This window comes from Phyllobates terribilis, unplaced genomic scaffold, assembly GCF_046119375.1.
Source record: "Phyllobates terribilis strain yellow unplaced genomic scaffold, ASM4611937v1 Scaffold_4__5_contigs__length_816908805, whole genome shotgun sequence".
NCBI classification, from domain to species: domain Eukaryota; kingdom Metazoa; phylum Chordata; class Amphibia; order Anura; family Dendrobatidae; genus Phyllobates; species Phyllobates terribilis.
The window spans coordinates 400,333,175-401,435,641 of NW_027362764.1; the positions used below are offsets into that span (position 1 = coordinate 400,333,175).

General features: G+C 44.8%; 6 protein-coding genes and 1 long non-coding RNA gene across 8 annotated transcripts; 3 read left to right on the forward strand and 4 right to left on the reverse strand.

Annotated features, from left to right (window-relative positions):
- Positions 1-8,362: 8,362 nt before the first annotated feature.
- On the reverse strand, positions 8,363-85,302 carry GALNT4 (polypeptide N-acetylgalactosaminyltransferase 4). The gene is made up of 11 exons (XM_073678505.1): positions 84,986-85,302; positions 69,878-70,308; positions 54,218-54,387; positions 53,558-53,747; positions 52,046-52,231; positions 24,178-24,295; positions 20,380-20,556; positions 18,855-18,986; positions 13,789-13,899; positions 11,048-11,200; positions 8,363-9,429 (listed from the first exon to the last, which is right to left on the reverse strand). Exons 2-11 carry the CDS (start codon positions 70,255-70,257, stop codon positions 9,298-9,300), a joined length of 1,749 nt encoding a protein of 582 aa, XP_073534606.1. The 5' UTR covers positions 70,258-70,308; positions 84,986-85,302; the 3' UTR covers positions 8,363-9,297.
- A 124,566-nt stretch (positions 85,303-209,868) lies between these two features.
- ANKS6 (ankyrin repeat and sterile alpha motif domain containing 6) lies at positions 209,869-330,104 on the forward strand. 2 transcript variants are annotated; one of them, XM_073678506.1, is made up of 16 exons: positions 209,869-210,362; positions 215,140-215,642; positions 220,813-220,857; positions 221,285-221,489; positions 223,357-223,463; positions 254,653-254,795; positions 271,567-271,777; positions 273,882-273,931; positions 275,806-276,006; positions 276,697-276,823; positions 279,845-280,014; positions 280,101-280,290; positions 280,746-280,813; positions 281,899-282,015; positions 282,790-282,886; positions 325,783-330,104. In XM_073678506.1, exons 1-16 carry the CDS (start codon positions 210,073-210,075, stop codon positions 325,845-325,847), a joined length of 2,589 nt encoding a protein of 862 aa, XP_073534607.1. In that variant the 5' UTR covers positions 209,869-210,072; the 3' UTR covers positions 325,848-330,104. The 2 variants fall into 2 exon arrangements, with proteins under 2 accessions (XP_073534607.1, XP_073534608.1); XM_073678507.1 differs by lacking the exon at positions 325,783-330,104 and adding an exon at positions 294,514-295,988.
- On the reverse strand, positions 323,327-354,528 carry PDCD6 (programmed cell death 6). Its single transcript, XM_073678510.1, has 6 exons — positions 354,279-354,528; positions 341,626-341,687; positions 335,056-335,100; positions 331,991-332,149; positions 326,324-326,433; positions 323,327-325,582 (listed from the first exon to the last, which is right to left on the reverse strand). Exons 1-6 carry the CDS (start codon positions 354,347-354,349, stop codon positions 325,484-325,486), a joined length of 546 nt encoding a protein of 181 aa, XP_073534611.1. The 5' UTR covers positions 354,350-354,528; the 3' UTR covers positions 323,327-325,483.
- Positions 354,385-369,220, forward strand: PIGM (phosphatidylinositol glycan anchor biosynthesis class M). The gene is made up of 6 exons (XM_073678509.1): positions 354,385-354,527; positions 358,465-358,798; positions 360,794-361,353; positions 363,269-363,527; positions 365,637-365,738; positions 368,095-369,220. The coding sequence occupies exons 2-6, from the start codon at positions 358,586-358,588 to the stop codon at positions 368,260-368,262; spliced, it is 1,302 nt and encodes a 433-aa protein (XP_073534610.1). The 5' UTR covers positions 354,385-354,527; positions 358,465-358,585; the 3' UTR covers positions 368,263-369,220.
- Positions 369,221-370,126: 906 nt separating this feature from the next.
- On the reverse strand, positions 370,127-400,638 carry EXOC3 (exocyst complex component 3). The gene is made up of 13 exons (XM_073678508.1): positions 400,526-400,638; positions 397,164-397,313; positions 395,341-395,560; positions 393,937-394,618; positions 390,678-390,795; positions 382,152-382,277; positions 380,521-380,621; positions 377,853-377,963; positions 374,752-374,899; positions 372,882-373,004; positions 372,607-372,768; positions 372,233-372,360; positions 370,127-372,143 (listed from the first exon to the last, which is right to left on the reverse strand). The coding sequence occupies exons 2-13, from the start codon at positions 397,305-397,307 to the stop codon at positions 371,957-371,959; spliced, it is 2,250 nt and encodes a 749-aa protein (XP_073534609.1). The 5' UTR covers positions 397,308-397,313; positions 400,526-400,638; the 3' UTR covers positions 370,127-371,956.
- A 46-nt stretch (positions 400,639-400,684) lies between these two features.
- Positions 400,685-428,523, forward strand: LOC141265435 (uncharacterized). The gene is made up of 3 exons (XR_012320096.1): positions 400,685-400,870; positions 412,389-412,681; positions 428,354-428,523. It is a non-coding gene; the product is annotated as an uncharacterized lncRNA (long non-coding RNA).
- Positions 412,451-870,411, reverse strand: AHRR (aryl hydrocarbon receptor repressor). Its single transcript, XM_073678511.1, has 11 exons — positions 870,125-870,411; positions 869,235-869,307; positions 807,463-807,644; positions 600,179-600,291; positions 554,286-554,375; positions 494,909-495,038; positions 472,726-472,859; positions 467,899-468,098; positions 446,307-446,410; positions 423,473-423,614; positions 412,451-416,600 (listed from the first exon to the last, which is right to left on the reverse strand). Exons 2-11 carry the CDS (start codon positions 869,294-869,296, stop codon positions 415,487-415,489), a joined length of 2,271 nt encoding a protein of 756 aa, XP_073534612.1. The 5' UTR covers positions 869,297-869,307; positions 870,125-870,411; the 3' UTR covers positions 412,451-415,486.
- Between the last annotated feature and the right edge of the window lie 232,056 nt (positions 870,412-1,102,467).

A 1,102,467-nucleotide genomic window follows, 5' to 3' on the forward strand; every position in this document is an offset into this window, starting at 1 on the left:
GAAAAATGTGAAAATTTTATTTTTACAGCTCAATATTATAAACTTCTGTGAAGCACCTTGGGGTTCAAGGTGCTCACCACACATCTAGATAAGTTCCCTAAGGGGTCTAGTTTCCAAAATGGTGTCACTTGTGGGGGGGTTTCCACTGTTTAGGCACATCAGGAGCTCTCCAAACGCAACATGGCGTCCGCTAATTATTCAAACAAATTTTACATTCAAAAAGTCTAATGGTGCTCCTTCCCTTCCGAACCCTGCAGTGCGTCCAAACAGTGGTTTTCCCTCACATATGGGATATCAGCGCGCTCATGAGAAATTGCACTACAAATTGTGTAGTCCATTTTTTCCTGTTACCCTTGTGAAAATAAAAAAATTGGGTCTAAAGTAACATTTTTGTGAAAAAAAGTTAAATGTTCATTGTTTTCTTCCACATTCCAGAAATTCCTGTGAAACACCTGAAGGGTTAATAAACTTCTTGAATGTGGTTTTGAGCACCTTGAGGGGTGCAGTTTTTAGAATGGTGTCACTTTTGGGTATTTTCTGTCATAAAGGCCCCTCAAAGTCACTTCAAATAAGATGTGGTCTCTAAAAAAATTTTTTTTGTAAATTTTGTTGGAAAAATGAGAAATCGCTGGTCAACTTTTAACCCTTATAGCTTCCTAACAAAAAAAAATTTTGTTCCAAAATTGTGATGTAAAGTAGACATGTGGGAAATGTTATTTATTAACTATTTTGTGTGACATATCTCTCAGATTTAAGGACATGAAAATTCAAAGTTTGAAAATTGCAAAATTTTCTAAATTTTCACCAAATTTCTGATTTTTTCACAAATAAACGCAAGTTATATCGAAGAAATTTTACCACTATCATGAAGTACAATATGTCACGAAAAAACAATCTCAGAATCAGGGGAATCCGTTGAAGGGTTCCAGAGTAATTACTTCATAAAGTGACAGTGGTCAGAATTGAAAAAATTGGCCTGGTCACGAAGGCAAAAACAGGCTCTGGCGCGAAGTGGTTAAGCTGCAAAAACAGAAAAAACACATCCGAGAAATTGCTACAATATTAGGAGTGGAAAAATCTACAGTTTGGTACATCCTGAGAAAGAAAGAAAGCACTGGTGAACTCATCAATGCAAAAAGACCTGGGCGCCCACGGAAGACAACAGTGGTGGATGATAGCAGAATAATCTCCATGGTGAAGAGAAATCCCTTCACAACAGCCAACCAAGTGAACAACACTCTCCAGGAGGTAGGCGTATCAATATCCAAATCTACCATAAAGAGAAGACTGCATGAAAGTAACTATAGAGGGTTCACTGCACGGTGCAAGCCACTCCTAAGCATCTAGAATAAAAAGGCTAGACTGGACTTTGCTAAAAAACATCAAAAAAAGCCAGTACAGTTCTGGAAGAACATTCTTTGGACAGATGAAACCAAGATCAACCTCTACCAAAATGATGGAAAGAGAAAAGTATGGCGAAGGCGTGGTACAGCTCATGATCCAAAGCATACCACATCATCTGTAAAACACGGTGGAGGCAGTGTGATGGCTTAGGCATGCATGGCTGCCAGTGGCACTGGGTCACTAGTGTTTATTGATGATGTGACACAGGACAGAAGCAGCCGAATGAATTCTGATGTATTCAGAGCCATACTGTGTGCTCAGATCCAGTCAAATGCAGCCAAACTGATTGGTCATCGTTTCATACTACAGATGGACAATGACCCAAAACATAAAGCCAAAGCAACCCAGGAGTTTATTAAAGCAAAGAAGTGGAATATTCTTGAATGGCCAAGTCAGTCACCTGATCTCAACCCAATTGAGCATGCATTTCACTTGTTAAAGACAGACAGACAGGCCCACAAACAGCAACTGAAAACCACCGCAGTGAATGCCTGGCAGAGCATCAAAAAGGAGGAAACACAGCGTCTTATGATGTCCATGAGTACAAGACTTCAGGCAGTCATTGCCAACAAAGGGTGTTCAACCAAGTACTAGAAATGAAGATTTTATTTACAATTATTTAATCTGTCCAATTACTTTTGGTCCCTTTAAAAACAGGGTGGCACATGTTAAGGAGCTGAAACTCCTAAACCCTTCATCCAATTTTAATGTGGATACCCTCAAATGAAAGCTGAAAGTCCGAACTTCAACTGCATCTGAATTGTTTTGTTTAAAATTCATTGTGGTAATGTCTAGAACCAAAATTAGAAAAATGTTGTCTCTGTCCAAATATATATGGACCTAACTGTATGTCCTGTTATGAACACAAGTGGTGACAAAGGGACTCCATAGACTATAATAGACTATAATTTGGTTTCCTTTTGGGTGGCCGGCGTTCCAACGGAAAAAAATATTACATGTAATTTTTTCCAGGTAAAAATGATGGAACTGCAACCTAATGAAGACTCCGACACAAGTGTGAACCTAGCCTTAAAGGGGTATTCCCATCTCTGAGATCCTATCCCAATATGTAGTAGGTGTAATAATAATAATATTAGCAAATACTGCCAATTAGAAGTGTAGTATAGTTCTTCTGAATTGCTATGTCGCTATCCTATGTACAGGGCATTGCAGTAGCTTAGGTATCCATGGTTACGACCACTCCACTCATATAGTGACAGCTAGTTGTTAGTGGTTCTAACCATGGATACCCAAGCTACTGCTATGACCTATATGGGTAAAATGACATAGCAAATCCGAAGAACTATACTACATTTCTAATTGGAGGTATTTGCTGATATTATTATTACACCTACTACAAATTGGGTAGGATCTTGGAGATGGGAATACCCCTCTAGTTCACATGCGGCGACATCATAACGCAGCAGTCCTGTATCCCTGTGTTCTTTCCACTGCTTTCCCTGCGCAATCACTTAATATTAAAAAGAGGTAGCTATTTCACCCGCAAAGTCACATGGCCTTTACTATCGGCTACAAAACAGCCGTTTCCCTACCAGATGAAATGATTACACAGGTCAACAGTGGAAAGTCTACAGCGGCCCATGGCAGCTGCGTTTTCATGATATGCATGACTGTTGCATGTGAATGCAGCCTTATACAAAAACATAGTGAGGACATAGGCTCAGGGAAAACATCCTTTATTTATCACATACTTGTAACTTACTGGGAGTTTTGTTTCTGACAATTTGCATCTGTACGGTAATTTATGACATATCGGACAGTATTTCTAGTCCAATTATTGTTAATTGTCTGGGACATAGGATGACGGTGACAACCAATGCCACACAAAAACCATAGCTCCATGACTGCCTCCGCACCAAATTCTCCCAGCGTAATATTGCTTTAAGGGGAGAATGCATTCCCAATACAGAATGTGATTATAACAAAAGTCTGTAATTATACATGAGAATACCCCATGTGCGTCCCTTTGTAAAATCAGAGACATACAGAAGTACACTATAGGACCATGGATTTCAGCACCTGCTGTATTTAGGATCCATGTCTATAGCTGTGCGCTGTACTTTGTCACTTAGTCACACTCCATTTTCCCTTGTGTAGCACTTAAAGGTGACACTTTATAAACTATTTTCTCTCAAAGACCTAAACTGTTGTGGGTCATAAATCTCTATGCGGCCTCATACCGTACCCCATGGTGCCAACGTACACATTGTGCAAACAAGGCCAAGCCACTGTCTCTGCCTCTATGGGGCGCAAGATGGCGGCGGTGGATTAACCATGTGATTGCATTCTCTACTCTTACCAGCGAATCCTCGTCTTCACAGATGTAGAAAAGTCGCTGAACGTTTTTAGCACGTGCTCAGGTACAGGACATTCTGCGCATTCAGTTACTGTTCAAAAGAGCAGCAAGAAACCTTCTGCTGAACAGCTGGGGTAAAGCATGAGGACATTTACAGATTTGTGCCACCATAGGATAGGGACTTTTAAGAAATACCTTTATGAAGTGGCCTACTTTTTTGTTTTGAGCTCAATGAGATTTTAGTACAGAGCTGTGTAGTCTCTATGTGTTGCAATATGGATGACTCAACTGTGAGTTGTGCAAATATATTTCCTCCTATGGAGAATACCTCTGCGCCCATGGCATCTGATAGAGCATGTCAAATAACACAGATTTGTACAGAATCCGTCAGGAAAAGATTGTACCTCTGCTATCTCACTTTCAGATTAGTGGGCTACAAATCCAAGCAAATCCATTAGAATGAGCTGACTGTAGGGGAAAAAGGTGACTGGACTAGTTGCCCCAGTGAATCAAAGTAGGGTTAGCAAAATGGTCATGTAGGTTTGGCATTGGTATAAAGGATGCAATCTATGGTCTAGGTCCAAACAATTACTTTTTAGAGGTGGTGTGTGAGCGCTCTGGTCTGAACAGGCAACTGCTGTAACCGGATCTCCGCTTGCTTCCATGTTCTAAAGGTCATAAAACCACAGACCGAGAGGAGCTTTGAGAATATTAATATCTGTCTTAGGGCTCGCTCACACCACCGTATTAATCTGACGAGTGCTATCCAATTATTTTAATCGATGATATGAAATGGGGCAGTGCTGACCACATGTCACGGGTGTGTCAGATGTAACAGACAGTTGCCCTGGATCTAGCTGCAGAAGGTCACTGCGTTTGGCCTTCTTACTTTTGAACCCAGCGGCAACCTCCCTCCTGCTCTGATTGACTCACCCTGGTCTGGGTGTTTATAAACTTTCAGTCTGCTTCAGGGAGTCACCGGTGATATTCTCATTTTCCTTTGTAAAAGCTTGGAGCAATAGCAGTCGGCTAGCTTCTTCTCTGGTACCCTTGGAGGACGTTTGGTGTTCTCTCGCTGGTGTCTGTTCAAGCTAAGTTTCCCCCCCGTTGTTTGTCTCCCTTGTTGTCTTTAGTTTGTAGTGGGGACTGACCAGTTCTCACCCCCCCTCCCCATCTAGGGCCTAGTTCTAGGGATATACAGGGATTAGGTTTCCTGTTCAGCGATAGGAGCGGAACCTATACAGGGACGATAGGACAGGTAGGGTGATATTAGATCTGCCTAGGGGTCTCCACTCCCCCTTTCCCTAGCATTTGGGCTATCGTCCCCTCATTCCTTCGTGTTGCATTTAGTCTTTCCTACACAGTGCGTGACAATGGAGAAATTTTGTCCATCTTCTCCTCACAGTGTGCTCAGATTCTTGCATCTGAAAGAATCAGATCACATTATGCTGACATTTGGATCAAACTCTGATCAGAGTGTCATTAGCATACTCGACCCGATTCTCTCGGATGAGAGAACCTACGGTCATGTGACCGTGGCCTTAAAATTACAACCTTTAACAGGGCAATAAAGAGTAGGATGATCCAGTCAAATTCCACAACCTGATTAGAATTGTTTTTGTTTTTTTTATCAACTCCTGAAAAATAGTATTTTTAAGTAAAAACAGAGCTCTGACTACTGTGTAAGAGGACTATTTCTAAGGTTTAGTTCACACAATGAGTATTTGACACTGCATATTTCCTCTGTGTAAAAAAATAGCATCTCACAGTTCCAGCAAAGTGAATGGGATTTACAGAAATGTCCACTGTGCAGCATTAGATGCAGAAAATCAGCAGGTAAAATAAATGCACTTGCATTTAGTGCCTTCCCACTGCAGAAACGCACTAAACGCATGTAATTCACATGTGGATGTATCAATAAAGTTTTGCCAAATACAGGTAAATATGCAAAAGAAAGCAGCATTACTTTAAACATGGTATACCAGAAAGACACAAAAACAAGAGTGTCAAAAATGTAAGAAAATGCAGCAGAATAAAGTGCAAGTACCCCAATTTAACTAATTGGTGCAGAAATGCTGCAGACAGATAGTCTGCAACAGCCAAATACTCTTTGTGGGTATGTTCACACTGAGCTTTTTGAGAAGATTTTGGAGCAGAAGCTCTCCACTTATATTATGGATAACCTCTTTAGGCTTAAGAACATGAAGCAATTGAAAAAAAAAATAAAATAAAGAATGAGAACACACTTCAATTTGTTAGAAAAAGAGTTTTTTTTTTTGTTTCATTTCCCAACAAAAAATTTTTTCATCTTTAATAAGAAATTTAAATTAATCTTTTCATATAAGTGAGAACATTGAATCAATTATACCATTTATAAATCAGTAGTTTAAAACCAAAATTAATTCTATACAATTCTTCTATTAGCTAGCTTTTAATATGCAGTACTGTTCATAAAACAAATGCAGCAGACAAAAAAAAAAGGGGTTTATATAAACCTCTGGTAAACATTTAATCACCTCGCATTCAAGCCTCAAAGAGCAAACCACTTCTACGTTGGATCCATAAATTAGTTGAGTGGAAGACACCTTTTTCAGTAGAGATCAATATAATGCAAGTAAAAGCATTAATAGGGAGCCTGTCTGCTCCCCAGCCCCTCCTAAACCACCACCATAACTTTATATAAACCCATTCATGAATTAGAAGAAGGTCCTTTATGAGCCATACACTTATCTCTAAGTCTGAAAATCCCGTTAATTGTATTGAATTCATCCAGGACTAGTCTGTCGGAGCGTTGCTTTCCCCAGACTAGTCCTGCCTCAGACCTTGTAATAATGTCAAGGGATGCATAACATCTACTACACAGGCGACATCACCATCAGGGCTCAGCAACTCTCCGTATGAACGCAATGTTCTGCCTTCCTGGTCATGCACAATAATGCTTCATCAGAGCACTGTGCATGTCTAGGTAGGCAATAGTGATGCCAATTCCGCTTTGCAGCCTGCCACAGTGAAGCAGGATTGGTGTCACTAATACCCACCTGGGCATGAACATTGTGCTGATGTGTGAGAGTTGTAGTGAGAGCCCTGAAGGTGACGTCACCTGAGTGGTGAAGGTTAATCACGCCCAATGGGGGTGTGATAACAAGACCTGAGGCAGGACTAGTCTGGAGAAATCAACCCTCTGCTGGACTAGTCCTGGATGATTTGGATACCACAAGCCAGATTTATAACTTGCTTTTTCAGATTTAGAAATAAGTGTATGGCTCATAAAGGACCTTATTATAATCCAGGAAAAGACTTATATAAAGTGATGGTGGTGGCTTAAGAGGGCTTGGTGAGCAGACTTGTTCCCTTTAAATGGGAGTTTATCATCAGAAAACTACCTATTGGTTAAATTACGTTTTTGTGTTACATTGATATTTAAAACCATTTTGCCTTTTTTTGTCATATTACAATATAAAAAGACAAAAAAATGGCAATCTTGCAAATTTCACACTGGCCACTGGGACTTTTCTAGACTCTAATTGTCCAATTAATTATTGCAGTTTTGCCTGTTTTGTCGAGTCCTTGGTGTTTTGCGCTTTGTTTTTCTCACCAAATTCATCTTTCTATTTGTGCGTTAAATCTATTTTATGTGTTCTCTTGTGCTTTTTTTTTTTTCAATTCACCACTGTGGGCTTGATTTAGGATTTCCAGATGTTGTCGCCTGATGCACCATTTGTAACTTTTCACAAAGTCACAAAATTAGTTGCACTGTACTCCAGTCCTCCCTGGAGTGATTTTTATGTACAACCAGAAGTTTAGAGAAATTTTTTGTGACTTTTTGCTCTAAAGTTTAAGACAGAAAAAAAGTTTGTGCAAAATTCACAAACCACATGTGTCATTTCGATGAATTTGGTGCAATAAATGTCGAGTACCATAAGATAAAAAAGAAAATTCCAAAAGCCCTTACTTCCTGTTCTTTCAGGAAAAGCTTACAACACAAGTTGACAAAAATCATTTTAAAAATACATTTAACACAACCTAATTTAAACAATAGTTACATTTACTGATGATACATTCCCTTTAAGGCTGTGATAACACGTCCCGGCCGTATCATGACCAGAAGTGGCCAATAACTGCATTAGCATGGAGATCATCATGGTTTGCCAATTGCTTTGACCAAGCAGTTATGCAGTAAAATGCCCGTTCATTGAGTGACCATAACTAACTTGCATGCTGGTGCAGTTATTTTCAAACCATGCCAATCTACAATTTGGTGTGGTTTTCGGTCGCACTGAGGCACAACCCTAGACACCATACGGCCAGAAGAATGTGAACACAGCCTGAGAGCTACAGCACCATTCACACAAAGAATAATTAAAAATAAAATGAAATAGATTAGCATCAGATTTTCCTGAAACCTGTGCATAATATATACCTGTATTCACACACACCTGGTTGCATAGAAAGTAGGTACCGTTACATGGACAGTATTTTATACTGGAGGGTACGAGAAACTGGGTGGAACCATCTGGACATAGTAAAAAAATAGTTTTACAAGTACCGTTTACAAAATTACTTTTTCTAGCCCAAAATCACAATTCTCACATAAAAATTTTCAAATCCTGGAAAGAAATAGGAAAATCATGAGTTGTACAAGTTTTCTCAAATTTTGACATGAAGGACAAGTTTGTTGCAAAGTATGCCATTCTCGGAGTGCTTTGCCAGATTCACATACTGCATTCGGGAAGTGGTTTGGGAAAGCTCCCTCTATTCTTCAACTTGTGTGGGACCCATTTCATCTTTAAAAGAAGGGGTTGTCTCAAGACACACATTTATGGCACATCGCAATTGCTTGGAACCAGTCGGGACAAGTGATCAGGACCCCCCTATTCTGAAGACAGATGCAGGTGGGAAATATTACCAAAAGTCTTCTTGTGGATAACAAAAAGTAAGATTCCCATAGTAAGTGATCCACAGGAGACGCTGTCCTCTGCTGAACCTTTTGATCTGTCTTAGGGCTCATCTACACAATGATATCAGAACCTTAGATCATCTGAAAGACCAGTCTGACAAGTTAATAAAAAGAGCAAGAACCTCTATATCTTTTGATATCTAGAAACAACTCTACAGTATTTGTTCTTCCCAAATAGCAACGTACTAATTACCAATTTCCAGCAGCTTTTCTATAGGGAACTCAAATCCTTGTTTGTTTCAGCTGCAGAATTGCATTGTTCAAGTGCCTGGCAATGACACACGGGTGATGTTGCACAGTTTCACATGATATGAATACGTGGCACTGGGTGCAGATGTGTATCTCCATCCTCTAATACACCAAATCCTTTCTAAAACGGAGCATAATTCACTAATAAATAAACATGTGATGAACAATTATGTTATGTACCATTGTGTACCAAGGCACTTTAGAATATGGAGTATTGTTAAATGCTGGTAAGGTTTTCTGCCGAGATGCAGTTGGGTAAACATTAGTCCAGTCAAGCTAATCTGCTTTTGTGACATTAAATCTTCTGGGCTTGGAGCTTCTTGTGTAACGGGAGAAATCTCTATTCAGTCCCTTTTGCAGCCATTTTCCTCTACCTTTCAAACTTCCAAAGTTGATTCTTTTCCAAGCTGTTACAAGGCTGCATCTGCACATCTCCGCGGCCTTCTGATGTACGATATGAGCTAAGACATTTGTCCGAGTTAGGATGATATATTGTTCCATCCTGTACAGAAAAACAAAAGATGTGGACAGGGTCATTGTTCAGGTACAAATATGCTGTGCCTGGCTACCATTATGCTCTTCATACACTTACAAGAAGTCCGACTTCATACGTCTGACATTCACAGTGTGAATACATAGCACGATGTTTGGACAGGCCGCGGGTCTCCTGACCTGAGCTCAAAAGACTGATACATGTGCAAGAGGCGTTTGAGTTTGGGTAAATGGACCTGCAAGCGGTCTAGACATTGGGAATCATATTCAGGCCACAAATGTCACACGTGAAAACAGCCGAAAACTTTTACTGACAGAAATGTGGGTGTTGTACTTGCATCTGGGGTTACATAAGGTTTGCTATTTTGTATGCATCAGCTTACATCTTACATGTAAATGCGTTTCAGAGAAAATAATCATGCAGCCAGACTGTGAATCATGCTGCCCAGGGTTTGGATGAATCATCTAACAGGTTCCATTAGAGAACACCAAACACAATTAAAAAGGACCCTGTCACACCCCAAACTGAAATGATACCATTTATACTTTCATATAGAAAACTTGGCCCTTAAAAAAAAAAGAGAACCTGTACCTCAAGTCTGATTTTTTAATTATTTCATTTAAAAGCAGCTTTATTACATAAGTAAATGAGGGGGCTTTTGTGCACCTTTAGAATAGGCAAGTGCTCAGTGCACCATTATGCCCACTCAGTTACCATCCTCTGTCCCACTGCTTGTGATGATTGACAGCACCCGAAGAGCGCTGCCTGTACTGAATCCTCAGCCGTGCAAGTACTGATACTGCAGGAGCAATGGTGCACAAGGCGGCCACTGCAGACACAACACGGGGATCAGAGGCTGCCCGCACACATGGATATGGTGTGAGCTCTCTGCTCCTGCAATGTCAGTATATGAGAGGCTGAGGATTCCACACAGGAGTGCACTGAAACCCTCATTTACAAGTTATTAATTTTTTTATTTATTTTTTTATGTAAAAACATTTGTGGTACAGATTTACTTTAAGTCCCCTATAAGAATGTAGAAATGGTTTAATTTCAGTTATGGTGGTGACAGACTCCCTTTTAGAACAGGAAACTGTGGCTCCCTTGTTACATTACATCACCAAAATTGAACATTTGGTACTTAGAAAATAAAATCGTAATCTTATGAGTCATGACTTCTTTAAATCCAGGCTTGTATGAACAGTAAACAGTTCAGAATAGTGACTTTTAGCCACACGGTAGGCCCCATGTTACCATATGAGATTTGAAAAGCTCATTTGCATACCATATTGACCAATCATAGGAAGAAAAAAAAAAAAAAAAAACATTTACCAAAATGCAGCACAGAAAAAAATAGACAATAATAACTCCAGCCATGAATCCAGGGGGCTGCAGTGAAATGCACATTACTGCAGCTTGCTTAGTAACAATGCTGTTGATTCAGTAAAATATTGCTCAGCTAGAATGTAATGGAACACAAAAGAAAGATTTTAAAAGTGTGTGTAAAATAAAGTGGAATGAAATGTTACATTAAAATATAAGACTAAGCAAACAGCAGCTGGCTATGCTCATTAATACAGATACTACAGAAGACTCGTATATAAACAGAATTATTAGTCGTACTTACAAGTCGAAACTCCCAGATAATATTTTGAGGCATAATGCTACCATCTTTAGGACAGTGTTTCATCCCAACATAAGTCTGGAGTTCTGGGACCTCTGCACATAGTTCAGTGACTGAATTGAAACGAATCTCACGTTTTGTTGTGTATTCAAAAAACTGAAGAAAAATGATACATGTACACGTCATAAGCTGCACTGCAGTGTAACACGGAAAATGCAATTATCCTGACAAAGAAAGATTGTTAGCAAACCTGCTTGATTTTCCCATAGCCATTAAGACGAACCGGATCTATAGCCTGACTATATATAAACCAGTAAATAACGTAATTCCTTGCTAGTTATAGAACCATAACAAACCCTTAGCCATTCATTTCTTTGACATTTCAATATATTCAATTAATATAATAATATATTATATATAAATATTGAGATTGGTCAATGGGTTACATGTATGCTTTCTTCCTAAAATATCATTGCCCATTGGTTGCTTTGGGCATTAATATGCAGCTCCATTGGAGTATATAAGGCCAAACTGCGATACCCTCATATACAAGCTGTGTATATGTGTGGTACTGTGTGAATAGAACCTTGTATAAACATTGCTGCTGCGGCACAGCATGGCTGTCCAACAAGCATCCACCCAGCCAAAGCAACCCTTCTAGAATGCAATGAGGGGAACAGCATGACTACTAAGGGTACACATAAGTCTATAGTTATTCTAACTATATCTACCACCCAATGTGAATGACGACATGTATCTATGGAGGCGAACAAGGACAAAAGGGTACTGTACACTGTGTGCAGAATTATTAGGCAAGTTGTATTTTAGAGGATTATTTTTATTATTGATCAACAACTATGTTCTCAATCAACCGAAAAGACTCAAATATCCAAGCTTAATATTTTTGGAAGTTGGAGTGTTTTTTTTTTTAAAATTTGGCTATCTTAGGAGGATATCTGTTTGTGCAGGTAACTATTACTGTGCAGAATTATTAGGCAACTTAATAAAAACCAAATATAATTCCATCTCACTTGTTTATTTTCACCAGGTAAACCAATATCAGTGCACAAAATTTAGAAATAAACATTTCTGACATGCAAAAACAAAAACCAAAAAAATTAGTGATCAATATAGCCACCTTTCTTTATGATGACATTCAACAGCCTTCCATCCATAGATTCTGACAGTTGCTTGATCTGTTTTCGATCAACATTGCGTGCAGCAGCCACCACAGCCTCCCAAACACTGTTCCGAGAGGTGTACTGTTTTCCCTCCCTGTAGATCTCACATTTTATAATGGACCACAGGTTCTCTATGGGGTTCAGATCATGTGAACAAGGGGGCCATGTCATTATTTTTTCTTCTTTTAGACCTTTACTGGCCAGCCACGCTGTGGAGTAGTTGGATGCATGTGATGGAGCATTGTCCTGCATGAAAATCATGTTTTTCTTGAATGATACCGACTTCTTCCTGTACCACTGCTTGAAGAAGTTGTCTTCCAGAAACTGGCAGTAGGTCTGGGGGTTGAGCTTCACTCCATCCTCAACCCTAAAAGGTCCCACAAGTTCATCTTTGATGATACCAGCCCATACCAGTACCCCACCTCCACCTTCCTGGTGTCTGAGTCGGAGTGGAGCTCTCTGCCCTTTACTGATCCAGCCTCTGGCCCATCAAGAGTCACTCTCATTTCATCAGTCCATAAAACCTTTGAAAAATCAGTCTTAAGATATTTCTTGGCACATTCTTGACGTTTTATCTTATGTTTCTTGTTCAAACGTGGTCGTTTTTCAGCCTTCCTTACCTTGGCCATGTCCCCGAGTATCGCACACCTTGTGCTTTTTGATACTCCAGTAACGTTGCAGCTCTGAAATCTGGCTTGATTGTTCGGTGATCACGCTTCAAAAGTTTGGAAATTTCAAGACTGCTGCATCCTTCTGCAAGACCTCTCACAATTTTGGACTTTTCAGAGCCCGTCAAATCTCTCTTCTGACCCATTTTGCCAAAGGAAAGGAAGTTGCCTAATAATTAAGCACACCTTATATAGGGTGTTGATGTCATTAGTCAACTCCTCTCCTCATTACAGAGATGCACATCACCAGATTTACTTAATTGGTAGTTGGCTCTCAAGCCTATGCAGCTTGGAGTAGGACAACATATATAAAAAGTATCATGTGATCAAAATACTCATTTGCCTAATAATTCGGCACACACTGTACAGTTCTGACAGCCAACAAACATACTTTAGTCCCTTCACTAATACAAACATATACCTGGTTAACCAGTAGGTAAATGCAGTGTAGCAAGCACCATATTCCCAAAGATAGCGTATGTTGGAAACAGTGCAGCTACAATACTTTTTATTGGGGTCAGAAATTTACAGAAGACCATGCACAAATTAACACACAAAACTAATGTACACTGGTAGCTTCAAAGTCATGCCCCCTTTTTCTTACAAGACACCTTTGTAGCTATCTGAAAATGTGTTGCGGTCATGCTGTATTCTGCTCTTATCAATACAATTTCATAAATCAAAGCAATTCCATTGGTAAGTATGAAGTAAACTTAAATATAAAAGTAAGTAGATGGATAACTAAAGCATTCACTATTATTTTTTAACATCCCTATCATATAAAGCTGCATCTCCCTTCATGTGTAACACACCACTTACTCCTTTTACACTACCACCCCATCACGCTCTACATATTAGCAATTTGATAAGTTTGCTGTACATAACAGAAATATACCTGATTGCCCCCTTGTCCATGACATCCAAAGAGTGAGAGGTGAGCTCCAGTGGGGTTATGATCTGGTGCATTGTAATCTAAACACTCGGATGGAATGCCCATGCTGCGGATCTGAAGAATACATTTAATTTTACATTTTAAATGAAATCTTTACATTTAACATATGCATTAACTCTTGGTATAACCAACAAAGAAACAGACTGAGGGATATATTAGGAGAAAGTAAATTTAACTCATCAACAAGTGTCGTGCAGCCACTACCATGCCACATAAAAGTATGCAAAGAATTTAAAGGGGTTGTCTGGGATTATTGTATATTTTTTCTCATGGGGCTTGACCTGCTTCGCGTCAACAGAGCAGCTCTTTCTCTTACGGGATGCTTTGTCATCGGGCATTACCACAGACGTCATGCTGATTGATAGCTGGCTCCCCGCAGTTAAGCAGTGGGGAGCCTGATGTCAATTAGCATGACATCAGCAGCCATGCCCAGTCAACACAGCAGAGCAAAGAGAAGCAGCTGCTCTGTCGTTGGGATGGAGCCGGAAGCCTCAGGAGTGGTCCGTGACCGCTCTGAGTCAGCATAGATCGGTGTCAGGCAGAGACTTAGCAACTACCTAGGCCCATAAGAAAAAAAATAAAATAGTGCCAGATAACCCCTTTAAATAAGTGAATGACAAGATCATAGTGAAGCCTCTATACAAGTCACACCTGGTACTGTATATTACCAATTACCTGTTTGTAATTGCGCACATTGTACACAGTATTCTAAGATGGGTTATCACAATTGGGGTTGCTTAGTTTGGGGAAAAAAAGATGGCATGGAGGTAACCTCATTATTATTACTATATCAGAGTGACCGTAGAAAGATCTGTCTTATGATCTTTTTACACATAATCCCATGCCTATGACAAGTGAGAATGCTAGATAGGGGGGAGAAGCCTATCCACCCATCTATCTTCATTGTTGGCACAGGCCCTGTATATCTTGCCTGATCATTTTTTTGCTGTGTTTTGTTACCTCCATTTTTAGCAGCACTCTTTGCTGATTGAGCGCTGCTGCTATATTGATATACTCTTTCTTAGCACTAACATTTTTTTCTGTGACATACTCACATCTTGCCTTAGGACTATTGTTCTGAATGTACACTTACTTGGGCATGTGTCAGTACAATGGGTTTTGTGCTATATTTTATTAAATATTGTCTTATCATGGTTAGGTATTTTGTGTGATCATGGCATTAAGTATTTCTTAACTAGGTTGCTTCCAAATCTGAACTTGCTGACTGTGTGTCACATGGTGGTTTGGGGTGTCATAGCTCCATTATAAGCTATATGACAAGTTTGCATCACTTTTGGGTCTTGAAATGTTTTTAATTGCTGTTTTTGGTCTGTCATGTATTAATAACACACACACACATACACACACATACACACTACCGTTCAAACGTTTGGGGGTCATTTAGAAATGTCATTATTTTTGAAAGTAAAGCACATTTTTTTTCAATGAAGCTAACATTAAATGAATCAGAAATACACTCTATACATTGATAATGTGGTAAATGACTAATCTAGCTGCAAACGTCTTGTTTTTATTGCAATATCTATATAGGTGTATAGAGGCCCATTTCCAACAACCACCACTCCAGTGTTTTAATGGTACATTGTGTTTGCCAACTGTGTTAGAAGGCTAATGGATATTTAGAAAACCCTAGAAAACTCTTGCACAAGTATGTTAGCCCATCTGAAAAAAGTTTGGCTGATTTGAGAAGCTATAAAATTGACCTTCAGTTTGATTTCACAGAAGTTTGATTTACCTGGAGTTATATTCTGTTGTTTAAGTGTTCCCTTTATTTTTTTGAGCAGTGTGTGTGTGTGTGTGTGTGTGTGTAATGTAATAATATATTATATTATATTATATTATATTATATTATATTATATTATATTATATTATATTATATTATATTATATTATATTATATATATATATATATATATATATATATATATATATATATATATATATATATATATATATACACAGTACAGACCAAAAGTTTGGACACACCGCCTCATTTAAAGATTTTTCTGTATTTTCATGACTATGAAAATTGTACATTCACACTGAAGGCATCAAAACTATGAATTAACACATGTGGAATTATATACTTAACAAAAAAGTGTGAAACAACTGAAAATATGTCTTATATTCTTGGTTCTTCAAAGTAGCCACCTTTTGCTTTGATGACTGCTTTGCACACTCTTGGCATTCTGTTGATGAGCTTCAAGAGGTAGTCACCGGAAATGGTTTTCACTTCACAGGTGTGCCCTGTCAGGTTTAATAAGTGGGATTTCTTGCCTTATAAATGGGGTTGGGACCATCAGTTGTGTTGTGCAGAAGTCTGGTGGATGCACAACTGATAGTCCTACTGAATAGACTGTTAGAATTTGTATTATGGCAAGAAAAAAGCAGCTAAGTAAAGAAAAACAAGTGGCCATCATTACTTTAAGAAATGAAGGTCAGTCAGTGCGAAAAATTGGGAAAACTTTGAAAGTGTCCCAAAGTGCAGTTGCAAAAACCATCAAGTGCTACAAAGAAACTGGCTTACAAGAGGACCGCCCCAGGAAAGGAAGACCAAGAGTCACCTCTGCTTCTGAGGATAAGTTTAACCTTGTCACCAGCCTCAGAAATCGCAGCTCAGGTTAGAGACCAGGTCAATGCCACACAGAGTTCTAGCAGCAGACACATCTCTACAACAACTGTTAAGAAGAGACTTTGTGCAGCAGGCCTTCATGGTAAAATAGCTGCTACGAAACCACTGCTAAGGACAGGCAACAAGCAGAAGAGACTTGTTTGGGCTAAAGAACACAAGGAATGGACATTAGACCAGTGGAAATCTGTGCTTTGGTCTGGTGAGTCCAAATTTGAGATCTTTGGTTCCAACCACCATGTCTTTGTGCGACGCAGAAAAGGTGAACGGATGGACTCTACATGCCTGGTTCCCACCGTGAAGCATGGAGGAGGAGGTGTGATGGTGTAGGGGTGCTTTGCTGGTGACACTGTTGGGGATTTATTCAAAATTGAAGGCATACTGAAACAGCATGGCTACCACAGCATCTTGCAGCGGCATGCTATTCCATCCGGTTTGCGTTTAGTTGGACCATCATTTATTTTTCAACAGGACAATGACCCCAAACACACCTCCAGGCTGTGTAAGGGCAATTTGACCAAGAAGGAGAGTGATGGGGTGCTACACCAGATGACCTGGCCTCCACAGTCACCAGACCTGAACCCAATGGAGATGGTTTGGGGTGAGCTGGACCGCAGAGTGAAGGCAAAAGGGCCAACAAGTGCTAAGCATCTCTGGGAACTCCTTCAAGATTGTTGGAAGACCATTTCCCGTGACTACCTCTTGAAGCTCATAAAGAGAATGCCAAGAGTGTGCAACGCAGTCATCAAAGCAAAAGGTGGCTACTTTGAAGAACCTAGAATATAAGACATATTTTCAGTTGATTCACACTTTTTTGTTAAGTATATAATTCCACATGTCTTAATTCATAGTTTTGATGCCTTCAGTGTGAATGTACAATTTTCATAGTTATATATATATGATAATAGTACAGACCAAAAGTTTGGACACACCTTCTCATTTAAAGATTTTTCTGTATTTTCATACCTGGTTCTGCAGGTGGGGAGCACAGACCACACCTTAGTACCAATGCTTTCTGGCTGATGTTTTGGTCACTTTTGAATGTTGGTTGTGCTTTCACACTCGTGGTAGCATGAGGCGGACTCTACAACCCACAGAAGTTGCTCAGGTAGTGCAGCTCATCCAGGATGGCACATCGATGCGAGCTGTGGCAAGAAGGTTTGCTGTGTCTGTCAGTGTAGTGTCCAGAGGCTGGAGGCGCTACCAGGAGACAGGCCAGTACACCAGGAGACGTGGGGGGTTTGGCAGTGGGTCAGTAATAGTGTGTGGTGGCATTTCTTTGGAGGGCCGCACAGCCCTCCATGTGCTCGCCAGAGGTAGCCTGACTGCCATTAGGTACAGAGGTGAGATCCTTAGACCCCTTGTGAGACCATATGCGGGTGCGGTCGGCCGTGGGTTCCTCCTAATGCAGGACAATGCCAGACTTCATGTGGCTGGAGTGTGTCAGCAGTTCCTGCAAGATGAAGGCATTGAAGCTATGGACTGGCCCGCCCTTTCCCCAGACCTGAATCCGATTGAGCACATCTGGGACATCATGTCTCGCTCCATCCACCGTCACGTTGCACCACAGACTGTCCAGGAGTTGGCGGATGCTTTAATCAGGTCTGGGATGAGATCCCACAGGAGCCCATCTGCAACCTCATCAGGAGCATGCCCAGGCATTGTAGGGAGGTCATACAGGCACGTGGAGGCCACACACAATACGGAGCCTCATTTTGACTTGTTTTAAGGACATTACATCAAAGTTGGATCAGCCTGTAGTGTGTTTTTCCACTTTAATTCTGGGGGTGACTCCAAATCCAGGCCTCCATTGGTCAATAAATTTGATTTCCATTGATGATTTTTGTGTGATTTTGTTGTCAGCACATTCAACTTTGTACAGAACAAAGTATTCAATGAGAATATTTAATTCATTCAGATCTATGATGTGTTATTTGAGCGTTCCCTTTATTTTTTTGAGCAGTGTATATTTTTCCATAGAGATCCCCTTTGTGCTGCATATTCTTTTTCTTTTCCTTTTACTAGTTTATAAGATTTATATTAGCAGTGTTTTTAAAACAAAAAAGGCAAATTTTGTTGGGAATTGTGGAAATTTTAATGACTAAAAAACTAAGTTTGGGATATTGTGATAATATACTGGAAATGTGGCCAGTTAGGTCAAATTCACACGTCTGTATTTGAAACAGATATTCTTTTTCTTTTCCTTTTACTAGTTTGCTATATATGCAATGGGTTGATTTCTATTTACCAGGTGCAATGGGTTGATTTCTATTTACCAGGTGGGGCCCACTTTGTAACTTACTCATAAATCTTATAAACAGCACAGAATAGGGCATCATAATATCAAAGAGTATACCTACCGCCCCATGCCAGCCAGGACGATCTTCTGGCACGTGTAAATCTGGAAAAACATTTCTCAGGTACCAATCAAAATTCGAGCACTGCAATCTGTCTCGAAGTAATTTTCGATCAGAAATATCTCCGTATTTTTCCTAGTATAAAATAAAAATAAAAAAAAAATAATAATAATCCTGTAAGCTACAGTAAATTTACTGTGCCATTTATTTTTTACTGTGTATTACAGAGGTCAATGTTAAATGGAAAATTTGTTTTTAGATCAATGTTAGAATGAGATTTAGTAAAGTGGCACTGAGAAGAATTGTATGAAGTAGTGGAGCTTGTTAGCACAAACGCATTAAGGATTTTGCCTCATTTGCAAACAAAGGATTACATATTTGACATTAAGCGGAAGCAATCCTAATGCTGAGTGCCCACGATGCGGATGCGGATTCCGCCGAATAAACGCATTAAAATCGCTTGTTAAGAGGTCTGGGATGTATCCCAATGATAATCCGCATGTGCTGTGCACATGCTGCGGAAATTTCCGCTGCGGATTATCATTGCGGAAAAATCCGCAGCACAACCAATTTGGGCGCAATTTCACGGCGAAATTGCGCCCATTGACTTGCATTGAACCGCATCATATTCGCATGTATACATGCGGATGTTATGCGGTTCAATGCGCGGATGGTACCCGGGTCTGGAGAAGAGGAGACTCTCCTCGAACCCAGGTACCATCGTACCTACAAGTAAAAAGAATAATAAAGTAAAAAAAAAAAAAAAAAAATTATTCATACACACCTCTCCGGCGGCCCCCAGTCTCCACCCCGGCTGCGTCCTCTCTCCTCGGCGTCCTGCGGTGTACTGGCAGGACCTGAAGTCAGCGGTTGTGTGTCCATCAGCTGACTAAATGACATCACCGCAGGTCCTGCCAGTACGCTGCAGGACGCCGAGGAGAGAGGACGCGGCCGGGAGAAGACCGGGGGCCGCCGGAGAGGTGAATATTAGTTGTTTTTTTATTTATTTATTTATTTTTACTTTTTAATTCTTTTTTTACTTTTTAGATGCAGCATTTGAAATAGAAATTTCCTCTAAGTTGGTCACACAATATAAATCCATGCCAGTTGCATGGATTTATATTATGTGACCAACTTGTCAAGCCCTTTTCCAAGTGATGCTCAAAATCGTTTGGAAAAACGCATGTAAAAACGCTGAAAAAAAATGCTGAAAAAACGCGTGGAAAATCCGCATGCGTTTTTTTCTGCCAATGAGATGCAGAAATGCTCAGGAAATTTCGGCTACAAATCTGCATCGTGGGCACATAGCCCAAGCGTCGACACTGTAGTCATGGTGCATTCTTTTTCGCTGAACGCATCGTTTTGCCATGATTTTCAACAATCGTATAAAAAATAAAATTCCAGTTTTACTGGCAAAAAAAGCTGCAGCTTGTGAACTCAGTAAAGTATTTTTTCCTTATACATGTGACAAGGGTAAGGGGGAAGCAGAGCACATTTATTTGAGAACCATGTAAAAATGTACCCATACCTTTCTAGCTGGAGGGTTTCTGTTGTAGAAATGCTCCTTATAGCCATCCATCCACACTTCTGCAGCACGAGCGGTATTCTGTAGAAAATTTGGTCTAGCATAAGGGGCTTTTTTGGGAAAAACATGTCCAACATGGGAACATGGGTGGATCTCAAGAGTCCCACCACACTGCCAAACCTGAAAAGAGCGAAAGGTATATGAAATAAATATTATGTGGCCAAGTCAAATTAATGCTCTAATAAAAATGCTCTAATGCTGAAATAAATAGGGTAATCACATAGTGCCAAATGAACTAGTCGCCAACCAGTATGTGTACAAGTACAGACACAGAGGGCTTTTAAGTGCATGGAGCATGTGTGAACAGATGATACGAGGGTCCTGATTTGGAAGGAAATTTTGTATGGGAAAAAACAGGAATAGTTTGATAAGTCAGGGGAGGTGATAGGCCAATCTAAAGAAATGTGTTTTTAGGGCATGCTTAAAACTGTGGGTATTGGGAATTAATCTTAGTGTCCTGGATAGTGCGTTCCTAAAAATTGGCGCAGTATGCAAGAAGTCTTGGAGATGGGAATGGGAATGGGAGGTTCGGACTATTGAGGATGTTAATCTTAGATCATTAGCAAAACGGAGGGCACGGGTAGGGTGGTAGACTGAGGTGAAGGAGGACATGTAGGGTGGTGCAGAACTGTGGAGCACTTTGTCGCTGAGAGTGATAAGTATATATTGAACTCTGTAGCGGATGGGTAATCAGTGCAATGACTGCCACAGGGTAGAGGCATTGGTGTAGCCGTTGGCAAGGAATATGATCCTGGCTGCTGCATTCAGGATGGATTGGAGTTTAGAAAGAGGGAGACTGATTAGTTGAGAGTTGCAATAGTCCAGACGAGAATGAATAAAAGCGACAGTAAGAGTTTTTGCAGAGTCAAAAGGTAAGAAAAGGTTGAATTCTAAAAGTGTTTTTGAAGTGTAGGTGACATGAGCGAGCAAGTGTTCGGATGTAGAGTGCGAATGAAAGATCTGAATCAAGTATGAACCCAAGACAGTGGGCTTGCTGCTGGGGAGTAATGGTGGAGCCACACACAAAAATGGCAAAATCAGGCATAGGTTAATGGAGGGAGGAAACACAAGGAGTTCAGTTTTTGACAGGTTCAGTTTCAGCTAAAGGGAGGACATAATGTTAGAGACAGTGGAAAGACAATCACTGGTATTTTGTAATAATGCAGGGCCGATGTGAGGAGATGATGTGTAATTGGGTGTCATCGGCATAGAGATGGTACTGAAAAGCGAATCTATTGATTGTTTGTCCAATAGGGGCAGTGCACAAGAAGAAAAGGAGGAGACCTAGGATTGGACCTGGAGGAACCCCGACAATAAGGGGAATGGGAGAGGAAGAGGAGACAGCAAAAAATACAGTGAAGGAGCGGTTAGAGAGATAGGAAGAGAACCAGGAGAGAGCAGTGTCCTTGAGGCCGAAATAGCGGAGTATAGTGAGGAGGAGCTGGTGATCCAGTGTGTCGAATGCTGCAGAGAGATCAAGAAGAGTTATCTGAGAGATAGCAGATTAGACGGGAGTGGACCAAGCGTTCCAGAAGTTTAGAGATGAAAGGAAGATTAGAGACAGGTCTGTAGTTAGCAGCACAGTTCTGGTCGAGGGATGGTTTTTAAGTAATGGATGTATGCTGGAGTGTTTAAATGAGGAGGGAATGATACCAGATGAAAGAGAGAGAGTTTAAATATTTTAGTTAGGGGAGTGGCGACACCCGGGGAAAGGGACTGGAGAAGATGTGAGGGAATAGGGTCACTGGTGTAAGTAGTAGGGCGAGAAGATGCAAAGAGCCTGATCACTTCTTCTTTCTTCTTCCGTGAGTGGTTCAAAGACAGAGAGTGAGCTAGATGCAGTGTGAGCTGCAGGACAGTGCACGGTATTAGGGGATTTAGAGAAAATTTCCTGCCGGATATGGTCAATTTTTTATTTGAAACAATTGGCCAGATCGTCAGTGCTGAGGTCAGTGTCTGTGCCTGCGCCCATGGACTGAAAAAAAGTGTCAAAGGAGACTTTTAGGATTATGGGAAAGTGAGGTGATAAGGGTGTTACAATAGGTTTGTTTGGAGAGGTGAATGGCAAACTTATAATGGATGAAATCTTCGGCCAGACTGGATTTTCACATACATACATACATACATACATACATACATATCTCCAACTATCTAAATACACACACATACATACCTCAGCATAACGGAACACAAGTACAATTTCCAAAATTTTGAAATTACTGAGTTTCATAGAACATTTTTAACCCATAACATGAATGGAAGGTTAATAACTTTCATTACAATAACCTCAGTTTTACTCAAATTAGTTGATGAAAAAATGAATGCAACCCACATCAGTAACCACTACATCTAGTATTTTGTATGACCTACATGATTTTTAAAAGGACAGCACCAAGTCTTCTAGGCATGAAATGAGCAAGTTGGCAACATATTGTAACATCTATCATTTTCCATTCTTCAAGAACAACCTCTTTTAGAGCCTGGTTGTTGGATAGAGAGTGATGCTCAACTTGTCTCTTCAGAATTCCCCATAAATGTTCGGTTGGGTTCAGATCAGGAGACATACTTGGCCACTGGATCACTTTCACCTTGTTCTTCTTCACAAATACAACAGATGTGTGTTTTGGATCATTGTCATGTTGAAAAAGTGCACGTCTATTAAGGGCACAGAGTGATGGTAGCACCTTTTCTTTCAATACAGAGCAGTACAATACAGTCTTGAAGCCATCAGTTCCAAAAGCATTTATTTTAGTTTCCTCACTTCAGAGTATCCATTCCCAGTAGTCTTCATATTTTTCAGCTTGGGGCCCAACAAGTTGTAGGCAGCTTTTTTGTACATGGGCTCTAGGAGAGGCTACCCTTGTGGACGACACCATTGAATGCCATGCCGTATTGTGTCACAAGAAACACTCACCCCGGCTTGGCTTTCTACTTCTAACAGCTGTGAACTTGCATGTCATACTGGAGTACATTTCTGGAATAATTTACGACTTTAAAGTGGCATCCAAACTACACCCACTTTTACAGAACTGGCGTAAAAATGGCAAAGGGCGAAAGAATTTTGTACAACTTCGAGTTGCGTAAAGATTTTTTGACATTTCAATATGGTTTACGCCAGAAAACAGGTGAAGATACCAGGATGAATTGGGCTCCTAGAGTTTTGAGATAATTTTTTTTGGTCATCCTGTTCTGTGTATAAATTTTAGACTACAGTTTCACGAGAACCAGTCACATGATTCATGCAGTCTGAACCATCACCTACATGAATCTGAGACCAGCTCCCTCATTACAAACGTAGCTGAAAGCGCGACTGGGAACAAGTAAACTAGTACAGAAGTGACTAGTCCAAGAGGTGTCCCCACTAACTAGGGAGAAATTTGTCAGTCTAACTGAGCAGGCAGGGAGAACCCAGGGGACATATCTCTGGACATTCGCCTTGATCTTGGCTGCACTTTCAACAATGTTTTTCTCTGAAATACAGCATTTCAAATTAAAACATATGTTTGCTATGCAGGAGATACAGGATTCATGGAGTATGAATCAGAAAGTGGCATGTTTCCTTTAAAGCAAACCTTCTTATCCCCCCTCATCTTCCAAGCTGCCTGTGCTCAATTGCAAAAGTCACAAAATACCACACAACACTACATTCCACAAGTTCACTCATAGTCTGGTGAGAACACGATGAGGACTAAATACATGACATTTTGCTCAAAACTAATATTTTTACATTAATACACATACTCTGAATGAAAGCTCCAAGTTTTCACCACCCCAGACTTCCATGCCCATGTCATAAGTACCAAGGTATTCAAAATATTTTTTGCTAACAGCAAACAGTCCACCAGCCATAGTTGGAGACCTAAAAGAATAAAAACAAAAGATTTACATCAAATTAACAGAAAGACAACAAACAAAAACATACTCCCAATTATGCACATAAATGAATGGCATATGGCGTATTGGCTTTGGAAATATGGCTTCAATAAATTACTTTTTCCAAAAACCATATGTAAAACTAAAAGTTGTCAGGCTGTAACCATTCCATTGAAAAGTGGAACAACGTTATACTACTATACAGAAACACTCAACCCAGTTTGCTCTACAGTCAGCATCTGTACAGTCTGAAATGGATGCATACAGGACAAGCGTTAGGTTTGGTGACTTTTTAACAAATTCGAAGAATTCTGACACTGAAGCAGTTATATGACATTATGGTCTTGAAATAAGAATTTTCTTTAGCTTTCTGCCAAGCGACATACTATAAAATGCAAGGGTATAGGGGGCTGAACTGTACCGATTGCTAAAATAAACAGGCCACTGTACTCCAAGGTTAGCTCAACAAGATACGTCCATAAATCAAAGCACCCAGAGGTACCCCCGACAACCTACTAAACATCACCCCAGGTTACAATGAACCACCCAAGGAACAGGGCGATCCATCCAAAATGAAATCAATAATTTTTATTGGGATGTGGTGGTCAGCTTCCCCTTACCCCGAAACACGCGTCGGGATAAGGGGAAGCTGACCACCATATCCTTTTGACTGTGTCCAACAGGTAATATGTTTATAGGCACTTCAATTACTTTGCACAGACTCTTACTTCTGGTTATGGTGACCATGTGTTACTAGTGTTCATACGGATTGAGGCATAGTATATGGACTAAGTAGAATTTGATTACCCACCCTCTTTTTTATGTCTCCTGGTACATGTATTTAGACATAGGGTATGGTGTATACTTAGCATTTGTCTATACTTTCAACACATGATGCGGTTTGCTGTTCCACTACTTAGCATGTATTCTATGTATTTGGTGATTATTACATACATTTTGTGTGGTGTTAAGTTTTCCCATTTGTATAGTATTCTGCTTTTTTAATTAGTTTTTAATAATGATGATTAATAAAAATTATTGATTTTATTTTGGATGGATCGCCCTGCCCTGTTCCTTGGGTAGTTTATTGCAACCTGGGGTGGTGTTTAGCACTGTACTCCAAGGCCTGTGCCCTTTCATTGTCGAACTTCGAAAAATTCTAATGATTCACTCACTTCAATGGGGCTATAACATGATCCAAAATATGTTCTGACATGTTTTGAAGACATGTTATATATGATGCATATAAGTGAACCTTTCTTTCAAATAGAAAAGATTAAAGATATGTCAACAAGCTACGTTTTTGCTACATTTCCCCCCTCCCCCGACAAAACAACGCAGCGTTTTAATTTATTAGCAAAGTCAATTAAGTTTCTGAAATCCCATGCACATGCTGCTGATTTTTTCCTTGCAGATTTGAAGCAGTTCCTAATCTGCAGCTTGTTAATTCTGTGTTTTGCTGCGTTTTTCACACTTCCAAATGAACGGTGAAAAAATACGTATCATAAACGCAGGCAAAATTGCACGTCTTTTTATGGAGAGAGTTTTCCCTGCCAACACTTCAGTATTTGCGATATTTTTTCTGCTACAAATATTGAACTATTTTTTATTGGGCAGCACAAAGACCATTTCCGGTACTTGAATGCATCTATTCATACATTCATGAAAAGTCAATGGATCCAAATCTGAGATTCATAAGATTCACAGGATTCTCATCTGGGTTCTCATATCAGACTCAGTCACTCAGTCATACAAGTTAATGGGGATTCAAATGCTTCCAACTTGTTTCCGTGTCTTGTGGATCTGTTGCTTAGTGATCAATTTGAATAAAAACATATGACCTTTCAGGGGTCTTTTTATTGACCTGGGAACAAACGCATCACTTCAGTTAAAGGGGTTTTCCTACGAACAAAAGTTCATTTTAATCAATAGATCTTGGAATAATAATAAGTTCCACATAGTAACATAGTAACGTAGGTTGAATAAAGACCTAGGTCCATCAAGTTCAACCTTCCTCCCCCAATTGTACTCCCCATACCAACACTACACTAACTTACTGGAACTAGGCCTCACAAATGAACTACCATTTTTATTTTATTATTACAATTACAAATGAACCAGTTTATAATTTTTTAATTAGTTTTATTTTTGTATTACTGTTATGGTATTACTAAAATCCCTGTACCTAAATCTGTTGATCCAGTAGAAGGCAAAAACCCCAGGATAGATTCAGCCAGTTTGCATCACGGGGAAAAATTCCTTCTTGACCCCGAGAAAAGCGATCAGTACAAGAACCCTGGATCAAAAGTACTATTATAGGTGTAATATTTTGTCTAATTTAACTGTAGCCCACAATGTTATGTGTATCAAGGAAATCATCCAGCCCTTTTTAGAAAGCTGTTATAGTGTCTCCCATTACTACCTCTTGTGGTAAGGCATTCCACAGTATGACTTCATTGACTGTAAAGAACCCTTATCTGCTTACTTAGGTGCGGGAATCACCTTTCTTCCACCCATAATGAGTGCCCTCTGGTCCTTAGTATGGTCTTTGGGAGGAATAAGTCATGTGCTAGTCCTTTGTACTGACCTCACATATATTTATTCATGTAAATGAGATCCCCTCTGAGGTGTCGTTTTTCTAAGCTAAACAAGCTCAACTTTTTCAACCTGTCATCATATGAGAGTCTTTCCATACCTTGTAATAATCTAGTGGCCGCCTTTGAACTGACTAACTTCTGAATATCTTTTTTAAAATGTGGAGCCCAAAACTGGATTCCATATTCTAGATGTGGCCTCACCAGTGATCTATAAAAGGGGTAACAATACGTTGGGAACAAGAGATTTTATTTCTCTTTTTATACACCCTAAAATCTGGTTTGCTTTTGCGGCTGCTGCTTGACATTGAGTACTGCTGCTCAACTTACTTGTAACCAGAATACCCAAATCCTTCTCCTGTTCTATAATCCCGAGTATACTCCCATTTAATGTGTATGTAGCAATAGGATTACTCAGTCCTAGGTGCATTACTCTACATTTATCTACATCAAACCTCATCTGCCAGATAAATCACATCAGCCGCATTACCAACATCCAGATTTGCATTTACCTCCTCATAGAACCCCAACATGTTGGTTAGACACAACCTATTTTTCATGAATCCGTGCGGATGATCATTTATTATTATATTCTCTGTGATGTAACTCTGCAGGTCATCTCTTATGATGCCTTCAAAAACTTTGCACACTACTGATGTGAGACTTACTGGACAGTAGTTACCTGCATCCACCTTACCTTTCTTAAAAATCTGTACCACATTGGCTATCCTCCAATCCTGTGGCACTACCCCTGTTACAAGAGAGTCTAAGAATACGAGATACAGCGGTTTATCAATTACTGAGCCCAATTCCCTCAGTATCCGTGGATGAATACCATCTGGTCCAGAGGATTTGTCAATGTTTAATTTGTTCAGATGCAGGCGTACTTCCTTTTGTGTTAAACTAGTTATATTAGGAGGTGAACTTTGATTTTTGCCCTGTTGAAAGATCCCTGGAACACAGACTGTTTGTTGGTGAACCCGGATGAAGTGTGTCTGTTTAATATCTCAGCCTTTTCTTTGTCCTCTATAATTATCTTATTATTATTATCATCTTTTAAGGGGCCGATACCATCTGATTTACTCTTTTTGGCATTGATGTATGTATACATTTTTTTGGGGATTTAATTTAATGTCCCTGGCGATTTGTTGCTCTGTAGATAATTTTGCCAGCTTGATTTCTTTTTTACATTTCTCATTAAGGTCTTTATACTCCTGAAATGCTATTTCTGTATTCTCGGCCATCAAGATTTTGAATGCCCTTTGTTTTTGTCTTATTAAACTTTGTACTGTCTTATTTATCCATAATGGTTTATTTTTATTCCTGGCCATTTTATTACCAGAGGGTAATAAAAGCCACAATTGAATGTATTTAAATAAAATGTTCCTGTTCAGAGATAATCTTATAAATGTGCCCCTGCTGTGTACTGTGTAATGGCTGTGCCGGACCATGCAGGAACATGGTCTGATCATATCACAGCTCCTGGGCAGGGGAGGAAGTAAAATATTATACAGACATTACAGCAGGGGATCACAGTGGATTCTTTTTGTGAGGTAAAATATTTCCCTGCTGCTTTTAAACAATGTTTTACTTCAAAGAAAGAATCAGCTGTGAGCCCATGCTGTAATATCTGTATACTCTTTAGCTTCCTCTCCTGCCCAGGAGCTGTGGTATGATCAGACCATGTTCCTGTACGGTCAGACACAGCCATTACACAGTACACAGCAGGGGCACATTGATAAGATTATCTAAGCACAGGGACATTTTATTTAAATATATTCAATTGTGGAACTTATTATTATTCCAGGAACTATTAATTAAAATTAACCTTTGTTCGTGGGAAAACCCCTTAAAAAAAAAAAAAAAAAAAAAAAAAAATCGGATTCAACTAGCACACCTCATGGATGCAGTGAGGATAACCCCTGAGGAAAAAAAAATTCAGTTTCTCACAAAGTCCTGTGTGAATGTAACATCACAATGTTATAGAAGAAAAACTCTATGTGGTTTTCTAACCATTGGGTAATTGCAATAAAGGGAAAAAAAAAGCGGGGTGAAAAACTATAAGGTTTCCCAAACTGTGAAATAAGGAAAGGGAAGTAAAAAATTGGAAGCGCAATCTAATCCTGCTAAAAAAAACATGTGTTATCCTTAAGTGGTTTCCACTTTCAGAAAAGTGGACCTCAAATACTCTAAAATAAACACAGCAGTTACTTACCCTCCCTGGATCTACTGCATGTATCATCAGTGCTGAGGTAAGAAGAGGCTGCTCAGACTGCTGTCCACCTGTCTTTCTTACCGAATACTGGAGATACCAGGAGTAATGAGGTAAGAATACGCTGCTCACACTGCTGCCCACATGGTCTTTCTGAATGCTGAGTGTCTGCCAAGACATGAAGATAACATACTATATACTGTAAAGTTATCTTCAGAACACAACAGCATAGTTTCCCAGGCACTGGGCACCTGTCCTATTAAAATTCTAAGACAAGTTTCTGTCATTGAAACAAGATGGTGACCATTTTAACTCTATAGCGAGTACCTCCCTAGGTAAAACAAGTGAGATTTGGTAATTAAAAAGGTATTTAAGATTTATTTTATTTATACAAGGAGACATTTCCTTTAGTTATTATTTCTATTCCTGGAAAACTCCTTTAGGAGGAAAGTGACTCCATGGATCAGTATGGGTTCTAGAGATCAAAATGTCACTGTCACTGGGATACCACAACAGAGAGGGGCCAGAAGATCATGGCGCATGGTTACACAAACCCCTGCATATATTAGATCTGCACCACCTTCCTGTTAGCAGTGCAGGTTTTCCTTGCTCTGTTATTGCAAGGGTTAATCAGTTCTTTTTGTATCTCTTGGAGCTCTCCATCCTGAATGGTCTCAGCTATTCTGTGTTTGCCACTGTTCTCAGGTATATATGGTCACCTCTTGCACTAGGGCATTGCTTGTGAAAGTTTACAACTTCCTGGTTTGATGTTGAAGGAGTAGTCTGAATTAGTAGCAGTTGGTTGGTGTTGTTTCAGGAGATATCGGTGTGGATTTGGTATTTTGTGTTATCTTAATCCTTTACCCATTTGGTTTACCCCTCCTACCATTCCCTTAAATTTCCACTTGTTGTTTTGGGAGTGTATTTGTAGGATTGTAGTTTTCTTTTACCCGTGGTCTTTTTCCCCTGTCTTTCAGGTTTATATCATCCTATACACTTCTGTCCATACCTTCCTGAGTAGGGGGTGGAAACAGATCAGCATGCATAAAAGAGCATAGCAAGGAACGACACCCCAGTATCTCCACCATCAGGTGTAATCTGGGGGGAACAGTGATAGCCTAGGGTTCTCTTAGCTTGAGAGGCAGGGAAGGTGCCCATTGCCCTGGGAAATTCTGCTACAGTATCATGACAGTCACTTTTATGCCATAATTAGTGGATAATACTATAAACTTATGTAGAGGAGAAAACCCCTTTTAAATAAGTGAAAGTTAATGGTTCTCAAAAATATGTTCATAAAAAAGGAAATGTGACAGATTCCCTTTTAGTGATACCATATATGTTAGACAAGAGCATTCTACAAGATACAATTGGCGTGCAGCATTTCTATAATACTGCTGACCGGTAACATTAAAAATGTTGCACAACTTTAAGCACTGTATTAATTACAATTTTAGACCTAAGTCTATTTTTGGAAACATAACAGGTATAATTACAGTTAAGTAGTGAAAGATATTCTGTGCTGACAACATAATTAAGCGAATACCACATCCAATACTCATCTAAGAGATAAAACAAAGCAATGAGCTTTGTTGCGCTTGGATACGAGCAAGCAGCAAATCTGTCATTAAACATCTTTGATATCTTCAGTTAGTGCTAGTGTCAGCTTAACAAGTAAAACCGGAAAGGCAGCTTGCTGATCTCGGAGAATTAGGTAGCACACCAAGGGAGAAACTTCTACCAGCTGTAGAGTCACCTGCTCATTCAAATTAGCATAAAGGTATGACTACAGTACTTTGATGCATGTAATAGTCTTTACAAAAGGTGCAGATATGGGAAGATACAAAAATACATAAAAAGAAACACTAGAAAGGATTGAAGTCAGCCCCAAAATTAGAGATAATCATGGAAACAATAGCCGCGTTAAGATCCAAACGGTCATCGACAGTTTGCAAGTTGTAGTTATAGTTGTGTGCATTTGCTGAGAGTACTAGAAAAGGGTTGCCTCCCACTCTCCACAGAAAATCACTCACCCTGTCCGTATGTTTTTCATGTCGGTTACACCTTCGGCCCTCCTGTATGCAAAAATAGCTTCCTTTCTGTGTTTACAGAAACCGGTTTTAGCATGTAATTTCCAAGTGCGTGATATCGTACACACACACACACACACTACATGAAATCAGTAAGAACATATTCTACAACAGAGACCCGACCTTCTAAAATAGATACTGTACATATATTGCTCATTGGTGGCATTGGGGTGCTCTTATATATTGTTGGGCAGCTCTCCTGATCTAATAGTATAGGAGTCACCAGTAAGCTCCAAGCCAGCGTGGTACACTACACGGTCATTGGATATAAAAAGTCTACACAACCCTGTTAAAATGACAGGTTTTGTTGTGAAAAATCATACCAAGAAGCATCATATCCTTTCACCGTTAATTCATATAAGAATATTCCCAATTCTAAAAATTCATTTCCATATTCACTGTCAAATACAATTGGAGTAGTATAAAATATAACTTAATATTTATTTATATTAAAGCCAACCACAAAACACAAAAATGTATCAATTGTCTCACAGAGCCAAATAAATACAGTGCCTTGTGAAAGTATTTGGCCCCCTTGAACTTTTCTACCTTTTGCCACCTTTCTTGCTTCAAACATAAAGATATAAAATTCTAATTTTTGGGGGAAGAATCAACAACAAGTGGGACACAATCGTGAAGTGGAACGAAGTTTATTGGATATTTTAAACTTTTTTAAAAAATTAAAAACTGAAGAAGTGGGGCGTGCAATATTATTCGGCCCCTTTACTTTCAGTGCAGCAAACTCACTCCAGAAGTTCAGTGAGGATCTCTGAATGATCCAATGTTGTCCTAAATGACTGGTAATGATAAATAGAATCCACCTGTGTGTAATCAAGTCTCTGTATAAATGCACCTGCTCTGTGATAGTCTCAGGCTGCGTGCCCACGTTGCGTATTACAAGCGTATATGCTGCGGAATTTCCGCAGCGTAAATGCTTGTAAAACGCATGTATATCCGCATCCCATGATCCCCAATGGCATTCCGCAATGTCAATGCCAATGCTGCGGATTTTTCCGCAGCGTATATACTGCGGTCAAAAATCCGCAGCATGTTCATTAATTTTGCGTTTCCGCATGCGGAATCGATGTGCGGATGGTACCCAAGTCTGGAGGAGAGGAGACTCTCATCCAGACCTGGGTACCAAAGAACCTGTAAAAAAAAAGAATAAAATAAAGTTTATACTTATCTTCTGATGTTTTCCCTCTGTCGCGCTGTTGTGTGAAGGACCTGCCACGTCATCGAGTCATGTGACCCATCACATGACTCAATGACGTCACCGCAGGTCCTGCACACAACAGCGTGAGCCGCTCAAGACTCCGGACGGTGCCGAGAATGCATCGGTAGGTGAGTATAAACTTTCTTTTTTTTATTTTTTACCATTCGGATTCTTTTTTTTTTTAACCATTACTTGGTCACACTATATAAATCCATGCCGGTTGCATGGATTTATATAGTGTGACCAAGTCGTCAAGCACTTTTCCAAGTGATGCTTAAATCACTTGGAGAAGTGCTTGATAACCCGCATGCGGAAATGCATGCAAAGACGCTGCAAAGACGCCTCACAAACGCTTCTACCTGGCGGGAAAACCGCATGTAAAATCCGCATGCGATTTTCCCGCCAGGGAGAAGCGTAAAAAATATGCTTCAGTTCAGCAACGTGGGCACATAGCCTCAGGGTTCTGTTTCAAGTGCAGAGAGCATCATGAAGACCAAGGAACACACCAGGCAGGTCCGAGATACTGTTGGGGCGAAGTTTAAAGCCGGATTTGGATACAAAAAGATTTCCCAAGTTTTAAACATATCAAGGAGCACTGTGCAAGCGATCATATTGAAATGGAAGGAGTATCAGACCACTGTAAATCTACCAAGGCCCGGCCGTCCCTTTAAACTTTCATCTCGAACAAGGAGAAGACTGATCAGAGATGCAGCCAAAAGTCCCATGATCACTCTGGATTAACTGCAGAGATCTACAGCTGAGGTGGGAGAGTCTGTCCTTTATGGAAGAGTGGCAAGAAGAAAGCCATTTCTCAAAGATATCTATAAAAAGTCTAGTTTGAAGTTTGCCACAAGCCACCTGGCAGACACACCAAACATGTGGAATAAGGTGCTCTGGTCTGATAAAACCAAAATCGAACTTTTTGGCCAACGATATGCAAAATGATATCTTTGGCGTAAAGGCAACACAGCTCATCACCCTCAAAACACCATCCCCACTGTCAAACATGGTGGTGGCAGCACAATGGTTTGGGCCTGCTTTTCTTCAGCAGGGACAGGGAAGATGGTTATAATTGATGGGAAGATGGACGGAGCCAAATACAGGACCATTCTGGAAGAAAACCTGTTGGAGTCTGCAAAAGACCTGAGACTGGGACGGAGATTTATCTTCCAACAGGACAATGATCCCAAACAAAGCAAAATCTACAATGGAATGGTTCAAAAATAAACGTATCCAGGTGTTAGAATGGCCAAGTCAAAGTCCAGACCTGAATCCAATCGAGAATCTGTGGAAAGAGCTGAAAACTGCTGTTCACAAGCGCCCTCCATCCAACCTCAATGACCTCGAGCTGTTTTGCAAGGAAGAATGGGCAAGAATTTCAGCCTCTCGATGTGCAAAACTGATAGACATACCCCAAGTGACTTGCAGCTGTAATCGCAGCAAAAGGTGGCGCTACAAAGTATTAACTCAAGGGGGCCGAATAATATTGCACGCCCCACTTTTCAGTTTTTAATTTTTTAAAAAAGTTTAAAATATCCAATAAATTTCGTTCCACTTCACGATTGTGTCCCACTTGTTGTTTATTCTTACCAAAAAAATTTGGATTTTATATCTTTATGTTTGTAGCCAGCAATGTGGCAAAAGGTAGAAAAGCTCAAGGGGGCCAAATACTTTCACAAGACACTGTATATCATACAACAACCGTTATTTTCTAATAATCCTGGTAGCAATTACTGTGAGGTTTGTAACATTCCTGGCGGCATGCTTTCTGCTTGTTTCTTATAGCTACTGTGTGCACAGTCCTAATGCGTCCCCAGCCTATTGCTATGAGTCACTGGATACTTAAACCCCCTCCACCCAGTAGGAGGTGCCTGAGCAACACCTGCACTCAGTTTGTCTTTGCAACTGAGTTGCCAGGTCCTGTCTTGTATCTAGTCTGTTCTGCCACCCTTGGCGCTGAGTACCCAGGGCCGCTACCTGTACCTGTGACTTCTAGTCAGTTTCTGTCACCCTGGGGGCTGAGTTCCCAGTATGGTTCCTGTATCTTGTTCCTGGTTCTGGCCCTGTGAACAGTGTCCTAGTCCGTTACTTGTTTGTCTCTATGTCTGTATCTTCCCTTTTTCCTGCAGTATCTGAACCTGCACCTAACTCCAACTCGTTGTCTCTGTACTTCTGTTTGTGAGTGTTGTGTCCACTCGCTACTTCATTGCAAGTACCTTGTGTGTATCTGGTTCTGCTCGTTCTGTTTCCCTGCCTCTGTATCTAACTCCTGTGTTCCAGTTCTCTTTTTGTGCTCTCAGTCTGTTCCATGTGAACAGATCCCTGTCCCGTCTACTGCATCTGCGGGTTTTGCTCTGCTTCGCTTGTTCATTGCATCTGCGGGTTTTGCTCTGCTTTGCTAGTTCACCACATCTGCGGTTTTGCTCAGCTTTGCTAGTTCACCGCATCTGCGGGTTTTGCTCTGCTTTGCTAGTTCACCGCATCTGCGGGTTTTGCTCTGCTTTGCTAGTTCACCGCATCTGCGGGTTTTGCTCTGCTTTGCTAGTTCACCGCATCTGCGGGTTTTGCTCTGCTTTGCTTGTTCACCGCATCTGCGGGTTTTGCTCTGCTTTGCTTGTTCACCGCATCTGCGGGTTTTGCTCTGCTTTGCTAGTTCACCGCATCTGCGGGTTTTGCTCTGCTAGTTCACCGCATCTGCGGGTTTTGCTCTGCTTTGCTAGTTCACCGCATCTGCGGTTTTGCTCTGCTCGTTCACCGCATCTGCGGGTTTTGCTTCGCTCTGCTTGTCTACCGCACCTGCAGCTCTGTTCCTGTATCCCAGTCTGTACTGGTCCCTATCTTGCCTACGTTCCTACTTGCCAGTACCCGCCTGTCTGCATGTCAGCCGTGCCTGCCTGTGCCCACCTGTCTGCATGCCAGCCGTGCCTGCCTGTGCCCACCTGTCTGCATGCCAGCCGTGCCTGCCAGTACCCACCAGTCAATATGCCAGTTTAACCTGCCTGTTCCTGCATTCCCCGGTGTGGGTCAACAGCTGTGACCGGGGTCTGACCTGGAGTAGCACCTGGTCCCTCTGCTCAGTTCCTCCCTGGTTCACAGAGTCGACTGAGCCGCCGTGCGACCTTGGTCGGATCGGGTTGATACTTAGTTACGCCCCTCCAGGCACTCCTCGGTTCATGGTACAGTGGGATCACTAATCACGCTCACGCCAGTCAGTCCGGGCGCGAGCGTAACAATGTTTAAGCAATATTTAGTGATGGTTTACTGTGAAAGCCAGAATTCTTGCTGGTTCATAGGTGATCAAATACTTATTTTGTGCATTAAAATGCAATTTAATTATTTAGAAATCAGACAATGTGATTTTCTGCTTTTTATTTTTAGATTCTCTCTCTCACGGTTGAAGTGTACATGCAATAAAAATTAGACCTCTCCATTCTTTATAGGTGGGAAAACTTGCAAAATTGGCAGTATATCAAATACTCATTTTCCCCACTGCAAATCATCAAGATCAGCTGCAGGCAGCTCCCTTTGCAATTATTGACCATTGACCCAGGTGTGCTCGATGGGAGACAACTCCTAAGACGCTGCAGGCCATGGTAGCATGTTTCGGCCACAATAGCACAAGAAACATGCAGCCTGGTGTTGTTAAGTTAGAAAACAACTCCTGGAACACTTTGGAAAAATGGCCATACCACTGGTTCCGTGACTAATTCAATGCAACGCCAAGCTGTACCTGGAATGAGGACTTGAGTTCAGTTATCGTACATTATACCAGCCTATACCATAATCCTGCGAGGAGGACCAGTGTGACGTTCCCTAGTGAGGGCCTCTTCATAGCACTGCCAAGAGTTTATTCTTGGTGTTGCAATTTTAATGTTAACGAGTGTATATATACATACGTTACATTTTATAAATAGAAAAAGTTAAGCCAGTAATTGTAAGGGAGTCAACTAGCTCACATTAGAAAAAGTTGTTTTTCTGTAGAGGTGTCATCTATAAATAACACAAAATTGCTTCACAATTGGCAAAGCACAAGAACTAAATCAAGAGGCCAGAAATAGGATGAAAAGTACTATGATTACAGTGCTAGCCAAAACGTCCTAAGTGTAGAGGGAAGTATCTGAAAACAAATATAATGTATATGAAGTATAGTACTTTATAAATAAAGGGCAAGTCTTGAATTGTCATCATCAGAATCATGTTACATGCTGGAAGGGGCAACCCCCCAGATAAATTCACAAGATATACACTAAATGTTATATAGAGGAGATGACCCCATATAGGAATCCTCTTTTAGCATAGCAAAACATATAGCTCTCCTCATTTGCTTGCTGGATGTAAGACCTATTATTTTTCCAAGGAGAAAACCTCCAACTGAGACATTGAAATTAAGGAGCAGCTGAAAAGGCATAGTTCCTTAGCTTTACAAATCACATTTACTTAAATGGAACTACCCAAAAATGATGGGCTACATTCATTATAATTTACCATAAAGATTTATATGATATACTGAATAGTGGTGTATACATTGGGCTCTAGCATCAGCACATCAGCAAAGTCCTCAGCGCTTGGCCCATGTCCCTCCTAGGCATTAATGCTGCTCTGGAGTGCCAACACTAAAATGAACACAGACATGAATGCCTTCATCAGAGATGTATGCTCTTTTAAAGGTCACAGTGGTCCTGGCAACAGGTAAACCAAATAAAATATAAACCAAATTATAGTTCATCAGGCATGGGACAATTAAAAGGCTTGTCTGGTGATAACAAGTTGGTTGTTCGACTATTGGGACAATACCAATCAACAGAATTAGGAATTTTCACAACCCCTGATGGGGTACTTTTATCTCAAAAAAATAGAGCGGCAGGTCAGAGGTATGACCAATGCTTCATTCATTCTATATGGGGCTGACGGAAACAAATGAGGGCAGCACTCGGCAACCCTACAAGGAATGAATGGAGCGGCGGTCGGGCATGCTCACTGCCACTGCATTCCATTGGGTATAAAAGTGCCCCATTCTTATTAGTGGGGTCTGAGCGGTCAGACACCCACCGATCAATAAGTTATCACCTACCTTGTGGATAAGTAGGAACTTGTTTTCATCAAACAACCTCTTTAAAAGGCTTTCACTTAATTATTAGGTATGATGGATGTGATACTATCTGGAGACACCGGACAATATTTTCCTAGTCTTATAACAAAAAAAACAGATTTAAAAAAAAAAAAAAAAAAAAAAAGGCGACACTTTTGTCTTTTTTTTTTTTTACAAAATAACAGGATTTTTACAAAACCATAAAAACTTTAGCCTAATGGTTGTGATGTAAGGCTTTATTTACACAGGATAATAGCGCAAGTTCACTTCTTCAAGTCTGTACAGTACTATTTGGATGTGAATTTCACAGAAAAAAAAAACACTCAACATTTCAGCATTTTATCATCATTTGTAAACCAAAACCAGGAGTGGCGTCAAAACAAGTGTAAATCTTTTAACTACAGATTTTCTAATTCAACTCCTAATTTTGGCTCAAATATAAACATGTGAATAAAGCCTGATTTACAGCTTTGCTTACAAGTTGCATTTTATGCAAGTTAAAAGCAGCTTTTTACAGTACAAGCAAAAGCTATGAGATTTCAGAAATCTCATGAACATGCTTTTTTTTTCCTGACTGTTACATAGGTTGAAACAAACACCTAGGTCCATCAAGTTCCACCTTTTCCTCCAATTGTAGAATGAATTGGAAAACTGTTGCATTTTTGGAAACGGCAACAGGTCAATTCTTCCCTCCGCTATTTTTACATTTGCAATGGTGTATTTTTTCATGAACTCATGTAACATTGGGGTTGAAGTGTTGAGGAGAGCCATAGGCTCAAATACTTAATTAACCTCAAGACATAGGAGATTGAGAGAAAAGATCCACAAAGTGTATTATTTCACCTTACATAAGGTTGTTTAGATCAAAAGATGGCTGCCATTTCCTGTTTCATCACACCATGCTCTGTTCTGGGAGGAAGCTGCATTCTGTAGAAGGACTAACCAACCACAGAGCGACACATCGCATGGACTATGCCCCCTGATGACCTCATGGACCAACCCACCCTGATGACCTCATGGACCATGCCCCCTGATGACCTCATGGACCATGCCACCCTGATGACCTCATGGACCACCCCACCCTGATGACCTCATGGACCACCCCACCCTGATGACCTCATGGATCTGCCCATGGACTAACCAATCAATACATCTGGTTACTCACATTCTGGAGCTAATCGAGCCCATATACAGAGGTTATATAAATCTATGTTGGAGTTGAATAAAGGACACTTGGAGCTGTGGCATAGCTGATCAAGGAGAGCTTACATCCGACTGTGTTTGTCTGATGTTATTCTTTCTTGCATGCACTTGATCATATCCATTAGGCCAGGAGCAAGAAACTAGTGAACATACCAAAGTGTTCGCCCTAACAGAAGCAAAGCTGAACTTTGGAATCCTGAAGAATTCAGCAAAAAAAAAAAAAAAAAAAGCTTTGAATACAGCTTTTTTTTTTACTGCCAAGAGATAAGGTTTTTGGTGTAGAAAAAAAAAAAACACAGCGAAAAAGCAACATAGCCTAATTTGTTTCAGAGTTAGGCCTTATTCACATGTCAGTATATCGTTAGAATTTTGCATCAGTATTTGTAATCCAAAATCAGGAGTGGAAGGAAGAAATACCACTCCTACAATCATTAGCTTGAGTGGCTGGACTTTGAAACTTTGACCTCAACATTCACTCACTAAAGAATGTATAGATCTTTTTGGGGATTTTTACAGCAGAGGTAAAGCAGCGTAAATATAATAAAGTTGGGTAGAATTACTAGCTAGATGGATTTTTTGTACTATGGATTACATCTCTGTCCACTACAATAGCACTTTGTAGGCAGCTTCCCTTTTGCATTTTAGCCACAAGACATTACAAATCGGAAGCACACGTTGGCTCTAGGCGATATCATGTAATTAAAAAGAAAAAGTAAGAAAAGCCAAGACATTTTTCATGACAAATGTGTAAAGACGGATTGCTCCAAGGCCCAGGAGGGCAGTGCAATGTTGTCAGGGGCCGATTATACACACAGAACAACAAGACATGAAAATAACTGTACCATCACCAAAATCTATATATTTCACCAGTTGGATGAAGCACATTAGGTGGGCTGCACTGCTCAAGTAAATAGATTCTTCAACAAGGATGATAAAAAGGTTTTTTATTTCAATGCCGTACCAACGTCTTTATTACGGTGAGTGAAAAAAACAAAATTTACATTGTTTTTTTTTTTCACTTGATAAAGATGCCGAAACATGGGAATAAAAAAAACAACTTTCTATCATCCTCGAAGTGCATTTTGCCTTCGAAAATAACAATACTATATGTAGCTCTCAATTTTAGAGACACGTCACATCCTTTTTTGCAATATATTGCTCATTATAGAGAATCTTCAAAAAGGTAGAAATTTTGTGGTACTCATCGGTCAGTAAAATGCAAATTCTTTATTTCATATAATTAAGGAATTGCATAGACCACAACATGAAGTACATGTACTGTATACATATGGTAACCGCCATTCTGCATCACCCAGCCACTTCTTTCTCGTTCCTACTTGGTTTTTATAATTTTTTACATTTTTTTCACCGGTGTGTGCTGCCAAATTTCTGCATTTGAAGAATGTCTATACTATTGGAATAGTTCTCTCTAGGTGGCTGAGCAACACCAGATGTCTGGAGTCCAAATTATGGTATACAAGGTGTGCTGGTATTAACCTGAATGGATTGAATGATACTATATAGCTCATTAACCCCTTCGCAACCTTGGGTTTTGTCGTTTTTTGCTCCCCTTGTTCCCAGAGCCATAGCGTCTTTATTTTTTGGACAATATGGCCGTGTGAGGGCTTATTTTTTGCGGGACAAGTTGTACTTTTCAACGCCATTACTAGTTTTACCATATCGTGTACGGGAAAACGGGAAAAAAATTCCAAGTGCGGTAAAATTTCAAAAAAAAGTGCAATACCACAGTTGTTTTTTATTTATTTTTTTACCACGTTCACTGAATGCTAAAACTGACCTGCCATTCTTATTCTCCAGGTCATTACGAGTTCGTAGACACCAAACATGTATAGGTTATTTGGTGTTATTTGGTTATTTTATATTTAAGTGGTGAAAAAAATTCCAAAATTTGGTAAAAAAAAACTAAAAAAAAAAAAAAAAATAGCGCCATTTTCCGAGACCTGTAGCGTCTCCATTTTTCGGGATCTGGGGCTGGGTGAGGGCTTATTTTTTGTGCGCCGGGCTGACATTTTTATTGATAACATTTTGGGGTAGATCCGATGTTTTGATCGCCCGTTATTGCATTTTATTGCAATTTTGCGGCGACCAAAAAACGTAATTCTGGCGTTTAGAATTTTTTTCTCGTTACACCGTTTACCGATCGGATTAATTCTTTTTTTATATTGATAGATGGGGCGATTCTGAATGCGGCGATACCAAATATGTGTATGTGGGTTTTTTTTTTTTATATTTTATTTTGAATGGGGCGAAAGGGGGGTGATTTAAACTTTTATATATATATATTTTTTTTATATATTTTTAAAAACATTTTTTTTTTCACTTACTGCATGCTTCAATAGTCTCCATATCCCCTGCATATAGCAGAAATGGTCCTGTGCTATCAGCGCCGACCACTAGGTGGCGCTCATAGCGACCAGATCATGACAACCACAGGCGTCTGCTGCAGACCCTGGGTTGTCATGCACGCCCATCGGTGACCCGCGATCACGTGACGGGGGTCGCCGGTGAGCGGGGCTTATGACTCGCAACCCGGAAGCGCGCGTTAAATGCCGCTGTCGGAGATTGACAGCGGCATTTAACATGTTAACAGCCGCGGGTGGATCGCGATTCCACCCGCGGCTGTTGCGGGCACATGTCAGCTGTAAGAATCAGCTGACATGTGCTCGGTTCAGTGAGGGCTCAGCGCAGCAGCCCTCACTGAACCGGGGGTACGCAAATGTGCGTACTAATACGGCAAGGGTTGGAAAGGGGTTAAACCTCTCGATTGCTGCAGATAATATAGGACGGACAGGTTGGTATGACTGATCTGATGGCTAGCTCACAACCATAGATGCCTGACTTATATTCAAAGCTAAATTTGCAAGACACGTTAAACAGGTCTAGCTAATCATGGCAGTCTTGATCTGCGGCTATTTTTCCTACTCTCCCACACAGAAATGGAGGAAATGGGTTTAAAAGTTCACAACGTGAGTAAGGTAATGATTACATGACTAGAATAGGAAGACATGCATCTTGTAAGAAAAGCAATACGGCAACCTGTCTAGACACTACGTGCCCAATTCATCAAGCTGTTTTGGCCAGAATTCTTGGGTAAAACTGATGGAAATTTTGTTAATTGGTGTTTTTACACCAATCCTGGCTAGGGCATGCCTAACAATTCTATCATAATTTAACCCACCTTGTGGTGAAAATATGGCAGAAATATGCGCTAGCAGTATGTTTTTAGCGGTGCTGCGTAGCAGCTGAAAGCAAGAAAAATTAACGATCCCCTAGTTCTTGAGAACAAGTAACTTGCAGGAGTGGTTTTATTTTTACAAGCACTCTTCAATTTTAACTATTTACGATCTAGAGCTATTCCCTTTAATCGCTTAGTTGGACTTTGCAACTAATTAATTGTCACAATAAATCTAAAATGAAAAAAAACAAAGTCCATGTTCAAAGTTGCTTTGTTTTTTATGTTTTTCTTTTTATAGCTCTTTTGCAGACCTATGTGAGTCCATGGTATCAGACAATAAAAACTAAGTATGTATCCATTATAGTAGCTAAATTGCCAGGCAATCCCTCCTTATGGAATAGAAGAAGAAACAACAAAAAAAAATATTGGAAAGGGCTGGGGCATACCAGTTTATGTATGTATGCATGCATGCACAGTGGTGTGACAAAGTATTTGCCCCCTTCCTGATTTCTTATTCTTTGCATGTTTGTCACACTTAAATGTTTCAGATCACAAAACAAATTTAAATATTAGACAAAAGATAATACAAGGAAACACAAAATGCAGTTTTTAAATGAAGGTCTTTATTATTAAGGGAAAAAGATCGAAACCAACAGGGACCTCTGTGAAAAAGTGATAGCCAACCCCCCTTCCTCAAAACATAAAATTAGCTGTGGTTTATCACATCTTTGGGAAGCTGAGTTCAATTTCCCCAGCCACACACAGGCCTGATTACTGCAACACCTGTTCTCAGTCAAGAAATCACTTAGATAGGACCTGCCTGATAACGTGAAGTAGATTAGGCGGGCCCGGTACTACCCAAGTGCACCCCATGGGAAAAGACACCCCAGTTTACAATGCCAGCGCTGATGGGCCCGGCTATATATATACACACTGTAACATACCTGGCGGCGTCCTTGCATGGTGGTCCATCTCCCACTGTGCAAGAGAGCGCACTTGATCTCCTGTCCAGAATGTCTCTCTGGCTTCCCTCCATGCTGTCTGTTTGTGTCTGTCTCTGCTGCTTAAGGGCGGCGCCCGATCACTTCCTGCTTTTTGTACCTGCTGTGGGTCACACCCCTTGTGCGTCCTCAGCCTATTGCTGTCTGACACTTGGTATATAGCTCAGCAGCTCCCTTCTATCCCTGCCTGAGCATAAGTGTTTTCCTTCAGTGTGTGTTTGCACTCTGAAGGTGCCAGGTCCCGTCTTTGTTTCCTTGTCTGCCTTTCCTGGAGGCTGTATTTCCAGGCCTGTCTGAACTTAGTCCTGTATGTCTCCTGCTTTGCGGTATCAGCTCCCGTGTCTGAACTGTGTCCTGTATGTCTCCTGCTTTGCGGTATTAGTTCCCGTGTCTGAACTGAGTCCTGTATGTCTCCTGCTTTGCGGTATTAGTTCCCGTGTCTGAACTGAGTCCTTTCTGTGTATCTTGTCTGTCCTGTCTGAACACGCTCCTTGCCTGTTCCTCCTGCCTTCTAGGGGCCGATTACCTAGACCCGCTCCTGTATCTTGTCTGTCCTGTCTGAACACGCTCCTTGCCTGTTCGTCCCGCCTCTCTGGGGGCAGTATTCCCAGACCCGCTCCTGTATCCCGCTGCAGTGTCGGTCTCCTCCGTACACTCAGTTCCAGTCTGAACTCTCTCCTATCCTTTACCTGTTTTTCCTCTATGTCCGTTCCCTTCCTTTTTCTGCAGAGTCTGAACTCGTACCTAACTCCTGCCTGTTGTCTCTGTACTCCCGTTTGTGAGTTTGTGGTCCACTCGCTACTTCACTGCAAGTACCCTGTGGGTGTCTGGCTCTGTCTTTCCCTTCCTGTCTGTTCCGTGTGAACAGAGTCCTGTCCTGCCCTGCTTCTGCCCGCTGCTCCGGCAGTCCCGTCCTGCCCTGCCTGTACCCTTCTGCCTGTATTGTTCCTGAGTCCCGGTGTGTACTGGGTCCTATCCCGCCTGTGTTCCTACCTGCTAGTGCCTCCCTGTCTGCACTCTTGCTGTGCTTGCCTATACCCCCCTGCCTGCTTACCCGCCTGCCTGCATACCAGTCGTGCCTGCCTATACCCACCAGTCAGTGTGCCAGCCTACCAGTCTGTTCCTGTATTCCCCTGTGTGGGTCAACAGCCGTGTCCGGGGTCTGTCCTGGAGTAGCACCTGGTCCCTCTGCTCGGTTCCTCCTTGGTGCACTGGCGTCGTATGCCGTCGTGCGACCCTGGTCGGATCGGGTGAATACCTAGTTACGCCCCTCCAGGCATTCACTCTCCGGCACGGTCCAGTGGAATCACTACCAATCACACGCACACGCCGCTTAGCCCGGGCGTGTGCATAACAGCATGCTCAGGCCATGGTTCCCGTTGAGCCCCACGGCCTTCGCCCTCTGAGAAGTTTTCCAGCGAATATATGCATTAAAATAAATAAATAAATTTTTTTTCTCTTAGCTGAGTTCCAGGCGAAATTACGCACCGTCCAGATGGATCTATCAGCTCTCGTTCCTGCGGATCCGCCACGTTACTATGGGGATCCAAGACAGTGTCGTGCATTTGTGGAGCAATGCATGCTACACTTTAAGGCCTACCCTCTCTACTTTCCTTCCGATTGGGCTAAAGTGGCCTTTATGATGTCTTACCTGGCGGGTGATGCCTTGGAATGGATCAACCCCCTATATGAAACACAGGATCCGATCCTCCGGGACCTAATGGCCTTCCTGGTGGCCTTTCTAATGGTCTTCGATGATCCTAACCCGGAGGCTCCTGCTGAAGCTTCACCTCCCAATATCCCGGAGCAGCCCCGATGGGTAATGTGTGTGGGTAGCACAATAGTCCTCCAGCCCAATGAGACTACTGCCCACCCAGAATCCTCACAGGGTGACTACGCTTTCCGGAATACTTCTCTCAACCTCAAGAGGCAGTCCAGACGTGCTAGACGTAGAGGCAAGCCGTCACGCCAGGGTCTGTCCTCCCTGAGACCTCCTGACCCCAACCTTGAAGTCCCTACTGAAGCTTCACCTCCCTGTATCCCGGAGAAACCCCAATGGGTAATGTGCGTGGGTAGTGCACCAGTTCTCCTGCCCGAAGAGACTTCTGCCCATCCAGACTCCACACAGGAGAACTTCCTGCACCCGGCATCAGATGCTTCTCTCTCTTTAACCGGTGTGCATGTCCAAGGATGCTCCAAAGCTGTGGTTACCTCTGAGTCTGTGCACCTCTACTACCTGGCGGAGGATCCCCTGTTGCCTCCTGAATCCTCCGGGATACCACTCGATGACAAATGGAGAGAGACTTCTCTACACCCGGTACTCAATACTTTGTCCGCTTCGTCCTGTGAGCCTGACAATGGGTACCCCAAAGTGGTAGTTACCTCCGAGTCTCTACACCCCTCCGACCAGGCGGAGGATCTCCAGTTGTCTCCTGAACCCTTCGGGGTGCTACCTGGTAGCGAAAGGACAGAGACTCTCCTATACTCTGTACCTGATACCTCGCTCGCTTCGTCCAGTGAGTCCAACTTAGTATACTCCGAAGCAGAGGTTACTCCTGAGTCTCTACACCCCTCCGACCAGGCGGAGGACCTCCAGTTGTGTTCAGAATCCTTCGGGGTGCCACCTGGTGGTGAATGGACAGAGACTTTCCTATATCCTGGATCTGATACCTCGCTTGCTTCGTCCAGTGAGTCCGACCTAGTGTACTCTGAAGCAGAGGTTACCTGTGAGTCTCTACACCCCTCTGACCAGGCGGAGGACCGCCAGCTGTCTCCAGAACCCTTCGGGGTGCCACCTGGTGGTGAATGGACAGAGACTTTCCTATACTCGGTACCCGATACCTCGCCTGCTTCCTCCAGTGAGTCCAACCTAGTGTACTCCGAAGCAGAGGTTACTCCCGAGTCTCTACACCCCTCCGACCAGGCGGAGGACCTCCAGTTGTGTTCAGAACCCTTCGGGGTGCCACCTGGTGGTGAATGGACAGAGACTTTCCTATACTCGGTACCCGATACCTCGCCTGCTTCCTCCAGTGAGTCCGACCTAGTATACTCTGAAGCAGTTGTTTTCTCTGAGCCTCTGCACTCTTCTGACCCGGCGGAGGACCTCCAGTTGTTTCCTGAATCCTCCGGGGTACCACCAGATAACAAAGAGACAGTGACTTTTCCTCATTATGTACCTGATAACCAGTCTATTTTTTCCTGTGAGCTTGACAAGATGTACCTCGAAGCAGAGATTACCCTCAAGTCTCTGTCCCCCTCCAACCCAGTGAACGACTGGTCCTCGAATTCCCTGCGGAAGATTCTGGCAGGCCTGAAGAAGAGGGGGCGTAAGGGGGGAGGTACTGTAACATACCTGGCGGCGTCCTTGCATGGTGGTCCATCTCCCACTGTGCAAGAGAGCGCACTTGATCTCCTGTCCAGAATGTCTCTCTGGCTTCCCTCCATGCTGTCTGTTTGTGTCTGTCTCTGCTGCTTAAGGGCGGCGCCCGATCACTTCCTGCTTTTTGTACCTGCTGTGGGTCACACCCCTTGTGCGTCCTCAGCCTATTGCTGTCTGACACTTGGTATATAGCTCAGCAGCTCCCTTCTATCCCTGCCTGAGCATAAGTGTTTTCCTTCAGTGTGTGTTTGCACTCTGAAGGTGCCAGGTCCCGTCTTTGTTTCCTTGTCTGCCTTTCCTGGAGGCTGTATTTCCAGGCCTGTCTGAACTTAGTCCTGTATGTCTCCTGCTTTGCGGTATCAGCTCCCGTGTCTGAACTGTGTCCTGTATGTCTCCTGCTTTGCGGTATTAGTTCCCGTGTCTGAACTGAGTCCTGTATGTCTCCTGCTTTGCGGTATTAGTTCCCGTGTCTGAACTGAGTCCTTTCTGTGTATCTTGTCTGTCCTGTCTGAACACGCTCCTTGCCTGTTCCTCCTGCCTTCTAGGGGCCGATTACCTAGACCCGCTCCTGTATCTTGTCTGTCCTGTCTGAACACGCTCCTTGCCTGTTCGTCCCGCCTCTCTGGGGGCAGTATTCCCAGACCCGCTCCTGTATCCCGCTGCAGTGTCGGTCTCCTCCGTACACTCAGTTCCAGTCTGAACTCTCTCCTATCCTTTACCTGTTTTTCCTCTATGTCCGTTCCCTTCCTTTTTCTGCAGAGTCTGAACTCGTACCTAACTCCTGCCTGTTGTCTCTGTACTCCCGTTTGTGAGTTTGTGGTCCACTCGCTACTTCACTGCAAGTACCCTGTGGGTGTCTGGCTCTGTCTTTCCCTTCCTGTCTGTTCCGTGTGAACAGAGTCCTGTCCTGCCCTGCTTCTGCCCGCTGCTCCGGCAGTCCCGTCCTGCCCTGCCTGTACCCTTCTGCCTGTATTGTTCCTGAGTCCCGGTGTGTACTGGGTCCTATCCCGCCTGTGTTCCTACCTGCTAGTGCCTCCCTGTCTGCACTCTTGCTGTGCTTGCCTATACCCCCCTGCCTGCTTACCCGCCTGCCTGCATACCAGTCGTGCCTGCCTATACCCACCAGTCAGTGTGCCAGCCTACCAGTCTGTTCCTGTATTCCCCTGTGTGGGTCAACAGCCGTGTCCGGGGTCTGTCCTGGAGTAGCACCTGGTCCCTCTGCTCGGTTCCTCCTTGGTGCACTGGCGTCGTATGCCGTCGTGCGACCCTGGTCGGATCGGGTGAATACCTAGTTACGCCCCTCCAGGCATTCACTCTCCGGCACGGTCCAGTGGAATCACTACCAATCACACGCACACGCCGCTTAGCCCGGGCGTGTGCATAACACACACACACACACACACACACACACACACATTACCAGGAGTGGCCGGCCGACCAAAATTACCCCAAGAGCGCAGCGACGACTCATCCAAGAGGTCACAAAAGACCCCACAACAACATCCAAAGAACTGCAGCCTCACTTGCCTCACTTAAGGTCAGTGTTCATGACTCATGACTCCACCATAAGAATTGATTTTGGGGAGAATACTCTGCGGACTGACGAGACAAAAGTTGAACTTTTTGAAAGGTGTATGTCCCATTACATTTGTTAGAAGTAACACAGCATTTCATAAAAAGGAACATCATACTAACTGTAAACTATGGTGGTTGTAGTGTGATGGTCTGGGGTTCTTCTGCTGCCTCAGGACCTGAAAGACTTGCTGTGGTAAATGGAACCATGAATTCTGCTGTCTACCAAAAATCCTGAAGGAGAACGTCCGGCCATCTGTTCGTAACCTCAAGCTGAAGCGCGCTTGGATTATGCAGCAGGACAATGATCCAAAACACACTAGCATGTCTATCTCTGAATGGCTTAAGAAAAACAAAATTAAAGACTTAGGAGTGGCATAATCAAAGTCCTTAATGCGATTGAGATGCTGTAGCAGGACATTAAAAATGCGGTTCATGCTCTGAAGTCCTACAATGTGGCTGAATTACAACAATTTTGCAAAAGGGGAGTGGCCAAAATTCCTCCAGAGCGTTGTAAAAGACTTATTGCCAATTATCGCAAACGCCTGATTGCAGTTGTTGCTGCTAAGGGTCCAACCAGTTATTAGGTTTAGGGGGCAATCACTTTTTCACACAGGGCCCTGTAGGTTTGGATTTATTTTTCCCTTAATAAAGACCTTTATTCAAAATTTATTACACACATACATACACACACACGAGGCAATGAGGCTGGTGATGTTGGTATCTCACAGAACTGGAGATGTCAGATCCTGCCCGGCGCCCGCAGCTGCTGTTTGAAGTATTCCGGAGAAACAGAGCAGTTACTCCGCCCACAAGGACAGTTCTGACGTGTGCCAGTGATCCCGGCTCCAGCCACATATACGTAGCGCTGTCTAGTTAATGTCCACACACACACACAAACCAATCCTGAACATCCTTTGCAAAAACACGTTCTTACACTAGTGTAGAGGTGCTATTGCGAGGACCAATTTTTGCTCTTAGAGAGCATGAACAATACCAAGAAAATAAATGCAATGACTGATTAATAACAATCATCATGGGTTTTGATTTAACAGTGAGGTTAGGTCATGTGCACGCATTGCGTTTTTTGTCACGTTTTTTTCAGCGCAGTTTTGTCACAATACCTGAAGGGTTTCTTGATGCCAGCAAAGTGAATGAGAATCCTTAAAGGGGTTTTTCCACGAACAAAAGTTCATTTGAAAAATTGTCTGTGTCTGACCGTGTGCGGGACATACCACATCTCCTGGGCAGGGGGGAGCAAAAGACAATACAGACATTACAGCAGGGGATCACAGAGGATTCATTTTGGGAGGTAAAATATTTCACTGCCTGTTTTTAAACAATATTTTACCTCATAAAATGAATCCTCTGTGATCCCATGCTGTAATGTCTGTATTGTCTTTTGCTTTCTCCCCTGCCCAGGAGCTGTGGTATGTTCTGTACGCGATCAGACACAGCTAATTATTAAAATGAACTTTTGTTTGTGGGAAAACCCCTTTAAGTCTCCTGTATGCGTTCCTTATTTGTGACTTGCAGATTCGGTGTGGATGTAAATCTGCAGTATGTAAATTCTTTCAGCGTTTTTCTGCAGTTTTTACCCAAAATAATGAGTGGGGAAAATTTGCACCAAAAACGGGGATTTTTGTCGCTGTGTTTATACTGCCAAGAGATGTGGAATTGGTGCAGAAATTCCTGCACCAAATACTTAACGGGTGCACATACCCTGAGGTACATGCCTTTGTGTCTCCAGCTTTACCACTAGCAAAAAGATCAGGATGGCAAAATCTTCACCAGAAATAAAAAAATAAAATCCTTTTTAAATAAGAAAGCGCTCACCCAACCTCACCGGAAAAAGGTATGGCAGGGGTGAAATACAACAGGATAAGGAAGAAATGTAATTCAACTCTGCGCTTTCAAACGACAGACAATTAAGCAATATCTTATTTCACCCATAGAGGCTTTCCTTCTAACACCGCTCAGTACTGAATGACAGACCCCGTTATCCCTACCAAGTTCTGAGGCATCTGAAACTATGAGAATTATTGCCACATATGGTGTCAAAAAGTGAGCTGGGAGATTTTGTCCTTTTATTAAGGGATACTGAAGGCAGATAAAGACAATGTACACAGCATTATAGAAACACCCCTATAACATACAGTAGAGGGAAGACCTTTAACTCCTTCACCCCCACCCAGGCCTTCTTCACCTTCCTGATTAGGCCAATATTTTCAATTCTGACCAGCATCACTTTATATGTGGTAATAACTCTGGAACGCTTCAACATATCTCATGGATTATGAGATTTTTTTTTGTGATATGCTGTACTTCATATTAGTGGTATATTTAGGTCGAAATGATTTGCGTTTATTTATGAAAATATCAGAAATTTGACAAAAAAAAAAAAATAAACTGAAAATGTAGCAATTTTTTAACTTTATATTTTTATGCCCTTAAGTCAGACCACTAAAACAACTTCTCTACTATCCGACAGATCATAGGAGTTTGTATGTGGAGTTCAACCGTGCAGACCCCCACAGACCCAAAGAGCTCTGGCTTTGAAGCCCCCCATTAATATGGAGCAATCAAAATGCACTGTTCCATTCATACTCTATGGAACTGACGCAGATAGCAGGGTACTAAGTGGGCCAGTCATTCCATCTGGGGTATAGCTTTCTGATACCAGAAGTTAATACCAGGCTGAATCAGAAACCAAAGAGGACTTTCAAGCAGACACATCATTCCATAAAGATGGGTGGTTCCTTTTGGAGTATTCCCACATAAGTATAATATAATGTGATGTACATGATTAAGTGCTCCTGCTCTGCAAACTATATAGTAAAAAACTATTTTGAATTATCTAAAAATATTTAAAAGGAAACGCTCTTTCCCCTAAAAAATAGTGATCAGTAATGAATCCCTTAATAGGGGATCTTAAACAAGACTCATAACTTAAGATGTAGAATCGGCTGGGCAACATCTGAAACTCTCCAGCAAGGAGTTAATAGGCAATTTAATCTTGAAGAATTGATGGAGGCTGGAGGTGGAGGTGATTGAGCCAATAACTGTTCTTTCATTTGGCAATCCTTCAGCTCCATCTGCATATCATTCCCGTCTAGAGTCCATGTGAATGGATTCACAGGACCTGGTCCATCGGTCACTTCAGTAATCTGTGGCTGCTGGATAGGAGCCCTGAGAACCACCTGCTACCTGACGCCATCCATAGCTTTCCTTTTGATTAGCCCATCTGACGCAATGTCATTGTTGCAGCATGAAGCACATGTGACGTTGGTACAGGAAAGCTAATTAAAAGACAGACATAGATGCAGTCAAATAATAGGCGGTTCTCATGGCTCTCATCCAGCAGCCACAGTTTGCAGACAGGACCAATGGATCAACTCCAGCAAATCCATTTGCACCAACTCTATTCATGTCCCTAAGATAGCTGTTGATGGAGGAGCATGTGACCAAACACATCTTTCAGTCTTCTTAATTGAACTAGACTGCGCATGTGTAGGTCCAGGACTTCGGGAATCTCAAAAGCAAAAGGTATTTCAAAAGTGAAGCTAGTCCCCATCTGTCACTGCATCAGCTTACTTAGCAGACATCCAACCCTACAGTCACTGATCTGGTTATGTGATGGTCCAGGAAAAGCTGTGGACCAGTCAGGACACAGGATGTTGTGGCCAACTGGCCCAATAGAACTACATTAGCAAGTTAGTAATCCTCAAGGAGGCATTTAGGTAGACCAGTCAAACATTATTGCAGTGTTAAAAGGGTTGCCTCATGCTGCTTCTTCAGGAGTGCTCAATCCCCAGCCTCATGATCTGCATCCTACCATGCTGCCAGCAAAAGCAGCTTTGCCTATGCAGCCTCAGAGGAGTGTGGGGGCACGGAATCTAGCGATCCAGCCAGCTACAGAGCAGCGCTTCCAAGCTCAATAGCAAAGAGCTTGCGAGTGCTGCCCTGCTTGTCTCCGAGACTGGCTACTACTGACTGAACATGTAGGCAGAAACCGAGGCAATGAGCAGCAAAACTACAGAATTAAAAATCCCTCTGCTCTTGAGAATGGAGATCATTTTTAATAAGAGATGAATTGCAAAGTTGCTTGTTTTTACAATCACATTGGAATTGTACTCATTTACGATGATGAGACAACTCCTTTGACCATCCTGCATCACACAGCTTACCTTATAGGATCTATCCTAGACTTTCTTCTTTGACGCTCCTTTTCTGGTACCGCATGCCACTGAAAAGTCAAGCGCCAGTCAAATCCACCAATCATAGGTTCACCAGTCTGCATATAAAACTCAAAAGTGTTCCAGTCAATGGTGTCAATAACAGGACAGACTACTGCAGTTTCATTTTCTCCAATCCTGAAAGAAAATATCAAATAGCAGTGAAACATCCAGTAATGGATTGTGCAGCACAGGATTTCATAGTGAACAGCGATTACTCGACTATAGATAATGAAATCAATCTAAGAAAAACTCAAATGTACAGTAAAAGATAACTCCTACAAATCCAACCATGTCAATATGTGGTTACATGAATGGAAAAGATGGCTCCTTTTATTAATGAATAGATATATAGTAGAAAAAAGAAAATGCAGTTCAGTTATTTTTAATAGTGTATTTCCACACCAAGTTACACTATAGCAAAAGTAGATTTTATCCATTATACACCGTGTTCCAAATTATTATGCAAATAATATTTTCTCAGATTTTCCCAAATTACCTATATGAATTGCAGTCATTGTAATTTTCCAGTCAAATAACTATTAGAGTACAATTTTGTACAAACTGCCTATGATAACAGTATATTTAAAAAAAAATAAAAAACTCAAACTGCACTCAAAATGCATGTTCCAAATTATTATGCACAGCAGAGTTTTTAACCTTTTCATTTTAATAAAGAACAAAAAAGTGGTCATTTTTGAAATTATAAGCATTAGCAGGTTATTAGAAACTGAAATCAAACAGTTTTCAACTCAAAACTTTATTCTAGGTGATGTTACATTTGCACATAGGACCCCTTGTTCGAAAGGAGCTTCTGAACTCTCTCGTCCATTGAATTTGTCAGGTTTTGGATGGTTTCTGCTTCAATTGTTTTGCATGAGGACAGAAAATATTATTTGCATAATAATTTGGAACACAGTGTATCTCCGGTCTGTTTTCTCAACAACTTCCACTTTTACCAGATATACTAACATGCATATACACAACAAGATTATTGAGAACGAGCATTCCTAGGAACGCTCATTTCACAATAATCTGCCAGTGAAAATAGGCTGCCAATCACCAAAGCAAAACACGCATTCATTGGGTGAAATTATTCATTGATCATTGTTCTCAGCAGCTCGTCGTCATGTGCAAACAGGACCTGCGCTACCAAGAACCATGGCAGTCAATGTGCACTGAGTGATTTATGCCCGTGTAAGCAGGTTATTAAACGACCGCCGATTGGTAAAGTTTTGCCAATCGGTGGTCGTTTGGTGCCGCCTGTCGGTCCGTGTAAATTGACTCTTAGGCCTCTTTCAGACAAATATATGAACGATGTTGAATAATCTAAAAATTGCAGCTGAAATACTACACAGAACCCTGGCTGTTCTAATGAACCCAATTCACAATACCACAGATCCCTACATGATGAGAGGGATCAGATGTTAGATTCAGCATATGTACACACACACATACACACACCTCTCAAGTACTGGTTCCAGCCAGCCAGTGACGCATTCACAATGGCAATCCAGGAATGTCAGCACATCACCAATTGCGTAGGTTGCACCAATTAACCGCGCTCGTACAAGTCCTTCACGTTTTGTTGTCCGGATTAAACGCACTCTCTCCAGTGCACTGATATAGTTTTCAAGCTGGGACTTTAAAAAAACTACAAAAAAAAGGGCAGGGAAATTCATAGTTAACAATACAAGCATAAATTATGGAGCAAAGATGATTCATAAAAATATGTCATTCTAAAATTTGGAGGTAGTTTACCCCTCACTCTCCCAGAAAACAGTACTTTGTATGACTGATCATTATATATTTTAGTGTATCCCAACCTTACAGCTTATTACAGCAGATTGCAGCTGTAAGAAGGGGATCACGGTTATTTCCATATTCCTCCATTACACACTTGTAATATGAAATCCAATAAATGTGTCATTAATATAACCTATGAATTAGCTAGTAAAATCTTTATGATGTGTAGCTTTCAAAGTTTATTATCGAAGCGATTCATTTGAGCATGTAGAAAGAGGTAATTCCATGACGTAGAAGGATGATGAAATGGTAATTGTTACACATTGTTGTTTTAATTGTTACACATTAAAACAACACACTTTACAATGTGTTAATTACCTTTATCGCTGAAGTCATCGACTAGTATGATTTCTCTTAAAAGTACTGCTGGGGACATTTCTAAGACACTGTGAATCGTGCGGAGTAAAGTTGACATTGCCTCATTGTAAAACGCAATTATAACAGATGTGGTTGGAAGTTTTCTGTAGTTATACGATTTGGACTTACACCTGAAAAAAAAACAATTATAAAAAATAAATATATATTTAATAGTTTTACATAAGTAAATGAAAAAATGTGACTGGTACATTTAATAAGCTCATATTTTATGTGTATGCCGTTGTACAGAAATGGTCACAACTCATGTCGGTCCCTGAGCCCTATTCAAATTTTTTTTTTTTTTTTTTATGCAGAAATTAAACAAAATAGATGCAAACACGGGAAAAACTCCATGCGGAAGTTGTCCTTCGTCAGAATTGAATCCAGGACCCCAGTGCTGCAAAGCAGTAATGCTAACCACTGAGAGACCGTGGAGCTCATCGGTCCAAACCCACAGATTTCAGTGTAACTGGCTGACGGCTAATGTGTAGGAGGATCTCCTGAAAGGAGGAGAAAACAAAGGATGACCAATCACTTGTTCCAAATGGAGTTAAAACGCCATGCTAGAATAGTGAGGCAGCAGCTCATTATCCTCTCTACATTGACAACACATGCACACTTGGCTAATGGTAGAAGACGATGACGATGGAATATCAGGAAGTCAGTGTAAATAGCTTTCCCATACACCTTGCTTGTTCAGCCAATAGCTTTTTTTCTTATGTGCAGAATTATTAGACAAGTAATTATTTTGACCCCATCATAATTTTTATGCAGATTTTCCAACTTCAAGCTGTATAAACCTTAATTCTTATTGGATGAAGCAGATCAGGTGATGTGCATTTGTGTAATGAGGGAGGATGCAACCTAAGGATACAACATCCTTTATCAAGGTGTGCAGAATTATTAGGCAGCTTGTTTTCCTGAAGCAAAATAGGCCAAAAGAGATTTAGCTGACTAAGACTTAAAAGGGAATCTGACCCCACATTTGACCTATGTAAACTGTTAATATGGTTATACAGGCTATGACTACTGAGGAGAGCGATGCCTGTATGCCTCATATCAGATGCCTTGTTGTGAATAAATCATCTTTTATCACTTTATATAAATGACCTCTTCCAGGCTATGGGGGGACGCTGCCTGGAAGATAACGCTGCCTCCAGAGATAATTTTACATGAAGGGATAGTTAGCAGTGTGATATGTAATGGCCGCTCTCTGCTCTCCTGATCTCACTGCAGAGCTGTGTGTGATTATACCTGACATATCTGCAGGTTCCTCTCAGATTCAGCTTCCATCTCACAGGCAGAGAGCGCTGCAATATTGTTGTAATACAGCACAGCTCAGAGAGAAGCAAAAAAGGTTTACAAGAAGACAAAATTTAATTTCTCCTGTCCTGTGTTAGTTACTTGTTTCACACTGGTAACTCCCCTTCATGTAAAATAAGATCTAGAGGCAGAGATATCTTCCAGGCAGCATCCTCCCCATAGCCTGGAAGAGGTCATTTATATAAAGTGATAAAGGTGATTTCTCAACAACAAGGCATCTGATATGAGACATACAGGAACACTCTCCTCAGCATTCTATTACTCTGTATGCCTCTATTAATAGTTTAGATAGGTTAAATGTGGGGACAGATTCACTTCAACAATTTTTGACTGTTCAGAGGGATGCAGCACTGTTGAAATTGCTAAAGTAGTGGGCCATGACCATGGAACCATCAAAAGCTTTGTTGCAAATAGTCAGCAGGGTCGCAAAAAACGACACACAGTAACTGCCAAAGATTTAAGAAGAATCAAATGTGAAGAGACCAGGATCCCATTATCCTCCATTGCTGTCATATTCCAGAACTGCAACCTCCCTGGAGGGCCCAGAAGTAGAAGGTGTTCAGTGTTCAGAGACATGGCCAAGGTAAGGAAGCTGACCTCGACCACCACTGAACTAGACCCAGAAGTTGAAACATCAACACTGGGCCAAGAAATATTTGAAGACAGATTTTTCAAAGGTTTTATGGACTGATGAGATGAGAGTAATCCTCGATGGACCAAATGGATGAGCCTGTGGCTGGATCAGTAATGGGCACAGACCTCCACTTAAACTCATGTGCCAGACAATGGACATGGGGGACTGTTATGGGCTGGTATGATTAAAGATGAGCTATTTGACCTCTTCGGGTTGACGAGGTACTCAAAATTAGTGCCAGTTTTTAAAAGACACTCTTTTCAAGCAGTGGTACAGCAAGAAGTCTACATGTTTCAAGAAAACTGATTTTTATGTAGACCAATGCTCCATTGCATGCATCAAAGTCTCCACTGCTTAGCCAGTCAGTAAAGGCCCCTTCCTCACCTGACCTAAACCCTGTTGAGAACTTGGGGGCTCTTCTTAAACGGGAGAAACCAGTACACCTCTCTGAACAGTGTCTGGGAGGCTGTGGTTGGTGCTGCCAAAAAGTTAATCGTCAACAGATTAAGAAACGGACAGACTCCATGGATGGAAGACTTATAACTGTTATTAAAAAGGAGTCACTCACTGATATATTTTTTTGAAATGACAGAAATGTATTTTTGTACACTGAGTTGTCCGGTTATTATCTCGCTTAAACAGATGAAAATAAACAATTGTTGATGAGAAAATGTATGTTTTTCATTAAGTTGCATAATAATTCTTTACACCAACAGTCGCCCAATAACTCTGCAAGACAAAACCTCACTTTTACTTGCTTAAATATTCAGGATTGACTGACAGCACTGTAGTTATCAACAAAAATAAAGTTGACCAAATCATTGTGAATACAGTAATATATACCAAAGTAGTTTTACAATGAATTATTAAAAAAAAACTTATTCCATAGCAATGGATTCTGCCTAATACTTATTTTTATTTTCTTTCCCTAATATCTATTAGAAACAAGACATGAAGAGCACTAAAAGCTATAGTGCTGCCAAATCTGAAATGGTAGAAAACAGATACTGTACTTTGTATAAAAGAATTATACTGCTAGAAAATGAAATACTACTAGCAAATGGCACATGGTAAAACAACTCTTGGACATGAAGCTAAAGCAAACAAAAGGTAGAAGGCAGAGCATGGGACAAATAAGACATTCCTTCAAGCCCTTGCACTTAGTACTGGAAAGATGCCACCTTAAGCATAATGCTTCAGGGAATGCTTTTCTATGACACACTGTAGATGTGTATGCCATCTCCAATGGAACATATGAGAAGCTGGCTGAGCACAGAGTGCTTGGATAATGTTGTCTTTGTGCGCACCAGCCACATTGAAAAGGTAGCAGTTGAAAGCTTAGGCAATTACAGAAGACCTACTGTTCCCTGAGGGATCATGTTATGTACCATCTTCACATTAAAGAATAGCCAGATCTCTATTGTCCATGGTTATATAACTTCATACTCTAATTTGTGCATTTTATCACATCCATACAAATATCACAACTAACACTGCAAGAACAGTAAGAAAATAGCTGTGCTGCTTAGATCCAGACCTAGGGCAGATGTTTTAACAGCTGTTGCAGGGGAAATGTAGCATTACATGACGTTCATTTAATACAAAGAAGACTGGAGTCGGCCAGAGCAGAGATGTTCTTAGTGACATCCATATGCCTCATCAGGGGATGTCTTCATGAGACATTTTATTTTCCTGTTATTTTCTCCATGCACGGTAGTTGAAAAAAGATGGCCAGATATGACATTTTAAAGGCTTAGACAATTCTTAGTTTTCTCTTTATTAATCCCATGAAATCACTGTTGCTTGTAGCACAATCTGTAATGTAAATTAAAGGGGTATTCCCATCTCAAATATCCTATACCAATATGTAGTAGGTGCAATATTATTCTTCTTATTATTATTATTATTAGCAAATACCTCCAATTAGAAATGTAGTATGTTTTTTTTTATTCTCTGTGTCACTTATCTCATGTGCAGGCATTGCAGGACCTTAGGTATCCATGGTTACGACCATTGATATAGTGAGTTAGCTCATTGCTGATGGCCATAACCATGGATACCTAAGACCCTGAAAATGAGGAAAGAGAATGAAAAAACAGAAGACTATACTACATTTCTAATTGGAGATATTTGCTAATATTATTATTATTACATCTACTACATATTGACATAGGATCTTGGAGATGGGAATACCCCTTTAAGCTGTAAGCAACATGTCGTAAGTGAGCACCGCAGTGACCACGATGCTCCTTGGAATAAAGGCTCAACATGGTACAAATCACCATCAGGTCCCTGGCAATGACTTCACAAACAAATAATCTGGTGGTCCCTTGCTAGTGGATAAGTAGCGAGAACACCTACTACACTCTCCCTACAAAGAAACTGGTACCCTTTTCATGAAAGTTAGTAAATGTAAAGGGAAGGGGCCATTAGCCAACAATGTTCCTTGGCTATTAATATCAGCCCACAGCTGTTTGTTTAGCCTTTAATGGCTAGATTACAGGGGGATCCCAGAAAAAAAATTAACGTGGGGTCCCCCTATAAAATCTAACCAGCAAAGGCTAAACTAGACAGCTGCAGCCTGATATTAATAGCCAGTCAAAGGGCCATGGATACTAGCCCCCCTCCGCGGCTATTAATATCACCCCTCAACAGTCCCAGAAATTGTGCACCCATAAGATGAGCCAAATCTGGCGCTTAGCCTCCGCTCTTCCCACTGCCCTGTAGTGTGGTGAGTGGGCTAATGGGGTTAAGGTTCACATCAGCCTTGTATTGACGGCTGATGTGAAGCCCAGGTCAATAACCGCGTAGTAAAATAGTTGCCGTTTTTCAATAAAAGACACGGCAAGAATAAAGTATTTTAATGAAATAAAACAAGCACGGTTCTACAATTTTTTTTATTACACGCCTCCGCGAAGCCCTGGATCTCCAGAAAAAAAAACTTAAACCCCCCCCCCCAAAAAAACCCAAAGCCAACAATATTCCTCACCTGTCCGCCATCAACGACGCAGTCCACGATCACGCCGAGTGTCCCATGACGATCTGGGTCACTTCTACAGCAGTGACATCAGCCATCACTGATGTCACTGCGGTAGAAGTCAGCAATGTACACTGACAGGGGTGTAAAATCACTCCTTGTCAGTGTACATTGCTACAAGAGGTCACTGGGGCTGATCAGCTGAAGAAGATCAGCTTATCAACCCCTTGTGAACTTAACACCCTGGGAACATTCTTGCGAATGCTCCCAGGGTGAGCCTCATCTGATCGGTCACGAGACAGATCAGTTGACCATCAGCTGATCAGTGACATCACCGCAGGTCCTGGCAGCTCAGTACATTGCGGGGCATCGCTGCCAGGGACCAGGAGGACACCGGGGGCTGCCGGACAGGTGAGTATGCAGGATTATTTTTAAATACATACATATATATTTTTTTCTTTTAACTACCGCGGGCATGGTACCGCGGGCAGACTGCTTCTCCTCCCATCCACGTCGCTCCCGCTGTTATCAGCGGGAACGGTGGTCGGATGAGAGGAGTCTCCTCTCCCTGCCTGGGTACCACTAGCACCGCGATTCGGCGCGATCTCGCGCATATTGATTTTCATTGAAACCCAGCAAATCCGCAGATATAGATATTTTACCTGCGATTCAATGTGAGTCAATGGGCACTAATTCGCTGCGGAATCGCGCTAGAAATGGTCCTGCTGCGGTTTTTACCGCAATGGTAATCCGAAGCGGAAATTTCCGCATCATGTGCACAGCACATCCGGATTACCATTGCTATACATGGCAGGCCTATTAACAAGCGTTTTTAAAGCATTTAAGCGGCGGAAAAACCGCTGCGGAAATCCATTAAAAACGCATCGTGTGCACATACCCTTACAAACCACACATATGGGTGCAGCATTTAAAGAAAGCCACAGAGCAAACAAAAGTAACTTTCCAGGTTTAACCAAATAAAAACTAATTAAATGATTACACTGAATCATGTAGACAAACATTGTGCTTACATACAAAAGTAAATGTGAAAACAAGGCTTTCCCACAAATGATTTTGATTGCTCAAAGGTCTCAACACTGAGTTATAGCAATGGTGCAACTGAAACATGGCTGAAAACTGCAGTGACAATTGGCTACCTTGGTTTTTTATGATGTCTAGGTAAAATATAAATATCTAATTATATAAAGTAAAACACGCAGAAAACAAAAGTATGCTGCTGCACAATGCTACTGTGGTCTTTTCACAGCTCCCTTGCATCACTTAAATTTAGCAAAAAGCTGTTCACCCTGCTTAAGAAGCAGTCACGTGATTTTACAAGGGAATAATCTTTTGATTTTGCAGGGGGAAGAGTTATTTCACAAACATCCTTTTTCCTTAGAGGCACACCGCTGCCCAGTCTCTGAGCTTTCTGCTTACCTGGGGACAGCATGCCCCTGATGGAATGACAGTTTGGACCAATGGCATTATTGTGCCACTGGCCTGAACTGTACACGCTCTAAAGCTGCAAGCAGACGCAGCTTTGCCTCTCAGCACTGGAGGAGCGCAGTGGTACTGAAGCTGGCCATATTGGGGGCTAAACCTGCGCTCCAGCGATTAGAACCCCTTTAGAGCACGGACTACAAGCTTTTTAGAAAAACGCTTTCAAGCCCTGTGCATGTTTGGCCATTGCTGCTAGACTGAAGCAGTGGCCATGAACGTACGCAATCAGCAGTAGAAAATATGAGAAAGCACACAATCCTGAGGTTTTTGCTATGAAATCTGAGAGCAGCATTATGCAAAGGCTGAGAGAGCCCGATTACACTGTTCTACAGTCAAATTGGTTCTGAGACAAAAACAGATGAACTTAACTAATATTGTGGTGCTGAAAATGAATATGATGGATAAATTTGCTGATTGGCTCTAATTTTCAAGATCCAGGGGAGATTGTAATTAGTGATGAGCGAGCGTGCTCATTTAACTCTTTGGCCGAGCATGCTCGTGTGCTTACAGAGTATCTTCAGCGTGCCCGTATATTATGTTAGAGTCCCTGCGTCTTCATGATTTACGGCTGTTAGACAGCCTCAATACTTGCAGGGATTGCCTATTTGCTAGACAGCCTCAACACATGTGAGGATTCCCTAACAGCCGTAAATCATGCAGATGCAGGGACTCGAACATAATATGAAAGCACACTGAAGATACTCGGTAAGCACCCGAGCATGCTCAGCTAAAGGGTTATACAAGCACGCTCGCTCATCACTAGTTGTAATTACTTACAGGGCTGTGGAGTCGGTGTCCATTTGGTGGAGTTGGTATCAAATGGACTGACTCCGACAATAAATAATAAATTGGGTACAGTAGTTCAATGAAGTATGTGCTGCAAAGATTTTCATAAAAATTTGGGAAAGTTATGAAATGTCCTATAAATGTCAATTCTATTCCTGATCTAAGGATCTAGGCTTTTAGTTGAGCGGTATCGGTTCTGAACTTTACATACGTGCTAAGTAGTGAGGCAGCGCTGTGGAGTCGGAGTCGTGGAGTCCGAATTGGGAGTCAGGGAAATTGAGGAGTGCGAGTCTGCGGTTTGGCTTACGGACTCCACAGCCTTGATTAATTAGGACCTTTCATGCAGGCTTATAGAAAAACTGAGTCTATCATTTCATCATCATTGTTGTATTGTTAGGAGCTAGTCTATTACATCATCTATTTTGTTAATTGAGCCTTCAGTATTCTATCAAAAAACGCCAATTCAGCTCCGATGATGTAATCCTAATTACAGTTGCATCACCTACTTTTATAAATCCTCCTTGTTTAAGGTATACAGTTTTAGGATTTCTTAGCATAGACATTTTTTTATATGTTTTTTTCCTGATGTGCCTCATTTCTTGCATTAACAAAACAGACAGCTTTTGCTGCATATACAGATAAGTCACTTTTGCGTCACAAAGGCAAAACTTGACTACCATGATAAGGAAAGCCTACAACCTGTATTATGGCTGCAGAATAGGAAATCAGGACAAGAGTTGGGCTCCACACATGCTGCAATAGATGGGCATCACATCTTACCCAGTAGTTGCTTGGGAAGAGGCAATTGCCATTTCTGCATGGGGGGCCACTTAAGGAAAGGAGTTTCAAGGAAGAATAGGACTTTACAGCATCCAAACATGCCTTAAGCCCACTACCACACACAGAAGAACTGCCTGTTCCAAAAGCACCAGAAAAATTTTCAGTTGAGTTAAGTGAAGAAGAAGAGGGTGTTTGGTGTCATGCTAGAAGCATCTTCCTCTCACGACCTAGACTTTGCCAACAATTTCAGCTGAACCACACCTTATAAACACAAAGTGAACTGAATGATCTTGTTAGAGAATTGGATCTGCCCAAGAGTAAAGCTGAGCTCTTAGGTTCCAGGCTACAGCATTGGAATCTCCTAGTGGGCGATGTTTGGATTGCTTTGTTCTGCAACAGTGATAAAAGATCTTGTCCAATGCTTCACTGAGGGCAATCTTGTGGTATGCAACATCAAGAGTTTAATGGAAGCTTTGAAGAGAAGACATAATCCAGAGGAATGGAGGCTCTTCATCGATTCAACTAAAACAAGCCTAAAAGTAGTCTTGCTGCATAACGGCAATGTGCTACCTTCAATTCCAGTTGGTTATGCAGTCCATATAAAAGAAACCCACAACAGCATGAAACAGCTGTTGAGGTGCCTGAACTGTGATCAACATTTGTGGCCCCTCTGGGGTGGCTTAAAGATGGTTGTCCTCTTATTTGGTCTCCAGGGTGATACACAAAGTACTGCTGCTTTCTGTGTGAGTGGGTTCATTTTGCAAAAGAATAACACTACAAAAAAACCCACATAAGATTTTGTTACTACCATTGCATATCAACTTGGGCCTAATGAAGAACTCGGTAAAGGCAATGGATAAAAATGCAAGAGCATTCAAGCATCTCATTGGTAAATTTCCAAGGTTGATTGAAGCAAAGATAAATTAAGGCGTCTTTATTGGACCTCAGTTGTAAGCTTCTTCAAGGGGAGTTTCTCCGTTTGTTGCAGGGCAAGGAAAAGGGTGCATGGGTAGCATTTGCATTAGTGGTAATTAATTTTTTGGGAAACTCAAGAGCAGATAACTATGAAGAGTTGGTTGAAAATCTCCTCAAAACATATAAAGGATCTTGGCTGTAACATGTTCGATTCCTTAAAGATTCATTTCCTACATATGCTGAGAGATATCACCAAGATATTGTGGCTATGAAGAAAAGATATAAACGAAAATGGAATCCATAAATGCTTGCAGATTACTGTTGGACAATTGTAAGAGATGATCCGATGCAGGAGTACAAGAGACAAGCAAAAAAGAGGTGTCACTGAATGAGGACCAAATTTTGTAGTGCAATTTCTGGAATAGTTTCTAATTCACAATAGTGTTTACAGTGGTGGCCAAAAGTATTGGCACCCCTGCAATTCTGTCAGATAATACTCAGTTTCTTCCTGAAAATGATTGCAATCACAAATTCTTTGGTCTTATTATCTTCATTTAATTTGCTTGCAAGGAAAAAACACAAAAGAGAATGAAGCAAAAATCAAATCATTGATCATTTCACACAAAACTCCAAAAATGGGCCAGACAAAAGTATTGGCACCCTCAGCTTAATACTTGGTTGCACAACCTTTAGCCAAAATAACTGCGAACAACCGCTTCCAGTAACCATCAATGAGTTTCTTACAATGCTCTGCTGGAATTGTAGACCATTCTTCTTTGGCAAACTGCTCCAGGTCCCTGATGTTTGAAGGGTGCCTTCTCCAAACTACCATTTTGAGATCTCTCCACAGGTGTTCTATGGGATTCAGGTCTGGACTCATTGCTGGCCACCTTAGAAGTCTCCAGTGCCTTCTCTAAAACCATTTTATAGTGCTTTTGGAAGTGTGTTTTGGGTCATTGTCCTGCTGGAAGACCCATGACCTCTGAGGGAGACCCAGCTTTCTCACACTGGGCCCTACATTATGCTGTAAAATTTGTTGGTAGTCTTCAGACTTCATAATGCCATGCACACGGTCAAGCAGTCCAGTGCCAGAGGCAGCAAAGCAACCCCAAAACATCAGGGAACCTCCGCCATGTTTGACTGTAGGGACCGTGTTCTTTTCTTTGAATGCCTCTTTTTTTTTCCTGTACACTCTATGTTGATGCTTTTTCTCAAAAAACTCTACTTTTGTCTCATCTGACCAGAGAACATTCTTCCAAAACGTTTTAGTTTTTCTCAGGTAAGTTTTGGCAAACTCCAGCCTGGCTTTTTTATGTCTCGGGGTAAGAAGTGGGGTCTTCCTGGGTATCCTACCATACAGTCCCTTTTCATTCAGACGCCGACGGATAGTACGGGTTGACACTGTTGTACCCTCGGACTGCAGGGCAGCTTGAACTTGTTTGGATGTTAGTTGAGGTTCTTTAGCCACCATCCGCACAATCTTGCGTTGAAATTTCTCGTCAATTTTTCTTTTCCGTCCACATCTAGGGAGGTTAGCCAGTGCCATGGGCTTTAAACTTCTTGATGACACTGCGCACGGAAGACACAGGAACATTCAGGTCTTTGGAGATGGACTTGTAGCCTTGAGATTGCTCATGCTTCCTCACAATTTGGTTTCTCAAGTCCTCAGACAGTTCTTTGGTCTTCTTTCTTTTCTCCATGCTCAATGTGGTACACACAAGGACACAGGACAGAGGTTGAGTCAACTTTAATCCATGTTAACTGGCTGCAAGTGTGATTTAGTTATTGCTAACACCTGTTAGGTGACACAGGTAAGTTACAGGTGATGTTAATTACACGAATTAGAGAAGCATCACATGATTTTTCAAACAGTGCCAATACTTTTGTCCACCTCCTTTTTTAGGTTTGGTGTGGAATTATATCCAATTTGGCTTTAGGACAATTCTTTTTGTGTTTTTTCATTGAAGACAAATTAAATGAAGATAATACCAAAGAATTTGTGATTGCAATCATTTTTTCAGGAAGAAACGGAGTATTATCCGACAGAATTGCAGGGGTGCCAATACTTTTGGCCACCACTGTAGATATGTTTTAGTTATTTGATTTGTTGCCAAGTTTCCTCTAAATAAATATCAGAAAGTTAGCATAACAAAATATTCTGTATCTTTATATTTGCAAAAATAATAATGTTTCAAAGTACTGAAACTTTTATGCATTAATTATATGTAGGAGTAAAAGTAAAACTCTTTGATATCACAGAAACTAGAGCCAACTAAAAATTTTCAATGTCAGATTTGAATTCAGGTGGTCAAAATCATTAAGAAATGGTACATTTCAGGACCGGACTGGGACTGAAAATCAGTCCTGACACACAAACCAAATCGCTGTTTTCAAATAGGAGTGTATCTTTTCTTTGCAAATTGCCTCTTCAGAGAAAAAGAGGACTTGTACTCTATAGCGCCACCTACTGGAAGTAGCAATCCTACAAGTCACAATCAACTCTTTAACGAGTCGTGCAATATGACTTTGGATAAAAGCCAAATCAGAATCTCAATTTGCTGTGGCCTGTGGGTTGTAGAGTCCGTCTCGTGCTACCACGAGTGTGAAAGCACAACCAACATTCAAAAGTGACCAAAACATCAGCCAGAAAGCATTGGTACTGAGATGTGGTCTGTGGTCCCCACCTGCAGAACCACTCCTTTATTGAGTGTGTCTTGATAATTGCCAATAATTTCCATCTATTGTCTATTCCATTTGCATAACAGCATGTGAAATTGATTGTCAATCAGTGTTGTTTCCTAAGTGGACAGTTTGATTTCACAGAAGTTTGATTTACTTGGAGTTATATTCTGTTTAAGTGATCCCTTTATTTTTTCTGAGCAGTATATATAATATACACTGTCAGCACGCTCCCGGCTCCAGGCACCTGTGCGTCGCAGCGTTCAGTTGATGAACGATGTGTGCACGCGCCCCGCCACGCCCCAGTGACACTGAGCCACCACTGCAAGCACTGAGAATATTAAAGTGTCGGCACCCAGAAAAACGGGCTGGCGGCCCGGCAAGCAGAGCCACCAGGCGGCCCACTGGCAAAGTGCCCGGAAGAGCAGATTAGCAGTCCGGGCCTGGCTCATTTCATAACTGAACTTGACAACTTTGGAAAATATGTACAATAGTGTTACAGTGATGTGTCCTTTACTATGTTTTGCGGTTTCAATACAATCAGTTTTTTAGCAGCAGGAGATTATCATTGTGCACCCTAGTCAACTGCTCTGTGTAACCATGCACCACCAATGATTAGCAGTTTTCTGTAAATGTACAGCGTACACAGAAACGTGTCAATCAGTGGTACTATACTGAGCTCAGAATTCTGAGCATGACTATATCTGCAGCAGAGGAAACAGGGATTATATCAAAATGACTGCATGCAGACCAGAAAAGTGACACATTGCTGGAAGGAATCAGGGTCTCGGCTCCTACATAATTGTACTCTCTTCTTATTTTGTCTACTAATGATTGCCTAGGTTTCTGCCCACTACTGCAGTCTCATAGATCAATTTGACACATTGATGGAATCAGGGTCTCAGGCTCTATATCATGCGGCTTTCAGATTATATAGCAAAAACCTGGTGATAGTTGTATAGTAGGGAAGAGCATATCAGTGTTTTCACTGGTGGCTGACAGTAGTTTAGAGTAGTGAAGTGCTGTCAGTGCTGGTTAACAGTAGTGAAGGGCTTACTGGTCTTATTCCTAACTGTAGCCAAATAAGAGTCTGTCCAAAAACTATTTCTCCTGACCTGTGATAATTATGTACTGTATTTTTTTCGGACTATAAAGACACTTTTTTCCTCCAAAATTTTGGAGGAAAATGGGGGGGGTGCATCTTATAATCCGAATGTTGCTGGGGGGGGGGGGGGGGGTGGCACACAGTGTATCAGCAGCGCGGCTCCTGCTGCTGCCGGGCGATCGCGTGTGCCTGCTATTAAAGGGCATGAATATTCACCCCTCCCCACGCCCATGGAGAGGGGGTGAATATTCATGCCCTTTAACAGCGGGCACATGCGATCGCCGGCAGCAGCAGGAGCCGCACTGCGGCTACGCTGTATGCCGCTATTAAGGAGCAGGAAGTCACTGCTCCCCGAGCACACAGTCCCAGCGTGGGGAGCAGTGACTTCCGGCAGCTGATCTCTCTCCTTGTGAGCCGCGCACTTCAGTGATGTCATGCGCGGCTCACATGGAGAGATCAGTGCGGGCAGACAGGACGCAGCGCTGGGAGGAGAGAGAAGAAAGGGGAGTAGGAGTGTTTATTTTTTTATGTGCAGCCTGATGGGGATTAGGGGGACCATGCATACCAGGATAAGGATGAGGGGTGCCATGCATACCAGGATAAGGATGAAGGGTGCCATGCATACCAGGATAGGGATGAAGGGTGCCATGCATACCAGGATAGGGATGAAGGGTGCCATGCATACCAGAATAGGGATGAGGGGTGCCATGCATATTAGGATGGGGATGGGAGAAACGTATAATAGGAAGGGGGGGGGGGGGCATATCTACCAGGATGGGGGATATTATCAGAATTGGGGGACATTAACCCTATTCCAGTGTCAGCAGCAGACCCGCTCCCCCTTAACAGTGCATCGTGACCACATTTTTTTTTTTTTCTATTTTCCTCTTCTAAAACCTAGGTGCGTCTTATGGTCTAGTGCGTCTTCTAGTCCGAAAAATACGGTACCTCCGGCAAGGCAGTGCATTTATGTGTTTGCAATAGGTAGAGGGGAATAACTTGCAGCTAGATATCGCTGACAGAAGCTTAACTCCGGTGAGTACAACGCATAGGACATGTTGAAATCCAAAGATGCCCAATTCTTCACTTCCCCAACATCTTCAAGGCTGTCGTCATTTGTCATATGGCAAAAAGAAAATCATTCAGAACACAGCTGTGTGAAACCCTTAATATATGGCCATCCTCCAACTTATTTGTGATTTTTCATAGTCATGGACAAAAGTGTTGGCACCCTTGAAATTATTACAGAAAATGAAGCATCACTCACAGAAAATTTATTGCAATTACACGTTTTGTTATACATGTTTATATCCTTTGTGGGTATTGGAAGAACAAAAAAACAGATTTAAAAAAAAAAAAAATAAAATAAACAGGCAAATAACTTCACACAAAACCCCAAAAAATGTTCCAGACAAAAATTGTTGGCACCCTCAACTTAATTTTTGATTGGACACCATTGTAATAAATAACTGCAATCAATTGCCTTCTATAACCATCAAGAAGCTTCTTCCACCTCTCAACTGGAATTATTTATCACTCCTCTTTTGCGAACTGCTCCAGGTCTCTCATATTTGAAGGTGCCTTCTCCCAACAGCAATTTTAAGATCTCTCGACAGGTGTCCAATGGTATTTAGATCTAGACTCATTGCTGGCCACTTCTGAACTCTCTAGAGCTTTGTTTCCATCAATTTCTGGGTGCTTCTTGAAGCATGTTTGGGGTCATTGTCCTGCTGGGAGTCCCATGACCGAGGATGCAAACCCAGCTTTTTGACCATGGGCACTACATCGCGACCCAAAATCCTTTGATAATCTTCAGTTAACTCAAGTCAAGGCTCCCAGTGCCAGAGGCAGCAAAACAACTCCAAAACATTTTTGAACCTCTAACCTATTTGACTGTAGGTACTGTGCTCTTTTCTTTGTAGGCCTCTTACTGTTTACTGAAAACAGAATAATGAGGTGCTTTTACAAAAACCTCTCTATCTTGGTTTCACCTGTCCACAAGATGCTTTCTCAGAAGGATTTTGGCTTACTCACATACATTTTGGCAAACTGCAGTCTAGCTTTATGTCTGTCAGCAGTGGGGTCCTCCTGGGTCTCCTGCCATAGCGTTTCATTTAATCCAAATGTCAACGGATAGTTCACGCTGACACCGGATGCATCCTGCAGGACAGCTTGAATTTCTTTGGAACTTGATTGGGGCTGCTTATCCACCATACAGACTATCTTGAGTTGCAACGTTTCATATATTTTTCTCTGACGTCAACGTCCAGGGAGATTAGCTACAGTGCCATGGGTTGTAAACATCTTGATTATGTTGCACACCATGAACAAAGGAAACATCAAGATCTCTGGAGATGGACTTGTAACCTTGAGATTGTTGAACAATTTTGGTTGAACACACAATGCAACGATTTAGTGAGCTTCTCCCTTTTTTTATCTGGCTTCAGGTATGATTTTCATATTGCCCACACCTGTTATTTGCCACAGGTCAGTTTGAAAAAGCATCACATGCTTGAAACAAAGTTCTTTACCCACAGTTTTGGAAAGGTGCCTAAAATCTTGTCTGGCACATTTTTTGGGGAGCTCCGTGTGAAATTATGTCCAATTTGCCCTTTTTATCTTTTTTTTTTGTGTTGCTAGGAAATAAACAAAAACATGTGTAATTACGATAATTTTCTGGGAGAAATACTTCATTTTCTGGTACAATTTCATGGGTGTCAACACTTTTGGCCATGATTGTATTTCACAAACTAATTGACCTAATAAGATGACACTGAACAAACCAGAACCTACGGACACAGATATGTACATTTGTTTATTTATTATTTATTTAGTGGAACAAGTGACTATTCTAGTTATTGATAAATTTAAGCATTGTAAAATGGTTATAAAACTTAGTATCATTACATCTTGATTACTTACTCATACATCCTGTTATCCTGGATGTGACGATGCAATGATAGCTGGTCACTCAGATAGATATTAATTGCATACTTTTCAATGCTTTCCTCCTGCATCTTCTTTTCAGCAGAATTAAGCTGCAGATGAGCTGCTTTGCCCCACTCTCCGGGTGCATTTGGATTTGGGGGAGGTTTATTGTACACAGGACGGACTAAGGCCTCCTCTTTCTCTTCAGTGGCAGGTAAATCTCTCTCCCATTTCTTATTTGTAGCATGGTCCTCTTTCTCCAAAGAAGAGAAAGAAGAAACAGAAAGTTCTACTACCATATAAGTAACCATAAAAAGTCCAACCAATACAACGGTCTTCACAATAAGTGAGCATCTCCTCAGGCGGATCCTCATGGCATGAGACTTGTGATCTGGCCAAGAACCAGCTCAACTGACACTGCAAGTCTGAAAGAAGACAGACATTAGATCACATTGGGAAATGTTGGTAAAATGTTATTTTTAATTGTCAAATGGCATAGTGCTGGTCACATCAAACAGTAGTAGTTAAGATTGTGCAGACACTTTACCTGCACTTAACTTGTATGAGAAATAAAATCCATACGTGGCACAAACAAAGATATATAATTACATATTCAAAGTTAATATTTAACTTGGAGCACAATTCCAATTAGGACAGCAATGTTTACCTTGGAATAAAATGATAAGGAACTAGAAAGAAAGAATATAAATAGAGAAACACGTCAGCAAATATGGATTCAGGTTTCTAACTTTGTCCAGTAAAGTAAAAAGCAATTAACCGGAACCAACAACCATATCTAGATGACAAAAAGTTTTTAAAAATCTACAAAGTAGACAAGACAAGTCAACAGTGCCCTAAGATGCTTGAACTTTGATTAAAAAGTAGGTCTATAAATATGCAACAGATTGGGCTTCCACCTCTTGTGACAAAGCAAGTCCTCTGAATCCTGTTCCACCACATATCTATAGACATTATAGAAACAGCTCATACAATAGCATACAATGGAAGCGCCTAAATTGACAACATGAATGATAACGTGACATTAAGGTGTATATGAGAGATCTTGTAAAGCATAAACAGCAGTGATGAGAAAGAACAATTCATTAAAAGGCTTGGCCAAGGAAATATGCAGTGGTTGTATCATTTTTCCCCCCCATGTACTGTAAGTCACAAGGCTTCCAGTAAATGTAAAATATATGGTATAACAACAAATTTGTTGCAAGTTAAAATTATTATTCTTGCAACACTATTGCAAGCTCTTGACATAGTCGTGGGGTAGTAACAAATACAGTCCACTTTTTACGACTGTGTTCACACGTTGCAGTGGCATTGTGCTTTTTTTTTAGCAGAGATTGTGGTAAAACCGCATTGCAGCGTGTAAACTAATGGTCTTACAGAAAAATTAAAATCCAAAAGACATCTCCGGAAAGGGGACATATCACACTCACATTGAACATATAGTATTAATTGTGGCTGAGAGAAATTAATTTAAACAGGTTAAGTAGAGAGAGAGAGATCTAACACTTCACCCTCCATTGAAGTAAGGACCTGCAGTGTCCAGGTAATTACAGCAGAGAAATGCTTTGAGAAAAAAAAACTGCAAGACTGAGATGTTTAATCAGAGGCGGGGAAGTATGCTTCTCAGGCATAAGCATGATTAAAGAATCTTCTTAGACGTTTTGGAGTGAGTGAGGAATACTGGGGTTTTGCATTGATCCGATATTTATGGAAGATATAATTTCCGTGTTATAGCAAAGGGACGGACATAACGCATTCGCTCACAACACCGTATGGCCGGCAGAACCCCTCCAACCTAATATTGGTCAGATGAGTGATGCTATCCATGTCATGTTTCATCTCTATAGACAAGTAAAATGGCGATAAGAAGCATGGCAACAATATCTATCGCCTGGGACCTCCAAGAGTGATAATAGCCAGTAAGATAGGGGGATCTCATAAAATTCAAAAGGGCCTAGCACATACCACAACTAGCCCCCACATGAGCTCATCAAGGGGAGGTATGTGGAAGTAGCCTTCAGCTAATAAAAATGAAAGTTTGGGTCTTTGTTCATTCTCAAAGACATAGTTCGCTGTGAGAGTGTTCTATTTTCCTAGTGCTTCCCTCCATAAAGATAAGAGTCATTCCTGCAACATCAGGTTTAGCACTTTTCTTTCATTATTCCTTTTTATTCTATGTAATTGTATATACTGTATTGTTTTGTTCCCATCTTGTAACATCTTTGTATTTTTATTTATTTATTTTATAAACACTGCCTACCTTTCTAGATTAAATATATAAAATGTAATAGCTCTGTTCCACTTGCTCTGTAAACCGCACCCCAGGAGCCATACGCTACCTGTAACGGGTGTCTAAGTGGTCAGTATAAACGATTGGTGGCAACAGCTCGTAGTGGTTCCTTTTTTTTTTTCCCCTGGAGCTGGCAGTGAGCGTACTAGGGGTGTGTACAGTGGGTACGGAAAGTATTCAGACCCCTTTAAATTTTTCACTCTTGCTTCATTGCAGCCATTTGGTAAATTCTAAAAAGTTATTTTTTTTCTCATTAAAGTACACTCTGCACCCCATCTTGACTGAAAAAACAAATGTAGAATTTTTTTTGCAAATTTATTAAAAAAGGAAACCTGAAATATCACATGGTCATAAGTATTCAGACCCTTTGCTCAGACACTCATATTTAAGTCACATGCTGTCCATTTCCTTGTGATCCTCCTTGAGATGGTTCTACTCCTTCATTGGAGTCCAGCTGTGTTTAATTAAACTGATAGGACTTGATTTGGAAAGGCACACACCTATCTATATAAGACCTCACAGCTCACAGTGCATGTCAGACCAAATGAGAATCATGAGCTTAAAGGAAATGCCCAAGGAGCTCAGAGACAGAATTGTGGCAAGGCACAGATCTGGATAAGGTTACAAAAGAATTTCTGCATTACTCAAGGTTCCTAATAGCACAGTGGTCTCCATAAACCTTAAATGGAAGACGTTTGGGACCACCAGAAGTCTTCCTAGACCTGCCCATCCAGACAAACTGGGCAATCGTGGGAGAAGAGCCTTGGTGAAAGAGGTAAAGAAGAACCCCAAGATCACGTTGGTTGAGCTCCAGAGATACAGTAGGGAGATGGGAAAAAGTTCCACAAAGTCAACTATCACTGCAGCCCTCCACCAGTCGGGCCTTTATGGCAGAATGGCCCGACGGAAGAATCTCCTCAGTGCAAGACATATGAAAGCCCACATAGAGTTTGCTCAAAAACACATGAAGGACTCCAAGACTATGAGAAATAAGATTCTCTGGTCTGGTGAGACGAAGATAGAACTGCTGTAATAACTGTATACTCTTGCTTCCCCCCCACCCAGGAGATGTGGTGTGATTAGACCATGTTCCTGCACGGTCATACACAGCCATTACACAGTACACAGCAGGGCACATTTATAAAAGATTATCTCAGCACAGGAACATAGTTTTAAACACATCCTACTGTGAAACTTATTATTACTCAAAGATCTATTGATTAAAGTGTATGGTACTTTGCTTGTGGGAAAACCCCTTTAAAAGGGAATTGGTCAGGTCCCCCATGCTCCAATCCAGCAGCATTCAGCTATATGTGATATACTCCCTCCCTAACCATTCCTGTATAACATAACTTGGTTAAATAAATGCTTTACAAAAGCATTTATAACCTCCGTTTACCCTCTGCTAATGTTGGCTTTGACCAGTCAATGGGGCGTTAGTTCACCAGACTAGTCAGCCCTTTCCAAGTTATCACGCCCACAGGGGTGTGATAACATAATTTGCACGAGCGGCGTTATCGCCGCTCATTTTGGCAGTGTCACTGCATCTCTGAAGCCAGGTGTACAATTGTGTGATATAAAACCTTATAAATTTGTCATGATGATTTCCCTGTGGAATTCTCTGGATAAATCTAGTAATTGTGGAAGTACCCTGACTGTATTAAAAGTATTCTAAGAAGAAGCACTACAGATTTGACATAGTAATGTTGTGGACATTTAAGCTAAGCCCATGTCATCACCTAAAGAAAAATAGCCGCTTCTGACATCTGGAATCTCACAAAAACAGTTGAGATTAGAGAACTCAGATCCGGGTCATTTACCACCTGACGGTGGATTCACACATGGCAGATCTTGGAGCCAAAATCTCTGAATCTGAAAAGTAATTCAGTTCACCCAACAAAAGGTTGATATATAAAATGAGAACAATGGGGATAGGGGAAAATATATGAGTGTGGGTTAAGAACTGGCTCAGTGATAGGAAACAAAGGGTGGTTATTAATGGAAAACACTCAGACTGGGTCTCAGTTAACACTGGGGTCAGTATTGGGCCCGCTTCTTTTTAACATATTTATTAATGACCTTGTAGGGGGCATACAGAGTAGTATTTCAATATTTGCAGATGACACTAAACTCTGCAGGGTAATCAATACAGAGGAGGACAATTTTATATTACAGGAGGATCTATGGAAACTAGAAGCTTGGGCTGATAAATGGCAAATGAGCTTTAATGGGGATAGATGTAAGGTAATGCACTTGGGCAGAGGAAATAAAAAATATAATTATATGGTTAATTGTAAAACACTGGGCAAAACTGTCACTGAAAAAGACCTGGGTGTATTGGTGGTCGACAAGCTTACGTTTGGTGGCAGTGTCAGGCAGCTGCTGCAAAGGCAAATAAAATAATGGGATGTATTAAAAGAGGCATAGATACTCATGAGGAGAACATAATTTTACCTCTATACAAGTCACTAGTGCGACCACACTTAGAATACTGTGTACAGTTCTGGTCTCCGGTGTATAAGAAAGACATAGCTGAACTAGAGCGGGTGCAGAGAAGAGCGACCAAGGTTATAAGAGGACTGGGGGGTCTGCAATACCAAGACAGGTTATTACACTTGGGGTTATTTACTGTGGAAAAACAAAGGCTTAGGGGTGATCTTATTACTATGTACAAGTATATGAGGGGACAGTACAAAGACCTTTCTACTGATCTTTTTACTCTGAGGTCTGAGACGGGGACAAGGGGGCATCTTCTACGTCTGGAGGAAAGGTTTAATCATAATCACAGACGCGGATTCTTTACTGTGAGACTATGGAACTCTCTGCCGCATGATGTTATAATGAGTGATTCACTACTAAAATTTAAGAAGGGCATGGATGCCTTTCTTGAAAAGTATAATATTACAGGTTATATATACTAGATTCCTTGATAGGGCGTTTATCCAGTCTGATTGCCGTATGGAGTCGGGAAGGAATTTTTTTCCCCAATGTGGAGCTTGGTGTTTGCCACATGGTGTTTTTTAGCCTTCCTCTGGATCAACTTGTTAGGCTATGGGTTGAACTAGATGGACTTAGTTTTTAAGGTTGAAGGAAGACTATGTTACTATGAGGTTATTTCAGAGGAATGGGACAGTCACAAGACCTGCAGGGTGTGAATCCACCCTTAGATGCCATTTTCAGGTGACTGCAGCATCTAAGTAACCAGTACAATAAGTGGGGGCTCTGATTGCTAAACCTCACCAGTAAACAGCATAAAAAAAAAGATATGCAAAAAACATTGGCATTTTTAAATTGCATTACCTCCCAAAACAAGTTATACTATATAATGACCGGAAGGAACAAAGACAAGTGTGCACATACCCTTAAAGAGGCTGGTTATCACTCATTTTATTCCCACTGCTACCTTGAATATGCCTTGGGGTTTTTTTGTTTACCCCTTAGTGACCACCAATATGTTTTTTTACTGACCTGCGATATAAGAGACTAGCATCCTCTGACTGGTGACAATCCAGCAACTGCCAGCGGTACACTATAGCTGACAACTTGCTGCATTAGCCACGATCAGTGTTTGCACCAACCATGACCATTTAACGCCTTAGATGCTGCTGTAAATAGTGACTGCAGCATCTTAATGGTTTACAGAGTGCAGGCATTCTCTCTTTAGCCCCATCAGCACCCGGAGATCTTGATCGTGTGGTCCTGATATTTGGCCGTGAACTGCCATAGCAAACAACGGCCTTAGAGTCTGCCGGCTATAGTGACTTGCTCAGAAGTTATCAAAATTTAGTTGGTAAAAATAAACTTTTTCATTCCTGTCATGCCACGTTGCATTAATTCCTGAAAAGCGCCTGAAGGGTTAATGAACTACCAGAAAGCAATTTTGAATAAGTTGAGGAGTGCAGTTTTTAAAATGGTATCACTTGGTTGGTATCCAATATATAAGCCCCCAGTCACTTCAGAACTGAACAGGTCTCTATAAAAATAATTTCTGTAAATTTCCTTGGAAAAAAAAAAAATTACTGCATTTTAGGTTTCAAAATGTAACAAATAAAACATTTTACAAATGGTGCAGATGTAAAGCAGATATGAGGGAAATGTTATCTATTAATGTTTTTGTTTGGTAGGACTATCTAGATTAACCCCTTAAAGACCGAGCCACTTTGTAGGTTAACGGCCATGCCTCATTTTTTAAATTTGACCAGTGTCACTTTATGAGGTAATAACTAACACTTCAACGGATCCCACCGATTCTAAGGCTATGTGCCCACGATGCAGAAATGCTACGGAATTTTTCCTAAGCGTTTCTGCATCTCCCTGGCAGAAAAAACGCATGCGCAAGCATTTGTCCCGCGTTTTTCACATGCGATTTCACATGCGGGTTGTCAAGCGGTTGTCACACTATATAAATCCATGCAACCGGCATGGATTTATATAGTGTGACTAAGTTAATCGTAAAAGAATGGTAAAAAATAAAACATTATACTCACCTTCTGATGGCCCCCAATCTCCTTCTCCGATGCGTCCGGTGTGTTGGGCGGCTCGCGTTGGTCTAAAAGGACCTTCCAAGACGTCATTTAGTAATGTGACAGGTCACGCGACCACCGACGTCAGCGGTCGCGTGACCTGTCACATGACTAAATGACGTCATGGAAGGTCCTTTTAGACCACCGCGAGCCGCCGGGGAGCCAGGACACATCGCTAAGGAGACCGGGGGCCATCAGAAGGTGAGTATAATGTCTATTTTAAATTCTCTTTTCTTTTACAGGTCCTATGGTGCCCAGGTCTGGAGGAGAGTCTACTCTTCTCCAGACCCGGGTACCATCCGCACATTAAATCGCTTAATATCCACATGTCCACTTGTAGTCATGCGGATATTATGCGATTCAATGCAAGTCAATGGCCCCCGGAGTCTTGCTTCCCTCCATTATCCCTTGCCGGCAGATCGCGGTACACTGCACTGAAGGACCTGCCGTCACATGACTATGACGTCAGCGCAGGTCCTTCAGTCCATCGCGATCTGCCGGCAAGGGAGGACGAGCGCAGCGGGGGCCATCAGAAGGTAAGTAGAACATTTATTTTAATTTTTTTTTTTTTATTTTTTTTTTTACAGGTTCTATGGTACCCGGGTCCGGAGGAGAGTCTCCTGTCCTCCACACCCGGGTACCATCCGCACATTGAAACACGTGGAATGCGCATCTATATATGCAGTGATGCGTAATCCATGCAAGTCAATGGCGGATAAAACGCAGCACTTCCGCAAAATTGGTAGTGCTGCGTTTTTTTCCGCAATGATAATCCAAAGCGGAAATTTCCGCAGCATGTGCAAAGCACATGCGGATTATCATTGGGGAACATGGCAGGCCTTATGCCATGCGTTTCTGCAGCTTTTTTGCCGCTGCGGAAACGCTTAAAAAACGCATCGTGGGCACACAGCCTAAAACTGTTTTCTTATAGGACTCAAGATAAGAGGCGCATTTGAAGGTGTGAGCTACAAAAACTAGTGAGCTTGTCCATTCATTACTCGAGAATGTCTTATTCAATTATTTTTCCCACGATAAAAAGGGAGTTTACTTTATAAAAACATTTTTCATGTCTATTAAATTATATATAGGTTTTAGGCCCCCTTTATTAGATGAAACATTTGAAAGAGTCAATATTAATCCTGAGTTAACCATTCCCACTGAGATCGGAAAATGTTGTAATGTGTGCCGAATTTGGAGAACTCTTTAATTGGAATTTTGAAATGAGAATGTAAAGACCCAAAAGAGAGGAGGTTAGGACAGTCATACAAATCTTTCACTAGTACAATGCCTTGTTTTAGCCAGTCTTTAATATTAAGATCTGGTATTAAGAGTTCTAAGGTTTCCAATGGAGTTATGGACATAACAGGGGTTGAGGTGTTAGAACCTTTTTTTTATGGAAGCTTTCCAGCTGGAGATGGATGTAACCGTCAGAGGAAGGGCATCTATCTTATTAGTTGTAGCAATCAAAGACGCACTAAATACAGCTTTTACATTTTCAGAGGCCGCACATTGTGATTCAATTTGAACCCAATTACAAGTTTTATTCCCATTCCACCACGCTGTAACTTGATCTAATTGGGAAGCTAGATAGTAATTTTGGATATTAGCGAGGTTGAGCACCCCAAATTTCTTAGGTGTTTTCATGAGGTGATTAGAAACCTCGTATTAACCTATATTTTATTTAGGTCAGATTCTAGACTCTGTAATAAAGGAAGATAATTTGATTTATATAAAAGGTTGATGTAGACAGTTATTGACGTTCCTAAATATGTAATTTGGTCCTGACGCCAATCAAGAGGAACATTCTAAACTGAGGTGTTTAAAGGCAGAATCTGGGATCTGTTTTCATTTACTTTATAGTATGACATGTTTCTGAAAGGTTTGATTATCTCTAGGGCTCCCCCAAGTGAAGTCTCAGGCTCTGCTAAGGTTAAAAATCACAGCATTTCATTATATGCTGATGACATGTGAACTTCCAGAAATCTCCACCCCCTTGCAATTTTCAAACTTTTAATTTTTATGCCCTTAAATCAGAGCGATATGCCACACAAAAATAGTTAATAAATTACATAGTTACATAGTTTATAAGGCCGAAAAAAGACAAGCGTCCATCCAGTTCAGCCTATTTCTTGTGCACTGCAGCTATTCGCAGCGTTGATCCAGGGGAAGGCAAAAAAAACAAAAAACATGCGGTATAGGCCAATTTACATCATTGAGGAAAAATTCACTTCCCGACACCAATCTGGCAGTCAGATTGAATCCCTGGATTAATTAACTAAGCATAAGATGTAATTTTATTGTTCTCAAGAAAGGCATCCAGGCCTCTCTTGAACTCATTAAGTGAGTTGGACATCACCACTTCCTCTCCCAGAGAGTTCCAGAGTCTCACGGCTCTGACCGTAAAGAATCCCCTTCTATGCTGGTGCAGGAACCTCCTTTCCTCCAGACGCATAGTGTGCCCCCTCGTCTTTGTCACCATCCTTGGTATAAACAGGTCATGGGAGAGATCTCTGTACTGCCCCCTGATGTATTTATACATGTTTATGAGGTCTCCCCTAAACCTTCTCTTTTCCAACGTAAATAGGCCTAATTTTGACAACCTCTCTGGGTATTCTAGTCCCTCCATTCCCTTTATTACCTTAGTCGCCCTCCTTTGTACCCTCTCTAGCTCCAATATGTCTTACCTGAGCACCGGAGCCCAGAACTGTGCACAATATTCTAAGTGCGGCCTTACAGAGGAAGAACAATGTTCTCATCATATGCCCCTATTCCTCTTCTGATGCATGCCATGACTCTATTTGCCTTCACAGCTGCTGCCTGACACTGGGCACTCCAATTTAATTTGCTATTAACCAAGACGCCCAGGTCCTTCTCCATGTCAGATTTCCCCAACGGTTTCCCATTTAATATGTATGGGTGACTGCTGTTTTTCTTTCCCATGTGCATGACCTTACATTTATCGGCATTGAACCCCATTTGCCATTTTTTGGCCCAATTCCCCAATTTATCTAAATCCTCCTGTAGCTGTGCCCTATCCTCATCTGTATTAACTACTTTACAAAGTTTAGTATCATCTGCAAATATTGCTATTTTACTATGCAACCCTTCCACTAGATCATTAATAAATATATTAAATAATATAGGGCCCAAGACAGACCCTTGAGGCACCCCGCTAGTAACCCTGACACACCCTGAGCTTACTCCATTGATAACCACCCTCTGCTTTCTATCACTCAGCCAGCTATTTACCCACTTGCACACATTATCCCCCAGACCAAGCATTCTCATTTTATATACCAACCTTTTGTGTGGCACGGTATCAAACGCTTTGGAGAAGTCAAGGTATACAACATCCACTGACTCTCCCCGATCCAGCTGTGAGCTCACCTCCTCGTAGAAGGCGATCAGGTTTGTTTGGCAGGAGCGATCCCTCATGAATCCATGTTGATATGGAGTTAGACAGTTATTATCATTAAGATATTCTACAATAGCATCTCTAAGAAATCCTTCAAACAATTTACCCACAACAGACGTTAAGCTGACTGGTCTATAGTTCCCAGGGTCACTTTTAGACCCCTTTTTGAATATTGGTACCACATTTGCTTGGCGCCAGTCTAGTGGGACAGTCCCTGTCCATAAAGAGTGCTTGAATATAAGATACAGCGGTCTGTCTATCACATTACTTAATTCTTTTAGTATCCGGGGGTGTATGCCATCTGGGCCTGGTGACTTGTCTATTTTGATATTATTTAGGCGTTTCTGAACTTCCTCCTGGGTTAGGTGGGTGATATTTAGCGGAGGGTTTACTTTATCACTCTGCATTTCCTCCGATAAATTGTTTTCTTTTGTGAAAACAGTGGAGAAGAAGCTATTGAGTAGGTTTGCTTTACCCTCATCGCCCTCTATGATTTTACCCAGGTTATTTTTCGTTTCTCACATTTCTACTTTACATCAGCACAATTTTTGAAACATTTTAGGGAGTTATAAAGGTTAAAAGTTGACCAGCGATTTCTCATTTTACCAACAAAATTTACAAAACCATTTATTTTTTTCAGGGACCACATCACATTTGAGGTGACCTTGAGAGGTCTATATGACAGAAAATACCCAAATGTGACCCCATTCTAAAAACTGGACTCCTCAAGGTGCTCAAAACCACATTCAAGAAGTTTATTAACCCTTCGGGTGCTTCACAGGAGCTGAAGCAATGTAGAAATTCAAAATTAACATTTAACTTTTTTTCACAACAATTTTACTTTAGACCCATTTGTTTTTATTTTCACAAGGGTATCAGGAGAAAGTGGACCCCCAAATTTGTTGTGCAATTTCTCCTGAGTACGGCGATACCCTATATGTGGGGGAATACCACTGTTTGGGTGCATGGCAGGGCTTGGAGGGGAGGAGCACCCTTTGACTTTTTGAACGGAAAATTGGCTGGAATCGAGAGAGGACGCCATGTCGTGTTTGGAGCGCCCCACAAGTGACCCCATTTTCGAAACTAGACCCCTCAAGGAACTTATCTAGATATGTGGTGAGCACCTTTAACCTTCATTCATTTCAATGGGTCTGCGTGTTTATGTGTCTCCCATATGTGTGGAAACTTTCACCACACATACCGGACACACTGACATGTGAAAGAGGTCTAATTCTGCTACCTCATTATAGTGAATGGATCCCTCAGGGGTTTCATCTGAATCACGACACTCAGATATTTAAATGAAAACCCCAATATCAGTGCTCAGCATAGAGCACAGGATAAATGGGAACATTTTACATAACATTTTGGATCACAATAAAAGCAAAGCTTTGACACAAAGGCTCTGGAAAAGCGAAATGTCCCTTGCCCCCCAAAAGAAATTCAGCAAATTCTGTGCTCCCGAATACAAATGCCCACCTCCCTTTTGAGCCCCACAGTGTGCCTAAACCGCAGTTAGCATCCACATGTTTGACATTTCTGTAGCGATGAGAGCCCGCCTAATTCACAGTTTCATGTCTCCAGAAGCACGAGCTGGGCACAACGTGCTGGGCACAACGTACTGGTCACTACACCGGCAGTTTGCAATTTTCACTCAGCAGCATCCACTGCTGCTTGTTTCTAGAAAACACCCATGTAGTTAAAATCCTCACCACACCTGTAGATAAATTCCCAAAGGGGCATAATTTCCAAAATGGGGTCACTTAAGGGAGGGGGGAGAATTCTGCTCTTCTAGCACTTAGGAGCTGTGTATATGGATTCTGCATACTATTCTAGGAAAATCTGCGCTCCAGGAGGCAGCCAGCTCTCCGTCCCTCCCGAGTCTCGCCGTGTGGCTATGCAATACTGCACAGCCACATATGGTGTATTTCTACATTCAGCAAAAATTGTGTGACAAATTTTGGTGCCATTTTTACCCATTTCTCAGTGTGAAAATGTAAAATCTGGGGCTAAAACAAAACTTTCGTGGTAAACCTGTAATTATTCTTGTAGTTTGTAAAATGGGGTCTCTTATGGGGGGGGGGGGGTGTTCTGCTGTTCTGGCACCTTAGTGACTGTCACTGTGACATGGCACAGTCAAACATGAACTCCAATATGGCGCTTCTTCCCTTCTGAGCTTTGCACTGTGCCGCAAAAGTAGTTTTTTGACCACATATGGGGTATCTGCATGCTCAGGAGAAATTGCACAAAAAAATTTGGGGGCTAAAATAACATTTTTTTGTGGAAAAAAATGTGATTCTTTTTATTTTCACAATTCAATGTTAGGCTATGTGCCCACGATGCAGAAATGCTCCAGATTTTTTCCTGAGCGTTTCTGCATCTCCCAGGCAGAAAAAACACATGGGGATTGTACATGTTTTTTTCCTGCCAGGGACAAGTGGAAGTGAAGCGTTCTTCACATGCATTTCCGCATGCGGGTTGTCAAGCGCTTTTCCAAGTGATTTTAGCATCACTTGGAAAGTGCTTGACAACTTGGTCACACTATATAAATCCATGCAAACGGCATCGATTTATATAGTGTGGCCGAAAGAATGGTAAAAAAATAAATCTATACTTCCCTTCCGATGGCCCCCGGAGTCCTTGTCTCTTCTTGCCGGCAACTCGCGGTAGACTAAAGGACCTGCCGACGTTAGCGGTCGCGTGACAAGTCACATGACTAAATGACATCACCGCAGGTCCTTTTAGTCTACCGCGAGCTGCCGGCAAGCCAAGACAAGGACACCGGGGGCCATCAGAAGGTAAGTATCATATTTATTTTTTATTTTATTCTTTTTTTTTGTTTTTACAGGTACTACGGTACCCGAGTCTGGAGGAGAGTCTCCTCTTCTCCAAACCCGGGTACCATCCCCACATTGAAAAGCATGTTATCCGCATGTGCAGATCCAGTGATGTGGATTCCATGCGTTCCAATGCAAGTCAATGGCGGTGAAAACGCCGCATTTCCGCAAAATAATTGGTAGTGCTGCGGATTTTTCCTCAATGATAATCCGCAGCGGAAATTTCCACAGCACATGCGGATTATCATTGGGGAACATTGCAGACCTTCTACCAAGCGATTTTAAAAGTTTCTGCAGCGGAATTGTTGCTGCGGAAACGCTTAAAAAAACGCATTGTGGGCACACAGCCTTAGAATTTTCTATGAAGCACCTGAGGGTTCAAGGTGCTCACCACACTTCTAGATAAATTCACTGGGGTGGGGGGCTAGTTTCCAAAAGGCGCACTTGTTGGGCATTTCCACTGTTTGGGTACATCAGGGGCTCTGCAAAAGTGAAATGACAACCGCAAACCATTCCATCAAAGTCTACATTCCAAAACGTCACTCCTTCCCTATCAAACAATGTTTTTTCCCCACATATGGGGTATCATAAATTCCTGTAAAGCACCTGAAGGGTTAATAAACTTCTTGAATGTGGTTTTGAGCACCTTGAGGGGTGCAGTTTTTAGAATGGTGTCACTTTGGGGTATTTTTTGTCATGTAGACCCCTCAAAGTCACTTCAAATGTGATGTGGTCCCTAAAAAAAATGGTTTTGTAAATTTTGTTGGAAAAATGAGAAATCGCTGGTCAACTTTTAACCCTTATAACTTCCCAAAAAAAAAAAAAAATTTTGGTTCCAAAATTGTTCTGATGTAAAGTAGACATGTGGGAAATGTTATTTATTAACTATTTTGTGTGACATATCTCTGATTTAAAGGCATGAAAATTCAAAATTTTTTGCCAAATTTCCGATTTTTTCACAAATAAACGCAAGTGATATCGAATAATTATTACCACTATCATGAAAATATGTCACGAAAAAAAAAACAATCTCAGAATCAGTGGGATTTGTTGAAGCGTTCCAGAGTAATTACCTCAAAGTGACAGTGGTCAGAATTGCAAAAATTGGCCTGGTCAATAACGTGCAAACAGCCTTTGGGAAAAAAGGGGTTAAACAATTTAAAAAAAAAAAAATGTAAGTTTAAATATAAATTAATCTTTATTAATATAAACCTAATGAATCTTAGACACAAAACAAATTATTTTCAATGATCAATTCTGGGGGTACAGGAGAGCCGGCACAGTATTGTTACTTTGCTTTGGAGTGACAGACCTAGACTTATTCCTGGAGGGGTACAGACCAGCTGACACAATGAAGACCTCGATTTCTTCTTATATGGCGGCTCATTAGATTCCACTGGGCCCGTGTCATACATCATTATTCTCCGGACACTTACACAGGGATATCAGGGGGACACGGTCAGCAAAGTGGGGGACAGACCTGAAAACCCACTTAGTATAGTATGAAAACTGATGAAAGACTGACACATCCGAAAATCCAAAACAAAGTCTGAAGAAAAGCCAACATCATACTAAGTGCAGAAAAGCTACAATACTGTACAATGCCTTAGTAACCCAGGGGCTTCAGAGAGCAGAGACCACCACACACACTAATATATATATATATATATATATATATATATATATATATATATATATATATATATATATATATATATATATATATATATATATATATATATATATATATATACATACACACACACACACACACACACACACACACACACTATAGGGCTCTCTATCACTATACAGTTCCATCCACACAGTGTATATACACATACCTTACATTTACATACTATACATATAGTCCTCCATATAGCCCCACATCTAGCACAGGCTTAGTGTCCTGGGTGAGAGCAGGTGTCACCTTTGAACCCTGGACTACTTCTATAGTGAAGCGTGGTGTGATGTAGCGGGCACAGCTGGCAGCAGTAGTCGCCCACCCCTCATACTCACAGTGTAGGCTGCGCACCAGGGACTCATCCCCGCCGTACGGGGCGCTCTCTGGCCGCTTCAGGGCAGTGCGCCGCTCCTGTCCCTGTGCCGCCGCCGCCGCCGCTTCCTTTCACTTTCTCGGAGCCCTCCTGACGTGTCTATGGCCGCCCCTCCTCTCCAGCCCTGAGAGCTGAGCCTTCCTCCTCCTCCGGATCATGTGTCTGGCTGACCCCTCCACAGAATGAGGACAGGGCGGTTATCCTGAGCGCACATCTCCAGGCTGTAGCAGGCGGTGCTGAGTCCGGCAGCAGCGGAGCCTCCTCTGTCAGCTTCACCTCACAAGACATGGCGGAAGGACACGGCGCTCCAGCCTCCTCTCCTGTGAGGTGGATTATATACAGGTCATATATGGGCTACATAATGGCGTGTGGATGATTCTATAGGTCAGTGGTCTGGCCCCTCAGCCCCAGGTCACTGGCGGACACAGACAGATGTGGGCCCCAGTACAAGACTATTATATGGGCCCTTTGCCGTCCAATAGCTCATTATAGTGTACGATTCCGCCTGTTGTGGAAGTGGCCCCCACCTCATGGGCCAGTGATATGTCCACCGGGCCTCCCTGACTTTCCTCATACACGGTCTCTACAAGTGACTTATCTTGTGTCTCTCGTTACTATGCCGTGCGTACACTATGCCATCAGTATACTATGCCATGCGTACACTATGCCGTGCGTACACTATGCCGTGCGTACACTATGCCGTCAGTATACTATGCCATGCGTACACTATGCCGTCAGTACACTATGCCGTCAGTATACTATGCCATGCGTACACTATGCCATCAGTATACTATGCAGTCAGTATACTATGCAGTCAGTATACTATGCCATGCGTACACTATGCCATCAGTACACTATGCCGTGCGTACACTATGCCGTCAGTATACTATGCAGTCAGTATACTATGCCATGCGTACACTATGCCGTCAGTACACTATGCCGTGCGTACACTATGCCGTCAGTATACTATGCCGTGCGTACACTATGCCGTCAGTATACTATGCCATGCGTACACTATGCCGTGCGTACACTATGCAGTCAGTATACTATGCAGTCAGTATACTATGCCATGCGTACACTATGCCGTCAGTATACTATGCCATGCGTACACTATGCCGTCAGTACACTATGCCGTCAGTACACTATGCCGTCAGTATACTATGCAGTCAGTATACTATGCAGTCAGTATACTATGCCATGCGTACACTATGCCGTGCATACACTATGCCGTGCGTACACTATGCAGTCAGTATACTATGCCATGCGTACACTATGCCGTCAGTATACTATGCAGTCAGTATACTATGCCGTGCATACACTATGCCGTGCGTACACTATGCCGTCAGTATACTATGCAGTCAGTATACTATGCCATGCGTACACTATGCCGTGCGTACACTATGCCGTGCGTACACTATGCCGTGCGTACACTATGCCGTCAGTATACTATGCCGTGCGTACACTATGCCGTGCGTACACTATGCAGTCAGTATACTATGCCATGCGTACACTATGCCGTCAGTATACTATGCAGTCAGTATACTATGCCATGCGTACACTATGCCGTCAGTATACTATGCCGTGCGTACACTATGCCGTCAGTATACTATGCCGTGCGTACACTATGCCGTACATACACTATGCCGTACATACACTATGCCGTCAGTACACTATGCCGTCAGTACACTATGCAGTCAGTACACTATGCTATGCCGTCAGTATACTATGCCGTCAGTACACTATGCCGTCAGTATACTATGCCGTCAGTATACTATGCCATGCGTACACTATGCAGTCAGTACACTATGCCGTCAGTACACTATGCGGTCAGTATACTATGCCATGCGTACACTATGCCGTGCGTACACTATGCCGTGCGTACACTATGCCGTCAGTACACTATGCTACTGGAGTAAGATGTGTTGCAAAGTGCATGCCACTTGTCTGACGCTGCTAATTCATTAAAGGAAACCTGTCATGTTAAAAAACGCTATGAGGGGGGTTTCACACGTCCGGATATTTCCGGTTGCGGAAAAACCCGTACTGGAGATATCAGTGTCCCGTGTGTGGCAGCCGTGTGCCGCATCAGGAACACACGTACCGCCTGGGAATCAGTGTACAGTTAGCGCTGTTCCCAAGCGCTGGGTGCTGAACACTGCCCTCATCATCGTTCCCTGCCTGCGCTGCGATCAGCACCAGCAGGGACAATGATGAGGGTAGTAGTGTCTGCTCCCGCAGTGTCCAACTGTAAAAATAAGAATAAAATAAAAAATCCTTTTACTCACCTGTCCTAAGTGTCCCCCACTGTAATCCATGAGACCGATCACACCAAGGAGCCGGGGAGAATGACTCCTGCAGCGAGCAATGTCCTGACACTCACTGAGCGCAGTGGAGCTCCAGGGCCACTAACTTTTGCGGCTCATTCTCCCCGGCTCCTTGGCGTGAGCGGTCGCATGGATTACAGCGGGGGACACTCGGGACAGGTGAGTATAAGGATTTTTTATTTTATTCTTATTTTTACAGTCGGACACTGCGGGAGCACACACTGACTTGTGCAGACCCATTGATTTGAATGGGTCTGCGTATGTCAGTGTCTTCGGTACGTGTGGAAACTGTCACCACGCGTACTGGAAACACTGACACTGTGAAAGAGCCCTTAACCTGCTGATATGGGGTTAATATGTAGGTTAATATCATTCTGAAGCTGTGCAGCCGCTGCACTGAGAGCCCGGCTACTGGGAGGAAATTAACTTTATTCCTCTCCATAGCCTCGGGCTTTCAGTCATAGAGGCTGTAGAGACACGAGGGGTCAGTGGGTGCTCTTGTCCGCTGGCCCGAGACCGCATGGACCAGGGCTCATCCCACTGAAATCCCGCTCTCCTTTCCCATGGACATAATACTACTCAGACAACACAAGGTGAGGGTAAAACTGTGGCAATGCTGTACTGAACCACCAAACAACAAACATATAGAACAGTCCCAGCAAATACCCAAAGTGGTGCAAATTACAGTCTCATCCTTCCGCTGACTCGCCGGGATTAAAGCCGCTGCGACTTCGGGGCTTGACTACCCCCACCAGTGGCACCCTGCTTTTGGCGGGCACCTACAGCAAGGAGGTAACAACAAGCTTAGGAAGCTGACAGCCCATTGAGGTACGTGATCAGGTGACAGGAGAGTCACAACCTGGCTTCTCCAAATGTCTCCATGGGGCCAGGTGAACGGAGGGTCCCGGTGAAGGGAGGGTCCCAACCTGGCTTCTCCAAATGTATCCATGGGTTCTAGGTGTTAGAAGGGTCCCAACCTGGCTACACCAAACATCTCCATGGGACCTGGTGATTGGAGGGTCCCAATGGCGTGGTCCCCCAAGCTGACATGCTGTAGAGTAACATCTGTATCCCTCTTGATGCCATGTGTCCTAGCTGCTGTTCTGAAGAGTGTCACTCTCAGAAAGATAGGAATCCTTTTTATCCACACCTGTGGTTCATATCATCCACAGGTTAGGGGGCAGGTGGGATGAGTTTAACTCTCATTGTTTGAGTATTTAATCAATCTACCTATAGTTTGTCTTCTGTTTTGCAGGTCAACAAACTAGCTGGCCTGGTACAATATGTAATCAACATATTAGCGAACATTATTGTTCACTGACCCTGCGTTCCTATCCTCCAGAGATAACAGACAATAAGTAAAACAAACATCAACACAAGTGTCAACATTCAGACAATATGACAATGTCTTCTGACCTACTGAAAATAAACGTCTGGATAATTAAGATTAAATGCTGTGTTGTCGCATTGCTCCTCCACCTTAATTAACCAGACGTGATAGGCTTCCAATCGTCCTTCTCCATTTATTGGGGACAGTCCCACAGCGTGTCTTTAAAGCGCACCTGTGAGCAGGATTGAACCAGTTAAAGCCCCTCCCCAAAGGCCCGCCCCGAAGCACGAGCATCTCAATATGTCAGAAATTAAAATAAAGATTAAAAAAGAACCACAGCATAGATTTAATCAACAAAGGTATCATATTAATCAGTGTAATGACACCCACTTGACAGTGTATGTGGTTTACTGGGCACAATAAGGCTGACAGGTGCGCTTTAAGCACCGACACGAATGTAAGCGGTCTCACCTTCATGAGAACAAAATTTTATATCATCCAGTTTCCTCAGAGTGTATTCCATGTTTTCCTTGCGAATAAACTCCACAGGTAATTGATGACAACCGATTTATATTCATTGTGTCCACACATGGCGTCCTCCGTATCCTGTGGTTCCTGGATTAAATCCGGTTGAGTGTCGGTGGCCTGGTATTCAATCTGTCAAAGCTAGCACAGCTCCTGTAGTTGTCGTTTCTTGTTGCTGTTATACATCCACTTTGGTCCTCTTCCTAAAGCAGAGCTGGTGGGGTTGGACATAGAGGCGTCCGAAACCTGCTGTGCATACCTCACCTATGGTCTGCTGGATCTGTGTATATGCCTCCCTGGTTGCGGAGTGTCCTAGCTACTATTCTGAAGAGTCTCCCAGAAATATAGGAACCCTTTTTATATCCACACCTGTGGTTCATGTCATCATCTACAGGTCAGGGGGCAGGTGGGATGAGTTTAACTCTCATTGTTTGAGTATTTAATCAATCTACCTATAGTTTGTCCTCCTCTGTTTTGCAGGTCAACAAGCTAGCTGGCCTGGTACAATAAGTAATCAGCATATTAACAAACATCATTGTTGAATGACCTTGCGTCCCTGTCCTCCAGAGGTAACAGACAATAAGTTACAACAAACATCAACTCAAGTGTCAACATTCAGACAATATGACAATGTCTCCCGACCTACTGAAAATAGACGTATGGATAATTAAGATTAAATGCTGTGTCGTCACAGAGGCACGCCTTCAGTCACCGCTCAGTACATAGTGAGAGGCAGCTGTAACCACGCCCCAGCACTAACAGCCAGTTTAGCACTGAAGCACTGTGGATCCAGCTGTCAGTCAGTGCCGGGGCGTGGTTACAGCCATCACTTACAATGTACTGAGCAGTGACTGAAGCCGCACCTCTATGACAGCCCGAGGCTGCTGAGAGGAATAAAATTAATTTCCTCCTGGCAACTGGGTTTGCTGGGCCATTGCCACACTGCTTCAGAACAGTAGTAACCAGATTAACCCCATATCTGCAGGTTAACCCCTTAAGCCCCGGAGCATTTTTCGTTTTTGCTCCCCTTGTTCCCAGAGCCATAGCGTTTTTATTTTTTGGTCAATATGGCCATGTGAGGGCTTATTTTTTGCGGGACGAGTTGTACTTTTCAACGCCATTACTAGTTTTATCATATCCTGTACGGGAAAACAGGAAAAAAATTCCAAGTGCGGTAAAATTGCAAAAAAAGTGCAATACCCCAGTTGTTGTTTATTTATTTTTTTTACCATGTTCACTGAATGCTAAAACTGACCTGCCCTTCTTATTCTACAGGTCATTACGAGTTCATAGACACCAAACATGTATAGGTTCTTTTATATTTAAGTGGTGAAAAAAAATTCCAAAATTTGGTAAAAAAAAAAATAAAAAAATAGCGCCATTTTCTAAGACCCGTAGCGTCTCCATTTTTCGTGATCTGGGGCTGGTTGATGGCTTATTTTTTGCGTGCCAGGCTGACGTTTTTATTGATAACATTTGGGGTAGATCCGATGTTTTGATCGCCCGTTATTGCATTTTATTGCAATTTTGCGGCGACCAAAAAACGTAATTCTGGCGTTTAGAATTTTTTTCTCGCTACGCCGTTTACCGATCGGAATAATTCTTTTTTTATTTTGATAGATCGGGCGATTCTGAACGCGGCGATACCAAATATGTGTATGTGGGGTTTTTTTTTATATATTTTATTTTGAATGGGGTGAAAGGGGGGTGATTTAAACTTTTATATTTTTTTATTTTTTTTTATATTTTTAAAAACTTTTTTTTTTTTACTTTTTGCATGCTTCTATAGTCTCCATAGGAGACTAGAAGCAGCAACTGTCCGATCGCCTCTGCTACATACAGGGGACCAGCAGATCCCCTGCATGCAGCAGAAATGGTCCTGTGCTATGAGCGCCGACCACTAGGTGGCGCTCATAGCGACAAGATCATGACAACCACAGGCGTCTGCTGCAGACCCTGGGTTGTCATGCACGCCCATCGGCGACCCGCGATCACGTGACGGGGTCGCCGGTGGGCGGGGCTTATGACGCGCTACCCGGAAGCGCGCGTTAAATGCTGCTGTCGGAGATTGACAGCAGCATTTAACTGGTTAACAGCCGCGGGTGGATCGCGATTCCACCCGCGGCTGTTGCGGGCACATGTCAGCTGTAAGAATCAGCTGACATGTGCTCGGTTCAGTGAGGGCTCAGCGCCGGAGCCCTCACTGAACCGGCGGTACGCAGATATGCGTACTAATACGTCCCCGGTAAGTAAGGGGTTAATAGCATTTTTTTACTTTACAAGTTCCCTTTAACCCCTTTACGACCTTGTACATCCAAGCTTGTCTCCCTCCCTTTGATGCGGGCTCCGGCAAGGAGCCCACATCTTTCCCGACACCTGACAGCTGATCTGATCAGCTCTTATGTGCCCTTAACAGCCCCGCAGGTGGAATCGCAATCCAACCGCGGCTGTTAACATGTTAAATGCAGCTGTGAAACTCAGCGGCATTTAACATGGCCACGCCGGAAGCTCGTCATAAGACCTGCCCATCGGCGTGCCCGTCACATGATCACAGGCCGCCAGTAGGTTGGCATGACAACCCGGGGTCTGCAGGAGACCCCTGTGGTTGTCATAGTCGATATGCTATGAGCACCGCCCAGCGGTCGATGTTCAGAGCAGATGAGCATTTTTGTTACTCAAGCAATAGGAAGATTGCAGCTTATTGAAGCAAGTAAAAAAAAATGTTTTTAAAAATATAAAAGTTCCAATCACCCCCCTTTTGCTCCACTCAAAATAAAACAATAAAACAAAAAAAAATCAAAAATACACATATTTGGTATCGCTGCGTTCAGAATGACCCGATCTATCAATAAAATAAAAAAGAATCCAATCGGTAAACAGTGTAACGAGAAAATAATCTAAACGCCAGAATTAAGTTTCTTCGGTCGCCGCAACACTGCAATAAAATGCAATAACTGCCAATCAAAAGATTGTATCTATCCCAAAATGGTATCAATAAAAATGTCAGCTCGGCACGCAAAAAGTAAGCCCTCACCTAGCCCCAGATCCTGAAAAATGGAGAGGCTACGGGTCTTGGAAAACGGCTCCATTTTTTTTTTTTTACAAACTGGATTTTATTTTCATATTTGGTATCTACGAACTCGTGATGACCTGGAGAATCATAATGGCAGGTCAGTTTTAGCATTTATTGAACATGGTAAAAAAAAAATAAAAAAACAGTTGTGGAATTGGACATTTTTTGCCATTTCACCACACTTGGATTTTTTTCTCTCCTATTTTCCAGTACACAATATGGTAAATCCATATGGTGAATCCAATGGTGTCGTTAAAAAGTACAACTCGTCCCTCAAAAAACAAGCCCTCACATGGCCATGTTGACGAAAAAAAAATAGTTATGGCTCTGGGAAAAGGGGAGCAAAAAACGAAAACGCAAAAACCCAAGGTGGTAAAGGGGTTAAGAGGTGTACCCTAATTTATACTTGTGCTGAGAGCCCAGAGCCCCCCTCCGATCAGCAGGACTCTGGGCCGTCATTCACTCTACCACTTTGACTAGAAGAAACAGCCCAGCAGACAATACGTACTTTACCACCAATGGTTATGTGACACAGACCAGATGGGAATCTCAAAACTCTAAGGCTCTAATGCAGATTCTCCAAAAGAGAACAACTATCATGAGTTTTTAATAGTACTTTGGGCCACGTTTCCCTCTTCTAAATACCTTCAGAGGGGTTCATCAGGGGACCTTTTAGGGCTAGATGACAGCAACGATGGCCTCAGTTTATTATTCCACTTCAGTCTTGGCAGGCAGTGCGGCATGCGTTCTACTTGTATTGCACATGTCAGGAATGTGACGTTTTATCGATATTCTCGCGACCTTGCGTTTAGAGGTGTCATCAGTATTCACGTGACCGAGTGCCCTAGCACCTCACTGATACCTTTGAGACTATAGCGTCATTCAAGTACTCCCAAAAGGCATTTCCATTGGCACTTCACTTTTGTAATGAGACACTAATAGGGTGTGCCTGATACCCATGTGACCCCTCATAGCCAATTTTTTCACTTGCACTTGGTACTTTATTCTAATAAGATAATTTGCATCTGTCTATGGGACTATATTTTCTAGCATTCACAGCATTTGTTATGACAAATCAGTGATTCTATATGCGGTGAGATATTATTGATCATGATTAGCAGCCTGTGAATGCATGTGATTAAGCAGCACTATTCTCCATGTCAGAGAGACTGAAACCAAGCTTGATGGATCCCATTGTAACTTATTTGTGGTACAGTGGGTGCTTGTAGTACAATGGGTCTGAGAGAGCATTAGGACTTTTCATTATAAATGGAGGCTACAGTGTTAGAATAGCTTAGGCTAAGGGCTGGCTGATACTGGCATATAAATCAGACTAGTGCAAAGCGAGAACCAATGTTAATAAATGAGTCAGTGCTCATTTGCAAGTTTTCTGAGCTTGGATTGGACTGAGAAAAAAATTGTAGCATGATGCAATTGTCAGCGAGAATCAGATCGCACTTGACGATTTTTACGCACACATCTCAAAGGAAACCCAACATTTCATCAGTCAACTACAGCAAATTCACCGCCCGAACCATTAGAATAGATTTATAGCTAGAATATCATCACGAGGTGAGGGAAAGACTAAGTGCAACACGAAGGGAACAGGGGAAGGAAGGCCAAACACTAGGGAAAGGGGGAGTGGAGACCCCTAGGCAGATCTAATATCACCCTGTCTACCCTACCATCCCTATATAGATTCTACACCTATCGCCGAGCAGGAACCTAAGCCCTGAATGGCCCTAGATAGGGAGGGGACAGAGTGAGCAGAGAGACCCAAGCAAGTGTTGTGGTTAAGGGGTTAAAAAGTAACCTTTAATTAAATATACAGATAAAAATATAGATAAGATAGTGTTAAAAGGTCACACAGACCAAGAATCCCTGCCAATATTGGCAGTACTTTACCATAGAAAAAACATTCTCACTTCAAGATAGCAATAAAGAGGGGGCACAATACCTCAGTGCTAGCCCCACTATCCAACTAAGCAAGAAGACATGGCAAAGAATTTACAGAACCATCCCTCTCAATACCATCGTACATGAAGCCCAATAGACAATCAGAGGTACATAGAACTATCACCGGTACCTGTCTGGAGAAACTGAGAGTATTTACCAAGCAAGGGTGTGTCAATCAGCAGCAGAAGGTGGAGGTAGCTGCTGGGTCCTAAAGGAAGAAAGATATAATACTAAAGAGGTGAGAGGATCAAGAATGCCAAGCGCAGTGACCTTCTGCAGCCGGCTCTGTCTGAAACACCTGTGACATAGAAAGATGTCAGTGAGATATATAATCAGTGCTTTGTGTGTGTAGTTTACTGTACATATGTTTAGCTAATAAATAAATTTAAAAAATGACATGGGGTCCCCCTTATTTTTAACCAGCTAAGGGTAAGCAGACAGCTGTGAGCTGGTTTTAATAGTCTGGGAAGGCGCCAAAAACCATTGAGCTTCCCAGCTTATTAATATCAGCTAACAGCTGTCTGCTTAACCTTTTCTGGTTATTAAAAAGGGTGACTCGAAAAAAAAAAAATGACGTGGGGCCCCCCCTATTTTTAATAACAAGCAAAAGCTAATCAGACAGCTGGAGGCTGATGTTAATAGGCTGGGAAGGTCTATGGATATTGACCCCTTCCCAGCCTAATAAGACCAGCCCTCAGCAGCCCAATAAATGACGCATCCATTAAATGCGCCAATTCTGGAGCTTAGCATTGCTCTTTCCGATTGCCCTGGTGCCTTGGCAATCGGAATAATGGTTTTGGGGTTGATGTCAGCTGTGTAATGACCGCTGACATCAAGCCCAGGGGTTAGTAATGGAGAGGTGTCTGTCAGACACCCCCATTACTAACCCCATAGTCAGAAGGAACACACACAGAAGTCCTTTAGTCCTTTAATCTCAGTAGCATATCCAGTATACAGTCATGGCCAAAAGTTTTGAGAATGACACCAAAATTATATTTTCACATGATCTGCTGGCCTCTGGTTTTTATTAGTGTTTGTCTGATGTTTATATCACATACAGAAATATAATTGCAATCATATTATGAGTACCAATAGGTTATATTGACAGTTAGAATAAGTTAATGCAGCAAGTCAATATTTGCAGTGTTGCCCCTTCTTCTTCAAGACCTCTGTAATTCTCCCTGGCATGCTCTCAATCAACTTTTGGACCAAATCCTGACTGATAACAGTCCATTCTTGCATAATCAATGCTTGCATTTTGCCAGAATTTGTTGGTTTTTGTTTGTCCACCCGTCTCTTGATGATTGACCACAAGTTCTCAATGGGATTAAGATCTGGGGAGTTTCCAGGCCATGGACCCAAAATCTCTATGTTTTGTTCCATGAGCCATTTAGTTATCACCTTTGCTTTATGGCAAGGTGCTCCATCATGCTGGAAAAGGCATTGTTGGGCGCCAAACTGCTCTTGGACGGTTGGGAGAAGTTGCTCTTGGAGGACATTCTGGTACCATTCTTTATTCATGGCTGTGTTTTTAGGCAAGACTGTGAGTGAGCCGATTCCCTTGGCTGAGAAGCAACCCCACACATGAATGGTTTCAGGATGCTTTACAGTTGGCATGAGACAAGACTGGTGGTAGCGCTCACCTCTTCTTCTCCGAATAAGCTGTTTTCCAGATGTCCCAAACAATCGAAAAGGGGATTCATCAGAGAAAATGACTTTGCCCCAGTCCTCAGCAGTCCACTCCCTGTACATTTTGCAGAATATCAGTCGGTCCCTGATGTTTTTTCTGGAGAGAAGTGGCTTCTTTGCTGCCCTCCTTGAAACCAGCCCTTGCTCAAAGAGTCTCCGCCTCACAGTGCGTGCAGAAGCACTCACACCAGCCTGCTGCCATTCCTGAGCAAGCTCGGCACTGCTGGTAGTCCGATCCCGCAGCTGAAACAGTTTTAAGATACGGTCCTGGCGCTTGCTGGTCTTTCTTGGGCGCCCTGGAGCCTTTTTGACAACAATGGAAGCTCTCTCCTTGAAGTTCTTGATGATGCGATAGATTGTTGACTGAGGTGCAATCTTTGTAGCTGCGATACTCTTCCCTGTTAGGCCATTTTTGTGCAGTGCAATGATGGCTGCACGTGTTTCTTTAGAGATAACCATGGTTAACTGAAGAGAAACAATGATACCAAGAACCAGCCTCCTTTTAAAGTGTCCAGTGATGTCATTCTAACTTAATCATGACTGATTGATCGCCAGCCCTGTCCTCATCAACACCCACACCTGTGTTAATGGATCAATCACTAAAACGATGTTAGCTGCTCCTTTTAAGGCAGGACTGCAATGATGTTGAAATGTGTTTTGCGGGTTAAAGTTCATTTTCTGGGCAATTATTGACTTTGCAAGTACAGTAATTGCTGTTAAGCTGATCACTCTTTGACATTCAGGAGTATATGCAAATTGCCATTACAAAAAATGAAGCAGTAAACTTTGGAAAAATTACTATTTGTCTCATTCTCAATACTTTTGGCCATGACTGTAGAGTCTGAATACATCTTCTTCTGATGATCACTGCTAAACTCCGGGGTTTAATACTGATCCCGGCAGCAGCTTTCCAGTACAGTAATCCAGACTACTGTATATTACAGTTCAGCTCCATGTTTCAGACATGTCAACAATGAGTAACAGTATACAACTATTTACTGAATTGCTTCCTTTACTGTCATCAGTTCTATATACAGGAGTGTGGTGGAAAGGTGTTGATTCCTCATTGTTGGTCTCCCAACAGAATACAGGCATGGGTTATGGTGCACAGAGGGTACTGAGAATACCATCACCACTCTCACATACACTACTGGTCATTGAACTATAGGATACATTTGTTACAAATAAGCATTGAGTTCAGTGAACCTGAAGTCCTCACTGATACTTGAACAGGACAGATTTATAGGGTTATTCTCATCTTATAAAGCGATGACATATTGCCAGGATAGGGTATGCCATTTGTTTGTAATTGTATGTATAGCACAAGCCATCAGATGATCACAGGTTCACATCCCCTAAGAGGACTAACAAGTACAGTAAAAAGATTAAAAAAAATAAAAGTTTTTAAGATATGAAAAAACTAAAAGAAAAACACAAATGTTTAAATCGCCCCATTTTTACCACATTAAAAATAAATTGAAATTGAACGAAAAGATTTCCCTGGCTTTTGCTGAAAGCACGGTTACCTAGAGGAATGAAATATCCTGCCAGGAGCTGCTTACTTTCAGTCATGGGGGCGTCAGTCAGTGTCCCTATGCTGTGAGTGGTGGCTGTAAATCAAACAATGTCATGTGCCCGAAAATGGTACCAATAAAAACGACAACTTGTCCTGCAAAAACAAGCCCTCACATGACTCTGTCTGTCAAAATATGGAAAAATAATAGCTCTCAAAATATGGCGATGCAAAAACTTGTTTTTGCAATAAAAAGCGTTTTTTAGTGTGTGACAGCAGCCAAACATAAAAACGATATAAATCTGGTATCGCACCAACCTGAAGTATAAAGTCGTCTAATCACTTATACCGCACGAGGAAAGGCGCAAAAAAATAAATAAAACCAATTCTTCACCTTCTGTTGATTTGTTCATTTTGTCTTCGAGAGATCACAGTAAAGCTCGGCGCTGTTAATATCTTAACTATGTCATTCGGACGGAACCGCCAGCAGAAAATACCCTATGATGGGCCAGATGGAGGCACTGGCCCATCATAGGGTATTTTCTGCTGGGGGTTCACTGTCTGAATCACGTATGTCGTCTGACATACGTGATTCAGACAGAAATCCTGGTGAAAGATTCCATATAATGAGGCAGATAGAGGCACTGTGGACGCTGTCTGGCCTGTGATCCAGCGATGTCCATCTTTTTACATGTGCATAAAAGCGCAGTACGACACAGTTTTGTGCACTTGAAGGACAATGATGGACAGAGGCCAAATGGAATCCAGAGTAACTGCTGCCTCATTATAGTGAATGGATCCCTCGGGGGATTCATCTGAATTGCGCCACTCTGAGATAAAGATGGAAATCCCAAAGTAAGTGCTCAGCATTGAGCATAGGATAAATTTGTTCCCAAACATTATGTAATATGTTCCCAATAAAAGTGTCAACTCAATCCACAAAAAAAGCAAGTCCCCACTCATGTCTGTCATCTGTTAACGGAAATATAGGGGGCTTCCACGTTACTGGTAGTACAAAGGCTCTGGAAAAGTGAAATAGCTCCTGCCCCCAAAAGAAATTCAACAAATTCTGCGCTCCCAAATCCAAATGCCCCCCTCCCTTCTGAGCCCCAGTGTTCCTAAACCACATTTAGCGTCCACATGTTTGGCATTTCTGTAGCGATGAGAACCCGCCTAATTTATGAGTGCATATCTCCAGAAGCATGAGCTGGGCACTACAACGTACTGGTCACTATAAGGGCTACAACTTATTGGGCACTACAATTGCAGTTTGCAATTTTCACTCGGCAACGTCTACTGCTGCTTGTTTCTGGAAAACACCCATTGAGTCAAAATCATCACTACACCTGTAGCTAAATTCCCAAAGGCCACGGCCCCACTATCAGTATTTGGTAGCCAAACCAGGAGTGGGTGATAAATGCAGAATTGGTGCACTCTATTATTCCCTTTTTCTGATTCTTCCTCACATGTTTTTGACTCCCACTCCTGAGAAAAGATACTGACAGAATACTGACCAAATACTGATAGTGGGGCCATGGCCTCAGAGGTATAGTTTCCAAAATGGGGTCCCTTGATGAGGGATTCTGCTCCTCTCGCACTTAGGGCTCTGTATATGGAAACTATGCAAACTATTCTAGGAATATCTGAGCGCCAGGAGGCAAATAGCACTCTGTTACCCCCCCCCCCCCCTGAATTTCGCTGTATGGCTAACCAGTACTGAACAGCCACATATGGGGCATCTTGACATTCAGCAGAAATTGTGGGACACATTTTAGTGCTATTTTAACACATTTCCCAGTGTGAAATCTGGGGCCAAAATAAAATTTTGAAGGTAAAAGTTGTATTATTTTTTCTTCACTGCACAATGGTATGAAATTATGTTACCCACCTGTGATGTCAATATGATCACTGCACCCATAGAAGAATTCATTGGGAGGTGTAGTTTGTAAAATGGGGTCACTTATGGGAGGGTTCTGCTGTTCTGGAACTGCAGGGGATCTATTAATGTGACATGGCACCATCAAACCAGTCCAGCAAAATTTGAACTACAATATGGCGCTTCTTCTCTCCTGAGCTTTGTACTGTGCCTCAAAAATGGTTTTCGACCACATATGGAGTATCGGTGTACTCAGGAGAAATTGCACAACAAATTTTGGGGTCCAATTTCTCCTTCTATCCTTATAAAAATGAAAAAACTTGGGGCTAAAACAACATTTTTTGGGGAAAAATAATTGTTTTTCATTTTCACAGATCAACATTGTAAAATTCTGTGAAGTGCCTGTGGGTTCAAAGTGCTCACCACACGTCTTGATAAATTCCTTGAGGGATCTAGTTTCCAAAATGAGGTCACTTGTGGTGGGTTTTCACTGTTGAGGCACATCAGGGGCTCTCCAAATGCGACATCGCGTCCGCTAATTATTCCAGTAAATTTTTCATTCAAAAAGTCAAATGGCGCTCCTTCCCTTCCAAGCCCTGCAGTGAGCCCGAAAAGTGGTTTTCTCCCACATATGGGGTATCGGCATGCTGAAGAGAAATCGCACAACAAATGTTGGGGCCCATTTTCTCCTGTTGCCCTTATGAAAATAAAAAAAATTGAGGCTAAAGTTAAATTTTTGTGAAAAAAAGTTTAATGTTAATTTTTTCCTTCCACGTTCCATTAATTCTTGTTAAGCACCTGAAGGGTTAATAAACTTCTTTAATGTGGTTTTGAGCACCTTGAGGGGCGATGCTTTTAAAATGGTGTCACTTTTAGGTATTTTCTATGATATAGACCCCTCACAGTCATTTTAAACGTGATGTGGTCCCTAAAAAATGGTTTTGTAAATTTTGTTGGAAAAATGAGAAATCGCTGGTCAACTTTTAACCCTTATAATTTTCTAACAAAAAAAATTCTGTTTCAAAAATTGTGCCGGCGTAAAGTAGACATGTGGGAAATGTTATTTATTAACTACTTTGTGTGACATAACTCTCCAATTTAAGGGCATAAAAATTAGCTTTGCTATGCTTTACAAACTGTCAACACACTGCACTGACACACAAACTTACTACACCATGCTCTGAGCATGATGTAACAAGTTTGCTAGGTCTGGTGACCCGGATGTCATCATGTCGACATCAGGGTCACCACGGAAACAACTGGGCCCAAGCGATGACGGCGCCGGGGCACTGATCAGAGAGCAGAGGGGGCGCCAATCTGAGGGAAGAGGGGGCTCCTTCCTTCTGAATGCCTGCTAAATACTGTGAGCAATATCAATTGCAGTATTCAATGGGTTAAACTGTTGGTAGCTGTGCGGGCACTTACCCGAACGCTGTGGGGACAAAATTAACTTTAGTATCCCTGGCAGCGTCCCAATTTCAATCATGGGGGCGGCTCCGGTTCAGTCATCGCTCTGAGCATACAGAGAGATGGCTGTGATCACGCATCTGGCACTGACTGACAGCCAACTCTAATAAATAAAGTTAATTTTCTCATTGCAGTGTTTGGGTAAGTGCGGGCGCTGGACAGCATAATAATGCTATTAACCTCCAGATTGACCCGATATCTGCAGGTTAATAGCATTTTTTCTGGTGACAGGTTCCTTTTAACTTCTTCCTGTTGCAGCCATTTTTATTTGCTTTCATTTTTAACTTCCTTTTTTCCATAATGCTTTTATTTTTCCATATGAGAGCTTGTTTGTTATGAGACGAGTTGTAGCTTTCAATAATACATATAATGTCCGAAAAAATATATATTCTGCCACTTTTTCTGGGTTCTGTTTTTACACTTTTCATTGCGCAGTAAAAATGTCCTGGCAAGTATAATTATGACGATGCCAAGTTTATACAGTTTTTTTTTATACTTTAGTGGTAAAAAAATGGCTTGTTTCACAATTTTCTGAGACCCGTAACTTTTTTTCTTTTTCTTTTCATGAAGCAACTTGAGGGCAATTTTTGATGTAAATGCGTTTTAATTGCATTTTTAGGAGGAGGGGTGGCAACCAGAATGATTTTATATTTTGCTGATATGGCAGTAACACACAGTATATTTTTATTGTTTTTGATTATTTTTAACTGGGTGGCAGTCATTGGGGGCTTTAGCAGGCTGCAGACCATCATTGCAATCCATTGGCACCCTGCGATTGCCTCTAAGTGAGAGCCAATAGGTGTCTAAATCGGGGCGTCACCTGATAAATGCAGGGAAAAAGAGAGATCCTGTTTCTACATAGAGCAGAGCAAAGCGAACAATTAACTGGGTAGAAATTTAAAATGATCAATTGTAAGTACACAGTGCTATATAATATGATGACTGCAATATATTAAGAGGATAAAAACTTTGATGGGAGGAGTGCTTCATTAAACAGCAACTAGCTGTTAGCTGCCGGTGCTGGCTGTATAACAGCTCATGAGCCCACTGCATACCCCCGTACCCGACATGCGCCCTACATGTACAGTGGATGTCTTCAAGGAGTTAATTAAACCTCACTTCAGTGGTGACTTATACTCCGTAGCATAACTGTGAGGCTTCCTTTACACAGTTTTTTTTTACTGTCTTGTAAAAAACGCAATCATATAATGTGTTTTTTTTGTGGCGTTCTTTTCTATCACACGTTTTTGCCTAAGGGAAAAAGCCTTAAAAAATGACACACCTATAGCACTTGGGGACAAAAACACCTAGGCAATATCTGGCCCCAGTGCTTTTTTTGCTGCAGCAAAATCTGCATTTCTGCCTGTAAACCACCCTCAATAAGAAAGAAATATGTCCTGAATACCAAGTCAAAGTAATTTCATACAGAGCTTGGGGGACATTTATTCCTTAATTCTATAAGCCATTTAATCACTTTTAGTGCACCTTGTAAGCTTTTAACAGGATATGGATTTGGTTCAGGATTTCACTGAGACCACTCTTGAAGATTTGCCAGGACCATGCAAGCGTGAGTTTGGTACATAGCTATAAATAACGAGATGTGGATTAACAAGGTAGCTTATTTATATCACATCCAAGCCCTCCAAATATTTAGTGCTATCTTTAGCTATTCACAATCTTATTTTTTAATCATTTATGTTTTTGTGTTGAACATGGTCTGGTGTACTTACCACAAAAATGTTTAGCAAAAAAAAAAACCTGTATTCCTACCATGCGTTCTTTGGCTTATGCAATTGACTGATATGTAGTTAAATTGGGTAAAACTAAACATGCAAGATGTACTGTAGCTAAAAGTCTTTATTTTCCCGACGTCCTTCTTAGGTTGTCTTTGTTCTATCTGTAAGGGTGTGACATGGTCTGTCATATGCCTCTCCCTCACTAAACAGTCTTTGTAACAAGTGTATGGTTTTATTGCGTTTTTGTGACTGTATTAATATGTGAATCTGCATAGAGTTTCATAGGCACTAATGTATGTGGTTAATGTAATGTATTGTGATTAATGTACAGTGCCTTGTGAAAGTATTTGGCCCCCTTGAACTTTTCTACCTTTTGCCACATTTCTGGCTTCAAACATAAAGATAGAAAAATTCTATTTTTTTTGGAAAGAATCAACAACAAGTGGGACACAATCGTGAAGTGGAACGAAATTTATTGGATATTTTAAACTTTTTTTTACCAAATTGAAAAGTGGGGCGTACAATATTATTCGTCCCCCTTTAGTTAATACTTTGTAGCGCCACCTTTTGCTGCGATTACAGCTGCAAGTCGCTTGGGGTATGTCTCTATCAGTTTTGCGTATCGAGAGGCTGAAATTCTTGCCCATTCTTCCTTGCAAAACAGCTCGAGCTCATTGAGGTTGGATGGAGGGCGTTTGTGAACAGCAGTTTTCAGTTCTTTCCACAGATTCTCGATTGGATTCAGGTCTGGACTTTGACTTGGCCATTCTAACACCTGGATACATTTATTTTTGAACCATTCCATTGTAGATTTTGCTTTCTGTTTGGGATCGTTGTCTTGTTGGAAGATAAATCTCCGTCCCAGTCTCAGGTCTTTTGCAGATTCCAACAGGTTTTCTTCCAGAATGGTCCTGTATTTGGCTCCGTCCATCTTCCCATCAATTTTAACCATTTTCCCTGTCCCTGCTGAAGAGCAGGCCCAAACCATGATGCTGCCACCACCATGTTTGACAGTGGGGATGGTGTTTTGAGGGTGATGAGCTGTGTTGCTTTTACGCCAAACATATCGTTTTGCATTGTGGCCAAAAAGTTAGATTTTGGTTTCATCTGACCAGAGCACCTTATTCCACACGTTTGGTGTGTCTCCCAGGTGGCTTGTGGCAACCTTCAAACGATAATTCTTATGGATATCTTTGAGAAATGGCTTTCTTCTTGCCACTCTTCCATAAAGGCCAGATTTGTGCAGTGTACGACTGATTGTTGTCCTATGGACAGACTCTCCCACCTCAGCTGTAGATCTCTGCAGTTCATCCAGAGTGATCATGGGCCTTTTGGCTGCATCTCTGATCAGTCTTCTCCTTGTTCGAGATGAAAGTTTAGAGGGACGGCAGGGTCTTGGTAGATTTGCAGTGGTCTGATACTCCTTCCATTTCAATATGATCGCTTGCACAGTGCTCCTTGAGATGTTTAAAACTTGGGAAATCTTTTTGTATCCAAATCCGGCTTTAAACTTCGCCACAACAGTATCTCGGACTTGCCTGGTGTGTTCCTTGGACTTCATGATGCTCTCTGCACTTGAAACAGAACCCTGAGACTATCACAGAGCAGGTGCATTTATAGGAAGACTTGATTACACACAGGTGGATTCTATTTATCATTACCAGTCATTTAGGACAACATTGGATCATTCAGAGATCCTCACTGAACTTCTGGAGTGAGTTTGCTGCACTGAAAGTAAAGGGGCCGAATAATATTGCACGCCCCACTTTTCAGTTTTTAATTTTTTAAAAAAGTTTAAAATATCCAATAAATTTTGTTCCATTTCACGATTGTGTCCCACTTGTTGTTGATTCTTCCCCAAAAAAATAGAATTTTATATCTTTATGTTTGAAGCCAGAAATGTGGCAAAAGGTAGAAAAGTTCAAGGGGGCCAAATACTTTCACAAGGCACTGTATAATGTTATTCATGTATAGGGTATAGTTTAGTATTTAGTTAATGATAGATAGAAACATTAGGGCTGATAGGCCTATTAGTGTACAAGATTTAAGGCATAATTTAGGACATTGGAGGTTTAGTGACTGTAGTAGGGTAGTAGTAACAGGGAAGTTTGCCTAATGACGGGAGAGTTGGTGATTAGTCCAGTTAAAAGTGGGAGGGGTTTGGACCAGAGTAGAGCAACAGTTTTCCTGTTAGTCAGAGAAGACGAGTTGGTTGAAACATTAAAGTATGTGAAGGAGGGACAACTGAGAAAAGTGACAAAGTTCAGGGCCAGTGGGCTGATAGTCAATAGTCATGCAGCATTATGGAAACGGGAGCGACTAACTTTAGGGAATCTTCCCTAAACGTCCGAGGGAAGACGTTTTCTGTGGCCTAGAAAAGGTATGGAGGTGTAACTGTGACCAAAACTGAAGAAGTTAAGTAAAATGGTTCTGTTAAAGAATCAAGAGTCTGAGCTTGCCTGTGTGCCTGCCTCTGAGAAAGTGACCGAGTATTAGATGAGGCCGTCAACGGAAAACGTAAGTGTTATCTACTACACACAGCCCACACAAAGAATAGGACTTTATCTTTTATTTGTGGGGGGTGCCAGGGTGTGGGAAGAGAACAGCAGCCCATTGCCACGACTACCACCCTGCGCCCCTCACATATCCATAAGAATTTATTTCATATAAATGACCTTACACCACATAGACTGTAATTTCCCATACACATACTAATTACACATATAATACAAATTTTATCCTACCATAAAAATACCCATAAAATAGTGATATCCGTGAAATTGTCCTGATTACATAAAGTATTAATGCCAACATAATACATCCAGCCATACAATATAAAGATAAATATCAATGGGCAAACCATACAACAGTAAACATTTAACAGCACCAGACCTACCAGTATCCATATACTGTTACAAACATACCTCCTCAGTCTGTCACCTGTACTCTGACTCAGTGGACACCACTGATAACATCATCACTGAGTGGTACACTCACTACCCAGCTTGCTCGTCATCCGCTCCCATGGATAAAGAACTTTGCACCTTTACTGCTGAGCAGCATAGAGCCATTAGTACTAATTTATTAATACAAACTATTAGAGGTCCTGTTGGCCAATCGCCAGGGGTGGTCAATAGACCAATGACGAGTTCAGTGGCCAATAGAGGCGCAAGGTGCCCAACTTAAATCTCCATAATTCCCCTGGTCACTTACCAATCAATGCATTGTATTTCTACGCTCATGGTGTGCTTATATTGGATTGACCCTTAGGCTACGTTCCCACCATAAGTTTTTGATGCTGTGTATTTTTGCTGCTTCAAAAACGCAGCATCTTACAGTTCCAGCAAAGTAAATGGGATTTATAGAACTCTCATGCCCATGGTGCTTTGTAAACTCACCTGCGATGCGGTGTTTCAAATCCACAGCACGTCAATTTCTTTTGCAGGTACGCTGAGTTTTCTGTGCAGAATTTCCCCATAGACTTGCATTTGGTGTGAAAATTCAACAGGTAAAAAATGCACATGCATTTTTAGTGCATTTCCGTAGTGGAAATGCATCAATGTGTGTGTAATCTGCACGTAACTATGTCAATAAAGTTTTTGACAAAGCCAAATACCTGGAAATAGCTTTATTTAAAGCATGACACACCAAACAGAGACAAAAGCCACAGCGTCAAAAATGCAATAGAAACGCATGTTAAAAAAACGCAATTAAAAAACCCAAGAAACCTAATTTAAATAATAGATGCAGAAATTCTGCCACATCAAAAACTCAACAAAAGCTCATTGTGGAAACGTAGCCTTAGGGCTCGCTCACACTGGCATATAATATGGAGGAGTTCAATGTGAGAAAACATTGCATTGCACCCTGACCAATATTATTAAATAAGTCAGTTCTCATCTGCAAGTTTTTTCTCAGCACGGATAGGACTGAGAAAAAAACTGCAGCATGCAGTCTGCAAGAATTGGATCTTACTCGCCAATGCAAGTCAATGGGTGCGAGAAAAAAATAGGACGGCACACGGACCAGGCATGTGGCGTCTGATTTTACGCACAGATCTCAAAGGAAACCTAACATTTCATGAGCCAAGTACAGTAAATTTACAGCCCAAACCATTAGAATAGATAGAGAGAATATATACAGTGCTGGCCAAAAGTATTGGCACCCCTGCAATTCTGTCAGATAATACTCAGTTTCTTCCTGAAAATGATTGCAATCACAAATTCCTTGGTATTATTCCCTTCATTTAATTTGCTTGCAAGGAAAAAACACAAAAGAGAATGAAGCAAAAATCAAATCATTGATCATTTCACACACAACTCCAAAAAAGGGCCGGACAAAAGTATTGGCACCCTCAGCCTAATACTTGGTTGCACAACCTTTAGCCAAAATAACTGCGAACAACCGCTTCCGGTAACCATCAATGAGTTTCTTACAATGCTCTGCTGGAATTGTAGACCATTCTTCTTTGGCAAACTGCTCCAGGTCCCTGATATTTTAAGGGTGCCTTCTCCAAACTGCCATTTTGAGATCTCTCCACAGGTGTTCTATGGGATTTAGGTCTGGACTCATTGCTGGCCACCTTAGAAGTCTCCAGTGCTTTCTCTAAAACCATTTTATAGTGCTTTTGGAAGTGTGTTTTGGGTCATTGTCCTGCTGGAAGACCCATGACCTCTGAGGGAGACCCAGCTTTCTAACACTGGGCCCTACATTATGCTGCAAAATTTGTTGGTAGTCTTCAGACTTCATAATGCCATGCACACGGTCAAGCAGTCCAGTGCCACAGGCAGCAAAGCAACCCCAAAACATCAGGGAACCTCCGCCATGTTTGACTGTAGGGACCGTGTTCTTTTCTTTGAATGCCTCTTTTTTTTTCCTGTACACTCTATGTTGATGCTTTTTCCCAAAAAGTTCTACTTTTGTCTCATCTGACCAGAGAACATTCTTCCAAAACGTTTTAGGCTTTCTCAGGTAAGTTTTGGCAAACTCCAGCCTGGCTTTTTTATGTCTCGAGGTAAGAAGTGGGGTCTTCCTGGGTATCCTACCATACAGTCCCTTTTCATTCAGACGCCGACGGATAGTACGGGTTGACACTGTTGTACCCTCGGACTGCAGGGCAGCTTGAACTTGTTTGGATGTTAGTCGAAGTTCTTTATCCACCATCCGCACAATCTTGCGTTGAAATCTCTCGTCAATTTTTCTTTTCCATCCACATCTAGGGAGGTTAGCCACAGTGCCATGGGCTTTAAACTTCTTGATGACACTGCGCACGGAAGACACAGGAACATTCAGGTCTTTGGAGATGGACTTGTAGCCTTGAGATTGCTCATGCTTCCTCACAATTTGGTTTCTCAAGTCCTCAGACAGTTCTTTGGTCTTCTTTCTTTTCTCCATGCTCAATGTGGTACACACAAGGACACAGGACAGAGGTTGAGTCAACTTTAATCCATGTTAACTGGCTGCAAGTGTGATTTAGTTATTGCCAACACCTGTTAGGTGCCACAGGTAAGTTACAGGTGCTGTTAATTACACGAATTAGAGAAGCATCACATGATTTTTCAAACGGTGCCAATACTTTTGTCCACCCCCTTTTTTAGGTTTGGTGTGGAATTATATCCAATTTGGCTTTAGGACAATTCTTTTTGTGTTTTTTTCATTGAAGACAAATTAAATGAAGAGAATAATACCAAAGAATTTGTGATTGCAATCATTTTCAGGAAGAAACTGAGTATTATCTGACAGAATTGCAGGGGTGCCAATACTTTTGGCCAGCATTGTACAATAGATAAATGTCATGTAGAAATTTAATGTCACAATCACCCTACATATAAACTATCACCGTTTAGTGCCTTTTATGTGGCACTAAAGAGCGTTTAGCTTTATTTAACCTATTAAATAAATACATTATTTATTAAAAAAATGACGTGGGGTCCCCCATATTTTTAATAACCAGCAAAGGCTAAGCAGACAGCTCAGGGCTGATATTAATAGGCTCGGAAGGTCCATGGACATTTGGCACTTTGCAGCCTAATAAGACCAGCCCTCAGCCACCCCAGAAATCGCACATCCATTAGATGCGCCAATTCTGGCGCTTAGCCTCGCATCTTCCCAATTGCCCTGGTGTATTGGCATTCGGGGTAATGGGTTTGTGGGGTTGATGTCAGCAGCTGTCGCTGACATCAAGCCCTGTGGTTAGTAATGGAGAGGTGTCTATCAGACACTGCCATTACTAACCCCATAGTCAAAATAAATAAATATACACATAGAAAAGTCCTTTATATGTAAAAAATCACTCCCCGACAATTTCCATATTTCACCTATTTATTAAAAAATAAAAAGAATCTGAACTGGTCCACCATAATCCAAAAAATGGAGGTCCCATGACGGTCCCCATCTTCTTCTTCGTCCAGTGTATGGAGCACCATTCAGAGAACAAAGCTCCATAGAATGGAGCAACAGCCTATGCCGATTCTCACGCTGCGCTCTGCGAGACCCGGTGGCTGTGTCATCAGTAAGGTTAGCACAGTTCACACCCAACAGATAACTGTACATAAAATGGGATTGGTACAGTGGCATGTAAAAGTTCGGGCACCCCTGGTCAAAATTACTGTTACGTATACACTACACTGTGTTCCAAATTATTATGCAAATAATATTTTCTCAGATTTTCCCAAATTACCTATATGAATTGAATTTGTCAGGTTTTGGATGGTTTCTGCTTTAATTGTTTTGCATGAGGACAGAATACCCTCCCAGAGCTGTTGCTTAGATGTGAACTGCCTCCCGCCATCATAAACACTTCTTTTGATGATGCTCCAGAGGTTCTCAATGGGGTTGAGGTCAGGGGAGCATGGGTGCCACACCATAAGTTTGTCCCCTTTTATGCCCATAGCAGCCAGAGATGCAGATGTGTTATGTGCAGCATGAGACGGGGCATTATCATGCATGAAATGATCTCGATGGTCCAGATGGATGGAGTGGAGGATGGCTGGTTGATGGACACCCCATGCAAGCACGGCTACGGCGCCAACAAGGAGGAGGTAGAGTAATGTTTTGGGCTGGAATCATGGGAAGAGAGATTGTCGGCCCTTTTAGGATCCCTGAAGGGGTAAAGATGAACTCCATAATGTATGTTGAGTTTCTCAAACAGCACTTCATTCCATGATTCAAGAAGAAGAACCGTGCATTCCGCAGCAAGATCATTTTCATGCATGATAATGCCCCGTCTCATGCTGCACATAACACATCTGCATCTCTGGCTGCTATGGGCATAAAAGGGGACAAACTTATGGTGTGGCACCCATGCTCCCCTGACCTCAACCCCATTGAGAACCTCTGGAGCATCATCAAAATAATAATAATAATAATAATTTGGAACATGCATTTTGAGTGCAGTTTGAGTTTTTTATTTTTTTAAAAATATACTGTTATCATAGGCAGTTTGTACAAAAACCTTTCAACTGAACTCTAATAGTTATTTGACTGGAAAATTACAATGACTGCAATTCATATAGGTAATTTGGGAAAATCTGAGAAAATATTATTTGCATAATAATTTGGAACACAGTGTACATCTAGAGCTATTTTTTAGCAGACACTGATGTGGTGGGTATTCTTTCATTTTCATAATATACAGTGGCATGTAAAGGTTTGGGCACCCCTGGTCAAAATTACTGTTATTGTGAACAGTTAAGCAAGTTGAAGATGAAATGATCTCCAAAAGGCTCAAAGTTAAAGATGACACATTTCCTTTGTATTTTAGGCAAAACCACACATATATTTATACATGTAAATTGTAGCATCGGCGTCTCTGCCCTCTGCGAGGCAGAGACGCCGTCTTTCTCACCTTCCCGCGCCTGGCGCGGCGTCCTCCAGCGCTCCTCTCCCCGCTGCTGCCGGCGCATGCTCCTTCCCCGGCACTGTGCTTAGGGCGTGCGCGCATTCCCCCTCTCTTAAAGGGACCGCGCGCGCCGTCCTAAGGAGTCCCCGGCCAATAGTCGGAGGACCTCCCATATATAAGGCACCTTCTCCAAAATGGAGGTGCCCGAGCAAAGTTGTTGCACAGAATACTTACCTCTGCTTCAGCCCTCAGGTCCCGTTGCAGCCTGACTACCAGTCCTGACTGCCAGCTTGTCTACTCTCCAGCCCGACGGTCTGCCTCCGGTCATCCGCCAGTCTGTCTATTGGCAAGTCCACCTGCGTACCACGAAGCACCTGCCAGTTACCTGCCTGCTACCTGTCGTGTCTGCTAAACCCGCTCACCTGGGAACGCACGTCTGCTACCCGCCTGTTACCTGCTAGCCTACCTGGAGGCTCTGCCGTCACATGCCGTGACCACCTGCCTGCCAGCCTAGAGACTACAGCCTGCTTGCCGTCACTTGCCGTGACCATCTGATAGCCTACCTGGAGGCTCCCGCTGTCACTTGCCGTGACCACCTGCCTGCTAGCCAAGAGACTTCTTCCGTCACGTACCGTGATCTCCCGTTAGCTAACCCAGAGACTCCAGCCTGCCTGTTGTGTCCTTCCGCTATACCGGTCAGTCCCAGCTCTCTGACCCGTGGGAGCCACCTGCTCTCTTACAAGGTCATCCCCAGAGTAGCACCTGGTCCCTCTGCTCGGTCCCTCCCTGGTTACGGTGTCGTTAGCCGCCGTCCGACCAGGGTCGGTCCGGGTTGATACTTAGTTACGCCCCTCTGGGTCCCTCCTTGCACCGCGGCACAGAGGTTCCACCACCCGGACCCGTAACAGTTTGCTCGGGCCATGGAACCCGGTGGCACCCAAGCACCCTCGCTCTCTGACCTATTCCAGGAGGTGTCCCGTCAGAGATTCCAGCAGGAGACCATCCTGAACTACCTGCGGAGTGTCAACTCCCGCCTGGACACACTGAATGTTCCACCTGCGTCTGCTGCGAGTCGTACGACTTCCGCTCCGGCAGCGCCGCTGCCCACCCATACCATGGCATCCAGTCCTGGTCCCCGGCTTTCTGCACCTCCCCGTTTCGGAGGCGACCCCGCGCTAGCTCGGGGTTTCATAAACCAGTGCACCCTGCACTTTGAACTCTTGGCTCATCAGTTTATCTCCGACCGGGCCAAAGTGGCATTCATCATGTTCCATCTCACTGGGGAGGCACTGGCTTGGCTAAATCCCCTGTGGGAGAGAGGGGATCCCTTGGTGTCCGACCTGCCGTCTTTCCTCACTGCTTTCCGGAAAGTCTTCGATGAACCGGGACGAAAGACCTCACCAGCCTCCTCCCTGCTACGTCTCCGCCAAGGGAGTCTCACCGTGGGCCAATATGCCATACGGTTCCGTACCCTCGCTTCTGAGCTTGCTTGGGATAACGAGGCCCTGGTGTCCGTCTTCTGGGAGGGCCTTTCCAGTCGGATTAAAGACGAACTTGCCAGTCGGGACATTCCAACCACCCTGGATGACTTGGTGACACTAGCTACCTGGATTGACATCCGGTTCCAGGAACGTACCAAAGAGACCACCCGTGAGAGGAGGTTTCCCCGCCTTGCTCCTACTTTCCAGAGGCCTGTTTCTTCATCAGTCACTCCCCGGGCGCACACACCCGAGCCCATGCAGATCGACCAGACCAAGATGGTCAAATCTCGCCATGAGTCACGCCAAGCCAAGGGGAGCTGTTTCTATTGTGGCAGTAAGGAGCACCTGATCCGTTCCTGCCCGGAGAAGCCGGGAAACTCCAGTGTCTAGGTCCGCTCGGAGAGGTCGTCCTAGACAAAAGTAAGCCCTCTCCATCCCTGACTCTGTCTGTCTCTATCTCCTGGGGAGAGAACTGTCACTTTGAACTCGCTCAGCTAGATTCTGGAGCTGCTGAAAATCTCATTTCCCAGTCCCTGGTAGAGAAATACCGCATTCCCACCAAATCTCTGGCTGAACCATTGTCTGTCGCCTCTGTGGATGGAAGACTCCTACCGGTGACCATCTTGCTCGTCACTGAACCCATAACCCTGCAGGTGGGAATGCTGCACTCTGAAAAAATCTCCTTCTATGTGCTACCCGGACTCTCTCACTCCCTATTGCTAGGCCTACCTTGGCTCCAGACGCATGAACCCGTGTTGAACTGGCAATCCGGTGAAGTACTCCGGTGGGAGCTGGACTGCCATAGGACCTGCCTGGTTCCGGTTCGCCCGGTTCGTCCACTACTTACTCCAGCTAATTTACCCGGTCTTCCAGCTCCTTAATGGCCCTATGCAGACGTCTTCGGTAAAAAGGAAGCAGAGACATTGCCACCTCATAGGCCATATGATTGCCCGATCGACTTGGTACCTGGCGCCACTCCACCCCGTGGCCGTATTTATCCCTTGTCTGCGGCTGAAACCCGGGCCATGTCTGAGTACATAGAGGAGAATCTGGCTAGGGGATTCATCTAGAAGTCTACCTCCCCAGCTGGAGCCGGATTCTTCTTTGTCAAAAAAAAGGATGGCTCGCTACGCCCCTGTATTGACTATAGAGGACTCAATCAGATCACGGTAAAAAATAAATACCCCCTGCCACTCATCTCCGAGTTGTTTGACCGCCTTAAAGGCACCAGGATCTTTTCCAAGCTGGATCTACGTGGAGCGTATAACCTGGTCCGTATCCGTCAAGGAGACGAGTGGAAAACAGCATTAAATACCCGGGACGAACACTATGAGTACCGTGTGATGCCCTTCGGCCTCTGCAATGCTCCCGCCGTCTTCCAAGAACTGGTCAACGACATCTTCCGTGACCTTCTTTACTCCTGCGTGGTGGTATACCTGGATGATATCTTGGTCTTCTCTCCGGATCTTCCCACACACCGGAGGGATGTTCGTCAGGTCCCGCTTAGGCTCAGGCAGAACCACCTCTATGCTAAATACGAGAAGTGCCTTTTCGAGCAGACCTTTCTTCCATTCCTGGGCTATGTTATCTCCCAGACAGGCTTGCGAATGGATCCCGAGAAGCTCTCTGCTGTCCTAAAGTGGCCCCGTCCGGAGGGGTTGAAGGCGATACAGCGATTCCTGGGCTTCGCCAATTACTATCGTCTCTTCATTCCACACTTCTCGTCTCGGACTGCTCCCATATCTGCGCTCACCCGTAAGGGGGCTAATCCCAAGGTATGGTCGCCCGAAGCCGAAGAGGCCTTCCTTTCCTTAAAGCAAGCCTTCTCCTCTGCCCCAGTACTGCACCGTCCGGACTGCAACAAACAGTTCTACCTGGAGGTTGATGCCTCCTCTTCCGGAGCCGGAGCAGTACTTACCCAAAAATCTTCCGGGAGAATGGTAACCTGCGGCTTCTTCTCCAAAATCTACTCTTCTGAGCGCAACTACTCCATAGGAGACCGAGAATTGCTAGCCGTCAAATTGGCGCTGGAGGAGTGGCGCTATCTGCTTGAAGGGGGCTCTATACCCGGTGATCATCTACACAGATCACAAAAATCTGGCATATCTCCAAAATGCCCAGAGACTTAATCCGCGTCAGGCCCGGTGGTCTTTGTTTTGTGCCCGCTTCGATTTCATCCTTCATTTCCGCCCGGCGGACAAGAATGTCAAAGCTGATGCCTTGTCCCGATCCTTCCTGTCCTCCGATCAAGAGGAGGAGCCTATGCACATCATCGACCCCTCCAAGGTGATGAATGTGGCCCCCTTGGATTTGACTCGTCTTCCACCCGGCAAGACGTTTGTAGCGGTTCCAGATCGTGAGAAGGTTCTTCGCTGGGGTCATTCTTCTAAACTAGCTGGCCATGCTGGCCAAAAGAAGACCTTCCTGCTCATTTCCCGGCATTACTGGTGGCCTACCCTGCGTAAGGATGTGGTAGACTTCGTCTCTGCCTGTTAATCTTGTACCCGCAACAAAGTTCCCAGACACTTACCAGCCGGTCATCTCCTGCCGCTTCCTGTACCTGTTGCCCCGTGGCAACACATCGCTATGGACTTCATTACCGATCTCCCTGTTTCTGCCGGGTGTACTGTCATTTGGGTGGTCGCGGACCGCTTTTCTAAAATGGCCCACTTCATTCCCCTGCCTGGTCTCCCGTCTGCATCTGAGCTGGCTAAGGACTTTATCCTCCATATCTTCCGTCTCCATGGCCTACCCCTCCACATCGTGTCGGATCGAGGAGTTCAGTTCACCTCATGCTTCTGGAGAGCCAAATGTAAACTGCTGGATGTCACCCTGGATTTCTCCTCCGCTTACCATCCTCAGTCCAATGGTCAATTGGAGTGGATCAATCAGATCCTTACCAGCTACCTCCGGCACTTTAATGCCCACCATTCTGATTGGGTGGACCTCCTTCCTTGGGCCGAATTCTCTTATAATAACCACGAGAGCGAATCCTCTTCCAAGTCCCTGTTCTTTATAGTCCAACTTCCCCGGATTCCGGTTCCCGTCTCCGCTTCTGTGGACAACCCTGCCGCAAAGTCTCTTGTCAGCGAATTTTCCACCATTTGGGAGAGTACTAGGTCCGCACTTCTTCAGTCCTCCGAGCGTATGAAGAGATATGCTGATAAGAGACGTCTGGATCCGCCTCAATTCCGTCCGAGAGACAAGGTTTGGCTCTCCTCCAAACATGTGCGGCTCAAGATACCCTCCTACAAGTTAGGTCCTCGCTTCATCGGCCCTTTCGAAATCCTCAAGCAAATTAATCCAGTGGCCTACAAGTTAAAACTCCTGGCCACCTTACGGATTCCCAACTCCTTCCACGTATCTCTCCTCAAACCCGTTGTCTTTAACTCTTTTTCCAACAATCCAGGTACTTCCCCTGCTCCGGTTTCCGCTGAGGACGTCTTTGAGGTAGAGAGTATTCTGGCCATTAAGAGGGTAAGAGGAAAAAACTTTTTTCTGGTAGATTGGAAGGGGTTTGGTCCTGAGGAGAGAACTTGGGAACCCAGGGAGAACATCAACGCCCCGCTTCTCCTTGAAAAATTTCTTTCTGGCCTAAAAAAGAGGGGGCCTAAAAGGGGGGGGTACTGTAGCATCGGCGTCTCTGCCAGGCAGAGACGCCGTCCTTCTCACCTTCCCACTCCTGGCGCGGCGTCCTCCAGCGCTCCTCCCCGCTGCTGCCGCCACGCGCTCCTTCCCCGGCACCGTGCTTAGGGCACGCGCGCGCTCCCCCTCTCTTAAAGGGACCGTGGGCGCCGTCCTAAGGAGTCCCCGGCCAATAGTCGGAGGACCTCCCATATATAAGGCACCTCCCCCAAAATGGAGGTGCCCGAGCAAAGTTGTTGCACAGAATACTTACCTCTGCTTCAGCCCTCAGGTCCCGTTGCCAGCCTGACTACCAGTCCTGTCTGCCAGCTTGTCTACTCTCCAATCCGACGGTCTGCCTCCGGTCATCCGCCAGTCTGTCTATGGGCAAGTCCACCTGCTTACCAGGAAGCACCTGCCAGTTACCTGCCTGCTACCTGTCGTGTCTGCTAAACCCGCTCACCTGGGAGTGCACGTCTGCTACCCGCCTGTTACCTGCTAGCCTACCTGGAGGCTCTGCCGTCACATGCCGTGACCACCTGCCTGCCAGCCTAGAGACTACAGCCTGCTTGCCGTCCCTTGCCGTGACCATCTGCTAGCCAAGGTGACCACCTGCCTGCTAGCCAAGAGACTTCTTCCGTCACGTACCGTGATCTCCCGTTAGCTAACCCAGAGACTCCTGCCTGCCTGTTGTGTCCTTCCGCTATACCGGTCAGTCCCAGCTGTCTGACCCGTGGGAGCCACCTGCTCTCTTACAAGGTCATCCCCAGAGTAGCAGCTGGTCCCTCTGCTCGGTCCCTCCCTGGTTACGGTGTCGTTAGCCGCCGTCCGACCAGGGTCGGTCCGGGTTGATACTTAGTTACGCCCCTCTGGGTCCCTCCTTGCACCGTGGCACAGAGGTTCCACCACCCGGACCCGTAACATAAATGAGATCTCCTCTGAGACATCGTTTTTCTAAACTAAACAAGCTCAACTTTTTAAACCTCTGATCATATGAGCGGCCTTCCATACCTTGTAATAATCTATTTGCCCGCCTTTGAACTGACTCTAACTTCTGAATATCCTTTTTAAAATGTGGAACCCAAAACTAGATCCCATATTCTAGATGTGGCCTCACAAGTGATTTATAAAGTGGTAACAAATGTAGTGATGAGCGAGTATGTTCTGTTAACCCTTTCGCCGACTATGCTCGGGCCGAACTCCGAGTATTTACAGCTGCTCAGTGATATGTTTGAATCACTCCCGTGTGCATGATTTGCAACTGTTCGACAGCTTTATTACATGTGAGGAATGTGTAAGAAATAGACATTCCTCACATGTATTAAAACTGTCAAACAGTCGCAAATCATGCACACGGGAGCGATTCAAGCATATCACCGAGCAGCTGTAAATACTCGGAGATCGGCCCGAGCATACTCGGCGAAAGGGTTAACAGAACATACTCGCTCATCACTAGTAACAATATGTTTGGATCGCAGGATTTTATCTCTTTTTATACAGTACAGACCAAAAGTTTGGACACACCTCATTTAACCCCTTAAGCCCCGCGGGTGGTTTGCACGTTAATGACCGGGCCAATTTTTACAATTCTGACCACTGTCACTTTATGAGGTAATTACTCTGGAACGCTTCAACGGATCCCCCTGATTCTGAGACTGTTTTTTCGTGACATATTGTACTTCATGATAGTGGAAAAATTTCTTCGATATCACTTGCGTTTATTTGTGAAAAAAATGGAAATTTGGGGAAAATTTAGAAAATTTTGCAATTTTCAAAATTTGAATTTTTAAGCCCTGAAATCAGAGCGATATGTCACACAAAAGAGTTAATAAATAACATTTCCCACATGTCTACTTTACATCAGCACAATTTTGGAACCAAAATTTTTTTTTGTTAGGGAGCTATAAGGGTTAAAAGTTGACCAGCGATTTCTCATTTTTCCAACAAAATTTACAAAACCATTTTTTTAGGGACCACATCACATTTGAAGTCACTTTGAGAGGTCTTTATGACAGAAAATACCCAAAAGTGACACCATTCTAAAAACTGCACCCCTCAAGGTGCTCAAAACCACATTCAAGAACTTTATTAACCCTTCAGGTGCTTCATAGGAATTTTTTGAATGTGGAAGAAAAAAATGAACATTTAACTTTTTTCACAAAAATGTTACTTTAGACCCAATTTTTTTTATTTTCACAGGGGTAACAAGAAAAATGGACCGCAAAATTTGTTGTGCAATTTCCCCTGGGCACGCAGATACCCAATATTTGGGGAAAAAACACTGTTTGGGCGCACTGTAGGGCTCGGAAGGGAAGGAGCGCCATTTGACTTTTTGATTGTAAAATTTGCTTGAATAATTAGCGGACACCATGTTGCGTTTAGAGAGCCCCTGTGTGCCCAAACATTGGAGCTCCCCCACAAGTGACCCCATTTTGGAAACTAGACCCCCCAAGGCACCTATCTAGATGCATAGTGAGCAGTTGCAACCCCCAGGTGCTTCACAAATTGATTCGTAAAAATGAAAAAGTGAAAAAAAAAACACTTTTTCATTGTTACGAATCAATTTGTGAAGCACCTGGGGGTTCCAACTGCACACTATGCATCTAGATAGGTGCCTTGGGGGGTTTAGTTTCCAAAATGGGGTCACTTGTGGGGGAGCTCCAAAGTTTGGGCAGAGAGGGGCTCTCCAAACGCAATGTGGTGTCCGCTAACAATTTGAGCCGATTTTCCATTCAATTTGTTAGCGGATACCATGTTGCATTTAGAGAGTCCCTGCATGCCCAAACATTGGAGCTCCCCCACAAGTGACCCCATTTTGGAAACTAGACCCCCCAAGGCACCTATCTAGATTCATAGTGAGCACTTGGAACCCCAGGTGCTTCACAAATTGATTCATAAAAATGAAAAAGTGGTTTTTTTTTCACTTTTTCATTTTTACGAATCAATTTGTGAAGCACCTGGGGATTCCAAGTGCTCACTATGCATCTAGATAGGTGCCTTGGGGGGTCTAGTTTCCAAAATGGGGTCACTTGTGGGGGAGCTCCAATGTTTGGGCACACAGGGGCTCTCCAAACGCAACATGGCGTCCGCTAACAATTTGAGCCGATTTTCCATTCAATTTGTTAGCGGACACCATGTCGCGTTTGGAGAGCCCGTGATGTGCCTAAACAGTGGAGCTCCCCCACAAGTGTCCCCATTTTGGAAACTATACCCCTCAAGGATTTTATTAAGGTGTATAGTGAACATTTTGAACCCAGAGGTACGGCACAGAATTTGTTTACATTAGGTCATCATATTGAATAAGTTGTCATTATTCTTGAGCGCAAGTGCTCGCTACTTGAGTTTGCATCGGGTACTCAGGTATGCACCATGTACAGCGTGTGCTCGAGTGACATGCTCGAGTCCCTGCTCCGCATGTTTCACGGTTATTAGACACCCAAAAAAAAACATGCGGGGATCGCTCGTGCATGGCAGGCAATCCCCGTAAAGTTTTTTGGCCGCGAAGCATATGGGGCAGAGACTCGAGCATGTCACTCAAATACCCACGATACTCAATGCATACCAGAGCACCCGATGCAAACTCAAGTAGCGAGCACTTGCTCTCAACACTAGTCGCCATATCGTCATCTTTTTTTCTTACTTTTGAAAAAAATCCCAACCCCAGCCCTAGCCCTAGCACAACCCTAGCCCTAGCACAACCCTAGCCCCAGCACAACCCTAGCCCCAGCACAACCCTAGCCCCAGCACAACCCTAGCCCCAGCACAACCCTAGCCCCAGCACAACCCTAGCCCCAAACCCAGCCCTAACCCTAGCCCTAACCCTAGCCCAAGAGTTTATTTTTTACGCCGTTCCTCGTGCGGTATAAGTGATTAGACGACTTTATTCTTCGGGTCGGTGTGATTACAGCAATGCCAGAATCATATGGGGTTTTTATGACTGACAGCTGTCACACACTAAAAGACGTATTTTTTGTAAAATCTAGTTTTTGCATCGCCATAATTTGAGAGCTATAATTTTTCCAGATTTTGGCAGACAGTCATGTGACGGCTCGTTTTTTGCGGGATGACTTGACGTTGTTATTGGTGCCATTTTCAGGCACGTGACATTTTTTGATCGCTTTCTATTCTGATTTTTGGGAGGCAGAATAAACAAAAACCAACAATTCAGGAATTTTTTTTTTTTTTTTTTATTCTGTTCCGCGTGTGGTAAAATTGATGAGGTAGCTTTATTCTTCGGGTCAGTACGTTTACAGCGGTACCACATTTGTATCATTTTTCTATGTTTTGGCGCTTATACACAATAAAAGCTATTTTATAGAAAAAAATATTTTTTAGTATCGCTTTATTCTGAGAGCTATAACTTTTTTATTTTTCGGCTGATGGAGCTGTATGGCGGCTTGTTTTTTGCGGGACGAGATGACGTTTTCAGCGGTATCATTTTTATTTATATGCGTCTTTTTGATCGTGTGTTATTCCACTTTTTGTTTGGCGGTATGGTGATAAAGCATTGTTTTTTGCTTCGTTTTTTTTTTTTTTTTTTTTACCGTGTTCACTGAAGGGGTTAACTAGTGGGACAGTTTTATAGGTCAGGTTGTTCCGGACGCGGCGATACCAAATATGTGTACTTTTATTGTTTTTTTTTTATTTTTTTTATAATAATATTTATTGATGGGTACATTATATTTTTATTTTTGGTGTATTATTTTTTTTATTTTTTTATAATATTTTTGCACATTTTTTTTTTCTTTTTTTCCACTTTCACACAGTTTATACACTTTATTACTTTGTCCCACTCTGGGACTTTCACTTTTTTTTTTCTGATCGCCTGCATGGCACAGGAATGGAGCACCATCCCTATGCCATGAAGGCTGTCAGAAGTGCACAGTGTGAAGATTGCTTGGAGATGCACTGCGCATGTCCAAGCAATCTTCCTGCTCTCTGGTGACCCGGATGTTGTCATGACGACATCGGGTCGTCATGGCAACACCCGGGAAGCCTTTGCAGACTGCGCTGGAAGCCGGAAGAGGAGGTGAGTATCGCCGATCACCTCCCCTTGCCCCCGCAATGCCGCGATCGACTTCGATCGCAGCATCGCGGGGGTTAATGTGCTGGGAGCGGTGCAGGACCGCTCCCTGCACATAGTACCGGGTGTCAGCTGTGACAATCAGCTGACACCCGGCGGCGATCGCGCCCGCACAGCCTGTGTGCGCGCGCGATCGCGATGACGTACTAATACGGGTCTGGCTCTTAAGTCCCAGGGCACAGACGCGTATTAGTACGTCAGATGTTATTAAGGGGTTAAAGATTTTTCTGTATTTTCATGACTTTGAAAATTGTACATTCACACTGAAGGCATCAAAACTATGGATTAACACATGTGGAATTATATTCTTAACAAAAATTGTCAAACAATTGAAAATATGTCTTATATTCTAGGTTCTTCAAAGTAGCCACCTTTTGCTTTGATGACTGCTTTGCACAATCTTGGCATTCTCTTGATGAGCTTCAAGAGGTAGTCACCGGAAATGGTTTTCACTTCACAGGTGTGCCCTGTCAGGTTTAATAAGTGGGATTTCTTGCCTTATAAATGGGGTTGGGACCATCAGTTGTGTTGTGCAGAAGTCTGGTGGATACACAGCTGATAGTCCTACTGAATAGACTGTTAGAATTTGTATTATGGCAAGAAAAAAACAGCTAAGTTAAGAAAAACGAGTGGCCATCATTACTTTAAGAAATGAAGGTCAGTCAGTCTGAAAAATTGGGCAAACTTTGAAAGTGTCCCCAAGTGCAGTTGCAAAAACCATCAAGCGCTACAAAGAAACTGGCTCACATGAGGACCGCCCCAGGAAAGGAAGACCAAGAGTCACCTCCGCTTCTGAGGATAAGTTTATCCGAGTCACCAGCCTCAGAAATCGCAGGTTAACAGCAGCTCAGATTAGAGACCAGGTCAATGCCACGCAGAGTTCTAGCAGCAGCAACATCTCTACAACAACTGTTATGAGGAGACTTTGTGCAGCAGGCCTTCATGGTAAAATAGCTGCTAGGAAACCACTGCTAAGGACAGGCAACAAGCAGAAGAGACTTGTTTGGGCTAAAGCACACAAGGAATGGACATTAGACCAGTGGAAATCTGTGCTTTGGTCTGATGAGTCCAAATTTGAGATCTTTGGTTCCAACCACCGTGTCTTTGTGAGACGCAGAAAAGGTGAACGGATGGACTCTACATGCCTGGTTCCCACCGTGAAGCATGGAGGAGGAGGTGTGATGGTGTGGGGGTGCTTTGGTGACACTGTTGGGGATTTATTCAAAATTGAAGGCAGACTGAACCAGCATGGCTACCACAGCATCTTGCAGCGGCATGCTATTCCATCCAGTTTGCGTTTAGTCGGACCATCATTTATTTTTCAACAGGACAATGGCCCCAAACACACCTCCAGGCTGTGTAAGAGCTATTTGACCAAGAGGGAGAGTGATGGGGTGCTACGCCAGATGACTTGGCCTCCACAGTCACCAGACCTGAACCCAATCAAGATGGTTTGAGGTGAGCTTGACCGCAGAGTGAAGGCAAAAGGGCCAACAAGTGCTAAGCATCTCTGGGAACTCCTTCAAGATTGTTGGAAGACCATTTCCAGTGACTACCTCTTGAAACTCATCAAGAGAATGCCAAGAGTGTGCAAAGCAGTCATCAAAGCAAAAGGTGGCTACTTTGAAGAACCTAGAATATAAGACATATTTTCAGTTGATTCACACTTTTTTGTTAAGTATATAATTCCACATGTGTTAATTCATAGTTTTGATGCCTTCAGTGTGAATGTACAATTTTCATAGTCCTGAAAATACAGAAAAATCTTTAAATGAGAAAGTGTGTCCAAACTTTTGGTCTGTACTGTACATCCTAAAATCTTGTTTGCTTTTGCTGCTGCTTGGCATTAAGTACTGCTGCTCAGCTTATTTGTAACCCGAATATCCAAGTCCTTCTCCTGTTCTGTAGTCCCGAGTATACTCCCATGTAATGTGTATGAAGCAATAGGATTACTCTGTCCTAGGTGCAGTACTCTGCATTTATCTACACTAAACTTCATTTGCCAAGTGTTTTCCCATTCAGTCATCTTATCCAGATTGTTCTGCAATATCGTAATATCAAGATCAGATTTTAATAAGTTTCCCTAAGTCCTTGCCTCTGTAGCTTCAGTATAAGGCTGATATGTAGTACAGTATCAAATGCTTTTGCAAAGTCCAGATAAATCACATCAGCCACATTACCAACATCCAGATTTGCACTTACCTCCTCATAGAAACCCAACATGTTGGTTAAAAACGACCTATTTTTCATGAATCCGTGCTGGTTATCATTTATTATATTATTATCTACGATATAACTCTGCAGGTCATCTCTAATGATGCCCTTAAAATCTTTGCACACTACTGATGTCAGACTTACTGGACGGTAGTTACCTGGATCCACCTCCTTACCTTTCTTAAATATCGGTACCACATCGGCTATCCTCCAATCATGTGGCACCGACTCTGTTACAAGAGAGTCTTAGAATATGAGATAAAGTGGTCTGTCAATTACTGAGCTCAGTTCCCTCAGTATCCATGGATGAATACCATCTGGATTTGTCAGTGTTTAATTTTCTCAGACACAGGCGTACTTTCTGGTGTTAAACTAGTTATATCAGGCGGTGAACTTTGATTTTTGCCTTGTTGAAAATCAACACATTGAACACATGCATGATTTATCGCATCCAGTGCATTCTATTGTGGAAATTTCTGTTGTGGAAACTAGCATCTCCACAACAGAAATTGACATGCTGCGGCTCGTAAACCTGCACCGCGGTGAGTTTACGCAGCATCAAATAGAAGCACAGAGTGCACTTGATTTCTATAAATCCCATCCACTGTGGTTCTAATGTAGAACGCAGCATTTTGGACGCAGCGCAGGTGAGCTGCTTCCAAAACGCTGCTATTACGGATCATGGGCACGCAGCCTCACTGGTGAGATGCTGCTGATTTAGGATTAGTCTGATCTGATAGGACTATTCCTTGGCTGTTCACGCTAATTGCATGCTACATAATTCTGCACAGCTTTTTTTATGCTGGTTCTAAAAATGTGCTCAGAAATTTTCCGTTGCATGTAAACAGGGTTGTAGAAGCCTAACTCACATTAATAGGATGAGTATTGTCATTTGATTTGAGGTGAATTTTGCAGTGGATTCTGCACCAAATCTGACAAATCTGAATGGGACCTAAGACTTGAGTTATTCTACTGTGTCTTATTTCAACTAAGACATATCAAGAATCACTTTTGGTCTTGTTTTGACATGTAGAGTAATTTAGTGATACGTTACTGTGTGACCAGGTGCGAGATATGAAGTCACCTTTAATAAGAAAGCAGAGAGAACATATCTTTCCACATCCTGCAGCAGTGGACTCCGGAGGACAGAGATTGATGAATGTTTTTTTTCCTTTAAAAGAAGAACATTTTTTTTTTCTTACGGCTAGAATATTCCAATCATGCAAGATAAGCTGATATAGAGAAATACTGTGACTACTATAAAGCAATGGACTTGAAGTGGAACCACGACCATAATGTGACACGTGTGCTGATTCCATGAGTAGGACTTGTATACGTGTTGTTAATAAATAGGCAATGGCTGAACATTCTTAGCTTAGACTTATTGACACAAGACTCGGCAAAGACGTCAATAGTTCATTTGCAGACAAGTTACAGGACACACCCTTCAAGGAATTATGCCACATTAGTTTCCCTTAAGTAAGTGGCTAATGTCTGGATCTACTTACTGCCTTGCATTAAAAATGTATAATTTAAAAATGCCTTTTACGCCTTCATTTTAAGAAAATGGGACATTCATATAAGGATGGGTACAGGAATTAGGTATTTGTGGGTATATGAAACATTCAAATACTTTACACATCACACTTGCATGACTAATGCTGAAATATGAATGCAAACAATTAGATTCACATTGGAACTGGAACAGAATGTAACTACCATCATGACAACACTTGGGTGGACTGTAGCAGCTTATTGTAGCCATCTGGTCTATTGCTGTGAACCATAGACTCTATTGTGCACTCTTCTCTATATGTAAGCTGTTACATATAGAACCTCTGTGCTGCGGTGCAAGGAGGGACCAGAGGGGTGTGACTAAGTATCTACTCAGCCTGACCAAGGTCGCACGGCGGCTCAGTCGACTCCGTGAACCAGGGAGGGACCGAGCAGAGGGACCAGGTGCCACTCTGGGACCGACCTTGTATGAGAGCAGGTGACTCCCACGGGTCAGAAGGCAGGAACTGACCGGTACAGCGGAAGAGCACGGCAGGCAGGCTGACGGGTGGTCCAGGTAGTCGGGCACGCTGATTCGGCTGATAGCCAGACAGGAGCCCCGGGTAGGCAAGCTGGCGGGCACAACAGGTAACAGGCAGGTGCTTCCAGGTAAGCAGGCAAGCGGGCACGGCAGGTAACAGGCAGGTGCTTCCAGGTAAGCAGGCAGGCGGGCACGGCATGCGACAGGCAGGTGCTTCCAGATAAGCAGGCTGGTGGGTACGGCAGGTAACAGGCAGGTGCTTCCAGGTAAGCAGGTGGGAAGAGCCCATAGACAGACAGGCGGACTGGACTGTAGGCAGACTGTCGGGCTGGAAAGTAGTCAGACTGGCGGACTGGACTGAAGAACAGACTGGCGGACAGGACTGACTTGCAGAGGACCTGAGGGCTGAAGCAAAGTAAGTATAACAAAGCAACAACCTTGCATGGGCACCTCCATATTGGAGGAGGTGCCTTTTATAGAGAAAGTCGTCCGGCCATTGGTCGGGGACTTTTTAGGACGGTGCGCGCGGCCCCTTTAAGAGGGCGGGAGCGCGCGCGCTCCCTAAACACGGTGCCAGGGAAGTTGCGTGCAGCAGCAGGGAGGCCAGAAGACGCCGGAGCAGGACCGCGGAGGTAAGGGGCCGGCGTCTCTGCCTGACGGGGCAGAGACGCCGATGCTACAGTACCCCTCCCATTACGCCCCCTCTTTTTTAGGCCAGCAAGAAATTCTTTAAGAAGAAGAGGGGCATGGATGTTCTCCCTGGGTTCCCAAGACCTCTCCTCCGGGCCAAACCCCTTACAATCCACCAGAAAAAAGTTTTTTCCTCTTACCTTTTTGGTGGCCAAAATGTTCTCTACCTCATAGACGTCCTCAGCAGAGACTGGAGCTGGAGTGGTACCTGGATCATCAGAAAAAGAATTAAGAACAACTGGTTTGAGGAGATATACGTGGAAGGAGTTGGGAATCCGTAAGGTGGTCGGGAGTTTTAGCTTGTAAGCCACGGGATTGATTTGCTTGAGAACCTCAAACGGACCGATGAACCGTGGTCCCAACGTATCCGATGGTATTTTGAGATGAACATGTTTGGAGGAGAGCCAGACCCTGTTTCCTGGACGGAATTGAGGCGGATCCAGACATCTCTTATCAGCATGTTTCTTCATCCGCTCAGAGGACAGAAGAAGTGTGGATCTAGTGTTTTCCCAAATAGTAGAAAATTCGCTGACCAGAGACTCCGCGGCAGGATTGTCCACAGAAACGGAGACGACAGGAAATGGAATCCGGGGGTGATGACCGTAGACCACAAAGAACAGGGATTTGGAAGAATCAACCCAATTGTTATGGTGAGCATTGACGAAATGCCGGAGAAAGCTGGTAAGGACCTGGTTGATACGTTCCACTTGACCATTGGACTGGGGATGATAAGCAGAGGAGAAATCCAGAGAGACATCCAGCAGCTTACACGTAGCTCTCCAGAAGCGCAAAGTGAACTGAACCCCGCGATCAGACACAATGTGGAGGGGAAGGCCGTGGAGACGAAAGATGTGATGGATGAAGTCCTTAGCCAGCACAGATGCGGATGGGAGACCAGGCAGAGGGATGAAGTGGGCCATTTTAGAAAAGCGGTCAGCGACCACCCAAATGACCGTACAACCGGCAGAAACATGGAGATCCATAATAAAGTCCATAGCTATGTGTTGCCATGGGGCTTAAGGTACGGGTAAAGGCAGGAGACGGCCGGTGGGAAGATGCCTGGGAACTTTGTTACGGGCGTAGGAGGAACAAGCTGTGATGAAATCCGCAACAGCCTTGCGTAGAGAGGGCAACCAGTAATGCCGGGCGATGAGCAGGAAGGTTTTCCTCTGGCCTGCATGGCCGGCTAGTTTGGACGAATGACCCTAGAGAAGAACCTTCTTACGATCCGGAACAGCTACAAAAGTCTTACCGGGTGGAAGACGAGACAGGTCAAACGGAGCCACAGTCATTACTTTGGAGGGGTCGATGATATGCAGAGGCTCCTCCTCTTCGTCGGAGGACAGGAATGAGCGGGATAGAGCGTCGGCTTTAATGCTCTTGTCCGCAGGGCGATAATGTAGAGTAAAGCAGAATCGGGCAAAACACAGAAACCACCGGGCCTGATGTGGATTGAGTCTCTGGGCGTTTTGTAAATAGGCCAGGTTTTTGTGGTCTGTGTAGATGATTACCGGGTGCAGAGCCCCTTCCAGCAGGTAGCACCACTCTTCAGCGCCAATTTGATGGCAAGCAGCTTACGATCTCCTATGGAGTAGTTGCGCTCGGATGAGGAGAAGAGCTTGGAGAAGAAGCCGCAGGTTACCATTCTTCCGGACGGGGATTTCTGGGTGAGCACCGCTCCGGCTCCGGAGGAGGAAGCATCAACCTCCAGGAAGAACTGCTTGTTGCAATCCAGACGGTGCAGCACAGGGGCGGAGGAGAAGGCTTGTTTTAAGGAGACTAAGGCCTCCTCCGCTTCGGAAGTCCATTCCTTGGGATTTTCTCCCTTACGGGTGAGCGCGGAGATGGGAGTGGTCCGGGAGGAGAAATGAGGGATGAAGAGGCGGTAATAATTTGCGAAGCCCAGGAATCGCTGAATCGCCTTCAACCCCTTCGGTCGGGGCCTTTTTAAGACGGCAGAAACCTTCTCGGGATCCATCCGAAGACCAGTCTCACAGATAATATATCCCAGGAACGGAAGGGAAGTCTGCTCAAAGAGACATTTCTCAAATTTTGCGTAGAGACGATTCTGCCGGAGCCTTAGCAGAACCTGACGAACATTCCTCCGGTGTGTGGGCAGATCCGGAGAGAAGACCAAGATATCGTCCAGGTACACCACTACTCAAGAATACAAGAGATCTCGGAAGATGTCGTTAACCAGCTCCTGGAAGACGGCTGGAACATTACAGAGACCAAAAGGCATCACACGGTATTCATAGTGACCGTCCTGGGTGTTGAATGCCGTCTTCCACTTGTCTCCCTGGCGGATCCAGACCAAATTGTACGCCCCACAAAGATTGAGCTTCGTGAACATCCTCGCGCCTTTAAGGCGGTCGAACAGCTCCGAGATGAGAGGCAGGGGGTACTTATTCTTGATGGTAATCTGGTTTAGGCCCCTGTAGTCGATACACAGTTGTAGTGAGCCATGTTTCTTTTTAACGAAGAAAAATCCTGCTCCAGCCGGGGAAGTAGATTTCTGAATGAATCCCCTAGCAAGATTCTCCTCAATGTACTCAGACATGGCCCGGGTCTTAGCCAGCGACAAGGGGTAGATACGCCCGCGGGGAGGAGATGCACCGGGTACCAGGTCGATTGGGCAATCATACGGCCTATGAGGTGGTAGAGTCTCAGCCTCCTTCTTATCAAAGACGTCTGCATAGGACCAGTAGGGTGCCGGCAGACCAGGTAGATTAGCCGGAGAAGACGGAGGTCGAACCGGAACTTCGCAGGTCTCATGGCAATCCTGCCCCCAACGGAGCACCTCACCAGATCGCCAATTCAGGACAGGTTCATGTCTCTGTGGCCAGGGTAAACATAGCAATAGGGAGTGAGAGAGTCCGGATAGCACATGAAAGGAGATCCTCTCCGAGTGCAGCATTCCCACCTGTAGGGCTACTGGCTCTGTGACGAGCAAGATGATCTCTGGAAGGAGTCTCCCATCCACGCAAGCGACTGCCAATGGTTCGACCAGACGTTTGGTAGGAATCTGATACCGCTCCACAAGGGCCTGATAAATGAGATTCCCAGCGGCTCCGGAATCCAGGTGGGCGGTCTCAAAGAAGCGGGTCTCACCACTGGAAATAGAAACGGATAGAGTAAAGGACGGAGAGGATTTACTCTTGCCTAGGACGACCTCTCCAAGCGGTCCTAGACACTGGAGTTTCCCGGCTTCACTGGACAGGAACGGATCAGATGCTCCTTACTGCCACAGTAGAAGCAGCTCCCCTCGGCTCGGCGTGTCTCTTGGTGAGACTTGACCATCTTGGTCTGGTCAATTTGCATGGGTTCGGGCGAGCGTGACCGGGGAATTGCTGGTTGGGAGGCAGGTTTCTGGAATACAGGAGCGAGACAAGGAAATCTTCTCTCCCGGGTAGTCTCCTTAACTTGTTCCAAGAAACGGATGTCAATCCGGGTAGCTAGTGACACCAGGTCGTCCAGGGTGGAAGGGATGTCACGACCGGCTAGCTCATCCTTGATCCGTCCGGAAAGACCTTCCCAGAAGGTGGACACCAGGGCCTCGTTGTTCCAGGCAAGCTCAGATGCAAGGGTACGGAACTGTATGGCATACTGGCCCATGGTGAGACTCCCTTTGCGGAGACGGAGAAGAGAGGAGGCAGTAGAAGTCTTTCGTCCGGGCTCATCAAAGACCTTCCGGAAGGCAGTGAGGAAAGCTGGAAGATCGGACACCAGGGGATCCCCTCTCTCCCATAGAGGGTTTAGCCATGCCAATGCTTCCCCGGTGAGGTGAGACATGATGAACGCCATCTTGGCCCGGTCGGAGGGAAACTGATGTGCCAGGAGTTCAAAGTGCAGCATGCACTGGTTTAGAAAACCCCGACATAAGACGGGGTCACCACCAAAACGTGGAGGCACAGAGAGCCGGGGACCAGGACTGGATGCCATGACACTAGTAGGCTGAGGTGCCGCCGGAGCAGGTGCTGCTCGGCTCGAGACGGACACTGGTGGGATGGACAGCATGTCCAGGCGGGAGTTGACAGACCGCAGGTAGGTCAGGATAGTTTCCTGTTGGGATCTCTGACGAGAAACCTCTTGGTACAGGTCAGAAAGCGAAGGAGCCTGGGAAACACCGGGTTCCATGGCCCGTGCTAACTGTTACGGATCCGGGTAGTGGAATCTCTGTGCTGCAGTGCAAGGAGGGACCAGAGGGGCGTGACTAAGTATCTACTCGGCCTGACCAAGGTCGCACGGCGGCTCAGTCGACTCCGTGAACCAGGGAGGGACCGAGCAGAGGGACCAGGTGCCACTCTGGGACCGACCTTGTATGGGAGTAGGTGACTCCCACGGGTCAGAAGGCAGGAACTGACCGGTACAGCGTAAGAGCACGGCAGGCAGACTGACGGGTGATCCAGGTAGTCAGGCAGGCTGATTCGGCTGATAGCCAGACAGGTGCTCTGGGTAGGCAAGCTGGCGGGCACAACAGGTAACAGGCGGGTGCTTCCAGGTAAGCAGGCACGGCAGGTAACAGGCAGGTGCTTCCAGGTAAGCAGGCTGGCGGGCACGGCAGGTGACAGGCAGGTGCTTCCAGGTAAGCAGGCTGGCGGGTACGGCAGGTAACAGGCAGGTGCTTCCAGGTAAGCAGGCGGGCAGAGCCCATAGATAGACTGGCGGACTGGACTGTAGGCAGACTGTCGGGCTGGAAAGTAGTCAGACTGGCGGACAGGACTGACTTGCAGAGGACCTGAGGGCTGAAGCAAAGTAAGTATAACAGAGCAACAACCTTGTATGGGCACCTCCATATTGGAGGAGGTGCCTTTTATAGAGAAAGTCCTCCGGACTCTTAAAGGGGCCGCGCGCGCCCTAAGCACAGCGCCAGGGAAGCTGCATGCACCAGCAGCAGCAGGGAGGCCGGAAGACGCCAGAGCAGGACCGCGGCGGTAGGGGGGGCAGCGTCTCTGTCTGGCAGGGGGCAGAGACGCGGATGTTACATAAGCTGTGTTTAGTGAATAATATATATTAGAATTTCCTGATATTCTTTCATGGATTTGCTTGAATTATTGTAGTTTTATTTGTAGAGTGACCGGATTTCATGACAGCTAAATTTAAAGAGTACCTTCGTTGGCAAAATAAAAATGATTATAGTGCAGGACTCAGCATACTCACTCTATTAAAGGTTTTTACGGTTTACTCGCAGCACGGACCACCCAAAGTTTGCATTAAAAGTAGAAATTTTGGGTTAAATGCAAAACGCTATGTGTGGCAGAAAACTAACAGTGCACATCACTCTGAAAACACCATCTCCACCGTCAAACATGGTGGTAGCAATATCATGCTATTGGAATGCTTTTCTTCAGCAGGAACAGTTAAGCTGGTCACAGTTGATGGGAAGATGGATGGAGCTAAATTCAGAGCAATCCTGGAGTGAAACCTGTTAGAAAAAGATATGAGACTGGGGCATAGTTCACCTTCCAGCGGGACAACGACCCTAAAAATACTGCCAGAGCTACAATGGAATGGTTCAGATCAAAACATATTCATGTATTTGAATGGCCCAGTCAAAGTCCAGACCTAAATCCCATTGAGAATCTGTGGCAAGACTGGAAAATTGTTGTTCACAGACATATCCATCCAATCTTACTAAGCTAGAGCTTGTTTGCAAAGAAGAATGGGCACAAATTTCAGCTTCTAAATGTGCAAAGCTGATAGAGACATACCACAAAAGACTTGCAGCAGTACTTGCAGCGAAAGGTGGTCCTATAAAGTATTGACGTGGGGTGGGGTGGGGAGTGGTGAATACAAATGCACGTCACAATTTTCAAATTTATATTTTGTAAATGTTTAGAAAACCATGTATCATTTCCTTTACACTTCAGAAATGCTTGATTCTTTGTGTTGGTATATCACATAAAATCCCCCCAAAAATACATTTAAGTTTGTAGGTGTAATGAGAAAAAATTTGGAAAAGTTCATGGGTGATGAATACATTTTCAAGGCACTGCACAGACAGCACAAAGATGCCACTTGTGTTCTGTACATGTTTTTCATGGAGCCATAGACTTGTACATTGGCACTTTACATCTGTGATATCTGAGAAAAACGGATATGTCTCTGGGAGATTTGCAGGGACACATGGTCCATGGAAAAATACTGACATATAAACAGTTCTATAGCTTAATGTGTACGTGTTTTATCTGGTAAAAATATGGATAAAACACATACTGTACATGCATCATGGATGTCTGAATGGGGCCTAATGGAGTATTTTGTAAAATATTTATTCTTACATAGGAATAATATGTCATGAATATTACTGTCTTGACCACAATTTTTGTGCAGCTTTTCATATTTTTCATGCTATTTTTCTTCTATACAGGCCTAAAAAACAACTAATGAAAAAAGGCTACACAAAAGAGCACATTGAAGAGAAAATCCAAAATATGCACAAAAGTATGAAAAAAACAAAGATTATTAGAACAGTCCAAAGAATTAAAAATGCAGTTGTTGCAGTAAGGCTATCCTAAACGTATCAAAAAATTGGAAAGGAGGGATGGTCGGCACTCCAGCGGATAAAATCAAAAAGCTTTATTGGATCATATAAACTAGATTTAAAAAAAAATCTGTATACTATGACTAAGGGTGCAGTACTAGCGCCAGAAACACATCAGACTGTTTTTAAAACCTTTTTAGATGATCCAATAAAGCTTTTTGATTTTATTTTTAACCATCCCTCCTTTCCAATTTTTTGCTATTTGCTGTTCTCACCAGCGGGATCGGCACCCTCCATTGAAGAATGTCTCCCTCAGTGTTGGATTCAGCGTGAAGCTCCCTGATTCTCCCCATCATCCTATCCTAAGGCTAAGTGTCCACGATGCAGATTTTACATGCGTTTTTCCTGCCAGGTAGAAGCGTTTGTCAAGCGTTTTTGCATGCATTTCTGCATGCGGGTTATCAAGCGCTTTTCCAAGTGATTTTGCATCACTTGGAAAAGTGCTCGACAACTTGGTCACACTATATAAATCCATGTAACCGGCATGGATTTATATAGTGTGACCAAGTAATAGTTAACCGGTTCCCGACCGCCCACTGTAGATAAACGTCGGCGCTTGCCTGGCTCTGTGCAGTGCCGACGTTTAAAAACGGTGGGTGGTCTCGCAGTGCTCAGGACCCCCAGGGTCCTGCAAGCACTGCGATTCCGGTGCAGAGCGTTAGCTCTGACAGGGTACATCATCGGGACCTGATTAGATCAGGTCCCAGTGATGTTAACCCTTTGCTGTCTGCTATATGCTGTGATCTATAGTGATCGCGGCATATAGGAGACAGCAGGAAGAGAGGGGGTCGTCTTACTTACCTCCGAAGACCTCCGTTTCGTTTGAGGACCTGGGGTTGCTATGGCAGCTGGAGGTCACATGACCGCCTCCAGCTCTGTCATATATGGTGTCCTTCCTGTCTGGCTTCAGCCTGTATGTAGCTGATACCAGACAGGAGACTCTGACTGAAACAGTCAGTGAAGATCTCATATAATGTAATATATGTGTATTACATTACATGAGATCAGTGATCAGAAAAATAAAAATTAATGTCCCATACAGGGACTAAGTAAAAATGTAAAAAAAAGTAAAAAAAAAGTTTTTAAACTATTAAAAAAAAAAATCACAAAATAAATAAAAATAAATAAATAAAATATTAAACCAATAAATCCGTAAATTATTACAAAACCAAAAAAAGTACACATATTTGGTATCGCCGCGTCCGAAACAACCCGAGCTATAAAACTGTCACACTAATTAACTCCTTCTGTGCACACCGTAATAAAAATAAATAAAAAACGGAGCAAAAAAATATGCTTTTTCATCATATCGCCAAACAAAAAGTGGAAAAAAATGCGATCAAAAAGCAGAATAGAAATAAAAATGGTACCACTGAAAACGTCATCTTGTTCCGCAAAAAAAAGCTGCCATACAGCTCCATCAGCCAAAAAATAAAAAAGTTATAGCGCTCAGAATAAAGCAATGCAAAAAAAATATTTTTTTTTCTATAAAATTGTTTTATTGTGTAAAAGCACCAAAACATAAAAAAAATACAGTAAGTGTAGTATCGCTGTAAACGTACTGACCCGAAGAATAACGCTGCCTGATCACTTTTACCACACGCAGAACGGCATAAAAAAAAACTCAAAAAACAATTCCTGAAGTGTTTGTTTTTGTTAACTTTACCTCCCAAAAAACGGAATAGAAAGCGATCAAAAAATGTCACGTGCCCAAAAATGGTTCCAATAAAAATTTCAACTCGTCCCGCAAAAAACAAGCCGTCACATGACTCTATCGGCCGAAATATGGAAAAATTATAGCTCTCAAAATATGGTGATGCAAAAACTAGATTTTGCAAAAAAAGCGTATTTTAGTGTGTGACAGCTGTCAGTCATAAAAACCCGATATAAATCTGGTATCTCTGTAATCGCACCAACCCGAAGAATAAAGTAATCTAATCAGTTATATCACACTAGGAATGGCGTAAAAAATAAATAAAACAAATATTATTCACCTGCTACTGATTTGTCTCCCAAAGATCCCAGTAAGGCTCTGCTCACATTTATCCTGTGCTCTGCGCTGAACACTTACACCAGAGTTTCCGTGTAAATCTCTGAAATACGTGATTCAGCCAGAACCCATGATGGAAGATTCCCTGTAATGAGGCAGATATAGGCCACTGTGGATGCCGTCTAGCCTGGGATCCCACGGTGTCATTTGTTTTAGGCATGCATAAAAGTGCGGTTGGCCACAGTTTTGTGCACTTCTGAAAAAAAGGACACCACTAAACAGAGGCCAGACGGAGTCCAGAGTAACTCTGCTGCCTCATTACAGTGAATGGATCCTGCAGGGGTTTCATCTGAATTACATCACTTGGAAAATTAGATGGAAACCCCGATGTAAGTGCTCAGCCTAGAGCGCCGGATAAATGTTACGTAAAATGTTCCCAATAAAAGCTTCAACTCAGTCCTCAAAAAAAGCTAGTCCCCACTCAGGTCCATCATCTGTTAAAAATATAAGGGACTTCCAAGTTACTGGTAGCAGAAAGGCTCTGGAAAAGCAAAATGGTCCTTGCCCCCCAAAAGAAATTCAGAAAATTTTGTGCTCCCAAATCCAAATGCCTATTCTACAATAATTTGTTCTCCAATTGTCAAATAGCGCTCCTTCCCCCTCAAATCTCACCGAATGGCTAAGTGGTACGATACAGCCACATATGGGGTATTGACACTTTTAGAAGAAATTGTGTGACACATTTCGGCACCATTTTTACCCATTGCCCTGTGTGAAAATGTAAAATCTGAGGGTAAAACATTTTTTTGTGGTAAAAATATAATTATGCTTTTTTCACTGCCCAATGGTATAAATTTAAAAATTAAAAAATGCTCACTACTTCCCTAGATGAATTACTTGAGAGGTGTAGTTTACAAAATGGGGTCACTTGTGGGGGTTTCTGCTGTTTTGGCATGTCAGCGACTCTTCAAATGTGACATGGTGTCTGCTGCCTATCCCAGCCAACATAGCGCTTCTTTCTCTTCCGAACCCTGCCGTACACCAAAGCAGTGGTTTTCCCCCACATATGGGGTATCGGCGTACTCAGGAGAAATTGTACAACAAATTTCATGGTGCAATTTATCCTGTTACCCTTATGATAATGCAAAATTAGGGAATGAAAAACATTTTTTGTGGGAAAAATGTGAAAATTTTATTTTTACGGCTCAATATTATAAACTTCTGTGAAGCAGCTGGGGGTGCAAGGTGCTCACCACACATCTAGATAAGTTCCCTAAGGGGTATAGTTTCCAAAATGGTGGCATTTGTGGGGGGTTTCCACTGTTTAGGCACATTAGGGGCTCCCCAAATGTGACATGGCGTCCGCTAATTATTCAAACAAATTTTACATTCAAAAAGTCAAATGGCGCTCCTTCCCTTTCAAACCCTGCCATGTGCCCAAACAGTAATTTGCCTCCACATATGGGGTATCGGCGTGTTCAGGAGAAATTGCATAACAAATTTCATGGTGCAATTTATCCTATTACCCTTATGATAATGCAAAATTAAGGGATGAAAAACGGTTTTGTGGGAAAAATGTGAAAATTTTATTTTTACAGCTCAATATTATAAACTTCTGTGAAGCACCTTGGGGTGCAAGGTGCTCACCACACATCTAGATAAGTTCCCTAAGGGGTCTAGTTTCCAAAATGGTGTCACTTGTGGGGGGTTTCCACTGTTTAGGCACATCAGGAGCTCTCCAAACGCAACATGGCGTCCGCTAATTATTCAGACAAATTTTACATTCAAAAAGTCTAATGGCGCTCCTTCCCTTCCGAACCCTGCCGTGCGCCCAAACAGTGGTTTTCCCTCACATATGGGGTATCAGCACGCTCAAGAGAAATTGCACAAAAAAATTTGGGGTCCATTTTTTCATGTTACCACTGTGAAAATAAAAAAATTGGGTCTAAAGTAACATTTTTGTGAAAAAAGTTAAATGTTAATTTTTTTCTTCCACATTCCAAAAATTCCTGTGAAGCACCTGAAGGGTTAATAAAGTTCTTGAATGTGGTTTTGAGCACCTTGAGGGGTGCAGTTTTTAGAATGGTGTCACTTTTGGGTATTTTCTGTCATAAAGACCCCTCAAAGTGACTTCAAATATGATGTGGTCCCTAAAAAAATGTTTTTGTAAATTTTGTTGGAAAAATGAGAAATCGCTGGTCAACTTTTAACCCTTATAGCTCCCTAACAAAAAAAAATTTGGGTTCCAAAATTGTGCTGATGTAAAGTAGACATGTGGGAAATGTTATTTATTAACTATTTTGTGTGACATATCTCTCTGATTTAAGGGCATGAAAATTCAAAGTTTGAAAATTGCAAAATTTTCAAAATTTTCACCAAATTTCCGATTTTTTCACAAATAAACGCAAGTGATATCTAAGAAATTTTACCACTATCATGAAGTACAATATGTCACGAAAAAACAGTCTCAGAATCAGGGGAATACGTTGAAGCGTTCCAGGGTAATTACTTCATAAACTGGCAGTGGTCAGAATTGAAAAAATTGGCCCGGTCACGAAGGCAAAAACAGGCTCTGGCGCGAAGTGGTTAAAAAAAAAAAAAAAAGAATAAGAATGGTAAAAAATAAAGATTATATTTACCTTCCGATGGCCCCCGTGTTTTCTCCGCTATGTCCGGTCTGTTGTACTGCTCGCGGTGGTGTGAAAGGACCTGCCATAACGTTAATTTAGTTATGTGACAGGTCACACGACCATCGACGTCAGCGGTCGCGTGACCTGTCACATGACTAAATGACATCATGGCAGGTCCTTTCACACCACCGCGACCCATACAACAGACCGGACGCAGCGGAGAAAACACCGGGGGCCATCGGAAGGTAAGTATAATCTTTATTTTTTATTTTAAATTATTTTTTTAACAGGTTCTATGGTACTTGAGTCTGGATGAGAGTCTCCTCTTCTCCAGACCCAGGTACAATCCGCACATTGAATCGCATAATATCCGCTTATGCACATGTGCTCATACTGATATTATGCAATTCAATGCAAGTCAATGGCGGCAATTACGCTGCGTGTCCGCAAAATTAATGGACATGCTGCGTATTTTTCCGCAATGATAATCCGCAGCGGAAATTTCCGCAGCATGTGCACAGCACATGCGGATTATCATTGGGGAACATGGGGCACGTATTGCTAAGCGTTTTTTAAGCGTTTTCGCTGCGGAAATTCCGCGCCAAAAATGCTTGAAAAACGCATAGTGGGCACGCAGCCTCAGGCTGAGTTCACACGATGCGTTTTTAATGCGTTTCCGTGGCGTTTTTGCAGTTGCGGAAACGCCGCGGAAACGCATTAAAAACGCATGGTAGAAGGGCAGCAATGTTCCCCAATTGAAATCCGCATGTGCTGTGCCCATGATGCGGATTTTTCCGCAGCGTAAACGCTGCGTTCAAAAATCCGCAGCATGTCAATTAATTTTGCGTAAATGCAGCGTTTTCGCCGCCATTGACTTGCATTAGAACGCGCCAATTCCGCAAGACTGCATTTGTACTTGCGCTATTGGCACGTTCTAATGTGCGGATAGTACCCGAGTGTGGAGGAGAGGAGAGTCTCATCCACACCCAGGTACCATTAAAAAAGCTGTAAAAAAAGAATAAAATAAAAAATAAATGTATACTTACCTTCTGTCGGCCCGCGCACCGCTCCTGCTTGGTTCCCGGCACTTGGCAGTGAGTTGAAGGACCTGCGCGCTGACATCAGAGTCATGTGATGGGTCACGTGACACTGACGTCGGCAGGTCTTTCAATTCAAAGTTGCCGGCGAGGGAGAACGGATTGAGCAGGACAGCGCGGGCCATCGGAGGGTAAAGTATACATTTATTTTTTATTTTTACCATTCTCTCGGGTCACACTATATAAATCCATGCCGGTTGCATGGATTTATATAGTGTGACCTAGTCGTCAAGCACTTTCCAGGTGATGCTAAAATCGCCTGGAAAGCGCTTGTCAATCCACATGCGGAAACGCATGTGGAAACGCATGTGAATCCGCATGTATTCCGCAGGAAAAACGCATGCACAATCTGCATGCGTTTTTTCTGCCAGGGAGATGCAGAAATGATGCAGAAATTTTCTGCTTCATTTCTGCATCGTGTGCACATACCCTAAACGTATATTAAACCAAGTTCTAACCAGAGTGGTGGAAATAGGTAGAACGGATATACTGGAAAAAAAGAGAGGAAAAAGGACCGATGATTGACATTCTCTTTTCAGTTAAGTTCATTAGCTAATACTTTTTTAATGAGTTTTTTATGCAAATTAAAAGCTTTTTACAGTACCAGCAAAAGCTGTAAGATTTCCAAAATTTCATGCACAGGCAAGTTTTCTTTTTTCCAGACTGAATTTGAGAACTGCAGCATTTTATAAATCTGCAGCATGTAACTTACAGCACTTTTGCAGCCTTTTTTCACCCATGTAAAGCTTTTAATAATGGTAATCTATCTATTGAAATCAGATGCAACACAGATATTTCGTATGTGATCCAATTTTTTTTGCACACCGATAGACTTGAATGGAGGAGTTTCGTCTCAGACCTGGAAGAGAATAGTGCAATTTTTTTTCACACAGACCCTCACTCCATATTAGGAAAAAAAACTGTCATATGAACAATCCGATTGAACAGTGGCGTACCGCCAATGTCAGCAGGCCACGTGGTCGCTATGGGGTCCTTGAGCCATGGGGTGCTCGTTGACGGCACTGGGCACTCCCGCTCGTCATCGCATGTTCAACTGTATTGGCATCCTGGATGCCGATACAGTTGGAAGCAATGGTGGAGGAGAGAGCGTCAGCTGACGATCCCCCCCTCCATCATTTTTCTTCTGTGTCTGACATCTCAGCGAAGTGGGCGCGGTGATATCATTACATGGTGCCCGCTGAGCTGAGATGTGCGGTGCTTCAGAACACTTGCTACAGATACCGGACCAGAGGATGAGAGGTGAGTATTGTATTTTTTTTTAAATCAGTGAGTACATTGTGGTAGCCATAATACTATATGGAGGACTATGGGGAGTGCAGTATACTGTATGCAGGGTCGGACTGGTCTGGCAGGGTATCGAGGAAATCCTCGGCGGGCCCTTGCCTAGGAGAGAGGGGAGAAAAAAATAGAAATATACTCTCACCCTTTAACAGTGCAGGGGCACGCGCGATACTAAGGAGAGTGGCGGTCTGGGCGACGGACGCTGGGGAGCTGGGGTCGCGTGCACGGTCTCGTGCACAGCCGCGGCCCCTTCTGAAGCGCCTGGTCGCACACAGGCCTCCACAGCCGGGGGGGGGAGAACACGCATGCCCGCGGGCCCTTCTGAAGAGCCTGGGCGCACACAGGCCTTCACAGCCAGGGGACCCAGGGTTGCACGCACGGCCACATTACAGTGATGTCACACTGTGCGCCCTGCACTGCTGCTTCATGCAAGCCAAGGTAGTGTAAAAATATTAACACACTTAATATTTGTGTATGTTTATGTGAATCTGTGTGTGTTTGTGTATATGTTTGTCTGTGCATGTCTGTGTGTGTGTAGCTTTGCGCATCTGCCTGGTTGTGCATGTTTGCATGTGCATTTCTGTGTGTGTGTGCGTGCGCATGTCTTTGTGTGTCTGCATGTGCATGTCTGTGTGTGCATGTGTATGTGTCTGCCTGAAGGTGCGTGTGTATGCGTGCATGCATGACTGTATGCGTGTGCGCATGTGTCTGTGCATGTCTGCGTGTGTTTACATGTTGTAAGGCAGCCAGCGCTAGTCATCATGCTGGGGAACACTCGCTTCACTGGGTCAGTTAAAGCACACCAGCCACGTTTTCCAGTATTTCACAATTCAGCAGTTTATTACACTTCATAACTGCTTATAACCGAGTCCATCTCAGTGGCTCGCCGACATATTATACATATAATGTCCAAGAGCCTTTCCAGTGACAGAAGTGTCCACTTGGCTCCAGATACAGCCTTCAGCAAGGTAACAATATAAATGTCCACATCAAGCAGTGTTTTACCTTTGCCGGGTTTTAGCTGCTTCAGATTTGTTCTGCCACAGCTGTGGCTTTACGGCTTCCCAGATGGGGGTCTCCAGCCCTCGTACCTTCAAAGGCTACTGGTATGTTTACACACATAACATCCAGCCTCTGCCTTCCAGGACTCTTGTCTTCCAACCCTCTTGCCCTCCAAGGCTACTGGCATCGCTTACACATAAGGATCCAGCCTCTGCCTTTCAGGCTTCACTAGGTCTCACTAGGCCTCACACTCTAACGGTGTCCCACACAGGGAACAGGCCTCACGCCTTTCACACTCTGTCTCAAAACTACCAGGGTTTATATATCCTCCAGTGCACCCACAGGACCTGTGCTGATGTCACAGTCATGTGATCAGACCTTCTGTGTGCACAGGACCTGTGCTGATGTTACAGTCATGTGATCAGTCACCTGAGGGGGAGGTACATGGTCAGCCAAAACACACCCTGGACCATTACAGTAATGCTGCAAGCCGCTGCATTACAATGTGCATTTCTGTGTATGTATGTGCATATCTGAGTGTGCATTTCTGTGTGCGTATTTGCGTGTGTCTGTGCTGGACTGCATTTGCATTTCTCTGTGTGTCTGCATGGGTATGTGTGCTTGTATGTTTTCCTGCGCTGTGTGTGTATGTGTGCCTGTTTGCATTTCATGTGTCTGCATGTGTATATGTGCGTATCTGCACACACATGTATGTGTGCGTGTTTATGCACGTTTCTGCGTGTGTGTCTTTGTGCGTGCATGTCTGCGTGCTCTTCCGAAGATTTATTATAATTGGGGAGAGAATAGGGAATTTTAGAAGATGGCATGGGGAGAAAGTGTGAAGAAACAGGATAGTGGATGGGAACAGGACGGGGAAGGGGGATGTATGAGGAGACAATATGGAGGGTGGGGGGGATGTGTGAGGAGACTATTGAGGGGAATGATTGAGGAGTCAGCATGAGGGGAGGAAAGTGTGAGTGGACACAGAATAGAGACTAGGCAGTGTGGGGGGAGGTATAGAGAGGGGGCAGTATGGGGGGACAGTGTGAAGCCACAGCAAGGAGAAACCAGTATTGTGAGGAGGGGTAGTGTGATGAAGGGGCACAGTATAAAGACTGGAGCTCAGGGGGGGGGGCATCCTGTGAGAGGACAGTGTGAAGAGGGGGCCCAGTATAGAAAAGAGAGGACAGTGTGGAAAGCATGTACCATGAGAGGGACAGTGTGTGGGTCATATTTCGTGCAGGGGGCACTTTGAGGGTTAATAGTCTATACAGGGGCATAGTTTAGGCCAGATATTTTTTATTCTGCAGCATTATAATGACATTGCTATCTTTAAGGGCACCGTGTGGGGATGTGCTGCAGAAGACTGGAGAACATGGAAGTATGCAGGGAGGAGCTATGGATGATAAAAGTCATGATGGCGTCTGGACAAGATGGAGATGAAAAGAAAGAGAATGACTCTAATCAGAGACAGTGTCCTCTATCAGGTACCTGGTTGTAAATGTTTATTTGTGATACCGCCTGCATCTCATCAGTACTGTGTCTCCTGTATGGTCCCAAGTCTGATGATGACTAATAACAACAACTCCCAGTATCTCAATTTGTAAGGACATACTGGGATTTGTAGGTTCACACTATACAAAGTTATATGGGGTTGACCTGACATTACAATTGATGTACCATGTACTGATGGTGATTCAGATGATGTATTTATGTACTGATGTGTTTGTGCGTGTCTGCGGGTGTGTGCATATATGTTTGTGTATCTGGAATTATATGTATTTTTGTGCGATGCATGTGACGCACCCCCTGGGCCATATTCTTTAGGGGGAATACCCGGAGCCGGATCAGATGGGAGTTGTAGTCGCCGAGTGGCTGTGACCCGGTCCGTGCCCAGGGTGTCAAGCTCAGTTGTATGTGGCAGTCCTACAGATGTTATTAAGTTCTTTATTGTCGACTACGCCACCCGTTGTATTGCGGTCACTATGGCCGCCGCTGCAGCAGGGTCCGCTGAGGCTGATAGTGTTGGTGCAGCTTTTGATAGTATAACCCCCAACGGGTGGGGTATAGCCTCAGGGGGTCAGGTGCAGAGGATGGGGGTTGTGGTGGTGCAGCGTAGATGTTAAGTGAAGACAGAGTCGGGTTGTGCAGTTTAGGGTATTTACTCACTGCTGATGTTCCGGTCACTCCAGCTTCAAGTGACCACCCGAGCCGTGCTGCGTCCACCAGGTCCTGGATTCATCAAACCCCCAAACAAGTCCGGAGCGTGACCCTGAGCTCTCCTTCTGTCCTTTCCTCTGGCCGTCCCCACTAGTGATCCACCTAGGTCCAGCTCCCTCGGGCCTTCTGTTGGGAGACCCTTGGCCTTGGGTTCCCTGACCCTCCACGTGGTTTGCCTTCGGGGTGGATGTGGTGGGTGGCCGTGGCAGACGCTGCCCACGGCCTCCGGTCTCTGGCTAGGGTGTGCTTTTGCCCCCACCAGTTTGGGATCCGGTACCCTATTGCCGACTCTTCACCCGGGGATTGAATTTGGGTTCTCAGAGTCCTTTCTTTTTCCCCCTCTGGGTCTTTCCTTCTCTGCTCCACTCTCTCTCTGCAGGCTCATCTGGACCTCTGCTTCTTACTGACTCTGACAGACTGACCCTGATCTTTGATGGTGCCCACCTTATATACTCCCTCTATGTGTGAGCTCAGGTGACCAGCACCCAATGAGCTCCTAACTTTACCCAGGCTGCTCCCCCTATCTGCCCCTACACTACTTGGGATGTACCACCCCCCTCCCACTCCAGCCAGGAACAGACTCGGTCGTACCTGCACATTTCTAAGTGGGAGTACCGTTGGTCTGTTCCCCGGAAATGGGATGTGTGTAGTGCATGCAGCCTACCGAGCTCAGGTCCACACTCCATCCTTACCCGGGAGTGGAATATCACACCTCTGGGTTGAGGTGCAATACCCCTGTAGCAGCCGAATCCTCAGGGTGCTACACATGTATGTAACATTGTGGTGTGTAACAACATTCAAATGCTTGGAGCACATTTACTAAATCTATTAGGACTCTTTCACATGTGTTAGAGAATTCCATTTGTCTTTCCACGTTTAGGAACAGACAAGTGAAATTTGCTAACCTTGTCATAACTTTCACCTTAGGGATGTGCTTTATGTAGCGGGTTTAGGAGCTGAGCCCGCTACATACCAGGCCGATGTCGGCTGTGATACATAGTTGGCATCTGCCTTTAACAGCAGTGATCAAAGCTCACCTTGATTGCTCCTATTTTAAGTATTTATTTAAATGTCCTTGTCAATCACTGACATCGGCATTAGATAGCACAATGGCCAGTGCATGCACTCACCAGCACCCATCAGCCCCCTGTGATGCAGTTACGGGTTGCTAATGGGTTGCCATATGTTGCTGCCATGTTAGTCGTTCAATGAAGCCCAGCTTGTGGTTGGGCTCCTTGGATGATGTCACAATCAAGGTGCTGAGGCGTTATTACAGCACGCTCTCTTTGTAGTGACTGTAATGTCTCCATCCTTGCACCAACCCTATGACCGGAAGCGAGTGGTGGTACGGAGAATAAAACGTAATTTTCTCCCTGTAGCCAACACTTTTCCATTAAGCCGACTAACCAGCCTTTAAACCCTATTTACCTGCAGATTAACCCTATATCTGCAGATAAATAGCGTTGATCAAGGTGACAAGTTACCCTTAAAAGGGACTTTGTCAGTACAGAATGACTGATCAAGCTAAGTCCCGCCGCTGGGTGCTTCATGGCGCAGCAAATGATTTATGTACACCTTCCCATCTGCTTGTTTTCCCTCAAGTTCTTTTGCACACTGTATAGTTTGCTAAAAGGCACACATTTTAATGAGAGGCCGAAAAATTAACAAGTAGTAAAACAGTTTATGTTAGCTTTAGCGTGGGCCCCTAGAGTCAATTATCCTGGTGGGCCCTAGGCACCCCAGTCCAACCCTGACTGTATGGATGGCTATGGTGTGAATTATACTATATGGAGGACTGTAGGGTGCATTATACTCTATGGGGAGTGCATTATACTATATGGAGGACTATAGGATGCATTATACTCTATGAAGGACTATGGGGTGCATTATATTACATGGAGGACTATGGGCGATGCATTATACTATATGCAGAACTAGGGGGTGCATTATACTATATGGAGGACTGGTAAGTGCATTATACTATAGGGAGGATTATGGGGAGGGCATTGTACTATACGGAGGACTATGGGGTGTATTATATTATATTGAAGGCTATGAGTGGGCCATTATAATATTTGAAGGGCTATGTGGAGGCCATTATACTGTATGTAAGCAGTTATACAGTGTAAAGGCTTGTGTGGGGTCCATTGTACTGTGTGGGGGTCATTATACTATTTGGAGTGCTAGTGTGGATCATTATACAGTGTAGAGGCCATTATATTGTATGTAGGCCCATTATACTTCATGGAGACCTGTGTGGTAGTCACAGTTGGGGGATCATACTGTGTTGAGGTCACCATACTTTGCCGGGGGAGTTGAGTTGGGGTACAGTAGGGTCATCATACTGTGCATGTGGAAGGTACTGTGGAGGAATTCACTGTGGGGGTATCATACAGTATTTGTGGGTAACTTTTGCTAGCATCATACTTTATGGGTGCAATTAAAGAGGAATCTAAGGCTTCAGTAGCAGGAAAATTATGTTGTAAAGGCTGCAAAATTGTAAGATATGCTCTTTTGTGACTATGCCGTACATTAATTATTGTTATTTTTTTTTGGGGGGGGGGGGGGGGGCAATAAGAACTTTTGCTATGGGGTTCCATGATCTCTATGTATGCCCCTGCTATTGAATAACATTGATCATTGTGCGGTCCTATTCTTACTCGGACAACACACATCCGTATTGTATGATTGTCTGAATGAGCCTTTAGGAAGATACTAGGATACTGAGATTTGCAAAAATCAAACATTTTAAAAGTCCTATAAGGCTGAGTTCACACGATGCGTTTTTAATGCGTTTCCGCGGCGTTTTTGCAGCTGCGGAAACGCATTAAAAACGCATGGTAGAAGGGCAGCAATGTTCCCCAATTGAAATCCGCATGTGCTGTGCCCATGATGCGGATTTTTCCGCAGCGTAAACGCTGCGCTCAAAAATCCGCAGCATGTCCATTAATTTTGCGGAAACGCTGCGTTTTCGCCGCCATTGACTTGCATTAGAACGCGCCAATTCCGCAAGACTGCATCTGTACTTGCGTAATTGGCGCGTTCTAATGTGCGGATGGTACCAGGGTGTAGAGGAGAGGAGAGTCTCATCCACACCCAGGTACCATTAAAAAAGCTGTAAAAAAAAGAATAAAATAAAAAATAAAGGTATACTTTACCTTCTGTCGGCCCGCGCACCGCTCCTGCTTGGTTCCCGGCACTTTGCAGTGAGTTGAAGGACCTGCGCTGACGTCAGAGTCATGTGACGGGTCAAGTGATGCTGACGTCGGCAGGTCTTTCAATTCAAAGTCGGCAGCCGGGAGAACGGATTGAGCAGGACAGCGCGGGCCATCAGAGGGTAAAGTATACATTTATTTTTTATTTTTACCACTCTCTCGGGTCACACTATATAAATCCATGCCGGTTGTATGGATTTATATAGTGTGACCTAGTTGTCAAGCACTTTCCAGGTGATACTAAAATCGCCTGGAAAGCGCTTGTCAATCCGCATGTATTCCGCAGGAAAAACGCATGCACAATCTGCATGTGTTTTTTCTGCCAGGGAGATGCAGAAATGATGCAGAAATTTTCTGCTTCATTTCTGCATCGTGTGCACATACCCTAAATGTTGGTAATAGACAAAAGTTATTGTTCAGAGGAGAAGCAAAATGGATATTGGGATAATGAGGACAAATTAAGACACGGGTCTAAATAACCACAATGAATTGAGTGTATTTTTATAACTCTTTTATACCTTTTATTCCCAATGTCTATTTGTGCGCAATTAATGTTAAAATGATATAGGCCGGGGTCAGACGAGTGATGAAAAGTCATCCAGATTTCATCCTTATTGTTATCCATGTGTCAGTTTTTCACATATGCATAGCATCCATATTTATACATCAACAGTTTAAAATCTACATGATCAATTACAGTTTCATAGATTAATAATGGCAATGTATCCTAAAAATCAAATGCTATAAAGATGATGTATACGGTTACCGATTTTTTTGCGCACCTATAGAGTCTCACCTGATATACGGAAGAGACTAGTGTATGTTGTGAATACACTTGTCCATGTCCACAGTCCATGTGAAAATCTGTCACCTGAACAGCCCTATTGAATAACATTGGTCAGTGCACTAACTCGGACAGCACACGTCCATAGTATATGCTCGCCTGAATGTGCCTATAATCCGGTATAATAATTATGTCTTTTTGGCATAAAATGTTTACATTGTTGCTAAGTGACTGGTAGGGTGGAGCATATAAGGAACATCAGGAGGCTTTCTCATGAGGTCAATAGAAGCGCACAACGCCTGTCACCCCAGGCATGTGAATAAAGTAAGAAAAATGAGCTCAGCGAGTGCCACGGTTTTTTCCTTTCTGGAGTACAGTTCACTTAAGCACTATTCTGTATATTTGCAAGTGATTTTCTTTGTTCCAGGGACAATCCCCCCCAACCCTACATAAAACTGACATAGACTAGAAAGAATCCATAAAACAAGAATCATTTTTGGACGCTGAAATGTTGCATAAAATATCTAACTTGCGTTTCCTGTTTGTTAGGCTGTGTGCCCACGTAGCATTTTTCAAGCGTATATGCTGCGGAATTTCCGCAGCGTAAACGCTTGAAAAACGCATGTATATCCGCACCCCATGGTCCCCAATGGAATTCCGCAAGTTCTATGCACATGCTGCGGATTTTTCCGCAGCGTTTATGCCGCGTTCAAAAATCCGCAGCATGTCATTTAATTTTGCGTTTCCGCAAGCGGAATTGCCTTTGTCCAATGCATAAAAAACGCAAGGCAATTCCGCATGTGGAAAACGCGTGATAAACGCGCGAAAAAAGCGCGATAAACGCGTGCGGAATTCCGCATGCGTTTTTCCGGGAGAGGACTTGCATTTATGCAGCAGAAATTTTCTGCTTCATAAATGCAACGTGGGCACATAGCCTTAGAGTCAGCTCATGGGTTTTGGTGCCATCTGCTGGGAAAGAGTTGTAGTTAGTTAGGCCAGGTGACAAGCTCATCATCACAAGGCTATTCTTTTTCTTTAAACTGACGGAAAAAGTTCTCTAAGTAGGCATCATGATAATGCCATTGTGACCTTGATGCCCACAGCAAACTTTTACACGTTTGGAATGTTGCAGTGTAAAGGGAATTTTATGTTATTAAATATATATATATATTTATACACACACACACACACACACACAGGTGCATCTCACTAAATTAGAATATCATCAAAAAGTTAATTTATTTCAGTTCTTCAATACAAAAAGTGAAACTCATATATTATATAGTCATTACAAACCGAGTGATCTATTCCAAGTGTTTATTTCTGTTAATGTTGATGATTATGGCTTATAGCCAATGAAAACACAAAAGTCATTATCTAAGTAAATTAAAATAATTAACAAAAAACTCCTGCAAAGGCTTCATAAGCGTTTAAAAAGTTCCCTTAGTCTGTTTCAGTAGGCTCCACAATCATGGGGAAGACTGCTGACTTGACAGATGTTCAGAAGGCAGTCATTGACACACTTCACAAGGTCCCAGAGTTCCAATTTTCATTTGGAAATCAAGGTCCCAGAGTCTGGAGGAAGAGTGAAGAGGCCACAATCCAAGCTGCTTGAGGTCTAGTGTGAAGTTTCCACAATCAATGATGGTTTGGGGAGCCATGTCATCTGCTGGTGTAGGTCCACTGTGTTTTATCAAGACCAAAGTCATCGCAGCCATCTACCAGGAAATTTTAGAGCACTTCATGCTTCCCTCTGCCGACAAGCTTTTTGGTGATGGAAATTTAATTCTTCAGCAGGACTTGGTACCTGTCCACACTGCCAAAAGTACCATCACCTGGTTTACAAACAACAGTATCACTGTGCTTGATTGGCCAGAAAACTCGCCTGACCTTAACCCCTTAGAGAGTATTGTCAAGAGGAAGATGAGAGACACCAGACCCAACAATGCAGACGAGCTGAAGTCTGCTATGAAAGCAACCTGGGCTTCCATAACACCTCAGCAGTGCCACAGGTTGATCGCCTCCATGCCACGCCGCATTGATGCAGTAATTGATGCAAAAGGAGCCCCGACCAAGTATTGAGTGCATTTACTGAACATACATTTCGGTAGGCCAACATTTCGGATTTTAAAAACATTTTTCAAGCTGTTGTTATAAAGTATTCTAATTTACTGAGATAATGACTTTTGTGTTTTCATTGGCTGTGAGCCATAATCATCAACATTAACAGAAATAGACACTTGAAATAGATCACTCTGTTTGTAATGACTGTATATAATATATGAGTTTCACTTTTTGTATTGAAGAACTGAAATAAATTAACTTGTTGGTGATATTCTAATTTAGTGAGATGCACCTGTATATTTTACACTTGTAAAAGTCACTCGTCAGAATCACTTGTCAAAATCAGTTCTCAGACAGGGTATTTAGCCTCAAGCTGACATCATTCTGATGTTTGATTTTGATATCTGATCATGTCCTAAAATGGACACTGTACATATGAATCCCCTCATTTATTTCTGCAGAATATGCTAAATATGTGTATGTGGCTTAAAGACGCACTCCCATTAAGTTTCTTGTTCACTAAATATGCTTGTAATATAGTGTGAGTGTATTAATATACTCCCCTACTGCTACTCTCTCCAGTGTACAGCACCGTTCTTCTCTTTTGAGTCAACTCACCGCACATCAGGTTAGCCGGCTCACTGTATGCTCTATGTGGGAGCTGGAAGCCTCTTTTACAGTGAAAGCCTATGGAGCCTCATTCTGATGCTCAATAGACTTACATTTTAAAAGACACTTACGGCTCACACAGATTGCAATGTGACAGTCTACAGAGCAGTGACATCACTCATAAGAGAAGAATGGCACTGGACACTGGAGATCAACCTTAGCTGAGTATATTAATACACTCAGACTACATTACATACATATACAGTCATGGCCGAAAGTGTTGGAACCCATGAAATTGATCCAGAAAATTAAGCATTTCTCCCAGAAAATTATTGCAATTTCACATGTTTTGTTCTATACGTTTATTTCCTTTGTGTGTATTGGAACAACACAAAAAAAAAAGTGGAAAAAAAAGGCAAATTGGACATACTTTCTCACAAAACACCCAAAATGGGCTGTGACGACTTCACGTTTATTTGTAATTATGCCAGACACATTATTCAAGGACATAAGCTTTGTTGTTCATAGGAGTCTGAATGTTGACTCTTGTTGTAGGTTGAATTGATGTTTGGTGATTTGTTGAATGGTTGCGGACTATGGCTCACAGAAAAGGACAAAAATGTAAAAAAAATATCACAGAAAATAAACCAGTCTTACCAACACCAGATTACAAATGCACTAGCAGGATGCAGCAGATTTCCACGATAAAGGCGGGGGCAGCACAGGGGCAAAATACTGATGCAAACAGCCACTCACAAACCTGCCAATTCATGGAGGGGGTGGCTGTGTAGTATTAAAAATGGACTCAGAAGAAGCTTGCATAGGTCGCCAGTCACACAGATACGTGTGATGCACAGTGTCTGGCTTCCAACCTATTGATGACGCCCATACTGTTAGATCAGGTGGGCTGCCCAGCTCTATATAAGTGCATCCCACAAGACAGCTGCCCCAGTTCACCCAACCAACTCTAAAGGAGCTGGCTGCATCCTGCAAATGGAAAAATGTGCAATAAAAAGATGAAAAATAATGTATAAAATAAATATTTTTATTGCATATTTTTCCAGGCCCTTTAGTGTCGAGTGAATGAACCCCAAAAATAGTTGTGCAAATTGTCCTGAGTACGCCAATACCCCATATGTGGTCAAAAACTACTTTTGAGGCACAGAGCAAACCTCAGAAGGGAAGAAGCGCCATATTGGAGTTCAGATTTTGCTGGACTTGTTTGAGGATGCCATGTCACATTGGCAGAGCCCCTGAGGTGCCACAACAGCAGAACCCCCCTAAAGAGACCCAATTTTACAAACTACACCTCTCAATGAATTAATCTAGGGGTGCAGTGATCATATTGACATCACAGGTGGGTCAGAGAATTTTATACCATTGGGCAGTGAAGGAAAAAATAGTGACATTTTTACCACCAAAATTTTGTTTTAGCCCCACATTTTACATTTTCACACTGGGAAATGGGTAAAATTGGCAACAAAATTTGTCCCACAATTTCTGCTGTATGTAGAAATACCCATATGTGGCTGTACAGTACTGTTTAGCCATATGGCGAGATTACGGAGGGACAGAGTGCTATTTGCCTCCTGGAGCGCAGATTTTCCTAGAATAGTTTGCAGACACCATATACAAAGCCCCTAAGTGCTAGAAGAGCAGACTCCCTTCTAAAGTGACCACATTTTGGAAATTATAACCCTTTCGGAATTTATCTACAGGTGTAGTGATGATTTTGACTCCATGGGTGTTTTCCAGAAACAAGTAGTAGTGTAAGTTGCTGAGTGAAAATTGCAAACTGCCGTTGTAGTGACCAGTACGTTGTAGTGCCTGTACATTGTGCCCAGCTCGTGCTTCTGGAGAAAGCAGTGGGCTGTCATCGCTACAGAAATGCCAAACATGTGGATGCTACCTGTGATTTAGGCACACTGGGGCTCAGAAGGGAGGGGGTCATTTGGATTTGGGAGTGCAGAATTTGCTGGATTCTTTTGTGGGGTGAGGAGCCATAGCGCTTTTTTTGGATTTTGGAGCCCAGAATTCGCTGGATTTCTTTTAGGGGGTCAAAGAGCCATAGCGCTTTTCCAGAGCCTTTGTACTACCAGTAACGTGGAAGCCCTCTATATTTCCATTAACAGATGAAGGACCTGAGTGCGGACTTGCTTTTTTTGTGGACTGAGTTGAAACTTTTATTGTGAACATTTTACATAACATTTTGGATCACATTTATCCGGCGCTCTACGCTGAGCACTTACTTTGAGCTTTCCATCTAAATCTCCGAGTGACGTGATTCAGTTAAAACTCCCGAGGGATCCATTCACTATGATGAGGCAGCAGAGTCACATTGGACTCCGTCTGGCTTCTGTTCAGCGGTGTCCTTTTCAAAAGTGCACAAAACTGTTGTGGACCGTGCTTTTATTCACACCTAAAAAGATGGACACCGCCAGATCACAGGTCACACGGCGTCCACAGTGCCTCCATCTGCCTCATTATAGGGAATCTTTCGTCATGGGTTCCGTCTGAATCACGTATTTCAGAGATTTACACAGAAACCCCGGTGTAAGCGCTCAGCGTAGCGGACATGATAAATGCGAGGTGAGACTTACTGCAATCTTTGGGAGGCAGAATGAACAAATCAACAGCAAGTGAAGAATTAGTTTTATTTATTTTTTACAACGTTCCTCATGTGGTTTAAGTGATTAGACAACTTTATTCTTCAGGTCGGTGCGATTATGTAGCATCGGCGTCTCTGCCTCCTGCCCGACAGAGACGCCGTTCCCCTCACAGCCGCGTTTCTGTTCTGGCGTCTTCCTGCTCCCCTTTTGCTGTGGTGCACACCGCGCACAGCTTCCTGGGCACTGTGCTTAGGGCGTGCGCTCCCTCCTTCTTAAAGGGGCCACGTGCGCCGTCCTAAAAAGTCCCCGGCCAATGGCCGGACGACTTCTATATAAGGCACCTCCTCCAAAATGGAGGTGCCTGTGCAAGGTTGTTGTTCCGTGTGCTAACACTTTCTCCAGCCTTCAGGTCCCGCTACCTGTCAGTTCAGCCCGCCAGCCTGTCTAACAGTTCTGTCCTCCAGTCTGTCTACAGTCTTGCCCGCCAGCCTGCTTACCTGGAGCATCTGCCAGTTATCTGCCGTACCCACCTGGAGCACCTGTTTCTGCCAGTTACCTGCCGTGCCCGCCCGCTTGCCTACTCGGAACACCTGTCTGGCTATCTGCCGTACCAGCCTGCTTATCTACCCGGTCCACCTGTCAGCTTTCCTGCCGTGCTCATCTGCTGTACCGGTTAGCTCCTGTCATTTGACCCGTGGGAGTCACCTGCTCTCATACAAGGTCGGTCCCAGAGTGGCACCTGGTCCACCTGCCTGGTCCCTCCCTGGTTCACGGAGTCGACTGAGCCGCCGTGTGACCTGGGTTGGTCCGAGTAGGCACTTAGTTACGCCCCTCTGGTCCCTTCTTGCACCGCAGCACAGAGGTTCCACCCGTAACAGTTTGCACAGGCCATGTAACCCGGTGGCCCCAGGCTCCTTCGCTCTCTGACATGTACCAGGAGGTTTCACGTCAGAGATCCCAACAGGAAACTATCCTGTCCTATCTGTGGACTGTCAACGCCCGCATGGACACGCTGTCCACCCCGTCTGTGTCTGTCCCTTGCCGAGCGGCACCCGCTCCGGCGGCACCTCAACCCAGTGGCACTGTGGCACCCGGCTTTGGACCCCGGCTCTCTGCGCCTCCACGTTTTGGTGGTGACTCCGTCTTATGTCAGAGCTTCTTAAATCAGTGCACGCTGCACTTTGAACTTCTGGCACTCTAGTTCACCTCCGACCGGGCCAAGGTGGCTTTCATCATGTCTCACCTCACCTGGGAGGCATTGGCATGGCTTAACCCTCTGTGGGAAAGAGGGGATCCCCTGGTGTCCCATCTTCTGGCTTTCCTCTCTGCCTTCCGGAAGGTCTTCGATGAGCCCGGACAAAAATTTTCTACTGCCTCCTCACTTCTCCGCCTCCGCCAAGGGAGTCTCACCGTGGGCCAGTATGCCATACGTTTCCGAACCCTCACATCTGAGCTTTCCTGGAACAACGAGGCCCTGGTGTCCACCTTTTGGGAGGGTCTTTCCGGATGGATCAAGGATAAGCTAGCCGGTCGTGACATCCCTTCCACCCTGGACGACCTGGTGTCATTAGCTACCCGGATTGACATCCGTTTTCTGGAACGTGCTAAGGAGACTACCCGGGAGAGAAGATTTCCGCGTCTCGCTCCAGTATTCCAGGGGTCAGCCTCGCAACCAGCAATTCCCCGGGCATGTTCGCCTGAGCCTATGCAAATTGACCAAACCAAGATGGTCAAGTCTAGCCTGGAGACGCGTCAAGCCGAGGGGAGTTGCTTCTACTGTGGCAGTATAGCGCATCTCATCCGTTCCTGCCCGGTGAGGCCGGGAAACTCCAGTGTCTAGGACTGCTCGGAGAGGTCGTCCTAGGCAAGAGTAAATCCTCTCCGTCCTTGACTCTGTCAGTTTCTATTTCCAGTGGTGAGACCCGCTTCTTCGAGACTGACCATCTGGATTCTGGAGCCGCTGGGAATCTTATTCAACAGGCTGGCTGAGCCGTTGGCGGTTGCCTCCGTGGATGGGAGGCTTCTTCCGGAGACCATCTTGCTCGTCACAGAGCCTGTAACCCTTCAAGTGGGAATGCTGCACTCGGAGAGAATCTCCTTTCATGTGCTGTCCGGTCTCTCTCACCCCTTCTTGCTTGGTCTACCCTGGTTACAAAGACATGAGCCTGTCTTGAATTGGAGATCTGTGTAACATACCTGGCGGCGTCCTTGCATAGTGGTCCATCTCCCACTGTGCAAGAGCGCGCACTTGATCTCCTGTCCAGAATGTCTCTCTGGCTTCCCTCCATGCTGTCTGTTTGTGTCTGTTTCTGCTGCTTAAGGGCGGCGCCCGATCACTTCCTGCTTTTTGTACCTGCTGTGGGTCACACCCCTTGTGCGTCCTCAGCCTATTGCTGTCTGTCACCTGGTATATAGCTCAGCTGCTCCAATCAATCCCTGCCTGAGCATAGTGTTTCATTCAGTGTGTGCTTGCACTCTGAAGGTGCCAGGTCCCGTTCTGTGTTCTCTTGTCTGCCTATCCTGGAGGCTGTATTTCCAGGCCTGTCTGAACATGCTCCTAGCCTGTTCCTCCTGCCTTCTAGGGGCCGATTACCTAGACCCGCTCCTGTATCTTGTCTGTCCTGTCTGAACACGCTCCTTGCCTGTTCGTCCTGCCTCTCTGGGGGCCGTATTCCCAGACCCGCTCCTGTATTCCGCTGCAGTGTCGGTCTCCTCCGTACACTCAGTTCCAGTCTGAACTCTCTCCTATCCTTTACCTGTTTTGCCTCTATGTCCGTTCCCTTCCTTTTTCTGCAGAGTCTGAACTCGTACCTAACTCCTGCTTGTTGTCTCTGTACTCCCGTTTGTGAGTTTGTGGTCCACTCGCTACTTCACTGCAAGTACCCTGTGGGTATCTGGCTCTGCCTTTCCCTTCCTGTCTGTTCCGTGTGAACAGAGCCCTGTCCCCCCTGCTCAGCCTTGCCTGCTCTGACTCCTTTGCTCACCGATCTGGCGGTTCTAGCCTGCTCTTACTCCTTTGCTCACCGCTCCGGCGGTTCTAGCCTGCTCTGACTCCTTTGCTCACCGCTCCGGCGGTTCTAGCCTGCTCTGACTCCTTTGCTCTCCGCTCCGGCGGTTCTAGCCTGCTCTGACTCCTTTGCTCACCACTCCGGCGGTTCTAGCCTGCTCTGACTCCTTTGCTCACCGCTCCGGCGGTTCTAGCCTGCTCTGACTCCTTTGCTCACCGCTCCGGCGGTTCTAGCCTGCTCTGACTCCTTTGCTCACCGCTCCCGCGGTTCTAGCCTGCTCTGACTCCTTTGCTCACCGCTCCGGCGGTTCTAGCCTGCTCTGACTCCTTGCTTACCGCTCCGGCGGTTCTAGCCTGCTCTGGCTCCTTTGCTCGCTGCTCCGGCAGCCTTGCTCCGCTCTGACCCTTTTGCTCACTGCTCCGGCAGTCTTGCTCCACTCTTGCTCACCGCTCCAGGCGGTCTCGTCCTGCTTTACTCTTGCTCACTGCTCCGGCAGTCTCGCTCAGCTCTGACCCTTTGCTCACCGCTCCTGGCGGCCTTGTCCTGCTCTACTCTTGCTCACCGCTCCAGGCGGTCTTGTCCTGCCCTGTTCTCGCTCACCTCTCTGGGCGGCCTCACTCTGCTGTGTTTGTACGCCACATCTGTGGTTCTGTTCCAGAGTCCCAGTGTGTACTGGGTCCTATCCCGCCAGTGTCCATACCTGCTAGTGTCTCCCTGTCTGCACTCTAGCTGTGTTTGCCTGTACCCCTCTGCCTGTATTGTTCCTGAGTCCCAGTGTGTACTGGGTCCTATCCCGCCAGTGTTCCTACCTGCTAGTGCCTCCCTGTCTGCACTCTAGCTGTGCTTGCCTGTACCCCCCTGCCTGCATACCCGCCTGCCTGCATACCAGTCGTGCCTGTCTATACCCACCAGTCAGTGCGCCAGCCTAACCAGTCTGTTCCTGTGTTCCCCTGTGTGGGTCAACAGCCACGTCCGGGGTCTGTCCTGGAGTAGCACCTGGTCCCTCTGCTCGGTTCCTCCTTGGTGCACTGGCGTCGTATGCCGTCGTGCGACCCTGGTCGGATCGGGTGAATACCTAGTTACGCCCCTCCAGGCAATCACTCTCCGGCACGGTCCAGTGGAATCACTCGCACACGCCGCTCAGCCCGGGCGTGTGCATTACAGCATGCTCAGGCCATGGTTCCCGTTGAGCTCCACGGCCTTCGCTCTCTGAGAAGTTTTCCAGCGAATACATGCATTAAAATAAATAAATAATTTTTTTTTTCCCTTTAGCTGAGTTCCAGGCGAATTACGCACCCGTCCAGATGGATCTATCTGCTCTCGTTCCTGCGGATCCGCTACGTTATTATGGGGATCCAAGACAAAGTCGTGCATTTGTGGAGCAATGCATGCTACACTTCAAGTTCTACCCTCTATGTTTTCCCACCGATCGGGTTAAGGTGGCATTCATTATGTCTTACCTGGCGGGTGATGCCTTGGAATGGATCAACCCCCTATATGAAACACAGGATCCGATCCTCCTGGACCTAATGGCCTTCCTGGTGGCCTTTCTAATGGTCTTCGATGTTCCTAACCCGGAGGCTCCTGCTGAAGCTTCACTTCCCAATATCCCGGAGCAGCCCCAATGGGTAATGTGTGTGGGTAGCGCAATAGTCCTCCAGCCCAATGAGACTACTGCCCACCCAGAATCCTCACAGGGTGACTACGCTTTCCGGAATACTTCTCCCAACCTCAAGAGGCAGTCCAGACGTGCTAGGCGTAGAGGCAAGCCGTCACGCCAGGGTCTGTCCTCCCTGAGACCTCCTGACCCCAACCTTAAAGTCCCTACTGAAGCTTCATCTCCCTGTATCCCGGAGAAGCCCCAACGGGTAATGTGCGTGGGTAGTGCACCAGTTCTCCTGTCCGAAGAGACTTCTGCCCATCCAGACTCCACACAGGGGAACTTCCTGCACCCGGCATCAGATGCTTCACCCACTTTAACCGGTGTGCATGTCCAAGGATGCTCCAAAGCTGTGGTTACCTCAGAGTCTGTGCACCTCTACTACCTGGTGGAGGACCCCCTGTTGCCTCCTGAATCCTCCGGGATACCACTCGATGACAAATGGAGAGAGACTTCTCTACACCCGGTACTCAATACTTTGTCCGCTTCGTCCTGTGAGCCTGACAATGGGTACCCCAATGTGGTAGTTACCCCCGAGTCTCTACACCCCTCCGACCAGGCGGAGGACCTCCAGTTGTCTCCTGAACCCTTCGGGGTGCTACCTGGTTGCGAAAGGACAGAGACTCTCCTATACTCTGTACCTGATACCTCGCTCGCTTCGTCCACTGAGTCCAACCTAGTGTACTCTGAAGCAGAGGTTACCCATGAGTCTCTACACCCCTCTGACCAGGCGGAGGACCTCCAGTTGTCTCCAGAACCCTTCGGGGTGCCACCTGGTGGTGAATGGACAGAGACTTTCCTATATCCTGGATCTGATACCTCGCTTGCTTCGTCCAGTGAGTCCGACCTAGTGTACTCTGAAGCAGAGGTTACCCGTGAGTCTCTACACCCCTCTGACCAGGCGGAGGACCGCCAGTTGTCACCAGAACCCTTCGGGGTGCCACCTGGTGGTGAATGGACAGAGACTTTCCTATACTCGGTACCCGATACCTCGCCTGCTTCGTCCAGTGAGTCCGACCTAGTGTACTCTGAAGCAGATGTTTTCTCTGAGCCTCTGCACTCTTCTGACCTGGCGGAGGACCTCCAGTTGTTTCCTGAATCCTCCGGGGTACCACCAGATAACAAAGAGACAGTGACTTTTCCTCATTATGTACCTGATAACCCGTCTATTTCTTCCTGTGAGCTTGACAAGATGTACCTCGAAGCAGAGATTACCCCCAAGTCTCTGTCCCCCTCCAACCCGGTGGAGGACTTCCAGTTGTCTCCTGTACCCTCTGGGGTGCCACCTGAAAATATGTGGAGAGAGACTTCCTTGTGTGCTGTTCCTGGTACTCCACCCGTTTCGTCTGTTGCTGAGGATGGCTGGATGGGAGGTAGCATCCTAGCTACCCAGAGGAGACCAGTTTTTCCGGTGGACAGTGGAAGTGATCTCTTCGAAGTGAAGAATTGGCCCTCGAATTCCCTGCGGAAGATTCTGGCAGGCCTGAAGAAGAGGGGGCGTAAGGGGGGGGGGGGTACTGTAACATACCTGGCGGCGTCCTTGCATAGTGGTCCATCTCCCACTGTGCAAGAGCGCGCACTTGATTTCCTGTCCAGAATGTCTCTCTGGCTTCCCTCCATGCTGTCTGTTTGTGTCTGTTTCTGCTGCTTAAGGGCGGCGCCCGATCACTTCCTGCTTTTTGTACCTGCTGTGGGTCACACCCCTTGTGCGTCCTCAGCCTATTGCTGTCTGTCACCTGGTATATAGCTCAGCTGCTCCAATCAATCCCTGCCTGAGCATAGTGTTTCATTCAGTGTGTGCTTGCACTCTGAAAGTGCCAGGTCCCGTTCTGTGTTCTCTTGTCTGCCTATCCTGGAGGCTGTATTTCCAGGCCTGTCTGAACACGCTCCTAGCCTGTTCCTCCTGCCTTCTAGGGGCCGATTACCTAGACCCGCTCCTTTATCTTGTCTGTCCTGTCTGAACACGCTCCTAGCCTGTTCCTCCCGCCTTCTAGGGGCCGATTACCTAGACCCGCTCCTGTATCTTGTCTGTCCTGTCTGAACACGCTCCTTGCCTGTTCGTCCTGCCTCTCTGGGGGCCGTATTCCCAGACCCACTCCTGTATTCCGCTGCAGTGTCGGTCTCCTCCGTACACTCAGTTCCAGTCTGAACTCTCTCCTATCCTTTACCTGTTTTGCCTCTATGTCCGTTCCCTTCCTTTTTCTGCAGAGTCTGAACTCGTACCTAACTCCTGCTTGTTGTCTCTGTACTCCCGTTTGTGAGTTTGTGGTCCACTCGCTACTTCACTGCAAGTACCCTGTGGGTATCTGGCTCTGCCTTTCCCTTCCTGTCTGTTCCGTGTGAACAGAGCCCTGTCCCCCCTGCTCAGCCTTGCCTGCTCTGACTCCTTTGCTCACCGCTCCGGCGGTTCTAGCCTGCTCTGACTCCTTTGCTCACCGTTCCGGCGGTTCTAGCCAGCTCTGACTCCTTTGCTCACCGCTCCGGCGGTTCTAGCCTGCTCTGACTCCTTTGCTCACCGCTCCGGTGGTTCTAGCCTGCTCTGACTCCTTTGCTCACCGCTCCGGCGGTTCTAGCCTGCTCTGACTCCTTTGCTCACCGCTCCGGCGGTTCTAGCCTGCTCTGACTCCTTGCTTACCGCTCCGGCGGTTCTAGCCTGCTCTGACTCCTTTGCTCGCTGCTCCGGCAGCCTTGCTCCGCTCTGACCCTTTTGCTCACTGCTCCGGCAGTCTTGCTCCACTCTTGCTCACCGCTCCAGGCGGTTTCGTCCTGCTTTACTCTTGCTCACTGCTCCGGCAGTCTCGCTCAGCTCTGACCCTTTGCTCACCGCTCCTGGCGGCCTTGTCCTGCTCTACTCTTGCTCACCGCTCCAGGCGGTCTTGTCCTGCCCTGTTCTCGCTCACCTCTCTGGGCGGCCTCACTCTGCTGTGTTTGTCCGCCACATCTGTGGTTCTGTTCCAGAGTCCCAGTGTGTACTGGGTCCTATCCCGCCAGTGTCCCTACCTGCTAGTGCCTCCCTGTCTGCACTCTAGCTGTGCTTGCCTGTACCCCTCTGCCTGTATTGTTCCTGAGTCCCAGTGTGTACTGGGTCCTATCCCGCCAGTGTTCCTACCTGCTAGTGCCTCCCTGTCTGCACTCTAGCTGTGCTTGCCTGTACCCCCCTGCCTGCATACCCGCCTGCCTTCATACCAGTCGTGCCTGCCTATACCCACCAGTCAGTGCGCCAGCCTAACCAGTCTGTTCCTGTGTTCCCCTGTGAGGGTCAACAGCCGTGTCCGCGGTCTGTCCTGGAGTAGCACCTGGTCCCTCTGCTCGGCGTCGTATGCCGTCGTGCGACCCTGGTCGGATCGGGTGAATACCTAGTTACGCCCCTCCAGGCAATCACTCTCCGGCACGGTCCAGTGGAATCACTCGCACACGCCGCTCAGCCCGGGCGTGTGCATTACAATCTGGTGAAGTGCTCCGTTGGGGTCAGGAATGCCATGAGTCCTGTCTGGTTCCAGTTCGTCCAGCTCGACCCCTGTCTACTCTGGCTAATCTACCTGGTCTGCCGGCACCCTACTGGTCCTATGTGGACGTCTTTGACAAAAAGGAAGCAGAGACACTACCGCCTCATAGGCCATATGATTGCCCCATCGACCTGGTACCTTGTGCTTCTCCTCCCCGTGGGGGAATCTACCAATTGTCGCTGGCTGAGACCCGGGCCATGTCTGAGTACATAGAAGAGAATCTTGCTAGGGGATTTATCCAGAAGTCCACCTCTCCAGCTGAAGCAGGATTCTTCTTCGTTAAGAAAAAAGATGGCTCTCTACGTCCCTGTATCGATTACAGGGGCCTTAACCAGATTACCATCAAAAATAAGTTCCCCCTGCCTCTCATCTCAGAGCTGTTTGACCGCCTTAAAGGCGCGAAGATCTTCACCAAGCTCGATCTTCGTGGGGCGTACAATTTGGTCCAGATCCGCCAGGGAGATGAGTGGAAGATAGCATTCAACACCCGGGATGGTCACTACGAATACCGTGTGATGCCCTTTGGTCTCTGTAATGCTCAAGCAGTCTTCCAGGAGCTGGTTAATGACATCTTCCGTGATCTCCTGTATTCTTGCTTGGTGGTGTACCTGGACGATATCTTGGTTTTCTCTCCGGATCTGCCCTCACATGGGAGGGATGTTCGTCAGGTTCTACTAAGGCTCCGGCAGAATCGCCTATACACTAAATTCGAGAAATGCCTCTTTGAGCAGACCTCCGCACCGTTCCTGGGCTATATTATCTCCGAGACTGGTCTGCGAATGGATCCCGAGAAGGTGTCTGCCGTCTTAAAGTGGCCCCGACCGGAGGGGTTGAAGGCGATTCAGCGATTCCTGGGCTTTGCAAACTATTACCGCCTCTTCATTCCTCATTTCTCCTCCTGGACTGCTCCCATCTCCGCGCTCACCCGTAAAGGAGCAAATTCCAGGGAATGGACTTTCGAAGCGGAGAAGGCCTTCGTCTCCCATAAACAAGCCTTCTCCTCCGCTCCTGTGCTGTACCATCCGGATTACAACAAGCAGTTCTTCCTGTAGGTTGATGCTTCCTCTTCCGGATCTGGAGCTGTGCTCACCCAGAAATCCTCGTCCGGGAGAATGGTAACCTGCAGTTTCTTCTCCAATCTCTTCTCCTCATCCGAGCACAACTACTCCATAGGAGATCGTGAGCTGCTGGCCATCAAATTAGCGCTTGAGGAGTGGCGCTACTTGCTGGAGGGGGCTCTGCACCCGGTGGTCATCTACACTGACCATAAAAACCTTGCTTATTTGCAGAACGCCCAAAGACTAAATCCGCGACAGGCCAGGTGGTCTCTATTCTTTGCTCGATTCTGCATTACCAACCGGCGGACAAGAACATTAAGGCTGACGCTCTATCCCGCTCATTCCTGTCTTCCGACCAAGAGGAGGAGCCTCTACATGTCATTGACCCTCCAAAGTAATGACTGTTGCTCCGTTTGACCTGTCTCATCTTCCACCCGATAAGACCTTTGTAGCGGTTCCAGATCATAAGAAGGTTCTACTCTGGGGCCATTCATCGAACTAGCCGGTCATGCTGGCTAGAGGAAGACCTTTCTGCTCATCGCCCGACATTACTGGTGGCCTTCCCTGCGCAAGGATGTTGCGGACTTTGTCGCGGCTTGTTCCTCCTGTGCCTGTAACAAGCTTCCCAGGCACCTTCCATCCGGCCGTCTCCTTCCTCTTCCCCTACCTTCCGCTCCGTGGTAACACATTGCAATGGACTTCATCACGGATCTCCCTGTTTCTGCCGGGTGTACTGTCATTTGGGTGGTCGCCGACCGCTTTTCTAAAATGGCCCACTTCATCCCTCTGTCTGGTCTCCCGTCCGCATCTGTGCTGGCTAAGGACTTCATCCATCACATCTTCCGTCTTCACGGTCTTCCCCTCCACATTGTGTCTGATCGCGGATCACTTCGTGCTTCTGGAGAGCTACGTGCAAGCTGCTGGATGTCTCTTTGGATTTCTCTTTTGCTTATCATCCTCAGTCCAATGGCCAAGTGGAACGTATCAACCAGATTCTTACCAGCTTTCTTCGGCACTTTGTCAATGCTCACCATAACGATTGGGTTGAGCTCCTGCCCTGAGCCGAGTTCTCCTATAACAACCATGAGAGCAAGTCTTCTTCTAAATCCCCGTTCTTTGTGGTCTACGGTCAACACCCCAGGATTTCGTTTCCCGTCCCCCCTTCAGTGGACAATCCTGCCGCGGATTCTCTTGTCAGCGAATTTTCGGCTATTTGAGAAGACACTAGATCTGCACTTCTTCAATCCTCCGAGCGGATGAAGAGACATGCTGATAAGAGACGTCTGGATCCGCCTCAATTCCGTCCGGGAGACATGGTCTGGCTTTCCTCCAAATATGTTCGTCTCAAGATACCTTCCTATAAGTTGGGTCCGCGGTTCATCGGTCCGTTCGAGGTTTTGAACCAAATCAATCCCGTGGCTTACAAGCTGAAACTCCCGGCCACCTTACAGATTCCCAATTCCTTTCATGTATCCCTCCTCAAACCTGTTGTCCTTAATTCTTTCTCTAATGATCCAGGTACCGCTCCAGCTCCAGTCTCCGCTGAGGATGTCTTTGAGGTAGAAAACATTTTGGCCACCAAGAGGGTAAGAGGAAAGACTTTATTTCTTGTGGATTGGAAGGGGTTTGGCCCAGAGGAGAGGTCTTGGGAACCCAGGGAGAACATTCATGCCCCTCATCTTCTTAAAAAATTTCTCATGGGCCTAAAGAAGAGGGGGCGTAAAGGGGGGGTACTGTAGCATCGGCGTCTCTGCCTCCTGCCAGGCAGAGACGCCATGCCCCTCACCGCCGCGGTTCTGTTCCGGCGTCTTCCTGCACCCCTGCCGCTGTGGTGCGCACCGCGCGCAGCTTGCCGGGCACTGTGCTTAGGGCGCGCGTGCGCACGCTCCCTCCCTCTTAAAGGGGCCGTGCGCCATCCTAAAAAGTCCCCGGCCAATGGCCGGAGGACTTCTCCTATATAAGGCACCTCCTCCAAAATGGAGGTGCCTGTGCAAGGTTGTTGTTCTGTGTGCTAACACTTGCTCCAGCCCTCAAGTCCCACTGCCTGTGAGTCCTGCCTGCCAGTCTGTCAGTCAGTCCAGCCCGGCAACCTGTCTAACAGTTCTGTCCTCCAGTCGGTCTACAGTCGTGCCCGCCAGCCTGCTTACCTGGAGCATCTGCCAGTTATCTGCCGTGCCCGCCTATTTGCCTACCCGGAGCACCTGTCTCTGCCAGTTACCTGCCGTGCCTGTCCGCTTACCTACCTGGAGCACCTGTCTGGCTATCTGCCGTACCAGTCTGCTTATCTACCTGGTCCACCCATCAGCCTTCCAGCCATGCTCATCCGCTGTACCGGTCAGCTCCTGTCATCTGACCCGTGGGAGTCACCTGCTGTCACACAAAGTCGGTCCCAGAGTGGCACCCGGTTCCTCTCTGGTTCATGGAGTCGACTGAGCCGCCGTGTGACCTGGGTCGGTCCGAGTAGGCACTTAGTTACACCCCTCTGGTCCCTTCTTGCACCGCAGCACAGAGGTTCCACCACCCGCACCCGTAACAGTTTGCACAGGCCATGGAACCCGGTGGCCCCCAGGCTCCTTCGCTCTCTGACATGTACCAGGAGGTTTCACGTCAGAGATCCCAACAGGAAACTATCCTGTCCTATCTGCGGTCTGTCAACTCCCGCATGGACACGCTGTCCACCCCTTGCCGAGCAGCACCTCAACCCAGTGGCGCTGTGGCGCCCGGCCTTGGACCTCGGCTCTCTGCGCCTCCACGTTTTGGTGGTGACCCCGTCTTATGTCGGAGCTTCTTAAATCAGTGCACGCTGCACTTTGAACTTCTGGCACACTAGTTCACCTCCAACTGGGCGTTCATCATGTCTCACCTCACCGGGGAGGCATTGGCATGGCTTAACCCTCTGTGGGAAAGAGGGGATCCCCTGGTGTCCGATCTTGGTCCACCTGGCCGGTCCCTGCCTGGTTCGCGGAGTCGACTAATCCGTCGTGTGACCTGGGTCGGTCCGAGTAGGCACTTAGTTACGCCCCTCTGGTCCCTTCTTGTACCGCAGCACAGAGGTTCCACCACCCGGACCCGTAACAGATTAGAGTGATACCAGATTTTATATAGTTTCTTCTGTTTGGCAGCTGTCACACACTAAAATCCGCTTTTTATTGCAAAAACACGTTTTTACATCACCAAATTTAGACAGCTATCATTTTTCCATATTTCGGTCAACAGTCATGTGAGTGCTTGTTTTTTGTGGGACGAGTTGATGTTATTGATACCATTTTCAGGCATGTGACAGTTTTTGATCACTTTCTATTCCGATTTCTGGGATGCAGAATGAACAAAAACCAGCAATTCAGAAATTGTTTTTCTTTGTGGGGGAGGGGGGTTATGCCATTCCGCATATGGTAAAAATGATGAGGCAGCTTCATTCTTCGGGTCAGTACGATTACAGCGATACCACATTTATATAGTTTTTTTATGTTTTTCTGCTTTTACACAATAAAAACTATTTAATAGAAAATAATAATTATTTTTGCATCACTTTATTCTGAGAGATATCACATTTTTATTTTTCTGCTAACAGAGCTGCGTGGCACCTTGTTTTTTGCAGGACAAGATGATGTTTTCAGCGATACCATTTTTATTTATATTTGTCTTTTTGATCATGTTTTATTCCACTTTTTGTTCGGAGGTATGATAAAGCCTATTTTTTTGCCTCGTTTTTTTCTTGTACGGTGTTCACGAAGGGGGTTATCCAGTGGGACAGTTTTATAGGCCGGGTTGTTCTGCCCCTATTGAAGAAGCATATAGCGAAACGGCGTCGTCGGGGCAGTTTCTTTCTAAGGAGACCTCCAGGCATATACCAGTACAAACAATTCACGTGTAAGTATTATAGTATAATGGTTGTTTAAGTTCTGATGTCATTATATACACCTATCATCCGTTCTCTAGTAATATCCAATGTTTACTTGAATCTTTGAAAAGTGCAACTCCTTTGCTATTATGCCATAGTATGAATCATAAGTGTATACTGAATATTTTTGTCTAGATATAGGGAGAGACACTTGTCTAAATATTTTTTTGGGCACTTTATATTTGGAATACACTGTATTTAACATTATTTATTTATTTGAGCACTTTATATTTATATATGATCATTGTATGATTTTATTTATGTATAGGAAGTGACACTTGTCTAAATATTTTTTGCCCTATATCTGAATGTACTGTGCATAATACTATTTATATTTTTTATCTTTAGCACTTTATATTTATGGGAGTAATGCTATTTAGATATAATAGTTGTCATAGCTATTTACTATTTGGGATTGGTGCAATATTGGCATCTTTGTAAATATTTCTCTGAGAATAAGTAATGCTACATGTGTTTAAGCTGATCTGGAAAGGTCTTCTTTGATTAGTTTTCAAGGTACCTGCTTTTTACTTGTTTTTTATTTTTTCTTAAATTGATGAAATAAAAATAATGATTTTATTGGATTTGTAGTATATCTTCCTTTAAAACCAAGTTTATATAACTGTGGTTTATGTGTGTAATATATCTATGTTGGAGGAATATTTGTTGACCTTTTTGATATAAACGGGTTGTTCTGTATGCGGTGATACAAAATGTGTACTTTTTTTTACATAAACTTATATTAATATTTTCTTCTTTTTTTGGTTCTTTATTTGGGATTTTTTAAAAAATATTTTTACAATTTTTAATAACTTTTTTTTACATTGTCCCAGGATGAGACATCATCTTTCACTGACCTGATACTCTGCAATGCTTCTGCACTGCAGGGCATCAGAGCAGCGTCTCACAGGCTGGGAGGAGGCGTGTCAACTCCTGCTCTGTGCATGATCTGACAGGCTGCAGTCCCTGGGTGACCCTGTGGCCAAAATGGAGACTATCGGTACAACGCGATCTCCATTGTATTGAGCTCACTCCCTCTATGATGCTCCTCAATGTCGATGTCACTATTAACAGCGGCATCAGTGGAGTTAAACGCCCGTGATTGGTGCTAGCACCAATCGTGGGTGTTGCTGCAGGGTGTCAGCTCTCATATAGAGCCACTGAATCCTTGATTTGACAGGCAGCTCAATTCCTCTTGGTCAAACTTATCGTCCTCCACGATGTTCTGGGTATCCAATTCCAAAGGACCAATTCCTGAATCAAATCCGACCAAGTGTCAGTGGCCCTGTATTCGATCCGTCGTAGTTGGCACAACTCCCGTAGTTGCCATTTCCAGTTGGGGCTGTATATCCACTACAGTCCTCTTCAATCAAATACCCAGTCATAGGTTTCCCAGGTCAAGCCAGGGACCAGGGGGAGGATATGGATGACTTTGCAGGAGGAACAGACCCCATTCCCGGCGAACTGAATGCAGAGTCCTCGTCTCAGGCCTTTCCCCATCAGGAAGTTGACAGGATCTGAAAGATCATATGAGAGAAGCTGAAGATGTCTGCTATGCTGATTTACACAAGGGCGGAATGGGGATTGTGAAGTTTATTCTCAAGGAAGATGTGGAATATGCTTTGAGGAAACTGGATAATGCAAAGTTTTGTTCTCATGATCGTAAGCCTATCATGTCTAGCTAATTAAGAAGGGAGAGGAATGTGACGACACAGCGTTTATTCTTAATTATGGACAGACTTATTATTCAGCATACCCAGGGGCATATGCTATTGTTGATATGAGTCTGAATGTTGACTCTTGTAGGTTGAATTGATGTTTGTTGATTTTGTTGAATAGTTGCTGACTACCTATTTTATCAGTCCTTGCAGCTTATTGTTTTGCTATCCTTGAGGTTAATTGAACAATCAATGTTTATTAATTTGGTGAATAACTGCTGACTACCTATTGTATAACTCCATGCAGCTTGTTGTTCTGCAAACAATGAAGGACAAAATATGCAGGTAAATTGAACACTAGAACAATGAGAGATGACCTCCTCCCAAACCTGTGGATAATGCCCTGAAGGACAGCTGTGGGTATAAAAGCGACCCCTCTCTTTCTACAGAGAGACTCTAGAGAACAGCAGTCAAGGCACCATGGCTCCAACTGGAGGAATACAGATTTGATCCACTGCCCATCACTGAACCCATGGAGACGTTTGGAGAACCTAGGTTGGGACAATCAGGTCAACTGGCCATGTACCTCAATGGACTCTCAGCTTCCTAAGCTTGCTGCTACCTCCTCTCTGTGGGTGCTCACCCAAAGTGCTGTGCCACTGGTTGGGGTAGTTAGCCCTGGAAGCCCCAAAGTTCCAGATGTTCTAATTCCCAGCGAACCAGCGGAAGGGTAAGACTCTGTAATTTGCACCATCTTGTGTACTTGCTAGGACTGCTTCTCCCAACAGCAATTTTAAGATTTCTCCACATGTGTTCAATGGGATTTAGATCCAGGCTCATTGCTGGTCACTGCAGAACTCTCAGCACTTTGTTTCCATCCATTTCTGGGTGCTTCTTGAAGTATGTTTAGTGTCATTGTCTTGCTAGAAGACCCATGTCCTAGTACGCAAACCCAGCTTTCTGACACTGGGCACTACATTGCGATCCAAAATCCTTTAGTAATCTTCAGATTTCATGATGCCTTGCACAGTCAAGGCACCCAGTGCCAGAGGCAGCAAAATAACCCCAAAACATCTTTGAACCTCCACTATATTTGATTGTAGGCATTGTATTCTTTTCTTTGTAGGTCTCATTCCGTTTTCAGTAAACAGTAGAATGATGTGCTTTACCAAGCAGCTCTATCTTGGTCTCATCTGTCCACGAGACGCTTTCCCTGAAGGATTTTGGTTTACTCACGTACACTTTGACAAACTGCAGTCTAGCTTTTTAATGTCTCTGTGTCAGCAGTGGGGTCCTCCTGGGTCTCCTGCTATAGAGTTTCAATTCATTCAAATGTCGACGGCTAGTTTGCGCTGATGCACCTTGAGCCTGCAGGACAGCTGGAATTTCTTTGGAACTTGATTGAGGCTGCTTATCCACAATCCGGACTATCCTACATTGCAAACTTTCATCAATTTTTCTCTGCCATCCACGTCCAGGGAAATTAGCTACAGTGCCATGGGTTGTAAACTTCTTGATTATGTGGCGCACCGTTGACAAAGGAACATCAAGATCTCTGAAGATGGACTTATAAACTAGAGATGGTTGATATTTTTCAAAAATTTTGGTTCTCAAGTTCTCAGACAGATCTATTCTCCTCTTTCTGTTCTCCATGCTTACTGTGGCACACACAGACACACGGTGCAAAGATTGTCAAATTCTCCCCTTTTTATCTGGTTTCAGGTGTGATTTTCATATTGCCTACACCGGTGAGTTTGAACGAGCATCACATGCTTGAAACAAAGTTGTTCATCACAATTTTGGAAAGGTGTCAACAATTTTGTCTGGCCCATTTTGGGGTTTTGTGTGAAATTATGTCCAATTTGCCTTTTTTTCTCTGTTTTTTTATGTTGTTCCAATACACACAAAGGTATAGCAAAACATTTGTGTTAAACTTAAGGGGAGTGCTTTTTGTAATGTGAGAGGCATCTACAGCGCTATGAGACAAAAACTAGTCTCATTTATAGATGAGATGAGTGCTCTTGCGATTTTCCATTTTTGCATTTTGTTTTTTTTGCTCACCTTCTTCCCAGAGCCATAACTTTTTTATTTTTACGTCAATATAGCCATGTGAGAGCTTGTTTATTGTGGGACGAGTTGCACTTTTGAATGACACCATTGATTTTACCACATAGTGTAGTGGAAAAAAAACAAACATTTTTTTTACTTGCTTTAATAGTCCCCTTAGGAGACTTTAAGCTGCGATCATCTGATCACTTGTGGTACACATAGCAGAGCTTCAGCCCTGCTTCACCAATAAATAGAGTGCTGAGTACAAGAGCACACAGGAGCATTAGAGTACCATATAGCCCAGTGGGTTAGTATCCAATTACTCTGGAGCTGTTATATGGAATCAAACCTATGTTCTGTGTAACAGCTCCTCTCTTTCCTTGTTTTGACAGAAGATGGGAGATCTACTACAACAAAAACTTGTTTGTTGCTATAACAAATATTTGCTTTGAATGCCATAATTGGTTGTCATGACAACCATTCAGAGGCAGATAGTACATCTCTGCATTGATGTGGAACTGCTAGAGGAGGACACAATTTCTAGAAGAATGAACTTATATATGTATAAGCTGCACATAGTCCGCTAAAAATGACCATCCATTTACAGTGGGTGGTCCTGAGTGGATTAAAAATTAAACAAAAAAGTAAACCAAGAATGCAATATATTATAATATACAGGTCAAAAGACAAGTTTAGCACTACACACAATACAGGATTCCTATGGAGTATCAAATACTTCCACTAATAAAGGGTTGCATCACTGATTGGTCCTGGTTGTAAAGGAAGAGGAACTCCATAGTTGTCTAATAAACATGATTGGGATCTGCACCTATATCCAAAACGGGGGTCCCTCAAATCCTTTTTCTATCTGGTGTCTGAGCTGTAGTGATAGGAAAGGTGGGTGCACATGTGCCCGCTCTCTCCATTCACTGTTATGGGAGTTCTGAATACAGCTGAGCTATTGAACTAATAGAAAGAGCCGGCATATGTCACTGCTACTTCAGAACCTGTTGGATCAGGGGACCCCTGTTTTTAATATAGGTAAAGGCCAGAGGTGGAACCGCATCTATTAAACATTTATGACATATTCTGTAGATATCCCTTACATTTCTGTCAAGAAATACACATTAACAAGGTTAACTGCATTTTTCAAAATATTTTGACATGTCAGAGATGTGGTAGAAGCTTTGATCGGTGGGAGTTGGAGTACAGAGACAGTGACTGAGCACTGCTCTCCTTCAAGGCTGAAGACAGTCTCTGTAGCCTTTCAATTGAGCTCCTCTTCAACTCTTCCATCTTAGGATAGCACTCGGATGAGCACTTCTGAGCATTTAGTTTTGCAATCGGTTGGAGTCTCAGCACCCATACTCTCAATGATCAAAACTTTGGACACATCATAGAAACCTATCAAAAGTTTTCTAAACATATACTTACTCTTTTAAATATAACATTTTACTCTAACCAAAAAGGTTTTGTATATAGAAGAGTATAATTAAGGAACCAAATTATTACTCACTTTTACTTTATCGTATATTCTCAGGCATCAATTGTGATAGATAAGGTTAGGTTTGTAAGCCTGGGGACCTCATGAATGACACCACATTATGATGCAATAAAATCTTCATCTGTAAATTCACAGATAAAATGTATTATAAGATTATATTAGTAATTATTCAATCAATTGAAGAGTTACCCGGAAGTATGAAAATATAGTTTGAAGTCTCCCCATTTTGAAATGATGTATTTAATAGGATTTCTATGATTTTAAGTTCTGTAAAAGCCAGCCAATTCACATGTGCGATTCCAGTAAAAATAAAGTTTGCGTATTAAAATTCTACACTATGTTTTATTCCATAAAATGCTCTTCTTCTCTTATTGTGTCTTTCATCTTATACAGATCAGTTGCTGAAGCTGCAACATAGTAGCGACATCAGTGTCTGAGGATTAACGCATTTTAAAGATAAAATTTTGACTTGTCCATGAAAAGATATTAGACATGTATGATAGTTATGTTGATGACATCTCTCTGTAAAGCACAAAAAAGCCCTGATTATTGTATCTCCTTAATATAGGCTTTAAAATTCCAATTCAGTGGCGCACTCTGTAGGGTCTTGTGACAAACTGCAAGACAAGTTTACAGGTCGTTATCAGCACAATGACAATGACAGTAACTAACACAATGGCTCTAATGAGAGCAAAATGTATCCTATCGTCAGCAGGAGCAGAAGCAGTACTTCTACTCTCTGGTGGATTCTGCTTTAGAATAGAAACAGGAGGCCAGTCATGCTTAGTCGTCAGCTCTGGATCTAGCAAGCCAGATAAAAGTTCATTGACTTCATTGTTGAACACATCTTCAGCTTTGCGGGTAGCAGCTTGGAGAGAAACCTTCAACACCGAGTCAAGTTTTCTTAGTAGATCCCTGTAGTTACAGTCTCCAGTCACCACATGGTCACCAGAATATTCCGTAGCTGGTGCCATTATGTTATGCGCCTTAAGAGTTCAAACGTCTTTCAAGTGATTTAGCAATTGTTCAACAGTCTGTATTCATATATCAAACCATAATATAGAATGGATATGGACACACATAGGTGTAGAAATACTCCAGGAATAAAAGGAGAACAGAGCTTGCATCTGGTCGGTAGAATATATAGAGGAACACCCCACTTACTGTATATGCAGAAACTAATATTGCAAGGTGATCCCTTGAAGTTACAGATGCAGAACATTCACTCATCGTTGAGGTTTGACCAAGACTTCATCGAAATCAGGAAACAATGCATTATAGTGACCACAGATCAATTTACTAATGAAAAAGCAATGCAATTAAAGTCTCATGAAAGTACACCGAATCCTTTGACTCTCTGTAATTAAAATGGCAAAGTGGGAATAGAATTTCAATAAGATATACATTAACACTTTCCGTCTCTGATAAATGAAATAAGAAAACTGAGAATCCTCAATTCATTAATCATTTAACGTAACTTTGTCTCGTATAGGATCATGAGATAGAAAGACAATTAATCTAGGATGGAAAGTAGCAGCATCTTCCATTTATGAATAGTTTATTGTAGGTAAGTTCTTTGTATCATCAGCCAGTTCTTCGAAAGGTAACTTGTACCAGTCACCAGGAATTTTTTCTGATTTATTTTTTTCTTTTCAGAATGATTATTTCTTCCTCTAAAACATTTATAATATTTCAACACCATTTTCCTTGTATATATAGAATGAATCTACAACAGATGGAAATTTGTAAATATATTTCATTAGTTCTATACTAGCCCAGAGCTGCATTTACAGCTTCTGGCTATAAAACCAGCTGAAGCCTTAATAGGTTGGGGCAAAATCGAGTCACCATATGTTTGTTATGAGTAAACAGAACAATATTGGGGCATATTTATCAAGCTAAATGTGCCTGAATTCTGTCTGTCATGGCCTGCACCATATTTATGATAAGCTTTAGATACTTTTTACGACCTGTCTGATTAAGGGGCATGGTCTTTTTAAAAAAGGGCATGGCTTAACATGCGACAATGTGCCAAAATTGTGGCACAAAATAAGTTAGGTAGTGTAAACTTAGACTAGACAGTCTTCAAATTATATTCATAAAACAGCATGAACCACTTTGATGAATTTGGCGCATTTTAAGACTGTCCAGTCTAAGTTTGCACTGAGAATTAGACAATTTTCATCAACATACCCCATTGTTTTCCTTTTCCACATAATGTATTTTTGTTTGAAACATCTTCCTGGTGTTTTAACTTGAAAAGTTCTGCAAGTGGGTTAGGGGATGCCACAGGGTCTAATTCTTAGCAGAGAAAATGGGTTTATCCAGCTCACCACTCCTGTACTCCAGAGGCGTGGATACGTTCTGACTAGTGTTGAGCGAGCATGCTCGACACTGCCCGGTACTCGCCCGAGCATCACGCTACTCGGGATGTTCGGCGAGCACCGAGCATTTCCGGGTTACTCGGGCGGGAGCTCGGGTTTCCGCCCTGCATGTTTGGCGCTCTTTACAGAGCCAATGAACATGCAGGGATTGCCAGCCAGTCACTGTAATGCCGCAGCCATGTTGGTTGTGGGCATTACATTGATTGACTGGCCGCACAGAGTCACCTCGAGTATTTAAAACCGGGCGCCGCCATCTTGGACACAGACAGCTGGGATCAGACCGTGTAGGGACAGCGCTGCTGATTTAGGGAGAGATATATACTGCGAAATAGTTAGTGTAGGGTCTGTAAATGCTGCCAGATCAAATAAACAGTCCTTCTCAGGACTAATATCCATCCTAGATATCAGGCAGGCAGGCAGGCTGTATAGGAGACGCATTGGTTATACCAGCAAACGCTACATTACAGTCCTGTGTGCTCCTGTTGCTGAAATTGCTGGACTTGGCTCCAGGTCTCGAGGGCCAGGAAAAATCCTTTTTTTTTCATCTAAATCCTCTTTTTTTTTTTTCCTCCTTCACACTGTACAAATACCCATCTTATTAACCTTTTGGTGTCCGTCCGTCCCCCCCCAAAAAAAAAAAAAAGTGTGTCTGTGACAGTTCAGACACAAATATATTTTTTTAAAAGAGTCTGGTGTAGGCCAGAGAAATAGAAGTGTGGTTTTGCAGTTCCACGGTTCAAACCTCTGTATTATCCACTTTTGGGCCATTTTTACCTAAAAAAAACAGTTTGAGTGTGTCGCCCACTGTTCAGCCGCAAATATATCTATTTAAAATTGTCTGGTATACCCCAGTAAACAATAACTGTGGTTTTGCATTCCACGGTAAAAAATCTCTATTATTCAGCTTTTGGTATTTTTTACGTAAAGAAAAACAGTAATAGTTTCTCCCTGATTGTTCAGATTGTTTAAAAGAGTCGGGTGTAGGCCAGAGAAATAGAACTGTGGTTATCCTCTTCAACGATTCTAATCTACTTTTTATTACCCTTTTTCCATTGATAGTGCGAGTGTAAGCTATTTTACTTCCTTTATAATGGGCAAGGCACGTGTCAAGGGACGTGGAAGTGGACGTTCTGGTGATGGTGCGTGCAGAGGACGGGGCCGTGGCCAAGGTGAAAATGTGCCACAACCAACAGCCACATCTTCTCGCTCCCACTTCTTGACCGAATTACTAGGGAAGCACAGAACACCGGTATTGCGAACTGATCAGTGTGAACAGGTTATTAATTGGATAGCAGATAATACTTAGAGTTATCTGGGCACCACCACCTCCTGTCTGTCTTCCACATGGTCAAATCTTAGTAGCCGTGAGTCTCGACTGCATACTCCTCCTCACTCTGATGCTCCTTCCTTCCACCATGCCGAGTGTCGTCAGACAGAAACTGATCCCACACTTGGACACTCTGAAGAGCTGTTCACTGGTCCATTTCCAGATTTGTGCCCCTCGCCTGCTCCGCTTGAAGTGATGGAAGAGGAGATCCCATGTAGCGATGCCCAAATATTTGAACAGCCACGGCCACAGGAAGTCGACGCTGGCAATTTTTCACAAGAGGTGGACGATGACGAGATACAATTGCCAGGAAGTGAGGAGGAGGATCGTGGTGCGCAAGTGGAAGAGGAGGAGGTGGTGGATGATCTACTAACTGACCCAACGTGGAAGGAGGACATGCAGAGCGAGGCCAGCAGCACACAGGGTGAGGGAGGCAGAGTACCCCAACAGGCAGGAAGAAGCAGTGTGGTGGCCACACACAGAAGGCAGGCAACAGTTCCCCGTCACACCAACATGAGGGACGTTGCCAGTACAACCTGTAGGTCTTCCAGAGTCTGGAATTTTTTTAAAGACTCTGCTGATAACCCCAAAAAGGCCATTTGTACCACCTGCCATGCCAGCATCAGCAGGGGTGACAAAACTACCAGCCTGACCACCACCAGCATGATCAGGCACAAGGCAGCAAAGCACCCGACTTTGTGGGGTGAACCCCAGGGTCCACGACCAGTGTCAGCGGGTGTCACCACTGCTTCTTCCGCTGTTGTGCGTGCAATAGAACCCCCTGTTGTGTGTGCAAGGCAATCCCCTGTCCATACTGCATGCAAAGATGCCCCCTCCTCTCAGTCTTCACTTGTTATGGCAGTTTCTCAAGAAACAGCATCAACGTCCACGTCCACGTCCCACCGCACCGTTCAATTGTCCATATCCCAGACCTTTGAATGAAAGCGGAAATTCGCAGCCAACGCCCCACAGGCCACAGTCCTAAATTCGCACATTTCACGACTGCTTGCGTTGGAAATGCTGCCTTTTAGGCTGGTGGAGACGGCATCCTTCCGCAACCTTATGGCGGTGGCCGTCCCTCGGTACTCGGTCCCCAGCCGACACTATTTTGCCCGGTGTGCCGTCCCCGCACTACACAAGCATGTGTCCCAAAACATCTGCCGTGCCCTCAACAACGCAGTTACTGGGAGAGTCCACCTGACAACGGACACGTGAACAAGTCCTTGTGGCCAGGGACGGTACATCTCCCTGACGGCACACTGTGTAAACATAGTGGAAGCCGGGATCCAGTCGGACCTTGGGACGGAACACATCCTCCCCACACCGAGGATTGCGGGCCCTATGTCAGTCAGAGTTGCCCCCACAGTGTACAGCTCCTGCGCATCATCCTCCTCCTCCTCATGCTCAGCCTCCATCTCAGATATCACCACATCAGTTACAAGCTGGAAGCACGCAGTACTGCCTCCGCCAAGCGGCAGCAGGCTGTGCTGAAACTCATAAGCTTAGGTGAGAAACCTCACACTGCTTGTGAGTTGTGGACAGCTGTGAAAGAGCAGGAAGATCTGTGGCTGAGACCGCTGAACCTACATCCAGGCATGGTCGTGTGTGACTGGCCGTAACCTGGTGGCGGCTCTGAGGCGAGGCGAGATCACACACGTACCATGCCTGGCTCATGTGCTTAACCTCGTGGTTCAGCGGTTTCTTAAATCGTACCCCGAGTTGCCAGATCTGCTCGTGAAAGTACGCCGCCTGTCAGCTCATTTTCGCAAGTCGGCTACAGCTTCCGCTGCCCTTGCTGTGTTGCAGCAGCGTTTGCAGCTTCCGGCACACCGACTGATGTGTGATGTCCCCACACGTTGGAACTCTACCCTCCACATGTTGCAAAGGATTTGTGAGCAGAAGAGAGCAGTTGTGAAGTACCAGCTGCAACAAGGCCGTCGATATTCAGGTCAGACTCCACACATAAGACCTCAGGAGTGGACCTGGATGTCTGACATATGTACCATCTTGACAAACTTTGAGGAGTCCACCAAGATGGTGAGTGGCGATGACGCCATCATTAGCGTCAGCATTCCACTTGTCTGTCTTTTGCAACGCTCTCTGCAGAGAATTAAAGAGGAGGCATTGCAGCCAGAGTATGATGAGATGGATCAAGAAGCCGTAGCGGTCGATTACACACAGCCCAGCCTCATCTCATCCCAACGTGCATTGGAGGACAATGAGGGAGAGGAGGAGGAGGAAGAACAGGAGCTTGTATCATGCGCTGTAGACGGTAGTACCTGTACAACTGTCATACCGTCGGTTCAGCGTGGGTGGCACGAGGACAGGGGGGAGGAGGAGGAGGAGGAGAGCATGGTCAGTCGTCATCTTGGTGAGGACACGGAAGTCTTGCCCTTACCAGTCGGGCACGCATGGCTGACTTTATGGTACGCTGCCTTAACCGTGACCCTCGAGTTGTTAAAATGTTGGGTGACAGTCATTACTGGTTGGTGACACTTTTAGACCCCTGCTACAAGGAGAACTTTCATTCTCTTATTCCTGAGGTGGTGAGGTCTACAAAAATGGGGCAGTACCAGAAGGCCCTTGCTGCAGAACTGTTAAAAAAATTCCCATCTGAACACGCTAGCGGCAGAGGTCACAGTTCGTTGCCCAACCAAGGCATACATGCGAGAGAGATGCAACTCCAATCCAGCAGAGGCAGGGGAACACTGTCAACGTTCTGGGACAGTTTTCTCAGACCCTCCCTTCGGACAGACCCTGAAGCGCGGGGTACTCTCACAAGGAGTGGAAAGTTTCAAAAGATGGCGAGGGAGTACCTTGCCGACCGTACCAGCGTCCTCCGTGATTCCTCTGTGCCTTTTAATTATTGGGTATCCAAGCTGCACACTTGGAATGAACTCGCTCTGTACACCTTGGAGGTCCTGGCCTGCCCTGCCGCTAGCGTGTTATCGGAGCGTGTTTTTAGTGCCGCTGGGGGAATTATAACTGATAAGCGCACTCGCCTGTCCACTGACAAGCTGACCCTTATCAAAATGAACAAGGGCTGGATTGGGCCAGACTTCTCATCACCACCAAATGACAGCAGAGTAACAAAGTCAAATCCACGGTGTTATTTCGGGAGGTGTATTCACATGCACCGCTTCACACCCACACATGGGTAAACGCTTCCTCATTTCGGCTGTTTTATGTTCTTCTCCTTATCCTCAGCCTCCACCACCACTATACCACCAGGGTGACAGTGGTCCATGTTGCCATTATTGAAAGCTCCTCCGTCCTTATTTTTGTCAGCTTTTGCTTGGAAGGCATAAGCAAAGACTGTGGGAGACTCACTCCCCAATAATGGGAATAATATTTTTAAGATGCTGTACTGTATGGCTCTTGTAGGGGACATTAAAACCGTCTTGTTAATCTACTGCGACCTCCACCACTTTTCCAAGGGGCATTCAAACCGTCTTGTTAAGCTACTGTGACATCCACCACTCTTCCAAGGGGCATTAAAACCGTCTTGTTAAGCTACTGCGACCTCCACGTCTCTTCCGAGGGGCATTAAAAGCGTCTTGTTAAGCTACTGGGACCTCCACGTCTCTTCCAAGATGCATTAAAACCATCTTGTTAAGCTACTGTGACCTCCACCACTTTTCCAAGGGGCATTAAAACCATCTTGTTAAGCTACTGCGACCTCCACGTCTCTTCCGAAGGGCATTAAAAGTGTCTTGTTAAACCGCTCTGAACTCCACAGCTATTCCAAGGGGCATTGAAATGTTGTTTTTAATTAACTCTAACCTCCATGACTCTTCGAACGGGCATTGCATTTCCTCCTAATTTTTGGCAGCTTTTGCTTGGAAGGCATAAGCAAAGACTATGGGAGACCCACTCCCCAATAATGGGAATAATGTTTGTAATATGCTGTACTGCATGGCGCTTGTAAGGGGCATTGCAAGTTCCTCCGTCCTAATTTTTGGCAGCTTTTGCTTGGAAGGCATAAGCAAAGACTATGGGAGACCCACTCGCCAATAATGGGAATAATGTTTTTAAGATGCTGTACTGTATGGCTCTTGTAAGGGGCACTAAAACCGTCTTGTTAAGCTACTGCGACCTCTACCACTTTTCCAAGGGGCATTCAAACCGTCTTGTTAAGCTACTGTGACCTCCACCACTTTTCCAAGGGGCATTAAAACCGTCTTGTTAAGCTACTGTGACCTCCACGTCTCTTCCGAGGGGCATTAAAACCGTCTTGTTAAGTTACTGCTACCTCCACGACTCTTCCAACGGGCATTGCATTTGCTCCTAATTTTAGTCAGCTTTTGCTTTTCAATGCATAGGTGAACACTAAGGGAGACCCACTCCCCAATAATGGGTAGAAGGTTTTTAGTACGCTGTAATCCACGTCTGTTTCAAGGGGCATTGCAGTTCCTCATAATTTTTGGAAAGCCTTCCACTCACTGCTTAGGCCAACAGTGCACAGGAGACCCAGTTGCTATAAATGGAAAAAATGGTTTAGTTAAGGCCCTCTGACCGCCATGTCACTTCCAAGGGGCATTGGAGTGCCTCTACATTTTTGGTAGGCATTGCACTCACTGTATTCCCTATAACTGTGCAACCGAACCGCTCCTTTTGGTACAGAAACATATCCTACAAGACATGTGTGGTTGACTGGCCTGATATTGATGTGAATGGTCCCTGTTCCTCCTGCTCTTTCTCCTTTGCCACCACCTCATCCATCATTTATCACCTGAAGCTTTGTTTTAACGGGAGTCATAGAACTGGGATAGTAGCAGGAAAACATCCAGCAATCCTCGGAGGAGGTAGGATATGCGCCAAAACGCTGACCACCTCAGGCCTAGCCGCTACTACATACACGCGCTTGCATTCCAAGAAAATAAAGCAGATGCTAACTTCTATCATCATCATCATGCTCATCACCTTGGCACTCTCAACTCCCCTGATGGAGAAGCCAGGGCCCACCGGAGGAGTCTGGTTCTCTGGTGGGCTCGTCCAATGCTGCCCTAAAGCAGGCCAGGCTAAGAAAAGTGTGTGGGAAGGTGACAGGAGAAATAGGGGCGGCTGGGGACCGTTTATGGACACCCGGCCGCCCCCAGGTGGCTGGGGACCGTGTGTGGACACCCGGCTGCCGAGCGGCTGGGGACTGAGTATGGATACCAGGCCGCTGAAGCAGCCATGAGGTAGTGGCCAGCTTCGGCCTACTCCAAACTAAAAGGTCCGATTTCAAGTGCAAGCTAGCAGTATGGCATTGCAGCCTGGGGGTGAGTGGGTGGCAGGCCGTACACTTACGCTTGCATTAAAAGAAAACAAAGCAGATGCTAACTTCTATCATCATCATCATGCTCCTCACCTTGGCACTCTCAACTCCCCTGATGGAGAAGCCAGGGCTCACCGGAGGAGTCTGGTTCTCTGGTGGGCTCGTCCAATGCTGCCCTAAAGCAGGCCAGGCTAAGAAAAGTGTGTGGGAAGGTGACTGGAGAAATAGTGGTGGCTGGGGACCGTTTATGGACACCCGGTCTCACCCAGGTGGCTGGGGACTGAGTGTAGACACCTGGCCGCCGGGTGGCTGGGGACTGAGTATGGATACCTCGCTGCCGAAGCAGCCATGAGGTAGTGGCCAGCTTCGGCCTCCTCCAAAACTAAAAGGCCCCATTTCAAGTGAAAGCTAGCAGTATGGTATTGCAGCCTGCAGGTGGGTGGGTGGTTGGCTGCATATTTGCGCTTGCATTGCAAGGAATGGGGGAGGTACAATTGAACACTGCCCTGGGACAAGGACTTGCACAGGGATAGTTGCAAGTCTGCATCTTCTGATGCGGCAAGGATCATTTCTGATGGGCACACTTTTAGGCAGTGACCTGGGAGTCAGAGATGCTTCCAGGGGTCTTCCCCATGCTGTTCCCATGTCTTTTCAGCACTGTATGCATGTGTCACACAGCACATGGCCAGATAAGGTTGTAAAATGTTAAAATGACATTTCCCGGTGAATGCATTTGTCACGGTTGAAAGCAATACAAAAGTGCAAAAATGCATGAAAAATCCTACTTGTGAACACAGCCCAAGGTGTGGAGGAGTATTTCTGTTTTTGGTTATTCATTTTACCTTATACACACGTCTTTACCCTGGAAAGGAAATTCCTTATCATATTTCACAGGAAAGCACTTTCAGTTTCGTTTTGAACGTTTTATTGTGAGCCCGTAAAAGTGGCTTAATACCTCTGACCACGTTGTTGACAGCAGTGACCTAGGGGTCCAAAATGCTTCCAGGGGCGATCCCCATGCTGCCCCCATGTCTTTTGAGCACTGTCACTATTGTTTTGGGCACTTTTTAGGCTTTCTACAGACTGCTGGGGGTGCCACCCCAAAAATGCTCGGGTCTCCCATAGACTAACATTGGGCTCATTGCTCGGGTTGAGCACCCGAGTATCACGGTGAGCTCGGCCCGAGCTTCGAGCACCCGAGCATTTTAGTGCTCGCTCAACACTAGTTCTGACCAAACATGAATTGCACAACGAAGAAATGTAGATCCAGCTTCCGGTAAGTATCGTAAAAGTTCAAATTTTTATTGTATCAGTTTTAAAAATCCCAAATTTCATCAAAGCAAACAGGGAGCAGAAAGCAACACGGTGACCCGTTTCGAACGCTAACTGCACTCTTCCTCAAGGCTTTGAGGAAGAACGCAGTTAGAATTTGAAACACGTCGCCATGTTGCTTCCTGCTCCCTGTTTGCTTTGATGAAATTTGGGATTTTTAAAGCTGATGCAATAAAAATTTGAACTTTTGCGATACTTACCGGAAGCTGGATCTACTTTTCTTCATTGTCTAATTCTTAGCCTCTGTGCACACCACATCAGAGCTAGACATCAAAATTGTCCTACATATAACCCCAATGGAAGGGTCTGAAATATGCAACTATACAGCCATAAAGTGGCATGCGTCAGCCATTGGCTCAAAATAAAAAAAATCGAGCAGAGATTATGCGTTTGTTTAGGTGGCCCACTCTACAGTAAAGTAAAGTCTGCGACCCATTCCTACATTATTAAAAATATGGTATGCTAATGCAAATCACCCTGATGGAGACTGAAAGGGGTGTTATAGCTGATGTACTTGGGGCGTTCCTTGAACATCTAATGTTTTGTGAACAAAGACTTACATAAATAACACATTACTGGGAGAGGTACTCTCTAATCACTTATAAAAATCAGTATCATTATATGCTTGAAGTTAGCGTCATATAAAATGTTCACGCTTTGTTAGGACTGCAGATAAAAAGTGTGCATAGCGCTATGATATTTATGCAATAGACTGCAGTCCAGAGCACTGTAATATGGATGTAGACTGTGATTACTAAAACCACGCACATTGCACACACTACTTGTATCCCTCAGACATGTTCTACCATTTTTACAACACAATTAGGGTATTGGAACATAGACGGGACTTGTGACTCAAATTAACAAGCTACAGTATTTTGTTTGCCTACGATGCTGTAAGTTAGACCACGAAACTCACAGTTGAGCCAGGAATTGCAGACAACAAAATATGACTGCAATAAGGTTGCATATATTAGTCCTTACTGTAAAGAGCTCTTCACTATTTTAATACCAAAAAATTACTTTCCTCCTCACATATAGGGTGTGTCCTAGTAAATGTACAGTGCTTGAAAATGAATAAATCAAATGCCAAGTCACTTTGCTAGCCACACATTGTATATATGCCATAAATGTTTAAAATGGAAATATCACTTTAATACCTGATCCTGTAGAAGAAAATAAAAACAAGATCACTGCACAGGAAATATCACAAGGTTAGATTCTTGACACTTTAATATTGCACTTATGGAAAAAAAGTAGCTAAAAAGACATAAAAGCCATGTCCATATTATGCTTACTGGTTCCGCTTTTTGGCTTCTTCACGGGTCATCAAGTTTACCAGCAGGAGGCATAAAATAAATCATACTGAGGCAGTCATAAGATCTCATCCCTTTGTGGATTAAAATTCTACTCTGAGGCAGAGTTTCCCTTGTCAGCCCTGGGATACAATTTCAATTGTTTACTGAACTTTAGCTGTGATGGGTGTGTTGGATCAGATGAGACACTTCTCACTTTTAAAAATTAAAGACAAAAGTAGAAGATATTTATTGGAAAGGTTAGGACCTTTACAGCTGACAGATTTAATATCTACAGTTGAAACCAGAAGTTTACATACACTATGTAAAAAGACACATATGCATGTTTTTCTCAATATCTGACATGAAATCAGTATAAACCTTTCCCCTTTACTGTTTTAGGTCAATTAGGATTACCATCATTTTCAATATTTGCCAAATGCCAGAATAATGAGAGAGAGAGAATGTTTTAAGACATTTTATCACTTATTGCAAAGTCAAAAGTTTACATACACTAAGATTAATATGCCTTTAAACAATTCTGGAATGCCGATATGATGATGATATGTGTTTGGAAGCTTCTAGCATCATGGGAAAGTCTAAAGAAATCAGCCAAGATATCTGGAAGAGAATTGTGGACTTGCACAAGTCTGGCTCATCCTTGGGTACAATTTCAAGATACCTGAAGGTACCTCGTTCATCTGTACAAATAATTATACGCAAGTACAAACAAGATGGGAATATCCAGCCATCATACCGCTCAGGAAGGAGACGGGTTCTGTGTCCCAGAGATGTACGTGCTTTGGTCCGACATGTGCACATCAACCCAAGGACAAAAGCAAAAGACTTTGAAGGTGATGGCGGAAGCTGGTAAGATTGTGTCAATAGCCACAGTGAATTGAGTACTGTATCAACATGGGCTGAAAGGCCATACTGCCAGGAAGAAGCCATTACTTCAAAAGAAACATAAAAAAGCCAGATTAATGTTTGCACAAGCACAGGAACAAAGACCTTAATTTTTGGAAGCATGTCCTGTGGTTTGATGAAACTAAAATTTAACTTTTTGGCATAATGACCATCGTTACGTTTGGAGGAAAAAGGGAGAAGCTTTGAAACCTAAGAACACCATCCCAACTGTGAAACACGGGGGTGGCAGAATCATGTTGTGGGGTTGTTTTGCAGCAGGAGGGACTGGTGCACTTCACAAAATAGATGGCATCATGAGAAAAGAAGATTATGTGACAATACTGAAGCAACATCTCAAGACATCAACCAGGAAGTTAAAGCTTGGGTGGAAATGGGTCTTCCAAATGGACAATGACCCAAAGCCAAAATGGTAACAAAGTGGCTTAAGGATAACAAAGTCAATGTTTTGGAGTGGCCATCACAAAGCCGTGATCTCAATCCTATTGAAAATGAATGGGCAAGCTGAAAAGGCAGGTGCAAGCAAGGCGACCTACAAACCTGCATCAGTTACACCAGTTTTGTCAGGAGGAATGGGCCCAAATTACGACCAACTATTGTGAGAAGCTTGTGGATGGATATCCCAAACATTTGACCCAAGTAATTTAGTTTAAGGGCCATGGTACCAAACACTAATGAAATGTATGTAAACTTTTGACTTTGTAGTAAGTAATAAAAATGACTTAAAACATTCTCTTTCTCTCATTATTCTGGCATTTGGCAAATATTAAAAATGATGGTAATCCTAATTGACCTAGAACGGGAAAGGTTTATGCTGATTTCATGTCAGATATTGAGAAAAATATGCATATGTGTCTTTTTATGTAGTGTATGTAAACTTCTGGTTTCAACTGTATGAAATTGACAAATTATAGCACCCACCTACACCAGCTATGAGTGCGTTAACAAAGATGCACCAAATTTATTAAGATCATAAACCTATATATACATTTGGAATATCTTACTCTTGCACAGACCTGAGCAAACTGTGGCCCCTTGAGCTACATCCAGCCCTTTTGCTGTTCCTGCCTGGACCAGGACAACCAAGGGGCTGGAAACAATTGCATACCAAACAACACAGCAACCCTCCACCCTGCATCTCGATTTCAATGGTATCTACTCATCTGTGCATCTGAATGTCAGCGCAGCAGGCTTGATGACATCACTAGGTCGCGCCTGCGGCATTGAGCACAAGTCCACACATTGCACAAAGGGGAGTAGAGTATTTGGGGAACATAGCAAGATGATAAGTTTTGTTTACTTATTTTTCACTGTCAGTACTTAGGGGAAACTGTGGGGGCATTCATACTATGTGAAGGAATCTGTGGGGCAGGGGGGGTATCATACCAATGAGGGAAGCTGTGGGGGCATCATACTGTGTGGGGATAGCTGTGGGAATATCATACTGTGCGGGAGGCTGTGGGGACATCATACTGCAGGAGCATCATACATTGTCAGGGGCTGTGTGGGCATCTTACTTTGTGGGGAGATTGTGGGAACATCATTGTGTGGGGGTGACTGTGGAATCATACTGTCTGTGAGGTGTAGTAGGAGTAACATACTGTGTGTCGAGAAACTGAGGATATCATAGATGTTGGGGTGATTGCAGGCATCACTGTGTGTGCGGGTACCATACTGTGTGGGAAGCTGTGGCATCATATTGTGTGGGGAGTAGTGATGAGCGAGCATGCTCGCTACTGCTCAGTGCTTGCCCGAGCATTTCATTGCTCTAGATGCTCGGCGCTCGCCGAGTATTTCCGGGGTTGCTCGGCGGGAGCTCGGGTCCCTTCCCTACATGTTTGGTGTTCTTTAGAGCGCAAATGAACATGCAGGGATTGTCTGCCAAACACTGTAATGCCGCAGTCATGTTGGTTGTGGCATTACAGTGATTGGCTGGCAGCACAGCATCATCAGGTGTATATCACACCTGGCTCCGCCATGCTCGTCACAGTCTACTCCAGAATCAGGCAAGGTAGGGAGAGGTGCTGCTGAGCTAGGGAGAGATTAGCTTGTTTCTTAGTTAGTGTAGGTATACCACAGCATATTCTACACATAGCCATCTCAACTAACATTCCTTCTGAGGACTAATCCAGCTGCATAGATATCAGTTCTAGGCAGGAAGGCAGTGTATGTGGCAGACTGCAGTGTATATAGCAAGAGGGTCAATTCCAGTTCTGTCTGCTGGTGCTTTTACAGATATTTCTAGAAATAGCCCCAGGTATCAGGGGCCAGGAATAATTTTTTTTTTTGGCTCTTAATCCTGATTATTTGCCTAAAAAGCAATCCAGAGAACACCGTTTTTCTGCTCCATTTGCTTGTTGGCACTGCAGAATACAGCCCTAGGAATCCAGCTATTTAAAACTGTAGTTTGTCCGTCACACGGATCACATATAATTGTGCCTAAAATTCTGCTATTTCTGGCCTCCATTGAAATTTTGTTGCAGTGTGTCAGCAAAGTTATTGACACGAGGTCACTGTTAAAAATAGTTACCTACAGGCCAGCTATTTAAAACTGTGATTTGTCCGTCACACGGATCACATATAAGTGTGCTGAAAATTCTGCCATTTCTGGCCTCCAATGAAATTTAGTTGCAGTGTGTCAGTGAAGTTATTGACACGAGGTCGCTGTTAAAAATAGTTACCTAAAAACTGTGGTTTTCCATCACAAGTAACACATATCACTACGGTTCAAATTCAGCCATTTGTACTAAACATTAAAAATATTGTCCTCCATTTAAAATGGGCAAGGCGCGTGGCAAGGGACGGGGAAGTGGACGTGATGGTGATGATAGTGCATGCAGAGGATGAGGCCGATGCCGTGGGCTAGCTGAAATTGTGCCACAACAAACGCCCACATCTTCTCGCTCGACCTTACTGTCTCAATTAATAGGGGACTGCAGAACACCACTATTGAACACAGAGCAGTATGAAAAGGTTATTGGTTGGATAGCAGATAATGCTTCCAGTCACTTAGCCACCACCACCACCCTGTCTTCCACATGGTCAAGTCTCAGTAGCCGTGAGTCTGGACCACATATTCCTCACTCTGATCCTCCTTCCTCCCACCATGCCGAGTGCCCGGAGACAACTGATTCCACACTTGGACACTCTGAAGAGCTGTTCACTTTTCCATTTATAGATTCAGGTGCGGAACAAGAGGAGATCGCACCTAGCGATGCCCAAATATTTGAGCAGCCACGGTCACATGAAGGCGACGGTGGGAAACTGTCACAAAAGGTGGACGATGATGAGACACAATTGCCAGAAAATCAGGCGGAGGACTAGGGTGCGGAAGTGGAAGACAAAGTGGTGGATGATATAGTAATTGACCCAACCTGGCCGGGGGACATACAGAGTGAGGACAGCAGCACACAGGGGGAGGGAGGCGTAGCACCACAACAGGCAGGAAGAAACAGTGTGGTGGTCGCAAACAAAAGGCGGGCAACCATTTCCCGTAACATCAACACGATGGAAGTTGTCAGTACAACTGTTAGGTCTTCCCGAGTCTGGCTGTTTTTTAAAGACTCTGGCGATAACCCCAAAAAGGCCATTTGCATCACCTGCCAGGCCAGCATCAGCAGGGGTAGCAAAATGACCAGCCTGACCACCACCAGCATGATCAGGCACATGGCAGTAAAGCACAAGACTAAGTGGGCCGAACCCCAGGGTCCAGGAACAGTGTCTGCGGGTGGCACCACTGCTTCTTCCGCTGTTGTGCGTGCAAGCCAATCCTCTGTCCATGGCACATGCAAAGATGCCTCCTGCCCTGCACATGTCGTTGCACACTTTCAAGTAGCACCATCAGCAAGCATGTCCACGTCCTTCTCCCAGCGCAGCGTTCAGTTGTCCCTACCCCAGTCCTTGGAATGCAAGCGCAAATATGCAGCCAACGCCCCACAGGCCTCACTACTAAATTCACACATTTCGTGACTGCTTGCGCTCGAAATGTTGCCTTTTAGGCTTGTGGAGGCGGAACCTTTCCACAACCTGATGGTGGCGGCCTTCCCTTGGTACTCGGTCCCCAGCCGCCACTATTTCTCCCGGTGTGCCGTCCCCGCATTACACGAGCACATGCCCTAAAACATTAACCGTGCCCTCAACAACTCAGTTACTGGGAAAGTCCACCTAACCACGGACACGTGGACAAGGGCTTGTGGGCAGGGACGAGAAGCTGATGGCACACTGGATTAACATAGTGGAAGCCGGGACCAGTCGGACCTTAGGACGGAACACATCCTCCCGACGCCGAGGATTGCGGGCCCTGGGTCAATCAGGGTTGCCCCCACATTCTACAGCTCCTGCACCTCCTCCTCTTCAGCATCCATCTCCGAAATGACCACATCAGTCACAAGCTGGAAGCACTGCAGCACTGCCTTGGCCAAGCGGCAACAGGCTGTGCTGAAGCTAATATGTTTAGGTGACAAACCACACAACGCTGAAGAGTTGTGGACAGCTCTGAAAGAGCAGGCAGATCTGTGGCTGACACCGCTGAACTTACAGCCAGGCATGGTCGTGTGTGACAATAGCCGCAACCTGGTGGCGGCTCTAAGGCATGGCGAGCTCACACACGTACCATGCCTGGCCCATGAGCTTAACCTCATGGTTCAGCGGTTTCTCAAAACCTACCCAGAGCTGCCGGACCTGCTTGTCAAAGTATGCCGCTTGTGTGCCCATTTTAGAAAATCACCTACAGCTTCCGCCACTCTTGCCGTGTTTCAGCAGCATTTGCAGCTTCCGGCTCACCTACTGGTGTATGATGTCCCAATGCGTTGGAACTCTATATTGCAGATGTTGGGAAGGATTTGTGAGCAGAAGAGGGCGGTTGTTGACTACCAGCATCAACAAGGCTGTCTGTATTCAGTTCAGTCTCCACACATAAGACCTCAGGAGTGGACATGGATGTTAGACATATGTACCATCCTCCAAAACTTTGAGGACTCCACCAAGATAGTGAGCGGCGATGACGCCATAATTAGCATCACCATCCTGCTTCTCTGTCTTCTGAAATGCTCTCTGCTCACAATCAAGGATGTATTGCAGGCAGAGAACAATGAGATGGAAACAGGGTGATTACACACAGCCTAGCCTCATCTCATCCCAACGTGGATTGGGTGACAATGAGGAAGAGAAGGAGCTAGTTTCATGCACTATAGATGGTACTACCTGCACAACTGTCATACCGTCTGTTCAGCGTGGATAGCTTGAAGACAGGGAGGAGGAGGGGGAGAGCATGGTTAGTCATCCTCTTGGTGAGAACACGGAAGTCTTGCCTGTTAGCAGCCTGGCACGCATGGCTGAGTTTGTTACGCTGCCTATATCGTGACCTTCGCGTTATCCAAATTTTGGGTGACAGTCATTACTGGTTGGTGACACTTCTAGACCCATGCTACAAGGAGAACTTTCTCTCTCCTATTCTCGAGGCGGACAGGTCTACTAAAATGGGGCAGTACCAGAAGGCCCTTGTTGCGGAATTATTAAAAAAATTCCCACCTAAAAACGCTGGCGGCAGAGGTCACAGTTCATTGGACAACCAAGGAGTACAGGCGAGAGAGACACAACTTCAATCCAGCAGAGGCAGGGGAACACTGTCAAAGTTCTGGGACAGTTTTCTCAGACCCTTCCATCTTACAGGACCTGAGGCGCGGGGTACTCTCACAAGGAGTGCAAAGTTTGGGAAGATGCTGAGGGAGTACCTTGCCGACTGTACCAACGTCCTCCGTGATTCCTCTGTGCCTTATAATTATTGGGTATCCAAGCTGGACATGTTGAATGAACTGGCTCTCTACGCCTTGGAGGTCCTGGCCTGCCCTGCTGCTAGAGTTTTGTCAGAGCGGGTTTTTAGTGCCGCTGGTGGAATTATAACTGATAAGCACATCCGCCTGTCAACTGAAAAAGCTGACAGGCTGACTCTTAGAAAAATGAACAAGGGCTGGATTGGGAAAGACTTCTCAACACCACCGAATGAGAGCAATGTAACATAAACTCCAATCCAGTGTCTTTTTTTGGGAAGTCTATTCCCATGCACCTCTTCACACCTACACATGGGTATACGCATCCTGATTTTGTCTATTTGCTCTTGTCCTCATCCTCCAACACCATATCATTCACCACCATATCTACCATATCACCTCCTCTACGTGTCTTGCAAGGGGCATTGGAGTTCCTCCAAATTTTTGCCAACCGTTGCTTCACTGCATAGGCAAACAGTATGGGAGACCCACTTCCTAATGATGGGAACATTGTTTTTAGGAGGCTCTCTGACCTCTATGTCTCTTCCAAGGTGAATTGGAGTGCCTCCAAATTTTTGGCAGCTTTTGCATTCACTGCAAAGGCAAACACTATGCGAGACCCACTTCTTAATAATGGGAACAACAAAACATAGCCAGCTGATGGCTCTCTAACAATAGCGAGGGCCAACTGCTGGCCCTTTAAGAATAGTAAGAGCCACCTGATGGCCCTATAAAAATAGGCTTTGTGATTTTCAGAGTCCCTCCATCATAAATGAAACAGGATGTGTCTGATGATGTGTCACACACCACATGGCCAGATAAGGTTGTAAAATGTTAAAATGACATTTCCTGGTGAATGCATTTGTCTTAAAAAATAACATAAACCCCCCCCCCCAAAAAAAAAAACAGTAGGATCTTTCTTTAGTATAAAAACCAGAGTCACCAATGTAACCTCAATGTAATCACATTGTTCAGCTCCTGCACCTCCTCCTCCTGTTCGGCCTCCATCTCCGAAATGATCACATCAGTCACAAGCTGAAAGCACTGCAGGACTGCCTTGGTCAAGCGGCAACAGGCTGTGCTGAAGATAACACGCTTAATGCTTAGGTGACAAACCGCCCAGCGCTGCAGAGTTGTTGAAAGCTGTAACACAGCAGCCTGATCTGTGGCTCTCACCGCTAAACATACAGCCAGGCATGGTCGTGTGTGACAATGGGCAGAACCTGGTGACGGAGAAATGACAGCCGGAGTAGATACAGTTTCCCTCTAAGCCAGTCCTTTCACCGAGCTAAAGAATATGGCTGTGGTGAAATACAACTCCCACTGAGAAGCAGTTTCAAACTGGAAAACATTGGGCCCACCAGAGGATTTGATTCTGAGGGCTCACCTTCCTCCCCCACTCAAGAGTCCCATAGCGGCTGCAAAGTTTGCGCTATCATGAACTCTCGTGATGGAGAAGCCAGGGCCCACCCGATGACTCTCTGGTGGGACTGTCCAACCCTGTCGAGAAGCAATCCAGGCTAAGAAAAGTGTGTGGGAAGGTTCCCGGACACTCTATGGCTCCTTTTTTTACTGAGGTGGAAACCCACGCAAACACGGGGAGAACATACAAAATCCTTGTAGATGTTGTCCTTGCTGGGATTTGAACCCAGGATCCCAGTGCTGCAAGGCTTCAGTGCTAACCACTGAGCCAATGTGCTGCCGTTCACACTCTGATATCTAACAGACTGGAGAATCTTGCACTTACTGCCACTCTATCTTCAGCTCCTTTGTGAGAAACTAATGTATTTGGGCAGCCACTCAGTCTACCAAATAGAATTCCTGAGAAGGAAATTGGGGATGGCTTCGCTACTTTTACTGGGGGCAGTGCTAATACCATGGTGTCTTACCATAGTTCACTGGAAATATTACAGGCTGGTAGGAGGCAAGCAGATTCCCACAGAAAAGTACCAGCAGTAATGTTCAGGGACCCTTGCTTATGGAAGGCAGAGATGACACCGGGAGAAATAGTGGCGGCTGGGGATCGAGTATGGACACCCGGCCACCGCCGGCATGAAGTTGTGAGAAGCTTCCACCTCCACAAGCCTAAAAGGCCACATTTCAAGTGCAAGCAGCTTTAGAGGACTTCCTGGGAGAAATGACAGCTGGAGTAGATACGGTTTCCCAAAAGTCAGTCCTTTCACCAAGCTAAAAAATATGGCTGTGGTGAAATATAACTCACCGACAAGCTGTGGACTGGCTCCATACCGTCCCTGGCCACATTCACTTGACCATGTGTTTGTGGTTAGGCGGTCCTTCCCAGTAAGTGCACTAGGGAGGGTCCGGGTAATGTTGTGGGACCCGTGCTTGTGGAAGACGGAGACGACACCGGGAGAAATAGTGGCGGCTAGGGACAGAGTATGGATACCCAGCCGCCACTGGCATGAGGTTGTGAAAAGCTTCCGCCTCCACAAGCCTAAAAGGCCACATTTCAAGTGCAAGCAGCTTTAGAGGACTTCCTGGGAGAAATGACAGCTGAAGTAGATACGGTTTCCCAAAAGTCAGTCCTTTCACCGAGCTAAAAAATAAGGCTGTGGTGAAATATAACTCACCGACAAGCTGTGGACTGGCTCCGTACTGTCGCTGGCCACATTCACTTGTCCACATGTTTGTGGTTTGGTAGTCCTTTCCAGTAAGTAAACTGGGGAGGGCACGGGTAATGTTGTAGGACCAGTGCTTGTGGAAGGCGGAGATGACACCAGGACAAATAGTGGCGGCTGGGGACCGAGTATGGACACCCAGTCGCCGTCGCCATAAGGTTGTGCACAGCTTCCGCCTCCATGAGCCTAAAAAGCCACATTTCAAGTACAAGCAGCTGTCAAAAATTTGGCAGTATAGTATTGCAGCCTGTGGGTTGGTGGCTGGCTGCATACTTGCACTTGCATTCCAAGGAACTGGGTAGGAACAACTGAACGCTGCACAAGTACAGGGACGTGGACGGTGATTGTTGCAACGACAGGTGCATGGCAGGAGGCATCTTCGCATGCGCCAAGGATCACTTATGATGGGCACACTTCTAGGCAGTGACCTGGGAGTCAAAGATGCTTCCAGAGGTCTTCCCCATGCTATTTCCATGTCATTTGAGCACTGTTCCCATCGATTTGGGCAATTTTTAGGCCCTCTGCAGACTGCCGGGGGGAGCCCCCTGAAAAATACTCGAGTTTCCCATAGACTTACATTGGGCTCGTTGTTCGGGTTGAGCACCTGAGCATTCCAATTTTCTCGACCCGAGCATCGAGCACCTGAGCATTTTAGTGCTCGCCCATCACTAGTGGGGAGCTGTGAGGACATCCCACTATGTGCGTGGGAATCATACTTTATGGGGTGACTTGTAGCAACATACTGTTTGTGGGTTATAGTGAGGGTAACATACTGTGTGGGGGAGCTGTGGAGACATAATATTGAATGGGCGTGACTGGGGACATCAGATTGTGTTTAGGGGCATCATACTGTGCGAGGTGCTGTGGGGGCATCACACTGTGTGTGTGGTGTAATGAGGGTAATATACTGTGTGGGGGGAGATATGGAGACATCATACTGTGTGTGGGGGGAGATATGGAGACATCATACTGTGTGGGGGTGGCTGGGGGCATTACACTGTGCGAGGGCATCATATTGTTTGGGTGAGCTGTTAATCAAGATACATCTATACTTATTATTATATATGCAAGGCTGAATAACATAAGTAGTATAAATTACTGCTTTTTAAAAATGTTATAATGCATGTTACAATGAGCCCTGTCTTAAAAAGTATTAGTCGTAGCTGCGAGTCAACATTAATTAATTCTGCTCAATAACAATTAATATAAAATAATAATATCGAGCAGAAATAATCTCAGCCTGTTGGTTAGGCCCTCCACAACAGTCATGGTCTATCATGTGGTCCTATGGGAAAATTAATTGCACACTCTGACTCTAGCACAATACTGTTTATTAAAAATGTATGAAATGGGGTTCTTCACCAATGTTCACAAGTCGATGTAATGCACTGTGAGCCCTTCTTATTGTGGTACCTAAGAGATCTTCAGGGCTCTTCAGAAAGGCTTGCATGCCATAATTAGCTGCCAAATGCTGTTTTCACCTTTCTGACCAGGCCAGTGTCACTTTATGTGGTAATAACTCTGGAACGCTTCAAGGGAACCCACTGAATCTGAGACTATTTTGGATGACAGGTGGGAGAGTCAGGGAGCTGCAACGCTGGATCCAGACGAGGTGAGGATAATTCACTGGAGGGTCAGCACAGCCACGTAGAAAGGAAGGAGGAGGAAATCGGCACTCCAACAGGTAAAATATCAAAAACCTTTATTTGTTCATTAAAAAGGGGAAAAAGAGGACAAACACTGTCCTAACGCATTTCTGGTGCCATGGTTGCGCCCTTAGTCATAGCGCATGATGCATTAGAACAGTTTTTATCCTTTTTTCCCCTTTTTAATGAACAAAAACAAATTTTTTTTTGCTGTTTTACCTGTTGGAGTGCCGATTTCCTCCTACTTCCTTTCTATTTTGGATGACACCTTGTACTTCCTTATAGTAGTAAATTTAGGTCAATATGATTTGCATTTATTTATTAAATTATCCAAAATTTGACAAAAAAAATTTAAGCTTTTAATTTTATACCCTTAAAACAGCCAGTAATACCACACAAAATAGTTAATGAATAACAATATCCAAATGTCTACTTTACATAATTTTTGAATGAACTTTTTTTTTGTTAGGATGTTAGAAGGGTTAAAAGGTTAGCAATAATTTTACATTTTTTTCTGGAAGAACTTTACAAAACTTTTATAATTTTAGAGGCCACATCACTTAAGTGACTTTGAGGGGCCTATATGTCAGAAAACCTGCAAATAATACCCCAATATAAAATCTGTACCCCTCAAAACCGCTTTCAGAAAGTATGTTAACTCTTTATGTGCTTCACAGGTGTAGAAGGTAAGTGTCCCAAAATGTACATATATAGATATATATTGCATGTTAGCCCATGTATGCAAATATATGTATGCATCTATCTATATATACAGTTAGGTCCATATATATTTGGACAGAGACAACATTTTTCAAATTTTGATTCTAGACATTACCACAATGAATTTTAAACAAAAGAATTCAGATGCAGTTGAAGTTCAGACTTTCAGCTTTCATTTGAGGGTATCCACATTAAAATTGGATGAAGGGTTTAGGAGTTTCAGCTCCTTAACATGTGCCGCCCTGTTTTTAAAGGGACTAAAAGTAATTGTACAATTGACTCTAAGGCTATTTCATGGACAGGTGTGGGCAATCCCTTCGTTATGTCATTCTCAATTAAGCAGATAAAAGGTCTGGAGTTGATTTGAGGTGTGGTGCTTGCATTTGGAACGTTTTGCTGTGAAGTAAACATGCGGTCAAAGGAGCTCTCCATGCAGGTGAAACAAGCCATCCTTAAGCTGAAAAAACAGAAAAAACCCATCCGAGAAATTGCTACAATATTAGGAGTGGCAAAATCTACAGTTTGGTACATCCTGAGAAAGAAAGAAAGCACTGGTGAACTCATCAATGCAAAAACACCTGGGCGCCCACGTAAGACAACAGTGGTGGATGATCGCAGAATAATCTCCATGATGAAGAGAAACCCCTTCACAACAGCCAACCAAGTGAACAACACTCTCCAGGAGGTAAGCGTATCAATATCCAAAGCTACCATAAAGAGAAGACTGCATGAAAGTAACTACACAGGGTTCACTGCACGGTGCAAGCCACTCATAAGCATCAAGAAAAAGCCTAGACTGGACTTTGCTAAAAAACATATAAAAAAGCCAGCACAGTTCTGGAAGAACATTCTTTGGACAGATGAAACCAAGATCAACCTCTACCAGAATGATGGAAAGAGAAAAGTATGGCGAAGGTGTGGTACAGCTCATGATCCAAAGCATACCACATCATCTGTAAAACACGGCGGAGGCAGTGTGATGGTTTGGGCATGTATGGCTGCCAGTGGCACTGGGTCACTAGTGTTTATTGATGATGTGACACAGGACAGAAGCAGCCGAATGAATTCTGATGTCTTCAGAGCCATACTGTGTGCTCAGATCCAGCCAAATGCAGCCTGTTACGGATCTGGGTGGTGGAACCTCTGTGCTGTGGTGCAAGGAGTGACCCAGAGGTGCGTAACTAAGTATCTGTAACGGGTCTGGGAGGCGGAACCTCTGAGCTACTATACAAGGGGGCGGTCCTTGTAAGGGAGCGGGTGGCGACCAGGCAGGCAGTCACAGCAGGTGACCGGGACAGTCTCTAGAAGAACGGGCAGGAGGTCACGGCAAGTGACCGGGGCAGTCTCTGGATGAACGGGCAGATGGTCACGGCAAGTGACCGGGGCAGTCTCTGGGTGAACGGGCAGATGGTCACGGCAAGTGACCGGGGCAGTCTCTGGGTAAAGGGTTGGTACGACCTGTGGCGGCTGATGGTAGACGTGAGCTCCCAGGTGAGCAGGCGAGAGTCTCTGGATAAACGGGTGGTCACAGCATGTGACGGCGGAGCCTCCAGGAAGACCAACAGACAGGCGGCAGATGAGCGCTCCCAGGTGAGCGGGCAGAAGTCTCTGGACAGGCGGGTGGTCACAGCACGTGACGGCAGAGCCTCCAGGTAGGCTAGCAGACAGGCAGCAGATGAGCGCTCCCAGGTGAGCGGGCAGGAGTCACTGGACAGGCAGGTGGTCACAGCACGTGACGGCAGAGCCTCCAGGTAGGCTAGCAGGCAGGTAGCAGATGTGCGCTCCCAGGTGAGCGGGCAAGCTGGTCCATAGACAGACTGACAAGAGTTGGAAGGCAGACCGTCGGACCTCAGGCAAGCAGGCAGGTAGTTGATGTGCGCTCCCAGGTGAGCGGGCAAGCTGGTCCTTAGACAGACTGACAGGAGTAGTAAGGCAGACCGTCGGACCTCAGGCTAGCAGGCAGGTAGCAGAATATCAGGCAGGAATAAGACAGCAAGCTGGCAGGAATCTGGCAGGTATCTGGCAGGTAACTGGCAACGGGACCTGAGGGCTGAAGCAGAGTAGTGAACAGTGCAACAACATTGCTCGGGCACCTCCATTTTGGAGGAGGTGCCTTATATATGGTGAAGTCCTCCGGCCATTGGCCGGGGACTCCTTAGGACGGTGCGCGTGGCCCCTTTAAGAGGGAGGGAGAGCGCGCGCGCGCGCCCTAAGCACAGTGGCCGGGAAGGAGCGCGCGCTGCCAGCAGAGCGGGAGGAGGACGCCGGGCACGGAGCAGAGAGGTGAGGGGAACAGCGTCCCTGCCTAGCAGAGGGCAGGGACGCCGGCGCTACAGTACCCCCCCCCTTTAGGCCCCCCCTTTTTTAGGCCAGACAGAAATTTACCAAGGATGAGCGGAGCATGGATGTTCTCCCGGGGCTCCCACGTTCTCTCCTCAGGACCAAACCCCTTCCAATCTACTAGAAAAAAGGTCTTTCCTCTTACCCTTTTGGTGGCAAGAATGTTCTCTACCTCAAACTCGTCCTCAGCAGAAACCGGAGCAGGAGGCGTACCTGTAGACTTGGAAAAAGAGTTAAGTACCACGGGTTTGAGGAGAGATACATGGAAGGAGTTAGGGATCCGTAAGTTGGCCGGGAGTTTCAATTTATAGGCCACCGGGTTGATCTGACTGATGACCTCCAGAGGACCGATGAACCGAGGCCCTAACTTGTAAGAAGGTATCTTGAGTCGGACATATTTAGATGAGAGCCAGACTTTATCTCCAGGACGAAATTGTGGAGGATCCAGGCGTTTTTTGTCAGCGTGTCTTTTCATCCGTTCGGACGACTGAAGGAGTGCGGATCGGGTACTCTCCCAAATGGAGGAAAATTTGCTAACGAGAGATTCCGCAGCCGGGTTGTCCACAGAGGTGGAGACAGGAAAAGGAATCCGAGGATGCTGACCGAAGACTACAAAAAACGGGGATTTGGAGGAGGATTCGCTCTCGTGATTGTTATAAGAGAACTCGGCCCATGGTAGGAGATCCACCCAGTCTGAATGATGGGCATTAACGAAGTGCGGGAGGTAACTGGTCAGGTTCTGATTGATCCGCTCCACTTGACCATTGGACTGTGGGTGGTAAGCGGAAGAGAAGTCCAGGGTGACGTCTAGCAGTTTACAAGTGGCTCTCCAGAAGCGTGAGGTGAACTGTACCCCACGATCCGACACGATGTGGAGGGGCAGGCCATGAAGACGAAAGATGTGACGAATAAAGTCTTTAGCTAGCTCGGGTGCAGACGGGAGGCCTGGCAGGGGAACGAAATGAGCCATCTTGGAGAAGCGGTCAGCGACCACCCAAATGACCGTACAACCGGCAGAGACTGGGAGGTCAGTTATAAAGTCCATTGCTATATGCTGCCAGGGGGCAGCAGGTACAGAAAGCGGAAGGAGGCGACCGGCTGGCAGATGTCTCGGAACCTTGTTGCGGGCGCAGGACACACAGGCAGAAACAAAGTCTATTACGTCCTTGTGCAGGGTAGGCCACCAGTAGTGCCGGGTAATAAGCTGGAGGGTCTTTTTCTGACTGGCGTGGCCAGCCAGTTTAGACGAGTGACCCCAGTGAAGGATCTTCTCCCGATCAGGTACTGATACGAACGTCTTTCCGGGAGGGAGACGATTTAGACTCACGGGAGCCACCTGCATTACTCTGGCGGGATCGATGATGTGTTTCGGATCTTCCTCGAGATCAGACACCAGAAAGGATCGAGACAAGGCGTCCGCCTTGACGTTTTTGTCAGCCGGGCGAAAATGAAGAACAAAATCAAAGCGAGCAAAAAACAAGGACCACCGGGCTTGGCGCGAGTTAAGTCTCTGGGCATGCTGGAGGTAAGCCAAGTTCTTGTGGTCAGTGTAAATTATTACCGGGTGAAGAGCCCCCTCGAGCAGGTAACGCCACTCCTCCAATGCCAGTTTGATGGCCAATAACTCTCGGTCTCCTATGGAATAATTGCGCTCTGAGGAGGAGAAGAGTTTAGAGAAGAAGCCGCAAGTTACCATCCTCCCGGAAGATGATTTTTGAGTAAGTACCGCTCCGGCTCCAGAGGAGGAGGCGTCAACTTCCAGGAAGAACTGCTTGTTGCCGTCCGGGCGATGCAGCACCGGGGCGGAAGAGAAGGCCTGTTTTAAGGAAAGAAAGGCCTCCTCTGCTTCGGGCGGCCACTCTTTGGGATTAGTACCCTTATGGGTGAGCGCGGAAATTGGGGCAGTCCGGGAAGAGAAGTGCGGTATGAAGAGGCGGTAGTAGTTGGCGAAGCCCAGGAACCGCTGAATGGCCTTCAACCCCTCCGGTCGAGGCCATTTCTCGATGGCAGACAGTTTCTCTGGATCCATTCGTAGGCCGGTCTGAGAAATAATGTAGCCCAAAAACGGAAGCGAGGTCTGCTCAAAGAGGCACTTCTCGTATTTTGCGAAGAGGTGATTCTGCCTGAGCCTGAGCAGGACCCGACGAACGTCCCTCCGGTGAGTCTGGAGATCCGGAGAGAAGACCAAGATGTCGTCCAGGTACACCACTACGCAGGAGTAGAGAAGGTCCCGGAAGATGTCATTGACCAACTCTTGAAAGACGGTAGGAGCGTTACAGAGACCAAAGGGCATTACCAGATATTCATAGTGGCCGTCCCGGGTGTTGAATGCAGTCTTCCATTCATCCCCCTGACGGATGCGAACCAGGTTGTACGCCCCACGGAGGTCCAGTTTGGTGAAGATTCTAGCCCCCCTCAGACGATCAAATAACTCCGGAATGAGCGGAAGGGGGTACTTATTCTTCACCGTGATCTGGTTAAGGCCTCTATAGTCTATACAGGGACGGAGAGAGCCGTCCTTCTTTTTGACGAAAAAGAAGCCTGCTCCCGCCGGGGAGGTAGATTTCCGGATGAATCCCCTGGCCAGATTCTCCTCAATATATTCGGACATCGACCGGGTCTCAGCAGCGGATAATGGATAAATACGCCCACGGGGAGGAGTAGTACCAGGTAACAGGTCGATAGGGCAGTCGTATGGTCTATGAGGGGGTAGTGTCTCTGCCTCCTTTTTATTAAAGACATCAGCATAAGACCAATAAGGAATCGGAAGTCCAGGTAGATTAGCTGGGGTAGGAGAAGGACGGACGGGATGGACGGGAACCAGACAGGTCTTATGGCAGTCCTGTCCCCAGCGAAGGACTTCTCCGGTCTGCCAGTCAAGCATGGGTGCATGTCTCTGGAGCCAAGGTAGACCTAGCAAGAGGGCGTGAGAGAGTCCAGGCAGAACATGAAAGGAGATACTCTCAGAATGCAGCATTCCCACCTGCAGAGTAATGGATTCGGTGATGAGTTGGATGGGGCGTGGTAAGAGACCCCCACCAACGGCAGCAACAGACAAGGGTACAGCCAGAGGTTTGGTGGGGATGCGGTATTTCTCTACCAGGGACCGTGAAATAAGATTCCCGGCTGCTCCAGAGTCAAGTTGGGCTAGTTCGAAATAACGGTTCTCCCTGCAGACGATTGAGACTGACAGCAGCAGAGATGGAGAGGATTTATTCTTGTCTAGGTCGACCTCTCTGAGCGAACCTAGACACAGGCGTTTCCCGACCTCTCCGGGCAGGCACGGATCCGGTGCTCCTTACTGCCACAGTAGAAGCAGCTCCCCTCGGCACGGCGTAAGTCCTGACGGGTTTTGACCATCTTGGTCTGGTCGACCTGCATAGGCTCAGGAGAGTGTACCTGGGGAGAGACGGATTTCTGAAAAGTAGGAGCTAGACGTGGAAACCTCCTCTCACGGGTGACCTCTTTGGCACGCTCCTGGAACCGTAGGTCAATCCGGGTGGCAAGAGTTATTAGGTCATCGAGAGTGGTAGGAATGTCCCGACCGGCAAGTTCATCTTTAATATGGCCGGACAGACCCTCCCAGAAGACGGATACCAGAGCGTCGTTATCCCAGGCCAGCTCCGAGGCAAGGGTACGGAACCGTATGGCATATTGGCCCACGGTGAGACTTCCCTGACGGAGGCGTAGCAGTGATGATGCGGATGAGGTCTTCCGTCCGGGTTCGTCGAAGACTTTCCGGAAAGCCATGAGAAAGGCAGGCAAGTCGGACACCAGGGGGTCTCCTCTCTCCCATAGAGGATTTAGCCAGGCCAGGGCCTCCCCGGTGAGATGGGACATGATGAAGGCAATTTTGGCCCGGTCGGAGTTAAACTGGTGGGACAGGAGTTCAAAGTGCAGGGTGCACTGATTTATGAAGCCCCGAGCCTGGGCGGAGTCGCCTCCGAAGCGAGGAGGTGCAGAAAGCCGGGGTCCGGGGTAGGATACCATGGTATTAGTGGACAGCGGAGCTGCCGGATTGCGAGTCATGGCACTGGTGGAGGTTGCTGGCGGAGCAGTCAGAGTGTCCAGGCGAGAATTGACATTCCGCAGGTGACCCAGGATGGACTCCTGTTGGGACCTCTGACGGGACAGTTCATGACACAGGTCCGAGAGCGAGGGAGCTTGGGTGCCACCGGGTTCCATGGCCCGAGCAAACTGTAACGGGTCTGGGAGGCGGAACCTCTGAGCTACTATACAAGGGGGCGGTCCTTGTAAGGGAGCGGGTGGCGACCAGGCAGGCAGTCACAGCAGGTGACCGGGACAGTCTCTAGAAGAACGGGCAGGAGGTCACGGCAAATGACCGGGGCAGTCTCTGGATGAACGGGCAGATGGTCACGGCAAGTGACCGGGGCAGTCTCTGGGTGAACGGGCAGATGGTCACGGCAAGTGACCGGGGCAGTCTCTGGGTGAACGGGCAGATGGTCACGGCAAGTGACCGGGGCAGTCTCTGGGTAAAGGGTTGGTACGACCTGTGGCGGCTGATGGTAGACGTGAGTTCCCAGGTGAGCAGGCGAGAGTCTCTGGATAAACGGGTGTTCACAGCATGTGACGGCGGAGCCTCCAGGAAGACCAACAGACAGGCGGCAGATGAGCGCTCCCAGGTGAGCGGGCAGAAGTCTCTGGACAGGCGGGTGGTCACAGCACGTGACGGCAGAGCCTCCAGGTAGGCTAGCAGACAGGCAGCAGATGAGCGCTCCCAGGTGAGCGGGCAGGAGTCACTGGACAGGCAGGTGGTCACAGCACGTGACGGCAGAGCCTCCAGGTAGGCTAGCAGGCAGGTAGCAGATGTGCGCTCCCAGGTGAGCGGGCAAGCTGGTCCATAGACAGACTGACAAGAGTTGGAAGGCAGACCGTCGGACCTCAGGCAAGCAGGCAGGTAGTTGATGTGCGCTCCCAGGTGAGCGGGCAAGCTGGTCCTTAGACAGACTGACAGGAGTAGTAAGGCAGACCGTCGGACCTCAGGCTAGCAGGCAGGTAGCAGAATATCAGGCAGGAATAAGACAGCAAGCTGGCAGGAATCTGGCAGGTATCTGGCAGGTAACTGGCAACGGGACCTGAGGGCTGAAGCAGAGTAGTGAACAGTGCAACAACATTGCTCGGGCACCTCCATTTTGGAGGAGGTGCCTTATATATGGTGAAGTCCTCCGGCCATTGGCCAGGGACTCCTTAGGACGGCGCGCGCGGCCCCTTTAAGAGGGAGGGAGAGCGCGCGCGCGCGCCCTAAGCACAGTGGCCGGGAAGGAGCGCGCGCTGCCAGCAGAGCGGGAGGAGGACGCCGGGCACGGAGCAGAGAGGTGAGGGGAACAGCGTCCCTGCCTAGCAGAGGGCAGGGACGCCGGCGCTACAGTATCCACTCGGACCGACCTAGGTCGTACGGCGGCTAACGACTCCGTGACCAGGGAGGGACCGAGCAGAGGGACCAGGTGCTACTCTGGGGACGACTTTGTAAGAGAGCAGGTGACTCCCATGGGTCAGATGGCTGAGACTGACCGATACTGCAGATGGGCACAGCAGGCAGGCTGATGAGAGATCCGGGTAGATGAACTGGCAGAGACAGCAGGCGAAAGGCGGGAGCCTCTAGGTAGGCTGTCAGGTGGTCACGGCAAGTGACGGGCAGGAGCCTCCGGGTAGGCAGACAAGTGGTCACGGCAAGTGACAGGCGGCAGCCTCCGGGTAGGCAGACAGGTGGTCACGGCAAGTGACAGGCGGGAGCCTCTAGATAGGCTGTCAGGTGGTCACGGCAAGTGACAGGCGGGAGCCTCTAGGTAGGCTGTCAGGTGGTCACGGCAAGTGACAGGCGGGAGCCTCCAGGTAGGCTGACAGGTAACAGGCAGGTGCTCCCAGGTAAGCAGGCGGGCGAAGCCCATAGACAGACTGGCGGACTGAATGGAAGACTGTCGGGCTGGAGAGTAGTCAGGCTGGCGGATTGGACTGATAGTCAGACTGACGGCCAGGACTAGTAGGCTAGCAGCGGGACCTGAGGGCTGAAGCAGAGGTAAGTACACTGTGCATCAACTATTGCTCGGTCACCTCCATTTTGGAGGAGGTGCCTTATATATGGGAGGACCTCCGGCAATTGGCCAGGGACTCCTTAGAGCGGCGCGCGCGGCCCCTTTAAGAGGAAGGGAGCGCGCGCGCGCCCTAAATACAGTGCCCGGGAAGCTGCGCGCGCCGGCAGCAGAAGCAGGAAGAGGAGCGCTGGAGGACGCCGGGCAGGGAGCATGGCGGTGAGAGGGACGGCGTCTCTGCCTGGCAGAGGGCAGAGACGCCGATGCTACAGTACCCCCCCCCCCCTTACGCCCCCTCTTTTTTAGGCCAGAAAGAAATTTTTCATGAAGAAGCGGGGCATGAATGTTCTCCCTGGGTTCCCAAGTTCGCTCCTCTGGGCCAAACCCCTTCCAATCCACCAGAAGAAAGGTTTTTCCTCTTACCCTCTTGGTGGCCAGAATGTTCTCTACCTCAAAAACGTCCTCAGTGGAAACCGGAGCAGGGAGAGTACCTGGATTGTTGGAAAAAGAATTAAACACAACTGGTTTGAGGAGAGATACGTGGAAGGAGTTGGGAATCCGTAAGGTGGCCGGGAGTTTTAACTTGTAGGCCACTGGGTTGATTTGTTTGAGGACTTCAAATGGACCGATGAACCGAGGACCCAACTTGTAGGAGGGTATTTTGAGCCGAACATGTTTGGAGGAGAGCCAAACCTTGTCTCCCGGACGGAATTGAGGCGGATCCAGACGTCTCTTGTCAGCATATCTCTTCATCCGCTCGGAGGACTGAAGAAGTGCGGACCTAGTATTCTCCCAAATGGTGGAAAATTCGCTGACCAGAGACTCCGCGGCAGGGTTGTCCACAGAAGCGAAGATGGGAAACGGAATCCGGGGATGTTGACCATAGACTACAAAGAACGGGGACTTGGAAGTCGATTCGCTCTCATGGTTGTTGTAGGAGAATTCGGCCCATGGTAGGAGGTCCACCCAATTGGTATGGTGAGCATTAACAAAGTGCCGGAGGTAGCTGGTAAGGATCTGGTTGATGCGCTCTACTTGGCCATTGGACTGTGGATGGTAAGCGGAGGAGAAATCCAGGGTGACATCCAGCAGTTTACACGTAGCTCTCCAGAAGCGTGAGGTGAACTGAACCCCTCGATCCGACACAATGTGGAGGGGTAGGCCATGGAGAAGGAAAATGTGAAGGAAGAAGTTCTTAGCTAGCTCTGATGCAGATGGGAGACCAGGCAGAGGGATGAAGTGGGCCATTTTAGAAAAGCGGTCGGCGACCACCCGAATTACTGTACAGCCGGCGGAAACAGGGAGCTCTGTAATAAAGACCATAGCAATGTGTTGCCAAGGGGCAGCAGGTACGGGAAGAGGCAGGAGGTGACCGGCTGGAAGATGTCTGAGAACTTTGTTGCCGGCACAAGATGAACAGGCCGAGACGAAGTCTACTACATCCTTGCGCAGGGTGGGCCACCAGTAATGCCGGGTAATGAGCAGGAAAGTCTTCTTCTGACCGACATGGTCGACTAGTTTAGATGAATGACCCCAGTGAAGAATCTTCTCCCGATCTGGAACTGCTACAAACGTCTTACCGGGTGGGAGACGAGTCAGATCTAAGGGGGCCATAATCATTACTTTGGAGGGGTCGATGATGTGCGTAGGCTCCTCCTCTAGATCGGAGGACAGGAAGGATCGGGACAAGGCGTCAGCTTTAACATTCTTGTCCGCCGGGCGGAAATGTAGGATAAAGTCGAAGCGAGCGAAGAACAAAGACCACCGAGCCTGACGCGGATTGAGTATTTGGGCATTCTGGAGATATGCAAGATTTTTGTGATCAGTATAGATGATCACTGGGTATAGAGCCCCTTCAAGCAGGTAACGCCACTCCTAGAGTGCCAATTTGATGGCTAGCAGTTCTCGGTCTCCTATGGAGCAGTTGCGCTCAGACGAGGAGAAGAGTTTGGAGAAGAAGCCGCAGGTTACCATTCACCCGGATGAAGATTTTTGGGTGAGCACCGCTCCGGCTCAGGAGGAGGAAGCATTAACCTCCAGGAAGAACTGTTTGTTGCAGTCCGGATGGTGCAGCACTGGGGCAGAGGAGAAGGCTTGCTTTAAGGAAAGGAAGGCCTCCTCAGCTTCGGGCGGCCATACCTTAGGATTTGCTCCCTTACGGGTGAGCGCAGAGATGGGAGCAGTCCGAGAAGAGAAGTGTGGGATGAAGAGACGGTAGTAGTTGGAGAAGCCCAGGAATCGCTGAATCACCTTCAACCCCTACGGACGGGGCCATTTTAAGACGGCAGAGAGATTCTCGGGGTCCATTCGTAGACCTGTCTGGGAGATAATAGAACCCAGGAACGGAAGGGAGGTCTGTTCGAAGAGGCACTTCTCAAATTTGGCACAGAGGTGATTCTGCCTGAGCCTAAGCAGGACCTGACGAACATCCCTCCGGTGTGTGGGAAGGTCCGGAGAGAAGACCAAGATGTCGTCCAGATACACCACCACGCAGGAATATAGAAGATCACGGAAGATGTCATTGACTAATTCTTGGAATACGGCGGGAGCATTGCAGAGACCGAAGGGCATTACACGGTATTCATAGTGACCGTCCCGGGTATTGAATGCCGTCTTCCACTCGTCTCCTTGACGGATCCGGACCAGGTTATACGCCCCTCGTAGATCCAGCTTGGAAAAGATCCTAGCGTCCTTAAGGCGGTCAAACAACTCGGAGCGTAACTAAGTATCCACTCGGACCGACCTAAGTCGTACGGCGGCTAACGACTCCTTGACCAGGGAGGGACCGAGCAGAGGGACCAGGTGCTACTCTGGGGACAACCTTGTAAGAGAGCAGGTGACTCCCACGGGTCAGATGGCTGAGACTGACCGATACTGCAGATGGGCACAGCAGGCAGGCTGACGAGAGATCTGGGTAGATGAACAGGCAGAAACAGCAGGCGAAAGGCGGGAGACTCTAGGTAGGCTGTCAGGTGGTCACCGCAAGTGACGGGCAGGAGCCTCCGGGTAGGCAGACAGATGGTCACGGCAAGTGACAGGCAGGAGCCTCTAGGTAGACTGTCAGGTGGTCACGGCAAGTGACAGGCGGGAGCCTCTAGGTAGGCTGTCAGGTGGTCACGGCAAGTGACATGTGGGAGCCTCCAGGTAGGCTGACAGGTAACAGGCAGGTGCTCCCAGGGAAGCAGGCGGGCGAAGCCCATAGACAAACTGGCGGACTGAACGGAAGACAGACTGTCAGGCTGGAGAGTAGTCAGGATGGCGGACTGGACTGATAGTCAGGCTGGCGAGCAGGACTAGTAGTCAGGCTAGCAGCGGGACCTGAGGGCTGAAGCAGAGGTAAGTACACTGTGCATCAACTATTGCTTGGGCACCTCCATTTTGGAGGAGGTGCCTTATATATGGGAGGACCTCCGGCAATTGGCCGGGGACTCCTTAGGGCGGCGCGCGCGGCCCCTTTAAGAGGGAGCACGCGCCCTAAGCACAGTGCCCGGGAAGCTGCGGCTGCAGAAGCAGGAAGAGGAGCGCTGGAGGACGCCGGGCAGGGAGCGCGGCGGTGAGAGGGACGGCGTCTCTGCCTGGCAGAGGGCAGAGACGCCGATGCTACACAGCCAAACTGATTGGTCGTCGTTTCATACTACAGATGGACAATGACCCAAAATATAAAGCCAAAGCAACCCAGGAGTTTATTAAAGCAAAGAAGTGGAATATTCTTGAATGGCCAAGTCAGTCACCTGATCTCAACCCAATTGAGCATGCATTTCACTTGTTAAAGACTAAACTTCAGACAGAAAGGCCCAAAAACAAACAGCAACTGAAAACCACTGCAGTGAAGGCCTGGCAGAGCATCAAAAAGGAAGAAACACAGCGTCTGGTGATGTCCATGAGTTCAAGACTTCAGGCAGTCATTGCCAACAAAGGGTTTTCAACCAAGTACTAGAAATGAACATTTTATTTACAATTATTTAATCTGTCCAATTACTTATGGTCCCTTTAAAAACAGAGTGGCACATGTTAAGGAGCTGAAACTCCTAAACCCTTCATCCAATTTTAATGTGGATACCCTCAAATGAAAGCTGAAAGTCTGAACTTCAACTGCATCTGAATTGTTTTGATTAAAATTCATTGTGGTAATGTCTAGAACCAAAATTAGAAAAATGTTGTCTCTGTCCAAATATATATGGACCTAACTGTATATTGTAAGGGGCTTGGTACTCACAGCTCTGCAAGTGCTGCTGTTGTTGGCTTTGCAGCAGGTGTTTGATGAGCTCCTCCATGCTGCCGGACATCTCTGGCAGCATGGCCTTTACCCAGGACATCCACCGATCTCTGTGGCAGGTACACATTTTCCTGGTATTTTGCCCACACTTCTAGCACCAATTGTACGGGGGTTGATACTCACGCAGCTGCTTTTGAGGTAGTCACAGGAGTCAGTTTCTTTAAAATGTCCAAGGTGGGTTTATTCGGACTTCATAAACCGCACTCTCCAAGTAAATTAAACATAACCTTGTCTGACACAAAGTAACAAAACAAGCAAAACAGTCCATACAGTGCTGTGGGTTCACCCGCTCACAGTCAGTGTCCTGTAGCACAGACACGCTGGAGATTTCCACACCTCCAGCCACAGACACTGAATGAGACACTCGGTCTCCATTTTATACAAAGGCCCTGGGGTGGGGATATGTGAGCAGCCAATCCCGCCCAATCTCTTATGACTGCTCGTAAAAAACGGCCCTGATACGCCCTATTAACCCTCTCAGCACTAAATGTGCTGGAGCATGCTTTCCCAGTTTTACATCACCGAAGCTATCAACCTGGGTGATACATATCTCCCGTCAAGGACCTGTCTGGTGGCCATCTTACAATATCTATATATAATCCCCCCACATGAATACTACATGAATATTTCCCTCACTCATATAATTCCAGATGTCTATATATAGTTGAAACCAGAAGTTTACATACACTATATAAAAAGACACATATGCATGTTTTTCTCAATATCTGACAAATCAGAATAAACGTTTTCCCTTTTAGGTAAATTAGGATTACCATAATTTTTTATATTTGCCAAATACCAGAATAATGAGAAAGAGAGAATAGTTTTTTATATGTATCATGAATATGTTTTTTTAATGGTCTTTATTTTATAATTGAAGTATTAAAATTATTAGTTTCAATGATAATCAGTGCAATTCACTCCCGATGGGATTATGTATTAGTTGTATATCATATCTGTACAAATAATGGATGGAATATATAAATGAAAGGGAGAGTGGCAGCACAGCAACCTCTGATGAAGGAGATCAGAACATCTCCGAAACACGCAAGGTATAGGACGGCGCACCCAGGTGTCCGTCCCTGTGCGAACTTGTGACGTCACACGCCGCTGCTAATTCCGTACACACGGTCTGTTTAGCGGCAGGTCACCAATGGCCGGGGCTCCCTGCACGCTTGCACCGCGATCCAGAGTGACTTTTCACTGCGCTTTTGGACTACCGAGACCTCTACCTCACGTAGATTCCGCAAAACAGCGAGTGGTCGAAGTATTTGCTCCCTTTATGTATAGTCATCACTGCTCACTTGCGGACTCCAACAGAATTTGCTCCTTTGTAGCAAATTCACGGACCTGAGAGACTGGGGGTCAGCACGTGTTGGTAATAAGAGCCAACAAAATAGTGGTTAATGTACACCACACTGGTTAACTATTTTAATTGAAATATGCATCATATTTATTATATTTTATTACAACCAGTCTGGTCATAAGCAATTAACAGGTGTATTGTTTATCTACTTGTACATTTTTCACTGCTGAGGTGTTATGGAAGCCCAGGTTGCTTTGATAGCAGCCTTCAGCTCGTCTGCATTGTTCGGTCTGGTGTCTCTCATCTTCATCTTGACAATACCCTATAGATTCTCTATGGAGTTAAGGTCAGGTGAGTTTGCTGGCCAATCAAGCACAGTGATACTGTTGTTTTTAAACCAGGTATTGGTACTTTTGGCAGTGTGGACAGGTGCCAAGTCCTGCTGGAGAATGAAATTTCCATCTCCAAAAAGCTTGTCGGCAGAGGGAAGCATGAAGTGCTCTAAAATTTCCTGGTAGATGGCTGCGCTGACTTTGGTCTTGATAAAACACAGTGGACCTACACCAGCAGATGACATGGCTCCCCAAACCATCACTGATTGTGGAAACTTCACACTAGACCTCAAGCAGATTGGATTGTGTGCCTCTCCACTTTTCCTCCAGACTCTGGGATCTTGATTTCCAAATTAAATGCAAAATTGACTTTCATCTGAAAACAACACCTTCTGGTGTTGTCTATTGGTCATGAATGGCTTGACACAAGGACTGCGACACTTGTAGCCCATGTCCCGGATACATCTGTGTGTGGTGGCTCTTGAAGCAATGACTCCAGCAGCAGTCCACTTCTTGTGAATCTCCCCCAAATTTTTGAATGGCCTTTTCTTAACAATCCTTTCAGGGCTGCGGTTATCCAGGTTGCTTGTGCATCTTTTTCTACCACACTTTTTCAATACACTCAACTTTTCATTCATATGCTTGGATACAGCACTCTATGAACAGCCAGCTTCTTTAGCAATGAACTTTTGTGGCTTACCCTCCCTGTGGAGTGTGTCAATGACTGCCTTCTGGACATCTGTCAAGTCAGCAGTCTTCCCCATGATTGTGGAGCCTACTGAAACAGACTAAGGGACCTTTTTAAATGCTTAAGAAGCCTTTGCAGGCGTTTTTTGTTAATTATTCTAATTTACTGAGATAATGACTTTTGTGTTTTCATTGGCTGTAAGCCATAATCATCAACATTAACAGAAATAAACACTTGAAATAGATCACTCTGTTTGTAATGACTCTATATAATATATGAGTTTCACTTTTTGTATTGAAGAACTGAAATAAATTAAATTTTTGAGGATATTCTAATTTTGTGAGATGCACCTGTATCTCAAGAAAAAAATTCTTCAGACTTGAATGCTTAATCCCATTGTCCCGATGCGTTTCTCCCCAACATTCATGGAATTCATCAGGGGATACTTAGTAGAGAAGACCACAATAAGTCAGAAGGTCCAGTGCCGCTTCATATCCCCATAAGCACAAGGAATTGAAGCCGGGGACTCATGGACCATTATTACTGTACATGGGGGGACTCAAGGGACATTATGAAATATTAAGTGGGCATTTGAGAAGCATTATTGTTATAGGGGCACTCAGGGTATTGTGACTATCAAAGGTGCACATAGGGCATTATTATTTTATATGGGGCAAAATGTGGGCACTGTTTTCTAGGGAACTTGCACAGGGAATTATTATTTTCTAGGGGACAATTTTACCACCTAGTGAGCATAGTGGTGGCATTATGTGGGGCAGTAAGAGACGCTGTTATTGTGCCACACAGCAGGTGCAGTAATAGGGACATATACGGCAGCAGCGGCTCAGTATTGGAGAATCAGGAGGATGAGGATTTTGTGGAGGTTGGGAATATATGAGGACGGTGCTGGAAACGTGAGAAGTCAAATGTGTCTTAGTTGTAATCTCCGTAGACAAGTCGTAGCTGGAAGAAGTTGTCATGTCTGTCTGGGCCAGATGGAGAAGATAGGAAAAGTGAACGACTCCATCAGAAAGAACGTCAGCTGTAACTGTACTGTAATCTCTTATATGTTCTGGAGGACTGGTATTGACTGGTACGGTGGCTCAGAGGTTAGCAGTGTTGATCTGCAGCCTTGCAGCGCTGGGGTCCTGGGTTCAAATCCCACCAAGGATAAAATCTGCAAGGAGTTTGTATGTTCTCCCCATGTTTGCATGGGTTTCCTCCCACACTCCAAAGACATACTGATAGGGAATGTAGATTGTGAGCCCCAATGGGGACAGTGCCCATAATGTCTGTAAATTGTCTGAATTGTAAAGCGCTGTGGAATATGTTGGCGCTATCTATATAAATAAAAAGATTATTATAAGGTTATCATATGTCGGTAATATCAGGGTTGGTCTGTGTTTATGTTCAGTAACTTAGCTGTCATCTGCTGATGTTCTCCTATACTAATTATTAGGGTGTGCTGCCATAGCTGTAATTAGGGGTCCACTCAGATGCTTTGCCCCCCCGAGCTGAACCCCTAGCTACCCTTCTGCGCTGTTGGGTATGTAATAGCTGGTGTGCCCTCATTATTATAGGAAACAATTTATCTTCTGTACAACACTGGGCATCAGGGGGCTCTTCGCCCACCACAGACTGCTACTACCTGGAGGAGCCGATAATCTCCAACACGGGTCAGTGCAGGGAACACATCCATCGGCGCATGCGCAGCAGGCAGATAAACCGGGAAGAGCTGGAAATAGTTGGGAACGTCCCGGTAGTAGCTCTGCGGCGGAATGTCGCCGTTATCTGTGTGCACAGCGGAGGTGGCGGCGTAGAGAGCAGCACAGAGCCCGCTGATCCGCTACTTCCTCCGGTACTGGGCTCTGTGCGTGGCAGGCGCCGGCCCCTCTCATGGAGTGCACGATCCCGGCTCAGTGCCAGCTGCTCTTCCGAGCCTGTGAGGATGGGGATCTGGAGAGTGCCCGCAGGCTGCTGGAGCCCGACCCGTCCAGCCCCGGGGAGCCTCCCGGGAACAGCCCGGCTCTGGTGCCCGTGGACTCCACTGACGAGGACGGGAACACCGGGCTGCAGCTGGCGGCCGGCGGCGGACATGAGCCCATCGTCAGGTTTGTGCTGAGGAAAGGGGCTTCCGTGGACAGCAGGAACCATTATGGCTGGACCCCGCTGATGCAGGCTGCCAGGTACAGACGTCACCACTCTGCCACCGGGGGGCACTACAGCATGGTCCTATATGGGAGTCAGTGTACTCTGTACATATAGGGGGGCACTACACTGCCCAGCATGGCCCTATATGGGAGTCAGTGTACCCTGTACATATTGGAAAGGGGCACTACACTGCCCAGCATGGCCCTATATGGGAGTCAGTGTACCCTGTACATATAGGGAGGGGGCACTACAGTACCCAGCATGGCCCTATATGGGAGTCAGTTTACCCCATAGGTGTCAGGACAATCACTTCCAGCCATGTACACGTAGGGAGGGCCCTGAACCACAGCCCACATATCAATAATTAAACTTCCACCCCAAATCCTGCCCAGTCCCCACAATCAGTGCCAGCCGGAGAGTGCTCCAGCCAGGTTCCCTTGCAGACTTCTTTCTGTTCTGGAACTCATGAAGGAAATGGATCTGTGATCACGCCCACTTAGTCAAGACCATAAACATGAGCACTGAGTGAAAAGGCCCATATCTTTGGAACTGTATGGTGGATTTGAAAAAAAGAAAAAATGTAAATACTTGGGAGTAGCGGGAATAATATAAGAGCAATAACTGGCTAGTGACAGGTCCTCATTAAAGGGATTGTCCAGGTTTGGAATGAAAGTCTGCAGACTTCTGAACCCCCACAGTGCGCACTCAGCCGCACGCTGTTAGGATTCTACATGCCAGCGGCGAGAATGTGCAGTCACATGACCGCGATTTGTATAGATGCGGTCACATGCCGACTATATGTGCTCATCCTTGCTGACTTGACCTGTTTTGAACGAGGCATCGCACGTCTGGTTAAACGGTGGGTGGAAGTATGCAAATGGCCGGCACCAGAGATTGCTGACAGTGTGCGATGTGCGCACTGTGAGGATTCAGGCACCTGCAGGCACAAAGTGACAACAGATTCTCATCCCAAACGTGGACAACCCCTTTAAAGTGAAATCTGTGACAAATCTGCAATAGAATGAGCATGTAGGTTGAGAAACGCCCGACCGATACAAGCACCTATACTGCTTATGGAAATAGAAGTATGTAACATGCCATGTGTGTATCACAACTGGGCTCATCCATCCATCCATAAGTTCATGCTTGTGTATTGGATACAGTGTGTACGTTTATGGGCTGTACACACACAGTAATAACCGTACATATATAACGGGGTGTTGGTGTTGGTGATGGGGGTATTTTTGCATCTCTTGTCAGCTGTTATTGACAATACAACACATTGTTACTTTTCTTGTTTACAAAATCCTGCCTGGTTGCCATGGGTTACCCCATTGTCCAGGTCAGCTACATAGACCACCCAGGTGAGCTGCCCTTGGGCCTATGCTATTTAGTGTACACATGTACGGTAATTGTCCTGCTGCTCTCCCGGGGGCACCATGGCTGGCAGGTGTCAATGTGGATATGGTGCACTCACTACATTGGTTGTTTTCCGCGTTCCCTCCCTGTATAATTGGGGCCCTATACTTGTATTCCTTAGAATGAGGGCCGCTCCAGGTCTTATTAGAGCAGCTCAGTACTGACCGGCCCATCTGAATATGTAGCCGTGTCACATGTACATAATGTTTACTTGTAACATATTTCACCAGGATTGGGTGTAAAAAATTAAATCGTTCTACAGCAGCTGTTGAAGCTTTGACAGTGAACATTGCCTTACATGGGCCTTAAAGGGGCAGACACACTTTAGAAAAACTGGATGATGAGGAGATAATGTTTCAAACTAACAATACAAGTATTACTTACCTGTTAAAGCGCCACCAATACGCTGATCCTCGCCGTTCTCTGTTCACAGGGCTGCAGTGTTGACTGCCTGTTTTACTCTCGACCTTGGAATGTCGCAGAGGCCAGTGATTGGCTGCAGCAATCACTCTCTGTAGACTAGCAGTCACTGCTGTAATCCTGTAGGCAAAGACTGGCATGGAGGTAGTGCTGGAGTTGTGGGGGCTTTCACTGGCAAGTAATTCTTATTGTATCGCTTTAAAACCTTACCTGCTTGTCACAGAATATGTTTTGGACATGTGAGCAATCCTTTTAAGGGTCTCGCGCATCAGGACACCTCACTGCTGTTTGCACTATTGAAGAGAATGTAATCACAAAATGGGCCTGCGTTTGAGTTAAGCTTTTTTTTTCTTTTTTTGTTAAACTTATTGTAAGAATTTTTGGTAGTTTTCTACCTATACTATATGATCACAGCTCACCTCCTCCTTCTCCCAGCCTGATGACCTCTTCACAGGTCAGAGCATGTCTTGCAAACTCTCCTATAGAAGTCGAGTCCCAGAATTGAAAATTAGCCTGGGATCCTTACAAGGCTTTGGAGTCGGTAAGCCAAACCTCCGACTCGACGATTCCGACTCCCTCATACATGGCTCATGTTTAAGTAATATTACTGTAGCACAGATTCATCTCAGCTAAAAGTGTTTACACCTTGTCTGTGTGTTTCTCTACTTTGTTTGGTTATGAAAATGTCTGATGGACACCTTGTCATCACCAAACAAAAGAACTGGGTGTCAGCTAGTCCCATTCACCCAATCTTCATTAGCATTTCTATTCATGGAATTTATGCGACTGCTGTGAGCTGTTTTTTTTAGCCTGGGAAGGTGTCACTAGGCAAACATTTCCCTGGCCATTAAATAACATTTTACAGCTGGTTCATTAGCTGCTACACCCCCTCCCCCCGATCAGCGCTTTGGACATAACGTATTTATGTTGCATCCAAAACGCTGTGTTCTAATGCCGCACTTTTGTTGTCGGTACATGTGAATCCACCACATATAAAGACACTTCAATCGATCAAAATCTGCAGCGGAGACTAACGTGTCTGCTACAGAAATTGATACGCTGTGGGTGAGTTTGGGTACGTGGTCACGATCAGGAGCCGCTGCAGGTTTGACGCTGCGTGTATATACAGCGTCAAACTCGCAGCGTCCAGATGTTACAGCATAGTCTATGGAATCTCTAGAAATCCCACGTTCGCTATGTGTGCATCAGGCTGAGAATCACCTGTGGACACTGACATGCAGCATGTCTTTCAGGACCGCAGCATGTCAAATTCTCTTGCGGAGTCGCTAGTCTCCGCAACAGAAATTTGACCACTAGAAAGTATTGAATGCGGTAAATCCGCATGGTTCAGCGAACACATGTGGATTTATCTGCATTCAATAGAATGCAACGTTTTGGATTCTGCAAAAATTTGCATCCAAAGCAGTGCTGCGTCTGAATTATGGGCACAGAGCCTAAAATAAAATAAAAAAAAAAAACGACGTGAGCTCCCGCATCATTTTTATAACCAGCAGAGGGAAAGCCGACCGCTGGGGGCTGATATTAGTAGCGGGAAAGGGGCCATTAGCCAACAATGTTGCATTGCTATTAATATCAGCGCACAGCTGTTTGCTTATCCTTTACTGGCTAGATTACAGGGGGACCCCAGAAAAAAATTGACGTGGGGTCCCCCTCTAAAATCTAACCAGCAAAGGCTAAACTAGACAGCTGCGGGCTGAAATTAATAGCCATGGAAGGGGCCATGAATACTAGCCCCCTCCGCGGCTATTAATATCACCCCTCAGCAGTCCCAGAAATGGCGCATCCACTTCACTGTAGTGGTGGCGAGTGAGGTAATGGGGTTCATGTCAGCCTTCTGTTGGCGGCTGACATGAAGCCCAGGTTAGCAATGGAGGGCGTCTATAAGATACCCCTATTACTAACCACATAGTAAAGTTGTTGGCGCTTTTTCAATAAAAGACACGGCCAGAATAAAGTATTTTAATGAAATAAAACACACACGGTTCTACAATTTTTTTTATTACACGACTCTGCAAAGCCCTCGATCTCCTGAAAAAAATGTAAAAAAACAAACAACAATATTCCTCATCTGTCCGCCGTCAACGATGCAGTCCACGTAGTGCCAAGTGTCCCACGACGATCTGTGTTACTTCTACAGCAGTGACATCACTGATGTCACTTCTGTAGAATACAGCACTGTATACTGACAGGGGTATAAAATCACCCCTATCAGTATACAGTGCTGCAGGGGGTCACTGGGGTTTATCAGCTGATGAGCCCCGGTGAGCTAGAGACCGTGGGAGCATTCTTGTGAATGTCCCCTCGGTGAGCATCAGCTGATTGGTCATGAGACCGATCAACTGATTACCAGCATCAGCAATCAGCTGATGGTCATGTGGCCATTAGCTGATTGCTGCCGGCACTGATCAGCTGATGGTCACACTACCATCAGCTGATCGGTGACATCACCGCAGGTCCTGCGAGTACACCGCGGGGCGCGAGCTTCAGAGGAGTGATATTAGGGCTGAGATGCAGATTATTTATAGTACAACTCCCCAATAAGAAGCAGTGATTCATGGCGCTCGCATCGCCCGCGCCGTGGATGGAAGCCCCATGATCTGGCATCTGATGTCACAGCCCACACCAGACGCGTCAAGGTGCGGGCAGAGAGAGGCAAGGCCGGAAAAATGCGTTGTCATAGAGATTGGAGTATGGGATTTCAAAGAACATGTCACGCAACGTCTGGACAGCCATGCAAATAAAGGTGCAATCTGGACAAGGAGAGTGATCAAGTAGTAAACAGGGCTGTGGAGTCGGTAAGCCAAACCTCCGACTCCTTAATTTCCATGACACCAACTCCCTCATACATGGCTCATGTTTAAGTGATAAATTTACTGTAGCACAGATTAATCTCCGGTAAAAGTCTTTATAGGACCTTTCATAACTTTCCCAAATTCTTCTTTTCTGCTTCAGGTCTGGACATTTAAACGTTGCTCTTATACTACTGGAGAACGGTGCCGATGTCAATGCACAGAATCGCCTGGGAGCAAGTGTCCTGACGGTGGCTTCAAGAGGCGGCCACACAAGCATGGTCAAGCTGCTTCTTGAGAGTGGAGCTTTTGTGGACAATTATGACCATTTTGATGTCAACATAGTGAGTAGTAAAGGCCACAGAGAGGATATGCCCGAGATTACTGCCCTAATGACATCTGCCCAGCATGCTCATGAGGCAGTGGTCCGTTTATTATTGGACTGGGGAGCTGACGTAAATTATCGTGTAAAGACAGGATGGAGTCCATTGATGTTGGCTGCCCTTCATGGACGTGTGAGTGTGGCCCAGCAGCTGGTAGATAGGGGTGCTGATCCCGATCAGGTGAACGGTTTGGATAAAACACCTTTTGAGATTGCCTTGAACGTCAAGCACAAGGACATGAAAGATTATCTGGATTCTATTACCACAATTAGACCTAAGACCGGTACGGGGCAATTGTTCTTTTTTTACATGTTCACTTATTCCTGTTACGTTTTCAAGCACAATATTTATTGCATTTTTATACAGTTCACAAAGCATTATTACATCTTGTTTTGAGTGTTCACATTAGGTTGATTGACTGCTACCCAGCAACATTTCACTCTGTAGACAGTGCCAATCTACCCTTGAGCTGACCTTTACGACACCCAGAGGGGAGAGCAGAAGCGCTCAGTGAACCTCTAAGGCTATGTGCCCACGTAGCAGATTTGATGCAGAGCGTTTTTGCCTCTCTCTGGCGGAAAAAAACGCATGCAGATTTACATGCTTTTTTTCTGCCAGAGGGAAGCGTTTTTCAGCTTTTTTACATGCGTTTTCGCATGCGTTTTTTCAAGCACTTTTCCAAGCGATTTTGAGCATCACTTGGAAAAGTGCTTGACAAGTTGGTCACACAATATAAATCTATGCAACCGGCATGGATTTATATTGTGTGACTAACCTAGATGCTTTAAATGCTGCATCTATAGTAAAAAAAAAAAAAAAATTAAAATAAAAAAAACGTGTACTAACCTCTCCCGTCTCCTCCCGGCGGCGATCTTCTCTCCTCGGCGTCCCGCGGTGTACTGGCAGGACCTGCGGTGACGTCATCTAGTCAGCTGATGGTCATGCGACAGGTGACGTCAGCGATCAGGTGATGGTCGCGTGACCATCAGCTGACTAAATGACGTCACCGCAGGTCCTGCCAGTACACCGCGGGACCCTGAGGAGAGAGGACACCGCTGGGAGCAGACCGGAGAGGTGAGTGTACAGTTTTTTTTTATTTTTAACTTTGTTATTTCTTTTTTTCACCGCGTGGTAGCCGGGATGAAGAGGAGTTGTAGTCTCCTCTTCATCTCTGGTACCACACGCACCGCGATTACGCTGCAAATTTGCGGCCATTGAATTTAATTGAAACACAGCAAATCCACATATACAAGCGGGTTTGCTGCGTTTCAATATTCCTCAATGGCTGCGAATTTGCAGCGTAATCGCAGTAGAAATGGTCATGCTGTGTTTTGCAATGCGAATTCGGCGCGCTAATTAGCGCATCATGTGCACAGCACATCCGAATTCACATTGCTTTGCATGGCAGACGGTTTTACAAGCGTTTTCGCGGTCATAAAAACGCTACGTGGGCACATGGCCTAATATTGGCGGAGCGGTGCACAGACCCATAGACTTTCTATGAAGCTTGTACAACCCTGTGCTTGTAGATAAGCTGAGTGCTGTCTCCCCTTCCTTACCGATGGAGGAGGACCTGAACCTCCACCAACTAAAGCTACTATATGATGGATGCAACAGATTTAAATATATTTGGCAGTTTTGTTAAAGGCATATTCTGGTATTCACTCCATAAGTAAAAAGTTGTCCAGCTTTCTACTTTATAATATTGTGCCAAGTTGATGCCAACTGAGTGTGTGAGCTGGGAAAGCTCCTCGCTCTACATGGGAAGCTTATCTGCATATTTTATAGTATACTTTAAAACAAACTGCTTTGCAATGATCAGAGGCATCAGGCCCTTTTCCCCCTGTCTCTCCCTTTTGTACCCTCCTTTTTTCCATCCTTGTGCACACTGATGCCCCTCATTTATCCCAGCCTCCCCTCCTCTGTCTGTTGAAACTCCGATGCTAATAATTGGCACAGATCTGAGCCTCATTGTGTGGGGGTGTTGCTATAGAGAAGGGGAAGCTGTATGGCGTGCTATGCCTATGTAGCCGCATGCGTCAGTCATCCCCACATATATCTTTTGCTGTCTTAGCAGAGCTGTATGTAGTCAGTCATCTGAGACGTGGATACAATCATCAGATGAGAGCAGGACTAGCGATGAATAGAACGACTTCTGTATATTACACTGTCCTCTTTTACTTTGTTTTATTTAAAGGTATTAATTTGTTGTATGTTTAGAAAGTTATAGAACTTCTCATTTATACAGTGATTAAAGGGGTTGTCCAGGACTGACATATTGATGACGTCTCTGATGGATTGATGAAACTATCTGAAATCTGTGACCCCCACTGATCTGCTGGTACCAGGTCTGACCCCAGCGGGGTGTAAGCAGTGCATGGAGCTGTACTGCTGTCATTCCCAGAATAAAAATCTATATGAACCTGTTGTAGGGTGGCTACGTGAAGACCGTGTGTTTCTGGATTATACATACTGTTTTTAAGGAGCCTTTTACAATAACAATGAAGTTTTAAAGCTTTTTCCTCTGTGGATTCTAGACCATACGTACTTACCACTGTTACTACTTGAAAACCGTCCCGATGCTTAATCTTGTACCGCACCTATGAGGCACACTACTCCGATCTGGGACTGGTCAGATGATGAACCTGTTTCCTGGGATTGTAATTCAGTTCTCACTCATCTGACTAGGACCTGGTGTGCGGTACTTGGATATGGCCATAGACTGTGCAGAGCGGTGGTGTTCTGGCTCGTAGTCTTTACATCCAGGTGCTGCCAGAGCTGTTAACAGCTGATCCCTGGGGGTGTCGAGAGTCAGACCCTGACTGATTTCATATTGGTGACCTATCCCATGGATACATCATTTATGTCAGTACTAGATAACCATTTTAAGCTTGATTATTGTTATTAGCACTTATCAATTTCACGCAATAACAAAAAAAAATGGATTTAAAAAAAGTGAAGAATCAGGATTTTAGTTGTTCTCTTTGTAATCTTCACTCCTTTTGATTAGGTAAAAATAAAAAACTACCAAAATCAGTATGAGAATGGAAAGGGTGCTATGTGCCCTGCACAGATACTGACTTTGAAAAAGTGACATGAATGATGAAAACAGTCCAGAATATAAGATGTATATTAAAAAAAATAAAGTAATAAAGTGTGTTTAAAATCCTAAATCCTGCGGCATTATGGTCACAGAACACTGTGATACATGTACGGGCGCCATGACGTAGTCATAAGAAGTATGTAACATGCCCACTGAGTTGCAGCAGGTCTATGATCAATATGCATCACTGATACATTGGAAGCAAATTTCCATTTTTATCATCTAAATTCATGCATTTTACTACAATTAGAATAGAATATCTAGGGGCGCTGGTAAACCCGCACAGTGCACCTATAGCAGGTGGTACGGGGCACCAAAACCTTATGTGGGAAAAGTAATATCAAATGGTGTCCACCGCGCTTGTCCACTGAGGCCAGAAAACTTGAAAAGAAGGAGGAAGTATTTGATAAAATATTATTTATTGAAATTGATCATTAAAACAATGTATATGTGCACGTAATAAAAATATATTAATATTCTTAGTTGATTCTTCAAATAGATTCCAGGGGGAAGGGTGGAAATGTCAGGATACTATGAGGTCCAAGGTTGGTAGTGCCCTGCCGGGAGTTACTGATGAGACCTGCAAATAGATTAAATTTGGATAAGTTGATGCTTGGTGAGAGATGTGAAAAGGTGCTAATTATGGACATCTCAATACCTTCTATTTTGTATTTGGAGGTGACTGTGAGGAGTGGTTAGACAGTTGAGTTCCAATAGGGAAATGATTCTTGTTATATCATACTTCTATAGGATTAGCTAGAAGACAAAAGTATATATCAGGGTAAGAAGAAGTCTGTATGCTTGAGAGGACCTTAGTTAGAAGTGGTGTGAGATAAACCATAGTAAGTAATCCGGAGTCCTATTTGTAGGAGCCGGGTGTTCATAAGTCTAGTATGGATTAATATTATGAGTGACCACCTGTTGAGGAGAACACCTGTTCAGAAGAGAGCATAAAAGTGAAAATGAAATAGGGCTATTAAATAGGAAATAAGAAGATAAGATAACCTGGGTAAGTAGTCCGGAGTCCTGCTCTAGGAACTGGGTGTTCTTAAGTGCGGTGTAGATGCATATGAGGCATTGTCTCAAAAGTGATATACCTGAAATATACTAAAAGAAAATATTGAGTGAACGCCTGTTAGGAAGCAGGAGGACACAAGATTTCATAGGGATAAGATACTTGTCCTGGAATTGCACTAGGTGAAATGCTTACATGGACACTTGCACCCTATTTGTCTTCCTGAGTGGCAATATGCCTTTCTTAAGCCTTTTTTGTCCCTTTAGTGGTGGCAACGGGCATCCTGATTAGGCTGAAATAAGCTCAGTAAGTGGCCTGAGCACCGAGATTTGTAATATTCCAGGGATGACCTTGTTTTAGAATGTCCCAAAAGGCAGACGGAGATGGATGCGGCGTGCTCCTTGAAGGCGCTTGCCCAGAGTTAGACCACTGCGCCTGCAGACCGGCTTGTGATGGTCTGTATTCCAAAAAGAAAAAGGTACAAAAAAAAATAAATATATATTTTGGGCAAGAATATTAATATATTTTTTATTATGTGCACATATACATTGTTTTAATGATCAATTTCAATAAATTAATATTTTTCTTCAAATACTTCCTCCTTCTTTTCAAGTTTTCCAGCCTCAGTGGACCAGCGCGGTGGACGCCATTTGATTTTACAACAATTGGAATTTTTTCACATATTAAAATTGTTTACAGGGAAACATGGAGCTGTTGCCTGTAGCAATAACCATAATGCTGTACTTTACAGGCTGTATAAATAATATGATGGATTTTTTAAAGGGAATCTGTCAGCAGGTTTTTGCTCTGTAACTTGAGGACACCACGAGGTAGGGGTTGACAAATTGAACTCAACAATGTGTCCCATGTCTGGCTGTGTGCTGTTGCTTACTTAGACTAAAGCTTTAATACCTGGTGATTATCATTGCTGTGATTAGCTGGTGCGTGCTTGCAAGACCGACTCCGCCCCTTTCTGTGATAAGCAGCTCACTTTCTATAGACTGTATACACTGACAGCCTGGTGTGGGCGTGGTTAGCTTTCTCAGCTCTGCTGTATTGCTAAATATAAAAGCTCTGATTGTGTCAGAACGGCTGCAACCAGTAATCTAAGTGATACATCGTTGGATTCAGCTTCTCTGCCTACATCATGCTGCTCTCAGATGAGGTAGCAAAAACCTGCTGACAGATTCCCTGCTGACTTCTGCCTGGCATCTTTTTTTATATCTACCTGATGGATTACACTACAGTAAATTAAAAAAAAGCAGTAGAATGGTGATGGAACTTGATAAAAATCAACTTCCTCTCTATAATCTGATTTGTTTCTTTTTAATTCAGATGAAGAAAAGAGACGTCCAGACATTTTTCATGCTGTAAAAATGGGTAAGTTATTTGTTTATACAGATTGTAGTGCATTTTGTGTTTTCCAGTTGGTGCCATCTGTGAAATGTTTGGTGTTAACACTGACTAGTCTGATTCTGTCCTATTTTCAAAGCAAAAAGCGTGTTTTTGACCCCTTTGCACAATAAGATGTAAATATACACCCATTCTGAGATCTGCATGTGTGCAGAGACCCCTCAGGATCTGAGATGTCCCACACACAGATGCTGACTGTGTTACATAGTTGTTGTCTCTAACAGAAGCGGCCAAAGGTAAGCTCTGATCGCTGCTGTTAACTATTTAGATGCCACTGTCAGGCTCTGACAGCAGTATTTAAATGGAGTGCACCAGCGCATCACTTCTCCCCTTTGTCTTGTTATGCCATAATTTGGTAATAAAAGGCATTCACTCTTCTAATTGTATCTTCTAGGAAATCTCTCATTGGTTAAAGAGATTGTGGATGAGGATCTCAGTCACGTCAATGCTGTAAATGCTGACGGGGCATCTCCGCTAATGATGGCAGCAGTTACCGGCAAACTGGAGGTGGTGCAACTCCTGGTTGATAAGAATGCAGATATAAACAAGCAGGACAGTGTCCATGCCTGGACCGCTCTGATGCAGGCCACCTACCATGGGTAAGCCCACTAATGGCCAGGCCACCTACCATGGGTAAGCCCACTGATGGCCAGGCCACCCACCATGGGTAAGCCCACTGATGGCCAGGCCACCCACCATGGGTAAGCCCACTAATGGCCAGGCCACCTACCATGGGTAAGCCCACTGATGGCCAGGCCACCCACCATGGGTAAGCCCACTGATGGCCAGGCCACCCACCATGGGTAAGCCCACTGATGGCCAGGCCACCCACCATGGGTAAGCCCACTGATGGCCAGGCCACCCACCATGGGTAAGCCCACTGATGGCCAGGCCACCCACCATGGGTAAGCCCACTGATGGCCAGGCCACCCACCATGGGTAAGCCCACTGATGGCCAGGCCACCCACCATGGGTAAGCCCACTGATGGCCAGGCCACCCACCATGGGTAAGCCCACTGATGGCCAGGCCACCCACCATGGGTAAGACCACTGATGGCCTCCAGCATGCAGAAGATTTAAGAATCGGTAGCTTCAGGTGTGCATTTTCTTTACCGATTGTTAATGTGCATAATTAACTGAAAAACCAGTGTCAATGTTTTCTAGACTATATTGTAAGCAAAATAGATTTACAGGAGGTTAATTAAAGGGGATTTGTTTTTACCACTGCTATTTTTAAAATAACTATGGAGCAGGCTCTATAAAAATAATTCTACCTCTTCTAACCCTGCCCGGTTCCCCCCGGTCTGGATGCTGCTTCTACTGGTCACTGACTGTAGTGAAGTCACATGTTTGTACGACCATGCACAGAGCTGGTCTCTGTACGTTGTGTACTTGCCCTCCGGACATGTGACCACTGCAGCCAATTGCCAGCGATTGGCTGCAGACGTCAAAATCCTGTCCAAGCTGGAAAACTAAAGGCTTTTCTTTTTTAAGCGTCAATTGCTTCAGGGAACACTCTGTTTTTGAAGGAATTTTTCTGCTTCTTGAATCGTTTTGGAAGAGTTGATTTTTTTATTTTCTGGAGGGTTTTTTGCCAGACTTTTTGATTTGAGATTATATGAAGATTTGCTTCAAAACCATGACATACATTTTTTTTCCTTGTGGCTTTTTTCATGAAGTGGGGGAAAAAAAACATCTAAAACTCCTTTTTTGGTGCAGGCCAACGCCAAAAAAACCCCTCTATCTGCACATAGCCTTACGGACTAAACCTGCTGTGTGCTGTGTAATGGCTGCATCTGACCGTACAGGAACACGGTCTGATCATACCACATCTCCTGGGCAGGGAGGGAAGCAAAAGAGTATACAGACAGGACAGCAGGGGATCACAGCTGATTCTTTCTGTGAGGTAAAACAAGTTTTTAAACAGGCGGGGAAATGTTTTTCCTTACACAAACCGGTAACTTGTGATCTTGTGCTGTCCTGTCTGTATATTCTTCTGCGTCTTCCCTTGGCCAGGAGATGTGGTTTAATCTTATTCCAAGATCTATCGATTTCAATGTACTTTGTGGGAAAACCCATTTAAGCACCAAAACACAACTCCCATATCTCCAATCATTGTAACTGATGTGTCTCAAAGCACTTGATCTAAAAACAAAGTGCAGAAAAATATCCAAAAATTGCTTTCCTATCTCTATTAATTTTTGTTGTTCAGGTTTTGTCTAAACTGAAATTTTGTGATGTGTATGGGCGAAACATAGAAACTGGTGTTGAGTACTGTTCCCTTCTGCGTTTTATTTTTCGATTGGTTCCATGGAGACCTAATTGACATTTCCCTAGAAGAGGACTAACAAGAAGCTGCTTGTCTACAATTACTTGTCCAGAAATTACATTTTGGGAAAACCTTTAATAAATTTAAGTTAATAGCAATACAATAATTGTAGTCCTTTACATTTTTTATCACCCTAGAAACAAGGAAATTGTGATATACCTGTTAAATCAAGGAGCCGATGTGAACCTGCGTGCAAAAAATGGCTACACAGCGTTTGACTTGGTGATGCTGCTAAATGACCCAGGTTTGGAGATTATCCTTTTTAAATAATACATTTTTATTGAACATATTAGGTACATAACAGATGCAAGACGAAAAAACAGTAATGTAAACCTATAAATGTAGGGGGGACGAACACATGGAGAGGTGGGGGAGGTGTAGAAGAAGGGAAGGGGGCCACAGAGAGGAGACCTATCAAGCCTCCTAGCTGAAAGTATTTAGTGGAGAATCGGGGGCAGTAACTGCCTTTAAACTACGAGGCGGAGTGGCACAAGGGGGTTGGTTGGTATATTCCCCCAGGGCAGCCAAACTTTCTCGAATCTGTGAATTTTGTAAGTATGGCTGATAGTTTCATCATATACCAGGAAAGACTTCTTTTGACTTCAGCTAGGTCTAATCCTGATCTTTTCCACTATGGGGCTATAGTTTGTTTAGTTGCTAAAAATATAAACAGAATTAGGGCTTGAGAGTGTTTGGGAATGTTAGGAATTCATTTATTGAGCAGGGCTTCCCAGGAGTCTTTTTTAATGTTAGGGTCAGTAACTGAAAGAACGAGGAAGTAAATGTCACGGGTGTGTCAGAGGTGACAGACAGTCGCCCTGCAGTTGGTTGCAGGAGATCTCTACGTTTGGCATTGCAGACTGCTTCTTAGATGAGAGGCTGTCTTTAGGACCAATCGGCTCCTCCCTGTTTCTAATTAGCTCTCTGGCCTAGGTGTATATATACCTGGTGTGTCTGAGAGGGAGTCGCCAGATATATTCATTTCTACTTGTGAGGCTTTGCAGTAGCAGTACTTCGTCCTCTCTGGAGCTTGAGGCCGTGTGCATATTTGGAGTCATCTAAAGCTAAGCAATTTCCCCCTGTTTTGTCTACCCTTGTTGTCTATAATGATTAGTGGAGGTTGACTAGTGCTCCTCTCTTCCCATCCCTAGCCGTAGCCATACGCCAGGGAAAGTAGGGCGAGGCACGCGTGTGGCGATTGCTGAAGAGGCAATATAGGGACAGTAGTTGAGACAGGGTGACGCTAGACCAGACTAGGAGGTCTCCACTTCCCCCTTTCCCTAGTGTCTGGGCTCCCTTTCCCTTTTCCCTCTGTGTTGCACTAACACCTGGCGTGGCAGTAAACCCTGATCCAGAGCCTATTAACTAAGGGGCATAACCACCATATGTGGTATATGTCGCCAATGGATTTACAGCCTCTGAAGCAATTAGAAGAATAGTTGGGGACTGCTTTTACTACCTTGGCTGAAGGCAGATACCATCTCGTTAATACCTTGTAATTTGTTTCTAACATCAATGTGTTTAGTATTCCGCTGGTGGAGGAGGACCAAATCTGGGCCCATTCTGAGTCGGTTAAAATGTTTCCAATGTCAGATTCCCAACTTCTGGTGTAGGTTAAACTGCGTATATGTGTTGCTTAATTTATGTGGGAACATAAAGGCTAGATGGCACACGGGGCATGTGGATTTTGACTGCATTTTTGTTGGAAAGGTGTGAATGCTTAGGGTTGGGTGGAGTTCCTTATACTGTGGAAATATAATGTTTGAGCTGAAGATATGAATATTTCCCTTGGAGGAAAGTTATATTTCTCCTGGAGGATCGAGAATGGAATTATACCATTAACGTTAAATAAATGGTGGAATGTAGCGATTCCAGCTGCGATCCATGAGCGAAAAGTCAGGAGGGACTCCGTACTTGGGGGAAATTGTGAATTACTCCATAAGGGGGCTAAAGTTTAGAAAAAGAGAAATTTAGATTTGAGAAGTATTTTAGAGAGTCACAGATTTTAAGTGAGTACGACATGATGGGGTTAGAGATTTGATTTCTCTGGGCTGGGGAGAGCTATAATAAAATGTCCATCATTGGGTGACACTCTGGAGCTTTCAAGGAGAGCCAGAGAGGTGGTTTAGAGGAGGCATAATATAGTGCTAACTTTGCTAATTTAGCTGCTTAATAATATTTGATTAGATTGGGGGCTCCCCAGCCCCCTTTCAGACGGTTACGGTACAATGTAGCCCTGTTGACTTTAGGGAGGCTGCCTTTCCAAACAATAGTGTTCATTAAGTGTTGAGTTATTTTAAGGCAATGGGTTGGGACAGGAACTAGGAGAACTCTGAATAAGCAGAGTAGTCTAGGAAGTACAGCAGTGACCAAAAGTTTTGCATTTTTTTAAAAGTGTGATTACTTCTGTCTGGTTGTTGTGATGCCATTTCCCTGGTGATGAATTGAAAGTGCATGAAGTTGTCATCATGTGAGACCTTAATTTTAACCAAACTGCTTTTGAATATAGGTATGGTCATTTAATTAAAGAAAACTGACTGCCAAAAGTTTTGCATATACTATTTATTGATCACAACATAGAGAGTAATTCATTGTTTACAATGCCATAACTTAGTATTTTGCAGCATAACCTCTTGCTTTAATCACTGTACCACACTGACGGGGCATTGAAGCCACTAGGGTCTTCAAGATATCTTAAGGGATCTTGCTCCATTCCATTTGCAAATCTGCAAACAGTTCATCTTTATTGCTATGGATACGGGCCCCAAGTCGTCACCATAACTCATCCCAAAGGTGCTCTATAGGGTGTAAATCAGGTGATTGACTTGGCCATTGCAACAGGAGAACATTTTTTCTTTGCTAACCCATTTTTGACTAAATTGGATGTGTGCTTAGTAGGGTTGAGCGAGTATGTTCTGTCCGAGTATGCTCGGCCGAGCTCCGAGTATTTATAGCTGTTCGGTGATATGGTTGAATCGCTCCCGTGTGCATGATTTGCAATTGTTTGACAGTTTTATTACATGTGAGGAATGTGTAAGAAATAGACATTCCTCACATGTAATAAAGCTGTCAAACAGTTGCAAATCATGCACACGGGAGCGATTCAACCATATCACCGAACAGCTATAAATACTCGGAGCTCGGCCCGAGCATACTTGGTGAAAGGGTTAATAGAACATACTCGCTCAACACTAGTGCTTAGGATCATTGTCTTGCTGGAATTTCCATCCCCTGCCTACTTTGGTTTTACCGTGTGGCAGCATTATATTCTCCAGTATATCCTTGTACATGGTAGCATTCATATTTTCATCAATTCTATGCAGAGGGCCAATGGCACATGCAGAAAAGCAGCCCCAAACCATGACCTTGGCACCACCATGTTTCACTGTAGGTGTTTGGTACCTTACATCATCACTACTAAACAGATTGAACTTGGATTCATCCGACCACATAACCTTAGACTAGTGTTGAGCGATACCTTCCGATATCAGGAAATATCGTATAGGATTGGATCGGGCCGATACCCAAAAAGTATCGGATATCGCCGATTCCGATACCGGAAACCAATGCAAGTCAATGGGACACAAATATCGGAATGAAAATAAACCCTTTCTTTCCTTGTAGGTTAATTCTACATGAAGTAAAACAACTAAGAATAATGTAGAATGACATGAAAAGCCGGCAATTCATCAGCGGCATTCACCGGTACCCGACAATTTACAACAGAAAGAATAGAGCTTCACACATAGATTAGGTAGATAGAACCATGTCAGTCACATATATATGAAGTACTGTGACAGTGTTGCTTACTGTACTTGTCATTTAGTGTAAAGGATTTATTTAAAAAAATATTAGTGTTTTCGTGCACCGTCTCTTTAAGAAAGCCGGCCGGCAATTCAGCATCTGTACCCGACAATTTATAATAGACAGAATAGAGCTTCACACATAGATTAGATAGATAGAAACATGTCAGTCACATATATATGAAGTACAGTAATAGTGTTGATTACTGTACTTGTCATTTAGTGTTAAAATAAAGGATTTATTTAAAAAAAAAATGGCGTGGGGTTCCCCTTAATTTTAGGCTCTAGCGGAGGTTAAGCAGACAGCTGGGGCAAATGTTTGAAGCCTGGGAAGGGGGTAATACCCACGGAGCTTCCCAGGCTACTAATATCAGCCCCCAGCTGAATACCTAGCCTTTACTAGCTATTAAAATGGGGGAACCCCCCAAAAAAAATAACGTGGGGTCCCCCCTAATTTAATAGCTAGCACAGGCTAGGCAGACAGCTGGGGGCTGATATTAATAGCCCAGGAAGGGTGCCATGAATATTGGCCCCCTCCCAGGCTAGAAACACCAGCCGTCAGCCGCCCCAGAAATGGCGCATCCATAGGATGCGCCAATTCTGGCACTTAGCCTCGCTCTTCCCACTGCCCTGTAGCGGTGGCAGTGGGGTAATAGGGCTGGGGTTGATGTCAGCTTATAATGCCAGATGACATCAAGCCCAGGTTAGTAATGGAGAGGCGTCTATAAGACACCCCCATTACTAACCCCATAGTCAAAGTTAAAGAAAAACACAAACACCCAGAATAAAGTCCTTTAATTGAAATAAACACACAATTCTTTATTGTTCTAAATTAAACCATACTTACCATCACGCCCATTCCAGCTGAAGCCAACGATCTCCTGCAATAAAAGAAAAATAATAAAGCAACATCATCCTTACCTTTCAATGGTTCCCAGGACAGCTCCAGCTCTGCTACATCGAGATGACAGGCTGGACCGCAGCAGAACGCCGCCATCCAGCCTGTCATCCCGCAGACACTGAGAAGCGCAGGCATGCTTGCGCTCCTCAGTGTCTCTCTGTGACGTCATCCAGATGAGCCGAGTTCATGTCCAATGAACTCAGCTCACCTCATGCACGTCACTGACAGCGTGGGAAAATTCTCCTGCACTCAGCGCTTCAGCGTGAGAATTCTCCCACGCTGTCAGTGACATACATGAGGTGAGGTCATGTCCAATGAACTCAGCTCACCTCATGCACGTCACTGACAGCGTGGGAAAATTCTCACGCTGAAGTGCTGAGTGCAGGAGAATTTTCCCACGCTGTCAGTGACGTGCATGAGGTGAGCTGAGTTCATTGGACATGACCTCGGCTCATCTGGATGCCGTCACAGCCAGACACTGAGGAGTGGAAGTATGCCTGCGCTTCTCAGTGTCTGCGGGATGACAAGATGGATGGCAGCGTTCTGCTGCGGTCCAGCCTGTCATCTCGATGTAGCAGAGCTGAAGCTGTCGTGGGAGCCATGGAAAGGTAAGGATGAGGTTGCTTTATTATTTTACTTTTATTGCAGGAGATCGTTGGCTTCAGCTGGAATGGGCGTGATGGTAAGTATGGTTTAATTTAGAACAATAAAGAATTGTGTGTTTATTTCAATTAAAGGACTTTATTCTGGGTGTTGTGTTTTTTTAAATACTTTACTAGAAATTCATGGTGGTCATGTCTAATATTGGCGTGACCCCATGAATTTCGGGCTTAGGGCCAGCTGATAATGCCAAGCTGGCCTTAACCCCTTTATTACCCAGTGAGCCACCGCACCAGGGCCCTGGATGAGTTGGGTACAGCGCCAGAAGATGGCGCTTCTATGAACGCGCCATTTTCTGGGGCGGCTGCGGACTGCAATTTGCAGCGGGGGGGGGCCCAGAAAGCTTGGGTCTCCCTGCGCTGCGGATTCCAGCCCCCAGCTGCCTAGTTGTATCTGGCTGGGCACAAAAATAGGGCGAAGCCCCACGCATTTTTTTTTTTAATTATTTCATGAAATTCATGGAATAATTAAGAAAAAAAGGGCTTCCCTATATTGTTGTGTCCGGCTAGGTACAAATAGGCAGCTGGTGGTTGGGGGCAGCCCGTTCCTGCCTGCTGTACCTGACTGGACACAAATATAGGGCGAAGCCCCACATAATTTTTTTTTAATTATTTCATGAATTTCCTGAAATAATTTAAAAAAAATTGACGTGGGGCTTCGCACTATATTTGTGTCCAGCCAGGTACAGCAGGCAGGAACGGGCTGCCCCCAACCACCAGCTGCCTATTTGTACCTGGTTGGACACAACAATATAGGGAAGCCCTTTTTTTCTTAATTATTCCATGAATTTCATGAAATAATTAAAAAAAACAAAACGTGGAGCTTCTCCCTATTTTTGTGTCCAGCCAGGTACAACTAGACAGCTGGGGGATGGAATCTGCAGCGCAGGGAGGCCCAAGCTTTCTGCCCCCCCGCTGAAAATTGCAGTCTGCAGCCGCCCCGGAAAATGGCGCGTTCATAGAAGCTGGATGCTGTACCTGGCTGGCATACAAAAATATGGCGAAGCCCACGTCAAAAGTTTTGGGAAAAATTAATTAAAAAATAAATAATAATTTAGGGACTGCATCTTTATTAACTCCTCAAATGTCATTTAGTGTTAAAATAAAGGATTTATTTAAAAAAAAAATGGCGTGGGATCCCCCATAATTTTAGTCTCTAGCGGAGGTTAAGCAGACGGCTGGGGCAGATGTTTGAAGCCTGGGAAGGGGTTAAAACCCACGGAGCTTCCCAGGCTACTAATATCAGCCCCCAGCTGAATACCTAGCCTTTACTAGCTATTAAAATGGGGGACCCCCCCAAAAAAAATGACGTGGGGTCCCCCCTATTTTAATAGCTAGCAAAGGCTAGGCAGACAGCTGGGGGCTGATATTAATAGCCCAGGAAGGGTGCCATGAATAATGGCCCCCTCCCAGGCTAGAAACACCAGCCGTCAGCCGCCCCAGAAATGGCGCATCCATAGGATGCGCCAATTCTGGCACTTAGCCTCGCTCTTCCACGCTGCCCTGGTGCGGTGGCAGGGGGTAATAGTGGTGGGGTTCATGTCAGCGCCAGCTGCCATGAAGCCCAGGTTAGTAATGATGGGCGTCTATAAGACACCCCCATTACTAACCTACAAAGTGTTAAAAAGAAAAAACACACACTACACCCAGAAAAAAATAATTTATTTGAAATAAAACACACAATTTTATTTAATTCTTAGTTTACTAAAAATAATAGTTACCTGTCCACGTTCCTGCGCTGATCTCCCATGCACAGCTGTCACATCTGGAGATGGTGACAGCTGTCATGGCTGCTGTAAGCTCACGCTGCCGGGAACACGTCCGCTCCCGGCAGCGGGAGCCACTGACTGAGGTCACCGGAGTGCATTCAGGCAGCGCAGCTCCGGAGACCTCCTTTATGGCACTGCTGTACCGTGGGAATTTCTCACGATACAGCAGGGCCGTAAAGGAGCTAACCGGAGCAGCGCTGCCTGAACTCCGGTGAACCCTTACGGCCCCGTCATTCTAGCGGCGGCAGCGGTTCAGAGCGGTCACATTCTATGTGGCTGCTCTGAACTGGAGATCTTCGTGGGACACTCGTGGACTACTACGGAGGGGTAAGGATAAGGTTGTGGTTTATTGTTTTATATTTTATTACAGGAGATCGATGGCTTCGGGGAATTAGGTGTCTAGGTGAGTATAGGTGTAGTTTTTTATTTTTTACTTTATTTTAGGTGGCGATCGGCGGGGACAGGTAATGTATGAACTAATTTCTTTTAGGTAACCACTGGCCACCAATGACATGTATCTAACATTTATTGGGGACACAGTAGGGCAATTTAAATAGCAGGATCAGGCTGATGGGAACTACTGCTCCCATCGAGCTGATCCTGCTGGCAGGAGTGGACGGGGGACAGACATAGGCCGATGGGAGTAGTAGTGTCACATCGGCCTATGTCTGCCTGCACGCACAGACACCGCGCACACCCGCACAGACACCCCGCACAGACACCCCGCACAGACACCCCGCACAGACACCCCGCACAGACACCCCGCACAGACACCCCGCACAGACACCCCGCACAGACACCCCGCACAGACACCCCGCACAGACACCCCGCACAGACACCCCGCACAGACACCCCGCACACACACCCCGCACACACACCCCGCACACACACCCCGCACACACACCCCGCACACACACCCCGCACAGACACGCACAAACATCGCACACACCCCGCACACACACCCCGCACACACACCCCGCACACACACCCCGCACACACACTAATCATGACGGGTCTGGGAGGTGAGGCTGACCTGTGCGGCCGTGGGAAAGTTCATGTGAGTTCATGCAGTCAAGCATGAACTCACATGAACCCTCTGAGGGCACCGCGGCGACTTCAAATGAACAGCTGATCGGCATCACCTGATACCTCAGCTGTTCATTTGAAATAACCGTCGGGAAAGCGCAGCACAGAACGGGAAAGCCGGCGGTGAAGTCTTTTCACTGCCGGCTTCCCCGCCCGGGTCCTTCGCTCCTTGGTGCTGCGCTCCCCGCCCGGTCCTAATTTACGATTGGGATTGGAGGTGGCGAGGGGAGCGGAGGATCGGGGTGGGAGGCTGCGGGGAAGCAGTATGGGGCTGTGTGATTGTTTAAAAGCCGGCGGCTTTTTACCGCGCGCCGGCTTTTAAACAATCAGGAGAATTCTCCCCCGCTGGGATGGCATTCTGATGACAGGCTGGATCGCGCTGCCATCCAACTTGTCATCCTTCACAGACACTGCAGAGCGCAGGCATTATGGGAACTTCCGATTCCGGTATCCGATATTGTAAAAGTATCGGAATTAAGTATCGGAATTCCGATACCGCGAATATCGGCCGATACCCGATATTGCAGTATCGGAATGCTCAACACTACCTTAGACCAATCTGTCTCTTTCCATTGGCTGTGTTCTTTGGCAAACTTAAGTTGGACCTTCCGGTTCTTTGCAGAGATGAAAGGATTCTTGACTGGAACTCAAGAATTCAACCCTACTACTCTTAGCCGTCGCACCACAGTTTGGCGACTCACTTTGACCCCATATTCATTGTTCATTTTATGCGAAATCACCACTTTTATGGACATCAGATAATGTGATCAACTCTTGAGGAAGTTTTACATGGTTGTCCACTTCTAGGTTTGTCAGCTGTTCCATAACCTTCTTTTTCTTTCTTTAATATACATGACACTTGACTCTGAGAACAGTGAATTCCATAGTTACCTCTTTTACCTGACTTCACTCTCAGAATAATAAGCTTCCTGACATCTGGTGATAAATTTGACTTTGTCATGTCCTAAAAACACACAAAAAAAAAAAAAAAAAAAAAAAAAAGCAAAAAAAAATGTACGCAAAATTTGACTACCCATGACAAAATATGCCAAACTTTTGGCCCAGCAAATGTTGAAAACTAACACATAAGGGGATAATGTCACACAATTTTCGTCCTTATAGCTGACAACCATTTTCTTCTGGTTTACTAAAATCGCCAGGAAAATGGCATCACAACAACCGGACAGAAGTAATCTCACTTTAAAAAGAAAAAAAACCTTTTGGTCGTTACTGTAGTGTCATTTTAAGTGCACGTGTACTGCTCAACCATGGGTGGTGTAACGTCCCCCACATTTGGAGTAGTGTAAGTAATTTTCGAAGCATTTGGGGGTAGTTTGCAGAGAAGAGGGAGTCTATATCCGTGGTTAATTTCGCACCTAGATAGTCTAACTGATTAATGGACCATTGAAATGGGAAGTCTAGTTTAAGCTGTGAAACCGTGGCGGCTGGAAGAGAGATATTCATAGCTTGGGATTTTGATTGGTTGATCTGTAAAAAAAGAATTTTGTTCGAAATTTTGCAAGAATTAAAGCAGAGCAGGCAGAGAGGTTTGAGGGGTGGGAAGGAGAAGCAGAATATAGTTTGAGAACATGTAAAGTTTATGAGGGATTGACGCAATTTCTGTACCTTGGATGTGTTGTTGCTAGGGGCTCAATTGCAAGTACAAAAAGCAGCAGAGAAAGGGGGCACCTTTTGATGTGTCCCTCTTTTGATAGGAAAAGAGGCATAAGAGAGGCCATTGTAGCGTCCATGAACCGAGGGATGGCTGTATAGTGCATACACTCCTGAGAGAATTTGCTCAGGGAAGTTCCAATTCTGCAACACTGCAGATAAATAAGCCCATGAGACCGAGTCGAAGGCCTTTTCAATATCAAGTGAGAAAAGCATGCCTGCCACATTGCATTGCTTGCAGTGATGCTGGAGATCAGTAACTTTTTGTATATTGTCAGACATTCACCTATAGGATACAAAGCTAACTTGATCTTTATGTATAGAGGATCCCAACTCAGAGTTCAGACGTTGAGGGGTTTGAGGTCTATGTTCATTAAATATATTGATCTGTAGTTTGACCATATTGTTTGATTTGAGTTTGGCTTGGGAATTATGGCTATAGCTGTTAAGGAGGCTGTCCCTGGCTTTTGTTTGTCTCTCTGGGAGTTGAAAGAACTAGTAAGATGGGGTAAAATAATGGGTGCTAGGGAATATGGCTTGGTTTAAGAGACTAATCAAGGTGGGGCTGAGGGCTGGAAGAGAAATAGAGTTGAGGAAAGCATCTATCGTTCGCGGTTTTCTAGGGGGGCGTTATTGTACAGTTATTTGAGATGCAGTTGAAACGGACAGGTGATTCATTGTGGGTTAGCTGTGAGACCAGTGTCAGTGTGTAGTCTTTTCCGGTGCGTAGTACCGGGAGACATTTTAGGCGACGAGCGAGATTGGAGTTGCATTTATTATTGAGGGCATAGGAGCACTGCGGGGACTTCCAACAGACTATCTGCATTTTTCGGAAAGGCAAAGGCCTAGTTCAGTGCATGTGTAAGGTTCTGATATGTAGAAGGGAGGGCAGGCTCTTCAGCTGGGACTCTAGTGTTGGCACCCTGCTCTTTGGATCGGTTACTCTAGCAATTCTTTCTTGTGAGCAGGTTCTTGAATACAGAAACCCCTTAGAAATGCTTCATGTGTCTCCCAAAGGGAAATTTGTGAAGTGGAAAACTGTTAGTTGAAAGAGCAGTAATCATCAAGGTGGTTGCTGAGTCTTTGGGAGATTTCTTGGTAGGAAAGCATGAAGTCATTCAGTCAGAGCCCAGTTAAATGAGCACTGTCGTGGATGCGGTGAGGAACAGGTCAGCTGGATTGGAGAATGGTTTGACCATGGGGTGGTGAAGATAGAAATGTTCCTTATATTGGGTATTAACGCTGAATGGGCAAATACAGGTGCTTCTCACAAAATTAGAATATCATCAAAAAGTTAATTTATTTCAGTTCTTCAATACAAAAAGTGAAACTCATACATTATATACAGTCATTACAAACAGAGTGATCTATTTCAAGTGTTTATCTCTGTTAATGTTGATGATTATGGCTTACAGCCAATGAAAACACAAAAGTCATTATCTCAGTCAATTAGAATACTTTATAACACCAGCTTGAAAAATGATTTTAAAATCCGAAATGTTGGCCTACTGAAATGTATGTTCAGTAAATGCACTCAATACTTGGTCGGGGCTCCTTTTGCATCAATTACTGCATCAATGCGGCGTGGCATGGAGGCGATCAGCCTGTGGCACTGCTGAGGTGTTATGGAAGCCCAGGTTGCTTTGATAGTAGCCTTCAGCTCGTCTGCATTGTTCGGTCTGGTGTCTCTCATCTTCCTCTTGACAATACCCCATAGATTCTCTATGGAGTTAAGGTCAGGCGAGTTTGCTGGCCAATCAAGCACCGTGATACTGTTGTTCTTAAACCAGGTACTGGTACTTTTGGCAGTGTGGACAGCTACCAAGTCCTGCTGGAGAATAAAATTTCCATCTCCAAAAAGCTTGTCGGCAGAGGGAAGCATGAAGTGCTCTAAAATTTTCTGGTAGATGGCTGCGATGACTTTGGTCTTGATAAAACACAGTGGACCTACACCAGCAGATGACATGGCTCCCCAAACCATCACTGATTGTGGAAACTTCACACTAGACCTCAAGCAGATTGGATTGTGTGCCTCTGCACTCTTCCTCCAGACTCTGGGACCTTGATTTCCAAATGAAATGCAAAATTTACTTTCATCTGAAAACAACACCTTGAATCACTGAGCAACAGTCCAGATCTTTTTCTCCTTGGCCCAGGTAAGACGCTTCTGGCGTTGTCTATTGGTCATGAGTGGCTTCACACAAGGAATGTGACAATTGAAGCCCTTGTCCTGGATACGTCTGTGTGTGGTGGCTCTTGAAGCAATGACTCCAGCAGCAGTCCACTCCTTGTGAATCTCCCCCAAATTTTTGAATGGCCTTTTCTTAACAATCCTTTCAGGGCTGCGGTTATCCCGGTTGCTTGTGCACCTTTTTCTACCACACTTTTCCTTCCACTCAACTTTCCATTAATATGCTTGGATACAGTCAGCTTCTTTAGCAATGACCTTTTGTGGCTTACCATCCTTGTGGAGTGTATAAGTTACTACCTTATTGACATCTGTAAAGTCAGCAGTCTTCCCCATGATTGTGGAACCTACTGCAACAGACTAAAGAACCTTTTTAAATGTTTAGGAAGCATTTGCAGGTGTTTTTTGTTAATTATTCTAATTTACTGAGATAACTTTTGTGTTTTCATTGGCTGTAAGCCATAATCATCAACATTAACAGAAATAAACACTTGAAATAGATCACTCTGTTTGTAATGACTCTATAAATGAGTTTCACTTTTTGTATTGAAGAACTGAAATAAATTAACTTTTTGCTGAGAAGAATCTGTATGTGATCTGCTCTGTGAAAACTAAGTTGCGCAGGGAAAATAGGTGTATTCTTTGACTGTAGGATGCTGTTCTCTCCATAAGTCTTGCCAGTGATGGAGAGAGAGGTGCTTACGGAGGGAGACTGTGTCTACTGAAGACAGGAATGATGGCGGACTAGAAAGCTGTGGATCAGTGGACTTAGCTTAAGGTTAAAGGGGTTTTCCCACAAACAAAAGTTGATTTTAATCAATAGATCTTGGAATAATAATAAATTCCACAATTGGATGTGTTTAAATAAAATGTTCCTGTGCTGAGATAATCTTATAAATGTACCCCTGCTTTGTGCTGTGTAATGGTTGTGTCTCACGGTGTACGGAACACTGTCTGATCATGCCACATCTCCTGGGCCGGGATGGGGGGGGGGGGGATACAGACATTACAGCCAGGGATTGCAGCTGATTCTTTTTGTGAAGTAGAACATTTCCCTGCCTGTTTTTAAACAATGTTAGCTGTAATGTCTGTATACTCTTTTGCATCCTCCCCCGCCCAGGAGGTGTGGTATGATCAGATCATGTTCCTGTACGGTCAGACACAGCCATTACACAGTACACGGCAGGGGCACATTTATAAGATTATCACAGCACAGGAACATTTTTAATCAGCTGTTAACCTCCGTTCTTACCTGCGCTGCTTGGCCCGTCCATCTGTAGTGGGCGGCGCTTGTAACTGCACATCCGCCTCCCATTCAATTGAATGGGAGGTGGATGTGCAGTTACAAGCGGTGGCCACTACAACTTGACAGCCAAGCCCTGCATGTAAGGACTTCCGGCTGGCGGGGTCCCGCCCCTGGCACCGATAACAGCTGATCGGCGGGGTGCCGCGTGCGGGACCCCGGCTGATCATACATCGATGCCCTATCCTAAGGATAGGGCATCAATGTAAAAGTAGTGGACAACCCCTTTAATGTTCTCACCTATTATGATACCCCTTTCATGGCCCTATAGATTAAGATGCCTCCGAAATTACATCCACCACACTGGTTATCATACTCCCTACAATAAGTTTCCCTACAGTAAACCCACAAACAGTGTGATGGCCCCCACAAACCCCCCACACAGTATGATGGACCCACAGACCCACATCGTATGATGGCCCTCACAGCTTCCCACACAGTATAATGGCCCTACAATGTATGATGGTCTCCACATGACCCCCATACAACATGATGAAGGTCCCCACAGTATGATGGTCTGCATAGGTCCCCCACAAATTAACATTGGCCCCCACAGTATTAGCCACTATGAGAGAGCTAATATATAATGTGAAGTTCATGTTACTAAAATCAATAAATGGATGGCAAAGCCGCACATGGGCTCCATATATGCAGTACGAGCCCCCCACATGGGCTCCATATATACAGTACGAGCCCCCCACATGGGCTCCATACATACAGTATGAGCCCCCATAGCGCATATATATATGCGTTATGGGGGCTCGTACTGTACATATGGAGCCCATGTGGGGGGCTCGTACTCTATATATGGAGCCCATGTGGGGAAGGCTCTTACTGTGTATATATATGGTATAATTAAAATGGTATAATTAAAAAATTGAAAAAATAAACAACACATCGGGGAAATAAGTATTTGTTCACTTGCTGTTTTTGTCCATTTGCCCACTGACAAAGACATGAACAGTCTATAATTTTAACATTGAGAGATAGAATATCCCCCAAAAAATCAAGAAAATCACAATGTATAAATTAGATAAATTTTTTTGCAGTGAGAAATAAGTATTTGATCCCCTACAATCCATTAGGAGTTCTGGCTCCTACAGACCAGTTTAGACGCTCCTAATCAACTCGCTACCCTCATTAAAGACAACTGTCTTACATAGTCACCTGTATAAAAGACTCCTGTCCACAGACTCAATTAATCAGTCAGACTCTAACCTCTACAACATGGGCAAGACCAAAGCGCTTTCTAAGCATGTCAGGGACAATATCATAGACCTGCAAAAAGCTGTAATGGGCTTCAAAACCATAAGTAAGACGCTGGTTGAGAAGGAGACAACTGTAGGTGCAATAGTAAGAAAATGGAAGAAATACAAAATGACTGTCAATAGACATCAATCTGGGGCACCATGCAAAATCTCACCTCGTGGGGTATCCTTGATCAGGAGAAAGGTGAGAGATGTTCCTAAAACTACACAGGGGGAACTTGTTAATGATCTCAAGGCAGCTGGGACCACAGTCACCAAGAAAACCATTGATAACAGAATACGCCTTAAAGTCCTACAGTGCCTGCTAGGTCCAAGAGGAAGGCACATGTGCAGGCCCATCTGAAGTTTGCCAATGAACACCTGGATGATTCTGTGAGTTATTGGGAGAAGGTGCTGTGATCAGATGAGACAAAAATTGGGCTCTTTGGCATTAACTCAACTCGCTGTGTTTGGAGGAAGAAGGATGAGTACAACCCTAAGAACATCGTCCCAACCATGAAGCATGGTTGGGGAAACATTATACTTTTGGGGGTGCTTTTCTGCAAAGGGGACATGACGACTGCACCGTACTGAAGGGAAGATGGATGGGGTCATGTATCGCGAGATTTTGGCCAATAACCTCCTTCCCTCAGTAAGAGCATTGAAGATGGGTCATGGCTGGGTCTTCCAGCAAGACAATGACCCAAAACATACAGCCAAGGCAACAAAGGAGTGGCTCAAAAAGAAGTACAGTAAGGTCATGGAGTGGCATAGCCAGTCTCCAGACCTTAATCCCATAGAAAACTTATGGAGGGAGTTGAAGCTCTGATTTACCAAGTGACAGCCTCAAAATCTTAATGATTTAGAGATGATCTGCAAAGAGGAGTGGACCAAAATTCCTCCTGACATGTGCGCAAACCTCATCAGCAACTACAAAAAAAGTCTGACTGCTGTGCTTGCCAACAAGGGTTTTGCCACCAAGTATGAAGTGTTGTTTGCCAGAGGGATCAAATACTTATTTCTCACTACAAAAAGCAAAAAATGATCTAATTTATACAATGTGATTTTCTTGATTTTTTTTTTTTTTGGATATTCTATCTCTCAATGTTAAAATTAACCTACCCTTAAAATTATAGACTGTTCATGTCTTTGTCAGTGGGCAAACTTGCAAAAACAGCAAGGGATCAAATACTTATTTCACCCACTGTACTCACCTAGTTTCCGTACTCCCGACGCTGTGCTCCTGATGGTACCCGCACGCTCGATGGTGACAACATGCGGCCGCCTCATAGTGGCTGCGTGACGCGAGTGGGCACCTTAAACTTTTAAATAGACGCGCCCGGCCGCCTGCACTGTGTATGCTGGGTCCGCTCTGGCTGACATCATGCGGCATGGCGGGCTGAGCATCATTCAAGCCGCCTGCCACTTATCCATCCTGAAGGTATAGTAAAATGGAGATAAGTAGCCTACAGTTCAAGCTGGAATATGCAGGTCATAAGTTATGGAGTGACAATCCTTAGAATGTTGTGGGGGAATTAAGGCAGGAGACGAGGAATCTTGCTCCAGGAGACATAGTTTAGTAAGACAGCTTTGCCACCTTCAGGAGAGAGTACTGTGTGGAGCAAGTCCAGATGGGTGAAAATCAGCTTGAATGGGAATCACCAGCAGTACTTAATATTTTTTTTAGAGCGGAGGATTTCCATGTATGGTTTCTTGGCCCGCCTTTTGGCAATGGTTGTGGGGGCCAGATCCAGGAAGAGTTCATAGGAATGGCCTTGGAACTTCAGGGTTGTGGAGTTCCATGTAGGGAATAGTAGCTGCTCTTTTGTCTTGTAGAAAGAAAGCTTGAGGATGATGTTGCAGAGTGGGCCATCCGGATTACTCTTACTCAGTGCTCTGTGGAGGCAGTCCATCTCTAGCCGCTCTATAGGAATTCCTGGAAGTAGTTTTTGGAAGCGTGCTGTTGCAGTAAATTGGAGGTCTGTTATTGTTTCGGGCAGTCCTCTCATGTTGATGTTGCTTCTGCGGGCTCGACGATTTTCAAAATTTTGTAGCTTGTTGTTAAGGGAGTAGATTTCCTCGTGGAGCATCTCTATTCCGTTTTCGTAAGTGATGAGAGATGACGTAGTAGATTCCATTTTGTCTTCTAGGTCAGAGGTTCGGGATTCCAATTCTCTTCTTCTTTGGATAGCTCTTTGGTCAGTTTGTCCAACATTTTGGACAGTTCTGAGTGTAGAATGTTACGGGTCCGGGTGGTGGAACCTCTGTGCCGAGGTGCAAGGAGGGACCCAGAGGGGCGTGACTAAGTATCCACCCGAACCGACCCTGGTCGTACGGCAGCAAATGACACCGTGACCAGGGAGGATCCGGGCTGAGGGACCAGGTGCTACTCTGGGGACGACCTTGTAAGAGAGCAGGTGGCTCCCACGGGTCAGATGGCTGGGACTGACCGGTATGGCGGATGGACGCGGCAAGCAGGCGGAAGTCTCTGGTAGCAAACAGGTGGTCACAGTTCGAGAAAGCGGGGCAAGTAGCAGTCTTTAGGTTTACCAGGAAGGTAGTGACAGCAAGTGACGGCAGGGTCTCCAGGCAGGCTGGCAGGAAACAGGCAGGTGCTCCCAGGTGAGCGGGCTGACAGACGAGGCGGGTAACTGGCAGGTAACTGATGGGCGCTCCCAGGTGAGCGGTCTGGCAGACAAGGCAGGCGGATGCTCCCAGGTGAGCGGGTAGACAGACGAGGCAGGTAACAGGCGGGTGCTCCCAGGTGAGCGGGTAGACAGACGAGGCAGGTAACAGGCGGGTGCTCCCAGGTGAGCGGCCAGACAGACGAGGCAGGTAACTGGTGGACGCTCCCAGGTGAGCGGTCTGGCAGACAAGGCAGGCGGATGCTCCCAGGTGAGCGGACAGATAGCCAAGGCAGGTAACAGGCAGGTAACAGGTGAGCGCTCCAGGTGAGCAGGTTGGCAGGTAACGGGCAGGTAACAGGCTGGCAGGCAGGACGAGAAGCGGGACCTGAGGGCTGAAGCACAGATCAGACACAGTGCAAACAACTTTGCTCGGGCACCTCCATTTTGGAGGAGGTGCCTTATGTATGGGAGGTCCTCCGGCAATTGGCCGGGGACTCCTTAGGACGGCGCGCGCGGTCCCTTTAAGCAGCGGGGAGAGAGCGGGGAAGCAGCGGGGAGAGAAGCGCTAGAGGACGCCGCGCCAGGAGCGGGGAGGTGAGAGGGACGGCGTCTCTGCCTAGCAAGGGGCAGAGACGCCGATGCTACATAGAATTGATTGAAATTGTCATAGCAAGGCTGCTTAGTTAATTTGGGGGTTGCAGGAGTTCCTAATTGTCGTCGCCGGGATCATTTCGGGGTCCGCTCCGTATGGGGAAGAGGAGCAGGTGGACTCGGCGGGCGAGTGTGGTCCTTGGGACTTAGTGATCCCAAGATCAGTCGAGGATTGATTTCTAAGGTTAGGATTTGCATAGGCGGTTCTTTAAGGCTTCGGCATGAGGAGAATTGTGAGTTATCCGATAGTACAGAGGTTATTGCTCAACACCGGAAAAATAAGTCGGGGAGGAAGCATATTATGGGTTGCGTTCACCAGGGTAGGAAGGAGAGCGAGTTTAATCATTATGAGGGTCCCGTATTTCTACTCATAGGAGGACTTGTTTGGTAGACTTGTTTCTTCAGGCATAAGGTGACTTGATAAGCTGACAAAGCCTCTTATTAGTGGTAGTATCATATTGAAGGCACGGAGAGTCAGTGTCTTTAGTTGATAGATTTTGTAGTTTGATGAGCAGTTATAGTGTCCACTAGGTGTCAGCAAAGTATAGCCAAGGACAGTACAAGTGGAAAAAAAACTAACACTCACTGTGCCTGGAGGTCCCAGATCCCAACATTGTCAATGGGCAGCAGTCTGACTTGCAGGGAGAGACTAAACGACCCCTATTGTATTATGGTACAGAGGGGATCTGCCTGGAGGGTTTCAGGGACCACATTCTTCAACCCTGTTGGTTCGTTCGTTGCTAAGGGCAGAAAACTGCAGGTGAGACACGGCCAGGGGAGATGCAGGGCCGCACCTTGTCTCCGGAGGGGCAGGAGAGACCCAGCACAGGTAAAGGACGTTTCTCTTATAGTGCTGTCCTGTCAGAGGAGGGTGGACAGCTTGCTGATGGTGCACACCAAGCAAGGGCCTTGTAGGCCTTGGCATGCGACCGCGCATGTATGCACCCTGCTGAGCTGCGGATTTATAGGGAGAGCTATCCCTCCGGGGCTCCCACTCCACCAACGTCCTGAGCTGCCAATCCGGGCCCCACAGCGGGTGGAGAAGGATGACCCAGGCTCCGAGATGTACAAGCGCCCCCAGAAAAGGCCGCAGCTTCAGGCCTCCTGGTAGTCCTCAACATGGAGCGGTGCCTTGGGCACACAGGAGGGGGCAAAAGTGGGCTCAAATGGGACCCAGCAATGACATGAGCTGAGAGGAGGTGTTCTGGGCCACTGTTGGATCTTTTGTACCCTTAGATTAGTAGGGATTATGGTAGTTGGGCTCGAAGCTTATCCAGACATGTCCGGCTCCCCCCGAGATTTATCCTTTTTGATTGGGTTAGTGATTACGGGAAAGAGGCGCGTATGGCTAGGAAGTATACGTTTATTCATATGGTGGTCAATCTAGTGTGAGGTTTTATTTTATTTTGAGTTTCTGACTTTTTTGTACTCTTAACCCAGGCAGCATAATATTACACTCCCTGTATGAGGAGACAGACAGGACTTTCCTTCACTGCCTCTACGCTCCACCACATCACACCACTATTACTTCAAAGCCTGCAGCAAAATCCCGTGCAGTTTTGTTCAGATGCGGATTTGGGTCAGTTTTCCCAGCAGTAGCAGATTAGCCAATTCCTCTTTGGTAGATGTAAGTATATGTACGTAGAGTATGGTAGATGTACACACAGCAGCTCCCGGCACTTTTAGACGCAATTATTTTAATCAAAGCAAAAAACGAGTAAAAAATAGTGAAACGTGTCCTTTTTTGCTTTCAAGACTTAATATTTTATTCCTGACTTTAGTTACCTTCTAACTTTGCCTAAAAGATACAAAACTGTACTAACCCACTCAATGTAATCCTGGCATTACCGGAATTTTGTTTTTTGTATATTTCTCTCTGGATCTACAAAGTATTTCACTGTTTTCCACAAAAAGTTGTAAGTAGGACCAATGTCAAGCAGAAAACTGCACGGCTGTGATCATTGGCATCCAAGCTATGGGGACGTCTTGGGAGAGTGCAGTCAGACGAATAACACAGGTGTGCAAAAAAATTAAATTTCAAGATCTCTTTTGGTTATTCTACAAAATCTTTGTTTTTTTTGGTGCGCTGAATCCAAAAATTACCTCCTTTTTGTCATAGGACATCACGTTTCCTGACAATTTAGGTAACTATGTTAAATAAGGCAATATCGTGAAATAAATGAAAATAGACTTATAAAATTAATTTTTTATTACAAATTTTTCATGAAAATCATTTTTGAACTGAAATGAGCTTACTAACACTCACTAAAATCATTTTTTTTCCCTATGAGGCTCCTCTTGGTACATTTACGCTTGTGAGTAGCACCTGGAATGTCTCTCTGAAGCATCCGACAGTAGTCTGCCATCATTGTAATGCTCCATTTTCCCTGGTATCTTCTTTCCATCTCTTTAATGTCCTGATGGAAGCGTTCACCTTGCTCTTCACTCACAGCTCCCAAATTTTCAGGAAAGTAGTCTAGGTGGGAATGGAGGAAATGCACTTTCAAACTCATCAGGCAACCTAAAGCTTGAAATGCTTTCAGCATTCGTCTGACGATCTTTTTGTAGTCAGGATCTTTTTTATTGCCTAAAAATTTCTCTACGACCTCTTTAAATGCAATCCACCCTTCTTTTTGAGGAGCCATCATGGTATTGACAAACTCTTTATCAGCTATAAGCCTTCTAATGTCTGGTCCGATGAACACACTTTCCTTCAATTTTGCCTCCGAGAGGCTTGGAAACTTGGTGGCCAAGTATTTGAAGCATTCTCCATCTCTTGGAAGTGGTTTTATGAATTGCTTCATCAAGCCCAATTTTATGTGGAGAGGTGGTAGAAGAACTTTATAGGGAGGTACCAAAGTTTCTCGAAGGACATTTTTTTTCACCGACTGTGAGCACTCTCGGCTGCCAACTCTTCTTGGTCCAGTGATTTTGTTGGTCTCGACTGTCCTACAGACACAGAAAACAAGGGTATTTGGTATACCCAGCTTGTTGCCCGAGCAGCATGCACAAGACCTTCAAATCCCCACACACTATCTAAACCTACAGAGTATATAGCTGCATTACTTGGAAGTTGTGTGGATATATACTACTGAATATAGTTCATACAATTTCTATTACTATACCTTCTGAGAATCAGCGTATTATATACACAGTACTGTATTTGCTCTGTGCACTTTACTACTATACTCTCTATGTTCGCATACCCTATGTAATCTGCAGAAAAAAATCACCCTGAGTGAAATATCCCCCTTATATTACTTATTTGCTTACATCAAAACCTGTTATGGTGGTGTTGTTGTTTTTAGATGGTTTTAATCCTTGTCATGTGTGATATGTTTCAATAAAATTGTACTTATTAATTTAGGTGTGCACATTGTTAGTGTATTCTTGTCCTTTTACTACAGTCTTGTGTTAATACACAATGTAGCACCCTATATTTTTATTGTAGCTGTGCATCCTATTCTGTGTTCATGATCCCCACACATTTGCCAACCGTGGTCTTCATATTTAAGTTTACGAAGAACCAATTCCAAGTTCTCGTAGGTTTACTTCAAGTGTACGGAATGACCTACAGGGATAGAAGCGTAAAAAACGCCGTTGTGGAATAAAACTGCTTTGAGACTTTTTTGAAGAATCTATAAAAAGACGCCATTGCGCTGAATCATATTGGATTTTGAACTGACCCATCAAACCTTCGACATCGATGCAATAAACCAACTTGTCTTTCTGGGCAAAGTAAGGATCGAACTCCTTTTCATCATGTCTGAACCATGAAAAAGATGCTCCTGGTAACAAATTCCTGCTTTTGAGCCTTGATCCGAGTAACTCAGCGGTATCTTTGGGAAGATTCAAGTCTCTTACTAAATACTTCATCTCCTCCTGGGAAAAACAAATTTGGTCTTGTATCATCTTCAAAGTCAGAACTTGATTCGTCATCTGGTTCAGGTATAATTCCACCTTCATCGGAGCTAGGTATCTCTTCCAAGGTAGCAGGGGCCTTGGATACTGGTATATCTGTGCCATGGGGGATGGGACGAATTGCTGAGTGAAGATGGGGTATGAAATGGAATGCTTCCATTTGGAATTATACCCTTTCACATTGCATGAACCAAAGTAACAGTCGTCACTATAGTTCTTTTGCTCTCGCCATACCATAGGAATCCCATAACGGAAAGCTTTTTTTCTTACTCTTGAACCAATTTCGGAGGTCCTCAACACATGGATTGCACACTTTATAAGGTGCCCAAACTTTATCTTGATCTCCAAGTTTTAGTCTGAAGTATTCGAAGTACATTTTTTTCACAAAGTCTGTAATATTCAGCTGTTGATTCAACACTGTATATTCACCACAAATTAAACAGAAATGGTCAGGCGAATTAATACACTTCCGCAAAGCCATAACGCTAATTTGGGGAAACACGGTTGATGAATGAAATTCCAATCCAAGTTTCTTGAAAGAATAAAGACCTTTCATTATGTCACTAACTACCTGACTGCCACCAGCCAATCACGCAGTTCCTATTGATGTTAATGGGGAAAGAGAATAAGCTGCCTGCCCATAATTCACACCAGAGTTTGCAGAAGAACCTATAGGTTTGTGGCAAGTCCTGACATTTAGGATTTCTTCAATATTTTTTTTGTTCTTAAAACACCAAAATACATGGAAATTATATGAAAATAATCAAGCAGCTTTTTAGTCGCAGACCTGTGTAATTGACGTCTTTTACATCTACGGGCAGCTTTACAACTGTGCTGTACAACTGATCACACCCATTTGGATTGCCAGTATTAATTATTAAACTTTTTTTTAGACTTTTCATATTAGAAAGATACCCAATTACCTAAAGAATATAAATTGTAGTCGCTGTGCAATACCTCTTGGGAGCAGTACATCACAGGCCTGCACCTCAGATATCCTCCTATAAGCTATATTGGACTTCTTCATCAGTAGGTCTGCATAGTCAGTTCCTAGAAGCAGTTTCTGCACTTTATATTGTCTCACTGGAGAGGTGTATGTCTTATGTAGAGAACATTATCACCCCGCTGACCAGTTGGCATCCCATACCCGTTACTGTGTAAGGCTGGATTTGGTTACACTTCCAGATACTGTATATATCTGTATGCCCAGCTATACCTTTTTATATAACTTGTAAGTTACATCAGTCCCTCATACCAAACAATAGATTCTTACTCGTATATAATACCATTCACATCAGTGAGAAATCTGTCAAACACGCGTTATAGAGGGAGAGAGCAGTTTCCCATTAACCATGGAGGATCTCTTCGTAAGGACACGTTCACATGTATTATTATTATTATGCCATTAATTCCATGGCCCTTTACATGTGAAAAAGGGGTATACGTAGCAAACAACAAGTACAATAGTTTGAACAAAAACAAGTCGCCGACTGGTACAGGAGGAGAGGTCCCTGCCCGCGAGGACTCTCAATCTAGAATGAGGGGTGAGGATACAGTAGGTGAGGGAACAGCTGGTCGTGCAGCGAGGGTTACTGCAGGTTGTAAGCTTGTCACAAGAGGTAGGTCTTCAGGTTCTTTTTGAAGGTTTCCACGGTAGGCGAGAGTCTGATGTGTTGGGGTAGAGAGTTCCAGATGCACGGGAGAAATCTTGTATGCGATTATGGGAGGAGGAGATAAGAGGGTAGTAGAGAAGGAGATCCTGTGAGGATCGGAGGTTGCTTGCAGGTAGGTACTGGGAGACTAGATCAAAGATGTATGGAGGAGACAGGTTGTGGATGGCTTTGTATGCCAAGGTTAAGGTCTTGAACTTGAGTCTCTGGGCAATGGGGTCCAGTACAGGGATTGGCAGAGGGGAGAGGCAGGAGAATAGCTGGGGGACAGGTGGATTAGTCGGGCAGCAGAGTTTAGGATAGATTGCAGGGGTGCGAGAGTGGTAGAAGGGAGGCCACAGAGCAGGAGGTTGCAGTAGTCGAGGCGAGAGATGATGAGGGCATGCACTAGTGGTTTTGCGGATTCATGGCTGAGGAATGTATGGATCCGGGAAATATTTTTGAGTTGGAGTCGGCATGAAGTGGACAGGGCTTGGATATGAGGTTTGAATGAAAGATTAGAGTCAAGGGTTACCCCAAGGCAGTGAGCTTGTTATGGGACTGGGAAGAGTGGACAGCTATTGACTTTGATAGGTTGAGTGAGATGGTGGAAAGATGATGAATTCAGTTTTATCCATATTAAGTTTTAGGAATCTAGCAGAGAAGAAAGATGAAATAGCAGACAGACATTGAGGGGTTCTGGTTAGTAAGGACGTGATATCAGGTCCAGAGACGTAGATCTGTGTGTCATCAGCATAGGTGATACTGAAAGCTGTAAGACTCAATTAGCTGTCCCAGGCCGAAGGTGTAGATGGAGAAGAGCAGGGGTCCTAGAACTGAACTTTGGGTGACACCGACAGATAGGGGGCGAGATGAGGAGGTGGTGTGTGAGTGGAAGATGCTTAATGTCCGATCTGTTAGGTATGAGGAGATCCAAGATAGGGCCAAGTCTGTGATGCCGAAAGATGAGAGAGTCTGTAGTAAGAGGGAATGATCCACTGTGTCAAAAGCAGAAGACAGGTCCAGGAGGAGAAGGACAGAGTAGTGTTGCTTGGATTTGGCGGTCAGTAGGTCGTTGGTGACTTTAGTCAGGGCCGTTTCAGTGGAGTGATGCGGTCCGAAGCCAGATTGTAAGAGGGAGTAGGAGGAGAAGTGGGAGGACAGTTCAAAATGGACATGTTGTTCCAGTAGTTTTGAGTCATAGGGGAGAAGTGAGATGGGGCGATAGCTAGACAGAGAGGATGGGTCAAGGGAGGGCTTTTTGAGGATGGGTGTGATCGAGGCATGTTTGAAGCATGAGGGGAAAACACCAGTTGTTAGAGACAAGTTGAAGAGATGGGTTAGGGTTGGGATGAAGACTGCGGTGAGGTTTGGGATGAGGTGGGACAGGATTGGGTCAAGTTCACAGGTGGTGAGATGTGACTTGGAGAGTAAAGAGGAAAGTTGATCTTCCGTGATGGCGGAGAAGCTGGTTTTGGAAAAGGAGAGTTGAGTAGTTATGAGAAGGGGCTGTGGGGAGTTATGGCCAGGGCTGCGGAGTCTGAGCCCATTTTGGTGGAGTCGGTATAAAATGGACCGACTCCGACTCCTAAAATATACAGTACAGACCAAAAGTTTGGACACACCTTCTCATTTAAAGATTTTTCTGTATTTTCATGACTTTGAAAATTGTACATTCACACTGAAGGCATGAAAACTATGAATTAACACATGTGGAATTATATACTTAACAAAAAAGTGTGAAACAACTGAAAATATGTCTTATATTCTAGGTTCTTCAAAGTAGCCACCTTTTGCTTTGATGACTGCTTTGCACACTCTTGGCATTCTCTTGATGAGCTCTCTATAATTCCACATGTGTTAATTCATAGTTTTGATGCCTTCAGTGTGAATGTACAATTTTCAAAGTCATGAAAATACAGAAAAATCTTTAAATGAGAAGGTGTGTCCAAACTTTTGGTCTGTACTGTATAATAAATTGGGTACATACACATATTTTATTACAACCAGTCTGCAGGGCTGTGGAGTCGGACTCATGGTGTCTGTGTCCATTTTGGTGGGGTCGGTATAAAATGGACAGACTCCAACTCCTAAAATATGTAATAAATTGGGAACAGTAGTTTAATGCAGTTTGTGGGGAATATTTTTTTCATAAGAATTTAGGAGATATGAAATGTCCTATAAATGTCTGTCCTATTCCTGATCTAAGGGTCTAAACTTTTAGGTGAGATGAATCTGTGCTACAGTAAATTTATCACTTAAACATGAGTCATGTATGAGGGAGTCGGTGTCATGGAAATTGAGGAGTCTGAGTTGGAGGTTTGGCATACTGACTCCACAGCCCTGCTTATGGCCAAAGCTTTGCCTTATGTTGTCAATCTTCTGCTTGGAGAATGAGGCAAAGTCTTCAGCTGAAATAAGTGGGGAGGGAGGGGAGCTGGGGTATAGAGGAGAGAATTGAAAGTGTGGAATAGCTGTTTAGGGTTGCGAGACAGGGAGGATATGAGTGATGAGAAGTAGCTTTGTTTTGCTGCAGGTAGTGTGGACTTGAAAGTAGTGAGGGACTGTTTGAATGCGAAGAAGTGCTCGTTGGAGTGGGACCTTTTCCATCTCCATTCAGCAACTCTGGAAGCCCGTCTCAGTTCTTTAGTCAGGCTGGTGTGCCAGGGTTGCTTGTTGATTTGTGCAAGCTTTGGTATGTGTGAGTGGGGCGACCAAATTGAGAGCTGCAGCTGTTGTGTTGTTATATAAAGCAGCATCTGCATCGTGTAAGGAATTTGTCTGTAAGAGGGAGAAGGGATTCAGAGAGTGAGTGTAGGTCAAGGCGTTTGAGATTTCTGCGAGGGTGTGCAAGTTTCTGGATTGTGGACCAGGAGAGGAGAGGGAAGAGATTGTGAGTAAGTTGTGGTCAGGAAGAGGGAGATGTGAGTTAGAGAGGTTAGATGGGGAACTGAGGCGGGTGAAGATAAGGTTCAGTGTGTGTCCATCTTTGTGAGTGGCTGCGGAAGACCATTGAGCAAGGCCGAAGGAGGAAGTGAGGGATAGAAGCTTAGAGACAGATGATTGGGAAGTGTCACTGGGGATGTTGAAGTGGGGATGTCAGCGGAAAGGAAATGGAGTAGCCAGGTGGTGAAATGGTCTAAGAAGGTGGTAGCTGGCCCTGGGGGGCAGTAAATGACAGCCGGTTGGAGAGGGAGTAGGTGCGCACACTGTGCACTTCAAAAGAGGGGAGGGTAACGCAGGGTGGCAATGGCATATGCGAGAAGGAGCAGTTATCTGACAGGAGAAAGCCAACTCCTCCACCATGCTTGCTGCTGGGGCGTGGTGTGTGGGAGAGGTGGAATCCCCAGTATGAAAGTGCAGCTGGAGAGGCTGTGTCAGAGGGGGTGGGCCAGGCAAAAAAGAAAGGGAGGCGGGCACCATTGGGTGTAATATACTTAGTAGAGATCAACCTGTTTCATGAAGAAACATGTGCAAAAAAGAGAGAAGAAATGCAACATAACGGGATCTCAATACAAAAAATAATTTTATTTTTATTATACAAGCGAGCCACAACACAGACAATTAAAAACAAGTAAAACCCACAAACAACATGTCAAATAGCCCAAAATCAGGCTAAGACACCTCCAAACCACCCTGCTGAAAAGGACATAGGAGAATATATATAACTACACCATTCCAAAAAGACCTCTAAAGTGCTAATGCATTTATGTAAACATACTGGTAAGCTGCCAATGAAAAAAGGTGCCAAATCCACTAATGGGAGAGTTGCACATGAAAAGGTTATGTAACCAGCACAATACTGTTGCCCACTAATTCAGAGGCCCTACAAACACTATGAAGATAAATGGCAATTGAAAGTTAATATATCATGCCTGTCAGAAAAAATGCTGAAAACATGCATGCAAATAGTATACTCATGTGCACAGCAACAGCTGCCGGAGTAACGCAAGCACAAAATGAACAGAGTTCAAACAATCATACTAAAACCTATGTCCATAGCAGAAATCATGGGTGGATAGAGGATGGTAACCCCACGCGTATCGCCATAAAAGATAGCTTCGTCAGGAGAAGAGGATGCTGTGTGCAAGGCCCACTAGAGTAAATATATAGCCAAAATCAATCAGCAGCAAACACGGACCAGCTGGGAGGGCCAGGGGTAATGATCCCAGCACGTGCACAGGTAACTGCAAGTTGTGTAATGCTGCAGCCGCTCAAAATCAGATGGTAAGCAGGGAAAAAAAAAAAGAGAATACTTATATGACCCCAAACAATAAAGTAGGAGAGATATACTATTATTAAATTGAATTTCATACCTCAAAACATATACATCACTGATATAGCAAAAGAGGGGTATACAGCAAGAGAGCAGATACAATGCAGATGGTGGAAAATAATTCCACAATCTGACAAAGATATGTGATCACATATCCGGAAAAATAACAAAACGAAATAGTAAATAATAGTGAAAAAAAATAAATAAATAAAAATTATATAAATACAGAGGTATGGTACATACAGTCACAAAAGTTTGACAATAAATGGCAAACACATATAAACGTGCGCTGGAAGGCAGAGTATGCAGGATTTATCCAGGTCCTGCAGAGGTGAGGCCCAACAAAAGATGGAGAAGAATAAGAGCCAGATCTTTTTATGGTAAAGGAATTCCCGGACTCATAGAACAAGATGCCATGGTTTCCACGAGGACCAGATCTCATCCAAGGTAAGTAAATAATAAATGGTTAAACTCTAAAAGAAAAGGAAAAAGTAGGCAAGAATGAGTAAAAACATAACACAACAAGAGGGGGTGAGCCAGGTTTCGGTGATGGCGAGGAAGGAAAGTTAGTAATGAAAAGATCATGGATGTAAGAAAGTTTGTTGCAAACAGAGCAAGCGTTCCATAGAGCTCCTGTTAGTGGGACTGGGGAAGCAGGGGCTGGGCGGATGGGTATAAGGTTAGAACTGTTGCAGAAATGTGTGATCGATCTAGGATGAGAGGTAGATGTGACTGTGGGGATGTGGTGGCGGGGGGCCGGGATTTGGAGAGAGCGAGCAGAGAAGGTGTTAGCAGGTGGGAGCAGGAGAGAGCATGAGGTGGCTGTGTGTATTTGGAGACACAGGATTGTATGTTGAGGATCAGTTCTGAGGAGAACATGAGATGGATGGGGAGAATGGAGGGAGAGATGACCAGTTCCTTACTAGGAGTAGGGATTAGTGGGGTTAGTAGAAAGTGAAGGACCATAGAGGAGAGAGTGAAAACAAGCAGGAACATTGTTTAGGGTATGTGCACACGTTCAGGAATTGAAGCAGAAATTTTTGCATTTCCCTGGCAGAAAAAAACGCATGCGGATGTATATGCGTTTTTGAGCATCAATGAATGATTTTTGGAGCTAAATTAAGTTGCTGAGACATTGCTTAAGCCCTTGGATTACCATAAGAACTGGGGTGAGTATATTGGTTAATTTAAATGATTAAAGAATGTGTCTGTTGTATTTCAAATAAAGTGTTTACATTATGTCTGTGTGTTTCTTTACTTTGTTTGGTCAGGAAAAGGTCTGATTGACACCTTGATATAACCAAACAAAAGAGCTGGGTGTCACCCAATCTTCATTAGCATTTCTATTCATGTAATTTATGCGACTGCTGTGAGCTGTTTTTTGTAGTCTGGGAAGGTGCCACTAGGCAAACATTTCCCTGGCCATTAAATAACATCTCACAGCTGGTTATTTAGCCGCTACGTCCCCCCAATCAGCACGTAGCACCACTTAGGACACAACGTATTTATGTTGCATCCAAAACGTTGTGTTCTAATGCCGCTCTTTGATGTCGGTACATGTGAATCCACCACATATAAAGACACTTCAATCGGTCAAAATCTGCAGCGGAGACTAGCGTGTCCGCTACAGAAATTGACATGCTGCGGGTGAGTTTGGGTACGTGGCCACGATCAGGAGCTGCTGCAGGTTTGACGCTGCGTGTATATACGGCGTGAAACCCGCAGCATCCAGATGTTACAGTATAGTGGATGGGATCTCTAGAAATCCCACGTGCACTATGCGTGCATCAGAGGCTGCGAATCACCCATGGACACTGACATGCGGCACGTCTTTCAGGACCGGAGCAGGTCAAATTCTCTTGCGGAGTCGCTAGTCTCCACAACAGAAATTTGACCACTAGAATGTATTGAATGCAGTAAATCCGCATGGTTCAGTGAACACGTGGATTTACCTGCTTTCAATAGAATGCAACGTTTTGGACGCAGCAAAAATTTGCGTCCAATGTTCTGCTATGTCTGAATTATGGGCTCAAAGCCTAAAGTTAAAAAAAATAAAAATAAATAAAAATGGTATGGGCTCCCGCATCATTTTTATAACCAGCAGAGGGAAAGCCGACCACTGGGGGTTGATATTAGTAGCCGCGGAAGGGGCCATTAGCCAAAAATGTTCCCTGGCTATTAATATCAGACCACAGCTGTTTGTTTATCCTTTACTGGCTAGATTACAGGGGGACCCCAGAAAAAAATCTAGCCAGCAAAGGCTAAACTAGACAGCTGCGGGCTGATATTAATAGCCAGGGAAGGGTCCATGGATACTAGTCCCCTCTGCGGCTATTGATATCCAGCAGGTGATCAGTGACGTCACCGCAGGTCCTGAAAGTACGCTGCGGGACGCGAGCCCGCACCCTGCAGTGTACCACGAGCCGCCAAAGAGGAAGCATCGCCGAGGAGGACACCGGGGGCTACCGGACAGGTGAGTATGAAGGTTTTTTTAAAAAAAATTTCACTTTTTATTCTTTTTTTTTTTTTTTTTTTTACCGGCGCTGGGAGGAGCAGGCTGCCGCTTCTCCCATCTACGCTGCTCTCGCTGTTATCAGCCAGAGCAGCGGTTGGATGAGTGGAGTAGCAGTCAACTCTCCCGACCCGGGTACCAGCCGCGGCGCGATTTTGCACCTATTGTTTTACATTGAAACGCAGCAAATCCGCATGTATAGATACTATATATACTGGTTTGCTGCGATTCAATGCAAGTCAATGGGCGCAATGTCGCCGTGAAATCGCACCTGAATTGGTTGTGCTGCGGTTTGTGCCGCAATGATAATCCTCAGCGGAAATTTCCGCTTCATGTGCACAGCACATGCGGATTATCATTTCTCTGCAAGGCAGACCTATTACCAAGCGGTTTTAATGCGTTTCCACGGCGGAAAAAACGCTGCGGAAACACATTAAAACCGCATCGTGTGAACTCAGCCTTACTGTGACGAAGTATCCAGTTACCTTCAGTTCGCTTCGGTTCAATTCATATATAATTCTTAGCTGAGTATTTTTTCCGTACACTTCTATGTTACACTTGTATGTTACGCTGGCAGACGCTATGCCGTGAGTATACTGCCATGCTGTCAGGGTGCCAGACTGTGCCCACTGACTTGCCACAGCGCCCTGTCTCTTTTCTTTCTTCTTTTGTCACACATGTAGCTTTTTTGCTGCGTCCTTTCCATGGTTTTCTCTATGCGGGAAAAATTAGCTTTCTATAACCTTATTCACCCGCTGCATTTTGTTTTTAGCTGTGGTGTGTTTTTAAAGACCATTCTTTCAGCGTTTTCGCTGCTTTTTTTTTGTTTAATCATTAAATTGAATGTATCAAAAACTCATTAAAAAACTGATGAAAAAACATGTATAACGTAAGCAGTGTTTTTCCTACCAACACTCTTTTTTCATGTAGGAAGAACCGCTGCAAAAAAGCACTATGTGAACATACCCTAACAGTCTGTTTTACCTGTAGATTGTGAGCCCTCATGGGCAGGGTCCTCGCTCCTTCTGTACCAGTCGTCAACTTGTATTGTTCAAAATTTATTGTAATTGTTTGTGCTATGTATATCCCTTTCACATGTAAAGCGCCATGGAATAAATGGCGCTAAAATAATAATAAATTGCCTTTAATGGAAGATTTTGTCTCTTCCAGACACGGAGCTTGTACGACTCCTCGCCACCGTCTGTTTGCAGGCAGACAAAGGGAAGGCAAAACAGAAGAATAAAACGCTGCTCCCCAAGAACAAGCAGCCACACACCATCCCGCTGCCACCAGATGACAAAGCTGGATTAAAGGTACAACATAGATTGTTTATGTCAAACGCACTGGATTAAAGGGCTGAATCATTCCGAAAATACTTTCCTCAGTGCCATTATTTTTCCCATTCCTATGCTTTGATTATTCCATAATTCTGCTGGAAACAGTGGTTTAGCCCCAGTCCTTGTGTGACATAACAGCTCGGCTCTGTGTAAAGCTGGTCATACACAGATTGCTGTCGGCCGAAAAATGTTCCAGCATCTCAGCCAGCCCTCCATAGACAGGAGTGCTCCTGTTTTCTCTAGGATACTGATACGTCGACTGGCAGCTTATCTCAGAACAATGCGAAATCAGACATATGCGCTCAACATCTGTGCTGACCATCAGTCGGCCTGCGGCCCTATACACATTAGACTGTCAGCCGAAGATGGGGCGATTTGAACAGAAAGTTGCTTAAAGATATAGTTGAATGTATATATTGCCTGAGCAATCTCCACCCTAATGGCCTAAAGGCCCCGTCACACTAAGCGACGCTACAGCGATCCCGACAACGATACGACCTGTCAGGGATCGTTGCTGCGTCGCTATGTGGTCGCTGGTGAGATGTCAAACAGTCAGATCTTCCCAACGACGCAGCAACGATGCGGCGACCCGTAACGATCTGTATAACGATGCACGCCTATGTGTTTCTGTGTCTGAGTCGTCAACAAGGTCGTTGGTAAGGTGTCAAACACACCGATGCATGCTACCCAGCGGGGCCTCACCGATCAAAGAAATGTCCAGACCATTCCGACACGACCAGCGATCTCACAGCAGGGGCCTGGTCGCTGCTAAGTGTCAAACGTAGCGCGATCGCTACTGAGGTCGCTGTTGCGTCACAAAACTTGTGACTCGGCAGCGATCTCGCTAGCGATCTCGCTTAGTGTGACGGGGCCTTTAATGAAGGATGTACCTCATCAGCATGCCTGTATATAGGGCATTGTTAGATTTTTTTGGCAGCTGCTATATTATTTAGTAGATGCGCAGTGTGGAGTTGATCTCTGTTTTAACATCTCCTTTAATTTATATTTGTGTGAATTGTACTATGTGTCATTGAATAAAATTATGTTTTATTGATTTTGAGTTTAGGATTTATAATTTAGTTGCTGTTAGGATTCTGACTAGCCCTGTGACGTGCAGGGGAGGTGGGGTGAGTATGGAAACGAAGCAAGTAGGCGGAGATTTCTTGGCGTCCCCTGGACGCGAAGCTTGCCAAAACTAATTGAATAAAAAGCTATTACAAAGCAAGTAGACCTCTAATATGGGCCATACAGGTAAGTATAGATTCACATTTCTGTCACCTGTATGCCATATTAGCGGTCTGATAGGTCCTAGGGGGTGACAGATTCCCTTTAATATTGTAATGTGCCTCTTTCAAAACTTAGATGGTGGCTCCTCAGAGCACTGGTGTTAATAACCCTTTCAGAGGGTTCCTCTCATTAATGATTGACAGCAGAAATCCCACTTGTTATAGATTAGAAGAATTCCTCTAGATAATTGTTATTCAATAACCTCAGCTGAATTAATCTGGCACGCACTGCAGAAATGTCCTTGTAAAGCAGTTTTATATACTTTTCCACACACTCAGGTTTTCATGTTATGGATGGCAACTATTGTGTAGGTCAGTCTACATACAGTGGGTACAGAAAGTATTCAGACCTCTTTAAATTTTTCACTCTTTGTTTCATTGCAGCCATTTGGTAAATTCTAAAAAGTTCATTTTTTTTCTCCTTAATGTACACTCTGCACCCCATCTTGACTGAAAAAAACCTGAAATGTAGAAATTTTTGCAAATTTATTAAAAAAGAATAACTGAAATATCACATGGTCAATAAGTATTCAGACCCTTTGCTCAGACACTGATAGTTAAGTCACCTGCTGTCCATTTACTTGTGATCCACCTTGAGATGGTTCTACTCCTTCATTGGAGTCCAGCTGTGTTTAATTAAACTGATAGGACTTGATTTGGAAAGGCACACACCTGTCTATATAAGACCACACAGCTCACAGTGCATGTCAGACCAAATGAGAATTATGAGCTCTAAGGAACTGCCCTAGGAGCTCAGAGACAGAATTGTGGAAAGGCACAGATCTGGCCAAGGTTACAAAAGAAATTCTGCATTACTCAAAGTTCCTAAGAGCACAGTGGCCTCCATAATCCTTAAATGGAAGAAGTTTGGGACCACCAGAAGTCTTCCTAGACCTGGCCGTCCAGCCAAGCTGAGCAATCGTGGGAGAAGAGCCTTGGTGAGAGAGGTAAAGAAGAACCCCAAGATCACTGTGGCTGAGCTCCAGAGATGCAGTAGGGAGCTGGGAGAAAGTTCCACAAAGTCAACTATCACTGCAGCCCTCCACCAGTCGGGCCTTTATGGCAGAGTGGCCCGATGGAAGCCTCTCCTCAGTGCAAGACATATGAAAGCCCGCATAGAGTTTGCTCAAAAACACATGAAGGACTCCCACTATGATAAATAAGATTCTCTGGTCTGATGAGACGAAGATAGAACTTTTTGGTGATAATTCTAAGCGGTATGTGTGGAGAAAATCAGGCACCGCTCATCACCTGTCCAATACAATCCCAACAGTGAAACATGGTGGTGGCAGCATCATGCTATGGGTATTTTTCAGCTGCAGGGACTGGACAACTGGTTGCAATTGAAGGAAACATGCATGCGGCCAAGTACAGAGATATCCTGGATCAAAACCTCTTCCAGAGTGCTCTGGACCTCAGACTTGGCCGAAGGTTCACCTTCCAACAAGACAATGACCCTAAGCACACAGCTAAAATAACAAAGGAGTGGCTTCAGAACAACTCTGTGACCCTTCTTGACTGGCCCAACCAGAGCCCTGACCTAAACCCAATTGAGCATCTCTGGAGAGACCTGAAAATGTCTATCCACCAACGTTCACCATCCAACCTGACGGAACTGGAGAGGATCTGCAAGGAAGAATGGCAGAGGATCCCCAAATCCAGGTGTGAAAAACTTGTTGCATCATTTTCAAGAAGACTCATGGCTGTACTAGCTCAAAAGGGTGCTTCTACTCAATGCTGAGCAAAGGGTCTGAATACTTATGACCATGTGATATTTCAGTTTTTCTTTTTTAATAAATTTGCAAAAATTTCTACATTTCTGTTTTTTTTCAGTCAAGATGGGGTGCAGAGTGTATTTTAATGAGAAAAAAAATGAACTTTTTAGAATTTACCAAATGGCTGCAATGAAACAAAGAGTGAAAAATTTAAAGGGGGTCTGAATACTTTCCGTACCCACTGTAGCTCTAGCCTATTGAAGTATGGGCTTCACAAGAGCTCTGAAGATGCACTCTGGTCTCTGGTACCAAGGAGCTTTCCTTTCAATGGTTTGTGCAGTTGCTGTCTCTTGGCATCGAACAATATGGTGGTGCACCCTTGACTGGACCAGTATTGTACACGTGTCCTATTAATTTGAACAGAACATAGGCACTCTGCTGTGCATGATACCTGCCATGTTCTCCAAGTTGCTAGGTGGGGGGCACCTTGTAATAGGACTTTGCTTTTACAGCACATGCCAAAATTACTTAATCGGACTGAGATCTGGGAAACTTAGAAGCCAAGTCTGCACCTCAAACACACTCCTTAAAGAAGCACTTCCTCTAAAGTTTATTATTTGATTGCAGTCATCATATTATATAGCACTGTGTACTTACAATTGCTCATTCTGCCTTTCTACGCAACTAATTATTCTGTTTTCTCTGCTCTATGTAGAAACAGGTAGTCTCTTTTCCCTGCAGAAATCATTCTTCTCTTCAACTTCTGACCCAGCTGCTCCCTCTTCCCTCCTGCCAGGGACTTTTGTAGTGATTTTTGACTCATGCAGGGAAAATTTACCTCCTGTTTCTACATAGAGTTTAGAAGGATTCAGCTAGTCTGTTTTAATCACGTGATGTCATAGACCTAACAGAAAACAGAAGAATGGATGAAAGGACAACATGAGCAATTTTAAGTACACAGTGCTATATAATACGATGACTGCAATATGTTAAGATGGTAAAAATTTTGATGGGAGTACTTCTTTAACCCCTTTAAAGCCTGGGGCATATTAGTACGCCCCAGGCCATCACCCCCGGTTCAGTGAGGGTCCGGCGCTGAACCCGCACTGAACCGGGCACATGTCAGCTGCTTTATACAGCTGACATGTGCCCGCAACATCCGCGGGTGGAATCGCGATCCACACGCGGCTGTTAACCAGTTAAATGCCGCTGTCAATCTGACAGCGGCATTTAACAAAGCCGCGCTAGAAGCGCTGCATTAGTCCCACCCATCGGTGACCCCGTCACATGATCGCGAGTCACCGGTGCGTGTGCATGACAACCCGGGGTCTGCAGCCAGACCCCTGTGGTTGTCATGTAAAGATTGCTATGAGCGCCACCTAGTGGTGTGCGCTCATAGCACATGAGCATTTCTACTGCATACAGGCGATCTGCTCACCGCCTGTATGCAGTAGAAGCAATCAGACAACTGCTGCTTCTAGTCCCCTATGGAGACTATTGAAGCATGCAGTAAGTGTAAAAAATGTTTTTAAATATATATATAAAAAAAATAAATATAAAAGTTTAAATCACCCCCCTTTTGCCCCATTCAAAATAAAATAATAAAAAAAAAACCCACATACACATATTTGGTATCGCCGCATTCAGAATCGCCTGATCTATCAATATAGAAAAATAATTAATCCGATCGGTAAACGGTGTAACGAGAAAAAATTCTAAACTCCAGAATTACTTTTTTTCGTCACCGCAACAGTGCAATAATGGGCGATCAAAACATTGGATCTACCCCAAAATGGTATCAATAAAAACATCAGCGCGGCGCGCAAAAAATAAGCCCTCACCCGGCCCCAGATCCCGAAAAGTGGAGACGCTACAGGTCTTAGAAAATGGCGCCATTTTTTTTTTTTGCAAACTTTGGATTTTTTTTTCACCACTTAAATAAAAAAGAACCTATACATGTTTGGTATCTTCGAACTTGTAATGACCTGGAGAATAAGAATGGCTGGTCAGTTTTAGCATTCAGTGAACGTGGTAAAAAAAAAATCCCAAAACACAACTGTGGTATTGCACTTTTTTTGCAATTTCTCCGCGCTTGGAATTTTTTTCCCGTTTTCCTGTACACGATATGGTAACACCAGTAATGTCGTTCAAAAGTACAACTTGTCGCTCAAAAAATAAGCCCCCACACGGCCATATTGACCAAAAAATAAAAACGCTATGGCTCTGGGAACAAGGGGAGCAAAAACGGAAAATCCCAAGGCCCTTAAGGGGTTAAACCAATCTTGATTAATCCTTGTAGGGCGCCTACCTAAGAGGCCACCACCCTTAGAAAATACCATTGCCATACAGTGGTGTTACTTGGTCTGCAACAGTGTTTAAGTAAGTGGGATCAAAGTTTCATTCACATGAATGGCCAGCCCCAAGGCTTACCCAGAAAAACACTGCCCAAAGCATCGCATTGCCACTGCCTGCTCATTGTCTCATTCTGCATTCTAAAGTCATTCCTTTCACAGGTACTCAATGCAAACTCCACTGCCTAGATGTTCAAAAAACAAAACAAAAAGTGATTCATCAAACCATGCCACTATCTTCTATTTCTCCACGGTCCATAACTGATAGTCACGTGCCCATTGTAGGGCTGTTGATAATCTGGAGCCATGCAGCTGTTTTTGGACATCTTTCTGTCATAGCCAGTGTTAACCTTTTCAATAATTTTTGGTAACGTAGATCTTGTAAGATTAGTCAGGCTAGTGTGTTCTCCCTATGCACATCAATGATCCTTGGGGCCCAGTGACCTTGTCTCCTGTTCACTAATTGCCCACCTGTGAAGCTACTAACCACTGCATACTCTGCACACCCCATAAGTCTTGCCATTCTGCCCCAGTTGTCTGGCCTTTATAATTTGGTCCTTGTTAAAGTTGCTGAGATGCTTCTGTTTGACTATTTTTCCTGGTTCCAACACATCAACTTCGAGAACTGACTGTTGAAATGCTGCCTAATATATCCTACCCCTATAACTGGTGCCATTGTCAGGAGATAATCAGTGTTATTGACTTGGGTTATTGGGCATCCTATTGTTATTGCTGATCAGTGTATCTATCAGATTGTATGTAGAAATCCTAAATGTTTTCTATCAATTATCCATATGAAGCCCCCAGCTGTGTGTCTGTGTATGTCTCATAACTACAAAACTTCTTCAGTAAAAATGATAGAGGGAAATTCGAGCTACACCGCGTGCAGAATTATTAGGCAAATGAGTATTTTGATCACATGATACTTTTTATACATGTTGTCCTACTCCAAGCTGCATAGGCTTGAGAGCCAACTACCAATTAAGTAAATCTGGGGATGTGCATCTCTGCAATGAGGAGGGGTGTTGACTAATGACATCAACACCCTATATAAGGTGTGCTTAATTATTAGGCAACTTCCTTTCCTTTGGCAAAATGGGTCAGAAGAGAGATTTGACGGGCTCTGAAAAGTCCAAAATTGTGAGATGTCTTGCAGAAGGATGCAGCAGTCTTGAAATTTCCAAACTTTTGAAGCGTGATCACCGAACAATCAAGCGTTTCATGGCAAATAGCCAACAGGGTCGCAAGAAGCGTGTTGGCCAAAAAAGGCGCAAAATAACTGCTCATGAATTGAGGAAAATCAAGCGTGAAGCTGCCAAGATGCCATTCACCACCAGTTTTGCCATATTTCAGAGCTAAAACCTGTAATATAACACATAGACTGATAATATATAAAATGTAGCATTTATTATTGATATATTAAAAACAATAAAAATACATAAATATAATACGGGAAGGGAAGCAACACAAACAAAGGTCGCTGGGATTGACAGCTATAGTACATATAAGAATATTCGCCAATGAATCAAATTCGATCACATGCTGCAAATGTATAAAAGATTCGCACTGCAAGTAATCATGTGAGATTTACATAAAGTGCAAAGTGTTAATAGATAAACTCACAGTACAGAACAATCAATAAAGCAGCAGAATGTATGAGTATGGTAAAACGGAATATAGAGTAAGTAAAGATGACAGAGCTGTACTAACCCGTAAGACCTGAATCCAACGCGCGTTTCGCCTGGGCTTTAACGAGGATATGAGGAGAGAAAGAGTGAAGAGGTATTTATTTAAGGTCCAGCCAATGGCAGAGGCAAGGATTGACTGATGCAGGTGTATCGTGTAGATTAAATCACATGGCGCCATGTGTAATATGCCGGACATCGCTTCCCCATGCTGAGCTGCGACCAACACGGGCGCAGAACAGCTGGGGAAGTCAGAAGCCCGGCGTGCATGTCAGTGTGAGACGCAGCACCAGAAATGACGCGGAGCGCGTCATGCCGGAAGGGGTTGTGCGTTCCACCTTGGGACGCAGAGAGGGAAACAACGCGGTGCGCGTCATATAGGAAAAGGTTGTGCGTTCCACCTTTGGAACGCAAATAAGAAAAACAGATGAATTGCGAGTGAAAGCAGGCCATAAGGGGAAGGAGGAAGAGATATAGGTGGGTAACAGTGCAGTGCGAAAAACCATAGAAAATAGTGTAAGTATGGTAACTGTGTATAAGTAATAAATGGACAGAGAAGAAAAAGGAAAAAGATGACAAGAAAAAAGTAGATAGAGATATTATTGAGATATAGAAAAAGAAGTGCAGAATAGGAATACATAACAAAAGGTGATGAGGAGAAAAAGGGAAATAGAAAACAGAGTGATACATAACCTCATAAAGAGATTAAAGTGTAAGGTGTCTCAATATGAAACTAAATATGAAAAGTAAGTGATGACACAAGTAAGATACGTGCAATAACATGGTGCATCGTAATTAAAGCCTTGGAATGTGAATAGTATCATAATAGAGATAACAGGTGAGATGAGTGCAGAGACCTTAGGATATCAAAAGATAAATACAACAAGATGTGAAGGACCAAATTAAAATCAAAATAAAATTATCATATACGAACTGAAAAGGGAGGGGGGGTTTAAAGAGAAGGAAGAGAGAGGAAAAATGGCATCAGTCAAACAATTCAATATCACATATATATGTACAGTGCCTACAAGTAGTATTCAACCCCCTGCAGATTTAGCTGGTTGACACATGCGGAATTAACTTGGCATTGTGACATTTGTACAAAGGAGCATTCCAAGGCCATCAGAGACAAGATCGTGGAGGGTCACAAGGCTGGCAAGGGGTACAAAACCCTTTCCAAGGAGTTGGGCCTACCTGTCTCCACTGTTGGGAGCATCATCCGTAAGTGGAAGGCTTATGGAACTACTGTTAGCCTTCCACGGCCAGGACAGCCTTTGAAAGTGTCCTCCCGTGCCGAGGCCAGGCTTGTCCGAAGAGTCAAGGCTAACCCAAGGACAACAAGGAAGGAGCTCCGGGAAGATCTCATGGCAGTGGGGACATTGGTTTCAGTCAATACCATAAGTAACGTACTCCACCGCAATGGTCTCCGTTCCAGACGAGCACGAAAGGTACCGTTACTTTCAAAGCGTCATGTCAAGGCTCGTCTACAGTTTGCTCATGATCACTTGGAGGACTCTGAGACAGACTGGTTCAAGGTTCTATGGTCTGATGAGACCAAGATCGAGATCTTTGGTGCCAACCACACACGTGACGTTTGGAGACTGGATGGCACTGCATACGACCCCAAGAATACCATCCCTACAGTCAAGCATGGTGGTGGCAGCATCATGCTGTGGGGCTGTTTCTCTGCCAAGGGGCCTGGCCATCTGGTCCGCATCCATGGGAAGATGGATAGCACGGCCTACCTGGAGATTTTGGCCAAGAACCTACGCTCCTCCATCAAGGATCTTAAGATGGGTCGTAATTTCATCTTCCAACAAGACAACGACCCAAAAGCACACAGCCAAGAAAACCAAGGCCTGGTTCAAGAGGGAAAAAGTCAAGGTGTTGGAGTGGCCTAGTCAGTCTCCTGACCTTAACCCAATTGAAAACTTGTGGAAGGAGCTCAAGAATAAAGTCCACATGAGACAACCAAAGAACCTAGATAACTTGGAGAAGATGTGCATGGAGGAGTGGGCCAAGATAACTCCACAGACCTGTGCCGGCCTGATCAGGTCTTATAAAAGACGATTATTAGCTGTAATTGCAAACAAGGGTTATTCCACAAAATATTAAACATAGGGGTTGTATAATAATTGACCCACACTTTTATGTTTAAAATTTAATAAAATTCAACTGAGCAACATAACTTTTTGGTTTGTAAGATTTATGCTTCTGTTCATAAAACCTACTCTCGTTTGCAGTTTGAAGGCTCTAACTTATTTGCATCTTATCAAACCAGCTAAATCTGCAGGGGGTTGAATACTACTTGTAGGCACTGTATATATATTCAGACGAATATGGCTGTCCAGGTAAGGTGATATGTTGATTGAAGAATTCGATCAGTATAAGCCATTCAGTAGGCTGATGGCTTGATATCATTGCCTCCCAATAAAAAAATTCGGCTGGGGGTACAAGAAAACCAAACAGAGACCAAGGGCGAAAGAACTATAAGGAAAGAGACAACATAGGTAAGTACAACAACAAAGAATTAAAAACACAAATAAATAATTAATATATTAAACGGTAAACACACACATACGAGTGATCAAATGTATACCATAGAAATAACTCAAACTCATTAGAGGAAAGAGACAAAACTATTAGTTTCATTGAGGCCGTGAGGGGTTATGGTGTTTAAGATGGTAATCCACCTCGCCTCTTTTTGCGCCAAAATCTTTTTCCAGTTCCCACCCCTGACCCCAGGGTAGACCCGATCTATGCCACTTACTTGGAGGCCAGACGTGTCACAGTCGTGAAGCTGTTTAAAATGCCGGGGAAGGGTTTTGAGGTGTTCTAGGTTGTCAACTTCTCTAGCTGATCTAATATCCAGGACGTGTTCCCTGGTACGTCTCCGTAGTTCTCTTGAGGTGAGACCAATATACATCTTACCACAGGGACATTTTGCGCAGTATATAACGCCTGTGGTCGTGCAACTGATGTTATGAGTGACCTTGAATTCTTTAGTATGGTCAGAGTTAAAGAAGACCTTGGTAGACTTGATGTTGGTACAAGCTATGCAAGAGCCACATGGGCGGCAGCCCCAGGGAGGGCCCTTGGTACCAAAAATCCCTCCAGTGTTGAGGGCTTCAAAGTGACTGTGGACCAAGATGTCTTTAAGATTTTTAGATCGTCGATATGTGACAACTGGATGAGGTGGGAGATATTTCTTAAGTGTTTGATCAATGTGGAGGACTGACCAATGTTTCTTTAAGGCTTGCTACATTTCGCCGTTTCTGACATTGTAAGTGGAAATTAATCTCACCGAATCATCTTGGTTTTTGGCTCTTGTGGAATAGAGTAAGTCCTTTCTCTGAGAAAATTTCGCCCTGCGGTAACCTTGATGGATGGTCCTGTGATTGTACCCACAATTGAGGAATCTATTTTTTAAAATCTGAGCTTGTCTATCAAATTTGGATTCATTGGAGCAAATTCGACGCATCCTTAGAAACTGTCCAGTGGGGATGCTTCTGATGAGATTCCCGGGATGTGAAGACTGTGCGTGAAGCAAAGAATTGGCTGCGGTAGGTTTGCGGTGGACATCAGTTTGGATAAAGCCATTGGAATCAATGTCTAATAGAACGTCCAAGTTCTATACCTTTTCTCTTCCCGTGGTAAAAGTCAACTTGATGTTTTGATCATTCCTATTGAGTAGATTGATGAAAAGCGTGACGTCATCCCGGGAGCCCTGCCATAGAAAGAAGATGTCGTCTATATATCTGCCCCAATATAGTATGTTGCTTGACAGAAGTGGTGGATTAGTCATAAGGAACTCCCTTTCCCACAGCCTCAGGAAAAGGTTCGCATATGAGGGTGCACAAGCAGCACCCATAGCGGTACCCCGGAGCTGCAGAAAAAAGGAATCCTGGAAGAGAAAAAAATTGTGACTTAGGACAAATTCCAATAGTTGCAAGATTAATTCTCTTAAGTCCATGTCATAATTAGACATTTTTAGGAAGGTGTCAACCGCTTTAAGTCCATCCCTATGGTTAATTGAGGTGTAGAGTGATTCTACATCGCATGTAACCATGAGGACGTCATCATCAACATGTATACCATCCATTTTTTTGAGGAAATCTGTAGTGTCCTTGATATTTGAAGGAAGTGATTGTACTAATGGATATAGTAGATGATCAATGAATCTACACATGGGTTCACAGAAGTTGCCCACACCTGACACAATAGGCCTACCTGGAGGGTTGTAGATGTCTTTGTGAACCTTAGGAATCAGATAGAAGGTGGCAATTCGGGGGTCCTTGTAGATGAGGTAATCACATTCTTTCCTTGTGAGAATACCCTGAGTAGCAGCTGCATCCAAAATAGTTTTAAGTTCGGCCTGGTATTTGGACAGAGGATTGAAAGTAAGTTTTTTATAAGTTGTGCCATCATAAAGTTGTTTTTTGGCTTCCCGTATGTACATAGGGGTAGGCCATAAAACCACGTTACCACCCTTGTCCGAAGGTTTGATGATGACGTCTTGTAGTTTTTTGAGGTCATTGATTGCTTCCTCCTTACCATACGATAATTGTACTAAGGAGGAACGCATTGCAATCTGTTTAAAGTCCTCATCGACCAAGCGGACAAAGACGTCTATATTAGGGTACATGGACAAGGATGGAAAACGTTGGGATTTTGGAATAACAGAGGAAGGTAACTTACTGGGTTGACCAATTTCTTGTTCATCAAGAAGACTCTGAAGTGTATTTAATGCAGTTTGTTCCTCTAGGGTAGCAAATAAATCTATGTCAGTAGGTCTGTCAAATATTTTCTTGAAAATGAATTTACGGGCGAAAAGATGAAGATCTTTTACAGCGGTGAAGTAATCAAACCCAGATGTCTGGGAGAAGGAAAGACCTTTACAGAGAATATCATTCTGAGCTTGGGTAAGTATATGCTGGGAAAGATTAATTACCTTCAAAGAGGACGGAGCGGAGTCAGAGTCGTCATGGTGAAATTCCCTTGTCTTGGTTTTCTTAGAATCCTGGTTCTTTTGGCCCAATCTAGTATGGTAGTTACTTTTCATGGAGGAAGACGTAGTTGATTCGTTGTCAGATATAGATGAAGAGGTGGATGCTTTGCGTTCAACCCTGACGGGCTGTTGAAATTTCCACTTGTAGACTCTGTTGTTTTCTTTGTCCTGACAGTCACGTTGATATTTAGATGTTTTAGTGGTTTTAATCCGTTTTTCCCACACAGTAAAGTTTTCCTCCATGTCACTATAAAATTTCTCCCAATCGTCTTTTTGGACGAGGGATTTAAGTTTATCCTGTAGAGAGTTAATTTCTAGATCTGTATCAACCAAAGTGGTACCATTCTTTTTAATGATTAAACTAAGAAAATTATTGGAACATGAGTTGCATATCTCCTCCCACTGGGAGGAGAACTCAGGATCGTCTTTTCCATACGATGGAAAGACTTGTACGCGCAGTCCTCTTGGAATTAGATTTTCCTCTAAATACTGTTCTAATGTAAATTTATTCCACCATGTCTTAAGGCGACGGTGGTATAAGAGTTTGAGGGAATTTTTTATGCTCTGTGAGGTTCTAAAATCACTCGGTGTGGATTGTGTGCCTTTCCCTTTAAAAACTGTGAGTGCCTGGCTGTGCCAGGTTGCTTCTTTAGCATGAAAATCCGTGAAGAATGGAAAGGTTGTGTACTTGGACGTTCTATTAGACATCGATTCCAATGGCTTTATCCAAACTGATGTCCACCGCAAACCTACCGCAGCCAATTCTTTGCTTCACTCACAGTCTTCACATCCCGGGAATCTCATCAGAAGCATCCCCACTGGACAGTTTCTAAGGATGCGTCGAATTTGCTCCAATGAATCCAAATTTGGTAGACAAGCTCAGATTTTAAAAAATAGATTCCTCAATTGTGGGTACAATCACAGGACCATCCATCAAAGTTACTGCAGGGCGAAATTTTCTCAGAGAAAGGACTTACTCTATTCCACAAGAGCCAAAAACCAAGACGATTCGGTGAGATTCATTTCCACTTGCAATGTCAGAAACGGCGAAATATGGCAAGCCTTAAAGGAACATTGGTCAGTCCTCCGCATTGATCAAACACTTAAATCTTACAAACCAAAAAGTTATGTTGCTCAGTTGAATTTTATTAAATTTTAAACATAAAAGTGTGGGTCAATTATTATACAACCCCTATGTTTAATATTTTGTGGAATAACCCTTGTTTGCAATTACAGCTAATAATCGTCTTTTATAAGACCTGATCAGGCCGGCACAGGTCTGTGGAGTTATCTTGGCCCACTCCTCCATGCACATCTTCTCCAAGTTATCTAGGTTCTTTGGTTGTCTCATGTGGACTTTATTCTTGAGCTCCTTCCACAAGTTTTCAATTGGGTTAAGGTCAGGAGACTGACTAGGCCACTCCAACACCTTGACTTTTTCCCTCTTGAACCAGGCCTTGGTTTTCTTGGCTGTGTGCTTTTGGGTCGTTGTCTTGTTGGAAGATGAAATTACGACCCATCTTAAGATCCTTGATGGAGGAGCGTAGGTTCTTGGCCAAAATCTCCAGGTAGGCCGTGCTATCCATCTTCCCATGGATGCGGACCAGATGGCCAGGCCCCTTGGCAGAGAAACAGCCCCACAGCATGATGCTGCCACCACCATGCTTGACTGTAGGGATGGTATTCTTGGGGTCGTATGCAGTGCCATCCAGTCTCCAAACGTCACGTGTGTGGTTGGCACCAAAGATCTCGATCTTGGTCTCATCAGACCATAGAACCTTGAACCAGTCTGTCTCAGAGTCCTCCAAGTGATCATGAGCAAACTGTAGACGAGCCTTGACATGACGCTTTGAAAGTAAAGGTACCTTACGTGCTCGTCTGGAACGGAGACCATTGCGGTGGAGTACGTTACTTATGGTATTGACTGAAACCAATGTCCCCACTGCCATGAGATCTTCCCGGAGCTCCTTCCTTGTTGTCCTTGGGTTAGCCTTGACTCTTCGGACAAGCCTGGCCTCGGCACGGGAGGACACTTTCAAAGGCTGTCCTGGCCGTGGAAGGCTAACAGTAGTTCCATAAGCCTTCCACTTACGGATGATGCTCCCAACAGTGGAGACAGGTAGGCCCAACTCCTTGGAAAGGGTTTTGTACCCCTTGCCAGCCTTGTGACCCTCCACGATCTTGTCTCTGATGGCCTTGGAATGCTCCTTTGTCTTTCCCATGTTGACCATGTCTGAGTGCTGTTCACAAGTTTGGGGAGGGTCTTAAATAGTCAGAAAAGGCTGGCAAAAGAGATCTTTAATCCACACATGTGAAGCTCATTATTCTTGGTGCCTGAACTACTTCTTAATACTTTAGGGGGACCAAACAGAATTCTTGTGGTTTGAGGGGTTGAATAATAAATGACACTCTGAATTAACTTTTAACGTTTTAAAAAAAAAAAAAAAAAAATTTGCTGCAGTGCATTTCCCACTTCCAGGCTGATCTACAGTACAAATGTCACAATGCCAAGTTAATTCCGCATGTGTCAACCAGCTAAATCTGCAGGGGGTTGAATACTACTTGTAGGCACTGTATATGACGCGCACCGCGTCGTTTCCCTCTCTGCGTCCCAAGGTGGAGCGCACAACCCCTTCCGGCATGACGCGCTCCGCGTCATTTCCGGTGCTGCGTCTCACACTGACACGCACGCCGGGCTTCTGACTTCCCCAGCTGTTCTGCGTCCGTGTTGGTCGCAGCTCAGCATGGGGAAGCGATGTCCGGCATATTACACATGGCGCCATGTCATTTAATCTACACGATACACCTGCATCAGTCAATCCTTGCCTCTGCCATTGGCTGGACCTTAAATAAATACCTCTTCACTCTTTCTCTCCTCCTATCCTCGTTAAAGCCCAGGCGAAACGCGCGTTGGATTCAGGTCTTACGGGTTAGTACAGCTCTGTCATCTTTACTTACTCTATATTCCGTTTTACCATACTCATACATTCTGCTGCTTTATTGATTGTTCTGTACTGTGAGTTTATCTATTAACACTTTGCACTTTATGTAAATCACACATGATTACTTGCAGTGTGAATCTTTTATACATTTGCAGCATGTGATTGAATTTGATTCATTGGCAAATATTCTTATATGTACTATAGCTATCAATCCCAGCGACCTTTGTTTGTGTTGCTTCCCTTCCCGTATTATATTTATGTATTTTTTATTGTTTTTAATATATCAATAATAAATGCTACATTTTATATATTATCAGTCTATGTGTTATATTATAGGTTTTTGCTGTTTATGCAGACACATGGGCATCTTGATATTTTTGTGCGATTCAGTTTATTGATTGTCATATTTCAGAGCTGCAACGTTACTGGAGTATCAAAAAGCACAAGTTGTGCGATACTCAGGGACATGGCCAAGGTAAGGAAGTCTGAAAAGCGACCACCTTTGAACAAGAAACATAAGATAAAACGTCAAGAATGGGCCAAGAAATATCTTAAGACTGATTTCTGAAAGGTTTTATGGACTGATGAAATGAGAGTGACTCTTGATGGGCCAGATGGATGGGCCAGAGGCTGGATCAGTAAAGGACAGAGAGCTCCACTCCGACTCAGACACCAGGAAGGTGGAGGTGGGGTACTGGTATGGGCTGGTATCATCAAAGATGAACTTGTGGGACCTTTTCGGGTTGAGGATGGAGTGAATCTCAACTCCCAGACCTACTGCCAGTTTCTGGAAGACAACTTCTTCAAGCAGTGGTACAGGAAGAAGTCGGTATCGTTCAAGAAAAACATGATTTTCATGCAGGACAATGCTCCATCACATGCATCCAACTACTCCACAGCGTGGCTGGCCAGTAAAGGTCTAAAAGAAGAAAAAATAATGACATGGCCCCCTTGCTCACCTGATCTGAACCCCATAGAGAACCTGTGGTCCATCATAAAATGTGAGATCTACAGGGAGGGAAAACAGTACACCTCTGGGAACATTGTCTGGGAAGCTGTGGTGGCTGCTGCATGCAATGTTGATCGAAAACAGATCAAGCAACTGACAGAATCTATGGATGGAAGACTGTTGAGTGTCATCATAAAGAAAGGTGGCTATATTGATCACTAATTTTTTTGGTTTTTGTTTTTGCATGTCAGAAATGTTTATTTCTAAATTTTGTGCACTGATATTGGTTTACCTGGTGAAAATAAACAAGTGAGATGGGATTATATTTGGTTTTTATTAAGTTGCCTAATAATTCTGCACAGTAATAGTTACCTGCACAAACCGATATCCTCCTAAGATAGCCAAATCTAAAAAAAAAAACACTTCAACTTCCAAAAATATTAAGCTTGGATATTTATGAGTCTTTTGGGTTGATTGAGAACATAGTTGATGATCAATAATAAAAATAATCCTCTAAAATACAACTTGCCTAATAATTCTGCACACAGTGTAGAGGAAGTTGAAGGAAAGTTTATAGATCCTTCCAAGTGAACATCCAGATCATAAATAATGTGCCACCCCTTTAATATTATGTCCTGTTCAATGTTCATGTATTCTTGCAGTATACAGTGATTTATAGTTTGGGTTGTGATTGTAGAGAAAACCACCCTCATTTCACTTGGATCTTTTTGATGCGTCTTTTATTGTTTAATTTTAGGTTTCCTCTTTATAAGGTGACTTTTTGGTTGTAACATGTATTTACATTTTTCAGTCGTGGTGGAACAGGATGTCTAATCGTTTCCGTAAGCTGAAGCTGACCCAGACACTGAGACATGGCTTCTCCTCCAACCGCCTTGTGCCTTTGACTGAAAACGCTAGTGCATCTCTTGACTCTATGATGAGAACTCCTTTCCAGACAGATATAAGCAATCCACGAAGACCAGAATCTGCTACAGCCTGGACAACTTCCTCCAAAGACAGTGGTGAGGAGACGCACATACACCTTTCATACTCTCACATTTTCCTTATAATGGAACAGTCTGAGCAATGGGCCCTGAATGCACGATGATGCCAGGACAATTGAAGGCTTTACAAAGCTATTGACTACCACCTTCAAGAGAGAAGACGGCCATACACATTAAATGGCTGTCGGCAGTACAATGCTTCGGCTGACAACCATCTTTGTCATATTTTCCATACACGAGTGCTCGTTCGGCGAGCGCTCCTGTGTTCTGTATGAGAGAGCCACCAACTGACATGTCGACCAGTGGCTTATCTCCAGGAGAACAATGTTGATCGCACACATCAGATTTTGTACTGCCCATCACATCTTCCCTGGCCTTAAGTCGGTGGCTTTCCCATACACATTAGACTGTTGATATCTGTAGGTTTGGCTGAAATTACTGTAATTTGTATGGTGCCCATTCATCACTGCTTTTGCCCCTTGTTTTGTGTGTTTTGCACCTTTTTTTATTTTTTGGCCCATTTTCATTTGTGCATTTTTTTAAGTAACTTTTTATGTATTCGTCTGTTTTTTTTCACCTGATTCATCGTTTGCAATTTTTCGAAAAGAGCCAACATTTGTGACATTTTGTGAGGAATGTGACTTTTTTGTGATAAAAAGTCACAAAAAAGTTAAAGAACATTTTGGATTTTGCACAAAATTCACAAATCGTGTGCAAAATTTTGAAGAATTTGGCACCAAAAAGACGAAAAAATGAATAGTGACTTAAAGAAAACAAAAAACAAACCCTGTAAATAATGAATTGGTGCCTTAATTTCCACAATCTACTCAAGTTGAACTCACATCTCAGCCCAGTTGAAATTGATGACTCTAGCCTTTTACCCTTGGGTGTTCCCCACTTGATTTTTGGGCTTTCAACTCGGGACTGACATTTCCCAGGGTGTATAATTATGGACATTTCTAAACCTTTACATTAATAAAGACAATGAACTTACACCATGTTCCTCATTCCATGCTCAAACTAATCTCATTTTACTGTCTAGCAGCAAGGAAAAAAAATAATTTGCAGTCACCTATCCAGTAAATATGACAAATTTCAGAATATCTAGTAACATTACACATCTAGTGCAGTTCTTTTTTACATGTACCATATTTTTCAGACTATATAAGACACACTCTTTTCCCCCAAAATTTGTAAGGAAAATGGGGGTGTGCGTCTTATAGTCCGAATGCAGGCTTACCAGGGGGGTTGCGGCGGTGGTGGAGCCGGGTCCCTTCCTCAGAAAGCCGGCGGCGGCAGAAGGCAGCGGCGGCGGTGAGCAGAGCAGAGTGCATTATTGTTTTCCCAGTGGCCATTCTCCTGAAGTCGTAGGCTGCCAGAGGTGGCGCATGTGCAGATTGGGCTCTCGGCCCAGCTGAGATCTCAATCTGCACATTGGCCGCCTCCATCCATGGCTGCCGAAGGTGGCACATGTGTAGATTGAGATTTTGGCTGAACAGAGATCCCAATCTGCACATTTGTTGCCTACGGCAACCCACGGCTTCAGGAGAATGGCCGCCGGGAAAACAATGATGCACTCTGATCTGCTCACCGCCGACGCCGGGACCGCAGCATTGCCACACTTCTGCCTTCGCCGACTTCCTGAGGAAGGGACCGTGCTCTCTGCAACGCACTCTGCTCTGCCTCACTGCCGACACCCGGCCTGCAGCATCGCACCGCTGGGACCCCCCCTCCTCCTACCATGGACCCGCAGCATTGCCCCATTTCTGCTGCCGCCGGCTTCCTGAGTAAGGGACCATGCCTTCTGTGACCCTGCTCCAGTGCCCCCAGGTAAGATACCTTAAATTCAGACTATAAGACGGACCCCCATCTTTTAAAAACATTTTTTTTCCTATAATCCACCCCGAAATTTGGGGTACGTCTTATGGTCCGGTGCATCTTATAGTCCGAAAAACACAGTATTTTCATTTAAAGCTGCTTCTAGGAAACATAGAAACTTTTCCTTGTAACGCTATATACCAATACCATTCTGTCATGATCATAGTTAATCTTGACTTTAACTGGGGATCTAAATAAAAATGGCTTTAATTCTTTATAAATTGTTATCTGTATTTAATTTTAGGTATCGGGGCCACAAAAACTGAGAATGATGATTTACTACTGGCTACTATGGTAAGCTTGTATTCATTCTTATAACATACAGTGGGTGATATAAGTACTGAACACAACACCAATTTTCTAAGTAAATATATTTCTAAAGGTGCTATTGACATGAAACTCTCACCAGATGTAAGTAATAACCCACCCAATCCACACAGGCATAGAAATCAAACCATGGATGTCTTTAAGTTATGTGTAATAATGAGAAATTACTCTGGAAAAAATTACTGACCACACTTACTGAAATTTAATTAATAGTTTGTACAAAACACTTTGTTGGTGATGAGCGCTTCAAGATGCCTCCTTATGGAGAAACTAGTCGCATGCATCGCTCAGCTGTGATTTTGGCCCATTTTTTCACACAAACCCTCTTTTTAAATCCTGAATGTTCCATCGGCTCCTATGAACTCTGAGCTTTTGCCCCTTCCATAAATTTTCTAATGGATTCAGGTCAGGTGATTGGCTGGGCCATTCTAGCACCTTTACTTTCTTTCTCTAAAACCAGTTGAGAGTTTCCATGACTGTGTGTTTGGGATCATTGTCTTGCTGAAATGTCCACCCTCATTTCATCTTAATCATCCTGGTAGATGGCAGCAGATTTTTATCAAGAATGTCACGGTCCATTTGTCCATAAAATCAGTTCTTCCTTCCTGAATTTAATGTCATTAGCACCTTTAGAAATATATTTAATTAGAAAATTGGTGATGTGTTCAATACTTATTTCACCCGCTATAGGTCTAGAGCTGCTTCAAGCTTCATTATTGGTTGGCATGGTCTCAGACAATGAAGCAATGGCATAACTGTAACTCCCTTATAAATATGTACTTTAAGAATAGAATAATTTAGGAATAGAGAAGGGAAAGTACTAGGAATTCAATGACTGTAGCCTGGCAGGGAATTCCACTTCTCCTTTGCTCTGCTAGTTTAATATTAAAATAATGCAATTTAGCTATAGAAACCCGCAGAGAATTATCAGATCTTCTGACTTGTGTAGGGAGGTAGTCTTACTCCGAGCATATAGTAAGTAACTGTGTTTGTCATTCCCTGATATGTGTGTGTTTTCACCAAATGTGAACTTGTATTCAAAAATCTGAAGGTAAGAAACAACAAGTGCAAATTAACAGGTTTCTTCGGGTATATATATAGATTGCTTAAATTGTGTATGTAAATGGATTGTATCATCAGAAAATTACCTATTGTTTAAATTGAGTTTTCAGGCGAATTTTTCTCTTTTTTTACATATCACAGTCTGTATTAAAAATAGAAATCTTGCAATTTTCACACTGACCACTGGGGCTTTTTTAAATGCCAACTTCCTGTTATTTCAGGAAACAACATGTGTACATAGCCACAATATACATATCTTTTGTAATGACGTATCTAAATAACCTACGCAAAGCTCATCGTGAATGGAAGAGAAGCATGTTCAGCTGTGACATCACATACTGTGAATGCTGGATCTTGTGTTAGCATTGGTGTCCCTGTCAGTGTAATCCTGCCTCTGATATATGGGGTCTGCTGAAAACTCATCCTGAAAGAACAGAATTTGTCTATAAAAAAAAAAAAATAGTAATTTACTACTTTTTTTTTTTTTTTTTTTTTAAGATTTGTAAAAAAATGTATTTTACCAATACATGTAATATAAAAACCTGATGTAAACAATAGCTAATTTGTTCATGATGCTCTCCTTTTACTCTTTTTGTGGGTGCCATAGTTAATCTCAGTTGAACTATAGGAGGCCCTGATGATGTGACTGTAACATGGATGCTAAAATATTGTCATGTTATTGTCCTACATATATAACCAGCATTAGTTACAGTGAAACTTCTTTTTTTTTTATGAAAATGAGAAAGTTAAATTCTTCAAATGTTCTTTCTGTCCTACAGCTAAAGAATGGGGCTCCTTTTGCTAAACTCCCCAATGACAAGCTAAAGGCTGTGATACCGCCCTTCTTGCCGCCATCAAACTTTGAGCTGTGGAATTCTGATCGGTCCAGGATCAGTAAGGATGGGAAACTGGAGCAGACTCGAGCTTCAATGGCGAGGTTGTCCAAACCCAGCTGTAACAGCAGTGGCAATTCTGATATTGTAAGTTGAGGAGGACACATAAAAAGTGATAGTTTAATAACCCAATAGTCCAATGATCAATAGTTTCCTTCAAGCTCCACAGCTTGGAGGAAAAATTGAACTTAAAAATTATTGCACCCCTGTAAAAAGTGAAAACCAGGTCCCAAAGTGAGAACAGCTAAGCCATCTAAAAAAAAAAGGTTTGACAATCAGTACGACGACTTTTTTCATTTTTTTTGCCTAGTCTTACTCTTTCCAAAATCAGATTGAAGTCCATTGTCTGTCCTTGCATAAGAAAAGTTTGTTCCTGCACAGAGTTGTAGCTATGGCCATGTTCACATTATGTTTTTTTTTTTTTTTTTTTATAAAGGTGGTGACAGATCCTCAAATAGGGCAATCAATGCCTATAAGATGTGTACTGGTTTTTGTCATCAAAAGCTCTTGAAACTTTTCGCCTGATGTATGGGGTGAATGCTATATAATTGCATCCATCACCCATAGGTATCCCAACCTAAAAGGCATGTTTAACATATGTATTTTAATGGTCTCCGTGGGAAAAGTTGCTGAAATTTCCTTCTTTTAAACTACATAAGTAAGAAATCCTTATTCCTTTCCTAAATCAATATTTAAAAAAACTAATTGATTCAAGACCAAATGTTTTAGGGATTTTGTCCAAATGTTCTTTTCACTATGATTCTGTGTTCTGTTCAGACCTCAGTCAGCAGACCGCCAAGAACAGTCAAATTTCCTTCCTTGCCAAGAAGCCCTGCTTCACCTTCAAATTCGGGCAACTTTAACCATTCCCCACATTCTTCTGGTGGCGCTAACAGTAGCACAGGTAAGGAGGGATGTACATACTACGGAGCCAGTCATGTAGTCAGCTGTTTTACATTGGGCATTAGAAGTTTCTGTAAAAGGTAAATCCTGTCCGCATGTGAAGCCAGCGCTAGCTGTAGCGAGCAAGGTATCAATCGAGGTACAATGGGTGCGGTAAGAGATGGGACCATGAATAATCACAGAAATTAAATATATATTACCTTTTATCATAGTAAAATCAGCTATTTGGACAGGGGGATGTCTACAAAGGTATTTAGATGCTTTATAGCATCTTGCTATTGACTCCCTTAAAAAAAAAAATAAATAAAAAAAAATTAACTTATTAAATGCTAAAAATGTCACCTCTCATCATTTCTGACTGGACTATATCACAGTTTCTTGTGTATAATTATTCAGGTTAATTGGTTGATGCATTGTATAATAACATTTTTGGTTGTAAGTTTCAACTATTGCGTGACCAACTACACTGACATGGCTGACATTTAGGCTGTGTGCCCACGATGCGTTTTTTAAGCGTTTCTGCAGCGGCAAAAACGCTGCAGAAATGCTTAAAAAACGCTTGGTAGAAGGCCTGCCATGTTCCCCAATGATAATCCGCATGTGCTGTGCACATGCTGCGGAAATTTCCACTGCTGATTATCATTGTGGAAAAAAACGCAGCACTCCCAATTATTTTGCGGAAGTGCTGCGTTTTCGCCGCCATTGACTTGCATTGAAACGCATGGATTACGCATCACTGCATTTGTAGATGCGCATTCCACGCGTTTCAATGTGTGGATGGTACCCGGGTGTGGAGGACAGGAGACTCTCCTCCGGACCTGGGTACCATAGAACCTGTAAAAAAAAAAAAAATAAATAAATGTTATATTTACCTTCTGATGGCCCCCTGTATTCTCGTCCTCCCATGCTGGCAGATCGCGGTGGATTGAAGGACCTGCGCTGACGTCATAGTCATGTGACGGCAGGTCCTTCAGTGCAGTTTACCGCGAGCTGCCGACAAGGGAGAACGGAGCGAAGCAAGACTCCGGGGGCCATTAGAAGGTAAGTATAGATTTATTTTTTTATTTTTAACCATTCTTTAAGGTCACACTATATAAATCCATGTCGTTTGCATGGATTTATATAGTGTGACCAAGTTGACAAGCACTTTCCAAGTGATGCTAAAATCGCTTGGAAAGCGCTTGACAACTCGCATGCGGAAATGCATGTGATGAACGCTTCACATCCGCATGTCCCTGGCAGGAAAAACGCATGTACAATCCGCATGTACAATCCGCATACGTTTTGTTCTGCCAGGGAGATGCAGAAACGCTCAGGAAAAAATCGGGAGCATTTCTGCATCGTGGGCACATAGCCTTAGCGTCCATGATATGTAGACAACACCCATGCAGATAAGGGAGAGAGACCCCTTGAGAAGCTCCGTGCTTTTACATAGTGAATAGAGCAAAAAAATGTATATACTGGTATTTATACAAAAATGATAGCCCTAGAAGACAGAAATCTTGTGGGTGCTTCCTGGTGGATCCACATGTCTGCATAAAGTACAGGCACCAGGAGGACAAGCCCATGGAACGATTAGAGGTAGATTACTCTACATTTTCTTTGTGATACTTTGGTCCAAGAGATATTAAGATCTCTCGTCTGAACATGGTTAGAAAGTGGTGGTGCAAAAGAAAAGATGACCCTACTTTTTACTGCTTAAGGAACTGTTTCTCCTAATTTTAGTTGTCAGTCTTCTTATTTTACTAGATCCCAGGGGGCGTGGTGGGCGTGTTACCACTGCTTGCTGTACTTCCATTTGTCCTAGTGTAGAGGGCGATCTTTGCAGAGAAGAGCCAGGGAGGGGAATGCATGCTTGCACTAACCGTGCGCACTTGCATTTGCTCGTGTGCACACAAGTGGGACAGACAGTGCTGCCAATCAGAAACGATGGAAGGCCCTGAACATGCATGATAGTGTACTGAGCTCTTGGCCACACCAAGAGTGCACTGAGACTTCCTTGTTTGTATGTGAATTCAAAGTATTTTTTCAGGAAATGTACCACACTTAGGTACAGTGCAAGTATGATTTTTTTATTTAGAAGGGCAAAATCCCCTATATCACTGTATAGATTGTTCAATATAGATTTTGGAAGGTGACTGGCTCTCTTTAAAGCTGTGCCTAAGATTGTGACTTCCCTAGAATGAGGCTATGTTGCAATACCAGATACATTGATTGGATTAGAGTAGTGCTGTATTTGGAAGAAAAATATACAGACATTTTTGTTCTCTTCAATTTTTACATGTAGTGTAACTATTTCCAAATAGCCGCAGCAACAGGAGGAGAGAACAGACTTTCAGAGAAAGCCAGACTTCCCATAGGAAAGACAGATATGGCTTATTACCATCTCTGTGTTTCTGATCACTGAATATACAAAGCTTAAAGAGCGCCTTGTGTGCTGTCCGGTAATCTGCATTGCTGCCTCTATGATCATGTGATGGCTACTGACTCTTGCACACCCATATCCTCTATGCAGTGCAGTTTTTGGAGGCTGTACTAAGCTGTGTTTCCTCATTAAACTTGGCCCCAGGAAGGAAAATCAGAAATGCAACAGTGTTCCTAAACCGTCTCCTTCATGGCATAAAAAGTATGCAACTACCGGTCCAACACACAGCATAGCCCTGCTCGACAAACCTATATATTCCTTACACGAAAACAACCATCAACGCAAAATAGTCTTGAACTGGTTAAGGAAATATTTTACTGGTAAACTTTTACAAACAGCCTTCATAATAAACTGGATTGCCACCATTTAATAGAATTATATTGCACAGACAAAGTCCTCTAAATTACTTATTGAGAATGACTGAGTAATCCATATGTTGTTCTCTCATTGCATTCTTTCTGCATGTAAAATGCCGATTTCAACGAGAACACAACCCATTTTTACTGGTTAAGCTTGCCTTGATAGGTTTGCAGGATTTTAATGTAATGGCAACGAATGTATTAAATGTATAATTCTTTTTTTTTTTTTTGTTCTAAGGGGGAAGCGCAGATAATGTCTTGTCACAGATAGCAGCCCAGAGACGAAAAGCGGCCTCTTTATCAAAGCAGAAAGAAACTGTGCCACAGAGTCTAATGAACACAACCAGCGGATCTGCTGTCCCAGAGCAGCCAGCCGTCCTCCCTACAAGCAATGGACATCTACCAAAGGTGACTGAGCCCCCTTACCCAGACGTGCCTCTTGTCGCCTTATGTGACCTAATTCCTTATTTCCCTCTTCTATTCATATACCTTAGAAAATTGAAATTGTGAAGCGACCTCCATCTGGCACTTCCTCTACCTCTAAGAGCACATCTCCTACACTGACACCTTCACCATCACCCTCGCCAAAAGGGCGTTTAGCCGAGTCATCTGTATCGTCTTCCTCGTCTCATAAACACTCAAAAAGCAGCGGTGGCTCCAGCAGCGGGACCATCACTGATGAAGGTACATAAGTCTTCCATTACTGAACATCCATCCATGAACATCTTGGTCTCTACTTGCTTTGTGTGAGCCAGAAGAAGCGTGTACTCACGCGAAACAATGTCACTGATGTCTCTGTCTGCAATCCTGTGACCAAAATTAAGTGCATTTTACTGAAATTTCACTTCTCTTGCTCTCCTCTGACTTTTCATGATCTTTTACAAGTATAAAGCTGAGCACCACAAGACATGGCTATTATGAACTGAATATTTTTTGTTGTTTGATCCTATTTTTTTCTTGTAACTGGGTGTAGTGGTAGTGCCAGCATTTTTTCCTTTGGTCTCTGTACTTACACATGCAGATATTTTGCTGAAGTTAATTCATTTTATAATATTACTCATCAAAAAGACTACACTAAATGTCTATACCGGCTTCAAGTTTCTTATGATATGCGGCTGTTATTTTTTTTATATTTGCAGATGAACTCTCTGCCATCCTGAAGAAGTTATCACTGGAGAAATATCAGCCTATTTTTGAGGAACAAGAAGTAAGATATTAGACTCAAGGGTTGATTATAAAAGAGCATTAATACATAAACACGTGTCTGCAATGTGTGAAGATTGATCTGGTAGAAGAAAGAAGTGAAATATTTCTGATGTGGCCTTGTCCAACAAGATAAAGTGAAATCGCTTTGGGATGACCACCCCAATTTGTATGAAAAAGTGGTCTAGGAGTTCTGCTACGTTTATATAGTAAATCAATACGCATAATCTATGGTAGACTGAAAATTGGTCTTAGGAAATTTGGTGGTGTGGTCTTCTCAAAGAGATGGTCAGTTATAAAAGTTTTACTGTATTGGGTGACTGGCATATTTGTAATTTGTATGGATGATTATTGTGCCAGGAAAGGCAGGATCATTCTGCATATTGGTGAGTGCCCCAGGGTTTGGACACCCACCAGTTATCCTCATACTAGACATTCAACGCAAGGTATCCCAGTGGCAGAGAAGTGGTGTCTCCTTTCATACTTATAAAGATTTAACAAAAAACAAAAAAAATTATATATATATATATTTCTCTCACATGAAATATTTGTGAGCATATAGTAAAGCTTCTTTTTTATTGTAATGCTGTTGATAAATATTCTATTCCGAGAAATTGTACGCCACTTTCTCTTTCTTGTATTTCCTTTTTGCTCTCTTCCTGCTGGGTATGTGTCTTTCTGCATCTTACGGTCTACTCTTCCTTCCGGCCTGCTAATAAAACTTGGTATTCTGGAAATGTATGTAGTGATCAGTGCCAATGGGAGACCGGCAGATCTGTGTACAGCCTTCCAGGTATGCCAGTGTTTGGCTAGTAGGGCCGTGTAGCTGTTCTATGAATCCCATATTCCACTGACAGATCCACTTTAGGATCAGTAAATCTCCCCATGCGTGTTTAGCTCAATATTATATATGGTGTATTGTATGTGTGGTTGTACACATTAGAAAGCCTTTTTATGAATTCCTATACACAGGAATTAATCCGTGAGGTTTATTAACTTCAGGAAATGTGTGCGATTCCTTCTCATTGCTTTCCTTTTGGAAGAGTAGAAATTCATTGTACAGCGATGGGTTTTGTGATTTCCCCATAGGTGGACATGGAAGCTTTTCTCACACTGACTGATGGAGACTTGAAGGAATTGGGAATAAAAACAGATGGTTCCAGACAACAGATTTTAGCAGCCATTTCTGAACTCAATGCAGGAAAGGTGAGTATTCTCCTGAACATGGAGGAAACAACATTACTGGACTGTTTAAAGGGAATCTGACACCAGGGTTTTGCTCCTCCATCTGAGAGCAGCATGATGTAGGAACCGAGATCCGTATTCCAGTGATGTATTACTTACTGCGCTGCTTGCTGCAGATTTGATAAAAAAAATCAGTTCTATCTGCGGCAGATCTACCAGTTCTCTAACCGCTGAGCTCTATATAACCCCAACCACACCACTGTTTGGCAGCTTTCTGCCTATGCATAGTGTACACAGAAAACTTCCAATTAGTGGTGGGGGCAGGGCTATACAGATCCCATTAATATGAAGGACTACATGGCTGCAGGTTTACTAGCTTTCTTTTCTATTCATAATCTCTAGCTGATAAAGCAATGAGTTTATCAAGCCACAGCAGGCAGCCCAGTAAGTGACACATTGCAGTAATCAGGCTCTCTGTATCTACTTTATGCTGCTCTCGGAATAGGGTGTGTACACTTTCCACAATAATGGAAGTAGGACGTCACACACTGAGATCATATGCCAAGATCACGCAGGATTATTATGGCTCCAATGACAAGTCTCAGTAATGCTCCATTCCAATAAACCCTTTATCAGGCCAGACCAAATGAATGTGGGAAATGGGTCTTCAAGGGACTTGGTGACTGATGTCATTCATTTAACCTTTCTTTGGAGGTGGATCCGCTGCTTGTGTGATGCTGATGAAAGCTCAGTGTAGCTGATAACTTCTTTGACTGCTTTTTTTTTCTCTTCAAGGGTCGAGAAAGACAGATTCTGCAGGAAACCATTCACAATTTTCATTCCTCATTTGAGAGCAGTGCTAGTAATACGCAGCAAGCAGGGACTCGACAGTGTAAGTATATAAGTTCTTTGGGCACGTTTTCCATAAAGTTGTCAGGGTTAAAGTATATTTCACGTGAGACCTTTGCACATCCTGCACCTAGAAATATGCTATTCAGTCAAAACGCACTTAAGTGCAGAATGAATTCCATGGATTGCTCGCCTCAGAGAATCCCCCGAAAACTGGTTCCTTAAAATGAACTTGTCACCTGTTTTTTCCCGTATAAAGTTTGGCCAGCATCTGTAAGCCCTACGTGACTGCATTCTAGAATGCTGTCTGTATGTCCCCAATGTGCTTTCCATACAACAAAAAAATAGGTTTCATTATACCCCCCTACGGGGCGATCTGGTCCGATGGGTGTTGCTGGTCTTGATCTGATGCCTGCTCTCTTCTTGCATTGTGTGGATGACGTGTGCTACGTCATCCACACAGTGTCTTCGGCATTGCGCTCCTGCACAGGTGCACTTCTCTGCCCTGCTGAGTACTGTAAAACGCATGCCCGGGGAAAGGCCAAAGAGCGCCGGCGCATGCGCACTACAATACTTTGCTCTACCCTCGTGCGTTGCTGAATACAAGTGTATTGAGTGAGGCTGGACAAGGCTAGGCGGAATGTAGCTGGAAGGATGCAAATCTCATACTCGCGGTCACATTACCCCCACTCTTGGCACTGCAGAATCTTGACAAGGCGCACTGTGCACGCTGTGAGGATTCACAAGTAGGCAGTCACAGAGTGACTACAGACTTGGACCCCCAAGTCTGGACAACCCCTTTAGATAAGAAATTTAACATAGTCACCTCATCTTGTCAGTGGCCAAACCCAACAAAACAATGCCAGTTTGCTGATGTGTTTCGCTGTGTTCTTAACTACTTTCTAAGCACAAAGGGTAATAAGTTGTAAAGCATTATGGGTAAGAGTTTTTTGGCATAAGATTTACTGTTCCCATGTAACATATTTTAGGAAAAACAAAGAAATGAGCCGGAGCATAAGTTGTTATACATGCAAGTGTAGAGCACATTCACATCATTGCTATTTCACAGGCAAAACCCAAGAAAAAAACAAAATGAGCATATACCCTATAGTGAGTAAATAGTAATAGTACATGTAAATAACAGGGTACTTGGTTAACACTATTTTGATCAAAAAGCGTAAAAGCCATCCCACCGCTGCAAGGTGTATTCAGTCGGGATGGTCCTATCCTGTCTCTAGTTTTAAAATCTTACTTTGTGTCAGCCGACCTCAATGTGAATAAGGGCAGAGCAGGACAAGTGCCAGACTGATGCCCAGCTCAGAAAGGGGGGGCCTCACCCCTGTTTGTACAAGTATAAGAAACTACAGCAAAACCAAACAAATGAGCCGGAGCATAAGTTGGTATACATGCAATGTGTATGCTCACTCTGCGGCCATTTCACAGACAAAACCCAAGATAAAAATTTAGATGGTTATGAGTGGGAGGAAGCTCAATTTCTAAGCCCATTGGCCACCATACGACGCAATGGTTCTCATAGTGATTGCGGTTGAAGAATAACTTACGGATTTACTAGTTAGGGAGACCTGTTAGGCCTTGCTTATTGCTGGGTCTAACATTCGTCCTGTCAGTGTAACACTGACAGATCTAATATTCCACAATACCAAAGTATTGTAAATGTAAATGTTTCGCAAAAATATTTGCATATTTCACGTTAAAACAAAAATAAATGAAAATGTTCAGATATCTGGTATTTCTGTGTCTGGAAGGACCCAAGCTTTAAAACGGTCACACTGTTTAACCCCTAAAATGAAAACTGTACAAAAATCAAAAACAGCAAAAACATTGTTTCTCAGTTGCCTCATTGGGGAATACAAGAACCGTGGGTTAGTCTGCTGCCACTTGTGGAGGCTGACCCTAACATACTTTTTAAGAAAAAAAGTCAGGTCCTCCTCTAGTGAGAAAGCCGTAGGAGTAGCAAAAGAATGAAAAAATGAAAGAAAAAGTACAACTACCTTTAGAGAAAAATCAACTTAAATGCACGCCCGAACAAGTAACCAAGGGATGGTGCGGTGTCTCCCAATGAAGGCTACCAGTAAGATTTCAGCTGCGCTTACTGTAATTTCAGTAGCTGACATGGGTTTGAGTTTCAATACTGTCTTGGACTCCTATCAAGCGGGGAATCATAAGGGAGATGATTGATAGTATTGTATTGTCCTTCAATCTGTCTCTAAAGGTCACTGAGTCAGATCCCTCTCCGTCCACTGAGTCAGGTTTCTTTAGAAGGGGAAGACGTACGGCTAGATGTTTCCATAACCGCGAGGAATTTGGGGGAGTAGTGGATGAGTGATGGGAGTATCCACACAGAAGTTTTCAGAGACAAAGACACATGGAGATTGTACCTCTTCCCAGCAAAGCTGGTGGCGTCTTTGTCCTACCAACCGGTGATGGACATGCTTATCTCGTTTGTCGAGAACTACCACTAAATCCCTGTTGCAGAGGTAGGAGCGCTAAGAACTTACGGATAGATGTATTGAGTCAATAGTCAAATCAGCATTTGAGGCTGCAGGCTCTGCCCTGTGCCCAACCTTTGCTGCTGCTTGGGTTTCTAAGGCTGTTACCACCTTGGCGAAACACCTTTTGGCAATGTATTCTGTCTGGTTCTTCTAGGGTGTGGCTGACCAGATCGCTCAGGTTGGCTAGTATTTTTTTTTCAGGGTCCTTAGATGTGAATGGCTGCTTAAGTCAAACGGCGAGCAATATTGTGGCTATCCATTGCATTCTATGGCTCAGAGCATGGAATGCAGATCATACTTTTAAGCGATCTCTTGCAGGTTTTGTCTGTTCGTACAATGTTGGACAAGACTATTGTGGATGCCACCGGTGGCCTGAGTACATTATGCCCTCAGTCCAGGACTATCCAGCTGTTTCGGAGACGTGGGGCTCATTAGTTTCGTCCTGTCCATCAGTTCCCATCGGCAGGTGGCCCTAACCGCCAGAACAGACCTCAGGTTCCCCCAGGGACCCATTTTCATTTGTCTGAGACTAGCGACATTCCCCGATGGCCTTATTCCTGCCCGTTCTCCTCTATTTTTTGCAGTCTGTCTGGAGTCGGGACTGACTTTTAGTTCCCTTAGGGGCCAGGTTTCTGTCTTGGCTATTCTGTCCAAGAGATCTGAATTCCAAGCCTCAGGTCATGACTTTTTATTCCAGGGGAATAGCTTACTTGAGGTCACCATACTGCTCCTACTTGGATCTCAATCTAGTTCTGGATGAGTCTCAGTCCCCACCCTCTAAGCCAATTAGAGACATCTCACCATTTTGTCTCTTTTGTAAGGTTGCTTTTCTTATAGCAATTACCTCTTTCAGACATGTTTCAGAGCTGGCTGCCCTCTTATGTCGCGCTCCCTATCTCATCCTGCACCTGGACAAAGTGGTGTTGCAACTGTTTCCATTTCTTTTATCTTTAAGGTAGTTTTGTTGTCTTCACCTTAACGAAAAATATTTAGATTTGAGAGTCCTCAGTGTTTGATACCTTTTTTAATGGCTAACTGAAAAGATAACAGGTTGCAAGGTTTCGAGGTTACTCAGGCCTCTTCATCAGGCTAATAGGACTCTCAAATCTAAATATTTTTCTATCTACTGGCTAACACGGTACAAAAAAAAAAAAATATATATATATATATATATATATATATATATATAATAAAAAAAATTTTCCCCTGCACCTTAACGAAGAGATTGTCCTACCTTCATTCTGCTGAGAGAGCTTTCCACGTGTTTGACATCAGCGCTGTGTGGCTCTTCTTGTCTGCCACCACTCCATTCAGATGTTTGGATACTTTGTCTGTCATTCCGGAAAGCCCTCTCAGGGGCCTGACCGCCTCACTGGATTCGATTGGCCATTGCTCACTAGATTCAATCAACCATTCACAAAGCCTATAGGGCTATAGCCAGATCTCCCCCATTCAGTTCGGGCGCACACTGCGTGGGCTGTGGGAGCTTCCTGGGTCATGTGGCACCAGGCGTCTGTTCTTCAACTTTGAAAGGTAGCTATTTGGTCATCAGTTCACATCTTTAAGTATTAAATTAACTTTGTATTGGCAGACTCAAGTCTTGGCAGGATGGTCCTGCAGGCACTAGTCGCTCAGGTGGCGACTTAAGTAAGGGCAATTCCTTCTGTGGTAACACTGAAAATATGTCTTATATTCTTGGTTCTTCAAAGTAGCCACCTTTTGCTTTGATGACTGCTTTGCACACTCTTGGCATTCTCTTGATGAGCTTCAAGAGGTAGTCACTGGAAATGGTCTTCACTTCACAGGTGTGCCCTGTCAGGTTTAATAAGTGGGATTTCTTGCCTTATAAATGGGGTTGGGACCATCAGTTGTGTTGTGCAGATGTCTGGTGGATACACAGCTGATAGTCCTACTGAATAGACTGTTAGCTGCTTTTTTCTTGCCATAATTCAAATTCTAAGTAAAGAAAAATGAGTGGCCATAATTACTTTAAGAAATGAAGGTCAGTCAGTCCGAAAAATTAGGAAAACTTTGAATGTGTCCCCAAGTGCAGTTGCAAAAACCATTAAGCGCTACAAAGAAACTGGCTCACATGAGGACCACACCAGGAAAGGAAGACCAAGAGTCACCTCTGCTTCTGAGGATAAGTTTATCCGGGTCACCAGCCTCAGAAATCGCAGGTTAACAGCAGCTCAGATTAGAGACCAGGTCAATGCCACACAGAGTTCTAGCAGCAGACACATCTCTACAACAACTGTTAAGAGGAGACTTTGTGCAGCAGGCCTTCATGGTAAAATAGCTGCTTGGAAACCACTGCTAAGGACAGGCAACAAGCAGAAGAGACTTGTTTGGGTTAAAGAACACAAGGAATGGACATTAGACCAGTGGAAATCTGAGCTTTGGTCTGATGAGTCCAAATTTGAGATGTTTGGTTCTAACCACCGTGTCTTTGTGCGACGCAGAAAAGGTGAACGGATGGACTCTACATGCCTGGTTCCCACCGTGAAGCAAGGAGGAGGAGGTGTGATGGTGTGGGGGTGCTTTGCTGGTGACACTGTTGGGGATTTATTCAAAATTGAAGGCATACTGAACCAGCATGGCTACCACAGCATCTTGCAGCGGCATGCTATTCCATCCGGTTTGCGTTTAGTTGGACCATCATTTATTTTTCAACAGGACAATGACCCCAAACAAACCTCCAGGCTGTGGAAGGGCTATTTGACCAAGACGGAGGGTGATGGGGTGCTACGCCAGATGACCTGGCCTCCACAGTCACCAGACCTGAACCCAATCAAGATGGATTGGGGTGAGCTGGACCGCAGAGTGAAGGCAAAAGGGCCAACAAGTGCTAAGCATCTCTGGGAATTCCTTCAAGATTGTTGGAAGACCATTTCTGGTGACTACCTCTTGAAGCTCATCAAGAGAATGCCAAGAGTGTGCAAAGCAGTCATCAAAGCAAAAGGTGGCTACTTTGAAGAACCTAGAATATAAGACATATTTTCGGTTGTTTCACACTTTTTTTGTTAAGTATATAATTCCACATGTGTTAATTCATAGTTTTGATGCCTTCAGTGTGAATGTACAATTTTCATAGTCATGAAAATACAGAAAAATCTTTAAATGAGGTGTGTCCAAACTTTTGGTCTGTACTATATATATATATATATATATATATATATGTCATCCCCACCCTAAAGACAGTTTTAGGACTCCCATGATTCCTGCATCCTCCAATGAAGCGACTGAGAAATAAATTTTTTTTTGGTACTCACTGTAGTCTCTCGTAGCCTTCATTTTCTCTCGAAGTGGTTGGAAGTTCTCTTTCATTCTTTCCTCTGCCTCTCTTATGGCTTTCTCGATAACTGAGGAGCTTGTTGATTTTAGGCTAGGCATAGTCTGCTGGGGTGGAGCTGACTTTTTTTTTTATTTTTTGCGAGGGTATACTGTTAGGAGCAGCAGACTTAATGTATTCCTGTGTCTCCTAATGAAGGCTACGAGAGAGAGAGATTTTACCATACCCAAAATCTTCTTTTTCTCATCTTACTGCTGCAGAAAAAGTGAAATAAAATGCCATTATAGGGTTGTATGTAAAGATACCTTTCTTGCACACAACTTTTTCTCTTTTGGCGAGGATCTTTATCTACAATGCATCGGAACTGCTATGGGTAGCGAAATGGTATCCCAGTATGCCAACCTTTCCATGGCTAAACTGGAAAATGACTTTTTAGCATCCTGCTCTATCAAACCCTTGGCCTACTTCCATTATATGGATGACATCTTAATAATTTGGATAGAGTCTGAGCAAGAACTTCTAAAATTCCATGATAAACTCAATACATTTCATCCCACCATAAACTTAACATTGGACAACTCAAAAACTGAAATCAACTTCATAAGCATTCAAAATGGTTCAGTCCAGACATCGGTGTATCGGGGGTCTCTATGTGGGAGAAACAGGACAGAAACTGAGAGCAAGGATGAGGTCTCATCGCCACATGATTACAGACAAAATTCATTTACCTGTGGTCAAACATTTCTGTGGTCCAGGACACAACATAAACAATATGAAAGTTGTCATATTAAAAGCCAACTTCAAATCACAAAATCATTGAAGGGTTTGGGAATACAAACGAGTCTTTGATACCCTCCTCACACAGGACTAAATCTGTCAGTAGGATTTATGACTCACTACAATATTTGAAGCCTCTGCGCCAGAGACAGGGAGGGCACCAGGTCTCTGATCTTACATGGATATTGGGACAATAAAACTTTCACACCAATAATCTAATCCAATTAAGGATTCATTCTTTGAGCTCAGTTTGTTTATTTAAATGTCCATTTATTATGCCATGTATCTCCTTTTTTATGTATATCTTTGTGTTTGTTCAGATACATTGTTATGACAAGCCCGATGAAGAGACCCAAGTAGTCTCCAAAGCTTGTTTTGTAACATCATTTATTTTATTTTTGTTATCCATTAAAAGGTATCATAACTACAAATTATTATTTTGCTTTTTCCACTAAGAAAAATCATAACATTGAAAACATAATTTGGTCCCGCAAAAGACAAGTCCTCATTCAGCTCTTTTAGCAGAGAAATAAAAAGTTGTAATTCCCAAAATATGGTGATGAATAAACATTTTTTTCCTGCTACATTATTTGGTGAACAAAACGGAGCAAACATAAAAAAAACCTATATGAATGTGATATTGCTGTAATTGTACTGGCCTGATGAATATTTTAAGAGAAAAAAAGTGAATTACTATTTTAAAGCGGTTTTCCCTTGAACACTTAATTTAAACCAACATCAGTAGATCTTGGAATAATAATAATTTTCTCAATTGGATGTGTTTAAAAATTTAAAAATGTTCCTGTGCTGAGATAATCTTATAAATGTGCCCTGCTGTGTACTGTGTAATGGTTGTGTCTGACCGTACAGGAACACTGTCTGATCATACCACAGCTCCTGGGCAGGAGAGGAAGCTAAAGAGTATACAGACATTACAGGATGGGATTGCAGATTATTCTTTCTTTGAGGCAAAACATTTGTTTAAATACAGGCTGGGAAACGTTTTGCCTCACGAAAAGAATCAGCTGTGATCCCCTGCTGTAATGTCTGTATACTCTATTGCTTCCTCCCCTGCCCAGGAGCTGTGATATGATCAGACCATGTTCCTGTATGATCAGACACAGCCATTACACAGTACACAGCAAGGGCACATTTATAAGATTATCTCAGCACAGGAACATTTTATTTAAATACCGTATTTTTCGGACTATAAGACTCACCGGACCATAAGACGCACCTAGGTTTTAGAGGAGGAAAATAATAATAAAAAAATGTAAGCAAAAAATGTGGTCATGATGCACTTTTAAGGGGGAGGGGGTCTTCTGCTGACACTGGTATAGGGGTAATGTCCCCCAATTCTGACAATATCCCCCATCCTGGTATATGTGCCCCCCCCTTCCTTTTATACGTGGTCCCCATCCCCATCCTGGTATGCCTTGCATCCCTCCTTCCTGGTATGCATAGAACCCCTCCATCCTGGCATGCATGGCACCCCTCATCCCTATCCTGGCATGCATGGCACCCCTCATCCCTATCCTGGCATGCATGGCACCCCTCATCCCTATCCTGGCATGCATGGCACCCCTCATTCCTGTCCTGGTATGCATGGCACCCCTCATTCCTGTCCTGATATGCGTGGCACCCCTCATTCCTGTCCTGGTATGCATGGCACCCGCAATCCCCATCCTGGTATGCATGGCACCCCTCATCCCCATCCTGGTATGCATGGCACCCCTCATCCCCATCCTGGTATGCATGGCACCCCTCATCCCCATCCTGGTATGTATGGCCCCCTCATCCTTATCCTAGTATACATGGTCCCCCTAATCCCGATCATGCTGCACATAAAAAAAAAAAAAACACTCCTACTCACCTTTCTTCTCTCCTCCAGCGCTGCGTCCTGTCTGCCTGCACTGATCTCTCCATGTGAGCCATGCATGGTGTCACTGCCATGCGCGGCTCACAAGGAGAGATCAGCTGCCGGAAGTCACTGCTCCCCACGCCGGGACTGTGTGCGCGGGGTGTAGTGACTTCACTCTCCTTCATAGCCGGCGCACAGCGGAGCCGCGCTGCGGCTCCTGCTGCTGCCGGCTATCTTGTGTGCCCCCTTATTAAAGGGCATGAATATTCACCCCCTCCCCACGCCCATGGGCGTGGAGAGAGGTGGAATATTCATGCCTTTTAACAGCGGGCACAGGCTATTCCGACAGCAGCAGGAGCCGCAGCGCAGCTACACTGTGTGCCGCTATTAAGGAGCATGAATATTCAGTGCTCCCCACGCCCCATGGGCGTGGGGAGCAGTGAATATTCATTTTCTTTAGCAGCGGGGACAGTGTAGGCTGCAGCTGGCGGCTGCTGCCTCCTGTACCCCGCTCCCCCCCACACCCCACATATATATACCCCCCCCCCCCCAACATTCGGACTATAAGACGCACCCCCCATTTTCCTCCAAAATTTTGGAGGAAAAAAGTGCGTCTTATAGTCCGAAAAATACGGTAGATTCAATTGCGGAAATTATTATTATTCCAAGATCTATTCATTAAAATGTATGGTACTTTGTTCATGGGAAAACCCCTTTAATTATCAGGTGATGAAGATCCGCTCCTATTGAAGAGACTGGAGGATGAGCTGCAGTACCTGATAGCTGCCATTCCTCTAGAGCTGCAGGCCACTCTGTATACTGTTTCATCCGGCCTTACCTGAAAACAGTCATTTGGTGGGGATCAGTAAAGGTTTCTGTCCACTCACAGATAAAGTACAATGTTGCCATGTCTGCAATCTTTATTTCCTCCTCCTCACACTTCCAGTGTCGGTGTATTTCATCCGGTGATGTTGCAATTAGTCCTGCTGAGACCAGTAGTTACATAATCCATCACCGCCAACAATACTGTTAGGAGTATTGGGGCAACAGGAAGAAACAGACAGGCAAAACCCATGCTCGGGTAGAGAACGGTATGCCGCAGGTTTGATATACTTTTTATGTGTTCTTGTGAGTATAATAATAAAAAAAGCACCTTTCAAAGCAAATTGTCTGGCAGTGCTCCGCTAAAGATTGATGTTTATCTCTCATTGCTGTGACCACGTGTCGGCCACCTTATCAGCTTTGCCTTGTGGTGATCTCACTGGTGTCCTTTTGGTGAAGAGTGCCCGTAAAATAATTATAGTGATGTATTTGATTCCGCTCTCAAATTTGTGATCAGACGAACACCACTGATTAGCAACCATGCTCGCTTTTGGCAAGGCCTTTTTTTTTTCTATTTTTTTTTTTTTTTTTATCTCTTTTTTTTTTTGCACCGCAGCTCTTCAGTGATCGGCCTCCGGTTGTTTTTTTTTCTTTTGTGAAAAAAAGAATCAAAAGAAATAATTTAGATTAGTTGATGGGATTAGACTAGGGACAGTAAAAAGATACTGTAGTAATCGTCATCTACTACAGTATTTTTTACTGAATTGAGTCAGTTAATGTCAGATGGTAAAGAGTGAAAACTTGTACCACACTATGAACAGCATAAAAAATAAAACCAATTCTTGAACTGCTGTTGATTTGTTATTCTGCCTCCCAAAAATCACAATAAGGCTTGGTTCACAGTTATCCTGTGCTCTGTGCTAAACATTTACATAGGGGTTTCTGTCTACATCTCATAAAGACTCAATTCAGATGAAACCTCTGACAAAACCATTCACTGTAATGAGGATGACTCCATCTTTCCCAGCGGTACCGCATCTTTTTGGGCATGCTCAAAAGCGAAGTCAACTATACTTTTGTGCTAATAAAACGGACACTTGCGAACAGAGGCCATAGACAGTTCCAAGTGACTCCTCTTTCCTCATTATAGTGAATCTGAGGTCTTGTATTTCATAAGTTTGGGTGGAAATCCTGACCTAAGTATACAGCATAAATAAATATAAATGTGAAACTAGCCTTAGAGGAGTTTTTTCTATAAAAAGAGACAAACTGTCCTTTACTCACCCATCCCTGGGTTCAGCGCCGCTGTTTTTTGTCTACAGCATTAACATGTCAGCAGTCTCAGTGTACCCTATATGATGTATACAACAATCTCAGTGTATCCTATGTGATGAATACTACAGAGTCTCAGTGCAGTAGACATTACATGTTATATCCTATGTGAAATATATTCAGCAGTCTCAGTATATCGTAAGACTGGTGTAAATACATCACATAGGATAAACTGACTGCTGATATGCATTATATAGGATACAAGGAGACTGCTGTATATACATCACATAGGATACATAGTCTCTGTATATCCTATGTGATGAACACAGCAAACTCAGCATATCCTATATCATGGGCAGCATGGTGGCTCAGTGGTTAGCAAGGACAACATCTGAAAGGAGTTTGTATGTTCTCCCCGTGTTTGCGTGGGTTTCCCCTGGGATCTCCGGTTTCTTCCCACACTCAAAAGACATACTGATAGGGAATGTAAATTGTGAGCCCCAATGGGGACAGTAATGATGTCTGTAAATTGCTGTAGTCTGTATCTTATGTGATGTATACAGTAGTTTTATACGGTCTTCCCTGCTATAACACTGCCAGGTTAATGAAAAGCAAGCAACCACATCTGCTTTTTCATTTTAGAAGAACAGAATCATGCAAAATGAGAACTGCTCTATGGTTGTCTTTGCTGCACATAGCAAACAATCACACTGCAGCAAATACAGTATCATTCGTCTTCCCTTATATCTGACATACAGTGGGTGAGGGAGGGATGTGACCAGTGAGGATATCCTGTGTACCCATTAGCACATGTACTGGACTGTTTGTCAGATTGGAGATCACATCACCCAACTTCCCATAATAACAGGAAATGTATAGCTGTAACCGGGGTGGTATGAAATAAATACATAGTGAGAAAGCTGATAGTCAGTCAGCGTTATATGCCGGTGTGCTTTTGTAAATAGAACTGTAATTTACTCGGCTGTTGAGGGGCTTAAATATTCTGCAGCCCCAAATGGCTTGTGCAAGTGTTTTACAAAGCCAGATAGCCCACAGAATGTTTGTATAGTTCCGTTGTATGAGAAGGCGTCTTCTGCCATTTCACTTATTTTTCTATTTTCCTGCTTTTCTAGCTCCCTCCATGTCTGTGAAACCAAAAGCTTCGGTGTCAAACAAAAGGTAGCACAGCGTTATCCTGGAGAGCAGACTCGGGACACACGTGAGCGGGAGCTTTATTATACCCTGAAGACACGGTGCACACGGACACTGAAGCGCGGTCCTGGAGAGCGGAGTCAGGACACACGTGAGCGGGAGCTTTGTTATACCCTGAAGACACGGTGCACACGGACACTGAAGCGCGGTCCTGGAGAGCGGAGTCAGGACACACGTGAGCGGAAGCTTTGTTATACCCTGAAGACACGGTGCACACGGACACTGAAGCGTGGTCCTGGAGAGCGGAGTCAGGACACACGTGAGCGGGAGCTTTGTTATACCCTGAAGACACGGTGCACACGGACACTGAAGCGCGGTCCTGGAGAGCGGAGTCAGGACACACGTGAGCGGAAGCTTTGTTATACCCTGAAGACACGGTGCACACGGACACTGAAGCGTGGTCCTGGAGAGCGGAGTCAGGACACACGTGAGCGGAAGCTTTGTTATACCCTGAAGACACGGTGCACACGGACACTGAAGCGTGGTACTGGAGAGCGGAGTCAGGACACACGTGAGCGGAAGCTTTGTTATACCCTGAAGACACGGTGCACACGAACACTGAAGCGCGCTCCTGGAGAGCGGAGTCAGGACACACGTGAGCGGAAGCTTTATTATACCCTGAAGACACGGTGCACACGGACACTGAAGCGCGCTCCTGGAGAGCGGAGTCAGGACACACGTGAGCGGAAGCTTTGTTATACCCTGAAGACACGGTGCACACGGACACTGAAGCGTGGTCCTGGAGAGCGGAGTCAGGACACACGTGAGCGGAAGCTTTGTTATACCCTGAAGACACGGTGCACACGGACACTGAAGCGCGGTCCTGGAGAGCGGAGTCAGGACACACGTGAGCGGAAGCTTTGTTATACCCTGAAGACACGGTGCACACGGACACTGAAGCGCGCTCCTGCCGCCACTGCGTGGAACGCTGGCCACCTCATCGTATGATGTGTAAATGTAGGAAGAACAGAAGAGTAGCTACCTCTAGCAAAAGGAGCTTTATTGAAGATGGAAGTTGCAAGATGTAAAGAATTTCTTATCAAACCCGAATATATTTATTCTATATCAAGGTCTTAATTCACTGTCACATTTTATATCTCAGTTGAATTGTTTGATGTGGCCCATTGTACCTACAATATGTATATGTTATGAATATGTTTCATCAGGGGATGGAAGGAGAAGCTATCTGGAGGGCGTGATGTTCCAGTCTGTAAGAAGAACTGCTTGTGTCCCCCCTACATGCTGCACTTCTATTGAGGAGTGTGGTACTCTACAATGCCAGGTTGTACCCTGTATTATTTACTTCTAGCTACTGCCTTTTACATGTCACCAGTAATGATCTTCATGAGTATAGCATTCAGTATCAGTGATTAAAAAATATACTTTTTTAATTTTATTTTCGACATTACCTCTTATTTCTGTAAATTTAGTTAGATGGGTTGTCTGGCTAAATTAAAAAATGATACGGAGGTCATCTACTCACCTGAGGCCTGAGATTGGCAGCAGCAGTTGGGTGACTATAAAGGCACATCATCAGATGTTCTGTAATGACACATTGCTCTGATCACCTGACTTATTTATGACAGTGCAAGTTCAAGTATCTTAAACAGGTGGACTACATGATTGATTAAAGGGAATCTATCAGCAGGTTTTTGCTACCTCATCTGAGAGCAGCCTGATGTAGGCAGAGAAGCTGATTCCTACGATGTATCACTTAGATTACTGGGTGCAGCAGATCTGACACAGAGTTTTTAGATTTAGAATACAGTAGAGCTGAGAAAGCTAACCCCGCCCACACCTCAGCTAACCCCGCCCCCACCAGGCTTTCTGTGTACAAAGTCCATAGACAGTGAGCTGCTTATCACAGGAGTGGGCGTTGCCAGACTAGTGTAGTCCAGCAACGTTAATCTCTTAGTGATAAATCCTTCACAGTTAGTAAACCGCACACACTTTGGCAAGTGACACTTCCCTGAGTTCAGAGTTTCAGCCTCTTATCTCCTGCTGTCTTCAGATTACATAGAAAAAAACTGCTGACAGATTTCCTTTAATAGTATCTTAAGGGTGTGTTTACACTTAGCTGATACACTGTAGAAAATCTGCTGCTTATTACAGTAGCAAAGTGGATGAGATCTTAACATTACCTCATCCACAGACTGCTTCATAACTGGTGTATTCTAGAGAATACCATTATTTCCCGATATGTCTTCTTTAAGGCCCATTCAGACATTTAAGGAGTTAGAGTATCACCACATTTACCCCTAAGCTTTCATTTTTTTTAACTAAAAAATTTGCAATATTTAAATGTAGTAATTAAAATAAAGCAAGCAAATCCTGGGTAAATTTATCTTTCCAGGACGTCCCTCTGACAGCACCATCAGGAGGTCGTCCTACATATTTTTGATAGGGACAGGAAACACATAAGAGGTTAAAAGACCCCTCCCTCCACCCCAACTCCAGTGTTTTTCCTGTCCCTACCAGGGCCGGACACAGAAGAGGACTCGCGTGTTCCAGGAGCAGGAGTTCCTGAAGCCGGACGCAGGAGGATCGGGATGGGATCTTGGCATTCCTCCCCTCCCTTCTGCCGGGGTCCGGAGGCTGACTCCCCGCTGAACAAGGGGTCCCTCAGCCTTTTCCGGTAGGAGTGGGGGCTCCCGGAGAAGAACTGTCTCCCCCGCACAGGGGGCTCTGGGTTCCAGCTGCTACAGCCCCAGTGTGCGCTGCAAGTAAGGAAGAAGCAGCACTTCCAGTTACAGAGGGAATGATGTGCGGTCCTCTAGTAACCGGCGTGCGTTCCACCGTGGAACGCACTTCCGGTCTATTTGAAAAAAAAATGGCGCCAAACCTGAATTAAAGTGGAAACGCCGTTTTTGACTATTCAGATGGAAGACAGGTGAGACCAATGCTATTTAAGTAGGGGAAAGAGACTGAGGTTATCAAAACAGTCAGATCACCAGTTATGGAAGGTCAAACCACTGGTCGCTCTGATACACCCACTGAGCCTCCAGTCCAAGTAAGTTTGCTGGAATAGTTTCCCTCTTAAACTCCTGTTCCCATCTGTCTTCGGTAGTAAATTTCGGCATCCCCTGTCATTTTAGGACAAGGAGACTCCTAAAAGAGACATGATAATATCAGTTCCTAGGAAAAGGAGATGCGCCATCTGTAATAAGAAGCTACCAGACACATGGGAAACAACTATGCACCGTATGTATTGCTAAAGTAGTTAAGGAGGAACATTCTTCCTTCATGACCGACTTAAGAGCCATAGTAAGGAAGTCCAAAGTACAGTTACGGACTTACTTTCTCCACAAACGCCCCAGAATGCGCCCTGCTAGAAAAGGCCACGTCTGGAGCTAGAATCAAGTTCAGGGGAAGAGGAGCTGTCCGATTACTCCAATCCTGATCAGGACAGGGAAGGATCCATCTCCGTTCCCCCAGAGGAAAAGAAAAAAGTACCTCTTCTCCTGGGAGGATACTGATACACTTATCAGCGGTGAGGAACACAGTGCAAGTGGAGGACACTTACCAGCCCTCATCGGTACAAGATGGGATGTTCGGGGGGGGTGAGAACCTGCATAAACAGGGTATTCCCCGTCAATTACCACATAAAAGCAATGATTCTGGAGGATGTGGAAAAGAGACTAATCATTCCCAGAAGCTTTAAATCATTCCTGCCATTCGAACCGGGGGATATAAAATTATGGAAATAAACTCCGAAAATTGATATTCCGATAGCCAGAGTAGCGAGGAAGACATCCATTCCATTCGAGAACTCCTCATGTTTAAAGGACTCTGTGGACAGGAAGACAGTCTTCTCAAGAAGACTTGGGAAACCTCTGCATCAATAATAAAAGCCAACATTGTGTCTACCTCGGTCGCAAGGTCCATGAACGTATGACTGGCGCAGCTGGAAGGTCATCTAAGAAAGAAGACTTCCAGAGAGGAAATCCTAGACTCCATTCTGCTACTTAACCCCTTTACACACGAGGTTGGTTTACACGTTAATGACCGTGCCAGTTTTTACAATTCTGACCACTGTCACTTTATGAGGTAATTACTCTGGAACGCTTCAACGGATCCCCCTGATTCTGAGATTGTTTTCTCGTGACATATTGTACTTCAGGATAGTGGTAAAATTTCTTTGATATCACTTGTGTTTATTTGTGAAAAAAACGGAAATTTGGCAAAAATTTAGCAATTTTCAAAATTTGAATTTTTATGCCCTTAAATCAGACAGATATGTCACACAAAATAGGTAATAAATAACATTTCCCACATGTCTACTTTATATCAGCACACTTTTGGAACCAAAGTTTTTTTTTTGTTAGGGAGCTATAAGGGTTAAAAGATGACCAGCGATTTCTCATTTTTACGACAAAATTTACAAAACCATTTTTTTAGGGACCACATCACATTTGAGGGGTCTTTATGACAGAAAATACCCAAAAGTGACACCTTTCTAAAAACTGCACCCCTCAAGGTGCTCAAAACCTCATTCAAGTACTTTATTAACCCTTCAGGTGCTTCACAGGAATTTTTGGAATGTGGAAGAAAAAAATTAACATTTAACTTTTTTCACAAAAATGTTACTTTAGACCCAATTTTTATTTTCGCAGGGGTAACAGGAAAAAATGGACCCCAAATTTGTTGTGCAATTTCTCCTGATCACGCAGATACCCCATACGTGGGGAAAAACCACTGTTAACCATGAAACATGCGAGCGGGGACTCGAGCATGTCACTTGAGCATCCGCGATACTCCGTGCATACCCGAGCACCCAATGCAAACTCAAGTAGCGGGCACTTGCGCTCAACACTAGTTGCCATATCGTCATCTTTTTTTTTTTTTTTTACTTTTGAAAAAAATCCCAACCCCATCACAGCCCTAACCCTAACACAACCCTAATAGTGTTGAGCGAGCATGCTCAACACTGCTCGGTACTTGCCCGAGCATCTCGCTACTCGGGATGTTCGGCGAGCACCGAGCATTTCCGGGTTACTCGAGCGGGAGCTCGGTTCTCTGCCCTGCACTTTTGGCGCTCTTTACAGAGCCAATGAACATGCAGGGATTGCCAGCCAGTCACTGTAATGCCGCAGCCATGTTGTTTGTGGGCATTACAGTGATTGGCTGGCCACACATCGTCACCTCGAGTATTTAAAACCGGGCGCCGCCATCTTGGACACAGTCGCCCGGGATCAGACAGTGTAGGGAGAGTGCTGCTGAGTTAGGGAGAGATATATAGTGCGAAATAGTTAGTGTAGGGTCTGTTAAGCCTGCAAAATCAAACAGTCCTTCTCAGGACTAATATCCATCCCAGATATCAAGCAGGCAGGCTGTATAGGAGACGCAGTGGTTATACCAACAAACAGTGCATTACAGTCCTGTGTGCTCCTGCTGGTCAAATTGCTAGACTTATCCCCCGGTCTCAGGGGCCAGGAAAAATCCTTTTTTTTCCATCTAAATCCTGTATTTTTTTCCCCTCAGTCAGACTGTACAAATACACGTCTTATTAACCTTTTGGTATTTCCCCCCCCCAAAAAAAAAAATTGAGTGTGTCTGTGACTGTTCAGACACAAATATATCTGTTTAAAATATTCTGGTGCAGGCCAGATAACTAGAAGTTTGGTTTTGCAGTTCCACGGTTCAAATCTCTGTATTATCCAGCTTTTGGCCTTTTTTCCGTAAAAAAAAAACAGTAATAGTGTCTCCCTGACTGTTCAGACACAAATATATCTGTTTAAAAGATTCTGGTGTAGGCCAGAGAAATAGAACTGTGGTTTTCCTCTTCCACGGTTCTAATCTCCTTTTTATTACCCTTTTTCCATTGATAGTGCGAGTGTAAGCTATTTTACTTCATTTACAATTGGCAAGGCGCGTGGCAAGGGACATGGAACTGGACGTTCTGGTGATGGTGCGTGCAGAGGACGGGGCCTTGGCCAAGGTGAAAATGTGCCACAACCAACAGCCACCTCTTCTCACTCCCACTTCTTGACCGAATTACTAGGGAAGCACACTACAACACCAGTATTGCGAACTGATCAGTGTGAACAGGTTATTAATTGGATAGCAGATAATACTTCGAGTTACCTGGGCACCACCACCTCCGGTCTGTCTTCCACATGGTCAAGTTTTAGTAGCCGTGAATGTCGACCGCATACTCCTCCTCACCCTGATGCGCCTTCCTCCCACCATACCGAGTGTTGTCAGACAGCAACTGATCCCACAGTTGGACACTCTGAAGAGCTGTTCACTGGTCCATTTCCATATTTGTGCCCCTCGCCTGCTCCGCTTGAAGTGGTGGAAGAGGAGATCCCATGTAGCGATGCCAAAATATTTGAACAGCCACGGCCAGAGGAAGTCGACGCTGGCAATTTGTCACAAGAGGTGGACGATGATGAGACACAATTGCCAGGAAGTGAGGAGGAGGATCGTGGTGCGCAAGTGGAAGAGAAGGAGATGGTGGATGATCTAGTAACTGACCCAACGTGGCAGGAGGACACACAGAGCGATGCCAGCAGCACACAGGGGGAGGGAGGCGGAGTACCCCAACAGGCAGGAAGAAGCAGTGTGGTGGCCGCACACAGAAGGCGGGCAACCGTTCCCCATAACACCAACATGAGGGACGTTGCCAGTACAACCGGTAGGTCTTCCAGAGTCTGGAATTTTTTTAAAGACTCTGCTGATAACCCCAAAAAGGCCATTTGTACCACCTGCCATGCCAGCATCAGCAGGGGTGACAAAACTACCAGCCTGACCACCACCAGCATGATCAGGCACATGTCAGAAAAGCACCCGACTTTGTGGGGCGAACCCCAGGGTCCACGACCAGTGTTAGCGGGTGTCACCACTGCTTCTTTCGCTGTAGTGCATGTAAGAGAGCCCCCTGTTGTGCGTGCAAGGCAATCCCCTGTCCATACTGCATGCAAAGATGCCCCTTCCTCTCAGTCTTCACTTGTTATGGCAGTTTCTCAAGAAACAGCATCAACGTCCACGTCCCACCGCAGCGTTCAATTGTCCATATCCCAGACCTTTGAACGAAAGCGCAAATTCGCAGCCAACGCCCCACAGGCCACAGTCCTAAATTTGCACATTTCACGACTGCTTGTATTGGAAATGCTGCCTTTTAGGCTGGTGGAGACGTAATCCTTCCACAACCTTATGGCGGTGGCCGTCCCTCGGTACTCTGTCCCCAGCCGACACTATTTTGCCCGGTGTGCCATCCCCGCACTACACAAGCACGTGTCCCAAAACATCTGCCGTGCCCTCAACAACGCAGTTACTGGGAGAGTCCACCTGACAACGGACACGTGGACAAGTGCTTGTGGCCAGGGACGGTACATCTCCGTGACCGCACACTGGGTAAACATAGTGGAAGTCGGGACCCAGTCGGACCTTGGGACGGAACACATCCTCCCCACACCGAGGATTGCGGGCCCTATGTCAGTCAGTGTTGCCCCCACAGTGTACAGCTCCTGCGCATCATCCTCCTCCTCCTCATGTTCAGCCTCCATCTCAGATATCACCACATCAGTTACAAGCTGGAAGCACTGCAGTACTGCATCAGCCAAGCGGCAACAGGCTGTGCTGAAACTCATAAGCTTAGGTGATAAACCTCACACTGCTTGTGAGTTGTGGACAGCTGTGAAAGAGCAGGCAGATCTGTGGCTGAGACCGCTGAACCTACATCCAGGCATGGTCGTGTGTGACAATGGCCGTAACCTGGTGGCGGCTCTGAGGCGAGGAGAGATCACACACGTACCATGCCTGGCTCATGTGCTTAACCTCGTGGTTCAGCGGTTTCTTAAATCGTACCCCGAGTTGCCAGATCTGCTCGTCAAAGTACGCCGCCTGTCAGCTCATTTTCGGAAGCTTCCGCCGCCCTTCCTGTGTTGCAGCAGCGTTTGCTGCTTCCGGCACACCGACTGGTGTGTGATGTCCCCACACGTTGGAACTCTAGCCTCCACATGTTGCAAAGGATTTGTGAGCAGAAGAGAGCAGTTGTGGAGTACCAGCTGCAACAAGGCCGTCGATATTCAGGTCAGACTCCACACATAAGACCTCAGGAGTGGACCTGGATGTCTGACATATTTACCATCCTGACAAACTTTGAGGAGTCCACCAAGATGGTGAGTGGCGATGATGCCATCATTAGCGTCAGCATCCCACTTGTCTGTCTTTTGCAACGCTCTCTGCAGAGAATTAAAGAGGAGGCATTGCAGCCAGAGTATGATGAGATGGATCAAGAAGCCGTAACGGGCGATTACACACAGCCCAGCCTCATCTCATCCCAACGTGCATTGGGGGACAATGAGGGACAGGAGGAGGATTAGGAAGAACAGGAGCTGGTATCATGCGCTGTAGACGGTAGTACCTGTACAACTGTCATACCGTCGGTTCAGCGTGGGTGGCCTGAGGACAGGGGGGAGGAGGAGGAGAGCATGGTCAGTCGTCATCTTGGTGAGGACACGGAAGTCTTGCCCTTACCAGTCTGGCACGCATGGCTGACTTTATGGTACGCTGCCTTAACCGTGACCCTCGCGTTGTCAAAATGTTGGGTGACAGTCATTACTGGTTGGTGACACTTTTAGACCCCCGCTACGAGGAGAACTTTCACTCTCTTATTCCTGAGGTGGAGAGGTCTACAAAAATAGGGCAGTACCAGAAGGCCCTTGCTGCAGAACTGTTAAAAAAATTCCCATCTGAACACTCCAGCGGCAGAGGTCACAGTTCATTGCCCAACCAAGGCGTACAGGCGAGAGAGACGCAACTCCAATCCAGCAGAGACAGGGGAACACTGTCAACATTCTGGGACAGTTTTCTGAGACCCTCCCTGCTTACAGGCCCTGAGGCGCGGGTACTCTCAAAAGGAGTGGAAAGTTTCAAAAGATGGTGAGGGAGTACCTTGCCGACCGTACCAGCGTCCTCCTTGTGCCTTTTAATTATTGGGTATCGAAGCTGGACACTTGGAATGAACTCGCTCTGTACGCCTTGGAGGTCCTGGCCTGCCCTGCCACTAGCGTGTTATTGGAGCGTGTTTTTAGTGCCGCTGGGGGAATTATAACTGATAAGCGTACTCGCCTGTCAACTGACAATGCTGACAAGCTGACCCTTATAAAAATGAACAAGGGCTGGATTGGGCCAGACTTCTCATCAACACCAAATGACAGCAGAGTAACCTAAAGTCAAATCCCACTGTGTTATTTCGGGAGGTGTATTCCCATGCACCGCTTCACACCCACACATGGGTATACGCTTCCTCATTTCGGCTGTATTTTGCTCTTCTCCTTATCCTCAGCCTCCACCATCACTATACCACCAGGGTGACCGTGGTCCATGTTGCCAGCATTGCAAGTTCCTCCGTCCTAATTTTTGGCAGCTTTTGCTTGGAAGGCATAGGCAAAGACTTTGGGAGACCCACTCCCCAATAATGGGAATAATGTTTTGAATATGCTGTACAGCATGGCTCTTGTTTGCCAGCATTGCAAGTTCCTTCGTCCTAATTTTTGGCAGCTTTTGCTTGGAAGGCATAGGCAAAGACTATGGGAGACCCACTCCCCAATGATGGGAATAATGTTTTGAATATGGTGTACTACATGGCTCTTATTTGCCAGCATTGCAAGTTCCTCCGTCCTAATTTTAGGCAGCTTTTGCTTGGAAGGCATAGGCAAAGACTATGGGAGACCCACTCCCTAATAATGGGAATAATGTTTTTAATATGCTGTACTGCATGGCTCTTGTAAGGGGCATGAAAACCGTCTTGTTAAGCTACTCTGAACTCCACGTCTCTTCCAAGGGGCATTAAAACCGTCTTCTTAAACCACTCTGACCTCCACGTCTCTTCCAAGGGGCATTAAAACCGTCTTGTTAAGCTACTGTGACCTCCACGTCTCTTCCACGGGGTATTGATTTTGTCTTTTTATTCCACTGCGACCTCCACCACTCTTCCAAGGGGCATTAAAACCGTCTTGTTAAGCTACTGTGACCTCCATGTCTCTTCCACGGGGCATTCAAACCATCTTGTTAAGCTACTGCGACCTCTACCACTCTTCCAAGGGGCATTAAAACCGTCTTGTTAAGCTACTGCGACCTCCACCACTCTTTCAAGGGGCATTGATATTGTCTTTTTATTACACTGCGACCTCCACCACTCTTCCAAGGGGCATTAAAACTGTCTTGTTAAGCTACTGTGACCTCAACGTCTCTTCCAAGGGGCATTAAAACAGTCTTGTTAAGCTACTGTGACCTCCACGTCTCTTCCAAGGGGCATTTAAACCGTCTTGTTAAGCTACTGTGACCTCCACGTCTCTTCCAAGGGGCATTAAAACAGTCTTGTTAAGCTACTGTGACCTCCACGTCTCTTCCAAGGGGCATTAAAACCATCTTGTTAAGCTACTGCGACCTCCACGTCTTTTCCACGGGGCATTGATATTATCTTTTTATTCCACTGCGACCTCCGCCACACTTCCAAGGGGCATTAAAACTGTCTTTTTAAGCTACTGTGATCTCCACGTCTCTTCCACGGGGCATTGATATTGTCTTTTTATTCCACTGCGACCTCCACCACTCTTCCAAGGGGCATTAAAACAGTCTTGTTAAGCTACTGTGGCCTCCACGTCTCTTCCAAGGGGCATTAAAACAGTCTTGTTAAACCACTCTGAACTCCACAGCTCTTCCAACGGGCATTGAAATGTTATTAATTAACTCTAACCTCCACTACTCTTCCAACGGGCATTGCATTTCCTCCTAATTTTAGTCAGCTTTTGCTTTTCAATGCATAGGCGAACACTAAGGGAGATCCACTCCCCAATAATGGGTAGACGGTTTTTAGTACGCTGTAATCCACGTCTGTTTCAAGGGACATTGCAGTTCCTCATAGTTTTTGGAAAGCCTTCCATTCACTGCTTAGGCCAACAGTGTACAGGAGACCCAGTTGCTATAAATGGAAAAAACGGTTTAGATAAGGCCCTCTGACCTCCATGTCACTTCCAAGGGGCATTGGAGTGCCTCAAAATTTTTGGTAGGCATTGCACTCACTGTATGCCCTATAATTGTGTAGCCGAACCGCTCCTTTTGGTACAGAAACATATCCTACAAGATGTGTGGTTGACTGGCCTGACATTGATGTGAATGGTCCCTGTTCCTCCTGCTTTTTCTCCTTTGCCACCACCTCATCCATCATTCATCACCTGAAGCTTTGTTTTAACGGGAGTCATAGAACTGGGATAGTAGCAGGAAAACATCTAGCAAAATCATCTAGCAATCCTCGGAGGATGTAGGATATGCGCCAAAACGCTGACCACCTCAGGCCTAGCCGCTACTACATACATGCGCTTGCATTCCAAGGAACAGAAAGCTAAGGAGATGGATGGCCTCATGATCATGAATAATTTACTCGTTGTGTAGGAGGTCGACCACTGCTGCTGTCTACCTTCTGGACTTTGTGTTGAAGCCTGATTGACCCAGGACCCGCAATCCTCTATGTCTGGAGGACGTGTTACATCCCAGTGTCCAACTGTGTCCCGGCTTCCACAATATTAACCCAGTGTGAAGGAGTCAGTGACCATCCCTGGCCACATTCACTTGTCCACCTGTTTGTGGTTAGGCTGTCCTTCAAATAGGGGCAGCTGGGGACCGTTTATGGACACCCGGTGGTGGCTGGGGACCAAGCGTGGACACCCGGCCGCTGGGCGGCTGGGGACTGAGTATGGATACCAGGCCGCCGAAGCAGCCATGACGTGGTGGCCAGATTCCGCCTCCACATGCCTAAAAGGCCCAATTTCAAGTGCAAGCAAGCTAGCAGTATGGTATTGCAGCCTGGGAGTGGGTGGGTGGCAGGCTGCACACTTACGCTTGCATTCCAAGAAAACAAAGCAGATGCTAACTTCTATCATCATCATCATGCTCCTCACCTTGGCACTCTCAACTCCCCTGATGGAGAAGCCAGGGCCCACCGGAGGAGTCTGGTTGTCTGGTGGGCTCAGCCAATGCTGCCCTAAAGCAGGCCAGGCTAAGAAAAGTGTGGGGAAGGTTACCAGGACTGAGTATGGATACCAGGCCGCCGACGCAGCCATGACGTGGTGGCCAGGTTCCGCCTCCACATGCCTAAAAGGCCCAATTTCAAGTGCAAGCAAGCAGTATGGTATTGCAGCCTGGGGGTGGGTGGGTGGCAGGCTGCATACTTGCGCTTGCATTGCAAGGAATGGGGGAGGTACAATTGAACACTGCCCTGGAACAAGGACTTGCACGGGCATAGTTGCAAGTCTGCATCTTCTGATGCGGCAAGGATCACTTCTGATGGGCACACTTTTAGGCAGTGACCTGGGTGTCAGATGCTTCCAGGGGTCTTCCCCATGCTGTTCCCATGTCTTTTCAGCACTGTATGCATGTGTCACACAGCACATGGCCAGATAAGGTTGTAAAATGTTAAAATGACATTTCCCGGTGAATGAATTTGTCACGGTTGAAAGCAATACAAAAGTGCAAAAACGCATAAAAAATGCTACTTGTGAACATAGCCCAAGGTGTGGAGGAGTATTTTTGTTTTTGGTTATTTATTTTACCTTATACACAAGTCTTTACCCTGGAAAGGATGTTCCTTAACATATTTCACAGGAAAGCAGTTTCAGTTTAGTTTTTGAACATTTTATTGTGAGCCCGTAAAAGTGGCTTAATACCTCTGACCACGTTGTTGACAGCTGTGACCTGGGGGTCAGAAATGCTTCCTGGGGCGATCCCCATGCTGTCCCCATGTCATTTGAGCACTGTCACTATCGTTTTGGACACTTTTTAGGCTTTCTACAGACTGCCGGGGGTGCCGCCGCAAAAATGCTCAGGTCTCCCATAGACTGACATTGGGCTTGTTGCTCGGGTCGAGCACCCGAGTATCACGGTGAGCTCGGCCCGAGGTTCGAGCACCCGAGCATTTTAGTGCTCGCTCAACACTATGTTTTACGCCATTCCTCGTGCGGTATAAGTGATTAGACGACTTTATTCTTCGGGTCGGTGCGATTACAGCGATACCAGAATCATATCGGGTTTTTATGATTGACATCTGTCACACACTAAAAGACGGATTTTTTTGCAAAATCTAGTTTTTGCATCGCCATATTTTGAGAGGTATAATTTTTCCATATTTTGGCCGACAGTCATGTGACGGCTTGTTTTTTGCGGGATGACTATGTTTTTATTGGTGCCATTTTCAGGCACTTGACATTATTTGATCGCTTTCTATTCTGATTTTTGGGAGGCAGAATAAACAAAAAACAGCAATTCCAGAACTTTTTTTATGGTTTTTTTTTCTATGCTGTTCCGCGTGTGGTAAAATTGATAAGGCAGCATTATTCTTCGGGTCACTACGTTTACAGCGGTACCACATTTACAGTAGAGACCAAAACTTTGGACACACCTTCTCATTTAAAGATTTTTCTGTATTTTCATGACTATTAAAATTGTACATTCACACTTTAAGGCATCAAAAGTATGAATTAACACATGTAGAAATATATACTTAACAAAAAAGTGTGAAACAACTGAAAATATGTCTTATATTCTAGGTTCTTCAAAGTAGCCACCTTTTGCTTTGATGACTGCTTTGCACACTCTTGGCATTCTCTTGATGAGCTTCAAGAGGTAGTCACCGGAAATGGTCTTCCAACAATCTTGAAGGAGTTCCCAGAGATGCTTAGCACTTGTTGGCCCTTTTGCCTTCACTCTGTGGTCCAGCTCACCCCAAACCATCTCGATTGGGTTCAGGTCTGGTGACTGTGGAGGCCAGGTCATCTGGTGTAGCACCCCATCACTCTCCTTCTTGGTCAAATAGCCCTTACACGGCCTGGAGGTGGGTTTGGGGTCATTGTCCTGTTGAAAAATAAATGATGGTCCAGCTAAATGCAAATCGGATGGAATAGCATGCCGCTGCAAGATGCTGTGGTAGCCATGCTGGTTCAGTATGCCTTCAATTTTGAATAAATCCCCAACAGTGTCACCAGCAAAGCACCATCACACTTCCTCCTTCATGCTTCACAGTGGGAACCAGGCATGTAGAGTCCATCCGTTCAACTTTTCTGCGTCGCACAAAGACACGGTGGTTGGAACCAAAGATCTCAAATTTGGACTCATCAGACCAAAACACAGATGTCCACTGGTCTAATGTCCATTCCTTGTGTTCTTTAGCCCAAACAAGTCTCTTCTGCTCGTTGCCTGTCCTTAGCAGTGGTTTACTAGCAGCTATTTTACCATGAAGGCCTGCTGCACAAAGTCTCCTCTTAACAGTTGTTGTAGAGATGTGTCTGCTGCTAGAACTCTGTGTGGTATTGACCTGGTCTCTAATCTGAGCTGCTGTTAACCTGCGATTTCTGAGGCTGGTGACTCGGATAAACTTATCCTCAGAAGCAGAGGTGACTCTTGGTCTTCCTTTCCTGGGGCGGTCCTCATGTGAGCCAGTTTCTTTGTAACGCTTGATGGTTTTTGCAACTGCACTTGGGGACACTTTCAAAGTTTTCCTAATTTTTCGGACTGACTGACCTTCATTTCTTAAAGTAATGATGGCCACTCATTTTTCTTTACTTAGCTGCTTTTTTCTTGCCATAATACAAATTCTAACAGTCTATTCAGTAGGACTATCAGCGGTGTATCCACCAGACTTCTGCACAACACAACTGATGGTCCCAACCCCATTTATAAGGCAAGAAATCCCACTTATTAAACCTGACAGGGCACACCTGTGAAGTGAAAACCATTTCCGGTGACTACCTCTTGAAGCTCGTCAAGAGAATGCCAAGAGTGTGCAAAGCAGTCATCAAAGCAAAAAGTGGCTACTTTGAAGAACCAAGAATATAAGACATATTTTCAGTTGTTTCACACTTTTTTGTTAAGTATATAATTCCACATGTGTTAACTCATAGTTTTGGTGCCTTCAGTGTGAATGTACAATTTTCATAGTCCTGAAAATACAGAAAAATCTTTAAATGAGGTGTGTCCAAACTTTTGGTCTGTACTGTATATTGTTTCTCTCTGTTTTGGCGCTTTTACACAATAAAAACTATTTTATAGAAAAATAAATTTTTTTGCATCGCTTTATTCTGAGAGCTATAACTTTTTTATTTTTCAGCTGATGGAGCTGTATGGCGGCTTGTTTTTTGATGTTTTCAGCGGTACCATTTTTATTTATATTTGTCTTTTTGATCGCGTGTTATTCCATTTTTTGTTTGGCAGTATGATGATAAAGCATTGTTTTTTATTTTTATTTTTTTACCGTATTCAGTAAAGGGTTTAACTAGTGGGACAGCTTTATAGGTCAGGTCGTTCCGGATGCGGCGATACCAAATATGTGTACTTTTATTGGTTTTTTTTTTGTTTTTTTTCATAATAATATTTATTGATGGGTACATTATATTTTTATTTTTGATGGATTATTTTTTTTATTTTTACAATTTTTTTTTTACTTTTTTTCCATTTTTTAACACTTTTTGGACTTTGATTCTGTGTCCCACTCTGGGACTTTCACTTTTTTTTATTCTGATCGCTTGCATAGCACAGGAATGGAACACCATTCCTGTGCTATACAGGCTGTCAGTGCTGCACAGGGAGAAGATAGTTTGGTCATGCACTGTGCATGACCAAAGAATCTTCCTGCTGTCTGGTGACCCAGATGTTGTCATAACGACATCGGGTCGTCATGGCATCATCTGGGAAGCTGCGGCAGACAGCGCTGGAGGCCGGAAGAGGAGGTGAGTATTCCGATCACCTCCTCTTGCCACCGCAATGCTGCGATCGACTTTGATCGCAGCATTGCGGGGGTTAATGTACCGGGAGCGGTGCGGGACTGCTCCCTGCACATAGTCCTGGGTGTCAGCTGACACCTGGCGGCGATCGCCCCGCACTGCTTGTGTGCGGGCGCAATTGCCATATGACCTAATAGTACGTCATTGGTCCATTCGGCCCAGGTCACCAAGACGTACTATTAGGTCATACGTCAGAAAGGGGTTAAAATGACAACGGGATTTATGGTCGATGCTTCAGCGGAGTCAATTCTATTTGCTGCCAGGAACAGGGCACTTTCTACTGCGTCTAGACTGGCAATATGGCTAAAAACCTGGTCGGGGGATAGTCGCTCTAAGAGCAAATTATGTGCCATCCCCTTTTTAGGTCCTCGTGTATTTGGTCCTGTACTGGATGAGATATTGGAGAAAGCCTCGGATGGAAAAAGGGATTCCCAGAGGACAGACCTAAACAAAAAGTATCATCCTTTTGGAGGCCACGTTACCAGCAAAAATCAGAATATTCCGGGAAAGGAAAGTCGGGTAGGTGGAGTTACCCGAAAGGAGGTAAAGGCAGAAATACCCTTCCCTCTATAAATGTTAACATGCGTAGACAATGACGCCAAGAAAGTGGGAGGAAGACTCCAACATTTCTTCAAGGCATGGACGCAAGTATCCAGCAGCCCATGGACACTCCAATCTATTGCAGAGGTCTACAAGATAGAATTCAAACAGATCCCTCAAAGAAGATTTCACTTAACAATGTCTGTCTTCTCAAGTCTCCAGAAGATTACTGACAGACGTGGGAAAATTAATAGTCTCAGGGGCAGTGATACCGGTACCAGAGGCAGAATGGTTTCTGGGTTATTACTCAAGTCTTTTTTCAATAAAAAATCCAGGGGGCGATTATCGCACAATTATAAATCTGAAATCTCTAAACAAATCAGTCGTATACAAAAAAAAAAAAATCAAGATGGAATCAATCAGGTCAACAATTCCTCTAATCAGACAGGATATGGTAATGTGCATGATAGACCTCAAAGAGGCTTATTATCATGTGCCTATTCACCATCGCAGTCAAAAATATCCACAGTTCGCACTGAAGGAAGGAGACCCAATACTACACTACCAATTAACATGTCTTCCGTTTGGTCTTTACTCGGCCCCACGTATCTTTACCAAACTAGTAGCCGAAATTATGGCGTTTATCTGAGAACAAGGGATACTGATAGTCCAATATCTAGATGACTTCCTAGTATTGGCAGTCTCGACAACAGCTAAGAGCCAGTTTAACCTCAACCATCCTAACCCTAAAAAATCTGGGATGGATTATAAACTGGGAAAAATCTCAGTTTATTCCAGAAAAAAAAAATCTTTTTGGGAATCCTCCTAGACTCGGAACAGCAGATGTCCTCTCTACCAAACAAAAACTCGTGTTAAATACAAAAAAGAAATGATAAAAGAGAAAGTGTGGCATAGTGATATCAGCGCAAACCGGGACAGAATTCAAATGGCGTGGGCGGCGCCAACCTTGACAAAATGCGATGAATCACACCCCTATGACTAAACGAGCAGGTATGATATAAGTATATAAAGTGGTTTTTACACCTGATATTAGAGACTATTTTAATGAAAAAAGAGTGTTAGTGATGCACATTGCATCACTAAGAACTCAGTGGGGCAGTTTAGATAGTACAAAGGACATGACAGGTTCCCTTTAAGAAGTGTGCCAAGCATGGAACCGTCAAGAACATCCCTGGATGTGGAGGAAAGAGGAAAATTGACAAGAGATGTCTTCAAAGGTTGGTGCGAATGGTGGAAAAAACACATCAAACGTCCAAACACCTGAAAGCCAACCTGAAACAGTCTGGGGTCATGGTTTCAACAAGTAACATACGCCACACACTAACCCAAGCAGAGCTTTATGGGTGAAGGCCAAGGAAGAAACCATTGCTCGGTAAAACACCTACCCAACTTTCCATGTGTGTGATAAATACATCTTACCTCTCTTGTGTACAACTTGGTATGTCTGTAAACTGACCACTGCATGACCCTTGTTCAACACTTTTCTTTCTTTATGACCAGCTTGTTTTAGTTTGCTTGTGTTATTTCCTGCATCTGGCCCAATTTGTAATTATCTGATAAACATGGGTTGGAGGCGTCTCCCCTTTCCTTAACACCTGAATGCATTTGCTAGCATATATATTGTGAAGACTAAGTCGTCTGACATAGTCTGCCAGTGTGTATCACACAAGTGTGGCATTGAATTAGACCTGAATTGAACCTGAAGGAAACAAGATACCCAGGCAAAGTAAACAATGTTTGTTTTCACTCTCTCCTCTATACAGTCATGGCCAAAAGTTTTGAGAATGACACCAAAATTATATTTTCACACGATCTGCTGGCCTCTGGTTTTTATTAGTGTTTGTCTGATGTTTATATCACATACAGAAATATAATTGCCATCATATTATGAGTACCAATAGGTTATATTGACAGTTAGAATGAGTTAATGCAGCAAGTCAATATTTGCAGCGTTGCCCCTTCTTCTTCAAGACCTCTGTAATTCTCCCTGGCATACTCTCAGTCAACTTTTGGACCAAATCCTGACTGATAGCAGTCCATTCTTGCATAATCAATGCTTGCATTTTGCCAGAATTTGTTGGTTTTTGTTTGTCCACCCGTCTCTTGATGATTGACCACAAGTTCTCAATGGGATTAAGATCTGGGGAGTTTCCAGGCCATGGACCCAAAATCTCTATGTTTTGTTCCTTGAGCCATTTAGTTATCACCTTTGCTTTATGACAAGGTGCTCCATCATGCTGGAAAAGGCATTGTTGGGCGCCAAACTGCTCTTGGACGGTTGGGAGAAGTTGCTCTTGGAGGACATTCTGGTACCATTCTTTATTCATGGCTGTGTTTTTAGGCGAGACTGTGAGTGAGCCGATTTCCTTGGCTGAGAAGCAACCCCACACATGAATTATTTCAGGATGCTTTACAGTTGGCATGAGACAAGACTGGTGGTAGCGCTCACCTCTTCTTCTCCGAATAAGCTGTTTTCCAGATGTCCCAAACAATCGAAAAGGGGATTCATCAGAGAAAATGACTTTTCCCCAGTCCTCAGCAGTCCACTCCCTGTACCTTTTGCAGAATATCAGTCGGTCCCTGATGTTTTTTCTGGAGAGAAGTGGCTTCTTTGCTGCCCTCCTTGAAACCAGCCCTTGCTCAAAGAGTCTCCGCCTCACAGTGCGTGCAGAAGCACTCACACCAGCCTGCTGCCATTCCTGAGCAAGCTCGGCACTGCTGGTAGTCCGATCCCACAGCTGAAACAGTTTTAAGATACGGTCCTGGCGCTTGCTGGTCTTTCCTGGGCACCCTGGAGCCTTTTTGACAACAATGGAAGCTCTCTCCTTGAAGTTCTTGATGATGCGATAGATTGTTGACTGAGGTGCAATCTTTGTAGCTGCGATACTCTTCCCTGTTAGGCCATTTTTGTGCAGTGCAATGATGGCTGCACGTGTTTCTTTAGAGATAACCATGGTTAACTGAAGAGAAACAATGATACCAAGAACCAGCCTCCTTTTAAAGTGTCCAGTGATGTCATTCTTACTTAAGCATGACTGATTGATCCATTAACACAGGTGTGGGTGTTGATGAGGACAGGGCTGGCGATCAATCACTAAAACGATGTTAGCTGCTCCTTTTAAGGCAGGACTGCAATGATGTTGAAATGTGTTTTGGGGGTTAAAGTTCATTTTCTGGGCAAATATTGACTTTGCAAGTACAGTAATTGCTGTTAAGCTGATCACTCTTTGACATTCAGGAGTATATGCAAATTGCCATTACAAAAAATGAAGCAGTAAACTTTGGAAAAATTACTATTTGTCTCATTCTCAATACTTTTGGCCATGACTGTAGTCCTCCACTTTCTGCTAACCCACCTAATCCTTACACCTAGCAAGGAACTCTTCATCTCTCCCCCCATCCTCCCCATTCATCTCACCTCCTGAGAACTATTCCTCAACATTCAATCCTGTGTCTGCAAACACAGACAGCCACTTCATGCCCTGCCCTGCTCCCACCTACTAACACTTTCTCTACTTGAGCAAACTGTAAAGGAAGAGTGGTAAAAAATTCCAGTGGAGAAGTGCAATCTTATAGATGGCTACAAGAAACGTTTGGAGGCTGTCAGTAATGCCACATGGTGAGCAACCAAGTGTTAATTAGGGGTGCTTTTATTGCTGCACATGCTGTTTATTCTATTTCTTCTTTGAAATTACAACTTGGAAGTTGAAAAACAATATTTTATTGTTGCATTACTTTGGACCACTAATTAAAAAATCCTGAGGATATAACTTTGGTACATTTCCATTTATTTCTGAAGATATTGTACAGTCTATGAAAAAATGAAGGGGTGCCAATATAGGTGAGCAGCACTGTAAGATGCAGGCAGCAAGGGAGCTTTATGTTGGCAGAGGGGAGGTTTTCATTATGCTTTACAGCAGGAGAGGGTGCATAATCTTTTTTTGGTCCAAGGGTCACATTATCATATGGAACCTATCCCAAGGGATATTACCTTCTGATATTTATGGCATATCATAGAATCATAGAATGGTAGAGTTGGAAGGGACCTCCTGGGTCATCTGGTCCAACCCCCTGCTCAAAGCAGGATTCACTAGATCATCTCAGACAGATGTCTGTCCAGCCTCTGTTTGAAGACGTCCATTGAAGGGGAACTCACCACCTCTCGTGGCAGCCTGTTCCACTCATTAATCACCCTAACTGTCAAAAAGTTTTTTCTAATATCTAATCTGTGTCTCCTCCCATTTAGTTTCATCCCATTGCTTCTAGTCTTTCCTTGTGCAAATGAGAATAAAGATGATCCTTCTACAATGTGACAGCCCTTGACATATTTGTAGACAGCTATTAAGTCTCCTCTCAGTCTTCTTTTTTGCAAGCTAAACATTCCCAAATCCTGCAACCGTTCCTCATAGGACATGGTTTGCAGACCAGTCACCATTCTGGTCGCTCTTCTCTGAACTTGCTCCAGTTTGTCTATGTCTTTTTTAAAATGTGGTGCCCAAAACTGTACACAGTATTCCAGATGAGGTCTGACCAAAGAGGAGTAAAGACCGATAATGACTTCACGTGATCTAGACTGTATGCTTCTGTTAATACATCCCAGAATTGTATTTGCCTTTTTTGCTGCTGCATCACACTGTTGACTCATGTTCAGTCTATGATCTATTAGTATAACTAAGTCTTTTTCACATGTACTGTTGCTTAGCTCTATTCCTCCCATTCTGTATATGCTTTTTTCATTTTTATTGCCCAGATGTAGTACTTTGCATTTTTCCCTGTTAAAAACCATTCTGTTGGTTGCTGCCCACTGCTCCAGTTTATTTAGGTCTTTTTGAATCCTCTCTCTCTCTTCTCTAGTATTAGCTATCCCTCCTAGCTTTGTGTCATCAGCAAATTTAATCAGTTTACCCTCAATTCCTTCATCTAAATCATTGATAAAGATGTTGAACAATACAGGTCCCAGGACGGAGCCCTGTGGTACCCCACTTGAGACATTCATCCAGCTGGATGTGAAGCCATTTACAACCACCCTTTGAGTCCGATCACTAAGCCAGTTATGAATCCACCTAACAGTTGCCTGGTCCATTGCATACTTGGTCATTTTTTCAATAAGGATGATGTGAGATACTTTGTCAAATGCTTTGCTGAAGTCAAGATATACTATATCTACAGCATTTCCCTGATCCACCCAGTCAGTGATTCTGTCATAGAAGGAAATTAAGTTAGTCTGACATGACTTGTTAGTTACAAACCCATGCTGACTCTGGTTAATCACTTCATTCTTATCCATGTACTTACATACATGTTGTTTAATAATTTGTTCAAAGATCTTTCCTGGTATAGAAGTCAGACTCACCGGCCTATAGTTCCCTGGGTCCACCTTCTTCCCCTTTTTGAAGATAGGAACAACATTTGCTCTTCTCCAGTCTTCTGGGACTTCTCCTGTTCTCCAAGAATTTTCAAAGATTATGGAGAGTGGTTCTAAAATTTCTTCTACGCTCTCCTTCAGTACTCTGGGGTGTAATTCATCTGGACCTGGTGACTTGAACTCATTTATGTTAGCTAAATATTCCCTCACAATCTTTCTGTTTACAGATAACTTGGATTCCTCTATTCCTTTAAAAGGACAGTGAAGATCAGTTGATGTTACATTTTCTTTCTGAGAGAAAACAGATGCAAAATAGGAATTAAAAAGTTCGGCCTTCTCAACATCCTCTCTTACCATTTCTCCATTTTCATCCTGTAAAAATCCTATAGCATCTTTGACTTTTCTTTTACTTTTGACATACCCCCAAAATCCTTTTTTATTGCTTTTGACATCTCTTGCAAGCCTTAATTCATTGTCAGCTTTCGCTAACCTGATACGTGCCCTGCAGGATCTGCAGACTGCATTATAATCTTCTTTAGATATGCCTCCCTCTTTCCATTTAATAAACATTTCTTTCTTTCTTTTTAGCATGTGTTTAAGTTCTGTGTTCATCCATCCTGGTTTCCTTAAATGCTTCCCATTCTTCCTACTTTTCGGGATTGTTAACGATTGTGCTTTGAGAATCTCATTTTTAAAAATTTCCCATCCTTCCTGGACATTTTTGTCCTTAAGGACATCCAGCCATTGGATCCCTCCTATTCTCTTTCTGAGTCTCTTAAAATCTGCCTTTCTAAAATCTAACCTTGAAGTTTGAGTCTTCACATGTCTTCCTCCTCTAGTTAACCAAAATTCTATAATAGCATGATCGCTGCCTCCTAGGGTCCCAGCCACCTTTACCTCCTCAACCATTTCCTCCCTGTTTATAAGGATTAGATCCAAAGTAGCAGATCCCCTTGTTTTCTCCCCTACCTTTTGGAAGATAAAGTTGTCAGCAAGAGAGGATAAGAATTTGCTTGACCTGTTAGTTTTACTTGACAGAGATTCCCAACAAATGTCTGGATAGTTGAAATCTCCCATGACCACTACGTCATATTTTTTGGAGAACTTGGTCATTTGATACATAAAGAGTTCATCCATATCTTCAGCTTGCCCAGGTGGCCTGTAGTAAATGCCTACAATTGTGTCCTTTCCGTTGTTCTCTCCTTGTATTCTTACCCAAACAGTTTCCACAGAACTCCCAGTCTCTGAAGCTTCCATCTCTGTGCAGATATACGCTTTTCTAACATACAATGCAACACCTCCTCCTCGTTTATCAAGTCTGTTTCTTGCAAATAAGTTGTATCCTTTTAGCCTTTTATTCCAATCATGTGTATCATCCCACCAAGTTTCAGTGATTCCAATGACATCATATTCCTTTTCCTGCATTAGTAGTTCCAATTCTCCTTGTTTGTTGCCCATGCTTTGTGCATTTGTATAAAAACATTTTAGTTTGTAATTGGTTTCTCTTCCTCCCATATTTTTATTATTTAAATTGTTTTGTCTTTGTTCTTCCTTTCCACTTCCAGTAGCAGAGATCTCAATAGTATTTGTCAGCTGTATGGCTTTTTCTGGCCTTTTGCTTCCCTTCCCACATTGTTCTAGTTTAAAGCTCTTCTGATGAGTGTAGCAAGGCGACTTCCAAATACATGTTTTCCAGTCTTCGTAAGGTGCACCCCATCTCTAGCAAGTAGTCCATCGTATAGGTAATTCATTCCGTGATCCAGAAATCCAAATCCTTGTTGACGGCACCATCGACGTAGCCAGTTGTTCACCTGTAGAATCTTATTCCACCTCATTGTTCCATGGCCATCCACTGGGAGGATGGATGAGAAGACCACCTGCGCTCCCAATTCTTTCACTTTCTTGCCTAAGTCTTCAAAGTCACTGCAGATGGTTTCCAGGTCCTTTCTTGCGGTGTCATTTGTCCCCACATGTATTAGCAGGAATGGGTAGTGATCTGTAGGTCTGAAGAGTCTTGATATCCTGTCAGACACATCTTTAATTTTTGCTCCTGGAAGACAGCACATTTCTCTTGAGGTTATGTCTGGTCTGCAGATAGTGGCCTCTGTTCCTCTTAACAGGGAATCCCCCATGACCACCACTCTCCGTTTTTTCTTCACAACATTCTTCTTTCTCCATCCAGGAGGATTCTGAGGGCTTACAAGGTTATTCATTGCTGGCAAAGTCTTATCTTGCTGTATTTCTTCATGGTGCTCCTGCGAGAGAGCCTGGTACTGGTTCCTGAGCAGTATGGGTGCTGACTGCCTCTCGATCCTCCTGCTTCGGTGGGTCACATGCTTCCATTCCTCTGTTTCGTCAGGTGCAGTTCGAATTTCTTCTCTTTCTGAATCATGAAGAGATAATTCTGCTCTGTCTAAGAACTCTTCACCTTCCTTAATGATTTTCAAGGTAGTTAACCTCTCTTCTAGATTTCGCAACTTTTCCTCCAACAGGGACACAAGCTTGCATTTCTGGCATGTGAAGTTTGGCTTTTCCACTGGCAAGTCTGTGAACATGTAGCAGGATATGCAGCTCACCAAATGGCTCCTGGACTCTTCCATGTTCTTATTGTTAATGTTCTGAAAACAGTGAAAAAAGCTTAAAAAAAAGCTTCAAAATGCGCGCGCCTACCGGCGCGCGGTTTCCCGATGTCCTCTTTTCAGCTCCAACAGCCAAAATCCAGTGTTCTTTGAGCTCGCGGAGACTCTTCACTTACCCCAAAATGCAGTGGGAATATGCAAATTATCTCCTCAGGACTCCTCCCCTGGTTTACCGATGTCCTCTTTTCAGCTCCAACAGCCAAAATCCAGTGTTCTTTGAGCTCGCGGAGACTCTTCACTTACCCCAAAATGCAGTGGGAATATGCAAATTATCTCCTCAGGACTCCTCCCCTGGTTTACCGATGTCCTCTTTTCAGCTCCAACAGCCAAAATCCAGTGTTCTTTGAGCTCGCGGAGACTCTTCACTTACCCCAAAATGCAGTGGGAATATGCAAATTATCTCCTCAGGACTCCTCCCCTGGTTTGACAGTCTATACATTAAATGACTGATAGGTGCTAATTCTAGATCCCTTACTTCCACTAATCAGCACAGATGAATCAGGGCCGATGCTAATGTAGTTTAAAAAGTTGCAAAATTTTTGTGACTTTTGGTATTTTCACACTGGTTTGGCCAGCTCCTGAGCCCCTTCCACATGCAGTCACCCATATGCAGGAAGGGGGTTAATTAACATACTCCTTTCTTTAGTGTCAAACAGGTCAAGAGACCCCAATCATCCTGATGTATGAGGCACCCAGAGGTGTCTACACAGTGCACCATTAGTACATTAGTGCCAATCCCTGCTCCTCAGCTGCTTGCCACGTCTCTTCTGTGTATGGCTGCTCACACAGTTAACCTGTCAGACAAGCATTTTTGTGTCCATACGGTTGGGGGCTGAACGTGGTCACCAGGCCTCAGGTTGTGCTCCCCTACTTTGTAGATTAACGGTAAAGGGGATCAGTGGGGTAGTTTGTAATAAGTGGAGGAGGGGGCAGATGTTTATGTGGTTATTGCTGTAAACAGAAGAGGGGTTATTCATTTTGAAAGGTCTGGTGCTTCCAGACAAATTTGGGGATTACTGCTCTTTTGGTCTATGATTAAGAGCTCTATGAACAACGCCATTCTTGAAGAGGGAGGCCTGTCACAGTCAGACAGTCCTGATTCATTAAGAGGCGCATGCCTCTTAAATAATCAGGAGTGCCTGATGGGTGGCGGGCGCCTCACCACAAATCTTACTCCAGTCATGGATATCAGATGAGCTGTGGTGTCATGCCCCTGCACTACTTATTTTGGCAGAGCTTGGAGAAACTGATGTGAAAACACCAATAGTGGCAACATTTTTGAGGCTTTTCAAAGCGATTTACGCTAGAATTATAGCGTAATTGCTTTGATGAATCGGGGCCATAGAGTTGTCCTGTCATGCTGCAAGTATTTTAGGAATTGCTTTTGGATCACATGTTAAAATAATGCCGTAGTCTTTTTTACATTAGGGTATACCATGAAAAATGTACGGTCTTCTTGTCAGCTTTAAAACAAGTTATCAGGGATAGAAATACTTTATTTTGCCACATACCCGGATTTTTACAGTACTAAACATCTAAGCATAGGCTAACTTCCCTTCTGCTTTGCTCCAGTCTTTCATTTCTCCTACACAAAGATCTAATGTCATGCCCAGGTCTACGTGACCGCTGCCGCCACCCACTGACTGCAGTCATTTTGTTTGTAGGTACTGCGCATGACTGTGAACATTAATTGTCTGTGGTGGTCTTGTGTGCATGGACAATACATTACTAGTGTAGGACAAAAGAAAGATTGATGTGAAGCAGCAAAAGAATTAGCAGGTATTTTTGACTGTTCACATTTCACACCAAATAACCTCTTCAATGAATTCTCCAGGATTTTACAATTGTGTAGTTTTTTTTCCCCGATATGTAACTTTTTTTTTTTCAAATATAATAAATTTTATTTTGTCATGAAGATTTTATTTTCTTTCCTTTTGATGTTTTTATACGTTTATTTATTTTTTTTACATAATTTGACTCCCCAGAGACTATTTTTCTTTTCATTTTTTTCCACTGTACTTCAGGCATCCACAGGAGCATCAGTTGCAGAGAAGAAACAACCTCCTGCTGTAACAGTAGCAGATCTGATCTGGGTTTAATAGGACCCAACACCTCTGCTATGCCAGAAATGACTGTGATCATGTGGTCACCAAGATCCTAAAGCAGCGCCAACACTGCCAATGCTTCCGATAGTACTCAGTTGCTTATAGCTTATTATATACCTGGGAAAAGAGAAGACACTGGAGGTAGCTGCTTCCATCTATTCCCCAGTGTACCTGAAAACTGCAGACTGGACCTGCTCGATTACAGGAACTTTAACTGCACTCCATAAAGTTACAATGGCATAGGGTTGAAACTCAGGACCAAGCACTGTAAATTTTGTCATTATCTGGTTATAGCACTACCCCAGCGTTTCATTTTTTTTTAAATGTCCCGCAGGAGTGGTGTCACTAATGTAAGTTCCCTACCCCCAGTATTATACTTACCAGTCACCGTCGTCTTCTGTTCTCGACGCTGCTCTTGGTCATCTTCTGCAGTTTGTGCCCTGCTGGATCACTCCTGTTTGTTTCTAGGCTGAAGTGAAGGTCACATCTCAATGTAAGTCTATGAGAGCTAGAACAAGATTCTCATAGACCCTTACATTGAGAGCTTGTAACTGCTACCCCTGACTGTGTCAGTCCCAAGCTATGGTCACAAGATGGCGGAATGGGACCGTAGAGGCGTTGGCAGGATCAGAAGATGCTGGGTGGTAAGTATATTACTAGGGGGCAGGGAACATGATTAGTGATACCCCAAAGCACCATGTCAGCTTTTTAATTATTTTACAGCTGGAGTGGTATGCGTACATAACAGATTGCAGAGCCAATGCAATAAACTGTCTGTGAGCGGCCATTTCAGGCTGTGTGTGAATAGTGTAGAACATTCTTAACCCTACAGTGTAAGGCAGTTGACTTCGTAAAGTTCTGAGTTTTCGATACATGAAATGTTTTGGAGAAAATCTTTATTTTGAAAACCACTGCACTAAAATCTATAAATGCAGCCTTCCTGCACAAGCAATAAGTGGCACTTAATCAATGAACAGAATTCCAGTTTCTTTATTAAAATGGTTGATTACTTGCATAATATGGGCTGCTTGGTTTAAGAATGACCGTTTTCTTCAGAATGATGTTACAGAATCAGACATGCAGTTGTACTAGGAGTTAGTATATACAGCTCAGTATTTCATACAATGATGGATCAACCAGCACAGAAACTTTCACATGTATTTACCCGTTACCAGCCTTGCTTGCCATGTATTCGAGTATTACTATGGAGCTGACTAGGGTCGTACAACAAGGTACTTTACCACCTTCAGTGTCGGCTGCTGAACTAGTTTTGGCTTAATGCATTCTGACACACATGACACAAACTTAGTGACGGAAGTGCAGTAAAAATGAAATAAAAACTTACTTGCGAAAAAAAAAATCGCTTTTAAATTATTACATTTGCCCCCTAAAAATACACAAACGAAATATGCCAACAATGCAAAAAAACCCCCCCAAAACAATACCAATTGTGCCTTTTGTGCTTCTGCTCTAGTTGGTTAATGTGGATGGGCATTGGAAATAACCCCCTGACTGTTAGAGGTTTTCATACAGATATAGGATTACTTATCTCAGTCAGTAGTCTCCTTAATAAGAGCTAAAACGGCTTCAATACACACTACTTACAGAGGAGGAGTGCTTATACTTGTAAACATAGCGGACAGAGAAGTCTGCAGCTTCTAAGCAAATGTAATGAATTACTTTATGACCTCGCTGTCTAGACGCGTGATTGGAGCATATCTGCCATTCAGCCATTCTTTGGTATATACAACCACGCTATTTCCAGTAAGGTGTTGTCTCATCAAGGATATTGGAGGCTTCCAGCCAGGATAGACCATTAATGTCTGACATGGCAGTGGTCCAACCACTAACACCCTTGCAGATCAATATTGAAAATTGGCCTACCCCCCCAAGCAGTACACATGGTTATACACATTGAATGGCAAGGAAGACATTTATGAGTTTTTGCCAGCCACTATTCTTTACATTCAGAAGGATTAGATGGCTGTAAGAACATCGTAAAATAAAATTACCAAAAAACCTCCTGATCAGGTTAAATTAGTATCAAATTGGTCAGTTATTGATTCCTAATTTACTCAAAGAAGTAAGCCACAGCCCATATCTGGATAGAGACTACTACATGACAAAGTACAGGTACTGGCATCCTGTGAAGCAATTTCATGTGGTGATAATATCCGTAGACTTACTACAAAAATATTCATCTACTTATTTGTGGCTTTAGTTTAGTGCAGATCACAGGTTCTTGTCAATACATGATAATACCCAAATGTCACAGATCTGCTCTCTTCATGACGAAATATACTTTATTGTAAATAACAGCATGGATAACATCAATTTCTCAGTGTTTGGTCTAAAAACCTAGTCCATGTTCAGGAAATCCCAAAAAATATTGCGTTGCTGTTAGGAAGATGCAGAGTTTAAAGAGAACCTATTATCTTCCATTTTATATCACCTATTTAAATACAGCAGCCTAGAAAAAGGACTCTAGTGCCTGCCCAGACCCAGGCCAAGTGGGTATAGCCTGAATATAGTCGTTACATTCCAGGCGGCATAACGCATACCATTCCTGTCATCTCTCTCAAGTCCATTGATTACCAAGCAGCATTTAGCTGCTCATCCCCATTCCCCCTCAGCTCTGGAAATGGCTTTTAATCAGTCCTGTAAAATCACAATCCCCCAGCACTGCACTGGCACAGAGCAGCAGCAGTTTTTGCACAGCAGTTCACATAATCATGGCTCTCACTTTCCTGAGCTATGTGCTTGCTCAAAAATCATTGTTATTTTCAAAGTTACTGATAATGTAATTATAGTAATAACAATGTAGACAATCACTGACCGATCATAAATGTGTAGTAGCAAAATGAAGCTGCTCACCAAAACTGTTACTTAAGGCCCTGCTCGTCCACCAACTAGGAAGTAAGTCGACTGCAGAATACCCCTTTTAAGATGTAGTACAAGGGCACATGTATTACTTGTGTAACCAAGCATTGTATCATCTCATGGCATACTACCTTAACCATGACTTCATGGCTATAGTACATATATAGCAGTATTAGGCCACAACCCCACTATCAGTATTTGGTCAGTATTTTTTCTCAGGAGTGGGAGCCAAAACCAGATGAGGAACAATCAGAGAAAAGGTAGAATAGAAACAAGTCACCAATTCTGCATTTATCACCCAGTCCTGGTTTTGGCTCCCACTCCTGAGAAAAAAAACTGACCGAATACTGATAGTGGGGCCGTGGCCTTACACAGTAACAGGCTGTGCTTTAGCGTAACTATTGCAATAATTTTAGTAATACCTATTTGCTGGTTTTTATTCAAAATGGTCATACACATCATGGAAAATAAAAAAATTAGATTAAAAAAACGGCAGATGTTAAAAGTACCATTCTCTAGTGTATGCTAATAAGGATAGGCATGCCTGTGACATGACCAGCTTTTGAAAATCTATACAAGTGATCCAACTGGTTTGCTGTCATGGTGTGTCTTTCTCCATGCATATACAGGTGGCTGTGGACACAACGCCACTTTCAGGCATGTAACTGTGTTAGTGTTGTAACTGCTCACACAATGTACCGCTCTATAGTAGTACAGTTCTAAATTTAGCTTCAGTCATGAATGGAGGGAAAAAAACGTGCTCAAGAGGGAATGTGACAGGAGATTCATTCTGCCCAAAGCACAGGCGCCTGGATTATTGTAGCAGTGTACATTTTACTCTGAGACGCTGCAGCGCATTTAGCAAAGTCAGCCGGGAACCGTGCTTCTTGGATGATAATGCCGAGGCAGGTTCCTAATGACTTCTCCCTGCTCTGATCAGTCAAGAAAGCGGGGGAAGAAACCTCTGGAGAATGTCCTCTTGGCCTAGACACCAGAGACGCATAGTCCCCAGCCAAGCCTACTGTCATGTTCCCTTTATACATGTACTATGTTACTTGCCTTTTTTGTGCAAAATCTTGCTATGAAATGGCTTTCTTTCCATTATATTGGGCAATCTACTTGGCTATAGGAGAGGTTGCCCTAAGACATCTATAGCTTGCAGACAGTAACCATGCATTTCAATCGAGTGCAATGCTTACTACAGATTCATGCACATTGGCATTTGGCAGAATGGGAGTATTTCATGGCACAGTGCAGTTAAATAATGACACAAAAGCTACATGCAAAAGAATAGAAACAATATATACGGACATAATTTTAAGACATTGTGTTATCTATTGGTTCGGTGCAAATAAAAATATGGCTAGATCAATATTATTACTAACAAACGGTAAAAATAAGCTCTTTGTATATACAACTTAGAATCGGTAGAAGATGTTAGAAAAAAATGTAGAAGAGGGTGAACCCATAGCACCGAATTCGTGCCACATTCCAGTAACTTAAGAAACTATAGATTTGGCAATTCAGTCTCTGATGATCAGCGCCAGTGTTTCCTTTTGGCATCATATCACACCGAAGACCATGTGAAGATACTGTTCATATGATACTTGTATCCAGCCATCTTGGTCTGTGTCTTGGCGTCGGAAAACATCAGTAAATTTCTGGTGAGAAAACAAAAATTTAAATGCTAAGAATTACATTACAACTATGTCAGAGATGTTTCTATTCCAGTGACAGACCACTCCAAAATCCCAGTCTCAGGAGCATGTGAAGAACGGATAATCTTTACCAATTCTCTGTCTGTTACTTTGTAAACATCTTCATTTTTTTTCTATTCACCCCAAATTACTTTCTGTTATAGGGTTAAAACCTGAAGTGTCAGCTGTAACAGCCATGAACTGGAGCCGCATGTGTTCACCTGACTGATACACAGGTGCACGGCCATTGCAACAAAACAGCCATTATGCGACTACAATGTTTTGTGGATGAAATAATATGCAAAATAATCACCAGTTTATCAATCAAATAAAAAACCCACAGCCGTTGCATGAAGTAGCTGTGCTGACCATGAATAAGTAAACCAGCCAGGAAGCAACAGAATAGTGAATGCAGCTCCGAGGTATAAACGTTTGGATCAGTACACAGTTAAGTATGAAACACTGCAGAAGTAAGACGATGGGACAGTCACAATGGACATTATTCTAGGGATCAGATCAGTGGTTGTACCGGCGCTGTAGTGGAATATAGAGCTGCAAATGATACATGCATGGATGGCCAGAAAAGTTGTGGGGAAAATTTGTGGAATTCTTTTTTTCTGTCCTTTTTTTTCCAAGAAACCCCTTTGCCACAGATATTCAAGATAAACATTAATGACGTAGAATAATGCAGTTTATGTAACTCACCTGCAAAACAATACAGCACTGAATGAAATCATCAAATGCAACTTGTCCTCTTCTCTGTCTGTCAAATTTTCTAATGAGGATATCATAAAACTGATCTGTCAAACGATAACCTTCAAATAAAATATTGAGAGGAGAAAACTAAATTAAATAGGCTTGAAAAAAAAAAAAGAAAGAAAAAAAAAAGTAAACCAAAACACAAAATTGCAGAGTGAAGCATGGTGGAGGACAAACATAACCTGCGCATTTTTTCAGACAGGTGGTGAATACAGCACTCTGTGTGCAGACAAGTTGCTATAACAGTGAAAAAACTAAACAGCAGGTAAGCAATATTGTGTTGTACTTATATGCACCATTTGTGGACCTAACCTAAAAACAAGATTTTAACATTCTTTACATACAAATTTGTTAAAACTTTTCCCATTTAGCACACTTCTAGTGAAGAAAATTCAGGTAAGAATGCATTTAATCCCAGTCCTCCATTCATGGTGGAGCTAGACGGCCATATTACTTGCGTGAGGATTGCCTCGCAATCCTTGGACTGGCAGTCTGCTCTCCTGACCTGAGCACGACAGCAAGTATTTCTATGCCGCTGTCACACTCAAGAGAGCCGACAGCCAGTCAGAGCGATGCGATCCTCGTGCAAGTTGTACAGCAGTCTGACTGCACCCTAAATCATATCCATGGGGGTCTTAGAAACTGAGATATTGGCTGTTGTATGCAGTGTCCCTATACTGGAGAGCTGCTCCTAGGTGATGTTCATTCTTTACAATTTGGAAGCATCTAAAATATTGTTTAGTTATGTAGGCCTACATGTCTCCATATTCACAGACCACAAACCCATCCTGGGCGTAGTCTGGCCGTGCAGGTGTGTTAGTGGAGTAAAGGCCCCGTCACACAAAGAGATCGCTAGCGAGATCGTTGATACGTCACGGTTTTTGTGACGCAATAGCGATCTCGTTATGTCTGACAGGTAGCAACGATCAGGCCCCTGCTGTGAGATTGCTGATCGTTACAAAGCTTCCTGGACCATTCCTGGGTCGTTGCGCTCCCGCTGGGCAGTGTGCATCGCTGTATTTGACACCTTATCAACGACCTTGTTAGCGATTCAGAACTGAGACACGTAGGCGTGCATAAATTGCACTTTTCCACACCCCTCGTCCCCGATTGGTGGTCGCTACAGCGTTCTCATTTTCCGCCGTGCATAAAGAAGGCAAAAGAATAGCGATTCCATCCTTTGTTTCCGACCTCGTGCTGGATTGCAGATCCTAGCAGAATTCTCCGGGCTATTGATATCCATTCATTCGACTTAGTCCTGATTTTGCGGATTGTTGTAGCGACCAAGCCCGCCCAATCAGAAAACAGTAGTGTCCACCAATCGGAGATGAGGGGGCGCGGAAAAGTAATTTTATGCACGCCTTTGTGACACAGTACAGTCCCTATCAAGGTGTGGATCGTTGAAATAGCTGCTGTGTGAAAGCGTCCCAACGACCGCCGAGATCGTTAGTTAGATCGCTGGAGCGGCCGAAATCATTGGGAAGTTCTGCATGTTTGACAGCTCCCCAGCGATCACGAAACCGTGACGCACTAACGATCTAGCTAGCGATCTCGTTATGTGTGACGGGGCCTTAAGGCAAACGTTGATTTAGGGAGTTTACCTCAGTATCTGTAAGCCAAAACCGGAAGTGGAACAGATAATTGCTTACTGGTAATTGGATTTCCCAGAACCATGAGAGCACCGTACCGAGAGAGCATCTACCTCCAGGAACAGGAAACCTACTGAAATAAAAGAGCAGTACCTCTCCATAACACATACTCACACACAGGCCTGTCTCTTCACCACATAAAAAAAAAAAGCCTTTTTTTTTTTTTTTTTTTTTATATATATATATATAAATTAGTACACCCAGTGAAAAAAATCTTAACCTTCCCCACATCTGAAGTCTGGCGTCAGGGCTGTTTGTGTCCTCCTCCGTTGGGGAAGGGTTTCTTGAATGAGAACACTCTATTCTCGCCCCTCTCTCTGCCCCAAGAGCATCCACCTATACCACTATCCCCTCTTCCTCTACCTCCCGAGCCCTGAAAGGATCTCACATCTATGAAAGGAGGAGAGAAAGTTATTCTTCTTGTCTGCTGCTTTCTCTAATATCTCATCCAAGACAGAGCCAAATAAATAATTACCGATCAGGTATAGCGCCCAACTTCATTTTAGACGGGAAATCTGACCAGTTCTTAAGACAGAGGTCTACGGCCAGAGTTTGAAAGAGCACAGACGCGAGCGGAAAATCTGATACCATCTACTGAAGAATCCGCCATGAAATGAGCTGCCTTCTGAATGGTAGGCAAAGACTCTATCCATAGGAAGCATTTATTTGGGAATCTAACTCCTGAAGCCATTTTACTAGGGACCCAGCTGTGCAAGTGGCAGCTATACTAGGTTTAAAAGTACAGACTTGAAACAGAAAGATATTCCCAAAATTTCAGATATTATAGAGAGAATTTCTACTCCTAAGAGTTTTTGAACTCTCTCTTGCTTTAAGAGAGAACAAATTTATAACGTATACCAAGAGATGGCAACTTTGGAATAACGTTTTTCCGCCTTCCCCTTAGCTGGATGTATAGATATATGTTGACTAATCTAGAAGAGGACAAGACAAGCCAAGTTTCATCATCCTCGACAAACTCATCTATTAAAGGACCATTTCAGAATCTAAGTTTAATATACTGGTTGGACATATGATCCCTAACGATACATGCAGTACTTTATTTTCTGTTTAAAATTAGATCGGTTATAGAGTGCAAATTTACCAGTAGGATATTAGTAGTTAGTTTCCCCATTTCCCTTGTAGTTCCCAGTTCTTACCCTTCATAATCCTTTCCTACTTCTTCACACCACTTTCCTCTATTCCTTCTTGTAGTATTAATGATATTGTTTTGTATTGTTGTGTATTGTATTATAAAAACTTCAATAAAAAATTCAGTTGATAAAAAAAAACACAAAAAAAAAAAAACAGGCTGCCGCTTCCCATTCTCCCCTAAAGAACATATCAGCTTTCTTATCAAGGCGATCCTTCAGAGACCCTACATTTTTGGAAATTTTGGAGGATTTCTCCCACATTTCACAAAGATACTGATCAAACCAGTACTTTCCTTTAAAGTATTAGGAACTGACACCTTCTTTACGGATTTCTTGCATTCTTTCCCAATAAGAGAAAGTCGTTTTTTATGGATTAAGAACCCACAATGTTTGCATTCTCCACAAGTCTCAGAAACATATTCAGTGGACAGACCTCCCTTGAGAAAGCTGGACGTGTTCCCTGCGAAACGTGCGTCGGGAGGGAGAGGCACTAGTCCTTCCTACCACCTGGTGGGGCACATTTTTATACTTTGAGGTAATGATTTTGTAGATATACATGGATGTTCATGGGGTACTTAGGGGGATCGATTATGATAAGGCACAGCTATATCATTGAGCTGTGGGCTCTAGGAGACTAGCATTACTGCCTATATGATTGCACTATATCATACAGGAGATAGAGCACTAAGCTTTACAATATTGTTTATATATTTATCTCTTGTGATATACTACTGTTCCTCTCCATCTATCCCTATCGAGTCTAATGCATTCTGATAAACGCAGGATTGATTGATCGATTCTCTACCTCTATGTGTCCCTGCTGCTTTTCGGTATTGCTATTCTTTTGTACACACATCCCTTGCACTTGAAGACTTTTAAATTGTGTATTTTTTTGTATCAATAAAGTTGTTATATTTTTGTACCAACCGTTAAGACTTCATTTTCCTTTTTTCTATTCTAAACATAGAATCCTGTACAGACATAGATCTACTATGGGAGTGGAAAACCCTAGAAAACCTAACAATTTTCCAGTGTCTTCTACTGGAAAACACAGTTGACCATATTCACCATCAGACGAGGATTATTTTGAACAATCAACTAACTCCCCAGGTTAGTCTAGGTGTTCTCTAGAGCCAAAATCTAAAAGTAAATAATGCCTACTTGACGAGGAGGAGGAAGATCTGGTATCTGGTACCAACACCACTGCCAAAGTTAGGAGGCGTTTGCCTTCTTTTAAACTTTCAAACTTGGGCCTGGACGGAAAGTGGGAAGGGTGGATTACACCTACAGGTGTATCGTATTCTGATGCCCTTCCTAGGGTCACGCTTTCTGAATTGGGAAGTGGCTGATCATCTGTGCACATGTGTGATCTACAGAGTGCACACACGTCAGCGTGCTACGTCACCTCCGGTCTCACCTCCGAACCCGTAAGCAGCCGCAGCACTCCTGCTAGAAGCGTCATCCTTTGGCCACATCACTCACCCCCAGCGTGTCACACCACATCTGGCCCAAACTTCCAAATCTGGAAGCGGCCTGCCGGCAGCAGGCATCCCACAATGGCCCAAGAAGTCAGGGGAGTAGCAAGGAGAGTAACAGCCCAGAGCCTATGTAACAACCCTCTGGCCTCAAGGATCTCTGTGGCTGCTCTTCTCACAGTACCCCCCCACACCCTCCCCTCCACCCTGGAGACACCTCCCCAGGGTCTCCTCTTCCAGGAACAGGAAACCACACTGAGGAGTATGGATAGGGACCGCCCTTTTATTTCAGTATGTTTCCTGTTCCTGGAGGTGGATACTTTCTCTTAGTACGGTGCTGTCATGGTGAAGGGAAAAGTATAATAGAGACACGTCACCACTTCTGCATTTTTCTCACACTCCTGGTTTTGGCTTACAAATACTGATGTAAAATACTGACCAAATACTGAACGTGTGCACGTTGCTTAATAAAGACTGTACAGTGTTACCAGATCAGCATAAGAGCTGCGCACTCCATAGTATAGAGAGTCAAGGACAGGAAACATACGGCAACTCAGATCACTGCTTCATAGTAAGACCTGGGCATAATGGGATACTGGGATTCAATTAAATGTCATTTTTCAGGTATTAGACAAAGTTTCAAAATGTTTTTATACATTTCTAAGGCATTCAGCGTGACAAGTTATAACTTTTGATCTAAGGTTTCCGTAAAAACATACGGTACTATATGTCATTTTCAGGCAGATTGCTGCATTGCATTTAGAAACAATTCAGCTCTTTCGCAGTCATAGTACCTCTATAACAGACATAACGGCTACACCTTGTGATTTTATAATCGGGTCAAGAAATGTTTATCACACTAACCTGATGAGAGGCTTCTGCGTTAGGAAAGACCACCATACAATAAAAGGTCTACTTTTATGCCTCATGCACTTGAATGTTAATAGAATTTGTATTACGTAAATTGTAAATATGGGGCAGATAGCCTAAAGGTGATCTATACTGTACCTACAATTTTATAGAGGTTTTTTTTCCTTCAAGTAAATGGTGTATGTGAATATGTGATGTAAAAAAATAAATATATATATATATATATATATATATATATATATATATATATATATATATATATATATATATATATATATATATATATATATATATATATATATATATATATATATATATATATCTACAGGTCCACACTGTAGGCCGATAGAAGCCATACTGAGTGTCTAGAAGCTCACAGTATGGTCCTGTAGCCAAACTGTGCAAACAGCATAGCCAAGTGTATGAACTTGTCAAGTACATGTATGGAATACCTTAATTAACACTTACCAAAACCTGATAAGGCTTGCTTTAATTCATTCTTATCAATCAGCCCAGAATTATCTCTGTCGTAGGTCCGAAATATATTCTGCCAATCCGTGATATACTTCCAGACTCCAGAAAACTCAGCGAAGTTCACACCGCCTTTGTAATCTCGGTCAAACATGGCTGGAACATAAAATGAAAGCACATTGACACACTATGTAGACAAAATCACACTCTTCAAATGCCAAACAGCCATCATCCATTAAGTGTACGAGTTGGAGAAGTAAATGCAGTGAACACTTTCATATCCACAGCTAGGAGGACAAGCTCATCTAGTCCACACAATCCTCTGACTAAATACACCCAAACCATGAAGTGCTCTTCCGCATGGCACTAGATCAGCAGAAATGAAAAAAAACTGGAATTCAGGCTGTTTAGCTCCCAGCAAAGTCACATAAGATAGCAGGACTAGGCCTGTAAGGGTTTCCAGAAAGTTCATGTTTCCTAATGTCTTACATGGTTGATGGGGAATTGTCCCACCTCAACAACTTCTTCATCTTTACTAAATGAGGATCTTCAAAAATGCTGTATGTAATATGAATCCAAGCGCATGCCGAGTCCTGCATACCCCAGTCTCCATTTCTGGACATGAGAAAGGATAAACTAGTTAGTCTGCACTGGATGTCAAACCTCCTGTAAAGCAGCACCTCTGAGCCATTTTTCCTGAAGGCGTCTTAGTACATAGTGTGAGGCTTTTGTTATGAATTTTCTCATAGTCTACATTATAGGAATTCAACAAACACATACATAACAGATGTCATATCTGAACAAAATGTCACGCAAAAATGTATTACATTGGTGGCATTGTACGCCCACTGGCTTCCTCCAGAAAAAAGTAGTGTGTGTGTGAAGTCGGACACAGAGAATTTATTAATTAAAAGGCAGATTCATTCCAATATCTACTTACACACTGCACATAACTTTCTACAGAGAAGACATTTCACCAAGTCTAGTACGGTTGTTCAGTGGGGTTCTCCACAGATAAGACATGAGATCACACATTGTGTGCAGAATTATTATGCAAATGAGCATTTTGACAATATCATTTTTCCACCTATTTCCCACTCCGGCGCTGTATAACCTTGAATGCTTATTGGATGAAGCAGATCAGGTGATGTGTATTTATGTAATGAGGGAGGGTGAGGTGTAAGGATACAACACCCATTATCAAGGTGTCCATATTTATTAGGCAGCTTGTTTCCCTCAGGCAGAATGGGCCAAAAAAAGAGATTTAACTGATTATGAAAAGTCAAAAAGTGTTACAAGTCCTACAGAGGGATGCAGCACTCTTGAAATTGCTAAAAATATTGGGGAGTGATCACAGAACCATCAGAAGTTTTGTTACAAATAGTTAACAGGGTTGCAAAAAAAGATGAATATAAAGATGCAGATTTTTTAGAAGAATCAAACGTGAAGCGGCCAGGAACCCATTATCCTCTGGTGCTGTCATATCCCAGATCTACAACCTCCCTGGAGGGCCCAGAAGTACAAGGTGTTCAGTGCTCAGAGCCACAGCCAAGTTAAGGAGGCTGACCCTGACCACCACTGAGCAAGACACAGAAATGGAAATGTCAAGACTGCTTACAAAACAGGGAGATAATTGCCTCTGATCTGACCTGTATATCTAGTGCATGGCACAACTGTAGATTCATAGAACAGATTATACAGCAATCCATAGTCTTCCTTGAGCACACCCATAAACTTCTCAGATTAGAGAGCTCTTTAAGTATTTGGCTATACCAGTTGGGGTAAGCCATGTATATCCCTCTGCTCCCTACAGTGTAGTTTTACTTCATAGCCCAATCACTGACAGACAGTGAGCTCCATTTGGAGGTCTTCCTTGAGATCCAGCCTCCAATATATATAACGGAGCCATGGGTTGTGGGCTTCTCAGTAACGCCCACACAATCCTTACCTGTCCATCCCTTGCACTGTTGGGCCAGGGCTGATAAAAACAAATATATGGATGGCTAGGACTCAGATATCCTTGTCACTGTAGAGCCTCAAGTAATATTTTCGCACTAGTTTCTTTCTGATCCATATAGGGGGATTATGTAGAATATATAGGGGTCACGGAATCAAAACTATACTCACCAAGGTAACGGAAATCTACTAAAATGTTCTAAAAGATGTGATTGTTGGAGAATTTATAAGCCTACATTCTGTGTGCCATGATCTTTGCTGTAGTCTTTAATGTACGATGGTGATCTCCGCTTCTGCACATTGCGCACATTACTGCTATTAATGGCAACCAATGTAGAATTTTTCAATTAAGGTATGGAAATAGGATAGACATAATATCCATACAACTATTTCATATACTGACACTCTTCAATATTCAACAGTTTACCAGCAAGAGCTTGAAAATCTGGACTGTGCTGTAGCTATTATGGGAATATATAATTATCTATTGACGAGACTGCGCCTCCTGAGTGCAGAGAAGTCTCCTCTGCAGAAAAAGGATGAGGAGAATAGCGAAAGTATTTGTGAGCGTGAGCTTACAGATACGCGCTCTGATATAATCACATATTACTTCAAACTAAAACTAGTAAGACAAGCTATAAAAAAGACTATTAGATGTGGATCACTGTCTTATGGGCTTCTGCCACTGATGTGCATAAAAGTCATAATAGAGGTTTGCTGAAATGGAAAAAGGAAGGTAAAAAATAACTACTGACAAGTGGCCATGGGCTTCACAGCAGCCATAACTCAACGGTGCGATGGTGCTCTCCGCTTCTGCACATTGCGCACATTCCAGCTAATAATGCCAGTCAATATAGAATTTTTTCATTAAAAGGTATGGAAATAGGATAGACAATGTCCAGGAGACAATTTCATGTACTGGCACACCTACTCACTCTTCAATATTCAACAGTTTACTAAGACCTTGAAAAACCGGATTGTGTTGTAGTTACTATAGGAATATATCGTTATCTATTGACGAGGCTGCGCCTCCCAAGTGCCGAGAAGTCTCCGCTGCAGAAAAAGGACGATGAGAATAGCAAAAGTAGTTGTAAGAGTGTACTTACAGATAATCGATCTGACAGTGACAGGGTTAAACGGTGTCCATGTACCTGAAATGAGAAGGAAGAGTTTAGTATTCAGACAGTACCTAATACATATAAAGATATGGTAAATGAATGACAAGTGTATAGTAGCCCCTTTTCTGTATTAGAGGGGTTATTCTAGGAATAAACAGGTCTCTGTTAGTGAGCAGAAAAGGGAACTAGATTTCATATGGAATTATCTACTAAAAACCTGCGTCTACATAAGTCAGGAGAGGTTGGTTATGGTGCCCCTTGTTATAGCTCTCAGCACCTCTCAGAACGTCCACCTGGTGTCAGAGAACACTGTGACAGCCCTATTACAGAAGGCCATCAGTATACCAACCCAAAGACTTACACTAGGGGACAACTACCATACCACACAATGGTCTAACCGGAAAACTCATGCCAACAAGAGTGCCATTACTACGCTGTATAACAACGGCGTATCCCCTCATCATTCTTACTCAGTAATATTGGGTAGGTCACAGAGCAGCGATGTAGGGGCAGTGCTTATAGTGCAGGTAGAGCTGATTAATACAGGACAACCCAGGAGAAATCAACCACAATCTCAATGATGAAGGTTACATTTTTTATTTTGCAATAACACACAAACTGTGGTATGAGGTGAAGTGTCAAAACAAGAAGAGACTTTTCAACCCATCCTGGGTCTTTGTCATTGAGTCGCTGGGAGCAGGGAAAAAAGAAGAACATAATGGGTGTGCTGTACATTACAGAGGTCAACTAGGAACCTCTTGTGAGGAAGACTCAGAGGAGGGAAGATGGTGGGATGAGTGCTGCTCAGCTTCAATGTAAAGGGTCAGCGATAAACAAGAACATTGATCAGAGCCTGAAGTCCAGCTTCCATCACCTTCAGCATAACGTGTACCCAGACTGCTGTACTCATTGATGTTTACCTAGGACTTGTGCTTCCTGTCCATTTATTTGTATAGAGGCAGTATTCAGGGTGGTATTCCCACGTTACACATATAGAAATATATATCTCTTTCCAATACTGCTAATGCAGCCATTTATCTGAATAAAGTGTGATATTTGGTATTGTCTTGCAATTCATTATTTTGCATATTTTAATCTATTTCACTTTCTTTGGCCTCATTTTTATATGTTAGTTTATTAATAGCATCAAGCATACTAGACCTGTAGAAGCGCAGGATTAGGGGGACACTGCTGTCGTCCTGCATCTATCTGTTAGCCTCCATACCCTGTCCATGTCCCGAAGTACAGAATAAAGGACTGAACTCATTTTTAATGGATCAGTGAGAGACACCTTTTTCTCCTATGCTCTATACTGAATGATTTTTGGCAGAGCACCCAAGGACATCGCATGTACCTCATATTAGGCATGACTGTACATTGACTTATTGGTATACCTTCGGTTGTTTGGTGCCGATATACTCTTGATAGCATATTAATAGCCAGTGGTATAAAGCCTTCAATACATTACTGTTTATGTGAAGAAAGACTGTGCTTTACAAAAAAATACAATAAATATCTTACAATGTCAATGTGATGCTCTAACTCTCACCAGCGTTACCAAGTAGCTAGCTGCCTTAAAGCAAGTGTGTCACCCAAAAGACAAATGATACTATGTATAGTTATATTGGGGACTTAGCCTCTCCAAACATCACACCTACAGTATAGATTTCAGTGTTTCAATGGTTGAGAAATTGGCATTCTGAGAGCTTACCCTTAGGCCACATTCACACGTTCAGTATTTGGTCAGTATTTTACCTCAGTGTTTGTAAGCCAAAACCAGAAGTGGGTGATAAATCCAGAAGTGGTGACGTGTTTCTATTATACTTTTCCTCTGATTGTTCCAATGCATATTGGCTTACTGATGTAAATACTGACCAAATACTGAACAACATGGCCTTATCCTGATTAACAAATGCTGCCTGATCTCCATCTGCAACAAACTAATACTGAAGAAGCACAGAGTGTTCCCACAACATCAGTACAAGTGGGAAACCGTATCTGCCAGGCTAAGGCTATGTGCACACTGTGCGGTTTTTGGTGAGCTTTCGCTGCATTTTTTCCTTGCTAATCCATGTGCCTGCTAATGTAATGACAATCCTGAAGTGCTGTGCACATGATAAGGAATTTTCCTGTCAGGATAGTCATTGCATTTCAATCTGCAGCATGTCAATTCTTTTTTGCGTTTCTGCAGCGTTTTTCATCCATCGACTTCAACTGATGCAGTCAAATCCGCAGCAAAAACGCAGGTTTAAAAATATTTGCAGATTTGAGCGGATTTTTGCTATGTATTTGACTTACTCAATTCAAGTCAATGAGTCAAAAACGCACAAAGAATTGCCAGCGGGAGACTACTCCTCCCATCATCCTACAGCCGCTCCCACTGATAACAGCGGGAGCAGGCGCGTCTGAGGGGAGAAGTAGTCTCCTCACCCAGCGCCTGTGCTCAGTGTAAAAAAAAAAAAAAAAAGTTACAATAAATTGTTATTTAAATAAAAAAACACAAATCACCCGGCAGCACTGTATACACTGATGAGAGCATGATCACTCCTGGCAGTGTATAGCGCTGAGCTGCCGGGACAGAGGTCACTGAGGTTCAATTAGCTGATGATACATTGAGAGCTCCGGTGACCTCACTTACGGCACTGGTGCTGTGTGAGAATTTTCTCACGCGACACTGGTGCAGTAAGTGAAGTCACCGGAGAGCATCAGCTGATAAACTCTTGTAACCTCTGTCCCGGCAGCTCAGCGCTATACACAAGAGTGCTGCCCTCTAGAACAGTCACACCAGTGATTACTGGTGTGCCTGCTGTAGAAGTGACCCAGATCGTCGTGGGACACTGGATTATGTCATCATGGCAGACAAGTGAAGAATAGGTTGTTTTTTTTTTGTTTACATGCGACAATGGCTTCAGCAGATTAGGCGTTAGGGGAGTATATGGTGTTTTTTTTTATTTGTAAATCAATGATTAAAACCGTGTGGAATTTTATTTAAAATAAAATACTTTATTCCGGCAGTGTCTTTATTTCAAAAACTTTACTACGGGATTAGCAATGGGGGCGTCTTATAGACGCCCTCTATTACTAACCTGGACTTCATGTCAACTGCCAATACAAGGCTGACACGAACCCCAACCTTATTACCTGACTTGCCACCGCAACAGGGCATGTGGGAGGAGCGGAGGCCAAGCGCCAGATTTGGCGCATCTTATGCATGTGTCATTTCTGGGCAGCTGAGAGCAGATATTATTAGCCTCAGAAAGGGCCAGGATCCATGCCCCCTTTCCTGGCTATTAATATCAGCCCGCAGGTGTCTGCCTAGCCTTTGCTGCTTAGATTTTATAAGGGGACCCTACGTCAATTTTTTTCTGGGTCCCCCTGTAATCTAGCCAGTAAAGGCTAAGCAAACTACTCTGGGCTGTTATTAATAGCGAGGGAACATTTTTGGCTAATGGCCCCTTCCTCGGCTGGTAATATCAGCCCCCAGTAGTTGGCTTTCCCTCTGCTGGTTATGAAAATGACGTGGGAGCCCACACCATTTTTTTTAATTTAAGGGTATGTGCCCAAAACGCTGAGTTCTATTGAAAGCAGATAAATCCGCATGTGTTCACTGAACCATGTGGATTTACCACATTCAATACATTTTAGTGGTCACATTTCTGTTGCGGAGACTAGCAACTCAGCCAGAGAAACTAACATGCTGCGGTCCTGAAAGATGTGCTTATGTCCGTGTCCGCGGGTGGTCCACAAACTCAGATGCACGCATAGTGGACATGGGATTTCTGGAAAGCTCATCCACTATGCTGTAACAGCTGGATGCTGCATAAATACGCAGCGTCAAACTTGCAGCATTTCCTGATCATGGGCACGTACTCAAACTCACCAGCAGCATGTCAATTTCTGTAGCGGAGCCACTAGTCTCCGATGCAGATTTTGACCAATTGAAATGTCATTACATGAGGTGGATTTGCATGTACCGATAACAAGTGCAGCATTAGGAGTAATGGGATTAGGTGTCGCTGACACCCAACCCTAGCTTTAGTAATGAAGAGGTGTCAGCCAGACACCCTCATTACTAACTAAAGAGTTAAATAAACACACACTGAGAATAAAACTTTTTTTATTTTTTTTAAATAAAAACAGACACATTCTTCAATCATTTAAATTAACCAATTTACTCACCTCAGGTCCGATGGTAATCCAAGGGTTAAAGAGATGTCTCACGTTTCTTTTTCCAAATATCTTTGTTTAGCTCAAAAAAGCATTCATTGCTGTACAAAAACACACAACAAAAACGCAGCAAAACGCACATTTTTGCTGCCAAGAGATGCAGAAACCTTGCAGAAATTTCTGCAATCAAAGACTGAACGTGCGCACATCGTCTTAGGGTGCATTCTGACATCAGTGATTTTTTTTATCAGTGTTTGTATGCCAAAACAAAGGGTATTTCCAAAACACAGAACAGGTGTCAATCTTTGAATTATAGTTTTTCTCTGCATGTTCCACTCCTGGTTTTGACATTCAAACACTGATGAAAAATCACCCATGTCTGAATGAGCCACTACACAGTGTAAGTGCTCTCATCCCTGGTCCTGTCTATGGCTGATGCACACTACACTGATACACCCAGAAGTGTAGCGAGCGGTGGTCGCAGACAGGACCCAGGAAAGAGAGGGTGCGCTCCCACACTAACACTGTGTGAGCACCATCATGCTCCCTCAGTGTAAGTGTGCCACGCATTGAAGGACAAGCGAGCACTGTTAATCAGGATAAGGAAAATCACTCAGAATGCCAATAGAGGGGACGCAATGGGGCACTGAGCCATGCCGAGGCTGCATTAAAATACCCTCATTAGCATATGACATGAAACTTTTTCTCAGCCACTAAAACACTGAAATCTTGCAGTATGTATGATTTTTTTTTCTTTACAGTGGCCAAGTTGCCTATATAACTGAATAAGCACAGTAGTTTATTTTTCATTTTGGGGGTGACAGACTCCCTTTAACCATGCCATGTCTCATATTAGAAAGTAGTAATCTGAACTATAGACTATTATATGACATTTTGGATTTTTTTCCCCTTCTCTGTCTCAAATGTTTATGCTTTACCTCAATCCTTCTTCATTTATTTTAATTACCGTACTTACCATTTTACTTGCTGCTCGTAAACCACTAATAATTAGCATTACTGTGCATTGCTTTAAAGGGGTTGCCTGATCTTCTGATAAAAGTCTGCAGTCCCTCTATGTGACTTTAGAATTATGAATGCTTTCAGCGTGCACCCCGGGCCCGTACGCTGTCAGGATTCTCCAGTGTTGTTGGCGAGAGCGGGCGGTTACATTATTGAAAGTATGCAATTTGCAAGCTTCCAGGCACATTCCGACTAGATGTTTTTGGCCTCTCTCAATTGGAGAGAGCTGAATGAGGCCAAGCACATCTATTTGAAATGTGGCCGGAAGTATGCAAATCGCATAGCTGCTTTATGCAAATCGCATACTTGTGGTGAAGTGAGCGGTCGCTCCTGCAAGCAACACGGGGAGAATCCCGACAGTGTGCACGCTGAAAGGATTCAGACTTGTCAGAAGACCGGACAACCCCTTTAAAGGAAACAGATATTTACATTTACTAAACCATCTATCGGCTGCGACATTGTGAGGGTGTGATATTAATTCAGAGTGTTTATAGTCAAAAAGTGAATCAGAAAGAAAAAAAAAAAAAAAAAGAGAGATAAGCTCATTAAACAGAATATCTGACTGATGTTAAAAACAAAACAAAGTTAAAAATGTATATAATAAAAAAGACTAAAATATTCACCAGCCTTATAAACAAGAAAGGCTGATCTGGCATTTATTTTCATACTAATGAATGAGTCAGTTGTATGTTTTTTTTTTTTCTCACTATTACTATTGAAAAATGGCAAATATTCATAAATAACATGGTAGTGTTATCCTAGAAGAGGGGTGGTTGTAACATGGCGGTACAACACTATCAGATACAAGGCTCTATCCTTGCCACTTAGTATACTCTTCTTACACTGGGGGGCTACATGGTGTGCAGAACTGTAAGCATGGTGCCAAGAGGGTGTCTATATATAAATCAGGTCTACACTGATGAAGTAACCTACAGTGAAAGGGCTCTTCATCAGGTCAGAATCAGGTTACACTGTCATTTATGCTGGTTTGGCTGAGCTATGAACATTTCCTTCTCTAACTAAACGTCTGTGTAATAGAAAACATGAACCTCCCATCTCACTTGGAAGCGAGCACAGCTAGGTTTTTCTTCCAGACACAGTGCTCCATTGTGTAAACTTGGGCATGATCTTATTTCCTAACCAACTAGTCACTAAACCCAGATTGCTTGGTTATAAGTCCAAACATGGGCAGAAAATAAGCAGCTCACTTCATACTGCATTAAGAAACATGTTTTGTCCTGACTATTTTTCTTTAACAAATTAAAAAGATGCTGTAAGAATTCACAGAATGCGCTAATAATTGTTAAAACATAATTATGTAACGTCGATGGTGAAGATTACATGGTAGAATCAAGCGTGATGTTTCCTCACCATTGGATAAAGCTTGCTGCAGTTCATTGTCCGATATTACGCCACTGTTGTCTGTGTCCACCCTGTAGATGACAGGAGAGAAGATAGGAGATTACTCAGGATATACAACTACAGAAGGCAGCACACACTGAAATCAGCTGTTATCACTAGAATGCAACTGCAGGGGGGGGGGTTCCTGCTTTTCGACAGAATCACATTTCATAAATAAAGTCAGACAGGTAAAACTACGTTCCCTGTCGTGCCCAATGCATTTGATCCATGTGCTGCACAGTACTCTGTCAGCATTCTGCCACATAAAGGGGCTGTGAAACCATTACATTGTCCTTTTTGAAATTTAGGAGGGTTCCTATTACCCAGGATCCTTCATAATCTATTCCCTTTATACACATTAGTCTCCCCTGAGGAGTCCCCCATTACAGGGTGAAACACGTAGGGAGGGTTTGTACAAGGACATTTTTAGAGGGATGCTTCACACTTGGGCACTGTCCTCGTCAGGACAGGAGATATTGCATTGGTCATGACAGGGAATGTAGTTTTACCCATCTGACTTTATTTCCCTTTTCTCCCTCCTGCATGAGGTTTTTGCTGATTGACAACTTTTATTGTTAAGATCCAACCATTTTTTAATTGAGCACTGTCTCACTTTAATGTCTGTATACGTCATTGCAAGGTATTGGCTACCCAGATTTTAATCTTGACTATTAAAAGTTAGATTTTATTTATGAAATCTGTTCCTAGTTACCCCTACTTAGAGTGATTGGATTTTTTACCCCTAGTGGGCTTTGCTTACCTACTCTTCACACTCACCTATCACAATAGCCTGACATTAAGTGTAGCGCACCCTACAGGCTGTCCACGCATACACACCACACTTTTTGCTGCTATCACTTGACGTTTTGATAGGCCAGCGAGACGTCTGCCCTGGGGTACTTGCACTTTGGCAAACACAATTAGGCTATAAATTTCCCTCTTCAGGGTAGTGGTACATTTAGGAGCAGGGGGATCAGGACTACAGGGGTAACCCAAGCACTATAAGACTTCTGAATTATACCTAGACTTAGCATGTCATATATCTTTATTTCACCGAGAGATAGACAAGGATGAGGATATGTTGTAGGCAGGCTGTCTAAAAGGATGGTATCCAGTGTCCATGTGGTGGATGGCTAGCTAGTTCCTCCCAAGCTTTCCAGTGAATGCAGCTAAGAAGGGGTGGAGAACATTGTGCAGCTGGACTTTCTGGTCTGCAGATAGCTGTGGGTTAAACTGAGCATCCTCAATGAACCCAGCCTCAGGTGGTAGCCAAAAGATCTACAAGGACATCTATCTCCCCTTCCTCCAGTAAACTGAACACTGGAAGGGAACAGGCTTCCTGGTTATAAAGGGTCCACCGTGACCACATAATTTACATCATTTAGGCGTTGGTGGATGGGATATGGGCTCTCCTGAGCTGTCTGCAGTACATTTTGGGTTGTGGGGACTAGCAGCAACTCATTCTGACCCACTTCCTACTCTGTTCCCTGGCATTGCAGTCATACCACTCCTTCTGGTTTGCTTGGGCCTGTGCCATGATCACCTGTACCAACCTAGACAGGGTTTGCATTTTCTTTCTAATCTAGGATCGAGTCTCCTGGAATGGATCGTTCTCATTCCCATGATCAGATCTAGGGAACCCCATCCCCGTCTGCCGTACAAGAAGGTGAGAACCCTGTGGCTATGATAGATCCATAATTTGGGATGATGTTACATTTCTGTGGTTTCCCAAGGCCGAAAATATTGGCGCTTGAACACACAGAAGCGAATATGTCCCCTGATCACAGATATATCCATGGACGGCGTTGATATCTGATTATTAAGGATATGCATTTCCACTTCAGCCACATACAGTCTCTGGTATGGAGACGACCAGTTATCCTCTCTTTAATGTAGCACCCATTTGTTAACGCGGACATGCACAGTAAAAGTTTGCTCTTCCAGAAACTGTCAGCGACTTCCTAATTAAATCCTGACACACAGAAGGATGTTGTCAGGTGTCCCGGGATATTAGATTTATCTAATCCATAACACAATTCAGAAAATCCACCTACAAAAGCACTTTTGGTAGCTCTGAACTGCAGAAGGTGTAGAAATATGCTCATAGCGTCTATGGCGCTAGTATAACAAAGTGGTGCAGCAGAAAGCACATATATCACACACACAGCTCCCCCTATATTACACAATATAAAATAATAAACCTTTAAGCTCTGTCTTAACTTTGTGTTGCCAAGGATTTACCTCACACATTCTTGCAGAATGGCAACTCAGTACTAAGGGCCATATCTCAGCCTGGATCACTATTTCAGTAGCGATCCAGGGATCATTTAAGAAAAATGAGATATCGGGTTAGACTAGGGTTACATGACCATTTTTCTCTCGCCCAAGAAAAATCAGTCCTATTATGCTAATTACACTAGAGTGTGATCCATTTTGTTGGATGAGAAGAAGAAAAAAATTAATCCGAGTGCAGCCTTACATGAATGTCTAAGTGCGATCCAATAATCGAAGATGGGCATGGCCCCATAGAATAACATGGGGACGAGTGCTATCCGTCAAAACAGATAGTACTTGTCCGAGTTTTACAGTCAGGGTTAAAAGGGATCTCTAATGACAAGCACGGAGGTCTTCAACAAACCCCCAGCTGGCAACCCATCGGCGACGCGCGATCATGTCATGGGTCCGCCGATGGGCACATGGAATGACGCACACCCATACCAGCGTGCGTTAAATGCCGCTGTCAAAGAGACAGAGGCATTTAACAGGTTAATTGTCATTGTTAGAGGCAGGTCCTAGCTGTAATTCACAGCTATCACCTGTCGGGCATGGGGTGGGCTAACCCTGTGAACCCGCTCCATACACCAGCTCCTGACTTGCGCTGTACATGAAGGGGTAAATGACTGTTGCAACCTACATATAAAATAATGATATTTATCACCTGCTTAGTATAATTTGTTACTCATACACCTGACTATAACTTTGCGCAAGTATACCTAGAAGAATTGATGTGGTTTTGAAGGCAATGGGTGATCATCACGCAAAATATTGAGTGGACTTAGTTTTCTATTCACTTTGCATTTTGCTATTGGGTAAAAAACTATTAACACTTCTATTTTTTAAAGCATTCTTACGTGGCAACATATTTTCTCATACTGGTCTACATTTTTTTTTTTTTTTAACAGTATTGTGCAAAAGCTGTAGACATAGGCTTAAGTGGTAATTATCGACCCTGCACATGTTAAGCTTCTATTTTAAGTTAACACTTTTAGCCACCAATATCAAATTTTTAAGCTTTATTTTTTCCTTTTAATGTCAGAGGCACAAAATTGCATGAAGGTGCCTGCGGGCAGTTTAGTGGCATTTTGACAGTGTGCCAGGTGTGTGCTTTCAGAAAATATATTATTGAGGATCAACTTATTAGTTAGTTATTTAAGTTTCATTTGTAGATGTCAAAAGTGGCACAAAATGTTAAGAAACTACTGGGACTAACTAGCCTGTCAGCTCACAAATTAGCTTCAGAGTAAGCATGGCTCCTGAAGAGGACTAGGAGTATATATCCTTAGTTAAAAAAGAAGCTGAACAGCTTTGCAATAATCCTTTCGTTTCATATGAAAATGAGGTGCTTGGTGACTCATGAGAGAAGCTGCCTTATCGCCAGTACCTTCCCTACTGATAGTTTTGGTAGCCAGCTCAATCCCTGCTTCATTGATTCACAGTGCTGACTACTTAGATTCACCGGACTGCAAAACTAGCCCACAGAAATACCTCTAAGCCTTAGAGCAAGGTCCCCTACAAGGACACGCGCTTAATTGGAAACACATTTGAGAGTGGAATCAAATACATCACTAGAATTATTTTACGGGAACTCTTCTCCAAAAGGACACCAGTGAGATCACCACAATGCAAAGCTGATAAGGTGGCCGACACGTGGTCACAGCAATGAGAGATAAACTACTTTACATGTACAATCTTTAGCCGAGCACTGCTGGACAAATTGCATTTAAATGTGTGTGTTTTTTTTTTTTTTTTTTTTTTTTTAATTATGCTCACAAGAATGGAAGAGCTAAAAATACATAAAAAGTATATCAAACATGCGGCGTGCTGATCTCTACCCGACCATGGGTTTTGCCTGTCTGCTTCTTCCTGTTGCCCCAATACTCCTGACAGTATTGTTGGTGGTGATGGATTATGTAACTACTGGTCTCAGCAGGACTAATTGCAACATCACCGGGTGAAATGCACCGACACTGGAAGTGTGAGGAGGAGGGAGGATTCTGATATAAAGATCGCAGACGTGGCAACATTGTACTTTATCTACCTGTGAGTGGACAGAAACCTTTACTGATGCCCACCAAATGACTGTTTTCAGGTCAGGCCAGATGAATATACAGAGTGGCCTGCAGCTCTAGAGGAATGGCAGCTATCAGGTACTGCAGCTCATCCTCCATACTCTTCAACAGGAGCTGATCATCACCTGACAATTCCCGTAGGTTGTGGGGATCCGCTCTGTACACTAGTTACATTCAACAGCTGCTAAAGTTGATAACTGCTAATCGGTGGGAATGTTGGACCTCCATCGATCTAATAGTGATGACTTATCCTGCAGATAGGCCAATAATATTAAAGTTATGGACAAACCCTTAATACTGTTTCCACTGTAGTATGTGTATTAATGTAAAAATTGCAGTAACATACATACATACCAGTTCAGGTGTCAACTCACCATTTTTGAGAACCTACTTCAAGAACTGACCTACAGTAACCTATCATTTCCTGGCAACCATGTTACAACACTGTTGTTACAAACGGCATTTACACAATACCGCTATCGAAACTAAAAGCAAGCAGTGAACAGTGCCAAGACACCATATCCTCCTGTGACCGTGTCTCCCACAGGTCTGCTGTGTGTGCCAGAAGGGATCACCCGGTATCTCCTCGCTGATACAGCTGGCCAGAAACTAGGGATTCTCGATAGCCTCATGGCGACCAGCTCACGATCTCTGCCTTGTTCTGTGAAATAGTCTAATCTTTGTGAGATTAAGTACCCTTCACAAGGGTAGAAATTCTTCCTGAAACAATTGCCAATTGATGTCAATCCGCTCATTTTTCGCTATTTTCTCCATTTAGGGCTCGTGCAGATGAGCATATTTTCGGTCTGAGTGCAATCAGACAAAACATTAGATTGCACTTGGACCAATGTTATTCTATGGGACCATGCACATATCAGATTTTTTTCCATGGACAGTCTGTCTGAGGGAAAAAAAATAAGATAGAAACATGCACAATTTGCATCCGTAAATCAGGTTGTACGTGGCCATGAAAATCTACGAGTGCATGGAAATCATCGGACCACACTTGGATGACACCTGAGGGCGGTCTGATATTCACAGACTGACAAAACTCTCCATATTCTCCATGTTTTTTTTTTTTATTCTCCACATCTGAGAATATCGGATCAGCGTGTAACCAGCATGTGATCAGAACGATTTTCTCAGATGAGAAAAAATACGGTGGTGTGACCCTAGTCTTACGCAGAGCAATCATTAAAAGTATCCCATATAGTGCTAGAGTTTTTCTCTACAGACTTTTTAATGGAACTTCAGAAGTGGCAAAAAAATACTGGTAGAAGATAAAGTGTTCAAACTCCTGGTGTTTCTTACATGTATTTCATACTGCAGGGAAAAAATACTATACAAATAGCAAACCCCCAACCTCACAGTGCCAGGAAGAGTACAAAGTCTCACATTTTACAAGGACTCTCCATCTCTCATACATTGTTTAGCATATATATATATATATATATATAAAAATATGAATTAGTCTTTACAGGAGGCAGTTACACTTTTTAGTACATGCTACTATAATCTTCATTTACGAACGGACTTAATTCCTCTATGAGGAATGGGGGTGGGGACCTTCTCGGCTATATGGATTATATTATTCTGATTTTCTTAAATCACACCTAGAAGGCATAATAATCAATGGGAAGAGTTACAGACAGAGCAACTCTATAGAACTAGAAGTGTATGCTGGAAATTAAAATATGTAAGTGTCCCAGTATGATCACACAAGTGTGAGTTTACATTTTGTCTGGAAGGTGGTCCTGGAGTTGTCAGGTCACAGCGAGGAATATACCATGGGTTGCCCGATCTTTGTGATATCAATATGAAAGAGAATGTGAAGAATGAGGAAGAACAGCAGTGTGTGACAGACAAGTCTGGTGCAAGGCCATTTTATGTGTGGGTGATTCATACACTTGTGACCTCCTATCACATGAATGACAGTCAGGGCTCATGTATACTCTGATCTGGCTCCCTAATATGTAACCTATTGTGTACAGAGATCCTAGTAGCAATGCTGGGGATGTCTGCCTGCCTCAGTGCGAGCCCCTAACGTACATCATCATCATCAAACAAACATCTGATAACTACATATAACAAGCCGTGATACAAGTACTATATAATATAACATAGAAAATTAACAGTTCAGTGACCTAAATTATGTAGTTAGAAAGAAAGAAGAGATTATCAAGTGGAGAGAAATTCCAGCGTATGATTCAGCAATTCCACCGTGTGTCTATGACATGATACATCCAGTATGTGACGTGGCACTCAGCCAGGTAATAGGCCTCAATGATCAAGTCGTACTAACTAATTATTCCCTCTGGAGTATATCCTACCAGTATGAAATACACAAGTGACTGCACTACATGCCATAGCAGTAGGTTAACATGTCAGAACACAGCGCCCCAGAGAAATATTTATTAGGAGCAGATTCAGAAACAAAACCATAGAACCTCTGGTGGACTCCCCACAAAACAAAATCTGCAGTGCTTTATACATGGCTTATTCAGAGACAAGCTCCATCCACAAGGCTGCACCCCTGACATTACGGCCCATGACAAATAGTGTCCGAGCTTACAGCACACACCTGGAAAAAGTGACATCCCAGGGCGGCAGATTGCCTGAAAGCATTCTTTGTATGGAGGCGCTCCTCTCCTTGGTGAATCACAAGTAACTGACCAAGACAAGATGACTCAGAGTAGACCTTAGTGTAAGTGGATAGAACGAGTGGAGACCAGAAATAACGGCAGAGATAATCCAGCTCTACTTCTCAACAGAGCAAGGCTGTGTGTAATCAGAACACTGGGAGTTACAGCCACGTATATACATAAACTGCCTTGTTCTTCTCATATGACACTATTCTAGAACAGAAAGCAAAGATATCATTTAGGTAATAGAAGGTAATCAGAGTTCCCATATTTGCTTATCTACACACTGACACAGGTGAATACAAACATGACAGATCCTGAGTGTTAGGGTCGCCATCCTTCACATCTTTGATGGAGCTTGTCTGAAGTTCTGGCAGATTTGACAGCAAAAATAGCAATACAGAACTTACTGTAAACCAATAGCTTCTGTCAGACACCATTGTGGTACATACCTGCCACTGTCGTCTTGTGGGTACGCTCTCAGTGTAGTCTAGTTCCATCTGCAGCTGGCAGACATTGCCTCATTGGCACCAATGGTATGTTCCTGCTTAAATAATGCTTATCCAAAACTTTCCATATACAGGGAATATCCAGGACTTGTGTGCATGGACACTGGCAGTGCCTGGCTGCACACGCGCACATTGGCTGGGCACGTTCACCCCCTGGCTCCTCTCAGCTGACCCCGCTCCCTACACTGATACACCGGGATACTCTGGGAAGCCTGCACTGTCAGTCAACATGCAAAATATGGGACATAACTGTGCACCGAGCTTTTGGCCATGGCGAGGGTGCAAAGAAGACCTCTCATTGGCATAAGGAATAAAAGTTATTTTCTCAGGCACTGCACCAGTAACTGTTACAGAGCTAGTATGTTTTCTATAGAGGCATAGCCCCCTATAGCACAGTATAACTTTTAAAGCATTTTGTGGATGATAGACTGTTCTTTAATGAAAAAAAAAAAAAAAAAGTGTTCCCCCCCAAAAAATGAATAAAACTCTTATTTTCTTACAAAAAGTGTTGTTACTGTGAGAATAATAAAATATAAACAGCTGTAAAGATCTTAAATAAAGGAATAAATGTTCCTTACTTCTCCAATATGCCCACTGCTACTCCAGTGATGACGTCCCATCCGTCAGTCACTTGGATGACTCAGGGAAACATCCTGGGGTTATTTATTCTGATAATCTGAATATTCCCTGGGAGACGTTTAGTAGCAGTGTAGTGGTTCTAGGTGAACAGCTTGGAATCAAGTGGAAAAAACGACACATGGCATAATCACCGACTGCCGCCTTTTCAGGAAAAAAGCAGATGAAGCTCATTAATGTTTGTTTTTGGCACATAGCAAGAACCGCAACACGACCACTAAATCAGAAATACAGAAAATAAAATAATCCCATTTACCATCAGCTGTTAAAAAAAAAACCATCAGACTAGATCAAAACGCACAGTCCGGCCCCCAACAGGGTTTACAAGAGTGGTTTCTTTTCAAGTGATTTCCCATGAATGAGTCAAGACTAGTGATGAGCGAGTATGTTCTATTAACCCTTTCGCCGAGTATGCTCGGGCGAGCTCCGAGTATTTATAGCTGCTCGGTGATAAGGTTAAATCACTCCTGTGTGCATGATTTGCAACTGTTTGACAGTTTTATTACATGTGAGGAATGTGTAAGAAATAGACATTCCTCCCATGTAATAAAGCTGTCAAACAGTCGCAAATCATGCACACGGGAGCGATTCAAACATATCACCGAACAGCTATAAATACTCGGAGCTCGGCCCGAGCATACTCGGCGAAAGGGTTAATAGAACATACTCGCTCAACCCTAGTCAAGACCATTGTATTCTGTATGTGACATTACACCTCCCTTTTTAAGTAGAATGTCCAGCTCATCCTGCAAGTTATAGGTAAAATACACTGCTCAAAAAAATAAAGGGAACACTCAACACATCCTAGATCTGAATGAATGAAATATTCTCATTGAATACTTTGTTCTGTACAAAGTTGAATGTGCTGACAACAAAATCACACAAAAATCATCAATGGAAATCAAATTTATTAACCAATGGAGGCCTGGATTTGGAGTCACCTCAAAAATTAAAGTGGAAAAACACACTACAGGCTGATCCAACTTTGATGTAATGTCCTTAAAACAAGTCAAAATGAGGCTCAGTATTGTGTGTGGCCTCCACGTGCCTGTATGACCTCCCTACATCGCCTGGGCATGCTCCTAATGAGGTTGTGGATGGTCTCCTGTGGGATCTCCTCCCAGACCTGGACTAAAGCATCTGATAACTCCTGGACAGTCTGTGGTGCAGTGTGACGTTGGTGAATGGAGCGAGACATGATGTCCCAGATGTGCTCAATCGGATTCAGGTCTGGGGAACGGGCGGGCCAGTCCATAGCTTCAATGCCTTCATCTTGCAGGAACTGCTGACACACTCCAGCCACATGAGGTCTGGCATGGTCCTGCATTAGGAGGAACCCAGGGCCAACCGCACCAGGATATGGTCTCACAAGGGGTCTGAGGATCTCATCTCGGTACCTAATGGCAGTCAGGCTACCTCTGGCGAGCACATGGAGGGCTGTGCGGCCCTCCAAAGAAATGCCACCCCACACCATTACTGACCCCCTGACAAACTGGTCATGCTGAAGGATGTTGCAGGCAGCAGATCACTCTCCACGGTGTCTCCAGACTCTGTCACATGTGCTCAGTGTGAACCTGCTTTCATCTGTGAAGAGCACAGGGCGTCAGTGGCGACTTTGCAAATCCTGGTGTTCTGTGGCAAATGCCAAGCGTCCTGCACGGTGTTGGGCTGTGAGCACAACCCCCATCTGTGGACGTCGGGCCCTCATACCACCCTCATGGAGACGATTTCTAACCGTTTGTGCAGACACATGCACATTTGTGGCCTGCTGGAGGTCATTTTGCAGGGCTCCTCCTGTTCCTCCTTGCACAAAGGCTGAGGTAGCGGTCCTGCTGCTGGGTTGTTGCCCTCCTACAGCCCCCTCCACATCTCCTGGTGTACTGGCCTGTCTCCAGGTAGCGCCTCCAGCCGCTGGACACTACGCTGACAGACACAGCAAACCTTCTTGCCACAGCTCGCATTGATGTGCCATCCTGGATTAGCAGCACTACCTGAGCAACTTCTGTGGGTTGTAGAGTCCATCTCATGCTACGAGTGTGAAAGCACAACCAACATTCAAAAGTGACCAAAACATCAGCCAGAAAGCATTGGTACTGAGATGTGGTCTGTGGTCCCCACCTGCAGAACCACTACTTTATTGAGGGTGTCTTGATAATTGCCAATAATTTCCATCTATTGTCTATTCCATTTGCACAACAGCATGTGAAATTGATTGTCAATCAGTGTTGCTTCCTAAGTGGACAGTTTGATTTCACAGAAGTTTGATTTACTTGGAGTTATATTCTGTTGTTTAAGTGTTCCCTTTATTTTTTTGAGCAGTGTACTATATGGCAGGGTTCCCCAACTCCAGTCCTCAAGGCCCACCAACAGGTCATGTTTTCAGGATTTCCTTAGTATTACACAGGTGATAATTGCATCACCTGCACAGGCAATAATTCCATCACCTGTGCAGTACTAAGGAAATCCTGAAAACATGACCTGTTGGTGGGCCTTGAGGACTGGAGTTGGGGAACCCTGCTATATGGTGCCACTCTAAACTTTTTCCTATAAAATGGTCGCTGTCATTTCAACAAGTGTATATTTATTAGATTACCAATGTGGCTACTATCAAGAGTATAAACATTTTTGATAAATAATTATTGAGTGAAAAATTGATCTAAAGTTTATGGTCATTGGGTATTTTCCTTCTGATCAATTTATTGTCAGGACTGAGCGGTCAGTAGTTACAGACAAGCAGAACTGACTGCTGCTGCGTTTACACACTGGCCCTGATTCATCAAAGCTCGTCTAATTCATGACTAGCCGTGGCGCTCCATACCCCAGAAATCTCACTAAAGTCCTGGAATGAGATTTCTGGTGTAGCACACAAAGGTGGGCAGCACTCGTCAGACGCTCCAGATTCATAAAGAGGCGTGACCCCCTCATTAATCAGGAGCACCCGACTCCACCACGCCATGGATCGGGCTATAGTGTTATAGGACCCCGTTGCACATAGCTTCTCCACACCGAGGAAAGATGCTCAACCTTTATCATACCTGGATCTGTCAGTCACCTGGTATGTTCAGTTGCTGGTATATTAGACGTGCAAGTGTGACCTCCTCTCCTTCCCCACACTTATTTGTAAAGTCTTCCATTTCTATCCCACCTGCCTCCTTGTTTCTTATAAAGTTATGTGCACATGATCAGTATGGGCAGCGCTTTGAACACAGTATACTTTATGCTGCGTCCAAAGCATTGCACGCAGGTGAATCCGCATGTGTTCATTGAACCATGCGGATTCACCGCATCCTATACATTGCACTGATAGATTTTGTCTTGCGTAGACTAACGACTCCGCAAGACAAATTGACATGCTGTGGTCAGGAAAGACGCGCCACATGTCCGTGGGTGAGCCGCAGGTGCACGGAGACGCATAGTGGGCATGGGATTTCTTGAAATCGGATCCACTATGCTGTAACATCTGGCCGCTGCAGTTTACACGCAGTGCAAGTGTGCTGCATCCAATCCGCAGCGATTATTGATTGTGTGCAGATACCCTAACAGATCAGTGGTGTAATCCCCCTACTCCACCTTTTTTGTTTTGTACAGTGTCACCAGTTGCTGAACGGTGATTGCGCTGTAATCACTCACCCCGCTCACTGACTGACAGCCGGCTCTGCAGTGTGCCAGAGCAGCGTGTGTGCAGAGCTGGATATCACTCATGGGCAGGGGACGGATTACACTGCAGCGTGTAGTGACCGCTGACTGTTCACAACCCAATGTCTGGAAGCGAGCAGCTGCAGGCCACTTCCAATTAGACGGTATTTATCTATAGACATCTAAACACTATTGCTGCATTTAAATACCTTTTTTTTTTTTCTTTGCTGACTGATTTCCTTTAAATAAGTACTTGATGTAAAATACTTGTTCCTATCTCTAGAGGACAGATGTATAGCAGGGATGTCTAGTCCGTTAGCTGACAGCTACCTCCCCTGAATCCCCCATAAGGTTAGCTTCACACCACCATACTTTCGGACTGAGTGCTGCCTGTGAAGGCAATGAGTGCTTAGCCCAATGTTATTCTATGGGGCTGATCAGATGAGGACCGCACAGGGGCAAGAAACACGAAGCGCTGCTGCTGCGGTTTGTTTGTTCTATATCTTAGATGAAACTTGTCCATCTGGTCCAGGGATAGGTCGGGACCCCAGGCAGACCCCCTATGGCTGTGATTACGGATACATCGCCATTCTTACCATAGAAGCTGTATTCAGTCTTGTGTATATAATTCACTGCTGGTGTGAACTGAGCGAGATGATCAGGTGACCGCAGCCTGTGAAGGTCGCCCCCCACATTGCAGGAGCCCCTGGTCCTGTTCCCATGGCACAGATGGGCAGCTTCCCGCCAATGGCTGGCACAATTTGGGGGAAGAAGCGGCACAGAGGTGACAAGAGCTGTACCCGCCGTCTGCTACCAGGGACCCCACTATGCCACATGGCTCCGGCACTCACCTGCGGAAGACGTTCATGAGGAAGGACTGGTCCTGGCCGGCCTGGCCGCGGTACTGGTACTGATAAGCCATGGCTGCGCTCCGGGTACTCCGTGTCAGGCACTGGCTCCTAGTACGTAGAGTCCCAGTCAGCCCGACCCGGAAGGTGTCACCGCCACTCCTGCGCCCCGGCTCCCCCTCTCACACGGCCATGGTTCCCGCCTCCGTTCCTCCCTGTACGCTCCTTCCTACTATGTGGCCAGGCTGAGGGGTGAGTGCGGGTTGACTGCGCCGTGTACATCACTGGGGACATGGGGCTACTTGCTCACAGCAACCAATAAGATTTCTGATTTCATTTTGGAAGTCATGTCCTAATAATCCAAGCTGAATTCTGATTGGCTGCTCAGGACAGTCCTCTCTGCACCATTTTATTAGCTGCAGGCTCAGGTGCAGTGGTGGTCACCTGAAGGCTATAGAGCAGGGGTGGGAACCTCAGGCCCATGGGTGGTTGTGGCCCTTGATGACCTTTTATCCGCCCCCGGGCAGATTCCTAGGGACCACAGTGCTTGGGCCTGCGGCTTTGTTTTGATGGCCACCAACCTTTTAATCTCTTCTTGCTCTGTGAGCACATTAACGCACTCACTACTGAACGCCGAGGCGCGTGCAATGAAAGATTACGTCCTGACACCAGTGCCTGCATCAGGACGTACTCTGTGGGCAGAATTAGCGCACAATTTCCTCCGAAAGATGGTATAAATATCCAATTGGCCCGTGGTAGAAACAAGATTCCCCACCCCTGCTGTAGAGCCAAGCGTGCATGACTGGTGGCCACTGAGGGCCGCTCCCAGCCCCTGACTATGCTGTGGTGTTGTGTGATGAGGTGACTGGCTGTGCGCTCTTTACAAGTGATATTACACCATGTCCTAACACCGCATGCAGTGTCCCAGCTGTGGTTATAACCAGATCAACCACTTCCTGTCACTGCACCGAATGCCCAACATTGTCACAAGGGGCCAAATGGGAGCATGTCCTTCCTATAGGCCTGATTTGAAGACTTAAAGGGGTATTGGAAGGCTGGAGGTTATCCCTGATCCATGTGGTAAGGGATAGCTTGGAGTCCGACTGCTGGGACCCCCACTGATCCCGAGGACTAGGGCTCTTGGAGCTCCTTATGAATTGGGTGGTGGTCGATCGTGTGTACTGTCATTTCATTAACTCTTATGTAAGTGAAAAGATGAGCGCAGCGCTCGTCTATCTCCCGCAGTCCCATAGAGTATGAATGGAGAGGCAGTGCGCATTATCCACCATAGCTCCATTCACATGGGGATCTCCTGATGTCCAATTCTCGGGATCAGTGAGGGTCTCAGCGGTCGGACCCCATTAATCAGGACGTTAGCCCTATCCCATTGAGAGAGGATAACTTCCAGCCTTGAGATTACCGCTTTAGTGGGGTTGTGTTTCGCTTCTCACTCATCAGATGAGCAGTTCTGATAATGCTGTGTCACAGATACCTGGGCCAGTAGGCGATCACTATAGTATCACATATGTGACATAGTCTAATAAATAGGACAGGTGGGCGATACCTGCTGATCATCCGTGCATCCTGACAAGTGGCTACCGACTCAACGTTTTAGAGCTCCATTATGTATAACCCATAGTAGGTGCATGAGATGAGGCATCTACTATACAGGTATGTGCACACGACGTCTTTTAGATCTTGGTGCGCGCGCTGAGTTTTGCCAGAGGAAGACGCCTCAGAAAACCGCCGGAGTCTTTTGTCCTGAAGCGTCTTTCTTTGTGGTCTTTTCGATTGTTTCTCTTGTCTTTTCGCCGGCAGAGTATTTTTTTTTTTGCTATTTTGATGTAAAGTATTGAGCAGCTTCCAAGCAGAAGCAGTCTGCACAATGGTCCGCTCACTTTTAACCGCTTTGAAAACCTGAAGCGGTTAAAAGAAGCTCAAAAGAACAGACGTGCATTTCTATGTCATAGCGACTTGCTGTGCATACGTTCTTTTGCTAGTTTATTTAGCGCTTTTTCAGACGGGCTCCTAGAATAAGACGTCATGTGCACATACCTTTATTCGGCATGTCTGCGATTTTCGCTGTTGGATTCCAGCAGAACAGAAATGTGGCGCGCTCCATCGAACCCTACATGGGCTTTGTGCTACCTCTCTCCAGTTCCACCATGGTGTATCTTGGACCTCCAGAAGAAACAGTCGCCCCTCTGTTTGTACATTGCATTTGCAAGTCCACCTTTATTACATCCTAAATTATGCTGATATTGTATCCACATTATTAATCATAAAATTGTCTCCACAGCAGCTGCAAATGAGGTGTGTTCTGCTGAACCCTTGAAACCATTAAGCTGGGGTTTCCTCGCAACTTTGACCATGACACTGGTCACACAACTAAAGATTACGGTTTGCTGATGCTATATCGCAGCATAATGCAAGTGAATGGGGATACATTGTGATACACAAGATACCGCCATACTGATAAGCAGCTCACAAACAATCCCACTGGTTCCATCTTCTTGCGGATTGCTTGTTGCGATCTCTTGTGCAGGGTAACCCAAGTCACTTGCGTTATGCTGCGATGTAGAAGTGGCCTTTGGCCGCAAGAGTCACAGTCAGAGTTGTGGAGACAGCCTGGTGTCAGAACCTGGGCCCAACAGAAATCCTCAAAGTTACAGCCGTATAAAAAATCGTCAAATTTTCATCTTGAAAAAAACAAATGATTTTTCATTTCACTGTCATCCACATGTCCATTTTTTTACATCCATTTGGCATCTGTTTCTGCATCAGCAGTTGATAAAATTGACAAGACGAAATACAGTTTGCTATGTGAATAATGGCAATGTATCCAATAACATATGATGATGTATGATTTAAAAAAACTGATTTCAGCTGGATCCTTTTCAACATTGAAGTCTATGGACAACAGATCCATTAATTAGCCATTCACTATCTTCAATTTGAAAGGAATCCTTCTCAAATGAAAGAAATCAGTTGGCTATTTAATGGATCCATTCTCCATACACTTCAATGTTAAAAAAATGCATCCAGATGAAATCAGTTTTTTTTAAAAACGGACAAAAAAGTTGTGTCTGCACAGCTTGGCAACAAATTTCAGATCCGTTCTAATGGCTGATTACTGGACAGCCTTACATTGTGTAATTTCCATATTCAAATTGGATCCCAGCCATCCAGAAACTCATAGACAGTCCAGAAAAATAGGCACTTTCTTCAGTGTCTGACTTTTTATAAAGCTGGAGAGGCTTGGGCAGATTATTATGACTATAACTATCATTTTACAGGTCGCACTAAATACTACAAATGTCCTAGTATTTGCTGATTATATATATATATATATATATATATATATATATATATATATATATGTCAAAAGCTTAAAGAATAACTAAGCTTGCAATTTTTTTAATAAATGTTAGCCAGCATGAAAATTTATGAAACTTTGCAAGTCACTTTATTAGGGAAATTGTTTTCATTATTGTAAAGATTGCATGTAAGTGGTTTCCAAACCCCTGCTTTTTCCCAGTCTATTTCTCTGCCTTCAGCTGCATTGATATAAGAACATACTCATTAGGAGTACAGATGATGGCAGTGAAAGTCAGCACGTCTCCTCTGAGTGTTGTGCTAATGGCGCAGTCAGACGGCCGTATAAATTGGACCAAAATGCACAGACTGGTTGCGGCTCTCCCGACCCGAGTGTGACAGCTTCATGTATTTCTCTGCTTCTGTCACACTCTGGTTGGGAGAGCCGCGTACTGTCTGACCATTGCGGTCGAATCTCGGTCTGATTTATACAGCCGTCTAACTGTGCCCTTGTCAGAACAATCTCCAGCAGCAGGCTCCCCCCCCCCCCCCTTCAAATTAGTGAGACGCAGGTGCTGACCCTTTCACTGCCATCATCTGTACTCCAAATGAGTATGTTCTGATATCAATGCAGCTGAGGGCAGGGAAAAGCATGGCTTTGGAAGTCATGTACATGTAATTTTTTTTTTTTACAGGAATTAAGACAAATCCCCTTAATAAAAGGATTTGAAAACTTTCTTCATTTTCCATGCTTGACAAATTTCTTAAAAAAAGAAAAAAGTTTAGCCACTCTTTAATGATTTATTATGGTTTTTCCGTTTGTCCTTGGCTGTCCGTGATAAATAAAATACTTCTCTTTTTAATTCTTTTTTAGAAACAGGATTTTTTGACTGCTGGTGAACCCTCCACATACAGAATAATCACAGGGCCATGTGCAGGTTGCACTTTAAGCGTAGTACCCTCACAACTGTCCATGGGTGGATTCCTGGTATGACATGGCTGATAAAGATATAACAATGGAAAAGGAAGCAGCGTTCCAGAAAAGACCTCCGAACTGTCTATTAACTCTCCCCTTTATGTTTTCAACTGCATTCCTTGTAAGAATGGCCCTTATCATTTATGGAGTTTACCAGGACGGCACAATGCTGGTGAAATACACAGACATTGATTACCACGTCTTCACAGATGCTGCACGATTTATCACTGAGGTAATACTGGCCTTCAGTGCAGCCACGGCCAAAATCAGTACTTCTAAGGAAAACGTATTAATAATGGCTGTCTGTTATATAGATAGAGGATATGAGCACAATACCCGAAAGTTTAGAATTTGCAATGGGGTTTCCAGAATAGGGGTACTTGTCACCATCGAGTTTATTATGACTACCACAATTTGAAGCATACTATATCGACAAATGGTGCATTCTCATGATTGCATACACCTGGCTATGAAGCTCAAAGCTCAATGAGGTTACAAAACCAAAAAAAGTGCTTTAGTAAGTCAGTAAAAAGTAGGTAGGAGTATTTAAAACAAGAAAACGATAAGGGTGCCCATACTTATGCACCGGTCAAATTTTGTTTGAATGCAGATTGCACATTTTCTGTTAGTACAATAAACCTCATTTCAAGGCAGAAACATTACTGTGTCCAACAGTTATTACATATATCAAACTGAAATAGCTGTTGCAAAAACACCAATTTTTATAAAACATTAAGCTTAAGATTAATAGGGGTGCCCAAACTTTTTCATATAACTGTATATTAGAGTGGAATTGAATTCTACTCAAATTTTACAAAAATCCACATTCGCCAAAATGAATATTTTTTGTAATTTGCGAGAATTCAGCCAAATGGCAGTCGCTTGGAGCCATTATTCTGAACCATAATGTGCCATCTAAAGGTTACAAAAGATGAAAAATCATTGCGCTCACCTCCTCGCTGACATATTTGGCCCTTCTGATACTCATCACCACCTGTCTGCTAGTTGCCGCATCTTCAGATTCTCTGCCACTCGTGTTGGAATCTGTATGTCTCCCCCACTGTGCCAGAAGTTCCGGGTGTCATGGTGCCTGGGAGGGTTGTGTGCATGCACCGGGAGTTTGTCAGTGTCATGGTGTACACAGTGAGCTTTTGCATGATCATGGACCCTTCCCAGGTACCAAGACACCCCGAAGCCCCAGCACAGTGCGGAAGACACGAAGATTCCATTGCGAGCGGCGGAGTATCTGAAGATGTGACCAGGATCAAGACGGGTAACGGAGAGTAGTGGAGGGACCAGAAAGGTGAGGTGATTAGAACGATTTATATATATATTTTTACATATGTTTATTATGCTCTGGGGACTAGAGAGACCACAGAGCATAATTAGGGACATTAAATTTGAATTTCCTGGGAAAAAACATGAATTTCACCTGATCTGCTCATGTCTAGTAGTTTCCCCTCACTTCAGGCTCCAGTTGTCAGACCTCAGCTGTACAATGTGTGGACACTAGTGATTACCGTATATATAGTGCTCATACACTCCATTAGTCAGATGTAGGAGCAAAATGCATTTTTTCTTTAACAGGATATATTACAAAGTTTATAATAACTTTTGATAGGAAAAACTGATAGCTATTCGTTAACCTATGATGTTAAAGGAAAAAGGATTTTCCAATGGAGGATTTTTCTATCAATATTTGCCTTGGCAAAGCCACTGTGATAACATGTATGCAAGAGGATACAGGCCATGAATCTCTGCGTCTACGGATCAGGATTTGCTCAGTGGTTAGCAGTCCATGTTCTCACAGCTACATTTTTAGGATCTTCTGACTGAATCCATTCTAGTTTTGGCTATAATGGATGGAAAACTAAGGACAACACATAGGGATACCAAAAATGTTTAGAGCCATATGCATTGACTTATGTAAGAAAAATACCTCTGTAGATGGGCACATTTTTTGTTACTTTCCCCATCAAAGCAACAAATACAAATGGAAAATGCTGACAACAGATGAAACCCCAAAGAAGCAAATAGTTATGGAGGAGGGAATGTAGACTGAAGCTCCGGTGACCTATCAGAGCTTGGTAATGCAGACATATGCGGGAGTATATAAAGGAGACCTGTCACACGGTCCAATCTTCAGGCAATGGGATAGAGAAAAGTAATACGTTAGTAGTACTAGTAATACGTTAGTACTGAATATTATTTTGCTTTCCTATTTCAGGGATCTTCTCCTTATGAGAGAGCAACATACCGTTACACACCATTACTGGCTTTGATGTTAACACCAAACATCTATCTCACAGAAGTTTATGGGAAGTTATTGTTTGTGTGCTGCGATTTAATGGCAGCATTCCTAATCCACAGGCTCCTCAGTCTCGAAGGCCTGGATAGCCGTACAGCTAGCAAGTACTGTGCCTTCTGGCTCTTTAACCCATTGCCTATGGCCGTGTCCAGCAGGGGGAATGCAGAATCAGTGTTGGCAGTTCTGGTCTTAGCAGCCCTGTATTATGTGAAGAAGCGTCACTTGGTGAAGGCCGCACTTCTCTATGGTCTCTCAGTACACATGAAGATCTATCCCGTGACTTACCTACTGCCCATTACATTGTCACTACAAACGCCAAGACCTGAGGGGAACAAGCCACACGCAGCTGGCGGACCAGTACTGAAATGGTTTACCAATTCCTGGGAGCTCTTCCTGAGGCTCCTCAATTGGGACACCCTAACCTTTGGAATTGTATCCAGTTTTACCTTATTTACACTAAGTTTGGTCTTTTACTGCAGGTAAGTTGTTTTTTTTCTTACTTTTTTTAGGTTAAAATAAAGTGCAGCAGATTTACTAATTTGTCTGATATAGAGACAGCATAAGCGTAGTCTAGATAGTCTGAAAACATGCCAAATTCAGCACAATGGATCATGCTACTTGATAAATGGCCAGTTGGATTTAAAGTGGTTTTCCCATGAACAAAAGTTCATTTTAATCAATAGATCTTGGAATGATAATAACTTCCACAACTGGATGTGTTTAAATAAAATGTTCCTGTGCTGAGATAATCTTATAAATGTGCCCCTGCTGTGTGCTGTGTAATGGCTGTGTCTGACCGTACAGGAACATGGTCTGATCATACCACAGCTCCTGGGCAGGGGAGGAAGGAAAAGAGTATACAGACAGGACAGGAGGGGATCGCAAATTATTCTTTCTTTGAAGTAAAATATATATATATTTTTTTTTTTTAAAAAAAAGGCAGTGAAATGTTTAACTCACAAAAAGAATCAGTTGCAATCCCATCCTGTAATGTCTGTATACTCTTTTGCTTCCCTCCCTGCCCAGGAGATGTGGTATGATCAGACCATGTTCCTGCACGGTCAGACACTACCATTAGGCTATGTGCCCACGATGCAGAAATGCTCAGGATTTTTTCCTGAGCGTTTCTGCATCTCCCTGGCAGAAAAATCGCATGCGGATTGTACATGCGGATTGTACATGCGTTTTCCTGCCAGGGACATGCGTAAATGGAGCGTTTCCGCATGCGGATTGACAAGCGCTTTCCAAGCGATTAGCATCACTTGGAAAGTGCTTGTGACAACTAGGTCACACTATATAAATCCATGCAAACAGCATGGATTTATATAGTGTGACCGAGAGAGTGGTTAAAAATAAAAAAATAAATGTATACTTACCTTCCGATGGCCATGGGTGTCCTGCTCACTCCGTTCTCCCTTGCCGACAGTGGTGGATTGAAAGACCTGCCGACGTCAGCATCGCGTGACCCGTCACATGACTCTGACGTCAGCACAGGTCCTTCAATCCACATCGAAGTGCCGGGAAACAAGGAGAAGCGTAGCGCGGGCCGCCAGAAGGTAAATATACGTTTATTTATTCTTTTTTTTTTTTTTACAGCTTTTTTTAATGGTACCTGGGTGTGGATGATAATCTCCTCTCCTCCACACCCGGGTACCATCCGCACATTAGAACGCGCCAATTACGCAAGTACAGATGCAGTCTTGGGGAATTGGCGCATTCTAATGCAAGTCAATGGCGGCAAAAACGCAGCACCTTCCGCAAAAGAATTGGTAGTGAAGTGTTTTTTTCCGCAATGATAATCCGTAGTGGAAATTTCCGCAGCCTGTGCACAGTACATGCGGATTATCATTGGGGGACATGGCAGACCTTCTACCATGCGTTTTTAATGCATTTCCGCAGCTGCAAAAACGCTGCAGAAACGCATTAAAAACGCATCGTGGGCACACAGCCTTTACACAGTACACAACAGGGGCACATTTATAAGATTATCTCAGCACAGGAACATTTTATTTAAACACATCCAATTGTGGAAGTTATTATTATTCCAAAATCTATTGATTAAAATCAACTTTTGTTCATGGGAAAATCCCTTTAATGTAACACCCCTTCTTGGTTGTCCTACTTTTAGACCAATTTTTTTGCACCCAAATTTTGGTGCGCAATGACACATCTTAATCCACACTCCAGTAACAACTAATAGATGGTGTAACTTTAGATTAGACTGTATCCTACAGTATGAGCCACTGTGATACATTTGGCCAATTTTAACACTTTTTAGTCTAAGTTTACGGCATTACACAGGATCAGTGAATCTGCCCCTAGACGCGACATTTGAACCAAAACTTGGCACATTTTCCAGCAAGTTAACCTTACTATATGTTTATTTTTCGGCAGCTATGGCTGGGACTTCTTGGAGCACACGTACCTCTATCACTTGACCAGGAGAGATATTAGGCACAATTTCTCACCATACTTCTACATGCTGTACCTTACTGCGGAGAGTGACTGGAGCTTTGTCCTTGGACTTCTGGCCTTTCTGCCTCAGATACTGCTGCTAACCATAATATCCAAGGCCTACTATAAAGACCTGCCCTTCTGCTGCTTCCTGCACACCGCAGTCTTTGTTAGCTTCAATAAAGTGTGCACATCTCAGGTAAGGAAAAATCATGGCGGAACCCAAGTGGGATGGAATGTGGCTCACTATTAAGACCATGGGTGCAGAGGTGCATCTTAACCCCTATAACTTCTAAGATGTCACACCTTTAAAAGGGACATTCACATCTCCTAAAATAATGGCACATAGCTGGGATACACCATGGTTTTATGATCAGTGAGTGCCCCACAATCCTGATAATAAAAGAATTCCGCTTTGTGGCCCCGTACAGCGCTGCTCTTGGTCACCCAGCTATGCAGAGAATTGCAGATCGCTGCATTCCCTTTAATTCAGCAATGCTACAGTGTCCATTGCCTCTTCATTATTAGGAATTGGTGATGTTCCAGAATTCGGACCCTCACCGATCACATATCTATAGGATATCTTAGCATCACTTTATGAGATGGGAATATTCCCTGCAGTCCAAAAGGTAATGGTTAAAGGGAATCTGTCTGTAGGATCAACCCTCCTAAGCCGTCTATATGGACATGTAGGTTATAGGAAGCTGAATAAAATGATAGCTTAAAGCGCACCTGGCAGCAGGATTGTGCTCAGTAAACTACAAACACTGTCAGGTGGGTGACATTACACTGATTAATATGATACCTTGGTTGATGAAATCCGTCCTGTGGTTCTTGTGTAATCTTTACTTTCAGTTTGGAGATAATGATAGGCTTGTGCTGAGGGGCGGCATGTGGGGGGCGCTCTATCTGGTGCTCTGCTTACATATTCATCTGTATGCTCTTATGACAGCTCACTGTGCCTTCAGTGACCAGCCTCCTATTTTACCTAGCCCCTCACTACTAGATGCATTATGTAAAATAGGAGGCAGGTCAGTGTATGTAGTTTACTGATAACAATCCTGCTGACAGGTGCACTTTAATATCTGCGATCTGTTGTTTTCTTATATGTAAATGAGCTTTTCAGGCTGGACCCTGATCTGCATGAGAATCCGCCTCCAGAGCTTATTTTACATGAAGGGGAGGAGGAGTTACCAGTGGTAGACAAGTAACTAACACAGAACTTTGTCTTCTTGCAAGCACATGATTTGCAGCTGTCCCAGCTCTGCTGTATTGTAACAATATTGCAGCCTTGTCTGTCTGTGAGATGGAAGCTGAGAGGAACCTGCAGATGTGTCAGGTATATTCACACACAGCTCTGCAGTGAGATCAGGAGAGCAGAGAGCGGCCATCACACATCACACTGGTAACTCCCTCTTCATGTAAAATAACTCCGTCCCCAGAGCTTATCTTCCTGGCAGCGTCCCCCCAGAGGCTGGAAGAGCTCATTTATATATAAGAAAAACATGCATTCTCTGGAATAAGACATCGGATTACAGAGAACATGGTATCATTTTATTTAGCTTCCTATGACCTACATGCCCATATAGACGGCTTAGGAGGGAGAATACTACTGACAGATTGCCTTTACACTTTTCAGAAATCCTCACATTTTTTTTTCTCTTTGATTGACATTCCTTGATGTTACTATTTTGTCCTATTAAAGGGGTTGTCCAGTACTTTAAAAAAAATGCCAGTGTGTTTTAATGATAAATAGAAGCTTCTTTCTAATTACCTTGCGCTTCTGATACTGCCTGTGAGCGGCGCTATCGGTGGCCGCTCACAGGCATCACGTGACCTCCCGCTGACGTCACGACAAGTGAGGCGTCTCAGCGCTGGGGTCCCCGCAGTGGCTGCTGGGTTGGGGGCGGGGTTATTCCCCTGCGTCACACCCAGCATCCACCGCGTGCTTTCCCAATGAATGGGGACAGGGAGAGTGTGCTGTGGATACCAGGTGTGACGCAGGGGAATAACCCCGCCCACAACCCAGCAGCCACCGGTGGTACGTGAAAGAGGGACCCTCGGCTGCAGCCGCAACTTGTCGTGACGTCAGCGGATGTCAGAGCCGGCTGCAGCCGGGGGTCACGTGATGCCTGTGTGCGGCCACCGATAGCGCTGCTCACAGGCAGTAACGTGGCAGCGTAGGGTAATTAGAAAGGAGGTTGTATTTATCATTAAAACACACTGGCATTTTTTTTTAAATTACCGGACAACCCCTTTAAAGCAGTTCATAATATAATTTATAAACGAGGGTTTTTTTTCCCTTTAGTATTTTCTGTGGTACCTTTGCCTCTTGCCATTGGTTATGCCTGGCGTGAAGATATCTTGGCAGCGGAGTACATTTCTTCTTACTTTATGGTTTGGCGGACAGGTAACACAATTTTGGCATAACCGTGCCTGAATACTTGAGTTTTCATATGGGTGAAAGGGAATCTCCGTTGGAGAGTAGTATGATGTAGGCAAAGAGAAGCTGAATCCAACGATGTATCACTTAGATTACTGGGTGCAGCCAGTATTTGAGTATTTGGTTAGTATTTTACATCAGTTTTCGTAAGCTAAAACCAGGAGTGGAACAGAGGAAAAGTATAATAGAAACATGTCACCACTTCTGTATTTATCACCCATTCCTGGTTTTGGCTTACAAAGGTAAAAAAACTCCCCAATTACTCAACGTGGGCATGTGGCCTTAGATTCGGCAATGCAGCAGAGCTGAGAAAGCTAACCCCGCCCACCCCAGGCTCACTATATACAATGTCTATAGACAGTGAGCTGCCTATCACAGAAGGGGGAGTGTCAGACTTCCAGGCAATGATAAGCTTCTGGAGCAAAAACAATCATTGCAAGTAAACAAAAGCACAGAGCTTGATAAGAGACATCCCTGATATCTGTATTTTAACTCCTACATCATGCTGTCTTCAGATTACATAGCAAAAACCTGCTGACAGATTCCCTTTAACTTAAATATACATAACACCTTCTGCTTTTTCGTACATGTAAACCATAACCTTTCTTAATCACTCCTCAACGTGAAAAATACATGTATTTCAAGTCAGGAGCCATCTAGGTCTCAAACAGCAATAATTGGAGCTGATCACTGACAAAGACATATAACTGGAGCAATTGCGTCAGGCAACCGGTCCAATGTGACTGATTACCATGGCCACCAAAAGTCTACTGAAGATTCCCATTGCCACCATCTTTGTACTCCCCTGAAGCCCAACCACTGCCTGGGCTTCATAGGAGATCATTAGTTCTTCTATATACTGCAATCTTATTGTATTGTAGTGCATAGAACATGGGATGAAATAATAGCAAGTTTAAATTGCCAAAGGGGGGGTACAAAATAAAGCAAAAGTTAATGTTTAAAAAAAAAAAAAAAAAAAAAAAGACATAAAAAAATAACCAAATTTGGTATGGTTGTGTGTGTAAAAGTCTGATCTATGAAAATATAACCAAACAGAAAATGCCGTAAAGAGAAAAACAAAAATGGAAAAGCCAGAATTGTTCTTTTTCGATTGCTGCACTTTCCCCCCAAAAATCAAAAATGCAATAAAAAAAAAGCAATCAAAACATCATTAGTACCCCAAATAAAATAAAAAAGGCAGAATTGCATTTTTTTTAACCATTTCAACTCACTTGGAATTTTATTTCCATATCTCGCCACATTATATGGTAAAGTGAATCGTGGCATTCGCAACTACAACTCATTCCGCAAAAAACAATCCCACATACGTATTTCTCCATGGAAAAATAAAAAAGTTAGACATTTTGGAAGAAGGGGAGGAAATATAAAATTGTCAAAACAATAAAAACAAAAAAAACAAACAAAAAAAAAAATCACAGTTGTGAAGGGGTTAAATAGCCACAAGCAAAGAGCTTGTTCCACTGGATTCTGTGCAAAGAGATCACAGCTTCTAAACGCCAATACGAGTGGAGAATTAAAGGCGTTTTTCCTATAAAGTCGGTAGGATATGCCACTTGCGGTTCTGTGGGGTCCGATGACTGGGACTGTAATTGCTGAAACGCAAGTTCTTCAGCGCCAGAATGCTCATTTCCCTTGCTCTGCACACCTCCAATAATCTGCTGAGAACTAACAGATCCCAGGGCTGTGGAGTCGGTAAGCCAAACATCCGACTCCCTCATACATGGCTCATGTTTAAGTGATAAATTTACTGTAGCACAGATTCATCTCAGCTAAAACTCCAGACCCTTAGATCAGGAATAGGACGGACATTTATAGAACATTTCATAACTTTCCCAAATTCTTACGAAAACAATATTCCCCACAAACTGCACTGAACTACTGTACCCAATTTATTATATATTTTAGGAGTTGGAGTCGGTCCATTTTATACCGACTCCGATTCTGACTCCACCAAAATGGACCACAACTCCGACTCCACAGCCCTGACAGATCCTTCAACATAAATGGACCACTGGTGCGGTTCCTTGCACAGTGGGGGGGCCCCAAGAGCACTCCATGGCAGAAGAAACATACAGGAGACCTCTGTCCCTCATTCTGCAGATGAGCGAGGGTCCCAGATTTCAGACACATACCAATCAGAATGTTATGGCATACTCTAGTGACCTTTCATAATACCCCTTTAATCATGCTATCCACCCACCTAAATAACATCTTGTGCAAACAACTACACTAAGCCACATTTAGTAACATGTTACTAGAGTCTGTCCTACAGTACCTAACATTGATCTCCTTTGTCTTGCAGGCAATATGGCTCGCTCCAGCCTACTTTCTGGAATTTGAAGGACTTAACACTTTTCTGTTTGTTTGGCTGGCTGGGCTGGCCTTCCTCATTGTAAATAGCTATGTTCTCGCCCAAATTATCATCAGATACAATGTCCATAGTAAAAAGGGTAAACATAAACAGGAGTGATACTCCTGAAGATTTTCTAGGCTATACTTCCCCCTTCAGTTATAGATTACGCTTTATTGGGCCATTTTCCTTGAGAAATTTAGCTAATAAGTGACTGTTTTACTTATGCACTTTAAAAATACCCCTAATAATAAGGCTAATATCTTACTAGTACAGAAACCAGGATTGACCTTTAAACAGGTGAATAGGTGTCTTGGTGGGGAGTGCTGTGGGATCAGGGGACAATAAATGCCATTGTAGTGTCCATACACATTAGACATGCTGGCCAAACCCGCCAAGGTTACTGGGACTGTCCAAGTATGGGTATGAAGTGTTCAGCATGTCCTAAGTTCTCAAGATAGGTTCACACCACAGGTGTCTGGCAGCAGCTTATTGAAAATGCACACTTGACAGAACAGAGCGTGCATGTGTATGGGGAGCTATTGAAGGTGTATGGCCACCCATAGGCTCTCATTTCATCTCTGTCACAATTTCCTTCAGATCAGACTGGGGATATGTAATGTGCTATCGAAAGTCACCAAAAGTGGCATGGAGCAGGGTCCAGCCATGCAGAGTTGCAGTTCTGAATATCCTATGAGCCTTCTCAGCGCTGGTGATAAGCAAAGGTTTATTAAGTGTCAACATGGAAGTCAATCGAAGAAATTCATGGATCCTGTTGGAATTGTGAGCAGCAGCATTTACGAGAGACCAAAAGGGGAGTGGATAGTGGTTGGCTAAAGAGGTACCAGAGGGGGATGAAGGAGTAAAGGAGAGTATAGGTTAAGGCTTATTTCTTCTGTAGGCTGTAGGGTCAGTTTAAAGGCTTTCCCAGTCAGTAAAAAAAATAACGGTAAATGTCCTTTATATAGTATGTTGGATAATGTACTATTTTATTCCTATTAAACCTGCTGGCTGCGGCTCTGGTCCTGTGCCAGCATTTTCTGGGTGTGAATATCAATAGTCAAGTCATCCCCCTTTCTCAGCCACAGAGGACGTCAGGTAGGAGTTGGTTGCAGGGCTCCCATCCATTGGCCACGGATTACTGACGTGGCCCATGGACCGGATCCTGCAAATTAATTCCCACCAACTCCACCATTATTGTCTCTGGCAAGAAAATCCCAATCATATCTTCATGTTCTTCTCTATTTCTGCTCAGTTTTCACTTCCAAGTCTTTTTGTTGTAGCCTGAAAATATTTTGAGAAACAACTCAACAATGTACTAGAAAATACTCCACAAAACTCAGGGAATTTGAGGATTTTCTATTTTTCTAATTTGTTTAGTGGGAAGGTTTTTATGTATCATGCTGGTCATTGGACTATTTATCTTATAAGAGGGATGGTAATGTACCTGATTCAATAAAGTGGATTTTGCTCAAAATGGAGATTGACTATTATATTTTGCATATAAAAGGTAACCTTATTAATTTATGAAATATAAAAAGAATTATAATTTTGCTGGAAGGATTTTATTGTTACATCCCATTCAACAGTTTCTTATTGTCAGTAAAACTAATGATCAGAAACATTTTAATAGCTATATAAATAATCCTTATGAAAAAAGTATTTTTATTTTGCCCAATTAAACAAAAATTAGCATATTAACACTAAGTTTAGATGAAGGGGTCAAATCAATATTAACAGCTTATGGAAACTAAAAATATACATGTGTCCTAAAATAACACAAGAAATAGGTATACAAGTGTGTTACTGTGCCATGCGGGTTGATAAAGTGGTACTAAATGACAATCCGAACGTGCAGTATCAAATCTATTTGCGTCCAGTAGCTTTCCTAGTTACATTTCTTGAAGTTTTCTATATATATTTTTAGACATTCGCTAATGTTAATACATGTACAATGGATATGAAGGAAAGCGCAGACACCGAATGCACAACATGTGCACAAAACGTTGCTGTTTACTAAAGTCAGAAAATGTACAATTTGCACAATACCGCATATAAACTACTGCAATAAAAACATTAAGATATGGTCCATGGTCCAGGACTGGTGGCCATCTCTAGCTGTACGATATAACATGGTTCATTGCGGCCGTCAAGCCTGTCCCCTGCTAAAGATAGCTACTTTTTTTTTGTTTTTTTAATTTGTAACATTTTTTCTCTTTAAAAAGCAATTCCATCCACACATGACGTCAAATCTGTATAGAAAAGACAATTAAACAAGAGCTTCAGCCGAGGTCCGAACCTTGAGATTACGGTGCATTTTGTAAACTGCAGAACTCTAGTATGCCATGTGAGGGAGGGAAAGTGCCACCTCTCTAAACAGGCAATCTGACATTGTTTTTCAGACACATTAGAAGTAACAGACCGATTAAACTTCTAGAGCTGAACATCGGTTCATCATCGGAGGGACTCTATCAGGACTGATAAAAAAAGAAGCCATCGGCCATTCTGCTTCATTCAGCTCTCTTGTTGTGCGTCCTACAATGCATCATCCATACTTCATTCTGAAATTCCTTTGATTTGACATCAATTACGCCTAGTAGGTGATGATGGCCATTCAGCGCTTCAGTCTTTTTGCTGGCATAGGTATATAACATTCACTTGTAAATATAGGTTTCGACTTCTGCTCTTGTGAGAGACCACATCGCTTTGCAGTTCTGTTTTTTACTTTTAAGTCTTGAATTACAAAAGGTCTTCTACATAACGTAAACCTTAAGATCTCGGTGGACCTGCCGCGAGGGGTTAGCCATTTACAGTATAGGGTGAAGTCTTAAAGGCCTTTTCTTTGGTGGGAGCTTCTAGGCTAAAATAATTCATACTTATAGCTTATTATGGAGTGTGCAACAATTTGTTTCCCCTCTAAGCCCTCTATATGCATTTATATTAAGTCAGAGACCTACTGAGTTCCAGTAGAATATAAACCAGTATATACCTATACCAGATCAGCATTATAACTTTTCCAGCCCCTACAGATGGGACTAAGAGTGGGTTTTATGCCTGGTATTATCAAGGTTTTTATTTTATTTCAGTGGGCAATAAGGTATTTGCTTGTGATTTACTTTACATACAGGATAAAGCAGTTGATAAGAAACCGTTCTGAATAAAGCAATAGATTATGGTTTATGAGGAACACACATTCTGCTGCAGTAAAATGTTTTGTATTTTTATAGCTGGGGTGTCACATTCACTACACCCGAATGCTCCTGCGCAGGCATACCTCTCTGCCCTGTCGAGGGCAGAACAAAGTACTGCACTGCGCATGCGCCGGCGCTCTTTTGATCTTTCCCAGGGCATGTGAACTACAGTATTTTGCTCTGCCCTTGGCAGGGGAGAGAGACGTGTGCCTGCGCAGAAGCATAAAGGGGAACACTGGATGGCATAGGAAGAATCATTCACACGAAGCACAGAAGGAAGACTGCACCGCAAGAAGAGAGGAGGCACTGGACCAAGACTAGTGACGCTCATTGGACCCGACCGCCCCGTAGAGGAGTATTAGAAAAGGTGTTTTTTTTTTGCCTTATAGGGTGAACTGGAGTCATATGTGCAGTATTATAGAATGCTGTCATATGGGGCTGAAAGGTGGTGGCTGTAGGTTATATCAGAAAAAAATGGTGACAGGTTCCCTTTAAGTGTCACAAAACATGCAAGTTTCCACTGCTGTAAAATACACCAGTGGTTGTCAGTAACCACCAGACAAGAGCCTGAAGCATGAAGATTACAGATTACTTATAAAGTGGCACCTGGGGGCACATTAACACTACTTCAGAAGTTTGGGCACCGTCAATGTTGGCATGCTGGGCACAATTATATCTTTAAATATTGGGGTGTAGTTTTGACCCTGTTGCCTCTGACTTTGGTTTTGATCCACAGTTTCTATTATTGTCTGTTTCATCTCCCTGCTGGCGTCACCTCTCATTGCAAGTAGAGCAGCTATGTGATCATCCCTGCCAGAGAAAAAAAGGGAAAGTTAAACTTTTTATTAGTTTCATACCAACATGAAAGGGACACGAGCAAGCTAATTCTGAGGAATTACCTGAGATCCGGATATCTAGTCACCAAAGTGGAGACTTCCAAGTAAAGCAGTGAAGGGTCTGTGAGCTTTATAACCTCTGCAATATCAATGATGGTGTCACAAAGTCCATCCGTCTCTTCACCAAATCCCTAAAGACAAAGACTGTAGTTTAGTGAATAGCTCTAAACAGACTGTACATCCCAGTCTGCACATGCGCTAATGTATCATGAACTCTACTTTTCCTTAATAACACTGAAAAGACATGTCACAGACTTCACAATATTAGGGATGGGGCCAATATCCCCTCTATGGAGTGTTCTTGCTTTGCCTGTGTTTTCCTTTATTAGTAGTAATACAACAGTCTCTCATGCATGTATTGGTACTAAGACACTTACAGACGTAAGACGCTTAAACAGAAACTTAAACTGCTCTGCTTCCTTAATCATGCGCTCTGCACCCTCCTTGCGTTCTTCTGCATTTTTGAAGCAAATCCGTCTTTGCATTATTGCTTTGATATATTCTGTCACTACTTTTTTGTGGGCTTTAATGGTCATTTTCTGTGAAAACAGAGCATATTATTATGTTAGTAAAATAATTAGTTACAATACAGTTTGGAGACTTTATGACTACATAAAACACGACACTATTGCTAGATCTTAGTTACACATACCTGCTTGTAATGTGTTTTAATTCTTGCAAAGTCATTAAAATAGTCTTCTATGGTGACACATATAGTGTCCACAGAATTGGAGCCAGCTAGCCATTTTCTAGTCATCAGGTCATTCAGATGAGGCTAAAGAATAAGATCATTATTTATTAATCATGATCACAGAGGTCACAGTTTATAAAGGCCATCACATGAAATCCAGAACAGTAAGCGGTGATCTGGATAGTGGAAGTCACTAATGGGTTTTGATTACTTTGATATTAATCGGTTTTATTTTTTCATTTATAATAGAATAGGAGGAAACATTCTACAGTTTCATATTTAAGATTTTCATTGCTACATCATTCAAAGTCTCTATCAATGCATCACTCATACAAACAGTGGTAGAGTATTAATTCTACGCTCACCACTTTGACCATGTCAACAAAAACTGTTGCCATGTCCTAATCCCAAAATCAGGCACTATACATATTAAATATCAAAATGATCGCCACCCTTACCCAAAAAAAACACTCTAAAAGATCTATCTGATACAAAAAAATGGCACAAAAATAATTTTGTTATTTCAAGAAATAAAAAAGTCAGCAATGGTAAACCATCAAATATACAAAAATCATTAGGGTTTGATTCCACACTGAGATTTTTGGTTGCAGTTTTGGAAGTCAAAGCCAGGAATGGATCATAAGTATGAGACATGTAAAGAAAGACTAGGGCCACGTTCACACATTCAGTATTTGGTCAGTATTTTCCATCCGTATTTGTAAGCCAAAACCAGGAGTGGAACAATCAGAGGAAAAGTATTATAGAAACACGTCACCACTTCTGTATCACCACTCCTGGTTTAGCTTACAAATACTGATGTGAAATACTGACCTAATACTGAAAGTGTGAACGTGGCCCAAGGCCCTGATTCATGAAGGGTTTTTGCAAATTTTTTGGCGTAAAATACCTTATAGGGTTTGTCCAATCTTAAGCTACAAGTCTGCAGTCATTCTGTGAGACTACAGACTTTTTGCACACTGTGCACTGTATTGATTTTACAGCACAGGGCACGTGACTGCAAGTTTGTGACTTGTATACATGCGGTCATGTGCCGACCACACGGACGCAAGTGTATTGAGCGAGGCTGGAAACAGTCTAGTCGGAATGTGTCCTGGAAGCATTCAAATCACACACATGACTGCCTGCTCCCAGCACCGGAAAATCATCACAGAGTGCGCGATGTGAGCATTTACGAGTCTGCAGTCACTCACTGCAGACGTGTACCCCAAGAACCAACAACACTTTAAAAAAAAATTCAGTCTTTTGACCTTTTTCACGCTAGTCCCTAACAGCTTTGCCAAAATGGGTGGAGTATGGGCACAATGGGATGTGGATATGCCTGCCAATCTAATTCATGAAAACTTATACCGTTTTAGTGGTGTAACTTTTGCCAGAAATGTACTCCTTTTCCTGACCGCAGCATAATTCTGGCGGAGGTGTACGGTATTTGTAAGGTGCGCCTAACTCTCGCGTGCCTCTTAATGAATTAGGTGCATCTTACTCCTGCACACCGGACAAGTACAATGCCAGTCTTAAGAAATCGGGCTTCTTTTGAATCCAATTCTGGCTTAAACCTGCAAACGCAGCGTAGAGTGCGTCTGGTCATTTAGGACTAAATCACTTAGCATTTGTCGTTAAACTAATGATCTGAGTGTAAAAGACAATTGTTACCAAGCACATTACTAAAGTGATGCCAGCTCTAGATTCTGCCTATTCTAAAGCAGTCATTATTGTTATATGATTAGATATTAAAGGTCAAATCACTCCAAAAACATGACAGCTGGAGACCTGGAGCGATTCAATCTTTAAGGGATGAAAAACTGGTGCCCACCTCTAAGTCCATGAATACTTCATCTAGAAGACTCCTGCAGCCATCATTGGCAATGTTGTCCAATATGGAGTCCATACTTGTAGAGCCAGATGCCATGAAATCATCTTCACTCCTTAAATATTTTCTTTTCAGGCTCACAATGGACTCTCTACAAAAAAATAATATAATGGCTGTATTACATTATACAGAAATAGAGATTGCAGAATTAAATTTAGGACAGCTTCCTTAATTCTTGGTAACATGTAAAAATCAATAGCCTTTAAATAAGAGAAGCTTCATCATATATACAGGATGAGCTCATTAACTTGAGTGCAAAAATAATAAACTTGGAGTTATACATTTTCCACTGAAATGCAGGCAGTGCATTGTCCTGAATATATAGAGTAAACCTGCTGTTTGCTGCCTAGACAAAATGCATCGTGTAGAGAAGTGCTGTCACAGAGGCCTCTTCAGCTAGGCAGAGGCTCCCGTTCTCTCTGTCAATATCCTTGTTTTTAACTTACTATGAAATATATATATATATATTGTTTTTTTACATAAAATGTCGTATTTCATTTGTTAATACAGCTCTTAAACATTTTTGGCAACAATGTTATCATAGGTTGAAGACCTATTTAAACAGGTGGTCCACTACATTGTATAATCCGCCATTTTATTTTTGCAAATACCTTCTGCTGCCATATGTGCCTGTGAGCGACGCTATCGCTGACCACTCAGTCCACATCACATGACCGAGCTACATCCGCCGCTGACATCTGCTGATGTCACGTCAACTTCCGGATTTCCTGGATTCACCCAGGCATGACCCAGTCACACACAACTCCCCCGATTGACTGGGCAGCGTTTCACCGCACGTCACAGCCCAGTATCCAGCACGCGCTTATGGCCAATGGAAACAGAGGAGAGAGGGAAAGCGGGCGCTGGATACTGGGCTGTGACGTGCGGTGAAACGCCGCCCACAGCCCAGTCAATCCCGGGTGCGTGCGACTAGGTCACGCCTCGGTGATGAAAAGGAGTCCGAAAGTTGACTGTAGATGTTAGCAGTGGCTGCGGCTGGGGGTCACATGATCAGGACTGAGCGAGCAGCTATAGCGCCGCTCACAGGTAAATATGGCAACATAAGACATTTACAAAAATACTTATTTAAAAACCGATGGGCGAATTATACATTTAAAATTAAAGTAAAAGAAAAAAACAAAACACAATCACAGCAATACTCAATCCCTTTGAGTCCAGCACGGTCTCTGTTGATAAGCTACAGCAGTGAGGTCACATCTACAGCACATGTCAACCCTGCAGCCAATCACTGGGTTCAGCAGTGATGTGGACTGCATAAGCCTCTGAGCCTAGTGATGGGCTGCAGCGGTGTTGTGCACCATAGATGTGACATCACTACTACAGCCTATCAACAAAGGCAAAGCAGCGGCATAGAAGTTGACCCAGGGAAGGTAACAGTTGTAATTTTTAATTTATAGATATGAAAGCATATGGCCATGTAAGATTTTAGACCAGACAAGACCTTTAAGGGCTAGGTTTTGTAAGGGATGAACATATTTAGATTACACTGTTGGGCATGGCTAGTAAAAAGAGATAATGTAACAAATTCCTGTGCTGCTCGCTTCTGCATCCAGAGACAAGCCGCAGCAATAACATGTGAATGGATAGCTGCCTAGATGCATGAACTAGGATAGGTCCGGTGCATGATATCTGCGGATCGTCATTGTGGCTCACGTCCTGATGTGGACGTCAGAATAACCCATTAAGGCTGAGTGCACACAAGCTGTCTTTAACGCAGTTTTTGTTGTTATTTTTATAGCCAAGGCCAGAAATATATGTGACAAAAAAGACATATCTCTTAATATCTTGACTTGTGATCTTCTATGTTAGGACTAAAAACTGCAACAAAAATTGTTGCATGTGTAAATGCAGCCTACACGCAAAACCATTCTAAGGCTATGTGCCCACGATGCAGAAATGCTCCGGATTTTTCCTGAGCGTTTCTGCATCTCCCTGGCAGAAAAAACGCATTGTACATGCGGATTGTACATGCGGATTGTACATGCGTTTTTCCTGCCAGGGACAAGCAGATGTGAAGCGTTCTTCACATGCATTTCCGCATGCTGGTTGACAAGCACCTTCCAAGCGATTTTAGCATCACTTGGAAAGTGCTTCACAACTTGATCACACTGTATAAATCCATGCAAATGGCATGAATTTATATAGTGTGACTCCAAAGAATGGTTAAAAATAAATCTATACTTACTTTCCGATGGCCCCTGGAGACTTGCTTCGCTCCGTCCTGGCTGCCGGCAGCTTGCGTTACACTGAAGGACCTGCCGACGTCAGCATCGCGTGACCCGTCACATGACTATGACGTCAGCGCAGGTCTTTCAGTCCACCGCGATCTGCCGGCATGGGAGGACGAGTGCAGGGGGGGCCGCTAGAAGGTAAATATAACATTTATTTTTTATTTTATTCTTTTTTTCACAGGTTCCATGGTACCCGGGTCCGGAGGAGTCTCCTGTCCTCCACACCAGGGTACCATCCGCACATTGGAACGCATGGAATGCGCATCTACATATACAGTGATGCGGAATCCATGCGTTCCAATGCAAGTCAATGGCGGCAAAAACGCAGCGCTTCCGCAAAATAATTGGTAGTGCTGTGTTTTTTTTTCCGCCAATGATAATCCGCAGCGGAAATTTCCGCAGCATGTGCACAGCACATGCGGATTATCATTGGGGAACATGGCAGGCCTTCTACCATGCGTTTTTAAGCGTTTCTGCCGCTGGGGAAACGCTTAAAAAACGCATCGTGGGCACACAGCCTAATACGACATTTTTGTATAGCTCCTTGGGATGCAATCATAGAGCCACACGAAGGCTTCATCTAGGAACTGTACATTTAGTGCCTTTAGGAAAGCTTTCCATGCTTTGTTCTTAAGGACTTGATCCTGCTGTTGGCCCCAATTGTATGGTTGGGATACGGGGATTTATGAAGGTGTCTTTTCAGCATTCAGGGTAACAGGCACTGAATGACAGTTTTCCCTTTAGAGTATTTTCAACACTGAATTGCTTCAAGTAGATACAGCACCGGCTTACTTGAATGTCTGGCAGTTATTAATGACGGCGATCATATACTGGACATAGCACACAGGACGCTGTCGGTTCTTTAAGTGATCTTCTTTATAGAGCTGCGCTTCTTCGCTGTACCTGTAATTAGACACATTAGTAAATTGCTCCTCATATGGGAAGTAGACAGTCTATACAATAATTCTGTATGGAACTATTACAAACTCCCACTGTACCTATTTTAATACAGATGAAGACAAGAGGTGATCACACAATTTCACGCTGTTATTAATCTACCATAGAAATTGTAGCGCATGTCTGCCCAGCTCTCTGTGCGATCTGTCAAGTGTTAGGAAAACTCTATAGAACAAGGTTAGTTACCAAGTTTGATCCTTCTTTTATGGGAACAAACACTGATCAGCCATAACATAACATTGACACCCACTGCCTAATATTGTGTAGGTCACCCTTGTATGACAAAAACAGACATGTCTCCTCAAGGCATGAACTTCAGCAGCACATCCCACAAATGACTGATCAAATTCAGGTCTGGGGATTTACTTTTTATGCCAAATCAATACCTTTAAGAGGGTTGTCCCAACTCAGCAAGTTATCACCTATTATCAAGTTATCACACCCATTATTATCAAGGTATCACCTATGCTTAGGATAGGTTATAAATTGTTGAGGATCTAAAATGCTCAAACTGTGGCACTTGTCAAAGTTGCTCACATCCATTTTTCCAGCTTTCAATTGTCAACCTTAAGAACAGCGTGGTCACTTGCGGTCTTATATACCCACCACTTGACAGATGCCAATTGCACCACAATACCATTTACAGCTCACAGACAAAGAACAAACTCTGTTGAAGGCTGAACCATCAATTGTGCTTGTGAAGGCTAGCTGCAACCCAACCGAAGCTACCTAGCATGTGATCACAATGGAGACCATCATGAGGATCTGCATTACTACTTTTGCTAGTGATTTAAAGGTAAAGGGTGTGGATTTGCAGCTAATGAAGTCACGGGGTATGAAAGGCTGGGGGTTCCCCTTTCGGGCATCTGTGTATATGTGACATTACAGGGGTGATGAAATGATATACATCTCATGGGTTCTCAGTGACACAACCAATTTGCTCCCATGTATGACACCAGGACATGTAACATACAGGGCTGGTGTGAATTGATTAGTACGACACTGTCTATAGGCCAGGCCAGTGACCAGCACTTGTCCAGCAGCCTGAGATTATGGACCTGGTTGATGGACCAGGTCATGCAACTTGATTCACACTAACTTTACTCATTATGGTTACTACGTCAATGATGTTACCTTACACACTTCCCAGAACTAATGTTAATGCAACAGGTAATGATGTTTCAGTTTGGAGGCATGTAGTGACTTTACATGGAGACTTGTGCTTTGGAAGCATGGGCTGGTAAGTTCCTAGAGAGATATCAATAAATGTCTGCAACATTGCCTATCTTGTCCCTGTTAAAGTCTGGTGTTTGGCCTTTAGTGTAGAAGGACATTGCTGTACTAGAGTGGGTGCAGAGAAATTCTACCAAGTTTAAGGGAATGGGTGACCTGCAATACCAGGACAGGTCATCAAACTTGGGGTTATTCAGGTTGGAAAAATGAAGGCTTAGGGGTGATCTTATTGCAATGTATGAATATAGAAGAAGGACAATGCAGAGATATCAAAAGATTTTTTTTTCACCTAGATCTGCAACAGTGACCATGGGGCATCCTATGTCTAAAGGAAAGAAGATTTAATAATCATCATCATCATCATCACAGATGACAAATCTTTACTTTAAGAGCAGTGAGACTATGAAACTCTATGCCACATGATGTTGTAATGGTTTATTCACTACAAAAGTACAAAACGGCCTGGATGCTTTTATAGAAAAATATAATATTACAGGCTATAGGTACTGGGTTCAGTAATGGGGCGTTGATCTAGGGAGCTAGTCTGATTGCCATAGGTGGAGTCAGGAAGAAATTTTTCATCTAATATGGGACAATTAGCATCTGCCTTATGGGTTTTTTGCCTTCTTCTGGATCAACACATTAGACTATAGGATGAACTTGATTAACTTATGTCTAACTTCAACCTTAAACACTATGAAACTCTAATAGCAAAAAGGAACTAATTAAAAAGGAACTTCTGAAAGTCAAGTTTAAACAGACAAGGATGTAAGGATACATTTAGGTGATTTTTTCATAGTAATGGTAATTTAAAGCGGTTTGGCAGGCATAGGTATTGATAATCTTCCTATATAATAGGTAATCAGTAGCAGATTGCAGGGGAGGTCCGACACCCGGCACCCCCACGATCAACTGTTAATTATTTGCTCTGGCGTCGGCTGGAGGTAACCATTTTGCGCAGTTTCATTCAAAGTGAAGCGGCCGTTGCTGGCTATTGCACCACAGCTTCTATACAAAAGTACAGGATCCCAAGTGCAGTACCAGGCATTGAATGGAGGTCTGCTTAAGGTGTTAATACCTGGCTGCCAAAGGAGCAATTAACCGCTGATCGGTGGTGGTGACGAGAGCTGGACCCTGACCCATCTACTATTGGTGACCTATGCTTTAGATAGGTCATCAATACCCATGCCCAGACAACCCCTTTAAACACCACAACATAAAGGGAAGGTAGCAGTAGTACTATGGTATATGAGTAACTTATACTGGATACCTGTTGAGGAATGCATTCATTTGTTGCAGGCACAAGTGTAAAACCTTCTTCTTCAATTCTTCACTTATCTGAGCGGCTACTTGTAAATTTTGCTCAAACATCTAAAGCAGAAAATACAATTGTTAATTGTAGCAGACAGCATTCAGTACAATATGGGTAAGTGACAAGCTATTTTCCATCTTCCAGATTTCATTTGATTAGTATTTTAGGCCACAAACAATGGTAAATCACCCAAAACCATGTAATTGTGGTCTAGGGGTATGGACCTCACAATGCAGGCTCCAAAGAGCAGAATAGTATGATGAGGCCTAGTAATTTCCCCCGCCACAAAGCGTTCAAAGTGGAGGCCAGGATATAGTAAAGAATTTTAGAACGAAAAGCATTTATCACCCAATCTCCATTGGGATTCCCATCAATCACAATAAGAAAGGTCCCGGACCTCCGTTACTCCTCACTGCAGTCATGTGGTGCAGCCACTCAATTCAGGTCAATAGGACTAAAAAAAGATTTCAAAAAGAGATATTTATCACACATATATGACCACGCCGTGCCATTCAATTCGACTCCAGTGAGGAGGACTGAGGGATCGCGTCCCTGCTTCTCAGGATCATAGGGTCCCAGAGATCCGACATTTAGTATCCTGGTTAAAAAGTGATCAATGTCTTTTCATGGATTAACACCTTTAAAGGTGATTTTCCAGTTTCAGAAGACAATCTTAGGGTAGGTACTTACAGTGCAAAATAACAATATTGTACATACTCACACCTTTATATTGCCCACTATAAATTGGTGCAGTGATGGCACGTCATACTGGCACGTGAGGCTATGTGCCCATGATCCATAATAGCAGCGTTTTGGACACAGCTCACCTGTGCTGCGTCCAAAAACGTTGCGTTGTACAGTACAAGCACAGTGGATGGATTTCTAGAAATCCCATGCCCACTGTGCTTCTATTTGATGCTGAGTAAACTCACCGGTGGCGCGGCTTTACGAGCTGCAGCATGTCAATTGAGAGTCTCCGCAACAGAAATTTCCCCAATAGAATGGATAGGATGCAGTAAAGCCGCATGTGATCAATGAACACATGCGGATTTACCTGCGTGATTGGATTCAGCACTTTGGACAGAGTGAAAATATGCTGCTTCCAAAGCGCTGCTATAGCCTGATCGTGGGCACATAGCATAACGGTTTCAGCCAAATACATGCAACGTGCATATAGCTGACAGCTACATTTATGTAAATCACTATTCCAGTCATGTAAAAAAAGTCAAGTACATTTACAGTGTGTGTCCTATTTGTTCACATGTGGAGACAGGAGCCTCAGTTGGGAGACACAGATTGAAAATGGAATCAAATGACATATTACTATTAGATGATACTGTGATCTGTTCAGATATTGTGCCCACAACTAGCGTTCCCCATATAATATCGATGTTTACTCACCCTTTCAGGGTCCAGTCCCCACCACTGCTCCCAGGGTCCGTTATGCCAATCCGTGAGCTCAGAGGCTTCTTCCGTCAAATCAGGCAGAGCCGCTGAGCTCAGTGTTAGCGCTGCAGACATTAGCAGGCAAAACTTCTTTAAAATGATAAAACCCCTTTACCATGATAACTTGTAGATACATCAGTTACCTGGAACACAATAGCGGGCAGTGTGGTCTGGTAATAGCCATCTTGATCCGCTTCAGGCTCTCGATCTTTATCCCAGTCCTTTTTATCCGTCTCTAAAGCTTTTCTCAACCATCCAATGATATTTGACTTTAAAAAAAAATATATAAAATTACATATATTTTCTTAGGTCTGAGCCTTACAGAGAATCATAAAGCAAACAAGTAGGAAAATTTGTCAAGTCCAGTCTCTATGCCTACTGATAATGACCTAGACACAGTATCTGCTATTGTGGGCAAGACAAAGCGTGTGTATGTCGGTGTACGGGGGTCAGGGGGAACAGCGGTCAGCGTTGGCCTCATAGAAGGTGCATTGTCAGCTTTTCTGATCAAAAATATTGTGCTGTTCAGGAGACATATAAATACCTTCAGCCCCTGGGGAGATGTCTGTCTGCACCCTTGTAAGTCATACTACCAGAACTACTCAAGACATTTGGCATTATTGTTGCCGTATTACACTTTTCAGGGGCATTACTGGTCTGTATTGGATCTCAAGAACCAATCAGGTTCTGACAAAAATATGTGGGTCAAGTGATGATATGCTCGAAGTGCAGAGAAATGTGGTCTGCACCTGAGCCCATCAATGACTACCATCCCATCAATCACTATCATCCCATCAATCACTACCATCCCTTCAAATCACTACCATCCCATCAATCACTATCATCCCTTCAAATCACTACCATCCCTTCAAATCACTACCATCCCTTCAAATCACTACCATCCCTTCAAATCACTACCATCCCTTCAAATCACTACCATCCATCAATCACTACCATCCCTTCTAGGATGGAAACATCACGCACACAAAATATATACAGCATTTTCAGCTTCTAAACGGAAAGTCATGTTTCCAGGTCAACAGATTTATTGATCGCTGCCAACTCCTCTAATATTGCAATATAGTATTAAAAACATTAGTCTTCTATACTTTATTCCCATAAAACCAATGTAGTTAGAACTTTACTAGATGAAATATCCAATATATACAAAAATATGTTCTTAGCCTTGATCCTGTAGTATTTAGGACATCTGAATCATGGATGATGTAGGATACACTACATTATTTTAATGTCAATTCCTTCCCGATCTGGCGATTTAATATTTTTGTGCTTTAATGTTTTTGTCCCGTTCTTTTCCCATTTGTCCCATAACTTTTTTATTTTTCACTTGTGTCATTGTTTTCTGAAACCCATAAAGATTTCTTTTATTTGTGGATGGGGATCTGTGAGGGCTTGTTTTTTCTGCATGACGAGGCATCACTTTCATTGATATTATTTCAGGATAGAGATAATTTACATTTTATTTGCTTCTTACTGCATTTTATTTTTACCAAGTTGCTTCCAACCAAAAAATAAATAGAAAACACTAAATTACTTACCGGTAATATATTTTTCCTGAACCCATGACAGCACCACAACGAGAGAGGGGATCCGCCCTTCCAGGACAGGAAACCTACAGAATAAAAGGGCGGCACCTCTCCACCACCTCAGTTGTTTACAGAGCATGAGAGGACACTACTTAATAGTTATATATCCCATGATTTTTCCTTCTACACACCGCGTGAATCAAACACCACAAAGGAAATGAAGTGATCAACTTCTACCAGTGATGGGAGGGAATATAAAGGGTACTGTCATGGGCTCAGGAAAATCACATTACCGGTAAGTAATTTCGTTTTTTCCTATCACCCATGACAGCACCACAACGAGAGATTTACAGAGAAAAAAAACTTTAAAGTTAGGGTGGGACCACAGCATGTAGAACAATTTTCCTAAAGGAAAGGACAGCAGAAGATTCCAGATCAAGCCTATAGTGTCTATAGAAGGAGCAAGGTGAAGACTGAATCGCAACCTTACAAAATGCTTGATGGGGACATACGCTTTCTTATTGTTCTGCCATGGATTCCCCGGATTAGCACAGAAAGTAGGGTGCACAATTTCCTGACTTCTATGTAAATTGGAAGCAATCTTCGGAAGATAGGGTAGCTCCGGAACCGGCCCATCTTCTAGCATCTGTATAAACAAGGATTAATTGACAAAGCTTGAATGTCACTAACTTACCATGCTGAAGTCAGGGCCACCGGGATAATAGTCTTTAATGTGAAGACCCTGAATCCATGGGTTCAAGCGAAGGCTTGTTAGAGCCATAAGCACTGGATTCAGATCCCAGGGTGCCATCGTTGGACTGAAAATGGGCCTAGATCCAAAACTCACTTTCACATTCCTTGCTTGTTCAATGCAGGTTGGACACTGTTCCAGTAGTCTACGGCTAAAAAGGTCCACTTGCAATTCTCTTCCTCTTTATATGAGGTGCTGTTAAAGATAAAAGGTGAGACTTCGCCAACTGAACTGGTTAGACATAAGTGTCATTAGGGATCTTAGCAGAGTTCCTCTATAATCGTTTACGCAAGATAAAGCTACTCATACATAGATGAATGGAACTTTCTTATATACTGCCTAAAGTTTCTTTAGGTTAGAGGAACTGGGTCTTTAGAGGCAGCCCACGGGTGTGTACCTGTGACCATGCTACTACTGGAATGTAGGAGATTAGTTATTAACAGCAATATTGCCTTGTTTAGAGTTGTGACCCGACTGCTTATTAATTTTGACATATAGCAGGACTCCTTCTACCTTGGGAGACCACAATTCTTACTCACTGCCAGCGAGTTCTGCAGCGCTCGAAAAATCTGCCCATAATCCCGAAATAGTTGAGGTAAACTATTGTCAATGCCTCTTCCTTCGATATGAGAGTTGTCCTAATTACTATAATTCTCCATAAAGCCTTAAGGCTTATTAACATCTGAATGGAAGGACACAAACTGAAAGACTAAATCCTCATTTTATGCCAAGAACTATTCTCAGGAAATTTGATGTTTCATGTGAATTGGAACCTGATTGTATACCTCCCTAAACGCCTATACTACTATATAGCAATCTGGAACTGCAGATTTACTGGCAGGTCTTATAGAGTCCATTTCCAATGATCTAACTCTCAGGAATCTGTACAGCCCATTCGGGTTGTAGCAAACCTAGGTAGGCCTAGGTTAAATATTAGCTTTACAGGTCTTGATTAGGGCACCTGGAGAGCTAAGCACTAGAGCAGGCTAGGCATTCACCTTAGTCAGACTGCTGGAGAGCAGAGCAGACGGTATGTGTCTTGGAGTTAATCAGAAACACAGGCCAGACTCCACAAGTATCAGTGGTTGCCCTGGATAAATATTGTTTTGTTTGATCAAGCTGGGTTAGCTGAGCTGTATATGAGTAGTCAGGGTCTGTCCTATTTAGTCAGAGCTTGGACAAGACCAGAAATATTAATGTTTATGACTTCTGTGCAACCTGTAAAAAGCAATAAAACTGCGCTCGATTGGACCAAACCCACAATGGCAGTATGAGCACTACATGATGCCTCCTACCTTTAAGAGTGAAACCCTACAAGGTTTATTATTAACCTGCAAAACTAAGGAAGCCCTCTTATAGTCACCTGCCTCCAATCGGCATTCCACCAAGCCAGCTGAGCAACCAGCCAGGAATACTGCCACCCTCTGTCTCAAAATAGAGGCTAGGATATTTTTCCCCCTGAATTCAGTAAGCTTGCCATGCACAGTTTACAGTCGCTGAACTTGGTTTTGTCAGACATAAAGTTAGCTGTGCAACCAGTACCTTTACAAAGAGGGACTATGAGGCACAGACACCCTATAAAGCACTACATGGCACAGGGGCACCCTGAAGCACAGAGAGACACTATGAGGCCCCATGAGGTACTAAAAGGCACTGTGAAGCATAATGAGGCCCCATGAGGTACTAAAAGGCACTGTGAAGCATAATGAGGCCCCATGAGGTACTAAAAGGCACTGTGAAGCATAATGAGGCCCCATGAGGTACTAAAAGGCACTGTGAAGCATAATGAGGCCCCATGAGGTACTAAAAGGCACTGTGAAGCATAATGAGGCCCCATGAGGTACTAAAAGGCACTATGAGGTACTAACAGGCGCTATACGGCACTAGGCTATGACGTGCCCTGAGGCACTAGGCTATGACGTGCCCTGAGGCACTAGGCTATGACGTGCCCTGAGGCACTACGCTATGACGTGCCATGAAGCGCTATGCTATGATGTACTAAGATGTGCTATGAGGCACTATGATGTGCTATGAAGCGCTATGCTATGAGGCACTATGATGTGCTATGAGGCACTATGATGTGCCATGGGGCGCTATGATGTGCTATAAAGCGCTATGCTATGAGGTACTAAGATGTGCTATGAGGCACTATGATGTGCTATGCTATGAGGCACTATGATGTGCTATGAGGTGCTATGCTATGATGTGTCATGAGGCGCTGTGAGGCACTATGATGTGCTATAAAGCGCTATGCTATGAGGCACTATGCTATGATGTGCCATGAGGCGCTGTGAGGCACTATGATGTGCTATAAAGCGCTATGCTATGAGGCACTATGCTATGATGTGCCATGAGGAACTATGATGTGCTATGAGGCACTATGATGTGCTATAAAGCGCTATACTATGAAGCACTATGAGCTCTTTGTGAAAGCGCAAAGAGGCTTTATGAGGCACTGTGAGGCACTGCGCTCAGATTTTTATTTAAAAGAGTAATCCATCTGAATGAAGGATAAACCTTTCCTTTGGGTGGTAAATCTCAATTGTCAGACTAGCCCCACCCGAAGGAGCCAACTGATGAGACGCAGCTGGACAGCAGACCTCCACAGAGACCATGTGCTGTATTAACACCATGTGCCGTCCTATGGATGGAGTAAACAGACTTGAGGACAACAGTAAAAACCTCTGAGTGTTACTTTAACATTTACTGAGCAGATTGAGGCTCATTTTTGTGGTCAATTCTGAAGCCCAATCATGAGGCTCTGTGCGGCCCAGACATGTGACTAACTTCAGCCTAGAGGTCTAAGGTCCAGCTTTGGTCCTGAAGCTAAATTTAAAGCACGAGGGCCTTGGCCCAGATGGGGTCTTACAGAGCGCACACACATCCATTTTTGAGTTTTGCACCAACTTCCTTCAGCCTTTCCTAGTAACCATAACAAGGAAAGGGCCCCATAAACAAGGTAAAAATTCTCGAAGATCACTCACCACCAGCTGTACGGATTCGGAGGCTGGACCAAGTCACAGGCCTGTTCCTCTCCATCCGTCCGTGCCTGAGCAATACTGAGTTGGTCAACCCCAGGCAGGGGCGCCACCAATAGTGCGCCGATCAAAGCTGGAGCTGCTGAACCCCAGGCAGGGGCGCCGCTCAACAGGTGCTCCCATTGATGTGCAGAGCTGGAGCTGGCGACCCCAGACAGGGGCGCAGTTCCACAGCAGCTTCTCCACTGATGCACGGAGATGGAGCTGCCGACCCCAGACAGGGGCGCAGTTCCACAGCAGCTTCTCCACTGATGCACGGAGCTGGAGCCGCCGACCCCAGACAGGGGCGCAGTTCCACAGCAGCTTCTGCACTGATCTGGAGCTGCCGACCCCAGACAGGGGCGCAGTTCCACAGCAGCTTCTCCACTGATGCACGGAGCTGGAGCTGCCGACCCCAGACAGGGGCGCAGTTCCACAGCAGCTTCTCCACTGATGCACGGAGCTGGAGACCCCAGACAGGGGCGCAGTTCCACAGCAGCTTCTCCACTGATGCACGGAGCTGGAGCTACCGACCCCAGACAGGGGTGCAATTCCACAGCAGCTTCTCAACTGATGCACGGAGCTGGAGCTGCCGACCCCAGACAGGGGCGCAGTTCCACAGCAGCTTCTCCACTGATGCACGGAGCTGGAGCAGCCGACCACAGACAGGGGCGCAGTTCCACAGCAGCTTTGCCACTGAAGCACGGAGCTGGAGCTGCCGACCCCAGACAGAGGCACAATTCCACAGCAGCTTCTCCACTGATGCACGGAGCTGGAGCTGCAGACCCCAGACAGGGGCGCAGTTCCACAGCAGCTTCTCCACTGATGCACGGAGCTGGAGCAGCCGACCCCAGACAGGGGCGCAGTTCCACAGCAGCTTTGCCACTGAAGCACGGAGCTGGAGCTGCCGACCCCAGACAGGGGCACAATTCCACAGCAGCTTCTCCACTGATGCACGGAGCTGGAGCTGCAGACCCCAGACAGGGGCGCAGTTCCACAGCAGCTTCTCAACTGATGCACGGAGCTGGAGCTGCAGACCCCAGACAGGGGCGCAGTTCCACAGCAGCTTCTCCACTGATGCACGGAGCTGGAGCTGCAGACCCCAGACAGGGGCGCAGTTCCACAGCAGCTTCTCCACTGATGCACGGAGCTGGAGCAGCCGACCCCAGACAGGGGCGCAGTTCCACAGCAGCTTTGCCACTGAAGCACGGAGCTGGAGCTGCCGACCCCAGACAGGGGCACAATTCCACAGCAGCTTCTCCACTGATGCACGGAGCTGGAGCTGCAGACCCCAGACAGGGGCGCAGTTCCACAGCAGCTTCTCCACTGATGCACGGAGCTGGAGCAGCCGACCCCAGACAGGGGCGCAGTTCCACAGCAGCTTTGCCACTGAAGCACGGAGCTGGAGCTGCCGACCCCAGACAGGGGCACAATTCCACAGCAGCTTCTCCACTGATGCACGGAGCTGGAGCTGCCGACCCCAGACAGGGGCACAATTCCACAGCAGCTTCTCCACTGATGCACGGAGCTGGAGCTGACGACCCCAGGCAGAGGCGCCGCTCATATCCGGATCTTCAACCGGTAAGCCTGTCTAAGGTTCTCCTATCAAGGACCATCCGGTACGCTCGTCATCAGGGCCGCAGGCTGGTACAAAACAGTAGCCGGAAACATGTTAGAAGACATGGGTCTCCGTTACTTCTTTTTTCACCGGCGTGCGTCTTAGGGCGCGATTTCCTGGATAGCGTCCTGCGCAACCGGGATGCGCAGCAGCCAGGCCACCAAAAGGTAATGGTGCGGCTGCTGCTCACGCCCGTCCGACAGAACAGGCCCCCTTGGACCCACCATGGCGCTTCCATGTCCTTGGCGCCGGCTGCAGCAGAGACTGTGCCTTGTTGGAAACCGACCAGCCCAGGTCTGGGAATAATTTTATCTTCTTTCGCCGTTTTAACAAGGTTCCCCCATCAAGGAAAGGAAACCAACTGAGGTGGTGGAGAGGCGCCGCCCTTTTATTCTGTAGGTTTCCAATCCTGGAAGGGCGGATCCCCTCTCTAGTTGTGGTGCTGTCATGGGTGATAGGAAAAATAAAAATTCTGGCATGTCGATTGTTTTTCTTTATACAGCATTCACTGATTGGGTTAAAATATTTAATAGACCAGACTTTTACGAGAGCAACAATACCAAAATATGGGAATTTTTTCATTTTTATTTCTTTAATTGTAATGGTTGGAAAAGGGGGAGTTGATGTGAATTGTTATACTTTTTTTTTGCTTTTATATTTTTAAACATTTTTTTGCACTCTATTTTTTTTAGCTGCCGTAACTTCTGGGCAATTTTCTGTTTTTGTCATTTCCTCCCCTTCTTCTAAAAGACAGGCATATGAGGACTTGTTCTTTGGGGACTCTCCAGGTCAGTATAATTATGCAGATACCAAGCATGTATAGTTTTTTTTTTTTATTTAAGTGGTGAAAGAAATTTGGAAATTTGTATTTTTTGACACATGTAATGTTTTAAATTTTCAGGATCTGGGTGAGGGCTTATTTCTTGTGCCCTGAGCTGATGTTTTTACGGATACCATTTTTGGGTAGATACGATGTTTTGATCACCTCTTATCACATTTTATTGCAATGTTGCGGCGGCCAAAGAAAACGTAATTCTGGCATTTTGATCCTCTCTCTCGTTATGCCGTTTACCGATCGGATTACTTTATATTTTGATGCATACGAGCCCACATCAAAATCGCTCACACGACATATGACGTAAATATACGTTAAGATACTTGAACCTACGATCGTCTGATCGTTTATATTATATACTGCAGAATATAGGACAAATCACAGTCTACTATGAATGCCAGCCACAGGCTGGTTTTCACAGCAGCATAATCATGGCAGGTCCTAGCTGTCATAGCACCCCGTGATCAAGTGGGGGGGCTGATGTGTAAGTGTAATTGTATGCCCACACCCCCACCCCTGATTCCATGCTTAAGTATCGCTGACGATCTCTGACAGTAGCATTTAAACGGGTTAGAAGCAGCAGATGGTATAGTCAGCGTCGGCCGAGAATAGTACAGGCTCAGCTCCTGTAACGGTACATCATATGTCTGGAAGGGGTTTAAGGTAGCACTAATATATGTGACAATGTTTAGTATAGACTACTACTTTACTAAATGTGATAAGCAGATCCAAAATAAAAATTGGCCATAGCCACGACAGTCCAGCTTACATTTTTAACTTGGGAGAGTCAGTTGGTTGAGGTGACAACCAAGGTGATATTTCTTTTAGTCAGCGCTTTGATAAATGAGGCTTCAATGACTTGCAAACCCAAGACAAGTTATGGTGAAAAAAGACCTCTTACTTGGAGAGTCGCCATGTATTTATGGAGAAGCTGGTCCACAACGTCTTGAGAAAGAAGTGGTTTCATTGTCTTTATGTCTACTTCTGGGATCAGGTCCACATTTCCCATCATTTCTGAACTATGACAGAGAAAAGAATAAACTTTATTCTTTAGGCATGAAGAAAAATGACAATTACAGCTCAACGTCTACCGACAGGTCTGACAGGAGCCATGGCTTATATCCACCGTCATACAATGGGGGATGCCCTTCTACAATCTGTACACCCCATGTGGTCTTCATTTCTTAAGCTGTCCTCCTACTGCCTGTGCAAAGTGGGATCCACAGCATTTCCTTTTTCCATAATGATATATTCAGTTCTGGGACAGTGCAGAAATCAATCTAGACACAGCAGAAATAATTCAGATGAAGGACATGGCGATTTCAGCAACTAAAGTGTGGTGTGAGAACAAACCTTCAGTAACCCTCCAGGCAACAATGATGGACTCTGCTAAAGGGGTTATCCAGTGAAAACAAGCTATCACCTATCCACAGGATAGGTAAGACCTTATTGATCCTTGGGGTCCAACCGTTGGGACGCACTCCAATCAGTAGATTGAGGAATTTTTCTCCCCGTTACAAAACAGTATGGAAATTCAGACGCCCGACCTCCACTCCGTTCAAATGACATGCCTTGCCCATTTAAGTAATTCATTTAGCAACGGTTGGGCATGTGCACTGCTGCTCACTCTAACGGGGAGAAAAGTTCCCAGTTCTGCAGATCGGTGCTGGTCCAAGTGGTCACACCCCCATCTATCAACAAGTTATCATATATTTTGTGAACCCCTTTAATGCTGGGTATGATTGTGAGCTCCAAGATACAAAAATCTGCACTATGCCCTACAGAGAGTATTGTCCCTATAGTGTGATCGTTTCCCCTTTACACCCTTCACAATTACCATATTGTTCAGAAAACAGACCTCTGAATCCAAGCATGACATGGGTGTGTGGGAGACTGGGGCAAACTCAAATCAAACCTGATTCAAACCAGTTTGACATCCCTTCATATTAGGCATCATAGAGTGAATGTTACAATGACATTTACAACCTATCCAGAGGGTAGGTGAGAAGTGTCTAATTACTTGGAGCTTCAATGCTGGGACCCCAACCAATCACACCAATTGGGGCTCCCAATCCGCTACTGATATGATCAATGGGTGGCCAACTTCCAGGAAACCACTATTCAGGAGAAAGAAGAGGCCAAAGCACTGATTTAGCAGTGCGTCCCCATCTACATTGTCCCTGTACAGCAGCGCTCCCAGAGAATTACAGCAAGGCCCCATTTATTTAGATCTGGTGATGCTGAAGTTCCTCGCTAGGGCAGCGAAGTATAAGCTGATCGCACGATCTATACGCCAGCAACTTACAACCTATTGGAATGGCTCATTGCCGTTTTTAGGGTATGGACACAGGGGCCTTAACTGCACAATTTACTCATCTCTGCAGTGTTTGAATGAGATTTTGGAAAATATAATCTACAATTCTGCTACTGTATTATAAGACTTTTATAAGAAAAAAAAGGGTGGGTTTAGTTTTGACCAATGCCAGGAATTCTAAAAAAAAATAAATTAAATAAGTCTCCTCTCTTTGGCTCAAAAAAGAAGTTAGAAAACAAATTTTTATGGAGTCTGAAGAATTTTCTGGCTCTTAAATTCTATTCTCTTGAACACGACACTTTCTGCCATGCTATGTATTTTGTCATTGGTTTTGGATACCCTCTAACACATAGTCACCCGTGTTTTTCTTTTTATACAAAAAAAAAGCAATATTTCGTTTTTGTCAAAATATTTTACAGGAAGATATTTAGACAGGAAGGTGTATAAAGATAATTTATTTCGCTTCTGTGTATTTAGTTTTGAGTACTGGGAGTATGCAAATGGCTCTTCTAATAAAAATATATATCATATAAAACTAATAAAGGTTCCTACAGAAAATTTCATACATGGCTTATTTACATCAGATTTTCCTAGTTATCACATAGTGCAGCTACTGCTAGCTAGAGTACAACAGATGTGAGTGGGCACGAGAGCGCCACCTACATGTAGTGTAAAATAAACGCAGAAAATAGGCTGCAGATTGTGAAATCCTGCTCACTAAGCGGTGGAAATGCAGTGGATTTTTACTGCAATTTGCAATGAAGGGGATTAAAACCGCGCATGTTTTTATCAGAAGGGTTCCAGGTACAATCCAAGTTATAAAAATAACCTTTTAAATACCATTGTCAGTCTCAGCATTAGAGCTGGCTGTCAGTCAGTGCCAGGGATGTGGCTTCAGCGGCCGTTCACTATGCACTGAGCGGTGAGTACAGCTGCACCGCCCACCCCTATGACTGAAAGCCAGAGGCTGCGGGAGGAATCAAGTTCATTTCCTTCTGGCAGTGGGGCTTTCAGTGCACTATTAACCTGCAGTTTAACCCCATATCTGCAGGTTAATAACATTATTTTACATGCTAGGTTCTCTGTAAATAAAAAAAATAAATAAATAACCCAAAAAATAAAGAACTATGCATGTTTGATATCTGAAGAATCATATTACCAGGACAGATTTACCATACAAAAAAGTATGTTAGATTAAAAAAAAAACTGCAGGGGTGGGTTTTCTTTTTCTCGCTTTCCAGCACATCACATAACAGAACTTGCCCCGCAAAAAAAATCAAGCCTTTAGATGACTATGTGGACAGAACAAAATAGTTCTAACTCTTGGAACAAGGGGGCGAAAAAATGAAAACGCATGAATGGGAAATTGCCAGACCAGGATGGGGTTAAACATCCCAACAATGAGCAGGCTGATTTTCCATCACCCTAGTCATGACCAGCAGAACCCTCTCCCCACAACATTCATAACCAAGCCATGTTCTCCTTCATCCCAACAGCAGATTCTGTACATGATGACTGAAGTAGCTGCTGATGCTGTGTGACCACAGGTCAGCGGGGCATTATACATTGTGACACCTCACTCATCTGCAGACATTTTAGCCTCTATATTAAATCTATATGAAATCAGAAACATGGGATGAGCTGATCTGCTGCAGTGATTTATCTATTGGAAACAGATGCTGAATACACAATATGACAGAGCGCACAAATGCCGCCTCCAGCCATCCAGTGCCATCGATTTTATGGTAAGACTGGACGTCTACCACTGAAACTTTGGCTACAGAGGCATTATTAGTCATTAAGTCTAGTTACCAGGACTGACAGATGTACAAGCCTGTAGCATTACCTATTATAGGTGTTCAAAACCCAAGTGAGGAGGCTGACAATCTCATTAGCTTCAAGATCTTCTGACGCCAACTCCTGGATCCGTGAAGACAAAGCTTGGTGATACAACTCTAACACCTTATTGAATATATTGTAAGTCACTGGAAAACATTGCACCATAAGGTTTTTAACTACTACGAGATCATCCAGCACATATCGGCGGATAATTTCCAAATGGCGGACCAACCACATTTTATCAGACTCTCGTGTTTCTGCCTGACTGCCTTCAATTCGGGTTCCAATAGTTTTTTCCAGAACCACAAACATCTTTTCCTTCCACTTCTTAGGTCTTCCCGGAGGAATGAAACCAGTCTGCTTTTTCCGGTCTGTCATGCGACGGTCTATTTTCTCCTCCCGCTCTATGATGCGGACAACCGAGACAACCAAAGTAGGGTCCTTCCGAACAGTGGTTATGGACCTTTGTATGACCATCCACAGCTGTTTAGCCAGCTCATCAGAAAGATGCTGAACCTCCCCAAAGTAATTCTGAATCAGGTTCATGTCATGGGTATTTTTGCTGTCCATCCGGTATTGTTCGTACATCAGGTCATCACGAGAACATTCCAGGTCCATCAATTTTCGATGTGCTTCCAATAGTTGCCCTTGTACAATGAGATCTTGTGTCTCTTTTACAATTTCTGGTACTGTAAAATAACAGATATACTTTCAGAAGAAAAACAGACATTCATCACCGTATATAACATGTTTTGTGGCATCTAGGTATACTGTACTGGTAATATATGCCAGAACAACATTATACCACTACAGATAACCACAATGTATCATTCTAGATCAACTGTGCCCTCGGTTAGGAAAACAATCACCTCCATTATAGAGCACCCTGTCACCTCCATATTAACGAGGGGACAGTCCTGCTCCATTATGGTAATGCAGCAGATCTCAATCACTGTATAGAATTGAGTTGCACAGCAGAAAGATTCAGCATCATGTGAACATGCCATTATGGGGTCATCCACTCTAATGGACAATGTAGTGCAATGCAGAAACACAAACATAAATCGCTATAGTCATGGGAATGAACGCAGAAAGTCACATACAAAGTAAAATACAAAAGCTATGTAAAAACACTAAATGGGTACTGGTCCACGGAAGGTGCAATACATGCCGAGTATTGAGAGAAAGGAAGTCCCAGCAGCTATAGTGCTGGAAGAATGCTAATGAAAAGGAAACGCCCACTCAAAGAAGGAAAGAATGGTAAGTAATAAAGAAACAGCTAAATGATCAGATTTGATACCATAGCTATCCACAACAAGTTTACTATCAGTGGGGGTCACAGTAGTCAGATATGGCGTATAGTGTGGTTGGAATCTGTAGAAATGCATATAAACAATCATAAATTAATTACCAGAGAAAATGTTCTTGAGATTCTCCACGGCTGCGGCAAGCTGGCTGTGCTGGACGACCGCGTCCTTCACATCTTTCAGGCTCTCAATAGTATTTATACTCTGCCTCCAGTCTTTACTGAGGTTCCCCAACGATTGCTGGATGTCTTTCACATCATTCAGGGCGTTGTGAAGTTGGCTCAAACCTGTTCTCACACCGTCAAGTTGGGACTGGATGGCTGCCTGAAAGAAATGTAGAAGGTTACAGATCATATCCAGAAAAGTCACAACTTAAAGGGAACTTGTCAGGAAGTTTCTCCATAGTAAAGTGCCTCCTAATTAGAATCCCAACAATCCATTCCATGAACCCTTCAGCCCGCGATAGCCTTAGAAATTATCTTTTGCTTTGTAGCTGTATGGTAATCAGCACCAAGCAGCCTGATGTGCAGGCACGGACCAACCGTGGGGTCTGTGAGCCAGCTAGCCCAGCTTCTCGGTCATGAATCAAAGGCCGGGTTAGCCAGCTCACAGCAGGTGCTGTGGTTAGTCCGTACCCGTGCATTGGCCTACTTGATGATGATTACCATACAAGATGTATAAAGATCACTTCTAGGGATATGCCAGGCTGCAAAATATGACATAACATCGCGTGAAATGCCATGGAGAGCGGTAAGGGTCTGGCTCCCGGACCTCCAGCAGTCTGCCGAGCCTAGCATGCCCTGTCATATTTGAGAAATAATAAATTAGTATAGGTGTCCTTTAAAGGGTTACCAGCAGAATGTGATAAAATGAAACAAAACCACAACTCTGACCTTTTGCTTCAGCGGCAATGCTCATGACTGCAGGGGATGAGCACTAAAAAAGGCAAGTGACCAGAGGCGGCAGTGGTCAGGTCCCGGTATGGCGTGACATGTAAAAGAATGGGACATGGAAGTATTGCTTCTAGTATGGTGGGGGATTTAACAGATGAGCCATGTGTTTGGTTTTTATCACATTTCTGCTAGCAGTTATTCTTTTGACACCTAGGCAAAGCCTTTAAGTGTAAGGAGATAACATATAAGAGTGCGGTGTGCTCCTAGGTTACTAAGGGCTCGGACCAGGCGTATACTTGTTACGAGGTGTGAACTGTATCAGAGAGTGCACAATTTGGCATTAGCAGCATTGAGGAGCGCAGGGGCACAGAGGCTGCTGGATCCACCTATCCGGTCAGCTTCACAGCAGTGACTACAAGCTCTATATAAAAGAGCTTGTAAGCATGCACGTCTTGTCTTGAAGACCAGCCACAGCTAACTGACTGCAGAGGTGGCTGGTAACCTAGCAACAATCAGTAAGTGATGAAAGTAAAAATCCCTCCGCTCTAGAGAATGGAGAGGATTTTTAATAAGAGGTAAACTGCAACTTACTTGGTAAAATTGCAAGCTGCTTTTAAAACCTTTTAATATGAATATAACCTATAGGGTCATACCCTCTTTGATAAGAAGAAGGGCACTGCCTGGCCATTCATTTGGCCACTTCCAAGGAGTGACTGGTTACTTCTTGTACACACAGTGAGAGATCTGTCACTCAAGAGAAGCCCCGCAGACTGGACTAATAGACTAGGCACCAGAGAAGCCAAAAGCGTCTAGTTGGCACCTGACAGCAGGTACGCAAATGGTTAACATGCAGTCATGTGACCGCTGAGTACATAGGAAACAGAACAGAGGGCGCAATGCACACTGTCACAATTTGGCAGCCTACAGTCACAGAATGTTTTTTCTACCAACAAACCCCATGTCTTGCTGGACTGAACCAAGGAGAATTGAGAGTTAAAGGAAAAAAAACACATAAGTATTAGCTATGAGCGCACCTTCAGCCTGGCCTCAACAGATGCTTTCTTGCGAGCTTCTCTCCTCCGATATTGCTCCACTTTATCCAGCTGATCTGGTCTCTGCAGCATCCCGGCCACACGCTGCACCGCAGTGGCCACCGCCTCCCTGTCTGGCTCCTCCATACCGAGCTTAGAAAATGGGGACATAGAAAGAAATTCATTTCTTCTATACAGTCATGGCCGAAAGTGTTGGCACCTTGAAATTGTTCCAGAAAATGAAGTATTTCTCCTAGAAAATTATTCCAATTCCACATGTTTCGTTACACGTTTATTTCCTTTGTGTGTATTGGAACAACACAAAAAAAACTGAGAAAAAGGGCAAATTGGACATAATTTCACACAAAACCCCAAAAATGGTCTGGGCAGAACTGTTGGAACGCTCAACTTAATATTTGGTTGCACACCTTTTGGAATAAATAACTGCTCCAGGTCTCTAATATTTGATAAGCCTGAAATGGATGGAAATAGAGCGCTGGAGAGTTGTGAAGTGACCAGCAAGGAGTCTGGATCTAAATCCCATTAAACACCTGTGGAGAGATCTTAAAATTGCAGCTCAGAGAAGGCACCCTTCAAATATAAGAGACCTGGAGAAATTTGCAAAAGAAGAGTGGTCCAAAATTCCAGTTGAGAGGTGTAAGAAGCTTGTTGATGATTGTAGGAAGCGACTGATTGCAGTTATTTATTCCAAAGGGTGTGCAATCAAATATTAAGTTGAGGGTGCAAACAATTTTGTCCTGCCAATTTCTGGGGTTTTGTGTGAAATTATGTCCAATTTGCCCTTTTTGGCTGAGTTCACACGATGCGTATTTAATGCGTTTCCGCGGCGTTTTTGCAGTTGCGTAAACGCCGCGGAAACGCATGGTAGAAGGGAAGCAATGTTCCCCAATTGAAATCCGCATGTGCTGTGCCCATGATGCGGATTTTTCCGCAGCGTAAACGCTGCGCTCAAAACTCCGCAGCATGTCAATTAATTTTGCGTAAACGTGGCGTTTTCGCCGCCATTGACTTGCATTAGAACGCGCCAATTCCGCAAGACTGCATTTGTACTTGCGTAATTGGTGCGTTCTAATGTGAGTCTCATCCACACCCAGGTACCACTAAAAAATCTGTAAAACAAGAATAAAATAAAAAATATATATATACTTACCATCTGTCGGCCCGAGCAGCGCTCCTGCTTGGTTCCCGGCACTTGCAGTGAGTAGTAGGACCTGCGCTGACGTCAGAGTCATGTGACGGGTCACGTGACGCTGACGTCGGCAGGTCTTTCAATTCAAAGTTGCCGGCAGCCGGGAGAACGGATTGAGCGGGACACCGGGGGCCATCAGAGGGTAAAGTATACATGTATTTTTTATTTTTACCATTCTCTCGGGTCACACTATATAAATCCATGCCGTTTGCATGGATTTATATAGTGTGACCTAGTTGTCAAGCACTTTCCAAGTGATGCTAAAATCGCCTGGAAAGCGCTTGTCAGTCCGCATACGGAAACGCATGTGGAAACGCATGTGAATCCGCATGTATTCCGCAGGAAAAACGCATGCACCATCTGCATGCGTTTTTTCTGCCAGGGAGATACAGAAATTTTCTGCTTCATTTCTGCATCGTGTGCACATACCCTTTCTCAGTTTTTTTTGTGTTGTTCCAATACACACTAAGGAAATAAACATGTGCATAAAACAAAACATCTGGAATTGCAATAACAATCTGGGAGAAATACTTTATTTTCTGGGACAATTTAAAGGTGCCAACAATTTCAGCTATGATTGTAAATATATTTCAAAGTAATTTAAAAATGTTTTCCGATCAAAATTCTGAAAAACACTATAAAGAGCTGAACCCATTTTAACCTTGACTGCATGACATGAGCCTGGAATACCTCAAAAGCCAGCAAGACTCTCCTGTGGGTAATCAGGGTGATAGTGGGGGAAGGGGGAGAGTAAGGGGCATTACAGGACCAATGACAGGGGAGCACTGTGTAATAGTAACACACGGACAGGGCTCATCACACGTGATCGGTACAGCAACGTGTGGTCAGGGCTCATTACACGTGTACAGCAACGCGTGGCCAGGGCTCATCACACGTGATCGGTACAGCAACGCGTGGTCAGGGCTCATCACACATGATCAGTACAGTAACACACGGGCAGGGCTCATCACACATGATCAGTACAGTAACACACGGGCAGGGCTCATCACACATGATCAGTACAGTAATACACGGGCAGGCCTCATCACACATGATCAGTACAGTACACACGGTCAGGGCTCATCACACATGATCAGTACAGTAACACACGGTCAGGGCTCATCACACATGATCAGTACAGTAACACACGGGCAGGGCTCATCACACATGATCAGTACAGTACACACGGGCAGGGCTCATCACACATGATCAGTACAGTAACACACGGGCAGGGCTCATCACACATGATCAGTACAGTAACACACGGGCAGGGCTCATCACACATGATCAGTACAGTAACACACGGGCAGGGCTCATCACACATGATCAGTACAGTAACACACGGGCAGGGCTCATCACACATGATCAGTACAGTAACACACGGGCAGGGCTCATCACACATGATCAGTACAGTAACACACGGGCAGGGCTCATCACATATGATCAGTACAGTAACACACGGTCAGGGCTCATCACACATGATCAGTACAGTAATACACGGGCAGGGCTCATCACACATGATCAGTACAGTAATACACGGGCAGGGCTCATCACACATGATCAGTACAGTACACACGGGCAGGGCTCATCACACATGATCAGTACAGTAATACACGGGCAGGGCTCATCACACATGATCAGTACAGTAACACACGGGCAGGGCTCATCACACATGATCAGTACAGTAACACACGGGCAGGGCTCATCACACATGATCAGTACAGTAATACACGGGCAGGGCTCATCACACATGATCAGTACAGTAACACACGGGCAGGGCTCATCACACATGATCAGTACAGTAATACACGGGCAGGGCTCATCACACATGATCAGTACAGTAACACACGGGCATCACACACACTGTACTATTCCCCAGAAGACTTGCTGCCATACTATACACGGCGGGACATCTCTGATCTGTTACAGGTCATCCACCTCCAGCAGGTGTTAGAGTGTAGCATACATACAGTCCATGTACACAAGTGGACGTAGCCGGGGAATGAGCCGCAGGCTGCCGGCCTTGAATGGGCCTGAATGGCATCACTATGAGCCCGGTCACGTCCCCCACTGTATGAGGCCCTTATGTCGCCGCCAGTAGAGCGTAGCTGTCTGTCACACGGCGCTATGGGCAGCACACTGAAGAACATCATACCCAGCGTCCCGCAGCTGTGTCTTGTGACGGCTACTACCGGAAGCTGATATGGTATCACAGCAATACACTTCCCTGCCATCTGGGCCCGCCCACCAACGGGACACTCACCAATCAGCGCTCATATCTCAGTTGCGCACTCTGCTGCGACGTGTCACACCTGCTGTGATTGGTGGGAGTGTTAGGATGAAGCGCTCAGGGAGTTCCAGGATCTGACACGGAGGAGGCGGCCATATGTCTGACTGACAGGAGGCTCGTGTGTCATGGAGCTGCTCCTGGGAGGCGTCTCCTTGTAGCCCGGTCAGTGGTGATTCCTGGGGCTGCTCATGGCCCCTCCATTGTAGACAGGTCAGTGGTGATTCCTGGGGCTGCCCATGGCCCCTCCATTGTAGACAGGTCAGTGGTGATTCCTGGAGCTGCCCATGGCCCCTCCATTATAGACAGGTCAGTGGTGATTCCTGGAGCTGCCCATGGCCCCTCCATTATAGACAGGTCAGTGGTGGTGAATCCTGGAGCTGCCCATGGCCCCTCCATTGTAGACCGGTCAGTGGTGGGTGATTCCTGGAGCTGCCCATGGCCCCTCCATTGTAGACCGGTCAGTGGTGATTCCTGGAGCTGCCCCGTGGCCCCTCCATTATAGACAGGTCAGTGGTGGTGATTCCTGGAGCTGCCCATGGCCCCTCCATTATAGACAGGTCAGTGGTGGTGAATCCTGGAGCTGCCCATGGCCCCTCCATTATAGACAGGTCAGTGGTGAATCCTGGAGCTGCCCATGGCCCCTCCATTATAGACAGGTCAGTGGTGGTGAATCCTGGAGCTGCCCTGTGGCCCCTCCATTGTAGACAGGGCAGTGGTGATTCCTGGAGCTGCCCCGTGGCCCCTCCATTGTAGACAGGGCAGTGGTGATTCCTGGAGCTGCCCCGTGGCCCCTCCATTGTAGACCGGTCAGTGGTGATTCCTGGAGCTGCCCATGGCCCCTCCATTGTAGACCGGTCAGTGGTGATTCCTGGAGCTGCCCCGTGGCCCCTCCATTGTAGACCAGTCAGTGGTGATTCCTGGAGCTGCCCATGGCCCCTCCATTATAGACAGGTCAGTGGTGGTGATTGATTCCTGGAGCTGCCCGTGGCCCCTCCATTGTAGTCTCCTGTACAGAACGGTCTGGAGGGGATTTTGCACGAAGGACCCTGTGATCAGAATAATTAGTTTTGTAAGGGAATAAACATCTGAAATGTAACATGAATTAAAAAAATAAACTTTTATTTATTTTTATTTCTTTCTGCAGGGCCAATAAATTCAGAATTTGGTTTTGCTATTAATAAAAATGCTTCTTATTGCTTGTCATAACACAAAAATGACATGTTGCCCTGATTCATCAGTTTTATCAGAATTCGACTTTAGTCGTATTTGCTCCAATGCCGGCCAGCTCCATCTACGTTTTGAAGAGTGGCGTCCACTTTGCGCAGAGGGGTATGGCCGTGGCCATCCAACAGATTCTGTGTAATTTGCAAAAGTGGTGTTAATTATGGCAGAAAATTCCTCCAGTCCCTGACTTAGTATATTTGTTGCAATAGCGCAGAGCAGCTGAAAGGTGCACCAAACTCATTTTGAATGTGGCACATCTTACTCCAGCGGACCATTCATCAAGACTGATGTGCAAGCTGCGGTAAATTTGCATGACTGAACCTCTATACAGCAACTCCATGCTCACTGTCTCACTACAGGAATGACTAGAATGGAGTTGCTGTATGGATGTTCATGATATCTATGTAAGCAGCAGTGTCTTTAAAAGGAATCTCTCGCCAGGTTTTTGCCACCTAATTTGAGAGCAGCTTAACTTAGAGACAGAATTTATAGAAAATCACGGCACTCCTATTTGGGTCAATCTTTAATGTTTTTATTGTAATCCAGTGCATTACATTAATGTTAACGTTTCGGTCAACCAGACCTTCATCAGAATAATGCAGATTACATTAGAAGCAGGTATGTGAGTAGGCACAACTAGGTAATGGAAGTCCGTTGCTATAGAGGGGTGTGCTATAGCGATGGACTTGCGTTTCCTAGTTGTGCCTACTCACATATCTGATTCTAATGTAATCTGCATTATTCTGATGACGGGTCTGGTTGACCGAAACGTTAACATTAATGTAATGCACTGGATTTTAATAAAAACTACATCTGCTTTTGACCCATATTGAAGTGCCGTGATGTACAATTAGTTGGAGAACCTTATTCCAGCACTGGGTCACTTACTGGGATGTTTGCTATAGCTTTGATAATCTCCTGCTGATGTGATTTTTATCACAAGTGGACTAGTAAATTTTCTGCCATGTAGTCCTCCATATTCATGATCCAAGAGCTCTGTATTAACCCTGACCGCACCATTGATTGTCAGCTTTCTGCCTATGTACAGTGTACACAGAAAGCTTTGAATGTAGTGAGGGCAGAGTTATACAGAGCTTAGAAATCAGAGAACTAGCAGATCTGCAGCAGAGAAAAAGTCAATCACTGAGCTCAGCAATGTGGCTGAGGTGGACAGCTGAAATCTGTGTTCACTGTCGACGTGACGTCACTGCTTCAGCCAAAACACTGACCTGAGGAGCAGCGGGGAGCTGACACTGGACTCAGAGAGGGTGAAAACCAGCTCTATTTGTTATGTTAGGTATATAAGAGCGTTTGGGGTCTACGTTCCGTGAAGTAGAAAACCCCTTTAAGGTGTGGTCTTTTTTTTGTGGGTTTAATGTAGTATGTGGCTATAGTGTAATATGATTTAAGGGAACCTGTCATGTGAAAAAACGCTGTTAATCTACAGGTGAATCTGAAGGTGAGTGGCCACCGCCCTGAGAGGTCCGCTGCTGGGAGAAAATTAACTTTATGGCAAAAATGGAAGCTGGCACGTTTAGGTGGGCTGCGCTGCAGGAATGGAGAGGCTTGGGATTCTAAAACGGTTTTTATTAATACCAACGCGTTTCTGCGCCAGACTGGTGCGTTTCTCAAGGTATAAAAACCTAATGCCATTTGTTTTTTATACCTTGAGAAACGCGCCGGTCTGGCTAAAACGCGTTGGTAATAAAAAAAAAAAAAAAAAACAACAAAAAAAAACAAAACATTTTGGAATCCCAAGACTCTTCATTCCCACAGCGCAGCCCGCCTAAACGTGCCAGCTTCCATTTTTGCCATCCATATACCTCTTGCAGAACCCTTTCCTCCAGCCATGGGGCAGCAGCAGCGGCTTTTCATGCATTTATAGGTGTTGTGCCTGTACACAACACCTTTAGGTGAGTGCTACCATTGATTTTACCTATCCCTTGCCAGACGGTATTGCCCTATTTTGTGTGCTCTTCTGACCCTCTCCAGAGCTTCTCAAAATGAACTTAATGCCTCGGGCTTTCAGACATAGAGGCGCGGCTTCAGGCACAGCTCTAATGCTGAGCCAGCTGTCAGTCAGTGCTGGGGTGTGGTTACAGCCGCCGCTCACTATGCACTGAACAGTGACTGAGACTCAGCTAGCTGCACCCCTATAACAGAGAGTCTGATTCTGCCAGGAGGCGTAAAGTTATTTTCCTTTTGGTAGTGGGGCTCTCAGTGCAGGCGCTGGGCGGCTTCAGAACGCTATTAAGCTGCAGATTAACCCCATATATGCAGGTTAATACCATTTTTTTACATAACAGGTTCCTTTTAAATGAAGTCTGTCAGCGCAAAATGACTGTTCAAACCAAGCATATGTACTTAGTGCACCAATGGCATGACTGATCCTTGTTTTGCATCAATCTCTACCTTCCTCTTCCTTGATTGACAGCTTTGGCTTTTCAGGATTCAAATGAGCATGATATCTGATGGAAAACAAGTAGGTAGGAAGGTGTAAACAATTGCTTGGCACTGCAAGGGTGCACCGAGCGCCTGTACTTGGTGAGAGCAATCATTTTGTGCTGATACCGTGTTTCCCCGAAAGTAAGGCCCTGTCTTACATTAATTTTACCCCCAAAAGTCCCACCCTGCCTTACTTTCGGGGGAGGCCTTACATTGGGAAAAAAAACAGGCTGAACAGTATGCAGCCTCCCCATACAGTGGTTCTGCCCCCCACTCTGCCACCACACACACACACACACACAGCCCCATACGGCACCCATACACATACCGTACACATATCGTATACACACACACACACACACACACACACACACACACACACACACACACACACACACACACACACACACACACACACACAGAGAGAGAGTTTCGGAACTTACCGTTACTTTCCTTCTGTTTCGATCTCCTCTGCGGTGCCGGGCTGACGATTCGGATGCCGGGGAAGCTGGACCAATCGGAGCGAGCCTGCAGGCGGTGACGTCGCAGCTGATTCGGCCAATCAGCTGCGAGCCGGCTGACTGGCCAATCACACTCGAGCTGATGGCCAGCAGGGACTAGGGAGCCTGTGACGAACAGGCTGATCGGCCAATCAGCTGCGAGCCGGCTAGGGAGCCTGTGACGAATCAGCCTTACATTCCCCGGCCCCCCCCCCGCTACCCTGCCTTACAATCGGGGGGTGCCCTACATTGGCGGACCCCCCGAAACCCCCCACCCTGCCTTACTTTCGGGGGGGTCTTACTTTCGGGGAAACACGGTAGACTCCATTTAAAGAAGAACTGTCAAATAAATTTATGCCAATGTTATTAAAGGTAACCTGTCAGCAGGATTTTGCTAAGTGAACTACAGGCAGTGTCATGTTGGGGCTGCTGCACTGATTAATATGATACCTGAGGTGAAGAAATTAGTCTTGTGGCTCTTGTGTAATCAGTGTTTGCAGTTTTGAGTTAATAATATGCCCGTGCTCCGGAGCGGACCTGTAGGCAGAGTCTTATCCTGGTGCTCTAGGCCAGATCAGCAAGAGAAGACCTGCCCACAGGCCGCCCCGAAACAAAAGTATGTTCCTCATTAGTGATGAGCCAGTATGTTCGGTTAACCCTCTCGGCGAGTATGCTCGGGCTAGTACCGAGTATCTTCAGCGTGCTCGGTGATATGTTTGAATTACTCCCATGTGCATGATTTGCAACTGTTTGATAGCAATACATGTGAGGAATGCTTAAGAAATAAGCATTCCCTCCAGAGACGCTGCTACAGCAGCACAGAGTCTGTGATGGAGTCGCTGACATAAAGCTAGATGGAAGCCACATGCAGGTACAGCAGTGCTGTATGAAGCAGCCTCAGCAGGATGGCCAGACATGAGGAAAAACCGCATGGTGAGCAGAGCGGCGCTGGGAAGGCCTGTGAGTCACCGCCATGACAGTACCTCCCATGCCTTTTTTTTTTTTTTTTTTTTTTTTTTATTAGGCCAGGCACCCAAGGAAATGTTACATGAAAGGAAGAGGTGCAGGCAGTTTTGGCAGACTTGCTCCTGGACTGGATTTTCCTCTTCCGAGTTGAAACCACTTAACCAGAGGGGCGTCTCTTATAGGAGCCATTTCAACAGCCTTAGTCAGAGAGTTTGGTTTACCCTACCTGCATTGGCTCTACAGCAAAAGGTGGAGCTTGCGGCGACAAAGGCCTCCTATAAGGTTGGAACCCCCCCTGAGGTTTACCGTAAAAAGCTGATGCTTAAGCCTGCTCTAGAGCTTGGTCATGGAAACGGAGATCAGTCCTAGGAGCGAGGTGTATAAAGGCATCCAGAGAGGATGGTAGATCTCTGCTTCCCAACTCATCCTTGATGCGACCAGACAGGCACTGCCAGAAAGTTGCCACCAGGGCTGCTTCATTCCAGAACAGCTCCGCCACCAGGATGCGGAAGCATAAGGCATACTGAACATCGGAATTTCGTGCCCTGTCTTAGAGTCAGCAGGGATGAGGCGGAAGACAAGGTGCGGCCAGGTTCCTCAAATACTGCCCGGAACATCTCCAAGAATCTTCCAACATCGTGCGTCTCAGAACCTCTATGCTTCCAAATAGGGTTTGCCAAGCCAGATCTCATCTGGACAGCAGAGATACAATGAAGGCAGTATTGGTCTGGTCAGAAGGGAAAATATGAGCATGGAGAGTGAAGTGGATTTGACACTGGTTAATGAAGCTGTGGCTCTCCTTGGGATCTCCATGAAAGCGGGATGGAAGTGGAAGCTCAAGCTTAGGTGTTCCACAAGACACTGGAACTTCAGGTGGCTCCCCTGGAGATTATGTCGATGCTGAGGAAAACGGACCTGTCGCAGTTGAGGTGCTGGACACGGTGGACACAGTAGTGGACAAATCCTGCAGCTGAGCTGCCATCACATTAATTGTCTGCATCAGCTGGTCCTGACGCTCAGAGCAGACCTCATCGTACAACACTTGTACTTTCGTCTTGGAATCCCTGGATCCTGACTTGTCAGCGGGGTCCATGGCCTAAACATACTGTTACGGTGGCGGGCGAATGTAACGCTGGTGGATGTGGACCCACTGTGCCACGGGCCGGGCTTACCCTGGAGGGGCATGACTAAGCGACTACCTGGTATTCACTAGTGCCTCTGGTGGTGAGGATAGGGTCGGCCGAAGGTAGTTTCTAGTTACCACTCCAGGGCAGTACCTGGGTCTGCAGCAGCTGACCATAGGGTCAGAGGCGCAGTACGGGAGGGCAAAGACAAAGCGAAGGGAGACGGTCCGAGGACAGGGCAGGCAGCACAGGATCAGTAGGAATAGCCGGGGCAGGGCCAGAGAGGTCATACAGGATGGGTAGGCAAGCCAGGTCAATAACGGAGAATCAATACAAGCAAACTCACAAACAGGACACTAACAGACAAACTAGCTAGGAACCAACATTCGGGTAGGGAGTGGTAGGAACAGTTGCTTGATATAGACCCTGCTAGCATGGGATAGGCTGGGAAAGCTAATCTCTGCAGGACACAACAGGGTTAAATTCCTGCAGAGACTGTCCCCATCCCCTTAAGGCTAGATGGAAGCCACATTCAGGTGCTGCATAAAGCAGCCTCAGCGGGACGGTCAGACATGAGGAAAAACCACATGGTAAGCAGAGCGGCGCTGGGAAGGCATGTGAGTCACCCCTGTGACATCCTTCACTACATCCCCTCTCTCAGTTCCTATACACAGTCCCATCCTGGCATAAAACTAATTTCAGTTTCCTTTACAGGGCCCCATTCTGCAGTAAATCACTCCCTTCAGCCATGTCCTGCAGTTTATCACTCCTCAGCCCATTTATATTTAGCACTATTATTCAGTATATCATTCCGTTCACCTCCCTATACACTGCCCCATTCTGCAGTATATAACTTTTTAGCACCTGTAAACACAGCCCCATTCAGCAGTATATTACTTGTCACTCATCATCCCCTCTATACACAGCCCTGTCTTGTAATGTATACCGTATTTTTCGGACTATAAGACGCACTGGACTATAAGACGCACCTAAGTTTTAGAGGAGAAAAATAGAAAAAAATGTGGTCATGATGCCCTGTTAAGGGGGAGGGGGTATGCTGCTGACACTGTTATAGGGGTAATGTCCCCCAATTCTGTATATCTCCCGTCCTGGTATATATGGCTTCTTCCTGATATGTGGCCCCATCCCAATCCTGGTGTCTATGGCACCCCTCATCCTGGTATGTATTGCACCCTTCATCCTGGTATGTATGGCACCCCTCATCCCTCATCCTGGTATGTATGGCACCCTTCATCCTGGTATGTATGCCCCCCCTCATCCCCATCCTGGTATGTATGGCACCCTTCATCCCTTGTCCTGGTATGTATGGCCCCCCTCATCCCCATCCTGGTATGTATGGCCCCTTGCACCCCTCATCCTGGTATGTATGGCACCCCTCTTCCTGGTATGTATAGCACCCTTCATCCCTCTTTCTGGTATGTTTGTCACCCCTCATCCTTCTTTCTGGTATGTTTGTCATCCCTCATCCTGGTATGTATGGCTTCCCTCATCCCTCTTCCTGGTATGTATGACACCCTTCATCCCTCATCCTGGTGTGTATGGTACCCTTCATACCTCATCCTTGTATGTATGGCCCCCCTCATCACCATCCTGGTATATATGGCACCCTTCATCCCTCATCCTGGTATGTGTGGCTTCCCTCATCCCTCTTCCTTGTATGCTTGGCACCCCTTGATCCCCATCACGCTGCACACAAATAAAAGTAAACAATCATACTCACCTCCTCTCTCCTCCAGCGCTGCATCCTGCTCTGCTGCCGATAGGGATCTGTGTGAGCCGTGCATGGCTTAACTGCCATGTGCCCTCACACTGTGAGATGCTGTGCCGGAATAGTCACTGCTCTCCACGCCGGGACTGTGTGCGTGGGGAGCAGTGACCATTCATTCTCCTTAATAGCGTGCACACTGTACCCGCAGCGTGCCTCCTGCTGCCGCTCTGCGGTCTTTGTGTCTGCTATTAAAGACCATGAATATTCACTACAATCCACTCCCATGGGTTGTAGTGAATATTCATGGTCTTTAATGGCAGGCACACAGCAGAGCGGCAGCAGGAGCTGCACTGCGGGTACAGTATGCTCGTTATTGAAGAGAGTGAATGGTCACTGCTCCCCACGCACACAGTCCCGGCGTGGGGAGCAGTGATTATTCCGTCACAGCATCTCACTGTGAGGGCGCATGGCAGGTACGCCATGCGCGGCTCATACAGTGAGATCCCTGTCAACAGTAGAGCGGGACGCAGCGCTGGAGGAGAGAGGAGCTGAGTATGATTGTTTATTTTTTTTGTGCAGCGTGATGGGGATCAGGGGGTGCCATGCATACCAGGAAGAGGGATGAAGGAGGCCATACATACCAGGATGAGGGTTGAAGGGTGCCATACCAGGAGCCGCGCAGCAGGTACAGTGTGCGCGCTATTAAGGAAAATGAATATTCACTTTTCCCCATGCCTTTAGTGGCGGGCACATTGTAGGCTGCAGCAGCTGCTGCCTCCTGTTCCCCACTCCTCTGCTGCCCCCCCCCCCCACACCAGCCACAGTTTTATTTATATATATATATATATATATATATATATATATTAGTACAGACCAAAAGTTTGGAATCACCTTCTCATTTAAAGATTTTTCTGTATTTTCTTGACTATGAAAATTGTACATTCACTCTGACGGCATCAAAACTATGAATTAACACGTGGGATTATATACTTAACAAAAAAGTGTGAAACAACTGAAAATATGTCTTATATTCTAGGTTCTTCAAAGTAGCCACCTTTTGCTTTGATGACTGCTTTGCATACTCTTGGCATTCTCTTGATGAGCTTCAAGAGGTAGTCACCGGAAATGGTCTTCCAACAGTCTTGAAGGAGTTCCCAGAGATGCTTAGCAGTATATCACTTGTTTTAGCTTCTTATCCACAACCCCATCCTGCAGAAACATTGCTAATCTTAGCCCCCTGATCCAGCCTCATTGTGCAGTCTATCACTTCTTTCAGTCCCATCCTGTAGTACACCACTCATCTCAGCCTTTTTATATGCACATCAATCCAGTCCTTCAGTGTATAACTAATTTCAGTTGTATGAGATAGCCAAGATGATTGTCTATAAAATGATGGTAGTCTCATGTTTGAAGCAGTAGTGGATGATTAGATATGGAGCCTGAAAGTCAAAAGTTCAAAATATTGTGTTACCCTTTTGCTCATCAGTGTATAAACAGGCTAGGTTTTCATCTAAGGCAGTGAGCTCAGGGAAACTGACCAGACTGGATGTGTCTTCGCGTTGAAGAGACAGAGAGAAAGACCAGCCAGAATCCCTATCTGAGAAGAGTCTGCACTGGCCATGTGCAGAGAACCAGAAGAATCAGTGGTTGCTATGGACAATACTTGTTTTGTTTGACTGAGCTGTGGCTAGCTCAGCCGTGAATGAGTAGCCAGGGTCTGTTCTGTGTAGTTAGCGCATGGACAAGGCTGTACATTTATGTTTGTTTATTTTGGCACTGAGCAACCTGTGGAAAGCAATAAAAACTGCACGTGTTTGGACCAAAACTGCATTGCCTGTGTGAACGCTACTTAAGGTCTAATGCCTACCAAAAAGAGTGAATTGCCTACAATATAATAAATATTGTTTGGCCATGAAAAAGAAAATAAATCTTTATTTTCCAATGATATGTAGTTTAGTTCACAATCTTTCATTTTTTTATATAGTAATACAAGGAAAAGCACTCCATAATTTGAGAAATTCCCTAATTGGTTATCAATCTCAGTGTGATCGCCTAGCCGGGCTCAGAAGAAAAGGAGCATAATTTGGCTTCTGGAGCATAGATCTTGTTAGAATAGGTTTCACGTCCAAAAGTGTTTTCCAGAAATGAAACAGAAAATTTTAAATTTTTCCCTCATAACTATAATATTGGTACCCAATATGTTTTATAGAGGTGTCATAAGGGACACACACCATAACTTGGAGTTGTGTCCCTGATCTTTTCTGTGTTAAATTAATGTTTCTATTCTAAAAAAAAAAAAAAAAACCCTGCATTTTGGCATACTGAAATGAGTCATGACTAATCCAATGGTTTATCAGTAATGGAATTCATGTTTTCATTAAAGGGAATCTGTCACCACATTTTTTTTTTCACTCCATCTGAAAGCAGCATGATGTAGAGGCAGAGACCCTGATTCCAGCGACTTAACACTTAAGGCCCCGTCACACATAACGAGATCGCTGATACGTCACGGTTTTTGTGACGCAATAGAGATCTCGCTAGTGATCTCGTTATGTCTGACAAGTAGTAACGATCAGGCCCCTGCTGTGAGATCGCTTATCGTTACAAAGCTTCCTGGATCATTCCTGGGTCGTTGCGCTCCCGCTGGGCAGTGTGCATCGCTGTATTTGACACCTTATCAACGACCTTGTTAGCGATTCAGAACTGAGACACGTAGGCGTGCATAAATTGGACTTTTCCGCGCCCCTCGTCCCCGATTGGTGGTCGCTACAGCGTTCTCATTTTCTGCCGTGCATAAAGAAGGCAAAAGAATAGCGATTCCATCCTTTGTTTCTGACCTCATGCTGGATTGCAGATCCTAGCAGAATTCTCCGGCTGTTGATATCCATTCATTCGACTGAGTCCTGATTTTGCGTAATTTTATGCACGCCTTTGTGACACAGTACAGTCCCTATCAAGGTGTGGATCGTTGAAATAGCTGCTGTGTGAAAGCGTCCCAACGATCGCCGAGATCGTTAGTTAGATCGCTGGGGCGGCCGAAATCGTTGGGAAGTTCTGCATGTTTGACAGCTCCCCAGCGATCCCAAAACCGTGACGTAATAACGATCTCGCTAGCGATCTCGTTATGTGTGACGGGGCCTTTAGTTTACTGGGTGCAGCAGTTGTGATAAAATCCCTGATTTCTCTGCTGTTGATCTAGCAGTGCTCTAAATGCTGAGCTCTGTATAACCCTGCCCACACCACTGATTGGCAGCTTTCTGTGTACACTGTATATTGACAGAAAGCTGCTAATCAGTGGTGGGGGCTGATTAGGTCACAAGAGACAACTAGTTCTCTAGTGATTATCTCATGCTAATAAAACACTGATTTTATTGAAACAACTCATAGCCCAGTAAGTGGTAATCCCTGGAATCAGGATCTCTTTCCTCACATCATGCAGCTCTCCAATTGCATAACGAAAACCTGCTGACAGATTCCTTTTAATTTCAGAGTGCTGTTGTATAGTTTTTGTAGATTAAAAAGACACATACACTCATTTAAAGGGCTTTATTGCCCTAAGATAAAAGAGACGAACTGCATAAACAGTAGCTTTAGGCTAATGCTAGCCTCCAGCAAGCAGCTGACTACCAATCACAATTAAACATGACACTGCAGGAAGCCAGCACAACTCAGCAAGGCACAAGAAAGACAAAGGTTAAGCCGAAAACATATTGATTAATGGCAACAAACTTGCCTTACAGGAACATCAGCAAATTAAGCATCGTTACAATATGAAGTACTAACTTTGGTGGAGAATGTTCAAAAACACAAGTTTTGCTTCCAACTGAATGGGCTGCTGTAGAGAAATCTTTGCAGAGAGAGACCCCCATAGATGATGACGAGGCCTAATTCGTGGTGTTTCAGTGCGTAGCAGATCTAGAAAAGTTGCTTGTGTAAAGTGATCTGAAGTGGTGGAGCCTTTCTTAACTAAAGTACCACAAAAGGATTTTTAGACCTAAATGAGAAGATGCTGAAGACTACTTCAAGCTAAAAGGTGAGATTTTGGTTATCTGGGTGTTAGTATGAACGTTTATTCTCGGCATGTGCACAACTGGACTTTTGTTGAATACCTGTATGACCTCATCCATCTTGTAAGGAGAAACGCTGCAACTAGATAAATTGACCCCTGCACAGATTGCAGATAGTCATGCTTGACAAGTATATCCATTCCTTACCTATTAGGAATTTACAAAACAGCCGGTCAACTTGGTTGAAATGTACAGAGATACTGACCATGTTCTATATGAAAAACGCCTTGGATGTTGCAACTTCTGAACAGCAAATTGTCCACATACCAGAAGTTGAAAGATATTTTTCCATATCATTTGAAAAACGTATCTAATTTCATCTCAAATAAGTTGGGACAAGGGTATATCCACCATTGTGTAGCATCTCCTTTTCTTTTTACAACAACCTGGTAACTGAGACCAATTGCTGGAGTTTTGGAAGAGGAATATTATCCCATTCTTATCGGATGTAGGAGTCTAGCTGCTCAACAGTACTGGGTCGTCTTTGCCAGCTTTTTCATTTCATAATGTTCCAAATGTTTTCTGTTGGTGAAAAGTCTGGACTGCAGGCAGTCCGTTCATCACATAAACTCTTCTTTTGTGAAGCCATGCTGTTGTGATCGATGCATATGAAATATGTACGTTTTTCCCTGAAGGAGACATTGTCTAGATGGGACATTTGTTTTTTTTTCCCTTGATAGACACCCGTACGATGTTGAAATGTGTTGTGAATAAAAAACCTTATTCTCATCTTTTTTTTGAAGAATTAATTTACTCCAGTAGCGCAGCCCACCTCCCCTTTTCATCCAACTGGATCTATTGTTTGGATAGGAGCACATGTTGTTCTAAAACCTTTATGTAATGCTCAGCATTGATAGTCTTTCAAGAAATTTAAGCTGCCCATGCCGACCCAGCAGGAGACCAACAAACTCCTGATACAGCAGTTCCAACAACAACAATAACAGCAGCTGCACCAGCAGCAGATGGAACTCCTGAGAGAGGCTCTCCACGGCAGGAAAACCGCCCCTTCCCTAAGCCAAAGTGACTTGGCCCAGGTGTGGAAGACGGAGGGGGAACAATGCCTGGGCGACATAGTGGTTCTTGGCCCTTCAATATTTTGGCATTCAGGTTGAACAAGAGCCCAGGAAACAAAATGGGAATGTGGACGCCCTCTCAAGGGCACATTGTCTGCTGGCAGAACGTGCCCAGCTCCCTGGATTTGGGCAGAGGGGGGTATGTAAGGTTGCAGCTGGACAAGTCCTACATAGGAGGTATGTGTCACCGTGTTGGCTAACCTCAGTGATATAGGACCCGGAGAAGCAGGCTCCAGCACAGATAGTACTGAGAGGTTTTATTAATGGGCCTAGATTTTGGGTCCGGGTTTTAGGAACAGTCATTAAAGCTGGGTGGGTCTGGTTGTTACCATACCTGCAGTTCCAGGCCTTGGAATGGCCTTTTTAATGCAGTCCATCTGCCTCATTCAGGGTCTGTGTGTGGAAGGAAGAAAAGACCTGAGAGATACTGAAGACATTTGTCATTTAGAACTGTCTGACAGTACTTTGCTCTACAAAGGTGAGCCTGTGACTGTGATACCAAGAACTGTACCTGTTTATGTAATATTGTTTCGCCAGCGAAAGCTTGTTTCTTTTTTGCTTAAGATTTGTAAACTTAAATAAATCTTATTTGATTGAGAACCTGCTGCACCTGTCTACCTCAAGTACTGCCAGAGTGGAATCCCTACAATACTTATATTAGTAACACTTACCTTTCCAGCCTTTTGTTAACCCTATCCTAACTTTTTTTTTAAAGGTTTTGCCGTCATCATTTTCTAGGTGATTTAATTTTTTCAAATGAAATGGAAAAATGTCTTACTTTCAACTTCTGAGATGTGTTCTGATGTGAATAAAATATAACTATAAGAGATTTTCAGATCATTGCATTCATGTTTTTTTTTACATTTTACACAGCGTGCTAACTTTTTTGGAATTAGGATTGTACTAAAAAGGACATTTTAGAAGAGTTGACAGGTCCTCTTTAAAATCACTGAGCAAATGAACAGAACATATAATTTTCCACCACATGTATTCTGTAGACTTAGTCTTCAAAGGATTTCAACTTTTGTGTTGTAATAAACATATCATAAAGCAAACATAATGTTTATTTTATTGTTTTACTTCATGGCTGCATTTCCTGCTTTTCATTTAGAATCAGTGACATTATGTAACTTTAACATCAGAATAAATGTCTGACCGTTTTCTATAAATACAATGTCTTAAAAAAGGAAAAAGCTAAGCAATTATCAGAGTGTATAGCTGTCTAGAGCAAAAACATTTTTGGGGGCCTTGCGTATTTCAGTTTTCATATTGTTAAGGTGCCAATCAAATACATTCAGTCCAATATTCATCAAGGCAAGTATCAGTGTATCTCAAATTATTAATACTGTCATTCTTCATTTAACAAAAAGGACTTTCTAAAAAACAGCACACCCTTTAAGGGAATGCCACATAGTCCAAAGAGTTATAAAACATAGAAAAAGTGTGAATATCTCATAAAATAAAATTATTTTCCACAGAAGCAAAAACCTTTTTTTTTCACTAGTAGTAGCACAAGGAAAAAATAGTTGCATTTCTTGAGAAATGAGCAGTTTTCAAAACGTCTGCCCGATACATAAGGCTTTTTAAGCACCAACCGCACTTTTACCACAGTGTAAGCTATACATAGAAAAAGAGACCTTATGTCAAAATAGTGCAATATATTATTTTATCTAAAATTCAAATAAGAAATGCAAAACTTTATTGAATGTATGCAAATTCAGCTGTATTATGTGGCATTTGGCCAGGTAAAAAACCCATCAGTGTGTTTTTTTGGTAGAGTGCTGGTATTGATTCCTGATCACTCTCAACCCATGGAGGGGAGTCCAGGGGCTCACGCTTTATATTCTGAATCATATTGTGAGCTTTGAACTCACATTGCAGCTTATACGATTGGTCGCCCTGATTCTTATCATCTGTTACATAAAGTGGATTGTTTAAACAATCTGCCCCCTGTTGGCTCAGTACGCTGTCCAGGTAGCTGGACTTCTGGGGATAAAATTGAGTTGGATCTTTATTATACAGACCTTTAAAAGACCGACTTGTGTTTATATGGTTCATATGTGCAGTTGGAACAAAACCGTGTCCTCTATGTGTAGACTGCATATTATGATGCTTTGGTTTCAGGCAAAAGTTTTGCTCATTGAGGTCTGATTCAGTCTTCAGGTCAAGTGACTGAGGGTAGTCCATCAAAGTTCTTTTTACGACATTACTTTCACTCATCCATCCATGACCATGAGATTTAACATAATGTTCAGATCTGCCCTCAGAATCTGAGTCATTTTCAGTTTTGATGGGGATGTTCAAAGGCAAACCTGAGTCATATAGGATATCTGGAGTCACAAAAGTATTTTCCATTTTAATATTATCTGTAGGGTAAGAATCTACAGAATGCTGCTGCAGACCATGGTATACCTGGAAATTGTCAACACCTCCGCGTTGGGGTCGCCCTGTAAGGTGCACTCCAGGATGGCTTTGGTCCATGTTGTAGAAGGGCCTCCCTGATCTATTTGCAAATGAGCCTATCAACTGGGGTCCTGACCTAGACCCAACAGAATTCTTTACTGTCCATCCATTGCTGGTGTTACAGTGATTCTGCATGCTAGAAAAATGCTTAGGTAAGAAGTTTTCCTCCTGCAAAAAAGAGTCAGTCTTGTTTGTATGAAACTTAATCTTCATATCTTCTTTCTCCTGTTTTCCCCATGTTAGATGTTGCTTCAATAGTGCTGGTGATTCACTTGAACTGTTACATAGAGGAACTTCTCTATTTCCTTTCATACCAAGCATAGTCTGTTTTTTTTTGATCTCCTCATCCCTGAAATTAATCCAATGTAAAACATTAAAAGACATAATTCAAAACATTACAATTAATTTAAAGGGGTATTCTCGTGTTATTAAATTACTTTAGCATGAAAATAAGCAAGTTTGTAATTGACTGGCTTTTTCTTTCTGCTGTCATTCTTCTGCAATGAGCGTTTTTATCTTTATATAGTGTACAGCTTGTTTCCATGGAGCTCGGCCACCTTAGCCAGAATGTCCAGTAGTTACATTCCAGGAAAGGAGTTGAATCCTAATATTCCAGTCAGCTCTCTCCAACCCATTGATTTTGATGCAGCAGTTAGTTGCTTACCTCCTTACCCCTCCCTCTCAGCTCCTTACAGAGCTCTTATGAGTCCTGTAGAATCACAAAACCCACAGCTAACAGCATCAGAAGTTTCCAGAGCAGTGTTCCTAATAACGACTCTCACTTTCCTGATACGTATGCTTGTTCAATTGAGTGTCTCTAGAGAGGGACAGAAGCGCTCACAAAATAGGGCAATGCAGTCTGGTAAGGGATAGGTATAATCGATGGTAGCACTAACCTAAAGGTGTTGTGTACAGGCACAACACCTATAAAAGCATGGGAAGTTGCTGCTGCTGCCCCGTGGCTGGAGGAAAGGTTCTTCGAGAGGTATAATAGCAAAAATGGAAGCTGGTACGTTTGGGCGGGCTGTGTTGCGGGAAAGAAGAGCCTTGGGATTCCAAAGAGTTTTTTATTAATACCAACGCGTTTCTTGTTATACCTTGAAATAGGCGCCGGGCCGGCGCGGAAACGCGTTTGTGTTAATAAACACTGCTTTGGAATCCCAAGGCTCTTCATTCCCGCAGCTCAGCCCACCTAAACGTGCCAGCTTCCATTTTTGCCAGTATGCTTGTTCAATGGCTCTTTTATCCCTATATGTCAGTATAGTGATGACAGTGTGGAATAAACCATGAATGTGTAGTAGCAAAATGAAGCTACTCATTACACCTGTCACTCAAGAAGGAGCTGCTGCTCCCCCGAGCAACCAGGAAGTAAGGAGACTTGAAGGAGACTGCAAAGCACTGAGCTGCTCCAAAAAACAGCTTGAGAATACCACTTTAAAATTGAGTATGTTAATGATCAAAACATAAGAACAAGCAATCCTGTTCAAAATCTGTCATATTTCTCTCTATTGGCATTAATGCAAGCTGATATTGAGCAACTTTTACTCATGAATACAGCATAGTATCCGCCACATATTAATAAATATGATATTAGAGCAACAATATTTTACTGAAAAATTATAAAAGCAAAACAAGCAGTAAAAACATTGTCGTTGTTGTATAGTATACTTGGTGAATGGAATTAGTTGAGGTATAAGAGTCCCACTGTGGCTTTATCACTAAGGCTCTGTTTAAAACTAAAGCCAACCTTGCATGTTGTTATATATAGTCAATAAAGACACAAAGGAAATATTTTTTTCTTCAAAAATAATCTACTTACTGAAGATAAAATGCAATTCAGGTGCAAAAAAGATCAACTTCCACCAAATACAACTAAGGTGCGTATTGCTACCCCGGATGATCTGCATGCTTAAAGAAGGAAGTAGACCCCCGAAACATTGCACAGGTGTGCAGATGACTGTTTCCTCCATTGCAGTGTCTTAGCAGGCAAAATTAAACCGCAGCCACCAGTGGAATCCAACAATGCCAATGCAGGGTAGCGACACACAACCTTGGTGAATCTGGAGGTTGCTGTTATTTGCCACTGAATCGCATGTCTGTCTTCAATAAGAAGTTTTTTTGTTTTTTTTTTAAACACAAAATCTTTTGCTATGTGTCTTCATTATGTGTTTCAAAGAAGTGTAAGACCACTCATGGACACACTTATCGGGCTTGCTGAAGCAAGTTACTTTGAGACATAATGTTGTAATACAGCGGCTTGCGGCATTACTGTAATGGTCCAGGGGGTGTGCTCTAGCTGACCATTTACCTCTCCCTCAGGTGACTGATCACATGATTGTGACATCATCGCAGGTCCTGTGTGCACTAAAGGATATATAAATCCTGGTGGTTTGGAAACAGGGTGAAAGGCGTGAGGCCTGATCCCTGTGTGTGGGACACCATTAGCCGAGAGAGGCCTGGTGAGGCCTGGTGAAGCCTAGAAGGCAGAGGCTGGATCTAGGATACCAGTAGCCTTTTGAAGGCACGTGGCTCGGAGACTACGTCTGGGAAGCCTTAAAGCCACAGCTGTGGCAGAACCGAGCTGAGAGAAGCAACTAAAACACGGAAAAGGTAAAAACGCTGCTGAATGTGGACATTGATATTGTTACCTTGCTGAAGGCTGTATCGGGAGCCAAGTGGACACTTCTGTCACTGGAAAGGCTCTTGGACATTATATGTGTAACATGCCTGCTAGCCACTGGGATGGACTATGTTATGTGCAGTTTATGATGTGTAATAAACTGCTGGACTGTGAAATACCGGAAAGACGTTGCATGTGTGCTTTAATTGATCCGGTGAAGGGAGTACCCCCAGCGTGATGAATAGCGCTACCTCACATGTGGTTAGAGAATGCGGGCAACTGCAGCCTGGTTACTATGGGTAACGGCACAGGATGATGAGTGTGGATGCAAGCATCTTGCTGTGGCTTGGCGTGGTCATGAATATTAAAGCATCTGACTGTAACTCGGTGGGGTTACGAAAATTTTCGTCGCACCCAAACCTGGTTTGCTGTGGCTCGGTGGGGCCACGAAAATTTTTCTGGGAAGAGCGGTGTGAAGTGTCTAGTGTGAACAGCGTACCGCGATGGCTGTGAACGGAGCAGCAAATGAGACTGGAGCTATTGAGCGATTAAAGTGCCGGTTAAAATCGCAGCAGGTATTTGAGAAACGTCTACAGGACATGGTGCAGGAACGGCAGGAGCTGTTGGCACCGTATAGAATGGCGGCAGTGGACCACTCTGTGAACTCTCCGGGGGCGCCAGTATTGTCCCAGAGTGCCCGGGTAGGTGGTAAGAGATATTGCGAACTGAGTCCTAAGACTGTTGCGTTTTTTTTTTGTTAAAGTACCACCTTTAGGTGTGGTTGCCCAAAAGGGGGTGGAGTCTAAAAAGGGGGCGGATTTTCAAAAGCGCATGGAGTATAGAAAACCCAAATTTGTTACTGGTTGTTCGTTGGTATAGCCTAAAAATGACAATTTGACCGTTGATAATGGGGTAGCTCCAGTAGGGTTGACGTCAAGGTGGGAGGTGACTTGCTGGTCCACGACACCATGGGGAGTGACACAGACCCCACAACTGACGGTGACGCTATGAAAGTAGAAAGAGAGTTCAGTCAGTAGGGGCTAGACGAGGGGAGAAAGTCCCCCTCTCGTCGTCGATGGCGCAAGGGCCACAAAAAGGTTGCTCCTGTAGTCTTTGCTGAAAGTGAAAATAAAGAAAATGTAATGCTGTGTGCCTTTGTTCCAAGTGTGGATCCTCCTTTAGAGGCAGAAGAGGAGGTGACGTTGCCAGTAGAAAACCTCCGGTACAGTACTGAGACAGAAGGATCAGGATCTGACAGCCCTGAAAGAGGAGGTGGCCAGTCATGACCAAGAGCTGGAGCCTATCAGGCAGCAGTGTCAGAGTGATGGGCATTTTAAAACTGGAGGAAAGCAGTGAGGAAATCAACAAATGGAAGGAGATGTTCCAGAAAATTAAAGAGGACCTCCGCAGAACCCAAGAGGAGGTTGTTCGGTTGCAGTTTGACAAAATGATGTCTGAAGATGAGCTGTGCGAGATGAAAGATCATTTCTCCCTGGTACAGTTAGAGCTGATGCAGGAGAAGCAAAGGCTGGATGAGGGTCTACACCAGAGGGATAGGGAGCTATCTGCCTTAAAAGGGGCGCTGCAGGATGAAGTTTCTGGACGTGATCAAGACCTAGAACGACTGCGCGAACAGTTCAACCGGGAGCTGTGTGAATCCAAGAAGGAGAATGGTGAACTCATGAGGGAGCTGCAGCAATTCCAGGACCAATTAAAGCCTCTAATGCAGGAGAATGAGCGGCTGGTGGACTCTCTGTACCAGCGAGACCGGGAGCTATCCGCCCTGAAAGAGGCAGTAAAGAGGCATGAAAAGTTCAATAGGGAACTGCAACAAACTAAGAGAGACTATGAGGATCTCCTCAAGGTTAAGGAAAAACTAGAGGATGATAAGGCGGATGCAGAGCACAGGCGCCAAGTGATTGAGACCACCCTGCAGGACACCCGTGATGTAAATGATGATCTCCGCAGAAAGACCCTAGGTCTGGAAGCTCAGGTGAAGGAGCTGCAGATGTTCTGTGATAATCTCCAGAGGGCAGAGACGTGCCTTAAGGAAAGAATCAGCAAGATGGAAGCTGAGCGGAAAAAGATGAAGGAGTCTATCGGAGAAGCCACAGACCAGGGCCAGGAGTTGGCCACTGGAGATGGGAGGTATGAAGCAAATACCTCAACGAATAAGGCGAGCTTGGATGATTCGGTGGATGTTAGAGCCGAGATCAAGGAGCTCAAGGAGATGCTACAAGCCCATTTGAAGCAAGAGAAGTTTGAGAGACTGGCTGTTGAAAGCCGAGTGGGCGCATTGGAGACAGAGAGGTCTGAGAGAACTCTACTGTTAAAGGAGCAGTTGAAGCAGGAAGAGCTTCAGAGATGGGCTGCTGAGAGGCGAGTAGCTGAGCTAGAGGAAGAAGTTTTCGATCTCAAAGGTCGCCTGGCAAAGTATCACTCAGTGAGCGAGGCCTCCTTGTAGAAGGAAAAGGGCAAATAAGTTGCACTTACTCCTTTTATACCATGAGAAGGTGGACCTGAGGAGAGCTAAGAGAGTGTTAACAGAAGATAAGTATGAAATGGAAGTGGTCAAGATGAAAATTCTTGAATTTGTAGCTGTGAGTCAGCTCAGGGGAAGCATACAGGGTGAAGAAGCTGAAAGTCAGTTGCCCCTGAAACCTGAGCCAGATGATCGTTTGGAGACCACTGGTGAGACAGAAACCTCTCGGTACAAGTGCCTCATAGATGTACCTGAGGATTTGAGAGAAGAATGCACCAGTGAGTCCGTGCATGAAGAGTTTAAGAAGGCCGTGGGAGCCTGTAAGGTGTACTCGACCTCAGAAGCTAAACAGCTGCTGGTCCTGTCCACAACCGAAGTCACAGTGAAGAGGGTGGCTATCCTAAGTGACATGCACTGGCGATGTATTCGCACAAAGCGGTTTGTCCGATTGTAGACGGAACAAGCCATTAGACAACTGGAGTTTATGAGAAAAGCTCAAAATCTGCGTCAAGAGGTCATCCGGGTGCCTCAGGCTCTGGTAAGAAAGCTCATTGGGAGAAATGGCCGAACCATGCAGATGATGGTAAAGAAGTCTGGTGTGATGAAAGTAAGCAGTCCACGTGATTGACAGGACTGGATACCAGATGAAGACTGCATGGTGTCATTCTCCGCTGTAGGAACGGAAGAAAGTCTTGCATATATACGCATGCTGATGAAGTACCGAATGACCTACCTGCGAGAGGTAGAACAGTTGAATCTCGCTAGACTGCGAGTGAAAAGACAGCATCGCCTGAGCAGCAGAAGATGGCAGCCGTCTAGAAATTGTGAGACCAGACAGAGAAAGGGCCGTTCAAATAATAGAACGGCTACAGTAGAAGTTAGAGCCTTTCCAAGATGTCCTGAGGGTAGTGGGCGTGGGTTTAGAGGTAGTGAGACCTCCAGTAACTCAAGTCTGAGTGGCCCATACAAACGACCCAATAGAGTACGGGACAGTACGGAGTCGAACTGGACCTTAGATACCAGGGCATGTGAGTCACACTGCTGTATTGACTGCTGGGAGCAGGGGAGGTCTGACAAGGTTACGACCGACCCCTGGGAGCGAGGGAGGTCTGACAAGGTTACGACCGACCGCTGGGAGCGGGGGAGTTCTGACTAGGTTACGACCGACTGCTAGGCGCGGGGGAGGTCTGACAAGGTTACGACTCACCGCTGGGAGCGGGGGAGGTCTGACAAGGTTACAACCCGGAAATGTGACTTGACGAAGTCAGTGACAATGACAGATGGTAGGTCCCTAAGGAATGGGCTAATGTCGATGACTAATGTTCCAGGGGCTGAGCAGCACAATTGTCAAGTACATGGGCTCTGTGTGAACTGTGGGTTATAATGTGATTGTGTATATTATGTGTTCAACCCCACAAGTTTGAACAGAGGGAGGGATATGTAATTCAGCGGCTTGCGGCATTACTGTAATGGTCCAGGGGGTGTGCTCTAGCTGACCATTTACCTCTCCCTCAGGAGACTGATCACATGACTGTGACATCATCGCAGGTCCTGTGTGCACTAAAGGATATATAAATCCTGGTGGTTTGGAAACAGGGTGAAAGGCGTGAGGCCTGATCCCTGTGTGTGGGACACCATTAGCCGAGAGAGGCCTGGTGAGGCCTGGTGAAGCCTAGAAGGCAGAGGCTGGATCTAGGATACCAGTAGCCTTTTGAAGGCACGTGGCTTGGAGACTACGTCTGGGAAGCCTTAAAGCCACAGCTGTGGCAGAACCGAGCTGAGAGAAGCAGCTAAAACCCGGCAAAGGTAAAAACGCTGCTTGATGTGGACATTGATATTGTTACCTTGCTGAAGGCTGTATCGGGAGCCAAGTGGACATATCTGTCACTGGAAAGGCTCTTGGACATTATATGTGTAACATGCCTGCTAGCCACTGGGATGGACTATGTTATGTGCAGTTTATGATGTGTAATAAACTGCTGGACTGTGAAATACCGGAAAGACGTTGCATGTGTGCTTTAATTGATCCGGTGAAGGGAGTACCCCCAGCGTGATTAATAGCGCTACCTCACAATGTGTATGAATACAATATTTTGTATTATACTTGTGGATTGCTTACCTCTGAGCTTGTTGTGGGACAACTACGTAATCTGAACAACCATTTCTGTACAGTATTGGAGAGTTTGCCTCTACCCACACCCACTGGTCTTCATTTGTTCTGACTTTTAATAATGAAATTCCACTGTCACCGGCATTCATTACTGTTGGTAAGAAAAATAATAGTTTACATGTGGTATATTATGCATTACTTCTAGCTTATAGATCCCAAAAGTTGTCATGACACTTGATTAGCCATTTAGATAGTAGTGATTTTGTAATAATACTAGTATATTACCTACAGTTCTGGCTATTGCAATTTGGTGACAATTCATGAGCCTGTGCAATCCATAGGACGTAACTGTATGTCAGGTTACAGTAACTGTTCTGCAATCTGGATGTACAATCACGTAGGTAGAAAAGTATTAATAAAATGGACTTACTACAGTCATTTAAATGGCTTTTGTCAGTAGGATCACACTCTCAAGATAGATGTCTATTTGGGCATATAGGTCATAGAATATTGTATAAAATGATACCTTTGTATCTACGGTCTGATGTTGTATTCCAAAGTAATCCACATTTTTATTAATATGTAAATTAGTTGTTAAGATCTATGGGCCGGACTCAGACCTGCCTGAGAATCTGCCTCCAGAGCTTATGTTAAATGAAAGGTGGCATTACCCGTGTGAGACATGTAATGACTAACCATCTGCTCTACATGTCTCACACTGGTAACACCTCCTTTCATTTAAAATAAGCTCTGGAGGCAGATTCTCTGGGAGATCTATGTCCGGCCCACAGATCTTAACAACTTATTTACATAGTAAAAAAAATGTGGATTTCTCTGGAATAAGACATCGGATCGCAGATATCATGGTATCACTTTCTTTAGCTTCCTATAACCTGCATGCCCATATAGATGGCTTAGATGGGTTATTTCTCCTTACAGAAGCCCTTTAACATCGCAAGTCTGTTATTTTTTCATGTTAGCCCCCCATTTACCATAGATTCATGGCCCTATCATATTCCCAATAGTCCAATGCAATTTTTGGCAACCTCAAACAAACTGCAAAGGTGTTCCCTGGCAGAATGAGTATGGGGCCTAAAAGGGTCTAATGATATGGGATTTAAATGTTAGTCTGTATAAATAGCAATTACTGCTGAATATTTCTGGCTTGTACAAAACCAGCGGCCAAGACCATGGCTGTCTCTCTGACATTACTTAGTGCTTTGTGGCTGCAGACTGAAGCTGTGTCACACTATCTGCCCTTCCCCTGCATCCACCCCATACAAAATTCTTTTAAGGGTACGTGCCCACGACAGGAATAGTAGCGTTTTGGATGCAGCGTATTTTTGCTGCCTCCAAAACGCTACGTTCTACATTACAAACACAGTGGATGAAATCCTATGTCCGCTGTGCTTCTATTTAACACTGCAAAAAGTCGCCTACGGTGCGGGTATCCGAGCCACGGCATGTAAATTTCTGTCTCCTGTGCGTATTTTCCCCAATAGACTGTCATTAGATGCGGTAAATCCGCATAGTTCCAAACCACATGTGTTTAATGTAGAACGCAGCATTTTGGAATACGCTGCTACTATTCCTGATCGTGGGCTCGTAACCTAATAGGAAGAGCTTTCTGCTTTTTTTCAGCTAAATATCCCTCAGTAATATCTACATGGTACATGTGATTGGGGTGAGTTATGTATGAAGGCCATGCAGTGACACATTTGCCAAGAGAAGTGACTGTCCCTGATGTCAGAGAGGTGAAAATTTTAAGCTGAGTAATATGAAGCAGTAATTGTTATTGTTGGAGAAGCTGAATTCATAGTGGTACCTAAAAATCATTTATATGGAACCCTAAAACAAAAAAACAGGCAAATAGAATATTATCATTTCACTCGTAATTTTGAGATTGTATAAGCACCTTAAGCAAAATGCTATTAATAAAGTATATAAAAAGAATATTGAGAATTGATGAAGACATTTTCCTTTATGGATAGGAACATGTTAACATGCTTCAGTTTAATCATCAGAACACCAAAATTCAGGTACATAGTAATTTACTTTTTCGTTGATAGCAGAAAAAGACGTATAAAAGCAAAACTGCCTCATGGATTTTGGGTGTCTAAGCTAAAAAAAAATCTTGCAAAACACAATACAGTAACAATAAAACAGGATAAAGGAGTGTCAAACCTTATCAAGGTAACTTACTCCTGGTGAAACGTGATCCGAGTAGAAATACATAAAGTAGGGCAATCTAAATATAATAAACTGTAATATGTTTTGTTAACACTAGTTAAAGGAGTTTTCCACTTTTGGAAACCCCCAGTTCTATGGCTGCAGTTTCTGAGCTTTACTCACCCTCTCTGGATCAAGTGCTGAGTCTCCATTGCTACTCTCCGGGTCTGTTATTGTCTGCAGCGCTAACATCATGTCAACAATGCTGCAACCAATAACCAAGTTGACTGCATGAGCCGTGGGTGAGCTGTGGCATCAATGCTACACATAGCTCCCAACTGTCCCGGATTCAGCAGAACTGTCCCGCTTTTAGGGCTCAGCCTCGCATCCCGTCATGTCAGAGCCTTTGTCCCGGGTTGTCATATGCACCTCTCTCTGACGTCTTCATTGCTCCGTAGCTCCTCCTCCTCCTCCTTTGGGCTGTTTCTCTCTGCTCAGTGCAAAGTAAATTATATATTCAAGGCTTCTTGCCTGTGATTGGGTCTCACCGGGACTCGAACACGTGTCTGCATATTTGCAAGCTGCAACTTTACGAATGAGCCACAGCTTATAATAATACGTATAGGATAATTTGATGATCTTGACCTCTATTGCAGGCAGTCAACCCAGAAGCAAATTATACATGTCCATAGAAATACATTGTGTATATAACAATGTATTTCTATGGGCCCTGTATACTGAGGTGAAGAAAAAGATTTTTTTTTGTTCCTATAAAAGTAGTAAAAATAATAAGAAATTACAAACATATACAGTGAAGGAAATAATTATTTGAACCCTTGCTGTTTTTGTAAGTTTGCCCACTGACGAAGACATGAACAGTCTATAATTTTAAGGGTAGATTAATTTTAACTTTGAGAGATAGAATATCCCCCCAAAAAATCAAGAAAATCACATTGTATAAATTAGATAAATTTATTTTTTGCATTTTGCAGTGAGAAATAAGTATTTGATCCCCCTACAAACCATTGAGTTCTGGCTCCTACAGACCAGTTAGACACTCCTAATCAACTCATTACCTGCATTAAAGACAGCTGTCTTACATAGTCACGTCAGACTCTAACCTCTACAACATGAGCAAGACCAAAGAGCTTTCTAAGGATGTCAGGGACAAGATCATAGACCTACACAAAGCTGGAATGGAAGTAAGTAACCATAAGTAAGATGCTAGGTGAGAAGGAGACAACGGTTGGTGCAATAGTAAGAAAATGGAAGAAATACAAAATGACTGTCAATCGACATCGATCTGGGGCACCATGCAAAATCTCACTTCGTGGGGTATCCTTGATCATGAGGAAGGTGAGAGATCAGCCTAAAACTACACTGGGGGAACTTGTTAATGATCTCAAGGCACCTGGGATCACAGTCACTAAGAAAACCATTGGTAACACATTACGCCTTAAAGGTTTAAAATCTTGCAGTGCCCGCAAGGTCCCCCTGCTCAAGAAGGCACATGTGCAGGCCTGTCTGAAGTTTGCCAATGAACACCTGGATGATTCTGTGAGTTATTAGGCGAAGGTGCTGTGGTCAGATGAGACAAAAATTGATCTCTTTGGCATTAACTCAACTCGCCGTGTTTGAAGGAAGAGAAATGCTGCCTATGACCCAAAGAACACTGTGCCCACTGTCAAGCATGGAGGTGGAAACATTATGTTTTGGGGGTGTTTCTCGGCTAAGGGCAGTAGAGGACTACTTCACCGCATCAATGGGAGAAAGGATGGAGCCATGTACCGTAAAATTCTGAGTGACAACCTCCTTCCCTCCACCAGGACATTAAAGATGGGTCGTGGCTGGGTCTTCCAGCAAGACAATGACCCAAAACATACAGCCAAGGCAACAAAGGAGTGGCTCAAAAAAGGAGCACATTAAGGTCACGTAGTGGCCTAGCCAGTCTCCAAACCTTAATCCCATCGAAAACTTATGGAGGGAGTTAAAGCTCAGAGTTGCCAAGTGACAGCCTCAAAATCTGAATGATTTAGAGATGATCTGCAAAGAAGAGTGGACCAAAATTCCTCCTTACATGTGCACAACCCTCATCATCAGCTACAAAAAACGTCTGACTGCTGTGCTTGCCAACAAGAGTTTTGCCACCAAGTATTAAGTGTTGTTTGCCAGAGGAATCAAATACTTACATTTATTTGCATTTTGCAATGAGAAATATCTAATTTATACAATGTGATTTTCTTGATTTTTTTTTTTTAACCTACCCTTAAAATTATAGACTGTCCATGTCTTTGTTAGTGTGCAAACTTACAAAAACAGCAAGGGATAAAATAATAATTTTCTTCACTGTAATTTCCTCTATTTTTGTGAGTCTCCCCTGGTCTTAAACCCACAGAACTTAACATTAGGCATTAGATAAAGAACTCTTTTGATTAATTTTTCTGATTAATTTTTGATGGATTCTTGATGGAGTTTTGACCCCCAGCCCCTAATCTAATGCTGCTGTGCAATATATATGAATTACATGCTATGCTATATTATATGTGTAGAATTTGCCTGCAAGTCCTGTTTACTATATCTATATATTATTCTCCATATTTTAGGTTGGTGGTTCTGATATATATAGATACAAATGCATATATGTAAAAATATTTAGCATATGTAATTATATTATTTTTGCTTTATACTGATTTTATGTTCCTTTTTTTTGTATATACACAGATACCTTGAAAAAGGCCAATATAGGCCGAAACCTTGTGTTTATGTATCTGCTTTCATTTGGGTCTGATTTACCACTAACAAATTTTGGAATCTATACAAGTCAAAAGTTATTGAGTGCCGGAGTTATTACTGACTTTTTCTACATTGTATTACTCCTGAGCACCATCAAAAAACAGTGAGCACCCAATCTTTCTTATATTCTACTGTATATACTCACACATATAATATGGGCTAGGTGCAGTTAGTTTTATAAAAAAAGTTTTATATATATATATATATTAGTGTTTTCTATTCACCTTGGCCATCTGTAGGTTTTTAAAGAAGAGAATAATCTAGTTTCTGTCCCCTGTTGCCTGTGTATATCAATTTCTGCAGGCAGTAGCTCTGGTAAGATGCATTACTCAGTTATTACATAGGGACGTTAAACAAAATGGTTTGTAGCAGAACCTATAATTATTTACATAATTAAAAAATTGTTCCCAGGATGAAGGAATGGGCAATATCCTAAGATATCATTGGTTTCCCAATAATCGTGCAGTTTGAAAAAGCTGCAGGTCACGTGGCGAATGAGCAAAATGCACAATTATCAAGTAAAATAACCTTGATTTGACCTAGAGATCATCATGAGTAGTGTTGAGCATTCCGATACTGAAATATCGGGTATCGGCCGATATTCGCGATATCGGAATTCCGATACTTAATTCCGATACTTTTGCAATATCGTATACCGGAATCGGAAGTTCCCATAATGCAATGAGCCATTTTCATTTTATTCAGCCAATGAGGATCCTAAGAAGTGTGGGCACATCCTGTTAGGCATGTAGGCATCTTAACTAATGGCATGGCTGTGATTGGCTGCTGAAATGATGTCATGATGCACTATAAAAGCCGCCGCCGCCATTTTGAGCTCACTCTGCTTTGAATTCAGTTAGGGATAGGACGCTGTTGTTCTGAGGGACAGTTTTAGCTACTTATTTGCTCTATACTGCTTTACCCAAGCTACTTTATAAATCGCTGTGCCTTGCAGTGCTAGTGCACAGTTCTCTGTGCTGTTCACCGCTTTCTGCAAGGTCTCTGTGTGTGAGTGCAGCTCACCCTGTAGTGTGTGCTTCAGCCACGTCTGGTTATAGTGCACTCAGTGCCAATTCATAATTTTTCCTGATATCTCCTATTAGTGTGGTGGTTCCATCCGTATTCAGCTAAATTTGTTCCAAACACACTATATAGGAGTAGATAGAGAAATTTTTTTGGTCTTGCAGTGCTAGTGCACAGTGCTCTGCATCTGTACTGTTCACCGCTGTCTGCAAGGTCTGGTGTGTGAGTGCAGCTCACCCTGTAGTGTGTGCTTCAACCACGTCTGGTTGTAGTGCACTCAGTGTGTGTCACTGCCTCATACATTGTCCTTTTTTGCCAATTCATAATTTTTCCTGATATCTCCTATTAGTGTGGTGGTTCCATCCGTATTCAGCTAAATTGGTTCCAAACACACTATATAGGAGTAGTTAGAGGAGCCTTTCTGCAGCATTGGGCCCTGCAGCCCCAGCCAGATTAGTATTAGCCTATTTTTTGCAGCCTCATCTATTGCATTGTAGGTTACCTTCCTACATTGTAATAGCTACAAAAAGTTTGTGATACTATCGTTATTACATCTTTAGGCACATCCAGTGTCTTTTTGTGACAAAAAAAAACCTAAATAAAGTTCACCAAACACTCCACTTTACAGTTTTGTAGGCCACATTAGCTCATATTAAAGTCTAGTCCACACTTTATAAAATTAGTGTTTCTTATACCTGTTAGCAGCTGTTCAGGAATAAGCACACTAAGCCCTTAGTACTTTTCTGCCTATCTTTATCAGTCTACCAAGATGAAGAAGGCAGGAAGTAAGGCATGTGGTCGTGGGCGTGGGCGTGGAGTTTCTGCAGGGAGAGGACGTGAGGATTCTGTGCCTGCAGGGAGAGGACGTGGGGATTCTGTGCCTGCTGCGGGCACCAGTGACTCAGCATCCCCCAGTTTTACCAGGGAACAGTCCTTTATGCGCAGCTTTGTAGGAGCTAGCCGTACCCCACTGCTGCGGGAGGACCAAATTGAAGCCGTTGTCGGATGGATGGCAGCTAACGCATCGACTTCAATTAGTTCCAGATCCTCTCAGGTCCTGAGCACTGAAGAGCACCCATCTGTCTTTTCACCACCTGCCAAATTGCCCAGGCAGTCAGAGAGCCCTGGACAGGAGCCATCTCTACTTCTATTCTCTGAATCTCTTGGCTTGGAAAGAGGGGGCCAGCCAAGTAGAATTCGAGAATTTGAAGAAGAGGTAGTATGCAGTGATGCGCAACCGTTTTGTCTCTCTGAATCTGAAGAGGCGGGTGGGCCAGTGCCTATGGTCAGCAGCACACCTCAGTACGCATCTGATGATGAGACTCAGGTGCCACTTTCTGGTGCGTACTGTGCTGTCGAGACTACCCAGGAGAAGCAGTTGTTTGAAGAGGGTGGTGTAGATGATGAGGTCCTTGACCCATCATGGCGTGAGGGACAGGAAGGTGGTGGGAGCAGCTCTGAGGAAGAGATTCCCCGAACAGCCCAAAAAGGAGGGAGAGGGAGGGGGCAGACTTGGTTGCCTGTAGCCTCCACTTCGGCACCCATTAGGAGCATGGCTCTTCCAAAATCCAAAGCGGGCGCTCCCAAGACTTGCAGTGCCTGATCCTTTTTTGACACAGTTGCAGATGACATTTGCTTTGTCAAATGCAAGCTGTGTAATCAGAAGGTGAAAAGAGGGAAAAGTGTCAGCAACCTCAATACCACAAATATGTGGAAACATGTGCGGACCAAGCACGTGGTGGAGTTACAAAAACACACTGAAGACCTAGGCCAACCTACAGCGCCACCTACCACCTCTTCAGCTCGTGTTGTAGCCTCTTCCTCCAGCTCACACACAGCTGGTTCGGCTTCCTCAGAGGATCGCCATGGAAGAATCTCTGGCACTGTTGTACAGAGACACAGTGTAATTCCACCCACAGCACCACTTTCCCAGTCATCCTCACACTCCCAGGCCAGTCTACAGCCATCGTTAGCACAGGCATGGGAGAAAAGGCGCCCATACTCGGCAAACCACCCCCGAGCACAGGCTCTGAATGCTGGCATTGCTAAACTACTGGCCCTTGAAATGCTATCATTCAGGCTGGTGGAGACTGACACATTCCGTAACTTTATGGCATTGGCAGTCCCACAATACAACGTGCCCAGCCGATTTTATTTCAGCAGGCAAGCCGTCCCTGCCCTGCAACATCATGTGGAGGGAAAAATTAAACATGCGCTACAAAACGCCATCAGTAGCAAGGTACACCTGACCACCGATGCGTGGACCAGTAAGCATGGACAGGGATGATACCTTTCCCTCACTGCCCATTGGGTAAATGTTGTGGAGCTGGGTACAGATCTTGAGAGTGGCGCTGTACGTGTTCTGCCAACTCCAAGGATTGCAGGAATCCAGTCTGTACACATTGACTCCTCCTCATACTCCAGTTCCTCTGAATCAGCGCTGCAGGAGCCGTCACGGTCTACCTCCACATCGACCCGTGAACAGTTACCTGTTATGATGACCGATATGAGCACAGCCGTGGCTAAACGTCAACAGGCCGTATTAAAATTAATTTCTTTGGGGAATCGAAGCCACACCGCGCAGGAGCTCTGGAATGCCATCAAGCAGCAGAGCGACGTGTGGTTTGTGCCAGCGAATCTCCAGCCAGGCATGGTAGTGTTAAACAATGGCCGAAATCTGGTGGCAGCTCTGGGCCTAGGCAACCTCACTCACATCCCATGTCTGGCACATGTGCTCAACTTGGTCGTGCAGAGTTTTTTGAGGGACTATCCGGATCTTGATGCACTGCTTCACAAGGTCCGCATAGAGTGCGCTCACTTGCGGCGTTCCAGCAATGCAAGATCACGCATTGCAGCTCTGCAGCGCCGATTACGTCTTCCGGAACATCGCATCATATGTGACCTACCCACCAGGTGGAATTCAACGTTACATATGTTGGAGAGGTTGTGTGAGCAGCAGGCAGCAGTAATGGAGTACCAGCTGAAGCAGGCGCAAACAAGTCGCAGTGCGCGCCATTCACACTTCACCACCACTGAGTGGGCCTCTATGAAGGACATTTGCACGTTTTGCGTGCCTTCGATTATTCCACGCGGATGGCGAGTGCAGATGATGCACTAGTCAACATGACTATCCCCCTTATCTGCCTGCTTGAAAAAACACTGCAAGCACTAAGGGACGAGGTTTTGGAAGAGGTGGAGGATGAGGAGTCACAAATGCCATCTGCTTCTCTACAGTCTGCGCAACGTGGTTCCTCACAAAGGCCTAGGCAGGGGACACTTTGTGAGGAGGATGAGGAGGAGTCAATGGATGAGGAAGACATCTGTCCAGAGGAGGGAGGTACACAATGCTCTAGTAGTCAGTATCTAGAGCGAGGGTGGGGTGATGCAGAGCAGGCAGAGATCACGCCGCAAGCAGGGGACAGCGTTTCTTGGCCAGTTGGCAGTCTGCAGTACATGGTTGATTTCATGCTGCAGTGCCTGAGAAACGACCGCCGCATCGCCCACATTCTCAACACGGCTGATTATTGGGTGTCCACCCTCCTAGATCCTCGCTACCGGGACAACTTACAAAGCCTCATAACACCGTTGAACCGGGAGCGTAAAATGCGGGAGTACCAAGACGCACTGGTGCATTCCATCATGTTCTCCATTCCAACCGAGAGCAGTGCTGCTAGTGCTTTACAAAGCAGCTCAGTGCGTCGAGGCAGTGGAGGAAGCTCTGCACAAAGAGGGAGCAGAAGCAGCGCCTCAGCACAAGGCAAGACCAGTATGGCCGAAATGTGGCAAAGTTTTGTGTCCCCGCCGCCACAAATGTCTACACCATCACAGACTGCTCCAGTCAGCAGGAGGCAACGTTTCCATCAGATGGTGACAGACTACATGTCTTGCCCTCTTAGTGTACTCCCAGACGGCTCTTCTCCCTTCAAGTTTTGGGTCTGTAAGCTAGATACATGGCCAGAGCTTAGTCAGTATGCATTGGAGGTGCTAGCTTGCCCTGCTGCTAGTGTATTATCGGAACGCGTCTTTAGTGCCGCAGGTGGTGTACTAACAGACCGTCGCATGCGACTATCCTCCGATAACGTTGACCGGCTTACTTTTCTCAAAATGAACAAGGCCTGGATCTCTCATGAATTTGCCAGTCCTCTTCCAGAATAAATAATTGTTGGCAAAAGTATCCAGGTCTCCTGTTCTGTTCATGTTTCTACCACCTGAACTGTAATCCCTGAGCTCCAACACCGCCAGTTGGCGCTCGGAAGTGCCGTCTGCACAGTCAACACTTGCTGCCGTGTCATTGGGGTTCAGTAACGTCAGCTGTTCCCCTGCTGTGCGGACGGCAATTTCTCCTGCTCTGTCCACATTCTCACTACTACAGATTTTAAAGTTGCTCCAATTACACCTCTGGCTCCTCTGTTTTCAGTATTATCCCTGAGCTCCAACACCGCCAGTTGGCGCTCGGAAGTGCCGTCTGCACAGTCAACACTTGCTGCCATGTCATTGGGGTTCAGTAACGTCAGCTGTTCCCCTGCTGTGCGGACGGCAATTTCTCCTGCTCTGTCCACATTCTCACTACTACAGATTTTAAAGTTGCTCCAATTACACCTCTGGCTCCTCTGTTTTCAGTATTATCCCTGAGCTCCAACACCGCCAGTTGGTGCTCGGAAGTGCCGTCTGCACAGTCAACACTTGCTGCCGTGTTATTGGGGTTCAGTAACGTCAGCTGTTCCCCTGCTGTGCGGACGGCAATTTCTCCTGCTCTGTCCACATTCTCACTACTACTGATTTTAAAGTTGCTCCAATTACACCTCTGGCTCCTCTGTTTTCAGTATTATCCCTGAGCTCCAACACCGCCAGTTGGCGCTCGGAAGTGCCATCTGCACAGTCAACACTTGCTGCCGTGTTATTGGGGTTCAGTAACATCAGCTGTTCCCCTGCTGTGCGGACGGCAATTTCTCCTGCTCTGTCCACATCCACTGTACTACTGATTTAAAACCTCCTCCAAATACACTTCTGGCTCCTCTGTTTTCAGTATTATCCCTGAGCTCCAACACCGCCAGTTGGCGCTCGGAAGTGCCGTCTGCACAGTCAACACTTGCTGCCATGTCATTGGGGTTCAGTAACGTCAGCTGTTCCCCTGCTGTGCGGACGGCAATTTCTCCTTCTCTGTCCACATTCTCACTACTACAGATTTTAAAGTTGCTCCAATTACACCTCTGGCTCCTCTGTTTTCAGTATTATCCCTGAGCTCCAACACCGCCAGTTGGCGCTCGGAAGTGCCGTCTGCACAGTCAGCACTTGCTGCCGTGTCATTGGGGTTCAGTAACGTCAGCTGTTCCCCTGCTGTGCGGACGGCAATTTCTCCTGCTCTGTCCACATCCAATGTACTACTGATTTAAAACCTCCTCCAAATACACCTCTGGCTCCTCTGTTTTTAGTATTATCCCTGAGCTCCAACACCGCCAGTTGGCGCTCAGAAGTGCCGTCTGCACAGTCAACACTTGCTGCCATGTCATTGGGGTTCAGTAACGTCAGCTGTTCCCCTGCTGTGCGGACGGCAATTTCTCCTTCTCTGTCCACATTCTCACTACTACAGATTTTAAAGTTGCTCCAATTACACCTCTGGCTCCTCTGTTTTCAGTATTATCCCTGAGCTCCAACACCGCCAGTTGGCGCTCGGAAGTGCCGTCTGCACAGTCAACACTTGCTGCCGTGTCATTGGGGTTCAGTAACGTCAGCTGTTCCCCTGCTGTGCGGACGGTAATTTCTCCTGCTCTGTCCACATTCTCACTACTACAGATTTTAAAGTTGCTCCAATTACACCTCTGGCTCCTCTGTTTTCAGTATTATCCCTGAGCTCCAACACCGCCAGTTGGTGCTCGGAAGTGCCGTCTGCACAGTCAGCACTTGCTGCTGTGTCATTGGGGTTCAGTAACGTCAGCTGTTCCCCTGCTGTGCGGACGGCAATTTCTCCTGCTCTGTCCACATCCACTGTACTACTGATTTAAAACCTCCTCCAAATACACTTCTGGCTCCTCTGTTTTCAGTATTATCCCTGAGCTCCAACACCGCCAGTTGGCGCTCGGAAGTGCCGTCTGCACAGTCAACACTTGCTGCCATGTCATTGGGGTTCAGTAACGTCAGCTGTTCCCCTGCTGTGCGGACGGCAATTTCTCCTTCTCTGTCCACATTCTCACTACTACAGATTTTAAAGTTGCTCCAATTACACCTCTGGCTCCTCTGTTTTCAGTATTATCCCTGAGCTCCAACACCGCCAGTTGGCGCTCGGAAGTGCCGTCTGCACAGTCAACACTTGCTGCCGTGTCATTGGGGTTCAGTAACGTCAGCTGTTCCCCTGCTGTGCGGACGGTAATTTCTCCTGCTCTGTCCACATTCTCACTACTACAGATTTTAAAGTTGCTCCAATTACACCTCTGGCTCCTCTGTTTTCAGTATTATCCCTGAGCTCCAACACCGCCAGTTGGTGCTCGGAAGTGCCGTCTGCACAGTCAGCACTTGCTGCCGTGTCATTGGGGTTCAGTAACGTCAGCTGTTCCCCTGCTGTGCGGACGGCAATTTCTCCTGCTCTGTCCACATCCACTGTACTACTGATTTAAAACCTCCTCCAAATACACCTCTGGCTCCTCTGTTTTCAGTATTATCCCTGAGCTCCAACACCGCCAGTTGGCGCTCGGAAGTGCCGTCTGCACAGTCAACACTTGCTGCCGTGTCATTGGGGTTCAGTAACGTCAGCTGTTCCCCTGCTGTGCGGACGGCAATTTCTCCTGCTCTGTCCACATTCTCACTACTACAGATTTTAAAGTTGCTCCAATTACACCTCTGGCTCCTCTGTTTTCAGTATTATCCCTGAGCTCCAACACCGCCAGTTGGTGCTCGGAAGTGCCGTCTGCACAGTCAGCACTTGCTGCCATGTTATTTGGGTTCGGTAACGTCAGCTGTTCCCCTGCTGTGCGGACGGCAATTTCTCCTGCTCTGTCCACATTCTCACTACTACAGATTTTAAAGTTGCTCCAACTACATCTCTGGCTCCTCTGTTTTCAGTATTATCCCTGAGCTCCAACACCGCCAGTTGGCGCTCGGAAGTGCCCTCTGCACAGTCAACACTTGCTGCCGTGTTTGTTAGAACCTTGCTCTTAGTTTTTTTTTCCTTTGCTGGTCACATGACCTTGTTGGCCTATTTAAGCCTGCTCCGCCCTTCTGGCTTTGCTGGACTTCATTGTATATCTACTTTCTAGCTAGCCTGTGCTCTGTCTTGCTCTGTTAGTTTGCTTGGTCTACTGACCTCTATGTTCTATATATTTTGTTTGTTCGTCTGTCTGCTACTATTTCTGTTAGGAGGTGTCCCATATTCCTCCCAGTCCTTAGTACTTGTAGGGATTCCCTCCCCACATCTATAGGTCTCCGTACAGACTAGCTTAGGACTTTAGCAGGTCTGATCGCAGGATCAGGTCCCCTGTTACATCGTAGGGATTAAGCTGAGTTCTATCATAGGGACAGATCTCCTCTCTTTCCTTAGCTCTGGTAGCGGAACATAACAGTAAGTCCAGCCTGCAAATTCTCTAAGGAAAGATTTTTCTGTTCCATCATGGTGTCGGTTCAGGATTTGGTTCATCGCCTGCAGGGACTCTCTCTGGAGGTGGCCGAGCTCCGTCAGCACGTGAGTAACTGTCCTGGAGCACATTTCTTGGAGCCTAAGGTATGTTTGCCGGATTTATTTTTTGGTGAACACCGAGAATTTTTTTCATTTAAAAATGCTTGCTTATTGTATTTTCGGTTGAGACCTAAGTCCTCTGGGGATGAATCCCAGCGCGTAGGGTTCATAATGTCACTTTTGCGCAAAGAGCCTCAGGAGTGGGCCTTTTCTTTGCAACCTAGTGATACATGCTTCAGATCGGTGGATAGTTTTTTTTCTGCTTTGGGACTATTATATGATGATCCTGACCGTGTCGCATCAGCTGAGACTGAGTTGAGACGTTTAAAACAAGGATCAGGTAATGTGGAAAAATATTGTACTCATTTCCGTCGTTGGTCTACCCAAACAGGGTGGAACGATTCTGCTCTGAAAAGTCTATTTCTTGCTGGGCTCAGTGAAAGGGTTAAAGACCTGCTAATTGCTTATCCTACACCTGAAGATTTGCAACAGGCTATGCAATTAGCTATACGGGTGGATAGAAGACTGCGTGCAAGGGTTAATGAGAGCAAATCCTCTGCTATGTCAGTTTCTGGTTATGAGAATGTGTGTACTAACAGTGGTGAACCGATGGAGATTGGATCGGTGACACCTCGCTCTCAAGAAAAAGACCGTCGATTTTCTGAAGGCTTGTGTTTCTATTGCGGAAAATCTGGTCATTTGATTAAAGGCTGTGAGCTTCGTATGAAGAAAGAAAAAAAAAATGGTCAGTCATGCCCGTATTGCCTGTTTAAATTCCAAGGGTGTATTTTTAGCTGCTTCCACGATTGCTCAGAAAAAATTAATGGAATTTCGGGTATTTGTTGATTGCGGGTCTACTCTGAATGTAATTGATGGGGGATTCGTGGAAAGACTCAATTTAAAACCTGAACCTTTATTATCCCCCCATTGCTGTGGTTTCTGTGGATGGTTCCCCTTTGAAGAATATTACTCTCAAGGTCTGTGAATTTCCTCTCACTATTAATCGTGTTCACCATGAGAAATTGGATTTGGTAGTTTTGAATAACTTGCCTTCTCCAGTAATATTGGGATTGCCCTGGTTAAAATTTCACAATCCTGTACTGGATTGGTCTACCAGTGAAATTAAATCCTGGAGCCATAAATGTTATGACAAGTGTTGTAACGGGCGTATTGCAGCTTTGGATAGGGGAGAATTGCCTGTTCCTATTCAGGATTTTTGGAGAGTTTTTTCTGAGAAGGAATCGCAGGTTTTGCCTCCCCATAGAGACTATGATTGTTCTATTGAATTTGTCCCTGGAGCGACTCTTCCTAAAAGTCGTTTATTTAACCTTACTATTCCTGAGAGGAAGGCTTTGGAGGTTCCCAGTGCTCCTTGGACACATTTGGCTATGGACTTTATAACTGACCTTCCCCCCCTCTGAGGGTTTTACTGTCATCTGGGTGGTCGTGGACCGTTTTAGCAAGATGTTTCACTTGGTTCCCTTTGTCAAACTGCCCTGCGCTAAAACTCTCGCTAAGGCCTTTGTCAAGGAAATTGTCAGACTTCATGGCGTTCCTACTGACATTGTTTCTGATAGGGGTCCTCAGTTCGTGGCTCGTTTTTGGCGTGCCTTTTGTGACAGGTTGGGAGTTCATTTATCGTTCTCGTCCGGATATCATCCTGAATCTAATGGCCAGACAGAAAGGAAAAACCAGGATGTTGAGCAGTTCTTGCGTTGTTTTGTGACAGACAATCAAGAGGGGTGGTCTGAGTTTCTGCCACTTGCCGAATTTGCTCTGAACAATCATACATCTTCTTCTGCTGGTTGTTCGCCTTTTTTTTGTTGTTCTGGGAGACATCCGTCGTTTGGGTCGTTCTCCAAGTTGGGATCTGCCGTGCCTGAGGAGGAGAATTTTTCCGGTGATTTGGAGAGAGTTTGGACGGATGTGCGTGGTAATCTTCAGGAGGCCAACAGAAAATCTAAGGACTACTTTGATAGGAAACGACAGGAGGTTTTGTTCGCTGTTGGTGACATGGTTTGGTTGTCCTCTAGGAATCTGCGGTTGAGGATTCCTTCTAAGAAATTGGGTACCAAGTTTGTAGGGCCCTTTAAGGTGCTTCAGGTTGTCAACCAATCTGCTGTTAGGTTGGAGGTTCCTACCTCCTGGAGAATTAATCCGGTATTTCATGTCTCTCTGTTGAAAAAAGCTGTTGTATCGGATTGTGACGCCTCTGCCTCTGTTCCTCCGGTGGTGGAGGACGGGGAATATGAAATTTCTCGCATCCTTAACTCTAGACTGTATAGAGGTAGTTTGCAGTATCTTGTGGCCTGGAAAGGTTTCGGACCCGAGGATAACTCTTGGGTGAGGTCGGATGATGTTTCCGCGTCCAGACTTATCAGAGCGTTTAACAGGAGATTTCCTGATAAGCCTGGTCCTAGGGGATCCGGAGGATCCTCTTAGAAGGGGGGGTACTGTTAGAACCTTGCTCTTAGTTTTTATTTCCTTTGCTGGTCACATGACCTTGTTGGCCTATTTAAGCCTGCTCCGCCCTTCTGGCTTTGCTGGACTTCATTGTATATCTACTTTCTAGCTAGCCTGTGCTCTGTGTCTTGCTCTGTTAGTTTGCTTGGTCTACTGACCTCTATGTTCTATATATTTTGTTTGTTCGTCTGTCTGCTACTATTTCTGTTAGGAGGTGTCCCATATTCCTCCCAGTCCTTAGTACTTGTAGGGATTCCCTCCCCACATCTATAGGTCTCCGTACAGACTAGCTTAGGACTTTAGCAGGTCTGATCGCAGGATCAGGTCCCCTGTTACATCGTAGGGATTAAGCTGAGTTCTATCGTAGGGACAGATCTCCTCTCTTTCCTTAGCTCTGGTAGCAGAACATAACAGTGTTATTGGGGTTCAGTAACGTCAGCTGTTCCCCTGCTGTGCGGACGGCAATTTCTCCTGCTCTGTCCACATCCACTGTACTACTGATTTAAAACCTCCTCCAAATACACCTCTGGCTCCTCTGTTTTTAGTATTTACCCTGGGCTCCAATACCGCTAGTTGCTGCTCAGAAGTGCTGTCTGCACAGTCAACGCTTGCTCCAGTGTTATTGGGGTTCAGTAACGTCAGCTGTTCCCCTGCTGTGTGTCTGGCAAATTCTCCTGCTTTGTCCACATCCACTGTACTACTGATTTAAAACTTGCTCCAATTACACCTCTGGCTCCACTCTGTTTTTAGTATTTACCCTGGGTTCCAGCACCGCCAGCTGGTTCTCGGTAGTTCCATTTGCTCTTGTACCTTCTACTACCCATCCGGGTTCCAGTACCGTCAGCTGGTTCTCGGCAGTGCCTTTGGATTAGGTGCCTCCTTCTCGGTATCCAAGTTCCACCAGCGTCTGCTGGTCCTTGGTAGTGCTTTCTGGCACAGGTACCTCCTGCTTAGTAACAGAGTTCCAGTACCGTCAGCTGGTCTTCGGCAGTTCCATTGGCTCTTGTACCTTCTGCTACCCATCCGGGTTCCAGTACCGTCAGCTGGTCCTCGGTAGTTCCATTTGCTCTTGTACCTTCTACTACCCATCCGGGTTCCAGTACCGTCAGCTGGTTCTCGGCAGTGACTTTGGCACGGGTACTCCCTCCTGCCCAGCCTGGTTCCAGCACGCCAGCTGTTTCCGGGTAGTGTCAACGTCACTTTGCCTCCAATGCGTTGTCCTGTCGTGTTGCGGTCGGGTTAGCCGACTCTATGGTGCCTGCAGTTTAGGTGACTCCTATGTGGGCTGCGGGATCAGGCAATGAAGGCTGGTTCCATAGTGCCAATAGGACAAGTACCCCCTGTAGGACTGTGGGTTTTGGTAACTGCGGCCGGCTCGCGGCCTTGAACTTTTTTTTACATGGGTACCTTCTGCTACCCATCCGGATTCCAGTACCGTCAGCTGGTTCTCGGCAGTGCCTTTGGATTAGGTGCCTCCTTCTCGGTATCCAAGTTCCACCAACGTCTGCTGGTCCTTGGTAGTGCTCTCTGGCACAGGTACCTCCTGCTTAGTAACCGAGTTCCAGTACCGTCAGCTGGTCTTCGGCAGTTCCATTGGCTCTTGTACCTTCTACTACCCATCCGGGTTCCAGTACCGTCAGCTGGTTCTCGGCAGTGTCTTTGGCACGGGTACTCCCTCCTGCCCAGCCTGGTTCCAGCACGCCAGCTGTTTCCGGGTAGTGTCAACGTCACTTTGCCTCCAATGCGTTGTCCTGTCGTGTTGCGGTCGGGTTAGCCGACTCTATGGTGCCTGCAGTTTAGGTGACTCCTATGTGGGCTGCGGGATCAGGCAATGAAGGCTGGTTCCATAGTGCCAATAGGACAAGCACCCCCTGTAGGACTGTGGGTTTTGGTAACTGCGGCCGGCTCGCGGCCTTGAACTTTTTTTTACATGGGTACCTTCTGCTACCCATCCGGGTTCCAGTACTGTCAGCTGGTTCTCGGCAGTGCCTTTGGATTAGGTGCCTCCTTCTCGGTATCCAAGTTCCACCAACGTCTGCTGGTCCTTGGTAGTGCTTTCTGGCACAGGTACCTCCTGCTTAGTAACCGAGTTCCAGTACTGTCAGCTGGTCTTCGGCAGTTCCATTGGCTCTTGTACCTTCTGCTACCCATCCGGGTTCCAGTACCGTCAGCTGGTTCTCGGTAGTTCCTCAGCTTTCTTGTACCTTCTGCTACATTTCCAAGTTCAAGCTTTTTGAAATGGTTCTTGGTAATCACTCTGGATCTCCCTGACGAGGACCCTGAAGACGAGGACCCTGAAGACCAACCCTAAGAAGACGAGGACCCCGAAGACAACGACCCTGAAGACGAGGACCCTGAAGACCACCCCGAAGAAGACGAGGACCCTGAAGACCACCCCGAAGAAGACGAGGACCCTGAAGACCACCCCGAAGAAGACGAGGACCCCGAAGACGAGGACCCAGAAGACCAACCCGAAGAAGACGAGGACCCCCGAAGACGATGACCCTGAAGACCACCCCGAAGAAGACCAAGAAGATGACCCTGAAGAGGACAAAGAAGAGAAGACAAGCACCAAGATACAGAAGAACAAGAGACAGAAAACCAAGAAGCAGAAATACAAGAAGCTGCAGAACAAAAAGCGGAAGAACATTAAGCATAAGACTAAAAATCAGAGCAAAAGATAATATCTAAATTATAAGCAGAAGATGACTAAGCAGTGTATGGGGGTGAGTCCGTTCCTCCTCGTGGTGCCCCTGGAAAAGACCTGCTGCTGCAGGCCAAACTGAACGCGGACAAATCCTGTTGTAAATCTTTTGTGACGGGCAGAACGAAAGGTGTAATGTCCAACCTTTTATAGATAACAACTACAGGAATGCCTGTCACAAATAAGAATATGATGAAGAAGAATAATACGAAGAAGGTGAAGAAGAAGAAGATGAAGAAGGTGAAGAAGAAGAGGATGAAAAAGATGCTGAGGATGATGAAGGAGAAAGTGTGGGAGAAGTAAAAAAGAAGGTGAAGAGCATGGAAGTAGTGAAACATAAATATCTGACAAAATATAAAAATAATTAACATAGTCAATATTTCCGTAACTCAGAACGTCTTAAAAAAAATATTAATTCCTGCTATTCCATTTGATTGGGCTAAACCTCTATGCCTTTATTGTCTCCCCCACCTCCCCCAATACATTCTACATTATTCTTAGTTGTTTTCCTTCATGTAGAATTAACCTACAAGGAAAGAAAGGGTTTATTTTCATTCCGATATTTCTCTCCCATTGACTTGCATTGGTTTCCGGTATCGGAATCGGCGATATCCGATACTTTTTCGGTATCGGTCCGATCCAATCCGATCCGATATTTCCCGATATCGGAAGGTATCGCTCAACACTAATCATGAGTATTTAGCTAATCGGCAGTCATTTAGTGTTGGCTGGTGTCATCGGACCCTGCAGGTCTAAAGTATATAGGGAGAGCCACATTTGAGGCTACAACTGTGCCTGTGCAGGAGCATGCATGTCACATGCAGTGTGCAGAATCGAGTGCACTACAGGAGCAAAGATTGCAAAGGTTGGCAATAGCCTTAGGCTGTGTGCCCACGATGCGTTTTTCAAGCGTTTATGCTGCGGAATTTCCGCTTGGGAAACGCTTGGTAAACCTTCCCCCATGGTCTCCAATGCCGCACTTTCAATGCCCATGCTGCGGATTTTTCCGCAGCGTTTATGCTGCGCTCAAAAATCCGCAGCATGTCCATTAATTTTGCGGAAGTGCTGCGTTTTCGCCGCCATTGACTTGCATTAGAACGCGCCAATTCCGCAAAGCTGCATCTATACTTGCGTAATTGACGCGTTCTAATGTGCGGATGGTACCCGGGTGTGGAGGACAGGAGACTCTCCTCCACACCCAGGTACCATTAAAAGCTGTAAAAAAAAGAATAAAATAAAAAATAAAGATTATATTCACCTTCCGACGGCCCCCGGACTCCTTCCCTGTGCTGGCTGCTGACAGATCGCGCAGGACTGAAGGACCTGCGGTGACGTCACAGTCATGGGACGGCAGGTCTTTCAGTACAGCGTACCGCGATCTGCCAGCAGCCAGCACAGGAACGCAGCAAGACTCGGGGCCATCGCAAGGTAAGTATAGCTTTATTTTTTTTATTTTTAACCATTCTCTCGGGTCACACTATATGAATCCATGCCGTTTGCATGGATTTATATAGTGTGACCAAGTTGTCAAGCACTTTCCAAGTGATGCTAAAATCGCTTGGAAAGCGCTTGTCAACCCGCATGTGGAAATGCATGTGAAGAACGCTTCACATCCGCATGTCCCTGGCAGGAAAATCGCATGTACAATCTGCATGTACAATCCGCATGCGTTTTTTTCTGCCAGGGAGATGAAGAAACGCTCAGGAAAAAATCTTGAGCATTTGTGCATCATGGACACATAACCTTACATAATTTACAGAACACAGCTAATTCAGATATCAGCAGAATTCACATGACTAAGAACACTTAGAAATGATAAATACTTACAGTGGTGTGAAAAAAGAGTTTTCCCCCTTCCTGATTTCTTATTCTTTTGCATGTTTGTCACACTGAAATGTTTCAGGTCACAAAACAAAGATAACACAAGTAAACACAAAATGCAGTTTTTAAATGGAGGTCTTTATTATTAAGGGAAAAAGAAATCCAAACCTACAGGGCCATGTGTGAAAAAGTGATTGCCCCCCCCCCCTTAAAACATAAATTAACTGTGGTTTATCACATCTTTGGGAAGCTGAGTTCAATTTCCCTAGCCACACACAGGCCTGATTACTGCCACACCTGTCCTCAATCAAGAAATCACTTAGATAGGACCTGCCTGACAAGGTGAAGTAGACCAAAAGATCCTCAAAAGCTAGACATGATGCTGCGATCCAAAGAAATTAGGAACAAATAAGAAAAAATTATTGAGATCTATCAGTCTGGAAAAGGTTATAAAGCCATTTCTAAAGCTTTGGGACTCCAGCGAACCACATTGAGAGCCAATATCCACAAATGGTGAAAACATGGAACAGTGGTGAACCTTCCCAGGAGTGGCTGACCAACCAAAATTACCTCAAGAACGCAGCGACGACTAATCCAAGAGGTCACAAAAGACCCCACAACAACATCCAAAGAACTGCAGGCATCACTTGCCTCAGTTGTCAGTGTTCATGACTCCACCATAAGAAAGAGACTGGGCAAAAATGGCATGCATGGCAGAGTACCAAGACGAAAACCACTGTTTAATAATGAAGAGCTTCATTTAAACACTGCATTTTGTGTTTACTTGTGTTATCTTTTGTCTAATATTTAAATTTGTTTTGTGATCTGAAACATTTAGGCTGAGTTCAAACGATGCGTTTTTCATGCGTTTCCGCGGCGTTTTTGCAGTTGCGTAAACGCCGCGGAAACGCATGAAAAACGCATGGTAGAAGGGCAGCAATGTTCCCCAATTGAAATCCGCATGTGCTGTACACATGATGCGGATTTTTCCCAGCGTAAAAATCCGCATCACTGTATATGTTGATGCGCATTCCATGCGGTCTAATGTGCGGATGGTACCCGGGTGTGGAGGAGAGGACTCTCATCCAGACCCAGGTACCATTAAAAAAAAAAGAATAAAATAAAAAATATATATATACTCACCTTCTGACGGCAGGCGCAGCGCTCCTGCTTGGTTCCCGGCACTTCGCGGTTGAATGAAGAAGGACCTTCGCTGACGTCAGAGTCATGTGACGGGTCACGTGACGCTGACGTCGGCAGGTCCTTCAGTCTTCACTGCCGATAGCCGGGACCGAGCGAAGCAGGACACCGGGGGCCATCAGAGGGTAAAGTATATATTTATTTTTTATTTTTTGACATTCACACACTATATAAATCCATGCCGTTTGCATGGATTTATATAGTGTGACCAAGTTGACAAGCACTTTCCAAGTGATGCTAAAATCGCTTGGGAAGCGCTTGTCAACCCGCATGCGGAAATGAAAGTGAAGAACGCTTCACATCAGCATGTCCCTGGCAGGAAAAACGCATGTACAATCCGCATGTAAAATCCGCATGCGTTTTTTCCTGCCAGGGAGATGCAGAAATGCTCAGGAAAAAATCCTGAGCATTTCTGCATCGTGTGCACATACCCTTAAGTGTGACAGACATGCTAAAGAATAAGAAATCAGGAAGGAGGCAAACACTTTGTCACACTATTGTATATAAATATTATTGAAAGGCAACATACTACAGGACTCTACTATAGTTTACTTATAAAAAATGTAATCCAGTTATTAGTAATTTAATGATGTAAAAATGTCCCTCAGTAAATGAAGGGCAACAGACAGTAGGTTGGCTATTCATAGTAAAACTGTTGACTGCTCTAACCATAAAGATTATATAGTGGTTTTTGAATGGCAATGGTCGCCCAATTGCTGTGCAAAAGAAGAGACCCTCCGTTAACGTCTCTGACTGAAACTTCTGATTAACGCATGGATTACTCTGTGAAACATAACAACCCAACCAAATGTCATTTATGAAAAAAATACTTTGCAGATATACTACTTTTAAAAAAAGACACAAAAATAAAAAAAATTGTAAGTCAATCCAATCTTGAACAATATTGAAACAGCTTTACATTATACAACTGTATTGCATGACACAACTATGCTGTAATACAAGAACATCATAGTACCAATAGCCATTGGTGTGTTAATACATACATTTAATTTGGTTCTCTGTATTGTGTAACATATTTGGAAAGCATGCCCCCTGTTGGCCATTCCTTCCATTATTCTCCACATCAGTACTGGGAAACACTTTTCCTCTGTAGGGAAAAAGAAAACCAAGAGATGAGAGACAGAAGAATCAAACACAAGAACATACTATGGCATCTAGTACCTTTTGACTATAATTTACAGTGTCCTGAAGTTATTTGCTTGAAAAAAAAAGATTTATGTAAATCCACACCTCAAAATACACTCCTTACATACATCTAGTCATAAGTTGAGACTGGAACGAGCTGTAGTGATTTCCCACCCTTTCAATGTATCTGCACCTTCAGCTTAATCATCAGCTTTATATGTAGACTGGGACAGGGTCAGCAGAGAGCAGACAGTTTAAAGCAGGTTTTTGCTATGTAAACTGAGGACAGCATGAGGTAAGGGTTAAATCACTAAATTCAAAGTTGTGCCACATGTCCAGCTGTGTGATGTTGTTTACTTAGACTGAAGGTTTTATCACCTGGTGAGTATCATTGCTTTGACTAGCTGGTCCTGAACCCTGGTCCGACTCTGCCCACTGTGTACACAGAGAACCTGGTATGGGTGGGGTTAGCTTTCTGGTCCGATGGGCATCTCTGGTCTTGATCTGGTGCCCTAAGTTATCCACGCAGCGCCCCCCATTGTGCTCCTGCTGAGGGCAGAGCAAAGCACTGTAGTGTGCATGCGCAAACTTTAACCTTTGTGTCATCGGCACTCTTTGGCCTTTCCCCGTGCATGCAAACTATGGTACTTTGCTCTGCATATATACAGCATTCTAGTATGCCGTAATAGAGGGCTTAGAGGTGCTGGCCGTACTTTATATTGTAAAAACCTAGTGACAGGTTCCTTTTTACCTATATCTGTAGTTTAAAGGGGTTGTCCAGTCTAAAACGACATGTCTGCAGTCACTCTACGAGATGGCAGACTTGTGAGTCCTCACATAGTGCGCACTGTGAAGATTGTCTGGGGTGAGCGCTGGTCACGTGTCCACAAGTATGCTATGGGAATACTCCCAGCCAAAATCTGACTACACTGTTTCCGGTCTCATGCAATACACTTGCACTGAGTGTGCGGAAACAGTATAGTCAGATTTTGGCTGGGAGTATTCCCATAGCATACTTGTGGACACATAACCAGCGCTCACCCCAGACAATCTTCACAGTGCGCACTATGTTAGGACTCACAAGTCTGCAGTCTCTTAGAGTGACTGCAGACATGTCGTTTTAGACTGGACAACCCCTTTAATAGTGTTATGTGACGTGTCAGGTTCCCTTTAATTAAATGGCGGCTTCCAATGGCAGTGTGCCATCACTACATAAAGTTGGCTCCATATGGCGCAGGTGCTGGTTGTGTTACACAGCCTGCACCTGAGTGTAACTGCCACCATCAAAGTAAGCTCAGATTACAACAGGTTAACCCCTAAAATACTGTTGTTCACTGTGAAAGCAGGATTCAAACACCTCCAACATTCCAGCCATCACTCTAGAGCCTATGACCTATGGTAGCAGGTGGGGGGTACTGTAGGCTTCAGTATCTGCCATGGTTTTACTCCTTTGAAGCCCGTCTGTGGCCAGGCTTTATGGGAGACCAATAATTAGGCAATAGACTGCAGTGTCTAAACGATTGACTCAAAAATAGGCTTAATAGTATCAGTAGCTTGAGTAAACTCCACTCTAGGGTTAGCAGAAATACCACACAACTGGAAAAAAATGGTTGAACCCTAAAACTTAACGTTCACTCCAATCAGCATGAAAAACAATGAAGCCACAAATGGACAGGAGCATGTACCCATACCCAGTGGCGTAACTAGAGTTCGATGGGCCCCGGTGCTAGACTTGAACCGGGCACCCTCCCCCTTCCTGGTATGTTTATATATATACCTTCTCATTCAAAGATTTTTCTGTATTTTCATGACTATGAAAATTGTACATTCACACTGAAGGCATCAAAACTATGAACTAACACATGTGGAATTATATACTTAACAAAAAAGTGTGAAATAACTGAAAATATGTCTTATGTTCTAGGTTCTTCAAAGTAGCCACCTTTTGCTTTGATGACTGCTTTGCACACTCTTGGCATTCTCTTGATGAGCTTCAAGAGGTAGTCACCGGAAATGGTTTTCATTTCACAGGTGTGCCCTGTCAGGTTTAATAAGTGGGATTTCTTGCCTTATAAATGGGGTTGGGACCATCAGTTGTGTTGTGCCGAAGTCTGGTGGATACACAGCTGATAGTCCTACGGAATAGATTGTTAGAATTTGTATTATGGCAAGAAAAAAGCAGCTAAGTAAAGAAAAACGAGTGGCCATCATTACGTTAAGAAATGAAGGTCAGTCAGTGCGAAAAATTGGGCAAACTTTGAAAGTGTCCCCAAGTGCAGTTGCAAAAACCATCAAGTGCTACAAAGAAACTGGCTCACATGAGGACCGCCCCAGGAAAGGAAGACCAAGAGTCACCTCTGCTTCTGAGGATAAGTTTATCCGAGTCACCAGCCTCAGAAATCGCAGGTTAACAGCAGCTCAGATTAGAGGCCAGGTCAATGCCACGCAGAGTTCTATCAGCAGACACATCTCTACAACAACTGTTAAGAGGAGACTTTGTGCAGCAGGCCTTCATGGTAAAATAGCTGCTAGGAAACCACTGGTAAGGACAGTCAACAAGCAGAAGAGACTTGTTTGGGTTAAAGAACACAAGGAATGGACATTAGACCAGTGGAAATCTGTGCTTTGGTCTGATGAGTCCAAATTTGAGATATTTGGTTTCAACCACTGTGTCTTTGTGCGATGCAGAAAAGGTGAACGGATGGACTCTACTTGCCTGGTTCTCACTGTGAAGCATGGAGGAGGAGGTGTGATGGTGTGGGGGTGCTTTGCTGGTGACACTATTGGGGATTTATTCAAAATTGAAGGCATACTGAACCAGCATGGCTACCACAGCATCTTGCAGCGGCATGCTATTCCATCCGGTTTGCGCTTAGTTGGACCATCATTTATTTTTCAACAGGACAATGACCCCAAACACACCTCCAGGTTATGTAAGGGCTATTTGACCAAGTAGGAGAGTGATGGGGTGCTACGCCTGATGACCTGGCCTCCACAGTCACCAGACCTGAACCCAATCGAAATGGTTTGGGGTGAGTTGGACCGCAGAGTGAAGGCAAAAAGTGCCAACAAGTGCTAAGCATCTCTGGGAACTCCTTCAAGATTGTTGGAAGACCATTTCCGGTGACTACCTCTTGAAGTTCATCAAGAGAATGCCAAGAGTGTTCAAAGCAGTCATCAAAGCAAAAGGTGGCTACTTTGAAGAACCTAGAATATAGGACATATTTTCAGTTGTTTCACACTTTTTTGTTAAGTATATAATTCCACATGTGTTAATTCATAGTTTTGATGCCTTCAGTGTGAATGTACAATTTTCATAGTCATGAAAATACAGAAAAATCTTTAAATGAGTAGGTGTGTCCAAACTTTTGGTCTGTACTGTACTGTATGTATGTATGTGTATGTATGTATGTATGTATGTGTGTGTATATATATATATATATATATATATATAGTGCCTACAAGTAGTATTCAACCCCCTGCAGATTTAGCTGGTTTGATAAGATGCAAATAAGTTAGAGCCTTCAAACTGCAAACGAGAGTAGGTTTTATGAACAGAAGCATAAATCTTACAAACCAAAAAGTTATGTTGCTCAGTTGAATTTTATTAAATTTTAAACATAAAAGTGTGGGTCAATTATTATACAACCTCCATGTTTAATATTTTGTGGAATAACCCTTGTTTGCAATTACAGCTAATAATCGTCTTTTATAAGACCTGATCAGGCCGGCACAGGTCTGTGGAGTTATCTTGGCCCACTCCTCCATGCAGATCTTCTCCAAGTTATCTAGGTTCTTTGGGTGTCTCATGTGGACTTTATTCTTGAGCTCCTTCCACAAGTTTTCAATTGGGTTAAGGTCCGGAGACTGACTAGGCCACTCCAACACCTTGACTTTTTCCCTATTGAACCAGGCCTTGGTTTTCTTGGCTGTGTGCTTTGGGTCGTTGTCTTGTTGGAAGATGAAATTACGACCCATCTTAAGATCCTTGATGGAGGAGCGGAGGTTCTTGGCCAAAATCTCAAGGTAGGCCGTGCTATCCATCTTCCCATGGATGCGGACCAGATGGCCAGGCCCCTTGGCAGAGAAACAGCCCCACAGCATGATGCTGCCACCACCATGCTTGACTGTAGGGATGGTATTCTTGGGGTCGTATGCAGTGCCATCCAGTCTCCAAACGTCACGTGTGTGGTTGGCACCAAAGATCTCGATCTTGGTCTCATCAGACCATAGAACCTTGAACCAGTCTGTCTCAGAGTCCTCCAAGTGATCATGAGCAAACTGTAGACGAGCCTTGACATTACGCTTTGAAAGTAAAGGTACCTTACGGGCTCGTCTGGAACGGAGACCATTGCGGTGGAGTACGTTACTTATGGTATTGACTGAAACCAATGTCCCCACTGCCATGAGATCTTCCCGGAGCTCCTTCCTTGTTGTCCTTTGGTTAGCCTTGACTCTTCGGACAAGCCTGGCCTCGGCACGTGAGGACACTTTCAAAGGCTGTCCTGGCCGTGGAAGGCTAACAGTAGTTCCATAAGTCTTCCACTTACGGATGATGCTCCCAACAGTGGAGACAGGTAGGCCCAACTCCTTGGAAAGGGTTTTGTACCCCTTGCCAGCCTTGTGACCCTCCACGATCTTGTCTCTGATGGCCTTGGAATGCTCCTTTGTCTTTCCCATGTTGACCATGTCTGAGTGCTGTTCACAAGTTTGGGGAGGGTCTTAAATAGTCAGAAAAGGCTGGCAAAAGAGATCTGTAATCCACACATGTGAAGCTCATTATTCTTGGTGCCTGAACTAATTCTTAATACTTTTGGGGGACCAAACAGAATTCTTGTGGTTTGAGGGGTTGAATAATAAATGACACTCTGAATTAACTTTTAACGTTTTAAAAAAAAAAAAAAAAAATTTGCTGCAGTGCATTTCCCACTTCCAGGCTGATCTACAGTACAAATGTCACAATGCCAAGTTAATTCTGCATGTGTCAACCAGCTAAATCTGCAGGGGGTTGAATACTACTTGTAGGCACTGTGTATATATATATATATATATATATTAGTGCCCCTGAGGGTTCAGTCGCCACAGAGGTACTGCACCTCACCCAGAAAAAGTGCACCCTATTGGTTTTATATTCACAACCATGACCTCAGAAGAAAAACCCTTTTGGCGTGGCAGAAGACGTGGTCCAGCCCCAAGATCACCTATGCCCTGCAGCCACGCCCAGGGTCTACGTTGAGGGTTTGCTGACGGGTCCCTCATGCTGCTACTTGTTGCACCTGTTTAAAAGTAAAATGGACGCCCGGTTACAGCATGAACTGTAACCTGTTACAAGAAATGTTTCTGAAAAGTGTTTTACAATGTGCGATAAATGTAACCTGTAACGTTGAAGTGATGTGCCTCCCATAAAGGGAAGAAATGTTGTGTTTTACAATCTTATATGCGATGCATCTAAAAATTTGCATGGCAAATATACCCTGTTTTACTTTGTTCCAGCCCGCGGACGTGCTGTGTTTTACCAGGGGGGAGTGTGGCGCCCCTGAGGGTTCAGTCACCACAGAGGTACTGCACCTCACCCAGAGGTGTGGTGTCTCCTACTCTCAGGTAAGGAGGGAGTGCTGCCCGGAACCCCAACACCTGCATCCAACACTACACTGCTCCAGGCCGGCTGGAAGGGCAAGATGCAATGTGTTTTCCTGCTGAGCCCTGTCCCTGGCTGGAGTGGGGGGAACCCAGAGGTAGGGAGAACCAGTAGTGGGTGTGGGTGGAGGAAGCAGTTCAGGGGAGCACTATAGTAGTAGGTACATATAAAGGGAAGCCATCTTAGGGTGGCAGGACAGTAGTGAGAGGACAGTTCAGAAAAACAGTCTGGGAGCAGAGTCTCAGTAGGAGCTCTGCTCCACAACTAGGGCCTAGTGTCAGAGACCCAGGAGGGGAGCAGGGAGTAGGCTCCGTTCTGTTGAAGGGAATCCTAGGGAGTACGGCGAGTGCAGGACGGCACCCGTACGCCCCGCATCTGTCAGAAGACAGAGGGATCGTAGGCCGCAAGAAGGGGACCGGCCCCTGGTCCAGCCGTGTTACTCCAGGTCTCGGCTGGGAAAACCGGAGGCTTCTGGCTTATATAGTCAGTTGCTGAAGCCGCATTCTAATCCCCGTGAGGGTCAAGCAGGTCCGGGAACTCCGACGCACAGGAGGGACTTCAGAGCACCCGAGCGGGATTGAGAGTGGGCAGCGCAGGGCAGGAGGGAGAAAGACCCAGCGTGAAGTCGGTCTAGCTAGGAACACAAAGTGGGGTTCTGTCAGGTACGCCTAACCAGCCTGAGGAAGAACTGAGCCCCTGCCTGGTGAACGCAGCGTGACGTGGGAGGCTGACACCTGTACAGTGCACCAGTGGAACAGTCATAATAACTGTGAGTAAAAACTCTGATGACTGCACCGCACTGCCTCCGTCCATTCTTTAATCTGCGCTATCGTTCCCTCTCTGCACTACAACGCCCAGCCAAACCACCATCTTCCTACACTGCCCTGGAGCTAGCTCTACCTGTGGAGAGCCACACCATCCCTGCTGCCGTAACACCAGCTCCAGAGGACTGCTCCGCAGCGGCGGCACCCCTTAGCCGCATTCCACAGGTGGCGTCACGAACAATCCCAAAAACCTCATATAAAAATATTCCCCTTTGCACTGACCGCCCTGGGTCACGGACCGGGCCAGCCACCGTGATACTCCCCTACCGGCATACACAGAGGCCCGGCTGCCGAGTACCCCACGGCCCTGGGGGGCGCGTCATATATATATATATATATATATATATATATATATATATATATATATATATATATATATATATATATATATATATATATATATATATATATATATATTCCCACATGCTGGGTAATATGTCCCTTATCGTGGGCCTCATCCTTATATATATCCCCCATTCTGGTATACAGTTATATGAAAAAGTTTGGGCACCCCTATTAATCTTAAGCTTAATGTTTTATAAAAATTGGTGTTTTTGCAACAGCTATTTCAGTTTGATATATGTAATAACTGTTGGACACAGTAATGTTTCTGCCTTGAAATGAGGTTTATTGTACTAACAGAAAATGTGCAATCTGCATTCAAACAAAATTTGACAGGTGCATAAGTATGGACACCCTTATCATTTTCTTGTTTTAAATACTCCTACCTACTTTTTACTGTCTTACTAAAGCACTTTTTTTGGTTTTGCAACCTCATTGAGCTTTGAACTTCATAGCCAGGTGTATGCAATTATGAGAAAAGCTACTTAAAGTGGCCACTTGCAAGTTGTTCTCCTGTTTGAATCTCCTCTGAAGAGTGGCATCATGGGCTCCTCAAAGCAACTGTCAAATGATCTGAAAACAAAGATTATTCAACATAGTTATTCAGGGGAAGGATACAAAAAGCTGTCTCAGAGATTTAACCTGTCAGTTTCCACTGTGAGGAACATAGTAAGGAAATGAAAGAACACAGGGACAGTTCTTGTTAAGGCCAGAAGTGGCAGGCCAAGAAAAACATCAGAAAGGCAGAGAAGAAGAATGGTGAGATCAGTCAAGGACAATCCTCAGACCACCTCCAGAGAGCTGCAGCATCAACTTGCTGCAGATGGTGTCACTGTGCATCGGTCAACTATGCAACGCACTTTGCACAAGGAGAAGCTGTATGGGAGAGTGATGCAAAAGAAGTCGTTTCTGCAAGCACGCCACAAACAGAGTCGGCTGAGGTATGAAAAAGCACATTTGGAGAAGCCAATTTCTTTTTGGAAGAAGGTCCTGTGGACTGATGAAACCAAGATTGAGTTGTTTGGTCATACAAAAAGGCGTTATGCATGGCAGCAAAAAAACACAGCATTCCAAGAAAAACACTTGCTACCCACAGTAAAATTTGGTGGAGGTTCCATCATGCTTTGGGGCTGTGTGGCCAATGCCGGCACCGGGAATCTTGTTAAAGTTGAGGGACGCATGGATTCCACTCAGTATCAGCAGATTCTTGACAATAATGTTCAAGAATCAGTGATAAAGTTGAAGTTACGCAGGGGATGGATCTTTCAGCAAGACAATGATCCAAAACACCGCTCCAAATCTACTCAGGAATTCATGCAGAGGAACAATTACAATGTTCTGGAATGGCCATGCCAGTCCCCTGACCTGATTATCATTGAACATCTGTGGGATCATTTGAAGAGGGCTGTACATGCTCGGCGACCATCAAACTTAACTGAACTGGAATTGTTTTGTAAAGAGGAATGGTCAAAAATACCTTCATCCAGGATCCAGGAACTCATTAAAAGCTACAGGAAGCGACTAGAGGCTGTTATTTTTGCAAAAGGAGGATCTACTAAATATTAATGTCACTTTTCTTGTGAGGTGCCCATACTTATGCACCTGTCAAATTTTGTTTGAATGCAGATTGCACATTTTCTGTTAGTACAATAAACCTCATTTCAAGGCAGAAACATTACTGTGTCCAACAGTTATTACATATATCAAACTGAAATAGCTGTTGCAAAAACACCAATTTTTATAAAACATTAAGCTTAAGATTAATAGGGGTGCCCAAACTTTTTCATATAACTGTATGTTCTTTATCCTGGGCCCCATCCTGGTACATGTCACCCATTTTGCCGCTGTTTTTTAATGCATAGAAAAAATAAACCATTATACTCACCTTCCCTCTGCTCCCCTGCCACACGGTGTCCTCTTCTGAAGCCGGCAGCTGACTTCAGGGTGAAAGTGATGGGAGCGCATGACGTTACCCCCAGTCATGTGCTCGCCAACGTCAGCTGCTGGCCGTGTATTGCCATGCACAGGTCTGTGGGCCGCAATACACTTCAAATGGATGTGCGTCTGAAGATGCACATCCAGTTGAAGTTTCTGCTGGCGTCAGCGGCCCCTCATGCACACAGGCCTGGTCGCCGTTGCGACCTCTGCCACTCGGTCATTACACCCCTACCCATACCTAGAATACCAAGTGCGTGTGTAGAAATGCACTTACAATACCAGTAGAGGTGTGTGTCTTCACGACACAAGATTAGGACTATAGACATCAAATGACATGCATTTCCAAAAGAGTGGTATTAGCCACCCTAGCACATATACAGCATTCCCTCTAGGGGACTAAACAGCACAGTAATAGACTTAAACAAAGTTATCTATATAGACTATGAAAAAATCAACAATAGCACAGCTGAGCGGCACAGAGATAAATTGGGTCTCTCTTACCGCTCCGGTCGTGTTATCATCATTTAGAGGTACAGTTTGCATCAAAGTGGGACCATGATGAGTGGTCATCCAGGTGTAGGGATCAGCTCCTATCCTTATTATACCCTAACAGGGTGAAATTTCAATTTCTTATGTCCTAACCTTGATTACCAATTCCTTGTAAGGGAACCCCAAAACTAGAGCCTTTCCCGTTTACTGCAGATATCTCCCCGAGGTTCGCCATTACTTCTCTGGAGTTCACTAACAGTTTGGCCAATGTATTCCAATGTCCAATCCACATTAGCAAGAGACCTAATAGACAATTCCTTTGGTACAGCATTTTTATTTTTTTTGCCACTGACATTGCTTTTGCTAGTCTTTGCTCTTCTCGTTGTCAGCTATAGGAGTCACAACACTTGCATTTTTTACTTTAGTATGCCCATTGCTATCTTCATTTACTAGTTTGTTATGTTAAACAACCTGTATATAGCTGTATATCTATCATTACTTCTGACTTTTCTTATGAACTAATGCTTCATTTTTTTTATTTTGATCAGTCCCTCATGCGGATAGAAAATGAATGACTATTTTTCAATTAGTTAATGTGGTTATTCGTTCCCTTTAGTGATTACTGTATGTGTAGTAGGGTGACTAATACAGGTCTTATGGGAATGCATTTCATTTAATGTCTAGCGTTGTTCTCTTGTATCATGGAGACACGCGTCTAGTGGTTTTGTAGGTGCAATTCTACACACCCACTCAGTATTGTGGGCATGGATACGTGCTTCTGTCTAATTGTGGCTTCATTGTTTTTCATTTTGATTTGAGTAAAGGTTAAGTTTTAGAATGTTCACCCATTTTTTTTTTTTGGTTCTATTGTATGGGCGATCAAAAACTCACAGGTTCAAGTCCTCTAAGAGGACTAATAACTAAATGTAAAAAAATAGAAACGTTATATATATTTTTATTTATATGTTATTTTTTACAAATTTATATAAAACTTAACCTTTACTCAAATCAACATTAAAAACAGTGAAGCCACAATTAAACAGAAGCACGTATCCATGCCCACAATACTGAGTGGGTGTGTAGAATTGTACCTACAAAACCACTAGACGCGTGTCTCCATGATACAAGAGAGCAACACTAGACATTAAATGAAATGCATTCCCATAAGACCTGTATTAGTCTTTTGGAAATGCGATGTATGTATGTTTGTATGTATCCAATGCAATGTATGTATGGAAATGCTGTGTATGTTTGGGGGTGATAACAACTTTACATATATATTCTGTATATATATCACCCCCAAACATACATAGCAAAAAAAAAAAAATGTAAAAAAATTATTTGGTATTGCTACATGCATACCGTCCGGAATAAAAAAAAAAAATGAAATATTACACCCTTTATTACACCCTTTACAAAGAGATGTGTGGCACCCCAGGGGTCTGGTTTTCCACAGTAATGTAATGTTATGTCTGAGAGCAGGTGGGAGGTCCTTTGGTCAGGGATCCTGTGCATGCCACACCTCCTGCCCAGTCTTGGGAGGGGAAGAACTTCCCCTGGATAAACCCTGGGCTGAGGCAGGGTTAGTCAGTCAAGGAGAGTAGAGACAAGAAACAGCAGAAGCAATACTACTACGAGTCAGGGGCTGGCAGCTGCAGAGCTCGCCCTGACTGAGAAGCTTTCTTACCGGACCCGGCGTCCGAGGCTGTGGGGACTAACTCTTACCCAGCAGCAGAAGCCGACCGGCAGGGGATTTCAGGTCCTCAGGCCCAGAAACCCGAAGGCACGGTCACACGCGTGGGACCAGCACCGCCATCGTGGAGCGGAAGCCATTAGAAGGCCCCGAGTCACCGGCCATACGGGTGAGCACCACACGGTACACTCAGGGACGTGGGCTACTTATATCCGCTTCTAGCAAGGTAGCCAGAAGAGTACAGTCAGTTTGGGAGGCCTACAACTCCGCCTGGCCAGGGGAGATCCCATCTGCTCAAGGACTGACCAGGCCCCGTTCACTAGCAAGTACTCCGGGAGGGTCTATCGTTGTTACCAGTAAAGACCCTGAATTACACCGCACCGTCTCTGAGTGGTTCCTGCTACCCCCATCATCCACATCTGCTGCCCTGAGGCCATACCCCTCCCGTTGGGGGTTATACCATCTACGCTGCACCATCCATCCACCGGCCTCAGCGGACTGTCCTGCAGCGGCAGCTCCATAGCTGCATTCAACGGGTGGCGTAGTTGTCCTACATCTACCGCTGTTACATCGCCGCTCAGTTTGACTCCCTGGGCACGGACCGGGTCACCGCCACGAGACTACAACCCTCAAGAGATCCGGCTCCGGGTAAGCTCCCGCGTGCGCAACGCAGCGCGACACAGGCCCAGGGGCGCGTCAACTTTTGGCGTAGTCGGCAGGATTTCGTGCCCGCAACCACCGGGTACTGCGTGCCTGAAAAAGACTGTTCAAACTTACCTGTGGTGAAGATTCCCGCCATCCGGCGCCATCTTCCGCTTCCTTCCCGCCATCGGTGGAGTTTTCCCGCCATCCGGCGCCATCTTCAGCCTTCTTCCCGCCATACGTGGAGTTTTCCCGCCATTGGACGCCATCTTGAGGACGCCGCACGGGAAGAAGAGGGGCGTGGACTCCGAAAGCGCGCGAGAACTGAAGCCCCGCCTCACGTCCGGACGTTGCGTAAGGTCCTGGAAGGAGCCCAGCAGACGCCGACGTCACAGGAGCGCGACGGAAGGTCCTCAACCCTGACGATCCACTGCGGAGCCGTGGCCTACGGAAGAGGATCATCGCAAGGTAGGCCACGGTCCACTAGGGGGGAGGAAGATGTCGAATACGGAGGAGAGCTTCACTGCCTCAACCCCCGCCAGCGCTACCGCTGCTGCAGTTATGCCCTTCACCATGCCCTATATCCCGGGAGCAGCTTGGCTACCCCAGTACTCAGGGGAGTCACATACCCTGCATGACTTTAGAGAAAAGCTGGATAGCCTCTTCCAGGTGTACCCCCTCACAGAAGAGCAAAAAGTGAGCATCCTGGTGGCCCAACTAACCGGGGCAGCCAAAAGGGAAGTAAAATCCTGGCCACCTGGGAGGAAGACTGTCGCAGGGATACTAACCTGGCTGAAGGACACCTTTGATACCCGCACCTCAGCCGAGATTAAGCTTAGATTCTACGGGTGCAAGCAGCGAGCGCATGAGAGTATAAGGGACTATGCACTAAACCTACAAGAGGCCCTGAGGGCCATTAAGCAGACCGACCCTGATGGAGTGGGAAACGAGGACAGGCTGTTGACCGAACAATTTATAGAGGGACTATATTGTAATGCCCACCGAACCCAGTTACAGGATCCCCATCTGGGCTTTGCACAGTTCAAGGACAGAGCCATCCGGGTGCTCCGAGAACCGGCACCGGGTGGCGTTGTGACCCACAGGCGCCCAGCTATCACTTACCACCAGGAGGCGGCGCCCTTGTCGGCAGGGCCTGTGGGAGCTGATGCGCAGGCTTTGGACAATGACCCGGCTCCAGACCTACACCATCAGGTCCAAGAGCTAGCTAAGAGCGTTGCTGCGCTAACCCGAACTGTGCAGTCTTTACAGGTTTCCACCCCAGGGAAGATCCAGCTGGCATCCGGACCGGAGGACATCCCGTGGCGTCGACCAAGGAGGACCCCACCGGCCAGAGGAAGACCCAGTGACCGATACAGCGAAGACGGACGACCCATCTGCCGCCGCTGCAATCAACCCGGACATATGGCAAGGTACTGTTGTTTAAACGGGCACAACCTGGGGTAGAGGGCCAACCCCCAGGAAAAAGATCACCAGGCCCATCGAACTGGCGCGACAGATATGTGGGAGGACGTCCAGTCTTGCCTGTGGTACTGGATGGCATTCCCATGAGTGCCCTACTGGACACCGGGTCACAGGTCACCACCATCCCGTACGTGCTCTTTAAGCAGTACTGGAATGACTCGGATATTACCCGCTACCCTGACGACGACTTGAGTATCATCGCCAGCAATGGCCAGCCCGTGCCACAGATCGGATTTAAAGAGGTGACCATCAAAATCGGTAGAGTCGAACTGGCAGCACAGGGACTGATCATTGTAGATATTGACAAACATGAGAGTCACCCAAAAATAACTCTAGGAACTAATGTAATTGAAAATTGTCTTGCAGAGGTGATTTTCCTTTTACAGCAGGTTGCCAAGAATGCCAGCTCCGGCGAGCAGCGGGTGCTCCAGAAAGAGATCCGGGCACTGATGCGACGGCAACAGGTGGAACTCTCCGGCGGTGAGATTGGTAGCGTAAGAATGTGTGACCCTTTTCCTATTGCCATGCCCCCAAAAAGTGAAATGATGATTTGGTGCCGGGCAGCTATTGGTCTGAGAGGTAGAGATTACCAGGCAATGGTAGAACCAGTTTACTCAGACAGTAGGCCCACCATCTTGACAGCACGGGGGGTGGTTAATGTACGCCATGGGAGGGTGCCCGTTCGCATAATCAATATCGGGAAGAGGGAAGTGTACTTGCCCCGGTATGCCACACTAGCCAAATTATATACCATTAACCAAAATGCTATACAATCTGTGGAACCCTTGCCTCCATCTCACCCGGAGGAAGGTAACGGCTCTAAGAAAACAAAGGAGGACTGGTGTCAGCAACTACATTTGGGTACTGACTCCACTCCCTCACATCAGAAACAGGGAGTCTATCGGGTGGTTCAAGAGTACGAGAGAGTGTTTAGTAAACACCCGTTAGACTTCGGGCGAGTCAAGGGGGTAGAACACCACATCCCCACGGGAGACCATCCTCCCATAAAAGAGAGGTATCGACCCGTACCCCCTGCACACTACCAACACGCCAAGGGGATGCTTAGAGACATGAAGGAGGCTGGGGTGATCAGGGATAGCTGTAGCCCCTGGGCAGCTCCACTAGTCTTAGTCAGAAAAAAAGACAACACCATGAGGATGTGTGTAGATTACCGGAAAATCAACCGTATCACACACAAGGATGCGTACCCCTTACCAAGGATAGAGGAGTCATTGGCTGCTTTAAGATCTGCTAACTTCTTCTCTACCTTGGATCTCACTAGCGGGTACTGGCAGGTTCCTGTAGCAGAGGCGGACCGGGAGAAGACCGCATTCACCACCCCGATGGGACTTAGCGAGTTCACCTGCATGCCGTTCGGACTCTGCAACGCACCAGGAACCTTCCAACGACTAATGGAGTGTTGTCTGGGCCACAGAAACTTCGAGACGGTCCTGTTGTACCTGGACGATGTCATCGTATATTCCAAGACGTATGAGGACCACCTGAAACACCTGGCGGAAGTGTTCAAAGCTCTGGCGAGTTACGGCCTAAAGGTGAAACCCTCCAAGTGTCACCTCCTGAAACCAAAGGTGCAGTACCTGGGACACGTGGTGAGCGCTGACGGAGTGGCTCCCGACCCTGATAAGATCACCGCAATTAAGGAATGGCCAAGCCCCTCCAGCGTAAAAGAAGTGCGGCAGTTCCTCGGGTTGGTAGGCTACTACCGAAGGTTTATTCCCGGTTTCACCAAAAAGGCAGCACCTATGCAGGACCTCCTGATAGGCCAGTCCTGGAAGGCCAAGAACCAGAAGCCGCCCTTCAAATGGGAGGAGCTGGAAGAAGAGTCCTTCCGCCAGCTGAAGATGGCCCTCACGGGGGACGAAATCCTGGCGTACCCGGATTATAGCCAGCCCTTTATCCTCTACACCGACGCCAGTAACATCGGGCTAGGAGCCGTACTGTCCCAGATCCAGCAGGGGAAAGAACGAGTAATCGCCTACGCCAGCCGAAAGCTGCGACCCACCGAAAGGAACCCCGAGAATTACAGCTCATTTAAGCTAGAGTTCCTGGCCGTAGTATGGGCAGTCACCGAGCGCTTTAAGCATTACCTCGCTTCTTCCCGGTTCACCGTGTACACGGATAACAACCCGTTGACACACCTGGACACGGCAAGACTCGGTGCCCTGGAGCAGAGGTGGATGGCCCGTCTGTCCAACTACGAGTTCACAATCAAATACCGGGCCGGACGCTCCAATACCAACGCGGACGCCCTGTCCAGGATGCCCAACCTGCCGGACGGAGGAGAAGATCCGGAGGGACTGGAAGAAGTTGAACTCCCTGCGTTCCACCGCCATGGGACTATCCAGTACTCCCATCGGGTAAGGAGTAAGCAGGCTGCTACGTTGAACCCCTTACCCCACTACAACTGGGCGGAAACGCAAGACAGCGACCCTGCCGTCCGACTGGTGAAGGAGATGCTGACTCGGCCGGAGGCTCGCCTTGAACCAGACGCTCCGGAGGAAGCCAAACAACTATGGGCAGAGAAGAGTCGACTGTTCCTTTACAAAGGGAAGTTGTGCCGCAGAATGGTTAACTCCCGGACACATGAATTACTCTGGCAAGTAGTGGTGCCACGAAGAGACGCAGCCGTAGTGATGGAGGCATACCACGACGGAGCTGGACACTTCGGGTGGAAGAAGCTGGAGTTCCTGCTGCGCGAGCGATTCCACTGGGTAGGCATGAGGGGAACCATTGAGAAGTGGTGCAGAGACTGTGGCCCGTGCAACCTAAGAAGGAAGGATCGTGCCAGCCAGAAGACTCCCCTGCAGTCCATCGTCACCCGGCAGCCGTTGGAACTGGTAGCCTTGGATCATGTAAAACTGACCCCAAGCAGAAGTGGCTACGTCTACGCACTAACCATCGTGGATCACTACTCCCGGTTCTTGGTTGTCGTCCCCGTCAAGGACTTAACAGCTCGAACAGCAGCGAGAGCCTTCCAGCAGCATTTCTGCCGTCCACACGGGTACCCGGACCAAGTGTTGACAGACCAGGGACCTGCCTTTGAAGCGGAGGTCTTCCAAGAATTCTGCACTCTGTATGGCTGCCGGAAGATAAGGACGACACCCTATCATCCGCAAACTAATGGACTTTGTGAGAAAATGAACCAGGTGGTAATGGATCTTCTGAAAACATTGCCCCTGGAAGAACGCAGTCTGTGGCCTGAGAAGCTGCCCGATCTGGTGGACCTATACAACCACATCCCGGTAGGTTCCACCAACTGTACCCCGGCTTACCTAATGAGGGCAAGACCTGGTAAGTTACCTGTTGACCTGGAAATGGGAGTCCTGACACCCGAGGACACTTCACCAGAAGCAGACTGGGACACAGAGAGGCAGCAGCAGTACCGGAGAGTACAGGAGAGCGTGGAGCGAAGTCTCTGTCAGGCTAGGGAAAGACAAGAGAAAACTTACAACCAGTATGCTCCCGCTGTTCCCCTGGTACCCGGAGAGCAGGTCTTGAAGAGGAAGAGACGGCTCCACAAGTTGGACGACCAGTGGGAGAAGGACCCGTACACCGTACTGCCCTCAAGCCACGAGAACCCGAAGGTTTGTACCATCAGTAAAGACGGAGGGGAAACTACAGCCATTGTATCCCGGGACCACCTGAAGAAGTGTCCCGAACAACTGAGGAACCCTGAAGAGGAACAAGAAGACCATCGACCCGTAGAGGAAAGGGAAGATATGGTTAGTACTGTGCTCGGGGACTTCCCTCGGTCTTGGACTCAAGTCAATGGTGCAGTTGTGGTACCCGTACTCACCTTCCTCCAACCAGCATCCCAAGCACCTACGGAGCAACAGGTAGAGCTGGAAGAACAGCCGGTCCAGGAGGCAGAAGACCCCACACCCGCAGACCAGGAGGATCAACCCTCTGCTTGCAGTGAGCCTGCCATATCCCTAGTGAGCCAAAGAGCCGGTAGACAGCTGCCCAGTTTACCCTTGACAGCTCCTACACCCTGTAGTTCAGGGCTAGACAGTCAGCTCCGTAGGTCCACTAGGGCCACTAGAGGCCAGTTACCCGCACGTTGGAGGATTTGAAGTGTATAAATTGTTTTATTTATGTTTACCTGTGTATTGTTGCTTGTGTATAATTTTGTGTTTCTAGTTATTTGTAGGAGTCCTTGGTGGATTTACCGGGAATCCTTTGTACATAGTTGGAGCGTAACCCAGGACGGACTAAAGACTGTTAAGGACTCGGGGCAGGACAAACCCCTACCTGGTTACGTCTCCCTGTTTTGGTGAAATGGACACCTTGCTTTTCTTCAAAGACTACACCCGGTTACGGACATGCCGTGACCACCTTTATGTGTTTCTTCTTATTGTACTATTATTGTTGTTATATCTTGTTATGTTTTTTCTAAAATATGTTTAGTCCCGGAGTACTAAATTTCACTAGGGGGGAATGTGGCACCCCAGGGGTCTGGTTTTCCACAGTAATGTAATGTTATGTCTGAGAGCAGGTGGGAGGTCCTTTGGTCAGGGATCCTGTGCATGCCACACCTCCTGCCCAGTCTTGGGAGGGGAAGAACTTCCCCTGGATAAACCCTGGGCTGAGGCAGGGTTAGTCAGTCAAGGAGAGTAGAGACAAGAAACAGCAGAAGCAATACTACTACGAGTCAGGGGCTGGCAGCTGCAGAGCTCGCCCTGACTGAGAAGCTTTCTTACCGGACCCGGCGTCCGAGGCTGTGAGGACTAACTCTTACCCAGCAGCAGAAGCCGACCGGCAGGGGATTTCAGGTCCTCAGGCCCAGAAACCCGAAGGCACGGTCACACGCGTGGGACCAGCACCGCCATCGTGGAGCGGAAGCCATTAGAAGGCCCCGAGTCACCGGCCATACGGGTGAGCACCACACGGTACACTCAGGGACGTGGGCTACTTATATCCGCTTCTAGCAAGGTAGCCAGAAGAGTACAGTCAGTTTGGGAGGCCTACAACTCCGCCTGGCCAGGGGAGATCCCATCTGCTCAAGGACTGACCAGGCCCCGTTCACTAGCAAGTACTCCGGGAGGGTCTATCGTTGTTACCAGTAAAGACCCTGAATTACACCGCACCGTCTCTGAGTGGTTCCTGCTACCCCCATCATCCACATCTGCTGCCCTGAGGCCATACCCCTCCCGTTGGGGGTTATACCATCTACGCTGCACCATCCATCCACCGGCCTCAGCGGACTGTCCTGCAGCGGCAGCTCCATAGCTGCATTCAACGGGTGGCGTAGTCGTCCTACATCTACCGCTGTTACATCGCCGCTCAGTTTGACTCCCTGGGCACGGACCGGGTCACCGCCACGAGACTACAACCCTCAAGAGATCCGGCTCCGGGTAAGCTCCCGCGTGCGCAACGCAGCGCGACACAGGCCCAGGGGCGCGTCAGATGCAATGCTCTTGAAATTGTTAAGATATTAGGGTGTGATCACAGAACCATCAAAAGCTTTATTGCAAAGAGTCAACAGGGTAGCAAGAAAACGAGTTGAGAAAAAAAGACTCATGGTAACTGCATAAGACTGAGAAAAGACAAATGTGAAGCGACCAGGAAGCCATTATCCTCCAGTGCTGTCCTATTCCAGAGCTGCAGCCTCCCTGGAGGACCCAGAAGTATAAGGGTCCCAATTCAACAAGACCGGAGTTGTTCATGAGGAGACGTGCTGGGTCAGACGCTCCTGAGTCATGAAGAGGTTCACGCCTCTTCATGATTCTGGAGTGTCTGATGAGTTGCACCATGCCAGAGATCTCACTGCAATCAGAAAGCTGGAGGTGGGATACTGCTAAGGACTGGTATAATCTAAGATGAGCTAGTTGGAACGTTTCAGGTTGACGATGGATGCAAAATTAACTTCCAAACCTACTGCCAGTTTTTAGAAGACACTTTCTTCAAGCTGTAATACGGGAAAAAGTAATCTTTCAAGAAAACCATGATTCCTATGCAGGACAATGCTCCATTGCATCGAGTACACCACTGCTTGGATACCCATTTCTTGGCCTAGTCTTGATGTTTCAACTTCTGTGTTCAGTGGTAGTCTGGGTCAGCCTCCTTACCTTGGCCATGTCTTTGGACACTGAACACCTTGTACTTCTGGGCCCTCCAGGGAGCTTTCAGTTCTGGAATATGACAGCACTGGAGAATAATGGCTTCCTGGCCGCTTCACGTTTGACTCTTCTCAAAACTTTGGCCGTTAATGTACAACTTTTTTTCTCGATATGTTTTTGGCAACCCTGTTGACTATTTGCAATAAAACTTCTGATGGTTCTGTGATCACTCCTAATAATTAGGCACACAGTGTATGCACATATACGCAGACTATATATATATATATATATATATATATATATATATATACATACATTTACACATGATAGCTATTACTATATTATATCATTTCATTTTCTTTTAACCCTGTCTTCAAGATTTTATGACCATATGATGACCTTGGTTTTTTTCTTTTATGACCAAAATTATATCATCATTCTTGAACATTGGTCAAAAGAAATATCCTCGGTTACAACTGAAGTAAATAGAGTATGTGTATTCCGTTCCTATGCAGATCTATGCTCCTCCATAGTAGCAGACTACAAGTACCGTGATCTGACCGTGCCGTTATCTATTACATCCTACTGTGGGAGGAGGCGATGTAAGCGGAGGTAGAAGAGAACATGGCCTTTACTAGCACAACTAGCCTGTTATTGCCCAAATAAGTATCTTGTGATATAATACATTATTTGTATTTTCAGGAGTTCACTTTGTTATAACTATAAGATGATAATGCAAAGTAGATCTTATTCTTTCCCAGGAAATACACATTTAGCTTGTTAGCAGATCTTCAAGATTTCAGCAAATAAAGCTTAATTAGTGCATGTAAAATTGTTTAATTGCATCAGTTCAATCAATAGCTTCAGGTTTTAAAGTCTCTCCTTGTAGTCACTGAATCAGAACAATTATTTACTTTTAGTGGTAAAAATTTGTCATGGTCATGTAATACTCTCAGCGATGGACCAGTAAGACCTTTCTCTTGTAATGAACCCTCAATCTATATGAACAGGACCTGGTTAGCTCTCCTCCTGTAGGTAAGGTCTCCTTCATTAAAAACAAGCAGATAGATCTTTAAAAATGTAAGAAAAGTTGGAAAATTGCATAATTTTAATTATACGATGAATAAGCTTTATTTGCTAAATGTGGAATATTCCTTTCATTCATGAGCAAGACTTAAAGAGAACTTTTCAGGTTGTTGAAACCGAATACAAGGCCATTTAGGTCATAGTGATACCAGTTCATGCATTCCTGACTGGCCCCAAACTTTCTGTTTAGAGAGTTTATGCACATGAGCCTGGAAGTTTATCGGGGGCCATGACGCACTGCAGTATTAATCATCTCTGTTGGATGGCCCTCTCTATGGGTATTGCCTGTGAAATCTCGCCCATGCTCCATTCATGGCTCAGCATACTTTTCCATCTGTGGGAAAAGGCATCATGTACTGAACATGCCAGCCCAGATACAACCAAAACAGAGAATTTTACAGGCAATACCTATAATGTATCAACAGCCCAAAGCTGTAAATGCAACAGAGGAGGGCGGTGCTAGACGGGGAATACTGGGTTGCTCAGACCGCTAGCTGTGCCTCACTCCTCCCCAATGCACTTCCAGGTTCATTTGCATACTGTTACACACCTGTTCTGGGGTCTGGACTGTGCCCCTTACACCCCTGTCTGCTGAACATTCTTGTGCTCCACATTGGGCTTTGCATGGAGCCCAAAAAACCTCAGTGGACAGGGGTGTAAGGAGCAGAGTCCAGACCCCGGAGCAGGGGTGTAACACGACCATTTTGTAAATGCATTTCCTCTGTGCTGGAACATTGCTTTGGGGCCATGAAGGTATGCATGAACTTGTATTATACGGCCATGTATTCTGTTTCCTGGCAGACAGCTTATTAAAGGGAACCTGTCATGCCACCAAACCTGCAGATATAGGATGAATGTGCAGGGTAATAGCGTTTCAATGCTGTGGATGTGCCTTACTGAAAGCGCAGCTACTCTGGGAAAATGAACTTTATTCTTCTCGGGAGCTGGCAGCTTTCAGTCGTTGAGGCGTGCACGGAGCGGCTACAGTCACAGTGAGCAGCGGCTCTACGCACGCTCCAGCACTTTGATTGACAGCTCACTCTGCGGCACCTCTGTGCTCACAGCCGCCACTCACAGTGCTGGCAGCCGAACAGGATTTTGTAATGCTATTAACCTGTAGATTAACCATATATCTGCAGGTTAATAACATTTGGGGACATGACAGGTTCCATTTAAAAATGATAGAGAAAAATACTTTATTAATGATTATTATATTGGATATAAAATGTGATTTACGTGTTTTCGGTGTTGGAAGGCGCACCAGGTTTTTTCTGTGTCCTCATAAGCACGCTCTTCATTTTCATCTCGGTGATAGGGGGAAGCAGAAGCGGCACGACTATGCAGAACAATGCCATCTGTGGTGGAGCACTTGTTCCTGGAGATGCCTTCTTCTTCTGTCCAGAGAGGAACTTCAGCTTACCTTCAAACTGCATTGTCTGCACCACATAAAAGATATTACCAGGGAAGAGGTTATTAACAAAAGGATGTGGAACTTAATCAAAACCTCATTTTCTGCTCTACGCATACTACCGTCTCTTTAGCATTGTTGTCTTACATGTATTCAGTTGTGTATACGCTATTAGAAATATATACTTACAGAAATATATCACCCCCCTAAATGCACATTATAACAATTCCCATATGCACATGCACCCCTTTACCATCTTTTACCTTACTTGACCAGTAGATGGGGGTATTGCATAATTCACCTCTCAGTTGAGCTGTAGCATAGTTTACATTCCCATTAATGGTATTTAGAAAGTAAATAAAGCGATCATATTGGAATTTAAATGGTTCAAAATGTAATGTATCACAGATCTTTAATAGTAATGGTCTGTTCATATGGGCCAAAGGGACTTTTTGGGCTCCATAGGCAGCAGGACTTTGGTGTCATTGTAACACCTGGACCTATTATAGTTACGTCCCTACATGACAGGTTCCCTTTAATAGGTAGACATCTCTGCAGCAAAATTAGCATATTAAATACAGCTGAGGACAGCTGTTTAGTTTTATGTGTATCGATGATGTGATTATTGTGGAATTAGCAAAAAGTAGCACGAAGTGTAAGCACGGAGAAAGGAACTTCACCCACATGCACAGGAACCTGATAGATTGGAGAATTTATGCAGAATGTTTCCTTTTTGCCTGAATATAAGTTTGCATTGTTCTGATCTGCTTCTGATACTTTCTATAAACTATTTACCAGCTGCTTATCAGCAAATGGTGGTGGCTAATGGATCCTGGCAGTGGCACATTCACCCTCTCCATCATTGACCTGTGATTGTGCCTGGCTGGCTTTATACCATAAATGTTACGTAGAGGCACAACATTTGCTTTGCAAAACCACATGAAATGCTTGTTTATTGTGGAGTAAGATCCATGCCAGAACTGAGCAAGTTGTTATTACTCAGATGGAAAGTATGTTTTTTTTGTTTCTTACAAAGATACGTGGAAAGTAAACAAGGTTTGCAAGTTTAGCATTACAATGAACAATTCTGGTATTTTACTCTTGCTTTCTTCTAAAACAGAATATACCAATTCACATAATTAAACATGTACTTTTGATACAGGGCTCAGGAAAAATGTGATCTGGTACTTTTAGTGGGTTAATGCCTGGAATTGTGGCTATAGTTCTTCATAAATGGGAACTGTACTTTCAACAAACCACATAAATCAATAGTACATGTGAATATTGGAAACTTTGCAATACATATCAACAGAGAAATCTGCTTCTTTCTCCTCTTATGAGCCACTTCTTCCCCTATTCCTGTTTCCTGAAGTCACCATCCACTCTGAAAAAAAGACAAACATCTCAACTCCTTCTTGATTAAGACAAGATGGACTGCCAGCACAGTGAGGTGTCAGGTTACACCTCTCTCTTTCTTTCTCTCTCTCGCTCCCTCTCTTTCTCTCTCTCTCGCTCCCTCTCCCACTCTTTGTCTCTCTATTTCTCTCTCTTTCCCCCAGGAGAAGTCTGTGTTTGGTGTTTAGCACCGTACATTAACTGTCCTACGAACCCCAAACTTTTAAGTTCGGGTTCACTTATCTCTACCAGGAATCCTTCCCTGTGTCCTGTACTGTGTATGGGAGAGATCGTAGCAGCTAGTGTCCTCTCACCAGCTCTGAGTCAATTGCAAATTAAGATACCACAGAGGGAAAAATTGATGATAATGTTGGATACAAGACATGTAATGGTTAGAAATGATTCCTAATGTATACACACAGGACAGCCTATTGTCAAAAGTTACTTGAAAGTACAGTTACCCTACAGGGAACTTATATATGTTCATCCAAAATAAGTGTTCACTTCACTCCCCATCCTGCATCTTTTTGCTAGATAGAAAGCAGCACGACACGACTTCAGAAGCAGACAGCACACAGGGATTGTCTGCAGCAGGTCTGCCTAGCAGCTGTCTATAGCAGGATATCTTTCAATAAAACTTTCTCCAAAAGTGCTCCATTACTTTATTTTAGATGCTTCACAGCAATAACGTCTTTGTTGCCCGATATGCTTATAGCATTTAAAGGGGCTCTCTGTTTAGTAATGTCGCTGATAATAAGCTGATCACACAGTATCTCACCACCACCACAGGGTACATAAAGCATGGCACAGGGGCCATTCATATCAATGGCTTGTCTGCGTAATGCAGGACATGACAGATCCTTGAGTGAGAGATACGCTGTATCTGATTTCTATTCTTGCCAATTAAAAAGGGCCCCGAATGAGGTTAACCCCTGTTATTAACTGGGAGTTACCTAAATTGGACAACATCGTTAATGTGAACTTTTGTCATCCACTTAAAGGAGACCTACTAGAAAAAAAGAAAATATTATTTTTTGTGTACCTTAAAAATATTAAAATAATTTATGGTTACCTAAAAATACTTTGGGTTACAGATCCAAAGCCCATAAGTGCATGAACTACATTTGAATCGTCTTATGAATGATAACCTGATTTATATTGGATTTATCTGATTGGATTCACAGTGAACCTGAGTAAGGCAACCAATATCTTTTTTCACATCCTGTGATAGCCACAAAGATACAGGGGCATAATAGTGGCTCTGCAAGATATAGACATATAAATATTTTTTTGCCAAAAAAAGAATAGGCAGCAGCAGTCAGCAATCTTCTTGATATTTCCAAACATCATTTCTCTTGGGGTGTGGATTGATGATGTTTGGCAGTACAGGCATCTACAGATGGGTGAGTGCCTCAGCTTTACTACTGTTCATGGGGTTTTTCCTATTAGTATCTTTGATGTTTGCTGGGCACCACTACAGCCCACATGCTATCGCTATATTTGATTGCTGATTGTCGCTTGGAATGGAGTCAGAGGAAGGACGGAGCTAAGGGGGTTTTCATTAGCAGGGCCAAGGATTCAGGGAAATACAATTATTGGCGATGATGGCATGGACACACAGGAAGGTTCCATCAAATAACTAACTTTCCATATCCAAGCTTCCACTGTGACATTGGGGGAGTGGGGTTGGGGGGCCACCTGCAGTCACATCAGTTTTCAGGCTTTGTTAGCGATAAGGCTTCACCTCCTCTATCATTAGCTGCAGGAAATGGGGTCATTCTTCACCAGTACTAATATAGGCAACTAATGTCATTCACCTTGTAAATCTGATTTCTTGAGAGATCTAAATGCTGTTAACCTCAGTGTAATACATTGCTGTGGAGAATTGCAGCACTGAGTACATGTAACATTAGTATGAAAGTCACACCTTGACTACAACAGAAAATTAATGGTAAATCTAATTCTCAGCCATACATCTAGATCTTAATGTCACATACAGTGATCACCTAAACACTGCAGAGCGAGCGACCTGCTGCTATTCTCTGTCCTGCCCAATTACTATTGCATATTCTTTGCTCAAGGATTTCTGATTAAAAAAATAAAATGTTCATACAAGAAAATCAATGTTTAGATGATCTAAATATAACATTTTGGATCAAGGTAACTTTTAATTTAATAGAGAATCATTTTTTTGCTACCCTAGAGAGCAGCGTGGTGTAGGGGCAGAGACATTGATTCCAGTGATGTGTCACTTACTGGGCTGCTTGTTGTAGTTTTGATTAAAAACTGTTTTATCAGCTACACATCTACCAGTTCTCTGAATGCTGAGCTCTGTATAACCCCGCCACTGATTGGCAGCTTTCTGTGTACACTGTGCATAGGCAGAAAGCTGCCAATCAGTGGAAGGGGCGTGGAATTGCAGCAGTGATAATGTCCTGCTGATAAAACAGTAATTTTTATAAAAACTATAATAAGCAGCCCAGTAAGTGACACATTGCTGGAATCAGGGCATCTGCCTTTATATTATCCTGCTCTCAGATTAAGTAGGAAAAAATCAAACAGTAGAGTCTAATAGTTGTCTATAACGATCACACAATAAAATTCAACCTTGTAGGCCACTGTGACAAATTGTCATTTAGATAGACCAATGGTAAATATACTTTCCCTTTAATTCTAACTATGCAGATTTCAATTAAGGATGACTTATTATTATATAAGTTATGTGTTAGTAACACTGTAGAAGCTTTTAATGATAGGTTCAAGGACATATAAACTTCATCATGCATGACAGTATGATCCTTCCTTGGTAAATGAGGCATTAAGGGGATTATCATACAGTAGTTGATGTATTGTACGCCTGCATTTGTGAAATGTAAAAGGGATAACAATATTAGGGAGACGTCTTTGTGTGGCTGAACCCATGCAAGGTGTGAACCGTCAGGGGGATGAATAGAGTTACTGATTCCTGCCTATAGTCAAACTTGTGTACTTAAGGTTTCCATAGCAAAAGTTCAAGGAGTATGAACACAGATCACGTCTCGTACACTGAGTATTACTAATATTTGTTCTGTGTTTAAGTTCACATCTGCAGAGAGGATAGGAGGTCAGTTCAAGCTTTTATCAATATTTCTATAGAATATACTATATAGGTACAGTTTTATAAATAGTGCTTGTCAAGTCAGCCTATACACCCCCAATATTACAGTACTACATGGGAAGTGAATCATTCATTTTCAGAGAGGACCAGAACCCCGGCTCACCAGAAATCCAGAAGTGCTGTCCAACAGGCATCGGACGCGGCAGATGAAGCATCGGTTTAGGAACGAGGAGTATTCGCAATTGATAGAGTTGGACTCTTGCGCTTTGTATAACTTTTTCAGGAAGACATCTTCGCCTGCATTTTGAAAACATTAGAAATGTAGGAAGAAGTGGTTGAGAAGTAGCAATGAGTCATTTATATTCCATACATGAATAGTTGGTCATTGCACTGACAGTTGATTTAACTGCCCCATCAATAGCAATCCTAATATACACTCTCCAGAAGATGGCTTCCCTCACTCCGCTCAAATAAGCTAAATATCAGAGAAAGTATACATCTGTAGCAAACGCCATATCTAACATCTGTTTTCTGTTCCAGTATATGTTAAATCCATTCACAGCTGTGCATTGTATACACAGTATAAACACTGGGCCGTCTATGGCTTAAAGCTAGGCTTTCAGTATGGAGGCACTGGTCCCAATATTCATAAGAGCCATGCAGACAGGGCTCATGCACTCAACTTCTCACAGTACACGAAAGTGGACTTAGTAATTCAGGATTGAGGATATTACGCCAGAACCAAATGATCCAATCATACTGGAGAGAACTAAAGCATCAACATATTTGTATAAGACTTTCCATCTTTCAGCATTTTTTTAGAGGGAATCTGTCAGCAGGTTTTTGCTACCTAATCTGAGAGCAGCATAATATAGGGGCTGAGACCCTGATTCCTGTGATGTGCCACTTACTGGGCTGCTCTGTGTAGTTTTTATAAAATCACTGTTTTATCAGGAGATTTATCACTAGAGGACTACTTGCTCTGCTGCCAGAGAGTCCAATCCCGCCCCCACTACCGATTGGTAGCTTTGCTTAGGCACAGTGTACACAGCTGCCAATCAGTGATGTGGGCGGGGTTATATAGAGCTCAGCATTCAGAGAAATGCTAGATCTGCAGCAGGTAAAAAAATGTAATTAAAACTACAGCACCCGGTAAAATAAGTAACACATCGCTGAAATCAAAGTCTCTGCCCCTATATTGTGCTGCTCTCGGATGGAGTAGAAAAAACCCAGTGACAAATTCACTTTAATACATATTTCTTACAGACAAAAGCTGTATTCTAGAATAGACTGGAATGGGCAGTAATAGTCGATAAATCAGCAAGCTAACAAAAGCTGTGCTTCAGTGTTGACTGAAACTTTTTGTGAAGTTAAGTAGCTGCTGAAATGAACAATTCTCCAGCCCAGCATAGAAAACAGGAAAAACATATGACCATGTATTTCTTTTTACTTCTAGAGCATATGCTTAAAAGGTTCTTGAACTATCACACATTAAACTGAACTTTGCTTTTCATTATATTGGATTGATGACCATACATTTTATTATTCAGAAATTAGTTATTATCCATCCACTGGTGAATACTAAGGGTAAGGCCACAGACCCACTATCAGTATTCGGTCAGTATTTTTTCTCAGGAGTGTGAGCCAATATGTTGGTGGGGGCCAATGTCCGCATTGTGCATTGCAGCCCATAGGATTCTATTTATGTCATTGGAATATACACTTATATATATTCAGCAGTTCAGTATCTTCCCCCTGTGAAGGGGGTGCAGTGACATGATCACGTCATTGCGCTGGGGCTGGGGCGCACAGGATGTCAGAGTCCCTGCGCGCTCAGATAACCACATTGGTCTACCTGTACCTTGTTGGTGTCTGCTGGTGGATTCGCCAGGAACCTGGGTTATGTGAGTGTATGATTTTTATTTTAATAGTACCTGTAGTGGGACTGTTGGGGCATCATACAGTGTTTGGGGCATTATACTGTGTATAGGGGAGCTAGGGGGTATTATACTATTTGAGGATTAGTATGTGTGGCTGAAATACAATGTAGGGGCATTATACTGTGTATGGGAAGCTGTGTGGGGCATTATACTGTATATAGTAAGCTGTGTAGGGCATCATACAGTGCGTGGGGCATTATACTGTGTATAGGAAGCTGTGTAGGGCATCATACAGTGCGTGGGGCATTATACTGTGTATAGGAAGCTGTGTAGGGCATCATACAGTGTGTGGGGCATTATACTGTGTATAGGAAGCTGTGTAGGGCATCATACAGTGTGTGGGGCATTATACTGTGTATAGGAAGCTGTGTAGGGCATCATACAGTGTGTGGGGCATTATACTGTGTATAGGAAGCTGTGTAGGACATCATACAGTGTGTGGGGCATTATACTGTGTATAGGAAGCTGTGTAGGACATCATACAGTGTGTGGGGCATTATACTGTGTATAGGAAGCTGTGTAGGACATCATACAGTGTGTGGGGCATTATACTGTGTATAGGAAGCTGTGTAGGACATCATACAGTGTGTGGGGCATTATACTGTGTATAGGAAGCTGTGTAGGACATCATACAGTGTGTGGGGCATTATACTGTGTATAGGAAGCTGTGTAGGGCATCATACAGTGTGTGGGGCATTATACTGTGTATAGGAAGCTGTGTAGGACATCATACAGTGTGTGGGGCATTATACTGTGTATAGGAAGCTGTGTAGGACATCATACAGTGCGTGGGGCATTATACTGTGTATAGGAAGCTGTGTAGGACATCATACAGTGCGTGGGGCATTATACTGTGTATAGGAAGCTGTGTAGGGCATCATACAGTGTGTGGGGCATTATACTGTGTATAGGAAGCTGTGTAGGGCATCATACAGTGTGTGGGGCATTATACTGTGTATAGGAAGCTGTGTAGGACATCATACAGTGTGTGGGGCATTATACTGTGTATAGGAAGCTGTGTAGGGCATCATACAGTGTGTGGGGCATTATACTGTGTATAGGAAGCTGTGTAGGGCATCATACAGTGTGTGGGGCATTATACTGTGTATAGGAAGCTGTGTAGGGCATCATACAGTGTGTGGGGCATTATACTGTGTATAGGAAGCTGTGTAGGGCATCATACAGTGTGTGGGGCATTATACTGTGTATAGGAAGCTGTGTAGGGCATCATACAGTGTGTGGGGCATTATACTGTGTATAGGAAGCTGTGTAGGGCATCATACAGTGTGTGGGGCATTATACTGTGTATAGGAAGCTGTGTAGGGCATCATACAGTGTGTGGGGCATTATACTGTGTATAGGAAGCTGTGTAGGACATCATACAGTGTGTGGGGCATTTTACTGTGTATAGGAAGCTGTGTAGGGCATCATACAGTGTGTGGGGCATTATACTGTGTATAGGAAGCTGTGTAGGGCATCATACAGTGTGTGGGGCATTATACTGTGTATAGGAAGCTGTGTAGGACATCATACAGTGTGTGGGGCATTATACTGTGTATAGGAAGCTGTGTAGGACATCATACAGTGTGTGGGGCATTATACTGTGTATAGGAAGCTGTGTAGGGCATCATACAGTGTGTGGGGCATTATACTGTGTATAGGAAGCTGTGTAGGACATCATACAGTGTGTGGGACATTATACTGTATATAGGATAGCTATGGGGCATTATACTGTGCATAGGAGCTATAGGAGAATTTTACTGTATATAGCGGGGCTTTGGGGGCATTATACTGTATGATGTCTAGTGTGGGTAGCTATCATACATTGTGGGGCGCATTTTACTGTGTATATGAAGCTGTGGGGGGCCTCATACAGTCTGGGTGGCATTATACTCTATGAAGACTAGTGTGATGGCTATAATACAATATGAGGGTATTATACTGGGGGAGCTATTGGGGCACGCATTATACTATTTATAGGTTGACTATGGGGGCATTATACTGTGCATAGGGGGCTATTGAGGGCACTTTGCTTAGTATAGTGGGGCTATTGTACTGTGTGAAGACTAGTGTGGATGACTATCATACAGTGTGGTGACATTATACTGTGTATAGGAATCTGTGGGGGCATCATATAGTGTGGTGGTCCTTATACTGTGTATAAGTGGGCTTTGGGTGCATAATACTATGTGAGGACTACTGTGGGGGCCATCATACTACGTATAGGAGGGCTTTTGGGTATTATACTGTGTGGGCCTTTAATAAGCATTATTGTTATAAAGGCACTCATGGTATTGTGACCGTCAATGGGGCACACACGGGGCATTATTATTTTTCACGGAGCAAAATGTGGGTACTGTTTCCTAAGGTACTTGCACAGGGCTTTAATGTGTTCTCGGTAACAATTTTACCATCTAGAGGGCATAAAGGAGGCATTTTACTTGGTACAGGGCACAGTGGTGGCATTATTGTGTGGAGTATTAAGAGGAGCACTGTTTTTGCACCAAACAGCAGGTCCAGTAACAGGGAAAATAGTGCAGCATAGGGGTGAGCATAGGGGTGACAGAAGGATGAGGAGTTTGTGCAGGTTAGGAATAGATGGGGACGGTGATATATGAAAAGTCAAATGTGTCATTTTTGTAATCTCTGCAGATGAGTCGTGGTTGGATGAAGTCGTCATGATGGTCTTGTCCAGATGGAAAAAAAAAAAAAGGAAAAGTCAACTACTCCATCAGAAAGAACGTCAGCTTTAAGTATATATATAACTGTACTGTAATCTCTTACACACCAGCCCTGCAGAATTTACTACCACTATATGGTCACCGTATGGCGGTAATATCAGTGTTGGTCTTTGTATAGAGATTTATTTTCTGTAACAGCCTTGTCATCAGCTCAGGTTTCTCTATACCCAAGATTAGGGAGCCCCCCTATTGTATTAGGCATGGTTCCCTGGTTAGGGCCCATTTAGATGTGTTCCGCCCCCCCGAGCTGAACCCGTAGTCGCGCCTGTGTCACAGCATAGTGTTATTCCTCACGTACCCATGACAATTTATCCTGAAAAGACACCTTAATAAATGCTTCTAGTGTGTTGATCACATTTGTTACCTTATTGTAGTGGAGTTTGTTGTGGTTATGTAGTAACATGGAATAAAGTAGCATAACACATTGGCAGAACGCAACCACAATGAACATATAATGGCTAAATAATAAATATGAAGACTAAAACAATGAGTCAAGTGAACCTTATCCTGTCCATATCTGTCTACTCTCCAACTTCTCAGCTTAACATTACATTAACTTCAGTTTCATAAATATCATAATTCTTACATTGTTTGTGTGTAACCTCTGTATGGTAGAGAAGAAGTAAAATCATCCAACATCCAGGTCTGTGCTGCTCTGGGAAACATGCCTAGAAGTTTTCATTTTGATGGATTCCTGCATCCTTTCTGCTACGTGAGCTTGATCCAGACCATTGCTTAGACAGTAATGCAAACACTTCACACTGCATGTGTTTTGCTGGTGTCAGATGAATGCGTCCAGCCTTGCTGTATGGCTGCCTGTCTCGCTGCCATATTTCATGTCCTATACACCTTATTACCAGATGTGTTCATGCTACCTGGGCACTGATCCCAAGGACTATTTTGCATAGTATATGTGGGGTGATTTACATTCGGTACTGCCAAATCTTCCCTTAGTTTCAATGTATTTTCCAAATCCAGATATTTTTAAATCCTTTTCCCATGAGACACGAACACACTTAACATAAAAATGTGAAAATCTTGAATTAGTAGCAAATGTTTCAAGGGGTGAGGATTACTAAGGTACAAATTACTCTTAAGAGAAGTCTCATTTTTCAACATTTTTCATTGGGCATATCCTCTAGGTGTCAGTTGTTCTATGGATGTATTAGAAACATTATTTATAAGCAGCAAAACCATATTGTAGTCTAGTTTTTTTTATCCTCATATAAATCAACCATTGAATCAAATTTCGTATGATACTTCAAACATTTACGGACAAGGAATACAGCTCACTACATTGCACTTGCATAGAATATGTATGTACAGAATATACCTACAATATATATCCTGTTACAGTTGCTATTGCATTTTTTTCCTTTTTCTTAATCTCGTTGATTTTTTTTTTATGGAACCCTATGATTTTGTTGTGCGTCTTGGCTAATAAAACTGTGTTCTTCAAAGGATTTTATAAAGGTTAATAAATTATCTCACACCGTTAAAGTACAGTTGTCTCACTGCTCATTTTATGCCTGAACTTGTGTATGCAAAATGTCCTACAATTTTTTGTATTTTTAATACAAATTGTCTTCCGCTGCAAAGCATTTTATGTATTTCACTATTATTACATTTGTTAAACTCATTCGTTGTGGATTCAAATATTATACTCCAGCCTTACATTGCAATACCAAGAATGATATTGTAAAACATTTACATGGACTGGCATTTTATACCCAGTATGCTTCTTCAGAATTCTCTGCACTCTTTGTACCACATTTCCCATCATTCCTTGTACTGAGCTGCAAGCCAGCAGTGAGCACAGACCTGTAACTCTGCCTACACCCCACCCAGTCCTCATGTCACACAATGTCCTTCTCCTGTATAGGACTCTGGTACAGGGAATGGAAGTAATGCACAAAGAACACCAGCCCTGACAATAAAGATTATCCCCTACTCTCCATCACCGACATGGATGATAGGATGGATCAATGGATGAATGGATGGGAAGAGATCTGAATGTATTCATGTTATAAACGGAATACAGCAGGGTGTATATAAATTACATAGGGTATACAGCAGTGTGTGTACATATATTCAGTTGGGAAAAAAGGTATTTGAAACACTGCCAATTTTGCAAGTTTTCCAACCTACAAAGAATGGAGAGGTCTGTAATTTTTATTGTAGGTACACTTCAACTGTGAGAGACAGGATCTAAAAAAATCCAGAAAATCACATGGTATGATTGACGCACCCCCTGGGACATATTCCTTTCTGAGGGGAATACCCGGCACCGGATCAGATGGGGGGTTGTAGTCTCCGAGCGGCTGTGACCCGGTCCCGTGCCCAGGGCGTCAAGCTCAGTGTTATGTGGCAGTCTTTACTGATGTTATTAAAGTTCGTTGTGTCGACTACGCCACCCGTTGTGATGCGGTCACTGTGGCCGCCGCTGCAGCAGGGTCCGCTGAGGCTGATGGTGGATGCGCAGCTTGGTGGGATAACCCCCAACGGGAGGGGTATAGCCTCAGAGGGGACAGGCGCAGAGGATGGGGGTTGTGGTGGTGCGGTGCAGCCGGTAATGATGACAGACTCGGGTTGTGCAGTTAAGGGTCTTTACTTACTGCAGATGTTCCTGGTCACTCTAGCTCCAAGTGACCTCCCGAGCCGTGCTGCGTCCACCAGGTCCTGGATCCGGCCAACCCCCAAACAAGTCCGGAGCGTGGCCCTGAGCTCTCCCTCTGTCCTTACTTCAGCCGTCCCCACCAGTGATTCACCTAAGTCCAGCTCCCTCGGGCCTTCTGTTGGGCAACCTTTGGCCTTAGGTTCCCTGACCCTTCCTGTGGTGTGCCTTCAGGGTGAATGTAGTGGGTGACCGTGACAGACACTGCCCACGGTCTCCGGTCTCTGGCTGGGGAATGTCTTTGCCCCCACCAGCTTGGGTTCCGGTACCCTTCTGCTGACTCCTCACCCGGTGTTCTTATTTGGGTTCTTGGGTCCCTTCTTTGTCCCCCTCTGGGTCTTTCTTCACTCCACTCTCTCTCTTCAGGGCCTCTCTTTCTTTCAGCTGCTCCTCTGCCTGCTTCCGCTCCTCCTCTCCTGCTGACTTGTTCTCAGCGTCTGACAGGCTCCTCTGCATCTGACCTGTTCTCTGCATCTGACCCTGATTCTAGTTGGTGCCCTCCTTATATATCCCTCTATGTGTGAGCTCAGGTGACCAGCACCCAATGAGCTCCTATCACTACCCAGACTGCTCCCCCTATCTGCCCCTACACTACATGGGATGTACCACCCCCCTCCCACTCCAGCCAGGAACAGGCTCGGTCGCACCTGCACATTTCTAAGTGGGAGTGCCGTCGGCCTGCTCCTCTGGAATGGGATGTATGTAGTGCATGCAGTCTATCTGAGCCCAGTTCCACACTCCTTCCTTACCCGGGAGTGGAATATCACACCTCTGGGTTGAGGTGCAATACTCCTGTAGCAGCCGAATCCTCAGGGTGCTACATTCCCCCCTGGTAAATCACAGCACGTCCTCGGGCTGCAAAGACAAAAACACCAAAACATACAAATTTTTATAAACATATAAAACATATAAAATATTATATATATAAACTTTTTCATATAAACATCATTATAACATTCTCGTCGTCTCTTTCTTTCTTCCTCCTCTGGTCACCGTGCAACTCGTGACCAGGTAAAGTGCGACAGTCTTTTGATAAGCAGTTTCTCATAAAACCAGTAGGGGGCGCCTTAGGAAGCGCAACTATGTACAGGGAAGTTTTGGCCGTTCTCAGTCCCCGGCCAAGTAAAGGGAAAGGGATGGCTGCTCACAGTCCTCAGCCTGGTTTGGGTAGGGGACACACGGGTTAAACTGTTCACTGGTCCCAACGGGGACTAAACTTTAAAGCAGCCACGGTTACTTGGGTACCCCGACAGGTAACTATATACAGTCCTTTGTACTATCTCAGTCATAGTACCTTCTAGCCTTGAACCCGTCCGGGTCTTCTGGCTCCTCCTCCCTACACCGCAACTCCTCCTCTGTCAGGCGATGCACGTGGAGGGCGTAAGGTCCCTTGGCACACTTGTGCCGGGTGAACGTTACCTCGTCACCGACGTAGAGGTCACGGCCTTTGTGACCCTCTGGCAGGTGGGACTCGACATCCCGTCGGGTAACGAAGACGTCACCCATGGTGTTCCGGTCCTTTATGAAGCCCCACCCATGCTGCGCATTAAACTTTATTACCGTCCCGATGGTACGGGGACGATCTGCTGCATAGGGGTCCCTTCTGGTCCGACTCTTTTGCTCCGCGCTGCGGGTCCGGGCCCATTGCTCTCTGGCCCGCCTCTCCTCCCGCTCTCTCTTGAACTCTGCCAGCTGTTGACGGCAACACTCGGTACGCTCTGCTGCAGCTGCCCGAGTCTCTCCGGTGAACCCCATCAAATCTTCTCCCGTGGGGTCCCACACGAATTGGGCTTCTTCTAGTGGAGGCGAGACCCGAGTCACGGGCTTTGGAGCCGGGATCAGGGGCTCACACAGGGGACCTAACTTCTTTTGTCGCTCCAGTTCCAAGAATTCTTTGGGCCAGATGAAAGGCCGCCCGTCCGGCCACGTTAGCTGGCTGAAGGGGTCCTCTCCCAGATATGGCACCCTTGGTGTTGCGGGTGCGGGCGCGATGGTGGGGGCGCCCAGGTTACCCAGGCCTTGCGGCCAGGCCGGGGGCATCTGGAAGGTAAATGGAACTGTTAACACGGCGGCGCCCTGGGCTACCTGGCCTTGCGACCAGGCCGGAGGCTCCGCGGAGGTAGATGGCTCTGCTGGGGATGCGGCGCCCGGAAACGCTAGGCCCTGCGACCAGGCCGGAGGCTCCTCCTCCTTCGCCACGCTCCGGGTCACGACGCGTGACGTCACCGGGGTCGCGACGGCGGCTTCCGGTCGGGGCCTAGTCGGTGGCGGTGTCATGGCGGTCTCGGGTACGGCCGGGGGACCTTCGGGCTCTGCGACGGGGAGCTGGGGCAGGTAAGCGGTCTTCCGGTATGGGGTATAGGCGTCCCCCTTACCTGCTGCCATGCGTCTCGCTCCCTCTTCTGCGCCGTCTCCGGCCTTGGGTCCTCCCGCGTCATCCGCAGAGGCAGTCGGTGTCTTCTTCCAGGGGAGCGGGTTCCGTGGACGGGTTCCAGCTTGCTGGGCCATCTCCCGGCCCCACTCCGCCAGGATCTCCCTCTGCACTCGGGCCATCCTTCCCGCGAGGCCCTCCAGGGCACTCCGCGCGCACTCCCGATCTCGGGGAAGCTGCGCCAGGATCTCCGCTAAGCCTAGCGGGGTTGTTGACTCCAGCAGGCTCCTGACCATCGGGTCGGTGCTGCTCTGCTCTGCTTCCGGCAGGCTCCTGGCCAGCGGGCCGGTGCTGCTCTGCTCTCCTCCTTCTTCCTTCTGCAGGCTCCTGGCCAGCGGGCCGGTGCTGCTCTGCTGCCGCTCCATTCCCGGGTCTACTCTTCCTCTTCTCGACTCCGGGTGCTCTCGCTCTAGACACCTTGTCTCCGGGTGCGCTCGTTCTAGACTGCTCCAAGCGACACCCATCTTTTTTCTTCTCTTTCGTCTCCTCCCACTTCGAGGGCGGTCCCGGGGCAACTCGGTGACTGTCAGCTCCAGGGGTAGTTCTTTCACGCTGACAGACACCTCCAGCATCACAGTCTCTGTTGGTGGGGGCGGTTTCCACTTTTGGCGCCATTTTCTGTCCTGGCCCACGATGGGAGGTCGCCTCCTGCCCTCCCCTGGCACGCCCATAATGGCGTCCGCTGCTCTTCCAAGGCGGGAAATCTGCGGTTTTGGCGGGAAGCGTCGCCCAGTGGCGGGAAACTCTGCAGATGGCGGGAACAAGCTGGAAATGGCGGACAATCGGCGGGAAACGACTGGTGATGGAGTCCGATGGCGTGGACCCTCCGGAACCGGCGGGAGACTTCTTTCTGAGGTAAACTTGCACTTTTCTTCAGGCACGCAGTACCCGGGTGTTGCGGGCACGTAATCCTGCCGACTACGCCAAAGTTGACGCACCCCCTGGGACATATTCCTTTCTGAGGGGAATACCCGGCACCGGATCAGATGGGGGGTTGTAGTCTCCGAGCGGCTGTGACCCGGTCCCGTGCCCAGGGCGTCAAGCTCAGTGTTATGTGGCAGTCTTTACTGATGTTATTAAAGTTCGTTGTGTCGACTACGCCACCCGTTGTGATGCGGTCACTGTGGCCGCCGCTGCAGCAGGGTCCGCTGAGGCTGATGGTGGATGCGCAGCTTGGTGGGATAACCCCCAACGGGAGGGGTATAGCCTCAGAGGGGACAGGCGCAGAGGATGGGGGTTGTGGTGGTGCGGTGCAGCCGGTAATGATGACAGACTCGGGTTGTGCAGTTAAGGGTCTTTACTTACTGCAGATGTTCCTGGTCACTCTAGCTCCAAGTGACCTCCCGAGCCGTGCTGCGTCCACCAGGTCCTGGATCCGGCCAACCCCCAAACAAGTCCGGAGCGTGGCCCTGAGCTCTCCCTCTGTCCTTACTTCAGCCGTCCCCACCAGTGATTCACCTAAGTCCAGCTCCCTCGGGCCTTCTGTTGGGCAACCTTTGGCCTTAGGTTCCCTGACCCTTCCTGTGGTGTGCCTTCAGGGTGAATGTAGTGGGTGACCGTGACAGACACTGCCCACGGTCTCCGGTCTCTGGCTGGGGAATGTCTTTGCCCCCACCAGCTTGGGTTCCGGTACCCTTCTGCTGACTCCTCACCCGGTGTTCTTATTTGGGTTCTTGGGTCCCTTCTTTGTCCCCCTCTGGGTCTTTCTTCACTCCACTCTCTCTCTTCAGGGCCTCTCTTTCTTTCAGCTGCTCCTCTGCCTGCTTCCGCTCCTCCTCTCCTGCTGACTTGTTCTCAGCGTCTGACAGGCTCCTCTGCATCTGACCTGTTCTCTGCATCTGACCCTGATTCTAGTTGGTGCCCTCCTTATATATCCCTCTATGTGTGAGCTCAGGTGACCAGCACCCAATGAGCTCCTATCACTACCCAGACTGCTCCCCCTATCTGCCCCTACACTACATGGGATGTACCACCCCCCTCCCACTCCAGCCAGGAACAGGCTCGGTCGCACCTGCACATTTCTAAGTGGGAGTGCCGTCGGCCTGCTCCTCTGGAATGGGATGTATGTAGTGCATGCAGTCTATCTGAGCCCAGTTCCACACTCCTTCCTTACCCGGGAGTGGAATATCACACCTCTGGGTTGAGGTGCAATACTCCTGTAGCAGCCGAATCCTCAGGGTGCTACATGATTTTTACATAATTACCCCTTAAGCCCCGGAGCATTTTCCGTTTTTGCATTTTCGTTTTTGCTCCCCTTGTTCCCAGAGCCATAGCGTTTTTATTTTTTGGTCAATATGGCCATATGAGGGCTTATTTTTTGCGGGACGAGTTGTACTTTTCAACGCCATTACTAGTTTTACCATATCCTGTACGGGAAAACGGGAAAAAAATTGCAAGTGCGGTAAAATTGCAAAAAAGTGCAATACCACAGTTGTTTTTTATTTTTTTTTTACTACGTTCACTGAATGCTAAAACTGACCTGCCCTTCTTATTCTACAGGTCATTACGAGTTCATAGACACCAAACATGTATAGGTTCTTTTATATTTAAGTGGTGAAAAAAAATTCCAAAATTTGGTAAAAAAATAAATAAAAAAATAGCGCCATTTTCTAAGACCTGTAGCGTCTCCATTTTTCGTGATCTGGGGCTGGTTGATGGCTTATTTTTTGTGCACCGGGCAAACGTTTTTATTGATAACATTTGGGGTAGATCCGATGTTTTGATTGCCCGTTATTGCATTTTATTGCAATTTTGCGGGGACCAAAAAACGTAATTCTGGCGTTTAGAATTTTTTTCTCGTTACGCCGTTTACCGATCGGATTAATTCTTTTTTATATTGATAGATCGGGCGATTCTGAACGCGGCGATACCAAATATGTGTATGTGGGTTTTTTTTTTATATATTTTATTTTGAATGGGGCGAAAGGGGGGTGATTTAAACTTTTATATTTTTTTATTTTTTTTTAGATTTTTAAAAACTTTTTTTTTTTACTTTTTGCTTGCTTCTATAGTCTCCATAGGAGACGAGAAGCAGCAACTATCCGATCGCCTCTGCTACATACAGGGGACGAGCAGGTCCCCTGCATGCAGCAGAAATGGTCCTGTGCTATGAGCGCCGACCACTAGGTGGCGCTCATAGCGACAAGATCATGACAACCACAGGCGTCTGCTGCAGACCCTGGGTTGTCATGCACGCCCATCGGCGACCCGCGATCCAGTGACAGGGTCGCCGGTGGGTGGGGCTTATGACGCGCTACCCGGAAGCGCGCGTTAAATGCTGCTGTCGGAGATTGACAGCGGCATTTAACATGTTAACAGCCGCGGGTGGATCGCGATTCCACCCGCGGCTGTTGCGGGCACATGTCAGCTGTAAGAATCAGCTGACATGTGCTCCGTTCAGTGAGGGCTCAGCGCAGCAGCCCTCACTGAACGGGGGGATCGCAAATATGCGTACTAATACGTCCCCGGTAAGTAAGGGGTTAATTGTCATTTTGCTACATAAAATAAGTATTTGATACAATAGAAAAACCAAACTTAATATTTGGTACAGAAACCTTTGTTTGCAATCACAGAGGTCAGACGTTTCCTGTAGTTCTTGACCAAGTTTCCACACACTGCAGCAGGGATTTTGGCCCACTCCTCCATACAGATCTTCTCCAGATCTTTCAGGTTTCAGGGCTGTCGCTGGGTAACATTGAGTTTCAGCTCCCTCCAAAGATTTTCTTTTGGGTTCAGGTCTGGAGACTGGCTAGGCCCCTCCAGGAGCTTGAAATGCTTCTTATGGAGCTACTCCTTAATTGCCCTGGCTGTGTGTTTCAGGTCATTGTCATGCTGGAAGACCCAGCCACGACCCATCTTCATTGCTCTTACTGAAGGAAGGAGATTGTTGGCCAAAATCTCACGATGCGTGACCACATCCATCCTCCCTTCAATGCAGTGCAGTTGTCCTGTCCCCTTTTTCAGAAAAGCATACCCCAAAGTATGATGTTTCCCCCACCATGCTTCATGGTTGGGACTTGGGGTTCTACTCATCCTCCTTCTTCCTCCAAACACGGCAAGTGGAGTTGATACCAAAAAGCTCTATTTTGGTCTCATCTTACCACATGACCTTTTCCCATGCGTCCTGTCACAGGTATATCAGAGGTGACAGACAGTCGCACTGCAGTTGGTTGCAGGAGATCTCTACGTTTGCCATTACAGACATCTTCTTAGATGAGAGGCTGTCTCTAGGATCTAGCGGCTACCTCCCTCTGGTAATTAGCTCTCTGGCCTGGGTGTATATACAGTTAGGTCCATATATATTTGGACAGAGACAACATTTTTCTAATTTTGGTTCTAGACATTACCACAATGAATTTTAAGCAAAACAATTCAGATGCAGTTGAAGTTCAGACTTTCAGCTTTCATTTGAGGGTATCCACATTAAAATTGGATGAAGGGTTTAGGAGTTTCAGCTCCTTAACATGTGCCACCCTGTTTTTAAAGGGACCAAAAGTAATTGGACAATTGACTCCAAGGCTATTTCATGGACAGGTGTGGGCAATCCCTTCGTTATGTCATGCTCAATTAAGCAGATAAAAGGCCTGGAGTTGATTTGAGGTGTGGTGCTTGCATTTGGAAGGTTTTGCTGTGAAGTAAACATGCGGTCAAAGGAGCTCTCCATGGAGGTGAAACAAGCCATCCTTAAGCTGTGAAAACAGAAAAAACCCATCCGAGAAATTGCTACAATATTAGGAGTGGCAAAATCTACAGTTTGGTACATCCTGAGAAAGAAAGAAAGCACTGGTGAACTCATCAATGCAAAAAGACCAGGGCGCCCACGGAAGACAACAGTGGTGGATGATCGCAGAATAATCTCCATGGTGAAGAGAAACCCCTTCACAACAGCCAACCAAGTGAACAACACTCTCCAGGAGGTAGGCATATCAATATCCAAAGCTACCATAAAGAGAAGACTGCATGAAAGTAAATACAGAGGGTTCACTGCACGGTGCAAGCCACTCATAAGCATCAAGAATAAAAAGGCGAGACTGGACTTTGCTAAGAAACATCCAAAAAAGCCAGCACAGTTCTGGAAGAACATTCTTTGGACAGATGAAACCAAGATCAACCTCTACCAGAATGATGGAAAGAGAAAAGTATGGCGAAGGACGGGTACAGCTCATGATCCAAAGCATACCACATCATCTGTAAAACACGGCGGAGGCAGTGTGATTGCTTGGGCATGCATGGCTGCCAGTGGCACTGGGTCACTAGTGTTTATTGATGATGTGACATAGGACAGAAGCAGCCGAATTAATTCTGATGTATTCAGAGCCATACTGTGTGCTCAGATCCAGCCAAATGCAGCCAAACTGATTGGTCGTCATTTCATACTACAGATGAACAATGACCCAAAACATAAAGCCAAACCAACCCAGGAGTTTATTAAAGCAAAGAAGTGGAATATTCTTGAATGGCCAAGTCAGTCACCTGATCTCAACCCAATTGAGCATGCATTTCACTTGTTAAAGACTAAACTTCAGACAGAAAGGCCCACAAACAAACTGAAAACCACCGCAGTGAAGGCCTGGCAGAGCATCAAAAAGGAGGAAACACAGCGTCTGGTGATGTCCATGAGTTCAAGACTTCAGGCAGTCATTGCCAACAAAGGGTTTTCAACCAAGTACTAGAAATGAACATTTTATTTACAATTATTTAATTTGTCCAATTACTTTTGGTCCATTTAAAAACAGGGTGGCACATGTTAAGGAGCTGAAACTCCTAAACCCTTCATCCAATTTTAATGTGGATACCCTCAAATGAAAGCTGAAAGTCTGAACTTCAATTGCATCTGAATTCTTTTGTTTAAAATTCTTTGTGGTAATGTCTAGAACCAAAATTAGAAAAATGTTGTCTCTGTCCAAATATATATGGACCTAACTGTATACCTGGTGTGTCTGAGAGGGAGGTGCCGGCTATATTTATTTCTACTTGTGAAGGCTTAGCAAGAGCAGTACTTCGTCCTCTCTGGAGCTTGAGGCCGAGTTCGCATTTGTCTGAGTCTTCTAAAGCTATGCATTCTACTCATTTGTCTACCCTTTTTGTCTATAGAGTTTAGTGGAGATTGACTAGTGCTCATCTCCTCCCATCCCCAGCCTTATCCATACGCCAGGGAAAAACAGGGCGAGGCACGAGTGCGGCGATTGCTGAAGAGGCAATATAGGGACGGTAGTTGAGACAGGGTGACACTAAACCAAACTAGGAGGTCTCCACTTCCCCCTTTCCCTAGTGTCTGGGCTCCCTTTACCTCTGTGTTGCACTACGTCTTTCCCACACCTGGTGTGACACGTCCACGGGATAATCCAAATGGTCATTGACAAACTTCAAAAAGGCCTGGACATATCCTGGTGTGAGCAGGGGGACCTTGCGTGCCCTGCAGGATTTTAATCCATGACGGCGTAGTGTGTTACTAATGGTAATGTTTGAGACTGTGGTCCCAGCTCTCTTTAAGTAATTGACCAGGTCCTCCCATGTAGTCCTGGGCTGATTCCTGACCTTTCTCTGAATAATCCTTACCCCATGGAGCCCCAGACCGAGAAAGATTGACAGTCATCTTGTGTTTCTTCCATTTTGTGATTATTGTGCCAACAGTTGTTACCTTATCACCAAGCTGCTTGCCGATTGTCCTGTAGCCCATCCCAACCTTGTGCAGGTCTACAATTTTGTCCCTGGTGTCCTTAGACATCTCTTTGGTCCTGGCCATGGTGAAGAGGTTGGAGTGTGATTGATTGAGTGTGTGGACAGGTGTCGTTTATACAGGTAACCAGTTCAAACAGGTGCAATTAATACAGGTAATGAGTGCAGAGTAGGAGGGCTTCTTAAAGAAAAACTAACAGGTCTGTAAAAGCCAGAATTCTTGCTGGTTGGTAGGTGATCAAATAGTTATTTCATGCAATAAAATGCAATTTAATTATTTAAAAATCATACAATGTGATTTTCTGTTTTATTTATTTTTAGATTCTGTCTCTCACAGTTGAAGTGTACCTATGATAAAAATTACAGACCTCTCCATTCTTTGTAGATGGGAAAACTTGCAAAATTGGCAGTGTATCGAATACTTATTTTCCCCACTGTATATATACAGTATATATATATATATATATACACACAGTACAGACCAAAAGTTTGGACACACCTTCTCATTTAAAGATTTTTCTGTATTTTCATGACTTTGAAAATTGTACATTCACACTGAAGGCATCAAAACTATGAATTAACACATGTGGAATTATATACTTAACAAAAAAGTGTGAAACAACTGAAAATATGTCTTATATTCTAGGTTCTTCAAAGTAGCCACCTTTTGCTTTGATGACTGCTTTGCACACTCTTGGCATTCTCTTGATGAGCTTCAAGAGATAGTCACCAGAAATGGTCTTCCAACCATCTTGAAGGAGTTCCCAGAGATGCTTAGCACTTGTTGGCTCTTTTGCCTTCACTCTGTGGTCCAGCTCACCCCAAACCATCTCGATTGGGTTCAGGTCTGGTGACTGTGGAGGCCAGGTCATCTGGCGTAGCACCCCATCACTCATGGTCCAACTAAACGCAAACCGGATGGAATAGCATGCCGCTGCAAGATGCTGTGGTAGCCATGCTGGTTCAGTACGCCTTCAATTTTGAATAAATCCCCAACAGTGTCACCAGCAAAGCACCCCCACATCATCACACCTCCTCCTCCATGCTTCACGGTGGGAACCAGGCATGTAGAGTCCATCCGTTCACCTTTTCTGTGTCGCACAAAGACACGGTGGTTGGAACCAAAGATCTCAAATTTGGACTCATCAGTCCAAAGCACAGATTTCCACTGGTCTAATGTCCATTCCTTGTGTTCTTTAGCCCAAACAAGTCTCTTCTGCTTGTTGCCTGTCCTTAGCAGTGGTTTCCTAGCAGCTATTTTACCATGAAGACCTGCTGCACAAAGTCTCCTCTTAACAGTTCTTGTAGAGATGTGTCTGCTGCTAGAACTCTGTGTGGCATTGACCTGGTCTCTAATCTGAGCTGCTGTTAACCTGCGATTTCTGAGGCTTGTGACTCGGATAAACTTATCCTCAGAAGCAGAGGTGACTCTTGGTCTTCCTTTCCTGGGGCGGTCCTCATGTGAGCCAGTTTCTTTGTAGCGCTTGATGGTTTTTGCAACTGCACTTGGGGACACTTTCAAAGTCTGCCCAATTTTTCAGACTGACTGACCTTCATTTCTTAAAGTAATGATGGCCACTCGTTTTTCTTTACTTAGCTGCTTTTTTCTTGCCATAATACAAATTCTAACAGTCTATTCAGTAGGACTATCAGCTGTGTATCTACCTGACTTCTGCACAACACAACTGATGGTCTCAACCCCATTTATAGGCAAGAAATCCCACTTAATAAACCTGACAGGGCACACCTGTGAAGTGAAAACCATTTCCGGTGACTACCTCTTGAAGCTCATCAAGAGAATGCCAAGAGTGTGCAAAGCAGTCATCAAAGCAAAAGGTGGCTACTTTGAAGAACCTAGAATATAGGACATATCTTCTGTTGTTTCACACTTTTTTGTTAAGTATATAATTCCACATGTGTTAATTCATAGTTTTGATGCCTTCAGTGTGAATATACAATTTTCATAGTCATGAAAATGCAGAAAAATCTTTAAATGAGAAGGTGTGTCCAAACTTTTGGTCTGTACTGTATATATATATGCTGCTGAACACAGACAGATGCAAGGAAGAGCTAGCAGGATTCACAGAAACCTAGTGAGATCTGCTGAATGCAGCCCCGCATATCCACGTCGCAAGTCCCGTCCACTTGTCCATTTATAGAGATCGGACGTGAGGGAGAATCTGATGTGACAAAACCGGAAGCATAGGATTCTCAGATCATGTGGCCAGAAAAGCAGCTCAGGTCACAGCAGGATTTGGCAAAGGAAGATATTTAGTGAAATGCTTATATAAGGAAGTTAGTTCACATGAAAGGGATAGGTAAAATAGTGGCCAACCCCTTTAATTAAATGAGTCAAATGTATTAAAAGCCATTTTTAAAGAATGGGGAATATTACTAAATATACAACTCAGTATGGGGAACATTATTACAGGATGGGGATATTATCACAGGATAGGAGCCAGAATGGAAGACATTATTACAGGATATATGCCAGGACGGGGGGACATTATTACAGGATGGAGGACAATACAATAGGATGGGGGACAATATTACAGGATAGGGTCCATGATGCAAGACATTATTACAGGATGAGTGACACTATTACAGGATGGGGACGTTATTACAGGATAGGAGCCAGGATGGAAGACATTATTACAGGATAGGGGCCAGGACGGGGGACATTATTACAGGACGGAGGACAATACAACAGGATGGGGGACAATATTACAGGATAGGGGCTATGATGGAAGACATTTTTACAGAGGCCCATAGATCTGACCAACATGCTAGTGGGGGCCCCGGACCAAATTTTGGACAGGGGCCATAAGACTCTAGTTATGCCACTGCTTACCACAGTACTCCCCATGCCATCTTGGAAGCGAGAAGAATAGAATTCTAATCTGACCAAAAGAGGCAGTGGCAATAAAACAGATGGCACTAGGTAGTGTGACTATATGTGATGAAATGTATGGTCACACTATAGTCCAAGGATGGAGGATCGCTTTAACCTAACACTTTCTAGTGGTCAAAGCATATTTGTCCTTTACTTCCATTTAGAGACACAACAAAAGAAACTGATACGAGCAGAACTCTGACTATGTCTCACATCATTAATGTAAATGTTTTTTGCATTTTATGTCTATGGTTGATTTATTTACAAAAATGCGTCTCTTGGGAAAAATATATATTTCTGAATCCAAAAAGACATGAAACCCGAGCAGCACTGGGATTATTTTATTAGTAAAGGCCTGCCAGTATTGGACCAATAAGCTTAATTATCCTGATGCTGGCACTAAACGTCTATACAACTGCTGCCACAAATGATCCATTCCTGTGGTTTACAATGCCTGGAAGACCAATCCATCACATAAAAAGTTAAAGGCCACTGACACTTGGATTGTCTTACTACTTTCTTCTTCTAATTGAAATAGAACAGGAGAACATGAAATGTGAAGATCTCTATCTGTGACTAATCCTCTAGTAAGAACACTTAAGTGGGCCATTAAATGCCATGCCGTGCCATTTCACCTATGAATAGTAAGTGAATAAAACCAACCTGAGTTTCAGTACACCTTTCATTATTACTGCGGTGGTTGACTATAAATCTACCACAAATAAATAATAGCGGTTCAGAGCTGGAGTGTTCAGCCTTATTTGTCTGCTAAGAGTTTGACAACACTGTGGCAGTGTGCCAGGTACGTCTTGAGGTAAAGACTTTTTTTTTTAAGAGGTCTTGTTTTTATGTTTCACGCCATAGCTAAAACCACAAAATAAATGTTCATTTTGAAACATATTACAATTATCTAACCTTACGTGCAACCCAATTTACCCATCACCCACCCCCACATGGGTAGCCATTCGTGGCATTTAGTCCTGATAGCATCAAAGTTATGCACAAGTATTGGTGACATTACCAAGCCGATCGCTGTCAAATGTAGATATGTATATGTTACCAAGGCTTGCTACATATATCATTTATTCATGTTATAGTTGTTCCACATGGGTATAAATTGCTGATTGCTGAACATTTAATAAGCACCTATCACAAGTCTGTGGCCACCCTTTTTATTTAAGAAAATAATGTGCAGCCTCAGACTGGGAATTTTTCTAACTATCACCTATAAGCAAAAGTGCACAGAACACTCGCTAATGCCCACCTCAAGGACCAGACTTTCTAGCTAAAGTTGGGTTTGAACTTCTGAATTGTGGGATCCTGGCGTGCAGAGCCTCCAGGGTCCTCCTTGCTGTGAAACTGTGAGATCCCTGGTGTTATTGCAAGATCTCGCTTTTTGCACTAACCCAGAACTACCGCATCCTTAAAACATTTACTGACATCTGTCGTACATAAATGACGCAAATTGGTAGCGGGTGTATGGAGCGGGCTCACCATGTGAGCCCACCTCATCCCAAGCAGGTAATGGCTGTGTGCTACACATACCCAGCAGGTAATGGCTGTGTGTTACACATACTCAGCAGGTAATAACTGTGTGTTACAGCCAGGACCTGCCTCTAACAGCCGACTGTTAACTTATTAAATGCCGCCGCCAAACTCTGACAGCGGCATTAACAGCGCACTGGAATGGGGAGCGTCATTCTTTGCGCCCATCAATTGCTATGACGGGGTCTGTTGAAGACATCTATTATTGTCATTACAATTCTCCCTTGAAAACCAGCCTTTTTACTGTATACAGCGATTCTGAAGTATTGCTGCATATAGTACAAGCAATCAAACAATCGCAGGTTCAATTTCTGATTTGTGTTTTCACCACTAAAATAATAAAAAAACTCTCTCCCTGTATAAGCTAAAGCTTCAGTAATTGCACCATTGCCAGTTGCTGTGTTCTTGTATTTTGTAAGTTTTTGCTCTTTCTGATGACCCATTACGAAACTCTAAGCTCAGTTTCTTGGCGAGTGTAAAAATTATTCATTTTGTGTAGATCGGCACAAAGGTGGCATTTTTATTTTTAAGGGGGCAATAATGATGCGTAACAAGGGTTATCCACTCACAGTTCCCGGGAACAGCTTGTTATTAAAAAGAAAACCTGTTCTTAATTCACCCTCCCTGGGTCCAGTGCGGAGTCTCCACCATCGCTCTGGGTGTCAGATAGTGGCTGCAGCACTGACATCATGCTGACAGTGAGCTCAACAGCTGTGAACGGGTCACTCCATCTTCACGAGCAGAGCTCAGTGAGAGGCTGCTGTGCTGTCTACGTGACTTCGCGGTGTAGCCAATAAGTGACACAGGGAGCAGTGGGGGAGACTCAGCGCTGGAGACGAGGATGGTGAATATAGTGTGGTTTGTTTTGTATTTTAGAACAAAATATGCCCAAGAACCAGGAGTTGAGTTTCTGGGCTGGTGTGGTTACACTTGGTCTGCGGTTGTGAGGCCGGTTGCATGTACTGCCAAATTCTCTGAAACGCCTTTGGAGATGGCTTATGGTAGAGAAATGGACATTCAATTCAAGGGCAACAGCTCTGGTGGACATTCCTGCAGTAAACATGCCAATCGCACGCTCCCTCAAAACTTGCGACATCTGTGGCATTGTGCTGTGTGATAAAACTGCACATTTTAGAGTGGGCTTTTATTGTGGTCGGCCTAAGGCACCTGTACAGTAATCATGCCGTATAATCATCATCTGCATATACCACACCTGTGAGGGGGATGGATCATCTCAGCAGAGGAGAACTGCTCACTAACACAGATTTACACAAATTTGTGAACAATATTCGAGGGAAAAAAGCCTTTTGTGTACATAGAACAAGTCTTAGATGTTTGGGTTCAGCTCATGAAAAATGGGAGCAAAACAAAAGTGTTGTGTTTAGATTTTTGTTCAGTGTAAATGCTACCAACATTAACGCTTTGTAGTGTCTAATAGACCTACCTGTTTCTGTTTGAGAGTCCTGTGCAAGCACCATCTGTTGGGGGTTCATGGCCCAGTGAAGTTGCCTGCAGAATTCCTGCCGATCATCCACATGGATGTAATCATAGACATTTTGATGCATGACGTCAGTCTGAAATATCAAATTATAAAGAAATTGAATCAGTTAATACATTTTCATTCGCCAAGTAGTTGAATCCTATATTTTACATATAAATAATACACATTGCAATAGGGATTATAGAAATCAAATGAATTAGCAAAAAAGGGTAATAATAATAAAGGGTTTGGATCATCTTGTTAGAAGGGTTCCCTAATGATTGTATGTTGATTATGTGTTTTCCCATCGCTGGGACTGATAATAATAAAAGGGGATATCTGGGCATGTAATATTGATGACAAATATGTAATCTAAATCAGTTCAATGGGGATCCAACACCGGGTACCACCTCAGATAGTTTGATGTGAACTTTGGATCAGCTCATATTTTATCAAATAGGCGCTGATCTGCAACTAGACATTGGATGGAGAGGTACCATTTAGTTCTGTTCAGTCTTTACATCCGGTCACCACCAGAGTTAATAGCTGTTCTGGTGGAGGTGCCAGGTGTTGGACCCCCACCGATTTGATACTGATGTAGTATTTTAAGGAAATATTATCAATATTACATGTCTGGACAAATTATTTAGCTGCAATGTGTGGGAAAATATTGGCGCAAGTGTAACGTTTAGTTGCACCACCACCACAGAAGAAATTAGGCAATATCCTTGCCCCATTGTGATCGATAAGCAGTCCCTGTTATCCATTGGCATGCCAGGTCCCCTACGGAGAGATTTCACTTTTATAGCCAATTGCTAGTATTCCTAATAGATTGACGACAAGATCAGGGACCCTCCTCAAGAACTCAAAATTCCCTTACAAGATATAGGAAAATGATTTTTCTTGACCAGAAAAAGATCCATTGGAGAAACGTCCTAATATTGCCCTGCATTTGTCATATGGGCCAAATAATGTATTTCTTCTTCTTTGCATTGAGGACACACTGTGAGGGGCTCATAAATGAATGAAAATGTTATATTTCCTATGCATTGTCATTAAACAATCCGCATCATTTAAAGTAAAGGTAATATTTCGTACGGACATGATGTAGTTGTAGTTTTGGTGGTGTAGGCACTTAATGAGATGGCTGTAAAGCTCGACCAAGGCTAAGACAGGTTGATGGGTGTGAAGAGGGCACAATACCCAGAAAGTAGCCACAACCTATTTATTACTTACACAGGTAAGAGCATTGGGCGTACATAATTAAAATAAGCTCTTTTCTTTTGTTAGTTAACAACAGCATATGCTAACCACGTGGGATAGGAGAATTAGTTAATTCCCAATACCCTTGCTTGCTAATATTATATAGCTTGTTTAGAGTGAATATGGAAGGTGGAATTATGATTGAACAACTTGTCATTTTGAATAAAAAAAATAATTAGCAACCAAATACTTTAGGTTGGGTTACAAAATAAGTGGGGAGAGTCATTTCAAGTATCTTTCCATGAAAAAATACTTAAGTAATAGTCATTTTAACCATCATAGTAAAGAAGATAAACTGTCGTAGCCCACATGAAAATAAGAAACGTTGTAATATATTTTATTAGAAAAATATTTTTTCCTCAAAATTTTCAATTCATGTTTAAAATTTATGTTCAGTGAACATAGATTTTCTCATTACTGAGCTAGGAGATGACGATTGGTGCTTACAAAGTTCTGTGGAGAACTGTGTCTTTTCAGGAGAACTTGCATCAGAATTTTGTGTCTGCTTCCAGCTCCTCCCTCTTCCTCCCACTCCCTTTCCATAGAATTTTAAAATCACAACCTGCCATCTCCTATCTCAGTAATGTGAATATCTGTTTTTACTGAATATAGATTTTACAGGTTTTTCTCATGAATTGAAAATGAAATATCAACCAAGGAGCAGAAAGAAGCAGATTTTTTTCTGATAAGATATATTACAAAGTTGCTTATTTTCATGTGTACTGTTGATACATGAATTAAAAATTACAAAGATGGTGTCCAGGTTGGGAAGGACTTCCTGACCTTGGACGTATGAATACTTCCTGGCGATTTTGCGTGCACATTAGCTGTGCGCACCTGATCACTGCCAGGTGTTGAGCGAATCTGACAGCTGACACCCGACTCTCACTGGCAGGAGTGGTGCCCGCACCGCTCCCAGCAGTTTAACCTTCTGACTGCAGCAATCCATATCGATTGCAGCATTTAGAAGGCAGGGAGAGGCCATCATTGCGAGGGGCTGATAGTTGCATGGTGACCCGATGTTGTCATGACGACATTTGGGTCATCAGTGCTGGCAAGCTAGTTAAACCATGCACACAGCATGGTCTAACAAGCTTGTGCCAGTGCAGCACTAACAGTTTATAAAGCACTACAATGCTCATGCATTGTAATGATTTATAACAGAGATCAGACTGCAAAAAGTGAAAGTCCCATAGAGGAACTAAGTATAAAAGTAAAAAAAAAAAGTTAAATAAATTGTAAAAATATTTTTTTTAAAAATCACAAAATAATAATAAAAAATAAAATAAATAAATATATATATATATATATATACAGTACAGACCAAAAGTTTGGACACACCTTCTCATTTAAAGATTTTTCTATATTTTCATGACTATGAAAATTGTACATTCACAATGAAGACATCAAAACTATGAATTAACACATTTGGAATTATATACTTAACAAAAAAGTGTGAAACAACTGAAAATATGTCTTATATTCTAGGTTCTTCAAAGTAGCCACCTTTTGCTTTGATGACTGCTTCGCACACTGTTGGCATTCTCTTGATGAGCTTCAAGAGGTAGTCACCGGAAATGGTCTTCCAACAATCTTGAAGGAGTTCAAAGAGATGCTTAGCACTTGTTGGCCCTTTTGCCTTCACTCTGCGGTCCAGCTCACCCCAAACCATCTCGATTGGGTTCAGGTCTGGTGACTGTGGAGGCCAGGTCATCTAGCCCTTACACAGCCTGGAGGTGTGTTTGGGGTCATTGACCTGTTGAAAAATAAATGATGGTCCAACTAAACGAAAACCGGATGGAATAGCATGCCGCTGCAAAATGCTGTGGTAGCCATGCTGGTTCAGTATGCCTTCAATTTTGAATAAATCCACAACATTATCACCAGAAAAGCACCCCCACACCATCACACCTCCTACTCCATGCTTCACAGTGGGAACCAGGCATGTAGAGTCCATCCGTTCACATTTTCTGCGTCGCACAAAGACACGGTGGTTGGAACCAAAGATCTCAAATTTGGACTCATCAGGCCAAAGCACAGATTTCCACTGGTCTAATGTCCATTCCTTGTGTTCTTTAACCCAAACAAGTCTCTTCTGCTTGTTGCCTGTCCTTAGCAGTGGTTTCCTAGCAGCTATTTTGCCATGAAGGCCTGCTGCACAAAGTCTCCTCTTAACAGTTGTTGTAGAGATGTGTCTGCTGCCAGAACTCTGTGTGGCATTGACCTGGTCTCTAATCTGAGCTGCTGTTAACCTGCTATTTCTGAGGCTGGTGACTCGGATAAACTTATCCTCAGAAGCAGAGGTGACTCTTGGTCTTCCTTTCCTGGGGCGGTCCTCATGTGAGCTACTTTCTTTGTAGCGCTTGATGGTTTTTGCAACTGCACTTGGGGACACTTTCAAAGTTTTCCCAATTTTTCGGACTGACTGACCTTCATTTCCTAAAGTAATGATGGCCACTCATTTTTCTTTACTTAGCTGTTTTTTTCTTGCCATAATACAAATTCTAACGGTCTATTCAGTAGGACTTTCAGCTGTGTATCCACCTGACTTCTGCACAACAGAACTGATGGTCCCAACCCCATTTATAAGGCAAGAAATCCCACTTATTAAACCTGACAGGGCACACCTGTGAAGTGAAAACCAATTCCGGTGACTACCTCTTGAAGCTCATCAAGAGAATGCCAAGAGTGTGCAAAGCAGTCATCAAAGCAAAAGGTGGCTACTTTGAAGAACCTAGAATATAAGACATATTTTCAGTTGTTTCACACCTTTTTGTTAAGTATATAACTCCACATGTGTTAATTCATAGTTTTGATGCCTTCAGCGTGAATGTACAATTTTCAAAGTCATGAAAATACAGAAAAATCTTTAAATGAGAAGGTGTGTCCAAACTTTTGGTCTGTACTGTATATATTCAGTGTGAATGTACAATTTTCATAGTCATGAAAATACAGAAAAATCTTTAAATGAGAAGGTGTGTCCAAACTTTTGGTCTGTACTGTAGTACAGACCAAAAGTTTGGACACACCTTCTCATTTAAAGATTTTTCTGTATTTTCATGACTATGAAAATTGTACATTCACACTGAAGGCATCAAAACTTTGAATTAACACATGTGGAATTATATACTTAACAAAAAAGTGTGAAACAACTGAAAATATGTCTTATATTCTAGGTTCTTCAAAGTAGCCACCTTTTGCTTTGATGACTGCTTTGCACACTCTTGGCATTCTCTTGATGAGCTTCAAGAGGTAGTCACCGGAAACGGTTTTCCAACAATCTTGAAGGAGTTCCCAGAGATGCTTAGCACTTGTTGGCCCTTTTGCCTTCACTCTGCGGTCCAGCTCACCCCAAACCATCTCGATTGGGTTCAGGTCTGGTGACTGTGGAGGCCAGGTCATCTAGCCCTTACACAGCCTGGAGGTGTGTTTGGGGTCATTGTCCTGTTGAAAAATAAATGATGGTCCAACTAAATGCAAACCGGTCTTTAATCTGAGCTGCTGTTAACCTGCGATTTCTGAGGCTGGTGACTCGGATAAACTTATCCTTAGAAGCAGAGGTGACTCTTGATCTTCCTTTCCTGGGGCGGTCCTCATGTGAGCCAGTTTCTTTGTAGCGCTTGATGGTTTTTGCAACTGCACTTGGGGACACTTTCAAAGTTTTCCCAATTTTTCAGACTGACTGACCTTCATTTCTTAAAGTAATGATGGACACTCGTTTTTCTTTACTTAGCTGCTTTTTTCTTGCCATAATACAAATTCTAACAGTCTATTCAGTAGGACTATCGCTGTGTATCCACCAGGCTTCTGCACAACACAACTGATCGTCCCAACCCCATTTATAAGGCAAGAAATCCCATTTATTAAACCTGACAGGGCACATCTGTGAAGTGAAAACCATTTCCGGTGACTACCTCTTGAAGCTCATCAAGAGAATGCCAAGAGTGTGCAAAGCAGTCATCAAAGCAAAAGGTGGCTACTTTGAAGAACATAGAATATAAGACATATTTTCCGTTGTTTCACACTTTTTTGTTAAGTATATAACTCCACATGTGTTAATTCATAGTTTTGATGCCTTCAGCGTGAATGTACAATTTTCAAAGTCATGAAAATACAGAAAAATCTTTAAATGAGAAGGTGTGTCCAAACTTTTGGTCTGTACTGTATATATTCAGTGTGAATGTACAATTTTCATAGTCATGAAAATACAGAAAAATCTTTAAATGAGAAGGTGTGTCCAAACTTTTGGTCTGTACTGCATATATATATATATATATATATATATATATATATATATATATATATATATATAGTTAGTTAGGTCCATATATATTTGGACAGAGACAACATTTTTCTAATTTTGGTTCTAGACATTACCACAATGAGTTTAAAAAAAAGCAATTCAGATTTAGTTGAAGTTCAGACTTTCAGCTTTCATTTGAGGGTATCCACATTAAAATTGGATGAAGGGTTTAGGAGTTTCAGCTCCTTAACATGTCCCACCCTGTTTTTAATGGGACCAAAATTAATTGGACAATTGACTCCAAGGCTATTTCATGGACAGGTGTGGGCAATCCCTTCGTTATGTCATTCTCAATTAAGGAGATAAAAGGTCTGGAGTTGATTTGAGGTGTGGGGCTTGCATTTGGAAGGTTTTGTTGTGAAGTAAACATGCGGTCAAAGGAGCTCTCCATGGAGGTGAAACAAGCCATCCTTAAGCTGCAAAAACAGAAAAAACCCATCCGAGAAATTGCTACAATATTAGGAGTGGCAAAATCTACAGTTTGGTACATCCTGAGAAAGAAAGAAATCATTGGTGAACTCATCAATGCAAAAAGACCTGGGCGCCCATGGAAGACAACAGTGGTGGATGATCGCATAATAATCTCCATGGTGAAGAGAAACCTCTTCACAACAGCCAACCAAGTGAACAACACTCTCCAGGAGGTAGGCGTATCAATATCCAAATCTACCATAAAGAGAAGACTGCATGAAAGTAAATACAGAGGGTTCACTGCACGGTGCAAGCCACTCATAAGCATCAAGAATAAAAAGGCTAGACTGGACTTTGCTAAAAAACATCCAAAAAAGCCAGCACAGTTCTGGAAGAACATTCTTTGGACAGATGAAACCAAGATCAACCTCTACCAGAATGATGGAAAGAGAAAAGTATGGCGTAGGCGTGGTACAGCTCATGATCCAAAGCATACCACATCATCTGTAAAACACGGCGGAGGCAGTGTGACGGCTTGGGCATGCATGGCTGCCAGTGGCACTGGGTTACTAGTGTTTATTGATGATGTGACACAGGACAGAAGGAGCCAAATGAATTCTGATGTCTTCAGAGCCATACTGTGTGCTCAGATCCAGCCAAATGCAGCCAAACTGATTGGTCGTCGTTTCATACTACAGATGGACAATGACCCAAAACATAAAGCCAAAGCAACCCAGGAGTTTATTAAAGCAAAGAAGTGGAATATTCTTAAATGGCCAAGTCAGTCACCTGATTTCAACCCAATTGAGCATGCATTTCACTTGTTAAAGACTAAACTTCAGACAGAAAGGCCCATAAACAAACAGCAACTGAAAACCACCGCAGTGAAGGCCTGGCAGAGCATCAAAAAAGGAGGAAACACAGCGTCTGGTGATGTCCATGAGTTCAAGACTTCAGGCAGTCATTGCCAACAAAGGGTTTTCAACCAAGTACTAGAAATGAACATTTTATTTACAATTATTTAATCTGTCCAATTACTTTTGGTCCCTTTAAAACAGGGTGGCACATGTTAAGGAGCTGAAACTCCTAAACCCTTCATCCAATTTTAATGTGGATACCCTCAAATGAAAGCTGAAAGTCTGAACTTCAACTGCATCTGAATTGTTTTGTTTAAAATTCATTGTGGTAATGTCTAGAACCAAAATTAGAAAAATGTTGTCTCTGTCCAAATATATATGGACCTAACTGTATATATACAGCTTTGGCAAAAATTAAGAGACCACTGCACAGTTTTCTAAAAATCACCAATCTCTACATGTCTGACAGCCATTCCATTCCAGCGTCAGTTGAATTCCAACCAAGGTACACCTCATTCTACTTAATGTGCTTCTGATTAGATGATCACCTGAACCAAATCTTATGTAACGAGGGAAAGTATAAAAAACACTGCTGTGGTCTTCACAGTCCTCTTGCAATAGGACAAGCTGGATGGCAAAACAAGTGCTAGGAATAGCCTAAAAGTAATCTGAATGAAAAAGTAACTTTTAGCCGTGCCAAAGGAGTTGAAAAGAAAAGTCTTGAGTGAGGAAAAGAAGGGCTCATTTCTGGCTTTACTAGCAGAGGGATACAGTGAGCGTCATGTTGCCTCCAACCTTAAAATTTTGAAGATGGCAGTCCATTACAACAAGGTCAAGCAGCAGACATTTGGGACAACAAAGCTACAGACCGGCAGAGGGCGAAAGCGACTCTCCACTGACCGGGATGACCGTCATCTTATTCGAATGTCACTCAGCAACCGCAGGATGACATCAAGTGACCTACAAAAGGAGTGGCAAATGGCAGCTGAGGTGAAGTGCACGGCAAGAACAGTTCGGAACAGGCTCCTAGAGGCAGGTCTCAAGTCATGTAAAGCTAGAAAGCCTTTCATTAATGAGAAGCAAAGGAGAGCCAGGCTGACGTTTGCGAAAGACCATAAGGATTGGACCATAGAGGACTGGAGTAAGGTAATCTCTGATGAGTCTAATTTTCAGCTTTGCCCAACACCTGGTCATCTAATGGTTAGACGGAGACCTGGAGCGGCATACAAGCCACAGTGTCTTGCACCCACTGTGAAATTTGGTGGAGGATCGGTGATGATCTGGGGATGCTTTAGCAAGGCTTGAATTGGGCAGGTTAATCTTTGCGAAGGACATATGAATCAAGCCGCATACAAGGTTATCCTTGAAAAAGTGATTCTGACGAGTGATTCTGACGACTGATTTTGACAAATGATTCTGACGAGTGATTCTGACGAATGATTTTGACGAATGATTTTGACGAGTGATTCTGACGAATGATTTTGACGAATAATTCTGACGAGTGATTCTGACGAGTGATTCTGACGAATGATTCTGACGAATGATTTTGACGAGTGATTTTGATGAGTGATTTTGACGAGTGATTCTGACGAATGATTCTGACGAATGATTTTGACGAATGATTCTGACAAGTGATTCTGACGAATGATTTTGATGAGTGATTCTGACGAGTGATTCTGACGAGTGATTCTGATGAGTGATTTTGACGAATGATTCTGACGAATGATTCTGACGAGTGATTCTGACGAGTGATTCTGACGAGTGATTCTGACGAGTGATTTTGACGAGTGATTCTGACGAATGATTCTGATGAATGATTTTGACGAATGATTCTGACTCACACATCAGAATCAAACATAATTTGAATTTGGCTTGCTTGCAGTCTGTGCATACGTCCCGATGAGGTTTAGACAAGTTTGCACTGAAAATCATATAACCAAATAGAACTCCAAGGTTTATACAACTAAGTTAATAGCTTAGTGGTTAGTGCACTGGCTTTGGGACATAGAATTTTGGGTTCAAGTCCCTTCAGCGAAAAGTATTTTTTTTTTTTTTATTATTATTATTATTATTACAGTTGTAAAAGTCACTCGTCAGAATCACTCATCAGAATCACTCGCCAAAATCATTCGTCAGAATCACTCGTTAAAATCACTCGTAAGAATCACTCGTCAGAATCACTCGTCAAAATCACTCGTAAGAATCACTCGTCAAAATCATTTGTCAGAATCACTGGTCAGAATCAGTTCTCAGACAGGGTATTTAGCCTCAAGCTGACATCATTCTGATGTTTGATTTTGATATCTGATCTTGTCCTAAAATGGACACTGTACTCTTGGCATGTGGCTCATGTCCACAGTTCTCATTTAATACTTGCAGCCAAGGTCTTGGGTGTGTTTTAAATGATTTTATCTTGTTTTTGTCCACATGCTTGTAAATAAACAAATTTGTACTCTTTTTGCATACATAATTAGGTGTGCTCCCTCTCTATTATATGCCATCCTTTTTTCTTCTGGTGCCAAGGTCTTGGGTGTGTCAGTGTTTTGTCTACAAGCTGCAGAGCAGGCGGCTCTGCAAAACAGGTCTGTGTGAAGCTGAACACAGAGCCAAGGGAAAAGCAAAACTCCTGGAGCACCCCAGCGAGACACGGCAGTGCCGTCACCCTCGGTAACAGGTTGGAGAAGGACTGTGTTACGAACTGTGTGGGTCCCAGCTGTGATCCGGGGGATACCATTTACTTTTACCTTGTGAGTTTTTGCTAAATAAAGCCGTTTAAGTTGGACTTCCCTTGGGTCACTGCCACATCACTGCACAATGTGAACACCGCCGTACTACACATGACTATCGTCAGAAATATGGAAAAATGATGGCTCTCAAAATATAGCGATGCAAAAAGTCATTTTTTTTTTTTAAAAGTGTCTTTTTGTGTGTGAAAGCAGTCAAACAGAAAAAAACTATATAAATCTGGTATCGCTGCAACCGCACTGACCCGAAGAATAAACGGCGTAAAAAATAAATAAAACCAATTCATGACTTGCTGTTGATTTGTTCATTCTGTCTCCCAAAGATCGCAATAAGGCTCGGCTCGCATTTATCCTGCCCTCTACGCTGAGCGCTTACACAGGGGTTTCCCATGTAAATCTCTAAAATATGTGATTCAGATGGGACCCCCGATGGGAGATTCCCTATAATAAGGCAGTTAGAGTCACTTTGGACATTCTCTGGCCTGTGATCTTTTTAGGCGTGCATAAAAGTGCGTTCAGCCATAGATTTGTGCACCTCTGAAAAGAAGGACACTGCTGAACAGAGGCCAGACAGAGTTCAAAGTTATTCTATTGCCTCAATATAGTGAATAAATCCCTTCTGGGTTTCTTTGGAATCATGTCATTCAGAGATTTAGATGGAAACCCATATGTAAGTGCTCAGCGTAGAGCATTATGTAAAATGTTCCCAATAAAAGCTTCAACTCAATCTACAAAAAAAGCAAGTCCCCACTCAGGTCCGTCTTCTGTTAATGAAAATATAGGGGGCTTACACATTACTGATAGTATAAAAAAAGCACTATGGCTCCTCACCCCCCCAAAAGAAATGCCTCAAATTCTGCGCTCCCAAAATCCAAATGCTCCCCTCCCTTCTGAACCCCACAGTGTGCCTAAACCACAATTAGCTTCCACATGTTTGGCATTTCTGTAGCGATGAGAGCCCATCTAATTTATAGGGGCATGTCTTCAGAAGCATGAGCTGGGCATAATGTACTGGGCACTACAACGTACTGTGTGCTACAATAGCCAATTTGCAATTTTCAATCAGCAACATCCACTGCTGCTAGTTTCTGGAAAACACCCATGGAGTCAAATCATCACTACACCTGTAGACAAGTTCCCAAAGGGGTATAATTTCCAAAATGGGGTCACTTGAGGGGGGTATTCTGCTCTTCTAGCACTTAGGGCAGGAGTGGGGAACCTCAGGCACGCGGGCTGTTTATGGCCCTTGATTATCTTTTTATCTGGCTCCCAGGCAGATTCCTGGGGACCGCAGTGCTTGGGCCCACAGCCCATTAATTTCGTATTGCTCTGCGCGCACGCGCACGCAGTGTTCACTATTGAACGTTGAGGTGCATATAATGAAAGATTACGTTCTAACACCAGTGCCAGCATCAGGATGTAATTTGAGGAGTAAGTGCGCAATTTGTACGGCCCTTGAAGGATGGTATAAATATTTAAATGGCCCTTGGCAGTAAACGATTCCCCACCCCTGACTTAGGGGCTCTGTATATGGAGTCTGCAAAATATTCTAGGAAAATCAGCGCTCCAGGAGGCAAATAGCGCTCTGTCCCTCCCGAGACTCGCCGTGTGGATAAGCAGTACTGTATAGCTACATATGGGGTATTTCCACGTCCAGCAGAAATTGAGTGACACATTTTGGTGCCATTTTTACCCATTTCACCTTGTAAAAATGTAAAATCTGGGGCTAAAACAAAATTTTTGTAGTAAAAATGTAATTTTTTCTTCATTGCCCAATGGTATAAAATTCTGCGACACACCTGTGGTGTCAATATGATCACTGCACCCTTAGATGAATTCATTGAGAGGTGTAGTTTGTAAAATGGGGTCACGTATGGGGGGTTCTGCTGTTCTGGCACCTCAGGGGCTCTTCCAGTGGGTCATAGCACTCGCAAACCATAACAGTTTAATCTACACTAAATAATGGTGCGCCTTCCCTTCTGAGCTTTGCACTGTGCCTCAAAAGTAGTTCCTGATTACATATAGGGTACTGGCGCACTCAGGAGAAATTGCACAACAAACTGAGAGGTCCATTTTTTCCTATTCACCCTTATAAAAATTAAAAATTTGGGGCTAAAGCAACATTTTGTTCGTAAAAATTTAATTATTCTTTCTTCACCACACAATCGTATAAATTTCTGTGAGGCACATGTGGTGTCAACATGCTCACTGCACCCCTTAATGAATTCATTGAGAAGTGTAGTTTGTCAAATCGCATCACTTATTAAGGGTTTCTGCTGTTCTGGCACCTCAGGGGCAATGCCAATGTGATATGACACCCTCAAACGATTTCAGCAAAATATGAACTCCAATATGGTGCGTCTTCTCTTCTGAGCTTTGCACTGTGCATCAAAAGTAGTTTTTGACCATATGTGGGGTATCGGTGTACTCAGGAGAAATTGCACAACAAATTGTATGGTCCAATTAGCTCCTGTTACCCTTGTGAAAATGAAAAATTTGGGGCAAAAAGAACATTTTTGTGGGATTTTTTTTTCATTTTCACAGTTCAATGTTGGGGTTCAAAGTGCTCACCACACATCTAGATAAATTCCTTAAGGGGTCTAATTTCCAAAATGGGGTCACTTGTGGGGGGTTTCCACTCTTTAGGCACATCTGGGGCTCTCCAAACCCGACATGGCGTTAGGTAATGATTCCAGCAAATTTTGCATTCAAAAAGCGTTCCTTCCCTTCGAAGCCCTGCCATGCGCCCAAATATAGTTTTCCTACACATATTGGGCATTGACGTACTCAGGAAAAATTGCACAACTAATTGTGTTGTGCATTTCTCCTGTCACCCTTTTGACCATGCAAAATTTGGGGCTAAAAGAACATTTTTGTGGAAAAAATGTGACTTTTTATTTTCACGGCTCTACACTATAAACGTCTGTGAAGCACTTAGGGGTGCATGGTGCTCACCACACATCTAGATACATTCCTTGCGGGGTCTAGTTTCCAAAATTGGGTCACTTGTGGGTGTTTTGCACTGTTTAAGCCAATCAGAGGCTCTCCAAATGCAACATGGCGGTGCTCCTTCTCTTCCGAGCCCTGCCAAACAGTAGTTTTTCCCCAAGTATGGGTATTAATTCCTGTGAAGCACCTGAAGGGGTTATAAACTTCTTGAATGTGGTTTTGAGCACCTTGAGAGGTGCAGTTTTTAGAATGGTGTCACTTTTGGGTATTTTCTGTCATATAGATCCCTCAAAGTCACTTCAAAAATGATGTGGTCCATAAAAAAAAATCTTTTTGTAAATTTTGTTGGAAAAATGAGAAATCACTGGTCAACTTTTAACCCTTCTAACTTCCTAACAAAAAAAAAATATGTTTCAAAAATTGTGCTGATGTAAAGTAGACATGTGGGAAATGTTATTTATTAACTATTTTGTGTGACATAACTCTCTGGTTTAAGGGCATAAAAATGAAAAGTTTGAAAATTGCAAAATGTTCAAAATTTTTGCCAAATTTCCGTTTTTTTTCAAAAATAAATGCAAGTCTTGTTGAACAAATTTTACCACTATCATGAAGAACAATGTGTCTCAGAATCAGTGGGGTACGTTGAAGCGTTCCAGAGTTATTACCTCATAAAGTGATAGTGGTCAGAATTGTAAAATTTGGCCTGGTCATGAAGGTGAAAACAGGCTTGGGGTGAGTACGGGTTAATCATAGATCTAAAGATATTTATAGGTAACTGACTAAGACTAGCACATTATGATATGTTTAGTGAACAATGTTTTTTGGGGGGGGAATTAGCTCATGGGAAGGCTGTTTCTGACTTGGGTTGGCACATTAAGAAGTTTACTACAGAACAGGGAATATTCATTATAAAATGCCAACAAAAAGCTTTACTTTACAGCAGAAACTAAGCAGAATAGGTTTCCTACCTATCAGATGAAGGCATACAATCTAGCATCTAAAACAGGTTTGGTCTTTATCATGAGGCATATTAAACAGCCCAAAATATTGCTGGTCCTAAAGACAACGTAAAGTTTTCTGTTTCTAGTTTTTTAAATCCTGCCCTTTAATAGCTGCACTGCTTCAGTAGTATAATGTCATGACTAATTTTCCTTGTGACAGAAGTACAAAAATTTTCTGGCATTCAGTAAGAAATGTCTCCATGCAACATTAGCCTTGGACTGATCTTTGAATTATGCAGGGACTATGAAAGAGTTAAAAGGCTTAAAAAAAGTCATGTAATAAATTAGTATATTTAATTTGCAATTGTTATGACAGACAACCACTTTTATACTGCAGCACACAACATACCGACAAAGTGACAAATATAAATTATCTCATTATTGGTACAATTCTAAGAGCAGTAAAACACAAGGGAGAACATGAGCTGGAACGCACAAGAAATGATTTAATTATTGTTCCAATCATCATCAGGATAAAAGTCATTGGCCTTGAATGATGAAAGTAGAACTGACATGAGTTAGAACTTTGCTTGTGGATTCAACATCTCCACAGCTTTAGCTTCCAAACATTTGGAAATCATTACTTAAAACCCAGTTCCTACATAACTGCTACACTATATCACTGATACACCAGGACTTATTGTTTATGGCACATTTCCACTGCCTGGTATCTGAAACACATCCCCTGCTTTGGACTGAAACACATGAATGCGGAAATTGAAATGTAGCTATCGCCCTCTCTATATTATAGAGCGAACGTAATGGTATTAGGTGACAACTGAAAGTAGCAGAACCTTCTTACAGAAAGGAAAAGCATCTGTAAGTGATAGAACACATTTATATGGCGATAGAAAATGCACAGGAAAAAAGACTAGAAAACAAAAAAGTGAAAGCATACAGTACACAAAATCTACGTTATTGATAGAAATAAAATCTAAAGATGAAAAGATCTGAGATTCTATGAAGTCATTGTATGTCGATCCACTTTAAGGTGATATATTGTAGAATATAGACTCTAGATTCTATTATAATACCTGCATAAAAATGATAGCCTTTTAACTATTATTGTTATTATTATTTTACTCACTTATATAACGCCATTAATTCCACAGTACTTTACATACATTATCAGCACTGTCTCCATTGGGGCTCACAATCTAGATTCCCTATCAGTATGTCTTTGGAGTGTGGGAGGAAACCGGAGAACCCGGAGGAAACCCATGCAAATACGGAGAGAACATACAAACTCCTTGCAGATGTTGTCAGCTATGGGCTTAGAACTACTGTATATGAACTGTATATGAGTAAATGAGTAAAGATGTACAAATTTTGAGCTTTTCAATCACTGACGGAAAAGTCAGATTAGAGTAAAAACACTTCCGTCCGTATTATTTTTCTACATATCTTGAAATCTTTAAACAATCCGTCATTTTCTAATTCACTACAGGACCTGTTATAATGTCATCATGAAGTGGCAGGAGACCATTCGCTACAAGAAAGATAAATGCAAAAGCAAATAATGGTGTGGATGAAGTAGGCTACAAATATTATAGAAGAAACGTGAACTATCCCTCAATTGTTTGAAGGTCTGCAGGAAATCTACTACTATTACTACTCCCACTACTACTACTACTCCTACTACTAACTACTACCACTACTACTACTACTCCTACTACTAACTACTACCACTACTACTACTCCCACTACTACTACTACTCCTACTACTAACTACTACCACTACTACTATTACTACTCCCACTACTACTACTACTCCTACTACCACTCCCACTTCTACTACTACTACTACTCCTCCTACTACTAACTACTACTACTACCACTATTACTACTACCACTGCCACTACTACTACTACTACTACTACTACTACTACTCCTACTACTAACTACTACTACCACTATTACTACTACCACTCCCACTACTACTACTACTACTACTACTACTACTACTACTCCTACTACTAACTACTACTACTACCACTACCACTCCCACTACTACTTCTACTACTAACTACTACCACTACCACTACTACCACTCCCACTACTACTACTACTCCTCCTACTACTAACTACTACTACTACATTACACCATGTTTATTTTTTACATAACTTACACTATCACTTTCCATAATTAAAATGTGAAAACTAATTGAGATATCAATAGTTATAAAAGGTTCATTTGACAGTAGTTTATCACTATCCCCACTCCCAAAAATGTCAATTACTAAACATTTTCAGTACAGACACTGAACCAGCAGAAGTTACTGGGAAATATGATAAGATCTTTAAGACATTCTCTATTGAGGCATGCCCAAACATGTTAGATGGTTCGGCTAATTGTTCGACCAGTAGCTATCTCGGCCATTCCTCCAATACATAGGAGCACTCGTTCAGCCAAGTGCTTCTGCGTTCTCTATGAGAGAGCCGCTGTCAGACATCTTTTGTGATGGCTTACCTCAGGGAGAATAAAAGGATCAGTAGTCTGAAATTGGTCATGCTGGATCCTTAACTCACCTGACAACCAACTGTCCATTGTCCCAAGATTGTTGGGATTGTTGGCTCATGGGTGGACATACAATTGGTGCAACTTGTGCTTCTGCACAGGGGCGCAATAGGTAAGGGGACCACTCTTACCTCCAAACAGTAATCAGCTTGTCATAGACAGAACTATTGGTCTGCAGGGGACCCATTTACTGTTCTTGCACAGGGACACTTTTATGTCTGCGTACTCCACTGTATTGGCCGAACCAGTCAATATCGTCTGGTCTGGCCGATGTTAGTCTAATGTGTATGGGGGGCTTTAGTGTTAGTAGAAAATATGTATTTACAAGGTTGGTCCATTTTTTATGTAGCCTTCATAGATGATCAGACTATAAAATGACGTTTCAAAGCATACCTTCACTGAAATTTTATAATAAGCCTTGGTAATGTTGTAAATGCATGACTATTAGAGAATTCAATTCTACCACATGGAAACATCTAAATGAAGAAGCAGCCAGACTATTCCCCGGTCACATTTAGACATGCAAAAAAATAAATAAATAAAAAGCAGAGGGACTCCGGCTCGCATAAAGTGTTACCACCTACTGGGTTATTTCCCACATTTTATAAGCAGGCCATCTGTAATATTGACAGATTTCTCATAAAAACAGCTTTATTATTTATTAGACAAGAAACTCTGAAACTGCTGAACGTTCAAGGAGTTCATGGTCAAAGTCACAACAAATTTGTCCTCTAAATGCACATGTGCCGTGTAACAACGGAGTAAACAAATTTGTGGGGCCAAAATAAATCATATGTTTAATTGTCTGGAAAAGCATTCAGAGCAACACAACACTCAATATTTGTTACTAAATCTCCACATTAAGACATTAGAGCAAAGTCTGATTCTAGATCCTTCCTTCCCCCAACCTCTGCTGACAGGAATAAGTAGGGAGGCCAGCTTTACATTTTAATAATACTTGTAAAATTCTCTTAGTTTGCCTTTGAACTGTGAATTATAAATCCAGATCCAATAACCCGACCTTATGTCCCAAGAATAAAAATTGTGGAGAAATTAATGAAGTGCATTAATTGAGACATTAAGTGGTATGTAGTGAGCGTCTTTCATTGAATTAAGAACAGGCAACACATATGAATAGGTGGTTTCCAACTTAGCTCTGTAAGGATGTGGTTAAAAAAGAGGTGTCATTTTTGTAAATTTCAGAACGTGTCATAATCAGTGTCATTTACATGGATGAAGTCACAATGTAAACTAGCTAGTGAGGAAAAGTGCAATGATTTTTCACTTTCTATGCAAATGATCAGCTTCTGAGAAAAGACAGTGCAGAAAGACATGGCCGCTCTAAAGTTTTATGTGCTGCCATGCCTTTTACTACTAGACTACAAAACCACATGTGTGTCAGTACTTACAAGAAAAGGAATTTATTATGAAGAACATCCCAGGAAGATAATGCTAGACTTAAAGGGAATCTGTCAGCAGGCTTTTGCTACCTCATCTGAGAGCAGCATAATGTAGGCAAAGAGACCCTGATTCCAGTGATGTATCCGTTTACTGGGTGCAGCTGTTCTGATACATTCAGAGTTTTTAGATGTAGCATATAGCAGAGTTCAGAAAGTTAATCCCGCTTACACCATGCTCTGTATGTACATTGTCTATTGACAGTAAACTGCTTATCAGATGAGGGGCGTGGTCGGACCAGGGTTCCTGTGCACTGTGGTCATGGCAGTGATAATCTCCTGCTGATAAAACCTTCATTGGATGGAAACAACAACATAGAGCCTAATAAGTAACACATCCCTGAAATCTGTGTCTCAGGTGCTACATTATGCTGTCCTCAGATTACATAGCAAAACCTGCTGACAGATACCCTTACGTGGCACTGTATCGATACACCAATGACTGAAAGGTTTTCTAGGGATTCATGGACATTACAAGGATAGTTTACATGTAATAGTACCATCATTTTACTTAACGATTGACTAAGAGGGGTAGTCTAGTGAAAACACGTTAACCTCTATCTGCATGATAGGTGATAACTTCCTTATCGGTGGGGGTCCAACCCTTGGGACCCACACAGATCTATAGAACAGGGAATTTTTATCCCCGAAGGGTCACTTTTATCCCCAGTACAAAATGGAGGAAAAGGTCGGCTCTGTTTCATTCATACTTTTTGGGACTGCTAGAAAAAGTCAAAAGTAGAACTCTGCTGCCCCATAGGAAAAGAATGGAGCAGCGATTGAGCATACACACTGCTGCTCCATGTTATTGGGGATAAAAGTGCCCCATTCTGCTGATCGATACAGTTCCCAGCTTTTGCGTTTTCATTTTTTGCTCCATTTCTTCCCAGAGCCATAGCCTTTTTATTTTTCAGTCAATATTGCCGTGTGAGGGCTTATTTTTTGCGGGACAAATTGTACTTTTAAGCAATATCACTGGTTTTACCATATAGTGTACTGGAAAACGGGAAAAAAATTCCAAGTGCGGTGAAATTGCAAAAAAAAATGCAACTCCACGTTTGTTTTTTTACCACGTTCACTGAATGCTAAAACTGACCAGCCATTATTATTCTTCAGGTCATTACGAGTTCGTAGACAGCAAACATGTATAGGTTCTTTTTTATTTAGGTGGTGGAAAAAAACTCCCAAATTTGCTAAAAAAAAAAAATGCCGCCATTTTACGAGACCCATAGTGTCTCCATTTTTTAGGATCTGGGGCTGGGTGAGGGCTTATTTTTTGCGCGTCGAGCTGATGTTTTTATTGATAACATTTGGGGTAGATCCGATGTTTTGATCGCCTGTTATTGCATTTTATTGCAATGTTGTGACGACCAAAAAAACGTAATCCTGGTGTTCAGAATTGTTTTCTCGTTACGTCGTTTACCGATCGGATTAATTCTTTTTTATATTGATAGACTGGGTGATTCTAAATGCAACGATATCAAATATGTGTATGTGTTGTTTTTTTTTTACTGTTTTATTTATGGGGCAAATGGGGGGTGATTTAAACTTTTATATATATATATATTTTTTTATATTTTTAAAAACTTTTTTTAACACTTTTTGCACGCTTCAATACTTACCATAGGGGACTAGAAGCTGCAGTTATCTGATTGCTTCTACTGCATACAGGCGACGAGCAGATCGCCTGTATGCAGTAGAAATGCTCACTTGCTATTAGCGCTGACCACTGGGTGGCGCTCATAGCAAGCGAGACATGACAACCACAGGGATCTGCTGCAGACCCTGGGTTGTCATGCTCATCCATCGGTGACCTGCGATCATGTGACGGGGTCACCAATGGGCGGGGCTAATGCCGCGTTTCCGGCGCAGAGCTGTTGAAATTGACAGCGGCATTTAACTTGTTAACAGCCATGGGTGGATCGGGATTCCACCCGCGGCTGTTGCGGGCACATGTCAGCTGATTCTTACATGTCCAGTTCAGTGCGGGCTCAATGCCGGAGCCCATGCTGAACAGGGGGTGATGGCCTAGGGCGTACTAATACGCCCTAGGCCATTAAGGGGTTAAATACAATCGCTAAAGCTCATAGTTTGCTTTACAAACTAGAGTTTAACTTAATATTGGATCTCTACAATTAATTTTTGTGTTCTGCTTCTCAGTAGGTTGGTATGTTAGTGAACAAGACATGTTTCCATTCCTAATCATGTATACTAACAGAAAACAACAGAAAACAACACGCTGTTTGTGGCATGCAAGGAACAAAAGTATTTCTGGTCCAAATCTAAATACAAAATCCACAGTGTAGACCTCACATTTTTCCAGTCCTAGTCTGTGCTTTTTGTCGTGAATGACAGATGCCTTTTCAAATATTTAACCTTCCCATATTTTCCAGATTCTAGGCACGCAATGGGCCTGAACACATGTCCTTGTAAAACAAGCCCATGCACAAAACACATGGCACAGACAGGACAATTTTAAAACTCCAGCTTTGCATCACCCGTTACATCAGGTGACACTTACAGTGGTGTGAAAAAGTGTTTGCCCCCTTCCTGATTTCTTAGGCTATGTGCCCACGATGCAGAAATGCTCAGGATTTTTTCCTGAGCGATTCTGCATCTCCCTGGCAGAAAAAACGTATGCGGATTGTACATGCGGATTGTACATGCGTTTTTCCTGCCAGAGACATGCGGAAGTGAAGCGTTCTTCACATGCATTTCCGCATGCGGGTTGACAAGCGCTTTCCAAGCGATTTTAGCATCACTTGGAAAGTGCTTGTCAACTTGGTCACACTATATAAATCCATGCAAACGGCATGGATTTATACAGTGGTGGCCAAAAGTATTGGCACCCCTGCAATTCTGTCAGATAATACTCAGTTTCTTCCTGAAAATGATTGCAATCACAAATTCTTGGGTCTTATTATCTTCATTTAATTTGCTAGCAAGGAAAAAAACACAAAAGAGAATGAAGCAAAAATCAAATCATTGATCATTTCACACAAAACTCCAAAAATGGGCCAGACAAAAGTATTGGCACCCTCAGCCTAATACTTGGTTGCACAACCTTTAGCCAAAATAACTGCGAACAACCGCTTCCGGTAACCATCAATGAGTTTCTTACAATCCTCTGCTGGAATTGTAGACCATTCTTCTTTGGCAAACTGCTCCAGGTCCCTGATATTTGAAGGGTGCCTTCTCCAAACTGCCATTTTGAGATCTCTCCACAGGTGTTCTATGGGATTCAGGTCTGGACTCATTGCTGGCCACCTTAGAAGTCTCCAGTGCTTTCTCTCAAACCATTTTATAGTGCTTTTGGAAGTGTGTTTTGGGTCATTGTCCTGCTGGAAGACCCATGACCTCTGAGGGAGACCTAGCTTTCTCACACTGGGCCCTACATTATGCTGCAAAATTTGTTGGTAGTCTTCAGACTTCATAATGCCATGCACACAGTCAAGCAGCCCAGTGCCAGAGGCAGCAATGCAACCCCAAAACATAAGGGAACCTCCTCCATGTTTGACTGTAGGGACCGTGTTCTTTTCTTTGAATGCCTCTTTTTTTTTCCTGTACACCCTATGTTGATGCTTTTTGCCAAAAAGCTCTACTTTTGTCTCATTTGACCAGAGAACATTCTTCCAAAATGTTTTAGGCTTTCTCAGGTAAGTTTTGGCAAACTCCAGCCTGGCTTTTTTATGTCTCGGGGTAAGAAGTGGGGTCTTCCTGGGTATCCTACCATACAGTCCCTTTTCATTCAGATGCGGACGGATAGTACGGGTTCACACTGTTGTACCCTCGGACTGCAGGGCAGCTTGAACTTGTTTGGATGTTAGTCGAGGTTCTTTATCCACCATCCGCACAATCTTGCATTGAAATCTCTCGTCAATTTTTCTTTTCTGTCCACATCTAGGGAGGTTAGACACAGTGCCATGGGCTTTAAAGTTCTTGATGACACTGCGCACGGAAGACACAGGAACATTCAGGTCTTTGGAGATGGACTTGTAGCCTTGAGTTTGCTCATGCTTCCTCACAATTTGGTTTCTCAAGTCCTCAGACAGTTCTTTGGTCTTCTTTCTTTTCTCCATGCTCAATGTGGTACACACAAGGACACAGGACAGAGGTTGAGTCAACTTTAATCCATGTTAACTGGCTGCAAGTGTGATTTAGTTATTGCCAACACCTGTTAGGTGCCACAGGTAAGTTACAGGTGCTGTTAATTACACGAATTAGAGAAGCATCACATGATTTTTCAAACAGTGCCAATACTTTTGTCCACCCCTTTTTTACGTTTGGTGTGGAATTGTATCCAATTTGGCTTTAGGACAATTCTTTTTGAGTTTTTTTATTGAAGACAAATTAAATGAAGATAATAATACCAAAGAATTTGTGATTGCAATCATTTTCAGGAAGAAACAAAGTATTATCTGACAGAACTGCAGGGGTGCCAATACTTTTGGCCACCACTGTATAGTGTGACCATAAAAGAATGGTAAAAAATAAAAAAAATAAATATATACTTACCCTCCGATGGCCCACGCTGTCTTGCTTCGCTCGGTCCCGGCTGCCGGCAGCGGTACACTGAAGGACCTGCCGACGTCAGCGTCGTGTGACCCGTCACATGACTCTGACGTCAGCGCAGGTCCTTCATTCCATCGCGAAGTGTCGGGAAGCAAGGAGGAGCGCAGCGCGGGCCGCCAGAAGGTAAGTATACATTTATTTTTTATTTTATTATTTTTTTACAGATTTTTTAATGGTACCTGGGTGTGGATGAGACTCTCCTCTCCTCTATACCCAGGTACCATCCGCACATTAAAACGCGCCAATTACGCAAGTAAAGATGCAGTCTTGCAGAATTGGCGCGTTCTAATGCAAGTCAATGGCGGTGACAACGCAGCACTTCCGCAAAATAATTGGTAGCGCTGCGTTTTTTCCCGCAATGATAATCCGCAGCGGAAATTTCCGCAGCATGTGCACAGCACATGCGGATTATCATTGGAGGACTTAGCTGGCCTTCTACCATGCGTTTTTTAAGCGTTTCTGTAGCGTTTTTGCCGCTGCGGAAACGCTTAAAAAACGCATCGTGGGCACGCAGTCTTATTCTTTGCATGTTTGTCACACTTAAATGTTTCAGATCACAAAACAAATTTAAATATTAGACAAAGATAACACAAGTAAATACAAAATGCAGTGTTTAAAGGAAGGTCTTTATTATTAAGGGGAAAAAGAAATCCAAACTTGCAGGGCCCTGTATGAAAAAGTGATTGCCCCCTAAACCTAATAATTGGTTGGGCCACCCTTAGCACGAACAACTGCAATCAACACGGAACATGGAATCGTCAAGCCACTGTACATCTGAGGTCGGACTTGGTGAGGTCCCTAGTTGCGCCCCTCCGGGCCCTCCTCAATCACAGCACAGTGGTTCCATCACCCATCCTGTTACAGTTTGCAGAGGCCATGGAATCCGCTGGCTCTCAGGCTTCCTCCATCTCTGCTCTATACTAGGAGGCCTCCCGCCAAAAGACCCAACAAGACACAGTCCTGTCCTTTCTGTGGACTGTGAACGCCCGCCTGGATGCGCTGACAACTACGCCTGCATCTGTTTCTCCGCAGGCTGAGGTAACTACGGATATGCCTCGGCAGTCGGCCAGTTATGCATCCGGCATTGGACCTCGTCTGTCTGCTCCTCTACGCTATGGCGGGGACCCTGTGCTATGTTATGGGTTTATTAACCAGTGCATGCTACACTTCGAGCTCTTAGTCCATCAGTTTGTTTCAGATTGGGCCAAAGTGGCCTTCATCATGTCCCATCTCACCGGCGAAGCTCTGGTGTGGCTCAATCCCCTATGGGAGCAAGGGGATCCCTTGGTGTCAAACCTCCAGTCCTACTTACAGGACTTCCGTAAGACCTTTGACAAGCCCGGTCGTGCTTTTTCTGCTGCTTCATCTCTGCTCTGGTTTACGCCAGGGTAACCTCACAGTGGGCCAGTATGCAGTTCGTTTTCATACCCTGTAATCAGAATTTGCTGGGAATAACGAGGCTCTGGTGGGTACCTTCTGGAAGGGTCTCTCCGGGCGAATCAAGGATGAGCTGGCCGGTCAAGAAATTCCCACCTCATTGGATGACCTGGTGTCCCTGGCAACCCGGACACACATCAGGTTCCAGGAGCGACCCAAAGAGGTGACCCACAAAAAAAGATCTGTGCGCCAAGCCCCATCCTTCCAAAGGCTGATCACCCAGCAAGCCCCTGCTGTGGTTCCTTCCATTGAGCCTATGCAGATTGACCAGTTGAAATTGGCTAAACATATTCAGGAGGCTCGTTGCATTTTTCTATTGTGGCAGTCCCGAACATCTAATTCGATTCTGCCCTGAGAAGCTGTGAAACTCCAGTGCCTAGGGTCAGTTGGAGTGGCTACCTTGGGCAAGAATCACTCATCTCCATCGCTTACTCAGACAGTATCGGTCTCCTGCGGCAGCAGTCATTTTGTCGAATCGGCAACTGGACTCCAGTTCCACAGGTAATTTCATCACACAGGCTGTAGTTGAGCAGTATAAAATCCCGATCCAACGTCTCCAGGATCAGTTGGTGGTTTCATCAGTGGATGACCATCCATTTCATTACCGAGCCCGTGGAACTTTGGGTAGGCATGCTACATTCCAAAAAGATTCCCCTTCACGTGCTGCCTGGCCTGTCTCATCCCCTGCTACTGGGTTTATCTTGGCTGCGGAGACAAAGTCTGTCTTGGACTGGAGATCTGGAAAAGTACTTTGCTGGGTTCAGGACTGCCACGAAACCTGTTTGGTCCCCATTCGTCTAGTTTGTCCTCTGACTTCTCCTTCAAATCTCCCTGGCTTGCCAGCACCATATTGGGCATACGCCGATGTCTTTGACAAGAAGGAAGCTGAGATGCTACCACCTCATATGCTTTATGACTGTTATATTGATCTCCTTCCAAGCGCATAACCTCCATGAGGTAGAATCTACCCCTCGTCACAGGCCGAGACCCGAGCCATGTCTGAGTATATCAAGGAAAATCTGGCTATGGGATTTATCCAGAAATTTTCCTACCCGGCTGGAGCAGGATTCTTCTTTGTAAAGAAGGACAGTTCACATTCACCCTGTATTGACTATACGGGACTGAATCAAATAAAGATAAAAAATAAATATCCTCTGCCTCTTTTAACTCCCTGTGGTGGAACCTCTGTGCTTCGGTGCAAGGAGAGACCAGAGGGGCGTGACTAAGTGCCTACTCGGCCTGACCAAGGTCGCACGGCAGCTCAATCGACTCTGTGAATCAGGGAGGGACCGAACAGGGGGACCAGGTGCCACTCTGGGACCGACCTTGTGTGAGAGCAGGTGACTCCCACGGGTCAGATGGCAGTAACTGACCGGTACAGCGGATGAGCACGGCAGAAAGGCTGACGGGTGGTCCGGGTAGATAAGCAGGCTGGTTCGGCAGATAGCCAGACTGGTGCTCCGGGTAGGCGAGCTGGCGGGCACGACAGGTAACAGACAGGTGCTTCCAGGTAAGCAGGCTGGGGGGCAGAACTATAGACAGGCTGGCGGGCTGGACTGTATACAGACTGGCGAGCAGGACTGACAGGCAGTGGGACCTGAGGGCTGAAGCAAGTGTTAGCACACAGAACAACAACCTTGCACAGGCACCTCCATTTTGGAGGAGGTGCCTTATATAGGAGAAGTCCTCCTGCCATTGGCAGGGGACAATTTAGGATGGCGCGTGCGGCCTCTTTAAGAGGGCGGAAGCGCGCACACTAAGCACAGTGCCCCGGAAGCTGAACGCGCCACAGCAGCAGGGACGCCGGACCTGGACCGCGGCGATGAGGTGAACGGCGTCTCTGCCCGGCAGGAGGCAGAGACGCCGATGCTACAGTACCCCCCCCCCTTTACGCCCCCTCTTCTTCAGGCCCACAAGAAGTTAATTAAGAAGATGAGGGGCATGAATGTTCTCCCTGGGTTCCCAAGACCTCTCCTCAGGGTCAAACTCCTTCCAATCCACAAGAAATAAAGTCTTTCCTTTAACTCTCTTGGTGGCCAAAATGTTTTCTACCTCAAAGATGTCCTCAGCAGAGACTGGAGCTGGAGCGGTACCTGGATCATCAGAGAAAGAATTAAGGACAGCAGGTTTGAGGAGGGATACATGAAAGGAGTTGGGAATCCGTAAGGTGACCGGGAGTTTCAGCTTGTAAGCCACGGGATTGATTTGGTTGAGAACCTCGAACTGACTGATAAACCGCGGACCCAACTTATAGGAAGGTATCTTGAGATGAACATATTTGGAGGAAAGCCAGACCTTGTCTCCCGGATGGAATTGAGGCGGATTCAGGTGTCACTTATCAGCATGTTTCTTCATCCGCTCGGAGGACTGAAGAAGTGCAGATCTAGCGTGTTCCCAAATAGCTGAAAATTCGCTGACCAGAGACTCTGCGGCAGGATTGTCCACTGAAGAGAAGACGGGAAACGGAATCCGGGGGTGTTGACCGTAGACCACAAAGAACGGGGATTTGGAAGAGGACTCGGAGAACTCGGCCCAGGGCAGGAGCTCAACCCAATCGTTATGGTGAGCGTTGACAGAGTGCTGAAGAAAGTTGGTAAGAACCTGGTTGATACGTTCCACTTGACCATTGGACTGAGGATGATAAGCAGAGGAGAAATCCAAGGAAACATCCAGCAGTTTACACGTAGCTCTCCAGAAGTGCGAAGTGAACTGAATCCCGCGATCAGACACAATCTGGAGGGGTAGGCCGTGGAGACGAAAAATGTGATGAATGAAGTCCTTAGCCAGCACAGATGCAGATGGAAGACCAGGCAGAGGGATGAAGTGGGCTATTTTAGAAAAGCGGTCAGTGACTACCCAAATAACAGTACAACCGTCAGAAACAGGGAGATCCATTGCAATGTGTTGCCACGGAAGGCACGGGAAAAGGAATAAGACGGCCGGATGGAAGGTGCCTTGGAACCTTGTTACGGGCACAGGAGGAGCAAGCCGCGACGAAATCCGCAACATCCTTGCGCAGGGAAGGCCACCAGTAATGTCAGATGATGAGCAAAAAGGTCTTCCTCTGGCCAGCATGACCGGCTAGTTTGCATGAATGGCCCCAGAGTATAACTTTCTTAAGATCCGGAACCGCTACAAAGGTCTTACCGGGTGGAAGGTGAGACAGGTCAAACGGGGCCACAGTCATTACTTTGGAGGGGTCGATGATATGTAGAGGTTCTTCCTCTTGGTTGGAAGACAGGAATGAGCGGGATAAAGCGTCAGCTTTAATGTTTTTGTCTGCCGGACGGTAATGCAGAGTGAAGCAGAATCGGGCAAAGAAAAGAGACCACCTGGCCTGGCACGGATTTAATCTTTGGGCGTTCTGCAAATAAGTGAGGTTTTTGTAATCAGTGTAGATGACCACCGGGTGCAGAGCCCCTTCCAGCAAGTAGCGCCACTCCTCCAGCGCTAATTTGATGGCCAGCAGCTCACGATCTCCTATGGAGTAATTGCTCTCAGATGAGGAGAAGAGCTTGGAGAAGAAGCCGCAGGTTACCATTTTCTCGGATGAGGACTTCTGGGTGAGCACCGCTCTGGCTCCGGAGGAGGATGCATCAACCTCCAGGAAGAACTGCTTGTTGCAATCCAGACGGTATAACACAGGGGCGGAAGAGAAGGCTTGTTTCAAGGAGACGAAGGCCTCCTCCGCTTCGGAAGTCAATTCCCTGGGATTTGCTCCTTTACGGGTGAGCACGGAGATGTGAGCAGTCCGGGAGGAGAAATGAGGAATGAAGAGGCGGTAATAATTTGTGAAGATAAGGAATCACTGAATCGCATTCAACTCCTCCGGTCGGGGCCACTTTAAGACGGCAGAAACCTTCTCGGGATCCATCCGCAGACCAGTCTCGGAGATAATATAGCCCAGGAACGGTAGAGAGGTCTGCTCAAACAGGCATTTCTCGAACTTAGCGTATAGGCGATTCAGCCGGAGCCTTAGCAGAACCTGGTGAACATCCCTCCGGTGTGAGGGTAGATCCGGAGAGAAGACCAAGATATCGTCCAGGTACACCACCACGCAAGAATACAGGAGGTCATGGAAGATTTTGTTAACCAGCTCCTGGAAGATGGCTGGAGCATTACAGAGATCAAAGAGCATAAAGCGGTATTCGTAGTGACCGTCTCGGGTGTTGAATGCCGTCTTCCACTCGTTTCCCTGGTGGATCCGGACCAAATTGTACGCCCCACGAAGATCGAGCTTGGTGAAGATTTTCGCGCCTTTGAGGCAGTCGAATAGCTCCGAGATGAGAGGCAGGGGGTACTTATTTTTGATGGTAATCTGGTTAAGACCCCTGTAATCGATACAGGGACGTAGAGAGCCGTCTTTCTTCTTGACGAAGAAGAATCCTGCTCCAGCTGGATAGGTGGATTTCTGGATAAATCCCCTTGCAAGATTCTCCTCAATATACTCAGACATGGCCCGGGTCTCAGCCAGCGACAAGGGGTAGATACGCCCGCGGGGAGGAGAAGCACCAGGTACCAGGTCGATGGGGCAATCATACGGCCTATGAGGTGGTAATGTCTGTGCTTCCTTCTTGTCGAAGACGTCCGCATAGGACCAGTAGGGTGCCGGCAGACCAGGTAGATTAGCCGGAGCAGACAGGGGTCGAGCAGGATGAACTGGAACCAGACAGGACTCATGGCATTCCTGACCCCAACGGAGCACTTCACCAGATCTCCAATTCAGGACGGGCTCATGTCTTTGTAACCAGGGTAGACCAAGCAAGAGGGGGTGAGAGAGACCGGACAGCACATGAAAGGAGATCCTTTCGGAGTGCAGCATTCCCACCTAAAGGGTTACAGGCTCTGTGACAAGCAAGATGGTTTCAGGAAGAAGCCTCCCATCCACGGAGGCAACCGCCAACGGTTCAGCAAAATGTACTGTAGGAATCTGGTAACGCTCCACAACAGCCTATTGAATGAGATTCCCAGCGGCTCCGGAATCCAGATGGGCAATCTCGAAGAAGCCGGTCTCACCACTGGAAATAGAAACAGACAGAGTCAAGGACGGAGAGGATTTACTCTTGCCTAGGACGACCTCTCCGAGCGGTCCTAGACACTGGAGTTTGCCGGCTTCACCGGGCAGGAACGGATCAGGTGCTCTTTACTGCCACAATAGAAGCAACTCCCCTCGGCTCGGCAAGTCTCCTGGCGAGACTTGACCATCTTGGTTTGGTCAATTTGCATGGGCTCAGGCGAGCATGCCCGGGGAATTGCTGGTTGAGAGGCAGGCTTTTGGAATACAGGAGCGAGACGCGGAAATCTTCTCTCCCGGGCAGTCTCCTTAGCACGTTCCAGGAAACGGATGTCAATCCGGGTAGCTAATGACACCAGGTCGTCCAGGGTGGAAGGGATGTCACAACCGGCTAGCTCATCCTTGATCCGTCTGGAAAGACCCTCCCAGAAGGTGGACACCAGAGCCTCGTTGTTCCAGGCAACCTCAGATACGAGGGTACGGAAATGTATGGCATACTGGCCCACGGAGAGACTCCCTTGGCGGAGACGGAGAAGTGAGGAGGCAGTAGAAGACTTTCGTCCGGGCTCATCGAAGACCTTCTGGAAGGCAGCGAGGAAAGCAGGAAGATCGGACACCAGGGGATCCTATCTTTCTCACAGAGGGTTTAGCCGTGCCAATGCCTCCCCGGTGAGGTGGGACATGATGAACGCCACCTTGGCCTGGTCGGAGGGGATCTGATGTACCAGGAGTTCAAAGTGCAGCGTGCACTGATTTATGAAGCCCCGACATAAGCCGGGGTCCCCACCAAAACTTGGAGGCGCAGAGAGCCGGGAACCAGATCTGGGTGCCATAGCGCCAGTAGGTTGAGGTGCCACCGGAGCGGGTGCTGCTCGGCTAGAGACAGACACAGGCGGGGTGGACAGCATGTCCAGGCAGGAGTTGACAGTCCACAGATAGGACAGGATAGTCTCCTGTTGGGATCTCTGACGTGAGACCTCTTGGTACAGGTCAGAGAGTGAAGGAGCCTGGGGGCCACCGGGTTCCATGGCCCGTGCAAACTGTTACAGGTCTGGGTGGTGGAACCTCTGTGCTTTGGTGCAAGGAGGGACCAGAGGGGCATGACTAAGTGCCTAATCAGCCTGACCAAGGTCGCACGGCGGCTCAATTGACTCCGTGAACCAGGGATGGACCGAGCAGGGGGACCAGGTGCCACTCTGGGACCGACCTTGTGTGAGAGCAGGTGACTCCCATGGGTCAGATGGCAGTAACTGACCACTACAGCGGATGAGCACGACAGGAGGGCTGACATATGGTCCAGGTAGATAAGCAGGCTGGTTCGGCAGATAGCCAGACTGGTGCTCCGGGTAGACGAGCTGGCAGGCACGACAGGTAATTGGCAGGTGCTCCAGGTAGGCAGGCTGGCGGGCACTACAGGTAACAGACAGGTGCTTCCAGGTAAGCAGGCTGGCGGGCACGGTTGGTAACAGACAGGTGCTTCCAGGTAAGCAGGCTGGCTTGCAGAACTATTGACAGGCTGGCGGGCTGGACTGTAGACAGACTGGCGAGCAGGACTGACAGGCAGCGGGACCTGAAGGCTGCACAGGCACCTCCATTTTGGAGCAGGTGCCTTATATAGGAATATAGGAGAAGTCCTCTGGCCATTAGGCACCTCCATTTTGGAGGAGGTGCCTTATATAGGAGAAGTCCTCCGGCCATTGGCCATTTAAGAGGGAGGGAGCGCGTGAAAGCCCTAAGCACAGTGCCCGGGAATTTGTGCGCGGTGCGCGCAACAGCAGCAGCGGAGCGGTAGGACGCCGGACCTGGACCGCGGCGGTGAGGGGAACGGCGTCTCTGCCCGGCAGGAGGCAGAGACGCCGATGCTACAGCTTCTCACCTCTGAGCTGTTCGATCACCTTAAGGGTTCCAGACTGTTCACAAAACTGGACCTTCGGGGGGGAAGTGCTCCATTGGTGATCAGGAACTGCTTGCAATAAAAATGGCGCTGGAGAAGTGGCAATTCTTGTTGGAAGGGGCTATACATCCGGTGGTTAACTACATGGATCACAGGAATCTTGCCTATCTACAGTCTGCACAATGACTTAACCCTTGACAGACTCCATTCCCGGCCAGCGGAGAAGAACATCAAGGTAGATGCACTATCCAGATCCTTCCTGTCTTCTGATCAAGAGGAGGAGCCTCAACATATTATTGAGCCTTCTAAAATGACTACAGTTGCCCCTTTGGATTTGTCTCATCTTCCCTTCGGTAAGACATATGTGGCTGAGTCAGATAGGAAGCGGGTTCTTCTCTGGGGCACTCGTCCAAACTGGCAGGGCATGCCGGACAGAAGAAGACACTTCTCATTTCCTAACACTGTTGGTGGCTGACCCTGCACAAAGATGTCACGGAATTTGTCTCTGCCTGCCCTTTGTGTGCCCAAAACAAGACTCCCAAACAGCTTCCAGGTGGTCGGTTACTTCACTTGCCCGTGCCATTGGCTCCCTGGTAGCATATTGCTATGGATTTTATCAAGGATCTGCCTGTGTCGGCCAGGTATACTGTCATCTGGGTTGTTGTGGATCATTTCTCCAAGATGGCTCACTTTACCCAGCTCCCCGGTCTTCCATCTGAGCCAGTGCTCGCAGAAAAGTGTATCCAGCATATCTTTCGCCCTCATGGTCTACCGCTCCACATTGTCTCTGATAGAGGAGTCCAGTTAACTTCATGCTTCTGGAGGGCCACCTGCAAGCTACTGTCACGCAAGGTGTGGGAAAGACTATGTGCAACACAAAGGGAAGAGGGGAAGGAAGCCCAAACACTAGGGAAAGGGGATGTGGAGACCCCTAGGCAGATCTAATAACACCCTGCCTACCGTACCATCCCTATAAGTGCTTCTCACTAAATTAGAATATCATCAAAAATTTTATTTATTTCAGTTCTTCTATACAAAAAGTGAAACTCATATATTGTATAGAGTCATTACAAACAGAGTGATCTATTTCAAGTGTTTATTTCTGTCAATGTTGATGAATATGGCTTACAGCCAATAAAAACACAAAAGTCATTATCTCACTAAATTAGAATACTTTATAACAATAACATTTTAGTTATCTAAATGATTTTTGGTGGTTAGAATCTGTGATTAACGTTAATTGTCTATATCAAACCTGACTTTAAGTCTGTGATCTCTACTTCATAACAATATCTTGAAAAATGTTTTTAAAATCCGAAATGTTGGCCTACTGAAATGTGTATGTTCAGTAGTTCACTTTTGACATAGGAATAGGAATCTCCATAGCCATAGGAATCTCCTTCTCAGAAGTGTCCTCTCATCACCATCAGTGACGGGCACATTCCCATGTAAAAACAAAAAATGCAAAACTTGTACCCACATATTACCATCAAATACAGTCTGCATACCAAACACAAATCAGGACTGCAAAATCATGGATGTCATTTCATGTACATCCTCCAATATGGTGTACATGATACAATGTACAAGGTGCCCGGATGGAGTTTATATTGGAGAAACTATGCAAAAACTACAAACGAGAATGAATTTACACAGACACACAATTAAGAACGAACTGGACACACCTGTGGGAAAACATTTCTCTGGCCGGGGACACTGTATGAAAGATCTAAAAGTTTTAATACTAAAAGGTCACTTCAAGGGCAACAGAGAAAGAAAAATTTGGGAATTCAAATTGATAAGGATGTTCAATTCACTGACAACAGGACTAAATATAACACCTGGGTTTATGACTCACTACATGGACACAATTCACACCTCCAGATTAAACATTCCCAAGGCCTTTCATTTTGCAACAAAAAAAACAATTTGATCTCCCTAACTTATCAGTAGGAGGCATCACAACTTACGCCTCATGAACAAATGCCTTGTAACATCTCTCAAATGCTGTGCCTTTTGTCTTAAGAATTCATTTGTAATCTTGCCCGAAGAATGAGCCTCTGTGCACTGAAAGCTTGCATATATATATATATATATATATATATATATATATATATATATATACACATATATATATATCTAATAAAGGTATCACACCAAGAATACTTTTGTCATTTTTGGCATAAAAGTATTTACATCGATTTTTCTGGCTAACACGGTACCACAATATAACTTTGTATTGTACATCATAGTTGATTAACAACATTAAATGTATGGAACTGTCACAATGCACCACTGCAACAGGACAAGGTTCTGTTAACAACTCCAAGTTTGGGCAGATCTGGTTCCAACACCATGCACTGCACCTGCACAGGATTGGGCGCCTTTCCAGGACTGGGAGCAAAAAGGCTATTGTGTTATTTATCATCACCACCATACCAGATTGGAGAGGATAAGAATATCAGAAATTGAACCCTGATTCTATGTTAGCAGTGATCTAACATAATAGCCACAAAAAACAAATATACAAAGTAGATAAGTCAAACAGTAACACCTAAATGGAAAGTCACCTGCTCTGTGTTCATTGTTTATAAAATTATGGTCCCGGATTTACAGGCAGTGACAGAACAATTTGCCTGATAACAAAATAAAGGAATAATTATTTGTTGCTAATGAAATTTGCTGGAAAAAAATAGTAAATTTGAATTTCAAAAGATTTTTTCATTTCTAAGTCCTATGTTTACTATGATAATTTAAAATTAATTTCAGTACTGCAAAGCATGTAAGGTGATATGTTCAATTCATATGTTTCTTGCAAAATTCTTACATTTCTGTACACACGTTAAAAAATTATATACGAGACACTTTTCCTGACTAGTATTTGAAAAATGCACATTAACAATTTAAATATCTTAAGTTTCAATTATATTACTATTCTAATAATTTTAAAAGTAATATTGAGATTTAAAAAATTAGTCAAAAGGGTCACACGTAGTGGATTGTGGGCATGCAGCTTAATGCTAATTCCAAGGGTTTGGCAGTAAGTACAAATGAAACACAATTAAGATACATGGACAGTTATGGGCGGGAGTTTCCTTATTGGGTCTCCCCTCTATCAGTCATTATTATTATTATTATTATTATTTATTATTATAGCGCCATTTATTGTGTCAGACTTTAGTCTGTGTCCATTACCTTAAGTGTGGCTATTAGCTGAAGTGTGACAAACATGAATCAATCCTGAATTGAACCTGAAGGGAACTGAAGGTAACTGGATACTAAGAAACAGTAAACAATGTTTGTGTTTGTTTTCACTCTCACCCCCTTAATCCTTCACCTTTTCCAACCACCCCTAATCCCTACACCTGGTAACGAATTCTTCATCTCTCCCTCCATTCTCCCCACCCATCTCACCTCCTCCTCAGAGCTATTCCTCATCATACAATCCTTTGCCTCCAAACACAGACAGCCACCTCATGCCTTCTCCTGCTCCCACCTACTAACACTTTCTCTGCTCCTCCTCACTGCCGGCGACATCTCTCCACATCCTGGCCCTCCTCACCACATCCCTACAATCACTTCCACCTCCTACCCACGATCTATCCCAAACTCTCGTAACCCTTCTAACCTTGTACCCATCCGCCCAGCCCCGGATTCCCCAGTCCCCCTAACAGCAGCTCTATGGAACGCTCGCTCTGTCTGCAACAAACTTTCCTACATTCAAGATCTCTTCATAACTAACAAGCTTTCCTTCCTCGGCATCACTGAAACCTGGCTCACCCCCTCCGACACGGCCTCTATTGCTGCACTTTCGTACGGCGGATTCCACCTCTCCCATACCCCCCGCACCACCAGCAAGCACGGTGGAGGAATAGGTTTCCTCCTCTCAGATAACTGCTCCTTCACCCATATCCCACTGCCACCCTCAATTACTCTCCCCTCTTTTGAAGTGCACTGTGTGCGCATCTACTCCCCCTCCAACCTCCAACTGGCTGTCATCTACCGCCCCCCAGGATCAGCCACCACTTTCTTTGACCACTTCACCACTTGGCTACTTCATTTCCTCTCCGTTGAAATCCCCACTATCCTCATGGGCGACTTCAACATCCCCATTGACACTTCCCTCTCAGCTGCCTCTAAGCTTCTGTCCCTCACTTCCTCCTTCGGTCTTACCCAGTGGTCTTCCACACCCACCCACAAAGACGGCCACACGCTGGACCTCATCTTCACCCGCCTCTGTTCTCTATTTAACCTCTCTAACTCACCTCTCCCTCTCTCTGACCACAACCTACTTACATTCTCTACCCTCTCCTCTCCAGGGCAACAATCCCCACTCCACAAACTTGCATACCCTCACAGAAATCTCAAACACCTTGACCTACACTCATTCTCTGAATCCCTTCTTCCTCTTACAGACATTAGTTCCTTACATGATGCAGATGTTGCTGCCACTTTATACAACACCACAACAGCTGCAGCTCTCGATTCGGTCGCCCCCCTCACACATACCAAAGCTTTCACAATCAACAGACAACCCTGGCACACCAGCCTAACTAAATAACTGCGACGGGCCTCCAGGGTTGCTGAGCGTAGATGGAAAAGGTCCCACTCCAATGAGCACTTCATCGCATTCAAACAGTCCCTCACTACCTTCAAGTCCACACTCACTGCAGCAAAACAAACATACTTCTCATCTCTCATATCCTCCCTGTCTCACAACCCCAAACAACTATTCAACACCTTCAATTCTCTCCTCTGTCCCCCAGTGCCTCCTCCCTCTCCTCTTATTTAAGCTGAAGACTTTGCCTCATTCTTCAAGCCGAAAATTGACACCATCAAACAAAACTTTTGCCTAAAGCCCCCATAGCCCCTCCCCACACCTACTCAACCCTCCTCCTCCAAAACCACATTCTCCACCATTACGGAAGATCAACTTTCCTCTTTACTCTCCAAATCACACCTCACCACCTGTAAACTTGACCCAATCCCGTCCCACCTCATCCCAAACCTTACCACTATCTTCATCCCACCCCTAGCCCACCTCTTCAACCTGTCACTAACAACTGGTGTCTTCCCCTCATGCTTCAAATATGCCTCAATCACACCAATCCTCAAAAAGCCCTCCCTTGACTCATCCTCTCTGTCTAGCTATTGCCCCATATCACTTCTCCCCTATGCCTCAAAACTACTGGAACAACACGTCCATTCAAAGCTGTCCTCTCACCTCTCCTCCTGCTCCCTCTTTGACCGCCTACAATCTGGTTTCCAACCGCACCATTCTACTGAAACTGCACTGACTAAAGTCACCAACGACCTACTAACCGCCAAATCTAAGTGACACTACTCTGTCCTCCTCCTCCTAGACCTGTCATCTGCCTTAGACACAGTGGACCATTCCCTCTTACTACAAACTCTCTCATCTCTCGGCATCACAGACTTGGCCCTATCCTAGATCTCCTCATACCTAACAGACAGGACACTCAGTGTCTCTCACTCACAGACCACCTCCTCATCTCGCCCCCTATCTGTTGGTGTCCCACAAGGTTCAGTTCTAGGACCCCTGCTCTTCTCCATCTACACTTTAGGCCTGGGACAGCTCATAGAGTCTCATGGCTTTCATTATCACCTCTATGCTGATGACACACAGATCTACCTCTCTGGACCCGATACCACCTCCTTACTAACCAAAATCCCACAATGTCTGTCTGCTATTTCATCCTTCTTCTCTGCTAGATTTCTAAAACTTAACATGGACAAAACAGAATTCATCATCTTTCTGCCATCTCATTCAACCCCCCCAACTGACCTAACCATCATAGTCAATGGCTGCCCACTCTCCCCAGTCCCTCAGGCTCGCTGCCTTGGGGTAACCCTGAACTCTGAACTCTCCTTCAAACCACATATCCAAGCCCTTTCCACTTCCTGCTGACTCCAACTCAAAAATATCTCCTGGATCCGCACATTCCTCAACCATGAATCTGCAAAAACACTAGTGCACGCCCTCATCATCTCCCGCCTTGACTACTGCAATCTCCTGCTCTGTGGCCTCCCTTCCAATACTCTCGCACCCCTCCAATCCATCCTAAACTCTGCTGCCCAACTAATCCACCTGTCCCCCCGCTATTCCCCGGCCTCTCCTCTCAGTCAATCTCTTCACTGGCTCCCCATTGCCCAGAGACTCTAGTTCAAAACCCTAACCATGACATACAAAGCCATTCACAACCTGTCTCCTCCATATATCTCTGACCTAGTCTCCCGCTACATACCCGCACGCAACCTCCGATCCTCACAAGATCTACTTCTCTACTCCCCTCTAATCTCCTCCTCCCACAATCACATACAAGATTTCTCCCGTGCTTCCCCCCTACTCTGGAACTCTCTACCCCAACACATCAGACTCTCGTCGACCGTGGAAACCTTCAAAAAGAGCCTGAAGACCCACCTCTTCCGACAAGCCTACAACCTGCAGTAACCACCACTCCACCAATACCGCCACACGACCAGCTCTACCCTCACTTACTGTATCCTCACCCATCCCTTGTAGACTGTGAGCCCTCACGGGCAGGGTCCTCGCTCCTCCTGTACCAGTCGCCGTCACATTGTGTACAAGATTATTGTAATTGTTCTTGTATGTATACCCCTTCTTCACATGTAAAGTGCCATGGAATAAATGGCGCTATAATAATAAATCTCCCATTCTGGTGAACTTGAGCCTTTCTTGTATTACATAGACATTCATCTGAATGGCCGCCATGTAATAACTTCCCGGCTGGCTGTGTCTTGGAAAAATCAACTATATGTTAGGGGTTTAGGAGCCCTCATAAAATGAAATCTTCATTAATGTTCAAGTCAATGCAATTCAAACAGGGTCAAGTATGTCACATGGTGATCTACTGGCTACATGATCTACTGGCTACAATTCGACATGAAATGACATCAGAAAGCAGCATCAATTGGCCTGCATTTTATTCCTGGAGAGCCAAGGTGAAGGGCGCTCTTTATGGTATGTATTGAGCAGAACTGTAAAGAAGTTGTCAAGGACTATAAAAGCATTGTGGATTTATTCCAATAGTGGCACATCTGTCCATAGGTTGTGTGTGGCATTGTAGTGGATCTGGGCACAATACCATATACAACCCATGGGCAGATGTGGCGCTATTTCTAGAAAAAAGTAGCCATGTTTTCCTAATTTTGTACTACTCCCTTAAAAAAAACCTTTACTCTCAATGTAGAAAGTTATTCACCAATTTCCAGCAGCTGATTATCATATGTAAAGACACTTTAGGCCTGATTCATCATTTGCAGGTTTTTTTTAGTTCCTTTTTTTTTCTTTTTGTGACATTTCCTGATTTTTTTTCATCAAATTCATCAAAATTGTGCACACAGTTCCTGAGTTTTGCCCAATGTCAAATATTGTCTTTGTTTCCATTTTTAACATTTTTCGTGACTTCTTAGGTCAAAAAGTTGCATGTTTTTCAGAATGTCACAAAAATTGCTCCAAACTTTTTGGTGTATAATAAGTTCACTTGGGGGTTGGGGACAGGAGTACATTTGTGACAAATTTGTCGACTTTTTAAAAAGTCACAAATGATGAATCAGGTGTAAACATCTGGAAACCCTAGGGCCACAGTGTCAAACTAAAAAAAAACCTAAACAGGCAAACATACATAAAATAGACTTGAATAAAGGTGCAAATGGAATGATGAATTTGGAGCAAAGCAGAAAAAGGTGCAAAACACCAGAAACTCAACAAAAACAGGAACAAATGCAATAATGTATCCGACGCTTTATTTCTACAAAGTATTAGTTTATTCTTTTTTTTAAATTTTGGGTTGACTTTTTTGGGAGCTTCAGAACCAGTTACTACAGTTATGGTTTAGGTTACTGAGTTTGTTCATCCCGGAACAAATTAATATTGTAACTGGAGGGATCACTGTACAATGAAAGGGCAGCTTCATATTATGTAAGACACTTCAAACGAACATTTGGACATAACTATGGGCAGACTGGCACCACATCAGACCTCACATGTGAATGTTAATTTGTGTCCTGTACTGATGGAGCGCTCCAAAGGCTAACTATAGATCCCTGTAAAAATGACATGACTGGAGATGACTCCACATGAGCGGAGACTGCACTTTACAGACATGGAAATAAGTTGGCTAATGAGCAAGTCTGTCTTCCATCAGTGAGACTCACTACAGACAAGTAGCATTGGACACATTTCTATTGTTTGCAGAGGAGATTATAGCTTTTTTTAAGACACTAATATTTTTGGAACATTTCAAAGGCCACAAATAAAAAAATGATGGAAAGTTCCTTTTAATCCAAACAAGTAAACCAGTGGAAATGATTGAATAATGGTGCAGTAATGTCTGAATAAAATATCTTTTGAACTATAAAGAACAATACATGCTGACATGCACGACATTGCTGCGAATGTGCGCTTGTGTCAATGGGCAAGAGGAAAAGTGTGTGTACGTAGCAAAGGCAGGGTGTAGTGGAAGGAAGCTTGTGCTGAAATATTAATATCAAAGCAAATCGCTGGAAGGCATGAAAGAGCAGGAAAAAAAGCACATTAGCCTCTGGCCCTGTTCATAAAAAGAACATGGTTACCCTAATAATAATATTAATTGTGAACAGATGGAGAAAGGTTCAGACATTCAACCATGCAAAGGGACCATCTATCAAAATGATGGCGAGAAACAATCAAAAAATATCAGCGATCAGCCATGGAGTCTGTGATAGCGTGCTGACATTAAGGCTTTGTTCACACTCATGCTATAGTTTAATTCAGTTGTAATATAGTGTAGGTTTTTGTGCTGTTCTGCCTGGTAAATGAAAAACTGAAACCTTATTTGAATGCTCGTTTGGTTAGTGGGATCCATTATCAGCAACATGGATCCTGTCAAATATGAACAATAAGGGCAATGTACAGAGCTTTAAAAGAGTTGACTGGGTTAAACAAAAGCTTTTTCAAGGAGTCTAGGCTGAGGGTCCTGTAAAACTTCAGCTTGGCCACCACCTCAGCACAATGCTTTTTTATGGCTATTTGCCTGTAACTTTTAGCTGCATCATGGGGTGTCTTATGTGGGCCCATAGATGAAGACTAGCAGCCAGTCGGAGCTAGTATAGTATGCAATGTTCCCTTTAAGCCTTTGCACCTAGTTAGTGGGGAAATTAGGGACCGAGATGCTGTTCCTTTTAGATTGGAAAATCCAAAACACTAGCAAATAAGTATTGCTTCATAGCACCAAATCATTTGTCAGAATTAGCTAGTGTAGTTAATAGTTTTATGGTAACATACTAGGGTTGTAGGTCAAACAAGGGTCCCCTATGACTATTATAGCAAAGCCCCCAAGGAATTTTAGTGAGGTAGAATTAAAGTTCTAATTATGTCTCATGCAGGGAAAATTGACCTTCTGTTTCTACATAGAGCTTAGAAGGATTCAGCTTCAGTTTTTAATCACGTGATGTCATAGACCTAATGAAAAAGAGAATAATTAACTGGGTAGAAGGGCAAAATGATCAATTGTAAGTACACAGTGCTATATAATATGATGACTGCAATATATTAAGAGGATACAAATTTTGATGGGAGTGGTATTTTAATGAGAACTGTATATTGCTTTATTTCCTCTAGAGTGGAGATACAATGAAAGTGAATTATTGGAGCTAGTTTTCCACACCAATTATAGTGGAACACTGTTCACTGGAGGGGGGTCTTAGTTGTAGGAAATATCCTTGTTCTTTTGTACTTTGGTCAGCAGGTCTAAACCCATCCTGTAAATGACACTTGCTGATCAAGCCATGGTCAGACACTAATGTCTTTTGGTTCTCAGGAACCACATGGAAAAGCAGACTCTTTTAGGCTCTGTTCACATGTATGTTGTGGTTTCCTACCCATAAAGCCTCAGTGTTGTGCTGGATCTGTAGCACAGCCAACGGCACCTGAAGGACCCTATGAACCTATAATGGATTCTTTAAGGTTCTGCTAAACTGTACTTGGTTTTGAAGGGAAAAATAGTTCTGGAAGCACCTCTATTTTTCCTGTTTAAACCATAGATTCTGTGATGGAGGCTCTAACATAGATGTGAACAAAGCCTTACTGTACTTAAAAGAATTATAAATCCATGAAAATGTACTATTTCCTGAGATGTTCAATACATCTGCAAGTTGTCATCCCGCAGCTTGCCATGTGACGGCCAGGTCTGGCGACTGATTTGCATTGTTTTTATAATGCATTTGGGAACAATTCTGTCTGAACAGCTATTTGTGGCCCTATAATAACCCCAGTGATTACTTTCAACCAAATAACAAAATGACCACATACAAGAAGAAGGATAATCATTTTGTTTGGTTAGTTATCCTATATATAATACTTATTTTACTTATTAATTACAAAACCCCTTTTATTGCTCCATTTTCATGATGATAAAGCCTATGACAGACCTATAATAATAATCTTTATTTTTATATAGCACCAATATATTCCACAGCGCTTTACATACATCATCTTTGCTGTCCCCATTGGGGCTCACAATCTACATTCCCTATCAGTATGTCTTTAGAGTGTGGGAGGAAACCCACATAAACATGGGGAGAACATGCAAACTCCTTGCAGATGTTGTCCTTGGTGGGATTTGAACCCAGGACCCCAGTGCTGCAAGGCTGCAGTGCTAACCACTGAGCCACCGTACTGCCCTATACATTTGTCTTTCCATACAAAAAGATTATGAAGGCATGTAGCATATTATAACTACAGTGTTTTATTTTGCAAGTATACAGACCTTATGGCACACATTTCAAAGGTTTGCATTACATTACCAAAAAGCAGAAATGATTAGATTTTTCAGAACCTCAGAATAATGTGTAGTTGAAGTATACATTTTTATCACTGAAGTCAACAGCAGATGGATTTAAGCTTATCCGTATACATATGCACATGTTTGAAAAATATGCATTTTAATACGTCTGAATGATAAAAAAAAATTACAATAACATGTTTAAAAAAAAAAGAAGAGAAAAAGAATTAATCAAAAAAGCATACTTGTCACGGGTTTACCGTAACAGACAGGAGTCAGTAGACAGCAGCGTCTGAGTTCACATACCTTCTGCATTGAAAAGAAGTACTTCTCCCTCGTATTAAATGGTACTAGTTTCTTTCAGAAGTGCAGGAGTTAATATGCTCAGCTTTGAGTCTCTGTAGCTTCCTTCTTGGAAGTTCTCAGTGGTGCAGCATCAGCCACTCCCCTCTCCTATATAGTCTCTGCTCTGGCTATCTGGGATTGACAGTGTTATGTCTTGTACTCTCTGGTGAGGAGTGAAGGTGTTGGTGTTCAATAGAGGTGTTTAAGGAGAGTTTTTCTGTGACTGTTGCTTGGAGTTTTGGTTGTGTGCATAGTCCCATCCTCTTCTATTTTTGTTTACCTTCCTAATCCCTTCGGTGTTTCCCGCTGTTGTCTGTGAAAGCATATTTTGTGTCTTTGGTATTCTCATTTGTCCCTGTAAATTCTTCTTTGTTTGTCTTGCACTTGGTGCCTCTTGTGAAGACGGCCACGGAAGAAAAACCTTTCTGGCGTGGTCCCGTGTGGTCCAAAGTAGTTCGCTTCGCCTTGCAGCCATGCCCAGGGCCGACATTTGGGGTTTGCTTTGGACAGGTCCCCTACTCTGTTCTAAGACTTCACCTTGGGTGATATGGACACCCGGTTACGGGGAAATGCCGTGACCATCAAGACAAAATATACTTTTTCCTGTTATTGTTTATACCCTGTTATATTATGTTTCAAAAATGTGTTTAGTCCCGGAGTACTAAAATTCACTAGGGGGGAATGTGGCACCCCAGGGGTCTGGTTGCCACAGTGATAGAAATATCACATCTGAGAGCAAGTGGGAGGTTCCCAGGTCAGGAGCTCTTGAACATGCAACACCTCCTGTCCCAGACCAGATAGGGGAGGAATCTGCCCTATATAAACTGGATCTGGGGCGGGGTTAGTTAGTTAGAGCCTGGAGTGAAGTTCCAGATACAGGGAAAGCAACAGCTAGGAGCTCTGTAGGAGCAGGAGCTGAGTGCCAGGGACTGGAAGCAGATATTGCTCGTCCTGGCTGAAGACACTACGACCGGACACAGGAGTCCGAGGCTGTGAGGACTTATATATCCAGCAGCAGAAACCAGCCGGCAGGGGATTTCAGGTCCTCTGGCCATAGGAAGCCCGGAGGCTCAGTCACACACAAGGGACCTGTACCGCCATCGAGGAGCGGAAGCTACCAGAGGGTCCAAGTCACCAGCCATACGGGTGAGCACCACACGGTATACTCAGGGACGTGGGCTACTTCCACTCGCTTACAGCAAGGTAGCCAGGAAGAGTGCAGATAGACGGGGAGGCCTACAACTCCACCTGGCCAGGGGAACTCCTGTTTGTTCACAGACTGACCAGGCCTCTTATGCTAGCCAGCACTCCCGGGAGAGTCTGCCTTATTATCATCAGTAAAGACCCTGAACTGCACTGCAAAGACTCAGTCATTCCTGCTTCACCCGTGCACCATCACTCCCATCATCCACATTCACTGCCCTGAGGCTATACTCCTCCCGTGGGGAGTTGTCCCATCCTCTGCTGTGCACACAACACCAGCCTCAGCGGTCAGCCTCGCAGCGGCGGTACACCCTGACCGCAATCCACGGGTGGCGTAGTCGGACATTAACCTAAAACATATAAAAAACTGCCACTGGTTTGACCACCCTGAGCCACGGGACCGGGTCGCCGCCACGGAGACTACAACCCCCAGAGACCCGGCTCCGGGTAACCCACATGCGTGCACACGCGGCCCAGGGGGCGCGTCACATACACTATTGGTCCCCACTTCCCTGGGTGGGGGAGGGGACAGATAAGGACTGATTCAGGAGAACAGCAAGGTATGTGGCCTCAGCATCTTCGCCATCTGAAATAACCTGGGGAGCAGGGATAGATAGGACGCCCCTAGTGTTGGGGACATGGTAGGAGCCCCTGGTCCCAGGTTGTCAGACAACAGCAATGGGACAGTACTGTTTTGCACAAGTTTTGGCAGTTACATTTCTATAGAAGAATTCTTGCACTGGAGAATACCTCAATGTTTTTGTTCTCTGGAGGCAGCATCTGAAGTGAAATCATGCAGCTTGATCCGTTTTGCAGTAGATTTAGGGCCCGTTTTATTACTTACATTTTTTTAGTCACTTTTCCTTTTTTTGTCTTGTGGTATTTATTCATGACTATTTTTTCACCCAATTCTTCAAAATGGTGCAAGAGGTACATGAAGTTTGTGCATAACAAAAGAAAAGCTCTTTATTTTTGCCTTTAACACGTTTTGCGAACTTTTAGCACAAAATGTTGGATTTTTGGCTAAATCATCGCAAAATTTGCACAAAGATTTCTTCAATTGATGAATCAGCCAAAAATATCTGGAAACCTCAAATATTGCCCACTATGAAGAACATAAAGAAGCAGGCGAAGACAAAGAATATAGGCTTTAAAAAAAGGCACAAATTAATAGAAGAATAAGGTGAAAATGAAAAACAGGTGAAAAACACAAAAAAGTAGACAAAAAAAGGTGCAAATGCAATAATGAATCAGACCTTTGGTCTTCAGAAAGAGCTTTTCATTAACAGATATATTAAAGGGTGAACATGAATGCTGGAAGAAACTGTACTGAGCTCAAGAACAATGTTCAATGTGTGTGGCCGAATTATGCTGTGATCCTATCACTCATCACCTCGTCCCAGTGTTACAATCACAATGCATATTATTAGCGTTAAGCAGGAACAAATAATAACCAGTCTATTCTTGTCGGCTATTTAACGATAGACATTTATATAGGATTGTATATACGGTAACTAGTGTCAGACATCTTCACTGATTCCAATGATATCTTGCATTTAAGACAAGCAAATTCCTGCAGCAAACAGATAGCCCTAATACAATCACAATTCACTTTACAAATCTATCAGTTTTTCATCTGCACAATTATATTGAAAAATTAATATTATTAACTCCCTCTCCCCCCATTAAAATACAGAGTTACACCTGTAACCGGGTACATTACATTCACAGTGGCCCAACTACATTATATCACCATTCCACATATTGTGCCAGATTTATTAATACTGGCATTGTGCCACCAGTAAGAAACACCTAATTCATAAAGATGTGCACGCCACAAATGTTACTCCAGACTGGCGAACAATTCTGGAGTAATTTAAACCACCAAAGTAGCATAAATTTTGATGAAATTGCCAAGCAGGCTTGTCTACAACCCATCCCACCCAAGCTCTGTCTTCTTTGGTGGAGCTGGCCTTGGACTGACGTAAAAATGCCAAAAGATTGAGCTGTTCAAAAATGTTGTAACATTTCATGGTGTTTTATGGCAGAAAACTCGAGATTACCCCTTGATGAATCGGGGACCTTGATCTGCTCCTGCTTTTCTTTTTCTGCCGTCTGACCTCATTTGTCACTTTTTGTCTCAGTTGCTTGCTCTCCACCACAAGACTTGTAGCCTTTTGGCAACCATTCAATCTTTAAACATTGCTAATTTACTATAGTAACATAGTAACGTAGGTTGAATGAAAACCTAGGTTCATCAAGTTCAACCTTCCTCCCCCAATTATACACCCTATACTCCCTAGATCTTATTTCTTTGTAAAGCTTTAAAGTTAAAATACATTTTAAGGTTTTATGTTGCAAGTATGAATGCTACTACATGCTTTCTTTGAGATCCTGACCATGATTCATTTTTTTTCATGCATATCATTTTATTAGAGAAGTACTCAAAAATGATCAAATGCATATAATATATATTAAAAATGTGAAAACGTTTAATATATTTTTTTCTGGACTGTAATACAATCATTTAAAGAGGTTTTCCAGTACATCGACATCGATAGCCCATTCCCAGGATAGGTCATCAATACCAGACTGTTGGGTGCCCAACACCCGGGACTCCAACAAACCGGCCCCGCTGCTCCTACTGCAGCCGGATGCAAACAGAACACGGAGCTGGAACATCACTGCTCCACAAACTGAAGTGCTCGCTCTCGCTCAACAGGCCCTGAAAACAGCCACAATAAAGCACACAGAGTCATATTGCCCTGCCTCCTACTATAACCCACTCCAAGAGTAGGCCACCAATATCCAAATCTTTACCAACATCCTTGAAGTGAGAGAAGTTTCACTACTTAGAGATTTTGATGGCAATGAGTGTTGAGCGAGTATGTCTCATAATCCCTTTTGGTGTGCTCGCCGAGTATTTTGGCGTGTTGTGCATTTCTTTTACTGTCGCCGAGGCTGCAAGTGTCATGGCTGTTAGACAGCTGTGACACATGCAGAGATTGCATTGCCGTGTTTATCAGGCAATCTCTGCATGTATCACAGCTGTCTAACAGCCATGTCACTTGCAGTCGCGGTAACAGTAAAAGAAATGCCGAGCATGCCAAAATATTCAGCGAGCACGCTCGGGTACTCACCGAAAGGGTTAATGAGACATACTCGCTGAACACTAATGGCAACATGTCTTTTCTGATTTTTATAAGGTGCAGTGTTGCCACAAGCCTTTCTTCATCCTACTAAGCCTGAATATGCAGATGTCAAGCCTGTACTAAGCCAGTATGAAGATGTCAACCACCACAAAGAGGGGACCTGGCATGGTCCACCATGTGCTGTATGGTAGCTGGTGGATAGTGGGCACACAGAAAGCATTTCCATTAAAGAAATTACATTTCTAGAAAAGGACCTACGTAAATAACAGCACTTGCTTACAATAGTCTCGTAGTCCCAAAATGATCAATGTGATCTATTTTTTTATTATTTAAATTTCCTTCTTCCTTAGGATGTTTTATAAATTGTATTTCATTAAAGAAAAGAGTAAAAACTGATTACCAAAAGGGGAAAAAAGTGTGTGTAAATATAAACCCTTTAAAAAGATAAAATTTTATTCAAATATATAAAAAAAAACACACCAACACATCCCATGTGCATAGTGAAGGCAACCACAATAAGTGCCTGATCAAAGCACCGGGCAAGGAATGGTACAATTATCACATATGTATATATCACAGGCAGGCATGTATGATTGAATCCTGTCAACAGAGATTATCCCTGAACCAGACAGTGTTATGGTTAAATAGATGACAGAGACCACAAAGATAAATGTCCAATCAAATGCTCCGGGCAAAAACTGATATGATCAGTACACACACATATAGTATAAACAAGGAAGTATATATATATCATATCAATGTAAGTGTAAAAAAGTACTTACTGATTGCCATCTTCCCTATATTTGCACAAAAGATCATCGTTCTTGGCACCACATTATCTTGTGTAAATAGGACTCTCACTGCCAAGAGCAATGGCAGACTGTGCACACTGAACGACATATTGCAGATAATTCAATACGTATCAGAGTCACGGTCTGCCTGTGTAAACAGGGTATTAAGCTACGGCCAATTAGCAAACATGTAGCTAATCGGCAGTCGCTTAATGCTGCCAGTCCGCAGGTGTTAATGGACCCTTGCACAGGAAAAACAGCTACTGCTCCACATTGTAGATGCTAGGTAAGCTGGCATAGCTGCAGTACGATCACGTGGGTCCATAGTAGTGCTGGAAACTGGAGAAGACAGTGATCACTAACCATTTCGCACTTATGTAACACAGGTGCCGGAATGCAATGCACAGAGACACAAGGCGGGAACAGTCAGGGGTTGATATAACCACTTTATATGTATAACAATTATTATGAAAGGGGGCTAGTAACAAGGGTAATAAACAATAACTTGAAATACCAATAAGAAGTATTTTCAGTAAATAACAGTAAAGTTCTCTGCAAGAATGTGGTGCACCCAGTCGTGGGAGTCACCACGTGAGTCACCACGTGAGGCATTCAGTCGTGGGGGTCACCAATTCTTCCTGGTAGGCTGCAAGTTTCTTCTGGATAAAGTCTATCAGATCCCACTTAGCCTCCCACGCACCAACCGGCCCCCTCCCAACCTGAATTCTCAATCCCAACGGTCCCCGGTACCGTAGGTGAAAGTTGGAAGTGACGGCCCTGTTCACTTGCACGATTCCTCTGCGGTTGCTGGTGTGTTTCTCCTGTCGCAGTCTTCTCTTAGCTCTTCTCGGCTTGACCGTCGACGGTAGTCTCTCACATTTGGGGTAAGGGGATCCAGACCTTGGCTCTTGACGGGCGACGTCAGGTTCCAGGAACTTACTCAGTGTAGAGCATAGGTCCTGACTCTCATCAACCCGCACAGAACTCGGGACACTTCTGTGAGGAGTCTGGAGCTTATCATGCAGAGTCCGGTTGTTGTGCGACGCAGGCCTCTGGCTGAGGACTGCCGCGCTGAGCTCTACAGTACTTCTGGAATACGTCTGCTCCACTCTGCAGCCTGGCGCCAAATCTGCTTGTGGCTTGGCACGCTGGACTTTTATATCCAGGAAATCCTTCCTGGAGGTCACCTGATCAGGTCCGGTCTCTGAATTCGCTCCCCCTTCAACTCTTTTAGCACCACTTGACTCCGCTTGATTTCGCCTGGCCAGCAGATGGCAATCTCTCCTCCTCACTGGCACATCCTGCAAGAGTTGTCCTCATGGGTCATTGCTTTCTACTACACTTACACACCAGTGCATAGATAATTAGGACTGATTATAGAATAAACATTTTTATGAGACTTCTTTAACAAAATACAATGTATAAAACATACAAAGGGAGAAGGAATAAAACACAAATGTATCATCCTTCTGTGCTTTCTCACTCACATTCCTTTTTCAAGAAACACCCACCACCCACTCAGGCGGTGAGGCATAGCCTGAGAATTTAGGTAGTTGCCATATGCCACCACTGCTGCTCAGAGATGCTCCATTCTGTGCCTCCAGACTTACCGCACTTAGTCCTACTATATGGCCTCAGTGTGCCTCTAGACATACTCATCTCTGCTATACTGCCTCAGTGTGCCTCCAGACATATTGTACTTAGCGCTACTATACTGCCTCAGTGTGCCTCCAGACATACTCGCCTCTGCTATATTGCCTCAGTGTGCCTCCACACATATTGTACTTAGCGCTACTATACTGCCTCAGTGTGCCTCCAGACATACTCGCCTCTGCTATATTGCCTCAGTGTGCCTCCAGACATATTGTACTTAGTGCTACTATACTGCCTCAGTGTGCCTCCAGACATACACAGCTCTACTATATTGCTGCAGTGTGCCTTCTGACAAGCTCAGCTCTGTTAGGGGTCTTTCACGCGTCAGTGTGTCCTATACGTGTGGTATCCGTTTCCCTGCGTACCGGAGACACATACACATGCAGACCCATTCAAATGAATGGGTCTCCGCACATGTCAGTGTGTTTCCACGGATCATGTGTCCGTGGGCAAAACACATTGACATGACTGTTTTGTTCGTGCTTCATGGGCGGCAAAACGTCTCACACGGATGACATCCGTGTGTCATCAGTGTGACACGTACTGGCAACTGGGAATCAGCGTACCGTTAACGCTGTACCCAAGCGCCGGGTGCTGAACACTGCCCTCATCAGTGTCCCCTGCGATCAACACCAGCAGGGGACAATGATGAGAGTAGTATTCTGCTTCTGCTGTGTCCTGCTGTAAAAATAAGAATAAAATAAAAAATCTTTATACTCACCTGTCCGAAGATGTCTCCCGCTGATACCCATCTGACCACTCACACCGAGGAGCCGAGGAAAATGACTCGCTGCAGCGATCGGTGTCCTGTCACTCACTGAGCGCAGCTCCGGGTCCCGCTCGCTGTAGCGAGTCATTCTCCCCGGCTCCTCGGCGTGAGCTGTCAGATGGATTACAGCGGGGGACACTTAGGACAGGTGAGTATAAGGATTTTTTTATTTTATTCTTATTTTTACACCAGGGCACCACGGGAGCAGAATACTACTCTCATCATTGTCCCTTGTTGGAGCTGATTGCAGTGCAAGCAGGGGACAATGATGAGGGCAGTGTTCAGCACCCGGGGCTTGGGAACAGTGCTAACTGTACGCTGATTCCCAGGTGCCGGTACGTGTCACACTGATGACACACGGATGTCATCCCTGCATCATCAGTGGGAGACATTTTGCGGCCCATGCAGCGCGAAAAAAACGAACATGTCAACATGTTTTTCCTATGGACGTACAGTCCATGGAAACACACTGACATGTGCACAGGGTCTGCGTGTGTGTCTCAGGTACGTGTGAAAACTGTCACCACACGTACAGGACGCACTGATGTGTGAACGAGGCCTTATACTGCCTCAAAGTGCCTCCTTATCCAGCTTGGCTACATCTTTTCGCTAACTTCCTCTGTCATTGTGTGCCTCCTGTTACATTCTGCTTTGCTACATTGTGCTTGTGAGCCTTCGGACATATCCAGCTCAGCTACACTGCCACTGCGAGCCTCCTGACATACTCAACTCTGCTTTATCTTTAGACTTTGTGAGGATATGTGCACACAACGTCTTTCAGGTGGATTCCGCTAGGGACCCAACTGAAAAAGTGCAGGAAACCGTCAGCAAATAATAAACATGCACAGCAATATAAAAGTGACATTGCTTTTCATATGTTCAGTCTTTGTTACTTCTTTTAACCTCTTCAGGGTTCCGAAACCACAGAGTGGTTAAAAGAAGTAAAATGTTCATTCTTCAGGAGTCTTCGTTTGAAAGCTGCTTATTCTTTATACTTGAAAGCATAGGGAAAAGACACCGGAGTGGATGCAAGAAATCGCAACAAGTCCTCCAGTGAAGCTGATTCAGGGAAACACCGCCAGCTTTTTTCTGAGGTGGCTTCAGCTAGAAAAACCTTGGCAGCTCGGCCATCAGAATAAAGACACCTTGTGCACATACCCTTACATTGTTCCCAAGAGTATTCTGACCTAGTCAATTTTACTACAACACTAAACCGTACTACATCACTTTATTGAGCTTCCTGATCTACTCTGCCCACTCTACTTTTATAAAGGATGTCCATTCTCTTCTGTCTTTGATAGTTCCAACTGGCCTGTCCTGCTGCACCATGGCCACAGTCCATGTTACATTCCAACTGCTCTTCCTGACCGAGGGATTCGATGATCCACCACACCAGGTGAGACGTAACACCATGTTTCTGATGAAGTAGCTTTTTGTTGTAGTATTTAAACCTTTAAAAAGTCTGATCTGGATTTGATCTATTGGGAGATCTCCAGATCCCCTCTCCATTTTATTACAGTTTGGGTCAAAGCATCTCTATTTTGATCGACCCTTAAAGGGAACCTGTCATGTCATACATGCAGTCTCATCTGAACAGCATGGTATAGAGAAACAGAATGATATACAGTCGGTACGGAAAGTATTCAGACCCCTTTAAATTTTTCACTCTGTTTCATTGCAGCCATTTGGTAAATTCTAAAAGGTTCATTTTTTTCTCATTAATGTACACTCTGCACCCCATCTTTACTGAAAAAAAAACAGAAATGTAGAATTTTTTGCAAATTTATTAAAAAAGAAAGACTGAAATATCACAAGGTCATAAGTATTCAGACCCTTTGCTCAGACACTCATATTTAAGTCACATGCTGTGCATTTCCTTGTGATCCTCCTTGAGATGGTTCTACTCCTTCATTGGAGTCCAGCTGTGTTTAATTAAACTGATAGGACTTGGTTTGGAAAGGCACCCACCTGTCTATATAAGACCTCACAGCTCACAGTGCATTTTATTGAAATTCCTGGTGTTTGTATGTACCAGTGATTACCTTCTATCTCCGAATGCACATTCATATAGGGAAGACTGTAAATCACTGTATAGGACTGCCCACTGAACTCATATGCATACAAACACTGGGGATTTCATTGAATAAAATGCAAGTTTTATTAAAACTTTTCATACAAAAATGTATATCAATCTGGTCAGAGCCTCCTATTCTATAACATCCTGCCTGCAGATCAAATACCATTTTCCACCCGATAGGCTCCCTTTAAAGCATTGTACAGTACAGACCAAAAGTTTGGACACACCTTCTCATTTAAAGATTTTTCTGTATTTTCATGACTTTGAAAACTGTACATTCACACTGAAGGCATCAAAACTATGAATTAACACATGTGGAATTATATACTTATCAAAAAGGTGTGAAACAACTGAAAATATGTCTTATATTCTTGGTTCTTCAAAGTAGCCACCTTTTGCTTTGATGACTGCTATGCACACTCTTGGCATTCTCTTGATGAGCTTCAAGAGGTAGTCACCGGAAATGGTTTTCACTTCACAGGTGTGCCCTGTCAGGTTTAATAAGTGGGATTTCTTGCCTTATAAATGGGGTTGGGACCATCAGTTGTGTTGTGCAGAAGTCTGGTGGATACACAGCTGATAGTCCTACTGAATAAACTGTTAGAATTTGTATTATGGCAAGAAAAAAGCAGCTAAGTAAAGAAAAACGAGTGGCCATCATTACTTTAAGAAATTAAGGTCAGTCAGTCCGAAAAATTGGTCAAACTTTGAAAGTGTCCCCAAGTGCAGTTGCAAAAGCCATCAAGCGCTACAAGGAAACTGGCTCACATGAGGACCGCCCCAGGAAAGGAAGACCAAGAGTCACCTCTGCTTCTGAGGATAAGTTTATCCGAGTCACCAGCCTCAGAAATCACAGGTTAACAGCAGCTCAGATTAGAGACCAGGTCAATGCCACACAGAGTTCTAGCAGCAGACACATCTCTACAACAGCTGTTAAGAGGAGACTTTGTGCAGCAGGTCTTCACGGTAAAATAGCCACTAGGAAACCACTATTAAGGACAGGCAACAAGCAGAAGAGACTTGTTTGGGCTAAAGAACACAAGGAATGGACATTAGACCAGTGGAAATCTGTGCTTTGGTCTGATGAGTCCAAATTTGAGATCTTTGGTTCCAACCACCATGTCTTTGTGCGACACAGAAAAGGTGAACGGATGGACTCTACATGCCTGGTTCCCACCGTGAAGCATGGAGGAGGAGGTGTGATGGTGTGGGGGGTGCTTTGCTGGTGACACTGTTGGGGATTTATTCAAAATTGAAGGCATACTGAACCAGCATGGCTACCACAGAATCTTGCAGCGGCATGCTATTCCATCCAGTTTGCGTTTAGTTGGACCATCATTTATTTTTCAACAGGACAATGACCCCAAACACACCTCCAGGCTGTGTAAGGGCTATTTGCCCAAGAAGGAGAGTGATGGGCTGCTACGCCAGATGACCTGGCCTCCACAATCACCAGACCTGAACCCAATCGAGATGGTTTGGGGTGAGCTGGACCGCAGAGTGAAGGAAAAAGGACCAACAAGTGCTAAGCATCTCTGGGAACTCCTTCAAGATTGTTGGAAGACCATTTCCGGTGACTACCTCTTGAAGCTCATCAAGAGAATGCCAAGAGTGTGCAAAGCAGTCATCAAAGCAAAAGGTGGCTACTTTGAAGAACCTAGAATATAAGACATATTTTCAGTTGTTTCACACTTTTTTGTTAAGTATATATTTCCACATGTGTTAATTCATAGTTTTGATGCCTTCAGTGTGAATGTACAATTTTCAAAGTCATGAAAATACAGAAAAATCTTTAAATGAGAAGGTGTGTCCAAACTTTTGGTCTGTACTGTATATTTTTGATATAGCAAGCATGAATTTTACAGTTGTTAAGTATGATATCTTAATTTGGTGTTTTCTATTTATTTATTTTATTTGTTCAGTGAATTTTTGGTCTATGTCAAACTTTTTGCAAATATGGTTTAAGCCCTCAATGAGTTCTTAAGCCACAAATCATCATTGCATTGTCTTTGTGGCTTTTTTGGAGTAAAAATGGTTCCTACGATGACTGTTATGTTTGCTCTTTATTCATTATTTAAAGGGAATCTGTCCCCACATTTGACCTATCTAAACTATTAATATGGTCATACAGGTTATAGACTACTGAGGAGAGTGATCACTGTATGCCTCATAGCAGATGCCTTGTTGTGGATAAATCTTCTTTTATCACTTTATATAAATGACCTCTTCCAGGCTATGGGGGGACGCTGCCTAGAAGATAACGCTGCCTCCAGAGATTATTTTACATGAAGGGGGAGTTACCAGTGTGATATGTAATGGCCGCTCTCTGCTCTCCTGATCTCACTGCAAAGCTGTGTGTGATTATACCTGACATATCTGCAGGTTCCTCTCAGCTTCAATCTCCCAGGCTGGGCTGTAATATTGTTGTAATACAGCAGAGCTCAGAGAGAGCTGCATAAAAATGTGTTTGTAAGAAGACAAAGTTCATTTCTCCTGTCCTGTGTTAGTTACTTGTCTCACACTGGTAACTCCCCTTCATGTAAAATAAGTTCTGGAGGCAGAGATATCTTCCAGGTACCATCCGCCCCAGAGCCTGGAAGAGATCATTTACATATAAGAAAAATGTGTATTTCTCTGGAATAAGTTATTAGATTTCCCATATAGATGGCTTATCTGTTTTATTTTTCTGTTCGACAATGTAGACCTGGTTTTCTTTTTACAAATGTGTTAGAGCTCATAGAGACAGCCATATTTTGAGTCCGATCCGAGAAAACATTGGATCGCACTTGGACCAATGTTATTCTATAGGGTCACGCACATGCTTGATTTTTCCAAGGAAAAAGATCGCTGCATGCCCGTGTTTGATCATACTCAGCTATGCAATGAGTCCGTGGAAAGCATTGGACTACACTCGGATGCAGGGCCGGCTCCAGGTTTTTCTGGGCCTTGTGCGAAAGAGTCTCAGTGGGCCCCTTTAACACATACCACGATTCATGATGCACAGATATCGCAGATAAATATATATATAGTACAATGCAAAGATTTCACTTCTTACATTACATGAGTGATATCTATTGTAAATTCCACAATAGCTTAGAAACCGGCGAATCGCTCCACACAGTATACTAGCCCCCATAAAATGCTCCATACAGAATACTGGCCCCCATAAAATGCTCCATACGGAATACTGGCCCCCATATAACGCTCCATACAGAATACTGGCCCCCATATAATGCTCCATACAGGATACTGGCCCCCATATAACACTCCATACAGGATACTGGTCACCTTATAATGCTCCATACAGGATACTGGCCCCCATATAATTCCCCATGCAGGCTGTCCCCCCCCTTATAATGCCCCATGCAGGATGTCACCCCCCCCATATAATGCCCCATGCAGGATGTCACCCCCCATATAATGCCCCATGCAGGATGTCAATCCCCCCCAAATAATGCCCACTGCAGGATATCACTTCTCCCCCCAATATAATGCCCCATGCAGGATGTCACCCCTCATATAATGCCCCATGCAGGATGTCACCCACCATATAATGCCCCATGCAAGATGTCACTTCTCCCCCCCATATAATGCCCTATGCAGGATTTCCCTTTCCCCTCTATATAATGCCCCATGCAGGATGTTCCTTCCCCCCATATAATGCCCCATGGAGTATGTCACCCCTCATATAATGCCCCATGCAGGATATCACTTCTCCCCCCATATAATGCCCCATGCAGGATGTCCCTCCCCCCCATATAATGGCCCATGCAGGATGCCCCTTTCCCCCCATATAATGCCCCAAGTAGGATGTCCCTTTCCCCCCATATAATGCCTCATGCAGGATGTCACCTCTCCCCCCCATATAATGCCCCATGCAGGATGTCCCTTTCCCCCCCATATAATGCCCCATGCAGGATGTCACCCCGCCATATAATGCCCCATGCCTCCATACATTAAAAAAAATCAAATACTCACCTCACTCCTCCTCACCTGCTTCCGCTGCTCAGGTCTGGATTTCAACATCGCCGGCGTCTTCCCGCTCTGCGCTGCCTGTGATGGCTCATGGGTGGGCGCGGTGGAAAGACGTCACCGCACCCTCTGACCTGAGACGTCACAGGGAGCGCACAGCAGGAAGACAGTGGATCTGCGGAGGCACAGGGAGAGGTAAGTATCCGGCTGCTGGGGCCCTAAGCAAGTGGGGGAGAAGGGCGGGCGCTGGCACCACTCTCCTCCGTCCATAACCCGGCAGTATGCCAGACCGCAAGTGGGCCCCCCCGCCTGTTCAGGGCCCCGGCACTTGCCCGGGTGCTGACGCCGGCCCTGCTCGGATGATTGCTGAGTGCAGTCTGATTTCCATGGTTTGACAGAATGGGAAAGATGGAGAATTTGTTTTCATCTTCTCCTCATCTGAGAGAATCGGTTCACACTATGATCACACTCTAATCAAACTCTGATCAGAGTGCGATAAGAGTGTGATTTGCATAATTGGCCTGATTAACATGCGCACTAATCCGTACCTCCCACTCCCGTCTCCAAGACTTCTCCCGAGCTGCACCTATTCTTTGGAATGCTCTACCCCAAGAAATTAGGACGAACCACAACTTACACAGTTTTAGGCGCTCCCTAAAAACACACCTTTGTAGGGTGGCCTTTCACGTTCCGTAATCAAAGTCCTTTTATATTTTTATATCCCATTCACTATTTCTCCAAACATAATTCTCCACCAAACTCAACCGCACCCAAAAGCACTACAGATACTGGCTGGTGACGAGCTCTTGCAGCCTTTATCTATCCCTCATCCCCTCAAGATGGCTGGACCTTCAGTGTAAATAAGCCATTGTACTTTGCATCACCCCACCACATTGTAGATTGTAAGCTCTTACGAGCAGGGTCGTCATTATTTTTGCTTTAATTATTGTATTATCTTTAGCTATGTTACTTATGACTGTTGTATATGAACCTCTGAATTGTAAAGCACTGCGGAATATGTTGGCACGATATAAAGATTATTATTATTATTCTCTCGGATGAGAGAATATATGGTCATTTGACCCTATCCTAAGTATAATTCATTATTTGTGACTAAGTGCTTTATTCTAAGCATAACCTCAGTTATTGATGTATTAACTAATGTGTTTAGGTATAGTGGGCTTATTCAGCCTTATACACTTATCATAATTTTTTTGCTGATTTTCCACCTCAAACCTGTATAACCTTGAATGCTTATTGGATGAAGCACATCAGGTGCTGTGCATTTGTGTAATGAGGGAGGGTGCGACTTAAGGATATCAACATCCTTTATCAAGGTGTGCAGAATTATTAGGCAGCTTTTTTTCCTGAATTAAAATAGGCCAAAAATGATTTATCTGATTCTGAAAAGTCCAAAATTACTAAAAGTCTTACAGAGGGATGCAGCACTCTACAAATTGCTAAGATATTGGTGCGTGATCACAGAATCATCAGACGTTTTGCTGCAAATAGTCAACTGGGTCGCAAAAAAGTGTTGATAAAAAAAGTCACATATTAACTGCCAAAGATTTGAGAAGAATCAAACGTGAAGTGACCATGAGCCCTTTATCCTCCAGCGCTATCATATTCCAGAGCTGCAGCCTCCCAGGAGAGCCCAGAAGTACAAGGTGTTCAGTACTCAGAGACGTGATCAAGGTAATGAAGGCTGAAACCCAACCATCACTGAGCAAGACACAGAAGTTGAATCGACTGGGCCAAGAAATGTCTGAAGACAAGATTTTTCAAAGGTTTTATGGACAGTACCTCTTGACAGACCAGATGGATGGGCCCGTCGGTGGATAAGTAATGGACACAGACCTCCATTTCGCATCAGACACCAGCAAGGTGGAGATGAGGTACTGCCATGGACTGGTATTATTAAAAATGAGCTAATCAACTGTTTTTCGAAGACACTTTCTTCAAGCTGTGGTACAGGAAAAAGTCTGCATCTTTCAAGCAGGCCATTATTTTTATGCAGGACTATGCTCCATCACATGCATTGAAGTCTCCACTGCTTGGCTAGCCAGTAAAGGTCTTAGAGGTGAAAGATGACATTAACTCCCTTCCTCACTTTACCTAAACCCTATTGAGAACTTGTGGGCCTTTCTTAAAAAGATGATTTATGGTGTAGGAAAACAGTACACCTCTTTGTACAGTGTCTGAGAGCTGTGGTTGGCACTGTCCAAAAAAGTTGATCAACAGATTAAAAAACTGACAGACTCCATGGATGGCAGGCTTATGGCTGTAGAAAAGAAGGTCACTTATATTGGTCACTGATATTGTTTTTTGAAATGTTAAATTTATTTTTGTACATTTTGAATAGTTTGTCCAGTTCCGGACAGATCATCTACAGAAATTTTGATGCCCTGAATTAGATTTTTCTACCAAAGAAGAGGCTGACTGAAGATTATTCAGCATAAAAGTAGAGATTTGTTTTTCACCTCTCGGTTACATCTTCAAATGCATCTTACTAGTAATATTAATAGTGGATGTATCTTGTATATTCCATCAGTGTTTGGGCACAAATGTCTGTAACCATAACAGAGAGAAGGGATGTTTTTCCATAAAAAATCTATATCCATCTCGGGATAATATGCATTTTATTTTAAAATACAAAATAAGCCAACACACAAGTATATAATATGATAATCAAGACAGGTCTGCAGGTTGCCAAAGGGATTTTACACTTTCTTAAGATTTTCGGAAACTCCTAGGGCCCAGCACTCTAAAGGACATGTGAACACAGTGTTTTTGCCAAAAGAAAAACCCTTCCCAACTGGTAAGACATTTTCTCAGTTCATCATGACTTAAATTGTTTTCTTAAAGGGGTGAATGTGGCTTCCAATATTTGATTTTTTTTTAGTTTTAAGAATTTTAGGTGGCAAACCCAATCTCTAGGCGAGATTCATATTCTAAAATATTTAATAAAAAAATATAAGTCTGGGCTAGATATTTTCCGTAGTTTGTACATTGTAATTTCACATGTTTATTGAATCCAGAAATAAAAAATGTAACCTGTGATATTTCCAGTATGAAATGCTAGAGAATTTATAGAATAAATATTACACCAAGCTTGCCTAGCCTAGGGAAAGGTATTTTGTGTAGAGAATTAAGAAGTAAGCGCTTGTTGTATGCAGTATATTGCTAGGGGTGCCTTAATGTGAGCGTCCCATGTGGTCATTTAAAGGGGTTGTCCAGGGCTAAGATAAGATATGACTTATCCATAGGATAGTCACCATAATCAGGAACCCAGGCAGAACACCTCTTTTAGCCCAATAGTACAGGAACAGCTGACTACTGAAGAAAGAACAACACTCCAACAGTTCTGGCTTTGCCTCATGTGTTTTTTCCCCAGATCCGAATAAAAAAAAGCATGTGCGTCTATTAGTTTTAGTCAACTTTTCAGGTCAAAACTCTTCATCAGACATTTGTATCATAGAAGAGAGGTATCACAATACAGCATCATATTACTCATATCCATGGGGCGCCATTCCTGTCACTTAACCCTATCTCCGATACATATGCTTCATAAAGGGTTTTCAACCAAAATATTACTTGAAATAATACAAGAACATTCTGTTCTGTGTTTTTTGAAGGAAAATAAAAAAAAATACATGAAGCAAAAACAGAACTATTGGAAATTTTTTCTAAATGCTCAGTAGAGGTCATCAATATCAGATTTGTGGGGGTCTGAAATCCAGCACCCCCAACAATTACCTTATACCTGGAAGTACCACAGCGCCATACACATTGTTGTGGCCATTATCAGGTACTGCAGCTCAGCTCAGGAAACCTAAATTTTAGAAATCTGCATGGATAGTGTAATCAGTGCAATGTAATGTTCGGGGAGCTTGGCAAATCAGATTCTCACTTAGAAGCAAATATATATTTACGTTTTTTATAATACTGTGAATAAGTCACATTTCTGTCCATTGCATTATTTAAAAGACAGATTATTATTTTTTTTGCAATAAAACACAGACTAGTGAAGTATTAAAATGTATTAGTTTAGTTCCAGTAGCAACAACATTGGAAGTACAGACTACAGGAATAATGCAAAGTTCCCGATAGATATTTCCATCAATTTACTAATGGATTAGGAGAACTGCACTTACTTGGTGGAAGCCCAGGTAGTCTAGTATAGTTGAGGAAGCATAGAATATCATCCCTTCTGTACTCACAACAAGAGCAAATCCGTTCAGTGACTAAGGAAGAAACAGGAGGCAAACAGGTTAATTAATAGTGTTATTTCCTCACGTCTAATTGCCAACATTCAGGCCGTTAATATGAGAGATGTAGAAATTCATGGCTTCTGGAAGATCAAGAAGAGGCAAAGTCTCTTGAACTGACAGAACGCAGCTTTAATAAGTCACATCTGGAAGACATTCAATAACAAGGAAGTCAGCAAAGAAATTGTCTACTACCAATTAATGGAAGCTTTCCACTGAGCAGAAATTGGCATATTTGGAAACAAAATAAACCTTCTAAAGACTCATACACCGTAAATACTACTATCGGTTCACAAATTCCAAATTATAACATTATTTCCACATGTTTTGACATTGATTTATTTATTATTAGATAAAATATCTATTTTTACTCCTTCACACTTTTGTAAGTTCCTTTATTATAAAGTACACTATCCTTTTATTATAAAATACCCTACATTTCTTCTTACTCAGCTGTTCCCTAAATGTGCTTTTTTTTTCTTCATTTCCTTTTACATTTTATTTGAAAGAAGTCTCAAACAGGACATCACAGGAGGCTGGAGCTGCACTCACTTCCCCATAGCATCTATCTCCTCTCCTGGAACAAGACGTCATTAGTGAGCCGCACTGTGGTGACTTACAACCGTTTCTTTCATTTTTGCCACACTCTTTCTTTCTTCTTTGCCATATGAAAAAAGCCTTGAATCCATAGTGTTGCTAAAAGCTTTGGGAAAAGTGACCGAAAAGTCACGCTGCTTCCTCTGATACGGCAGTGGAGACAGAAGCTGAGTGCCTCAGTCACTTCTCTCACAGCTTATGCCAGTGCCATGGATTCAGGACATCTTCAGCAATGAAAAAAGCTGTAGTAAGTGACAGCAGCACCACCCCATGATGATGTCCTGTTCCAGGAGGGGTGAAAGATGCTGCATGAAAGTGAGTGCAGCCCTAGCTTCCTATGATGTCCTGTTTGAGAATCCACTGATGGAGAGAAGTCTAAAGAATTTTATAATAAAGCAAATACAAAAGTAGTTAGGGTTTATTTTTATAAAGAATATTTTAGGTATCAGACCACATCTTTAACACCTGATAAAGAAGTCTTTAGGGACTTTGAAACAGATCGCAATGTCCTCTGAGGCAGCTCTTTTTTTCTGAAGTTTTTTAGCTTTTTTTTTAAGTTTTTTTTTTTTTTAAATTAAAAATAAATAGTATTTTTTTCCTTCCATAAGGATTTTACACAGAGATGGATGTTTTACTGTTTTAGAGATTTACTATATACTGGCAAATATAGGGTCTGGACCCACATATGAATACATTATATAATTAAAATATATCTTTCCATTTGAGGTGAGACATGCCAAAATGGGGCTGTTAATAGTAGTTAAATACATAGTTTTAACACCAGCCATAATGGGACAGTGTTTTAGAATTGGCTAATATAATCCTAATAATACCATAGGAATAGAAATATCAAAAATGTTCTACTTGGATCATTTGATAATTTATTCATTACATAAAAATAACAAAGCAATTGTACAACACATCAGATATTAAAATACTGAATGGATTAGTATGTTATTTCTTTTTGCAATGGTATAAATCTGTTCACTTTGGCCTGTAGTTTAATTTCACTTCTCCATCTAACGTCTTCTGCTTTTCATTCACAAACAATGATATCCAACTCTTGACAGTATGAGATGATTCACACGATAATCATACAATGCTCATATTCTCATTTCTCTCTTTATGAAAAACAAATGCATTTTAGAATATTCTTCATTTTTTGTTGAACACTAAACTCATTTTCCATAGCTGAAATACTGTAGATAACAGTTGTGTGGTCAGCAACAGAATTGAGTCACATGCGGTTTAAGAGGCAGCGAAGTGCATAGAATCTGAACTATTGTAACAGTCTTTTTTAAAATGAAAAGAAATTAGTATGACACATGAATCCAAAGAAAATATCATGAAGCCGACTTTGGCAATAACCAAGGAGAAGAAAAATGACCCAACACAGATTATCACTATGAGGAGGTGGACTTCATCTTCGGAATATAAGAAAATTTCAAATAGTATGACAAAATAAACTGCATTTTCTAGCTTTGGCAACAGAATATGAAGCAGTTTAGATTATTATGATCTATGAGATTAGGTTGTCCTTTTACATGAAGCACTACTATATCCTTCACTAAGTCTGAGAATAAAGAGGTCCATTCACATAGACTTTATACTTCCAACTCCGCCAAACACGTAAATGAGCGGTAATGTGTTTTAACTGGGGAGAAAGAAACGGTGGTGACTTGTTTTTGGGAGCAATTTATTTTCTATAGGATTGAAAGACTTGAGCATTTATATTAACACTGCCCAATCCTTCACTCATCCTCTGTCAGGGGAGAGTCCAGAGGCCGCCATACTCACCAGATGGTCAACTCGTTCAGCTGAGCTTAATGGATTTGGCCAACTTTAATTCTTATGTCAAAAGAAAAATCAGTATACTGTGATTGTGCATGCTACATGCTGGATTTGACTGACAAAAAAACACAAAAATGCCCACAGGTTTCTACTTGTTTCATGCTAGATTTTTTTTTGTGGTTTAGTCACTTTTTAGATTTTTTTATAAGATTTTATTTTTGTCCTTGTTTGCATTTAGGACAAAATAACTGAAAAAATTGTAATATCTGGAATGTAGAATCTTTGATCCATAATTGGGAATTTAACAGTAGCTAAAATGGCAAATAGCTGCATAGCAAAGCCCACCCAACACCCAGTTGTCACGCACAGTGTAGGAAAGACTAAGTGCAACACGAAGGGATGAGGGGAAGGGAGCCCAGGCACTAGGGAAAGGGGGAGTGGAGACCCATAGGCTGATCTAATATCACCCTGATTCCCCAACCATCAATATATTGGTTCCTCACCAATCGCCAAACAGGAAACCTACGCCCTGTAAATCCCTAGAGCAAGGCCCTGGATAGGGAAGGGGTTATGAGCACTGGTCAGTCCCCACTAAAAACTAAGACAACAAGGGAGACAAACACAGGGGGGAGAAACTTAGCTTGAGCAGACTTCAGAGAGATTACACCAAACGTCCGCCAAAGCACTAGAGAGGAAGTAAGCAGACTGCAATAGCTCCAAGCCTTCACAAGGGAACATGTGAATATCGCAGGCGCCTCCCTATAGCAAACTGAAAGTATTTAAACACCCGGGCCAGGGTGTCAATCAGAGCAGGAGGGAAGTAGCTGCTGGGTCCTAAAGTAAGACAGATTTAAGAAGGCATCTGCAATGCCAAACAAAGAGATCTTTTGCAGCCAGCTGCAGAGCGACTGTCTGTTACATCTGACACACCTGTGACACCAGTAATGTCGATGCAGCACTTTAGTGAGTTATGTTCAGATAAAAATCTGATACTTTGGAATACAATATAGCATGTACTTAAAGTCATTCAATTCTGCTTCTGTCTAGGTTTGTATTCAGAGCAGAAGGGATCCAATAAGACTATGAGTCTGAAGATGGACAAGGTAACGGCTCTCTTATCTACGAGACTTTGGGTAGGTTATGGTGGTGTGATGAAATAATGTGTGCGCAGCATGTATACAGCATGTAGGTGCCTTTGTTCAACACGTGACCTATAAGGAAAGTGTCACATGTGTAGCATGTGTCCCGTTTGTATATGGCACGTGTATGGCATATGTCCTTTATGGCAGTGTTGCATGTGTTTTTTCCAGCAAGTGTCCAGTGTGTGAGAGGCACATGTGCAGTATGTGTCTAGCGTGTGAGTGGAAGAAATGTGGCATATGTCCTCATAGGGGCACATATCTTAAGTGTAAGTGGCATGTGTACCATTTTTAATTAACATAGTATATTAAACTAAAATGTTTTATTTGTATTCATTTATTGATCTTTTTTGTTGGCATTAAATGGGATCTCACTAGTGTTGAGCGAGTATGTTCTGTTAACCCTTTCGGCGAGTATGTTCGGGCCGAGCACCGAGTAGTTACAGCTGCTCGGTGTTATGTTTGAATCACTCCCGTGTGCATGATTTGCGACTGTTTGACAACTTTAATACATGTGAGGAATGTGTAAGAAATAGACATTCCTTGCATGTACTAAAGCTGTCAAACAGTCGCAAATCATGCACATGGGAGTGATTCAAACATAACACCGAGCAGCTGTAACTACTTGGTGCTCGGCCCGAGCATACTCGCCGAAAGGGTTAACAGAACATACTCGCTCATCACTAGATCTCACACTATTGACATGGAGCAGTAAGATACAGTGCATTGTGAAAGTATTTAGCCCCCTTGAACTTTTCTACCTTTTGCCATATTTCTGGCTTCAAACATAAAGATATAAAATTCAAATTTTTTGGGGAAGAATCAACAACAAGTGGGACACAATCGTGAAGTGAAACGAAATTTATTGGATATTTTAAACTTTTTAACTAATTAAAAACTGAAAAGTGGGGCTTGCACTATTATTCGGCCCCCTTGAGTTAATACTTTGTAGCGCCACCTTTTGCTGCGATTACAGCTGCAAGTCTCTTGGGGTATGTCTCTATCAGTTTTGCACATCGAGAGGCTGAAATTCTTACCCATTCTTCCTTGCAAAACAGCTCGAGCTCATTGAGGTTGGATGGAGAGCGTTTGTGTACCGCAGTTTTCAGCTCTTTCCACAGATTCTTGATTGGATTCAGGTCTGGACTTTGACTTGGCCATTCTAACACCTGAATACATTTATTTTTGAACCATTCCATTTATTTTGCTTTATGTTTGGGATCATTGTCTTGTTGGAAGATAAATCTCCGTCCCAGTCTCAGGTCTTTTGCAGACTCCAACAGGTTTTCTTCCAGAATGGTCCTGTATTTGGCTCCGTCCATCTTCCCATCAATTTTAACCATCTTCCCTGTCCCTGCTGAAGAAAAGCAGGCCCAAACCATGATGCTGCCACCACCATATTTGACAGTGGTGATGGTGTTTTGAGGGTGATGAGCTGTGTTGCTTTTACACCAAACATATCGTTTTGCATTGTGGACAAAAAGTTTGATTTTGGTTTCATCTGACCAGAGCACCTTATTCCACATGTTTGGTGTCTCCCAGGTGGCTTGTGGCAAACTTCAAGCGAGACTTTTTATGGATATCTTTGAGAAATGTCTTTCTTCTTGCCACTCTTCCATAAAGGCCAGATTTGTGCAGTGTACGACTGATTGTTGTCCTATGGACAGACTCTCCCACCTCAGCTGTAGTTCTCTGCAGTTCATCCAGAGTGATCATGGGCCTTTTGGCTGCATTTCCGATCAGTCTACTCCTTGTTCGAGATGAAAGTTTAGAGGGACGACCGGGTCTTGGTAGATTTACAGTGGTCTGATACTCCTTCCATTTCAATATGATCGCTTGCACAGTGCTCCTTGAGATGTTTAAAACTTGGGAAATCTTTTTGTATCCAAATCCGGTTTTAAACTTCGCCACAACAGTATCTCGGACCTGCCTGGTGTGTTCCTTGGTCTTCATGATGCTCTCTGCACTTGAAACAGAACCCTGAGACTATCACAGAGCAGGTGCATTTATACGGAGACTTGATTACACACAGGTGGATTCTATTTATCATTACCAGTCATTTAGGACAACATTGGATCATTCAGAGATCCTCACTGAACTTCTGGAGTGAGTTTCCTGCACTGAAAGTAAAGGGGCCAAATAATATTGCTCGCCCCACTTTTCAGTTTTTAATTTGTTAAAAAAGTTTAAAATATCCAATAAATTTCGTTCCACTTCACGATTGTGTCCCACTTGTTGTTGATTCTTCCCCAAAAAAATGTGAATTTTATATCTTTATGTTTGAAGCCAGAAATGTGGCAAAAGGTAGAAAAGTTCAAGGGGGCCAAATACTTTCGCAATGCACTGTATGTATTAGAAATTATTATTGCTAGAAATGCTAGAAACAAGTATCATTTATAAAACAAACTCATCACGAAAATGTGGTAAGGGTACAGGAGCATGCACAATTCATTAAATCATTACTTTAGCCAATCATTCTGCTTATCTTTCTCATGGCAGTATTCCATTGATGAATAATTGACTTACTTCAACTATTGAAAAAGAACTGAGATTTATTTCCAGATTCACTTTAACTATTATTTTTGATATTGTATATGGTTGTAGATTTTAGTTTTAATCCTGTAAATTGGAAGAGTGGAATCAAAGCTGTATCTTGTGCCACTTTACTAGACAAAGCAGAATTATGAGCTCATACAATGAATGGTGGATGTCAGTGGAATGTAAATAATGTTTCCATTAGGAACGTCTCATGATCTAATGAGCAGTGAAAGTAAATATGAAAGGGATTATAATCACTGCCCTAATGAAGACTGAAAGCATTAATGCCAGGCTGAGATCTAACGTACAAGCTGAAATGGCGGCATAAAGGGAATGTTGCAGTAGCTCAAGAATGACTGGAGATTAAAGTACTGTACTTTTCTAAAAGCTTTTTCTTCTCCATACATGTTCATGATTATACATAGTAACTGAAATACTTAGATAAAAACATTCTAAATTGTACTTTGTAGCTCTAATTCTGATATAAAGAATTAAAAAAATACATTATAGTAAAATGCAATCATTGCATTTGTCCTATAATTAATATGATCATAAACCATGACTCTGATGGTGGATCTACACTCCCTGAGATAACCTTACAGCCTAGAATTTATCTTTCAAAGAATACATACATCAATGGTAGTCAAATGGTGGCTGAAAAATGTCCAATCCCTTTGATTGTTTTCTATAAGGTGGAAAGAATTCAATCCTGATTCTGTATGACATCAGTAATCAGAAAATATTCTCTTATCCCAAATATTGTACGTGTGACTTGTGATATTACATGGAAGAAATAAACAAAGATACAGCCACAAAAATCCAGAAACATCCAAAAATTAAACTTTTATTATGCAATCAAAGAAAATTGAAAAAGGAAAAAACTCATTAAAAAAAGAAAAAAAAAAGCCAAGAAATTTCCATTTTAGCATATGATAAAGCTAAAAATGGGAAATGAACCCCCCACCCTTGGACAATTAAACAAGTAAATCCCCACACTAATATAAAACATCCAATGAATATGACATGAGATAATTATATCCAATGGATATAACATTATATAATAACACTGGTATTGATCAGGTGTAAAAAAAAAATTTTACCCTCGGGAAGCTGGTCAATACCAGCAATACACATTGGTACCTTTCCCCTCTCGTATATGATCTTTATCTATATTCCACACAACTAGTAGGTATTTATATATATTCTGTGACTATCTCATCTTATAATCATTGGTTTATATTAATGTGGGGAATTACTTGCTTAATAGTCCATAGTTTTGGACATTAAATGGGGATTAATGTCCAGTTTTTAGCTTTTTTATATGCTAAAATGGAAATTTCTTGGATTTTTTTTGTTGTTGTTTTAAAATGTTTTTTCCTTGTTGTTCAATTTTCTTTGATTGTATAATCAAAGTTTAATTTTTGGATGTGCCAGGATTTTTGTGGGCGTATCATGTTTGTCTTTTTCTTCCAAGTATACATTTATACACCCTTTGATGTGTATTCCTTCTATATGTGTTATTTTTCATGGTGTCCACCTGAAATTGGTGTAAAAAACTGCAACAAATACCACAAGACAAAAAAAGAAAGTGAATGAATCGGGGTCAATATTACATGTGTCTGACTAGTCATTTGTATAGAGACAAAGCTATTTTCTTGTCATCTACATCCAAGCCTCATTGGTATATCGCTTAAAAAAAGCATAGAGGAAAGAGGAAAGGAGCGGAGGAAAAAAATAAAAAAAAGTTTTCAAAACAGATTTTTTTTAGATCTGTTTTTGGAAAGCTACATATTGAGGAAACACATAATACAGCATATAAAAAGCGAATGCATTGATTCACATACAGTATATCATATTTTGAGGATGGAAATATATTACAATGTCCCAGAAGAGAGTAAAACTCTTCTATTTCTGGTTGGGCTCACTATGAAGAACAGATCATCATCCCAGGACATTAAGCAGCACCATACTGTCCATCAGTCATATATGTCCCCAGACAGACAGGTGAGTTTTACTGCTATATATGTTGGACTATATTTGTAATAGTAAAAAGATTAATGATGAAAAGAAACATTCTGCTATTATACAACATTGTGCACCGAAAGATTCCGAATTCTAGTCTTATCTTTACTGACTTTATCTTGGCTTTCTAACCTTGCTTCATGCTAGCTTCCTATTGCTGGCCAGTACTATTATCCTTCCTGTTATTCCGTCCGTGGTCTCTTCTACATCTGTTCATTGTTTCCCACTTACAGATTTCTGAAATAAGACCTGACGCAGTATGCGGTGGGTCCGTACAGAGTGCTTGGAGAACAATAATCTAACCTGACGTTCCTGATATTCATTTATGGAGAACACCATTTTAGACTGTGCCTCAGCCTAGCAATTTGCTAAGGGAAAAACGCACTGCCAACATTTTTAATCACATAATCATTTTGATAAGGAGAACAGAAGTAAAGTGATTATGGCATCTTAACAAATCTGACAAAATAAGAACAGGCACTTCTTTTTTACATCCCTTTCTCATGTGCCATATTAAACAATTCCTTTAACTTCTAAATTTGCAAATAAGAACAAACATTTGGCTTTTAAGTCTTGGATTACATTTGCATTTAATATGTATATCCAATTATGAATAGTCACGAAGACCTGCACCTGCTCCTTACACGCAGTACAATTAGGTTTACAATCTAAAGCATGTACATGTAGGTCCCTTGGCACTTTGGTAATATTTCCTTGTTAACCTTGTGAACCATGATAATTTAAACTAAACTACGTTTTTTACTGTTACCTATTCTTCCATGTAAACCTTTACAGCTAAAAAAAAATAATATTTATTTTATTACCAAGTCTAGAATTGGGGGACAATGGTCATCCTCCCAGAAATTCCGGTTGATCGCACTAGATCGCAATAGTGATATTTCAATATGGTTGGTGACTTTATATGTATAAAAATCCTGTAGCTGAAACGGGTTGTCCCCTTTCGAAAAACTTTTTACTGCATGCTTAGTTAAAGAGGTTGTCCACTACTTTAGCATTGATGACCTATCCTGCCAATCAGCTGTTATCGGGGTCATCGGTGGAGGCCACCGGCCAGAAGTGCTCACTTACGGAGCTGGCCATCTTCTGATAGTGACCGAGGCTTGGTACTACACATCATTCAATAGGAGGCAGATGTGTAGTACCCTGCAGTAGCCACTACCAGAAGACAGCCAGCTCTGCAAGTGAGTACTTCCAACCGACGGCCGCCACCGATGACACCAATAACAGCTGATCGGCGGGGGTGCTAGGTGTTGGATCCTGGCCGATCAGACATTGATGACCTATCCTAAGTATAGGTCATCAATGAAAAAGTAGTGGACTTTAAAAAAAAAACTGTGCTTTACTCACCCTCTCTGGGTCCAGCGAAACCCCTTTAGCCCACAGTTGCAGTGTTTTTATGCAATGTATTTATGCATTATTACGTAAGGTGTTAGTATTCCTGCAGTATCTATGATGGTCTAGAATGGTTTATATCTAGTACTTCTGGTGGCTGGGGTGGTGAAGGGGTTACTATTGGTACCCATTATCCATATTGGCTTAGGGTAGTAATGGATAAATGTATAATACCCTAGAGGTCTTGGTAGTTTAGGAATTTGGGAAGTTATTGTTATGCTGTTTATTTTGTATAGTACTAACATATGTATGTGCTATTAAGTTCCTATAATTTCATCTTACTTTTTCTATATAGGTCCTTAATCTTCACAGAGGTCCGAACACTTGTTTGCTTTTAAAGAGAATCTATCAGAATTATTGAACACCCAAACTATTAGTAACATCACATTTCTCTCTGAAACATAAAGTTATCCATCCCTTTAATTATGTAATCTGTTGCTTCCTGACTAAAAAATCGCTGCTTTAATTCATATGTAAATTATGCTTAACCCCTTCACAACCTTGGGATTTTCTGTTTTTTGCGTTTTCATTTTTTGCTCCCCTTCTTCCCAGAGCCATAACTTTTTTATTTTTCTGTCAATGTGGCAACATGAGGACTTGTTTTCACAGGACGAATTGGACTTTTGAATTACATCATTGATTTTACCATATAATGTACTCGAAAATGGGAAAAAGTTTCAACTGCAAAAATGTGCAATTCCACAATTGTTTTTTTTTACCTTGTTCATTAAATGCTAAAACTGACCTGCCATTATTATTCTCCAAGTCATTACAAGTTCATAGCTACCAAACATGTTCTTTTTTACTTAAGTGGTGAAAAATAATCCAAAGTTTGTAAAAAGAGAAAAACAGCGCCATTTTCCGAGACTTGTAGCATCTCCATTTCTCGTGATCTGGGGCCGGGTGAGGGCTTATTTTTTGCGCACCGAGCTGACGTTTTTATTGATTTATCTTGGTGTAGATATGATGCTTTGATCTCCTTTTATTGCATTTTAATGCAATGTTGCGGCAACCAAAAAAATTTAATTGTGGCGTTTTGATTTTTTTCTCATTACGCCGTTTACCGATCGGATTAATTTAGTTTATATTTTGATAGATCGGGCGATTCTGAAAGTGTCAATATCAAATATGTGTATTTTTTCATTATTGTTTTATTTTGAGTGGGTCAAAAGGGGGGTATTTTGAACTTTTATTTTTTTACATTTTTTAAATATTTTTTAAAACGTTTTTTCTACTTTTTCTGCTTCAATAGTCTCCTTAGGAGACTTGAAACTGTGATCATGTGTAGCAGAAATGATCAACTCCTATGAACGACGGCCATTGGCTGCGTTCATAGCAAATCAGCAATGACAAGCAGGGGGGTCTTTTGCAGACCTCCGGTTGTCAAGCCAACCCATCAGCGCCCCGCGATCATGTGACAGGGGTGCCGATGGGTGGGGTTTGTGACGCGCCTCCGGCGCGATCATGCTAAATGCCCCTGTCAGAGATTAATAGCATCATTTAACATGTTAACTGCTGTGGGTGGATCGCGAATCCACCCGCAGCTGTTAGGGGCACATGACAGCTGATCAACTCAGCTGTCATGTGCCAGAAAAGATGTGGGCTCAGCGCCGGGGCCCGCATCAAAGGGAGAGACATGACCTGTTAATCTATACGTCATAGGTCATGAAGGGGTTAACGATGTTGTCTACCTTTGGGGACAATATTTTTCTTAAATACATATAATCATTTATGTAATTGGGTTTCATTAAATATTTTTGTACCATTTGCATCCTATAGCCTGTGTGTCGCACTTAGAGATGAGCGGTGTTCGACTAGAACTGTTCTCCAATCTCAAATTCGAGCTGTTTTGGGCGGTGTTCGAGTTGTTCGACGAACCCGAACGATTTGCAAAAAATTCGGCTGTTCGAGGTTATGTTCGATAACTGTTCGTGCACCAAAAGCGTGCCCTGCATGTCTGGTGCTATTTAGAGCACCAATCATGCAGGGATTGTCTGCCACTCACTGTAATGCCACAGCCATGGTGGTTGTGGCATTACAGTGATTGCCCAAATCGATGGGAACAGTGCTCACAGTGAAACATGAAAAGCCGGCAATTCAGCAGCGGCGTACACCGGTACCCGACAATTTAGAACCGAAAGAATAGAGCTTCACACATAGATTAGATAGATATAAACATGTCAGTCACATATATACGAAGTACAGTGAAAGTGCTGCTTACTGTACTTGTCATTTAGCGTAAAGGATTTATCAAAAAAAATAATAGTGTTTTCATGCACCGTCTCTTTAAAAAAGCCGGCCGGCAATTCAGCAGCGGTACCCGACAATTTAGAATAGAAGGAATAGAGACTCACACATAGATTAGATAGATAGAAACATGTCAGTCACATATATATGAAGTACAGTGACAGTGTTGATTACTGTACTTGTCATTTAGTGTAAAGGATTTATCAAAAAAAATAATAGTGTTTTCATGCACCATCTCTTTAAGAAAGCTGGCCGGCAATTCAGCAGCGGTACCCGACAATTTATAACAGACAGAATAGAGCTTCACACATAGATTAGATAGATAGAAACATGTCAGTCACATATATATGAAGTACAGTGATAGTGTTGGTTACTGTACTTGTCATTTAGTATTAAAATAAAGGATTTATTATTAAAAAAATTGGCGTGGGGTTCCCCTTAATTTTAGTCTCTAGCGGAGGTTAAGCAGACGGCTGGGGCAGATGTTTGAAGCCTGGGAAGGGGGTAATACCCACGGAGCTTCCCAGGCTACTAATATCAGCCCCCAGCTGAATACATAGCCTTTACTAGCTATTAAAATGGGGGACCCCCCCAAAAAAATGACGTGGGATCCCCCCTAATTTAATAGCTAGCAAAGGCTAGGCAGACAGCTGGGGGCTGATATTAATAGCCCAGGAAGGGAGCCATGAATATTGGCCCCCTCCCAGGCTAGAAACACCAGCCGTCAGCCGCCCCAGAAATGGCGCATTCATAGGATGCGCCAATTCTGGCACTTAGCCTCGCTCTTCCACGCTGCCCTGGTGCGGTGGCAGGGGGTAATAGGGCTGGGGTTGATGTCAGCTTATAATGCCAGCTGACATCAAGCCCAGGTTAGTAATGGAGAGGCGTCTATAAGACACCCCCATTACTAACCCCATAGTCAAAGTTAAAAAAAACACAAACACCCAGAATAAAGTCCTTTAATTGAAATAAAGACACAATTCTTTATTGTTCTAAATTAAACCATACTTACCGTCACGCCCATTCCAGCTGAAGCCAACGATCTCCTGTAATAAAAATAAAATAATAAAGCAACCTCATCCTTACCTTTCCATGGTTCCCACGACAGCTTCAGCTCTGCTACATCGAGATGACAGGCTGGACCGCAGCAGAACGCCACCATCCAGCCTGTCATCCCGCAGACACTGAGAAGAGCAGGCTTGCTTGCGCTCCACATTGTCTCTCTGTGACGGCATAAAGATGAGCTGAGTTCATAGGACATGAGCTCACCTCATGCACGTCACTGACAGCGTGGGAGAATTCTCCTGCACTCAGCACTTCAGCGTGAGAATTTTCCCACGCTGTCAGTGACGTGCATGAGGTGAGCCGAGTTCATTGGACATGACCTCGGCTCATCTGGATGCCGTCACAGCTAGACACTGAGGAGCGCAAGCCATGACAGGCTGGATGGCAGCGTTCTGCTGCGGTCCAGCCTGTCATCTCGATGTAGCAGAGCTGAAGCTTTCGTGGGAACCATGGAAAGGTAAGGATGAGGTTGGTTTATTATTTTTCTTTTATTGCAGGAGATCGTTGGCTTCAGCTGGAATGGGCGTGATGGTAAGTATAGTTTAATTTAGAACAATAAAGAATTGTGTGTTTATTTCAATTAAAGGACTTTATTCTGGGTGTTGTGTTTTTTTTAAATACTTTACTAGAAATTCATGGCGGTCATGTCTAATACTGGCGTGACCCCATGAATTTTGGGCTTGGGGCCAGCTGATAATACCAAGCTGGCCCTAACCCCTTTATTACCCAGTGAGCCACCGCACCAGGGCGCTGGATGAGTTGGGTACAGCGCCAGAAGATGGCGCTTCTATGAACGCGCCATTTTCCGGGGTGGCTGCGGACTGCAATTTGCAGCGGGGGGGGGCCCAGAAAGCTTGGGCCTCCCTGCGCTGCAGATTCCAGCCCCCAGCTGCCTAGTTGTACCTGGCTGGACACAAAAATAGGGCGAAGTCCCACGTATTTTTTTTTTAATTATTTCATGAAATTCATGAAATAATTAAGAAAAAAAGGCCTTCCCTATATTGTTGTGTCCGGCCAGGTACAAATAGTCAGCTGGTGGTTGGGGGCAGCCCGTTCCTGCCTGCTGTACCTGGCTGGACACAAATATAGTGCGAAGCCCCACTTCAATTTCTTTTAATTATTTCATGAAATTCATGAAATAATTAAGAAAAAAAGGCCTTCCCTATATTGTTGTGTCCGGCCAGGTACAAATAGGCAGCTGGTGGTTGGGGGCAGCCCATTCCTGCCTGCTGTACCTGGCTGGACACAAATATAGTGCGAAGCCCCACTTCAATTTTTTTAAATTATTTCAGGAAATTCATGAAATAATTAAAAAAAAATTGACGTGGGGCTTCGCACTATATTTGTGTCCAGTCAGGTGCAGCAGGCAGGAACGGACTGCCCCCAACCACCAGCTGCCTATTTGTACCTGGCCGGACACAACAATATAGGGAAGCCCTTTTTTTCTTAATTATTTCATGAAATAATTTAAAGAAAATTGACGTGGGGCTTCGCCCTGTTTTTGTGTCCAGCCAGGTACAACTATGCAGCTGGGGGCTGGAATCCGCAGCGCAGGGAGGCCCAAGCTTTCTGGGCCACCCCCGCTGCAAATTGCAGTCCGCAGCCACCCCGGAAAATGGCGCGTTCATAGAAGCGCCATCTTCTGGCGCTGTACCCAACTCATCCAGGGCCCTGATGCGGTGGCTCACTGGGTAATAAAGGGGTTAGGGCCAGCTTGGCATTATCAGCTGGCCCTAAGCCCAAAATTCATGGGGTCACGCCAATATTAGACATGACCACCATGAATTTCTAGTAAAGTATTTAAAAAAAACACAACACCCAGAAAAAAGTCCTTTAATTGAAATAAACACACAATTCTTTATTGTTCTAAATTAAACCATACTTACCGTCACGCCCATTCCAGCTGAAGCCAACGATCTCCTGAAATAAAAGAAAAATAATAAAGCAACATCATCCTTACCTTTCCATGGTTCCCATGACAGCTTCAGCTCTGCTACATCGAGATGACAGGCTGGACCACAGCAGAACGCTGCCATCCAGCCTGTCATCCCGCAGACACTGAGAAGCGCAGGCTTGCTTGCGCTCCACAGTGTCTCTCTGTGAGGGCATCCAGATGAGCCGAGTTAATGTCCAATGAACTCGGCTCACCTCATGCACGTCACTGACAGCGTGGGAAAATTCTCCTGCACTCAGCGCTTCAGCGTGGGAGAATTCTCACACTGAAGCGCTGAGTGCAGGAGAATTCTCCCACGCTGTCAGTGACGTGCAGGAGGTGAGCTGAGTTCATTGGACATGAGCTCACCTTATGCACGTCACTGACAGCGTGGGAGAATTCTCCTGCACTCAGCGCTTCAGCGTGAGAATTTTCCCACGCTGTCAGTGACGTGCATGAGGTGCGCCGAGTTCATTGGACATGAACTCATCTCATCTTTATGCCGTCACAGCCAGACACTGCAGAGCGCAAGCATGCCTGCGCTTCTCAGTGTCTGCGGGATGACAGGCTGGATGGCAGCGTTCTGCTGCGGTCCAGCCTGTCATCTCGATGTAGCAGAGCTGAAGCTGTCGTGGGAACCATGGAAAGGTAAGGATGATGTTGCTTTATTATTTTTCTTTTATTGCAGGAGATCGTTGGCTTCAGCTGGAATGGGCGTTATGGTAAGTATGGTTTAATTTAGAACAATAAAGGATTGTGTCTTTATTTCAATTAAAGGACTTTATTCTGTGTGTTTGTGTTTTCTTTTAACTTTGACTATGGGGTTAGTGTAACATACCTGGCGGCGTCCTTGCATGGTGGTCCATCTCCCACTGTGCAAGAGGGCGCACTTGATCTCCTGTCCAGAAGGTCTCTCTGGCTTCCCTCCATGCTGTCTGTTTGTGTTTGTGTCTGTCTCTGCTGCTTAAGGGCGGCGCCCGATCACTTCCTGTCTTTTGTACCTGCTGTGGGTCACTCCCCTTGTGCGTCCTCAGCCTATCGCTGTCTGTCTCTTGGTATATAGCTCAGCAGCTCCCTTCTATCCCTGCCTGAGCATATGTGTTTCTTTCAGTGTGTGCTTGCACTCTGAAGGTGCCAGGTCCCGTCCTGTTTCCCTGTCCGCCCTTCCTGGAGGCTGTATTTCCAGGCCTGTCTGAACTGTGTCCTGTATGTCTCCTGCCTTGCGGTGTCAGCTCCCGTGTCTGAACTGTGTCTTGTATGTCTCCTGCTTTACGGTGTTAGTTCCCGTGTCTGAACTAAGTCCTGTATTTCTCCTGCCTTGCGGTGTCAGCTCCCGTGTCTGAACTGTGTCCTGTATGTCTCCTGCTTTACGGTATTAGTTCCCGAGTCTGAACTGAGTCCTTTCTGTGTTCTTTAGTCTGTCCTGTCTGTACACGCTCCTTGCCTGTTCTTTCCGCCTCTCTGGGGGCAGTATTCCCAGACCCGCTCCTGTATCCTGCTGCAGTGTCGGTCTCCTCCGTACACTCAGTTCCAGTCTGAACTCTCTCCTATCCTTTACCTGTTTTGCCTTTATGCCCGTTCCCTTCCTGTCTGTTCAGTGTGAACAGAGCCCTGTCCTCCCTGCTCAGCCTTGTCTGCACTCTAGCTGTGCTTGCCTGTAATCCTCTGCCTGTATTGTTCCTGAGTCCCGGTGTGTACTGGGTCCTATCCCGCCTGTGTTCTTACTTGCTAGTGCCTCCCTGTCTGCACTCTAGCTGTGCTTATCTTTACCCGCCTGCCTGCATACCCGCCTGCCTGCATACCCGCCTGCCTGCATACCCGCCTGCCTGCATACCCGCCTGCCTGCATCCCAGTCTGTGTGCCAGTCTACCAGTCTGTTCCTGTATTCCCCTGTGTGGGTCAACATCCGTGTCCGGGGTCTGTCCTGGAGTAGCACCTGGTCCCTCTGCTCGGTTCCTCCTTGGTGCTCTGGCGTCGTATGCCGTCGTGCCACCTTGGTCGGATCGGGCAGATACTTAGTTACGCCCCTCCAGGTATTCACTCTCCGGCACGGTCCAGTGGAATCACTACCAATCACATGCACACGCCGCTCTAGCCCGGGCGTGTGCATAACAGCATGCTCAGGCCATGGTTCCCGTTGAGCCCCACGGCCTTCGCCCTCTGAGAAGTTTTCCAGCGGATATATGCATTAAAATAAATAAATAAATTTTTTTTTCCCTTTAGCTGAGTTCCAGGCGAATTACGCACCCGTCCAGATGGATCTATCAGCTCTCGTTCCTGCGGATCCGCCACGTTACTATGGGGATCCAAGACAGTGTCGTGCATTTGTGGAGCAATGCATGCTACACTTTAAGGCCTACCCTCTCTATTTTCCTTCCGATTGGGCTAAAGTGGCCTTTATGATTGACTACCTAGCGGGTGATGCCTTGAAATGGGTCACCCCCCTATGGGAAGCATGGGATCCTGTCATCCTTGACCTGCAGGCCTTCCTGGTGGCCTTTCGTATGGTCTTCGAGGACCCTAACTCTGAAGCCCCTGCTGAAGCTTCACTTCCCAATATCCCGGAGCAGCCCCGACGGGTAATGTGTGTGGGTAGCGCAATAGTCCTCCAGCCCAATGAGACTACTGCCCACCCAGAATCCTCACAGGGTGACTACGCTTTCCGGAATACTTCTCCCAACCTCAAGAGGCAGTCCAGACGTGCTAGACTTAGAGGCAAGCAGTCACGCCAGGGTCTGTCCTCCCTGAGACCTCCTGGTAGCGAAAGGACAGAGACTCTCCTATACTCTGTACCTGATACCTCGCTCGCTTCGTCCAGTGAGTCCAACCTAGTGTACTCCGAAGCAGAGGTTACTCCCGAGTCTCTACACCCCTCCGACCAGGCGGAGGACCTCCAGTTGTGTTCTGAACCCTTCGGGGTGCCACCTGGTGGTGAATGGACAGAGACTTTCCTATATCCTGGATCTGATACCTCACTCGCTTCGTCCAGTGAGTCCAACCTAGTGTACTCCGAAGCAGAGGTTACTCCCGAGTCTCTACACCCCTCCGACCAGGCGGAGGACCTCCAGTTGTGTTCAGAACCCTTCGGGGTGCCACCTGGTGGTGAATGGACAGAGACTTTCCTATATCCTGGACCTGATACCTCGCTCGCTTCGTCCAGTGAGTCCAACCTAGTGTACTCCGAAGCAGAGGTTACTCCCGAGTCTCTACACCCCTCCGACCAGGCGGAGGACCTCCAGTTGTGTTTAGAACCCTTCGGGGTGCCACCTGGTGGTGAATGGACAGAGACTTTCCTATACTCGGTACCCGATACCTCGCCTGCTTCCTCCAGTGAGTCCGACCTAGTGTTCTCCGAAGCAGAAGTTACTCCCGAGTCTCTACACCCCTCCGACCAGGCGGAGGACCTCCAGTTGTGTTTAGAACCCTTCGGGGTGCCACCTGGTGGTGAATGGACAGAGACTTTCCTATTTCCTGTACCTGATACCTCGCCTGCTTCCTCCAGTGAGTCCGACCTAGTGTTCTCCGAAGCAGAAGTTACTCCCGAGTCTCTACACCCCTCCGACCAGGCGGAGGACCTCCAGTTGTGTTTAGAACCCTTCGGGGTGCCACCTGGTGGTGAATGGACAGAGACTTTCCTATTTCCTGTACCTGATACCTCGCCTGCTTCCTCCAGTGAGTCCGACCCAGTGTACTCTGAAGCAGATGTTTTCTCTGAGCCTCAGTACTCTTCTGACCCGGCGGAGGACCTCCAGTTGTTTCCTGAATCCTCCGGGGTACCACCAGATAACAAAGAGACAGTGACTTTTCCTCATTATGTACCTGATAACCCGTCTATTTCTTCCTGTGAGCTTGACAAGATGTACCTCGAAGCAGAGATTACCCTCAAGTCTCTGTCCCCCTCCAACCCAGTGAACGACTGGTCCTCGAATTCCCTGCGGAAGATTCTGGCAGGCCTGAAGAAGAGGGGGCGTAAGGGGGGAGGTACTGTAACATACCTGGCGGCGTCCTTGCATGGTGGTCCATCTCCCACTGTGCAAGAGGGCGCACTTGATCTCCTGTCCAGAAGGTCTCTCTGGCTTCCCTCCATGCTGTCTGTTTGTGTTTGTGTCTGTCTCTGCTGCTTAAGGGCGGCGCCCGATCACTTCCTGTCTTTTGTACCTGCTGTGGGTCACTCCCCTTGTGCGTCCTCAGCCTATCGCTGTCTGTCTCTTGGTATATAGCTCAGCAGCTCCCTTCTATCCCTGCCTGAGCATATGTGTTTCTTTCAGTGTGTGCTTGCACTCTGAAGGTGCCAGGTCCCGTCCTGTTTCCCTGTCCGCCCTTCCTGGAGGCTGTATTTCCAGGCCTGTCTGAACTGTGTCCTGTATGTCTCCTGCCTTGCGGTGTCAGCTCCCGTGTCTGAACTGTGTCTTGTATGTCTCCTGCTTTACGGTGTTAGTTCCCGTGTCTGAACTAAGTCCTGTATTTCTCCTGCCTTGCGGTGTCAGCTCCCGTGTCTGAACTGTGTCCTGTATGTCTCCTGCTTTACGGTATTAGTTCCCGAGTCTGAACTGAGTCCTTTCTGTGTTCTTTAGTCTGTCCTGTCTGTACACGCTCCTTGCCTGTTCTTTCCGCCTCTCTGGGGGCAGTATTCCCAGACCCGCTCCTGTATCCTGCTGCAGTGTCGGTCTCCTCCGTACACTCAGTTCCAGTCTGAACTCTCTCCTATCCTTTACCTGTTTTGCCTTTATGCCCGTTCCCTTCCTGTCTGTTCAGTGTGAACAGAGCCCTGTCCTCCCTGCTCAGCCTTGTCTGCACTCTAGCTGTGCTTGCCTGTAATCCTCTGCCTGTATTGTTCCTGAGTCCCGGTGTGTACTGGGTCCTATCCCGCCTGTGTTCTTACTTGCTAGTGCCTCCCTGTCTGCACTCTAGCTGTGCTTATCTTTACCCGCCTGCCTGCATACCCGCCTGCCTGCATACCCGCCTGCCTGCATACCCGCCTGCCTGCATACCCGCCTGCCTGCATCCCAGTCTGTGTGCCAGTCTACCAGTCTGTTCCTGTATTCCCCTGTGTGGGTCAACATCCGTGTCCGGGGTCTGTCCTGGAGTAGCACCTGGTCCCTCTGCTCGGTTCCTCCTTGGTGCTCTGGCGTCGTATGCCGTCGTGCCACCTTGGTCGGATCGGGCAGATACTTAGTTACGCCCCTCCAGGTATTCACTCTCCGGCACGGTCCAGTGGAATCACTACCAATCACATGCACACGCCGCTCTAGCCCGGGCGTGTGCATAACAGTTAGTAATGGGGGTGTCTTATAGACGCCTCTCCATTACTAACCTGGGCTTGATGTCAGCTGGCATTATAAGCTGACATCAACCCCAGCCCTATTACCCCCTGCCACCGCTACAGGGCAGCGTGGAAGAGCGAGGCTAAGTGCCAGAATTGGCGCATCCTATGAATGCGCCATTTCTGGGGCGGCTGACGGCTGGTGTTTCTAGCCTGGGAGGGGGCCAATATTCATGGCACCCTTCCTGGGCTATTAATATCAGCCCCCAGCTGTCTGCCTAGCCTTTGCTAGCTATTAAATTAGGGGGGACCCCACATCATTTTTTGGGGGGGTCCCCCATTTTAATAGCTAGTAAAGGCTATGTATTCAGCTGGGGGCTCATATTAGTAGCCTGGGAAGCTCCATGGGTATTACCCCCTTCCCAGGCTTCAAACATCTGCCCCAGCTGTCTGCTTAACCTCCGCTAGAGACTAAAATTAAGGGGAACCCCACACCAATTTTTTTTAATAATAAATCCTTTATTTTAATACTAAATGACAAGTACAGTAACCAACACTATCACTGTACTTCATATATATGTGACTGACATGTTTCTATCTATCTAATCTATGTGTGAAGCTCTATTCTGTCTGTTATAAATTGTCGGGTACAGATGCTGAATTGCCGGCCGGCTTTTTTAAAGAGACGGTGCATGAAAACACTATTATTTTTTTTAATAAATCCTTTACACTAAATGACAAGTACAGTAAGCAACATTGTCACTGTACTTCATATATATGTGACTGACATGTTTCTATCTATCTAATCTATGTGTGAAGCTCTATTCTGTCTGTTATAAATTGTCGGGTGCAGATGCTGAATTGCCGGCCGGCTTTTTTAAAGAGACAGTGCATGAAAACACTATTATATTTTTTAATAAATCCTTTACACTAAATGACAAGTACAGTAAGCAACACTGTCACTGTACTTCATATATATGTGACTGACATGTTTCTATCTATCTAATCTATGTGTGAGGCTCTATTCCTTCTTGTCTAAATTGTCGGGTACCGGTGTATGCCGCTGCTGAATTGCCGGCTGGCTTTTTTAAAGAAAGCGTCTTCTGAGCAGTTTGTCAGCTTTTGGACACCTTTGAAGGTGTTTTCTATGTGTTTCTATGTGTTTTTGTTTGCCTGCCATTGGTTTTAATGGTGTTCGACGGTGTTCTAAGGTGTTCGACGAACAGTTCGACGAACAGTTCCTCGAACATCCCGGTGTTCGACGAACCGAACCGAACCCGAACACTACGGGGGTGGCTCAACACTAGTCGCACTGTCTATTACTGGCTGCAGAATGAGTTAAATGAGAATCTCTCAGTGAGCTCAGTATGACTGTCCAATATGAGAATTTCTAACTCTTTTGTATGTCTTTTTTTAGCTCCTCTCCACTGATTTATTACCACAGGTCACATGAAAGTTGAATGTGCAAGGATAAAGAACCAGTAAAAGCCAAACGGTGTTGATGAAGCAGAATTGCAAAAATGATTTTTAGCCCCAGATGGATGTATTTAAGTAAAAAATTGTCCTTAAGTGGGACAACCTCTTTAAGTGCTCTGATCATGATCAGAGTATTTTCCAAACTTCAGGCTACCTGTGTCTATTTCCTGCTTCACCGACAGCTCACTGGCTTGACTCCACAGCTAGTGAGTTGTTAGTAGCAGTCAGTCAAACAGAGAAAGGTGGGGCTGGGCAGGAAATAGAGACAGGGAGGCTCTTAAACCTCAATTGTAATTAAATTTAAAAATGATTTTTCAGTCAAGGAGGAACAGATTGCATCAGTAAAGGTGTGGATGACATTATTTTTCAGAGATCAAGATGACCATATAAACAGTCTGGGGATAGGTGGTTTGTTCCAACAGATTCCCTTGAAAGGATGGGGGTCTCGTTACTAGAACCTCTACATTTGATCAATAGATGCAAAATATTTTAAACCTTAAAGAGGTTTTCCAATTCCATTAATGTCCTTTATAAATATCTATATTTCTGATGTTTCGTTTGAGGGGAGTCTCAAACGGGATGTCATCATGAGAATGGCCCTGTAGTCATTTTCCCACAGCTGTTATCACGTCCCCGAAACAGAATGTCATCAGGAGGCAGGGCCGGGGTCACTTACCACAGCTTCTTTCACCACTGCCCCTAATGACATCCCAAATCAATTGTGCTGATGATGATGGATGCGGGGCAGAGAGAAGTGATCGCAGCTTCTATCATTGCCACCATACTTCTTCTGTCCATGCCACCCCACATCCTCAGTCCCCTCTGCCACACTTCTTCTATCATTGATGCCACCTCATTCACTGAAATGAGTTGTCATCAGGGGGCGGTGATAGAAGCAGTGAGAGTAACTTCTTCCATTCCCTTCCTGAAACATATCATCATCAGGGGCAGTGCTGTTGATAGTTATCCTCCTTCTATCACCACCCCATGTTGATGATTCATTTCAGGTTGGTGATATAAGCTATCGTGCGGTGTTACTGTACTCACCCTGCTTCTATCACCGCCCCCTGATGACGATCTATTTCAGGTTGGTGATAGAAGCTGTGGTGCTGTGCTACTATAATTCACACTGCTCCTATGCTAGCCCCATGATGACAATTTATTTTAGGGTGGTAACAGAAGCTGTGGTGTAGCGCTGCTGTCACTCACACTACTTCTATCACCGCTCCCTGATGATGTCTCATTTCAGTGAATGAGGTGGCGGCAGTGACAAAAGAATTGTGGCAGTAGATACTAAAAATGAGGCGCTGTAGCAGGGGTGGGATTCAGCCAGTTGCCACCGGTTTGGGGAAACCAATTGTAAAATTTGCAGCCAGTTCCCGAACCGGCAGGAAGCAGTGCCCTGATCTGGTTTTGGGAGCCGCCCCGCCAGTTTCAACTGGATGTGCATCATTGGACGCACATTCAGTTGACATATTACGCTGCAGAAGCCCTTCCTGCACCGCAATAGTTAAAATAGCCATTGGCCTGGCAGTTAATGTTGGCGCACATGTTGCCAGCGTGTAACGTCACTACCATGTGCTGGAATGTCTACACCACAAATCAAGCAGGAAGAGGATGCTGATGGATCATGGACATGTAAGAAGAATCTTTTTTTATTTTAATTAATTACAGAATCGATGAGAGACATATTGGGCCTAGGATGGGACTTGATATGGGGCCCAGGATGGGACATTATATGGGGCCCAGGATAAGACTTTATATGGGGCCCAGGATGAGACATTATATGGGTCCAAGGATGGGAAATTATATGGGGCCCAGGACGGGGGACATTATATCTAGCCCAGGATAGGGGACATTATATGGGGCCCAGGATGGGGGACATTAGTAAAGGAAGGGGCCCAGGATAGGGAACATTATTACAGGAAGGGGCCCAGGATAAGGGATGTAATTACAGGAAGGGGTCCAGGATGGAGGACATAATTACAGGAAAGGGCCAGGATGGGTGACATAATTTCTGTATGCGGGTGAGAGTGAGGAATTGCTTATTGCTTTATGGTTTCAAATAGGGGACATAATTACTGTAGGGGCCAATTAGGGGACATTATTTCTGCTGTAATATATTTTACTTTCAAGGATATTGCTTTCCACAGAGGGGAAAAAATGGAGGTCCTGTTATTATTCAGGGCAGCACTATGTCACTTTTTATCCTCATCTGGCGCAGTGTAGAATTCAGGGTAAAAAAGTGGGTATTGTGTTCTAGAAGCAATCAGTTATAGATGACTGTGTGTTATTTTCTGCAGAGATGAGTCCTGGCTGGAAGAAGTGATAGCTGTATGTGACGGTTGAAGAGGAAAAGTGAAGATGAATGACTTCAACTAGAGACGTCACTGGTAAGTCATTGTATTACACTAAATAGTATATACCGAGATCCTGTGTCTAATGTCACTGGTGATCATTGTATTATCTGTACACTATACACTATGTACAGAGCTCCTGTGTATTATGTCACTGGTGATCACTGTATTACCAGTACACTAACGTTATATACAGAGCTCCTGTCTATAATGTCACCGGTGATCACTGTATTACTTGTACACTGACGTTATATACAGAGCTCCTGTCTAAATTGTCACCGATGATCACTATATTACCTGTACACTGACACTATATACAGAGCTCCTCTATATTATGTCACTGGCGATCACTGTATTACCTCTACAGTATACACTATATACAGAGCTCCAGTGTATAATGTCACCGGTGATCCCTGTATTACCTGTAAACCGACACTATATACAGAGCTCCTGTGTATGATATCACCGTGATCACTGTATTACCTGTACACTATATACTATAAATAGAGCTCCTGTGTATAATTTCACTTGTAATCCTTGTATTACCTGTACAGTATATACTCTATACAGAGCTCCTGTGTATAATGTCACTTGTAATCCCTGTATTACCTGTACAGCATATACTCTATACAGCGCTCCTGTGTATAATGTCACTTATGATTACTGTATTACCTGTACACTGACACTATATACAGAGCTCCTGTGTATAATGTCACTGGTGATCCCTGTATTACCTGTACACTGACACTATATACAAAGCTCCTGTGTATGATATCACCGTAATCACTGTATTACCTGTATACTATATACAGAGCTCCTGTGTATAATGTCACTTGTAATCCCTGTATTACCTGTACAGTATATACTCTATACAGAGCTCCTGTGTATAATGTCACTTGTAATCCCTGTATTACCTGTACAGTATATACTCTATACAGCGCTCCTGTGTATAATGTCACTTATGATCACTGTATTACCTGTACACTGACACTATATAGAGAGCTCCTGTGTATAATGTCACTGGTGATCCCTGTATTACACTGACACTATATACAGAGCTCCGTTGTATAATGTCACTGGTGATCCCTGTATTACCTGCACACTGACCCTATATTTTGAGCTCCTGTGTATAATCTCACCTGATGATCCCTGTATTACCTGTACACTGACACTATATACAGAGCTCCTGTGTATGATATCACCGTGATCACTATATTACCTGTATACTATATACAGAGCTCCTGTGTATAATGTCACTTGTAATCCCTGTATTACCTGTCAGTATATACTCTATACAGTGCTCCTGTGTATAATGTCACTTGTGATCACTGTATTACCTGTACACTGACACTATATACAGAGCTCTTATATATAATGTCACTGGTGATCCCTGTATTACCTGTGCACTGACACTATATACTGTTAGAACTCTCCTGTTGTTTTTTTTCTAGTTTGCTGGTCACATGACCTTTTTTGTCTATTTAATCCGGCTCCGCCCTCCTGGCCTTGCTGGACTTCATTGTATTACTACTCTTGAGCTAGTTTGGTGCTCTGTTACCTTTCCCTGTTAGTTTTGCTAGGTCTTCTGACCTCTATGTTCTATGTTGTGTGTTTGTCTTTTACTGCTACAATTTCTGCTAGGAGGTGTCCAACTTTATCCCAGTCCTTAGATCTTGTAGAGATCCCTCCCTTGCATCTATAGGTCTTCGTACAGACTAGCTGAGGACTTTAGCAGGTCTGATCGCAGGATCAGGTTCCCCGTTACATCGTAGGGATCCAGTTTAGTTCTATTGTAGGGACAGATCTCCTGTCTTTCCTTAGTGCCTGTAGCAGATCATAACAGTAAGTCCAGCCTAAAAAAAAAATTTCTCTAAGGAAAGACCTCCAGTTTCCATCATGGTCTCGGTTCAAGATTTGGCCCAACGCTTGCAGGGACTCTCTCTGGAGGTAGCCGAGCTCCAACAACACGTGAGTAGCTGTTCTGGAGCACATTTTGTGGAGCCAAAGGTATGTCTGCCTGATCTATTTTTTGGTGAACAACAAGATTTTTTTTCTTTTAAAAATGCTTGTTTATTGTATTTTCGTTTAAGACCCAGATCCTCTGGTGATGAATCACAGCACATAGGGTTCATAATGTCACTTTTGCGCAAAGATCCTCAGGGATGGGCCTTTTCTCTCCAACCTAGTGATCCGTGCTTTAGATCAGTGGATAGTTTTTTTTCTGCTTTGGGTTTGTTGTACGATGATCCTGATCGTGTCTCATCTGCTGAGTCTGAATTGAGACATCTGAGGCAGGGATCAGGTAATGTGGAAAAATATTGTTCTCATTTCCGTCGGTGGACTGCCCAGGTGGGGTGGAACGATTTAGCTTTGAAAAGTTTGTTTCTTGCAGGGCTAGGTGAAAGGGTTAAGGATTTGCTGATTGCTTATCCCACACCTGGAAACTTGCAGGAGGCAATGCAATTAGCTATACGGGTGGACAGGAGACTGCGTGCTAGGGTTAATGAGAGTAAATCCTCTGCCATGTCAGCTCCGAGTCTTGAGAGGGTCTGTGCTGACAAAGGAGAGCCGATGGAAATTGGGGCGATGGCACCCCGCTCTCAGGAAAAAGACCGCAGGCTTTCCGGAGGTTTGTGCTTCTATTGCGGAAATTCTGGTCATTTCATTAAGAACTGTGTGCTTCGTATGAACAAAGAAAAAAAAATGGTCAGTCATGCACCTATAGTCTGTTTAAATATTAAGGGAGTATTCCTATCTGCTACTACCGCTGCTCAGGAAGAATTAATTGAATTTCGGGTATTTATGGATTGTGGTTCTACTCTGAATGTGATTGATGGGGGATTCTTGGAAAAACTTAAATTAAAACCTAAACCTTTGTCATCCCCTATTGCTGTGGTTTCTGTTGATGGCTCTCCCTTGAAGAGTGTTACTCACAAGGTCTGTGAATTTCCCCTCATTATTAATGGTATTCATCAAGAGAATTTGGATTTGGTAGTATTAAAAAATTTGCCTTCTCCAGTAATTTTGGGGTTGCCCTGGTTAAAATTGCACAATCCTGTACTGGATTGGTCTACCAATGAAATTAAGTCCTGGAGCCCTAAATGTTATGACAAGTGTTGTAACGGACGTATTGCTGCGGTGGAAAAAGGGGAATTACCTGTACCTATTCAGGATTTTTGGAGAGTTTTTTCTGAGGAGGAGTCACAAATTTTGCCTCCCCATAGAGACTATGATTGTACCATTGAATTTGTCCCTGGAGCGACTCTTCCTAAAAGTCGTTTATTTAATCTTACTATTCCTGAGAGAAAGGCTTTGGAGGAATACATACAGACAAGCTTGGCCGCCGGTCACATTAGGCCTTCCAAGTCTCCTGTGGCTGTTGGATTTTTTTTTGTAAAAAAAAAAGATGGCGGTTTACGTCCTTGTCTGGACTTTCGTGAGATTAACAAAATTACTGTACGCAATCCTTACCCATTGCCATTGATTCCTGATTTGTTTAACCAGTTAGTGGGGGCCAAGTGGTTCTCTAAAATTGATCTCCGGGGGGCATACAATTTGTTGCGCATGAAGGAGGGTGATGAATGGAAGACTGCTTTTAACACTCCTGTGGGTCATTTTGAGAATCTGGTTATGCCTTTTGGTCTTACCAATGCTCCAGCATTTTTTCAGAATCTTATTAATGACATCCTTAGACCTTTGATCGGCAAAAATGTGGTTGTGTATTTGGATGACATTCTGATTTATTCGCCTGATCTGGAGTCTCATTGGCGGAGCGTACGTGAGGTTTTACAGTTATTAATGGACAATTCGCTTTTTGCTAAGCTAGAGAAATGTGAGTTCGCTGTACAGAGAATTAGTTTTTTGGGTTACATTATCTCCAGTGAAGGTTTTGAGATGGACCCGGTTAAAGTTCAAGCTGTACAGGAATGGCCTAGGCCTATTGGTTTGAAATCGATACAGAGGTTTTTGGGTTTCACCAATTATTACAGAAAATTCATAAAAATTTTTTCTATTATTATCAAACCGCTGACCGATCTCACCAGGAAAGGTGCTAATGCGGTTCAGTGGACTTCTGAGGCCATTGAAGCTTTTGTGTTTCTAAAGGAGAGGTTCACCTCTGCTCCCATCCTTATGCAGCCTGATGTGACTAAGCCGTTTTTGGTTGAGGTTGATGCTTCTTCTGTGGGGGTCGGTGCGGTGTTGTCTCAGGAAATCAAGGATGGAGTACATCCCTGTGCCCTTTTTTCAAAAAATTTTTCTGAGACTGAACTTAATTACGATATTGGTAATCGGGAATTGCTGGCTATTAAACTCGCATTTGAACACTGGCGTCATCTCTTGGAAGGTGCTGAATCTCCCATTCAGGTTTTCACTGATCATAAAAATCTGATCTATCTTGATGCTGCCAAGCGCTTGAATGCCCGTCAGGCTAGGTGGGCACTTTTTTTCTCGCGGTTTAATTTTTCCGTTACTTACATCCCGGGTACCAAGAATGTTAAAGCGGATGCTTTGTCTCGCAGCTTTTCTCCCATGGTCGGTGCTGAGGAGGAGGAGGAGAGCATTTTACAAGAAGGTGTTGTGATTGCTGCTTTGGACTCCGTTTTGGAGGATGAGATTCTTAAAGCTCAGGAGAATGCCCCATCTAACACACCCCATGGGAGGTTGTTTGTGCCTAGGACTTTTAGGAGAGATTTGTTTGTTGAGTGTCATGAGTCTCGGTTGGCAGGTCATCCAGGAATTTCTGAGACCAAGAGACTTGTGGGTCGCAGTTTTTGGTGGCCTGGATGGCAGAAGGAAGTCATTAAGTGGGTGCGTCAATGTACTGTGTGTGCTAGATCTAAGTCTTCGCATGCTCCTGCTGCGGGGTTGCTTTGCCCTCTGGAGGTTCCTAGTGCACCTTGGACACATCTGGCTATGGACTTTATTACTGACCTTCCCCCCTCTGAAGGTTTCACGGACAGCTGGGTGGTCGTGGACCGTTTTAGCAAGATGTGTCACTTGGTTCCCTTCATCAAACTGCCTTGCGCTAAGACACTCGCTAAGGCCTTTGTCAAGGAAATTGTCAGACTACATGGCGTTCCTACTGACATTGTTTCTGATAGGGGACCTCAGTTCGTGGCTCGTTTTTGGCATGCCTTTTGTGACAGGTTGGGAGTTCATTTGTCGTTTTCATCCGGATATCATCCTGAGTCTAATGGCCAGACAGAAAGAAAGAACCAGGATGTTGAGCAGTTCTTGCGTTGCTTTGTGGCAGACAATCAAGAGGGGTGGTCTGAGTTTCTGCCACTTGCTGAATTTGCTCTTAACAACCATACATCCTCTTCTGCTGGGTGTTCGCCTTTTTTTTGTTGTTCTGGGAGACATCCGTATTTTGGGTCATTCTCCAAATTGGTATCGGCTGTGCCTGAGGAGGAGAGTTTTTCCGGTGATTTGGAGAGAGTTTGGACGGATGTGCGTGATAATCTTCAGGAGGCTAACAAAAAATCTAAGAGGTACTTTGATAGGAAACGGCAAGAGGTTTCGTTTGCTATTGGTGACATGGTTTGGTTGTCCTCTAAGAATCTGCGATTGAGGATTCCTTCTAAAAAATTGGGTCCCAAGTTTGTAGGGCCCTTTAAGGTGCTTCAGATAGTTAACCAATCTGCTGTTAGGTTGGAGATTCCTACCTCCTGGTAGATTAATCCGGTGTTTCATGTTTCTCTGTTGAAAAGAGCTGATGTGTCGGTTGGTGACGCCTCTGCCACTGTTCCTCCGGTGGTGGAGGACGGGGAATATGAAATCTCCTGCATCCTAAATTCTAGACGGTATAGAGGGAGTTTGCAGTATCTCGTCGCTTGGAAGGGTTTCGGACCCGAGGATAACTCATGGGTGAGGGCGGATGATGTTTCTGCTTCCAGACTTGTCAGAGCGTTTCACAGGAGGTTTCCTGATAAGCCCGGGCCTAGGGGATCCGGAGGATCCTCTTAGAAGAGGGGGTACTGTTAGAACTCTCCTGTTGGTTTTTTTCTAGTTTGCTGGTCACATGACCTTTTTTGCCTATTTAATCTGGCTCCGCCCTCCTGGCCTTGCTGGACTTCATTGTATTACTACTCTTGAGCTAGCTTGGTGCTCTGTTACCTTTCTCTGTTAGTTTTGCTAGGTCTTCTGACCTCTATGTTCTATGTTGTGTGTTTGTCTTTTACTGCTACAATTTCTGCTAGGAGGTGTCCAACTTTATCCCAGTCCCTAGATCTTGTAGAGATCCCTCCCTTGCATCTATAGGTCTTCGTACAGACTAGCTGAGGACTTTAGCGGGTCTGATCGCAGGATCAGGTTCCCCGTTACATCGTAGGGATCCAGTTTAGTTCTATTGTAGGGACAGATCTCCTGTCTTTCCTTAGTGCTTGTAGCAGATCATAACATATACAGAGCTCCTGTGTATGATATCACCGTGATCACTGTATTACCTGTATACTATATACTATATACAGAGCTCCTGTGTATAATGTCACTTGTAATCCCTGTATTACCTGTACAGTATATACTCTATACAGTGCTCCTGTGTATAATGTCACTTGTGATCACTACATTACCTGTACACTGACACTATATAGAGAGCTCTTGTATATAATGTCACTGGTGATCCCTGTATTACCTGTACACTGAGACTATATACAGAGCTCCTGTGTATGATATCACCGTGATCACTGTATTACCTGCATACTATATACTATATACAGAGCGCCTGTGTATAATGTCACTTGTAATCCCTGTATTACCTGTCAGTATATACTCTATACAGTGCTCCTGTGTATAATGTCACTTGTGATCACTGTATTACCTGTACACTGACACTATATACAGAGCTCCTGTGTATAATGTCACTGGTGATCCCTGTATTACACTGACACTATATACAGAGCTCCGTTGTATAATGTCACTGGTGATCCCTGTATTACCTGTATTCTGACACTATATACAGAGCTCTTGTATATAATGTCACTGGTGATCACTGTATTACCTGTATTCTGACACTGTGTATAATGACACTTATGATAATATTAGTGTTATTAGTATTGTGCTTTTTTTTTATTAATGATCTGTCACACACCATCAGTCACTATGTGGTGGTAATATCTGGTCTGGTAATGGTGTAGAGGTATTTATTCCCTGTGTATGGTATTATTCGGTCACTATGTGGTGATAATATGTGGTCTAGTCATGGTATTTCGCATATATTTGGCCTGTGGCAGCTGAAGATTGAGATTAGGTGCAGCAGACAGTTGAGGTGACAGATGGACAGATGCGCGTCCTTTCCAATTTGAGCAAGTTCTTTTAGCACTAATTTTAAAAACTTGTAGAAAATCCTTTAATACCATTCACCATAGTAAGAAATGACTGACAGTGACTGGAACAACATGCACTGGACAGGAGGCAATGAGACTATACATGGAGGTACATGCAGGGCAAGAAGGAGAAAGCGCTTTTACTTTTAGCTCCTGTTACTTGTCTTTTGTGGTTGAGGAAAGTGTGGGTGAAAATGTGTGTGGTTTAAAGATGGATGTGGCTTTAAAATTGGCATGGTTTCTTAAGAAAAACAGGGAACCTGTTGTTAAAAATTTGAATCCCATCCCTGTGGGGCCAGTGACAGAAGAAGTATCGTGGTGGCCATAGACGGTGCGGTCACATTTCAGACTCCCCTCAAATGAAATGTCACAGGAAGTGAAAAAAACAGATATAGGGATTAGCAGGATAGGGAGAATAGTAGAGGATTTTAAAATAAAGCAAATTAAAAAAGTGGTTATGATTAAAAAAAAGATATTCCTAAATGGCGGTTTAAGTATCGTACAACCCCTTTAAGAGATATTACAGTAGAATATTTTAAATCAATCAATACACAAATGAATAAGTAGTGGAAATCTAAGGTACTCTTCATAAGTTACATCTTTTTGGAGGTCTTAGTCAAACTTACAATAAAATAAAATAATTGTTGTTTGTCAATAAAAAATGACAAAATTTCGCTACAAAAATCTGTAGTAAAATTCCATATTGACACATATCTTAATTGTAAATGTTGTTTTCCAGATATTTTTCTTAGTGCGATATTTAGTAGCTGGAATAATGTTGGCATATGGCAGATGACTTTGTAATCTCCTATGTGCTCCAATCTGTCACAAGCAGAAATGCTGTACTTTTTACATCACAATGCAACGATATATAACACATATTTTACTGAAATATCACTATGTCCAGTCAGAGAGGTTTCCTGTGTTTTCATATATTCCCACAACATTATAATGAAGCAGTGATAACTTCAAAGACACTTTGCACAGAACCATGTATAAGTCCAAAAAAAAATCCCAAAAGATATTTTTTTTATTAGTTTTGGAAAGATGGAAAACTAGCTGTCTGCTCTTTCCCTGGAGACGGGCTGCTATGGTTACTGACGGATAAACGAGGAACCCAACAAGCAGGCCTTGATGTGAACAGCCGTGTAAGTCACTCAGATCACGCAAAACATAAGTAGCAACATTTTCAGGGTCAATGGATTCTTAAGGGAAGCTTCTTCTAGGTCTGATACTAAGTTTATGTATCATGCACTGGGTGGGGCACATAGTTTCATTTGTTTAGTAGAGCAAACATTACAGATGTACAAACAATATAATCAGATTTCCTAATACAAACGGCATACAATATTAATAGATTGCTGAGAACTGATGAGGCTGGTGTACTTACTTTGAAAAATTATGTCAGGCAGCTTTATAATCTTTTTTGAAAGATATCCTGTCTCTTATTAAATTGAGCATTTGTATGTCTCACTTCTGACATTTATAACATGTAACACATTCAGGATATGGACTCTACCGGTAAACACCCTTATGTGCACAAATGGGAGAACTACCTAGATTATTCTTTATCTGGAGTGAGATTCCACCATACAGGTCGATGATCAAACTTTTCCTCTGAGAAATCCTGGGAGTCTTATTTCACTTTTCTTCTAAATGCTTCCTTCTAACCCTTCCCCAAGCAATCTCTCTAAGCAGTGTCAGACTGAGGTGCCAAGGGCCACGGTAACATTGACTCTGGGGGGCCACTGTTCAGCTACATTACCTAACCCTCAATCACAAATTTCTCCTTGCTTGTATATAATAATATACTGGGTAGTTTGTGAAATGAATAATGAGATGCTGCCCTTGTCTGTACACTGTGAATCTCAATGCTCAAATAGTGGAATGGGGGTCCCACTCCAGCACAGGGGCCTACCGGGGAATTCACCTGCTTCCCCGCAGGCCAGTCCAAGCCTGTCTCTAAGGTGTTTTTACATCTTTTCACTCCGGTAAAATGCCTGGGTACATTAATCTGGAAACATAAAGCTAGCTACACCTTCTCAACCAGATTTCATCCACCAGGTTTGGGTGTCCTCTCTATGCCATGCTTGACCGCTAACCTTTATAACAATTGTGATTTGTTTCACTTGATTTGGTCTCTGACCATTTCCACCATTTATAGCATCATCTCTGGAGTCTTTTTTCATTGTATCTATTTTCTTCTTCTCTGTCAGTCAATCATCTTTTTTCTTTTAATTCCTCTTTTAGTTTTTTTTTTAAGTTCACATGAAAAATGCTTATTATATTGTCTTATCTAGTTATACCTGGACTTATCAAATTAGGGTTGCTATATTTGAATAAACTGCTATATTTCGATTCTTTAACTTTCTGGTACTTTTTTATGGTACAAATTCCACCATTGCGGTGGAGAATCCATCATGTTAGGGCTCTCCTTGTATTTTTAAGTTATGTATACTCGTATTTGACACTTTTACTTGTCTAGAAAAAAATCAATAAAAAATAAAATTAAAAAATGAGCATTTTTAGCTGGAGCTGGTCAACTTTAAAAAAGAACTGTCAGAAACATTACCCCCACTCAAAACTATCAATACAATTATGTAACCCTTTAAAAGCTAAGCCAGTCGACCCTTTTAAGACACCAAAACACTACTCTAGCAATGAGAAATCGAGTTTTGAAGTTGTGTCTGGAAGTGCATTGGGGCACGACAATGCTCTACTAGCTTCCCAGCCTCACGCTGTATTTCCTACCTAGCAGCACCTTACCTTGGCTGATTGACAGGTCGTTTGCTTTGGTACACAACCACTGACCTGTCAATCAGCCACGGGATGGCGCTACTGAGTAGGAAATACAGCGTGAGGCTTAGAAGGTAGAAGTGCATCGTCTCGCCTCAATGCACTTCCAGTCACTACTTAAAAATCAATTTCTTGCTCCTGGAGTAGTACTTGGGATTATAAAGGGTTAACTGGCTTATCTTTTAAAGGCCTACACATTCATATAAATGATTTGTGGGTGAGGGGAGGTAAAGTTTCTGGCAGGTTCCTTTAAAAAAAAAGATTATACAGTTATTCTGACATGAATTTTCAAAGTAAGTACACAGCATCATCAGGGCTAAGAAAGCTGCCTAATAATATATTAGGTTTATATTATGAAAACTGGTGATTGTTTCCTGGGTATTACTGGCTTTGCTGTATAACAAGACATAAACATCCGAGTTCAGATAAATATGGAATCCTTCGGCATGTTAATGTAAATCAATTTGGATTTTTCTCTAAAATTAAACAACATATAACATCCCTGACCTTGAGTTTTCGTTTCCACTGAATTTTAAAGGCAAAGCTGCATTATGTGAACCATACTCAGGTCTTCACATATACCCTCTGCTAAAAAGAGAGCATCCTGCTTTCTAGAGTCGGGCTACAGAATGGTGTAGAAACAGTTAATTATTTGGATTGCATGGGCACTGTTCACACTGGAAAGACATTACCCAGAGTACAAAGCTATTTTTTGAGGTACCTCTGTTACATTTGTGGTTGATAATGGGCTAGCTATATATTTACATGAAAAAAAACAAGAACACAATTTTTGTTATTGCAAATGTTTATGTGTCCACATAGAATCCTAGAATCCTGGGAGCTTCCAGCTCTGAAACTTGCAGAATTTTAATTCAGCTCTGTAACTCAGGAGCAATGCAAAACAAGTAATGAAAAGTATTCAACATCAGAAAGAGCTACCTATTTTTTTATTTCTACTCTATTTTAAGATTTAGGTAAAATTCCATTTGCCATAAGAACTTTTGTGTCAGGACAAACTATTATTTTTTTTTAGAACTCAACAGACTGAAAATCTGACTTGGTTAAACTGTGAAATGTCACATGTCACGTCACTGGGATGTAATATGTAATTTACCTAATGTCATCGCCTTTTATGTCGTTTGTGTGATTTGTGGATACATTAATTACTAAAACTACTAGGTATCAAGATGAATAACTAAACGCAAATAAAAACTTTAGAAATTCACATAAGTTTTAGGAGAACTTTATATGAGCTGTGATGTGAAGCGACCCTTTCAAAGCAATATGTGCATCACCATGTAATTGGATAGATGATGTTCCTGCCATAAGAAATCATGTAAAAGTTGTCGAGTGAAGCTGTCATCGAGCTCAAAACTGTTATTTTAACTTGTATATTGCACATTGATTTTTATTTTATTTCTGTACAGCTGCTTGAATATTGATTAAGCTTTCCTGATGTTCAGAAAGCCGTACTACTACACTACATACTCAAGCCTCCTTTCCCATATTAATTGCTCAGTTTGTCAAGTAGCACAGAGTTCACTGATAAAAGTGACAGCTTTTATTTAAATGGTAGAACAGGTCTATCTAGTTGTGACTACAATTGCAATCAATATTATTCAACCTCCAATGCCAAGTAGGTTTATTAGCAAAATGGACAAACGTTCTGCTGTTTGCAAAAAAAAAAAGTTAAACAAGAACAACTGAAATAGCTCAACCAAACGAATGTAAAACGTGGTTTCTTCAAATTTAACACAAAATTCCACTCTAAATGACTATTTTAGTCTCAGAATTTTTCAACTCCTTGAATGGAATCCCCTATAACTACACACATCTCCAAATCAGGCATTATCTCAAGAGCTTCATTAGTTGCATCAGGTGTGCTCGAGATAAAACACATCAAATACCTGGACTGGCTAGGGGTTTGTTAACTGTAAGGTTTAATTGCATACAGCATGCAAAACCAGGAATATTAGTGAACTGGAGGCCACTGCCCATGAAGAATGGGCTAAGATTCCTCAGGAACACTGTCAAAAGATCAAGTCTGGCTATGTTCCACATTTGCAGCAAATTATAACAGCCAAAGGAAGCTCACTTAGTACTAAAGATGCTTGTCATGAAGGGAATGAATAATTCTCAGACTGCAGTAGTCATTAAAAGTGGCATTATGTGTTGAATTTGGAGAAACCAATTGTTATATTAGTTGTTTTGTGCTGTATAAATTGTTCTTATCGGATTAGTTTTTTGCATACAGCAGAAAATTTGTACATTTTGTTAATAAGTCTTATTTGCAATGGTGATTGAATAATTTTGATTGCAGCTGGAGAAGCATAGTTGGTTGTCTGTATAATGTAACAATCAACTGTTACACAATAGTCCTACAAGTCTCTATCTAGCCGCAGCCTAGGCTAATAACATTTAATTGTATTAGTGTAGTAATAAATCATCCTAAAACAACTTTCCAGCTGCTTGATTTAAAGGGGTATTCCCATCTCCAAGATCTTATCCCAATATGTAGTAGGTGTAATAATAATAATATTAGCAAATATCTCCAATTAGAAATGTATTATAGTTTTTCTGATTCACTATGTCTCTTCTAATGAACAGGCATTGCAGCACCTTAGGTATCCATGGTTGCGACCACTAGCAGCTAGCTAACTAACTGTCACTATATCAGTGGTTATAACCATGGATACCTAAGGTCCTGCAATGCCTGCACATGAGGAAAGAGACATAGCGAATCAGAAAAACTATACTACATTTCTAATTGGAGGTATTTGCTAATATTATTATTATTACATCTACTACATATTGGGATAGGATCTTGGAGATGAGAATACCTCTTTAAATAAGTAACAAAACATGACTGCGTAAGGAAAAATTATTAAAGGGAACCTGTGAGGTCATCCAAGCCTTCCAAACCACCACCTTTATATTACATAGCCCTATTCTACCATACAAACAATTTCTACAATGTCCTTCAAGTCCTAGTCAAGTGTGGAAAAGTATCCAAAAATATATCATCCTGGCAGTGGTTGAGGAGTTGAGAATTGAGGAGGCTATCAATCACATCTATGGTGGCTTACAGTGCCAGAGTCTGGACTGTTCCAGGTTAAAGTGGTGCCCTGCCACACAAGAGCTTAGTAATTGTCGAACGACCAGAATAAAGGTATTTTTGCACACTTATCTACACTTGACTGGGACATCAATGACATGATAGGTTTGGTATAAAAGGGCTATAGTGGTGGCCGTTTCGGAGGCTTGGGGGACTAGACTGGTTCCCTTTAATTTTTAGTTCTATTAATTAGACTATGCAAAAGCCAATGTACTAAAAAAAAAATACTACAAAATCCAATGGAATACGCTTATGTAGCATATCTTGTTAACAATAATCAGATTCTTTGTGAGAAAATACAAAGGAATGTATAGTAGGAGTAGTTTGTTAGGTAACTAATCAACTACTCATGTAGTAGTTCACTGTCAGCATATGACCTTGTTCTATATATCCATACAATGGAGTTTTATTTATATATATGTACTATGGTATGCCCTATGTGTTCACAAGGTACCATTTAAATCCATTGAGGTAAGGCACCCATTCTTGACTGCATTGGGGCTGCTATATGGTTGATATTTATTTCACCTGTAAGATCTTCCTATCCCCATTTTGCGGAGAGTCGTGGCATGTATGTTTTTAAAGATAAGCTAAAAGCATTCCAATTCAACTTCATTATCCACTAAGAAACATCTTAAGCCTATGGATATGTTGACAAGGATGTCCACTTAAAGTGTAAAAATGTCCATATACCAGTAAATGAGCAAAGGAGAGTAAGTTAGGGTCTTGGCCAACTTTCTTTTACCTAGAAACTTTTCCTTTCAATTAAGAGGCCATTTTAAAAAAGGAAGTTCCAAAAAAGTGCAGTCATATCGGTTACTTTCACCTTTTAGTTAGCGTATTGGTAACTAATGGTAAGCTGCCACTTTCTTGTTGATTAAATGTGATAACAGAATGAGAATTTGTCACTAGCATTTTGAGAACCTACGTCAAAAGTTACAACCAATATGGTTGTGAATCCTGCAGTCCATTTTTGCAAAAATTACTATCTCAAAAAAAATTGATAAGTGACAAAATCTCTGCCCATAAGAAAATACAATATATCCAGTTTAAGACTTTGGATAAAAAGGCTCTTTAAAAATGTTTTAGGACATATTCTTGAGGCTAAAGTGTCATTTTCATCTCTTTACTTTCACTAGGAGCATAATTTACAATTCTTAGAAATAAAAGGGAGTGAAGTGAAGTCAGTAAAGTTGACAAGGTCACAGCGTCAAGGGGACATCACGATCTAATGTGCACTTGTGACGAGGACTGGATGGGTGATAGTGAGAAGCAGAGGGGCCAGAAATGTAAGCTGTAAGATGAGTGTAAGGATTTTTTATTTTTTACATATTACGCTTACTTTTCTCTGTGGTCTGGAGAGAGACCGCAAAGCATAATAAGGGACATTCAATTCGCAGAGAATAACTTTTCTGCAAATTGAATTTCCAGGGTACATCCGCGCGAACAGGTGAATTTGAATTCTGTCTGATCCACCCACCTCCAGTCCTGGCTCATGAATTGTCACTGGTAAGATCTTCCTGTGTCTCACTGACATTTCAGAAGATGTTCAAATTGCACATTTTGGGATTTTAGAGATAAGATATTCATGGGATATGCTACAAATGTGTAATAAATGCAGGGTATTGTATGTCTGGATATGCCATGAATGTTTAATAAGGGAATACCTACATTTTTGTGCATTTGATATGAATTGAGTATAGAAGCTCCACCAATCTTTTGCTTGTACAGATTCTTTATCCCTTTCATATCTACAACTTAATCACAAATTTTAATACTGCTTTAATTTTTTTTTTGATGAACTGGGCAGACTCTTTTTCCAGGTTTTTCTAATTTCCCAATTGGAGATATCGAAATATAATCCTAATGTATTCTCTTAAGAGTTCATACTGGCAAACTGTTTAGGATCAGTTTCTTTAGTTACTTAAACCATATCTATAGGTAAAAGTACTAATGTGCTTCCCTACAGTGCTAGAAATACCTAGCGTGTGGCCTATTCTTACTGGTCAGATTGATTCTAACATGTCTATCATTCTGTTCACTGCTCCTTTCCTTTATTCTCTACATTTAAGCCACTGTGTGATTGATGTAAGGTTTAATATTGTGGCCCCTACAGCTCAACACTACAAAGAAACCAATGCACTGCATATCTGGATACGCCATCAATGAAGATAAGGTATTAATTCTTGTACTACGCAGGATGTTCCTCCACTCCGCTGTCAGCTCGGAGCCTCTGTCCTCGTGCAGCTAACAGGAAAACAACTGCAAGATTTACCTCCAACAAACTAATGCTAAGATTGTTAAAAGAAACTCACAGCAAGCACTTGTAAAAGCATAAGGTATTCATTTAGTTTACCCCCATTGCATGTCCAAAATACAAGGGGTTAGTGGTCATTTAAAGACATGGTAGCAACATTTTTATAGCTCATGTGGATACATATTTTTATCTCACTCAAATAGCACCATCATATTCCGCAGCACTTTACAGAAATTGTCATTGCTGTCCTCATCGGGGATCACAATCTAAATTCCCTATCAGTATGTCTTTGGAGTGTGGGAGGAAACCCAAAGAGTACATACAAACTACTTGCAGATGTTGTCCTTGGTGGGATTTAAACCCAGGACCCCAGTGCTTCAAAGCAATAGTGCTAACCACTGAGCCACCAAGCCAACAAGCTACCCAGCTACCCATACCTATATATCTATATATCCAGTACTGATTAGTTAATCGTACAGATACATTGGTAAAGTGGATGTAAGTGCTCCTTATTCTTACTGTGGTTGGTTTGGCTGAGCGTGCATGTGGGAGTAAGTCACCTCTGGTGGTGGCTTATCTCCAGGAAGAACAGAACTTGTCTTCCTGACATCCCATGTATGGAGAGAGTCTGCAGGTCCCCATACACATTAGATAGACTGCCCCACTGTAAAGATCAAGTATGGATGACTTTATTCTAATGTGTGTGGGGGTGCTAAATGTATATTTGGCTAACAAATAAAAGAATGAGTTACGCACCTTCTTTTCTTAAATGACTGGCTTGATTATGTAATATGAAATGGAGTGTTATACCAAAACATATTCTGTAATAAGTAGAATCTGCTGTGCTATACTGAAAATGTAGTTTTGTACTTTTAAAATCTAGTTGCTCTATTACTGGAAACATACAGTAATGTAGAAAATCACAGATATTCCGTCACGCCATGGTTAAGCATTGCAAATTGATAGTGGTAGTCATTCATTTAAAATGCTTTAATCATTATTCATTCTGAAACTGTTTCATAATATCATAAATCATCTCAATGAAGGTAAAGCACATCGAGGTATGAATGTCATGTCATACAACTGGCTGAAACAGAAGCTTCCAAGCTCATGGCTATGTGTCATATTTTACAGTAGGGTATAAAAATGAATGGAAGGATGTTGTTCATGTGCGGTTACTTCTTCTCTTTACATTTAATGTTCATTTCACCATTAAAGAGAACCTGTCACCTGATTTATGCTGCCAAAGCCACAAGCAACATCAATCAGACTCTTGCTGTGGTATTACAGCCATGCATGTTTTACTCTGAAACAGTGAGGACTACTTTGTAAAGCTAGCCGGGGACTATGTGTCTCAGTTGGCTAGCCCAAGAGGCCGATCATCGGTGGACTCTACTGCTCCACGCCCCTAGACTCACAGGTGTCTCCTTATGTGTGTATGTAGGGAGACATGAGAGATGAATAAATTTTATTGGAATTTAATTCTACTTGAATTTTACAGAAATCAGCATTTGACAAAATGTGGACCTTTTGTCATTTGCTTCCTTGTGGATTCAGCAAAATGGTGGTCACTGGCCACCATTTTTATGAACCATAAAAGGCAATCAGAAAATACATATTTATTTATTTTACTCAGTTATATAGCACCATTACTTCCACAGCCATTATCGGCAGTATCCCCATTGGAGCTCACAATCTATATCCCCTAGCAGTATGTCTTTGGAGTGTGGGAGGAAACTGGAGAAACAGAGGAAACCCACACAAACACGGGGAGAACATACAAACTCCTTGCAGATGTTGTCTTTGGTGGGATTTGAACCCAGGACCCCAGTGCTGCAAGGCTGCAGTGCTAACTACTGAGCCACCGTGTATACATGTACATAGTGAGACAGTGAGGGGAATCATATGTGAGGGCCATTATGTATCCCCCAGAATGTGCTTAGAAGCATATTGAACCCGCTGGAGTGCATTAAGATTACAGCAATGCCTGTGGTTACCATGCAAAATAAAAATAAGTGTGTCCTGGGTCAAGTTATTTGACCAAGTAAGTTTAGGAAAACCTGTCTTGGGCTTTTATTTTTGGAGAGATCTATAGGAAGGTAGTGAGAGGGATCTCTCCCTCCAGTCCGGGTCTTACAAGTGGCCCATGGCCATGATTTTAATTTAAACCTGCCGCTAAGGATTGGGTGTGTCAGTTTTGTGTTTGGATTTCACATAAAGCAAAGCTGAAGGTGCTGTGGATGTATGTCTGACTGTGTGAACCTAAGGCTATGTGCCCACGATGCAGAAATGAAGTGGAAAATTTCCGCTTCATTTCTGCATGTCCTTGCCCGGAAAAACGCGTGCGGAATTTAACACGCGTTTTTGAAGCGTTTTGGACATGCGGAATTGCCTTGCGTTTTTCTAATGCATTGAGTAGGCAATTCCGCATGCGTAAACACACAAATAATGGACATGCTGCGGATTTTTACGCACATCAAATACGCTGCTGAAAATTCCGCAGCACGGGCATAGAACATGCGAGTTGACATTGGGGACCATGGGGGACGGATTACCAAGCGATTTGCAAGCGTTTACACTGCGCAAAAACGCTTGAAAAACGCATCGTGGGCACGCAGCCTAACACAGATCAGAGCCAGTGACATGGGCAACCACGATGGCACCTGAGAATCTTACGGGGGTGCAAATGCCAGTGGCACTGAACTTTATCTACCTGTTCTCGGCTGCAAACCGGAGGTGAGCAATTTCATGTGTGCAGTCTTTGGACAATAAAGGATGTTTGATTTAACTTGCCATTTTGTTTTACGCATTACAATCACACCCCAGAGCATAACAAAAGACAATAAATACACAGAGAAAAACTTCTTTGTGTAGCATCGGCGTCTCTGCCCCCTGCCAGGCAGAGACGCCGTCCCTCTCACCTCCTCGCTCCCCGCGCGGCGTCCTCCAGCGCTCCTCTTCCTGCTGCTGCTGTCGGTGCGCGCTGCTTCCCGGGCACTGTGCTTAGGGCCCGCGCTCCCTCTCTCTTAAAGGGGCCGCGCGCGCCGTCCTAAGGAGTCCCCGGCCAATAGCCGGAGGACCTCCCATATATAAGGCACCTCCTCCAAAATGGAGGTGCCCGAGCAATAGTTGATGCACAGTATACTTACCTCTGCTTCAGCCCTCAGGTCCAGTTGCCAGCCTGACTACTGTTCCAGTCCGCCAGCCTGACTACTCTCCAGCCCGACAGTCTGTCTTCCGTTCAACCCGCCAGTCTGTCTATGGGCAAGTCCGCCTGCTTACCAGGAAGCACCTGTCAGTTACCTGCCTGCTACCTACCGTGCCTGCTAGCCTGCTCACCTGGGAGCACTCGCCTGTTATCTGCCTGCTACCTGCCGTGCCTGCTAGCCCGCTCACCTGGGAGCACTCGCCTGTTACCTGCTTGTTACCTGCTAGCCTACCTGGAGGCTCGGCCATCACTTGCCGTGACCACCTGATAGCCTACCTGGAGGCTCCTGCTGTCACTTGCCGTGACCACCTGATAGCCTACCTGGAGGCTCCTGCTGTCACTTGCCGTGACCACCTGTCTGCTAACCTAGAGACTTCAGCCTGCTCTGCCGTCACGTGCCGTGACCACCTGTCAGCTAACCCAGAGACTTCTGCCTGCTTGTTGTGCCCATCCGCTATACCGGTCAGTCCCAGTCATCTGTCCCGTGGGAGCCACCAGCTCTCTGACAAGGTCGTCCCCAGAGTATCACCTGGTCCCTCTGCTTGGTCCCTCCCTGGTCACGGAGTCGTTAGCCGCTGCACGACCAGGGTCGGTCAGAGTTGATACTTAGTTACGCCCCTCTGGGTCCCTCCTTGCACCGCGGCACAAAGGTTCCACCACCCGGATCCGTGACACTCTGCAAACTGAATTTCCCAGGAAAAACTGCACGAACAGGCAAGGTAAAATTTTGCCTGCTCTGCTCATCGCTAGGAGACCTGTCAGTCAAAATGATTAGTTTATGGAGAGGCCGCCGTGGGCCAGTCACAGAATAGTTATCTGAGACATTTAGGGGCTGATTCATTAAAGGTATTTTTTACTACTCGGACAACCCCTTATCAATACCTATGATTTCCCCTTGTAAAATAATATCTATACTCACCTCCGGTACCTGTGCTGTTCCAGTGGTGTCAGCATTGGCTCTTCCAGAGATCACATGACATTGTTATGTCAAGTGATCCCTGTGGTAGTCAGGGGTCCACTTCAGTCCACTCGCCTTCAGACAAATAAAATACATCCTCTGGATGTATGTTATACGTCCAAAGTTGGGGACAGTGAAGCCAGTGCTGATTGGCCACAGGGATTGCTTGACATAACGATGTCACCTGAGCCCCAGGAGAGTCAGTTATGATTTTACAAGGGGAAAACATAGGTTATTGAGAAGGGGTTGTACAAGTAGTAGAGTAGTGGACAACTGCTTTACAACTAGTGTTGCACAAGTCAGTCTTAATGAAAGACTCACTGGAGTACCATGAGCTAAATTCATTAAGAGGTGCCTGCCACTTAATGAATTAGGCACATCTTCTCAATGGCATGCACCTCAGTGTGCTTCGCCAGAAATGTTACTCTAGTCAGTGACTTGCATAGAATTTCTGGCATAAAAAAACGCTGGCATTTTTGTTGAATTTTGGTGGAGCTGCTTCAAACTAGTGTGAAAATGCCAAAAGTTACAACATTTTTGTAAAACTCTACATTGGTCACAAATATTGTGACTTTTCAAGACTTTTATGCCAGTTTTCTGGAGTAAAAAGTTTGATGAATTGGAGCCTCAGTCCTCAGCCTTTTTCAGAAACGCTGGTGCATTTGAGTAAAACCTACACAGCTGCAAGACTCTGATTTAATGCTGCCTGTGATTCGGGCAGCATGAATCAGATAATAGCTTCAATCTAAAGTTTCACATGAGGAAGACAAAAATCAATGCTATTTAAATATCACATATAGTATATGTATACAGTATGTATCATATTAATGGGTATAATGCCCTGTATTATGTAAATCGTTAACTTTCTATTATCTCTGTTAAATATTCACCAGAGATAAGTGTAAATATGTATAGACAATGAGTATAGTTGGACCATAATCTCTAATCCTCATCCAGTGCTGGATTTATGACTATATTGGGATTGTTCATGTTTATTTATTTGGTGACCATTTTAAACAGGAGCGGCTTACATTGGGCATTGCATTATTTCAGAAATGCCTTCTGAGAAATATTAAGCCTTAAATCTCAAGTGGCTTTCATGATAAAGCTTGCAAAAGTATTTTGGGCAGGAAACCATCTACACAGCCTTCCTCTAAATCATAGGTCATCAGAAAAAAACAGAGAAGCCAAAATTCCATAGAAATATTCAGCCACTCCACCAAATCTGGCAGCTCATAAATCTTTTTATGAGACACTCTCCAGTTATCTGGTACGATAGTAATCAATTCCATACTTTCCTTTCGCAGAACTGAGATTATTTTGTGGAGTCTCAAGTGGTGAGAGGCACTGTACACCTCCCTTGGCACACCTTAGCTCTCAGGATGTGGTATATATAAAACACAAACCCTTCCTACCTTTTTTTTTTTTCCATTCGTTAATTTTTTGCATGCTTTAGAACTTATTTGTCCCAGATGGGCAAAAAGTTCTACATTTGGTCTCAATGATAAGAATCACCTAAATGTCCTAAGCTTCATGCTGCACACACTATAGTAAAGTTGCAACATAGAAAGACTGCTTACCATGATATTCATATTCCGGGAAGGCCTTTCTGTATATTCGATTTCTGATAACTTTTTGTGTGTTGTCTTAGTAGTGACATTTAAAAAGTAACTCCATCCAAAAAGCATAATGTTTTATTCCTATATTTGTTAACCCTTTTTTGGGGGTTGGAGGGAGGTAGTGTAAGAGATCCACCAAACTATTCACCATTTATACTGTTTGACTTCAGGTTGGGACAGCCCCATCTTTGATATCATGTATTTGGCATATAAAAAAGTTTTGTGACAGTTGCTAAATTTTCTGTATGTTTTGCTTCTAAAAAATGAGTTTAGAAGGAGTATGTATTTTAATCATTTTATCTTTTCACATAAACATCATTCTTTATTTAGAGCACTGGCATTCTTGGTTTTGTATAACTAAGAAAGTAAAGAAACAGAAGCTTTGCCACTTTTTTCATGCAGACCTTCTAAGAAATAAGTCATTTTCAGATGTTTCCTAATTGCTTTCTCTCTTCTGTGAGGGACAACAACAACAACAAGCATGGTGTTGGAAAACATTGCATGTCTTATCTTCCTAAACAGCAACAGACGTACCCTTTCAGTGGCACGAGCAATTTGCCAAGCCAAGTGTAATAGTAGAGAGATCTACTATACACAAAGGGAAGGCTTTGAATTATTAATAGAGTGCCGTTAAGGAAATGATAGCATTTTATCACCCACCTCTAGTAGCAAGTCTCCTTCTGGCATGGCAATCCCTCCGGATGGGTTGTCTCCTTTTATTGCGTGACCGACCGGCTGGCATGGTTGCTTCTTGGAGTGCTGTTCCTCAATTGCTGTTAAACAAGGTGAGTAAAAAAAAAATTCTAAGTAACAGAACTGATCAGTGTGAGAGACTCAGTGAAGTGTTACAGTCAGAGGTCATAGAAAGAGCAGCATGCAATTTTCATATCTGACAGCATGAAGCTATGTGGGTTTTATGATTTGGCAAATCCTCAAGTCTTTAACGGAATTATCATGCTGCGCATTTGAAGCTCCCAGAGTTTTTTTTAGATTTCGGCCATTTCCATTTATATGCAGTGCAAATTTAAATGTAAAATTTAAAAATCTTTCAACTAATTGTGACAAAAGTTGCATTTCTTAATGAGTCATAAAGCCTTGTGCCTGCTATATCTTTATACTTATAATGACTGGAGCAATTATTATTATTATTATTGATTATTATAGCGCCATTTATTCTATGGCGCTTTACATATGAAATAGTAGCACTGTGGCTTTTTAGTATACACATAGAAACTTACTGGCAAACCTCATAACACAATGAATTTGTAGAATACTTTCTAATAACTTAAATTTTCCCTTTGAACTTTTTTTTATGCTTGTACTTTCAAAAAGGAAAAGTATTTATATAGTACACATTGTATAGTTGGTCATGTTAGTAACACAGCTCTTTATTATGTAACGAATTTCCACTCTAAAGATCTATGGACATCACAACTTGTTAGCAAAATTACTCTAAAGCCTTCTATACACAATAGATAGCTTTCAGCTAAACGATTGTTGGACTGACAGCTATCTCTTCCACTTCCCACATACACCGGAAGCGCGTCTCTTGGTCATGAGAACACTCCTGTGTTCTCTTTGAGAGACTACTTTGGTGGCGGCTTATCTCCTAGAGGACAAATATATCAGCAGTCTGAAATAAGACATGCTTTCTCCTTCTAACCCATCATCGGTTGGGGGAGAGTCAGTAGGCCTCATACACATTAGATTAATGTAGGTTGATTCCACAGATATTGTGAGGTTTAGCTGTCATTAATCCAGTGTGTACGTGGCCTTTAGAAATCTTGTTAAACCTTTGGAATCCTAACAAAGAAGTACAAATTTAGAGTAATGATTAAAACAAATGGTAAAATTAAGGTAATAAATGCTAACCAAACATTCTCCCATCTAAGGATAAAACATTTAACTTTCATGGCCATTATATTAGAATAAAATTGTCTAAATTCCATGTCATTTGTTCTCATGATCCAGAAATCTCAAGTGATTTCAATTTAAGACTAGAGTAACTAAGAATTGATATAGTCAAAAACAGTATGTGGCCCTAAATAGAGTCCAAACAAGTGATAGCAGTAGAAATAGACCTGGTGTCCAAGTTATGTAACACTTGAACAGTGAAGTAACCATTATGATACTTGTTCAGATAGGTAGCAACATTAGAGGGGGAAATGAAAATAATTTTATTACTTTACGGATCACAAAGTTTGGGCCTGATTCATCAATGTTTTTACATCAGAATTCTGGAGAAAAAACATTGAAAAGTTGCACAATTTTGTCGCAACTCTAGGCTGTGCTAAAAGTCTGCAACCTTTGACATTCTTATGCCATTTTTGCCCAGCACTGACAAAGTGGGCAGAGCAGGGGCATGACGAAGGCATTGCTACTGCCGCTCATCAAATTCAAAATGAGCAGCGGCTTTTGCTATGCCACAAATCTTACTCCAGCAGGGACTGGCGATGCTCACATAGAGGTGGGCATATTTTGCACCTCTCCTAATTCATTAAAGAAGCACTCCCATCAAAGTTTTTATCCTCTTAATATATTGCAATCATCATATTATATAGCACTGTGTACTTACAATTGCTCATTCTGCCTTTCTACCCAGTTACTTATTGTGTTTTCTCTGTTCTATGTAGAAAAAGGAAGTCTCTTGTCCCTGCATTTATCATCCACCTCTTCAACTCCTGACCCGGCGGCTCTGCTCCTCCCCTGCTAGGGACAAAATTTACCTCCTTTTTCTACATAGAGCTTAGGAGGATTCAGCTAGTCAGTTTTTAATCTCATGATGTCATAGACCTAAGGGAAAAGAGAAAAATTAGCTGGATAGAAGGGCAAAATGAGAAATTGTAAATACATAGTGCTACATAATATGATGACTGCAATATGTTAAGAGGATAAAAATATTGATGGTAGTGCTTCTTTAAAAGGCGTGAACCTATTACTGAATCAGGAGCCCCGCACTCCACCATGCCCCCTTCATTAATGGCTGGTCTTGATGAATCGGGGCCTTAGTCTCCAATAATGTGTAACGCCCAGGACGGAATGTCTACCAAAAGACTTCAGAGAAGTCATACAATAACAATATTTGACAACAAGGGAAAATTTATGGACATTTTTTTCCTTACAACATGAGCACAGTCCCTCTTTACAATGCAAGACGATTATTTTTTATATGTAAAAATTCTTACTGTTACTTTGATTCAGTCTTGATTTGGCAACTCACTACTGATCAGTTTTCCTGTCACAAAACTTTCCCCTCTCCAATCTATCCTCAATGAGGCAGCCATTGCTGCCCAGCTGTGTGAACAATGCCTTCACCCTGTGACCATCATTGCACTGCTTGTTCCATCCAATACAGAATACAGCATAAGGTTATCACTCGCACCCCAAAGCTCTCTGACATTTGCCTAATCTCTGTCTACCATACTACTCATGTTCTCCTGCTAATGATCTAAGAATAACATCTTCCATATTCCAAACCTCCCACTCCCGTCTCTAAGACTTTTTTTCCAAACCATTCTTAAGTTGTGTGGAGCCATGATGCACCACTTACAAAAGTATATGGAGCTCTCTTATACTGCCATATACAGTGGGTGCGGAAAGTATTCAGACCCTTTTGCATTTTTCACTCTTTGTTTCATTGCAGCCATTTGGTAAATTATAAAAAGTTCATTTTTTTTCTCATTAAAGTACACTCTGCACCCCATCTTGACTAAAAACAGAAACGTAGAAATTTTAATTTATTAAAAAAAAAACCTGAAATATCACATGGTCATAACTATTCAGAACCTTTGCTCAGTATTGAGTAGAAGCACCCTTTTGAGCTAGTACAGACATGAGTCTTCTTGGGAATGATGCAACAAGTTTTTCACAACTGGATTTGGGGATCCTCTGCCATTCTTCCTTGCAGATCCTCTCCAGTTTCGTCATGTTGGATGGTGAACGTTGGTGGACAGACATTTTCAGGTCTCTCCAGAGATGCTCAATTGGGTTTAGGTCAGGGCTCTGACTGGGCTAGTCAAGAATGGTCACAGAGTTGTTCTGAAGCCACTCCTTTGTTATTTTAGCTGTGTGCTTAGGGTCATTGTCTTGTTGGAAGGTAAACCTTTGGCCAAGTCTGAGGTCCAGAGCACTGTGGAAGAGATTTTCATCCAGGATATCTCTGTATTTGGCCGCATTCATGTTTCCTTCAATTGCAACCAGTCATCCTGTCCCTGCAACTGAAAAACACCCCATAGCATGATTCTGCCACCACCATGTTTCAATGTTGGGATTTTATTTGGGCAGGTGATGAGCAGTGCCTGGTTTTCTCCACACATACCACTTAGAATTATCACCAAAAAGTTTTATCTTTGGCTCATCAGATCAGAGATTCTTATTTCTCATAGTCTGGGAGTCCTTCATGTGTTTTTGAGCAAACTCTATGCGGGCTTTCATATGTCTTGCACTGAGGAGAGGCTTCCGTCGGGCCACTCTGCCATTAAGGCCTGACTGGTGGAGGGCTGCAGTGATAGTTGACTTTGTGGAACTTTCTCCCATCTCCCTACTGCATCTCTGGAGCTCAGCCACAGTGATCTTGGGGTTCTTCTTTACCTCTCTCACCAAGGCTCTTCTCCCACGATTGCTCAGCTTGGCTGGACGGCCAGGTCTAGGAAGACTTCTGGTGGTCTCAAACTTCTTCCATTCAAGGGTTATGGAGGCCACTGTGCTCTTAGGAACCTTGAGTAATGCAGAAATTCCTTTGTAACCTTGGCCAGATCTGTGCCTTGCCACATTTGCCTGGACCCGTAGAAGCGTGATAGACACGCGAAACGGCCGTCATCCGCAAAAGGCTCCGCTTCCCTGCATTTTTAATGGAAATGGAATAAAAGAAGATTTTATTACATCGGTGTGCCACCTCGCTTTCTTCATGTATGAATTGCCACAATTCTGTCTCTGAGCTCCTTGGGCAGTTCGTTTGAGCTCATAATTCTCATTTGGTCTGACATGCACTGTGAGCTGTGAGGTCTTATATAGACAGGTGTGTGCCTTTCCAAATCAAGTCTTATCAGTTTAATTAAACACAGCTGGACTCCAATGGAGGAGTAGAACCATCTCAAGGAGGATCACAAGGAAATGGACAGCATGTGACTTAAATATGAGTGTCTGAGCAAAGGGTCTGAATACTTATGACCATGTGATATTTCTGTTTTTCTTTTGTAATAAATTTGCAAAAATTTCTACATTTCTGTTTTTTTTTCAGTCAAGATGGGGTGCAGAGTGTACTTTAATGAGAAAAAAAATGAACTTTTTAGAATTTACCAAATGGCAGCAATGAAACAAAGAGTGTAAAATTTAAAGGGGTCTGAATACTTTCCGTACCTACTGTTATATTACTGCATGCATGGATTTTTCTGAATTCTCTCATTAAATTTAATGAACAATTTTGTTTATTATCCATAAAGATTACATTATCAACAGTAAAATGAAATAATGCTAGAATGCGCCAAAATTATTAAAAAATAATCACATATATTTTTTTTACACTTTGCAGTGAAACCAGGATTTACTGATAATGAAAATGGCAATACATAACAATAACTTATTATATATATCTTTTAATATGCAAATGGATTTTTTTAAATAAAATTTGAGATATTTTTACTACTTTTATGTTGTTTTCTTATTCATATTCTGATTTCTATATAGTAGTTTGAAGTACATTGAAATATATTAATGTCATTCTTTTCTGCTTGACAGAAGGAAATTAATGTGAAGTTATGTCTTCAGGTAAAGTTTCTCATCTAAGTTCTTCACTGCCAGACTAGAGAATGGGTTTCATGATAGTATGCTATTCCTTCACTCTGCTCATTAACTTACATGACTACATCCCAGACTAGTATCAGAGATGAAGGGTTTTCCAGGACTTTTACACTGATGGCCTATCCTTAGCTCCCCTATCAGCTGTTCCCGGCACTGGCCAGAAGTGCGCAGCTGCACCGCTCAGCTCTGTCAATGGTATAGTGGCTGCAGCTGGGTATTGCACATTTAAGTACTGCACATCCTGTACAACTACCCTCATTGATTTTAATAGGGGGCAGATGTGTAGTACCCGGCAGCGGCCAGTACACCGTTGATGGAGCTGTGCTGAGCACTTCCAGCCATGGCCGACACTTGGAACAGCTGATCGGTGGGGGCTTCAGGTGTTGCACCCTGCTGATCAGACATTGATGACCCATACTAAGGAATGGCCATCAATGTAAAATCCTGGACAACCCTTTAAATGTAAAAACAAAATGGAGAGACACAAGAACAAGATACAATAAAGATACTGACTATATAAACAATGGTGGAACACTTTTTAAAAAGCTTCTTTATTTACTGCTTATATTTTGGAGCACTAGGCAGATGGTTTGTAAAAGTAAGAAGGATGTATGACATTTGTATACAGCATATTGAGAAAGTATCAGTATAGGCAGTGTGGCAGCATGGTTTAACTGTTAGTTCTAAAAGTAGATGTTTGCGGGTTCATTTAAGGATAGTGTTACCTACATGTACACTTTTCATCTCAACCCTGCTTTCAGCAGCATTTCCATAAGAAAGTAAAGCCCCAACTAATGATTTGCATTTTTAAGTGTTTTTTTTTTCCTTTACTTTTATTTTGGATTGGCGGATTTTGCATAAAGTTCATCAAAATGGCACACAATGTTTGATAAATTTGACTAAATGTTTTTTTTTCTGCCCTTTTGATTTATGTACACAACTGGTTTTGAACAAAATTTTGCATGATCCTTCCAATATGTTTTAAAAGGTTGCAGGTTAGTCTTTAAATGCTGCCATCATCCGCTAATTGTCTGCTGCGATCGCGGAAGACACATGGTCGACATTGGAAAATCGGCGCTTGGTCCAGGAGGTAAGCATGTTTTTTTTATTATGGCCACTTTAGTTGTTATGAAGAGGTTGTCTAGTAGCGGACAGCCCTTATAATTGAAATTAATTATTTTGATGAGGTCAATGTTCAAACACCAGAAAACTTTCCCAAATCACCCAATTTCTGAGAATTTTTATTATTTAGAATTCTTCTTCCTACTTCAGCAGAAATAACACATCCTGCGTCTGGCAACAGAAGAGGTTTAAACCAAAATAATGAATTAATGCTGTTATCATGGAAACTACATTAGAGTCAGGTTAAAAAGTTTACATTCACCAGTGATTGTCATTTTGCCTATTGAACTTATACATACAGTTACAGTATACATCTGGATATAAAGTTAGAATGTATACTGTGCTGTGGTCAAAAGCTTCTATAGGTCAGATGTAAAAGTGTTTCCTTTTAATATACTGTGTGTCCTGCTGGTTTACAACTTTTTTTTGTTAAATTCAATGTTTTGTGCATTTTTTTTAACAGAAGATAAAATATAAGAATCAAACAGAAATATCACAAAGACATGAGACAAATGTACATGTAAGACAGATAATGCGAAGGGTTGATATTCCTAAAGATGCCTTTAATCGTCACTTTTACAGGCATGGTGTGATCATTTATTTACTGGGCGTCAAGAGGAAGTCCACTAAGATGGAATGGTGGAAGCTGCAGCCAATCAGCAGCGGCTTATTGGCTGCAGTGGTCACAGAAGTCGCAGCAGTGACATTACAGAAATAACATCAGTCTGGGAAGTGAAAATAAAGTTTTCTTATTTTGTTCTGTGCTATGGAGCAATTATGAAAGGGTTGTTCAGTAATGGACAACCCCTTTGATAACCCCGTTAGGTTAAAGCTGGCTTTTGTGTGGAGAAACTTTTATTAAATAAAAGTAAGCCAAACCTGTAAAACCCCCTCTAAAATCAACTTTTTTTAAGTTAAAATATATACTATGCAAATTAAGACATAAAAGTTGAATTAATAATAGTTATCAAATCCAGATAGGAACCTTTTATACAGCTCTGTTCGGCTAACAGGTGGGTTCTATGTGCTTTATGTATAGTTTGCAGAAGTTCAGAGAAGTTACCAGAGTAACAAATGTAAAATGGGGATAGCTGTATCCATTACATATGTTTTCTATTGCGCATATGATTGCATACAATATAAAGTGTAAACCATACCGTTTGCCTCCACCCCTGTTTGGACAAACCCATATGAATATCCTACTCCACCCCATGAATCAGATTTATCTATCTAATCATTCACTGTGAAATCTTGTTTTTGTTATGGAAAAAGAAGAACCATACTGCCATGATTGACAAAGTTTTATTTCCTCTGACAGCCTTCACATTGTGAACTAAATATGAATAGACCACAAGTTGCCATTTCTAGTTTTCCTAAGTATCATACCATCCAAAAACGCTGAATGATATCAAGAAAACATTCAAAGGAGGTATAAGGAGAAAAAATCCTCCATAAGGAGAAAGCTAAGCTGGCACAGGAAAGTTTAAATGCCATTCCATATTCCCTAGCCTTTAAGTCCCCATATCCCAGGTTGACCGTTTCCTTAAGAAGTAGCTTTACTCCTTAGACAGCCTTGTTGCAGTTCTCCAACCAGTCTCCAGCTTTGCATTGCTGAGGGATAAGAACCCCTAAAACAGCTGTAGCAAATGATGCTTTTAGTTTGTCTTATATCCTGAGTTACTGTAAGTGTCAGGGCTCTTTAAAAAGTCAATACTGACTTATAGCATTGCTACTTCCGATTGAAATTCTGCTTTCCTTACATGTGAAGAAACAATTTGCAGAAAAAATACAAATTAAATTTCATTGCCAGATTTAATGTGCACAAAGTAAGCCATTACGAAAAACTATTCTGGAACATGAGTGCTTGGCTACGAAGCAAATGTTTTATTTATGAAATGTATGAACAAGAAATGTATTTACACTAATAAATCACATATTTTTTGTTTTATGACTATTAGAAATGAGTGAATCAATTCAATGCAAATTGACTTTGTGTCCAATTCAATAAAGTTTACAGGTTCCCAATTCAAACAATTTTTATTCGATATGAGCAAATCACCCCCCAAAAATGCCCTATGTTATTTTACACATTGCCGAAGATTGAATCATTCAGGGATGGTCTCAGGTATTGACGCTTGGCCTTCTTCAGAATTCTTTGCAGCTATCACATTACATAGTACATCACAGCCAATAAGAGACTATCAGATCCACTATAAAAGCTGAGACACGGAATCCAGCAGCCAGATTCCACCTAGAATCTACCTGAAAAAGCACCACAAAAGTGCCCCCCCAAAAGTACCATTTTAAGCACTGAGGCAGCTAATATAGGGATGATGATTTTGAGGTGGGTGGACAACACCTGACAATGTGCTGTTGGTGGATGAGGTTTCACAGCTCCTAAAAGATCTGGTTGTGATGGTGGGGAGTCCTACATGCAGGCATCTCAGGTGTGGGAGTTCTTTTCCACATTGGTGACAGGTTAATCTTTGCCAGGCTACAGGCTCTGCATGAGGAAAATAAGCCATAGATGTCCAGAGTCCATAGACTACGAACTATGGTTCTTCATAAGCAAGAAACTGACATCACCTGCTCATCTGGAAAAAGCAAACAGGCCAGTAACCTAAGCAAGGTTCAAGTCATTCGCCTACCCCTTCTCCTCACACTTGTCTATCTGGTAGCCAGGCAGCACCCTTCAGTATACCTGGTTGGTGTCATCATCATGAATATTATAATTCAAAACTACTGTTTGTCGTACACAGACTCCTCCCTCTCATTTGCACCACCAGATATCCATCCCTGATTGTGTGCCAAGGAAACAGGCATATGATCCTAATCAACTGCTTGTGTGCCAACTCAGTGAAGTCCGCCACTTTTCGAGAAATGCTAGCATGTGCTCAGGCTAATAGGAAGACACCCAACCACCATTATTTCTCACATAAGAGGGTGTCCGTTCTGTGCAATCATGTGCAAGAGAGTGTGGACCACTCTCTTGGCTTCTCTTTAAGCTTGTAAATGCACTGCACCATAGACACGTGGAGCAGCAACTTTGGACAGGGACAGTACATGTCTTTCATGGCTAACTGGGTTAATTTTTTGAGCAACGGTGACAACACCACCACAGCTAGAACAAGAGTGGAAGCTTCCATGGTTGGGTGCAATATTTGGTTCCACTGCCAGGAGGCGGTTATCTGCCTCCTCCAATACCATCTTCACATCCTTCTCAATAAACACATAGCAATCCCAAAAGATTGTTGCATTCACCCCCCTCACCCCTCTTCCAATCTTTTTGACATGTAATGTAAAACACTGCCATGCAGCTTGTAAGCATGGGTGATGAAAGCACTACTGTGGACAAGCTGTTGTACATGAAGCAGCAAATCTCACGATGGATGGCTCCCCATCATCTGCAATTGGACATTGTTGTGGCACCCCTGAGGGTTCAGTCGCCACAGGGGTACTGCACCTCAGAATGAGGTGTGGTATCTCCTCTCCAAGGTAAGGATGGAGCACCACACAGGACCCCTACCACACACTCAACACTACACCACTCCAGTTCTGAAGGGGGCTTAAAAGCACCATAGTGCTGCCCTGGTCCTGAATGGAGGAGTTGGGGGGAACCAAAGTTAGGGGGAACCAAGTAGTTAGTGAGTATGAGGAAGCACTTTACTTTAGTACTTAATAGAATCATATATAACTGGAGGCCATTTTAATAACCGGGTCTTTAGTCGTGGGTCTTTGGGACGGCAGGTCAGCACAAGGCTGCCGTCGCCTCAGGGTCCACGGTTCCCGGTCTCAGGCCTCGAGATGGGGGACTGGGGCAGAGTTAAAACCGGCTCTGTCCCTGGTCAGAGTGCAACAAAGAAGGCCCAGGAGGGGAGCAGAGGAGTTAAGCTCCACAGGCGAAAGGATCTCAGGGGGTGCGGATGGAGCGGAGTTGCCACCTGCATACCTTATTCTGGCCCTGCCAGAGAGACCCTGCCGCAAGAGGGGGTACCGGTCCCCGATTTTCTGACTTTGCACTTCACGTCTCTGTCGGAAAAGTCCGGAGGCTTATGTGGATCCCAGGGGGATACGGACGGAGTGGAGTCGCCACCTGTATTCCTTAATCTGAGTTTATCCAGAGGGACCAGGCCTTACGCCAAGTTCCCACCACTAGTAACCAAGAAGGGCACTCAGTCGGTCCGGGAGCTACAAGCTACCCATCAAGGACATCGCAGTACCCGTACGGGACACAGTGGGGGGACACAAGGCGGGAGAAGTACACCAGGAGAGGAACACTTTAGAGCGGGGTTCCTGTTAAGCGCTCTTGAACTACCTGGAGTGTGCTAAACCCCACCCTGGCGGCCGCAGCTCGCCGTGTGACAGCAGAGAGAAGCTCTGAGCTGAGAAAGCACTACCGTGAGTAAAGGCTTGGATGACTTCAAATACCGCCTCAGTCTGTTCTTTCCTCCGCGGCTCTGCACCCGCCAACACTCTATTCTGCATCCCTTCTCCTATGCTGCCCTGAAGCCCCGCTCCACCTGTGGGGAGCCGCACCAACTAAGCTGCCTGATCACCGGCCTCAGAGGACTGTAGCAGCGCTGGTGATCCTCACCAGACACCACGGGTGGCGTCACAAACTTTCCCCTTTCCCATACACCTTTCCCCCATTATTCCTTGCTTGTAAGAGTGACCCCAGGGTACGGGCCCGGATGCCGGCCACCGCGACATCCCCCCAAAACTAACAGCAAGGCCCGGGAGCCGAGTAGTCATCCCCATCCCCTGGGCGCGTCATTGTCCTAAAGAGCTAATCCTGCTAGAAAAAGGTGATGACCATGGCCAGGAATGAGCCAGGGTATTTCAGCTGTTCTGAGATTGCATGACATTCTTAAATCTGCTGCTTTAATACTGCCAGTGCTGGCCACACACAGCCAGACACCTCTCTACCTGTCCCATCCTATTCTATAATATGCGACTCTTGCTTCTGTTACTGCCACTAGAGAGCCATGCCAGCAACACATCTACTGATTATCTGCTGTGTTTTATAGATATACTGTACTGCTGAGGCTACAACTTCTGGCCCTACACTGCCAGACATCTCCTTGACTGCCCAGTTATATTATATACAGTCATGGTCGAAAGTGTTGGCACTCTTGAAATCGTTCCAGAAAATAGAACAATTATTATAGAAATTATTGCAATTGCACATGATTTGTTATACACATGTTTATTTCCTTTGTGTGTATTGGAACAACACAAAAACTGAGAAGAAAAGGAAAATTGGACATAATTTCACACAAAATCCGGACAAAATTGTTGGCACCTTTCCAAAATTGTGGGTAAACAACTTTGTTTCAAGCATGTGATGCTTGTTCAAACTCACCTGTGGCAAGTAACAGGTGTGGGCAATATGAAAATCACCAGCTAAAAAGGGGAGACTTTGATTCAATCTTTGCATTGTGTTGGCCACACTAAGAATGGAGAATAGAAAGAGGAGAGGAGAACTGTCTGAGGACTTGAGAACTAATATTACTGAAAAATAGCAGCAATCTCAAGGTTACAAGTCCATCTCCAAAAATCTTGATGTTCCTTTGTCCATGGTTCACAACATAATCAAGAAATTTACAATCCATGGAATTGTAGCTAATCTCCCTTCGACGTGGATGGCAGATAAACATTGATGAAAGGTTGCAATGCAGGATAGTCCAGATGGTGGATAATCAGCCCCAATCAAGTTCCAAAGAAATTCAAGCTGTCCTGCAGGCTCAGAGTGCAACAGTGTCAGCGCGTACTATCCATCAACATTTGAATGAAATGAAACGCTGTGGCAAAAAACCCAGAAGGACCCCCACTGCTGACACAGAGACATAAAAAGCCACACTGCAGCTTGCCAAAATGTACGTGAGTAAGCCAAAATCCTTCTGGGAAAGCGTCTTGTAAAGAGATGAGACCAAGATAGAGCTTTTTGGTAAAGCACATCTGTGAGGATACAGCCTAAAATCTTAATAAACCAGACATTTAGATTTGTTAATCCAAGAGAAATACCTTATTGTGTTTTATTAGAGATTGCTGGCTGCGTTTTATTAATGTTCTGCTTGCTGGTCAGTTTATATTCACTAATTTAACTTGTAAAGTGTCCAGCATTCCACCAATCTCATTAGCATCTCAGGAGCCTCTAACCATTGTTCAAAAATCATCTAGACCCATTGTGTAAGTATTGAAAGAAGATACCATGGAGCCTTCACCACAGGGAGTTTCATATGTAGATCCAGGTGATGTGGTTAACCTGAGAAAGATACCTCCATTAATGCATACTTAGCTTTGGTGGGGGGAGGGTGAGAGCAGTTCTGCCATTCAGGGGGCTGAGCCCAGAGAATCAGAAAGTACATGTGTTTATGTAGCAGTCAGACTTGGGACAGAGAATCAAGGAGCATCAGAAAGACTTTACAAGGAGAATGAGAAAGGAAAGCAGATGGATAGCATGGCACCCAAAGAGGCACAGATTTGTATTCTATATGATTCTAGTGTAAGGGTATCGGCCCTGACTGGAAAGATACGGATCTGCTCCATTTGACCATCAGAGAGACATGGATACATTTTGGGGAGACCAGGGTTGGGACGAAGAAGTCACCTGGCCCCATGGATATGTTGTTTGGAGTTGCCAGGAGCGACCCACCAGTCGCCTGCAACCCCCGGAGACATTCGGAGAAGCCAGATTGGGACCCACTGGTCATCTGGCCCCATGGAAACTCTTGGAGAGGCCGGGTTGGGACCCTCGGGTCTCCTGGCCTTGTACCTCGATGGACTGCTAGCTTCCTAAGCTTGCCGCTACTTTCTCTCTGTGGGGGCCCGCCAGAAACGGGGGTCCACTGGTTGAGGTGGTCGGCCCTGGAAGTCTCCAAAGTTGCAGCTGTTCTATCCCAGGCGGGCGGAGAAGTAAGGGTGAGACTGTGTCATGTTGTACCATCTTGGGTATTTGCTGGGACTGTTCTGTGTGTTTTTATTGTCTGCTTTGTGGTTCAATAAAGTATTGCTACGCTGTTTTACCATCCCACTGTGTTGTCTGAGTAGCGTTATGCCCACGGAAGACCCCGGTTCTTCACAACATCATTTTACTGTTTAGTGAAAATAGAATAAGACTTACAAAGAAAAGAACACAGTACCTACAGTCAAATAATACGATGGAGGTTCAAAGATGTTTTGTGGTTGTCTTGCTGCCTCTGGCACTGGGTGCCTTGACTGTGTGCAAGGCATAGTGAAAGCTGAAGATTACCAAAGGATTTTGGGTCGCAATGGGTTTGCATCCTAGGACATGGGTCTTCCAGCAGGACAATGAACCCAAACATACTTCAAGAAGCACTCAGAAACGGATGGAAACAAAGCACTGGAGAGTTCTGAAGTGGCCAGCAATGAGTCCAGATCCAAATCCCATTGAACACATGTGGAGAGATCTTTAAATTGCTGTTTGGAGAAGGGAAAGGGTGTGCAACAGTTGAGGGTGTCAACAATTTTGTCCTGCCCATTTTTGGGGTTTTGTGTGAAATGATGTCCAATTTGCCTTTTTCTCTGTTTTTTATGTTGTTCCAATACACACAAAGGAAATAAACATGTATATAACAAAACATATGGAATTGCAATCATTTTCTGGGAGAAATACTTCATTTTCTGGAACAATTTCAAGGATGCCTGCACTTTTGGACATAAATAAATGGAACAAAAAGCAACCTAAATTTACTACTATCATAAAGTGAAAAAAAAAGAATCTCACAATCAGTGGGATTTGGTTTAATATTTCAGAGTCATTCTCACATAAAGTGACAAGTCAGATATGAAAAAAATGTCTAGGTCATTAAAGTGTAAAAGGCTTAAAAAGTCTATCAGTGCAGTATGTTGTTAAACAGGCAATTGGTTACTACCAGCCACCATCCATTTACCCTTAGTAATACAAATTTAATTCACTTGGACATTACTAAATCTGTGTTTGCTTTAAAGAGCGAGAAAGGCGTTCAATCCAGTTCTAGGAGACCTCAAACTTTTGCACATCTTTTCTGGGTAATTAAAGGTGTAGCAGTACTTGTGATTAGCTGCAAATCAAATTTTGATGAAGTGGGTGAATTCAAAATTCAAAAGATTCGATGATTATTAAAAATATACAATTTAGTTTCCCTTTAAGAGATTACTACATGCCATCTTAATTTTATACCTTTGGAAAATGACTATTATTTTTTCAAGTTCCAAAGGGTCGATTACAGGGGTCCCCCAAGCCTTGATATTAACCCGATTAAAGGAAGAGTCCACTTTGATCATGCTGCAGCAATCACAGAGTGAAACAGCTGGGATCGCTTCCCCTGATCTTGGCCTATAGAGACGGAGGCTTCTCTAAGAACATGAACTGTTAATGACAGCATGTCCTTAGAGAAGGAGTGCTCACCTTGATGTTAAGTAAAGAAACCAGAAAAGGTTGCTGCTAACTGAGGACCTTTAGCCCTATCAAAGACAGTTAGCAGGGCCTTTTTCAGCAACACAATGCACCTTGCTAAAGCACACTGCAAAAATTGCTCAGAAATGGTCTGGCTTCCATATTACTGAGATCTGATTCCAATCAAGCAACATTGGGTTGTCCATAAAATGCAAGTCTGATCCAGAACCCATCTCCTAACTTTTTGGATCTTCTGCTAATATCTTATTGACAGTTATCACAGAGCACTCCATTCATTGACATTGGTGACCTACACAAATTTAGGTAGGTGGTTAGGGCTGATTGGTGTATATTCGACTCAGTGCATATTGTATTTGACCCATACATATATTCCATGAAAAGTTGCCAGAGTATATGTGAAATGTAGCTAAAAGGATTAATTCATCAGCCAGAGAACAAAAGAGTGTCTTTTAGGCCTAATTTGGGGCGGTATGTTTTGGCCTACCTTATTTCTCATGGTATAGGAAAGTGCAGCTGTGTTTTTTCTATCTAGAAGTACACTACAAGAAATGTATAATGTGCACTATATGTTTTTTTTAGAATGCGACCCTATGGACGACATGTGTCATTGTGCTTCAACATAATGGCATAAGTCAGAGACTTCTATCGATGGTATAATTAGGGAGCATAAACCTTTGTAGGCTTGAACACTGTATACAACAAGCCTTAAATAGCTGCTAGTAAAACATAGATCAAGGTACATACAGCAGGCAGCTGCGAGGAAGCCGCTTATCTCCAACTGATCGTCAGTGGGCCCTGCTGATATATTCAGAATTCTAATAAATAACGTAGAGGCCACATACCATATGTACAACCTGTGCAGGGGTCCAGTATGTTAAAAAGCCCATTGCGTTCTTCAAAGTAGCTTCCTACTGATTATTAGATAGCTAGTAAGGGTCTGAGCTAATTTCTTTCATAGCTGACAATTAGCCATAGCTCCCAACTGTCCCTAATTCAGCAGGATTGTCTCAATTTGAGGGCTCAGTCCTGCGTCCTGTCACGTCACAGCTGTTCTTGCCGTCGCGGACCCCGGCACGCTATGGGCTCGGTGAGTCGGGAGAGCCCAGTGCCAGCTCCCACGAGTGGGTCCCCCCGCTTCCTCCGGTTCCCGGCACTTGCCATAGTAACTTACCTCTCCCTGTTCCTCCGCAGCTCTGGCATCCTCCACATCTCCTGACTCTGTGACGTATCAGGGCAGAGGGTGCGCTGACGTTACTACACTGCCCCCACTGCTCTGACAGTGCAGAGTGCAGGAAGACGCTAAGCAATATATAGGCCCCATACTGTATGTGGTTATATATGGGGCCCTTACTGAATGAAGCAATATATGGGGCCCATACTGAATAGAGCAATATATGGGGCCCTTACTAAATGGAGAAATATATGGGGCCCTTACTGAATGGAGCAATATGTGGGGCCCATACTGAATGGAGCTATATAACAGGGCCCGTACTGAATGGAGCAATATATGGGGTCCATACTGCATAGAGCAATATATGGGGGCCGTATTGAATGGAGAAATATATGGGGCACATACAGAATGGAGCATTATATGGGGCCCATACTGAATGGAGCAATATATGGGGTCCATACCGAATGGAGCATTATATAGGGCCCTTACTGAATGGAGCAATATATGGGGCTCATACAGTATGAAGCTATCTAAGGGGCCCATACTGAATGGGGCAATATATGGGGCCCATACTGAATGGAGCAATATATGGGGCCCATACTGAATGGAGCAATATATGGGGTCCATACTGAATGGAGCAATATATGGGGCCCTTTCTGAATGGAGCAATATATGGGGCCTGTACTGAATGGAGCAATATATGGGGCTCATACAGTATGGAGTATTATATGGGGCCCATACTGAATGGAGCAATATATGTGGTCCGTGCTGAATGGAGCAATATATGGGGCCCATACTGAATGGAACAATATATGGGACCCATACTGAATGGAGCAATATATGGGGTCCATTATTCTGTATGGAGCATTATATGGGGCCTATTATTCTGTATGTAGCAATATATGGGGTCCAATATTCTGTATGGCGCATTATATGGGATCCAATATTCTGTATGGAGCATTATATGGGGCCCATTATTCTTTATGGAACAATATAAGCAATATATGGGGTCCAATATTCTGTATGGCGCATTATATGGGGTCCAATATTCTGTATGGAGCATTATATGGGGTCCATTATTCTGTATGGAGCATTATATGGGACCCATTATTCGGTATGGAGCATTATATGTGGCCCATTATTCTGTATAGAGCATTATATGGGGCCCATTATTCTGTATGGAGCAATATATGGGGTCCCATATTCGGTATGGCACATTATATGGGGTCCAGTATTCTGTATGGAGCATTATATGGGGCACATTATTCTGTATGAATCAATATATGGGGCCCATTATTCTGTATGGAGCATTATATGGGGTCCATTATTCTGTACGGAGCATTATATGGGGTCCATTATTCTGTATGGAGCAATATATGGAGTCCATTATTCTGTATGGAGCATTATATGGGGTTCATTATTATGTATGAAGCATTATATGGGGCCCATTATTCTGTATGGAGCAATATGTGGGGTCCATTATTCTGTATGGAGCAATATATGGGGCTCATTATACTGCATGGAGAACTATGTGGTGCCCATAATACTATATGGAGGACTATACTGTCCGGTCTGCACTCTGCGCTGTGAGGATTCGCCGGATTCTGAGCTATTGTAGAATATACAGTAGATATCACTTATGTAATGTAATGTAATCTTATCAGCTGTCATGTGCTTCTAACAGCCGTGGGTGGAATCACAATCCACCTGTGGCTATTAACATGTTAAATGCCTCTGTCAATCTCTGACATTGGCATTTAACATGATTGCCTGGAAGCGCGTCACTAACCCCGCCTATTGGCACCCCTGGCACATGGTCAAGGGGCGTCAATGGGTTGGCATGACAACCAGGGTCTGGATGAGACCCCTGTGGTTGTCATTGCCGATCTGCTATAAGCACCGTCCAGTGGCCGGCGTTCAATGCAGATGAGCATCTCTGCTACACATAGCAGGGATGAAGCCAGGGTCAGCGTCAGCACCCAGCGCACCCGGGCAAGTGCCGGGGCCCTGAGCAGGCAGAGGGGCCCACTGGCGGTCGCGCACCCCGCCAGACTATGGGCGGAGGAGAGCGGTGCCAGTGCCTGCCCTTCTCCCCCACTTGCTCAGGGCCCCGGCAGCCGGATACTTACCTCTCCCCGTGCCTCCGCAGATCCGCTGTCTTCCTGCTCTGCGCTCCCTGTGACGTCTCAGGTCAGAGGGTGCGGTGACGTCTTTCCACCGCGCGCTCCCCTGAGCCGTCACAGGCAGCGCAGAGTGGGAAGATACCGGCGACGCTGGAGTCCGGACCCGAGCAGCGGCAGCAGGTGAGGAGGAGTGAGGTATTTGATTTTTTTTTTTTAATGTATGAAGGTGGGGAGGTGACATCCTGCATGGGGCATAATATGGGGGGGGGTGACATCCTGCATGGGGCATTATAAAGGGGGGGTGACATCCTGCATGGGGCCTTATAAAGAGAGGGGTGACATCCTGCATGGGGCATTATAGAGAGAGGGGGTGACATCCTGCATGGGGCATTATAGAGAGAGGGGGTGACAGCCTGCATGGGGCCTTATAAAGAGGGGGGTACATCCTGCATGGGGCATTATAAGGAGAGAGGGGGTGGCATCCTGCATGGGGCATTATAAAGAGAGGGGGGTGACATCCTGTATGGGGCATTATAAAGAGAGGGGGTGACATCCTGCATGGGGCATTATAAAGAGAGGGGGTGACATCCTGCATGGGGCATTATAAAGAGGGGGGGGTGCATCCTGCATGGGGCATTATAAAGAGGAGGGGTGACAGCCTGCATGGGGCATTATAAGGGGGGGACAGCCTGCATGGGGCATTATAAGGGGGGGACAGCCTGCATAGTGCTTTATGTGGGGGGAACTGCCTGCATGGAGAATTATAAGGGGGGGGGCAGCCTGTATGGGGCATTATGTGGGGGGTAACAGCTTGCATGGAGCACTATAAGGGGGGGACAGCCTGTATGGGGCATTATGGGGGGGTAACAGCCTGCATGTAGCATTATATGGGGGCCAGTATCCTGTATGGAGCATTATAAGGGGTCCAGTATCCTGTATGGAGCGTTATATGGGGGCGAGTATCCTGTATGGAGCTTTATAAGGGGACCAGTATCCTGTATCGAGCGTTATATGGGGGCCAGTATTCTGTATGGAGCCTTATATGGGGGCCAGTATTCCGTATGGAGCCTTACATGGAGGCCAGTATTCCGTATGGAGCCTTATATGGGAGCCAGTATTCCGTATTGAGCCTTATATGGGGACCAGTATTCCGTATGGGGCCTTATATGGGGGCCAGTATTCTGTATGGGGCCTTATATGGGGGCCAGTATTCTGTGTGGAGAGATTCGCCGGTTTCTGAGCTATTGTGGAATTTACAATAGATATCGCTCATGTAATGTAAGAAGTGAAATCTTTTCATTGTACTATATATATATTTCTCTGCGGTATCTGTGCATCATGAAGCATGGTATGTATTAAAGGGGCCCATTGAGACTCTTTCGCCCGGGGCCCAGAAAAACCTGGAGCCGGCCCTGGATGAAGCCCTGCTATGTGTAGCACAAGTGATTTGATGATCGCAGCTTCAAGTCTCCTATTAAAGCAAGTAAAAAGTGTAAAAAAATGTTTTCAAAAATATAAAAAAAAATAAAAAAATATAAAAGTTAAAATCCACCCCCTTTTGCCACATTCAAAATAAAACTATATAAAGAAAAAACAAAAATACACATATTTGGTATCCCCATGTTTACAATCGCCCGATCTATCAATATATAAAAAAGATTAATCCGATCGTAACGAGAAAAAAAATCAAAACATCAGAAGTACGTTTTTTTGGTCGCCGCAACATTGCAATAAAATGCAATAACAGGCAATCAATACATTGTATCTACCCCAAAATGGTATCCATAAAACATAAGCTCAGTGCCGAAAAAAAAGCCCTCACCCAGCTCCAGACCACAAAAAATGGAGACGCTACAGGTCTCGGAAAATGGCGCCATTTATTTATTTTTTTTACAAATTTTGGATTTTTTTTCACCACTTAAATAAAAAAGACCCTATACATGTTTGGTATCTACAAACTCGTAATGGCCTGGAGAATCATAATGGCTGGTCAGTTTTAGCATTTAGTGAACATGGTAAAAAAACACTCAATAAACAACTGTGGAATTTTTTTTTGCAATTTCACTGCACTTGGAATTTGTTTCCTGTTTTCCAGTACATTATATGGTAAAATCAATGGTGTCATTCAAAAGTCCAACTCATCCCACAGAAAGCAAGCCCTTATATGGCCATATTGACAGAAAAATAAAATGTTACGGGAGCAAAAAACAAAAAAGCAAAAAACGGAAAATCCCAAGGTGGTGAAGGGGTTAATAGGGGATTGTTAAAGATACATAATGGAGCGCTCTATGATGAGAAATATTTTCTTCTTGCATAGAGGCCCTTGATTGTCTGTGTCTGCCACAGAAGCATCAGCAGCTTACAACATTAATATTCCTTATATTGGTGTGTTCTGTGCTATCACAATTTATTTATTATTTAATTCCCCGCAATAAAAAAAAACAGAGACATGTCCCATTATGATCCATCTTACTGATCACACTTGTCAGTACAATTCAGAAGCCTCAGGGAAAAAACGGATAACACATGGATGATACGGGTTACTGTATACTGTATTAATATTTCTTAATTAAATACGTGAAAAAAGAATGCAACAAGGATTGTAAAAACTGACATGTGGTCCGAAGATGGATCCAAACACGGACTAATGAGAAAAAAAACGTGACGTGTGAACCTGGCCTTAAGCACAGCAGTGTTCTCTACCACCGTACACGATACAGGCTCCTGCAATGAAGGAGTTAATGGCTCCGCATGCTTAAGTGATTGTAAAATGACTCAGTTCTTGTGCTCCGATGTCTTTTGTTCTTCTTGTTCGCCACAGCTGGCAGCGAGAGGGTTAAGTGAGGATCCCATTTCCTCCCTAGGAGTGGATGGTTAATGTGTTTTCCATACATCAGGGGGCATCACAGAGGGTTACCATCTCATTCACATCCACACTTCTCCTCCAGGCGATGTACAGTGCATGTCTCCCCTCTCCCCCTCCTCCCTGACATGTTCGCGTGATGTGAGCACAGCTATCTTCTCCATGTGGGCGGGAGCTGGCACACCGCCATCCCAGCATTGCTATCATCCAGCCTCTAGCTTTTTTCTTTTTTCCTTCTTCTTTTTTTTCTCACACACTGCCTTCTTTCCTAATAGTGGAATCCCATCTAGAGAGAGACACCAGAGGGAGAGCAGACCGCTGGCTGACCAAGCCCTCGCTGTCACGCAACGCCAGCCCTCTGTCAATCTCTTCTTCTGCCTGACAGCGCTCTGGCACTGGTTCAAACCATTGCGTGCAAGCGATGAAGCCACATTACCCGGCGAGGAATTTCATAATAACAACAGCTGTTAAATATTGATGACTCCTGGCAAGCGCTGAATGCACTTGGTGAAGGTTAAGCCCGCGTGTAATGGAATCTAATTCCTCATTATATATTGTATCAGCTCTCCGGAACTTGCTTTTTTAAGTATCTCAGTTCAAAAGCGAAAATCAAAAGCAATAAAAAACTAAAAGGACTAAGGACGGAAAGAGTTAACGGGTGTGGTTCCAGATACATCAAGCTATGGAAAACAAAAAGGCCTCCATTGCGGAGAGTCCCAGACAATAAAAAGGAACCGGTTTGTCCACATTCCGGACTTTGGTGTCTTCATTAACCAGCAGAGCTTTCTAGTAGCATTTTCTCAGCTGCCCGGTGCTTGCATTATGCACATCTTTCATCTCCAACTGATTCAATCTCTTTATTTCTCTATAAGCCACTTCCTTCTGCTAGAAGGAAGCTACATCAATGCTCGTCTGAATGAATGGAGATCTCTGGAGTAAAGCACAATTGTGATGGCAGCAAAGCCCGTCTCCGAATAAAGACAAAGCAAACAAAAAACAAATGGAAAAAGAAAAAGAAAGCGCGGCATATATATCACTATACATATAAATATATGTATCAATATGTATCTATATAGAAAAATAGAAGCAGTACCGACACAGTCTAAGGGCTCGTGCACACGAGTGTATAAATCAGACGAGTGCTATCCAATTTTTTATCGGATAGCACACATGTTATTCAATCAATCAGATGAGAATCACCCATTCAAGTCTATGAGTATGGCATCCAATTTTTAAGGATACATAACAATTCTATAGCATTGGAAACTGTAAATGGTTCAGTAAATGTTTCTATAAATGCAGCCGTAAGAATAACGGTCGGCACATGGATGACAAGTGAGAAAAAAAAATTGGCCCACTTTTCTGGGTGACCTAACCTAAGGGTGCAAATCCAAATCAGTCCTCAACCAGGTCTATATAGACAATATGCAAAAAATGGCTGCACTCCTACAATAGGTGAAAAAAAAGGGTGTCTTTATTAGTGCATATCCAATAGCAAATAAGCAATAAAATAATTACTGGTATGTTCTCTCTAAAAACCATATTCATTAAGTCCAACGCATTTCAGAAGCATCATAAAAGGTGGTGAGGCTTTAGAGTGTAACTTATTTACCAAAAAATGTTACTTTAAAGCCATGGCCCCACTATCAGTATTTGGTCAGTATTCGGTCAGTATTTTTTCTCAGGAGAGAAAGCCAAAACCAGGAGTGGGCGATAAATGCAGAATTGGTGACTTGTTTCTATTATACCTTTTCTCTGATTGTTCCTCACGTGGTTTTGGCTCCCACTCCTGAGAAAAAATACTGACCAAATACTGATAGTGAGGTCGTGGCCTTAGAAAGACCTGTAGCAGATCAGGAGATGCGCAGCATTCATCATATGGCATATTTCGAGGAATACAGCACACATTACAATCAAATTATATACTGGTGTACTCTTTGATGAACACATTATTAGTAAATGTGCTGCACACATACGCTAAAAATTGCTTAAAGGGAACCTTTTTTCCCATGTACCGTGTTAGGCATCAGGCTGTTACTGGATTTGAAATGGGTCCAGAACCTTCTGTGGTCTCCCATGCTGGTCCAGCTGGGGCTGATGCTGCTTAGCATTAGTCATCAGCCCCAAAGCCTAGCTGGTCCACAAGATGTACAGATTGTCTCTTGGGTATTTGTGCCTAGCAATGTTAAACATAGGTTGCGGAGGGAGACAGGGCTCTTGGAGTCTAAGTCCAGGATTCGCCGCAGTGAGCATGCCCGTGACCTGGCGGACCGTGATTGGTGGTTTGGCAACCACCTGACCTGGTGACCTGGCACCGCCTGATTGGAGCACGGGTGGCGTCACCAATGGTGCGACGGTCTGCAGGGCTTAGTCTTTAAAAGGCCCGCCCACAAACATGGCGGCACGCTCTGATCTTTGAGCAAGTGATGCTGTTGTGTGGACGACTGTGTTCCACGTAGTTTCCATAGGCAGGTGTAGTGGAAATAGGCAGGCTAGTGGAAATAGGTAGGTAGCTTTCCTTTTCACCCGGAAAGTGTTTGACAGCAGTCCACCAGGCTGCATCGCGGACCCCGGGGTCGGTTGCGTTCCATTATAATAAAGTTGTTTGCAACCGCCCTCTTAACAGTATCAGAGTGCCAGGGTCTTGCCGAACATGGCCGACAGCCAGCAACTGCTGCATTATATACAGCGAATTGAGGCCAGACTTAAGTCTCTGGAACAAGCTGTCCCGGTCGCTGATATCACTGCAGTAGCTACCCAGGAGGGTTCTCTAGCAGCCAATATAATTAACTCGGCTGCTGTGAATACTACAACAGCTGCAAGTGCCCCATTACCCCGTTTTGCTCTCCCGGAAAAATTTTCTGGAGACAGTAAATTCTGCAGTGGTTTTATTAATTTATGCTCCATTCACTTGTTGATGATGGAGGCACGATTCCCCTCCGAAAGAGCCAAAGTGGGTTATGTCATCTCGTTACTCTCCCACAGGGCTCTGGAGTGGGCTACTCCTCTGTGGGAGCGGAATGACCCGGTTGTGGCTAATGCGGGTCTCTTTCTTAATACCTTAAAGAGTGTTTTCCTAGGTCCTCAGGTCACCCATGATACGGCTCTTAAGCTTCTTGCGTTGGTCCAGGGTTCGGTCTCCGCCAGCCACTATGCCATCCAATTCAGAACCTTAGCGGCTGAATTGGACTGGTCTGAGCGGTCTTTAATCCCGGTGTTGTGGAAGGGTCTGGCTGGGCATATTAAAAATGCTCTATCTACCAGAGAGATTCCAACCTCCCTGGAGGAGTTAATATCTCTCACTAACCGAATTGATTTGCGTCATGCAGAACACAAGTTAGAGCTAGAGGTCACCAGACCTCAGTATCGGTTGGCACCATTCTTCTCTAGACCCATTTCCAAACCCGAGACTCCCGACCCGGAGCCTGAGGCTATGGATATATCCCGAACTGAGTCTAGCTCTTCTCGTTCCCGACCTGCACATCTTTTAGAGTCCCCCGTTAATAAGGGTTCCAAGCAGTCGGGTAAACGAGTGCGTCTAACCACCGTTGGAGGAGGTGTGTTAGATTCTGGGGCTTCTTCCTCCAAATTATTGTATAAGGTGTCCTTGCCCTTCGGAGCAACCGCGGTTACTGCCAAGGCGTGGGTGGATTCTGGCGCCGACGGCAATTTTTTTGTCATCTACGTTTGCCCAGAGACATGCTATCCCTATAGAGTTACTGCCAAGTCCAATGAACATTAGGGTAGTCAACGGTTCAGTCCTGGACACGCAAATCACCCACCAAATCACCTCACCATGTAATTTCCTCAGGGTCACCGGGAGGTTATCTCCTTTCTTATTATTCCCGGGGGATTAGATGAGGTGTTATTGGGTCTTCCATGGTTACGTTGTCACACTCCACACATTGACTGGAATACGGGGAGAATTTCTTCCTGGAGTGAGAATTGTGTGTCTCAGTGTATGGTTACAGTCACTCGGAGGGTAGTCTCTGACCCTTCTACCAATGTGACCCCCGGCACAGATCCTCTGTCTGTCCCCGAGACCCAGGTCTTGTCAGATTATGTCAAAAAGAACCAGGTTCCTTCAGGGTGGACGTTTGTTCCCCCTAATCTACAAAATGAGGTGCTCTCACGGGCTCATGCCCCTAAGATCGGAGCCCATCTTGGGGTCAAACGTACCACAAAGTCCCTTCAACGGTTCTATTGGTGGCCCCGGTGGCACTAGGGCATTAAGGAATATGTTCTTGCGTGTGCCTTCTGTGTGAGAGATAAATATTTCTGTCAAAGTCCGGCTGGCTTTGTCCACCCGTTACCCGTGGCGGACTCCACAGATAGAGAGTCGGCTGACAATCTTCGTCGTCTTGCTTCCGTATTCTACCCGGGCAACAGAGTGTGGCTCTTGGCCCGCAATACTAGATTATGCGGGAGATCTGCTAAGTTTGCTCCTCGCTTTATTGGTCCATTCAAAATTTTGGCCCAGGTAAACCCTGTAATGTACCTGTTACAGTTACCACGACACCTGAGGAGTCACGACACTTTCCTTGTGTCGCTCCTTAGACCCGTTCACCTGTCAAAACTCGCTGAACCCCAACCTGCTACAAACACCAGGGGTGATAATCTCGAGCTGCAGGCTATTATGGGGTCTAAAATGGTTCTTGGGAAAAAAAGGTACCCTGTACACCGGAGGGGTCACGGATCTGAGGATCTACCCTGTGAACCCGTGGACCACATTCATGCTCCCCTGCTCGTTGAGGAAAATGAGCGTCAAGTGGAGGGGGATGATGTTAGGTGTCAGGCTGTTGCTGGATTCGAAATGGGTCCAGAACCTTCTGTGGTCACCCATTCCAGTCCAGCCAGGGCTGATGCTGCTCAGCATTGTCATCAGCCCCAACACCTAGCTTGTCCACGAGATGTACAGATTGTCTCTTGGGTTTTTGTGCCTAGCAATGTTAAACATAGGTTGCAGAGGGAGACAGGGCTCTTGGAGTCTAAGTCCAGGATTCACCGCACTGAGCATGCCCGTGACCTGGCGGACCGTGATTGGTGGTTTGGCAACCACCTGACCCAGTGACCTGGCACCGCCTGATTGGTCCACGGGTGGTGTCACCAATGGTGCGACAGTAGTCTTTAAAAGGCCCGCCCACAAACATGGCGGCGCGCTCTGATCTTTGAGCAAGTGATGCTGTTGTGTGGACAACTGTGTTCCACGTAGTTTCCATAGGCAGGTGTAGTGGAAATAGGCAGGTAGCTTCGTCTAGCAGTTTGGCTCTGCCAAAGGGGTCGCCTAACACCCCGAGCAGCCTGCAGACGTCCTATCCAGGGCTATCGCCTGTCAGTCACGTGGAGTAGTACCCTTCAGTCCAATAGCACGCCGGCTGGAGGCACGTGTACCCGTCGGCGGAGTCACACACGCATCCTAGCGCCGCCAGTGTAGTCCCTGTGCGGTAACAGGACTACAGATAGTTTTCCACCCCATATCTCTCGTGCTGCTAACGGAGATAGTGCGAATTGCTATACCCGTTCCAGTGTGCAGTAACACGGAAGGGTTTATCATTTAAGTTGGTTGCTTTCCTTTTCACCTGGAACGTGTTTGGCAGCAGTCCACCAGGCTGCATCGCGGACCCCGGGGTCGGTTGCGTTCCATTATAATAAAGTTGTTTGCAACCGCCCTCCTAACATACGGCCCCCACCATTAGGGCCTTTTTTACAGCATTCTGGAATCCAGCCAGCAGATCCCCAAAAATGTATTTTATTATATTAACATACAATGTGGTCCAGTCCAATGGGCATCTCTGGTCTCAATCCTGCACCTCCTCTTTTCTTACGATCACCGTCCTCCCTCCCTGCTTTGCATCAATGACGCGTCCTACGTCATCCACACAGTGTACCCATCGTGCTCCTGCACAGGTATACTTCTCTCTGCCCTGCCAAGGGCAGAGCATAAGTACTATAGTGTGCATGTGCCCGGAAAGGCCAAAGAGCGCTGATGACCCGGAAGTAAAGCCAGCACATGCGAACTACAGTACTTTGCTCTCTCCTCGGCAGGGCAGAGAGAAGTACGCGTGCGCAGGAGCGTGATGGGGGAAACTGTATGGATGATGTAGGACACATCATCCACAAGAAGCTTGGAAGGAGGACAGCAATCACAAGAAGAGAGGAAGCGCAGGATCAAGACCAGAGATGCCCAGTGGACCGGACCGCCCTATCTGTGAGTATAATAAAAGGTCTTTTTTGGGATCTGCAGACTGGATTGGAGGCTTCTTACAGGATTCCAGATTGCTACAAAAAAGGCCCTAATGGTGGTGGTTGTACTTTATATGAGAAAAACCTGGTGACAGGTTCCCTTTAAGGCCACGGCCCCACTATCATTATTCGGTCAGTATTTTTTCTCAGGCGTGTGAGACAAAACCAGGAGTGGGTGATAGATGCAGAATTGGTGCACTTGTTTCGATTATACCTTTTATTTGATTCACTATGACTAAATACTGATAGTGGGGCCGTGGCCCAAGATGAATCTAGGAATGCTGTGATTGGAAGATCATATATTACCGTTCACTCAAAGTTAATATCTCTCTATAAGTCCACTGCCCCACGATCAGTATTTGGTCAGTATTCGGTCAGTATTTTTTCTCAGGAGTGGGAGCCAAAACCAGGAGTGGGTGATAAATGCAGAATTGGTGACTTGTTTCTATTATACCTTTTCTCTGATTGTTCCTCACGTGGTTTTGGCTCCCACTCCTGAGAAAAATACTGACCGAACACTGACCAAATACTGATATTGGGGCCGTGGGCATAGAACCCTTTCCTAATATAGTTTATAGGGCTGTTCAAATATCCATCTGTTTCGCAGTCAAAGTGGTCCATACAAAATAACGGAGTCGTGTCCAATTTTGATCCTAGTCACTGATCAATCTCACCAATGCAAGTCCAAGGGTCCTTGAAAAAAATCGGACAGCACTCGGGTACCATCCATGTGCTGTGCATATATTTGGACTGTTTGATTGGAGAAGCTTGTGAAACTTACATCAGTTTTTTTTTTCATGTGGAAAAAGTGATCACAATTTGATGGTAAGAACTGACACTCTGAACAAACTGATGAAAATCGGATCCAAAACATTGATGAAAATTAGTCAGCTTTTGCATATGAGAAATATTTCCGATTTCTGAATGAGGCATTGTTGTATATTTATTATGACCGAGCCTAACACAAGTTCTTCACTTGAAAAAGGATGTTAATAGAGATGAGCAGATCAAACAAAACCTTTTAGCATGGTTTTTGTTCCAAATTCGATTTGCGGAGAAGTTAGTCTCTGTGAATTTAATGTCCCTTATTATTCTCTGGGATCTCTCAAGACCTCAGAGCATAATAAATGTAAGATATAAATAATAAAAAAATATTTATACTCCCCTCATCACTCACCTCTCTTGCCTCTCAGATCCTCACCATCCAATCTTTGGGAGGAGAGTGCACAAAAGGTCACAACATCATGACATCATGACTAGGAATGAGCGAACCCAAACTGTAAAGTTCGGGGTTCGTCCCGGACACCTAGTGTCTGGTACGAACTCCTTACTCGGACTTCTTACTGTACGTTCGTGTTACTGTTCGGGTTCAACAGACTAATAAAGCTTGTTGAAAGGGTGCAGCGCAGCCATTCAACAAGCTTTAAGGCTGTGGGCACTTCCGGCCCAATCACAGCCATACCAAGTATTGGTATGGTTGTGATTGGCTGGCGCAGAAGGTGAACTGGCCTGATGTTGTGAAGTAAAAAAAAAATAAATAAAATAAAACAGCATGCAGTCCCTCCTATTTTTATAACCAGCCAAGGGAAAGCAGACAGCTGTGAGCTGGTCTTAGTATGCTGGGAAGGGACCAGTATCCATACACCTTCCCAGACTTCAAATATCAGCCCACAGCTGTCTGCTTTGCCTTTGCTAGTTATTAAAAATGGGGGGGACCAAAAAAAATGATGTGGGCAACCCCCTATTTTTAATAACCAGCAAAGGCTAAGCAGACAGCTGCGGGCTGATATTAATAGGCTGGGAAGGGCCATTGTTTTTTGGCCCCTTCCCAGAAAAATAAGACCAGCCCTCAGCCATCCCAGAAATAGCACATCCATTAGATGTGCCAATTCTGGCGCTTAGCCTCGGCTCTTCCCAATTGCCCTGGTGTGGTGGCAACTGGGGTAATTGTTTTGGGGTTTATGTCAACTGTGTAATGTCTACTGACATCAAGCCCAGGGGTTAGTAATGGAGAGGCATAAGTCAAACACCGCCATTACTAACGCCGTAGCCAAAATAAATAAACACACACAAAGAAAAGTCCTTTATTTGTAAAAATAAAGACCAACCTCTTCATTACTAACCCCTGAGCTTGATGTCAGCGGATATTACAAAGCAGACATCAATTCCAAAACCATAACCCCAATTGCCACCTCACCAGGGCAATCGGGAACAGCCAAGGCTAAGAGCCAGAATTGGCGCATTTAATGGATGTGCCATTTTTGGGGCGGCTGAGGACTGGTCTTATTAGGCTGGGAAGGGGCCAATATCCACAGCCCTTCCCAGCCCCATAATATCAGCCCGCGGCTGTCTGCTTTACCACGTAATTTTTGTTAGGGTCCCCCCATTTTTAATAACCAGCAAAGGCAAAGCAGAGAGATGTGAGCTGATATTAATAAGCTGGGCAGGTCAATGGATATTGGCTCCTTCCCAGCATAATAAGACCAACTCACAGCTGTCTGCTTTCCCTTCGTTATAAAAATAGGGGGGCCCCACATCGTTTTTTAAGTTTATTATTTATTAACAAGTACAGTAAAATACACATGCAATGCATTGTTCCACTACTCCACTTGTATCTCTGCCTCCTGGTTCAAGATTATAGTTAATTTTTTTTTATTATATGTTATTTTTAGTCATTTCTTATCCACATTTGTTTGTCCTGCTCTTCTCCCCATTTTGCTTCCTTTTGCAGCCCTCTAGCCCCTAATATGGCCATTTTACAGCTATTTTATAGCACCAAAGTTCGGGTCCCCATTGACTTATATGCGGTTCGGGTTCTGGGTCAAGTTTGGGTCAAGTTCTGGTACCTGAACCAAACTTTTTTCTCAAGTTCGGCCGAACTTCCGCGGGTCTGCTCATCCCTAGTTACACAGTACATTGTGACTTAGCACGCCCATATGCAGAATGTCCCAGGCCTCTACCATGATAGGCCGGGGGATTTCAGTGTGAGTGGTCACAATAAAAAGATGCGACGAGTATTTGACGAGTCACGGTGAGAAGGGGCCAAAGATGTTAAGGTGAATAAATGATTTTGTTTTACATTTTTTAACCTTTTGATGTCCTTCATGGTTCAGAAAAATGATGGTCAGCAGCTGCCATCCTGCTTAACCCAGACAGATGTAAATTACAAAAAAATCCGCATTTTGGCGAAAGTGGATTTTTATAAAATTTGAGTAGAATTCAATTCCACTTGAATATATTTTACTCATCTGTTAGTAGCATTTTATAGACAAATCTTCCACTTGATGCCTAAATGTAAAAATACTAATTTTTATAAGCAGTAACATATGTACAATGATCAGCTGTAGATTTAAAACCACTGACAGGTAAAGTGTATATCACTTATCTTGTTACAATGTCATCTCTCAAGGGGCAGGATATATTATGCTGCAAGTGAACAGTCAGTTCCTGGACTTGATGCAGTGAAAGCAAAATAAGAAAGTGTAAAGATCTGAGTGACTTTGACAAGAGCCAAACTATAAATTGTTATGGCTTGATGACTTTATCAGAACATCTCCTAAACAGAGGGTCTTTTGGGCTGTGGTTAGTATCCATGAAAATTGGTCAAAGGAAGGTACCATGCTCATTGATGAATGTGGGAAGCAAAGGCTAGCCCATTGGGTCTAACACTATAGGAGAGCTTCTCTATCCAAAAGAGCTGCTATAGCTAAAATTACTGAAAAAGTTAAAAGGGTTGTTCAGTACTGGAGAATCCCTTATCAACAGCCCAAGGGTGCAGCAGAAAGTAAGAAAAATGACGCCATTCCTGCGATACAAGAGCTTGCTTGTCTTGTGACCGCTTGAGCCAATCAGATTGACTGCAGCCTTCACAGTTTTGTTCCAGCTTAAAAATACCAAAGTAGTCCATAGACAAGTGAGGCCAAATGGGAGGTGAAGAGGCATGTACTCATAACTCAATACGTGCGAGTAACGAGACATCTGGGCTAAGGGACCCAGAGAGAGAATGGAGCTAGGGTGTTGGATAGCTACTGTTATGTGGTCCCGGAGAAGTAGTGTTATTTCCATCTTGAGGAGAACTATTTACATTCTGTGACTGAACTGAAAAAATAATAAATTATGATTGAATGCAGGTAATTTACTGATACATATTAGTATTAAATAAACAGTGGAGTACACATTGAGGTAATTGATAAGGGATCATTTAAAATAGGTAAAAACTACACATAAAATGCAAGCCAAGCATATCTCAGAATACACATTGTCATTTCATTAAAGGGTCAGGCCACGAATATTTTAAAATATCTCAAATAGTAGACATACTCTAAGTGCTAGTGTGGCACCCCAGGGGTTCGGTTGCCACAGTGGCTTTGCCTCCCTAAAAAGAGGTAATGCCATGCCTGGAAGCAAGCAGGGATCCCCTAGTCAGGGATACTAAACATGCAACACTTTCCTGGCTCCAGACCAGCAAGGGGAGTCCCCTCCCCTTGGCAACTGGGATCTGGGGGCGGGGTTAGTGAGCCTTAGTGTGAGGAGTTGAGTTTAGGACGTCGAGGAGACAAGAGCTAGGGACTGGAGCTGAGGTAGCTCGTCCTAGTTAGAGAAACACAGAGGACCGGACACCGGAGTCCGAGGCTATGGGGCATTGAAGGCCCAGCAACAGATACCGTAGGGCAGGAGATTGAAGGTCTCCTGGCCCCATCAGACGCCCGGAGGCTCCACAGCACAGAGGCACCAGCACTGCTACATAGGAGCAATGCATGAGCAAGGCCCGAGCTGCAAGCCATACGGGTGAGCACAGAACGTTACACTCAGGGACGTGGGCTATAGCACAGCTACAAGCAGCAAAGCCAAAGAGTATAGTGAGAAGGGGAAGCCTACAACTTCACCTGGCAAGGAGGACTCTATGGTTGCTTCCAGGCTGACCGGACTCTTTCCTCTAGCCAGTACCCGAATCCAGGCTTGCCTAATTGTCATCAGTAAAGATCCTGGGACTGCTCTATACTGACTCTGTGGTTATTACTGCACTACGATACCCTGCACAACTACCAACATCCACACCCTGCCCTGAAGCTAACTCTTCCTGTGGGGAGTCATAACATCCTTGCTGCAATACCACCAGCTTCAGAGGACTGTTCCGCAGCGGCGGCCCCCTTAGCCGCATTCCACAGGAGGCGTAGTCGGACTCTTTAATAAAACTAATACATATAATTTCCCTTGGATTGACCGCCCTGGGTCACGGACCGGGTCACCGCCACTGTGACTACAACCCCCAGCATCTACCGGCCCGGCACCGGGTACCCCACGGCCCAGGAGGCGCTTCAACTTTGGCGTAGTTGGCAGAATTTCGTGCCCGTTGCCACCGGGTACTGTGCGCCTTAACAAACTGTGTCGCATACCGTGGTGAAGTTTCGCGCCAATTGCTGCTGTTTCCCGCCATTTCCGAGCTGCGGCGCGGGAAGAAGAGGGGCGTAACCGCTGGAAGCACGCGAAGCCCAAGCCCCGCCTCACGCACTGACGCAGCGTCAGGTCCTGGAAGGAGGCCGCCGTGAAAGGAAGCGTACGCCCTGACGTCAGACGCAAGGGGACGCCAGGTCCTGCACCGGGAACTGCTATTCGAGCAGTTCTCCTCTTCTCGTCCGAGGGACCGCAGCCGGCTCAACAAGCAGGAAGGTAGGCCACAGTTCACTAGGGGGGAGGAAGATGCCCAACATGGAAGAGGGTTCAGCCGCAGGCGTGGCCGCTGCCACTGTAATGCCGTTATCAATGCCATACATACCGGGGGCGGCATGGTTGCCCCAGTACTCAGGAGAGTCGCACACCCTGAATGACTTTGAGGAAAGATTGCGCAGTTTGTTTAAAGTATACCCCCTGTCTGAGGGACAAATAGTCAGCATCCTCATAGGCCAGCTAATCGGTGCAGCCCAGAGAGAGGTGAAGTCCTGGCCGGGCAGAGACAAAGGCACTGTAAAAGAAATACTGGCCCGGTTGAAGGATACCTTTGACACCAGCACCGAAATCGGAAATTAAAATGAAGTTTTACGGGTGCAAACAAAGAGTACAGGACAGTGTATGGGACTATGCTCTTAACCTGCAGGAGGCGCTGTGGGCCATCAAACAGGTAGACCTTGACAGTGTGCATGATGAGAACAGATTGCTGACTGAACAGTTTATTGAGGGACTCCTGTCCAGCGCTCACAGGACGCAGCTGCGCATTATGGCTCTACAAAACCCTGATCTAGACATTGCACAATTTAAAGACAGAGCCATCAGGGTGCTGCGGGAATGAACCACAGGAGGTGCTGCATCCCACCGGCGCCCAGCTATCACCTACCACCAAGAGGTGGCATCCTTTTCTCCAACACCTGTGGAGGCTGACGCGCAGACGCTGGACAATGACCCGTCTGCAGACTTGCGCCTTCAGGTCCAAGAGCTGACCAAAAGCGTAGCATCGTTAACCAAAACCGTGCAGGCCCTGCAAGTGTCTCCCCAGGAAAAGATCGAGCTGGCTTCCAGTCCAGATGACGTCCCGTGGCGACGACAGAAAAGGATTCCACTGATCAGAGGGAGGAACAGCGATCGCTACGATCAGAACGGACAACCCATCTGCCGCTGCTGTCAAAAGGCGGGACACTACGCAAGATTCTGCAATTTAAACGGGCAACACCTGGGGCAGAGGGCCAACCCCCAGGAGTAAGACGACCAGGCCCACAAAGCTGGCAAGACAAGTACGTGGGAGGACGAACGTTCCTACCTGTCGTGCTTGATGGCATCCCAATGAATGCGTTGTTGGACACTGGGTCCCAGGTGACCACGATGCCATATGTCCTTTAAAAACAATACTGGACTGACTCAGACATTACCCACAGTCTAGATGGACATCTTAACATCTATGCCAGCAATGGTCAGCCCTTGCCTCAGGTGGGGTATAAAGAGGTGACCATAAAAGTCGGCAAAGTAGAATTGCCATCACAAGGAATGATAATTGTTGATATTGATCGCCGAGAAAATTATCCCATGATAACCTTAGGCACTAATGTTATAGAAATTATTGTCTTGTTACAGCAGGTCGCAGAAACTGCCAGTTCCAGTCAGCAGTGGGTTCTGCAGAGAGAAATCAGAGCCCTGATGAGAAGACAACAGGTAGAACTGTCTGGTGGTGAAATTGGCAGTGTCAGGATGAGTGACCCATTCCCCATTGCCATGCCCCCTAGAAGTGAAATGTTGATATGGTGTCGGGCAGCAATCGGTCTCAGGGGTCAAGATTACCAGGCCCTGGTAGAACCCGTATACTCTGACAGTAGGCCCACCATTTTGACAGCCAGGCGGGTAGTTGATGTACGCAATGGGAGAGTGCCAGTCCGCATCCTGAATTGTGGGGAGGAAGAGGTCCATTTACCCCGGTATGCTACCCTTGCTAAATTATTCACAGTTAGTAACAACTCTATAAAGTCAGTGGAACCCTTGCCTCCATCCAAACCAGTGGAGGATAATGGCTCTAAGGGGCAGATGGAGGATTGGTGTCAGAAGTTACACGTGGGCACTGACTCCCCCACCTCAGCACCAAAAACATGGAGTATACCAGGTGGTCCAGGAGTATGAGCGGATCTTCAGCAAACACCCACTAGATTTTGGGCAGGTAAAAGGGGTACAACACCATATCCCCACGGGAGATCATCCACCCATTAAAGAGCGGTACCGGCCTGTACCCCCAGCTCACTATCAATGTGCCAAAGGGATTGACGGGAGATGAAGGAGGCTGGGGTGATAAGAGATAGTTGTAGCCCCTGGACAGCTCCATTAGTTCTCGTCAGGAAAAAGGATGGTACAATGAGAATGTGTTTTGACTACAGGCAAATTAACCGCATTACACATAAGGATGCCTACCCGTTACCCAGAATTGAAGAGTCCCTAGCTGCATTAAGATCTGCTAATTATTTCTCTACTTTGGATCTCACCAGTGGGTATTGGCAGGTTCCTGTAGCAGAGGCGGATAAAGAAAAGACCGCATTTACAACGCCGATGGGCCTCAGCGAGTTCAACTGCATGCCTTTCGGGCTCCGCATCGCCCCAGGAACCTTCCAGCGGTTGGTGGAGTGCTGTCTGGGACACAAGAACTTTGAGACTGTCTTGCTGTACCTGGATGATGTCATTGTCTACTCCAAGTCCTATGAAGACCACCTGAAGAACCTGGCAGAGGTGTTTGAAGCCCTAGCTGAGTTTGGCCTGAAGGTGAAGCCGTCCAAATGCCACCTGTTGAAGCCCAAGGTACAGTACCTAGGTCATGTGGTAAGCGCCAAAGGTGTAGAACCAGACCCTGAAAAGGTCACCGTAATCAAGGACTGGCCAAGATCCTCCACTATTAAGGAAGTGCGGCAGTTCCTCGGGTTGGTAGGCTACTACCGAAGGTTTATCAAAGGCTTCACCAAGATAGCGGCACCCATGCAGGACCTCATAGTAGGCCAGTCCAGGAAGGCCAAAACCCCGAAGCCTCCGTTCAAATGGGATAAGCCAGAAGACGAATCCTTCACCCGACTAAAGATAGCCCTCACGGGAGACGAAGTCCTGGCCTACCCCGACTATGGCCAACCCTTCATACTCCATACGAACGTGAGCAACGTGGGGTTAGGAGCGGTGCTGTCCCAGATACAGCAGGGCAGAGAGAGAGTAATTGCCTATGCCAGCAGGAAGCTCCGGCCAACTGAAAGGAACCCCGATAACTACAGTTCCTTCAAGTTGGAGTTCCTCGCTGTGGTCTGGGCTGTGACAGAGCGCTTCAAGCACTATCTCGCCTCCTCCAAATTTACGGTCTTCACGGACAATAACCCGCTGACGCACCTGGAAACTGCGAAGCTTGGTTCCCTGGAACAACGATGGATGGCCCGACTATCTAACTACGAGTTCACTATCAAGTATAGGGCTGGGCACAAAAATGCAAATGCTGACAAGCTGTCCAGGATGCCCAACTTGCCAGATGGGGGAGAAGACCTGGAAGAGCTGGAAGAGATAGAGATACCCGCTTTCCATCGTCATGGGGTGACCCAGTGCTCCCATTGTGTGAAGAATGCCAGTAGAGAGGTCACGTTCAACCCATTGCCCCACCATGGATGAGAGACACAGGATAGCGACCCGGCTGTCCGCCTGGTAAAGGAGTTGCTGACACAGGCTGACTCGCGCCCTGATCCAGATGCTCCACAGGAGACCAAACAGCTGTGGAAGGAGAAGGGCAAGCTGTTCATCTATGAAGGGAAGCTGTGTCGAAGGAATATCAACCCCCGGACACATGAACTGGTCTGGCAGGTGGTAGTCCCGATGCGGGATGCGTCAATGGTCTTAGAAGCGTACCACGATGGAGCGGGACACTTCGGATGGAAGAAGTTGGAAGTCTTGCTACATGTGCGATTCTACTGGGCTGGCATGAGGAAAGCAATCGAGAGATGGTGTCGAGAATGCGGACCATGCAACCTGAGACGAAAAGACCGTGACAGCCAGAGGGCTCCCCTGCAGCCCATCATCACCAAACAGCCACTCGAACTGGTAGCCTTGGACCACGTGAAGCTAGCCCCAAGCAGGTCAGGCTATGTCTACGCTCTCACCATCGTAAATCACTACTCCCAGTTCCTGGTAGTAGTGCCAGTGAAAGACCAGATGGCTCAGACGGCAGCCAAGGCATTTCAACAGCACTTCTGTCGTCCGCACGGTTACCCTGACCGTGTGCTTACTGACCAAGGTCCAGCCTTCGAAGCGGAGGTGTTCCAGGAATTCCTCAACCTGTACGGCTGCAAGAAAATCAGGACAACGCCGTATCACCCCCAAACCAACGGGTTGTGTGAGAAGATGAACCAGGTGGTCATAGACCAGTTGAAGACGTTGCCCCTGGAAGAACGCAGCCTGTGGCCAGAGAAGTTGCCAGATCTGATGGATCTATATAATCACATCCCGGTGAACTCCACCAATTGTACACCCGCTTACCTGATGAGGGCAAGACCTGGTAAGCTGCCCATCGACTTGGACATGGGAGTCCTGACACCAGAGACAACCTCACCAGATGCGGATTGGGATACCGAGCGGCAGCAACAATGCCGCAAAGTGCAAGAGAGTGTTAAAAGAAGCTTGTCCCAGGCAAGACAAAAGCAAGAGAAAACTTATAATCAACACACACCTGCTGTTCCCTTGTTACCAGGAGAACAAGTCCTTAAGAGAAAGAGACGACTCCACAAACTAGATGATCAGTGGGAGGTAGAGCCGTACACCATCCTACCCTCGAGTTACGATAACACCAAAGTGTGCCTCATCAGCAAAGATGGAGGAGAAACTTCAGCGGCAGTCCCAAGAGACCACTTGAAGATATGTCCTGAGCAGTTAAAACACACTAAAGAAAATCAAGACAACCCTCAGCCCACAGAAGAACTGGAGGAGGTGGTCCAAACAGTACTCGGAGAATTTCCCCGGTCGTGGACACAGGTGGACAATGCAATTGTAGTACCGGTCCTTACTTTTCTCCAAGCGGCCTCATTGGAAGTTGCAGAAGTCCCAGAACAGCTGGAAGACCAGTCAGCTCTAGAGACAGAAGTTTCATTATCAGCAGACCAGGAGAATCAACCCTTTGCTAGCAGTGAACCTGTCGTACCCATGGTGAGCCAAAGAATTCGTAGAAGATTACCCAGCCTACCAGTGTTACCTCAGACTACCCGTAGAGTAGGTCACACTGAGCCCACCACACCAGGGGTAGACACAAGGGACCATGGTAGAGCAGTGACCACCAGTGTACTACGTAGGTCGACCAGGAGTACAAAAGGTCAGCTCCCTGCCCGTTAGAGAAACTAAAATGTATACTGTATATAGTTACCCGGTAAGGGTATAAAGACTTGTAGGTTATGGACGGTGAATAACCAAAGAACTTTCTATTGTAAATAGTTGCACTTATTAGAGTGTCCCCTTATTGGTTTTATGATTATAACAAATGACCTCAGAACAAAAACCCGTTTGGCGTGGCCGAAGACGTGGTCCAACACCTGGATCATCTATGCCCTGCAGCCACGCCCAGGGCCTACGTTGAGGGTTTGCGGACGGGTCCCTCAAGTTGCACCTTGCTCAGTGGAATGGACATCTGGTTGCAGATTATACTGTAACCTGTTAAAGACTGTAATGTTAATAATTTTCTGTGTGCCTTGTTATTGTTATTTGTTACTTTTGAAAAATATTCTTAGTCCGGGAGTACGGAAATTAACTAGGGGGGAATGTGGCACCCCAGGAGTCCGGTTGCCACAGTGGCTTTGCCTTCCTAAAAAGAGGTAATGCCATGCCTGAGAGCAAGCAGGGATCCCCTAGTCAGGGATACTAAACATGCAACACTTTCCTGGCTCCAGACCAGCAAGGGGAGTCCCCTCCCCTTGGCAACTGGGATCTGGGGGCGGGGTTAGTGAGTCTTAGTGTGAGGAGTTAAGTTTAGGATGTCGAGGAGACAAGAGCTAGGGACTGGAGCTGAGGTAGACCGTCCTAGCTAGAGAAACACAGAGGACAGGACACCGGAGTCCGAGGCTGTGGGGCATTGAAGGCCCAGCAGCAGACACCGTAGGGCAGGAGATTGAAGGTCTCCTGGCCCCATCAGATGCCCGGAGGATCCGCAGCACAGAGGGACCAGCACCGCTACATAGGAGCAACGCATTAGCAAGGCCCGAGCTGCAAGCCATACGGGTGAGCACAGAACGTTACACTCAGGGACGTGGGCTATAGCACAGCTACAAGCAGCAAAGCCAAAGAGTATAGTGAGAAGGGGAGGCCTACAACTTCACCTGGCAAGGACTCTGTGGTTATTACTGCACTACGATACCCTGCACAACCACCAACATCCACACCCTGCCCTGAAGCTAACTCTTCCTGTGGGGAGTCATAACATCCTTGCTGCAATACCACCAGCTTCAGAGGACAGTTCCGCAGCGGCGGCCCCCTTAGCCGCATTCCACAGGTGGCGTAGTCAGACTCTTTAATAAAACCTATACATATAATTTCCCTTGGATTGACCACCCTGGGTCACGGACCGGGTCACCGCCACTGTGACTACAACCCCCAGCATCTACCGGCCCGGCACCGGGTACCCTACGGCCCAGGGGGCGCGTCACTAGATGCCCGTGTTTTAACTGCGTACTGAAGCTTTGCTGTTCAATGTGTCCTAAATTTGCCACTTTTAGCTAACCAAAGGCTTGTAGATGTATAAAATAAGAAACGGACCAGTTACTCACCCTTTCCGTCTCTAGCGCATCCTCCTCGGCCCTGCCACAATCTTTGTTAATAGGCTGCAGCGGTGACATCACATCAAGCACGTTGAAGGTGGTAACAGCTGATCAGTGGGCTCAGCAATTCATTCCACCTACATTGGCAGAGATGCTGAGCTCAGTTTTTGGCTACACCTTAGCAGCCGTGGAGAGAACGCGCTGGAGCCAGGGAGGTTGCGTGAGTTTATTATTTTATAGATCTACAAGCCTTTGGTTAACTAAAAGTTTTTCTCAGGGAACCTACTGAAAAATCACTGCTTAAACACTTCAGGCCCTATAGAAAATAAAAACAATCTACACTCACCTCTAGCTGCGCGCCATTCCAGTGATGTCCGTACCACTATTCCCAGGAGGTCACGTGACATTGAGGTGACACGTGACCGCTACGGGCAATCAGCGGCCACTGATCGGATGCAGCTCATCAATATTCCACCAGAGTGGACGTCTGGGGTTGAAATATGGCTGATGATCAGCTGTAGGAGGACTAGCAGTAGGCCTGGCAAGGGAGCAGGGAAGCGCCAGGGTAGGTGCCTATAGTGTTCTTTCCCTTCAGATGCTCCAGCTTTCAACAGAGAAATTGATAGCACCATCTGCATTTGGTGCGGACTTGCCCATGCAAATCACTTTGTGGCTTTCTTTGGAATAGCTATGAAAATATTTCACAGCAAATATGGAACATCTGGATGTACCCAATCAGGTTGCCCTTAACACATAGTCATAGCTACTGATGTCAACATTCAGAAATCATTTTTTGCCCAAAACTTTCAGGAAATAATTGTGCAAAAAAGTCCTCAAGTGGAACAAAACATTTACTGCGTTAACTATACGGGGGCTGTTCATGATTTACATCTAGTGAGTCTTACAGGACGCGAATCCATTCCTATTCCCGCAGAGACGTTTGGGTGGTGCTGCTTCTATTTACTACACATTGACTTGTCACAAGTTGAGGCTCGATACAAGAGGAGAACAGTGGAATATTTTATAATGAGTTGAAGACATGCAATCGGGATAGTATAGCAGCTATATATAAATTGTCCTGAAATTAAACTAGGTGTGTCTCAGAAAAAAAAACAGTCACACGACATGTAGGTAGGTAAGTATGTCACAGTGGCAGGAAGATTCAGAGCTAATACCCCTGAAGACAAAGTAATCCAGCGCTTGAGATTGTGGAAGTTGTCCGCAGTGCACAGTGTAAATGTATTTTTTTCCAGGATTATGTGAATAATTTTTGGTGCTTTATGTAATAATTTTTTTTCATATTTATATATCAAATTTAAATTAATACAGTCATATTGGAAATTGAAAACATATACACAATACAAGTTTTTATCCTGGAACCAGTAGTAGATATCGCAAACCTAAAAATCTAAAACAAAGAACCCATGAACATGGAAGAGTTGTGCGCGCAATTGCTAGGTTCACATTCATACAACCATCTCTGTAAAGCATTATAACGGGTATTCTGTCACAACCCCTGAAAAACAGTATTCCAACGGGAATACCGATGGAGACATTCACTGGCAGTATTCGCCTTATTCAGACATGGACAAAAGCATGGCAAATCGTGGAAAAAAGAGGCCCTTTATGTGCCGCTGCATGGTCTCCATATAACTCTGTATTACAGTTAGGCCAGATAGGGCTCATTCAGACATCAGCATTTCTCTTACGAGGTCTGTGTTTTTTTTTTTTTTTTTGCAGACCGAGTGGACCACACAAAATCACAGAGACCTGTTCGATTTCAATCCGAGTCTCATCCATGTGCTGTCCGTTTTTCATGGACCTTTTTGTTTTTTTTCATCCAAGAAAAAAAAACTAATGAAGGAAAAAACTGATGATTAGGCAAACTCTGATGATGCTTTGATCAAAAGCTATGATGAAATTCGGATTGTTTCTGAATAAAAAAATGATAACTGACATGGAAAGGATCTCTTATTCTCACCGAGGAGCAATGCTTTGGGAGAGTTTGCATATCTGATGTATGTGAGTAGTTTTAGTTTCTATGCTTCCAGCATCTGTAATAAAAGTGAGTGACTGACAAAGCAAAAAATGAGTTGTTATAAATGTCAGCAAGTAATGAATTCAGATTCTAGATGTAATAATATTTTGATAAACATAATCATTTCCTAAATAATCACAAATCTGTCAGCTCACTGAATCTCCCATCTGCTATAGATGACAAAAATCTGGTCATGCTCTTAAACGTTCCAGATCTCTCCAAAATGAAATTCCTGTCCATGTGTAATGAACTTAACATATTATTCATGTAAAGGATATGTAAGCAGGTGACCGGATGCAACGCACAGACGAACACAAGGCGGTAGTAACTAATTTAATTATTTATTTCCTTGATATGATGAGAAATTATAGTAATTATATCAACGGGAATCATGCAAAAACAGGATGATTACAACATGAAATATGCAATATCAGAAATACAATGAGTCCTCCTCTTCACTTTAGCTTTTATAACAGTCTCTCATGGTATGTGTCTTTAGCTACTGACAAGCATGACAATCCCGATGGCTATAGGCCACAGCACTATTTCTTCTTCAAACACAGACCCTAGCGGGGGTCTCCAGGTTTCTTCTGCTAGGTCGCAAATCCTCCTGACAAAGTCTAACAAGACTCGCTGGGCCACTTTCACTTCAACTGGCCCCCGTTCTGTCCTTTGTACTAGCCCAGACCAAACCCCAAACCGTATATCAGTGCCGGCTCACTCACACCTCGCATTCACTCCCATTCAGAGTCTCCTCCCGGATCTTCGGTGCTTGACCGACGGTAGATGTCTCTCGTACCTGATGAGATGAAGGCTGGGACCCGGCTCTTGACTGGCATAGTCTGGACTCCAGGTCTTGACCGGCGCAGGCAGGGCCAGCGTCAGCGCCCGGCACACCCGGGCAAGTGCCGGGGCCCTGAGCAGGTGGGGGGGCCCACTGGCGGTCGGGCACCCCGCCGGGCTGTGGGCGGAGGAGAGCGGTGCCAGCGCCCGCCCTTCTCCCTCGCTTGCTCCGGGCCCTGGCAGCCGGATACTTACCTGTCCCCGTGCCTCCGCTAATCCGCTGTCTTCCTGCTATGCGCTCCCTGTGACGTCTCAGGTCAGAGGGTGCGGTGACGTCTTTCATCCTCGCCCTCCCCTGAACCATCACAGGCAGGGCAGAGCGGGAAGATGCCGGTGACGCTGGAGTCCGGACCTGAGCAGGGCAGCAGGTGAGGAGGAGTGAGGTGAGTATTTGATTTCATTTTTCTTTTTATGTATGGAGGCATGGGGCATAATATGGGGGGGGTGACATCCTGCATGGGGCATTATAAAGAGAGGGAGTGACATGCTGCATGGGGCATTATAAAGAGGGGGTTGACATCCTGCATGGGGCATTATAAAGAGGGGGGGTGACATCCTGCATGGGGCAGTATAAAGAGGGGGGTGACCTCCTGCATGGGGCATTATAAAGAGGGGGGTGACATCCTGCATGGGGCATTTTAAAGAGGGGAGGTGACATCCTGCATGGAGCATTTTAAAGAGGGGGGTGACATCCTGCATGGGGCATTATATGGGGGGTGACATCCTGCATGGGGCATTATAAGGGGGGGGAACAGCCTGCATGGGGCATTGTAAGGGGGGAACAGCCGGCATAGGGCATTATGTGGGGGGAACAGCCTGCATGGAGCATTATATGGGGGGGGTGACATCCTGCATGGGGCATTATAAAGAGTGGGGATGACATCCTGCATGGGGCATTATAAAGAGGGGGGTGTGACATCCTGCATGGAGCATTATATGGGGGGGGGGGACATCCTGCATGGGGAATTATATGGGGGAGGGGGGAAGGGACATCCTGCATGGGGCATTATATGGGGGGAAAGGGACATCCTACAGAGGGCATTATATGGGGGGAACAGCCTGCATGGAGCATTATATGGGGGCCAGTATTTCGTATGGAGCATTATATGGGGGCCAGTATTCTGTATGGAGCGTTATATGGGGGCCAGTCTCCTGTATGGAGCATTTTATGGGGGCCAGTATTCTGTATGGAGCATTTTATGGGGGCCAGTCTCCTGTATGGAGCATTTTATGGGGGCCAGTATACTGTGTGGAGCGATTCCCCGGTTTCTGAGCTATTGTAGAATTTACAATAGATATCACTCATGTAATGTAAGAAGTGAAATCTTCGGCACTGTACTATATATCTATATTTCTCTGCGGTATCTGTGCATCATGAATCGTGGTATGTGTTAAAGGGGCCCACTGAGACTCTTTCGCCCAGCGTCTTCCCTGACAGATGTCTCGCCTGTTCCCTCATTTGGCCCCAAATGCACTCCTATTTTGGACCGCTGGCCTTTTGTATGGGGGAACTGCATCAAAAAGGTCACCTGACCCTGTGTTCCATCTAAACTCTTCCTTCCTGAAATGCTCCCTCTTCTGGATAATAAATGGTAGTCTTCTTGCACAAATGATGCACAGCACTGACGATTCTTGTTTCTTTTGGTACACCTTCTTACAGATGCATAATGCATAATTAGGCATAGCAGTGATCAGAAAGTGAAAATCCCATAGTGGGACTAAATAAAAAAGTAAAAATAAGTTGTAAAAATACAGTATATTTTTAAAAATCACAAAATAATAAAAAAAAAATAAAAATATATTATACTCATAAATAAATATTATTATGAAAAAAAAAAACAATAAAAGTACACATATTTGGTATCGCCGCATCTGGAACGACCCAGTCTACAAAACTATCCCACTAGTTAACCCCTTTAGTGAACACGGTTGAAAAAAAAAAACGAGGCAAAAAACGATGCTTTGTCATCATACCACCCAACAAAAAGTGGAATAAAACATGATAAAAAACCTAATGTAAATAAAAATAGTACCACTGAAAACGTAATCTTGTCCCACAAAAAACAAGCCGCCTACATCTCCAACAGCTGAAAAATAAAAAAGTTCTAGCTCTCAGAATAAAGCGATGCAAAAATAATTATTTTTTCTATAAGATAGTTTTTATTGTGTAAAAGAGCCAAATCATAAAAAAACTATATCGCTGTAAACGTACTGACCCGAAGAATAAAGCTGTCTTATCAATTTTACCACACCGGGAACGGCATAAAAAAAAACAAAAAAAAACAATTCCTGAATTGTTGGTTTTTGTTTTTTTTGCCTCCCAAAAATCGGAATAGAAAGCGATCAAAAAATGTTATGTGTCCCAAAATGGTACCAATAAAAACGTCAACCTGCCCCACAAAAAAATAAGACCTCATATGTTGGCGTAAATATGGAAAAATTATATCTTTGAAAATATGGGGATGCTAAAACTAGTTTTAGTAATACAAAAGCCTTTTAGTGTGTGACAGCTGCCAAACATAAAAACCCAATATAAATCTGGTATCGCTGTAATCGCACCAACTCGAAGAATACAGTCGTCAAATCACTTACACTGCAAAAGGAACAGTGTATAAAATAAATAAAAACAATTCTTCAGCTGCTGCTGATTTGTTCATTCTGCCTCCCAAATATCGCAGTAAGTTTCGGCTCACATTTATCCTGCGCTCTGCGCTGAGCGCTTACACTGGGGTTCCCGTGTACATTTCTGAATTACGCGATTCAGACAGAACCCCCGGCGGAAGATTCCCTATAATGAGGCAGATGGAGGCACGGTGGACACCGTTTGGCCTGTGATTCCACTGCGTCCATCTTTATTAGGCGTGTGACCGTCTGCCACAGTTTTGTGAACCTCTGAAAAAAACTACACCGCTGAACAGAGGCCAGAGTCCAGAGTAACTCTGTTGCCTCATTATAGTGAATGGATTCCTTGGGGTTTCATCTGAATTACGTCAATTGAAACATTTTACATAACACTTTGGATCACAATAAAAGTTTAGATTGAATCCACAAAAAAAGCAAGGTCCCACTCAGGTCTGTCATCTGTTAATGGAAATATAGGGGCTTCCACGTTACTAGTAGCACAAAGGCTCTGGAAAAGAGAAATGGCCCTTGCCCTGCAAAAGAAATTCAGCAAATTCTGTGCTCCCAAATCCAAATGCCCCCCTCCCTTCTGAGCCCCACAGTGTGCCTAAACTGCAGTTAGAGTCTACATGTTTGGCATTTCTGTAGCGATGAGAGCCCGTCTAATTCACATGTGCATGTCTACAGAAGCACGACCTGGGCATAACGTACTGGTCACTACAATGGCAGTTTGCAATTTTCACTCAGCAGCATCCACTACTGCTTGTTTCTGGAAAATACCCATGAAGTTAAAATCCAAACCACACCTGTAGATAAATTCCCAAAGGGGTATAATTTCTAAAATGGGGTCACTTGAGGGGGGATTCTGCTCTTCTAGTACTTAGGGTCTCTGTGTATGGAGTCCACATACTATCTAGGAAAATCTGTGATCCAGGAGGCAAATAGCGCTTCGTCCCTCCCGAGTCTCGCTGTATGGCTAAGCAGTACTGTACAGCCACATATGGAATATTTCTACATTCAGCAGAATTTGTGTAACAAATTTTGGTGCCATTTTTACCCATTTCCCAGTGTGAAAATGTACAATCTGGGGCTAAAACAGATCTTTGGTAGTAAAAATGTAATTATTCTTTCTTCACTGCCCAATGGTGTAAAATTCTGTGAGGCACATGTGGTGTCAACATGCTCACTGCACCCCTAGATGAATTCATTGGGAGGTGCAGTTTGTAAAATGCGGTCACTTATGGGGAGGTCTGCTGCTCTGGCACCTTAGGGGCTCTGCCAACGTGAGATGGCACCGTCAAACCAGTCCAGCAAGATATGAACTCCAATATGGCGCTTCTTCCCTTCTGAGCTTTGCACTGTGCCTCAAAAGTAGCTTTCGACCACATATGGGGTATCGGCATACTCAAGCGAAATTGCACAACAAATTTTAGGGTCCATTTTCTCCTGCTATTCTTGTGAAAATGAAAAAATGGTGGCTAAAACAACATTTTTGGGGGAAAAATATATTTTTTTCTTTTTCACAGATCAACATTGTAAAATTCTGTGAAGCACCTGTGGGTTCAAAGTGCTCACCACACATCTAGATAAATTCCCTGAGGGGTCTATTTTCCAAAATGGGGTCACTTGTGGGGGTTTTCCACTGTTTAGGCACATCAGGGGCTCTCCAAATGTGACATGAAACCTGCAGACCATTCCATCAAAGTCTGCGTTCCAAACCACCACTCCTTTTCTGAGCTCTGCCGTGCTCCCAAACAGGGGTTTTCCTCCACATATGGAGAATCTGCGTACTCAGGAGAAATTGCACAACAAATTTGGGTTCCATTTTCTCCTGTTACCCTTGTGAAAATAAAAAAGTTGGTGCTAAAAGAGCATTTTTGTGGGAAAAATGTGAATTTTTATTTTCACGGCTCAATGTTATAAACTTCTGTGAATCACCTGGGGGTTCAAGGTGCTCACCACACATCTATATAGGTTTCCTGAGGGGTCTAGTTTTAGCGTCTGCTAATTATTCAAGCAAATTTTACATTCAAAAAGTCAAATGGAGCGCCTTCCCTTCCAAACCCTGCTATGCGCCCAAACAGTAGTTTTCCCCCACATATTGGGTATCGGCGTACTCAGGAGAAATTGCACAACAAATTGTACAGTGAAATTTCTCCTGTTACCCTTATGAAAATGCAAAATTAGGGGCTAAAAATAATTTTTGTGGGAAATATGTGAAATTTTTATTTATATGGCTCAATGTTATAAACTTCTGTGAAGCACCTGGGGGTTCAAGATGCTCACCACACATCTAGATAAGTTCCCTGAGGGGTCTAATTTCCAAAATAGTGTCACTTGTGGGAGGTTTCCACTGTTTAGGCACATCAGAGGCTCTCCAAACATGACATGGCATCCTCTAATTATTCCAGCAAATTTTGCATTCAAAAAGTCAAACAGTGCTCCATCTCTTCCGAACCCTGCCTTGCTCCAAAACAGTGGTTTTCCCACACTTATGAGGTATTGGCATGCTCAGGAAAAATTGCACAAGAAATTTTGGAGTCCTTTTTTTCCTTTTACCCTTGCAAAAATACAAAAATTTGGGTCTAAAGTAAAATTTTTGTGAAAAAAAGTTAAATGTTCATTTTTTTCTTCCACATTCCAAAAATTCTTGTGAAACACCTGATTTAATAAACTTTTTGAATGTAGTTTTGAGTACCTTGAGGGGTACAGTTTTTAGAAAGGTGTCACTTTTGGGTATTTTCTGTCATATAGACCCCTCAAAATCAATTCAAATGTGATGTGGTCCCTTAAAAAAATGGTTTAGTAAATTTTGTTGTAAAAATGAGAAATCGCTAGTCAATTTTAACCCTTATAACTTCCTAACAAAAAAAAAAAATTGTTTAAAAAATTATGCTTATATAAAGTAGACATGTGGGAAATGTTATTTATTAACTATTTTGTGTGATATATCTTTCTGATTTAAGGGCATAAGAATTCAAAGTTTGAAAATTGCTAATTTTTTGTTAAATTTTTGTTTTTTTTTCACAAATAAACGCAAGTCATATCGAATAAATTTTACCACTATCATGAAAAACAGAAAAACAAACTCAGAATCAGTGGGATCCGTTGAAGCATTCCAGAGTTATTACCTCATAAAATGGCGCTGGTCAGAATTGTGAAATTTGGCATGGTAAGGAAGGTGCAAACACCCTTCGGGGGTAAAGGGGTTAAAGAAAATCTGATATCTTTTTTGTAGGACCATTTAGAGTCCTATAGGCTCTTCTTCACCTTGTCCTTAGTTGGTCATTAGGGGTGATATGTATGCTATACTTACAGCACTTACGGCAATGAATGGGTTGGTGGTATATGGAAAAACAGATAGCCATAATTATATTACCAAGTCTTGCTGAAATAAATTGAGAAAAGTCTTGTTACCCAACCAGATTCCAAGCAGATCTTTCAGTACTTTTTTTTTATGCATTATCCCCTTTGGTGCTTTATTGAACGTCTAGATCTACACACTTTTTGCATGTCTATCACCATCAGTTGAATAATATATGAAGCATGAAATTGGTGGTCCTAAGAAGGTATGTGTTTGCAGTGAATTTCTGATACCTTTAAAGAGGTTGTTGGCACCCCCTACTTTAGCTGTTATATGCTCCAGCGTCTGCCACGTATGAACACTTTGAACATTTCCACAAAGTGAAACTCCATTGAATGTGTAGCCGCTGCTCCCAGGTGCTGCAAAATTGCTCTTATTCAAAAGAAGCGGTGTTCAAAAGCATAGGAGCCGTTCTGCAGCACATGGCAGCAGCCGCTGCGCATCAAATGAAGCTGTGACTTCCAGCTTTGTTCAAGCTGTTTGGATCCTATTCAAAAGCATAGGACCCATTCTGCAGCACATGGCAGCAGCCGCTGCACATCAAATGAAGCTGTGCCTTCCAGCTTTGTTCAAACTGTTTAGATCCTATTCAAAAGCATAGGAGCCGTTCTGCAGCACATGGCAGCAGCCGCTGCGCATCAAATGAAGCTGTGCCTTCCAGCTTTGTTCAAGCTGTTTAGATCCTATTCAAAAGCATAGGAGCCGTTCTGCAGCACATGGCAGCAGCCGCTGCGCATCAAATGAAGCTGTGCTTTGCAGCTTTGTTCAAGCTGTTTAGATCCTATTCAAAAGAATAGGAGCTGTTCTGCTGCACTCAGCAGCAAATAACAGCTAATTGTGAGGTACGAGGGGGGGGAGGGTGTAGGGGGGTCAGATGTCAGACTACCACCATTCTTATCTTACCTTGGTGACCTATCCTATGGATAGGTCATCAATATGCTGTGACTGAACAAACCCATTAAACATTGACCATTTTAAATATTCAAAAGAGATTTTTAAATGATATTGTTAGAAAACATACTGACTTATTGTTATTATTTATTATTATAGCGCCATTAATTCCATGGTGCTTTACTTGTGACTTATGTACATCAGCACACCTTGTGAGCAGCCTTCATTAAAATTACATCTTTAACTTTCTTAAAATGTAGTTATAAAACTAAACCTCTCCACTGAATGCATCGTCTAGCAATGCAGCATGTCTATGTTTGAACCATAAAGATAATGAACTTGTCTCCTATGTTCTCTGCTTACAGTATGGAAAGAATACCATACGTGTTTGTTTGCCGTAGGTAATATTGTCTTGTAACATATGGCAGCAGTCACGCAATTGACAACTATTAATCTTATTGAGCTTTAAATAGAGATTACCAAGCATGAAAATTGCAATGTGATGGGGATATGCTCAAAAGAGAAAGTTTAAAGCCAGAATACATATTAAGCATTATGCACATTAATAGAAATTGCTCATCATTGCATTTTCTGATGAACATGATGCAAAGATATAGTTCAGAAAATTTGTCATATAGAAAAATTAAAAGAAAACAAAATGCAATGTTTTCTTCTAAATTTTCTTTTAGATAATTAGCAAACTGCTATAAAATTTATAAACCTACTAAAAACTGAACTGCACCCATTTACTTCTATAGAGCCCTGCTGCATCTCCAAATGCCTCCAATTATACAGTACACTTATGCATACAGAGGTATTTCTGTTAAAAAAAAAAATAATTTTGGTATTCTCCATTACATACCTCTTTTGGGGGAACTTTCATAAGCACTTCACCTTTTCTGCAAATATGGGACTGCTGGCAAGTATGTTCAGCATACATATAATGTGTACAAAGCCTTATGTCTCTGTCACCCAGAGTCCCACCACTCTTCTTTGTTCAGTACTTCTGAGTGTCAGTCACAGTAAAGGCCCCATACACATTAGATTACAGTCAGCCAAACGATGATTTGGCCGAGTGCTCTTTCTCCTGAATCCACTATCTACAGGAACTCTCAATTAAGTCAAGTGCTCCTGTGTTCTCTATGAGAGGCTGTTCTCATAGCTGCTTATCTCATTGCCAAACAGAAGGATAGACTGATGAAATTTCAACAGTCGGATCCATTTCTCCCTTGATCTCATTTGTCTACAGAAGTCAGGTGGCCACCATACACATTTGATGGTTGGCTATTCCCACTGAAATCAGCAGGCCCGTTGACTTTTATCGAATGGATTTGGGTGCCTTAAGAGAACTCTTCTTTCATCCCTCCCACTATACAGAAACCAAGGCTTCCCTGAATCTATGCCTGTTGTGTGAAACATGATCTTGTATCAGTCAGTGAATATCTATGTGTGCACTAAGGCTGGGTGAGACAATCTACAGCTTTCACCATGATTTATAGTATGTAATACACTAATTGAAAACTAAGGATTGATGGAAAATGTAGTTTGTTATCATTGCGGAAACCTTAATAGTAGATAAAAGTTATATAAGTAACGTTTGCCGTACAGGATCACCAGGTGGCCCTGTGCCCTTCTACACTATAATGCAAAATTTCAATATTTCAGTGAAATGGCAAAATATCATGGGAAAACTATAAGCACTCCTTTAGCTAATGATGTCTCCCATAAGTATCTCTACTGTCTAGTGTAAATAGGCCTTGCTACTAATTCCTGCTCCATAGAAGACATTGGTATTATCATTTACGGTTGTAGCGTATTCCCATTCTGTTGTGTCATACTCATATTTAGACATTTGCTAGTTATTAGACTAAATGTCATTAACACGGAGCCAATTAGGATTCTTTTGTTTGTGTTTAGTTTGCTTATTTGTATGACTGAATAATTCTGACATTGCAACATGATCTATTCAACAAATTCAAATGAGCTGTCTTAGCGGCAACCCAATCAGCCAAACCCTATGTTATTTACATGTACTAATACTATTTACTGATCATTTTTTGTTTTTTTTTATCTTGGATTTTGTCTACAAAATAGGAAAATCAAAGTCATAATGGCTTTAAAACCTGAGGTCTTCTCACATGTGACTATATGACTAGAGGTTTACTAGCCAGTATCACAAATTCATCATGGTGAATAAATCATATTGTGCTTTTACCCATTTCTTAAAGAAACATTCCCATGAAATGATTTTTTTTACTAAATCTGTAAATATATGCATGTATTGTAATGTGTGTGCATAATATACTCACCTACCACTGTCTTCTCTGGTATCCAGCGCCATCCTGCTCCTCTTCTCAGTGACATCACCAATCATCGGACTTTCTGGATCAGAATAAAGCTCCATAGGCTGACATTGTAAAAGAGGCTTCCGGCTCATGCATAGAGTGAACTGGAGAGTCTGAAAAGTGGTGACGTCACTGAGAAGAGGAGCAGAACGGCGCTGGTCCCGGAGAAGGCGGCAGTAGGTAAGTATATTAACACATACACACTACACTACATACAAATATTCACAGATTTAGTAAAAAAGAAAAAATACTTCCTGAAAGTTCTCTTTTAACTCTGACATATACCACAGTGCAGTCAAATGCCCTAATAAATTACAATTATTATTATTATTATCAATGATAAATAGAGTGAGTCTTCTACATGCCTCAACGGCCCTAACGCCGGTAGACCGCCTTTTGTGCAGAACTGCAGCACCATCTGCAATAAAACTCAATCATCAGCTGGAAGATTCCTTACAAGGAGGGAACTATGGGAGGAGGGACTGTCCAAGACAAACACACACAAAAAAAAGTTAAAAAGCAATGACAGAGTATTACCACTTTCAACATTAATTTATAATCTCGATTGCTGAGTACTGCTGCGTGGCTGCATATTCAGCGATAGAGTTTACTGTAACCTACATTAGATGGTAACAAACATAGTTTGGGGAAAAGTTATTAATTAGTGCTATGGTGTCAGTTTTACCTGTCGATTTGTAACCATTTTTCCACTTTTTTAATCCTGTTAAATTGGTCTTACAGAAGAACTTTAGATGTAAAATGCACAATTCGCTAGCTAGTGTAAAACAAAATGAAGTCCAGTCCATAATTGTGAGATTTCTGCTGCAGACTCTTGGCATCTTCTGCTATAGCTCCATAGTACGGGCATTTTATTATTGTCTTGTAATTGGGAAAATATTAAAATTTTAGAGCAGCTGCAAAATGTGATCACAACATGTCAATCTGCCCTAAATGTCTGAAAGCTTCTTGCCCAGACATTACCTTTCCATCCAAGTATTACATCAAATTGTTAATTTCCTGCTGCGAAGCAAACGTGTACCGCTTATAGTTAGTCTCAGACTAGTAAAGTGCTTGGTCGCAGAAAGGCTTGGAGAGAGTCATGTCAGAACAGAATGTGGCGGCTTTATATCAATGAGCCTTTACTCAAGTCGTTTTCTTGATGAAAAACCTGACTTATGACAGGTGATATACACTTGTTCTTCTCGTGAATTACATTGGAATAGCCATCCTTGTCAGCACATTTGCAAATACTGGGAACATGTCACTTGTTTAAATTTCAAGTCATAAAATTGTATTATAAGACATCTGAAGCACTGCCCTGACATCATTTGGTTAGGTATTCGCAAGGAATTTGGAATCAGAACATTCTTGGAAGTTCTCCCAGCCATATAAAGAGGTGCATGTGTTCTCTAGTAAGAAAACATTGTGCCAGACCTGACAGTTAATAAGCCAGCGGGTCTGATACGTGTTTAATGGACACCCATTAAATATCAAGGCAATCTACTAGAAGCCAAAAACACCATCCAAAAAATGTTGATCACAGCCATAGAGAAAATTCATTCACATAAGACAGACAGCTGGACAATTCAATCTGGCAAAATAAAATGAGCTTTTGTTTCCATTGGGTGGACTGGATTTTTTTTTTTTTTAATTTTGGCATTTGTTTCTCTCCCAATCATCTTGGGACTGAAAGGTCTTGTACGATTGAATGAAACAGAAAGGAGCAAATTCAGTTTTATTACCTCCAATAGGAAACAAAGTCTTTGGACTTCAGACGCTTTAGCAAATCTAGCACTATCAAAGTGTTTCATAGTCACCTGGGGAAATCCCGTCAATCTCATTTAATTTGCTTTCTCCACAAAGGAAAGAAAAGGAAACCATTACTGAGATCGGTGATAATGTAAAACATGCCGTCATGATTGCTATGTGCCCCGTGCTAGAATATCTATGAGGAGCACCACTAAACTAATGATTGTGAAAACAACACGTCACACAGTTTGGGAGAAGACATATTTGGTCAGGGTAGTACAAATAATGTATTATATTTTAAATAGTATTATAATTATTGTTATATAAAATGTATGTTATTTGAGTTTACAGTGCATGTGCTGAATCTAGAATCTAATTCTCAAGAATTATAAGAAATAGTTTTATTCAATATTGAAAAGCGGTTTTGTAATATAATATAAAAAGAGAATCGCCCATACAAAAATACATTTTTTCAGTATGATGACCCTTTTATAATTTAATAAGGTTAGTCAGATGGCATGGGGGGCCACTTCATGATGGATCCCACACTGCGTTTTGGTGTCCATCTTTATTGAAAACCACAATGCAGATATGATCAGAGCTTAACTTGTATATAACTTGTATATGTGTCACTGAAAAAAGGTCATACTTACCAATATAAATGGTTACTATTGATGAGTGTAAGTGCTCGTTACTCCAGTTTACATCGGGTGCTTGGGTACGCAAAGAGTATAGCGGGTGCTTGAGTGACAAGTTTTAGTCCCCGCAGCTGCATGTTTTGCGGCTGTTAGACAGCCGCGAAACATAAGGCCGCAGGGTCTCGAACATGTCACTCAAGCACCCGCGTTGCTCGGTGCGTACCCAAGCACCCTCGGCAAACTCGAGTAACGAGCACTTGAGCTAATCATTAATGGTTACAATATCAAGTAACCTGTGCATATGCTTGTAAATAGCCCATAATATGCACATTAATAAATACTTTTATAGGTTTCTTGGGAAGGTAAATTATTCCACATACATCTTTAATATGGAATTACATGACTTCCATATGGGAAAAGTTCATTATTACTTCTTATTCATTTAGCTTGTTCATGTCTCAAGGCTTGTGCATCATAGTAAAAATTATACTTGATATCTGTCCCCACTGCGTCTTCCAATGTACATTTCCTACCTCAGATACACACTAAAGGCCCCCATTCACAATAAACAGTCTAATATGTATGGGGGCTTCCCAACTTTCCACTAGAGATGATGTCGGGGGAGAGAAGAATCTAGACTGTTAGATTTCCAATAGCCAATTTTCTTGTTCTCCAGTAGATAATCTGCTGTTCCTGTGTATGGGGTAGTCGGGAGAGATAGATGTCGTATGAATGATCATTCGGCTGACAACTTTTTCAGTATATTGGGGCCTTATGGGCTTTTGCACATAGTAGTACCCATTTGATAGAGGCTGTGTAGCTCCTTAGAGCTGTAGGGTTGTTTGTGCTGCCTTAAAGGCTCTTCTAGGTGCTCTACGGAGATATTCTTACCTGGGATCAATTGTTTTTGGAGAGAATACTTGGTCATCTGGTCTAGTGCCCCATTTATATATCATATAAACATGATGCTATGTGTAGATTGTGTAGTTGTGATGATAGAACATATTAGTAGATATCACATGAGCTTTTAGTCTACCACAAACTAAGGTATTGTTTAATAACACCATGTTAGGGGTGGCCAGCCATTAAATACCTTTTTAAAATAGCAATTTGAGCTTCTTGCCATTGCCTTCCTTCTGTAATTCCTATGGGCTGTGCTTCTAGTAATGAGTAGTTGCTACTAAGCAGCAGTTGATGCAAGCCTGGGATTCCCTGGAGGAACCATCAGCCACAATTCCCTGACACTTAGCTGAATAACAAATGTCATTACAGTTTTAATTCAAGACAAGAAATTGAGAACTAAAATTTAGCCATGAAGTTGTCTTCTTCAACTAGTGATGTCAATGTGGGATTATCCCGAAAGAAGACTTTTTATACAGTATATAACACATTGTCTGGACCAATTCCATGTTCCCATGGTTGTTGCATGGAAATATTATTCTATCACTGGAACTAGGTGGAGGTAGGAGAGCTGAATCATCTTTAGGTTTGACAGTAATTTCAGTGCAAGCACTAAATGGCAGTGCAGCAAATTTCAGTGATGAGTTATAGTATATATATATATATATATATATATATATATATATATATAGTGTATTTTCTATAGCATATACGGTTCTCATATGTGGAATAGGACAGTGGCACTTGTACCCTAGATGTTATATTACACTAAGTAACAACTTAAAAGCTTCAGTAACTATGAATGAAATTTGAGAAATGAGCTTACTTCATCTGCAGATATGTATGCTATCACACGCAGCTAGAAGACCTCTCTCCTATAAATTCTTAAGAATATTATCATATTTTAACAACAAACCAAGAAAATCATCCAAGATTTTCCTTGACGTTTGACTCAATAATAAGAAAGTAAGTGCTAAATGTGAAGTGGACATCATGTCATTAGCGTCACTAAATGCTTAAGCCGTGGGTTCTAGAAGTTCGAAATAAAAAAGGATTTGGAATCCTAAATCTCCGATTCCTTCATAAATTGATATTGTTTTATAAGAGGGAACATTCATGCCTACAAGAGTCAATGTCAAGCCTTACAGTAATTACTATGGGGAGGTCAAGCGGTCTTTCAGTTTGCCGGTAAAAAAAAATCAATAAATTGATTGCAAACAAATTTTTATTGCAATATTATATCTAGTCTAAAAAAAGTGTACAACAGGTTAGATGTATCTACAGAATTACAAGAAAAACTCATTTTGTTTTGTACTTAAAGATCAAGTATATTCCGGTATAACACAGTTCTGGCTCCTTAAAAAGGATATATACAGTAAAACCCTGACTGATCAACATATTCTATTTCTAAGCATTAGAGCCTCTTAAAACCCCAGCCAAAATACAGAAGTCTGTATGTACAATACTATAACCCAAAAAATGGACTTCCGCAGAGTGTGAAATAAATGAGCGCTGAACTACCTGAAAAGCCGGCGCGTCACTTTTAATCTAAAGCTGTACTTAATAGCCAAGTATAAATGTCAGAGTAAATCCCTACCACACATGTTAATAGGCAGGATTTATACTGTGGAAAGTTATGAGGCTGTTTAAGTCATAGCTACAAGCTTTCAGTTACCACAAACAATATATCATAAAATATTCAACAATTTCAAGGTACTAAATAGCGCATTGATTCTTTTAGTTTTACAATCAGTCTCCGAAGTATTTCGTCAGTGACAGAATTTTTATAATTTAACCTGTACATCCAAGTCAATGAATTTGAAACCCCATTAACGTATAATGGGGTCCACAGGGTTCACCAAAATGTCCATCATCACTGTGGAAAAATATTGCTATAGGCAGCAATTAAGAAATACCATAACTATAGTGTAGAATTTCAGCCGAAATTTTTACAAAACTATTGTATAAACTGTTTAGGATGTAAACATTTTTTACATTTTCAGAGACAGAATTGGGCAATTGACTGACAAACAGTTTCATAGACTAGTATGGCCTGTTATCCCACTATTTCATAATTAAATGCCCCCATACACATTAGACGAATGTCAGCCGAACCTTCCAATATCGACAGGTTTGGCTGACAATCTAATGTGTATGCGTCATGGGTGTCACTGTAACTGCAGTCTCCCTGCAGTTGGTTGCAGAAGATGTCTTCATTTGGCATCACAGACTCCTTCTTAGATCTGTATCACTCGAGGACCCAGCAGCTACCTCCTTCCTGCTAATTGACACCCAGGCCTGGGTGTTTAAATACTTTCTGTTTGCTACAGGGAAGCACCGGTGATATTCACATGTTTCCTTGCGAAGACTTGGAGCTACTGCAGTCTGTTTACTTCCTCTCTGGTGCTAGAAAGATGTGTGGTTTAATCTCTCTGAAGTCGGCTCAAGCTAAGTTACTTTCCCTGTGTTTGTCTCCCTTGTTGTCTTTAGTTGTTATTGGGGACTGACTAGTGCTCATTAGTGCCCTCCCTATCCAGGGCCAAGCTCTAGGGAAATACAGGGTTTAGTTTCCTGTGCGGCAATTGGTGAGGAACCAATTTAGGGATGTTAGGAGAGACAGGGTGATATCAGAACAGCCTAGGAGGTCTCCACTCCCCCTTTCCCTAGTGTTTGGGCTCCATTCCCCCGTTCCCTTTGTGTTGCACTAAGTCTTTTCCACACCTTGCGTGACAGTATGAGGTCACCAGTCAACTGATTGTAGGGGACTGGAGTAAGATTTCTGGCTTAAGGTACATCATAGCTCTTCTTCTTCTTGTTGTGGTTTTTTATCGCCTCATTCTTTTTCCGCACTGATTCCTGTATCTGTCCGATCATCTATGTATTAATGAATAAATTTTGATATTTTTGCAATACTATGGGCTCCTTTTTCGTTTCTCTCTGGTTTGTTTTGTGAATTTATGGCGATGGAGCCTTATGATGTCCGTAATGGGGTAGTATTGAATACAGTAATCACTTAGGTCTATAATATTTGATAAGATATATACTACCTGGTCATGATTAGTATGTATTATTGAATTAGATGGATGTGGCTTCACTCCCCCTGCTACTCCTCTGTCCATTTTGGCAGAACTGGATGAAACTGGTGTGAAAATGCCAAAAGTTGCCACATTTTTTCGCAACCTTAAGTTGCGCAAACTTTTTACAGCTAATTAAAGTGTTTTACCCCAGAATTCACTAATTTCTCATTGAGATATACATTCTATTAAACTTTTTATAAGATTTTGTGGTAAACACAGTACTGAATTTATCATATATTAAGAAAGTATAGGTAGAGAAATCCTCATTTCATACCATATACCTTATCAGATCTCCTATTTTTTATTGCCTGTGCGAAGAGATATGCAGAATTGTAGGGACTTTCAGAGTACTGTCTGACTAGCATACATCTATACCTACTGAACTTTAGTGTCCTGGAAGGTTGGAACTACGCGTCTTGTTTTTAAACAAAAACATGGATCTATTCATTTTTCCAAAACAGCCTCAACAAAGGTTACATTTTAATCCAATTAATTTTTGTCAGGTAAATGTCCTGTAAGTTTACCTATTATTGTACCTAATATTTTCCAGTAATAGTTCACTGATGGCAGCCTCAGGGGCATTTATTAGGCCTCCTCTTGAAGTGGATTCATCAGCTTTCTTGATAAGTCAATTTAATTATTGATTGTTTACCCCTATGAACAAAATCAATTCTGCAGCTTTTTTTAGGATCTTGTATCCTGAGCTTCCTTCATTTATTTGAGGCACTTAGCCATACTTTGGAAGCTGGGTATTACCAGGTCACCAGGTGACACGGTGCTGGGTCACCCATCTCTGACAAGAATATGGTAATGCCAAGTGCTCAGTATATTTCTACAATTCTAAGAATAATGGATGTTCAGTACAATGCTGATATCTAAAAGATGCTACAGGAATGTCATTTCATGAAAACAAGTATTTAAAAGTACGTTATAAGGGCAGTGACAGGTCCTAAGATAGCAACCGATCTGCATCCTGCAATAAACTCCCCAGTGCTGGCACTTTAGCTGTTAAATGGCCATAATTGGAGTTTTTCTGTCAGGTCTTTCAGTATCTTACATCTATGACTCTGTTCACACTGCAGTTTTTATACACAACCCATCCAAAATGATTATACAAGTTATGCATAAAGTATTCTCTATTATCATCTTACATTTAATCAGCTATTGGGTTCAGGTTATTATGACATGATATTAAGATGGACATGGTTTGGACGACATTAAAGTGTTTTTTGCTGTTGTTTTCATGTGAAACATAAATCTATTGCCCAATCGAATTAATTTCTATTAAACCAGAGCTTCTCAAGCTGAGTTGTATCCTAGTTATTGGAGAGGCACAGCTAGCATGAGATAGGGGGTAGTTGTGACTGAAGTGATTAACCCCTGCACCCCAGGGCTATTGTTCATTGTTTTCATTTTTGCTTTATTCCTCCCTTTTACCAGGAGCCATAACTTTTTTATTTTTCTATCAATATAGTCTTGAGGGCTTATCTTCTTTCATCTTTTACTGCTCCTTAGACATATATATATATATATATATATATATATATATATATATATAGGCATATATATACTTATATCTATTTATTTAATGGCACATCAGTGCTGCTGAACTCAGTGATTGTTAACAACATGGTGTCACTGCTGCAGCCAATCAGCAAAGACTGGAGCATCAGTAGCCAGACAGCGTTAGACCCAGGAAAAGTGAGTAAAAGCTCAGATGTTATTTTATACATCTCTGAGTCTATGGAATAATAAAAGATAAAACAGGACATCACATTTAAGGGTCTGTATTATATAACTTTAGACATGCTGGGTGAATAAGTGTCTCCATGGTACCATATTCTACCCTAGAAACATTGCTTATAGGGAAGAACACTTTCATATACTCTTTTCCTTCCTGTATTGTGAAAAATCTGTTTGAAAAAAACCAACCTGTATGTGCCTCTGTATAAAAGGAGGTACAATATGGGTACAGTATGGACATGGATGATCTGTAATCCCTCTATGTCCATGAGCTGCATCAAGCAGCAAAAACTCACACAAAAGTTCCAGTGTAAATTGAGCACCTTCTGAAAGGTTTTGATTCTTACAAAAAATGGATCTTGACTGAACTGAAATGATTTATTTTGCATCCGTTTGCTACTTATAGATGTGGATTGCATCCATCAAAAGGATCCCGTTTTTCAAGTTACATAATGTGTTTCACAATGCCAGATGCTAGCTTACCAGGGCTTAATATTGCAAATTGCTCAGAAAATAATAAAACACCCTTTTAAATAAGGTAAAATACTTATGCCGAAGCATACTAGTAAAATGACATTTCTATCAGCAGATGACATACTTATCATGTGCCTGCTGCTTCTTAGACAGAGTGTCTATTCTTAGTACAATATACCAGCGTGTAGAATCCCAGCCTAGTGTACTGAGCGAATACTATGGAGAGTTGGCTCATTAATGGTTTTTCTACTTCACCAATCAGCTGAGTGATGCAACTCTGATGAAGAGATCGTTTTCATAACTACCCTTCTGCAGTCTGGCAGATAAGCCTTCACAGTCACGCAATCCTCTGCCTACAACGATTTAAAGGTGATAATGTAACAAGACTGTCAAAAGGTCTTAAAGAAGCATTGACCCAACTTTACTAGAAAACAGAGACCGTCCAAAGAAAATAAGTCTGTAGGAAAATCAACTGTTTATATTAACAATTCATTTTTATGCTATATCTACATTAGAATTATAGAATACAGTTTTACATGAATGTATATGAAATGTCAATGAACTGTGTAGATCCATTCTAGAACTTCTCTGGCACAGGTTCTAAGTTATAGCCTTTATCATGGTCATTTTGGGATGTGCAGTCTTATATATATGTATAGATATATATATGTGTGTGTGTGTTTGTATATATGTGTGTGTATGTATATCTGTATATACATGCATACACACAGAGTGAAATGATGCATAAAGGATAAGATACTCAGTTGCCTTATGCTTCTGTGGCGCCCCTGCGGGTTCAGTCGCCACAGAGGTACTGTATCTCACCCAGAGGTGTGGTATCTCACTCTCAGGTAAGGATAGAGTGCTTCCCGGGACCCTAACACCTACATCCAACGCTACACTACTCCTGACCAGCTGGAAGGGCAAGATGTGTCGCGCTTCCTGCTGAGCCCTGTCCCTGTCTGGAGTAGGGGGAACCAAAGAAGGGGGAACCATGTAGTGGGTGTGGGTGGAGGACGTAGATCAGGGGAGAATTGAAAGGAGTGATATAAAAAGAGGGTGGAACATTCTAGAACAGGACAGTCTACAGTGAGAGGAGTTGGGAGCAGGAGCTCTGCAGGAGGAGGGCCTGAGGAGAGGCCCAGGACTGGAGAAAGGAGCAGGAAAGGCTCCAGGAATGTGGAAGGGACCCCAGGGGTACAGGTAGTGCTGGAGGCCACCCGTACGCCCGAATCTGCCAGGTGGTGGAGGGGTCAGGTCGCACAGAGGGGACCGGTCCCTAAACTAGCAGAGCACTTCAAGTCTCAACTAGGAAACCGAAGGCTGTAGTATTTCAAGTACTGCAGCCACAGCCCACATCAGTCTCACCAAGAAGGTAGCCATAGAGGACCCAGGGGACAGAGAAGACATCGCCCGACAAGGTCCGCGGCCACTGGATTGGGACACTAGGTCTGAGGTATCATAGAATCATAGAATCATAGAATGGTAGAGTTGGAGGGGACCTCCTGGGTCATCTGGTCCAACCCCCTGCTCAAAGCAGGATTCACTAAATCATCTCAGACAGATTTCTGTCCAGCCTCTGTTTGAAGACGTCCATTGAAGGGGAACTCACCACCTCTCGTGGCAGCCTGTTCCACTCATTAATCACCCTGTCAAAAAGTTTTTTCTAATATCTAATCTGTGTCTCCTCCCATTTAGTTTCATCCCATTGCTTCTAGGTGTAGGGAGACGGCCAGAAGGAACACACAGAACGGGGTCCGGTCAGGCACTCTTGAAACACCTGGAAGTTTGCTGAACCCCTGCCTGGTGAACGCAGCGCGACGTGGGAGGCTGTAACTGGACAGTGCAACCTGAGGAACTTAACAACTGTGAGTAAACTCTGAAGACTGCACCCCACTGTCTCTGTGAAGTTATTGCTGCGCCATCATCCCCTGCACTACACCACAGCATCCATAACAACTCAGCACAGCCCTGGAGCTAAGCTCTACCTGTGGAGAGCTAAACCAACTCTGCTGCATTTACACCAGGTCCAGAGGACCTGCTCCGCAGCGGTGGCTCCCTTTAGCCGCATACCACAGGTGGTGTCACGAACATTATATAAAAACTATAAATCCCCTGTACATATTCCCCTTTTGATTGACCACCCTGGGTCACGGACCGGGTCACCGCCACTGTGACATCTCCCCTAGCAACGACCGACCCCGCACCGATGACCCCACGGCCCAGGGGACGCGTCACTTCTCCATCCATTCTGTAAGAGTCCAAATAGAGGAATTTCAGATTGTCTTATTAATGAGAGTAGAAACTACAGTATCAGATGATACACCATATATTGTACAGTGATACTGGAGCTGGATTGCTGATCATTAACAGAATCGGATCTCGGATCTTTCACATGCTTTAATTGTTTTTAAAACTATACTGAACAAATGAAACATTTTAAAGTTTGTTTCTCTCTAAAATAAAACACAAATAAAATACTGCTAAAATGAATAAAACGCAGGTTTTTAGGTTGGGAAAAATAACTTATTTGTGAGTGAAAACTAACAAGGCTTTCTAGTAATCGTAAATAGAAAATTAGCCATGTAATCAAATATACTATGGTCTTGTATTACTCCATATATAGAAAGATTTACTGGACAAGATCATAGGAAATCTGGGGAGTTGCAATAGTTGCCACATTTGTTGTGACCAAACTTTTTCCAGGAATATTTACAATATAAGTTCAAGGTCACACGATTATCTAATGCGATTATTAAGGACACTCCTATCAAACTGTGATCCGAGTTTGATCAGAGTGTCAGCTTAGTGTGATGCGATACTATCAGATGAGAGAATTGTGAATTGTATCACAGGTGAGGAGAAGACGCAGAACCGAATTTCTCCATTCTGTGAGTCTGCGGGATGTTCGGATGTCTCCGAGTGCAGTCTGATGATTTCCGCGCACCCATAGTCTTGAATGGGTGAGTGGAATCCGATTTGCGCTGCAAATCACAGCATGCTGCAATAAAACACCATAAAGCTCTCGTCCAATGTATACGTCCGTGTGAGCGAGCCCATAATATAAGCTATTTGTCAAAAAAAAGACATACTGATAGCAAATTTAGATTGTGAGCTCCAATGGGGATAGTGAAGATGTTGTTTGTATGTTGTTTGTAAAGCCCTTTGAAAATTAATGAGAAAGAAAGAAAGAGAAAGGAATGAAGGAAGTAAGAAGGTAACAGAGAAGGCCACAAAATATTATTTTTTGTGCAGCTCCTCTCGGTTTTGCGGAGTGTAGGACAAGTGTACTTCTGAAGCCATAATCTTATACATGTATGAGTGAAATGACCAAATACAGTTTTCCTTCTGGGTTTGTGAATGAAGATTGTAACGTTGTAACCATTTTCCTCTGCCGCCTCTTAGTTACTTACCGTCAAAATCAATATTTCTCAAGTACGCAGACGATATTTTAAGTGTATGTTGTGTTCACAAAAAAAAGATCTAAATGTAATATTACCTTGCTTCAATCCCCTGCAGAATACGCTGGAACACAGCATAAGTGAGGGATTTCAGCCTGCAGCGTACTTGTACTGCTTTTGTAATACAACTTGTAAGAAATGATGTAATGTTTACACAAAGCTGTAAGAGATCCATATTTCTGTAGTCTGCAGCTCATTCACAATTTCCATATTACCAGGTACTTTAAAAGGCTTGTATGTTTGCTTTTATGGGACCCAATAGCATACTGTAAACCTTTTGCAATACCATAACAAAGGATAAAAGAAAGTGTCACAACATGGGGCACATGGAGTATAATCCCACTAAAGGTCAGAACAAATTTTCTGTGCTATTTTTTTTTTGTACCAAAAATTCTTAAATGACTCCTATCAGAAGAAATATATATATAAGCTACTTTAATGAATATGTAAAAAAAATAGTTTTTATATCTTACATCTTTGCTGAGATATAATTTCTTAGAAGTGTAGGCCCAAAGCTTAAAGGGGTTTTCCCAAGAACAAAGTATACTTTAATGAACAGTATACTGTAAATAGTAATTTACACAATAGGATGTGTTAAAAAAATGTTCCTGTGCTGTGATAATCTTATAAATGTGCCCCTGCTGTGTACTGTGTAATGGCTGTGTCTGACCATGCAGGAACATGATCTGATCATACCACAGCTCCTGGGCAGGGGAAGATGCAAAAGAGTATACAGACAGGACAGCACAGCTGACAGTGAGGTAAGACATGTTTCAAAACATGCAGCGAATTGTCTTCCTCACAGTAAGAATTAGCAGTCCTAACATACTAACGTAGGTTGAATGACCTAGGTCCATGAAGTTCAACCTTCCTCCCCCAATTGTACTCCCTACACTAACACTACACTAACCAACTGTCCTGTCTGTATACTTTTGTTCATGGGGAAACCCCTTTAAGGCTGCGTGCCCACGATGCGTTTTTTAAGCGTTTCCGCAGTGGCAATTCCGCTGCAGAAATGCTTAAAAAGCGCATGGTAGAAGGCCTGCCATGTTCCCCAATGATAATCCGCATGTGCTGTGCACATGCTGTGGAAATTTCCGCTGGGGATTATCATTGCGGAAAAAAACGCAGCACTACCAATTATTTTGCGGAAGTGCTGCGTTTTCGCCGCCATTGACTTGCATTGAATCGCTTGGATTCCGCATCACTGCATTTGTAGATGCGCATTCCATGTGTTTCAATGTGCGGATGGTACCCGGGTTTGGAGAAGAGGAGACTCTCCTCCGGACCTGGGTACCATAGAACCTGTAAAAAAAAGAATAAAATAAAAAATAAATATTATATTTACCTTCTGATGGCCCCCGGTGTGCTTGTCTCATCTTGCCGGCAGCTCGCGGTAGACTAAAGGACCTGCGCTGACGTCATAGTCATGTGACGGCAGGTCCTTCAGTGTACCGCGAGCTGCCGGCAAGCCAGGACGGAGCGATTAAAGACTCCGGGGGCCATCAGAAGGTAAGTATAGATTTATTTTTTTATTCTTTACCATTCTTTATGGTCACACTATATAAATCCATGCCGTTTGCATGGATTTATATAGTGTGACCAAGTTGACAAGCACTTTCCAAGTGATGCTAAAATCGCTTGGAAAGCTCTTGACAACCCGCATGTGGAAATGCATGTGAAGAACGCTTCACATCCGCATGTCCCTGGCAGGAAAAACGCATGTACAATCCACATGAGTTTTTTCTGCAGGGAGATGCGGAAACGCTCAGGAAAAATCTGCATCATGGGCACACAGCCTAAGTCTGTAATCCTACCAGATTCTAATGATAAAGGAGGAGCTTTAATTTTCCACTGCAGCTTGTTTTAACAAACTTTGAATAAATCAATAGTACAATCAAATATATAACACTGTATAATATAACTTATTACAAAAGTATGCTTTTTCTCCACTTTAAGCCACCTCTCCCTCCTCTCCTCTTTGTCTCCTGAACTCGTTGCTTACTTTGAAAAACAGCTAAAATAAGTTTAGGCATAACAAGAGGGACTGCCATGTCACTGAGGTGTCAGATTACAGCAGGTGATTGAAATATATGGGGATGAGAGGGGAAAGGAGGAGGCTGGAGCAGAGTGAGAGAAAGATGCACAGACACAGACAGAGTATGTTGTTGCTTTCTAGCTAGTATTTATCTCACCCTGGTGCTGCTCAATACTGCTGTAATGATGTCTTTCTGAGGGTGACCAGGAATCCATCATTTCTCTGTGTGCAATGTATGGAGACATCACAGCAGTTAGCCTTCAGCCTCTAACTCGGAGACAACTAAAATTTAAAGAGGACCTGTCGCCAGGTCAAGAATAATACAATTTTGCTTTAATTTCATTCCCACTGCACCCCTTAGAATTTTTTTTCCTCTTTTTAAAAATATATGGTAACACGGTTCTAGAGATATTTGCCTGTTTACTTAGTGTTAATTTTCCCGGTCCTTTCAAGGGTCGTGGCTCACAGAATTCTCTGGGGGCATGTCTTTAGGCTGCTCTGCATAACTATCCTGTGAGAACGGCCCCATTGGTAAACACCATGAATATAGCACTTAATAAAAAGGCCCATATCTCTGCAACCATATGTCGGATTAAAAAAAATGAAATAATCAGGGAGCAGCAGGAATAAAATACGAACAAAAACTGGCAAACTGATTGTGGAAAACTGGCAAAAAGACACAATTAATCTAATAGCTTAATTAAACACACACGGCACCTGAAGCGATAGATACACGTATATACACGTGTAGTGTTGTATTGTTTAATAAGTTTTGCAGCCCTTGTTTATCAATGTAGAGGAAAACCTGCAGAAGTATAGTAAAAGGAAATTATATTGCCATAAGTTTGACCTGAAGAAGTTTATTGAAAATTTGCAGTATTTCTAGATGTTTTTTTGCGTCAGATGGATGCAGGAAACAGCCACAGATTAAGTTGTTTGTCAGCAGAAGTATTGATTCTGTTTCAAAATTCTTAACATGGAATAGTACTCTCAAAGAACTTTGCATAAATCAATAGTACAGACGTGTAATGTGGCACTGAGGCAGTAGCACTCGCCGGGGACACCCTGACACGTTACATGAAAGTGGTGGTCCTCGCTGGATGTGTGGACTTGTGCGGTGAGTGCATTACATCCATGCAGGCTGCATGTAACCGATGTTGCTGGTTTGCCAGGACCAGATGTTTCATAGTTCAATAAAGGAAACCACCGTTCAAAAATAAACTGTTTACTAACCAACAACCTGGTAAGGATTATATACAAGGGATAGAGGGTACAAAGTCTTATGGACATTTTCTTTGTAACATGAACATTTTCCACACAGTATCCTTCCTCAGTAGTATACTCCAGGGTTATTCATGTCCACTGTTTCTCCCTACTTAGCCACAACCCAGTTTTAATGCTACAGTCCTGATCAACAAGTCTCCTTTACTTGTCCAATGGTTCCGAGTTCTATTTCTTCCAATACTGGCACCCTGGAACATCTGCTCAGGACCCTTTACTAGTCTCTTGCACTCAGTCCTATCTAGGCCTGTTACCTATCAGTAATACAAGCCCAAAGTCTCGTGGCTAGATGTCCACTCCTAGGACCCGTCTCCTGAAGGCCACTCTGTCTCTCTTAGTCAATGATCTTCAGGATATCGCTATCCCTCTTGCTCGGTCTCCTCTCACTTAGGGTCTCCCTTGTAAGCGGCACTGCTCACTCAGCACTCAAGACCCTGTCTTGAGTCACTCTCCCTAAGACTATCCCCTTCCACTATGGGCTAGTCACAAACATTAACTCAAACCTCACCCTATAGTCAACTACATACTAAACATTGCACAGGCAAACACCACAATACCATATAATTCACATTACACATTATTTACATAAGACGCAACACACTATTCACATAACACTTTACAGCACACTGATGCCGATTGGTGTCTTCAGGGTTAGGAAAGCGACTGCAGCTGCCCACCATCCTTACAGATGAATATAATAAAATGTGTAATATATCTTATTCAGGGGTGGATACAGACAGAGGAAAGCCTATGTGCAACAACAACATACAGGCCCATTGCAGTCAAATAATGTGCCTCTTACAGAAGGCATTTACTGGAGGTGAAGGTGGGCCCCCTTAACTCTTTGAGCCCTGTGCGGTTGCACAGGAGGCACCAATTATAAGTCTGCCCACGATCTTATAGAAATCAGCTTCCTTCCCCACTGATCAGCGCCCCTGCCTCCTGAACTTATCATCCATTCTGAAAAAATGATGACAACAGAAGGCTCACTGTGGAGTCAAGTGATACAGTCCATTATACTCCATGAAGAGGAGAGGGGAGAGCAGAAATGGGGAGCAGGGAGAAAAAACAGGCAAAGGGAAACATAGAAAGACTGTGCTGAGCTTTCTCTCAAGTCTTTTACCTCACCTTTCTCCGTATGCTAAAAAATGAATGAATTCCAGAAATGCCTCTCTGTGTGCTGTGATGTGTATAGGATACATAATAGCAGCTCGTCTCCACCCACTAGCTCGCAGTGGATTACAAATTAGAGATAGAGCCTGTTAAAGTGAAAACTGGCAAAAATGCAGGACCAAGGTATTATGGCCAGAAGTAATGTTATTCCTCATGCACGCACACAGTACAGCTTATTCTGAACAGTTATTTGAAAGGACAGTTACCCTTTAAAGTAAAGCTGGAGTAAACCCACCAAAAATGCAAATTATATGAAATAGACTCAACAACATGCTTAAATAATTTCCAGCTTGCAAAGGAAAAGCATAAAACATGTTCTATACATTATTGTTACAAAAGGAATTGAAACATTAATTAATAGATTAACAAAAAAAAAAAAAAAGTCTGGTAAAAAAACACATTAAAAATGAATGAATGAATGAAGCTGACCTTGAGTTTATGAAGAATCACAGGTCAGAAAGTAAACGACCATCTGTTTTCTAAGCGTCACAAACTTCGCTCTCTTGTTCTTTCCTCACACATGTAAATTATTAAGGCATTCTAACTGTAACTATTTACAAAGACATATTTTAGTGGTTCCTCAGGATGTGAAGCTTCTAAATTTGGAAACAGCCCTGGAACGGTCAGTTTAAAAAGAAGCATTTTCCTTGACAAAAATCTTGCCCTGTACATTAGACTTTCATTCTTTCCTAGCTCATAATATTGATATTGGATTTTAAAATAATTCTGGCTATTTGGATTGTTGTAGTAAAATATATAAAACTCACTTTTAAGGGTACAGAACTTTTAGGAAAAAAAAGGCCGTCAGAAATGAAAGCTTAGCTAACACCAGTCTGAGATGCTCCTTTTAAGCACTTCCACTGTTTTTTGACAGAAAAAATAGTTCTTCAGTTTTTTTCTGTGCAGGAAACCGTCACCAAATTGTAAACTTTTCTAGATGATTGGATGTCAGATTAAAGGAATATAATTGCATGTGCACTTTATAATATATGAAAATATTTTAATTAATTATAAAGTATCGCATAGTCACATTATATGAAAGGATGCGCAAGGTAAATCCAGTTGTTGCTTGTCTGAGAAACAGGCTGACCAACTGAACAACTATAAAGAGGACCTGTGATCAGGTCAAAAGTGGCCTGTTATTCCTCTTATTTTACTTCTGCTACTCCCCTGAGTATTCAGATTCTTTTTTTTTTTTAAACAGTTCCAGAAATGTTGTCCTTTTTATTTAGTGCTGACTGTTCATGGCTTTTACCATGTCTTTAGGCTGATCTGAATTTTTATGCGAGGTCTCGCATAGCCCCTATATGCAGGATGAGCACCCACATAGCTCTTTATATGCAGGGTAAGCCCCCACATAGCTCTTTATATGCAGGGTAAGCCCCCACATAGCTCTCTATAAACAGTATGAGCCCTCACATTGCTCCCTATATGCAGGATTAGCCACCACATAGCTCCCTAAATACAGGATGAAGTCTCACATAGCCTTTATATGCAGGATGAGCTCCCACATAGCCCTTATATGCAAGATGAGCGCCCACATAGCTCCCTATATGCAGGATGAGCCCCTATATAGCCCCTTACATACAGTATGAGGTCTCACATAGCCACTATATGCAGGATGAGCCCCACAAAGCTCATCCTGCATATAGTGTGAAAAATAGTGCATAGGTGTGAAAAACTTGTTGCATCATTCCCAAGAAGACTCGGCTGTACTAGCTCAAAAGGGTGCTTCTACTCAATACCGAGCAAAGGGTGTGAATACTTATGACTATGTGATATTTAAATTTTTCTTTTTTAATAAATTTGCAAAAATGTCTACATTTTTGTTTTTTTTCAGTCAAGATGGGGTGCAGAGTGTACTTTAACCCCTTTACCCCCAAGGGTGGTAATGACTGAGCCAATTTTTTTTCTGGAACGCTTCAAAGGATCCCGCTGATTCTGAGATAATTTTTTCGTGACATATTGTACTTCATGATAGTGGTAAAATTTCTTCGATATCACTTGCGCTTATTTGTGAAACAATTGGAAATTTGGTGACATTTTTGAAAATTTTGCAATTTTCAAAATTTGAATTTTTATTCCCTTAAATCAGAGAAATATATCACACAAAATAGTTAATAAATAACATTTCCCACATGTCTACTTTACTTTAGCACAATTTTGAAGCCAAAATAGTTTTTTATTAGGGATCTATAAGGGTTAAAATTTGACCAGTGATTTCTCATTTTTACAACAAAATTTGCAAAACCATTTTTTTAGGGACCACATCACATTTGAAGTGACTTTGAGGGGCCTTTATGACAGAAAATACCCAAAAGTGACACCATTCTAAAAACTGCACCCCTCAAGGTGCTCAAAACCACATTCAAGAAGTTTATTAACCCTTCAGGTGCTTCACATGAATTTTTGGAATGGGGAAGAAAATAATGAACATTTAACCTTTTTTCACAAAAATGTTACTTTAGACCCAATTTTTTTATTTCTGCAGGGGTAACAGGAAAAAATGGACCCCAAAATTTGTTGTGCAATTTCCCCTGAGCACGCAGATACACCATACGTGGGGAAAAAACACTGTTTGGGCGCACGGCAGAAGGGAAGGAGCGCCATTTGACTTTTTGAATGTAAAATTTGCTTGAATAATTAGCGGATGCCATGTTGTGTTTAGAGAGCCCCTGATTTGCCTAAACAGTGGAAACCCCCCATAAGTGATACTATTTTGGAAACTAGATCCCTCAGGAAACTTATCTAGATGAATGGTGAGCACCCTGAATCCCCAGGTGCTTCACAGAAGTTTATAACATATAACCGTGAAAATAAAATTTTCACATTTTTTCCACAAAAATGTTTTTCAGCCCCCAGTTTTGAATTTTCATAAGGGTAACAGGAGAAATTGCACCATGCAATTTGTTGTGCAATCTCTCCTGAGTAAGTCAATACCTCATATGTTGGGGAAAACCACTACCTGGGTGCACGGCAGGGTTCGGAAGGGAAGGAGCGCCATTTGACTTTTTGAATGTAAAATTTGCTTGAATAATTAGCGGATGCCATGTTGCGTTTAGAGAGCCCCTAATGTGCCTAAATAGTGGAAAATCCCCACAAGTGACACCATTTTGGAAACTAGACCTCTCAGGGAACTTATCTAGATGTGTGGTGAGCACCCTTAACCCCCATATGCTTCACAGAAGTTTATAACATGGAGCAGTGAAAATAAAAAAATCTAACTTTTTCCTCAAAAATGATCTTTTAGCCCCAATTTTTTTATTTTCACAAGGGTAAGAGGAGAAAATGGAACCTAAAAACTGTTGTGCAATTTCTCCTGAGTACGCCAATACCCCATATGTGGGGAAAATACACTGTTTGGGCGCACGTCAGGGTTCAGAAGGGAAGGAGCACTATGTGACTTTGTGAATGCAAAATTGGCTGGAATCAAGAGCGGACGACATGTCGCATTTTGGGAGCCTCTGATGCGCCTAAATAGTGGAAACCCCCACAATTTACTCCATTTTGGAAACTAGACCACTCAAGGATTTTATCAAGGGGTATAGTGTACACTTTGAACCCAGAGGTACGACTGAATTTGATAACATTAGGTCATCATATTGAATAAGCTGTCATTAGTCTTGAGCGCAAGTGCTCGCTACTTGAGTTTGCATCGGGTACTCGGGTATGCACCATGTATCACGGGTGCTCGAGTGACATGCTCGAGTCCCTGCCCTGCATGTTTCATGGTTGTTAGACACCCAAAAAAAAACATGCGGGGATCGCTCGTGCATGGCAGGTGATCCCAGCAATGTTTTTTTTGGCCGCGAAGCATATGGGGCAGAGACTCGAGCATGTCACTCGAACACCCACGATACTCAGTGCATACCCGAGCACCCGATGCAAACTCAAGTAGCGAGAACTTGCCCTCAACACTGGTCGCCATATCATCATCATTTTTTTTTCTTTACTTTTGAGAAAATCCCAACCCTAAGCCAAACCCTAATACAACCCCAACCCTAACGCTAGCCCAACCCTAACCCTAACCCCAACCCTAACCCTAGCCCAACCCTAACCCTAGCTCAACCCTAACCCTAGCCCAACCCTAACACTAGCTCAACCCTAACCCCTAGCCCAACCCTAACCCTAGCCCAACTCTTACCCTAGCACAACCCTAACCCCAATCCTAATATAACCCTAACCCTAGCACAACCCTAACCCTAGAGTTTATTTTTTTAGACCGTTCTTCTCGTGGTATAGGTGATTAGACGACTTTATTCTTGGGGTCGGTGTGATTACAGCGATACCAGATTCATATCGGGTTTTTATGATTGACAGCTGTCACACACTAAAAGACACTTTTTTGCAAAGACTAGTTTTTCCATCGCCATATTTTGAGAGCTATAATTTTTCCACATTTTGGCCGACAGAGTCATGTGATAGCTTGTTTTTTGCAGGACAAGTTGACGTTTTTATTGGTACCATTTTCGGGCATGTGACATCTTTTGATCGCTTTCTATTCCGATTTTTGGGAGGCAGAATAAACAAAAAACAGTAATTCCGGAATTGTTTTTATGTTTTTTTTTTAATGCCGCTCCGCGTGTGGTAAAATCGATAAAGCAGCTTTATTCTTCGAGTCAGTACGTTTACAGCGGTACCGCATTTATATTTTTTTTTTACGTTTTGGCGCTTTTACACAATAAAACAATTTTATAGAAAAAATTATTTTTTTGTATCGCTTTATTCTGGGAGCTATAACGTTTCACTGAAGGGGTTAACTAGTGGGACAGTTTTATAGGTCAGGTCGTTCCGGACGTGGCGATACCAAATATGTGTACTTTTATTGTTTTATTTTTTTTTTCATAATAAATAAATATTATGGGTTCAATATATTTTTATTTTTTAGGGATTATTTTTTTCATTATTTTTTTTTTTTTTTACTTTTACTTTTACACATTGTCCCACTATGGGACTTTCACTTTTTGCAGCCTGATCGGCTGAATGGCATAGACAGCGGCAGCTCCCTATGCCATGCAGTCTGTCAGCGCTGCACACAGGGGAGACATTACTTTGGTCATGCACTGCGCATGACCAAATTAACGTCCTGCCTCCTGGTGACCCAGATGTTGTCATGACGACATTGGGTCAACATGTCAACATCCAGAAGCCGCCGCAGACCTCGCTGGACGCCGGCAGGAGAGGTGAGTATAGCGATCACCTTCGCCCTTGCCCCAGCAATGCTGCAATCTACTTTGAATGCAGCATTGTGGGGGTTAATGTGCCGGGAGCGGTGCGGGACCGCTCCCTGCACAAAGTGTGTGGGCACGATCGCCGCACGCGTAATAGTACATAGCTGGTCCATAAATCCCAGGGCGCAGCTATGTACTGTTACTGACCTCTTTGGAAAGGGGTTAATGAGAAAAAAATGAACTTTTTAGAATTTACCAAATGGCTGCAATGAAACAAAGAGTGAAAAATTTAAAGGGGTCTGAATACTTTCCGTACCCACTGTAGCTCCCTATATGCAGGATGAGCCGTTACGTACCACCTTACATACAGTATGAAGTCTCACATAGCCCCTATATGCAGGACTAGCCCTCACATAGCCCCTTATCTAAAGTATGAGGTCTCACATAGCTCCTATACAAAAGATGAACCCCTACATAGCTCTCTATATGCAGGATGAGCCTTCACATAGCCCTTTATCTAAAGTATGAGGTTTCACATAGCCCCACACATCCAGTACATCTATATAAAAAAAAAACTACATACTCACCTCGCTTCCATTCCCCTAGCGTAATGCTCTAGTCCTCAGGACTCCACTTCTTATTGTGGCCAGCGCATAAATGCTGGCACAATGACATCATCGCACTGGCACATCACAGGAGAGGCGACGGGAGCTCCCCTGGAGTTGCCCTGCCATTCTGTATTGCTGGCAGCGGAGGTCCAGGTAAGCTCCCTGCCCATAGATGTGCACCGCTAATGGAGACGCATAAAGCATTGTAATGAGGACCCTTACTATAATCCGCCTATGCAGGGAAGGTAGGTGAAGTCTGGTTTCCTTATTTTTTTATAATGAACTGAGCTGGCAGGGAAAGTTTTCTGACAGGGGACAACGCCTTTAATAATATTAAGCGTTACCTATACTTGACAAGAATTCTACATCAGTAAAATGATTATTTAAATAGCAAACGTCCAAAACAATTGTGGATCATAAATGTTGTATTGTATTAAACAGCCTCTATGAAAAGCATTATTGCAAATTTTTCCACTTTTAAACAAAATTGGGTGTAGTCAGTACAATGGTATTATGAGGGTGAGGTCTTTCACTTTTATGATAAACATGGAAAACCTTTTGGCTTTATTAAACCGATGCCTCAAATCTAAGATGCTGGTTTGCGAATTTCCTGGCATAACTGTAAACGAGAAAATCATCTTTAGAAGAAGCGATGTACTCCTGTTTACAAGACAGAAATCAGTAAATGGTTCATTTAGTGGCTGTAATCAAATTTATCAGAAGAACACTAAGGCAATGATGGGAGAAACTCAAACTAGATACACAATCAAAACATTGATAACTTTACTTACTGATAAAATCAAACTTGATATAATCTAAAGTTTTTGTGATTTTGAATAGGAGCTAACAGAAGGCATGTTATGGAGAATAAATACTATACCTTAAAGAAAATGATTAAAGAAAAGAATTATGAAATAAATTATACTCAGCCTACTCTACTCCCTGCAGGTCCTGCACAGGCATTCTCGGTCCCCACTGGTCTGTGCTTCCTGACCTTGTCCTCGTCACACGGGAAGTGGCCAGAAATGCCCCCTAAGCCACTCACTGAGGCAGGTTACCTATGCAGTCCACATCTGGCTAAATGGACGTTTTGGGTAGAGTAAGTATTATTTCTTTTTTTTTAACTGGTGTGAGGACTTTAAGCTTTAAGTTTGATTACCCAGAAATCCCCCGTGAGCTTTATGCAGTTGAAATAAATTGTTTTCATGGAGGTAAAATTCTGCTTATAGTATTTGCTAGTCCCCCACAAAATGAAAGGATTAAAAAAAAATGCACAATCTAGTTTGGGGTCTAAATTTCCATCTTCCATCCCCTGGGAATTGGGACCAGACAAGCTTGAAGATTCATTGATCATGAATGGTAATGTTTAGTGTTGAGCGATACCTTCCGATATCAGGAAATATCGGATCGGATTGGATCGGGCCGATTCCCAAAAAGTATCGGATATCGCCGATTCCGATACCGGAAACCAATGCAAGTCAATGGGACACAAATATCGGAATGAAAATAAACCCTTTCTTTCCTTGTAGGTTAATTCTACATGAAGGAAAACAACTTACAATAATGTAGAATGTATTGGGGGAGGTAGTTGCCCAAATTGATGGGAACAGTGCTCACAGTGAAATATGAAAATCCGGCAATTCAGCAGCGCCATACACCGGTACCCGACAATTTAGAACAGAAAGAATAGAGCTTCACACATAGATTAGATAGATAGAAACATGTCAGTCACATATATATGAAGTATAGTGACAGTGTTGCTTACTGTACTTGTCATTTAGTGTAAAGGATTTATTTAAAAAAAAATATTAGTGTTTTCATGCACCGTCTCTTTAAAAAAGCCGGCCGGCAATTCAGCATCGGTACCCGACAATTTACAACAGAAATAATAGAGCATCACACATAGATTAGATAGATAGAAACATGTCAGTCACATATATAAGAAGTACAGTGACAGTGTTGGTTACTGTACTTGTCATTTAGTGTTAAAATAAAGGATTTATTAAAAAAAAAATTGGCGTGGGGTTCCCCGTAATTTTAGTCTCTAGCGGAGGTTAAGCAGACAGCTGGGGCAGATGTTTGAAGCCTGGGAAAAGGGCAATACCCACGGAGCTTCCCAGGCTACTAATATCAGCCCCCAGCTGAATACCTAGCCTTTACTAGCTATTAAAATGGGGGACCCCCCCAAAAAATGACGTGGGGTCCCCCCTATTTTAATAGCTAGCAAAGGCTAGGCAGACAGCTGGGGGCTGATATTAATAGCCCAGGAAGGGTGCCATGAATATTGGCCCCCTCCCAGGCTAGAAACACCAGCCGTCAGCCGCCCCAGAAATGGCGCATTCATAGGATGTGCCAATTCTGGCACTTAGCCTCGCTCTTCCCACTGCCCTGTAGCGGTGGCAGTGGGGTAATATGGCTGGGGTTGATGTCAGCTTATAATGCCAGCTGACATCAAGCCCAGGTTAGTAATGGAGAGGCGTCTATAAGACACTCCCATTACTAACCCCATAGTCAAAGTTAAAAGAAAGTCACAAACACCCAGAATAAAGTCCTTTAATTGAAATAAAGACACAATTCTTTATTGTTCTAAATTAAATCATACTTACCATCACGCCCATTCCAGCTGAAGCCAATGATCTCCTGCAATAAAAGAAAAATAATAAAGCAACATCATCCTTACCTTTCCATGGTTCCCAGGACGGCTCCAGCTCTGCTACATCGAGATGACAGGCTGGACCGCAGCAGAACGCTGCCATCCAGCCTGTCATCCCGCAGACACTGAGAAGCGCAGGCATGCTTGCGCTCCTCAGTGTCTGGCTGTGACGGCATCCAGATGAGCCGACAATGAACTCAGCTCACCTCATGCACGTCACTGACAGAATTCTCCTGCGCTTGCGGTGAGCGTGAGAGACTCGGCTCATCGGGATGCCGTCACAGCCTGACACTGAGGAGCGCAAGCATGCATGTAGCAGAGCTGGGGCTGTCCTGGGAACCATGGAAAGGTAAGGATGAGGTTGCTTTATTATTTTACTTTTATTGCAGGAGATCGTTGGCTTCAGCTGGAATGGGCGTGACTGTAAGTATGGTTTAATTTAGAACAATAAAGAATTGTGTCTTTATTTCAATTAAAGGACTTTATTCTGGGTGTTTGTGTTTTTTTTTTAAATACTTTACTAGAAATTCATGGCGGTCATGTCTAATATTGGCGTGACTCCATGAATTTCGGGCTTAGGGCCAGCTGATAATGCCAAGCTAGCCCTAACCCCTTTATTACCCAGTGAGCCACCGCACCAGGGCCCTGGATGAGTTGGGTACAGTGCCAGAAGATGGCGCTTCTATGAACGCGCCATTTTCCGGGGTGGCTGCGGACTGCAATTTACAGCGGGTGGGGCCCAGAAAGCTTGGGCCTCCCTGCGCTGCGGATTCCAGCCCCCAGCTGCCTAGATGTACCTGGCTGGACACAAAAATAGGGCGAAGCCCCACGTATTTTTTTTTTAATTATTTCATGAAATTCATGAAATAATTAAGAAAAAAAGGGCTTCCCTATATTGTTGTGTCCAGCCAGGTACAAATAGGCAGCTGGTGGTTGGGGGCAGCCCGTTCCTGCCTGCTGTACCTGGCTGGACACAAATATAGTGCGAAGCCCCACGTAAATTTTTTTTTAATTATTTCATGAAATTCATGAAATAATTAAGAAAAAAAGGGCTTCCCTATATTGTTGTGTCCGGCCAGGTACAAATAGGCAGCTGGTGGTTGGGGGCAGCCCGTTCCTGCCTGCTGTACCTGGCTGGACACAAATATAGGGCAAAGCCCCACATCAATTTTTTTTTAATTATTTCATGAATTTCCTGAAATGATTAAAAAAAAATTGACGTGGGGCTTCGTTCATAATGTAGCAGAGCTGAAGCTGTCCTGAGAACCATCGAAAGGTAAGGATGATGTTGCTTTATTATTTTACTTTTATTGCAGGAGATCGTTGGCTTCAGCTGGAATGGGCGTGACGGTAAGTAGAGTTTAATTTAGAACAATAAAGACTTGTGTGTTTATTTCAATTAAAGGACTTTATTCTGGGTGTTGCGTTTTTTTTAAATACTTTACTAGAAATTCATGGCGGTCATGTCTAATATTGGCGTGACCCCATGAATTTCGGGCTTAGGGCCAGCGGATGCAATGCAATCAAGCATGAACTCACATGAACCCTCTGAGGGCAGCGCGGCGACTTCAAATGAACAGCTGATCAGCATCACCTGATACCGCAGCTGTTCATTTGAAATAACCGGCGGGAAAGCGCAGCACAGAACGGGAAAGCCGGCGGTGAAGTCTTTTCACTGCCGGCTTCCCCGCCCGGGTCCTTCACTCCCCGCTCCTTGGTGCTGCGCTCCCCGCCCAGTCCTAACTTATGATCGGGATGGGAGGTGGTGAGGGGAGCGGAGGATCGGGGTGGGAGGCTGCGGGGAAGCGAGTATGGGGCTGAGTGATTGTTTAAAAGCCGGCGGGCCGTAAAAAGCCGCCGGCTTTTAAACAATCAGGAGAATTCTTACACGCTGGGATGGCATTGAGATGACAGGCTGGATCGCAGCTGAGCGCTGCCATCCAGCTTGTCATCCTTCAGAGACACTGCAGAGCGCAGGCATTTTGGGAACTTCCGATTCCGGTATCCGATATTGTAAAAATATCGGAATTCAGTATCGGAACTCCGATACCGCGAATATAAGCCGATACCCGATATTACAGTATCGGAATGCTCAACACTAGTAATGTCCACAATTGCTGATTGCTCAAGACAATGAGGTGTCCACCCTTTATCCTGTATTATTCGTATAAGCTATACCTAGAGATGATCAAAGCTTTTTAAATTTGGATTTGTCGACCTTGCCGAATTTTCCCTAAATGTTCAAATCTCAAAACTGCAATGCCTATAATTGCCCTGAAAATAGGTGTATGATGTGAAGACAACAAATGCTGTTATTATAGTGCAGTGCTGTTACTGCAGTATATGGCAGATCAATTTATGCACATTCACACTATCTATGGAGGTATTGCGCCTCCCTATCACTTGAATTCTTGGGTTATTATTCACAGACATGAGATACTCCCATATTCATTGTGCTTCAACACTAGTGCAGCAGTACAACACAATACAATTTATGCCTTTCCATATGTGGAATGAGCTGTACGCTCTGACCTCCTATCCCTAGGCTGTAAAATTCTAAAATGCTGGTGCTTGGTTGGTCCTCATCTTTATTCTGACCCTGATAGTCCTTCCTGATTGGCTGTGCTAGAACATGTGATGTGGTAGGTGTAGGGCATTACGGGGAATCCTGAAGTGGCACCGGGTATTTTTTTTTGTCAATCCTCATGATTCATATTGCAAACAATTTGAATTCATGGGGACCTGCAAATTTCAGGAATTTCTACTTTTTAAGTCTTTTCTCTGCAGATCAATCCACTCATCTATATCACTTGTTTATTTGCAAGATCCTAGTAGAAGCAAAATCCATCAAAAGGCTCCTTAAAAATCACTTTTATTAAAGAATGTTAAAATCCATAAAAAAAAAGGTATCCAACACCTTAGGAAAAGGCAGGTGTGTTTTAGACACACTCTTTAGTCATTGCCTTACATAAATATGGCAATGACTAAAGAGTGTATCTGAAACATGTCTGATTTTTCCTGTGGTGTAGGATGGATTTTTTTTCTATATGGATATTAACATGCTTTAATACAAGTGATTTTTTTTAAGGATCCTTTTGCTGGATTTTGCATCTCCTTGGATTTTGCAGTACTACAAGTCTCCGTGCAGTTGGTATCCTAATCATCCACGTGAGCTGATCTTCCCCTCTTTTTCCTACTTATTTATTTGTTCACAACAATTAGTGGGGCTAATAGAGGTATGGACCCATATTTGGTTATGCACTCCATATTTGGGAACCACATTATGTATGTGTAGCGCCCCGAGGGTTCGGCCGCTACAGGGGTATTGCACCTCTGCCAGAGGTGTGATATTCCACTCCCGGGTAAGGATGGAGTGTGGACCGGGACCCAGTTAGCTGCATGCATCACACACACCCCATTTCCGGGGGACAGCTCAACGGTGCTCCCATTAGACAGTAATGCAGGCACGACAGAATCTGTCCCTGGCTGGAGTGTGGAGGGGGGAGGAAAACCCAGTGATGTAGGAGCAGAAGGGGACAGTTTCTGGGCATAGGTAGGAGCTCATTGGTTGCTGGTCACCTGAGCTCACACACTAGGGGAAGGTATATAAGGTGGGCACCATCTTAGTTCTGTGTGCAGAAAGAGGAGAAGTTCAGTGAGTAGAGTGAGAGAAGGAGTTCAGCCAGAGAGGGCTGACAGGGAGCTGTGGCTCAGTCTGGGCCCAGCTCCACGAGGCAGGCCTAGGGTGAAGGCCAGAGCAGAAGAAAGGAACGGAAACAGAAAGGAACAGAAACAGAAAGGAACAGAAAAGGAAGAGAAGTACCCAAAGTGTAGAAGAGCTCAGAAACAAGAAGGCAGAAGGGACCCTAAGAGCCCATGAGAATACCGGGTGAAGGGTCAGGCAGATTAAGGGTACCGGATCCCAAGTTGGTGGAGGAGAAACTACCCTCAGCCAAAGACCGGAGGTCGTGATCATTTATTGGTGCGACACCTCACCAAACCTGCAAGGAAGGAACCATATAGGACAACGGGGAACGGGGCCCACGTTTACCCGTGCAGATCCGCGGCAGCTGGACAAAAGTTGGTCACTGGTGGGGCAGGCCAGAGAAAGGATAGAAGGGGGTCCTGTGCCATATTCCTGAACTGCCTGGGGGTTGACCGAGCCCCTCACCTGGTGGACGCAGCATGGCTCGGGCGGTCATTGCTGACAGAAGTGACTGGGAATATACGAACTGTGAGTAAAAGACCCTGGACTGCAACACGTTGTCTTTGTGCTTTTTACTTCGCCAGCACTAACGGTACTGGGATGCCCTGCACCATCACCCTCACCATCCACTACACTGCCCTGGGGCCGCACTCTTCCCGTGGGGAGTCACACCATCCCAGCTGCATACACCATCAGCGGTCTGCCTTGCAGCGGCGGTTCATAATAGCCGCAATCCACGGGTGGCGTAGTCGGACATCACTTAAAATTTATAAAGGACTGCCACTGGTCTGACCCCCCTGAGCCACGGGACCGGGTCGCCACTACTACCCCCATCGTCTCCCCATTGCCTGGTTCCGAGTGCCCTACGGCCCAGGGGGCGAGTCATATGCATGAGTCCTAACGATGAGTCTGTATAGAAAATGTTCATTAGGATATGTGGACTTTCTCTAAATTAATTTACCAGTTTGCCAGGAATATAAATCTCAGAGTAGCGCAAAAGGGGTTTAAGCTCTCTACAAAGCCCTTAAAGGATTTTTACTGTAAAGGGATTGTGTCATCCGAAAATTACCTATTGTTTAAATCTGATTTTTGTATTAGATTTGTTTTTTTATTTTGGCCTATTTTTTGATTTTCAATAACACAATCGTTATTAAAATTAAAAATGAGAAATGTTGCAATTTTCTCACTGGCCACTGAAGCTTTTTTAGACTCTCACTTCCTGTTTCAGAAAATCAACATGTAAATTAGAAGCAATGAATGTGCTCTACCCTTATTATTCATATAAAAGCATCTAATGAGGCCGTGCAAAGGCCATTTGTAAGGGATGGGAAGCAGGGTCAGCTGTGACATCACATATTGTGATTGGTGATCCTGTGTTATCAGCTGTGTATAGAGGCGTTACCTATCCTTGTAGTCCTGCCTCTGATGTGCAAGAGCCTTGCTGAAAACTCTTCCTGAAAGGAGAGGAAGTATGAGCCTAAAATAGCCCCAGTGACCGGTGAAAATTGCACGATTACTAATTTTGGTTATGGAAAAAAAAATACCAAAACTAAAAAAAAAACCACATGTAACACAAAAACCTGTTTTAACCGCTTCCCGGCCGCCCACTGTATATAAACGTCGGTGCTGCCTGGGCTATGTGCAGTGCCGACGTTTATAAATGGTCGGTGGTCCTGCAGCGCTCAGGGGACATCATCGGGACCTGATTGGATCAGGTCCCAATGATGTTAACCCTTTGCTATCTTCTAGATGTCGCGATCTATAGCGATCGCGGCATTTAGAAGATAGTGAGAGGAGAGGGGGTCGTCCACTTACCTCTCCGATGGTCCCCCTGATTTCTGAGAGGACCTGGCATGGCAGCCGGAGGTCACATGACCGCCTCCGGGTCTGCCATGTACGGTGTCCTGCTAGGCTCAGCCTGCAGCTGAGTGTAGCAGGAGATAATGACAGTTTTACACTGTCAGCAGAGCTTTCATGCAATGCAATACATGTCTATTGCATTGCATGAGAACAGTGATTAGAAAAATAAAAATTAATGTCCCATACAGGGACTAAGTAAAAATGTAAAAAAGAAAGTCTAAAAAATGTTTTCAAACTGTTAAAAAAAAATCACAAAATAAATAAAAATATATAAATAAAATATTAAACCAATAAATCAGTATATTTGTGCAAAAACCAAAAAAGTACACATATTTGGTATCGCCGCATCTGAAACAACCCAATCTATAAAACTGTCACACTAATTAACTCCTTCTGTGCACACCGTAAAAAAAATAAATAAAAAACGGAGCAAAAAACTATGCTTTTTCATCATATCGCCAAACAAAAAGTGGAATAAAATGCGATCAAAAAATCAAATGGAAATAAAAATGGTACCGCTGAAAACATCATCTTGTTCCGCAAAAAAAAAGCCGCCATACAGCTCCATCAGCCGAAAAATAAAAAAGTTATAGCTCTCAGAATAAAGCGATGCAAAAAAAATATTTTTTCTATAAAATAGTTTTATTGTGTAAAAGCACCAAAACATAAAAAAAGCTATAAGTGTAGTATCGCTGTAAACGTACTGACCCGAAGAATAACGCTGCCTTATCACTTTTACCACACGCAGAATGGCATAAAAAAAAACTTCAAAAAACAATTTCTGAATTGTTGGTTTTTGTTCATTTTACCTCCCAAAAAATGTCACGTACCCAAAAATGGTACCAATACAAAATGTCAACTCGTCCCGCAAAAAACAAGCCCTCACATGACTCTGTCGGCCAAATTATGGAAAAATTATAGCTCTCAAAATATGGTGATGCAAAAACTAGATTTTGCAAAAAAAAGCATTTTTTAGTGTGTGACAGCTGTCAATCATAAAAACCCAATATAAATCTGGTATAGCTGTAATCGCACCAACCCGAAGAATAAAGTAATCTAATCAATTATACCACACGAGGAACGGCGTAAAAAATAAATAAAACCAATTCTTCACCTGCTGCTAATTTGTTTATTATGTCTCCCAAAGATCGCCGTAAGTCTCTGCTCACATTTATCCTGTGCTATGTGCTGAGCGCTTACACCGGGGTTTCCGTGTAAATCTCTGAAATACGTCATTCAAACGGAACCCATGACAGAAGATTCCCTGTAATGAGGCAGATATAGGCCACTGTGGATGCCGTCTGGCCTGTGATCCCACGGTGTCAGTGTTTTTAGGCGTGCATAAAAGTGCGGTTGGCCACAATTTTGTGCACTTCTGAAAAAAAGGACACCGCTAAACAGAGGCAAGATGGAGTCCAGAGTAACTCTGCTGCCTCATTATAGTGAATGGATCCCGCAGGGGTTTCATCTTAATTACATCACTTGGAAATTTAGATGGAAACCCCGATGTAAGTGCTCATCCTAGAGCGCTGGATAAATGTTATGTAAAATGTTCCCAATAAAAGCTTCAACTCAGTTCTCAAAAAAAGCAAGTCCCCACTCAGGTCCATTATCTGTTAAAAATACAAGGGACTTCCAAGTTACTGGTAGCAGAAAGGCTCTGGAAAAGCAAAATGGCCCTTGCCCCCCAAAAGGAATTCGGAAAATTTTACGCTCCCAAATCCAAATGCCTCCCTCCCTTCTGAGCCCCACAATGTGCCTAAACTACATTTAGAGTCCACATGTTTGGCATTCCTGTAACGATGAGAGCTTGCCTAATTTACAGGTGCATGCCTCCAGAAGCATGATCTGGGCACAACGTACTGGTAACTACAGCGTACTGGTCGCTTCAACAGCAGTTTGAAATTTTCACTCAGCAACATCCACTGCTGCTTGTTTCTGGAAAAGATCCATGTAGTCAAAATCGTCACTACACCTGTAGGTAAATTCCCAAAGGGGTATAATTTCCAAAATGGGGTCACTTGAGGGGGGATTCTGCTCTTCTAGCACTTAGGGGCTGTGTATATGGAGTCCACAAACTATTCTACAATAATTTGTTCTCCAAGAGTCAAATAGCGCTCCGTCCCTCCCGGATCTCGCCGTATGGCTAAGCGGTACAGTACAGCCACATATGGAATATTGCCATGTTTAGAAGAAATTGTGTGACACATTTCGGCACCATTTTTACCCATTGCCCTGTGTGAAAATGTAAAATGTAAGGGTAAAACATTTTTTTGTGGTAAAAATATAATTATGTTTTCTTCACTGCCCAATGGTATAAATTAAAAAATTAAAAAATACTCACTACTTCCCTAGATGAATTCCTTGAGAGGTGTAGAGGTGTAGTTTACAAAATGGGGTCACTTGTGGGGGTTTCTGCTGTTTCGGCATGTCACCGACTCTTCAAATGTGACATGGTGTCTGCAGCCTATCCCAGCCAACATAGCGCTCCTTTCTCTTTCGAACCCTGCTGTACACCAAAGCAGTGGTTTTCCCCCACATATAGGGTATTGGCGTACTCAGGAGAAATTGCACAACAAATTTCATGGTGCAATTTCTCCTGTTATCCTTATGATAATGCAAAATTAGGGGATTAAAAACATTTTTGTGGGAAAAATGTGAAAATTTTATTTTTACGGCTCAATATTATAAACTTCTGTGAAGCACCTGTGGGTGCAAGGTGCTCACCACACAGATATATAAGTTCCCTAAGTGGTCTAGTTTCCAAAATGGTGTCACTTGTGGGGGGTTTCCACTGTTTAGGCACATCAGGGGCTCCTCAAATGCGACATGGCATCCGCTAATTATTCAAACAAATTTTACATTCAAAAAGTCGTATGGCGCTCCTTCCCTTCCGAACCCTGCAGTGCGCCCAAACAGTGGTTTTCCCTCACATATGGGGTATCAGTGTGCTCAGGAGAAATTGCACTACAAATTATGTAGTCTATTTTTTCCTGTTACCCTTGTGAAAATAAAAAAATTGGGTCTAAAGTTCATTGTTTTCTTCTACATTCGAAAAATTCCCGTGAAGCACTTGAAGGGTTAATAAACTTCTTGAATGTGGTTTTGAGAACCTTGAGGGGTGCAGTTTTTAGAATGGTGTCACTTTTGGGTATTTTCTGTCATAAAGGCCCCTCAAAGTCACTTCAAATAAGATGTGGTCCCTAAAATTTTTTTTTATAAATTTTGTTGGAAAAATGAGAAATTGCTGGTCAACTTTTAACTCTTATAGCTTCCTAACAAAAAAAATGTTGGTTCCAAAATTGTGCTGATGTAAAGTAGACATGTGGGAAATGTTATTTATTAACTATTTTGTGTGACATATCTCTCTGATTTAAGGGCATGAAAATTTTCGCCAAATTTCTGATTTTTTCACAAATAAACGCAAGTGATATCGAAGAAATTTTACACTATCATGAAGTACAAGATGTCACAACAAAGCAATCTCAGAATCAGGGGAATCCGTTGAAGCGTTCCAGAGTAATTACCTCATAAAGTGACAGTGGTCAGAATTGTAAAAATTGGCCCGGTCACGAAGGCGAAAACAGGCTCTGGCGTGAAATGGTTAACCAACAGGTCATTTTCTGGCGACACATTCTCTTTAAGTGCTTTGCATTGTGCTGCTGGTTTACATCTCAACTGTTCTGTAAAACATATGCCATCCTGATGGTGCAAACAAAGAATTAAAAGTACAAAGTCGGAAATGCTTTCTTTGTCATGGTTATTTTGAGGTTAGTGACCAAGGTATTTTTGTGTATTTTCTTTACATCCAAACAACAATCATTCTAATGGAAGATGAAAAGTACATGTAATCCTATGAAGTCAACTCTAAGAAACATGATGAGAAAAATGTTAATACTGCAAGCTCTAACCTATATACACATAGTTATATATACAGTATAGTAAATAGAGTGTAGGTTATGTAAAATTTGTATTATAAGCTAGGGTACTCCGTTCATCAGGACATAAAGCTAGTCATTTTGGACTGCAAACCAATGAACGACTCGTCTGGTCAAACTGTTTTTTGTTAACAATAATGCTATTAACCCATTTAAGACATTGCAAATTTTTTTGGTTTTGCTTTATCAGATTTTTCTCAACTTCTTTCAAGAGCCATAACTTCATATGAGTAGTAGTTTGAATTAAATCAATCATTTTACAATACAGTGCAATAAAAAACATGAAAAAAATTCCAAGTGGGGTGAAATAGTGAAAAAAAACCACAATTCTATCGACGGAATCCCCACACTTCTCATCTTTTTCACTGCGGTGGACTACAGGAAAATGGCTGCCAAAGGCAGAGCATGCGCAGATTGAGATCTCGGCTCTGGAGATCTCGGCTCCTGAGACCTCAAACTGAACATGCGCTGCCTCCGGCGGCCATTTTTCCAAAAGTCTACTGCAGTGAAAAGGATGGGAAGTGCAGGGACTCCCGACAATTTCTGAAAAGCCAGAGCCCGCTGCATCCTCGCACCACCGAATGCCCCCTCCTCTCAGCCCGGGACATCGCCCCACTCCTGCCGCTGCCACCGCTAGCTTCTTGTAGCAGCAACCCTTCCTCCTGGGACCCTGCTCCATCGCAGCCACCCCTCCTGGTAAGCTACCGAAAAATCGGACTATAAGATGCACCACCATTTTATTAAACATTTTCTTTCCTATTTTCCTCCCCAAATTTGGGGTGTGTCTTATGGTGAAGTGCGTCTCATAGTCTGCAAAGTACAGTATATTTTTTTAAATTGTTAATCTTTTTATTTTTGAATGGGGAAAAGGGGATTAAGGAAAATGTTTATAATTTTTTTATTTATCTATCTTATCTATCTAATCTATAAAAATGAGTGTCCAATAAGTTATCTACCCCAGCATGTTCTGTCAGTGTTAGAGAGCTGATCTTTTCTGTGCATGTTGAGACATGTCTGGCTGGACATGCAACAGACACAGTAGAAGTTCAGTCTGATGAAAGAAGTGGAAGTGACAGGATGGCAAGTGCAGTACGGTACGGCTCTAAAAAGAAAGTGAGGGATTTGGAGCTTTGTTCCATGATTACATTTCTTACAAAAGAAGAAAAGAAACCTAAAGAAATCCATGAAAGGCTGATTGCTGTATATAGTGATGATGCACCATCCTACTAACAAGTAAGATTTGGGGCCAAGCAGTTTAAATGTGGTAGGGAAGATTACCCCCATTCAAGGTGACCTGTCGAACCATCTTCAGAGGAAATGTGCCATAAAGTGGAGGCCATGATTTTGGAAAATGATCATGTCAGTGTTATATTTCATGAATTAGGCATTTCAATTGGCATGGTTTCCAGTATCATTCATGATGTTTTAATGATGTCAAAGGTCAGTTCCCGTTGGGTGCCACAAATATTCATTTAAATGTCAATGTCATTGATTAACAGCGGCATCTAAATGGTAAATCAGCAGGAGTTTGGAGCAAGAACTGGTCACTGCCACTGCAGGCAGGAGCTGGTTATGTAACACACCAGCATATGCTCATTATGGAGCAGGCTCTAGGAGGGCTTCTTAAAGAAAAACTAACAGGTCTGTGAGAACCAGAATTCTTGCTGGTTGGTAGGTGATCAAATACTAATTTCATGCAATAAACTACAATTTAAAAGGGTTTTCCCAAGAACAAAAGTTCATTTTAACAATTGGCTGTGTCTGACCGTGTACAGAACATGGTCTGATTAAACCACAGCTCCTGGACAGGAGATTACAGAGGATTCATATAAGGTAAAACATTTCCCTGCCTGTTTTTAAACAATGTTTTACCTCACAAAATGAATCCTCTGTGATCCCCTGCTGTAATGTCTGTATTGTATTTTACTTCCTCCCCTGCCCAGGAGCTGTGGTATTATCAGACCATGTTCCGTACACGGTCAGTCACAGCCATTGATTTTGATGAACTTTTTAATTAAATAAAAATAATACAATGTGATTTTCTGTTTTTGTCTTGTTAGATTCTTTCTCTCACAGTTGAAGTGTACCTACGATAAAAATTACAGATCTCTCCATTCTTGGTAGGTGGGAAAACTTGCAAAATCATCAGTGTATCAAATACTTATTTTCCCCACTGTATGTATTGTGGTGATTATTTTCCATTTGGCAGCACTAAAAATAAGCCTCTATCTTACAAAAAAGTGAAACTTCACGTAGTAGTTATAGAGTGGCCTCGATTGTGTCAAGAACAAGTACAAATTAAAAACATAGTAATGCTTTCCATAAAGGTCCATGAATATTAGGTTATGAAGATAATAATGAACTTCTGAAACTAAAGTATTATGAATGGAAGTATTTCCCTGTTACAGAACAATATACTGTAGTTTAGGATAAGTCGCAATGTCAAGACAGTTTAACCAGGACATAGTTTCATTATATGAACAAACAAAAATAACTAGGATATATGGAGGGCAGGAGATGACAATAATGGGTGGAGTGGGTAAGGGCGTAGCAACGGCAAGAAATGTCTTAATGACAAATGAAGGTTTGAACCTAAACATAGAGTTGTGTCAAACTCGTGAAGTCCAATAACCATTCAAAGGAGCCCAAATGAGATACAGTCCTTCAAAAGCTCTGGAGAGGGACAAAAGCGCACACAAAATAGGGCAATACCATCTGGCAAGGGATAGGTATAATCAATGGTAGCACTCACCTAAAGGTGTTGTGTGCAGGCACAACACCTATAAATGCATCAAAAGCTGCTGCTGCTGCCCCGTGGCTGGAGGAAAAAGTTCTTCCAGAGGTAATGGCAAAAATGGAAGCTGGCACGTTTAGGCGGGTTGCGCTGCGGGAATGGAGAGGCTTGGGATTCCAAGACGGTTTTTATTAATACCAACGCGTTTCTGCGCCAGACTGGCGCGTTTCTCAAGGTATAAAAAACAAATGACCATTCATGTCATTTGGTTTTTATACCTTGAGAAAGGCACCGGTCCGGCGCAGAAACGCGTTGGTATTAATAAAAACCGTCTTGGAATCCCAAGCCTCTTCATTCCCGCAGCGCAGCCCACCTAACCATGCCAGCTTCCAATTTTTGACAATCCTTCAAAAAGCAGATGTGGAGCTAAATTTGTAGTCCTGTGACATTTACTAAAGAGTTAATTCAATCTGAAAATGTTGGGTGCCTGAGATGAAAGAAACTGCATCACTACTTTAGCTGCTTGGCAGGGAAAAATATTATGTATTTGTGCATCTTGAAAACGAAAAGTGACAGACTATGTAAAGCAGTCGTCACCCTTAACCACTGTAACTACTCTAACATTAATATCACATTGTTTACACTCTTTGGCCCTTGTAAATGTATCCAGAATGTGTCCATGGGGTGAAATAATTCATCCAAGGCTCACCTGCTGTGAAAACCTGATGTCATCAAACGTGATTAAGTGTCAATGTGATCTTCCATGAGCAGCTCCCCAATTCTACAGAAATTTTGCACATTGGAAACACATCTGTTGTCTGTCACTATAGAAATACCTGGCATCCACTCTACAAAAGGTGCTCTATAGAGAAAATCGGTGAGGAAAACTAGCTAAGGCTGAATATCGTATGTAATTGTTCTAGGAGAGTAGTGCACTGCCTTCTATCACATACACATCCCTAACCTTCCTTTTGGATGCTTTGCAGAACAGCTTTTTTTTCCGATAATAAGCTTTAATATCCGTGAATAATGTAGCATGTAACAAATAAATCTTTTGCATATTTATATTCTTTTCTACAAGCAAATTATGTTAGTATGAAACAAAAAAAACAGCAGATTACAAACATTTCCCCCTAAAGTTCTTTAAATTAACTTACAAACTTTAGCACGTTGCAGAACTAAAATTTTAGTGATTACTTTTAGGCTTTAAAAGCACAAATACTTTTTGAGAATTAACAGGTCCTTAGTCTTTGATAAAACTTAGATCCCAAAAGCCATTGATGTATCAAAGATATTGTCCCAATATCATCTAGATAGCAATTCAGTCTTTTTCGAGAATTATCAATTTGGACTTTTAATACAGTAATACAGTATTATATTAATACAGTAGTTTTCCATGCTTCAATATTCATATAGTTGATCTCGGAAACCTTGAGGGCATCTGAATCGAATTATAATTAGTAATATTTGGCTTTCAATTTAACTGCTAATTTATTCATATACCGAAATGTAACTGTTCTTTAGCAAAAATCTTTTTTTTTTATTAAAATTATACAACAAATGACTGACTTTGAATTCACTTTGTAAAAAGTTTTAATTAACCTGGAAAATGATTCACCATTAGGCCAAATGAATTTCATCCATGTGCTGTCTGCTCACATCACAAATTATATGAGTTTGGTCTGCAAATTGGACAAGTATCTGTAGACTATAATGTGTCCGTGTGCAATCAGTGTGTATCTGGCCTATCAACGACCAACTAGACTGTGACCTAGCGCTACCACAATCCTGAGTGGTAAATATGCCCAGGTACAAAAGTAATTAATCTCTTAATCCTATTCTTGTAGGCTTTTCCATAGCTGTCACTGGTATTTTTAGGAATATTAAACGACCAGCTAGACTGTGACCTAGCGCCAGAGCCGGCGTCAGCACCCGGCGCACCCAGGCAGGTGCCGGGGCCCTGAGCAGGCGGAGGGGCCCACTGCCATGGGCACCCGCTGCGCTATGGGACCCGTGAGCGGTGTGGTGCCGGTGCCTCCCCCGCTTGCTTAGGGCCCCGGCAGCCAGCACAATACTTACCCCTCCCCATGCCTCCGCAGAGTCTTCCGCGTCCTCTGACTGTGACATCTCAGGTCAGAGGGCGTGGTGATGTCTTTACACCGCACGCACTCTCTCCTGACCTGTCACAGTGCAGAGCGGGAAGACGCGGGCGACGCTGTAGTCCGGAGCAGCGCCAGCAGCAGGTAAGAAGTGAGGTGAGTATTGGATTTTTTTTTTTTTTTCATGTATGGGGGCATGGGGCATTATATGGTGGGGGTGTGTGACATCCTGCATGGGGCATTATAAGGGAGGGGGGGTGTGACATCCTGCATGGGGCATTAATTATAAGGTGAGGGGGGTGCGACATCCTGCATGAGGCATTATAAGAGGGGGAGGGGAGAAGTGACATCCTCCATGGGGCATTATAAGGGGGGGTGACATCCTGCATGGGGCATTATAAGGGGGTGGGTGACATCCTGCATGGGGCATTATAAGGAGGGTGGGTATGTGACATACTGAATAGGGCATTATAAAGAGGGTGGGTGGGTGACATACTGCATGGGGCATTATAAGGGAGGGGGTGGTCTGACATCCTGCAAGGGGCATTAAAGGGGGGGAAGTGACATCCTGCAAGGGGAATTATATGGGGGGGGTGACATCCTGCATGGGACATTATATGGAGGGGGGAGAGGTGACATCCTGCATGGGGCATTATAAGGGGGGTGACATCCTGCATGGGGCATTATAAGGGGGGAAAAGCCTGCATGGAGCGTTATATGGGGGCCAGTATTCTGTATGGAGCGTTATATGGGGACCAGTATCCTGTATGGAGCGTTATATGGGGACCAGTATCCTGTATGGAGCGTTATATGGGGACTAGTATCCTGTATGGAGCATTTTATGGGGGCCAGTATTCTGTATGGAGCGTTATATGGGGACCAGTATCCAGTATGGAGCGTTATATGGGGACCAGTATCCTGTATGGAGCGTTATATGGGGACCAGTATCCTGTATGGAGCTTTATATGGGGACCAGTATCCTGAATGGAGCATTTTATGGGGGCCAGTATTCTGTATGGAGCTTTATATGGGGACCAGTATCCTGTATGGAGCGTTATATGGGGGTCAGTATCCTGTACGGGGCATTATATGGGGGTCAGTATGCTGTATGGGGCATTATATGGGGGCTAGTATCCTGTATGGGGCATTATATGGGGGCTAGTATCCTGTATGGAGCATTATATGGGGACCAGTATCCTTTATGGAGCATTTTATGGGGGTCAGTATCCTGTATGGAGCATTATATGGGGTCCATTATACTGTATGGAGGACTATACTTTCCGGTCTGCACTGTGCGCTGTGAGGATTCGCCGGTTTCTGAGCTATTGTAGAATTTACAATAGATATCGCTCATGTAATGTAGCAAGTGAAATCTTTGCATTGTACTATATATATATATTTCTCTGTGGTATCTGTGCATCATGAATCATGGTATGTGCTAAAGGGGCCCACTGAGACTCTTTCGCCCAGGGTGCACAAAAACCAGGAGCCGGCCCTGCCTAGCGCTACCACAATCCTGAGTGGTAAATATGCCCAGTTACAAAAGTAATTAATCTCTTACTCCTATTCTTGTAGGCTTTTCCATAGCTGTCTCTGGTATTTTTAGGCATATTAGTGGGGAGGAGGCAGAGTACATTATGGAATATATGGCACATCATTTGTCTCAGTCACAGCCAGATGATGTTACCTCTGACAGTGACATTGCCAGTTTGAGTCAGTGTTTTGCACAAAAAGGTCTGCCTGATAGCAAATGACTAAAATTGATAATTGTTGGACCATTTTTTATTTTAATATTTATTTATTTTACTCACTTAATTCCACAGCAATTTACAGACATTGCCATCACTGTCCCCATTGGGGCGTGCAATCTAAATTCCCTATCAGTATGCCTTCGGTGTGTGGGAGGAAACTGAAGAATCCCACGCAAATAGGGGCAGAACATACAAACTCCTTGCAGAAGTTGCTAACCTTTGAGCTGCTCTACAAAGTCAGCCGGTTTTATTAAATTAGCTGTTGATTACTACAGGGTTACAATCTATTTTTTTAGTGAGATCAGTTTTACATTACTAAAGTTGTGTTTGTATTAGGCTATGTGCCCACGATGCGTTTTTCAAACGTTTTTGATGTGGAATTTCTGCAGCAAAAACTCTTTAAAAACGCTTGGTAATCCGTGCCCCATGATCCCCAATGAAAATCTGCATGTTCTGTGCCCATGCTGCGGAATTTTCCACACCGTATTTTCCTTGCGGAAAAATCTGCAGCATGTCCATTATTTGTGCGTTTCTGCATGCGGATTTGAGGTCCCAATGGACTTGAAAAACGCAAGTCAAATCCGCATGTAAAAACGCGTCAAAAACGCATCAAAAACGCGTGTAAAATCCGCAAGCGTTTTTGACTGCCAAGACCATGCAGAAACGCTGCAGAAATTTTCTGCTTCATTTCTGCATCGTGGGCACATAGCCTTACAGAGCTTGAAAGAGGTTGGATACAGTCCTAGGAGGCCTCAGACTGTAAGGCTGTGTGCCCACGTAGCGTTTTTCAAGCGTTTATGCTGCGAAATTTCCGCAGCGGAAACGCTTGTAAAACGCTAGGTAATCCGCACCCCATGGTCCCCAAGGGGATTCCGCATGTTCTATGCACATGCTGCGGATTTTTCCGCAGCGTTTATGCTGCGTACAAAAATCCGCAGCATGTCATTTAATTTTGCGGAAGCGCAGCGGAACTCCCGCCATTGACTTGCATTGAGACGCACAGAAACCGCGACTGTACATTTTTACAAGCGGCTTCTATGCGTCTCTATGTGCGGATGGTACCCAGTTCTGGAGGAGAGGAGACTCTCATCCAGACCTGGGTACCATTGTACCTGTAAAAAAAAGAATAAAATAACAAATAAAGTTTATACTCACCTGTCCGGCGTCTTCTCTCTGAATGCCAGCAGCGCTGAAGGACCTTCGGTGACGTCACAGTCATGTGACCGCAGGCCCTTCACCGCTCTGTCTCGCGATATGCCGGCAGCCGGGAACCAGACAGGAAGCAGCGCTGCAGCCACGCCGGGGCCTCGGGGGTGAGTATAGCTTTATTTGTTTTAATTTTTACGGTTCACACTGTATAAATCCATGCTGTTTGCATGGATTTATACAGTGTGACCTAGTTGTCAAGCACTTTCCAAGTGATGCTATCGCCTGGAAAGCGCTTGTCAATCTGCATGCGGAAACGCATGTGAACCCGCATGTGGATCCGCATGTATTCTGCAGGAAAAACGCATGCACAATCTGCATGCGTTTTTTTCTGCCAGGGAGATGCAGAAATGCTGCAGAAATTTTCTGCTTCATTTCTGCATCGTGGGCACATAGCCTTAGACACATATTTTCTGAGCAGTTTGGAGGCTTTAGGGTATGTGCACACGATGCAGAAATGAAGCAGAAAATTTCTGCATCATTTCTGCATCTCCCTGGCAGAAAAAACGCATGCAGATTGTGCATGCGTTTTTCCTGCGGAATACATGCGGATTCACATGCGTTTCCACATGCGTTTCCGCATGCAGATTGACAAGCGCTTTCCAGGCGATTTTAGCATCACTTGGAAAGTGCTTGATGACTAGGTCACACTATATAAATCTATGCAACCGGCATGGGTTTATATAGTGTGACCCGAGAGAATGGTAAAAATAAAAAATAAATGTATACTTTACCCTCCGATGGCCCCCTGTGTTCCGCTCAGTCCGTTCTCCCTCGCCGGCAACTTTGAATTGAAAGACCTGCCGACGTCAGCGTCACGTGACCCGTCACATGACTCTGACGTCAGCGCAGGTCCTTCAACTCAAGTGCCGGGTACCAAGCAGGAGCGGTGCGCGGGCCGACGGAAGGTAAATATACATTTATTTTTTATTTTATTCTTTTTTTACATTTTTTTTAATGGTACCTGAGTCTGGATGAGACTCTCCTCTCCTCCACACTGGGGTACCATCCGCACATTAGAACGCGCCAATAACGCAAGTACAGATGCAGTCTTGCGGAATTGGCGCGTTCTAATGCAAGTCAATGGTGGCAAAAACGCCGCGTTTACGCAAAATTAATTGACATGCTGCGGATTTTTGAGCGCAGCATAAACGCTGCGGAAAAATTCGCATCATGGGCACAGCACATGCGGATTTCAATTGGGGAACATTGCTACCCTTCTACCATGCGTTTTTAATGCGTTTCCGCGGCGTTTACGCAACTGCAAAAACGCCGCAGAAACGCATTAAAAACTGTGAACTCAGCCTTACAGTATTGCAATTTGCAGCAAATAGATTTGCTGAAGATCGAATTATCGGGAAAAATGTGTTGAACTTTGTGAATTCAAATTCCAAAAGATTGGATCATCCTTACTATGCAACTGTGTAGTCATACAGATGCATTTTTTAAATACATTTTGCAAGGCAGTTTAAGATGGCCCCAAACAAGCAAAAACATCACATTCAATATGTTCCTACCCTAATTTTAATATGTCCTTTGATACCATATTTATGTGGAGCACAGGACAATATAACTATTGTTACAGCAATAATTAGAATAACATTGCATCTGAATATAATGAACAGTGTGTGCACAAGGCCTAATAGTCTTAGTGTTGTAATTGAATTAAAAGGTTTCTTGAAAAATGAGCAAGTCTGCCAATGTTTACAACCATCCATCGAGTTTACAAATCACATTGAGACTGAACGCTGGAATCTCCCATTTGTGCTTTGCACTTGGCCAGTTGGATGGGCCCTGTGTTTCAGTGATGGAATGTTTTTCATTGCTATTACTTAATATTGCTATTTATGATAATAAACATGTGACCACAATGGAATTTATCATCCTTTCTTCTGCATTACAAATGATGCCCTGAGGGCTTTTTTTTTCCCTAAATTAGACTTTCAAACAAAGAGTCACGCAACCCAGCTTTTGCAATGGCTTTTATTGTGGTATTTATAAATATTTTTGTCTGCCCTTCCTACAGCCCTGTAACCCAATTATTCCCTCATGTTTATTAACCCCTCATGTTCAGGAAACATCCATAACAGCAACATGCCTCTATACAACTTTCTATGTGGTTGAGACAGTTTCCCAGGAAGGTAAAGGGATAGTCATTTACATTTTTCATGACAAAGCTCTTAAAGGGAACAATGCTGGACCTTGAAGGGTGGGTGGAGGAGGGGATGAGTAGAGCTCAGTTTATTTTTACCTATCACTGATCCTGTGGGCAAAGTATAGGTGAAAAGGGACAACTACTTTAAAGTCCTATGAAACATGGATTTAAAATTTATTTTTAAGACCTCCCAACTATGTGAATCAAAGGCACAGAGAACTGGAATATGATATCCCATCTGAAATGTGGATTAAATCCTTTATCTTTACTCATAAGGTAACTGTGTCCTGCAGACCTCAGGAACTGAACTATAAGATACTGACTCAGTGGTATAAGACTCCTGTTAAACTACGTAGAATGTATTCATCTGTTTCAGATATATGCAGGATGTGCTCTAGTACTAGTGGAGCTGTTAAGGATTAAGGCCTCTCTGTAACAATATATTTTCTCTATATGGAAGTAGCTCTACTGTCTATGTTTCCTGGACCTATTTCTTAAATGAAGAAAAATTTGTTGCCATATTTTGTTTAGGCTGCCCTCCAGATTATCCCCAGAATATGGAGAATTCCTCCTCACCAAAGAGGACAGACTGGGTGGAGGCGGTGAAAGCGCTTCAACGATTAGAGGAACTCAGAGCTTTTGATAAAAGATCAGATTCTAGGTGGTTCGTAACATGGTATCCTTGAATCCAGTTCAAGGAATCCCAGCATTTTGAGACTGGCTGGCTCAAGGTAAATTTACGAAACAGGTCTCTATTAAAGGTACTTAGAAAGTTAAGGTGCGGAAATCAGTGATATTCCATTCTCTTCTTTATTTTTTCTCTTCTATTCGTTTTCTACCTTCTCCTTTTTTTTCTTTATATTGGATATTTACTGTTATGATTTGATATGTCTTATGGAATAAAAAATGTCTCATTGACACATACCATCATTCTGAATTTGTATTGGGCTTGGAGGTTTCCTTCCAGCCTTATGCTTACTACAAGACTTTATCTGTTTGTATCTGTTATATAAAGAAAAAAAGAAGAGGTGTTCCAAGTGTGTTACCTTCAATATAACACACAGTGAGCAAAGGATTGTATATGTTCACCTGCCTGGGTTGTGACCTGGCACATCTCCGTACTTGTAAGAATGAAGGACTCCTGCTCCGACTGCTGTCCCACACACCGATGTGAAGAAATATATTCAAATCAAATAGGAAAAAGAGCGGTAATTTACAGGCACTGTCACAGAGTGAAGACAAGGGTTTATGTTCTCTGAATCTTTACACTGTGTTCCAAATTATTATGCAAATAATATTTTCCCAGATTTTCCCAAATTACCTATATGAATTGCAGTCATTGTAATTTTCCAGTCAAATAACTATTAGAGTACAATTGAAAGGTTTTTGTACAAACTGCCTATGATAACAGTATATTTTTAAAAAAATAAAAAACTCAAACTGCACTCAAAATGCATGTTCCAAATTATTATGCACAGCAGAGTTTTCAACCTTTTCATTTTAATAAAGAACAAAAAAATGGTCATTTTTGAAATTATAAGCATTAGCAGGTTATTACAAACTGAAATCAAACAGTTTTCACCTCAAAACTTTATTCTAGGTGATGTTACATTTGCACATAGGACCCCTTGTTCGAAAGGAGCTTCTGAACTCTCTCGTCCATTGAATTTGTCAGGTTTTGGATGGTTTCTGCTTCAATTGTTTTGCATGAGGACAGAATACCCTCCCAGAGCTGTTGCTTAGATGTGAACTGCCTCCCGCCATCATAGACACTCCTTTTGATGATGCTCCAGAGGTTCTCAATGGGGTTGAGGTCAGGGGAGCATGGTGACCACACCATAAGTTTGTCCCCTTTTATGCCCATAGCAGCCAGAGATGCAGATGTGTTATGTGCAGCATGAGACGGGGCATTGTGTTTCAAAGTCGGGTTGACTCCTTCATCAGGTATACTTTGAAACGTGTTGTATGAATGAAAAGGGATCCAGATAACATACACACTTATTTTTACTCTGTGGCAATCTGATACAATTATACTGTATATGGGGAGGGCTGACCTGGCATTGCAATTGATTGCTGTTCTAAGCTTGGTGCTGTATTCATTTACTGATCATGGTTCTGATTCTGTATTTATGTACTGATCGTGGTTATGGTTCTGTATTAATGTACTGATGGTAGTTCTGGTGATGTATCCCTGTATAATGGTGGTTCTGGTGCTGTAATCATTTTACTAATAATAGTCATGATGAAAAGGCATGATTCATGGCATAGCATGTTGAGACGTGTCTGGCAGCAGAGTAGCACCCTTTTGAGCTGAATGTTTGAGTATGGAGGAGTCAGGTAATAATACTGTTAGCTTTGATGACATTTGTCTAATTTATACGGTGGGGCATTAAGGGGATTAAATGGGTTTTCCATTTTCAAGAAAGTTGTGTCCCTAGGCACAGTTTGTTGTAAATAAAACAAACTGTACTTCACTCATCCTCCCTGGATCCAGCGCCAAGATTCTGTGGCTGCTCCCAGTGTCTACTATTGTCTACAGCCAGTTACTGAATGCAGTAGCTCATGCCATCTACACAGGCAGACCCACTGAGCTCACTGAATGACTGTAGTGCTGTTAAAATGACATCAGTGCTGAAGAAAATAAAAGACACTTGGAGCCGCAGTGGAGACTCAGTGATGAACCCAGGGAAGGTGAGTAAAGCTCTGTTTGTTTATTTTTTTACAACAAATTCATTCTGGGACACAACTGTCCTAAAGTCAGAAAATATTTTTGAGTCTTCTAGTTAATGAATACAATAACACAATTAGAGTAAACCATCATCACTCAAGATGCAAAGTAAGGTGAGTAGAAAACTAAACGTTTTTCATCGGTGTTGCATCCATTTTTCTCATATTCAAAATTAAATTTCTAAATGTCTCATACCCACTAAAAAGTAAAAAATGGACTGCACTTCGATGACACATACAGTGGGGGAGGGAATAAGTATTTGATACACTGCTGATTTTGCAAGTTCTCCCACTTACAAAGAATCTAGAGGTCTGGAATTTTTATCATAGGTACACTTTAACTCGTAGAGACAGAGACAGAATCTAAAAATAAAAAACAGAAAATCACATTGTGTGATTTATAAATAATTAAATTACATTTTATTGCATGAAATTGGTATTTGATCACCTACCAGCGAGCAAGAATTCTGGCTCTCACAGACCTGTTAGTTTTTCTTTAAGAAGCCCTCCTACTCTGCACTCATTATCTGTATTAAATGCACCTGTTTGAACTCGTTATCTGTATAAAAGACACCTGTCCACACACTCAATCAGTCACACTACAACCTCTGCACCATGGCCAAGGCCAAAGAGCTGACTAAGGACACCAGGAACAAAATTGTAGACCTGTATAAGCTGGGATGGGCTACAGAACAATAGGCAATAGGCAAGCAGTTTGGTGAGAAGGCAACAACTGTTGGCACAATTATTGAGACCACAATCTCAAACATTACCATTAGTAACACACTATGCCGTCATGCATTAAAATCCTGCGGGGCACGCAAGGTCCCCCTGCTCATGCCAACACATGTCCAGGCCCAATGAACTTCTGGATGGTCCAGAGGAGGCATGGGAGATGGTCATGTGATCAGATGAGACCAAAATAGAAATTTTTGGTATCAACTCCACTCGCCATGTTTGGAGGAAGAAGAAGGATGAGTACAATCCCAAGAACACTGTCCCAACCATAAAGCATTGTGGGGGAAACATCATACTTTAGGGCTGCTTTTCTACAAAGGGGACAGGACGACTGCAGCATATTGAAGAGAGGGTGGATGGGGTCATGTATCACGAGATTTTGGCCAACAATCTCCTTCCCTCATTGAAGATGGGTTGTGGCTGGGTCTTCCAGCATGACAATGACCCGAAACACACAGCCAGGGCAACTAAGGAGTGGCTGCGTAAGAAGCATTTCAAGGTCCTGGAGTTGCCTAGCCAGTTTCCAGACCTGAACCCAATAGAAAATCTTTGGAGGGAGGGAGCTGAAACTCAATGTTGCCCAGCCCCGAAATCTGAAAGTTCTGGAGAAGATCTGTATGGAAGAGTGGGCCAAAATCCCTGCTGTAGAGTGTGCAAACTTGGTCAAGAACTACAGGAAACGTCTGACCTCTGTAATTGCAAACAAAGATTTCTGTACCAAATATTAATTTCTGTTTTTCTATTGTATCAAATACTTATTTCATGCAATAAAATGCAAATTAATTATGTAAAAATCATACAGTTTGATTTTCTGGATTTTTTTTAAGATTCTGCCTCTCACAGTTGAAGTGCACCTACGATAAAAATTATAGAACTCTCCATTCTTTGTAGGTGGGAAAACTTTAAGAGTTGGCAGTGTATCAATTATTTATTTTATCCACTGTAGATGGTTCCAGGTTCTTTCCGTTTTTTTGACTGACTCAATCACTTGAATGTGCTATTTTGATCTATAAAATCGGATGAAAAACTGACATATGTAGTCCCACTGATTTTGTGGGTAAATGTACTATCCATGAAAAAACACAGATACAACACATACTGTACATGAAAAACAGACATGTGTATTAGGGCTAAGAGTAGGGTAGTCATATTTAGGGTCAATAGAACACTGGGTTATAATTTTTACAGACATTGTAATGCATGTTGTACGTAGCACCGAGCAAATATAGGTTGAGATCCAGTTTTACATCAGACAGTACCACACATGATGGGCTTAGCTACAACAGCTTAGCAAGCAGTATCACCCATGATGGGCTTAGCTACAACAGCTTAGCAAGCAGTATCGTGCAAGCGCTCAGCAAACCGCATCGTACTTGAAATTAGGATTGACACCAAGCTGTTATTCTTATCAAAAGGTCTGTATTTTGCATGTTGTCATCCATAGTCGCATGTACCAATCAAAGAGCTTAAAGAGGCTGTTCAGTAGTTTGATATTGATGGCGTATCCTTACTCTTTGGATAGACCATCAATATCAAATTGTTTCTGAGTATTACACCTGTGATCCCCATGTTCAGCTGTTAGTAGGTACTGCAGCAATCGAAAGTCAAGCAGACCACAGCTCCATACACTGTGTAGTGCTGTACAAACATGCCGACTCATCTGTTCTGAGTAAACAACATGGCGGTGAAAGCAGGTGAGCATGCCAGATATTGTTAATTTTAGGGAAACCAAACCCTCTGTAAACATTGCACTTAGCCTGGACGAATCCTGTCATTAAAAATCATAAATCTTACTAAACATGGTTGTATAGGGGTATTGTAGGGTACTGTGCAAGAGCTCCACTGGAGACTTTTACATCTCACTTATTTTAGAACTTTAGCCTAGCTCAATCTAATCCACAAAACTTATTTAACCATTGGGGTTTCGGATGAGAGAGACAAATGATAAGAGCCTAGAATATACATGTCTTTGTTGGTAGGAGCCACGTTTATGATCCTTACCCTTATATAATCCATGTCCACTCTAATTCTATATTGAGGCAGGCTGTTTGATATGAACACTTTCTGTCTTTCCTTATGTATGTTCAGACTATGGAAATACAATATATGCCTGTACAGTTGCATACTCTGAGGAGCTATCCACGGACTAAAGACTACTGGACCAATGGACGTAAAGCTGAGTCCACAGCTGTAAGGGATGCAGACTTTTTCCAGCATGGAGCACCGGTTACGTTGATCTTATTGTTGTGCTTTATTAGATATTTGCTTGAGTGTTTTATTAGAGATTTGCTTGCTGTGTTTTATTAGAGATTTGCTTGTTCGTCACTTCAGTCTCAGGAATCAATGTTTCCATTCAGTGACAGTAGGCAGAGGAGCAGAGGAAGATGTGCGGGCTGGATCTTGTACATACATAAGGCCAGACACAAGATTGGTAATCAGGTAAAGCAATCATTCCATTAATCTCGTTAGTGTCTCAGGGGCCTCAAGCCATTGATCTCTCAGGCACTAGTCCCATTGTGTAGACGGGGATAGTAGACCCAGTGGAGCCATCACCATATGAGGTCTTACATGCAGTCCCAGGTGATGGGACTCGGCCTGAGGAAAATACCTCTATCAATGCACAGTTAGCTTTGGGGGTGGGGTATTTTCCGATGGCCAGGCTCAATTCCGGGGGGGTATTTAGGATACTGACAAAGAAATGGAATATCTTTGCTGGCTGGAGTCGGATACACATACTACGGTCGTGATATCCATAGTCTGGAGGAGCATGGGCTGTGACCGCAGACTATACCAGTGGGAGATACAAAAGCTGTGGGCCAACCAAAAGTTGGGATATAGTGGGTATCACCTGGTACGAGGGTGTGACGCCTCTTACTCGAAAAGCCCTTTTCTTTACGCTGGGAGATGGGGGACTCGGAGTCGGGTCCTACGATGGAGAGATGGGGTGCAGCCGTGGCCCGGACCCGACCCGTGCTCAGGGCCATCACATTAAAAAGGATGGTGTGGGCTTATCCGGGTTGAGTGGCTGATTTACGACTACGCCACCTGTGGCACCTGGTGAAGGCCACCAGCGCCGCCGCAGCCTGCTGAGGCATGGTGTTATGGCGGCCAGAGTTATTACTACCCACAGGCGGAGCAAGGCCTCAGGGCAGAGGGACAGGATGGAGGGGGTAGTAGTAGAGGAAGATGGGCGCCGCTTCCTGCGGTGTAGCGCAGAATAAATAGTCCGGAGGCCATAGGGGTGAACTTCCAAGGCTTTACTCACTTTAGAGATGGCAGAAGGGAGGCGACTCCCTGCTCCCCACGGAGTCCTGCGGTCACCAGGGACGGGGGTCCGACAACCTCCGAGTAAGTCCAGCATTCAGTCGGGACCCTACACCAGAGTGTTCCTGAACTACAGACCGAATCTTTCCCTGTCCGTGTGTGTGAGAATAGGCCGGGACTCCCTCTGAGCTCCTCTCAGTACAAGGGCACGGGTGGAAGCTCCGCTCCGTCCGATGCCCGGTGGGATCCTCAGGGCCTACCGGGCTTTCCCGACCAGGAGATGGAGTAGCAAGGTCGGGTGTCGGGGGCCGGTAACCCTCTGGTAGCCGGACTCCCTCTGAATATATCAGCATGGCGAGGACAGGTGGCGTACACCGCTCCGTCTGCATCCTGCCTGGGATCCATTTGCTATTGAGCCACACTCTTAAGCTCCGGGCCTTCTTGGTCCTGGTCCTTGACCGGGTCGAGACATTCCTTGTCTACAACCTACCCCTCGTCCCAAGGCCGGGGCACGAGGGCTGTGTCTCCATCCGATGCAGGCCCACACAGGATCCACGTTAGGGTGGGAGATCACAGTCCACTCAGCAATTGACAGCATAAAGACAGTCAAAGAGCTAGGCTAAAGACGATCAAAAGACCCAGACCAAAGATGGCTTTTTATTAAATATGAAATTTAAAGTGTAACCAACTTGTAAGTCCTCCACCCTCACCCACTATCTGGTTCCCCTAACTCTTGGTTCCCCAGTCTCCCTGTAACCAGGGGAGCAGCACCTAGTGCATACTAGCCCCCTCTGGTGGAGAAGTGTGGTGTTGGATGCAAAGGTTGGGTCACAACTATCACACTGTTCTTACCGCAGAGGAGGAACACTACACTCCATTAAAGAAGTGCAGCATCCCTGTGGCCGTCGAACCCTCAGGGGCGCCACATTCCCCCCTGGTAAAACACAGCACGTCCGCGGGCTGCAAAAGAAGTAACACCCAGGAAATTTTCTTTTTATATAAACATGAACTATCTTCCCTTTATGGGAGGCACATCTTCTTAAACGTTGCATAACAGGCTATACAGTAGAAAATTACAAAAGTATAAAATTGCTAGCATTTTTCCAGAGACATTTTGTGCAAACAGACAGGTTAAGGTGCAAAGACGCAGAGTCAGTTCAGAAGTGCGAGGGACCTGTCCCAAGCCCTCAACGTAGGCCCTGGGGTGGCTGCAGGGCATGAAGATCCAGAGTTGGACCTCCCGGAGAGCCACCCTGACAGGTTTTCCTTCTGAGGTCTTGAGGTAGAAAATATCCGCGGTTTTTGTATGAAACCAATATGGAGCACCTAAAAAGATGCAAACTATTTACAAAGGAAAGAGTCTGTCTGCTGCCAGTCTGCAGGGACACATGTCTCTAGAAACCGGAGATTATAAATTAAGCAAAAATAGAAAAGTCAACACTCATAACTTGTAAACGAAAACTGCAACAGCCGGGGGCTGCTTTAGACCTCGGGCTCTCTCCTGGGAAAAGGCTCGTTCCTCCCGAAAGAGGCTAACCGGTCCCCTGAGGCCGAGCGCGAGGGGGCGTCGCTCCCGGACACTTTGTGTATGTCCCGGGCGTACCACCCTCGCACCCCCTGGTGGCGAGAAAAGGTCACTGTATCATCCGGGAAGAGGTTCCGACCAGGGTGTCCCTTCTTCAGATGCGGCTCGACGTCCCGCTGGCTGACAAAGACGTCATCCTGGTACTGGGGACTTCTAATGAACCCCCACCCCGCCTCATGGTGGAAGTGGACGACTTGCCCTTCCACTCGGGGACTGGGACGGGTGGCCTCCTCCTGACGAGCCCGGGATTTGGCAGCTTTGGCCCGTTCCTCTAGACGTTCACAGTGGAGCTCCCGTTGACGTTGCTCCCGAGCAAGCTGGAAGATCTGGTCGCTGCACCACTGGCTCCTCCTCTGCGCTTCAGCCCGGGTCTCCCGGGGGAAGCCCATTAAGTCCCCCCCCTGGTTGTCCCAGGCCCACTCCTCAGCCTCAGGCCAGGTTACTGCTGGTGCGGGTAGCGGGGTCATCACGGGTTGCTGCGGGTCCTCTACAGGCGCGGACCAGTCTGGGTTGGAGCCGGTGGATTCCTCCGCAACTTCAGGCACTTCAGTTTCAGGGTTAGGGTGGCATCGCAGGTCCCCACTCATAGCTGCTGCTTGCAGCTCCGGAGCCAAAGCCTGGTCCCAGGAGGCCGCGTGGGGTATTAAATACTCCGTCATAAGGTCCAGGATCGTTACGGTAGGCTCTGCAGCCGGGGCAGGGGTAGCACACTCACCCGCCGCTGGGCCGCTCACGACCTCTGTCACCGCGTCTTCTTGTCCTGGGACCTCAACTCCTTGGTGGCGGTCCCGGATACGCAGCAGCATCTCTTCCCGCCACGCAGCCGTCGCCGCCTCCTGGGCCTCTCTCTGTCTCCGCAAGAGACCCGGAGCTTCCTGCCGGAGAAATTCAAAATCTCCCGATGTGAGGATACTGCTGCCTCGCTCTCTGCCGGGTGAACGGCCTGAACCGGGTTCAGAAGGTGCGTTGGTTTGCTCTCCAGAAGCGGCCATGTCTGCCTCTGACGAATGCCAAGCTCCGACTGCAATGGCCGCACCTTGTTGCTTTTCTCCTTCCTCCTCTTTCGGGGCAGTTCCTGGGCGGAATGCTGACAGGCCCGCCTTCGTTCGGCCCGTCCGGTTTGACGGGCATTACCCCGCGGACAGTCTCTGATGGAAGGGGCAGTCCACATTTTTGGCGCCAAGCGGGAGCCCAGCCCACGATAGGAGGCGTTCAAAGACAGTCTTTTCACAGCATTATGGCGCCTGTTCTTCTTGGGCGGGCGCCATTTTAAGTGTAAAACAACAGTTCAAGGTGTAAGGCACACAGTACCCGGTAGCAATGGGTACTACCTTCCTTTGCTGCGGGCACGCGATCCTGCCGACTACGCCAGGTTGTGACGCCTCTTACTCGAAAAGCCCTTTTCTTTACCCTGGGAGATGGGGGACTCGGAGTCGGGTCCTATGATGGAGAGATGGAGTGCAGCCGTGGCCCGGACCCGACCCGTGCTCAGGGCCGTCACATTAAAAAGGATGGTGTGGGCTTATCCGGGTTGAGTGGCTGATTTACGACTACGCCACCTGTGGCACCTGGTGAAGGCTACCAGCGCCGCCGCAGTCCGCTGAGACATGGTGTTATGGCGGCCAGAGTTATTAGTACTCCCCACAGGCGGAGCAAGGCCTCAGGGCAGAGGGACAGGATGGAGGGGGTAGTAGTAGAGGAAGACAGGCACCGCGTCCTGCGGTGTAGCGCAGAATAAATAGTCCGGAGGCCATAGGGGTGAACTTCCAAGGCTTTACTCACTTTAGTGATGGCAGAAGGAAGGCGACTCCCTGCTCCCCGTGGAGTCCTGGGGTCATCAGGGACGGGGGTCCGACAACCTCCGAGTAAGTCCAGCATTCAGTCGGGACCCTACACCAGAGTGTTCCTGAACTACAGACCGAATCCTTCCCTGTCCGTGTGTGTGCGAATAGGCCGGGACTCCCTCTGAGCTCCTCTCAGTACAAGGGCACGGGTGGCAGCTCCGCTCCGTCCGATGCCCGGTGGGATCCTCAGGGCCTACCGGGCTTTCCCGACCAGGACGTGGAGTAGCAAGGTCGGGTGTCGGGGGCCGGTACCCCTCTTGCAGCCGGACTCCCTCTGAATATATCAGCATGGCGAGCATAGGTGGCGTACACCGCTCCGTCTGCATCCTACCTGGGATCCATTTTCTATGGAGCCCCACTCTTAAGCTCCGGGCCTTCTTGGTCCTGGTCCTTGACCGGGTCGAGACATTCCTTGTCTACAACCTACCCCTCGTCCCAAGGCCGGGGCACGAGGGCTGTGTCTTCAGCCGATGCAGGCCCACACAGGATCTGCGTTAGGGTAGGAGATCACAGTCCACTCAGCAATTGACAGCATAAAGACATTCAAAGAGCTAGGCTAAAGACGATCAAAAGACCCAGACCAAAGATGGCTTTTTATTAAATATAAAATTTAAAGTGTAACCAACTTGTAAGTCCTCCACCCTCACCCACTATCTGGTTCCCCTAACTCTTGGTTCCCCAGTCTCCCTGTAACCAGGGGAGCAGCACCTAGTGCATACTAGCCCCCTCTGGTGGAGAAGTGTGGTGTTGGATGCAAAGGTTGGGTCATGACTATCACACTGTTCTTACCTCAGAGGAGGAACACTACACTCCATTAAAGAAGTGCAGCATCCCTGTGGTGGTCGAACCCTCAGGGGCGCCACAAGGGCAGTGGAATTATCGGGTCCAAGATGGGATCTTGTGGACTGGGAACATTGTATTGTGACCATCTACCCGGAATTGCTGTAAGACCATGAACATAAGGAATAAAAATAGTTGCATTGTTAACCTGCCTAGGTGATTATTACAACGCACATCCTCACATCTTCACACATATGTTTGTCATTGACAATAATATATTACTTTTAGGCTCTTTTGTATAAAGCTGTATTGAATTTCATTAGTTGACTACTTTTGAAATACAGTTTGAAAAGCAGAATCTGACTGTAAACCAGCCTACAATGTGCCAATGGGACACACTTTTGTAATACGTTTGGCCATTTGAGTCTATGGGCATGTTGAGAAGATTTGAACCATAGTAATTATTTGCTGTGATGCAGCTACTTTTTAGATATTTTCTTGGTTTTTATTTGTTAGAGATTTGTTCTCTGACATATGACCATCTAACTTAAATCTGTCAGCATACAGCAGATGACAGTGGGTGTCCATTAGTTTGCCTGCTTTAGTACAGCACATTCAATTAGTGGTCTATCTATATAATCCAGATGGCTCATACAAGCATATGTGTCAAAGCTCACTGCATCAAAGACAGGATGGGATAATCATAAACATGGCTCTATTGGTTTATTGATTCTTATAACAGTAACTGGCATGGAAGTTGTATGGAAAAGGCCATGATCTGAAGCAAAGTTGTATGTCTAATAACACCATTATTCTAAATACACATGGATTTATTCAAGCAACAGATAATTTACACGAAGTGCCAGATATAACACTGGGATGTGGTGTTAGTGGCTTTTGTATTCTAACGCTGAGTGATATACTGTGTATTTTATACAAATAATGTACAACCTAATGCCGTTTGTATTCTTCATCAATTCCAATGTATACACTGTGTGCAGAATTATTAGGCAAATGAGTATTTTGATCACATGATACTTTTTATACATGTTGTCCTACTCCAAGCTGCATAGGCTTGAGAGCCAACTACCAATTAAGTAAATCTGGTGATGTGCATCTCTGTAATGAGGAGGGATGTTGACTAATGACATCAACACCCTATATAAGGTGTGCTTAATTATTAGGCAACTTCCTTTCCTTTGGCAAAATGGGTCAGAAGAGAGATTTGACGGGCTCTGAAAAGTCCAAAAGTGTGAGATGTGTTGCAGAGGGATGCAGCGGTCTTGAAATTTCCAAACCTTTGAATAGTCATCACCGAACAATCAAGCGTTTCATGGCAAATAGCCAACAGGGTCGCAAGAAGCGTGCTGGCCAAAAAAGGCGCAAAATAACTGCCCATGAATTGAGGAAAATCAAGTGTGAAGCTGCCAAGATGCCATTCACCACCAGTTTTGCCATATTTCAGAGCTGCAACGTTACTGGAGTATCAAAAAGCACAAGGTGTGCGATACTCAGGGACATGGCCAAGGTAAGGAAGGCTGAAAAACGACCACCTTTGAACAAGAAACATAAGATAAAACGTCAAGAATGGGCCAAGAAACATCTTTAGACTGATTTTTCTAAGGTTTTATGGACTGATGAAATGAGAGTGACTCTTGATGGGCCAGATAGATGGGCCAGAGGCTGAATCAGTAAAGGGCAGAGAGCTCCACTCCGACTCCGACGCCAGGAAGGTGGAGGTGGGGTACTGGTATGGGCTGGTATCATCAAAGATGAACTTGTGGGACCTTTTCGGGTTGAGGATGGAGTGAAGCTCAACTCCCAGACCTACTGCCAGCTTCTGGAAGACAACTTCTTCAAGCAGTGGTACAGGAAGAAGTCGGTATCGTTCAAGAAAAACATGATTTTTATGCAGGACAATGCTCCATGACATTCATCCAACTACTCCACAGCGTGGTTGGCCAGTAAAGGTAAAATAATGACATGGCCCCCTTGTTCACCTGATCTGAACCCCATAGAGAACCTGTGGTCCATCATAAAATGTGAGATCTACAAGGAGGGAAAACAGTACACCTCTCGGAACAGTGTCTGGGAGGCTGTGATGGCTGCTGCACGCAATGTTGATTGAAAACAGATCAAGCAACTGACAGAATCTATGGATGGAAGGCTGTTGAGTGTCATCATAAAGAGAGGTGGCTATATTGATCATTGATTTTTTGGGTTTTTGGTTTTGCATGTCAGAAATGTTTATTTCTAAATTTTGTGCACTGATATTGGTTTACCTGGTGAAAATAAACAAGTGAGATGGGATTATATTTGGTTTTTATTAAGTTGCCTAATAATTCTGCACAGTAATAGTTACCTGCACAAACAGATAACCTCCTAAGATAGCCAAATCTAAAAAAAAGCCCACTCCAACTTCCAAAAATATTAAGCTTGGATATTTATGAGTCTTTTGGGTTGATTGAGAACATAGTTGTTGATCAATAATAAAAATAATCCTCTAAAATACAACTTGCCTAATAATTCTGCACACAGTGTAGTTAACAATAACAATAGAAAGAACCACGTTGATATATGCAAGTTAGACCAATAAAATTGAGAGTATTCAAATAGTATCATGACTATTCTGAAGTCATGCATCAAGGGCCAATTCCAACTTTACTGCTGAGTGAGGCGAAAACTCAAATGATGCCCCTCCTCCCACCAGTAATTCAGTAAATAAACTGTGTCGAAAAATGTATGGCCACACTGAATAAAGCCTATATTGTATACATAGCCATACAGTGGCATGAAAAAGTCTGGGCACCCCTGGTCAAAATTACTGTTAAATTGTGAACAGTTAAGCAACTTGAACATGAAATGATCTCTAAAAGACCTAAAGATAAAGATTACACATGTCCTTTGTATTTTAGTAAAAAATATATATATATATTTTCAGCTTTTACATTTTAAAAATTACAAAAAGGATAATTTGTTGCTGCTTTTGCCCCACCATACATTGTGCATTTTACCATGATGTTGTTAGCTTGAGTCTTCACCTTTAATTTGGATTTTATTAATATTTTATCTATAATTGTATCTCTTGTTATTCCAACAAAATGTGTAATTTTCTCTCCCTTATGTAAGAGTTTAGGACTCAGAACTGCAGCATTCTTTCTCTTCAAATGACTGGTTGAACGCCTTTGTAATGCCCACCAAGGCCTACATATCTTGAAGAGTCCAGGAAAACATTTTTAAGATACTATCATGCTGGTGAAGGACTCTAAACTTTCTTCATAACATTTCCCAGATTGTCCCAATGTATGATGGAGATTCAATGAACAAGGAGGATCTAAGTCATATATTTGGTCGGAATGTGTTAAGACTGCATTGTTTTGGCACATTGGCAATATGGTTGCGAGATGAGTTGAACAATGGATATGGCCATCCTTTCAATCTAATTCAAAATTAAAGAAAGGACATTTACACTTCTTTATTTAAGCTTACCTGGTTGTGCCAAGACATTGGAAGACCACCATGACCTCTTTGGACATGCACTGGTTAGATACTTCGGAGGATATAAGGAGTAAAGTGAACCTAGTGGCCACCGACTCTGGAGAAATATTTCAGTACTTTGTAAGCTTGGCTGTTATACCGCAAAGCACTGGCTAACTCAAGGATGTAATGTTCTATTTAACTCCTTCATTGCAAAATGTTCCTTTCCTTATTTTTTCTTGTTTTCTTTTTCCTTTCTTTCTTTCTGATCGAATTTCCCTTGCTGGGACCCTCGCTCTCTAATTCTCTTTCTAGGTTATTGGGCCTGGTTACACAATTACATTCTTCATAAAATGTTATATAGATTTCTCTAGCTGTAAATACCTCTTGTATCTGGGGATATTCACTTTTGATCATTATTTCTTATTATGGATTGTATTTGCTATGTCTTTATATCTGCCGAATAATAGATTTTGAACCATAATTCTAAGATGAGTTGCAGAAAGAGAACGATACACAGTGGAGTCAGAAGTATTATGGATAAAATCAGCGATTATGACAGCTCATCTGACGCGCCCCTGGGCCTGTGTCGCGCTGCGTTGCGCACGCGGGAGCCTACCCGGAGCCGGATCAGTGGAGGGTTGTAGTCTCGTGGCGGTGACCCGGTCCGTGCCCAGGGAGTCAAACTAGACGGCAGTCTATTAGTAGCAAATAGTTGATGACTACGCCACCCGTTGAGTGCAGCCAGGAAGCTGCTGCTGCAGGGCAGACCGCTGAGGCCGGTGGTAGGATTGTGCAGCGTGATAGTATAACCCCCAACGGGAGGGGTATGGCCTCAGGGCAGCCGACGTGGATGATGGGGGTAGCAGGAACCACTCAGAGACGGTACGGTGTAGTTCAGGGTCTTTACTGGTAACAACGACAGACCCTCCCGGAGTACTTGCTAGCAAACGGGGCCTGGTCAGTCTTTGAGCAGATGGGATCTCCCCTGGCCAGGCGTAGTTGTAGGCCTCCCAAACTGACTGTACTCTTCTGGCTACCTTGCTAGAAGCTGATGTAAGTAGCCCACGTCCCTGAGTGTACCGTGTGGTGCTCACCCGTATGGCCGGTGACTCGGGGCCTTCTAGGCCAGAGGACCTGAAATCCCCTGCCTGACGGATTCTGCTGCTGGGTAGGAGTTAGTCCCCACAGCCTCGGACTCCGGGTCCGGTAAAGAATCTTCTTAGTCAGGGCGAGCTCTGCAGCTGCCAGCCCCTGACTCCTTGTAACTCTGCTGTTTCCTATGCTGCTTCTTGTCTCCACTCTCCTTGTCTGACTCACCCTGCCTCAGCCCCGGGTTTATACAGGGGAAGTTCTTCCCCTCCCAAGACTGGGCAGGAGGTGTGGCATGCACAGGATCCCTGACCAAAGGACCTCCCACCTGCTCTCAGACATAACATTACATTACTGTGGAAAACCAGACCCCTGGGGTGCCACATTCCCCCCTAGTGAAATTTAGTACTCCGGGACTAAACACATTTAGAAAAACATAACAAAGTATAACAATAACAATACTATAAGAAAAACACATAAGATGGTTACGGCGTGTCCGCAACCGGATGCAGTCTTTGAAGAAAAGCAAAGGTGTCCATTTCACCAACACAGGGAGACGTAACCAGGTAGGGGTCTGTCCTACCCCGAGTCCTTAACAGTCTCTAGTCCATCCTGGGTTACGCTCCAACTATATACAAGGATTCCCGGTAAATCCACCAAGGTTTCCTAAAAACAACTGGAAACACAAAATTATACACAAGCAACAATACACAGATAAACATAAATAAAACTATTTTTACACTTCAAATTCTCCAGCGTGCGGGTAACTGGCCTCTAGTGGCCCTAGTGGACCTACGGAGCTGACTGTCTGGCCCTGAACTACAGGGTGTAGGAGCTGTCAAGGGTAAACTGGGCAGCTGTCTACCGGCTCTTTGTCTCACTAGGGGTACGGCAGGCTCACTATAAGCAGAGGGTTGATTCTCCTGTTCTACTCGTGTGGAGTCTTCTGCCTCCTGGACCGGCTGTTCTTCCAGCTCTACCCGTTGCTCCGTAGGTTCTTGGGATGATGGTTGGAGGAAGGTGAGTACGGGTACCACAACTGCACCATTGACTTGAGTCCAAGACCGAGGGAAGTCCCCGAGCACGGTACTAACCATATCTTCCCTTTCCTCTACGGGTCGATGGTCTTCTTGTTCTTCTTCAGGGTTCCTCAGTTGTTCGGGACACTTCTTCAGGTGGTCCCGGGATACAATGGCTGTGGTTTCCCCTCCGTCTTTACTGATGGTACAGACCTTCGGGTTCTCGTGGCTTGAGGGCAGTACGGTGTACGGGTCCTTCTCCCACTGGTCATCCAACTTGTGGAGCCGTCTTTTCCTCTTCAAGACCTGCTCTCCGGGTACCAGGGGAACAGCGGGAGCATACTGGTTGTAAGTCTTCTCTTGTCTTTCCCTAGCCTGACAGAGACTTCGCTCCACGCTCTCTTGTACTCTCCGGTACTGCTGCTGCCTCTCTGTGTCCCAGTCTGTTTCTGGTGAAGTGTCCTCAGGTGTCAGGACTCCCATTTCCAGGTCAACAGGTAACTTACCAGGTCTCGCCCTCATTAGGTAAGCCGGGGTACAGTTGGTGGAACCTACCGGGATGTGGTTGTATAGGTCCACCAGATCGGGCAACTTCTCAGGCCACAGACTGCGTTCTTCCAGGGGCAATGTTTTTAGAAGATCCATTACCACCTGGTTCATTTTTTCACAAAGTCCATTAGTTTGCGGATGGTAGGGTGTCGTCCTTATCTTCCGGCAGCCATACAGATTGCAGAATTCCTGGAAGACCTCCGCTTCAAAGGCAGGTCCCTGGTCCGTCAGCACTTGGTCCGGGTACCCGTGTGGACGGCAGAAGTGCTGCTGGAAGGCTCTAGCTGCTGTTTGAGCCGTTAAGTCCTTGACGGGGACGACAACCAAGAACCGGGAGTAATGATCCACGATGGTTAACGCGTAGACGTAGCCACTTCTGCTTGGGGTCAGTTTTACATGATCCAAGGCTACCAGTTCCAACGGTTGCCGGGTGACGATGGACTGCAGGGGAGTCTTCTGGCTGGCCCGGTCCTTCCTTCTCAGATTGCACGGGCCACAGTCTCTGCACCACTTCTCGATGGTTCCCCTCATGCCTACCCAGTGGAACCGCTCGCGCAGCAGGAACTCCAGCTTTTTCCACCCGAAGTGTCCAGCTCCGTCGTGGTATGCCTCCATCACCATGGCTGCGTCTCTTCGTGGCACCACTACTTGCCAGAGTAGTTCATGCGTCCGGGAGTTGACCATTCTGCGGCACAACTTCCCCTTGTAAAGGAATAGTCGACTCTTCTCCGCCCATAGTTGTTTGGCTTCCTCCGGAGCGTCTGGTTCAAGGCGAGCCTCCGGCCGAGTCAGCATCTCCTTCACCAGTCGGACGGCAGGGTCGCTGTCTTGCGTTTCCGCCCAGTTGTAGTGGGGTAAGGGGTTCAACGTAGCAGCCTGCTTACCCCTTACCCGGTGGGAATACTGGATAGTCCCATGACGGTGGAACGCAGGGAGTTCAACTTCTTCCAGTCCCTCCGGATCTTCTCCTTCGTCCGGCAGGTTGGGCATCCTGGACAGGGCATCCGCGTTAGTATTGGAGCGTCCTGCCCGGTATTTGATTGTGAACTCGTAGTTGGACAGACGGGCCATCCACCTCTGCTCCAGGGCACCGAGTCTTGCCGTGTCCAGGTGTGTCAACGGGTTGTTATCCGTGTATACGGTGAACCGGGAAGAAGCGAGGTAATGCCTAAAGCGCTCGGTGACTGCCCATACCACGGCCAGGAACTCTAGCTTAAATGAGCTGTAATTCTCGGGGTTCCTTTCGGTGGGTCGCAGTTTTCGGCTGGCATAGGAGATTACTCGTTCTCTCCCCTGCTGAATCTGGGACAGTACGGCTCCTAGCCCGATGTTACTGGCGTCGGTGTAGAGGATGAAGGGCTGGCTATAGTCCGGGTACGCCAAGATTTCATCCCCCGTGAGGGCCATCTTCAGCTGGCAGAAGGACTCTTCTTCTAGCTCTTCCCATTTGAAGGGCGGCTTCTGGTTCTTGGTCTTTCGGGACTGGCCTATCAGGAGGTCCTGCATAGGCGCTGCCTTTTTGGTGAAACCGGGAATAAACCTTCGGTAGTAGCCTACCAACCCTAGGAACTGCCGCACTTCTTTTACGCTGGAGGGGCTTGGCCATCCCTTAATTGCGGTGATCTTATCGGGGTCGGGAGCCACTCCGTCAGCGCTCACCACGTGTCCCAGGTATTGCACCTTTGGTTTCAGGAGGTGACACTTGGAGGGTTTCACCTTTAGGCCGTAACTCGCCAGAGCTTCGAACACCTCCGCCAGGTGTTTCAGGTGGTCCTCATAAGTTTTGGAGTATACGATGACATCGTCCAGGTACAACAGGACCGTCTCGAAGTTTCTGTGGCCCAGACAGCACTCCATTAATCGTTGGAAGGTTCCTGGGGCGTTGCAGAGTCCGAACGGCATGCAGGTGAACTCGCTAAGTCCCATCGGGGTGGTGAATGCGGTCTTCTCCCGGTCCGCCTCTGCTACAGGAACCTGCCAGTACCCGCTAGTGAGATCCAAGGTAGAGAAGAAGTTAGCAGATCTTAAAGCAGCCAATGACTCCTCTATCCTTGGTAAGGGGTACGCATCCTTGTGTGTGATACGGTTGATTTTCCGGTAATCTACACACATCCTCATGGTGTTGTCTTTCTTTTTGACTAAAACTAGTGGGGCTGCCCAGGGGCTACAGCTATCCCGGATTACCCCAGCCTCCTTCATGTCTCTAAGCATCCCCTTGGCGTGTTGGTAATGTGCAGGGGGTACGGGTCGATACCTCTCTTTTATGGGAGGATGATCTCCCGTGGGGATGCGGTGTTCTACCCCCTTGACTCGCCCGAAGTCTAACGGGTGTTTACTAAACACTCTCTCATACTCTTGAACCACCCGATAGACTCCTTGTTTCTGATGTGAGGGAGTGGAATCAGTACCCAAATGTAGTTGCTGACACCAGTCCTCCATGTCTTTCTTAGAGCCGTTACCTTCCTCCGGGTGAGATGGAGGCAAGGGTTCCACAGATTGTATAGAATTTTGATTAGTGGTATATAATTTGGCTAGCGTGGCATACCGGGGCAGGTACACTTCCCTCTCCCCGATATTTATTATGCGAATGGGCACCCTCCCATGGCGTACATTGACCACCCCCCGTGCTGTCAAAATGGTGGGCCTACTGTCTGAGTAAACTGGTTCTACCATTGCCTGGTAATCTCTACCTCTCAGACCAATAGCTGCCCGGCACCAAATCATCATTTCACTTTTTGGGGGCATGGCAATAGGAAAAGGGTCACACATTCTTACGCTACCAATCTCACCGCCGGAGAGTTCCACTTGTTGCCGTTGCATCAGTGCCCGGATCTCTTTCTGGAGCACCCGCTGCTCGCCGGAGCTGGCGTTCTTGGCAACCTGCTGTAAAAGGAAAATCACCTCTGCAAGACAATTTTCAATTACGTTAGTTCCTAGAGTTATTTTTGGGTGACTCTCATGTTTATCAATATCTACAATGATCAATCCCTGTGCGGCCAGTTCGACTCTACCGATTTTGAGGGTCACCTCTTTAAATCCGATCTGTGGCACGGGCTGGCCATTGCTGGCGATGATACTCAAGTCGTCGTCAGGGTAGCGGGTAATATCCGAGTCATTCCAGTACTGCTTGAAGAGCACGTACGGGATGGTGGTGACCTGTGACCCGGTATCCAGTAGGGCACTCATGGGAATGCCATCCAGTACCACAGGCAAGACTGGACGTCCTCCCACATATCTGTCGCGCCAGTTCGATGGGCCTGGTGATCTTTTTCCTGGGGGTTGGCCCTCTACCCCAGGTTGTGCCCGTTTAAAGAACAGTACCTTTCCATATGTCCGGGTTGATTGCAGCGGCGGCAGATGGGTCGTCCGTCCTCGCTGTATCGGTCACTGGGTCTTCCTCTGGCCGGTGGGGTCCTCCTTGGTCGACGCCACGGGATGTCCTCCGGTCCGGATGCCAGCTGGATCTTCCCTGGGGTGGAAACCTGTAAAGACTGCACAGTTCGGGTTAGCGCAGCAACGCTCTTAGCTAGCTCTTGGACCTGATGGTGTAGGTCTGGAGCCGGGTCATTGTCCAAAGCCTGCGCATCAGCTCCCACAGGCCCTGCCGACAAGGGTGCCGCCTCCTGGTGGTAAGTGATAGCTGGGCGCCTGTGGGTAACAACGCCACCCGGTGCTGGTTCTCGGAGCACCCGGATAGCTCTATCCTTGAACTGTGCAAAGTCCAGATGGGGATCCTGTAAGGCCATTGCCCGCAACTGGGTTCGGTGGGCATTGCAATATAAACCCTCTATAAATTGTTCAGTCAATAGCCTGTCCTCGTTTCCCACCCCATCAGGGTCGGTCTGCTTTATGGCCCTCAGGGCCTCTTGTAGGTTTAGTGCATAGTCCCTTATACTCTCATGCGCTCGCTGCTTGCACCCGTAGAATCTAAGCTTAATCTCGGCTGAGGTGCGGGTATCAAAGGTGTCCTTCAGCCGGGTTAGTATCCCTGCGACAGTCTTCCTCCCAGGTGGCCAGGATTTTACTTCCCTTTTGGCTGCCCCGGTTAGTTGGGCCACCAGGATGCTCACTTTTTGCTCTTCTGTGAGGGGGTACACCTGGAAGAGGCTATCCAGCTTTTCTCTAAAGTCATGCAGGGTATGTGACTCCCCTGAGTACTGGGGTAGCCAAGCTGCTCCCGGGATATAGGGCATGGTGAAGGGCATAACTGCAGCAGCGGTAGCGCTGGCGGGGGTTGAGGCAGTGAAGCTCTCCTCCGTATCCGACATCTTCCTCCCCCCTAGTGGACCGTGGCCTACCTTGCGATGATCCTCTTCCGTAGGCCGCGGCTCCACAGTGGATCGTCAGGGTTGAGGACCTTCCGTCGCGCTCCTGTGACGTCGGCGTCTGCTGGGCTCCTTCCAGGACCTTACGCAACGTCCGGACGTGAGGCGGGGCTTCAGTTCTCGCGCGCTTTCGGAGTCCACGCCCCTCTTCTTCCCGCGCGGCGTCCTCAAGATGGCGTCCAATGGCGGGAAAACTCCACGGATGGCGGGAAGAAGGTCGAAGATGGCGCCGGATGGCGGGAAAACTTCGCGGATGGCGGGAAGAAGGTAGAAGATGGCGCCGGATGGCGGGAAACCTTCACCACTGGTAAGTTTGAACAGTCTTTGCTTTTCAGGCACGCAGTACCCGGTGGTTGCGGGCACGAAATCCTGCCGACTACGCCAAAGTTGACGCGCCCCTGGGCCTGTGTCGCGCTGCGTTGCGCACGCGGGAGCCTACCCGGAGCCGGATCAGTGGAGGGTTGTAGTCTCGTGGCGGTGACCCGGTCCGTGCCCAGGGAGTCAAACTAGACGGCAGTCTATTAGTAGCAAATAGTTGATGACTACGCCACCCGTTGAGTGCAGCCAGGAAGCTGCTGCTGCAGGGCAGACCGCTGAGGCCGGTGGTAGGATTGTGCAGCGTGATAGTATAACCCCCAACGGGAGGGGTATGGCCTCAGGGCAGCCGACGTGGATGATGGGGGTAGCAGGAACCACTCAGAGACGGTACGGTGTAGTTCAGGGTCTTTACTGGTAACAACGACAGACCCTCCCGGAGTACTTGCTAGCAAACGGGGCCTGGTCAGTCTTTGAGCAGATGGGATCTCCCCTGGCCAGGCGTAGTTGTAGGCCTCCCAAACTGACTGTACACTTCTGGCTACCTTGCTAGAAGCTGATGTAAGTAGCCCACGTCTCTGAGTGTACCGTGTGGTGCTCACCCGTATGGCCGGTGACTCGGGGCCTTCTAGGCCAGAGGACCTGAAATCCCCTGCCTGACGGATTCTGCTGCTGGGTAGGAGTTAGTCCCCACAGCCTCGGACTCCGGGTCCGGTAAAGAATCTTCTTAGTCAGGGCGAGCTCTGCAGCTGCCAGCCCCTGACTCCTTGTAACTCTGCTGTTTCCTATGCTGCTTCTTGTCTCCACTCTCCTTGTCTGACTCACCCTGCCTCAGCCCCGGGTTTATACAGGGGAAGTTCTTCCCCTCCCAAGACTGGGCAGGAGGTGTGGCATGCACAGGATCCCTGACCAAAGGACCTCCCACCTGCTCTCAGACATAACATTACATTACTGTGGAAAACCAGACCCCTGGGGTGCCACACATCCATCTAGCATTTTGTACATACATGAGGAACTCAGCACCCTGTTTAATGAGAAACAGGAAAGAAATTATTTCTAGGAAAGAAATGAGCTTTCAAACTGAAATGTGTAGTCATGAATGAGTGGCCATCAGAAGCAGACAGTATCAACAAACATTCATGTCATCAAAAGCATCATTTCATTATAATATCTTCCGTGGTGTCTATAACATGTGATATCCATAGCTCTAGATTAGCAGAAAAAAAACTCATTTAGTATGTGCCTACGTATAATGTCACACACTTGAGACTTATTGTTAGCAGTAGTTCTTGTCCAATGTTTTCCTCAACATTTGCAATCGAGGGACATTGAGGAGGTCCTTACACACAGAATATTAATTAAAGGGGTTGGCCACTTCTTTACATGCTCCTTTCATGTGAACTAACTCCCATAGATAAGCACGTCACTAAATGCTTTACTTTTTCCAATCCTTCTGTGACCTGAGCTGCTCTTCCGAGCACATGATCTTTGGTTGATAATCTCCTGGCTTTCTGTGATGTCATGTCAAAATCTTCCTCTGTCCCAGGCTCTGGAAACTGATAGGTGGGCTTGGCTTGCCATGTAGGTGGGTGGGGCTTGCTGAGTGGGTGGGCAGATCTCCATTCAGCAGACGTCAAGATGTTTATGCAGACAAGGCTCTCCCTTGAGACCGAGCCCCAGGGGCGTACATAGAAATCATGGGGCCCCATAGCAAAAGTCCAAATTGGGCCCCCCTTCTCCGTAAAAAAAAATCTGCAACGTAACTGGAATCACAGTGTATAGGCGCAGTCACAAAAAGACATAGCTATCTACTTTTGAAGACAGGGAAATGGACATGTCTTGTAGCATATACATAGTAAATGTGCCCATACTGAAGCCTTTTAGTGTTCTCAACCCTTTTATCGCCCTATAGATTTAAATACCTCCAAAAATGCATCCAACACACTGTATGATAACCCCTACAGTAAATTCCCCTACTGTAACCCCCACATGCACAGTATGATGACTCGATAGTCCCCCCAGCAAAGTATGATGTCCACACAACCACCCACATAATATGATAGCTCTGACAGCACCCAAACACAGTATGATGGTCCACACACACACCCCACAGAAACCCCCCCTCACACAGTATGAAGGTCCCCGCAAAGTATGATGATCCCCACAGACCCACATTGTATGATGATCCTCACACAGTTTGATAACCCCATAGGCCCTCCACAGGACCTCCAAACAATATGATGAAGGTACCCACAGTATGATGGTCAGCACATTTCCCCCACACACAGTAAGCAGCACGGTGGCTCAGCAGTTAGCACTGTATGGTGTCTCAGTGGTTAGCACTGCAGCCTTGAGGTAATGGGTTCAAATCCCACCAAGGACAACATCTGCAAGGAGTTTGTATGTTCTCCCCGTGTTTGTGTGGGTTTCATCCGGGTTCTCCAGTTTCCTTCCACACTCCAAAGACATACTGATAGGGAATGTAAATTGTGAGCCCCAATGGGGACAGTGCTGATAATGTCTGTAAAGCGCTGTGGAATTAATGGCGCTACATAAGTGAGTAAAATAAATATATACTGTATTTTGCGGATTATAAGACGCACCCTAAATTTTGGGGTGCAAAATAGGAAAAAATATTTGTTATATTTTTTTTAAATAAAATGGTGCGCCTTATAATCCTTTTTACCTGGGGGCAGTGGTAGTGGAGGGGGGGGGGGGGGTCACAGGAGCCAGGCTCACACATACCGGAGACTGGCGGCAGAGGAGGCTGCGGCAGGAGACGGGCGATGCTGCGGCCCCGCCCTCAGAAGAAATGTCAGTGATTCAAGGCGGTGGTGGTGTCAGCGGGAGCTAGGCGAGTTCAGCGAGGCGATGCTGCGGCCCTGTCCTCAGAAGTCGGCGGTGAGGGGAGGCTAGGTTCTCTATCCTGTACATAGCCCTGCGCTTTTGTAAAATGGCCGCCGGAGCATGCGCAGATTGAGATCTCTAGAGAACTCGGCCAGCTCCCGCCGCCACCAGCACCGCCTTGAATCACTGACATTTGTTCTGAGGGCGGGGCCGAAGAATCACCCCGCTACTGCCGCAGCCACCGCCAACCTCCTGTGTTTGGGACCCCTATCCGACGACGCCCCCCCAAGTAACTATAACTTTTCATTATAAGACGCACACCCTTTTTCCTCCCAAATTTGGGGGGAAAAAGTGTGTTTTATAATCCGAAAAATACAGTGAGTAAAATAAAATAAATAAATAATATTGGCCCCCACAGTAGTCCCCACCACAATATGATGGTCGCCACAAGCCCCCCCACATCATATGATGACCCCCTTTCAGTAGTCCCCATCACAGTATAAGACCCCACAGACCCTTACAAGTCCTGACTAGGAGAGCATGAGCTGCCGTGCAGATAAATGTGTGTAAAGCAGTAATTTATACAATTTATTAATGTTCAGCTGTAATCCCCTCTGGTCCCAGAAGTTCCTCCTCAAGCCTTTTGGTGACCGACACAGGACAGTGTGACAGTAGCTCTAGCTCGGTGTGAAGGAGGCTTCCTGACTCTCTTTGTGCACAATCACAGCCTCCTCCCCATAAACCTGTAAATTCTATTTACGACCTCTCCCCCTGCCTTAACACCCGCACATCCATCAGCATGCAGGTGGAAACTCATCTGACTGAGTCATTTCACACAGAGAGCCCAGTGCTGCCCTGCTAACCTGCAGTGTCACCCCTGCATCCAGGACGGCTCCCTCTGTCTCCATTAGCCAGGCTCCAATGATCACCACGCTCCGGGTGCTCAGCTCCTCTCTGCTGTGCACGCAGCGCAGTGATCTAGAGGGGTGTGTCTATGGACAGAGCAGCCGGCTCCGGGCCCCCTGACCGCTGGGGCCCCATAGCAGTCACGTGGTCTGCCTCTTTGGGCGGTACGCACTGCCGAGCCCCCTTTATGCCTGAAAGCATACAGCAGGGTGTATATATATGTACACACACTGCTGTATACCCTGTGTAATGTATATAAACCCTGCTGTATACCCGGTATAATATGAATTCATTTATATCTCTTTCCCCATCCAATTGATCTATCTATCTATCTATCTATCTATCTATCTGTCTATCTATCCATTTGTCAATGAGAGGAAGAGTAAGGGATAATCTTTATTGTCAGGGCTGGTGTTCTTTGTACATTATTTCTATTCCCTGTAACAGTGTACTGTACAGAAGATCATGCTGATGCTGTGTGTGATGCTGAGGGAGGAGTGGCGAGGTTTAGGTGGAGTTACAGGTCTGTGCTCGCTGCTGACTTGCAACCCAGCACAAGGAATGATGGGAAATGTAATCAGAAGGGAGCAGAGGATTCTAAAGAAGAAGTGATGACTGTGACAGCAGAGCTGATGCCAGGGCACATAAAGCAAAGCAGAAAAGCAGAGAACATACCTCCCAACTTTTGAAGAATAGAAAGAGGGACAAATCACAGTGCGCTGCTGCAAATTTTGGCCATGCCCCTGGCCACACCCCAGTCCACTCCCATTTATCATTATCTTTCTCCCCTGGCAGGAGGAGTTGTCAGAGGAGCGCTGGCAGTGAGGGAAATTCACCAGACGCCCGAGACTGCAAGGCGTAGACCTAAGTCTGGGACTGTTCGCTGTATCCGGGGCAGTTGGGACTAGAGATGAGCGAATCGATTCCCAGGTCTCCAGACCAGCGTCCAGATCTGTGCTACCTGGCAGCTGGACAGGAAGCTGTGAATCTTTAATCTTTCAGGGCAGCGCGACATCATCTGTGAGTCCTGCTCATCTCTAGTTGTGGATTATTTTTTGTTCCCTCATTCACAGTCGGAGCTGCCAGAACTTTCTCATCTTTATGTAGCTTCACTATATGACATCCGGCTTTTTTGTGTCTGTAAGGCCGTGTTCACACATTGCAGAAATACTGTGTTTTTTGTTTTCAGCAGATGTCCTCACCCAACTACACAATAACAATCTTCTCCCCCTTATTTGATGTGTTTTGGTGCAGATGTGAAGCCGCGTTTTTTTAAGGTGCTTTTTATAGTACAGAAAACCTTTGCTTTTGCACTTAATGAAGTAACTGCATTTTTTTTGGGCTCTACATAGAAGCGTCTGTAGATGCTGCTGTACTCTGCGGTAGTGATGAGCAATACATGCAGGGATTGAGTAACAAACAGGCAATCCTTGTATGTGTCACAGCTGTCTAACAGCCTTGACACATGCAGCCGCTGCGGCTCAAACATAGATGCCGGGCACGCCGAAAATACTCGGCGAGCACCCGAGCGTGCTTGTCGAAAGGGTTAACAATACACACTCGCTCATCACTACTCTGCGGTTTTTGAGCATTTCTCTATAGGTTTCTTCTGAAAAAAAATGCATGAAGAAAAAATACGCCACTGCATTTTTAGGCGCAGAATCAAAGTTTTTCTGTACTATTAAAAAGCGTTAAAAACTCTGCTTCATATCTGCCCCAAAATCGCATCAAATAAGCGGGAAAGCGCATAAAAGAAATGCAGCAGCCACACAATAATAAGAGAAGATTATTGTTTTTTTACGTCATTTACTGATCCCCGTAAATAATCTGATCTCTGTGTTCTGCGGGTCGTTACAATTACAGGGACACCAAATCTGTCCGTGTTATTTGCTGATTTGTGATGTTCATTATTTTTTACAAAACACATTAAAAATGACAATATTTTTTTCATTATCAAATGTTTTTCTTTATTATTTTTTAGCAATTTTATAGGCTGAAAAAAAATCTCTTATGCTCCATGTAGAATAAAAATACATATATTGTACACAGCAGTGTATCTCTATCAGCCTAGGCAGAGCCTGCAGTACAGATCAAGTAGACAGAATTCTCCTACCTTTTATTTATAGGACCAAAAAAATAATTTTCTTCTGCTCAGGCACCATAAAAATACATTGTTATACACAATCTATTTCCATGGACTTGTATGAGCTGCTTCATTGAGAGCTGTAGCTCAGTGGTTAAAGCTACAGCCTCTGGACACTGAGATTCCAGTTGGATGTAAGTTCGAGCCCTGGTGAGATGCGATCGCAGAAGAAAGAAGAGGTGAGTAATTACATTTTTTCACTGACCAGCGAGCAGCGCTGCCCCCCCTGAGAAGGAGGAGCTACGGGGCGATGAAAATATCGGAGAGGTGAGTATTAGGGTATGTGCGCATGTTCAGGATTTGATTTCAGAAATTTCTGCCGTGTTTCTGCATCTCTTGGCAGGAAAAAAAGTGCGTTTTTGTGTTATAAATGCTTTTTGGAGCTAAATAAAGTTATTTGAAAAAAGAAACGTGGGGCATTGCTTTAACCCTAGGATTACTGTCAGACCTTGGGTGAATATATTGGTTAATTTAAATGATTAAAGAATATGTCTGTTGTATTTCAAATAAAGTGTCTGCTCTCTGTCTGTGTGTTTATTTAACTCTTTACTTTAATTAGGTGTAGTAATGAAAGGGTCTGATTGACACCTTGTCATCACCACACAAAAGGGCTAGATGTCAGCTAATCCCCTAAAACCAATCTTCATTAGCATTTCCATTCATGTAATTTCTGTGGCAGCTGAGAGCTGCTATTTTTAACCTAGGAAGGTGCCATTAGGCAAACATTTTCCCTGGCTTTAATAACAGCTCACAGCTGTTTCTCTAGCCGCTATGTCCCCCCGATCAGCACTCAGCATTGCTTTGGACGCAGCATATTTTTGCTGTGTCCAAAACACTGTGTTCTAATGTCGCACTTTTGTTGTCAATATTTGCTGATCCACCGCATATAAAGACACTTCAATCGGTCAAAACCTGCAGCCGAGATTGGTGTCTCCACTACAGAAATTGACATGCTGCGGGTGAGTTTGGGTACGTGGCCACGATCTGCAGCCGCTGCAGGTTTGAAGCTGCATATTTATGCAGTGTCAAACCCGCAGCATCCAGATGTTACAGCATAGTGGATGGGATTTCTAGAAATCCCATGTCCACTATGCATGCATCTGAGACTTCAGATCACCCGCGGACACTGACATGCGGCGCGTCTTGGAGAACCGCAGCATGTCAAATCCTCTTGCAGAGTCGCTAGTCTCCGCAACAGAAATTTGACCACTAGAATGTATTGAATGTGGTAAACCACATTGTTAAGTGAACACATGTGGATTTATCTGCGTTAAATAGAATGCAGCGTTTTGGACGCAGCAAAAATATGCCGTGTTCAAAGCGCGGCTACGTCCGGATCGTGGGCCATAGCCTAAAAAATAATTTAAAAAAAAATTACGTAGGCTCCCGCATAATTTTTATAACCAGCAGAGGTAAAGCCGACTGCTGGGAGCTGATATTAGTAGCCGGGGCCATTAGCTGAAAATGTTCCCTGGCTATTATTAACAGCCCACAGCTGTTTGCTTGGCCTTTACTGGCTAGACTACAGGGGGACCCCAGAAAAAAATTGACGTAGGGTCCCCTATAAAATCTAACCAGAAAAGGCTAAACAGACAGCCGTGGGCTGATATTATTAGCCAGGGAAGGGGCCATGGATACTAGCCCCCTCTGCAGCTAATAATATCACCCCTCAGCAGTCTCAGAAATGGCGCAACCATAAGATGCGCCAAATCTGGCGCTTATCCTCTGCTTTTCCCACTGCCCTGTAGTGGTAGTGAGTGGGGTAATAGGGTTGGGGTTGATGTCAGCCTTGTATTGGCGGCTGACATGAAGCCTAGGTTAGTAATGGAGAGGCATCTATAAGATGCCCCCAATACTAACCACATAGCAAAGTTTTCAACTCTTTTTCAATATAAGACATAGCCAGAATAAAGTATTTTATTGAAATAAAATTACACACGGTTTTAATATTTTCTTTATTACACGCCTGAATCCCTCGATCTTCTGTAAAAAAACAAAAATAAAAAACAACCATATCCCTCACCTGTCCACCTTCACAACGTAATCCAGATTGTCCCTCGGTGATCCGGGTCACTTCTACAGCACCCACATCAATCACTGATGTGACTGCTGTAGAAGACAGTGCTGTACACTGACAGGAGTTTAATCACTCCAGTCACTGTGCATGGCTGTTCGGCAGGAGTGAGGTCACTTGGGTTCATCAGCTGAAAATCAGCTGATCAGCTCCGGTGACCTCAGCATTAGTGGTATGTGGGAACAATCTCATGAATGTTCCCACGCAGCACCGGTGCTGTAAAGTGGGGTCTCGAGCTCATTAGATGATCTCCAGCTGTGAGCTCGCGTAACCTCAGCTGGCACCGCAGCAATGTTGACTGCCAGGAACGAGCGCGCTCCCGTCAGTGTACCGCCGGCCGCTGAGAGATCAGGATGCCGAGGGACATCGCGAGGACACGAGGAGGACGGCGGGGGATGCCGGACAGGTGAGAGTAGGTGTTTTTTTTTTTAATTTTATTTTTTTTACACTCACTGCGCAAACGCCGAGTCGGCGGAGGAGACTACTGCTCCCCTCAGCCGCTCTGCTCTCGCTGTTATCAGCCGGAGCGGCGGTCGGATGATGGGATAAGTAGTCTTCCCCAGCCGAACTGGGTACCACTCCATGTGTGTTTTTGCAGCATATTTGATCCCTTGACTAGTCAAGTAAACAGCAAACAACCGCAGCAAATCTGTAAATATATTTAAACTTGCGGGTTTGCTGCGGTTCAATTAAAGTCAATGGGTGAGAAACGCTGCATTTACGCTACATAAAATGGACATGCTGCGTATTTAAATGCAATGAAAATCCTGAACGGAAAATTCCACATCATGTACACAGCACATCAGGATTGTCATTGCATTAGCTGGCAGACTGATTACATAGCGTTTTTGATGCATTTCCAAGTGGAAAAAACGCATCAAAAATGCACAGTGTGCACTTAACCTAAATAGAACAGCTGAGCCGTAAAAGGACGCGGGACTGAGCCATCAAATCGGGACAGTCCCACGGGATGGTTGGGAGCTATGCATAAAACAACATGAAACTTGGCAGAAAAGGTATATGGGGATCTTTAGGGACATTATCCTTAAGCATTTTTAGAAAAACCATAAGTGAGTCAGGGTAGTGTATAGCCTTTTTAAGTGTATTTCCAGAGTAACTTTATATGGATACATCCTGGGCATTATTTTGCTCAGTATTTGCTGGCATTCCTTTTTTGGATATATATAGTATATTATATATTTTCCAATATATTTCAATTGTAAACAGATCTGATGACAATAATGTCTGGAGCATCAGGAGCTGCAAGAGGAAATATAGCATTGTGTATGTGCAGCTCCAAAGGACTAAGTCACAAGGAACAGTCTTTTTATATTTTCAATGAATCATTGTTATCCAGATGCAAGGCAGAAAGAAGCACTACATAGCCCTAAGGCCCAGTGTCTGCTTTGATTTCTTTTTCCTTATTGAGTTACAAGTTTTACTTCTTTGATATACATCACATTTGAGAATAATTTTGGGATGCGAAGCTTCGGGTAGTTAAACTAAAGTATGGAAAATATAATAATGTGAACATCTTGAGGACACTCAACTCTAGTTTTTGTATTATGCTAATTCTGCACTTAAAGGAGTATACCGCCCTATGAAAAAACTAAGACATCGATGTACTTTAAAAAAACTGGTGCATTCTCCTTCCAGTGCTCAAGCAGATCCAGCACAGGGTGCTTCAGAAGTGAAGTCCGCTCCATACGCAAGTCAGAGGACTGATGTAGCCTGTTTTTGCTTGCAGCAGTCTGGCAGACTCAGACCAAAAAGGGCCCCTGTCTGTGCAAGAATAGTTTATGAGCTCTTTCAGGACTGGAGTCAGCACCAGGCACACCCGGGCAAGTACCGGGGCCATGAGCAAGCAGGGGGGCCCACTCGCTGTAGGGGAACCCGGCACGCTATGGAGCCGGTGAGTCGGGGGAGCTCCGTGCCAATGCTTGTGAGTGGGCCACCCCGCTTGCTCAGGGCCCCTGCACTTGCAATGCTTACCTCTCCTCGAACCTTTGCAGCTTTGGTGTCTTTTGTGTCCTGACTGATGTGTCAGGGGAGAGGGTGCGATGACATCACTACATCGCGCCCTCTGCTCTGACAGTGCAGAGAGCTAGAAGACGGCAACGTTAACGAGTCCTGACCTGCCGCCAGCAAGGAGAGTTAAGTATTTGATTTTTTTTAATGTATGGAGCAATATATGGGGCCCATACTGAATGAAGCAATATATAGGGCCCATTATACTGTATGGAGCATTATATGGGGTCCATTTTTCTGTATGGAGCATTATATAGGGTCCATTATTCTGTATGCAGCATTATATGGGCCCATTATTCCGTATGCACCATTATTTGGGGTCCATTATTCTGTATGCAGCATTATATGGGGTCCATCATTTTGTATGGAGCATTATATGGGGTCCATCATTCTGTATGCAGCATTATATGGGGTCCATTATTCTGTATGCAGCATTATATGGGGTCCATTATTCTGTATGGAGCATTATATGAGGTACATTATTCTGTATGGAGCATTATATGGGGTACATTATTGTGTATGGAGCATTATATGGGGTTGTGACAACACAGCTTCTAATCTTAATTAGCCAGTTGTCTACCTTTGTTAGGCCAAGAGAAATACACTATTGTATTTGTGTCATCTTTTGAATGTATATGTTTATATGGCTGGTCAAGAAAGACACTAACTCAGTGTTTGAGAACAATAATGTTGGTTAATATGCTAAGTGCATATTGTACTAAACCAGCTAGTTGTTGATTTACATGAGCAGGGGGATACCAACAATGCAAATTGGTGAAATGTTCAAACAATGAGACATGATCCCTGGACCTTCCCTCCTTGACCAGTGGATCTGTGCTTGAAAGGACAATTGTGAACTATTCAAGGGTAGCACACAGACTTTACAGAGAGAATGAGACAGACTCTTCAGAACAGCAGTTACACAGCCATCATCTGCCTCTAACAACAGTGAGCGGAGCTTGGCACTGCCAAATGCAAACCCCATAAATGACGTTGTCAATCTCTGACAGTGGCATTTTAAGCACCTGGTCCGTTCCACATGGTGCAGAGGACCGATGGGTTGCCATGGCAGGCTGAGGATTGCCTTTATAAGAGACTGTGATTTTTACTATACACACTTATACTGCAATACCTTAGTAATGCAGTATTTAGTATAAGTGATCAGACAGTCACAGATTTAAATCCCCTAGGACTACAAAAACTTTAAGTAAAAGAAATGTTTTTACAAGTATTAATATATATATATATATATATATATATATATATATATATATATACACTGCTCAAAAAAATAAAAGGAACACTGGAATAACACATCCTAGATCTGAATGAATGAAATATTCTCATTGAATACTTTGTTCTGTGCAAAGTTGAATGTGCTGACAACAAAATCACACAAAAATCATCAATGGAAATCAAATGTATTAACCAATGGAGGCCTGGATTTGGAGACACCCCCAAAATTAAAGTGGAAAAACACACTACAGGCTGATCCAACTTTGATGTAATGTCCTTAAAACAAATCAAAATGAGGCTCAGTATTGTGTGTGACCTCCATGTGCCTGTATGACCTCCCTACATCGCCTGGGCATGCTCCTGATGAGGTTGCGGATGATCTCTTGTGGGTCTCCTCCCAGACCTGGACTAAGGCATCTGCCAACTCCTGGACAGTCTGTGGTGCACCGTGACGTTGGTGGATGGAGCGAGATATGATGTCCCAGATGTGCTCAATCGGATTCAGGTCTGGGGAACGGGTGGGCCAGTCCATAGCCGCAATGCCTTCATCTTGCAGGAACTGCTGACACACTCCAGCCACATGAGGTCTGGCATTGTCCTGCATTAGGAGGAACCCAGGGCCAACCGCACCAGCATGTGGTCTCACAAGGGGTCTGAGGATCTCATCTCTGAACCTAATGGCAGTCAGGCTACCTCTGGAGAGCACATGGAGGGCTGTGTGGCCCTCCAAAGAAATGTCACAGAACACCAGGATTGGCAAAGTCGCCACTGGCGCCCTGTGCTCTTCACAGATGAAAGCAGGTTCACACTGAACACATGTGACAGACGTGACAGAGTCTGGAGACACCGTGAAGAGCGATCTGCTGCCTGCAACATCCTTCAGCATGACCCATTTGGCAGTGGGTCAGTAATGGTGTGGGTGGCATTTCTTTGGAGGGCCGCACGGAGTAGCCTGACTGCCATTAGGTACAGAGATGAGATCCTCAGACCCCTTGTGAGACCACATGCTGGTGCGGTTGGCCCTGGGTTCCTCCTAATGCAGGACAATGCCAGACCTCATGTGGCTGGAGTGTGTCAGCAGTTCCTGCAAGATGAAGGCATTGAAGCTATGGACTGACCCACCCGTTCCCCAGACCTGAATCCGATTGAGCACATCTGGGACATCATGTCTCGCTCCATCCACCAACGTCACGTTGCACCACAGACTGTCCAGGAGTTGGCGGATGCTTTAGTCCAGGTCTGGGAGGAGATCCCACAGGAGACCATCCACAACCTCATCAGGAGCATGCCCAGGCATTGTAGGGAGGTCATACAGGCACATGGAGGTCACACACAATACTGAGCCTCATTTTGACTTGTTTTAAGGACATTACATCAAAGTTGGATCAGCCTGTAGTGTGTTTTTCCACTTTAATTTTGGGGGTGACTCCAAATCCAGGCCTTTATTGGTTAAAAAATTTGATTTCCATTGATGATTTTTGTGTGATTTTGTTGTCAGCACATTCAACTTTGCACAGAACAAAGTATTCAATGAGAATATTTCATTCATTCAGATCTAGGATGTGTTTTTTGAGTGTTCCCTTTATTTTTTTGAGCAGTGTATATATTATAATTTGAATCGCCCCTTTTTTCCCATTCAAATAAAATAAAAATTTGTTTTAAAAATAAACATGTGATATTGCTGCATCCAAAAAAATCCAATATATCAAAATTTATTTACCTAATTGGTAGCCACAGTGAACGGAAAAAAATTAAAGTGCTATAATTGTGTTTTTTTAGGTAGCTGCAATGTGACAAAAAATGCAATAAGAAGCAATTAAAACATGTTATCTCTCCCTAAATTATAGCAATAAAAATGTCTCCCTGCCACACAAGAAAAAAAGCCTTCGAACAGTTCAATTAACATAAAAATGAAAATATTACAGATATCAGAAAATGGTGATACAAGCAATTTTTTTTAAAAAACTTCAATTTTTTTCCCTACTTAAATTAAAAAAGGAAACTATAGAAATTTGCGATCGCCTTAATTCTACTGACCTGGTGATTCATGTTACCAGGTCATTTTTACAGTAAAATAAACACCATAAAAACAAAACCCCCAAAACAATTGTGGAATAGAGTTTTTTATTTTGTTCTTCACAATTTCATTGCACCTGGAATGTTTTTCCTCTTTTCTAGTACATTGAATGTTAAAATGAATGGTGTCATTTGAAACTAAAATTAATCCTCCAAGAAAACAAGCCATCATTTGGCGCTGTCAACAGAAAAATATAAAAAGTTATGGCTCTTGGAAGAAGGGTACGAAAAAATAAAAGAGCAAATATGGAAACTTGCCTGATCGGGAAGAGATAAAAAGCAATTCTTAGAATTTAGTCTTATACGCCATAACTCCCAGGTGCCTCTCTTTTTGAGATACAGTGCCTAAATTTTACTCAAATCCCTCTAATCTACTTTGCTGCTCAGCTGAGAAGTAAATACAATTGCTAACAGAAGCTCACAGTAAAGACCTACTATATTAATAATTGGGACAAGAAAGAGCAGATCTTTTGAAGTTCGAATTCGCCAGCTTTGCCGAATTTTCCCAAACAAATTGAATTTGCGCCAAATAAACTTGCGTTCATATCAATACTGGAAAGTTTTTAATTGCTTGGAAATTATGCAGGGAAGAGGAGAGCGAAAACCCCACTGAACATAAGAGGTTGCACTCCATAGGAGAGAGAGAGAGGACCCCTCTAATCGCAAGAGCTTGCACACTAAAGAAGAGATAAAAGAGAGAAAGGACCCTGCTGATCATAAAAGCTTACACTATAGTCTACAGAAGAGAGAGATCAGACCCTGCTGATCATAAGGGCTTACACTCTACAGAAGAGAGAGAGGATCACGCTGACCATAAGAGCTTACACACTACAGGAGAGAGATGGAGGACCCCGGTGATCATAAGAGTTTACACTCTGCAGAAGAGAGAGAGAGGACCTCTCAAATTTTTTTTAGGTGCCAAGTTTTTTTGAATGGATTTAGGGTATTTTGAGGGTGCAGAATTAAAAAATCCCATTACTTTTCCTGAATTAGTTCTAGCTTTTGACATAATTCATCCATGAAAATAATGCATTCCCCCAATGCGACTTGTGTGTGGTAACAAATGCAATAGCTGTTGGTCTTTTGGTCTGTCTTTTTGATTATTTAATGGAGTCTTAGGTAATGAAATATCCCATATAACTATTTAGTATTTCAATTTGTAAGCTTAAAATGCTATAAAAGCAACGTTTTGAAGCCAGAATTCGACTGTAATTAATAAACTATTAAATATCTTAGAAACTAGAGCCAATCTGGCAAAACCAAAGTCATATTCTTAATCAGCACCATAAACGTATTATAAAACCATTTAGACATCGTAGCTCAAAAATCACTGTATACCAGTGTCATAAGAGCTTACACTCTGCAAGAGAGAGAGAGGACTCTGCTGAACATAAGATCTTACATACTCCAAAAAGAAAGAGAGGATCCAGCTGTACATAAAAGATTTTTTTGCAAACCACAAATTCAATCTCAAAATGTTCAAATTTGCTTGAAACCGCAAATTTCAGTAAATTCGACTTGAACTCAATCCTCATCTGATCAATCCACTCATCTCTTAGAACCACCCATAATCATCTCCACTTGGTCAATAATTCCTTTTGGGGCAAAAAATATATCATGTGCAATCGTTATTCCAACCAATTATGTGACTTTTTTTTCTGAAGGCTTTTTTCAAACACATTTTATTGTGAGTTTTTTTTGTCCAAAAAATGCAAGTAAAATACCAATGTTGTTATTAAAATGGTGTTTTTTGTGGTGTTTTTTTCAGATATTGTGTTTTAATATCTAAGTTTTCTTAGTTGCATCTTTTAAATTGCATCTTTCACATTGCAAATTATGTGATTCATAGATCATGTTACTTTTGATCATGTTACTCTTAGAATCAAGTGATTTTTATTTACATATGTAAGGGGGTGAGCCATGAAGAATGAGGTTCCTCAGTGTTGTGCAGCATTTGTGACCGGAGATTGCTACCTACTGTCCAAACTGAACTCAGTGAAACCGAAAGATGGGGGAAGTGTTTTAGGAAGGACAGATCAAAAGAGGGCACTGGGTCATAAAAAGCCAGAGTGACAAGGCAGGAAGTCAGTTCGTATCAACAAGTGAAACCAGCGGGACGTCTGCGCAGAGGGATGCCACGGCCGAGTCACCAGGACGCACTTGGAGAACGAGCCAGGCGGGACATTGTGAGCCAGTGAGTGAGAGCCGGACAATGCCAGTCAAGGCCTAGGATCCAGACTACGCCAGTCAAGACCATAGGCCAAACCTGCTATGGTCTGTCACTGCCCATTACTCGACTGTAGCAGGTCAAGCACAGAAGACCAAGTATGGGCCGCCATCCATAATTGGACATCCACTATGGTGATCCGGGGGAGCGAGTGAACTGGGCCATTTCTTCTAAGCTGACATACGGTACAGGGTTTGGTCTGGGGCTGTGCAGCAGATGGAATAGGGACCGGCCAGTGTGATGAGGGCCCTTAGGGCATTACTTGACTTTGTCAGGAGGACTGACAGCCTATCGGGAAATACCGGTGACCCCTTGTTAGTGCCTATAACCTTAGTGGAAACATGCTGAAAAGACATTCTCGTGTGGCTTTACAGCTATGAGTGCCACCCTTGGAAGTTATGACACAAGGGACATTAGGGCGTCGCTCCTATTGTGAAATAATCCGATAGGATAGAGTATCCATACTGCAACAGTAAAAGTGTGTTTAATGTCATTTGTGCTAAAATTAGATTACTTAATACCCTGTATTTGAATAATTGCTTCCTTTGCAAAATTAACCCTTTCATTCCTGTGTTAAGAGAATAAATAGTTTAGTTGGTTACTTCCGCCTTGTCCTTCTCTGCGTGTTGCATCCTAGTAACCTGTCTACACATACATGACTTATTAGAACATGCTTTATATAACACAGGCAAGAAACGATGAAGGTCTTTGTGAGAAAAAGACCACAATCTGGCCAAAAATATGCATGCTATCTTAAGAAAAAATGCCACTGTCCCCCCGCCTCCCAAAAATGGAAGCCAACTGACTCAGTAAAAACACAATCACAGTCAATGTATGGTGTTTAATATTTACTAATGGCTTAAAGCTAACATATGACTGCAGCAACTAATGCATTGTAGGCAATCTAAATATTTCTCCTTTTTAACTTAAAATACAGATTTGCATTAATCAATCTACTCTGTAAAGTTTTTATCTGGTTTCTTCTAGCTTTATAATAAAGCCCAAGCTGTGAATTATTTTGATTTCATGCAATATAGAGTTAAGAAAATTCCACATTCGGATGATCTTTGTGCTAAAAACTATGCCAGCCTATAAGTCTTCAGAAATAATGAATCCTATAATGAACCATAAGTGATTCTTGGATAATACTAAGAGTTAGGAGGATTGTATAACGCAGTGCGTAAGGTGCAGGCGAGTAAATAGGAAAAACTATGCACATAAATAGGTTGAGCTACTGAAGTACCGTAATATTTATTGATCATTTGCAGTATACTGTAATGTATATCACCCCAGTTGGGAGGTGACTGTTTCTTATCTCTTAGTGGCACGCAACCTTAGGTGCATAAGTAAATTACTGTGTACTTCTTATCTGCACTACTGGTCAAGGAAACTATTTTATGATAGGAAAACATAATTTCCCCACCTAGGAAATAGTAGTGAGATCATATACAAGATAACATGCACTGGTTTAGAATCTAACAGTGTCAATGAAATGCCCTAAAGTGATAAATGGCTGAGAACAGACCGATGAGTTGTACCAGCTGAATTACAATGAGTTTACACAAGAATTCACTTTGACAATTTTCCCATTTTTTGCAGCAAAACGCATTAAATCGATGACACTGCAGCACATGGGAATGATGGCAGAAAAATTATTTCTTTGACAGATTTTATTATTATTATTATTACATATTTTTTTAAGAGATTCAAACTGAAGCAAAAAAATCAGTTATATCTGTGTCAAAAGTCTGTCCAAGTGATGAAAGAAAGTTGGTCTTACGCAGGCTTTTTTTTGCTTTAATGGTTTTCTAATGCTTATAATATATATCCAATTATATTTGGTCAGGGATTCCAAAATAGGTTTTGAGCTCTCCCTCATCAGTCTCCCTATGCTGACTTCACATATCTGCACCCAGCGTCCAAATATGGACCTCGATATATGCACTGGCTGCGGGTCTCCTGAACTCGACAATTCTAAATACAGTCATGGCCGAAAGTGTTGGCACACTTGAAATTGTCCCAGAAAATGAAGTATTTCTTCCAGAAAATTATTGCAATTACACATGTTTTGTTAAACACATGTTTATTTCCTTTGTGTGTGTTGGAACAACTCAAAGAGAACTGTCTTAGGACTTGAGAACCAAAAACATTGAATAACACCAACAATCTCAAGGCTAAAAGTCCATCTCCAGAGATTTTGATGTTCCTTTGTCCACAGTGCACAACATAAATAAGAAGTTTACAACCCATGGCACTGTAGTTAATCTCCCTGTATGTGGATGGCAGACAAACATTTATGAAAGGTTGCCAGGCAGGATAGTCCAGATGGTAGATAAGCAGCCCCAGTCAGGTTCCAAAGAAATTCAAGCTGTCCTGCAGGCTCAGAGCGCGTCAATGTCAGCACAAACAATCCGTTGACATTTGAATGAAATGAAATGCTATGGCAGGAGACCCAGGAGGACCCCACTGCTGACACAGAGACAAAAAAATCTACACTGCAGTTTGCAAAAATGTACACGAGTAAGCCAAAATCTTTCTAGGAAAGCATCTTGTGGACAGATGAGACCAAGATAGAGCTTTTTGGTAAAGCACATTAATCTACTGTTTACCAAAACAGAATGAGGCCTACAAAGAAAAGAGCACGGTACCTACAGTCAAATATGGTTCAAGTTCAAAGATGTTTTGGGGTTGTTTTGCTGCCTCTGGCGCTGTGAAGATTACCAAAGGATTTTTGGTCGCAAAGTAGTGCCCAGTGTCAGACAACTGGGTTTCCATCCTAGGTCATGGGTCTTCTAGCAGGACAATGACCCCAAACATGCTTCAAGAAGCACCCAGAAATGGATGGAAACAAAGCGCTGGAGAGTTCTGAAGTGGCCAGCAATGAGTCCAGATCTAAATCTCATTGAACACCTGTGGGGAAATCTTAAAACAGCTGTTGGGAGAAGGCATTCTTCAAATATGAGAGACCTGGAGAAGTTTGCAAGAGTGGTCCAAAATTCCAGTTGAGAGGTGTAAGAAGCTTGTTGATGGTTATAGGAAGCGATTAATTGGTGTTATTTATTCCAAAGGGTGTGCAACCAAAAATTAAGTTAAGGGTGCCAACAATTTTGTCCAGCCCATTTTTAGGATTTTGTGGGAAATTATGTCTAATTAAATTTTTTTTCTGTTGTTCCAATACACACAAAGGAAATAAATATGTGCATAATAAAACGTGTAATTGCAATCATTTTCTGGGACAAACACTTCATTTTCTGGAACATTTTCAAGGGTGCCAACACTTTTGGCCATGACTGTATGCCTATGAGTTCAAGATGGAGATCTGCTCTGTAGCCGGGCTGGACATCACAGTCCGTACTAAGACCGTGAATTACGAGTGAGTGAACACATATTTAATAATAATCGATTTGGGATCCAAATGAGCTGGATGTTTTTGATAAAAGGAGCCAAAAAGCATGCAGCGTGTGAGTTTACTCATAGACTGTGGATTACATCAGTTATTCAAGCCATACTCCACTAATTGCAGTTTAACCCCTTAAAGACCTACAATGTAAATTTTCATCAGCAGGAGCTGAGCCTGCTTCATACCAAGCAGACGCTGGCTGTGTTATATAGCCGGCATCTGCCTGTAACTGTAGCGTTTGAGCTTGCGCCGATAGCTGCAGTTTAACCATTTAACTGCCGCTGTCTATTTCTGACAACAGCATTTAAATGACTTCTTTGGCACTCCATATGCATTTTCCATTAGTTTCTTCTCACAGGTAACTTGCTTACACAATGTTACTGCTGATTAGTTTCTGTCCTCTTTTGGTCTGCAGATGTTATTACTTCCATTTATAGCAGACAACCCAAGCAGATGCTTTCCTATCTTGTCTATTTGTATAGCACTATGTAGTTCATAGTTAACCTTTGATTTATAGGCCAATTGCATGGCTTTGTTATAATAACATATATAGTAACCAGGGAAACACTTGATACTTTTAAGACTTTTTAACATACTTTAATATTTAGTAACACTAAAGTATGCAACTTTCCATTTTTTTATGCTACCAACAAGCTTTATGAGGGTAAATTCACACTTATACAGTGCATTTCTCTGGATGTACATGACTGGATTGCAAAAAACTGTATTCAGAGATACAGTCATAGCTGAAAGTGTTGGCACCCTTAAAATTGTTCCAGAAAATGAGGTATTTCTCCCAAAAAATGATCGCAATTACACACATTTTGTTATACACATGATTATTTTCTTTGTGTGTATTAGAACAAAACAAAAAAAGAGAAAAAAATATCAAATTGGACATAATTTCACACAAAACCCCAAAAATGGGCCAGACAAAGTTGTTGGCACCCTCAACTTAATATTTGGTTGCACACCCTTTGTAATAAATAACTGCAATCAATCGCTTCCTATAACCATCAACAAGCTTCTTACTCCTCTCAGCTGGAATTATTTACCACTCTTCTTTTGCAAACTGCTCCAGGTCTCTCATGTTTGAAGGGTGCCTACTCCCAACAGCAATTTTAAGATCTTTCCACAGGTGCTCAATAGGTTTAGATCTGGACTCATTGCTGACCATGTCAGAACTATCCGGCGCTTTCTTTCCATCCATTTCTGGGGGCTTCCCATGACTCAGAACGCAAACTCAGCTTTCTGACACTGGGCATTACATTGCGACCTAAAATCCTTTGGAAATCTTCAGATTTCATGATGCCTTGCACACAGTCAAGGCACCCAGTGCTAGAGGCAGCAAAACAACCCCAAAACATCTTTGAACCTCCATCATATTTGACTGTAGGTACTGTGTTCTTTTCTTTGTAGACCTCATTCCTTTTTCAGTAGAATGATGTACTTTAACAAACTGCTCTATCTTGGTCTCATCTGTCCACAAGATGCTTTTCCAGAAGGATTTTGTATTACGTACATTTTGGCAAACTAGATTTTCAGTGTAGATTTTTTATGACTCTTTGTCAGCAGACGGATCCTCCTGGGTCTCCTGCCATAGCGTTTCATTTCCTTCAAATGTCGACGGATAGTTTTTGCTGACACTGATGCACCCTGATCCTGCAGGACAGCTTGAATTTCTTTGGAACTTGATTGGGGCTGCTTATCCACCATCCGGACTATCCTACGTTGCAACCTTTCATACATTTTTCTCTGCTGTCCATGTTCAGGAAGATTAACTACAGTGCCATGGGTTGTAAACATCTTGATTATGTTGCACACCATGGACAAAGTAGCATCAAGATCTCTGGGGATGGACTTGTAACCTTGAGATTGTTGATATTGTTCAACAATTTTGGTTCTCAAGTCCTCAGACAGTTCTCTTCTCCTTTTTCTGTTCTCCATGCTTAGTATGGCACACACAGACACATAATGCAAATATTGAGTCAACTTCTCCCCTTTTTATGTGGTTTCAGGTGTGATTTTCATATTGCCCACACTTGTTACTTGGCACATTTGAGTTTGAACGGGTATCACATGCTTGAAACAAAGTTGTTTACCCACAATTTTGGAAAGATGCCAACAATGTAGTCCGGCCCATTTTTGGGGTTTTATGTTAAAATTATGTCCAATTTGCCTTTTTTTTCTCTGTGTTTTTTTGTGTTGTTCCAATATACACAATGGAAACAAACATGTGTATAAAAATTTGTGTAATTGCAATGATTTTCTGAGAGAAGTACTTCATTTTCTGGAACAAGTTTAAGAGTGCCACTGTCAACACACTTGGCCATGACTGTACGTGCATATATTTTTGTTGTTCTATATACATCTGATGTATTGTATGTCATACTTCTGCAAATGTGAACCAAACCTAACTCATATTTGAGGCATCTAGATTTGGCCTGTGCATCTGCACCGCTGAAAAGTACATTAGATAGTACTACCACATTATGGTTCCTCCTAATAGACATAGAAAATAAAAACCATAGTAAAATAATTGAATGATTATTAAACCAATTCTACCAAAGATAAGTCACTTTTAAGAGGAGGAGATATTGATTGCAACAAGGCAAAAATGTTTCTAGGCTATTAGCTGTTTAATTCTAGTAATTTGCAACTTGTACTCTGGCTGACAAGACAGCATCATTCTATCAACACCGACTACACTTATGTTTGTGGGGTCTACAGTCTGTAAGCAGACGTGCACATACAAGCCAGAACATAACAGCATTGTAAAACACTCTGTTTTTCTCCCTACATTCTGTACACAACATTATCTTTAGTTTACTTTTACAGCTTCATCTTCTAAATATTTGCGCTGTCTTTATTTGGCCTTATACAAACAAATATTAAGATCAAAATGCTACTAGTTCCTACAGTGGAACAATTTTTTATTCTATATTTTTCCTTTGCTGTTCCATACCTCTCTCTCCCTGCTTCCAGCCATGCCTCTCTGATGCTAATCATCATTGGCAACCTATTTAAATCAGGCAAGGGCCTCCTGACCTTTGCTTCAATACCAGCGGCCATCTTTGGATGCTGTCTCTAGCCTGTTGGAATATTTTTCAGCCTGCCAGTAAATAACCTGTGTTTCCTCCATCAACTTTCCCTTTCGTCTTGTCCCGTAAATTTGTCGTCACCAATTATTATATCCATTTGGACCTTCAGACTGAACTGATGCTGCCCCATTATGCTTCTGGATTTGTTATTCCTCACTGGCTGTCTGGTTCTTACCCATGGCCGGCTCCTAATATCAGCCTGCAGCTGTCTGCTTTACCCTCACTGGTTATCAAAAATAGGGGGGACTCCACATAATTTTTTTCATTTATTAATTTATTTATTAGCTTAATATAAGTACAGAAAACTACACACGCAAGATAATAATTAGATATCTCATGGATATCTGTCTAGTAAAAAATACCAGAGCACTACCAAATTGTAAAGATAGGTGCAAGACCTCCAGGAACAACTATCCCGTTGTTTATATATATATATATATATATATATATATATATACATATACACACACAGTCTTTTTCAAGCCATTTAAATTTCTTATACAATATCTATCTATCTACAGTTAGGTCCATATATATTTGGACAGAGACAGCATTTTTCTAATTTTGGTTCTAGACATTACTACATTACCACATTAAACAAAACAATTCAGATGCAGTTGAAGTTCAGACTTTCAGCTTTCATTTGAGGGTATCCACATTAAAATTGGATGAAGGGTTTAGGAGTTTCAGCTCCTTAACATGTGCCACCCTGTTTTTAAAGGGACCAAAAGTAATTGGACAGATTAAATAATTGTAAATAAAATGTTCATTTCTAGTACTTGGTTGAAAACCCTTTGTTGGCAATGACTGCCTGAAGTCTTGAACTCATGGACATCACCAGACGCTGTGTTTCCCCCTTTTTCACGCTATGCCAGGCCTTCACTGCGGTGGTTTTCAGTTGCTGTTTGTTTGTGGGCCTTTCTGTCTGAAGTTTAGTCTTTAACAAGTGAAATGCATGCTCAATTGGGTTGAGATCAGGTGACTGACTTGGCCATTCAAGAATATTCCACTTCTTTGCTTTAATAAACTCCTGGGTTGCTTTGGTTTTATGTTTTGGGTCATTGTCCATCTGTAGTATGAAACGACGACCAATCAGTTTGGCTGCATTTGGCTGGATCTGAGCACACAGTATGGCTCTGAATACATCAGAATTCATTCGGCTGCTTCTGTCCTGTGTCAAATCATCAATAAACACTAGTGACCCAGTGCCACTGGCAGCCATGCATGCCCAAGCCATCAACACTGCCTCCGCCGTGTTTTACAGATGATGTGGTATGCTTTGGATCATGAGCTGTACCACGCCTTCGCCATACTTTTCTCTTTCCATTATTCTGGTAGAGGTTGATCTTGGTTTCATCTGTCCAAAGAATGTTCTTCCAGAACTGTGCTGGCTTTTTTAGATGTTTTTTAACAAAGTCCAGTCTAGCCTTTTTATTCTTGATGCTTATGAGTGGCTTGCACCGTGCAGTGAACCCTCTGTATTTACTTTCATGCAGTCTTCTCTTTATGGTAGATTTGGATATTGATATGCCTACCTCCTGGAGAGTGTTGTTCACTTGGTTGGCTGTTGTGAAGGGGTTTCTCTTCACCATGGAGATTATTCTGCTATCATCCACCACTGTTGTCTTCCGTGGGCGCCCAGGTCTTTTTGCATTGATGAGTTCACCAGTGCTTTCTTTCTTTCTCAGCATGTACCAAACTGTAGATTTTGCCACTCCTAATATTGTAGCAAGTTCTCGGATGGGTTTTTTCTGTTTTTGCAGCTTAAGGATGGCTTCTTTCACCTGCATGGAGAGCTCCTTTGACCGCATGTTTACTTCACAGCAAAACCTTCCAAATGCAAGCACAACACCTCAAATCAACTCCAGGCCTTTTATCTGCTTAATTGAGAATCACATAACGAAGGGATTGCCCACACCTGTCCATGAAATAGCCTTGGAGTCAATTGTCCAATTACTTTTGGTCCCTTTTAAAACAGGGTGGCACATGTTAAGGAGCTGAAACTCCTAAACCCTTCATCCAATTTTAATGTGGATACCCTCAAATGAAAGCTGAAAGTCTGAACTTCAACTGCATCTGAATTCTTTTGTTTAAAATTCTTTGTGGTAATGTCTAGAACCAAAATTAGAAAAATGTTGTCTCTGCCCAAATATATATGGACCTAACTGTATCTATCTAACTATCTCTATCTTTGCACGTCTAAAACACCTAAACATCTGTCTTTTCTATTCTGCATTCTATTCCGGTACATGTCACACTGACGGCACAGGGATGTCACACTTTTTGTCCGTGTGCACGTGTGCAGGACGTATTGACATCTGTGCTGCCGGAAAAAAATGGACATGTCTATGTGTGGGTCACACGGACACACGGTCCGTGTGAATACATGGATATTTGCACAGCCCCATAGATTATAATGGGTGTGTGGATGAAATTGTTTCCAGAATCCAGTATGTGTGAAAACTGTCACCACACGTACTGGAAACACTGACATGTAAAGGGGGCCTTAGCAAGTTTGGTGGGCATGAAATTACAGTCCCCTAAACATCAATACAGGAGGAAGGCTCCTTAGTTGGTGAAACAAAATGTTTACAGGATGTACGCTTGAAGGATGATACCTTGCAATTCAGGTTTATGATGACACTTTCTCCTTTTTATAGAAAATACAGTGTGGTATAGTAAGATTTTATGTGTGCCCTGAACTCAGCTGTGCATCCTGTGCATTAGAGAAAGGTATAAGATACACTTATTCTCCATTGAAAGCTGACATATACTGTACAAGTTGGTCAACTTCATCTTTTCTTTAGTCTCACAGGAGATTATGCACTGCCAGAAGAGTCTGGTAACAGCTAATTTTCTCCCCCCTATTATATCTAAGGGAATCTGTCACCAGTTTTTGTCTACTCTGGGAGCAGCATGATATAGGGACAGAGACCCTGATTCCAGCAAATGCAATGTGTCACTTACTTGGCTCCTTGCTGTATTTTTGCTAAAATTGCTGTTTTATCTGCTGCAGATCTAACAATTCTCTGAGTACTGAACGCTGTATAACTCTACCCACACCAGTGATTGGCAGCTTTCTGTATACACTGTGCATAGGCAGAAAGCTGACAATCATTGATGGGTGTTTTATTGAGCTCATGGATATGGAGGACTACATGACAGCAGGTTTACTAGTCCTCTAGTTATAATCTATTGTTGATTATACAGAGATTTTATCAAAACAAGAGCAAGCAGCCCAGTAGTCAGTTTGCTGGAATCAGGGTCTTTGTCTCTATATTAATGCGCTCTCAGATTAGGTAGTAAAACCTGGTGATACATTCCCTTTAATGCAGTACACTGTGTGCAGAATTATTAGGCAAATGAGTATTTTGATCACCTGATACTTTTTATACATGTTGTCCTACTCCAAGCTGCATAGGCTTGAGAGCTAACTACTAGTGTTGAGCATTCCGATACTGAAATATCGGGTATCGGCCGATATTCGCAGTATCGGAATTCCGATACTTAATTCCGATACTTTTACAATATCGAATACTGGAATCGGAAGTTCCCATAATGCCTGCGCTCTGCAGTGTCTCTGAAGTAAGACAAGCTGGATGGCAGCGCTCAGCTGAGATCCAGCCTGTCATCAGAATACCATCCCAGCGTGGGAGAATTCTCCTGATCGTTTAAAAGCCGGCGGGCGGTAAAAAGCCGCCGGCTTTTAAACAATCACACAGCCCCATACTGCTTCCCCGCAGCCTCCCACCCCGATCCTCCGCTCCCCTCGCCACCTCCCATCCCGATCGTAAGTTAGGACCGGGCGGGGAGCGCAGCACCAAGGAGCAGGGAGCGAAGGACCCGGGCGGGGAAGCCGGCAGTGAAAAGACTTCACCGCCGGCTTTCCCGTTCTGTGCTGCGCTTTCCCGCCGGTTATTTCAAATGAACAGCTGAGGTATCAGGTGATGCTGATCAGCTGTTCATTTGAAGGAGCCGTGGTGCCCTCAGAGGGTTCATGTGAGTTCATGCTTGACTGCATTGCATGAACTCACATGAACTTTCCCACGGCCGCACAGGTCAGCCTCACCTCCCAGACGATCAGCCCGTCATGATTGGTGTGTGTGGGTGTCTGTGCGAGTGTGTGCGGGGTGTCTGTGCGTGTGTCTGCGAGTGTGTGTGCGGTGTCTGTGCGATGTCTGCGGGTGTGTGCGGTGTGTGCGCGGTGTCTGCGGTGTCTGTGCGATGTCTGCGAGTGTGTGCGGTGTCTGTGCGATGTCTGCGAGTGTGTGCGGTGTCTGTGCGATGTCTGCGGGTGTGTGCGTGCACGCAGACATAGGCCGATGTGACACTACTACTCCCATCGGCCTATGTCTGTCCCCCGTCCACTCGTGCCAGCAGGATCAGCTCGATGGGAGCAGTAGTTCCCATCAGCCTGATCCTGCTATTTAAATTGCCCTACTGTGTCCCCAATAAATGTTAAATACATGTCATTGGTGGCCAGTGGTTGCCTACAATAAATTAGTTCATACATTACCTGTCCCCGCCGATCGCCACCTAAAATAATGTAAAAAATAAAAAACTACACCTATACTCACCTAGACACCTAATTCCCCGAAGCCATCGATCTCCTGTAATAAAATATAAAATAATAAACCACAACCTTATCCTTACCCCTCCGTAGTAGTCCACGAGTGTCCCACGATGATCTCCAGTTTAGAGCAGCCACATAGAATGTGACCGCTCTGAACCGCTGCCGCCGCTAGAATGATGGGGCCGTAAAGCAGCCCAGTCATTGCATAAGCGGGTTCGCCGAAGTTCAGGCAGCACTGCTCCGGTTAGCTCCTTTACGGCCCTGCTGTATCGTGAGAAATTCCCACGGTACAGCAGTGCCGTAAAGGAGGTCTCCGGAGCTGCGCTGCCTGAATGCACTCCGGTGACCTCAGTCAGTGGCTCCCGCTGCCGGGAGCGGACATGTTCCCGGCAGCGTGAGCTTACAGCAGCCATGCACAGCTGTCACCTTCTCCAGATGTGACAGCTGTGCATGGGAGATCAGCGCAGGAACGTGGACAGGTAACTATTTTTTTTAGTAAACTAAGAATTAAATAAAATTGTGTGTTTTATTTCAAATAAATTATTTTTTTCTGGGTGTAGTGTGTTTTTTCTTTATAACACTTTGTAGGTTAGTAATGGGGTTGTCTTATAGACGCCCATCATTACTAACCTGGGCTTCATGGCAGCTGGCGCTGACATGAACACCAACCCTATTACCCCCTGCCACCGCACCAGGGCAGCGTGGAAGAGCGAGGCTAAGTGCCAGAGTTGGCGCATCCTATGGATGCGCCATTTCTGGGGCGGCTGACGGCTGGTGTTTCTAGCCTGGGAGGGGGCCAATATTCATGGCACCCTTCCTGGGCTATTAATATCAGCCCCCAGCTGTCTGCCTAGCCTTTGCTAGCTATTAAATAGGGGGTACCCCACGTCATTTTTTTGGGGGGGTCCCCCATTTTAATAGCTAGTAAAGGCTAGGTATTCAGCTGGGGGCTGATATTAGTAGTCTGTGAAGCTCCGTGGGTATTACCCACTTCCCAGGCTTCAAACATCTGCCCCAGCCGTCTGCTTAACCTCCGCTAGAGACTAAAATTATGGGGGATCCCACGCCAATTTTTTTTTAAATAAATCATTTATTTTAACACTAAATGACATTTGAGGAGTTAATAAAGATGCAGTCCCTAAATTATTATTTATTTTTTAATTAGTTTTTCCCAAAAATTTTGACGTGGGCTTTGCCATATTTTTGTATGCCAGCCAGGTACAGCATCCAGCTTCTATGAACGCGCCATTTTCCGGGGTGGCTGAGGACTGCAATTTGCACCGCGGGGGGCAGAAAGCTTGGGCTTCCCTGTGCTGCAGATTCCATCCCCCAGCTGCCTAGTTGTACCTGGCTGGACACACAAATAGGGAGAAGCCCCACGTATTTTTTTTTTAAATTATTTCATGAAATTCATGAAATAATAAAGAAAAAAAGGGCTTCCCTATATTGATGTGTCCGGCCAGGTACAAATAGGCAGCTGGTGGGTGGGCGCAGCCCCACGTCAATTTTTTTTTAATTATTTCAGGAAATTCATGAAATAATTAAAAAAAAATTGATGTGGGGCTTTGCCCTATATTTGTGTCCAGCCAGGTACAGCAGGCAGGAACGGGCTGCCCTCAACCACCAGCTGCCTATTTGTACCTGGCCGGACACAACAATATAGGGAAGCCCTTTTTTTAATAAAATATTTCATGAAATAATTTAAAAAAAATTGACATGGGGCTTCGCACTATATTTGTGTCCAGCCAGGTACAGCAGGCAGGAACGGGCTGCCCCCAACCACCAGCTGCCTATTTGTACCTGGTTGGACACAACAATATAGGGAAGCCCTTTTTTTCTTAATTATTTCATGAATTTCATGAAATAATTAAAAAAAAAAATACGTGGGGCTTCGCCCTATTTTTGTGTCCAGCCAGGTACAACTAGGCAGCTGGGGGCTGGAATCCGCAGCGCAGGGAGGCCCAAGCTTTCTGGGCCCCACCCGCTGCAAATTGCAGTCCTCAGCCACCCCGGAAAATGGCGCGTTCATAGAAGCGCCATCTTCTGGCGCTGTACCCAACTCATCCAGGGCCCTGGTGCGGTGGCTCACTGGGTAATAAAGGGGTTAAGGCCAGCTTGGCATTATCAGCTGGCCCTAAGCCCGAAATTCATGGGGTCACGCCAATATTAGACATGACCACCATGAATTTCTAGTAAAGTATTTAAAAAAACCACAACACCCAGAATAAAGTCCTTTAATTGAAATAAACACACAATTCTTTATTGTTCTAAATTAAACTCTACTTACCATCACGCCCATTCCAGCTGAAGCAAACGATCTCCTGCAATAAAAGAAAAATAGTAAAGCAACCTCATCCTTACCTTTCCATGGTTCCCACGACAGCTTCAGCTCTGCTACATCGAGATGACAGGCTGGACCGCAGCAGAACGCTGCCATCCAGCCTGTCATCCCGCAGACACTGAGAAGCGCAGTCTTGCTTGCGCTCCTCAGTGTCTCTCTGTGACGGCATAAAGATGAGCCGAGGTCATGTCCAATGAACTCGGCTCACCTCATGCACGTCACTGACAGCGTGGGAAAATTCTCCTGCACTCAGCGCTTCAGCGTGAGAATTTTCCCACGCTGTCAGTGACGTGAATGAGGTGAGGTCATGTCCAATGAACTCAGCTCACCTCATGCACGTCACGCTGAAGCGCTTAGTGCAGGAGAATTCTCCCACGCTGTCAGTGACGTGCATGAGGTGAGCCGAGTTCATTGGACATGAACTCGGCTCATCTGGATGCCGTCACAGAGAGACACTGAGGAGCGCAAGCATGCCTGCGCTTCTCAGTGTCTGCGGGATGACAGGCTGGATGGCAGCGTTCTGCTGCGGTCCAGCCTGTCATCTCGATGTAGCAGAGCTGAAGCTGTCGTGGGAACCATGGAAAGGTAAGGATGAGGTTGCTTTATTATTTTTCTTTTATTGCAGGAGATCGTTGGCTTCAGCTGGAATGGGCGTGATGGTAAGTAGAGTTTAATTTAGAACAATAAAGAATTGTGTGTTTATTTCAATTAAAGGACTTTATTCTGGGTGTTTGTGTTTTTTTTTTAACTTTGACTATGGGGTTAGTAATGGGGGTGTCTTATAGACGCCTCTCCATTACTAACCTGGGCTTGATGTCAGCTGGCATTATAAGCTGACATCAACCCCAACCTTATTACCCCACTGCCACCGCTACAGGGCAGTGGGAAGAGCGAGGCTAAGTGCCAGAATTGGCGCATCCTATGGATGCGCCATTTCTGGGGCGGCTGACGGCTGCTGTTTCTAGCCTGGGAGGGGGCCAATATTCATGGCACCCTTCCTGGGCTATTAATATCAGCCCCCAGCTGTCTGCCTAGCCTTTGCTAGCTATTAAATTAGGGGGGACACCACGTCATTTTTTTGAGGGGGTCCCCCATTTTAATAGCTAGTAAAGGCTAGGTATTCAGCTGGGGGCTCATATTAGTAGCCTGGGAAGCTCCGTGGGTATTACCCCCTTCCCAGGCTTCAAACATCTGCCCCAGCCGTCTGCTTAACCTCCGCTAGAGACTAAAATTAAGGGGAACCCCACGCCAATTTTTTTTTAAATAAATCCTTTATTTTAACACTAAATGACAAGTACAGTAATCAACACTATCACTGTACTTCATATATATGTGACTGACATGTTTCTATCTATCTAATGTATGATTCTCTATTCCTTCTATTCTAAATTGTCGGGTACAGATGCTGAATTGCCGGCCGGCTTTTTTAAAGAGACGGTGCATGAAAACACTATTATATTTTTAAATAAATCCTTTACACTAAATGACAAGTACAGTAAGCAACACTGTCACTGTACTTCATATATATGTGACTGACATGTTTCTATCTATCTAATCTATGTGTGAAGCTCTATTCTGTCTGTTATAAATTGTCGGGTACAGATGCTGAATTGCCGGCCGGCTTTTTTAAAGAGACAGTGCATGAAAACACAATTATTTTTTTAAATAAATCCTTTACACTAAATGACAAGTACAGTAAGCAACACTGTCACTGTACTTCATATATATGTGACTGACATGTTTCTATCTATCTAATCTATGTGTGAAGCTCTATTCTTTCTGTTGTAAATTGTCGGGTACCGGTGTATGCCGCTGCTGAATTGCCGTTTTTCGCGTAATACATTCTACATTATTCTTAGTTGTTTTACTTCATGTAGAATTAACCTACAAGGAAAGAAAGGGTTTATTTTCATTCCGATATTTGTGTCCCATTGACTTGCATTGGTTTCCGGTATCGGAATCGGCGATATCCGATACTTTTTGGGTATCGGTCCGATCCAATCCGATACGATATTTCCTGATATCGGAAGGTATCGCTCAACACTACTAACTACCAATTAAGTAAATCAGGTGATGTGCATCTCTGTAATGAGGAGGGGTGTTGACTAATGACATCAACACCCTATATAAAGTGTGCTTAATTATTAGGCAACTTCCTTTCCTTTGGCAAAATGGGTCAGAAGAGAGATTTGACGGGCTCTGAAAAGTCCAAAATTGTGAGATGTCTTGCAGAGGGATGCAGCAGCCTTGAAATTTCCAAACTTTTGAAGCATGATCACCGAACAATCAAATAGCCAACAGGGTCGCAAGAAGCGTGTTGGCCAAAAAAAGGCGCAAAATAACTGCCCATGAATTGAGGAAAATCAAGCGTGAAGCTGCCAAGATACCATTCGCCACCAGTTTTGCCATATTTCAGAGCTGCAACGTTACTGGAGTATCAAAAAGCACAAGGTGTGCGATACTCAGGGACATGGCCAAGGTAAGGAAGGCTGAAAAACGACCACCTTTGAACAAGAAACATAAGATAAAACGTCAAGAATGGGCCAAGAAATATCTTAAGACTGATTTTTCAAAGGTTTTATGGACTGATGAAATGAGAGTGACTCTTGATGGGCCAGATGGATGGGCCAGAGGCTGGACCAGTAAAGGGCAGAGAGCTCCACTCCGACTCAGACGCCAGCAAGATGGAGGTGGGGTACTGGTATGGGCTGGTATCATCAAAGATGAACTTGTGGGACCTTTTCGGGTTGAGGATGGAGTGAAGTTCAACTCCTAGACCTACTGCCAGTTTCTGGAAGACAACTTCTTCAAGCAGTGGTACAGGAAGAAGTCGGTATCGTTCAAGAAAAACATGATTGTCATGCAGGACATTGCTCCATCACATGCATCCAACTACTCCACAGCGTGGCTGGCCAGTAAAGGTCTAAAAGAAGAAAAAATAATGACATGGCCCCCTTGTTCACCTGATCTGAACCCCATAGAGAACCTGTGGTCCATCATAAAATGTGAGATCTACAGGGAGGGAAAACAGTACACCTCTCGGAACAGTGTCTGGGAAGCTGTGGTGGCTGCTGCACGCAATGTTGATCGAAAACAGATCAAGCAACTGACAGAATCTATGGATGGAAGGCTGTTGAGTGTCATCATAAAGAAAGGTGGCTATATTGATCACTAATTTGGTTGGTTTTTGTTTTTGCATGTCAGAAATGTTTATTTCTAAATTTTGTGCACTGATATTGGTTTACCTGGTGAAAATAAACAAGTGAGATGGGATTATATTTGGTTTTTATTAAGTTGCCTAATAATTCTGCGCAGTAATAGTTACCTGCACAAACAGATATCCTCCTAAGATAGCCAAATCTAAAAAAAAAAACACTCCAACTTCCAAAAATATTAAGCTTGGATATTTATGAGTCTTTTGGGTTGATTGAGAACATAGTTGTTGATCAATAATAAAAATAATCCTCTAAAATCCAACTTGCCTAATAATTCTGCACACAGTGTAGACTAATTCTGACTACCTGTAATACTTCTCAATACTCAAGTACAGGAGAATAAAAGTCATTTATGGTCAATTCAGATGTAACGCTAGTCAACATTCACTGCCAAGCCGTGAGGCAGTATAGTCAAACGTTCTGGGTCAGATACCAAGAGAGCACGTGATAAGCAAAAGGGCAGAGATAAAGGCAAAGTCAGGTCATGGTCCGAAGTCAGAATACCAGAATAATAGTGGATCAGAGCAAAGGGGTTGAGCAAGGGATAGTCAGAACGAGGTCCAAAATCAGGCAGCAGTAGCTCAACGAACAGAGAAAACAAGGCAAAAAGCACCACTGAGCAAATGCTACAATTGGCATAGATCTGAGGTGAGAGCTGAGCTAAGTAGCATGGGATTAATTAGAAACAGGGAGCACCTGCAAGAGTCCCAGCACCTTCCAGACTCTGATTGGACAGCTGAGCTATCAATCAAAGCACCAGATTGGCAAACTGAGCTGTCTATCAACACACTGACAGCTCAGCACACCCCCTGCACCCTGTTGGCCGACTGAGCTATCACTCACTGTGCCCATGACATGCTGAGGGGAGGAATCGTGACATCAGATAATTCTAAGCTAGTCCACAAAACTAACACTAAAAGGTTCTTAGCTGCAGAAATACTTTGAAAAAGTATGAGTGCTTGCACAACTATGCAAGGCACCTACCGAAGACTTTTCTTACTTCAAAAGGGTTGAATTCTGGGACCTTTCTTTTTGTGCATTTTTGTTTCAGTTTACTACAGACCATTTTTTTGACATATCGTAGAAGAAAAGGGAGGTGTGGCCCAATTTCATTGCTTGCTTACTTAAAATTCCTAGGTGGCCACCAAAGCATAGCAGAAAAATGAATCTCACTCCTCTCAGAGTCTCAAAGTCCAACCACAGAAATGTATCAACATTTCAGCTCTGTATGTAACAGCATGAGTACCACAAGGAGTGAAAGAATAAGGGTTTCAAGAGACAAATCTCTCTGAAAACATTAAATGATCTCACATTATCTTTTTCTATCCTTTTCCATCATCTACAAATATAACTTTTTGTACTAGTGACTGTTTTTCATATGCAGGATGAAAATATTCTTGTAACAATTCAGAAAATTAACTACATGATTCAACAGTTAGCAGGGGGCATAAAAGCCAATGTAAGCAGTATGCTCCACCAATATTATTGCAAAGAATGGGTCCATGTTTGCATTCACAAGAGCAGTTCTTATTTAAAAAGGATGTACCACCATGAAAATGTTGTCCAATCTATGGGCATCATGTTATAGAGCAGAATGCACTGAGCAGAGGGATATATAGATTTGTGTAAAAAGATTCAGTATAACTTGTAATGTACTGATTGAAATCCTTGAAGGCAATATGTCAGTAGTATCAACTCTCCTGTAGCGTCGGTGTTTCTACCTCCTGCCGGTGCAGAGATGCCGATCTCCTCACCGCCACGGTCCTGGTCCGGCGTCCTCCGGCTCCCCTGCTGCATCTGCCTGGGGTGCCCGCACCACACGCAGTCCCCCGGGCACTGTACTTAGGGCGCGTATGCGCTCGCTCCCTCTTAAAGGGGCCGCGCGCACCGTCCTAAAGAGTCCCCGGCCAATGGCCGGAGGACTGTTCCTACAGTGCTGGCCAAAAGTATTGGCACCCCTGCAATTCTGTCAGATAATACTCAGTTTCTTCCTGAAAATGATTGCAATCACAAATTCTTTGGTATTATTATCTTCATTTAATTTGCTTGCAAGGAAAAAAACACAAAAGAGAATGAAGCAAAAATCAAATCATTGATCATTTCACACAAAACTCAAAAAAAGGGCCGGACAAAAGTATTGGCACCCTCAGCCTAATACTTGGTTGCACAACCTTTAGCCAAAATAACTGCGAACAACCGCTTCCGGTAACCATCAATGAGTTTCTTACAATGCTCTGCTGGAATTGTAGACCATTCTTCTTTGGCAAACTGCTCCAGGTCCCTGATATTTGAAGGGTGCATTCTCCAAACTGCCATTTTGAGATCTCTACACAGGTGTTCTATGAGATTCAGGTCTGGACTCATTGCTGGACACCTTAGAAGTCTCCAGTGCTTTCTTTAAAACCATTTTATAGTGCTTTTGGAAGTGTGTTTTGGGTCATTGTCCTGTCCCTCTGAGGGAGACCCAGCTTTCTCACACTGGGCCCTACATTATGCTGCAAAATTTGTTGGTAGTCTTCAGACTTCATAATGCCATGCACACGGTCAAGCAGTCCAGTGCCAGAGGCAGCAAAGCAACCCCAAAACATCAGGGAACCTCCGCCATGTTTGACTGTAGGGACCGTGTTCTTTTCTTTGAATGCCTCTTTTTTTTTCCTGTACACTCTATGTTGATGCTTTTCCCAAAAAAAGCTCTACTTTTGTCTCATCTGACCAGAGAACATTCTTCCAAAACGTTTTAAGCTTTCTCAGGTAAGTTTTGGCAAACTCCAGCCTGGCTTTTTTATGTCTAGGGGTAAGAAGTGGGGTCTTCCTGGGTATCCTACCATACAGTCCCTTTTCATTCAGACGCCGACGGACAGTACGGGTTGACACTGTTGTACCCTCGGACTGCAGGGCAGCTTGAACTTGTTTGGATGTTAGTCGAGGTTCTTTATCCACCATCCGCACAATCTTGCGTTGAAATCTCTCGTTAATTTTTCTTTTCCGTCCACATCTAGGGAGGTTAGCCACAGTGTCATGGGCTTTAAACTTCTTGATGACACTGCGCACGGAAGACACAGGAACATTTAGGTCTTTGGAGATGGACTTGTAGCCTTGAGATTGCTCATGCTTCCTCACAATTTGGTTTCTCAATTCCTCAGACAGTTCTTTGGTCTTCTTTCTTTTCTCCATGCTCAATGTGGTACACACAAGGACACAGGACAGAGGTTGAGTCAACTTGAATCCATGTTAACTGGCTGCAAGTGTGATTTAGTTATTGCCAACACTTGTTAGGTGCCACAGGTAAGTTACAGGTGGTGTTAATTACACAAATTAGAGAAGCATCACATGATTTTTCAAACGGTGCCAATACTTTTGTCCACCCCCTTTTTTAGGTTTGGTGTGGAATTATAACCAATTTGGCTTTAGGACAATTCTTTTTGTGTTTTTTTCATTGAAGACAAATTAAATGAAGAGAAAAATACCAAAGAATTTGTGATTGCAATCATTTTCAGGAAGAAACTGAGTATTATCTGACAGAATTGCAGGGGTGTCAATACTTTTGGCCAGCATTGTATATAAGGCACCTCCTCCAAAATGGAGGTGCCTGTGCAAGGTTGTTGCTTGTGTGCTAACACTCTCCTCAGCCCTCAGGTTTCAGTGCCCGCCAGCCTGTCTAACAGCCGTGCCCGCCAGCCTGTCTATCAGCCATGCCCGCCTGCCTGTCTATCAGCCGTGCCCGCCTGCCTATCTGCCGTGCCCGCCTGCCTATCTGCCGTGCCCGCCTGCTTGCCTACCCGCATCACCTGCCTGTCTATCAGCCATGCTCATCTGCTGTGCCTGTTGGCTTCGGCCATCAGTCCCGTGGGAGTCACCTGCTCTCACACAAGGTCGGTCCCAGAGTGGCACCTGGTTCACCTTCCCGGTCTCTACTTGGTTCACGGAGTCGACTAATCCGCCGTGTGGCCAGGGTAGGTCCGGGTAGGCACTTAGTTACGCCCCTCTGGTCCCTCCTTGTATCACAGCACAGAGGTTCCACCACCCGGATCCGTAACAGTTTGCACAGGCCTTGGAATCTGGTGGCTCCCAGGCTCCTTCACTCTCAGACATGTACCAAGAGGTCTCTCGCCAGAGATCCCAGCAGGATACTATCCTGTCCTATCTGCGGACAGTCAACTCTAGCTTGGACGCGCTGTCCACCCCAACTGCGTCCGTCTCTAACCAAGTGGCACCCGCTTTGGCGGCACCTCAACCCAGTGGTGCTGTAGCATCCGGCTTAAGACCCCAGCTCCTCCACGTTTTGGTGGTGACCCTGCCCTATGTCGGGGCTTCATTAATCAGTGCACACTGCACTTTGAGCTCCTGGCACACCAGTTTGCCTCCGACCGGGCCAAGGTGGCATTCATCATGTCTCATCTCACTGGAGAGGCGTTGGCGTGGCTTAACCCTCTGTGGGAGAGAGGGATTCCTCTCTTGTTCGACCCCCAGACCTTCCTTGCGGCTTTCCGGAAGGTGTTCAATGAGCCCGGACGAAAATCTTCGACTGCCTCCTCTCTTCTCCGACTCCTCCAATGGAGTCTCTCTGTGGGACAGTATGCCGTGCGTTTCCGCACCCTCGCTTCTGAACTTGCCTGGAACAATGAGGCTCTGGTTCCACCTTTTGGGAGGGCCGGATCAAGGATGAGCTAGCCGGTCGTGACATACCTCCCTCTCTGGACGACCTGGTGTCATCAGCTACACAAATCGACATCCGTTTTCAGGAGCGTTCTAAGGAGGCGACCCGTGAGAGAAGGCCCCTGCGCCTCACACCAACCTTCCAAAGGCCAGTCTCGCAACCAGCATCCCCTCTGGTGTCTTCTCCAGAGTCTATGCAAATAGACCAAGTTAACATGGTCAAGTCTCGTCAGGAGATCCACCGCGCCAAGGGAAGTTGCTTCTACTGTGGCAGTATAAAGCTTCTAATCCGCTCCTGTCCGGTGAGACCGAGAAACTCCAGTGTCTAGGACCGCTTGGAGAGGTCATCCTAGGCAAAAGTTCTTCCTCTCCGCCCTTGACTCTGTCTGTTTCAGTTACCAGTGATGAGACCCGCTTCTTCGAGACTGCCTATCTGGATTCCGGAGCCACTGGGAATCTCATTCAACAGGCCGTTGTGGAGCGTTATCAGATTCCTACCATACGTCTTTCTGATCCTTTAGCGATTTCCTCTGTGGATGGAAAGATTCTCTCTGAGACCAGCTTGTTTGTGACTGAGCCTGTAACTCTTCAGGTGGGAATGCTACATTTGGAGAGGATCTCCTTTTACGTGCTGTCCGGTCTCTCTCATCCCCTCCTGCTTGGTCTGCCTTGGTTACAGAGACATGAGCCCGTCCTGAATTGGAGCTCGGGTGAGGTGCTCCGTTGGGGTCAGGAATGTCATAAGTCCTGTCTGGTTCCGGTTCGTCCTGTTCGACCTCCGTCTACTCCTGCTAACCTACATGGCCTGCCGGCACCCTACTGGTCATATGCGGACGTCTTTGATAAAAAGGAGGCAGAGACACTACCACCTCATAGGCCGTATGATTGCCCCATCGACCTAATACCTGGTGCTTCACCTCCTCGTGATCGAATCTACCCCTTGTCGCTGGCCGAGACCCGTGCCATGTCTGAATACATAGAAGTGAATCTTGCTAGGGGATTTATCCAGAAATCCAACTCTCCGGCTGGAGCAGGATTCTTCTTCGTCAAAAAGAAAGATGGCTCTCTTCGTCCATGTATCGACTATAGGGCCTAAACCAGATTACCATAAAAAATAAGTACCCCCTGCCTCTCATCTCGGAGCTCTTTGACCACCTAAAAGGCGCGAAGATCTTCACTAAGCTTGATCTTCGTGGGGCGTATAATCTGGTCCGAATTCGCCAGGAAGACGAGTGGAAGACGGCATTCAACACTCGGGATGGTCACTACGAGTACCACGTGATGCCCTTCGGTCTCTGTAATGCTCCAGCCGTCTTCCAGGAGTTAGTGAACGCCATCTTCCGAGATCTTCTGTATTACTGCGTGGTGGTGTACCTGGACAATATCTTGGTGCTCTCCCCTGATCTGCCCTCTCACCGGAGGGATGTTTGTCAGGTACTGCTAAGGCTCTGGAAGAATCGCCTGTATGCTAAGTATGAGAAATGCCTCTTTGAGCAGACTGCCCTACCGTTTTTGGGGTATTTCATCTCTGAGACAGGACTGCGGATGGATCCCGAGAAGGTGTCTGCGGTCTTAAAGTGGCCCCGACCCGAGGGGTTGAAGGCTATTCAGCGGTTTCTGGGATTCGCTAACTATTACCGCCTCTTCATTCCTCATTTCTCCTCCTGGACTGCTCCCATCTCTGCTCTCACCCGTAAAGGAGCAAATCCCAGGGAATGGACTTCCGAGGCGGAAAGTGCCTTTGTCTCTTAAGCAAGCCTTCTCCTTCGCTCCAGTGCTACATCGTCCAGATTGCAATAAACAGTCCTTCCTGGAGGTTGATGCCTCTTCCTCCGGGGACGGAGCAGTGCTCACCCAGAAATCCTCCTCCAGGCGAATGGTGACCTTCTCCAAACTCTTTTCTTCGTCCGAGCGCAATTACTCCATAGGAGATCGAGAACTGCTGGCCATCAAATTAGCGCTGGAGGAGTAGCACTACTTGCTTGAGGGGGCTCTGCACTCGGTGGACATCTACACTGACCATAAAAACCTTGCTTACTTGCAGACCACCCAAAGACTAAATCGTCAGGCCAGATGGTCTTTGTTCTTTGCTCGTTTCAGCTTCACTCTCCATTACCGCCCGGCAGACAAGAATATTAAAGCTGACGCTCTATCCCGCTCTTTTCTGTCTACCGACCAAGAGGAGGAGCCTCTACACATCATTGACCCCTCCAGAATAATGACTGTTGCTCCATTTGACCTGTCTCATCTACCTCCTGGTAAGACCTTTGTAGCGGCTCTGGATCGGAAGAGGGTCTAACTCTGGGGTCATTCGTCCAAATTGGCTGGTCATGCCAGCCAGAGGAAGACGCCTCTGCTCATTGCCCGACATTATTGGTGGCCCACCCTGGGCAAGGATGTTGCGGATTTTGTCGCTGCTTGTTCCTCCTGTGCCCGTAACAAGATACCTAGGCACCTCCCAGCTGGTCGTCTTCTTCCTCTCCCCGTACCTTCTGCTCCTTGGCAACACATTGCTATGGACTTCATCATTGATCTTCCGGTATCTTCCGGTTCTACCATCATATGGGTGGTCGCTGACCGCTTCTCCAAGATGGCTCACTTCATTCCTCTGCTTGGTCTTCCGTCCGCACCTGTGCTGGCTAAGTACTTCATCCGTCACATCTTTCGTCTCCACGGCTTACCCCTCCAAACTGTCTCGACAGAGGAGTTCAGTTCACTTTTCGCTTCTGGAGAGCCACGTGCAAGCTGCTGGATGTCTCTTTAGACTTTTCTTCAGCCTATCATCCTCAGTCCAATGGTCAAGTGGAATGTATTAATCAGATCCTTACCAGTTTTCTTCGGCACTTTGCCAACGCTCACCATAGCGATTGGGTAGAACTTCTGCCTTGGGCCGAGTTTGCTTATAACAACCATGTGAGTGAGTCCTCTGCTAAGTCTCCGTTTTTTGTGGTTTACGGTCAACACCCCCGAATTCCGATTCCCGTCTCTTCTTCAGTGGACAATCCTGCCGCGGAGTCTCTCGTCAATGAATTTTCAGTGATTTGTGAAAACACTAGATCTGCGCTTCTTCAGTCTTCTGAGCAGATGAAGAAGCATGCTGATAAGAGACGTCTGGATCCGCCTCCATTTCGTTTGGGAGACAAGGTCTGGCTTTCCTCCAAATATGTCCGTCTCAAGATACCATCATACAAGTTGGGCCGGCGGTTCATCGGTCCTTTCGAGATTCTGAACCAAATGAATCCAGTGGCGTACAAGCTGAAACTACCTGCCTCCTTACGGATTCCCAATTCCTTTCATGTGTCTCTCCTCAAGCCTGTTGTCCTTAATCCTTTCTCTGACGATCCAGGTATCACTCCAGCTCCAGTCTCCGCTGAGGACGTCTTTGAGGTAGAGAATATTTTGGCCATCAAGAGGGTAAGAGGAAAGACTTTCTTTCTTGTGGATTGGAAGGGGTTTGGTCCTGAGGAGAAGTCTTGGGAGCCGAGGGAGAACATTCATGCTCGTCTTCTAGAAAAATTTCTTGCGGGCCTAAAGAAGAGGGGGTGTAAAGGTGGGGGTACTGTAGCATCAGCGTCTCGTGCCGGGCAGAGACGCCGATCCCGTCACCGCCGCGGTCGCTGTCCGGCGTCCTCTGGCTCCCCTGCTGCATCTGCCCGGGGTGCGCGACCACGCGCAGTCCCCCGGGCACTGTACTGCGCTCACCGTCCTGAAGAGTCCACGGCCAATGGCCGGAGGACTGCTCCTATATAAAGCACCTCCTCCAAAATGGAGGTGCCTGTGCAAGGTTGTTTGTGTGCTAACACTCTCCTCAGCCCTCAGGTTCCAGTGCCCGCCAGCCTATCAGCCGTGCCCGCCAGCCTGTCTATCAGTCGTGCCCGCCTGCCTATCAGTCGTGCCCGCCTGCCTGTCTATCAGCCGTGCCCGCCTGCCTGTCTATCTGCCGTGCCCGCCTGCCTGTCTACCAGCCGTGCTCATCTACTGTGCCTATCGGCTTCGGCCATCAGTCCTGTGGGAGTCGCCTGCTCTCACACAAGGTCGGTCCCAGAGTGGCACCTGGTTCACCTTCCCGGTCCCTCCTTGGTTCACGGAGTCGACTAAGCCACCGTGTGGCCAGGGTCGGTCCGGGTAGTCACTTAGTTACGCCCCTCTGGTCCCTCCTTGTATCACAGCACAGTGGTTCCACCACTCGGATCCGTAACACCTCCTAAGCTGTCTATATGGGCATGTAGGTCATAGGAAGCTGAATAAAATGATACCTTGATATTTGTGATCGGATGTCTTATTCCAGAGAAATCCAATGTTTTTTTTAATGTAAATGATCAATGTCCTTAACAGTTGATTTACACATAGGAAAAACATGGATATCTGTGGAATAAGACATCAGATTGCAGATATCAAGGTATCATTTTATTCAGCTTCCTATGACCTACATGCCCATATAGACAGCTTAGAAGCTTTGATTCTACTGATAGATGCCCTTTAATCATTTTGGACTTAGGAATCCAGTAGGTTGTGTCACTCAATGATTGAGTGCCTTCCCTGTATAAGCAGTTATTCAAAGACAGCAGTCAGTCAATGATGATGACCGCCCACTGGACTCCTAACTACAGAAATAGTAGAGATTTCAATCACCTAGATATACTGAATCTTTTTACACGGAAGTTTATATAGATATTCTCATTCCCCTCTGCTTTATAACATGGTGCTTGCAGATCAGACTGATTGCTCAATATGTCCCGTTCTGTTTAACAGTTGCAAGCCTACGACTACCTAATTAAAATATTTAGATTTACAGAAGATAAAAAAACTTTATTTTGCTACATTTTATTAAAATTAACTATCATGCGGCACCATTAACTTTCAGATTGCCATGTATTTCATTTCATTTATGTTCTATCGAAAGCTTGACCAACATGAACTGTGAAGATGTTTGCTGTACTCAGTGGGCATGAGGTTTAGAAATTTGTCACCTGAGACAGTCTGAATGTTCTCATATACTTTATAATAGATTTTATTTTTTTAATTCTCTGACTTAAATGGATGATAATAATGTCTCTAACTACTCTAACTACATGAACTATTCTAGTCATATCCATGATATGCAGGCCTGGCGTCAGCACCCGGCGCACCCAGGCAAGTGCCGAGGTCCTGAGCAGGCAGGGGGCCCACTTGCCGTCGGGCACCCCGGCGTGCTATGGAACCCGTGAGCGGAGGAGAGTGGTGCCAATGCCCGCCCCCCCCCCTGCTTGCTCAGGGCCCCGGCACAATATTTACCTCTCCCCTTGCCTCCGAAGCAGGTCCTGTATCCTCCACATCTGCTGCACTGTGAACTCTCAGGTCAGAGGGCGCGGTGACGTCTTTCCACCGCGCCCTCTCCTGAGCAGTCACAGCGTAGAGCGGGAAGACGCCGGTGATGCTGAGGAGTCTGGAGCAGCGGCAGCAGGTGAGGAGAAGTGAGGTGAGTATTTGATTTTTTTTTATGTATGGAGGCATGGGGCATTATATGGGGAGGAGGTGACATCCTGCATGGGGCATTATATGGGGGGGTGACATCTTGCATGGGGCATTATATGGCGGGGAGGTGACATCCTGCATAGGGCATTATGTGGGGGGCACAGCCTAAATGGAGCATTATGTGGGGGGCACAGCCTGCATGGAGCATTATGTGGGGGGGACAGCTTGCATGGCGCATTATGTGGGGCCAGTATTCTGTATGGAGTGTTATATGGGGGCCAGTATCCTGTATGGAGCGTTATATGGGGGCCAGTATCCTGTATGGAGCATTATATTGGGGCCAGTATCCAGTATGGAGCGTCATATGGGTGCCAGTATCCTGTATGGAGCGTTATATGGGGGCCAGTATTCTGCATGGAGCGTTATATGGGGTTCAGTATTCTGTATGGAGCAATATATGGGGTCCATTATTTTGTATGGAGCATTATATGGGGTCCATTATTCTGTATGGAGCATTATATGGGGTCCATCATTCTGTATGGAGCAATATATGTTGCCCATAATACTGTATCGAGGACTATGTGGTAACCATAATACTGTATGGAGGACTATACTGTTTGATCTGCACTGTGCGCTGTGAGGATTCGCTGGTTTCTGAGCTATTGTAGAAATTACAATAGATATCATTCATGTAATGTAAGAAGTGAAATCTTCGGGACTGTACTATATATATATTTCTCTGCGGTATCTGTGCATCATAAATCGTGGTATGTGTTAAAGGGGCCCACTGAGACTCTTTCGCCCGGGGCCCAGAAAAACCTGGAGCCGGCCCTGATGATATGTCTGAGGGACTGCCATGTCAAATAGCCATCAAACTGTGCATTTTTTCTGTTGCGCTTTCCTCATATGGACCCAAGCACAGGAGCTTGTCATGTGAATGAACCCTGCATGATAGTAAAGCTGTCCCTGCTGTATGATCCTCAGTAAGGCACCATATTCTCCCCTAGGATCAACACAACCATATGGCATGCAGAATCCTTTAGAGAATAAAGCTGTGCGCTGTAATATAAATCATAGGCGCAAGAGGTCTGTGAGTGCAGAATTAGAGATCTGTACCACATGGACCTATAATATGACCATGTACATGAGGCTTATAATAAAACAGTTATTATAAAGAAGCATCAGACATGAGAATGTAAAATGTATATAAATACTTAGGCTAAGTGCCCACGATGCAGAAATTCTGCGGAGCGTTTCTGCATCTCCCTGGCAGAAAAAAACGCATGCGGATTGTACATGCGGATTTTACATGCGTTTTTTCTGCCAGGTAGAAGCATTTGTAAAGCGTTTTGAACTTGCGATTTCGCATGCGGGTTATCAAGCGCTTTCCAAGCGATTTTAGCATCACTTGGAAAAGTGCTTGACAATTTGGTCACACTATATAAATCCATGCAACCGGCATGAATTTATGTTGTGTGACCAAGTTACAATGCTGCAAATGCGGCATCAATAGTAAAAAAAAGAATAAAAATGTTGAAAAATAAAAAAAAACATTATACTCACCTTCCGATGGCCCTCGATCTCCTTCTCCGGTGCGTCCGGTGTCTTCGGCGGCTCGCAGTGCTCTAAAAAGGACCTTCCATGACGTCATTTAGTCATGTGACAGGTCACACGACCGCCGACGTCAGCGGTCGCGTGACATGTCACATGACTAAATGACGTCATGGAAGGTCCTTTGACACCACCGCGAGCAGCCGAAGAGCCAGCAGCGCTGCCGGGAGCAGACAGGGGGCCATCAGAAGGTAAGTATATGTTTTTTTTTAGTTCATTATTTTTTAACTACAAGTACTATGGTACCCGGGTCCGGAGGAGAGTCTCCTCTTCTCCAGACCCGGGTACCATCTGCGCATTGAATCGCTTAATATCCACATGTGTACGTGTAGTCATGCGGATGTTATGTGTTCCAATGCAAGTCAATGGCAGCTAAAACGCTGCGATTCTGCAGAATTATTGGACGTGCAGTGGATTTTTCCGCAATGATAATCCGCAGCTGAAATTTCCGCAGCATGTGCACAGTCCATGCGGATTATCATTGGGGACCATTGCAGACCTATTAACAAGCGTTTTTTAAGCGTTTCCACGGGGGAAATTATGCTGCGGAAACTATTAAAAAACGCATAGTGGGCACGCAGCCTTACACATGGAGGCTGATGTATCAATAATGTCTTCAATTTCACAAGCTTTTATATACATCTATGTACATCGTGCTGAAACTTCTGCAGCATAAAAAAGAACTTTTTTTGTACTGAATGTTGCACAATATTTAACAAATTTGGCACCACTTTAACTCGTCTGGAGCCTCATGTGTGTCACATCGTAAACTTGGTATTTTTCTAGTAGGATCTATTTGTAAATATAGCAGTATGGTAAAAATGTCAAATTTACTCCATTCATTCAGTAAAAAACAATGCACACAGTAATTAGAATGATGCACATATTAAGTGCCAAAGTTCCACGTTATTTGGCCTTTATTTTTCCATGACATAAACTCATATGCATTTAGCTATCCATCATGATCAGCTTCATATTGAGAAAGCATGATAAAACTAAACGGAAAAGGGAAACCCTTGAAATTTTGATTTGACTTTTCTACATGCTATGATGGATAACATATGGTTCACACTTCATCTGCTGTCACCCTGCTAATAAGAGCAGATGTATTCATTGGATCTTTCTTTACAAACCATAAGTTAAAACAAACACTATTGTATTCTAATAGGGACGTGTTACAGAAGATGATGTGCCATTGTTTTTTGTGACGTAATTAAACAAACCACAATTGAGAAAATGTTTCTTATGGCAACTGATTATACAACTGAACTACATTGTAATATTTTTATATCGCTATATGCTTTTTATTTGATTTCTTAGCCTTTTGAAAATAACAGATGGGAACTGGAGAAGATTAGCTTGCAACATCAGTGTTCTTAAGGAATCCTTTAGAGATTAATGCATTGTTCTAGGTTACAGATAAACACTGCCAGATATAATCAGATATAGCTTGGTACAGTGTATCTACAGAAATTCTTATGTCAGGCTGGGTTCATACAGGGATTTTGAGTGTGGTTCCAAAGTACATCAACTATCACCTCTCAGAAATGCACAACAATTTTCATTACAGTGTCCGAGTATATTTATCGTTACAAGCAGAATGTGTGGAAAATGCTCATCTAGTATTAGCTTACATCAGATAAAGACACAGGCCCCGATTAATCAAAGTGATTACGCCAGAATTCTGGCAGAAAATGCTTCAAAAAGTCAAAAAAAATTTGCGCAATGTGGAATTGTGCAAAAATGTTGCGGCTTTTGACGTTTTTATGCCAGTTTTATCCAGCTCTGCAAAAATGGGCAAAACTGTAGCAGAATGGGGCATGATGGGGCATGGCAATGCCCACTTGTCTAATTCATGATGAGCTGGGGCATTCTTTGTGCCAGAAATCATACCTCAGTCCCTGATAGGAGTAAAATTTGTGACCAGGCACATGCCACTTTTCAGAAGTGCCTAATTCATTAAAAGGTGTGAGCACACCCAGTCATACTGTGTTAATGACCAATCTACCGAATAGGCCATCATTGGAAGACAGGTGTGGGTCCAACACCTGGTGCCTTCACCTGATCAGCTACTTTTTTGCTCTGAAGCCAACATTTTACTACATTTGAATGTGTTTTACATCAGAATTCTGGTGAAAACACTTTCATGAATTGGACCCTCTGTGTTCACATACTCTAAAAGTTTAAATCAGCCCCCTTTTCCAATTCTGAAAATAAATCTAAGCATATCTGAACTCAGCATAACTTTAAAGGGAACCTGTCATGTAAAAAACGCTATCATGCTGAGCCTACTGTCAGTCATTGTCAAGGTGTTGTTACAGTCGCTGCTAACTATACAATGAGCAGTGACTGAAGCTGTGGCGGCCGCACCCATATGACTGAAAGCCCGAGACTGTCAGGAGGAATAAAGTTGGCAGTGGAGCTCTAAGTGCAAGCGTCAGGCAGCTTCAGAATGCTATTAACCTGCAGATTAAACCTAACTGTTTTTTTACATGACAGATTCTCTTTAAAAGTCTGATGTTTCAAAATATAAAAATATTTTCCCAGTAAGATAAACATCATAAAAAAACTGAATTGCCATATTTCAGTCTAACCAAAACATAATGCAATAAAAAGCTATCAAAAAGTCAAATATGACCCAAAATAATACCAATAAAATCTTCACATCACCTGCCAAAAAAACCCTTACATAGCTCTATCAATGAAAATAAATAAAAAAGGTATAAATCTTTACACTTAGTAAAGCAGTGATATGGTGTAGAAAGAAGCCGTGAGTAACCTCAGCACTGCCTCACAGCTTCTGTCACTGTCAAATTAATCATTATCAGAAACAGAGCTCATGTCACTTACACTGCTTCTACCTCCATCACCAGACGACGTCTTGTTTCACAGTTAGAAGCTGAGGCTGTGGGGACAGAAGCAGAGTGCCGGCACTGCACTCAATTCTAGCACAGCTTCTATCAGCACCATGGATTCAGGACATCTTCAGAGGGTAGCAATAATAATAATAATAATCTTTATTTTTATATAGCGGCAACATACTTTGCAGTGCTTTACATACATTATCATCGCTGTCCCCATTGGGGCTCACAATCTAAATTCCCTATCAGTATATCTTTGGAGTGTGGGAAGAAACCGGAGAACCAGGGGAAAACCCACGCAAACACGGGGAGAACATACAAACTCCTTGCAGATGTTGTCCTTGGTGGGATTTGAACCCAGGACCACTGGGCCACCATGCTACCCAATGAAGTGCTGCCCCTAGCAATGAAAGAAACTGCAGTAAGTGCAGCACCATCTCCTGATGACATCATGTTCGGGGGACGATGGACTTTGCAGGAAAGTGAGTAAAGTAAAAATAAAAAATCATTTAGGGATTAGCAAGTTAGAGAGAATTGTAGGGTATTTTACAATAAAGCTAAATACAAAACTGCTTAAGGTGTAAAAATAGATATTTAGAAAGGACATTTTAAATATCGGACCTCTCCTTTAACAAGGGGAGTAAAAAAAACTAAATAATAACTGGCCATGACAGGTTACATTATTCTTATGAATAACTTTAAGGTCAAAAATCTTCAAAGGCTGTTAATAGCTGTTTTAACCCTTTTCATAATTTTTTGCTTCTACGTGTCCCCGTTGGTTCTGCTGGGGGCAGGTTCATTTCTGTCTGCTGACCATGTAGTCCCAATATAATGTCCTTCTGCGGATGGAGTCTTCTCAGCTATAACTCAGAGTCTTCGCTCCTTTCTGACAGGTGTGTCACCCCAGGCCTGGATGCCACAAATATTGAAAGCTGTGTCTGAGAGCAGGAGGGAGGTTCCCTGGTTAGGGACCATTAGCATGCAGCACCTCCTGTCCCAGGCCAGTAGGGGGAGCTGACTGCCCCTATGAAAGCTGGAACTGGGGCAGGGTTAGAGAGACCAGAACCCACTTCTGAAGTGACCAGAAGGGTTCTTAGAGAAGTGGGACAGGTCAGCAGCAGCTGAGGAGTCCATGAGGCAGAGGAGAAACTGCGAGCCAGGGACAGAGGCGACGAGAGCCGGTCCTGGCTGAGAGAATCACACAACCGGACATTGGGGTCCAAGGCTGTCGGGGTTATAAGCCCAGCAGCAGAGAACCAACCCGAGAGGGATTTCAGGTCCCTTGGCCTAAGAAGCCTGGAGGCTCCGCCACACAGAGGGACCAGTACAGCGAGGAGCAAGCAAAAGGTACCCAAGGCACGAGTCGCAAGCCATACAGGCGAGAAGTACACGGCCAGCTCAGGGACGTGGGCTATTACACCACGAAGAGGGGGATAGTCAGAAAGAGCATAAAGAGAACGGTAGGCCTACACACTCACCCTGACCAGTGGGGCTCGCCCGAATGCTCTCAGAAACCCAGGCCCATTCCTACCCGGTACTACTGTTGGATCATTAGTAACATCTACAATAAAGACCCAGAACTGTTTGACACGGGCTCTGAACTTTTACTACTGCGGCGGGCACTATCACCTCCAGCATCCACCTACACTGCCCTGAGGCTGCACTCTTCCCGTGGGGAGTTATCCTACCCCTGTGCTGCACACCAACACCAGCCTCAGCGGTCTGCCTCGCAGCACGGTTATCTCTGACCGCAATCCACGGGTGGCGTAGTCGGACATTCAAAAATCTATAATTAGTCTGCCACAACATTTGGTCTGACCGCTTAGAGCCATGGGACCGGGTTGCCCCTACTACCCCCAGCATCGTACAGAAGCCCGGTTCCGGGTACCCCACGGCCCAGGGGGTGAGTCAGCTTTGGCGTAGTCGGCAGGATTCTGACCAACCAGCCACAAACGGGTATTGCGTCCCTGAAAAAGACTTTATACATACCTGAGTGAAGTTTCCTGCCATTCAGGGCCATTTCCCGCCAATCAGAGCCGTTTCCCGCCATCGGGCGCCATCTTCGGGATGCCGCGCGGGAAGAAGAGGGGCGTGGACGTCAAAAACGTGCGAGACCTGAAGCCCCGCCCTACGCTGAGACGCTGCGCAAGGTCCTGGAAGGAGATCCAGAGGACGCCGACGTCATCACCGAGCGACGCAAGGTCCTCGCCCAGAGCATCGCGAGCAGAGCCGCGGCCTACAGAAGAGGATCGCCGGAAGGTAGGCCACGGTTAACTAGGGGGGAGGAAGATGTCGGACGCGGTGGGACCCTCTACCACCAGCGTAGCCGCTGCAGCTCTGATGCCGTTTTCCATGCCCTATATCCCCGGAGCGGCCTGGCTGCCACAGTATGCCAGCGAGTCGCATACCTTGGACGACTTTAAAGAAAGGCTGTATAGCCTGTTCAAAGTTTATCCCCTGACAGAAGAACAGAAAGTAAGCATACTGATAGGGCAGTTAACTGGTGCGGCCCAGCGGGAGGTAAAGTCTTGGACAGCTGAGGAGAAAAGGACTGTAAGGGGGGTTCTGACCCGTCTACGGGACACCTTTGATACCCGTACCTCAGCAGAAATCAAAATGTGGTTCTATGGATGTAAGCAGAGAGCTCAAGATAGCATCAGAGATTATGCCCTAAATTTACAGTTAGCCTTGGGGGCAATTAAGCAAGCTGACCCTGGCAGCGTGCAGGATACAGATAAACTATTGACTGACCAGTTCATAGAAGGTCTGCTGTCCAGCGCCCACAGAACTCAGCTGCGCCTCATGGCCCTACAGAACCCCGATTTGACTTTTGCACAGTTCAAAGATAGGGCCATCCGGGTGCTCCGATAACCTGCATCGGGTGGCGCTGTAGCTTCCCGGCGCCCTGCCATCACTTACCACCAGGGGGCGGCGCCCTACCCTGCAGACCTTGTGGGGGCTGATGCGCAGGCCCTAAACCCATCCCCACCTGCAAACCTGCACCATCAGGTCCAAGAACTAACAAAGAGTGTTGCTGCATTGACCAGGACCGTACAGTCGCTACAGATGGACCCGTCAGGACCAATCAAGCTGGCTTCCAGTCCAGAGGATGTCCCGTGGCATCGACAGAGGAGGATCCCGTCGTTCAGAGGGAGGCCCACCGACCGTTACACTGAGGATGGACAGCCGATTTGCCACCGTTGCAGCCAGCCGGGACACGTAGCCAGGTACTGTACTTTAAACGGGTCCGACCTGGGGCAGAGGGCCAACCCCCAGGCATAAGGTCATCAGGCCCGTCTAATTGGCGTGATAAGTACGTGGGGGGATGCCCAGTTTTACCCGTAGTGCTGGACGGTATCCCCATGAGTGCACTGCTGCATACCGGGTCACAAGTAACTACCATGCCCTATGTACTTTTTAAGCAGTATTGGAGTGACACTGACATAACCCGCTATCCAGACAATGACTTGAGCATCATCGCCAGCAATGGCCAGCCCGTGCCGCAGGTGGGGGTCAGAGAGATGACCATTAAGATTGGTAAAGTTGAACTGCCGGCACAGGGAGTGATCATTGTGGACATTGACCGTCGAGAAAGTCACCCTAAAATAACCTTGGGTACTAACGTGATTGAAAATTGTCTTTCAGAAGTAATTGTAATTTTGCAGCAGGTGGCGATGAATGCGAGCTCCAGCCAACAGAGGGTCCTCCAGAAAGAGATAAGAGCCCTGATGAGACGGCAACAGGTAGAACTGTCTGGTGGTGAGATCGGTAGCGTGAGGATGAGCGACCCGTTCCCCATTGCCATGCCCCCCAAAAGTGAAATGATGATCTGGTGTCGGACTGCAATCGGGTTAAGAGGGAGAGACTACCAAGCCATGGTAGAACCCGTGTACTCAGACAGCAGGCCCACCATTTTGACAGCCCGGAGGGTGGTTGATGTCCGCCATGGAAGGGTGCCCGTCCGGATCTTAAACATTGGGGAAAGGGAAGTACACTTGCCCCGGTACGCTACACGAGCCAAATTGTATACTGTTGAACACAATGCTGTCAGGGCCGTGGAACCCTTGCCTCCATCTCCCCAGGCAGAGGGTAATGGCTCCCAGAAACCCAAGGAGAACTGGTGCCAAAAACTCCACGTGGGTGCTGACTCCACTCCCTTGCACCAAAAACAAGGAGTCTACCGGGTGGTTCAGGAGTACGAGAGAATCTTTAGTAAGCACCCGCTAGACTTCGGCAGGGTGAAAGGGGTAGAACACCACATCCCCACGGGGAGCCACCCACCAATAAAAGAGAGATACAGTCCTGTACCCCCTGCACACTATCAGAACGCAAAGGGCATGCTGAGAGAAATGAAAGAAGCCGGGGTCATTAGAGACAGCTGTAGCCCCTGGGCAGCCCCCTTGGTTCTGGTAAAAAAGAAAGACGGTACTATGAGAATGTGTGTGGACTATAGACCAGTCAATCGTATCACCCATAAAGACGCATACCCATTGCCTAGAATAGAGGAGTCTTTGGCCGCACTAAAATCAGCTAATTTCTTCTCTACTTTGGACCTTACTAGCGGGTACTGGCAGGTTCCTGTGGCAGAGGCTGACAAGGAGAAGACCGCCTTCACCACCCCGATGGGATTAAGTGAATTCAACTGTATGCCCTTCGGGCTCTGCAACGCACCCGGAACCTTCCAGAGGCTGATGGAATGCTGCCTAGGGCACGGAATCTTTGAGACGGTCCTACTTTACTTAGACGACGTGATTGTATATTCGAAGACCTATGAGGACCATCTAAAGCACCTGGCAGAGGTGTTTGAAGCCCTGGCAGGCTATGGCCTGAAAGTGAAGCCCTCAAAGTGTCACCTGTTGAAACCGAAGGTACAGTACCTGGGGCACGTGGTGAGTGCTGAGGGAGTAGCCCCCGACCTCGACAAGGTTACAGCCATCAAGAGCTGGCCAAGCCCCTCTAACATCAAAGAAGTGAGGCAATTCCTCGGGTTGGTAGGCTACTACCGAAGGTTCATCCCCGGGTTCACTAAGAAGGCAGCTCCAATGCAGGACCTCCTGATAGGTCAGTCTAAATCCAGAAGTCACAAGCCACCCTTCAAGTGGGACAAGTTGGAAGAGGATTCCTTCAGCCAGCTGAAAATGGCCCTCACGGGGGATGAAGTTCTGGCCTACCCTGATTATGGCCAGCCTTTTATCCTCCACACCGATGCCAGTAATGTGGGGCTAGGAGCCGTATTGTCCCAAAACCAACAGGGCAGGAAACGAGTGATAGCGTATGCCAGCCGGAAGCTGAGGCCCACTGAAAGAAACCCGGAGAATTACAGCTCCTTCAAGCTAGAATTCTTGGCAGTGGTGTGGGCCGTCACAGAACGGTTTAAACATTACCTGACCTCCGCAAAGTTCACTGTGTACATGGACAACATGTTGACACACCTGGACAATGCAAGACTTGGTGCCCTGGAACAGCGGTGGATGGCCCGGCTATCAAATTATGACTTCACAATCAAATACCGGGCAGGCAGAACCAACGCCAATGCAGACACCCTATCAAAAATGCCCCACCTACCCGAAGGAGAAGGAGACTCGGAAGAGCTGGAGGAAGTAGAGCTCCCTGCGTTCCACCGGTACGGGGCCACTCAGTATTCCCACCGAGTAAGAGACAAAGACCTAACCACCGTCATGTTCAACCCCTTGCTCCACCACGGCTGGGCTGAAACGCAAGATAGTGACCCTGCAATACGCCTGGTGAAATACCTGTTAACCCAGGCAGACGCTAGCCGTGGCCCGGACGCTCCAGAGGAAGCCAAGCAGTTATGGAAGGAGAAAAGCAAGCTATTCCTCTACGAAGGTAAGCTGTGCAGAAGGCTTGTCAACCACCGGACGCACGAGCTGACCTGGCAGGTAGTGGTCCCACGACAAGATGCAGCAATGGTCCTAGAGGCCTACCATGACAGGGCGGGACACTTCGGGTAGAAGAAACTGGAGTTCCTACTGAGAGAGCGGTTCTTCTGGATCAGTATGAGAGGGACCATAGAGAAGTGGTGCAGGGACTGCGGCCCATGTAACCTCAGAAGGAAGGACCATACCAGCCAGAAGACACCCTTGAAGCCCATCGTCACCAGGCAGCCTCTTGAGCTGATAGCCCAGGACCATGTAAAATTGGCTCCAAGTCAGTCGGGCTACGTCTTTGCCCTGACAATAGTGGATCACTATTTCCGGTTCCTGGTGGTGGTTCCCGTTAAAGACTTGACAGCCCAAACAGCGGCCAGAGCCTTCCAACAACACTTCTGCCATCCACACGGGTATCCGGAACAGGTCTTGACAGATCAAGGTTCAGCGTTCGAGGCGGAAATCTTCCAGGAGTTCTGCAACCTCTATGGCTGTAAGAAGATTCGAACAACGCCTTACCACCCGCAAACCAACGGGCTGTATGAGAAAATGAATAATATCGTCATTGATCTCCTCAAAACGTTGCCCCTGGAAGAACGCAGCCTGTGGCCGGAGAAGCTGCCAGACCTGATAGACTTATACAACCATATCCCGGTGAATGCTACAAATTGCACCCCGGCTTACCTGATGCGGGCAAGACCAGGTAAGCTGCCGATCGACCTGGAGATGGGAGTCCTGACACCCGAGGACACCTCCCCAGATGCGGACTGGGATACGGAACGGCAGCTACAGTACAAAAAGGTACAGGAGAGCGTGGAGAGGAGCCTGGCTCAAGCAAGAGAAAAGCAAGAGAGGCTCTTCAACCAACACGCCCCTGCTGGTCCTCTGGAACCTGGAGAGCAGGTCCTGAAGCGGAAGAGAAAGCTTCACAAGCTAGATGACCAGTGGGAGAGAGACCCGTACACAGTACTGCCATCCAACCACGACAACTCGAAGGTATGTGTAATAAGCAAGGATGGAGGAGAGACCACGAACACTGTCTCCAGAGACCACCTAAAACGGTTCCCCGAGCAACTGCAGAGCCCAAGTGAAGATCAAGATGACCTTGAACCCGCAGAGGACAAGGAAGAAATGATCAGCACAGTTCTTGGAGAGTTCCCCCGGTCTTGGACTCGGATAAATGACGCAATAGTGGTACCCGTCCTACACTTCCTTCAACCAACCCAGCAGGAACCTACAGGAGAGCAGGAAGAATCAAAAGAACAAGCAGCCCCGGAGGCAGAAGAACCCATGCCAGCAGCCCAGGAGAGTCAACCCTCTGATGACAGCGATCCTGCCATGCCTGCGGTAAACCAAAGGGCCCGCAGACAGCTGCCTGCACTGCCTGTAAACCCAGCTAGTAGCTGTACCCTAAATGCTAATGGGGAAAGCCAGGTTAGACCACCACCAGACAGTGGGTTACGCAGGTCAACCCGGAGCACTAGGGGTCAGATACCAGCTCGCTGGAGGATCTGAATGCAAAGTATATATTTAATGTTTTATGTTTGTTACCTGGTTATTAATACTGTTTTTCCAGTTTTTCCTAGTTCAATGGACTGACAGGTCATGGACACTGAATGGCCGGAACTGTCTTGTAGATAGTTGCACCTGATGCCCTCTTTCGAAGATGGCCACGGAAGAAATACCTGTCCGGCGTGGCCTCCTTGTGGTCCAAAGTAGTTAGCTTTTACCTTGCCGCCACGCCCAAGGCCAGGAACTTGGGGTTTATAGGGACAGGTCCCCACACCGTGGAAAACTTCACCTTGTTGGGTGACATGGACACCCGGTCACGGAAGCGCCGTGACCTCAAGGACAAAATGTACTTGTATATATGTTATGTTATCATTTATACCCTGAATTGTGTTTCCTGTTTAGTCCGGAGTACTAAATTTTACTAGGGGGGAATGTGTCACCCCAGGCCTGGATGCCACAAATATTGAAGGCTGTGTCTGAGAGCAGGAGGGAGGTTCCCTGGTTAGGGACGATTAGCATGCAGCACCTCCTGTCCCAGGCCAGTAGGGGGAGCTGGCTGCCCCTATAACAGCTGGAACTGGGGCAGGGTTAGAGAGACCAGAACCCACTTCTGAAGTGACCAGAAGGGTTCTCAGAGAAGAGGGACAGGTCAGCAGCAGCTGAGGAGTCCGTGAGGCAGAGGAGAAACTGCGAGCCAGGGACAGAGGCGACGAGAGCCGGTCCTGGCTGAGAGAATCACACAACCGGACATTGGGGTCCGAGGCTGTCGGGGTTATAAGCCCAGCAGCAGAGAACCAACCTGCGAGGGATTTCAGGTCCCTTGGCCTAAGAAGCCTGGAGGCTCCGCCACACAGAGGGACCAGTACAGCGAGGAGCAAGCAAAAGGTACCCAAGGCCCGAGTCGCAAGCCATACAGGGGAGAAGTACACGGCCAGCTCAGGGACGTGGGCTATTACACCACGAAGAGGAGGATAGTCAGAAAGAGCATAGAGAGAACGGTAGGCCTACACACTCACCCTGACCAGTGGGGCTTGCCCGAATGCTCTCAGATACCCAGGCCCATTCCTACCCGGTACTACTGTTGGGTCATTAGTAACATCTACAATAAAGACCCAGAACTGTTTGACACGGGCTCTGAACTTTTACTACTGTGGCCGGCACTATCACCCCCAGCATCCACCTACACTGCCCTGAGGCTACACTCTTCCCGTGGGGAGTTATCCTACCCCTGTGCTGCACACCAACACCAGCCTCAGCGGTCTGCCTCGCAGCGGCGGTTATCTCTGACCGCAATCCACGGGTGGCGTAGTCGGACATTCACAAATCTATAAATAGACTGCCACAACATTTGGTCTGACCGCCCTGAGTCACGGGACCGGGTTGCCACTACTACCCCCAGCATCGTACGGAAGCCCGGTTCCGGGTACCCCACGGCCCAGGGGGCGAGTCACAGGCAGGACAGATAGCTGTTTCTATTGGCTTCTCTATAGTGAACACAAGCACATTTTACAAAGAACTTGTGTAGAGAGTGACTCACACACTGCTTTACACTTTAAACACAAAGTGGCACCATACTATATTAGTAAATGTTGTAACTATTTACTGGATAATGTTTTAACACAATGTAAAAGGCCAACATTGTTCTTTTTTTATCAGCTATTAACTAGAGATGAGCGGATCAATAAACCGTGGATTGAGCTTCGGTTGAATTTCCTGAAATTTGCAGTTCCACAAGAATTCAAACACTTTGAGAGTCGATTTGCGACTTGAAAAAAAACTTGCCCAGCACCATTTCACACCATGCTGAAGCATCAGAGAGCAGGCAAATGTCGTTTTGTATGCCCGAGCGGGATTCCTCATAATTCCAGCAGCTTATAACATCACATTCCAGTTTATAAAGTAGTGGTCAGTATACCACTGCTGGGTCATCGGGGGTCAGTGGTTCCCAGCAGAGCACAGTCAGCCGCAGGACTGGTAGTATGGATGACAGGGCTGGCTTCCATCTCCAGATTCACTAGGTAAGTGAATTAGACAGTTCATATTGAAACAAAATGTATTATTCTTGTGGTCTCTCTTCCCATGTCCCCCACCTTTTCCGGTATTGACATCCATGTAAATTTTTCCGCTGAGAACCAAATTCGGGGGGAAAATGCGGTAAAGCCAGTGAATTTGAGTTTCACACGATCCGCTCATTCCATGATGGAATGTGTCAGGGTGTTTGGAGAGGGCTCAGGAACCATTTTCCCTTAATTTGTGTTAAATGAATGGTGTCATTCAAAACTACAACTTGTCAGTCACAAAAATAAACCCTTAATCAACTGTATTGACTGAAAATAAAAAAGCTATTGCTATTTGAAAAAAGTGGAGGAAAAAATGAAAACGCAAAAAATGAAAATGGGCTGCGTCCTTAAGGGGTTAAATAAATATAATATTTAATGGTGAGGCAACCCTTTTAATTTTGATTTTTGAATTCCTTTCGGTAACACGAAGGAGGAAAAAGAATCTTAAAATTACAAATCACAGAATGCGTTATTACATAAGCAAGGTAGATGACTAGACTGAAGCACGTAATCTATAAAACATATATCTGTATCCACATGAAGCTGCAAGTAGCTCTGACATAAAATCAGAGTCGCTACCATAGCAGCCAGGCAGGTTTTCAAAACATCTCACTGCTGCTGGTATCTTTCCTGTGCACTTTTCAAGGGATGTGACTCACTACACGAGTGTACAGGAAACTCTTTTTTTTTTTTCAATTTGGTAATTTTCATCACCTAAAATTAATTCCAAAAGCTGGAGACATTTTATAAACAAAAATCTAAATATAATGCTTTCTAAAAATGGTACAACGTTGCAGATGTGCGAACATATGCTATGGCTATAATGGGCCAGAAAGGAGCTATGACTTAAAGGTGTATTCTCAAGCTTGGAAGTTATCCCTATCCATGGAAGCTATCTCCTATCTGATCACTGGGACTCACATCAATCCCGAGAATGGGGGCTCTGAAGAGCCCTGTGTTTATGTAGCAGTGGTCGATTGTGGGCACTGCCGCTCCATTCATATGAAAGATCCGGAGACCAGCCGGGCGTCCGACTAACAATAAACGCAGCAGCGGTGAGCATGATCGACCACGTCTCCATTCACACAGGGCTCTCCCGAGTTCCAGTTCTCGAGATCGGTCAGCATCACAGCAGTCAGACCTCCAGAGATTGGGAAATTATTCCCTTTCTCGTGGTACTGGCTAGGGAATAAATTCCAAACTTGTGAATGCCCCTTTAAAGGTTTATTCTGCAACTTTTAATGTAGTCTCATAATTTTCTACAAACATCTATATCTGTTGTGTCAATACAACTCACTGTGAAGTCTGTGCCATTCAGCACATATTACTCCTAATTTGCCCCACCAGCTCTAATTACCCTTCATTAAAAATGAAACTGTCCTCTTGTGGTATAGATTGAGCATGTGCAGTTCTCTCTTCTCTTTCCCCATAGGCTGCTGCTGTATTGCTTCTCAGATAAGCTGCGTACTTTGCTGTCCTGTAGCTGTCACCATTCAGTGGTCTGCTCCCTCCGTAGGGAGGCCACTTATGAGTCGGCTTCCACTGCTAATGGAACCCGACTATGGAGCTGCGCTTTATTTGCTAGCCGGCTATGCTGCGGCTGAAGCTTATTTATGGAGTTGTGATTTTATCCATTCACGTGTTAGGCTTCAGTTACACAAAATGACTAAAAAATTGCATATTTTTACAGTAATTTCGTGTGATTGCAGCCAAATGAAAAAAAAAAAAGAAAATAACAGAGACAAGATAAATGTAAGATTTATAGGAATAAAATTATTTATGATTTTGTTACATTAAAAGAACATGATATTGAGACAATAAAAACTTGTATATTATCAGAAACACAATTTGCAATATCAGGAAAAATCCAAAAGAAAAGAAAAGAGGGAATATAGTCTACCTGCATAGGGAGGGAATAGTGCAAAGAGATCTAGTAAAGAGAAAAAAATATTTGATGTCAATAAGACACATCATAGGACAGTAATGAACCTCTAATAAGTGTCCCCAATACACTATACAGTGCAAGAGTATCGAACATCAAAAAAGGAAAAAATATATATTATTACAGCAAAAATCCCGGTTACGCAGACAGCAACCCTCACCTGATGCATGTTCCGCATTCACTGTTTCATCTGAGGGTGAATCGGTAAAAACCACAGCTCTACATATAGGCTCCATCAGGCCCCCTTCCGTCCGTATAACTCTAGTACCAGTGTAATCAGTGTTTTGGATCAGTGTGTCATCAGCTTGTCTTCAGTGCACCATCTGTGTGCCATCCATATTTTTTCCTGTATGGCTTAAGAAAAATCAATTCTAAAGCTACTCCTATAATTTGCACTCTTAAACACATACAGCACACGGACGGCAGACAGATGACACACGGGTGCCATCCATGTACAGTACGTGCTTAACATGGACCCATGGAGTTGTATTGGGCCTTGTCATCCGTGCTGCCGGAAAAAAACGGACATGTCTCATGGTTTGCATGGACACACGGTCTGTGCAAACACCCTCACATGTGTGCAGCACCATAGACTATAATGAGTACCTGTGGCATCCATGAAAAAAATGGATGCCACACATACTGCAAACATGGACATGTTAACTGGGCCTTACACAGCTCTGCTGTGCTGGAATGTGGATGCAGCTGCGACACCCCAGGGGTCTGGTTGCCGCAGTAATAGAGATATTATGTCTGAGAGCAAGTAGGAGGTTTCTCTGGTCAGGATCCCTAAGCATGCAACACGGTCCGCCCAGACCTGGGAGGGGAGGAATCTGCCCTTTTAAACTGGGTCTGGGGCGGGATTAGAGCAGTCAGAGCCTGGAGAGGGAAAGGAAGAACTAGGAGCTCTGTAGGAGCAGTAGCAGAAGTCCAGGGGCTGGAGCTGAGCAGAGCTCGCCCTGGACAAGGACACTAAAACCGGACACAGGAGTCCGAGGCTGTGGGGACTGATATACACCCAGCAGCAGAAACCAGCCGGCAGGGGATTCCAGGTCCTCTGGCCATAGAAGCCCGGAGGCTCAGTCACAAAGAAGGGACCAGCGCCGCCATCCAGGAGCGGAGGCTAACAGAAGGCCCCAAGTCACCAGCCATACGGGTGAGCACCACACGGTATACTCAGGGACGTGGGCTACTTGTAACCGCTGACAGCAAGGTAGCCAGGAAGAGTGCAGATAAACGGGGAGGCCTACAACTCCACCTGGCCAGGGGAACTCCAGCTTGCTCGCAGACTGACCAGGCCCCTTATACTAGCCAGTACTCCCGGGAGGGTCTGCCTTGTACCATCAGTAAAGACCCTGAACTGCACCTCACGTCTCTGTGATTCCTTGCCGCTCCTGCACCATTAGCACTGGGACCCTCACACCATCACTCCCATCATCTTCCACATTAGCTGCCCTGAGGCAATACTTCTCCCGTGGGGAGTCATCCCATACTCAGCTGCGCAAACAACATCAGCCTCAGCGGTCTGCAGCGCAGCGGCGGTCCCCACTGACCGCAATCCACGGGTGGCGTAGTCGGACACTTATTACCATACAAATAGACTGCCACTGGTTTGACCACCCTGGGCACGGACCGGGTCACCGCCACACGGAGACTACAACCCCCAGCATCTCAGCGATCCGGTTCCGGGTTCCCCTGCACAGCACAGGCCCAGGGGGCGCGTCAACTTTGGCGTAGTCGGCAGGATTTCGTGCCCGCAACCACCGGGTACTGCGTGCCTGAAAAAGAGACTTTTATACTTACCTGTGGTGAAGTTTCCCGCCGTCCGGAGTCGTTTCCCGCCATCCGGAGCCGATTCCCGCCATCAGACGCCATCTTGGACCGTTTCCCGCCGTCTTCTGCCTTCTTCCCGCCATCCGCAGCTACTTCCCGCCTTCGGACGCCATCTTCGGGACGCCGCACAGGAAGAAGAGGGGCGTGGACGCCGAAAGCGCCCGAGATCCGAAGCTCCGCCCCACGCTGACGCCGCGCAAGGTCCTGGAAGGAAGGAAGAGCGACGTTGACGTCATCGGAGCGCGACGCCAGGTCCTCAACCCCGACGATCGACTGCGGAGCCGCGGCCTACGGAAGAAGAGCATCGCAAGGTAGGCCACGGTCCACTAGGGGGGAGGAGGATGTCGGATACCGAGGAGAGCTCCACCGCCACAGCCACCGCCAGCGCAACCGCTGCTGCGGTCATGCCCTTCACCATGCCCTATATTCCGGGGGCAGCCTGGCTACCCCAGTACTCAGGGGAGTCACATACCCTAAATGACTTTCGAGAAAGACTGGATAGCCTCTTCCAGGTGTACCCTCTCACAGAAGAGCAAAAAGTGAGCATCCTAGTGGCCCAATTAATCGGGGCAGCCCAAAGGGAGGTAAAGTCCTGGCCACTTGGGAGGAAGAGGACCGTCAGAGACATATTAGCCCGGCTGAAAGACACGTTTGACACCCGCACCTCAGCCGAAATAAAGCTCAGATTTTATGGGTGCAAACAACGGGCACATGAGAGTATAAGAGACTATGCTCTAAACCTACAAGAGGCCCTGAGAGCCATTAAGCAGGCAGACCCTGTCAGCGTGGGAAATGAAGATAAGCTGTTGACTGAGCAATTTATTGAGGGTCTACTGTGCAATGCCCATCGAACCCAGTTGCGGGCAATGGCCTTACAGGACCCTGACCTGGACTTTGCACAGTTCAAGGACAGAGCCATCCGGGTGCTCCGAGAACCGGCACCAGGTGGCGCTGTGACCCACAGGCGCCCTGCTATCACTTACCACCAGGGGACGGCGCCCTTGTCTGCAGAGCCTGTGGGAGCTGATGCGCAGGCTTTAAACAGTGACCCGGCTACAGACCTGCACCATCAGGTCCAAGAGCTGACTAAGAGCGTTGCCGCGCTAACCAGAACTGTGCAGTCTTTACAGGTCTCTTCTCCAGGAAAGATCCAGCTGGCATCCGGACCGAAGGACGTCCCGTGGCGCCGACTGAGGAGGACCCCACCGGCCAGAGGAAGACCCAGCGACAGATACAACGAGGACGGACGACCCATCTGCCGCCGCTGCAATCAACCCGGACATGTGGCAAGGTACTGTCATTTAAACGGGCACAACCTGGGGTAGAGGGCCAACCCCCAGGCATAAGACCATCAGGCCCATCAAACTGGCGTGATAAATACGTAGGGGGACGTCCAATCTTGCCTGTGGTACTGGATGGCATTCCTATGAGTGCCCTACTAGACACCGGGTCACAGGTCACCACCATCCCGTACGTGCTCTTCAAGCAGTACTGGAATGACTCGGACATAACCCGCTACCCAGATGACGACCTGAGTATCATCGCCAGCAATGGTCAGCCCGTGCCGCAGGTGGGATTCAAAGAGGTGACCATTAAGATCGGTAAAGTCGAACTGGCGGCACAAGGACTGATTATAGTGGACATAGACCGTCATGAGAGTCACCCTAGAATAACCTTGGGAACTAATGTGATTGAAAATTGTCTTGCAGAGGTGATTCTCATTTTACAGCAGGTTGCCAAAAACGCCAGTTCCGGCCAGCAGCGTGTGCTCCAAAAAGAGATCCGGGCACTGATGAAGCGGCAACAGGTGGAACTATCTGGTGGTGAGATAGGTAGCGTGAGAATGTGTGACCCGTTCCCTATTGCCATGCCCCCAAAAAGTGAGATGATGATTTGGTGCCGGGCAGCTATTGGTCTAAGAGGTAGAGACTACCAAGCAATGGTAGAACCCGTCTACTCAGACAGTAGGCCCACCATTTTGACAGCACGGGGGGTGGTCGATGTACGCCATGGGAGGGTGCCCGTTCGCATCATAAATATTGGGGAGAGAGAAGTACACCTGCCCCGGTATGCCACGCTAGCCAAATTGTTCACCATCAACCAGAATTCTGTACAGGCCATGGAACCCTTGCCTCCATCTCAACCAGAGGAAGGTAACGGCTCTAAGAAACCAATGGAGGACTGGTGTCAGCAACTGCATTTGGGTACTGACTCCACTCCCTCACACCAAAAACAGGGAGTCTATCGGGTGGTTCAAGAGTACGAGAGAGTGTTTAGTAAACACCCGCTAGACTTCGGGCGAGTAAAGGGGGTAGAACACCACATCCCCACGGGAGACCATCCTCCCATAAAGGAGAGATACCGACCCGTACCCACGGCACACTACCAACACGCCAAGGGGATGCTTAGAGACATGAAGGAGGCTGGGGTAATCAGGGACAGCTGTAGCCCCTGGGCAGCTCCACTAGTCTTAGTGAAAAAGAAAGACAACACCATGAGAATGTGTGTAGACTACAGGAAGGTCAACCGTATCACACACAAAGATGCGTACCCGTTACCAAGGATAGAAGAGTCCTTAGCTGCATTAAAATCTGCTAACTTCTTCTCTACTTTGGATCTCACTAGCGGGTACTGGCAGGTTCCTGTAGCAGAGGCGGACCGGGAGAAGACCGCATTCACCACCCCGATGGGTCTCAGTGAATTTAACTGCATGCCGTTCGGGCTCTGCAACGCACCAGGAACCTTCCAACGGTTGATGGAATGCTGTCTGGGACACCGGAACTTCGAGACGGTCCTGTTATACCTGGACGATGTCATTGTCTATTCCAAGACCTACGAGGACCACCTGAAACACCTGGCAGAAGTGTTCGCAGCTCTGGCAAATTACGGCCTAAAAGTGAAACCCTCCAAGTGTCACCTCCTGAAACCAAAGGTGCAGTACCTGGGACACGTGGTGAGTGCTGACGGAGTAGCCCCCGACCCTGATAAGATCACCGTGATTAAGGACTGGCCAAGACCCTCCAGCATAAAGGAAGTGCGGCAGTTCCTCGGGTTGGTAGGCTACTACCGAAGATTCATTCCCGGTTTCACCAAAATGGCAGCCCGTATGCAGGACCTCCTGATAGGTCAATCTCGGAAAGCCAAAAACCAGAAGCCGCCCTTCAGGTGGGAAAAGCTGGAAGAGGAGTCCTTCTGCCAGCTGAAGATGGCCCTCACGGGGGATGAAATCCTGGCATATCCAGACTACAGCCAGCCCTTTATCCTCCACACGGACGCAAGCAACATCGGGCTAGGAGCCGTACTGTCCCAGATCCAGCAAGTGAAAAGAACGGGTAATCGCTTACGCCAGCCGAAAGCTACGGCCCACGGAGAGGAACCCTGAGAATTATAGCTCATTCAAGCTGGAGTTCCTGGCAGTAGTGTGGGCAGTGACCGAACGTTTCAAGCATTACCTTGCCTCCTCCAAATTCACCGTGTACACGGATAACAACCCGTTGACACACCTGGACACTGCAAGGCTTGGTGCCCTGGAACAGAGATGGATGGCCCGCCTGTCCAACTTTGAATTCACCATCAAATACCGGGCAGGACGCTCAAATGCCAACGCGGATGCCCTGTCTAGGATGCCGAACTTACCGGACGTAGGGGAAGATCCAGAAGATCTGGAAGAAGTTGAGCTCCCTGCGTTCCACCGTCATGGGATTACCCTGTATTCCCACCGTGTGAAGGACAGGCGCTCCGTGACGTTCAATCCCTTGCCCCACTACAACTGGGTGGAGATGCAAGACAGTGATCCCGCAGTCCATTTGGTGAAGGAAATGCTGACCCAGGCCGATGCCCGTCTTGACCCAGATGCTCCGGAGGAGACCAAGCAACTGTGGAAGGAGAAAAGTAAGATGTTCCTCTACAGGGAGAAGCTGTGCCGGAGAATGGTTAACTCTCGAACACATGAGTTGACCTGGCAGGTAGTGGTCCCAAGACGAGACGCGGCTAAGGTTCTGGAGGCATACCACAACGGAGCAGGGCATTTCGGATGGAAGAAGCTGGAGTTCTTGTTGCGTGAACGGTTCTACTGGGTAGGCATGAGAGGAGCCATCGAGAGGTGGTGCAGAGACTGTGGCCCGTGCCACCTGAGAAGAAAAGACCAAGCCAGCCAGAAGACTCCCCTGCAGCCCATCATCACCAGACAGCCACTGGAACTGGTAGCCCTGGACCATGTGAAACTGGCTCCAAGCAGATCTGGGTATGTCTACGCCCTCACAATCGTAGATCATTACTCCCGGTTCCTGGTGGTGGTCCCGGTCAAGGACTTAACGGCTCAAACAGCAGCTAGAGCCTTCCAGCAGCACTTCTGCCGTCCACACGGGTACCCGGACCAAGTGTTGACAGACCAAGGACCAGCCTTCGAAGCGGAGGTCTTCCAGGAGTTCTGCAACCTGTATGGCTGCAAGAAGATAAGAACAACGCCCTATCACCTTCAAACCAATGGACTCTGCGAGAAGATGAACCAGGTGGTGAGAGATCTGCTAAAAACGTTGCCCCTGGAAGAACGCAGTCTGTGGCCTGAGAAACTGCCCGATCTGGTGGACCTGTATAACCACATCCCTGTAGGTTCCACCAACTGTACCCCGGCTTACCTAATGAGAGCAAGACCTGGTAAGCTGCCTATTGACCTGGATATAGGAGTCCTGACACCTGAGGACACCTCGCCAGAGGCAGACTGGGATACAGAACGGCAGCAGCAGTATTGGAAAGTACAGGAGAGCGTCGAGCGAAGTCTGTCTCAAGCTAGAGAAAGGCAAGAGAAGGCTTATAACCAGTATGCTCCCGCTGTTCCCCTGGTACCTGGAGAGCAGGTCTTGAAGAGGAAGAGGCGGCTCCACAAGTTGGACGACCAGTGGGAGAAGGACCCGTACACCGTACTGCCATCAAGCCATGAGAACCCAAAAATCTGCGTAATCAGTAAGGATGGAGGAGAAACCACAGCCATTGTCTCCAGAGACCACCTGAAGAAGTGTCCCGAGCAGCTGCAAAGCCCTGAAGAAGATCAAGAAAACCCTCAACCCGCAGAGGAAAGGGAAGAAATGATCAGTACCGTACTCGGAGACTTCCCCCGGTCTTGGACACAAGTAAACGGCGCTGTCGTGGTACCCGTCCTCACCTTTCTCCAGCCAGCCCCGCAAGTGCCTACAGAGGAACCGGTAGAGCTGGAAGAGCAGCCGCCCAAGAGGCAGAAGAGTCCACACCAGCAGTACAGGAGGATCAACCCTCTGCTAGTAGTGAGCCTGCTGTGCCCCTAGTGAGCCAAAGAGTGCGCAGAAAGCTGCCCAGCTTGCCCATAACACCTCCTACACCCTGTAGTGCAGGACCAGTTAGTGAGCTCCGTAGGTCCACTAGAGTCACTAGAGGTCAGATGCCCGCTCGCTGGAGAATCTAAACCAATGCACTGTAAAGTTGACTGTTTATTGAAAAATGTTTATGGTTTATGTTTGCTGCCTGTTACTAATTATGTTTCTCAGTTACCCTGCAGATTTATTTGGACTAACAGGTTATGGACGCTGGATAACCGGAACAGTTTTGTAGATAGTTGCACCTTGGTGCCTCTTGTGAAGACGGCCGCGGAAGAGAAAACCTGTCTGGCGTGGCCTCCTTGCGGCCCAAAGTAGTTAGTCTACCCTTGCAGCCACACCCAAGGACAACGCAAGGGGTTTGCTTTGGACAGGTCCCCTATTCTGTGCCAAGACTTCGCCTTGTTGGGCGACATGGACACCCCCTTTGTTTCATAAACTTCACCTTGGGTGATATGGACACCCGGTCACGGAAACGCCGTGACCTCTACAGACTAAAGTTTCTTGTGAATATGTTGTCTTGTTATTGTTATACCTTGTATTTATGTTTCTTCAAAAATGTGTTTAGTCCCGGAGTACTAAAATTTACTAGGGGGGAATGCGACACCCCAGGGGTCTGGTTGCCGCAGTAATAGAGATATTATGTCTGAGAGCAAGTGGGAGGTTTCTCTGGTCAGGATCCCTAAGCATGCAACACGGTCCGCCCAGACCTGGGAGGGGAGGAATCTGCCCTTTTAAACTGGGTCTGGGGCGGGATTAGAGCAGTCAGAGCCTGGAGAGGGAAGGAAGAACTAGGAGCTCTGTAGGAGCAGTAGCAGAAGTCCAGGGGCTGGAGCTGAGCAGAGCTCGCCCTGGACAAGGACACTAAAACCGGACACAGGAGTCCGAGGCTGTGGGGACTGATATACACCCAGCAGCAGAAACCAGCCGGCAGGGGATTCCAGGTCCTCTGGCCATAGAAGCCCGGAGGCTCAGTCACAAAGAAGGGACCAGCGCCGCCATCCAGGAGCGGAGGCTAACAGAAGGCCCCAAGTCACCAGCCATACGGGTGAGCACCACACGGTATACTCAGGGACGTGGGCTACTTGTAACCGCTGACAGCAAGGTAGCCAGGAAGACTGCAGATAAACGGGGAGGCCTACAACTCCACCTGGCCAGGGGAACTCCTGCTTGCTCGCAGACTGACCAGGCCCCTTATACTAGCCAGTACTCCCGGGAGGGTCTGCCTTGTACCATCAGTAAAGACCCTGAACTGCACCTCACGTCTCTGTGATTCCTTGCCGCTCCTGCACCATTAGCACTGGGACCCTCACACCATCACTCCCATCATCTTCCACATTAGCTGCCCTGAGGCAATACTTCTCCCGTGGGGAGTCATCCCATACTCAGCTGCGCAATCAACATCAGCCTCAGCAGTCTGCAGCGCAGCGGCGGTCCCCACTGACCGCAATCCACGGGTGGCGTAGTCGGACACTTATTACCATACAAATAGACTGCCACTGGTTTGACCACCCTGGGCACGGACCGGGTCACCGCCACACGGAGACTACAACCCCCAGCATCTCAGCGATCCGGTTCCGGGTTCCCCTGCACAGCACAGGCCCAGGGGGCGCGTCACAGCCATAGTCAGCTCTGCTGCACTGCCATGATTATAGAGACAGGTTAGTCAATGTACAATAGCTAGTCACAAATTTATATCCAGCTGTATTTCTAGATCCATTTTTTTTCATATGCTGCATCCTTCATTTTGCCATATTCTTCCCATAAAAGATAATGGTGCCAAAAATATGGATCAGAAATACAGGTCCACTTTTCCCACTACATTAGTATCATATCTGTAATATAGAAAAATATGATCTTCACTCTTCCACACATGCTTGGCTCTGCTGTGACTCCTGTTTAGAGCTGGATAATATGCCTAATTGGTGAAATAACCGGTCACATTCACTATACTGTAAACTATTAGGTCCCAGTGAGTAAAAAAAGTATACAAAATCTACAGTATTTATACCAGTCCATTACTGTACAAAAATCATTGGAGTGATACATACAGATGTAGTAGTATAATGTACAGTGGGTACGGAAAGTATTCAGACCCCTTTAAATTTTTCACTCTTTGTTTCATTGCTGCCATTTGGTAAATTCTAAAAAGTTCATTTTTTTTTCCTATTAAAGTACACTCTGCACCCCATCTTAACTGAAAAAAACAGAAATGTAGAGGTTTTTGCAAATTTATTAAAAAAGAAAAACTGAAATATCACATGGTCATAAGTATCCAGACCCTTTGCTCAGACACTCATATTTAAGTCACATGCTGCCATTTCCTTGTGATCCTTCTTGAGATTGTTTTACTTCTTCATTGGAGTCCAACTGTGTTTAATTAAACTGATAGGACTTGATTTGGAAAGGCATACACCTGTCTATATAAGACTTCACAGCTCACAGTGCATGTCAGACCAAATGAGAATCATGAGCTCAAAGGAACTGCCCAAGGAGCTCAGAGACAGAATTGTGGCAAGGCACAGATCTGGCCCAGGTTATAAAAGAATTTCTGCATTACTCAAGAGCACAGTGGCCTCCATAATCCTTAAATGGAAGAAGTTTGGGACCACCAGAAGTCTTCCTAGACCTTGCCGTCCAGCCAAACTGAGCAATCATGGGAGAAGAACCTTGGTGAGAGAGGTAAAGAAGAACCCCAAGATCACTGTGGCTGAGCTCCAGAGATGCAGTAGGGAGACAGGAGCCCTCAACCAGTCGGGCCTTTATGACAGAGTGGCCCGACGTAAGCCTCTCCTCAGTGCAAGACATATGAAAGCCCGCATTGAGTTTGCTCAAAAACACATGAAGGACTCCCAGACTATGAGAAATAAGATTCTCTGGTCTGATGAGATGAAGATAGAACTTTTTGGTGATAATTCTAAGCGGTATGTCTGGAGAAAACCAGGCACTGCTCATCATCTGCCCAATACAATCCCAACAGTGAAACATGGTGGTGGCAGCATCATGCTATGGGGGTGTTTTTCAGCTGCAGGGACTGGACAACTGGTTACAATTGAAGGAAACATGAATGCGGCCAAGTACAGAGATATCCTGTATGAAAACCTCTTCCAGAGTGCTCTGGACCTCAGACTTGGCCTAAGGTTCACCTTCCAAGAAGACAATGACCTTAAGCACACAGCTGAAATAACAAAGGAGTGGCTTCAGAACAACTCTGTGACCATTCTTGACTGGCCCAGCCAGAGCCCTGACCTAAACCCAATTGAGCATCTCTGGAGAGATCTGAAAATGGTTGTCCACCAACGTTCACCATCCAACCTGATGGAACTGGAGAGGATCTGCAAGGAAGAATGGCAGAGGATCCCCAAATCCAGGTGTGCAAAACTGATTGCATCATTCCCAAGAAGACTCATGGCTGTACTAGCTCAAAACTCAGTACTGAGCAAAGGGTCTGAATACTTATGACCATGTGATATTTCAGGGTTTTTTTTTTAATAAATTTGCTAAAATTTCTACATATCTGTTTTTCTTGTCAAGATGGGGTGCAGAGTATACTTTAATGAGAAAAAAAAAATAACTTTTTAGAATTTACCAAATGGCTGCAATGAAACAAAGAGTGAAAAATGTAAAGGGGTCTGAATACTTTCTGTACCCACAGTAAATACAAAATGTAAAAAGTAAAAAAATTACCATTAAAAAATGAATGTCCCCTTATAGTAATATATATGCTCACTAACACCACTCCTCTTTTTTCACAATATCTAAAATTATATTTAATAACCCTTGAAATAAACCTGTTAGGGCACATTCAGGCAAACGTAATTTCAGTATGTGTGCTATTTGTTTGCACAATGTATTGAACACAGAAAGGAAACGGACCAATTCTAGATTATGTGCTAGTGCGCATGAATGATTTTCTACAGACTGCAGTATTGTCCATTTTATAGACCATACTAGTGCATGTAATAGCAGGCACCCATATGCAATGTGGGTCATGTCCACAAATTGCTTATGTGACTGGCCTTATTCCCATATCGGTATTTGGTGAGTGTTTCACATCATTCCTTTTAAGCTAAAATCAGGATTTCAACCCACAAACATAAAACCAGTAATAGAAAAATTCACAAGTGTACATTTTTGTAGACAATCCACTCCTGCATTTGGCTTACCATAATGATATACTGACCAAACATACTCACCTGTGTGTAAAGCTATATGGCTCATTCAGATAAGCATATTTTGAGTAGTTGTGCTGCCCATGTTTGCAATGGATAGACCACGGACACTACATGTATGAATACAGCCTATGTTGTAGAACTCTATTGCACTGAAAACTATCTTTAATCCAATATGCCAATTAAATGCTTTATGCATCTTTGGCATGATTGAACAGTTAAGTGCACCATTTCTCTCATTACCTCTGATTGAAGCATTAGACAGCACATAGTTTGGGCCAGTGGCTGGAAATGAGCGGATCACTTGGCGCAACCCTGGTTTATGGTCCAGGTCAGCGTCTTCTAGCAGTGGAACCTCCGGGATCACAGAATCGGCGAGATGTCACCTGTATGCTACACACCGCACAGAAGGCCGGCGAATAAAACCTGAAAGCTCTGGAAATTTCACAACTCCTGTGCTGGGATTGCGCAAAGTGATGCGCTCATCTCTACCAATAGTGCTTGCAACTCACGCAGGAGTCCACTGCCCCCAGGCAAACCGGAAGCCTGGAGGCAGGAGAGCAGTGTGCTTTTGCAAAAGATGTTGCGAAAACCCCTTTAAATAGTGAAATTGGCACAAAACTTCTCTTAAATGCATATTATTAAGTTTATTACAATCATTTTAGAAGTGCATTTATTAAAATGGCCCTTAGAGGCCATCCCTTTAAAGTTAATGAGTGTAGATTCCATAGAGCAAGCACATAAAGATACTGTTTGGCCTTTGAAATAGGGGCATAGTTAAGGTTAAATGTATGCAGAGTCCTCCCTGTAAAAAAAACATTGTTAGCAAAGAACAGTGAACTAGCCTGTATGTCATCCTAAAGGGCTATTCTATCCTAAGATAAAAGAGATGTGGCCCCAACAAGGAAAGTGCATTAAGATTTCTGCCATGAGGCTTGCTCTATAAATATACCACTTATTATTTTTTATTATTTTTCTGATTTCTCAATTCAGTTCCTCGTGGGTCATAAGGAATATTATTAACCAAAACAGTGTAAAGAGTATCTACACTTAAACTTTCATATTTTTTATCATTTTGTCCAGCAAGAACATGAGACTTTGTAAATTACTTACTTTTTTACTTTTTTGGATTTGCCTACATTATTGTAAAAATAATGCATATTATTAGCTTCCAAACCCGTTTATTTTGCCTTTAGATGCATTGATCTCAGAATGCACTCATTTGGAGTACAGATGATGGCAGTAAAAGCTTCAGCACCTGCGTCTCCTAACTTGGGGGATAAGCTGCTGCAGGAGATTGTTCTGATGAGCTCAACTCTCATGAGGAGGAGACAGGGTGCTGACTAGAGATGAGCGGTGTTCGACTAGAACTGTTCGCCAATCTCAAATTCGAGCTGTTTTGGGCGGTGTTCGAGTTGTTCGACGAACCCGAACGATTTGCAAAAAATTCGGCTGTTCGAGGTTATGTTCGATAACTGTTCGTGCACCAAAAGCGTGTCCTGCATGTCTGGCGCTATTTAGAGCACCAATCATGCAGGGATTGTCTGCCACTCACTGTAATGCCACAGCCATAGTGGTTGTGGCATTACAGTGGTTGCCCAAATCGATGGGAACTGTGATCACAGTGAAACATGAAAAGCCGGCAATTCAGCAGCGGCGTACACCGGTACCCGACAATTTAGAACCGAAAGAATAGAGCTTCACACATAGATTAGATAGATAGAAACATGTCAGTCCATATATATGAAGTACAGTGACAGTGTTGCTTACTGTACTTGTCATTTAGTGTAAAGGATTTATTTAAAAAAATAATAGTGTTTTCATGCACTGTCTCTTTAAAAAAGCCGGCCGGCAATTCAGCAGCGGTACCCGACAATTTAGAATGGAAGGAATAGAGCATCACACATAGATTAGATAGATAGAAACATGTCAGTCACATATATAATGAGTACAGTGATAGTGTTGATTACTGTACTTGTCATTTAGTGTTAAAATAAAGGATTTATTTAAAAAAAAATTGGCGTGGGGTTCCCCTTAATTTTAGGCTCTAGCGGAGGTTAAGCAGACGGCTGGGGCTGATGTTTGAAGCCTGGGAAGGGGGTAATACCCACGGAGCTTCCCAGGCTACTAATATCAGCCCCCAGCTGAATACCTAGCCTTTACTAGCTATTAAAATGGGGGACCCCCCAAAAAAATGACGTGGGGTCCCCCCTATTTTATTAGCTAGCAAAGGCTAGGCAGACAGCTGGGGGCTGATATTAATAGCCCAGGAAGGGTGCCATGAATATTGGCCCCCTCCCAGGCTAGAAACACCAGCCGTCAGCCGCCCCAGAAATGGCGCATCCATAGGATGCGCCAATTCTGGCACTTAGCCTCGCTCTTCCCACTGCCCTGTAGCGGTGGCAGTGGGGTAATAGGGCTGGGGTTGATGTCAGCTTATAATGCCAGCTGACATCAAGCCCAGGTTAGTAATGGAGAGGCGTCTATAAGACACCCCCATTACTAACCCCGTAGTCAAAGTTAAAAAAAAACACAAACACCCAGAATAAAGTCCTTTAATTGAAATAAAGACACAATTCTTTATTGTTCTAAATTAAACCATACTTACAATCACGCCCATTCCAGCTGAAGCCAACGATCCCCTGCAATAAAAGAAAAATAATAAAGCAACATAATCCTTACCTTTCCATGGTTCCCACGACTGCTTCAGCTCTGCTACATCGAGATGACAGGCTGGACCACAGCAGAAAGCTGCCATCCAGCCTGTCATCCCGCAGACACTGAGAAGCGCAGGCTTGCTTGCGCTCCTCAGCGTCTCTCTGTGACGGCATCCAGATGAGCCGAGTTCATGTCCAATGAACTCGGCACATCTCATGCACGTCACTGACAGCGTGGGAAAATTCTCACGCTGAAGCGCTGAGTTCAGGAGAATTCTCCCACGCTGTCAGTGACGTGCATGAGGTGAGCTCATGTCCAATGAACTCAGTTCACCTCATGCACGTCACTAACAGCGTGGGAAAATTCTCCTGCACTCAGCGCTTCAGCGTGAGAATTCTCCCACGCTGAAGCGCTGAGTGCAGGAGAATTTTCCCACGCTGTCAGTGACGTGCATGAGGTGAGCCGAGTTCATTGGACATTAACTCGGCTCATCTGGATGCCCTCACAGAGAGACACTGTGGAGCGCAAGCAAGCCTGCGCTTCTCAGTGTCTTCGGGATGACAGGCTGGATGGCAGCGTTCTGCTGCGGTACAGCCTGTCATCTCGATGTAGCAGAGCTGAAGCTGTCATGGGAACCATGGAAAGGTAAGGATGATGTTGGTTTATTATTTTTCTTTTATTTCAGGAGATCGTTGGCTTCAGCTGGAATGGGTGAGACGGTAAGTATGGTTTAATTTAGAACAATAAAGAATTGTGTGTTTATTTCAATTAAAGGACTTTATTCTGGGTGTTGTGTTTTTTTTTAAATACTTTACTAGAAATTCATGGTGGTCATGTCTAATATTGGCGTGACCCCATGAATTTCGGGCTTAGGGCCAGCTGATAATTCCAACCTTACCCTAACCCCTTTATTACCCAGTGAGCCACCGCACCAGGGCCCTGGATGAGTTGGGTACAGTGCCAGAAGATGGCGCTTCTATGAACACGCCATTTTCCGGGGTGGCTGCGGACTGTAATTTGCAGCGGGGGTGGCCCAGAAAGCTTGGTTCTCCCTGCGCTGCGGATTCCAGCCCCCAGCTGCCTAGTTGTACCTGGCTGGACACAAAAACAGGGCGAAGGCCCACGTCAATTTTCTTTAAATTATTTCATGAAATAATTAAGAAAAAAAGGGCTTCCCTACATTGTTGTGTCCGGCCAGGTACAAATAGGCAGCTGTTGGTTGGGGGCAGCCCGGTCCTGCCTGCTGTACCTGGCTGGACCCAAATATAGTGCGAAGCCCCACCTCAATTTTTTTTTAATTATTTCATGAAATAATTAAAAAAAAAAGGTCTTCCCTATATTGTTGTGTCCGGCCAGGTACAAATAGGCAGCCGGTGGTTGGGGGCAGCCCGTTCCTGGCTGCTGCACCTGACTGGACACAAGTATAGTGCGAAGCCCCACGTCAATTTTTTTTTAATTATTTCATGAATTTCCTGAAGTAATTTAAAAAAATTGAAGTGGGGCTTCGCACTATATTTGTGTCTAGCCAGGTACAGCAGGCAGGAATGGGCTGCCCCCAACCACCAGCTGCCTATTTGTACCTGGCCGGACACAACAATATAGAGAAGGCCTTTTTTTCTTACTTATTTCATGAATTTCATGAAATAATTAAAAAAAAAATACGTGGGGCTTCGCCCTATTTTTGTGTCCAGCCAGGTACAACTAGGCAGCTGGGGGCTGGAATCTGCAGCGCAGGGAGGCCCAAGCTTTCTGGGCCCCCCCCCCGCTGCAAATTGCAGTCCGCAGCCACCCCGGAAAATGGCGCGTTCATAGAAGCGCCATCTTCTGGCGCTGTACCCAACTCATCCAGGGCCCTGGTGCGGTGGCTCACTGGGTAATAAAGGGGTTAGGGCCAGCTTGGTATTATCAGCTGGCCCTAAGCCCAAAATTCATGGGGTCACGCCAGTATTAGACATGACCGCCATGAATTTCTAGTAAAGTATTTAAAAAAAACACAACACCCAGAATAAAGTCCTTTAATTGAAATAAACACACAATTCTTTATTGTTCTAAATTAAACCATACTTACCATCACGCCCATTCCAGCTGAAGCCAACGATCTCCTGAAATAAAAGAAAAATAATAAACCAACATCATCCTTACCTTTCCATGGTTCCCATGACAGCTTCAGCTCTGCTACATCGAGATGACTGGCTGGACCGCAGCAGAACGCTGCCATCCAGCCTGTCATCCCGCAGGCACTGAGAAGCGCTGGCATGCTTGCGCTCCTCAGTGTCTCGCTGTGACGGCATCCAGATGATCCGAGGTCATGTCCAATGAACTCGGCTCACCTCATGCACGTCACTGACAGCGTGGGAAAATTCTCACGCTGAAGCGCTGAGTGCAGGAGAATTCTCCCACGCTGTAAGTGACGTGCATGAGGTGAGCTGAGATCATTGGACATGAACTCACCTTATGCACGTCACTGACAGCGTGGGAAAATTCTCACGCTGAAGCGCTGAGTGCAGGAGAATTTTCCCACGCTGTCAGTGACGTGCATGAGGTGAGCTGAGTTCATTGGACATGAGCTCACCTCATGCACGTCACTGACAGCGTGGGAGAATTCTCCTGCACTCAGGGCTTCAGCGTGAGAATTTTCCCACGCTGTCAGTGACGTGCATGAGGTGAGTTCATGTCCAATGATCTCAGCTCACCTCATGCACGTCACTGACAGCGTGGGAAAATTCTCCTGCACTCAGCGCTTCAGCGTGAGAATTCTCCCACGCTGAAGCGCTGAGTGCAGGAGAATTTTCCCACGCTGTCAGTGACGTGCATGAGGTGAGCCGAGTTCATTGTACATGACCTCGGCTCATCTGGATGCCGTCACAGCGAGACACTGAGGAGCGAAGCAAGCCTGCTCTTCTCAGTGTCTGTGGGTTGACAGGCTGGATGGCAGCGTTCTGCTGCGGTCCAGCCTGTCATCTCGATGTAGCAGAGCTGGAGCTGTCCTGGGAACCATCGAAAGGTAAGGATGAGGTTGCTTTATTATTTTTCTTTTATTGCAGGAGATCGTTGGCTTCAGCTGGAATGGGCGTGATGGTAAGTATGGTTTAATTTAGAACAATAAAGAATTGTGTGTTTATTTCAATTAAAGGACTTTATTCTGGGTGTTGTGTTTTCTTTTAACTTTCACTATGGGGTTAGTAATGGGGGTGTCTTATAGACGCCTCTCCATTACTAACCTGTGCTTGATGTCAGCTGGCATTATAAGCTGACATCAACCCCAACCCTATTACCCCACTGACACCGCTACAGGGCAGTGGGAAGAGCGAGGCTAAGTGCCAGAATTGGCGCATCCTATGGATGCGCCATTTCTGGGGCGGCTGACGGCTGGTGTTTCTAGCCTGGGAGGGGGCCAATATTCATGGCACCCTTCCTGGGCTATTAATATCAGCCCCCAGCTGTCTGCCTAGCCTTTGCTAGCTATTAAATTAGGGGGGGACCCCACGTCATTTTTTTGGGGGGTCCCCCATTTTAATAGCTAGTAAAGGCTAGGTATTCAGCTGGGGGCTGATATTAGTAGCCTGGGAAGCTCCGTGGGTATTACCCCCTTCCCAGGCTTCAAACATCTGCCCCAGCCGTCTGCTTAACCTCCGCTAGAGACTAAAATTACGGGGAACCCCACGCTAATTTTTTTTTTAATAAATCCTTTATTTTAACGCTAAATGACAAGTACAGTAACCAACACTATCACTGTACTTATTATATATCTGACTGACATGTTTCTATCTATCTAATCTATGTGTGATGCTCTATTCTTTCTGTTCTAAATTGTCGAGTACAGATGCTGAATTGCCGGCCGGCTTTTTTAAAGAGACAGTGCATAAAAACACTATTATTTTTTTAAATAAATCCTTTACACTAAATGACAAGTACAGTAAGCAACACTGTCACTGTACTTATTATATATGTGACTGACATGTTTCTATCTATCTAATCTATGTGTGAAGCTCTATTCTTTCTGTTCTAAATTGTCGGGTACAGATGCTGAATTGCCGGCCGGCTTTTTAAAAGAGACGGTGCATGAAAACACGAATATTTTTTTTAATAAATCCTTTACACTAAATGACAAGTGCAGTAACCAACACTGTCACTGTGCTTCTTATATGTGTGACTGACATGTTTCTATCTATCTAATCTATGTGTGATGCTCTATTCCTTCTTGTCTAAATTGTCGGGTACCGGTGTATGCCGCTGCTGAATTGCCGGCCGGCTTTTTTAAAGAGAGTGTCTTCTGAGCAGTTTGTCAGCTTTTGGACACCTTTGAAGGTGTTTTCTATGTGTTTTTGTTTGCCTGCCATTGGTTTTAACGGTGTTCGACGGTGTTCTAAGGTGTTCGACGAACAGTTCGACGAACAGTTCCTCGAACATCCCGGTGTTCGACGAACCGAACCCGAACACTATGGGGGTGGCTCAACACTAGTGCTGACCTTTTCACTGCCATCTTCTGTATTCCAAATGAGTAAGTTCTGATATCTATGTAGCTATCTATGTGGCATTTCAGAGAAATATGGTTCTAAGATCTTCTTGGGGATCATAACCAGAAACAAGACTAGTCCAGCGCTGCCCCTGATTGGATTTTCCCAACCCCGGTAGAGGTGATTGACAGGTCTCCCGCAATTGACAGATTCCCCTTAAGAAGGAGTCAGCACCTATCTCCTCCTCAGAGTGTTGTGCTTTTCAGAACAATCTCCAGCACCAGCCTATCCCCAGATTTAATAAGACACAGGTGACCCTTTCACTGCCATCATCTGTACTCCACATGAGAACGTTCTGATAGGCAGGCAGGGGTGTGGAAGCCACATACGTCCAATTTTTTACAGTAACGAAGACAAATTCAAAATTCTAATTTTTCTATGGTGTGCCCTCACCCTCAAAGGTGTACTCAAGTTGCCAGAGTTTATATTAAAGACATATTAGAGTATGGTGCAGTTTATCACGCAACTGTTGTGATTTCTGCACTGCTAAGCTAGTGGCTGGGAGTATAACCAGACTGGAAATAAAAAGAAAACCAACAACAAAAAATGGAATAACTAAAGCAAAACGCTCTGTCACTCTGTGTGGTCTTGCTCAAGTTTTGACAGTATTTGTTAAGCATTTCCTAGAAATGCTTCTATATGAACTGCATTGAAGTGCCCCATGAAATCCACAAGCATGCTTGAAATTTATATTGTGGTGGGATTTTTTTCTCACTAAAAGCAGGGGAAAAAAACTATGGAAAAATTGCAATGAATATAAAAGGTTCTGCAATAAAATCACTGTTTAAGGGCAGTATGGTATAGGAACAAATTTGCCTTTCTATTTTAACAAACAGCAGGGAAATTGTGCTGATTTTTTTTATTAAAACTATTGAAGAACAAAGCTCCCCAAACTGCCCCTATCCATGTAAGCTGTGACTGAGAAGCTGTGTGTGTACATGCAGATACCCACATGGCAGCCATCAATCCCTGGTAAGAGAGGTGGGAGGAGGTGGAAGAACAGTTCACAACTGACTCAGCTGTGTTATGTGATAGTTACTATAAACCAAATGGCACATTATTTATATCGTTTTCGCAGATTGGCACACTACATCCCTATACTTCCATACATTTAAAGGGATTTTCTAAAATAGAAAAAAAATTTAAATGCTATTATAAATAAATTCTTAAATACTTTTAATTAGCACTTTTATTTAGTTATTACCACTGGACTGGTAATCACTAAAGTACATTAAAATAACGGTCAACTTGTTACCCTGATAGAAACCTGTCCCGGAATGCTAGGGGAGGTGCTGTGAGCATGTGCAGTAGGAAGCTCTGCTGCTGTGACCTGAAGATAACGTATACTACATACTGTCAAACTATCCAGCTGACACTCAGCATTCAGACAGGTGGACAGCAGTGTGAGCAGCCTCTTCTTACCTCAGCACCCCTGATATCTTCAGCAAGAGCAGGCATACCTTTGCTGTAACCCGTGCAGCTGCAAAGGGGCCCATCTCCATGTCCAAAGTAGATGGGTCTGTGCATTATGAAGAACTATTAGACTGCAAAAGGCTCACACAATTTTCTTACACAGTCTGTCTGTGTTCACCAATGATCTCCAATATTAGATCAGAATATCCATTGGGAACATATCTTTTACACACAAAGGGTATTATATTTTCTTTCTTTTACTTTTATTCCAAGTGAACCTCTTTAAATGAAAAGTATCACTTAGATTTTGTTTTACTCATTGAAACAATACATATACATATGACACATATTTGTTTTTATAAACTGTTTTTATTTTCTAATTGTTGATTATTTTTTCTATTTTATGTACAATATGAGATCAAGTGTTTTGCATGAACTGCTGTATGTATGTATACAGGGCTAGAGCAAAGCAGAATACGTCTGGTGAAAAAAAATATATATGTATATATATATATATGTATATATATATATATATATATATATATATATATATATATATATATATACAGTACAGACCAAAAGTTTGGACACACCTTCTCATTTAAAGATTTTTCTGTATTTTCATGACTATGAAAATTGTACATTCACACTGAAGGCATCAAAACTATGAATTAACACATGTGGAATTATATACTTAACAAAAAAGTGTGAAACAACTGAAAATATGTCTTATATTCTAGGTTCTTCAAAGCAGCCACCTTTTGCTTTGATGACTGCTTTGCACACTCTTGGCATTCTCTTGATGAGCTTCCAGAGGTAGTCACCGGAAATGGTCTTCCAACAATCTTGAAGGAGTTCCCAGAGATGCTTAGCACTTGTTGGCCCTTTTGCCTTCACTCTGTGGTCCAGCTCACCCCAAACCATCTCGATTGGGTTCAGGTCTGGTGACTGTGGAGGCCAGGTCATCTGGCGTAGCACCCCATCACTTTCCTTCTTGGTCAAATAGCCCTTACACAGCCTGGAGGTGTGTTTGGGGTCATTGTCCTGTTGAAAAATAAATGATGGTCCAACTAAACGCAAACCGGATGGAATAGCATGCCGCTGCAAGATGCTGTGGTAGCCACTGGTGACACTGTTGGGGATTTATTCAAAATTGAAGGCATACTGAACCAGCATGGCTACCACAGCATCTTGCAGCGGCATGCTATTCCATCCGGTTTGCATTTAGTTGGACCATCATTAATTTTTCAACAGGACAATGACCCCAAACACACCTCCAGGCTGTGTAAGGGCTATTTGACCAAGAAGGAGAGTGATGGGGTGCTACGCCAAATGACCTGGCCTCCACAGTCACCAGACCTGAACCCAATTGAGATGGTTTGGGGTGAGCTGGACCTCAGAGTGAAGGCAAAAGGGCCAACAAGTGCTAAGCATCTCTGGGAACTCCTTCAGGATTGTTGGAAGACCATTTCCGGTGACTACCTCTTGAAGCTCATCAAGAGAATGCCAAGAGTGTGCAAAGCAGTCATCAAAGCAAAAGGTGGCTACTTTGAAGAACCTAGATTATAAGACATATTTTCAGTTGTTTCACACTTTTTTGTTAACTATATAATTCCACATGTGTTAATTCATAGTTTTGATGCCTTCAGTGTGAATGTACAATTTTCATAGTCATGAAAATACAGTAAAATCTTTAAATGAGAAGGTGTGTCCAAACTTTTGGTCTGTACTGTATATATATATATATATATATATATATATATATATACACACGAGTTGCTGCAAATCTATTTGCATGTCCCATTCCATCAGTCTTCATAGTTTTTTGCATTCGCTGCACTAGAGCTGGAGTGCCGCCTTTTACCTGCCAGCATCTGCTGCTCATCTTGTGGTTAGTGTGACGCGCATGTGTCATCATGCCAGGCTGGCTAATCAATAGAAGAGCCTTGAATTTCATCACTTAAAGTGGTTCTCCGAGAACAGACAAAAAGAAATAGCCAAAGGTGATGTCATTATAAATAAATTCCTAATTACACTTAATTAGCAAATCACAATCGTTTTGTCTAGGGAGGTAATCACTATGCAGTAGAATTAAAATGGCCGCCATTCAGTTACACTGACAGAAACCTGTTCTAAAATCTTAGTACAGATGCCTGTGAGCATGTGCAGTAGGAAGCTCCACCCTCCTTCATATGTGGGAATATGTGCTCCACTAATACTGCTGAGGTGCCATAAGTGATGAGGTAATAAGAGGCCGCTAACACTTCTGAGCACCATTTGTCTGAATGACTATACATTGTATAGCTTACCTCCAGGTCACTGCAGAGGAGCTTCCTACTGCACATGCTCACAGGGACCTGTACTAACATTCAGGTCACTGCACATGCTCACAGGCACCTGTACTAACATTCAGGTCACTGCACATGCTCACAGGCACCTGTACTAACATTCAGGTCACTGCACATACTCAAAGGCACCTGTACTAACATTCAGGTCATTGCACATGCTCACAGGCACCTGTACTAACATTCAGGTCACTGCACATGCTCACAGGCACCTGTACTAACATTCAGGTCACTGCACATGCTCACAGGCACATGTACTAACATTCAGGTCACAGCATATACTCACAGGCACCTGTACTAACATTCAGGTCACTGCACATGCTCACAGGCACCTGTACTAACATTCAGGCCACTCTACATGCTTACAGGCACCTGTGCTAACATTCAGGTCACTGCACATCCTCACAGACACCTGTACTAACATTCAGGTTACTGCACATACTCACAGACACCTGTACTAACATTCAGGTCACTGCACATGCTCACAGGCACCTGTACTAACATTCAGGTCACTGCACATGCTCACAGGCACCTGTACTAACATTCAGGTCACTGCACATGCTCACAGGCACCTGTACTAACATTCAGGTCACTGCACATGCTCACAGGCACATGTACTAACATTCAGGTCACTGCATATACTCACAGGCACCTGTACTAACACTCAGGTCACTGCACATGCTCAAAGGCACCTGTACTAACATTCAGGTCATTGCACATGCTCACAGGCGCATGTACTAACATTCAGGCCACTCTACATGCTTACAGGCACCTGTGCTAACATTGAGGTCACTGCACATACTCACAGACACCTGTACTAACATTCAGGTCACTGCACATACTCACAGACACCTGTACTAACATTCAGGTCACTGCACATACTCACAGACACCTGTACTAACATTCAGGTCACTGCACATACTCACAGACACCTGTACTAACATTCAGGTCACTGCACATGCTCACAGGCACATGTACTAACATTCAGGTCACTGCACATGCTCACAGGCACATGTACTAACATTCAGGTCACTGCACATGCTCACAGGCACCTGTACTAATATTCTAGGACAGATTTCTGTTAGTGTAACAAGACAGTGTCCGTTTTAATTCTATAGTGATAACTTCTCTAGACAAAAGGATTGTGTTTTGCTAATTAAATGTATATAGCAAAGTATTTATTAAGAGATTTCCTTTAGTTATTTTTCTTCCTATTCCCGGAGAACCCCTTTAAGAGGCATATCTCATGCTCCAGTGCGGTAGCCACAGACCACTGTCGTGGCCAATGGAATGGGACGTGTGAATAGATTCACACCAACTCTAGTAAACATATATATATCTAGTAGTAAGTAAATAGTAATAGTAAGTAAACAGAGCTGCGGAGCAATATAGAGTGACCAAGATGTCAAGAGAATATGTCACACTTGCCTATATGCACATAAATTCACACGAATAACATATATAACACATGCATGACCAGTGTATACTTTTAAAGTAGCATTTGGACATGCAAAAAAAATATTTAAAGAGGTTACCCGGTCAAAAGTGATGTCTGCAGTCACTCTGTGTGACTGTAGACTTATGAATCCCCCCAGCGCACGCTCTGTGCTCTGCTGGGATTCGCCAGTTTCAGACCCCGGGACTGGAGGGTATGTATGAGTTATGCATACCCCCGGCCAGTGGGTGTGGCCATGCTCTCCATACACTTGCATTGAGCGAGGCCGCGTCTTCTAGTTGGATGAGCCCACTGGCTGTCCACGTCAGTAGATGGGGCATGGCCCCGCTCTATACAAGTGTATGGAGCGGCGAGGTGGTGCCAACTGGCCGGGGGTATGTATAACTTATACATGTTACCCGTTACCCCCTGTGCGTGTGCTGGGGGGATTGATAACTCTGCAGTCACACAGAGTGACTGCAGACTTATCACTTTTGGCTGGACAACCCCTTTAAGGTCTAATGTAGTAGTAAAATACACTATATGGACTAAAGATTTGGGACATACCTCTTAATCACTGAATTCAGTTTTTTTTTCTATTGCTACATGTATATCAAGCATCTAGCCATGTAGTCTGCCTTTACAAACTTTTGTGAAAGAATGGGTTGCAAAAAGTCAGTTCCTGGAATTTCTTTCCTTCTAAATATTTCCTGATCAACTGTGAGAGGTATTATTGAAAAGTGGAAGTGTAGCAGAAGCATTTAGGAACTACAGCAACTCAGCACAATGTGACAGACTACGCAAAGTTACATATGCATAAAAATTGACAATAATCTGCAGACTCAATAAGTGCAACATCAGGACAAAATCTGTGTACTGAGATATTTATGGAATGGATTTCCATGCCCGAGCAGCTACATGCAAGCCTTGCATCACTAAGCACAATGCCAAGCATCGGATGTAATGGTGTAAATCATGCCACCACTAGTCTGTGAAAAGGAGTTCTGAGGAGTGTCAAATCATGCTTCTCAATCTGATGGATGAGTGTCAGTTTGGCGAATGCCAGGAGAGTGTTAGCTGCTTGACTGCATTGTGCCAACGGTAAAGTTTGGCGGAGGAAGAATAATGCTCTGTTTTTTTACATGCATTGGCTTTGCCACCCTAGTTCTAGTGAATGGAAATCTTAACGCTTCAACATATCAAGATATTCAGAACAAATGCTTCCAAGTTTGCGAAAACAATTTTGGGACGGTCCTTTTCTGCTTCTGCATGACAATGCCCCAATGCAGAAAGCAAGGTCTATACTGGCATTGTTGGGTGAGCTTAGTGTGGAAGAATTTAAGTAGCCTGCACAAAATGAATCCTGCTCTTAACACCATCAAAAACCTGTGGGGTGAACCAGGGCTTCTCAACAGATCAGTGTCTGACCTCACAGATATTGAAAATTGGGCCAAAATTCCCAGTCACACTTCAATATCTTGTAGAAAGCCTTCCCAAAGAGTGAAAGTGGTTTTAGATTTAAAGTGAGGACCAACTCCATGTTAATGCTTATGGATTTTGTAATAGTATAACATACTCTGATCCACAAAAAGTAAGTTGTGCACTAAAGCTTGTTTGTGCTGAGCCATTTTATGGCCATTTATTATTACCCTTGAATCGTCATAATTTATCAGATGTAGATAGAATAAAATCAATATCTTTCGTTTTCTTGTTGCAAAATAATTTTCTAGTTTTCTGATGACTGGTCTTTATATAGCACTATCAAAGTAGTAAAAAAAGTTTACCATGACTCAAGATAGTTGCAAATAGTTATTGGTTTGACTAAGTCAACTCTATTTTTCACTGGTATCAGTGGAACATTTGCATTGACCACATAACATTTACTGGCTGCTTTGGGGCGCTCTTTAGGAACAGCATGTAGGAACTGTCAACTTGTTCTATTGCTATGTAAAACTGAGAAAGCTGACTGCAGTAATTGGCATTTTAACTTGTATCTTTTTAAGTAGTACGTAAACAGCAATACTGTATATCAATATGAGATCTTTGCTGATGCAGTGTTATTCTAATACAGTTTTTACGAAAAGAACTGCATTTTAAATATAAGAAATCCTTTAGAGGTTGGTAAAGGAGTATTCATTCTGGTTACAACAACTAAATATTTTTTTTAATAAGAAATATTTGTTTTTTTAATAAGGAAATACATGTCATTTTATGCATAAACTCCCTCACTCCTCCATAAAAAACTGGAGGGCTGATCGTACAACATGATGAGTTGCATCTATCTATCTGAAGAGTATACAATGGTGCTTCAAAGTTTGTGAATCCATCAGAATTTTCCATGTGTCTGCATAAATTTGACCTAAAATTGCATTAGATTTTCTCACACATCCTAAAAGTAGTAGATGAAGTGAATCAAATCAAACAAATTAATGAAATATATTAGACTATTTAATTTTTTTGTGGTGGAACATAATCCAATATCAAATGTTTGCGAGTGGCAAAAGTATGCAAGACTTTAGGATTCACAGATAGTTTGAAGTTGAAATTTGAGTCTGGAGACTTCAATCAATGAGAATATAATCTGGTGTGAGTGGGTGACCTGTTTTATTTAAAGAACAGAGATTTATCAAAGTCTGATCTTTACAACACATTTGTGGAAATGTATTATGGCATGAATGTTGATGATCTAGTGAATCCTGCTTTGAGCAGGGGGTTGGACCAGATGGCTCAAGAGGTCCCCTCCAACTCTACCATTCTATGATTCTATGATTCTATGATGAACAAAGGATATTTCTGAGGACTTCAGATGAAGAGCTGTTGATGCTCATCAGGGTGGGGAAGGTTACAAAACCATCTAGAAAGAGCTTGGACTCCACCAATTAATAGTCAGATTGTGTACAAATAGAGGAAATTCAATGCAATTATTACCCTTCCCAAAAGTGGTCAACCAATAAAGATCACTACAAGAGCAAGAATTAGAATAGTCTGCAAGGTCACAATGGAATCCAAGGTAACCTCTAAGAAATTAATGGCCTCTTTCATATTAGCTAATCTAGCACCTCCAGAGGTAGTTCTTCGTCCCATCAAAAGATCCTGATGAGAAGGGTACAGCTGTGATGTCTCCATTGTCCAGATATGAATATTGGGGTTTTGTATCAACCCAATATTTATGAGATATAGATTTAGGCGCTGTAGCAAAGGGACGGACATGACGCATTAACTGACATCACTGTAAGGCCACCAGAATCCCTTCAACTGAATAACGATCTGATAGATGATGCCAATCAGGTCGTAGTTGGTCCATATGTAAAGGTAAAATCACAATAAAATATGTGACGTCAATATCAACGCCCGGAAGCTTGAGAGGTGAAGATGCCTTGTAAGTTAGAGATTTCATAAAATCCTGAGGACATCCCACAAATCTGTCCTCCATGAGGTCATCAAGGGGAGGTTAGTGAGTGTAACTTATAAGCTAATAAAAAGCCAATGCCAATTATGATCCTTGTTCAATGCTAGGAAGATACATAGCTGTGTAGGATTGATCCACATTTTCAATAGAAGTTCTTCCCTCTATAAATCTGCGCCATTCCCATGACCAGATTTAGTAATTTTTTTCGTTAACCTTTTTTATTTAGTATATGCTGCATTGTTTTGTCTCCCTTGTAAAATCTTTTGTATATTTTTTTTTATAAACACTGCCTATCTTCTGGATTAAATATAAAATTTAATAGCTCTGTTTCTCTTGCTCTGTAAACCGCACTCCTGAAGCTATATGTTACCGGTAACAGGTGTCTAATCGGTCTGTATAAACAAATGGTGGTGGTAGCTAGTCGTCCTTGGGTTATTGTGGAGCTGGCAGTGACCCTAAGGGGGTGTATATATATATTCCATGAGCCGGAATCGGAGGTGTATATACCATATGCTCACTGTTAGTTCTCCAATAACTGGCCTAGTAGTGGAAGCAGCCGAGGTCTTATCCATTAGTCATCAAACAATTGCTTAATTGTCCTGACTATTGGAGGCTGCGGAGTTACGTCCCTCAGACTAAAAGGTAACAGCGGGTGGATCTTCGTGACCCCCCGACTCTGGATCCTTGACAGATATGATTGCAAAGAGAAAGCTACTGTTCTCCATAAAGAACGTTGCTGCCTGTCTTTAGTTTGCTGAAGATCACCTGGACAAGACAAAAGACTAATGTTTTGTGGATGGATGACACAAAAATATAAAACACTGCACTACAGCATAAAACCCACTATACCATTTGTGAAACACAGTGGAGATAATAGGATAGTTTTTGCTCGTTTTTTGCATCTGGGTCAGGACAGCTTTCCCTTCATTGATACAACAACGTTATCAGCAAATTCTAATGTAAAATGTCAGGACATTTGTGTATGAGCTGAATCTCCAGAGAACGTATCCAGACCTTCATCCTAAAGAAATGTTATGAAAGACCTGAAATGAGTAGTTCATGGGAGAAAACCCACCAACTTAACAGATTTGAAGCTGTTTTGTAGGAAAGACTGGGCTAAAATTACTCCAAACCAATGTGAAGGACTAATAGACAAGTATTGGAAATGTTTAGACGCAGTTACTGTTACACAAGGGGACATACTAAATATGAAAAGCAAAAGTTTCCATTATTTTACCACGCACAGAAATGTATTATTGGATAATTTTCGTGAATTAAAAAGACAGAGTGTAAAAAAATATTTAGATTTCAGAGTCCTCAGTGGTTGATACCTTTTAATGGCTAACTGAAAAGATGGCAACAAGTTGCATGCTTTCGAGACTACTCAGGTTTTTTCATCAGGCTAGTATAACCCAAAATCTGAAGAGTCACATATCTGTACACAATAGGACACAGAAATAATGCAATAGATGAGACAGGTGATGAAAAGCAGAGCTATTACTATGGGAGAGATAGACAGTTCTGGCTGTAAATATTTTAACAGTTCATAGAAAAGGAGTGTGATGGTTTTATTGTCCAGGTACAGTGTTGTGATGACCCCACAAGTCTAATGGGCACATTCCTTAGTTGATGTAGAATGACATAAATCCATGCGACACATTCATTAGCTTATATTCCCAGACTCTTCTGTCTCTCTGAGATTTGAAATTACCTTTTAATACCAGTAATTCCATGTCCTTGATGCTGTGATCAGGAAAACAAAAATGCTTGGCAACAGGTAGATTTATTATTTTTTCTTTTATTGTGTGGCGATGTTGGTTCATCCTTGTCCTAAGTTTTCGCCCTGTCTCCCCACCACCAGAATATCAAGGAATCACCTCCTACATTACAAAACTAAACAAGAAAGCAACCGGGTGCCTCTAGTAGTCACCTACAATCCAAATCTGGAGGCGCTAAGGAGAGTTGCACGGAAACTACAACCCTTACTACAAAAAGATGCCCGATTACAATCCATATTTCCAGACCCCCCACTTCTGTGTTTCAGGGAGCCCCCAAATCTAAGAAGCATCATTATCAAAAGCTCCCTGTCATCTCCACCAGCTACAGGTGCTTTTCCCTGCAACCAGAAAAAATGGAAAACCTGTCTGTTTATAATGACCAGAGCCAAGATAAAGATCCCCAATTCACATCAGGACTACAAACTACAAGATCCCAGGTACTTTCAGCTGTATTACATCTAATGTAGTGTACTTAATTGTATGTATGTACCAAATGTCCAGCTGGGGGTCTGTATGTAGGGGAGACAGGGCAAAAACTTAGGACAAATATGAATCATCATCACCACACAATAAAAGAAAAAAAAATAGATCTACCTGTGGCCAAGCATTTTTGTCTCCCTGATCACAGTATCAAAGACAGGAAATTACTGGTATTAAAAGGTAATTTCAAATCTCAGAGAGACAGAAGAGCCTAGGAATATAATCTCATGGTGACCTTCGACACCTTCAGAGCAGTAATGAATGTGTCGCATGGATTTATGTCATTCTACATCAACTAAGGAATTTGCCCATCAGACTTGTGGGGTCATCACAACACTGGACCTAGTCACAGGACAATAAAACCTTAACACTCCTTATCTATGAACTTCTAAAATATTTACAGCCAGTACTGTTTATCTCTCCCATAGTAATATCTCTGCTTTTCATCACCTGTCTCATCTATTGCATTATTTCTACATCCTATTGTGTATAATATGTGACTCTTCAGATTTTGGGAAATACTTGCCTGATGAAGAGACCTGAGTAGTCTCGAAAGCTTGCAACTTGTTACCATCTTTTCAGCTAGCCATTAAAAGGTATCAACCACTGAGGACTCTCAAATCTAAATATTTTTCTATCTACTGGCTAACACGGTACAAATTTACATATTTTCCCTGCATAAAGACAGAGTGTAAAATTTTAGACTCATTTGTTTTATTTAACTCTTTAAATCTACTCTTAGGATTTATGTGAAAATCGGATCTGGGTTTAGGTCAAATTTATGAAGAAATTATGCAAAATTCTTAAGGGCTCACAAACTTTCAAGCACCACTGTATATAGCATATATTATGATATGATTTATGTTTAAGTTAATTACGTAAAATGATGTGCTCAATGCATTAACTAAAAAAATACAAGTATCAATTTTTCAAAACAAAAAAATAGTCTCTGATTATATTCTGGATAAGTCCGTATAGTGATGACAGTGTTAGCTTTGGGACAACATACAGATTTTCTGTCAAATGAGAGCTATTAGAAAGCTACTTGAGCTACTTGAGCACGTCTCCATCTTTAAATTGTTTCTAAACCAGACATATTTCAAGGTGTTCAGTAAACCCAGAAAAAAAAAGTTTAGATTTATTTTTTTACTGGATTATCATGACCGATGCCACCAACGAATGCCATCAGTCAGCTATCCGTTTTTGAGGTAAGGCCAGAAGTGCATTTAAAAGGAATTGGAAATATAAAAAGGAGATGTCTCCTTCCTGATAGATTTACTTCTGGCATTAGCTCAAAAACTGCAGTAGTATTTTTCCAAAAAAATACTGTATGCAAAACCATCCTTACCAAAATTTATATATGTCACATTCAAAAATATTCAAAATAAATAGGTGAAAAATACAACTGAGGCAAAGCTCACAGTTTCTTGTTACGATAGCGTAAACCTGTGTAGTGTTTATTGGTCGAGCTTAGATATAACATAATATGTGCAATACAAATAAATGCCAAGTTTTCAATTCCATACACTGCACTAAATATTAAAATCAACTCTCCATATTTTTCAATTCTATAGTAAACTTTACATACACAGTATTTTTGTTTGTTTTTTGTTACATTTTTGCATTTACTAAAAAACACAAATTAAATTATCCTAAAAACAGTATGGCAAACACTTAAATCATATACATTTTTGGCAAACATTTTAAAACACCAAAAAATGTGCGTGAAATGGAGCCCTTAAGGGGATTACATAAAAGGAAAACAAAAAGAAACCCCTCGAGTACTCTATGTTCTTCCCTGTGCAAATTTAATCAGTATTTAATTTTAAGTTTAAATATTTTTTTATTTAAGAAATATAGTCTCACTTAATCATTAATTTTTTTTTTCTACAAACGCTGAATAAGGCAGCTCACTACCTCCTTCTCCAAGGAGCAGATAAAAGCATAATGTAAAGCACCAATCGGCTGCATGTACACTCAGCCTTGTCCTCGAGTTCTGTTTCACCTCTCTTTCACTCCACACATACTAGACTTCTAGACTGAACATCATATTCTGAATACATTTATAAACTAATCCACAGATAACATTTCCAGATACAATCAAACAGATGTCTAGCACTGTGCAAAAGTCAAGAATAAAGACTATAAAATAAATAATGAAACTAACAATAGAAAACTTGTCCATCTGCAGTGATAACCTACCTTGGAAGAAGCTTTTCACACGTAAATAGCTGACACTGAGACGAAGTATGGAAAGTTTATCCAACTTTGTGATAATTTCTGGAGGGAAAGGCAGCAGGCTGGCCAGTCGATCTAATTCTGCATTCAGTCGATCTCTGTGTCTTTTGGAAGGATTTGATTTTTCACTCCCTGATGATGGTCTCCTATGACAGAAGAGCACAAAGAATACATGAGTTATAATTTTAATTATATGTCCACGCTTAGGGACATTTTTTTAAGCTTATGCGCATATACTGGGGGCTAAAAATTATTTTTGGTATTGGGTTTCTTTAAAAATGTTGCATAGTTTGCCTTCTATAGCCTATTTGTTGTACTGTCAATTGCTGGCTGTGGAAAGAGTTAACTGAGATTATGTCAGCCAGCTAGACAATCTGACCTAGAGTTGTAACTATATCTTTTTCTGAGCTCCTCTCAGCTGATTTATGACCACAGGCCACATTAAAGTTGATAGTACAGGAAAATAAAAAAGCTTGTAAAAGCCAAACGGAGCAAACTATTTAACCAAACCAAGTTTCAATAATTATTTTAAACCCCAAATACATGGATTTAAGTAAAAAAAAAAAAATTCGCCCTCCCAAATGAACAACCCCTTTAAAGCATTTCACCTTCACTGAGTCTCCTGAAACACTTATGTGCTTTTCAAAATTGTTTGTGCTCCGAACAAATACGAGCTTTAGATTTTGGACACTGCTGGCTTCTTCCTTTCAGCCACGTGAGGTTTTTTTTTTACATCTAGAGGGTCTAATTCCTCTCTTTTGCAGTCAAAGAGAAAAAACCCTTTATCATTTTTTGCTTGATAACTGAATCTATGTGCTATATATGCTATGAACCATAACCTGATATTTTACTTCTTAAGGACTAGACCTACCATGGCCTTAATACCAAACATTTATATATATATATATATATATATAAAAAAAAAAAAAAAAAAGATATATATATATATATATATATATATACAGTGGTAGATCGGCTCACTCAGCTGCACATAGAGGTAGACACAGGTATGCTGTCTCTTTAAATCTTCTACTGGTTTATTGAGGTACTACATAAACCAGTGGAGCGTCACCGAACACTGAATGAGCCAGAAGGCTGTGTATTTATCCTCTGGATTCCTCCCTGGGGTGGAGATATGTTGAACAGCCTCCCACCTACTCTACAGTTGTTCAATCAACCTAGCCCTAAATATGGCTGATTAACCCCTCTCAGCACTTAGTGTGCTGGAGTATTTTCCTAGCTTCATATCACTGAAGCTAATAACCTCAGTGATACATATCCCCCTTTAGTACTTTGCCAGTAACTTTGTCACAATATATACAGTACAGACCAAAAGTTTGGAAACACCTTCTCATTTAAAGATTTTTCTGTATTTTCTTGACTATGAAAATTGTACATTAAAACTGAAGGCATCAAAACTATGAATTAACACATGTGGAATTATATACTTAACAAAAAAGTGTGAAACAACTGAAAATATATCTTATATTCTAGGTTCTTCAAAGTAGCCACCTTTTGCTTTGATGACTGCTTTGCACACTCTTGGCATTCTCTTGATGAGCTTCAAGAGGTAGTCACCTTAAATGGTCTTCCAACAATCTTGAAGGAGTTCCCAGAGATGCTTAGCACTTGTTGGCCCTTTTGCCTTCACTCTGAGGTCCAGCTCACCCCAAACCATCTCGATTGGGTTCAGGTCTGGTGACTGTGGAGGCCAGGTCATCTGGCGTAGCACCCCATCACTCTCCTTCTTGGTCAAATAGCCCTTACACAGCCTGGAGGTGTGTCTGGGGTCATTGTCGTGTTGAAAAATAAATGATGGTCCAACTAAACGCAAACCGGATGGAATAGCATGCCACTGCAAGATGCTGTGGTAGCCATGCTGGTTCACTATGCCTTCAATTTTGAATAAATCCCCAACAGTGTCACCAGCAAAGCACCCCCACACCATCACACCTCCTTCATGCTTCATGGTGGGAACCAGGCATGTAGAGTCTATCCGTTCACCTTTTCTACGTCGAACAAAAACACGGTGGTTGGAACGAAAGATCTCAAATTTGGACTCATCAGACCAAAGCACAGATTTCCACTTGTCTAATGTCCATTCCTTGTGTTCTTTAGCCCAAACAAGTCTCTTCTGCTTGTTGCCTGTCCTTAGCAGTGGTTTCCTAGCAGCTATTTTACCATGAAGGCCTGCTGCACAAAGTTTCCTCTTAACAGTTATTGAAGAGATGTGTCTGCTGCTAGAACTCTGTGTGGCATTGACCTGGTCTCTAATCTGAGCTGCTGTTAAGCTGCGATTTTGGAGGCTGTTGACATGGATAAACTTATCCTCAGAAGCAGAGGTGTCTCTTGGTCTTCCTTTCCTGGGGCGGTCCTCATGTGAGCCAGTTTCTTTGTAGCGCTTGATGGTTTTTGCAACTGCACTTGGGGACACTTTCAAAGTTTTCCCAATTTTTCGCACTGACTGACCTTCATTTCTTAAAGTAATGATGGCCACTCGTTTTTCTTTACTTAGCTGATTTTTTCTTGCCATAATACAAATTCTAACAGTCTATTCAGTAGGACTATCCGCTGTGTATCCACCAGACTTCTGCACAACACAACTGATGGTCCCAACCCCATTTATAAGGCAAGAAATCCTACTTATTAAACCTGACAGGGCACACCTGTGAAGTGAAAACCATTTCCGGTGACTACCTCTTGAAGCTCATCAAGAGAATGCCAAGAGTGTGCAAAGCAGTCATCAAAGCAAAAGGTGGCTACTTTGAAGAACCTAGAATATAAGACATATTTTCAGTTGTTTCACACTTTTTTTGTTAAGTATATAATTCCACATGTGTTAATTCATAGTTTTGATGCCTTCAGTGTGAATGTACAATTTTCATAGTCATGAAAATACAGAAAAATCTTAAAATGAGAAGGTGTGTCCAAACTTTTGGTCTGTACTATATATATATATATATATATATATATATATATATATATATATATACATATGACGCGCCCCCTGGGCCATATTCTTTAGGGGAATACCCGGAGCCGGATCAGATGGGAGTTGTAGTCTTCTGAGTGGCTGTGACCCGGTCCGTGCCCAGGGTGTCAAGCTCAGAGTATGTGGCAGTCCTACAGATGTTATAAAGTTCTTAATGTCGACTACGCCACCCGTTGTATTGCGGTCACTATGGCCGCCGCTGCAGCAGGGTCCGCTGAGGCTGATGGTGTTGGTGCAGCTTTTGGTAGTATAACCCCCAACGGGTGGGGTATAGCCTCAGGGGGTCAGGTGCAGAGGATGGGGGTTGTGGTGGTGCAGCATAGATGTTAAGTGAAGACAGAGTCGGGTTGTGCAGTTTAGGGTATTTACTCACTGCTGATGTTCCGGTCACTCCAGCTTCAAGTGACCACCCGAGCCGTGCTGCGTCCACCAGGTCCTGGATTCAGCAAACCCCCAAACAAGTCCGGAGCGTGACCCTGAGCTCTCCTTCTGTCCTTTCCTCTGGCCGTCCCCACTAGTGATCCACCTAGGTCCAGCTCCCTCGGGCCTTCTGTTGGGAGACCCTTGGCCTTGGGTTCCCTGACCCTCCACGTGGTTTGCCTTCGGGGTGGATGTGGTGGGTGGCCGTGGCAGACGCTGCCCACGGCCTCCGGTCTCTGGCTAGGGTGTGCTTTTGCCCCCACCAGTTTGGGATCCGGTACCCTATTGCCGACTCTTCACCCGGGGATTGAATTTGGGTTCTCAGAGTCCTCTCTTTGTCCCCTCTGGGTCTTTCCTTCTCTGCTCCACTCTCTCTCTGCAGGCTCATCTGGACCTCTGCTTCTTACTCTGACAGACTGACCCTGATCTTTGATGGTGCCCACCTTATATACTCCCTCTATGTGTGAGCTCAGGTGACCAGCACCCAATGAGCTCCTATCTTTACCCAGGCTGCTCCCCCTATCTGCTCCTACACTACTGGGATGTACCACCCCCCTCCCACTCCAGCCAGGAACAGACTCGGTCGTACCTGCACATCTCTAAGTGGGAGTACCGTTGGTCTGTTCCTCGGAAATGGGATGTGTGTAGTGCATGCAGCCTACCGAGCTCAGGTCCACACTCCATCCTTACCCGGGAGTGGAATATCACACCTCTGGGTTGAGGTGCAATACCCCTGTAGCAGCCGAATCCTCAGGGTGCTACATTCCCCCCTGGTAAATCACAGCACGTCCTCGGGCTGTAAGAACAAAACACCACAAAACATACAAACTTTTGCATAAACATATAAAACATCATACAAAACATTATATATATATATATCAATAAAACTTTTCATATAAAACATTCTTGTAGACTTTTCTTCGCTTCTAGTTCCTCCTCCGGTCACTGTGCAACGTGTGACCGGGTAAAGTGCAACAGTCTTTTCTTGAAAAATGGTTTTCCTATAAAACCGGTAGGGGGCGCTTTAGGACGCGCAACTATTTACAAGGGATATGGCCGCTCTCAGTCCTCGGCCAGGTATTAGGGAGGAATGACCGCTCTCAGTCCTCGGTCAGTGGGATTTAAGGGATAAACGGGTAAACAGTTCACACTTGCTGGTCCCAACGGGGACTATGATAGCAGCAGTAACAGTTCACGGTGCCCCGACGGGCAACTATATACAGCTTCTGCTTCGCTGTACTTAACGACGACGTCCTCCTGCTCTTTCTTTATGGTTTCCTTTAGCTTCAGAACAGATCTTCTCCCAGATGCGGCACTCTTGGTTTTATGGGCGCGGTGGTGTTAGCGCCCGGGTTGCCCGGGCCTTGCGGCCAGGCCTGGGGTATCTGGAAGGTGAAGGGCACCGTAAGGACGGCGGCGCCCTGGGCTACTTGGCCCTGCGACCAGGCTGGGGGCTCCGCGGAGGTAGGGGGCGCTGTTGGTATTGCGGCGCCCGGGGGTACTAGGCCTTGCGACCAGGCTGGTGGTACTTCCTGCTTGGTCACGCTCGGGGTCGAGGCGTGTGACGTCACAGGGGTCGCGGCTCCCGTTTGAGGCCTAGTCTGCGGCGGTGACGTTGCAGCGACGGGCACGGCAGGATAGACTTCGGGCTCTGCGACGGGGAGCTGGGGCAGGTACGCGGTTTCCCGGTTTGGGGTATAGACGTCCCCTTTACCTGCCTCCACTCGTTCGGCTCCCTTCTCGGCGCCGTCTCCGGCCTTCAGTCCTCCCGCGCCATCCTCAGAGGCGGTCTGTCTCCTCGTCTTGGGTGGCGTGCTCCGCTGACAGGTCTCGGTCTGCTGGGCCATCTCACGGCTCCACTCTGCCAACGTCTCTCGCTGCACCCGGGCCATCCTCCTTGCGAGGCCCTCCAGAGCGGTCTGTGCACACTCCCGGTCTCGGGGGAGCTGTGCTAGGACCTCCACTAGGCCTAGTGGGGTCGTTGTTTCCAGCAGGCTCCTGACCAACGGGTCGGTGCTGCTCTGCTCTCCTTCTGTTGTTTCCAGCAGGCTCCTGGCCAGCGGGCCGGTGCTGCTCTGCTCTCCCTCCTCTGTTTCTAGCAGGCTCCTGGCCAACGGGCCGGTGCTGCTCTGCTTTCTCGCCATCTCCGGGTAAGCTCCTCCGAAACTTTTCTCCAGGCTTCTTGCCTCCGGGTGCGCTCGCTCCAGACTGCTCCAAGCGACACCCATCTTTGCTCTCTCCTTCTCAGTCCTCCCACTTCGAGGGCGGTCCCGGGGCCACTTGGTGATTGTCAGCTCCAGGGGCAGTTCTTTCACGCTGACAGACACCTCCAGCATCACAGTCTCTGTTGGTGGGGGCGGTTTCCACTTTTGGCGCCATTTTCGGTCCTGGCCCACGATGGGAGGCGGCCTCTTACCACCCTCTGGCACGCCCATAATGGCGTCCGCTCTTCCAAGGCGGGAAACCTTTGGAAATGGCGGGAATCGTCTCCCAGTGGCGGGAAACTCTGCAAATGGTGGGAAAAAGCTGTTAATGGCGGACAACCGGCGGGAATCGATCTGTGATGGAGTCCGATGGCGGGGACCCTCCGGAACCGGCAGGAGACTTCTTTTTGAGGTAAACTCGTTCTTTTCTTCAGGCACGCAGTACCCGGTTGTTGCGGGCACGTAATCCTGCCGACTACGCCAAAGTTGACGCGCCCCCTGGGCCATATTCTTTAGGGGAATACCCGGAGCCGGATCAGATGGGAGTTGTAGTCTTCCGAGTGGCTGTGACCCGGTCCGTGCCCAGGGTGTCAAGCTCAGAGTATGTGGCAGTCCTACAGATGTTATAAAGTTCTTAATGTCGACTACGCCACCCATTGTATTGCGGTCACTATGGCCGCCGCTGCAGCAGGGTCCGCTGAGGCTGATGGTGTTGGTGCAGCTTTTGGTAGTATAACCCCCAACGGGTGGGGTATAGCCTCAGGGGGTCAGGTGCAGAGGATGGGGGTTGTGGTGGTGCAGCATAGATGTTAAGTGAAGACAGAGTCGGGTTGTGCAGTTTAGGGTATTTACTCACTGCTGATGTTCCGGTCACTCCAGCTTCAAGTGACCACCCGAGCCGTGCTGCGTCCACCAGGTCCTGGATTCAGCAAACCCCCAAACAAGTCCGGAGCGTGACCCTGAGCTCTCCTTCTGTCCTTTCCTCTGGCCGTCCCCACTAGTGATCCACCTAGGTCCAGCTCCCTCGGGCCTTCTGTTGGGAGACCCTTGGCCTTGGGTTCCCTGACCCTCCACGTGGTTTGCCTTCGGGGTGGATGTGGTGGGTGGCCGTGGCAGACGCTGCCCACGGCCTCCGGTCTCTGGCTAGGGTGTGCTTTTGCCCCCACCAGTTTGGGATCCGGTACCCTATTGCCGACTCTTCACCCGGGGATTGAATTTGGGTTCTCAGAGTCCTCTCTTTGTCCCCTCTGGGTCTTTCCTTCTCTGCTCCACTCTCTCTCTGCAGGCTCATCTGGACCTCTGCTTCTTACTCTGACAGACTGACCCTGATCTTTGATGGTGCCCACCTTATATACTCCCTCTATGTGTGAGCTCAGGTGACCAGCACCCAATGAGCTCCTATCTTTACCCAGGCTGCTCCCCCTATCTGCCCCTACACTACTGGGATGTACCACCCCCCTCCCACTCCAGCCAGGAACAGACTCGGTCGTACCTGCACATCTCTAAGTGGGAGTACCGTTGGTCTGTTCCTCGGAAATGGGATGTGTGTAGTGCATGCAGCCTACCGAGCTCAGGTCCACACTCCATCCTTACCCGGGAGTGGAATATCACACCTCTGGGTTGAGGTGCAATACCCCTGTAGCAGCCGAATCCTCAGGGTGCTACACATACATACATATATATATATATATATAATATATTATATATACAGGGTGGGCCATTTATATGGATACACCTTAATAAAATGGGAATGGTTGGTGATATCAACTTCCTGTTTGTGGCACATTAGTATATGGGAGGGGGAAACTTTTCCAGATGGGTGGTGACCATGGCGGCCATTTTGAAGTTGGCCATTTTGCATCCAACTTTATTTTTTTCAATGGGAAGAGGGTCATGTGACACATCAAACTTATTGATAATTTCATAAGAAAAACAATGGTGTGCTTGGTTTTAACGTAACTTTATTCTTTCATGAGTCATTTTCAAGTTTCTATTTGTTTACAGCAATGACATGTCACAGGGGTTAACACGTGAGGAGTGGATAGAAATTGTGTTGATGTCTGGTGAACGCAGTGCCCGGGTCATTGCAGCAGATTTCAAGACACCCTACGAGACCACCCATCTCCCATGCTACAGTTAGCAAACTACCTGCCAAATTTTGTGAAACAGGTTCAGTGTTGGATTTGCTAAAATGTGGACACAAGAAAACTGTCACTAATGAAGAAACATCAGTGGCTGTCCTAGCTTCATTCAGCAAGAGCCCACAGCGTAGCACTCGCCGCATGTCACTGGAGAGTGGCATCAGTCGAACATCCCTTCGGCGGATATTAGCTACTCACAAATGGCACCCTTACAAAATCCAGCTGCTGCAGCATCTCAACGAGGATGACCCAGATCGGCGCACTGAATTTGCAGAATGGGCAAAAAAAAATTGGAACAGGACCCTCAGTTTACACAGAACATTATGTTCAGTAATGAGGCAAACTTTTTTGTGAATGGTGAAATTAACAAACAAAACCACTGCTATTGGTCTGACACTAACCCACAGTGGATATATCCCTCCAAAACTGTTTGAACGCAAAAATTGAAGGTATGGTGTGGTATATGGGGTACAAAGATAGTGGGGCCATTCTTCATCAATGCAAACCTCAATGCCACTGGATATCTGAAATTGCTACATGATGATGTGTTGCCCTCTTTATGCACTGAAGATGGCATGTTCCCTGAGTTTTTCTAACAAGATGGTGGACCACCACATTATGGGTTTCAGGTCCGAGCATTCCTACATGAACAGTTTTCTGGAAAGCGGATTGGTCATCGTGGGCCAGTTGAATGGCCACCAAGGTCTCCCAATCTAACCCCCTTAGACTTTTATCTTTGGGGTCATCTGAAGGCAATTGGCTATGCTGTGAAGATATGAGATGCGCAGCATCTGAAACAACGGATACTGTAAGCCTGTGCTAGCATTTCTTCTGCGGTGTTGCTATCAGTGTGTCAAGAGTGGGAGAAGAGGGTTGCATTGACAATCCAACATAATGGGCAGCACTTTGAACACATTTTATAAATGGTCATAAACTTGTAAATAACTCATGAAAGAATAAAGTTACGTTAAAACCAAGCACACCATAGTTTTTCTTCTGAAATTCTCAATAAGTTTAATGTGTCACATGACCCTCTTCCCATTGAAAAAAATAAAGTTGGATCCAAAAAGGCCATCTTCAAAATGGCCGCCATGGTCACCACCCATCTGGAAAAGTTTTCCCCCTCCCATATACTAATGTGCCACAAACAGGAAGTTGATATCACCAACCATTCCCATTTTATTAAGGTGTATCCATATAAATGGCCCACCCTGTATATTTACAGTACAGACCAAAAGTTTGGACACACCTTCTCATTTTAAGATTTTTCTGTATTTTCATGACTATGAAAATTGTACATTCACACTGAAGGCATCAAAACTATGAATTAACACATGTGGAATTATATACTTAACAAAAAGTGTGAAACAACTGAAAATATGTCTTATATTCTAGGTTCTTCAAAGTAGCCACCTTTTGCTTTGATGACTGCTTTGCACACTCTTGGCATCCTCTTGATGAGCTTCAAGAGGTAGTCACCGGAAAAGGTTTTCACTTCACAGGTGTGCCCTGTCAGGTTTAATAAGTGGGATTTCTTGCCTTATAAATGGGGTTGGGACCATCAGTTGTGTTGTGCAGAAGTCTGGTGGATACACAACTGATAGTCCTACTGAATAGTCTGTTAGAATTTGTATTATGGCAAGAAAAAAGCAGCTAAGTAAAGAAAAACGAGTGGCCATCATTACTTTAAGAAATGAAGGTCAGTCAGTGCGAAAAATTGGGAAAACTTTGAAAGTGTCCCCAAGTGCAGTTGCAAAAACCATCAAGCGCTACAAAGAAACTGGCTCACATGAGGACTGCCCCAGGAAAGGAAGACCAAGAGTCACCTCTGCTTCTGAGGATAAGTTTATCCGAGTCACCAGCCTCAGAAATCGCAGGTTAACAGCAGCTCAGATTAGAGACCAGGTCAATGCCACACAGAGTTCTAGCAGCAGACACATCTCTTCAACAACTGTTAAGAGGAGACTTTGTGCAGCAGGCCTTCATGGTAAAATAGCTGCTAGGAAACCACTGCTAAGGACAGGCAACAAGCAGAAGAGACTTGTTTGGGCTAAAGAACTCAAGGAATGGACATTAGACCAGTGGAAATCTGTGCTTCTTTGAGATCTTTGGTTCCAACCACCGTGTCTTTGTGCGACGCAGAAAAGGTGAACGGATGGACTCTACATGCCTGGTTCCCACCGTGAAGCATGGAGGAGGAGGCATGATGGTGTGGGGGTGCTTTGCTGGTGACACTGTTGGGGATTTATTCAAAATTGAAGGCATAGTGAACCAGCATGGCTACCACAGCATCTTGCAGCGGCATGCTATTCCATCCGGTTTGCATTTAGTTGGACCATCATTTATTTTTCAACAGGACAATGACCCCAAACACACCTCCACGCTGTGTAAGGGCTATTTGACCAAGAAAAAGAGTGATTGAGTGCTACGCCAGATGACCTGGCCTCCACAGTCACCAGACCTGAACCCAATCGAGATGGTTTGGGGTGAGCTGGACCTCAGAGTGAAGGCAAAAGGGCCAACAAGTGCTAAGCATATCTGGGAACTCCTTCAATATTGTTGGAAGACCATTTACGGTGACTACCTCTTGAAGCTCATCAAGAGGATGCCAAGAGTGTGCAAAGCAGTCATCAAAGCAAAAGGTGGCTACTCTGAAGAACCTAGAATATAAGACATATTTGCAGTTGTTTCACACTTTTTTTGTTAAGTATATATTTCCACGTTTGTTAATTCATAGTTCTGATGCCTTCATGGTGAAAGTACAATTTTCATAGTCATGAAAATACAGAAAAATCTTTAAATGAGAAGGTGTGTCCAAACTTTTGGTCTGTACTGTATATATATATATATAAAATCACATTTCAGGAGACATATATATTTTTATGTATCTTTTGTTGTCGGCACTATATGAGGTTATTTGAGGGATGGGTTGTAATTTTTCAATGGCAGCATTTTGAAGTACATATAATTAATTAAAGGGGGTTTCCAGGTATTCATTTTTTATGCACATGGGCTTGTTCTATGCCTCTGGCTTCAATATTGATGTCAAGTCCAGTGATTGGGTAAATAGGTCACGTGCTGTAGTAGTGTTATCACATTATTGGAGCTGGGGAAAAATTGCAAAGTTGGAAAAATTTCAGCTTTGAATTCTGCTGTAAAAGCTTTATTGAATCAGATCCTATAACTTTATCAGGTTACGGTATTTAAAACAATGACAAAGTGTCTTTTCTTTGTCATCTAAACTCCCAAAAATGAGTGTAATGAAAAGTGATCAAAATATGAAAATGTACCCCAAAATGATACAAATGAAAACTACAACCTTTTCTGCAAAAAATAAGCTCTCACAAAATTGCTGTGGAAAAAATAAAAAAAGGTATAGTTAAAATATGGCAACACATAAAAACATACGCTATTTATCCTATTCAGCGAGCACCATAGGAAAAAATAGAAAGCCAGAATTGCTGTTATTTGGTCACTACTTTGGTTCAAAAAATGAAAAAAAGTTCAGAAAACCACATAAAACTCAAAATTAAAGTATTAAAATCTACAATTTGCCATACAAAAAAAACCTAATATAGCTCAGTCAATGAAAACATAAAAAATCCTTAGCAGGGGCATAACAACTGCGAAAGCAACCGCTGCAACTGGGCCCAGCGCCAGCAGAAACTTTTAATAGGGTGCATTATACTCTATGAATGACTATTGTGGTGCATTATACTTTATGGATGACTATGGGGTGCATTACACTTTATAGATGACTATGGGGGTGCATTATACTTTATGGATGACTATGGGGTGCATTGTACTTTATGGATGACTTTGGGGGTGCATTATACTTTATGGAGGACCATTGGGTGCATTATACTTTATGGAGCACTATGGGTTGTGCATTATACTTTATGGAGGACTATGGGTTGTGAATTATAGCTTATGGATGACTAAGGGGGTGAGTTATACTTTATGGATAACTATGGGGGGTGCATTATACTTTATGGATGACTATGGGGGTGCATTATATTTTATGGAGGACTATGGGGTGCATTATACTTTATGGATGACTATGCGAGTGCATTATACTACATGGATGACTATGGGGGTGCATTTTACTTTGTAGATGACTATGGGGGTGCATTATAATTTATAGATGACTATTGGGGTGCATTATACTACATGGATGACTATAGGGTGCATTATAATTTATGGATGTCATGGATGACTATGGTGGTGCATTATACTTTATGGAGGATTATGGGCTTTGCATTATACTTTATGGTGAACTATGGACTGTGCATTATATTATATGAAGGATATGGGCTGTGTATTATACTATGTGGAGGACTGTGGGGAATGCATTATACTAAATGGATGACTATCGGTTGTGAATTATATTATATAGAGGAGTATGGGATGTATTATACTATATGGAGAACTATGGAGGGTGCAATATACTTCTTCTATGGAGCTCCATGACTTCTATGTATGCCCCTGGTGAGTATAATGGCTTATCTTCTTCTACATTAAAGAACAGTGGCAGAATGGGGGACATATACCAAGACATATACCAGGATGAGGGACATATATACTAGGATGGAGGGCGCATATATATAAATAAATATATATACACTGTATATACAGTGGGGAAAAAAGTACTTAGTCAGCCACCAATTGTGCAAGTTGTCCCACTTAAAAAAGAGGAGAGAGGCCTGTAATTGACATCATAGGTAGACCTCAACTATGAGAGAAAAAATGAGAAAACAAATCCTGAAAATCACATTATCTGACTTGGAAAGAAATTTTTTCACATTTTGGTGGAAAATAAGTATTTGGTCAATTACAAACAAGCAAGATTTTTGTCTCTCACAGACCTGTAACTTCTTCTTTAGGAGGCTCCTCTGTCATCCACTCATGATCTGTAGTAATAGCACCTGTTTTAACTTGTTATCAGTATAAAAGACACCTGACCGCAACCTCAAACAGTCACACTCCAAACTCCACTATGGTGAAGACCAAAGAGCTGTCAAAGGACGCCAAAAACAAAATTGTAGCCCTGCACCAGGCTGAGAAGACTGAATCGGCAATAGGCAAGCAGCTTGGTGTGAAGAAATCAACAGTGGGAGCAATAATTAGAAAATGGAAGACATATAAGACCACTGGTAATCTCCCTCGATCTGGAGCTCCACACAAGATCTCAACCCATGGGGTCAAAATGATTTCAAGAACGGTGAGCAAAAATTCCAGAACCACACGGGGGGACCTAGTGAATGACCTGCAGAGAGCTGGGACCAACGTTACACAGGACACCATCAGTAACACACTACTTCGCCAGGGACTCAGATCCTGCAATGCCAGACGTGTCCCCCTGTTTAAGCCATTACATGTCCGGGCCCATCTGAAATTTGCTAGAGAGCATTTGGATGATCCAGAAGAGTATTGGGAAAATGTCATAAAGTTAGATGTAACCAAAGTAGAACTGTTTGGTAGAAACACAACTTATCATGTTTGGAGGAGAAAGAATGCCGAGTTGCATCCAAAGAACACCATACCTACTGTGAAGCATGGGGGTGGCAACATCATGCTTTGGGGCTGTTTCTCTGCCATGGGACCAGGACGACTGATCCGTGTACATGAAAGAATGAATGTGGCCATGTATCATTTTGATTTTGAGTGCAAACCTCCTTACATCAGCAAGTGCATTGAAGATGAAACGTAGCTGGGTCTTTCAGCATGACAATGATCCCAAGGACACCGCCAGGGCAATGAAGGAGTGGCTTCATAAGAAGCATTTCAAGGTCCTGCAGTGGCCTAGCCAGTCTCCATATCTAAACCCTATAGAAAACCTTTGGAGGGAGTTGAAAGTCTATGTTGCCCAGAGACAGCCCCAAAACATCACTGTTCTAGATGAGATCTCCATGGAGGAATGGGCCAACATACCAGCAACAGTGTGTGCCAACCTTGTGAAGACTTACAGAAAACGTTTGACCTCTGTCATTGCCAACAAAGGATATATAAAAAAGTATTGAGATTAACTTTTGTAATTGACCAAATACTTATTTTCCACCAAAATTTGAAAACAATTTCTTTTCAAATCACACAATGTGATTTTCAGGATTTGTTTTCTCATTTTGTCTCTCATAGTTGAGGTCTACCGATGATGTCAATTACATGCCTCTCTCAAATTTTTAAGTGGGAGAACTTGATATATCTATATATACATGTGTAGAATGGGAGGAAGAAGGCGCTATTAGGCCGCTCACTATGGTGGCTGCAAATTTGTAGACAGGGAACCGATACCTGTCCGTATGGATGTATATATTATAGATATAAAGTTTAAAATTGCGCCAGCGATAGTGGAATAGATTGGGGAGACAGGCTAATTAGTTAAAATTCCTTTATTGGGTTACAATTTGTTATAAAAATGCGTAAAATTGGAATAGAGTAGGATAAAAGGTAGTCCGTAAAAAGTACACTGGGTCCGGGTGTGTACGGTAAATATTCAATAGATAAAATAAAGTAAATAGAGTGCATAAAATTCAATACATGAGTATCAATCAATAGGCCAGCAGGTAGTTCAATTGGACTGGGTCAGTGCTGGCATATGGTTCCGGTTTTCCTTGATGGAGGTATTGGTGCGGAGACCTGGTCAGACGTGGTGATTGTTCCTCAGCGTGGAGGGGTTTGTTGCTCCTTTTGGATTAAGCTAGCGAGGAGGAGGAGGGAAAGAAAATTTTAGTATAGAGTTGTGTATGCAGTTGGGTGATCAGGAATGTGATCACGTACCTTCTGCTGGATGTGATTGGCCCACTTTTATCGTTGATCCTGTCTGTGGGATCTGTAGGGCCTGTAGACTTCACAGTGTATTAGTCATATTCAATCGCTGGATCAGATTCGAACATGGTCAATGTCCTAAGGAGGAAGAAGCGGGGTAAGTAGGATCCTGCCTGGGGACCCTGTTTAAGTGGGGTCTGACCTAGGTGGGGTACCCGTCCTTTTGGACGTGCTTTAGTGTGTAAGTTCACTGACCTGAATCAGCAATGTAGATTTTTTTCACATGGCCACAAGAAAAAACGCCAAAGAGGCACTAGAGGAGGGAAACTCACCCAAAAGAAAAAGAACAAATCGCAAAAAGTAAACAGTAGTAAATCGTCCATTTTCAACCTTAGCCAACATACACTGACCAAAAACGAAAACGAACTCCTGAACAAGGGCCTCAAATACGCCCCCTCGACCCAACTAGATAAATTCCAGGCCTACATAGGTATTAAAAAATTCATGCGTCAATTAGCCCTAAAAAAGTATTACGCTAAAAAAGAAGGAGAACCAAAAACATGTGACTCAACCTACGAACCTCAATATATACACACTTCTCTAAAGAACAAATCCATCTTTCACCCCCTCCAAGAATACTCAGAAGCCCTGAATACCTTTGAAAAGAACGTTACAGACGACATCCGTAAACTTAACATCAAAAAATGCCAGAAATTTCGAAACAACCTGAATAAATCTGAAATTATTGCCATGAAACAATTACAACTGAATAATAACATTGTCATCAGACCTGCCGACAAAGGAGGGGGCATAGTAATCCTGGATCAGGAGTACTACAACAAAGAATCACTAAGACTACTCAGTGACTCCCGAACTTACCAAGTCATCCCTTCTGACCCCACAAAAATCTATCAGGAGGAACTACATACTCTAACCAAACAAGGACTCCAGGAAGGATACCTCAATAAAAACGAATACGAATACGTTAACATTCAATACCCCAGATTAGCTGCCTTCTACCATTTACCAAGAATACATAAGGACCAAAAAAACCCCCCAGGAAGACCAATTATTTCCGGCATCCAATGCCTAACAGCAAACCTATCAAGGCTAGTTGACCACCATTTACAAGACCTTGTCCCAACCCTACCCTCCCACCTAAAAGATAGCAAACACGCTATTCAGTTACTAAATGACATTCCATGGCAAAACCATTACATCCTGGGCACATTAGATATCACATCTCTATACACCAACATCCAACACCACAAAGGCTGTGAGGCATCACTCCACTATCTCCAACAAAAAATGTCCCTTGAACAAAGCGTCTTCATCAAAGACTGCATGTTATTCATACTCACACATAACTACTTTTTTTACGAAGGGAACTACTACTCCCAGCAGTGGGGTACCGCCATGGGAACCAGGTTCACACCTAGTTATGCAAACCTCTATGTGGGCAGATGGGAAGAAACAGCCATCCACCCCGGAGGCACCCCACACACGAACCTGGTCCTTTGGCGGAGATTCATAGATGACATCCTCTTCATCTGGTCAGGCGACCAACCCTCTCTAAATACATTCTTACAACAAATTAACATTAACGATTTCTTTTTGGAATTTACAGCCACTACTAGCACCACTACCATAAACTTCCTAGACCTCAGCATCTACATCGAGGACAATCAAATTCGGACCCGCACCTACCACAAACCCACCGACGCAAATGGCTATATTCCCATAGATAGCTGCCATCTCCCAAACTGGCTCCTTAACGTACCCCGCAGCCAATACCTACAGCTACATAGAAATTGCACAAAATACCAAGACTTCCACATGGAAGCAGAACAATTAACAAACAAATTACTAAAGAAGGGCTATAATGCAGAACTTCTCGAAAAAACAGTAAAAGAAATAGCAGCCATACCACGAGAAAACCTCCTAAGTGCAACTAGGACAAACAAACAGAAAGAAACCAATTATAATGCCAATATCCCCATCATTACACCCTACTGTGCCAACACTCACTTGTTCAGGAAAATTGTAGAAAGACACTGGCACATATTAAAGGACGACAAAGTAATTGGAGACCAAATAACCAACAGACCCAATTTCATTTTTACAAAAGCCCGTAACCTAGGATCCATCATAGCACCTACTGTTAGGAACTACACAATTAACCAGATACCATATAGCCCATTCCAACAAAAAATGAAAGGTTTCTTCCCATGTAAAAAATGCAAAATGTGCAAAACAGTAATAACACAAAAACAATACACGGTCAAACACCAGGAAGAGTCATACCCCATCACAGAATTTATAACCTGTACCACCACAGGGGTTATCTATGGGCTATCATGCCCCTGTGAAAAAATGTACATAGGGAGAACCAAACGACCCATGCACACTAGAATCAATGAGCACCTCAGGAATATTAAACACAAGTTCACGGGCCACCCACTCTCCAAACATTTTATGGAAAAACACAGTGGATCCACTAAAGGGATCAAAGTAGTTGGCATACAGGTAGTCCATAAGAATTGGAGACTGGGTGACCATATTAAGAATATGTCTAGAAAAGAAAGTGAATGGATTTTCAAATTAAATACACTAAAACCAAAGGGACTGAACACTGAATTGGAGCTATTCGCCTTTAATGATTGACAGGTGGATCATGTATACTATACCATCACAAGGTATATAAGGGCACCATACTACTGGGTAGGGCTATCCCTGATGAAGACAGCCGCTGCTGTTGAAACGCGTTGGACGGACTGTCCCTAACTCAGACCAGGAAGCACACCCAGGCTTCCGTACCTCGTGCACTCCGTGCACCACGTGACGCCGCGTCACACGCCCAGCATCTCGCGCGCTTCTCTGCAGGAAGCGCGCGTCCTGATCTCCTCCTCTCCACCTCCTCACACCGGAACTACGCGGGTTGCGGCAGTCACCGGCCGGGACACCACACCCGCTCCGGCTACCGGACGTCACGACCAAACCCCAGGACCACCAGGACCGTGAGTACCAATGGGCTTAGACCCCTAGCATATACAATCTATTCCTATGTAAAACTACTCTCTGACTACCTACCACTGCTCCCCATAGTGCAGCCAGAGCCTCCTGCTGCATCTGACCGCACGAGACCAGGTGGCTTTCCTAACCGTATGAGACCCAGTGTCCCTGCACTGAACTCTGACACTCCTCTGGACCACCAATACGCCTTGCAGCTCATATAAGGTACTTCCTGCACTATATTAACCACTCCACATAAGCCTACATCACCCTGTGGCAACCTCCTGACTGCCTACCATTGTTCCCCTATAGGGCAGCCAGAGCCTCCTGCTACATGTGACCCTGGGAAACCCAGTGCATCTTCTGCCGTAACTGACTGTATGACACCGAGCGCTTCTCCATAATATTCTACTACCACCTCTCTGGACCACCACTAAGCCCCTTGGCTTACAAAAGGCACAACCACTCGGTGTAAGTACTCCTTGCACTACAGAAACCCCTCTGTGTTTGCTTTGCATCACTCTGGGACCACCCTCATTGCTCACTTTTGCTCAGCCCCTCAGGACGCTAACCTCCATCGCAGCCGCCACGGACAGCTCAGCCAGAGCCTCCTGCTGCACCCACCACGCTCAAACCCAGGTGACTTCCAGTAAGGACACCCACCCACTGGACCCATCACAGGTCAGTGAACTTACACACTAAAGCACGTCCAAAAGGACGGGTACCCCACCTAGGTCAGACCCCACTTAAACAGGGTCCCCAGGCAGGATCCTACTTACCCCGCTTCTTCCTCCTTAGGACATTGACCATGTTCGAATCTGATCCAGCGATTGAATATGACTAATACACTGTGAAGTCTACAGGCCCTACAGATCCCACAGACAGGATCAACGATAAAAGTGGGCCAATCACATCCAGCAGAAGGTACGTGATCACATTCCTGATCACCCAACTGCATACACAACTCTAAACTAAAATTTTCTTTCCCTCCTCCTCCTCGCTAGCTTAATCCAAAAGAAGCAACAAACCCCTCCACGCTGAGGAACAATCACCACGTCTGACCAGGTCTCCGCACCAATACCTCCATCAAGGAAAACCGGAACCATATGCCAGCACTGACCCAGTCCAATTGAACTACCTGCTAGCCTATTGAGTGATACTCATGTATTGAATTTTATGCACTCTATTTATTTTATCTATTGAATATTTACCGTACACACCCGGACCCAGTGTACTTTTTACGGACTACCTTTTATCCTACTCTATTCCAATTTTACACATTTTTATAACAAATTGTAACCCAATAAAGGAATTTTAACTAATTAGCCTGTCTCCCCAATCTATTCCACTATCGCTGGCGCAATTTTAATCTATATATACATATTTATATATATATATTACTCAGGATTGGGGGGCCCTTCACCGGGGTCCATCAGACTCTAGTTACACCGCTGATGCTTAGAATAGCTTGACACGTAAAAACATGTTTAAAAAAATAGGATTTTATTGTAAAAAAAAGTATAAATAAAATGTACACATTTGGTATCACTGTGTCTGTAATGACTCAAAGTATAAAATGAATGAATGAATTCTATTTGTCCCATCCACTGAACACCACAGGAAAAAAAATAAACAGAATTGCTGTTTGGTGACTGTGACTAAAAAGGAAATTAGAAAAATCTGAGAAAATCACATAAACCCCAAAATTATAGCAATAGAAACTACAATGCGTTCTATAAAAAACAAGGTCTTACACGGCTTCGTCAACAACAAAAAAGTTATGAATATATGCTAACACATAAAAACATAAATGAAATTATATTGTAAAAAAATAATAAAGCAAACTATACATATTTGTTATTGCTGAATCTGTAATGACCCAAAGTGTAAAAAAGAGCATGCTAAAATCCATGAAAAATAACCAGAATGCTGTTTTATTTAAAAAAATGTAATAAAAAGATATGAAAAAGTCACTTGAACCCCAAAATCATAAAAATAAAAACAGTAGAGTCATCACTCAGAAAATTGTTGTTTTTTGTCATCTTATCTCACAAAAAATGGAGTAAAAAGTATGGAAAAAGTCACATGTATCCAAAATGGTATACTTAAAAACTACAGCTAGTCCTGCAAAAAAAATAAGCCCTCATACAGGTCTGTCAATAGAAAAATACAAAAGTTACGTCTCCCAGAATATGAAGACAGAAAAATAATATTCTTTTTAAAAGATAAAATATAGAAAGGCTATAAAGATTAGTTGGCGGCCTTTAATGCCCAAGCGCTCAGACCACTCTCGCTCTGCCAATGCTACCATCTATTGGACGTGTGAGAACTAAATCTATTTGATTGAGTGAGAAGAGAAGACTGTACAACACAGGCAGACAAATGCTGTTTCAGCATCCTAGAATCTATCATTAAACAGCATTGGACAGATGCTCAACACACTTTAATGTGCTATATTCCACTCAATACTGTTTCCTAATGAATTACAGCATTGTGTTCACCAGCTGACAGAACACAGACATGAAAAAATGAATAAGACACTTGACTGAATGAGAACTCTGACCTTTACAGATTAGAAACCCAGTTAATTACTTCTGTACAAGACGTAAAAGGAATTTACCAGACCAGATTGTTTTATTTTTTCATGAAGAAAGTTACATTTTCAAATCATTTTAATAAAGTTCCAGTGTATTTTATGAATTTGGAGTATTGGACTTTCTATAGTTTCAACTAGAAGAGATTATCTCTGGCAATTCAGCAGAGTTCCTGAGAAATCCTTCTACAGACCCTTATGAGTTGGTAGAAACAACTAAGCTTAATGCAATGTGACTTTCATCATGAGTGTGTTAGGAAGGCAATGTGAAGCTCATGTTATCTGTAGCCACGTCCGTATGTACAAGTACCAATGAAAAAAGATTATCCAGATAAATCAGGCTGACAGTGATTGAAAATACTTCCCCCTCAGAAACGATTTCTATGTAAGTCACAGGGTCTGCTAAGGCAATGCATTAGAAAATGTATAGAAGTAGCTGAAAAATAATAATGTTATATTGAGGCTACATTCACACATCCCTGTGACACGTCCGTGTGCTGTCCGTCTTTTTCTTGGACAAAACAGGGACTTATGGGAGGTGATTCATCAAGACTGGCGATTATTTTGCGGGTTTCGATGAGGGAACATTTTGGAGCGGCGCTCCAGATTCATTAAGAGGCTTACACCAGAGAAGCTTGTAGTGGCATGAGCCGCAACATGAGCCCCTGCTGGAGTAAGATTCGTGGTGTAGTAGATGAAGGCACACGTCATGAATTTGACAAATGGGGGTTGCTACACCGTGCCCCGCTCCAGTTTTACCCACTTTATCTAAACTGGGGCGAGAATGGTGTGAACCAGCATTTCTTGTGCAACCTTGTGCATGCACAAAAAAAAATTTTTTTTCTTACAGAAAACTGGCGATCAATCGCACCCATAGTGTTTCTTGGATCTATATTATACATGGGTGAAAAAGAAGGATCTCACATATGGAGATTCAGATCAGGTTCTGTTCTAATCCATGTTTTGGCATCAGATTTGGCCATTCAGGTCTATAGGGATTTGTGAAACATGGATGCAAATTGGCAGGCTTCCCATTGCTTCCGTATCTCACAGATTTGTTGTTCAGTGATACATTTGAATACAAATATGTGATCTTCCAGGGGTCCTTTAATAGGCTTGGGAACAAAAAATATTTCATTGGTGAAAAAAATGGCTGAGAAAAAAAAATACAGATGCAACGCGAATGCCACACAAAAGCAATATGGATGACACATGAGAAAAAGTGGTCCAATTCTCACAGATGGTAACATTTACATGGATATGTGAGTGTAACCTCATCCCGAGAATTATCCAAATAATAGATTTTTATTCTTTCACAAAACAAAAGTGGCTATAATTTCCGAGGACAGTTTTAGTGTGCATGAGTAGTACACAATTGTGGAGATTGAATGAGGGCAGCATGGTGGCTCAGTGGTTAGCACTGCAGCCTTGCAGCACTGACATCCTGGGTTCAAATCCCACCAAGGACAACATCTGCGAAGAGTTTGTATGTTCTCCCCATGTTTGTTTAGGTTACCTCCAGTTTCTTCCCACACTCCAAAGACATACTGATAGGGAATGTCAATTGTGAGCCCCAATGGGGACAGCGACAATAATGTCTGTGAATTGTAAAGCACTGTGGAATATGTTGGCGCTATATCAATAAAAATATTATTATTATTAATGCTTATTGGCTTCTTGCTAGCCAATTGGTGGTTGTTTAATAGCCTGTTTAGACAAGATGACTGCAATTTCATGAACACTAAATTATCGTTAATGCAATCAATCAGCACATGTCCGGTTTACACAATAGGATGCGCTGCTGAAAATGAGGATTTTAAGCAAGCTTGAAAATTATTTTACCCACTTGGGTAATGGGCAGCCTGTTTAGAAAGGCTGATTATGGAGAACATTCCTTTCAGTGTAAGTACTACCTTACTTTTCTGCTGATGATGATAGCATGATAGATATCCGCCTTATTTTTCAAAGTAAGAATCTCCATAATTATATAAACCTTCCTGAATGATCAACTAATAATTTTATCTGCATTACTAGACTGCTAACCTATTCATATCTGAACATTCAGCATTTTTTTTTAAATATACCAGAGGTCATCTTGCACAGATATATTAGCTAACTTCAGGAAACGAATCATTTTCGCTATAATGTGTACTCCAGTGAAGAATAAAATATAATCAAAACTTGACGTACTTGAAATATTATGAAAGGAATTTCCTGGTCTTTAAGGGGAATCTGTCAGCAGGTGTTTGCTACCTCATCTGAGAGCAGTGTAATGTAGGCAAAGAGAAGCTGAATCCAACGATGTATCACTTAGTAGTTCTACCACAATCAGAGCTTTTAGATTTAGAATGAAGCACAGCTCAGAAAGCTAACCCCGCCCACACCAGGTTCTCTGTCTACAAAGTCCATAGATAGTGGGCAGCTCATCACAGGAGGGATTAACCTATTAGTGATAAATCCTTCACAGTTAGTAAACAACAGCACACACTTTGACAAGTGACACATCTCTGAATTCTGCTGTATTCAGATTACATAGCAAAACCTGCTGACAGATTCTCTTTAATATTGATGACCTACTCTTAGGATAAGTCAACAATATCAGATCAATAGGGATTCAACTCCCGGAATACTCACCGATGAGCTTAGTTAATGGGTCGTGGCACACTAGAAGTGGAATAGCTCAGTATATAATACTAGTGTAGTAGCCATGACTGGCACTGTAAGTTGTCTCCCATGTCAGTGAATAAAACTTCTGGGGAGCCATAGCCCATTCAATCAATCAGTGGTGGTGCCAGGAGTCAAAACCTCACCAATCTAATGCTGATTACCTAGTCTAAGGATAGGTCATCAATATTAAAGTAAAAAATCTTTAAAGGGCTTTAAATGAATAGTCTATGAAGCAAATAGGTCTTTGCATCTGGTCTGGCTGTACTAAGAAATGTGTTAAAGCAACTGTCCAATCATTACTGACCCTCATAGGGTGGTTTACACATAACTGGGTTAAAAAAAGTAATACAAATACTTGTCTAGCCTTTATTTAATTGGGAATCTTGTAGTCCACTACTTCAGAATGGAATGGGTAGGCATATACTGATGAGTCATCACCAGATGTGCCCACTCATGCCATTCATTTTTTCCATTAGGGAGTAATCACAGTCTTACAATGCCAACACAAATTAGATTACAATTGGCTAGTTATTGGCTGACAATCTAATGTGTATGGGGGCCTCCAAACTGTACCCTGACAGATGATGTGGGAGAAATAATAGTTTAGCAAATTGAACTTAAACACCTGATCCTTTTATTCTCCCAGAAATATTCCAACACCAGAGCTGTCTGGCAGCGGCCATTGAAAACACATTGGGGAGCTGTAAGAGATAGCTGTTGATCAGCAATCCCATGTGACTGTCCAGCTTTAGACTACTGCTTCTCTTATACTGCCAAGGGTATTTTAGAGTTTAAAGTAGATAATTGTGAACTAAAACTACAAAAGCAATTGTGAAGAGCAGAATAGATAGTTAAAGGGGTTTTCTGAGCTATAGAGAAATTTCAGACATAGTGACTGCAGGTTACATAGTTACATAGGTTGAAAAAAGATCTAGGTCCATCAAGTTCAACCTTTCTCCACTAATTTCAACATTTCTCCACCAATTGGTTCCTCCTCTCCGTGTTTATAAACTAGTATTGTATAGATATGCATTGTAGTCAGTGTCGAACTGGGGTGCTGAGGGCCCACCACTAACATTGACTTTGGGGACCCACTGTTCAACTGCATGCAAATGTTACACTACCCTCATTCAGGGTCGTAACGACTGCGGTCGCAGAGAGTGTGACCGGACTCATGTGGGTGGGGGGTCCGCCGATGCCAATTTCACTTGGAGGTGTGTCCTCTGACATACATTCAGGTAAAATGTATTGTGGCGCAGAGACCCACTGGGTTCCTGTGATGTAATACATTATGCCAGCGGATCAGTAGAGATGAGCGTTGTTCTACTCGAACTGTTCGCCAATCTCAAATTCGAGCTGTTTTGGGCGGTGTTCGAGCCGGTCGGCGAACACGAACAATTTGAGAAAAATTCGGCTGTTCGAGGTTATGTTCGATAACTGTTCGTGCACCAAAATCATAACTGGATTTTTTCTCAGTAATGATGAAAATTAATGTTAATACGCAGTTTGAGTGTACAGCGGGGCGGGGGGAGGGGCAGGGGATGGATCTCTGCAGGAACAATGAAGATCTCCATTTTTTTTTCTCTTTCCCGCATTTGCAGTGGGGAGGTGCAATCTGTCAGCCTATCAGCAGCGCACACACGGAGCGAAGTGCTTTTTTTCACACAAGCAAGGGCATGTGTCATTGGCAGTGTATGTCACATGTCCTTGCCCTATAAGACCAAGCCATTTTCCCCGTCGCCACCATTTTCTCACTGCTGCAGCTGCGTGTTAGACGGCACCGCTGTTGCTGTGTGCACTATACCTTGTTAATTTCAAGCCAATTTTCGCACAAATCTACAGATAGCTTGGGAGTAGGGAATAGTTGTGATTGCAGTCCTTTTAAGGACTAGGTTACAGCATTTCCTACGACTTTTATCAGGCAGGTCTGTGCTCTTAAATAGATAGATTGTGGGAGTAAAGACTAATTGTAATTGCAGTCCTTTTCAGGACTAGGTTACATCAGTTCCTATCAGTTTTTGCCAGGCAGGTCTGTGCCAGTGCTGTGCAAGTTTTTTTCACAGCATTTGGCTGAATCTAGCAAAGCTAATCCTTTTTGGCCTATTGCAGAGTGTGTTAGTCAGTGGAGTAGCCTATCTGTGTTGCAAGATATACCACCTGTGTATAGAATACCAATTTTTTTACTGCACCTAGTGAAGTAAAATCTTTTGGGCATAGCATCATTCTATTAGTCCATCTATACTGACCTCCATCAGGTTGCAAATTAAAAATAATTTTTTTCTGCATCTAGCTCTGAAAAAATATTTGGGCTTCTAGCAGTGTGTGGGACTTGGTCTATTAGTCCATCTATACTGACCTCCATCAGGTTGCAAATTAAAAATAATTTTTTTCTTCATTTATCTCTGAAAAAATATTTGGGCTTCTAGCAACGTGTGGGACTTGTTCTATTAGTCCATCTATACTGACCTCCATCAGGTTGCAAATTAAAAATAATTTTTTTCTGCATCTAGTTCTGAAAAAATATTTGGGCTTCTAGCAGTGTGTGGGACTTGGTCTATTAGTCCATCTATACTGACCTCCATCAGGTTGCAAATTAAAAATAATTTTTTTCTGCATCTAGCTCTGAAAAAATATTTGGGCTTCTAGCAGTGTGTGGGACTTGGTCTATTAGTCCATCTATACTGACCTCCATCAGGTTGCAAATTGAATAAAAAAATTTTCTGCATCTAGCTCTGAAAAAATATTTGGGCTTCTAGCGGTGTGTGGGACTTGGTCTATTAGTCCATCTATACTGACCTCCAACAGGTTGCAAATTAAAAATAATTTTTTTCTGCATCTAGCTCTGAAAAAATATTTGGGCTTCTAGCAGTGTGTGGGACTTGGTCTATTAGTCCATCTATACTGACCTCCATCAGGTTGCAAATTAAAAATAATTTTTTTCTTCATTTAGCTCTGAAAAAATATTTGGGCTTCTAGCAGTGTGTGGGACTTGTTCTATTAGTCCTTCTATACTGACCTCCAGCAGGTTGCAAATTGAATATAATTTTTTTCTGCAGCTAGCTCTGAAAAAATATTTGGGCTTCTAGCGGTGTGTGGGACTTGGTCTATTAGTCCATCTATACTGACCTCCATCAGGTTGCAAATTAAAAATATTTTTTTTCTGCATCTAGCTCTGAAAAAATATTTGGGCTTCTAGCAGTGTGTGGGACTTGGTCTATTAGTCCATCTATACTGACCTCCATCAGGTTGCAAATTAAAAATAATTTTTTTCTTCATTTAGCTCTGAAAAAATATTTGGGCTTCTAGCAGTGTGTGGGACTTGGTCTATTAGTCCTTCTATACTGACCTCCAGCAGGTTGCAAATTGAATATAATTTTTTTCTGCATCTAGCTCTGAAAAAATATTTGGGCTTCTAGCGGTGTGTGGGACTTGGTCTATTAGTCCATCTATACTGACCTCCATCAGGTTGCAAATTAAAAATAATTTTTTTCTTCATTTAGCTCTGAAAAAATATTTGGGCTTCTAGCAGTGTGTGGGACTTGGTCTATTAGTCCTTCTATACTGACCTCCAGCAGGTTGCAAATTGAATATAATTTTTTTCTGCATCTAGCTCTGAAAAAATATTTGGGCTTCTAGCGGTGTGTGGGACTTGGTCTATTAGTCCATCTATACTGACCTCCATCAGGTTGCAAATTAAAAATAATTTTTTTCTGCATCTAACCCAGCCAATAGTTTTGGCCTAATACCACAGTTTGGCCACTCAGCTCTGCTCGGTTACCATCCATTGTTTTTTTGTGCAAACAACTCCAGAGTTGTGAATTAGTTAACCACCAAAATGAGTGGAAAAAGGCCTGCTGCTGGTGGAAAGGGGAATAGGCGTGTTGGGAAGGGGAAAAAAGGTTGTGTCCGTGGGGTAGGTGCAGAAGAAAGACCATCTTCCAGCCAAACTAAAATATCTACTTCTTTTAGCGGACAATGTGATAAGATCCCTTTCTTACGGCCACGCCAATCGCTACAAATTCCAGATGAGGCACAAAAACAGCAGGTGCTTCAACGGATATCAAGTGCTCCTTTAAGTGGGCTCTCCTCCACATCAACTTCAACATCACAAATACTCCAGTCCTCAAAGGTGTCACCCAAATCGCACTTGCTTCCTCACAGCTCCCAAATCTCCAGCTGCCCGTCTGAGTATGAGGTAGAACAGATGGTTGAGTCTGCAGAGCTGTTTACTCATACTATAGCCTGGGAATCAGAGGTCGACTCCAGCGCTTCTGTGAATCCAGACGAGGAAATGATCTGCACTGATGCCCAGAATCTTTATGAGTCGGATCCAGGACCAGACGCAGAAGGTTCTGACCATAATGTAGACCCTCATTCCCAAACTGTAACTCCTGTTGGTGGAGACAATGAGGAAGACGATGATAAGACTCAAATACCTGATTGGAGCGACAACTTTAGTTTTTTGTCAGGGCAGGAACAGGTTGGCTCTGAGGACGACGGGTGTGATAACGCACAGGGTGATGATGATGAGGTCGGAGATCCCACTTACTGTCAACCCACAGTCAGCCAAGAGATGAGGTCAGCAGAGGAGGTGGAGGAAGATGCTAGTGACGACGAGGTCAGGTTGCGCCTTCCTGGACAGAGACGTAGTACTGGAAGCACGTCAACAACTGCATCCTCAAACACAACTCTGCCTCTCACCACAAGTCGTGGTGGCTCTTCAGGTCGCATGGGTGCTAAGCCTTGCATAGCCTGGGCATTTTTTCAGATCGATAAAGATGACCCAACTCGTGTTATCTGTAACATTTGTCAGCAAAAGCTAAGTAGAGGCCAAAAAATACATAGTTTGAGTACTTCATGCATGAACCGGCACATGGACATGAAGCATAAGTTGCAGTGGGAAGCTCAGTGTGCTACAATGCGGCCTAGCCGGCCGGGCCAACCACCGTCTGCCATATCTTGTGCATCCGCGGCCTCTTCATCCTCTGTGACTGGGGGGACAGCAGTCACACCTGTTTTGGGGCGCAGACCTGCCACCTCTTTACCCGCAACAGCCAGCGTGATTGGCAGGTCATCATTTTCTTTGGAGGTGGTAACACCAGCTGGTCTTGAGCGCTGTCCGACATCGATAGCACCACCTTTGGATCAAGGCAACCTAACATGTCCGCCTGCATCTTCCTCACAGACCGGCAGTTTGCCGGGGACACCCTTATCAACCCCGTCTAAGCACAATAGCCAGCCCTCGGTCCCTCAGATGTGGACAAGTAAAAGACCATTTCCTCCTAGCCATGAGAAAGCTAAGAGGTTGAATTTCACCATCTGCAAGCTCTTGGCTACAGAAATGCTGCCTTTCCGCCTGGTGGACACAGAGGATTTTCGAGACCTTATGTCCGTCGCAGTGCCCCAGTACCAGATGCCCAGTCGGCACTACTTCTCAAAGAAAGGTGTGCCTGCGCTCCACCAGCGTGTCGCACACAACATCACCGCTTCTTTGAGAAACTCTGTGTGTGACAGGGTGCATTTGACGCGCCCCCTGGGCCATATTCTTTAGTGGGAATATCCGGAGCCGGATCAGATGGGGGTTGTAGTCTTCCGAGTGGCTGTGACCCGGTCCGTGCCCAGGGTGTCAAACTCAGTTGTATGTGGCAGTCCTACAGATGTTATAAGTTCTTTATTGTCGACTACGCCACCCGTTGTATTGCGGTCACTATGGCCGCCGCTGCAGCAGGGTCCGCTGAGGCTGATGGTGTAGGTGCAGCTTTTGGTGGTATAACCCCCAACGGGTGGGGTATAGCCTCAGGGGGATCAGGTGCAGAGGATGGGGGTTGTGGTGATGCAGTGTAGACGGCAATCAGAGACAGAGTCGGGTTATGCAGTTTAGGATGTTTACTCACTGCTGATGTTCCGGTCACTCCAGCTTCGAGTGACCTCCCGAGCCGTGCTGCGTCCACCAGGTTCTGGATCCAGCCAACCCCCAAATAAGTCCGGAGCGTGACCCTGAGCTCTCCTTCTGTCCTTTCCTCTGGCCGTCCCCACCAGAGATCCACCCAGGTCCAGCTCCCTCGGGCCTTCTAGTGGGAGACCCTTGGCCTTGGGTTCCCTGACCCTCCACGTGGTGTGCCTTCGTGGTGGATGTGGTGGGTGGCCGTGGCAAACGCTGCCCACGGCCTCCGGTCTCTGGCTGGGGTGTGTTTTTGCCCCCACCAGCTTGGGTTCCGGTACCCTGCGCCGACTCTTCACCCGGGGATTTAATTTGGGGTCTTAGAGTCCTTTCTTCTGTTTCCCCCTCTGGGTCTCTCTCTCTCCTCTCTCACTCTGGGTCTCTCTTCTCCTCCGCTCGCTGACTTTCTCTCTGCAACTGACCCTGTTCTTAGTTGGTGCCCACCTTATATACACCCTCTATGTGTGAGCTCAGGTGACCAGCACCCAATGAGCTCCTATCTTTACCCAGGCTGCTCCCCCTATCTGCCCCTACACTACTTGGGATGTTCCACCCCCCTCCCACTCCAGCCAGGAACAGACTCGGTCGTACCTGCACATTTCTAAGTGGGAGTACCGTCGGTCTGCTCCTCGGAAATGGGATGTATGTAGTGCATGCAGCCTACCGAGCTCAGATCCACACTCCATCCTTACCCGGGAGTGGAATATCACACCTCTGGGTTGAGGTGCAATACCCCTGCAGCAGCCGAATCCTCAGGGTGCTCCATTCCCCCCTGGTAAATCACAGCACGTCCTCGGGCTGTAAGACATAACACCAAAACATACAAATTTTTGCATAACATATAAAACATATAAAACATTATATATATATATATATATAACTTTTCAGATAAAACATTCTCGTCGTCTCTTGTTTCCCCTCCGGTCACTGTGCAACTGTTGACCGGGCAAAGTGCGACAGTCTTTCTAGAAAAATGGTTTTCCTATAAAACCGGTAGGGGGCGCTTTAGGACGCGCAACTATATACAAGGATATGGCCGCTCTCAGTCCTCGGCCAGTTAAGGAGGGAAAGGGAATGGCTGCTCACAGTCCTCAGCCTGTGGGAATAAGGGTAAACGGGTAAACAGTTCACTCAGCTGGTCCCAACGGGGACTATATTTGCAGTAACAGTTTCTTTATACCCCGATCGGGTAACTATTTACAGCACCTACTCCGCTGTACTCAACAACGTCTTCCTCCTGCTCCTTCTTTGGGGATCTCAGCTTCAGACCCGTCCGGATCCTCTTGCTCTTCCTCCTCACATCGCAGCTCCTCCTCTGTCAGGCGATTCACATGGAGGGCGTAAGGTCCTTTGGCACACTTGTGCCGGGTAAAGGTGACCTCGTCCCCGATATAAAGGTCACGACCTCTGTGCCCCTCCGGCAGATGGGACTCCACATCTCTGCGCGTGACAAAGACGTCGCCGGGGGTGTTGTGGTCTCTGATGAAGCCCCACCCATGCTGCATGTTGAACTTAATTACAGTCCCGGTGGTGCGGGGACTGTGCGCTGCACGGGGGACCCTCCTGGTTCGGCTCTTCTGCTCGGCGCTCCTTATTTGGGCCTGTTGTTCCCGGACCCGCCTCTCTCTCCGCTCCCTCGCAAACTCCTCGAGCTGCTGTCGGCAGCACGCAGCACGCTCCGCTGCAGCTGCCCTGGTTTCTTGAGTGAACCCCATTAGGTCTTCTCCGGTGGGGTCCCACTCAAATTGGGTCTCTTCAAGCGGGGGCGAGATCCTTATCACGGGCTTCGGAGCCGGAATCAGGGGTGCACACATGGCCCCAACTCTCCTCTGGTGCTCCAGTTCATAATATCTCTGGGGCCAGATGAAAGGCTGCCCGTCCGGCCACGTGTGCTGGGCAAACAAGTCCTCTCCCAGACGCGGCACCCTTGGTTTTACGGGTGCGGGCGCGGTGGTGGTGGCGCCCGGGTTGCCCAGGCCTTGCGGCCAGGCCTGGGGCACCTGGAAGGTGAAGGGCACCGTCAGGACGGCGGCGCCCTGGGCTACCTGGCCTTGCGGCCAGGCCGGAGGCTCCGCGGAGGTAGGGGGCGCTGTTGGTGATGCGACGCCCGGGAATTCTAGGCCCTGCGACCAGGCTGGTGTTACTTCCTGTTTTGCCACGCTCGGGGTCGGTGCGCATGGCGTCACAGGGGTCGCGGCGGCGGCTTCCAGTTGGGGCCTAGTCTGCGTCGGTGACATGGCGTTTTCGGGCACAGCAGGGGGACTTTCGGGCTCTGCGACGGGGAGCTGGGGCAGGTAAGCGGTGTCCTGGTTTGGGGTATAGACGTCCCCTTTACCTGCCTCCACTCGTTCGGCTCCCTTCTCGGCGCCGTCTCCGGCCTTCAATCCTCCCGCGCCATCCTCAGAGGCGGTCTGTTTCCTCGTCTCGGGCGGCGTGCTCCGCTGACAGGTCTCGGTCTGCTGGGCCATCTCACGGCTCCACTCCGCCAACGTCTCTCGCTGCACCCGGGCCATCCTCCTTGCGAGGCCCTCCAGAGCGGTCTGTGCACACTCCCGGTCTCGGGGGAGCTGTGCTAGGACCTCCACTAGGCCTAGTGGGGTCGTGGTTTCCAGCAGGCTCCTGACCAACGGGTCGGTGCTGCTCTGCTCTTCTTCCAGCAGGCTCCTGGCCAGCGGGCCGGTGCTGCTCTGCTCTCTGGCCATCTCCGGGTGAGCTTCTCTGCTACTCCTCTCCAGGCTTCTTGCCTCCGGGTGCGCTCGCTCTAGACTGCTCCAAGCGACACCCATCTTTTTTCTCTCCTTTCGTCTCCTCTCCCTTCGAGGGCGGTCCCGGGGCCACTTGGTGACTGTCAGCTCCAGGGGCTGTTCTTTCACGCTGACAGACACCTCTAGCATCACAGTCTCTGTTGGTGGGGGCGGTTTCCACTTTTGGCGCCATTTTCGGTCCTGGCCCACGATGGGAGGTGGCCTCTCGCCACCCTCTGGCACGCCCATAATGGCGTCCGCTCTTCCAAGGCGGGAAACCTTTGGAAATGGCGGGAATCGCTTCCCAGTGGCGGGAAACTCTGCAGATGGCGGGAAAAAGCTGTTAATGGCGGACAACCGGCGGGAATCGACCTGTGATGGAGTCCGATGGCGGGGACCCTCCGGAACCGGCAGGAGACTTCTTTTTGAGGTAAACTTGCACTTTTCTTCAGGCACGCAGTACCCGGTTGTTGTGGGCACGTGATCCTGCCGACTACGCCAAAGTTGACGCGCCCCCTGGGCCATATTCTTTAGTGGGAATATCCGGAGCCGGATCAGATGGGGGTTGTAGTCTTCCGAGTGGCTGTGACCCGGTCCGTGCCCAGGGTGTCAAACTCAGTTGTATGTGGCAGTCCTACAGATGTTATAAGTTCTTTATTGTCGACTACGCCACCCGTTGTATTGCGGTCACTATGGCCGCCGCTGCAGCAGGGTCCGCTGAGGCTGATGGTGTAGGTGCAGCTTTTGGTGGTATAACCCCCAACGGGTGGGGTATAGCCTCAGGGGGATCAGGTGCAGAGGATGGGGGTTGTGGTGATGCAGTGTAGACGGCAATCAGAGACAGAGTCGGGTTATGCAGTTTAGGATGTTTACTCACTGCTGATGTTCCGGTCACTCCAGCTTCGAGTGACCTCCCGAGCCGTGCTGCGTCCACCAGGTTCTGGATCCAGCCAACCCCCAAATAAGTCCGGAGCGTGACCCTGAGCTCTCCTTCTGTCCTTTCCTCTGGCCGTCCCCACCAGAGATCCACCCAGGTCCAGCTCCCTCGGGCCTTCTGTTGGGAGACCCTTGGCCTTGGGTTCCCTGACCCTCCACGTGGTGTGCCTTCGTGGTGGATGTGGTGGGTGGCCGTGGCAAACGCTGCCCACGGCCTCCGGTCTCTGGCTGGGGTGTGTTTTTGCCCCCACCAGCTTGGGTTCCGGTACCCTGCGCCGACTCTTCACCCGGGGATTTAATTTGGGGTCTTAGAGTCCTTTCTTCTGTTTCCCCCTCTGGGTCTCTCTCTCTCCTCTCTCACTCTGGGTCTCTCTTCTCCTCCGCTCGCTGACTTTCTCTCTGCAACTGACCCTGTTCTTAGTTGGTGCCCACCTTATATACACCCTCTATGTGTGAGCTCAGGTGACCAGCACCCAATGAGCTCCTATCTTTACCCAGGCTGCTCCCCCTATCTGCCCCTACACTACTTGGGATGTTCCACCCCCCTCCCACTCCAGCCAGGAACAGACTCGGTCGTACCTGCACATTTCTAAGTGGGAGTACCGTCGGTCTGCTCCTCGGAAATGGGATGTATGTAGTGCATGCAGACTACCGAGCTCAGATCCACACTCCATCCTTACCCGGGAGTGGAATATCACACCTCTGGGTTGAGGTGCAATACCCCTGCAGCAGCCGAATCCTCAGGGTGCTACACATTTCACCACAGACACTTGGACGAGTAGGCATGGACAGGGGCGTTACATGTCGCTGACTGGGCACTGGGTAACTATGGTGACAGCAGGACAAGGGGCTGCTGTCCAAGTCTTGCCGTCCCCACGAGTTGTGCGTCAATCCTCTTTATGTCAAAGTTCCTCCACTGCTTCTGCCTCCTCAACCTCCTCTCGGTCTTCCACCTGCACCCAAAGCCTGTCTGGTCATGCCACAAGCTTTCTAACTGCGCAGAAGGGATCCTGCACACCTCCTTACTATGCTGGCAGTAGGGCTCAACGTCATCAGGCGGTTTTTACATTGAAATGTCTGGGAAATGTGAGTCACACAGCTGAGGAGTTGTGGTCAGCTCTGGAGAACCAATTTCATGAATGGTTGTCTCCACTGGACCTGAAACCAGGGAAGGCCGTGTGCGACAATGCTGCAAACCTGGGTGCGGCCCTTCGCCGGGGCAATGTCACACACGTGCCTTGTATGGCTCACGTGTTGAACCTGGTTGTCCAGCAATTTTTAGCCCACTATCCCAGACTAGATGGCCTTCTGCAGAGGGCACGGTCGCTGTGTGCTCACTTCCGCCGTTCGCATCCCGCAGCTCAGCGACTTACATCTCTACAGAAGTCGTTGGGCCTGCCACTTCACCGGCTAAAATGCGATGTGCCTACCCGGTGGAATTCAACTCTGCACATGTTGCAGCGACTGTGGCAGCACCGACAAGCCCTGGTGCAATACGTTCTGACGTATAGCCTGGGCCAACGAGATTCAGAGGTGGGGCAAATCACGCTGGAGGAGTGGTCTCAGATCAGGGACCTATGCACCCTTCTGCACAGTTTTGAAATGGCGACGAAGATGTTTAGTGCTGACGATGCCATTATCAGCATGACTATTCCGGTGATTTACATGCTGGAGCACATGTTAAACAGAATTCGGAGTCAGGTGGTGGCACAAGAGGAGGTGGAGGAAGTAGAGGAGGAGGAGTTGTATGCGGAAGGGCTAACATCTGCAAGGTCCAGACGGTCGGCAGCACCAAGGCGGCAGGCATGTGAGGGTGGGGGAGATGATTTTACCAGGGCGCATGGTAGCAGCCAAACTAGTGAGGAAGGTGCAGGAGCCCAGGAAGAAGTGGAGGACGAACTGATGGAAGACTCATCAGATGAGGGAGACCTTGATCACATTTCTGTTGTGCGAGGTTGGGGGGAGAGGACAGAGGAAGGAAGCATGATTGTTACCTCGCCACCAACACAACAGGGACTTGGTGGTCCTGGATGCGCAACACACATGAGTGCCTTCTTGCTGCACTACCTGCAACATGACCCTCGAATTGTGAGAATTAGAAATAATCCTGACTACTGGGTTGCCACACTGTTAGATCCCCGGTACAAAAGTAAATTTGCAGAAATTATTCCTGCCATAGAAAGGGATGCACGCATGCAGGAGTATCAGCAGAGACTGTTGCAGAATCTTACATGTGCTTTTCCACAAAATACCAGTGGTGCACGGAGTGAATCTCACAGTTCCAACTTGCCAACCGTGGGACCGTCAAGTGTTCAGCACTCAAACCGTAACAGAACCACAGTATCTGCTGGTAACATCAATTTTGCGGAATCATTTCACCACTTTTTTAGCCCATCCTTTGCAAGGCCACAGGAGACAAGAAGTCTGACACATAGTCAACGCCTAGAGACGATGGTACAGGAGTATCTCCAAGTAAACATTGAAGCCACGACTGTGTCACTGGACCCTTGCTCTTTTTGGGCTTCCAATCTGGATAAATGGCCGGAGCTAGCCACTTACGCCTTGGAGATCTTGTCATGCCCCGCAGCCAGCGTTCTGTCTGAACGTGTGTTCAGCGCTGCTGGTGGTGTGCTGACAGATAAGCGCACGCGGCTCTCCACTGATAATGTAGACAGACTCACGTTCATAAAGATGAACAAATCATGGATCCGAAACGACTTTTCTACCCCTGTGTCATCCTGGGGAGAGTAAAAGCTTGATGATTGGTTAAAATCACCCTACCAACCGTTTTAAGCTTTCAAATTACTAATCATGTTTATCTGTATCTTGACTGGAAAATAATTTGGGCTTTGTAGCAGTGTGCAGCACTGATCCTATTAGGCCATCTATAATAAGCTTCACCAGATTTAAAATTAAAAATAATTTTTAGCTGCATCTAGCCCGGAAAATAATTTTGGGGCTCCGAGATGCGCAAGACACATAAGTGCCTTCTTGCTGCACTACCTGCAGCATGACCCTCATATTGTCAGAATTCGAAGTAATCATGACTACTGGGTTGCCACACTCTTAGATCCCCCAAACTTTTCGATCAACCTTTTCATTTTAATAAAGACCAAAAAAATGGTCATTTTTGAAATTATAAGCATTAGCAGGTTGTTAGAAACTGAAATCAAACAGTTTTCAACTCAAAACTTTATTCTAGGTGATGTTACATTTTCACATAGGACCCCTTGTTCGAAAGGAGCTTCTGAACTCTCTCGTCCATTGAATTTGTCAGGTTTTGGATGGTTTCTGCTTCAATTGTTTTGCATGAGGACAGAATACCCTCCCAGAGCTGTTGCTTAGATGTGAACTGCCTCCCGCCATCATAGACACTCCTTTTAATGATGCTCCAAAGGTTCTGAATGGGGTAGAGGTCAGGGGAGCATGGGGGTCACACCATAAGTTTGTCCCCTTTTATGCCCATATCAGCCAGAGATGCAGATGTTTTATGTGCAGCATGAGATGGTGCATTATCATGCAGAAAAATGATCTTGCTGTGAAATACACGGTTCTTCTTCTTGAACCATGGCAGGAAGTGCTGTTTGAGAAAATCCACATACATTATGGAGTTCATCTTTAGCGCCTTCAGGGATCCTAAAGGGGCCGACAATCTCTCTCCCCATGATTCCAGCCCAAAACATTACTCCACCTCCTCCTTGTTGGCGCTGTAGCCGTGTTTGCGTGGGGTGTCCATCAACCAGCCATCCTCCACTCCACTCATCTGGACCATCGAGCGCTGCACGGCACTCATCCGTGAACAAAACAGTTTTGAAATCAGTCTTCATGTAATGTTTGGCCCACTGAAGCCGTTTCTGCTTGTGTGAAGTGGATAGAGGAGGTCGACAGGATGGCGTATGCACAGCTGCAAACCTCTGAAGGACCCTGCATCTTGTTGTTCGGGGGACGTTGGAGGCACAAGCAGCTTCAAAAACTTGTCTGCTGCTATGACAAGGCTTTTTTGCCGCTGCTCTTTCAACCTGACATAATTGCCTGTAGGAAAGAGTCCTCAATTTGCCCTTATCAGCACGCACACGTGTGTACTGTGAATCAGCTACATACTTCTTGATTGCCAAGACACTTCATCCTGATCATCGCACAATGTTGATTGTAGTCATGCCTTGACCTAAACACTCCACAATTTGTTGCTTCTCAGCAGCCGACACATCCTTTTTCTTTCCCATTTTGGCAGAAAATGTAGGCTGCTTAATAATGTGAGAGAGCCTTCTTAAGTAGTCTTGCCTTTCATTGGACACACCTGCCAAACTAATTAGCACAGGTGTCTGCAATTGCTTACAGTGATATAAAGAGCCCTGACACACATCACCATCAATGAGTTTAACTGACAAACAAACAAATTCTTCCCTTATCACTCCTAAACACTTTTTGCATAATAATTTGGAACGCGGTGTACATGTGCTTTTCCACAAAACACCAGTGGTTCACGTAGTGAATCTTACAGTTCTAACTTGCCAACCGTGGTCTGTATGGAATTGTTCAATAAAGGGCCCAAAATTAAGATAACATAGATGGGAGAGGTCTCTATGAATAGGAATTCCTAAGTATTTGATACCCTGTGAGGGCCAGGCAAAGGGAAAGTTGGACTGGATGGAATCCTATATGGATTTAGGGAGGGAGACATCGAGGGCCTCAGACTTCGCTGCATTGATTTTAAAATTTTACCATGTAACAAAGTGATCTATTTCAGCCATAACAGCAGGGATGGATATATGTGATTGAGTGATATATACTAGGACATCATCAGCAAATAGAGAGCACTTGTACTCGGTGCCTCCCACCTCAATCCACCTAATATTGGGGTTATGGCGAATTGATGAGAGCAGGTGCTCCGTCACTAGGATGTATAAGAGAGGGGACAGAGGACATCCCTGCCTTGTCCCATTGGTGATTGTGAAAGGTGATGAAAATGTTCTGACGCACCCCCTGGGCCTTGGGACACCCGGAGCCGGACCCTTTTTGGTGGATGCTGGTGGTTGTAGTCTTCGTGGCAGCGATCCGGTTCCGTGGCTCAGGGCGGTCAAACCAGTGGCGGAACTATTTATGTGGTTTTGATGTTTAAATGTCCGACTACGTCACCCGTGGATTGCGGTCAGAGTGAACCGCCGCTACAGGGCAGACCGCTAAGGCTGGTGTTGTGGGTGCAGCAGAGCGTAGCATAACTCCCCACGGGAGGAGTATAGCCTCAGGGCAGTGTATGCGGAGGATGGGGGTGATGGTGCAGGGCAGCAGCAGTAACGACACGGAGTCAGTGATGCAGTTCAGGGCCTTTACTCACAGTTCTTATTATCCAGACCACGTCTGCAGGTAACGGCTGCCCACGTCGTACTGTGCTCACCAGGTGAGGGGCTCAGACAACTCCCAGATAACTTTGGAGCGCTTCACAGGACCCCCTTTGTGTGTCCTTTGTCTGGCCTTTCTTACCAACACTTCTGTCCGGCTGCCTCGGGCCTCCTCTTGGTAAACTTGGCGCCAGTTTCCCTGACCCTATGTGGTGCCTTCCTAGCGGGTGGAGCAAGGGGCTGCGCCACATAAAATGTCAGAGCCTCCGGTTTCTAGCTGAGGGTCGTTTCCTGCCTCCACTAGTTCGGGGACCGGTCTCCCCCTTTGGCCTGACCCCTCCACGCAGGTGGATTCGGGCGTGCGGTGGCGACTCGCCCGTCCGCACCCCTGGGATCCCTTCATTCCTCGTTCCTGGAGCCTTCTCCGCTCCTCTTCCTTCCTTCTCCCTCTTGCAGGCCTGGGCCTCTGTTACTAGGCCCGCCTCCGGAGCAGAGCTCATGCAGAGCCCCTGCTCCCTGCCACTTCTGCTCAGACTTCTCTGCACTGAACTAAGATGGTGCCCACCTTTTATACTCCCTTCTCAATGCACCCAGGAACTGCTTCCTCCCTGCTCCTGCACTGCAGGGTTCCCCTTCCTCAGTGTTCCCTCCCCCCACTCCAGCCAGGGACAGGGACTGTCGTGCCCATCTCAGGGGCATATTGGTCGCCCTGCCCCACGGCAATGTGGTGTAATGCATGCAGGTGTCGGGTCCTGATCCACACTCCATCCTTATCTGAGAGTGAGATATCACACCTCTGGGTGAGGTGCAATACGTCTGTAGCAACCGAGCCCTCGGTGCTACAGTTCCATTTATCTTCAGCCTAGGTGACGTATTGTGATACAGGGCCGTGATTTTGGCTATAAAAGGGTCCCCTAGACCCCTACCCTAAGCTTTTTAAGAGAATCATATATGGCGTGCCAGGAGACTCTATGGAATGCTTTCTCAGCATCCAACGAGAGTATCTACTTACAAATTTTTAACTGCATCTAGCCCAGGAAATACTTTATGCCTAGTAGCAGTGTCTGCTAGTCAGCGGATTATCCCGGCTGTTAAGCAAGCTACACCACCTGTAGTTTGGACACTTAATTTTTTCAAAGGAAATGCTTCGGGACCACGGGATACTCAGTGAAGAGCATCAGGAGGCACCCCAAGGCATAGGGGCTGGGACTGGCACTAGGATGCCTTGCGGTGGACAGCCGAGCTCGATCCTTATAAAAGCTTTTTAACTGCAGCAGCTTTAGTGGACGCTACTGGAGCTGGAATTACGCGGCTGCTGGCATGAGACTTGCCCTCCAATAGATCCTTGTAAATGGATTTAAAGTGTATTCATTCAAATTAGAGGGACAATTTAAATTAAAAACTTAGAGCTGCCTCCACCACAGGGGGGCTCTCTCGACCCACCAGCGGACAGGCACCAGTATTGGGAGAGGGGGGCTGGCCGTCAGGGTTCACCGCGGCTCTGGCACAAACCCGGCGACACGGAGGTGGCACGGACAGGAGCGGACTGGCCGTCTCGGCTTCTCACTTTTTGGATTTTAGAAGGGCATGACATGCCTATATCTGTGTCTCCCCCTCCTTTTACTCCTCCACCTCTTTTCTTTTCGCATGACTATATGTACTTGTCACTTTTCCATGTGTTAGTTGTGTCTTCTGAGCAGTTTGTCAGCTTTTGGACACCTTTGAAGGTGTTTTCTATGTGTTTCTATGTGTTTTTGTTTGCCTGCCATTGGTTTTAACGGTGTTCGAAGGTGTTCGACGAACAGTTCGACGAACAGTTCGGCGAACACACGGGTGTTCGACGAACCGAACCGAACTCGAACACTACGGGGGTGGCTCAACACTACCGATCAGTACTAGCATGCCGAAGTCAGCGGTTGGCTCCTGCATCAGCTACAGAAGAGTAGTCTGTGTGGTGTGAGAGCGGAGAAAGGTGAGTAGAATCGTTTATTTTTTTTTTAAATGTGCAGGAGAAAAACGGAAGGGGCCCAGGATGGGGGACATTATACTAAAATGGGGGGCATTATACCAAAATGGGGACTTTATACCGGGATGGGGACATAACACTGCAATGGGGACATTATTTCAGGATAGGGACATTATACCAAAATGGGGACATTATACCAGGATGTGTGGCATTATACCAGGATGGGGGACATTGTACCAGGAATAGGCCCAGGATAGGGGAAAATTTTATAGCACATGCCCCAGGATGGGGGAGATTGTTACAAGAAGGAGCCACGACAGGGAACATTATTACATGAGGGGTGAACACAGGTGTCTTTATAGGATCTAGAATGCAATAAGGGTCCATAAATGTAACCAACATGCAGGTGGGGGCCGAGGTCCAAATTTTGCATTGGGGCCTATCAGACTCTAGTTACGCCACTGCCCTCATTTAAAAATTTTCTTTTGTTTCTATATAATAATATACTGAGAAGTTTGTTAAATGATAACATGCTGCCTTTGTCTGTATAATAGTAAATCAAGGGCCTACCTGGGGTTTCACCTGTTCCCCTGTGGTCCAGTCCAAGTCTAATTGTAGTTAAATATTGGAAGTACTGTATATAAGCAAAGAGCCTCGGAAATATTCAAATTACACATTTGCTCAGATGGTAGTGGTTGTTATTTTCTCAAAAGAAAACAAAAAACCTTTCACGCTTCACCTAAAAATTGGACTGTACAGACTGGTAGTCTGATCTAAGCACATTCCACCAAATTTGACTTATCTATGGTTTTGTAGGCATGATCTCTTTTCTTCTCAGATGTCAGTGGATTGTTCTTCCTCAGCGAAATGGAGCTTATCTGGACTGCTGCCTTGGTGCATTTAAGTATCAGTGCCCATTTGAAAAAAGTAAAATAAACATGTTGGCAAAATGCGAGACGCTTTTACTATGATATTATTTTCCACCGCAGTGTAACTACAGCAGCAGTAAAGAGAGCTCTTAAAACTGTAGCCCACGTTCACTTCATGGTGCACCTGTTCCTAGTGACAACCAAGACAGTCAGAGAGATAAAACCTTCACTATTAAATGTCCACTTTGCTAGACCACAGTTGGCTCACAAATCATTTCAAACATACAGAATTAACTCTTTCATTGCAAAAAGCTGCAGGACAATAGTTCTAAGTTTTGGTATTGACCAAACTCATGTTAGGATTTAGTTTGACGCAAAACTTATGAGGTTTTCCAGCTGGAACCACATCAGGAAACACCATTGTTTTTGTGGATTTTATTTTCACAAAGCATCTTTGTGCAGGTTTTTACCGCGTTTCGTTGAGCAGTTTGTAAATGTTTTTTTTTGCCGTTTTCATAAGACTTTGTTGGCCATCTTTTGAGTGCATTTTGGTAGCATTTTTGGCGTCATTTGCAGCCTTTTTTTTAATTCCATTAAAAAATGAGTAAAACACAAGCTTTTTTTTGGCAAAAACACTCACAAACGCTCAAAAAGATGCTTAAGCGTCTATGGCATGACCTTTTAGTCTTCCTATAGGTATGGAGTGGAAAACACCTAAAGAATGGTCTAAGCCTGAACTTATGAACAGCATGTAATTTTTACATAGAAGTTGTTAATTCCTTTGAGTGTTTTCAAAGCGTTTTTTTAGGTGGGTTCAGAAGTGAACCTGCTCCAAACCCACCTGGAAAAAAGGTTATTTAAATATACCCTAGGAGTCAGCAAAGTAAAGAAAAACAGTACAAGACTGCAATACAGAAATCCTAATGCCCGTAAATAATATAGCATATCACCCCCACTGGACATTGTGAGTGGATGCGGAGGGTGAATCTGGTTGGTGGAATGAATATGCACGTATGGTGTTCTGTCTGTTTATTCAAGGTAGTCCAGTGAGACAGAACAACTGATATACGTCACTACATACCATACAGACCAAAAGTTTGGACACACCTTCTCATTTATAGATTTTTCTGTATTTTCATGACTATGAAAATTGTACATTCACACTGAAGGCATCAAAACTATGAATTAACACATGTGGAATTATATACTTAACAAAAAAGTGTGAAACAACTGAAAGTATGTCTTATATTCTAGGTTCTTCAAAGTAGCCACCTTTTGCTTTGATGACTGCTTTGCACACTCTTGGCATTCTCTTGATGAGCTTCAAGATCTTTAAATGAGAAGTTGTGTCCAAACTTTTGGTTTGTACTGTATAAACACTCCCAATGACTGTGCTAAACGTCCCAAACATACAGTCATGGCCAAAAGTATTGAGAATGAGACAAATAGTAATTTTTCCAAAGTTTATTGCTTCATTTTTTGTAATGGCAATTTGCATATACTCCTGAATGTCAAAGAGTGATCAGCTTAACAGCAATTACTGTACTTGCAAAGTCAATATTTGCCCAGAAAATGAAATTTAACCCCCAAAACACATTTCAACATCATTGCAGTCCTGCCTTAAAAGGAGCAGCTAACATCGTTTTAGTGATTGATCCATTAACACAGGTGTGGGTGTTGATGAGGACAGGGCTGGCGATCAGTCAGTCATGATTAAGTAAGAATGACATCACTGGACACTTTAAAAGGAGGCTGGGTCTTGGTATCATTGTTTCTCTTCAGTTAACCATGGTTATCTCTAAAGAAACACGTGCAGCCATCATTGCACTGCACAAAAATGGCCTAACAGGGAAGAGTATCGCAGCTACAAAGATTGCACCTCAGTCAACAATCTATCGCATCATCAAGAACTTCAAGGAGAGAGCTTCCATTGTTGTCAAAAAGGCTCCAGGGCGCCCAAGAAAGACCAGCAAGCGCCAGGACTGTATCTTAAAACTGTTTCAGCTGCGGGATCGGACTACCAGCAGTGCCGAGCTTGCTCAGGAATGGCAGCAGGCTGGTGTGAGTGCTTCTGCACGCACTGTGAGGCGGAGACTCTTTGAGCAAGGGCTGGTTTCAAGGAGGGCAGCAAAGAAGCCACTTCTCTCCAGAAAAAACATCAGGGACCGACTGATATTCTGCAAAAGGCACAGGGAGTGGACTGCTGAGGACTGGGGCAAAGTCATTTTCTCTGATGAATCCCCTTTTCGATTGTTTGGGACATCTGGAAAACAGCTTATTCGGAGAAGAAGAGGTGAGCGCCACCACCAGTCTTGTCTCATGCCAACTGTAAAGCATCCTGAAACCATTCATGTGTGGGGTTGCTTCTCAGCCAAGGGAATCGGCTCACTCACAGTCTTGCCTAAAAACACAGCCATGAATAAAGAATGGTACCAGAATGTCCTCCAAGAGCAACTTCTCCCAACCGTCCAAGAGCAGTTTGGCGCCCAACAATGCCTTTTCCAGCATGATGGAGCACCTTGCCATAAAGCAAAGGTGATAACTAAATGGCTCATGGAACAAAACATAGAGATTTTGGGTCCATGGCCTGGAAACTCCCCAGATCTTAATCCCATTGAGAACTTGTGGTCAATCATCAAGAGACGGGTGGACAAACAAAAACCAACAAATTCTGGCAAAATGCAAGCATTGATTATGCAAGAATGGACTGCTATCAGTCAGGATTTGGTCCAAAAGTTGATTGAGAGCATGCCAGGGAGAATTACAGAGGTCTTGAAGAAGAAGGGGCAACACTGCAAATATTGACTTGCTTCATTAACTCATTCTAACTGTCAATATAACCTATTGGTACTCATAATACGATTGCAATTATATTTCTGTATGTGATATAAACATCAGACAAACACTAATAAAAACCAGAGGCCAGCAGATCATGTGAAAATATAATTTTTGTGTCATTCTCAAAACTTTTGGCCATGACTGTACAGTAGATTAGCAGTGGAAGAATAAGAAAAAAATCAAAACATTTATATATTAAAACTTCACATTTATTAGGTACATTACAAACCAGGGATAAAAATAAAACCACATGAAGGAAAGAAAAGACAGCGGGTCTACGCGTTTCAAGACAAGACAAGACTGAGAGCTAATAGATCGAAACGCTTAGACCTGGTGTCTTTTCTTTCCTTTAATATATAACATTTTTATTTTTTCTGCAGCTGCTGGATTTTTTTCCTCATTTTTCCCTGACTCTCATTGCCCAGGAACCAGCCTGAAATTTTCTTTGCACCGCACCCATATCCATGGAGTTCTTTATACCGGTGAGCTGATGATGGTTTTCATTTATTTATACATTAGCAATACCGTACATCATTGTTCCATCCAAATGATCTCAAATCAATACACCATGTTTTTGAAGTAAAAACGCTGACAAAAAGATTCCATTGAGTCTTCTGGGTGTCTTATTAACCTTCCCATTGACTTTGATTGTAAAGTATGGGCGGCACGGTGGTGTGACGCTCGCAAGCCCTGCCCTGGGAAGATGGGGTACTCGGAGCCGGGTCAGATGTTGAGAACGAGGATGTAGTCGTGGCCTGGACCCGTTCCGTGCCCAGGGCCGTCACATTGAAAATGATGTTAGGGCTTTCCGGGTTGAGTGGTAATTGTCGACTACGCCACCTGTGGTGTCTGGTGATGCGCCACCAGCGCCGCTAGCAGTCCGCTGAGGCCCGATGTCACGGCGGCTAAAGTTCTCGCTGCTCCCCACAGGCGGAGCGCGGCCTCAGGGCAGGCAAGGCAGGATAAAGGGGGGTGGTAGTGTGGGAGTGCGGGCACCGTGTCGCGTGGTATGGCGCATAATGAACAGTCCGGAGGCCATAGGGATGAATTTCCAAGGCTTTACTCACAGTTCTCATAAGCAGCGCAAGGCTTCTCCCTGCTCCTCGCGGAGTCCTGCGGCCACCAGGGACGGGGGTCCGACTACCTCCGAAGAAGTCCAGTGTGAGGTAGCATCCCTACACCAGAGTGTTCCTGCACTACAGACTTTACCCTTTCCCGTCTGTGCGTGTGTGGATAGGCCGGGTCTCCCTCTGAGATCCTCTCAGGTGTAGGGCTCGGGTGGCAATTCCTCTCCATCCCAAGCCCGGCGGGATCCTTAGGGCCTAACCGGGCTTTTCCGTCCTGGACATAGAGTACGAGGTCTGGTGTCGGGGGCCGGTACCCCTCTTGCAGTCGGAATCCCTCTGAATAGATCAGGTAGGCGAGGACAGGTGGCGTACTCCGCTCCGTCTGCATCCTCCCCGGGACCCATTTGCTAGGGAGCCACACTCTAAAGCTCCCGGGCCTTCTTGATCCTGGTCCTTGGCCGGGTTGAGACATTCCTCGTCTGCAACCTACCTCTCGTCCCATAGATCGGGGTACGAGGGCTGTGTCCCTTACCGGAGCAGGCCCACACAGGATCTGCGCTCCCGGAGGGAAGTCACTTCACACACAGTTCATGACAGCACAGTACGACCACTTGACAAACAGACTGTCCGAGACCACACAGGTCAGATGGACCAAAAACAACAAAAGACCAAGATCAAAGATGGCATTCTAATAAATATGAAATTAGAAGTGTCACTAACTAACTGTTCCTCCACCCACACCCACTAACTGGTTCCTACTACTTTGTGTTCCCCAGTCTCCCTGTAACCAGGGGAGCAGCACCTAGTGCATACTAGCTCCCTCTGGTGGAAATGTGGTGTTGGATGCAAAAGGCTAGGTCACTACCATCACACCGGCCTTACCTCAGAGGAGGAACACCACACTCCATTAAAGAAGTGCAGCATTCCTGTGGCGGCCAAAACCTCAGGGGTGCCACAGTGGCTCAGTGGTTAGCACTGCAGCCTTGCAGCACTGGGGTCCTGGGTTCAAATCCCACCAAGGACAACATCTGTAAGGCATTTGTATGTTCTCCCCATTTTTGCATGGGTTTCCTCCCACACTCCAAAGACATACTGATAGGGAATTTAGATTGTGAGCCCCAATGGGGACAGTGCCCATAATGTGTGTAAAATTGTCTGAATTGTAAAGTGCTGCTGAATATGTTGGTGCTATATAAATAAAAAGATTATTATTATGGCTCATCTTTCAAATGGAAGAATAGTCTGCTCACTTCTTTTAACCACTTGATGTTTTGGAGGATTCATTTGAGCATTTTCTGAGCAATTTTTCAGATGGTTTACGGTGCAGACCTGCTCTAATACCACCTGAAAAAGAATCCTTTTTGTTAACATACCACCTTAGGTGTCTAATGAACTAGCCAAACAAACAGCAACCAAAGCCCCAAAGAATCTAGCATGAGGAAATGCCCAAGTTAAAGGGAATCTGTCACCAGGTTTTTGCTAACTCAACTGAGAGTAGCATAATGTAGGGAAAGAGACCCTGATTCCAGCGAAGTATCACTTAGATTACTGGATGCAGCAGTTGTGACACAATCAGAAAGCTAACCCCACCCATACCACATCTTTCTGTGCACATTGTCTATTGACAGTGAGCTACTTATCAGAAGAGGAGGTGTGTGCTCCTGAGCTGTAGTCCAGGCAGTGATACTCTCCTGCTGATAAAACCTTCATTGTATGGAATACCAGAACACAGTCTAATAAGTGACACATCCCTGAAATCAGTGTTTCAGCCCCTACCTCATGCTGTCCTCAGATTACATAACAAAAGCCTGATGACAGATTCACTTTAAGAAACAAACCTAACAACAATAATGATTATCAACATAGTGTAATATATTTTAACCCCACAGCCATTTTTATACTTTTTTTTGCTTACATTCCTTCCAAAAGCCATAACGTGTTTTTTTTTGGTCAGCTGAATTATATGAGTGCCTATTTTTACTGGCACTATTTGATTTAATAGATTATTTATTTAAAAATTAAAAAAATATTTCTTGGGTGGATAGGTAAAAAACATAATTCTTCCAATACCTCCATCAATTTACAGCATTCACTGTGTGATAAAAATGACATGTTCACTTTATTCTGTGGGTCAGTATAATTACGGCCATACCAAGTTAAAGTATTTTTCTATAATTCTGTGCTTCTAAAAAAAAGCAATGTTTGGTTTGTGTTACCATAACATTTTCTTTTTTTAATCAATGTACAGGTGAAACCAGAAGTTTATATACACTATATAAAAAGACACATGCATGTTTTTCTGAATATCTGACATGAAATCAGAATAGAATCATAGAATGGTAGAGTTGGAAGGGACCTCCTGGGTCATCTGGTCCAACCCCCTGCTCAAAGCAGGATTCACTAAATCATCTCAGACAGATGTCTGTCCAGCCTCTGTTTGAAGACGTCCATTGAAGGGGAACTCACCACCTCTCGTGGCAGCCTGTTCCACTCATTAATCACCCTAACTGTCAAAAAGTTTTTTCTAATATCTAATCTGTGTCTCCTCCCATTTAGTTTCATCCCGTTGCTTCTAGTCTTTCCCTGTGCAAATGAGAATAAAGATGATCCTTCTACAATGTGACAGCCCTTGACATATTTGTAGACAGCTATTAAGTCTCCTCTCAGTCTTCTTTTTTGCAAGCTAAACATTCCCAAATCCTGCAACCGTTCCTCATAGGACATGGTTTGCAGACCAGTCACCATTCTGGTCGCTCTTCTCTGAACTTGTTCCAGTTTGTCTATGTCTTTTTTAAAATGTGGTGCCCAAAACTGTACACAGTATTCCAGATGAGGTCTGACCAAAGAGGAGTAAAGACCGATAATGACTTCACGTGATCTAGACTGTATGCTTCTGTTAATACATCCCAGAATTGTATTTGCCTTTTTTGCTGCTGCATCACACTGTTGACTCATGTTCAGTCTATGATCTATTAGTATACCTAAGTCTTTTTCACATGTACTGTTGCTTAGCTCTATTCCTCCCATTCTGTATATGCTTTTTTCATTTTTATTGCCCAGATGTAGTACTTTGCATTTTTCCCTGTTAAAAACCATTCTGTTGGTTGCTGCCCACTGCTCCAGTTTATTTAGGTCTTTTTGAATCCTCTCTCTCTCTTCTCTAGTATTAGCTATCCCTCCTAGCTTTGTGTCATCAGCAAATTTAATCAGTTTACCCTCAATTCCTTCATCTAAATCATTGATGAAGATGTTGAACAATACAGGTCCCAGGACAGAGCCCTGTGGTATCCCACTTGAGACATTCATCCAGCTGGATGTGAAGCCATTTACAACCACCCTTTGAGTCCGATCACTAAGCCAGTTATGAATCCACCTAACAGTTGCCTGGTCCATTGCATACTTGGTCATTTTTTCAATAAGGATGGTGTGAGATACTTTGTCAAATGCTTTGCTGAAGTCAAGATATACTATATCTACAGCATTTCCCTGATCCACCCAGTCAGTGATTCTGTCATAGAAGGAAATTAAGTTAGTCTGACATGACTTGTTAGTTACAAACCCATGCTGACTCTGGTTAATCACTTCATTCTTATCCAGGTACTTACATACATGATGTTTAATAATTTGTTCAAAGATCTTTCCTGGTATAGAAGTCAGACTCACCGGCCTATAGTTCCCTGGGTCCACCTTCTTCCCCTTTTTGAAGATAGGAACAACATTTGCTCTTCTCCAGTCTTCTGGGACTTCTCCTGTTCTCCAAGAATTTTCAAAGATTATGGAGAGTGGTTCTAAAATTTCTTCTACGATCTCCTTCAGTACTCTGGGGTGTAATTCATCTGGACCTGGAGACTTGAACTCATTTATGTTAGCTAAATATTCCCTCACAATCTTTCTGTTTACAGATAACTTGGATTCTTCTATTCCTTTAAAAGGACAGTGAAAATCAGTTGATGTTACATTTTCTTTCTGAGAGAAAACAGATGCAAAATAGGAATTAAAAAGTTCGGCCTTCTCAACATCCTCTCTTACCATTTCTCCATTTTCATCCTGTAAAAATCCTATAGCATCTTTGACTTTTCTTTTACTTTTGACATACCCCCAAAATCCTTTTTTATTGCTTTTGACATCTCTTGCAAGCCTTAATTCATTGTCAGCTTTAGCTAACCTGATACGTGCCCTACAGGATCTGCAGACTGCATTATAATCTTCTTTAGATATGCCTCCCTCTTTCCATTTAATAAACATTTCTTTCTTTCTTTTTAGCATGTGTTTAAGTTCTGTGTTCATCCATCCTGGTTTCCTTAAATGCTTCCCATTCTTCCTACTTTTCGGGATTGTTAACGATTGTGCTTTGAGAATCTCATTTTTAAAAATTTCCCATCCTTCCTGGACATTTTTGTCCTTAAGGACATCCAGCCATTGGATCCCTCCTATTCTCTTTCTGAGTCTCTTAAAATCTGCCTTTCTAAAATCTAACCTTGAAGTTTGAGTCTTCACATGTCTTCCTCCTCTAGTTATCCAAAATTCTATAATAGCATGATCGCTGCCTCCTAGGGTCCCAGCCACCTTTACCTCCTCAACCATTTCCTCCCTGTTTATAAGGATTAGATCCAAAGTAGCAGATCCCCTTGTTTTCTCCCCTACCTTTTGGAAGATAAAGTTGTCCGCAAGAGAGGATAAGAATTTGCTTGACCTGTTAGTTTTACTTGAGAGAGATTCCCAACAAATGTCTGGATAGTTGAAATCTCCCATGACCACTACGTCATATTTTTTGGAGAACTTGGTCATTTGATACATAAAGAGTTCATCCATATCTTCAGCTTGCCCAGGTGGCCTGTAGTAAATGCCTACAATGGTGTCCTTTCTGTTGTTCTCTCCTTGTATTCTTACCCAAACAGTTTCCACAGAACTCCCAGTCTCTGAAGCTTCAATCTCTGTGCAGATATACGCTTTTCTAACATACAATGCGACACCTCCTCCTCGTTTATCAATTCTGTTTCTTGCAAATAAGTTGTATCCTTTTAGCCTTTTATTCCAATCATGTGTATCGTCCCACCAAGTTTCAGTGATTCCAATGACATCATATTTCTTTTCCTGCATTAGTAGTTCCAATTCTCCTTGTTTGTTGCCCATGCTTTGTGCATTTGTATAAAAACATTTTAGTTTGTGATTGGTTTCTCTTCCTCCCATATTTTTATTTAGATTTTTTTGTCTTTGTTCTTTCTTTCCACTTCCAGTAGCAGAGATCTCAATAGTATTTGTCAGCTGTATGGCTTTTTCTGGCCTTTTGCTTCCCTTCCCACATTGTTCTAGTTTAAAGCTCTCCTGATGAGTGTAGCAAGGCGACTTCCAAATACATGTTTTCCAGTCTTCGTAAGGTGCACCCCATCTCTAGCAAGTAGTCCATCGTATAGGTAATTCATCCCGTGATCCAGAAATCCAAATCCTTGTTGACGGCACCATCGACGTAGCCAGTTGTTCACCTGTAGAATCTTATTCCACCTCATTGTTCCATGGTCATCCACTGGGAGGATGGATGAGAAGACCACCTGCGCTCCCAATTCTTTCACTTTCTTGCCTAAGTCTTCAAAGACACTGCAGATGGTTTCCAGGTCCTTTCTTGCGGTGTCATTTGTCCCCACATATATTAGCAGGAATGGGTAGTGATCTGTAGGTCTGAAGAGTCTTGATATCCTGTCAGACACATCTTTAATTTTTGCTCCAGGAAGACAGCACATTTCTCTTGAGGTTATGTCTGGTCTGCAGATAGCGGCCTCTGTTCCTCTTAACAGGGAATCCCCCATGACCACCACTCTTCGTTTTTTCTTCACAACATTCTTCTTTCTCCATCCAGGAGGATTCTGAGGACTTACAAGGTTATTCATTGCTGGCAAAGTCTTATCTTGCTGTATTTCTTCAAGGTTCTCCTGCGTGAGAGCCTGGTACTGGTTCCTGAGCAGTATGGGTGCTGACTGCCTCTCGATCCTCCTGCTTCTGTGGGTCACATGCTTCCATTCCTCTGTTTCGTCAGGTGCAGTTCGAATTTCTTCTCTTTCTGAATCATGAAGAGATAATTCTGCTCTGTCTAAGAACTCTTCACCTTCCTTAATGATTTTCAAGGTAGTTAACCTCTCTTCTAGATTTCGCAACTTTTCCTCCAACAGGGACACAAGCTTGCATTTCTGGCATGTGAAGTTTGGCTTTCCCGTTTTAGGTCAATTAAGATTACCATCATTTTTAATATTTGCCAAATGCCAGAATAATGATAGAGAGAGAATGTTTTAAGGCATTTTTATTACTTACTGCAAAGTCAAAAGTTTACATACATTTCATTATTATTTGGTACCATTGCACTTAATCTGAATGACTTGAGTCAAAAATTTGGGATATCCTTCCACAAGCTTCTCACAATAGTTGGTCGAAATTTGGGCCCATTCCTCCTGACAAAACTGGTGTAACTGATCCAAGTTTGTAGGTCGTCTTGCTCGCACCTGCCTTTTCAACTTTGGCCATAAATTTTCAATAGTATTGAGATCAAGGCTTTGTGGTGGCCACTCCAAAACATTGACTTTGTTATCATTAAGCCACTTTGATACCATTTTGGCAGTATGCTTCGGGTCATTGTCCAATTGGAAGACCCATTTCCACCAAAGCTTTAACTTCCTGACTGATGTCTTGAGATGTTGGTTCAGTATTGCCACATAATCTTCTTTTCTCATAAAGCCATCTATTTTGTGAAGAGCACCAGTCCCTCCTGTAGCAAAACAACCCCACACCATGATGCTGCCACCCCCCGTGTTTCACAGTTGGGATGGTGTTCTTAGGCTTCCAAGCTTCTCACTTTTTCCTCCAAACGTAACAATAGTCATTATGCCCAAAAAGTTCAATTTGAGTTTCATCAGACCATGTCTTCAAAAATTAGGGTTTTTGTTCCTGTGTGCATTTGCAAACATTAATCTGGCTTTTTTATGTTTCTTTTGGAGTAATAGCTTCTTCCTGGCAGAGTGGCCTTTCAGCCCATGTTGATACAGTACTCATTTCACTGTGGATATTGACACAATCTTACCAGCTTCCGCCATCATCTTCACAAGGTCTTTTGTCCTTGGGTTGATATGCACATGTCGGACAAAAGCACATTCATCTCTGGGTCACAGAACCCAAATTCTAACCAACTATTGTGAGAAGCTTGTTGAAGTATATCCCAAACAGTTGACCCAAGTCATTCAGCTTAAGGGCAATGGTACCAAATACTAATGAAATGTATGTAAACTTTTGACTTTACAGTAAGTAATAAAAATGCCTTTTCTTTTATTTTTCCGCTAGAATGCAGGGACATAGAAAAACACTGCTATGTACTAATGTATCTCTATGTACCAATATAATCTACCTGTGGGTTAAGAGCCTGCAATGCAGCTTCAAGTATACAAAATCCTTTCACTGATGTCAGTGTAAGGTGTGGTTCACAGCTTTAGCTGCCGCCCGCAATGATGAAAGTTGAGGGTTTTATTTATGGGGAGACCAGATCTCAATAAGAGAAAATCACATTTTTATAAATTTCTTTCATTATTTTTTAAGAATTTTATAGGAAGAAAAAAAATCTGACTTTTATTCTCCCTCTAGAATACAGGTACATAGCAATACACTGCTATGTACAGATATATCTCTATGTACCAGTATAATTTGCCTGTGGGTTCACAGCATGCAAAGTAGCTTCAAGTATACAAAATTCACCCAGGGTTGTTAGTGGTGGCTGTGGCTCATAGCTTTAGATACTTCCTGCAATTATATAGATTGTGGGTTCAATTCCCAGGAAGACCAGATGTCAAGAAAATGAGAGAATTGTTTATTTAATTAAAGTAAGTGTGTGTACAGATATGCCAACTCCCACTGCCCCCCAAGGAGAAGTCACTATGGACTGATGAAGAGAAGACTCCACAGAGAGAGAAAGTGAGCATTAGAAGTTCGGGATAAAGCCTGACATAGCGGGACTAACCCATCAAGTTGGTTTTAGTTTCACTAGGGGACTTAATTTCACAATTGTTTGATTGTTTGTACAATACAATGCAATACTTCTGTACTCCATTGTTGTTCCAGTGATATACTATTAAGTCGTGCCTGCAGTAGAGTTTAATAGTAGTTAATAGTAGTACTGAAAATGGCCTTTATACCCTTAACAGCCATGGTGACCTATAAGCACCATGCAATGTCTAACCAATATGGTGCTGTGGTCAGTAATGCCTGCAACATCTGAAAAGTTAAATTGCCACAATAGATAGCAGTTACAAGAGTCTGTGTTCAACATCATCGGCACCCGCCATGTATATAGCGGACTCAGTTACATAAATGTACATCACTATGTTAAAGGGGTTGTCTGTTTTAAACAAGTTATCATAATAATAATCTAATCTATCTATCTACAAGATAGGTGATAACTTGATGATCGGTGGGTGTCTGACTCCTGGGACTTGCACCGATCAGCAGACTGTGGAACTATTATGTCCAATGGGGAACTTTTGTCCCCGTTACAAGATGACATGGCAGGTTGGATGCCCCACTGCCACTTCATTCATTCGCTATAGGACTGCTAGGAAAAGCTGAGTGTAGTGCTCTTGCAGCCCCATAGGGAGTGAATGAAGCAGCAGTGAAGCATGTACACTGCCACTCCATTCTAGCGGGGATTAAAGCTCCCTGTTCTGTTGATTGATGCAGGTCCCTATGGTCAGACCCCCACCGATCAACAAGTTATCATCTTTCTCGCAGATACAGTCATGGCTGAAAGTGTTGGCAGCCTTGAAATTGTTCCAGAAAATGAAGTATTTTGTTATACACGTTTATTTCCTTTGTGTGTATTGGAACAATACAAAAAAACGGACAAAAAAGGCAAATTGGACATAATTTTCCACAAAATACCAAAAATGGGCCTTTCAAAAATTGTTGACACCCTCAACTTAATATTTAGTTGCACACCCTTTAAAACAAATAACTGCAATCAATCGCTTCCTATAACCATCAGCAAGCTTCTTACACCTCTCAACTGAAATTTTGGGCCACTCTTCTTTTGCAAACTGTTTCAGGTCTCATATTTGAAGGGTGCCTTCTCCCAACAGCAATTTTAAGATCTCTCCACAGGTGTTCAATGGGATTTAGATCCGGACTCATTGCTGGCCACTTAATAACTTTCCAATGCTTTGTTTCCATCCATTTCTGGGTGATTCTTGAAGCACTGTATGTTTGGGGTCATTGTGCTGATGGAAGACCCATGACCTAGGATGCAAACCCAGCTTTCTGACACTGGGCACTACATTGCAACCAAAAATCCTTTCGATTTCATGATGCCTTCCACACAGTCAAGGCATTAAAACAACCCCAAAACATCTTTGAACCTGCACCATATTTGACTATAGGTACTGTGTTCTTTCCTTTGTAGGCCTCATTCTGTTTTCGGTAAACAGTAGAATGATGTGCTTTACCAAAAAGCTCTATATTGGATACATCTGTCCACAAAATGCTTTTCCAGAAGGATTTTGTCTTACCTACATTTTGTCAAACTGCAGTGTAGCTTTTATTATGTCTCTTTGTCAGCAGTGGGGTCCTCCTGGATCTGCTGCCACAGCGTTTCATTTCATTCAAATGTCGACGGATAGTTGACAAGATAAGAATTTTGGCTTACTTACATACATTTTGGCAAACTACAGTCTAGCTTTTTTATGTCTCTGTGTCAGCAGTGGGTTCCTGCTATAGTGTTTCATTTCATTCAAATGTTGACGGATAGTTCACGCTGACACTGATGCATCCTAAGCCTGCATGACAGCTTGAATTTCTTTGGAACTTGATTGGGGCAGCTTAGCCACCATCTGTACTATCCTGCGTTGCAACCTTTCATCAATTTTTCCTCTGCCGTCCACGTCAAGGGAGATTAGCTACAGTGCCATGGGTTGTAAACTTCTTGATTATATGGCACACCATGGAAAAGGGAACATATTCTACCCTTTTATCTGGTTTCAGGTGTCATTTTCATATTGCCCACACCTGTCTCTTGCCACAGCTGAGTTTGAACAAGCATCACATGCTTGAAACAAAATTGTTGTTTACTGAAAATTTTGGAAAGGTGCCAACAGGTTTGTCCAGCTCATTTTTGGGGTTTTGTGTGAAATGATGTCCAATTTGCCTTTTTTCTCAGTTTTTTTGTGTTGTTCCAATACACAAAGGAAATAAACATGTCTATAACAAAACATGTAATTGCAATAATTTTCTGTGAGAAATACTTAATTTTCTGAAACAATTTCAAGGTTGCCAACACTTTTGGCCATAACTGTAGGAGATAACTTGATTCAACTGGACAACTAAAGTATTCTCATGTTATTAAATGCTTTAGTTACATAACATGAAAATAAGCAAGCTTGCAACTTACTTGCTTTTTCTATCTGCCGTCATTATCCTGCAATAAGAGCTTTTATATTCCTTAGTGTACAGATTGTTGCCAAAGAGATTACTAACCAAAGCCTGGCTGAGAATGCACAGTAGCTACAGGTTGAGAAGTACCTCAGGAGTACCCCCTAAGATACCAGCAACCTTTCTCCAGCCCATTGTATTCTATACAGCAGTTACAGTATCTTCTCACCTTCCTGTCGTCCCCTCTCAGCTCCTGATCTGGTATCAATACTGCAAAATTGCCAGCCCCCAGTATTAGAATCTTCCAGAGAAAATGTATATGTGAATAGTGTTTAAATCATGTCTGGCAAGCTTACTGGAGTAGTGGCTACAGGGTGAAAATGAAGTTATATTCTTTCTGCAACCACTTGCTTCCAGTCATTGGGGCGGGGCTTGGAGCAGTTACAGTCAGTGTGGTGTAATCATTCCCAGCACTTTGACAGCCTGCTCTGCCCATGCATGCCTCATACAGGGGAATTATTCCTGTGTAGTGAGCATTGATTATAACAGGTTCCTGCACTGCCACGATGACTGGAAGCATGCAGTTGCAGGAAAAATTAAAATTATTTTTTTCCTGTAGCGGTTCTTCCAGTAAACCAGTCTAACATGATTTAAATGCTTTTACTTGCAGCTTAACTCCACATCTGCAGGTAAATATCATTTCTGCAGGTGATGGCTTCCCTTTAAATCATAAGGCTCCCACTACTCTGAAAAATGTGTTTTTTTTGAATAACTGTGTTTAATGTGATCAATGCATCCTGCAAGTTATACATAATCTACATGGTTTTATCTGATAGCAGAACTTTTAGCTTAAGTGTGGGTGTTATATGATTAAGTTTTATGTTGTAGTCTTGATATGCAAATTTCTTTTTTTGATTTTGAGTAAAAATTTTAAATAGTCACCACAAAATGAGCAAAAATTGAAGATCAAACATAAATGATAGAAAAAATCGTTATCGCTGTCTTGAATTTGATTTTGTGGTTTGGGTTTCCTGTAAATCTGGCAAGCTTAAAAGCGCTTGCAACGTTGATGTTGACATTATAAAAAGCTTTATTGTAAGAGTGACAAATGAGTTTCACATAATTTTCCACAACGCTCTGTGGAGTTTATTTTACTGCATATAATCATTTTGAAAAATATTTCAAATTAAGGTGATAACTGGAAAATACTTCATCGCGTTTTGCGATTTTCTGCACGTGATGACATATTTATGAAGAGCCTTTCCAGCTCTAAGACGGCAGCAAGTAATCGTGAATGTATGTACATATGAAAATCGTCAGTATAGCTTACTAGATAAGTATTTCTGACCTGAAATGCTAGAACTAGTATACTATAATCCTATTCCAATAGTGTTTTATTTCATGCCTATATTTTATAGATAAGGGTTTAGCAGATTTATGGCACTCCTGAATTGTGGTGGTGCTCAAGAAGGGTTCTCCTCCATATGAAAACAACTTAAGGCACTTTATAGATAGTCATACTTCAACACTAGATGCTGCTCAAATTTTACCTTTGTAAATATGTATAGTATATTTTTAGAAAGATTATAAAAAGTATAGATTTGTTACTTTTTTAATCTATTTTTTAATGGAGTTTATTCCAAAAATGTTTTAGACTATTTCTACGTTTCCACATATTTTTCTAAATCATATAGTGGAATTAGATAATCAGCAGTTTTTCCTTCTGATCTGAAAGTACAGGCAATGTGACCTTTCATTTTTATTTTTGTCGTTAGACCACAATAGTAGGATACAGACCTGTTTATAAAAGCCTGTTGGTCTGTATATGGGATAACACAAACTATGCACTGTGTAATACTTTATTTAGCCTGTTGGCAGGCATGATCCAAATTGAAGTAACCAATTACTGTTTCTTTCAAGGTTTCTAGTGATTGATTTATTATTGTCCTGTATAGTAATAACAGTGTCCTAAAAGTACCTAAAAGTGTGAATAGGTAAAACTAGAAGTGTGAAGGTGAAACAAAATAGCAGTCGCATACACTACGTAAGCTCTCTTAAAACTGTTTTAGCTAAATCCAGGAAAGTCAGCTGGCATTTCCAAAACTGTGATTTTTATCTTCACATGATTTACAAAATAGTAATGTTGTTCAGTTATTAAACACAAAAGTACCACTTTACAGTATACCTGTACTGTACCACTTTACAATATACCTGTACTGTACCACTTCACAGCATACCTGTACTGTACCACTTTACATTATACCTGTACTGTACCACTTCACAGCATACCTGTACTGTACCACTTTACATTATACCTGTACTGTACCACTTTACACTATACCTGTACTGTACCACTTTACAATATACCTGTACTGTACCACGTTACAGTATACCTGTACTGTACCACGTTACAGTATACCTGTACTGTACCACTTTACAGTATACCTATACTGTACCACTTTACAATATACCAGTACTGTACCAACACATGATCTATGTAGTGTACCACTTTTCAGCACTACATCTGTATAATACTATAACAGAGGACCATGTCTGTGCGGTAATACTTTACTGCACTACTTTACAGCACTATACCACTTTATAGCATCATTATGCACTGTGCCACTTTACAGCACCATATCTGTACAGTAATTACTTTACAGCACCATATCTGAACGGGATCACTTTACAATATCGTACTTGTAATGTACCACTTTTCAGCACCGTATTTGTGTTGGTTTCTCGAAGACCCGCATACAGTATGCTACTCCCATAGTTCCCACCACAAGTTGTGAATGACACAATTTTTTAAAAAAATCTTATCTACCCCATTCCACCGAAGCTGCTCCGCTCTGTGCAGCGTGTTTGGACTGAGGCTCCGTGCAGCAGGTGCGATCTAGCGACATCAACACTCCAGTTACGCTCAGATGCATTGGTGGAGCATTGTATTCAACTATATCTGCATCAAGTGCATGCAAATACCCTTGAAGTTGAAATGCCAGCTGAGTGTGCATATGTTTTCAGTCCTATGCTGTGAGCTGTGCATGAAAAGAATGAAGGAAGAGAAATGATGCTGCGCCATTCTCTGCAGCATGTGTTGACTGAGGCTCCATGCAGCAGGTATGATCTAGTGACGTCATCGCACCTGCTCTGCTTAGACTCAGATGCACAGTCTGAATGGTGGAGCATTGTATTCAACTGTGTCTGCATCTAGAGGATGCAGATATCCTTGTAATTGAAATGCCTGCTGAGCATGTATACGTTTTATAGTACATCAGTACTATGCTGTGAGCAGTGCATGAAAAGAATGAAGAGTAATAAAGGAAAAGTGATGATGACTACTTATACCCACTGTGTACGTGCAATCCTGGCTGGACTAGGCACACATGCTTTAGTACCACTACCCACTTTGGGAAGCCATTCCTCTAAAACACTCTGCAATGCCATGCACAAGGTTACGGGTGGTTGATATTTTGAACACAGCAACCAGAGGAGAGAAGGGGAAAGTTTTGCCCAAGCGTCTTTTCATTTACCTTCGGCCTGGGGGGCTTATACTAGCCTTCAGCCGTAATTACAGTACATAGTATTTTTCAGCTCCATGTTGGAACCATCTATTTAGCTGTAAAAACAGGACCAGATCCATTTTGGGGAATACTGGAAAACCTTTACCAATGCTTTTGCCTACATTCTACTGTAGGTATCTAGTCCTGTTTTGAACTTGGAATTTGTCATATGGAGTGAAACTGGAGTATCTGGTAAAAAATCAAGAAGAGGTTAAACCATTTTCTTGAACATGTCCTGGTCTGACTATAAATGTTAACAAAAAACAGATAAGGAAAAGAATTAAAGGTAGTGTCTGCCCAAACTGACAGTATAAGCTAAGCATATAGCCTTGCAGGAGATATAGCCCCTTTAAAAATAGCACCTTTAGTTTTCTAATCACTGCCTCCATTCTGCAGAAATAGAAATTTAATCAAATATGCTAATTATGGTATTCAGTGCACCCTTGGTGTGGCCAAGAGGATCAGTGCACCATTCCACTCACTGTTTCTGCATTTCCTTACCTCCCTAACTGATGATAGACAGCACTGGATTATCTGGAGCCAGCTCAGGTAAACCAACATCGTCAATCACCAGCGAGGGAGGTGGGGGCATACAAAACCCATGCCTAAATATGTGAGTTTGAATACTGTAGTTTGTTTTATGGGGTCTGGTCTGAGATCTGAATATTGTGGTTTGGTCTAGGGGCTGAATTTTAGACTTTGGAATTACTTTAGTGTCTAGGGTTTGGTGTTAGGGTCTGGATTAAAGCATGAATCCAGGCATTTTAGAAACTTTGGCTTTAACAGCAAATAATGACCAGATCACTATTGTGGGCAATCTCTTCCCTCTATACTGTCTACACTGTAAGGCTCTTATAGTGAGGGCAATATAATACAGGAAATATTTGGACAGAAACGTATATTTTCTAAAAACCACATCCAAATATGCTTAAATCCCAAAGTACGAGGGTCACATTGCCATAGTTTGTATGAAAAATCATCTGACAATGAAAGGTCATGGCTTGGGTATGCTGTTTAGGGTAAACAGAGCTAAACTAATATTATGGCAGACATACTGTGACTTTGTAATATATACTCATAATGTTATATAATGAGGAATGCGTGTTTCCATATGCTTTATCTATTTAATACGTACATAGAGATCTATTACATGCCCGTACATATGGATGACATATCTAAACAAACATTTTCCTCCCTGCAGCTTTAGACCTACTGTATGCAAAGAGAAAGTATTCTTTTTAGATTAGCCATAAAATATGGAACTACTTAAAGTTCTTTTACCCCCTTTTCAGAAAGCGATGGCATATTGGTAGAATATGCCCTCACGTTCTCACCGATGGGGGTCTGATTTAAAGTCCCTAACCAACTTTGAAGGGAACACAGCTGTAAACCAGTGTGGTATACCCTTCATTTTCAGAATTAGTGGTCCTGACAGTTGGGCCATCATCAATCAATGCCATCACTTTATGAGATGTGAAAACCCCTTTAATTACAGCTTGTAGCTTGTGGATGATTTAAGCTGACTACCTTTTTGGCTGTCATTTTTATTTTTATTTTATCGGACTTTAGTGTAGTTTATTTTATTGAGTAATAAAATAACAAATTTTTTAAAGCAGTTGTGGATTAAGTTTGCTACTCTACTAATGCAGTCAGTCATATCTGTACATATTAATGCTAATATGTATAAATTACCGTCACAATATTTCCAGAAATTTTTAACCGTGGATTGTCAAAAGTTTTAAATATGTGGTATACAATTTTTGTTTATTAACTATATAAGTTAATTTAAAGGAATTGTAGACTTAAGAAAATAAGATGAAAATTGAAGCACTGAATACAAGACAGAAAGCAGCTCTACAAGATGCACACATTTTCCTGGAGTTTACAAGAAAACTTTGATGTGGTAAGATGTTGTAACTGGAAAAAAAACCTTTCCTCAGATTCTGAGAACCCACACTTTCTATTTTCCCGATACAGTTTTCTAGAAAAGATATCACATGAGACTTTTTAGTTTAAATGTTTGCAGTCATATTTAGGATACCATAGTTATTTGTGTTTGATTTATGCAAGTTTTTTTATGGGTCCAAAACAGAAAATATTTGAATTAATAAACTAAAAAACCCTGAAATGTTATTTAGTTCTACTAATTATTTATTTCTGCCTATATTTATTAATTTTGACACATCGTAATGATCAAACCTTTCACACAATATGTATTTTAATCACTTATTAGCTCTAAACTTGTCAAAAATGACTTCAAGCTAAAAACAAATCTGAAGGCTGAAGACATCTGGAACACATATATTTAGTTGGGTGATAATGACCCTTACTTTCTACAATGTCAGATATCTTATATCACAACCAACCTTAACCCCTACCTTAATGGACCCCAGAAGACATATTTAAAGAGTTAATATAGCATTTCTTCAACAATTGTCTAAAAATGGCTTGCATCCTTCAGATCCAGAGGTTACATTTTGATGGATCTGTAAGCTTTGATGATGCTCTGAACGTTTACTAGCTCCATGAAAGATAAGCTTGAAAAATACAGCTTAAAACTCATGAACTGTAATTCTGTATTTATTCTAATGCATTAAATTTTACTGCCAAATTCACAACTGCTCAATGCAAACTTTCAACATCAATTATCCAATAGTTTATATAGTTTAGTCTATAAGTATGTGGATAGGCACATTTCCCACCTGTTGGCAGAATCCTTAGATTCTTATGCTTTATTAAATATACTTCCTTCTGCTAATAAAAAACTAATTTCACAGTCAATGGACTGCACGAACCAAAAATAGGAAAATTGCAGCAATTTATGTAATTTAAACAACTGAATCCAAGCAGCGCTGGTGTGAAGTACAGTAAGTCGTCATACAATATTTGCAGACTTTAGTTTAGAGTTAAGCAATGATTTAATAGTCGGCAGCATATTAAAAAGGTGTAACTAACATGATTGTGCCTCTAAGCTTCTGACCTGAGCTTACCTTGCATTAAAGTTCCCCAATTATATAATATACAGTAATGGTAAGGATTGACTAAAACATTAGTTTCAATTATTTACAATACTCATTTAAAATAATTATCCAAAAAAGTCTGCTTCTGTATAATTCTGTCTATATGTTTTATTACTATGTTGGGTCTGTATTTACTATGAATTACCCGTGTAAAAATATAAAAGTCATGTCATGTTGTTATTTCTATAGATAAGAATTCACTATTCAGACAGTTCAATGCAATATGTAGACATGCATGTAAGTAAATGTAGAATAGTAATGCTTAACTGTTTTTGTATGGGTTTTCTTCGTTTTCTCCCGGCGTACATGCATTCTCCAGGCGGAATCATAGTGGTCTAACCTGAAATAAGATAAGAAAAAGCAACAGGTGCATAAAGACGCATCTAGACTGAAGATGTGGGAGTGTAACTCAATATCTCGTAGAGTAGTGTTGTGATTAAGCCATGAGCCCGGACCGTGACACAGCTACAGGGTGAGCCATCAGAAAGTGATGCTCCCCGACAGAACATTTACTGTGTCACTGCATCCCACAAGAGGCTCCCGAAACACATACTTCAAAGAGATGGCTCTATCAACTAGCACGCCAATAAAAGGATTCGCAGCTCGGTATAGCACCTGCTACACTCCTCTCTCTGTATAATGAAAAAAACAAAAATATAAATACTTATCATTTCTGCGTAGAAAGAGCCTATTACTAAGATTGTAATATTACAGTATCTTGTTTAAATTACACAATCTAAACTTATATTATATATACTTATATATTTCTATGGCGAAACTTACAAAATATTATTTCAGAGAGGGAAATTACACTTCAGTTTAACCAACAATGACGTAACCCGCTGCAAAATGATCTAGTTTAGTTAAAAAGTAAAAAAAAAAGATACATTTTAATATAATAATTTCAAAAGAGCACAATGAATAATAATAATAATAATAATAATATAATGTTTAAAATCAGGGTTGGCTTAGGATTTTAACGTGTAAAATAACATAACTAATAGAAAGTACAATCTATAGGAAAGAAATGCATTAAACATGGCAAAAGTAAGTGATAAACATGCTAAAGTTGGGCAAAGCATCTTAAGAAACGTTCTGAAGAAACTAGAAATCTGCCGCATGCCATTCAATGCACATGTAGAGGGAACAGAACTCACCCCTGTCAGTGACACTTGTCCAAATCCTAGGAAATGAGGAGATACATCCAGGGCTGACTGTGATGCCAAGTCCAGGACGGCAGTCTGCACTCTCCACCTCTGGCCACTTTGTGACTGCTGAGCTCTGACACTGTGTATAAGTTTTATCATTGGCATATAATGTCACTGTGGTGCAGGATCACTGGTGACAGTGCCCCCCTTATGTTCTTGCGACTTTCTCTCACTTCCTTACGATTCAGGTGGCGAGCTAGAAAGTGAATGACAAGAACAGGCTCCACATGTGGCGAGAACTGGAGTCTTTTTTAGCAGGATTGTGAGCGCCATCTAGTGGCCAATCTTATTTGGCCCAGTCAATGCTATTGAATGTGTTTTTACAAACATATAGCATACAGTAGACACACCTATAATTATCTATCTCTCTTTCTATCTAGTTGTCAGGGTAGGTTCAGATGAGCGTATTTTCAATCCTAATCTTGTCCTTGAAAAAAATGGACAGCACACATACAGCTCTTGCACCAATGTGTTTAATGGGGCAGTGCAGACGAGCAACTTTTTCCATGGACCAAATGTGCTTGTCAAAAAAATCTCAGCATGCACTAGTTTCTTTTGTATGCCAGGTCAGACTGACCCATTTAAGTCTATGAGTGGGCAGAAGAAACTAGATCACATACGGAGCCGCAGTATAGCAATTCTGAAACATAGGGAATTGTAAATCGTCTTGTAAATGATTAACAGCTGCTGCTGTATAAAAGGGAATTGAGTATGGATGACAAGTGAGAAAAAAATCGTCCAAGTTTTGTGGATGAAACTCAATTTTTTATATACTCATGTGATCGTGGCCTTAGACAAATGGTACAGCTTTCAAAATTGAAATTTTGAGTAATGCAATGAGAAGAAATAGTAAAAACGCATGTTCACATTGCAGCATTTGACTATGTTCACACAAGTTTCACCCAGACTACTCGGACAATTTTTTTCTCATTTGTCATGCATCTGCAATCCATGTGCAGTTCCTTTTTATTCATCAGTAGGGATTAAAATGTTACAAGAGCAAAGACAGTTTCCTATATTAAAGAATTAACACAAAACTTGAGCTTGGTTTAAGTTGGTATACATGCAGCACATAATGCATGTTCACAATGGCCATATATCAGACAAAACCTTCATGAAACAAAATAATCATAAACCCTGCTGTAACTAAATAAGTAAAAAGGAAAAGTGCACTTAAATAACATAGAGTTCTTAGTAACACTGTTTTTGATCAAAAATAGCATAAAAGCTATTCCACCACGGCAAGGTGACCCTACTCGGGACGGTCCTACACTGTCTACTATTAAAAACCTTACCATGTGTCAGAGTTTACCTCAGTGTATGAATAAGTGCAGACAAAGGACCGGGTCCTGAACTGTGGACACCAGCCTTGGGAAGCTATTTAAATGTAATTTCCAGCCAAGGAAGGGAGGTCACAACCTTGATTTGCATAAAATTTCAAAATACAAAGAAAACACACAAACATTGAACGTGGTTTAAGTTGGTATACATGCAGCACATAAAAGGATGTTCACAATGGCCATAAATCAGACAAAACCTACAAGAAGCAAAATGAACATAAACCCTGCTGTAACTAAATAGGTAAAAAGCAAAAGTGCATATAAATGACATAGGGTTCTTAGTAGCACTGTTTTTGATCAAAAATAGCATATATAACACATACACATACATAACAGAGCCCTACTATGTTTAGCAAAAGAAGAGATTCACAGGAGATCTTCTGCAGACCACCGGCTGTCATGACAACTCATCGGCGCCCAGCCCTCAGGGGTGCTGATGGGCATGACTTCTGATGCGCTTCCAGCCGGCGGGTGTTAAATGCCGCTGTCAGTGATTGACAGAAGCATTTAACTTGTTAACAGCCACGGGTGGATTTAGGATCCACACGCAGCTATTAGAGGCACTTGATGGCTGATTAAATTAAATCAGCCATCAAGTGCAGGGAACGATGCGGGCTCTGTGCTGGAGCCTGCATCAAAGGCAGGGACATGGTTGATAACGTAATTATATGTCATCGGTCATGAAGGGGCTAATAACCAAATTAGCTGTAAGAACTATGGTATACACATAGATCTCCCTGAGAATCTCTGTCCACATCTTATTTTAAATAAAATGGGGTGTTACCAGTGTGAGACATGTAATGGTTGTTCTCCATCGCTCATCTCTTATTCTACAGAAAGGTTCACGAAAGTTCAGTCTGGGACAGCCCCTTCACGTCGTGGCCGTTTTAGTTTTTTTCTTTTTGTTTTTTCTCCCCTTCTTCCAAGAGCCATAACTTATTTATTTTTCTATCCATATAGCTGTATGAGGCCTTGTTTTTTGCGGGACAAGTTGTACTTTTGAATGACACCATTCATTTCATCATGGGATGCACTGGAAAGCAGGAAAAAATTCCAAGTGCGTTGAAATTGCAAAGAAAAGTACAATTTCACATTTTTTTTACCATGTTTACTATACGGTATTATGATTCTCCAGGTCAGTACACGTACGAAGATACCAAACACGCATACTGTTTTTTTTTTTAATTAAGTGGTGAAAGAAATTTTGAAATTCGTGCAAAAATCCACTTTTTAGTGTTGCCATTTTCCAGGGTCCGTAACACTTTCAATATTCGGGGTATAGGGCTGTGTGAGGACTTATTTTGTACACCTTGAGCAGACATATTTACTGATACCATTTTGAGGTAGATACGATGTTTTGATGGCCTCATTGCATTTTATTGCAATGTTGCGGCATCCAAAAAACGTAATTATGATGTTTCGCTTTTTTTTTCTCATTATGCCATTTACCAATCTGATTAATTCATTTTATATTTTGATAGGTTGGACTTTTACGAACACAGCGATATCAAATATGTGTATTTTTTTGTTTTATTTTAAATGGGGCAAAAGGAGAGTGATTTGAACTTTTGTTTTTTTTTTACTTTTTTCATATTTAAAAATATGAAAAACATTTTTTTACTTTTTACTGTATTTAATAGTCCCCTTATTGGACTTGAAGATGCAAACATCTGATCGCTTGTGTTATGTATAGTGAAAATCACGATCTATCGACTCCAGCTAAATGCTGGCTTTCACAAGAGGATCATGATGGCAGGCACGGAGGTCTTCAGCAGACCCCTGGTTGTCATGTCAACCCATTGGTGTCCCACAATCATGTCATGGGCGCGCTATTGGACATGTGGAATGACGCGCCCCACCTGCAGGCGCATGTTGTATGCCACTGTCAGAGATTGACAGCGGGATTTAACAGATTAACATCCTTGAACATAGCTCCGCTCCACCTGGCGCTGATTAAATCAGCTGTCATGTATTGGGAAATGTGCAGGCTCAGTGAACGAGCCCGTATCAAACTCAGGGAGCCAGCAAATGACATACCAGTACATCATATGTCGATAAGGGGTTAAGTAATAAATAGGGTCCATTAAATATTAATTTTTATTAGTATGTATTTATGTATTTAAAGATAAAACCTAATTGGAAACAGTTACTTTTAATAACCTTGAAAGCATAGGTCAGCAACAGAGTCAATACCTCTTCTGAGGTCAAAGTAAATTGTCATATTTTTTCCATTCTATGCATACTAGATAGAGAAGGTTTTGAGTCTACTAAAAGAAATAATATAACTTTGTAATTTATGCATTTTTTGGATTATCGTTAAATTCTTTTTATTGAAGGATTTTAACAATAAAGGTGAAAGAAACGGGGACGAAACAATACAGTAACATCTATAACATTTGAATATTTAGATAAGTATTTATGAGAAAAGAGAAGATAAAGAGACAGAAAGAGAAAGAATTCGGAAGTAAGAAAGTGGGGGAAATGGGGAGGAAGGATTTGGAAAGGGGGAGAGGATGAGGAGGAAAGAGGAAGGGAGGGTTGATGGGGCAAGAAAATGGAAGAAAAGAGAAAAGAAGGGAGACGAAAAAAGGACAAGGGAAAAGGGAAAGGAAAGAAATCTCAGAAGATCACCCTAATTACATAACCACGGGTAAAACTTATACTAACAATAATTTAAAATAGAAAAAAAGTATAATTATAATTATTTCTGGCTAAAAAGAAAATTACTTTACCAAAAGAGGTTCTAACTGCTCAGAGGAGAAATATTCATTCCAATATGCCTATTTAGAATGATACTTTTAAAAGTATTATTCCTTTAGGCATTAGAATATTCAAATGAATTCTGAGTTAACATTTTGTCAGTAATTTCTAATAAGGTTGGACAATCAATAGATTTCTATCTAGATGTTAGAAGAGATTTAATTACTGAAAAAATATGAATGGAAATATATCTGATTTTCTGAGGGAGTATGTCTGCATCTAGAGATAAGAGTGTTAATTGAGGAGAGATTTTTATTGTAGATTTATTAATTTTTGAGAGCAATGAGGCTATTTCTCTCCATAGTGTTACAATTTTTGGACATTCCCAAAGAATATGAATAAGATTGCCACTTTGTCCGCACTTTCTCCAGCAGAAGTCCGAGTAGTCAGTAAAGACTTTTTCGAGTCTAACTGGAGTGAAGAACCAATGAGTAAGAGTAAGAGTCTTATAGTAGTTTTCATGTAAACTGGCATTAATATTAGATTTATACGTTATATCTATCGCTTTCCTCCAGTTCTCAGAAGAAAAGTGTGGATTCAAATTATTTTCCCATTTTAGCATGCAACATTCTTCGGATTATCTTTCCATTCTATAACCATCCTACACTGACAAGCAAAAGGGTAACAATGTTTTGAACTTTTGAATTTCAGGCTCCATACCTCACCATTCACTACTGCTTTATACTTGAGACTACCATCATTTTATTCTATGCTGACGACCCACAGATCTACTTCTCTGGACCTGATATCACCTCCTTACTAACCAGAATCCCACAATGTCTGTCTGCTATTTCATCTTTCTTCTCTGCTAGATTCCTAAAACTTAATATGGATAAAACTGAATTCATCATCTTTCCACCATCTCGCTCAACCCCGCCATCTGACCTATATATCAAAGTCAATGGCTGTCCACTCTCCCCAGTCCCGCAAGCTCGCTGCCTCGGGGTAACCCTTGACTCTGATCTCTCCTTCAAACCTCATATCCAAGCCCTTTCCACTTCCTGCCGACTCCAACTCAAAAATAATTCCCGGGTCCGCACATTCCTCAACCATGAATCTGCACGCCCTCATTATCCCCCACCTCGACTACTGCAACCTCCTGCTCTGTGGACTCCCATACAACACTCTCGCACCCCTGAAATCTATCCTAAACTCTGCTGCCGACTAATCCACCTGTCCCCCCGCTATTCCCCAGCCTCTCCTGTCTGTCAATCCCTTCACTGGCTCCCCATTGCCCAGAGACTCCAGTTCAAAACCCTATCCATGGCATATAAAGCCATCCTCAACCTGTCTCTTCCATAAATCTGTGACCTAGTCTTCCGGTACTTACCTGCACGCAACCTCCGATCCTCACAAGATCTCCTTCTCTACTCCCCTCTTATCTCCTCTTCACACAAATGCATACAAGATTTCTCCCGTGCATCCCCCCTACTCTGGAACTCTCTACCCCAACATATCAGACTCTAGCTTATTGTGGAAACCTTCAAAAGGAACCTGAACACCCACCTCTTCCGACAAGCCTACAGTCTGCAGTAACCCTCGCTCCACCATACCACTGCACGACCAGCTCTACCCTCACCTATAGTATCCTCACCCATCCCTTGTAGATTGTGAGCCCTTGTGGGCAGGGTCCTCTCTCCTCCTCTACCAGTCGTTGACTCTTTTTTGTTCAAATTATTTTACTTGTTGTTTGCTATGTATACGCCATGGAATTAATGGCGCTATAATAATAAATAATAATAATAATAATTCAAGCATGTCTTAACCAAAATTTGATCCCAGGTCTCTTCTACACATTCCCAAAGTTTGTGCATACTGATCGACTCACTTTGGTATGTATACAGCTTTTTCTTCATCTCTACCCACCGATGTTCGATTGGGTTGAGATCTGGGGACTGTGGGGGCCAATCCAGCACCTCTACTTCATTGTCATTGAACCATTTCTTCATCAATCTTGATGTATGCTTCAGGTCGTTGTCCTGCTGGAACACTATGTCATCCTTTTCATACCCATGGTACTCGAGTGTACAAAGTAACTCATCTGTGGGATACTCACATATAGCTCAGCATTGAGAACACTATCGATCCTGGTCAAGTATTCAAAGTCTTCGGCCATGAGACAACCCCATATCATCAGGCTTCCTCCACCGAACTTGACAGTTCCTTCAATTTCTCGATCCGTTAGCCCTTTTTCCCTTGTTTCTACCAGACTCATTTGTGTTAGAACTCTCCTGTTGGTTTTTTTCTAGTTTGCTGGTCACATGACCTTTTTTGCCTATTTTATCCGGCTCCGCCCTCCTGGCCTTGCTGGACTTCATTGTATTTCTACTCTTGAGCTAGCTTGGTGCTCTGTTACCTTTCTCTGTTAGTTTTGCTAGGTCTTCTGACCTCTATGTTCTATGTTGTGTGTTTGTCTTTTACTGCTACAATTTCTGCTAGGAGGTGTCCAACTTTATCCCAGTCCCTAGATCTTGTAGGGATCCCTCCCTTGCATCTATAGGTCTTCGTACAGACTAGCTGAGGACTTTAGCGGGTCTGATCGCAGGATCAGGTTCCCCGTTACATCGTAGGGATCCAGTTTAGTTCTATTGTAGGGACAGATCTCCTGTCTTTCCTTAGTGCTTGTAGCAGATCATAACAGTAAGTCCAGCCTAAAAAAAAAAAAATTTTCTCTAAGGAAAGACCTCCAGTTTCCATCATGGTCTCGGTTCAAGATTTGGCTCAACGCTTGCAGGGACTCTCTCTGGAGGTGGCCGAGCTCCAACAACACGTGAGTAGCTGTTCTGGAGCAAATTTTGTGGAGCCAAAGGTACGTCTGCCTGATCTATTTTTGGGTGAACAACAAGATTTTTTTTCTTTTAAAAATGCTTGTTTATTGTATTTTCGTTTAAGACCCAGATCCTCTGGTGATGAATCACAGCGCATAGGGTTCATAATGTCACTTTTGCGCAAAGATCCTCAGGGATGGGCCTTTTCTCTCCAACCTAGTGATCCGTGCTTTAGATCAGTGGATAGTTTTTTTTCTGCTTTGGGTTTGTTGTACGATGATCCTGATCGTGTCTCATCTGCTGAGTCTGAATTGAGACATCTGAGGCAGGGATCAGGTAATGTGGAAAAATATTGTTCTCACTTCCGTCGGTGGTCTGCCCAGGTGGGGTGGAGCGATTCAGCTTTGAAAAGTTTGTTTCTTGCAGGGCTAGGTGAAAGGGTTAAGGATTTGCTGATTGCTTATCCCACACCTGGAAACTTGCAGGAGGCAATGCAATTAGCTATACGGGTGGACAGGAGACTGCGTGCAAGGGTTAATGAGAGTAAATCCTCTGCCATGTCAGCTCCGAGTCTTGAGAGGGTCTGTGCTGACAAAGGAGAGCAGATGGAGATTGGGGCGATGGCACCTCGCTCTCATGAAAAAGACCGCAGGCTTTCCGGAGGTTTTTGCTTCTATTGCGGAAATTCTGGTCATTTCATTAAGAACTGTGTGCTTCGTATGAACAAAGAAAAAAAAAAGGTCAGTCATGCACGTATAGCCTGTTTAAATATTAAGGGAGTATTCCTATCTGCTACTACCGCTGCTCAGGAAGAATTAATTGAATTTCGGGTATTTGTGGATTGTGGTTCTACTCTGAATGTGATTGATGCGGGATTCTTGGAAAAACTTAAATTAAAACCTAAACCTTTGTCATCCCCTATTGCTGTGGTTTCTGTTGATGGCCCTCCCTTGAAGAGTGTTACTCACAAGGTCTGTGAATTTCCCCTCACTATTAATGGTTTTCATCAAGAGAATTTGGATTTGGTAGTATTAAATAATTTGCCTTCTCCAGTAATTTTGGGGTTGGCCTGGTTAAAATTGCACAATCCTGTACTGGATTGGTCTACCAATGAAATTAAGTCCTGGAGCCCTAAATGTTATGACAAGTGTTGTAACGGACGTATTGCTGCGGTGGAAAAAGGGGAATTACCTGTACCTATTCAGGATTTTTGGAGAGTTTTTTCTGAGGAGAAGTCACAAATTTTGCCTCCCCATAGAGACTATGATTGTACCATTGAATTTGTCCCTGGAGCAACTCTTCCTAAAAATCGTTTATTTAATCTTACTATTCCTGAGAGAAAGGCTTTGGAGGAATACATACAGACAAGCTTGGCCGCCGGTCACATTAGGCCTTCCAAGTCTCCTGTGGCTGTTGGATTTTTTTTTGTAAAAAAAAAAGATGGCGGTTTACGTCCTTGTCTGGACTTTCGTGAGATTAATAAAATTACTGTATGCAATCCTTACCCACTGCCATTGATTCCTGATTTGTTTAACCAGTTAGTGGGGGCCAAGTGGTTCTCTAAAATTGATCTCCGGGGGGCATACAATTTGTTGCGCATGAAGGAGGGTGATGAATGGAAGACTGCTTTTAAAACTCCTGTGGGTCATTTTGAGAATCTGGTTATGCCTTTTGGTCTTACCAATGCTCCAGCATTTTTTCAGAATCTTATTAATGACATCCTTAGACCTTTGATCGGCAAAAATGTGGTTGTGTATTTGGATGACATTCTGATTTATTCGCCTGATCTGGAGTCTCATTGGCGGAGCATACGTGAGGTTTTACAGTTATTAATGGACAATTCGCTTTTTGCTAAGCTAGAGAAATGTGAGTTCGCTGTACAGAGAATTCGTTTTTTGGGTTACATTATCTCCAGTGAAGGTTTTGAGATGGACCCGGTTAAAGTTCAAGCTGTGCAGGAATGGCCTAGGCCTATTGGTTTGAAATCGATACAGAGGTTTTTGGGTTTCGCCAATTATTACAGAAAATTCATAAAAAAATTTTCTATTATTGTCAAACCGCTGACCGATCTCACCAGGAAAGGTGCTAATGCGGTTCAGTGGACTTCTGAGGCCATTGAAGCTTTTGTGCTTCTAAAGGAGAGGTTCACCTCTGCTCCCATCCTTATGCAGCCTGATGTGACTAAGCCGTTTTTGGTTGAGGTTGATGCTTCTTCTGTGGGGGTCGGTGCGGTGTTGTCTCAGGAAAGCAAGGATGGAGTACATCCCTGTGCCTTTTTTTCAAAAAAATTTTCTGAGACTGAACTTAATTACGATATTGGTAATCGGGAATTGCTGGTTATTAAACTCGCATTTGAACACTGGCGTCATCTCTTGGAAGGTGCTGAATTTCCCATTCTGGTTTTCACTGATCATAAAAATCTGATCTATCTTGATGCTGCCAAGCGCTTGAATGCCCGTCAGGCTAGGTGGGCACTTTTTTTCTCGCGGTTTAATTTTTCCGTTACTTACATCCCGGGTACCAAGAATGTTAAAGCGGATGCTTTGTCTCGCAGCTTTTCTCCCATGGTCGGTGCTGAGGAGGAGGAGGACAGCATTTTACAAGAAGGTGTTGTGATTGCTGCTTTGGACTCCGTTTTGGAGGATGAGATTCTTAAAGCTCAGGAGAATGCCCCATCTAACACTCCCCATGGGAGGTTGTTTGTGCCTAGGACTTTTAGGAGAGATTTGTTTATTGAGTGTCATGAGTCTCGGTTGGCAGGTCATCCAGGAATTTCTGAGACCAAGAGACTTGTGGGTCGCAGTTTTTGGTGGCCTGGATGGCAGAAGGAAGTCATTAAGTGGGTGCGTCAATGTACTGTGTGTGCTAGATCTAAGTCTTCGCATGCTCCTGCTGCGGGGTTGCTTTGCCCTCTGGAGGTTCCTAGTGCACCTTGGACACATCTGGCTATGGACTTTATTACTGACCTTCCCCCCTCTGAAGGTTTCACGGTCATCTGGGTGGTCGTGGACCGTTTTAGCAAGATGTGTCACTTGGTTCCCTTCATCAAACTGCCTTGCGCTAAGACACTCGCTAAGGCCTTAGTCAAGGAAATTGTCAGACTACATGGCGTTCCTACTGACATTGTTTCTGATAGGGGACCTCAGTTCGTGGCTCGTTTTTGGCGTGCCTTTTGTGACAGGTTGGGAGTTCATTTGTCATTTTCATCCGGATATCATCCTGAGTCTAATGGCCAGACAGAAAGAAAGAACCAGGATGTTGAGCAGTTCTTGCGTTGCTTTGTGGCAGACAATCAAGAGGGGTGGTCTGAGTTTCTGCCACTTGCTGAATTTGCTCTTAACAACCATACATCCTCTTCTGCTGGGTGTTCGCCTTTTTTTTGTTGTTCTGGGAGACATCCGTCTTTTGGGTCATTCTCCAAATTGGTATCGGCTGTGCCTGAGGAGGAGAGTTTTTCCGGTGATTTGGAGAGAGTTTGGACGGATGTGCATGATAATCTTCAGGAGGCTAACAAAAAATCTAAGAGGTACTTTGATAGGAAACGGCAAGAGGTTTCGTTTGCTATTGGTGACATGGTTTGGTTGTCCTCTAAGAATCTGCGATTGAGGATTCCTTCTAAAAAATTGGGTCCCAAGTTTGTAGGGCCCTTTAAGGTGCTTCAGATAGTTAACCAATCTGCTGTTAGGTTGGAGGTTCCTACCTCCTGGAAGATTAATCCGGTGTTTCATGTTTCTCTGTTGAAAAGAGCTGATGTGTCGGTTGGTGACGCCTCTGCCACTGTTCCTCCAGTGGTGGAGGACGGGGAATATGAAATTTCCCGCATCCTAAATTCTAGACGTATAGAGGGAGTTTGCAGTATCTCGTCGCTTGGAAGGGTTTCGCACCCGAGGATAACTCATGGGTGAGGGCGGATGATGTTTTTGCTTCCAGACTTGTCAGAGCGTTTCACAGGAGGTTTCCTGATAAGCCCGGGCCTAGGGGATCCGGAGGATCCTCTTAGAAGAGGGGGTACTGTTAGAACTCTCCTGTTGTTTTTTTTCTAGTTTGCTGGTCACATGACCTTTTTTGCCTATTTTATCCGGCTCAGCCCTCCTGGCCTTGCTGGACTTCATTGTATTTCTACTCTTGAGCTAGCTTGGTGCTCTGTTACCTTTCCCTGTTAGTTTTGCTAGGTCTTCTGACCTCTATGTTCTATGTTGTGTGTTTGTCTTTTACTGCTACAATTTCTGCTAGGAGGTGTCCAACTTTATCCCAGTCCCTAGATCTTGTAGGGATCCCTCCCTTGCATCTATAGGTCTTCGTACAGACTAGCTGAAGACTTTAGCGGGTCTGATCGCAGGATCAGGTTCCCCGTTACATCGTAGGGATCCAGTTTAGTTCTATTGTAGGGACAGATCTCCTGTCTTTCCTTAGTGCTTGTAGCAGATCATAACAATTTGCACCCATCAGAGCATAGACACTCCTTTTGATGATGCTCCAGAGGTTCTCAATGGGGTTGAGGTCAGGGGAGCATGGGTGCCACACCATAAGTTTGTCCCCTTTTATGCCCATAGCAGCCAGAGATGCAGATGTGTTATGTGCAGCATGAGACGGGGCATTATCATGCATGAAAATGATCTTGCTGCGGAATGCACGGTTCTTCTTTTTGAACCATGGAAGGAAGTGCTGTTTGAGAAACTCAACATACATTATGGAGTTCATCTTTACCCATTCAGGGATCCTAAAAGGGCCGACAATCTCTCTCCCCATGATTCCAGCCCAAAACATTACTCCACCTCCTCCTTGTTAGAGCCGTAGCCGTGTTTGCATGGGGTGTCCATCAACCAGCCATCCTCCACTCCATCCATCTGGACCATCGAGATCATTTCATGCATGATAATGCCCCGTCTCATGCTGCACATAACACATCTGCATCTCTGGCTGCTATGAGCATAAAAGGGGACAAACTTATGGTGTGGCACCCATGCTCCCCTGACCTCAACCCCATTGAGAACCTCTGGAGCATCATCAAAAGGAGTGTCTATGATGGCGGGAGGCAGTTCACATCTAAGCAACAGCTCTGGGAGGGTATTCTGTCCTCATTCAATACAATTAAAGCAGAAACCATCCAAAACCTGACTAATTCAATGGACGAGAGAGTTCAGAAGCTGCTTTCGAACAAGGGGTCCTATGTGCAAATGTAACATCACCTAGAATAAAGTTTTGAATTGAAAACTGTTTGATTTCAGTTTGTAATAACCTGCTAATGCTTATAATTTCAAAAATGACCATTTTTTTGTTCTTTATTAAAATGAAAAGGTTGAAAACTCTGCTGTGCATAATAATTTGGAACATGCATTTTGAGTGCAGTTTGACTTTTTTATTTTTTTAAAAATATACTGTTATCATAGGCAGTTTGTACAAAAACCTTTCAATTGTACTCTAATAGTTATTTGACTGGAAAATTACTATGACTGCAATTCATATAGGTAATTTATGAAAATCTGAGAAAATATTATTTGCATAATAATTTGGAACACAGTGTATATATATGATCATAAGCAATAAAACCTGGGAAAAAGGACCAAATGTAATGGAGAAGTGGAGACCCCACGTGTATTGCCACCTGCCATTGTTGCTTCCTCAGGAGTAATGGTGGATGAGATAGGCAAAGTTTGTGCTGTATATACGCAAATATCACAAATAATGAAATAATAATTACCATATGTGAAGAGGAAGAAACAGACCCGAGAAAGAGTTCAGCGTCGGGGGATGCATACTGTGCATGCGTACAAGCATGCCACTAATGAGAGAACATGAACAGATAGCGGGAGAAGCCTCAAATGTGCGTGCGCATTGGGATTGTGTCGACTAGGAGGATTTGATTATCACCTCAGTGTGTAATGATGTCAGTAGGTCAACTGAAGTTAAATCAACCACACATACACGAATGACGATGGACCGCAATGTATCCGAAGGCACCTAGATTAACCCAAAATGCGCAATGGCAAAGGAACACCACAATATAGAGACGAGCATCTGATTGCGCAGGAGCACGACGCAGATAAGCAGGGCACAAACACCCACATAGAAGTGCTTCTCACTAAATTAGAATATCATGAAAAAGTTCATTTATTTCAGTTCTTCAATACAAAAAGTAAAACTCATATATTATGTAAAGTCATTACAAACAGAGTGATATATTTCAATTGTTTATTTCTGTTAATGTTAATGATTATGGCTTACAGCCAATGAAAACACAAACGTCATTATCTTAGTAAATTAGAATAATTAAGAAAAAAACACCTGCAAAGGCTTCCTAAGTGTTAAAAAAGGTCCCTTAGTCTGTTTCAGTAGGCTCCACAATCAAAGGGAAGACTGCTGACTTGACAGATGTCCAGAAGGCAGTCATTGACACACTCCACAAGGAAGGTAAGCCACAAAAGCTCATTGCTAAAGAAGCTGGCTGTTCACAGAGTGCTGTATCCAAGCATGTTAATGGAAAGTTGAGTGGAAGGACAAAGTGTGGTAGAAAAAGGTGCACAAGCAACCGGGATAACCGCAGCCTTGAAAGGATTGTTAAGAAAAGGCCATTCAAAAATTTGGGGGAGATTCATAAGGAGTGGACTGCTGCTGGATTCATTGCTTCAAGAGCCACCACACACAGACATATCCAGGACATGGGCTACAAGTGTCGCAGTCCTTGTGTCAAGCCACTCATGACTAGAGATGAGCGTTGTTCTACTCGAACTGTTCGCCAATCTCAAATTCGAGCTGTTTTGGGCGGTGTTCGAGCCGGTCGGCGAACACGAACAATTTGAGAAAAATTCGGCTGTTCGAGGTTATGTGCGATAACTGTTCGTGCACCAAAATCATAACTGGATTTTTTCTCAGTAATGATGAAAATTAATGTTAATACGCAGTTTGAGTGTACAGCGGGGCGGGGGGAGGGGCAGGGGATGGATCTCTGCAGGAACAATGAAGATCTCCATTTTTTTTCTCTTTCCCGCATTTGCAGTGGGGAGGTGCAATCTGTCAGCCTATCAGCAGCGCACACACGGAGCGAAGTGCTTTTTTTCACACAAGCAAGGGCATGTGTGATTGGCAGTGTATGTCACATGTCCTTGCCCTATAAGACCAAGCCATTTTCCCCGTCGCCACCATTTTCTCACTGCTGCAGCTGCGTGTCAGACGGCACCGCTGTTGCTGTGTGCGCTATACCTTGTTAATTTCAAGCCAATTTTCGCACAAATATACAGATAGCTTGGGAGTAGGAAATAGTTGTGATTGCAGTCCTTTTAAGGACTAGGTTACAGCATTTCCTACGACTTTTATCAGGCAGGTCTGTGCTCTTAAATAGATAGATTGTGGGAGTAAAGACTAATTGTAATTGGAGTCCTTTTCAGGACTAGGTTACATCAGTTCCTATCAGTTTTTGCCAGGCAGGTCTGTGCCAGTGCTGTGCAAGTTTTTTTCACAGCATTTGGCTGAATCTAGCAAAGCTAATCCTTTTTGGCCTATTGCAGAGTGTGTTAGTCAGTGGAGTAGCCTATCTGTGTTGCAAGATATACCACCTGTGTATAGAATACCAATTTTTTTACTGCACCTAGTGAAGTAAAATCTTTTGGGCATAGCATCATTCTATTAGTCCATCTATACTGACCTCCATCAGGTTGCAAACTGAATATAATTTTTTTTCTGCATCTAGCTCTGAAAAAATATTTGGGCTTCTAGCAGTGTGTGGGACTTGGTCTATTAGTCCATCTATACTGACCTCCATCAGGTTGCAAATTAAAAATAATTTTTTTCTTCATTTAGCTCTGAAAAAATATTTGGGCTTCTAGCAGTGTGTGGGACTTGTTCTATTAGTCCTTCTATACTGACCTCCAGCAGGTTGCAAATTGAATATAATTTTTTTCTGCATCTAGCTCTGAAAAAATATTTGGGCTTCTAGCGGTGTGTGGGACTTGGTCTATTAGTCCATCTATACTGACCTCCATCAGGTTGCAAATTAAAAATATTTTTTTTCTGCATCTAGCTCTGAAAAAATATTTGGGCTTCTAGCAGTGTGTGGGACTTGGTCTATTAGTCCATCTATACTGACCTCCATCAGGTTGCAAATTAAAAATAATTTTTTTCTTCATTTATCTCTGAAAAAATATTTGGGCTTCTAGCAGCGTGTGGGACTTGTTCTATTAGTCCATCTATACTGACCTCCATCAGGTTGCAAATTAAAAATAATTTTTTTCTGCATCTAGCTCTGAAAAAATATTTGGGCTTCTAGCAGTGTGTGGGACTTGGTCTATTAGTCCATCTATACTGACCTCCATCAGGTTGCAAATTAAAAATATTTTTTTTCTGCATCTAGCTCTGAAAAAATATTTGGGCTTCTAGCAGTGTGTGGGACTTGGTCTATTAGTCCATCTATACTGACCTCCATCAGGTTGCAAATTGAATAAAAAAATTTTCTGCATCTAGCTCTGAAAAAATATTTGGGCTTCTAGCGGTGTGTGGGACTTGGTCTATTAGTCCATCTATACTGACCTCCATCAGGTTGCAAATTAAAAATAATTTTTTTCTGCATCTAGCTCTGAAAAAATATTTGGGCTTCTAGCAGTGTGTGGGACTTGGTCTATTAGTCCATCTATACTGACCTCCATCAGGTTGCAAATTAAAAATAATTTTTTTCTTCATTTAGCTCTGAAAAAATATTTGGGCTTCTAGCAGTGTGTGGGACTTGTTCTATTAGTCCTTCTATACTGACGTCCAGCAGGTTGCAAATTGAATATAATTTTTTTCTGCATCTAGCTCTGAAAAAATATTTGGGCTTCTAGCGGTGTGTGGGACTTGGTCTATTAGTCCATCTATACTGACCTCCATCAGGTTGCAAATTAAAAATAATTTTTTTCTGCATCTAGCTCTGAAAAAATATTTGGGCTTCTAGCGGTGTGTGGGACTTGGTCTATTAGTCCATCTATACTGACCTCCATCAGGTTGCAAATTAAAAATAATTTTTTTCTGCATCTAACCCAGCCAATAGTTTTGGCCTAATACCACAGTTTGGCCACTCAGCTCTGCTCGGTTACCATCCATTGTTTTTTTGTGCAAACAACTCCAGAGTTGTGAATTAGTTAACCACCAAAATGAGTGGAAAAAGGCCTGCTGCTGGTGGAAAGGGGAATAGGCGTGTTGGGAAGGGGAAAAAAGGTTGTGTCCGTGGGGTAGGTGCAGAAGAAAGACCATCTTCCAGCCAAACTAAAATGTCTACTTCTTTTAGCGGACAATGTGATAAGATCCCTTTCTTACGGCCACGCCAATCGCTACAAATTCCAGATGAGGCACAAAAACAGCAGGTGCTTCAACGGATATCAAGTGCTCCTTTAAGTGGGCTCTCCTCCACATCAACTTCAACATCACAAATACTCCAGTCCTCAAAGGTGTCACCCAAATCGCACTTGCTTCCTCACAGCTCCCAAATCTCCAGCTGCCCGTCTGAGTATGAGGTAGAACAGATGGTTGAGTCTGCAGAGCTGTTTACTCATACTATAGCCTGGGAATCAGAGGTCGACTCCAGCGCTTCTGTGAATCCAGACGAGGAAATGATCTGCACTGATGCCCAGAATCTTTATGAGTCGGATCCAGGACCAGACGCAGAAGGTTCTGACCATAATGTAGACCCTCATTCCCAAACTGTAACTCCTGTTGGTGGAGACAATGAGGAAGACGATGATAAGACTCAAATACCTGATTGGAGCGACAACTTTAGTTTTTTGTCAGGGCAGGAACAGGTTGGCTCTGAGGACGACTGGTGTGATAACGCACAGGGTGATGATGATGAGGTCGGAGATCCCACTTACTGTCAACCCACAGTCAGCCAAGAGATGAGGTCAGCAGAGGAGGTGGAGGAAGATGCTAGTGACGACGAGGTCAGGTTGCGCCTTCCTGGACAGAGACGTAGTACTGGAAGCACGTCAACAACTGCATCCTCAAACACAACTCTGCCTCTCACCACAAGTCGTGATGGCTCTTCAGGTCGCATGGGTGCTAAGCCTTGCATAGCCTGGGCATTTTTTCAGATCGATAAAGATGACCCAACTCGTGTTATCTGTAACATTTGTCAGCAAAAGCTAAGTAGAGGCCAAAAAATACATAGTTTGAGTACTTCATGCATGAACCGGCACATGGACATGAAGCATAAGTTGCAGTGGGAAGCTCAGTGTGCTACAATGCGGTCTAGCCGGCCGGGCCAACCACCGTCTGCCATATCTTGTGCATCCGCGGCCTCTTCATCCTCTGTGACTGGGGGGACAGCAGTCACACCTGTTTTGGGGCGCAGACCTGCCACCTCTTTACCCGCAACAGCCAGCGTGATTGGCAGGTCATCATTTTCTTTGGAGGTGGTAACACCAGCTGGTCTTGAGCGCTGTCCGACATCGATAGCACCACCTTTGGATCAAGGCAACCTAACATGTCCGCCTGCATCTTCCTCACAGACCGGCAGTTTGCCGGGGACACCCTTATCAACCCCGTCTAAGCACAATAGCCAGCCCTCGGTCCCTCAGATGTGGACAAGTAAAAGACCATTTCCTCCTAGCCATGAGAAAGCTAAGAGGTTGAATTTCACCATCTGCAAGCTCTTGGCTACAGAAATGCTGCCTTTCCGCCTGGTGGACACAGAGGATTTTCTAGACCTTATGTCCGTCGCAGTGCCCCAGTACCAGATGCCCAGTCGGCACTACTTCTCAAAGAAAGGTGTGCCTGCGCTCCACCAGCATGTCGCACACAACATCACCGCTTCTTTGAGAAACTCTGTGTGTGACAGGGTGCATTTCACCACAGACACTTGGACGAGTAGGCATGGACAGGGGCGTTACATGTCGCTGACTGGGCACTGGGTAACTATGGTGACAGCAGGACAAGGGGCTGCTGTCCAAGTCTTGCCATCCCCACGAGTTGTGCGTCAATCCTCTTTATGTCATTTTTCCTCCACTGCTTCTGCCTCCTCAACCTCCTCTCGGTCTTCCACCTGCACCCAAAGCCTGTCTGGTCATGCCACAAGCTTTCTAACTGCGCAGAAGGGATCCTGCACACCTCCTTACTATGCTGGCAGTAGGGCTCAACGTCATCAGGCGGTTTTTACATTGAAATGTCTGGGAAATGTGAGTCACACAGCTGAGGAGTTGTGGTCAGCTCTGGAGAACCAATTTCATGAATGGTTGTCTCCACTGGACCTGAAACCAGGGAAGGCCGTGTGCGACAATGCTGCAAACCTGGGTGCGGCCCTTCGCCGGGGCAATGTCACACACGTGCCTTGTATGGCTCACGTGTTGAACCTGGTTGTCCAGCAATTTTTAGCCCACTATCCCAGACTAGATGGCCTTCTGCAGAGGGCACGGTCGCTGTGTGCTCACTTCCGCCGTTCGCATCCCGCAGCTCAGCGACTTACATCTCTACAGAAGTCGTTGGGCCTGCCACTTCACCGGCTAAAATGCGATGTGCCTACCCGGTGGAATTCAACTCTGCACATGTTGCAGCGACTGTGGCAGCACCGACAAGCCCTGGTGCAATACGTTCTGACGTATAGCCTGGGCCAACGAGATTCAGAGGTGGGGCAAATCACGCTGGAGGAGTGGTCTCAGATCAGGGACCTATGCACCCTTCTGCACAGTTTTGAAATGGCGACGAAGATGTTTAGTGCTGACGATGCCATTATCAGCATGACTATTCCGGTGATTTACATGCTGGAGCACATGTTAAACAGAATTCGGAGTCAGGTGGTGGCACAAGAGGAGGTGGAGGAAGTAGAGGAGGAGGAGTTGTATGCGGAAGGGCTAACATCTGCAAGGTCCAGACGGTCGGCAGCACCAGGGCGGCAGGCATGTGAGGGTGGGGGAGATGATTTTACCAGGGCGCATGGTAGCAGCCAAACTAGTGAGGAAGGTGCAGGAGCCCAGGAAGAAGTGGAGGACGAACTGATGGAAGACTCATCAGATGAGGGAGACCTTGATCACATTTCTGTTGTGCGAGGTTGGGGGGAGAGGACAGAGGAAGGAAGCATGATTGTTACCTCGCCACCAACACAACAGGGACTTGGTGCTCCTGGATGCGCAACACACATGAGTGCCTTCTTGCTGCACTACCTGCAACATGACCCTCGAATTGTGAGAATTAGAAATAATCCTGACTACTGGGTTGCCACACTGTTAGATCCCCGGTACAAAAGTAAATTTGCAGAAATTATTCCTGCCATAGAAAGGGATGCACGCATGCAGGAGTATCAGCAGAGACTGTTGCAGAATCTTACATGTGCTTTTCCACAAAATACCAGTGGTGCACGTAGTGAATCTCACAGTTCCAACTTGCCAACCGTGGGACCGTCAAGTGTTCAGCACTCAAACCGTAACAGAACCACAGTATCTGCTGGTAACATCAATTTTGCGGAATCATTTCACCACTTTTTTAGCCCATCCTTTGCAAGGCCACAGGAGACAAGAAGTCTGACACATAGTCAACGCCTAGAGACGATGGTACAGGAGTATCTCCAAGTAAACATTGAAGCCACGACTGTGTCACTGGACCCTTGCTCTTTTTGGGCTTCCAATCTGGATAAATGGCCGGAGCTAGCCACTTACGCCTTGGAGATCTTGTCATGCCCCGCAGCCAGCGTTCTGTCTGAACGTGTGTTCAGCGCTGCTGGTGGTGTGCTGACAGATAAGCGCACGCGGCTCTCCACTGATAATGTAGACAGACTCACGTTCATAAAGACGAACAAATCATGGATCCGAAACGACTTTTCTACCCCTGTGTCATCCTGGGGAGAGTAAAAGCTTGATGATTGGTTAAAATCACCCTACCAACCGTTTTAAGCTTTCAAATTACTAATCATGTTTATCTGTATCTTGACTGGAAAATAATTTGGGCTTTGTAGCAGTGTGCAGCACTGATCCTATTAGGCCATCTATAATAAGCTTCACCAGATTTAAAATTAAAAATAATTTTTAGCTGCATCTAGCCCGGAAAATAATTTTGGGGCTCCGAGATGCGCAAGACACATAAGTGCCTTCTTGCTGCACTACCTGCAGCATGACCCTCATATTGTCAGAATTCGAAGTAATCATGACTACTGGGTTGCCACACTCTTAGATCCCCCAAACTTTTCGATCAACCTTTTCATTTTAATAAAGACCAAAAAAATGGTCATTTTTGAAATTATAAGCATTAGCAGGTTGTTAGAAACTGAAATCAAACAGTTTTCAACTCAAAACTTTATTCTAGGTGATGTTACATTTTCACATAGGACCCCTTGTTCGAAAGGAGCTTCTGAACTCTCTCGTCCATTGAATTTGTCAGGTTTTGGATGGTTTCTGCTTCAATTGTTTTGCATGAGGACAGAATACCCTCCCAGAGCTGTTGCTTAGATGTGAACTGCCTCCCGCCATCATAGACACTCCTTTTAATGATGCTCCAAAGGTTCTGAATGGGGTAGAGGTCAGGGGAGCATGGGGGTCACACCATAAGTTTGTCCCCTTTTATGCCCATATCAGCCAGAGATGCAGATGTTTTATGTGCAGCATGAGATGGTGCATTATCATGCAGAAAAATGATCTTGCTGTGAAATACACGGTTCTTCTTCTTGAACCATGGCAGGAAGTGCTGTTTGAGAAAATCCACATACATTATGGAGTTCATCTTTAGCGCCTTCAGGGATCCTAAATGGGCCGACAATCTCTCTCCCCATGATTCCAGCCCAAAACATTACTCCACCTCCTCCTTGTTGGCGCTGTAGCCGTGTTTGCGTGGGGTGTCCATCAACCAGCCATCCTCCACTCCATTCATCTGGACCATCGAGCGCTGCACGGCACTCATCCGTGAACAAAACAGTTTTGAAATCAGTCTTCATGTAATGTTTGGCCCACTGGAGCCGTTTCTGCTTGTGTGAAGTGGATAGAGGAGCTCGACAGGATGGCGTATGCACAGCTGCAAACCTCTGAAGGACCCTGCATCTTGTTGTTCGGGGGACGTTGGAGGCACAAGCAGCTTCAAAAACTTGTCTGCTGCTATGACAAGGCTTTTTTGCCGCTGCTCTTTCAACCTGACGTAATTGCCTGTAGGAAAGAGTCCTCAATTTGCCCTTATCAGCACGCACACGTGTGTACTGTGAATCAGCTACATACTTCTTGATTGCCAAGACACTTCATCCTGATCATCGCACAATGTTGATTGTAGTCATGCCTTGACCTAAACACTCCACAATTTGTTGCTTCTCAGCAGCCGACACATCCTTTTTCTTTCCCATTTTGGCAGAAAATGTAGGCTGCTTAATAATGTGAGAGAGCCTTCTTAAATAGTCTTGCCTTTCATTGGACACACCTGCCAAACTAATTAGCACAGGTGTCTGCAATTGCTTACAGTGATATAAAGAGCCCTGACACACATCACCATCAATGAGTTTAACTGACAAACAAACAAATTCTTCCCTTATCACTCCTAAACACTTTTTGCATAATAATTTGGAACGCGGTGTACATGTGCTTTTCCACAAAACACCAGTGGTTCACGTAGTGAATCTTACAGTTCTAACTTGCCAACCGTGGTCTGTATGGAATTGTTCAATAAAAGGCCCAAAATTAAGATAACATAGATGGGAGAGGTCTCTATGAATAGGAATTCCTAAGTATTTGATACCCTGTGAGGGCCAGGCAAAGGGAAAGTTGGACTGGATGGAATCCTATATGGATTTAGGGAGGGAGACATCGAGGGCCTCAGACTTCGCTGCATTGATTTTAAAATTTTACCATGTAACAAAGTGATCTATTTCAGCCATAACAGCAGGGATGGATATATGTGATTGAGTGATATATACTAGGACATCATCAGCAAATAGAGAGCACTTGTACTCGGTGCCTCCCACCTCAATCCACCTAATATTGGGGTTATGGCGAATTGATGAGAGCAGGTGCTCCGTCACTAGGATGTATAAGAGAGGGGACAGAGGACATCCCTGCCTTGTCCCATTGGTGATTGTGAAAGGTGATGAAAATGTTCTGACGCACCCCCTGGGCCTTGGGACACCCGGAGCCGGACCCTTTTTGGTGGATGCTGGTGGTTGTAGTCTTCGTGGCGGCGATCCGGTTCCGTGGCTCAGGGCGGTCAAACCAGTGGCGGAACTATTTATGTGGTTTTGATGTTTAAATGTCCGACTACGCCACCCGTGGATTGCGGTCAGAGTGAACCGCCGCTACAGGGCAGACCGCTAAGGCTGGTGTTGTGGGTGCAGCAGAGCGTAGCATAACTCCCCACGGGAGGAGTATAGCCTCAGGGCAGTGTATGCGGAGGATGGGGGTGATGGTGCAGGGCAGCAGCAGTAACGACACGGAGTCAGTGATGCAGTTCAGGGCCTTTACTCACAGTTCTTATTATCCAGACCACGTCTGCAGGTAACGGCTGCCCACGTCGTACTGTGCTCACCAGGTGAGGGGCTCAGACAACTCCCAGATAACTTTGGAGCGCTTCACAGGACCCCCTTTGTGTGTCCTTTGTCTGGCCTTTCTTACCAACACTTCTGTCCGGCTGCCTCGGGCCTCCTCTTGGTAAACTTGGCGCCAGTTTCCCTGACCCTATGTGGTGCCTTCCTAGCGGGTGGAGCAAGGGGCTGCGCCACATAAAATGTCAGAGCCTCCGGTTTCTAGCTGAGGGTCGTTTCCTGTCTCCACTAGTTCGGGGACCGGTCTCCCCCTTTGGCCTGACCCTTCCACGCAGGTGGATTCGGGCGTGCGGTGGCGACTCGCCCGTCCGCACCCCTGGGATCCCTTCATTCCTCGTTCCTGGAGCCTTCTCCGCTCCTCTTCCTTCTTTCTCCCTCTTGCAGGCCTGGGCCTCTGTTACTAGGCCCACCTCCGGAGCAGAGCTCATGCAGAGCCCCTGCTCCCTGCCACTTCTGCTCAGACTTCTCTGCACTGAACTAAGATGGTGCCCACCTTTTATACTCCCTTCTCAATGCACCCAGGAACTGCTTCCTCCCTGCTCCTGCACTGCAGGGTTCCCCTTCCTCAGTGTTCCCTCCCCCCACTCCAGCCAGGGACAGGGACTGTCGTGCCCATCTCAGGGGCATATTGGTCGCCCTGCCCCACGGCAATGTGGTGTAATGCATGCAGGTGTCGGGTCCTGATCCACACTCCATCCTTATCTGAGAGTGAGATATCACACCTCTGGGTGAGGTGCAATACGTCTGTAGCAACCGAGCCCTCGGTGCTACAGTTCCATTTATCTTCAGCCTAGGTGACGTATTGTGATACAGGGCCGTGATTTTGGCTATAAAAGGGTCCCCTAGACCCCTACCCCAAGCTTTTTAAGAGAATCATATATGGCGTGCCAGGAGACTCTATGGAATGCTTTCTCAGCATCCAACGAGAGTATCTACTTACAAATTTTTAACTGCATCTAGCCCAGGAAATACTTTGTGCCTAGTAGCAGTGTCTGCTAGTCAGCGGATTATCCCGGCTGTTAAGCAAGCTACACCACCTGTAGTTTGGACACTTAATTTTTTCAAAGGAAATGCTTCGGGACCACGGGATACTTAGTGAAGAGCATCAGGAGGCACCCCAAGGCATAGGGGCTGGGACTGGCACTAGGATGCCTTGCGGTGGACAGCCGAGCTCGATCCTTATAAAAGCTTTTTAACTGCAGCAGCTTTAGTGGACGCTACTGGAGCTGGAATTACGCGGCTGCTGGCATGAGACTTGCCCTCCAATAGATCCTTGTAAATGGATTTAAAGTGTATTCATTCAAATTAGAGGGACAATTTAAATTAAAAAGCTTAGAGCTGCCTCCACCACAGGGGGGCTCTCTCAACCCACCAGCGGACAGGCACCAGTATTGGGAGAGGGGGGCTGGCCGTCAGGGTTCACCGCGGCTCTGGCACAAACCCGGCGACACGGAGGTGGCACGGGCAGGAGCGGACTGGCCGTCTCGGCTTCTCACTTTTTGGATTTTAGAAGGGCATGACATGCCTATATCTGTGTCTCCCCCTCCTTTTACTCCTCCACCTCTTTTCTTTTCGCATGACTATATGTACTTGTCACTTTTCCATGTGTTAGTTGTGTCTTCTGAGCAGTTTGTCAGCTTTTGGACACCTTTGAAGGTGTTTTCTATGTGTTTCTATGTGTTTTTGTTTGCCTGCCATTGGTTTTAACGGTGTTCGAAGGTGTTCGACGAACAGTTCGACGAACAGTTCGGCGAACACACGGGTGTTCGACGAACCGAACTCGAACACTACGGGGGTGGCTCAACACTACTCATGACCAATAGACAATGCCAGAAGGGTCTTACCTGGGCCAAGGAGAAAAAGACCTGGACTGTTGCTCAGTGGTTCAAGGTGCTGTTTTCAGATGAAAGTAAATTTTGCATTTCATTTGGAAATCAAGGTCCCAGAGTCAGGAGGAAGAGTGGAGAGGCCACAATCCAATCTGCTTGAGGTCTAGTGTGAAGTCTCCACAATCAATGATGGTTTGGGGAGCCATGTCATCTGCTAGTGTAGGTTCACTGTGTTTTATCAAGACCAAAGATAGAGCAGCCGTCTACCAGGAACTTTTAGAGCACTTCATGCTTCCCTCTGCCGACAAGCTTTTTGGAGATTTTCATTCTCCAGCAGGACTTGGCACCTGTCAACACTGTCAAAAGTACCAATACCTGGTTTAAAAACAACAGTATCACTGTGCTTGATTGGCCAGCAAACTCGCCTGACCTTAACCCCATAGAAAATCTATGGGGTATTGTCAAGAGGAAGATGAGAGATACCAGACCCAACAATGCAGACGAGCTGAAGGCTGCTATCAAAGCAACCTGGGCTTCCATAACACCTCAGCAGTGTCACATGCTGATCGCCTCCATGCATTGATGCAGTAATTGATGCAAAAGGAGCCCCGACCAAGTATTGAATGTATTTACTGAACATACATTTCAGTAGGCCAACATTTTGGATTTTAAAAACATTTTTTCAAGCTGTTGTTATAAAGTATTCTAATTTACTGAGATAATGACTTTTGTGTTTTCATCAGCTGTAAGCCATAATCATCAACATTAACAGAAATAAACACTTGAAATAGATCACTCTGTTTGTAATGACTCTATATAATATATGAGTTTCACTTTTTGTACTTAAGAACTGAAATAAATTAACTTTTTGATGATATTCTAATTTAGTGAGAATCACTTGTATATGGCAATGGAATACAGTCTACAAAATGTAGGTTTGCACCTGAGCACTTGACCCTCATCATAATGCAATGAAAATGTTTAAGTGCGCAAGCGCACCTGAGTTACAGGACAAAGTATGTAATAAGAGGCCCTTAAGTGCACATGCAGCGTACCACAATACTGTGGTTAGTTTTGTTCTATCTCGTCAAGTTTTTTCTCTACAGCTTATCTTAATGTGATTATTCTAGGCTGAATCGAGGGTAGCACTAGTACTCTCCTATTGCAACTGCCCTCCATTGGGGAGAGGTCGCGGACGACGACTTTGGAGAGTGGTAATAGTTTATTTGTCTAGGCTATTTAGTTACACGTGAGACAGTGTGGCAAGAGGTTGTGTGCTGCTCTATATAGTGAAAATTACTCCGAAAGCCTGTAAAAATGGAGTTAGCAGAATTTATTTTTTTATTTACACACTGTAATGCAGCGACTTGCTGGCATTACGGTAATGGTCCAGGATGTGTTTTACCTGACCATGTACCTTCCCCCTCAGGTGACTGGTCACATGACTGTGACATAGCACAGGTCCTGCGCGCACAGAATGTCTGTCTGATCACATGACTGTGACATCAGCAAGGTCCTGTCAGTGTGTGTGTGTGTGTGCATGGGATGCATATATAAACCCTGCTTGATGGGAGACAGGTGTGTTCTGTGAGAGAGGCGTAAGGCCTGTTCCCGCGTGTGTGGGACACCGACCGTGTGAGGCCTAGTGAGGCCGAGTGAAGCCTGGTGCCTGAAAGGTCGAGACTGGATCCTGTGTGGATGTCAATGGCCTTTGAGGGAACGACGACTGGAGACCCCTACCTGGGAAGCCGCAAAGCCACAGTGGTGGCAAGCCTAATGGACTGCAGCAGCTAAACCCGGCAAAGGTAATACACTGTGTTATATGGACATTAATATGGACATTGCTATGTTTTTACTTTGCTGAAGGCTGTACCTGGAGCAAGTGGGCCGGTCTGCCACTTGGCTCGTGAACATTATATATATATGTGTGTCGGCGTGCCACTGAGTTGGACCCGGTGAACTGTGGTTTATGAAGTGCAATAAACTGCAGCATTGTGAAATACCGGAAGGACATTGCTGGTGTGCTTTGATTTACCCGGTGCAGCGAGTATCCCCCATTATGATGACTAGTGCTGCCTTACATATGGTGGAGAATGCGGGCAACTGCAGCCCGGTTGCTAGCGGCAAAGACAGCCCGGTTGCTAGGGGCAACTGCAGCCCGGTTGCTAGGGGCAACTGCAGCCCGATTGCTAGGGGCAACGGCACAGGACGACGAGTGTGGATTAAAGCATCTGGCTGCAACTCGGTGGGGTTGCGAAGATTGTCGTCGCACTCAAACCTGGTTTGCTGTGGCTCGGCGGGGCTCACGAAGTTTAAAGCATCTGGCTGCAACTCGGCGGGGTTGCGAAGGTTGTCGTCGCACTCAAATCCGGATTTGCTGTGGCTCGGCGGGGCCACGAAAATTTTCGGGGAGAGCGGTGTAAAGTGTCTAGTTTGTACCGTGTTGGCTATGAATGGTGCAGTATCTCCAGACGGAATGGAGAAGGAGGTAGATGACCGTGTGCAATCGCTCTTCGGCATAATGGAGTTTCCTGAAGAAATGCAGGAGCAGATAATGATGGCTGTGAAGGGAGCAGCAGATGAGTCTGAAGCTGTTGAGCGATTGAAATGCCTGTTGGAGTCGCAGCAGCAGGCATTGGAGAAACAACAACAGGACTCGCAGCAGGCATTGGAGAAACAACAACAGGACTCGCAGCAGGCATTTGAGAAACAACAGCAGGTATGGGAGAAATGACAAGAGGTCGTGGTGCAGGAAGGGCAGGAGCTGTTGGCCCTTTACAGAAAGGCGGTAGCGGACCATTCCTTGAACTCTCCGGGGGCGCCCTTGTTGTCCCAGAGTGCCCGGGGAGGTAGTAAGAGCTGTTGTGAACTGAGTCCTAAGACTATTGTTGATTTTTCTTGTAAAAATTCCCCTGCTGGTGTGGTTGTTGAAAAGGGGGCGGAGTCAAAAAGGGGCGGTTGTTCAAAACAGCGTGGAGGATAGAAAATCAAAAGGAATTACTGGTGGTGGGTTGGTACCTCTTAAAAATGACAATGTGACCGTTGATAACGCGGTAGCTCCAGTAGAAAGGGGTGACGTCAAAGTGGGAAGTGACCTGTTAGTCCACAACACCATGGGGAGTGACACAGACCCCGTAGCTGACAGTGACACTACGAAAGTAGAAGGAGAGGTCAGTCAGGAGGGGTTAGACGAGGTGAGAAAGTCCCCATCTCGTAGACGGCGCAAGGGCCACAAAAAGGTTGCTCCTGTAGACTTGGCTGAAAGTGAAAATAAGGAAAATGAAGTACGGTGTGCCTTTGTTTCAAGGGTGGATCCTCCTTCCGAGGCAGAAGAGGAGGTGACGTTGCCAGTAGCAACCTCCGGTACGGTACCGAGTCAGAAGGATCTGACAGCCCTGAAAGAGGAGGCGGCCAGTCGTGACCAAGAGCTGGAGCCTATCAGCCAGCAGGGTCAGAGTGACGTGCAGCAACTATGTGGAAACCTGGAGATCGTGTCCTCAGACCAGCTGGGCCTGGAGTCGGAACGGCAGAAAATAAACCAGGTTGTGAGGAACTTGCAGCGAGAACTGGAGGAAAACAGCAAGGAAGTCAATAATTGGAAGGAAAAGTTCCAGAGAAATAAAGAGGAGGTTTTTCAGTTGGGGCTTGACAAAGCGGAGTTTGAAGATGAGCTGTGCGAGTTGAAAGATAGGTTCTCCCTGGTACACGTAGAGCTGATACAAGTGAAGCAAAAGCTGGATGAGGGACTACACCAGAGGGATAGAGAGCTGTCTGCCTTAAAAGAGGCGCTGCAGGTTGAAGTTTCCGGACGTGACCAAAACCTAAAACGACTGCGCGAACAGTTCAACCGGGAGCTATGTGACTCCAAGAAGGAATATGGGGAAAAGCTCAATAGGGAACTGCAACAAATCAAGAGAGACTATGAGGATCTCCTCAGGATTAAAGGAAAACTAGAGGATGATAAGGTGGATGCAGAGCACATACGCCAAGTAGTTGAGACCACTCTGCAGGACACCCGTAATGAAAATGGTGATCTCCGCAGAAAGACCTTAGGTCTGGAAGCTCAGGTGAAGGAGCTGCAGACGTTCTGTGATAATCTCCAGAGGGCAGAGACGTGCCTTAAGGAAAGGCTCAGCAAGATGGAGGCTGAGCAGAAGCAGAAGGAGGAGTCTATCGGAGAAGCCACAGACCAGGGCCAGGAGTGGGCTGCTGGTGATGGGAGGTATGAAGCAGATACCTCCTCGAGTGATGTGAGCTCGGATGATTCGGTGGATGTAGGAGCCGAGATCAAGGAGTCGCTACAAACCCGTTGGAAGCAAGAGGAGCTTCAGAGACGGGCCGCTGAGAGGCGAGTGGCGGAGCTATCGGAAGAAGTTTCCGGGCTCAAAAGTCGCCTGACAAAGTATCACTCAGTGAACGAGGCCTTCTTGGAGAGGGAAAAGGGCGAACACGTTGCACTCACTGCCTTATACCAAGAGAGGGTGGGCCTGAGGAGAGCTAAGAGAGTGTTAACCACAGATAAATATGAGATGGAAGTGGTCAAGACGAAAATTGGTGAATTTGTAGCTGTGAGTCAGCTCAGGGGAAGCGTAAAGGGGGAAGAAGCTGAAAGTCAATTGTCCCTGAACCCTGAGCTGGTTGATCATATGGAAACCACTGGTGAGACCGAAACGTCTTGGTACAAGTGCCTCGTAGATGTGCCCGAGGATATGAGGGAAGAATGCACCAGTGAGTCCGTGCATGAGGAGTTTAAGAAGGCCGTGGGAGCCTGTAAGGTGTACTTGACCTCAGAAGCTAAACAGCTGGTGGTCCTGTCCACGACCGAAGTCACAGTGAAGAGGGTGGCTATCCTAAGTGACATGCACTGGCGATGTATTCGCACAAAGCGGTTTCTCCGGTTGAAGACGTAACAAGCCGTTAGACAACTGGAGTTGATGAGGAAAGCTCACAGTATGCGTGAAGAGGTCATCCGGGTGCCTCATGTTCTGGTGAGGAAGCTCGTTGGGAGAAATGGTCGAGCCATGCAGATGATGGTCAAGAAGTCTGGTGTGGTGAAAGTAAGTAGTCCACGTGATCGTCAGGACTGGATACCAGACGAAGACGGCATGGTATCATTCTCCGTTGTAGGAATAGAAGAAAGCCTGGGATATATGCTCATGCTGTTGGAGTACCGAGTGACCTACCTGCGAGAGGTAGAGCAGTTGAATCTCGCTTGACTGCGAGTGGATAGACAGCATCATCTGAGTAGCAGAAGGTGGCAGCCGTCTAGAAATTATGAGACCAGACAGAGAAAGGGCCCCTTAAATAACAGAACAGCTATAGCTGGAGTTAGGGACCTTTCAAGATGTCCTGAGAGTAGTGGGCGTGAGTTTAGAGGTAGTGAGACCTCCAGTAACTCAGGTTTGAGCAGCCCATACAAACGACCCAATAGAGGACGGGACAGTACGGAGTCAAACCGGACCTTAGATACCAGGGCATGTGAGTCACACCACTGTATGACTGACCGCTGTCATATGCCCCATTGAACAGATTTGGTCTTGTCTATAATTATATGAATATCGGCTTCTAAATCTATACGTTCACTCTTTTCTACTCTTTTTCACCATTGTGGTTTTTTAATATTAGGATAAGGGTCCTTGTAGGGACATATGGGACACCAACTTGGAGCGGGGGCGCCACGAAGTACAAATTAGGGTGCCAACCTCCGCTGTCAGGAAGAGAGAGGAATCAGGGACAAAATAGGGACAGTATTAGTCTGTATTCCTTCCTGTTGGTATAAGACCTGATTCTGATGTTCCATTATTATGAGAGTCATTGTTGTTCATGTATATGACGCGCCCCCTGGGCCTGTGTTGTGCAGGGGAAACCCAGATCCGGGCCTGTTGTAGAATGCTGGGGGTTGTAGTCTCCGTGTGTCGGTGACCCGGTCCGTGCCCAGGGTGGTCAAACCAGTGGCAGTCTAAATGTTGTAATAAGTGTCCGACTACGCGACCCGTGGATTGCGGTCAGTGGGGACCGCCACTGCGCTGCCGACCGCTGAGGCTGATGTTGGTTGCGCAGCCGAGTATGGGATAACTCCCCACGGGAGGAGTATTGCCTCAGGGCAGCTAATGTGAGAGATGATGGGAGTGATGGCGCGAGCGTCCCAGTGCTAATGGTGCTGGTGTGGCAAGGATTCACAGAGACGTGAGGTGCAGTTCAGGGTCTTTACTGATGGTACAAGGCAGACCCTCCCGGGAGTACTGGCTAGTATAAGGGGCCTGGTCAGTCTGCGAGCAAGCAGGAGTTCCCCTGGCCAGGTGGAGTTGTAGGCCTCCCCGTTTATTTGCACTCTTCCTGGCTACCTTGCTGTCAGCGATTACAAGTAGCCCACATCCCTGAGTATACCGTGTGGTGCTCACCCGTATGGCTGGTGACTTGGGGCCTTCTGTTAGCCTCCGCTCCTGGATGGCGGCGCTGGTTCCTTCTTTGTGACTGAGCCTCCGGGCTTCTATGGCCAGAGGACCTGGAATCCCCTACCGGTTGGTTTCTGCTGCTGGGTGTATATCAGTCCCCACAGCCTCGGACTCCTGTGTCCGGCTTTAGTATCTTCGTCCAGGGCGAACTCTGCTCAGCTCCAGCCCTTGGACTTCAGCTACTGCTCCTCCAAAGCTCCTGATCTCACTTTCCCTCTCCAGACTCTGACTCTGTCTCTGACTCTGACTACTCTAATCCCGCCCCAGACCCAGTTTAAAAGGGCAGATTCCTCCCCTCCCAGGTCTGGGCGGACCGTGTTGCATGTTTAGGGATCCTGACCAGAGAAACCTCCCACTTGCTCTCAGACATAATATCTCTATTACTGTGGCAACCAGACCCCTGGGGTGTCACATTCCCCCCTAGTAAATTTTAGTACTCCGGGACTAAACACATTTTTTAAAGAAACCTAAATACAAGGTATAACAATAACAAGACAACATATTTACAAGAAGCTTTAGTCTGTAGAGGTCACGGCGTTTCCGTGACCGGGTGTCCATATCACCCAACAAGGCGAAGTCTTGGCACAGAATAGGGGACCTGTCCAAAGCAAACCCCTTGCGTTGTCCTTGGGCGTGGCTGCAAGGCTGGAGCTAGCTACTTTGGGCCGCAAGTAGGCCACGCCAGACAGGTTTTCTCTTCCGCGGCCGTCTTCACAAGAGGCACCAAGGTGCAACTATCTACAAAACTGTTCCGGTTATCCAGTGTCCATAACCTGTTAGTCCAAATAAATCTGCAGGGTAACTGAGAAACATAATTAGTAACAGGCAACAAACATAAACCATAAACATTTTTCAATAAACAGTCAACTTTACAGTGCATTGGTTTAGATTCTCCAGCGAGCGGGCATCTGACCTCTAGTGACTCTAGTGGACCTACGGAGCTCACTAACTGGTTCTGCACTACAGGGTGTAGGAGGTGTTATGGGCAAGCTGGGCAGCTTTCTGCGCACTCTTTGGCTCACTAGGGGCACAGCAGGCTCACTACTAGCAGAGGGTTGATCCTCCTGTACTGCTGGTGTGGACTCTTCTGCCTCTTAGGCCGGCTGCTCTTCCAGCTCTACCGGTTCCTCTGTAGGCACTTGCGGGGCTGGCTGGAGAAAGGTGAGGACGGGTACCACGACAGCGCCGTTTACTTGTGTCCAAGACCGGGGGAAGTCTCCGAGTACGGTACTGATCATTTCTTCCCTTTCCTCTGCGGGTTGAGGGTTTTCTTGATCTTCTTCAGGGCTTTGCAGCTGCTCGGGACACTTCTTCAGGTGGTCTCTGGAGACAATGGCTGTGGTTTCTCCTCCATCCTTACTGATTACGCAGATTTTTGGGTTCTCATGGCTTGATGGCAGTACGGTGTACGGGTCCTTCTCCCACTGGTCGTCCAACTTGTGGAGCCGCCTCTTCCTCTTCAAGACCTGCTCTCCAGGTACCAGGGGAACAGCGGGAGCATACTGGTTATAAGCCTTCTCTTGCCTTTCTCTAGCTTGAGACAGACTTCGCTCAACGCTCTCCTGCACTTTACGATACTGCTGCTGCCGTTCTGTATCCCAGTCTGCCTCTGGCGAGGTGTCCTCAGGCGTCAGGACTCCCATATCCAGGTCAATAGGCAGCTTACCATGTCTTGCTCTCATTAGGTAAGCCGGGGTACAGTTGGTGGAACCTACAGGGATGTGGTTATACAGGTCCACCAGATCGGGCAGTTTCTCAGGCCACAGACTGCGTTCTTCCAGGGGCAATGTTTTTAGCAGATCTATCACCACCTGGTTCATCTTCTCGCAGAGTCCATTGGTTTGAGGGTGATAGGGCGTTGTTCTTATCTTCTTGCAGCCATACAGGTTGCAGAACTCCTGGAAGACCTCCGCTTCGAAGGCTGGTCCTTGGTCTGTCAACACTTGGTCCGGGTACCCGTGTGGACGGCAGAAGTGCTGCTGGAAGGCTCTAGCTGCTGTTTGAGCCATTAAGTCCTTGACCGGGACCACCACCAGGAACCGGGAGTAATGATCTACGATTGTGAGGGCGTAGACATACCCAGATCTGCTTGGAGCCAGTTTCACATGGTCCAGGGCTACCAGTTCCAGTGGCTGTCTGGTGATGATGGGCTGCAAGGGAGTCTTCTGGCTGGCACGGTCCTTTATTCTCAGGTGGCACGGGCCACAGTCTCTGCACCACCTCTCGATGGCTCCTCTCATGCCTACCCAGTAGAACCGTTCACGCAACAAGAACTCCAGCTTCTTCCATCTGAAATGCCCTGCTCCGTTGTGGTATGCCTCCAGAACCATAGCCGCGTCTCGTCTTGGGACCACTACCTGCCAGGTCAACTCATGCGTTCGAGAGTTAACCATTCTCCGGCACAGCTTCTCTCTGTAGAGGAACAGCTTACTTTTCACCTTCCACAGTTGCTTGGTCTCCTCCGGAGCATCTGGGTCAAGACGGGCATCGGCCTGGGTCAGCATTTCCTTCACCAAATGGACTGCGGGATCACTGTCTTGCGTCTCCGCCCAGTTGTAGTGGGGCAAGGGATTGAACGTCACTGAGCGCCTGTCCTTCACACGGTGGGAATACAGGGTAATCCCATGACGGTGGAACGCAGGGAACTCAACTTCTTCCAGATCTTCTGGATCTTCCCCTACGTCCGGTAAGTTCGGCATTCTAGACAGGGCATCCGCGTTGGCATTTGATCGTCCTGCCCGGTATTTGATGGTGAATTCAAAGTTGGACAGGCGGGCCATCCATCTCTGTTCCAGGGCACCGAGCCTTGCAGTGTCCAGGTGTGTCAACGGGTTGTTATCCGTGTACACGGTGAATTTGGAGGAGGCAAGGTAATGCTTGAAACGTTCGGTCACTGCCCACACTACTGCCAGGAACTCCAGCTTGAATGAGCTATAATTCTCAGGGTTCCTCTCCGTGGGCCGTAGCTTTCGGCTGGCGTAAGCGATTACCCGTTCTTTCCCTTGCTGGATCTGGGACAGTACAGCTCCTAGCCCGATGTTGCTTGCATCTGTGTGGAGGATAAAGGGCTGGCTGTAGTCTGGATATGCCAGGATTTCATCCCCCGTGAGGGCCATCTTCAGCTGGCAGAAGGACTCCTCTTCCAGCTGTTCCCACCTAAAGGGCGGCTTCTGGTTTTTGGCTTTCCGAGATTGACCTATCAGGAGGTCCTGCATAGGGGCTGCCATTTTGGTGAAACCGGGAATGAATCTTCGGTAGTAGCCTACCAACCCGAGGAACTGCCGCACTTCCTTTATGCTGGAGGGTCTTGGCCAGTCCTTAATCACGGTGATCTTATCAGGGTCAGGAGCCACTCCGTCAGCACTCACCACGTGTCCCAGGTATTGCACCTTTGGTTTCAGGAGGTGACACTTGGAGGGTTTCACCTTTAGGCCGTAGTTTGCCAGAGCTTCGAACACTTCTGCCAGGTGTTTCAGGTGGTCCTCGTAGGTCTTGGAATAGACGATGACATCGTCCAGGTATAACAGGACCGTCTCGAAGTTCCGGTGTCCCAGACAGCATTCCATCAACCGTTGGAAGGTTCCTGGTGCGTTGCAGAGCCCGAACGGCATACAGTTAAATTCGCTGAGACCCATCGGGGTGGTGAATGCGGTCTTCTCCCGGTCCGCCTCTGCTACAGGAACCTGCCAGTACCCGCTAGTGAGATCCAAAGTAGAGAAGAAGTTAGCAGATTTTAATGCAGCTAAGGACTCTTCTATCCTTGGTAACGGGTACGCATCTTTGTGTGTGATACGGTTGACCTTCCTGTAGTCTACACACATTCTCATGGTGTTGTCTTTCTTTTTCACTAAGACTAGTGGAGCTGCCCAGGGGCTACAGCTGTCCCTGATTACCCCAGCCTCCTTCATGTCTCTAAGCATCCCCTTGGCGTGTTGGTAGTGTGCCGGGGGTACGGGTCGGTATCTCTCCTTTATGGGAGGATGGTCTCCCGTGGGGATGTGGTGTTCTACCCCCTTTACTCGCCCGAAGTCTAGCGGGTGTTTACTAAACACTCTCTCGTACTCTCGAACCACCCGATAGACTCCCTGTTTCTGGTGTGAGGGAGTGGAGTCAGTACCCAAATGCAGTTGCTGACACCAGTCCTCCATTGGTTTCTTAGAGCCGTTACCTTCCTCTGGTTGAGATGGAGGCAAGGGTTCCACGGCCTGTACAGAATTCTGGTTTATGGTGAACAATTTGGCTAGCGTGGCATACCGGGGCAGGTATACTTCTCTCTCCCCGATATTTATGATGCGAACGGGCACCCTCCCATGGCGTACATCGACCACCCCCCGTGCCATCAAAATGGTGGGCCTACTGTCTGAGTAGACGGGTTCTACCATTGCTTGGTAGTCTCTACCTCTTAGACCAATAGCTGCCCGGCACCAAATCATCATCTCACTTTTTGGGGGCATGGCAATAGGGAACGGGTCACACATTCTCACGCTACCTATCTCACCACCAGATAGTTCCACCTGTTGCCGCTTCATCAGTGCCCGGATCTCTTTTTGGAGCACACGCTGCTGGCCGGAACTGGCGTTCTTGGCAACCTGCTGTAAAATGAGAATCACCTCTGCAAGACAATTTTCAATCACATTAGTTCCCAAGGTTATTCTAGGGTGACTCTCATGACGGTCTATGTCCACTATTATCAGTCCTTGTGCCGCCAGTTCGACTTTACCGATCTTAATGGTCACCTCTTTGAATCCCACCTGCGGCACGGGCTGACCATTGCCTAACGATGATACTCAGGTCGTCATCTGGGTAGCGGGTTATGTCCGAGTCATTCCAGTACTGCTTGAAGAGCACGTACGGGATGGTGGTGACCTGTGACCCAGTGTCTAGTAGGGCACTCATAGGAATGCCATCCAGTACCACAGGCAAGATTGGACGTCCCCCTACGTATTTATAACGCCAGTTTGATGGGCCTGATGGTCTTATGCCTGGGGGTTGGCCCTCTACCCCAGGTTGTGCCCGTTTAAATGACAGTACCTTGCCACATGTCCGGGTTGATTGCAGCGGCGGCAGATGGGTCGTCTGTCCTCGTTGTATCTGTCGCTGGGTCTTCCTCTGGCCGGTGGGGTCCTCCTCAGTCGGCGCCACGGGACGTCCTTCGGTCCGGAGGCCAGCTGGATCTTTCCTGGAGAAGAGACCTGTAAAGACTGCACAGTTCTGGTTAGCGCGGCAACGCTCTTAGTCAGGTCTTGGACCTGATGGTGCAGGTCTGTAGCCGGGTCACTGTTTAAAGCCTGCGCATCAGCTCCCACAGGCCCTGCAGACAAGGGCGCCGTCTCCTGGTGGTAAGTGATAGCAGGGCGCCTGTGGGTCACAGCGCCACCTGGTGCCGGTTCTCGGAGCACCCGGATGGCTCTGTCCTTGAACTGTGCAAAGTCCAGGTCAGGGTCCTGTAAGGCCATTGCCCGCAACTGGGTTCGGTGGGCATTGCACAGTAGACCCTCAATAAATTGTTCAGTCAACAGCTTATCTTCATTTCCCACGCTGTCAGGGTCTGCCTGCTTAATGGCTCTTAGGGCCTCTTGTAGGTTTAGAGCATAGTCTCTTATACTCTCATGTGCCCGTTGTTTGCACCCATAAAATCTTAGTTTTATTTCGGCTGAGGTGCGGGTGTCAAATGTGTCTTTCAGCCGGGCTAGTATTTCTCTGACAGTCCTCTTCCTCCCAGGTGGCCAGGACTTTACCTCCCTTTGGGCTGCCCCGATTAATTGGGCCACCAGGATGCTCACTTTTTGCTCTTCTGTGAGGGGGTACACCTGGAAGAGGCTATCCAGTCTTTCTCTAAAGTCATTTAGAGTATGTGACTCCCCTGAGTACTGGGGTAGCCAGGCTGCCCCCGGGATATAGGGCATGGTGAATGGCATGACTGTTGCAGCGGTTGCGCTGGCGGTGGCTGTGGCAGTGGAGCTCCCCTCGGTATCCGGCATCCTCCTCCCCCCTAGTGGACCGTGGCCTACCTTGCGATGCTCTTCTTCCGTAGGCCGCGGCTCCGCAGTCGATCGTCGGGGTTGAGGACCTGGCGTCGCGCTCCGATGACGTCAGTGTCGCTCTTCCTCCCTTCCAGGACCTTGCGCAGCGTCAGAGCATGGGGCGGAGCTTCGGATCTCACGCGCTTTCGGCGTCCACGCCCCTCTTCTTCCCGTGCGGCGTCCCGAAGATGGCGTCCGAAGGCGGGAAGCAGCTGCGGATGGCGGGAAGAAGGCAGAAGACGGCGGGAAACGGTCCAAGATGGCGTCTGATGGCGGGAATCGGCTCCGGATGGCGGGAAACGACTCCGGACGGCGGGAAACTTCACCACAGGTAAGTATAAAAGTCTCTTTTTCAGGCACGCAGTACCCGGTGGTTGCTAGCACGAAATCCTGCCGACTACGCCAAAGTTGACGCGCCCCCTGGGCCTGTGTTATGCAGGGGGAACCCGGAACCGGGCCTGTTGTAGAATGCTGGGGGTTGTAGTCTCCGTGTGGCGGTGACCTGGTCCGTGCCCAGGGTGGTCAAACCAGTGGCAGTCTAAATGTTATAATAAGTGTCCGACTACGCCACCCGTGGATTGCGGTCAGTGGGGACTGCCACTGCGCTGCCGACCGCTGAGGCTGATGTTGGTTGCGCAGCCGAGTATGGGATAACTCCCCACGGGAGGAGTATTGCCTCAGGGCAGCTAATGTGAGAGATGATGGGAGTGATGGCGCGAGCGTCCCAGTGCTAATGGTGCTGGTGCGGCAAGGAATCACAGAGACGTGAGGTGCAGTTCAGGGTCTTTACTGATGGTACAAGGCAGACCCTCCCGGGAGTACTGGCTAGTATAAGGGGCCTGGTCAGTCTGCGAGCAAGCAGGAGTTCCCCTGGCCAGGTGGAGTTGTAGGCCTCCCCGTTTATCTGCACTCTTCCTGGCTACCTTGCTGTCAGCGATTACAAGTAGCCCACGTCCCTGAGTATACCGTGTGGTGCTCACCCGTATGGCTGGTGACTTGGGGCCTTCTGTTAGCCTCCTCTCCTGGATGGCGGCACTGGTCCCTTCTTTGTGACTGAGCCTCCGGGCTTCTATGGCCAGAGGACCTGGAATCCCCTGCCGGTTGGTTTCTGCTGCTGGGTGTATATCAGTCCCCACAGCCTCGGACTCCTGTGTCCGGCTTTAGTATCTTCGTCCAGGGCGAACTCTGCTCAGCTCCAGCCCCTGGACTTCAGCTACTGCTCCTCCAGAGCTCCTGATCTCACTTTCCCTCTCCAGACTCTGACTCTGTCTCTGACTCTGACTACTCTAATCCCGCCCCAGACCCAGTTTAAAAGGGCAGATTCCTCCCCTCCCAGGTCTGGTCGGACCGTGTTGCATGTTTAGGGATCCTGACCAGAGAAACTTCCCACTTGCTCTCAGACATAATATCTCTATTACTGTGGCAACCAGACCCCTGGGGTGTCACATATAGATCTTTTCAGTCCTTTTTAGATTTAATTAATAAAAGTGCCTAAACAGCCCTGATTCCTTTTGTTATATCTGTGACAGTTTCACCATTCCCAGTCAAAAGCCGAACATCAGCACATTTGTCAAGTAAGCTTATTTGCATATTTCAAAGTAAAACTTGGTGATCAAGATAAGTCTTGGCCCCTCACAAGATGTTCAAGCAGTGTTTCAAGAGTTTGCGGATGTGGACGAAAGGAACACTGTCTTGGAAATACATGAGCAAATAATTACACCAAAACTCTTGGAGAGCTACAAAATGTTTGGTTGCAATATGAACATCAAGGTGCATTTTCTGAATAGCCATCTTGCTAACTTTCCTGAAAATCTTGGTGCCATCTGTAACATACCTGGTGGCGGGCTTGCATGGTGCACCATCTCTCACTGTGCAAGATCGCAAACTTGATCTTCAGCCCAGTCTGCTAGCCTGGCTTCTATTCATGCTGTCTGTTTGTCTCTGTTCTGACTGCTTAGGGCGGCGGCCCGGTTACTTCCTGTTTCTTTTAGCTGCTGTGGGCACACCCCTAATGCGTCCTCAGCTTATTGCTGTCTGTCACTGGATATTTAAACCAGCTCCACCTGGAAGCTGAGGCCTGAGCAACTCTAACATTCAGTGTGCTCCTTGACTCTGAATGTGCCAGGTCCTGTTCTGTTCTTGCCTGTCCGCCAACCTGGGGGCTGTATTCCCAGGCCTGTCTGAACTATCTCCTAGCCCGTTGTCTGTCCGCCTTCCTGGAGGCTGTGTTTCCAGGCCAGTCTGAACACGCTCCTAGCCTGTTCGTCCCGCCTTCTGGGGGCCGCATACCCAGACCCGCTCCTGTATCTCGCTGCAGTGTCAGTTCCTGTCTGAACATTCAGTTCCTGTCTGAACACTCTCCTAGTCTGTTACCTGTTTTTCTCTATGTCCGTACCTTCCCTTTTTCTGCAGAATCTGAACCTGCACCTAAGTCCTACTCGTTGTTGCTGTACTTCCGTTTGTGAGTTTAGAGTCCACTCGCTACTTCATTGCAGGTATCTTGTGTGTGTATCTGGTTCTGCCTTTCCCTTCCAGTCTGTTCCGTGTGAACAGAGCCCTGTCCCCTTTACTCACCGCTCTGGTGGTTTCTGCCAGCTCTGCCTTGCTCACCGCTCCGGCAGTTTCTCTCTACTCTGCTTGCTCACCGCTCCGGCGGTTCCTGCCTGTTCTGCCTTGCTCACCGCTCCGGCGGTTTCTGCCCGCTCTGCCTTGCTCATCGCTCCGACGGTTTCTGCCTGCTCTGCCTTGCTCACCGCTCCGGCGGCTCCTGCCTGCTCTGCCTTGCTCACCGCTCCAGCGGTCCCTGCCTGCTCTGCCTTGCTCACCACTCTGGTGGTCCCTGCCTGCTCTGTCTTGCTCACCGTTCCGGTGGTCCCTGCCTGCTCTGCCTTGCTCACCGCTCCGGCGGTTCCTGCCTGCCCTGCCTTGCTCTCCGCTCCGGCAGTTCCTGCCTGCTCTGCCTTGCTCACCGCTCCGGCGGTTCCTGCCTGCTCTGCCTTGCTCACTGCTCCAGCGGTTCCTGCCTGCTCTGCCTTGCTCACTGCTCCGGCGGTACCTCTCTGCTCCGCCTTGCTCACCGCTCCGGCGGTTCCTGCCTGCTCTGCTTGTTTACCGCATCTGCAGTTCTGTTCCTGAATCCCAGTCTGTACTGGACCCTATCCAGCCTGTGCTCCAACCTGCTAGTACCTCTCCGTCTGCACGCCAGCCGTACCTGTCAGTACCCTCCTGTCTGCATACCAGCCGTGCCTGCCAGTATCCTCCTGTCTGCACTCCAGCCGTGCCTGCCAGTGCCCACCTGTCTGCATGCCAGCCATGCCTGCCAATACCCACCTGTCTGTGTGCCAGCCTAACCTGCCTGTTCCTGTATTCCCCGGTGTGAGTCAACAGCCGTGTCCGGGGTCTGGCCCGGAGTAGCACCTGGTCCCTCTGCTCGGTTCCTCCCTGGTGCACGGCGTCGTTAGCCGTCGTGCGACCTTGGTCAGATCGGGTTGATACTTAGTTACGCCCCTCCAGGCACTCTCCGGTTCATGGCACAGTGGAATCACTAAATCACGCACATGCCAGTCAGCCCGGGCGTGTGGATAACACCATCAATGATGAGCAAAGTGAACAATTCCACCAAGATTTCAATGTCATGGAGAAACGATATCAGGGTAGATGGGATGTACATATGATGGCTGACTATTGTTGGAGCATCAGGCGAGATTGTCCACAGATTGAACACTCCAGGAGAAGCAATAAGTATTAATTTTTACCTTAACTGCGACCTAACTTTACTACTTGCACACAATTTGACTTATAGTAAAAATATATAAATACAGAATTGTGTCTCCTGACAAATGGAATAAAAAGTAATCAAAAAGACAGATGGAAAAATAAAAAGAGTCTTAAAACATGGTGACACAATTTTTTTTTAACACAAAACCTTGTATTTTATCATGGGTGTGTAGACTTTTTATATCCACTGTATATATACAGTAGTTACTAGAGATTATTGGTCTTGGTTAGAGATGAGCAAGCCTGCTCGCCACTGCTCGGTACTCACCCGAGCATCACTGTGCTCGACATGCTCAGCGAGTATTCCGGGGTTGCTCAGGTGGGAGCCCGGGTCCCCGCCCTGCATGTTTGATGCTCTTTAGAGAGCCAATGAACATGCAGGGATTGCCTGCCACACACTGTAATGCCATAGCCATGTTGGTTGTGGCATTACAGTGATTGGCTGGCCGCATAGCGTCATCGGATCCAGGGGCGGACATATTATTGGTGCTACCTGTGCAGCCGCACAGGGGCCCAAAAAGTATGGGGGCCCATTTCTATCTCCAAAGCAGATGCAATATTGCAATTTTAGGAACTTTTGGGCTGCAAAGGGCCCATATAGTGTTCTTGCACAGGGGCCCTTTTCTGTCAGTGTCCACCAGTGATTGGGTCTATATAAGACCTGGTGCACCTATGCTCGTCACAGTCTAACCCGGAAACAGGCAGAGTAGGGAGAGCAGGTGCTGAGTCAGGGAGAGATTTGCTTGTTTATAGTTAGTATAGGTATTCCACAACATATCTATATATCTATCTGAACTAACAATCATTCTGAGGACTACTCCAGCTGCATATATTTAGTGGTGATAGCAGGAGTTAGGCAGACAGGCAGGGTTTGTGGCAGTGTATACAGCACAAAAGGGTCCATTGCACATTCTGTCTGCTACTGCTGTTACAGATATCCATAGACATAGCCACAGATATCAGGGGCCAGGTCTAATTTTTTTTTTATCTTAATCCTGATTATTTGCTTAAAAAGCAATACAGAGTACACCATTTTAGTGCTCCATTTGCTTATTAGCACTGCAGAATACAGCCAGATCTTTTCCATCATCAGACGTGATCCCACATTACAGCAATAAAAATCCAGAAATTTGTAGTGAACGTGGAAAATATTGTCCTCCATGTAGAGTTTTGCATTAATGTGTTAGGGAAGCTATTCACATGTGGTCTCTGTGAAGAATAGTAAACTATAAGCCCGCTATTTAAAATCACATATAACTGCAGTTCAAATCCAGCCATTTGTAGTGAACGTGGAAAATATTGTCCTCCATTTAGAGTTTGTAGCAGTGTGTCAGTGAAGTTATTCACACGAGGTCGCTGCCAAGAATAGAAAACTACAGGGTCGCTATTTAAAACCATGGGTGTCCATCAGACGTATCACATATAACTGCGGTACAAATCCAGCCATTTGTAGTGAACATGGAAAATATTGTCCTCCATTTAGAGTTTTTCATCAGTGTGTCAGTGAAGCAATTGACACGTGGTCGCTGCCAAGAATAGAAAACTACAGGGCCACTATTTAAAACCGTGGGTGTCCGTCAGACATATCAATAATAACTGGGGTACAAATCCAGCCATTTGTAGTGAATGTGGAAAATATTATCCTCCATTTAAAATGGGCAAGGCGCTTGGCAAGGGACGGGGAAGTGGACGTGATGCTGATAGTGCATGCAGAGGCCGAGGCCGTGAACAAGCTGAAATTGTGCAACAACAAACACCCACATCTCGTTGCCCGACCCTCCTGTCCCAATTACTAGGGGACCGCAGTACACTACTATTGAACCCAGAGCAGTGTCAAAAGGTTGTTGGTTGGATAGCAGATAATGCTTCCAGTCACTTTGCCACCACCACCACCACCACCCGGTCTTCCACATGGTCAAGTCTCAGTAGCCATGAGTCTGGACTGCATATTCCTCACCCTGTTCCTCCTTCCTTCCACCATGCTGAGTGCCCGGAGACAACTGATCCCACACTTGGACACTCCGAAGAGCTGTTCACTTTTCCATTTTCTAGATTCGGGCCTCTTGCCCGGCCAGTTTCAAGCGGGACAAAAAGAGAACGCATGTAGTGATGCCCAAATATTTGCGCAGCCACGGTCTCTCAAAGGCAAAGGTGGGAAAGTGCAATTACTGTTGCAAGAGATGGATGATGATGAGACATAATTGCCAGAAAGTCAGGAGGAGGACCAGGGTGTGAAAGTGGAAGACGAGGTGGGGGATGATGAAGTCACTGACCCAACCTGGCAAAGTGACATGCAGAGCAAGGACAGCAGCACTCAGGGGGAGGGAGGCGTAGCACCACAACAGGCAGGAACAAGCAGTGTGGTGGCCACAGACACAAGGCGGGCAACCGTTCCCCGGAACACCAACATGATGGAAGTTGCCAGTATAACTGTTAGGTCTTCCCGAGTCTTTTTTAAAGACTCTGCAGATAACCCCAAAAAGGCCATTTGCACCATCTAGGAGGCCAGCATCAGCAGGGGTAGCAATACTAGCAGCCTAACCACCACCAGCATGATCAGGCACATGATAGCAAAGCACCCGACTAAGTGGGCCGAATGCCAGGGTCCAGAAATAGTGTCTGCAGGTGACACCACTGCTTGTTCCACTGTTGTGCGTGCACGCCAATCCCCTGTCCATGGCACATGCGAAAATGTCTCCCGCCCTGCACCTGTCATTGCACACTCTCAACTAGCACCATCAGCAACCGCGTCCTTGTCCCAGCGTAGCGTTCAGTTGTCCCCAGTGTCGGACTAGGGTGTCTAGGGTCCACAGGAGGAATTGATCCTCGTGGCCCACTCTACAGTTATATGTAAATACCTGTTAGCCATTATCCCTGTTATAGTGGATCGTTGACTGTAAATCACAGGTGGCTCCTGCACATCTACTGTGTACCACTGTACCTGGGATGTACAATTATGGTATTTGCATTAAAGGGGTTCTTTGGTTAAAACAAGTTATCACCGATCCATGAGCTCTATAGGATAGGTGATAACTTATTGATTGTTTGGATCCAAACATTGGTAAACACACGTATTGGAAGAATGGGGAAGTTTTATCCCTGTCAGGACACTTATCCCCATTTTAAAATGCAGCAGCAGGTGGGACGTCTGACCGCAGCTCCATTCATTCTCTTTGGGGCTTCCAGAAAAAAACAAGAACAGCCACTCAGGGAATGAATGTAGCAATGGTCAAGTCGCACATGAGCTCCAGCCTAATGGGATAAAAACTCCACATTCTACCAATCGGTGCAGGTCCCAGCATTCAGACCCCCACTAATCAATAATTTATCACTTATCCTGTGGAGAAGTGATTACTTGTTTGTTTTCCCCAGAGAACCCCTGTAAGTGCATCTCTGCCACTCTTTTCAAAGTATTTAATCATTAATGGAAATAAAGAATCTTCTCCTAATTAATATCAGAGAGAACAAATGACCGCCATACACAACAAAATCCACTATACCAACACCAATAGTACCGTATACAAGGGAGAAATACCGCCACACCATGATTGGACTACATATTTACAGCATATAGCGACCAAATAATACCACATACAAGGGACAAATACCACCACACCATGACCAGACCAGATATTACCAGCATGTAGCGACCAAATAATTCCACATACTAGGGACAAATACCGTCACACCGTGACCATACTAGATATTACCAGCATATAGCAACCAAATAATTCCACATACTAGGGAGAAATACCACCACACCGTGACCAGACCACATATTGCCACCACATAGTGACAGAATAATACCACATACTGTACAAGGAAGAAATACCACCACACTGTGACCAGACCAGATATTAACAGCATATAGCATCCAAATAATTCTCCATTATTGCTCTTCCCCACCTCCATCATTGCTCTTCCCTCCCTCCTTCATCATTGCTCTCCCATCCCCATCATTGCTCTCCCCCCACCTCCTGCATCATTTCTTTCCCCCATCCCCATCATTTCTCTCTCCCACCTTCTCCATCATTGCTCTCTTCTACCTTCTCTATCATTGCCATATCTCCCTCACCTCCTCCGTCATTGCTCTCCCCACCTTCTCCATCATTGTCATATCTCCCCCACCTTCTCCATCATTGCCATATCTCCCTCACCTACTCCATCATTGCCATATCTTCCTCACCTCTTCCATCATTGCCATATCTCCCCCACCCCATCCATCATTGCCATATCTCCCCCACCTCCTCCATCAACATTGCCATATCTCCTCCCACCTCCCCCATCATTGCCATATCTATCCCCACCTTCATCATTATTGCCATATCTCCCCCACCTCCTCCTTCATCATTGCCATATCTCCCCCACCTCCTCCATCATTGCTCTCCCCCACCTTCTCCATCATTGCCATACCTCCGCCACCTCCTCCATCATTGTCATATCTCCCTCACCTCCTCCATCATTGCCATATATCCCCCACCCCTCCATCATCATTGCCATATCTCCCCCACCTTCTCCATAATCATTGCCATAACTCCCACACCTCATCCATTATCATTGCCATATCTCCCCCAACCTCCTCCATCATCATCATTGCCATATCTTCCCCCCACCTTCTCCATTATCATCATTGCACTATCCCCCTCACCTTCTCCATCATAATCATTGCCATATCTCCCCACACCTCCTCCATCATCATCATTGCCATATCTCCCCCCACCTCCTCCATCATCATCATTGCCATATCTCCCCCCTCCATCATCATCATTGCCATATCCCCCACCTCCTCCTCCTCCATCATCATCATTGCCATATCTCCCCTCTTTATTATCGTTGCTCTCCCTCATCCCCAGACCCCAGTGTATTAGTTAAAAAGCAAAAAAACAACACTTACCTCTCAGTCCGCTCCCCCGCAGCATCGTCGTTGTCTGCAACTTTCTCCCTGACACAGGCCCGCGCTGCATGATGACTTCATCAAGCCACGTGAGCCTGTGTCAGGGAGAAAGCAACGGGCAGGAAGCAGAGGACGGATCCCTCCACTCCGCTGCCATTTTCCTCCTGTCAGCAGCAGAGCTGGAGGGATCACTTCCGGCACACGATGAGGGCCATCTGGCCACGGGTCCCACGAAGCATGGGGGTCCGAGAAGCAAGCCAGATTGCCCTCATCAGCTGCACTGCAAGGGTTCCCCTGCACCTACGGGCCCCGATGCACGTGCACCAGCGGCCATGTTAACCAGCGTCCCCGTGCGTCCGGCTCAGAAGCCCGCCAAGGACCCCGGGCCCACTGGAGAATTCTCCGGTGTCCGGGTGCCCCAGTCTGAGCCTGGTTGCCCCTTCCCCAGTCCTTGGAATCCAAGCGCAAATATGCAGCCAATGTCCCACTGGCCACACTACTAAAGTCACACATTTTGCGAATGCTTGCGCTCGAAATGTTGCCTTTTAGGCTCGTGGAGACGGAAGCTTTCCACAACCTGATGGCAGCGGCCGTCCCTCAGTATTCGGTCCCCAGCCGCCACTATTTCTCCCGGTGTGCCGTCCCCGCATTACACAAGCACGTGTCCCAGAACATTAACCGTGCCCTCAACAACGCAGTTACTGGGACCATCCATCTAACTACGGACACGTGGACAAGTGCTTGTAGGCAAGGACGGTACATCTCGCTGATGGCACACTGGGTTAATATAGTGGAAGCTGGGACCCAGTCAGACCTTGGGACGCTGAGGATTGCAGGCCCTGGGTCAATCAGGGTTGCCTCCACATTCTACAGCTCCTGCACCTCCTCCTCTTCCTTTTCAGCCTCCATCTCTGAAGTGACCACATCAGTCACAAGCTGGAAGCACTGCAGCACTGCCTCGGCCAAGCGTCAACAGGCTGTGCTGTAGCTAATAGGCTTAGGTGACAAACCGCACACCGCTGAAGAGTTGTGGACATCTCTGAAAGATCAGGCAGATCTGTGGCTTACACCGCTGAACCTACAGCCAGGCATGGTCGTGTGTAACAATGGCCGGAACCTGGTGGTGGCTCTGAAGCGAGGCAACCTCACACGTACCATGCCCGGCCCATGTGCTTAACCCCGTGGTTCAGCGGTTTCTCAAATCCTACCTGGATCTGCCGGATCTGCTTGTAAAAGTATGCTGCATGTGTGCCCATTTTAGAAAGTCAGCTACAGCTTCCACCGCCCTTGCGGTGCTTCAGCAGCGTTTGCAGCTTCCAGATCACCGACTGGTGTGCGTTGTCCCCATGCGTTGGTACTGAACGTTGCAGATGTTGGGAAGGATTTGTGAACAGCAGAGGCAGTTATTGACTACCAGCATCAACATGGCCGTCGGTATTCAGGTCAGCCTCCACACATAAGACCACAGGAGTGAGAATGGATGTCAGACATCTTTGCCATCCTCCAAAAGTTTGAGGATTCCACCAAGATGGTGAGCGGCGATGATGCCATACTTAGCATCACCATCCCACTTCGCTGTCTTCTGAAATGCTCGTTGCTCACAATCAAGGAGGAGGCATTGCAGGCAGAGCACGATGAGATGAAGCAAGGAACCATACAGGGTGATTCTATACAGCCCAGCCTCATCTCATCCCAACAAGGATTGGGTGACAATGAGGAGAAGGAGGAGGAAGAATAGGAGCTAGTTTCCTGCGCTATAGACGGCGCTACCGGCACAACTGTCATACCGTCTGTTCAGCGTGGATGGCCTGAGGAGAGGGAGGAGGAAGAGGATGAGGAGGAGAGCATGGTCAGTTGTCCTCTTGGTGAGGATACGGAAGTCTTGCCTGTTAGCAGTCTGGCACACATGGCTGAGTTTATGTTACGCTGCCTTTCCCGTGACCCTCGCGTTCTCCAAAATTTGGGTGCCAGTCATTACTGGTTGGTGACACTTCTAGACCCAAGCAACAAGGAGAACTTTCTATCTCTTATTCCCGCAGCGAACAGGTCTACTAAAATGGGGCAGTACCAGAAGGCCCTTGTTGTTAAAAAAATTCCCATCTGAAAACGCTGGCGGCAGAGGTCACAGTTCCTTGGACAACCAAGGAGTACAGACAAGAGAGACACAAATCCAATCCAGCAGAGGCAGGGGAACACTGTCAAAGTTCTGGGACATCTAAATAGAAAAGAAAAAGGTGGGATCCAGCACCACTTGCGTGGAGAAAAGTATTAAAACATCAAAAATTCATTGTGAACTATTTAAAAAGATTTATGATTAAAAAGCGCTAGGTCAGAAGCATGCTCAATTACGCGTTTTGAACAGACAGTTCTTAGTCCCAGTGTTACATGATTTCTGCAGAATAGACATGATTTAAATAGCTCTTGAAAAAGAAGTGACAAAGCTAAGCAACTTATAAAATCTTATATTCATATAGAGAACAGAATTATTATCAGTATATATACATTAAATCTGTTTTTATATTCATTCCATTTGGAATACAACTATTTAGTTTTAGAATCCATGAGGCTTCTCTATATCTTAAATTTTTAAGTTTATCACCTCCCCTTCTGGGTGGAGAAACTTTTTCAGCCACTGTTACTTTCAGAGCACTGACATCACCACCATGGCAATTACAAAAGTGCTGAGATGCACCTGATGGACTTCGTGTAGTGCAGTTTTGGGCATCATAGATGTGTTCTGAGATGCGTTTTCTGAGTGTTCTCATAGTGCAACCCACGTACTGTAGTTCACACAATTCACACGTGATTACATAAACCACATTGGTGCTAGTGCAATTTATAACATTTGTAATTAAATATTCTTTTTTGTCAATTGCTGAAATGCATTTTGTGGTGTTATACATGTCAAAAGTGTTCTGAGTAAGATCATCTGACACTTTTCTGTTACCAGAAAAGACTTGGTCCAAGTCAGACCTAGAAATCTCTTTGTTGATTGTTCTTGTAGCGCATTCAGGGTCTTTAATATTTGTAGTTACAGCAACATTACCATGATTTGTCTTGCTGTTGTGTAACACAGGTGATGGAATGCAACGCACAGAGACAGAAGACGGGAACAGTCAGGGATTGATAAAACCACTTTATCTGTATAACAAGTATTATGCAAGGGGGTTAGTAGCAGGGATAATAAACAGCAACTTGGAAAAACAATAAGAAATGATTTCAGTGAATAACGGTAAAGTTCTCTGCAAAAGTGTGATGCACCCAGTCGTGGGAGTCACCACGTGAGTTCTCTTTGTATGACCCTAGCGGGGGTCACTGGTTCTTCACGCTAGGCCTCAAGTCTATCAGATCCTGTTTAGCCTCCCATGCACCAATCGGCCCCCACCCAGCTGAAATCCTAATCTCAACTGTCCGTGGTACCGTAGGTGAAATTTGAAAGTGACGGCCCTGTTCACTTGCGCGATTTCTCCACTGTTGCTGGCGCATCTCTCCTGTCGCAGTACTCTCTCAGCTCTTCTCGGCTTGACAGGCGACGGTAGTCTCTCACGCTTGGTGTAATGGGATCCAGACCTCGGCTCTTGACAGGTGGCCTCGGGTCCCGGGAACTTACTCAGTGTGGGGCGCAGGTCCTGACTCTGACCAACATGCGCAGGGCTCAGGGCTCTTCTGTGAGGAGTCCAGAGACTCTCAGGAGGTGTACGACTCTGGTGCAGCGCAGGCCTCCGGCTGAGGCCTGTTGCGCTGGGCTCTACGGTCCCTCTGGAGCATGTGTGCTCCACTCTGCATCCTGGCGCCAAATCTGCCTGTATCTTGGCGCGCTGTATTTTTATATCCAGGAAATCCATCCTGGAGGTCACCTGATCAGGTCCGGCATCTGAATTCGCTCCCCCCTTCAACTCTTCTTGGTTCCGCTTGATTTTGTCTGGCCAGCAGATGGCAATCTTCCCTCATCTCTGGCACATCCTGCAAGAATTCTCCTGATAGTTCATTGCCCTCTACTACAGTTGTATTCACGATCCTTTAGCTGACGTAACATATTTTCATCAGCTTCATATAGACCACTATTTGAAACAGAGTGCTTTCTAAAGGACTTTTTTGTCCTATTTACGGGAGTCAGTTCCTGAAGATGTTTCACTTCCCCTGGTAATAATCGGGGAGGCTCAGGAATATCTTCCTGGAAATCTTTTTGATGTGTGAGAGGTTCTGTATATGAATATATATATTCAGACGTTTCAGACCAACGATCATACTGTTCTTTTTACTTATACTTCCTGTATTTACTATAAAGTAAATATCAGGAAGTTTTGGAGATGCATTCTGCTCAATGCTGTCAGATACATCTTTAAAACACACATCGGCGATATTAGGCGGTTATCTTGAGGAGGCATCACTTCTTCAAGGAACTCTGATTCAACAATGTATTCATTTATCAAATCTTCTGATGATGAACTAACTATTATAGGTTCTTCTGATATTACATCGCAATCCTCCATTATAGTTTCTACTGCTACCTACTGCACAATTCTCCATTGCAAATTTTTCAGGCTCAACATTGCAATTGTCCATTGTAGATTCTTCAGCCTCAACATTGTAGTTCTCCACTGCAGGTTCTTCTGCTTCAACAATGCAATTCTCCACTGCAGGTTCTACAGCAATTAGCTGCAATACCGGTTTTCCATACAGGTGCCAGCTGGATGGCAACGGGATTGATACACTGATATGGGAAAAGATTTGGCCTTGCTACGATGGGCTCTGAAAAGATTTTCTGGCAAGATACTTAATCCTAGCAGCCAGGGGTGGATTAAGAGTAGCAAGGGCCCCGGGCAGTTTAGAAGGCACGGGCCCCCCCCCCCACACACACACCTGATGTATCACATGTCACATGATCCCCTGTGATAGATCATGTGATAGTTCACGTGAAATTATTTTGGCACAATATTAATATATTAATTATAATATTTTTTTTTAGGCTGTGTGATCACTATGCATTTTTAAGCGTTTCTGCAGCGTCAATTCCGCTGCAGAAACGCTTAAAAAATGCTTGGTAGAATGTCTGCCATGTTCCCCAATGATAATACGCATGTGCTGAGCACATGCTGGGGAAATTTCCGCTACGGATTATCATTGCAGAAAAAAACGCAGCACTACCAATTATTTTGCTGAAGCGCTGCGTTTTCACTGCCATTGACTTGCATTGGAACGCATAATATCCGCATAACTACATGTGCACATGCGGATATCATGCGGTTCAATGTGCGGATGGTACCAGGGTCTGGAGAAGAGGAGACTCTCCTCCGGACCCGGGTACCATAGCACCTGTAAAATAAAAGAATAAAATAAAAAATAAATATTATACTTACCTTCTGATGGCCCCCGGTGTCTTTATCTGATGGGTCCTGGCTTGCCGGCAGCTCGTGGTAAACTAAAGGACCTGTGGTGACGCCATTTAGTCATGTGACGGGTCACGTGACCGCTGACATCGGCAGGCCATCAGAAGGTATATATTTATTTTTTATCATTCTTTTACGGACACAATATATCAATACATGCCGGTTGCATGGATTTATATAGTGTGACCAAGTTGTCAAGCACTTTCCAAGTGATGCTAAAATTGTTTGGAAAGCGCTTGACAACCCGCATGCGGAAATGCATGTGAAGAACGCTTCACATCCGCATGTCCCTGGCAGGAAAAACGCATGTACAATCCGCAGGCGTTTTTTCTGCCAGGGAGATGCACAAATGCTGAAAAAAAACTGGAGCATTTCTGCATCGTGGGCACATAGCCTTACATTAATTGTATGGCTTAATATTGAGCACACGTAGCCATCTATACACAACAGGAGGCTGCACGTAGCCATCTATACACAGCAGGAGGCCGCACGGCGCCATCTATACACAGCAGGAGGCCGCACGTAGCCATCTATACACAGCAGGAGGCAGCACGTAGCCATCTATACACAGCGGGAGGCCGCACGTAGCCATCTATACACAGAGGATGCCGCACGGTGCCATCTATACACAGCGGGAGGCCACACGTAGTCTTCTATACACAGCGGGAGGCTGCACGTAGCCATCTACACACAGCGGGAGGCCGCACGTAGCAATCTATACACAGCAGGGGGCCGCACGTAGCCTTCTATACACAGCAGGAGGCCGCACGTAGCCATCTATACACAGCTGGAGGCCGCACGTAGCCATCTATACACAGCAGGAGTCCGCACGTAGCCATCTATACATAGCGAGAGGTCGCACGTAGCCATCTATACACAGCAGGAGACCGCACGTAGCCATCTGTACACAGCAGGAGGCCGCACGGCGCCATCGATACACAGCAGGAGGCCGCACGGCGCCATCTATACACAGCAGGAGGCCGCACGTAGCCATCTATACACAGCGGGAGGCCGCACGGCGCCATCTATACACAGCAGGAGGCTGCACGTAGCCATCTACACACAGCAGGAGGCCGCATGGCGCTCCCCTAGAGACAGCGGGAGGCCGCACGCAGTCACGCACACACACAAACATATACAGACATATACATACACACATAAACACATTTGAAGCACAAAAATACATATAAACAGACATCACACAATGGTATCTGCCTGCACACACACACACACTCACTCAATCACACACACACACACACACTCTCACACACACTCACACACACTCACACACACACACACACACACACTCACTCACCATCCCCCGGCTTGACTCCAGCCGTCCAGCTTCTCTCCATTGCAGCAGTGCAGGCCGGGCGCGCACTGCGTGACGTCACACTAGCAGACACGGCCGTGCACAGGGCCGTGTCTCCTAGCTGTGACGCGGCTGGGCCAGCACACAGGGAAGTTAACAGGTGCATAGCTGGCCCGGCCGAAGAAGAAGCAGCGGACGTGCGCCGCTGCTGGGGGAGCGGTCTGGGGGTCTCCCCGCCACTGTCTGCCGGTATGTGCCGCGGCGCCGCACATATTATAATGAGGGAAATCTGGCCATGGACCAGATTGCCCTCATTATAATCCACCTATGCTAGCAGCTCTTGTACCGTATACCTCACCTCTAGACAGGCTTGACACTCTCTAACCGCCAAACGGCCAACTCCCCCTGGTCACCATGGTGACCAGACTATAGAGGATGTTGATCTGTCATCCTCCAATACAGTTCGTTGCCGACACTTATACCACCACCTGCTGGTCTCCATTGGTATTACAGAGCAACAATTGACATTTAATTTAACAGAGTGACATCAGAAAGCATCAAAGCATAAATGATTCCACAGACTCCTATGAATGCAGAAATGTTTGTAATGTCCCCTTTTGGTCCATTCATTGCATATATCAGAACCACTCCTTTCTAATGGGAACATGTCGTACTGACGCCCACCCCTATGTGTCTTTAAATTGGGATTGGGGTATTTTCTACATTTAGGCAGCGGTTGCAGTCACTGTATGGGCATTACCACTATAGGAGACACACTCTTTTATAATGGGAACAATTTTTTTTTACTGAGGCCCTACTCTATGTCTCTTCAAAGGGGTATTGGACTGCGTCAAAATTTTTGGCAGCCCTTGCAGTCACTGCATACGCAGTAACAGTGTAGGAAACCCACTCTTTAATAATGGGAATAACAAAGCATAGCCAGCTGATGGCCCTCTAACAATAGTAAAGGGCTGACGGCTGGCCCTTTAAGAATAGTAATGGCCGCCTGATGGCCCTTTTAAAATAAGCTTTGTGACTTTCAGAGTCCCTCCTTCATAAATGAAACAGGAAGTGTCTGATCATGTCTTGCATACCACATGGGAAGATAAGGTAGTAAAATGTTAAAATGAAATTTACTGGTAAATGTATTTTTCACATTTGAAAGCAATGCAAAAGTGCAAAAACGCATCAAAAACGCTACATGTGAACATAGCTCAAGGTGTGGAGGAGCATTTTTGTTTTTGATTATTTATTTTGCCTTATATACAAGTCATTACCCTGGAAAGAACGTTCCTTAACATTTTTCCCAGGAAAATCCATTTTGGTTTTGTTTTTGTATGTTTTATTGTGAATCCGTAAAAGTGGCGTAATACTTTGACAACATTTTTGACAGCAGTAACCTGGGAGTCAGAGATGCTTCCAGGGGTCTTCCCCATGCTGTTCCTATGTAATTTGAGCTCTGTTCCCGTTGATGTGGGCAATTGTTAGGCCCTCTGCAGACCGCCTGGGGGGAGGGGGAGCCGCCGGAAAATGCTTGAGTTTCCCATAGACTTACATTGTTTTTTGGAAAAATATTTGTGGTCAATTAAAGGAGCGCTATGGCTAGAGAGCACACTGTTTCCAAAATGCACCTGAGGAAGGTAGCGGTCCGCTGCCGAAACGCTTAGTGGTTTACTAAAAGGTTTGTTCACCACCAATCTATCACAGTGTGCTCTCTAGCCATAGCGCTCATTAAATGACCACAAATATTTTTCCAAAAAACATTGATATTCCTCTTGAGGGATTGTGGCTGGAGCAGCTTGGGGCCCTAGAGAGTATCTCCAGGCATCAGGACCTGAACTGACGTCACATCCTGTGAGGTGGTATCACGTGACCGGATCTTGGGCCCATGTGACCAGACCAGGAAGCACAGCACAGGAGCGGTCCCGAAGCAACACAGCAGGAGTGCACGGAGACGTCTGTTACCGAGGTTGTGCAGAGGTGCACAACCCTTTCAGGTGAGAGGCTAATCCCTCCACCTTTATTGGAATATCCCCACTAAACCACTAGGTGCTTTTCATACTGTGCTCTTCCATGTTCATTGTCTTACATAGACTTACATTGGACTCATTACTCGGATCAAGCACTCGAGCATTCCAATTTGCTAGACTCGAGCAATGAGTACCTGAGCATTTTAGTGTTCGCTCATCACTTGTCTTGGTACACTGTGTGCTTACTTACACCCCTACATGAATTTCTTAAAGGGATGTAGTTTCCAAAACAGAGTCATTCGTGGGGTTTTCCACTGTACTGATATCTCAGGTGCCCTATAATTGCAACATGGTGCTCACAAACCATTCCAACACAATTGGATAGACAGAAGTCAAATGGCGCTCATTTTCTGCTGAGCCTTGTCACATGCTTACACAGTAGTATATGACCACATATGGGGCTTTTAGATGTTGGTAAGAAATTGTTTAACAAACCGTGAGTTTCTTTTTGTCTTATGTCCTCTTATTACACTTTTCTCTTACAGCTGAGTAGTGCACTCCATTTTGATTAATCGAATAGATAATGAATGGAGTGGTAGCACATAGGGCCAATCCATGGGTTATAACTAGTCATGAGTGAGCACTAAAATCCTCGGGTACTCGTTGTTTGAGTCAAGCAAATTGGAATGCTCGAGTGCTTGGACCGAGTAACGAGCCCAATGTAAGTCTATGGGAAACTCGAGCATTTTTCCAGTGGCTCCCCCCGGCGGTCTGCAGAGGGCCTAAAAATTGCCCAAATAGATGGGAACAGTGCTCAAATGACATGGCAACAAGCATGGGGAAGACCTCTGGAATCATTTCTGACTCCCAGATCACTGCTGTCAACAACGTTGTCAGAGGTCTCCACTGACAAAAGTGTTACGCCACTTTTACGGACTCACAATAAAACATACAAAAACGAAACCAAAATGGATTTTCCTGGAAAATATGTTAAGGAACATCCTTTCCAGGGTAATGACTTGTATATAAGGCAAAATAAATATATAAAAACATTTGCATTGCTTTCAACCAAGACAAATGCATTCACCAGGAAATGTCATTTTAACATTTTACAACCTTATCTGGCCATGTGATGTGTAACACATCATCAGACACATCCTGTTTCATTTATGATGGAGGGACTCTGAAAGTCACAAAGCCTATTTTTAAAGGGTCATCAGGCGGCCCTTACTATTCTTAAAGGGGCAGCAGTCGGCCCTCGCTATTGCTAGAGAAACATCAGCCGGCTATGCTTTGTTGTTCCCATTATTAACGAGTGGGTCTACTATACTGTTATTGTGTATGCAGTGGCTGGAATGGCTGCCAAAAATTTGGAGGAACTCCAATGTATCTTGCAAGAGACGTAGATATCTTGATATGTTACATATGGTGGTGATATGGTGGTGGAGGATGAGGATGCGGAGAAGAGGAGGACAAGAGCAAATAGACAAAATCAGGAAGCATATACCCATGTCTGGGTGTGAAGACAGAGGTGCATGGGAATAGAGTTAGACCTCTCAAAAAAAAGACACTGTATTTTGTAGCATCGGCGTCTCTGCCTCCTGCTAGGCAGAGACGCCGTCCCCCTCACCTTCCTGTTCAGCGCGCGGCGTCCTCCTGCTCCTTCCCTCGCTGCTGCCGGCGCGCGCTCCTTCCCGGGCACTGTGCTTACGGCGCGCACACGCGCGCTCCCCCTCTCTTAAAGGGGCCGCGTGCGTCGTCCTAAGGGGTCCCGGGCCAATTGCCGGAGGACTTCCCTTATATAAGGCACCTCCTCCAAAATGGAGGTGCCTGAGCAAAGTTGTTTGCACTGTGTCTCACCTGTGCTTCAGCCCTCAGGTTCCGCTGCTAGCCTGACTCCTCGTCCTGCCTGCCAGCCTGTTACTTGCCTTGTCTGTTTGACCGCTCACCTGGGAGCGTCCACCAGTTACCTGACTGTTACCTGCCTCGTCTGTCAGATTGCTCACCTGGGAGCGTCCACCAGTTACCTGCCTGTTACCTGCCGCGTCTGCCTGACCGCTCACCTGGGAGCGTCCACCAGTTACCTGCCTGTTACCTGCCTCATCTGTCTGCCCGCTCACCTGGGAGCGCCCACCAGTTACCTGCCAGTTACCGCCTCGTCTGTCTGCCCACTCACCTGGGAGCGCCTGCCTGTTTCCTGCCAGCCTGTCTGGAGACCCTGCCGTCACTTGTTGTGACCATCTTCCTGGTAAAACCTATAGACTGCTACCTGCCCTGCTTTCTCGAACTCTGTCCAACTGCCAGCTACCAGGGACTTCCGCCTGCTTGCCGTGTCCATCCGCCATACCGGTCAGTCCCAGCCATCTGACCCGTGGGAGCCACCTGCTCTCTTACAAGGTCGTCCCCAGAGTAGCACCTGGTCCCTCAGCCCGGATCCTCCCTGGTCACGGTGTCGTTTGCTGCCGTACGACCAGGGTCAGTTCGGGTGGATACTTAGTCACGCCGCTCTGGGTCCCTCCTTGCACCTCGGCACAGAGGTTCCACCACCTGGCCCCGTAACAGTTTGCTCGGGCCATGGAACCCGGTGGCACCCAAGCTCCCTCGCTCTCTGACCTATACCAGGAAGTCTCCCGTCAGAGATCCCAGCAGGAGTCCATCCTGAACCACCTGCAGAATGTCCACTCCCGCCTGGACACACTGACTGCTCCTCCAGCAACCACCGCTAGTTGCACGACTCGCACCCCGGCAGCGCTGCTGCCCATCAATACCATGGCATCCTGCTCCGGACCCCGGCTTTCTGCACCTCCTCGTTTCTGAGGCGACCCCGCTCAAGCTCGGGGCTTCATAAACCAGTGCACCCTGCACTTTGAACTCTTGGCACATCACTTTACCACCGACCGGGCCAAAGTGGCTTTCATCATGTCCCATCTCACTGGAGAGGCACTGGCTTGGCTAAATCCCCTGTGGGAGAGAGGGGATCCACTAGTATCCAACTTGTCAGCTTTCCTCACTGCTTTCCGGAAAGTCTTTGATGAACCGGGACGAAAGACCTTGTCAGCCTCCTCTCTGCTACGTCTCCGCCAAGGGAGTCTCACCGTAGGCCAATATGCCATACTTTTCCGTACCCTCGCTTCTGAACTTGCCTGGGATAACGAGGCCCTGCTGTCCGTCTTCTGGGAGGGTCTTTCCGGTCGGATTAAAGATGAACTTGCCGGTCGGGACATCCCTACCACCCTGGACGACCTAGTGTCACTTGCTACCCAGATTGACATCCGGTTCCAGGAACGTACCAAGGAAACCACCCGCGAGAGAAAGTTTCCCCGCCTTGCTCCTAACTTCCAGAGACCTGTCTCTTCTTCAGTCACTCCCCGGGCGCACTCACCCGAGCCCATGCAGGTCGACCAGACCAAGTTGGTCAAATCCCGCCAGGAGTCACGCCGGGCCGAGGGGAGCTGTTTCTATTGTGGCAGCGAGGAGCACCTGATCCGCTCCTGCCCGGAGAGGCCGGGAAACGCCGGTGTCTAGGATCGCTCGGAGAGGTCGTCCTAGACAAAAGTAAGTCCTCTCCCTCCCTGACTTTGTCTGTCTCTCTCTCCTGGGGAGAGGATCGGCACTTTGAAAATGCTCACCAGCACTCTGGAGCGGCTGGGAACATCATCTCCCAGTCCTTAGTAGAGAGGTACCGTATTCCCACCAAGCCTCTCCCTGAACCTTTGTCAGTTGCCTCCGTGGATGGTAAACTCCTTCCAGTACCCATCCTGCTCGTCACTGAACCCTTAACTCTGCAGGTGGGAATGCTGCACTCTGAGAAGATCTCCTTCCATGTGCTATCCGGACTCTCTCACTCCCTGTTGCTAGGTCTACCTTGGCTCCAGACACATGAACCCGTATTGAACTGGCGATCCGGCGAAGTACTCCGGTGGGGTCCAGACTGCTATAGGACCTGCTTGGCTCCGGTCCGCCCAGCTCGCCCTCCGCCTACTCCCGCTAATCTTCCCGGTCTCCCGGCTCCATACTGGCCCTATGCGGACGTCTTCGGTAAAAAGGAAGCAGAGACGTTGCCACCCCATAGGCCATATGACTGCCCGATCTACCTGGTACCTGGCGCCACTCCTCCCCGTGGGCGTATCTACCCGTTGTCTGCGGCCGAAACCCGGGCCATGTCTGAATACATTGAGGAGAATCTGGCTAGGGGATTTATCCTAAAATCTACCTCCCCGGCTGGAGCCGGATTCTTCTTTGTCAAAAAAAAAGACGGCTCGCTACGTCCCTGTATAGACTACAGAGGACTCAATCTAATCACTACAAAAAACAAATACCCCCTGCCGCTCATCTCCGAACTGTTTGACCGTCTCAAGGGCACCAGGATCTTCTCCAAGCTGGATCTACGAGGGGCATATAACTTGGTCCGTATCCGTCAAGGAGACGAGTGGAAGACAGCATTCAATACCCGGGACGGTCACTATGAGTACCTTGTGATGCCCTTTGGTCTCTGTAACGCCCCCGCTGTCTTTCAAGAGCTGGTCAACGACATCTTCCATGACCTCCTGTACTCCTGCGTAGTGGTTTACCTGGACGATATCTTGGTCTTCTCTCCGGATTTCCCCACACACCGGAGGGATGTTCGTCAGGTCCTGCTTAGGCTCCGGCAGAACCACCTTTATGCCAAATACGAGAGGTGCCTCTTCGACCAGACCTCCCTTCCATTCTTGGGCTATGTTATCTCCCAGACAGGTCTACAAATGGATCCGGAGAAGCTCTCTTCTGTTCTAAAATGGCCCCGTCCAGAGGGTTTGAAGGCGATACAGCGATTCCTGGGCTTCGCTAATTACTATCGTCTTTTCATCCCACACTTCTCGTCCCGGACTGCTCCCATATCTGCGCTTACCCGTAAGGGGGCAAATCCCAAGGTATGGTCGCCTGAAGCCGAGGAGGCCTTCCTTTCCTTAAAGAGAGCCTTCGCCTCTGCCCCCGTCCTGCATCGTCCGGACTATAATAAACAATTCTACCTGGAGGTTGATGCCTCCTCCTCCTCCTCCGGAGCGGTGCTCACGCAAAAATCTTCTACCGGGAGAATGGTAACCTGCAGCTTCTTCTCCAAAATCTTCTCCTCGTCTGAGCGCAACTACTCCATAGGAGACCGTGAATTGCTAGCCGTCAAATTGGCACTGGAGGAGTGGCGTTATCTGCTAGAAGGGGCTCTCTACCCGGTAATCATCTACACGGATCACAAAAACCTGGCATATCTCCAAAATGCTCAGAGACTCAATCCTCGCCAGGCTCGGTGGTCATTGTTTTTTGCCCGCTTCGACTTCATTCTTCATTTCCGCCCGGCGGACAAGAACGTCAAAGCTGATGCCTTGTCCCGGTCCTTCCTGTCCTCCGATCAAGAGGAGGAGCCTACGCACATCATTGACTCCTCCAAGGTGATGAATGTGGCCCCCTTGGATCTGACTCGTCTTCCACCCGGTAAGACGATTGTAGCAGTATCAGATCGGGAGAGGGTTCTTCGCTGGGGACATCCTTCTAAACTAGCTGGCCATGCTGGCCAAAAGAAGACCTTCCAGCTCATTTCCCGGCTTTACTGGTGGCCTACCCTGCGTAAGGACGTTGTAGACTTCGTCGCGGCCTGTTCATCCTGTGCCCGTAACAAAGTCCCCAGACATCTACCAGCTGGCCATCTCTTGCCCATGCCCGTACCTGCTGCTCCATGGCAGCACATTGCTATGGACTTTATCACCGATCTTCCTGTTTCTGCCGGTTGTACAGTCATTTGGGTGGTCGTTGACCGCTTTTCTAAAATGGCCCACTTCATTCCCCTGCCTGGTCTCCCATCTGCAGCCAAGCTGGCTAAAGACTTTATCCGCCATATCTTCCGTCTCCATGGCCTACCCCTCCACATCGTGTCTGATCATGGGGTTCAGTTCACCTCACGCTTCTGGAGAGCCACATGTAAGCTGCTAGACGTTATCCTGAATTTCTCCTCCGCTTACCTCCCACAGTCCAATGGTCAAGTGGAGCGAATCAATCAGATCCTGACCAGCTACCTCCGGCACGTCGTTAATGCCCACCATTCGGATTGGGTGGATCTCCTACCATGGGCCGAGTTCTCTTATAATAACCATGAGAGCGAATCCTCTTCCCAATCCCCGTTCTTTATTGTCTATGGCCAGTACCCCCGGATTCCAGTTCCTGTCTCCGCTTCTGTGGACAACCCTGCCGCAGAGTCTCTTGTCAGCGAGTTTTCTACTATTTGGGAGAGTACCAGGTCCGCTCTTCTTCTGTCCTCCGAGCGGATGAAGAGATATGCTGATAAGAGACGTCTGGATCCACCTCAATTCCGTCCAGGGGACAAGGTTTGGCTCTCTTCCAAATATGTGCGGCTCAAAGTACCCTCCTACGAGTTGGGCCCTCGGTTCATCGGACTCTTCGAAGTCCTCAGGCAAATAAACCCAGTGGCCTACAAATTAAAACTCCCGGCCACCCTACGCATTCCCAACTCCTTCCACGTATCCCTCCTCAAACCCGTTATCAATCTAATTTTCCCAAGCTGTCAGTGACGTGCATGAGGTGAGCTGAGTTCATTGGACATGACCTCACCTCATTTACGTCACTGACAGCGTGGGAAAATTCTCACGCTGAAGCGCTGAGTGCAGGAGAATTTTCCCACGCTGTCAGTGACGTGCACGAGGTGAGCCGAGTTCATTGGACATGACCTCGGCTCATCTTTATGCCGTCACAGAGAGACACTGAGGAGCGCAAGCATGCCTGCGCTTCTCAGTGTCTGCGGGATGATAGGCTGGATGGCAGCGTTCTGCTGCGGTCCAGCCTGTCATCTCGATGTAGCAGAGCTGAAGCTGTCGTGGGAACCATGGAAAGGTAAGGATGAGGTTGCTTTATTATTTTTCTTTTATTGCAGGAGATCGTTGGCTTCAACTGGAATGGGCGTGATGGTAAGTATAGTTTAAGTTAGAACAATAAAGAATTGTGTGTTTATTTCAATGAAAGGACTTTTTTCTGGGTGTTGTGTTTTTTTTAAATACTTTACTAGAAATTCACGGTGGTCATGTCTAATATTGGCGTGACCCCATGAATTTCGGGCTTAGGGCCAGCTGATAATGCCAAGCTGGCCTTAACCCCTTTATTACCCAGTGAGCCACCGCACCAGGGCCCTGGATGAGTTGGGTACAGCGCCAGAAGATGGCGCTTCTATGAACGTGCCATTTTCCGGGGTGGCTGCGGACTGCAATTTGCAGCGGGTGGGGCCCAGAAAGCTTGGCTCTCCCTGCGCTGCGGATTCCAGCCCCCAGCTGCCTAGTTGTACCTGGCTGGACACAAAAATAGGGCGAAGCCCCACGTATTTTTTTTTTTAATTATTTCATGAAATTCATGAAATAATTAAGAAAAAAAGGGCTTCCCTATATTGTTGTGTCCAACCAGGTACAAATAGGCAGCTGGTGGTTGGAGGCAGCCCGTTCCTGCCTGCTGTACCTGGCTGGACACAAATATAGTGCGAAGCCCCACGTCAATTTTTTTAAAATTATTTCATGAAATAATTTTTTAAAAAAAGGGCTTCCCTATATTGTTGTGTCCGGCCAGGTACAAATAGGCAGCTGGTGGTTGGGCGCAGCCCGTTCCTGCCTGCTGTACCTGGCTGGACACAAATATAGGGCGAAGCCCCACATCAATTTTTTTTTTAATTATTTCATGAATTTCCTGAAATAATTAAAAAAAAATTGACGTGGGGCTTCGCACTATATTTGTGTCCAGCCAGGTACAGCAGGCTGGAACGGGCTGCGCCCAACCACCAGCTGCCTATTTGTACCTGGCCGGACACAACAATATAGGGAAGCCCTTTTTTTCTTTATTATTTCATGAATTTCATGAAATAATTTAAAAAAAAAATACGTGGGGTTTCTCCCTATTTGTGTGTCCAGCCAGGTACAACTAGGCAGCTGGGGGATGGAATCTGCAGCGCAGGGAGACCCAAGCTTTCTGCCCCCCCCCCAGTGCAAATTGCAGTCCGCAGCCACCCGGGAAAATGGCGCGTTCAAAGAAGCTGGATGCTGTACCTGGCTGGCATACAAAAATATGGCAAAGCCCACGTCAAAATTTTTGGGAAAAATTAATTAAAAAATAAATAATAATTTAGGGACTGCATCTTTATTAACTCCTCAAATGCCATTTAGTGTTAAAATAAAGGATTTATTTAAAAAAAAATTGGCGTGGGTTCCCCCATAATTTTAGTCTCTAGCGGAGGTTAAGCAGACGGCTGGGGCAGATGTTTGAAGCCTGGGAAGTGGGTAATACCCACGGAGCTTCCCAGACTACTAATATCAGCCCCCAGCTGAATACCTAGCCTTTACTAGCTATTAAAATGGAGGACCCCCCCAAAAAATGACGTGGGGTACCCCCTATTTAATAGCTAGCAAAGGCTAGGCAGACAGCTGGGGGCTGATATTAATAGCCCAGGAAGGGTGCCATGAATATTGGCCCCCTCCCAGGCTAGAAACACCAGCCGTCAGCCGCCCCAGAAATGGCGCATCCATAGGATGCGCCAACTCTGGCACTTAGCCTCGCTCTTCCACGCTGCCCTGGTGCGGTGGCAGGGGGTAATAGGGTTGGGGTTCATGTCAGCGCCAGCTGCCATGAAGCCCAGGTTAGTAATGATGGGCGTCTATAAGACACCCCCATTACTAACCTACAAAGTGTTAAAAAGAAAAAACACACTACACCCAGAAAAAAATAATTTATTTGAAATAAAACACACAATTTTATTTAATTCTTAGTTTACTAAAAAAAAATAGTTACCTGTCCACGTTCCTGCGCTGATCTCCCATGCACAGCTGTCACATGTGGAGATGGTGACAGCTGTGCATGGCTGCTGTAAGCTCACACTGCCGGGAACACGTCCGCTCCCGGCAGCGGGAGCCACTGACTGAGGTCACCGGAGTGCATTCAGGCAGTGCAGCTCCGGAGACCTCCTTTACGGCACTGCTGTACCGTGGGAATTTCTCACGATACAGCAGGGCCGTAAAGGAGCTAACCAGAGCAGCGCTGCCTGAACTCCAGCGAACCCGCTTATGCAATGACGGGGCTGCTTTACGGCCCCATCATTCTAGCGGCGGCAGCGGTTCAGAGCGGTCACATTCTATGTGGCTGCTCTAAACTGGAGATCTTCGTGGGACACTCGTGGACTACTACGGAGGGGTAAGGATAAGGTTGTGGTTTATTATTTTATATTTTATTACAGGAGATCGATGGCTTCGGGGAATTAGGTGTCTAGGTGAGTATAGGTGTAGTTTTTTATTTTTTACTTTATTTTAGGTGGCGATCGGCGGGGACAGGTAATGTATGAACTAATTTATTGTAGGCAACCACTGGCCACCAATGACATGTATTTAAAATTTATTGGGGACACAGTATGGCAATTTAAATAGCAGGATCAGGCTGATGGGAACTACTGCTCCCATCGAACTGATCCTGTTGGCACGAGTGGACGGGGGACAGACATAGGCCGATGGGAGTAGTAGTGTCACATCGGCCTATGTCTGCCTGCACGCACACACCCGCAGACATCGCACAGACACCGCACACACTCGCAGACACACGCACAGACACCCCGCACACACCCGCACACATCGCACAGACACCCACACACACCAATCATGACGGGCTGATCGTCTGGGAGGTGAGGCTGACCTGTGCGGCCGTGGGAAAGTTCATGTGAGTTCATGCAATGCAGTCAAGCATGAACTCACGTGAACCCTCTGAGGGCACCGCGGCTACTTCAAATGAACAGCTGATCAGCATCACCTGATACCTCAGCTGTTCATTTGAAATAACCGGCGGGAAAGCGCAGCACAGAACGGGAAAGCCGGCGGTGAAGTCTTTTCACTGCCGGCTTCCCCGCCCGGGTCCTTCGCTCCCCGGTCCTTGGTGCTGCACTCCCCGCCCGGTCCTAACTTACGATCGGGATGGGAGGTGGCGAGGGGAGCGGAGGATCGGGGTGGGAGGCTGCGGGGAAGCAGTATGGGGCTGTGTGATTGTTTAAAAGCCCGCGGCTTTTTACCGCCCGCCGGCTTTTAAACGATCAGGAGAATTCTCCCACGCTGGGATGGCATTCTGATGACAGGCTGGATCTCAGCTGAGCGCTGCCATCCAGCTTGTCATCCTTCAGAGACACTGCAGAGCGCAGGCATTATGGGAACTTCCGATTCCGGTATTCGATATTGTAAAAGTATCGGAATGCTCAACACTAGTTAGTTCCGATACCCGATATTTCAGTATCGGAATGCTCAACACTAGTTATAATTCCACCGGCGGCACTAAAAACACACTCTGACTAAATGCTAGCGGCAGGGCAGGCAGGACCTCCAAGGCGTAGAGAGCCAGTTCATGCCACGTGCCCAGTTTGGATACCCAATAATTATAAGGCACAGAGGAATCACAAAGGACGTTGGTACGGTTGGCAAGGCACTCCCTCACCATCTTCCGAAACTTTTCCTTCCTTAAGAGAGTACCCCACGCATCAGGGCTTGTGCGATGGGAGGGTCTGAGAAAACTGTCCCAGAACTTTGACAATGTTCCTCTGCTCGATTGCATTTGTGTCTCTCTTGCCTGTACTCCTTGGTTGTCCAACGAACTGTGACCTCTGCCTCCAGCGTTTTCAGATGGGAATTTTTTTTAAGAATTCCGCAACAATGGCCTTCTCGTACTGCACCATTTTATTAGGCCTGTCCTGCAAGGGAATAAGAGACAGAAATTTCTCCTTGTAGCGTGGGTCTAGAAGTGTCACTAACCAATAATGACTGTCACCCAAAATTTGGACACTCGAGGGTCACGAGAAAGGCAGCATAACATAAACTCAGCCATGTGTGCCAGGCTGAAAAGAGGCAAGACTTCCATGTCCTCACCAAGAGGACGACTGACCATGCTCTCCTCCTCATCCTCTTCCTCCTCCTCCCTGTCCTCAGGCCATCCACGCTGAACAGACGATATGACAGTTGTGCAGATAGTACCGTCTATAGCGCAGGAAACTAGCTCCTGTTCTTCCTCCTCCTCTTCCTCATTGTAACCAAATCCACGTTGGGATGAGAAGAGGCTGGGCTGTGTGGAATCACCCTGTAGGGTCCCTTGCTCCATCTCATCATGCTCCGCCTGCAATGCATCCTCTTTAATTGTGAGCAGAGAGCGTTTCAGAAGACAGAGAAGCAGGATGGTGATGCTAATTATGGCGTCATTGCCGCTCACCATCTTGATGGAGTCTTCAAAGTTTTGGAGGATGGTACATATGTCTGACATCCATGTCCACTCCTGAGGTCTTATGTGTGGAGTCTGACCTGAATACCGATGGCCTTGTTGATGCTGGTAGTCAACAACTGCCCTCTTCTGCTCACAAATCCTTCCCAACATCTGCAATGTAGAGTTCCAACACGTGGGGACATCGCAGATCAGTCAGTGAGCTGGAAGCTGCAAACGCTGCTGAAGCACGGCAAGGGTGGCGGAAGCTGTAGCTGACTTTCCAAAATGGGCACATAGTCAGGGTACTTTGTCAAGCAGATACGATAGATCTGGCTAGGTTTTGAGAAACCGCTGAACCACGGGGTTAAGCACATGGGCCAGGCATGGTACATGTGTGAGCTCACCTCGCCTCAGGGCCACGACCAGTTTCCAGCACACACACACGACCATGCCTGGCTGTAGGCTCAGTGGTGTCAGCTACAGATATGCCTGCTGTTTCAGAACTGTCCACAACTCTTCAGCGTTGTGCGGTTTGTCACCTAAGCATATTAGCTACAGCACAGCCTGTTGCTTCTTGGCCGAGGCAGTGCTGCAGTGCTTTCAGCTTGCGACTGATGAGGTCATTTCGGAGATGGAGGCTGAAGAGAAAGAGGAGGAGGTGCAGGAGCTGTAAAATGTGGGGGCAACCCTGATTGACCCAGGGCCCGCAATCCTCGGCATCGGGAGGACGTGTTCTGTCCCAAGGTCCGACTGGGTCTCGGCTTCCACTATATTAACCCAGTATGCCGTCATTGAGGTGTCGTTCCTGCCCACAAGCACTTATCCACGTGTCCGTGGTTAGGTGGACTTTCCCAGTAACTGCGTTGATGAGGGGACGTCTAATGTTGTAGGACACGAGCTCGTGTAATGCGGGGACAGCACACCGGGAGAAATAGTGGCAGCTGGGGACCGAGTACATAGGGACGGCCACCGTCATCAGGTTGCGGAAAGCTTCCATCTCCATGAGCCTAAAAGGCAACATTTTGAGCACAAGCATTCGTAAAATGTGTGAATTTAGTAATGTGGCCTGTGGGGCATTGGTTGCGTATTTGCGCTTGCGTTCCAAGGACTAGGGTAGGGACAACTGAGTGCTGCGCTGGGACAAGGACGTGGACGTGCTTGCTGATGGTTCTAGTTGAGAGTGTGCAACGACAGATGCAGGGCGGGAGGCAACTTGGCATGCGCCATGGACAGGGGATTGGCGTGCACGCACAACAGCGGAACAAGCAGCGGTGTCACCCGCAGACACTGTTGCTGGACCCTGGGGTTCGGCCCACTTAGTCAGGTGCTTTTCTGCCATGTGCCTGATCATGCTGGTGGTGGTCAGGCTGCTAGTTTTGCTACCCCTGCTGATGCTGGCCTGGCAGATGGAGCAAATGGCCTTTTTGGGGTTATCTGCAGAGTCTTTAAAAAATAACTAGACTCGAGAAGACCTAACAGTTGTACTGGCACCTTCCGTCGTGTTGGCGTTATGAGGAACGCTTTCCCGCCTTGTGTCTGCGACCACCACGCTGCTTCTTCCTGCCTGTTGTGGTGCTACGCCTCCCTCCCCCTGTGTGCTGCTGTCCTCGCTCTGTATGTCCCTCTGCCAGGTTGGGTCAGTTATTATATCATACACCACCTTGTCTTCCACTTCCGCACCTTGGTCCTCCTCCTGGCTTTCTGGCAACTGTGTTGCATCATTATCATCATCCACCTCTTGCGACAGTAATTGCACTTTCCCACCGTCACCGTCATGCGTTCTCCTCTTGTCTCGCTTGAAGAGGCCCGAATCTACAAATTGAAAAGTGAACAGCTCTTTTGAGTGTCCAAGTGTGGGATCAGTTGTCTCTGGGCACTCGGCATGGTGGGAGGAAGGAGGGTCAGGGTGAGGAATATGCGGTCCAGACTCACGGCTACTGAGACTTGACCGTGTGGAACACAGGGTGGTGGTGGCTAAGTGACTGTAAGCATTATCTGCTATCCAACCAATAACCTTTTGACACAGTGGTGTTCTGCGGTCCCCTATTAATTGGGACAGGAAGGTCGAGCGACAATTTGTGAGTGTTTGTTGTGGCACAATTTCAGCTTGCCCACGGCCACGTCCTTGTCCTTGGCCTCTGCATGCACCATCATCATCACGTCCACTTCCCCATCCCTTGCCACGCACCTTGCCCATTTTTAATGGAGGACAATATTTTCCACGTTCACGAGAAATGGCTGATTTTGGAATGCAGTTATATGTGATACGTCTGACAGAGAACCACAATTTTTAATAGCAGGCCTGTAATTTGCTAATACTATCCTTCACAGACACCTAGTGTGAATAGCTTGACTGACACACTGCAACGGAATGAAAATGGAAGAAATGTCAGATTTTGGAACACTCTTATAGGTGTTATGTCTGACAGAGAACTACGGTTTTAAATAGCAGGCCTGTTATTTGCTAATACTATCCTTCACACACACCTAGTGTGAATAGCTTTACTGACATACTGCAATGGAATTAAAATGGAAGAAATGTCAGATTTTGGAACACTCTTATAGGTGTTATGTCTGACAGAGAACTACGGTTTTCAATAGCAGGCCTGTAATTTGCTAATACTATCCTTCACAGACACCTAGTGTGAATAGCTTGACGGACACACAGCAATGGAATGAAAATGGAAGAAATGTCTGATTTTAGAACACTCTTATAGGTGTTATGTCTGACAGAGAACCATGGTTTTAAATAGCAAGCCTGTAATTTGCTAATACTATCCTTCACAGACACCTAGTGTGAATAGCTTGATCGACACACTGCAACAGAATGGAAAAGGAGGCCAATATTTTCCACATTCAGTTTAAATTTCTGGATTTTTATCGCTGAAATATGGAACAGATCTGGCTTTATTCTGCAGTGAGAACAAGCAAATGGAGCATAAACATGGTGTACTCTAGATTGCTTTTCAAGCAACTGACCAGGATTAAGATAAAAAAAAAAAATTCCCTGGCCCCTGATATCTGAGGCTCTGTCTACAAATATCTGTAAGAATAGCAGCAGCAACAGGAATGTTTAATTGACCTTCTTGCACTATATGCACTGCAGTCTGCCACATACACTGCCTGCCTGCCTAATTCCTGCTATCACCACTGAATATATGCAGCTGGATTAGTCCTCAGAAGGATTGTTAGTTCAGTTGGATATATATATATATGTTGTGGAATACCTATACTAACAGGACGTTCAATGGAACCTCTTGTTATGTATCATGCACTGCAGTCGGCCACATACACTGCCTTGCCTGCCTAACTCCTGCTATCACCACTGAATATATACAGCTGGATTAGTCCTCAGAAGGACTGTTAGTTCAGTTGGATATATATGTATATGTTGTGGAATACCTATACTAACTATAAAGAAGCAAATCTCTCCCTGACGCAGCAGCAACTCTCCCTACTCTGCCTGATTCCGGGGTAGACTGTGACGAGCATGGCGGCATGTGGTCTTATATATACCTGATGATGCTGTGCGGCCAGCCAATCACTGTAATGCCCACAACCAACCTGGCTACGGCATTACAGTGCATGACAGGCAATCCCTGCATGTTCATTGGCTCTCTAAAGACCCGAGTTCCCACCCGAGCAACCCGGAAATACTCGCCGAGCTCGTCAAGCACAGTGATGCTCGCGCAAGTACCGAGCAGTGGTGAGCACGTTCGCTCATCACTAGTTATAACTAGGGCTGGCGTCAGTACCCGGAGTACCTGGGCAAGTTCCGGGGCCCTGGACTATCAGGGGGGCCCACTCCCGGTCAGGGCCTGGGCCGCTTCATCTGTTATCTGTGCAGGGCCGAGCCCTGCTCTGCTTCATGTGCTACTGCTCCATCAATCAGGTCCAGTAAGGGGTGTTGATAGGCACTTAGATCCTTGACCTGGGTCGGATCATGGATTAGTGCACTGCCCCGAATCTCTCTGTATCATTTTTTTTCTTCAACTAATTACACTTTCTTATCTGTCTGTGAGCTGAGTACGCGCAGCCACACAACACGCATGGTTCAGGCTCCCCTGCGTGCAGAGGATGTGTCATCACTAGTGTTGAGCATTCCGATACTCAAATATCAGGTATCAGCCGATATTCGCGGTATCGGAATTCCGATACTTAATTCCGATACTTTCGCAATATCGTATACCGGAATCGGAAGTTCCCATAATGCAATGAGCCAGTTTCATTTTATTCAGCCAATGAGGATCCTAAGAAGTGTGGGCACATCCTGTTAGGCATGTAGGCATCTTAACTAATGGCATGGCTGTGATTGGCTGCTGAAATGATGTCATGATGCACTATAAAAGCCGCCGCCGCCATTTTGAGCTCACTCTGCTGTGAATTCAGTTAGGGATAGGACGCTGTTGTTCTGAGGGACAGTTTTAGCTACCTATTTGGTCTATTCTGCTTTACCCAAGCTACTTTATAAATCGCTGTGCCTTGCAGCACTAGTGCACAGTTCTCTGTGCTGTTCACCGCTGTCTGCAAGGTCTGTGTGTGTGAGTGCAGCTCACCCTGTAGTGTGTGCTTCAGCCACGTCTGGTTGTAGTGCAGTCAGTGTGTGTCACTGCCTCATACATTGTCCTTTTTTGCCAATTCATAATTTTTCCTGATTTCTCCTATTAGTGTGGTGGTTCCATCCGTATTCAGCTAAATTGGTTCCAAACACACTATATAGGAGTAGTTAGAGGAGCCTTTCTTCAGCATTGTGCCCTGCAGCCCCAGCCAGATTAGTATTAGCCTATTTTTTGTAGCCTCATCTATTGCATTGTAGGTTACCTTCCTACATTGTAATAGCTACAAAAAGTTTGTGATACTATCGGTATTACATCTTTGGGCACATCCAGTGTCTTTTTGTGACAAAAAAAACCTAAATAAAGTTCACCAAACACTCCACTTTACAGTTGTGTAGGCCACATTAGCTCATATTAAAGTCTAGTACACACTTTATAAAATTAGTGTTTCTTATACCTGTTAGCAGCTGTTCAGGAATAAGCACACTAAGCCCTTAGTACTTTTCTGCCTATCTTTATGAGTCTACCAAGATGAAGAAGGCAGGGAGTAAGGCATGTGGTCGTGGGCGTGGAGTTTCTGCAGGGAGAGGACGTGAGGATTCTGTGCCTGCAGGGAGAGGATGTGGGGATTCTGTGCCTGCTGCGGGCACCAGTGACTCAGCATCCCCCAGTTTTACCAGGGAACAGTCCTTTATGCGCAGCTTTGTAGGAGCTAGCCGTACCCCACTGCTGCGGGAGGACCAAATTGAAGCCTTTGTCGGATGGATGGCAGCTAACGCATCGACTTCAATTAGTTCCAGATCCTCTCAGGTCCTGAGCACTGAAGAGCACCCATCTGTCTCTTCACCACCTGCCAAATTGCCCAGGCAGTCAGAGAGCCCTGGACAGGAGCCATCTCTACTTCTGTTCTCTGAATCTCTTGGCTTGGAAAGAGGGGGCCAGCCACGCAGAATTCGAGAATTTTAAGAAGAGGTAGTATGCAGTGATGCGCAACCGTTTTGTCTCTCGGAATCTGAAGAGGCGGGTGGGCCAGTGCCTATGGTCAGCAGCACACCTCAGTACGCATCTGATGATGAGACTCAGGTGCCACTTTCGGGTGCGTACTGTGCTGTCGAGACTACCCAGGAGAAGCAGTTGTTTGAAGAGGGTGGTGTAGATGATGAGGTCCTTGACCCATCATGGCGTGAGGGACAGGAAGGTGGTGGGAGCAGCTCTGAGGAAGAGATTCCCCGAACAGCCCAAAAAGGAGGGAGAGGGAGGGGGCAGACTTGGCTGCCTGTAGCCTCCATTTTGGCACCCATTAGGAGCATGGCTCTTCCAAAATCCAAAGCGGGCGCTCCCAAGACTTGCAGTGCCTGGTCCTTTTTTGACACAGTTGCAGATGACATTTGCTTTGTCAAATGCAAGCTGTGTAATCAGAAGGTGAAAAGAGGGAAAAGTGTCAGCAACCTCAATACCACAAATATGTGGAAACATGTGCGGACCAAGCACGTGGTGGAGTTACAAAAACACACTGAAGACCTAGGCCAACCTACAGCGCCACCTACCACCTCTTCAGCTCGTGTTGTAGCCTCTTCCTCCAGCTCACACACAGCTGGTTCGGCTTCCTCACAGGATCGCCATGGAAGAATCTCTGGCACTGTTGTACAGAGACACAGTGTAATTCCACCCACAGCACCACTTTCCCAGTCATCCTCATACTCCCAGGCCAGTCTACAGCCATCGTTAGCACAGGCATGGGAGAAAAGGCGCCCATACTCGGCAAATCACCCCCGAGCACAGGCTCTGAATGCTGGCATTGCTAAACTACTGGCCCTTGAAATGCTATCATTCAGGCTGGTGGAGACTGACACCTTCCATAACTTTATGACATTGTCAGTCCCACAATACAACGTGCAACATCATGTGGAGGGAAAAATTAAACAAGCGCTACAAAACGCCGTCAGTAGCAAGGTCTACCTGACCACCGATGCGTGGACCAGTAAGCATGGACAGGGACGATACCTTTCCCTCACTGCCCATTGGGTAAATGTTGTGGAGCCGGGTACAGATCTTGAGAGTGGCGTTGTACGTGTTCTGCCAACTCCAAGGATTGGAGGAATCCAGTCTGTACACATTGACTCCTCCTCATACTCCAGTTCCTCTGAATCAGCGCTGCAGGAGCCGTCACGGTCTACCTCCACATCGACCCGTGAACAGTTACCTGTTATGATGACCGATATTAGCACAGCCGTGGCCAAACGTCAACAGGCCGTATTAAAATTAATTTCTTTGGGGAATCGAAACCACACAGCGCAGGAGCTCTGGAATGCCATCAAGCAGCAGAGCGACGTGTGGTTTGTGCCAGCGAATCTCCAGCCAGGCATGGTAGTGTGTGACAATGGCCGAAATCTGGTGGCAGCTCTGGGCCTAGGCAACCTCACTCACATCCCATGTCAGGCACATGTGCTCAACTTGCTTGTGCAGAGTTTTTTGAGGGACTATCCGGATCTTGATGCACTGCTTCACAAGGTCCGCATAGAGCGCGCTCACTTGCAGCGTTCCAGCAACGCAAGATCGCACATTGCAGCTCTGCAGCGCCGATTACGTCTTCCGGAACATCGCATCATATGTGACCTACCCACCAGGTGGAATTCAACGTTACATATGTTGGAGAGGTTGTGTGAGCAGCAGGCAGCAGTAATGGAGTACCAGCTGCAGCAGGCGCAAACAAGTCGCAGTGCGCGCCGTTCACACTTCACCACCACTGAGTGGGCCTCTATGAAGGACATTTGCCACGTTTTGCGTGCCTTCGATTATTCCACGCGGATGGCGAGTGCAGATGATGCACTAGTCAGCATGACTATCCCCCTTATCTGCCTGCTTGAAAAACACTGCAAGCACTAAGGGAGGAGGTTTTGGAAGAGGTGGAGGATGATGAGTCACAAATGCCATCTGCTTCTCTACAGTCTGCGCAACGTGGTTCCTCACAAAGGCCTAGGCAGGGGACACTTTGTGAGGAGGATGAGGAGGAGTCAATGGATGAGGAAGACATCTGTCCAGAGGAGGGAGGTACACAATGCTCTAGTAGTCAGTATCTAGAGCGAGGGTGGGGTGATGCAGAGCAGGCAGAGATCACGCCTCAAGCAGGGGACAGCGTTTCTTGGCCAGTTGGCAGTCTGCAGCACATGGTTGATTTCATGCTGCAGTGCCTGAGAAACGACCGCCGCATCGCCCACATTCTCAACACGGCTGATTATTGGGATGTCCACCCTCCTAGATCCTCGCTACCGGGACAACTTACAAAGCCTCATAACACAGTTGAACAGGGAGCGTAAAATGCGGGAGTACCAAGACGCACTGGCGCATTCCATCATGTTCTCCATTCCAACCGAGAGCAGTGCTGCTAGTGCTTTACAAAGCAGCTCAGTGCGTCGAGGCAGTGGAGGAAGCTCTGCACAAAGAGGGAGCAGAAGCAGCGCCTCAGCACAAGGCAAGACCAGTATGGCCGAAATGTGGCAAAGTTTTGTGTCCCTGCTGCCACAAATGTCTACACCATCACAGACGGCTCCAGTCAGCAGGAGGCAATGTTTCCGTCAGATGGTGACAGACTACATGTCTTGCCCTATTAGTGTACTCCCAGAAAGCTCTTCATCCTTCAAGTTTTGGGTCTGTAAGCTGGATACATGGCCAGAGCTTAGTCAGTAAGCATTGGAGGTGCTAGCTTGCCCTGCTGCTAGTGTATTATCGGAACGCGTCTTTAGTGCCGCAGGTGGTGTACTAACAGACCGTCGCATGCGACTATCCTCCGATAATGTTGACCGGCTTACTTTTCTCAAAATGAACAAGGCCTGGATCTCTCATGAATTTGCCAGTCCTCTTCCAGAATAAATAATTGGTTGGCAACAGTATCCAGGTCTCCGGTTGTGTTCATGTTTCTGCCACCTGAACTGTAATCCCTGAGCGCCAACACCGCCAGTTGGCGCTCGGAAGTGCCGTCTGCACAGTCAACACTTGCTGCCGTGTTATTGGGGTTCAGTAACGTCAGCTGTTCCCCTGCTGTGCGGACGGCAATTTCTCCTGCTCTGTCCACATTCTCACTACTACAGATTTTAAAGTTGCTCCAATTACACCTCTGGCTCCTCTGTTTTCAGTATTATCCCTGAGCTCCAACACCGCCAGTTGGCGCTCGGAAGTGCCGTCTGCACAGTCAACACTTGCTGCCGTGTTATTGGGGTTCAGTAACGTCAGCTGTTCCCCTGCTGTGCGGACGGCAATTTCTCCTGCTCTGTCCACATTCTCACTACTACAGATTTTAAAGTTGCTCCAATTACACCTCTGGCTCCTCTGTTTTCAGTATTATCCCTGGGCTCCAATACCGCTAGTTGCTGCTCAGAAGTGCCGTCTGCACAGTCAACGCTTGCTCCAGTGTTATTGGGGTTCAGTAACGTCAGCTGTTCCCCAGCTGTGTGTCCGGCAAATTCTCCTTCTTTGTCCACATCCACTGTACTACTGATTTAAAACTTACTCCAATTACATCTCTGGCTCCTCTGTTTTTAGTATTTACCCTGGGCTCCAATACCGCTAGTTGCTGCTCAGAAGTGCCGTCTGCACAGTCAACGCTTGCTCCAGTGTTATTGGGGTTCAGTAACGTCAGCTGTTCCCCAGCTGTGTGTCCGGCAAATTCTCCTGCTTTGTCCACATCCACTGTACTACTGATTTAAAACTTGCTCCAATTACACCTCTGGCTCCTCTGTTTTTAGTATATACCCTGGGCTCCAATACCGCTAGTTGCTGCTCAGAAGTGCCATCTGCACAGTCAACGCTTGCTCCAGTGTTATTGGGGTTCAGTAACGTCAGCTGATCCCCAGTTGTGTGTCCGGCAAATTCTCCTGCTCTGTCCACATTCACACTACTACAGATTTTAAAGTTGCTCCAATTACGCCTCTGGCTCCACTCTGTTTTTAGTATTTACCCTGGGTTCCAGCACCGCCAGCTGTTTCCCAGCAGTGTCTTTGGCATGAGTACTCCCTCCTGCCCAGCCTGGTTCCAGCACGCCAGCTGTTTCCAGGTAGTGTCAACGTCACTTTGCCTCCAATGCGTTGTCCTGTCGTGTTGCGGTCGGGTTAGCCGACTCTATGGTGCCTGCAGTTTAGGTGACTCCTATGTGGGCTGCGGGATCTGGCAATGAAGGCTGGTTCCATAGTGCCAATAGGACAAGCACCCCCTGTAGGACTGTGGGTTTTGGTAACTGCGGCCGGCTCGCGGCCTTGAAACTTTTTTTTACATTGGTACCTTCTGCTACCCATCTGGGTTCCAGTACCGTCAGCTGGTTCTCAGCAGTGCCTTTGGATTAGGTGCCTCCTTCTCGGTATCCAAGTTCCACCAACGTCTGCTGGTCCTTGGTAGTGCTTTCTGGCACAGGTACCTCCTGCTTAGTAACCGAGTTCCAGTACAGTCAGCTGGTCTTCGGTAGTTCCATTGGCTCTTGTACCTTCTGCTACCCATCCGGGTTACAGTATCGTCAGTTGGTTCTCGGCAGTGTCTTTGGCATGGGTACTCCCTCCTGCCCTGCCTGGTTCCAGCACGCCAGCTGTTTCCAGGTAGTGTCAACGTCACTTTGCCTCCAATGCGTTGTTGTAGCATCGGCGTCCCTGCCCTCTGCTAGGCAGGGACGCTGTTCCCCTCACCTCTCTGCTCCGAGCCCGGCGTCCTCCTCCCGCTCTGCTGGCAGCGCGCGCTCCTTCCCGGCCACTGTGCTTAGGGCGCGCGCGCTCCCTCCCTCTTAAAGGGGCCGCGCGCACCGTCCTAAGGAGTCCCCGGCCAATGGCCGGAGGACTTCACCATATATAAGGCACCTCCTCCAAAATGGAGGTGCCCGAGCAATGTTGTTGCACTGTTCACTACTCTGCTTCAGCCCTCAGGTCCCGTTGCCAGTTACCTGCCCGATTCCTGCCAGAGTCCTGCCAGTTTGCTGTCTGTTTCCTGCCTGATATTCCTGCTACCTGCTTGCTAGCCTGAGGTCCGACGGTCTGCCTTCCTACTCCTGTCAGTCTGTCTATGGACCAGCTTGGCCGCTCACCTGGGAGCGCACATCTGCTACCTGCCTGCTAGCCTTCCTGGAGGCTCTGCCGTCACGTGCTGTGACCACCTGCTATTCCAGAGACTCCTGCCCGCTCACCTGGGAGCGCACATCTGCTACCTGCCTGCTAGCCTTCCTGGAGGCTCCGCCGTCACGTGCTGTGACCACCTGCTATTCCAGAGACTCCTGCCCGCTCACCTGGGAGCGCTCCTCCGCTACCTGCCCGCTTGCCTACCTGGAGGCTCCGCCGTCACGTGCTGTGACCACCTGCTATTCCAGAGACTCTTGCCCGCTCACCTGGGAGCGCTCATCTGCTACCTGTCTGTTGGTCTTCCTGGAGGCTCCGCCGTCACTTGCTGTGACCACCCGATTATCCAGAGACTCTCGCCTGCTCACCTGGGAGCTCACGTCTATCATCTGCCGCCACAGGTCGTACCAGTCCTTTACCCAGAGACTGCCCCGGTCACTTGCCGTGACCTCCTGCCCGTTCATCCAGAGACTGCCCCGGTCACTTGCCGTGACCTCCTGCCCGTTCATCCAGAGACTGCCCCGGTCACTTGCCGTGACCTCCTGCCCGTTCATCCAGAGACTGCCCCGGTCACTTGCCGTGACCTCCTGTCCGTTCATTCAGAGACTGTCCCAGTCACCTGCTGTGACTGCCTGCCCGTCTACCCTGGTCGCCACCCGCTCCCTTACAAGGACCGCCCCCTTGTATAGTAGCTCAGAGGTTCCGCCTCCCAGACCCGTTACAGTTTGCTCAGGCCATGGAACCCAGTGGCACCCAAGCTCCCTCGCTCTCGGACCTCTGTCATGAACTGTCCCGTCAGAGGTCCCAACAGGAGTCCATCCTGGGTCACCTGCGGAATGTCAATTCTCGCCTGGACACTCTGACTGCTCCACCAGCAACCACCGCCAGTGCCATGACTCGCAACCCGGCAGCTCCGCTGCCCACCAATACCATGGTATCCTACCCCGGACCCTGGCTTTCTGCACCTCCTCGCTTCGGAGGCGACTCCGCCCAGGCTCGGGGCTTCATAAATCAGTGCACCCTGCACTTTGAACTCCTGTCCCACCAGTTTAACTCCGACCGGGCCAAAATTGCCTTCATCATGTCCCATCTCACCGGGGAGGCCCTGGCCTGGCTAAATCCTCTATGGGAGAGAGGAGACCCCCTGGTGTCCGACTTGCCTGCCTTTCTCATGGCTTTCCGGAAAGTCTTCGACGAACCCGGACGGAAGACCTCATCCGCATCATCATTGCTACGCCTCCGTCAGGGAAGTCTCACCGTGGGCCAATATGCCATACGGTTCCGTACCCTTGCCTCGGAGCTGGCCTGGGATAACGACGCTCTGGTATCCGTCTTCTGGGAGGGTCTGTCCGGCCGTATTAAAGATGAACTTGCCGGTCGGGACATTCCTACCACTCTCGATGACCTAATAACTCTTGCCACCCAGATTGACCTACGGTTCCAGGAGCGTGCCAAAGAGGTCACCCGTGAGAGGAGGTTTCCACGTCTAGCTCCTACTTTTCAGAGATCCGTCTCTCCCCAGGTACACTCTCCTGAGCCTATGCAGGTCGACCAGACCAAGATGGTCAAAACCCGTCAGGACTTACGCCGTGCCGAAGGGAGCTGCTTCTACTGTGGCAGTAAGGAGCACCGGATCCGTACCTGCCCGGAGAGGTCGGGAAACGCCTGTGTCTAGGTTCGCTCAGAGAGGTCAACCTAGACAAGAATAAATCCTCTCCATCTCTGCTACTGTCAGTCTCTATTATCTGCAGGGAGAATCGTTATTTCGAACTAGCCCAACTTGACTCTGGAGCGGCCAGGAATCTTATCTCACAGTCCCTGGTAGAAAAATACCACATTCCCACCAAACCTCTGGCTGTACCATTATCTGTCGCTGCTGTGGATGGGGGCCTCTTACCACGTCCCATCCAACTCATCACCGAATCCGTAACTCTGCAGGTGGGAATGCTGCATTCTGAGAGCATCTCTTTTCATGTTCTGCCTGGACTCTCTCACGCCCTCTTACTAGGTCTACCTTGGCTCCAGAGACATGTACCCGTGCTTGACTGGCAGACCGGAGAAGTCCTTCGCTGGGGACAGGACTGTCATAAGACTTGTTTGGTTCCTGTTCATCCCGTCCGTCCTTCTCCTACCCCAACTAATCTACCTGGACTTCCGATTCCCTATTGGTCATTTGCTGATGTCTTTAATAAAAAGGAGGCAGAGACATTACCCCCTCATAGACCATACGACTGTCCTATCGACTTGTTACCCGGTACTACTCCTCCCCGTGGGCGTATTTACCCATTGTCCGCTGCTGAGACCCGGTCGATGTCCGAATATATTGAGGAGAATTTGGCCAGGGGATTCATCCGGAAATCTACCTCCCCGGCGGGAGCAGGCTTCTTCTTCGTAAAAAAGAAGGACGGCTCTCTCCGTCCCTGTATCGACTATAGAGGCCTTAACCAGATCACGGTGAAGAATAAGTACCCCCTTCCGCTCATTCCAGAATTATTTGATCGCCTGAGGGGGGCTAGAGTCTTCACCAAACTGGACCTCCGTGGGGCGTACAACCTGGTCCGTATCCGTCAAGGGGATGAATGGAAGACTGCATTCAACACCCGGGACGGCCACTATGAATATCTGGTAATGCCCTTTGGTCTCTGTAACGCTCCTGCCGTCTTTCAAGAGTTGGTCAATGACATCTTCCGGGACCTTCTCTACTCCTGCGTTGTGGTGTACCTGGACGACATCTTGGTCTTCTCTCCGGATCTCCAGACTCACCGGAGGGACGTTCGTCAGGTCCTGCTCAGGCTCAGGCAGAACCACCTCTTCGCTAAATATGAGAAGTGCCTCTTTGAGCAGACCTCGCTTCCGTTTTTGGGCTACATTATTTCTCAGACCGGCCTACGAATGGATCCAGAGAAACTGTCTGCCATCGAGAAATGGCCCCGACCGGAGGGGTTGAAGGCCATTCAGCAGTTCCTGGGCTTCGCCAACTACTACCGCCTCTTCATACCGCACTTCTCTTCCCGAACTGCCCCAATTTCCGCGCTCACCCGTAAGGGTACTAATCCCAAAGAGTGGCCGCCCGAAGCAGAGGAGGCCTTTCTTTCCTTAAAACAGGCCTTCTCTTCCGCCCCGGTGCTGCATCGTCCGGACGGCAACAAGCAGTTCTTTCTGGAGGTTGACGCCTCCTCCTCTGGAGCCGGAGCTGTACTTACTCAAAAATCTTCTTCCGGGAGGATGGTAACTTGCGGCTTCTTCTCCAAACTCTTCTCCTCTTCTGAGCGCAATTATTCCATAGGAGACCGAGAGTTATTGGCCATCAAGCTGGCATTGGAGGAGTGGCGTTACCTACTCGAGGGGGCTCTTCATCCGGTAATAATTTACACTGACCACAAGAACTTGGCTTATCTCCAGCATGCCCAGAGACTTAATCCGCGCCAAGCCCGGTGGTCCTTGTTTTTTGCTCGCTTTGATTTTGTTCTACATTTTCGCCCGGCTGACAAGAACATCAAAGCAGACGCCTTGTCCCGATCCTTTCTGGTTTCTGATCTCGAGGAAGAACCTAAACATATCATCGATCCCGCCAGAGTAATGCAGGTGGCTCCCGTGAGTCTAAATCGTCTCCCTCCCGGTAAGACGTTCGTATCGGTACCTGATCGGGAGAAGATCCTACACTGGGGTCATTCGTCTAAACTAGCTGGCCACGCCGGTCAGAAAAAGACCCTCCAGCTTATTTCCCGGCACTACTGGTGGCCTAACCTGCGCAAGGATGTAATAGACTTTGTTTCTGCCTGTGTGTCCTGTGCCCGCAACAAAGTTCCGAGACACCTGCCAGCCGGTCGCCTTCTTCCTCTGCCAGTACCTGCTGCCCCCTGGCAGCATATAGCGATGGACTTCATAACTGATCTTCCCGTCTCTGCCGGTTGTACGGTCATTTGGGTGGTCGCTGACCGCTTTTCCAAGATGGCTCACTTCATTCCCCTGCCAGGCCTCCCGTCTGCACCCGAGCTGGCTAAAGACTTTATCCGCCACATCTTCCGTCTTCATGGCCTGCCCCGTCACATCGTGTCAGATCGTGGGGTACAGTTCACTTCCCGTTTCTGGAGAGCCACTTGTAAATTGCTAGACGTCACCCTGGACTTCTCCTCCGCTTACCACCCACAGTCTAATGGTCAAGTGGAGCGGATCAATCAGATCCTGACCAGTTACCTCCGGCACTTCGTTAATGCCCACCATTCTGACTGGGTGGATCTCCTGCCATGGGCCGAATTCTCGTACAACAATCACGAGAGCGAATCTTCCTCCAAATCCCCGTTTTTTGTAGTCTTCGGTCAGCATCCTCGGATCCCGTTTCCCGTCTCCACCTCGGTGGACAATCCGGCTGCGGAATCTCTTGTTAACAAATTTTCCTCCACATGGGAGAGTACCCGGTCCGCACTCCTTCTGTCATCCGAGCGTATGAAAAGACATGCTGACAAAAAACGTCTGGATCCTCCTCAATTCCGTCCAGGGGATAAGGTCTGGCTCTCGTCCAAGTATGTCCGGCTCAAGATTCCTTCCTATAAGTTAGGGCCTCGGTTCATCGGTCCTCTGGAGGTCATCAGTCAGATCAACCCGGTGGCCTATAAATTGAAACTCCCGGTCAACTTGCGGATCCCTAACTCCTTCCATGTATCTCTCCTCAAACCTGTGGTACTTAACTCTTTTTCCAAGTCTACAGGCACGCCTCCTGCTCCGGTTTCCGCTGAAAACGAATTTGAGGTAGAGAACATTCTGGCCACCAAAAGGGTAAGAGGGAAGACCTTTTTTCTAGTAGATTGGAAGGGGTTTGGTCCTGAAGAGAGAACGTGGGAGCCCCGGGAGAACATCCATGCCCCTCTCATCCTTGCTAAATTTCTGTCTGGCCTAAAAAAGGGGGGGCCTAAAGGGGGGGGTACTGTAGCGTCGGCGTCCCTGCCCTCTGCTAGGCAGGGACGCTGTTCCCCTCACCTCTCTGCTCCGAGCCCGGCGTCCTCCTCCCGCTCTGCTGGCAGCGCGCGCTCCTTCCCGGCCACTGTGCTTAGGGCGCGCGCGCGCGCGCTCCCTCCCTCTTAAAGGGGCCGCGCGCACCGTCCTAAGGAGTCCCCGGCCAATGGCCGGAGGACTTCACCATATATAAGGCACCTCCTCCAAAATGGAGGTGCCCGAGCAATGTTGTTGCACTGTTCACTACTCTGCTTCAGCCCTCAGGTCCCGTTGCCAGTTACCTGCCCGATTCCTGCCAGAGTCCTGCCAGTTTGCTGTCTGTTTCCTGCCTGATATTCCTGCTACCTGCTTGCTAGCCTGAGGTCCGACGGTCTGCCTTCCTACTCCTGTCAGTCTGTCTATGGACCAGCTTGGCCGCTCACCTGGGAGCGCACATCTGCTACCTGCCTGCTAGCCTTCCTGGAGGCTCTGCCGTCACGTGCTGTGACCACCTGCTATTCCAGAGACTCCTGCCCGCTCACCTGGGAGCGCACATCTGCTACCTGCCTGCTAGCCTTCCTGGAGGCTCCGCCGTCACGTGCTGTGACCACCTGCTATTCCAGAGACTCCTGCCCGCTCACCTGGGAGCGCTCCTCCGCTACCTGCCCGCTTGCCTACCTGGAGGCTCCGCCGTCACGTGCTGTGACCACCTGCTATTCCAGAGACTCTTGCCCGCTCACCTGGGAGCGCTCATCTGCTACCTGTCTGTTGGTCTTCCTGGAGGCTCCGCCGTCACTTGCTGTGACCACCCGATTATCCAGAGACTCTCGCCTGCTCACCTGGGAGCTCACGTCTATCATCTGCCGCCACAGGTCGTACCAATCCTTTACCCAGAGACTGCCCCGGTCACTTGCCGTGACCTCCTGCCCGTTCATCCAGAGACTGCCCCGGTCACTTGCCGTGACCTCCTGCCCGTTCATCCAGAGACTGCCCCGGTCACTTGCCGTGACCTCCTGCCCGTTCATCCAGAGACTGCCCCGGTCACTTGCCGTGACCTCCTGTCCGTTAATTCAGAGACTGTCCCAGTCACCTGCTGTGACTGCCTGCCCGTCTACCCTGGTCGCCACCCGCTCCCTTACAAGGACCGCCCCCTTGTATAGTAGCTCAGAGGTTCCGCCTCCCAGACCCGTTACAGTTGTCCTGTCGTGTTGTGGTCGGGTTAGCCGACTCTATGGTGCCTGCAGTTTAGGTGACTCCTATGTGGGCTGCGGGATCTGGCAATGAAGGCTGGTTCCATAGTGCCAATAGGACAAGCACCCCCTGTAGGACTGTGGGGTTTGGTAACTGCGGCCGGCTCGCGGCCTTGAAACTTTTTTTTACATGGGTACCTTCTGATACCCATCCGGGTTCCAGTACCATTAGCTGGTTCTCGGCAGTGCCTTTGGATTAGGTGCCTCCTTCTCGGTATCCAAGTTCCACCAACGTCTGCTGGTCCTTGGTAGTGCTTTCTGGCACAGGTACCTCCTGCTCAGTAACAGAGTTCCAGTACCGTCAGCTGGTCTTCGGTAGTTCCATTGGATCTTGTACCTTCTGCTACCCATCCGGGTTCCAGTACCGTCAGCTGGTCCTCGGTAGTTCCATTTGCTCTTGTACCTTCTACTACCCATCGGGGTTCCAGTACCGTCAGCTGGTTCTCGGCAGTGTCTTTGGCACGGGTACTCCCTCCTGCCCAGCCTGGTTCCAGCACGCCAGCTGTTTCCAGGTAGTGTCAACGTCACTTTGCCTCCAATGTGTTGTCCTGTCGTGTTGCGGTCGGGTTAGCCGACTCTATGGTGCCTGCAGTTTAGGTGACTCCTATGTGGGCTGCGGGATCTGGCAATGAAGGCTGGTTCCATAGTGCCAATAGGACAAGCACCCCCTGTAGGACTGTGGGTTTTGGTAACTGCGGCCGGCTCGCGGCCTTGAAACTTTTTTTTACATTGGTACCTTCTGTTACCCATCTGGGTTCCAGTACCGTCAGCTGGTTCTCGGCAGTGCCTTTGGATTAGGTGCTTCCTTCTCGGTATCCAAGTTCCACCAACGTCTGCTGGTCCTTGGTAGTGCTTTCTGGCACAGGTACCTCCTGCTTAGTAACCGAGTTCCAGTACCGTCAGCTGGTCTTCAGTAGTTCCATTGGCTCTTGTACCTTCTGCTACCCATCCGGGTTCCAGTACCGTCAGTTGGTCCTCGGTAGTTCCATTTGCTCTTGTACCTTCTACTACCCATCGGGTTCCAGTACCGTCAGCTGGTTCTCGGCAGTGTCTTTGGCACGGGTACTCCCTCCTGCCCTGCCTGGTTCCAGCACGCCAGCTGTTTCCAGGTAGTGTCAACGTCACTTTGCCTCCAATGCGTTGTCCTGTCGTGTTGCGGTCGGGTTAGCCGACTCTATGGTGCCTGCAGTTTAGGTGACTCCTATGTGGGCTGCGGGATCTGGCAATGAAGGCTGGTTCCATAGTGCCAATAGGACAAGCACCCCCTGTAGGACTGTGGGTTTTGGTAACTGCGGCCGGCTCGCGGCCTTGAAACTTTTTTTTACATGGGTACCTTCTGCTACCCATCCGGGTTCCAGTACCGTCAGCTGGTTCTCGGCAGTGCCTTTGGATTAGGTGCCTCCTTCTCAGTATCCAAGTTCCACCAACGTCTGCTGGTCCTTGGTAGTGCTTTCTGGCACAGGTACCTCCTGCTTAGTAACCGAGTTCCAGTACCGTCAGCTGGTCTTCGGTAGTTCCATTGGCTCTTGTACCTTCTGCTACCCATCCGGGTTCCAGTACCGTCAGCTGGTCCTCGGTAGTTCCTCAGCCTTCTTGTACCTTCTGCTACATTTCCAAGTTCAAGCTTTTTGAAATGGTTCTTGGTAATCACTCTGGATCTCCCTGACGAGGACCCTGAAGACGAGGACCCTAAAGACCAACCCGAAGAAGACGAGGAGCCCGAAGACGACGACCCTGAAGACGAGGACCCTGAAGACCACCCCAAAGAAGACGAGGACCCTGAAGACGAGGACCCCGAAGAAGACGACCCTGAAGATGAGGACCCCGAAGACGAAGACCACCCCGAAGAAGACCAAGAAGATGACCCTGAAGAAGTTGACCAAGAGGACAAAGAAGAGAAGACAGCCACCAAGATACAGAAGAACAAGAGACAGAAAACCAAGAAGCAGAAGTACAAGAAGCTGCAGAACAAAAAGCGGAAGAACATTAAGCATAAGACTAAAAATCAGAGCAAAAGATAATATCTAAATTATAAGCAGAAGATGACTAAGCAGTGTATGGGGGTGAGTCCGTTCCTCCTCGTGGTGCCCCTGGAAAAGACCTGCTGCTGCAGGCCAAACTGAACGCGGACAAATCCTGTTGTAAATCTTTTGTGACGGGCAGAATGAAAGGTGTAATGTTCAAACTTTTATAGATAGCAACTACAGGAATGCCTGTCACAAATAAGAATATGATGAAGAAGAAGAATATGAAAAAGATGAAGAAGTAGAATATGAAGAAGAATAATAGTTGAATAAGAAGAATATGAAGAATGTAAAAAAAAAAGAATAATACGAAGAAGGTGAAGAAGAAGAAGATGAAGAAGGTGAAGAAGAAGTTGATGAAAAAGATGCTGATGCTAAGGATGATGAAGGAGAAAGTATGGGAGAAGTAAAAAAGAAGGTGAAGAGCATGGAAGTAGTGAAACATAAATATCTGACAAAATATAAAAATACTTAACATAGTCAATATTTCCGTAACTCAGAACGTCTTAAAAAAAATATTAATTCCTGCTATTCAATTTGATTGGGCTAAACCTCTATGCCTTTATTGTCTCCCCCACCTCCCCCAATACATTCTACATTATTCTTAGTTGTTTTCCTTCATGTAGAATTAACCTACAAGGAAAGAAAGGGTTTATTTTCATTCCGATATTTCTGTCCCATTGACTTGCATTGGTTTCCGGTATCGGAATCGGCGATATCCGATACTTTTTGGGTATCGGTCCGATCCAATCCGATCCGATATTTCCCGATATCGGAAGGTATCGCTCAACACTAGTCATCACCTCGCAGTTTCTCTCTCTGCTCTCTGCTCGTCCTTCTGGCAAGTCAGAGCAGAGGATCCATGTGCAGAGCAACTGCACAGCGCCACCTAGGGGGAGTATATTTTGGAAGGGGGAGGAAGGAGGGCAATGATGCCTCAGGTCTGTCAGGGAATATAGCCACCCAGCTTTAGGGAGAGGTGATATAAATCACAACTGTCTTCTCTATGCCTGCACAGCACACCATCCTCCATGTTACAGACACCTCTACAAAGAAAATGATAAAGTCCGCTCACCTATAAACTCCTTCCCGGTGTTTCCTCCTTTCTGCTCGGATAGCAGCAGGCTGCTGCATTGAACACAACTTCAGACCAAAATCCAGCGAGTGAGGAGACTCCAGCGATGTGGTGTAATTAAAATTTCCATTTATTTGAAGGATGATATTTCCATAAAAAATGCACTTACAAAAAGAGCCAATTCACACCATATGGGCAAACAGAGTAAAAAAAAACGCTACGCGTTTCGGCTTAGAAAAGCCTTAATCATGGTACATACATTGGAATACAGGCAGGGTATAAATACAAAAGAACAGCAAACTGACAAAGGAAGTCCAGTCAGTTAATTAATTAATTCTTGTGATGTTCAGGTGTTACATCTTCGTTTCCAAGTTGGAGACAGGCTTTTTTCTTTTTGTGGTTATTTAATGCTACAGACGTTATAATAAAAGTCCTGACATTGAAGTTTCTGGCAAGAGAATTGGAACAAATTAGCTGAACAGTAAAGATTCTGCATGTTGGAGACAGTAATAAGTATACGTAACACAATGTATACCAACAAAATATATGTATGTATAGCTGAATAAAAAATCTCCCACAATGGGAGGTGACCAGTTTAGTTCGTCCGATTTATTCCAGCTTTCATCTAGATATCCATATATATCGTACTACCGTATATAATAAAACTATTATTTTCAATTATCCATTGCTGTATACAAAAGATATGTTGGCATTATTTATTAGTATATATGGAATGAAAAATTACTTACAGTTTGCTGTCAAAAAAGAAAGAAATTGATAACATTTTGTTCACAATGACCTGTTATTAATGTATTATTAATCTCTCCTCCACTTATTTCTCTATAACAGAAAAAGAAAGAAAAATATATGTCATTGTGAATTTTTTTTTTTTTTGGCTTGATTATTCGTCACTTCAAACGCGTTTTCACACTTGTTTAGTTTCACATCCACTTTCCACTTTAACTTCTAGAAATGGTTAAATTAACCATGTGTTCCACAATCTGAATATTTATTGCACGTTAATGTATAAGAAAGAGAGAGAGAAATGCACATTGGAGACTCATTTAATTTTTTTGGGTTTCTTTTCTCTCCCATGTATCCTTTATTTATTTAACAGAGATAGCAGTGGATGGTAACATGATCTTAATTATATTGTAAAACAAGATCCCATCTAACATTCAAGCTGACAGGTGATCTTGTATCCAGCTTGAACATCCAGTAGCTTTCCCTGTTCAAAATTTTCCTCCTGAAATCACCGCCCCGTGTAGATCGTCTCACTCTTTCTATACCACAGAACTTCAGCCTGGTTGTATCACCCCCATGACAAGTAGCAAAATGCCTGGATATTGCTGAAATTCCCACCTTTAAGTCTCCAACTGCATCAGACATACAGTATGTCTCCTAATGCGTCTTTTTAAAGGGCCAATTGTACACCCTACATATTAGAGTTTACACTCGATGCACTCCACCAACTAAACCACCCCTGTGGTGTCACAATTTATAAAATCCTGTATAGGGTATGTGATACCTGTACTAACGGAGGAAAAGTCCTTGCATTTAATGATATGTTTGCTGCTGATGCATATATTTTTGCCGCAACCAAAAAAAACTGTGGTTTTTAGCCAATTCCCGTCAGTATTCGATTTATTTTCAATAAATAAGCTAGGTTAATAACATTAATAATTTTATCATAGTCCCTGCTGTATTGAGTGGTGAAATAAATGACATTATCTGTAGGTAATTTTTTCATGCTATCTTTTATGAGAAAATCCTGTTGATTTTACTCACTTTTTTTCAGCTTGTTTTAATGTTTTATGAGAGTAGCCTCTAAGTTCAAGTTTTTCACACTTCTTTTTTATTTCGCCACTGACTAACTTAGGGTCAGAGCAGTTCCTTTTTACTCTTAATAGTTCTCCGTATGGGATATTATTCACCACGTGTTGAGGGTGGCATGAATTGGGTTTTAAAATGCTATTAACATCAGTTTCTTTATTGTAGGGAAGAACCACAACTTGCGATGACCCCCTGTTGGTGCGGAGCATGATGTCCAAAAAATTAATTTCAGCTTCCTGATAATTATAAGTAAATTTAAGATTAAAATTATTATTGTTCGAGAAGATAATAAATTCTTTTGCATCATTATCATCTCCATTCCACACCAACAGGAGGTCATCAATATAGCTACCTATCCATATAATCCTCTCCAAAAATGGATTGGTATCTGCAAAGAGAACTGTTTACTGCCAATATCCCATTGTGATGTTTGCTAAAGAAGGGGAAAATTTTCCACCCATGCTCACTCCTCGTTTTTGGAGATAATAAACTCCACAAAAACTGGAGTTTATTGTTATGGAGTTTATTATTACGTTTAATAGGAACTTCACTGAATTTACCAAAAATAATTTAGTTGGACAATCATAATTGCTGTACCTATCAAGAAAATATTTCAGTGCTGGGACAGCTACTTCAAACTCTATTGAGGAGTACAGGGCTACAACATCAGCTGTCAACCAGCTGTAATTCCTTTCCCATACAAATTTGTCAAATACTCGTAGTATCATCTTTGTGTCCTTAATATAACCAGGTAACTCTCTCACTAGTGGTTGGAGCATGCTGTCCACCCATGCCCCTAATTTCTCATTGATCGACCCTATCCCAGAAACAATCGGTCAGAATTTCGGGGGGAATCCCAGTTTATGGATTTTTGGGAGAGAATGGAAGATGGGTGTCACTGGGGTGTCAACATATAAATAATCAAATATTTTCTGTGACAACACACCATCCTCCAGACCCCCCTTTAATAAATGTAATAATTCCTTTTGAAATGTAATTGCAGGATGACTTCCTAAAATCTCATAAATATCTCTGTTTTTCATCATCAACAAATTACATTGATAGTACAGATCAGAGTCCAGGATAATGATGGCACCCCCCTTATCAGCCTTACGGACTACAATATTAGTGTTGTGTTTTATATCCTTCAATGCTAGTTTTTCTTTCCTTGTAAGATTGCTATAGGCCAATGTTTCTCTTTGATTATCCATCTTGGTGAGTTCCTCTTCAACCGCATCTTGAAAATGATCCAGTACCTGTGGTCTGGACTGTAGGGGATAATAATTAGAGTTTTTGGTTTTAAAAAACACTTTATCTGGCTGACTCGCGGGCTGGGAATCAGCACCCATTTGTCTCAATAGAATAGTTTTTTGCAATTCAGAAAAAGATGGTATAGTAGCATCAGGAACATCACTTTTCAGGGATGTAGAAATAGATGTTATAGTGTCTCTCATTTCCTCACTTTCATCCGATAAAAAATGGCATTTTAACGTTATGTTCCTAGCCAATTCATTAATATCAAGAAGAGTGGAAAACAGGTCAAAATTCTTTGAAGGTGAGTATCCTAGACCTTTCGTTAGTACGGATATGTGTTCCTCTTTCAAAATTTGCGCTGAAAGGTTCCATGCTGGAACCGCTTCATTTAAAATCTTTTCTTTCTGTTGCTTTTTCTTATTGGGATGCCTTCTTCCTCCCCGCCTCCCCCGTTTTTTGAAAGATTCAGACCTTGTTTGTTTCTGGATATTCCAGGGTTTTCCACACTACTTTCTTCAGAATCCTCAGATTCTGTGGTGGTAATTGTCTCAATTGATGTTTCAGGGTGGAAAGTAACCTTTCTTTTTTTGTTTGCTTTTTTAGCCTTTGATGGTTTTTTTAGGTGTATCAACCGGTGACTTTCTTGGGGGGTGTAGTAGATTATTAGTTTGGCCCTTTTCCAAGAGTAGATGTTGCCTGTATCATAATCTTGGCTGTCTCTTTCGAATTTTCATTTTTTGGTTTCAATTACATCATTCTCTAAGGTGTCTAAGTGCATGACAGACACCTCAGCGTGTACATGTCATGTCCCAGTATAATGTGTGTATATATATATATATGTATATACTGTGTGTATATATATATATATATATATATACAGTACAGACCAAAAGTTTGGACACACCTTCTCATTTAAAGATTTTTCTGCATTTTCATTACTATGAAAATTGTACATTCACATTGAAGGCATCAAAACTATGAATTAACACATGTGGAATTATATACTTAACAAAAAAGTGTGAAACAACTGAAAATATGTCTTATATTCTAGGTTCTTCAAAGTAGCCACCTTTTGCTTTGATGACTGCTTTGCACACTCTTGGGATTCTCTTGATGAGCTTCAAGAGGTAGTCACCGGAAATGGTTTTCACTTCACAGGTGTGCCCTGTCAGGTTTAATAAGTGGCATTTCTTGCCTTATAAATGGGGTTGGGACCATCAGTTGTGTTGTGCAGAAGTCTGGTGGATACACAGCTGATAGTCCTACTGAATAGACTGTTAGAATTTGTATTATGGCAAGAAAAAAGCAGCTAAGTAAAGAAAAACGAGTGGCCATCATTACTTTAAGAAATGAAGGTCAGTCAGTCTGAAAAATTGGGAAAACTTTGAAAGTGTACCCAAGTGCAGTTGCAAAAACCATCAAGTGCTACAAAGAAACTGGCTCACATGAGGACCGCCCCAGGAAAGGAAGACCAAGAGTCACCTCTGCTTCTGAGGATAAGTTTATCCGAGTCACCAGCCTCAGAAATCGCAGGTTATCAGCAGCTCAGATTAGAGACCAGGTCAATGCCACACAGAGTTCTAGCAGCAGACACATCTCTTCAACAACTGTTAAGAGGAGACTTTGTGCAGCAGGCCTTCATTGTAAAATAGCTGCTAGGAAACCACTGCTAAGGACAGGCAACAAGCAGAAGAGACTTGTTTGGGCTAAAGAACACAAGGAATGGACATTAGACAAGTGGAAATCTGTGCTTTGGTCTGATGAGTCCAAATTTGAGATCTTTGGTTCCAACCACCGTGTCTTTGTGCGATGCAAAAAAGGTGAACGGATGGACTCTACATGCTTGGTTCCCACCGTGAAGCATGGAGGAGGAGGTGTGATGGTGTGGGGGTGCTTTGCTGGTGACACTGTTGGGGATTTATTCAAAATTGAAGGCATACTGAACCAGCATGGCTACCACAGCATCTTGCAGCGGCATGCTATTCCATCTGGTTTGCGTTTAGTTGGACCATCATTTATTTTTCAACAGGACAATGACCCCAAACACACCTCCAGGCTGTGTAACGGCTATTTGACCAAGAAAGAGAGTGATGGGGTGCTACGCCAGATGACCTGGCCTCCACAGTCACCAGACCTGAACCCAATCGAGATGGTTTGTGGTGAGCTGGACCGCAGAGTGAAGGCAAAAGGGCCAACAAGTGCTAAGCATCTCTGGGAACTCCTTCAAGATTGTTGGAAGACCATTTCCGGTGACTACCTCTTGAAGCTCATCAAGAGAATGCCAAGAGTGTGCAAAGCAGTCATCAAAGCAAAAGGTGGCTACTTTGAATAACCTAGAATATAAGACATATTTTCAGTTGTTTCACACTTTTTTGTTAAGTATATAATTCCACATGTGTTAATTCATAGTTTTGATGCCTTCAGTGTGAATGTACAATTTTCAAAATCATGAAAATACAGAAAAATCTTTAAATGAGCAGGTGCTTCCAAACTTTTGGTCTGTACTGTATGTGTGGTCATGTATATAGGTAATGTCTTTGTATAATGTGCTAACATGTCTGTTTAAAGTGTATATATACAGATTATGTCTTCGTATAACGCGTATATGTGTAGATCATGTGTTCGTATAACGTGTATATGTATAATGTGTAATGTATAATTTCTCTGCCGTATTTGTGCATCATGAATCGTGTATGTGCTAAACAAGCCCACTGAGACTCTTTCGCCCGGGGCCCACAAAAAACTGGAGCCGGCCTTGGCTATAACATTCTACTGTGTAGACAGGGGTTAACTGAAGCTATTGAAAAAGATATGTGAGCAGAATTTTTTTTACACATATATTTGAAAAATGTATGATCTCCTATTCCTATAAAAAAAATAATTGGACAACCTCTTTAACTATCCTAAATGATGGCAGGTATATTAGAACACCTCCACATTACTTGTCTAACTAATTTAATAAGACATTATCCTAAAATATTCTTTTGAAATAAGGTAATGAACACATACTATATGTATTTGCATTGTATATGTACTGCTTACAATTTTGCTGTAGACTTATAATGCCCTCTGGTGTGGTGTTCACTGATTGGAATAAGTTGGCTCGGATGGAATATGAAGCCTGTAGCCGTTTAGTGGCCACTGATTGGCTGCTGCAGTCACATGACAACCACTTTGGAAGTTGATGTCCCAAAATTAGCGTAGAACAAATTAGAGAGTGAGGACCCTTAGCCCCTTCAAGATATGTATCAAGTAACCCATGACCAAGGACCTGTCATCAGGTCAAAAAGTGCCAGTTTTTGCTCTTATTAATTTCCCAAGTATCCGTTTTTTTTATTTTTTTTTAAAACCACCATATGGTTCCAAAGATATGGGCCTTTTCATTTAGTGCTTCTTTTTATTATTTTTACCAAAGGGGTGTGGCTCACAGGTTTCTCTTTAGGCTGCTGAGCTTTATAATCCTGTGAGCCACGTCCCATCTAAACTGTTATGGTACTTAGAATGATATTGAATAGTCTAAAGATCTCAAAGCATCTGATTGACACCAAAGGTGTGTTCAATTTAGTGGATAAACCCTATATCAAATTGTTTTTAATTGCTTTAATTGCTTTCACCAAAAGTCCCCCTACTAATGATGATAATATCGTAATACCATAATACACACATAGGAATGGTATAATCCCACTGGACACTGACAGCTTGGGGCCACTGTGCAAGAAGTGTGCCTGGGTCCCTCACCTTTTATAGCAACAAAGCTACAGATTATACATACTAAAAAGATCATACAAAACAATGTGCAAAGAAAACCAAAGTAAAAAGAAGAGTTTTTGTTTGATAAAAATATACAATTTTATTGAAAAATATATAAAACATGTAAATATACAAATTAGCCAGTAGATGGCACCATATAGCAGCATTCTGGAAACATTATTAACTAGTAATCCTAAATATGAAGAGCACAAATAGTATGATGTTTCATCTCATAGCTCCCTATATACTATGATGGTCCAACTTACAGCACGAACTATAGTGTGAAGGTCCCCCACAGTCCCCCAAAAATAAAAAAAATTCCCTATGCTCACCTAATCCAGACACCTCATCGTCCGCAGTGTCTGTCTCCTCTTCTATCCATTCTCGCAGTGGATGCTGGTGGCGTGATGCAGTGGCGTCACTGCACCACCGACTTTGTGCTCCGTCACAACTGTTAACAGTATGAGTGTCTTGAAGATGCAGATTCTGATAACAATGTAGCAGACAAGGAGGCCCACGACCAGACAGGCCCTTCTTGTTGCTGTGAAATTTCTTGTTATTCAATCATGTTTCTGATGACTTGCGGGCCCGAGGCCTGGAATAAATCCCCGCATACTGAGTTAATTACAATGTTTCCCATCTCCTCTGCATGTCACAGTGCCCTCTTGTGCACAGATCACTGCAGTACACTGAATAATGACCGTAGGAAAAAGTGTGCCTTGCGTAAAAGGTGAAGTGCGTAGGCGCGGGATTTGGCTGTCGAAACTGCACGTCACAGGGCACTGTGACGCGCAGGGGAGGGAGGAAACATTGTAATTGACTCAGTAGGTGGGGATTTATTCCGGGCCCCGGGCCAGCAAGCCATCAGACACATGATTGAATAAAAATAAATTTCACAACAACAAGAACTCAAATATGAGGCATACAGGTAGGAATAGATTTACAATTCTATCACCTGTATGCCCATATTAGTAGGTCAGAAAAGTGCCAGGGGTTGACAGATTCCCTTTAATTGACATACTTGCCATTTCTTTCCCTGGTGTATCCTTTTTTTCCTTTTATACAATTGTGTTTTTTGTCTATGTTTATATGGCATTATTAATTATTATTATTTGTGTACTGTCTCTTTACTTGCATGGTTTTGTTCCCCTTTGTCTCTGTTTATCCCTCTGTATTTTGTGTGCCCCAGGTTGGAGCGCACACAGCGATATGATCTTGGACCACTCCTTCCTAATTTTTTAAAAAATTTTTACCGCATGTGCGCTCCAGCGTGGAACGCACCACATCCGGTTATGATGACTCCCAGGTGCGTCATTTCCACTCTGGTGGCTCGCAGCATGCGTTCCAGCGTGGCCATTTCTTTTGGCTCCTGGTGGTGTATGTATACCACCGCATGTCCGCATGGACCCAGGTGCTCACCAGTTCTAATTTCACAGGTATTCATGTCTGCATGCAAATAACTTTGCTATCCCACCCATTGGATGTTAGTTTATTGGTATCATGTTAACTTATCACCAATTTAGATTCTTAACTCCTGGTGTTTTTTCTTGTATATACAGTACAGACCAAAAGTTTGTACACACCTTCTCATTTAAAGATTTTTCTGTATTTTCATGACTATGAAAATTGTACATTCACACTGAAGGCATTAAAACTATGAAATAACACATGTGGAATTATATACTTAACAAAAAAGTGTGAATCAACTGAAAATATGTCTTATATTCTAGGTTCTTCAAAGTAGCCACCTTTTGCTTTGATGACTGCTTTGCATACTCTTGGCATTCTCTTGATGAGCTTCAAGAGGTAGTCACCGGAAATGGTTTTCACTTCACAGGTGTGCCCTGCCAGGTTTTATAAGTGGGATTTCTTGCCTTATAAATGGGGTTGGGACCATCAGTTGTGTTGTGCAGACGTCTGGTGGATACACAGCTGATAGTCCTACTGAATAGACTGTTAGAATTTGTATTATGGCAAGAAAAAAGCAGCTAAGTAAAGAAAAACGAATGGCCATCATTACTTTAAGAAATGAAGGTCAGTCAGTGCGAAAAATTGGGAAAACTTTGAAAGTGTCCCCAAGTACAGTTACAAAAACCATCAAGCGCTACAAAGAAACTGGCTCACATGTGGACCGCCCCAGGAAAGGAAGACCAAGAGTCACCTCTGCTTCTGAGGATAAGTTTATCCGAGTCACCAGCCTCAGAAATCGCAGGTTAACAGCAGCTCAGATTAGAGACCAGGTCAATACCACACAGAGTTCTAGCAGCAGACACATCTCTTCAACGACTGTTAAGAGGAGACTTTGTGCAGCAGGCCTTCATGGTAAAATAGCTGCTAGGAAACCACTGCTAAGGACAGGCAACAAGCAGAAGAGACTTGTTTGGGCTAAAGAACACAAGGAATGGACATTAAACCAGTGGAAATCTGTGCTTTGGTCTGATGAGTCCAAATTTGAGATCTTTGGTTCCAACCACCGTGTCTTTGTGCGACGCAGATGTGGCGCCCTGCTACGCCTAGGTGCCACAGAACCCAGTAGGGTGCATGGATGGACTTCTCCACAAGAGGCCCTCACAAATTCACACACCTCCACCCTACCACCTCAGACCACCAGAGGGAGCCAGTGAGATATATACATATGGAGGGTGGAGCCAGGCAGTGAGGGAGTGTTAGTGAGTAGTCAGACTGAGAGAGAGTCTGAGAGTGTGCTGGCACTTAGACCAGTGAAGAGGCAGCACGCTGGCTGCTGTGCTTAGGCGAGCCAAGGCCTACAGCACGAGTGAGGAGTGAGGGCCCCTAGTGTGGCCGACGGCAAGCGGCAAGGAGGAAAGGAGAGAGGAGTTGAGGGGGCAGAGGAGCATACCAGGCTCACCTTGAGATATACACCTTACACCGGGTCCGCGCCTACCGGGTCCCTTCATACCCAGTAGGGACCACAGGACACCTGGAGGACTACAAGTCCCAGGTCAACCAACGCTGACTACAGTACCAGGGCTAGGAGTCACGGAGGCCCCTGTGTCCATGGAGAGTGATCTCCAAGAGAAGGCCCTACCACCAGGTCAGCAGGTGCAAGAGCGAGAGACAGTAATTAAGCCAGGCCTAGCTCCAGGCAGGTCAGAAGCTTAGCAACTGGAAGCAACGGATCAGGAGGCCCTATACCCGCTCACTGGGGAGAGTCCAGAAGTGCACCCTGCCTTCCGAGTACCCTGGACCATACCTGCACCTACACCAGTAAAGGTACCGAAGCGCACCCCCGTGTGAGTGTCCGTCATTTCCTCCTGAACTGTCCTGACCGTCTCTCCCTTGCGCCACCATCCATTACCCCCCCACACTGCCCTGAGGCCCGCTCCACCTGTGGGGAGCCGTTCCTTCATAAGCTGCCCTAACATCCGCCTCAGAGGACTGCTTCGCAGCGGCGGCTCCCTTTAGCCGCATTCCACAGATGGCGTCACGAACATTTCACAAATTCCCTGTAAATAACCCCCCTTTTTGGTGACCGCCCTGGGCCACGGACCGGGCCAGCCACCGTGATATCCCCCACCGTCATCCATAGGCCCAGCTGCCGAGTGCCCCACGGACCTGGGGGCGCGTCAAATCTCTGGCATCACGAACAGGATTCCGTGCCCGTTGCCACCGGGTACTGTGCGCCTTAAAAAACTGTAATACTCACTGTGGTGAAGGTTTCCCGCCATTCCCGAAGTTTCCCGCCATTATCCGCCATTTTTCTGTCGCCGCGTGGAAAGAAGAGGGGCGTAACCGCGGGAACCCGAGAGGCGTAACCGCTGGAAGAGCACGAAGGCTAGGACACGCCCCGCCCCTGACGTCGAACCAGGAAGCATCAGGTCCTGGAAGGAGTCCAGAGGACGCTCTGACGTCTGACGGGAGCGACGCAAGGTCCTGTAAGAAGTCCGTCGCCCGCGGAGCTGCGGCCTACCTGATAAGAAGTGAAGAAGGTAGGCTGCGGTTTACTAGGGGGCGCAACGACCAGCAAGCCGCCGGAGCTGCTGCTCCACCAGCAGGGGTCGTGACCCCGTTGATACCCATGGCCCTGCCGTATATCCCTGGAGCGAAATGGCTTCCCCAGTATAATGGCAAACCAGACACCCTGTCTGGATTCAAGAGAAAAATATGTGGTGTACTGGACATGTATTCTATGACTGGCAAGCAGAGAGCCGCTGTTGTGGTAGGACAATTGACTGGTGCCGCAGAGCGGGAAGTTGAAACCTGGCCAGCCGCAGACCAGGAATCAGTATCCATCATCTTTAAAAGACTGCAAACTGTGTTTGAAAACCGCACTGAGACTGATCTCCGGATGAGGTTCTACCACTGCATCCAGAAACCTGAGGACAGTATCCAGGACTACGCCTGGCGCTTACAGGAGGCCCTGCGGGCCCTGAAACAAGTTAGTCCAGCCAGCATACAATATGAAAATAAAATGCTGACGAAACAGTTCATCCGGGGGTTGAGGTCCCAGGAGGAGAGCAGAACTGTACGGTGGTGGGCCTTAGACCATCCAGATGCCACCTTTGACACCCTTAAGGACATGGCTATAAAGGGTCTGCAGCCCCTGGAAACAACAGAGCAGCACCCACTGCTCCTTCATTAACGGCTGAAACAAAAATGCAAACAGTGCCTCCTAGCGAGCTGGACAGCCTACGCTCTGAAGTGCGCCATTTAAGTAAAACCCTGGCCACCGTCCTGAGCACCCTGCAGCTACAGACGGAGCCTTAGCCGGAAGGAAGGATCCTACTGGCCGACAGCCCTGAGGATGTCCCCTGGATGAGGAGAAGAAGGAGGACAACGCCACCCCGTAGGAGGACAACGCCACCCCCGGAGGAGGACAACGCCACCCTGTGGGAGGACCAACGACCAACGTCGCCCTCCAGGAGACTTCATCTGCTACCGCTGCCAGAAGGCAGGCCACACAGCGCGGAACTGTCCTTTAAACGAGAAAACCCAGGGGCCGAGGGCCGACACCCAGGAGTAAATCAACTAGGCCCATCAAGCTGGTACCACCGGTTCGTAGGAGGAAGGCCTTTCCTGTCCATCGTGCTGGACGGCATAGCTACACCTGCATTACTGGACCCCGGCTCGCAGGTAACCATCATACCTGATGTCCTCTACAAAAGGTACTTGTCCGTAGATGAACTCCAGCCACCAGCCCCGAACCTCTCTGTGTATGCCTCTAACGGACTTCCTATTAACCTAGTAGGGGTTAAGGACGTGACAGTGAAGGTGGGGAGGGCGGAACTAAAAGACCAAGGACTGATTGTAGTGGAGTCTAACCCTGGTGATACAGACTTGTATATAATACTTGGTACAAATATTGTTGGTAACTGTTTGGAAGAAGTGTTGTTTTTGCTCTAACAGATTGCTGACACTGCCAAACCAGGGCAGAGGAAGGTGCTCCAGAGAGAGATACGAGCCCTCCTGTACCAGCAACGGGTAAAGCTAACAGGTGGTGAGATCGGTAATGTACGGGTGACAGACCCGATACCCATTGTGATTCCCCCGATGAGTGAAATGCTGATTTGGTGTAGGGCAGCAATAGGTCTCAAGGGACAGAACTACCAGGCGGTAGTGGAGTCCATTAGCTCCGAGCACTGACCTACACTCTTAACTGCCAGAGGGGTGGTTGATGTACGCAATGGGAGGATACCCGTACGTCTCCTAAATTGTGGGGAGGACGAAGTTAAATTTCCAAGATACGCAACTGTTGCCCGGTTGTATACTGTGAATGATGATGCCATACACACAGTGGAATCCTTGACCCCACCAGATACAGTGGAGGACAATGACTACGAAACCCAGGTGGAGGATTGGTGTCAACAGCTCCATGTTGGGACTGACGCCACTCCTGTCCATCAATAACAAGGTGTACACAGGGTGGTCCAGGAATACGAACAGGTATTCAGCAAACACCCACTTGATTTTGGGAGGATTAAAGGGGTACAACACCACATACCCACAGGTGACCATCCACCCATCAAAGAACGTTACAGGCCCATACCACCAGCACACTACCAGAAAGCGAAGTAAATGTTGCATGATATGAAGAGAGCAGGGGTAATAAGAGATAGCTGTAGCCCCTGGGCAGCTCCCCTGGTCCTGGTCAGGAAAAAGGATGGAAGCATGCGGATGTGTGTAGATTACAGACAGGTAAATCGCATAACACATAAAGATGCATACCCTTTGCCCCGTATAGAGGAATCCCTGGCTACACTAAAGTCTGCAAATTACTTCTCTACCCTTGACCTCACTAGTGGGTACTGGCAAGTAGCTGTTGCTGAGGAGGACCGGGAGAAGACGGCCTTCACTACCCCGATGGGACTCTGCGAGTTCAACAGTATGCCGTTCAAACTCTGCAATGCCCCTGGAACGTTCCAGAGATTGATGGAGTGCTGTTTGGGACACCGTAACTTCGAGAACGTGCTGCTATACCTGGATGACATGATAGTGTACTCCAAGACGTATGAGGACCATTTGAAGCACCTGGCGGAGGTATTTGAAGCATTGTCCCGGTATGGGATGAAATTGAAACCTTTCAAGTGCCACCTGCTCAAACAGAAGGTTCAGTACCTGGGGCACATCGTCAGTCCAGAAGGAGTAGCACCAGACCCAGAGAAGGTCACTGCCATCCAGAAATGGCCAGAACCGAAGAATCTCAAGGAGGTACGTTAGTTCCTGGGACTGGTCAGGTACTACCGGAGATTTGTAAAGGACTACACCAAGAAGGCAGCGCCTTTGCAAGATCTCCTGGTAGGACAGTCCAACAGAGGCAAAAAAAAACCTTCCAGTGGGGTAAAGAACAGGCTGAGTCCTTTGCAGTGATGAAGGAGATACTGACCGGCGAAGAAATCCTGGCCTACCCTGACTACAGCCAACCTTTCCTGCTGTATACTGATGCCAGCAACGAGGGACTAGGAGCTGTGTTAAGCCAGAAGCAGTATAGCAAAGAGAAGGTGAATCCCTATACCAGCAGGAAGCTTCGTCCTACCGAGAGGAATCCGGAAAACTATAGCTCCTTCAAGTTGGTGTTCCTGGCCTTGGTCTGGGCCATCACTGAATGATTCAAGCACTACCTGGCCTCCACTATGTTCACGGCCTATAATGACAACAACCCCTTGACACATCTAGAGACAGCCAAGTTGGGAGCCATGGAACAGCGTTGGATGGCCCGGCTGTCAAACTATCAGTTCACCATCAAGTACCGGGCAGGCCACAAGAACGCCAACCCGATGCCCTATCCAGAATGCCTCACCAGTCAGACACTGAAGAAGAAGTGGATGACCAGGAGGAGATTGAGCTACCTGCCTTCCACAGAAATGGGATGGTCTACGAGCAGCGCACCTCCAGGAGGTATCGTGATAAGACTCTAAACCCTTTACCTCATCACAGTTCGAAGGAGACCCAGGACAGCGACCCGGTTGTCAGCCATATCAAAGAACTGATAACCCAGGAAGGTTCCTCCCTGGAGAAGGACGCTTCTCCACAAGCCAAGCGACTGTGGAATGAGAGAAGCCGGCTGTTCATCTATATAGAGAAGCTGTGCCAAAGGTATGTCAACCCCAGGACCCATGAGATGGTATGGCAGATCGTAGTGCCCAGGACAGACATCCAGATGGTGTTGGAGGCCTACCACGATCAAGCAGGGCACTTTGGCTGGAAGAAGCTGGAAACCCTCCTGAAGAGTCGGTTCTATTGGGTTGGAATGCGGAGTTCCATAGAGAGGTGGTGCTGGGATTGTGCACCCTGTAGCCTCAGAAGAATAGACTACAGCAGCCAGAAAGCACCCCTGCAGTCCATCAAGACAACCCAGCCCCTGGATATCGTCACTCTGGACCACGTCAAGCTGTCACCTAGCAGGTCAGGCTACTCGTATGCCCTGACCATGGTGGATCACTACTCCCGGTTCCTGGTGGTAGCCCCCGTCAAGGATCTGACGGCAGAAACTGCAGCAAGAACGTTTCAAGCATACTTCTGCAGGCCCCATGGATACCCGGAGAAGGTGCTGACGGATCAAGGCCCTGCCTTTGAAGCCGAGCTGTTCAGAGAGTTTTGCCATCTGTATGGGTGTAAGAAGATCCGGACTACACCGTACCACCCCCAAACCAATGGGTTATGTGAAAAGATGAATAACATAGTCATCGACCTGTTGAAAACCTTACCTCTAGCAGAAAGAAACCAGTGGCCAGACAAACTACCTGACCTGGTAGATCTGTACAATCACATATCTGTGAGTTCCACCAATTGTACTCCAGCGTACCTCATGAGAGCAAGACATGGAAAGTTGCCCATGGACCTGGAGCTTGCAGTGGCAGAGCCAGAAGCAGATATGTCCACTGAAGACTGGGATACGACCCGACAGGAGAAGTACAAGAGAGTACAAGCCTGTGTCGAAGACAGTCTAAATAGGGTGAGAGATAAGTTGGAAGCGCAGTACAACAAGAGTGCACCAGCCGAACCCTTGACACCTGGAGAAGTTGTGCTGAAACGAAAGAGAAGAAGCCACAAGCTTGACGACCAGTGGGAAAGGGAACCTTACACTGTGTTGAACTCTAGATTCGACAAAGGAAAACCTGTCTAATTAGCAAAGACGGAGGAAGAACAACTGCAATGGTATCAAGAGACCATCTGAAGTTGTGCCCAAGTCCGCTGAAGCCCCAGGAGGAAGTGCCTCTCACCGTACCGGAGGAGCCTAAAGAAGAAATACTCCATACTGTCTTAGGAGATTTCCCGGCAGATTGGCCTCAACTGGATGGAGCGGTAATAATACCTGTGCTACACTTCTACCAACAGCCAGAAGACTCTCCACTGCAAGTAAGACCTGTAAGCGCCCCGGAAGAGCCTGCTCAGGAAGAATCCCCGGAAGAAGGATCACCTGTGGAAGCAGAGCCAGTAGGCTCAGTAACCAGTGTACTTGCCAGTCCCGTAGAGAGGTTAAGGCAGTCTTGCAATCCACCAACACATAGAGCTGATAGAGTGGAAAATAGCGCAAGCATCCACACTACACGCATCCCAGTACTACGTAGGTCATCGCGCAGCACAAAAGGCCAGATCCCTGCCAGGTACAAGGAATAAGTTAGGAATACCTGCAGTGTAAATAGTTACCCAGTTCTGCATTGCTTACTGTCATTGTTTATTATATAATCTGAAATTTATATGTGCATTTGGTTACCCGTAAGGGTATAAAGACTTGTAGGCTGAGGACTCTGAGCAGCCCAAAAACTGTCCTGTAAATAGTTGCACTCCCTGGAGTGCCCCTTAAGTGACCACTGAACAAAAACCCATTTGGCGTGGCCGAAGACGTGGTCCAGCACCTGAATCACCTATGCCCTGCAGCCACGCCCACGGCCTACGTTTAGGGTTTTCGGACGGGTCCCTCATGCTGCTCATCTCCATCGGTGAAATGGACACCAGGTTACGGGACTTACTGTAACCTTATTATTGTTATTGTAATTATTATAATTATTGTTGTTAACCTGTTTTGAAAAATGCTTCAGTCCAGGAGTACTGACTTGTACTAGGGGGGAATGTGGCGCCCTGCTACGCCTAGGTGCCACAGAACCCAGTAGGGTGCATGGATGGACTTCTCCACAAGAGGCCCTCACAAATTCACACACCTCCACCCTACCACCTCAGTCCACCAGAGGGAGCCTGTGAGGGATATATATATATATGGAGGGTGGAGCCAGGCAGTGAGGGAGTGTTAGTGAGTAGTCAGACTGAGAGAGAGTCTGAGAGTGTGCTGGCACTTAGACAAGTGAAGAGGTAGCACGCTGGCTGCTGTGCTTAGGCGAGCCAAGGCCTACAGCACGAGTGAGGAGTGAGGGCCCCAAGTGTGGCCGACGGCAAGGAGGAAAGGAGAGAGGAGTTGAGGGGGCAGAGGAGCATACCAGGCTCACCTCGAAATATACACCGGACACCGGGTCCGCGCCTACCGGGTCCCTTCATACCAAGTAGGGACCACCGGACACCTGGAGGACTACAAGTACCAGGTCAACCAACGCTGACTACAGTACCAGGGCTAGGAGTCACGGAGGCCCCAGCGTCCAGGGAGAGTGATCTCCAAGAGAAGGCCCTACCACCAGGTCAGCAGGTGCAAGAGAGAGAGACAGTAATTAAGCCAGGCCTAGCTCCAGGCAGGTCAGAAGCTTAGCAACTGGAAGCAACGGATCAGGAGGCCCTATACCCCCTCACTGGGGAGAGTCCAGAAGTGCACCCTGCCTACCGAGTACCCTGGACCATACCTGCACCTACACCAGTAAAGGTACCGAAGCGCACCCCCGTGTGAGTGTCCATTTCCTCCTGAACTGTCCTGACCGTCTCTCCCCTGCGCCACCATCCATTACCCCCCACGCTGCCCTGAGGCCCGCTCCAAGTGGGGAGCCGTTTCATCATAAGCTGCCCTAACATCCACCTCAGAGGACTGCTTCGCAGCGGCGGCTCCCTTTAGCCGCATTCCACAGGTGGCGTCACAAACACTTCACAAATCCCCTGTAAATAACACGCCTTTTTGGTGACCGCCCTGGGCCACGGACCGGGCCAGCCACCATGATATCCCCCACCGGCATCCATACGCCCGGCTGCCGAGTGCCCCATGGCCCTGGGGGCGCGTCACAGAAAAGGTGAACGGATGGACTCTACATGCCTGGTTCCCACCGTGAAGCATGGAGGAGGAAGTGTGATGGTGTGGGGGTGCTTTGCTGGTGACACTATTGGGGATTTATTCAAAATTGGAGGCATACTGAACCAGCATGGCTACCACAATATCTTTCAGCGGCATGCTATTCCATCCGGTTTGCGTTTAGTTGGACCATCATTTATTTTTCAACAGGACAATGACCCAAACACACCTCCAGGCTGTGTAAGGGCTATTTGACCAAGAGGGAGAGTGATGGGGTGCTACGCCAGATGACCTGGCCTCCACAGTCACCAGACCTGAACCCAATCGAGATGGTTTGTGGTGAGCTGGACCGCAGAGTGAAGGCAAAAGGGCCAACAAGTGCTAAGCATCTCTGGGGACTCCTTCAAGATTGTTGGAAGATCATTTCCTGTGACTACCTCTTGAAGCTCATCAAGAGAATGCCAAGAGTGTGCAAAGCAGTCATCAAAGCAAAAGGTGGCTACTTTAAAGAACCTAGAATATAAGACATATTTTCAGTTGTTTCACACTTTCTTGTTAAGTATATAATTCCACATGTGTTAATTCATAGTTTTGATGCCTTCAGTGTGAATGTACAATTTTGATAGTCATGAAAATACAGAAAAATCTTTAAATGAGAAGGTGTGTCCAAACTTTTGGTCTGTACTGTATATGCATTCATTGTGCACTTTTCCTATACCCCTGATAAAGCCATCATTTGTGGCGTAACACGTGGGGCATGATACCTTCTCCCATCTCTATATGTATTTTTTTTAATATCTCTGCTGAGCTGTGTCCTATGGTCATATGTCAATTCCTTGATTTGACACCTATTTCAGGTATATATATATATATATATATATATATATATATACATATATATAAATATACTGTGTTTATATATTAATTTATTGTTTTCCTTGAACCGCTTGTTCATGCTTCATCTCTGTAGGACAGGTTTACCATTTGACATTAATGTTATATTTACTTTCATGTTGTGATCTCTGTCAGAGATACATATGCTTGTATATTTACCATCTATTGTATTCATAGTATTCTACATATATCTTATAATTCTTATATGTGTTCCATATTGCTGGATTATGTGGGAGATTGTTTTGTCCATTTTTTATCATAATATGGATCTGTACAGGTGGTCTAGTCTTTCCCCAACTTTTCCACCTTTTTAAGTGTTCTTAATTGTCCTTTTATGCACTTTATATATAATAAAGATACAGTTTCACACTATTTGCCTCTAATAAATGCCTTTATATGACGATTATTACTCTTTTTGGGCTTGTTGGTGCCAGGTATACGCTTGTGATGAGCCGACTTGTTGACTCCTATATTTTGCCTGGACATCCACCTCTTGGCTTTTGAATGGATGGACTGACTTCATTTCATATTCTTCCAACTGACATGGCACTCTCATGAAGCAGTTTGGTAATTTTCTTGGCTGAGAGACTGCTATCGATGAGCTGGATGATGCTGTTTCTCTTTTCTTGGGAAACCTGCTTCATGGCTGCTTGTTGATTCGAACCAGTGACTTTTCGCTTGGGAATCAACCTAATAACACACTGAGTTATTAGAGAATGTGAGAACAGGTTGTAGTTTGTAGTATACAGGAAGAAAAAGATTTTTCCACCACCAGGAGCAAAACAGTAACAATGCAGTGACATGACAAGAATCTGCATAACTAATCATATGCTAAATAATTGCAAATCAAATTTATGTATGAGATAGCCAAGATGATTGTCTATAAAATGAAGGTAGTCTCACTTTCGAAGTAGTAGTGGATGGTGAGATATGAAGTCTGAAACTCAAAAGTTTAAAATATTGTTACACTTTTGCTCGTCAGTGTATATACCAGGAAGGGAGACATGTATACCAGCAAGAGGGACATGTATATCAGGATGGGGGACATAAATACCAGGGTTAGGTTTGTCAGCTGTTCCATAACCTTCTTTTTATTTCTTTAATATACGTGACACTTGACTCTGAGAACAGTTGAATTTCATAGCTACCTCTTTTTGGTTTTTGCCTGACTTCACTCTCAGAATAATAAGCTTCCTGACATCTGGGGATAAATTTGTATTTGTCTTTGCCATACTGTAACCTAAAAACACACACATAAAAGGAAAAAAAATTAGACAAAATTTGACTACCCATGACAAAATATGCAAAACATCTGGCCCAGCAAATGTTGAAAACTAACACATAAGGGGATAAAACAATGTCAAACACAATTTTCGTCCTAATAGCTGTCAACCATTTGCTTCCAGTTTACTAAAATCACCAGGGAAATGGCATCACAACAATCAGACAGAAGTAATCACACTTTAAAAAAATGCAAAACTTTTGGTCGCCACTGTATCTCTTAGTTTGCGAGTGTGAACGAGCTGCGTGTGTCCGGAGCGTAAGTGCGAACGAAAGTAAGTGTGTGACTTGTTTTTCAGTGACTTTGGATTCAAGGAGTTTGGAAGGGAGGACTTTGGACTGAATTGCTGTCTGTATTTCATCTTTCTTTACTTTACTTTTTACTTAATTAATCCACCTGACCTACTTATCTGATTCCCCCGTCCATACTTGATACTTAATTGATCCCCCGTCCATACTTTACTGATCCCCCGCCGATATCTAATTGATACACTTGCACATCCCTAATTGATCCCCGTCCATACACCTATATATAAATAATTGTGTTTTGTACTTGTATATATATACTGACTGTATCCCCATATTTAGAATGACGTCCATTTTGGCCGGAGCCGTGCAGTGTACATCTTGCGCAATGTGTGCATTCCGTGAGCAACCGCTCGAGGATCCATACTGCTGCGAGAGATGTGAGCATATCGTGCACTTGGAAGCCCAAATTCTGGATCTAAGTGCTCAGATAGCGGTACTGAGGAGCATCGACAACATGGAACGGAGTTTGCTGCTCACCGAGCAGACACTCAATGGGTCAATACTGGGGGTGGAGCATAGAGGGGAAGTGCAGGCTCAACAGGCAGGGAGCTGGATAACAGTTAGGAGGGATAGAGGGAAGAAGTATAGGAAGGCTGGTTCAGAACCGGCATTATTGGAGCACGACAGATCCTCTGACCGCCGGGGGAGTGTATGCTCCAGTAATGAGGGGGAGGGGGGAAGTGTAGGGCAGGCAAGACAGGTTCTGGTAGTGGGTGACTCTATTATTAGGGGGACAGACAGGGCAATCTGTCACAAAGACCGGGATCGCCGAACGGTGTGCTGCCTCCCTGGCGCTCGAGTCCGGCACATCGCGGATCGGGTTGACAGGTTACTGGGTGGGGCTGGCGAAGACCCAGCGGTCATGGTCCACATCGGCACCAATGACAAAGTGAGTGGTAGATGGAGGGTCCTTAAAAATGATTTCAGGGACCTAGGTAGGAAGCTTAGGGCAAGGACCTCCAAGGTAGTTTTCTCAGAAATACTACCAATCCCGCGAGCCACACAGGAGCGCCAACGGGAAGTTAGGGAGGTGAATAAGTGGCTAAAGAGTTGGTGCAAGGCAGAAGGGTTTGGGTTCATGGAGAACTGGGCCGACTTCGCGGTCGGCTACAGGCTCTACCGTAGGGACGGGCTGCACCTCAATGGGGAGGGTGCAGCGGTGCTGGGGAAGAAGATGGCTAATAGGTTGAAGGAGTTTTTAAACTAGAGACGGGGGGGGGGAAACCAAGGAAATAGGTGGGATGTGAGGCAAGCAAGGGGGAAGGGGAGAAGTGAATATAATGAGGGTGGAGAGGGGGGTGGGGATAGTACAGTTAGATCGTTAGAGAAGAATAGGATGCTAAATAACCCCAAAGTTTTATCTTGCATGCTGACCAATGCAAGAAGCCTGACCAATAAGGCGGATGAGCTGCAGGCGCTTATATCGGAGGAGAGGTATGACATCGTAGGTATAACAGAGACTTGGCTAGATGATAGCTACGACTGGGCGGTAAATTTATTAGATTATAGTTTACTTAGAAGGGACCGGAAACAGGGGAAAGGCGGAGGAGTCTGCTTATATGTAAGGTCATGTCTAAAACCCAGACTAAGGGAAGATATAGGAGAGGGAGAAGAGGGGGTCGAGTCCATGTGGGTAGAGATAGAGGGAACTAAAAATAATAATAAAATATTACTGGGGGTCTGCTATAAGCCACCCAATATAACAGAGGAGAATGAGAATCTGCTATTAGGACAAATAGACAAAGTAGCAAAACATAATGAAGTGATTGTAATGGGGGATTTCAACTATCCGGATATTGACTGGGAAACAGAAACCTGTAGATCTCAGAAAAGAAAAAGGTTCTTGACAAATATTAAGGATAATTATCTCTCCCAACTAGTGCAGGAACCAACGAGAGGGAAGGCCGTGTTGGACTTAATATTGACTAATAGGCCTGATAGAATAACTGAGGTACAGATAGGGGGGCACCTAGGTAATAGCGACCATAATATTATCGACTTCAAAATGCCCTTCAGTAGGGTTATGAATAAGGGAACAACAAAAACATTAAACTTTAGGAGGGCGAAGTTTGATCAGCTGAAAGAAAGCCTTCAACTTATTGACTGGGACAAAGTTCTTAATCAAAGGAATACGAATAGTAAATGGGAAACCTTCAAAAGAATTCTGAATACTCAGTGCGAGAGATATATACCGTATGGGAATAAAAGGGCCAGAAATAAGAGGAAACCAATATGGTTGAACAAGAACGTAAAAGGGGCGTTAAATAGCAAAAAAGAGGCATTCAAGAGATTAAAACAGGAAAACAGTAAGGAGGCACTAATGTGTTACAAGGCAAAAATGAGAACCTGTAAAAAACAAATAAAAATAGCGAAGGAGGAAACAGAGAGACGTATTGCTAGGGAAAGTAGATCAAATCCCAAACTGTTCTTTACGTATATAAATAGTAAAAGGATTAAATCGGATAATATTGGACCGATAAAAAGTGAGGAAGGCAAAATCATAGAGAAAGATGAGGATAAAGCTAATCTATTAAATAATTTTTTTTCGACAACTTTCACAAAGGAAATCGAACTAACAGGAGAAATGAGAAGTGACAAGCTTAATCCTCCACTAAGTATGACAAATCTAACCCAAGCTGGGGTACAGAAACGCCTCAGTAAGATTAAAATAAACAAATCACCAGGACCTGATGGCATACACCCACGGGTACTAAGGGAACTAAGTAATGTGATAGACAGACCGTTATATCTTATATTTAAGGACTCTGTTGAGACTGGGTCTGTGCCACTTGATTGGCGACAGGCGAATGTAGTGCCAATATTCAAAAAGGGAGCGAAAAGTGATGCCGGAAACTATCGGCTGGTGAGTCTGACGTCCGTTGTGGGCAAAATTTTTGAAAGCTTCATTAAAGAGGCAATTACGGAGCATCTTGATGCTAATAATCTTTTAATCCCGAACCAACATGGATTCATGAGGAATCGCTCCTGCCAAACAAACCTGATTGACTTCTACGAGGAGGTTAGCTCTCGAGTAGATCAGGGGGAACCAGTGGATGTCGTGTATCTCGACTTCTCAAAAGCGTTCGATAGCGTGCCACATAATAGGTTGGTATACAAAATGAGAATGATGGGGCTGGGGGAAAATGTCTGCAAGTGGGTAGCTAACTGGCTAAAGGATAGAAGGCAGAGGGTGGTTATAAATGGAATATACTCAGATTGGGTAAGCGTCACTAGTGGGGTACCACAGGGGTCTGTACTAGGCCCAATGTTATTTAATATCTTTATTAATGACATAGTCAATGGGATAAATAGTAAAATATCAATATTTGCAGATGACACAAAGTTATGTAAAACAATTAATACAAAAGAGGACAGTGCAGACCTACAGAGGGATTTGGATAAGCTGGGTAGGTGGAGCATTAAATGGCAAATGAGGTTTAACGAGGAGAAATGTAAGGTCATACATATGGGAAGGAAAAATGGAAGTCACCAGTACTCACTGAATGGGAAATCATTGGGGAATTCAGAGATGGAGAAGGACTTGGGCATCTTGATTGATAGCAAACTAAATTGGAGTGCCCAAAGTCAGGCCGCTGCTGTAAGGGCAAACAGGGTAATGGGATGTATCAGAAGAGGTATAGCTGCAAAGGATGAGAACATTGTTCTTCCACTGTACAAAGCACTGGTCAGACCACACTTGGAATACTGTGCTCAGTTATGGGCCCCAATATATAGAAAGGATATAAATGAGCTTGAAAAGGTACAAAGGAGGGCAACAAAATTAATAAAGGGAATGGAGGGACTGCAATACCCAGAGAGGTTGGCAAAACTAGGACTATTCAGCCTGGAAAAGAGAAGGTTGAGGGGGGACATAATAAATGTGTACAAATATGTTAGGGGACAGTATAGAGATCTTGCCCGGGATTTGTTCAAAAGGAGGGATATTACGGTAACAAGAGGGCACTCACTAAGACTGGAAGAGAAAAGGTTTCAGCACCAGCACAGGAAGGGGTTCTTTACGGTAAGAGCAGTGAGAATATGGAATTCACTGAGTGAGGAGACGGTAATGTCGGATTCACTACACCAGTTCAAGCGGGGACTGGATGCATTTCTAGATACCAGGCAGATTTCAGCATATACTTAAAAATAAAATAAAATAGTAGGTTGATACAGGGATTTATTCTGACTGCTGGTTTCAGAGTCGGGAGGGAATTTTTCCTCAGGTGAAGATTGGCCAAATCATTTGGGGTTTTTGCCCTCCTCTGGATCAACTTTAGCAATTACAGAACTAACAGGTCGAACTTGATGGACGCAAGTCTTTATTCGGCTTTACAAACTATGTTACTATGTTACTATGTTACTATGTATTACAAAGGAGGACATGTATACCAGGATTGGGAATATATACCAGGATGACGGACATATATACCAGGATGTGGGACATATATGCCATGATTATACGATTGCCAACATCATAGTTTCTTTCAGCAGACAAAAATTTTCTAGAAAAAAATGCACATGGCCCAAGTTGGTCAGAGTTTTGGACCCCTGAGATAATACAGCCCCTACCCCGACCTCCGAAGCATCCACCTCCACAATTAATGATTGCCAGAGATTGGCTCGGATTAGAACAGGAGCCAACATGAAGCACTCTTTCAGTTTTGTAAAGGCCTCAATAGCATCCGGAGACCAAATCTTGAGATCTGCCCCCTTACATGTGAGGTTAGTAAGTCATTTAGCAATCTGAGATAAACCCCTAATGAATTTTATATAATAGTTGGCGAATTCTAGAAAACGTTGCAACCCTTTAAGGTCACTAGGTTGAGCACAATCTATAATGGCATGTACCTTCCCAGGATCCATCTTAAGCCCTTCAGCCGATAAAATAAACCCCAGGAACAAAATTTTCTGAACAGCAAAAATACATTTCTCAAACTTAGCAAACAAAGAGTTTTCTCTCAACCTTTGTAATACCACAAGAACATATTCTTGGTGAGACTCCCAATCAGGCGAAAAAAACTATCATCATAGTGAATAACGATGAATCTTACAATGAAATCAGAAAAATGTCATTCATAAAGTTTTGAAACACTACTGGTACATTGGTTAACAAAAGTTGCATGACAAGATTTTCAAATAAATCCTCAGACATTAAAAACGTTGTTCTCCACTCATCACCCTTCTGGATGCATATCAAATTGTAAGCCCCTCTAAGATCAAGTTTAGAAAACCACATAACCCCCCTTAAGGTGATTATATAGGTTGGATATGAGTAGAAGTAGGTATGTATTTTTTTACCGTGATTTTGTTCAGTTCTTGGAAATCGAGGCAAGGACGGGGACCCCCATCTTTTTTTTTCACAAAGAAAAACCCAGCAGCTACAGGGCAGGGGGAAGGACTAATTTGACCCTTCTGTAAGCTTTTGTTCAGATAGTTTTTCATGGCAGTACGTTCAGGACCAGACAAATTGTAAAGGTGGGCTTTAAGTAATTTGCCATTAGGGACAAAATTAATATCACAACTTTAGGGACAATGAGGAGGTAATATCTGCGCCTCTTTTTCCAAAAACACATCTCCAAAGTCCTTCAGTTACCCCGCAGACCCTCCATTAAGGCTCCACTTAACAATTTCCTTCTGACACAATTAATAACAGGATTGTGAATAAGCAGCCATGGAAGTCTCATTATCAACCCAGCAGACAAATTATCCAAAGAAAAATAAGAGATGAATTTAAAGTGAAGTGCTCCCACTTGGACCATGAATTCCACCTTTATCAGTTTGACCCAATTCTTAAGTAACGGTGTCTTTTCAATGGCAAAAACTTGAATGGGTCTTTCCAAACTAACTTTTCCTAATCCTAATTTCAAAACCAGTCCGGAATCAATAAAGTTAGCTGCAGACCCACAGTGTTAGAACCTTGCTGTTAGGTTTTTTTTCCTTTGCTGGTCACATGACCTTGTTGGCCTATTTAATCCTGCTCCGCCCTTCTGGCTTTGCTGGACTCCATTGTATATCTACTTTCTAGCTAGCCTGTGCTCTGTATCTATCTCTGTTAGTTTGCTTGGTCTACGGACCTCTATGTTCTATCTATTTTGTTTGTTCGTCTGTCTGCTACTATTTCTGTTAGGAGGTGTCCCATATTCCTTCCAGTCCTTAGTACTTGTAGGGATTCCCTCCCCACATCTATAGGTCTTCGTACAGACTAGATTAGGACTTTAGCAGGTCTGATCGCAGGATCAGGTTCCCTGTTACATCGTAGGGATTCAGCTGAGTCCTATAGTAGGGACAGATCTCCTCTCTTTCCTTAGCTTTGGTAGCAGAACATAACAGTAAGTCCAGCCTGCAAATTCTCTAAGGAAAGATTTTTTTTGTTCCATCATGGTGTCGGTTCAGGATTTGGCTAAACACCTGCAGGGACTCTCTCTGGAAGTGGCCGAGCTCCGTCAGCACGTGAGTAACTGTCCTGGAGCATATTTCTTGGAGCCTAAGGTATGTTTGCCGGATTTATTTTTTGGTGAACATCGAGAATTTTTTTCATTTAAAAATGCTTGCTTATTGTATTTTCGTTTGAGACCCAAGTCCTCTGGGGATGAATCCCAGCGCGTAGGGTTCATAATGTCACTTTTGCGCAAAGAGCCCCAGGAGTGGGCCTTTTCTTTGCAACCTAGTGATACATGCTTCAGATCAGTGGATAGTTTTTTTTCTGCTTTAGGACTATTATATGATGATCCTGACCGTGTGGCATCAGCTGAGACTGAGTTGAGACGTTTAAAGCAAGGATCAGGTAATGTGGAAAAATATTGTACTCATTTTCGTCGTTGGTCCACTCAAACAGGGTGGAACGATTCTGCTCTGAAAAGTCTATTTCTTGCTGGGCTCAGTGAAAGGGTTAAAGACCTGCTAATTGCTTATCCTACACCTGAGGATTTGCAACAGGCTATGCAATTAGCTATACGGGTGGATAGAAGACTGCGTGCTAGGGTTAATGAGAGCAAATCCTCTGCTATGTCAGTTTCTGGTTATGATAATGTGTGTACTAACAGTGGTGAACCGATGGAGATTGGATCGGTGGCACCTCGCTCTCAAGAAAAAGACCGTCGTTTTTCGGAAGGCTTGTGTTTCTATTGCGGAAAATCTGGTCATTTGATTAAAGGCTGTGAGCTTCGTATGAAGAAAGAAAAAAAAAAGGTCAGTCACGCCCGTATTGCCTGTTTAAATTCCAAGGGTATATTTTTAGCTGCTTCCACGATTGCTCAGGAAAAATTAATGGAATTTCGGGTGTTTGTTGATTGCGGGTCTACACTAAATGTAATTGATGGGGGATTCGTGGAAAAACTCAATTTAAAACCTGAACCTTTATCATCCCCCATTGCTGTGGTTTCTGTGGATGGCTCCCCTTTGAAGAATATTACTCTCAAGGTCAGTGAATTTCCTCTCACTATTAATGGTGTTCACCATGAGAAATTGGATTTGGTAGTGTTGAATAACTTGCCTTCTCCAGTAATATTGGGTTTGCCCTGGTTAAAATTTCACAATCCTGTACTGGATTGGTCTACCAGTGAAATTAAATCCTGGAGCCATAAATGTTATGACAAGTGTTGTAACGGGCGTATTGCAGCTTTGGATAGGGGAGAATTGCCTGTTCCTATTCAGGATTTTTGGAGAGTTTTTTCTGAGAAAGAATCGCAGGTTTTGCCTCCCCATAGAGACTATGATTGCTCTATTGAATTTGTCCCTGGAGCGACTCTTCCTAAAAGTCGTTTATTTAACCTTACTATTCCTGAGAGGAAGGCTTTGGAGGAATACATACAGACAAGTTTGGCCGCCGGTCACATTAGGCCCTCTAAGTCTCCTGTGGCGGCTGGATTTTTTTTTGTAAAAAAAAAGGACGGCGGTTTACGTCCTTGTCTAGATTTTCGTGAGATTAACAAAATTACGGTACGCAATCCTTACCCACTGCCATTGATTCCTGATCTGTTTAACCAGTTATTGGGGGCCAAGTGGTTCTCTAAAATTGACCTTAAGGGGGCATACAATCTGTTGCGCATGAAGGAGGGTGATGAATGGAAGACTGCTTTTAACACTCCTGTGGGTCATTTTGAGAATCTGGTTATGCCTTTTGGTCTTACTAATGCTCCTGCATTTTTTCAGAATCTGATTAATGACATCCTTAGACCTTTGATCGGTAAAAATGTGGTTGTGTATTTGGATGACATTTTGATTTATTCGCCAGATCTGGAGTCTCATTGGCGGAGCGTGCGTGAGGTATTACAGTTATTAATGGACAATTCGCTTTTTGCTAAGCTGGAGAAATGTGAGTTCGCTGTACAGAGAATTAGTTTTTTGGGCTACATTATCTCCAGCAAAGGTTTTGAGATGGATCCGGTTAAGGTTCAGGCTGTGCAGGAATGGCCTAGGCCTATTGGTTTGAAATCGATACAGAGGTTTTTGGGTTTCGCCAATTACTATAGAAAATTCATAAAAAATTTTTCTAGTATTGTCAAACCTCTGACTGATCTCACCAGGAAAGGTGCTGATGCGGTTCAGTGGTCTTCTGAGCCCATTGAAGCTTTTGTGTATCTCAAGGAGAGGTTCACCTCTGCTCCCATCCTTATGCAGCCTGATGTTACTAGGCCGTTTTTGGTTGAGGTTGATGCTTCCTCTGTGGGGGTTGGCGCAGTATTGTCTCAGGATAACGGGGATGGATTACATCCCTGTGCCTTTTTTTCAAAAAATTTTTCGGAGACTGAATTGAATTACGATGTTGGTAATCGGGAATTATTGGCTATTAAACTCGCATTTGAACACTGGCGCCACTTCTTGGAAGGTGCGGAATTTCCCGTTCAGGTTCTTACGGATCATAAAAATCTGATATATCTTGATGCTGCCAAGCGCCTGAATGCCCGTCAGGCTAGGTGGGCACTGTTTTTCTCGCGGTTTAATTTCTCCGTTACTTACATCCCTGGTACTAAGAATGTTAAGGCGGATGCCTTGTCTCGCAGTTTTTCTCCCATAGTCGGTGCTGAGAAAGAGGAAAACATTTTACAAGAAGGTGTTGTGATAGCTGCTTTAGACTCCGTTTTGGAAGATGAGATTCTTAAAGCTCAGGAGAATGCCCCATCTAACACACCTCATGGGAGGTTGTTTGTGACTGGGACCTTTAGGAGAGATTTGTTTGTTGAGTGTCACGAATCTCGGTTGGCAGGTCATCCCGGAATCTCTGAGACCAAGAGACTGGTGGGTCGCAGTTTTTGGTGGCCTGGATGGCAGAAGGAAGTCATTAAGTGGGTGCGCCAATGTACTATATGTGCTAGATCTAAGTCCTCACATACTCCTGCTGCGGGGTTGCTTTGTCCTTTGGAGGTCCCCAGTGCTCCTTGGACACATTTGGCTATGGACTTTATAACTGACCTTCCCCCCTCTGAGGGTTTTACTGTCATCTGGGTGGTCGTGGACCGTTTTAGCAAGATGTGTCACTTGGTTCCCTTCGTCAAACTGCCCTGCGCTAAAACTCTCGCTAAGACCTTTGTCAAAGAAATTGTCAGACTTCATGGCGTTCCTACTGACATTGTTTCTGATAGGGGTCCTCAGTTCGTGGCTCGTTTTTGGCGTGCCTTTTGTGACAGGTTGGGAATTCATTTGTCGTTTTCGTCCGGATATCATCCTGAATCTAATGGCCAGACAGAAAGGAAAAACCAGGATGTTGAGCAGTTCTTGCGTTGTTTTGTGGCAGACAATCAAGAGGGGTGGTCTGAGTTTCTGCCACTTGCCGAATTTGCTCTGAACAATCATACATCTTCTTCTGCTGGTTGTTCGCCTTTTTTTTGTTGTTCTGGGAGACATCCGTCGTTTGGGTCGTTCTCCAAGTTGGGATCTGCCGTGCCTGAGGAGGAGAATTTTTCCGGTGATTTGGAAAGAGTTTGGACGGATGTGCGTGGTAATCTTCAGGAGGCCAACAGAAAATCTAAAGACTACTTTGATAGGAAACGACAGGAGGTTTTGTTCGCTGTTGGTGACATGGTTTGGTTGTCCTCTAGGAATCTGCGGTTGAGGATTCCTTCTAAGAAATTGGGTCCCAAGTTTGTAGGGCCCTTTAAGGTGCTTCAGGTTGTCAACCAATCTGCTGTTAGGTTGGAGGTTCCTACCTCCTGGAGAATTAATCCGGTCTTTCATGTCTCTCTGTTAAAAAAAGCTGTTGTGTCGGATGGTGACGCCTCTGCCTCTGTTCCTCCGGTGGTGGAGGACGGGGAATATGAAATTTCTCGCATCCTTGACTCTAGACGGTATAGAGGTAGTTTGCAGTATCTTGTGGCCTGGAAAGGTTTCGGACCCGAGGATAACTCTTGGGTGAGGTCAGATGATGTTTCCGCGTCCAGACTTATCAGAGCGTTTCACAGGAGATTTCCTGATAAGCCTGGTCCTAGGGGATCCGGAGGATCCTCTTAGAAGGGGGGGTACTGTTAGAACCTTGCTGTTAGGTTTTTTTTCCTTTGCTGGTCACATGACCTTGTTGGCCTATTTAATCCTGCTCCGCCCTTCTGGCTTTGCTGGACTCCATTGTATATCTACTTTCTAGCTAGCCTGTGCTCTGTATCTATCTCTGTTAGTTTGCTTGGTCTACGGACCTCTATGTTCTATCTGTTTTGTTTGTTCGTCTGTCTGCTACTATTTCTGTTAGGAGGTGTCCCATATTCCTTCCAGTCCTTAGTACTTGTAGGGATTCCCTCCCCACATCTATAGGTCTTCGTACAGACTAGATTAGGACTTTAGCAGGTCTGATCGCAGGATCAGGTTCCCTGTTACATCGTAGGGATTCAGCTGAGTCCTATAGTAGGGACAGATCTCCTCTCTTTCCTTAGCTTTGGTAGCAGAACATAACACACAGTCAATGAAAGCTAATGCTGATAACGACTGGTTCTTGAAGGGTAGTACCATATTAAGCAGTACTTTATCAGAGGAGAAAAAAGGTACCTCGAAGTCTGGGTGACCTCCTTGACAATCACCTAGACCTAGGTGTTTCCCGACGACTTATTTGCTTACGGACGAGTTGGGCAGTTCTTTAAAAAATGTCCAGCAAGACCACAGTAGAGACAGAGTCCTAATTGGTGCCAACGTTTCCTTTCCACAGCATGATAACTGGCAGCTCCAATCTCCATTGGAACTACCTCAGGTAAACAAACATGTTCAGGGTGAATATAAAAGGCACCCTGCTGCTTACCACCTCTCTCTTTCTGCAGTCTATTTATATGGACAGAGCCATGGCCTCCACCAAAGAACAAGGGGGGGCATGAAGAGCCAGAGCATACTTAAGAGCTTTGGAAAGGCCCCTATGGATTTGGCACCTGAAGGTCACATATTTCTACTGAACCTCAGTAGACCATTGCCGCAATTCGGTACTATAGTCCTCAGCAGTGTGGTTCCCCTGTGTCAAATTCATGATCTTAGCCTCCGTGACCTGGATTCTGTAAGGCATCAAAGAAGGCAGAAACACGTTCAGGTGTTTGGGAGGACAAAGAAAATGCCAAGTCTGAGGGCCCCCTCGCAGGAGGGACATCATTATTCCTACCCGCTGGGACTCATTCCCTGAACACCTAGGTTGCAGGGTAAAAACGAACTTACAGCTCTCCCTAAACACCCTAAACTGTTTTTTCTCTCCTGAAAAGTTTTCAGCAAGTGTACCTACAGGTTCGAGAGAGACCAACTGCACGTCTGATGGTACAGACATCGCAGCCACAGCCGGCAGTGGAGAGCTATAGAGAGCTTTCATCAAACTAGATATCTGACTCTGCAACTGCGATTGTGACGATTGACGATTCCTGTATTGTTTAGCCAGATCCTGAATCACTTGCATCAGATTCACCACCTGATCACAAAGTGTGTAAACTGGATCCATTCTGGTGAAAAAGAAAAAATGTAGTGGCGGGTCATAATGTAATGGCCAGCGGTGGTTTTAATTGCAGCAGGATCCTACCTACCCATAAATTCAGGCTTTAGCCTAGGAGAGGATTGTCATTAGATAGGTTCCCAGCAACTGGAAATCACCTTGTCGTTGGCTGCTGGGCATGCATGAATTGGCCAAATTATGTGCTAACCATCTCCATTTTTTCTTATTATCTACAGCAGTAATGCAATTCAAATTTCATATATTTCATGTTTACATGTGTAGTGCTGCGGTGTTCACACAGTGCGATTTAACAGGCAATGACCCAAGAATGTCCAACTTAAGGTTTTTATTGTCCAAAAACGTACATAGTTAAAGGCAGTTTTATCCTCCGGATCGCAGCCGGAGATTTAAGATTTAAAAAAGTATCAAAAAATTGGTTAGATATGGATTCCCCAAGAGGCAATTTAAAATGTGGACATTGTAGTTTTTGTCAGTTCCATATCACTGATAAATTGCTTAATCTTTTGATTATTTGGTACGTGATTTTATTTCTTGTCATACAAAATTTGTTGTTTATGTAATTATGTGTCCCTGTAATTATTTCTATATAGGTAAAACTATCCGTGCACTTTTTGTAAGGTTCCGAGATAATTTTAAATCAATTCAAACGAAAAAAGGCTCCAAAAGATTTATTGACCACATTTGCGATTCCCATGCGGGAAATCCACGGGTCCTGCGGTTTGCAGGATTGGAGCAGGTCCGTTTGCCAGTACAAGGTGGGGACTTACATAAACTTTTGCTTAGGAGAGAGGCATGGTGGATCCTTCACTCACAGGTGCAGGGTCCGACTGGCTTAAATGATAGAAATGAAATGTCAGTGTTCTTATAGTAATCTTAGAATAGCCATAGCCGCAAACCCGGTTTGGTGTTCAAAATATAAAAATATAAAGGAGATGAAACAGTATCTTGGTTATGTATTGAATACGATGTATCTTGGCATGTCTTGTATTGTGTTTTTAATTGATCTTTTTAATTTGCAGCTGTATGGTGTCATGGGATTGGATGGTGATAGGTTGCACTTTAGTTAAATGTAGTTACCTCCGTCACTTCCCCCTTACTTGTCTGACCCATCGAAGCGCATTTACACAAAACGGCCGTCGTCAATACAGGTGTAACACGTATACCTCCCAGCTTGTGTTTTTATTTATAAAACAATAAAGAAGCAACTTTTATTCAGACCGGTAAGTGCCTTCTAACTTTTTGAACTATATGGACAACTTTGTCAAATAGCTTGACCAAATTATTTGCACAGCAACTACAGCTGTGTCTGTGATTGCAATGCACTCCAATGATTTCAATAATCCTCAATGCGCATCTTGGGGGATACATACCATCCCTCGCATATGATCCCCCTCACTTACTCACACCTACTATAGCACTACAGAGTGCAACTTTATTTGTTTGTTTACAATGTCATGCTTGCTTAGTCACTTCTCAGGGACAAGACATGAGGCAGGCAAGTCAAGGAGTCTGAGGTCAACTACCAGAAGAGTATTTCAATAACAAAAGGGATAAGACAAACAAATAGGTCAGGGTACATCAAAGACAAAAGGGGTAATACAAATGAGTAGTCAAAAAGGCAATTCTGGGGTCTTGAAACAAAGACCAGAATATCAGAACTCGGAGCACAGAGCAAACACACCACCAAGCAAGGCTACGACTGCCAATATCCTAACTATTGCCAGCTAGTTAAATAGCCAGGTAATCAACCTGAACGGGTGACATCTGGAGGAAACCCCGCAGGCCCGGCCAGATTGGGCAACTGAGCTGTCACTCAGAATACTGACAGCCCAGCACATCCCTGATACTATAGGGTGGCTGAGCTGTCACTCACAGCATCCTTAGGAAACTGTGAGTGGTGGAATTGTGACACCGATAACTAAAGTTAAAAAAATAAAATAATATCTATCCGCGCTCCCCAATTGCTTCACTCTCAGATTAAAGGTAATGTCTAATCAGGATTTCACTCCCCAAACTATTTATATGCACATGTAGCTCTTGAAAAGACAAGTTCAGCCATACCTTTAGCTACCCAGACCATTTCTATGTTACCTAGAAATATGCATTTGAATCAATATGCAAAACGTATGAATTTTATAATATTGAGATATAAAAATGTTTATAATGAAAAAAGATTTTTTTCTTAAAGTGGAAAAACAGCAAAAAAACTAAATTTGGTTTAGCTTTAGTCTATAAATATATTGTCCCCTAAAATAGTATGAACATATCAAAGTGATCACCACAAGACTTTTGCAAAACTATAATGGTCCCTGGAAAACATCCAACCCCACAAATTCACATAGTGCTACTTAATTTCTCAGGCTTGTATTTTAGTGAATTAGCACACTAGAGTCACATTCTGGACATATGGGATATTTTTCAAAAAACTTTATCAGAGAAATAAATATAGATCTGTGTTTTTAAAGTTGTGATTTTTGCAGGTTTGTATTAAGCTACTGTAGACCTACAGTGGTCCCTAAAATCTACTGTAAGTGTTGACAATTTGAAAAATTGCATATATACAGGTGGCATAGCTAGCGATGTGTGGGTGGAGAATTAACAAGGGGGAAGTGTATGGAGAAGAGCAGTCCTTGGTCCACTCACATGATAGGGCTCACCGAGGGTTCCCACCAGTCTTACCAGTGTTCATATTTGCAGAATTTACTTTTTACTCACAGTATTATTTGTATTTTTTTGTTTGAAATAACTAGAGCATGTTCCATTCCTGAAAGTGTTACGATTAACAGTGCAGTGATGGAATGCTAGGACTGGCTTGCCTTTCACAAGTAACTCGTCAATTCCCAGCTGCCATTTCAGGAAAGAAAACTAGATGATAACCAACGATGGATCCCCATTGAGTACAAGGACCACTTGAAGCTGCAGCAAATAAGGTTGTACTGAATCATTAATATGGATCATAAGTTCTGGTTTGATGCTCAATCCTTTAATGAGGCTCTGTCAGTAGCCACCTGGCAGCTCTAAAAATGGCTATCATAGACAGGCTTAGCACTAGCCATTCCATTTACCAGATCCTAGGGATTGACATGGCTTTCACCCTTCAACCCTTGTACAGGGATCTGAACTTACACAGGAACCACAAGGCTGGAGCCATGTAGTAGGCTGTTGGCTTGTGGTGCACACTAGCTTGAGTGGTCAGGTCATCGGGTCAGAACCAGGATGGCAGACAAGGTACACAATCAGAAAACTGAACAGTAGTCAGTAAACAGGCCAAAATCAAGAACCCTATGGACAAAATAGGAGCTGAGAAGCAGCAGCAATCTAGGGGAATAGCTATCTATATCTGACAGCTACCAACAGTAGGCAGGGAGCTTTAGTAGCATATGGTGCTGTCTAATTGGCCGAAGCAGGGAGCTAATTACTCCAGCTGAACACCATACACCCATAATGACAGACTGGATGGCACTAAAGGTGCTAGCCACCCTAATCATGAAAATCGGACGAGTGTCATGCAAGTGTCATGCGAGTACAATGTGATTTTTCTCACATGGTATCCAAATGATATGCGAATGCAATGCGTATGCAATGTGACTTTAACATTAGCTTTTACAAAGAGTAATTCTCTATGTAGTTAAAGATAGTTTTCCTAAGTAACTATTCTTCATTTAGATAGATAGATAGATTGATAGATAGATAGATAGAAATATGTGAGTGGGATATATAATCATTGCTTTACATGTGTAGCTTACTGTGCACGTATTTAATAAATAAATTCATGAAAAAAATAGCGTGGGGTCCCCCAAATTTTTATTAACCAGCTGAGGGAAAGCGGAGAGCTGGGAGCTAATGTTTATAGCCTGGGAAGGGGGTAATACCCATGGAGCTTCACAGGCTATTAATATCATCTCACAGCCTTTAGTGGTTATTAAAATGGGTGACCCCCCCAAAAATAATGTGGGGTCCCACCTATTTTACCAACAAACAAAGGCTGATATTAATAGCCTATGAAGGGGCCATGGATATTGGCTCCCTCTTAGACTAAGAACATCAGCTCTCAGCCGCCCCAGAAATAGCGCATCCATAAGATGTGCCAATTCTAGCACTTAGCCTCTGCTCTTCCCATTTGCTCTGGTGCATTGGCAAGTGGGGTAATAGTATTGGGGTTGATGTTAGCTTTGTATTGGCAGCTTACATCAAGTCCAGGGGTTAGTAATGGAGAGGCATCTATAAGACGCCCCCATTACTAACCCCATAGTCATATTGTAAATAAAAAACAACAAGAATAAAGTATTTTATTCAAAATAATGACACAAACTCCTTTATTAAAATAAACACTCCATGTCCCTCTTTTACCCATTTAATCAGAAAAATTAAAAATAAGCAAACTTATACTCATCTGTCCGATGCGAAGATAATCCAATGAAGCCATTGTCCCCTGTAAAAGACAAAAAATAATAACCCACCATATTCCTCACCTGTCTGATGATAAGATAATTAAATTTGTCCCATGATGAGTCTAGCTCTGCTACATCTAGATGTCTTGCTGAATGGTTGCACGATGCGACCATTCAGCCTGACATCCAGCAGAGACACTGTGCTGCACATGCTAGCGCAGCTCAGTGACTCGCGGTGACGGGAATAAGGTGAGCGGAGTTCATAGCCAATGAACTCCATTCACCTCACTGACGTCAGCACGAGCACCGTGAGAAAGTTCTCTTCAGAGAGGTGAGTATAAGTTTGCTTTTTTATTTTTACGTTTTCTGATTAAATGGGTAAAAGAGGGACGGGGAGTGTTTATTTCAATAAAGGAGTATGTGTCATTATTTCAAATAAATGACTTTATTCTGGACGTTTTTTATTTACAATAAGACAATGGGGTTAGTAATGAGAGCATCTTATAGACACCCCTCCGTTACCATTACCTTGGGCTTGATGTCAGCTGACAGTACAAAGCTGACATCAACCCCAGCCCTATTACCCCACTTGCCGACACACAAGAGCGAGTGGGAAGAGCAGAGGCTAAACGTCAGAATTGACGCATCTTATGGACGCGCCATTTCTGGGGTGGCTGACAGCTGATGTTCTTAGTCGAGGAGGGGGCCAATATCCATGGCCCCTTCCTAGGTTATTAATATCAGCCTGCAGCTGTCTGCCTAGACTTTGCTGGTTGCTAAAATAGGGGGGACCCCACGTCATTTTTTGGAGGGGTTCCCCATTTTAATAACCAATAAGGGCTATGTATACAGCTGTGAGATGATATTAATAGCCTAGGACAATCCATGTTTATTACCCCCTTCCCAGGCTATAAACATCAGTCCCCAGCTGTCCTTTTTCTCTCAGCCGGTTAATAAAAATTCAGGGGACCCCACGCCATTTTTTTCTGTAATTTATATATTACTAAAATACATGCACAGTAAGCTACACACGCACTGTACTAATTATATATGTCAATCACATATTTCTATCTATTCTATGTATATACCTATTCTATCTAGTCTATTGTGACGGGTCACGCTGTGATTTTACTATACTTGGCTGATGAAATGCCAGGTTTTCTAGGAAATGAGTGTGTAAAAATCAGACGCATTGTCCGAATTCCGTGTGATTTCTTTTTATTGCACACATTGACTTGCATTCCCGAGTATTGTCTGATACACGGAGCAAAATGCAGCATGCTGCGATTTTTTTCTCAGTCCCATCTGAGCTGAGAAAAAAAATCGCAGATGAGCAGGGACTCAGGGATAGATTAACATTGGTCAGAGTGCAATCCGATATTTTATCGGATTACTACAAGTCCATTATTCTCGCAGATGAGTATGAGCCCTTAATAGGAACCTGTCTATTGATCATGCTGCCAAAAACATGGGCAGCATGAACCAGATACCAGTTTTAGGTATTCTAAACATCTATGTTTTAATCTGAAACTCTGCAGGATTTTAGAGAACAAGGTAGTTGAAAGTCTGACAAGGTGACTAATCTAAGAGACAGGCCCAAACTGGCTTCGCCCCATCCATTCAGTAATGTTGACAGGTTGTATGTGTGAAGAGAGAGAGGCTAGGATACTAGTTTTAGCTTACTGTTAGTTTCACCCTGTCAATGTATTTTTCTTGTTCCTTCTTGCATTGCTTTTGGCTGTAAGTTCAATCAATTGTGTGGCATCCTTCCAAGTTTCATTTCACAGAAAATGAAAGTAGACAGAAAAACTCACATATTGTTTACACTAATAAATCAATTGGAAACAGGGGTGTTGTTAGGGTCTTGAAAGATCAGGAGCAAAAGCTCACAAAAGGTAATGACAGGAGCATTTAACCCCTTGAGGACCGAGCCACTTTGTAGGTTAATGGCCAAGCCTCATTTTTTAAATCTGACCACTGTCACTTTATAACGTAATAACTCCGGAACGCTGCAACGGATCCCACTGATTCTAAGACTCTTAATGACTCAATAATGGTGCTTTGTAGTTAATATCATTGTATGAGTCTTGATCAATAATGAATTTTGTTGCCCAGATTTTCTTTTGTTTCTATCTAATTATCCTTTGTGTTTTCACAGTCTGTCATCCGGGCCAAATGGATCTTAAAACACGTGAACTAGCGTGGATTGAACAAATCAACGAGGTTTTCAGTGATGGCTCCAATTTGGTTTTAAATTCTAACAATGTACTGTAGAGATGATGGATCTTACTAATAAATTGAAAGAGTTACTAAATAAGCGTGTTTGCTTGTGGTGGAACAAATCGTTCCTTGAAAAATACATCTCAAAGGTACTGATACCACGCGGCCTGCGAGTGCAGGTTTTTCCCTCCTTTCCAATTATAGGTGAGGTCTTTAAGAATAAATGGGAGGCCCTGTCTGCAACCTGCTCAAAAGGGTTTATGGAACTCCATATCCAATCCAACAAAATGACCATCAGTGAATTGGATATGGAAATAGACTTGACACAGGAGGAATTAAAAGCAACTTTCCCCTGAGTCACTACTAGCACTTATGCAGATGACGCGCCCCCAGGGCAGTGGGGTACTCGGTGTCCGGGCCTATGGATGCTGGGGGGAATATGTCACAGTGGCTGGCCCGGTCCGTGGCCCAGGGCGGTCAACAAAAAGGGGGATAATTTATATGGGATTTGTAGTTTGATCGTGACACCACCTGTGGTTTCTGGTAATTTGTACCAGTTCTGCTGCAGACCTCTGAGTCAGTTGATAGGCAGCTAGGATGGAACAGCTCCCCACAGATGGAGCGGGCCTCAGGGCAGTGTAGAGTTTGATGGTGGGTGGTGATGCTGGGGCTTGTAGTGCAGGCGGGATGGCGCAGCAGGAGTAACTGACAGAGACAGGGAATTCGCTTCAATACCTTTACTGGTGCGGATGTCAGGTACGGTCCAGGGTACTCGGTAGGAAGGGTGCACTTCAGGACTTCTCCCCAGTGAGCGGGTATAGAGCCTCCTGGTCCGTGTTTCCCTCTCTCTAAGCTCCTGGCCAGCCTGCAACTGGGCCTAGCTTATGTGTCGTGCTGTTCCTTCACCTGTCGCTTGGTAGTAGGACCTTCCGCTGGCAACCACTATCCCTGGGCGCCGGGGCCTTCGTGGTTCCTGGTCCTGTAATGGGTTTAGCTTCAGGTCGGCCAGGGACTTGTAGTCCTCCTGGTATGGCGGTGATCCCTACTGGGTATAAAGGGACCCTGTAGGCGCGGACCCGGTGTCCGATTTGTATACTCGGGCGTGAGCCTATGATGCTCCTCTGCCCCCTCAACTCCTCTCTCCTCTTTGCCTTCGGCCACACTTGGGTCCCTCAATACAGCAGCAGACGTGCTGCGTCTTCGCTGCTCTCAGCGTCAGCACGCTCTCAGACTCTCTGACTCTGTCTGACTGACTGAACAACTCTCTCACTGCCTGGCTCCACCCTCCATATATATATCCCTAACGGGCTCCCTCTTGTGGTATGAGGTGGAAGGGTGGAGGCGTTTGTATGTAATGAGGGTCTCTTGTGGAGAAGTCCGTCCATGCACCCTTTTGGGTCCTGTGGTACCTGTGAACAGCAGGGTGCCACACAGATATAGATAAAGATTTAAAAAAGTGGGAGAAAACTGTAAAAACAAAAAAATATCAGTGTTGGACTTTCAGAATAAATGCGTATATAGTTGGAGAAAATCAAATTTGAAAACAAGATCAGGCTCCATCAGATTTGGATCTTTTTCCTCTACATCATCATGTGAAGAAGGTGTGCAAGCAGGGGGATCGACGGAGGCTAGCCAAATTTTGAAACATCTTAAAACTAATCAAGGAAAGAATAATACTAAGTAGTGTTGAGCCACCCCCGTAGTGTTCGGGTTTGGTTCGTCGAACACCGGCATGTTCGCCGAACGGTTCGTCGAACACCGTTAAAACCAATGGCAGGCAAACAAAAACACATAGAAACACATAGAAAACACCTTCAAAGGTGTCCAAAAGCTGACAAACTGCGCAGAAGACACAACTAACACATGGAAAAGTGACAAGTACATATAGTCATGCGAAAAGAAAAGAGGTGGAGGAGTAAAAGGAGGAGGAGACACAGATATAGGTATATCATGCCCTTCTAAAATCAAGAAAGGCTGGAGTAAAAATCTAAAGTCAGCCTACCAACACCCAGAAGTCGTGACAAGAAAATTTAAAAAAGAAATATCTTTAGGTAGAATGGCGGTTCCATTCAGAACACTTTCCTTACAAGACGTAGTGGTATCCCCATTGGGAGTCATGCCCAAAACGGAACCCAATACATTCGGACTAATCCACAATTTGTCATATCCACGGGCAGGTCAGTAAACGACAACATCGAAGTGGAACCAAGTACAGTAGTATATACTGTACCTCCTTTGACAAGGCAATCAGGCGGGTCAAGAAGTTGGGAAGGAGAACCCTAATGGCCAAAACAGACATTGAGGGGGCATTCCGGTTACTTACTACCTGTGCCCCCGAATAGTGTCCACCTATTGGGCTGCTTCTGGGAAGGAGCATACTATATAGATCGCTGTTTGCCCATGGGGTGCTCCATATCCTGCTCACTATTTGAATCGTTTAGTTGCTTCCTCGAATGGGTCGTCAATAGTGTTGAGCGAACATGCTCGACACTGCTCGGTACTCGCCCGAGTATAACGCTACTCGGGATGTTCGGCGAGCACCGAGCATTTCCGGGTTACTCGGGCGGGAGCTCGGGTCTCCGCCCTGCATGTTTGGCGCTCTTTACAGAGCCAATGAACATGCAGGGATTGCCAGCCAGTCACTGTAATGCTGCAGCCATGTTGGTTGTGGGCATTACAGTGATTGGCTGGCCGCACAGCGTCACCTCGAGTATTTAAAACGGGGCGCCGCCATCCTGGACACAGTCGCTCCGGACTAGACAGTGTAGGGACAGCGCTGCTGATTTAGGGAGAGATATAAACTGCGAAATAGTTAGTGTAGGGTCTGTAAAGGCTGCCAGAACAAACAAACAGTACTTTTCAGGACTAATATCCATCCCAGATACCAGGCAGGCAGGCTGTATAGGAGACACAGTGGTTATACGCTGCATTACAGTCCTGTGTGCTCCTGTTGCTGAAATTGCAGGACTTAGCACTAGGTGTCGGGGGCCAGGAAAAATCCTTTTTTTTTCATCTAAATCCTCCTTTTTTTTCCTCCTTCACACTGTACAAATACCCGTCTTATTAACCTTTTGGTGTGCCCCCTACCCCCCCCCAAAAAAAAGCGTGTCTCTGATTTTTCAGACACAAATATAACTGTTGAAAATAGTCTGGTGTAGGCTAGAGAAACAGAAGTGTTGTTTTGCACTTCCACGGTTCAAACCTCTGTATTATCCATTTTGGGCCATTTGTATCTAAAAAAAAAAAACAGTTTGAGTGTGTCGCTCACTGTTCAGCCGCAAATATCTCTATTTAAAAAAGTGTGGTATACCCCAGTAAACAATAACTGTGGTTTTGCCAACCCACGGTAAAAAATCTCTATTATTCAGGTTTTGGTAGTTTTTTCCGTAAAGAAAAACAGTAGTGTCTCCTGACTGTTGTGACACAAAAATATATCTGTTGAAAATAGTCTTGTGTAGGCCCAACATCCCAGCGTGGTTTCGCAGTTCCACGGGTCAAATCGCTGTACTATCCAGTTTTGGGCCTTTGGTATCTAAAAAAAAAGCAGTTTGAGTCTGTCGCTCACTGTTCAGCCGCAAATATCTCTATTTAAAAAAGTGTGGTATACCCCAGTAAACAATAACTGTGGTTTTGCCATCCCAAGGTAAAAAATCTCTATTATTCAGCTTTTGTTATTTTTTTCCGTAAAGAAAAACAGTAGTGTCTCCTGACTGTTGTGACACAAAAATATATCTGTTGAAAATAGTCTTGTGTAGGCCCGACATCCCAGTGTGGTTTCGCAGTTCCACGGGTCAAATCGCTGTACTATCCAGTTTTGGGCCTTTGGTATCTAAAAAAAAAGCAATTTGAGTGTGTCGCTCACTGTTCAGCCAAAAATATCTCTATTTAAAAAAATGTGGTATACCCCAGTAAACAATAACTGTGGTTTTGCCATCCCACGGTAAAAAATCTCTATTATTCAGCTTTTGGTAGTTTTTTCCGTAAAGAAAAACAGTAGTGTCTCCTGACTGTTGTGACACAAAAATATATCTGTTGAAAATAGTATTGTGTAGGCCCGACATCCCAGTGTGGTTTCGCAGTTCCACGGGTCAAATCGCTGTACTATCCAGTTTTGGGCCTTGGGTATCTAAAAAAAAAGAAGTTTGAGTGTGTCGCTCACTGTTCAGCCGCAAATATCTCTATTTAAAAAAGTGTGGTATACCCCAGTAAACAATAACTGTGGTTTTGCCATCCCACGGTAAAAAATCTCTATTATTCAGGTTTTGGTAGTTTTTTCCGTAAAGAAAAACAGTAGTGTCTCCTGACTGTTGTGACACAAAAATATATCTGTTGAAAATAGTCTTGTGTAGGCCCAACATCCCAGCGTGGTTTCGCAGTTCCACGGGTCAAATCGCTGTACTATCCAGTTTTGGGACTTTGGTATCTAAAAAAAAAGCAGTTTGAGTGTGTCGCTCACTGTTCAGCCGCAAATATCTCTATTTAAAAAAGTGTGGTATACCCCAGTAAACAATAACTGTGGTTTTGCCATCCCACGGTAAAAAATCTCTATTATTCAGCTTTTGGTAGTTTTTTCCGTAAAGAAAAACAGTAGTGTCTCCTGACTGTTGTGACACAAAAATATATCTGTTGAAAATAGTCTTGTGTAGGCCCGACATCCCAGTGTGGTTTCGCAGTTCCATGGGTCAAATCGCTGTACTATCCAGTTTTGGGCCTTGGGTATCTAAAAAAAAAGCAGTTTGAGTGTGTCGCTCACTGTTCAGCCGCAAATATCTCTATTTAAAAAAGTGTGGTATACCCCAGTAAACAATAACTGTGGTTTTGCCATCCCACGGTAAAAAATCTCTATTATTCAGCTTTTGGTAGTTTTTTCCGTAAAGAAAAACAGTAGTGTCTCCTGACTGTTGTGACACAAAAATATATCTGTTGAAAATAGTCTTGTGTAGGCCCGACATCCCAGTGTGGTTTCGCTGTTCCACGGGTCAAATAGCTGTACTATCCAGTTTTGGGCCTTTGGTATCTAAAAAAAAGCAGTTTGAGTGTGTCGCTCACTGTTCAGCCGCAAATATCTCTATTTAAAAAAGTGTGGTATACCCCAGTAAACAATAACTGTGGTTTTGCCATCCCACGGTAAACAATCTCTATTATTCAGCTTTTGGTAGTTTTTTCCGTAAAGAAAAACAGTAGTGTCTCCTGACTGTTGTGACACAAAAATATATCTGTTGAAAATAGTCTTGTGTAGGCCCGACATCCCAGTGTGGTTTCGCAGTTCCACGGGTCAAATCGCTGTACTATCCAGTTTTGGGCCTTTGGTATCTAAAAAAAAAGCAATTTGAGTGTGTCGCTCACTGTTCAGCCACAAATATCTCTATTTAAAAAAAATGTGGTATACCCCAGTAAACAATAACTGTGGTTTTGCCATCCCACGGTAAAAAATCTCTATTATTCATCTTTTGGTAGTTTTTTCCGTAAAGAAAAACAGTAGTGTCTCCTGACTGTTGTGACACAAAAATATATCTGTTGAAAATAGTATTGTGTAGGCCCGACATCCCAGTGTGGTTTCGCAGTTCCACGGGTCAAATCGCTGTACTATCCAGTTTTGGGCCTTGGGTATCTAAAAAAAAAGCAGTTTGAGTGTGTCGCTCACTGTTCAGCCGCAAATATCTCTATTTAAAAAAGTGTGGTATACCCCAGTAAACAATAACTGTGGTTTTGCCATCCCACGGTAAAAAATCTCTATTATTCAGGTTTTGGTAGTTTTTTCCGTAAAGAAAAACAGTAGTGTCTCCTGACTGTTGTGACACAAAAATATATCTGTTGAAAATAGTCTTGTGTAGGCCCAACATCCCAGCGTGGTTTCGCAGTTCCACGGGTCAAATCGCTGTACTATCCAGTTTTGGGACTTTGGTATCTAAAAAAAAAGCAGTTTGAGTGTGTCGCTCACTGTTCAGCCGCAAATATCTCTATTTAAAAAAGTGTGGTATACCCCAGTAAACAATAACTGTGGTTTTGCCACCCCACGGTAAAAAATCTGTTAGAACCTTGCTGTTAGGTTTTTTTTCCTTTGCTGGTCACATGACCTTGTTGGCCTATTTAATCCTGCTCCGCCCTTCTGGCTTTGCTGGACTTCATTGTATATCTACTTTCTAGCTAGCCTGTGCTCTGTATCTAACTCTGTTAGTTTGCTTGGTCTACGGACCTCTAGGTTCTATCTATTTTGTTTGTTCGTCTGTCTGCTGCTATTTCTGTTAGGAGGTGTCCCATATTCCTCCCAGTCCTTAGTACTTGTAGGGATTCCCTCCCCAAATCTATAGGTCTCCGTACAGACTAGATTAGGACTTTAGCAGGTCTGATCGCAGGATCAGGTTCCCTGTTACATCGTAGGGATTTAGCTGAGTCTTATAGTAGGGACAGATCGCCTCTCTTTCCTTAGCTTTGGTAGCAGAACATAACAGTAAGTCCAGCCTGTAAATTCTCTAAGGAAAGATTTTTTTTTGTTCCATCATGGTGTCGGTTCAGGATTTGGCTAAACACCTGCAGGGACTCTCTCTGGAAGTGGCCGAGCTCCGTCAGCACGTGAGTAACTGTCCTGGAGCATATTTCTTGGAGCCTAAGGTATGTTTGCCGGATTTATTTTTTGGTGAACATCGAGAATTTTTTTCATTTAAAAATGCTTGCTTATTGTATTTTCGTTTGAGACCCAAGTCCTCTGGGGATGAATCCCAGCGCGTAGGGTTCATAATGTCACTTTTGCGCAAAGAGCCTCAGGAGTGGGCCTTTTCTTTGCAACCTAGTGATACATGCTTCAGATCAGTGGATAGTTTTTTTTCTGCTTTAGGACTATTATATGATGATCCTGACCATGTGGCATCAGCTGAGACTGAGTTGAGACGTTTAAAACAAGGATCAGGTAATATGGAAAAATATTGTACACATTTTCGTCGTTGGTCCACTCAAACAGGGTGGAACGATTCTGCTCTGAAAAGTCTATTTCTTGCTGGGCTCAGTGAAAAGGTTAAAGACCTGCTAATTGCTTATCCTACACCTGAGGATTTGCAACAGGCTATGCAATTAGCTATACGGGTGGACAGAAGACTGCGTGCTAGGGTTAATGAGAGCAAATCCTCTGCTATGTCAGTTTCTGGTTATGATAATGTGTGTACTAACAGTGGTGAACCGATGGAGATTGGATCGGTGGCACCTCGCTCTCAAGAAAAACACCGTCGTTTTTCAGAAGGCTTGTGTTTCTATTGTGGAAAATCTGGTCATTTGATTAAAGGCTGTGAGCTTCGTATGAAGAAAGAAAAAAAAATGGTCAGTCACGCCCGTATTGCCTGTTTAAATTCCAAGGGTATATTTTTAGCTGCTTCCACGATTGCTCAGGAAAAATTAATGGAATTTCGGGTGTTTGTTGATTGCGGGTCTACACTGAATGTTATTGATGGGGGATTCGTGGAAAAACTCAATTTAAAACCTGAACCTTTATCATCCCCCATTGCTGTGGTTTCTGTGGATGGCTCCCCTTTGAAGAATATTACTCTCAAGGTCAGTGAATTTCCTCTCACTATTAATGGTGTTCACCATGAGAAATTGGATTTGGTAGTGTTGAATAACTTGCCTTCTCCAGTAATATTGGGTTTGCCCTGGTTAAAATTTCACAATCCTGTACTGGATTGGTCTACCAGTGAAATTAAATCCTGGAGCCATAAATGTTATGACAAGTGTTGTAACGGGCGTATTGCAGCTTTGGATAGGGGAGAATTGCCTGTTCCTATTCAGGATTTTTGGAGAGTTTTTTCTGAGAAAGAATCGCAGGTTTTGCCTCCCCATAGAGACTATGATTGTTCTATTGAATTTGTCCCTGGAGCGACTCTTCCTAAAAGTCGTTTATTTAACCTTACTATTCCTGAGAGGAAGGCTTTGGAGGAATACATACAGACAAGTTTGGCCGCCGGTCACATTAGGCCCTCTAAGTCTCCTGTGGCGGTTGGATTTTTTTTTGTAAAAAAAAAGGACGGCGGTTTACGTCCTTGTCTGGATTTTCGTGAGATTAACAAAATTACGGTACGCAATCCTTACCCACTGCCATTGATTCCTGATCTGTTTAACCAGTTATTGGGGGCCAAGTGGTTCTCTAAAATTGACCTTAAGGGGGTATACAATCTGTTGCGCATGAAGGAGGGTGATGAATGGAAGACTGCTTTTAACACTCCTGTGGGTCATTTTGAGAATCTGGTTATGCCTTTTGGTCTTACTAATGCTCCTGCATTTTTTCAGAATCTGATTAATGACATCCTTAGACCTTTGATCGGTAAAAATGTGGTTGTGTATTTGGATGACATTTTGATTTATTCGCCAGATCTGGAGTCTCATTGGCGGAGCGTGCGTGAGGTATTACAGTTATTAATGGACAATTCGCTTTTTGCTAAGCTGGAGAAATGTGAGTTCGCTGTACAGAGAATTAGTTTTTTGGGCTACATTATCTCCAGCAAAGGTTTTGAGATGGATCCGGTTAAGGTTCAGGCTGTGCAGGAATGGCCTAGGCCTATTGGTTTGAAATCAATACAGAGGTTTTTGGGTTTCGCCAATTACTATAGAAAATTCATAAAAAATTTTTCTAGTATTGTCAAACCTCTGACTGATCTCACCAGGAAAGGTGCTGATGCGGTTCAGTGGTCTTCTGAGGCCATTGAAGCTTTTGTGTATCTCAAGGAGAGGTTCACCTCTGCTCCCATCCTTATGCAGCCTGATGTTACTAGGCCGTTTTTGGTTGAGGTTGATGCTTCCTCTGTGGGGGTTGGCGCAGTATTGTCTCAGGATAACGGGGATGGATTACATCCCTGTGCATTTTTTTCAAAAAAATTTTCGGAGACTGAATTGAATTACGATATTGGTAATCGGGAATTATTGGCTATTAAACTCGCATTTGAACACTGGCGCCACTTCTTGGAAGGTGCGGAATTTCCCGTTCAGGTTCTTACGGATCATAAAAATCTGATATATCTTGACGCTGCCAAGCGCCTGAATGCCCGTCAGGCTAGGTGGGCACTGTTTTTCTCGCGGTTTAATTTCTCCGTTACTTACATCCCTGGTACTAAGAATGTTAAGGCGGATGCCTTGTCTCGCAGTTTTTCTCCCATAGTCGGTGCTGAGAAAGAGGAAAACATTTTACAAGAAGGTGTTGTGATAGCTGCTTTAGACTCCGTTTTGGAAGATGAGATTCTTAAAGCTCAGGAGAATGCCCCATCTAACACTCCTCATGGGAGGTTGTTTGTGCCTGGGACCTTTAGGAGAGATTTGTTTGTTGAGTGTCACGAATCTCGGTTGGCAGGTCATCCCGGAATCTCTGAGACCAAGAGACTGGTGGGTCGCAGTTTTTGGTGGCCTGGATGGCAGAAGGAAGTCATTAAGTGGGTGCGCCAATGTACTATATGTGCTAGATCTAAGTCCTCACATACTCCTGCTGCGGGGTTGCTTTGTCCTTTGGAGGTCCCCAGTGCTCCTTGGACACATTTGGCTATGGACTTTATAACTAACCTTCCCCCCTCTGAGGGTTTTACTGTCATCTGGGTGGTCGTGGACCGTTTTAGCAAGATGTGTCACTTGGTTCCCTTCGTCAAACTGCCCTGCGCTAAAACTCTCGCTAAGGCCTTTGTCAAGGAAATTGTCAGACTTCATGGCGTTCCTACTGACATTGTTTCTGATAGGGGTCCTCAGTTCGTGGCTCGTTTTTGGCGTGCCTTTTGTGACAGGTTGGGAATTCATTTGTCGTTTTCGTCCGGATATCATCCTGAATCTAATGGCCAGACAGAAAGGAAAAACCAGGATGTTGAGCAGTTCTTGCGTTGTTTTGTGGCAGACAATCAAGAGGGGTGGTCTGAGTTTCTGCCACTTGCCGAATTTGCTCTGAACAATCATACATCTTCTTCTGCTGGTTGTTCGCCTTTTTTTTGTTGTTCTGGGAGACATCCGTCGTTTGGGTCGTTCTCCAAGTTGGGATCTGCCGTGCCTGAGGAGGAGAATTTTTCCGGTGATTTGGAAAGAGTTTGGACGGATGTGCGTGGTAATCTTCAGGAGGCCAACAGAAAATCTAAAGACTACTTTGATAGGAAACGACAGGAGGTTTTGTTCGCTGTTGGTGACATGGTTTGGTTGTCCTCTAGGAATCTGCGGTTGAGGATTCCTTCTAAGAAATTGGGTCCCAAGTTTGTAGGGCCCTTTAAGGTGCTTCAGATTGTCAACCAATCTGCTGTTAGGTTGGAGGTTCCTACCTCCTGGAGAATTAATCCGGTCTTTCATGTCTCTCTGTTAAAAAAAGCTGTTGTGTCGGATGGTGACGCCTCTGCCTCTGTTCCTCCGGTGGTGGAGGACGGGGAATATGAAATTTCTCGCATCCTTGACTCTAGACGGTATAGAGGTAGTTTGCAGTATCTTGTGGCCTGGAAAGGTTTCGGACCCGAGGATAACTCTTGGGTGAGGTCAGATGATGTTTCCGCGTCCAGACTTATCAGAGCGTTTCACAGGAGATTTCCTGATAAGCCTGGTCCTAGGGGATCCGGAGGATCCTCTTAGAAGGGGGGGTACTGTTAGAACCTTGCTGTTAGGTTTTTTTTCCTTTGCTGGTCACATGACCTTGTTGGCCTATTTAATCCTGCTCCGCCCTTCTGGCTTTGCTGGACTTCATTGTATATCTACTTTCTAGCTAGCCTGTGCTCTGTATCTAACTCTGTTAGTTTGCTTGGTCTACGGACCTCTAGGTTCTATCTATTTTGTTTGTTCGTCTGTCTGCTGCTATTTCTGTTAGGAGGTGTCCCATATTCCTCCCAGTCCTTAGTACTTGTAGGGATTCCCTCCCCAAATCTATAGGTCTCCGTACAGACTAGATTAGGACTTTAGCAGGTCTGATCGCAGGATCAGGTTCCCTGTTACATCGTAGGGATTTAGCTGAGTCTTATAGTAGGGACAGATCGCCTCTCTTTCCTTAGCTTTGGTAGCAGAACATAACAAAATCTCTATTATTCAGGTTTTGGTAGTTTTTTCCGTAAAGAAAAACAGTAGTGTCTCCTGACTGTTGTGACACAAAAATATATCTGTTGAAAATAGTCTTGTGTAGGCCCGACATCCCAGTGTGGTTTCGCAGTTCCACGGGTCAAATCGCTGTACTATCCAGTTTTGGGCCTTTGGTATCTAAAAAAAAAGCAGTTTGAGTGTGTCGCTCACTGTTCAGCCGCAAATATCTCTATTTAAAAAAGTGTGGTATACCCCAGTAAACAATAACTGTGGTTTTGCCATCCCACGGTAAAAAATCTCTATTATTCAGCTTTTGGTAGTTTTTTCCGTAAAGAAAAACAGTAGTGTCTCCTGACTGTTGTGACACAAAAATATATCTGTTGAAAATAGTCTTGTGTAGGCCCGACATCCCAGTGTGGTTTCGCTGTTCCACGGGTCAAATAGCTGTACTATCCAGTTTTGGGCCTTTGGTATCTAAAAAAAAAGCAGTTTGAGTGTGTCGCTCACTGTTCAGCCGCAAATATCTCTATTTAAAAAAGTGTGGTATACCCCAGTAAACAATAACTGTGGTTTTGCCATCCCACGGTAACAAATCTCTATTATTCAGCTTTTGGTAGTTTTTTCCGTAAAGAAAAACAGTAGTGTCTCCTGACTGTTGTGACACAAAAATATATCTGTTGAAAATAGTCTTGTGTAGGCCCGACATCCCAGTGTGGTTTCGCAGTTCCACGGGTCAAATCGCTGTACTATCCAGTTTTGGGCCTTTGGTATCTAAAAAAAAAAGCAGTTTGAGTGTGTCGCTCACTGTTCAGCCGCAAATATCTCTATTTAAAAAAGTGTGGTATACCCCAGTAAACAATAACTGTGGTTTTGCCATCCCACGGTAAAAAATCTCTATTATTCAGCTTTTGGTAGTTTTTTTCCGTAAAGAAAAACAGTAGTGTCTCCTGACTGTTGTGACACAAAAATATATCTGTTGAAAATAGTCTTGTGTAGGCCCGACATCCCAGTGTGGTTTCGCAGTTCCACGGGTAAAATCGCTGTACTATCCAGTTTTGGGCCTTTGGTATCTAAAAAAAAGCAGTTTGAGTGTGTCCCTCACTGTTCAGCCGCAAATATCTCTATTTAAAAAAGTGTGGTATACCCCAGTAAACAATAACTGTGGTTTTGCCATCCCACGGTAAACAATCTCTATTATTCAGCTTTTGGTAGTTTTTTCCGTAAAGAAAAACAGTAGTGTCTCCTGACTGTTGTGACACAAAAATATATCTGTTGAAAATAGTCTTGTGTAGGCCCGACATCCCAGTGTGGTTTCGCAGTTCCACGGGTCAAATAGCTGTACTATCCAGTTTTGGGCCTTTGGTATCTAAAAAAAAAGCAGTTTGAGTGTGTCGCTCACTGTTCAGCCGCAAATATCTCTATTTAAAAAAGTGTGGTATACCCCAGTAAACAATAACTGTGGTTTTTGCCATCCCACGGTAAAAAATCTCTATTATTCAGCTTTTGGTATTTTTTTCCGTAAAGAAAAACAGTAGTGTCTCCTGACTGTTGTGACACAAAAATATATCTGTTGAAAATAGTCTTGTGTAAGCCCGACATCCCAGTGTGGTTTCGCAGTTCCATGGGTCAAATCGCTGTACTATCCAGTTTTGGGCCTTTGGTATCTTAAAAAAAAGCAGTTTGAGTGTGTCGCTCACTGTTCAGCCGCAAATATCTCTATTTAAAAAAGTGTGGTATACCCCAGTAAACAATAACTGTGGTTTTGCCATCCCACGGTAAAAAATCTCTATTATTCAGGTTTTGGTATTTTTTTCCGTAAAGAAAAACAGTAGTGTCTCCTGACTGTTGTGACACAAAAATATATCTGTTGAAAATAGTCTTGTGTAGGCCCGACATCCCAGTGTGGTTTCGCAGTTCCACGGGTCAAATCGCTGTACTATCCAGTCTTAGGCCTTTGGTATCTAAAAAAAAAGCAGTTTGAGTGTGTCGCTCACTGTTCAGCCGCAAATATCTCTATTTAAAAAAGTGTGGTATACACCAGTAAACAATAACTGTGGTTTTGCCATCCCACGGTAAAAAATCTCTATTATTCAGGTTTTGGTAGTTTTTTCCGTAAAGAAAAACAGTAGTGTCTCCTGACTGTTGTGAGACAAAAATTTATCTGTTGAAAATAGTCTTGTGTAGGCCCGACATCCCAGTGTGGTTTCGCAGTTCCACGGGTCAAATCGCTGTACTATCCAATTTTGGGCCTTTGGTATCTAAAAAAAAAGCAGTTTGAGTGTGTCGCTCACTGTTCAGCCGCAAATATCTCTATTTAAAAAAGTGTGGTATACCCCAGTAAACAATAACTGTGGTTTTGCCATCCCACGGTAAAAAATCTCTATTATTCAGCTTTTGGTAGTTTTTTCCGTAAAGAAAAACAGTAGTGTCTCCTGACTGTTGTGACACAAAAATATATCTGTTGAAAATAGTCTTGTGTAGGCCCGACATCCCAGTGTGGTTTCGCAGTTCCACGGGTCAAATTGCTGTACTATCCAGTTTTGGGCCTTTGGTATCTAAAAAAAAAGGAGTTTGAGTGTGTCGCTCACTGTTCAGCCGCAAATATCTCTATTTAAAAAAGTATGGTATACCCCAGTAAACAATAACTGTGGTTTTGCCATCCCACGGTAAAAATCTCTATTATTCAGCTTTTGGTATTTTTTTCCGTAAAGAAAAACAGTAGTGTCTCCTGACTGTTGTGACACAAAAATTTATCTGTTGAAAATAGTCTTGTGTAGGCCCGACATCCCAGTGTGGTTTCGCAGTTCCACGGGTCAAATCGCTGTACTATCCAGTTTTGGGCCTTTGGTATCTAAAAAAAAAGCAGTTTGAGTGTGTCGCTCACTGTTCAGCCGCAAATATCTCTATTTAAAAAAGTGTGGTATACCCCAGTAAACAATAACTGTGGTTTTGCCATCCCACGGTAAAAAATCTCTATTATTCAGCTTTTGGTAGTTTTTTCCGTAAAGAAAAACAGTAGTGTCTACTGACTGTTGTGACACAAAAATATATCTGTTGAAAATAGTCTTGCGTAGGCCCGACATCCCAGTGTGGTTTCGCAGTTCCACGGGTCAAATCGCTGCACTATCCAGTTTTGGGCCTTTGGTATCTAAAAAAAAAGCAGTTTGAGTGTGTCGCTCACTGTTCAGCCGCAAATATCTCTATTTAAAAAAGTATGGTATACCCCAGTAAACAATAACTGTGGTTTTGCCATCCCACGGTAAAAATCTCTATTATTCAGCTTTTGGTATTTTTTTCCGTAAAGAAAAACAGTAGTGTCTCCTGACTGTTGTGACACAAAAATATATCTGTTGAAAATAGTCTTGTGTAGGCCCGACATCCCAGTGTGGTTTCGCAGTTCCACGGGTCAAATCGCTGTACTATCCAGTTTTGGGCCTTTGGTATCTAAAAAAAAAGCAGTTTGAGTGTGTCGCTCACTGTTCAGCCACAAATATCTCTATTTAAAAAAGTGTGGTATACCCCAGTAAACAATAACTGTGGTTTTGCCATCCCACGGTAAAAGATCTCTATTATTCAGCTTTTGTTAGTTTTTTCCGTAAAGAAAAACAGTAGTGTCTCCTGACTGTTGTGACACAAAAATATATCTGTTGAAAATAGTCTTGTGTAGGCCCGACATCCCAGTGTAGTTTCGCAGTTCCACGGGTCAAATTGCTGTACTATCCAGTTTTGGGCCTTTTGTATCTAAAAAAAAAGCAGTTTGAGTGTGTCGCTCACTGCTCAGCCGCAAATATCTCTATTTAAAAAAGTGTGGTATACCCCAGTAAACAATAACTGTGGTTTTTGCCATCCCACGGTAAAAAATCTCTATTATTCAGGTTTTGGTAGTTTTTTCCGTAAAGAAAAACAGTAGTGTCTCCTGACTGTTGTGACACAAAAATATATCTGTTGAAAATAGTCTTGCGTAGGCCCGACATCCCAGTGTGGTTTCGCAGTTCCACGGGTCAAATCGCTGTACTATCCAGTTTTGGGCCTTTGGTATCTAAAAAAAAAGCAGATTGAGTGTGTCGCTCACTGTTCAGCCGCAAATATCTCTATTTAAAAAAGTATGGTATACCCCAGTAAACAATAACTGTGGTTTTTCCATCCCACGGTAAAAATCTCTATTATTCAGCTTTTGGTAGTTTTTTGCGTAAAGAAAAACAGTAGTGTCTCCTGACTGTTGTGACACAAAAATATATCTGTTGAAAATAGTCTTGTGTAGGCCCGACATCCCAGTGTGGTTTCGCAGTTCCACGGGTCAAATCGCTGTACTATCCAGTTTTGGGCCTTTGGTATCTAAAAAAAAAGCAGTTTGAGTGTGTCGCTCACTGTTCAGCCGCAAATATCTCTATTTAAAAAAGTGTGGTATACCCCAGTAAGCAATAACTGTGGTTTTGCCATCCCACGGTAAAAAATCTCTATTATTCAGCTTTTGGTATTTTTTTCCGTAAAGAAAAACAGTAGTGTCTCCTGACTGTTGTGACACAAAAATATATCTGTTGAAAATAGTCTTGTGTAGGCCCGACATCCCAGTGTGGTTTCGCAGTTCCACGGGTCAAATCGCTGCACTATCCAGTTTTGGGCCTTTGGTATCTAAAAAAAAAGCAGTTTGAGTGTGTCGCTCACTGTTCAGCTGCAAATATCTCTATTTAAAAAAGTATGGTATACCCCAGTAAACAATAACTGTGGTTTTGCCATCCCACGGTAAAAATCTCTATTATTCAGCTTTTGGTATTTTTTTCCGTAAAGAAAAACAGTAGTGTCTCCTGACTGTTGTGACACAAAAATATATCTGTTGAAAATAGTCTTGTGTAGGCCCGACATCCCAGTGTGGTTTCGCAGTTCCACGGGTCAAATCGCTGTACTATCCAGTTTTGGGCCTTTGGTATCTAAAAAAAAAGCAGTTTGAGTGTGTCGCTCACTGTTCAGCCACAAATATCTCTATTTAAAAAAGTGTGGTATACCCCAGTAAACAATAACTGTGGTTTTGCCATCCCACGGTAAAAAATCTCTATTATTCAGCTTTTGTTAGTTTTTTCCGTAAAGAAAAACAGTAGTGTCTCCTGACTGATGTGACACAAAAATTTATCTGTTGAAAATAGTCTTGTGTAGGCCCGACATCCCAGTGTGGTTTCGCAGTTCCACGGGTCAAATCGCTGTACTATCCAGTTTTGGGCCTTTGGTATCTAAAAAAAAAGCAGTTTGAGTGTGTCGCTCACTGTTCAGCCGCAAATATCTCTATTTAAAAAAGTGTGGTATACCCCAGTAAACAATAACTGTGGTTTTGCCATCCCACGGTAAAAAATCTCTATTATTCAGCTTTTGGTAGTTTTTTCCGTAAAGAAAAACAGTAGTGTCTCCTGACTGTTGTGACACAAAAATATATCTGTTGAAAATAGTCTTGTGTAGGCCCGACATCCCAGTGTAGTTTCGCAGTTCCACGGGTCAAATTGCTGTACTATCCAGTTTTGGGCCTTTTGTATCTAAAAAAAAAGCAGTTTGAGTGTGTCGCTCACTGTTCAGCCGCAAATATCTCTATTTAAAAAAGTGTGGTATACCCCAGTAAATAATAACTGTGGTTTTTGCCATCCCACGGTAAAAAATCTCTATTATTCAGGTTTTGGTAGTTTTTTCCGTAAAGAAAAACAGTAGTGTCTCCTGACTGTTGTGACACAAAAATATATCTGTTGAAAATAGTCTTGTGTAGGCCCGACATCCCAGTGTGGTTTCGCAGTTCCACGGGTCAAATCGCTGTACTATCCAGTTTTGGGCCTTTGGTATCTAAAAAAAAAGCAGATTGAGTGTGTCGCTCACTGTTCAGCCGCAAATATCTCTATTTAAAAAAGTGTGGTATACCCCAGAAAGCAGTAACTGTGGTTTTGCCATCCCACGGTAAAAAATCTCTATTATTCAGCTTTTGGTATTTTTTTCCGTAAAGAAAAACAGTAGTGTCTCCTGACTGTTGTGACACAAAAATATATCTGTTGAAAATAGTCTTGTGTAGGCCCGACATCCCAGTGTGGTTTCGCAGTTCCACGGGTCAAATCGCTGCACTATCCAGTTTTGGGCCTTTGGTATCTAAAAAAAAAGCAGTTTGAGTGTGTCGCTCACTGTTCAGCCGCAAATATCTCTATTTAAAAAAGTATGGTATACCCCAGTAAACAATAACTGTGGTTTTGCCATCCCACGGTAAAAATCTCTATTATTCAGCTTTTGGTATTTTTTTCCGTAAAGAAAAACAGTAGTGTCTCCTGACTGTTGTGACACAAAAATATATCTGTTGAAAATAGTCTTGTGTAGGCCCGACATCCCAGTGTGGTTTCGCAGTTCCACGGGTCAAATCGCTGTACTATCCAGTTTTGGGCCTTTGGTATCTAAAAAAAAAAGCAGTTTGAGTGTGTCGCTCACTGTTCAGCCACAAATATCTCTATTTAAAAAAGTGTGGTATACCCCAGTAAACAATAACTGTGGTTTTGCCATCCCACGGTAAAAAATCTCTATTATTCAGCTTTTGTTAGTTTTTTCCGTAAAGAAAAACAGTAGTGTCTCCTGACTGATGTGACACAAAAATTTATCTGTTGAAAATAGTCTTGTGTAGGCCCGACATCCCAGTGTGGTTTCGCAGTTCCACGGGTCAAATCGCTGTACTATCCAGTTTTGGGCCTTTGGTATCTAAAAAAAAAGCAGTTTGAGTGTGTCGCTCACTGTTCAGCCGCAAATATCTCTATTTAAAAAAGTGTGGTATACCCCAGTAAACAATAACTGTGGTTTTGCCATCCCACGGTAAAAAATCTCTATTATTCAGCTTTTGGTAGTTTTTTCCGTAAAGAAAAACAGTAGTGTCTCCTGACTGTTGTGACACAAAAATATATCTGTTGAAAATAGTCTTGTGTAGGCCCGACATCCCAGTGTAGTTTCGCAGTTCCACGGGTCAAATTGCTGTACTATCCAGTTTTGGGCCTTTTGTATCTTAAAAAAAAGCAGTTTGAGTGTGTCGCTCACTGTTCAGCCGCAAATATCTCTATTTAAAAAAGTGTGGTATACCCCAGTAAACAATAACTGTGGTTTTTGCCATCCCACGGTAAAAAATCTCTATTATTCAGGTTTTGGTAGTTTTTTCCGTAAAGAAAAACAGTAGTGTCTCCTGACTGTTGTGACACAAAAATATATCTGTTGAAAATAGTCTTGTGTAGGCCCGACATCCCAGTGTGGTTTCGCAGTTCCACGGGTCAAATCGCTGTACTATCCAGTTTTGGGCCTTTGGTATCTAAAAAAAAAGCAGATTGAGTGTGTCGCTCACTGTTCAGCCGCAAATATCTCTATTTAAAAAAGTGTGGTATACCCCAGTAAGCAATAACTGTGGTTTTGCCATCCCACGGTAAAAAATCTCTATTATTCAGCTTTTGGTATTTTTTTCCGTAAAGAAAAACAGTAGTGTCTCCTGACTGTTGTGACACAAAAATATATCTGTTGAAAATAGCCTTGTGTATGCCCGACATCCCAGCGTGGTTTCGCAGTTCCATGGGTCAAATCGCTGTACTATCCAGTTTTGGGCCTTTGGTATCTTAAAAAAAAGCAGTTTGAGTGTGTCGCTCACTGTTCAGCCGCAAATATCTCTATTTAAAAAAGTGTGGTATACACCAGTAAACAATAACTGTGGTTTTGCCATCCCACGGTAAAAAATCTCTATTATTCAGGTTTTGGTAGTTTTTTGCGTAAAGAAAAACAGTAGTGTCTCCTGACTGTTGTGACACAAAAATATATCTGTTGAAAATAGTCTTGTGTAGGCCCGACATCCCAGTGTGGTTTCGCAGTTCCACGGGTCAAATCGCTGTACTATCCAGTTTTGGGCCTTTGGTATCTAAAAAAAAAGCAGTTTGAGTGTGTCGCTCACTGTTCAGCCGCAAATATCTCTATTTAAAAAAGTGTGGTATACCCCAGTAAGCAATAACTGTGGTTTTGCCATCCCACGGTAAAAAATCTCTATTATTCAGCTTTTGGTATTTTTTTCCGTAAAGAAAAACAGTAGTGTCTCCTGACTGTTGTGACACAAAAATATATTTGTTGAAAATAGCCTTGTGTAGGCCCGACATCCCAGTGTGGTTTCGCAGTTCCATGGGTCAAATCGCTGTACTATCCAGTTTTGGGCCTTTGGTATCTTAAAAAAAAGCAGTTTGAGTGTGTCGCTCACTGTTCAGCCGCAAATATCTCTATTTAAAAAAGTGTGGTATACCCCAGTAAACAATAACTGTGGTTTTGCCATCCCACAGTAAAAAATCTCTATTATTCAGGTTTTGGTAGTTTTTTGCGTAAAGAAAAACAGTAGTGTCTCCTGACTGTTGTGACACAAAAATATATCTGTTGAAAATAGTCTTGTGTAGGCCCGACATCCCAGTGTGGTTTCGCAGTTCCACGGGTCAAATCGCTGTACTATCCAGTTTTGGGCCTTTGGTATCTAAAAAAAAAGCAGTTTGAGTGTGTCTCTCACTGTTCAGCCGCAAATATCTCTATTTAAAAAAGTGTGGTATACCACAGTAAGCAATAACTGTGGTTTTGCCATCCCACGGTAAAAAATCTCTATTATTCAGCTTTTGGTAGTTTTTTCCGTAAAGAAAAACAGTAGTGTCTCCTGACTGTTGTGACACAAAAATATATCTGTTGAAAATAGTCTTGTGTAGGCCCGACATCCCAGTGTGGTTTCGCAGTTCCATGGGTCAAATCGCTGTACTATCCAGTTTTGGGCCTTTGGTATCTTAAAAAAAAGCAGTTTGAGTGTGTCGCTCACTGTTCAGCCGCAAATATCTCTATTTAAAAAGTGTGGTATACCCCAGTAAACAATAACTGTGGTTTTGCCATCCCACGGTAAAAAATCTCTATTATTCAGCTTTTGGTATTTTTTTCCGTAAAGAGAAACAGTAGTGTCTCCTGACTGTTGTGGCACAAAAATATATCTGTTGAAAATAGTCTTGTGTAGGCCCGACATCCCAGTGTGGTTTCGCAGTTCCACGGGTCAAATCGCTGTACTATCCAGTTTTGGGCCTTTGGTATCTTAAAAAAAAGCAGTTTGAGTGTGTCGCTCACTTTTCAGCCGCAAATATCTCTATTTAAAAAAGTATGGTATATCCCAGTAAACAATAACTGTGGTTTTGCCATCCCACGGTAAAAAATCTCTATTATTCAGCTTTTGGTAGTTTTTTCCGTAAAGAAAAACAGTAGTGTCTCCTGACTGTTGTGACACAAAAATATATCTGTTGAAAATAGTCTTGTGTAGGCCCGACATCCCAGTGTGGTTTCGCAGTTCCACGGGTCAAATCGCTGTACTATCCAGTTTTGGGCCTTTGGTATCTAAAAAAAAAGCAGATTGAGTGTGTCGCTCACTGTTCAGCCGCAAATATCTCTATTTAAAAAAGTGTGGTATACCCCAGTAAGCAATAACTGTGGTTTTGCCATCCCACGGTAAAAAATCTCTATTATTCAGCTTTTGGTATTTTTTTCCGTAAAGAAAAACAGTAGTGTCTCCTGACTGTTGTGACACAAAAATATATCTGTTGAAAATAGCCTTGTGTAGGCCCGACATCCCAGCGTGGTTTCGCAGTTCCATGGGTCAAATCGCTGTACTATCCAGTTTTGGGCCTTTGGTATCTTAAAAAAAAGCAGTTTGAGTGTGTCGCTCACTGTTCAGCCGCAAATATCTCTATTTAAAAAAGTGTGGTATACACCAGTAAACAATAACTGTGGTTTTGCCATCCCACGGTAAAAAATCTCTATTATTCAGGTTTTGGTAGTTTTTTGCGTAAAGAAAAACAGTAGTGTCTCCTGACTGTTGTGACACAAAAATATATCTGTTGAAAATAGTCGTGTGTAGGCCCGACATCCCAGTGTGGTTTCGCAGTTCCACGGGTCAAATCGCTGTACTATCCAGTTTTGGGCCTTTGGTATCTAAAAAAAAAGCAGTTTGAGTGTGTCGCTCACTGTTCAGCCGCAAATATCTCTATTTAAAAAAGTGTGGTATACCCCAGTAAGCAATAACTGTGGTTTTGCCATCCCACGGTAAAAAATCTCTATTATTCAGCTTTTGGTATTTTTTTCCGTAAAGAAAAACAGTAGTGTCTCCTGACTGTTGTGACACAAAAATATATTTGTTGAAAATAGCCTTGTGTAGGCCCGACATCCCAGTGTGGTTTCGCAGTTCCATGGGTCAAATCGCTGTACTATCCAGTTTTGGGCCTTTGGTATCTTAAAAAAAAGCAGTTTGAGTGTGTCGCTCACTGTTCAGCCGCAAATATCTCTATTTAAAAAAGTGTGGTATACCCCAGTAAACAATAACTGTGGTTTTGCCATCCCACAGTAAAAAATCTCTATTATTCAGGTTTTGGTAGTTTTTTGCGTAAAGAAAAACAGTAGTGTCTCCTGACTGTTGTGACACAAAAATATATCTGTTGAAAATAGTCTTGTGTAGGCCCGACATCCCAGTGTGGTTTCGCAGTTCCACGGGTCAAATCGCTGTACTATCCAGTTTTGGGCCTTTGGTATCTAAAAAAAAAGCAGTTTGAGTGTGTCTCTCACTGTTCAGCCGCAAATATCTCTATTTAAAAAAGTGTGGTATACCACAGTAAGCAATAACTGTGGTTTTGCCATCCCACGGTAAAAAATCTCTATTATTCAGCTTTTGGTAGTTTTTTCCGTAAAGAAAAACAGTAGTGTCTCCTGACTGTTGTGACACAAAAATATATCTGTTGAAAATAGTCTTGTGTAGGCCCGACATCCCAGTGTGGTTTCGCAGTTCCATGGGTCAAATCGCTGTACTATCCAGTTTTGGGCCTTTGGTATCTTAAAAAAAAGCAGTTTGAGTGTGTCGCTCACTGTTCAGCCGCAAATATCTCTATTTAAAAAGTGTGGTATACCCCAGTAAACAATAACTGTGGTTTTGCCATCCCACGGTAAAAAATCTCTATTATTCAGCTTTTGGTATTTTTTTCCGTAAAGAGAAACAGTAGTGTCTCCTGACTGTTGTGGCACAAAAATATATCTGTTGAAAATAGTCTTGTGTAGGCCCGACATCCCAGTGTGGTTTCGCAGTTCCACGGGTCAAATCGCTGTACTATCCAGTTTTGGGCCTTTGGTATCTTAAAAAAAAGCAGTTTGAGTGTGTCGCTCACTGTTCAGCCGCAAATATCTCTATTTAAAAAAGTATGGTATATCCCAGTAAACAATAACTGTGGTTTTGCCATCCCACGGTAAAAAATCTCTATTATTCAGCTTTTGGTAGTTTTTTCCGTAAAGAAAAACAGTAGTGTCTCCTGACTGTTGTGACACAAAAATATATCTGTTGAAAATAGTCTTGTGTAGGCCCGACATCCCAGTGTGGTTTCGCAGTTCCACGGGTCAAATCGCTGTACTATCCAGCTTTGGGCCTTTGGTATCTAAAAAAAAAGCAGTTTGAGTGTGTCGCTCACTGTTCAGCCGCAAATATCTCTATTTAAAAAAGTGTGGTATACCCCAGTAAACAATAACTGTGGTTTTGCCATCCCACGGTAAAAAATCTCTATTATTCAGCTTTTGGTAGTTTTTTCCGTAAAGAAAAACAGTAGTGTCTCCTGACTCTTGTGACACAAAAATATATCTGTTGAAAATAGTCTTGTGTAGGCCCGACATCCCAGTGTGGTTTCGCAGTTCCACGGGTCAAATCGCTGTACTATCCAGTTTTGGGCCTTTGGTATCTAAAAAAAAAGCAGTTTGAGTGTGTCGCTCACTGTTCAGCCGCAAATATCTCTATTTAAAAAAGTGTGGTATAGCCCAGTAAACAATAACTGTGGTTTTGCTATCCCACGGTAAAAAATCTCTATTATTCAGGTTTTGGTAGTTTTTTCCGTAAAGAAAAACAGTAGTGTCTCCTGACTGTTGTGACACAAAAATATATCTGTTGAAAATAGTCTTGTGTAGGCCCGACATCCCAGTGTGGTTTCGCAGTTCCACGGGTCAAATCGCTGTACTATCCAGTTTTGGGCCTTTGGTATCTAAAAAGAAAACAGCAGTTTGAGTGTGTCGCTAAATGTTCAGCCGCAAATATCTCTATTTAAAAAAGTGTGGTATACCCCAGTAAACAATAACTGTGGTTTTCCTCTTCCACGGTTCTAATCTACTCTTTATTACCCTTTTTCTATTGATAGTGCAAGTGTAAGCTATTTTACTTCATTTACAATGGGCAAGGCGCGTGGCAAGGGACGTGGAAGTGGACGTTCTGGTGATGGTTCGTGCAGAGGACGGGGCCGTGGCCAAGGTGAAAATGTGCCACAACCAACAGCCACATCTTCTCGCTCCCACTTCTTGACCGAATTACTAGGGAAGCACAGAACAACACCAGTATTGAGAACTGATCAGTGTGAACAGGTTATTAATTGGATAGCAGATAATACTTCCAGTTACCTGGGCACCACCACCTCCGGTCTGTCTTCCACACGGTCAACTCTTAGTAGCCGTGAGTCTCGACCGCATACTCCTCCTCACCCTGATGCTCCTTCCTCCCACCATGCCAAGTGTCGTCAGACAGCAAGTGATCCCACACTTGGACACTTTGAAGAGCTGTTCACTGGTCCATTTCCATATTTGGGACCCTCGCCTGATACGCTTGAAGTGGTGGAAGAGGAGATCCCATGTTGCAATGCCCAAATATTTGAACAGCCACGGCCACAGGAAGTCGACGTTGGCAATCTGTCACAAGAGGTGGACGATGACGAGACACAATTGCAGGAAGTGAGGAGGAGGATCGTGGTGCGCAAGTGGAAGAGGAGGAGGTGGTGGATGATCTAGTAACTGACCCATCATGGAAGGAGGACATGCAGAGTGAGGCCAGCAGCACACAGGGGGAGGGAGGCAGAGTACCCCAACAGGCAGGAAGAAGCAGTGTGGTGGCCGCAGACAGAAGGCAGGCAACCGTTCCCCGTAACACCAACACGAGGGACGTTGCCAATACAAGCGGTAGGTCTTCCAGAGTCTGGAATTTTTTTAAAGACTCTGCTGATAACCCCAAAAAGGCCATATGTTCCACCTGCCATGCCAGCATCAGCAGGGGTGACAAAACTACCAGCCTGACCACCACCAGCATGATCAGGCACATGGCAGCAAAGCACCCGACTTTGTGGGGCGAAACCCAGGGTCCATGACCAGTGTCAGCGGGTGTCACCACTGCTTCTTCCACTGTTGTGCGTGCAATAGAACCCCCTGTTGTGTGTGCAAGGCAATCCCCTGTCCATACTGCATGTAAAGATGCCCCCTCCTCTCAGTCTTCACTTGTTATGGCAGTTTCTCAAGAAACAGCATCAACGTCCACGCCCCACCACAGCGTTCAATTGTCCATATCCCAGACCTTTGAACGAAAGCGGAAATTCGCAGCTAACGCCCCACAGGCCACAGTCCTAAATTCGCACATTTCACGACTGCTTGCATTTGAAATGCTGCAGAGGAGGCTTTACAAGACTGCTTTGATTGTACAGACTGGGAGGTGTTGTGTACCATGAAAGAGAATTGCGATGTTAATGAGATTACTGGCAGAGTTACTGATTACATCAACTTCTGTATGGACATTGTAGTACCTGTTCAAGAGATTCGGTGTTATGCAAACAATAAGCCATGGATTACAAAAGAGTTGAAACATTTACTAAACATGAAAAAACTGGCTTTTAAAAGGAAGGACAAGGAGGCATTGAAAATTATACAGCGAGACCTAAAGGGGAAAATTAAGATTGCCCGTGAGGCATTCAGAGTTAAATTAGAAAATCAATTTGCACAAAAAAGCTCCAGAGAGGTGTGGGCTGGAATGAAGCTAGTGACTGGGTTTAAGGCAAGGTCGGAGCAGGGGGTTGGTGGACTTAGAATGGCTAATGAAATGAATGAGTTCTTCAATAGATTCAGCAATAAAGGTGCGGTAGCAGCAGGGAAGGGGGAGGAGGCCGGGGAACAACTAGCTAAATTAACAAGGGGTGAAATAGATCATTTCTCGGTCTCCAAAAATGACGTGAGGGACCAGTTTAGTAAGCTGGCCATTGGCAAAGCAGCAGGGCCTGACGGTCTCAGTCCACGTGTCCTCAGAGTGTGTGCAAATGAGTTGTGTACTGTCTTCCAGCATCTCTTTAACCAGAGCTTACAATCAAAGAGAGTACCAGTGCTATGGAAGACTTCCTGCCTGGTGCCGATTCCCAAGACTACCTTCCCGGCTTCCCCGGGGGACTATAGACCGGTGGCCTTAACATCGCATGCGATGAAGTCCTTGGAGAGAATAGTACTTGCTCACTTGTGTCCGAGGGTGATGGCGCATACTGATGCTCTTCAGTTTGCGTACCGGCAGGGACTGGGGGTGGACGATGCTGTAGCGTATCTGCTACAAACAGTACATTCCTTTTTGGACAATGATGGAACCACAGTGCGTGCTTTGTTCTTTGATTTCTCTAGTGCGTTCAACACATTACAGCCACTCTTACTGCGTGGAAAGTTGATTAAAATGGCGGTGGATGAGGGACTTGTGAATTGGATAATTGACTACCTGTCGGATAGGCCACAGTTTGTTAGGTGGGGGACGGCTACATCAGATAGTGTACTGAGCAGTGTCGGAGCCCCGCAGGGAACAGTGCTGTCGCCATTCCTCTTTACATTGTACACAGCTGACTTTCAGTATAAATCAGACCATTGTCACCTCCAGAAGTACTCGGATGACTCTGTGATAGTTGGCGGTATTGGGAAGGACCAGGATGAAGAGGAATATAGAAGGGTGGTTGCGGACTTTGTAGTATGGTGCCAGGCTAACCATCTAGAACTAAATGTTAAGAAAACCAGGGAGTTGGTGATGAGCTATGGAAGGTGCAAGAAGGTATGCCTACCTGTTACCATTGACGGTCAGGATGTGGAGATGGTGGACAGTTTCAAATATTTGGGGGTTTACCTGGATAGCAAGCTAGACTGGAAGTGCCACATGGAGAAGGTCTACAAGAAGGGGATGAGTAGATTGTACTTCCTAAGGAAGTTAAGGTCTTTTAATGTGTGTGGCAAAATGCTTGAGGTGCTCTACCAATCCATTGTGGCTAGTGTCACCTTTGCGGCAATAATTTGCTGGGGTAACAGTGTGCGTGTTGCTGACGCCAACAAGCTCAACAAACTTATAAAGAAGGCTAGCGCGACGGTGGGCCTACAGCTTGGGACTTTTGAAGAGGTGGTAGAGGATAGGATTAAGAAGAAGTGCAGAGCTATAATGGGCAACAACACACACCCGCTTTATGAACTGTTTGCGAAACAGAAGAGCACATTCAGCAATCGCCTAATACAACTAAGGTGTAAAAAGGAAAAATACAGGAGATCGTTTGTTCCAACAGCTATGGGGGTGTTTAACAAATGTCTGAAAAGCAATGTCTAAAGCATTCCAAATGTTATGTTATTATATGTGTCATGTTCGAGATCTGTGTTCTGCTGCTGTGATACCGCAATTTCCTCCGGGATAAATAAAGTATATCTTATCTTATCTTATCTTATCTTATCTTTTAGACTGGTGGAGATGGAATCCTTCCGCAATCTTATGGCGGTGGCCGTCCCTCGGTACTCGGTCCCCAGCCGACACTATTTTGCCCGGTGTGCCATCCCCGCACTACACAAGCACGTGTCCCAAAGCATCTGCCGTGCCCTCAACAACGCAGTTACTGGGAGAGTCCACCTGACAACGGACACGTGGACAAGTGCTTGTGGCCAGGGATGGTACATCTCTCTGACGGCACACTGGGTAAACATAGTGGAAGCCGGGACCCAGTCGGACCTTGGGATGGAACACATCCTCCCCACACCGAGAATTGCGGGCCCTATGTCAGTCAGAGTTGCCCCCACAGTGTACAGCTCCTGCGCATCCTCCTCCTCCTCCATCTCAGATATCACCACATCAGTTACAAGCTGGAAGCATTGCAGTACTGCCTCCGCCAAGCGGCAACAGGCTGTGCTGAAACTCATAAGCTTAGGTGATAAACCTCACACTGCTTGTGAGTTGTGGACAGCTGTGAAAGAGCAGGCAGATCTGTGGCTGAGACCGCTGAACCTACATCCCGGCTTGGTCGTGTGTGACAATGGCCGTAACCTGGTGGCGGCTCTGAGGCGAGATCACACACGTACCATGCCTGGCTCATGTGCTTAACCTCGTGGTTCAGCGGTTTCTTAAATCGTACCCCGAGTTGCCAGATCTGCTCGTGAAAGTACGCCGCCTGTCAGCTCATTAACGCAAGTCGGCTACAGCTTCCGCCACCCTTGCTGTGTTGCAGCAGCGCTTGCAGCTTCCGGCACACCGACTGGTGTGTGATGTCCCCACACGTTGGAACTCTACCCTCCACATGTTGCAAAGGATTTGTGAGCAGAAGAGAGCAGTTGTGGAGTACCAGCTCCAACAAGGCCGTCGATATTCAGGTCAGACTCCACACATAAGACCTCAGGAGTGGACCTGGATGTCTGACATATGTACCATCCTGACAAACTTTGAGGAGGCCACCAAAATGGTGATTGGCGATGATGCCATCATTAGTGTCAGCATCCCACTTGTCTGTCTTTTGCAACGCTCTCTTCAGAGAATTAAAGAGGAGGCATTGCAGCCAGAGTATGATGAGATGGATCAAGAAGCCGTAGCGGGCGATTACACACAGTCCAGCCTCATCTCTTCCCAACGTGCATTGGGGGACAATGAGGGAGAGGAGGAGGAGGAGGAGGAAGAACAGGAGCTGCTATCATGCGTTGTAGACGGTAGTACCTGTACAAGTGTCATACCGTCGGCTCAGAGTGGGTGGCCTGAGGACAGGGGGGAGGAGGAAGAGGAGGAGGAGAAGGAGGAGAGCATGGTCAGTCGTCATCTTGGTGAGGACACGGAAATCTTGCCCGTTACCAGTCTGGCACGCATGGCTGACTTTATGTTACGCTGCCTTAACCGTGACCCTCGCGTTGTCAAAATGTTGGGTGACAGTCATTACTGGTTGGTGACACTTGTAGACCCCCGCTACAAGGAGAACTTTCACTCTCTTATTCCTGAGGTGGAGAGGTCTGCAAAAATGGGGCAATACCAGAAGGCCCTTGCTGCAGAACTCTTAAAAAAATTCCCATCTGAACACGCTAGTGGCAGAGGTCACAGTTCATTGCCCAACCAAGGCGTGCAGGCGAGAGACATGCAACTCCAATGCAGCAGAGGCAGGGGAACACTGTCAATGTTCTGGGACAGTTTTCTGACACCCGCCCAGCTTACAGGCCCTGAGGCGCGGGGTACTCTCACAAGGAGTGGAAAGTTTCAAAAGATGGTGAGGGAGTACCTTGCCAATCGTACCAGCGTCCCCCGTGATTCCTCTGTGCCTTTTAATTATTGGGTATCCAAGCTGTACACTTGGAATGAACTCGCTCTGTACGCCTTGGAGGTCCTGGCCTGCCCTGCCGCTAGCGTGTTATCGGAGCGTGTTTTTAGTGCCACTGGGGGAATTATAACTGATAAGCGCACTCGCCTGTCAACTGACAATGCAGACAAGCTGACCCTTATCAAAATGAACAAGGGCTGGATTGGGCCAGACTTCTCATCACCACCAAATGACAGCAGAGTAACATAAAGTCAAATCCACTGTGTTATTTCGGGAGGTGTATTCACATGCACCGCTTCACACCCACACATGGGTATACGCTTCCTCGTTTCGGCTGTTTAATCTTCTTCTCCTTATCCTCAGCCTCCACCACCACTATACCACCAGGGTGCCAGCATTGCAAGTTCCTCCGTCCTTATTTTTGGCAGCTTTTGCTTGCAAGGCATAAGCAAATACTATGGGACACCCACTCCCCAATAATGGGACTTATGTTTGTAATATGCTGTACTGCATGGCTCTTGCAAGGGGCATTGCAAGTTGCTCCATCCTAATTTTTGGCAGCTTTTGCTGGGAAAGCATAAGCAAATACTATGGGACACCCACTCCCCAATAATGGGACTTATGTTTGTAATATGCTGTACTGCATGGCTCTTGTAAGGGGCATTGCAAGTTGCTCCGTCCTAATTTTTGGCAGCTTTTGCTGGGAAAGCATAAGAAAATACTACGGGACACCCACTCCCCAATAATGGGACTTATGTTTGTAATATGCTGTACTGCATGGCTCTTGTAAGGGGCATTGCAAGTTGCTCCGTCCTAATTTTTGGCAGCTTTTGCTGGGAAAGCATAAGCAAATACTATGGGACACCCACTCCCCAATAATGGGACTTATGTTTGTAATATGCTGTACTGCATGGCTCTTGTAAGGGGCATTGCAAGTTGCTCCGTCCTAATTTTTGGCAGCTTTTGCTGGGAAAGCATAAGCAAATACTATGGGACACCCACTCCCCAATAATGGGACTTATGTTTGTAATATGCTGTACTGCATGGCTCTTGTAAGGGGCATTGCAAGTTGCTCCGTCCTAATTTTTGGCAGCTTTTGCTGGGAAAGCATAAGCAAATACTATGGGACACCCACTCCCCAATAATGGGACTTATGTTTGTAATATGCTGTACTGCATGGCTCTTGTAAGGGGCATTGCAAGTTGCTCCGTCCTAATTTTTGGCAGCTTTTGCTGGGAAAGCATAAGCAAATACTATGGGACACCCACTCCCCAATAATGGGACTTATGTTTGTAATATGCTGTACTGCATGGCTCTTGTAAGGGGCATTGCAAGTTGCTCCGTCCTAATTTTTGGCAGCTTTTGCTGGGAAAGCATAAGCAAATACTATGGGACACCCACTCCCCAATAATGGGACTTATGTTTGTAATATGCTGTACTGCATGGCTCTTGTAAGGGGCATTGCAAGTTGCTCCGTCCTAATTTTTGGCAGCTTTTGCTGGGAAAGCATAAGCAAATACTATGGGACACCCACTCCCCAATAATGGGACTTATGTTTGTAATATGCTGTACTGCATGGCTCTTGTAAGGGGCATTGCAATTTGCTCCGTCCAAATTTTTGGCAGCTTTTGCTGGGAAAGCATAAGCAAATACTATGGGACACCCACTCCCCAATAATGGGACTTATGTTTGTAATATGCTGTACTGCATGGCTCTTGTAAGGGGCATTGCAAGTTGCTCCGTCCTAATTTTTGCCAGCTGTTGCTGGGAAAACATAAGCAAATACTATGGGACACCCACTCCCCAATAATGGGACTTATGTTTGTAATATGCTGTACTGCATGGCTCTTGTAAGGGGCATTGCAAGTTGCTCCGTCCTAATTTTTGGCAGCTTTTGCTGGGAAAGCATAAGCAAATACCATGGGACACCCACTCCCCAATAATGGGACTTATGTTTGTAATATGCTGTACTGCATGGCTCTTGTAAGGGGCATTGCAAGTTGCTCCGTCCTAATTTTTGTCAGCTTTTGCTGGGAAAGCATAAGCAAATACTATGGGACACCCACTCCCCAATAATGGGACTTATGTTTGTAATATGCTGTACTGCATGTGACGCGCCCCCTGGGCCGTGTGTACACGTGTGTGGGATACCCGGTGCCGGGTCTCTGGGGTCTGTAGTCTCCGTGGCGGTGACCCGGTCCCGTGGCTCAGGCTGGTCAAACCAGTGGCAGTCTTTCTTAGGTTTTGAGGTTAATTGTCCGACTGCGCCACCCGTGGATTGCGGTCAGGGAGTACCAGCGCTGTGAGGCAGACTGCTGAGGCTGGTGTTGTGTGCGCAGCATAGAATGGGATAACTCCCCTCGGGAGGAGTATAGCCTCAGGGCAGTGAGTGTGGATGATGGGGGTGATGGTGCACGAGAGCAGCAGGAATGACTCAGAGTCTTTGCAGTGCAGTTCAGGGTCTTTACTGATGATTATAAGGTAGACCCTCCCGGGAGTACTGGCTAGCATAAGGGGCCTGGTCAGTCTGTGAGCAAGCAGGAGTTCCCCTGGCCAGGTGGAGTTGTAGGCCTCCCCGTCTGTCTGCACTCGTCCTGGCTACCTTGCTGTAAGCGGGTAGAAGTAGCCCACGTCCCTGAGTGTACCGTGTAGTGCTCACCCGTATGGCTGGTGATTTGGGGCCTTCTGTTAGCCTCCGCTCCACGACGGCGGTGCTGGTCCCTTGCTTGTGACTGAGCCTCCGGGCTTCTATGGCCAGAGGACCTGAAATCCCCTGCCGGCTGGTTTCTGCTGCTGGATATATAAGTCCTCACAGCTTCGGACTCCTGTGTCCGGTTCCTATTGTCTTCTGCCAGGGCGAGCTCTGCTCAGCTTCCAGCCCCTGGTCTTTAGCTCCTAGCTCCTACAGATCTCTTGCTGTTACTTTCCCTTGCTCTCACTCTGACTCTGACTGTTCTCTGACTCACTCAACCCCGCCCCAGATCCAGTTTATAAGGGCAGAATTCTCCCCTCCCAGGATTGGGGCAGGAGGATGTTGTATGTTTAAGGGATCCTGACCAGGAAACCTCCCACTTGCTCTCCGATGTAATATCTCTATTACTGTGGTGACCAGACCCCTGGGGTGCCACACATGGCTCTTGTAAGGGGCATTGCAGTTCCTCATAATTTTTGGAAAGCCTTCCATTCACTGCTTAGGCCAACAGTGCACGGGAGACCCAGTTGCTATAAGTGGAAAAAAAGGTTTAGTTAACACCCTCTGACCTCCATGTCATTTCCAAGGGGCATTGGAGTGGCTCGAAATTTTTGGTGGGCATTGCACTCACTGTATGCCCTATAACTGTGTAGCCGAACCGCTCCTTTTGTTACAGAAACATATCCTACAAGAAATATCTGGTTGACTGGCCTGATATTGATGTGAATGGTCCCTGTTCCTCCTGCTCTTTCTCCTTTGCCACTACCTCATCCATCATTTATCACCTGAAGCTTTGTTTTAACGGGAGTCATAGAACTTGGATAGTAGCAGGAAAACATCCAGCAATCCTCAGAGGAGGTAGGATATGCGCCAAAACGCTGACCACCTCAGGCCTAGCCGCTACTACATACATGCGTTTGCATTACAACAAAACAAAGCAGATGCTAACTTCTATCATCCTCATCATGCTCCTCACCTTGGCACTCTCAACTCCCCTGATGGAGAAGCCAGGGCCCACCGGAGAAGTCTGATAGTCCGGTGGGCTCGGCCAATGCTGCCCTAAAGCAGGCCAGGCTAAGAAAAGTGTGGGAAAGGTTACCGGGACAAATAGGGGTGGCTGGGGACCGAGTATGGACACCCGGCCACCCCCTGGAGGCTGGGGAGCAAGCGGGGACACCCGGCCACCAGGCAGCTGGGGACTGAGTATGGATACCAGGCCGCCGACACAGCCATGGCGTGGTGGCCAGATTCCGCCTCCACATGCCTAAAAGGCCCAATTTAAAGTGCAAGCAAGCAGTATGGTATTGCAGCCTGGGGGTGGGTGGCAGGCTGCATACTTGCGCTTGCATTGCAAGGAATGGGAGAGGTACAATTGAACACTGCCCTGGGACAAGGACTTGAATGGGGATAGTTGCAAGTCTGCAACGACAGGTGCAAGGTGGGAGGCATCTTCGCATGTACCATGAACAGGGGTTTGGCATGCACACACTACAGCGGAATAGGCTCTCCTTCCCACTAAATGCACTGGGGAGGGCACAGGTAATGTTTTGGTATACGCGCTTAATCTTATGTATAAGACACACCAGGACAAATATGGGCGGCTGGGGACTGAGTATGAATACCTCGCTGCCGAAGCAGCCATGAGGTAGTGGCCAGCTTCGGCCTCCTCCAAACTAAAAGGCCCCATTTCAAGTGCAAGCTAGCAGTATGGAATTGCAGTCTGGGGGTGGGTGGGTGGCAGACTGCACACTTACACTTGCATTAAAAGAAAACATAGCAGATGCTAACTTCTGTCATCATCATCATGCTCCTCACCTTGGCACTCTCAACTCCACCGATGGAGAAGTCAGGGCCCACCGGAGGAGTCTGGTTCTCTGGTGGGCTCGTCCAATGCTGCCTAAAGCAGGCCGGGCTAAGAAAAGTGTGTGGGGGGATGTTCCAAGGAGAAATAGGGGCGGCTGGGGACCGTTTATGGACACCCGGCTGCCCCCAGGCGGCTGGGGACCGTGTGTGGACACCCGGCCGCGGGGCGGCTGGGGACCGAGTATGGACACCCGGCCACCGGGCGGCTGGGGACTGAGTATGGATTCCATGCCGCCAACACAGCCATGACGTGGTGGCCAGATTCCGCCTCCACATGCCTAAAAGGCCCAATTTCAAGTTCAAGCAAGCAAGCAGTATGGTATTGCAGCCTGGGGGTGGGTGGGTAGCAGGCTGCATACTTGAGCTTGTATTGCAAGGAATGGGGGAGGTACAATTGAACACTGCCCTGGGACTAGAACTTGCATGGGGATAGTTGCAAGTCTGCATCTTCTGATGCGGTAAGGATCACTTATGATGGGCACACTTTTAGACAGTGACCTGGGAGTCAGAGATGCTTCCGGGGGTCTTCCCCAAGCTGTTCCCTTGTCTTTTCAGCACTTTATGCATGTGTCACACAGCACATGGCCAGATAAGGTTGTAAAATGTTAAAATGACATTTCACGGTGAATGCATTTGTCATAGTTGAAACCAATACAAAAGTGCAAAAACGCATAAAAAATGCTACTTGTGAACATAGCCGAAGGTGTGGAGGAGTATTTTTGTTTTGGGTCATTAATTTTAACTTATACACAAGTCTTTACCCTGGAAAGGATGTTCCTTAACATATTTCACAGGAAAAAAGTTTCACTTTCGTTTTTGAACGTTTTATTGTGAGCTTGTAAAAGTGGCTTAATACCTCTGACCACGTTGTTGACAGCAGTGACCTGGGGGTCAGAAATGCTTCCTGGGGCGATCCCCATGCTGTCCCCATGTCATTTGAGCCCTGTCACTATCGTTTTGGGCACTTGTTAGGCTTTTAAAAGACTGCCGGGGGTGCCACCGCAAAAATGCTCGAGTCTCCCATAGACTAACATTGGGCTCGTTGCTCGGGTCGAGCACCCGAGTATCACGGCGAGCTCGGCCCGAGCTTCGAGCACCCGAGCATTTTAGTGCTCGCTCAACACTAGTCGTCATGGATGTTTCTAAGGGGGCACATATTATCCATTACCTCGACGACTTCTTATGCCTGGGCCCAAAAGATTCGCCACAGTGTGAATACACGCGGTAGTCCACCTGTGAGAAGGAGAGAGCTGGAGGGAGAGCGGACACCACAGAGTCGAGGGGTTAGATGGAGAACGTAAGAAGGAAAGAGGGCGAAGGAGGTAAGGGAGTACGGTGGAAGGCCGACCTGAGCTCACCCACATTCCTGCTGGGCGGGGAACAGCCCTGGGAAGAAAAGCCGCTTGCGCATCCCTTTGAGGTTATGGGCGCGAGCGGGCAGAGGGACTACGCTAGAGTGCGAAGCCGACACGGCCAGGCCGTTCCTGCCTGTGTGACCTCCGTGTCGCCGGGTTTGTGCCAGAGCCGTGGTGGACCCTGACGGCCAGCCCCCCTCTCCCAATACTGGTGCCTGTCCGCTGGTGGGTCGAGACCCCCCGCGGTGGAGGCAGGTCTAAGCTCTGTAATTTAAATTGGCTCTGTAATTTGAATGAGTACACTTTAAATCCTTTTATAAGGATCTATTGGAGGGCAAGTCTGCTGCCAGCAGCCACGGTAACAGGAAGAGGAAGAGGAGGAGCAAGCCGTGTGCTGCTGTGTTTGGCATGTGGAGAGAGCTCCTGGGAAGGGAGGTTTTGTTTTTTCCATCTGGGACTTTTTGTCTGCCCCCTTCCCAGGAAAGCAGGCTTGTTCTTGGATTGGCCTCCGGGGCTGGGCCCCCGGCTCCTGCCCCCCGGTCCAAGCCGGCGGGGGGTGGGAGGAATACCATCCCGGCTAGGGTGCCCAGGTCCAGACAAGGCAAGGGGTCCAGCATGAGGGCCAGGAGGACCCCCGAGGCCATGGCGGCTCCTCCCCCTGGAGGTAGGTCGAGTACGAGCAGGGGTGCTGCAGCGGTGCCCCTTGAGTGGGGCACCAAGGTGGCGAATGAGTCCACTGTCACCTATGGCTCCCGCATCCATGCGCACCTCTGTGAGTATGAGGACGCCTCAAAGAAGCTAAAATCCCTCTGGGGGAGTAGAGGGTAGCTCAGGAGAAGTCTGACAGGGCCTCTAGCAGCAAGAAGCCTGAGCTATCCGCCGCGGTCAGGAGGATCAAGAAGGCCATCCAGGAGGTGGAGAGCCGGCGGTGTGCCATCCTAGCCGGCAGCAAGCCTTTCAGAAAAAAGCTGGAAAACGACGACCTGTTCAGAGCCATGGCCGGTGGATCTCTGGAGGGGTCACGGAGCTCCAGCCAGGAGGTGGTGGTGGAGGAAGAGGACTGTGATGAGGAGGTCACACCCTACCTGCCATCTGGTGGCCTGGTAAGCGATCTCCATGCATCGCATAGCGGGATAGCCCCTGAGTAGATGGCTCTCCCGTCTGACTCTAGCCCTTCAGAGGGCAGCGGGAATGAAGGAGAGGATGAGGATGGTGGTAGTAGTAGTGAGGGGGGCTGCCTCGTCATGAAGCAGATCAGGCAGACTGAGTCCCCTGTACATTTTAACCAGCTGACGTTCGGGGACGAGATCTGCGAGGACGAGGCAACCGGGAGGGGGATGAAGAGAAAGCAAGCAAAAATGCTAAGAAAAAGAAAACATCTGTGACACATAAATTTGTGTATGTCCCCCTCTCTGGGGCCCCTCGGTCCCGTTGTGCGGCACCCGCTACCCACCCCGGCTCGGGCTCTGTTGTGGGTCCGCAGCGAGGGAGCGGGGAGATTGTAGGCCATGGCACGCAGAACGCCGCCTCTGTTTGCAGTAATGAAGGTGGTGTGTCGGAGGTGTCTGACATGGAGCAAGGCACGGAGGGCGGCCCGGTGGCGGGCAAAACCTGTGGGGGTGCTCAGGCTTGGTCCCCCATGAGAGAGGGGGCTGGCCTGGCACCTGGTGTGCCTGATGGCGTGCGGGGGGCGGCGAGCGTAACTGCCGCTGCCACCCACACTGCTGGCGGCACCCCAGAGCTGGGGTGTCTGGGTCCCTCACTCACGGATCTGTTAAATCTGGATCACCTTTGGGGACCCAGGCACCTGGTAAGGCACCTGGAAAGGCAAAGAGTGCGGGGCCCGCGGCTCTGGCAGAGCCGGCTCGTAATAAGAAGGTGGTGGGGCCTGCTCTTCTGGCAGGGTCCGCAGCGAAGTCGGGGTCCCCGGCGCAGGGGCCCAGTAATGGGTCAGTGCCGGGGGCTCCGCCGATGGTGGACGCTGAGGGGGAGTGGCCTAGCCTGGGGCCGGCCGCTGGAATAGCTGTGGCCAAGCTCTTTGTGGCCAAGGGTGTGACGCTAGGGAGCGCTCTGCCCCTGGGAACTTTTGCTGCTGGACCGGGGACCCCGGAGAGTAAACCTGGCTCCGGGTCGGCTTTGGGGGTCCCATCGCGGCCAGTTTTGGGGGGCGTGGCCTCCCTGGCGTCCCCTGCCCAGAGGGCCGCACTGTGCTGCCAGGTGCAGGGGGCGTGGCTTCCCGGGCGGGGCCCACCCATATGGGAGCAGCTTCAAAGAGCTGTGCTGCCGGGCGCTGGGGGCGTGGCTTCCCGGGCAGGGTACACCCCCATGTGGGCATGGCTACGCCCGGGGGCGGGGCTTAGCGACGGCGGCAGCTCCTAGAGCTGTAGAGACTGCAACTGCGGTCAGTACCAGTGGGGGGGCTGCTGCTGTGACTGAAGGGGGTGCCTGCCTGTTGGGGTCCCCGGTGTCTGGGGGCTTACCTGGGGTAGAGGCTCCGGCAGTGCAGGTCTCCAGGAGTGCTGCAGCAGGGTTGGATGGTGCTGGAGGAGGAGGAGCTACACCTGGCTCTCTTCCTGCCAATAAGGCAGGAAGCTCCAGGTCTGCTGGGTACAGTGGTGCCGCACATCTTAAATCATGCACAGTGGTCCTTAAAGGGCCAGCAGCACTGAATGTGCAGAACCCCCCGGCAGGGAAGACGCCACCAGAAGGTGGCAGCACTACTAGTACCAACAACACTGGTAATATGGACACTGGTAATAGTGAAACAATGCATAAAAAGAGTGCCCAAAAGACAAAAAACACCAACCCCAGTGCGCATGGGAGTGAGAGAGGGGTGAATGGGGTGATTGTGGACACAAATGGGGATGGTGTGGGTATGGATGTGTCTGTGGTTGAGGATGCAAATGGCGGTGTGTCTGCGGTAGGGGGTGCGAATGGAGTATCTGTTGGTAGCGGGGTGCACGGGGAGGGGGCTGGTCCATCTGCCCCCCCCGGCCGCGAGCCCCCGGAGTTTTGCGGGGGTAGTGGCCGGGGCCTCGGGGTCCTCTCGGGGGGTTTCCTCGCCTCTGGACCTCAGGGACGGTGACTTGCGACGCCGTTTTCTGGAGGCTCTCAAGAAGGGAGAACAGACGATCATGGTAGAGGGAAGAGAGGTGGACCTGGCCTTTTGGCTGGACAGGCACGGCCAGGCTGCCTTCCAGGATAAAAGGGAGGGGGAAACAGTATGGTCCCTCCCGACAGCCGGGCAGGGGGTGGCCAGGAGGAATATGGTCCGTCTTCGATGGAGGGGCCTAGAGCGAAGGTCGTGGAGCTCCTCTTGAAGATGGATTTCAGGGCGGTTGACATCTTTGCCCTGATCCATCCTTTTGGTACCTCCATCTTTGACATCAGTTTTGTTCGCCCGGAGGGCTTAGAACTTTTCTGGTCGAATTTCGAACTGGTGAAGGGGGAGCCCGGCTGGCGAGACTTTGCCGTGCAGGCGGTGTCTCACCAAAATGGCGTAAAGAGGGTGACCGTTCTGACCAATAACGAGTCACTCTCTGGAATTGATATCATCACGTGGCTTTCTCGCTATGGGGAAGTCACGGAGGTCCCAAAAAAGAACAGGGACGAGTTTGGCATTTGGTCAGGGGGCTGGACCTTCATGATGAAGTTGAAGGTTTCAGGAGGTACTGTCACCCACATCCCCTCCTTGGCATTCCTGGGGAGGGACAGGATCCTGATCTTCTACCAGGGGCAACTGAAGGTCTGCCACAGGTGCGGTGACCCCCGCCACTTCAGCGCAGGCTGCAAGGTACAGAAATGTGCCTTGTGTGGCGGGATAGGTCATCTGGCCGCAGCCTGTGGTGACATTAGGTGCCACCTGTGTGGTGATCTAGGTCACCCATATAGCCGCTGCCCCCGTTCCTTTTCCAACACCATCTCTGGTCAGGTGTGGGAGAGCCATGGGGGGGTCCCCAGCGGTGCATCCTCTGCTGGAACTGGAGGTGTGGGCGGGAGGCGGCGGGGGCGGGAGGGGAGCTGGGGGGTCAGGGAGGAAAGGCGAGGCAAATACACCTGCCCATCAGTGGCAACAGGTGAGGCGCCGAAGGGACAGGGGGCAGGATAAACCTCAGGCAACTGGGGTGATGACTGTCCCCTCCCCGGAGGCTGCAGCTGGAGCCTCTGAGGTCCTGGGGGAGAAGGCGGTGAGCGAGGAGATCAGGAGAATGGAGAGGGAGGAGGCGGCTGCTTCCGATAACTCCTCCCAGTATGAAAGTCTGGATGAGGAGGTGGTGGAGCAGCCAAAAAAATCGGGTGACAAAAGTACCAGTAGTCAGAGGAAAAAGAACAGGAAAAGGGCAAGAAAATCTAAAGCCCCCCCCCGACCGCTATGGTTCCCACGGAAGGGCCTACCAGCTCCCCTCTGATCCCCCTCTCCAATCGGTTCCAAGCTCTCGATGACTCTGCTGTGTAAGGTCGGGGGTAAGGAGCCGGAGACAACATCTGAGGTGCCTTCAGAGGGTGGCGGGGTCCGTCCTCCGGGGGACTCTGTTTCCCCTGGGATCTAGGGGCGAGGAAACCTGTACTGGGAAGGAGGTGTCCGATGCTGGAGGGGTGGGCATGGACACCTCAGTATCCCTAAAGAGGAAGGGTGACTCGGGCTCCTCCTCAGACAGCAAGTGGAAGAAGGGGGGTACGGTGAAAAAGGCCATCTAACTCAATCACCCATGATGGCGGAACCTACCCCGTTGACTCTGGCATCGATTAATGTCGCCAGCATAAAGTCAGATGCGGCCAGATTTACGGCCTTTGATTTTTTCACCCGAGTTGAGGCTGACATTTTATTTTTGCAGGAGACCAGACTAACGGACCTGGGGGCCATTTATAAAGCAAAAAGGGAGTGGAGGAGTGGGCCCTCATACTGGTCTCTTGCGGCCGAGCCGTATAGCGGGGTAGCGGTCCTTTTTAAGGCCACTTCGTTGGAATGCAGACTGGTGATTGAGGTAGAAATGGGGAGGTGCTTGGTTCTTGACGTCTTCATGAGGAGACAAGAGCTTCGGCTCATTAATATCTATGGCCCGCAGTCTAAGTGGGACCGTAAATGTCTCTTCCTGAAGGTCAAGCCCTATCTTTTAACAAGCCGGCAGGTGGTCTTCGGTGGGGATTTTAACACTATAACTAGATACCGTGATAGGGGAGGCCCCGGAGACCGGCTGGCTTATGATAGCATAGCCTTGAATAGTATAGTGAGTGAAGCTCGCCTGGTGGATGTCCACATCAGGCACACCCCAGGTCACGGGGGTTTCACCTTTCATAGGGGTAGCAGTAGGTCTAGGAGAGATAGGTTTTTTTTAAAGGAGGAAGCCGTCTCTTCTGCGGTGTCCGCTGTTGAGGTGGAATTCTCCGACCACTGTTTTATTTTATTTTCCTTGAATGTTACAGAGACCCCCGGATGGGGAGAGGCCTATGGAAGCTGAATTCGTCCCTGTTGGAAGAAGTGGATGTAAGACAATCCTTTGAGGAGTTTCTTCAGAGCCAGGTACCTCTCTTGTGTCTCTGTAGCACTAAGTCTGAGTGGTGGGAGATCTTCAAAAGAAGGGTTGCAAGGTTCTTCCATCAGCTCTCGAGCCTCAGAGGCCTGAACAGGTATCGCCTGTATCGGGATCTGGGGAGGAAATTCGAGCAGCTCGTCTCGACTGGAGGGGACCCGTGGGGAAATCTCCAGGGTGAAGACCTTGCTCAAGGGATGTCAGTATGATAGGCACACATCCTTGGTTTTTGAGAGGGATTTCGGGAGGTACCGCTCGCCCGACCCTTACAGGAACTGCAGGATGTCAGTGAATTGTAAGGTGGTAATGGAACTGATCAACAGTATGGGATCCCTGAACAGATCCAAATCAGGGATCCTGGAGGTGGTCAGATCCTTCTACTTACACCTCTTGGCGGTGAGGGAACCTGATCGGGATGAGATGTCGGCTTTCCTGGCTGAAACCATCCCTGAGCCAGGGGATGACCCCTCTCTTCATATTTTAACAGAGGCAATCAGGGAAGAGGACGTGAGACGGGCGATTGATGGGCTCCGGCCCAAAAAGTCGCCTGGTCCGGATGGCTTAACATCCGAGTTTTACAAGCCTTTTAGGGACTCCTTGGTCCCCCTCTTGACTGAGGTGTTTAATGAGTGTCTCTTCTCGGACGCTCTTCCCAGTTCAATGAGGAAATCAGCCCTGATTATCCTGTCAAAGGGTAAAGACTCATCCCGTATTGAGAATTGGCGTCCCATAGTCCTTCTCGAGACGGACCGAAAGGTTCTGGCAAAGGTGCTTTTTAATCGGTTGGTGAAATTTGCACCCCGGCTCCTTTCGGGGGCCCAACACTGCTCTGTTCCAGGCCACAGTACATTTAGTGCTGTGCTCGGTGTCCGAGAGGCAGTGGAGCAGAGCAGGGCAGGTCACTGGAAGGGGTACTTGCTGTCCTTAGACCAGGCGAAGGCTTTTCACCGGGTTAACCATGAGTACCTCTGGTCCGTCCTTCTGAGGTACGGTCTGCCCGGGAGGTTTGTTGATTGGTTGAGAGTGTTATACAATCGGGCAGAGACTTTTCCGCTCGTGAACGGTTGGGTCGGACACCCTTTTGAGGTGAAGTCTGGTGTCCGCCAGGGCTGTCCTCTGAGCCCACTGTTATACGTGTTCGCGATCGACCCCCTTCTAAGGAGGGTGAAGTGCGGACCGTTGGTGGGAGTCAGGATGGACCGGGCGGAGCCAGAGGCCACCTTGAGGGTAGTGGCGTACGCCGATGACGTTTCCCTTTTTGTTTCCTCGAGAGGGGAGGCAGATTGGGTCATGTCTGAGGTGGAGCACTACTCGGTGGCATCCGGGTCGATGATGAACCGGGATAAGTGTGAGAGTCTCTGGCTGGGAGGGGGAGATCCTAGTTTTGATCTCCCGGAACACCCTTCCAGGGCCTCAGGCCACAGCTAAATTACTAGGCATCAGTTTCAGCCAGGGAGACTATCCCCAGCAAAATTGGGAGGGCAGACTTAAGATCGCCGCCCAGAAGGTGGATCAGTGGAAGGGTTGGTCCTTGACCCTAAGGGAAAGGGTTAGCCTGGCCAAAGGGTATTTGCTCCCTTTATTAATATACTTGGGCAGTGTCTGCATATTGCCGGAATCTCTTTGGACACGGGTCTAAAGCCTGTTCTTCCAGCTATTGTGGGGGAATAGGCTGAACCTAATCAAGAGGGAGGTCACGTACCGCACGAGGAGACTTGGAGGGTTGTGTATGGTCAACCCAGTGGTGTTTCTAGTAAACACCTTTCTTAAGGCAAACATCGCCAACTTCTGGTTAGAGAGGGCTCCTCCATGGGTATTCTCCTGTAGGGGGTAGTTTCGGCCTTTCTTCCAGGAATGGGAGACAGCGGGGCAGGTGAAGGATCTTCAAACGCCTCATGGGCATCTTCCGGCTTATGCTACCCCGGTTCTGAAGGTGATCCGCCGGTGGGGACTGGGAGTGTGGGAGATCAGGACCTTGTCAAGGAGGTTACTTGACAATAGGGTCCTGTTGACCCACTTTCAGAAGCCCATGGCGCTCAAGAATTGCCCAAGCCGGGATCTGGAGGTAGGGCTTGGGTTATTGAACTCTAAACGGATCCCCTTGAAGTTTTGGGACTTGGCTTGGCGCCGCTTCCATGGGAGACTGTATGTGAGGGACAACCTGAAGTACAGGAACTCTGATGACCGGGATTGTCCCCACGAGGAGTGTGGCGGCATGCTTGAAAGCAAGGAGCACTTTCTGCTTTGGTGTCCCTTTAATATAAAGGTCTACAGTAGGGTGGGCGCTTCCATTGGCTGGCCCAGGCTGGCAGGCCTTTCCAATGCGGAGTGGGCCTATGGGGCATTCAGGTCCCTTGGTGGCCAAGATCGGGGCACTGTTTTCTTAGTTAGCTTAGTGACTAGGTTCTACACGTGGAACGCACGGTGTTTAGTGTCCACCCAGCAGAAAGCCCTCCCCCGGGAAGAGGTGATTAGGAACATCCTGGGTGACCTGGCAAAAGTGCGCTCGCTGGAGTATGAGAGGCTGGGTGCAGTGAGGGCTTCCCTTCTATGGAGGGGGTTCTCAATTAGTGTGCCCTAGGGAGAGTTAGGTTACGTATGTCTGTGATAGGGTGAGTTTAGTCTCTTTCTATACTTTATATTTTATATTTATTTGTAGGGTCAGATAGGTGTGTAGGGTCAGGGAGGGACAGGCAGGGACAGTCTTCAGGGATAGGTAGTTAGTATTAGGTTGGTGGTGAGGGTCAGTGAGGGTCAGGTAGGGACAGGTAGGGAAAGATTGGTAGGGCAGTAGGGACAGATTTTTCTTTTTTCTTTAGTAGGGAGGGACAGGGTGTTGTGTGTTAGATTAGGGTGAGAGCCTCTGTAGTCTCCAGTTTCCTGGTGGTGGGCTGCTCCCCTCACATTGTAGAGTTTTGTTTTACGGTATTGGAAACCTGAATATAGGTCTTGCAAGCACTGAACTTGGGTCTGATTTTGGTTCATGGTTGGGAAAAATGTAAATATATGGTTAGTTGTTACAGTGGTGGCCAAAAGTATTGGCACCCCTGCAATTCTGTCAGATAATACTCAGTTTCTTCCTGAAAGTGATTGCAATCACAAATTCTTTGGTATTATTATCTTCATTTAATTTGTCTTCAATGAAAAAACACAAAAAGAATTGTCCTAAAGCCAAATTGAATATAATTCCACACCAAACCTAAAAATGGGGGTGGACAAAAGTATTGGCACTGTTTGAAAAATCATGTGATGCTTCTCTAATTCGTGTAATTAACAGCACCTGTAACTTACCTGTGGCACCTAACAGGTGTTGGCAATATCTAAATCACACTTGCAGCCAGTTAACATGGATTAAAGTTGACTCAACCTCTGTCCTGTGTCCTTGTGTGTACCACATTGAGCATGGAGAAAATAAAGAAGACCAAAGAACTGTCTGAGGACTTGAGAAACCAAATTGTGAGGAAGCATGAGCAATCTCAAAGCTACAAGTCCATCTCCAAACACCTGAATGCTCCTGTGTCTTCCGTGCGCAGTGTCATCAAGAAGTTTAAAGCCCATGGCACTGTGGCTAACCTCCCTAGATGTGGACGGAAAAGAAAAATTGACGAGAGATTTCAATGCAAGATTGTGCGGATGATGGATAAAGAACCTCGACTAACATCCAAACAAGTTCAAGCTGCCCTGCAGTCCGAGGGTACAACAGTGTCAACCCGTACTATCCGTCGGCGTCTGAATGAAAAGGGACTGTATGGTAGGATACCCAGGAAGACCCCACTTCTTACCCCGAGACATAAAAAAGCCAGGCTGGAGTTTGCCAAAACTTACATGAGAAAGCCTAAAACGTTTTGGAAGAATGTTCTCTGGTCAGATGAGACAAAAGTAGAGCTTTTTGGGAAAAAGCATCAACATAGAGTGTACAGGAAAAAAAAAGAGGCATTCAAAGAAAAGAACATGGTCCCTACAGTCAAACATGGCGGAGGTTCCCTGATGTTTTGGGGTTGCTTTGCTGCCTCTGGCACTGGACTGCTTGACCGTGTGCATGGCATTATGAAGTCTGAAGACTACCAACAAATTTTGCAGCATAATGTAGGGCCCAGTGTGAGAAAGCTGGGTCTCTCTCAGAGGTCATGGGTCTTCCAGCACGACAATGACCCAAAACACACTTCCAAAAGCACTATAAAATGGTTTGAGAGAAAGCACTGGAGACTTCTAAGGTGGCCAGCAATGAGTCCAGACCTATATCCCATAGAACACCTGTGGAGAGATCTCAAAATGGCAGTTTGGAGAAGGCACCCTTCAAATATCAGGGACCTGGAGCAGTTTGCCAAAGAAGAATGGTCTACAATTCCAGCAGAGCATTGAAAGAAACTCATTGATGGTTACCGGAAGCGGTTGTTCGCAGTTATTTTGGCTAAAGGTTGTGCAACCAAGTATTAGGCTGAGGGTGCCAATACTTTTGTCTGGCCCATTTTTGGAGTTTTGTGTGAAATGATCAATGATTTGATTTTTGCTTCATTCTCTTTTGTGTTTTTTCCTTGCAAGCAAATTAAATGAAGATAATAAGACCCAAGAATTTGTGATTGCAATCATTTTCAGGAAGAAACTGAGTATTATCTGACAGAATTGCAATAGCGCCAATACTTTTGGCCACCACTGTATATTGTTATGTGGTGTATATTGTTTTAGTTATGTTGTGTATTGTATATATATGTATAGTAATGTTGTGTCTTGTATGTATATGTATGTGTATTTTACACATGGGGGGGTTTAGTGTAGGTTGGGTGGGGGGTTTCAGGGAGGGAGGGGGGAGGGGTTTTTGAGAATATGGACATCCTGCGGGATGCGGGAAAAAGGACCCTTTGTGTGTGGAAAACTTTCGTGGGACCTTGAAAAGCGTATTGAGGCCACAGACTATTGTGGGACCTTGGGTGTTCAAAAAATGGTTGTGGTGGGGGGTGGGGGGGGTATTTCCGTGTGCATATAAGTATTAAGTTTTTTGCCAGGCGGCCTATCTTTATTTTGTTTGGGCGATGGGCCAGTCTTTTGGATTTCTTAGGGGGTCAGGTGTGAATGTGCAGGTATGAATGTGGCGAATGGTAGGGGTTGTTGTAAAGAGAGTCAAGTTAAGGTCTTCCCTAGCTGGGGGGTCTCCTGGAGAGTGAGAGACGTTTCCATGTTATATGTTATTTTACCTGGACTCTGGGATTTAGGATTTGGGCTATGTCTTGTTGGTTTTTTTTGGTTTTTCTGTATGATGTTTGTATCGGTGGTTATATTTGTGTTTTGTATGTATTTTGTATTTTTCTAAATAAAAAAAGAGTTCCAGCTCAAGTAGCGTCCAGTAAAGCTGCTGCAGTTAAAAAGCTTTTATAAGGATCGAGCTTGGCGGTCCGCCGCAAGACGTGCTACCGCCAATCCCAGCCCCTTTGCCTTGGGGCGCCTCCCCGATGCTCTTGACTGAGTGTCCCGGGGGCCCGAAGTGTTTCCTTTGAAAAAATTAAGTGTCCAATAGTGTTGAGCGAGTATGTTCTATTAACCCTTTCGCCGAGTATTTATAGCTGCTCGGTGATATGGTTGAATCGCTCCCGTGTGCATGATTTGTGACTATTTGACAGTTTTATTACATGTGAGGAATGTCTGTTTCTTACACATTCCTCACATGTAATAAAACTGTCAAACAGTTGCAAATCATGCAGACGAGAGTGATTCAACCATATCACCGAGCAGCTATAAATACTCGGAGCTCGGCCTGAGCATACTCGGACAGAACATACTCGCTCAACACTAGTGTCCAAAGCACAGGTGGTGTAGCTTGCTTAACAGCTGGGCTACTCCACTGACTAGCAGACACTGCTACTAGGCCCAAAGTATTGCCCGGGCTAGATGCAGTTAAAAATTTGTAATTAGATCTACAGGCGGTGTAGCTTTCTTAACAGCTGGGCTACTCCGCTGACTAGCAGACACTGCTACTAGGCCCAAAGTATTGCCTGGGCTAGATGCAGTTAAAAATTGTTATTAGATACAAAGGCGGTGTAGCTTGCTTCAGATTGGCTACTCCGCTGACTACGAGACACTGCTACTAGCCCAAAAGGATTTCCTGGGTTAGATGCAGTAAAAAATTGTTATTAGATACACAGGTGGTGTAGCTTGCTTCAGATGGGCTACTCCGCTGACTACGAGACACTGCTACTAGCCCAAAATGATTGGCTGGGTTAGATGCAGTAAAAAATTGTTATTAGATACACAGGCGGTGTAGCTTGCTTCACAGCTGGGCTACTACGCTGACTAGCAGACACTGAAGCTTTGGAGCAGACCTCTGATTCCCAGGCTATAGTATGAGTAAACAGCTCTGCAGACTCAACCATCTGTGTTACCCCAAGCCATAGTGTATGTAGTTTCTTACGGTTAAAAGTGGGGGGAGTGACCCGACCCACCTGGAATTGACGATGCCAACGTCATGTAAAACACAGCAAGGGGACTCCAAAAATTGTGGCACAGACACCACTTAATCCTAGAACGCATACCTGGGGCCTCGCAGGCCCGCCCTGTTAATTGTTTTCTATTTTCTGCAAGATTTCTTTAGTTAGAATTTTGAAACTCTAGGTATTCCTCATGTATATAGTTGTTTGTCATTTCCAGTTGGTCATTTATTTATTATTTGCACATGGGCCTAAAAGGCCCCAGGTATGTGAAAGTGTAGATTTTTATGGTCATGCGTTCTAGGGTTAAGTGGCATCAATTGCCCCAGAGTTGCTTAAAATGGTTGGTGAGGTGATTTTCCAAAATCCTCAAGGTTTTAGTCTCCCCAGGATGACACAGGGGTAGAAAAGTCCTTGCGGATCCATGATTTGTTCATCTTTATGAACGTGAGTCAGTCTACATTCTCAGTGGACAGCTGCGTGCGCTTATCTGTCAGCACACCACCAGCAGCGCTGAACACACATTCAGAAAGAACGCTGGCTGCGAGGCACGACAAGATCTCCATGGCGTGAATGGCGAGCTCAGGCCACTTTTCCAGATTGGAAGCCCAAAATGAGCAAGGGTCCAGTGACACAGTCATGGCTTCGATGTTCACTTGGAGATACTCCTGTACCATCCTCTCTAGGCATTGACTATGTGCCAGACTTCTTGTCTCCTGTGGCCTTGCAAAGGATGGTCTAAAAAATTGGTGAAACGATTCCACAAAATTGCTGTTACCAGCAAATACGGTGTTACTGTTATGGTTTGAGTGATGTAGACTCGACAGTCCCACGGTTGGCAAGTTAGAACTGTGAGGTTCACTACGTGCACCACTGGTGTTTTGTGGAAAAGCAGATGTAAGATTCTGTAACAGCCTCTGCTGATACTCCTGCATGCGTGAATCCCTTTCTATGGCAGGAATTATTTCGGCAAATTTACTTTTGTACCAGGGATCTAAGAGTGTGGCAACCCAGTAGTCGGGATTACTTCGAATTCTGACAATCCGAGGGTCATGTTGCAGGTAGTGCAGCAAGAAGGCACTTATGTGTCTTGCGCATCCAGGAGGACCAAGTCCTTGTTGTGTTGGTGGCGAGGTAAGAAGCATGCTTCCTTCCTCTGCCCTCTCACCCCAACCCCGCACAACAGAAATGTGATCAAGGTCTCCCTCATCTGATGAGTCTTCCATGCCCATCGCCAGTTCATCCTCCACTTCTTCCTCGGCTCCTGCACCTTCCTCAACAGTTTGGCTGCTACCATGCACCCTCGTTAATCCCTATCCCCCACCCTCCCATGCCTGCCGCCTTGGTGCTGCCGCCCGTCTGGACCTTGGAGATGTTATCCCTTCCACATACGACTCCTCCTGTACTTCCTCCCCCTCCTCTTGTCCCACCACCTGACTCCGAATACTGTTCAAAGTGTGCTCCAGCATGTAAATGACCGGAATAGTCATGCTGATAATGGCATCGTCAGCACTAAACATCTTCGTCGCCATTTCAAAACTGTGCAGAAGGGTGCGTAGGTCCCTGATCTGAGACCACTCCTGCAGCGTGATTTGCCCCACCTCTGGATCTCGTTGGCCCAGGCTATACGTCATAACGTATTGCACCAGGGCTCGTTGGTGCTGCCACAGTCGCTGCAACATGTGCAGAGTTGAATTCCATCGTGTAGGCACATCGCATTTCAGCCGGTGAACTGGCAGGCCCAACGACTTCTGTAGAGATGTAAGTCATTGAGCTGCGGGATGCGAACGGTGGAAGTGAGCACACAGCGACCGTGCCCTCTGCAGAAGGCCATCTAGTCCGGGATAGTGGGCTAAAAATTGCTGGACAACCAGGTACAACACGTGAGCCATACAAGGTACGTGTGTGACATTGCCCCGGCGAAGGGTCGCACCCAGGTTTGCAGCATTGTCGCACACGGCCTTCCCTGGCTGCAGGTTCAGTGGAGACAACCATTCATGAAACTCGGTCTCCAGAGCTGACCACAACTCGTCAGCTGTGTGACTCACATTTCCCAGACATTTCAAAGTAAACACCCCCTGATGCTGTTGAGCCCTGCTGCCAGCACAGTAAGGAGGTGTGCAGGATTCCTTCTGCGCAGTTAGAACGCGGGTGGCATTACCAGACAGGCTTTGGACCAAGAGGAGGTTGAGGAGGCAGAAGCAGTGGAGGAACTTCTAGATAAAGAGGATTGACGCACAACTCGTGGGGACGGCAAGACTTGGACAGCAGCCCCTTGTCCTGCTGTCACCATAGTTACCCAGTGCCCAGTCAGCGACATGTAACGCCCCTGTCCATGCCTACTCATCCAAGTGTCTGTGGTGAAATGCACCCTGTCACACACAGAGTTTCTCAAGGAAGCAGTGATGTTGTATGCGACATGCTGGTGTAGCGCAGGCACAGCTTTCTTTGAGAAGTAGTGGCGACTGGACATCTGGTACTGGGGCACTGCGACGGACATAAGGTCTCGAAAATCCTCTGTGTCCACCAAGCGGAAAGGCAGCATTTCTGCAGCCAACAGCTTGCAGATGGTGAAATTCAACCTCTTAGCTTTGTCATGGCTAGGAGGAAATGGTCTTTTACTTGTTCACATCTGAGGGACCGAGGGCTGGCGGTTGTGCTTAGACGGGGTTGAGTAGGGCGTCCCCGGCAAACTGCCGGTCTGTGAGGAAGATGCAGGCGGACATGTTATGTTGCCTTGATCAAAAGGTGGTGCTCTCGATGTTGGAGAGCGCTCAACACCAGCAGGTGTTTCCACTTCCAAATGAACTGACGACCTGACCTGCCAATCACACTGGCTGTTGCGGGTAAAGAGGTGGCAGGTCTGCGTCCAAAAACATGTGTGACTGCTGTCCCCCCAGTCACATAGGATGAAGAGGCCGCGGATGCACAAGATGGGGCAGACGGCGGTTGGCCCGGCCCGCTAGACCGCATTGTAGCACAGTGAGCTTCCCACTGCAACTTATGCTTCATATCCATGTGATGGTTCATGCATGAAGTACTCAAACTATGGATTTTTTGGCCTCTACTTAGCTTTTGGTGACAAATGTTACAGATAACATGAGTTGGGTCATCCTTTGCGATCTCAAAAAATGCCCAGGCTATGCAAGGCTTAGAGCCCATGCGACCTGAAGAGCCACCACGACTTGGGGTCAGAGGCAGAGTTGTGTTTGAGGATGCAGTTGTTGACGTGCTTCCAGTACTCTGTCTCTGTCCAGGAAGGCGCAACCTAACCTCGTCGTCACTAGCATCCTCCTCCACCTCCTCTGCTGACCTCATCGACTGGCTGACTGTGGGTTGACAGTAAGAGGGATCTCCAACCTCGTCATCATCACCCTGTGTGTTCTCACACTCGTCGTCCTCAGAACCAACCTCTTCCTGCCCTGACTGAAAAGTCAAGTTGTCGCTCCAATCAGGTATCTGAGTCTCATCATTGTCTTCCTCATTGTCTCCACAAACAGGAGTTACAGTTTGGGAACGAGGGTCTACATTATGCTCAGAACCTTCTTCATCTGGGCCTGGATCCGACTCATAAACATTCTGGGCGTCAGTGCAGATCATTTCCTCGCCTGGATTCACAGAAGCTCTGGAGCAGACCTCTGATTCCCAGGCTATAGTATGAGTAAACAGCTCTGCAGACTCAACCATCTGTGTTATCCCATACTCAGACGGGCAGCTGGAGACTTGGGAGCTGTGAGGAAGCAAGTGCGATTGGGGTGACACCTCTGAGGACTGGAGTATTTGTGATGTTGAAGTTGAGGTGGAGGAGAGCCCACTTGAAGGGGCACTTGATATCCGTTGAAGCACCTGCTGTTTTTGTTCCTCATCTGGAATTTGTAGCGATGGGCGTGTCCGTAAGAAAGGGATCATATCACATTGTCCACGAAAAGAAGTAGACATCTTAGTTTGGTTGGAAGATGGTCTTTCTTCTGCAGATGTTACTGTTGCTTTACCACCTACCCCATGGACACAACCTTTTTTTCCCTTTCCAACATGCCTATTCCCCTTTCCACCAGCAGCAGGCCTTTTGCCACTCATTTTGGTGGTTAACTAATTGGCAACTCTGTAGTTGTTTGCACAAAAAACGATGGATGGAAACCAAGCAGAGCTGAGTGGCCAAACTGTGGTACTAGCCCAAAAGGATTGGCTTGATTAGATGCAGTAAAACAATTTTATTAGATACACAGGCGGTATAGCTTGCTTCACAGCTGGGCTACTCCAATGACTACGAGACACTGCTACTAGGCCCAAAAGGATTTCCTGGGTTAGATGCAGTAAAAAATTAGAATTAGATACACAGGCGGTGTAGCTTCCTTCACAGGTGGGCTACTCCGCTGAATAACAGACACTGCTACTAGACTCAAAAGGATTTCCTGGGTTAGATGCAGTAAAAAATTAGAATTAGATACACAGGCGGTGTAGCTTCCTTCACAGGTGGGCTACTCCGCTGACTAACAGACACTGCTACTAGCCCAAAAGGATTTCCTGGGTTAGATGCAGTAAAAAATTGTTATTAGATACACAGGTGGTGTAGCTTGCTTCAGATGGGCTACTCCACTGACTACCAGACACTGCTACAGGCCCAAAAGGATTGGCTGGCTTAGATGCAGTAAAAAATTGATATTAGATACACAGGTGGTGTAGCTTGCAACACAGATAGGCTACTCCAATGACTAACAGACATTGCTACAGGCCCAAAAGGATTGGCTGAGCTACATTTCGCCAAATGCTGTGAAAAACACTTGCACAGCACTGGCACAGACCTACCTGGCAAAAAGTGCTATGCACTGCTGTAACCTAGCCCTCAAAAGGGCTGCAATTAGAACTAGTCCTTACTCCCTAAACCTATCTCTCTATGTAACTGGAAATTCGCTCGCAATTCACACAGTTATACTGTATAGCGCCCACAGCAGCAGCGGTGCCGTCTAACACTCAGCTGCAGCAGTGAGAAAATGGTGGCGACGGGGAAAATGGCTGGGTCTTATAGGGAAAGGACATGTGACATACACAGCCAATGACACATGCTCTTGCTTGTGTGAAAAAAAAGCACTTAGCTGCGTGTGTGTGCTGCTGATAGGCTGACAGACTGCACCTCCCCACTGTAAATGCGGGAAAGAAAAAAAAATGGAGATCGGCATTATTTCTGCAGAGATCCATCCCCTGCCCCTCCCCCCGCCCACTCTACACTGAAACTGTCTATTAACATTGATTAACAGTATTACTGTGAAAAAATCCAGTTGCGCTTTTGGTGCACGAACAGTTATCGAACATAGCCTCAAACAGCCGAATTTTTTGCAAATCGTTCGAGTTCGTCGAACGACTTGAACACCGCCCAAACCAGCTCGAATTTGAGATTGGCGAACAGTTCGAGTCGAACACCGCTCATCTCTAATACAAAGTCTAAAAATCCTATAGTACAACAACATGAGAGGAAAACATGCAGCAACATGGAGGTAATTAACCTCTCATCACATGTTTTATCTGATGCACAGCGTGAGCTACTATGCCTTTGACTGAATTTTGTATCTACTAATAGATTCAATTTTTTCACAGCTATGAAGGATCTATATCTCTTTTCAAGGAAGCTGATACTGCACAAACTCCATAATAAGTCTAAATATGAACAGGGCATTACTACGAAAGAGGAATTCGAGGCTCTATCTGCTCTTGAAGATCTATTGAAGGAGCAAACCTTGGATCATACAGGTGGGTTTCCACAATCAGTGTTGCCCAGATCTGACATTTTCCCCCTTGTCACTCTGTCCACAGATTGAGATTTTTACTCGGATGGTCATTGATGACTTTTGGAGAATCTCAAACACAACATGTAGGGACAATTTAACTCGACAACAGCGTGTGGCATTGAAAGAACTTCAATCCTTGAAGGATGTAGTGATTAAACCAGCTGACAAGGGGGAAAATGTCATTATCTGGCCCACCTACCTGTATGAAAAGGAGGCATTTAAACAATTAAAAAACAAAGAAACATATATAGTGCTTCCTAATAACCCAGTGGTGTCTTACACTAGGGAACTATATCACATATTCGAGATGGCAGTGGATAGGTGCAGTATCCCCAAGCGTATTTTGGAAGGACTTTTGGCAACTCAACCAAGAATACCTACTTTTTATCTGTTGCCAAAGGTCCACAAAAATATGTGTGAACCTCCGGGGCGTCCTATTGTCTCTGGCATGGGAGGGTTGTGTGATCCAGTGTGCAAATTTATTGAACATTATCTGCACCCCATTGTGTAGACGCTGCCCTCCTATGTCAGGGACACAATGGACGTCCTGGAAACAAGGAATGGCATTTGTATGGAGTCTGACATGTACTTTGTCGTGGCCGATGTGTAGTCCCTCTACACGTGTATACATCATACTGACGGCTTAGAAGCCACTAGATTCTTTCTGAGTACAAGTGGTTTGGATCAATCTATGTGTGACCTTCTCTTGAAGCTGTTGTGGTTTATATTAACCCATAATTTCTTTACCTTTAAGGGCAGATTTTTTCTTCAAAAACGGGGCACTGCCATGGGAACGGCGTGCGTGCCGTCGTACGCTAATCTCTTCTTGGGGTATTGGGAAAGGAAGATTTTCGGCGGTGGCAAGCTCGCCGCCTCCCATGTATAGTGCTGGTACCGGTATATTGACGACCTGTTGATCATCTGGCAGGGGTCGGAATCAGAAATTGGGGAATTTATGACCGGGCTGAACTACAACAGCTCCAACATTAGGCTCACATATAGATACCACAAACAATTGATTTCCTTGACATTCAACTTAACGTGGCGAAGGATGGCTATATAGACACGGATGTTTTCCAGAAGGAATCTTTAAATTCCTTCTTGCATGCGTCTTCTGCACATAACCCCATGACAATTCGAGCCATTCCAACTGGCCAATTCTTGCGGATGAGGAGGAACTGCTCCTCTGAAGCAGGATTTGAATATCAAGCAGCAGATCTACGAGAACGATTTTTATCTCGAGGGTATAGCAGGAGATGCATGAACAAGGGATATATTAGAGCCAAAAAACCACCTAGATCAAAGTTGTTGAGTAAAAATATGTAAAGGAGATCGACTGACAATCTTATACATTTCATTTCGACATATAACTCTGAGTGGAACACCAACCGCCACATCTTAGAGAGACATTGGAACATCCTGAGGATGCCACATTGGCCGTGACTCTGTCTGATCGCCCCCATTTAACTTCAAGAAGAAACAAGAATATCAAGGATTTATTGGTGAGGAGCCATTATGTGGCTCGGCCTGCTCCCCCGTTCGGTCCAGGGGCCCTAGGAGGGCTTTTTTCCATGGGGCAACTGTGCGGGCTGCAGGAATATGGTGAGGGCGCATGATCATCAGACGGTGCAAAACAGTTCAAGATAACCCACCATATTTCATGCAGCACCGCATATGCAATATATACTACATGTGCTTGTAACTTAATCTACATAGGCCTTACCTCTCGTGAGCTAAGGATCTGAACGAGGGAGCACGTACAAGATATTTTGGCAGCCAAAGAATTTTTGGATCCGATGGGCCTCAAAACAATACCGAGACACTTTAGATCTGTTCATTGCTGTGATCCATCTTCTTTCAAGGTCCGAGGCATAGATAGAGTTCGCTGTGGTATCAGGGGATGTGATCTTAAGCGCCTCCTTGCCCAAATGGAGTGTCACTGGATCGTTACACTCGATACAGTGACACCGAAGGGATTAAATGAAAAACTTAGTTTCTCCTCTTTTGTTTAGCACAACCCCTCTCTACTTGTTTTTATTTTAATGGATTTTAATTGGTGTGTGTTTTTCCTTATTCTTTGGAATTCTGTATCTCCTGTTTGAGTAATATTAATATCCAATGATCCCTGACTTACCTTCCTTCGTGTCATATATGGACATCTTGTATATGACAGACACCAGCATGGAGTCATATATCTCTTCAGAGTGGATGTCAGTGACTGTTTAAATTACTGATCTCGGTGGCACCACTTTTTGAACAACGGACTTTTTTGGTACAAATGGTGATGATTAATTGATGAAAAGAAAAAGCCATTGAGAGCACAGCGATGTATGGATAAACAGGATCAGTTTGTGATATGGATCTATGATATGAGTGGATATACAGTACAGACCAAAAGTTTGGACACACCTTCTCATTTAAAGATTTTTCTGTATTTTCATGACTGTGAAAATTGTACATTCACACTGAAGGCATCAAAACTATGAATTAACACATGTGGAATTATATACGTAACAAAAAAGTGTGAAACAACTGAAAATATGTCTTATATTCTAGCTTCTTCAAAGTAGCCACCTTTTGCTTTGATGACTGCTTTGCACACTCTTGGCATTCTCTTGTTGAGCTTCAAGAGGTAGTCACTGGAAATGGTCTTCCAACAATCTTGAAGGAGTTCCCAGAGATGCTTAGCACTTCTTGGCTCTTTTGCCTTCACTCTGCGTTCCAGCTCACCCCAAACCATCTCGATTGGGTTCAGGTCTGGTGACTATGGAGGCCAGGTCATCTGGTGTAGCACCCCATCACTCTCCTTCTTGGTGAAAGAGCCCTTACACATCCTGGAGGTGTTTTGGGGTCATTGTCCTGTTGAAAAATAAATGATGGTCCAACTAGACGCAAACCGGATGGAATAGCATGCCGCTGCAAGATGCTGTGGTAGCTATGCTGGTTCAGTATGCCTTCAATTTTGAATAAATCCCCAACAGTGTCACCAGCAAACCACCCCCACACCATCACACCTCCTCCTCCATGCTTCACGGTTGAAACCAGGCATTCACCTTTTCTGCGTCGCACAAAGACACGGTAGTTGGAACCAAAGATCTCAAATTTGGACTCAGCAGACCAAAGCACAGATTTCCACTGGTCTAATGTCCATTCCTTGTGTTCTTAAGCCCAAACAAGTCTCTTCTGATTGTTGCCTGTCCTTAGCAGTGGTTTCCTAGCAGCTATTTTACCATGAAGGCCTGCTGCACAAAGTCTCCTCTTAACAGTTGTTGAAGAGATGTGTCTGCTGCTAGAACTCTGTGTGGCATTGACCTGGTCTCTAATCTGAGCTGCTGTTAACCTACGATTTCTGAGACTGGTGACTCGGATAAACTTATCCTCAGAAGCAGAGGTGACTCTTGGTCTTCCTTTCCTGGGGCGGTCCTCATGTGAGCCAGTTTCTTTGTAGCGCTTGATGGTTTTTGCAAGTGCACTTGGGGACACATTCAAAGTTTGCCCAATTTTTCGGACTGACTGACCTTCATTTCTTAAAGTAATGATGGCCACTCGTTTTTCTTTACTTAGAATTTGTATTATGGCAATAAAAAAGCAGCTAACAGTCTATTCAGTAGGACTATCAGCTGTGTATCCACCTGACTTCTGCACAACACAACTGATGGTCCCAACCCCATTTATAAGGCAAGAAATCCCACTTATTAAACCTGACAGGGCACACCTGTGAAGTGAAAACCATTTCCAGTGACTACCTCTTGAAGCTCATCAAGAGAATGCCAAGAGTGTGCAAAGCAGTCATCAAAGCAAAAGGTGGCTACTTTGAAGAACCTAGAATATAAGACATATTTTCAGTTGTTTCACACTTTTTTGTTAAGTATATAATTCCACATGTGTTAATTCATAGTTTTGATGCCTTCAATGTGAATGTACAATTTTCATAGTAATGAAAATGCAGAAAAATCTTTAAATGAGAAGGTGTGTCCAAACTTTTGGTCTGTACTGTATATATGTATATATATATATATATATATATATATACATACACACAGTATATACATATATATATATACACACATTATACTGGGACATGACATGTACACGCTGAGGTGTCTGTCATGCACATAGACACCTTAGAGAATGATGTAATTGAAACCAAACTTGAAACCAATTGAAGTCCAAACTTTTGGTCTGTACTGTATATAATCCATTTAGACTGCAATTTGGCTGTCATTTATGGAGATTGGATGTGGACATGAGCCCAATCTAGTGACCTCTTTTGTTAATATAATGTTTGGGGAATATGTGCAATATGTGGTAATAGATAGTGAATAGGACACAGGATATATGCAATTAGTGGCATCTATGCTTGTTGTTTCTGTGGGTTCTTCATTTGTGTGATTCATATAGGTGCCTGCATTCTATGCGTGACTCCTTATTCTATTATTATTTTTTGTGTGTACATATCTAAGACTTATTGCATTGTTCATGGTTAATACCTGAATCACGTTTGTATGATGGTTATGTTCAATGATCTCCCCAAACGGTGTAGGATGTGCGCATGCGCTCTGGTGCATATGTGCTGCAGCTCGGTCTCTGGCACTCACTTGGTGCGCGCACACAAGGGTCGGGGAAAGTGCACCCTCTGACCTGTGCGCTTCATTGTGGTGCCCTGGATGCCGGGCATGATGTGACCTATGTGCTGGAGCGCACGCGCTGCTACGTCCGGATCACTAATCAGGAGCACAGCTGTGGACCTCATTCAAAAAGGAGATTTGTAACACCAGTCTTATTAGGTTATTCTCCTTGAAGAAGGTGCTGTGAGCACCAAAACGTGCGTAGGGGCACAAAACCGAGTGGTGCAATACACAGGGAAGGTAATCACTACGCTGACATGCTGACATTATGATTATTCACTGTTATTACATTGTCATCTGCATGTTTGTTGAGGTGGGACTTGTGATTTGGGCAGATGTTCCCTGGGTCACGGGTGGAATCTTAGCATTGTGACATTATATACAGTACAGACCAAAAGTTTGGACACACCTTCTCATTTAAAGATTTTTCTGTATTTTCATGACTGTGAAAATTGTACATTCACACTGAAGGCATCAAAACTATGAATTAACACATGGTGAATTATATACTTAACAAAAAAGTGTGAAACAACTGAAAATATGTCTTATATTCTATGTTCTTCAAAGTAGCCACCTTTTGCTTTGATGACTGCTTTGCACACTCTTGGCATTCTCTTGATGAGCTTCAAGAGGTAGTCACCGTAAATGGTTTTCACTTCACAGGGCTGCCCTGTCAGGTTTAATAAGTGGGATTTCTTGCCTTAGAAATGGGGTTGGGACCATCAGTTGTGTTGTGCAGAAGTCTGGTGGATACACAGCTGATAGTCCTACTGAATAGACTGTTAGAATTTGTATTATGGCAAGAAAAAAGCAGCTAAGTAAAGAAAAACAAGTGTGAAACAACTAAAAATATGTCTTATATTCTAGGTTCTTGCATACTCTTGGCATTCTCTTGATGAGCTTCAAGAGGTAGTCACCGGAAATGGTCTTCCAACAATCTTGAAGGAGTTCCCAGAGACGCTTAGCACTTGTTGGCCCTTTTGCCTTCACTCTGAGGTCCAGCTCACCCCAAACCATCTCGATTGGTTCAGGTCTGGTGACTGTGGAGGCCAGGTCATCTGGCGTAGCACCCCATCACTCTCCTTCTTGGTCAAATAGTCCTTACACAACCTGGAGGTGTGTTTGGGGTCATTGTCCTGTTGAAAAATAAATGATGGTCCAACTAAACGTTAACCGGATGGAATAGCATGCCGCTGCAAGATGCTGTGGTAGCCATGCTGGTTCAGTATGCCTTCAATTTTTAGTTAATCCCCAACAGTGTCACCAGCAAAGCACCCCCACACCATCACATCTCTTCCTCCATGCTTCACGGTGGGAACCAGGCATGTAGAGTCCATCCGTTCACCTTTTCTTCGTTGCACAAAGACACGGAGGTTGGAACCAAAGATCTCAAATTTGGACTCATCAGACCAAAGCACAGATTTCCACTGGTCTAATGTCTATTCCTTGTGTTCTTTAGCCCAAACAAGTCTCTCCTGTTTGTTGCCTGTCCTTAGCAGTGGTTTCCTAGCAGCTATTTTACCATGAAGGCCTGCTGCACAAAGTCTCCTCTTAACAGTTGTTGAAGAGATGTGTCTGCTGCTAGAACTCTGTGTGGCATTGACCTGGTCTCTAATCTGAGCTGCTGTTAACCTGCGATTTCTGAGGCTGGTGATTCGGATAAACTTATCCTCAGAAGCAGAGGTGACTCTTGGTCTTCCTTTCCTGGGGCGGTCCTCATGTGAGCCAGTTTCTTTGTAGCGCTTGATGTTTTTTGCAACTGCATTTGGGGACACTTTCAAAGTTTGCCCAATTTTTCACACTGACTGACCTTAATTTCTTAAAGTAATGATGGCCACTCGTGTTTCTTTACTTAGCTGCATTTTTCCTGCCATAATACAAATTCTAACAGTCTATTCAGTAGGACTATCAGCTGTGTATCCATCTGACTTCTGTACAACACAACTGATGGTCCCAATCCCATTTATAAGGCAAGAAATCCCACTTATTAAACCTGACAGGGCACACCTGTGAAGTGAAAACCATTTCTGGTGACTACCTCTGTAAGCTCATCAAGAGAATGCCAAGAGTGTGCAAAGTAGTCATCAAAGCAAAAGGTGGCTACTTTGAAGAACCTAGAATATAAGACATATTTTCAGTTGTTTCACACTTTTTTTGTTAAATATATAATTCCACATGTGTTAATTCATACTTTTGATGCCATCAGTGTGAATGTACAATTTTCAGTCATGAAAATACAGAAAAATCTTTAAATGAGAAGGTGTGTCCAAACTTTTGGTCTGTACTGTACTTAGGTTAACATTTAATTTGAGTATGGGAATACTTTAAATCCCATGCATGATTCCACTTGTGACTCTGGAAAGTAATCACATACAAATAGATCTGTGATTTGTGTCCCCTTTCCCCAATGTGATCTGCACCGCATTTATTGTGAGCCTATATCTGGACCTATGTTCTACTATTGATGAGTAATTTTTCTCTTGTGCTGTTGCTAATAAGCACAGCTGTTTTAATGGTATTCATGTATGTCTAGTGCTTAATAAAATTATGGTTATATCTATTAGGACTAATGGTTTGGATCTCTTAATGACTCAATAATGGTGCTTTGTAGGTAATATATGTTCTAAACATTTTAGCTTACTGTTAGTTTCACCCTGTCAATGTATTTTTCTTGTTCTTCTCTGCATTGCTTCTGGCTGTAAGTTCAATTGTGTGGCATCCTTCCAAGTTTCATTTCACAGAAAATGAAAGTAGACAGAAAAACTCACATATTGTTTACACAAATAAATCAATTGGAAACTGGGGGTTGTTAGGGTCTTGACAGATCAGGAACAAAAGCCCACAAAAGGTAATGACAGGAGTATTTAACCCCTTGATGACCGAGCCACTTTGTAGGTTAATGGCCAAGCCTCATTTTTTAAATCTGACCACTGTCACTTTATAACGTAATAACTCTGGAATGCTGCAACGGATCCCGGTGATTTTGAGATTGTTTTCAGTGATGTATTGTACTTCATGATAGTGGTAAAATTTATTTGACATAACTTATGTTTATTTGAGAAAAAATCGGAAATTTGACAAAAATTGGGAAAATGTAATTTTCAAACTTTTAATTTTTATGCCCTTAAATGAGTCATGTCACAAAAAATAGTTAATAAATAACATTTCCCACATGTCTACTTTACATCAGCACAAGTTTGGAAACATAATTTTTTTTGTAAGTTATAAGGGTTACATTTTGACCAGCGATTTCTCATTTTTACAACAAAATTTACAAAACCATTTATTTTAGGGACCACATCACATTTGAAGTGACTTTGAGGGGTCTGTATATAAGAAAATACCCAAAAGTGACACCATTATAAAAACTGCACCCCTCAAGGTGCTCAAAACCACATTCAAGAAGTTAATTAACCCTTCAAGTGCTTCACAGAAATTAATGGAATATGGAACTAAAAAATAAACATTTAACTTTTTTTCACAAAAATTTTTACTTTACCCATTACCCAAATTTTTACTTTACCCATTTTTACCCATTTTTTTTTTACTTTCACAATTTCTCCTGAGCACACAGATACCCGATATGTGGGGGGAAACCACTGTTTGTGCTCATAGCAGTGCTCGGAAGGGAACAAACACCATTTGACTTTTTGAATGTAAAATTTGCTGGCATAATTAGCGGATGCCAAGATGTGTTTGGAGAGCCGCTGATGTGCCTAAAGAGTGGAAACCCCCCAACAAATGACAGCATTCTGTAAACTAGACCTCTCAGGGAACTTATCTAGATGTGTGGTGAGCACCTTGAACCCCCAGATATTTCACAGAAATTTATGATGTTGAGCCGTGAAAATAAAGAAATCATTTTTTCCACAAAAATGTTTTTTTAGCCCCAAATTTTGCATTTTTACTAGGGTAACAGGAAAAATTGCAGCATACAATTTGTTGTGCAATTTCTCCAGAGTTCACAGATACCCAATATGTGGAGGAAAACTACTATTTGGGTGTACGGCAGTGCTTAGAAGTAAAAGAGCGCCATTTGACCTTTTGAATGCAAAATTTGCTGGAATAATTAGCGGGCACTATGTTGCATTTGGAGAGCCTCTAATGTGCCTAAACAGTGGAAACCCCCGATAAATGACACCATTCTGGAAACTAGAACCTTTAGATGTCACTCAACTTCTCGACCACCTTGTATGGCCCTTGCCACTTGATTAGAAATTTGCTCTCCACCATGTGGGATCAACTCCCAACTCCAACACCTGGTCTCCAGGGCTAAATTGTCTCAGTCTCGCTGACCGATTATAAACCCTTGCCTGGGCCTCTTGGGCTTGAAGGAGGCTTTCCCTTACAATCGGCATCACCCTCATGATCCGGGCTTGCATCTAGGCCACATACTCGATGACGCTCTGGTGGAGTGTTACCTCGGCTTCCCAGTTCTCCTTCCCAATGTCGAACAGTCCCCAAGGGTGATGTCTGTAAAGCAACTCGAAGGGTGAGAACCCCGTAGAGGCCTGGGGAACTTCCCTAATGGAGAATATCAGGTAGTGGAGTAGCAATCCCAGTCTCAGCCATCCTCCTCCACGACCTTTTTAAACATGTACTTTAGGGTCTTGTTGAGCCTCTCCACCTGCCGTCGATCTGCGGATGGTACACTGACATGCGGAGTTGTGTAATTTGGAGAGCCTTACACAACTCGCTCATCACTTTCGACATGAAAGGAGTTCCCTGGTCTCTCAGGATCTCCTTTGGCAGACCCGTCCAGGAGAAGATATGTACCAGCCCTCGGGTTTTGCTCCTGGCAGAGGAGTTTATCAATGGTACCTCCTCGGGGTATCTTGTTGCAGAGTCCTCTGTGCTTCGGTGCAAGGAGGGACCAGAGGGGCCTGACTAAGTACCTACTTGGCCTGACCAAAGTCGCATGGCGGCTCAATTGACTCCGTGAACCAGGGAGGGACAGAGCAGGGGGACCAGGTGCCACTCTGGGACCAACCTTGTGTGAGAGCAGGTGACTCCCATGGGTCAGATGGCAGGAACTGACCGGTACAGCGGATGAGCACAGCTGGAAGGCTAATGGGTGGTCTGGGTAGATAAGCAGGCTGGTAAGGTAGATAGCCAGACGGGTGCTCCAGGTAGGCAAGCTAGCGGGCACGACAGGTAACAGGCAGGAGCTCAAGGTAGGCAGGCTGGCGGGCACATCAGGTAACAGACAGGTGCTTCCAGGTAAGCAGGCTGGAGGGCACGGCAGGTAACTGGCAGGCAGACTGGCGAGCTGGATTGACAGGCAGACTGGTGGTCAGGACTGACAGGCAGCGGGACCTGAGGGCTGAAGCAAGTGTTAGCACATGGAACAACAACCTTGGACAGGCACCTCCATTTTGGAGGAGGTGCCTTATATAGGGGCAGTCCTCTGGCCATTGGCTGGGGACTCTATAGGACGGCGTGGGGCCCCTTTAAGAGGGAGGGATCATGAGTGCTCCCTAAGCACAGAGCCCGGGAAGCTGCGCGCAGTGCGCGCCACAGCAGCAGGGGAGCAGGAGGACGCCGGACCTGGACCGCGGCAGTGAGGGGAACAGCGTCTCTGCCCGGCAGGAGGCAGAGACGCCAATACTACACCTGATAAAGCAGTTGCTCAATTAAGGTGAAATATGGGAACCTGGTGTCAACCTCCAGCTCTTGAGCAACCCCATTTATCACAGTCACATTGTCAAATGCACCTTTCAACGTAAGATCCTGCATTTGCGTGGTACCAAAATTCCCCCCAGAAACCCCAAGTTCAGGAATCTCATCCTCATGGATCTCTGTCTCATACTCGTTACCATTAAAGACACACATTGGGAACTCCTCTGTCTCTGACTGTAATTGGGATTCTTCATGGACGAACCGGCTCCGGTCTGAGCTAATGGGCACCCCCGCCTTTCCCCACAAGTCCCAGAACAGCCTGAAGTACTGCCCAATTATAACTGGGTGTAATAAGTCTCTGACCACCCTGACTTCATGGGATTCAGTACCACGGTTTGTTTTTATAGTCACTTGGGCGACAGGGTAGCCCTTGGCATCCCCATGGATACAGCGGACGCCCACGTGTATCCCAAAGATCAACTGGTGGGGGAGTGTGGCCCTTATCAGAGTCACCAAACTCGCGAAGTCCAAAAGTCCCAATACGAGTACCCCATTTATGGTCACAGGACAGGACTGTGGTTCCTCATCGGGCTGATAGTCCACACTGTAGGCAGGGTATGCATAATACGAACAGCGCATTCCAATACTGCAGTCCATCTGCTCGGAGGACATAGGACAGTGGGCAGCTATGTGTCCAGGACCATGACATCTCCAGCAGATCATGTCTTTCCCAGCGGCCTTTGACTCCCCCCCAGTTGTAGCTCTACTCCCCCTCTTTTGGGACTTTGGATCCCTCTGAGTACGCCAGTATGGGGATGCAGCACCTTCTGGCTTCCTTAGGGACCTCTCGACCACCTGGTACCTTTCTACAAGACCGACCAGTTTGTCCGCATTCCGGGGGTCTCCCTGCGCAGCCCAGGTCTGCACCAGCCTAGTAAGGGAGTACACAAATCTGTCCATGACAACCCACTCGACCATCTGGGCTGGAGTAGAGGACTCCGGCTGCAGCCACTTCTGTACAAGATGCAGAAGGTCGAACATTTGGAGAGCAAGGGGTTTTATCACTTATGATGAGCGAATATGTTCGAGATCCGATCTCCAAACGTAAGTTTGACACGAATGTGGCACATTCGGATTCGTGATCGGAAAGGCGAGCAAAATTTGTTAAATTCGGTAACGTTCGGCAAATTTACGTAGTTACGCGATTGCCGGCCAACTACAGCGTTTTTTACAGTTTTGCTAGGATAGTGCTTGTGTATGATGAGCGGGGAGACGTGGCAGATGGGTGAGGGGGCTGGTGATAGCTCAGAACAGGTCAGATCAGCGGTGCGCTTTTTTATTTCCCTGTAGGCGGTAACTTCAAGTCAGGAAAGCGCGACTAGCCAATCAGAGCGCAGGAAGCATCCACAGTGTCCCAGACACAAGGGCTTCTGCAATTGGCTGCTGAAATTACATGTCCTTTCCATATAAAAAGCGACCATGTTACTTTTTATGCATTTTATGCATGTCACTGCAGGAGATAGACGCTGCTGAGTGTGTTGTGTCCTGTGTAATGAGAGATATTAGCTAGATAGATGGGCGCTTCTGTGGAAGTCAGATAGTGTAGACAAGTCCTGTGCTGTGTACCTGTTCAATCGAACTTGCAGCCCTTTTTTTTGTTTTTGTGAAATTATTGAGATTCTGACACAAAGAGCAGGTCCTATGGCTCAGAACAGTGCTGTGCACTGGTTGTACTGTCTGTGCTCCATGCAGACCTTCAATCTATTTTTGCACTTGCTAATGTGATAAAGCAAGCAAGCCCTTGTAGGCCACTTTTTGATTTTGTGGGGTTGAAATTCAGCTATCTGCAGAGCTTGTCAGAGCAGAGCTTCAGAGTGCAGAGCACAAAAAACTTTTTTTTTTTCATTTGCTAACGTGATAGTGCAAGCTGTGTTAGCCCAGTTTGTCATTTTTTTGGTGGATGAACTTCAGCTTTATGCTGAATACATTCTGCTATAAGTCAGCTACTATGTTAGTGGCAGTGAAGTTCCGGTGTTTTCAGAGTATAACAAATATTTTTTTCTGTTGCTAGCCACAGTCCATCAAAGATTTTTTGTCTGGCAAACGTGATACAGTCTGCTAAAAGCCACCTACTATCATAGTGGCGGTGAACCTCAGCTATTTTCAAAGTAAAAAAATAGATTTTTTTTGTCTTGCTAGGCACAGTCCACCAAAGAAATTTTTGGTGTGGCAAATGTCATACACTCTGCTATACGTCGGCTGCTATGTTAATGGAGGTGAACTTCAGCTGTTTTCAGAGTAAAAAAAAAATTTTTTTTCTGCTGCTAGTCAGAGTACACGAAAGATTTTTTGGTGTCACAAATGTGATACACTTTGATAAAAGCCACATACTATTTTAGTGGCGGTGAAATTCAGCTGTATGCAGAGCTTATGCAGAGTAAATAAATCTATTTCTTACTGTGACTAACGTGATGCAGCAGGCTAGATCTGAATTTGAAATAACTTGGGGCATATATTCTATATTATACAGGCCTCATCCACAGTCGAAAAATACTTTCTTCGAATCCTAACGTTGTACAGCAGAAGATATCTCAGTTTGAATTAGTTTGGAGAATATCTCGTATGTTATACAGGCCTCATCCACAATAAAAAATACTTTCTTCTGTTAGTAATGTGATACAGTATTATTAATGTGATACAGTAGGGGACATCTCAGTTTGAAATTGTTCATACCATATCTCCTATGTTATACAGGCCTCATCCACACTAAAAAAATACTTTCTTCTGTCACTAACATCACACACTAGGGGACATCTCAGGGTGCCAAGGGAGGGTGGTTCACTGCGATCGAGGGGGGTTGGCGATACCAGAAAAACTATTAGTGAAAGTGTTAGTGAAGGCGAGTAACAAATGGAAGAGGAAGATTTGATGGGCAAGCAACAGTCAGAACATGAAAAGGATAATCATCCCCTCTCTGTTCGTGTTTGGCGAGCATCAGAAGCATCAGAATTGCACAGCCACCAACACAGCATGGGCTTGAACCTCAGAAAAGAGGCCGACATATGAGTGCATTCTTGTTGCACTATCTGCAACATGATCCCTGTATAGTTATGATTCAAAATAGTGGTGAGGACTGGGTTGCCACTCTGTTAGATCCACGTTATAAGAGTAAATTTTGCCAGATCCTTCCCACCCTGGAAAGGGACCCGCGAATACTAGAGTATTGAAACACACTTTTACACAACCTTAAGATAGGTTTTCCCCAAGCCAGCAGTGAGGCACACAGAGTTCATTGCAGCTCTACACTTCCAACCTTCGGCACGTCAATTCGTCAATGCCAAAATATTAGCAGCAGCAGTGTAAGTGGTAGAAGCAATTTCTGTGAGTCTTTTCACACATTTTTTAGACCAGCTCGTGCACCTGCACAACAGTGTACAAGTCTGACACGTGGTGAATGACTGGAGAGGATGGTGCACTCCTGATTGAGTCTCCGTCTGCTGGGTTGACTGTAGTGGAAAAGGTTTTGGTTCCTAATTCTACAATTTCTACTGTAGTAAAATTAATGCCACTTTGCTGGTGTCTGCCACTAATTTTTGGAAATGTGGAGAATCCTGATTGGGTCTCCATCTATTGGGTTGGCTGTAGTGGAAGCGGTGTCGGTCCCCATTATACTACTTAAACTCTAGTGAAATTGATGCCACTTTGGTGGTTTTAGGCCCTCATTTTTTTAAATGTGAACGCTCCTGATTGTGTCTCCGTCTATTGGGTTGGCTGTAGTGGCAGAGGTTTCTGTCTCCATTAAACTACTTCTTCTCTGGTGAAATTGATGCCACTTTGCTGGTGTCTGCCACTAATTTTTGGAAATCTGGAAAATCCTGATTGGGTCTCCATCTATTATGTTTTGCTGTAGTGGAAGACTTGTCGGTCACCATTATGCTAGTTCTACTCTAGTGAAATTAATTCTTTGGTGCAGATATTTTTGTCACAGGGGTATGCAAGATATAATCGAAATTTGTTTTCTTAGCACCGTGGTATATAAAGCAGACTATATTTAATCTTTTAATTTTTTGGTGCTGATATTGTTCCTCATACAGGGATACACATTAGTAATGAGAGAGCACTAAATGTACTCAACTTAGTGGTTCAGCGGTTTCTCAAAACCTACCCACCCAGATCTGCCAGAGCTGCTTGTGAAAGTACAACGCGTGTGTGCCCTTTCAGAAAGTCAGCTATAGCTTCCACCACCCTGGCAGTGCTTCAGCAGCATTTGCAGCTTCCAGCTCGCCCACTGTTGTGCGATGTCACCACATGTTGGAAATCAGCGTTGCAGATGTTGGGAAGGATTTGTGAGCAGCAGAGGGCAATTGTCGAGTACCAGTTTCAACACGCCCATCGGTATTCAGGTCAGCCTCCACGCATAAGAACTGATGAGTGGGCATGGATGTCTGACATCTGTGCCGTCCTCCAAAACTTTGAGGACTCCACCAAGATGGTGAGCGGCGATGCCATAATTAGCGCCACCATCCCGCTTCTCTGTCTACTGAAACGCTCGGTGCTCACAGTTAAAGAGGAGGCATTGCAGGCAGAGCAAGGGACTATGCAGCCCAGCCTCATCTCATCTCAATGCGGATTGAGTGATAATGAGGAGGAGGAGGATGAGGAGGAGAACATGGACAGTCGTCCTCTTGGGGAGGGCAGGGAAGTCTTGACTGTCTTGGAAGTCTTGATACCCCTCTTTCAGTCTGTGAGAAAGCTGTATGAGTTTCGCTTAATGACCTTCAGTGGCCTAAACCGTGGCTTTGCTTATGCACGTTATTTCTCAAAACGCATTGCAGATCATTGTTCAACTCTGTAGTGATTAAATTCAAGGCATAAAGAAAGATCTTTGTCTGTGACTAAGCACCACCAAGAAGTGTGAGCTGATGTTGGACGGGCTGCAATTGCTTATGCAACAAGCTGCATTAGAGGACTTCCTGGGAGAAATGACAGCCTGAGTAGATATGGTTTCCCTCTATGCTAGTCCATTTTCCGAGCTAAAGAATATGGCTGTGGTGAAATACAACTCTCACCGAGAAGGAGTGTCAGACTGAAGAACATTGGGCCCACCAGAGGATTTGATTCCTTTCTCCCCCACTAAAGAGCCCCATAGCAGCTGCAAGGTTTGCGCTATGAATTCTCCTGAAGGAGAAGTCAAGGCCCACCGGAGGAGTCTCCGGTTCTCTGGTGGGCCCATCCAACACTGCCGAGAAGCATCCCTGGCTAAGAAACGTGTGGGGGAAGGTTCCTGGACACACTATGACTGCTTTTTTTAATGTGGACTGGCTCCATATCATCCCTGGCCACATTCACTTGTCCATGTGTTTGTGGTTAGGTAGTCCTTCCCAGTAAGTGCACTTGGGAGGACACGGGTAATGTTCTTGGACCCGTGTTTGTGGAAGGTGGGGACGACACCAGGAGAAATAGTGGCAGCTGGGGACCAAGTATGGAGACCCAGCCGCCGCCACCATAAGGTTGTGTGAAAAGCTTCTGCCTCCACGAGCCTAAAAGGCAACATTTCAAGTGCAAGCAACTGTCCAGAAATGTGGCAGTTTAGTATTGCAGCCTGTGGGTGGATGGCTGGCTGCATACTTGTGCTTGCATTCCAAGGAACAGAAAACTAAGGAGATGGATGGCCTAATCATCATCACAACCTGAAATGTTTGTGCTATGAACTCTCCTGATGGAGAAGCCAGGGCCCACCGGAGGAGTCTCCGGTTCTCTGGTGGGCCCGTCCAACACTGCCGAGAAGCATCCCTGGCTAAGAAAAGTGTGGGGGAAGGTTCCCGGACACTCTATGGCTGCTTTTTTTAATTTGAACTGGCTTCGTACCGTCCCTGGCCACATTCACTTGTCCACGTGTTTGTGGTTAGGCGGTCCTTCCCAGTAAGTGCACTGGGGAGGGCCAGGGTAATGTTCTGGGACCCGTGGTTGTGGAAAGCGGGAACGACACCAGGAGAAATAGTGGTGGCTGGGGACTGAGTATGGAGACCCAGCCGCCGCCATGAGGTTGTGAAAATCTTCCACCTCCACGAGCTTAAAAGGCAGCATTTCAAGTGCAAGCAGCTGTCCAGAAATGTGGCAGTTTAGTATTGCAGCCTGTGGGTGGGTTGGTGGCCTCATCGTCATCACAACCTGAAAGGTTTGCGCTATGAACTCTCCTGATGGAGAAGCCAGGGCCCACCGGAGGAGTCTCCGGTTCTCTGGTGGGCCCGTCCAACACTAAGAAAAGTGTGGGAGAAGGTTCCCGGACACTCTATGGCTGCTTTTTTTAATTTGAACTGGCTTCGTACCGTCCCTGGCCACATTCACTTGTCCACGTGTTTGTGGTTAGGCGGTCCTTCCCAGTAAGTGCACTGGGGAGGGCCAGGGTAATGTTCTGGGACCCATGTTTGTGGAAAGCGGGGACGACACCAGGAGAAATAGTGGCGGCTGGGGACCGAGTATGGAGACCCGGCAGCAGCCGCAATGAGGTTGTGAAAAACTTCTGCCTCCACAAGCCTAAAAGGCAACATTTCAAGTGCAACCAGCTGTCCAGAAATGTGGCAGTTTAGTATTGCAGCCTGTGGGTGAGTGGGTGGCTGGCTGCATACTTGCGCATGCATTCCAAGTAGCAGAAAACTAAGGAGATGGATGGCCTAATCATCATCACAACCTGAAATGTTTGTGCTATGAACTCTCCTGATGGAGAAGCCAGGGCCCACCGGAGGAGTCTCCGGTTCTCTGGTGGGCCCGTCCAACACTGCCGAGAAGCATCCCTGGCTAAGAAAAGTGTGGGGGAATGTTCCCGGACACTCTATGGCTGCTTTTTTTAATTTGAACTGGCTTCGTACCGTCCCTGGCCACATTCACTTGTCCACGTGTTTGTGGTTAGGCGGTCCTTCCCAGTAAGTGCACTGGGGAGGGCCAGGGTAATGTTCTGGGACCCGTGGTTGTGGAAAGCGGGAACGACACCAGGAGAAATAGTGGTGGCTGGGGACTGAGTATGGAGACCCAGCCGCCGCCATGAGGTTGTGAAAATCTTCCACCTCCACGAGCTTAAAAGGCAGCATTTCAAGTGCAAGCAGCTGTCCAGAAATGTGGCAGTTTAGTATTGCAGCCTGTGGGTGGGTTGGTGGCCTCATCGTCATCACAACCTGAAAGGTTTGCGCTATGAACTCTCCTGATGGAGAAGCCAGGGCCCACCGGAGGAGTCTCCGGTTCTCTGGTGGGCCCGTCCAACACTAAGAAAAGTGTGGGAGAAGGTTCCCGGACACTCTATGGCTGCTTTTTTTAATTTGAACTGGCTTCGTACCGTCCCTGGCCACATTCACTTGTCCACGTGTTTGTGGTTAGGCGGTCCTTCCCAGTAAGTGCACTGGGGAGGGCCAGGGTAATGTTCTGGGACCCATGTTTGTGGAAAGCGGGGACGACACCAGGAGAAATAGTGGCGGCTGGGGACCGAGTATGGAGACCCGGCAGCAGCCGCAATGAGGTTGTGAAAAACTTCTGCCTCCACAAGCCTAAAAGGCAACATTTCAAGTGCAACCAGCTGTCCAGAAATGTGGCAGTTTAGTATTGCAGCCTGTGGGTGGGTGGGTGGCTGGCTGCATACTTGCGCATGCATTCCAAGTAGCAGAAAACTAAGGAGATGGATGGCCTAATCATCATCACAACCTGAAATGTTTGTGCTATGAACTCTCCTGATGGAGAAGCCAGGGCCCACCGGAGGAGTCTCCGGTTCTCTGGTGGGCCCGTCCAACACTGCCGAGAAGCATCCCTGGCTAAGAAAAGTGTGGGGGAATGTTCCCGGACACTCTATGGCTGCTTTTTTTAATTTGAACTGGCTTCGTACCGTCCCTGGCCACATTCACTTGTCCACGTGTTTGTGGTTAGGCGGTCCTTCCCAGTAAGTGCACTGGGGAGGGCCAGGGTAATGTTCTGGGACCCGTGGTTGTGGAAAGCGGGAACGACACCAGGAGAAATAGTGGTGGCTGGGGACTGAGTATGGAGACCCAGCCGCCGCCATGAGGTTGTGAAAATCTTCCACCTCCGCGAGTTTAAAAGGCAGCATTTCAAGTGCAAGCAGCTGTCCAGAAATGTGGCAGTTTAGTATTGCAGCCTGTGGGTGGGTTGGTGGCCTCATCGTCATCACAACCTGAAAGGTTTGCGCTATGAACTCTCCTGATGGAGAAGCCAGGGCCCACCGGAGGAGTCTCCGGTTCTCTGGTGGGCCCGTCCAACACTAAGAAAAGTGTGGGGGAAGGTTCCCGGACACTCTATGGCTGCTTTTTTTAATTTGAACTGGCTTCGTACCGTCCCTGGCCACATTCACTTGTCCACGTGTTTGTGGTTAGGCGGTCCTTCCCAGTAAGTGCACTGGGGAGGGCCAGGGTAATGTTCTGGGACCCATGTTTGTGGAAAGCGGGGACGACACCAGGAGAAATAGTGGCGGCTGGGGACCGAGTATGGAGACCCGGCAGCAGCCGCAATGAGGTTGTGAAAAACTTCTGCCTCCACAAGCCTAAAAGGCAACATTTCAAGTGCAAGCAGCTGTCCAGAAATGTGGCAGTTTAGTATTGCAGCCTGTGGGTGGGTGGGTGGCTGGCTGCATACTTGCGCATGCATTCCAAGTAGCAGAAAACTAAGGAGATGGATGGCCTCATCATCATCACAACATGAAATGTTTACGCTATGAACTCTCCTGATTGAGAACCCGGAAGATTCTCAGCTTTTCTGGTGGGCCCGTCCAACCCTGCCGAGAAGCATCCCTGGCTAAGAAAAGTGTGTGGGAAGGTTCCTGGACACTCTATGGCTGCTTTTTTTTACTGTGGACTGGCTCCAGCAATCCATAAGATTACAATCTATAAGATCCCTTCACTGGCTCCCAATTGCCCAGTAGTGTTGAGCCACCCCCATAGTGTTCGGGTTCGATTCGGTTCGTCGAACACCGGGATGTTCGTGGAACTGTTCTTCGAACACCTTAGAACACCGTCGAACACCGGTAAAACCAATGGCAGGCAAATAAAAACACATAGAAACACATAGAAAACACCTTCAAAGGTGTCCAAAAGCTGACAAACTGCTCAGAAGACACTCTCTTTAAAAAAGCCGGCCGGCAATTCAGCAGCGGCATACACCAGTACCCGACAATTTAGAACAGAAAGAATAAAGCATCACACATAGATTAGATAGATAGAAACATGTCAGTCACCTATATAAGAAGTACAGTGACTGTGTTGCTTACTGTACTTGTCATTTAGTGTTAAAGGATTTATTAAAAAAAATAATAATGTTTTCATGCACCGTCTCTTTAAAAAAGCTGGCAGCAATTCAGCATCGGTACCCGACAATTTGTAACAGAAAGAATAGAGCATCACACATAGATTAGATACATAGAAACATGTCAGTCACATATATAAGAAGTACAGTGATAGTGTCGATTACTGTACTTGTCATTTAGTGTTAAAATAAAGGATTTATTAAAAAAAAAATTGGCGTGGGGTTCCCCGTAATTTTAGTCTCTAGCGGCGGTTAAGCAGACGGCTGGGGCAGATGTTTGCCTGGGAAGGGGGTAATACCCACGGAGCTTCCCAGGCTACTAATATCAGCCCCCAGCTGAATACCTAGCCTTTACTAGCTATTAAAATGGGGGACCCCCAAAAAAATGACGTGGGGTCCCCCCTATTTTAATAGCTAGCAAAGGCTAGGCAGACAGCTGGGGGCTGATATTAATAGCCCAGGAAGGGTGCCATGAATATTGGCCCCCTCCCAGGCTAGAAACACCAGCCGTCAACCGCCCCAGAAATGGCGCATCCATAGGAAGCGCCAATTCTGGCACTTAGCCTCGCTCTTCCCACTGCCCTGTAGCGGTGGCAGTGGGGTAATAGGGCTGGGGTTGATTTCAGCTTATAATGCCAGCTGACATCAAGCCCAGGTTAGTAATGGAGAGGCGTCTATAAGACACCCCCATTACTAACCTCATAGTCAAAGTTAAAAAAAAACACAACACCCAGAATAAAGTCCTTTAATTGAAATAAACACACAATTCTTTATTGTTCTAAATTAAACCATACTTACCATCACGCCCATTCCAGCTGAAGCCAATGTCTTATGCAATAAAAGTAAAATAATAAAGCAACATCATCCTTACCTTTCCATGGTTCCCACGACAGCTTCAGCTCTGCTACATTCACATGACAGGCTGGATCGCAGCGAAAGCTGCCATCCAGCTTGCCATGCCGCAGACACTGAGAAGCGCAGGCATGCTTGTGCTCCTCAGTGTCTCGCTGTGACGGCATAAAGATGAGCCGAGGTCATGTCCAATGAACTCAGCTCACCTCATGCACGTCACTGACAGCGTGGGAAAATTCTCTTGCGCTTGCAGTCAGCGTGAGAGAATTCTCCTGCTGAAGCGCTGAGCGCAGGAGAATTTTCCCACGCTGTCAGTGACGTACATGAGGTGAGCTCATGTCCAATGAACTCAGCTCACCTCATGCACGTCACTGACAGCGTGGGAGAATTGCCTGCGCTCTGCAGTGTCTATAAAGGATGGCATGCTGGATGGCAGCGCTCAGCTGCCATCCAGCCTGTCATCTCAATGCCATCCCAGCGTGGGAGAATTCTCCTGCTCAAGCGCTGAGCGCAGGAGAATTTTCCCACGCTGTCAGTGACGTGAATGAGGTGAGCCGAGTTCATTAGACATGACCTCGGCTCATCTGGATGCCGTCACAGCGAGACACTGAGGAGCGCAAGCATGCCTGCGGTTCTCAGTGTCTGTGGTGTGGCAAGCTGGATGGCAGCTCTCGGCTGCCATCCAGCCTGTCGTGTCAATGTAGCAGAGCTGAAGCTGTCGTGGGAACCATGGAAAGGTAAGGATGATGTTGCTTTATTATTTTACTTTTATTGCAGGAGATCGTTGGCTTCAGCTGGAATGGGCGTGATGGTAAGTATGGTTTAATTTAGAACATTAAAAAATTGTGTGTTTATTTCAATTAAAGGACTTTATTCTGGGTGTTGTGTTTTTTTAAATAGTTTACTAGAAATTCATGGCGGTCAAGTCTAATATTGGCGTGACCCCATGAATTTCGGGCTTAGGGCCAGCTGATAATGCCAAACTGGCCCTAACCCCTTTATTACCCAGTGAGCCACTGCACTAGGGCCCTGGATGAGTTGGGTACAGCGCCAGAAGATGGCGCTTCTATGAACGCGCCATTTTCTGGGGTGGCTGCGGACTGCAATTTGCAGCGGGGGGGGCCCAGAAGGCTTGGGCCTCCCTGCGCTGCGGATTCCAGCCCCCAGCTGCCTTAGATGTACCTGGCAGGACACAAAACTAGGGCGAAGCCCCACGTTTTTTTTTTTTTAATTATTTCATGAAATTCATGAAATAATTTAAAAAAAAAGGGCTTCCCTATATTGTTGTGTCCGGCCCGGTACAAATAGGCAGCTGGTGGTTGGGGGCAGCCCGTTCCTGCCTGCTGTACCTGGCTGGACACAAAAATAGGGCGAAGTCCCACGGCAATTTTTTTAAAATTATTTCATGAAATTCATGAAATAATTAAAAAAAGGGCTTCCCTGTATCTTTGTTTCCAGCCAGGTACAAATAGACATCTAGGGGTTGGGGGCAGCCCGTTCCTGCCTGCTGTACCTGGCTGGACACAAAAATATGGCGAAGGCCACGTCAAATTTTTGGTGAAAAATTCAATACAATTTAAAAAAAAAACCACATTTAGGGACTGCATCTTTATTAACCCCTCCACATGAGGGGTTAATAAAGATGCAGTCCCTAAATTATTATTTTTTATTATTATTTTTTAATTAATTTTTCCCAAAAATTTTGACGTGGGCTTCGCCATATTTTTGTATGCCAGCCAGGTACAGCATCCAGAAACGGGCTGCCCCCAACCACCAGATGCCTATTTGTACCTGGCAGGACACAACAATATAGGTAACCCTTTTTTTTTTTATTATTTCAAGAATTTCATGAAATAATTTAAAAAAAAATACGTGGGGCTTCGCCCTATTTTTGTGTTCAGCCAGGTACAGCAGGCAGGAACGGGCTGCCCCCGACCACCAGATGCCTATTTGTACCTGGCCGGACACAACAATATAGGGAAGCCGTTTTTTTTAAATTATTTCATGAATTTCATGAAATCATTAAAAAAAAAATACGTGGGGCTTCGCCCTATTTTTGTGTCCAGACAGGTACAACTAGGCAGCTGGGGGCTGGAATCCGCAGCGCAGGGAGGCCCAAGCTTTCTGGGCCCCTCCCTGCTGCAAATTGCAGTCCGCAGCCACCCCAGAAAATGTCACGTTCATAGAAGCGCCATCTTCTGGCGCTGTACCCAACTCATTCAGGGCCCTGGTGCGGTGGCTCACTGGGTAATAAAGGGGTTAGGGCCACTTAGGCATTATCAGCTGGCCCTAAGCCCGAAATTCATGGGGTCACGCCAATATTAGACATGACCGCCATGAATTTCTAGTAAAGTATTTAAAAAAACACAACACTCAGAATAAAGTCCTTTAATTGAAATAAACACACAATTTTTTAATGTTCTAAATTAAACCATACTTACCATCACGCCCATTCCAGCTGAAGCCAACGATCTCCTGCAATAAAAGTAAAATAATAAAGCAGCCTCATCCTTACCTTTCCATGGTTCCCACGACAGCTTCAGCTCTGCTACATTGACAAGACAGGCTGGATCGCAGCCCAAAGCTGCCATCCAGCTTGCCACGCCACAGACACAGAGAAGCGCAGGCATGCTTGCGTTCCTCAGTGTTTCTCTGTGACTGCATCCAGATGAGCCGAGTTCATGTCCAATAAACTCAGCTCACCTCATGCACGTCACTGACAGCGTGGGAAAATTCTCCTGCGCTCAGCACTTGAGCAGGAGAATTCTCCCACGCTGGGATGGCATTGAGATGACAGGCTGGATGGCAGCTGAGTGCTGCCATCCAGCATGCCATCCTTCATAGACACTGCAGAGCGCAGGCAATTCTCCCACGCTGTCAGTGACGTGCATGAGGTGAGCTGAGTTCATTGGACATGAGCTCACCTCATGCACACCACTGACAGCGTGGGAAAATTCTACTTCACTTAGAACTTCAGCAGGAGAATTCTCCCACACTGGGATGGCATTGAGATGACAGGCTGGATGGCAGCTGAGTGCTGCCATCCAGCATGCCATCCTTCATAGACACTGCAGAGCGCAGGCATGCTTGCGCTCTGCAGTATCTCTAAAGGATGACAAGCTGGATGGCAGCGCTCAGCTGTGATCCAGCCTGTCATCTTCATGCCATCCCAGCGTGGGAGAATTCTCCTGCTCAAGCGCTGAGCGCAGGAGAATTCTCCCACGCTGTCAGTGACGTGCATGAGGTGAGCTGAGTTCATTGGACATGACCTCGGCTCATCTTTATGCCGTCACAGCGAGACACTGAGGAGCACAAGCATGCCTGCGCTTCTCAGTGTCTGCGGCATGGCACGCTGGATGGCAGCTTTCGGCTGCGATCCAGCCTGTCATGTGAATGTAGCAGAGCTGAAGCTGTCGTGGGAACCATGGAAAGGTAAGGATGAGGTTGCTTTATTATTTTACTTTTATTGCAGGAGATCGTTGGCTTCAGCTGGAATGGGCGTGATGGTAAGTATGGTTTAATTTAGAACAATAAAGAATTGTGTGTTTATTTCAATTAAAGGACTTCATTCTGGGTGTTTGTGTTTTTTTTAAACTTTGACTATGGGGTTAGTAATGGGGGTGTCTTATAGACGCCTCTCCATTACTAACCTGGGCTTGATGTCAGCTGGCATTATAAGCTGACATCAACCCCAGCCCTATTACCCAACTGCCACCGCTACAGGGCAGTGGGAAGAGCGAGGTTAAGTGCCAGAATTGGCGCATCTGTGGCACCCCGAGGGTTCGGCCGCTACAGCGGTATTGCACCTCTGCCAGAGGTGTGGTATTCCACTCCCTGGTAAGGATGGAGTGTGGACCAGGGCTCAGTTAGCTGCATGCATCACACACACCCCATTTCCGGGGGACAGCTCAATGGTGCTCCCATTTAAACAGTAATGCAGGCACGACAGACCATGTCCCTGGCTGGAGTGGGGAGGGGGGAGGAAAACCCAGTGATGTAGGAGCAGAAGGGGACGGTTTCTGAGCATAGGAAGGAGCTCATTGGGTGCTGGTCACCTGAGCTCACACTCAGAGGGGAGGTATGAAAGGTGGGCACCATCTTAGGACAGGAGTCTAGTCTGGTCAGTGAGAAGAGAAGACGGGGAGCGGAGGCTCTGCAGGAGCCCTGCTCAAAGGCAGGCCGAGGGTGAAGGCCGGAGCCAGGAGAAAGGAACAGAAACAGAAAGGAACAGAAACAGAAAGGAACGGAAAAGGGAGAGAAGTACCCAAAGTGTAGAAGGGCTCAGAAACAAGAAGGCAGAAGGGACCCTAAGGACCCAGGAAATTACAGGTGACGGGTCAGGCAAGAAAAGGGTACCGGATCCCAAGTTGGTGGAGGCAAATAATCCTCAGCCAAGAACCGGAGGTCGTGATCATCACTTGGTGCGACCCCCTGCTAAACCTTGCTAGGAAGGCACCATATAGGATAGCGGGAAACGGGGCCCACGTTTACCCGCATAGATCCGCGGCAGCTGGACAAAAGCTTGGTCACTGGTGGGGCACGATCCAGAGGAAGGATAGAAGGGAGTCCTGTGCCATACTCCTGAACTGCCTGGGGGTTGACCGAGCCCCTCGCCTGGTGGGCACGGCACGGCTTGGGCAGTCACTACCGGTACCGAAGTGGCTTGGAGTATACGAACTGTGAGTAAAAGACCCTGGACTGCAACATGTTGTCTTTGTGCTTCTTACTTCACCAGCACTAACGGTACTGGGACTCCCTGCGCCATCACCCTCACCATCTACTACACTGCCCTGGGGCTACACTCTTCCCGTGGGGAGTTATACGATCTCAGCTGCACACACCATCAGCCTCAGGGGACTGCCTTGCAGCGGCGGTTCATAATAGCCGCAATCCACGGGTGGCGTAGTCGGACATTGCAAAGCACATAGTAGACTACCACTGGTCTGACCACCCTGAGCCACAGGACCGGGTCGCCACTACTACTCCCAGCATTGCCCTGAAGCCCTGTCCCGAGTGCCCCACGGCCCAGGGGGCGAGTCAGCTTTGGCGTAGTCGGCAGGATCGTGACCAACCCGCCACAAACGGGTATTGCGCGCCTGAAAAGAGACTGATTGACTGTACTAAAGATGGCGCCCACCCCAGAAGAACGAGCACCATAATGTGCGCGCCAAAAGACAACAGGAAGCCACCTCCCATCGTGGGCCAGGTCCCAGAATGGCGCCAAAGAAGGAGCCCACCCCCAACAGCCATGAGTGTGGCTGTGGAGATGTCCATCAAGGTGGGGTGGCTGCCCCTGAAAGTGATTGTCAGCAAATGGCCCCAAGACCACCCCCAGTGGGGGCGGAAAGAGAAGAAAACTGCGGGGCCGGGTGTGGTTTGGATCAGTCTGTACGGACCGCACCCGGGAATGGAGGAAGGGAACTGCACCACCACCCTGGTGCGTGGCCTGCTGCAGGCCGAGCCACCCTGCAGCTTCGCGGAGCTGCTAGCACAGCTCCCCAAGAACCCGGAGCGTGCGCAAGGTGCGCTAGAAGATCTGGACCGAAGGATGGTCCGGGCGCAGCGGGATGTGATTGCCGGGTGGAAGGAGGAGTTGGCCCGGCAGGCCATGATCCAATCGCAGGAGGCGCTACCACCACCCAGCAGCACGCCTGCCTCCGAGGGCGGTGAAGGTGGACCGGAGCCCGAGGACGATGCCGCGGAGGAGGCTGCAACGACCGAGGCAGGTAACGGGGACGTCACCACCACCAGCCCTGAAGCCACGAGCCTACCTCAGCCTCCCGTTGCGAGGCCCGAAGCCCCGGGGACCGTACCTGTCACCACGCCTCCGCCGCTACCAGCTAGGCCTCAGGCTGCAAGCGCTGCGGTTACGCCCCGCACCATGCCCTTTAACCCCGGGCGCGATTAAGAAACAGACGCCACAGGCCGTGTCGCAAGGCCTAGTACTTCTGGGCGCCGCTACCCCGCCAGCGCCCCTTGCCTCAGCTGTGCCACTCCCGGGCACGTCCGGAAGACGACCACCGGCCTGGTCGCAAGGCCGAGTGCCCCCGGGCGCCGCTCCCCCACCGGTGCCCCCTGCCATACAGCCTCTGGGCGCGGACTTGTTCGTCCAGCACACCGGTCCAGACGGGCAACCCTTCATCTGGACGCCCGAGTATGTCAACCCCCGCCTCCAGAGAAGCTTGTCTGCGGAGGCCGGAGCCGCACTTGAACCCCTAATACCTGTTCCGGAGCCTATAGACGTTGCCCAGCCCCCGCTCGAGGACGCTCAGTTCGAATGGGACCCCACCGGAGAAAATCTGATGGGGTTCACCCAAGAAACCCGGGCGGACGCAGCCCGTCGACAAGAGTCCTGCCGTCAGCAGTTGGCAATGTTTGAGAGAGAGCGGCGGGAGCGGCGTGTCTGGCAAGAGCGGCTCCAAGTGCAAAGTGCGGAGCAGAAAAGGAGAGTCCGGTAGAACCCCCGAGCCGCCAGCGGTCCCAGAGTCACCGGGACCATGGTGAAATTTCAAATGGAGCACGGCTGGGGCTTCATCAAAGATCCTGAGACCATCAGCGACGTCTTTGTGACCCGGAGGGACGTCGAGAGTCACCTGCTAGAGGGACATCGAGGACGGGACCTGTACCCGGGTGACGTGGTGACCTACACCCGGCATAAGGGTGTAAAAGGATGGTACGCCCTCCACGTCCACCAGCTAACGGAGGAAGAGCAGCAGTATCATCAAGGAGGGAGTCAAGAGGGCCCGGACGAGCCTGAAGATGACCAGGAGGAGCAAGGCGCGTATGGAGGACGACTGTAGAGAGCAAGGAAAAAGCGCCAATGTACATAGTTACCCATCTGGGTAAAAAGAACTGTTGTGGGACTGTTTCCACTGAGAGTGTGGTCCCCGTTGGAACTGTTACCTGTCAAAGTTGCCCCCTTTCCTAAAGCTGGCTGAGGACTGAGAGCAGCCATCCCTCTTCCTTAATCTGGCTGGGGACTGAGAACAGCCATCCCCTTCCCTACCTGGTCGAGGACTGAGAGCGGCCATCCTGTAAATAGTTGCGCTTCCTAAAGCGCCCCCTATTGGTTTTATAAAAAAAAAAAAAGACTGCAACGTCTACCTCAAGACAACTTTTGTTGCACCTTTAAGAAGAATGAACACCTGGCCGCAAGTTGCACCGCGGCCAGTACACAAGAATATGTTTTACTTAAAAATGTTTTATATGAAGAGCTTTATATGCTGCTATATGATAATGAGAATGTTTTATGTGACAAAAGAGTTCCGGTAGTATTAACAATGACAAAGAAAAGTGTTTTCCATAAAGGGAATTGAACAATGTCGTCCGTTTTCTAATGTGAAAAGTTTTGAAAAGTTTTTGCATGTCTTGTAATCAAATGTCTTTGCTCTTTTCCAGCCCGAGGACGTGCTGTGGTTTACCAGGGGGGAATGTGGCGCCCCGAGGGTTCGGCCGCTACAGGGGTATTGCACCTCTGCCAGAGGTGTGGTATTCCACTCCCGGGTAAGGATGGAGTGTGGACCAGGGCTCAGTTAGCTGCATGCATCACACACACCCCATTTCCGGGGGACATCTCAACGGTGCTCCCATTTAAACAGTAATGCAGGCACGACAGACCATGTCCCTGGCTGGAGTGGGGAGGGGGGAGGAAAACCCAGTGATGTAGGAGCAGAAGGGGATGGTTTCTGAGCATAGGAAGGAGCTCATTGGGTGCTGGTCACCTGAGCTCACACTCAGAGGGGAGGTATAAAAGGTGGGCACCATCTTAGGACAGGAGTCTAGTCTGGTCAGTGAGAGGAGAAGACGGGGAGCGGAGGCTCTGTAGGAGCCCTGCTCAAAGGCAGGCCTAGGGTGAAGGCCGGAGCTAGGAGAAAGGAACAGAAACAGAAAGGAACAGAAACAGAAAGGAACGGAAAAGGGAGAGAAGTACCCAAAGTGTAGAAGGGCTCAGAAACAAGAAGGCAGAAGGGACCCTAAGGACCCAGGAAATTACGGGTGACGGGTCAGGCAAGAAAAGGGTACCGGATCCCAAGTTGGTGGAGGCAAATAATCCTCAGCCAAGAACCGGAGGTCGTGATATCCCCCATCCTCTGAAATTCTGTGCCTCAACACGTCCGATTAGCCACCACATTCGGATCCTTCAGACTCAACCTGAAAACCCATCTCTTCAAGACAGCCTGCAGACTCCCATTGTTTCGCTGCCACCTCACCTTAAAGCACTGGAGCTAATGCAACTCCACCACCTTCTGTCTCTTTCCCCACCATCCTGTAGAATGTAAGGCTGCAAGTGCAGGGTCTGTAAGACTTAAGATCCAATATGGCATCTTGGCAAAGCCCAGTTATGTTCTCCCTCTGATATCTAACAATAATAAACAGGTCATGCTGGAGAAACTTGCACCTACTGCCACTCAGTGTCTTCAGCTCCTTTATGAGAAACTAATGTTTCCTCAGCCAGTATACCAAATAAAATTCCTGAGGTAAGGAAAATGTGGATGGCTTTGCTACTGGTACTGGGTGGTAACACCAAACCGTGGTGTGCCATTCACTGTATATTCCTAACTGGTTGGAGACAAGCTCATTCCCACAGAAAAGTAAAAGCAAGCTAAGGAGATGGTGGCCTCTGTCATCATGAAGGAGTTTGCTCGTTGTCTAGTAGTCTGGCTTTTATACTAAAGATCCTGCTCATTTTTATAGTTTTAAGTGATCACGCAGAGACCGTGGTTTCTGCAGCAGCACATCCAGGCTGGGATAGTGGCGGAAAAATTGCTGTACCATCAGGTTGAGGATGCGAGCCATGCAAGGCACGTGTCTGAGGTTGCCCCGGCACTGGGCCGCCACTGGGTTTGCACCGTTATCGCACATGGCCTTCCCTTGCTCCAGTTTCAGTGGAAACAGCCATTGCTCAAACTCAGCCTGGAGAGCTGTCCACAGCTCTTCAGCTGTATGACTGCGATCTCCAAGGCATATTCATTTTAACACTGCCTGATTGCGGTGAGACCTGGCTGCACAGTACGGAGGGGGGGATTCTCTCTGCACTGTTGGAACATGTGTCGCAGTAAGGCAGAGATTGAGGGTGCAGGTGGAGACCCTAGAGGAGGTGGAGAATGCAGATTAACTGGAGGAAGTGCTAGATACAGAGGTTTGCCTGCGAGCCTTGTGGATTCCAACACTTGCTGTCTAGTGACACCTTGGTTTCTAGTGGTCTGTTTTCCATCCCCTGGTGTATAATGGTTTAGTTCTCCAACCCTAGCTATTTAGTAGGTTAGTTTTCCAACCCCTGTTGTCCTATTAGTTTAGCTCTCCAAACCTTGTTTTCTATTAGTTTAGATCTCCATGTTCTGCTGTGTATTTGTTTCATTCTCCATCCTTAGCTGTTTAGTCGTTTAGTTCTCCAACCCCCGTTGTCTTATTAGTTTAGTTCTTCAACACCTGTTTTCTATTAGTTTAGGTCTCCATGTTCTGGTGTGTTTTTGTTTCATTCTCCAACCTTAGCTGTTTAATAGTTTAGTTCTCCAAGCCCTGTTTTATATTAGTTTAGTTCTCCATGTTCTGGTGTGTATTTCTTTCTTTCTCCAACTCATCCATGCCCACCCCCAGGGCTTAACATCTGGTGACGAGGGTTTGGATTATTCTCGGACCCTACTTTGTCCGGGCCTGGATCAACTGAAAAAAATTTTGGGCATCGCTACACATGCTTTCCCCCTCTTGAGTCTGTGAAGGTTTGGATCTGACTTCGGATGCCCTGGAATAGCATGTGTGAACAGCTCTGCAAACCCGCATATCTATGCTTCACCATAGTCAACTAACAAACAAAGTATCACTCTGTAACGCTAAGTATGCGAACATGAAATATATGAAATATGAATAGCTGTAGAAAATAGAAGTAAATGAGAAATCTTAGTGCATAAATTGGCCAATTCATGTGTATCTGGTTGCCGCGATAAGGCGTTTCTCAAAATACCAGGACCTTATCAATGTGAATACCTCTCCAAGAGACATCTGTCTGCTTATGTGTGGGATAATAAGAGCCTGCTGCAATTAAAATTGCCTGTGGCATAGAGGCGGAGTTCTCAGCCAAAGTTTATACATGGAAACTGAAAAAACTGACCGGCACTTCCAAAACAAGAAATAGGTGTGAACAGGTGCTTACTAGGAGCAGCCCTCTATATATTCAACTAACAAACAAAGCAGCACTCTGTAACGCCAAGTATGCGACCATGAAATATATGAAATATGAATAGCATTACTGCTGTGGAAAATAGAAATAAATGAGAAATCTTAGTGCATAAATTGGCCAATTCATGTGTATCTGGTACCCGCGATAAGGTGTTTCTCAAAATACCAGGAACCTATCAATGTGAATACCTCTCCAAGAGACATCTGTCTGCTTATGTGTGGGATAATAAGATCCTGCTGTAATTAAAATCGCCTGTGGCATAGAGGCGGCGTTCTCAGTCAAAGCTTATACATAGAAACTGAAAAAACTGATTGGCACTTCCAAAACAAGAAATAGGTGTGAACAGGTGCTTACTAGGAGCAGCCATCTCCATATACAATTAACAAACAAAGTAGCACTCTGTAACGCTAAGTATGCGACCATGAAATATATGAAATATGAATAGCATTACTGCTGAAGAAAATAGAAATAAATGAGAAATCTTAGCGCATAAATTGGCCAATTCATGTGTACCTGGTAGTCGCGATAAGGCGTTTCTCAAAATACCAGGAACCTATCAATGTGAATACCTCTCCAAGAGACATCTGTCTGCTTATGTGTGGGATAATAAGATCCTGCTGTAATTAAAATCGCCTGTGGCATAGAGGCGGAGTTCTCAGTCAAAGCTTATACATAGAAACTGAAAAAACTGATTGGCACTTCCAAAACAAGAAATAGGTGTGAACAGGTGCTTACTAGGAGCAGCCATCTCCATATACAATTAACAAACAAAGTAGCACTCTGTAACGCTAAGTATGCGAACATGAAATATATGAAATATGAATAGCATTACTGCTGAAGAAAATAGAAATAAATGAGAAATCTTAGTGCATAAATTGGCCAATTCATGTGTACCTGGTAGTCGCGATAAGGCGTTTCTCAAAATACCAGGACCCTATCATTGTGAATACCTCTCCAAGAGACATCTGTCTGCTTATGTGTGGGATAATAAGATCCTGCTGTAATTAAAATCGCCTGTGGCATAGAGGCGGAGTTCTCAACCAAAGCTTATACGTGGAAACTGAAAAAACTGACCGGCACTTCCAAAACAAGAAATAGGTGTGAACAGGTGCTTACTAGGAGCAGCCATCTCCATATACAACTAACAAACAAAGTCGCACTCTGTAACGCTAAGTATGCGAACATGAAATATATGAAATATGAATAGCATTACGGCTGTAGAAAATAGAAATAAATGAGAAATCTTAGCGCATATATTGGCCAATTCATGTGTACCTGGTAGCCGCGATAAGGCGTTTCTCAAAATACAAGGACCCTATCAATGTGAATACCTCTCCAAGAGACATCCATCTGCTTATGTGTGGGATAATAAGATCATATATTTCATGTTCGCATACTTAGCGTTGCAGAGTGCTACTTTGTTTGTTAGCTGTATATGAGATGGCTGCTCCTAGTAAGCACCTGTTCACACCTATTTCTTGTTTTGGAAGTGCCGTTCAGTTTTTTCAGTCACTTCCACATAGTCAGTTGGCTGGTTGGAAAGTTGTGATGTGGGTGAAAACAAGGCTAATTGGGGTGCCACCTCTGAGGACTGTAATGTGTGTGATGTTAAGGTGGAGGAAGAGGAGCAGAGGCCACTTGATGCAGCACTTTTCATCTACTGGAGCACATGTTCTTCCTGCCCCTCATCTTCAAGGCATATCACTGTGCGACTTCCAAAGAAAGGGAGTGGATTCCAGTAGCAGAAGTTTTAAAATGCTGCACAATTGCTCACTGCAGCAAAGCAAACATACTTCTCATCTCTCATATCATACGTATGTCGCAACCCTAAACGGCTATTCAGTACTTTCAAGTCCTTTCTCTGTCCACCAGCTCCCCCTCCCTCTCCTCTCCTCTCAGCTGAAGACTTGGCCTCATTCTTCAAGCAGAAGATTGGACAACATAGGGCAAAGCTTTTTCTTAAAGTCCCAACAGCCCCTTCTCTCTCATAACGACTCAACTCTCCTCCTCCAAAACCAGCTTCTCTGCCATCACGGAAGATCATCTTTACTCTCCAAATCACATCTCACCACCTGTGAACTTGACTTATTACCATCTCATCTCATTCCAAACCATACCACAGTCTTCATCCCAAGTCTAACCCTCCTCTTCTACCTGTCACTAACAATTGGCGTCTTCCCCTCATAATTCAAACATACCTCGAACACACCCATCCTCCAAAAGCACTCCCTTGACCCAACCTATGTTTAGCTATCGCACCATCTCACTTTTCCCCTATGCCTCCAAACTACTGGATCAACATGTCTATTTTGAACTGTCCTCCCACCTCCCTCCTGCTCCATCTTTGACTGCTTACAATCAGGCTTCCGACCTCACCATTCCACTGAAACTGCCCTGACTAAAGTCACCAACGACCTACTAACTTCCAAATCCAAGCCAGGCTACTCAGTCTTCCTCCTCCTAGACCTGTCATCTGCCTTCAACACAGTAGACCATACCCTCTTACAACAGACTCTCATCTCCCGGCATCACAAACTTGGCCCTGTCTTGGATCTTTTCATACCTAACCGACAGGACATTCAGTGTCTCCCACTCACACACCACCTCTTCATCTCACCCCTTATGTGTCAGTGTCCCCTAAGGTTCAGTTGTAGGACCCATGCTTTTCTCCATCTAAATCTTCAGCCTGAGACAGCTCATGGTCTCACGGCTTTCAGTATCACCTCTATGCTGATGACACACAGATCTACCTCTCCGGACCTGATATCACCTCCTTACTAAGCAGAATCCCAGAATGTGTGTACTGTATTTATCTTTCTTCTCTGCTAGATTTGAAAAAATTAACATGGATAAAACAGAATGCATCATCTTTCCACCATCTCATTCACTCCCCCCCCAACTGACCTATCCATCAAAGTGAATGGTTGCCCACTCTCCCCAGTCCCGCAAGCTTGACTCTGATTTGTCCTTCAAACGTCAGATCCAATCCCTTTCCACTTGCTGCTGACTCCAACTCCAAAGTATCTCGGGATCTGCACATTCCTCAACCATGAATGTAGAAAAACACCAGTGCACTCCCTCATCATCTCCCACCTCAACTACTACAAGCTCCTGCTCTGTGGCCTCCCTTCTACTACTCTAGCACCCCTCCAATCTATCCTGAACTGTGCTGGCCAATTAATCCACCTGTCACCCCGCTATTCCCAAGCTTCTCCCCTCTGTCAATCCCTGCGTTGGCTCCCTGTTGCCCAGAGACTACAGTTGAAATGCCTAACTTTGGCATACCAAGCCATCGAAAACCTGTCTCCTCCATACAAGTGTGACCTAGTCTCCCTGTACTACTTACCTGCACGCAACCTCCCATCCTTCCAAGATCTCCTTCTCTACTTCCCTCTTATCTCTTTTTGTCACGATCTCATACAATATTTTTCCCGTGCATCTCTGCTACTGTGTAACTCTGTACCGCAACACATCAGACTCTCGCCTACCGTGCAAACCTTGAAAAGGAAGCTGAAAACCCACTTCTTGTGACAAGCGTACAATCTGCGGTAACTCTCTCTCCAGCATACCGCTGCACGACTAGCTGTACCCTGACAAACTGTATTCTCACCCATCCCTTGTCGATTGTTTGTGTGCCCTCGCAGGCAGGGTTCTCTCTCCTTTTGTACAAGTGGATGAGTCACCGATGGTGACTCCTTTTCATATGTAAAGCACCATGGAATAAATGTTGCTGTAATAGTAATGATAATTTTAGTACTTGTACTCTGGGTCAATTGATGGCACTTTCCAGGTGTCTACCCCTAATTTGATGTGTTTTGGCAGCCTTTGGGCCCATTTGAAGGTGTTGTGTATGCATTTTTTATTGTCCCCCTATTGAATTCTATGGCGTTCGGTAACGTTCGACGATCATTCGGCGAATAAATCGGTGAATACTGAAAATTTGGTGATCGTAATCTGAATCGAATATTGAAACATTCGCTCATCCCTATTTATCACCATAATACGCTCAGTGGTGAACCCTTTGGGCTCTGACTGACATGGTCACTCCAGCATGTGCCAGTATTTCACTTTTAAGTTTAACATATTCCTGGGCATCTTGCAAGGCCAGGTTGTAATAAGCCTTCTGGGGCTCACCAGTCAGATCGGGGCCAGCACCTCCGACCACTGCTCCGGCGGTAGCTTTTCCCGCTCTGCCACCCTCTCGAACACAGTCAAAAATGCCTTCTCATCATTGCCCGGGTTTATTTTTTGAATGATTCGTCTTACCGCTTTCAGGATGTACGAGTCATCACCTGGAGTTGGGGGAAGGGCTGCTGGCCTCACACAAACTGCCCCTGTGAGCAATTCCATCTGCTGCTGTTGCATCTGGTCTTGCTGCTGCTGCTGTTGGTGGATCCGTTGCAATAACAGCTTGCTTGTCTCCTGCTGAGCTTTCACCAGGTGCTTGATCAGGTCCTCCATGTTGTCTGTCGTATTTTCCTGGGGATCTTGCCCGCATTCTCTACCATCTGTGGTAGATCACTCACAGGTATGCTGTCTCTTTAAAAACTTCTGTTTGGTTTATTAAAATGCAGCATAAACCAACACTGAATCCATAAAAGAAAATACAGCCCTTTGAGCAAAACAGGGAAAACAAAGCAAAATGGTAACACAAAAGCACAGTCTTTGTGGTAGCAGGGATCCACCTGCTCAGAGTTCAGCAACTCCACGTGGTTCAGGATAGCTCCACACAAACAGACCTGGAGTTCCTCTCTCCAGACCTACTGAACTCTGAATGCCTCAGCAGGCCGAGTATTTAAACTCCAGGCCACACCCTGAGGTGGAGATATGGTGAATGACCTCCCGCCCTTCACAATGATCATTCACAAAAAACACTTCCTTTTTAAATGGAGGTTTAACCCTTTCAGCAAACTAACATTCTGGAGCAAATTTCATGGTTTCAATTCACGGAAGCTAATAGCCTCCGTGAAACATATCTTCCCTCTAACACCTTACCAGAGACTTTGTCACAGTGTATAGTCAGTACATAAATTATATATATGTTTATGCAAGCTCAGTAAATATTGTATATGCAGTCATTCAGTTATGAAGTGGTGTATGCACTCACTGTATGCATGAATAGATACACAGTCGCCCTCACAGACACTGGTGTGTTAACTGTCAGATGGCACATCCCTGTGCTCCACCATTACCATCATATTGTAAGATACTGGCACAGGTAGTGATATACAAACTGTGCTCAAATAGAGGTGTATAAACATTGCTGTCAAAGCTGTAGTCAATGCACACAGTGTGCATCATTCGTGGATTGGTGAATCAGCAGAACACTGAGCGCTGTTTCACCAATTAAAAATGGTTCAGTATTTTCACAGGGCAGAGAGCTGGGCAGAGGGTCTACACTGCCTCTGCTGTTGCAAAATCACTGTGTCCAGCTCCCACCACGCTGTGAGTTTACTGATTGCGCTCCGACAATACCAAATATGATTAGTCTTTTATTTCTTTATTTTTAAACTAGTAAAAGGTATATTTTAAACTTTTATATTTTTTATTTTTTAATATTTTTAAAACTTTTTTTTTAAGTTTTACTTTATTTGTTAGCTCCCCTAGGAGACTTGAAACTGTGATAATTTGATTGTTTCTTCTATATACTGCTATACTACAGGAACATTACTGTTCTTCCAGAGAGCCTTATAGTTGCACAAAGATGGAGGTGATGGGGGCCTTCTGCAGGCCCCTGTTGTATTTGCAACCCATCGACTCCCCATAGTCTATGGGGGAAAAGGCAAAGTCAATTTGCGATGGTATGATTGTTCCATGCAATTGAGAGATTGACAGTGGCATTTACATTGTTAAACAACAGCTATTAGAGCTCGCTCCGGCCGCTTTTGTTAGCTGCACGTGCTGGCTGTACAACACAGTGGGCACTTTTCTGTATGGCGTGGGCTCAGCTCCTGAGCCCCCTCCCTGTATTGGTACCCAATATAGGATGTACCAACATGTCCTATGTAAGAAAGAGATTAAAGATTATAATGTTCCCTGAGTGCCCCCTTCAAGTATTAATGGCTTGGGACTACCCCCTTCAAGTAACAATGTTCCTTATTGCATCATCAAACTAAAACAACTCTGAATAACCCTGTAAAGTAATAATGCCTCTGACTGCCCCCTTAAAAAGTTGCCCCTCTTGATGCCCTTTAAACAAATAATGCCTTAATAGTGCCCCTTTGTAACGGGTCTGGGAGGCGGAACCTCTGAGCTACTATACAAGGGGGCGGTCCTTGTAACGGAGCGGGTGGCGACCAGGCAGGCAGTCACAGCAGGTGACCGGGACAGTCTCTGGAAGAACGGGCAGGAGGTCACGGCAAGTGACCGGGGCAGTCTCTGGATGAACGGGCAGATGGTCACGGCAAGTGACCGGGGCAGTCTCTGGATGAACGGGCAGATGGTCACGGCAAGTGACCGGGGCAGTCTCTGGGTAAAGGGTTGGTACGACCTGTGGCGGCTGATGGTAGACGTGAGCTCCCAGGTGAGCAGGCGAGAGTCTCTGGATAAACGGGTGGTCACAGCATGTGACGGCGGAGCCTCCAGGAAGACCAACAGACAGGCGGCAGATGAGCGCTCCCAGGTGAGCGGGCAGAAGTCTCTGGACAGGCGGGTGGTCACAGCACGTGACGGCAGAGCCTCCAGGTAGGCTAGCAGACAGGCAGCAGATGAGCGCTCCCAGGTGAGCGGGCAGGAGTCACTGGACAGGCAGGTGGTCACAGCACGTGACGGCGGAGCCTCCAGGTAGGCTAGCAGGCAGGTAGCAGATGTGCGCTCCCAGGTGAGCGGGCAAGCTGGTCCATAGACAGACTGACAGGAGTTGGAAGGCAGACCGTCGGACCTCAGGCAAGCAGGCAGGTAGCTGATGTGCGCTCCCAGGTGAGCGGGCCAGCTGGTCCTTAGACAGACTGACAGGAGTTGTAAGGCAGACCGTCGGACCTCAGGCTAGCAGGCAGGTAGCAGAATATCAGGCAGGAATAAGACAGCAAGCTGGCAGGAATCTGGCAGGTATCTGGCAGGTAACTGGCAACGGGACCTGAGGGCTGAAGCAGAGTAGTGAACAGTGCAACAACATTGCTCGGGCACCTCCATTTTGGAGGAGGTGCCTTATATATGGTGAAGTCCTCCGGCCATTGGCCGGGGACTCCTTAGGACGGCGCGCGCGGCCCCTTTAAGAGGGAGGGAGAGCGCACGCGCGCGCCCTAAGCACAGTGGCCGGGAAGGAGCGCGCGCTGCCAGCAGAGCGGGAGGAGGACGCCGGGCACGGAGCAGAGAGGTGAGGGGAACAGCGTCCCTGCCTAGCAGAGGGCAGGGACGCCGGCGCTACACCCTTTAGAAAGTTTTAATGACCCCTGACTCAACACTTAAACAGTAATAATGCTCCTTGCGTGCTATTAAATATAATATTGCCACCTTTAAAAGTGCATTGTGCTGTAGGTTGGATTGCTGCTAAAAGGGGAAAAAAAAAACTCTTTAAATCTCTTCCTTAGTGAGTGTGAACGAGCTGAGTGTGATCGGTGCGTAAGTGCATACGGAAGTAAGTGTGTGACTTGTTTTTCAGTGACTTGGATTCAGGGAGTTTGGAAGGGAGGAATTTGGACTGAATTGCTGTCTGTATTTTATTAATTCTTTACATTTCTTTTTACTTAACATTTCTGTCTAGTGCAATCCCCATTAGGAAATGAGCTCCATTATTGACAATGCTATCCAGTGTACATCTTGCCACATGTATGCAATCCTTGAATAGCCAGTCGTGGGTGCATACTGCTGTGCGAGATGTGTGCACGTTGTGCGTTTGGAAGCCCAGGTACTGGATCTAAATGAGCAGCTGGCAACACTGAGATCCATTGACAATATGGAAAAGAGTCTGCTGCTCACTGAGCAGCTGCTCACTGGGGTAGATGTGGGGGAGGGTGGTAGTAGGGAGCTGCAGGACAGTGAAGCAGCTAGCTGGGTGACAGTTAGAAGGGGGGTAGAGGGAAGAGTGCCAGGGAGGCTAGTCCTGATCTGGCACACCCCAATAAGTTTGCAAAGTTGGCAGATTAGGGGGGTGTCAGTACAGGGGTAGCACTGTTGCAGCAAGTCATGTCCTCTGAAAGCCGGAGGAGTGTAAGCTCCAGTAAGGGGGGAAATAGGAGAGCAGGGCAGGCCAGGCAGGTGCTGGTAGTGGGGGACTCAATTATTAGGTGAACAGATAGGGCAATCTGTCACAAAGACAGGGATCGTCGAACAGTGTGCTGCCTACCTGGCACTTGAGTCTGGCACATCGCTGATCGGGTTGACAGATTACTGGGAGGAGCTGGTGAGGACCCAGCAGTCATAGTGCACATTGCCACAAATGACAAAGTTAGAGGTAGGTGGAAGGTACTTAAAGATGATTTCTTGACATTAGGCTGCAAGCTTAAAGCAAGTACCTCCAAGGTGGTATTCTCTAAAATACTGCCTGTACCACGTGCCATGCCAGAGAGGCAAAGGGAGATTAGGGAGATATATAAGTGGCTTAGGACTTGGTGTAGAAAGGAGGGGTTTGGGTTCCTGGAGAACTGGGCTGACTTCTCAGTTCGCTACAGGTTCTACACTAGGGAAAGCTGCACCTCAATGGGGAGGGTGCAGCTGTGATGGGGGAGAAATGGCTAGAAGGTTGGAGAAGTGTTTAAACTAGGGATTGTGGGGGAGGGTATTCATTTTATAGGTGGGGAAGATAGTGCAGATAGTGACCTGGACACAAATTAAGAAATTGGGGGTGGGGTTAGAACAGTCAATATAGTAAGAAGGAATAGAGGTACAGAGAGATACATAAAATGCATGTACACTAATGCCAGAAGCCTCACCAACAAAATGGAGGAATTAGAATTAAGTTTGTTGGAAAATAATTATGACATGGTGGGGATATATGAGACATGGCTGGACGAGAGCCATGACTGGGCAGTTAATTTATAGGGCTACTAGCTTTTACCCGCGGCTTCGCTCGCGTGGAATTTGGTCTGCCACATTAAGTTTCGTGACAGATCATTTTAATAGTAAAAAAAAATAATCTTAATAGTAAAAAAAACTAATCTTATTTAGTTACTCGTACATCCAAAATTTCAGATGTCTAACTTCAAAACTGACGGATTCCATACAATCTTTGAACCCCTATAATATGAAGAGGGAAACTCTTGAGGGTGGAATTATCAAAATTCCTTTCTTAGTGCTCATTTAAGCTATAATAGAACCTATCTGCAAATTTCAAGATGCTAAGTTCAGTGGTTTCGGCTGTGCGTTGACCGCTAGGTGTGTCAGTCAATCAGGTTTACAGTTTTATATAATCTTCGCCTGTATGGTGTGTTTATAAAAAGTAGCCCTATGTCCTTCCCCAGGCTTGAAATTATCCATATCAAATTTCATCACAAACGGATTACTAAACACTGATTAATAAACAGGACGGACTGAAGTTACTTGCGTTTAATATTGTTCGTGTTAGTAAAGAATTAGTATGTAATTGGAATAATGGACATCTGCAGGTAATTTATCTATGTGTTTTTACTGCAATATACTCCTGTAAACTATGTTATTTGATTTCTTTCGTTCAGCGAAAATATGTAGATTTTGCGATTTAGAAACACGTGAGCAAGCTACGTATAGCTGACCGTGGGAAAAACAGGGCGTGCCTAAATGTATCCCCGCTATCTTCAAAGTTTGCCCTTGCGATTTATTGATGGTCATTGAAAATGCAACTTTAAGTGGGAACTGCAAACGTTTGAAATTAAAGGGTAAGTTATTGGGTATTATTGGGATGCTTGGTATAAGAATATTTTCACCCTTAGCTTCTCCAGTTAAAATTGTGGCCTTTACAATGTGCCTGCCTAGTTCAGTGACTCGCAATCTAGTGCCATTACATAATCTCGGGGCGTCCAAGTTGCGCATTAACAAAACGGGTATACCGACCTTTAATTCGAGCTTATGAGATGGGACCCCGGATAGCTCCAAAGAGTTACGAAACTCCACGGGGTAACTCGTACAGTCTTCAGATGACATGACTGTGTCGATGGAGTTGTAGGTTGTTGCATCGCTGGTTACTTGGTCCAAGATAATTTTATTGATTTTCGCAACTGTTTAATTTCTTGGTGCTAGTATAGTTCTTTCACATAGCCAATTTTCATCGTGGATGTTTTGTTGCAAATTTGGAAAAACTTGAGCAATAAGTGCGTCTTCCGAATCCACAACATGACAAAATTGGTTAGTGAATAGAACCATACCTTCTTCGTCAGTTTCGATTCGACCTTCACCGATCTCGAGCAGTTTCTCAGCGTACGCGCCCGACTCTAGATCACTGAATAACTGGACACGCATGTTGGTGGTGAGGTGCAGCTTTTCAACTTTGGTCCATAAATATGAGGATTTCAGACATGTGTTAATTTCGTCTGCTGCAGTGCCTCGCTCGATGACAGGCAAAGTTTGCCTAAAGTCCCCAGCCAATAAAACAACCACACCACCCATTATTGTTTGTTTACTGTGTAAGTCTTGTAGACAACGATCAAGAGCTTCGATGGCGCGTTTGTGTGACATTGTGCACTCGTCCCACACGATTAGTTTGCACTGTTGCAACAGGAGGCCACTGGCGCTGCTCTTGCTGATATTACACGATGGGGTTTCTTCGTTCACCAGATTAAGAGGTAATTTAAAGACTGAATGTGCCGTCCGTCCACCGCTTAGCAATGTTGCAGCAATTCCAGAGGAAGCCACAGCTAATGCAACGTTATGACCGCTACGAATTTTTGCTAAAAGTAAATTAAGCAAGAAAGTTTTTCCTGTACCACCCGGGGCATCAAGGAAAAAAAGTCCGCCTTCACCATTCTCAACTCGTCCTACTATTTTGTGATAAATCTCTCTTTGATCAGGTAGCAAACGTGGCTCAGTTTTGCAAACGTGAGCGTCTTATTGGTTGGTATCATAGCTTAGCTCTTTTATCAACTCGTTCGACAGCTCTCCTCTACGCCGTGGTGAGGGTAGACCAAAATCGGACAATTTCTTTCCAGAAATTATTAATATTTTGTCCTCGATAAGCCCCAACGCCTCATTGAAACAGAGATCATCGTTAACGTGATCCATTCTTTCAAATCTGTGCATGATATCCTCTGATAACGCAGTTTTATACTTGTGCCAGAGTTGTAGAGGATTGGATATACCGCAAGTGCATATCAATATGGCAAACAGCTCTCTTATTTGCGCCAGGGAGCGACATAGCATGGCCTCTTCTAAGGTGGTATCCCAGTGGTTATCATGTTCCAACAACCCCATCTTCTCACACACCTGCCGAAAAGTTGCAAGTTCTTGACCTTCAAATGTTTTTAAATCCGAGAAGTTGGTTGGACCCCTTATTACATTCAGCAGCATACGCAAGCAATAACATTCAAAATTGCTAACGTGCACCGTGTAAATGCAACCTAGAGCGTCTCCTGCCTTCACACCTGGCCAGCCATCGACAGGTGTTCCTTGTAAACGACGTTTCCATTGCTTCCGTGCCACTTTCCAAGTATAGTAGCGAGGCACGTCAATGTAAAGTAATGTTTTTGCAAACGTATCACTTTGGCACAACAGGAAAAATGCAGTTAGTGTAGTTTTAGGTGGTGCTTCTAATCTCTCTCTAAAATTATTTTCCGTAAAGTAAACCCTCTCGCCAATGGGTAAATGAATCGCGAGATGAGTGACGGTTGGGTGTCTCTCGTGCAGAGGCAGACCTAAGATCCGCCACGCTGCTTCGTTACTACTAACATATCGGCTGGTTCTAAAGGTCTGCACCTCATCTCTTGGGTCAATGTTAACATTCCCTTGCTGGCGGATGTTAAAAATAGCCTGGTCGCTACCCTTATTAATATATTTACAAATATATTTTATCGCCTGTACCGTATTACAGAACTCTACATTTAAATGAGAATTAAAAAATTTTGATAAGAGTGGAGAATATGGGACCACCCAGCTATTGTCCACCAATATTTCCTGTGTTCCTCTACGGGTTTTTATAATCGTCGAGCGTCCACCATTCTCTGGTGCTCTGCGCCTGTACAAAGGATAACCTTTGTCATTGGTTTGAGTATCTTTTAAAAGCTTCCTCGGATATTTTTTGGTACATTTTCCTTCCTTCATGCATGGCGATGAAGAATTGAATGTACCACATGGCCCGTGAATCATATTCTTTGTCACTGTATCATAGAGCTTTTGATCGGTTTCTGGGTTTGGTATCTCAGCACATATGATTTCGTCAATTTGGTTCGGATGCAATTTTTCCTTTAACCACAGCAGTAAGTGCACATGAGGCAAACCTCGCTTTTGCCACTCGATCGAGTACATGAAGCATTGCATATCACCAAATATGTTACCTTTTGTAAGTAGAGCTACCAACTTCTGTACTTTTATTCTAAATACTCGAGCTGTTAAGTCATGTCTGTCCATTGAATTTTGACCAGCCATAAGCTCTTTGGTGATTTCTGGCCAAGCGGGGTTGCAAGTCATTGTAATAAATAAATCAGGCCTCCCATAATTACGTACGTATGTGAACGCATCTTGTGTGTATTCGTGTAGGTATCTCGGGCTATTTACAAATGATGACGGGAGAATCACCATCTGACCTAAGTTATTTGGATCCAAATCCGCATCATTTCTTATTGCATCTTGCAAGTGAATATAATTTTCTGCGCGCAGTTTTTTTTTATTTAAAGAAATGAACCTTAAGCGCTCACTTTCCATCTTTACATACATGTCGACCAGAAACTGATGAAGTAGGAGCCTACACTTAAGCATCAAATTAAAATCGCTGCGACGGACCATTAAGTGAAAGGCATAAAAATCTTTGCAGGACACCTTTTTGCTTGGCATTGCTTGTTTGGTAATTGGATTTATCTGAGGAATATCAATGCTGTACCCCTCTTGTCCTTTCCAAAAAATCATTGGGTACTCGAGAGCGTCATAGAATCTATGTGTATCGGGAACCCTAGTGAGCATGCCATCACGCGGCTGCACAACGATGTCCCGAGACATAGTTTGTTCGCTACTAACTATTACAGCAGCTATTTCATTTGTAGTAGGGGCATTGAATCGTCTCTCATGTTGACCACGTGGTACACGGTCTGGGTGAATCACTACTTTGAAATGATCATCATTGGTCATTCTGTCTCTAGCCGTTTTAAATTCATGCACCAAAATGTTGTGGTCGTGAAGTACTCGTTGTAATTTTTTAACTATGTTTCTATCTACGCTTTGCACACACTCAGTACGCCTGTTGATTTGTTCTTCTTCGTCACCTATGAAATAAACTTGTAAAAATTGTGGTTGCGAAATGGACGTAGGAATTAAAGAACCGATACGGTGGTATACTTGTCCTTGTATTGTAAAGGTCGGGCAAAACCCTGGCATTGAGACAATTTGATCTGCTCCAAAAGACGTCATATGAAAGCACATGTTGTATTTTCTTATATTATTTAGAAAAAGGCGAGATTCATCAGTTTCATTAGAGAAAAGCTCTTTTAAAGGTTGAACTGGCTCGTCTATATAAGGAAGAGCTACTTTCCTGCCCAAACACATACCTGCTGCTTCCTCTTTCCACTTAAGAGCTCCGCAATATTTGCAATCTATGGTCATTGCTTCTATTTTTATAAGCTTGTGAGTTTCATAATCAAGAGTCTCGTCATACTCAAATGCAGCTTTATTAAACAATATCCATGTATTTCTTGTAAATGTTTGACGTCGCTGTGCTGCCCTTTCAGCAACAGTGCGTCTGCGAGATTCGGCCATTTCATAAGTTTCAGTGGCTCTTTGGGACGCCATGTAAGTCGCTTGCTGTTGATGTGGCACCCCAGGGGTCTGGTTGCCACAGTAATAGAAATATTATGTCTGAGAGCAAGTGGGAGGTTTCTCTGGTCAGGAGCCCTAAGCATGCAACACGGCCCACCCAGACCTGGGAGGGGTGGAATCTGCCCTTATAAACTGGGACTGGGGCGGGATTAGGTCAGACAGAGCCTGCAGAACAAGCAGAGCAGTCAGAGTCAGAGTGAAGTCCCAGACAGAGACGCAGTCTGGTCTGGAGGACAGCAGACACAGGGAAAGCAAGAACTAGGAGCTCTGTAGGAACAGTAGCTGAATACCAGGGACTGGAGCTGAGCAGAGTTCGACCTGGTTAAAGACACTAATACCGGACACGGAGTCCGAGGCTGTGGGGACATCAAGGTCCAGCAGCAGAATCCAACCGGCAGGGGATTCCAGGATTCCATGTCCTCTGGCCATAGAAGCCCGGAGGCACGGTCACAAGCAGGGGACCAACAATGCCATTGTGAAGCGGAGGCTAACAGAAGGCCCCAAGTCACCGGCCATACGGGTGAGCACCACACGGTATACTCAAGGACGTGGGCTACTTCTACCCGCATAGAGCAAGGTAGCCAGGAAAGAGTGCAGATAGACGGGGAGGCCTACAACTCCACCTGGCCAGGGGGAGATCCTGCTTGCTCACAGACTGACCAGGCCCCTACTGCTAACCAGTACTCCCGGGAGGGTCTGCTTTATACCATCAGTAAAGACCCTGAACTGCACCACACGTCTCTGTGTTTCATCGCCGCACCAGCACCATCAGTACTGGGACGCTCACACCATCACTCCCATCATCCACACTAGCTGCCCTGAGGCAACACTTCTCCCGTGGGGAGTTATCCCATACTCGGCTGCGCAAACAACATCAGCCTCAGCGGTCTGCAGCGCAGCGGCGGTCCCCACTGACTGCAATCCACGGATGGCGTAGTCGGACATTGTTATTACCTAAGACTGTCACTGCTTTGACCGCCCTGGGCACGTACCGGGTCACCGCCACGGAGGACTACAACCCCCAGCGATCCGGCTCCGGGTATCCCCCTCACAACACAGGCCCAGGGGGCGCGTCACTGACGTCGAGCTTGGGACTGTTCTGGAGTTTCAGCAGCCCGTTGAGACGCTAGATACTCCGCATGCTGTTCACGTCGGGCTTGGGACTGTTCTTGAGTTTCAGCAGCCCGTTGAGATGCCCAAAACTCCGCATTCCGTTCACGTCGGGCTTGGGATTGTTCTGGAGTCTCTGCAGCTCTATGTGCCGCACAACGCACCGCCTGCTCAAGCCTTCGTTGCTCGGCTTGTTGAGACGTCTCATCACGTCTAATTATTTTCATAGCTCGGGCTTTATTAGAGCTTTGCGAAATGTTAGACTTACGCTTTCGCTGCATTTTTATAAGTACTAATTACAAAATAGGTACTTAGTAAAGTTCAAACAAAATACTAAAACAATCTAATTAGTTATATTACGATCACTGTACAGACGATATCAGTTGTATATGACTGGTCTATGAGGAGCAGCTGTGGCGCGGTTACCCATAGCAACCATTCCCAGTGCTCTGTGGGAGCTGAGAGCAGCCTGCTGGTGCTGTGGGTGACATGCTGCGCTGCACACACACAGGGCTGTGCTGCACACAGGAGGGGAGGACACCATTTGTGTAGCGCTGCTGCCGGTGCTGTCAGGCTGCAGTGTGTGCATCCTCCATGGAGCCACGCTCAGGTTACTGCCCCTCCCCATGTGTGAGTCACTTCCCCTCCGCCCAGGTGAGGCGCTCGGAACTTTCCCGGCTGCAGCAGCTGGCGCAGGTGAGCGCGTGTTTTATTATACGGTGTTATGTGGAAGGACAATGGCGGCGGGGACCCCCTGTGTGAGGACAATGACCGCTCGGTGCCCCCGGGCAACCTGCAGGAGGAAGCCTCACACTCCCCCCAGGCTGTAGGCGCGGGCAGGCCGTGCTGGGATGTGTAGTTCCCTAGTAACCTGTTCCTGACATATGGGCTGATTTCTGTGTTTTTTTTTTGTTTGTTTTTTTTTAAGTCTGAGAAAATGTCATAAATTATCCTTCTCCCTTCAGCTGTTTCCAGAGTGTAATGTATCAGGGTGAGCTCATGACTGACAGCTGCCAAAGTTTCTAGGAAATGTCAGTCCCTGGGGGTCGTGTGTGAACCCCCTGTGCCACACTTGTACCTGGCCACGGTATATGATCACCCCTGTATTCTGACTGTGGACAGGCGGCAACTGTGACCTCACTATACCATGATCCACTATGGGCAAATTATTGTATTATCAGTCTCTTCTGACTGCTGTAAATCAGCCATTTAAATATCACCTGTGTATGTGTGTATATAAGAGAGCTCTCAGAGGCCAGATTTTTTTCCGACTTAATTGACATGTATCGTTATATTACGACCAAAATTACATAAAATCATTACAAATTGTAGCCTATATGTTATTCCGATGTATAATCTATATTACTGTAAAGTTTCATGCAAATCCGTCCAGTAGTTTTTTCGTGAAAGAGTAACAAACATACATACTCACAAACTTTCGCATTTATAATATTAGTAGGATAGTCTGTTCAGAAATGACCCTACAAACAAGCGAGGGGGGTGTGTGTGTTTATATGTAAAATCATCCTTAAAACCCATCTTGTGTGAGAATATATGTGAATCTAATGAAAATGTAGAGTCCCTGTGGGTGGAGATAAGTGGAGGGGGAAAAAATAATAAATTACTTTGTTATAAGTCTCCAAAAATAATGGAAGCAGCGGAGAATATCCTCATAAAGCAAATAGATGAAGCAGCAACTCAAGGAAAAACTCATTATTATGGGGGACTTCAACTACCCTGAAATACATTGAGGAACAGAAACCTGTAGTTCAAGCAAAGGTAATAGGTTTTTGACAACTATGAGAGACAATTACCTTTCACAACTGGTTCAGGACCCAACAAGAAGGGGGGCACTGCAAGACCTAATATTAACCAACAGGCCAGACCGCATATTAAATATACAAGTTGGGGGTCACTTGGGTAATAGTGATCACAAAATAATAAGTTTTCATGTAACCTTTAATAAGATGTGTAGTAGAGGGGTTACAAGGACACTAAACTTCAGGAAGGCTAATTTCCAACGGTTGAGAGATGATCTTAGTGCAATAAACTGGGACGATATCCTGAGACATAAAACTTCACAAAGCAAATGGGAGACATTTATTAGCATCCTGAATAGGACCTGTGCACAATATATACCCTATGGGAATAAACATGCTAGAAATAGGAGGAAACCACTATGGCTAAATAGAACTGTAAGGGGCGCAATAAGTGACAAAAAGAAAACATTAAGAGAACTAAAGCAAGTAGGTAGTGATGAGGCATTAAATAAATACAGAAAATTAAATAAATTCTGTAAAAAACAAATCAAGGCAGCAAAGATTGAGACAGACTCATTGCCAGAGAAAGTAAAAATAATCCCAAAATATTCTTTAACTATATAAATAGTAAAAAAATAAAAAATTATAGTGTTGGCCCCCTTAAAAATAGTCTTGGTGAAATGGTAGATGAGGATGAGGAAAAAGCCAATATGCTAAATGATTTTTTTTCAACCGTATTTACACAAGAAAATCGCATGACAGAAAACATGATTAGTGATGACAAAAATTCTCCATTAAATGTCACTTGCTTATCCCAGCAGAAAATATGGCGGCTTCTAAAAATCACTAAAGTTGACAAATCCCTGGGCCCGGATGGGATACACCCGCGAGTACTGCAGGAATTAAGTAACGTCATAGATAGACCATTATTTTTAATCTTTAGATTCCATCATAACAGGGTCTGTACCACAGGACTGGCATATAGCAAATGTGGTGCCACTATTCAAAAAGGGGACAAAAACTGAACTTGGAAATTATAGGCCAGTAAGCTTAACCTCTACTGTGGGTAAAATCCTGGAGGGTTTCCTAAGATATGCTATACTAGAGTATCTGGAGAAGAGTAACCTCATGACCCAATATCAACATGGGTTTACGAGGGACCGTTCCTGTCAAACTAATCTGATCAGCTTTTAGAAGGAGGCAAGTTCAGGACTGGACCAAGGAAATGCAGTGGATGTTGTGTATATGGACTTTTCAAAAGCTTTTGATACGGTTCCACACAAAAGGTTGATACATAAAATGAGAATAATGGGGATAGGGGAAAATATATGTATGTGGGTTAAGAACTGGCTCTGTGATAGGAAACAAAGGGTGGTTATTAATGGAACACACTCAGACTGGTTCTCAGTTAACAGTGGGGTACCACAGGGGTCAGTATTGGGCCCGCTTCTTTTTAACATATTTATTAATGACCTTGTAGGGGGCATACAGAGTAGTATTTCAATATTTGCAGATGACACTAAACTCTGCAGGATAATCAATACAGAGGAGGACAATTTTATATTACAGGAGGATCTATGTAAACTAGAAGCTTGGGCTCATAAATGGCAAATGAGCTTTAATGGGGATAAATGTAAGGTAGTGCACTTGGGCAGAGGAAATAAAATGTATAATTATATGCTTAATTGTAAAACACAGGGCAAAACTGTAACTGAAAAAGACCTGGGTGTATTGGTGGACGACAAGCTCACGTTTGGTGGCCAGTGTCAGGCAGCTGTTGCAAAGGCAAATAAAATAATGGGATGCATTAAAAGAGGCATAGATGCTCATGAGGAGAACATAATTTTACCTCTATACAAGTCACTAGTGCGACCACACTTAGAATACTGTGTACAGTTCTGGTCTCCAGTGTATAAGAAAGACATAGCTGAACTAGAGCAGGTGCAGAGAAGAGAGACCAAGGTTATTAGAGGACTGGGGGGTCTGCAATACCAAGACAGGTTATTACACTTGGGGTTATTTACTGTGGAAAAACGAAGGCTTAGGGGTGATCTTATTACTATGTACAAGTATATGAGGAGACAGTACAAAGACCTTTCTACTGATCTTTTTACTCTGAGGCCAGAGAAGGGGACAAGGGGGCATCTTCTACGTCTGGAGGAAAGAAGGTTTAATCATAATCACAGACGCGGATTCTTTACTGTAAGACCAGTGAGACTATGGAACTCTCTGCCGCATGATGTTGTAATGAGTGATTCACTATTAAAATTTAAGAAGGGCATGGATGCCTTTTTGAAAAGTAGAATATTACAGGTTATATATACTAGATTCCTTGATAGGGCGTTGATCCAGGGAACTAGTCTGATTGTCGTATGGAGTCAGGAAGGAATTTTTTTCCTCAATGTGGAGCTTAGTGTTTGCCACATGTTTTTTTTTTGCCTTCCTCTGGATCAACATGTTAGGCTATGGGTTGAACTAGATGGACTTAGTCTTCCTTCAACCTTAAAACTATGTTATGTATTACCTTCATACTGCCCTTTGCAAAAAATAACGTTTATACCCACCTAATATGACCGAATGAGTCTTCTTCCCTGCAAACAGAATGGGCCACAACAGGTGACGTGATGCAGTGAGGTCATAGTGCTACCTGCGCAAGGACACCTCATATTTTCTAGGCCATTGGCAGCCAGCAGCCTATAAGATGGTAGTATATAAGGTGTTAGTGTGACGTCCTCTCCGGTGTAAGCCCTATTAGTTTACCCTAGGTGTTGGGGGACTCGGAGTCGGGTCCTGTGATGGAGAGATGGGATGCAGCCGTGGCCCGGACCCGACCCGTGCTCAGGGCCGTCACATTAAAAGGAGATGGTGTGGGCTCGTCCAGGTTGAGTGGCTAATTAACGACTACGCCACCTGTGGTGCCTGGTGAAGGGCCACGAGCGCCGCTGCAGTCCGCTGAGGCATGATGTTATGGCGGCTAAAGTTATTACTACTCCCCACAGGCGGAGCAAGGCCTCAGGGCAGAGGAACAGGATGGAGGGGGTAATAGTAGAGGAGTAGGGATGCTGCGTCCCGCGGTGTGGCGCAGAAATAACAGTCCAGAGGCCATAGGGGTGAACTTCCAAGGCTTTACTCACATAGCTGGCAAAGGAAGGTGACTACCTGCTCCCCACGGAGTCCTGCGCTCACCAGAGACGGGGGTCCGACAACCTCCGAGTAAGTCCAGCATTCAGTCGGAACCCTACAGCAGAGTGTTCCTGAACTACAGACCGAAACCTTTCCTGTCCGTGTGTGTGCAAATAGGCCGGGACTCCCTCTAAACTCCTCTCAGAACAAGGGCACGGGTGGCAGCTCCGCTCCGTCCGATGCCCGGTGGAATCCTCAGGGCCTACCGGGCTTTCCCGTCCAGGACATAGAGTAGCAAGGTCGGGTGTCGGGGGCCGGTACCCCTCTTGCAGCCGGAGTCCCTCTGAATATATCAGGTTGGCGAGGACAGGTGGCGTATACCGCTTCGTCTGCATCCTGCCTGGGATCCATTTGCTGTGGAGCCACACACTTGAGCTCCAGGCCTTCTTGATTATGGTCCTTGACCGGGTTGAGACATTCTTTATCTGCAACCTGCCCCTCGACCCCAAGGCTAAGGTACGAGGGCCGTGTCTCCCTCCCCTGCAGGTCCACACAGGATCCACTTTCAGGGTAGGAGACACTAACCAAGACTAAACTGCAAGGCTCAGCCAAGGGCTTGACTAACAAGAACCCCAAACCAAAGATGGCTTTGTATTAAATATGAAATCTAAAGTGGAACTAACTTGTAAGTCCTCCACCCTCACCCACTAACTGGTTCCCCTAACTCTTGGTTCCCCAGTCTCCCTGTAACCAGGGGAGCAGCACCTAGTGCATACTTGCTCCCTCTGGTGGAGAAATGTGGTGTTGGATGCAAAGGTTGGGTCACGACTATCACACTGGTCGTACCTCAGAGGAGGAACACTACACTCCATTAAAGAAGTGCAGTATCCCTGTGGCGGTCGAACCCTCAGGGGCGCCACATTAGGACATGTTGATGTGGCACCCCAGGGGTCTGGTTACCACAGTAATAGAAATATTACGTCTGAGAGCGAGTGGGAGGTTTCTCTGGTCAGGAGCCCTAAGCATGCAACACCGCCCGCCCAGACCTGGGAGGGGAGGAATCTACCCTTATAAACTGGGTCTGGGGTGGGATTAGGTCAGTCAGAGCCTGGAGACAGTTCCAGACACAGGGAAAGTGTCAGCAAGGAGCTCTGTAGGAGCAGGAGCCAGTGCCAGGGGCTGGAAGCTAGATAGCTCGCCCTGGCTGAAGACATTAAGACCGGACACGGAGTCCGAGGCTGTGGGGACATCCAGGTCCAGCAGCAGAATCCAACCAGCAGGGGATTCCATGTCCTCTGGCCAGAGAAGCCTGGAGGCACGGTCACAAGCAAGGGACCAGCACCACTATCGTGAAGCGGAGGCTAACAGAAGGCCCCAAGTCACCGGCCGTACGGGTGAGCACCGCACGGTATACTCAGGGACGTGGGCTACTTCTACCCGCACACAGCAAGGTAGCCAGGAAAGAGTACAGATAGACGGGGAGGCCTACAACTCCACCTGGCCAGGGGAGATCCTGCTAGCTCTCAGACTGACCAGGCCTCTACTGCTAGCCAGTACTCCCGGGAGGGTCTGCTTCATAACATCAGTAAAGACCCTGAATTGCACTGCACGGACTCTGAGTTATTCCTGCTGCGCTCGTGCACCATCACTCCCATCATCCACACTAACTGCCCTGAGGCTATACTCCTCCCGTGGGGAGTCATCCCGTTCATAGCTGCACACACAACACCGGCCTCAGCGGTCTGCCTTGCAGCGGCGGTCCCCACTGACCGCAATCCACGGGTGGCGTAGTCGGACTATTATCTCACTAATAAGACTGCCACTGAATTGACCACCCTGGGCACGGACCGGGTCAGCGCCACGGAGACTACAACCCCCAGCGATCCGGCTCCGGGTATTCCCTGCACAACACAGGCCCAGGGAGCACGTCAACTTTGGCGTAGTCGGCAGGATTCAAACCAACCCGCCCCAACGGGTATTGCGTGCCTGAAAAAAAAAAAAAAAGACTTTTGCACTTACCTGAGAGAAGTTTCCCGCCGTCCGGAGTCGTTTCCCGCCATCGGACGCCATCTTGGGTCGTTTCCCGCCATCCTCTGCCGTCTTCCCGCCATCCGCAGCCGCTTCCCGCCATCGGACGCCATCTTCGGGACGCCACGCGGGAAGAAGAGGGGCGTGGCTGCCGAAAGTGCGCGAGATCCGAAGCTCTGCCCCACGCACTGACGCTGCGCAAGGTACTGGAAGGGAGAGGGAGCGACGCTGACGTCACAGGAGAGTGACGCAAGGTCCTCAACCCCGACGATCGACTGCGGAGCCGCGGCCTACGGAAGAGGATCATCGCAAGGTAGGCCACGGTCCACTAGGGGGGAAGGAGGATGTCGGATACAGAGGGAAGCTCCACCGCCACAGCTGCCACCAGCGCAACCGCTGCTGCGATCATGCCATTCACCATGCCCTATATCCCGGGGGCAACCTGGCTACCCCAGTACTCAGGGGAGTCACATACCCTAAGTGACTTTAGGGAAAGACTGGATAGCCTCTTCCAGGTATACCCCCTCACGGAAGAGCAAAAAGTGAGCATCCTGGTGGCCCAATTAATCGGGGCAGCCCAAAGGGAGGTAAAGTCCTGGCGACCTAGGAAGAAGAGGACTGTCAGAGAAATACTAGCCCGGCTGAAAGACACATTTGATACCCGAACCTCAGCCGAAATAAAGCTCAGATTTTACGGGTGCAAACAACGGGCACATGAAAGCATAAGAGACTATGCTCTAAACCTACAAGAGGCCCTGAGAGCCATTAAGCAGGCAGACCCTGACAGCGTGGGGAATGAAGACAAGCTGTTGACCGAACAATTTATTGAGGGTCTACTGTGCAATGCCCACCGAACCCAGTTGCGGGCAATGGCCTTACAGGACCCTGACCTGGACTTTGCACAGTTCAAGGACAGAGCCATCCGGGCGCTCCGAGAACCGGCACCAGGTGGCGCTGTGACCCACAGGCGCCCTGCTATCACTTATCACCAGGACGCGGCGCCCTCGTCTGCAGGGCCTGTGGGAGCTGATGCGCAGGCTTTGAACAATAACCCGGCTACAGACCTGCACCATCAGGTCCAAGAGCTGACTAAGAGCGTTGCCGCGCTAACCAGAACTGTGCAGTCTTTACAGGTCTCTTCTCCAGGAAAGATCCAGCTGGCATCCGGACCGGAGGACGTCCCGTGGCGCCGACTGAGGAGGCTGATGCGCAGGCTTTGAACAATAACCCGGCTACAGACCTGCACCATCAGGTCCAAGAGCTGACTAAGAGCGTTGCCGCGCTAACCAGAACTGTGCAGTCTTTACAGGTCTCTTCTCCAGGAAAGATCCAGCTGGCATCCGGACCGGAGGACGTCCCGTGGCGCCGACTGAGGAGGACCCCACCGGCCAGAGGAAGACCCAGCGACCGATACAACGAGGACGGACAACCCATGTGCCGCCGCTGCAATCAACCCGGACATATGGCAAGGTACTGTCATTTAAACGGGCACAACCTGGGGTAGAGGGCCAACCCCATGGCATAAGATCATCAGGCCCATCGAGCTGGCGTGACAAATACGTAGGGGGACGTCCGGTGTTGCCTGTGGTACTGGATGGCATTCCTATGAGTGCCCTAAAAGACACTGGGTCACAGGTGACTACCATCCCGTACATGCTCTTCAAGCGGTACTGGAATGACTCGGACATAACCCGCTACCCAGATGACGACCTGAGCATTATCGCCAGCAATGGTCAGCCCATGCCACAGATAGGATTTAAAGAGGTGACCATCAAGGTCGGTAAGGTTGAACTGCCTGCACAAGGACTGATCATTGTGGACATTGATCGTCGCGAGAGTCACCCAAAAATAACCTTAGGTACTAACGTAATCGAAAACTGTCTTGCAGAGGTGATTCTTATTTTGGAACAGGTTGCCAAGAACGCCAGTTCCAGCCAGCAGCGTGTCCTCCATAAAGAGATCCGGGCACTGATGAAACGGCAACAGGTGGAACTATCTGGTGGTGAGATTGGTAGCGTGAGAATGTGTGACCCGTTCCCTATTGCCATGCCCCCGAAAAGTGAGATGATGATTTGGTGCCGGGCAGCTATTGGTCAAAGAGGTAGAGACTACCAAGCAATGGTAGAACCTGTCTACTCAGACAGTAGGCCCACCATTTTGACAGCACAGGGGGTGGTCGATGTACGCCATGGGAGGGTGCCCGTCCGCATCATAAATATCGGGGAGAGAGAAGTATACCTGCCCCGGTATGCCACGCTAGCCAAATTGTTCACCATCAACCAGAACTCTGTACAGGCCGTGGAACCCTTGCCTCCATCTCAACCAGAGGAAGGTAACGGCTCTAAGAAACCAATGGAGGACTAGTGTCAGCAACTGCATTTGGGTACTGACTCCACTCCCTCACACCAAAAACAGGGAGTCTATCGGGTGGTTCAAGAGTACGAGAGAGTGTTTAGTAAACACCCGCTGGACTTCGGGCGCGTAAAGGGGGTAGAACATCATATCCCCACGGGAGCCCACCCTATCATAAAGGAGAGATACCGACCCGTACCCCCTGCACACTATCAACACGCCAAGGGGATGCTAAAAGACATGAAGGAGGCTGAGGTAATTAGGGACAGCTGTAGCCCCTGGGCAGCTCCACTAGTCCTAGTGAAAAAGAAAGACAACACCATGAGAATGTGTGTAGACTACAGGAAGGTCAACCGTATCACACACAAAAATGCGTACCCGTTACCAAGGATAGAAGAGTCCTTAGCTGCATTAAAATCTGCTAACTTCTTCTCTACTTTGGATCTCACTAGCGGATACTGGCAGGTTCCTGTAGCAGAGGCGGACCGAGAGAAGACCGCATTCACCACCCCGATGGGACTCAGCGAATTTAACTGTATGCCGTTCGGGCTCTGCAACGCACCAGGAACCTTCCAACGGTTGATGGAATGCTGTCTGGGACACCAGAACTTCGAGACGGTCCTATTATACCTGGACGATGTCATCGTCTATTCCAAGACCTATGAGGACCATCTGGAACACCTGGCAGAAGTGTTTGAAGCCCTGGCAAACTATGGCCTAAAGGTAAAACCCTCAAAGTGTCATCTACTGAAGCCAAAGGTACAGTACCTGGGACACGTGGTGAGTGCTGACGGAGTAGCCCCCGACCCTGACAAGATCACCGTGATTAAGGACTGGCCAAGACCATCCAGCATAAAGGAAGTGCGGCAGTTCCTCAGGTTGGTAGGCTACTACCGAAGATTCATTCCCGGTTTTACCAAGAAGGCAGCTCCTATGCAGTACCTCCTGATAAGCCAGTCCAGGAAGGCCAAAAACCAGAAGCCACCCTTCAGATGGGAAAAGCTGGAAGAGGAGTCATTCCGCCAGCTGAAGATGGCCCTCACGGGGGATGAAATCCTGGCGTACCCTGATTACAGCCAGCCCTTTATCCTCCACACGGACGCAAGCAACATCGGGCTAGGAGCCGTACTGTCCCAGATCCAGCAGGGGAGAGAACGGGTAATTGCTTACGCCAGCCGAAAACTGCGACCCACGGAAAGAAACCCTGAGAATTACAGCTCGTTCAAGCTAGAGTTCCTGGCAGTGGTGTGGGCGGTAACCGAACGTTTTAAGCATTACCTTGCCTCTTCCAGGTTCATCGTGTACACGGACAACAACCCGTTGACACACCTGGACACTGCAAGACTGGGTGCCCTGGAGCAGAGATGGATGGCCCGCCTGTCCAATTATGAGTTCACGATCAAATACCGGGCAGGACGCTCCAATACCAATGTGGACGCCCTGTCCAGGATGCCAAACCTACCGGACGGAGGGGAAAATCCAGAAGAACTGGAAGAGGTCGAACTCCCTGCGTTCCACCGTCATGGGATTACCCAGTATTCCCACCGTGTGAGGAGCCAGCGATCCGCTACGTTCAACCCCTTACCCCACTACAACTGGGCGGAGACGCAAGACAGTGACCCCGCAGTCCATCTGGTGAAGGAGATGCTGACCCAGGCTGACACCCGCCTGGACCCAGACGCTCCGGAAGAGACCAAGCAACTGTGGACGGAAAAAAGCAGACTGTTTCTCTACAAGGAGAAGTTGTGCCGCAGAATGGTCAATTCCCGGACACATGAACTGATCTGGCAGGTTGTGGTACAGAGACGGGATGCAGCTA

Excerpts from the sequence above, each read along its gene's own strand:
- GALNT4 (XM_073678505.1), bottom strand. The coding sequence starts at position 70,257 with ATGAGGATCCGCCTGAGGAGATGCTCACTTATTGTGAAGACCGTTGTA. Across the intron at positions 54,388-69,877 it reads CAGGATAACAGGATGTATGA|GTGTAAGTCCAAATCGTATA; the intron begins GTAAGTAATCAA and ends TTTTTTTTTCAG. Across the intron at positions 13,900-18,854 it reads GTCCTGGCTGGCATGGGGCG|ATCCGCAGCATGGGCATTCC; the intron begins GTAGGTATACTC and ends TGTATTCTTCAG.
- ANKS6 (XM_073678506.1), top strand. The coding sequence starts at position 210,073 with ATGGAGTGCACGATCCCGGCTCAGTGCCAGCTGCTCTTCCGAGCCTGT. Across the intron at positions 276,007-276,696 it reads GCAGTGGCAATTCTGATATT|ACCTCAGTCAGCAGACCGCC; the intron begins GTAAGTTGAGGA and ends TGTTCTGTTCAG. Across the intron at positions 276,824-279,844 it reads TGGCGCTAACAGTAGCACAG|GGGGAAGCGCAGATAATGTC; the intron begins GTAAGGAGGGAT and ends TTTTGTTCTAAG.
- PDCD6 (XM_073678510.1), bottom strand. The coding sequence starts at position 354,349 with ATGGCTTATCAGTACCAGTACCGCGGCCAGGCCGGCCAGGACCAGTCC. Across the intron at positions 341,688-354,278 it reads CTCATGAACGTCTTCCGCAG|GGTGGACACAGACAACAGTG; the intron begins GTGAGTGCCGGA and ends TGTCATCTACAG. Across the intron at positions 332,150-335,055 it reads CACTGTCAGATCGATTATCT|CCATGTTTGACCGAGATTAC; the intron begins GTAAGTACACTC and ends TTTATGTTCCAG.
- PIGM (XM_073678509.1), top strand. The coding sequence starts at position 358,586 with ATGGCTGATAAAGATATAACAATGGAAAAGGAAGCAGCGTTCCAGAAA. Across the intron at positions 363,528-365,636 it reads ATAAAGTGTGCACATCTCAG|TATTTTCTGTGGTACCTTTG; the intron begins GTAAGGAAAAAT and ends TTTTCCCTTTAG. Across the intron at positions 365,739-368,094 it reads CTTTATGGTTTGGCGGACAG|GCAATATGGCTCGCTCCAGC; the intron begins GTAACACAATTT and ends TTTGTCTTGCAG.
- EXOC3 (XM_073678508.1), bottom strand. The coding sequence starts at position 397,307 with ATGGAGGAGCCAGACAGGGAGGCGGTGGCCACTGCGGTGCAGCGTGTG. Across the intron at positions 380,622-382,151 it reads TGCCCGCTATTGTGTTCCAG|ATGTTTGAGCAAAATTTACA; the intron begins GTAACTGATGTA and ends TTTCTGCTTTAG. Across the intron at positions 372,769-372,881 it reads TTAAAACACATTACAAGCAG|AAAATGACCATTAAAGCCCA; the intron begins GTATGTGTAACT and ends CTGTTTTCACAG.
- AHRR (XM_073678511.1), bottom strand. The coding sequence starts at position 869,296 with ATGATTCCGCCTGGAGAATGCATGTACGCCGGGAGAAAACGAAGAAAA. Across the intron at positions 600,292-807,462 it reads TGTGAAAAGCTTCTTCCAAG|CAATTGAGGAACAGCACTCC; the intron begins GTAGGTTATCAC and ends CTTGTTTAACAG. Across the intron at positions 446,411-467,898 it reads CCTTCCAACACCGAAAACAC|AGGAAAAGTGTTTCCCAGTA; the intron begins GTAAATCACATT and ends TTTTCCCTACAG.